This window comes from Ambystoma mexicanum, chromosome 6p (genome assembly GCF_040938575.1).
Source record: "Ambystoma mexicanum isolate Mex_15411 chromosome 6p, UKY_AmexF1_1, whole genome shotgun sequence".
In the NCBI taxonomy this organism is placed as follows: Eukaryota; Metazoa; Chordata; class Amphibia; order Caudata; family Ambystomatidae; genus Ambystoma; species Ambystoma mexicanum.
Genome location: NC_090935.1, coordinates 1,175,161,329 through 1,176,208,697, shown reverse-complemented (window position 1 = coordinate 1,176,208,697; position 1,047,369 = coordinate 1,175,161,329). Strand labels below are relative to the sequence as shown.

Below are 1,047,369 nucleotides of genomic sequence, written 5' to 3'. Positions count from 1 at the left end.
TACTTTTATTTTTTTTTAAAACCGTTCCGGAATGGTTTCGTTTTAAAATGAAAGTGTAGGAAGAAGTTGAAACATGCATTTTCAGTGCTCTGCACTGAACGTTCCCTTAAACAACAGGTGCACGTGTTTGGGGGTTTGTATTGTGTGTGGGAGGGGGAGTGGGGTGGGATTTTTGGGGAGTGGGGGCAGGCCAGCAGGGAACATAGTTCCTCTACTTCTTTTCGTATACTTCGATCACTGACTAAATCAGTTACTCACCCCCTGAAGTGTGCCTGAAATAAACCTTTAATGAGTCTAGCAATTATTGTATAGAATTCCAGAAAGACACATTATTTGGTATTCCTATTCTTTCTTATTTAGGGGCAGTGCTAAAAGTGTTAGACTTGTGGAACTCCTGTTCTTATTTTTCTTATTTTTTTTAAGGGGCCTGAACAAGAAAGCCAGCCACTCCAGAGGTAAAGAGCCACATGGTGCTGGCCACAGCCCAGGAGCTCGCACTACACAAAAAAAAGGGAGACTTCAGAGGTCGCAGTTGCGACCTCTGGCGACCCCTAAATGACATGCCTGGTAGACACCAGTCTATCTTTATTGCAAACAGAAGGGTAAGTGATGGGTGAGTGGCGCCAGCAGGTATACCGCTCAGCCATTTCTCACAGGATCGGAAGGATATGACAGTTTAGGATTTCTTTTACTCAGACCATCTGAAATCATCCACCACAAGATGAATATATGTTCGCCTCCAACCAGCACAGTGTTCATGTAAAAAATGTAATGTCAAGGATTAAGAAGTCAGTGTTCAATTTAGACAGATTCTCCCCACTCCTGTCAAACATTGCATCCAGTTTTAGGACGATGTGGTCACTCCTTCTCAATGTCTCATTCCCCATCGTCAGTTTTGCCAGTTCTATGTTTAGCGTCTTTGCCGATGCACTAAGGGACTTCTCCTTCTCTGGGGCATGGCAGTCTCTTAGCAGAAGCAACAGCAATAATGCAGTGCCCATTCAAGGGAACACATTCTTTACCCACAAGAGTTCAGTGATGAGCAACTCCTTCATCCCTTTCCTCCCAAGTGTGAACATGTAAGGGTGGAGGTGGAAAGGCAGAGTGAGAGATCAGAGGGACAGTGACGTGGTGGGAGGAGAACATCTTAAAGAGGCCAGAATAGTGAAGGGTCAGTTGTGAGAGGGTGTGAAGAAGTGAGAGTGACACTGCCGAGGAAGGCACCACCCTTAACACCTGACAATACTAAGCAGGCTAACTGAGAGAAAGCCTAGAAGACTCATAAGGAGTCAGGTAGCCAACATTTTATGGAAACCACACTTAGCCCTAGAAGAACAACAGCCAGTAGGGGTTACTGATTAAAGAGTTACTAACATCCCCCATTGAGTATGCCTAGGCTTGGGAGGCGGTAATAAGGCTGTGGCAGCGACAAGGTAGAGAGGGATAGCCCTAGTGGCAACATCCCAAGCCCCGATAGACCCAGATACCTTTACCAGAAGATACAGCCTTCGTGTCTGTTACGATTTTACAATAAACACCCTTGGACTTGCTATCGGAGTCAGCATGTTTCTTTGTGGTGGGTCGCACTGTCAAATGTGATGTTAGAAGTGAGATTTACCAGATCCCGAAAAGGAGATCACCTATGCCTACCAAAAGATGACAATTTAGGAGATTTTGTCTTTGGGGCTAATTCCTGATTTGGCTGTATTTTATCATCATGGTATTTTGGCTGTATTTTGGTGGTAAATTGGCCTTACCATTGGTGGTAGTTCAGTATTACCCTATTTTGGTAATAGTTCAGTACTATCTTATTTTGTTGGTAATTTAGTGTTAGCTTACGTTGGTAGTAGTTTTTAGTGGTATCTTATTTTTGCGGTGTAGTGGTAATAATAGTGGTAAGCATACCTTCTATAATACAGCCCTATGATAAAACAAACCTTCCCTCTTTATAACTATGATACACTTCAGGTTGACTGTGACCCATCTCCCATACCTAGCACATACCTAGGGAACCCAGTAAAATCATGAATAATATCACTTGTCACATGTAAATTGTGTCAGTGGTTTATATACACCAAAGACCTACGCTCTTAAAGAGCACTGCTTACTCTTCAGCATGCAGAGTAAAGCGCAATCACACACACACAATTCTTCTATCCTGCCTAGACAGATATCCACTTTCTCTCTGATTTTACCTCCAGCAGTATTTCACCACAGTGGTATGAACACCAGAGCCCCCTTGACTCCCAGGCTAGCTTTTCCCCATTGAAACATGAAACTTAGGAGACATTAAAAACTCCTTAAACCAGGTCAATCTAAATGTTTATGATTCTGTTAAACATCATGTGATTTACAATTAAAAAAATATATAACCCAAACAAACTAGTGCATTTCCAACAATCTTACCCACTTAAGTTATGCTGAAGCTGCTAAGAGAAAAGACAAAACAGGCATTTGCACAGAACTGATACCATTTGTTAAACTGTCACCTTACACTATTATTATTTTGAACATGCAAAATGAAAACACCAAGTTTTGATTTTAAAATAGATCTCTATGTTGCCTGATAATAAATGTCACACATTCCACATTCCCCTCAATTATGACCTAACTTACAATGATGTGCGGAATTCCTGCTCTTCGCCTGGTTAATCTCTTTCGGTCGTGGCTGACCGAGGCACCAGCAGAAAGCAGGATCCCAGAATGACCCTCCACCCCTCAGCTCAGATGCCCATATTTTCTCTGTCCATGAATCAAAGTTAGCTCTGCCTTACTTTGACGTGCCTGCCACTTCCCAAGATTCTACCAATCACATTACAAGGGCCTTCATGTAACTTTTTACTTCCTCAAGAACAAAAGGAGTTTTCAGACTGCACAATAAGACAGCTCATTTTTTTTACATTTCACTTCCATGAAGAAATTCCAAAGCAACATCGCCATGCATTTCAATATTAATCAGGGTTAAGGTTTTCTTAATATGGAAGTTAGCGTTGTAATATATGTTTCCAAATGCAATTCTTCACAGACTCTTCACAGATAAGAATGCCCCAGATGGGAACACTCTTAATTTTGTCTATGTGCCCTGCACACCAAATCCACTGTTTTCTTTCTGCATTCTGTTTTGCCATGAAATGCCTTAATCACTGTCCCACTGTTCTAATAACCCAATGTGGCATTTCCTTCGGGTTAATCGCATTACCATGCTGAACTGCACCCGTAATTTGCACCCACTTTAAATCAAACCGCATGTTTCATTGAGTTTTTCTTAAGTGAACACTCATTTTACCGGTTTGTTACTGAAAACATCTTGGTGAGTGCTTTTAAAATGAGCACCACATTTTATTGGCTGTTACTAAAGACATACTGTCATTTTAAAACACTGCCAATGAACATATTGCCCTTCACATGCATTCTGTAGTGGCTGCTTTAAAAAAAAAAACTGCCAATGAAACACCCATTTTGCTTCCCTTGGAAACGCGGCTACCTACACACGTGTTGTCGTTTGCATGAATATATATATCCCTACATATTCCCTCCTTTTTCGGACAATTATGACCAGTAAATTCATAATTGGAGGAAACGCACATCAATTTCTAAATCTCTCCTTCCCCATTGCCACTAAATAAATAATGGTTGAAATAATATCTTCTTAATGAAAATGAACATATAAATATTTCACAACTAATAATTGTTTAGCTGTAAAGCAAAAATGAATCAGAACCCAAATAGGGCCTATCAGTCTTCACATGCATGTGCATGTGTGATGGAATAACGTACGTGCACTCTTCCGGCTGAAGCGCACACATTCAACAGTTTACATACCCCTGAAGTGTCCAAACACCATATCATTGTTATAATTTCTGAATTATAGTCTCTGTCTATGTATTTTATGGAGTGAACATTTCTCATCAGTGTTAATGCACCAATTAAAACACTAATATAAAACAAAAATAAAATAATAAAATGAATTAAATTAAAATAAACAATTTCTATTGTCCCCAGTTTAAGTTCCAACTGGTAAAGCACAGCATAATACTATGCTCCAAAAGTAATAACTGTAAAATCAAAATCAATTGAATACTGTTCCATTGCTGGCATTCACAATCCTCAGGACCACACCTCTGAGATGTCCTGATCACCAGACTTCCATAACAGCATCCTTCCCAGCGGAGTCTCTCTGGCCTGGCACTCATGGACTTTTCTTTACAGAAGTCATCTCTTTTGGCATCCCAGGCTGTTTATCTTCACCTCCATATTTCTGTCCGGAGACTTTCCTGGGGTTTCCTCCCATGGACTCCGGTCCTGTATGCTCCAGTCCTGTGGCCTCCAATGGTCCATCATCTCCAAGAACTGACCCAGCCAAGATAATATGTTATTCACATGTAAATTCAATAGAAAATAAACAGGTTAAGTACCTAGCATAGAACAACTGTCTATCCCTTTTTCACTACTTGGTTAAAAAAAAATGTGGCCCATAATATTATAGCTTCCAGGACTTGCCACTTTTGGACATCTGCAATTAAATACACATTATAGAGATACAAACAGCATTTTACACCTTACATCATTATGCATTACAGTAATTCTCATGCAGAAGAATCTTACCACACAGTATCAAAACTTCTCAGTCTGATTCAGTGCCTTTTATGAAAAATTGCATCATGATTCTTTTGTCAAAGACTAAACATGGCACTTTTGCTTGCTTTTTATTATGCACTAGACCATATTTCTGATTACTCATGGAGTGAAATATATACCACCTTGCACCTACTCACATGTTGTTAAGCCATATGTATCATAAAACAGTCACTCTTCCATGCATTTGCCAACAATACATGTATTTATCATTATTCTCTACTGTCAGCTTTATTTTCATTGCAATCATTATATTTAGCTGGTCTCCACCTGCTCAAGTCTCTTGATCTCATGTTTTGGGTGACAGGGCTTAGTTTGGTTGACATGAACAAATTGCTCTGTCACCATTTCACCCTCCTTTCTGAGTATCTTTTATACTAAAGGGATTAGTTTATCTACAATCTCAAATGGCCCTTGCCATGCCACAAGAAATGTTGAATTTTTATGCCTATTTTTTCCAAAATGATATTTATATGCCTGTTTCACCTATTTTATACTTTTTCACGGATGTCTTTTTTATCATAATAAGTCTTTGCACTTTCAGCAGCCCTTTCTAAATTTCATTGTGGAAATGCAAATGCATGTTGTAAGTGCTTCCTCAATTCCTCCACGTATTTGTGAACTGTGGATGCATTCACAAGTGTTTCCTCATGTGTCCTGTACAATAAATGTTGTGGCAGCACCATTTTCCTTCCTGTCAATATCTCATGGGGACTAATGCCTGTTGCTTTCGCAGGAGTCGACCTAATGGCCATTAACACTAAAGGTAACCATAGATCCCAACTGGAACCTGCATCTGCCACAAATTTCTTCAGTATCTCCACAATATATCTAGTGCTTCTCCCAACATTTCCAGAAGAGGTGGGCATCTAGGAGATGTGCAATTTCCTTTTTACCTCCAATATATGCCACACTTTGCTCCTCAAGGCGTTCCTAAAATGATTTCCTCTGTCTGGTTCTATCTTTGGGGTAACTCGAATCTTGAAAATATATGATTTATCAATAAGGTGGCTGCAGTTTGTGCACTACAGACTGGCGTAGGAATGCATTCCACCGACTTCAACATGAGACATACCAAGGTCAATAAATACCTATTTCCCCTGGCTGATCTTTGTACAGGCCCAAAATAGTCGATTTGCAAATCTGACCATGGAAGAGTCAAACCCCTTATCATTAATGGAGCTCTATGCATTGGGGAAGCAGGTTTAAATTGTGTATATACCAGACACCACCTGGTGTATAATTCCACATCCTGGGACATATGTGGACAGCAAGCATAATCCTTCAATATTTCTTAAGTGCTTTGTGAACCCCTGTGTCCTGCAGTTATTGCGTCATGCGCATTAGCCCTCTGAATGAAAGAGGCACCACCCACTGGGGCTGACCCGTTACAGACTCCCTAATCATCAGATCATCCTGTAGTTTAATTCTTTTTTTGTTCTTTAATAACACTCTCAGTTCTTCCTTTCCTTTGCAATCGTTTTCAGTTAAGGGATTTTGTTCGGGGTCTACCAAATGATTGTAAAAAAACACCCAACACTAGGTCCTCTTTTTGTGTGTTAATCAGATCATGATCTGGCGTATCATAACTCCACTGTACAATAGGTTGTTTAACTTCTTTTGGAGATTTGGAGTGTGTAACTGCATCCACCTGTATTTCACCAATTAAGTGTTCAATGGGCAACAATTCCCCCATGACAGCCCCAATTTTGTCCAATTGATCTGCTTTATCATTTCCCTCCGTATCCTCTCCTGGTGTCTTTAAATGCCCACACATTTTCCTCCAGTGTATTGTTAACTCATTCTCTGACACTAATTTGTCTATAGCTTGAATCATCTTCCCACATTTAAGGGGCTTTTTGTTATATGTGAGCATGCCTCTTGCTTTCCAGCCAGGCAAATATTCTACAAAGTTGTTTCGATCATAATCAGAATCAGTTATCAGGACAATTTCTTAGAATTTATTTCCAATTGTGGTAGCAACTGCTTTATAAATGGTAGCTAACTCTGCTATTTGGCTACTCCAGGCTCCAATTATCATCTTTATGTCAGGAATGACTTCACATTTTCTCCAGACATTTCCTATCCCTGTCACCATTGTTTATCACTATCATGTTCAATATGATAAGCACACCCATCTACGTACACTGTTGGCAAATCTTTGCATACATTTTCATTAAAAGCTTTGTGTGGTGATTGTTCAAATTCATCCAAACTGGATTCTACCTCAATTTCATCTGAAGTACATTCAGCTGCACAGTCATGCAGATCTGCTATCCCTTGAACAATCAGGCTCTTTTTGTTCTGTCCATATCTTACCTCCACAGGGAATCCTTGCAATGCCAATGTCCAGGAAGTAATTCTGGACTGCGCTAGGTTACCTGATCTAATCCTTTTACTTTGTAAAAATTGTAACGGTTGATGATTCGTTTCAATTATCACCTTCTCTCCCTGAATAATGGGACAAAAGTGTTGCAACACCCAGATAGTGGTCAGGAGAGCCTTTTCACATTCACTGAATTTAGTTTCAACCTGAGATAACGCCTTCCTCGCATAGAATCATGCTTTTGAGATAACACAGCTGACATACACTGTTCAGTGAATCCTATTTCTACAAAGAAGTCTTGATTCTTTATGGGATAGGCCAAGCATGGCGACTTCATCAGACATTCTTTCAATTTATCAACTCTTCTCAGATTGCTTATTTTCCCATTTCCAGGGTACATTCAACTTTAACAATTCAGTCAAAGATTGAGTGATTTCAGCGTAATTTTCAATACATTTCCTGTTATATCCTGTCATCCATAATAGACTTTTTAAACCTTTCATACTTTTAGGATTTTTTAATTTCTGTATCGCCTCCACCTTCTTCTTTTAACCCATGTTCAGTTACTTCATGGCCTAAGAAATTCACTGGGTCTCATTACGAGGTTGGAGGTCCGGTTATAACGAAGCCGGTAAGGCAATACCGGCATCCATTACCGGGCCATAGTATTATGACACTAGATGCCAGTCCTACCGGCATCGACAAGGATCCGCTGTGGCCGTGCACCACCGTACCAGCATGCACGCGCATGCGTGGAGCCGTGCCCGTAATACCGGCATGCTGCAAGGAAGAGGACATCACGAGTCGCACAGACATGCACATACAGGCATCCAGATGCTGATCAGAAGGGCCACCATGATGATGTCAATACCGGCATCGCAGATCACCCGTTAATAGGCAACTGCTGTGCACTCAACTGCCACGGGTGCACACAATCAGCACAGGTGGAGGCAATGGAGCCAGGCCCTGCACAAAAGGAGCACACACACAACACCCCTTCCAAAACCAAAATGATACCACTTGCACTTGCCATACTGAAGCTGGAGGACATGCCTGCACTGCTACTCCTTAAGCAGGCAGTAGAACAGGCAACACAGAGGAGATGCAAGAGGAGAAGGAGGGTGAGACTGGCCTAGCAAATCCCACCAGTGTAGGCAGTTGTTCCCTGCAGTCAGCCATCATTTCCACGTATAAGGGCCAATCCATTCAGCTTAACTCCAGCACAGATCCACACCCTGTACCGCCTGGACGGGGACACCATCACCACCATAGTGGAATTAATACAGGAAGGCTTGGTCAGCCTGATCTACATCCGCACAACCTTCTCCACTCTGCTGAAGGTGGCATCTGTGCTCCACTTCCTGGCCATAGGCACCTACCAGCACACAGTGGGCCAAATGCATGGCATGTCGCAACCATGCTTCTCTGTTGTGCTAAACCAAGTGCTGGATGCACTACTAAAGTACACATGGTCCTACATATCCCTACCACGGACACCACAGGAGGAGTATGCCACCAAAATAGCATTTCATGCACTGGCAGTCATGCCCAATGTAATTGGTGCCCTCAACTGTACCCACGTAGAGTTGGTAGTCCCACATGCCATGGAGGTGGTGTACCGCAATTGGAGGCTATACCATTTCATCAATGTGCAGAAGGTGTGTGATGCCAGGAAGATGCTAACACATTGCTGTGCCAGATACCCAGGATCCACGCATGATGCCATGGTGCTGCAGAACTCCTCACTACTCCGCTACATGGAAGGAGACATCGTACGACGTGGCTGGTTGTTGGGTGAGTCTGCCCTCTGGGCCATGGGAAGAGAGAGTGGGGGGGCACTACATGCATATGCAAGGGGAATGCCCACTGGGACATGGGAGGAGAGGGTTGGAGGGGGCTACATGCATACACAAGGGGAATGCCAACTGGGACATGGGAGGAGAGGATTGGGGGTGCCTACATGCATACACAAGGTGAATGCCCCCTGGGCCATGAGAGGAGAGGGTTGGGGGGGCATACATGCATACACAAGGGGAATGTCCACTGGGCCATGGGAGGAGAGGGTTGGGGGGCCTACATGGATATGCAAGGGGAATGCCCACTGGGCCATGGGAGGAGAGGGTTGGGGGGCCTACATGCATCTGGAGTAATCCCCTGCCACAGAGCCCTCACATGTGCGTACATCATGGACCTTGTCAATGCTTCGGGGTGGTTGGTGGTTCCAATGTCAAAGCCCCTAAGTCATATATGTCACACAAGGCTAGCACCATGGATTAACAGGTACTGTACAGGGCAGATAGTTGTGTAGATGTGAAGTCAATGGCTGCCATCGATGGGATAGTGCATGTGAACATGAACGATGTACAGGCCGAGCACATATGGTAACTGAGAATTATCCTTACACATACCTCCTTATGCTCCCATGCAGGTGATGCTGGCTATCCCCTGAAGGTGTGACTCCTCACCCCTGTCAGGAATCCGCAGAACAGGCACGAAGAGGACTTCAATCGTGCACATATATGCATGCGTGTGGTCATTGAGCAGACCTTTGGCCTGTTGAAGGCCATGTTTCGCTGCCTTAGCAGGTCGGGTGGCACCCTCATTTACGGGCCTGAGAAGGTGGGCAGGATCATCATGGTATGTGCTATGCTGCATATCATGTGCATCCGGCAGAACATACCCCTGCCACCTGACATGGAGCTGCCATCACCAGGGGAAGTAGAAGGAGAGGAAGGAGTATATGTTGGACATCGGCCAGGATGCGATACACTTGAAGGACATGCAGTGTGCCATCGGTCATAGACTAATCATTCTGATGTACTGGGATGCAGAGGGTGCCATGTATGTGGGACTCTGGGCACTGGGTATGGGGTTATATGGGCACAGTGCACTATAAAGTAATAAATTGACACACACCAAAGAAGCAATGTCCACCCATGTGAGTTTTTTTACACAATGGGTGTATTCAAGTGATGGTTTGTACAATATGATTTAACCCTCCATGCCCCGAAACACCCCTCCCCCCTACACCTGACACCCCTCACACACTCCCACACACCCACCCCCCCACACACCCCCATTACTACACCCCCTTCACCCTCCACCCTCCCCCTAAAACCCTAAGACATCAAAGGCACAACATGTGTCCGGATGCGGTGCAAATCAAAATGTGCAGGGTGGCCCTGCTACTGTGGACCCCTCCTTCAGAGGTGGGGGTTGCATCTCTGAGCCCTGGGCGCTGTGCAGAGACATGCACTCAGGACTGGTCTGTGTGAACTTGCGGGCGTGGTAGATGCAGAGATGCAGATGAGGTAGATGGTTGTGTCACCGAAGCTGCTGTTTGCCGCTGCTCCATACTATCTGCAATCCTGGTGAGGATCTGGCCCACAGCAGTGAATCCATCGTGGACGCGCTTAGTGTTACGGTTGATGGCCTTGATAACGCCCACAGTGGTGTCACGCATTACACAGCGTGTTGCCTTGCCTTCTGCAAGGTACTGTTTTACATAGCCATGCATCTCCTCCTGATGGCCCTCCATCCTGGACAGACGTCCTTTGAGGTCCCGTATTGCAGTGGTGGTGGTAGATGGTGGGTTTGGTGGTCTGTCTTCAGCCAATACGGGGCTGTGCAATGTTGGTGCCCTCGACTGTACCCACTCTCCATGGCTGCCCTGTCCTACTGAATCCTGGTGAGGGGTGTTCTGTGGGGTGACCTGCAGGCTTGGTCTTCGGCCCACATCCTCTGAATGGAGGACTCCTGCATTGGTGTTGTCATCATGGACCCCTTCCTCGTCGCCACTATGCTGTGCAGATGCAGCCATCTCCCCTATTGAGCTTGTGGCAGCGGACTGTGAGCCCTCATTCTCAATATCAGTATATGTGGCCTCACCCTGTGTGGGTTGCGTCTCCAGGGGTGCAGAGGCAAGTGTCTGCTGGTCCTGTGTAGGTGGCTGCGTTTCTGGTTGGGCACTGGTTGCTGTCTTGCATGCCGATTGAACCATCCTTGCTCCCCTCAATGTAGATGGCCTGGTGCCATCATCTTGGCCCCTGGGCCTTTTTGCTGGTTATCATGGCTTGTGCACTTCCATCACGTTCTTCGGTGTCTGCATCCATACCCATGGGGGACAGAGAGTGGCAGGGCATCAGTGATGGTGGTGCTTGCATCATGCATGCATTGGTCTTTGTGCAGTTGGCACCATGTGATCAGTTGCATGTCTGGTTTTGCGGTGGGCTGGGTACGTGCAAGGTTGGGGGGTGAGTATTGCAATCTCTCAGGTGTTCATATGTTCACCATGGTGTCTGCTGTGGGGCCTACAGGTGTGTTCTTTCTTGCGTGCTTTGTGACACATGCAGGTCATCTGTGTGTCGGGTGTGTGTTTGTGTATGGGAGCAGCAAGCATCATGCATTTGGATGTGATAGTGGTGGGGCCAGCATGTGGACAGGGATATGTGTATGTGTGTATGATGGGCCATGTCTTGGCTTTCATCGCTGTCACATTCGGTGGTCAAATGTGATGATTGAATGTCAGGTGTTTGTAGGGACACTCACCATCATCTGCCGATGATGGCACTCCAAACTACACTCCACCGACTCCTTCAATGGACTCCACATCTATCAATGTGCTGCAAGTTTGCTCCCATCTAGCCAATTTGATAGGTGAGAGAGGTCCGCCACCTGTTGCCAGCCCCTGGCTCCGATTGGCTGACAAGATAGGCCTCCCTCTCAGCCTCAGGTCATCCCAGCGCTTTTTGCAATTGCACACTGTGCGTGTGGTGGTGCCAACTGCACTTACTTACCTTGCCACTTCCTCCCAGATAGCCTTCTTTCTGAGCTGTGAAGGATGCCTGAGGTCAGTACAGAAAACCACATCCGCATTCTCTACAAGGGTATCTGCTAGCATGTTCATCTCCTCTTCCTTAAATCTTGGTTTCCGCAGGCAGGCAGTGCCTTTCTGGGTAGCCTTTGACATTTTGACCATGGTGTGTTTGGAGTTTTGCCTGTGAAGGTCCAGTCTGTGGAGGATGACAATGGATTGTGTTTTTAAAGATGCCACCAATGCATTTCCCGTTCCGGCGCAATGACGTTACTTCCGGGTCCGGTAATGACGGGCCCGTTCATACCACTATGTCAATACAGGTACCGCTATTTGGGGGTTGTTGATGGCAGAGGTGTTATCTGCACATTTGATGATGCTGCTATCTGGGGGTTTGAGGGTCATTACCGGCATACCGGTACGGCTGTTACCGGCGTGCAGGGGTGCACATGCTCGCACACTCGTGATCAACCGCTGTTTCCGGTATCAAGCCTACATGGACATGTTATTACCGGCATGCCGGTAATGAGAGATTTTAAGCGCCATTCTCGTAATGAAGCCCCCTCTCTTTTTGCACCATTGGGCCTTCTGCAACAATACCTTAGCAATAGCCTTCTGCAATTGGCTAAGCACATCTCAAATGTCATCAAAATTACTTCTTAGGCTTTCATTTTTTATCAGAACATCATCTCCTTAAACTATGGTGCCTCTTTCTGCGACATCTGGAAGCGCCTTTCTCAGAAATATGCCAAATTTGCTCCCACTATTAACATACCCAAATGGTCTTCTGGACCAAGCGTATTGCTTGAAATGCTTGAAATTGCGAACAAATTCTGACTGTCTTCTGCCAATGGCACACACCAGTACCCAGATGTAAGATCTAACGTGGTAAACACTTTTGACCCATGCACCTGAGCAAGGCCGTGATCAATGAATGGAAGTGGCCATCTAGACACTGGCACCCTTTTATTTAGTTCAATTCACAAGCAGGTGCAGCTTTCCAGGAACTCAAGAAGGCCTTTATGTTGGTACCCATTCTTCGGCATCCCAATGATAAGAACCCATTCCTGGTCGAGGCTGACACATCGAATTTCGCCATTGGAGCAGTGTTGTTACAACGAGACCCGAATTCCGGAATCAAACACCCGGTAGCCTACTATTCTCGGAAGCTGTACCTAAGTGAAAAGAATTATGTGGTGATTGAGAAGGAACTCCTGGCCATAACATCTGCATTTGAGGAATAGAGACATCATCTGTTAGAGGGGAGATTTCCTGTGGAGGTACGCACCGATAACAGAAATCTACAATATCTAGGCTCACTGCATTGTCGGACCTCCCGGCAGGCTTCTTGGGCCTTCTTCTTCTCCCATTATGATTTTGTGGTGACATACATACCCTGTGCACAGAATCTAAAGGTGGATGCACTGTCTCATTCCTTGGAGAACATCGAAAGATCTGATATGGATATTCCGCTGAGAGCCCTAAAACATTTTCTGCTTTCCCTTGCACCACATCTACAGTCCCTCTTGAGAGAAACTCCATCGGATCCAGCCAGGCCAAGGCTTTTATGTCAACCTCATGTATGCAAGTGTGACAAGCTATTGTTCTTTCAGGATTGATTATACCTCCCCACTGTTTGCCTACGGACGTCGATATTACAAGGCTTCCACGATTCCATCATCAGTGGCCATTGTGGAGTCAAAGCCAATCAGGAGTTAAACGCCCAACAGTTTTGGTGGCTGGGATGAGCCAGTCAGGTAAAGCAATACGTGGATTCCTGTTCCATTGCCGCTGACTTTATCGTCAAACTACCTCCTTCTAAGGGGCACTCCTGTATCATGATGGTTGTGGATTGTTTTAGCAAAATGGCTCACTTCGTCCCATTCCCAAAGATTCCCACTGTTCTCAGGAGGGCACGCAGTTTGCTTCACGAGGTGTATCGTCTTCATGGTCTCCCATAGAAGATATTGTCAGACTGGGCTACTCAGTGAATCTCCTCATTTTGGAATCATTTGTGTCTCCATTTAAGCATTTAGTGGGCACTGAGCTCTGGGTAGCACCCCCAGACCAACGGACAGATGGAACGAATGAATCCAACGCGGGAGCAGTACTTATGGTGCTACACTAATGCCACACAAGACAACTGGTTAGACCATCTGGACACCGCTCAAGTGGCTTACAACAACTCTGTCGATTCAACCACTGGACTGAGTCTTTTTGTTTGCTCCTTTGGAGTACATTCCAAGTTGCTGCCCTTCCAACCGGTGTTGCCCAGTGCTGTCCCGTCTGCTGATGGAATGGTGACCACCATTCCCGACCAACACAAATTGGAGGTTGGTACTTTAGTGAAGGCTCCAGTGTGCATAAAAGCACAGGCTGACATGAGGCATACCCCTGAAGCCCCACTCCAGGTTGGAGACATGGTATGGTTATTGTGATGCTGGAAATGCATTGGAGGGACAGGGCCTCTGTATCCTTGCCTTTACTGCCTTTTATCATGTGTTTTGTCATGTTTTCCATGCAGGAGTTTATGTGGGATCCTGGCAGTGCAGCTCTCTCTTTTGGTTTGGTGTACAGTCCCATTGGATACCCTTATGGCACCCATGGGCCGGGGTACAGCCCTGTGCCCCTAGTGTATGTTTTTGGGCACCTGTGTGTGGCCCACAGAGCAGGGTATGGGCTGGTTGCAGCTCCATGCTGAATTTGACATGTGCTCTGAGTATCCTCCATTTTGCGATACCCAGGCTCTGCCATTGGAATCAGTTGATTCCTGATAGTGTAACGCACGTCACTCAGCCTGTTCTGACCTCTTACAACCTCGAACCCTTCCCTGGAGTCTACTCGACTGGAGAATGGGCCTGAAACACAGGATTGGTAGAGTTTAACTCCCTATTGTCTCTGTGTGCTTGAACCCCTTTGTCGGTCTAGAAAAATGGATGCCTCTCATTATTGACGGCAAACGTATTTTGGTGGCCGTGGGCCAACCGTCTCATGCACGATACGATAGAAATACAGCTTTCCGAGTTTACCAATGAACGGCCATTTTGATCTAACAAGGATCGCCATTTTGTTTTCTAACAATTGCTCATTGCTTTGTGTTCAAATTGCTTTGCAGCACATTTTCTGCTTACACTGCTCGACTGTTAATATTGTTGTCTGAACGTGAAAGGACAAGGCCACAGGGCCGCAAGGCTAATAAGAGTTTGTTGAAACACAAAGTAGGAAGCGCCAGGAAGGAATGGCCGGCTCACTCCCGAATGTAGCCTTGAAGCAGAGCCGCAGGGCATTTAATCATTTCACAGCTGCCAGCCAGTCCCGTTATATGGTAGAATATGTTAGAATAAAGCAGCTAAAGGCTTGAATTATGCTCTTCTTATGTCCCCCCTTTACCGAGCCCTGTAGAGCGTGTCGGCTCCCAGGACACGAATAGCACCTCATAGATAGCAAGGTCTGGAATGTGACTCTTCCCCTGTATGTAGCTTGCTTCCAAGAACAGAAGCACTGTGTTCTGTTCAACAACTAAAAGATGTCTCTGCACTTGTGAAGTTGCATATTGTTACTAGAATAGATATTTGAAGGTGTCATATTCGTTGAAAGTGTCCATCATCAAACCGAGTTCAAAGAAACCCAATAAAGGGGGGTGTTAAACATGTCACAGCTGATTGTATGATATGCATGTTGTATATATGTAACTGATGTACGTAATTCACTCTCTTGCATCCCTCGGGGTCTAGAGATACACGTCGCGGGGTGTGAGACCGAGTTGGCCAACTGAGACTCTTTTGCTTTGCAATAAACCCTAGATTTGGGAATTCAACCTCGTGTCTGGCGTATCTATCGTGTGTGGTGACTTGCCTTGTTTCCATAACGCGAAGGTCCCCTAGGGGCCCCTTTCACCTTCTTCCCCGGGGTCCAACCCTTCCCTTTGACCCACAGCTCACCTTGTTTTCTTGGAAAGTGTGATCTCCATCCTGCTTTCAGCGCAGGGGCGCGTTGATTGATGCGGGCTCGTTGCTGCCTAGTTACTTCACTGGCAAGAGTCTGACAGGTAAGTATAATGAGTCTTTTGAATAGTTCTCTAACTTCGTTCCTTTCCTTCCTTAGATGATGGCTGGCGTCCGGGGACGGCGACGTGCTGCTAAGATGAGTAGCGCTGAAGGTGAGTGAGAGCGCGATGCACGATGCGACCCTTTTGTATTTGTATTGAACTGAGTTCTTTTTCTGTGTCTTTTATGTCCTGCGACGTTTTCAGCGTGGATGCCGGTTATGAAGAAGAAATATGGTGAGTAAGCGCGGTATGCGACGCCTCTAGATGTTTCCAAGCTAACCTGGAGTGTCTTTTCCCTCTTGCAGATGGATGAGAAGTTCCGGAGACAGAGTTCCCCAGAGCGGCATGGATTCAGGTAAGGGTTTGAAGCTCGTACAGTCTTTAAAAATAAGCGAAGATTTGCTGAATGCTTACTAATGCCTTTTTTCTGTTCTTTTCCATTTTCCTTGGGAAGCGGCGTGCCGGGATGGGAATGACACCGCCGAAGCTGCCTGCAGAACAGAAGGAGCTATGAATGATGGGCAGAAGCGCCGCAAGGTAAGGCTGTTCCTAATGGTGTTCTTGTTCTTGCAGGAGCTGAGCGCAGAAGAAAGATGCATGCCTACTGGAGACTGATCTGAACACAGTGAGTGTCACGCTGCAGGTGCACAAAACACAAAGCATGTTTCTCAGCCTGGGCCTGGCTTAAATAGTCTCTGGGTATCCCAGGTGTCTCTGGGCTGAACCACACCCAAGAGACTAGATTGCACATGCAGTTCTGGGAACCGAAATATGTGGGGGATCCATCCTGTCCCCATCAATTCACTACAAGTCCAATCCCCAATGTTATCCTATGGGAGTGAGTGAGTCTGGTGCCACAAGCACCAAGTCTGACTCCAAGTGGGTCTTTGGAGGGAAGGAGAGGCCCTTGAGGGCCATGTAGGTGATCGTGGCCTGGCTCCAGCCTGACATCTTGGAGGGCTGGGGACATGAGGGGCAGGAATCATGACAGATAGGAAACAAGATGGTCCATGTGGCCTCTTGCTTTCTATTGCCTGTTACCTTGTTTTCCCAAAGTTCTGGGAAGCCCTGATTCTGTCCCTCCCCCCTGACTGGCTGTTGGGTGGAAGTTCCATATATGGTTGTGAAGTACAGGCAAGACAGGCTGGAGCCCTCCCAGTGACTATATGTTGTGGGTACACCCTGTGGGTGGGACCTGGGTGAATGGAGTGTGTGACGAATACGCATTCTGTGTTGTGGATGTCTAGTATCTGGTGTTTGACACAATGACTGAGACAGCCCTTCCCGAAACTGGTATGGATGCAGTGTGGAGTGGTGAAGGCTGGGTACTTGTCCCAATACACTTGCATTGTTGTGAGTGTCTCAAGAGAAGTGAATGGGCTGAATGCACTATGCCTGATTGGATGCCTGCCTGCATGAATGCCCTTCCGACCGATTGTTGCCTCAGTGTGACCCAGCAGAATGAATGGGAGATCAACTAGTATATCTGGGGGCCTCTCACTGCTAGCATTTGTGTTCAGAAGCTGAAGTCCAAACTACAAAGAGTAACTGGTGTGAAACTGAAGGTTGACCTTGAAGCCCTGCTGGAAGAGAAGAATTGCTGTTGCCCTTCTTCATCAATCTGAAACCTGCTGTGTCTAAAGCTCCCTGGTAGACAGACCTACAACTGGCTGCCGACCGGAGATGGGGACTGCTACTTAATCGCAGAGAGAAGTGCCCGGACTGTTGTCCTCCACCATCGACGACCGCTGCCGCCGTCTGGAGCCACCATGCTCTCATTGCCTAAGAACTTAATTTGGTCCAAGGACGCTCTCGCCAGAACCGCCGCCCGCCTTCTCCTACCGGAGAAGGCCAGGCCGTTGGCGCACCGAGGAGCATCCGCCAGTGGGTTTCCCGCCACCCAAAGACCACAGAGACGCTGACGACTCGACGCCTTTTCTTGGCCACATTTCTTCAAACATTTTGCAGTCCAGAACTATCGACATCGAGGTGCCCCACACTCCTCTTCCTTGCAGGATGTTTACTCTTACCCGTCGACGAGCACCGCTAGGAACAAAACTGCCACTTCACTGCCGTAGTTCACTGTGTCCATCGCTGGAGGTTCGATGACCTGTGGCTCCTGCCTTAAAGGGAGGGCACTCAAGAAGGGCCATGGATTCCCCGACGAGGAACGCTACAACGGCAGTTACTTTGGGGTTGCTGAACTATTGGAAAGATTCTTGTGAACAATATATGGACTGGTCTTGTGATATATCTTTATTTTACAAGTTGCAGAGGTGTGGTGATCTCCACACAGAACTGTGTCTAGGTATCGGGGCCCAGTATTCTGCCAATTGTTCTAACCAACTGCTTTCCACCTCTTATATCTATTGTTGGTGTCCTTTATGAACTGATTTGTGTGACATTTAACCGTAAAGTTGATGCACTTTAATGAGATCTAATAGTAATAGTGGTACCACGTGGAACTGTATATTTGCTATTGTAGATAACCAAACACAAAATGAGTTATTGTGATATTGTACATAACCTTGAACATTAATTATATAAAGACTGTGTTTTAACTAATACAATGTGCGGACATTCCTTTGTGAGTGCTTGCGGAATACACTGTACTTAAGAACCAGCCTGCATCACCTCATGAGAAGCTACGCCTTGATTGCTCACCCACGTTTACCGATAATAGAGAATCTTGGCTGGGGTCCTCTTTGCCTCTCCTCTACCAAATAGAGAGCAGAAGTACAGACACCCCCCTCCAGTCTTTACACTGGTGGCAGCGGTGGGATGCTTATGGTTTTAAGAATCAGTGTATAACCGTGCCACTTACAAAATATCTGCACTTTGTTAAATTGAAGTTTAGTTGTGCACAAGATAACTGCATTACAGGCAATGGAGTTTATTGCAAATGGTAAATTGACTAGGATGAGCTTAGAGGCTCTCTAGAGTGCTTGTGAAGCCAGGGAGTTAGACTTTGTGGATAAGTCTAGGGCTGAGCTGGTAGCTGCCCTGGTGGACTACCAGACTGATGGTGAAACTCTTGATGAGGGGGGCAGTGCAACCAATGAGGTCTCCGCCCCTGGGGTTGTCACTGAATCTGATTCTGGGAATGCCACCATTCCTGCTGCCTCTGTTCCAAACTCCAGCACTGCCCTTCAGGGGGAAGCCCTGAAGATTGAACTTTTAAAATTGGAGCTACAACGGGAACAGTTAGCCTTTCAATACAAAAAGTTGGAAACAGAAGCTGAGTTGAAGAAAGAGGAGTTGGCACAGCAAGTGATACTCAAAGATAGGGACACTGAGCACCAAAGAATCCAACTAGAGAAAGCTAGATTGGAGACTTCAGCTAAACCAGTTGAGAGTGGCAGGTCCCCAGCCACCAAGTTTCTGAAAGATTTGGTTGGTGTGTTTGTGGAAGGTTCAAATATCCTCCAATGGTTTGAAGTGTTTGAAATGGCTTGTGCAATTCATGATGTTGATAAGAGAGATTTGGCTAAGTGTTCGGTAAGTAGAGTGCCTCAGACTGGATATTACTGTATTCTGAAACTGAGTGTGGAAGAAAGAGGTCAGTATGAGTGCATAAAGTCTTCTTTGATTGCCAAGTTTGGCAAGACACCTACCCAATACCTTAAAAGGTTCAGGGATTTTAAGAAAAGAGAGAATGTGTCTGGAGTTGACTGGGTGAGTGCTGCGCACATGAACATGTTGGGGTGGATTGATGGTTGCAAAGTGAAAACGTTTATTGAATTCTCCCACCTTTTGTTTTTTGAGCATTTTTCTGAAGCCTGTTCACCAGAGCTGCGTCAGTATGTTGCTGACCAGAAAACATTTTGGATCCCTTTAAGCTGGCTAGGTTGGCTGACAAGTGGGTCTCCCACCGGGTGTCCCCTAAGGACTCCAGTGGGAAGGACAAGGACAAAGAAAAGGGGACCTCTCAGAAAGCTGAGGAGTCCTAGAAGCAATCACAGTCGAATAAACCAAAACCTTCCTCTCCTAAGACCCAGGAATCTAGTGGGGATAAGTCAAGTGCGGGTGGGAATAAGAGTAGTGGTCCACTTACTTCAAAGCAGACTCCCAGTGGTTCTAGTACCGTATTCCACATTCCTGGCACTTGTTGGGAATGTGGGGCTCTGGATCACAAGAAGGGTGACTCCAAGTTGTAAAGGTAAGACACTTGGAGTACAGGCTGTCAGCCTGAGTTACCCTTACCCAATGTCTGAGGTGGAGGCCACCGTCCTCCCCTCCTCTACAGGAATCACCTTTGGTGCTCCTGTAGAGATTTCCTTAGTGTCCCTTGGGGTCTGGGACCAGTATGCGGAAGTACTGGCCACTATCCCACAGAACACCCGTAGGTTTCTGAGAAGTGTCCTCTTGAATAGCTAGCCTTCTACTGGCTTGAGAGACACTGGGGCAAGCATGACAGTGGTGGACAGGACCATACTCAGGCCAGAGGACTATGTAGGTGCTCCTCTGAGAACCATCAGGTTAGGTGGTGCGCCTCCTAAATTATTGCATGTAGCCTTAGTCACACTCATGATTGGAGACAAGACAGCAAAGCTTCCTGTCCTGGTCCAGGACAATGTCCCTGCTAACATTTTGTTATGTAATTATCTAGTAGAGTTGGGGTTGATCTCTGATGGTCTCCCCATGTCTGCTGCTGCAGTCACTAGTTCATAGGTGACACAGGGACTGGCTGTGAGTCAGGTACCCGAGCCAAAGGCGAGGCCTAAGGCAAGAAGACAGAAGAACAAGAAGGCCACCTCTGTGAAGGGGGGGCCTTCCCTTGCTGCTGTTCCTACAGCACCCATTAGGATCCATGCTCGGGACGGGCTGGGTCCAGTGGAAAACCCAAACTCAACTCCTGATGGGGATAAGAGACAGAAGACTCTCCTGTGGAAGAGGTGCTCAAGCCAGAGGACCACCCCGACCTTCAATGTCTGTTGGCTGAAGGGGGACCTTCACGGGCAGACTTCTGTAAGGGACAGAGAGAGTGCCCCTGTCTCGAGGGCCTGAGGAAGCAGGCCCTGTCCTAGGCACAGGGAGAAGTGCCTAGGACATTCCGGATCTATTGGGAGGGTGAGCTCCTTGTTAGTGAACCCACTATGCCTGAACCTGGTGCCCTCAAGAGGTTGGTGGTACCCCAGGTTAACAGGCCCTTCCTGCTGCAGTTGGCGCACGAGGTGCCTTTAGCTGGTCATCTTGGTACCAAGAAGACTAAGCAGAGGCTCTCTGCCCATTTCTACTGGCCTCGGATGGGAGTAGAAGTGGAGTCCCACTGCAGGACCTGCCCAACTTGTCAGTTGTCAGGCAAGACTGGAGGCAGTGTCATTGCCCCACTGCAGCCATTGCCAGTGGTTGGCACCTCATCTGAGAGGGTAGGCATCGACATTGTCATTCCCCTTGACCCTCCCACTTCAGGTGGACATTGGTTCATCCTGGTCTTAGTTGATCATGCCACCAGGTACCCTGAGGCTATACCCATTCAGACTGTTACTGCCAAGGTGGTTGCCAGGGCTCTTCTCCTGGGCATTTTTACCCAGGTTGGATTCCCTTAAGAGGTTGTCTCTGACAGAGGATCCAACTTCATGTCCAGTTATATGAAAACCATGTGGAAAGAGTGAGGGGTAACCTTCAAGTTCTCCACCTCTTACCATCCTCAGACTAATGGTTTGGTTGAGAGATTTAACAAAACTCTCAAGGGCATGCTAGGCGCTTTGGAAGAGCCCCTAAGGAGGAAACAGGATCTCTTCCTGCCATGCCTGCTGTTCGCTTACAGAGAGGTACCTCAAGAGGGTGTTGGTTTCAGCCCCTTTGAGTTACTCTTTGGACATACGGTGAGGGGGCCCCTTGCCTTCATCAGAGAAGGTTTGGAGGCCGCTCCTCCAGGTCCCGCCAAGAAAGTGGGGGACTATGTGTTAGGCCTCAGACGGAGGATGACACAGATGATGGGTCAGGTAACAGCAAATCACAAGGCCAGCCAGGAATTGAATAAGTACTGGCATGACCTTAAAGCCTCGCAAGTGGATTGGACTCCGGGACAGGAAATCCTTGTGATGGAACCTAGCAAGCATAGAGCTTTTCCAGACAAGTGGACTGGACCCTTCAGGATCACCTCCAAGATGGGCAAAGTCAATTATCTGGTTGACATGGGAGTCCCGGGGTAGCCCCTCATGTATTCCATGTTAACAGGCTCAAGCCTTTCCACAGGCGAGCAGAAGTCTCATGTCTCTTGCTAGCTTCAGAGCAAGAAGAGGATGAGAGTGAGCCCCATCCTGATTTGCTGCATAGCAACCCTCAGGATGGCTCAGTGGAGGGAGTACATCTCCCTCCAGATCTGATGACAGAGCAGCAGAAGGCCTGCAGGGCTTTGCTCTGGCAGTATGCCTCTCTGTTTTCACTGACACCAGGTGTTATACCATGGTGTAGGCATGAAATTGACACTGGGGACAGTGTGTCTGTCAAAAGCAGGTGCTACCTTATGTCAGATACCATTAAGAACCACATCCGGGCTGAGGTCGCCAAGATGTTGGATCTGGGTGTTATTGAACCCTCAACCAGTCCCTGATCCAGTCCTGTGGTCCTTGTCCCCAAGGCAAGTACCTAGGCAGGTACCAAAGATTGGACGTTCTGTGTGGACTACCGAGGAGTCAATGCTGTCACCAAAACTGATGCACACCCATTGCCCAGGGCTGATAAGCTCGTGGACACCATAGGTGCTACCAAATTTGTGAGCATCTTTGACCTTACCTCATGCTATTGGCAAATAGCTCTGACGGACCATGCCAAGTATTAGACGGCATTCTCAACACCAGAGGGACTCTACCAGTTTAGGGTCATGCCTTTTGGGTTGAAGAATGCCCCTGCCACCTTCCAGAGATTGGTCAATCATGCGCTCAGTGGGCTGGAGGCCTTTTGTGTGGCCTACTTAGACGACATTGCCGTCTACAGTTCCACCTGGGAAGAGCATTGGCCACATCTGGATAAGGTGTTGCAGGCCTTGAATAGGGCTAACCTCACTCTCAAGGCCACCAAGTGCCAGATAGCTCAGAGGAAAGTCACATATCTTGGTCATGAGGTAGGAGGGGGTCAAGTCTAACCTCTCCCCAGTAAAGTATAGGATGTACAGGACTGGGATACTCCCACTACTCAAACCCAGGTTAGAGTCTTTTTGGGCCTCACTAAGTATTAGCACAATTTCATGGCAGACTATGGAACCATAGCTGCACCCCTAACAGCTCTGACTTCCCCCAAACAGCCTAGAAAGGTTAATTGGACTGAAGACTGTCAGAGGGCCTTTGATGGCTTGAAAGAAAGTCTGTGTAGGGCACCTGTGTTGTGTGGGCTTGATTACAGCCAGCCCTTTATTGTTCAAACTGATGCCTGCAACACTGGAATTGGAGCTGTCTTGTCCCAGTTAGATGACAAAGAGAGAGAACATCCTATCACATTCATCAGTAGACAACTCAAGGATAGAGAACTTAGGTGGGCTACTGTTGAAAAGGAATATTGTAGCATAGTTTGAAGCCTTAGGCATTTTAGGCCCTACCTTACAGGGTCTACCTTCGAGGTCCAAACAGATCATAAGCCCCTGAAGTGGCTTATGCAGATGAAAGGTGAGAACCTGAAACTGCTCAGGTGGTCCATTAGCCTGAGAGGGCTAGATTTCACCATAGAGCATAGACCAGGGAAGAGTCACGATAATGTAGATGGCCTTTCCAGAAGGTATGTTGACCGTCTGGATGAGGGTGTCTATCTCGTGGGAGATTAGGCACCCTAACCTCAGTCTGGGGGGGTGACTGTGATGCTGGAAATGCATCGGAGGGACAGGGCCTCCGTATCCTTGTCCTTTACTGCCTTTTATCATGTGTTCTGTTGTGTTTGTCATGCAGGAGTTCATGTGGGACTCCTGGAGGTGCATCTCTCTCTTTTGGTTTGGTGCACAGACCCATCGGATACCCTTTTGGCACCCATGGGTAGGGGTACAACCTTGTGTCCCTAGTGTATGTTTTTGGGCACCTGTGTGTGGCCCACAGATCAGGGTATGGGCTGGTGGCAACTCCATGCTGAATTTGACAGGTGCTCTGAGTATACTCCATTTTGGGATTGCCAGGCCCTGCCATTGGAATCAGTTGATTCCTGATAGGAAACAAGATGACCCCTGTGGCCTCTTGCTTTCTATTGCCTGTTACCTTGTTTTTCCAAAGTCCTGGAAAGCCTTTTCCCCTGACTGGCTGTTGGGTGGAATTTCCATATATGGTGGTGTTGTGAAGTCCAGGCCAGCCTGGCTGGAGCCTTCCTAGTGACTGTATGTTGTGGGTACACCCTGTGGGTGGGACCTGGGTGAATGGCGTGTGTGACAAATACGCATTCTGTGTTGTGGATGTCTAGTATCTGGTGTTTGACACAATGACTGAGACAGCCCTGCCCGAAACTGGTATGAATGCAGTGTGGAATGTTGAATGGCTAGGTACTTGTCCCAATACACATAAATTGTTGTGAGTGTCTGGAGAGAAGTGTATGGCCTGAATGCACTAAGCACCTGATTGGATGCATGCCTGCATGAATGCCCTTCTGACCAATTGGTTGCCTGAGTGTGACCCAACAGAATGAATGGGAGATCAACTAGCATATCAGGGGGCCTCTCACTGCTAGAATTCGTGTTCAGAAGCTGAAGTCCAAACTACAAACTGGGGTGAAACTGAAGCTTGACCTTGAAGCCCTGCTGGAAGAGAAGAATTGCTGTTGCCCTTTTTCATCAATCTGAAAGCTGCGGTGTCTCCAAGGACTGACCCAAAGAGGACCTGTTAATGAGCCCTCTTCCCGAGCTACGAGGGACCATTGTGCACAAGCTGATCTTTACCAAAGCTTCCTGGTAGGCAGACCTACGACAGGCTGCCGACCGGAGACGGGGACTGCCGTGGAATCCCAAAGAGAAGCGCTCAGACTGTTGTCCACCAACATCGACGACCACCATCGCCGACCGGAGCTACCGTGCTCCCATTGCCTAAGAACTTCATTTGATCCAAGGACGCTCTCACCTGCGCCACCGCCCGCCTTATCTCGCTGGAGAAGGCCAGGCCATCGACGCGCCGAGTAGCATCTGCCAGTGGGTTTCCCTCCACCCAAAGACCACAGAGACGCCGACGGCTCAACGCCCTTGCTGGGCCACATTTCTTCAAACTCTTTGCGGTCCAGAACTATCAACATCGAAGTGCCCCGCACGTCTCTTCCTTGGAAGATGTTTACGCTTCCCTGTCGACGAGCACCGCTAGGATCGAAGCTGCCACTTCATCGCCATAGTTCAGACGTTTGATGACCCGTGGCTCCTGCCTTAAAGGGAGGACACTGAAGAAGGGCCGTTGATTCCCCAACGAGGAACGTTGCAACGGCAGGTACTTTGGGGTTGTTGAACTATTGGAAAGATTCTTGTGAACAATATATGCACTGGGCTTGTGATATATCTTTATTTTACAGGTTGCCCAGGTGGGGGATCTCAACACAGAACTGTGTCTAGGTATCGGGGCCAGTATTCTGCCAATTGTTCTAACCAACTGCTTTCCTCTTATATCTATTGTTGGTGTCCTTTACGAACTGATTTGTGTGACATTTAACCGTACAGTTGATGCACTTTAATGAGATCTAATAGTAATAGTGGTACCACGTAGAACTGTATATTTGCCATTGTAGATAACCGAGCACAAAGTGAGTTATTGTGATATTGTACATAACCTTGAATATTAATTATATAAAAACTGTGTTTTAACTAATACAGTGTGCAGACATTCCTTTGTGGGTGCTTGGGGACTACACTGTACTTAAGAACCAGCCTGCATCACCTCCTCAGAAGCTAGGCCTTGATTGCTCGCCCACGTTTACCAATAATAGAGAATCTTGGCTGGGGTCCTCTTGCCTCTCCTCTACCATATAGAGAGCAGAAGTACAGACAACTCCCTCCAGTCTTTACATGTATCCTCAAAGAAGCTACCTGTGTGCAATTTGCCTACCACATTGGCGCCTTGTTACTTTGGACCCATTAAGATCACCAAAAGCTTGTCTGCAGTGGCGTTCTGCCTGTAATTGCCCCACTCTTGGTGCATCCACCCTGTGTTCCACATGTCTATTCTGAAACCTTTGTGCGAGACATCTATGGTCGCTCTTGCTCAGCCTCAATTTGCATACATGGGGTCCCGGAATTCGAAGTGCAGGAGATCTGCGATTCACAGATTCAACTTGGGGTACTCACGTTTTTGGTGGATTCGAAGGGCTACTCAGTATGTGATTGCACCTGGGAGCCCCATCATTTTGTGCATGCCCCACGTTTGGTTTGTGAATTTTTCCTCTGGCATCCCTGGAAGCCCGGGGCTCTGGGTGTTCCTGGAGAGGGTATGGTGTCACACCACTTACCGGGTCTGGAAGGCAGGGTCGTCTTCTCTGGCGGGTCCCATTGTGGAGGCTTTACCCCGATGGCACTTTGATCAGATTCCTCCGGCCTGGGTCCCCAGCTCCATGAGCGCCACCATGATTACGGGTCTGCGCGGGCGTCTATGCCGGGCCCTCTGCGCATGTGTAGTCCGCATGGATAGCGGAACTTGTGCTCCAAGCCTTGATTTGGGTCCCGACCTATGTCTGGGTCCCAAAAATCAGCGAATCACTGTGTCTCAATGCGGTCAGTTGCCCTGTTCTTGTCACTCGCTCCTGGCTAGTCTGGCCTTGCTCCTTGCCTTGCCTAGCCCTGCTCCTTGCTTTGCCTACCCTTGCTCTTCCTTCTGCTCTTCCCTGGTCTATGTTTCTGTTCCTTGCTGGCTGTCCTTGGTCCTTGGGCCAGGTTGCACCCTGGGTCTGGGTTGGGTTCTGGCTCCCTGATTCTCTGGGTCTGGATTGGGCCCCAGTCCTTGGTTACGTTCCTTTTCTTTGGGGTTCCTGCTTCCTTTTTCAGTTTCCAGGATCTCTTTCTTTGCTACTTTAGCTACCCGTGGCAGTCTCTGGTCTGTCGCTTGTTTGTGACCTGCCTTGTGCCTTGCTTACTACTCAGTCTCACTAAAGAAAAAACACCATTTCCATCCGAACTGCAACTGAACATCCAGAACCTCCATTTTCATCTGGACTACAGCTGGGCCTCTCTGCCAGTGCTTGCACTGTCCTGACATCACGCTAATCAGAGAAGTGCCATCCCGTGGCATTGGGAGCCAGTCCACCCTGTCCTGTTAGACCGCATTGCTTGTTCAACATCTAAGTATATGTCGACAGACTGGCAGCCTCACCACCCCGCTCACCAGCAAGAACAGGTACCCAGCGTTCAGAGACGCCTCATTTAACATAGAGCCAGAATTAATATTAGTAGGGCGAGAAGGCAACCTTGCTTTGTGCCACTATTTATGTGGATCCAGAGGGGAAATATGCCATTCCCAAAGATGCTAGCTCTGGGTTGTCTTTAGAGGGTTATGTTTAGGGCAGTATTGTTTTGTCGAAGTCTGTGCAATCTCAATGACTAGCCTAAGAAAGGCCAACTGACGCTGCCGAAGGTTCTATCGGTGTCCAGCGTCATGGCCACCCCAGGGTTTTGCAAGTTCTATAATGTTGCAGAGCAGTTGGTTGCGGGCAGAGGAGACTCTTACTTTTGCAAATGTATGTATCCGTTTGGGCATTAGGGCCTCCAGCCTCATTGCTTGGACCTTAGCAGACACTTTTGCTTCAGCATTAATACATTATATGAGCCTGTATTTTTTGACTAAGAGGAGGTCCTTACCGGGTTTGCGTATGACGTGGATCATTGCTTCATTCAAGTTTCCTGTAGGGGTCTTATCTTTATTATAGCATGTGCACAGTGCTTGCAACCGTTGGGCTATCAAGTTAATAAAGCCGTGAAAAAGGTCATTGGGAGGCTCTCCATGCCCGGTACATTGTCCTTTTTCAGCTAATTGATGGCTAAGATTATTTCCACGAGAGGGATCTCCCTTTTTAAAGCTGTGACTTCATCAGGGGGGTTCATGAATCCCGTGGGGTGAGGAGTTTGCTTTAAATAGCTATCTATTGCTTCCTGGTTCCGAGGGAGTTCAGGAGTGTTAAGGAGTAGGTACTATTTAGTCTATTCATTTGGCACATTCATTTGGAATGTCCTGGTCTGTATCCAAAACCTTTTGTACCATTTGTCTTAGGTGCAGCAATTTTATTATTTGGGTTCTTAGATTTTAAATAAGTAGTCAGAACAGCACACACCTTATTAGCACCTCCAGAAAAGTGATACTTGGACAGTGTGCCTGCTGCCCTGTGCGTGCTCTGTTTGTTGTATTCTATTTTGGCTTTCAATAGCTCATTTAATGTTTATGGTTTGGGTGAATTCACATTGTCTGCCTGCATAGACTTAATGGTTTTGAAGCCTTGGATTGCATCTTGTTTCACTATTTTGTGTTTCCAGTCATTAAAAAGTATTAGGTGTCCACCGAGAGCGGATTTATATGTAGACTGAATAATTTGCATGTGAATTCCTTAATACAGTTTCTGAACTCTTTGGATTTTAGCAGCTTGATATTGAGGCACCAACTGACACTTTCACTACAGGGCCTACTCCAGTCAAGGGACACGATAACCGCTACATGGTCTGATGTAGGAATAATGCCAATAATGTTTAGCATTGTTATCTTTGTCAATAGAACAAGCTACCATCACCCACCTCCCCTCCTCGTCTGATATCACATTCTGTATTTGTACTGTCAATTTATTATGGAATAGTATAGATACTCCACCATTACGCCCCTTTGCACCCAGGTAGGATATATGACCTACCCATTCCCTCCTACATAGTTGTTTCCTCTCCTGATAGGTGGGTATCTTGGATAAGGGCCACATGAGCCTCTAGTTTTTTTCAGGTGGGTAAATATGTTTGCTTCTTAATAAGGGAGCAGAGTCTGTCATACAAGTGGGTCAATGTGGACCCATAAAAATACAGCCTACATAAATGGAAATGCCGATAAGATTCTCCGTTATTTTTCAGGCACCATGTTTAGTTGAGGCCAAACTCATATCCTTCATTGGGGATCTTGATTTGTCTCTGATCTCCCTGCTTCCATCATTGGCGGTGGCTGCAGCAAGAGATCCTGACCTTGGTATTGTTGGGGTGTCTTTCTGGAAGCGGTATGGAGATAGTATGGCATCCACTCCTGGGGTGGGGAGATTCAGCTTCTGGAAGGAATTGTACTATAATGTCACTACCATTGTGGTGACATTACTACAATTGCGCCGGAGCGTGCTACAAAAATCCTAACCCCCCATTACTGCACCCAAGCAGAGCGGATGTTGCAGGGGTTTCCACTGCTCTCCTTATGCTCAGTAACAGGGGTCAAGGGTTGCGGGGTCTCACCATTATGGTAAGAGGGGACAAGATTAAAAAATGAAATAAAAAAAGGATCCTGCAAAATCAGCACCGCCCCACGAAAATGAGAGGAGCTGACGCCACAGGTGTACAAGGATGCCAGGTGCGCACACAGGCGTGCCCGCACTAAAGGTAAGTGGTCGGGGGTTGTGGTTTTAAGAAATGCTGGCTAGGGCAGACGGGAAGAAGTGATCTATCTGATCACTGCGCTGTGCCCTGATTGCAGTCGACATTTTCATTAGCAGAAATACGGGCGGGGCAGTGATCACATAGATCCGTTCTGGAACTGGAATGTGGGTGTCTGTGCCACCCCATCATTTGGGTAGCTGATGTTGGTGAGGGAGTTGTTTCCATTTGCTTCACTTGTGAGGTTTCTAGGAAATACACCAGGTCATCTGGCTCATCAAATATCTTGGAAAGGCTACCTGCTGTAGTAATATCCATTATCGCCAGCGCTATGAGGCCGTAACAGATCCCTATGCGGCACAGATCAGGATGGAGGCTTAAGAATTGCTTTCTCTTGATCAGGGTAGCCTTGGAATAGTCTTGGGAGAGGTGTATATTGTGTGGCCATCTTGGGTTACTTTGCCACCAGCCTTTTTTAATATCGTAAGTATCTGATCCACTTGTGTATAAGGGAGTAGGCAGGTTGTTAATGGCCTGGGCTTCCTACCTAGATTTTTGCTTTTTGGTCCTATATCTTGTGCTCTTTGTAAATCTAAAGGTGGGGAGAGCTTAACTTGTAGTTTCATTGGGAGCCACTTCTCAAGCCAAGCCACTGGATTAGGGCCTTTGGATGCTTCTGGAATCCCAAATCATCTGAGTTTATATATCCTATTTTGATCTTCGAACTTGGTGACAATGGCTTCCAGTTCTCTGATTCTGCACTGCATATCCTCCATTCCTTCCCTTCTTTCATCCAGTACTGATATTCTTTTTTCAGCATGTTCGAGACTCCCTGTAAATTGGTTCATTTCATATCACATGTACTTCACTTCTTCTTGAACCACCTCAGTTCTTCTGGGAATTGAGCACATTGTTTTCTGAATGTTGGCCTCAAACTAACTCACTTATTCTATCTTCTAATAATCTTGAAAAGATTTTGCAGTCTTTACCAGTATGACATATCCATCTGTAATTACTGACATGCAGGATTCTTATCATATTTGAGTATAACCATTAAAGAAACATGCTTCATACCAGTTGATATTCTACCAGTGTTTGACAATGATCATTTTGACCACCGACTGGCAGAGCCAAAAGAAACAGAGTGATGGACTAACAGAATACAGAGTTTAAGAAAGTTGGAATTACAGGCCCTCGCTTTCTGACCGTCCTCTATAACCCTGTCTGTTTTCAGTATACCCCAACCCTTTGTACTTTTAAAAGAAAACATTTTGAACTTTTTCGTCTGGGGTTCGAGTTGCTAATCTTCAGCCAAGGTGTACATGAAAAAAATATGGTGGACTCAATACATTTACAAAAAGTATTACACCCCTGGTGTTAAAAATGACCTGGTCTTATTCTTTCATACAAATCTCTTTGGGGGGACATTCTCCTTCTGCTTCTGTGGTCGTTTTGTTTTCATGGAAGGCAACTTAAGTCCAAACAACATTCTACTGATGAACCTCAGCTGTGTGTGTGGCAGGGTCTGCTTTGTGTAGTTCGTGTTGCTCTCTATATAGAGACAAGAGCACAAAATAGATTGATTCTTGGCAAACTCTGTGGTCAAATGTGAACATGCCATAACAGTGACAATTGTCATCTCTCGCTCGGTTTTATTTTAATCACTAATAGGAACATTGTTTCATCAGCTGACATTCTATGTTGCAAATCCCCTACTTGTTTCTTGTTTGAAGTGCGACCATGTTAAAGGGGTGCACCATGAGTTTGTTGATGGACACTCTACACTAGAGCCAGTCCTGTCTACCTGCGATGCGTGCAGCACAGAAGGAAAGTACCCTTGCCAGTCCTAATACCTCCGCCCTGGGCATTGACTTTTACCAATCCCGCTGTTAAGTGGTCATTTGATGATGTTTGTTTGGAGGGAGCATTCTATGGTGGTTTCACATTCTTTACATTAAATGCATGGATTAACACCTTGCAGGGAAGACAGCCCTGTACACAGCCCAGTAGAAACGCCATGCCCCATACACACATAATTATCATTAATTGCAGAAAATAGGTAAAGAATATTGGTCATCTAGATGGGGTTGAACTTTGGGGGGACCAAACTGAGTACTTGGTACCCAGTAAATGCATGAACCAGGCCAGAGCCATTTCCCATAAACTACAATCACCACATCAGAATCTTCTTGTCAAGTTTTATTTACCTACTGTATTGGTAATTCTTCTGCTCGGAAAATGTCCTTTTTTTACAACTCACTGCATGCCTTAAGTATACTAGAGTAGAAGACATACTTTCATCATACATTAGCACTTTTCCTATAGTCACATATGCTAGGGGTGGCTTCCTCTTTCTTGGAAATCATCTTTCAGGATTGATCAACTCCAGGCCACGAGGGCCGCATCCATGTCAGATTTTTAGGACACCCTCATTAATATTCAGAGACAGATTTGCATACAATGATTCTAAATGGATGCTCATTGTTACTCATAAAAATGAATGAGAGATGTTGTGAAAACCCATCATGTTTCCAGCGCTCGAGGCCTGTAGTTCTATCAGAAAATAAGGACACAATTTTTTTTTGTGTTCTCTTTTTACATTGCACAAGCATTATTGTAATACGTAGGAGCCTGCAATCGCTGTATAGTGTCTTTATTAAAGTATAGTCGGGGCATTACTTCTCACCTTTAAGAAAATGACATCACTTCTGTAGCTGTTATGGGTTTTTACATTTAATGGAGCAAAACACCATGTGGGGGTTATGACTTGTTTTAAGAAAAACTTCTTTTAAATGCATTATTTTGTTCTGCACTGCATGGCAGATTTTAGCACTGCATGGCAGATTTTAGCACTGCATGGCAGATTTTTTGCAAAACATTAACACTGCATATTATTATTTCCTTCTTCCGAACAGATTCCACGTTGATTTAATGTATCAAAAATGGAACAATCTCTAGCATTAAAGTACACAAGAGAGTGTTAAAGGGGATGACAAAGCGGCCATGTGTTATAAGGAATCTACCACACTTCAAAAGGAAGTTGCGAGTGACCTCGGAGTTCTGTGAACTTATAGAACAACTTAACCTTCAGTCTCACTCCTCTATTTGGACCCTACACCCCTTGGTGACGTGCACTAGTCTTCTAGCATGCAGAACGGGCTTCCTTATTCCATCCATAATTGCAGTAGAGGAACAAGGGAGTGTTCTGAACTCGGGTGAAGCAATACTCTGACAATGTTGCGCAGCTGAACACCTATGAACCTTCTTTCAACTCAAGATGCTGGCATGCATTGTCGGCAGAGCATATATGTGCAGTTCATGGGGAATGACAAGGAATCTACTTGAATGACAAGGGGACATGTAGTGGTGAAACGAAAGAGGGCATCCCACGTGGCTTCATCAGCCCTGTATTGAAGATACTTTTCAGCCAGAATACTGGTGGTATGTGTTAAATGATATATATGTCCAAATGTCACTCTTATGTACAGCTGGAGCAGAGTATCAGTGACATATGTTATTCACCTTTTAAAGACCAGAAAAAGTTACACACAGTCCGAAAATAGGAGAAGGAAGCCTAAGACTTCCATAGACTGAACAGTGGTAAGAATGACTTTCAGCGAATGGGATTTAGAAGCATGCTAACTGTACTTGTGTTCGTTAAAACGTCCATTTGAGACCCTACCATCACCCCCCTTGGCCAGATTGAGGCACCTGAAAATATGACTGCAACTTTAACCCTCCTTGTAAGGTTGTCCGTACTGGTAAAAATAGGCATTTGTAAAGACAGCAGTTTTTCCCACCGAGCATTGTGAGCCAGGCAGTATTTTACTGCACGCAGAATTCCTACTTTTCTGGGTGATTTCTGATGATTACGTCTATTCCCATAATTTGCGCATGTGGTAATGGTGATTACTGCCATCTGAACTTCCTGCTAAATGTCTGCAAAACTCAGACTTTGAAAACATTATTCCTCCTGCCTTTTCCCTAGATATTGGCCCTCATTCCGAGTCTTGCGGTAAGGGATACCGGGCACCGGTAAGGAGACCGGTGCCAGTAATCCCCTACCGCCCTATTCTGAGGTCCCTTGGCGGGGACCGTAAGGAACGTGTGGTCGGACCACACGTCCCTTACGGGTCCCGCTAAGGGACCAGGTCGGAAATTACAGGCTTGCCATTCGCAAGCCTGTTATTTGCGCCCTCCCCATTACCATTGAGCCCTATGGGGGCTCAAATGGGAATGGGGAATGGTTGGTGCAATGGGGATTTACCAGTCCCTCCAGAGTCGGACTAGACCGGTAAGTCCCCATTGCACCACACCGGTCTCGGTCCCGTTATTGGTGGCAGTCATGGCACAAACAGTGCCATGACTATCACCAATCTCGGAATGAGGGCCATTGACTTTGTCATAGAAATAACTTACTCCCAAAATTATAAGCATGGGGATATTGCAACTTCCAAAAATGTTCTTCCAAATGTTTAGGCACTAACAGCTATAACGTCCTTTTGCATTTTATTTGTGTTGTTCATTCTCAGGAGTCTAGGGATGGTCAGCAATTCTGGGCCAGGTGCACAGAGAGCAACTTGCACTTACCCTCGCGCTTTCATCTATTCTTTTAAAAGTTTTTATAATCTTAGGTGAGCAGGAATCAGACACCTTGGAGGATGTCAAATAGTATCTGGCTAGTGATGTTATTTTTAAAGGGCCTTCTCTTATGCCAGTAGAATCAAGGAAACTCGAAGTGAATTGATTTGAATCTCAGATTTGCCTTGATACATTGAAAGTGGAGTCCCCTCTTTGTGTGGTACGAGCATCCCATGTACAGGTCACCTTATGTATCATTGTACTGTAGCACTCAGCACTTTTTAAACATGAAAGTGACATATTCCATCTGTTTTCGTTTTTTCCCCCTTTTGTGTACTTGCCGTATATGTACTTGACAGAGTTGTATGAACTTACAGTTTTGTAATATTCTGTTTTTAAATACTGAATGATGGTTTCTTTTTCTGAAAATTATGATCGTCAATCAATGAAACACGTGTGTATGAGCGCGATATAAATAAAATATCATATCATAGCAATTATATTGGTATGTTATAAAACGTGAAAGGTTGAAATGCTCAAACCCTTGTTGCTCTGCATGTGGGCAATTGCCATGTGTTTCTGTGGGCAGATCCATCTCGACAAGTTGGGTGGCCTATATCAGTAATCCTTAATCAAAGAGGGTGCTTGAAGCTATTGAAACTTTTTAGGTCCCCAAATTGCATGCTCCATAAAAGGGCTCCTTTGATGCGGAGGTATTCACCACTTAGAGGCATAAGCAGTCAGTGCCCTGATTACAGAAACGTTACACCGGTGCAAGTACAATTTTGCATGGTATTATTATCAGAGAGCAAAAATAATTCCTTGAATACATTTTTCACCAGTCAATTCTTTTCAATGTTTGCTGTAGCGCCAGGGGTGGCTCGGCCATAACCGGCGAGAAGGAGCCGGCGCATTAAATTCCTCACCAATCACAGATGATCCGCGCCAGCCCAGGAGTGCACTATGAGCTGCTTTTTTGAGCTGAGGGTGCACTTGTTGGCTCTCTTGAAATGTCAAGGTGAAACACTGTTCCTTTGACAGTTATGTCCTAAGCCTCATATGTCCAATGGGCATTTTGCTTCCACAGCCTTGCACGAACCATTTGGGATCCTAGCTGGGAAACTGCATGTGTGTTTGTGCGAGATGTGTGTATGTGCGAGGGGGGGCTTCTGCGCCACCCGGCACATGCAAACAGAGCGGGATGGTGGTATGTCATCAGAGCTCCTGAGCACATGAGCAGAACCAGGAAGTGCTCTGCTTCCTGGTTCCTTTTCATGCTATGTGGAAGCAGTAGGCTCTCTGCAGGCTGCAGCAGAGCTGAACCCAGACCAGAGCTGCATGCAGGTACGACTTTTATTTTTGTTATAATGTGTGTTTCAATGAGTGAGCCTATGATGTATGGATGTGCATGTGAATGAGTGAGTGAATGTTGTGTCTGAATGTGTATGGATGTTTATATGTACGTGTGTATTATGGGCGTCTATGATAAACCAAGCAGAGAGTGTCTATGATTAACCAAGCATGACATGTGTTATTCCTTGACTAGATTGGCAATTTGGGTCAGCCAGTCAAGCCTTTTCTTAGTGTGGCATGAAATTCTTTCATGGGCATTTATAATTGGTTATTTATAACGCACTTAATACCTAGATGTTTCTAAGCGCAGACCTGGGGATCGAGCCCGTGCTGCTCCGCATTGTCTTGTTTCCAAGGCAGCATGTTGCCCCTGAGCTATACTCCTGGGATATGATAAACCATGTATGATATCTGCCATTATTTAGCTAGTCTGGCAATTGTGGCCAGCATCTCTAGCCTTTTCATACTGTGGCATATTTATTATTTACTGGGCATCTATGATAAACCAAGCATTATATGTCATACTTGGCTATTTTGGGTCTGCCAGTCTAGCCCTGTATTACTGTGCCATTTGTTTTTTTTACTGGCCATCTATGATAAACCAAGCATATGTGTTCGTTGGCTAGAATGGTAATTTGGGGAAGCCAGTCATGTCCTTCTTACTATGGCATGTTTTTTAAAAAAAACATTCTGTGCATCTATGTTAAAGCAAGCATGTTAAGTGATATTGGTGTCTAGACTGGACTACATTATGCAGCCAGTCAGTACATGTTTTCTTATTGTGTCATGGCATTTATAAGGTCAAAGCCAAAAAGAGTATGCTCTTTTGTGGGAATACTGCAATATATTGGCAGAGCCCGTGTGGACATGTTTTCATATAATAGCATTAGTGTCATTATGTGCAAAGCAAGTGTATGTTCTGGAATTCTCAACATATATTGGTACAGCACTCATGGAAAAGTATGGGCACGGCCAGTGTGAACATGTATTTATACTGGCATATATCATGAAAATACATTGGGAAATGCTCCTGTGCATTGTTGGTGACGTCCACCAATTGTAGTTTTGGATTGAAGTTACCCAAAAGCAGTTGCAAACTGTTTGGCTTTTTACTCAGTTCTTCACAGAAAAGTGTGCTGTATAATGCACCATTTTAACCCAATATCAAAAACATTCTCAGGAGGAAACCCATCCCAAACCACCCATGTTTGATGGGGCTCTCTTTCTACGCCTGGTTGCTCTGTCATATTTGTGGGGAATATTTAGGCCCTTCCACTTAAACACTTCACCAGACGCCACTGCGTAGATGTAAAACGGAATCGTATTGGCAACAAAGCAAACTTTGCCCTTCCGAAAACATGCTTTGGAATAGTATATTTCTTGCAGTACAACAATGTTTGTTCTAGTGCTAAAAATAAGGTACACGCCACAGCACACATTCTGTAATAAGGCCTCAGATGTTGCATCTCTGTACAATTGTCCTCAGCAAAGACCATTTACGTTATTTACATAGTGACCACATGCACCATTGCCCATCAGGACACAGTCGCGCCTTGAAACACTGGTGTATAGGCGCGTTACAAATGCCATATCATATCATATCAGTCCTGCACCTTGATGCCAGGGTACCATGGTGCAGGCTGCTTCCATTCAGTTTTTCTGGCACCAAAGCTTATGCTTTTGCAAAATGTGCATGATTCTGAGACAGACTGATAACACATTTTAATGTGAAACCAGGCTTTCCTGGGATGTACAATTGAAGGCAGCTTGGTCACAGAGCCATGAACGTCAAGAATATACCCTGCACCAGTCCTAGGACTAAGTACATTGTCCACCAAAAAGGGGGTCTTCGCGTGTGCAAGCAGCTATTAGCCATGACGTTGCTGTTCTATGGTAAATCGACAGTCTTCTTTTTCAGTCTCCTCTCAAGTTGGCTCCCACACCACGCTCTCTGTTGTCTCTATCACTCTCTGTGACTCCGCGTCCTCGACTCCCCCCACCCCCTCTGTCTCTAATGCCGGCTCATTTTAGGTGTCCCTCTCTTCCTCACTGTCTGTCTCTCTCCATCAACCCATCGTCTGGGATTTGTGCCGCAACGCCTCCCGACTTCCGCTGGCAGTGTCTGGGAAGGTTAACATTCAATCAGGTAACACCACAGAGCGACAGGATATGACGCCTCCTTTGCCCTACTTTTATTCACTGCGTCCTTTCATCTTTGAAAAGGCTGGCACCACTCTCGTCCGGTTGGACACAATTACAGTAATTATAATACAAGCATCAACATTCTAGATTCCCCATATCTGTCAGAAACCCATTGGGCATTCTGGATCAGATATGGACGCCGGGGTAAATTGGCTTAAAATATACGTGTTTACAGAAAACAGAGGACAGGTTGGAGGAGAAGAGTGCATACTGTTAAATAATTAATTTCTGTATGTTTTGTTTTTTTTTTCCTTTCAGAATAACGTTTAAAAAAACAGTCCATTCGGAGATATGTACGGACATTTATGTGCAAACATTTCTGGCAGGTTTTTCCCTTTCTCTCGATAAAATGAATCACATCGATTTGATTTTAGACAATTCTGACTAAAACCATAAATAGCAGTACGAGACTTGTAGGGGTGCATTTAAGGATAACGTGTGTGCTCCAATGGCATGTTGTGGCGAGTTACTAAAAACACGGCGTAATACTGATTTTCTAAGCTAGATACACCTACAGGGTAATTCATAGAATTTCGCAGAAAAGTGTCGCAAGCGGCTGGCGCAGAGTGTCCGCGTGCGATTGTGTGCGCCAGGCACGTGCGCTAAAACCGATTTCCGCGCACAGCGTATTCATGGATTCCATGCTCCCAAACCAGCCGTGGCGCAGAGAATCGCAGCGACCCTGCAGCAGCGCCAGTAACGCCCCCAAGAACGCCCTCGCGCAAGGAAAAGCCATCAACATCGCTAAATCATCGCAAAGGGCTGCGCTAACCCTGGACCACTTTACAGGGCTGCCAAACAAGGAACGCAAAGCGGGCAACCTTCATATCAGGAGTACGCGGGAAGTTTTACACGCGATTAGCCAGGGTACGTGTATTAAAGGGGTACGCGGGAAGTTCAACACGCGATAGTCCAGGGAACGTGTATTACAGGGGTACGCGGGAAGTTCAACACGCGATTGTCCAGGGAACGTGTATTACAGGGGTACGCGGGAAGTCTTACATGCGATTAGCCAGGGCACGTGTAATACAGGCGTACGCGGGAATTATCACACGCGATTTGGCAGGGTACGTGAATTACAGGGGTGCGTGGGAATTATCACACGCGATTAGGCTGGGTGGGTCCTCACATGTGTTCCCTGTACACCCTCCACGGCCCCTGCAGGCAGCCCACAAAACAGGGGACTACCCTGCACACCTGCTCATGTCCCCCTGCACCCCCACCCCTCAGCCACCAGGGGCACCCACCACCAGGCCCCCACCCATGTCTCCTACCACCCCCACCCCCCAGCAGTGCAGGGGCAGCCTCCACCAGGCCCCCACTCATGTCTCCCACCACCCCCACCCCCCAGCAGTGCAGGGGCATCCTCCACCAGGCCCCCACCCATGTCTCCCACCACCCCCACCACCCAGCCACCAGGGGCAGCCTCCACCAGGCCCCCACCCATGTCTCCCACCACCCCCACCCCCCAGCACTGTGGGGCACCTGCCAGCAGGCCCCCACCCATGTCACCCACCACCCCCACCCCCCAGCAGTGCAGGGGAAGCCTCCACCAGGCCCCCACTCATGTCTCCCACCACCCCCACCCCCCAGCCGCCAGGGGCAGCCTCCACCAGGCCCCCACTCATGTCTCCCACCACCCCCACCCTCCAGCACTGTGGGGCACCTGCCAGCAGGCCCCCACCCATGTCACCCACCACCCCCACCCCCCAGCAGTGCAGGGGCATCCTCCACCAGGCCCCCACCCATGTCTCCCACCACCCCCACCCCCCAGCAGTGCAGGGGCAGCCTCCACCAGGCCCCCACTCATGTCTCCCACCACCCCCACCCCCCAGCCACCAGGGCACCCTCCACCAGGCCCCCACTCATGCCCGACTCATGTCTCCCACCACCCCCACCCCCCAGCACTGTGGGGCACCTGCCAGCAGGCCCCCACCCATGTCACCCACCACCCCCACCCCCCAGCCACCAGGGGCACCCACCACCAGGCCCCCACACATGTCTCCTACCACCCCCACCCCCCAGCAGTGCAGGGGCAGCCTCCACCAGGCTCCCACCCATGTCACCCACCACCCCCACCCCCCAGCAGTGCAGGGGCATCCTCCACCAGGCCCACACTCATGTCCCCTATCACCCCCACCCCCCCGCCACCAGGGGCACCCTCCACCAGGCCCCCACTCATGTCTCCCAGCGTGCTACGTGTATTTCAGGGGTGCGCGGGAAGTTCCACTCGCGAATAGCCTGGGCACGTGTATTTCAGGGGTGCGCGGGAAGTTCCACACGCGAATAGCCTGGGCGCATGCATTTCAGGGGTGCGCGGGAAGTTTTACACGCAATTTCAGCAGGGTACGTGTATTTCAGGGGTGCGCGGGAATTCTCACACGCGATTTGGCTTGGTACGTGTATTACAGGGGTGCGTGGGAATTATCACACGCGATTAGGCTGGGTGGGTCCTCACAGGTGTTCCCTGTACACCCTCCACGGCCCCTGCAGGCAGCCCACAAAACAGGGGACTACCCTGCACACCTGCTCATGTCCCCCTGCACCTCCACCCCCCAGCAGTGCAGGGGCAGCCTCCACCAGGCCCCCACCCATGTCTCCCACCACCCCCACCCCCCAGCAGTGCAGGGGCAGCCTCCACCAGGTCCCCACCCATGTCACCTACCACCCCCACCCCCCAGCCACCAGGGGCACCCACCACCAGGCCCCCACCCATGTCTCCTACCACCCCCACCCCCCAGCAGTGCAGGGGCAGCCTCCACCAGGCCCCTACCCATGTCACCCACCACCCCCACCCCCCAGCAGTGCAGGGGCATCCTCCACCAGGCCAACACTCATGTCCCCTATCACCCCCACCCCCCCACCACCAGGGGCACCCTCCACCAGGCCCCCACTCATGTCTCCCACCACCCCCACCCCCCAGCAGTGCAGGGGCATCCTCCACCAGGCCCCCACCCATGTCTCCCACCACCCCCACCCCCAGCAGTGCAGGGGCAGCCTCCACCAGGCCCCCACTCATGTCTCCCACCACCCCCACCCCCCAGCCACCAGGGGCAGCCTCCACCAGGCCCCCACCCATGTCTCCCACCACCCCCACCCCCAAGCACTGTGGGGCACCTGCCAGCAGGCCCCCACCCATGTCACCCACCACCCCCACCCCCCAGCAGTGCAGGGGCAGCCTCCACCAGGCCCCCACCCATGTCTCCCACCACCCCCACCCCCCAGCAGTGCAGGGGCAGCCTCCACCAGGCCCCCACTCATGTCTCCCACCACCCCCACCCCCCAGCCACCAGGGGCAGCCTCCACCAGGCCCCCACCCATGTCTCCCACCACCCCCACCCCCAAACACTGTGGGGCACCTGCCAGCAGGCCCCCACCCATGTCACCCATCACCCCCACCCCCCAGCAGTGCAGGGGCAGCCTCCACCAGGCACCCACTCATGTCTCCCACCACCCCCACCCCCCAGCCACCAGGGGCACCCTCCACCAGGCCCCCACTCATGTCTCCCACCACCCCCACCCTCCAGCACTGTGGGGCACCTGCCAGCAGGCCCCCACCCATGTCACCCACCACCCCCACCCCCCAGCAGTGCAGGGGCATCCTCCACCAGGCCCCCACCCATGTCTCCCACCACCCCCACACCCCAGCAGTGCAGGGGCATCCTCCACCAGGCCCCCACCCATGTCTCCCACCACCCCCAGGCACTGTGGGGCACCTGCCAGCAGGCCCCAACCCATGTCACCCACCACCCCCACCCCCCAGCAGTGCAGGGGCAGCAGGCAGTCAGGCAGCAGCAGGTGGGAGCGTGCTCGGGGCTCTGGGGGGCAGTAGTTCAGCCTTCCGGGCAGGAGCGTGGTATTCCGTGTGCGTACGCGTGGCCAGCTTGGTACGGAGTGATTTGGCACGTGAAAATCCTGCACGTCAGCGTGAAAACTGAGGAAAGGCCCTCAGCGCGTAAGCGCGTCTGTGACGTGACCCGCACAGGTGTATCCCACACAGCACGTGATGACAGAGCACACGTGGAAAGACTGCACGACAGAGTATAATCGCGTGTGATTGGTGGAAATGGCCCTACACGCAGAAGTGACAAAGCATGTAATTGGTGGAAATGGCCCTAGCGCGTACACGCCGCGTAAGTGACGCTGGACGTGTGGGCCTGTATAAAAGGTACGTGTAGAACACGTTTTCCTTGTACGTGCTTTTCGTGGAGAGCGAGTGGGTGAATTCTGTACTTCTTGTCGTTTCACACGCGATTTACTTCACGGCGTTTCAAGTTCGTATTCCCTGTTACCTCTGACAGCTTTTTCTCTTTTTTCTCTTTTACTGGTTTACCTGGGCCTGTTCCCTCAAACAGTGTTCCCTTCCACTGTTGTCCTGTCTCCTCAGACAGCGTACAAATCTTCTTTTGGCGGGGGTGTTGCCAACCAAACGTGCTCCTTTTACACGCTTGTTTACCAGGCAGACGGTGAGTCACGCACGTATCTAACATCTGTGCTTGCCCCGTGTGTAGCCTACCCCTTCAGAGGTCATTCTAGGCTGCGTGTGACACGCATACGTTCATTCTTGTGTTACTGGGTGCCACAGCGTAGTGCAGGTTTTTCTTTCTGCACACGTGGTCTAGGAGCGGTTGCGTGCACGTAATCTCCCTTTTTTGGGCCTCCTGTGCGTTGCGTGACCCGTCATCTTTCCCCAGGGGTTACATTCAGCCTTGCTAGAGCACTAGGGTACAATTACCATCTGGTACCCAACCCCTTTGACCCCCAATTGCCCAGGACAATAGTCTACATCCACTCCCATACGCACATTAACATCAGTGCCATGGCTGGGAGACGAGGATTCCGTAAGGGTGGCAAAGGTGGAAGAGCCACAAGTGGTGGCCGTGGTGGATCCGGTAGGGGACGTGGTCGTAACTTGCAGGGTGAGCCTGTCCCCCCATGTGTGGAGGACCAGTCACGGGCACCCATAATCCCCCCCCCCCCTCCCGTTGAGGCTGATGTGGCTGACACCATCCATGCTCAGGCCTTGTTGGACCAGCCCATTGTGGCACCAGACCTGGCTGACTCCATGGCTGACTTCCAGGTCAGCAGGGCTACGACACGTGCGCTGGTGCACGTTGATGCCATCATGCCACGTGGATCTGGGGCAGCAAGGTCATCTGCTGCACCAAGGAGGCAGGGCGGAGAGGCTGCAGGGGCAGCTGCGGCTCCATCCACCCCAGCCCTCACACACCCAGCCAGGACAGTGTCGGTCCTAGTCCATGCTGCTGACATTCCCCCTGACACCATCACACTAGAGCCAATGCCTGCACCAACTCCCATGCTGAGTGTGCAATCCCACACTCCTGATACAGAGTCCACCATGGCTCCTGCCCCTAGTGTCCAGAGCGGCGCAGGACACTCAGGATCACCACCACCTTCCAAGCGGAAGAGGAAGAGTGCTCGTCCGGCACAGGCTGATGCCCCAGACACGGCTACACAGTCCGGCCCGTCCAGGAAGCCCAGCTTCACGGATGACGAACTGAATGCACTTGTCGAGTATGTGTCCGGACATGACAACGAGATGGTCATTGTTGCAGGATCCAAGACCACACCTGCACAACGCCAGGCACACTGGCAGACCGTTGCGGACATCGTAAGTGCCCTTGGAATCGTGAGGCGCACAGCCAATGATTGCTATAAGCGCTGGAATGACCTAAAGCGCAGGGCAAAGAGTAAGCTGGCCTCAAGTCATGCCGCAACTCTAGTGACTGGAGGTGGGTCTCCAGTAGTAGACATGGAACTCACTCCACATGAGTCAGTCGCTGGGACCTACGTCACGGAGGAACAGATCCAAAGCGTGGGAGATCTGGCTGATTACGAAGCATTGTCCGGTGAGTGCACATGCATGTGTGTGTCATCCATGTGCATGGTGTGTGTGTGAGGGCTTCTGTTTGTGTGCCAGGTGAGAGTGTGTGCGCCTGAGTCGTATGGGTCAGCCATGTGCTTCATGCAATACTTCCTGCGCAGCTGCATTTGGCCATAGCAGTATCCCTTCTGCCAACAGTAGACATCTAGCCCAACTGCACGCCAGTTGCCCTTGAAGTGTCACCTTGCCACAACATTGTTGCTTATTTTTCACTGTTCATTCAGTCAGATTGTTTGCATTCCCCCACTTTTACTAGCCATGTCGCTGTCCACTAGTCACATGTCTGACATGGCTATGGTGAAGTGGAGTGACTTTGTTACCTGGATATCATTTGTACACACATGTCCCTGTGCAATTGGACCATTTCAGACTGGCAGCTCCAGGTGAAAAATCTGACCTGTTAGAATTAGAAAAGCAATTACATGCGGGAACTGGACTGAATGAATAGGTGCTGCCCTCCTCTCCATCTTCACTCAATAGCAATGGTACATGCCATCTGTGTGATGGCATGTGTGTTTCACCTGGCAATCACAGGCCAATGTGTGATGCCACTGCCAGGCAGCATGCAGAAAATGTGTTCATTTTCCATCTTGGTGTCATCAGTGTGTGCCATTTGCCTGCACTTCATACGCAGTGAGGGTGCATGCATGGGAGGGTTTTAGTCATGTGGGACATGTGTCAATCAAGTACTGGTTCTCTTGCTTCTCAGCCCTCATTGTGTGCCATGGTGCTAATGCCTGTTTCCATTTCTTTGTTTTCATGTCTTTGCAGGGGAAGACGCACCTGATACTGCTGGGGTTGTGGAGATGGTGCAGACCCAGGAGGGGTCCGAGGGCCGACCAACCACCAGTGAGGGACGTGGTGTGGTGGTGGGGGAGAACCCACAAGTGCTGCAGGTCGTGCTCTCAAGGGGTGTCTCTGGCTGCACCTCCCCGAGCTGTACTCAGGTGTTGATTCGGATGAGACCTACGTGCCGTCGCAGGTGAGTGTTCCAGGGAGGGATTCTGTTCTGTCTCACCCACCTGCACCAGGGTCAGAACCCTCCATGGGGATGTCAGTGTTGGCAGCTACGCCTTTGGTGGTTACGGATGCAGGGTCACACTCCGCGACATCTGATCCTGTTCCTGGGCCAGCAGATCAGAGGGGGAATGCAGTCCTGCAGCCTCAGGCAGTGCCGGCACAGCAAGGCGCAGTTCGCCTTGCCCCAGACAGGTGTGGTGCCCGCCGACGTGGTGGCCGTACGCCACCTGGCAATACCGCATGGGAGCAATCCATTTACGGTATGGCAACCCAACAGGCTGCATCATCCGAGATGATGGCTCAGGCCATGGATAGGGTGGCCACTTCCATTGTCCCCCCAGAAAGGCTGATGGAGCGACTAGAGCAGGCAACCGACTCCATCTGCCAGTCACACAGGGAGGACATGTTGGGGTCCAACAGGGACAGGCGGGTGGCACTGGCGACTCTGCAGGAGGCCATCTCCATTGAGTCCCAGGGCCACAGGGAAGCCCTGAGGCAGGAGCTCCTTCACCTCAGGACGACTCTTGTTGAGCTTGAGGTTCAACACACCAAAGGACAGAACAGCAGCTGGAGCGTCTCACCCGTATGCTCTCAGCTGAGATGCAGGCAACGAGGGCGGAGGTCCGGGCATCCCATGAGTTGTTGCATGGGGACCTCCGCACACTCATCTTCCAGAACCAGACCTACCACACCCGCATGCTTGCAGTCATGGAGGAGCAGACTAGCGCCTTGCGTGGGCTGCCTCCCATAGTGCAACCACCTCCGGATGCAGCTGCACAGGGTGATAATAGCGACAGCAGTGATACTCCCACAACAGGGTAGCCGTGTGGGCCATGAGCCCATGGAGGTGTTTTATTTTCCCAGGATCCACGCAGGTGGGTTCTGGTGTGCATCCTGTCCTCGGACCTCCTGGGTGGCCTCCCCAACCCCCCCGGGCCCATCAATGGCCATTTTTGATTGTTTCTTATTTTTATTGTTATTTATTTTATTCCCTATTTTTTTGGGACGATTTGTTGGCTTCCGTGGTTCCTGTGGGCATACGCTGCATTGTGGCTGGGCACATGCAGGCTTGTAATGTATTTGGTTCAGATGCTTGGGTTTGAGTCACACACACCCCTCCTGCTTCCCGTTTCCATGGGCTTGCAAAGGGTGTGCCCAAGTGACAGTGAATTACACAGTGACGTTGGACTCCCATGAGCTGTGTGGGCAGTCTGTAGTCAATACTGTGCATACATTCCTAGTGCATATTGCTGTTGTGTTGTACACTGCATGTTGCATTGATGTGTAACTCATCTTCTGTGTCTACCTCCCAATTTGCAGGTCCCTTCCTCATGTCTACACAAGGACCTCTAGTCTGGAGATGGGGTCCATGTTGGCAGCAGTGCACCTACAACTCTACATGGCGCCAACACTGCACAGTTGGTGGTGGTGGGAGTGCAGGCATTTCCAGGTGGTGAGACTACTAATATGTAAAATTTGTGATGTCATGTTAATGGTAGTACGTGCTCAAGTATGTTGTTGGTCCGGCATTGCTGTGAGCATTTCAGGTGTTGCAGGTTTCTAATAGGGACACTGTACATAGTGACACTAGTGTCATGTTGTGGGGGGATTACTTTGTTTACCTGCAAATAGCATGACATGGCACGGTGTGTCGTGTGGCGGTGCTGGGGTTGGGTTGGCTGACATGGCACTGTCCTCTTGTTGCATTTTGCAAGTGGGTATTCTTTTTAGCTGCTTGAATGTGTAACTCCACAAAACTGCATTGGTGGTGTCTGTGTGGGTAGGGATGCACACATTGTGACACTTCCAGGTGAACAATCTCAGGCTGATATGGTATTCACGGTTCATTCTCCAGACATTCAGGATCAGTGTCAGGTTGAGTCATCATTGATTGTCAGATGGAATGTGCCAGGGCAGTGTGCACTCCACAGGGGTGTGATTTCTATGTGAAGTAATTAGCCACTAGCTGTGTACGGGCTGCCTCCCCACATGCCCTTTCCCCTCCCATGCGCAGCGGCTGTGCATGTGGTTGGGGATGTGGGGCCACCACCATGTCCACGGCCAGGCCCCGGCGTGTTGCAACGTTGTGCAGGACACATGCTGCCACTATGATCCTGCACACTACTGGGGGAGCGTATAACAGCTGCCCGCCAGAACGGTCAAGGGAGCGAAAGCGTGACTTTAGCACTCCGAATGTGCGCTCCACTATGCCCCGGGTTGTAATGTGGGCTGTGTTATATCTTACCTCGGGTGGCGTGGTGGGGTTCCGAATTGGCGTCACCATGTGGGGGCTGAGAGGGTAGGCACTGTCCCCTGTGGAGGTGGTGATTGGTATCATTGGTGGGGTTGTGACCTTGCTCAGTATCCAACATGCATGCATGTGCAGTGGCATACATACTCACCAAGCAGCCATGTATCGCCATGCCGCCCAGCATCTAGGTCCCGGCATAGGGTGGACATTCGGTAAATGAAGCTGTCTTGGGTGGAGCCGGGATAGTTGGCATATACTGAGGTGATGATTCCCTTGGCATTACATACTACCTGCACGTTGATGGAATGCCAGTGCTTGCGGTTCCTATAGATGTGCTCAGATGCCCTGGGGGGACGTAGAGCCACATGGGTGCAGTCGATGGCACCTAGCACTTTGGGGAATCGTGCCACACCATAAAAATCCAGGGCGGCAGCATGCCTTTCTGCAGGTGTTCTGGGCAGGTATATGTGCCTGCAGACTGATGGGCGTGCAGTGATGATGTTCAAGACCTGGTGTAGCCAGCGTGACTGGGTGGCCTGTGACACCCCACCCACTATGGCACTTGTCCGCTGAAATGATCCAGTGGCTAAGAAGTGCAGTACATTGAGGACCTTCTCCAGGGGGCTGGGTGCTTGGGAGCACAGGGTGGGTGATGTGAGGTCATCCTCCCACTCACTCACCAGGTCCAGTATTATGTGTGGTGGAAACCTGTACCTTCCATACACCTGGTCATCAGGCATCCCGAAAAGGCTGGTTCTGGGTGTGAATATTCTGGCCCTGACTATCCTCCTCCTCCTCCTTTGGTAGCCCACTGCCACTGCTGCTAGGAACGGTATGTTCATCCTGGCGTCTGGCTTGTTATTGTTAAAGTGCGCAAATTCATGCTTTGCGCGTGTTCTAGGCGAGCGTGTGACCCGCGCACCCCTGGAATCCAGTTCCCAGTCCAATAGCGTGTGGAAATGTACGCATAACGGGATACAGGTGCGCTGACGTACTTGCGTGTGTAAGTGCCCGCGCACCCCTGAAATACACGTACATAGGCCAATCGCGTGTACGCGCACTTTTGTCCAATTACACGCGATGACACTCTGACGTGCAGTATTTACACGTGTGCTCCGTCATCACGTGCTGGGTGGGGAACACCCATGCGGGTCACGTCACATACGCGCTTACACGCTGAGGGACTCTGGACCAATAGAATCGCGTATGCGTGCTTACGCACTTACGCGCTAAGGGCCTTTCCTCGGATTTCACGCTGATGTGCCGAATTTTCACGTGCCAAATCACTCCGTATCAAGCTGGCCACGCGAAAACACACGGAAGACCACGCTCCTGCCCAGAAGGCCGAGTTACTGCCCCCCGTGCTCCGAGCAGCCTCCCACGTGCCATCTGCTGCTGCCTGCCTGCCTGCCTGCCTGCTGCCACCGTGCCCTGCCATTTGGTGCCTGCACATCAGCCATCTGCAGGGGTCCAGTTGCTGTGTCCACCCCTGCTGGAACTGAAGACTCCCGACTGGGATTACATCGCTCCACAGCCCAGCCCCAGGACCCAGTTGCCCACCCACACCTGCCTCTGGGGTTGCCATGTCGGGCACTTCCACATCTGGCACCAGTGGCAACCCCAGGCCAGAGGGGCAGAGGGGCACCAGCTTCACTGCCACCGAAGTTGGTGTCCTGGTGGAGCATGTCCTGGGGCAGTATGATGCCCTCTTTGGATCGTCCCGCGCCAGCAAGGATGGACGGGAGAGGATCTGGGCCGACTGTGTGGTTGCCATCAACGCGGAGGGGGTGGCAACCCGCAACGTCCAGAAGATCAGGAAGCGCTGGGAGGACTTGAGGTCCAGGAACCTTGTGAAGGCCCGGCGCCTCGTGGAGGGGGGCCGGGGCCGCATGAGTTCCATCCAGAAGAGGGTCCTGGAACGCGTACGCCCAGCGCTCCATGCCCAGATCCTTGAGAGGGAGGCCCGTCTGGAGTTGAGCGGTAAGTGTCCAAGCATTACTGTGTGACACAGGGCATGTTGCTGTGTGCTGGGTCTATGATACTTGCCTGTATGTGTGCCATAGGCCATGTATGCATGTATGTGTGCATGGACATCATGGTAATGCATGTGCAACATGTGATGTGTGACCCACATGGTTGTTGCATGTGTTCAAATGCCGCATGGGGACCCATATGCAGATTTTGAACATGAGAGCATGCCAGTCTCTGTACCGGGACATGGGTGGGGGTGAGGGATGGGTGCCCATGCCAGGTACATATGTGGTAGCCATGTCTGTGTGGCTGACCTGCGTGTCTGTGACTTGTGCATGCCATGGATGCATGACACATGTGTGTGACAATGCACAGATTCAGTGAAGCAGCCAAATTGCCCTTGTATCCGCTGTGTTTGTTGTGTTTGGGGCCAGATGGATGTGACTGAGGTGAAGTGTGTGCATGTGAAATGCATGAGCCATGATGCATGTGAGTTCCATATCATTGAATGTTTCAAGAGTCCATTGGACATGCATGGAAATGTCCATGGCATGCAGCATGCCTGTTACTGTGTGTGTTTTGCCTGGACTGACCCATGTGTTGTGGAGGGACATGATGGAAGTGTACTTTGACAGTGGTGGTCATCTGCTATTGCTTCCTGTCTAGGGGACCATTGTACAGTACCCTGATGCTTGTGTTCTTTGTCTCCCTCTACGCAGCGGCTAGTGAAGAAGAGGGCGGAGACGGCGCTGTGGAGCAAGGCGGCGGGGATGCCCCCACGGCTGCAGCGGAAGGGGTGGGTGAGCCCCCACAGGGGCCTGCTACGGTGGGAGACGGTGAGGAGCCATCCAGGTTGGTGGTTTGCACAGAGGAGGAGGAGGCCGCCACTGGGGCACACATGGGGCCTGGTGGGGGCATCCCTGCTGGTGCAAGTGGTGCAGTCCAGGGCCAGGGGCAGGAGGCAGCACAGGTCACCGTGGAGGGGCCTGTGCATGTCGCTGTCCCTGACCCTGTGAGTGCACCACCATGCACCAGCAGGGATGCCCCGTCCCAGGCCCATCCGCAGGTAGAGGGGATGTCCATGTCACCTGACTCCCCTCCACCTGCGGACGTGGGAACCCCTGGCCGTGCGGAGAAGGTCCTGATTGGGGTCGCGATGCGCACGGCTGTGATTCGTGATGCCGTGCGTGCTTCCCGGGAGGAGCACGCACGTCATCATGAAGTGCACCGTGCCGACGTGGCCCAATTGGGATCGGCCATGTTCGGGGGTTTCCTGCATGTGTTGGCCAATGTGGCGGCCCTCTCCTCCTCTGTGCAGGCTATACACCAGTCGGTCTCCTTGCCGTCTTCCAGCCCAGATGCCACCAGGGCCCCCTGTGGACCTGCCCCGACCAATGCAGCCAGCTCGGTGGGGATCCCATCCCTGCCACAGTTGGGAGTCGGAGGTCCAGCAGGGGTGGACAACACAGCAACTGGACCCCAGCAGATGGAAGATGTGACAGCATCATCAGGCAGGGCACGTGCACGACGGCGTCGGTGGTTTCCATCAGCCTGGTTGCCGTCGTGCTGGCAGAGGCAGTGGCGTCGGAGGCAGCAGCGGGCTCGGCGTGGGAGGCATCATGGCTCGGGGCCATCAAGATCAGAGGGGCAGGCATCGGCCGGAGGGCAGGGCAACCCTGGGATGGTGGTGTCTTCCGTGTGGGAGCAGTTGGTCCAGCGGATAGGTGCGGAGCGGCAGCAGGCGGAAGAGGAGCGGCTCACCATGGTCAGGGCGGAGTTCTCCATGCGTCGGGCGTTGAGGCGGGCTGAGTGCCTCGAGGAAGCTCGCAGGGAGTTTGAGCTGGACATGGGGTTATCCCTGCGAGACCTCGGGGCCAGGACAGAGTCCCGCCTCCAGGACATCGACATGGAGTTCGATGATGCCCTGGCCAGCAACATCACCGAGTGAGCCGCAGGACTTGCCCGCTGCCTTTGTATATAGTTATTTAGTTAGTTAGTGTTAGGTTTCCTTTATTCATTTTTATTTATTTGGACCGCTCGGACAATGGCCACTTTTTTGTATATATTTTTTCATTAGGTAGTAGTAGGTTTCATTTATGGTGTTGGGCTCATGGACCCTTGAATTTTCGTGTATATAGTTTGCTTTTTGAATGGACATTTCTTTTATTAATTATTGTGTTCACCATGAGGAAATGGTTTTTCATTATTTTCCTTCCACATGATTTTGCTTTGAACTACATTTGTTTTTGGATTCCTAATTTTTTATATTTTTTTACATTTGTTCTCGGACATGGACCTTTTATTTTGTTATCCCCATTGTTGTGTGTTTGATTTGTTTACTCATTTCACATCTTTAATACAATTTTTTTTTACTTTCACTTGTGGTATTTTCTCATTGGTTTCATACATGTCATGATATGGGTTTTGACATTCACTTGCACCCATTGTGTATGTGTGTGTGACGGACATGTGTTCATTTACATACTTGCCATTGGGGTTGTATCATGTAATTGCATTCACTATGTGGGTGGATGCAATCCTTGCCTGGGTGTTTGTGCTGGGTATGATGCCCATTACTGCCATGATTGAGTATCGTCAGGACCTGGGGGCAGGGGGACATGTGTGGGTGCCTGGTGGAGGGTGCCCCTGGATGGTGGGGGGTGGGGGTGGTGAAAGACATGAGTGGGGGCCTGGTGGAGGCTGCCCCTGGTGACTGGGGGTGTGGGGGTGGTGGGAGACATGAGTGGGGGCCTGGTGGAGGGTGCCCCTGATGGCGGGGGGGTGGGGGTGGTGGGAGACATGAGTGGGGGCCTGGTGGAGGCTGCCCCTGGTGACTGGGGGGGTGGGGTGGTGGGAGACATGAGTGGGGGCCTGGTGGAGGGTGCCCCTGGTGGCGGGGGGGTGGGGGTGGTCGGAGAAATGAGTGGGGGCCTGGTGGAGGCTGCCCCTGGTGACTGGGGGGATGGGGGTGGTGGGAGACATGACTGGGGGCCTGGTGGAGGGTGCCCCTGGTGGCGGGGGGGTGGGGGTGATAGGGGACATGGGTGGAGGCCTGGTGGAGGGTGCCCCTGGATGCTGGGGGGTGGGGGTGGTGGGAGACATGAGTGGGGGCCTGGTGGAGGGTGCCCCTGGTGACTGGGGGGTGGGGGTGGTGGGAGACATGACTGGGGGCCTGGTGGAGGGTGCCCCTGGTGGCGGGGGGGTGGGGGTGGTGGGAGACATGAGTGGGGGCCTGGTGGAGGCTGCCCCTGGTGACTGGGGGGGTGGGGGTGGTGGGAGACATGACTGGGGGCCTGGTGGAGGGTGCCCCTGGTGGCGGGGGGTGGGGGTGGTGGGAGACATGGGTGGGGGCCTGGTGGAGGGTGCCCCTGGATGCTGGGGGGTGGGGGTGGTGGGAGACATGAGTGGGGGCCTGGTGGAGGGTGCCCCTGGTGACTGGGGGGGTGGGGGTGGTGGGAAACATGAATGGGGGCCTGGTGGAGGGTGCCCCTGCACTGCTGGGGGGTGGGGGTGATAGGGGACATGGGTGGGGGCCTGGTGGAGGGTGCCCCTGGATGCTGGGGGGTGGGGGTGGTGGGAGACATGAGTGGGGGCCTGGTGGAGGGTGCCCCTGCACTGCTGGGGGGTGGGGGTGATAGGGGACATGGGTGGGGGCCTGGTGGAGGGTGCCCCTGGATGCTGGGGGGTGGGGGTGGTGGGAGACATGAGTGGGGGCCTGGTGGAGGGTGCCCCTGGTGACTGGGGGGGTGGGGGTGGTGGGAGACATGAGTGGGGGCCTGGTGGAGGGTGCCCCTGCACTGCTGGGGGGTGGGGGTGATAGGGGACATGGGTGGGGGCCTGGTGGAGGGTGCCCCTGGATGCTGGGGGGTGGGGGTGGTGGGAGACATGAGTGGGGGCCTGGTGGAGGGTGCCCCTGGTGACTGGGGGTGTGGGGGTGGTGGGAGACATGAGTGGGGGCCTGGTGGAGGGTGCCCCTGGTGACAGGGGTGGTGGGGGTGGTGGGAGACATGAGTGGGGGCCTGGTGGAGGGTGCCCCTGCACTGCTGGGGGGTGGGGGTGATAGGGGACATGGGTGGGGGCCTGGTGGAGGGTGCCCCTGGATGCTGGGGGGTGGGGGTGGTGGGAGACATGAGTGGGGGCCTGGTGGAGGGTGCCCCTGGTGACTGGGGGGGTGGGGGTGGTGGGAGACATGAGTGGGGGCCTGGTGGAGGGTGCCCCTGCACTGCTGGGGGGTGGGGGTGATAGGGGACATGGGTGGGGGCCTGGTGGAGGGTGCCCCTGGATGCTGGGGGGTGGGGGTGGTGGGAGACATGGGTGGGGGCCTGGTGGAGGGTGCCCCTGGATGGTGGGGGGTGGGGGTGGTGGGAGACATGAGTGGGGGCCTGGTGGAGGCTGCCCCTGGTGACTGGGGGTGGTGGGAGACATGACTGGGGGCCGGGTGGAGGGTGCCCCTGGATGCTGGGGGGTGGGGGTGGTGGGAGACATGAGTGGGGGCCTGGTGGAGGCTGCCCCTGGTGACTGGGGGGGTGGGGGTGGTGGGAGACATGAGTGGGGGCCTGGTGGAGGGTGTCCCTGGTGGCGGGGGGGTGGGGGTGGGGGGAGACATGAGTGGGGGCCTGGTGGAGGCTGCCCCTGGTGACTGGGGGGGTGGGGGTGGTGGGAGACATGACTGGGGGCCTGGTGGAGGGTGCCCCTGGATGCTGGGGGGTGGGGGTGGTGGGAGACATGAGTGGGGGCCTGGTGGAGGCTGCCCCTGGTGACTGGGGGGGTGGGGGTGGTGGGAGACATGAGTGGGGGCCTGGTGGAGGGTGCCCCTGGTGGCGGGGGGGGGTGGGGGTGTGGGAGACATGAGTGGGGGCCTGGTGGAGGCTGCCCCTGGTGACTGGGGGGGTGGGGGTGGTGGGAGACATGACTGGGGGCCTGGTGGAGGGTGCCCCTGGTGGCGGGGGGGTGGGGGTGGTGGGAGACATGACTGGGGGCCTGGTGGAGGGTGCCCCTGGTGGCGGGGGGGTGGGGGTGGTGGGAGACATGGGTGGGGGCCTGGTGGAGGGTGCCCCTGGATGCTGGGGGGTGGGGGTGGTGGGAGACATGGGTGGGGGCCTGGTGGAGGGTGCCCCTGGATGGTGGGGGGTGGGGGTGGTGGGAGACATGAGTGGGGGCCTGGTGGAGGGTGCCCCTGGTGACTGGGGGGGTGGGGGTGGTGGGAGACATGACTGGGGGCCTGGTGGAGGGTGCCCCTGGTGACTGGGGGGGTGGGGGTGGTGGGAGACATGAGTGGGGGCCTGGTGGAGGGTGCCCCTGCACTGCTGGGGGGTGGGGGTGATAGGGGACATGGGTGGGGGCCTGGTGGAGGGTGCCCCTGGATGCTGGGGGGTGGGTGTGGTGGGAGACATGGGTGGGGGCCTGGTGGAGGGTGTCCCTGGATGTTGGGGGGTGGGGGTGGTGGGAGACATGAGTGGGGGCCTGGTGGAGGGTGCCCCTGGTGGCGGGGGGGTGGGGGTGGTGGGAGACATGGGTGGGGGCCTGGTGGAGGGTGCCCCTGCACTGCTGGGGGTTGGGGGTGGTGGGAGACATGAGTGGGGGCCTGGTGGAGGCTGCCCCTGGTGACTGGGGGGGTGGGGGTGGTGGGAGACATGAGTGGGGGCCTGGTGGAGGGTGCCCCTGGTGACTGGGGGGGTGGGGGTGGTGGGAGACATGACTGAGGGCCTGGTGGAGGGTGCCCCTGGTGGCGGGGGGGTGGGGGTGGTGGGAGACATGACTGGGGGCCTGGTGGAGGGTGCCCCTCGTGGCGGGGGGGTGGGGGTGGTGGGAGACATGGGTGGGGGCCTGGTGGAGGGTGCCCCTGCACTGCTGGGGGGTGGGGGTGATAGGGGACATGGGTGGGGGCCTGGTGGAGGGTGCCCCTGGATGCTGGGGGGTGGGGGTGGTGGGAGACATGGGTGGGGGCCTGGTGGAGGGTGCCCCTGGATGGTGGGGGGTGGGGGTGGTGGGAGACATGAGTGGGGGCCTGGTGGAGGGTGCCCCTGGTGGCGGGGGGTGGGGGTGGTGGGAGACATGGGTGGGGGCCTGGTGGAGGGTGCCCCTGCACTGCTGGTGGTTGGGGGTGTTGGGAGACATGAGTGGGGGCCTGGTGGAGGCTGCCCCTGGTGACTGGGGGGGTGGGGGTGGTGGGAGACATGAGTGGGGGCCTGGTGGAGGGTGCCCCTGGTGACTGGGGGGGTGGGGGTGGTGGGAGACATGAGTGGGGGCCTGGTGGAGGGTGCCCCTGGTGGCGGGGGGGTGGGGGTGGTGGGAGACATGGGTGGGAGCCTGGTGGAGGGTGCCCCTGCACTGCTGGGGGGTGGGGGTGGTGGGAGACATGAGTGGGGGCCTGGTGGAGGGTGCCCCTGGTGGCAGGGGGGTGGGGGTGGTGGGAGGCATGGTGGGGGCCTGGTGGAGGCTGCCCCTGCACTGCTGGGGGTTGGGGGTGGTGGGAGACATGGGTGGGGGCCTGGTGGAGGGTGCCCCTGGTGACTGGGGGGGTGGGGGTGGTGGGAGACATGAGTGGGGGCCTGGTGGAGGCTGCCCCTGGTGGCAGGGGGGTGGGGGTGGTGGGAGACATGGTGGGGGCCTGGTGGAGGCTGCCCCTGGTGACTGGGGGGGTGGGGGTGGTGGGAGACATGAGCAGGTGTGCAGGGTAGTCCCCTGTTTTGTGGGCTGCCTGCAGGGGCCGTGGAGGGTGTACAGGGAACACCTGTGAGGACCCACCCAGCCTAATCGCGTGTGTGACTTCCCACGCACCCCTGTAATACACGTACCAAGCCAAATCGCGTGTGATAATTCCCGCGCACCCCTGAAATACACGCGCCCAGGCTATTCGCGTGTGGAAATTCCCACGCACCCCTGAAATACACGTACCCTGCTGTAATCGCGTGTGGGACTTCCCGCGCACCCCTGAAATACACGCGCCCAGGCTATTCGCGTGTGGAAATTCCTGCGAACCCCTGAAATACACGTACCCTGCTGTAATCGCATGTGGAACTTCCCGCGCACCCCTGAAATACACGCGCCCAGGCTATTCGCGTGTGGAACTTCCCGCACACCCCTGAAATACACGCGCCCAGGCTATTCGCGTGTGGAACTTCCCGCGCACCCCTGAAATACACGTACCCTGCTGTTATCGCGTGTGGGATTTCCCGCGCACCCCTGAAATACACGCGCCCAGCCTATTCGCATGTGGAACTTCCCTCGCACCCCTGAAATACACGTACCCTGCTGTAATCGCGTGTGGGACTTCCCGCGCACCCCTGAAATACACGCGCCCAGGCTATTAGCGTGTGGAACTTCCCGCGCACCCCTGAAATACACGCGCCCAGCCTATTCGCGTGTGGAACTTCCCGCGCACCCCTGAAATACACATACCCTGCTGTAATCGCGTGTGGGACTTCCCGCGCACCCCTGAAATACACGCGCCCAGGCTATTAGCGTGTGGAACTTCCTGCGCACCCCTGAAATACACGCGCCCAGCCTATTCGCGTGTGGAACTTCCCGCGCACCCCTGAAATACACGTACCGTGCTGTAATCGCGTGTGGGACTTCCCGCGCACCCCTGAAATACACGCGCCCAGGCTATTAGCGTGTGGAACTTCCCGCGCACCCCTGAAATACACGCGCCCAGCCTATTCGCGTGTGGAACTTCCCGCGCACCCCTGAAATACACGTACCCTGCTGTAATCGCGTGTGGGACTTCCCGCGCACCCCTGAAATACACGCGCCCAGGCTATTAGCGTGTGGAACTTCCCGCGCACCCCTGAAATACACGCACCCAGCCTATTCGCGTGTGGAACTTCCCGCGCACCCCTGAAATACACATACCCTGCTGTAATCGCGTGTGGGACTTCCCGCGCACCCCTGAAATACACGCGCCCAGGCTATTAGCGTGTGGAACTTCCTGCGCACCCCTGAAATACACGCGCCCAGCCTATTCGCGTGTGGAACTTCCCGCGCACCCCTGAAATACACGTACCCTGCTGTAATCGCGTGTGGGACTTCCCGCGCACCCCTGAAATACACGCGCCCAGGCTATTAGCGTGTGGAACTTCCCGCGCACCCCTGAAATACACGCGCCCAGCCTATTCGCGTGTGGAACTTCCCGCGCACCCCTGAAATACACGTACCCTGCTGTAATCGCGTGTGGGACTTCCCGCGCACCCCTGAAATACACGCGCCCAGGCTATTAGCGTGTGGAACTTCCCGCGCACCCCTGAAATACACGCACCCAGCCTATTCGCGTGTGGAACTTCCCGCGCACCCCTGAAATACACGCGCCCAGGCTATTAGCGTGTGGAACTTCCCGCGCACCCCTGAAATACACGCGCCCTGCCTATTCGCGTGTGGAACTTCCCGCGCACCCCTGAAATACACGTACCCTGCTGTAATCGCGTGTGGGACTTCCCGCGCACCCCTGAAATACACGCGCCCAGGCTATTAGCGTGTGGAACTTCCCGCGCACCCCTGAAATACACGCGCCCAGCCTATTCGCGTGTGGAACTTCCCGCGCACCCCTGAAATACACGTACCCTGCTGTAATCGCGTGTGGGACTTCCCGCGCACCCCTGAAATACACGTACCCTGATGGAATGGCGTGTGGAACTTCCCGCGCACCCCTGGAATACACCTACCCTGATGGAATCGCGTGTGGACCTTCCCGCGCACCCCTGAAATCCACGTACCCGGCCAAATCGCGTGTGAGACTTCCCGCGCACCCCGGTATACACGCACACGTATTTTTTGTCAGCGTGTCCATGTTTGTGGGTACCCCTTTGCACGTCATTTGTCCTGGAGGGCCACAGTATAGGACATTCATCATGGCAGTATATGGGTGCTATTTGTTGGCGCACCTTTTGGCGCACATTTCTTACAGCCGCAGAGACGCTACCGCCTGCTTTCTTGTGGCGGTCGTGTTTGTGCCTGTGCGCTGGTTTGAGCGTGCGCTTTTTTGCCCTATTCTATTCCATGAATACGTGTTGTAGGCGAGCGTGTGGGCGTTCCGCGCACTTGTGCCCTGTACTTCCCCCGTGACGCCCACGTTTTTGCAAGTTGTTCCCCATTCCGAGTGTTACGCCCGTGTTCCGCCTACTTTTGTTGCGTGCGCCGCGCTATGTGCGAATTTCGCTGTGGCCTGTGCGATTTTCGCTGTGACCTGGCGCACGCTGTTAGATGGCCTGTGCGCCAACGTGCGCGGCGCACTTTTTATCGCACATCCGCTGGTTTTCTCGCGCACTGACTTCCATGAATCGACGTGCGCTGCTTTTCGTGCGATTTTCGCACTTGCACTGCGATTTTCGCTATTCCACTGCGATTTGCACGTTTTTGCCCATTTGCGCCGCGCTAATTATTCCATGAATCGGCCAGTAAGTCTCTTCTGACTTTTAGAAACCGCTGCGACATTCGCTGCCTGCGTTGGCATCTTGGATGGTTTTCCTCAGGTCCGGCACCTCAACTGACCAGAATTGCTCCTCTGTATCACGAGTTTTAAGTAGAACTTTATAGACTTACCCCATTTATCTATCTTCCCAGAAAAAGAAAAAAGAGCATGAGTCATGTTTGAAGGCAAGGACTGAACCCCCCTCCACCCTCGTCCCCCCACCCCCAACTAATGAAGAAGGATGCTAGCAGTTAAAAGGTTAGACTTCTATGTACTGGACTTGCAATCTAGCAGAAAACCCAGCAAAACCAGTAGTATCGCAAGCCTACATACATGTAGAAAAGTGCACACGAAAAGAGCACCACTCTGAGACAGGACTATCGAGGAGCACAGCCATGACGTGTGCTACACTCAGGGCTTTAAGTGGGTTAAGAAATCGAGGGGGGCCCTCATTTGGGAGCGTAGCTTATGGGATAGGCGTGGCCTAAAGAGTACACAAATCATAGTGAGGTACACAAACAAATAAATGCATGTAAGCATTTATATATTTGTATGCATACCTTACTATGGTTTTTGTACTATGCAAGCCATCTTTTATAAATATCTCTTTATAGAAGATGGCTTGCAAAATACACAAACCATAGTAAGGTATGCACATACATATATAAATGCTTACATTTATATATTTGTTTGCGTACCTTAGTATATTTTGTGTGCTTCAAGGTGGCTTGAAAAGTACACAAACCATAGTAAATTTGCCTACTTTTCAACCCATCTTTTTAAAACATGTCTATGTGTATAAAAGATGGCTTGAAAAGTGCACAATTCAAGCCATCTTTTATAAAGCTTTGAGGATGGACAAAGTCGGAGGCGTCTTTGTCAGTCGGCAAAGCTTTATAAAAAATGGTGTGAATTGAGTACTTTTCAAGTCATCTTTTATAAAACTCTAAATATTTAATGAAATCCCCAGATTTGCTGATGGTTAAAGATGCGTCGGCAACCAATAACTTCCTCTGGTGACCGCTTGCATGAGGGGTCACCAGAGGAAGTTACAGTGACCGACAGAAGTGCCAGTCAGCTACAACGACGCTGTGGCTGTCTGGCACTTCAGTCAGCTTGCCTCCCGTCGCGGCTGCGGCCACAGCAGGAAGATGCGTACCATTAAAATTCTGGTGGGACCGGGGGCCCTGGCAGGGCTCTGGCTCAGTCCCACTTTTTGGAGACTGCGGGGGCCTGGCCCAGCTGCCCCAGGCCCACTTAAAGCAATGGCTACACTCCAACACCACATGGGCCAAAATAATTGCCGCGCCAGATCCTCAAAATTAGAACTGCAGCTCCACTTGAAGAGCATGGGCTCAGTCTGATAACCCCTCCTTTGCCAGCACACACTGGCAGCTTTTTCTATATTCCAAAAGCAGGTCCATGAGGGAACCCAGGTATGGGACCGTGGCGACTACGAGGCCCCTATAAATAAATGCATATGTTGATGAAACTAAGTGAACAGCAAACACATCCAACTGAAGCTGTCATGAACATTTTCTCTATGGCAAACATGTAAATCGAAATGTGTGCAATGTTACTGTTGAGGTAGTGGTGATAGATGTGATGATGTCCCCCTTTAGGATGTAACAAGTTCCTGCTAAGGGCCCGTGCTGCTGTCACATGTATGTTATCATGTGACCAAGGTAATAAAAGGGATGAGCTGTTACCACTGATCAGTCAGATCCACCAGGCTTCTGCCTGATGAGTGTTCTTTGCAGCGATGCGCCAGCACTGTGTTCAATGCAGGGAGCCTGCCCTCCACCATAGCAGTGCCCCTGCGAGGTAACGCTGCCCACCTATAAATAGGAGAACCCTGCACTTGTGTCCCAGAGCCCCTGTGTGGCAATTCTGGCTGTGTGGCCTGGACTGGCCTGGTTACCCTCAAGCCATGATCCAAGCGTGTGCCCACAGCCCAGCAGGGTAATCCCTGCAACTATGTATGTCGGCTGGGTGCCCCCAGCAACTATGTGCCTTGTTAAGGATTTCATTCAGGCAATACACCCGGGTCTCAGCCTAGCATGCAGTGCACAAATGAAATATTTATTGTGTCTATAGGTTCAGTATTCTGAATGATATACCACACATACCACACCCTTATCAAAACACCCCCCTCCCCCCCAGGTCACAATGGACTAGGAATCAGGCTGGTTGGTACAGGTAAATATTTATTTATTATTTAAAATTCAGATCAAACACAGTTTTAATATATGGGGCAGCAATCACCAATATGGTGACAATACAAATCAGAAAGTAAGTAAGGCAATTGAATTCACTTATAGCAATACAGAAGATAAAACACAGAGAAAAGGACAGTTTTGGCTTGTTTGAAAAGATAGCATTAAAGTTAAGATTTCTCCCCTGCAAAGTTCTCAACTCACAAAGAAGCAATTCTACACAGAAGTAAGTAAGCAGTGGGTATTCACGAATATAGAGCAGAGTATAGTATTTGAATATAATCTTCCCTCCCCAAATAAGAGCGATGGCTTGGAAACACAATGAAAAGTGTGCAGAAATCCTTAAACTGATATAAATCTCTATGGGAGCAACAACAAAAAGGTCTTAACAAACATAAGCTACAAGATGAGCAACAGTACACACTTTGAATCAGAATAGAAGTTTGGAAATACTTTGAATGGGAAAACACATGTGTAAAACTTTTGCAAAATTGTGAATTCCCTCCTAAATTTCACTATGCAATTTGTAATACATATGGGTCAAAGAAACTGTTTTCGGATGCAGTTTTAGGGTAGAGATGTAGCTACAGGTCCTAGGTTTAACTCAGAGTTGAAAGTCTATAGCTATAAAATTGAGGAAATTATACAAGTTTGAATGAGAGGTATTTTTGAAAATAAAGGCGCGAAAATGAAAACAGAAATCAGTTTTTACAATGACAATTATGCTCTAAAATAGGGTATTCAGAAACACAATAAGCTCCAGAGTGGTCCGCGGAAACCCACCCCAGCACCTCTGTGTCCGCCTTGGAGGACTCAGTCAGATTACCCGTGGGATGAGTTTAAGGGTTTGGGATTTCACAAGACAAAAGAATTTTAAAGAAATTATCACTAGCACAAGAAATCAAAGCAAGGTTTCAAGACTGGTGTGACACTATTACAAGTTCTTAAGTTAAAGTGAGGATGGGTTATAGATTGGGATAGGACAAGGCAAATAGACTATGGTTTACTATGATTCCTATTTATACTTACAGTCCACTGTAATTTAAGATTGGGCCATCAGGTTCTGGTCATCACAGATCGGGTCTACAGACAGCAGGGCATATCTGGCAGAATTTGATCAGCTGTGCGGTTCTGGTCAATTGAACTGGCACCTCAGACTGGAATGGATTGGATTGGCCCTTATGGTTGCTGGACACTGTAGATCAGTGGAATGGTGAGTTTCAGCAGGCAAGCATTAATGGTAACAAGCCAGACTGGATCAGAATTGTTTTGGGATGGTTTTAGGATTTGGGCCTAGCTGAAAAAAGTTCAGCAATGCTGAGGCCTGGGCTTGGTCAATATGAAGAATTCAGGAACAAGATGAAGAAGTCAGGAACAGAGCATCACGTGGAAATCAGGATGGAGTCAGGAATCAGTGTGTGTTGTGTGTTGTGAGGTTCCCTTATTTATCCTGCCAAGTGACATCACAAAGTTTATTGTAGGGGCAGACTTACAACCCACATCCACAAGGCTATGGTTGGTCAAAGGCGCAGCACCCGCCTTACTCTTTGCTGATAGGATGACAGAAAAGGTTGTCAGGTTTTATGATGTGACTTGGGAACTTCTCACAATTATTGGGTCTAAAATTTAACTTTCACACAAATACACATTTATATACCTATGCCCTCTTATAAAATTGGACACATACATTACATACTTTGCGGGTTACCTTTACATCCAACTTCCAAGTCGGTGGGACCTGGTGTTATCATTCTGTCGAATTTTGCAGTTTTTAATCATAAAGGTTTGGCCTAACAATTCCTAACTCGGTACAGAGTAGATTTGCAGCATTAATAGTCTCTGCGAAATTAGTGTTGTTGCATAACTTTTGTTCCTTACGTAGTAAGAAATCCTACCAAATGTTCAACTGGCTAGTCTGAGTTCAAATTTATATGTATGCGTTTTTCATTCCTTTAGTAATTTGTGCCACCAAGTTAAATGCCATGAAGTTCTGTGGCAAAATAAGCAAATTAAATTCAAAATCCGTGTCAGGTTTTTTTTTTCTTGCTTCACAAGTGTTATAAAATGCTCAGTCCTTTGAAGTTCAATTAGAAGGCTACTCCCAGAGCATGGAAAATCCTGCCCCTCCCCTGTAGGGATGAGTGTTAAAGCCTGCCATTTTCTTTGCTTGAGCCACAGACAAAAGTCTGATGAGGTCCTTTGTTCTGAGTATGCAAATCTCCCCACAACAATTAAGCCTTCCTGCCAGCAGTGGAGTGTCAATCTGAAGTGTCAACCTTTCCCAGGCTGAGGACTGTCAAAGCAGAATTGCAATAGTTAATTAACTCAATACTGGGTTTTTAACTTTAAGTTTTACCCACATCTGTCATTAAAACATATAAATTGACACAGTTTGTAGGTGGATTCTTACATTAGTAATCCTTTGACATTTCTTAAAGAATTAAGCCTTATAACAAAACATACTTTTAACAGGTGATTTTGCACTTTCTTCATGGAAAAACACATCACTGAGTTCTTTTAAATCCGATTTTCATATGCAGTACATACACATTTAATTCAGCATTATTCTTTCCTTGAGTGCTAGGATTGTTGCAATCTGTATAATTGTATCCAGCCTTGGTTTAAAGCTTCTGTCTGCACAGCTGATTTCTTTTACATGTTTGCAATTTTAGCCTCATTTTTCCTGTGGAACTGAAAACAAATGTTCCTGGACTGCCTTTTCCTTAGATACATTTCAGAACTGCTGTCAGTCAATGAGGCCCGGTTCCTCTGACCATACTGGATAATCCTGGATTTTCAGTAGGCTTTTAATCTCACTGATTCAATGGAAAATAAATGGATCTAGTGCCAAAACAGCACTTTTGATGGTTGCAAAGCTAGCATTTTAAAAGCAATTTTGGTTTTCAGCACACGTCTGCTGTTTTGTGCTATGTTTAATGTGGCAGAGCCCACTGGCATGCTCCTTCAGTGATAACTCTGTTTTTTACCTGCCTTGACTGTGCGTGGAGGGTGTGAAGCCTTTTCTGGTGGTGACCCCAATGCAGTTTTACAGATTTTGGCATGCACAGGAGTCAGCACATCCATTGTGGGCTGTTTCTTTCACCATTTGTGAAGTGATGCAGTGGGGCACATTGGAATCTGTCAAAATATCCCACAGAAGCCGCCCCGCCGACTTTGGCTTGACTTCCAGTTGTGGGAAGTCAGGCACGTGGCATTTTTCTTTCTGTTCGTGAAGAACACAGGTTTCTTCTGGTGTAAGTTCTTATTCCCTCAGCGAATTATGCTACACACTCTCCTTGCTGGCTCTGGTTGGAATAGGAATGATACCACAGGCTTCTTTCAGGGGTGGAACAACACTCATGATCTCTTTGGTTGTTAGGTATTATTCGTGCAACTATAAACAGAACACAACCCAGTTATGAAAATGTTCCCACTACTGCCCCCAATAGGGAAGATAGCTGTGGGATATACATATGCATTCAGTGACAATTTACAATATTCCCCACATGTATTTAATGACAATTAAACATTTTCCTAGGTTTCATCATTCTCTCCCTCTGGGTTTTCTGTAGGCTCTTCTATTTGCCGTAAAGTATGCCTAGGATGGCAACTCTTTAGCTGGTTTATGTGGACCTGCTTGTCTTCCCCTTCTGTCAAATTTCAAAAGGTCCCCGCCACCTGGGCAAAAATGTGCGCTTCATGGCTTCGTACCTTTGGAAATTTTACAAGCAGACCCTGTCTCCTACTTCATATTCCTTTTTGGTTGTCTTAAGGTCATAGTGGGTCTTCATACTGTCTGCAGATCTTTCTAGATTCCGCTGAGCATATGCAAAATAATGTTGAAGGTGTTTTCTCAGATTCTAAACATACTCATGAGTTGTGGAGGCATTTATCAATGTCTGCTCTTGGTTTCTATAGAGCAGATGCTGGGGTAGCACCATCCTTCGTCCAGTCATCAGCTGAAATGGAGATATTTTAGTTGCACAGGAAGGGGAAGATCTGATGGCCATCAGGACAAGTGATAATCAAATATCCCAAATTGGCCCAGAGTCTGCCACAAACTTTTTTAATATACTCACAATGGTTTTATTGCACCTCTTAACTCCACCACTAGAGGACAGCTGGTAGGCAATGTTTAGTTTCCTTTTTACCCCAAGTATCTCCCACACCTTTGTGATCACCTCGCTGGTGAAGTGACTACGTCAGTCTGACTCAATCCTTTGGGGTAGTCCAAAATGCGAGAAGATGTGATTCATCATCAGGGCAGCTGCTGTTTCTGCCTTGCAACTTGGAGCCGGGAGACTTTCCACCCATTTATTAAACAAGCATGTTACGGTTAACATGTACTTGTTCCCCTAGAGGAGCAAATCACGAGCCCAATGAAATCTACTTTTAAATCTGATCAAGGCAGTGTCATCCCCCTCTTTATAGGGGAGCACGGTGTGTGAGTGATGGCTGAAATTGCACACACACAATACACCCCTTCAAGTATTGGTCGAGGTCCTGCCCCATGTGTGGCCGGTATGCAACTTCTCGCAAGATTTCTAATGTAGTATGAAACCCCCGATGACCGGCTGTGGCCGCATCATGGGCGTGACTTAGCATCAGGCTTGGATTCGGAACATTTATGGACATTTCATCAACACTCTGAGGTCCTCTTTCCCAATGCAATTGGTATCCGTCAGGGGAAAGTTCTCAGGGTCCTCATTGTGTTGATAAAACTTACCAATGATTGGATCCCCTTTTTGAGCCGTGATTAAATCAGCATCTGCGGTCTCCTTACTCTACTGAGCAGTTGAGAGTTCATTTTGAGCATGTTTCTGGGACCTAGTAATAGCAGTGACCTGGATTTCCTCCAAAAGGGACTTGATCTCAAGTAGGCCCCCTGGATGGCCCCAGTTTTTGCCAGCTGATCAGCTAGGTCATTTCCAGTTTTGTCTGGTCCCTCTACTTTGGAATGACCCTTGATCTTTTTCCAGTAGAAGGTCATCCCACTAGAGGTGACCAGATCATCAATATTTTGTATTAGCTTGCCATGTTTGAGTGGTTTGTTGTTAGCACATAGCATGCATCTGGTTTTCCAATTAACCAGGTGCTCCACAAACCAGCTCTGGACATAATCTGAATCAGTGATTATGACCAGTTTGTGGAGTTGGTGTTGGACAGCAGTGAGGATGGCTTGATGAACTGCCATCAGCTATGCCACCTGACTACTATGGGGACCGATTTTGTACCCAGCAGAGGGTTCCGGGGCATCATTCACCCAGGTATTCGAGACAGTTTTCTCTGGCACAATCATGCAAGTCAGTCAGACCTTGTGCGAGGGGACTCTTCTTGTTTTGGCCATATCTGACCACCACAGGAAAGCCTTGCATTGACAGAATCCAGGAAGAAATTCTGGAATTACTCACATTTCCGGCCCGTATTCTGTCACTTTGGAGATATTACAGAGGCTGGTGTGGAGTCTCCACTATGATGTGTTCCCCCTGGATGAACAGGCGGTAATTCTTCAATGCCCACAGAGTTGCCAGGAGGGCCTTCTCACAATCGTTGAATTTTTCCTCCACAGAGGATAAAGTGTTGCTTGCCTAGGAGAGGACTTTATTGACCTTGTCATGCTTTTGGTATAATACTGCAGTCAAACATGTATTTGAGAACCCTGTCTCCAAGAAGAACTCCTTGTTTTTTATAGGGTAAGCTAATTCAGGGCGGTAATTCTTCAATGCCCACACAGTTGCCAGGAGTGCCTTCTCACAATCGTTGAATTTTTCCTCCACAGAGAATAAAGTGTTCCGTGCATAGTAGATGACTTTATTGACCTTGTCATGCTTTTGGTATAATACTGCGGTTAAGCATGTATTTGAGAACCCTGTCTCCAAGAAAAACTCCTTCTTTTTGACAGGGTAAGCTAGGCAAGGCGCTTGTGAGAGGCTTCTTTTGAGTTGCTTTACTGCCTCGGCTTGTTCTGGACCCCACTCCTACTTGACCCCCCCCTTCAACAGATGGATCAGGGGTCTTGTGATCTCTGCGTAATCCTCAATGAACTTTCTACTGTAATTAGTCAGTCCAAGGAGGCTCCATAGCTCACGCAGAGTTGTGGGGTCTTTTAGTTTCAGGAGTGCTTCCACTTTCTTTCCCTGGGGACAGAGACCCTCAGCAGTTATCTCATGCCCCAAGAAATTGTCACGGGTCCTGCACCACTGTGCCTTTTGGAAATATAGTTTTGCTCAGGCAGCCCTCAACTGTGTCAGAACATAACAGATCTCAGCTATGTGTTCCTCCACAGTTGAGCTTTTGATCAGAACATCATCTACGTAGGCCAAGTTACCCCTTTCACCCAAGTCGGGCATGGCCTAGACTAAGAAGATATTAAATTAATTGCCAGAGTTGAAGTATCTGAAGGGAGTCCGGGTCCATGTGTACTGTAGCCCCACGAAGGTAAAGGCCAGATTGTATTGGTCCTCCCTACTGACAGGTACGGTCCAGTACCCATTGGTCAGGTCAATGGCAGTGTATACCTTTGACCCCTGGATCTGGGCCAGCCTTTGGTCAATGTAGGGAAGAGGCCATCGGGATGTGTGGACCCTTTTGTTTAGCTCCCTTAGGTCAGCACAGAGTCTCCACTGGCTGTTCGGTTTTAAAAATCCCTAGCACCGGATTATTAAAGATGCTGTGGACTGTCCGAATTATCCCACAGGTCTCAAGGCTTTTAATTATTTCTGTGAGGGACTCCATGGATGTGAGAGGCAAGCGATATTGCTTCACAAACACTGGAGTCAAGCCAGGGTCCATAGGAATTGTTGTTGTATGGATTGCGACCACAGTCATATGAGTCCACCGCAAAGAAATCCTGAAAATCTAAGAACACTTGTTTCAACTTTTGCTTTTGCTCCCAAGTCTCACAGGCATCAGCTAGGTTGACTCTCTCTTCAACCATTTGCCTGAAGCCCGGAAAGACTTCTGGTTTGGCTATCTCAGTGGCCTCCTCCAGCTGGGTGGAGAAGTCCCTGGTTAAAGTATTGACCTGGACTGAGGGTTTCAGACAGGGAAGGCAGTCCTGATGGATTTGGAAGATCACCTCATCCCTCCTGAAGTCACAGATCATCTCTTCCTTACCATAAGGGCAGGAAAAGTACACCAGGAAATTCCCCCCATGCCGGGTGAAGATCCTGTCTGGTGTTGTGTCATTGTCACTATCACTGCCAAAATAGTCATTGGGGATTGGTCCTATCAGTTCATTACCTAAATCTATGGAACAATGTCGGTCATCAACCGCCATTCCAATAATGGTGCCTGCACCCATGGTGATAGGTCGGTATATTGACTAATGGTGTTGGGTTTAACCCCAACCCTTGCCGTTGGAGATGGGTGTTGAGGTGAACATATGTGTCAGGATTTTGCAGTCTCTGTCCTCTTTTAATCTTTACTTTAAGTGGGAATAGTCAAGTCCGTTCTGGGATGGTGACTTCCTCTCCAATTTGAACTTCAACTGCATACGGCAGCAATTGAGCTGACCAAAATGCTTTTTCTGAATCACAAAAGTCCATGGGATTACCCCCTAATCGGTACCAGGCTTTGAAGTTTATCAGGTCCAAACTAATGGCAAAGCAATTGAGAATGTCACTGCCTAAATAAAATGCAGCAGGGACATCTCGCACGACCCAACAGTTATGTACTAGGTTTTGGTTGCCTATAGAAATTTTGATCGTACACCTGCTAGGCAGGAGATGTTTGGAATTGGGAGTTTCCAGGTCCATTTCCCATTTGTCTGTCAATTTAAATGTGGGAATTGCTGGATCTTTTAGGAGTTTTCGGAACATGGCTTCGCTGAGGAAGCTCTTACCGTTATTCATTCACGTTCGGGCGAGAACAGATTCCTTCCCTCATTTAACTGAATTGGGATGAATAGCTGTTTTCTAATTTTCTGAATGTCAGCTAAGCTTTGAGCTGGTTTCTCATCATTTTGGACTATGGAAGTGGGATTTTCTGATTGTGAATTAGTATAGAATTTCAGAGTATTTCCTTACAGTGTGGAATGCCACTTAAAACTGGAAGGAAAGTTGAATTTCAGCAATAGAGAGGATTCCCCATCACCAGTTTGTTGTCCTACTGCAATTACTGTCACGTTAGGGGTTTGGTTGTTTTGAAAATGGAACTCAATGTGATCCTGTTTTTGTTTCACCATGTGGCATGTGCCATTTAAACTAACATGGTTGACACAATGTTTTAATGTTATTGGTTGGTTAGTGTGGGTCCAGAGGACCTTGTTTACCCAGTCAATTAGGGGAGACAATCTGCGCAGGATGTCATTCCCCAGTAAATATGGTGTACCCTCCGGAAACACGACTAGGACCGGGTGTTTCACCTTGTGTTGCCCAATTTTAATTTCTAAATCTGCAGTCTCCTTGACAGGAATTTGATTCCCATCGAAGTTCTGAAGTTGTCCAGGAAGAGGGGTGAGATGGATCTGATATCTCTGCCCCCTTCCTGAATTCAGCTGATCAAAGGCTCTCTTTGACAGAAGAGTGGCTTGGGATCCAGTGTCCACCAGTGCCAAAAATGTACAATGCCCTTGTACTTGGACCGGGGCATAAAATCTTCCCTCCTTCTCCTCAAGGGGCAAGGATAATGTGCATTTTGGGCCAGTTGGTGGGTTCGTTTCTTGACTCTTGATTCCGACACAGGGGTAGTTTGGGCAGGATTCTGTGGGGGAGCTTGAGGATCTGCATGAAAAATGTGGCAGTTGGATATTGGGGGAGTTTTGGGCTCCCTTGGTTCTGATTCTGAGCCCCCCCTCCTTTTTGGAGGCAGTCCCCAGAATTGGTTTGTGCAAGGTGGTTCCGGCTTAACATTCTGGGGTTCAATGATGGGAGATCCTAACTCAGTCCCCACATTCACCCAGTTTTCATTAGGATCTCTCGGGACCCATTTTTCTTTGAGAGGAGTTTCCCCATCCCTGAAGGAGAAGATCTTTTTACCAGAGTCCTCTGAGGACCCCTCTCCTTCAAATTGGAGGACACTAACCTCCTCCACAAAATGGGTCTTCTTAGGTCCTTTATTTCTCCTACGGGCTCTCTGTTCCTTGGGTTGCAGACTTTCGGTGGCAGGAGATTTTGGTTCCGGTTCCATGGTTTCCAGTGACTTTTCACAAATGGGTAAGGAAGCTTCCTCTAAGGTTTTACACCCCCATTCCCCCGTGCCTTCTCCTTTGGAACCGGTGGATTGTCAGGGTTCTCTCCCCGTAAATGTTCTAGAGTGCCAGACCCTTGGTTTGTAGAGTTCTGAGCCGCCATGTTCATCTGAGGGTTCTGCTGAGCCCTCAACATGCGACCCAGATCCTGGGACAAGTTCTGGACCTGGCGCTCAGTTGGGACACCTGCTCTGGCTGGTAGGTACGGGGGTCTATGGTCCATCCTAGGTGGATCACGGGAAAGGTAGCTGTCCCTTCTCCCATAATACCCTGGGTTTGGCTAGTTTGGGTAACCCTCCACCCTTGTCCTCCCCTCTCCCAGGTTGGGCTGTCTGGGTTCAGGAAAGTGGGGAAAGAAAGGAGGGTTGTTTTGTACGTTGAAGTTTTGCGGGTACCAGGGAAAGAAGCTCAACCCAGCATTTGGGGGATTACTGCCCTCCTGGGGAAAGTTAGGAGGGAAGTTTCCTGGGTTGGTACCTACCTGGTTGGATCCACCCCCTTGGGCTGTGGGAGTCCACACATATCCCAGGATGGGTTTATTGCCATTGTATCGGGGGCTAATGTAATTAGGGGAGTTAGGGGTCGCATTTGTGGGATTACCTCCATGGCTACCTGTCTGGGATTGGCCCAAGGGCCTTCTGGTTCTTTGTCTGGATTCTGTAGCGTTATATTTTTAGGCCCCTCCATCTCCAGATCTAAAATGGGGACAACCTTCACCTGCGCCACCTTAGCAGCAGCAGGGGTGTTGGCTGATTTGGGGATTTTATTGGTGTTCTTACTATTTACAGGTTTCTGCACCTCATAAATACGGGTCGCCTGTTCTATGACCCATTCCAGTGATCTCTTCTCGTGGAAGTCCCTCACCAGCTGAGTCATAATGTATTTGGGGAGTGCATGAAAAGGGTTTTAATGAACTCCCTACTGTCTGTGTGCACCCTCCTGGTGGTCTGCGCAAAGGCATGCTTAAGTTCCTGCACACATTCTTGTGGGGCCTGATCTTCCACACACTGCAGATTGCAGGCCACATGGCCGGCCTCTTGGGGATTTCTATGGACAGAAAAGTGTTTTACGATGGCCGCTCTGTAGGTGGACCATCTTGAGTGGTTCTGATCCTCCAGCTCCACAAAGAAGCTGGAGTACTCAGGGGAGAATGTCCATTCACATGTTGGATGCAACTCTGACTATCTTTCAGATGAAAAGTATCCATCATCTGTTCGTATAATTCCAGGTGTTCCCAAACTGAATGCTTAGCATTTTTGTGATAGGGAGTTATAACACTCCTGATGTCCTTGATCTGCTTCAGGGGATCTTTTTGCATAGCCCTCTTGATTTTGTGTGCCTTTCTGGTCTTAGTCAACCGTGTCCACTCATCCTCTGACTTAGAGGCACTACTGCAGGAGATGGCTATCTGATCCTCTAGGCACTCCTTGATTTTGCGAGCTTGAGAAGGGCTTGCAGAATGTGGGGGCCTAGTTTCCCTATTGCTGTGGTATTCTGAAGAGTCTTCTGACTCTCCCATGCTCCCAGGATTGGCGGAGTATCCCCCCGCTGCCCTACCTGGGAAGAGGTTTTTAGGATACTATTTTTGGGCTTTATTTCCTCCTCTTTTAGTGCCTGTAATTGGGTGTTTTGCTTTGCCTTTTCTTGCTGTAGGAGAGGCAGATCTTCTTTTAAGTTTATGACATACTGTCTGGATTCTGTCTCTAATGCTTGGCTCTTCAGTAGCCTTTGCTCTGCAGAGTCTTGCTCAGTCTGTATTCTTTCTAGTGTTTCCACTTGATTCTTTGCCCGAACTATGTTCTCAGCATGCTTTTCCTGCATTATTCCTATGTGGAGGTACAGGTAGGCCCATATTTTGGCAATTTTCCTCTGCTCCTCTTTTGCTTTTGGGGCCATGTACAGTTCACTAAGGGCTTGGAGTAATGAGCCCTTGTCCTGCCACATATCCAGATCCATGGCAGTGACCTGTTCTTTGATTTCCTGCAGCCAGACCTGCTAATTCTGTTCTGGCCACTCACCCCAGTTTATGCATGAGGTGTTCCCTAGCCATATTGATTTCTACTGGGATTGCCATTTTGGAACTATCAATTTCTTTATGAATTATTTTACGGTTAATTTACTTTTACTCCTACAAACAGGCCTGATTTTGGAGTATATATTTTGAGAGGTGCTTGTACAGTATAACACGGTACACCAACCAATCAAAGTGTCTGTACCCTGCTGTGCTAGACTGTCATGAGTGTTAACTCAAAATCACAGCACAAGACCCCAAATCTATTAAGGATTTCAATCAGGCAATACTCCCGGGTCTCAGCCTAGCATGCAGTGCACACATGAAATACTTATTTATTGTGTCTATAGGTTCAATCTTCTGAGTGATATACCACTCATTCACACCCTTCTCAAAATAACCCCCAGGTCACAATGGACCAGGAATCAGGCTGGTTGGTAAAGGTAAATATTTATTTATTATTTAGAACTCAGATGAAACACAGTTTTAATATATGGGGCAACAATCACCAATATGGTGACAATACAAATCAGAAAGTAAGGCCATTGAATTCACTTATAGCAATACAGAAGATAAAACACAGAGAAAGGAACAGTTTGGGCTTGTTTGAAAAGATACCATTAAAGTTAAAATGTCCCCCCTGCAAAGTTCTCAACTCACAAAGAAGCAATTCTACACAGATGTAAGTAATGTTTGAATATAACCCCCCCCACCCCCCAAACAAGAGAGAAAAACGTTTTTTGGAAATTTTACACTTTTAAAATGACTGTTGAAAATGGCTTGGAAAAACAATGAAAAGTGATAACAAATTTCTTAAATTGTTATAAATCTCTACAGAAGCAACACTAAAAAGGTCCTACAAACATAAGCTACAAGATGAGCAACAGTACACACTTTGAATCATAATGGAAGTTTGGAAATACTTTGAATGGGAAAACACACATGTAAAGCTTTTACAAAATTGTGAATTCCCTCCTAAATTTCACTATGCGATTTTTAATACAAATGGGTGAAAGACACTATTTTGGGATGCAATGGTAAGGTACGGATGTATTTACAGGTCTTAGGTTTAACTCAGAGTTGAAATTAAGTCTCTAGCTATAAAATTGAGGAAGTTATACAAGTTTGAATGAGAGGTGTTTTTGAAAATAAAGGCACGAAAATGAAAACAGAAATCAGTTTTTACAATGACAATTATGCTCTAAACTAGGGTATTCAGGCTGGTTAACAGTTTGAAACACAGTAAGCTCCAGAGTGGTCTGTGGAAACCAACCTCAGGACCTCTTTGTCCGCTTTAGAGGACTGGATTACCCGTGGGATGATTTTAAGGGTTTGGGATTTCACAAGACAAAAGGATTTTAAAGAAATGATCACTAGCAAAAGAAATCAAAGCAAGGTTTCAAGACTGGTGTGACACTATTACAAGTTCTTAAGTTAAAGAGAGGATGGGTTGTAGATTGGGATAAGACAAGGCAAATAGACTATGGTTTAATATGATTCCTATTTATACTTACAGTCCACTGTAATTTAAGATTGGACCGTCAGGTTCTGGTCATCACGGATCGGGTCTACGGACAGCAGGGCACATCTGGCTGGCACCTCAGACTGGACTGGATTGGAGTGGTCCTTCTGGTTGCTGGACACTGCAGATCAGTGGAATGGCGATTTTTGGCAGGCAAGCATTAATGGTTGCAAGCCAGACTGGATCAGAATTATTTCCCTTACGTTATGGGATGGTTTTAGGATTTGGGCCTAGCTGAAAAAGAGTTCAGCAATGCTGAGGCCTTGGCTTGGTCAAGATGAAGAATTAAGGAACAAGGTGAAGAGGTCAGGAACAGAGCATCATGCGGAAATCAGGATGGAGTCAGGAATCAGTGTGTGTTGTGAGGTTCCCTTATTTATCCTGCCAAGTGACATCACAAAGTTTATGGTAGGGGCAGACCTGGAACCCACAGCCTCAAGGCTATGGTTGGTCAAAGGTACAGCTCCCTCCTTGTTGTTTGCTGATAGGATGACAGAAAAGGTTGTCAGGTTTTATGATGTGACTTGGGAACTTCCCACAATTATTGAGTCAAAAATGTAACTTTCCCACAAATACACATTTATAAACGTATGCCCTCTAATAAAATTGGAAAAATGCATTACATATTTTGTGGGTTAACTTTACATCCAACTTCCAAGTCGTTGGACCTGGTGTTGTCATTCTGTTGAATTTTGCAATTTTTAATCATAAAGGTTTGGCCTAACAATTTCTAACTCGGTACATATATGTGCAATTACCCCTAGGACATGGGTACCAATATTAGATTTGCAGCAATAATAGGCTCTGCGCAATTAGTGTTTTTGCATACCTTTTGTTCCTTACGCAGTAAGAAATCCTACCAAGTTTTCAACTGGCTAGCCTGAGTTCAAGTGCCTGAGTGTGCCATTCTGCCCACAAATCCCCATTTGTCAAACAGGGATTTGCAGGCAGAATGGCGCACAAATCCATGTTTTCGGCACAAATAATTCCATGAATCAGGCAGTTAATGTCATGAAGTTCTGTGGCAAAATCAGCAAATTAAATTCAAAATCCATGTCAGGTTTTTTTTGTCTTGCTTCACAAGTGTTAGCAAATGGTCAGTCCTTTGAAGTTCAATGAGAAGGCTACTCCCAGAGAATGGAACATCATGCCCCTCCCCTGTAGGGATGAGTGTTAAAGCCTGCCATTGTCTTTGCTTGAGCCACAGACGGAAGTCTGATGAGGTCCTTTGTTCTGAGTATACAAACCTCCCCACAGCAATTAAGCCTTCCTGCCAGCAGTGGAGTGTCAATCTGAAGTGTCAACCTTTCCCAGGCTGAGCACTGTCAAAGCAGAATTGTAATAGTTAATTAACTCAAGACTGGGTTTTTACCTTTAAGTTTTATCTACATCTTTCATTAAACATAAACATTGACACACTTTGTAAGTGGATTCTTAAATTAGTAATCCTTTGACATTTCTTAAAGAATTAAGCCTTTCAACAAAACATATTGTTAACAGGCGATTTTGCACTTTCTTCATGGAAAAACACCTTACTGAGTTCTTTTAAATCTAATTTTCTTATGCAGTACATACACATTTAATTCACCATTATTCTTTCCTTGAGTGCTAGGATTGTTGCAATCTGGAAGCATGCATACAGCCTTGGTTTACAGTTTCTGTCTGCAGAGCTAATTTTGTTACATGTTTGCAATTTTAGCTGCATTTTTCCCATGGAACTGAAAACAAATTTTACTGGACTGCCTTTTCCTTAGATACATTTCAGAACTTCTGTCAGTCAATAAGGCCTGGTTCCTCTGGCCATACTGGATAATCCTGGATTTTCAGTACCCTTTTAATCTCACTGATTCAATGGAAAATAAATGTATCTAACGCCAAAACAGCACTTTTGAAGGTTGCAAAGCTAGCATTTTAAAAGCAATTTTGGTTTTCAGCACAATTCTGCTGTTTGTGCCATGTTGAATGTGGCAGAGCCCACTGGCATGCTCCTGAAGTGATAACTCTGTTTTTCATCCCCCCCTTGACTGTGCGTGGAGGGTGTGCAGCCTTTTCTGGTGGTGACCCCAACGCAGTTTTGCAGATTTTGGCGAGCATAGGAGTCAGCGCATCCATTTTGGGCTATTTCTTTCACCATTTGTGAAGTGATGCAGTGTGGCACATTGGAATGGGTCAACGTACCCCACAGCCTGGTCCCTGTTGCCTGTGGTCTGTTAGGGAGAATGTTCAGTTTCTGTGCTAATTCCCTTTAACACTTTGCTGAAATCTGGGACCTTTTTGATTTTAACCTCCTGAGTGAGTGGGCCATTTTGCCACCCACTCATGCCTTTTCCCTCTGAATAACATTTTGTGTTCCTTATGTTTTAATGGAGTTTGGTAAAATCCATAGGCATCTGCTTTTTATATAGTGACGCACAGCACCCTTTGTGCAGTGCCACTAATGAGTCCCTATGAGTCCTCTAAATGTTTAAATGTATTTTCTTGTATGAACTACAGTTCCCAAGAATAGTAGGACAACTTTTGTTTTACCTTATTCATTTTTGGGTCCAGCCCACACCACGTTATGTGGAGTGCTGGAGGGTTACATAGTAATTCCTTATCCCACTTCTCATGTAACCTTTTGTTACACTAACTTGAATAGCTGGTGGCAGTGGTTCCTTTATACAACCTTTTGTGCAATGCATCTGCAGGCTGATTTGTCAGCTTCAGTACAGCACCCAAGGGTGAACATTTTACCAAAATGGCACATGCTTTCTTTTTTTGCCATTTGTGAATGGGTGATAGCACAGGGGCAATGTGCTGGTCTTGGAAGTAAGACCACACAGAGCAAAAGAGATTCCAATCCCAGATCTGTTCTTAGAAACCAAACTCAGGTATTAAGCGCGTTATAAAAAAAACAAGTACAAAAAAAAATCTTGTTTGTTAGTTCCTTCTGGGTCTGAGCCTATTGTGTGTTCAGCCTTGAAGCCAGGCTCCAGTGTGTCTAGCAAGGCAGGAAGTGAGGGAGGAGCCTGAAATATCCATGTCCTTTGTTAGTGGGCATGCTGGATTGAAACCAGTTCCAACTGGGCAGGAGGCAGTCCTAGAGGACACGCCTCCATTTGAGTGAAAACTTATTTTTGAATGAATGGGATTTCGATTACAAGGTGAGGGTTTTGGGAATACATGCAGAGTTGATCGATGGAACATCAAATCCAAAGAAGAAGATTCAGAGAGAAGCCAGCAGCACCTTCCAGGACTGCAAAAGCACCCGTGAAGCATTGCAGCTGTGCTGACCCTGTTTTCCCATCAAAAGGGAAGCTCCACCAAGGATGACTTCCTCCCTTAGGCTAGTGGGACCAACTAGACCCAGGACATGCTTTTCTCTAGGCCAAACCCTGTGTCACTGCAACCTTCCCGAGCTGCAATTTGCCAATAACCAGGGTACCTGGACCATCAACGAGTTTAATATTTTCCAAAGGATGAATCTGGATGAAACTTCGCAGGCATCTGCGCAAGTCTACAGAAGCAAGAAATATTTGTTAGACTCTCCTCACCAGAGTTCAGGACCGAGGGACCAAGGAAATTCCAACCTGGGATATTCTTTCGTCTTTGGCACTGAGAAAAAGGTTCCAAAACCATGAAGAGCTGCTGAAATGAGTGAACTTAATTGCTGCAGAGTCCCTCTCGAGAGTGCTGCCACAGAAGCCCACCAGAGGTCCAGTAACAAGGGGCTGCATCGCTGCATCAAGAAAGAAGTCAGTTGGAACATCTGCTTCAATTCTAAGGTGCTGTGGTGGTTTGGGTTAACAACCTTTAGCCAAATCTAGTGTTTTATAGCTTGGGGAGTGCTTCTTTCTATTCTTTTGAATTACATCAATTCACTTGTACAGGCCTAACAGCTTGTGCACATCAGGTAGGCTCACTTGAGCTCCTGGATTTCTCCTCAAGGAACTACTGACTGTTCAAGTAACTTTTTCTAAGAATATTGCATCAAAACTAGAACTGTCCTATTGACTTTGGCTGTGCTGGCTCCCTAAAGGCATCCCATCTGAACCCTACTGGCTTTGTCAGTGATTGTTCCCTATAAAGTTTTAATTGTTTAACACTCTTATTGCTTCATGGATAATGTCTAAGCTCCTCTGGAATGGCTGTGATGCTGTAATGGAATTGAATGCTAATGATAGACTGGACTATCAACTAGTCAAACAGGCTTGTATAACCAGGTTTGAGAAAACACCTTCCAAGTACCTAAAAAGATTAAGAGATCACAATAAAAAGGATGAGATTCCTTTGGTTATCTGGGTGGTTGAATGCTTGAACAACTTAGATGGGTGAGTTAAGGGTTACAAAGTAAACTCCTTTGAAGGAATGAGAAAGTTATTTTTTAATAGAAACAATTTTTGATACCTGCTCCCCAAGCTAAGACAGCACCTTGTTGACTCAAAGAAAATTGATCCCAAGAGACTAGCTCAGACTAGCTCAGGCTGTTGACTTATGAGTAGCCAACAGCGCCACTCATAAGGATTCTGGGGCAACCCAGAAAAAGAATGAGGGGGAAGTAGCACAAGAAAGTTAGTAAAGAAAATTCTAATCCTAAATCACCATAAAATGGCCACAAAAACCATAAGGGTTAATACCTATCGAAGCCATACAGGTCTAGTGAAATCGCTGGGGCTAAACCAGGTGGAGGTTACCAAAAACACCTATTCTATAAAAGATTTGGTAAATGCGTGGTTTGATGGACTGGTGACCTTGTGAAAGGGGATCCCAGATGCAAGGGTAAACCTTCACGGATCCAATCTGTCTCCTTAGCCTTCATCCCTGTGGGAGAAACTCCAATGACAGATGCTCACTTTCACTTACTAACTAAAGAACCCATTGGCGTTCAAGCTATTGTTTCTTTAGTGTTCTTGGGTCTGTGGGTCTGTGGAAACAACAGAATACAGATGTGTGTGATAAATGTGTTAATACAAAAATAAATTATTGCTGCTTGAATAACTTAATTCTAAAATTGTATTGAATGTTACTATTAGTTTTTGCATATTTAGTGTGATTCCTGTGCTTTGTGCATATAAATACATACTTCAATATAAATTGTGTAAGTGTTTACTTGAATAATTGTATTTACTTATTTCATTGTACTGCTATACAGCTATACAGCTCACAGTACCCCTTCTAAGATAAGCCTGGCTGCTCAGCCACTCAACCGACATATGTAATACAGGCCTGTATTAAAAGTTGGTCACTAATACCAAGCAGATAAGTCTTGTAAAGTCCCACATGAGTTGTACTGCACAAAATCTTACCTAACATGGTCCAGACATAACAAACGCGATGAGGAGTTTAGACTGCATTACTACTGCAGCCACCAGGCTCTCTGCTGGGAGTCTGCATGATGTTTCAATGTTTTCATTGGTACGACAAGAGAGAAAAGACCCCCAGAGTGAAATATCCGCACTCTGGGTCGGAGCTGTTAAGATAATCAAATGTGCCCCCATGAGAAGTCAGGTAAGGCAGCTCGCTGTCGCCGCTGCAATAATGTAGTACACTCCTGGCTGGGGAAGCGTGGTGATGGGGTGACCGCATTGTGGTTTTAGAAGCACCCACCTGAGGTAGAGGAGAGAAGTTTCATCCAGCCTATGATCGTTGCCTTGCTGGCAGTCCCGGTGTGATCCCGGGCCAACCGCTGGTGTGTGTCCTGAGCTCTTGTCTTCTAAGCTCTTGAAAGAAGAAAATAAAGTTATGTGGCTGTCCGCGCAACCCTGACGAGGGTGAAATATATTGTGCTCCATGTCGGAGCACATGGAAATTAATGCGCTTTCTGTTGGCACTTTGAAGATAGAGGACCCGCTGCGCAGAAGAGATCCTGGGCATCTGGTGATGAGAAATAAATGTAGTGCTCCAAGGCATTGAAATTAATATAGAACAGAAATGGCCCCCTGCAGATCCCGGGTCCATCGGTGAAGAGTTGGAAAAAAGAAAAATGAATGAGAGAATCAGTGTGGCTGATGCATTAGGAGCAACAGACATGCTCCCTGAAAAATCTAGGGCCGAACAGGCGGTGAGTTCGAAGTTTGAAAATAAAAACATAAAGGGAAAGGATGTAGAGCAGCTGCGGCGCCTGTGTGTGCAACAGGCAGGCTAAGCTCTGCAGCGTTCCTGGGGCCAAGGCATGATGTATATAGCGCTCTGTGTTGGCGCTGGAAAATATGAGGGAAAGATGAGGTATGCACCATTGGGTGCCAGAAAACACACGTGGCATAGCCCATGCTGCTGCCGCATTGCCTGTTATAAAGATCCTGACTGGGGGAGAGCTGTGGCATGGCATCCAATGCAATTTTGCCTTTGATTGTCTCCAGTTGTAGGAAAAGTGTGTCAATAAGGGGTTGTTAGGGAGCATTCTCCAGAATGGCTAATTTCCCTTACCCACTGAGTCCCTCAGCAGCTTTGCTCGATTTCTAGGATTTATTTTTTTCACCTGGTAAGAGTGTGAGCCTTTTTTCCCACTTTTATATGTGTTTTGCTGTGTGTTTTACATGTTTGTGTTCATAGACTGTAGAGTCTCACCTACTCCACATGCAACATCTTTTTACTGTGTGTCACACAGCACATTTAGTGCAGTGACACAGGGTTGTCTTTTTCAGACTTCCCACTTTAAACTCCATATTCTGGGACTGACTACTGTCTCCCAGAACATGTAAAGTTGCCATGTAAAGTTGCCATTGACTTTATTAGTCTTTCTAGATTCACAGACCCAGTACAAACTATCTTCCATAGAGTACTGGAAAGGGTTAATAGTCATCCCTTTTTGTCTGTCTCTCATGGAACATTATTTTGTTCCCCTTTCTTTAAGACTTGGTGGGTGGCAGTGGTATCTACCATTTTCTCCCTACCGCAGACTATGAAAACAGCATTGGCACTGTTCTTAATCCGCTGGACCCCATTTAATTCTATTTGGATTCGGCTGGCTTTATTCACCATTTCTTTTTTATAAAGTCTTTCTTGTGTTTTACTCTTTGCACAAAACCAGGTTTGGTTTCTTCTTTGTTGCCGTCCTTTGGCGGGCTTCTGCACAGAAGCCCTCCTTAGGCGACTGAGAGTCTGGGTGGACAGGATGTGAGGGAGGGGTTTTAGGCCCTCTGCACAGGGTCTCCTTGGAAACCCAAGTTGCACTCTTGTTTGATTGGTTAGGTGACTGTCCTGCCAGGACAGCCATCCCGCTGTGTGATTGACAGCCAGGCTGTGTGAATTGGGGAGGGAAAACTGCATAAAAAGCAGATTTATGGGACTTGGAGGGCAGAGTCGCCACTTGATCGAGAGAACCGAAGAGAAGCTGAAGGAAGAGGACTGCTCCAAAAACTGAACCTCCCGATGAAGACCTGCTGCATGTCTGAATCTCCTGAACTTCAACGACAGTGATGATCTGCAAGGAATCTTCTTCTCTTGAGCTGGTGGGACCAACCAGTTCACCAAACACCAAGCAAGCCATCCCTACCCTGGTCAAATTTGCTCTGCACCGCTGCAGTGAACCGGATAGCCAGGAGGACAGGACCCTGTTTGGGTTTTGAGGAGCGCACTTATTATTCGTTGCTTTGCTCTGCTGCAGGTTTCTTCCCTGGGCAGTGCAGGACCCTCCAGTCTTCCTTTATCACGCTAACAATCAGACTTCTGTACTTAACTACCGACAAAACCCGATTTGTGGGCTGTTAACGGTGAATTCAAAGAATTATTATGATATGATTATTCTACAGAAGGATCGTTCATTGGAATGTCTCACCAGAAACTGGGTCAGAGGTGGTGCGTATAAATGTATACGGGTGGCAGGCAAAGGGAGGAGGTCAGGTTATGCTGAAAGTGGGAACCTTCCTAGACTGATGTATTAGAAGTGTCCAAGGCCTATATTTGTTGAGGTGTGTGATGCTGTTGTTACAGCATCCTTCTGCATGTGCTGTCTAGTGGATCAGCTGGTTCCCCCTCTATTGCATCTTTCACAGTTGCTCCTCATACACATCTGCAATGCAGATCTTTCCCTTGAGCTGCTCCAACTCAGCGTGCAGGATCTTGTGCAGTCTGGGTAGGAGGTGTGTGGATAAGAGTATAAGAGTGTCTTGGGAGGATAGCACAGGGGCAACGTGCGCACCTTGGAAGCAAGACGACACGGAGCAGCACAGGTTTGATCCCCAGGTCTGCGCTTAGAAACCTCTGGGTATTAAGCGCGTTATAAATAACCTATTATATCATATTATTATAGCTGATGATGATTCTATTCAGAATATAGCAGGTGAAGAAGGTGACATATTTGCCTCCAGACGAGGAGGAGGTCGGAGAGTGACCTACATCAAGCACAGCTGCTAGTGTAGATATCACAAGCAAACATAGATGTGGGCAACATATCATATTATATAATGACCACCATGGGGGGGGGGTGTTTTTACCCAGAATGTGCTTAAGGCGAGTGGATCCAGGGGACTTCCTAAGTGGAGAGGGTGCACATGACACACTATAAGGAGAATAGGGACCCAAAATGTGCACATAGCTGTGATGTTGTTGATGAACAGGCTGTTCATGATTCAGCTCTCATTTTTGGCTCTGTTTAGTAGCTGCATTAACAGGTTTCATGGATAACCACAATTAGCAAATGTTTGGTGTTGACACAGCCATGTTCGTGTCAGGCACATGGCAGAGCAACGAAATTGCAATTCCTCCATGTGCCTGTACCCAACATTTGCAAAAGCAGGAGGAAAAAGGTTGTTTTGACATATGCACAGACAATACATACCTGCCCATTATGATTAAGCAACAGACACTACCAGGTCACTCTGATTAACAAAACATGTCCCATGTGCAGGCTCAGGGAAAATAAAAGCAGAATGGACATAGAATGTTCTAAAATGCAAACACCTTCCCAATGAAAATTGGCTAGGAATATTCTTGCAACCTTCTTGTACAAGAAATCTTCCACAACCAGTAAAAATCTAGCAGTTCATAATCCTTGGGATGATAATCAGATGCCCATCCAATTGCATGACAGACACACACGCATAAATTGTCACATCACGCAAAGGTTGCATGTCTGTGGTTACTTAACTTTATTTAACAAATGTATGTCATAAATGGTATAAGGAACATACCTCTGGCCTTTCATTGACAGTTGGTATGTCACTTACCTTCCACTCAAATCCCCGTCTTTCTGTGCATACCAAACTCCATTCGACACTCAGAAGTAGAATGTTTATCCCTGCAGTGCCTTTCATAACACCAGATAAAATAAATAAATATGTAATCAAAATCCTTAAATTAAAAAAAATAGAAAAACAGTTCTCTACTGCTCTACCATTTGAACATTGAAGAGTATGGGATAGAAAGAGGAGGCGTGTAGCCCAATTAGATTCCTGGTCCCCGTTATATTTATCCTGGAGGGGTCATCTTCAATCCATTAAAATTATGATTTTCCCAATAATTTCATACATTTTATTCATGCTTCCTGTCCCAATTTCCAATAAATTATTTAAAGATGATAATTCATGCCATCCACAAGTTTTTGTGGGGTAAGAAAAAACATAGGATCTCCCTTAGTAAACTGAAGAGGAAAGCCATCTGTGGAGAGGTGGGTTTCCCAGATTTGACTAAATATCATTCTGCCTTTATATTAAAGCAAGCACATTGCTGTTTTTGTCAAGCTGAATATGTTTTCACCCCTACATGGCTTTGTGCGGAAATAAGTATGGTTTGGCCTTTTTCTCTATCTGTTTGTTATGTATTTGATACAAAAAAATGGATTTATTTAATGTAATAATGTTCAATTTACAGCTAAAATGTATTTCAAATCTACAAATCCCTCCAAGTTCATATCACTGTTCATATGGTTCAATAATCTTGTACGGATTAATGGCAGAGTCTTTTTTTGGAAAAATTGGATACTTAAAGGAATTAAATATGGACATCAACTTTTCATGAATTCAGAGAAATAAATTTCTCACTCCCAAGTCTTTTCATCACTGATACTCTCTATTAATGGATGCTATTATAGAGAATCTGCAACCCCTGATGGAATCCTGTGGACTAACCTGTGTGGCTAGATAAAATCATATGTACAATTATCCATTTTCAGCCTCCCTCTTCTATAAAGATCTTATCAATGTCGTGACGGGAAATCACCAATGGAAAAACAGCAAAAATGGCAACAAGACTGTTCTGTTACTTTAGAAGACAATGGTTGGCCATCTTTTCGGAAAAAAACCTCAGCCATAATGGTGTTGCCTAATGATATGCAAACTCTTTTCTTTTTTTCATCACAGAACTTTTATTAGCTGTGCTATACTTTTTAAACAATTTTTTTTTATCATTTTCATTAACATAACAACAATTTTGTAATTCCACTAACCCCCCCCCCGGAAGAGTCGGGTCCCATGCGGTTGTACTTAATGGAGAAGTTACGTGCCATAGATGTCTGAGATTTTAATGTTGTGCGGGCACCATTGTTCCATGTAGTCCGACTTCAAATAGTCCAGCACTGCCCCCCATTTCCTTAAGAAGGAGTTCTTCTGAACCTGAAGGTGGTGCGTTATCTTTTCCATAGACATTTGTGACCAGACCTTTTGTAGCCAGGTAAATACTAATGGCGGTTTTTTTTTTCTTCAATTTTGGGCAATTGTGGCCCATGCTGCAATAACTAAGCCCATGAAGCTTCACCGATGTGCTTTGTGGAGTATTTTGGCCTGTGGATCTGTGAATCCGCACAGCCACACTCTCTCCCCCATTTGGGCTGCCGCTGGGAAGATTTTTGCCATTTCCGCTTGCACTTCCCTCCAGAAGCCCTTGATACCCTGACAGTCCCACCAGATATGCCTCCATGTGCCGGGCACCCTCTCCAGCAGCGGTCCAACATTTCCAGATTCATTGATTTGATCCTCTCTGGGGTGTAGTGCCATTGCGTGATGATTTTAAGCCACATATCTCTGGTTTGGACTGCCCGGGTGAGTTTTGGGATACCAACCCACAGTTCCTCCCATTGTTGTCCTGTCATTTCCTCCCCCAACGTGCCCTCTCATCGTTTCATGTATGTCCATTTCATTTCCTCCTCTGGTGTATTAATGAAGTGGTACAATGTTGACACCAGTTTTCTGTCGCCGGAATTGGATATTATATATTTTTCAAAAGGTGTGAGATCCCTTGCAGCCGCCTGAAAGATCTCCGGAGTGGTGAGCCAGTGCTTTATTTGCTCGTACTTATATCTATCCATATCCGTCAACTTCCACATATTTTTGCATTCCGCAAAGGTCCGTATTTCTTTGTCTTGGATCATTTCTCCGATTTTCCTGCACCCTGCATCTTCCCATTTATCAAATCCTCTGGATTCGCATCCCGGAGGGAACAGTGGGTTTCGGCATATTGCTGAAAAGGGGGCCTGAGGGGTGGTCATGATTCCTTTCCTGGTTTGATCGTCCCATGCATTAATGGTGGCTTTCAGGATCTCGCTATTACGAAGATTCGGGTGTCTGTGTTGTTTGTGTTTCCACAGTAGTTCCTCCAGTGGGGTCCTAGCAACCGCCCTGTCTTGTGTTACCCATGTGGTACGTTGGACCTCCCCCAGCCATTCCCTCAGGACCCAGAGTTGAGCGGCTTGATATATATTTCTTGAAGTGTGGAAGTGAGAGGCCCCTTGCCTTGATTGGTGCTGTGAGGATGGCCCTGGCAACCCTGGGAGGTTTCCTGTTCCACACAAATAGCGAGATGGCCTTGGACAGAGCTTTAAAGAAGGAGTTTGGAACTGTCACAGGGTGGGCCTGAAAGTAGTAAAGCACCGGGGAAGAATGTTCATTTTTACTGATTGAATTCTACCCCACCAAGAGACCCTAAGTGGAGACCATCTGTCTAGGTCCTTCTTTACCCTATCCAGCAGGTGAGGATAGTTGCTTTTGTAGATCATGTCAACCCTACTTGTAAGTGTCACCCCTAGGTACTTGATACCTTCCTCTGCTATTTTTAGGTCTAGCTTGCCAGCCACTTTGCCCAGAGCCCCTTTGTTTCCCGCTAAGAGCATAATTTTGGACTTTTTCCTGTTTATTTTTAGACCTGAAATCTCCCCGAACTCCTCCAGTTCTTTCAGGGTTTGTACTAGGGAATTCTCTGGGTCCTCCAAAGCCAATAGCATATCATCTGCATATGCAATTACTTTATGTTGTCTGCCCACCATCTCTATCCCCTTAACCCCTACCGCTTCCCTGATTTTAATTAGGAGAGGCTCTAAGAAGATACCATAGAGAAGCGGGGAAAGGGGGAAACCCTGTTTTGTGCCTCTTGATATCTCAACCCTATCTGTTACATCCCCGTTTATTGTTATTCGTATTGATGGGGAGTTATAATTGGCTTTGACCATATTAATAAATTGGTCTCCAAATCCCATACGTTTTAACGTTTTGAATAGGATGGACCATTCAACCCGGTCAAAAGCCTTTTCTGCGTCTAGGGAGAGGAGTACTGCTAGTGTGTGAGTGAAGCCTATTTTTTCAACCAGATGGATTATTCTTCTTAGGTTATCATGTGTTTGTCTGCCTTGAATGAAGCCCGATTGATCAGTGTTAATTAGTGATGGGAGGAGGGGTCAGAGCCTGGCGGCGAGTACTTTGGTGTAGATTTCTGAGTCTAAAATAATCAGGGCTATTGGGCGGTATGAGCCAGGGAGAGTGGGATCTTTGCCTGTTTTATGAAACACCAGGACTTTCACCTCGTTCATGGATGGGGTTACGTTTCCACTGTCCTTGAATGAATTGAGCAGCCTTGTTAGCACCGGGACTAGGATATCCGCATACCTTTTATAGAAGGGAGCTGTAAAGCCATCTGGACCTGGGGCCTTATTGTTCGGGAGGTCCTTAATTGCCCTATGAACTTCTTCTTCTGTAATCCTGGAGTCCAGCGACATTTTGTCCTCCTCTGTTATTGTTGGGATGGGGAGAGAGTGTAGGAACCCGTCTTGCTGTTCTTTGTTCGGGTGCTCTGTCACGTAAAGGTCTTGGTAGTAGGCTTTGAAAGCCTCTCCTATGCCCCTATTGCTAGTTTGAGACTCTCTGTGCGCATCCTTAACATTCAGAATTGCCAAAGAGTTCTGTTTCCCTCTGAGTTGTCTTGCAAGATATGTGTCCGCCTTGTTGGCCTTGATATAGTATCGTTGCTTAAGTTATAGTAGGGACTTCTCAGCTTTTTGTTACGGAGCATATCAAGTTGTCCCTGCACATGCTTCAGTGCCTTCTTAAGGCTTCTTGTGGGATGAACTACCATGAACTACCATCTCGCCTAGGATATCCGCTATTTTCTTTTCTAGAGTTCTCTCCCATTCGTAGCATTGCTTATCTTTGGTGGCTTTTAGTGCTGTTATAAATCCGCGAGAATGTCTGGAGGCAATCTCCATCTCCAGAGACCTCTTCTTTTGCCTGGGATTTGGATGTCTAGGCATAGTGGCGCGTGATCTGATATAGCAATAGTGCCCAGTTCAATATCCTGGATCTGCCCCAGTAGTCGCACCGACACCCAGAAGTAGTCTATCCTCGACATCGTGTTATGCATGTGCGAGTAATATGTGAATCCACTGGCCTGCCCCTTCTTTTCCCTCCAGACATCGTGTATCGCCAGATCTACCATCTTTTGCTTAAGTTGTTTGGTCGTGGCCCCCTGTCTGTGATCTCCCCCACACTCCTATCCAGCTTGGGTAGCCAGGCTAAGTTTAGATCTCCTCCCAGGATTATCTCACCCTTCGCAAAGCACTCTAGTTTCCCTAGGGTGTCTCTAAGAAATCCGTCTTGTCCCGTGTTCGGTGAGCAGATTGCCGCAAGGGTAAGCCGGGATCCATCTATTGTGAGGTTTTCAAATGCTTTCCTCCCCTCCCTATCCACTTGCGTATGGATAAGGGTAGCCTCAAGACCCCCCTCACTGCAATCATCACTCTAGCTCTTTTTTCCCCTGCATTCGCCTGAGTCCAGATCATGTACCCTCTCAGATGTATCTTCTTTTTGTCCTGTGCCTTAACATGAGTCTCCTGCAGGAGCAAAAAGTCTGCCTTCTCCCTTCTAGCCAATGTCTCCATTTCTTCCTCTTCACCGGCAAATTCAGCCCCCTTATATTTAGTGAGAAGATTCTAACTTTCCCCATCTCTTCTAGACTGTTGTTAACGCCTTCTTCCCTGTTATATGAGATCCCTTCCCTCTTCCCGAGTCTCTCCCACCCCATTCCCCACCAACTGTTCAACTTACCCCCAACTATTAACCTTAACTCAACTTTAGTCCCGAGGAGGGCCCAGGCACCTAAGGTTGCTAGGGCGTTACGCCTATTGCTCCTGGCCCTCTCATGACTCAGGATATCTTTGTAGGTAGTCTTAAACCCCACATCTTCCTCTAGCCCAGATAGTGTCCCTTCCAGGAACCCCTGCCTGGCCGCTGGTATTTGGACTACCGTGATTCTTTCTAGCTAAACATTTCCCGCCTCCTCCACTTTTATACCTGACCTAATCAATTCCACTGATAGATTTCTATTAATCTCCCTCTGGGTGACCTGTGTTCCCCCAGCCATTTTGCCTCTTTTTGTGGCGTACCACCTCCCAACCTTTCAGCCTGTTGTGTGGGTCGGCCCTAGTCCTGTCCCCTCTTGTGCCAGCCTCCTCCGCTTGTAAGCCCATTGAGTGGAGTCCTTCCTCGCTGGTGGTCACTCTTCTCTTTTTGCCTTCCCACTCGAATAGGAGACCAAATGGAAATGTCCACTTGCATCTCATTTCTCTCACCACCAACTCTTTCACCAGTGGGGCCATCTCCCTTTTTTTAAGAGTGTTGCTGAGGCCAGATCTTGATATAACTGGATTTCCACCCCATTCATCCTAATGTGGTCAAACTGTCTTGCCTTCCTTAGGATCTGCTCCTTTTGCGGATATGATGAAAGGGCAGCTAGGACGTCCCTTGGTCTTTCTCTTGGGGCGCCAGTTCTTCTCGGACCCACCCTATGGACTCTGTCAATCCTAATGCTCTCTGCTTCCTGCTCCTCTATTATGTCCCTAAAGACCTCTTGCACCACACTCTTTAGATCTTTATCCGACACTGATTCAGGCATATTTTTAATGCATATATTTGATCTGAGGGAGCGGTTTTCAAGATCCTCGCATTGGATTTCCAGATTATGGGTTAACCTGACCAGGTGTTCCTGAGTTTCACTGCTCTGTTTCGCTTCCTCTTCCACATTCTGCACAATTCTTTCTAGGATGTCTGTCCTTTCCTCTAGCTTGGCCACATCTATTTTCAGCTCTTGGACTGCCTGCTTCATGTCACTCCTCAGCGAGGTAAATTGTTCCTGCACCGTGGACATGAACTTGTCTTGAAGCTCCAAAAACCATGCCCTCATTTCGTCTTTTGTCAGTGGAAGGGTGCTCTGGCTGAGGGGGGTGGTGACTGGAGCGAGTTCTTCCCCTGGTCTGTCTTTTGGGATCATGGATGCCTCTGCAGACCACATTTGTAGCAGATTTGAATCCTGGTGGGGAGATTGCGCTGCGGATTGGGATGCCCCACCTTTCCCTTTCACCCTAGACATCTTCTCTTGTTCGTGGGTGAGGAACTGCAGTGGCTCTGAGTGACCCTCCTGTGCTTAATGTGGGGTGAGAATAATGGCTCCTCACGGAATCTTACGGTTCTATATTCCCCCTGCTCTGCTTTCCACATGCCTGTGAGCGTTGGATTTATGGCCTCCTCGATGCGGGGAAAGGCGGTGCTGCATCTCCTACGCCTCCCCCGGAGATGTCCGATGCCCGTTGTTCAAATGAGGGCGTGATCCCTGTCCCTCGGTGCCGCTGTCCCCCCCCTGCAGAGTGTCTCTTTGTTATCGTTGAGGGAGGTGGGGGGGCACGCAGCGCTTCTGATGTGGAGCGGTGCTTAAAAAAAAAAAAATTATCTAGCCCCTCCTGGCCCGCGCGCGGCGGGGGGAGGAGGTGTGCCGCCGCCGGCGCACTCACCTCTGTCTCCGGCTCTCCTCGTTGCTGCCTTGGAGTCCAGGGGGGGCCCCAGCTGGCAGCAGCATCCCACTGTTGTGTGTGTCCCCATGGGGGGGACAGGACGAAGCAATCTCAGCAACCTCAGCTCTCTTCGTCGGGGGGGGACGCCGCACTCTCCCTCCTTGCCTGGACCCGGGTACGTGGTCTCCTCCAGATTACAAGGGCACCCAGATGGGCGGTGCCACTGTAGATGCCCCCGGGGGTGTGAAATATATGCTTCAGGCCGCCCGCCAGCCTCTGCTTATGTTCTCCTCCCCGACCGACGCGGCACAAGCTCTGTGTTTCTGGCGGTGATTCTCTTGGTGGGGGAGAGGCGGTCGCCTCGCACGGGTGCTGCGCTCCCCAATATGGGTCTCAAGGGTGGAATCTGGGTCGCCTCTGCCCCCGCCGTCTTGTGGAGGGCTCGGGAGCAAATCCGGTGCGGAATCACCCAGTAATCTTCGATAGAAGTGCTTTATTGTCGGCGGCCCAGCGGGAGCGCAACTCAAACGCAACTTCTCCTGCCGGCAGCCATCTTGAATCCCCGTGCTATACTTTTTAAGTGTAAGTTATCCTTAGATAACAAATGTTGGAATTGTCATGATTCTGAAGACTCTTTCAAACATGTTTTCGGAATGCAAGTATATTGAAAGATTTTGGTGGAAAAATGTATGGCACATCATCGAATGTATCTTTAAAGTAGATTAACATTTTCAATTTAAGATTTTATATCTGGGGAGTGCTCTTTTTCAACATCATTTAGACATATACACATCCTACCTATTTGATCTTTTTATTTTGATTGCAGTTCAAGTTATCACAACTAATTGGATGAAAGTTTACCAAATTAATCATAAAATATGGTGGAACTCTATATGTAATATACACAGAATTGAGGGATTCATTGCTTCAACCCCAATATTGCACCACAAATATGTATTGAAATTGAGAATGTTTTTTTTAATTTCCTAACCTCAAAGGATTACACTATTTAATATGCTATATTTTGTTTTTGTTTTGTTTTGTTTGCTTAATAGCATATCTTTTCCCTGGCCCCCAGACCCTCTCTACTACCTCACTCTCTCGTCTGTAATATATATGTCCCTCCAATATTTTAAAGGCAACGTTTTTTTTCTCGCTTTGATTTATTCATGGTCTAAATCCAATGTGTCAAGTCTTGTATCGGTATCTATGTTCCTAAGATTCACTATTATGCAAAATGTTTGAGCCATGTTATTTTGCTCTAAACTATGTTGTATATGCACCCTAAGTTACCTGGGGGCAATCAGACGTGGTCTCCCTGCTCACTGTGCTCAGAGAGGCACAGCTTCACCTCACTGATGAGGCCCAACAAAGCTGAAACACGTGTTTGGGGTTGCTCTCGGTACTCTTGTTCAGAGAGGAATTGCCATAGCATTTTGGTGCTGGACTGCCCATGTGGGCGGGACAAAGACTGATATGCAAATGGATATTTCCCATTTGTGAAAGGTACAGTGAGCAAAAAGTGTGTGCTGCAAACTCTCACCTCAGAACAGGTTATCATGCCATGTTCTCTCTGGAGAGGAGCGCCTGCTACCTTTTGTGAAACATGTGTAAGGAACTTGGGGTTGGTCACCCTAAGTTACCTGGGGGCAACCAGGCGTGGTCTCCCTGCTCACTGTGCTCAGAGAGGCACAGCTTCACCTCACTGATGAGACCCAACAAGGCTGAAACACGTGTATGGGGTTGCTGTCGGTTCTCTTGTTCAGAGAGGAATTGCCATAGCATTTTGGTGCTGGACTGCCCATGTGGGCGGGACAAAGACTGATATGCAAATGGATATTTTCCATCTGTGAAAGGTACAGTGAGCAAAAAGCGTGTGCTGCAAACTCTCACCTCAGAACAGGTTATCATACCATGTCTCTCTGGAGAGGAGCGCCTGCTACCTTTTGTGAAATATATGTTGTATACGCATTGATGCCTTCAATAAAATAACTTAGCCCAACAAAAATGAAAATGGGTCTGTATGTTAAACATCTCAGAGGCATGTGTAAGCCAACTGTAGGGCTGCTTATATGGAGCAATCCAACTCCAATTACAGTTATTTTGTAATTGTATTTTTATAGTATTTGGTTAAAGAAATATCAACCTTTACAAAACGCATGTATATTCAATACTTCAATATTCAATACTTTAGATAAAATCATATTATATAATACTACACAAGATACAGGAATAACTTCTAATACACAATACATCAATGCATTTAAATAGAATAAAAATACATAATTTCATTTTCAACATAAAACCACACCTCTTCGAAAAACAAAAGCAGCTATAAGGGTGTTTTTTTAACAACAACACAAAAAGTACCTCCAGAATGAATCAATCACCATCCTTCAATACAACTTCATTCACTATTTTGTTTAAATATAAAGTGTGTTGTGTAGTCAGAGCTTCAAAGGAAACCAACATATGTCTCAATGGTTCCAGTTTAGTGGCATCCTTGCAAAAGCGGCATGAGGCGTCATCTTTTGAATTTATTTTATATTTTTATTTAAGTGCTTATGGTCGAATAAACAAACTTTTATACTAAAAATATCAAAAGCATGCAAAGTCACTATAAAAAAACATAAGACCAACATATTCCACACACAAAGCATATACATACTTTTGTCTTTAAAATAGGATATAAAAATGGTCTAGTTTAACAATAACACATTCAGGACGGAGCTACATCCAACATTTTTTTTGCCCACAGCCAGATGTAATAGGCGGCCAATGTCTCCACCAGCGATTATGCACAATAAATTAAACCCCAGAACTGATCAGACTGATAATGCTGAAATTTAAAATAGTCTTTATCATAATTAGGTCTAAGAACAGTGCATTCTGGTAGTATATGGCATGAACTTTCCACTTGTAATTTGCAAAACAGGCAGAGGCACTCCTCTCCCAGGACCCTCTTCCAGAACTACGTATTCAAAAACTGGTAAAATATCCAGGTGGAAATAGAAAATGAATTGGATTAACGCCGAAGTATGCAGCTTGATCAGGTAGCAGCGAGGTGTTTCACTTAACATTCCTTGATGGCTATATAGAACATATTTTCTCTCATTGGCCAATCGAAACAGGGACAACACAGTCATATGCTATCGACTCCGGACCAAAGTCTTTAAAAAATAAAGCTGCCTACGAAACTAACCAAATGGGTAAGCCAATGTCCTCACAATGGCTGTTAACAGTGCTCTATATGGCCTTGTACCATGTGCTTCCAGACCCAAGCTTCACATAACCTAATGTCAGTTTCACAAGTGGGCCACGTGCTGTCCCAGCTGTATTAATCTAAAGCCAGAGCTTACAAACAGCCATCTTCCATGACATCAGAGACTGCAGCACCAATTCCAATCTAATTGCCTCCAATGTAGCCACCAATGATAGGCCAAGTAATGAGCATACAATGTTAGCCTCTCACTTATGCAGCCATTAGAATGCTTTCTCAGGAAGGACATCAAGAGCATCTAGAATACCTGGAATAATAGATATCTTATAAGCATTAAGCTTATCCTCAATAGAGCGGCCACCACAATTGTCTAGCCATTTTTGCCAGGCTTTTGGGGGATCACTCAGAAAGATATGTAAATGAGGAGGACTCCCTAATAAGTAGACCTAAATACTTATATTCTTGAACCTTTGCTAAGCGGGACCTCACAAACTCCACAAATAAGATGTACCACTGAATTACCTTTGCCAATTGTCATTATTTTTGTTTTTGTTGAAATAATGCAGAGACCATTTTGATCCACATACTGTTGTAAAATGGCTATTGAGTGCTCTAATCCAACACCTGTCCTATCCAAAATAAAAGTGTCACCCTGTTAGGAAGGATTTCATATTTGAATGTAATTTTCCCTCCATGTGTCAACCACCAAACTTTTTGCTGCTGTTCTACACCCTGATCTAACCTTTGCCAGAGTAGCACAGCCCTCAGCCGCACTCTTCTGGGCTTTCGCTCAATTCTTATGGGGAAACTGACATGCCCTTAAGACAGTCAGTACTGGTAGACTTCGTTTCCCTTAGTCCGTTCCTCATGTTGCAGCTTTTGTGCAACATGTTACAAGAGTGCGATGTAACTTACTTTACTGCACCCTTGGGTCTCTAGTCATTCCAAAGGCCCTAGAAACTCTCGCTGGACTAACTATGAACTGTGCAGGTGTGTCATGGACAGGACTGGTGGCAGCTATCGTTTATCTTATGTTTTGAACCCTTTTTTGCCATGTTATCCGCGTTTAGCGCGTTTGGCACAAATAGGTGGCCTGGCTCCAAAATGGCCATGCCACGCGGTTCTTTGTCCTGTCCTTTGGTCATCTTGCCCCTTCACCTTCCCCAGGTTGAGCCGACCCGGGTTAGTCCTTATTTGGTCATGCACTTTCCCGCAAAACACAAAGCTTTCGCAGGCTTCTGCATGCCTTGTGTGTGTGCCTCCAGGATGTGGGCTGGGATGTCTTTTCCCCAATACACATCCTCGGTGCCAGAGAGTCTGGAGTGTCCTGAATGCCTGGGACCACCCTGGTCCATGATTGGTCCATGTATGGAGTGAGTGTTTGTGATCAGATCTCCCATTTGTTCCTCTCCGTTTTGGCATGAAGGCAACTTTGGATAAGAGGAGGCAGAAAACAACACTACCATGTTGATTTCCTGAGTTCACATGAACAAAGGATAAGGAGCCAAGTATCCTGCAACAAGAAGCCGAGTCGAGGAACCGCTGGTGACCCACTGGAAGGTTTGGCACCCTAAGCCCGCTGTCTTCCTGCGAGACCCCCTCTGCATCTGATCGTCGAAGAAGATCTGCGAAGGCGCTTCGACCCATTGGAATAGTGGGACCAACTATTCTTGGCACCTTCATCAAACCCTGCAAGTCAGCCTCTTCGGAAGTGTCCCTGGGCCAACCAGTGGGGTGACCAGCTTACACGGGACGTTTGCTCTGTCACCGCCGCCGTTTCGGGGAAGCCCTCGAAACTTGGCCTACTGCTAGCTGTGTGTCCACGGCACCCTCACACCAAATTTTGTACACTTGGCATTCCCAGGTCGGAAGTGAGACGAGTGCGCCCGGACCAGAGTAAACGCGGTTGCCGTGTTGCCCTGCTGTGGTAACGACCTGTGCACGTTTGTTGCATTTGTGACCCCCTTGACCCTGAATCCTGATATCGCGGAATCTACACGGTTTCGAGACATCCTGATTGTCGCATCCGAACGTGCCAGCAACGTGAACTGAACTGGCGAAGTCTGGGTCTGCCTGCGTCGGGGACCAGTCAGTAGTCCATACCCCAACCGGTGGCCCCTAGCGCAGGAACCCATTTATTTTCTACCACTGTTGCGAAATAGCAGATCCATCCTACACTCTCACCCTACCTCTGCCCGCAAGTAGAGGTCTTGCTTGAGTAGTGGGGACTTGTTCTTCATCGCCTCATCCACCTTCCTGAACTGTCAAAGACCCTTAAAGAGACCCTATTTTGTCCATTGGCACAAGCGCGTGCATGCACTATTCAGCATAAGGCTCCTCTCTTCGTAGGGCTTGAGCTGCCTCTTAGTTAGGTGTATTTCTGTTGTCGAACTGGGTCTACCGATTACTTACACTGCCTGTTTTCCTCCCCATCTAGGTGGTCTACGTATTTCATGCTTCTAACTTCTTAGACCTCTCGGTCTTGTATATATATTGTATTGATTGTGATGTGTTGGTTTACTTCAGTATTATTGTGATTCTTTGCTATCGTCGATGTTACAAAGGCCTTGAAATAAATGTGTCTGCATTTTTAATATAACACCTGTCTGGAGTAATTTGTAAGTGTTCTTGCTTTGTGTGCTCATTGAGGTCTTTCAGTCACCCTCTCCCATCTTGAGATTTAGTCTTGACTGCCGACATTGCTACCCATTTTGGTCTGGCTTGTCCAGAGGTTACCCTGTTCCAAGAAACTAGGCTGGCCTTCTGAACCTCTGCCCCTCCAGGTCAGAGTTCAGAAATCCATCTTTACACACCCGGATAAGTAAGACAAAGGCCCTCATTACGACCCTGGCGGAGATCCATGGTGCAATTTGCACCATGGACCATGGCGCAAAGCTGCCAACTCCGCCATGGGGGTTGGCGGACTTACCGCCCCATTCCGACCTTGGCGGGGCGGTAAATCCCCAATCCCCATTTACCCTTCCCCATTCCAATTTTTGCCCCATAGGGTATAATGGGAGTGGGGAAGACGTTAATTACGCCACCGTAAATTACGGTGGCGTAATTAACAACGAGTCCCGTAGCGCCATGGATTTTTCCGCCCGGAAAAAGCAGGCGAAAAAAGCTCCATGGCGCTACGGGAACTCGTAGTAAGGCGGAAAGGTACGCCATGCATTACGCTGGCGTAAACCCCTTTCCGCCAGGGTCGTAATGAGGGCCAAAGAATATTCTCACTTCCAAAATGAGGAAGAAAGTTATGGGCAGACTTCAAGGTCATAGCTAAGTCGGCTACGTATAAATGAAATAAAAGTGGCACAAGAATGCAGCCCTCCTTAAGTCCGGTGTTAGTACAAAATGACTTAGACAGAGTGCCCTTTTGAGACAGCCTGGACCTAATGGACGTGTGACTGTACAGTAATTTAATACAATAAAGTAATGACAAATCGATGTCCCAAGCTTCCAATTTTGCCCACATTTTAGTCCTAAGGGCACTGTCAAAAGCTGCACAGTAGTCATCATAAAATATATACAAAGATGCCTCAGGATTTTGTAAAGTATTGGAAATTAATGTGAGAAGGATTAAATTAGATGTATTGCAACCCTTTCTGAAACCTGTCTATTGAATATTCAGAAGATTATTTGCATCAGACCAAGTTTTCAACATTTCCAATAGAAGGTTTGATCAAATATTAGCACTGCAGTCGAAGAGGGCCAGTAGTCTATAATTTCCTGGTTCCAAACGCAATCTCTTCTTATGTACAGGGATCAAAATATAATGTTGCCAAGACAGAGCAATTGCGTCAACCTCACACATATGGAGAAAGAATTCACACAATCATTCTGCCCATGGCAAAGGACCATCCCTAATAACAGTATTTCACAACCATCCTTAATAACAGTATTTCACAATCAGTCTGGGCCTTGAGCCCGAGATGCTTTTAGCTTTATTATAATACTAGCCCAATCGGCTTCCCTCACGTGGGTCCAAACAGAATTCCCAGTTATAACTGTCAGGCCTACTGCAGGACTTGTTTCCTTCTCATTCCAATAAATATCTCCCTTGAATGTTCGCCAAGCCTCCTGCATAACACCACATCATTAATTTGCTGACAACCCCACTCTGTGTGTACATGTCAAAATCTTTTGGTGTCATGGGTTCTTATCAGAATATTAATGAACTTCCAATTAGACATAACCTCTCAAAATCTGTAAATACTTAGCCAGTGCCTATATTGTGCCCAGGGAACTAGCTATGTGTTTTCTTTTTTCCACCTCGTTTAGGGCAGCACTCCTCATGGTTCCACCTATAATAGTAGTTCATTCATTTTTCTTTGTGGCTGTTCCTAGATCAAAGGGCAAGGACCTATGTTTGACAAAATGTCTATGTTCGGTGGCCAATGAATATCCAACATCGCCTTCAATTCCCAGCTACTAACTGTCATAAGTTCCCTACAGGTGAAACCACTTTGAATCAGCCTTGAGTTAAGACTATTGGGGGCCGATTCATGGAACAAACGTGCGCCGAAAATCTACGCGCAAGCAGGCGCAAGCAGGCGCAAGCGGAAAAAAACAGGCGCACGCGCACGCGTGCGATTCATGGAAGTCCCTGCGCGTGTTTACCTCGGGATGTGCACCAAACCCGTGCATGGCGCACACGTCACTGCAACATCCCAAAAGACGTGCGCGACGCGCACAGTGAAAGCGCACAACCTCGGCGCATACACCAGAAAGTGGGCGGAACACGGGGCGTATCGCGCGGAATGGGGAACAACTCGCGAAAACAAGGGCGTAACTGGGGATGTACTGCAGGGAAGCAGACGGAACGCCCACACGCGCCCAAACCACACGTATTCATGGAACCGAATAGGGCAAAGCCACGCACAGCGAAAGACACGCACAAGCCGATACACGTCCGCCACACGAAGGACGGCGGTAGCGTCCCTGCGCATTACAAAAGTGGCAACATACAGCAATTGTGCGAGCGGGGCACGTGTATTTCGGGGGTTCGCGTGAACTTACTCACGCGATCGGGCCTGGGGGAGCGGGCTACGTGTATTTCAGGGGTTCGCGTGAACTTTCTCACGCGATCGGGCCTGGGGGAGCGGGCTACGCGTATTTCGGGGGCGCGCGGGAAGTGACACACGCGATTGAGCGGGGTACGTGTATTTCGGGGGTGCGCGGGAAGTAACACACGCAATTCCATCAGGGTACGTGTATTACAGGTGTGCGCGATATCAACAGGGTATGTGTATTACAGGGGTGCGCGGGGAGCAGCACACTTGAATTGCACGTGTGGGTCCTCCCAGGTGTTCCCTCTACACCCTCCACGGCCCCTGCAGGTGGCTCACACCACAGGGGCCTACCCAGCACATGTCATGCAGGCACCCCACCCACCATGCCCATGCCCACCAGCCAACCCACATGTCAACTTGCACTACTCCCCCCCCAACGCATGTCCCCCTGCACCCCCAGCCACCAGGGGCAGCCTCCACCAGGCCCCCACCCATGTCTCACACCACCCCCACCCCCCAGTCACCAGGGGCACCTGCCAGCAGGCCCCCACCCATGTCCAACTCATGTTCCCCACCCCCCCAGCACTGTGGGGCACCTGCCAGCAGGCCCCCACCCATGTCCAACTCATGTTCCCCACCACCCCCACCCCCCAGCACTGTGGGGCACCTGCCAGCAGGCCCCCACCCATGTCACCCACCACCCCCACCCCCCAGCAGTGCAGGGGCAGCCTCCACCAGGCCCCCACCCATGTCACCCACCACCCCCACCCCCCAGCAGTGCAGGGGCAGCCTCCACCAGGCCCCCACCCATGTCTCCCACCACCCCCACCGCCCAGCCACCATGGCCAGCCCCCACCAGGCCCCCACTCATGTCCCCTATCACCCCCACCCCCCAACCACCATGGGCAGCCTCCACCAGGTCCTCACAATCCCCAACACACATGTCATTAGAACTCGCACACATGAGCCATACCACAGCCATATCGCAACTGCCACCACCATCCATACACATACAACAGCATGAGCAGCCAAAGGTGAGCCAGACATCACATGCAACACAGGAAGTGCACCACACATGTACACACACCACCACACTTGCATGCATGTGTACACCCCTGCCAAGTGTCGCACTGTTCAGACGTCCATCCATGTCACATCTGCCAATCAGGCTTCCACATACCGCTGTCACATGCATCCATGTGGCATCACTGTTGCACCCTTGTCAAATACACACACATGCACATGTACACAGTGCTGATACATGCAGCCGAAAACAACATACATGCGTGACATCACGGACATGTCTACTCACATACACATTCATCCAAACATGTGTGCCCACACAACTGCATTTGGCATGCAAGCCTACACACACAAGCACCATCCATGTCTCACACATCACAGCCCTCGCATGTGTCAGCCCCACGGCCCTGTACACCCCCACCCATACTCGACCCCATACAAACAGATGTGCAACCTGCACACTACCGAATAATCACCACATGCACTGCTCACAATCAGGATGCATGTACACTCACCGCTCGACTCCAGACGGGTCTGCTTCTCTAGGACCTGGACGTGGAGCGCTGGGGATATGCGTTCCAGGACCCTCATCTGTTCTTCCGACAAGTCGGCCCGGCGCCCCCTGGCATCCGCTGCCTTCAAGAGGCGCCGGCCCTTGTTCAGGGTCCTGGACCTGAAGTCCTCCCAGCGCTTCCTGACGTGTTGTAAGTCACGGACTGCCACCCCCTCCGCGTTGATGGCAGTCACGATGTCAGTCCAGATCCGAGTCCGTCCTTCCTTGTCGGCGCGGGAACTTCCGAAGAGGGAATCATACTGCCCCAGGACTTGCTCCACCAGGACACCAACTTCGGTGGCACTGAAGCTGGTGCCCCTCTGCCTCTCTGGCCGGGGGTTGTCAGTGGTCACAGATGGTGTTTGCCCCGACATGACAACCCCAGAGGCAGGAGTGGGTGGGCAACTGGGTCCTGGGGCTGGGCTGTGGAGCGATGGAATCCCAGTCGGGAGTCTTCGGTTCCAGCAGGGGTGGTCACAGCAACAGCACCCCTGGCTGATGTGCAGGCAGCAAATGGCAATGCACGTGGGCAGCAGGCAGTCAGGCAGCAGCAGATGGCAGGTGGGAGCGTGCTCGGGGCTCTGGGGGGCAGTAGTTCGGCCTTCTGGGCAGGAGCGTGGTCTTCCGTGTGCATACGCGTGGCCAGCTTTATACGGAGTGATTTGGCACGTGAAAAATCTGCACGTCAGCGTGTAATACGAGGAAAGGACCATGCGCGTAAGCGCGCATGGAAACTGCACGTCCGCGTGTAATACGAGGAAAGGGCCATGCGCGTAAGCGCGCGTGGAAACTGCACGTCCGCGTGTAATACGAGGAAAGGACCTATGCGCGTAAGTGACGTGACGCGCGCGTGCGTTTCCCTCAGCACGGGTTAAAGGTGAGCGGGCCCAGCAGTTCGCTGTACGTGCCTTTCGTGGAGACCGACGTGTGTTGCTGCTTCCTGTTGTTTCGCGTGCCATCACAACTTCACAGCTATCAAGGACGTATCTCTTCTTTTGGCGGGGGTATTGGCTATGCGTGTTTTTCTGCATCGCGCTAGTCAGACGGTGAGTCACACACGCTCTTTTTCCCACTGCTGGTGCCCCTGTGTATCGCACCCATTTTCGATGTCATAGTAGCCTGCGTGTCCCACGCGTACGCGTTATTCGTGTTACTGGGTGCCACCGCGTACTGCGGGAGGTTCAATCCACGCACGTAGGCTGCAGGGTTGCGTGCACGGTTTTACTGCAGTTTTGGGGTGCCTGAGCGTTGCGTGACCCGTCACCACATCACCGGGGTCACATACAGCCTTGCAGGTGCAGGGGGGCTGTTAACATCTTGCTTCCCACCCCCTTCACCCCAATTGCCCAGGTCAATTGTGGTGTACACCTCCCATTGGCACCACTCCATCTGTGCCAGCACTACTACATCTGTGCCATGGTTGGGAGGCCACCAAAGGTGAGGGGTGCCTCAGCTGGGCGTACTCCTCGTGGCGGGCGTGGTCGGGGACGTGGCCGTGGTGACCAGGGAGTAGGGGGACTCCAGGGTGTCCAGGGCAGCCACAGAGGGGGAAGAGGCAGGGGTGCGTCACTTGAGCACAATGTTGTGCCATGTGTCGGTGCAGTCATGCCACCACCCCCTGTGGTTCCGGGGGATGCAGCTCCTGCATCTGGCACTGGCACCCATATGACCCGGCAGTCCGTTCCATCGACTGCCACGGGCCCAAGGGTGGTGGTAGCTGCAGGTGCAGCTGTGGACACTGCCACCCAGGCTCAGGGTCTGCTAGCGCAGGCTGCGTTGGCACTTGAAGAGCCCTTGGTAGATCTCCAACAGGCCAGGGGGGAAACCATAGGGGCACGCCGGGCTGCTCAGACCAAGACACGTGTCCCTGGGGCAGTCATGTCATCTGCTGCCCCGAACAGCCGGGTGTTGGCAAGTGCAGGGGCAGATGCACCCAACAGCACCCCGGTTGTGAGTCTGCCAACCAGGACCGTTGCGGCCAACCACCCTGACACAGCTGATGTTGCTGCGCAGGGTCCATTAGTGGGCACCCAGCTGCCACTGACACAAGTCAGGCCTCTGGTCATCCCTCCACCTGTCACTCCCTTGGCTCAATCCACCGAACCCACTGGCCATGCTGGTCAGGGCGGCATTAGCCAGCCAGGGTCTGCGCCACAGTCCAAGAGGAGGAAGGTTGCACCTGCAGCACAGGCTGGGACCCCACACACAGCCACGACCTCCTGCACGTCGAGGAAGAAGCCTTTCTGTAAGCAGGAACTGGACTTCCTCGTGGACTACGTGCGGGGCCACACCCGTGACATGCTAGTGGGTGCCAATAGTCAGACCACGGCTGCCCAACGTGACACCCACTGGAAGCATGTTGCGGAACATGTCAGTTCATTCGGCCATGAGGTGCGCACAGCGCAGGAGTGCAAAAAAGCGTTGGAATGACATCAAGCGCAGCACTAAGGCCAAGCGTGCCTCAAATTACAACTTGACTCTGGTGACTGGCGGTGGGCCTGCACCAGAGGAGGAAGAACTCACTCCGCATGAGGCTCTCGTTGCGGAGTTCATACCACCTGAATTGGTCGAAGGAGTGGGAGAGAAGCTGGACTTTGATGCCCAGTCCAGTGAGTGTTGATGCGTGTTTGTTGAGGACGTGTGTGTTTCACTTGTGGGATGTGTTGTGCATGATTGCTGCTACATGTGACGTGTACATGGTTCTGATGTGTAAGTAATGCAATGCTACCGTCATGCATGTCTCCTCTGCCTGCATGCGGGACTCCATGTAGGCATGCTCCCTTGCCCCTCCTCCACCACCCTGCACCCCAGTTCCACCTTTGCACTGGTCTGCTCCAATCTTGCCAATGTGTAGTTTCTTGTCCATGTGTCCTGTGTAGATGCTAACTTCCAGCGTAGAATCTGCCAGACATATGCCATGTCGTACAGCCTTAGTACCCGATGCAGGGTATCTCACTTGTACTGTGCATGGGTCAGATGTCCCGCAGGGACATGAGTGCCCATTCATGCTCCATGTGCATTGCACGCATGCCCCTATGTGTCCCTGACTGGATGATCACTGTAATATCAGTCCTTGGTTACATACATTGCCTGCCATCTCATCAGCCTTCCCATGTCAACTGTGCCTCAGTCCTGCGTTGCACACATGTTCAGGCTCTGACAATCTGTGTGGCTCACAGGCCTCAGCCTGTTCAATGGCCAATGACTCTGTCCAACTCTTGTTGTGTCTTCTTCACACGTGGGCGGCCTCCGGAGTTTCCATCATGTGTCCTGCCCACTGTCCCAGCATCATTTGCAGTATTGTAATTTGAATCACATGAAGCTGTTGATGCCAGTCTACACTGCCTGTCAATACACAGGTGTATGGTCAGCCTTTTGATACCATGATAGGCATCCCTGCTTTGGTACTGGGGTGGAGGGGTGCTTGGCTTCTGGACATGGTACACATTGAATGCACAATGCACGTGATGTCTGATTTTGACATTTCACTGCCTTCACATTTCCTGGCACACACCATGTAGTGCTTGTACATGTAGGTAGTGAGTGGCGTACACATTTTCTGCACTGCATAGACCCACTTCCATGGAAACTGCCACCTTTCAACAGGTCTGATCACAGAAGCTATTCAAAGTAGACCCAGCATGCATGCCAGGTCATATGTTGTGTGTCACATGTCTGCCTGATGCCTTTGCTGTCGGTGTGTGTGTGTGTCGTGTGCTTCTGACATGTGTATTGACCTTTTCCTCTCTATTTTTCAGGTGATGACGCAATGGAGGCAGAGGATGGTGTTGTCATGCCAGACACAGGGTTGGTAACGCCACATCAACCCGGCACTAGTGGGGGGCGTGGGGTGGTAGGCCACGAAAACCCGCAAGTGCTGCAGTCCATCTTGTCTCTGGCTGCCTATGAGTCCAGCCTTGATGACGACTCTGACGTCCATGTTGAGTTGGATGACCATCAAGTCCATGTGTCAGGGGTGAGTGATTCTGATGTGGACACTCCTCTGTCTGCGACACCTGCACTGAGGGATCAGACAGTCTTGGTTCCTCCGCCCGTGGTGGATCGGGACGCAGGGTCACCATCCACACCAGTCACTGATGTGCCTGGGACATCACGTCGATGGGGGCATGTAGTCGTGCAGCCGCAGGCGGTGCCAACACAGCGAGGACCCCCGGTCCTTGGGTCCCGCAGGGGTCAAGCCCGGCAACGCGGTCGCCGCGCGCAACCGCTGTATACTGAGTGAGAGCAAGACATGACTGCCAATTCCGACCGGCAGGGGGCAGCAATGGAGAACATCGCTGAGAGCATGGAGCGTGTGGCCCGATCTGTGCTCCCCACTGCTAGGCAGGTGCTTCTCCAGCAGCAGGCGGCACGGTCCACGGCCCGCTCGCTCAGGCTGGGCATGGCGGCCTCAGACAGGGCACGCCAGGCTGAAATGTCATCTCTGCGTCAAGCAATTGCTGCTCACGCAGAGGCGCACATGGATGCCTTGAGGGAGGAGTATGCTTCCCTCAGATCCACTCTGGGTGTCCTTATGATGTCCCAGAGGCAGCGGGCAGAGGAGAGGTTTGCACAGCTTGAGTGTACCATCTCGGCTGAGCTACAGGCTTGCCGGGAGGTGCAGCAGTTGTCCAGCCAGGCCTTGCAGGAGGAACTCCGTGAAACACGTGCTACCTTGCAAGAGGAAGCACGTGTATCACGGGATGTTCTGCATGCAGACCTACGTCACATCGCCACACAGAACCAGGCTCACCCGTCCGGCAGACTTGCTGCCAATGAGGGGCAAGCTGCGGCTAGGCGTGGCCAGGCTACTGTGCCACGTCCTCCTTTCCAGGATGAGCCAGACTCGGACGACCATCTATCTCCCACATAGGTCGTGCTGTGCAGGCATTGAGCCCATGGAGGCTTTTTTTTTGGCTCAGCATCATCGCATGTGGATGTTGAGCAGCACCCTGTACCTCCCCCCTCCTGGGTGCCTCCCCTCCCCCCCGGGTCGTATGTGGCCATTTTTGATTTTTCTTTTAGTTTAGTTAGTTAAGTTTCTGTTTGATAGTTAGTTTAAATAGGTAATGTAGGTTTTCCATAGTTAGTGTAATTAGTTAATAGTTGATTTAGTTTAAAATTGCTAGTCTATTGTGCTTTCATGTGACGGTGCGGTGCTTTGTGGCTTTTGAAGGCATCCACTGTCTGTTCCAGCTGGGCCCTTCATGGTTGTCTTGTGTATGTGTTTGCTGCTTGGGTTCCGTGACTCACATATGCCACTCCTGCCTCCCTTATCCATGGGCTCGCAAGGATGGTTCGGTGTTACAGCATTTTACACAAGGGCATTGGACTGTCAAATCTGTGGCATGTCTGGTGCTGTGTGACTTGTGTTGACACCCCTAGTGGGGATGATTTAGGTGTCAATGTCCACTGTTCAGCTTTTGCTAGATGGGGTGTATCATGATTAATGTGGACATTGATTGCTATGCATTGTGTAGTATGTTTCATTTCTTTCCTGTACATGTGCTTGTTGCAATTCATGCTGTAGATAGTGTTCCACACTTTGGAGGTGAAAGACGGACTGATGGTGTGATTTGTGATGTGACTCTCTGACATGGTCAAGTAATGAGATGCCTGATGAGACACACACAGATGACTTTGAAGCATTAATCATGTGTTCCATGCCCTTTCTGCAGGGGGATGAGCCTCCAGAGCACCTTTGCCAGCAGACATGTCCCATTGGACGACGGAATTCTGGACCCGTTTGTTGGTGCCCACATGCACATGTGTGCAGAAGCAGAGGCACAGTGATTGCAGACCCACATCCTAGAACTGCTGACATGTTCCAAGGAACTCCAGGCAAGGTGAGCATCACAGGGGGGCCACGACACAGCAAAGCTTGCACCAGGCGAGTTGCACATGCAGGCTTAGTCACATCACTGAGGGTGAGCTTAGACGAATATTGGTGTTGAAGCACACAATGCAGCTCAGATGTGTTTGTGGACTGATGGCTGCTGATAGTAGGGTTGTCTGGGACACATGCAGGGGCAGTGGCACATACCCTCCGGTACACCAAGGTCCATTGAGCCACTTGTATCAACCATGTAGCCTTCCGAGACATGGAAAGGGGCAGCTCACAGGGACATGCAGCAAGGGACATACTCGGGCGCAGTGCATGTCTTTTCCACGTACTTCATGATAAATGCACTGCCAACTTTGTTTCGGTCATGGTGGTACGCAACTTGCTCTGTAGTCATGGCTTGCTATATGGGTCTGTCTGCTTACCCAGGGAACATTGCATGTTGTGTGAATTGTGACACATTGGTGTTCCATTTGCCACGCACCCAGCAGCGGCTGCCTTACTGCATTGACTGTGTATGACCCGTCACAGGGGTGATGTTATATATGGGTACAAAGCATCAACCACAGATTGTCTGTTTGTAGAGTAGTCTGTTGCTATGGGGCATGTTTGGTGTTGTGTTTTTGTGCAATTGGCACGTACAGGTTGTTGACTGTGTCTCTCTTTGCAGCATTGCAGTGCTCCTGTAACCGGACCTGAGAGTGCGCAGGCAGGAGGCCAGCACTCAAAACCAGAGCTAAGTGTCTTGTTGTTTTTCTTACAAACTGCTCTGCATAGGCTTGCTGGGGAGTGTACTGATGCATGGATGTATGTGTGGTTCAATTTGGTATGTTATTTTCTCCCTAATCACCCGTGATCCTATGCAATTTTGAAACCTGTACCCTCTACCCGGTGTTCCTGCTTCCCGTGCCTATCCAAGCAACGTTCCCCGACCCTCTTTCCCCAATGGGGTTGCGGATGCCTGTGTAAGCCCCGAACTTGCAGGCGCCAAAACCCTAGAGGGGGTGGTTGGTTCGTACCACTCCTGAGCCTGGACTACAGAAGGCCATGACAATGATGTCCAAGTCAGTTTGGATTGTGTATGTGTTCATGCAGGTTGTACATTTTCGTGCATTCCCTAGTTTCATGTGTCATTCCACCTCCCCTCTCCTGCCGCTCATTCCAGTCATCCAGTGTGTCAACACCTGTCCCGACTGCATATCCCTGAACCTCCTTTCCCACCAGGGTCTCAGGGGCCTGTGTGAGTTTGACCTTGCAGGCAACCGGGACACGGTGGGGGTGGTTGTTTCGTGGCACTCCTGCGCCTGTACAGGGGACCTCTGACAGTACACATCCATTCATGGTGCATCATCCTATGTCATGTACCACACATGTCTCACATCCTGTCGTGACATTGTTTGGCTGTGCTACCTTGGTTGTTGCATCATTGTGGTAGTACTTGGCCTTTGTGAGGTACTGCTACGTCAAGTCATCTACTGGAGGGTGTTTGGGTTCGTTTTTATGCCTTGGATTTTGTGTTTCGGAAATGAGTGTGTATTCTGAGGGTTCAGGCATCTTTTTACACACAAGGTGGGAGATGGTGACGAAGGGTAAAGGTGATCCTGTGGCCAGGTGGAATTGAGGTTTGGGGGCTCCATGACCCAGGTGCAGTTGTTCAGTGGATCATGGTGATTGTTGCCTTGCCCTGCAGTGTGATGGGAACTCTGACATAGTAATGGTGGTATCCCATGTACATGTTGTGTTCTGCTGATCAATGCCTGTTCATGTGATGTGTTTTCCTTTCAGGTGCGAGGGGATAGTTGTGGTTTGACATGCTGGGGTGTACACATGGTGGATGTTCACATGTGATGTGTAGGGAACACTGATGGTCACTTGAGTGCACATGCATATGTGGAGTGCATGTCCTTGCAGAACCACACACTTGCACTCTGATGCACTACATGTACTCCCACCCTTGCATATACACGTGTACACTGTTTGCCTTCTGGTGCCCACTGTGTCCCGGCAGCACATGTTCTGTGACCGATCACGGATCCAGTACATGCCTGATTTGATGTTTGACGTGGTCTGTCACTTAGATGTGATGCTCAGGGTGTGCATCACACACAATGACTGTTCACTGTGCTGTGCGCTGAGCAGTGTGATGCAGGAGTAGGACACTGCACACATGAGCTGCAGTGTTGATTTTGCAATGCATAATGTGCATGTAGACAGGCATTCATTGTGATGTTACGTCTACGACTGTTGTAATGCATTTTGAAATGACTTATTTTGGGTGGGAGGTTGTTGGTCTGTCATTTCATCTGATCCCGGGTCAGGCAGCAGTGTCTGATGCCACTGTGCATTTAGGACATGGCAATGTGTACCTTATCATAACTGCATTGGTGTATGGGTATTGCGTGCCATGACATGTTGATGTTTGGGAGGGTTTGTGTGACATGACAGTGATGGCCATGTCCTGGTTTGCAGGTGTGTGTGATGCACACCTTGCATGTCCGTGTCATCCGCTTCTCAGAGCAACTAGCTGGGGGTAGATTTCTCTCCGCAGCAGGGCCCTCCCCCTGGAACAGACTTCCGGCCTGACTTGAACTTGAGGGGAATCATCTCCAGTTTTGGAAGCACCTCAAGTCCTTCCTCTTTGCTTCTGCTTACTGTCTGCCTCTCCCTTGCAGAATTCTCCACTGGAACTGCACAGGAGCTGCGACTGGGCCACTCTCACCGACCTCGGTCCCTGGCCCAGCCACTCTCCACTTGCACTGCCTCCCTGGCAACCCCTGCACTGCAGTACTGTCTCTGTATCCCTACAGCCCTCCCTTCCCAGCACTTGTCTGCACTCACCTTTGTAGTTGCCACCAGGCGACCTATGTATTATTTTTTTGGGCTACTTCCCCTGTACTGGACTCCCCCCCACCCTTCCCCTTGCACTTTTCCCATTCCCCCTACCCCTGCACTTGCACGATCCCAATGACACCTGGCCTAGTAGTACCATTCTCTGTGTTCCCTTGTTCCCCCCTCCCTGCCTCATTGCGCCTTGGAATACTTGTGTATGGGCCATATCATGTCATATGTCATATGTGTGCCTTTTGGTCACACAGGATAGCTTGTGTTTAAGTAGCTAGGGATGCAGACGATGTGGCACTTCCATGGCAACTATCTCAGGGTGGTAAGGTTGTGACAGTTGACTGTCTCTTTGTCATCATCGATTGTCACCTGGTATGTGCCAGGCCTGTGTGCACTCCGCAGGGGTGGGAGTTTAGGTGAAAAATGTGGCCACAAGCTGGGTCCGGGCTTCCTCGCCACGTGCCCTGTCCCCTCCCATGGGCAGCGCCTGTGGTTGGGGATGTGGGGGCACCACCATGTCCACCGGGACGCCCTGCCGTGTTGCAACATTGTGCAGGACACATGCTGCCACAATGATCCTGCACACTACTGGTGGTGCATAGAGTAGTTGCCCACCAGAGCGGTCAAGGGAGCGGAAACGTGACTTGAGCACTCCGAATGTGCGCTCCACTATGCCCCTGATTGCAATATGGGCGGCGTTGTATCTTACCTGGGGTGGTGTGGTGGGGTTCCGGATTGGCGTCATCATGTGGTTGCTCAGAGGGTAGGCACTGTCCCCTGGGGAGATGATAATAGTTGAGATTATTAGGGTTTGGATATTTGTCTGTGTGTGACTTGCATGCATGTGAAAGGGCATTTGTACTGACCTAGGAGCCATGTGTCGCCATGCTGCCCAGCTTCCAGGGCCCGGCTCAGGGCGGACATTCTGTATATGAAACTGTCATGGGTGGAGCCAGGGTAGTTTGCATAGACAGAGGTGATGATTCCCTTTGCATCACATACCACCTGTACATTGATGGAATGCCAGTGCTTGCGGTTTTGGTAGATGTGCTCAATGGCCCTAGGTGGACGTAGGGCCACATGGGTGCAATCTATGGCACCGAGCACTTTGGGGAAGTGTGCAACCCTGAAAAAATCCAGGACAACGGCCTGCCTTTCTGCGGGTGTTCTGGGCATGTATATGTGCCTGTGGACTGAGGGGCGCGCTGTCATGATTGCCAGTACCTGGTGTAGGCAGCGTGACTGCGTGGCCTGTGAGACCCCCCCACTATGGCAGTGGTCCGCTGAAATGACCCAGTGGCCAAAAAATGCAGGACATTGAGCACCTTCTCCAAGGGGCTCAATGCTTGGGAGCAAAGGGTGTGGGATGTGAGGTCATCTTCCCACTCCCTGACCAGGTCTAGGATGATATGGGGTGGAAACCTATACCTGCCATAGACCTGGTCGTCAGGCATCCCAAAAAGGCTTGTCCGTGTTGCGAAAATGCGTGCCCTGGCTATTCTCCTCCTCCTGCGGTGTCCCACGATCAGTGCAGCGACAAATGGGGCATTCATCGTAGCTGTATATACGCGTTTGTTGTTTGCGCGCACTTTTATGCTGTGCGCGGGGACGCTTCCGCCTGCCTTCGTGTGGCAGACGCGTTGACGCCTGTGCACGTCTTTTGCCGTGCGCGTGTTTCCCGTGTTCGGATACGGTCTGTCATCGCTTGTGATCGGAGGGGAGTGTGCGTACACGCAAGTGGCCTGGGTACGTGTGTTTCGGGGTGCCCGGGAAGTTCCACACGCGATTAGCCTGGGTACGTGTGTTCCGGGGTGCCGGGAACTTTCACACGCAATTGGTGGAAATCCATGTGTGTTCTGTCATCACGTGCAATGAGGGAAACACCTGCTCGCGTCACGTCACTTACGCGCATAGGCCCTTTCCTCGTATTACACGCGGACGTGCAGTTTTTCACGCGCGCTGAAATGCGCATGCACGTCTGTACGCGTCACGTCACAGGGGCGCTTGCGCTTGAGGGGCCTTCTGTCCAATGAAAATGCGTATGCGTGCAGATGCGCTTACGCGCTAAGGGCCTTTCCTCGAATTACACGCTGACGTGCAGATTTTTCACGTGCCAAATCACTCCGTATCAAGCTGGCCACGGGAAAACACACGGAAGACCACGCTCCTGCCCAGAAGGCCGAATTACTGCCCCCCAGTGCCCCGAGCAGCCTCCCACGTGCCATCTGCTGCTGCCTGCCTGCCTGCTGCCACCGTGCCCTGCCATTTGGTGCCTGCACATCAGCCATCTGCAGGTGTCCAGTTGCTGTGTCCACCCCTGCTGGAACAGAAGACTCCCGACTCAGATGACATCGCTCCACAGCCCAGCCCCAGGACCCAGTTGCCCACCCACTCCTGCCCCTGGGGTTGCCATGTCGGGCACATCAACATCTGGCACCAGTGGCAACCCCCGGCCAGAGGGGCAGAGGGGCACCAGCTTCAGTGCCACTGAAGTTGGTGTCCTGGTGGAGCAAGTCCTGGGGCAGTATGATGCCCTCTTTGGATCATCCCGCGCCAACAAGGAAGGACGGGAGAGGATCTGGGCCGACTGTGTGGTTGCCATCAACGCGGAGGGGGTGGCAACCCGCACCATCCAGAAGGTCAAGAAGCGCTGGGAAGACTTGAGGTCCAGGACCCTCATGAAGGCCCGGCGCCTCATGGAGGGGGGCCGGGGCCGCATGAGTTCCATCCAGATGAGGGTCCTGGAACGCGCACACCCAGCGCTCCACGCCCAGGTCCTTGAGAGGGAGACCCGTCTGGAGTTGAGCGGTAAGTGGCCAAGCATTACTGTGTGAGACAGGGCATGTTGCAGTGTGCTGGTTGTCTGATACTTGCCTGCATGTATGACATAGGCCATGTACGCATGTATGTGTGCAGGGACATCATGGGAATGCATGTGCGACCTGTAATGTGTGAACCGCACGGTTGTTGCATGTGTTTGAATGCGACATGGGGAGCCCTGTGCAGATCGCACACATGAGAGCATGGCAGTCTCTGTTCCTGGACATGGGTGGGGGCGAGGGATGGGTGCTGATGCCAGATGCTTATGTGGTATCCATGTCTGTGTGCCTGACCTGCGTGTCTGTGACTTGTGAGTGCCATGGATGCATGACACATGTCTGTGACAATGTACAGATTCACTGATGCAGCCTAGTCATCCTTGTATGCACTGTGATTGGGGTGTACGGGGCCAGATGGATGTGACTGAGGTGAAGTGTGTGCATGTGATAGGCATGACCCATGATGCATGTGAGTCCCATTACATTGTATGATTCGAGAGTCCATTGGACATGCATTGAAATGTCCATGGCACGCACCATGACTGTCACTGTGTGTGTTTTGCCTGGACTGACACATGTGTTGTGGTGTGACATGATGGAAGTGTACTTTGACAGTGGCACTCATCTGCTATTGCTTCCTGTCTAGGGGACCATTGTACAGTACCCTGATGCTTGTGTTCTATGTCTCCCTCTACGCAGCGGCTAGTGAAGGAGAGGGCGGAGACGGCGCTGTGGAGCAAGGCGGCGGGGATGCCCCCACGGCTGCAGCGGAAGGGGTGGGTGAGCCCCCACAGGGGCCTGCTACGGCGGTAGACGGCGAGGAGCCATCCAGGTTGGTGGTTTCCACAGAGAAGGAGGAGGCCGCCACTGAGGTGCACATGGGGCCTTGTGGGGGCATCCCTGCTGGTGCAAGTGGTGCAGTCCAGGGGCATGGGCAGGAGGCAGCACAGGTCACCGTGGAGGGGCCTGTGCATGTCGCTGTCCCTGAACCTGTGGGTGCACCACCTTGCACCAGCAGGGATGCCCCGTCCCAGGCCCGTCCGCAGGTAGAGGGGATGTCCATGTCATCTGACTCCCCTCCACCTGCGGACGAGGGGACCCCTGGCCGTGTGGAGAAGGTCCTGATTGGGGTCGCGATGCGCACGGCTGTGATTCGTGATGCCGTGCGTGCTTCCCAGGAGGAGCACGCACGTCATCACGAAGAGCACAGTGCCGACGTGGCCCAATTGGGATCGGCCATGTTCGGGGGTTTCCTGCATGTGTCGGCCAATCTGGCGGCCCTCTCCTCCTCTGTGGAGACTATACGCCAGTCAGTCTCCTTGCCGTCTTCCGGCCCAGATGCCACCAGGGCCCCCTGTGGACCTGCCCTGACCAATGCAGCCAGCTCGGTGGGGATCCCATCCCTGCCACAGTCGGGAGTCAGAGGTCCAGCAGGGGTGGACAACACAGCAACTGGACCCCAGCAGTTTGAGGATTTGACGGCATCATCGGGCAGGGCACGTGCACGATGGCGTCGGTGGTTTCCATCATCCTGGATGCCGTCGTGCTGGCAGAGGCAGTGGCGTCGGAGGCAGCAGCAGGCTCGACGTGGGAGGCATCATGGCACGGGGCCATCAAGATCAGAGGGGCAGGCATCGGCCGGAGGGCAGGAGAACCCTGGGATGGTAGTGTCTTCCGTGTGGGAGCAGTTGGTCCAGCGGATAGGTGCGGAGCGGCAGCGGGCGGAAGAGGAGCGGCTCACCATGGTCAGGGCGGAGTTCTCCATGCGTCGGGCGTTGAGGCGGGCTGAGTGCCTCGAGGAAGCTCGCAGGGAGTTTGAGGTGAACATGGGGTTATCCCTGCGAGACCTCGGAACCAGGACAGAGTCCCGCCTCCGGGACATCGACATGGAGTTCGATGATGCCCTGGCCGGCAACATCACAGAGTGAGCCGCAGGACTTGCCCGCTGCCATTGTATATAGTTCTTTAGTTAGTTAGTGTTAGGTTTCCTTTATTTTTTGAGATTTTTTTGGACCGCTCGGACAATGGCCACTTTTCTGTATATAGTTTTTTTATTAGGTAGTAGTAGGTTTCATTTATAGTGTTGGGCTCATGGACCCTGGAATATTCTTGTGTATAGTTGGATTTTTTAAAATACATTTTTTTGATTCATATTTGTGTTCACCATGAGGCAATGGTTTTTCCTTATTTTTTTTCACCATGATTTTGCTTTGGACAACATTAGTTTTTGGATTCCTTTGTTTTTTGGATTTTTACATTACTTATCGGACATGGACAATTTATTTTGTTATCCCCATTGTTGTATGTTTGATTAGTTTACTTCATTTTCTTCGTGAATACATGTTTTTATAACTTTCTTTTGTGGTATTTTCTCATTGGTTTCATGCATGTCATGATATGGGTTTTGACATTCACTTGCACCCATTGTGTATGTGTGTGTGACAGACATGTGTTCATGTACATACTTGCCATTGGGGTTGTATCATGTAATTGCATTTGCTATGTGGGTGGATGCAATCCTTGGCTGGGTGTTTGTGCTGGGTATGCTGCCCATTACTGCCATGATTGTGTATCGTCAGGACCTGGGGGCAGTGGGACATGGTTGGGGGCCTGCTGGCAGGTGCCCCACAGTGCTGGGGGGTGGGGGTGCAAGGAGACATGAGTGGGACATGAGTGGGGGCCTGCTGGCAGGTGCCCCACAGTTCTGGGGGGTGGGGGTGGTGGGAGACATGGGTGGGGGCCTGGTGGAGGCTGCCCCTGGTGACTGGGGGGGTGGGGGTGCTGGGAGACATGGGTGGGGGCCTGGTGGAGGCTGCCCCTGGTGACTGGGGGGGTGGGGGTGGTGGGAGACATGGGTGGGGGCCTGGTGGAGGCTGCCCCTGGTGACTGGGGGGTGGGGGTGGTGGGAGACATGGGTGGGGGCCTGGTGGTGGGTGCCCCTGCACTGCTGGGGGGTGGGGGTGGTGGGAGACATGGGTGGGGGCCTGGTGGAGGCTGCCCCTGCACTGCTGGGGGGTGGGAGTGGTGGGAGACATGGGTGGGGGCCTGGTGGAGGCTGCCCCTGGTGACTGGGGGGGTGGGGGTGGTGGGAGACATGGGTGGGGGCCTGGTGGAGGCTGCCCCTGCACTGCTGGGGGGTGGGGGTGGTGGGAGACATGGGTGGGGGCCTGGTGGAGGCTGCCCCTGGTTACTGGGGGGGTGGGGGTGGTGGGAGACATGGGTGGGGGCCTGGTGGTGGGTGCCCCTGCACTGCTGGGGGGTGGGGGTGGTGGGAGACATGGGTGGGGGCCTGGTGGTGGGTGCCCCTGCACTGCTGGGGGGTGGGGGTGGTGGGAGACATGGGTGGGGGCCTGGTGGAGGCTGCCCCTGGTGACTGGGGGGGTGGGGGTGGTGGGAGACATGGGTGGGGGCCTGGTGGTGGGTGCCCCTGCACTGCTGGGGGGTGGGGGTGGTGGGAGACATGGGTGGGGGCCTGGTGGTGGGTGCCCCTGCACTGCTGGAGGGTGGGGGTGGTGGGAGACATGGGTGGGGGCCTGGTGGAGGCTGCCCCTGGTGACTGGGGGGGTGGGGGTGCTGGGAGACATGGGTGGGGGCCTGGTGGAGGCTGCCCCTGGTGACTGGGGGGGTGGGGGTGCTGGGAGACATGGGTAGGGGCCTGCTGGCAGGTGCCCCGCAATGCTGGGGGTGGGGGTGCAAGGGGACATGAGTTGGTGATCATTGGTGCAAGGAGACATGTGCCTTTGCTGGGGGGCATGCCCATGTTGGGTGGGCTGCCTGCGGGACATGACCAGGGATGCAGGGTAGTCCCCTGTGGTGTGGGCTGCCTGCAGGGGCCGTGGAGGGTGTACAGGGAACACCTGGGAGGACCCACACTGGCAAATCACATGTAGGACTCCCCGGCACCCCTGAAATACACGTACCCTGCTAAAATCGCGTGTAAAACTTTGTGCGCACCCCTGTAATACCCGCACGCAGCCCAATCGCGTGTAAAACTTTGCGCGCACCCGTGTAATACCCGCACGCAGCCCAATCGCGTGTAAAACTTCGCGCGCACCCCTAATACCCGCACGCAGCCCAATCGCGTGTACAACTTTGCCCGCACCCCTAATACCCGCACGCAGCCCAATCGCGTGTGAAACTTTGCGCGCACCCCTAATACCCGCACGCAGCCCAATCGCGTGTGGAGCTTCCCGCGCACCCCTGGAATACACGCGCCCAGGCCAATCGCGTGTGGAACTTCCCGCGCACCCCTGAAATACACGCGCCCAGGCCAATCGCGTGTGGAACTTCCCGCGCACCACTGAAATACACGCGCCCAGGCCAATCGCGTGTGGAACTTCTCACGCACCCCTGAAATACACGTAGCCCGCTCCCCCAGGCCCGATCACGTGAGAAACTTCACGCGAACCCCTGAAATACACGTAGCCCGCTCCCCCAGGCCCGATCGCGTGAAAAAGTTCACGCGAACCCCTGAAATACACATAGCACGCTCCCCCAGGCCCGATCGCGTGAAAAAGTTCACGCGAACCCCTGAAATACACGTAGCACGCTCCCCCAGGCCCGATCGCGTGAGAAACTTCACGTGAACCCCTGAAATACACGTAGCCCGCTCCCCCAGGCCCGATCGCGTGAGAAACTTCACGCAAACCCCTGAAATACACGTAGCCCGCTCCCCCAGGCCCGATCGCGTGAGAAACTTCACGCGAACCTCTGAAATACACGTAGCCCGCTCCCCCAGGCCCGATCGCGTGAAAAAGTTCACGCGAACCCCTTAAATACACGTAGCACGCTCCCCCAGGCCCGATCGCGTGAGGAACTTCACGCGAACCCCTGAAATACATGTAGCCCGCTTGCCGTGCTGGTACAGGGTTAGCGCAGCCCTTTGCGCTGGATTGGGGATTTTGATGGCTTTTCCCTGCGCGGAAGGCGTTCTTGGGGGCGTAACTGGCGCTGCTGCAAGGTCGCTGCGCCACTGTGCGCCACGGCTGGTTTTGGTAACTAAAATCCATGAATACGTTGTGTGCGGAAATGCATTTTAGCGCAGGCGGCTGGCGCAGAGATTCGCACGCGCACACTGTGCGCCAGCTGCGTGCGCCACTTGTGTGCTAAATTCTATGAATTACCCTAAAAGTGTTTAGCGTGTGTATCAAACCCTTCTCGTTTTTCACCTCATCTGGGGGACTTGGATCTGTTTGAACCCCCATATTTGAGGTGCTCAATGCAGTCCCTGCGCACTTACCCGGGAAGACTGAGCTGGGCTGAACTACGGCGCTTCACTTGTTTCAGGACATTGGACGCCAAACACCAGGCTGCTCCTCGTGATCTGCTCAGGGTCATACAGCCATGGACTTCCCGTGGCTTTCCACGACCACCACAGCAATACAGCAGGTGTTCGCTCACACTACTGCTGTTGAAGCAATTATATGCATTTTGCGTTTTCTTGCTTCTAGAGGAAAGAACCTCCTGCCGTTAAGCCGTGCTCCGTGCTACCTCCCACCTCATAAATCATATGACGCAGCCGCTTGCGACAGTACTCCAAAGACATAGTTATAAGGGAAGCATGACAACAAGTTCCCATCATTTTTCTCACAGTTCATACTAAAAGAAGTGTTTGAGAGATAGCTAACCATGCCATCCCCTTTGAAGTTGAACAGGGGTCCAATTACCAAACCAATATATTAATGCAGTGTAAACCATTCAGAACGCAGAGCTGGGTATCTGCACCACACACAGAAAGATAATATAGTGAGAGATAGTTTACAAATATATACATCTTCATTAGACCCTTCTCCGTAAGGGTGATAGACTTGGTGAAATTGTATGTTATGTCATATTATGTTATCTTATGGTATGGTATATTATTTAACTAGGATGTATTCTCGGCACCTCTGCCATTTGCATGGTCCCAGGCACTCTGGAAGTTCTGTAAAAGGGGGTTTATGCTAGCCTAGAAGTGGGAGATGGGGAAATGCAAAACAGCTTTGCTGATGCGTTGCTGCTTTCAGAACTACTGTATGCACTTTCTCTTTCTATGTGGTCTGTGTGAAGGGTGAGAGGCATTGGTGTCCAGGTAGGAACCGTGCGTGCCTATGTTAAGGTGCTGGAGGAAAGCCTGACTAAATACCTAAAAAATACAATGGGTCTCATTACGAATTTGGCAGTAAGGCAACAACGGCGCCGGTAGTGCTACCAGCGCTGTTGTTACCATGCCGCCACATTACGAGTTCTGCTCGCGGGTGCAGCTCTGCACGCCTGGTCAGACCAGGCGTGCAGAGCAGCACCCGCGAGCAGAACTCATGATTGCACCCGCAAATACGTGTTTTCTTTTCCAACATCAGATTGATTAGAATATTTGTTCTTTTATGTTTTATGTCAACACTGTAGACCTTTTTAGTTTTGAATATTGAATACAATCACCTTCACTTATGAAGCTTTTTGCATTACACGACGTAGACGTGCTTGTCTATTGGCCTAGGTTTGACATGGCGTGATATCTTTATAGCTAGGCAAAAAAAATATAACTTAATGTTTCAATTACTTCAGAAAGTCTTTCCAGAGCGAGGTCCACATATATGTTTTTGTGACTACTTGACCCCCATGCTGTTTCTAGGGGCACCCTTTAGTGTTGGAGCATATAGATTGTATTCCTTCGCAGTACAGCACAGCTGACACAGACACAAGGTATACACATGCATCTTACCTATTATAGCATTTCAACACTGAGAAGGGTTGCTGGAATGTTTTCTCGAAACTTTATGAGCCTCTGACTAGAACCCTACCTCCTAACAACAAAAGATCCAATACCCAGAAGCCCAATACCAACGTCCCCCCAAAAAATAGGAGACTTCCTCCCACTACCCAGACCAAAACTGTACCACCTCATCCGTCAAACCACCTACTCAAAGGAGGACTAATAAATGCAAGATCCCTGATAGCACATGCCACAGATATCTGTGACCTGATAGTGCTCGACAATCTGGACTTCATCGCCATCACCGAGTCCTGGCTGCACAACGCAGCAGGACCCCTACTCTCCTTAGCCATCCCAGAAGACTTTACGATATTCAGGCAAGATAGAACTAACACGCGCGGCGGTGGCATTGCCATCATCGCAAAGACCAGCTTAGATATGAGAATCTCACCTACAATAGCAGCTGACTCATGTGAATCACTTACTATCAAACTCCCACTAGCTAGCTCCCAAACTTTGAGGATCCATCTCATCTACAGACCACCTGGTCCCTTAGGGACCTTCGAGGAGGATCTCCATAATTCACTCTCCAATAACCTTAAAACCTCTTCACAACTACTTGTCCTAGGGGACTTCAATCTGGGCTTCAATGACCCTTCAGATAAAAATGCCACCATCATTGCCAATTCCCTCTCAAATTTGGGCATGACGCAAAAAACTCTTGCACCTACACATAATAAGGGAAGAATCCTTGATTGGCTAGTAGACTACAATTGCACTGCCAATATCAAAGCTATTATCCCTTAACCTTGGTCAGACCACTTCTTCCTGTCATTTGAATTATCTACCTCCAGACCACTTCCACCAGCCTCCATCATGGCCCCGCCTTGCCCAACAAGAAACAAAAAGAGCATCACCAGAGACACAGTGATCCCGGCCATTCTACCTACACTTAACGGATTAGCAGATCATCTAGACCCAGAAACACTAGTCAACGAGTACAATAAAATTATGCTAACTACCCTCGACAACATCGCACCCTTGAAACTCAGAAAAAGTAAACCCAAATCTCACCTAAATAAATGGTTTACCCCCGAACTAAAGGATTTGCGACTACTTAAGAGGAGCTGCGAAAACAGCATGGAGGCTCACCCCTTCAGTAGACCATAAAATGAAACTAACAGAAATCTCCTCCCAATATAAAAAAGAAATCCATCTGGCCAAACAGAACTCCTTTAATAAGCGGATCTCCAACGCCAATTCAAGCATGAGGGAACTATTCACCATCCTCAAAGAACTAGAGTCACCCATCCCCATTACGGATACATGCACCAAAGACAAAACTTGGTGCTCCAACATTCAGCTAGCCTTATCCAATAAAATCTCCCTACTCCAAACAAAAATAACCAAAAAGAAAGCCTCCCTTACTCATCATTCCAAGACTAACAACCTCATTACAGGCCCTACCCCAAAGACCCAGAACACAGCCACACGATTCATGTTTTCCAAAACATCGATTCTCGAGGTGGAGAAAGTCATCCTCTCTCTTAAGCCGTCTAACTGCCAGGGCGATTCCTGCCCTGCCCAGCTTATAAAAGACGCAGCTAGAGATCTCTCCCCGTTTATCGCCAAACTTGTCAACTCCTCATTCACGTCCGGCACGGTACCCACCAACTTAAAACAATCCTGGGTACTACCATTGCTTAAAAAGCAAACGCTAGACCCTCTTATACCCACAAACTACCGCCCCATTACAACAGTCCCCTTCCTGCTCAAAATCCTGGATAAGATCGCCTACAATCAAATCCAAAGTTTCCTGGAACAACATAAACTCTTAGGAGAGCGCCAATCAGGATTCCGTCCACAACATGGTACAGAGACTGCCCTCATCGACCTAAAGGCACAAATAGATGAAATAAGAGATAAAGGTAAAATGGCTCTCCTCTTGCTGCTGGACCTCTCGGCGGCATTCGACCTTGTAGACCATGGAGTACTTTGCAGCCATTTAGACTCAGCCGCACATTTTTCCAAGGAGGCCATATCTTGGATTGAATCCTTCCTCAGTGATAGGACTATGAGGGTGTTCTCCCCCTCGGCAGCGGCGGACCCAATCCCCATCCGATGTGGAGTCCCTCAGGGCTCATGCGTCTCCCCGACTCTCTACAACATATTCACTAAGCCCCTTTTTGATGATCTGGACCATCTTGGTATCACCTACACCAACTATGCAGATGATACCCAGATTCTCCTCCCACTTTCCGGGGACTACAACAAGGATTTGGCCTTGGTGAATAGGGTGTATATCATGGTCCAGGCATGGATGGCAACCCACGGTCTATGCCTGAACGATGACAAAACAGAGCTGCTCATCCTAGGGACACATTCTAACATGAAGAAACTCAGTCAGGACTACACCTCATTTGAAATTGACGGGAATATTATCAAGGTTTCCAAAGATGTGAAGACACTTGGCTTCTATCTGGATGCCACCCTCTCTTTTGACAAGCAGGTGAAGTCATTGGCATCTGCCACCGCCTACACATGCAAGCTCATTAGAGCAGGCAAGCACTTTCTCTCCGATAACAACTGCCTTATCCTAGCGAGAGCATTAATCCTTTCGAGACTTGATTATTGTAATGCCCTCTACATCGGAGCAAACAAATCCATTACCCACCGACTTCAAATTCTTCAAAACAATGCCCTACGAGCCGCCCTTGGTGTACCCAAAAGATCACATATTTCAAACATCAGGCGTCAAAACAATTGGTTATCCTCCCAAAACAAAATCCACCTTAAAGTAGCATCCCTGGTTCATAAAGCCCTGAACAATGCAGCACCAAGCTATCTCCGCAATAAACTCACAAAAAGAAATTACTCGCACCCCGCTAGAACTGCAAATGCCAACAGCCTCATTATTCCTAGATTCAGGTTATCTAAGGCGGGGGTAGTAGCTTCCCGGTGCAAGCAGCTCAATTATGGAACTCATTGCCTAATCCTCTACGCGAGGCACAGCCCTTCCCTAAATTCAGAATTAACTACATCAATCTGCTAAGGACTGCCAATGAATAGCCTATTGGCGCCCACTTATCCTTCACCCCACCCTAGAACTTACACTTCATCATGATCTTATGGTCCCACTCTCTTTGGCCACCTGACCGATGAGCTTTCGCCCACACAGTACCTGTACATAGATTGTCTTGAGCATATTTTGTATTTATTCTGCATGTATACCGCAACTGCTGCCTTCCTGTGATATTTTGCATCTATATTTTGTATTTTGTATTTGTACAGTGTATGTATCCCATGACCCCACCCTGCAACCTAAGCTTCGCATTTTCTGTACTGCTGCGCCCGGCTACCTTTGGGTTTGGTGCGCATTATAAGTGAATAAAACAAACAAACAAACAAACAAACAAACAATTGATCCAACCCACTGGCATTTCGCTGAGCAACCGTTGAGTCCATCGATTTTCAGCCTGCCATGCCATTACCAAAGGGTAAAGACTATGCAAATCAGGCTGGTCCACACCGCAAAAGGTTTCTCAGAGTATTCGTTAAGTATAATCTTTCTGCGGAAGACTCTACGAGTACAACTGTAAAGTGAAAATTGTCAAGTCAGTTGTTGTTGCTAAATATCCTGTGCTAAATGTCTCCCTGTATTGTCACACATACACAACAGAATCTCAATTGCTCCCACAACTTGTTTGTTTCAAGCAAGTCCTGATGAACGCAGAAATATGGACAATTACCCCTAATAAACCATGGAACAGAAAACAATGACCTATGACTAGACAGCTCCAGGGAGAAATAGCAATGAAATTGCAACAGCAGTTTGAGCTTTTATCACCCCTCTTTCTGGACCAAGAAACTAGATGTTGGAGACCTGGAGTGCTCAGGACTGAAGATGAGCCCACACCAATGGGCAGTGGTGACTCGCCACTATGGGTCTGGGGGTTCCACCCCCCAGCCACCACAAGAGTGTTAGGGTGCCACCTCGTCTGAGTTGCAGCCAGCACAGTCCCCATGTGCTTTATTTTCCCAAAATATTTTTTTGCAGTGCCCTTTCGGCTCTGCAACAACCATACCACCGGATAGTGTGAGCTTGTGGGGCGTTTGGAAGGCTGGTCCTGCCAGCTCTCATTATTCTGTGCTAGCAACATAAACACAATGCATGACAGGTGAGGAGATCCCTTCTGACAGGGAGAATGCTCACATTGCATAGGCCCGTAACATGAATCCGCTGACTGACAGAAGAAGCCGCCTGTCAGTACCCATTTCTAAGTCCCGGGGAGAATAGGACCCGTCGTTGCACAGACCTGTATGGTGGATGCATGCAGATAAGTTTTTTTTTAATTTAATGTCTGTGTAAGTATGTAGGTTTGTGGCTTTGCTTTTAGGAATGCGTCCATTGAGGAGCTGTATGAATATGTGAATGTGCAGATGAAAGTGTTTTTTGTCTGTTTCTGTGAGTGTGTCCCCAAGTGCCCCTAGATGTAGGGTGTCTGGCTGCTTGGGGATTGGCATTGTGAATTTGATTTACCCTTCATACACAGTACAGTGCATCAAGGGTAAAGCAAACATGATAAGTGAAGTGTTATCACATGGCTAGACTGACAGTATAGCCATGTGATAACAGTTCATTTATCAATTGCTTTACTCTTGATGCACAGTATAGTGTATCAAGGGAAAAACAAAAGCATAACTGGTATTAATTGTCATTAAGTTATGTTTGCTTTAGCCTTGATGCAACGTAAAACATACCTTGCCACATTCAGAAAGAATTTGCAGACTACTATTTCTATTTTCTTTCTGCATATACTTTCTTATTGTGTCATGACATTTCTGTACTTTCCATCAAGGGTAAAAGCGAATATAAGTTTGATTGCGTGGTATACTAGCCTCTCTGGGTATAGACAGTCTGGATATAATTTCTTTCTGTGGCAGAGAGTTCTAGTATAAGCACAGACAGCATGAACATGTTTTATATACTGGCATATGTTGTCGGCAAAGGCAAAATAAAAATGTGTTGCAAAATGATCCTGTGCACTGTTGGTGACTTGCATGTAATGGTTTTATTAATGTGCTACCATACAAAACTAAATGCAAACTATGTGGCCTTTTACCCAGTTTTTCACAGAAAGTGCTGTAAAATGCACAATATGTACTCCGTATTATAAGCATGTTCATGGGGGATAACCCCCATATTCCCTCCTTGTTTGGTTTGGGCTTCCTTGCTGCACTTGGTCGCTTTAAAGCTCAACCATGTACGCCCCTACAGTTAAAAAATCACCTGCTGCCACTGCCAATGGCTCACTGTGTCCAGTACGATCAGGTTCCGAGAATGGCCAAAAATTGGGTGAATACATGAGAGGAATGAGAAGGGAAAGAGAAACAGTGGAGGGAGAGATGCTGTGGAGACATGATGAGAGACAAGAAAGATATGAACATTTGGATGAGACGGAAACCAGAAAGTTCTGTAATCCGGAGTCACTCTGACATTGTTTGGGCTATACCAAAGTGGCAAGCTAGACAAGAGAAACAAGACTGCTGGATGGGTTGTGAGACCAAGAGTAAGAGGCAGGAAGTCAGCAATGAAACCAGTTTAGAGCACTGTGTGAAACATAAGGGACATTTCAAACAACACCACAAGAACTACATGAGCTACTGAAAGAGATGGCAATATGGTATGAATATCTGGCAAGCATAGAGGTTTACTTGGAGAAGTCAGAGAAGCAAGACACATTCATAGCCCACAGGAAAACCAGAGATGGAATGCGAATCGGCATGAGGAAAAGGGCGAGCGGTAAAGAGGCACTGGAGATATGACTACATATGTTGGGCCTAAAGCATGTTGAGAAAAATAGTGAAAGTACTTAAACATATGAAAGACATTGTGAGGGAAAGAGAACAGAGACGCTGAATTTTGGGAATCGGTATCAAAGAATTTAACAAAGAAATTGAGAGGAGGAGAGCTCTGTCACTGACTTCTGTGATTTGTACTTTAAAGTCCAAATGACTAAAACACACGGTGGAAGGAACGCTCAGAGACTGGCTTTCAATAATGGTAGTTCAGATACAGGGCCTAATAAATACAGTGAGAGAAGAAGAGCTTAGACACTGATGTTAAGGAATGTTACCGTAGTCCACGTACCAAAGTGCCTAAGGAACCCTGGGAAAGACAAGGATTTTGGAACTGTGCTGTGTGAAATGGGGTCCTAGTAGGAAAACTCCCCACGATGACTGTGAGAGAAGGAAATGACAGACAATGAATTCTAAGAAAAATAGTTCTGGCTAGTATGCAGAGAGCTTTTTTGAAAGATGTGAATGCTTCAACTCTGCTTGGAGCAAATGAAAAGGAATTCCCCTCAGCCTTAATTGGGGACTTTGAGTACGCAAATCACAAATCCGACAGAAATAATGAAGACATTCTCTTTGGGGAAAATGAAGTAAAACACTTTAAACTATGAATTACAATGGTTTATTCAAATATGTTTCTCCAGTTTGCCATCCAAAACCTTTTTCTAGGACTGGTTTTTCGTCTTTGTAAGGTATGCAGGTGGTCTGGTTCACAACTTACAATGTCTGCTTCTTGTCAATCACAGATATCTCTAAGAGTGGACCCCTGAGCCTGCGCCCCCACGTCCCCACCAAACCATGTATTATGACTCACAACCTAACTGGGATGCTATGCAAGCTGACTACTCTTGCTAACTGAAATTTCAGCAGAGTCGACCCTGTTTGAGAATAGAATGCTCCAAGAAGTAGCAAAAGAAGAGGCTAAAGACAGTCATGTTATAATTCGCCAAGAAAGAAAAAGCTGCCCAAAAAAGGCGGATGACAATCATTAAGCCTGCAGAAAAACGTGGAGCTGGTTTGATCCCCAACGTTAATAACTATGTTACAGAATGCAGCAGACTCCTTCCAGAATGACAAAGCGACAAGCCTGTACAACACGACCTGACCAACAGTCTGTGGGAATCTCTCCCAGAAAGTGGAAACACAATTCGAGTAAGATGACTCCCAGTATAGAAAGCAGATTTTCTCATGTAAAACAGTGCAAGGAACACTTTATTTTGTATTCTGCAAAATATTCATAAACACTGAAAGAACCCTGAAAAAGCTCCTTGCCAAGACCGATCGGCACTGACGGGTCAATTGATATTGAAACCTTTCAGCAAAATATGCTGGCTTCTATCTTAAAAAGTAGTATCCAAAACAAAATCCTATCACAGTGATGCCACTATTGTTATGTAAACTTAGGAAGAGGGGAGCACAACTCTATTTTAATAATTCAATCTGCTTACTTTATTGATATTTTCACATTCCTGCAGCAATTAGCAATGTTGACAGTGTTGGCCAATGCATTTCGGACGCCTTCAGGGCATCTGACTGTAAATAGTACAATACATACAGTCAAGATTAGACCCTTGAGTGGAGACACCTCAGTTAAAAATGGTGCATGATAGAGAACCTACCAACCAATCACAATTTCATACCTGTCTTCAAGAAAGAATGGAAAGTGCATCAGTGAGGAATGTTTGAAAACATGATTCATTAAGATGACAGCTATTGATTATCAAACAAACAGTGATTATGAAATAATATCGTAAGTCAAGAAATATATCACTCCAAAATCATAACCAAAACTGAAATTGTATGCATCCACATACCTTTCCCTACAGGGGAAATAGGTAAACACTTTGTTTGCTCTGGCTCAAGAGTGTTGACTCTGGGGCATGGCTTGGAGCGCCATCGATGTGGCTGCTCCCCTAAGGCCAGCCGAATGAAGCCCGCCGCAAAAACGAAAAAGATGCGGCGTCCCGTTACCCAGTTGGAGCCCAATTAACACCCAGGGCGTGACTGGGCCGAAGAAGGGAGCATAACGCTCATGTGGGACAAAGTTATTCAGCCGGGCCTCTGAACTCTGAACGGCGCCGAAAAATCCAGGATGGTGGCCTCACCTACCCCCAGAGATGAGAAGCAGCACTGACAGCTCCCACGGCACCTACCATCCTCCAGAGCCCCGAGAACGGCCCCCAGCAACAGCGGAGCTAACCCCGGGACCCGAGACTGCAGAGGACACGCAACATCACCGCCGACCCGTGGCCGAGTGGGTGGTCCCCCCGGAATTCCCTCCTGCAACTACACTGAAGCATTCGGCCCTGGCGGGCCACACGGCGAGGTCCGCGGTGCCCCTCAAGGCTGGGGGAGCCCCACCACAGCGCACACCGGGCTGACCTGCGGGGTGCGGTGCCTTTCCTACGCGGGATCACAGCATCGGCTCTGGCTCCATAGAGGATGGTGGCACAGTCGGTGCATCGTCAGGTAGGGGCTGCTGAGGGGCGAGGGAGGGGTGGGGGCCCTCTCACCCCTGACCCGGGCCCCCACCAGAGGAGCTTACCGTACACGTACCAAAGGGGTGCAGAGAGGCAGCCCCCCCGACAGCCCCTGGAACTCTCTTCAGTCTGCTTTCAGTGCCGATCAGCGCCAGTGGGAGAGATTACAGCCAGCACTGAGCCCTCACTCTCGACTCCTGGGGTGCCCCGGCCCATACCCATATGCAGCGCCTCTCCTCTGGCCTGAGAAGCGGAGGAACCTCCTCACTCTCTCCCCCAATATGTTGGATGAAGTTGGGGTCTTGTGAGCTCATCAGACCCCACCTGGTCAGCATTGGGGGCCCACCTACACCCATCTCCAGGCCTACGTCTCCCCCAACCTGCAGCCCCAAGTCCTGGAACTCACAGGTACCACTCAGCAGGGGTGGGCGAAACCGCCGGGTAGCGACACCGTCCACTTGGCACCCCGGGCCGGTAATTGTGTACTCGGTCCCGGGTGGACTGTGCACCAGATCTGGTTGTCCTGCTTCGGCTCCAAGGAGGAGGCTCTGACCCCATATCGTTCTCCGAAGCGGCACACCTCAGCTATCCACTTCCTGGGGCGCCCCGGCCCACCTCCCCACTCAGGCTCCTTTCACTAACCTGATACCTGAGGAGATCCATTAGATTTAACGTCTCTCTGTGGCGGAGTGATTTACCTCCTCTCCCCACCAGACAGAGGGGACATATTCTCCACCCAAAATCCTCAGACCTGTCGGGACTGACCCTCTACGCTGGGGAGCCTCATGCTTGCAGACTCCAGGAGCAACACCCCCAAGCACTAACCGGCGCCCCTGTAGCTGAATGCAAAACCAGCCTCTCTAATACCTCCTCTGCCCCACGATCCGGCACTATGTCCAAACAAACGAAAACAAGCAAAAACGCTGACATCGCCACCATGCTCACAGCATCAAACAGGGGGAAAAAATCTGACCTTGCCAAGCCTCCCCCACAGGATTCCCAGGAGGGGGGGATACCCCGGCCACCAGGGGCGACCTATTGGTGTTCATGGCAGACATTAAAGCTGAATTTAGGTCCTGCATGTCCGAACTCACCACCAAACTGGGTCAAACTGACCACAGGGTAACTGAGGTGGAGCAAAGGCTGGGTGAGGTCGAGGACCACTCAGAGGACCAGGCAACCACACTAGGGGACATTCAACAAGCAGTAAGAGCTCTCCAAGACAAATGTGAAATCCTCGAGTTCAAGCAGGAGGACTTGGAGAACAGGGCCCGCCGCAACATCCTTTGGATCTGGGGAATCCCATCCTCGGTCTCAGACAAAAACCTGCCAGAATATGTAGGGGACTTCTTCCAGACCCTCCTCCCGCAATTGGACAACACCCAATTACTACTAGATCGTACCCACAGATTGCACCCACGCTGGGGGGTAGACGCGGACCTCCCTCCAGATGTCATCACTAGAGTCAATTTCTTCTCCACGAAAGAAGCCATCTCTGCTATCAGCCGCTCACAAGATGAGCTCACCTTTCAGGGCACGCCTTTCCAGATCTATCAAGATCTCTCACTCCTGACTCTCCAGAGGAGAAAGGCGCTCCGACCCCTGGCCCTCTTCCTTCAGGAACATCAAGTCCGGTACAGATGGCTTTTCCCAACGGCACTGCAATTTTCATTTAATGGTTCTCTGCGGAGAATTAGCCACCTGGAAGATGCCAGCAAGATCATGCACCTGTCTTCCCCCAAAGAGGCCACTTCACCGAACCCGGAGGCAACAGGGAGCCCTGAGTCAGCTCCTCCCCCACAACCTAGGTGGTCCTCAAGGTCAAGGGCATCTCGAAACAACAGGAGGAGGTAAACAGTTCTTAAGCCACACTATAGGATCTGTTGCTGCACTATCGGACTAGGTGCCCAGGGCCGGCCCTGGGGGGGGCGAGCCGGGTGACCGCCCGGGGTGCCAGGCCCCCCAGGGCACCTTTTGACCCCACCACGCCAGCTGGGGGGAGTCTTTCAAGGGCTCCCCTAAGCTGGCGTTGTGGGAGAAGGCGCAGCAGGCGGCCTTTTACTGTAAAATGTGCCGGCGGCGGTGGGTGCATTTAAATGCGCGCCTCCAACACAGCCACTTTTCACAAGAAAAGGCGCCATTAGCCCCCCACCACGCCAGCTCCGGGAAGTCTTTCAAGGGCTCCCCCAAGCTGGCGTAGTGGCAGGCGCCTCATTGTCATTGAATGAACCCGCGGCGCCGGGCTCATTCAATGGCAATAGGGTGCTAAGGCGCCCTATTTAACCTCCTCGCAGTAGAGAGGAGGTTATAAAAAAAAGTGGCCCCTCCTGCCCCCGCCCCCCTCCGCCCGCCCCCTGTTAACCAGGGGGGCGCGGTGGGCAAGGAGGGGCGCCAATTCGCCCAGGGCGCTGCTGCCCTTAAGGCCGGCCCTGTAGGTGCCCAACCCTTTTCTACTGCGAAGCTCCAGTTCCGGCCCTGCACAAGATCATTACGACGCATTGCGGCGGGCTTCACCCACGGCCCATGCCCATTCCAAGGTACGTTCCATCTTTGGGTCCTTGGAAACACATTTTATTCCTACTGTTTCAATTGGCCCTGTTGGCCAGGGGTTTGGACGCACTCACAATGTCGACCACCCTGCCAGTTAAAAACTTGGCCTCCCGTTGGGGGCCGGTGTTAAAACCCCAAGAGCAGGACAGCCCGCATCCAACCCGCTCCTATGATGGCAACTAATGGGCGCTCTTCCAACTCCACCCCACCGGATCAGGGGGTGACTGAGGCGATAGCCCGTGAGCATCAGACATTACGGTGCCTCTTGCTAAACGTTAACGGGCTGAACGCCCCCTCCAAGCGCAAGTCAATCCTACAGAAACTACAAGATGAAGAAGCTGGGGTGGTGATGCTCCAAGAAACTCATCTCCTTCCGGCAGACTTTGGACGCCTACGATCCCGTATATACCCACGTCAGTTCCTCGCCTTGGGAGACTCTAAGAAAGGGGGCACAGCGATCCTGTTTAGGAAAGACCTAAATCCCCAGATATTGGACACAATAACCTGCCAAGAAGGCCGCTTCATGGCAGTTAAATGCCTTTTATTGGCAGAAGTCTATACCTTCGTATCAGCATACGTCCCCAATTCGGGGCAGGCAAGATTATACTACTTATTGGGTACCTCCCTCTCGGGCTTCATAGAAGGCCAAACAATAATAGGAGGAGACTTCAATGGAGTACCAGACCCCACCAGAGATAAATCCCACCCCCCCGCTCCTGGTGATTTCATGCAAGCCCTTAGCCTCCTGCGCCTCTTCAGAACCCTGGAAGTAGTGGACTCATGGCGGGTGCTTCACCCCACCGAGAAAGATTATTCCTTTTTCTCCCATCTTCATCGAACTTTCTCAAGAATTGACCTCCTCCTAACTTCGCCTCAAACCCTCGCTTTCGCCAATGAGGTATTCATCGGCCCAAGGATTCTATCGGATCATGCTCCAATGATAATGGAGCTTCGAATCCAGGACCCCAAAGCCAACACCCCACGCAGATGGCCGCTCTACGACCCGATCCTCAATGACATGCTAATTAGAGACAAGATCGCAACCACTATTAAGAATTTCTTTGAGGAGAACCCGGTCATAGACACCTCCCCTGTTAACAATTGGCACGTGATGAAAGCAGTGATTAGGGGAGCCCTGATAGCTCAAGGGGTGGCATTCCACCGGAACCGGAGACAAACCCGACAAGCCCTGGAAGAGGAACTGCAAACAGCAGAAGATGCTCAAAAGAAGAAAGGGTCGTCCCCCAGGACTCAATGAGCCATCCGCACAGCCAGAAAGAAGCTAGAGGCCCACTACGCGGAGCATACCGTGCAACTATTGGCCAATTCCAGGCAATTCTATTATACCAAGAACAACAAAGCTAACAAGCTACTGGTAGCTAAACTGGCCAAAACGAGACGCACCAATGCCATCACAGGGCTCCGAGACCCACAAGGGCTGACTCACTACACTGAGATAAAGAAACAACAACTGCCGGTGGACCACCTGACCCATGTAATGACTGCACCCCCACGAGACCAGTCCAAACAAGTGGAATACCTGCAAGGGGCAGCCTTGCCACGCCTACCCGACCCAACGAGAGAGAGGCTGGAGGCACCAATTACGGACGAGGAGGTCAACGCAGCCATCAAAGCTCTTAAATCGTGGGCCCCTGGCCCTGATGGGTTCTCCTCGAGATTCTATAAAATATTCAAACCCCAGCTGATCCCGCATCTGGTGACACTGTTCAATTCATTCAAGGAGACAGGCTCGGCGACCCCTTCAATGCAGGAGTCCACAACTATCCTCCTTCCTAAGCCAGGGAAGGACCCGAGGGACCTCGCCTCGTATAGACCAATCTCCCTTCTAAACATAGACGCCAACCTCTACTCCAAGATCCTGGCCACCCGGCTGTCACACATACTTCCAGATATAAACCACCCCAACCATTCTGAACAGAGCCGCAGGAGACAATATGCGGAGAACCCTGAACATGGTAGACATTACCCATCGAAACTCCCAGGGCCTCACTCTGATGGCCCTAGACGCCACCAAAGCATTCGACAGAGTGGACTGGTCATTCATGGAGCACACCCTGGAGGCTTTCGGCTTTGGTCCAGCATTCCAGTCTATGGTGCTGGCTAACTACAAAGCCCCTAAAACCCTCCTGAGGATCAATGGCGCCCTCTAAACCCCGATCTCCATGAGCTGTGGGACAAGACAGGGCTGCCCGCTGTCTCCCCTTCTCTTTGCACTAACAATGGAACCCTTCGCCCAGAGGATCAGGTGGAACAAACTTATCAAGGGCCCGCAGGTTGGCTCATCCCAACACAAAATTGCATTATACGCCGACAACGTTTTGCTGACGCTCTCTTAAGCTAGCACCTCAGCGAGGCACCCCTTGGCGGAAATAAAGAACTACGGGGAGGTCACCGGCTTCACTGTCAACTTCTCCAAATCAGTGGCCCTGGGCATCGGCCTCCAACGGGAGGAACGGGAGGCACTAACTAGGCTGTGCAGGAAACGTCCATCCCCTATCTGGGAGTTCACATTGAGGCAAACCCAAAAGACACATATCAGGCAAACATCCCCAGACTATTCTGAGAACTGGAAGGGGACCTGAAGCGCTGGACCACACAGGAAATCTCACTAATGGGACGAATCACGGCTGCCAAAATGAACTTGCTCCCGGGATACCTCTATGCCTGCTCCTCCCTCGCAGTAGCCATCCCAGCACCAGCCCTTCAGGAGCTACAAAGGAAAATGCTAAAGTTCATTTGGAGGGGCAAGAAGGCCAGAATCCCCCACAAGACTCTGGTTGGCAGCGCCAGACTGCGGGAACTGGGGGTCCCCGATCTCCGGGCATATAGGGCGGCAGCGCAGCTGGCACACATTCACGCCTGGCAGATAAGTACAGACCACCCCAGATGGGTGGAACTGGAGCAAGCTCAACTTCCGCTCCCCCTGCGATTCCTCCCACATATCCAGCCCGCCCTTATAGCGGTGGAGGAACCTCTTGCGGATGACCAAACACACGCTAAGCTCCTGGGACTGGGCTGTGAAACAAAAGGGAATCCCAAGAGGTCAAAGCCCCTCTCACCAATCTTTCATAACCCAAACTTCTCACCTGGGACAAACCCCCGTAACTTCCAGAACTGGATAGACAGGGGCCTCGAAACCCTGGAACAGCTATACTTCGGGAACAAACCCTGCACCTTTGAACAGTGCAAGGAGGTGTTTCAACTCCAGGAAAGAGATAGATTCACTTACTGCCAGCTCTGCCACTGGTGCTCGCACCCCCAGACCCTCCAGGTGACCACACGCCCCCTCACTCCCCTTGAGCTAACGCTTAAGGACCTACCATCTAGAGGCAGAACCTCAACCCTATACAGACGCTTCCAGGGGGACTTCCTAATGGCAAAAACTCGAGGCATGGCCCAATGGGAGGCGGACCTGGGTCACTCGATTGACGATCAAACCTGGTGGACATCTGGACATGCACCCACACCTCATCCACCTGTGTCACCAACAAGGAATGCGCATACAAGCACAAGCTGCGATGGTACTACCCCCCGCTTAGGCTACACCACATGAACCCACGAGTGGACTGCTGCTGCTGGAGGGGTTTCACCCAGCCTGGCTCCTTCTTTCACATGTGGTGGACCTGCCCCAAGATCCAGCAATTCTGGGTCCGGTGCCTGTCGACTATCGAAGAGATTACTGGGAGTGCACTCCCACTGGAACCCAAAACCGTCCTACTGGGGGTCCCGACCCCCGGGGTCTACCCCCGCTCCAGAAACAGAGCGAAACTATTAACGCAATGCCTCCTGGCAAGCAAAACTGTGCTGGCCCACTTCTGGAAGTCCCCGGACGGCCCCTGCATGGCTCACTGGTGGGGAAAATTATGGGACATCCTCATCGCGGAAAAGGTAACCGTGGCGAGGGCGGGAGTCCTGCACCGCTTCCAGAACATCTGGGCCCCAGTGCTGGACTATGACCAGCGATTCCCCGCCTTGACATTCAAACCGATCAACACCCGATGGGCTCTGAAGGATCAGGAGACCACTTGAGAGGCAGGTGCAGCGGGCTGAGCTCCGGAACGAGAGAACTGGGGGAGGGAGACAGAGGACTGGAGAGGGGAAGTGGGGGGAGAGTATGAACTCAAGGGAACTATTAAAAACAAGCAATGTTGTCGTGCAATGTTATTTTTAACCTGTCCTGTCTTGGTTTAAAATAAAAATGTTTTAAAAAAAATGTAAAAAGAGTGTTGACTCTACAACGAAAGAATTACATAAAAAAATAAGATAAAACGAAGCACTTAGATACCAATCTAGTTCTACACTTCATCTTACATGTTATTCAATTTGCAAATATGTTAAGGGCTGTCACAGGGTTTTGTGAGGCCCGGGGCAAAACATTTGGTGAGGCCCTCCCGCTGCTTTTTTGCACTGTCCCGGCAGCTATGTAACCAACAGCAGTCACAAGGATCTCTTGTTATATGTATGGAGAAACCAGAATTTGGTTTATTATGACTGCAAGTACAAAAAAGCCATTCATCTCTATGATGCAGAGTTATATTTATAACTATATATATATATATATATTCAGTAAAAAAACTTTGTTAAAGGGACGTTATGGTTAAGTTGTGCTATTAAAAACCTATGAAATTCAGTAAAACGGACATTATGGTTCCAAGTAAAACCGAAAAAACTCCTGAAATTCACCAGTTATGGTAGGCTTAGCAATCATAACTCGTGCCACCACCGTGCACTGCTAAGACTAACACCCAGGACATCAAAGATGACATCACAAATGTCATTGATGACATCACTGATGACATCACATGTCTGACCCTTTCTTTTTTCCTTTAATCTTGGCCAGTAATAGTTAGGAACAAAAAATTCTAAAAGTACTATGTTTGTTTGTTTGTTTGTTTGTTTTATTATTTGTAATGCGCAGGCATGCCCTAAGGTATCAGGACGCAGCAGTTACATAAATTTGCTAAGCTTAGTTACAACAACAGAAATATATACATACGCCCTTAACAGTGATAGCAGGATAATATACATATATAGAGATAAATGCAGGTGGGTACGATATGTGCAGATGGCAAGAATATGAGAGACCAGGCACCTGGGAGTGTTTGATGGCCTATGTTTTCAACCATAAAACAACCTTAGATCGGAAGTTTTGATAAGGTAGGTCCATTCTGAGAGTTGGCCGTAGGGAGTTCCACAGTTTGGCTGCTTTCACTGGGAAGCTGTTGCCCCCTATAGTGGAACGTTTAATGTTGGGGACAGAAAGGCAATCTTTGTAGGCTATTCTTGTGGGTCTCAGGGAAGTCTGTCTGTGGAATCTGTCAATTGAATAAGTCGGAGCAGCGTTATTGAGGGATTTGTGAGTAAGTGACGCAGTTTTTAGGAGAATGTTGTCTTTAATAGAGAGCCAATTATTCTGTTGGCTATGTACTGTGATATGATCTGTTCTGGAGATACTCAATGCCGCTCTAAGAGCGTTATTTTGAAGAGTTTGTAGTTTGCTAGTGGTGGCTTTAGAGGACCCAATATAGAGAGCATTGCAATAGTCCAGGCGAGACAGTATGAGGGCTCTAGCGAGGGTCAGGCAACTAGTGTCGGACAGAAAGGGTTCGGCTGCACGGATCAGTTTACACGTGTAAGCCATAGAAGAGGCTAGGAAGTTCACCTGTCTGTTGAAAGAGAAGTTAGAATCCAAATAAAAGCCTAGCATTTTAACCTCTTGTCCAACTTTGATACTATTGCCATCGATCATGAAGGAGGAATAAATAGGGCCTAATTTCTTTAAACTGGCGGTGGTACCCAGGATGATAAATTCAGTTTTATCATCATTCAGGCATAGTCCATGTATAGCCATCCATGCCTGGATGATGATGTACACTCTATTCACCAAGGCCGCATCCTTCCCATAATCCCCAGAAAGCGGAAGGAGGATCTGGGTATCATCTGCGTAGTTGGTGTAGGTGACAACGAGAGGATCCAGATCATCGAAAAGGGGCTTGGTAAATATATTGTACAGTGTGGGGGAGACACAAGAGCCTTGTGGCATACCACATGTGATAAGTATGGGGTCTGCTGTAGCTGTAGGTGAAAAGACCCTCATGGTTCTGCCATTAAGGAATGATCTAATCCATGTGATGGCCTCAACAGAGAAGTGAGCTGATGTATGGAGGTGGGTGCACAGGACAGAGTGGTCGACCAAGTCAAAAGCTGCAGAAAGGAAAAGGAAGAGGAGTAAGGCGGCTTGGCCATTATCTCTGAGCTTATCGATCTGTGTTTTAAGGTCAATAAGAGCAGTCTCAGTCCCGTGTTGAGGACGGAAGCCTGATTGTCTGGCTTCTAATAGGTGATGTTCTTCCAAGTACTTGTGTATTTGTATGTAGGCAACCTTATCCAAAATTTTTAGAAGGAATGGTACGGTCGTTATAGGTCTGTAGTTTGTAGGCGTGGCTGGGTCAAGTGTGGGTTTTTTCAGTAGTGGAAGTACCCAGGATTGTTTTAAGTTGGTAGGGATAGAACCGGTGGAGAAGGAAGCCTTTATTAACTTCGTGATGAAAGGGGAAAGGTCACGGGCAGCATCTTTAATGAGCTGTGCAGGGCACAGATCTCCCTGACAGTTGGAAGGTTTCAGTGACAAGATGATTTTTTCTACTTCGTGTGGTGACTTTAGAGAAATTGAAACGAGTAGTTTCCCCTAAGATAGGCTTCTCGGATGGTTTGGAAGGGGGGGGGGTTATTCAAGGAGGCTTTTTTACAGGAAATTTTGTTTTGTAGGGTAGCGATCTTGTTAGCTAAGGCATTTTGGATTTCTGAGCACCAATTTTTATCTTTGGTACAAGTATCTGGTGGCACTATTGGAGTTTCCATTTCTTTAAGGATGGAGAATAGTTCCTTCATGTTTGATTTGGCTTGGGATATACGGGAGTCAAAGGAGGTTTGTTTTGCTAGGTAATTTCTTTTTTGTAAAGGGCGGCAGGTTTAGTAAATTTGAGTTTATTAGCTGCTGAAGGGAGTTTTTTCCAGGTAGCCTCGCAGTTTCTTTTTTGCTGCCTTAAGTTTTTAAGGAATGGTGTATACCATTTGTTCAGGTGCGTTTTGGGCTTACTTGGTCTAAGTTTGAGGGGGGCGATTAGGTCCAGCGAGATGGACATGATTTTATTGTATTCCTCGACCAAAGTCTCCAGATCAGAGTTGACAGGGAGTGAGTTGAGTGTGGGGAGTAAGTTCGGGATAAGTCTCTCCACAGTGATACTCTTTTTGTTTCTCATGAGTGTGGATGGGGCCCTGCTGATCGGCAGGGGTGGCGGTCGGATAGTAGAAAGCATGAACGATACCAAATGGTGGTCGGTCCAGGCTAAAGGAGAAATATCGGTGATGTTAGCTAGACCGTTGTAGTCAGCCACCCAATCGAGTATTCTACCTTTGGCATGTGTGGGTTCCATACTTCTTTGGGTAAATCCTAATTCAGAAAGGGTATTAAACGTAGTGCTGGCAAACTGGTCTTCCGGGTCTTTGAAGCCCATATTAAAGTCCCCAAGGGTGAGTACTTGAGTGGAACCTTTAAGGTTGCTGGATAAGATGGTGTTAATGTCCTCATCAAATGTACCTAATGGGCCTGGAGGGCGATAGATCAAGTGGATGTTGAGGGTTTGGGTATTAGTGAGTGGTACTTTAACTGAGAGTAGTTTGCAGGAGAGGATGTTGATAGGGGTTACTAATCTCATGGTAAGACTACATTTGTGGATAATCGCAACACCTGCTCCTCTGGAGTTAGGTCGGTCTTGTCTCAGGATGGAATAATTATCTGGGACTGCAAGCATGAGCATTGGGCCTGCTGCCGGGTGTAGCCATGTCTCCGTGATAGCAAGGAGGTCGAGGTCTTCTTTGAGGATCAGATCTGCAATTTCTGTTGCATGAGCTACTAACAATCTGGGGTTGATCAGGGCTCCCTTGATTTGGGGGCTCACAGCGGTTGTAGTAGTTATAGTGGGGGGGGTGGTCTTGTATTATTTCAGGATTGCTCTGTTTGGAAGGGCTGTGTGGAGGTTTGGGGTTGGAGTTCTGAGATGAGTTAAGTTTTAAGGTGGTAAGGCTAGGCCGGACTGTCACGGTTCTTGGTCTGTGTATAGTAGGCATAGAACGGGCGAGAGGCTCATAGATTTTAGCTAAACTAGCTCTGAGTCTTAAATTCCTGTCGATAGTAGGGCAGGGGGAGCTGGTAGGTAGCAATGGATGTGAGTCATGTATATCTAGAGGTGAACTACTATATAAGTTAGTGTTAGATATAGTCGAGTACCTGATGGTAGGTGAGTGAGGTGACATGCTAAACAGTGCTATGTTGTTTATGAGGAGCAGGAGGCAGGCGAGTAGGCTGCTGACCCAGGGAAACATGCTAAGTAGTTATAGCAAGTGTGTTTAAGTATATGGATAGTTGGCCTAACATTTAGGAAAGGTGCTCAGGCCTAGGCCTATGCAAGATTGGGCTCTCCCTAGACAGAATAGGTCAAGGTAAATCCTTGAAAGGTGGGGTGAGGCACAGATGCTCAGGCCACATAAAATGAACGGTACTGGCCGTAGAGCAGCAGGCAATTCTATAACAAGAAAGTTTGGCCGGGCAATAGTAAGGCAGAAGGCGTGGCACAGGGGGAGGCACTAGCCTCAGTCAGATTTTAGAGGAGTAGGGGTTCAAACTCGATACCCTTATGTCGTGGGCCTCATGCACAAGCAATACCAGAAGGGCAGGCAGACATGGGGGCCATAACCACACATTAGCCCTGCTGTACTAGTATGATAGAGTATCATCATTTCAAAATGAGAGGAGTTGATTAAAGATGCACATGGGCAGCACCTGGTGACAAGCTAAAGGCAGATGGCTACAATGCAGTGGAGAGCCTCAGGGGAAAGATAAAGGCAACGTCATGAGCAGCATCATATCGAAGTCAAGCAATAGGCTAAAATGTAGACAGCATCTATAGTCTAGAATAAGTTAGAATGAAATAACAACAACTAAAGTCAGGATAAGCACAAAGGGTGAAAAGGCAGTGAACAGACCAATACATGTAACTTACGTATTGTGTAATAAATTAATGAATATATAACAGGCAATGCGGGCGCTGGGCGGCTTACAACAGGGTAGGCTAACAAATCCCAGGGGAGGTTTGCAGGCTCATAGGTAACAAATAGTAGGCCTGGATGGCAATCAATCAGGACATGAGTATGCCGCAGTACTGTCTATAAAGCTATGGGGCAAATTGTGCAGGCGGTAATAGGCGAACGGGATGAAATAATGGGGTTCTTAAACAGGTAGAAGGAGGGCTGAGAGGGCATGCAGTGGTGTCGTGCAGGTTAGGCGGGCGAGCATAATAGACAGCGTTACATGCATAAACAGCAATTAACAGACGTTTGCGAATGCAAGCAGTTTGAGACTGAGACAAGCATACAGTATATTCGACCATAGGACTGGCATACTCGGGTTGCTAGTAAGTAAGCACACAATCAGTGACGAACAAATTACCGCTAAGCCAACGCTAACACCTGCATAATCATTGCATTAACAAACGAGGAAGGTCGTTAATAGTCTTAATGATGTGACAACGTTGCAAGTGTTTGTGCGCAAGTTACGTTGGTTGACTGATAGTGTTAGGGCAGTGCGGGTGCCGTGGACAGACCTTGCAGTGGTATGCATGTTCGAGCGGACACACCGTTTTGGGCAGGGACAGCAGTCTAGTGGCGCTGGGTGGAAAGAAATCTGAATATCCGTGAGATGGTCAACAGAGTTAAAGATGTGTGTGCGGAAGGCACGGTGGACACGGCAGAAAGTGGCAATCATTCATCTCACCGTAAAATAGACAGACAAAGGGACTGGGGCACTCGAGCACGACCAAGCTCAGTCAGGCTAAGTCAGGAAGCAGCCTTTGTCGGTAGCCTTCGTCGGGGACGGCTTCGCCTGTCGGTGCTCCCCGATAGGCTAAGGGGATGTGGCCAGCCAATCACAGGGCAAGGCAGGCTTCTAGCCTTTGCAGCAATGTAGAATTCAAAGGGAATAAGCAGCGGCGGCCATCTTAGAGTGGCAAAAACCTCGTGTTTTTGCAGATTCGAATTTAGATGCAGTAGACTTCCTTTTTCTTTCCAGGCAACACAAAAGGGGTAGGATGGATTCTAAAGGCAGTGCTTGGACAGTGCCTTAATTAGGACATAAAATACGATTTGGAGGATGAAGATCATAGGCAGTGCCTAATAGTAGGTGTAGCCTCCAGGCTTACCTTACACCAGGCAGTGCTTGTGGCTGCATGGGGCTGCTCCAGCAGCTCGGAGTGGAGGGAGCTCCTGCTCTAACCTCAGAAAGCCTGGAAGGGACATCAGGCTCAGTCAGGAAGCAGCCTTTGTCAGTTGCCTTCATCTGGGCCGGCGTCGCTTGCTGGTGCACCCGGATAGGCTAAGGGGATGTGGCCAGCCAATCACAGGGCAAGGCAGGCTTCTAGCCTTTGCAGCAATGTAGAATTCAATGGGAATAAGCGGCGGCGGCCATTTTAGAGTGGCAAAAACCCTGTGTTTTTGCAGATTCGAATTTAGATGCAGTAGACTTCCTTTTTCTTTTAAGGCAACACAAAAGGGCTAGGATGGATTCTAAAGGCAGCGCTTGGACAGTGCCTTAGTTAGGACATAAAATACGATTTGGAGGATGAAGATCATAGGCAGTGCCTAATAGTAATAGGTGTAGCCTCCAGGCTTACCTTACACCAGACAGTGCTTGTGGTTGCATGGGGCTGCTCCAGCAGCTCGGAGGAGACTTATATTTCAAATATGTTCTTACAATAATTCACTTAGGGGCCACTCACAGCACATGAAACATATACACACTTGAAGAAAAGCAATGCTTTCTGTGTATTAAGAGAATCAGTAAGGTTTTCAACACTTTCTTATTGTTCTGCTGTTTTTTTATTACTGTACTTTCTCTGGATATGCTCATATTTGTATTCGCATTACTTTCATTAGGGTGCAGTCACATCGTGTGATAGTTATTCATAGGGAAGTCGAAGGTTTCAATCAGAGCAATCATTTCTATGCATAAAGATAATCACTTAGGTTATGAACACTTTCTGGTTCTACTGCTGCTTTTTTTTGCGTACTTCACTTTCCCTTTATAAACTCTACGTTTACACCATGGTGGATGGCGGATTTACCGCCCCATTCCAAGGTGAGTGGGGCGGTAAATCCCCATTTCCCATTTACCCTTCCCCATTCCCATTTTTGCCCCATAGGGCTTAATGGGAGTGGAGAAGGCGCTAATTACGCCACCGTAAATTACGGTGGCGTAATTAGCACCATGGTCCCTTAGCGCCATGGATTTTAACGCCTGCAAAAAGCAGGCGTTAAACTCACCATGGCGCAAAGGGACCTCGGAATCAGGCGTTAAGGGTCGGCGCCGTTTACGGTGCCGTTAACCCCTTAACGCCTGACTCGTAATGAGGCCCATTATATGTAATAATAAATAAGAAATGGAACCTATATATGTAACACATCAACCATCCATTTAAATACCATATGCAGTAAAATGGAATATACCAAAACAAAAAAGATATGCCTCCAACATAATTACCTCACAGAAACTGCACAGCTAGGAGCAACAGCAGACCTACACAACAATAAGAACACAATTTACCAGAAGCTAGTAAGTAAACTTCATTTTTTTATATATTTCTGAACTTTCTGTATTAGGTACACTATAAGTAATATCTATTATTATTTTTTTACACAGAAATGGCCAGTACTTTGGAATGGCTTGAAGAAAATGTCCACATGAGGAAATGACTGAAGCTAATGATACTAATGGTACAAACTTTGCTATGTAACCAAATTAATAATCATAACTTTATGTGTACTTAACATTTGTATTTTTATTCACAGACCATACAAACATTGAGAATAATACACCTAAAGACACCTTAGAACATACTCTGCACCGCATGGAAGAAAAAATGGACATGCTAATGGAAAATTTCAATCTTTTGAAACATTTTCATGGAGTACCACATAAAAGGAAAAATTAAATGTCATTGTCCCACATGTACCTGTTCCCCCTCTCCATGTCCCAGTCAACTATCCCCAAACCTTCCCCACCAAGAAAAACGTTACGATGAGATTTCCATCCCTTCATCTCCTCCCATCCATCCTCTTCAAACCCCCAATTCCCCTGTGTTTGTGTCAGTTTCTGCTTCGCCCTCTCTTTCATAAATTTTAAATCTGTGTATAATAAAAAAAATATTAGATGTGTTTTAATTCAGTCCTTTGTGTCTTATTTTTTTTTTAAAGGCTGTTAAGATGTCCGCGGACAGAGCGGGTGTCTGGGATGTCCGCAATTAACCTAAATGGGGGTGTCCTAAGGACACTACACCCGTCTGTACTGTCCGCAAGCAAGATGGAACTCTACTAAGAACACACCCGCTGTCCGGAATATCCTCAATTAACCAAAATGGAGGTGTCCTAAGGAAACTATGCCTATCCGTAATGTTCGCAGGCAAGTTGAAACTGTTTTAAGAACATGTGCGGTGTTCGGTTTGTCCGCAATTAATCAAAATGGAGACGTCCTAAGGATACTATGCCTGTCCGTAATGTCCCCAGGTAAGATGGAACTGTTCTAAGAACATGCACGGTGTCCGGGTTGTCAGCAATTAACCAAAATGGAGGTGTCCTAAGGACACTATACCTGTCCATAATATCAGCAGGCAAGTTGAAACTGTTCATAGAACACATTCGGTGTCCGGAATGTCCAGAATTAAGCAAAATGGAGGTGCCCTAAGGACACTATGCCTGTCCGTAATATCCGCAGGCAAGTTGAAACTGTTCTAAGAACATGCGCGGTGTCCGGGTTGTCCGTAATTAACGAAAATGGTGTGTCCTAAGGACACTATTCCTGTCCGTAATGTCTGAAGGCAAGTTGAAACTGTTCTAAGAACACGCGCGGTTTCCAGTTTGTCCATAATTAACCAAAATGGAGGTGTCCTAAGGACACTATACACGTCCGTACTGTCCACAAGCAAGATGGAACTATTCTAAGAACACACTCGGTGTCCTGAATGTCCGCAATTAACCAAAATGGAGGTGTAACCAAAATGGAGGTGTCCTAAGAACACTAAACCTGTCCTTAATGACCGCAGGAAAGTTGAAACTGTTCTAAGAATACACACAGTGTCAGGTATGTCCGTAATTATTCAAAATGGGGGTGTCCTAAGGACACTATACCTGTCCGTAATGTCCGCAGGCAAGTTGAAACTGTTCTAATAACACGTGTGGTGTTCAGGATGTCCGTAATTAAACAAAATGGAGGTGTCCCAAGGACGCTATACCTGTCTGTAATGTCCACAGGCAAGTTGAAACTGTTCTAAGAACATGCGTGGTGTCTGGGTTGTCCGTAATTAACCAAAATGGGGGTGTCCTAAGGACACCGTGCCTGTCCGTAATATCCGCAGGCAAGTTGAAACTGTTCTAAGAACACACTCGGTGTCCTCAATGTCCGCAATGAACCAAAATGGAGGTGTCCTAATGACACTATGCCTGCCCGTATTGCACGCAAGCAATATGGAACTGTTCTTAAAACACACGCAGTGTCCGTGTTGTCCGCAATTAACCAGAATGAAGGTGTCCTAAGGACACTATTCCTGTCCGTACTGCCTGTAGAACATCTACGCACATGCGCACCACACCCATAAGTCCTACGAACATTGCGTCTGTCTGTAACTGTTTGTCTCACTTGTGTTGCACTTTTTATTAGTTTCAGGACCCGAACACTGTCCGTAGAACACCCACGCCAATGTGCACACCGTTCCTGTACATTTGGTGTCCTGCAGACACCCGTTCCCTTCGTGGACGAGTTTGCGATGTCATCATGTGACCGCACCCACGCTGAGCGTGGGTCCTGAATTGCGGACACTGTCTGGGTCCCCGAACATATTTAAAGTACGTTTTCAGGCAATCCACAGAATTTTATAGTAAAAATTCACTATAGCACATGTCCTAGACAATGACCCTGACTTTCTACGTACTTTTTGGGACCTTTTGAGCCTTTTTGGAGTGTTCGATCAGTCCGCGGACAGCACGGGTGTCTGCAAAGCACGCACCAGCACCCCTATAAAAGGCCACACCCCAGAGCTGATCTTCATTGTGCTTCTGGCTATCTCACAGAGCATTATCTACTTTGCCTTGCAATCTTCCAGATTTTGCTGCCTTTGCTGAAACCTGATGGCATCCATGGCTGCTGTTCTTCCATCTGGTGCTACATCTGGATCAGCACCACCCCCACCCACTCCACCACCATCACCTCCCAAGGGCCTGAAGAGGGGAACAGGCGTGTGGATATAGAGGTGATAAAGAGGATGAAGAGGATGAGGTAGTGGAAGTCCCTACTACCAGCACTCACCGTGGTGTCTTCGGTGTGGCGGTTATTTACCATTCAAGGTGACATACCCAAAGCATGTGTGAACAAGGTCACCTGCAACCAGTGCAAAATGGTGCTGAGTCGCGGGAGGCCTGGTTCGTTCAGCTTTGGTACGACATATATGAAGTGACACCTAAGGTCGTTCCACGGTGGGGCCATTCGCAAGGTTGTACCTTGTGTTCAACGTAGTAGGTTGAGTTCCTCTACAAAATCCTCTGTTTCTGCTCCTCTCACCACAAGAGACACTCCTGTGGGAGAGCACAACCCTCCAGCTGTCTCACAGGCCATTCACGATACTGATGACCCTTACCTTTCGAGGGTCACAGTTTTGTGTATGCACTGCAACGCAATACTCTGCAGGGGGGAGAGACTTTGAAGTGTTTTCAAAACTGTGGTCAAGGAGCACGAGAATACCTGCTACCTACCTAAGTAAGGCCCACCCTACATCTTCCTCTCTCCACCTGCCTTTTCTTATCCCCGTGGTTGGTGTCCCCCTTACCCTCCTTTGCCCTCCTCTCCTAGTGTGTCGTGTGTAAAAAACCAAAAAAAATATAAAACAAAAAAAATCCAAAGAAAAAAGGCTCTTTTCAGAGCGGGTTTTCACAGTCTAAAAATAGAAGTGACAAATAAATTGAGCAGGGCCCTGTTCATTTTTTAGAAGTCCACGGACAGTTCACGGACATCTTAAATTTTGGGGTGCTACCCTATTAAAACCATTGCACTTTTCTCTGGGAGGAAGTGGTGGCTCTGAAAAGAGCAAAACAAAAGAGTTGATGGCTGGAAGGTTTAGAATAAATCTTGACCTCTGGCATTGCTCTGGGCAACCCTCCAGACCATCGTTCTTCGCCTGCCAAGCCATTACAAAAGGGGAAAAACCATATGCAAATCAGGCTTGGTGCCACCCCCAAAGGGGTAGTCCAGCCCGAACTGCTAGGTCACATCCCTTTTGCACGAGACCACAAGCATCCCCAGACATGTTTCAGCCTTGTTGGGCGTCATCAGTGAGGAGTAGCTTGGGTCTCTAGGCCCAACAGGCAAGGGACCCACGTCTGGGCATACCCTTCCCACTTGGGGTGACAATAGCAAAACAAAAGAGTTGATGGCTGGAAGGTTTAGAATAAATCTTGACCTCTGGCATTGCTCTGGGCAACCCTCCAGACCATCGTTCTTCGCCTGCCAAGCCATTACAAAAGGGGAAAAAACCATATGCAAATCAGGCTTGGTCCCACCCCCAAAGAGCCTTTTGGTGGTGTTTTTTATGTTTGAAAAACTTGAAATACTCAACACTTACTGCAAAATGGCTGGCTGTAATTCCACAAAAGGACGCAATGCATTTTGTACATTTCTCAGAAAAATCTGATTACCAGCATAAGTAAGATGGACTCCATCTGTGCAAAAAATGTATGTGCTACGAAACATAATATTTTCATTGTGGAAAGAGGACATGCCAACATCTCTTAGAAAGGCACAAACAGCTTTATGAACATTCCACCTCGCTTTCTCCATTTGTGGACCAAATGAAGAAGAACGCAGCCACATTTGTCTCTGCGCAATACGAGAAAAAATTACTTGGGAATTTGGAAACATGTCCATGACCTTCCCAAGTCCTTCTTTCATTGCAAATTGCAAAGACATTCCTGTCACATGTCCTACACTGTTCCCTCCACAATGAATTATAATTATGTCTGGATGTCTGGATGATAATTATGTCTCCAAACTAGCACAGAGAGGTACCAAGTCCAACCACTTCATTCCACGCACTCCATGCCAGTGCACTTCCACAGGAGGGAATCCAAGATCTGCAGCTACTCCACAGCGTTCTGCATGCACCTCCAACCAACGTATCCATGAGTCTCCCAAAATCCAGATAATCTGTTTTCTGAAACACACAGCCATAGCTAACTGTTCTTCTCTCAGGAAAAAGAGTTTCTGACAAACTCGCTCCTTACATAACACACCCACTAAACTTTACTGACCAATCCCTTGCTCTGTTCATTCTCATTTGCATGCCTCTCCACCCCAAAATCCCTGTATGTAATATGTGGTGTCCGCAGACATATCGTAACTTGGACAGCCCTTCTACCATTTCCACTTCACTCTCTGTGCCATTCCCTCATTGGATACAGCTAACCAGTCACACAACCATCCACCAATCACATCCAAGACCTCTACATCTAACTCCATCATCAGAGTTCAGAACTTCAAATGTACTGTTGATCACTCTGAGTACAAGTCTCATATCATTGGAAAGCACCTACTAAAAAAACTAATCTTAATGGGGTTAATTCATAGATTTCAGCGCAGAGGCAGCGTACACGAGCAGCGCAGAGAGGGAGCGTGTTCCAGCATGCGCCAGCCGTGTGCGCTAAACAGCATTCTGGCGCACTGCATATTCATGGAATTTCAAAGCCATTTTGAGCGCTGGCGCAGAGAACATCCCGCCGCGCCAGTGACGCCCCCAAGAATGACCCTTGCGCAAGGAAAAGGCATTGAAATCCCCAATGCAGCGCAAAGGGCCGCGCTAACCCTGCACCAGTTTACAGGGCCGATACTCTGTAATAGCGTGAAAATACTGTGCGTACCCCGCTCATGGCAAACCAAAAGCGTGAAAATGTACTGGTGTACGCGTACTCCGCTCGTGCCAGGTAAATTGCGCAGAAAAAGCACCCCCCTGTGGTGTGGGCTACCTGTGGGGCATTGCCAGGGTGGATGGGCTGCCTGTGGGACATGGGGAGGGTGAGTGGACTGCCTGTGGGGCATGGTGGATGGGGTACCTGCGTGTATTTCAGGTGTGCACAGAAAGTTTCAAACGCGATAGGCCTTATGCGAGCGGGGTACGTGTATTTTGGGGGTGCGCGGTAAGACTTACATGTGATAGGCCTTGTGCGAGCGGGGTATGTGTATTTCGAGGGTGCGCAGGAAGTCTTACACGTGATAGGCCTTGTGCAAGCGGGGTATGTGTATTTCGGGGGTGCGCGGGAGGTTTTACACACAATAGGCCTTGGGCGAGCGGGGTACATGTATTTCTGGGGTGCGCGGGAAGTTTTACACGCGATAGGGCTTGGGTGAGCGGGGTACGTGTATTTCAGTGGTGAGCGGGAAGTTTTACGCCCGATAGGGCTTGGGCGAGCGGGATACGTGTATTTCTGGGGTCCGCTGGAAGTTTTACACAAGATAGGGCTTGGGCGAGTGGGGTACATGTATTTCAGGGGTGTGCGGGTAGTTTTATACGCAATAGGGCTTGTGCGAGCGGGGTACGTGTATTTCGGGGTGCGCGGGAAGTATCACACGCGATAGGCCTTGTGCGAGCAGTGTACGTGTATTTTGGGGGTGCATGGGAAGTTTAACACGTGATAGGGCGAGTGGGGTATGTGTATTTCGGGGGTGCGCGGGAAGTATCACACGCAATAGGCCTTGTGCGAGCGGGGTACGTGTATTTTGGGGGTGCGTGGGAAGTTTTACATGCGATAGGGCTTGGGCGAGCGGGGTACGTGTATTTCGGGGGTGCGTGGGAAGTTTCACACGCGAGAGGCATTGTGCGAGTGGGGTACGTGTATTTCTGGGGTGCACGGGAAGTTTTACACGCGATAGGCCTTGGGCAAGCGGGGTACGTGTATTTTGAGGGGTGCGCTGGGAGTTTCACATGCGTTTTCGCTAGTGCAAGAGGGGTACGTGTATTCTGAGGGGTGCACAGGGAGTTTCACACGCAATTTGGCAGTGTGGTCCTTCCCTGGTGTGTCCCTCCCACCCTCTCCATGCCCCGCAGGCAGCCCATCACCCCTGGGCATGCCCCACAGGCAGACCGCATGGCACCATGCACCTGGGAGACTTCACACATGTCTCCTACCCACCCACCATTGACGGGCACCTGCCAGCAAGCCCCGACTCATGGCCCCCTGCACCCCCACCCAGCAATGACAGGCACCTGCTGATACGCTCACCTGGTATCCACAGGGACGCCACCCAGCTGGGTTACTCGCTGGTATGCTTCTCAGCTTTGCCCTGATGTGGTCTGCGGGGAAAGTTCCGCCTGAAAATACAGGAGGACTGTGTTCAAGACTGACTGACTGGGGTAAGTATCCTCCCTCCACCCCCGTATGCTTTCAGTCCCTCTGGCGCCCTCTCCTTACCTTGTAGTAGAACTAGGCGTGCTTTCCGTCCTGCCTTCTTTGCAGGGGCCATTGTCTTTCATGGGCGAGTGCGGTCAGTTACTTCACTGACGCCGGCCCGTTTGATATTGTTCAGGTAGGTCTTATTGCTGTTCTTTAGTTTTGTTGCTATCCTGCATGCCTTTCTTTATTTAAAATGCCCTTTTTTTCTCCCTTAGGTATGCAGAGCTTCAGCGCGACAAACTGGCTTGGTTGAGCCCCGCTGGTAAATGATGGCGCATTAAGAGTGCTATGATGCGGTAAGTAAGCGCTATGCGCAGCGCTGCGAAATATTGCCTTTGCTAACCTGTATTTTCCTTCCTTGTAGGTGTTCTTCAGCACGAGTGGAATGTCCGGAGTGGTGCCAGCCGAGAGGCGACCAGCCAGGTAAGCCTTTTGAGCAGTTTGTAATTTGTAAATGTCTCTACAGCTTTCTTTAATGTTGCCTCTATCTTCCTCTTTCAGGTCATTCTGTCCAGGAGGCGTGCAGATTCGAGGAAGCTGTTCTCAGTAGCTGCAAGTGTTTAAAGATGAAGACTGCAGGTAAGATGCTGCTGCTAATGATGTTCCTTTTGTCTCCTTGCAGGTTCTGCTTTTCCGAGGTTCGAGGGAATAGCTGGACACGGTGAGCGTCACGTTGCAAGCTGCAAAGTAACACAAAGCATGTTCTGCAGTCAGGGTGTGGTTTATATAGCTCAGGTAAAGTAGTACCAGGGAAAGTAGTTCCAGGCACTGCTTTCGCTGCCACACCCAAAACACTAGACCGCATATCTTGGTTCTTAGGAACCAAGCTATGTGGATGCCTCCATGTTGGCTGACAATACAATAAAGTAGTTCCCAAGCACATTGTTTTTCATGGTGTATGAGCCTGGCGCCATAGGCGCCAAGACTGGCCCCATATGGGCTTTTGAAGAGGATGCCAGGCCCGAGTCCTGACTCCACCTGGCCAATGGGTTTGCCAGAGGGGGTTTTGGGCGAGGGTCGTGACACCTGCCAGCAGGCCCCGAGTCATGTCCCTCTACCCACTCACCCACCCAGCAGTGACAGGCACCTGCCAGCAGGCCCCGGATCATGTCCCCCTGCACCCCCACCCACCCAGCAGTGACAGGCACCTGCCAGCAGGCCCCGACTTATGTCCCCCCACCCACTCACCCACCCAGCAGTGACAGGCATGTGTCAGCAGGCCCCGACTCATATCCCCCCAACACGTCATCATGATCCACAATGATGGCCCTTATGCCACCCAAATCCCACCCCACGCCACCCCAATCCAAACACCCAACCAAGTATTACATCCACCCCACATTGAAATCCCCATTACATGATATATCCCAAATGGCAAGTATGCACATCAATACATGTCCGTCACACACACACAATGGGTGCAAGTGAATGAGAAAACCCACATTGTGACATGCATGAAACCAATGATAGAATACCACACATTGAAGTATGAAACAAAAATGTATTAAACACAAAAGCAAGGGAATTAAATGAAATCACACAATAAAGGAAATAATAAACAAAATGCTGCATGTCCAAAATAATAGAAAAATAATGTATGAAAGCAGAATCCAAATAAATCTGAATGAAAATGGGTCCAAAGTGTCCGTCCCTCAAACCAAATCCAAGGGTAAAAAATAAGACAAATCCATTGATCCATGGTAAAATCAAAAAATAATGAAGTGAAATCCAGTCTTCAACTATATACAAAGTACAAATCCAGGGTCCATTAGCCCAACTATTCAAAGGAAACCTACAAAAAACCCTACCTAATAAACAACTTTATACAAAAAGGTGGGGCATAGTCCAAGCGCCCCAAATGAAAGAAAAACAGAAAGGAAACCTATCAATAATTAACTACATACAATGGCGGCGGGCAAGTCCTACGGCTCACTTGTTGATTTCCTGGCCCAGGGCATCATTGAACTCCTGTTCTACGTCCTGGAGGCGGGCCTGCTCCATGGCCCCGAGGTTTCGCAGGGATAAAGCCATGTCCACTTCCAACTCCCTGCGAATTGCCTCGAGGCACTCAGCCCGCCTCAACGCCCTACACATGGAGTTCTCCGTCCCTGACCATAGTGAGCCGTGCCTCTTCCGCCCCCCGCCGCTCTGCATCTATTTGCTGGCCCAACCACTGCCACACGGAAGACACTCCCAATCCAGGGTCCTCCTGCCCTCCAGCCGATGCCTGCCCTTCTGATGTTGATGGCCCCGAGCCGTCATCGCTCCCACCTTGAGCCTGCTGCTGCCGTGCATGTGCCCTACCTCTTGATGCCTGCACGTCCTCCTCCTGCTGGGGTCCAGTTGTTGGGGTGGCCACCCCTGCTGGACCTCCGACTCCTGACTGTGGCAGAGATGTATTCTCCACCAGCCTGGCCGGTGGGTCAGAGGCAGCTCCACAGGGTGCCCAGGTGATACTTGGGCCGGAAGATGGCACGGAGGACAACTGGCGCGTAGGGGGTTCAGTTGAGGAGGGGGTCGGTACAAGGTCCAGCATACAGAGGAATCCAGCACTGGTGACCTGTCCTAGTTGGTCAACGCGGTCAAAGAGGCATCCCAGATAACGTGCAGAGTCTTCACAAAAACCCTGCAGGTCATCTCGGATGCCCCGTTGACGCAACGCCATCCCAGCCAGGACAGGCTCAACACGGTCCCGGATTGCCACGTCTGCTGGGAGAGGAAGGCCATTTGTTGTGCGTGCATCCCCTCCCTGAAAACGGGTCTTGACGAAGGCATCCTGCTGGTGCGGGATGATGCAGTCACAGGATTGGGGACAGGATTACACACAGGCACCTCTGCGGTGGCCTGTTCTGCCTCCTGTCCCTGCCCCTGGACTGCACCACTAGCACCAGTGGAATCCCCCCCTCCAGAACCCGTGTGTGTCCCTTCCACGGCGTCCTCCTCAACCAAACCCACCAACAACCTGGATGACTCCATGCCATCTTCCTCCATCGGACCATGTGGGGTCTCAGCTGCCCCTTCTGCTGCCGAGGAGTCCACCTCCAACCTCTTCCTCTTGGACCTACTCTCGGCAGCTGCGGCCACGGATGCGGCACCAGACTCCTCAATCCCTGCCGAGATGACAACCTGGGAGGGGAGCCAGGCCTTGAGTCTCCGGCTGGCGGTGCGTTCCCTGCCGCTTTGCTCCACAGCACCGTCTCCGCCCTCTTAATCAGTTGACGCTGCAAACAGGGAGAGATAGAACACAGGCATCAGGAACTGTACAATGGTCTGATACACACATGACAGTTGCACATGAGTGGCAGTGTCAAACTTCACACATGGCATCACACTCCCCAACACACATATTTCAAATCACACAAATGCGCAAATCAACAGGAATGTTGCAGCAGGCAGCACCATCCATACACATACTACAGCATGAGCTGAGCAGCCAAAGGTTAGCCTGACGTCACATGCAACAGGGGGAGTGCAGAACACATGCACACACGCCACCATACATACATGCATCTGTACATCTCCACCACCTGTCGCACTGATATCATCGCCATTCCATGTCACATCTGCCAATCAGCTTTCGACATGTCAATGTCACATGTATCCATGGTGTATCAGAGTTGCACACTTGTCAAATACACACACATGCACATGTACATAGTACAGATACATGCAGGTGGAACCAGCATCCATGTGTGACACCACAACCATGCCACAGTACATACACAGAAATTAAAACATGTGTGCACCCACACATGAATTTGGCCAGCATGCATTTGACCACATACACCATTGATGTGTCTCACACATGACAGGACTCACATGCGGCAGGCTCATGTCCCTGTACATACACATGCATACATGGGCATACAAAGACATATGTCCAACCTGCACACTCCTGGCACACCTCAACATGCACAGCGTCCAATCAGTACGCATGTACACTTACCGCTCGACTCTGGACGGGTCTGCCTCTCAAGGACCTGGAGGTGGAGCGCTGGGCGTATACGTTCCAGAACCCTCATCTGGTTGTTGGTAAGGCGGAACCGGCACCCCTCAGCATCCGTTGCCTTCAAGAGGCGCCGGGCCTTGTTTAGGGTCCTGGACCTGAAGTCCTCCCAGCGCTTCCGGACGTGTTGAATGTCACGTGTTGCCACCCCCTCCATGTTGATGGCAGCCACAATGTCCATCCAGATCCTCCTCCATCCTTCATTGTCAGCGCGTGAACTTCTAAAGAGGGCATCATACTGCCCCAGGACTTGCTCCACCAGGATACCAACTTCATTGGCACTGAAGCTGGTAGCCCTCTGCCTCTCTGGCTGGGGGTTGCCAGTGTTGCCAGATGGTGTTGTGCCTGACATGGCAACCCCCGAGGCAGGTGTGGGTCGCAACTGGGTCCTGGGGCTGGGCGCTGGAGCAATGGAATACCAGTCGGGAGTCTTCTGTTCCAGCAGGGGTAGTCACAGCAACTGGACCCCTGCAGATAGCTGACGTGCAGGCACCAAATAGCAGGGCACATGGCCAGCAGGCAGGCAGGCAGCAGCAGATGGCAGGTGGGAGCGTGCTCGGGGCTCTGGGGGGCAGGAACATGGCCTTCTTGGCAGGAGCGTGGTCTTCCAGGTGTTGTTGCGTGGCCAGCTTGATACGGAGTGATTTTGCACTTGAAAAAACTGCACATCAGCGTGTAATTCGAGGAAAGGCCCTTAGCTCGTAAGCGCATCTGTGACATGATGCGCAAGGGCGTTTCCCTCAACACAGGTGCAAGAATGATTGTGACAATATTACAGTTATCAGGATAAGGATTGGATGACTGAGGGATTAGGATGGAACAAAGCAAGACAAGGTTTACTATGTTTCTATGGTTCCTATTGATACTCACATTCCACTTTTAGTTGGGGTTTTGGACAGTCAGCGATTCTGGTCGCCACACGGGTCTGGTCTAACACAGGGCCGCCGGACAAACTCAGCGGGACAGAGTCAGTTGGGCAGGGACTGGATACCAAAGGATAGTTCTTCTGGACTGGCAGTTCTGGTTACTGGATCCTATAGGGTATCAGGATAGCAGGATAGCAGTTAGTGGCAGCAAGCCAGGTAAATTCAGGATGCTTCCCCAAAACACCACAGCACTTCCCTTGGTTATGGGGATTACTTTAGAATTGAGGCCTAGCTGATGCAGGATCCACAATTGATTGGCCTTGTCGTTGGGATCTGGAGTTTAGATGGATAGATGCAAGATGAAGACAGGAACAGACAGGAACAGGACGCCGGCGTAGAAATCAGGAATCAGTGTGTGTCCTGAGTGCTAGTCAGGGGCCCTTATTTATAATGCCAAATAACATAATTACAGTATATGACAGGGGCAGGATTCACTACCCGCACCCGTAACAATAGGATTGGGCAAGGGCATAGTCTCCGCCTTGCTCACAATTGGTTGGATATCAGAAAAGTGATGTCATGTTTATGAGGTGATTTTACTGTATCTAGAAACTCCCACATTTCCTTAATTGAAAATCCGATTTTGCCAAAAACAGATACTTATGCAGTTGCCATCTCTTAGTAAATCAGATACACATGTTACATATTTTGTGCAGCACAAATTAGTCCAAACCTCCAGTCTGTGCGACTTTGTTTCGTCTTTGAGACACATTTTGGTAATTTTACACGTTAAAGATTTGGCCCACAATTCCCCAATTTTATACACAGATGCGAATTGTCCCCAGGGGTGTATGTACAACATTTGACATTTGCAACATGGATGCTTTTCTGGTAATACAACATATATCATTGTTTATGTCCAGAGTGTGCCACGACATTCTACCAAGTTTCAATTCCACTTTTCCGCTGTAAAAATTCCACATTTTTACCAATTTTGACAGCTGAGATATTAGTCTTTTCAAAGTTCTTTATAAAATATTCTTAAGACGAATGGGAGTCATTGGCTGTCATTTTTATTTTCCTCGCTGACACCAACTGGCAGTTTCTTTCAAGCAGAATGGGGGCCTCTCTCTTAATTGAAGGTTTTATTGCCCTTCACACTTGACAAGTGAGTGTCCCAGCACTGCTATTGTCCCAGCCTGGAGCAAAGGTGAATGTCTGATGAGCATGTGAAATGTCATTGTCCTATCCTATTCAAAGTTTTTCAAGCTGGTACTTCGCACCTAAGTGTCCTGGATTAACGGTGTATCTCCCTTCCTCGGAGGAGTTTCATAGCTGGTAACTGGAATTACAGGTTTCTGAGAGCTTGAAACTCCAGCCTATGTGTTTTAAACTGTTTGATTTCTTACTTTAATTCGGTTTGCAGCTCCTCAGATTGCCACCGTCTTGGCAGCTGTCATCATTTTCCTTGCAGCAGGACTCTTATCTAAAGTATATATACAGTTCTCCTTGACCTGGTACAGAGGGTAAAATGTATCTTTGAACTGCTGCACCTGGACACATTTTGTCAAGAAATAAATGTGTGTTTCCTGTTGCTTTTGATTTCTCTGAGAGTTGGTTTTAACCGGGCCTTTTTACTCACAGAGGTCTCAGAATGACATATGAAATTGGCATCAAAGAAGCATTTTGAAAGGGTGAAAACAGTTTTATTTTGAAGGGGATTTTGGCTTTTGCGGCAATGGCAGGCTTTCCTATTCACTTGATCCCATATATGTTTCAGAACACACTGGCCTATTTTTCAGTGTGTCCCCTTGTTCCATTTTGCCCGCAGTGTGTGAGGCAAAATGGTGCAGACATTTTTCTGTTGTTGATGCCAAAAGCAGTGTTGAGGTCCTGGTGTGCACAGGAGCCAGCACAGCCAGGTTACTGTTTCTTGCGCACAAGCAGCTCAGTGACGTGAGGCAATGCCATTGACTGGGTCAATATATACCACACAACATAGTATTATTTTAGTTCATGGACATTAAACAGCCACAAATAATTGCATCCTCCTCTATAACAAGAACTGCCAAACAATGCAGTTGAGGGCCAAACTTGTAGAATGGGCTCAAATCACAGGTTCACTAATTAACCAAATTGGATCTCGGCCTACACATTTAATTTCCACGTCTCACCTGACATAATTTCCGATCCCTAAATATTTCAAAATTGCGAGTCAATCATGGTTTGAGATGGGTTTCAAATGTGTCTGTGTGCCAAAAACCCTTAAAATGGCACTATGTAAACAGGGTATTGTGTAGGATCATTTGTCACATACAGAGTATTTTGTATCTCTAAGTTTCTCTGTTAGAATGTCAGATATCGCTCATGGCAGATAGATGTAAAGTGGTTGAATGAGGGTCTGAGACACTTCTCTACACCATTCTCATCATAATTGATTCTGTGTCGAGTGGAACCTAAAAACAGTGGATGAAAAGAGGGAACAACTAGGGAAACACACAAACATACATATATATATATATATATTACATGGCCACGGTAGTGGCCATGTAGTTATGGTTAAGTTGCTGTTTCCATAGGAAGAGCACTTTTTGGGCGACTTATAATTTCGCTCTCCCTGGACGGATCCTCACTAAACTTTGCAAAAAAAGTATTTGGGTCACTCTGAATTTTTTTGCAAAGTTTGGTGAGGATTCGTCTAGGGGGGGCAAAGTTATAGGGGGGGTCCCAAAACTTTTTTTTTCCCATAGACTGAATGGGAAAACATTTTTGCTCGCGCCTACAGCCCAAACCGCTGGACGGATTTCCACCAAATTTGGACCAGGAGCAGCGGCTTGGTCCCGAAAACGTGCTTTTGCAAATTTGGTGAAAATCCGTCCAGTAGTTTTTTTTTAAAATGACCAAAAAGTAGGCAAAAGAAATTAGTGATATCTGTGTTCGGTTCGCGGACACACTTCCCTGTTCGCTCCGCGGACAGTGTCCTGATTGACCAATCGTCTTGCATGATGTTCGCGGACATGCAACGTGTTCGCTGATTGGACGGCGTGGAGCGTGAAGCGCGTCAGATTTTTCGGTAGCGCCCGCCATCTTGGATTCGCGGACGTCGCGGACAGCGCGGCAAAACTTTGTTCAAAATGTGTATTTTGTAGAGTGTGTTGGTGTGTAGGAGTGTTTGGGGAGGGTGGGAGTGTATGAGATAGGATGAAAGTTGTGTTTTTTATGTGTTAGACGTTCTTTTTGTGTTCGATTTGTTTGCGGACATCACGGGTGTTCTGAAATGTTCTAAATAAACTGACTGGGGGGTGTTCTAAGGACTCAATATGTGTCCGTTTTGTTCGCAAGCAAAGTGAAACTGTTCTAAGAACACTCACGGTGTCCGGGGAGTGTTCGTAGGGGGTGTACTGAGGACGCTGTCTGTATTGTTCTCTGTCAAGTTGAACGTGTTCTAAGAACACCCGCGGTGTCCTGAAATGTTCGCAAATAAACAAAATGGGGGTGTTCTGAAGACGTTTTTGAGAACACTCCCGGTGTCCTGAAATGTTCGTAGGGGGTGTCCTGAGGATGCTGTCCGTATTGTTCTCTGTCAAGTTGAATGTGTTCTAAGAACACCCGCGGTGTCCTGAAATGTTTGCAGATAAACAAAATGGGGGTGTTCTGAAGACGCTTCTAAGAACACTCGCGGTGTCCGGGGAGTGTTCGTAGGGGGTGTCCTGAGGACGCTGTCCATATTGTTCTCTGTCAAGTTGAATGTGTCCTAAGAACACTCGCGGTGTCCTGAAATGTTCGCAAATAAACAAAATGGGGGTGTTCTGAAGACACTTCTAAGAACACTCGCGGTGTCCGGGGAGTGTTCGTAGGGGGTGTCCTGAGGACGCTGTCCGTATTGTTCTCTGTCAAGTTGAATGTGTCCTAAGAACACTCGCGGTGTCCTGAAATGTTCGCAAATAAACAAGATGGTGGTGTTCTGAAGACGCTTCTAAGAACACTCCCGGTGTCCTGGAATGTTCGTAAGGGGTGTCCTGAGGATGCTGTCCGTAGTGTTCTCTGTCAAGTTGAATGTGTTCTAAGAACACCCGCGGTGTCCTGAAATGTTTGCAAATAAACAAAATGGGGGTGTTCTGAAGACGCTTCTAAGAACACTTGCGGTGTCCGGGGAGTGTTCATAGGGGGTGTCCTGAGGACGCTGTCCGCATTGTTCTCTGTCAAGTTGAATGTGTCCTAAGAACACTCGCGGTGTCCTGAAATGTTCGCAAATAAACAAGATGGTGGTGTTCTGAAGAAGCTTCTAAGAACACTCCCGGTGTCCTGGAATGTTCGTAGGGGGTGTCCTGAAGGCGCTGTCCGTATTGTTCTCTGTCAAGTTGAATGTGTCCTAAGAACACTCGCTGTGTCCTGAAATGTTCGCAAATAAACAAGATGGTGGTGTTCTGAAGACGCTTCTAAGAACACTCGCGGTGTCCGGGGAGTGTTCGTAGGGGGTGTCCTGAGGACGCTGTCCGTATTGTTCTCTGTCAAGTTGAATGTGTTCTAAGAACACCCGCGGTGTCCTGAAATGTTCGCAAATAAACAAAATGGGGGTGTTCTGAAGACGTTTTTGAGAACACTCCCGGTGTCCTGGAATGTTCGTAGGGGGTGTCCTTAGGACGCTGTCCGTATTGTTCATTGTTAAGTTGAAAGTGTTCTAAGAACTATCGCGTTGTTCTGAAATGTTCGTAGGGGGTGTCCTGAAAACGGTGTCTGTATTGTTCGCTGGCAAGTTCAAAGTGTTCTAAGAACACTCACATTGTTCGCGGACATTAAAAGTTTCCCATAGATCATAGTTGAAATGTTTGACTCTATGGATGTCATATGCTGCAGTGGTTGTTGCCAGGGCATAGAGTCTTGGGTGCATGGCCATTTGGGCCATGCACCCAAGACTCTATGCCCTGGCAACAACCACCGCAGCATATCACATTCATATTTGCTTATAACTTTGGGTGAAAAACAAATGTATAAGGAACAAAGGTATTAGATACTATGGATGTGATATGCTGCTATGGTTGTCCTTATTATTGTATACTTACTGTTTGGTCTAGTAATGGGAGTCCATGTGTTTCTTCTTCATTTCTGTGATAAAAGAAAATAGCATGTTAGTATTAGTATTTTGTAATGACTTATTACATTGTATAAGCAATATACTTTTATTTTTTTTCAACCCTCATATTTAGTAGAGTACAAATCAGAGTACTGTGCAATTTGCTCAGTTTCTGTATTTGTTGCTAAAATCATTGGGTCTGTGGGAGAAAAAAAATCCATGTTGGATTAAAAAAAAAAACCTTTTTCTGTTATGCTACAGTTTATTTGTTTGTTTGTTTTCAGTGTTCACTTGTTGTTTCTGGCTAATGCTTTATACTTTGCTTTGTTGTATTTTTTTGGAGCAGTAACAGATTCTCATTTGTTTTGATATTATAAAATTTTGGAGCAGTTAGATACCAATTGGCGTATTCTAACTGTCTATTTTTTTTAACATATTTTAGTGGTTTTGATTTATCTATTTGGATATTGTTAAATTTTCGGACAGTTAGATACCAATTGGCGTATTCTAACTGTGTATTTTTTGGCCTAATTTAGTGGTATTCATTTATCTGATTAGTTGTTGTAGAATCTTTGAGCTGTTAGATAGCTTTTGGAGTATTCTAACAGTTTATATTATTTTAAAACAAATTTATAATTTTGGGACAGTTAGATACCAAATGGCGTATTCTAACTGTGTATTATTTGGTCTAATTTAGTGGTATTCATTTATCTGATTAGTTGTTGTAGAATCTTTGAGCAGTTAGATAGCTTTTGGAGTATTCTAACAGTTTATATTTTTTTAACACAAATTTACTTAAAGGTTTAAATACAGTTTATTTATCAAATTTTGGTTTTAAGAACATCAAATAAGCGTTTGTAAGATTTGCTGGTAATCTCTGCTTTAGAGTAATGGTACTATCATTACATTCAAACCATCCACTTTTCTTTTTTATATATGCCGTGTAGTGCCCTGAATTGGTTGTGCCTCCTGCGTGGTAGATTATACCTATTGTTGTGAAGGTTTTCTTACCAAGTGATATTTACTATGTGTGAATCCAGTCAGCTTGCAGTTGTTGTTGGTACCATCTGCATTGTAACATAGAAGCATTAGTATTACGTATTTACTATGTGTTTGTATTACTAACGTGGAGCGATTATCTGAATTGCAGGTAGAGCATAATCTACCATGGTTTGCATTTTGTACAAGTTGCTGAAATGGAATGGATTCACAATTTGGTATTGATAAATATATGAAGCGTTCATTGGGGATTTCGTCTTGTGTCACAATGTTGCAGAGAGTGCATGTATGTTTCCACATGTATGAAATCTAAAAGATTTCATTTATAGGGATGTTTTTGTTTTCCAGTAATTGTAGTAAGTACATTACAAATTATTGTGGATCTTCCTGTGAGTTTATAGTGAATTTCACCATTCCAGCACAGTAGTCCAATTGTTGTCTTATTCCATAAACACTATACGTGTTGTCAGGATTGTTTGCTGCATTTCTGTGAAGTACTAACATTTGCAAACACAATGGGTCTGTACTGTGTAAGTAAATGTTGTCAACAATTGGTGGTAATTGAAATAGAATATTCATTACTACATTTGCGTAGCAACTTACACCAACTATATTTGAGAATTTAAATGGTCCAGGTAGTTCTGTATCTAACTGCTTTTTTTTGGAGTTTGTCTTCCTTCTTTAAAGAAGTACCTGGTTTACGTTCCCTAATTGATTCTTTTTTGCTTCTGGTACTTGATGAAGTATTAGTTTCTTTTACTCTCTTTGGAGGATTTGCAGTGACATCCTGTTGCATTTCTGTTTGATTTATTTTTCTTTTATAACGTTTTACTTTTTGTGGAACAGAATATGTGTTTAGGTGGGGGGTGTATAGTGAGCGAAGTCTATTGTATTCTAAAATGCAAGGAATATCAGCATTTATTTTACTTGCATCAAAGTTGATTAGAAATAGACCGTCAAGTGTACGTAAGCGTGATAGTGCTACGTAGCTCATGCCTTCTTTAAAGACTGTGTTACCAATATCTATCATTGCTTTGTCTAGGGTAAGACCTTGTGATTTATGAATCGTGACTGCGTATGCAAGAGTTAGAGAAAATTGTTCTCTGCGTACATACATATCTTTGAAGAGAAGGAATCTAGCTGTTGAGCATCCTATCCTTTTTACTTCTGAAAGTTTGTCAAAGAGTATATTGACAAACTGAATTTTGTTGTCACGTGGGTATGTTTGAAAGCAAACAACTGTACCCAGTGCTCCATTAACTAGTCCTTGGTCCACGTCAAGGTTACGTTCAAGCATTACTCTGCAATTTAAGGATAATTTTAATATCTTTTCTAAGCCTGCTGTGTTTGAGATTGATTTTTCTAAACTATTTAGTCTTGTTGTGGCTTGGTCACACATGGGTAGTGTCATACCATGTACATCTAGTTTGTCTGTGGCGATAATTTCCATGATTGGTTGCGTTTCTTTACTTAGCATGATTTCATTGAATTTGAAACAGCTTGCAAGAGTTGGCATTAAGGCCATACAAATGACATTTTTGTGGGCTAATTGTTCCATAACATCTGTAGCACATGCATTATCGCCAGAAAGTGCATTAATGTGCCGGGTTTTCAATATTGCTTCTGCTTCTTTAGAAAGTATACCAACTCTGATACTTTTTAAAATGTTGGCATAAGTGAGATCTGCAGATTGCCGCATGTTTTCTGTTAATTCTCTGTATTGGAAATGTTGCCAAAGGTTGACATTTCCAATGCTGCCAACAGTTTTACGGCAGAGTTTGTGTCCTAATGTTTTAAAAATAGGCTCACCTTTTACTGGTGTTAATTGAAGCAGATCTCCAAAAACAATAATGTGTTTTCCTGCAAAGAGCTCTTCATAGTCTGTTTTGAGTACTTCTTGTAATCTGAGGTGAATCAAAGCTAACATCAGGTTGGAGACCATGCTCACTTCATCTATTAGTAGCATTTTCATTTGTTTCAATACTCTGCGTAGTTCCATTGCAGCTTCTGTAGAAAGTTTGTAATAGTCTAATTTGTTTTGGTGTTCTACTGGCAGGAGTAGTAATCGGTGTAAAGTGACACCACCTATGTTGAGGGCAGCTAAACCTGTGGGGGCAGTGACAACAGCTGACAGTTTGTTGTTTGTGAATTCTTGAAGGAACTTACTGATGATTTTGATTAGGAATTTTTGCCAGAACCAGCTTCACCACTGACGTACAATAGTATAGGTTTGCAATTTTGGCAGGTGCATTCTTTGTTTTCATATTGTACACCATGTGCAATTTATTTTGTTACTTCTTGAAAAATGCTACGTTGCTCTTTGTTTAGTTTTGATTGTAGTATAGTTAAGTCTTCTTTATCTTCATACTGACACATGGTGTTTTCTTCTTCTATCATAGCTAATTCTGCCTCATTTGTTATTAGTGGCTCTCCCAGTGGTTCTTGGCTTCCTGTTACAGAAGGTTGACTGCTGTCAGGAGTGTCCTTATCTCGTTGGGCCTGGAGTTCTTCTTCGTGTTGCTGTTCATTGTGCAACATTGTTTTGTACTGTGTAAAGTTTACATCAGTTATAGTGCTTTCATTTGCTTTGAAAGCGTCTTCATATGAGTCATAGTTATCTAGTATTTCTTCTTCTTTTCTCCATGGTTTAAAGAGTTGTGCAGGGACATGTAATATACTTCTTTATGTTGAGGAGTCTTTAATGACAATTTGATATGATTAATTAAATTTGGTTTGGTGAGTTTTACTAAGCTGCCTTCACAGTTTGTCATTTTGTATTTGCCGTTTTTTTCATCAGGTTTTATATTATTTTTGTGTGTGTAGTTTTGGGCTATGTGGTATAGACACATGGTTTCCAAAGTGGTACTCCTGTTTGGGTAGTATGTGTCCAATAAATTGTTTTTTAAAATGTCTTGGCTGTTGAGATCATGTTTGGCTATTGTTTCTATATCTACGTATGATTTTAGAACTCTTTTTCTAGATTTAGCTGGACCAAGACTTAGCCATACTATATTTTCAGATTTACCATACAGTGCAGTACCAGTTAAACGATCAGCTGCTTCATAGGATCCACATTCTCTATGGGACAGCATTTTTATGCCAAAGCTGTATAATTTTTGAGACACTGTTTTATCTGACGACAGGTCATTCCAAAGGTCTTGCAGCTCTGTCTTTTCTGCTTTGGTTATGTATGCTGTGACATATCGTGCAACTGTAGTAGAATTGTCTGCAATGTACTGCACATCTATGTTTGCATTCCATAAGTGGGCAATGATTGCATTGTAATCATTGATATATTTTTCTTCTTCTTTTCTTTTTATGTAATATGTATTTTTAGGTGACTTACCTTTAACACTATGGGCCTCATTACGACCCAGGCGCTAAGTGGTTAACGGCGCCGTAAAAGGCTGCATCGTCGTTAACTACTTAGCGCCTTACTATGAGGTCCCTTTGCGGGACCCGACCTGAACGTCTGGTCTGGATCAGCCGTTAAAGTAGGGACCCGCAAAGGGACCTTCGCGGTAAGTACGGTACCGCAATTTGCGGTACCGTACTTAGCGCCTTCGCCATTCCCATTATGCCCTATGGGGCAAAAATGGGAATGGGGAAGGGCCATGGGGAAATGGGGTAATACGGCTGGTCAACCTTGGAATGGGGCGGTATTTCCCCATTTCACCATGGTGGACATGTTACGATACCGGCATCAACCATGGTGCTAATAGCGCCATGGTTTAGCGCCGGTATCATAATGAGGGCATATGTCTAACTGAAGACATGAGGTTGTTCACTTGACCTGTATTTGTAACTGGTCTAGGGAAACCAAATCGGCATTTGGTGTAGTCTTTCCCTTTGTTTTTGTATTTGCGACGACAATATTTGCCACATTTGTGTCTTTGAAATTGTAAAATTTGTGCATGAAGCTCACGAATTTTTGGATTCCGATGGAATTTCACAAGTGACATATTTTTCAATAAACTGTAAAACAGTGGCATCACTGTCTTGACCAAATTTAGGAGCATCTTTAATCCATAAAAGCATGTGGATATGTGCTGCTCCTCTGGCTTGGTGTTCTTTTCTCCAAAAGAAGTGCTGCACTTCTCCAAGGGGAGGAACAGTTTTATTACAAATGAAATGTAGCATAGCAATGAAGCGATGGTGAAAATATCTTGAAACATTAACAGGATCCAGAGAACAAAGTTCTCCAAGTGTTAGTATATCTATGTTTGTTTTGTTTTTGTTTGATATGCGTAGGAAATCATGTAAATATTCCCATGCATATTCTGCACAAATTAATGTGACAAACCAAGTGGGTGGGCCAAGGTTTCTGATCATACAACGTACATCTCTGTGACGTCAAAACCAGTACTCTTTAGTACCACGCATATTTGCTAATAGATTTGTAATATTTGATTGTAAAACCTCATCTTTTTGTTGTACTTATTGTAATAATTGTGTAGCTGTCATATTTTGAAAGTGTGATCCTGATTTTAATATGTGTGCAACTCCGTAACATAAAGTTGCTAGTTCACTTTCAAAGAGTAGGTGGAATATGTATTCCACATTTTGTCTAAATCTGGGATCATCAGAATACATCCGTAATGAGCGGTATTCTGATGCTGATATTTGAATAGGTCTATCATCGTACCTTCCTCCTTTGCCACTAGGAAAGAGTAGAGGAAAAGCATGTGCTTCTATACTTTTTTCCCATATGCTGATTGGTGATCCTTTTGTTTGACGCATTTGGTACGTTTCCAGTGCATCTTCTATGGTGTCATTAGAGTGCAATGACTGAATTGTATAATGGTCTAAAGTGTTTGATATTGTAGCAGGATCTAGGAGCTCAAATTGACCAGCTTCTTGTGTCTCTAGAATTATTTCAGTTGTATCCTTCAAGTTTTCTTCAATATTAATTTCTTTGTAATATTCATTATTCTCTTTAAGATATTGCAAGGCTTCTCTAACTTTATGTAAATCTACCAGCTGTTGCCAAATTTGTTTTTCTTTTGTAGGTACTCCATTTACCAAGATAATTAAAGATGGTTGCATTGGACGTTGCACTCCTAAAGTGTGCACATTTTCTTTTAGATCTAATGGTAAATACACTACTTTTCCACAAATACCTTTCACTAATTCAGCGGGAGGTAATTTTGCAGTTTTTGGTTGAAGGCGTATTATTGCTTGAAATGGGTGCACTGTTTGAATTATGATGATCTCATATAAATTAAGTTTTTGAAGGGGTTTTGGTATGGGATATAATTCCAAATTATTTGTGATAGCACGTGAAGGAGTTTGGTTGTTGTAAAGTTTTGTAGTGCAGTAACTACAAAGGATTACGGAGTCAGTTATTTTGTATTTGTTTTCTGATATAAGGTAGAGAGCTAATTCAAACCATTAATCTTCATTGTCTTCTATGTTGTTTGATAGGTCTACAGTTTTTTTGTTACTTTTATAAAAAGTTTTGCAGCAACATACACATACATGGTTTGGTACTTCAGCTGATGTACTTTTAAATTTTAGTATTTCTTTTTTGTATGTGTGTAGTAAAAGGTTGCCATGTGTAGAATTGTTACTAATTTGGTTTACAGCTATTTCTTTCTGTAAGTGGGTTTCACTTCCAAAATATTTTTTGGGATATAGTCGATTTCTTCTAGTAGGTCTTTTGCTGTACCATGTAGAAGAATGTTATTTAAATTGGCTAGTGCTAAAGCAGGACTTTTAGCATAGTACAGTTTATAAACTAGATTTCTTTTAGTTGAATGATGTGTCGATATCCTTTTGATATCATGGAAGGTGGTTTTGCAAGTAGGTCCTGCAATGCAGGCCAATGAATGTCCTTTTAGTCCTGTGTACTTGCGTACTGGACAGGTATCCATATTTTGCAGTAGTTTAATTTTCATTTTGTCTTTGCTTTTCACATATTGATTGAGGAATTGGCATAAAGACTTGAAAATTGTTTGGGAATGTTACACATTGACGTGCATGGCCATTTGTAAGGGGTAATTCTAAGTTTTCAGGACATATTTTTGTAAGGAGTACTTCTTGTTCCATTATTGTATTATTACCTTTTTCATAACCTCGACCACTGCTATTTATGGCAATTGTATTTGTTTGCTTTTGTTTGTACGCTTCTTCATTAAATTGTGGTTCTGTGCTCGTAGTGTGACTCCATTCACCTCCGCAGATACTTAAGAAGTTCTTTCTGTTGACATTTCGTTTATTGAGAAGTCTTTTTTGTAATTTAGTTATTAGTTTTGTTAGTGGTTTCATTTTGTTTAACACTAAAATAAATAACTTTCTTTTGAGAAGAATTGCACTGTCTATCAACACTTCTAAGATTAATTTCCTACGATAGGTTTTAAGCATTGAACCTGGTTTCTCTCCTGTTTTTATAAGATTTTGAAGGACTTTGTGACAGAACATTTTGGCTAAAATACTTTAAACTATATCAAGATTTAAAGAAGCAGTTTTATCTGTAGTGATAGCTCATTTTCTGCTAATTGTTTTTTGGTTTGGTTTACATTTTGATAGAGGAGGCAAAGTTTTTGTACTTGAAACTTCTTTTGTTTCACTAAATGACTGTATTAGCTGTTTTGTTTCAACTTATTTTACAAATTGCGCGAGAGATGGATGCTTAAGTTGGACACTTTTATTTTTATTTGCTCTACTTCTGCGTTGCTTTCTACGGACTTGATTTTTGGTAGGCAGTCTTTAGGGTCTGCTGAAAAAAATAAAGAAGGTATGGGTTGTGGTGTTCTGCAATGTATGTGTGCTGTGTGCATGAGTGTTTGAGTAAGATGATAAAGATGTATGTAATGGTGTGTGATTGTGCATTGGGAACTACAACTAGTAGGGATGGGTATTCTTGAATTAATGTGTTACTAAACTGGGGTTCAGATGACAGAAAAAAGTAAGCGAGTGGTGTGGAGAAGTATAAATAGTATATCTAATGCTATACAATTAAAATAGTTGTTTGTTCTATAACATCTAAATTCTAGCGGTTGACTTGGGTAATTTGTGTGTCGCAAAATAGGAATTTGTGGGCCATTCTGGCTGTAAATCGCTGTTTAAGACATGGGGATTTTTGGACAGAATGGTGCAGAATCTCTATTTCTAGGCACAGAAATAGCATAAATTAACCTTACAATGTGTTTGAGTAATAATACAAATATTATGGTGATATTCTACTTACTTTTTTTCTAAAATGAGCAGGTTACTTCTTAGTTGTTCTTTGTACTTCAAATTCGGTTGCTTCTTTTCAAGAGAATGGTCTTCACTGCAATTGTAAAAGAAACAAATTAGTAATTTTGTTTGTATATAGCACTGTTTATAATTTAGACATTGATTATTTTAATAGAAATCCTCAGCGCCTTCCTCAAAACCATTAAAACTATCTTATTTACATAAGATACGTCGCACCAGTTGAATACATATGATATGTTCTTAAAGATCAAATTGTATAAAATATCTTTACTATCTCTTGTGAAAATCATAATGTACCACTGAATACCATTATTCCTGTAACTAAGCTCTTCCAAGTAATAGTGCCTCAATGTCATGGGCTGCTTGTCCTATATAAATGTAAGTAATCAAATAAATAAAGAAATTAAAAAGAAAATTAATTGTACAAGTATTATTGTTTGAGATTTGAACATAGAGTGTGTATGCAATTTTGTTTGACTATATGTACCCTATATATTTCATTTCAAAAATGTTAGTTTAACATGATTTGAGTGTGTGTGTGTATAAAGAAATTAAATAGTATAAAGATTTGTAAGTGACAGTTGATTTTAGGAGATTAAAAAAAAGACAGTAGATTCATTTTACAGATTATACAAGCTAAAAGTCAGTTAGAAAATGTGTTCATGTACTGTATAGAAAATATGCATACCTGTAGTTTGTGTTCATGCATATGGATATGCATGGAGCTGCAAGTAGAAATCTTGGAGACTCGTACAGTATTTCTTGTAGATGGTGCTTGCCAATGATATGACACTTGTACTCAGAAAGATTCAGAGTACATTTGCAGTGCTGATCTATGATGATGCAGTTAGATTTAGAGGTCTTGAATGTGATTGGTGCATGGTCATGTGATTTCTTAGCTACATCCAATGAGGGAATGGCACAGAGAGTGAAGGGGAAATGGTAGAAGGGCTGTTCATGTTACGATATGTCCGCAGACATAGCGGTAGTTCGCGGACATCAGGTGTTGCATCCGGGGATTTTTGGGTTCAGAAGTCATGCAAATGAGAATGAGCACTGAAAGGGATTGGTCAGGAAAGTTTAGTGGGTGTGTTGTGCCAGGAGAGAGTTTCTCAGATACTCTATTTGCTGAGAGAAGAAAGAACAGATAGCTATGGCTGTGTGTTTCAGAAAACAGATTGTTTGGATTTTGGGAGACTCGTGGATACATTGGTTGAAGGTGCATGCAGAAACCTGTGGAGTAGCTGTTGATCTTGGATTCCCACATGTGGAAGTACACTGGCATGGAGTACGTGGAATGAAGTGGTTGGACTTGTTACCTCTCTGTGCTACTTTGGAGACAGAGCAACATCCAGATATAATTATAATTCATTGTGGAGGGAACAGTTTAGGACATGTGTCTGGAATTCCTTTGCAATTTGCAATGAAAGAAGGACTTGGGAAGGTCATGGGCATGGTTCCAAATTCTCAAGTAATTTTTTCACGGATTGTGGCTTCGTTCTTCTTCATTTGGTCCACCAATGGAGAAAGCAAGGGCAAATGTCAATAAGGCTGTTTGTGCCTTTCTAAGAGATTTTGGCATGTCCTCTTTCACAATGAAAATATTATGTTTCGTAGTACATACATTTTTCGTAGAGATGGAGTACATCTAATTTATGCTGGCAATCAGATTTTTCTAAGAAACATACAAAATGCATTGCAACCTTTTTTAGAATGACAGCATCCATTTTGAAGTAGGTGTTGAGTATTTATAATTTTTGAAACACAAACACCTCCCAAAGGCTCTTTTCAGAGCCACCACTTCCTCCCAGAGAAAATTGCAATGGTTTTTATAGGGTAGCACCCCAAAATTTTAGATGTCCGCAGACTGTCCGCGGACTTCTAAAAAATACAAAGGGCCCTGCTTCATTTATTTTCACTTCTATTTTTTAACTGTGAAAGGCGGCTCTGAAAAGAGCCTTATTTTCTTTAAATTTTTTTTTGTTATTTTATATTTTTTTTGTTTTTTTATACATGACACACTAGTAGAGGAGGGGAAAGGAGGGTAAAGGGGGGGACACCAACCACAGGGATAAGAAAGGGTGAGCTGAGAGAGGAAGATGTAGAGTGGGTTTTATTTGGTTAGTGAGCAGGTCTTCTCGTGCTCTGAGACGATAGTCTTAAAAGCACTACGAAGTCGCTCCCCCCTGCAGATTACTGTATCGCAGTACATACACACAACTGTGACCCTTGAAAGGTAAGGGTCATCAGCATTATGTATGGCCTGTGAGGCAGCTTGAGGAAGACGCTGTCCCAAAGAGGTGTTGCTTGTGGTTACAGGATCAGAAACGGAGGATGAAGTAGAGGAAATCAACCTACTATGCTCCTCGCAAGGTACAACCTTGCGAATGGCCCCAGAGTGAAATGACCTTAGGTGTTGCTTCATGGTAGTGGTCTCAAAGCTGTACGAACCATGCCTCCCGCGACTGAGTACCATTTTGCACTCATTGCAGGTGACTCGGTTCGCACGAGCCTTACGACCATCCCGATGAATGGTAAATAACCACCACACCCAAGACTCACGCCGAATGCGGGTAGTAGGGATTTCCACTACCTCATTCTCGTCATCCTCTTCTTCCTCCTCTGCATCCTCACTCCTGTTCCCCTCTTCAGGCCCTTGGGGAGCTGGTGGTGGTGGAGGGGGTGGGGGTAGTGCTGAAGCAGGTGCAGCACCAGGTGGCAGTAGTGCAGCCATGGATGCCATCTCGATGATGGTGTAATCTGCAAGATGCAGGAAAAATAGCTGTGCTCTGAAGAATAGCCAGAAACAAAATGAGAATAAGCTCTAGGGCGTGGTCTTTTATAGGGGTGCTTGTACGCGGTTCACGGTATGTAAGTATGTAGAAACTCAGGATTAGTATGTGGGACTTGTGCTATGGTGAGTTTTTATTGACAAATATTGTGGATTACTTGAAAATGTACTTTTAAATTGTTCGGGGACATGAACAGTGTCCGCATTCAGAACACGCGATCAGCATGGGCGTGGTCACATGATCGAAGCGAACATGTTCACGAAGGAAGCGCCTGTCCGAGGGCACCAAATGCACGAACATTGGTTTGCGCATGCGCGTTGTTGTTCTACGGACACTGTTCGGGTCCTGAAGTAATTAAAAGTGCATCACGCGTCAAACGAACAGTTACGGACAACCGTTTGTTCTTAGAACAGTTTAACTTCCTTGCGAACAATACGGACAGACATAGCGTCCTCAGGACACCTCCATTTTCGTTTATTTACGAACATTTCAGAACACCGCATGTGTTCTTAGAACAGTTTCAAGTTGCTAGCGAACAGTACGGACAGGTATACTGTTCTTCAGGACACCTCAATTTTTGTTTATTTACGAACATTTCAGGACACTGCTTGTGTTCTTAGAACAGTTTCAACTTGGTAGCGAACATTATGGACAGGTATAGTGTTCTTCAGGACACCTCCATTTTTGTTTATTTACAAACATTTCAGGACACCACTTGTGTTCTTAGACCAGTTTCAACTTGCTAGCAAACAATATGGACAGGTATAGTGTTCTTCCGGACACCTCAATTTTTGTTTCTTTACGAACATTTCAGGACACCGTGTGTGGTCTAGAACAGTTTCAACTTGCTAGCGAACAGTACCGACAGGTATAGTGTTCTTCAGGACACCTCCATTTTCGTTTATTTATGAACATTTCAGAACAACGCGTGTGTTCTTAGAATAGTTTCAATTTTGCTAGCGAACACTATGGACAGGTATAGTGTTCTTCAGGACACTTCCATTTTCGTTTCTTTACGAACATTTCAGGACACCGCGTGTGTTCTACATCAGTTTCAACTTGCTAGCTGTAGAGATATCGCGAGAGCCCCACTCTCGCGAGATCTCGCGGCCGCACCGAGACCGCCTCGGCGCGCGCCGCGCGCATTACGGGAGCGGCAGAGGACGCATCGGGACGCGTCCTGACGGCTCCTCCGAGATTTGGGCTTGGGGCCTGCACCACAAGGCACCCCAGCCCTGCAGCTGTTAACAGGCACGTTGCCTGGTTGTTTTGGCACGTTTATGAGCATATGTTTGCAGCAGATGTCGCCCAGTTAATAAAGGACATCAAGCTACCCTACAGCCTCCTGTCATCTTTATAAGAGTTTACTACATAAATTGGCGACGAAGGTGGGATCACCACTACAACCCACGTGAGAACATGCAAGGAGCAAAGCCACCACCGCCCTTCCTGCAAACTTCAGCTAGACCGGCCATCCCGTGGCCGCAATGGCAAACCCTATTCACAACGTATGTAGAGGCACTGGGAGGGGCAGGATTTTCAGCAGCACGGTGCAGGGCTATGTTACTTAACGCCTTGGGAGTGGAAGGGCAGAGGGTGTTTGAGAGTCTCACCCCGATTCCGGTGACGGGTGACAGCGATGATGTCTTTAAGGAGGCAGTAAGGAGAATCGTAAAGAGATTTGCCAGCAAAGAAAACACGGTGTTGCACAGAATATGTTTTTACAGCCGCAAACAAGAAATCTCAGAACCCGTTGACGATTACGTCACCAAGCTGCGGGAACTGGCGGCGCTGTGCAGTTTTGGCAACAATGCTGAGCGCCTCATCTGCGATATGTTGGTAGTCCACACAAACAGCAGGAAAGTTCAAGACAAATTCATAGTGGAGAAAGAGTTACAGCTAGAGAAAGCGATTGAAATTGCCAGAGCAGTCGAAGAAACAGCGGGAAGACGAAGAGAACTCACAGGAGCTCAGAGTTCCACCGAAATTCAAGCGGTTGCATTTCACTCGAGAAAGGAAAGACAGGCACCAGACCAGAGAGAGGGGAGAGGGGGCAAGAAAGAACCCCTGAAATGCCACAGGTGCACCAGCACGAAACACCTGGCGTTCGACAGGGAGTGCCCAGCCAGAGATAAAGAGTGCTCCATCTGCAAAGGCATTGGCCATTTTTCGATTGTGTGTCGATGGAGGAAGAAGAAAGTTACCAGCGTAAACACAGATCGCAACATCGAGAGAGAATCGTCCTCAGAAGAGGAGGGGAGACCCACCGTCATTATGGTAAACAGCACAAGGGCGAGAAGAGAAAAGCCCCATTGTATAATCAAAATCGACGGCCTAGAAACAAAAGTCATGGCGGACTCTTGTTCGGACCTCACCATCATACCCCTACGAACCTACAAAGAAATGGTGGGAAAAGAAAAGGTCCAAGTTCTCACTACACGACACAAACCCACAGTTTTCGGCGGGGCGTCAGTCGAACTACTGGGATATATCAATGGAAAAGTGGAGTTTAAGGGAAGAGAAACCATCAACAGAGTCTACTTCAGTCATGAAGGCCCAGCAGTGCTGGGATGGGACGACCAAGACAAGCTGAAAATCAAACTGGACCCCAGCACAGAAGACCAGGTAATGTCCGTCGGCGCGAGGAGCGGGCCCATTGACAAGAGTGACTATCCAAAACTTTTCTCGGAGGAGCCGGGACACATCAAGGGCTTTGTCCAAAAAATAATGCTCAAGAAGAGTGCCGTCCCAGTCAAGCATTGAGTGAGGCCAGTGCCAGCAACCGCAAGAGACACGCTCAGGAATCAATTGGACAAAATGAGAGTGGAGGGAGTCATTGAAGAAATTGAAGCGTCGGAATGGCTGAGCCCGGTCGTACTCATAAAGAAGCCCAACTCACAAGAGCTGAGAGTGTGCATTGACCTTCGCAGTTTAAACTTAGAAGTCATCACCGACAACTACCCACTACCGAGCATAAACAAACTCATTCTGTTGATGAAAGAAGCCAGAATATTCTCAAAATTGGATATGAGAAACGCATACCACCAAATACAATTGCACGAAGAGTCGAAACCACTCACAGCATTCATCACACCGTTTGGCACCTATCAGTTCACCAAGATGCCATTCGGCTTATCGTCAGCGGCATCAGCTTTCCAACGCATGATGGACGTCCTGCTACGGAAGGTCAGAAATGTTGCCTATTTTCAGGATGACATCCTCCTGTACACAGGGGATGAACAGACACACAATGCCACACAGAGAACTGTCCTGTCCAAGCTGCAAGAAGCAGGTGTGAGACTACGCCATGAAAAATGCGTATTCAAAGCGAAAGAAGTCGAGTACTTGGGGTACAAAATCTCAGAAAAAGGGATTAGTCCCAAACAAAACTTGATGCATGCCATAATTAAAGCACCGGAATCCACCAGCAAAGATGAAGTAAGATCATTTCTCGGACTGGCGGAGTATTACGCCAAATTTATCCCCAAGTTCTCAGAAACCTCGGCACCACTCCGTGACCTCCTCAAAAAAGGTTCAGAATTCTTGTGGCAAGAACCCCTTAAGAAGGCGGTCGAAAGAATAAAACGGCACATCATGGAAGCGCCGTGTTTACAACAATTTAACCCAGAGTGGGAGACAGTCATCACCACAGATGCCAGTGCGTATGGACTAGGAGCCGTTCTAACGCAGAAGAAAGGAGACATGGAACATGTGGTAGCCTTTGCCTCGAAGGCTTTGTCCTCGGCGGAACAAAACTACTCCACCATAGAAAAGGAAATGTTGGCATGTGCATGGGCGGTAGAACATTTCAGAACATATGTGTGGGGCACGAAATTCAAATTGGTGACAGACCATAAACCCCTCATCCACATGCTCAGCCTGGGAGGCACAAAAGTGTCTACACCCAGATTGGCACGCATTGCAGCAAAACTGCAGGATGGAAGTGCAGCACATCTCAGGATGGAAGAACTCGCAGGCAGACTGCATGTCGAGACTGCCAGAGGGCAAAGACAAGGCCACCACGTTTCTACAAGGGGAGTGCATCGTGGCATCCATCACTGATATAAAAGCACCTGATTACCTGGAACTCAGTGAAAAACACTGGTTGGAAGAAGACGGAAAAGATCCGACCATGGCAAAAATCCGTGACTGGATCAAGGAAGGGTGGCCCGATGAAAAAGCAATGCCAGAAGGCATGAGACCCTATTGGAAGGTGGCCGAGGAGATATCTGAAACGGACGGAATAATAATGAAAACGGACCAGATAATCCCACCCGTAGGCATGAGGAGAACCATTCTCTGCAGAGCCCATGCAGGTGACCTGGGAAACACGATGACCCGTCGCAGAGTCAGAGAGGCCTACTGGTGGCCTTCCATGGACCAAGAGATTCGCACCATGATAGAGCGGTGTCATGAGTGCCTCAATAGCGAAAAAAGATTAAAAGTCAGACAGGCACCCCTAATTCCCACAGAAGTACCAGAAGCGGTGTGGTCAAAAGTGGGCATAGACTTTATAGGACCCCTGGAGGCGATGGCGCCAGAACATCGATACGGCATAGTGCTGGTAGATTACCTATCCAAGTGGGTCGAGGCGGAGTTCGTCCCGAAGATCACCACCGCGACAGTAATCGAAGTCCTCACTGAAATTTTTCAAAGGGAAGGCCTCCCCAAGGAGGTAGTGACGGACAATGGGGTACAACTTATATCACGGGACATGGAACAATTCCTGAGAAAGCAACACATAGGCCAAAAGAAAGCGGATTTGTATCATCCCCAAGCCAATGGGCTCGTAGAGAGGGCAAACAGGTTCATTAAAGGGGCCATCCAACTAGCCACAGCCTCTGGAATGGACCCACTGAAAACAACCAAGGAGGCCATAGCGGCCCACAGGCTCACTCCCAACGGGATCACGCAAATATCCCTGTTTCGAATGTTGAGAGGGAGGAGTGCAGCCTCCACGCTCATACCCCCATGGCTGTCCAAAGTAAGAGAGGATGAAGCAGTGGACATGTCAGAGGTGGTGTGGAGAATTGAAAACAGCAAGGCACGCATGAAAACATGGAGTGACCGAAGAAGAAGAACCAAGCAAGTATCAGACATGGGAAGGGGAGATTGGGTCAAAATAAGACTGCCAAAGAAAGATCAAATCACAGGCTCGCGGTTCAGCAGACCCATCAAAGTGAGTCACAGGGGAACCAACCATGTTGGCACCGAAGATGGGCGCACGTGGAATCTGGAAAGAGTAGCCCTTTATCAGAAGAGACAAGAAAGAGCGAGGACCCCGGAGAGATCACATGCGGAAGGAGGATTAGACTATGAGCGAAGGGAAGAATGCGAGCCAGAGAGGGACGACAGAGAGAGGGAAGAAACAGAGATGGAACCGGAAACACCCAGGTCTGAACCAGAACAGGAGCAGACGGAAGTTCGCACCGGAGAAGGTGGCCGACCCAGTAGAGAGCACAGAAGACCGGTGAGATACAAAGACTATGTCTTGCAATGAACTTCCTTTGCATTACCCAGGGGAGGTGTGTAGAGATATCGCGAGAGCCCCACTCTCGCGAGATCTCACGGCCGCACCGAGACCGCCCCCGCGCGCGCCGCGTGCATTACGGGAGCGGCAGAGGACGCATCAGGATGCATCCTGACGGCTCCTCCGAGATTTGGGCTTGGGGCCTGCACCACAAGGCACCCCAGCCCCCAGCCCTGCAGCTGTTAACAGGCACGTTGCCTGGTTGTTTTGGCACGTTTATGAGCATATGTTTGCAGCAGATGTCGCCCAGTTAATAAAGGACATCAAGCTACCCTACAGCCTCCTGTCATCTTTATAAGAGTTTACTACACTAGCGAACAGTACGGACAGGTATAGTTTCTTCAGGACATCTCCATTTTCATTTATTTACGAACATTTCAGAACAACTGCGCTGTCCGCGGACACCTAAATTGTTTTTATTTTTTTAAACTGAAACTAATTACAACACAATATTAAAATGTAACTTTATTTAACATATATTAACAATTCATGACAGAGAAGGTGAGGCAGAAATGGAAACAAAAACAGGAGAATTAGGGGTTTCAACATGATTGGTATCAGGTGAAGAAGGGATGGAAGTCTCATCAAAACGTTTTGGGTTATGGAGAGGGTTTGGGGATAATTGACTGGGATATGGTGAGGGGGGACAAGTACATGTGGGACAATAGTATGAGGTTTTTGTTTTAAAATGCTCCTCAACAAAAGTTTTCAAATTATTAAAATTGGTCAACAATATATCCATTTTTAATTTTATGCTGTCCAGAGTGTTATCCATAATAGTTTCTTCAGAGGTATTTTCTATTTTGGTATGCTCTGTACAAATATATATATATATGTTAAATGTATATAAAATAATAATAATTAAATGGTTTATATTGTAAAGTGTGGACCATTAGTTTCACTATCTTCTGACATTTCCTCATGTGGGAAATGCTCCTCTAGCCATTCCAGAGTACTAGACATTTCTGTGAGAAAAAAAGATAATATATTTTTTTTTATCTAATACAGAAAGTTTATAAATATATGAGTAAAATGAAGTACACTTACTATTTCAGGTAAGATATGTTCTGAGTACTCTGTTGGTCTGGTCTTAGTTGTGGAGTGTCTGTGAGGTAATTTTGTTGGAAGCCAATTTATATTTTTTTGGTATATTCCATTTAAAACATATTGTATTTAAATGAATGGTTAGTGTGTTACATATATGGGTTACATTTCATATGTATTACTACAAATAATATGTATGTGTGCTGCTTTGTGAATTTTTCAAATGTTACTATGTTATGATATAACAATTAAACATACCCTCCCAGAGTTTTTAGGTAGTGGTACTGTTTCCGAACATGTCCGCGGACATCAAAAAAGTTTGTGGACATCAAATTCAGTAGAAGGGGTTCAGTATGTTCCATATAACATGTACATAAAGTCAAAGTTATTATTGTTAGGTTGTGCTACTAAAAACCTATGAAATTCAGTGAACAAACTTTGTTAAAGGGACGTTATGGTTAAGTTGCGCTACTAAAAACCTATGAAATTCAGTGAAAAAACATTGTTAAAGGGACGTTATGGTTAAGTTGCGCTACTAGAAACCTCTGAAATTCAGTGAAAAAACGTATTTGTGATGTCATCTTTGATGTACTGGGTGTTAGGCTTAGCAGTGCACGGTGGTGGCGCGAGTTATGGTTGCTTAGCTTACCATAACTGGTGAATTTCAAGGGTTTTTTGGTTTTACTTGGAACCATAACGTCCCTTTAAAAAAGTTTTTCACTGAATATATATATGAGCTATTAAGAAAGCTTCAGGGAAGAATGAAGTGTGCATGGTTAATTGGCAGAAAACATAATTAGTATGCTACGTCGGTGTAAATTTTTAGAGCATTGCATATCCTGTTTCATAATGGATAGAAAATATGTGTGTATTCTGGCCCTTTTTATGCACTGGCCACTATAAAAGAAACTATATATTACTCATAAAATGCAAAAATATATATTGGACTAGTTAACGTGCACAATAAGGGCAGCTCTTAATTAGTGTAATACTTGTCCGTGTGAGTTTGCAGCTCTTTCATAATATTATTCCTCATGAAAACCAGAATACACATTTAATTCAGTGAGTGCATTAAACAGGGATTTCAGCAAATCGTCACTCTTATTCCTTCCAAACTGCGTTTAGCTTTTAATAAGCACTGTACAATGTATGGCAATTATCTTTATTAATGAAAAGTCAGCATTTCAATTTGCATTTGCACTCCATATTAACTGTTAAATGATTCAGGAATTAATCCAAGTGTCTGTAATTATGATGGCATTATTTAAAAAGTACCTTTTTCCTTTTAAATTTTCCTTTCAGGCTTTTATTCTAGTGGGGAGCCAGTATCACGAGGGAAATGAGATTCCCAGAGCAAATCCACACCACACCACATGCTCCAGCTGGAACAGCTGGCAGCAAGGTCGGCTCATTAATCACAAGACCTCTTTGTGTGAAGCCCTGCTGACCAGCTTCATGAGAACAAGTTCCAAAGCAGCAAGGAACTTCCAGGGCTGCTGCTGCCGAAGGTTACAGACTGATTGATAGTAGGACTATATTTCAATTTTAAATGAAGTCTGACATGACCACAAATCTTATATGAAATTTGATGGAACAGGAGCACAGTTCTAAGTGGCCATCCTACATGGTGCTAGCCCCAATATGTAGTCACTTCTAATGATATTTCAAAGACATTGCCAAAAAGTGATATGAAACATACATAACTCACGCTTTTTTAAGTCTCGAAAAGGTACAATTCTCTCTCAGGTATTTGCAAAAATGGTGCATGTTACAAACTATTTCTCCATCACTATACACATAAAATATTCACATATATAGCTCAATCCCACCATTAGGGTGGTAAACCACTGTGACTAACCACAACAAAGTACAGTCCATAAATTGGCTTTACATGATACATCTCCTGACAAAGGGATATTGGGGCTGATTCATGGAATTTGTGAGCTGAAAAACAGGGATTTGTGCGCCATTCTGCCTGCAAATCCCTGTTTAACAAATGGGGATTTGCGGGCAGAATGGCGCACAAATCCCCGTTTTTCGGTGCACAAATTCCATGATTCAGCCCCATTGTGTGTACTGATAAACAAGTTCTTAAGATAATACTATCTGACTTAGAAAACTTCCTTAAACAGGCATGGGTTTTCTTTGATAAACCTCAGTATACTCTGATGGTAGGATGTCATTGCTTGATTAAGATACAGACCAAACATGAATAAGCAGAAACATTATTCAATTAAAGCATAGTGACTCTGGTAGTAGTTGTTTGATTGATATAACATAAGACTATATAATTCTGAATAAGAACAAATATTCAATTATGGCAAAATGAGATAATCAATATAACAGATTAGAAATAAAATACACCACTTCGTTCATAACTTTGACAATGTTAAAGTTTAGTACTGTTGAAATAAAACCATGTACATTCAGTTCTTCATTCATTCCCTTCAGGAACCCTGAATATAATCTGCTGATCCAGATAGTGTCCCTCTGTTCCAATTTAACAGTCATGGACATATTGCGTTTCGTTGGGTCAATCACTTCAAGGATTTGAAACCTCATCTGTGCAATCTGGTGTTTCTTCTTGTGAAAATGTGTAGCTACTGGGGAGTTCATTTTCGTGGACATAACATTAGATCTATCTTCTGTACAGCATATTTTTTTCTGCTAGTCTGTCCCACATAGTAAATTGCACATGGACATCTAATGCAATAAATTATGTGGTTGCTGTCACAGGTACCAACAGTTCAGAGGCTGATATACTGTGTCCCCATTAGTGACATTGTTACATTTTGTACAGTGTAAAAATTGGTATTTACCTTTCCTATTAGTATCTACGTTGGCATGTTTGGTGTCTTTCGTATCTACAAGTAGATCTCTGAGGTTAGTACTCCTCTCATATGAGAATACCGGAGATGTAAGAAAGAGTTCTTTTGTCGATCAAGTTGTAGATTATTCCAATGTTTTTTAATGATCCTTTTTATCGTATTACTCTGAACACTGCATTTACTGATCTAAATAACTGTTCATATGGATGCAGTTAACTGCGGTGCTGCATTTGGTGATGGGAGCTAAACTGCATATTTGCAACTGAATAATAACATGCAAGACGAAGTGTGGAACTATAAAGGTATCTAGGCACTCAGTTCTATCTTATTATTATTTGATATAATTCTTTCATTGAATCTAAGTACTCTTGAGCTACAGCAAAAGCAGTGTTTACCTATTTTCTATGGAATGTCTTTTTGTTTTTGTTTATGATTTTGAAGAGATATAAACATATACATTATTGGTCTGAGATATTTTTTCTTTCATCATTTCTTAATGGAACATGTTTTCTAATATGTCTCACTGATGTGTTTTCCATTCCTGCCTGAAGACAGGCATAACATTGAGATTGGTTGTCAGGTTCTCTAGTATACGTCTTTTTTTACTGAGGCACCTCCACTCAAGGGTCTAATGTTATCTCTATGTATTGTACTATTTCAAGTTGGATACCCTGAAGATAGACTTTACTGTCCAGAAAAAAAATGCATTGGCCAACACTGTGAACCTCTCGAATTGTTGAAGGATTGTGAAGATATCAATAAAGGTGCTTTAAGAATTAAGAAGGAGTAAAGGATTTTGGTTTACATACACATATATGTTTGGAAGTAGAATTTGACCTGTTAGGGTACCAATCTTGTAATTAACATGGTTAAAATAATGCATATGATCAAAAGATCCTTATCCTCATCAGACAATTAATTTCTGTACAGCAGGTGTATGGATGAGAGAGCCCTAAAATCTCACTCACTTTAAAACTTTATTTCGACTTGGACAATGAAAGCATCAAGTTATAAAAATACAAAATGCAGATAATAATTAAAATTAAGCAACTTGTTAGGTTCTTGTTGTAAGGAACCACATAAAATGTATGACACCTGTTACGACTATAAAACCCATGACATCTACAGCTGATGCAGTTCTGGAATTTAAAACCCTGGAGCTCCATAATAATTAATAACCTGTGAATAAGATGTGATTGCAGTTAATACAGTAGGAATAGATATCCTGGATAATAGAAGCTTGTTAGTTGAGTTCCCCAATGCGAATCAGCACTTTGCTCCTTCTCAGCCATGACCTGAGAATGTATTTAGCGATTAAATACAGGACATTAACATCGTCACATCATTTACAATATTCCAATGAGTCTAACACCCTCCGAAAACCTTTTAGTTTAAAAATTGGTAATAACTTCATTGCTCTGAGGTTGTGGTAGCAAAAAGTGGAGAACAGACTCATTCAGTGCGCCACAACACAAACAGTCTAGGCAATTTAAGTTACTCCATTTCCTCGTAAGGGAGGCTACCCGCAGCAATTGACAACAACTTCCCCATATGAAAAACACATCTGGACACCCCAGCCCATCTGATACATTGCTGTTCATGTATGCACCAACACACCTTTTCCAATTGAATGGGCAAGTGCAAAGACAAGTAGGCAGTATGGTCATCATAGCCATAGTTGCTCATAATACAGCTGAACAATACATAGACATTTTAACAAAACCAGTTTACCCAATACATTCAATATTTTGTGCATTAAATATATTGACGATAAGCAGAACATTTAGAAAGGAGATGAAGAAAGAGTGAATAATGAAACATCTTGATCAATCAGGAAGTTTTCATGGTTAGGTTAATTGAGCAAATTATTAACTTCTTGGATTCCACCATTAACATCGTTCCATCATTTACAATATTCCAATGCCTCTAGCGCCCTCCAAAAACCTTTTAGTTTAAAAATTGGCAATAACTTAATTGCTCTGAGGTTGTGATAGCATAACATGGAGAACAGACTCATTCGTTGTGCCACAACACAAACAATCTGGGTAATTTAAGTTGCTCCATTTCCTCTAAAGGGAGGGTACCCCAGCAATTGACAGCAACTTCCCCATATGGGAAACACATCTGGACACCCCAGCCCATGCACCAGCACACCTTTTCCAAGTGAAGGGGCAAGTGCAAAAACAAGTAGACTTTATGGTCATCATAGCCATAGTTGCTCATAATGCAGCTTAACAATACATTGACAAAACCTTCACAAAGAAGGTTTTCTTTGTTCTAAAACAATATGCAATACTGACACCCAGTCCATCGAGGCTCCTTCCAACAAAAAATATATCAGGAAAGCCTTCCTTTTAATCATTTATGAGGTATCCCTAAGAACAGCACTCAGAGCTCAAGATAAGGAGCAATAGGCTGTGAGCTGCTGAGCAGAAAATCAAGACTAATTTATACAAGATTGAAGTAAATAAGGCAACGATTTAGCAAGTAACAGGGAAACCAATATGTGTGTCTCTACCAGAACAGAAATGAAAGCTCCTGTTTGTTTTGGTGAGGGTATAAACTTTGTTTTTAAAAAAAAGAAGCACAAGTCATGGAAAAATCAGAACATCCTCAGTAAGGAAAATAGCAGTTGTGAACAAATGATATACCTTTTTAGAGTTAACAAAGTGATCAGAGGGACCACTATAAGGAGGGGTGTGAGAAAATAATATCTAGGATCACGTTGAAGATCCTTTCACACAATTGTTGGATCTTTCGAGATTCATTAGGCAACATCCATGAGTTTAGAAAATGTACGCTTATACACAATTTTACATCCACCTCAGAAATAAATGCATTTATTTATTTTATTAATGTTTTAATTTATAAATAAACTTTTCACATAGAATATAATTAATAAACATAATGAATAAATACATTTATAGTCCACATACATAGTCAAATACAGATATTTAAAATATTTTCTAACTTAATTCATCCCTGCTACTAAAATCATGCACTTAGCATAATTAAACACAAAAATTAAAAAATACATCTGAAATGTATAATTGTAGGCTCAATATTTTATGTTTCACCTGCTTAATTTCTTGCTTACTCAGGGGATACGTCATATGGACAACAGCAAATACCCATCACATCAAAGCCACTTAAATCGAAATCCTGAGCAGATTCTCAATCACAAGCCAAATATTATACATTGCAATAAAAATCTTCAAGTTGAATGCATTGACACTTTTCCACCAGAAAATATCTTCCCCTACATGTTCAATGTCATGCACATATTTATCGTAATATCTTTTGTAAATGATACACATTGTAGTCCAACTAGTCAGTAGATGTTTCCCAGTCTCGACAATTGTATTATCCTTACACAGCCGACAGTAGCGATCCGCAATGGGGATCTTACCGATTGCACCGGTAATAGCTAAGACTGGGAGCTGATTAATCCTAACTAAAAGTATAAATCATTTTAGCCTTGGCGCTGGGCATAAATTCAAATATAGCTGTGGTTTTTTGTAGGTATATAACATATACTGTACAAACTGGTAATTTTTGAGACCTTCTAATCGGGCGTACTTGTCTATCCAGTCCCCCAGATCGACTTTCCTTGATAAAGCAGATTTTACTGCATGACAATATTCCAACGCTCTTATAGTCCAATTTTTCTCATATAAATACTTCTCAATATTTTCCTTGAAAAAGGACTTCTTAGACTGGTAACTAGAGGTAGTCATTAACTTCAAGTATAGTTCTGCCCTTCTCTTTAATACCAAAGATTTCAATGAAGAGAGCCCTAATTCCAGCCTAAGAACAGCCATAGGTATGCAGGTAGGAAGGCCCATGATCTTTTTCCAAAACTTGCCCTTAACTACCTGTAACCAGTTAAGATCGATTGTCTGCAGGGCTTCTAGACCATAAACCATCATTTGAGCACGTACTTGTAAATAAAATAACCTGGCAGCCCTAATTGTGAAGCCCACATCCGTTTTAGTGAATCGATAGACGAGGGCCGTAATTTGAGCAGCTCTAACCTTTCTCGCTTGTATGCATAGTCGGTAGTCGTAACCCTTTTCAAAAATGCCAAGATACTTATAACTAGGTGTGCACAGTATCTCCAATTCTTGCATCTTTACTCTGGTACAGGCATTTTATTTGCAGGTAAACATCATTACTTGAGTTTTCTCCATATTAATTATAAGATTGTTACTTTTAGCATATTGCCACAAAACCTCTGCCGATCTCCGTAATACGCTGATAGTTTGATCAAGAATGACCAAATCATCTGCGTACGTGAGTACTGGACATTGCTCCTGTCCTACGTGTGGAGGACAATTATTCACGGCACAAATTGCATCCAGCATGTCGTAAACAAACATGTTGTATAATGTTGTTGCGTAACGCACCCCTGTTTGACGCCTCAATTCTGCTCTACTTCTGCCGTCATATTCCCTTGAGAATCTAACTTTAACGAGGTAGTATTATTTACATGGAGAATCCTCAAGTAATATAATAGGCCGTGAGGACAGCCTAAAGATTCTAATTTTGACCAAAGCAGCTCTCTACAAACTCTGTCGAAAGCTGCTTTAAAATCTATAAATAAGGCATAGAGAGGATGATTACCCTTCTTCCTAGCATTGGTACATAAGGTGTCTAGAATCACCAAGTTATGAGAGGTAGAGTAACCCTTCCTAAAGCCGCTCTGAAAGTGATTAAGTAACCATCTCTTATCTGCCCAATCCTGGAGTTCTTTTAACCGTAAACCAGCAAACAATCCAGCATGGATAATAATCTATAGTTTCCTGGATCATACTTATCACCTTTTTTATGGATTGGAATAAGAATTCACTTCTGCCAGGAACTCGGAATCCTCCCCTCAGCTAAAACCCTATCAAATAGGATCTTCATTACCTCTGCCTAAAAAAAACGGGTTAGTTTTCATAGCAATGTTTGCCAAGCCATTGGGGCCCAGCGCACACGATGATTGTCAGCTTTTTGTTTTGAGTTGAAGTTGGTCTACCGTGATTTTAAATGGAGGACTCGGCGGACAAAGTAATCGTACCGTGTCCTGCCATTGCACTAATGTCCTCAAGTATCTTTTTTGTTTTATCCATGCTCTATATTTATTCTTAAGCATCTTACTAATAGAGCAAAAGGAAGTATATGTGGGACTTGTCTTTTTGGCCCTTCGAATTGCTGCTCTCAAAATTCTCTTGGTGTCTTTGACCTCATAATCAAATCTGTTTATCTTAACTGGACCGTCAACATCCATCCCTGTCCCCACTGTGGCATACACCCGAGAGAACAGGGAAATCCACTTTTCAATGTGATCTACAGATATATCATGAAAAATTATTATATCAGGATGTTGCTCAGCTGCTATTACATTTGCCGTTTTTATTATATTTTTCTCAGACCAATAAATACGTGTAGCAGCATGATTAATCCTCATATTTCCCAGTGGTCTCAGATTAGTTACCAATTCTTTTATCTTGAGCGTCAGAGAGAGTGATGCTTGGTCACTCCAGCTATTAATGTTAATTTCAAAATCCCTAACATATACCGCAATTTCAGGGGTGACAAAAATATAGTCCAGAGTGCTTTTAGCTTTACCACTTTCCCATGTTGATTTATCAGGGTAATCCATTATCGTCCGTCCATTGAGCATTTCCATACCCCACTGTTGAAAGAAGCAAAGCCACTGGAGGCCTACATAGTCATAAATTGAGTGTAACATTTTACATACTGACCTTAAGTTAGAGTTATTCGAAGACCAGTACCCACCCATCATATGACAGTTAAAATCCCCCAAAGAAATAATGCATTTATTTTCTTGCATTAGTGACCAATCAATCATTCCCCCATGCAATGTTTCCTGAATTGGTTCATTCTGACCAGCTCCCGGAGGGCAGTACAGATTCAACAACAGGACTTTCTCTATCAATCCCTCAATTAACATTTCAAATTCCACAGCTATAAGTAAATCGTCCAACTTTGTAGAAATACGAAGGGACTTGACCCTATGAGGTATTCCAACAATGAAACCCCCATAATATCTGCCACGCTGACCTTTTTTAGCACAGGACTGATAGAAAGTGTACCCATTCAGCACAATTTGCTTAGTAAGCCAGGTCTCTTGGAGGCAGATCAGCGAGAACTCCTGCCGAGAATAAGTGGCTGAACCCTCTACAATCCAACAATAGAATCGTATAATCTGTCTCTTTATTCAGGGCAACAGGAAGGGATTCAGCTAACCACTTGAGGATATTTTGAATGTCTTCAACTTGTACTGGTTTCCCCACTGCAATCTGGGGATCAGTGGGCTTGATCTCGGGTATCACCATCATTTCCCATTGACAGGTAAGATCCTCTTTATCAGGATCAGTATCCACTTCCACGTCCGCGTCCAATAAGTTGTCTTTGTATGTCTGGATCATTTGGGCCGTAGACTGAAATGTACAATGTATAGCCGATACATTTGTGTTCCGGCTATTCAGAGGCTCAACAAATTCAAAGTCAGCAGATTGCAGTACTCTCAGTTGGGGAATTGAGTGCAGTCTAGTCAAGAAGTCGGTTTGAGTGAGCCAATCGTGATCACTACTTTGATACAAATTCTTAATAAAAAGAGTATTCTTCTTACTCCCCTTGGATGCCGCTATAAAGTTTGTTTTATCTCTTGGTGCCTCGATTTGCCGTGTGCTGAGTGGTGTTGATGAGATCTTATCGGACTCTTCTTCCAGAGAGGACCGGGAAAGGTCTGCCATTTCTTCAACTATCACTGGTGCCTCATCCCTTTCAGGAATTAACCAACTCGTTAGGCAACCTTCACCCATCTGACTGCATTATTTAGCCCTTGCCGCTCTTTTGTTCATTTTTTTAGTCTGCTTTTCCACTGGAAGCGTAGGCGGTAGAGGGGAAGCAACTATACAGGGCCGTTTTCTCATCGCAGCTCTTTTAGCTAGTCTTTGCTGCTTACGAGAGAAATAGATCTCAGAGTTATTATCCCAGTTAGTGTATGGCATCAGTATTATATTAGGTTCCGCGGCCAGCCTTACTGCCTCAGATAAGTTGCTCTCTACCTCTTCAATCATCCTTTGGTTAGTGTTGATAGTGGGAGCAGGATTAATGGTATTCTCCAGTGTTCATTCCCACATCTTCAATAAGATCTTTAGGGCAAATTGGAGCGAGGCCACCGATGACTGTAGTTCCATCAATGCGTTGGGACAAGAAAAGGAATCACCAGTGACTTCCATTACCGTGTGGTCAACAAGGGTCTCCAAATTTGGTGATACAGACAACCGCTCCACGTGAATAGTTGGTTCATGCTTATGTTTAGTCGGCAAGCACTGTGAGTCCCCCTCCATGACAATAGGGGGAACCATTGATCTTTAAATGGACAAGCATAATTCTAACAGTGAATTGTTGTCAATAACTTCTTCATTCTGTGTCTCCTGTAGATTATCACTGCTCATGCTGGTTATATCGCCCGTCTCTGGTGGAGGGAGATTCTCTTCTTTTCCCAGGTTTCCCGGGTTTGGATGAAAGAAAGAAGTAATGGACCCTGGATTTACAAGGGCAGATTTCTCAATTTTACTTGTGTCATCCTTTTTTCCTGATTTCACTACACGTTCTTTCCCATTCTTTCTTCATAGGTTATAATGAGATGTCTCACCCTTCTTGCAGGCAGGCACCTTTCCTATTGCAGTGCTGTTCTTTACAGCTAATAACTGTTATAAGTAGTTGTAAAGATTAGCTGATCTGCACTTGTTCCGTCGCCCGCAATAGGAGAACCACTTCCTGACTATATAGTAGTGCTTTACAACAACACACTACTAATAGTCTTTTGGATTAAAAGAATAGCAGCAAGCATAGGCACCCAGTACTTAAGCTTACTTGTATACACAGATCAAAGGGCCTTAGCTCCACAGTCTCTGCAACACCTCACAGGAACCACATACTTTTATACAGGCAACTGTTTTATTATATCCCCAACTGGAATAGGATTGACTGCCGTTGGAACTTCAGATTCTTCAATTCTGATTTTAAACCTTATTTATGGGCTAACCACTGCATCAGCCAGTTTAATTGCCTTAAAAAAGGCACTGATCAAGCAGGCTACTTGGCAAACAGGCGAAGGGTTGTATATTTCGGCAGCCTTAACCGCCAGAAGTAGATTCCTTATCCCCCTATAAACCGCAAGCCAGCAGTAGAGATGCATGCAGCTAGTGCACCAGTGCTTTAAGTGGGGCAAGAAATTGAGGGGGGGGGCCCTCGTTTGGGGGCGTGGCTTCCATTGCGGGCATGGCCTAAAAGTGCACAAATCATAGTAAGGTGCGCAAACAAATATATAAATGTATTTGAGCATTTATATATTTGTTTGCGTACTACTATGGTTTGTGATTTTTCAAGCCTTCTTTTATATACATAGCAATGTTACATATTTCTATGTTTATACAAGGTGGCTTGTAAGTGCACAAACCATAGTAAGTTACGCACACTTGTGTGCTTACCTTACTATGGTTTGTGTACTTTTCAAGCCACCTTTTATAAACATAGACATTTGTAACATATTTCTATGTTCATAAAAGACGGCTTGAAACATAAAGCGTTGAGGACGGACAAAACCCAAGGTGGCTTTGTCCGTCGACAAAGCTATATAAAAGATGCCTTGAATTGTGTACGATTCAAGCCGTCTGTTATAAACATAGAAATATTTCTACGTTTATAAAAGATGGCTTAAACGTACACAGTTGAAGGCATCTTTTATAAAGCCTTGCCAAAGCAGAAAGGCTCCTCGGGCTCAGTGATCTCTGCTTAGAGCAGAGATCACAGAGCCTGAGGTGTCTTTCACCCTCTGCGAACCCGCGGGCTCCGTGATCTAATCTGCAGATTAGATCATGGAGCCTGAGGGTTCGCTGAGGGTCAGTGACCTGGCTAGGGAAAACTAAGGGACTCTAGCTTCCTCTGATGGCCCCTCAGATGAGGGGTCATCAGAGAAAGTTACAGTGACTGACGGAAGTGCCAGCCAGTCACAGCAACGCTGTGCCTGGCTGGCACTTCTATCAGCTTGCCTGACGTTAAAGTGGCGGGCGCATCTCCCGTCGCGGCTGCGGCCGCGAGGGGATAATGCGTCCTGCCATGGCGTGGTGAGGCCGGGGGCCCCGGCTCAGCCCCACTTTTTGGAGACAGCCGGGGCCCGGCCCCGGCAGGCCCCGACCCACTTAAAGCACTGTAGTGCACACTACACACTGCTGGACTCAACGTAATTGCCACGTTTCTCGGCGTCTCTCTATTACTCACCAAGCAACTGGCCAGCCCTTCCTCCAATACTCACAAAGAGCTGGAGTCTCCCTCAGGCAACACACTGGTGCACTGGCAACACGCCGCCACTGCAGCCACCACTGCACTCTCCGGCTCGACCACAACGCTGAGCCCCGAAATCTTCCACACCGTGGTCTCGGCTCGGGATGGCGTCCTGTCTCTCTGATCAGATGCTCAAATTCAAGGGATTCGAAAAAAGGACCCAACAACTTTGTCCACTTCCGCGTGGAACGTAGAACGCAGCAAACAGTCGTCAAGCCGCACTGAATCTCTGGTAGGCTAGACAAGCGAGTCAGGAGTCAGCTGCTTCCTACAACTTCAGAAATAAATGGCATCAGGGGTCGTTGAACAGATGCACCACTGTGATGGTAATTTGTGGCATCACCTGTCCCTGAAGGATGGTATATGATGGGAAAACAAAACATAAAATCCAGAAAAAATCTATATCGCCACTACACGTTCCTCCACCGATTACCCACTGTAAGGAAGCGGGACATATGCAAATGATATGAGGTGCAGAGTCCTTTGAAAATATGATCATACATATGTAGAAACTACACTAAGCTGTAACAGAAACATATTTGTACGACACAAACGTTACTTCCTGTGGCTTAATGAAGCAATGGGATCACATTAAAATCATTGTACGGCTTAGAGCCTGTTTTTTATAAACAATTCAAGTTACTTAGTTTGACAATGTATTATTTAATTTGCTAATTTAACAAAAGAGGAAAGCCTCTAAAGACTACAGATTTGCTAATAAACTCCTATACAATTCCAAAAAAAGTCAGAACCAATGAACTAGATACGTGACTGCTCAGATTCGTAATCTCATCTCACACATGCAATTAGTTAATAGATACAGCTGTGGAGTAGAGGCTCCACATTTTCTCCTGGGAGCCAAAAGGAAGAAGGGTATATAGATACTTCATTGTCTATATTACTGACGAAGAAGCATTGCTAACTATACTACATGTCGTTCTGTCTTTGCAGGCATTTTACGATAAAAGTGCAGATAAACAGGTTGCTTCTGTCATTTTATTTGATTGATGATCGTTGAATTATTTTTTTATTGCACATGTCAAACACTATTGAAACGTTACTACTGTCCAAATATATGTCCTTCAAGATTTACTGATATTTATCTTGCAATTGCAATTTAAGAAAATCCATGATATGGTCTGTGGCTTCATCTGGAGCACGCAAAGGCCCAAGGGTAGTAGGCTATAATTGAGTAAAGCAATCAAGCGGGTGGCTTGCAGTCCCTGACGTAGGTATAACTTTTAAATCTGGGAAGCCGTATGTGACCAAATGAATACACTTCTCAATGGTTATGGCACCTCACCACTCCAGACGCAGATTCTGATTAATAGGATCATTGCTAGGGTGGGCTGAACATTCCAGTTGCTTTCAGAAGATAGCTCCTTTATACCTATATGCTAATCTCGGGGGCAATAAAGCACTACCTCAGCTCTTATATAACTATATCTCTTTTAAATGGGATGCTAGTGGTATAGGTACAAATGGATAACTCGGATAGAACTGAACTGGCATCAGCGACCACCTGATTTAGTTCCATCTGCATACTTTTTTGAGCATTTGTAGCTCTGTGACTGCTCTCGATTTGCATCGAAAGCATTGAAATAGATCCCCCGTAGATCTAATCTTTCTGAAGCCTACTACTGATAATGTGCAAACTGCTTTATGTTATCAAGCTTCTACTGAGCAAAATGGTGCCACAGAAAGCCACAGCTGTGTTCCATAAATGCATCTAACAGCCGCACATCATACAAATATCCAGCAACATTACTGAACTCCTAGAAAACAGAATCACCATTCTGATCCTGCGGTTTTGCAGTCTTGCTAGCAACAATTGTCAGAGTAAATGTCGGCTTGGAAGACTGGCCTAAATGTTAAACGGCTGAGGCTACAGCATCGTTCTAGTGTGTTTCCTATGTGATGCTATGATTATGCCATGCCTGATGTCAGGTGTGTCAGCATGATACATACAGAAACATTGCCCCTGCTCGATTAATACGGCCTGTATCCATGTTTTTACATCAGCATTGCACTACTTTTCTCTGTTGACTCCATACTGCCCATATTCTTTGTGAAACATGCGGTGACCTCCTGAACCTAAGGCATGCAGAAAAAAAGACCTCTCCTGTGAGTCCTCAGCACCAAGTGCTTCAACGTATCTTCCGAGGAAGAAGCTCAAGGTACTTAGGGTCCCAAGAGAGGCAACCAAGGCTAACTTGTTTGTAACTGGTGCGAGGTCTGCAAGCACTGCCATTACATCGCATTGGGCCTCAGGGGAGAGCTCCCTTTCTTTCTGTTGTCTGATAGTGAACTGCATATCTGGAGGTTCGGCATGTGCCAGTGTTCTAATTGGATCTAAATTAATTTAATTTACTATGTCTCCTTTTCCTTCAAGGCTTAATGTTGCTATTTTTATGAGTGAGCAGATTTTCATAAACCTCCTGCTGATTAGAACGAATGGAGGATAGAAGAGTAGGCCTTTTGCTGTGTGACGAGCATGTGCCACCAGATATGGCGCTTAGAAGCCAGGTATGCTGGTGTGCGACTCGTGAATGCTTTGTAGTTGATACATGCAGTCTTGAACAGTATCCCAGCTTGGAACGGAAGCCAATGTTCTTGGCGTAGGATGGGGTAATTCAGTCAAATTTGCATGCTCCCATGATAAGACATACTGCTGCTTGGTGGACCGCTTTTAGGGGAGCCAAGGGAGCAGCTGGGAGCCCTGTCAGGAGGTCATTTCTCTCATTGATGGGAGAGACCACAAGGGCCTGCACTATAGTCTGAAAGTCCTGCAGTGGGATGAAGGGTTTTATTTTTCAAAGGGTAGAGATTCTGAGCAAGGTTACCTGGGCCTTCTTGGCTATGTGTTTCTGGAAGGACAGGCTGCTGTCAATGGTGAAGCCGAAGGAATTTGCTAAGCCTGAGAGTTGTGGATCAAATCCTTCTAGGCGCATATCATTTAGCCATTGTTGTTAAAGTTGTTTTTTAGCAGGTGGACCGATGAAGACAAATTCGATCTTCAATGGGTTTAGTTTGAGGTAGGCAGTGACATCCAGGAATGGATGATGGCTAGGTAATCAAAGAGATGATTGATGTTCTGCGCGCTAGTTACTCTCATGAACAACTGATTATCGTCCGCATATTGGTGGATGGCTATTTTGGGATCTTTGAGGAGAGAGCCCAGAAGCTCCATGTAAAGGATTGGTGAGAGGATGGAGCCTTGGGGGACTCTGAAGGTGACCTGGAGCCAGTTAGATTGCAATTGATTAATCTGGACATCCTAGTATCTGCCTGAGAGGTAGGAGGTAAACCAATTCAGGACAGTGCGAGAGAATCCCATCCTGTCAGCAAGCAGGGAGAGAAGGATATGATGGTCGATGGTGGTGAATGCAGCCAAGTGGTCAAGGAGGACAAGGAGGCATAAGTCACCCTTATCCATAATTTGGAGAGCATTATCCTCCACTTGGATGGTGGCAGTCTCAATGCTACACTTTGGGCGGAATACTCATTTAGGAGGTGGAGTGGTTTTATTCTGGTTGGTAGTTGTGTAGCAACTACTTTTTCCAGGATTTAGCCAATAAATGGAGGTTAGTAATGGACCTATCTAGGGTTGTTTTTTTCCAGAAGAGTTTCATGAGATCAGTCTTGAGGGCGAGCACATTGAGCCTCAAGCCCGTCAATTGTTGAATGATCGATGCCGAAATTATATCTTCAGAATAAGAAGTAGTTTTGAGGGAGGCACTCATTTTTAGGAGATCTGGGATGATAGAGAGGATAGAATTCAGTCCATAGGGGCAGTGTGCATACCGGGGTGCAGGGAATGTTAATGCTGTGAGAGGTTGATTTGATGGTCTTTTGGATTTTGGCTATTTATTCAATAAAAAATGTGTTGATTCTTTTGAATTTTTCCTCAGTTTCTGGTACCTTGGAATCGTTTGAGGGTTTGGTAGAATGCTTTACTACTTCAAAGAGGGCTTTGTTCCTGTTTGAGGCTGCCGCAATGGTGGCGGAGTAGTAAGAAGCTTTGGCCTCGGTCATCAGAATCCTACAGTTTCCACACAGAGATTTTAGGTTGGTGAGGTTTACCAAGTTATGGTTTTTGTGCTAGCATTTATCAAGGACTCTTATTGAACATTTGTTGGAGGCTAGCTCAGGGGTGTACCATGAAAATAGGGTGGATGGTTTGGTCTTAGCCCAGATGGATGTAAGGGGGGAATGACTGCCCTCCAGTTTCAAAGCAGAGTTGCTGATTACTTTCAGGCGGCCAGAGGCATTCCGTGTGGTTGGGAAGTCTGCAAAGTTTGCTTCTAGCTCATTGACTAGAAAGGTTTTAAATGCGCAGTGTTGAGTGAGGGGGCGTTTAGCCTGACCTTTGTGAGCCATAGTTGATTGGGTAACTGATAATGGGATGGCGGCGTGGTCAGACCAGTCAAGTGGGATAGGATCTGCACAGGTGATGCAGGGGGATGAAGTGAAGATTAATGCTAGGACGGATGTGGTCAGTGTGAAAAGCATGCTTCAAGTGTGGTTGTTAGCCGGTAACTCTGGGGGGTTGAAATCACAGAGAAAGACCTTATTTGAATGTGTTAATTTGGCAGAGGAGAGTACGTTGGAGAACTTTGCAATGAGTCACTAATGTTAGGTGGTCTGTAGATGAAGTGGAAGGTGATAGATTCCTTGTGCGATAGAGGGAATTGACAGGCGAGTAATTCAAATAAGCTTGTTCTGGGAGGGGGATGATGGAGCATGGCCAATCTTTCAGTAATCCAGCTTTCACACAAGGGTTCATCCAGCACCAGTGTAAGTTTCCTTCAAAACTTACAGGTAAAGTTTCAGGTGAAGCAGATCAATCTTCATAGAACAGGCACAGTATGGGACTCAGCAATCCAGGCCTCTCACACATGTAGAACTCTACCAGCAGCAGTGCAAGCTAGCTTTGGAATGATTCTCTCACACAAAAGGTCAGCTTGACATGTGGTGTTCTTCTGCCTCCACAATCACTTTTGATAGCTAGTTTGATTAGCCAAAATCATGCTTGACATGTTTGTGACTAGAGTATCGAAGGCAGTGGCAATTACATTTTGAAGGAAGGGGTGATGGGCCTGGCTGTTCAATTCACACTTGAAATAGTTTTGCACATTTGTTCCAGGTATGTTGCAGAGGCCTCAGTCGGTTCGGCAGGGCATCATAGCAGGTTTCTCTCTAACACACAGAACAGGCACAGTATGGGCGGGCAGCAGCACTGCACTTTTAATGACAAAACAACTTGTCTCGTCATGTGCAGCAGCAACATAAGCTTTGCGTACACAGAACAACTACAGTTTTTCACTTTTTCACACAGACATACAGAGAATGGGTCAATAAGAACTTCCCTCGTAGAGTAGGTCATGATAAGCCTCAGTAGAAGGATATTATCTCAAACAGACCAGGGACTGAATGGCCACAGCAGTGCATGTTATTTCCAATAGAGCATGTCAACATGAGCTGCAGAAGTGAATGTTTCCCTCACAAACAAATAACCATAAACTTCTGTAGTGCAAGCTTCTCTTTCACAGCCTCAGCAGTGAATCCTTTGCTCAAATAGAAAAGTGCCTTGCAGGCTGCCTTGGTGCAAAGTAACCTTCCGTCAACACAGAACCAGAAAGCAGCAGTGTAAGCTTTCATAATAAAAAGGTACTGCATGGGACTTAGCAGTGCAAGCTTCTATCAGATAGAATGGTTGCAGCATAGGGTTCAGCAGTGCAATATTTCCTCACATACAATACTCTTAGCATGGTCCTTATCAGTTCAAACTCCACTCACAAAGCACTGTCATAGGGATGGCCTCAGGAGTTCAAGATCCCCGTATGGAAAACAGCATGTGTGTCTCAAGTGTAAGCTCACCACAAGTAAAACAGGGACCATATGGGCCTCGACAGTGCAATCTCACCCCACAAATAATCATAACAGTATGGGCCTTTTTAGTGCCTGTTCCCCTCACATACAACATTCGCTTCATATGTTTTTCTAGTCCATGCTCCTCTCACATAGAACAGACACAGTGTTATAAGAATAGGCAGTTCAAGCTCCACTTATACAGAACATGCATAGCATAGGCCTCCATAGTGCAGGTGTCACTCTAATGTAACATGCATAGCATGTGGTTCAGCAGTAGATTTACTTTTCACGTAGAAAAGGCACAACATGGCTTTTAGAAATTCTAGCTTTCTCCATCATAACACAGCTGCAGCATGGGGTTCTGCAGTACTCCCTCAATCCATCGAAGTACTCTGCAAATCTCCCCACATCATGTTGTGCACCAAGGCTACCACATCAAATAGTCACAATATGGGCCTTTGTAATGCATGCTTCCTCACATAAAATGGCCACAGCATGGGCTTCTGCAGTGCACCCTGCATGCATCTAGGTACTGTTAGATTATTTTATCAGGCCCAAAGCCACAGGGCTACCTGATGTTATTTTTATATTGGGATCATGAGTGGAAAGCCAAAATCAGACCTGTTGTACACTAGTGCAATTTTCAACTTTGGTGGTATATTTTACTGGTGGTCGAAACTCTGCATAGATTTACCAGATCATCTGAAGACTGTACTATGGAGAACCAGCTCTTTATGATTTGCCCCAGTTCACACTGATTTACTGTACCATACTTATCTCCTTGGATGTATGCCTGTCTATAGGCTACCATGTGTAACCAGGACACACAGTGAATAGACCAGACTGATCCAATTCCATTTGTGTATATATTATATGTCATTAGGATTCATGTGTAATACAAACAACATGTGCAATGCAATGCAACATGACATTGCCTGCAATTCACAAATGAACATGCACATCCCAATCTGTTTGCCCCATGGTAAAGAGATTGTTTTACAATGAACTTCAATTAGCCTTTTATGATAGTTGTTCATAACCCTGTTCTAACTTATCCTGAAATGTATCAGTTGTCTTGTTTGAAACTTACTTCTTGGTCGGTGGAGAATACAGATGAAAAAACTACATTTGTGTGTTAATGTAGAACACATTTCAGCAGCCTGCAGCTGTCATATAAAACATTCATCCCACACACCTCACTTGTACTCTGATATTACCTAGAGCACGCTTGGTTCTATGTGCCTTCAGACTGCAAGGCTAGGATTCCCTCTCTGCTCGACTGTTGAGAATCCCCCCCCCCACCACAGCTCGACTGATCAGTGCTCACACTGGAACATTTCTTATCTGCCTTTCTTCCCTTTCCGGTAGGACAGCTCAGCATACACTCTACCGAGAGACATCCAACCTGTACACCATCAGCAACGCAGCACACACACTTCTGAGAGACAGACCCGTAGCTCAGCTATCCACATTCCTTTTAAGGCCCCTGTCCTGTGATCTTCCCATAAAATGAGTGTATGCTTACGTAAAATGTAAGACTTGCCTGAGCATTGACTGTGATGTTACATGCCAATCAAAAACCACCTCCCTTTTTCCAGCCCACTAGAAGGTTGCAGAGAGCACTTGTTCAGCCTGCACCTTTGACAGTGATTCAAGGCAGTAGCAAACGGATGCACAGAGAGTTACAATTCTCCATGCTGGCTTCCTGTGGCAGAAAATGAACAATGGAGCTACTTTGAGCAACATGGCATTTCACATTGCTCAGCTCACATTTTCCTTATAAAACAGCTTTAATTGTGCACGTTTATTTTCTTCTGCATTTTCCAAGCACATTGCGCAGCCTGTGCTGGCACTATTTCATAAAATTAGCTGACTTGTACCATAGTTCTGTGCCAATATTTTGTACCAATAATCTATGGACTGAGTTGCCTTTAACATTAGTGTGGGGATAGATTAGTAATTTAGGGGTGTTAGTGAGAAGGTAAACTGTTAGTCTTATATTTCATTGCAATTCAGTCCATAACTCTACCAGGGTGTGGTGCCCAAACGATATCATCAGCCTTTATGTATGCCAAATTCAACCCTCCCTTTTACCTTATATGTTTTCTATGCATTTTCAACACTGAATCACACCATATTAAGCCCAGATTCTCATACTAGAGTCTCACCTCTCTTGCTGTCAGTGTATCAGTTCTGTGCGTGTTTTTTAAATTAAATTGTGTAGTCTCAGCTGATATCCTGAGTCTTATTTTCCCTACATATACTCCCCCCTTTGTTTCTGTTGGGACCTGACTCAAGAGTCACTACAGAAACAAGACCCTCGGCTTCACTTCTATCCAAATTTATGATCTTGTGCAAATCATGAGAGAATAAAGAATTCTCATACTTTGACTTCAGGACATCATACACCAAAACATTCATGGATTTTCATGTTGTCAACTATCATGCGATTTGTACCCAAACTCTTCAAATATCAAATATATTTGAATATTTTGTGTGTATTTTGTTTATGAGACCCTTAATATTTATGTATTTAATGTTTGAAGTCTCTTTTATTTGGTTTCTTTTTTTTTACCTATAAATTATGAACAGGATAGAAATACCAAATCCTCAGATTATGCGCCAAATTGTGGTTCTCATTACATAAGTTTACTAAGTTGTGAGTAAAAGATTCTAATGTTGTTGCTGAGTTATAGTGCATTTTAGATGCAGAACATGAACAGTTCTTACAGATGGGAGAAGATTTGAAACATAGAGATCTGGACACACAGCTTCAGGCCAAATGGAATGATCTCAGTGTACAGTTGATTCAGAAAGACAAACAGTTTGGCAAGAGTGAGGAAGAATCAATACAGTTTAAAGCCCTGTTAGACAGTGTATGAAAAGATAAGGGTGTGGCATTTTCAGAAATTCAAACACTTAGAACGTATGGTAGTGAGAAAGCTAAATAATTGCAAGCAATGGAAAGTGAAATATTTTGGCTGATAGATGAAAATGAAGGAAAAAACAAATTAGCTGATCATCAGCAGACACAGATGAATGAATTGAAAAGTATAATCACTAAAGTGAGAGGTGAGAATTCCACACTTTATCATGAAGCACAGCAGTTCCATGCTCAGTTTTGAATCCCCGGAAAAACAACAGTGTACCACATTCAATGAAGCGGAATTTAATTGCATCTCTAGTCAGCCAAACTTGCCAGCATCTGTCCACTCAACAAGGTCTGGCTATGGCCCAGTGTTCCAGGCTGAACCAACCACAACTGCTCACCCACATGTTCACCGACAAGCTTACAGTGGGTGGGAGGGTAACATATCCCACAATGCACCATTTAGTGCATTAAAGATGATGAAGTCCATAAAGGCTTTGATCAAACCATTAAAGCAGGAGATGGGTGTATTGAAGATCATCTCGAAGTTGTGTCTATATTTTTAAGATGCTTCAAATTCTCAGGGCACAATATGGTTGTTATTTTCATCTGACATTAGACTCTGCCTCTGCCAGTGTTATTCGAGGCCAAATGAGCAAGAGAACTTGTCTTCAGAAGATTTTGAGAAAGAGATTCAATGCCAATTCTCACCTTATCATTCTATTCAACAGGCACAAAAATCTGCTTCTAGCATGACAGCCCAGCCAAAGGATTGGCTTTGCCATTTTTTTTCCAAATTTAAAAATGACATTCTCATGCTTTGATGTGACATTTATCGATCATTCAGTAGAATTCAAGACTGCTTATTGTTATGGGCTTCAGCAAGATATTGTGTCTCTGCTAATCCTTGAAATTGACAGGGAAAAACCACTAGAATGGATCATTGAACAGGCAACTAAAATATATGATGTAATATCTAATGAGAAAGAAGAGACAGCTAAGAGTAGAGAAGTGAAACCAAAAACTAAAGAATCCACACCATTAGTTCCAGAGGTAAATTCTGCAAAGATGCCACTAGAAATAGCCCAAACTCAGGCAAAGAATGACACACCACACAACCAAAGGGGTGCAGCTCCACAAAGGACACCCCCAGACCCCTCTATTCCAATCCAGAGATCCCAGTGACAGAAGCTCATACATTAGTCATCAGTATCTCGGTTCTGCTCCCTAGGTGGGGTTTTGCTATGATATTCCAGGGCTAAATAACACCCAAACCTAGATGTACAATGGTCCATACCAGACATTAGGGCCCAAGTAGATTTGCCGTATGGCCATCAGGAAAGTCCATGTTATGTGGTTAATTAATTGAAAATGGAAGTCAGCACAGGGAGCAACACACCCAAATGAAAGACAAAATGTGAACTATGTACATCACCAATATAGTCAGTCCCCACCACATGTTGACCATGCTCAAAGGATGGACACCCCACGCTCCCCACCTACTGTGTCAAGGGAATCTGGGGGAAACAAAAACAGAAATCAATCTCCTGGAAGGTACCAGAACAGGCCTAATAAGTCTGGATTTGACCATATCTGACCTAGGCCACAAAAGGATGGATTTAGAGACATGGACAGGTTTCAATGTTTGGAGGCTCAGGTTAAAATGTTGTCTGAGCAAATAAGGACATTTTGTGCAGTGCGAAAACAATAGCCAAATGAAGGTGCAAAAGATCACAGGAGTGATCTATCGTGCAGCTACAACACGTTACTAGTTAATCATACTTGCAATGATGAGAACACAGATGTCCATGAATTACCTTTGAATGAAAACACTGAGTTGCTTATTAAGTTAAAACCAAGAAGGTAGTGTGGTATTTGGCCAAAGAAAACCTAGAACCTAACACTGTAATGAGCCAGAGCAACAGTGCAGAATGCCACACAATTGTTAGAAAGTATGTTGGACATATATCTCCAAAATGGCTCCCTACTGGTGTCACTGTCATTCTCATGTTCCAGGCTGAAATGCAGGGAGAGAATGAGAAACAATCTTTGGAAATGTATTTGAACCCCAAGAAAAACTGGCAGACACAAATTGATGAAAACACTTTAAAATCTCCCAGTAATTGCCATATGTAAACCTGAAGTATTTCATTTCTGTTACCATTTCAATGTATAGAATTCAACAAAAACATGGTAAAAGGATTACTCGTATTTATTAGTAAATGCACATTTGGCAAATTGTTTGGAACTAATTGAAGGGGTGATTGTTGGCACCATTAAATCTTGCCTTTTAAATCATTGCTCATGGCTCTGCTGAAGGCAGTGCGGCCCAGGCTCAATCCATTTAAATTAAAGTGTGTTTATTGTCTGCCAAGCTGCAGAGAACTGAAATCAAGGAAGTTGTCCAGGGGTCAGGAGTGCACCACTGTCATCAAGGTCCCTGTTGGTACCCTAGAGCAGAGCTGCAGACACTCTTGGACTGAAGTGTTAAGAAGGGAAGGGAATGGAAGGAGGGCCATGGGTTGGAGTCAGTAGAAGAGATAAGGTTGAAGATAGGTAAGAGGTGGGTCAAGTATTAAGTAAAGGTATACTTGTGCCGTGAATCCGTACCCATTCTTTTATAAATATCTCCCACAGGGACTTCACATGGTTCATAGTAGAATTAGCTAACAGTTCAAAAGTGGGAGACAAACAATCAATCAGGACTAATAACGGTTGCTCTGCATTTGATTTTCTAAGAGAAACAGCAATCACAACACTACACAAGCAATACACCCAAAACAACCTAAACATAATGAAGCTGAAACCAGGATACCCAACGAAATGAAGCACCTCAATACTGGCCAGCATAAAAGAACTGGCACTATGCCAAACAAACATAACCTCAAGGAAAAAGGAACAGACTAACCTCATCACTTACCCTACTAATCAATACTTCAAATTATTCTGCAAAACCACTCTCAATCACCAAAATAAAACTCACAGACTCCTCGATCTTAACCTCCATCACACCACAAATCGCAAACATTCTGCAGTGCAACACACACTATTCCAAATGCACTACAGAAAAACAATCCACAAACATGCAAACCATGGCTTGTCCACTACCGACCAAAACACACCCAGCACACAATGACTGTTTTTTCTGAACCAAAGCTTCCAAAAGCTTTTGAAAGCTTGCTTACACTCTCTCTCTCGATCCCACTAACTAACTCAGAGCCCTGCTTCCTTTTCTGATCCGTCAGAGCACCCGGAGACCATGAAAATGACAGATGTGCATGGTATAAATCACAATAACCTAAAATAACATAACTATAGGATTCTGTACAATCAAGCCTTCTACTAGGGCAATGTTCTTCAAAGTGCGGGGCGCTATGCATGGGGGGAGTGCAAATCTCACAGCTTGAAGAAAATTTAAAGCTGATCAGCGCTTATCAGCAGTGTCATAGCAATGCAACGACAGGTGCTGCCTTTTCATTCAGCCTTTCAGTAAGATGCCACTAACAAGAAGTAAACACAGCAGGACTCTTCCAAACTGCATTAACTTCTTGAAAGGAGCAGTTGACAAAGGCAGAATGCAAAGGCAGTGCTTGCCTAAACAGAGCCAATAAACACTGATCGGCTGTTAAGCGACTGTGTTGTGGCAAGCGCTGCCTTTCAGCAAGGAGTTCCTTTCAAGATGTTACCACGGTGTGGTCTCTTCAATGCTGTGTTTACTTCATGAAAGGATCACTTTGCTGAAAGGCCGAAAGCAAAATCAGTACTAAGCACAGCCGCTTTGGCAGTGTTGGCAAGCACAGCCTTTGCATTCTGCCCTACAGTAAGATGCTATTTTCAAGAAGTAAACTTGGTGTGGACTTTTCTGTGCTGTGTTCACGTCATGAAAGGAGCACCCAATCGAAAGAAAGAAAGCATAGTCAATGCTAACCACACAATAGCGGCTTTGGATATGTTATGGCAAGTGCTGACTTTACATTATGCCCTTCAGTAAGATGCTATTTTCAAGAAGTAAGCTTGGGTGTGGACTTTCCCATACTATGTTCCCATCATGAAAATATCACCAGATTGAAAGGAACAATGCAAAGGTAGTGCTTGCCACAACCCAGGCCCTTTGGCTGTGTTGTGACAACCACTGCCTTTGCATTATGCCTTTCAGCATGGTGCTACTTTCATGAATGAGAGGGTGAACTGAAACAGGAAAGGAGGAAGAGACTCAATGAGGGATGTAATAGGAGGCAGAGACAAAAGAGGAAACAGACATATGAGGGAGATGTGTGGAAAGAATAAGAATGGGAGCTCGGCAGTATTGAAGGGGGAGAGACTCAGAAAGAGCCGGAGTGAAGGAGGGAGACAGAGCAGGAGTGAAGGGAGTGAGATAGAATGGTAGCAGAATAGGAGGAGAGAGAAGGAGGAAGAGTGCTGGAATGGGATAGGAAAGAACACAGATAGATGGGAAACACTACGTGAAGGGGGAGACTGAGGGAGAGAGAACTTAAAGGCCGTGATGGAGGGCAGAACATTGAAAGATGAGAGAATATGGAAATGAGAACCTAAAATGGCACAGTCAGAACTGTAAGATAAGAGACTGAAAAGGAAAAGAGATACGCAGAATATGAGAGAAACTTAGAGACAGAAAGCAAGAAGTAAAAGAGAGAATTGGTAGGCAGCTGAGAGAGCGAGAACAAGAAGACACAAATCAAGAATGAGCTGAAGCCAAGAGACAGAGTGAGAGGCTTAGAGAGCCAACAGACCAAATGGGTGCAGGGCTAGAGAAATAAGAGACAGACCTGGAGGAAGAGGAAAGACAGAATGGGAGGGCTGAAAGGGAGCTAGAATGGGGAGATGGAACTATGTAAGGAGAAGCAATAAGAGACTGAATTTGAGTGGATTAGAAGAAATGGGATATATCAAGTCGTAATGAGACAGCACAAGAGAAGGGCAGTCAAGCCCAGAGAGGAAGAAGGGAGACAGTACAGTTTCAGTAAAGAAAGAAGAGAGTCTCAGTGGAGAGTTAAGGATAGGAGAGATTGCATAAGGAAGAAATGTGATACAGAAGGGATTAACAGAGAAGGAGGTATTGACAAGGAATTTAAAAATGTGATAATTATGCGAGGGAGTTGCAGAGTTATACTGTGTAAATCCCACCGATAGTGGCTACATGTTTTATGCTGCCAACAACCTCAATTTCCCAAGGCATGGGGGGCCCTGACTTTAAAACCTTTCTGAAAGGGGGTTTGGATAGAAAAGTTTGAAGACCACTGTGCTAGAGACTAATGCACAAGGATTATTTTAATAATATCCCATTGTGGAGTTATTGGTCAGATAAGTGTTTTGTATGGACAATATCAGAGCATATTATTGCAAGACATCCCTTCCTATGGTGCGACCAAATGGTCATTTTCTAAAACATGGACCATATCTGAACAAAATTCCATTGTTGTATCAACAGGTCCTGTGAAACTTCCCAATTTGAGACAGCCTGGCGTGTTCGACTTTGTCTTAAAGTGAGTCTGTTGTCTTTAGCTGAGCACAGAACTGAGTCAAAACCAAGTTTCAGAGTATTTTTTTCCTACCCAGTATCTCACAGTATGAATCGGATTTACTTGGAATGACTGTCATTATGTGAGTTTATTTCAGGTATTGTTAAGGGATTGTTCCTAGGTTTCCAGAATCTTATGTGGGGTAAAAAACTGTTCAAGGTCTTGTAGAGGCAAATACTTATTAGAGCAGGCAATATCTGGATGTATTATGCGGTTAGTGGTGAACATGAGTTTGAAAATATGCCCATCCTCCCGGGACATGGAAAACCTCATTGTTGTCTGGGGGCACAGGTTTAGCAGTGATGGGCAGTGAGCCGTGGTGAAGTGATTTGATCAAATAGTATCCATCAAGCCTGAAACAGGTATGGTAGAGATACTGTCCACCATTACTTTAGCGTTACACACAACAGGATTAGGAAGGTTGGCAGGCCCTTGGTCAAATATCGACTTCAGGTTCTTGAGCTTCAGCAAAAGTGTAGTATCGTGGGAGCCGGCCACATCATTATGCATAAGTGGTTGGACTAAAAGTGAGGACTCAGGTGAGGGGATGTGACAAGGGGAGAGGAGGAAGTCAGTACGAGAATGGGGAAAGATAAATAAAGTAAGTTTCCTATGTTCTCCATATCCGTATCCTCCTTATCAGGGGAGCATTCAGGTGTCAGAGCTGGAGTCTTGCAGTAGCTGCTGGGGACTTGCCCACAAAACTGGCAACATCGCAGTGAACCCGCGCTGAACACCACGAGGAAGCAATCAGGATCAAAAAGGCACAGGAGTACACCAATGCCGTCCGGCCACTGAGAAGCTGTCAGGAGCAGCCGCGGGACTGACGGTGAAATGGAGGATTGTGTTAATGTTAATGTTAAAGGAAATTTGTACTGTGCACTATCACCACCGGAGTGGTCCCCTGGCGCTCTGGCAGCTCTGAAAAAGGGAAAGGGGTGGGGGCTAGTGGGAATAAGCTAGAAAAGTGCAAGAGAGCAGTGCTGTGCTGTTAGCGGCCTGAGTCCGGTAACTCCGTTGGCTGGGCTTGTGGTGTTTCTGGTCAGTAGTCGTCGTGTGCTGTTGTGCGAGTCTATGCGTGGTTTGTTTTGTTGTTGCAGTGTAGTGCGTGTAAGTTTGTGTGGATTGTTGTGTTGTAGGCTTGTGGTTTTGTTTGGTTTTAGAAGAGTAAGCAGAGGGGTGAAATTGTTAGTGGATTGGTTAATTGGCATTGCTGTCTGGAAGCGAGGCACTAAACCTTCGTATTCTCTCCATTTGCCATCATTCACAACTCCATATGGTCTAGGCCCATGCCTATGTCCACAACTTTGTTCAAGTGTGGCAAGTACTAACATTCACACAACTTCATTCAAGTATCATATCTGGTGGGAGTTATGGGGGGTTCGACCTGGCATCGTCTGTCTTGTTGTTTGTTTGTTTGTTTGTTTGTTTATTGTTTTTGCATGGCGCACCAAACCCGAAGGTAACTGGCTGCAAGCAATACAAGGAGACTTTAAGCTTGGTGATACATAGAATTACGGTACAATTAAGAGATATATACAGTTGCATTAAAATATATACAGTTGCATTACAGAGAAGCGATCTAGTGTGTAATTTCAATTACAGACTTATATGATGGTGGATGCTATCTTAGTGTGTTATTTAGCACAAAGTTGTGGGGTGGGCGTCATTAGTTCTAAGCCATTTCTGTATATTGCGTCTGAAGCTGGGGTATGTTAGATCCGCACGGATTGAGTAGGGGAGTAAGTTCCATGTTTGTGCGGCCATAACTGGGAAGCTTCTGCTGCCAAATTTGCCTAGGTTGAAAAGCGGTATGCTGAGGTAGCATGAGTTGGAGGACCTAGTCAGGCGATTAGTAATTTTTTTGTCTATCCGGTCGGACAGGTACCATGGTACGGCATTGTTGAGGCATGTGTGGGTGAGTGAAGTCGTTTTTAACAGAATTCTGTATTTCATTGACAGCCAGTGGTTTTTTCTTCTAATCACAGAGATGTGATCTTTATTTGGGATATTTAGTGCCGTTCTTAGGGCGTTATTTTGTAACATTTGGATTTTGTTTAAGATGTACTTGTTAGCCCCCAAGTAGAGAGCATTACAATAGTCCAATCTTGAAAGTATGAGGGCATTTGCAAGGGTGATACAACTAGTTGGGGATAGATAGGGTCTGCAGGCCCTGATTAATTTGCATGTGTATGCTGATGCGGACGCTAAAGAGTTGACTTGTTTGCTCATGGTTAGGGTGGAGTCAAGGTAAAATCCAAGCGTTTTTACTTCCCTTGCAACCTTGATAGAGTTACCATCAATGTTGAAGGAGGAGTATTTGTTATTGAGTTTTTTGAGGTTGGCCGAGGTGCCTAGCATTAGAAGTTTGGTCTTATCGTCATTCAGGCAGAGGCCATGTGTGGCCATCCATGCCTGGATGAGGAGTTAAGTTTTGTTCACAAGAGCCATGTCGGAAGTGTAATTGCCCGAAAGGGGTATGAGGATCTGGGTATCATCTGCGTAATTAGTGTACGTGACACCCAGATTGTCCAATTTGTCAAACAGTGGCTTCGTAAAGATATTGTACATGGTGGGAGAAATGCATGAGCCTTGTGGAACACCGCAAGTTATGCAGATGGGATCTGCTGAGTCTGAGGGGGAGAAGACTCACATAGTTCTGTTGTTAAGGAATGATTGAACCCACGCTACTGCGTCCTTAGAGAAGTGAGCTGCTGAGGCAAGTTGTTTGCAAAGGACTTCATGGTCCACCAAGTCAAAGGCAGCTGACAAGTCAAGGAGGAGCAGCATGGCAGTTTTACTTTTGTCTGTGAGTGCCTCAATTTGTGTTTTTAAGTCAATCAGTGCAGTTTCAGTGCCGTGTTGCGCCCTGAAACCTGATTGGCAGGTGCAGAGGAGGTGATTAGTTACCAGGTATTGTTGTATCTGAATGTACGCTACTCTGTCAAGTATCTTTAGAAGGAAGGGCACCGTCATGATAGGCCTGTAATTAGTTGGGAAGGCTGGGTCTAAGGTTTTTTTTTTCAGCAAAGGTAAGACCCAGGATTCTTTCAAGTTACTTGGGACGGTATTAGTTGAAAAAGATGCATTAATGAGTTTGGTGATAAATGGTGACAGGTCTCTTGCTGCATCTTTAATTACTTGTGCTGGGCAGTTGTTGCCCTGGCATCTGGATGGCTTCAGGGAGGAAATAATGTTCTCCACTTCATGGAGACTTTGGAGAATTTAAATTGGTCTGGTTCATTAGTTAGTGTTTTGGCAGTCTGAGAGTGGGGGTCTAGTTTATTAGTTAGTGTTTTGACAGTCTGAGAGTGGGCATCATGTTTGGTATGAGAGGATTTCTTGTTGTTTCCTTAAGTTGGTTATAGATGTATTAAGTGTATTTCTAAATTATGTCATCCTGATCTTTGTGTTTCCCGTTTGATTGTTTAGCTTTATCAATTTGAACCTGTGATGTTGAAGAGCCAGGTTTTTAGTAGTTTTCTGAATTGTCGGTGGTCTTTGGTGTTTCTTATTTCTTTCGGGGAGTTGTTTTTGAGGCTAGACGGCAGAAGGAGGAGCCCCTGAGTTTTTTCTTAAGGTATTGTTTTTGTTCCAGGCGGATTTCGTTGCTTGATCTGAGGAGTCTTGTTGGCTTGTAGATTGTTATTTTCTTTTGTAGGAATTCAGCTCCCTGTCCGCTGATCGCCCTGTGTGTTATACACTTTGTTTTGGTGCTGGAGCGATGTGGCCTCTTCTGGATAGCTTGAGGAGGAGTCTGGCTGCTATATTTTGGATCCGTTGTAGTTTCTTCAGGAGATATTCTGGCATCCCGAGATAGAGGCTGTTTGCATAGTCGATTCTTGACATGATGAGGGCAACGATTGTGAGTGTTTTGTGGGTGAACAAGAGGAAAGGTAGGATTCTTCTTGTTGTGTGAAGAAGGAAGAAACATTTCTTAATGATTGCATTCATTTGTGGTTCTAAGGTTAGGGTGTTGTCCATCAGGACTCCCAGGTTTTTTACTACCTTAGATGGTGTTGGTGCAGTTCCTATGTCCGTTGGCCATGGAATGCAGGTGGTGTTCTCTTGGTTTTTGGATATAATCATGATTTCTGTTTTTCCTGGGTTGATTTTCAAGTTGTTGGTGTTCATCCAGTTAAAGACTTCTTTTAGAACTTGATTAGGGTTGAGTGATCGGCTTGGGTGTCTTCAATTTGTAGATGATTTGGGTGTCATCTGCATAGTTGTAGCATGTACTTTAGTATTTTTTGATGATTCTGATTACTTGAGTCTGGTAGATGTTGAAGTAGAGTGGTGATAGTGAGGACCCTTGTGGTACTCCACAGTCGTTAACTCGTGGGGTGGATTTGAAGGGTTTTATCCATACGGTTTCTGTTCTGTCTGCTAGGAATGATTTGATCCAGAGTAGTGCCATGTCCATTATGCCTATGTCTTCTAGTCTTTTGGTTAGGGTGTCATGCCTAACTGTGTCTAACGCTATGGAGGGGTCGAGCAGAATCAGGGCTGATGTTGTGTTGGAGTCTGCGTTTGTTTTTAGGTCATCCCAGATGGATAGTAGTGCCTCTTCTGTTCCTCTTCCATGTCTGAAGCCGACTTGTGCTTGGTCTAGCAGGTGTTGTTTTTCTACATGTTCTTGGGTTAATTTGTATACGTATGTTTCGAGGAGTTTTGCCCGGTAGGGAATGTTTGAAATCGGTTTGTAGTTGGAGAGGTCTTCAACGTCGCCACTTATGCTTTTTAAAAGTGGTTTGATATATGCTAATGTGAAGGTTCTTGGTACAGTTCCTGTTGCTAGTTTGAGATTTAGGAGTTTTCTGTAGTATTCTGCTGGTGTTCCTTGTGTGAGGATTGATTTGTAGATGTCAGGCAGGCAGGGATCCATGGGTGATCCTGCTCTCTTGCTGTGTTTTATCAACAAGATGAATGCCTCTGCTTATATTTCAGGAACATTTTGGAGTTTGTGCTGTGGCTCTGTGTTAGGTTTGGTTGGTTGAAGTTATGGTTGGTTGGTCTGTTTTGTATGGTTTGTCGGATGTCATTGATTTTGTTCTTGAAGTGGTCGGCCAAGTCATTGCAAAGTTTCTCTGAGGGGGTTGGAGTGTTGTTGCAGCCGGGTGGGTTTCTCATTTCTTTAATGATGTTGAACATTTATTTTTGTGTGTTGGTGGCAATGGTGATTCTGTCATCATAATGCCTTCTCTTTGCCTTTTGTATTTCCTTCTTGTAAGTGCGGATTTGTTTCTGGAACAGTATTTTCTTGTCTAGGTTGTATTCTTCCCTCCATTCCAGTTCCATCTTCTTGTTGTCCTTTTTCATGGTGCTTAGTAGTGGAGTGAACCATTTTGTCATTGACCTTTTTTTGAGGGGGTGAATGGTTTTTCAAGGGTGATGTTTCCAATTGTATCAGCAATCCATTTGTGCAGTAGCTCCGCTTTCCCGTCTAGGTCAGCCAGCTCTAGTTCTGCAGTTGACGCATTGGTCATCTCCAGTTGTTCGAATAGGTTGATTGCTTTGATGGTTATCCAGTTTCTTTTTGTGGTGGTTGTGAGTTTGGGGGGCTGGATGCGGACTTGCGTTGGTAGTCTGATCACGAATGGGATAATGAGCTGGTCGCTCCACAGTATTTGTATTGGTGGTGCCGTGGGGATAGGTCTTTTCTTGGCAAGGATTGCGTTGAGTGTGTGTCCTGCTGAGTGTGTTGCCCCTTTGACCAGCTGTTGTAGTTTCATGTTTGGAAATTGTCCAATCAGTGAGTTTTGGGAGTTGGCTTGTCCTTCTTCAAGCCAAATGTTGCAGTCCCCCAGGATAATTAGTTGTTCCTGGTTGATAGCTATGTTGTTGATGGCTTCTATGAAGTTGTCTACGAAGGTTGCATCGTATGTCGGTGGTCTGTACACCTGGATGAAGGTGATGTTGGTTTTTGGGTTTTTGATAGTTGTATGACCATGGTTTCGCAGTTGAACATGTTGAGCGTTTAGGTTTCCTTTGTATGCTATTGCAATGCCTCCTTCTTTTTTATTTTTCCCGTTTACTTGAATGCATTTCAAGTCGTTGGGAGGCAGCTTTGGAGTGTGATTTTGTAGTTGTTGTCCAGCCATGTTTCTGTGATGAACAGGATGTCAATGCCATTGTCATAGAGAAGGTGAAAGATCTCTGTTGAGTGTTTTGACATGGATCTTGCGTTTATTAGGTTGCAGTGGAGTTTAAAGGTGTAGTTTGGTTTGGACTTAATTGTCGGGGTTGTCTTCTAATCGGTGTTAAGGTTTCCTTCCAGGTCGATCTCTAGTTGAGGTGTTGGTACAGGTGCGTCTGTGTCGTTGAAAAGTTCTTCTAGGTTAAGTCTTGGGTTTTTGATTTCATCTGATTCTTCTTCAAAAGGTTGTGGGTGTCGAGTGGAAGTTCCTCTTGTTTTGGTGATGTAAGGTGTTACTGCATTGATTATGTTTTTGTTATTTCTAGCGTTGTCCTTCTTCTGTGTGGTTGTGTTTGGTTGCCGCTGTAGTTGATTCGCGTGTTGGGTCAGTTCGTTCTGGTGCCCGGTTGTTTGGGAGGTATAGAGTTATGCAGAAGGATTTCTCTCTTCTCTTGGCGTTGGTTCAGTTGCCATTCCTGTCTGTGGGAGTTCTTTCTGCTATTTTTCTTTCCCTCAGTCTTGGTCATTTGCGCAGCATTTTGAGCTAGAGAGGTGTTTGTTGATTCAGAGTTGATTCTTTGCTTTGGTCCGGCTGTCTTGTGGTGTAGTACTGGGTGTAGGGAATTGTCCACTACAAGTTAGGGCTCTGTCTATAGGTGGTCTTGTCAGCTGGTATTGCTGGCTTTTTCAGTCACCATCTTGAGTAGGGAAGGGAGGTTTGGTAGGGTTATATTGTTGGGTATTTTCAGTGGCTGTCCTTAATTTGCATCTCCCTGGACGAGGCTCACTGCAGTGGGCCAACTATGTTGTGTTAGGAAAGATATGGCTTGTAACTACAGAATTGTCCTAATGGGCATAACTGACAATCGCTGTATTATCTCATGAGGTGTGAGCCCCTAGTCACAGTATCACTCCACAATAGTCAGCCAGTGATCTCTGTCTCACTCCACAGTGATGCTCTATAGATGTGAATTGGTCAGTCACATATGAGCATCCTGTATAGTGGGAGAGAGGTCCACAATCAAAAATGCAATTTGTAATAGGACACTGCTAGACTTGAGCATCCTGTACAGTGGGAGAGAGGCCCACAATCAGCAATGTACTTTGAAATCGGGCACAGCTAGATTTGAATGTCCTGTATAGTGGGAGAGAGGCCCAGACCCAACAGATTAGATGGGAGTTGTACTAAACACAGTTAGGTTTGAGACACAGGTGACCGAATGATTACAATACTAAACCCAGTTAGATTTGCGAGTCCTGTATAGTTGGAGAGAGGCCTGCACCTAACAGATCAAAAAGGAGTTGTACTAAACCCAGCTAGGTTTGAGACACAGGTGACCAAATGATTACAATGCTAAACACAGTTATGTTTGAGACACCGGTGACCAGATGATTCTAATACTAAACACAGCTAGATTTGAGAGTCCTGCATTGTGGAACAAAGGACGTGATCTGTCCAACCAGCCTGAGGGAGCGGTGGTGATTAAGGAGGCACGGCAGCAAACACTAAGGAGAGGAAAAGAGGGATGGCAGGTCTCGGTTTTCACATGCACGGCTGTAGCTGTACAAGGAAAGGTAGAAGAAGCCCTGCAGGCCTTGACACACACAGACACAGGGCCACATGACAAAATGGGGGTGGCAGCCCAAATAACCCCACAGTGAGACAATAGCTACTGTATAAGACAGGGCAGTCACAGCAAACAACAAAATATATCATACAGACCACAAGCCAGGAAACAAGTCCCATCACACTTTGCAAGCAAAAATGTCGGAGTAGGATATCCTGGCCACAGTGTCAGCGACCCCACCAAATGAGTTCCAAGCACGATTCAAGGAAGCCCTGTCCATGCTACTACCAGGGGCATTCGATCTCACTGAAACAAGCAACTTAGGTCATAGATGGGCAAGTTGGGTGAGAGACCTTAACATTTACATTGAGGCTATAGGCCCACTATAAGAACACAGAAAGAGATGCCTGCTCACATTATCAGTAGGACCGGCCATGAGGGGCATCATGGTGAGCTACTAGAAGACACAGTGGACACATACAGAGGTCTCAGGATGGCATTGACATGGTATTTCACATCGCACCCTAATGCAGAGTAAGAAAGGCATATATTACACACCACTACACAAAACAAAGGAGATACCATGGACACCTTTGTGATGAGTCTACTGATAAGGATAAAACACTATGCTCTCAATAACTGTTCCAATTAGGAAGTATTGAGATCCCAGATAATAGCAGGGTGTGAGTCGAAGCAATGCTGGAAGTGACTGCTTCAATATCCTAGGTCGCTGGCAGAGATCCTGATATTAGCGTTCGGAGAAGGTGGGAGAGCATCAAGTTGAAGCAATTAACTTATTGAAAATACCAGCGTCAACATCCGACCTAGTAAACAAGAAGGTGACAGCCGCTCACTCACAGGGGAGACAGAACAATTCTGTTTTGTTGCTTGCACGAATTCCCACACCAAGGAACATGCCCAGAAATCAGCCAACAATGCTTAGACTTTAAAGAGGAAAACCACTTCAAGGCATTATGTCACATGTTTCACAGCACGGTAGGCCAGGCGGAGAAGAAATGAGCTTGTTGATACCAAGAATTATCAATCATGGTGACTGCAGCTCTGTTGACAGCGATGCATTATAGGGAAAAACAGTCAGACTCTACAAGTAGAGTCCATGAACAGAAGAGACGACACATGAGGAAAGGAAAAAAAACTGAATGGTGAACAGCCAGAACTTTGGTGTCTCCACACCATTGAAGGGTGCGACTCCACATAAGATACCTCATCATACAGTCACCCTCCAACAGCGGGTTCAGCTCATCAGCTGAAGAACCACGACACAAGGGGTACCTCTACAAGTTAGGAAACACAGCAGTGAAGGTGCAAAGCCTTACCCTACTGTTACAAATTAACAACCTACAAGCAGTATTCTGGTGGACACGAGGTCACTGTCAAAGTGATCAGTGAGGAAATATATAAGAACATACCCCAGGCTCCACGTCTATGACCATCAGAAGTGCATGGATCCAAACCGCTATTTGCATGCAAGGGCAACTTTGAAGCCATCTGTCAATACAAAATGAAATATAGACAACTACCAATACATATGCTGGTGGCGGCCACAAAAAGTGGATGCATCCCAAACTTCAAAGCAGCCATAAACATGGGGCTGTATGAGCAGTATCACCTCAATCTGCCTCTTTCCTCCCTTCGCACCCCTCCAACTAATCCAGAAAACATCTAAAAGACTTATCCTTGGCTTCAGGCCCAGGGACTGCATCTCTCTAGCGCTATAATCTCTCCACTGGCACCCGGTGACAGCATGGATCAAATTCAAGACCCTTTGCATCATCAACAAGGATGACTGGGGCTGGGACCTCTCTACATCTAGCTTTTTCTCCCTAAATACCTCCATGCTAGAGTTCTTTGGTCCTCTAGCTCCAACTCTCTGCAGGTCAGACATGTGTCCAAGCAGAGAGTGGGGGGTAGATTTATTTTATTTTATTTTATTATTCATTATTAACAAGCTTAAAAACAGTGAGTGGTTTCTAAGTGCCGCATAGCGATTCAAACCTGTGTTGTGCAGTGTAGTCTTGCCTCCAAGACAAACACATTGCACTCAGCAGGTTCCTCAGCAGGTTCCTCTCTCTGGAACAGCCTGCCTGCCCCCCTTCGTATTGACCTGGATCTTCTTAAGTTCTGGAAACTTCTCAAGAATTCCTTTTCTCCTGCTCATTCCCTTTCCCTCTCCCGTGCTAATTGTCCCTCTGCCGCAGCAATTAGTTCTTGCTACCTTCTGAGACTTACAGGTGCCAGACCACCCCTGACCAGTCTCCCCCAGTTTCCCCTATGAGCATTTGCCCTCAGTCACCCTTCCCCGGAGTAGCCCGAATCTGGTCCACCCTGTCCATCGCACTTATCTGCCGTTCCCCCTTTTTACCCTGGAAATTGCGCTTGATGGCCCCTTCAGCACTTGCTCACCCCATTGTGCCCCCAATGCAGCACTTCACCCCTTCCTTTCCTGCCCCCTACTCCTCCCTCCCCTGCACTTATCACCTTTGTCTTTGTACTTGCGCGGTAGTATTGTCACAAGGCCAATATAACCATCATTGTTTTTTTTCTTTTTCCGAAGTCCCCCTGGCCCCTTTTTTGTCTTGTGACACCTGGAAACACTTGTGTATAGGCACCATACAATGTAACATAAATAAATACATGAATAAATAAATAGCACATAACTACATAGATTCAGTTGAGAGAATGGAACTGCTGTTCCTGTCACTGTTCAAAGGACTCAGAATGCTAAAACATAAGCAAATCCAACTGTACATTGATCATTCTATCCATCCAGTTGTCCAACAATATCGGGGCATACCAGTAAAAAAACAGCACCAAGTGGAAGAGGAACATAAGCTCCGGGAGCATGACATTATAGAACCCATAATGGGACAACACACCATGGGCATTGCCTATTGCACTGGTGCCAAAAAAGGGGTCCGACACCATCATAATTTGCTTGGACATGGGAAGACCCATTCAGGCCATCCTGAGTTCATCATAGAACTAATGAGTATAGCTCTCTAGGAAAATGTCTTTCTATATGCCAACCAATACTATTTACAGGTTCAAGGAACAGCAATGGGGGTGAGATTTGCTCCCAGTCTTGGAATACTGCATATGGCAGCATTTGAAGATGAGTTTGTTCTCACAGACATAAAGCTTTACAGACTGCAAATTACTAACTGGTATAGCTATATAGATGACATTATCCTTATATGCTCAGGTAACCAGGAGTCTATGGGTGATTTCCTAAACTGTTTAAATGGATGCCACCTTTCGATCACATTTTCTATGGAATCTGATAAACATGAAGTACACTTCCAAGGCATTATTATTGAGGCGGAGGAAGTTCGACTGAAATGCTTGTTATACAAAACAAACACCGGTCGGAATACCATTCTTCACTTTGCTAGTTTACATCCTAGGTCTCTGAAGGATAATCTACCTTTAGTCAATTACTACGCCTGAGAGCAACTGTACCTTCCAAGCATATTACGACGAGCATGCTAATAACTAACCTGAATCAGAGGGGCCACCCAAAGAAACTAGTCTCTCATGCTCTGAAGAGAACCAGATGTGTGCCAAGAGACACCCTATTAGAACCCAAGGATAGATGGGAGACTGCAGATAGACTCACATGTGTCACGACATATAACACAAACTCCTTCTTCATCAAAAGAATGATAAGGAAATACTGGCCGATGATCAACACATGTATGCAAAACACTATGCTACCCATCCTTGCATTCAAATGCTCACAAAACCTTAAGGACAAATTGGTCCACTCAAAAACTGAAAAGACAAGAGCTACCATGTCTAACTGGGACCTATGCCTGTTAAAGGGACATGTTCCATGTGGAATTTGCAAAGCATGCAAATACATCACCAATACACTATCATTTAAGATTGAGGAAACAAAATGGGAGCTCAGATTTATGTCTAATTGTAAAACTTCCAATGTTGTTTACTGGCCTTAGATATGTAGGGCAAACAATGAGAGCTGTCCATGTACGGATTAATGAGCACATATCAAGAATATGTTGCAAAAATGTGGCTGCACCTCTTGTTGCCCACTTTATAGAATACAAGCATGCAGCAGAAGACCTAAATTGGTGGGTTCTACATACATTGCAGTATTTACCAAACCTGCAGAGAGTCCTTCTGAATAAATAAGCATGTTGTATACAGTGTCTCAACACCTTTCAAAAAGGACTAAAGGAAGAAATGACAATGTATGTGTAAGTATGTGGGATGGAGTGAGTCTACCTGTGAAGGTCTAGGTGGGTAGAGATGGTTCTCTCATCAATCTAGTTTAGAACAATCATTGTGTGCAGATGACATGGAGTTATAGTTTTCTCTTACACCGGGTGAAAATTATTTTCAAGCTGTTTCAGACTCTGGTGCATTTTAAACAGTATAACTACAAGTCCAGGGATGTACCCTCACCAGGGTCCGCATTCCCATTCATGTGCTACAACTATTACTCGCCTGTACATTCCCCTTCTATGAAGATTAAGTCGGCCATTGAGAATTAGGGACGGTGCTCATGAATAGTCCTTTGGATTTTCAACATTTATATTTATGTATTACTACCACTGCATTTTATACAGGAGATTATACACTCCAAGATGGTGCCTTGGCTTTCAAAGCCCAAACAGAGCTTGCTAGGCATGCATGTGTTCTTACAAGCTTTAAGTGACCAACTATTGTGGACCCATACACCAACAACTCCGGACACAGGAATGCTGGTATAGTTTAGATTGTCCTGATGAACCCCCTTGGATAAGTACTGAGCCTAGAAAGACTGGTGCATAGCAGTGATATTATCCGGTGACACTTGAGATCCTCACACTGAAAAATCCCTTGTTCACATAGATGTTTGCAGGCATTCAACACCCAGCAGCTCATATCAGCCGTCCCGCACAGATGCAGACTTGAGACCCGGATGCCTCCCAAGTTCCTGGGCAAACTAGTCTGCCTCCCTTGAACAGCATAGTCCTCCCCTTTGGGAAGAAATACCTACCAATTAGCCATTTGGGTGCTGCTTCACATGAGACAAGATGTATTAGCTAAAACAGTCTGCTCATGTCATATCTTGTTTGCTAAGATATGAATACAGTCTGCTGAAGCCTCCCGTGTAGATACAACAGACTGCGAGCAAAGCGGGTCCTCAGTGCCAAGGAACTAAATTGGGGCCTCTCAGCACCCACTAATAAGATCTGTCCAAAATGCTACCAAAAATGAAATAACATCAGACATGATAGTATGGTGATGTCTGCCTCTTAACTCTATCTTTAAGCTAAAGAAAGTCCTGCTCAACGGTCCCCACACAAAACAGATATGAATCCTAAGAAAGGAGACCAGTTCAAGAGCAAATTAAACCTCCTGGAAGGTGCCCACACCTCGACCAGAGAGGGTAAGTCTGACATTTGGGGTGCTCTCTCAACTGCTACTTAGAGTATCCAACACACGATCTTGGTGAATGATACACCTTCTTTTCTTTTCTTTTCTATTGTTTAGGCACTAGTAGGATGTTGTTACTTCTTATTTTTTAAAATTTAGCAATTGCTTTTACCTTCACGTGGTGGATCATTGCTAAATATTAGGTAATGATTAGCAGACGTGTTCCTAACATCTCTCCATATGTTGTGTTTTTATTTATTTTCGTTCCTCAGGGGTCATTCTAAACAAGATTTTTGGTCCTGAGCAAGGCGGAACAACCTTGATATCACTGCAGAAATATATATGCCCCATGTTAACTACTTAGGAGCACAGCAGAGTGGCTGCTCAGTTCTAGTGTGTAACACTGAGCTCTACATAGACACCTGAGCCCAAGAGTTGGCCTTTGTGGAAGGCTTTTAAACAATAGCATCTTGTAACTAGTTAGATAGAGAGGTATCCTTTTATCTAAAAAGTTCTTTTGAAGACTAGGTACACATACAAGCCTTTTCTCTGTGCTATTGAATACTTATTTGTTGGTTGTTAATGCCAATCATATTTCTCCTTTTATTTCTGTGCGTTTGTGTGGAATGTTCCATATATATGTTTGTACAAGTACATATATGGATAACCTTTGCCAAAATAGATGCAGAATAAATAATGTTGCATGGTGCAAAGGAAAAATATTAACATGTTTGTAGATGTGATTTGTTTCTCATGAATACCTAGCTATAGGCATATACTTCAGAGCTTGCCTTGAATACGCTTGAGCTGGGTGTTCCCAAAAAGCCCTTTAAGATGAGTAGCGGTACACTGGAGATGAATGGGGATGCAGATTGTATTCATACATCAATAATCAAGATGACACAGATAGTTTGGCAAAGTTTGTCTGTTTTAATGTCAAGTATCCAAAACAGTGAGTACAACGAACATCAGCAATCGCTCGATACTCTGACTCTACTTACTTCATAAAAAAGCTGAGCATTTGTACCCAAAATTGGTCATCACTGACGTTTTGTCCTGCGTCATTACCAAAGTCATCCTATGTGGCAAACTACAAAAACCTAACAGGAGGTGGGATTGGTTCTAAGTGAATAACTAAGCATAGGTTCCATATCTGTATAGAGTAACAGAGAGAAATAATTGGATATCTAACATCTGATGGGGCAACTAAGCCCTCCCCTCAAAATGCCATTATGAACGTCACTAAAAGTACGACATCCCATTGGCTACACAAACTATAGGACCCCAACTACGTGGTCCCCTACAATTGGTTGGCTTTTAACCCCCAGCAGTACTTTTCCACCTATGCTAGCAGCTTGCAGACTGAACAACCAGGTGCAGGTGAACTCTTCTTAGCACCAGCTTCCCACCAATTAGCATATCATTCATCATCACCTCAATGGTCCAGTGTCAATTAGTGCTTTGAAGGTGGCCTTAGGTTGTACTGTTCTCTGAGAAGTTTTAAGGAGTATGGGCAGCAGCCAGCCTCTGTGCATAGGTGTGGTAATCTCATTCGTCGTACTTCCTTCTATCACGTGACTGGACACCATGAAATTCAGCCTTTTCGTGTATTTAACTTTATTCTTATATAGTCCTCTGACGTCTTTTGTTTTTGTTTGACTTCTCTGAACAGGAGCTTCTGTTCTTTCATGTTAATTGTATCCAATGTCAGCCAATTCCAGTTTGATAAGACCTTGGCTTTCTTGGCTCAGTGAACTCCTTAGCTGAACTTTTATTCTGTTTAATTCAATTGCTTTTCTTAACTGCAACACTAAAATAAGGCCTTCTTGCTTTGTTCAGTACTGCTTATATGCGTAGTGGAAACATCCATCTTTTATTTGTCCATATGTTTCTATAGAGGTATATATGTATATATATTTGTCGGTTGCTGCGGTCTAATCTATTTAAAAGCATGTGGCTAGCTTCATGATTGCTTTGCTGCTTGCGTTTCATTGCATCTGTACACGTTTAAACTAACTAAGTATCTTCATCAGGTTTGTGGCATGGGTCTCTTCATCTGTATACGAAGATGTCACTTATCCTTAGTACTTCTTTGTGTTTTATAAATATTCTGCCTCTCTGGTCTGGTTATCTTTCTATGTGGGTGTCGATTCAACTTTGTATGACGTCACCATTCATCTTTGCCATTTAGTTTCTCTGCTTCTTCAGGAATCTCCAACCACTCTCACATAATCTTTTACATCTAGACATCCTGGTCTGAAGAAATGCTTCTTAGGGATCCAGATTTGAATGACTCCATTCAAGCATACAGCTGTTTTCACATGCTCATCCTTGTTCCATGTCATGAGCATGCCCTGTCCACTTGGACTGCATTAGATCCATCTTCCCACGTACTTCGTATGGTCCTTTGGATACTGTAACTTTGTTCCCTGAGGTACATGGATATTGGCCTTCACAAAGTCTCTGATTTATTTATCAGTCAGATTGTTAGGCTTCCATCCTGGTTCGACATCAATCATAATCTTCATCCCTATGGCTTTCTTTGCTGTCTTCTTGCACTGTGAGATTATTATTTTGATCACACAGAATCCAAGCATCACTAATAATAACAAAGCTCCAAGAAATTTGAACATATCTGCCATCCATTGTGGAACCCACGAGAAGAGTAATCCAAACCAGCTGTCAATAGCAATGTCTTCGACATCTTCTAACATCTGGCCATGGAGTTTCGTTTGAATGTCTGTGGCCTCTGTCAAGGTTCCATTCTAGTCATCATGAGAGGGTATAAATGTGCAACATGATTCTCCTATTTTGGCACAAACACCTCCATCAATATCTGTGATCATGTCCAGGACGTACCTGTTCTGGAGAGTAATAAGTCGAATGGCTCTCATCTCTTCTATGATTGCATTGAATCCTTTTATGGTAGTATTAATCATCTGCAGCAATTCCCATCTGTTGATCAGAAGCCACTTGGTATTTGCTCCAACCTGGATCCTTGGCATGAAGATCAACGTGATCACTGAAGAGGTCTGGCTGAACAATCTATGTTCATATGGAATAGAGTCAAAAGCTTCTATTGATTTGGCAGAGAAGTAGTTCTCCCTCTTCATTTGATTTATCAGCTCCACAGAGCATCTGCTTTTGGGAAACTATTAATGATTAGGTCATCTTTAGGAATCACCAATGCAGGAACATGGACATTCACCAATGTTCAGATTCCTCCCCAATCTTTAGGCAGTCTGATGCAGGCCTTGGATCCACAAGCAAAATAATGATCCATGATTACTGCTGTTCAGATATTCATTCCTGGTGCATCGAAGATTTGTCCACAGTTCTGATTCTCCCCCATTTTTCTTGTACCATTGTTCCTGAAGCACAATTTAGAGCTCTCCAATGGTACTATCTGCAGGGGTTTGACCCATGTCAGCAGTTTAGTAAGTTTTGGCCATAATGATTTACACAACATTTGTGCATTCTCGATTGTTGGTTTATAGTGATCCATTATTACCCAGTCTCAGCAGATTACTACTCCTTCTTCCCAACCATCTGGTGATAGAACAGTTCCCCAAATCTGCATCTGGCCTCTGTTTTTCCATCTACAGATGTCTTCTGTAGATTGTCCTGGAACTTTCAGATTTTTATTTAATTCTCTTCTTATTCCACTTCCTTTTAATCCAGGTTTCTCGTATCTGATCACAATATTCTTTGTCTTGGCATTGTTTCTTGTCTTTATGTCTTGAACATAGTCATCTTCATTTGGATCTGTCCATTCAGTTTCCCATTTCAGAGAGGCTGTTCGACCCATGAACTGGCCTCTTGTACTACAGACAGCTAGGTGCACTATGCAGTATGCAGATAGGGCATCTATTTCAATAGCTATGAAGATTTTCGACTTCCTCATGCTGTATGGCAGGAGTGCACATACAAAGCATTCTTCATTTGATGCCTTCTTCCAACTTCTTTCATGTGTTGGTACCATATGTTGTTTCCCAAATGTGCTGTGCTGTCCAATTAATAATTCAGTTCATAATTATCTTCATGTAGTTTTCTATGACTACGTCTTCAAATGTATCCACATAGCTTCTTCTGGCTGGTTTGTTTGCAGAAACATCCGTCCGGGTTCCCTGTGTAGAAGAAAGTTCAACAAGTCTGTCTCTATCCAACTGTCTTTTTCTAGCAGCAGCTAATGACGCCCATAAAGTTTCTACTATAATCTCTAAGCGTGACTTTTCTTTGGGACTTGTGCTTGGGCCTATTGTCACTGGACCAGGTGTGTCTGCATGCATTATCTGATCTGTATAGGTCCAACCTTTATCAACCCCTTATTTTGCCTGATGTGCCGACCCGGTCTGAGGTATTTAAAAGCATTTTCTGAAACAAGTGCTGTGTGTGATTGATTACTAACAACATCCATTTCAAGCTTAGGTATCTTCCTATCTTTTCTTGGGACAGGAATAACTATGTAGGGTTTAGGCTACCTTGTAGTTGCCATGCTTGTCCTTCTGCTCAAAAACATATGTAGGAGTCTTGGCAACATCTGCTCCTATATGAAATGCAGTTCTCACTGTCAGCGAAAGCAATATGAGTATAAAAATAATGCATGTATAGATTATACAGTGGTATGTGATTTTGCAGCATATAATTCTTGGACAATGTGTGCGTCTGTTCTCATGGGGCAACACAATGTTACTATTGAAATTCCCCATCTCGATCATTTGATGCTAAGGAAGGAAAACTTTAATGGCCCTGCTCTCTGATTACTCTCTGGAAGCTGTTGCCTTCTTTCAGCATTTGTCCTTGATCAAATATCTGCTTTCTGGATGCTAAGAGATGACTTTATCCTTCATTCTGGAACAAGTTTTTCCACCAGTCGGAATGCAAATGTTCCTTTATCGTGAAGAAAAATTAGTTCTGCTTCATATATCAGCTCCCAATCGATGCCTTGAATCTGCTTCAGTCCAGATGACATGTTGCTTCCCTGTCAGCATGAACAAAAAGTTTTGTATTTTATTCACTTCCTCGATCTGTCCCTCGGAGGAAAAGTTTCTACACCGCTCTGCGATTTCTTTCAGAATAGATGCTCACCTGGATGATAATACCCTCCAGGATTACATTCAAGTTTGCAGTGTTTCTTGGATCTCTCAGAAAGGTTACCACATCCGCGTGTCTTCCAACAGGATGCCGGTATTCTTCAATTAGATGAAAGAACACTGCACTGACCAGTCTATGTGCTGCGTCGGCTCATTAAGGCATTTGTGTTTTCTTCACTGTACTCAAGCAAGTACACAAATTCTTCAGTGATGATTATGAGCAATCTTCTTATGAGTTTCTCATTGTCAGGATCTCAAATGAAAGCTGGAATGTGGCAAATTCTCCCCACCAGTGATGGATAAGTACATAACACCAACTCAAAATACGTAATTATGTTCCTGGAAAGGTCATCACTTGGTAACACCATGAGTAGAACCAAACAAGAACTCTGTGTGGAAAGAATCAGGGTATTGTACCCTCTTCAATTGCTGTATCCACAATCAGAATCTGGCATACTCCGATTCTTGTCAAGGCTTAAATTATGCCACAGTCCAAAGTCAATAAACCTTGCTCACTTTTCTTGTTATCAAGGCTTAAGCATGCCTCAGTCCAAAGTCAATAAGCTACTGTAGCTTTAAGAAGGAAGATCTTCCCTTAACCCTGCAACTAAGATGCACAGAGTGTTCAAACGTGTCCTTTTACCCTTTTATTTATAGCTCAAAAGGGAGTATCCAAAATCAAGCCACAGTCCAACTAAAGGGTTCTTTACACTTTACACTTGTCAGGTTATGCGTCCTTCGTCTTTGTCATAGATCTCGTCTGCATGTGCTGTCGTTCTTCCCCTATGATTGTAGCTTCTTCGCGGAGGGGTGTAGGAAGAGGGGTTTCTCCAGAGTAGATTTTTATATCTACCAAGAAGATCTAAGCAAGCCTACCCAGCAATTTGACAGCAGATGGCGCTATGTCCTCAACGACAAAAGGATCTGGGCTTGTCCCACTTTTTCCTTGTGTGGGTACGAACTGGGACCACATCTCTGGGTAAAGTTTTGGAAGTTGTAATTCCAGACGTTGGTTTGTTGGAGCATCTCCTTCTGTGCTGGAGAACACCTTCATCTCTGCAACTGTCCTGAAATTACAGAAAAACTGGAACTCATACAGTTCAAATAGTTTTGCAATTCCAATCCTAACATTTCTGACGTCGGCTGAGCATCACTTCTAACTTGGGATGGAGGCATTAAGGGTATTCTCATTCACCTTCCTGTCACGAATTTGTGATCCGCAAGATGGTGGTCAGAACCTGGTTGGTTCCTCAATGCATATAATGCCAGTGGTAGGCAATTCAACCACCCTTTCTTCAGAGTAAGCTTCAACTTGGCTATTCTTTCTTTGAACAGTTTGTTGAGCTTTTCACAGATCCCATTTCCTTGCAGATAATAAGCCAAAGAAAACTTGTGCTTTATAACAAGCAAAGAGCTGATCTGCTCGAATACTTTATTAACAAATTGAGGTCCGTTATCCAATCTCATTACCTCGCACATTCCTCATCTAGGAAACACTTCTTGCACTATAAACTTATCTGCACAGGTAGAATCTGGGTGTGTGCATGGATCTGCCTCTATACATCTAGAAAAAGGACACACTACAACAAGCACGTATCTATATCCATTGTATACTTGTATCATGTCGACACAGTCAATATGCAAGAGCTGAAAAGGGCCATTGGTCTTGGAATTACTCCCCTAACTATGCGCAATGTATGCCCAGCCATGAACTGTTGGCAAGCAATACAATTTACCATAAAAATGCAACATGCTCCATCAGGTTCGGTACGAGCCAATCCTCAGCAATAGTTACAGCAAGATTCTCCCTAGTTGTTTGCGCTGGGTAGTGTAGCACCACCCTTAATAAGGCTACAGGCATCACTGGCTTACAAGTGCTGTCTTGTCACCACAATGCTTCAGAGGGGTTTAAAGAACACCCTCTTCGCTTCCAAAAATTATTTTCCTCTTGCAGTGCCTCCCCTTGGAGCTCCACTAAATGTGTTGTAGGCATATGATTATATCCTTCAACTGCAGTCATCATCACATTCATCCTTTCATTCACATGAATGGTCTCAATATTCATCAACCCTGTATCTGTATTTGCTATGCGCTTGACTTCAGCATCTGCTGCTTGATTTCTGCGCGAGATAAAATCTGTCCCTTTTGTGTGAGCTGCGCATATAACAACTGCTGTGCCCACTGGTTGTTGTAGTGCCTTAATAAGCCTGTCCAATAAGGCTGCGTGCTGCACTGGTGTGCTGTCCGTTCAGAGGTAACCCCTCCTTTTCCAGCGCACTAATCCTGCATGCACCATCAACGTCACATATGTAGAGTTGATGTACACTATTACTTCCTGGTCTGAGTGATTCTAGATCGCGAGTATCAACGCCAATAATTCTGAAGCTTGTGCACATCTTTGTGCATCATTTTGATTGATTCTTGGAGGCCCATCTTTCAAAACAATCTCTCCCCCTGCCAGTGCATTCTCCTTTACTCTAGGGAGATCATCACAGAACTCTTCATAGTTTGCGCAATCGTGCATGGGCTCTTCTTCTGTGATTGGCTCAGCTATAAACATAGCTGGGTTCACTATTTTACATCAAACTATTTTAATCGCTGGATTTGATATCACTACCTCATAGGCAGAAACCCTTTGAGAAGTCAACGTACTGTTCGGTTTTTCCAAAATGGCAAATAGTGCGTGTTCAACAAATAACGTCATAGAGCATCCCATCACTATGCTTGTAGCCTTTTCTATGGCGAACGCCGCGGCTGCCAAACTTTGTTCACATGGAAAGCGACCTCTCATTACTGGGTCCAAAGTTCACTGTAATATGCAAGGGGCTTGTAACCCAATGTGGTTCTCTGTTTGAGTACTTCTCTCATAAAAGTACCATCTGTATGCGAGAATAAAAAGATTTCCTCTGCATAATTCGGGATCCCTAAAACTGGGGCTGTGCAGATTGCTTTTTTCAATTCATCAAACCCTTCTTCCATTGCCTCAGTCAACACGATTTTTTCTCACGTTGCCTGTGCTTTCTTCAAAGCCTGTAAGAGGGACCTTGTATATGAGCTGTAGTCAAAGACCCATGCCCTGACATAATTGCATAGTCCTAGAAAACTCTGCATCTGTTTTATCGTGTGTGGCATAGATGTTTTTAAAATGGCCTCAGCTCTTTCAGGGGTGACCTTCTTTCCCTCATGTGAAATTAATTGGCCTATGTACAACACTTCTTGTTGACAATATTGTAACTTGTCTTTGTCAACCTTATAGCCTTTGTCAGCAAGTACAATCATCAGCTCAACATAATCGAGTCTGCACTCTTCCTCTGTAGTGTTGCAAACAAAATGTCATCTATGTATTGCAGCACAACGCTTTCTAAAGCAATATTGCTCAAGTACATCTGGAGGACTCCATTGTAAATTGATGCAGACTCACAGTAACCCAGGGGCAGCCTTTTGCTTTTTAATCGCACTTGTCTAAAAGTAAACTATGTCAAATCTTGTTAGTCTTTGTGAAATGGGATTGAGAAAAGCACATTTTTTCAAGTCAATCACTGAAATATTGTGCATCCACAGGTATATTACATAGAATTGTAGACGGGTTTGGGACTAGAGGGAATTCGGCCTCTACAGTTTGGTTTATTGGGCGAAGGTCCTGGATTAAACACCACGACTCCCCCTTAATTTTTTTTCATAGGGTACATTGACGTATTACATGGTGACTCTGACGTCACTAAGATGCCCTGCTCCACCATGGCGGAAATCGTCTTGATAATGCCTTCATCTGCTTCTCGAGACAACACCTGTTCATGGAATCGAACAGGGGAAACCCATGCGCTAAAAAAGACGCGCTAATCCATAAACACGTACGTGAGCAGGAAGCAGGCGTAAGCGGCCCCACGCAGCATAAAAGTGCGCGCAAACAACAAACACATATATACAGCTACGATGAATGTCCCATTCTGTGGCCCCCTAGGAGAAATGAGGTGTCACGCAACGCTCAGGCACCCCAAAAAATCAAGAAAAAGAGATATGCCACCCCTGTAGCCCACGTGCGTGTGAAAATCCCTGCACACCCCCGAAATACACATACCCAGGCCAATCGCATGTGAAAATCACGCGCACCCCCAAAATACGCGCAGGCAGCCCATCCATCCTCCCCATGACCCGCAGGCAGCACACACCACAGGGGGGACTTTTTCTACGCTATTTACCTGAAGCAAGTGGGGAACACGTATTTGGAGGGGTGCGCCTGGTTTTTCACACGCTATTGGCCTGGGTATGTGTTTTCCAAGCCTTTTGGCAGCCACGAGCGGGGTACGCGTATGGAAGGGGTGCGCAGGGAGATTTCCATGCGTTTTGGCTCCCGCAAGCGGGTTTCCCGCATTCAAGGGGGTGCGAAAGTACATTTTCATGCGTTTTGGCTGCCGTGAGCGGCGTACGTGTAATTTGTCACGCGATTACAGTGTAGCAGCCCTGTAAGCTGGTCCAGGGTTAGCGTGGTCCTTTGTGCCGTATTGGGGATTTCGATGGCTTTTCATTGTGTATGGGGCTGTAGTATAATTTATAGTGCTTTGAAGCATAGCGCCTCACTGAATGTGATAGCATTCAGAGGTTTGCTGGGAAAAGAATGACAGATCTTTTGGCAGTTCGCTTTTGATGAGCTCGAGAGATGGATGATCTTCGTGTCTTAGCACTGGCTTGAGAACCCTATGTTTCACCACACACACTTCAGACACTGAGATTACGAAGGCAACCCTTGTCGACTGGTCCGCTCTTCTGAAGGGGGTCGCCTGGGGGAGGAAACCACAGATATTTTGGTACGCAGCCAAGTTCGAAGTGAGGTCATTTTTTATGCGATTGTTTGGCAGATGTGTTCTAAAAATACTAGGCAGTTAGGATAGCAAAGCAAAAGACAATCCCTTGCATTTTTATTTGTTATGTGTTGAATCCTAATTTTAAAAAAAAAGATTTGTTTGCATTGTATTTGTGGTTTTGTTTTTCTCTTCTCATTTTGTTACAGGTAGAGATGAAATACATATGGTAAGAAATTGTATCATGACTTTGTAATGGTTTGCAATATAAGATATATATATATATATATATATATATATATATATATATATATATATATATATATATATATATACCTCTGAGTTTTAATTGTTTTGGGTTTGCCTAAGTGGATGTGGGGAAGATTCATGTTCTTTGGTAATTTAGTCACCCATTTGTTCATGCAGATGGAAAAATAGATAGAATTAGCAGTGATAAATAGATGTATGCGTATGTTCCCCACTGCATGGTGTCTGGGGGAATATAATATAATATATAGATTACTGGTGGTCCATGAACCAGTAATGAATCAGTAATGAGGCCTATGGACGCATAGTTCACTGATGTAGATAAATCAATGATAACACCACGGGTTATTGGTGATGCTCAATGTGAAATTGTGGTGTCTCTGAATGTAGGTCCAAGGCTCTCTATAGATCACAAGAATATTATAAGAATAAGGAAGGTTTCGTGTATGATGGGGCCATAAATAGAACAGGAAAGTTATGCTCACCACTAAGTAATTTGCCACTAAGTAATTTACCACCAGAAATTACCACCAATAGTGTATATTACTAGATTATCTAATATAATGCAACAAAACATGGTCACTGGAAGGAGGTAAGACTAAACCCAATCTAGATGCAAGGACAAGTTATTACCAAATTACCACTTTTCCTTTGGCGGCAAGAAAATACTGCCAGACCCCAACAGGCTGATTCATGTAATTCCTCTCAAAAGTGTCGCACGCGGCTGGCGCACAGCGTGCCCGTGCGAATGTCTGCGCCAGCCGCGTGCGATAAAATCAATTCCCGCGCACAGCGTATTCATGGATTCTCGCCTCCAAAAGCAGACGTGGCGCAGCGACCCTGCAGCAGCGCCAGTTACGCCCCCAAGAACGCCCTCGCGCAAGGAAAAGCCATCAAGATCGCAAAACCATTGCAAAGGGCTGCGCCAACACTGTACCAGTTTACCGGACTAGCAAAAGCGGAGAACGCGTATTACGGGTGTCGGGAACACGCGTGCGCGAGAAGATTCACACGCGATCGGGCCAGGGGGAGCGTGTGCGTGTATTCCAGGGGTGCGCGAGAAGTTCTACACGTGAATGGCCTGGGTGCGTGTATTCCAGGGGTGCGCGAGAAGTTCTACACGTGAATGGCCTGGGTGCGTGTATTTCAGGGGTGTGCGGGAAGTTCCACACGTGATTGGCCTGGGCGCGTGTATTTCAAGGGCTTGCGGGTGGTTTCACACGCGATCGGGCCTGGGGGAGCGTGTGCGTGTAATTCAGGGGTGCGCGAGAAGTTCCACACGCGATTGGCCTGGGCGCGTGTATTCCAGGGGTGCGCGGGAAGTTCCATACGCGATTGCCCTGGACGCGTGTATTTCAGGGGTGCGCGGGAAGTTCCACACGCGATTGGGCTGCGTGCGTGTATTTCAGGGGTGCGCAGGAAGTTTCACACGCGATTGGGCTGCGTGCGTGTATTTCAGGGGTGCGCGGGAAGTTTCACACGCGATTGGGCTGCGTGCGTTTATTTCAGGGGTGCGCAGGAAGTTTCACACGCGATTGGGCTGCGTGCGTGTATTTCAGGGGTGCGCGGGAAGTTTCACACGCGATTGCCCTGGGCGCGTGTATTTCAGGGGTGCGCGGGAAGTTCCACATGCGATTGGGCTGAGCGCGTGTATTTCAGGGGCTCGCGGGTGGTTTCACACGCGATCGGGCCTGGGGGAGCGTGTGCGGGTATTTCAGGGGTGCGCGAGAAGTTTCACACGCGATTGGGCTGCGTGCGTGTATTTCAGGGGTGCGCGGGAAGTTCCACACGCGATTGGGCTGTGTGCGTGTATTTCAGGGGTGCGCGGGAAGTTCCACACGCGATTGGGCTGGGCGCGGGTATTTCAGGGGCTCGCGGGTGGTTTCACACGCGATCGGGCCTGGGGGAGCGTGTGCGTGTAATTCAGGGGTGCGCGAGAAGTTCCACACGCGATTGACCTGGGCGCGTGTATTTCAGGGGCTCGCGGGTGGTTTCACACGCAATCGGGCTGCGTGCGGGTATTTCAGGGGTGCGCGGGAAGTTTCACATGCGATTGGGCTGCGTGCGTGTATTTCAGGGGTGTGCGGGAAGTTTCACACGCGATTGGGCTGCGTGCGGGTATTCCAGGGCTGCGCAGGAAGTTTCACACGCTCTCCTACAACACGTATTCATGGAAACGAACGTGGCCAATCCGGAAACACGTACGCCAGCAGGAAGTAGGGTCCACCCGCACAGCATAAAAGTGCACGCAAACAACAAACAAGCTCAGACGCCAGGATGAACATATCGTTCCTAGCAGCAGTGGCCGTGGGATACCGCTGGAGGAGGAGGAGGATAGACCGGGCCAGAATTTTTACACCCAGAACCAGCCTTTTTGGGATGCCTGATGACCATGTGTATGGGAGGTACAGGTTTCCACCTCACATAATACTTGACCTGGTCAGTGAGTGGGAGGATGACCTCACATCAACCACCCTGTGCTCCCAAGCACTCAGCCCCCTGGAGAAGGTCCTCAATGTACTGCACTTCCTGGCCACTGGATCATTTCAGCGGACAAGTGCCATAGTGGGGGGTGGTGTCACAGGCCACGCAGTCACGCTGCCTACACCAGGTCTTGGCCATCATCACTGCACGCCCATCAGTCCGCAGGCACATATACCTGCCCAGAACACCTGCAGAAAGGCAGGCTGTTGCCCAGGACTTCTACAGGGTGGCACAATTCCCCAAAGTGCTAGGTACCATTGATTGCACCCATGTGGCTCTACGTCCCCCCAGGGCAACTGAGCACATCTATAGAAACCGCAAGCACTGGCATTCCATCAATGCCCAGGTAGTATGTGATGCCAAGGGAATCATCACCTCAGTATACGCCAACTATCCAGGCTCCACCCACGACAGTTTCATCTACAGAATGTCTACCCTAAACCGGGACATAGAAGCTGGGCGGCATGGCGATACATGGCTGCTCGGTGAGTATAAATGCCACTGCGCATGCATGCATGTCAGATACTGAGTAATGTCACAACCCCACTGATGATACCCATCACCACCACCCCAGGGGACAGTGCCTACCCTCTCAGCACCCACATGATGACGCCAATTCGGAACCCCACCACGCCACCCCAGGTAAGATACAACACAGCCCACATTGCAACCCGGGGCATCGTGGAGCGCACATTCGGAGTGCTCAAGTCACGCTTCCGCTCCCTTGACCGTTCTGGCGGGCAGCTGTTATACGCTCCCCCAGTAGTGTGCAGGATCATAGTGGCAGCATGTGTCCTGCACAACATTGCAACACGCCGGGGCCTGGCCGTGGACATGGTGGTGCCCCCACATCCCCAACCACATGCATGCCCACTGCGCATGGGAGGGGAAAGGGCACGGCGTGAGGCAGCCCGTACGCAGCTCGTGGCTAATTAATTCACATAAAATCACACCCCTGTGGAGTGCACACAGCCCTGGCACATACCAGCTGACAATCAATGATGATTGTTACTGACAATTATGATGTGTCAATGGACAGTCAACTGTCACAACCATACCAGCCTGAGATTGTACATCTGGAAGTGTTCCATTGTGTGCTTCCCTACCTACACAAACACCACCAATGCTGTGTTCAAAAGGCACACTTCTATGCTGCTAAAATCATTACCCCCTTGCAAGACACAACATGACAACAGTGCCATGTCACCCAACCCCTCCCCAGCACCGCCACCCAACACACCATGGCATGACATGCCATGTGAGAGCAAACAAAGTCATCCCCCAAACATGACACGTGTCACAAAGTACAGTGCCCCTAATGGAAACTGGCCACACACAATATGCCCACATAAATGTAGAAACAACAACACATATGACCAAATACTTACCACAATACAATCGACATAGGATAAACATGACAGTACTAAGGCAAAGGATACGTAGTCTTACAACATGAGAATGCCAGCACATCCACCACCTCCAACTGTACAGTGTTGTTGCCACGCACATCTGGAAGTCCACTGCTCACAACATGAGCTCCATCTCCAAAGTGGACGGCCTTGTGAAGACATGAGGAATGAACCTGCAAAATAGGAGGGAGACATGGATGCACAAGCACACATCAATACACCATGCAGTGCATAATACAACAACAATATGGACTAGGAATGTATACACAGTATTGACTACAGACTGCCCACACAGCTCATGGGAGTCCAACGTCACTGCGTAATTCACTGTCACTTGGGCACACCCTTTGCAAGCCCATGGAAACGGGAAGCAGGAGGGGTGTGTGTCTCACTGACCCAAGCATCTAACCCAAACTCAGGACAAGCCTGCATGTGCCCAGCCGGAATACAGTGGATGCCCACGGGAGCCACACAAGGCAACACACTGCAACAAAAAATCAAAAATCAAAAATGGCCATGTTTGGGCCATGGGGGGTGGATGAGGCCACCCAGGAGGTCCGAGGACAGGGTGCCCACCAACAGCCACCTGCGTGAATGTTGCGAAAAAAAAACACCTCCATGGGCTCATGGCCTGCAGGGCTACTAAATAGTGGGAGATTCACTGCTGGATTCGCTCTCCTCAACCTCTGCTGCTGCTGCCACAGGAGGTGGTGGTGCCATGGGAGGCAGCCCACGCAATGCCCTAGTTTGGTCCTCCATGGCAGCAAGCATGCGGGCCTGGAAGGCCTCGTTCTGGAGGGATATGGTGCGGAGATCCCCATGCAACACCCGACGTGTTGCCCGGACCTCTGCCCGAGTTGCCTGCATCTCTGCTGAGAGCGTACGCTTGACGCGCTCCAGCAGCTGTTCCATCCTGGTGACAGTGGAAGCCTCAAGGTCCACAAGAGTCTGCCTGAGGTGCCGGACCTCTCCCCTCAGGGCTTCCCTCTGTCCCTGGGAATCTATAGAAATTGATTCCCTCAGATTGTCCAGGGCCGCCTGTCTGTCCCTGACTGATTGGCAAATGGAGTCTGTTGCCTGCTGTAGTAGCTCCATCTGCCTATCTGGGGGGACAATGGAAGTGGCCACCCTCTCCATGGCTGGAGCAATCATTTGGGATGATGCTGCCTGTTGGTTGGCCATACCGTAAATGGATTGCTCCCATGCGGTATTGCCTGGTGGCGGACGGCCACCGCGTTGGCGGGCACCACACCTGTCTGGGGCAAGGCGAACTGCGCCTTGCTGTGTCGGCACTACATGAGGCTGCAGGACTGCATTTCCCCTCTGAACTGCTGGCCCAGGAACAGGATTAGATGTTGCGGAGTGTGGCCCTGCATCCGTAACCACCACAGGCGCACCTACCAACACTGACATCCCCATAGTGGGCTCTACCCCTGGTGCAGGTGGGTGGAACAGAACAGTATCCCTTCCATGAACACATACCTGCGAATCCACATAGGCCTCATCCGAATCAACACCTGAAAAGAGTTCTGGGGAGGTGCAGCCAGGGACACCCCAGGACAGTATGGCCTGCAGCAAGAGAGGGTTCTCCCCCACCACCAAACCACGTCCCCCACTGGTGCCTGGTCATGCTTCAGATCCCTCCTGGGCCTGCACCATCTCGTCTCCCTCAACATCATCAGGTGCATCATCCTCTGCAAAAACAAGAAAGACAAAAAATGGAAACAGGCATTAGCACCATGGCACGCTATTAGGCCAGACAAGCTACAGTACCAGTACTTGATTTACACATGTCCCACATGACTATAACCCTCCCATGCATGCACTGTCCATGAGTTGGAAGGGGAGGAAAATGTCAGACACTGATGACACCAAGATGGGAGAGCAACACATCAGCTGCATGCTGGCTAGCAGTGCCATCACACATTGGCCTGTGAGTGGCATGTCCAATACACATACATGACACATGCCATCACACAGATGGCATGTACCATGGGCATGTCATATATGTGACAATAGGGCAGAGTGATGCGCAGTAGAACCAGGTGAATTCCTACAATCAGCCTGAATGAACACAGCTAAATACGGAACAATGTGGTAGCAAGATGCCACTTCAAGGGCAACTGGCGCAATGTAGTGCAAAACGCCTACTGTGGCCTGAAGGGATACTGTAATACCCAAATCCCGGGGCGCAGAATGCATTGGATAAAGCACATGGGTGGGACAAAACACTCAGGCACACACACCCTGACCTGGCACTCAACCAGAACCCCTCCCACAAACTACATACACATGGATCACACACACATGCATGTGCACTCACCAGACAATGCCTCGTAATCTGGCAGTTCTCCCACACCTTGGATCTGCTCCTCTGTGATGTAGGTTCCAGCAACATGCTCATGTAGAGTGAGTTCTATGTCCTCTTGTGGAGACCCACCTCCAGTCACCAGAGTTGCGGCATGACTTGAGGCCAGCTTTTTCCTTGCCCTACGCTTAAGGTCGTTCCAGCGCTTGTAGCACTAAACAGCTGTGCGCCTCATAAACCCAAGGGCACTTATGCTGTCCGCGATGGACTGCCAGTGTGCCTGACGTCGAGCAGGTGTAATCCGACACCCTGAAGTGACCAACATTTCGGCGTCATGTTGGGACACATACTGCACAAGTGCATCCAGTTCGGCATCATTGAAGCTAGGCTTCCTTGGCGTGCCGGACCGTGTAGCCGTGTCAGGGTCATCAGCCTGTACTGGACGAGCACTCTTCCTCTTTCTTTTTGTGGGTGGTAGGGATCCGGAGTGCCCTACGCCGCTCTGGACACTAGAGGCAGGAGCACCGGTGGACTGTGAAGTAGTAGTGTGCGATGGCACACTGACCACATGACTTTCTGCAGGCATTAGCTGAAGTGTGATGATGGCAGGGGGAACCTCAGTCTGATGTACCGGGACCAACACTGTCCTTGCTGGGGGAGTCAGAGCTGGGGTGGACGGAGCTTCAGCTTCCCCTGCAGCCTCCCCACCACGCCTACTCGGGGCAGCAGACGACATGGCTGCCCCTGTACCACGTGGCCTGGTGACACTGGCTTGCGCCGCCACCCGTGGCCTAGACTTGGTGACCTGGAAGTCAGCCTAGGAGTCACCCTGTGCTAGGTCAGGTGCCACAACGGGCCGGTTCAACAAGGGCTGAGCAGGGATGGTGTCAGCCACGTTTCCCTCAACCATGGGGGGGGATGTGTGTCCCTGACTGGTCTTCCACACGTGGGGGGCTTGGGGGAGTCTGCAAATCCTGGCCACGTCCCCTACCGCGCTCACCACGCCCACCTCTTGAGGCTCGGCCACCTTTGCCACCCTTACCACTTGCTCGCCTCCCAGCCATGGCACTGATGGAGTTGTGCGTATGGGAGTTGCAGTGGACAATTGTCCTGGGCAATTGGGGGTCAAAGGGGTAGGGTACTATATGGAATTCGTACCCAAGTACTCTAGCAAGGCTGTATGTAACCCCTGGGGAAAGATGACGGGTCACGCAACGCACAGGCACCCCTTAAACAGAAAATGACGTGCACGCGACCCCTCGTAGACCACGTGCGTGGAAAAAGGAACCTGCACTACGCTGTGGCACCCAGAAACACAAAAATGAACGTATGCGTGTCACACGCAGCCTACAATGACCTCTGAAGGGGTACGCTACACACGGGGCTAGCACAGTTGGTAAATACGTGCGCGACTCACCGTCTGCCTGGGAAAATAGCGTGAAAAATACACGCGTGTGCGCGTTGGCAACACCCCCGCCAAAAGAAGAATTGTACACTGTCTGAGGAGACAGGACAAAAGGAGAAGTCAACGCTGTCTGAGGAAACAGGTCAAAGAGAAAATCAGAAAAATACTGACAGAGGTAACAGGGAGTACGAACTAGAAACGCTGTGAAGTAAATCGCGTGTGAACCGACAAGAAGTACAGATTTCACCCACTCGCTCTCCACTGGAAGCACGTACAAGGAAATGACGTACTACACGCACCTTTTAAACCGCACCACACGTCCAACGTCACTTCCGCGTATACGCACTGAGGCACTATCCTCCAATCACGCGGGCTGACACTCGGACGTGCAGTTTTTGGTCTTGTAACATTCCCCGGGTACAGGGACACGCCCGTGCGTGTCACATCACAGACGCGCCTGCGCTGTCAGGGCCTTTGGTCCAATGGAATCGCGTACACAGGCTAATCGCGTGTGGAACTTCTCGCGCACCCCTGAAATACACGCGCCCAGGCCAATTGCGTGTGAAACTTCTCGCGCACCCCTGAAATACACACGCCCAGGACAATCGCGTGTGAAATCAACCGCGAGCCCCTGAAATACACGCACCCAGGCCAATCGCGTGTGAAACTTCTCGTGCACCCCTGAAATACACGCGCCCAGGCCAATCGCGTGTGGAACTTCTCGCCACCCCTGAAATACACGCGCCCAGGCCAATCGCGTGTGAAACTTCTCGCGCACCCCTGAAATACACGCGCCCAGGACAATCGCGTGTGAAAACACCCGCGAGTCCCTGAAATACACGCACCCAGGCCAATCGCGTGTGAAAACACCCGCGAGCCCCTGAAATACACGCACCCAGGCCAATCGCGTGTGAAATATACGCTCCCCCAGTAGTGTGCAGGATCATAGTGGCAGCATGTGTCCTGCACAACATTGCAACACGCCGGGGCCTGGCCGTGGACATGGTGGTGCCGCCACATCCCCAACCACATGCATGCCCACTGCGCATGGGAGGGGAAAGGGCACGGGGTGAGGCAGCCCGTACGCAGCTCGTGGCTAATTAATTCACATAAAATCACACCCCTGTGGAGTGCACACAGCCCTGGCACATACCAGCTGACAATCAATGATGATTGTTACTGACAATTATGATGTGTCAATGGACAGTCAACTGTCACAACCATACCAGCCTGAGATTGTACATCTGGAAGTGTTCCATTGTGTGCTTCCCTACCTACACAAACACCACCAATGCTGTGTTCAAAAGGCACACTTCTATGCTGCTAAAATCATTACCCCCTTGCAAGACACAACATGACAACAGTGCCATGTCACCCAACCCCTCCCCAGCACCGCCACCCAACACACCATGGCATGACATGCCATGTGAGAGCAAACAAAGTCATCCCCCAAACATGACACGTGTCACAAAGTACAGTGCCCCTAATGGAAACTGGCCACACACAATATGCCCACATAAATGTAGAAACAACAACACATATGACCAAATACTTACCACAATACAATCGACATAGGATAAACATGACAGTACTAAGGCAAAGGATACGTAGTCTTACAACATGAGAATTCCAGCACATCCACCACCTCCAACTGTACAGTGTTGTTGCCACGCACATCTGGAAGTCCACTGCTCACAACATGAGCTCCATCTCCAAAGTGGACGGCCTTGTGAAGACATGAGGAATGAACCTGCAAAATAGGAGGGAGACATGGATGCACAAGCACACATCAATACACCATGCAGTGCATAATACAACAACAATATGCACTAGGAATGTATACACAGTATTGACTACAGACTGCCCACACAGCTCATGGGAGTCCAACGTCACTGCGTAATTCACTGTCACTTGGGCACACCCTTTGCAAGCCCATGGAAACGGGAAGCAGGAGGGGTGTGTGTCTCACTGACCCAAGCATCTAACCCAAACTCAGGACAAGCCTGCATGTGCCCAGCCGGAATACAGTGGATGCCCACGGGAGCCACACAAGGCAACACACTGCAACAAAAAATCAAAAATCAAAAATCAAAAATGGCCATGTTTGGGCCATGGGGGGTGGGTGAGGCCACCCAGGAGGTCTGAGGACAGGGTGCCCACCAACAGCCACCTGCGTGAATGTTGCGAAAAAAAAACACCTCCATGGGCGCATGGCCTGCAGGGCTACTAAATAGTGGGAGATTCACTGCTGGATTCGCTCTCCTCAACCTCTGCTGCTGCTGCCACAGGAGGTGGTGGTGCCATGGGAGGCAGCCCACGCAATGCCCTAGTTTGGTCCTCCATGGCAGCAAGCATGCGGGCCTGGAAGGCCTCGTTCTGGAGGGATATGGTGCGGAGATCCCCATGCAACACCCGACGTGTTGCCCGGACCTCTGCCCGAGTTGCCTGCATCTCTGCTGAGAGCGTACGGGTGACGCGCTCCAGCAGCTGTTCCGTCCTGGTGACAGTGGAAGCCTCAAGGTCCACAAGAGTCTGCCTGAGGTGCCGGACCTCTCCCCTCAGGGCTTCCCTCTGTCCCTGGGAATCTATAGAAATTGATTCCCTCAGATTGTCCAGGGCCGCCTGTCTGTCCCTGACTGATTGGCAAATGGAGTCTGTTGCCTGCTGCAGTAGCTCCATCTGGCTATCTGGGGGGACAATGGAAGTGGCCACCCTCTCCATGGCTGGAGCAATCATTTGGGATGATGCTGCCTGTTGGTTGGCCATACCGTAAATGGATTGCTCCCATGCGGTATTGCCTGGTGGCGGACGGCCACCGCGTTGGCGGGCACCACACCTGTCTGGGGCAAGGCGAACTGCGCCTTGCTGTGTCGGCACTACATGAGGCTGCAGGACTGCATTTCCCCTCTGAACTGCTGGCCCAGGAACAGGATTAGATGTTGCGGAGTGTGGCCCTGCATCCGTAACCACCACAGGTGCACCTACCAACACTGACATCCCCATAGTGGGCTCTACCCCTGGTGCAGGTGGGTGGAACAGAACAGTATCCCTTCCATGAACACATACCTGCGAATCCACATAGGCCTCATCCGAATCAACACCTGAAAAGAGTTCTGGGGAGGTGCAGCCAGGGACACCCCAGGACAGTATGGCCTGCAGCAAGAGAGGGTTCTCCCCCACCACCAAACCACGTCCCCCACTGGTGCCTGGTCATGCTTCAGATCCCTCCTGGGCCTGCACCATCTCCTCTCCCTCAACAGCATCAGGTGCATCATCCTCTGCAAAAACAAGAAAGACAAAAAATGGAAACAGGCATTAGCACCATGGCACGCTATTAGGCCAGACAAGCTACAGTACCAGTACTTGATTTACACATGTCCCACATGACTATAACCCTCCCATGCATGCACTGTCCATGAGTTGGAAGGGGAGGAAAATGTCAGACACTGATGACACCAAGATGGGAGAGCAACACATCAGCTGCATGCTGGCTAGCAGTGCCATCACACATTGGCCTGTGAGTGGCATGTCCAATACACATACATGACACATGCCATCACACAGATGGCATGTACCATGGGCATGTCATATATGTGACAATAGGGCAGAGTGATGCGCAGTAGAACCAGGTGAATTCCTACAATCAGCCTGAATGAACACAGCTAAATACGGAACAATGTGGTAGCAAGATGCCACTTCAAGGGCAACTGGCGCAATGTAGTGCAAAACGCCTACTGTGGCCAGAAGGGATACTGTAATACCCAAATCCCGGGGCGCAGAATGCATTGGATAAAGCACATGGGTGGGACAAAACACTCAGGCACACACACCCTGACCTGGCACTCAACCAGAACCCCTCCCACAAACTACATACACATGGATCACACACACATGCATGTGCACTCACCAGACAATGCCTCGTAATCTGGCAGTTCTCCCACACCTTGGATCTGCTCCTCTGTGACATAGGTTCCAGCAACATGCTCATGTAGAGTGAGTTCTATGTCCTCTTGTGGAGACCCACCTCCAGTCACCAGAGTTGCGGCATGACTTGAGGCCAGCTTTTTCCTTGCCCTACGCTTAAGGTCGTTCCAGCGCTTGTAGCACTCAACAGCTGTGTGCCTCATAAACCCAAGGGCACTTATGCTGTCCGCGATGGACTGCCAGTGTGCCTGACGTCGAGCAGGTGTAATCCGACACCCTGAAGTGACCAACATTTCGGCGTCATGTTCGGACACATACTGCACAAGTGCATCCAGTTCGGCATCATTGAAGCTAGGCTTCCTTGGCGTGCCGGACCGTGTAGTCGTGTCGGGGTCATCAGCCTGTACTGGATGAGCACTCTTCCTCTTTCTTTTTGTGGGTGGTAGGGATCTGGAGTGCCCTACGCCGCTCTGGACACTAGAGGCAGGAGCACCGGTGGACTGTGAAGTAGTAGTGTGCGATGGCACACTGACCACATGACTTTCTGCAGGCATTAGCTGAAGTGTGATGATGGCAGGGGGAACCTCAGTCTGATGTACCGGGACCAACACTGTCCTTGCTGGGGGAGTCAGAGCTGGGGTGGACGGAGCTTCAGCTGCCCCTGCAGCCTCCCCACCCCGCCTACTCGGGGCAGCAGACGACATGGCTGCCCCTGTACCACGTGGCCTGGTGACACTGGCTTGCGCCGCCACCCGTGGCCTAGACTTGGTGACCTGGAAGTCAGCCTAGGAGTCACCCTGTGCTAGGTCAGGTGCCACAACGGGCCGGTTCAACAAGGGCTGAGCAGGGATGGTGTCAGCCACGTTTCCCTCAACCATGGGGGGGGGATGTGTGTCCCTGACTGGTCTTCCACACGTGGGGGGCTTGGGGGAGTCTGCAAATCCTGGCCACGTCCCCTACCGCGCTCACCACACCCACCTCTTGAGGCTCGGCCACCTTTGCCACCCTTACCACTTGCTCGCCTCCCAGCCATGGCACTGATGGAGTTGTGCGTATGGGAGTTGCAGTGGACAATTGTCCTGGGCAATTGGGGGTCAAAGGGGTAGGGTACTATATGGAATTCGTAAACAAGTACTCTAGCAAGGCTGTATGTAACCCCTGGGGAAAGATGACGGGTCACGCAACGCACAGGCACCCCTAAAACAGAAAATGACGTGCACGTGACCCCTCGTAGACCACGTGCGTGGAAAAAGGAACCTGCACTACGCTGTGGCACCCAGAAACACAAAAATGAACGTATGCGTGTCACACGCAGCCTACAATGACCTCTGAAGGGGTACGCTACACACGGGGCTAGCACAGTTGGTAAATACGTGCGCGACTCACCGTCTGCCTGCGAAAATAGCGTGAAAAATACGCGCGTGTGCGCGTTGGCAACACCCCCGCCAAAAGAAGAATTGTACACTGTCTGAGGAGACAGGACAAAAGGAGAAGTCAACGCTGTCTGAGGAAACAGGTCAAAGAGAAAATCAGAAAAATACTGACAGAGGTAACAGGGAGTACGAACTAGAAACGCTGTGAAGTAAATCGCGTGTGAACCGACAAGAAGTACAGATTTCACCCACTCGCTCTCCACTGGAAGCACGTACAAGGAAATGACGTACTACACGCACCTTTTAAACCGCACCACACGTCCAACGTCACTTCCGCGTATACGCACTGAGGCACTATCCTCCAATCACGCGGGCTGACACTCGGACGTGCAGTTTTTGGTCTTGTAACATTCCCCGGGTACAGGGACACGCCCGTGCGTGTCACGTCACAGACGCGCCTGCGCTGTCAGGGCCTTTGGTCCAATGGAATCGCGTACACAGGCTAATCGCGTGTGGAAATTCTCGCGCACCCCTGAAATACACGCGCCCAGGCCAATTGCGTGTGAAACTTCTCGCGCACCCCTGAAATACACGCGCCCAGGCCAATCGCGTGTGAAACTTCTCGCCACCCCTGAAATACACGCGCCCAGGCCAATCGCGTGTGAAACTTCTCGCGCACCCCTGAAATACACGCGCCCAGGACAATCGCGTGTGAAAACACCCGCGAGCCCCTGAAATACACGCACCCAGGCCAATCGCGTGTGAAAACACCCGCGAGCCCCTGAAATACACGCACCCAGGCCAATCGCGTGTGAAACTTCTCGTGCACCCCTGAAATACACGCGCCCAGGCCAATCGCGTGTGAAACTTCTCGCCACCCCTGAAATACACGCGCCCAGGCCAATCGCGTGTGAAACTTCTCGCCACCCCTGAAATACACGCGCCCAGGCCAATCGCGTGTGAAACTTCTCGCGCACCCCTGAAATACACGCGCCCAGGACAATCGCGTGTGAAAACACCCGCGAGCCCCTGAAATACACGCACCCAGGCCAATCGCGTGTGAAAACACCCGCAAGCCCCTGAAATACACGCACCCAGGCCAATCGCGTGTGAAACTTCTCGCGCACCCCTGAAATACACGCGCCCAGGACAATCGCGTGTGAAAACAACCGCGAGCCCCTGAAATACACGCACCCAGGCCAATCGCGTGTGAAACTTCTCGTGCACCCCTGAAATACACGCGCCCAGGCCAATCGCGTGTGAAACTTCTCGCCACCCCTGAAATACACGCGCCCAGGACAATCGCGTGTGAAAACACCCGCGAGCCCCTGGAATACACGCACCCAGGCCAATCGTGTGTGAAACTTCTCGCGCACCCCTGAAATACACGCGCCCAGGACAATCGCATGTGAAAACACCCGCGAGCCCCTGAAATACACGCACACGCTCCCCCAGGCCAGATCGCGTGTGGAACTTCTCGCACACCCCTGAAATACACGCACCCAGGACAATCGCGTGTGAAAACACCCGCGAGCCCCTGAAATACACGCACCCAGGCCATTCGCGGGTGAGACTTCTCGCGCACCCCTGAAATACACGCACACACTCCCCCAGGCCCGATCTCGTGTGGAACTTCTCGCGCACCCCTGAAAAACACGCGCACAGGACAATCGCGTGTGAAAACACCCGCGAGCCCCTGAAATACACGCACCCAGGCCAATCGCGTGTGAGACTTCTTGCGCACCCCGCACCTGAAATACACGCACACGCTCCCCCAGGCCCGATCGCGTGTGGTACTTCTCGCGCGTGTAGAATTTTGGCGCACATTTTTTTCCTGCGCAGGGACGCTACCGCCTGCTTTCGTGTGGCGGACATGTATGGGCCTGTGCGCGTCTTTGGCCGTGTGCTGTTTTTCCCTATTCGATTCCATGAATACGTGTTGTAGGCGAGCGTGTGGGCGTTCTGCGCACTTGACTCCTGTACTTCCCCCGTGACGCCCACGTTTTCACGAGTTGTTCCCCATTCTGTGTGTAACGCCCCGTGTTACGCCTACTTTTGTTATGTGCGCCGCGCTATGTGCGAATTCGCTGTGGCCTTATCGCACGGCGTTCGATGACCTGTGCGCCAGCGTGCGCCAGCGTGCGCTAGCGTGCGCCAGCGTGCGCCGCGCACTTTTTCAGCGCACATCCCACATTTTGCGCGTGCACGGACTTCCATGAATTGATGTGCGATGTTTTCTGTGCGATAATCGCACTTGCACTGCGATAATCGCACTTGCACTGCGATTTTCGCTATTTCACTGTGAATCGCACGTTTTCGCACGCGTGCGCCTTTTTTTCGGCGCACGTTGATTCCATGAATCGGCCTGCAAATCTATACAAAATATCCTACTTATATATGGTTCGTTGCAGGCTGGGAAAGTGATCATAGAGCACCTACTGGGCGTTGCAAGTGTGTCTCACACTACCATCCGTGCATCAGAGGGACCCATTTCATAATAGCAGTGTGACACTAAGAGTGAATTTCAGAATGTCTCAAATAGAAGCCACATTCTCAGAACTAGTGCAATATCCGGAGGCAAAGTTATATGCACATGGGACATGGTCATCAAATAATGCCACAGAATGGCATGACTGCATTTATGGTCAAGTACAGAAAGAACCACTAGACAGCGTTTTTGCAGAAGGCAGCATAATTCAGGTCTGCCTTCTGAGATTATTAAATGCAGCTGATAAACATGCAGCGAAAGATTGCCTGATACGGCTATGCGCCAAGACATGGTTTATCTTGAATAGGTCCCTGCGAATGCAAGAAAATGATACGAAGTTGATTAACAGGTTAAAAGCTGATCTAGTTGGGGCAAGTAAAGAGGAAGAAATGTTAAGAGCAGAATTGGAGGTATGTCAAAAAGATATGCAGTTAAAATGTAGGGATCTTGATACTCAATTGTCTAAAAGCAAGAAACCGTGTGAGGATAGTGAACAAGAATTGGTACATTTAAAAGCATTGGTAGACCATATTAGACAAGACAAAGATGAGGTTGTTTTGGAAATGCAGATTTTACAATAAGAACATTGTGAAAAAGAAAGTGATCTTCAAAATGTTGAACAGGAAATGGTTAAAATGTTTCAAGAAAGAGACAAGAGAAACAAAGAATTCAATGAATGCCAAATGCAAATGTGCAATATGCAGGAGGTAATTAATAAAATTAGTGATGAAAACAACTATTTGCAAAAAGGGGCAGATAGGCTCCTTAAGAAGTGTAAGGATTTGGAACAGCAAATGCCCATTTCTAGGTCCCAGGATAGACGGGAGGGCACCACATTTAATGGAGTTGAGGTGAATCCTATTTCTACCCAAAGAGCTACTGTCCCAGTGATTGGGCTGGTGACTGAACTTGGCTGTAGCGTCTTGGGGGATTTGATACACCCTTTGGGGGCTGCCACCAACCTCATACACCGGAAACCAGAATTGATTCACAAAGTAGTGCAATTCCATTCATAGCAACGAGTAGCGCCATAAAGATAATGAAATCCATCAAATCTCTGATCAAACCATTTAAAAAAGGAGGGGAGTGCTGCATAGAGGACCTCTTAGAAGCTGTACATGATTTATTTAAATCTCTCCGGATACCTAAGGAACAAAAATGCCCCCACAGCCAGTATCATTAGGGGATTAAATTAACAGCAGAATATGACATGGGCTGAGTTTGAAAAAGAGATTAGACATCATTTTTCTCCTTTCCAATCATTGCAGGAGGCGAAAAAGGTTGCTTACACAATCACTGCTGGGCCTAATACATCCCCTCGCCAGTTTTTGCAAGACTCAAAAAGAGCTTTTTCTCGTTTTGATGTATCTTTTGACCCCAATTCCAATGAGCTTAAAACTGCCTACTTCTATGGGCTACAGAAAGACATCATACCACAGTTGGTCCATGAATTTGACTGTGACAAATCACTTGAATGGATTGTAGACCAAAGCAAAAAACTATATGAGGTACTCTATGGTCAGGGTAGAGAAAATGATAAAATGAAAGACACTAGACCAAAATCTAAAGAACCCTCAGCAACAGGGATGGAAATCAGGTCAGCCAAAATGTCCCTTGAGTCTGCTCAAAGTCCAGGTAAACATAATTTGACACCTGAACAAAGGGGTAAACAACAAAAGTCGTCACTCTCTGCACCAATGTTTCAATCACATGATCCTAGTAATAGGGAGATCTACATCAGTCCATTTACTTAGGAGATAGGCCCCGGGCAGGCTTTCAGCCTGATATGTCAGGTATGAATAATAATCAGAGACAAAGTCAGGATCAAAGAAATAATGGTCCCTACCAGACATTGGGTACACAGAGCAGATTTGATCCCAACACCATGATATATGGTAATCAGGATAGACCCCGATATGTGGATCGATCTACTGATAATGGAAATCAACATAGGGGTCAGTACCCACATCATGAGAGACAGGACATGAGGCAGAATATGAATTACGCTCCACGTCAATACAATGAGTCACCAGCAACAGGGGACTACAACCAAAGGATGGGTTCCCCCCCGCTCCCCTCCACATATGAATCAAGAGTTCAGGAACAATCCCAATATAAATCATTCCCCTGAGAGGTATCAGAATAGATCCAATCAGGGGGAAATCAAACAATATCGATCTAGGCCACAGAGAGAGGATTCTAGAGAAATGGAAATATTCCAGTGTCTTGAGGCCCAAGTGAAAAATGTTGGCTGAGCAAATAGGAAAGGTCTGTATAGTACAAAAACAGTCATCAAAGGAGGAGGCAGAAGGCCATAGCACTGACTGGGTGGTTTCTGATAAGTGACTAAATATTAATGATACCTGCAGTGCTAAGAAAACAGTTTGCTCTGATATGATTTTGCATAATGACTCTGAGATGTCTAAAGATTGAAAAATAAAGATACCGGTAAATGAACATGTGACAGAAAGTGCAAATACTTAGAAAAAAGAAGTTCGGTTTAACCTAGAGCTAAATCAAACATTGGAGATTTGTACAAATGAAACAGGAAAACTTGAAATTCCAAAAGAACAAAGAGACAGATTTAAGAAAAATGACTCATGCATGGGGAATACCAGTGAAGAGGGAGTAAGTGGGGATGCTATAACTCCTTCCCTGGGCAATCAAAACAATAACCAAACACGGGGAGAAAAAATAAATACTCAAAAGGAGGGTACAGTTCAATCACCCAAAGAATTCTTTGAGCCACATATTTTTGAAGAAGTTAAAAGGACTAATCCCATACTAAATAACTACAAATCCCCTGAGAGGTATCAGAATAGATCCAATCAGGGGGAAATCAAACAATATCGATCTAGGCCACAGAGAGAGGATTCTAGAGAAATGGAAAGATTCCAGTGTCTTGAGGCCCAAGTGAAAAATGTTGGCTGAGCAAATAGGAAAGGTCTGTACAGTACAAAAACAGTCATCAAAGGAGGGGGCAGAAGGCCATAGCACTGACTGGGTGGTTTCTGATAAGTGACTAAATATTAATGATACCTGCAGTGCTAAGAAAACAGATTGCTCTGATATGATTTTGCATAATGACTCTGAGATGTCTAAAGATTGAAAAATAAAGATACCGGTAAATGAACATGTGACAGAAAGTGCAAATACTTAGAAAAAAGAAGTTCGGTTTAACCTAGAGCTAAATCAAACATTGGAGATTTGTACAAATGAAACAGGAAAACTTGAAATTCCAAAAGAACAAAGAGACAGATTTAAGAAAAATGACTCATGCATGGGGAATACCAGTGAAGAGGGAGTAAGTGGGGATGCTATAACTCCTTCCCTGGGCAATCAAAACAATAACCAAACACGGGGAGAAAAAATAAATACTCAAAAGGAGGGTACAGTTCAATCACCTGAAGAATTCTTTGAGCCACATATTTTTGAAGAAGTTAAAAGGACTAATCCCATACTAAATAACTACAAATGCACAGAGTTAGACAATGACAAATTGCCAAGTGAGGTTGTTACACATGTTCAGGTGGAGGATTGTAATGATACCTGGATGGATAGGCGAACAGTGGCCACACTCCAAAAAACCTCTGAACATGCGGAAATGAATAAAGTCTCTCACACAGAAATGGACCGAAAGGAGGGAAACATGTCTTTCCATTTACCAATGTGCTTAGCCAAAATTGAAAAAGGCCTGAGAAAGGCGAGTCCTGAAATCAGTAAGAATTCGCACTTCTTATGTGTATTAGAGGAAGTTGAAGACAGGTATTATGCTCCCATCACTGTGGAAGAGAAATGCAATACATTTGCAATGATTGACACTGGCGCACAGGCCACAATTATGTCCAAAGAATTGGTAAAAAGTATTAATGAGGGGAGATCTCCACAGAATCAGATCACAGTGAGGCAAAATGAAGGTCCTGTGCATAATTTTAACGGGGAGGAGGTGACTATTATAGGTGTTACCGAGGTTGACATAAAGATAGGAAAACACAGAATGAAACAGGAGGTATTAATCACATCTATTTGTGAAATTCCATTTCTGATGGGGACAGAATGCCTGAAAAGGTTGTCTCCTCTCATAGATGGGGTGAATGGAGTACTGTGGTCCTTAACCAAAAAGCCCTTGAGACCTAAGAAACTAAAATCACAAAACAGCAATATAAATGAATGTCACACCGTTGCCAAAACAAATGATGCAGTAGAGGTATATCTCCAGAATAGCTGTATACCTAGCGTCACTGTTATCTTGATATGTCAAGATAAAATGCAAAGTGAAAATGAGAAACAATCTGTACAAATTTATTTAGACCCTAGGAAAAAATGGCAAACTGCAATAGATGAGCACACATTACGTTTTTATTTAAAAGAGAAGACATGCAAACAGAATACTATTCCTAAAACAGACACAGAAAAACACATTACTACTCTTGCTGAAATAAACATTCAAGATGAGCAACCATGGGTTCACATTGGTATCAATGACTGTTCTAAAGTAGTAAAAGCCATACTAGCGCTTTAACAGGAAAGAAGCTTTATTAATGAGAAATTACTGCAGAAAATAATGGAGAGGGAGGAGATCCCAACATTTAGAATTAAAAACCAATATGCCTCTGGTTTGGACAGTCCAGACTTTGAAAATCGAATTGCAGGCAGATGCATGCTGATGATTAGTATTGGACAGAAAACAATTCACCATAATGTGTGGATAGTGAGTGGGACACAAACTGACTTTTACATGGGCAATGATATCATGCACAGAATGTGTATGGTGTTAGATTTTCTTAATCAAAAAATATGGTCACGGCTAGGTGGGCCTGCACCTGAATTTGAAGACAAAAGAAGGGCTTATCATTGCGCAGAGTGGGCCCCATATGCAATTGAATTACAGCTGAGGAAGAATACCATTATTCCTGCATTCACCAAGCAGGTTGCCATAACACTAAAATGCAAAAATGGACAACAGGTGAAGGATTCTGATGCATTTGTGTGCTTGAATGAATCCATAAAACAGCAAGGCCTGGATTATGAATACATTCCATTAATAGATGTTGGTGAAGGGTCTGTAAACATTTTGGTGAATAATAAAGGGTGTCAAGATATACATTTAGAGGAAAATTCTTCATTAGGAATGGCCATACAAAAATCACATTATACTGCAGATCTAAATAACATGGTATTGGAAATATCCCTGAAAGGTATATGGATGCCAGGGGTGTGTTGCCAGAATACCTGGATTCTCAGCCCAAAGGAATCTTTAAAATTCAATCTGTGTACCCTTATGATTCAAATGAGACAGTGTGCTGTCATCAAATGGATTATATAGTATTTGACTTAAATTAAAAGGAAACAGAAAATCAGCACACTGAAGTGGAAGTTGATATGCCAAAATATTTAAAAGTGGCAGCTTTACAGAGAGACACAGCCAAAGCACAGAGATTCCTCCACTGGAAGATTTCCCAGAATTTTCAAAAATGGTAGAGGAGCAGATTTTATCAGCAGGTGCATGCGATAGCGATGAAGATAAAAATGAATCGAGAAAAATATTTATGGAGTTTAAAAATGTCTTTGCTAAAGATGCTTATGATTGCGGCCTAACTAATTTACATGTTGCAACACTACCAGAAGGGTGTAGTAGAAGCCCAGTATTTGTGTGCCAATATAGATTACCACTGGCATGTTTAGAGTCATTGGCAGAGATAATTAAAAATTTGGAATCTCTAGGAATTATCAGGCCTATTCATAGCACATCCAACACACCCATTTTAGGTGTGTTAAAGCCAAATGATCAATGGCGTCTATGTGCAGATTTGAGAGAATTAAATAAAAGAGTGCCAGTGTCCAGATGGCCACTGCCATTCATTGATCAAGGCCTGGCTCAGGTGCATGGCTCAAAAGTGTTTACTACATTAGATCTCACATCTGGATATTGGTGCGTGCCGTGGGCAGAGGAAATTCAGAATTTATTTTCATTTTCATTTCATAAGACCCAATACGCATGGGTTAGATTTCCATTCGGGTATGTCACTAGTGGGAGTGAATTTGGCATATTTTTAAGAAATGCTATGCCTGATGCAGCGGAAAGTGGAACCATAGTTTACATGGATGATGTCCTGATAAAAAATGAAGGCTTGAAAGGCCACTTTGATGAAATTAGACATGTTCTTGGCCAATTGTAAAAGGCAGGTGCCAAGGTATCTTTACAAAAAGCACAATGGTGCTAGAAAAAAGTGAATTTTCTAGGCCATGAAGTGACTGAACATGGACTAAACCCACAAAAGAAGAAAGTAAAGGCCATACAAAAGCTAAAAGATCCCAAAAGTGTGAAAGGATTGAAAAGTTTATTAGGAATGACGGGCTATAACAGAAAGTTTATTGAAAATTATGCTGAAATTACTCAACCATTGACTAAACTACTAAAGCTGAATACACCCTGGAAATGGGAAAAAGAGCAGTCTGAGGCAGTGGCTAAACTAAAGGAATGTCTTATAAAGGCACCATGTTTAGCATAACCCCATAAAGGATAGGGATTTGTTTATAGAAATAGGTTTCTCTGAACATTGTATGTCAGCAGTGTTATCACAAAAACATGATTTGAATCACAAAACCATTGCTTATGCAAGTACGGCATTTTCCCAAGTTGAAATTAAATTCAGTGAATGTGAAAAGGCCCTTTTGACCACTGTGTGGGCGCTACAGCATTTCCACCCCATTATTCAGGGAGAAAAGTTAATTATTGAGAAAAATCATCAACCTTTGCAGTTTTTAGAGGGTCAAAGAATTAGGTCAGACAACCTAGCACAGTCCAGAATTACTTCATGGACACTGGCATTCCAAGGTTTTCCTGTAGAACTGAGGAATGGCCAAAATAAAAAGAGCCCAGTCGATCAAAGTTTGGCAGACTTACATGACTGTGCAGCTGAATATGTATAAAATGAAGTAGAAGTGGAATCTAGTTTACAGGAGTTTGGGCACCCCCGCACAAAGCTTTTGATGAAAAGACATGCAAGGATTTGCCAACTGTATATGTTGACGATTGTGCTTTTCACATTGAAAATGACAGTAATAAACAATTGGTGTCAGGAATAGGAAATGTCTGGTTGAAATGTGAAGGCATGCGCAGTATAGGGATGAGAATTGGGGCTAGGAGCACTCAAGTAGCGGAATTGGCAGCCATTTATAAAGCAATTACTACTGCAGTTGATAATAAATTTAGTGAAATTGTCCTGTCGACTGATTCTGATTAAGCACGAAATAGCTTTGTGGAATATTTGCCTGGCTGGAAAGCAAGAGGCATGATTACATACAATAAAAAGCCCCTTAAACATTGACAAATGAAACAAGCCATAGACAAATTGGTGTCAGAGAATGATTTGACAAAATACTGGAGGAAATTACGTGGACATTTAAAAACTCCAGGAGAGGATATGGAGGGAAATGATTAGGTAGATCATTTAGCTAAAATTGGGGCTGTGATGGGAGAGTTGCTACCTATTGAACATTTACTTGGTGAAATACCAATTGATGCAGTTACATGCTCTAAAGCTCCAAAAGAGGTGGATCAACCAGTAGTACAATGGAGTTATGATACACCAGATCAAGATCTGATTAAGGCACAAAAGGATGATCCAATTTTGGGAATTTATTATAATCATTTGATAGACCCTGAACAAAACCCTTTAACAGAAAATGATTGTGTGGGTAAAGAAGAGTTGAGGGTGCTATTAAAGAATACACAACAAATTAGACTACAGGATGGACTCATGATTAGAGAGTCCGTAACAGGAAGAATAGTGGGTGGTACCCCTTTCATTCAGAGGGCTAATGCTACACCATGCACATGATGCAATAACTGCAGGACACACAGGTTCACAAAAAACATTAGGGATACTGAAAGATTATGCTCACTGGCCACATATGTCCCAAGATGTGGAATTATATACTATGGGATGTTTAGTATGTGCCCAATTTAAACCTGCTTCACCAATGCATAGAGCCCCATTAATGAAAAGAGGCTTAAATCTTCCGTGGTCAGATTTGCAAATAGACTATATAGGGCCTGTAAAGAGGTCCAGCAGGGGGAACCGTTACATTTTGAGTGTGGTTTGTTTAATGTCAAAATGGCTAGAGTGTATTCCTGCACCAGATTGTAGTGCGCAAACAGCAGCTACATTACTGGTAAATCATATATTTTCAAGATTTGGATTACCACAAAGAATAGAATCAGAACGAGGAAGTCATTTCACAAGCACTCTAATGAGTAAGGTGTGCCAAATACTGGTAGTGAAAAGAAAACTACATGTTGCATATAGACCTGCCTCTTCTGATGGAATTGAACGCTGTAATAGGTCTGTTGTGGATATATTAAAGAAGTTTGTAGCAGAGGCAGGTTCCAGTTGGGATTTACGTTTACCTCTGGTTTTGATGGCAATCAGATCAACTCCTGCCAAAGCCACAGGCATCAGCCCTCATGAAGTAGTGACATGTAGGAAAATCGTGTTGCCGCAACACCTGCTATACAGGACACATGAGCAGACACTTGTAAGCGCATCTACATTTCATGAATATATGGAAGAACTGAGGAAGCATTTACAACATGCATTTGCTTTTGTGCAGAGGAATTTGGAAAGGGCTGCTGACAGTGCAAAGTCATATTATGATAAAAAGACGTCGGTGAAAGAGTATTGTGTGGGGGATCAGGTGTATAAATTTCATTTTGGAAAGGGTAAACAGAAATATTCTACATTTCTGGCTGCCTGTCAGGGGCCATTTCAAATTATAGATAAGGTATCTCCAGTGGTTTATAAAATTTTGAGTACTGGAGGTGAAACGGTAACCGAGCAATTTCTTTATGTTAATCAAATTAAGCCCTGGCATCCCAAACATGAGGTAAGGAGGCTTGACCGTGTAGAAACAGATCATGTACCTTAAATACATGAAAGAAAACACATGGCTCTATTTATAGGGCCCAATATCAGAGAAATAAAAACAAAGGTGATTGTTGTAATGGAATAGATGTAAATAAAAATATTATATGTGATGATTATCAAAAATGGGCTAAGGCTAATGAAATAATTTTATTGCAAGGTTGAAATATGTTAAATGATCAATGATGCTTTATGTATGTTTGTTTTCTCTCTAACATGTCCTTAATTTCAGAAAGCAAAAGAGAAAGGACAAAATACATTTTATTTTTGATGAAAGGGTGAAATTAGTATTGTGCTATGTACTTAATCTGTTTCTTTTCTAGTCGATTTAGAATCACTAACAGATCTTTTGGTCGCAGGTCACAGAACCAGAGGACACGGGAGATAATGGAGTCCTGGAATCCACAAGTACGGATTCCGGAAAAGCCCCGGCAGGGGGTGAAGACCAAATCTATAAAACAAGTAGCATTAATGATGATGCCAATGATGTGCTTAATTATTATGATGATCCGAGGGAATTTCAAAACTTTGGAAGCACAAGTTGTCATTGAGCCTGGACCAGCATCTGGCATTGCGGTAAAAGAAGCACCAGGATTCATCTTGAGCGATAGAAGGATGATCTTCCAGAACATTTATATACCCTTGAATCCTTATACCCTTGAATCCTTCTACTTTGATGGAAAAACATTTTAATAGTACTGGAATTAAGGCTGAGCAGACTAAAGAGTGGCTAGGACTAAGAAAAGAGAACGCCAAGCAGTCGATAAGAGATATGTTGATGCAATTAGAAAAACCATTTGGGAATTTAGCAGACATAAAGAAAAGGAGAGGAAAAAGAGGAGCAGTAATGCTTGTGGTCTCATTGGTGATGTCTATAGTTGGAGCTATAATAGGTACTACGATGTCAACCGCCAACAGACAATGCCATTTCAGTAGGGACACTGAGTGCTAAAGCACAACATCTGAGTTTTGATTTAGAAATGATACAAAAGACTTTAGATGGAATTAGAGGTGGATTGGATGAACAAGTGAGGTTTATAAATGAAACTGCAATCATTTTGAATGAGCAAGCAGAAGTTGTTCAACGTACAACTAAATTAATAATTAAGCATGACCGGATATCGAATGAGATTCTGAATGTAATGAATCCCATTAATAGATTGTTGACGAATTACATGAGGGAAATTCAAACTGCAATTTCACAATTAATTTGAGGACATATACCATTGTATTTTGTTTCACAAGATATTATTCATCAAATGATAGAAAGGTTGACCAGGAGGGAGATTGATGTGGTACAAGTGAAAATTGCATTTGAAATGCGCAATGCAATGCTCTAATATGTGGATTTGGAAAGTGTTGGAAATAGGGTTTTTAATATGCATCCCATATATAGCTCCTGAACTTATTTATCAAACTAAGTGGGTACCTAATGTGGGATTTTGGCAAGAAGATTAGTTTATAAGGATTTAGGGGGTAATTCATAGAATTCAGCGCACAAGTGGCGCACGCGGCTGGCGCACAGTGTGCGCATGCGAATCCCTGCGCCAGCCGCGTGCGCCAAAACCCATTTCCGCGCACAGCATATTCATGGATTCCAGCTACCAAAACCAGTCGTGGTGCACAGTGGCGCAGCGACCCTGCACCAGCGCCAGTTACGCCCCCAAGAACGCCTCTCGCGCAGGGAAAAGCCAATCAAATCCCCAATCCAGCACAAAGGGCTGCGCTAACCCTGTACCAGCACGGCAAGCGGGCTACGTGTATCACTGGGGTGCGCGGGAAGTACCTCACGTCATTTCAGCTGGGTACGTGCATTTCAGGGGTGCGCGGGAAGTGTCATACGCGATTCCATCAGGGTACGTCTATTTCAGGGGTGCGCGGGAAGTTCCACACGCGATTTCAGCAGGGTACGTGTATTCCAGGGGTGCGCGGGAAGTTCCACACGCGAAAGTCCAGGCTACGTGTATTTCGGGGTGCGCGGGAAGTTTCACACGCGATATCAGCAGGCTACGTGTATTCCAGGGGTGCGCAGGAAGTACCACACGCGATATCAGCAGGGTACGTGTATTCCAGGGGTGCGCGGGAAGTTCCACACGCGAATGTCCAGGCTACGTGTATTTCGGGGTGCGCGGGAAGTTTCACACGCGATATCAGCAGGCTATGTGTATTCCAGGGGTGCAGGGGAAGTTCCACATGCGAATGCCCAGGCTACGTGTATTTCGGGGTGCACGGGAAGTTTCACACGCGATATCAGCAGGGTATGTGTATTCCAGGGGTGCACAGGAAGTTCCACACGCGAATGTCCAGGCTACGTGTATTTCGGGGTGCGCGGGAAGTTTCACACATGATATCAGCAGGCTACGTGTATTCCAGGGGTGCGCGGGAAGTACCACACTCGATATCAGCAGGGTACGTGTATTCCAGGGGTGCGCGGGAAGTTCCACACGTGAATGTCCAGGCTACGTGTATTTCGGGGTGCGCGGGAAGTTTCACATGCGATATCAGCAGGGTACGTGTATTCCAGGGGTGCGCGGGAAGTTCCACACGCGAATGTCCAGGCTACGTGTATTTCGGGGTGCGCGGGAAGTTTCACACGCGATATCAGCAGGGTACGTGTATTCCAGGGGTGCGCGGGAAGTTCCACACGCGAATGTCCAGGCTACGTGTATTTCGGGGTGCGCGGGAAGTTTCACACGCGATTCCATCAGGGTACGTGTATTACAGGGGTGCGCGGGGAGCACCACACGTGAATTGCACGTGTGGGTCCTCCCAGGTGTACCCTCTACACCCTCCACGGCCCCTGCAGGTGGCTCACACCACAGGGGCCTACTCTGCACATGTCCTGCAGGCACCCCATCCACCATGGCCATGCCCCCCAGCCAACCCACATGTCAACTTGCACTACTGCCCACCAACGCATGTCCCCCTGCACCCCCAGTCACCAGGGGCACCCTCCACTAGGCCCCCACCCATGTCTCCCACTCCCCCCACCCCACAGCACTGCGGGGCACCTGCCAGCAGGCCCCCACCCATGTCCAACTCATGTCTCCCACCCCCCACCCACCCCCCAGCACTGGGGGCACCTGCCAGCAGGCCCCCACCCATGTCCAACTCATGTCCCCACCACCCCCACCCCCCAGCACTGTGGGGCACCTGCCAGCAGGCCCCCACCCATGTCTCCCACCACCCGACCCCCCAGCAGGGCAGGGGCACCCTCCACCAGGCCCCCACCCATGTCTCCCACCACCCCCACCCCACAGCAGTGCAGGGGCAGCCTCCACCAGGCCCCCACCCATGTCCAACTCATGTTCCCCACCACCCCCACCCCCCAGCACTGTGGGGCACCTGCCAGCAGGCCCCCACCCATATCCAACTCATGTCCCCACCACCCCCACCCCCCAGCAGGGCAGGGGCACCCTCCACCAGGCCCCCACCCATGTCTCCCACCACCCCCACCCCCCAGCAGTGCAGGGGCAGCCTCCACCAGGCCCCCACCCATGTCTCCCACCACCCCCACCCCCCCAGCAGGGCAGGGGCAGCCTCCACCAGGCCCCCACCCATGTCTACCACCACCCCCACCCCCCAGCATGGCTGGGGCAGCCTCGACCAGGCCCCTACCCATGTCCAACTCATGTTCCCCACCACCCCCACCCCCCAGCACTGTGGGGCACCTGCCAGCAGGCCCCCACCCATGTCCAACTCATGTTCCCCACCACCCCCACCCCCCAGCACTGTGGTGCACCTGCCAGCAGGCCCCAAATCATGTCCCCACCACCCCCACCCCCCAGGAGTGCAGGGGCCGCCTCCACCAGGCCCCCACCCATGTCCAACTCATGTACCCCACCACCCCCACCCCCCAGCACTGTAGGGCACCTGCCAGCAGGCCCCCACCCATGTCTCACTCCACCACCACCCCCCAGCAGTGCAGGGGCAGCCTCCACCAGGCCCCCACCCATATCTCCCACCACCCCATCCCCCAGCAGTGCAGGGGCAGCCTCCACCAGGCCCCCACCCATGTCCAACTCATGTCCCCACCACCCCCACCCCCCAGCAGTGCAGGGGCAGCCTCCACCAGGCCCCCACCCATGTCTCCCACCACCCCCACCCCGCAGCACTGTGGTGCACCTGCCAGCAGGCCCTCACCCATGTCCAACTCATGTTCCCCACCAACCCCACTGCCAGCACTGTGGGGCACCTGCCAGCAGGCCCCCACTCGTGTCCAACTCATGTACCCCACCACCCCCACTCCCCAGCACTGTGGGGCACCTGCCAGCAGGCCCCCACTCATGTCCCCACCACCACCACCCCCCAGCAGTGCAGGGGCACCCTCCACCAGGCCCCCACCTATGTCTCCCACCACCCCCACCCCCCAGCATTGCAGGGGCAGCCTCCACCAGGCCCCCACCCATGTCTCCCACCACCCCCACCCCCCAGCACTGTGGGGCACCTGCCAGCAACCCCCACCCATTTCCAAATCATGTTCCCCACCACCCCCACCCCCCAGCACTGTGGGGCACCTGCCAGCAGGCCCCCACCCATGTCCAACTCATGTACCCCATCACCCCACCCCCCAGCACTGTGGGGCACCTGCCAGCAGGCCCCCACCCATGTCCAACTCATGTTCCCCACCACCCCCACCCCCCAGCACTGTGGGGCACCTGCCAGCAGGCCCCCACCCATGTCCAACTCATGTCCCCACCACCCCCACCCCCCAGCACTGTGGGGCACCTGCCAGCAGGCCCCCACCCATGTCTCCCACCACCCCCACCCCCCAGCAGGGCAGGGGCACCCTCCACCAGGCCCCCACCCATGTCTCCCACCACCCCCACCCCCCAGCAGTGCAGGGGCAGCCTCCACCAGGCCCCCACCCATGTCCAACTCATGTTCCCCACCACCCCCACCCCCCAGCACTGTGGGGCACCTGCCAGCAGGCCCCCACCCATGTCCAACTCATGTCCCCACCACCTCCACCCCCCAGCAGTGCAGGGGCAGCCTCCACCAGGCCCCCACCCATGTCTCCCACCACCCCCACCCCCCAGCAGGGCAGGGGCAGCCTCCGCCAGGCCCCCACCCATGTCTACCACCACCCCCACCCCCCAGCAGGGCAGGGGCAGCCTCCACCAGGCCCCCACCCATGTCCAACTCATGTTCCCCACCACCCCCACCCCCCAGCACTGTGGGGCACCTGCCAGCATGCCCCCACCCATGTCCAACTCATGTTCCCACCACCCCCACCCCCGAGCACTGTGGTGCACCTGCCAGCAGGCCCCAAATCATGTCCCCACCACCCCCACCCCCCAGCAGTGCAGGTGCCGCCTCCACCAGGCCCCCACCCATGTCCAACTCATGTACCCCACCACCCCCATGCCCCAGCACTGTGGGGCACCTGCCAGCAGGCCCCCACCCATGTCCAACTCATGTTCCCCACCACCCCCAACCCCCAGCACTGTGGGGCACCTGCCAACAGGCCCCCACCCATGTCCAACTAATGTACCCCACCATCCCCACCCCCCAGCACTGTGGGGCACCTGCCAGCAGGCCCCCACTCATGTCCCCACCACCCCCACCCCCCAGCAGTGCAGGGGCACCCTCCACCAGGCCCCCACCCATGTCTCCCTCCACCCCCACCCCCCAGCAGTGCAGGGGCAGCCTCCACCAGGCCCCCACCCTTGTCTCCCACCACCCCCACCCCCCAGCACTGTGGGGCACCTGCAAGCAGGCCCCCACCCATGTCCAACTCATGTTCCCCACCACCCCCACCCCCCAGCACTGTGGGGCACCTGCCAGCAGGCCCCCACCCAAGTCCAACTCATGTTCCCCACCACCCCCACCCCCCAGCACTGTGGGGCACCTGCCAGCAGGCCCCCACCCATGTTCAACTCATGTCCCCACCACCCCCACACCCAGCACTGTGGGGCACCTGCCAGCAGGCCCCCACCCATGTCTCCCACCACCCCCACCCCCCAGCAGGGCAGGGGCACCCTCCACCAGGCCCCCACCCATGTCTCCCACCACCCTCACCCCCCAGCATTGCAGTGGCAGCCTCCACCAGGCCCCCACCCATGTCCAACTCATGTTCCCCACCACCCCCACCCCCCAGCACTGTGGGGTACCTGCCAGCAGGCCCCCACCCATGTCCAACTCATGTCCCCACCACCCCCACCCCCCAGCAGGGCAGGGGCACCCTCCACCAGGCCCCCACCCATGTCTCCCACCACCCCCACCCCCAGCAGTCCAGGGGCAGCCTCCACCAGGCCCCCACCCATGTCTCCCACCACCCCCACCCCCCAGCAGTGCAGGGGCACCCTCCACCAGGCCCCCACCCATGTCTCCCACCACCCCCACCCTCCAGCAGTGCAGGGGCTGCCTCCACCAGGCCCCCACCCATGTCCAACTCATGTCCCCACCACCCCCACCCCCAGCACTGTGGGGCACCTGCCAGCAGGCCCCCACCCATGTCCAACTCATGTTCCCCACGACCCCCACCCCCCAGCACTGTGGTGCACCTGCCAGCAGGCCCCCACCCATGTCCAACTCATGTTCCCCACCACCCCCACCCCCCAGCACTGTGGGGCACCTGCCAGCAGGCCCCCACCCATGTCCAACTCATGTACCCCACCACCCTCACCCCCCAGCGCTGTGGGGCACCTGCCAGCAGGCCCCCACCCATGTCCAACTCATGTCCCCACCACCCCCACCCCCCAGCACTGTGGTGCACCTGCCAGCATTCCCCAGCTCATGTTCCCCAGCCAACATGTCATCACAATCTAGATCCCTGGTCCCTATGGTCAGCCTCCAAATGCAAAACACCCACCCGAGTATTGCATCCACCCACTCAGAAATGGCAATTACATGACAGAACACCAATTGCACGTTTCGAAACAAACACATGTCCCTCACATACACCCAATATGTGTCAGTGAATCTCAAAACCCATATCATGATATGCATGAAACCAATGAGATGATACTACACATTGAAGTTCGATAAAAAAATATGTATTAAAGGAAACATAAATAGATTCAAAAATAAAGAAACAGAAATAGCAATGTACAGAAATGAAAAGAAGCATGTCCGTGAAAAAAAGCAAAACCAAAAATCATAATCCAAAGTAATGGTGTCCAAAGTCACTGTCCACAAAAGAAAATCCAATGGGAAATAATAATTGAAAGCCATTGCTCCATGGGTAAATTGTGAAAGTAAAATAAAATCCAACAGTGAACTATGTACAGCCGAACAAGCCAGGGTCCATTATCCCAACAAAAGAAATTAAACCTATCTAACAACACTAACTAATAAAATAAACTATATACAAAAATGTGGCCAATGTCCAAAAGGTCCAAAAAAAAAACAAAAATCAAAGGAAACCTAACACTACCTACATAACTATGTACAAGGGCAGCAGGCTAGTCTGACGGCTCACTTTTGGATGTCCCGGGCCAGGGCATCATCGAACTCCTGCTCAATGTCCCCGAGGCGGTCCTCCTCCATGGCCCCGAGGGTCCGCAGGGCCGTCGACGTGTCCACCTCCAACCCCCTACTGATTGCCTCGAGGCACCCTGCCCACTTCAGGGCCCTCCGCATGGAGTTCTCCACCCTGACCATTGTGAGCCGTGCCTCTTCCACCCGCTGCCGCTCCGCATCTATGGCGTGGCCCAACCGCTGCCACACGGAAGACACTCCCTGTCCTGGGTCCCCCTGCCCTCCGGCCGATGCCTGCCCCTCCGATGTTGAAGGCCCCAAGCCTTCATGGCTCCCACCACGTTGCTGCTGCTGCTGTGCCTCTGCCCGTGCACTGCCTCCTGCTGCCTGCACATCCTCCGCCGGCTGGGGTGCAGACGTTGATGTGGCCAGCCCTGCTGGACGTCCGACTCCCGACTGTGGCAGGAATGCCTCCTCCACCAGCCTGGCCGCACCGTCAGAGGCAGCTCCACAGGGCACCCAGGTGACTGATGGGTGGGAAGATGGCACGGAGGACGACTGCCGCGTAGGGGGTTTCGTTGAGGAGGGGGTCGGAGCAAGCCCCATCAAACGGAGGAATCCGGTCTGGGTGACCTGTCCCAGCAGGCTGACGCGGTCAACGAGCCATTCGAGATGACGTGCAGTCTCCTCATGAAAAGACTGCAGGTCACCTCGCATGGCCCGTTGACGCAACGCCACACCAGTCAGGACAGGCTCAACCCGGACCCGGATAGTCACGTCCGCAGGCAGAGAAAGGCCAGTTGTCGTTTGCTCATCCCCTGCCTGAAAACGGGTCTGGACGTAGGCATCCCTGCTGGTGCAAGATGATGCAGGGACAGGATCAGGGACAGGATTGCACACAGGCACCTCCGCGGCGGCCTGTGCTGCCTCCTTTCCCTGGTCCTGCACTGCACCACTAGCACCAGTGGGATCCCCACCTCCAGACCCCGTCTCTGTTGCTTGCACGGCCTCCTCCTCCACCAAACCCCCCACCAACCTGGATGACTCCGTGCCATCTTCCCCCGTTGGGCCCTGTGGGGTCCCAGCTGCCCCTTGTGCTGCCGAGGAGTCCAACTCCAACCTTGCCTCTTGGACCTCCCCCCGGCAGCTGCGGCCCGGAACGCGGCACCAGACTCCTCACTCCCCGACGAGATGACAACATGGGAGGGGAGCCGGGCCTTGCGTCTCCGGCTGGCGGTGGGATCCCCGCCGCTGTGCTCCACAGCACCTTCTCCGCCCTCTTCATCAGTTGACGCTGCAGACAGGGAGAAATAAAACACAGGCATCAGGGCACTGTACAATGGACACATACACACATGACAGTTGTACATGAGTGGCATTGGCAAACCTCAGACATGCCATCACAATCCCCAACACACATGTCATTTCAACTCGCACACATGAGCCATACCACAGCCATATCGCAACTGCCAGCACCATCCATACACATACAACAGCATGAGCAGGCAAAGCTGAGCCAGACATCACATGCAACACAGGAAGTGCACTACACATGTACACACACCACCACACTTGCATGCATGTGTACACCTCTGCCAAGTGTTGCAGTGTTCAGATGGGCATCCATGTCATATCTGCCAATCAGGCTTCCACATCCCGCTGTCACATGCATCCATGTTGCATCACTGTTGCACCCTTGTCAAATACACACAAATGCACATGTACATAGTGCTGATACATGCAGCTGAAATCAACATACATGCATGACATCGCGAACATGTCTACTTACATACACATTCATCCAAACATGTGTGCCCACACAACTGCATTTGCCATGCAAGCCTACACACACAAGCACCATCCATGTCTCACACATTACAGCCCTCGCATGTGTTAGCCTCACGGCCCTGTACACCCCCACCCATACCCGACCCCATACAAACAGATGTGCAACCTGCACACTACTGAAACATCACCACACGCACAGCTCACAATCACGATGCATGTGCACTTACCGCTCGACTCCAGACGGGTCTGGCTCTCAAGGACCTGGACGTGGAGCGCTGGGGATATGCACTCCAGGACCCTCATCTGATCTTCCGACAAGTGGCCCCGGCGCCCCTTAGCATCCGCTGCCTTCAAGAGGCGCCGGGCCTTGTTGAGGGTCCTGGACCTGAAGTCCTCCCAGCGCTTCTTGACATGTTGTAAGTCGCGGACTGCCACCCCCTCCGCGTTGATGGCAGTAACGATGTCCATCCAGATCCGAGTCCGTCCTTCCTTGTCAGCGCGGGAACTTCTGAAGAGGGCATCATACTGCCCCAGGACTTGCTCCACCAGGACACCAACTTCCCTGGCACTGAAGCTGGTGCCCCTCTGCCTCTCTGGCCGGGGGTTGTCAGTGGTGCCAGATGTTGCAGTGCCCAACATGACAACCCCAGAGGCAGGAGTGGGTGGGCAACTGGGTCCTGGGGCTGGGCTGTGGAGCGATGGAATCCCAGTCGGGAGTCTTCGGTTCCAGCAGGGGTGGTCACAGCAACAGCACCCCTGGCTGATGTGCAGGCAGCAAATGGCAGGGCACGTGGGCAGCAGGCAGTCAGGCAGCAGCAGATGGCAGGTGGGAGCGTGCTCGGGGCTCTGGGGGCAGTGATTCGGCCTTCTGGGCAGGAGCGTGGTCTTCCGTGTGCTTACGCGTGGCCAGCTTGATACGGAGTGAATTGGCACGTGAAAATCCTGCACGTCTGCGTGTAAATCGAGGAAAGGCCCTTAGCGCGTATGCACGTCAGCACGCATATGCGATTTCATTGGACCAAAGGCCCTTAGCGCGTGAGCGCGTCTGTGACGTGACGCACGCGGGTGTTTCCCTCATTACACGTGATGACAGAGCACACGTGGTAAAACTGCACGTCCGAGTGTCATCGCGTGTAATTGGAGGGAAGTGAGCGTACACGCGATTGGCCTGGGTACGTGTGTTTCGGGGTGCGCAGGAACTTTCACACGCGATTGGTGGAAATCCACGTGTGCTCTGTTTTTTTGCGCTTGTGCCTGCTTGCGCCTGCTTGCGCAAAGATTTTCGGCGCACGTTTGTTCCATGAATCGGCCCCTAAAACTCCAGAAGTGGTGGCATTTCCCTCATGGGAGCCTGATGTTTACTTGATCCCAAATTTGGAAACCTGTGTAAAATTTATAGAACAAAATTATATGTGTCCAGGTAAACCATTTATTCCTGATGCTACAGACGCTATTTGTGGTTTGAAATCTGACCCATGTACATCAGGAGGATGCGAAGTAGTTATTAGCAATATGGGAGGTGAAGAGTTGGCACTAGCTAAAATGGTCAAAGGTAAATGGTTGGTCAGCACCTGTATGATAAATGTGATAATTGTACATTTAAATCATGGAACATTTGTTGTTAAACAGGTGAAATATAATGTGTTTTACTTACAGATTCAAAAGGATACAGTTATTTTGATTGGGGCTTTGAAATTGTTTCATATTACAAATGATATTTGGGAAAGCCAAGTAGAAAATATTGTTTTTTTCAAAGGGATGCATTCCCAATAGACCCGGATGTGGAGTTCTTATTGAATCATAAAGAAAAACATACTGTGAAAATGAATTTGAGAAAAAACAATATTACAGTTAGTAGCCTGGGTATAATGGAAGTGGAAAGGTTTAATTGGGGAACCTGGGTGGAACGCACTATGGTGGGTTTAGCTGTTGTGGTGCTAGTGATGGGAGGATGGTTAATCATTTTATCTGTAAAGGTGAAGATGTTGCTAATGATATTAGCAACAACAGGGAATGAAAGATATCCCAATACACATACATTTTTTTTTAAAGGGGAGCGCAAGTTGGGTTTCCTCCAATTGTGGCTTGGACCACTGCCAAATTGTCAGAAAAGTATAATATAATTTATAGTATTTGAAGTATAGCGCCTCACTGAATGTGATAACATTCTATTGACAGCAATAATGTGGCATACACATATAGCCAGTCCTATGTTGCTACCATAACATATGAATATGCAGATGGAGACAGGCTGCAGGTTTAAAAATGCACCAGATTTATTATTATTTTTTTCTTTTCTCTTCCTTGAAATGCCTCATACACAGGAGACTACATTATTTATCTAACTGGCTGACTTAATTAACAAGAACTAATCACTAGTGCTAACTCATTAACATTATAATGTAATCTCTATGTGAAAAATGAGGTGGAAGTACATGTTCTGAAATTCGTTTTCAAACTTGCACTAGGATATTTTTTCTTTCTGTTCTCTGTGTTTGCAGCATGCAGAATCTGCATGCCAGGAAATGATTTTAGTTACAGTTTCTTACTGTAAAAATGGGCTATTGTGTGGAAGGAAGGGTGATGCAGCCTTTTTAATTTGATTGGTGCAAAATATCTGCAGTGGCCCCACGTAGAAAAAGGGGAAGGTGCAAAGGTTTGCTGGGAAAAGAATGACAGATCTTTTGGCAGTTTTCTTTTGCTGAGCTCGAGAGACGGATGATCTTGGTGTCTTAGCACTGGCTTGAGAACCCTATTTTTTCGCCACAAACACTTCAGACACTGAGATTACGAAGGCAACTCATGTCAACTGGGCCGCTCTTCTGAAGGGGGTGGCCTGGGGGAGGAAACCACAGATCTTTTGGTAAACAGCCAAGCTCGAAGTGAGGTCAATTTTTATGCAATTGTTTGGCGAATGTGTTCTAAAAATACTACGCAGTTAGGATAGCAAAGCAAAAGAAAATCCCTTGCATTTTTATTTGTCATGTGTTGAATCCTAATTTTAAAAAAAAATATTTGTTTGCATTGTATTTGTGGTTTTGTTCTTCTCTTCTCATTTTGTTACAGGTAGAGATGAAATGCATATGGTAAGAAATTGTATTATGACTCTTTGATGGTTTGCAATATATATATATATATATATATATATATATATATATATATATATATATATACATGCCTCTGAGTTTTAATTGTTTTGGGTTTGCCTAAGTGGATGTGGGGAAGATTCATGTTCTTTGGTAATGTAGTCACCCATTTCTTCATGCAGATGGAATAATAGATAGAATTAGCGGTGATAAATAGATGTATGCATGTGTTCCCCACTGCATGGTGTCTGGGGGAATATAATATAATATATAGATTACTGGGGGTCCATGAACCAGTAATGAATCAGTAATGAGGCCTATGGAAGCACAGTTCACTGATGTAGATAAATCAGTGATAACACCACAGGTTATTGGTGATGCTCTATGTGAAATCGTGCTGTCTCTGAATTTAGGTCCAAGGCTCTCTATAGATCACAAGAATATTAAGAATAAGGACGGTTTTGTGTATGATGGGCCCTAAATAAAACAGGAGAGTTTGCTCACCACTTAGTAATTTGCCACTAAGTAATTTACCACCAGGAATTACCACCAATAGTGTATATTACTAGATTATCCAATATAATGTAACAAAACATGGTCACTGGAAGGAGGTAAGACTAAACCCAATCTAGATGCAAGGACAAATTATTACCAAATTACCACTTTTCTTTTGGCGGTAAGAAAATACCGCCAGACCCCAAATCTATACAAAATATCCTACAGGGCGTTCTTGGGGGCGTAACTGACGCTGCGGGATGTTCACTGCACCACAGCTCCAAATGGCTTGGGAAATCCATGAATATGCAGTGCGCCAGACTGCTGTTTAGCGCACACGGCTGAATTCTATGAATTACCTTGTTAATCTTTACTTCCCCAACCCCTTTCAGTAAGCCTATGTCATATGGGCCAGTGGTCCATAATGAATCTGGCACTTTCGCCATATCTTCATCAAAATATTCAAGTCGCTTCTGTGCTAACATCATTCTCTGCGGAATTTCACTCTTCATTGCCTTTACCCAATAAGTAATGCACATTTCAAATATCACAAAATCAGCAGATAGGCTTCTCCAAACAATTCCTCATCAGTGACATTGGTCACTCTGCAGCCTTCATCAATGGCAATTATTGTGCTCCATCAACGACCCTTATCATCAGTTGCATCAAGTAAAGCCATATTTCCTCTGACTATAGCTGCTTCTATGTCTAAGGGATAAATGTGCCCTTCCTCTTCATCCATGGGTATCTGAGGCCTAAATTGAAATTAATCTGGTATCCTTGTGGTTCTACCTACTAAACCTAGTAGCCATGTTAACAGAATACGTATCCCATAATGGAACACCTCGGGTTCAAGCGGTATTGCCCTAGGAGCTATCTGTCCTGTGAATGCCATGATATTTTCGCACATGTTTAAATAATGCATTCCCGGTGTTGAGCATATTATGCCTTTGTCTGTAAATGAAATGGTCATATTCAATTTAGTCATTAAGTCCTAATATGTTGACAGGTGTTTTCCTCGAATAAAGCAGTGGCACCTTCATATCGCATTCTCCTATGGAGACTGCTAATTCTTCTATGAAAGGAACTCAATGTGTTGCTCCTGTAAAGCCATGAGTATTGATCGCATTGTCAAACATTAAAAATTTGCCCTCACATATGCACAAGCGCGTTGCACTTGTATCCACTAAGAAGGATACTGTTTTGCCGCCAATATTTACGTCTATCCTCAGTTCCTCATGAGGATTCAGCGTTCTAGATAGGACTGAACACATCAGGTCTCCCAGTGAGCTGGCCTATTGTGGGTACAGTCTTTTTCCATCACTAGTGAATGGATTTCCTCCATCAACAGTGACACCTCCTATTCTACGAGTCATTGGCAGTTCTGTGTTTGTGTTCTGCTTAAGTTGCATAGGAGTTTGCTGCGATTGTCCTTGCGGTTGGTTACCTCCCATTTGCTGTGATTGCAACCCTTGCTGCACCCTCAGCGCTTGCTGCTGCACTGTATGATTTTGCGCAAACCCATTTCCGCTGCTGCGAATACACAGGTGGATTTGGCATTCCCTGTCTCGAAAAATGGTCATTCTGCACCATCCCTTGACTTCTACACATATGAGCCATGTGCCCTGTCATTCCACATGTCCAACATATAGGCGGTGATCTTCCCATCTGCACATATTGCATATTCTGATTACCGTTTTGCATATTCTGAAAATCTCCCTGATTATTCTGCCAATTCCCTTGATTACCTTGTCAACCTCTTGCTCGATATCCCCTTCCTCGTGGAGCATATCCACTATTTGTCTGATCAAACTGTCTTTGGTTCTTTATTTGTGGCATGTTCACTGCCTGCTGCAAATTTGATCCGCCTACGCTAGATAACATTGCCCCTTCAATGGCGTATTTGGACCGTTTTTTCTGAACCAATTTTGCTTACTCACCTTTTCGCGTATCATCTTCTTTGCAATACTTTTCCTGCAGGAGTCTGCAATAATGTGCAATGCTTAACTTGATTTCAGACCACGGCTTAGCTTCTATACCCACTAATTTCTTGAGCCGCTTCTGTACCTGCTCTGGCAGCCCTTGGCATAATATATGATAAAATACAGGTATAGATTTCCCCCAAGCCTCCCTAGTCTCGAGCGTCCAGGCATCTTGGAAATTTTGAATGTAAACTAACGGATTATCTCCTTCCTTCATCTTTTTTGTCATTATAGCTCCCATATCGGATGTATCCGGATATAGTACTTGTAGTGCTTTCCAAATTGCTGCTCTGCAGTTATTAAATGGCGCTCCATCATGCGCCGTGTTGACTGTAGTCACACCAGGTAACCTGCCCATGTCCATACGTCATCAGCTCTCTCACCAAGTATGCCGATTAGAAGACCTTTAATATCCCCTATAGCTAATGTATTCCCTCCCGTCACTTTCTTCTAACACTTCTAAATTATCTCTGTCCATCTGGGGCCACGGTATATAGTGCGCCTGTCCCTTCCCTTTTCTAACAAGGGGAATTGAGACGCTCCAAACTCATTCTCATCTCTCATCATTTGTCTATCTACCACCGGGGTGATATTCCCACATCGCTGTCTACCTGGCAATGATCTTAACCTACTTACATAAGGCGGGGACTCCCCACTCTGACCGTGGGGGTGCCCCTTATGTCAGTCTGACTGTGTCAGTGGCTCTGATGCCTTAGACATAGGTATTTTTAAATCTGACCATCTTACTCCCTTATCCATAGGCGAATAGCCCTCTGGATCACATACATCAATTCTCTCTTCCCTCTGGAAGGTTTCCCTTTCTTCATCTGATATTTCTTGTGCCCAACTTGTGTGACTTCTCTCATCATCATCTCTATTTAACGTTAGTCTGTCTAAAGACAGCTCCTTGTGTCTCGCACTACAGGAGTCTTCCTCTGTGCAATATTAATAAGTGCTTTCGAGGCAATCATTTTTCCCCTTCCCTTGTGATTCTTTCTGGGCTTGCATTTCGTGGTATAATTTGTCAATCGTTTCCCCAATACTCCATGAGTCAAACTCATCTTCTAGATTTACTCTAGACGTACCTGGTAATGACTCAGATTCAGGAAAAGATTCCTCTATGTCTTCCCATGCTACCTGCGGATTGGGATTTCTTACTTTCCTTTCCAAATACTCAAGATCGCGTGCTCTCTGCCTTCTTTTACGTTCCATGTCATCATTGACTTCTCTGCACTTTCTCAGTTCCTCTCTTACTCTGTCTTCCTCTTTTTCATATCCTTTCATTCATATGCCCTTCATATCTCCTCATCCCTTCACCTATGTATTCTTTTCTCTCTTATCCTTTCCTGTTCATCATCTTCTATTCCTTTTCTATTGTCACGTTTTCTTTGCTCTTCTGCTCTCTCCTGTTTTTTAGCTTGCTCATCTTGATATAACTGTTCTCGCCTTTGTCTATCTTTTCTTTTCACTCCATCATCTTTCAATCATTCCTCCCTTTCTTTGTCTTTTCTGTCTTGTTCGTCTTGGTCTCCCCTTTGTTTTACATCCTTGATGCCGTTACCATCGACTTTAAGTAAAATCTGACCTCACATCCATTTGTTCTGTAAAAATGCTATTTCATCAGTTTTATCCTTGTCTCCTTTCCATCTCTTTATTTCTCTCCTTATGTCTAGAGATATACTTGCTCAATCACTTCTCTCCTTATCATGTCTCTCCTTGTCCCTCGGAACTTTGGAGGTTATATCTTTCTCTGTATCTTTCTCTGGGTCCTCGTCAATACTTTGCGTAGGTGACTCATATGACGGATTGCTATATCACGTCGCTGCTTTAAATTCCCTTAATGGGTATAACCCTTCATCATTCTTAGTTCCCTCTTTTATTTCAAACGGGGCGGGTGGATCAGAAGGCTCTTCACCCCCTTCGTTGAACACATTGAGTATCCAATCTAAAGGAGGTTCCTCCTCCTTTTCATGTTCATACATTTTCAAATGTTCTAGACTCACTAAGCGCATTTCTAACTTTTTTCCTTTGTATGCGGCATGCAAATATGTCGCCTTATGCTGCAGAACTGCTTTTGATAATGATCCGCCTTGTGGCCATGGAATAAACATTTTATCTGCGGTCCCTTTAACCCATTCTGCACTATATTGTTTAAGTTTAAGCGCATGCTTCAGTAGCTGTTTGCAGAGATACACTAATGGAGTAACTTCTTCCATTTCTAACCTTTACTTTTCTCTTTCCTACCCCTCGCTTATGCTTTAGTTACAGTTTCCAAATTATGTCTCAATCAAAATACACTTATGAGCGAGCACCAATCGTTGCAAGCTCCAATCCCATCAAAACCCAATTTTTTTACTTTATTCTTGCTAAAAACCAACCATCAAAGTTTAATTTTAAAACAATCAATTTTCGTGTCTCACCTTCACGCTTCTCTATTACATAAAATGTTTTCTTTCAACTCTGATGTCATCATACCTTTCAATTACATAAAACAAACAGACAACTTAACTGGCCACATGTACTGCTCACAATCTTCTTCTTAAGGCTTGTCTTGCCCTCTTAGATTGCTCCGATTGGAACTAAAACCTATCTCTTTGTGGATCGTCTTTAATCGGTCCCATCTCCTACGCCATCCACTTTATAGGACTCTAGATAAGGGTTTCTGCTAGCACTCTTTAAAGTCTAGGAACAGGGCATTTTCTCTTATCATGGCCTCACTCACGACTATTCCTCTTTATACATTGCTCGGCCACACTCAAGTCACTATGCCTCATTACAAGGTTGGAGGTAGTCATGGCGCTATTAGCGCCATGACTACCACCAATACCGGTACCATGTCCGGTCCCGTTCAATGGGGACTTACCGATCTATTCCGACCTTTGAAGGACTGGTAAGTCCCCATTGAAAAAGCCATTCCCCATTCGCATTTCAGCCCCCATAGGGCTCAAAGGGAAGGGGGAAGGTGCTAATAACGGTACCGCAAATTGCGGTACCGTTATTAGCTCCGAAGTCCCATAACGGTCCCTTCCATAATGCCTGGTAAAATCAGGTGTTAAGGAAGGGACCTGCTAAGGGACCACGTAGTAGGGTGATAAGGGATAACCGGCACCAGTGTCCTTGCTGGTGCCGGTAATCCCTTACCGCCCACCTCGTAACGAGGCCCAATATCTTGCTTCCCATATACATACATATTACACTCTTACTCTTACTCTTTCGTCATATTTTATCCCGCCTCCCTCCGTTATTCTCCGTTATTCACTATGCATGCATCCCTTTGCCACACTCTTTGGTCTATTTACTCACTGCTTGTATATTTTTCTTCTTCGGACCCTTGTGATCACCGCCTTCATTACCGCCTCTTCAAGCCACTTTTTGATCCACTTCCTGTAGATGTGGGAGGGGTTTCTATCTGAAAATAGTGGTCCTGTCAAATCATCCCTTGCAAAGGGTCATCTATTCTAACCATTTCTACAGGGAGCTTCACGTCCTGTCAGCCAAAAGGCAAAGGTTGTGCGATATTGCCGAGACTCTAAAGTTACTTATGTCGACGGTTGCTGGTTATTTGATCAAACCATCTTATCTCTGCTACCAAGTGAGCTGGGTGTTCCCAAACAGCCCTTTAAGATGAGTAGCGGTACCCTAGAGATAGATGGGGATGCAGATTTTAGTCATACATCAATAATCAAGACGACACAAATAGTTTGGCAAAGTTTGTCTGTTTTAATGTCAAGTATCTAAAACAGGGAGTACAACGAACATCAGCAATCACTTGATACTCTGACTCTACTTACTTCATAAAAAAGCTGGGCTTTTGTACCCAAAATTGGTCATCAGTGATGTTTTGACCTGCGTCATTACCAAAGTCATCCTATGTGGCAAACTACAAAAACCTAACAGGAGGTGGGATTGGTTCTAAGTGAATAACGAAGCATAGGTTCCATATCTGTATAGAGTAACAGAGAGAAATAATGGGATAGATAACATCAGGTGGGGCAACTAAGCCCTCCCCTCAAAATGGCCGCTATGAACCTCACTAAAAGTATGACGTCCCATTGGCTGCACAAACTATAGGACCCCCAACTACGTGGTCCCCTACAATTGTTTGGCTTCTAACCCCCATCAGTACTTTTCCACCTACGTTAGCAGTACGCAGACTGAACAACAAGGTGTGGTGCGCTCGTCTTAGCACGAACTTCCCACCTTGCATGACACCTCCAATCATCTTGCCTTTTTTCAAAGTTTAAAAACCCTGCTTTTCTAATGTCTGGGCTGCAGTATCATGCCTTGCCTCCTCAGCGCCAAGATGCCCTCGGGTGTACGTGCGCTCATACAAATGTCTTTAACATAACATAACATAACAAATTAGCATATCATCCATCATCACCTCAATGGTCCAGTGTCAATTAATGCTTTGAAGGTGGCCTTGAGTTTGTTCTATGAGAATCTGTAAGGAGTATCGTCACCAGCCGGCCTCCGCCCGTAGGTGTGATCATCTCGTTCGTCCAACGTCCTTCTATCACGTGACTGGACTCCATGAAATTGAGCCATTTTGTGTATTTGATATTATTCTTCAATAGTCCTCTGACGTCTTTTGATTTTGCTTGCCCTCTCTGAACAGGAGCTTCTGTTCTTTCACGTTAATTGCATCCAATGTCAGCCAATTCCAATTTGATAAGACCTTGGCTTTCTTGGTTCAGTGAACTCCTTAGCTGAACTTTTATTCTGTTTAATTCAATTGCTTTTATTAACTGCAACACTAAAATGAGGCCGTCTTGCTTTGTTCAGTACTGCTTATATGCGTAGTGGAAACATCCATCCTTTATTTGTCCATATGTTTCTATGGAGGTATATATGTATGTATATTTGGTGCTTGTCGCGGTCTAATTTATTTAAAAGCATGTGGCTAGCTTCATGATTGCTTTGCTGCTTGTTGTGTTTCATTGCATCTGTACAAGTTTAAACTAAGTATCTTCATCAGGTTTATGGCATAAGTCTCTTCATTTTGATCCCAAGATGTCACTTATCCTTAGTACTTCTTTGTGTTTTATAAATCGTCTGCCTCTCTGGTCTGGTTATCTTTCTATATGGTTGTCGATTCAGCTTTGGATGACATCACCATTCATCTTTGCCATTTAGTTGCTCTGCTTCTTCAGGAATCTCGATCAAATGGCCATCATATTGTCTTGTATCCATGTATGGTTTCCTCAATGGGTACTTTACCTCCCATATTCTCTTAGGTATTGGTATCCTTATTTGTACTGCACAGAGTCCACACTCTTCTATTTGCTGGTTTAATTGTTCAGTATACGTCACATATTTTGTTTCATACTTTTCAGGTAATGTAGGCGGGGCAGTTGGAGTGGGGGTACTTGACTCCTCCTCTACACGCTACACCACATAAGTAATAGGACTTTATCTCCTGCAAAAAATTACTTTCCTATCGGGACAATGTTTTGTGTCGCATCCTTAGGCAAAGGCATTTTCCCCCCCGACCCCCCACCCCCCTCATCACAGACATGATACACTTGCTAAATGGGGCACAGGTCTTTTCAAAATTAGACCTAAATAAGGGCTATCATAAACTGGAGCTGAGCCTGGAGTCTCGATACATCACAACGTTAATGACCCACCTGGGACTAAACCAATGTACAAGCTTAGCTTCAGTGTATTATTGGCAGTAGGAATATGTCAGGCCTAGATCCACAATGTCAATATGCACATCCCCAACTGTCTGAACTACAGTGACAACATCCGGAAAGGACACAGAGTAACATGACAATACCCTAGCGAGAGTATGTATGTCACTGGAGGCTGCACACCTCACGTTTAATAAGGACAAATGTGAATTACGGAAAGACAAGCTCTGATTTATTGGGCACATCTTCTCAGCACAGGGAATGACCCCAGATCCGCTAAAAGTGGCACCCCTAAACAATACCTCTTTGCCCACAAATGTATCAGAGCTGCGGTCGTTCTTAGGACTTGCCACCTATTGGACCAGATACATCTAAGATTTTGCACCATTCAGCAAGTCCCTGAGAGCTCTAACTAAGCAGCAAGTCTCATTCCAATGATCCAAGTGCTGTCAGGAATGATTTGAGTGCATTAGGCAAAGAATATCATCAGCAGAAAACATGGCTTACTGTGACATGGGGATAGCCACAGAACTGATGGTAGACACCAGCCCAGTGGGGCTGGGAGCCATATTAGAGCAGGTCGATGACAATGTATCCTAAATAAGGCACAGAGTCTCATGTGCAGGCAGGAGCCTGTCCAAAACAGACCAGGCATATAGACATGCAGAAAAGAAGGCCTAGTTGTAGTCTGCTGAATGTAACTTTGCCCAATTTCTTTGCTGATTTTCCACTTGGTGCTCATTATGGGCAATGTGTATAGAGGGCGGTGAGTTGGTAACATAAGGGGGGGTTCAAAGGGTCTCCACTCACTTTACTCACTTGTTGAGGCAAAACAGTGTTAACATTGGGAAAAAAAATTGGCAAAGTTGCATTTGGCAAAGGAAAATTAGGAAACACTCATAGATCTAATCCATTTAAAGGCTTCTTGGGCTTGTTAGGATTCTACGTTCCTCTGGAAAAGGGAACATGTGCCAATACCAGTCTTAATATACATTATCACCAAGAGGTAAAGAGAAAAGCCTGAGAACCAAACCTCTCCTTTCATTCTGCTTGCCAATACCCACAACTTCCAGAATTCCTGGAGCTCTTGTCCAGCAGGCTTTCCCGTGAGAGCCCCTCGGGTTGCATGAAATCCCATGGAGCAGTTTCTGGATGGATAGTGTGAGGGGGTGTAACAAGGAGTGAGAGCTCTCCCTGCTCCCCTAACTTCTGTACTTTTCCATGTTGTGTTTGTCAAGAAAGCTGCTCGTGTTGCAGGTAATCCCAGGGCGCGTGGTCTGGATGGAAATTGTGATGCAGCGTAGCTCTCCATGCTCCTCCAATTCCTGAAGGCCTGGTCTGCACAGGTATTTAAATGTGAAACTACATGGGCAAGGATTGGCATTCTGGGGCAATGTATTTGATGGTAATACTAAGCAAATAGACGGGCAGCTGGCATTTGTTGGAATTTGTTAGTTGGGAAGAAGGTACCTACACATTTGATGTTAATCCTTGCTAACTGGCCAGGTTCATGAGTATTTTATGGCAATCCTTGCCAATGGCTATGGGGCATGTCTGCACATTGTATGGCAATTCCTGTCTATGGGTTACTTACCTGGACATTTTATAGAAATATTTGCCAATGAGGCAGATATCTGTGCTGTTCATGGCAATCTGTTGCAATGATTCATGCCGCTGGGCAGTTAGTTCTTGGTAGACCCTCGTGATGGGGCAAGTATCGGGAAAATGGTTAGCACTCCTTACAATGTGAAATGAAAACAAGCACAAAAAAAACACACCATGTTTGGAACACATGTGAGGGAAATACACCAGATACACCTAAAATAGATAGCATACCCTCTTTCCACATAGTGTGATGTTCTGCCTGCTGGGCTTTCATGTCACGCATGGTTTGTCCTTTCAACAGTCGCTGCATGCAGATTGTGATGAGTGGTTCAACCACACGCTGTGTGTTTCTTTGGTGCACCATGATTCATGTTTTGGCAGTTTCAGGTGCAGTTTGGAGACCCGGCTATGTATACACCTTGGGCAGGTCTGGCTCTTATCACTTTCTTCTTCTCTACCAGAAGGGCTGTGGCCCTGGCATTTCAAGCTTGGTAAATAAACATGGGCTTTGGAGAGCTGTCTGGTGGTGTCTCCCTGGCCATGGTTTACCTCTCATGCAGTATTTACTTGACATTAGATTTATTTCAGTCCCAATGGGGATCATTGGCACCTCAGTCTTTCTGTTATTTATTAGCAGCATCGGTGTCTCCCCGCACAGAAACTATGCTGGGGGACGAAATACATGCACACCATACCACATTTATGTTTTGTGGCCTGAAGAAGGCCGGGTCTGCTTGATGAAATATTTGACCATAGGCCGAAACTCAAGTTGACAATTTCAACATGGCATATTATGCCAACGATTTGCTTTTGAAACACATTTATGTTTTCCATTATATAGTAGTCACATGTAGGTGTAAAAATTACCACGTGCTACAGAGTAGTGGCGCACAGTATTTTAAAGGTTGGTGTGGAGTGGTATACTTTGCCACTTGTTCAGTTCTAATGTGTTACTATATATCTTAACCTCTGATTATATGTGGTATTGTTGTTTGAGTGTTGTCTGATAGTGGATAGATGCTTGTCAATTTGATTTCCTTGGTGAGGTGTGTTGTGAATGGGGGAGGGTTTCCCTTGTCCCCCTAAGTCTCTTTCGATATATATTTCCTTTTGCTTGTATTTGTAGTATTGTATACTGTTTTGTAAAAGAAGTGTTTCTTTGAAAATTGTGTGTTAATCATATAAACACAGTGCAACTTTCCTTCTTGTCTCTTCTCTCCGTCACTGACTTTGGTTTTTATAATTTCTCTTACATGTGTTCCAAACATTGCATGGACTTTTTTGCTTGTTTTCATTGTAGATCCCCACTGAGTCCATACTTTAATTAAATTGGTGGGCTGACCTAATGTTTTGTGTTACTCCATGGAATGTGGACAAGCTCCTTGTTGTTTTATGGCAACACCATGGTAATATCCATGCATTTAGTGGCAATATTTGACATTGGGACATGCTATCACGCAGGTCATGGCAATCCTTGACAATGGAACATTATCCTGGACAAATGTTGGCAATTTGTGGAGTGGGGTAGCTTTCTGTGCGTTTGATGGTAATCTCTTGGTATCAGGCAGGTACCTGGGCTTTTCATTACAGCCATAGGCAATGGAAGTAGCGCCTGGTCAATCCTTGGCAGGTGGGCATCTTCCTGTGCATTTTAAGGTAATTCTAGACTATGGTGCAGGAACCTTGGCAATTGATTGCATCCCTTGGCAACAGATAGCAATCGTGCAAGCGCGTCCTTCACATTTCATGCCAATGCGAGCAGCAGATGGACAATTGATGGTAATCTGTAGCAATGAAATGAAGTGGCTGAAACAGATCAAACGTAGTTAATATCATGTGTGGATGATGACATATATTCTAGATTAATATTTCAAAATAACAAAAAGGGGTCATTAAGTCTTCTTTGGGAAACAAGTTAACGTTCGGAGTGTATTACTTGCCCCACTATACAGTGAGGCGTATGTTTAATAATAATTGTCAGTCAATAAAGAAAGAACCTAGGGGGTTTATGCACATTCTAGAAGGTTTGATGCAAACTTGACTAAAGGGAGGCATGGCTTGACAACAGAACCTATATCTGGCCAGTTGATTGCAATCTCTGGCAATGGGCAGCAGGGCAAGGGAAGCCAGTGAGGACGGCGGTGAGCAAGGTTGCAGCACTTCTCTCCAGTGGCTGTTTTTCTGCAGCCATGCTGCTGCCTTTCAGATCCGTCTGCCAAGCTGCAGGTAGGCATCTGGCACGACCAAACGAGCTAGCTATAGGCAAGCCAAAACTGTTTTCTTTACAATCCCATGTTTGCCATGGTCGTGGGGCATTTGAAACATTTCTGAGCTGAGCTGACCTGTTTGATACATTTTTAAGAACGTTTGTGCTTGCTTTCATGGATGATATCGAGAACCTTCACTGGAAACACATATCTATTACAATAGAAATCACTCCTTCACTTTGTGCAGAAACGTATCTCTGTTACTGTTTTGAAAACTGTGCCATCCCAACCAAAACACTGTGTCAAGAACGTTTGGTCTGTGTACTAAAGTAATGCAACAGTGTAGAAATATCAAACTTCTGTGAGCTCGTACAGATCTCTCACAAGTGCGCTGTCAGTGCTTCTGCACTAGCGCATGGATGCTTTGGAATGCCGACAAGCAGCGTTGGAACCTTTTGTAGTTAGTACCTTCATATCCGGTAAACTTATTAGCCATATGTGAAATGCAGAGCCCGGTGCTTCTGTTTCCAGAACGATGAGGCAACTTTCCCTACATATTCTATGAAACCCCAAATGTTTTTCTTTTGTTTAACACCTTGTACTGACTTTTCTGTAGATAAGCAAATCCTGCAGCTTCACTTCGCTTGCCTTTTGCTCATTTGTTATTGGGAAACTGACTAGTCTTTCAGAATGTCAGTACAGGAAAACTCAAATTCCCTTTTTGTCTTTTTACTTGTTACTGTTTGGGTAACTTGTTCATACTGCACACAGAATCTTCCAGTGCAGTGCACTGAGGATACTTTTGAATCACCCTAGGATTATTGGTTACTTTTAAAATGCCTAAAGAGAATCTGGTTACAGCAGTTACATTTTTACAATGTTTGCTATATTTTTACTTAGCCGTGTTTACCACATTTGGCTACTAACAGTGGCTAATGGCCTAAGATGTTTGTGCCACAAGATTTTTCACTTGTTCTTTGGCCAGTTTGTTCTTTGGCCTTCTTCTTGCCTTCTCAGGTCAGGAATGATCTTTTATGGTCATCCATTTGTCTGGTAAAGCAGTCATTTTTGCAGGCTAGTGCATGGCAGGTGTATGTGGGCTCAGGAAGTGGCCTGGGACTGACTAGTCCCAATCCACAGACTGGTGCCTGTATGTCTATTGAGCATGCATGAGTCAGCCCCACAGTGATCATTGAATGAACCACTGATGTTGTGCATGCGTCGTGCAGATTCTTTCTATTGGAGGGTTGAGTTTGATCACTCACCTGAATTTAGGATACAAATTGGAGTACTGCAGCCATTTCTGCTGATTAGAAGAGGAGCCAGGTATCTGGTGTAGCTGTGCAGACAACGGACTATCCGAGGACAAATCCTGCAGAGGCCTGGCAACAATTTTTGCTGCTGTCCTGGTAAAGCCCTGCTGGACTATCTGATCTCAGGAGACCCTCGTTGCTGCTTTGACCCTTTGGACCGAAGGACGATTCAGACTCAACATCTTCTCACAATCCTGCAGCCTCTGTGTACTGATCAGCTCTGTTTTGTGCTGCCATGCCAGAAGCATCACCATTTCACGGTTTTACCAAGAAATTCAGAGGTTTCTAGCTTGTCCTACAAGTTACCTTCCAGTCAGGTTTCAGCGTCTCAGTGTTGACGGGTTCTGCTCCGGAAGGCTTCCATTGTTCGCGACTGGTGAGACAGCTGCTGTCGTCCGTGTGCAGTGACCAGTGAAACCCCATCTGGTATCGTGTCCTGAAGAGTCCTGCATCGGTGTCTGCTGCATTTCTTTGCTGGGAAAGGTTGCACTCAGCACCTGGACCCAACCTGAAGCTTCCTCGCACCCACATCTCCTGGGCATCTTCTACTGGATCCAACGGTGGGAACACCTACCTCCAGCGACCCCCATTTGACCTGCCAAGTTCTTTGGGGCAATCGGAGTAAGGGTGGTGAGCAGTCGCATTACTTATCCGTGCCCCCATCTCCTCCATTATTAAGTTTACAAGAACTTTTGATTTATATTCCATTCCACTGCTTTTAACATGTTTGTTGAAAAAGCTGCTCTTGAAGCTAGGAAAAGTGTTTTACTCAACTGCAAATCCCTCTGAAAGACTTTTGGAATAATCTTCACATCCACATGAACATTTCTTAAATATGTCCCATCTTCTAGGCACAATGCCCCATTCAACTTAGGGTTCGACTCATAAAGTTAGGGGTTCTACTCCTATGGACTGGTTATACAATTGCTTAACTGCTTACCTTTCTTTTCAGGCCCGGGGCTGAATGGTATGAATTGTTTTAACAAACTGTGGCTGTATATATGTTTTATATTTAGAGTGCTATGTGATAATATTGCCTGCTTAATACACTTGTACAGTGTATTGTTGGGCCTCCCACAAATAAGAGTTTTTTTGTACTTACATGTCTAAGTAGAATCATTGTGTATTTCACTGTGTGGACTCATTGCGGACCCCCTGACCCCACTCACTTCTCCTGAGATTTAGCCTTGACCATTCTCCACGCTTACCTTGGCTGGTTTGGCTAAACTCCCAGAGTTCTCTTGTTCACTATGACTAGGGTGGCCTCCTAAACTCTGTCCACAGGCCAGATTTTAGAAATCCATTTTACTAATAATGATGATGATGATGTTAATGATAATAATAGCAGTAACAATAATAATACTCTATTTCACACCGGCCTGCTGAGATATTGAAGCTTGTATACGTGTACTTTTAAGGGCTTGCTTCTGCTTGTCACATTCTGATATTGCGGCATTCTGTCCCTTTTTAATTTTTCTAAAGGTTTTTGTGTAAGCAATACATCCTAAGCGCTATTATTGTTTTCATAAATGACGCACTTGTTTTCAGTTTGGGGTAACAATACCAAGGCATAACAGGTGAACCTGTTTGAAAAACGGACGGTGGTATTTTTCACTATATTCCAAAAAGTAAAATGTTTGCATCCAACTTTGTTATGAGGCTACTTATTTTGGAAGAACACTGCCCAGCACTTGCATACAAATATGTTTCAATTGCCCTCGAGGTATTTGAATATTCAGCCAATGACCGGGCAAAAAAGGGAAAGAACATTTAACATTAAAACTCTTGCCATCACCCACAAATGCATTCACGAGCTTGCCCCCCCCTACCTGACGAACAGAATCACCAGGCACTCCGCCATAAGACCGCTTAGATCTTTCTACGCCAACACCATTGTCAGGCCTACCTCTCGGAAAGTGCGTGCTGGTGGCTCCAGTTTCCCCACCCTTGCAGCCACGCACTGGAACGCCCTGCCACCTCACCTCAGACTCATCGAGTCCCACCTTGCCTTTCGTAAGGCTATCAAAACCAGACTCTTTGTGTGACTTTAACCTGTTTCTGCCTTAATGCCTGCTAACTTGTAACTAAGAGCCTCCGAATGTAATCTTAAATCTGTGTTTCCTCTGTAACAGCGCCTCGATGCCTCATGGGCTGCAAGTGCGCTTAACAAATGCAAATAAATAAATAAATAAATAAACTTAATAAAGCCACACAATGAACAGCAGTGCACCTGATTTGCAACGGAATTTGCCCTATGAGTTTTCTGATTTTTAGTGGCAAAACAGCAATAATATAGCGTCATCACAAAATCAACTGTTACTGCTATATATATATATCAGCATTGTAATAATTGCAGTGCGCCATAACACTTCTGAGGAGATGACTATCCGTTTCCATTTTAAATTCGCAATTAAATGATACAAAAACACAGGTTCCATTTGGCCAATCCGAATATTCCAGAAGAGAAAAGCGCAGACATAAACTATGCGGTTTGATTGTCTGGGAGAAGACAGCAAAGCAGTGGGGCTTCCTTCAGCAGCCAAGCCTCCTTGTTCCGCCCTTTCTTTCATCGTGTACTGGAACACGCTAATTGGTCTGCCGTGGAGGTGATGGACGAAGAGGAGTGGGCCACATGTCAAAATGACAATCTGCATTACATGGGCAGGAGACTGAGAGGTCCGAGCCCGAGCGGTGGGCAGTTTCCATGTCCCGGACACAATGCACTCCATTCTTCCCGAGTGACTCATGGGGAGAAGGCCCAAACCTGCGCAGATTGAGCGTTTAACTCAAGGGCCTCTTGCTCTGAGTAAGATCGCCTGGTGTGGCTGTGGGAGTGGGCTGAGAATGCGCCTGCTGCCCGGAGGCCATTGCTGCTCTGTGTATATATAGACACCCGGAGGACATGACAGATGGCCCTGGTGTCGAACCGATCCTAGGCCTCAGATCAGTGCCTGCGGTGCACACGGAGTGGCCGAGACGCCTGAAGTCCAGCCTGGGAGCAAAGGTAAGGGGGTGGCCCGTGCTCTCTGTGGAGGGTGCCCAGCTGCGCAAAACAAAGGTTACCACAACATGGAAGTTGCCCAGCCTATGTGCATGTTGCTTACCCAAAATGTCAACAAGCGGTATTGTGTCCAGTTTATCGCAAAAGACGTACATTCTTTAACAGTCACATTTTACGTTAAATTGCATATTTTAATCAATGTTGTAAATTCCATGGTGGATACGCCAGGCAATTGTATCTTGTGCGGTTTTGCTGCACACACAGATAGTCATCTGCACATGTGCTTATACAAATGCTACTACTAATATAAATTAGAAGCACTGTGAAATCAGTGAGTCGGTGCATAAGCGCAAAGCACATTATTGGCACACACCTGCATTGCATGCACCTGCAATGCACCGGCATTACATGCACCTGCTGAATTCTGCAATGTCAGGCAACGGACAGAACACACCCTGCTGCACAACTCTAGCGATCCAAGGTAACCTGCATGCAGGGGAACTTGAACAATTGCGATCCATCTGCTGTACGAGATGAATTCAGGCTTAACCGAAGGCCACTATTTCCCGATAGTGTACACTCGCGAAGAATGCACAAACAGACCAAGCTAAGGTCTCCCAAGTATTTTTAAAAACCTTTAAAAAGTGTTAGGGAAACTTCTCCTTGATTATTACAGCTTTGATTAGTGGAGCTGGTCTGTTATGTTCTCAATAATAACAATTTTTTTTGTATTACACAAAGGTTATCACACTCCTAAGTACATTGACTTAAATGTGAATATAGGTGTATTTTAATCGATTACTTATTATTATTATTATTATTATTATTATTATTATTATTATTATTATTATTTTAATAAGCTATAATAACCATAATAATAATAATAATAATAATGATAATAATACTATTGATTATGTAAATTAAAAACTATCGTTGAGCGCATTCATTGTCAATAACTTCCTTTTCCTACTCTGTGGCACTTAACTGGCCCATCCAAATCTTGGGGGTGATACAAAGTGTCTGTTCGCAGCTGGCACCCTACAAAACAACAGTGAAACAAATTAAAATTAAATAACTGACAGTCATTTATATTGTATCAAAGATAACGCAATGCTAGTACACTATATTGAAACAGTATTTTTTAATCACTATATTTCACACTGATCTTTTACTAAATGGGTTTCACCTTGACCGAAATTGCGTGGGAAATGGAAGAGTATAAACAGAAAGAATCGCCTTTACTCTTTCTTTTTACTCGCCGTTATGTGAGACAATGTCGATGCTGTCTACAAATTACGCTAAACAGGTGCGAATTGCAGGTGGATTTCAAGGGACTGTGCAAGTTTTACGGCAGCATCAACAACTTCTGCTGGCATCAAACAGAGGCATTTTCGAGGTAGGGTAGGAAGTACGAGACAAAACCACCTGCAAAACCTGTGTAAACTCTTCTGGATCGGCGCTGCAAGGCGTAATCGACTGTCCACCTTATTTTCACCCTCTGATTTACCGCTCGGCTAGAAGTAAAATGACTGCCTATCATGTGCTTAATAAAGGCAGGGTCTACGCTTCAGGCCTATAACATCATCCGGGTCATTGCACAAGAAATGTTAACTGCGTGTGGTGCAACTCCGCCATTAGCACGTAGGTGATGTCGTGTCCCTTGTATGCAATTGAACACATTTACAAAGCAGACTGTAGACATGAAGAGTAAAAGTAGGCAACGTCGCATTTTCTCTTCACTTTGGCTCTCTGTTTTGTTAAACATGTAACTGCCCCTGCAAGTTACACTTTGCTGACACCATTTGTAAATGGATCCCTATTGAACCCGTCTGCGTTTATCAGGTGCTAAACTGGGGACGGATTCCATAGGAATCCATGCATTTTACACCTGCATGGAATCTTATGCTGATGTGTACAACTAATTTACTTTCAAGCCAGAGGTGGAAAGTAAAGCAGAGATGTTCACACTTGTTCGTGAACACTTGCCACCTTGAAAGCAAATGAAAGTGGGGCAGAGAGGGCAATTAAGGCATTTCACGCCTTCATCTCCCCCTCTGCTACATAGGCCTTATCAGGAGATGGGCGGAGCGGGAAAATGTGGCGGTGACACTATTACCCCCACATTTACCGCTCTGCCCAATCCTGAGTATGGCCTTCCCTCGATGCATTCACCTCTGAGCTGGAGGTGAATGCGCCGGTGGTATGTGCATTTTCGGCACTATTACCGCCGGCAGTATTTGCGCCAGCGGTACTTCCGCCACCCATCCCCATTGGGTCAAATGGACCCAATGAGAAATGGGAATTACCGCCTTACCACTACTCGTGATCCGGTCCAAAATGCGCCGGACTGAGCAGCGGTAATGCTAATTGCGTTGGCTGGTATCGATACCGCCCAACTTGTGACGAGGCCCTAGTGCCCCGCAGTACTTAAGGCATGATTGCTGAATCCACCAGAAACATTCATCACTGGTGTATGGAAGCCCATCCCATCTGCTGAGCCACTTTGTGGCATAGTTGTGTTAAAAAGCTGATTTTTCAGGCAGAGCTCCTTAGGGGATGATCACCTTCACAACATCAGATCTTGCTTTTTGCCCCACCTAGTATTGAATGTACAGGCCATGTAGTGTGTCGGGCTGTGCTTATTTTGTGCTACATGACATTGCTGGACAAACGATACTTAAAACCACTTTTACAGCTGTACACTACCAAAACACAACCAACAGTACATGTTTCCATTTGTTTCTGAAGGATGCTATACGTGATTTTGTTTTAGTAGTGTGCCATATCATCACATTCAAATATCCCTCTTGTTAGGGTGCGCTGACACACTTCTTAATAGACTTTGTGATAACATGGCTTCTGTTGATTGGTTGTCAGTTGTTAACGGTGTGGCTGCGCCTGCGCCCAAAGCACAGGATTTGAGGGGGAACATGTCTTCTGGTTTTCATGGAAAAGGGCAACAGTGCTCATGTATTAGGTACTTCAAAGACATAGCGCACACAACGTTCAAAAAAGGATTTCAATCTAGTCAAAACTTTGTGCATATTCCAAATGAAAGGAAGTAACATGACATTGTTTATTTAAAATGCAATTGATATGAATGAGCACAGTGGGATTCGTAGTGAATCTTTTTTCCTGAGATCTGCACATTTCATCCATAACCGCATGGTGTATGCCACCCAAAGGAAGGGTAACAATGCATGCACATATCACCTTGATAATCTCGGTATTAAAGTGCCCACGAATGGCTGAGCATAAAGATATCACACAACTGCCAGGATATATTCCATCCAGGGGCTCCAAGTGACAGCTGATAAACAGCACATCACCGGGAACTCCGAGGTGGATTAGACCCTGTCCTGGAAATCTACCCAGCTATAATGATATGTTGTGGGGGGCTCTACTGTGCCCCTTACCCACCTCATTAGCAGTCCATTATGCCCTTTCGTTGAACAGGCTGCAGAGTGGGGGCATAAGAGGACACACAAAAATCCCCTGCCATGATGCAGCAGCAGAAGGGTACAGCATTTGCAAACAGGGACGTCATTTAGGGGTTGCAATTGCGACCCCTGAGGTCTCCCTTGCTACCCGTGTGGTCTCCCTTGCCACCACAAAAAAAAAAGAAAACCTTTTCCATTTTTTTTTTTTTTTTTTTTTACAAATTGAACCTTCTGGGCTGTGGTCATTTGAGCTATTTGTTTATCTGGAATTCCATACAATAATTCCTAGACTCAATAAAGATTTATTTCAGGCACACTTCAGGGGGTGAGTCACTGATTTAGTCTGTTCTTTAAACAACTCAAATTCACAATGCAGACAAAATCCTCCAAAAAGCATTTAGAGTTGAATAAGCATCCATTTCGGACTATGTATTTTGCTTTTCGCAAGTTGCAGGTATAGCATGATTTTTTCTGCCGATACGTATAGTGTTCCATTCTTGTATGACATGTATAGCATGTTACATTAATATTGTAACCATATTTTTCATAGTGTACTTGGAAATTATGCTATGTGATGCCACTTCCTGTTTTGTCAAGGGGTAAACGGTCGTGTTCCATCGCTTCCCGTGATGTCACTTCAGAGTGGGTCAAAGGACATCACTTCCTGTGATGTCATCAGAGGTCAAGGGTCATGTTATTTCACTTCCGCTATCCCTGGCCTTTTGGTGAAATGACGTCCCTGTTTGCAATGGGAAACAGCTGCTAGTGGCTTCCAATGAAAGCAATGCATAGCAATCTCGTAAGCGGTCTAGTGCCCAGAAGACTCCCAGACCATTCTGGGTGTTTGCTCTGGCATTCTGGAAGACATTCCAGTAGGTCTGGTGTACTCAAAGAAAAGTTTGGGTTATAGTGGGAGACATTTTGCAAAAGGGTATTTTTTACTCTAAGGCATGTGTCTAAACATGCAACACCAATGTTGAACATTCTTTAGGAGAAACTCGCACACACCGGGAATGGCTCAGGAGGAGGGGCCCAACTAGCAGAGCTGCATGTCTGACGCAAAGACACAAGCAAGCACTGAACAAGCTAATAGATCAGGCTTAGCGACAATGTTAACGCTTGTATATTGACCTTGTGCGATATGCTGCGTATGGCCTAATAAGAGGGCGAGTTAAGGGGAGACTGGCATGTGTTGTTAGTCGCAGTAGAGAGGGTAAAGGTGCATGGCCATGGAGTTGCAACTATTTTACCCTCCTGCACCACTGTAGCGCTCACTCGTGGGAAGCTTTAGAAGCTTTCATTACTTCACAACAGGGCGTCTGAACTCGTTCCTGAATCCCCATTCTGCAGCAAGGCTGTTAACGGCACTTGTGTCCGTTTGGGATGACATTTTGAGGGCTGACGATGAGTGTGACATTAGCATGCTAGTCATGCTGGCCTTATCGGCGGCCTTCGATTCGGTCCATTTCGAAATTCTTGCCTCAAGACTTTCCACAACAGCTCAGGTGTCTGATGAATCCTTGCAGTCGCTCATTTCTTTCTTATCCAACCGAACCCAACAGGTTACATTGGGTACATGTATGTCTGATTTTCTACTTGGTAAGTGCGGTGTGCCCCAGGGGTCTTCTTTGTCTCGTTTACTATTTAACATTTATAATCGTCACTTGTTGAGAATTGTTTTGGAATTTGGGCTGCAATACCATTCTTACGCTGATGATACCCAGATCTACCTGCGGCTAAAAGAACAGGCGGTAGCAATGGAGAGAACACTTGCATGTGCTCAGAGGATAAAGAGTTGGATGGTGGCTAACAAGCTCCAATTACATCCAAATAAAACGGAGATCATACTATCTGAAGCTAAGACTAAACAGGCTAAAATATCGCAATAATTATCACGTCCAGCACTTTTTCAGGTTCCAACATCATTTGTAGCTAAAGTAAAGAACCTTGGATGAACTTGGCAGACACATCTGAGCTGTAATCTACAGATACATGAAATTGTCAATTCAGTATATTGCCAGTTTAAACTACTAAAACCCCTGCTGCCACTTATTTCAGACAAAGATTGCCCATCAGTAGTTGGTGCATTAGTGAATTCCAGGTTTGATCATAATTGTAATGCCTACTGATGGGGATCCCAAAGGGCCAAATCCAGCATCTGCAGGTAGCTCAGAATGCAGCCTTTAGGCTGATTTTCTCGCTGCCCAGACATTTGCCTATTTCGCAGTTCTGGAGAGACCTTCATTGGCTGCCAGTACAGCAGAAGGTCCTGTTTAAGACCCTTTGGGCCTCATCACGAGTTGGGTGGTAATGCCGGCGCTAATAGCACTGGTGCTATCTGCCCTACCGCCAAACCCACCGGCGCTATTAGCTACGGATCACGGGTTTGGCGGATTTGGAAATCCCCATTCCCCATTGAGCCCATTCGGGAATGCCCCATTCCCCATTGGGCTCAATGGGGAAATTTCGCGCTCATATCGCCGGCGGATTTCCCGCCGGTGTTATGAGCGTGAATTTTCGGTGGATTTCCCCCCAGCTCAGAGCTGGGGAGAAATCCGCCTAGGTCATGATTTGGCAGACCATTAAATCCGGCGGTAACAGCGCTACCGCCCGATTTAAGGGTTACTGCCAAACTCATGATGAGGCCCTTTGTCTGGTCTTTAAGTGCCTTCAGGGGACTGCACCTAAATACCTTTTCTCTAAAATGTCGGTCTACCGGCCCAATCGCTGTCTACGATCCACAGGACAACATCTATTGATGATTCCACCATCCGGATCTGTGTCCTAGGGTGATAGACGATTTTCCGTTGCGGGTCCATGAATGTGGAATTCAATGCCCTCTGAACTCCGGAGAATTGAATCTCTTTGTGAATTCAGGAAAAAGTTGAAGACTTACATTTTTGCCTAAAATGTACAAGATACATTTGGCCTCCTGGTTATTAGCTAAATACCATTTACGCCCAAATGCAATTCATTGCTCGGCTCTACGAGTATATGCGCAATAATCAATTAAAAAATCAATCAAATCAAAATCATTCATATACATTTACTCCCTCTGTTTCTTTGTTTTCAATACTGTTGCACCTATATTTCTTTCAGGGCTGATATATACTAATACAGTAATGCCACTTATTGGAAGTTTCATACGAGATGCAAATTAGTGAGTCAGGATTCCTCTAATACACTTTTGAGCAGGTTTGATGCCATCTTTGATAGTGTGTCATGTCTACCAGACTTGTCTGACCACTTCAGTCATACCAGCCCTTCAGAAATAGCCTGCGTTTTGGGGGAACCCTGTGGTGGCTGCATAGCTGCACATCCTGATAGCTTCTACCTACACCCGGAGGCTTACCACAAATAAAATATAAGAGCATTGCCACACAGAAGAAATATGCCCTGGCACTGCAACGATTAGAGCTAAGAAAGTGGGTACCAGTGCAAAGCCCTGGACAAACGGGAAACACCATATTAGACGTGTTACGGAAAGTAACGGAAATGACTCAGAAAGCCACACTTACCAGGTTCAACACAGGCACAGCAGTGAGTACAGTTCTGCCACACACAGAAAGTAGTGTGTGGTCTGCAGAAGTGGCAGGTTTACTACCACACAAAGCAGTGCCATCTGAGTCAGTAATAGTAGAAGCTTAACACACCCACTGAACAAGTCCAACACTGGCAATGCCCGTGCAACCTTCACACACACACACACACACACACACACACACATGCACACACGCACACTCATGCAAACTGACAAACACAACAGCAAATGTGGCGCTGGCTGAAGCAGTACATCTCTCCCCACACACTGAACAGATGTAGTATTGGCATAGGCAATACAAACTTTCTTTACACGCAAAACAGGAACAGCAGGCATTAACAGTTCAAACTTCACATGCACGCTGTGCAGGCAGAGGTCAGGCAGGAAAAGTGAAAGCACAACATGCACTGAATGAGCTGCAACACTGCATGCTTCAGTTACAGACAGATGCAACACAACAAACCCAGTGTCAGAGGAACCCCCACACTCACACACACACACACACACACACACACATAGAAAAATAGAAGAGGTATAGTACTGTCAACAGCATTGCACACACATAATACGTAGCAGATACCGTCTGAGTAGCAGAACAAGAGTGGCAAATTAGCTGATGTTTCCCATTCACTGTGCTGCATAATAGTTCGTTCATGTAGTAGCAGCAGTCACAGTTAAACAAATGAACATTCCAGGAATAAAATGTCATTTCCTGGAACCACTGTACATAATTACAACATACTTCATAAAGCTCAAATAGGAACAGCACAACCTCCCAAGCATCCTGCATTCGAAAAGGTGCATGTTGCTTCTTGGTTATCGTTCTATCTCAATAAAGAAATTGTATTATTTCATTATTTTATGGCAATTGTGTGCAATTGAAAATAGGTGTGTGTAACTTCAGCCCAACACATGTTTCACACTTGCTAGCACTTCTTCAGGACTTGCATATTTTGAAAAGTAGATTTAGTTCTTCTGGTATTTCAGCTTAGAGTATATGTATCGAAAGGGAACATTCCATAACTGTGGGTGTTTAGGAATATCAAGAAAGGAATGTTACATGCGCTCGGAAATACCCAACACACAGGGTACGAGCTCACTGTTTTTAAAGTCCCTTTTACAATAAATACACATGTTTCTAAAGTGATGTCCCACTAATTTTACTAACAAAAAAAAGCATAAGCGACACAGCAAGCATTAATTCTAGCTATACATAACATTGGAAAATGTAGTGATTGGTTTGCACTGTATTCATTGTCATTCAAGCTACATATGCTTATTACAAATATGTTAATATTATTTCGGTCTACACCTTGCATATTAACAATACAATCCTTGATTTTAAATGAAAATTACTAAAATACTGCTGCAATAGGAGTATCATGAGGTCGGACACGTTAGTATGAAATCTAACAGCATACTGAGATACGCCTAAATAGAATTAAGGAACATTTTCAAGAAGATCATTTGAAATCCCACCCTTACTATGTCCATTTTTGTTTCCTTTTGGTCCTGGCCCAGGACGAGCTTGAAATGTTATATATTTGTTCTTGTGCTTGCCATTTATTTCCAATTTCACAGACAGCTCAGTACATTGTGACAGTCCATAGTAACGCATTTGGCTTACTACTCAACTGATGTGTGCGCTAGTTTGCTCAGCTCCAGATTTTGTGAACGACAGATAGACCACTGTGGCAGAAGCACGCCTCCTTCCATGGCCTATCCTGATATTGTGCCTGCCCTGCACACCTTGAGAGCTGCTTTGGCGGGGTGCAGATGCACTGTTCGATGGAAGATGCCTTGACGCTGCATCATTCCATTTGTGGACCCTCACCCTCCCTAAAAAAGCAGATTCATTTTCTGTTCATGCAGCAACAATATATAGCTTTGGATGTTACTTAATGTCGTTATATCATGGTATCTAACAAGCCCCCAAGAGGTATACAGTCTCTGGTGGATCAAACTTGACGCCCCCTGTCCATCTCCCCAGGGGTACAATCAAGGAGCATACTTCCAACACTACACCGAAGGGCCGAGAACAAACCCTCCTTCAGATTGTGTTGTCCCTACTGCATATGCCACGGAGGGAATAGCTCCATGTTTTCGGTGGTGCTCCTTGATTCCAGTGACATTTGATGGTATAGCTGATGATAGTAACCCTTCTATATCAGCAACCTGCCCAGTACACACAACAAACATCCAGATGTGCCTAATGCATCAGTTCTGAACAAAGCACATTTGATATAATTCAGCATAAAGTCTTTTGGAGAATATTATGGCAGGGATTGCTAAGGCTGTGTTGTAAAAGTGAGAACATGCTGTCCAAGGCAAATCCAGCACCATTTCCGTGTTTGGTTTGCTCTGCTCTGGAGCACGCAGAATGTGCTGGAAACTACAGAGGGCCTGATTCACCGAGCCTTTTTCAGTTGAATTCTGCAATTAGAAAATGCTTCTGTGAATCAGTTCCAGGATGCTCTTTGGGAAGGTTACTTGAATCAGAAGTGTTTTCAAATATGCCACAACAATGTTCAGATGTTCCTCTTAACTATGCTCACGAGGAAGGCCCTTCCTCAAGTTAACTTCCAAAGCATCCAGACATTGTGCCAGTTGTCAAACCTTATGGGCATTATATGGATCCATAGTGCAGTGAGAGGCTGGCCACAGGGATCTCATCAGAATGTTATGTGGCATCTTTATACTTAACAACCGAGGACTGTGACCCCAAAGCATTCAGTAAATGAGCCAGAGGGTAGCCATGACCACGGACAGCCATTGCAAGGGGTGGTACGTTTTACAAGAAGACAACTGACTTAATGGGGAGACCCACATTTAGGGGATTTTAGTGAAACTCCGGTCATGGCATGATGGCGTTCCTGCATAGTTGATTTAAAGAATAAACGCGTGTTGTTAAAGAGCGCTGAGGTTCCTAACTATCCTTGCAGTTATGGGGGTGCTCTCTGCAGGAGGGGCAGAGGATATGTTTAACCAATTAAGAGTTGTTCCCCCAAATGCATCCCTCTGATGTACATACAGTTCATTATCATAGATCCCTGAAATTGGCTAGGCAAATGAGCATAATACCATACAAACCTTCACTCTCCCATCTGATCTGCCAGTTCATTTGGATTGTTGTCCTCATCACGTTGAACTGAATTCTGAGCAACCTCATCAGATCTTCTGGTGGTCTAAACAGTTGACGCCTAATCATCAATATGAGCAGGTGGCAGCCACCGGTTTACTTGACTAGAGCTAAAGTGACATTTCCCTTGCTTAGCAAGTTTGGACTTCACTTTGAGTCAACAACTGACCTAATCCATTGTCTGGTCGATCAGCAATCCTGCTACCTGTTGGAGCCTCCCTATCCATAGCCGAAGAGGATGATATCAATGTAAGACCTGGCTTATTGGGTATTTGTCAAACCCAAAATCACAGATACAAATCTTGGCAGAGAAAAAGCAGGCCTTTCCCTGCCAAGGTTTGTGAAAATGAGTAGCATTGAATGAGATAACAACATCTATTATTACTGTGATTTCTATAGTGATTAAAAGCAGGCAACCCAACATGAAGCACTATATAAAAAAATGTCTTTGTAATGGGAAAACGGATTCCCTGTACTCTAATAAACACTGGTAAGTCCCAATATTAAACGGGGTCAATGGTGTACTGTACAGTGTGCAAAAGCACTTCTATCACATCTATCGCCTGGCCATGGAACATGTCCCATAGGTACTGGGCGTCATTGATTGCACGTATGTTGCTCTACAGCCCCCTGGACGACCAGGCAGATGTACCACAACCAGAAGCATTGGCATTCAAACAATGCACAGGTCATCTGTGCACAGGGAGTCATCATGCATGTGAATGCCAATTTCCACAGAAACACACATGATAGCTTCATTTACAGCCATTCACCAGTATACCAGGCCCTGGCATCAGGAACCTTTGGCAGCACCTGGCTCATCAGAGTATCAACTATCAAGCGCATGAAAGCAGTCACATGACACACAGAAAACAGACCATGACAATCAATGCTACAACCATTTCCACACTTTCAGGGGAAAGTGCCCACTGGCTCTCACTATTCCTGCTCACGGCATTCAGGAACCCTGCCACCCCAGCTGACATAAAGTATAACTCACTGCAAATAGCCACTAGGGGCATATTGGAGCACACATTGAGGTGCTCAAGTCATGCCCAGGCTCCCTTTGTAATGGTGTATTGCTATAGGCCCCAAAAGTAGTTTGCAAGAGCATCATAGCATCTTGTGTCCTGTACAATGTTGCAATACAGCACGGAAAACCAGTACAGCTGCAGAAGGTACATCACCCTCATCCATATTCACTACCTATCCCCTTGGTAGGCAATAGAGCACACAATCAGGACTGGATGCACACAATCAGGTTGTGCAAACCTATTTCACCTAAATAGAAGCCCCTATGGAACACACAGAGTGAAGTCAGTCCCTGGTGCCCTTCAATGATGAATCAGGGCTTATTGACCTTGCCCATAACAACACCCCGAGAATGTGTGTCAGGAGAGCCAAACTGTGTGTGCCCATAGCCATCAAATCAAGAGCACAAACCACTGACACAGTCATAGCAAGTGGAAACAACAGTATCCTTGTCGCTCACACAAAATCACACAACACAATCAATGAAACCTGTAATCACTTCCACATGCTCACCGCCAACAATTGCACACTCTGACACCCAACAACGCACAGGAGAACAGAAGCAGAATGGCTCAGCATACATAATGTAAGCAGGAACAAACACTTGTGAGGACTGTGTCACAAGCTCGTCCTGCTCCCCATGGTACCAGTGCTCATTCAGCTCCCTCACACTGTCTCAGGTATGGTAGGTGCTCGGCACTCTGACACAAATAATACACAAGGCCAGAAGTGGGCTGAAAAGTCCTGTAATGCTAACACACACCAGTACTTGGGAGGGCTGCATTCGGTTCTGCCCCTCCCCAGCCTGGCTCATCCTTATGTACAATGCAGAAGCCTCATCTTATTCTCCACCCATTAACACCATGTATCATAACAAAACAGGTCATTACACTGAACAGGGGGAACAAAAGTACATTTCATAACAGCAGACTGTCTCTGCATGGCAGCCTCTGGCAGCCTTGCGACTTGAGCCCGCAGCATCACAAACTAGTTCAGCACTATCTCCCCTGTCCCTTCCCTGCAGTACCCTTTTTAACAGCTGTTCCTTGGCAACACACACCTCCTTCTTCCTTTGTACCGACTGGGGGAACACATCCCTATTGTCCACCATGCTCCTCAACCTCTCCAGCACTGCCCTCACCCCCGATTTATATGACAGATCTGCCCCCGCATCTTGCTTGGTCAGTGGACCGGCATCTGACATATTGTAACTGAAACTGTAATCTGTAATCTGCCTTATTCCACTTTAACTCAAGCGTCTGACTTCACACTCCTACCCTGTGCCCTTTACAGCATCAACCCTACTCCCTCTCTCCACGACAGGTGCTCTGACTGTATCACAGGTGCCTAAGAATGCTGTGGTCTTATTGCAGTCCTGTAGTTGCCCTTGTGGCCCTGTACTGTATCACTACCGCACTCCCAGGCACTATCTCAGTTTTATTCCTAGAGTCCCCGAAGATTCCAAATTCCACAAATTCCACTAGTCAAACGCGCAACAGGTACAGAGAAAAATATTTTTCACCTACCCATTGTATTGCTGTAATCTCCAGACATGCACTTCAGGAAGGGGAGCTCCCGGGGATTGGCACCATCTGTCACAGGCTTGTCCTGTTCCCCATGATACCAGTGCTCATTCAGCTCCCTCACCATCTCAGGCATTCCAGGCACTCGGCACTCTGACACAAATAATACACAAGGCCATAAGTAGGTTGAAAAGTGCTGTAATGCTAACACACCACAGTGTTTGGGAGGGCTGCATTCAGTTCTGCCCTCCCCAGCCTGGCTCATTCTTAAGTAAAATGCAGAAGCTACATCTTATTCTCCACCCGTTAACACCACGTATTGTAACAAAACAGGTCATTTCGCCGAACAGGGGGAAAGAAAGTACATTTCGTAACAGCAGACTGTCTCTGCATGCCAGCCTCTAGCAGCCTTGCGACTTGAGCCCACAGCATCACAAACTGTATACTTTTCAGGGAGAGCTGTTATCATGCCCTTCTCTGAGGCCTTAAATCATTCCACAGATCAGCTGTGCTTGGCAACATCCCTTCCATGGCTGTTCAGTTGTTAGGCCAATGTCTTAGGCCAGTCCTTTTGTATCTGATGAATCTCAAGGAAACCAAAAGAAAGTGCAGAATCAGAAATGTAACATGTAAAAGACTGCTCATGCCACCCTAGGTGTGTCTCACCCCAATATGCAGGTGGAGTGGCTACTCCTTTCCCTGACAACAATACAGCTCATAAAACACATCTACATATAAATAGTCATACAGACTGAGAAAAGTGCAATTTCAGTTCAAGAACGATGTCCATCTCTCCTCATTTCTTTTCCCTTGAGAGTCTGTGCCAGCTGTCCCCAGTCATGTAGCAATGCACCTCTCTGTAGGTGTTCAAACCAGCCTAAACTGCAGAGATGTGGCATGCAGGCATTGCACAGCCCTGTGTCCTTGCATAGCAGCTACCATCTCCACCAGCAGAATGCCTCAGAAGAAAGAATAACACAAGGTCAAAAAAGGCAACACATCCCTGCACACAGTAACACTGTACCCTGCACCCCCCTGACTGCCAAGCAACAACGGCAATGACTCACCAGCCTCCCATTTCCATGTCTCCATCCACACCCATGCAGCTGAACCTGCTCACCTCAGTCCAGCACACTGAAAAGCACCCCACTCAGTGACAGCATCCGCACCCACAACATCAACACTGTGTGTCCCCCTGAGTGCCATGCAACAAATGCAAGCAATGTCTCACCAGTCTATCATCTCCATGTCTACCTCTGCATCCATGGAGCTGGACCTTCTCACATCAGGCCAACACACATACACCGAACACTGTGAAACCATCCCTGCAACCAATGTCACTGTACCCTTTGCCCACTGACACAATTACACACCAGCAATTCACCCTAAATCACATTCTTAGCATGCATAGGCATGCAGTGTGTGATAGTCAACCAACTGGACAGCCTTGAGTTGTCCCGTATGGAATATGGTAACTTGACAGCTATGGTCTTCCCAGTAGCACCAAAGGATGGGGTAGCAACCCTGGCCATCCAGATCCCTCACTTTGAGCTTTGTCCTCCAGAGTGGGCTGAGTCCCCTGTTAGGAACTCTGCAGAGTAATGTTGCTGGCACACTGCTTCAGAGGCAGGTGCACAATGGCTGGTTTAGCATGCCTGGATGGCCAGGGCACTGGATGCGATACCCCTGAGTCATGCCACCTGGAGAGGCCTGGGCATGGCCTGTCAAACCTCCTTGCCTGCTCACCTAGGCATGCACTGCAGAATAAAATAAGTGCTCTGTCAATGAATCCTGTATGGAACTGTGAAACTTGAAAACCATGGTTTACAGAGCAGTTCCCTCTGCATGACTAGGGTGTGCCCCTGGCCCTGCAAAGCTCCAATGTGTTTAGCAGCTGCCTGCCCTGCCAAGGTACCCACATCCACCCCACTGCAACATAAAACCACCTGAGCATTCATTCCTGGGGCCACACAGAGGGGATTCTTCTGTGCCAGGAGGCCAGTGGTTGTGCCTGTTTATGACTTCTGAAGTTCCAGTCCCCAAAGCCCTGCTTTTATGCAGCAAAACCCCCATTCATCAGCCTAGCTGTCACTCAAACATGCTAAGTGTTGAGCCGGGCGGCTCACCACTGGGCCAATCACACAAGAGTGCGACTTGAGTTACCAAGGCAACTCAGTCCAGGGCGTCTAATCCCCCTCCCGCACATCCTGTTGACCCCAGACAGAGTGGCACCATTTGGAGGGCTTCTGTGGAGAAGCCCGCCAAAAAGTGGATCAAATGGCTCGACTTGGGTTAGAGTTTCAGAGGCGAACACAAACGCCATTTTAAAACCGAGTCCTGGCAAAAAGACCCAACCGGGGAATAAATATTAAATAAATAACCCAGCGGTATCTTTAACATTGCACCAAAAAGTGGTGTGTTAAAAATGAATGGGAAAATCCCATAGGAAATATTCTGGTGGAATATTTTGCGTGGTATCCACGGCCACCAGCCAGAAACTCGACAAGGGGGGACTGGACAGTGCCCCCTTGGAAAACAGACCCAGGGGCAATTGAATTACCCCTACCAGTACTTCCACAATATGATGGTTTGTACTGGTTCTGTTCACAATTTGAGACTAGTAAAGCCAATGGTGACTTTACATGCCCTGGGAGACAGTAGTCAGTCCCAGGGTATGGAGTCTATGTTTGGGGGTCACTATGACACGCCTGTGTTACTGCACTGAGGGTGGTGTGTATCACACATACCAAAACACATGAGGCCCTATGGAGTAAAAGACCCCATAGCACATAAAACACATTTCATAATCAAAGGACATTCTCAAATCATGCCTAAGAGTGGGAGAAAAAGAGTCCCACTCTTAGCAGGAGAAAAAAAATAAACCCCAAAAATCCAGCAAAGCTGCTGGGGGACTCACTAGGTTTGGGAAATTAGCCTTTACAGAGAATTCTCCCTAACAAGGCCAGTGGCTGTGCCTGCTTATCTGGCTCATTGAAATAGCCATTGTGTGCTCTGACCTGAGATGGCTGGGTGTACTGTCCCCTCCCCTGAGAATCTGCCTCAAATGTGGGTCAACCGTTTGCCTGGCCAGTAGTGGACACAAGGCATCCGGCTAGGAGTACCTTTCCCTACCTGTAGGGAAAAACACTAATGCACCCTGGCCAGAGCACCACTGCCGCATCTCCTCACCCCTGACCCTTGTGCCCTGTGGATCGCATATGGGTCTACTGTGGTCCCTGCTCATTGGAATGTATTGCACTGCCAGAAACAATTCCAGATGGCTGTCAATGGTTCAAATTCTATCTGGTCCAGAAGGAGTAGGACACTTGTGGCCAGAACCCCCCCTCTATCACCTAGGGTACACATGAAACATCAAAGCTCACTCACCTTCCTCTGGATTACTGCAAACAGTGTGCAAAAGACCTCTCTGTGCCCCTCTTGGTTCTTTCTGGCCCACCCATTCTTTGTGGTGTGCCCTGAACTGAAGGACATGGGCCCCCTCAGTGAGGCTGTGTACACCACATTCCCTGGACACACCGCTGGACGTGTATGCAGTGCTGGGCTCTTCCCCCACCATGTGCTGTTACTGAGGTAATCCTGGTCATTTACTTCAAGTCCGCTTAGTGAGATGGTCACATTCTGCATCAAACCACATATGTTCTGAGGCCATGCTGGGTGAGCAGAAACTCGGGTGGCTGGGCTCGATCCTGGCCCTGTTGGGTTGTTGCCTCAGAATGGTATCTCTTGGGTTGTCATGTGTGTGCTGTCCTGATCTGCAACAAAAACCACCTGGGGAGTGCTTGCCTGATGGATGTGGTTTGTGAGGTCAGCGCCCCAGACCCATCGCATGCTGGCAGCTTTGGGACACAACAGACAGCTACTTGTGTCAAGCAAGCTACCCTTGGATAGGGGAATGTGCATTGGGGGTTCAACCACCCACCACCACCAGGTGCATACTGTGAACATGCCTCACCTGATCCCACGAGGAGTGAAACTGTGAGGCCAGGAGTCCCTGGAAACAAGTAAATGGGCCAGGTCCATGAATTTAGTGGCAGTGCTGATCTGGGGCTGAGCGTAGGGGGACAAAGGCTACAGGGAGCCTGTGATCCTGTGACAGGCAAAGCTGCACCCAGTGGAATGCCCTGAGACAATTGATGTAAAAGTGACACCCAGACCAGCATAGCCTCAGTAGGAACAGGGAGCTGCAAGGTGAGATAATCAATGTGTTATAAAGATCACATATACACATTTCAGCTAGCTGAATCTTTTCACTGATGTGTGAGCTGACTGATCCACCAACAACATTCACAGACAAATTACATCCATCCAAATGTTGGCCAGAAACTGCTGGTGCAGGAGAGGCTGGAGGAGGCAGCGTCAACCATCCTGCCAGCATGGCGAGATGGACCCATGCCTTTTTCAGCATCCACCCTTGTGAGTCCAACAAGGCCATCATGGAACACAACAAACATGTTCCCAGTGCACTGACCTCCACGTCTGCTTGCTGGTTTCTGTGGCAGCATGACATCCATTCACATGGTGACGGTGGCCAGGTCTTGGACAGACATATGTGTGCCTTGTGCAAGACCACCAGACCCATTGCAAGATACAACTAGGGCCAATTAAAAGTGTACCAACTGTAACATATTCATGTGGACCTGGCCTCACCATGGCTGCTACCACCAGACCTCCAATGGTTCCCTGTTAAAGGATGTGAACTGAACTCATTCTATTCACAGGGAATCGAAAGAATCCTGTGACATTGAAGTCACTACCTCCCCAAATTAGGAATGCCCAATTAGCATGCCTGGTGCCTTCCTTGGATGTGGTGGCTGTTTGTCAGGTTCACTCACTCGAAATGAGACATGATTAACCCTTACCTGTGAGCACCATAGTAGGTACAGGAAGTTGACTGGCCAGACATCACTAAGTATGTTTGCCATCACAGGAATGTGCAAACTGACCAATTGGAGCTGCCCTGATAAGGTGACTTTATCACCTTCACAAAACACGGTTGACCTTTCTCTAAATCATGGATAGACAATGTAGATTTATTATTCAGTTCGACTATGTATTAGGGATGCATTCCCCCAGCCTCCAACGATGGGCCCACAATCCCCGACTGCTGTTTGGTTACTTAAAGTAACAGACAAATGGATACAAAAGCACCCTGTGTCTCTCACGATCACACACATACACATACACACACACACACACCTGGAGAAACATTTGGAGAAAGAGTGACTACTATGCAAACATGGATAAGAAACACACACATAAACATGCACACACACACACACTGGACATGCTCTTAAAGTGACAGACACATGGATACAAAAACACTCTCTCCCTCTGTCTCTCTCACACACACAAACACACACACACACACATAGATAGCTGGATCGACATACTTGGAGAAACAAATGAAAATGCATAAGATTTATTACAACCTTAAAAAATAAAGTCTACAAACTTTAAAAATGCCACCATTGAAGTCACTGCCAACATTCTACCTGAAGAAAAAAGTAAAGTCTGACAGTATTAAAATGTTAATGTTACTAGAAACATTCAGCTTATTCAAAGGACATCAAACTTTACCTCACTATGCACAAATGTTTCACAACACTAACTTTAATAATTAGGTAGCTTATAACATTACTTTTAAAGTAATTAGTCGACTGCCACTCAGATGCACCACACTGATGTTTACAACATGGTAGAAACATCTGTCTGAGGCTGCTATTGGTAGTTTGTTCAGAAGAACATTGCCTTGCATTTTCTTGCAAGAATGACCTTGTGGGCAAGCTCAGACTCATATGCAGATGATCATTGCTTCTACGTACAAAAGAAATGAAGAGGGCAACCATTGTGATCCATGTTGCTTCCCCTGAAATGTGGTAGTATACTAAGGTTTTTGTGAAATTTCCATAATTAAAAATGCACTAGACACTATTCCACACTCGGAAAGGCAGCACGTGAAAGTAACACGACCATCCACCTTAACTGAAATCTTTGTACAAGAGGAGGCAGTGGTAGTGGTGGTGGAGGCAGATGACAGCGCCACTTAGAGATAAGAAGGGCGATCCAGTGGAAACTCTGGCTTTGGCTGTGAGTAAACTCTGAGATGCCCCAGAAACTCAGATGGAGCTTCAAGGCACATACAAATGACTCTAAATGGTAACCATGTGTTTTCAAGTTCAAGAATGAAAGGACAATTGTTCCCTGGCCCACAATTAGCTTTTGGAACTAGTGGGGTTTCAAAGGAGAGAAAAAGCAGTGATCCAGAGGCAACTAAAGAGAGGAAACACATCTAGAAAAGTGTCCACTATAGATATCCCTTGTACAAGTCATGGCCATCTTAAGCAATGTCGGGCCCGTGACACAGAACCTTTGGGGCCCCCCTCCAACAAACCAAAGGGATTAAGGGATCCACATTATCAAGGCATGCCCCCTCTGTCATAGAGAATGCAAAAGTGCTCAATCATGGATAAAGAAGACCAATTGTAGAAAGTAGCACATACCATATCATAGATAGTGGATGAAGATTAAAAGCTACCAGCAAGGTTTCATTTTCCAGACAGACTAAGATTCGAAGTGGGACATGGCTTTCAACTAGTATTTCCACTAGAACAAGAGAGCAAAAAGACAAGTGGCTGTGGTGTGCAGTATGTCAATGCCCACTATTAATATAGAGGAGGAAACACTATAGCGAGTGAAACCAGGAGTGAGGCTGTTTTGAAGATCATACCCAGAGAACAAAATCACTGTGGAGGTAAAAGGTTTAGAGAATGGCAATTTTGACATGCTAGGCAATACAACCGTAAATGAAATGCCCAGGATCACACATCGGTTAAGTGTTGAAGCTAGGATGTGTGCTGACTCTGGAATGTATGCACTTTACCACTTTCTTTTCCAGTTCTAAGCATTAACTAAAATAATCCCATTTTGTAGAACTAAATTGAAACATACACCAAGCACATAACATTACAGGTTTTAAAAACACAGTGTTAAAGAAGAGTATTATGCAGAATGGGAATTGTTCTAGCTTCATTGCCTGCATTATCCAGGGAAGTATATAAGTACAAGCATACCAAGTGATGTGATATTAAAAGATTTCTTTTTTTTTTACCATATCTTTTTCATTAATAATCGGTTTAGTTGAATTATCAAATTTTTCAATTTTGATGATACAAACATATATTTACCGAATAATTTATTTTAGGCAGTGTTAATTAAGTCATAGTGAATGATTGGATCATTATAGATGGTGATCAATGGAGCTAGACAGATAGTAACATATTCTCACAATCTATACAAACAGTTGTATGTTACAAGCTCCACACATATTGAAAGGAGAGTAATGACGTGCAGAGAATCAATACCTAATTCAAATTGTGTTCAATTATCAGATTAAAGCAAAAATTAGGTTACGAAAAAGAGAATTAAGTTCACAAGACAGCCTTAACTACCATTAAAAGTTTTAAGGTTGGCACATTCGAGTCTTGTGATCATTTAGATCATCATATGCATCATAACTTCTAGTGCTGCAAACAGAAATGACCAGGTATTATTTTAGGTTAAAAACTTGACTGGTTGAGTTTAAATGCTTACAAGATGTTTATTCTGGTTCATATGATGAACTTCAAACAAGTAAGTTGTTATGTTGTCAAATATGTTGTTACAGCAGTCAATGAACGAGAAGTAAATCTTTTCGTCTTTGTCCTAGATGATTTGATATTGACGTAATTGGAGGTTGAGCTATAAGAAGTATGGTATATTACTGAGTTCTAGAATCTATATTGATCTTGAATCGTGTGATGTAAATATGTTAAGTCCAGTTAGCAATTGCACTATATCAATAATAAAGGAAGTGTTTGGAGCATTAAAAACTGCTACCCAGAGTTGCTCTTTGGTAGTTAACGACAAAGGTTGAAAGTGTTTATGAAGATATCATTTCCTAGAGTAAGTCAGGGAAGGACATTCTGTTATAAAGTGTTTTGTGGTCTCAATGCTGTCCTCAAACATGCAGAATCTGCACGTGTTAGTTAAGTTGGCATTTTTGTTATAATTTGCTACTTTGGCATTCGTTGGAAGCAGGTTTAACCAGAGACGTAAAAAGAAATCAGCGTATTTTAATTCAGGAAGATTCATTAAGTACTGCAGGAGTTCATTTAGGGCTCTAGTTAGAGAAGTGCCCTCCTTGAACGCTACATATGTAGTGGTTTTCTCAGTTGTGTTGATCAATCATGTCTCCATAATTGAATTTTTGCTTTATCAGGCTCCTCAAGGAGCAGAGATACAGAAATGTTAGCATCTTGAAGTATTTCGGTACCTGATTGTTTCCACTCTTGCAACGGGCTAGAATTTGGAGCTTTAAGTAGAATTTTGAGTGAAGGAAACAAGTTACATGAGGCAGTAGTGGAAAAGATTAATTTCCTATATGTAGAAAGCATTAGCCAATGTACTGATGCATTAAGAGAGGTTAAACCAAGTTCATACCTGATTAAGGCAATCAGCGTGCTTTGAGCAATAGGTAAGATCAGCTTCCAATAGATACCATCAAGTATATCCCACCTCACTGATTTGGGAGATATTTTTGTTTGACTTCCATAGGTGATTACAGGAATTTCTTTTTGAGTATAGCATATTGTTAAGTGACTTCAAGTCAGCAATCCCACTAAGTCAGTGCCTCGTCTGGGACGCCCAAGGGAAGCCCTTATTTATATATTTTTATGACAGGTTATACTCTGGATGATAAACCCTTATATAACGCCCCTCTCTTTGAAGCCCCCTGACCTCACTGAGCCAAGAAGTAGGTTTGTTTTGCAATTTAAAAGATTGATTGGAAAAATGAAACAATATATATATATATATATATATATATATATATATATATATATATATATATATATATATTACACTTTTAAAATAAATTAATATTTGATATCACACTTAAGAATATGACAGTGATCAACAATGGGTGATGTTACACTAGCACACTGATTTAATTACTTAAGAGTTAGTATAGGGAGGAAAAGGTAACTGAGAATGCTTTTATGGTTTCAAGGAAAAACAATGATGGAAAGAATGCAGTACAGAAATAACTGGTAGGGTTTCACAAGAGATAATATGTTCACTTTTCCCCTGGTGGCAATTCACTCCCCCCCTATGCAATAGAAGATGGAAGGGAGAGCACACAGTTCTCAGGAATACAATCAAATGTAGTTCGGTTCCCCCCCTAGCAAGCTTAGATCACAGGGATGATTTTAAAACATAGGCAAAATCCTTTTAAATGTGGTGGCAACAAAGTAAAATATGCTAAAAATGGTTTTTAATTCCCTATAAGAGATTCAGGGTGGGTGATAGCTACTTTAAATTAGTTCAGGATCACTTTAGCAATGCTCTATGAATGATTGTCAGGTTGCAAATGAATTTCAGCAAAGGAAAGCAAGAAGCTGCTATTTTGACAAGTGAAGAAATTTGAGCCAAATCGCAAATCACGGCACTTTTTCCGAGTGTGTCGAGCGCGATAATGGCAAAAGTATAATGACGAGACAGTCAGTTCTGGGTTTGTTGGAAAGCCTAGAATCTTAGCTTTAAAATGAAAGTTAAATCACGCTTCTAGCACAAACGGTTCAAGAGATACGGACGATTTCGTGAAGGTAGATTTTCAGAAATTAAATAATGATTCAAAATGGCAAAATGACACTTTTACAGGTTTAAAATCGGAGAAGGGACACACGATTCCTATGATGCAGTCTGGACAGGTTCAAATGTTTTGAATCAGATTATTTTAAGCTAAGAGATTGGTTTTGCACAGTTCTGGCTGAGTACTCACACTATGAATTTGAAATAGGCCGTCAGGATCTGGTCAGGTTGGGACTGGACTACAGGCGGTTGGTTCTGAAGTCACAGCTATCTGGGTCAGTTGTGCTCTGCTGGTCTGTTCTGGAATCTCTGGTTCTGCTCACAGCGATCTGGTCTGGTCTCTCTGGATACAGCACTGCTTTCTGGGTCCGCTACCGGTTCTGGCAAAAGTTCTTGGCAAGAATCCAACAGCTCGCATGGTGGATTTTCTGGTTTGTCCACTTCCTCCAGCTCAAGTTGCTCACAGAGGCACTGCCCCTCCCCGTTTCTCTCAAGAGGAAGCCATTTACGACCCCCCCTAATTTAACATTTGCCTGAGCCAAGGAAGGCTCGTTGTTCAGTTTCTTGCAGTCCCCAGCTACTCCTCCCCTAATCCAATCAGAGAGGTGTCATCTCCCTTTGGTGGGGCAGCACAATGCAGCCAGGTCTGGGAAGAGTGGCTGAGCAAGTTTCAACTCCTGTCGGGGGTAGTTGCCGGGCAGAATTCACTCTCTTCAAGCCAGGCTCTGCTGGTCTGGTCTGGATCTCTGGTTCTGCTCACAGCGATCTGGTCTGGTCTCTCTGGATACAGCACTGCTTTCTGGGTCCGCTACCGGTTGTGGCAAAAGTTCTTGGCAAGAATCCAACATCTCGCCCGGCTGTAGAATAGTTTGGTTGGATTGCTGGATTTTGAAGGCCTGCTGAAAAAGGATTTAGCTGGTGGTCCAGGCCTCTCTGCTTTAAGTTCTGGAGTGAAGTGCTGGATCTCTGAAGTTCTGGATTCTGGAGTTCTCCGTCAGAGTGCTGCGCAGGAATTCAGTTGAAGGTTGGAAAATGAATGTCCCTGTCTGGCTTCCAGTGGCTCTTTTTATGTCTTTTGAAAATGGGTGTGGATGCTAACTTTCTGTGCCCACCCCACTCATGATTTGATAGGTCAAGAATTTCTCTTTGACCTGATTTGAGAAAGGAGCAGTGAGTCATCAGGTGTCATCTTTATGGCATACAGAAAGAACACTCCCCTTTGCTTTTACATTAGAAAATAATTTTCATAACTAAACACATTTCCCAGATACACAAGTGGTTGACATTACATATACACATCATATATCACATAAGGTAGTTTCTGTTCCAACTCTGATGTTTGTAAGAGCTTGTATTAAGAAATGACAACATTTTGCGCTTTTTGGTTGGTTTACCAATATTGGATTTTTACAAAAAATGACACAGATGTACACCGCCTTTCCACAAATATTCCAGTAAATTTTCATTTTTCTAGCGTGAACCCCGTGTATGAAATCTCCATAATTCATGGGGTTTTGCCTCAGAACATGGTACAGAGTTCTAACACCTCTTAAAATGTGCACAGAAAAATCACAAGAATAAAGATATTAATTATATAATTTTGACAAGTCCGTACTATGAATTATCCCTCTTTTTTTTAAATTAAGCTCTGGCCCAGAGGGGTGTGGTTTCCCAAAGCACATGGTGGATTTTCTGGTTTGTCCACTTCCTCCATCTCAAGTTGCTCACAGAGGCACTGCCCCTCCCCATTTCTCTCAAGAGGAAGCCATTTACGACCCCCCCTAATTTAATATTTGCCTGAGCCAAGGAAGGCTCGTTGTTCAGTTTCTTGCAGTCCCCAGCTACTCCTCCCCTAATCCAATCATAGAGGTGTCATCTCCCTTTGGTGGGGCAGCACAATGCAGCCAGGTCTGGGAAGAGTGGCTGAGCAAGTTTCAACTCCTGTCGGGGGTAGTTGCCGGGCAGAATTCACTCTCTTCAAGCCAGGCTTCAGCCAAATGTCATTTTGGTCCCAGTTTTTCTTCATTCAAAACAAACTTAACATTTTTACACATGCAGCTAGAATGCTGATTCTAAGTTCAAAACTATGACATTTAACAGTTGCAAACTATGTGACATTCAACAGTAGATCACCCCTTTATTTTAAACATTTAGATTTTAGTGTCTTTCAGTCCAATTTAACTTAGGCTGCTGACATCCACAGCTCAGCCAGTTTCGTTATAAACCTTATTTTAGGCTCTTTCTTTTCCCGGATTGTGTATGCACATAAGACTGCATTCTGCCAAATGTCCGCTGGTGTTCAGTGAGATTTTTTGAATATCTTGCGATGTTTAAAATAGGCATTTTTAGCTTGCATTTCAGAGAAACAAAGGTGATTTCAAAGCGCTTTTTGAGCCACCGGCACTGCTGTTTTTCCTTTGGCACACATTTCACCCATGGCACTCCTGACCCATCACGCTCGCACTGGTGGGTGGTATGTCAGGTGACCATTTTGGTGTGTGCAAAAACTGCATGGTTTTCCTAGATCCTGGCGCAAATGTGGGCTTTTCCGCCATCTTGGATTTCCTAAGCCCACAGCACCAAATGTTGCAGCATAATAGTCCAAACGTGGGCAGGACACCCAAAAAGCCCCCCCGCCCGACTGCGCTTTGATTTCGAGTCGAGGGGGAGTCGGGTGCAAAGGATGTTTTGATCCACGCGCTGGTATGTCCGCATCATCTTCTTCCAATTCCGTAGATGGCACAGTTCAGCATCTTTTCCTCCATCCAGTTGGATCGATCGGTTCTCTTCGCCGGTCCTGATGGGAATATTGGGCGGTGCCCCGGGCCCCTCGGATCTTTGCTCCCGGTCACCGGGTCGTTCTCCTTGGCCAGTCTCCATGGTTTCATCTCTCCTAGGATGATAAAGCGAAAGCGGCAATACACATTCCTAGAAATTTTTCCACCACTATTAATGGTGTGGCGAACATATACATTTTATACATCAGGATACATTTTGCAGTCTTATTTTAAAAACAAAATATATTCAGGAGATTCAACATCAAGAATCATAATATTTTAGAGACCATATGTGGGATATTTTAGGGTTGGAACTGAATTACTCTGGAGCGGCCCCATCTGGTATAGCAGAGGACTCCTCCAGTTGCTGCAGAGTGTGCCTGGGATGGCAACACTTTAGATGATTTATATGGACCCACTTGTCTTCCCCTTCCAACAAACTACCATTGGGGATGCGGATCTTGCATGCAACTGGGGAGATCTTGTCTAGAATTTCAAACGGTCCCTTCCATGTAGGCAAACATTTTCGCTGTTTGGCCTGGTTCCTTTGGAAATTGTATAGGTAGACCCGGTCTCCCACATTATATTCCTTCCTGGTGGTTTTCAAATCATAGTGAGTTTTCATGCTATCAGCTGATCTTTCTAGATTCCGCTGAACATAGGCAAAAGCATGTTGGACATGTGTGGCCAGTAAGCAACCTCTCTTAAAATCTCAAGTGTTGTATGAAACCCCCTATGACCGGCAGTGGCTGCATCATGGGCGTGACTTAACATCAGGCTTCGGAATAAGGTAGGAACCACCCACTGATCATGGCCAGCTTGGGATTTCCTTACCAACAAACCGTCTTGGATTCAGAAAATATTTGGACATTTCATCAACACTCTAAGGTCCTCTTTCCCAATGTAATCGGTATCCGTCAGGGGAAAGTTCTCAGGGTCCTCAATGTGTTGGTAAAACCTACCAATTATTGGTTCCCCCTTTTGAGCCGTAGTCAAATCAGCATCTGGGGTCTCCTTACTCCATTGTGCAGTTGAAAGATCATTGTGAGCATTTGTCTGGGACCTAGTGATAGCAGTGACCAGGATTTCCCCAGACAGGGACTCTATTTCTATTAGATCCCCTTGGATGGCCCCGGTTTTGGCCAGCTGATCAGCTAAGTCATTTCCAGTTTTGTCTGGTCCCTCTACTTTGGAATGACCCTTGATCTTTTTCCAGCAGATGGTCATCCCATTTGAGGTGACCAGATCATCAATGTTTTGGATTAACTTCCCATGTTTCAAGGGTTTGTTATCAGCTCATAACATGCCTCTGGTTTTCCAATGAACCAGGTGCTCCACAAACCCGTTCCATACATAATCTGAATCTGTGATTATGACCAGTTCGTGGAGTTGATGTTGGACAGCAGTGAGGATGGCTTGATACACAGCCATCAATTCTGCCACCTGACTATTTCAGGGACCAATTTTGTACCCAGCTGAGGGTTCTGGGGACTCATTCACCCATGCATTCCCTACGCCGGCCACCAGTTCTTTCTCCCCGAGAACCCTGTCTCCAGGAAAAACTCCTTGTTTCTGACAGGGTAAGCTAGGCAGGGCAGTTGTGAGAGGCTTCTTTTGAGCTGTCTTACTGCCTCGGATTGTTCTGGACCCCATTCCCACTTGACCCCCCCTTCAAGAGATGAATCAGGGGTCTGGTGATCTCTGCATAGCCCTCAATGAACGTTTCTGCTGTAATTAGTCAGTCCAAGGAGGCTCCTTAGTTCCCGCAGAGTTGTGGGGTCTTTCAGTTTCTGAAGTGCTTCCACTTTCTTTTCCTGGGGACAGAGACCCTGAGGAGTAATCTCATGCCCCAAGAAATTAACACGGGTTCTACACCACTGTGCTTTCTGAAAGGAAAGTTTGCTCCGACGGCCCTCAACTGTGTCAGAACATAACGGATCTCAGCTATATGTTCCTCCACAGATGAACTTTTGATGAGGACATCATCTACATAAACCAGGTTACCCCTTGCACCCAGGTCGGGCATGGCCTTGTGTAGGAAAATGTTGAACTCATTGCCGGAGTTGAGTTATCCGAAGGGAGTCCGGGTCTATGTGTACTGCTGGCCCCCAAAGGTAAAAGCCAGTTTGAATTGGTCCTCCCTACTGACAGGCCCGGTCCAGTATCCATTGGTCAGGTCTATTGCAGTGAATACCTGTGACCCCTGAATCTGGGCCAGCCCTTTGTCAATGTAGGGCAGAGGCCATCGGGAAGTATGGACCCGTTTGTTGAGCTCCCTAAGGTCGGCACAGAGTCTCCACTGGCCGTTTGGCTTCAATATTCCCAGCACCGGATTATTGAAGCTGCTGTGTACTGGACGGATTATTCCCCGGGACTCAAGGTTCTTAATTATTTCAGTAAGGGACTCCATGGATGCGAGAGGCAAGTGATATTGCTTCACAAACACTGGAGTCATGCCAGGGTCTGTGGGAATTGTTGTTGTGTGGATGTCGGTGCGACCACAGTCATATGAGTCTACCGCAAAGAGATCTTGGAAATCCAAGAAAACTTGTTTCAACTTTTGCTTCTGTTCCAGAGTCACGCAGGCATCAGCTAGGTTGACTCTCTCTTCCACCATCTGCCTGAAGCCTGGAAAGACTTCTGGTTTTGCTATTTCAGCGGCCTCCTCCAGCTGGGTGGAGAAGTCCCTGGTCAGAGTGCTGATTTGGACTGGAGGCTTCAGGTGGGAAAGGCAGCCCTCATGGACCTGGAAAATCACCTCATCCCTCCTGAAGTCACAAGTCACATCTTCCTTACCATAAGGGCAGGAAGTGTACACCAGGAGGTCCCCCCCATGCCGGGTGAAGATCCTGTCTGGTGTTGTATTGTCATCACTGTCACTGTCAAAACAGTCCTTGGGGATCGGTCCTAACAGTTCATTCCCTGAATCAATGGAAAAATGTCGGTCATTAACCGCCATTCCAATAATGGTGCCCGCGGCTAGAGTAATACTCTTTAAGTCACTATTATCCACCTCTATTGGAATGGTGTCATGTTCTATGTTGACTAATGGTGTTGGGTTTACCCCCAACCCTTGCTGTTGGAGAGATGCATTTAGATGCATATAAGCATCAGGGTTTTTCAATTTCTGTCCTCTTTCAACTTTCACTCCCAGAGAGAATTGTCGGGTCCTTTCTGGGATGGTGACTTCCTCTTTAATCTGAATTTCAACTGCATATGATAGCAATTGAGCTGACCTAAATGCTTTTTCTGGATCATCAAAGCCCATGGGATTATCCGCTAATCGGGACCAAGCTTTGAAGTTTATTAGGTCCAAACTAATGGCAAAGCGATTGAGAATATCACTGCCTAAGTAAAAGGCGGCAGTGACGTCTCGCACGACCCAACAATTATGGACTATGCTCTTGTTGCCAATAGAGATTTTGAGCATACACCTGCTTGGCAGGAGATGTTTGGAATTGGGTGTTTCCACATCCATTTCCAATTTGTCTATCAGTTTGAATGTGGGAATGGCTGGATCTTTTGGGAGTTGGCGGATCATGGCTTTGCTGATGAAGCTCTTACCATTGCTCACACACACTCGGGCGAGAACAGAGTCCTTCCCATCATTTACCTGAACAGGGCTGAACAACTGCTCTCCAATTTGCTGAACATCAGCCAGGCTCTGAGCTGATTTCACATCTTTCTGGACTATAGGAGTGGGAGTTTCTTATTGTGGATTAGTAAAGAATTTCAGAGTGTTTCCTTCCAGTGTGGAATACCACCTTAAACTGGAGGGAAGGTTGATTTTCAGAAATAGAGAGGACCCGCCATCACCAGTCTGTTGTCCTACTGCTATTACTGTCACATCTGCAATTTGGTTGTTCTGGAAGTGAAATTCGACTTGGTCAGATTTTTGTTCAACCATGTGGCAGGTGCCGTTTAAACTAACATGGTTGACACTCTATTTTAGTTTTATTGGTCGGCAAGTCTGGGTCCGGAGGACCCTGTTTATGCAATCTATTAGGGGTGACAACCTTCTCAGGAGGTCATTCCCTAGTAAACAAGGGGTGCCCTCTGGAGTCACTACTATAACTGGGTGTTTCACCCTGTGTCCCCCAATTCTGATGTCCAAATCCGCAGTCCCCTCGACGGGAATTTCCTTCCCGTCAAAGTTCTGGAGTTGTCCAGGAAGAGAGGTGAGAGGAATACAGTAATTCTCCCCCCTTCCTGCATTTAGTTCATCAAAGGTCCTTTTGGACAGAAAGGTAGCTTGGGATCTAGTGTCCACCAGTCCAAAATTGTACCCTACCCCTGTACTTGTACCGGGGCATAGTATCTTCCCTCCTTCTCTGTAAGGGGGCACAGATAATGCACATTTTTGGACAACTGGTGGGCTAATTTTCTGGTTGTGGACATTGAGAGAGAAGAGATTTGGGCAACATTCTGTGGAGAGTCTCGGGAATCTGAAAGAAAAAGTTGGCAACTTGAAATGGTTTCGGGTTCCCCTGGTTCCGGTTCTGGGCCGCCCCCCCTTTTTGGAGGCAGTCATCAGGATGGGTTTGACCCATGGGATTTTGGTATTGTTGGTTCTGGGATAGAATGATGGGCGGCGACAGCTCAATCCCCCACATCTACCCAGTCTATTGATGCGTGGTTTAGGTTCCCCTGCTTCCGGTTCTGGGCCGCACCCCCCTTTTTGGAGGCAGTCACCAGGATGGGTTTGAACCAGGGGTTTTCGGTATTGTTGGTTCTGGGATAGAATGATGGGCGGCAACATCTCAATCCCCACATCTACCCAGTCTGGATTGCAATCCCTTGGGACCCATTTTTCCTTGGGAGGAGTTCCCCCATCTCTAAAAGAGAAGATCCTTTTCCCAGGATCCTCTGAGGATCCCTCTCCCTCAAATTGGAAGACCTGTACCTCCTCCACAAAATGTGTCTGTTTGGGTCCTTTGTTTCTCCTACCTCCTCTCTGCTCCTTGGGTGGCAGACTTTCAGGGGTAGGAGATTTTGTTTCCAGTTCCTGGGTTTCCAGGGGCTGTTTACAAATGGGGAAGGAAGCTTCCTCCAAGGCTTTACACCCCCCTTCCCCTTGTGCCTCCTCCCTGGGAACCGGTGGGTTATCGGGGTGCTGCCCCCGTCATTGTTCTGGAGCACCAGGCCCAGAGTTTGGGGCATTCTGCGGTGGCATGCTCTTCTGAGGGTTCTGTTGAGCCCTCAGTATTTGACCCAGATCCCGTGCCATGTTTTGGACCTGGCGCTCTAACTGTGAAACCCGCTCAGGCTGATCCAGGGTTCTGTTTTCTCCCCTGGGCCTCCCCTCTCCTGGATTCGGTTGTCTGGGCTCAGGGAATTGGGGAAAGAAGGATGGATGATTTTGGTGCTGGAAGTTGGGTGGATACCTGGGGAACAAGTTCTGCCCAGGATTTGGTGAATTTCTGCCTCCCTGTGGGAAGTTAGGAGGGAAGTTCCCTGGGTCAGGTGCTTGGCTGGATCCCCCCATTGGGCTGGAAGAGTCCACACGTAACCCAGGATGGGTCTGTTTCCCTTGTAGCGGGGACTTACATAGTCAGGTGAGCGAGGGACCCCATTAGTGGGATTACATCCTTGACCCCCTGTCTGTGACTGGCCCGAGGGCCTTCTGGGCTGTGAATTGTTCGGTGCAGGCAGGTCTTTAGGCCCCCCATCTCAAAATCTAAAACAGGGGCAACCTTTACCTCTGCCACCTTGGCAGCAGCAGGGGTGCTGTTGGTTTTGGGGTTTTTGGGCTGATTCTTATTTTCTACTGGTTTCTGCACCTCATAGATGCGGGTGGCTTGCTCAATGACCCAGTCTAAAGATCTTTTCTTGTGGAAAAGATCTTTAGACTGGGTCATTATGTATTTGGGTAAGGCATGGAAAAATGTATTAACAAATTCTTTACTGTCCCTGCGCACCCTTTTTGTAGTCTGCGCAAAAAGCTCGCTTTAACTCCTGCACAAATTCTTGTCGGGCCTGATCCTCCCCACATTGCAAATTGTAGGCTGCCTTGCGGGCCTCTTGAGGATTTCTATGAACAGAAAAATGTTTCAAGATGGCCACCCTATAGGTGGACCATCTTGAATGATTTTGGTCCTCCAGCCCCGCAAAGAAACTGGAGTATTCTGGGGAGTCCATTTGACGTACTGGATGCAGCAACTGCTGTCCTTCAAATGGAAAGTCTCCATCATTTGCTCATAAAGCTCCAAGTGTTCCCAAACAGAATACTTGGCGTTCTTGTGATAAGGGGTGATGACACTCCTTATTGCCTTGATCTGCTTTACGGGGTCCTTAAGCAAGGCCCTTTTTGCCTTATTGGCCTTTTTGGTTTGGGTAACCCTGGTCCACTCATCCTCTGACTCAGAGGCACTGCTCCCAGAGGTGCCCGTCTGATCTTCCAGGCTTTCCCGGATTCTGCGAGCCTGGGAATGGCTGGCAGAATATGGGGGACCTAGTCTCCTGTTTCCTGGGCCACTATGAGTAGTCTTCAGATCCCTCCTTGCTGCCAGGATTTGATGGGTACCCCCCCCACTGACCTAACTGGGTGGAGGTTTTCAGGATGCCCTTAGTGGGCCTACTCTCCTGGGGTTCCCCACTAAATTGCACTGTGCTTAGGTGCCCATACCTGGATGCCCGCCCATCCATTCCTGGGAGGTACTGGCATATGAACCCCATACGTTTGGCTGGATAGTAATCTGCCCTCCCTGTGGCCCTGTGCTCATGTGCGCCAGGGGACATGGGGGTGGCAGAGTCCAAGGACATGGAGAGATGAAGGCCTCTGGTACTAGGGCTCCTGAGGTTATGCTCAGGTGTTTCCCTTTCCCAGCGAACTTCATCTCTATCAGCCCCTGCTCCCTGTTGCAATGCAAGAGCCTGTGCTTTCATTTCCTCAGTTAAGGCCTTACTAGACTCTATCAGTCTCTCCTGCATGGCTACCTGTTGCTGGAGCGTATCATTGTGCTGGCAGAGAGCCTCATTCTCTCTCTGTGCCTCCTGAATGGTCCTGGAATACTGGGCCAGTCTTTGCTGCAGGAGGGTTACCTCCTGAGTCCCATCCCTACTGGCCTGCTCCTTTCTTGCCAGAGCATCTTCCAACCTACTGGTGTGCTCTAACAGGTTCTGATGCTCTTTTTGGAGGTCACCCAGCCCCTGGAGGGCCAGGTGATTTCCTTCAATTTTTTCTTTTAATTGGCAGACTTCCTGGTCTAAGGTTTCCCTTTCCTGACTAAGTGTTATGATGCCTGCCCCCGGAGCACCAGGCCAGGCCCAGCACCCCCGGAAGCAGGCATCATGCCCTCTGGTAAAAGCCCAGCGGCCCCTTATAGGGGCTCTTTGGACTCAGTCCTGGCGCCTTTGGCGCCAGGCTCATGTTGGACATCAGTCCTGGCGCCATAGGCGCCAGGCTCATAAAGGGAGGTGTTTGGTGCACTTACCTGATGCAGACCATGCTGCACGCTTCAGGCCTCCCTGAGACCTGAAAGGGACTATTTTTTCATATGGACTATTTTTTCACTCGGGCGTGGCCAGGGAAGGATACATACCTAGTTGGGGAAGGATACATACCTGGGACTTCTTTGGAGGCTATTTAAGCCACGCCCAGACAGCAGCTCATGCTTCGCGTTGTTCTGCATTCCAGCAGCTGAACGCTCACTGTGTCTGCTCCTGCTCCTGGACTCCAGCCACGCCCGCCTCGAACCTGGAACTCCTGTTAGGAAAGAAGAGAAGAGAAAGGTGAAAACCACAAACTATTTCAAACTTCTTACCTGCATCCGGAATCTTCACTCCAGCATCCCTGAAGAAGGACTTCCATTTAAAAGCATTGCGTTGCTCGCTGCAGCGCGCTCTTCACTCACCTGTCCTCGAGACCTCTCCCGGCTCCATCGCGGCTGTCAGCACATGTCGCCACATCTCTGCGCCTAGGGGAGAGAAGAAGAGACAAAAGGTGAGCAAAGGGAACACCGGAGGAAAGCCTAATTTACAGCCATAATACTTACCATCTTTTCTTGGTGTCATCCCATATTTCGGGTCGGCGCCGCTCCGTTGGCAGGTACCGCACCCTGGCCCCTATGGGGAAAGGACAAAAGACATTATTGGGAAATGATAAAGACATTTAGAGGAATCGCCCTCACTAACTCACCTGAGTTTACCATCGGCAATTAACCCCTTCAACGCATCGTCTTCATTCTGCATCTGAAATAAAGGACAGATCACAAGTTAGGAAGACAACATAAAAGGGGGCTCACTCTTGAACTTTTGAATCTTCATACTTACAGCGTTTCGCTCAGAAAAGTCAAGAGGATTTTGCCAGCGCCATTCTGAAAACCAGTGAAGTAACTGGACTAACAAGCGCCCATGCACCAGACGCAGGATGGAGAGTTCATCCTTCCAAACCATAAGGTGAGCTTAAACCGGGGGTTTGGAGGAGGAAGTTAGAGGAGAACAAAGGGGAACGAGGGGGGAATCAAGCACACTATTCGCCAGACGGTTAATTCCCTTTCTCATCTGTAGAAGGATATTCCTACGGGCCAGTCAAGCAAGATTTGGGGAGCCAGTTCAATCGGTGTTCCGGGCTCTGCGCATCACGCTTGAAGAGGCCACAGCAATCCAGACTAGACCTGTGCCTCCGTGGGAACCAGGTGAGCGTTACAGAACGCGAAGCCTCCCTACAAATTCCCACCCAGGCGCTATGGAAACTTCAGAGACTGACCAACTGGCCCAACTACTGGGGGAATTACGGGCCAAGGTACACGCCGCTCGTCAAGAGACTAATGCCCTCAGGAGAGAAGTGATTGTAACAAGGGAAAGAACTGATGACCTGGCTAGACAGCTTTTGCAAGGTCAAGCTGGACAAACTCCTTTACCCGGTTCCGGGGGGAACCCCACTCCTGTGGTTTCCAGTAACCCTGTACAGATTAATCTACCTGGAAACATGCCGCTGGCCCCACCCGAACGCTTTGCAGGGGACCCCAAACGATTTGCTGTATTCATGAATCAGTGTCGTTTGCACTTCCTATGCAGACCTGGGGCCTTCCCTAATGACCAGACTAAGGTAGCCTTTGTATTGTCATATCTCAGCGGCTGTGCTGCCGATTGGTCAGTTCCACTGGTTACTCAAGATGACCCGATTCTCCGTGACTTTCAAGGATTTCAAGCAAGCATGGAAAGGTTATTTGCTCGACACTCTCAGGGGCAGGCTCTGGATGATGAACTTCTATCCCTGCGACAGGGCAATCAGGACCTCCTATCCTACATTGCAACCTTTAATAGACTAATTGTGGAAACTGGGTGGCCAGAGGATAAGAGAATCACGTTATTTTATCGAGGTTTACGCGGAGAACTTAAAGATGTCCTTACCCATGTTGTGAATCCGCCCCAAGAATGCACAGAATATATAGACTTAGTGATCCAACTGGATCACAGACTTCAAAACAGAAAAGCAGATCGGTCCAAGTTTGAAACCCGGCCGTTGGTCAAGACCCACGTGAATCCCAAGGGTGCCGATATCTCCGAGCCTATGCAAATTGGAGAGGTTAAAGGACCTTTAACCCAAAAGGAACATGAAAGGAGGCGGCAGTTAAAATTATGTCTTTATTGTGGGAACTCTGGACACTTTCTACGAGATTGCCCGGCAAAACCGCCCAAGAAGGTGGTAGGAGCCGCTGATAAAAACCATGAAGACTCTGTTTCGGGAAACGACCCCGCCCGACAAGCGTAGGGGTCCGCTTGCCGAGCTTGAAAACTAACTCTCAGACCTCGCATTTCATTGTGCCAATGGTTCTCGTAGATCCGGAACAGCCTAAGTGGTTGCATGCAATAAAGGCATACATCGATAGTGGGGCTATAGGAAACTATGTGGATTGTGAATTGGTCTCTATGATTAACCTCCCTCTGCGTCCTAAAACCAGCAAAGATGTCATCACCACAGTCGATGGAACTGAAATTGCCTCTGGACCGGTAACACATTCCACTACTGAGGTGACTCTTATTGGTCCAGACGGCCATCGGGAGGCAGTTGTGTTTGACGTAATCAAGGCTACACAGTTTCAGGTTATTCTTGGAATTCCTGGGTTAGAGACACATAACCCTCGAATTGATTGGCGAGCGAAGAGAATAACCTTCCCGGATTATGCACAAACCTGCTACCCAGAAAATCTGAAAATTAGTCTAGCATCAGTAACCTCTGACTCCATGCAACTACCTCCAGAATACCAAGACTTTCAGGATGTCTTCCAAAAGGAACAGGCCAACACGTTACCTCCCCACCGATCGTACGATTGCCAAATTGATCTGGTGCCCGGTGCACAACCCCCTCGTAGCAGGATTTACGCCCTTACAGAACCCGAAAATCTGCATTTGAGACAATATTTAGATCAATACCTAGCCAATGGTTTCATTCGCCCGTCAAAGTCTCCGGCATCCTCGGCTTTGTTCTTCGTGCCTAAAAAAGAAGGCGACCTTAGAACTTGTATCGATTACCGCACATTGAACTAGATAACTGTTAAAAATCGTTACCCTCTGCCTCTGATCCCTGAACTCCTTGACCAGGTGAAGGACGCTTGCATATACACCAAGTTAGATCTCCGGGGGGCTTATCATCTGGTACGAGTAAAAGAAGGCGACGAATGGAAAACGGCCTTCCATACAAAATATGGACTATTCGAATACCAGGTGATGCCTTTCGGGTTGTGCAACGCGCCTGCTGCCTACCAATTCTTCATGAACGATGTCCTTCGGGAACTCATCGATGTCTGTATTGTCGTGTATATGGATGACATTCTTGTGTACTCCTCTTCGGAATCTGATCACAGAAAGCATGTCAGGGCCGTTCTAGAGAAATTGCGCCTGCACAAACTGTTTGCAAAGCTGGAAAAATGCGTTTTCCATACCACCGAGGTTGAGTTTCTTGGATTCATCTTGACACCTAAAGGGGTCCGAATGGACTCACGGAAAGTGGATGCCATCCTCAAATGGCCATCATCTAGTTCGGTGAAAGGCGTCCAAAGCATGCTTGGTTTTGCCAATTTTTATCGCAGGTTTATCCCGGAATTTTCACGTGTGGTGCAACCCATCACTGCACTCTTATGGAAAAATAAACGTTTTGAATGGACCAAGGAAGCCGAACAGGCATTTCAGGAATTGAAAGCTAAATTTACGTCTGCACCTATTTTGAAGCACCCACGTCCCGATCTCCCATATATAGTTGAAACCGATGCCTCCAGTTTAGCCATGGGAGCTGTCCTGTCTCAGAGAGACCCTGAAACTAACCAACTGCAGCCCGTAGCATTTTGGTCCAGGAAGTTCTCGCCGCCGGAGATAAATTATGCAATCACCGATAAGGAATTATTAGCCATTAAGTCCGCCTTTAAGGCTTGGCGGCATTACCTTCTTGGTGCCCGGCATACCATCACCATGATCACTGATCACAGAAATTTGCAATATTTAAAAACTGCCAAGGCTCAATCGTCTCGACAGCTCCGATGGGCTTTATTCTTTGCTGAGTTCGATTTTGTAATCACCTACTGCCCCGGCTGTAAGAATGGCAAGGCGGACGCTCTATCTCGAATTGGAATGGGAGAAATAGACACAAACTCAGAGCCTGTGCCGATAATTCCCGAACAAAGAATTTTGGGGATTTTACAATCCCTTGAAGACATTCAAGCACGAGTAAGACAATTCCTGGACTCTTCAGCCTTGCAGGATTGGATCAAAAGGGGGTCTTACTTTTCAGAAACCGATGGCTTACCTTACTTCCAAGGACGCTTATTTCTGCCAGAAAAGGAATTGCAAGAACTGGTTATTTCCCGTCACCATGATACCCTGATGGAAGGACATCCTGGCATTGCCAAAACAGAGGAAAAGATTAAACGACAATTCTGGTGGCCTTCCTGGCGAAAGGATATTAAATCTTTCGTGATGTCCTGTGGAGTTTGCGCCCAAAACAAAGGTCAGAAAACAAAACCCGCCGGTTTTCTTCAGCCCTTAGACATTCCACCAGCACCTTGGCACACCTTGTCACTAGATTTTATCACGGACCTGCCCTCCTGTAATGGATACAATACTATTCTGGTTGTGGTGGATTTATTTTCCAAAATGGCCCATTTTATTACATTGAAAGGATTACCTACAGCTTTTGTTCTTGCCAAGGAATTCCTCGAAAATATCATCCGATTGCATCGATTCCCGTCCATACTAGTCTCAGATCGGGGAAGCCAGTTTATTTCTCATTTTTGGAAAAAGTGTTGTCAACTGGCACAAATCGACGTAAGACTCTCAACCAGCCACCACCCACAGACCGATGGTCAGACGGAGAGAACGAACCAGACCCTTGAACAATATCTACGATGTATATTTCCCCAAACGGAGGGTAATTGGAAGGACATTTTATGGGTGGCTGAATATGCATACAATAACTCGATACACTCTGGAACTGGTCAGAGCCCCTTTTATACCCTATATGGACATCACCCTCGTACTTCAGACTTGGACTCACCTCTGAGCTTTGAAATGCCCGCAGTGGACGATTTGCATTCTACGATTACTCAAGCCTTCAAGAATGCAACTGCACATTTACAACATGCGAAAGGGAAATACAAAAAGAATGCGGATCTGCATAGAAGAGAGGCGCCTCCATACCAAATAGGGAATCAAGTATGGTTGGCTACCAAACACCTATCACTCAAGGTGCCTCGAACTTTTAATCCAAGGTATTTAGGCCCTTACTCGATCAAAGCTATAATCAACCCAGTGGCAGTCAAGCTCGATCTACCAGCTAACATGCGGATTCACCCCGTTTTTCATGTGTCACTTTTGAAACAAGTGCACCCAGGAACCAGATTAACAAAGTCACCAGAACCGATTCAGATAGATGGGGAGCCTGAATTCGAGGTTAAGAACATTTTGGATTCTAAGATCTCAAAATCAAAACTTTTCTATCTAATTGATTGGAAAGGGTACGGGCCTCAGGAAAGGTCTTGGGAACCCAGTGACCACGTACATGCACCTCGGCTGGTAAAAATGTTCCATCAGAATTTCCTAAACAAACTGAAACCTCCAGAAGGAACGACCTTGGGAGGGGCCTTGGGGGGGAGTGCTGTTATGATGCCTGCCCCCGGAGCACCAGGCCAGGCCCAACACCCCCGGAAGCAGGCATCATGCCCTTGGGTAAAAGCCCAGCGGCCCCTTATAGGGGCTCTTTGGACTCAGTCCTGGTGCTTTTGGCACCAGGCTCATGTTGGACATCAGTCCTGGCGCCATAGGCGCCAGGCTCATAAAGGGAGGTGTTTGGTGCACTTACCTGATGCAGACCATGCTGCACGCTTCAGGCCTCCCTGAGACCTGAAAGGGACTATTTTTTCATATGGACTATTTTTTCACTCGGGCGTGGCCAGGGAAGGATACATACCTAGTTGGGGAAGGATACATACCTGGGACTTCTTTGGAGGCTATTTAAGCCATGCCCAGACAGCAGCTCATGCTTCGCGTTGTTCTGCATTCCAGCAGCTGAACGCTCACCGTGTCTGCTCCTGGACTCCAGCCACGCCCGCCTCGAACCTGGAACTCCTGTTAGGAAAGAAGAGAAGAGAAAGGTGAAAACCACAAACTATTTCAAACTTCTTACCTGCATCCGGAATCTTCACTCCAGCATCCCTGAAGAAGGACTTCCATTTAAAAACATTGGTTGCTCGCTGCAGTGCGCTCTTCACTCACCTGTCCTCGAGACATCTCCCGGCTCCATCGCGGCTGTCAGCACATGTCGCCACATCTCTGCGCCTAGGGGAGAGAAGAAGAGACAAAAGGTGAGCAAAGGGAACACCGGAGGAAAGCCTAATTTACAGCCATAATACTTACCAGCTTTTCTTGGTGTCATCCCATATTTCGGGTCGGCGCCGCTCGGTTGGCAGGTACCGCACCCCGGCCCCTATGGGGAAAGGACAAAAGACATTATTGGGAAATGATAAAGACATTTAGAGGAATCGTCCTCACTAACTCACCTGAGTTTACCATCGGCAATTAACCCCTTCAACGCATCGTCTTCATTCTGCATCTGAAATAAAGGACAGATCACAAGTTAGGAAGACAACATAAAAGGGGGCTCACTCTTGAACTTTTGAATCTTCATAATTACAGCGTTTCGCTCAGAAAAGTCAAGAGGATTTTGCCAGCGCCATTCTGAAAACCAGTGAAGTAACTGGACTAACAAGCGCCCCTGCACCAGACGCAGGATGGAGAGTTCATCCTTCCAAACCATAAGGTGAGCTTAAACCGGGGGTTTGGAGGAGGAAGTTAGAGGAGAACAAAGGGGAACAAGGGGGGAATCTAGCACACTATTCTGCAGACGGTTAATTCCCTTTCTCATCTGTAGAAGGATATTCCTACGGGCCAGTCAAGCAAGATTTGGGGAACCAGTTCAATCAGTGTTCCGGGCTCTGCGCATCACGCTTGAAGAGGCCACAGCAATCCAGACTAGACCTGCCCCTCCGTGGGAACCAGGTGAGCGTTACACTAAGAGCCTGCATCTGTGCCACCAGGTCGTCCCTCTGCCTTTGAGAGGCACCAGCTTTCTGGTGTTCTTGATCAAACTCTGCCTGGGTATCCAGGTCTTTCAAAATCAATTTATTGCTTTCCTCTTTCTCTCTGTCTAGTCGGATTTGCAGGGTGGCTACCTGCTCTGTGCATGCCCTGTTAAAGTCTAGTTGTTGCTCCAGCTTTGTCTGGCTCTGCAGTAGGGAGTCCAAACCTTCTTGGTACACCTTCTGCAAGGCCAGAATTCTGGTATCCTGGTCAGCCTTTTCCTTTTGCAGGATATCCATATCCTCCTTTATTTTAATAATATACTGCCTACTATAATTTCTGACTCCTGGCTCCTCTGCAGCCTCTGCTCAGAAGAGACAAGGTCAGATTGGGCCTTCTCTAATGCCATCAGTTGCCTATTTGCCAGATCTTGGCCTTCAGCACATTTGTCCTGTATGGCTCCCATATGTAAATATAAATATGCTGCTACCCTGGCAATCTTGTTGTGCTGATCCTTAGCCTTAGGGGCCATATATAGTTCACTCAGGGCCACATGTAAGGGACCCTGATCTCTCCATTTATCTGACCCTGCTTCAGTGATCTGGGGTGCGATTGCCTGAAACCAGACCGCCTGGTCCTGATGAGCCCACTCACCTCTCACAAATAGCTTATGTAAGAGGTGTTCTCTGGCTATTTTGATATCTACCAAGGTCGTCATTCTGAAACTTGATTTCCTTCCTGACTTACAGAAGTTTGTATTTAATTTTGGGGTGATTTTACAGTGTAACACGGCGTGGAGATCCAACAGAATTTATATATCCTGTCAGTTAGCACACTGTATTAATCTGCATAGTGATAGATCTAATCCAGAATCCCGGACGAGCCCCCACTCTGTTAAGTGACTTCAAGTCAGCAATCCCACTAAGTCAGTGTCTCGTCTGGGACGCCCAAGGGAAGCCATTATTTATATAGTTTTATGACAAGTTATACTCTGGATGATAAACCCTTATATAAAGCCCCTCTCTTTGAATCCCCCTGACCTCACTGAGCCAAGAAGTAGGTTTGTTTTGCAATTTAAAAGATTTATTGGAAAAATTAAACTATATAGATATATATATATATATATATAGATATATATATATATCTATATATATATATATATATATATTACACTTTTATAATAAATTAATATTTGATATCATACTTAAGAATATGACAGTGATCAACACTGGGTGATGTTACACTAGCACACTGATTTAATTACTTAAGAGTTAGTATAGGGAGGAAAAGGTAACTGAGAATGCTTTTATGGTTTCAAGGAAAAACAATGATGGAAAGAATGCAGTACAGAAATAACTGGTAGGGTTTCACAAGAGATAATATGTTCACTTTTCCCCTGGTGGCAATTCACTCCCCCCCTATGCAATAGAAGATGGAAGGGAGAGCACACAGTTCTCAGGAATACAATCAAATGTAGTTCAGTTCCCCCCTAGCAAGCTTAGATCACAGGGATGATTTTAAAACACAGGCAAAATCATTTTAAATGTGATGGCAATGAAGTAAAATATGCTAAAAATGGTTTTTAATTCCCTTTAAGAGATTCAGGGTGGGTGATAGCTACTTTAAATTAGTTCAGGATCACTTTAGCAATGCTCTATGAATGATTGTCAGGTTGCAAACGAATTTCAGCAAAGGAAATCTGCTATTTTGACAAGTGAAGAAATTTGAGCCAAATCGCAAATCGCAACACTTTTTCCGAGTGCGTCGATCGCGATAACGGAAAAAGTATAATGAATAGAAAGTCTGGGTTCGTTGGAAAGCCTGGAATCTTAGCTTTAAAATGAATGTTAAATCTCGCTTCTAGCAGAAACGGTTCAAGAGATACGGACGATTTCGTGAAGGTAGATTTTCAGAAATGAAATAATGATTCAAAATGGCAAAATGACACTTTTACAGGTTTAAAATCAGAGAAGGGACACACGATTCCTATGATGCAGTTCTGGACAGGTTCAAATGTTTTGAATCAGATTATTTTAAGCTAAGAGATTGGTTTTGCACAGTTCTGGCTGAGTACTCACACTATGAATTTGAAATAGGCCGTCAGGGTCAGGTCAGGTTGGGACTGGACTCCAGGCGGTTGGTTCTGAAGTCACAGCTATCTGGGTCAGCTCTGCTCTGCTGGTCTGGATCTCTGGTTCTGCTCACAGCAATCTGGTCTGGTCTCTCTGGATACAGCACTGCTTTCTGGGTCCGCTACCGGTTCTGGCAAAAGTTCTTGGCAAGAATCCAACAGCTCGCCCCGGCTGTAGAATAGTTTGGTTGGATTGCTGGATTCTGAAGGCCTGCTGAAAAAGGATTTAGCTGGTGGTCCAGGCCTCTCTGCTTTAAGTTCTGGAGTGAAGTTCTGGATCTCTGGAGTTCTGTATTCTGGAGTTCTCCGTCAGAGTGCTGCGCAGGAATTCAGTTGAAGGTTGGAAAATGAATGTCCCTGTCTGGCTTCCAGTGGCTCTTTTTATGTCTTTTGACAATGGGTGTGGATGCTAACTTTCTGTGCCCACCCCACTCATGATTTGATAGGTCAAGGATTTCTCTTTGACCTGATTTGAGAAGGGAGCAGTGAGTCATCAGGTGTCATCTTTATGGCATACAGAAAGAACATTCCCCTTTGCTTTTACCTTAGAAAATTATTTTCATAACTAAACACATTTCCCAGATACACAAGTGGTTGACATTACATATACACATCATAAATCACATAAGGTAGTTTCTGTTCCAACTCTGATGTTTCTAAGAGCTTGGATTAAGAAAGGACAAAATTTTGCGCTTTTTGGGTGGTTTACCAATATTGGATTTTTACCAAAAATGACACAGATGTACACCGCCTTTCTACACATATTCCAGTAAATGTTCATTTTTCTAGCGTGAACACCGTGTATGCAATCTCCATAATTCATGGGGTTTTGCCTCAGAACATGGTACAGAGTTCTAACACCTTTTAAAATGTGCACAGAAAAATCACAAGAATAATTATATTAATTATATAATTTTGACAAATCCGTACTATGAATTATCCATCTTTTTTTAAAATTATGCTCTGGCCCAGAGGGGTGTGGTTTCCCAAAGCACATGGTGGAATTTCTGGTTTGTCCACTTCCTCCAACTCAAGTTGCTCACAGAGGCACTGCCCCTCCCTGTTTCTCTCAAGAGGAAGCCATTTACGACCCCCCCTAATTTACATTTGCCTGAGCAAAGTAAGGCTCATTGTTCAGTTTCCTGCAGTCCCCAGCTGCTCCTCTCCTAATCCAATCAGAGAGGTGTCATCTCCCTTTGGTGGGGCAGCAGAATGCAGCCAGGCCTGGGAAGAGTGGCTGAGCAAGTTTCAACTCCTGTCGGGGGTAGTTGCCAGGCAGAATTCACTGTCTTCAAGCCAGGCTTCAGCCAAATGCCACTTTTGTTCCCAGTTTTTCTTCATTCAAAACAAACTTACAATTTTTACACATGCAGCTAGAATGCTGATTCTAAGTTCAAAACTATGACATTTAACAGTTGCAAACTATGTGACACTCAACAGTAGGTCACCCCTTTATTTTAAACATTTAGATTTTAGTGTCTTTCAGTCCAATTTAACTTAGGCTGCTGACATCCACAGCTCAGCCAGTTTTGTTACAAACCTTATTTTAGGCTCTTTCTTTTACCAGATTTTGTTTGCACATAAGACTGCATTCTGCCAAATGTCCGCTGGTTTTCAGTGAGATTGTTGAATATCTTGCGATGTTTAAAATAGGCATTTTTAGCTTGCATTTCAGAGAAACAAAGGTGATTTCAAAGCGCTTTTTGAGCCAACGGCACTGCTGTTTTTCCTTTGGCACACATTTCACCCATGGCACTCCTGGCCCATCACGCTCGCAATGGTGGGTGGTAGGTCAGGCGACCTTTTTGGTGTGCGCAAAAACTGTGCGGTTTTCCTGGATCCTGGCGCCAATGTGGGCTTTTCCGCCATCTTGGATTTCCTAAGCCCACAGCACCAAATGTTGCAGCATAATAGTCCAAACGTGGGTCAGGACACCCAACAATATTCTTGCAGGAAGGAGGGAACATTTTCCATATTTTACTTGTAATGCTTTCCCTTGAATAGCTAGTAATCTCATTATAGTTACAAGATCACTTTTGTAAGGTTGATCCGAGGGATGAGAGATGATGTTGACCCCAAGATATTTATATTGATAGATTTGAAGAAGAGAACTGTTTCCTAGCTGCCAATTGAATTTGCAGTTTGACTTGAGGGGCGATGATTAAAAATGAGGATATTGGATTTAGTTGTATTGATTACTAAATTATTTTCTTGTGCAAGCCGATGGGAGTTCTATCTAGTAACACTGGATCGTCAGCGTATAGTAGGTATGATATTTCGCAGGAGCCTAATTTGGGTGGAAATGCACTAATATGTTTAAAAGTAAGATAAATATAATTAATAACAAAATTAAAAAGAATAGAAGCAAACGGACAGCCTTGTTTAAGGCCAGAATTGGTTTCAATGGCATTTGATAGGAGGCTGTCAGATGTGAGTTTAACTTTAATAAGGGTGTCAGAATAAAACTGGTAGATTAAAAACCTAATGTACAAGGGGCAATTTGTGTTGAGTAGTTTAGTCCAGAAGATTTTTCGAGGGACCAAGTCAAAAGCCTGTTTAAAATCAAGTAGGCCAAGGCAAGAAAGACAGGCTGTTTGGACCGTAAGGCTTGATGTTTTATGGTCGAGAGTATTAAGAGATTTAATGCACTTCCTATGCCAGCTACATAGCCTGATTTATGTATATCTATGAGTTTTTTTTCAATAAGCCATTTTGTAAAATCTCGTAACACTACTCTAGCTCAAATTTTGCTGGGCGCACCTAATAATGCTATCGGGCGATAGTTATCTCATTTTGACCTGTATGCTTTTTAAAAATGGTAATTAAAATTGCCTCTCACCAGGATGGAGAGCTTTGGCATGTCTTTATCACTTGTCTAAAAAGAGTTTCAAGGATTAAAGCCCAAGTTTCTGGATTAGATTTGAGGATTGCGTTTTTTAAATTGTCGGGGTCTGGGGCTCTAGAGTAGCTCAATTTTTTTATTATGACGATGATATCTAGTGTGTCAAATTTTAGATAAGTGCGGTCTGGGTTAGTAGGGAATAGAACACTTGGTTGAAGGTTGGGAATCATTAAAAGATTTTGAAAGTGAGTAGTCCACGATGATTCCAATATTGTGTTTATTTGTAGAGACCTGTGAGCATTGACAGGCATATTGTTACTGACACACCATATCTGGCATGATGACCTAGATATAAGAGATACAAAAGATTTCATCCGGGTTTCTCTTTTGTATTTTCAAGATTGTACCAAAAAACATCTGTGTGAAATTGTTACTTATGAACGTGGCAGATAAACCTTTCAATTGTACAAAATAGAAACTATTTTGTCTCAAATGAGCCGACCTCAAAATATGCTTGCTGTAGGCATGCAATATCTGGTCTATTCTTCTCTCTAAAATGCCTTCCACTCAAATGGCCCACATAAAAAGTAAGAAAAGGTGATGGGCTTAACAATGCCATCAGCATGTTAAAATGCAAACCCATTCACAGAGGACAGCACACTAATGTTAGTTGGCTTGTCCAGGATCACCGCATCAAATGCTGGCAAAGCTTAAATGCAAGCATGAATGCTTTGGTTCAACAGTCTTAATTTTGTATACCTAATCACCTCTCAGACAAAACTTTATGGTCATCATTGGAGGTGGCTGCCTAGATTTTATAACTCCTTATCTGAGCAAACCAATTTCTAGACCTTTCCCATACTGACGCTATGTTCATTTTCTTTTGCAGCTGCTATATAGTCCAGGTACATTGCTGATGATTGCACATGTTGTTCTACAAACTAAAGTACATATACATGTAGATTTATCAACTTCAGACATAGGAATGGCAGGTTCAACTTTGCTGGAATTTGCTATTGTAATCTTACATATGAACACAGATCACTGCAATAAGGGCTCAACATACTAAACTATCTCCTGAACCATTGGGGCACAAAAATGTCTCAATACCCATTTCAGCTTTGCCTTTTGTACATGATCAATATAATTACCACAGATAGGTGAGAATGCTATGGGAGCTGTGTGCGGTGTGAACGTACACACTATGCATACCACAGTGAACACACAAAGCATTACGGAATTAATTGATCAGCCCCGAATGTACCTGTCAATAGCAGACAGGCAACAGGTTTAGAGCCTCAGCATAAACTATCCTGACATGTGCTATTAAAGTTTGATAAACAATGGGAACTGACTTCTTTACATTAGGCCGCATTGTAGGGGCCCCTGCAAGGTTAGGGCGTGGGGCAAGTTCCCCTTTTTCCCTCCCATAAAGACATCGCTGGAACAAGTTATACCTCCCAAAAAATCCTGGCCCATTCAGTTTCACAAAGAAAAATGTGAGCACTGCTAGGCATACAATTCCAACCATACCTACACATGACAAGCAAGAATAAAGAGCAAACCCATCTGATCACTTAATGACTACCGTATTATCCCTAGCTCATGCACCCATACATAAACTGAATGTGTTGTCTATAGAGGCTTTAATGACTGCACCAAACAAAGCTTATCCATATAAGTCAGCCAATCAAATGGCTCCCATGTTCCAGCCACACTGGGAATTTCATAATATAGTCAAACTCACAGGAACATTGCCTACAGTGAAGCATAAGAAATGGCAGGCCATGATAAATGACAAAAAAAGCATACACCATGCGCATGTTCCTAGACATACAAAGCACTGCAATGATGGGAACTTCCCAATGTTGCTCACAGAAAAGACAGAGTCTCATCTAGTTTGATTTCAGGAACTGAGAAGTCTCAGGAGAGTTCCCATAGTCAAATGTAATCCTCTGAATAACTATGTAGCCATCAGATGTAGAGAGGGAAATTCCAGAAGCGTTAAGAAGTGGGGAGCTAAGTAAAACATCTCCAATTTCTGACAGATCTTCTGACACTGTGCAAAGACAACTGCAGAATACTAACTTATGGACCCAAACTAAAATGAATCCTGATCCCTAGCTTAAAGCTATTGTGGGTCCACAGCTGACAAACTCTAGGACCACACTTAAAAAGGATAAAAGGGTACCTAGATAATTTTGCTCTAAATCAAGTCTCTGTACATTCCCAGTGCCCTCCACGCACTTGATGAACATCGAATTGGCATCAGAAGAGGGAGATCTGATCTCCCATATTGGGACAACTCAATGTTTCTTCTAGCCAATTCCCATCCTGAAATGGTCCCTTACAAAGTAACTTGAACTAGAGGAACTTTACTCCTGGCTTAACAGAATATAGATCTGCCTAACATCTCCTCCTTTCACCTTTATTTTTCTACACCACTTTCCGTTACCCTAAAGCATGGTAGCCAAAGCAGTGGCAATAACCTATCCCATCCATATAGTCCTTTGACCAGAAATATGAGGGGTTTGTAATTGTTCTTGCTCCTCTTTACCATGTTTTTAAATTATTTTGTTAGCTACACTATCTAACTATTTGTTAGGCACACTAGCAGGAGTTCCTGTTCTTCGCACAGTAATTCCTACGGCTGAAGCATGTAAGCTTTGTACTGTTGTGATGGCATACATTCATCAACTTCCATGGTAAATGAAGTTTCTGTAATTTTCATGAAATATTTCCCACAATGTGATGGACAATGTAATTGCAGACACTATTGAAGAGACACACACCGTTTCCTTTCACCCACGTTGCTACAAAAGCACTGTATTGTGTCACCCGCATTTCTTCAAAACTGAGTGACGCTAATGTCAGCTAGATTGCTGATAGTATGGGAAGTTTAGGAACAATTAACTGCTGAAGTTTACATGAACTGCTGAACCTTAGGAAAAATGAATGTAGAACTACAGCAGAACTACGGCACAAAGAGCCATATGTCGGGGTAAACATTGCAGACCGCTTAAAAATAAATAAATCAAAAAGTGTATATTTTATACTTTTTGCATTGCTTGCACCATGGAACCAACGCACATGCCAACTTTCAGGTTTTTAGCATGTTGGGAAGTATGCTGAACATTTCAAACAATCACACACACATATTCAATCATTGCAGGCAACAAAAGTTAGGAAATGTACCTGTTATAAGCTTTCAATTGTCTACACCATGGAACCTACTCACATGCCAAATTGCAGGTTTGTAGCATGTTACGAAGTATGCTGAAAATGTTGTGCAGGCACACACACATATCCACAAAATTCACTTTTCTATTTATACTAGCAGGTCCAGTGCTTTGCATGGCAATTCCTACTTCAGTCCTAGTTTTAAGGTTATTTAATGAATTAAACCAGTACTTCTTTGTAGACAATGTAGGAGATAGTGTGAACTAATTGTCTTTGTTTTAAACTCTGGAGCAAGCCACACAAAGCTGACAATAAGAAAAGTATGAATCCAGTAAATCGATTCCAGCTACTTTGAGTTGGAGTGTTGACATTACGCAGCAACATTTTTGTGTCCCTATATACAGCCGAGGCAGGAGCAACTTCATTATAATTGGTGTACGTGTAGGGCTGAAGCCTGTAAGCTTGAAGTCCTGTACCCGTACGTGTACACCTGAAGCATGTAAACTTCATACTGTTGAGATGGCATACATTCATCAACTTCTGTGGGAAATGAAGATTGTGTAAGTGTCATGAGAGATTTGCCACGATGTGACAGACAGAGTCATTGCGGACACTATTGAAGAGACATGCACCATTTCCTGTCACCCACATTACTACAAAAGCACTGTATTGTGTCACCCAGATGACTTCAAAAGTGAGTACCTCTAATGTCAGCTAGAATGCTGATAGCGTGGGAAGTTTAGGAACAAGGAACTGCTGAAATGCTCATGAACTGCTGAACTTTAGGAACAATTAACTTAGAACTGCGGCGGAAATACAGTGTGAAGAGCCATTTGGAAGGGGTAAGCATTGCAGACCACTTAAAAAATAAATGCATCCGAAAAAGGTATCCAAGCATTGCAGACTACAAAAATTAGAAAAATGTATATTTTATTCTTTTTACATTGTATACACCATAGAACCTACCCACATGCCAAATTTTAGGTTTGTGGTATGTTGGGAAGCATGCTGAAAATTTCAAACAGACACACACACCTATCTAAACATTGCAGACCGTAAAATTAGAACTATTTACATTGTATACTTATCACATTGTCTACACCATGGAACCTACCCACATGCACAGTTGTAGGTTTGTAGCATGTTGGAAATATGCTGAACATTTCGAACAGACACATTCTAAGCATTGCAGATCACCTAAAAAACATTAGAAACATTTATATTTTGTACTTTTTATGTTGTCTGTAGCATGGAACCTACCCACATGCCAACTTTCAGGTTTGTAGCATGTTGGGAAGTATGCTGAACATTTCAAACAGTCACACACACGTCCACAAATGTCCCTTTTATTGCACGGCCTGCATTAGCAGCAGTGTAGTTATGGTTAAGTTGCTCGACTCACAGGAATAACACTTACTGGGAGGCCTATAACTTAGCCTACCTTGGATGAATCCTCATGGAACTTTGTAGATTGATTCTATGAAGTTTGGTGAGGTTTCGTGGAGGGGGAGTAAAGTTATAGGTGGGGTCCCAAAATGTCTGGATTTTCCCATAGATGCAATGGAAAACAAAAGTTTCTCACATCTGCAGCCCAAACCGCTGGACGGATGTTCAGCAAATTTGCGGCAGGAGCGGCAGCTTGGTCCAGTAATTGTAAATTTGGTGTAAAAAGGTAGTTAAAAAAATAGCAGTATCTGGGATCGGTCACAGGACTCACTTCCCTGTTTGGTCCCCGGACAGGCTTCCAATTGGTCCAGAGGGTGGCATGATGTCTGCGAATTCCATACGTGGCCTTTGTCAGTGGGCTAAACAATATTCCTTGACCCTTGGGACTTTAATAGATGAGAATCAGGTACTACTGTTTTCAGAATCTTCTGAAAGACTGAATCTTTTGGTTGGCCATGGACCCATGGTGCATTGATGCGGAACCAGTCAGGACAGCAAAGACAGCTCAGCCTGCTCCTTTTCTGGGGCACATCTGCACCCCAGATTTGAAGGACCACAGGTGATCGTTATCAAGAGGGTTCTGTAAAGTAATATAAATGACTCACCCTCTTCTGCAACCAACATTAGTGGGTGAGGGTCACCTCAAGGATTTTCACCCCTTGAATGCACACCTTCAAGTCCATTAACTCCCATAAGGATCTGGGGATCCACAGGAAATTCCTAAGAGAGCTGCAAGGATAACTAAAACCACAACTGATGCTCTGATGCCGCTGGAGACACCAGCTGAATCCATCGAGGCCCACAAGGACCGTTAATGACATAAGATGGCCGCTGTCACCGTAGTCATGGAAACTGCCACAACAACATCACCTGTGTGCCTGGATTGGGCCCAACACCTCTCTGCACCCTCCCCTCCTGCTTTAAAGGGAGAGGAGGCGCGCCGCGAGGCAACTCTGCGTAGGGAAGGCCAGGATGTAAGGCTGACGTCCCTCTCTGCAACTCTCCGCTGCTCGAAGGTGCAGAAGGCTACCAAATCATGCCCAGTGATAGGTAAGAGCCTTGCGTCTGCTCACAGTGCTTACACTGTTCTCATTTCCAAAACTGCCCTAAGGAATGAGTGACTACACGCCCACACAAAAAGGCCCTTTGAATCTACCATTTGCCCGAGCGCTCTGCTCAGACTACTTCATGTTAGGGCAAGATTCCACAAGCCATCTGATTCATTCATATCCCACTATCCACAAGGAGATGTGGGTCTGCTCATTCCTGCACATACCGGCTATACACAGCTTGTCTCCACCTCACCCCGTCCCCGCTTTCCACTAAGCCCCTCCTAAAAAAAAAACAAGCCATACCTGTGCGCCACACTTCCAAACCAATAACATGCTCAAACCTAAGCCTGCTAGGCCGCCGCAGCACGCATCTGCTCCGTTGACTTGAATCTCCCCGCATGCAACAAAGTGGCTCCACCCACTGGTTTAACTATTGTCTCGCCGAAATATCGGGCACCTTTAAACATCGACATCTATAAAGACAGTGAGATGTCCAGTAGTCCTCACGCAGGAGACACTACCAACAATTATGGATGTAACTATAAAGCCTGCACATGCAACATGCCCCTACCTGCTGCATGCACCCTACTGAAATGTTATTCTACCTACTGTTGTGTTGCCCTGTTCTGATGTTGCACTGCCACCATGCATTGATGCCAACATTACTAATGTGCCCACACCTGTCTCATGCGCCCCACTGCAATGTGTTGAAAATCTTAATATCCTGCAGTCGGTTGCTCTGCCCTGTACCAGGCCCTCCACCCATCTCCTCTTCTCTCCCTCTCCCCAATCTGATGCCCACCTAAAATGTGCCCTCATCAACTCTCAATCCCTACTGGCACATGCACTAGATGTACATGATCTGATCAGCAGGAACAACCTTGACCTCCTTTTCCTTAGTGAAACCTGGTTAACTGATTCATCTGGACCTGCCTTCACCCTCTCCATCCCTGCTGGGTACACTATCTACAGACAGGACCGCTCCACCCACAGAGGGGGTGGGGTAGCCGTCATCAGCAAAGAATCCCTATCAATTAGGGCTACTCAGAGAGACCTTCATCAGAGCTCAGATTACCTTTTACTCAAACCTAAGATCTCGGAAAATTGCAACTTTACCTTCCACCTCATCTTCCAACCACCTGGCCCTTCCAGTGTCTTCCAATATGCTCTAACCCACTTGCTCTCAGACAACCTAAAAACACATTTAAAATCCTGCTCTTGTGGGACCTTAATCTAGGCCTTAATGACCCTAAAGACCCACACGTTAAAGCTCTCACCAAAGCCCTCTGCACCTTAGGGTTCTCGTAATCCATCTCCAGCCCCACACACACTAAAGGCCACCCCCCAGACTGGGTTGCCCACCATAATTGCTCTTTCAGCCCCCCTCTGATCACTCCACTAACCTGGTCTGATCACCACTGTATTACATTCAACATCCTCACCTCCAAAGGTCCACAAACTCCCACCATCCCTCTTCCAGCAGCCCACTTCCGCAGCTCAAAACTGCTAATGCATGACAACTTGTCCCAGCACCTTAAGGTACCCTCTCTCCTACCCCCTTTCTCTGATGACCCTGATCTTCTTGCCAATGACCTCAAGAAGGTCATCATCCAGGCCGTCGACCTGATGGCACCTCTCACCCTCAAAAAAGCCAAATATTCTAAGCATTCCAATGCCTGGTTAACCCAGGATCTCTTATAAATGCATGGTAAAAAGAAGGGATGCACTCATCACCTTGATTAACAAACCCTCTGTGGACACCAGAATCGCCTTCAAAACTATCTCTAAACAATATAAAATCACCATCACCAATGCCAAAGCCACCTCCTTCAACACTAGGATAGCTAATGTCAAATCCAGAAGTAGAGAAATATTTGCCATATTCAGAGAGTTTGAGACTCCCACCTCCCCTCCATCACCTATTGTGAAGGATGAAGCTTGGTGCAATTTCATTCAGTCCACCATTCTAAACAAATTGGAAACCCTACAAGCCAAAATCCTCGCCCACCAACGGAGCTCACCAAACTGATCGCTAGCAGTCAAGGCAACCATACGCCTGTAGCTAATTCCAACCATTCCCCTCTGTTCAACTTCAAATACATGAGTGAAAACGAGGGCATCACATGCCCCCAATCCATCAAACCCTCCAATTGCAAAGGCAATGCCTGCCCAGCACAAGTCATCAAGGACTATGCCCCTTCCCTAGCCCATATCATCATGGCATTCATTAATGCCTTATTTTGCTCTGGCTACGTCCCAGTGGGACTAAAGGAAGCGTGGGTTTGTCCGCTCCTTAAAAAAACCCTCCCTTGACCCCTCCATCACAGGTAATTACAGGCCCATCACCACCGTCCCCTTACTACTAAAAATTCTGGATAAAGCAGCTTACCTGCAAATACAAAAATTCCTAGAGGACAATCACCTCCTAGGACTTAGACAATCAGGATTTAGACCACGTAATGGGACCGAAACGGCTCTCCTTGACCTCAAAAACCAGATTGACGACCTCAGAGATGAAGGCAAACCTGCGCTCCTTCTGCTTTTGGACCTATCGGCGGCCTTTGATCTGGTCAACCACAAAACTCTATGCCAGCATCTCTCCTCAGTAGCCAACTTCTCTGAAAGTGCGTGCGAATGGATTGGCTAATTTCTAAAGGACAGAGCAATGAAGGTCTTCTCTGACTCATCAAGCGCTGATCCCAGCACCATCAAATGCAGGGTTCCGCAAGGCTCTTACACAGCCCCACCCTCTACAACCTCTTTAAAAGGCCATTGTTCAAAATCCTCTCGGATGACTACCTGTCTCATCAGAACACTCTGAACTCCATATACACAACAATCCAATCCTGGATGGCAGAAAACTGGGCATGTCTCAACAGTAAGAAAACCAAGCTCCTGCTGGTTGGTTCCCCATCCACCTTGAGCAAGTTGGACAGCCATTACTCCTCCTTTACCATTGACAACATCCCCATCATCGTGTCACCCTCCATCAAAACCTTAGGTGTCTACCTGGAACCTGACTTGACCATGAACAGGCAGGTTAACGCCATAGCCTCCACATCTGTTTACCACTCTAAGCTCATTAACTAAGTAAGACCTTTCCTGTCCTAACAAAATTGCCTCACCATCGCCAGGGCCATAATCATATCCAGGCTTGATTACTGTAATGCGCTGTTCATAGGCACTTCTGCCAAGAATGTCCCCAAGCTTCAAATTGAACAAAACAATGCGCTCAGAGCCGCCACTGGTCTCGCGCTCAGAGAACACATCTCAGAACTCAGAAGACAGGTCCACTGGCTTCCAGTTAAGGAAAGGCTCACCTTCAAAGCTCTCGCCCTAACTCATAAGTGCCTCCATGACCAGCCCACCCCCAACTTGGCACGCAGGATCACCAAACCCACCACCCATAGACCATCCAGATCTCCCTACTCCAACCTGCTATCTGTTCCCAGAACACGTAAAGCCCGGTCTGGCGGCTCCAGCATCCCTACAGTTGCCCCCACACTCTGGAACTCCCTACCACCTCACATCAGGCTCATTGAATCCCACTCAGCCTTTCACAAAGCCATCAAAACAAACCTCTTTGTCTGACTGTATAGACCTGTATTATGTGATACTATGTAACCATTGACTCTGAAATGTAAACAAGTTCTTCATTGGGAGGTTTCTTTGTAACCCTAAATCAAGCCTTCTTAAGCTCTGATACAGCGCCTTGATGCCTGCGGGCTGTAGTGCGCTCTACAAATCCAAATAAATAAATAACTGACACTCTCTGATGAATTACAATCACACAATGCATCAGAATAACCCTGTCAATTACACTGATTAGATTGCCAATTTTCCATTATAATAATATTGTCATTTAAGTCTGCTCTACATTGGCAACTGTTGGTTCATTTTACACTGCTTTTATGTATCTGTTTATGATCTTTAAGATATTAAAAACTTGTTTGTAAACATAATCTGTTTTCATTTAGTTTCATTTATAATAAAACACCATTTGAATAATCAATTAGCACCCCTGGTGGTAGTAGCAGCTAATCGGGTTCTTTGGATGGCAGGCTAAATCTACCGATCAAAGCCCACATTCGATGGAACCTGAAGTCTGCTTCCCCCTCACCACCATCTTCCCCACACCCTCCCTTTTCTTTTAACGCACCTGTTCCCTCTCACTCCATGTACCGCTTTTTTCACTGCTGCCATGCTGCTGCTGCCGCTCCGTGGTGCCATGGAAATGGAAGAGGGGCTCCAGATACATGGTGGCCATCTTGTGCCAGTATTTTCATTCAATGAAAGGGATGCGCACTGCGTCTCGCACATTGAATACAAATAACAATTTGCTTATAACCCCGGGTTTACGCATTCCCTATCCTTTGTCCCTTTCAAAGCACCTAGCCACCCACTGTTGGCTGCTGGGAGAAAAGCGGAGGGATAAAGTATGGAATATTTTTTGGAGGACCATCAAATGTGCCCCTGTCAACACCATGATGGGCCTTGACTTAGAGATTGTTGCAGCTCAGACCAATGATCTCTGTGATGTAGCAATGCTGCACAGGAAGGAGCAATACTGCTCAATCTATCTAGCACTGCCCCCCCCCGCCTCCTCTGTAGCTTTATCTGCAATGACCACCTGCCACGCTTTCCCTATCCAGCAGGGACAGGAGCTTTTAAGTTAAGTAAAGGGAACGGGAGGGCACAGGAATCTGCAACTACACCATTTGGTGGATATATCTTGTATTTGTTGATTATCCCAGGCCCATTTTACTTCAATAGTTAAAATATATTCCTACTGTGTGATGTGAGGCTACACTGGGAATTTAATGGCAGCACCTGGACAAGTGGGGCTATACCTTACATAAAATTACGTTGTCAGGTAAATTAGGCATTACTTGTGATAAGATGACATTACTGGAGCATTTGAGGCCACACTTGGCACTTATTAAGAACACTGTATGCGTGACTTTACAAATATAGTGACTACACCATACATATTTCTTTACTATTTCTAACATGTCATTACGGACATTTGATACTTTTAAAATATATGTCTTTCCATTCGGCTGTATCACAGCAATGATTTAAAAAGACATTTATGAAATTATAGTACACCTGTCAATGTGACTGCTGTTGCAAAAAGAAATACACTATGTAATATGTTTGGCAGAGACCACCTGTTCTGAAAGAATGTACATTACAATTTTAAGACAGTGGGCCTCATTTTGAGTCCAGCGGTAACCCTGCCGGTGCTACTGGCAGGTTGCTGCCGGACTCATAACATTTTACTCTTGTGCAACCGAGAGATTCCATGTTGGGCGGCCCGGGAATTCAGACGCCGGTGAAATGAAAGTCCCCATTCCCAGAGAGTCCAATAGGACTCTATGGAAGAGGGGACACGAAAGTGCCGGCACCGTTGGTAACTTTGCTGGCGCTTCTGTGAAGTGTCTGCCTACTGGGACCACTGCACCCGGCAGGGTCAGACCTGTCGGGCGCATCAGCCACGGCAAGCAAACACGTAGTTTGCCGGTCCGGAAACAAGGGTGCCGGTGAGCTTACTGGCACCCTAGTTTCCGGACCGGCAAACTTATAATGAGCAATGTCATCTTTCACATGTTTATGTTCGCAACAAGAGTGTTAGGATTCTGATGATTTTTATTGGTGTGTAACAGGAAGCTGGCCTCCATTTGAAAACATAAGGCAACAATCTCCAGATGTATGTACAAAGTCATGTTTAGAAAAGGGGTCGTTCAGCATGTTTTTCTGTTAATTAAAAGTCCTTGCACCTTCATACATTTTGTCCCTGTGCAATACAAATGTCGACCAAAAATTCATGGAGAAATCTGAAACATTTGTTGATGTCTGTTACATGGGAAAGTATCTATCTGTATGCCACAGGTTCACTTTCTTATTGTTGAAGAAACATGCAAAACATGTGAATACCACAAGGCACCATTTCAGCACCTCAGACTTTAGTTGAGCATTTGCAGACTCCATTTTTATGATTTCTTTGTCTTACAGCAGGTACAGTCCTACGTAAAAGCTATATCATTTAAAGAGGGTATATAGCGCACAGTGAACCTGCTTTGTGATTTAGAATTAGAATTGACACCCTAGGTAGCATCATAGGAGTTTTCTCCTGCCATTTGACATCTCTGAAAGTTTCAGACAATTTAAATTGAAAGGTGGTAGGACACTGACTTTTATTTGTGTCTATCATCATCATCATCAATGAAGTAATTGAAAACTATACCTAAACACATTATAGTGTGTGTTGTGAGGTTGAACCCTATTACATGAAAATAATAGGAGAGTGGGCTCTGTTGTGCTATAATTACAAAAGGAGCACGTATCTGGAGAAACCCAAGCCTTCACAATTGCTTACAATAAACGCAACATCATACAATATTTAATTAAACAGTCTCTATGCACAAAGTCTATGCCCAAGGTAGGAATCAATAGTTTGCCACAGATAGCATACAACATTCTAAATTAAAATCAGTCGAAGAATTGATGAACTATATTGTAAAGTAAACATTTTTCTCTGATATTAACACTTAATGTTTTTTTTTTAATGAGGTCAATGGTTTAGTTTTCAAACTTCATTCGGAGAACTGCTTCACTTTTGGATATTATGGATTAGGTGGGTTTAAGAAAGGCATAATTCCAGAATGCAGATTGTTTGAATTAACTTTGTAAAACCATACATGTCTATTTGTGTGTCTAAATCCTGAAGTATTTGAGTCCATTGTCTAGAGTAGTCATTATTTTTGTTTTCGTTCAATCTTTATCGGCTTGTACCGTACATTGCATGTACAGCATGCATAACAAAATAGTTCCATTTGAGCCCAAGATGGAGACTCCAGAGCACACTTTTAAGCAAGGTCATAAACTGTTTAAATAATCTTGAGAGAAGAAAAATAATATAGAACAATATAAAAAAAAAGATCAAGACATTTGGTATATCCAGAGCGTATTCTTATGATAAGGATCAGTCCAGAGATAAAATGAGCTTCTATTGGGTTAACATTTTTAAGCTTCTTAGATTATATTAATCTAAAGGAGCTGAGATTTTGGATTTATGTTTTATTGCAGGAAAGTCATTCTGTTGTAGTGTAGGAGATTTGGTCTTATTGGGTAAATTTGGGATTTGGCAGTATTTTCTTATTGTAAAAATATTGGTGGTAATTTTGCAGTAAAATAGTCTTACATTTAGCATGGGTTTGGTATCAGACTATTTTAGTGACGATATCTTTTTAGCTTGTATTGGCTGTATGTTTAGTGGTATCTTGCTTTGCAGTATTTTTAGAATTATTCTATTCCTGTGGTATAGTGCTGAGCATGGTTTTTCTTTTTTTTTCTTACTATAACACCATCATAAAACAAACCTTTCCTTTCTATTAAAATATCTTCTAGTCTCCTGTGGAGAACCCCAGACTTAGCACACTTCAGGGAACCCAATGAGTTTATTCATAGTGCCACCTATAGTTTGTGGCTGATATTACTGGCTTATGTACATCCAGTAACCTATGTGTCGGATTCAACACCCCTTCCCGTCAGCATGCAAGGAAGGAATCACTCATCATAATGCACACAACTCTCTACTTTGTAGCTGTTTATTACTGACTTTCTCTTGTATGCTATTTTAGTTACAGTGGTAAATTGGTAAATGCACTACTGCACTGATATGAACCTCCCCTCTATATTTCACTTACATGAATAATTAGATGCATGAATGACACTAAAATCTTAGTTGTTTTTGTTTATATTTTGTATTACATGACATTTACAAGTCACCAAATCTTACCATGCTTTATTTACAGCATCATCTGCAAGATAAAAGAACAAAACAGAACTAGCAGGTATTTTGCAAACATGAATTAGTTCCCACACTTTGAATATAGAGAGAGAAATACACCTATAATATTCCTATCCTCCCTACACTGCAATAAATCCTAGCCACATGTACGGCATACAATCTGTTCCTCACTTGGCACAAGTCTCTTACAAAGCCAGTAATCTGAGATTCCCGCAACGACCTTGCTGTCTTTTGCAGTCCGGATGTCAGCACGAAACTCTCCACAAATTTGTGTGGGGAGCACCAACTGATTAGATTCACAGTCAGCGCTCGACCCTCTTTAGACAGCACCGTCCGTCTATCTCCTGAACCCAGCATGAACTGCCAACCCTCCTCCTTTGTCTTTCTTAGGAAAACTTTGACTCAGCCCTTTATTGATGTGGCTTGTCTGCCTACAATTTCTACCAATCATAATAACAAGAATGTGCCCTGTTTCAGCCTTCATTTTCAGAACAATGAAAGCTTCATGTTCAGAGTATCTGTTTCGTTTTGCTTCCTGCCTCTTGCATATTTTCTGTTCTCCACAAACTGAAGAAAACGGTTCACTTCCTCTTAGAAACAATACATTTTAGACAATGCACCAAAAACATGGATTAACCTCATTGAGCATATAAGACTGCATTATCATGTTAGAAATTAGCATTTTATGTGCTGGCAAAAATGCTATACATGTCCTTACAGTACAAACTGCATAAATGGGGACCAGATCTCCAGAAATGTTGGCTGTGATTTAGCACATGGCTGCACTAAACCAGAATCTTTCCCACCATTCGAGTTTTGTTATTTTTCCATTTATGCACCAATGTAATTCTGGACTATGGGCCTGGTTATGGGTACGGCAGTAACCGTGCCATTACTACCGGTAGGTTGCCGCTAGACCCGTGAATATTTACCGGCACCTGACTTCCCGGTGCCACTGGGAGATTACAACCCCGGCGGCCTGGAAAGTCAGGCGCTGGTAAATTGTAAGTCCCCATTCCCATAGAGTCCCATAGGACTATATGGGAGTGGGGACAAGGATGCACCGGCACCGTTGCTAACTTGTTTCCTTGAACGGTCTGCTTACCGTGGCTGCTGTGCCCATCAGGGTCAGAAACATTGGGCACAGCGGCTCTGGCAGGCAGGCCTGTAATATGCCGGTCCGGAAACAAGGGTGCCAGTAAGCTTACCGGCACCCTTGTTTCTGGACCGGCAAGGGTCATAATGAGGCCCAATGTGTGAGTAATACTCCAGATATTACCTTGCCCCTGGCAGCCGGGAATTAATCCTGCTTGCTCAGAGTGGATAAGGTTTGGAAGTATCATTGCTAGGTGGTTCATTAATATTTCAGAGAAGATCCTGGCCTCCTTAGTTAGCACTGCTATCAGTCTATAGGGTTTGCATTTGGGGCGTTAATTCCCAGGTTTTGCTATAAGTGTGAGCCCTGATTCATCCATTGTGGGTGTGATCACTTTTGTTGTTAGGAAACTGTTAAAGAGGTCAACTCGATGGGGTATCAGTAAATGTGGGAATTGTTTATAAAAACTAGCTGAGAGCCCATCAGGGTCTGGGGTTTTATTAACTAGAAGTTGTTTATTCACTAAAGATATTTCCTCTTGAGAAATAGGCGTTTTGAAGGGATTCTTTCTTTTGCAGCGATAATGTTCGGGAGATTTTCCTCCTGAATAAAGGATTCCTTTAGCGAATCATCCAGTTCTTCTCCATGGAATAATATTGAGAGAGAATTAGCAATTTTGCTATTTCTGTAGAATGGAGTCTCTGTTCTTTATCCAGAAGTGTATCGATTCTGTTCCTGGCTCTTTGGGTCTTCAGTTAATATGTCAGTTGCCTTGAGTGCTAAAGTAGTATTGTTTAGTTTTCAGCAATTTACAGGAGATTTCTGAGACACAAAGGGCTTTTAGTTCTGCCCTGGCAGTTTGTAATAGCCTATAGATGTCACGGGTGCCCTTACCCTTATATTGGTTTTCTAGCATTCATAATCGAAGCTCTGTTTTGGTGCGCTGAGCTGTAAATATTTTATGTGTGTTAGCATTTAGGCTGACACATATCCCTCTTATTGAAGGTTTAAAGGATTCCTATTGTTTTCAGTGAAGGTTTCAGGATTTGCATTTTTTTGTAAAATATTTGATGATTCTGGTGGATAGGGAAGACTGAATTTAAGCAGAGAGTCATTATGCGCCATAGAAAATATTTAGGAGTTTCAATATTTTCCACCTCATTGCTATCGGTGAGTGGTCAGAGAAAGTAGGAAGCTCAATGGAGGGCCTGGGCATTTCTGGTATCAATGGGTGTCCGGCCATGGAATTATCTAGTCTTGAATAGCTGCGATGCACATGTGACACTTCGGTCTAGTCCCTTGTAGTTCGATTAAAGTGCCTCAAGATATCTATTAGGTCTCGGCCTGAGATCACTTGTTGGAAGGGTGGGGGCATCTCCTGAGAGTGTGCTGGGCATGATTTATCTAGTCCTGAATTTAATACCACATTAAGATCTCCCCCTACGATCAACTCGCCTTTTGGAAATTGGGCTTTGAGTGTAAAGGTTCGGGAGTAAAAGCCTTCTATATTGGTTGGGCCATGAATATAACAAATTGATATATTTTATCCTGCACTGCATAATGATTCCAAGTACCCTCCCCTGGTCATCTTTGTTGTGCGCTAGCATTTTTAAATTAACTGTTTTATTGATCAATATGGCCAGCCCAATTGTTTTATCTGTAGGGGATGCAAATATTGGTGAGGGCTCCATCAAAATTTGTAGGCGAGGCTGTCTGATTTGAGGAGTTTGGTCTCCTGAAGGAGTGCTATATCTACCTGTGGTTCAATTAGTTTGCTAAGGATGCTTTTTTGTTTTGTTGGGGAATTAATGCTTTGTTCATTTAGATGGACGCAAATAGTACTTGAACAAACTTCTCCAAATTTGAGTTTGGAATATTTTTAGGAATATCATAAAGCCTGATGTTGTTTCTTCTTGATCTATTTCCATAGTCTTCAAGCATTTTGTCTAAGCGGTGATGGTGTTCTTCCAATTCAAGAACTCTTTTTTTCCAGGTGTTTATAGGAGTGTTCATACAATGTTGTTTCCAGTCATTGACTCTTTTTTCCACCACCTGAACATTTTGGGTCAATTGCCATTTTAAGCTCATACCTAGATGAGGCTAAATCCTGCTTTAAGGATTGTAATAAATAGGCAATGTGGCCCTTGGTTGCAGGTTCGGATTTCTGATCTAATCCAACCGTGTGTAAGGATGGCCCAAGGTTTGTGGTATTCATATGGGCACTTAGCAGCATGTCTTTGATGGAGCAGGATGCCTTATTGTCTTTCACTTTTGTGGGGCCCGTCATAGAGATGTGTTACTGCGAGAAGCAATTATGTTACTTTGAGGTGTTTGTGGTAGATTGAATGAGAACTGGGATGGGACCCAGAGGTTTTACTTTGTTGCGCTGCTTAATTTACAAAGTAATTGCTGAGGGTGCGTAGGCAATGTAGACACTCACAGATAGTGGAAGAGATAGCAACCACTCTCAAGAGTAAACATTCTAAACAGGGTGCATAAACAGGATAAGTGTGTTGGAGTGCAAAACAATATTGGTAAATCAACATGTCCTTTGTTTTGTTTTGGGGACTAAGGCTGTGGGGCTCAGTCATCCAATAATGAAAGTTCAAGTGTAAAGTGTGAGGTAGGACCTCTTATATTTTCCAGGATTGTAATGAATTTGTTCACCCCTACGATGTTGGGGGGAATGGATTTCAAGTATGTTCTTGTGCCCTGTAGATTAAATGCCAACAACAGCACCCGGCTTACCATATTAGGTAAGGATTATGCCCAGACGTTTTCGGCAGATTAGAGGGAGAAGTGCCATCATGAAACCCATCTGCCATGTGTTATGATAAAGCACCTGGACCGGGCCAGTGATCTTGCCAGAATACTGGGGGCCACGCCTTCTGGGCCAGGAATGATGGCTGAGATGACACTCTGGGGCACGGGAACCGGATGCCATCCCAGTCTGCTGGATAGAGAGCTTTGAGGGTGTGAGATAATGGGATCCCAAATTGTGTCAGTGTGGGATGGGTACTTCATTTCCAGAGCCAGCAGGCCTTTCAAGATGAGCCTCAGTTGGCTGATTCTTCTTGGTGTGCCCTGATGGGCAGGGGGTGGGTCAGCATGAAGTGATGGCCCTGGCTTTATAGGTGACGTGGAGTTGGGTGCCTGTGATGGGATGCCTGGCTCCAGAGGTGAATTCAGGACCAAGTTCAAGTACTGGTTTGCAGGTCTTCTGAACTATGGTGAGGACTGGGGGGGCGGGAGGAGGGCACCCAGGCTGTGTTGTCTGCAGCTCCCTGCAGTGCAAGCCAGCTCTGCCATGGAGCAGATTCTAGGTCTCAAGTTGGATCAGGCCACCATCTTGAGAGTCCTTGTGTTTGTGAACGATGATTGAGTTTTCATCATAGTGTCACCCTTTTTCAAGTGAGGAAAATGCCTGGAGGGCAGTGTATGTGCACAATCTGTTCCTGACAAAGTGGAGCATGTTCAATGGGGGAAACTTGGTTTGTCAGCCGAAGTGCCCCTGAGCTTGTGTGCTTATGTGTCCATCGGGCAGCGGTCTAGCCATGCCCCCCATTTTTCATTTTTCTATGTATGGATGTTTCAAAGATCCAAAGTAGACGGGATATTTTAGGTTTTTCTTTCCGTAGACAAGATGCCTGTGTTCATTTGAAGTGTTGTGGGTGACACTCCACATTTGCACGTTAGGCGACCACCTTTAAATCCTTAATTTATGATTTTATGTAAATCTAAAATATTTAGATGGAAACAACCGGTTTTTTTTCGCAGACTGTGGGGTAGGAATATTGAAGTGGAGGGTATTTTAAAATCAGGGATATTTCTCCATAATCACAGGATCGGAACTTATATATATTCCACAGATAGATCTCATTGGTCTCATTAAATAATTGCCTATATTTTTTGTGGTAGTTGTGGTGATGCACAAGTGCATCCCTTAACTTTTTCCAAATCGTGTTTTGATTCAGGACCATTGTCTTGGGAACATTTATTATAATAAAGGATGTCATCGATAATTGTCACCTTTGGTAGTATACCTTTCACTAATAGGTTCCACTCTAAACTACCAAATGTTTTGCTAAGTCTCAACCATCTTGATATAATAAATGACATACATTTTTGATTCTACTTTGGCATGCATTTTACAACATTTACCCTTGATTATTGAAATGGACATTAAACTTAAGCCCATTCCCATGTTTCTATTTTATATTTGTTTATTGGTGTTTTGTCATGTGCCCCCAGAGTGATATGAGAGATGTCATTGCACTTGGTGGCCTAATAAACACATTACCATCGTACACAGTATACCTGATGTCTACCACCACTGTATACACTATACCTGATGTTTACCACCACCGTATACACTATACCTGATGTCTACTGAAACCCACCTTGCTCGCATAGGAATTCCAGTATAAAGCCTGGCTGATGACTCCCTTATGAACTAACAACAGGTATGATGTTCCCTACATAGTGCTATTCGGAAGAAATAATTGTTCTAAATGTATTGAAAAACGAAAAACTGTGGATAGCCTTGTGAGGCATACGATATATGCACACATTTGATATGATTATAATAATATACTTTGTTTCTCGGCTTTCAGCCTCATTCCATTTGGTTGAAATGTCCCAGAAATCTGTTCTATTTCTCTAATATTGCAGAATAGTAGATGCCAAGATGAACTATGGAGTAAATACATAGATCAATCAACTGAGGCATAAGTACAAGCATGAGATTAGACGTCTAATATGGGCTAATGCCTTATCACTTCTCCACCATTCGCAGTGGCCTGTGCAGGCACAAGTCACAGCTAGGTAGATACCCTTTTCTCATTTGTCGTCACCCGAAGCAAATTTCCAGACCGCACATTGATTTGCTGTTCTTGCAAGACTGGTCATATTCGTTCAAATGCTACCGGTTCCAAGCCCGTTTTAACTTAGTATGCATTACAGCATGCAATATTGCACCACCTATTTGGTGCATGCACATACAAAGGGTGGTACTGCAGGCTGCAATGGACAACATATGCTGGATAGGAAATGTTCTTGTAAAGACATTGTGGCTGGAAGTTTCCCTCTCATGCATACCGAGAATTAGGCTGAAAGTCTGAAGCATGTTATAGAAAATACTCAAGACCTGTAATTTTATATTCTATCGATCGGTTGCATGTACATGACCTTCAGAGATTATGATATGATATGATAGTTTATTTATGTAGCGCCTATACACAATATGTTTCAAAGAGCTTCAAGGGGAGGGAACAAGGGAAAATACAATGACATTCTTAAAGGCCATTAACAATAAGGATGTGAAATTAACTGTGTAGTGTGGCTTGACGCTTTGACGTTAGAGGGTGCTTACCTTTAACCAGTTTTCGGGTCGGACTGTGGTGCCGTAGAGCCACACTGAGGTTGGAGCTCTCAGAACTGCCCACTGCAGTGAATTTCTCAGCAGCAGCCCCCTTGTATTGAGGTGAAGGTAAAGGTGTGTGGAAGTCCCTTGGGCCCCTGAGGCCTTTAAGGTCGCTGTGGGCTGAGGAGAATGAGCAAGTTGTGTGGCGTTGGCCTGGGCAGTGTTTGTTCAGTGTACGGTAGAGCTGTGTAGCTGGGCAGCGGGAACAGGCTCTTGGCGGAGAGTCCATCCCTTAATCTTGTACTCCTCGTGGCCAGACTTGTAATTCATATTCTAACCGGCTTTGGGAAGAAACCATTGCCTTGCCTTTGCCTATGCATGTATTTATTTTATTTGTTAAGCATTCTTAAGGTGCACTGTACAACAGGACAAGTTTCTAGGCAACACAAGGCAAAGGGGAGGGGCAGGGAACAACAGAGGATATAAAACAACAGTATCGGTCCTACTTGGCCTGGTGACATTCAGATCATGCAAGTGCAGGAAGAAGTGTTGGGGTTGAGGAGTGGTGGGGGGATGGGAGCCGGGGTTGGGGATGGGCCCAGACCAAAGGCCAGGCAAGTGCTCGGGGTGGATGGCCTAGATGGCCTAGACCATGGGCCAGACAAGTGGTCAGGAAGGGGGCAGGGAAGTGCCCCAGTCTAAGTACGAGAGGTGGATGGTTAGGATTTGGGGGGGGGTGTCCATCTATCAGATTGGGCAGGGAGGAAAGAGGGCAGAGGATGGGCCCAGCCAGTAGGCTAGACAAGTGTTGGTTAGGGGTGTGCTGGTGGAGACTGGTCAGGGAGTGCCTGGTACACTGTGTGACTCATAAGTGCACCAGGCCATCAGTCACAGCTGTAGGAGGGGGAATTTGGCAAGGGAGGGGGGGAATGAGGTAGAGAAGAGCAGAGTCTTGAGAAACTTCCTGACACTTAAGGAGGTCTGGCTCAAGTCTGAGAAGGGCAGGGCGGCCATTTCAGAGGGAAGCACCCACAGAGGAGAGTGATCTACCCCCCATTCTCTGCTTGGAATAACATCTGATCTACAAAGAGTTAGGGCGCGAGAACCAAAGGGCTCTAGCAGGGAGATATTTATGAAGAGATAGTTGGAGGTACCGGGGATCCCATACACCAGAAGGCCTTGTGGAGGATGCAGCAGTTCTTGAACTTTATCCTTGCAGTCACTGGGAGCCTGTGGAGAGATTTAAGGGCTGGAGAGATGCAGTCCCTGAGCATGAGGCCAAGGATAAGTCTTGCAGTCCTATTCTGGATAGGTTGAAGGGGCTAAAGAATGGAGAGAGGTAGATTGAGGAAGAGGCTTTTGCAGTAGTCCAGCCTAGAGAGCAACAGAGCACTGGAGACATTGAGTTTCTGGGGGAAAGTAAGGAAAGGTAGAATACCTCTGAAGAGGTGAAGCTGAAAGTGGGCCTTCTTGGCAAGGTCAGTAAAATGTGGGGAGAAGGAGAGAGCAGTGTCAAAGATGACACCAAGGTTTTCTACCTCAGTAGATGGTGACTGGAGGGGATCCACGGAGCGTGGCCAGTGAGAGGGAGGGAAGCAGAGGGGAGGAGACTCTGTTTCAATGAGAAGGATCTCAGTCTTACTGGCACTAAGACAGAGATCATTAGCCGAACACCAGGTCTGAATAGAAGTCAGACAGTCATGGATGATAGAGAAGGAAGAGGGGGAGTTTGAAGGAGAGCTGAGTGTCATTGGCATAACACCGGAAATGAGGACATAAGGAGGAAATCAAGTGGACCAAAGGGGCAAGGTAGATGTTGAACAGCCACAGTGATAGGATAGAGCCCTGAGGGACGCCACAGATAGAGTGAGAGGTGGAGGAGAGGAAGGGACCCAGTTGCACCTGGGAAGGTCCATTAGAAAGGAAGGAGGTCAGCCAATCAAGAGCAAGGTCTGTGTAACCAAGGGTGTTGTGGAGTCACTTTAAGAGGGTGGCATGATTGACTGTCAAAGACAGAGGAGAGTTCAAGAAGGATGAGAACAGTGGGGGAGTTAGAAACAAGGTTTGAGAGCAGGACTTTACGAGTGTTCAGGACAGCAGTTTCCATGCCTCTTGATGCTCTGAAGCCAAACTGGTGATCATGGAAGCAGCCAATAGATTCAGTCTGGTGGGACAGTTGGGAGGTGACCAACTTCTCAAAGAGTTTGCCCAGGAAGGGGATAGTGGAGATAGGGCGGTACTTAGCCAGGCAGGAAGGGTCACCTGACAACTATTTTAGAAGAGGGTGCACAAGGGAGCGTTAGGTGCGATCTTCATATTAATGATAAATCTTCCTGTCCTGTGTCAACTCCAGAACGTTTTGGTTTTCTTATACCTCTTTGAGTGGGAACTTTTTCCCACACTCACAAAATATTGTACTCTTTTCATGGGTGTCATTTTTAAGACTCTCCATAGTGTCTTTTAAAAGTTATCCTCTTTGACAACTTGTTGCCAATAAGTGCCTGTTGCTGGATTCCCCTAGGGGATCCCCTTTTAACTTTCTCTGGCTAACCTTGTGAGAACTACAATTCCCAAGGGTAGAAAATATTTTTGGATCATTTTTATATTTTATTAAGTGAGACCAACACCTCCCACCTTATGTGGAGTTCTGGGGAGATACTGAGTATCCCATTTGTCATTTCATGTAACATTTATGTTACAAGGACAAACTTGCGTTTAATGGCTGGTGGCAGTGAACCTTTTTTTATTAATTCAGTGAACCTTTACCACGGGCTGTTTGCACAGCGGGTGCTCATTTTACCAAAATGGCCCCTGTCTTGTTTTATTTCCCAAGTTTAGTATTCCTTGTCCTTTCTTGTTCCTTCTCCTGACATCCAGGGCAGAACATTTCTTTTGTATGATTTTTATCTTCCTGTGGACTCCCCGCCCAAGATCCAGTGTCTGTGAAGTTAGGAAGCGAGGGAGGAGTCCAAAACTCTGCATCACTTTGTCTACCAGCCTGAGTGCGAGATTCCAGTTGAAACTGGGAGGCTGTCTGTCCTGAAGGGATTGCCAGCCCCTCAAGTTTGACTGTGGCAAGGCTGTTTCATTGGCTGGGTTCCTACATAAAGTTCCGATCCTGGAAGCTAAAGACTTTGTCGACCACTGGAACCAAAACCGAAGAGGAAGATGAAGAATTTGTGGCTGAAACGATTTCCAGTGACTGAAGAGCTTGTTGTGTAACCGGAGCCTGCTGTAGCCTTTTGTTCAAATCAACCTGCGCACTCCGAAAATGACGACCCCGAACAAGAGCCTGGTGAAACCCACTAGATGCATGAAGACCTGCATTTTGAGCCATCTCTGTGACAAATCAACTTCTGGAGGACCAGTGGTCCAGGGATGAATATAGGTTTCTAAACCATCACTCAGCTCACACCACTAGTACACCAGAAGAGATCCAAACAGATTGGAACACAAGTAATTATAAACCTCCTTGTCCAATTTTGGTAATGTGGATGGAACGGCAGGCCTATCTCCACAAGGTCGTGGATCGTTGGGTAGTTGCAACACATTGAAAATACAATAATTACCCAATGATGAAAGGGACTGTCCAGGCTGGATGAACGGCTGCAGTCTGGCCCACATGGCAGATCGGTGTCAAGAATCGTTGTCTCTTTGCTGTTTAGTGGATCTGGAATGCTGGTCAAGGTGCCTCATTACACGGATGGCGGTAGGGATTTACCGGTACCGGTAAAATACCGGTACCGGTAAATCCCTACCGCCTCACTACGAGGTCCCTTTGTGGGTTGGGGGATTTAACGCCTGCTTTTTGCAGGTGTTAAAATCCAACCCGCTAAGGGACCTCGGAGCTAATTATGGCACCGCAAAATTGCGGTACCGTAATTAGCGCCTTCCCCATTCCCATAGAGCCCTATGGGGCAGAAATGGGAATGGGGAAGGGCAATGGCGGAAGGGGGATTTACCACCCCTCCAACCTTGGAATGGGGCGGTAAATCCCCTTTCCGCCAAGGCGGTGCCGGTATTTTACCGGCATGAGCCATGGCGCTAATAGCGCCATGGCTCACCGCCTACCAGGTAATGAGGCCCAAGGTGTCTCAACAGTCAGTGGTGCAGTCAGGCGTGGTTCAAGGGCTGGCTGCCTCGAAAATGTCCTTAAAAGATGGACGCTGGTTGATTCTTGTGTGGCACTCCCCATAGTTCTTTGCAGGGCTCTTGGCATCCTTTCAAGGTGGATGGGCCAAAGCTGAGGAGATTGTTTTCAGGCAACGGCCTTGTTCTTTGTTCAGAGACTCTCTGGCACTTCCCACCTAGGACATTTTCTGGCAGAACCTAGCATGGCATGCTGTGTGCTGGCTGTGTACCGGTTCTGGAGCTCATGGATGGGTCCTTGCTTCCCTCTTGGAAATCCTGGCCTTCCTTCACTGGTGGAAGCTGAAGAACCTATCCTGACCTTCCTGTTGGACACTAGACCATAGTGACCCCCCCTTCTGCCACTGAGAAAACTCATGCTCCAAGAATAAGGGAAAGACTTCTAAGGATTGGGCCTTTTGCATAGAAAAGAGAATACATGTTTAAAATGTACTTACTTGCAAAAGAAGTTGGTTGGTAACTCCAACTCTTAGGATGAGCAGTTACACAAGTTAATACATACCTTAGAAATGTTCTGCCATTATGAAAAGTAGATATAAGGTTGTTTTACTTACCTTAAAAATGGTTTGCTATTCTGAAAAGTATATGTAACATCTTCCTTTCATTGGAAACTGTTTCACCATTCTAACAGAACGTAGATGTAAGGTTATATTACTCACCTGTGATTTGGTTGTGCCTCTTCCCAAAAGTAATTCTGTTGGTTTCACTTCACTATTCCTGTTAGAATAAATCTATGAGCATCCCCAACTGGGCAGAAGAGTTGCTATGGGGGGGGGGGGTAAGGGGGCTATAGGCCTGGTTGTAGCCCCAGATAGAAACTCAGGGTCTAAAAGCAAAAGGCTAGCTAGCTCCAAATCCCGACAGTCCTGATATTAGCGTAGCCCCAGATCTTTTCCAGACCTAGCAACACCCTTGCAACTGGGCCTTACTTCCCGTGACTTGCTGTTAGCCTGTCCAGAATAAGTCTGCATTAGGTTTTACCTACCTAGAATAACTTTGAGTCATGCATAAAGTGTAACACAGGGTTTTGCTTTCCCTAGTCTGTTGTAGATGGACACAAAAACATTCTTAGGTTTACACCTGCTTTTAAGTTGCTTATGGCTCCTGCAAAAAAGTGTATAGGTTTTACTTACCTTGAATATAGCTGTGTTATCCTAAAATAAGTTATAGTTATTGTTCCCCTTAGTCTGTGAACTGAAAAGCAGCTGTAATTGAACATTACACCCCAAGTTCCAACTTCCCTGGAATAACTGTATTATCCTGAATCAGAGTTTTTGGGTTATACTGCTCCTAGAATCTGTGTTTCACTAGAGTAGATAAGTATATTGTCCAGTTGATATTACTATGTGATTTCTTGCTGAGTGTCACAGTACAACTGATAGGGTCTGCTAGCCTGGTATTACTGAAAGTAATATAAAAGTAACTATTGTTTTTGACTTGCCCAAAACTCCTGTTAGGTGTTCCAAATAAGGTTATATGCTTTGGTTGGTGTACCTTCAAGCGTAAAGTTGAGTTTTTCTTTAATGTGTTTATATAATCTGTGATTATCTGTGATACTACTGATTTGCCCCAAGATGTATCTGTGCCTACTAGTATTTAAATAAACCATTTATTTTTACAATACATAAGGCCGCATTATAAGTTTGCCGGTCCGGTAGTAACAGCGCCGGTAAGCTACCGGACCGGCAAACTACGAGTTGTGTTCGCAGGTGCCTTTCTGCCCACCAGCTCTGACCTGGCGGGCAGAGCAGCATCCACGAGCACAACACGTTGGATGCACCAGCACCATTCATTAATGGTGCCGGTGCATCCGACCTCCCCATTCCCATTGAGCCCAAAGGGGAATGGGGAAGAATATTTTCCTGTGTCCACGAATGGGCAAATACCAGGTCTGGCAAGGCCGTAATGACCCGGTAATTGCCCACTTGCGGACGCTGGAAAAACAATTATACCAGCACGGCTACCGCCAGTGTCATAATGAGGCCCATAGTGTTTCACTGTTTCTTTGGACCAATTGTATTACAATTTTTTGTACTGATTCTACAGCCCTCTCTCCGTCCTAACATAAGCCTGGCTGCTCTGTCTATGCTACCATGAACTCAGGTGGTACAGACTTATACTAAGAGTGGAGTCTTGTACTGACTCAACTGAATGGTTTAACTTGAACTTCAGAAAAACTGTCCTTAAAGGGAGTGCTTGAGGGAAAGTAAGAAAGGAATGGTTACAGAAATCAGACAAGGCAGGAGTGAGAGTGGAGATGTTGTACGTGATAGTTCTGGAGGAGGAAGGAAGCATCTGTTTGGAGGAGCCTTTCATGGAGCCGACCCACAGTCTAGAAAAAGGAAGGAGATTTAGGAAAACTGGTGCTAATGAGTTCACGATCGCTCTAGGAAAATAGCGGTTGTCAAGCACTCATGGTACTCATAGAAGGCTGGACCATATGGCATGGTCAAGCGATGGGGGCAGTTCTCCTGGAGCCGGGATTTCAAACTATCAAAAGCCCGAAGGTATCCGGGCAATGAGCATGGGAAGTTTCTGCACTAAGGATTGGCAAAGGATTGTAAGAACACAGTGAGTCAGCACATGGCTACATAACATCAGTCAGATTGGAATGGCCCAAACAAGGCTGTTCAAAAATATGTGTCTCTTTGGTGCAACGGGAATGCCCTTGGTGAGAAAATAAACCTTGCAATTTGGGCTTTGGAATGTTGCACATAGGCTGAAAGTTTGTTGTTGTGGCATAACACATGCTTGGCCGATCATACCGTGCATACCAAGTAGTTTCTCTTGATTGTACACCCCCCTCGAAGTTGTTCATTGTATTGCATCACTGGAATGTCCATGTCATAGGGAAAACCTGTGCTATGATGAGTTAAGATAGACACATTTAAGGACATCTGAACTTTGAACTAAGGCAGTGATTATGTGTGTGAACAATCGCAGTCGGGCAACTTAAGGTATGCATGTATGTAAGTGACTTATATAGTGCAAACCAAGGTAGAAATGAAGAGCACTGTTCAACAGATGGAGAAGAACATTATGAGGGATGAAGGATCGCCTTGACTGTCGCTGTCCTCATTTGTCAATGAAGTGTTCCTTGGAGTGCAGGGTTTTCAGATCTTTCCAGCGTCGCAGGATGCAGGGGGCAGTCTGATATTAGCAGGAGGTTTGTTTCAGAGGAGTGTGGGAGCATAGCAGGAGAATGCATGTTCTCTGGTTTTCTCTTTGCAGTTCTTGCATTCCAATCTGGCAATATTTTGGCTCCCGGTGCTGTGTTAACCTCCTGATATGGTGAACCGTTAAGATATATATGATGAGGTTTTGGACATTAGAGCTTTGTCAGTGATGCAGGCTGTCTTCCAGGCGTTAAGGACGTTAAGGACGGGATCCGCAAAGGGACTCTGGAGCTAATAACGGTACCGCAATCTGCGGTACCGTTATTAGCGCCTTCCCCATTGAGCCCAATGGGGGCTAAAATGGGAATGGGGAAAGGCCCTGGTGAATGGGGAATTACCGGTCCTGCCAACATTGGAATGGACCGGTAACTGCTCCATTCACCAGGGTGGAGTCGGAACGAGTTTGGAGGCAGCCATGGTGCTAATAGAGCCATGGCTACCTCCAACCTCGTAATGAGGCCCAATGTGTACAAATAATCGTAGCTTCTCCACTTTACCAAATTGTTTGACCCCGGCCAAAGCACACTAGCTCAAAGTACCTAATTGTCCTTACCTGCTGAAACTCTTTCTTTTGGACATTCCCGACTATGCAGCCTTTTATCAACCATCTGACACTGCTGGTGAGGCATGGCATGCTCATTGGCACCAACTGTGCCTGGAAAGATGAATCAACACTTGGAATATGATGGCAGCGCCTAGGCATTTGAGGTTGTGCCTTACACACGGGGACTATACAAGATCACCTTGCATAATATGGCTGATCAAGGCTGCTCATTGCATATGCCGGCTGTACCTGTACCTCGTATAGTGCAGTACTACCTGGGTTAATGAGGTTGCGCTTAGCATACTATGGGTGGGTCTAGGAAGGTGTGGCTCTATTTAGCATTGTTCTGCTACACCTGGTATTTGTTGATTGACTGGAATATGAAGGTAGCTCCCCGGGACTATGATGGCTCTGATCAGAGTTCCCCTGTCCATGATGCAGAAAATTAACTAGTATGTGATATAATATCCTTTAGCCTGCTTCTATAATATTTTTATTTTGTTAATCTTACACTTGTAGTTTTTTAAGTACTTTAGTGGCATCACTTTCTTTGATGCCATCCGGACCAAAGGGCATGCAACATCATTTCATGTGATGTAATTGGGTAAACGTTCATATGAGGCTACTTCATGTGATGTCTTTCAATGTGTGATGTCACTTCTGCTTCCCCTAGGATTTTGGTGAATTGACGTCCCTGGTTTCATGATGTTTTACCTAATTTTCTTTCAATATTTGTTCTTTATGAGTTTCCTTGTTAATATGTATTTAATTTAATATGTGCTTCTTGTCTTTTTAGTAAGCATGCTAGTCAAGTGTATTCCCTTTAAACTATGTGTAATATTTGCATGACAAGCAATAAAACAAATGTCATGGGCACATTGCACAATGCAATATACACACTAAAAACCATCAAGATGTGGGCCTAAACAAGAACTATACTATGTAAGCCAAATGAAATGCACCTGGCAGCTATTTAATGCTAGTGAAACGAAGGTTGGTGCATCAAGATCCCACACAGCATCCACTCATTTGAATGATGATGTTCCATGTGGCATCCCAAGGAATGGTTTCAGAGGGCTCCAGGGGGCAGGGGGAGATACCTGCTGTGCTATGAGATGCCTGGTGCTAGTATAGTGGGAATCCGCCAGAGCTTATGTCCCCTCCACAGTCTGCTGGTAAAAAGTAAGCCTGTATCCCTAACACCTGGGGGATGGAGAATCAGAGTTGAGCACATTTTCATTGGAACAACAAATCAGGATTCAGGACAGCAAGTTGAAGTTGTTATAGATGTGCATAAAAAAAACAATGAGTGGACTGGGAGCAATACCACGGGACAGCTTGCTCAGACATCAGCCTCGGGAAGCAGTGATACGGGTCTTGTGCATGATCTTCAAACTGTAGCCATGGTTTACCAGAGGGGTAAGACAGATGCGGATTGAGCTTAGTGAACTCTGGCCAGGTCCAGGCAGAGGGTACTTTTCTCATCTTGTCCCATATGTTGGTGTAAAAGAAGTACTATAGAATGTAAGAGGAGGAAAGAGAGGAAAGGTTTGTCATTCAGGGGAAGGACATGAACCATGATCTGCGGGGAGTCAAAACTCTGATTCTGGCTTTACTGAGCAGGGAAATTGAGCCAGCGGGAAGGGGTTAATGGCACCCGTAAGGATGCAGGTGCCGTTAACCCCCTACTGCCGCATTCCGAGGTCCCTTAGCTGTCTCCAAAGTCGTGTCCGGGTAGTCTGAATGGGGATTTACCGGGTCATTCCAACCTTGGAGGACCCGGTAAATCCCCATTCTGAAAACCATTCCCCATTCCCCTTCGAGCCCCCATAGCACTCAATGGGTCCCGCAAAGGCAACCTCGTAATCAGCCTTGATGGAATGAAGGGGGCCGGTCCTGTACCGCCCCCTTCATTCCGTCAGCGCCACGGTCGTAATGAGGCCCATAGTCATTCATTTAAATATCAAAATGCTCTTTTCTTCCAGCATCCTCCCCGGCATCAGTTATATGTGACACCCCTCGGTTCAAAGGCAAGGATGAGAGACTGGGAGTATATCTTTTTAAATGACATTTAAAGTTGCATTTTTCTTTCTCAGAAAGTCACAACATGAAAATGTTCTTCAATTTACAGATAACCACCATAAAATAAATATTTTCTGATTCCGATTCTGAGGACCATACTTTGACCGCTCATGACCTTCCTGGAGTGAGCTATAGTTTTGCAGAGTTTTTTCATACACTCAAATAGTTATGAACATCAAACTTCACAAAACACACATTCATTTTACTTTCTATCAGCTCGAATTGTGGATTTCTGTCATTTATAGGAGTGTCACAATCCCATTTTTATCTCCAGCTCAAATCACACACATTGCATGATGTTGATATTTACATAGACCTGACAGCGTGTTTGTGATCTTTAATATGAATCCTCGATGAGCGCATTGGGCCACACACTTTTCTTTTTATCAAGGGAATTGAGTACCATGTAATTCCATGGCAATACATTAATGTATAAGTGTTCAGTTTCACATTCAGAAACCAGGGGGTTTTGTTTCTCCAAAGTCACATGACCTGGACATCTGCTTGGCTCCATGTTATTCCAGCTCGCAATTTAGTCCATTAGGCATGTTTGCATATAAGGCCCTGTTTATTGGGATTGTAAAAGTAATCTGAAAGGTCAGGGCAGTATTCCGTTATCTGACCCCTTCGGTGGATTAGATCTCCAAAAATGTCTTTGCATTTTTTGGAAACAGTCCTGCATTCCTGGTATGCATCGCCCCAAAGAACTCTGGGGTCAGAGATTCAGAAACACTGTCCAGCAGTTAAATGGTGATAGTGCAAAAACAAGCTACAATCACATTTGCAAGCTGAAAACAGTGTCCTTTTAAATCAAAAGAAGTGTTTTATATGTCATATATTTTATTTCCATACATTCTTTCCATGTGTATATATATATCCTTAATCTTACAGTTTAAAAGACATGAGTGTTGACACTGAATTGTCCACACATGGGCCACAGTTTACCATGGAAAATCGGTGTCCACTTTAAAAACAAAGGGCCTCATTACCTGGTAGGCGGTGAGCCATGGCGCTACTAGCGCCATGGCTCATGCCGGTAAAATACTGGCACCGCCTTGGCGGAAAGGGGATTTACCGCCCCATTCCAAGGTTGGAGGGGCGGTAAATCCCCTTTCCGCCATTGCCCTTCCCCATTCCCATTTCTGGCCCATAGGGCTCTATGGGAATGGGGAAGGTGCTAATTACGGCACCGCAATTTTGCAGTGCCGTAATTAGCTCCGAGGTCCCTTAGCGGGTTGGATTTTAACGCCTGCAAAAAGCAGGTCCCTTTTCCCATTTTACATGAAGTTAGTATATGCAGCAACACATGTCTTTTTGGAATCCATTTGGCACATTCACCAGTAGCGCCATGGCTGCCTCCAAAGTCGTAATGAGGCCCATCGACATTTACTTGAATTACATGAACATTTTCCTTGAAACATTATTATTTTTAATCCTCATTTGGACATTTCTTTATGAGTATGTTATGTTACCCAGATTTATAGCGCGCATATACACCCACAGGCATCTTGGCGCGAGGATCTTCACAGCAGTACAGCATCAATCTAGTGGACTAATCAAAGAACAGAGTTTTTAACAAGTGACGGAAGTGCAGATGGTTCATGGTCAGCCTCAAATTTAAAGCGAGACCATTCCATAACTAACTAGCGGCCACCGAAAAAGGCTTGACTGCCCACTCTTTGAAGACAAAATCGGGGGACAACAACCAGACAGTCACTACTTGATCGAAGAGGGCAGCCAGGAATATAAGGAGTGAATTTGTTCCCACAAGAAATTGGAAACAGCCTGGTAGTATGCCCGGTGAACAAGACATAGAGATTTAAAGACTATTCTTTGTTTTACCGCAAGCCAGTGTAAACAACGTAACACTGGGCTAATGTGGGAACAATCAGGGGTGGCTGTGGCTGTCTGAGCAGCCAAGTTCTGCGGCAGTTGCAGGCAATGGATTAGGCCCGAGTGCTGGGCCAGGTAGAGAACATTACAATAGTCCAGTTTGCTGGAAATAAGAGAATCCGCACTGGAGAACAAAGAGAAGGAGGAAGAAAGGGCAGAATCTTGCAAAGGACCCTCAGTCAGAAGTGGCCAGTCTGGAACAATGCGCTCACCTGTGACGTCATGGAGACAGAAGGGGAGAGATAGACCCCAAGATTTGTAACTACCGTCACTGTAATAGGAAAGTCAACCAGTGAGGATGGCCAGAAGTCTGAGGACCAAGTACAGGATTCAGAGGAGGCACCCACCACGAGATCCTCAGTCCTGTCCCCATTGAGTTTGAGCCAATTGGCACCCATCCACTCCCCCATGGCCGCCAGGCAGTCAAACAGACGGGACGACATCTACTCCCATTTCCGATCTAAACGGACCAGGATCTAAGTGTTGTCAGCGTATGAGTAGCACCTGAAGCCGTGAGAGCGGATGAGGTCAACCAAAGGCTGCACATAGAAGTTAAATAACATCGGGGACAAGGCAGATCCCTGGGGGACGCCACAGGAAAGAGACTAGCTAGAAGAGAGAAAAGGAGGTAAATATACTGATTGGCCTAATTGGTCAACAAAAGAGGTAAACCATGCCAGTACAGGACCTGAGATGCCTATAGAGGCCAGGCGGGATAGGAGTATGCAGTGGTTGACAGTGTCAAAGGCCGTTGATAGATCAAGCAGACTTAGGGCCCCCACACCACCTGCATTGACCAGCCTGGCCATATCATCCATTACTGAAACTAGGACACTTTCGGTACCTCTCCCGTGGTGGAAACCTAACTGAAAGGGGTAAATCACAGAGGTAGACTCAAGAAACCCGGAAATAAGTGGAGATATCAAGGCCTCAAGAATGTTCATAAAGAAGGGAAATAGAGAGATAGGGAAGATGTTGGACAGAACAGAGGCATCCAGTGATGGCTTCTTTAAAACAGGGATCACGATAGCGTGTTTAAGTTCTTTAGGGATCACACCAGAGCAACAAGAATGTTTACTGCCTGGGTCACCACAAGAATAATCTCTGGAAAGAGATCTTTAAGAATAAATAGAGGAATAGGGTCAGATGCGACTGCAGATTTCAGGTGAGCGATGGCCTTCAATACAGCCTCATCACAGAATACAAGGATGGTAGCCCAGCCAGATGTAGCTGGCTGGCTGCACCCCACGATGGTCACACCAAGGCTAACCTGCGTGCAATGGATATGTTTTGGGATATTAAAAATTTTGGAAAGGAAAGACTCAACAAGTGCATCACAGTGTGACTGAGAAGCAGGCGCTTGGTGACGATAAGGAGCTGTAGGAGAAAAGGATTTTTTTTTAAACATATTTTTATTGAGAGAGTAGGTCAGCAGCAAGATACAACATAAACATATCAAAACATAGCTTAATTATTTTACAGCCTTCAAGTTAAGGGAGGAGGGGAAGAGGAAGACATCACAGTTTTCGGACATGAGAGCAACCAGTACAAGAGTAGTAGACATTGCAAATCAAGGTGAGGACCCGGGTGTTGCATCAGGGTCCGAGTCCAGGTCGCACAGGTAAAAGCGTAGCAATGACGAAATATCCTTGGGGCGACATGGTGACGGAACCGACAATACAAATAGTTCCTCATCGTCATTTACCATACAAAGGTCTTTTAAGAAAGTGGCTCTGGTTGGGACGGTGGAGGACTTCCAACATTTAAGAATACAGCGTTTGGCAATAATGCAAGAGATGTTAAATAGTCGCCTTGTGGTTTCCTTTACCTTGCCTATATCGCCCAACAAGTATTTCAGGGGGGAGAGAGTCGCCGGGATGGCCGTGATATCTTCAAGGAGCCTCGCGACTTCCTTCCAGAACTCCACAATCAACGGACATGACCAGTACATATGATAAGGCCCCGCATTGGGGGCGTCACATTTGGGGCAGGCACCTGTGCAATTTTCCACAAATTTAGCTAATCTGGCAGGGGAATAGTGTAATTGGTTTAAAACTTTGAACTGAATCAGCCGGAGCCCAGCATTCATGGACACTGATCGAGTAAGCTGACAATACCGGGCCCAGCGGACCTCATCTATCTGAGTGCCCACGTCTCGCTCCCAGATTTCTCTCATCGTGTTGCGCGATGGGGAATGGGTCTGCACCAATGAATATAGCATAGAGACCCCCTTGCCGTGACCGTCCTTAGACACTATTGACCTAATGCATGCATGGGACTGGGGTTCCTGCGGAAATGTCGGCCACTTCGCTGAGAAAGCAGCCCTCATCCTGTAGTATTGAAGGCGTTTAAGCAGGCCCCTCCCCACCGCTTCAGTAAAGCCCGTGAGGTCACAGAACTCACCATCAGGGAACATGTCGCGTAGCGTGAAAAGCTTGTTAGGGTCCCAGGATTGCTGGAGGGCTCGATCAAATGTGGGGGAAATGCTGGAGAAGTCCCACAGGGGGACTTCCGGGTCATAGGGGGATTCCAGTCCTAGCCTCTTGTAAATTCTGGCCCAAGCATGAGTAGTCGTGTATACCGGATCGAACGGGCATAAGTCCCCATAGCTTGGGTTAAGAAGGACTGAGCGTATGTTGTTTGGGCGAACAGAGTGCTTTTCAATCAATATGTGGGGGGCAGTGTCCTCTGGGTCGAACCAATACTTTGCAAATTGAGCTTGCGTGCATAAATAATAAAGCTCGAAGTCTGGTGCCGCGATGCCTCCCTGCACGAAAGGCTCAACCATCTTATCCCAACCCATCCTGGCAGTTTTCCCATTCCAGATAAACGAGGAGGCGAGTGATTTAAGTTCCGAGAAGAAGGGTTTACCAGGCCAAAGTGGAATGTTATTGAAGTAATATAGGAGCTTGGGGATGACCACCATTTTGAGTAGCGCAACTCTGCCATACAGGGATAGTGGAAGGCTAGCCCACATCTGAAACAGTACCCCATGATTGTGCGTATATAGCAGGGTTTTATCTCTGGCGACCATTATCCCTAGGTAGCGTTCCTTGGTGGGGGCAGGTCTAAATCCCTCTATTTCAGCTAGGTCTTCCGTGCCGTCAGTAAGGGGAAATATTTCTGACTTCGGTACATTAATTCTATATCCCGAGTATTCTGAGAATTCATGTATGTCCGACATGATGTGTTGTACATTTTCTTTGGGGTCGCGGACATATAGTAAAGTGTTGTCCGCGTAAAGTGATATTATCTGAGGGGGGCCGGTCATCCTAAGACCTCTGTGTGAGTGGTTCTGATGTATAAATTCTGCCATTGGTTCAACGGTCAGAGCGAAAAGTATGGGCGAGAAGGGACATCCCTGCCTGGTCCCCCTGTGTAGGTGGAATGACGGGGAGAGAGCAGTGTTAGTCAGGACCTTATCTGTCTGCTGTGTATATAATAATCGGACAAAGTTAATATAGTACTGGCCGAGACCAAACCGCTCCAGCACCAGAAAGAGGTATGCCTAGGAAACGGAGTCAAAAGCCTTTTCGGCATCTAATGCGACCACGGCCGCCTTGGCATTTGGGTCTATCTGTGCCATAACATTAAATAGGCGTCTCAGGTTGAGAGCTGTGGATCGGGCTGGTATAAAGCCGGCCTGGTCAGGATGAACCAGGATCGGCATGTATGGCAGGAGTCTGGTGGCCAGCACTTTTGCGAAGATTTTTGCGTCAGTGTTGATTAAAGACAGGGGTCGCTAGGAAGCCATGTCTTGTGGCGGTCTACGGGGTTTCAAAAGGACAGTGATGATTGCTTCTCACATCGATTCCTGGAGAACCCGCAGGCTCATTGCCTCTTCCCACACTTTCAGCAGTATCGGGGCCAATTCACTAGAGAATTCTTTGTATAGTTCCGCTGGAAGGACATCTGAGCCAGGGGAACGGCCGCTCGACAGAGCTTTTATGGCCTCTGCAATCTCCTCTGATGTGATTGGCCTGTCTAGTATATTACGGGTTTCGGCCGTTAATGTGGGAAGGTCGAGATTATCTAGATATTGAAACGTGTCCTCTTTGTTTTTTTATTGTGGTTGGAATAGAGGGAGGAGTAGAACTCGGTAAAAGCAGAGTTAATGTCTCGGTCTCTGTTTACCGTGCCTCCAGTCGGTGTCTGTATGCTCGGGATCGGGTTATGGTACCTATCAGTTCTAAGCATGTTGGCCAGGAATCTCCCAGCCTTATTGCTTTCCCCGTATCGTCGGGCTTTGGCTGGTGCAGCCATATAGAGAACTTCTCTATGGGCCAACTTGTGGAATTCTTTTAGCGTAGTATGTATTTGCGAAAGGGTTCCCTTATCCTGTGTGATGCTGTACTCAGTCTGTAACAGGTCAATTTTTGTCTCGGCCAACCCCAATTCCTCACGTACCGATTTCAACATACCAGTCGACTTGCCCAGGATGGCTCCCCGGACCCAGGTCTTGAATGCATCCCATAATGTGGCATAAGTGGCAACCAAACCTTCGTTTAGTTCTAGGAACTCCGCAATCTCTGTATGTAGCGATTCGCATATGTTGGGGTCTCTTAGGATTGCAGGGGGCATCCTCCATCTTCTCGCCAGGGGGGAGACATCACTAAAGTTGATGTCAAGCGATACCGGCGAGTGATCCAAAAGGGTACGGGGATGCATATCACATTGGGAGATCGCCCCAGATAGGGACTGACTAACGATCCAATAGTCAATGCGCGAATGTGAATCGTGCCCCGACGAGTAAAAGGTGTATTTCTTCTCGCTTGGGTGTAATGCACGCCATGCGTCTACCATACCCATCTGTTCCATTAATTGTGTTACTACCAATGCGGCCTTGGAGGGGGTTCTGGGGACAGTCGATGAGCGATCCAGGGATTGGTCCAATATCATAATGAAGTCGCCACCCCAGAGTATTTGTGTCTCCCCAGATGATGATACCATATCCAGTATTGTGCAATAAAACTGTGGGTCATCTAAATTGGGACCATAGGTATTAATCAGAAGCACTTGGTGCCCCGCCAATTCCCCCCACACCAGTACGTATCTACCCTGTGGGTCTATTTTGCTGGACTGATATTTAAAACATAATTTGGGGTGTATGAGAGTCAACACTCCTCTGGATTGTGCTGAATATTCTGTATAGTACCTGTGCGACCCCCACCTGGGTAAAAGTTTAGTATTGACCTGCCCAAGCGCGTGCGTCTCTTGCATAAAAAGAATGTGAGGGTCGTGGCGTGTGATGTATGCTGTGATCTTCCTTGCCTTAATCGGGTTATTCAACCCTCGGATATTCCAGGAAAGGAGCTTAACATTCAAGCTCTTATTGACCTGTGTCATGGTCGTACCTGAGACTAGGCATACGTCCAAACTCCCGCCCCTGTCGCAGGGAGAATGGGTATCCCGCTGCAAAACCGCTCTCTATTTTAACCGCAATAACAAACCGAAACATGGGTTCCCCCAACAAGCCCGGCATTTCGCACGGCAACACCGTATCCCTATTCCACTCCCAACCCCCTCCCGCATCATCAACCCCAACTGGACGATGTACCCCTAAAACCATAACCTAGGAACACTCCTGGGGGTGTGAGCTGCACTCATATGACCGCCGACCCAGGAAGTCTGCACGGCTCCATTCCAACAAACATTTAATTCAGGGCCACCCTCGCGGGGTCGTCGGGCTCCACCGGCCCCGGGGCGGCAGATTCTGGTTCCCGGCCAGCTCCCGGGTCGGTAGAGGGATGGAGGCTTCAACGTAGAGCATGGCTTCGGTTGGATTTTCAAAAAAGTGAGCCCTGCCTCCATGCTGGATTCTCATTTTCGCTGGGTAGACAAGGGAGTACGGGACCTGGCGAAGTCTCAGTTGTCTCTTGACGGGCTCATAAGATCTCCTAAGTGATTGCACATTGGTGGAAAAGTCTGGATATATGTGGATTCTGTTGTTTTCATGGTATAGGGTGCCCTTTTCTCTGGATATCCGCAGGATAGCATCCCTGTCCCTATAATTGAGAAGGCGGGCAATTATTGTACGAGGTGGAGCTCCAGGCCTGGGCGGAGGCGCCGATGTACGGTGTGCTCGCTCCACAAGGAAATGGTCCGAGAAGGAGTCGGAACCCAGGAGTTCCTTCAGAAGGGCCTCTACCTGGCATTCCATAGACCCCTTGCCAAAGGTTTCAGCCACACCAACCAGACGGATATTGTTCCTCCTGGAATGGGATTCCAAATCCTCGCATTTGTCAAGGGTTTTCCGGAGGTCCCCTTTCAACTGGGCAATATCGTGGCCATGTTGTAGTATCGAGTCTTCATTAAAAGCGATCCTGCCTTCAGCCTCAATAATCCGTGTGCTTTCCTTGTCCACCCTCGCCTTCAAGGAGCTGATTGTTGCCCCTATGTCATCCAATTTAGTGTTCACCCATAGGAAGCCATTCTGAACCATAGCCATCAATCGGTCCACCCTCTCCTCCATTGGCAACTCGGGCTGACTGTCCACTTGCTGCGACGGGGGCGCCATGGACCCGCCGGGCTGGGAATTGGCAAAGGAGTCCATTGGGCCTGTTTTCTTGGGGCGTGCTCCCTTCTGCTCGTACCGGCCCATGTGTAGATTCAAGTAGACCGCGTATTCCAGCGCCTCCAGCCCCGTTCTCCCCAACGTATGGTACGGACTCTATACAGGATTGGTAGTGAGCTTAGACCCAGTTATCGTGCAGGAGAGGTGTGTAAAGGTTATCAACCAGGGAGGGCTGTAGTCGGATAAAATGTCCCCTCCTCGGCAGATCCTGTTCGGGGTGTCCACCTTTCTCATGCGTTGCCCGACCTGTTCTTACTTATTTTTACGTCCGTCCACTTGTGGAGGGGCACTTCACCAGTGGGAGATATCAGGGGAGCCAAGGGCAGCTCCGCAGGCACGGGAGTCGGATCAACAGTGGCCCGCATAGCACGGCGGCTGCACACAACGCGGCCGTTGGCAGGGGACCACCGGGTTCGCCGTGCCCAGTGTGCGGTGGCGATATATACCGACGTGGCACCCTCACATTAGCCGGCAGCGATGGTCCGATCACCTCCAGGAGTTTGGTCGAAGTGCGGCCTCTCTCGACTCGATCCGGCCCCTCCCCCCGTGGCTCCAGGGGAAGTTCGCCCGGAACTCGCAGGTGGCCAATGTCCCAGCCTCCGTCCGCAGGATCTTCAGGACGGTGTATCTTCAACGCGGTCCGGCGTAGCGGCCAAATTTTTCCCAGTATGTGCCCACAGTCTTGCGCCACAGATCGAAGCGCTTCGTTTGTTCCGCGGGCGGCCCTGAGAGAGGATGCGTATCTTGAAGGATTTATAGAAGCCGGAGCTCTGGAACTAGGCAGCCACCTTAGATGTGCGCAACAGCGCCATGAGAAAAGGATTTAACAACTGCAAATAGCTTCTTCGACTGATTGAGTAAGAAATATCTTACTCCCTTTATGTATGTTGTATTCTTCATCCGAGTTTCCATTCTTTCCTTTCATCCTTCAGATGGTTCATGAGCTCTACCCTCACTGGGCTCATCAATCAGACGTAAAGCTTGGCTGGGATGACAGCTCTATAACGGATTGATATGTACCCATTTTCTTATGTGTGCTCTCTTTTAGGGGTGTGGATCTTATAGGCAACAGGTGAAATTTTATCACCAATTTCAAAGGAACCACACCAAAATGAAAGTAACTTCCGCTCCTTGGTCTGGTTCATTTGAACATTTTACAGGTAGACTCTGTCACCTACTTTGTACTCTTTTTTGGTGGTCTTCAAGATGTGGTAGGTTTTCATTCCTTCCAGTGATTTTTCTAGGTGACGTTGAGCATAAGCAAAAGCATGCTGGAGGGGTTTCCTTACATTTTCATTGTACTCATGGGTAATGGGCACATTTATCAGTGTCTGCTCTTGGGTTTTGTAGAGCAGATGCTGAGGTAGCATCATGTTTCATCCAGTAATTAGCTTGAATAGAGAAATTTTTGGTACAGAAGATGGTGTGGACCTAAAAGCCATCAGAAGAAGTGGTAATCGGATTTCCCAACTAGGCCCAGAGTCCTACACAAATTCCTTTAAGATGCCCACAATTGTCTTATTGTACCTATCAATCCCCACGCTCCACGCAATGTGGAGTTTTCCTTTTACCCCTAGAGTCTCCCATGTCTTGGTCATCACCTTGCTGGTAAAAGGACTGCCCGGTCTGACTCAATCCTTTATGGGAGGCCAAAATGAGAGAAGATGTGGTTGATTTTTACTGTGGCAGCTGTCGCTGCCTTAAAATTTGGGGCTGGAAGATTTTTGACCCACTTGATAAACAAGCATGTTACGTTCAGCATGTACTTGTTTCATCTAGAGGAGAGAGTCACTGGCCCGATGAAGTCTACATGAAAGTCTAACCAAGGCAGTGTCATTACCCTTTTGTGTAAGGGAGCTATGTGTGTGAGAGAACTTGGCAGGAAGTGAGCACACACAGGACAACCCTTTAAGTAGATGTCAAGGTCCTGACCAATGTGTGGCCAGTATGCAACCTTGCACAAGATTTCAAATGTATGACATCCCCATGGGCATGACCCAAAATCAGGCTTCGGAATGAGGTAGGTACTACTCACTGGTCACATCCAGATAGGGATCTCTATACCCAACAAACAGTTTTGGATTCACAGCATTCTGGAAAAGTTCAGCATTATCTTTGCTCACTTGAGGAGAAAGAAGGAAGATTGGATGCTCCGGTTAAGGTACAGAAAGGGATCCCTCCATCCCTAAAAGAGAAGATTTTGTTACCTTAATCCTCCCCAGAGCCTTCTCCTTCAAAAGGATTGATTCGGAGTTCCTCCACAAAGTGGATTCTCTTTTGCTTTCTGCTACTAATACTCTATGGTTTAGGTTCCAGCTTTTTGTGGGTAGAAGATTCATATTCAGATGTTTCCAGGAGTGTGGTTTTGGTGGGAAAGGAAGCTTCCTCTTGGGCTTGGTAACTCCCTCTCACCCGGGCGCCCTCCTCAGTAGCCTGTTGGTTGTCAGAATGTTATTTCATTCATTTCCCCCCGGGGGCATCAGACCCGGGCATTGGGCTGTTCTGAGCAGCATGTTCTAGTTGAGGGTTTGACTGATCCCTCAGCATGCGACCTAGGTCTTCGGTTATTTGTTGGACCTGTGGCTCCAGTTGGGAAACTTTTTCAGGATGGTAAGGAGGTCTTAATTCATACTTCTGCTGCTCCCAGAAAGGGCAACTGTCCCTTCTTCCGCAGAACCTCGGGTAATGGAAGTTTCCCCCATAATTTTCCATCGTAGGTCTCCCTTCTTCCGGGTACAGGAATCTATTGTCCTGGAAGTGGGGAGAGAGAGGAGGATTGTTTTGGAAATTCTGGTTCAGCGGGTACCTGTGGAAGAAGTTCTGGTTGGGAGGTAGAGTATTAATTATCTTCAGAGGGAAGTTTGGAGCGAAGTTTCCCAGGGTGGTAGTTAACTGATTGGACTCCCCTTGTGCCGGGGGAGTCTCTACATATCCTGGTATAGGTTTTGTATGGATTTTGTACCTTTGTATCGCAGGCTTACATACGTGGCAAGGTCAGAAGCGTTATTTGTATGGTATCCTGCCTAACTCCCTTTGGATTGGGCTGGATCCGAGGGTCCCCTCTGCCTTTAATTCTGCTTGTTGGCATAGGGAGTATTGTTGCCCCCCCATCTCCAAGCCCAATGGAGGGGTATTTTTCATCTCTGCCACTTTCACAGCAGCAGGTGTGTTGGAGGGTTTAGAGGTTTGGGGTTATTTTTACATTCAGAGGGCTTTTGGACCTTATAGATCCTGGTGGCCTGTTCAATCACCCAGTCCAGGGTCCTATGCTCATGGAAGTCTCACACCATCTGAGTCATAATATATTTACGGAGTGTATGGAAGCAAGTAGTCACAAACGCCCAACTTTTGGTATTCACCTGCCTAGAAGTTTGGGCAAATACTAATTTCAAGTCCTGCACAAACCCTCTAGGCACCTGGTCTTTGCCACACTGCAGGTTATATGCTGCATTGCGGGCCTTCTACGGGTTTCTGTGGGTAGAAAAATGTTTCAAGATGGCCTCCTTATAGGTGGACCATTTATAGTGATCTTGATCCGAAAGGCCGGCATAGAAGTTGGCGTATTCGGAGGACAATGTCCACTTTGAAATTCCCATAATTTATTATTCCAGATGATGCCATCATTTGCTCATAAAGCTCTAAATGCTCTGATACCGAATAGTTTGCTTTCTTGTGGTAGGGAATCATGAAGCTCTTTTTGCCCTTTTTCTGTCAGGTTGGGTCTTTCACCAATCCTTTCTTCTGTTTGACAGTCTTTCCTTTCCACAGCAGCTGAGTCCACTCACCTTCTGATTCCAAGCTGCTACTGTTTGTGGTCCATTCTCTGTCCTTCTGGTACTCCCTAATTCTACAAGACTGGGATAACCTCCCAAATTTACTTCCTCTGGACTCCCCTCTCCTGTGTCGCCATGGATTATTAAGGTCAATTCCCCTGCGTTCACCCTCTGGCACAGCATATTACTCATCCTCCTCATCCCTCCTTGCAGGTATGCCGGGGAAATCCCCCCATCTCCCTGAATGTGTTGAGGTTTTTAAGATGCTCTTTCTAGGCCGAAAGTCTGGCTTTTCTGGTCCCTTTGTTGTTTCATTTTCTTCCACTCCAACTCCCTGATCTTTTCATTGTAGGAGACCTCATGGTCTGAAGTACTCACTTCAGTATTTTTGATTTCCCAGGACCCACTGGTCCGACCACCTTCCCTTCTGCATGGTAGGGATGAATATTCTTCAATATCTGATAAGAACTGCCCTTCTGGCTCAGTTTAACTCGGCCTGGGTGAGTCCATCTGCCTCAACCTTTTGTGTTCTTGATAAGTGGTATGCATGAGGTCAGCTGCACTCTGGACATATGTAGTGGCGGTTAACTGGCATGAGGTCCCTGGTAGAGAGGTCCCTACTCCTTGATCAGAGGGCATTTTTCCATTACCTTAACTGGTCAGTGTGCCTCAAAGCCTGTTTGTATCTTTCTATTTAATCTGCCAACCTCTCAGACCTGTTTTTCTCAGTCCCTATCTCTTGCTGGGATGCACAGACCTGAGTTGTTTATTCTGACACAAGTGCTTGATCGGCTTCAAGCACTTTACTTTGAGCCATCAGTCAATCTTTTAATCCCATGATTTCTTTATGACTGGACTCATTTTCATTTTATGAGGCCTGCATTGTGCATGCGTATTCAGAACTTGTTATTTTCAAAAGACTAATTTCTTCCTCTTGCACATTTCTGCACTGTGCTGCCAGCAATAGGTCAGTCTATGCTTGCCTAACATGCCCATTTATTCTGCATCTTCTCGCATAATGCCAGTCAGTTCCTGAGAACCTGACTCGCTATTCTCTGCATACAACTTTCACTGATGCACCTCCTGAGCCAGGTCACTATTCCCTAGGTTTGACCGGTCTTTCTCTTTCCTCAGCTGCTTTTTCTGTTGTTTCATGGTGTTCACATCTTGGTGCATATGATCAAAATCACTTTGGGACGCTATCCTTTGCTAATTAATTGACTATTTCCAGTTTTCAATGGTTTTATTTGTAATTAGAAGGCCATATTGTCCTCCAATAAGACTGTATTATTCGTAGCCTGGTAACACAGCTTGTGTTGCAGCTCACTCAGATTGTCCACACACTCATATGCTCATCTTGCAGTGCAGAAAAATGCATTTCAAGCTCTGCACTCTGTTGTTGCTGTGTGTTTAACTCATGTTTGCTCAATGATGTGTTCTTGTTTTAACTCTAAGATGTGGCTCTGTTGTGCTTTATTTTCAATTTGTTGAGTTCTTTCTGGGCTTCAGTCAACACCAAAGTCTGATTCTGCACCCAGGTCACACTGTTCTGATATCGTTCTTCCGCTATCAGTAAAGGAAAGTACATATAAGCTGTGAGCTGAGTCATTGCAGTCTGCTCATCTCTAGAATTATGTGTCATATAAAGGTCTGTTAGAGCTTCATGTAACAGACCATTATGCTGCCAAATGTCAGCTTTTATAGAGGTAAACTCCTGCAGCATTCTGGCTTGCCACATTTCATGTTCTTCCTCCTACCTTTCACCTTTAATAAGTAATTTGGACAGGATGTCCTTCTTGGCATCTTTGATTTATATGGTGCTCATTTTGAAATGTGTTCTGCAACTTTATACACTTTCTATGCAGGGCCAACATCTCACCCTGTTCCTGCTTAGCTTCGATTCACAATGACAAATTAAAATGAATACTGTTCCATCGTTTGTTTTCCCTAAACACCTTCCTGGGACCCAGGGTTCAAGCTTCCTCCCTCTGTGCCACCAATAAGCCAGATCTGACTGGTATATAGAAAAAGGTAATATCAATGTACTTAAATTACAAAATTAATAATAGCTATACAACAATAATTCAAGCCATCCACTCCATGGCACAACACAATAATCACATATGAAATGTACTCCCATTAAAAGACTGGCCTGTATTTCTTAGTAAGCTTTCAGTTGCAACAACAAAACACAGGCTGTGATTACTCTGTACATTAGCACATAGGAAACTATAAAAATACAGAGTCACACAGCCATGCATTTATTTATCAAAATACGCTTTTCTGCCAGCTCCCCCCACTGCCACGGATCAGTTATACGTGACAGCTCTTGGTTCAAAGGCAAGGTTTATGGACTGGGAATATAATGGAAATTCATTTCATCTGGCTTTTTCATTTGAAAGGCAGGATTTGGAAATTAAAACAATGGGAACATTTGTTTGGCAACACAGCACCTTTAATTGAAAGGCAGGTCTTTGGGGATTTGGAATGAATGTGAAAATGTGTTTGGGAAACACATATATTCAAATGAAAGGCAGGGGTTACAGGAAAATGACGTCACCCAATTATGTTATTATGTTTATAGTGACTATAAAACACTGGGAACAAGATTTGTTAATTTGGAATTTTAACAAGAATCATCCTGTGATATTTTCTATCAAGGAATTCAATAATTGTTTTCAATCAAATGGGATAAGGGTCTACACAGTTTTGCCAACCATTTAAGGGGAAAGGATTAAAGCAGGTATTTTCCAAAGGCATTTGATAGCTTTGGGATAAATCTACTTACATGAAAGCACTCTGTTCTTATCTCAGTATGCAAGTCAGATTTTAGGACCCTCTTTTGGGGACAGTTAGGAGTCAGCTCACACCACAGGTATGGACAGCTCAGCCATTCTCAGCAGGACCCAGTCAGGTTTGGAGGCTGTCTCCCTCAGTCAGGACTCCCAATTTTGCAAGAACAAGTCTCCTTTACATTCTCCTTCTTTCTCTTTGTGTTTCTGTCTCTTGCTGTCTCTCTCTCCCCTCCTCTTTCTCTCCCTCACTCTGTCTGTTTTCCTTTTCCAGCCTCTTTTTCCCTTGGTGATAGGGTAATACTATTATATAGGATTTATGACACATCCACATTATCAATATTCCCTCACATTGGATTGGACATTAATTTTTTCGCCCACCTCTCTAGTCCGGCCTCTGCCAGCCAATTGGGCAAGGGTTTTAGGAGGTCCAGTTTATGGCAAATGAGGGGAAGAGAGAAATGCATCTTTTTAAAATGACATTTTAATTTAATTTTTCTTTCTCAGAAAGTAACAACATGTCAACTTACTTCAATTTAGAGATAACCACCATAAAATATATGTTTTCAAATTCAACGATTTATGCTGGAACTGCGGACACTACTTTGACCATGGCATGCCCTTCTTAGAGTGAGCTATCATTTTTTCGCAGTGTATTCATATACCCAAATAGTTATGAACACCAAAAGTCACCAAATTGTGGATTTCTGTCATTTATAGGAGTGTCATAATACCATTTTGATCTCTAGCTCAGATTACACACATTACATCATGTTGATATTTACATAGAACTGACGACCATTTTGTGATTTTTAATATGAGTCCTGGATGAGTTTACAGGTACACACAATTCTCTTTATATCAAGGAAATTGAGTCCCATGTTATTCCATAGCAATGCATTAATATAGTTGTCTTGAGCGTCACATTCAGAACCCAGGCAGTTTTGTTTCTCCAAAGTCACATGACCTGGACTTCTGCTTGGCTACATGTTATTCCAGCTCAGCAATTTAGTCCATTAGGCCTGTTTGAAGCCGAGGTACTGTTTATTGGGAAAGTAAAAGTTATCTGAAAGATTAGGCCAGTATTCCCTTATCTGGCCCCTTCCATTGATTCAATACCCAAAAGTGTATTTTGTTGCATTTTGCTGAAACAGACCTACATTCCTGGTAAGCCATGCACAAAAGGTCTCTGGGGTCAGAGATTCAGATACACTGTCCAGTAGTTCAATGGGGATGCTGCAAACACAAACTATAATCATGTTTGCAAGCTGAAAACAGTGTCCTTTTAAATCAAAAAGATCTGTTTTATATGTCATATATTTTATTTCTATACATTGCATGTGGGCCTTCTTTCCATGTGTAAATATATTTCCTTAATCTAACAGTTGAAAAGACATGAGTGTTTACTCTGAATTGTCCACATGTGAGCCACAGTTTAACATGGAAAAACCGTGTCCATTTAAAAACAAAGTCGTCCTTTGCTTTCCAATGATGTCAGTTTGTATGTTGGAAAGTGTTTCTGTTCCTTTCAAATGAAATATGTCACTTGGCTTCGCTTTTAGATTCAAATTACAGTTCCTATTTATTTTCAAAAATGCACAGCATTTTAATGTAGGGCATTCTCATGTACCATGCTGCTGTTTGTTTTTCTAAGTCAAAATGTGCCTTTTCCCATTTTACATGAAGTCGGCATATGCAGCAACACATGTCTTTTGGAAACCAATGGGCATATTCAGCAGTATTAAGTTTTAAGGCACAATTTTCTTCACCTGGGTGTATTCCCATTTTTGTAATGTTGAGTGAGGCCCACTTTTCGCATTCACTATGCCTTAAGTTGGAAATTAACATGGTAATTCATAGAAATTCGCACAAAAATGGCGCACGCGGCTGGCGCACAGTGTCCCCGTGCGATACACTGCGCCAGCCGCGTGCGAAAAAATCCTTTTCATCGCACAGCGTATTCATGGATTTTAGCCTCCGAAACCAGCCGTGGCGCAGAGTGGCGCAGCGACCCTGCAGCAACGCCAGTTACGCCCCCAAGAACGCCCTCGCGCAAGGAAAAGCCTTCAAAATCCCCAAATCATCGCAAAGGGCTGCGCTAACCCTGGACCAGTTCACAGGGCTGCCAAACAGCAAACGCCAAGTGGGGAACGTGTATTTCAGTGGTTCGCGGGAAGTTCCACACGCGATTGTCCTGGGTACGTGTACATCAGGGGTGCGTGGGAAGTAACACACGCAAAAACAGCAGGGTACGTGTATTCCAGGGGTGCGCGGGAAGTATCACACGCAAAAGCAGCAGGGTACGTGTATTTCAGGGGTGCGCGGGAAGTATCACACGCAAACGCAGCAGGGTACGTGTATCTCAGGGGTCCGCGGGAAGTATCACACGCGATTCCATCAGGGTACGTGTATTCCAGGAGTGCGGGGAAGTATCACACGCAAAAACAGCAGGGTACGTGTATTACAGGGGTGCACGGGAAGTATCACACGCAAAAGCAGCAGGGTACGTGTATTTCAGGGGTGCGCGGGAAGTATCACACGCGATTCCATCAGGGTACGTGTATTCCAGGGGTGCGCGGGAAGTATCACAAGCAAAAGCAGCAGGGTACGTGTATTTCAGGGGTGCGCAGGAAGTATCACACGCGATTCCATCAGGGTACGTGTATTACAGGGGTGCGTGGGGAGCACCACACGTGAATTGCACGTGTGGGTCCTCCCAGGTGTTCCCTCTACACCCTCCACGGCCCCTCCAGGTTGCCCATACCACAGGGGCCTACCCTGCACATGTCCTGCAGGCACCCCATCCACCATGGCCATGCCCCCCAGCCAACCCACATGTCACCTTGCACTACTGCCCACCAATGCATGTCCCCTGCACCTCCAGCCACCAGGGGCAGCCTCCACCAGGCCCCCACTCATGTCCCCTATCACCCCCAACCCCCAGCAGTGCAGGGGCAGCCTCCACCAGGCCCCCACTCATGTCTCCCACCACCCCCACCCCCCAGCCACCAGGGGCAGCCTCCACCAGGCCCCCACTCATGTCTCCCATCACCCCCACACCCCAGCAGTGCAGGGGCAGCCTCCACCAGGCCCCCACTCATGTCTACCATTACCCCCACCCCCCAGCCACCAGGGGCAGCCTCCACCAGGCCCCCACTCATGTCTCCCATCACCCCCACCCCACTGCCACCAGGGGCAGCCTCCACCAGGCCCCCACCCATGTCTCCCATCACCCCCCCCCCCAGCAGTGCAGGGGCAGCCTCCACCAGGCCCCCACCCATGTCTCCCATCACCCCCACCCCCCAGCAGTGCAGGGGCAGCTTCCACCAGGCCCCCACTCATGTCCCCCTGCACCCCCACCCCCCAGCAGTGCAGGGGCAGCCTCCACCAGGCCCCTCTCATGTCTCCCATCACCCCCACCCCCCAGCAGTGCAGGGGCAGCCTCCACCAGGCCCCCACTCATGTCTCCCATCACCCCCACCCCCCAGCATTGCAGGGGCAGCCTCCACCAGGCCCCCACTCATGTGTACCATTACCCCCACCCCCGAGCCACCAGGGGCAGCCTCCACCAGGCCCTCACTCATGTCCCCCATCACCCCCACCCCACTGCCACCAGGGGCAGCCTCCACCAGGCCCCCACTCATGTCCCCCATCACCCCCACACCACTGCCACCAGGGGCAGCCTCCACCAGGCCCCCACCCATGTCTACCATCACCCCACCCCCCAGCAGTGCAGGGGCAGCCTCCACCAGGCCCCCACTCATGTCCCCCATCACCCCCACCCCACTGCCACCAGGGGCAGCCTCCACCAGGCCCCCACTCATGTCTCCCACCACCCCTACCCCCCAGCCATCAGGGGCAGCCTCCACCAGGCCCCCACTCATGTCTCCCACCACCCCCACCCCCCAGCCACCAGGGGCACCCTCCACCAGGCCCCCACTCATGTCCCCCAGCCAACATGTCACCACAATCTAGATCCCTGGCCCTTATGGTCAGCCTCAAAATGCCAAACACCCACCCGAGTATTGCATCCACCCACTTAGAAATGGCAAAAACATGATAGAACCCCAATTGCAAGTTTGGAAATGAACACATGTCCCTCACATACACCCAATGGGTGTCAGTGAATGTCAAAACCCATATCATGATATGCATCAAAACAATGAGATGATACTACACATTGAAGTTTGATGAAAAAATATGTATTAAACGCAACATAAATCTAATCAAAAATAAAGAAACAATAATGGAAATTAAAAAAAAAAAAACAGCAGGTACGTGAAATAATGCAAAACCACAAATCATAATGCAAACGAAAGGTGTCCAAAGTCACAGTCCACAAAAGTTAATCCAATGGAAAATTAAAATCGAAAACCATTGCTCCATGGGGAAATCATAAAAAGAAATGAAAATCCAAAAGTCAACTATATACAGATAAACAATCCAGATCCCGATTACACGCGATGACACTCGGACGTGCAGTTTTACCACGTGTGCTCTGTCATCACGTGTCATGAGGGAAACCCCCGCGCGCGTCACGTCACAGACGCGCTCACGCGCTAAGGGCCTTTGGTCCAATGAAATCGCATATGCGTGCTGACGTGCATATGCGCTAAGGGCCTTTCCTCGATTTACACGCAGATGTGCAGGATTTTCACATCCAAAATCACTCTGTATCAAGCTGGCCACGCGTAAGCACACGGAAGACCACGCTCCTGCCCAGAAGGCCGAATTACTGCCCCCCAGAGCCCCAAGCATGCTCCCACCTGCCATCTGCTGCTGCCTGACTGCCTGCTGCCCACGTGCCCTGCCATTTGCTGCCTGCACATCAGCCAGGGGTTCTGTTGCTGTGACCACCCCTGCTGGAACCGAAGACTCCCGACTGGGATTCCATCGCTCCACAGCCCAGCCCCAGGACCCAGTTGCCCACCCACTCCTGCCTCTGGGGTTGTCATGTCGGGCACTGCAACATCTGGCACCACTGACAACCCCCGGCCAGAGAAGCAGAGGGGCACCAGCTTCAGTGCTAGGGAAGTTGGTGTCCTGGTGGAGCAAGTATGTGCCCTCTACGGAAGTGTGCGCGCCGACAAGGAAGGACGGACTCGGATCTGGACGGACATCGTGACTGCCATCAATGCGGATGGGGTGGCAGACCGCGACTTCCAACATGTCAAGAAGCGCTGGGAGGACTTCAGGTCCAGGACCCTGAACAAGGCCCGGCGCCTCTTGAAGGCAGCGGATGCTAAGTGGCGCCGGGGCAGATCAGATGAGGATCCTGGAATGCATATCCCCAGTGCTCCACGTCCAGGTCCTTGAGAGGCAGACCCGTCTGGGGTCGAGCGGTAAGTGTACATGCATCATGATTGTAAGCTGTGCGTGTGGTGATGTGCCAGTAGTGTGCCTGTTGCACATATGTTTGTATGGGGCCGAGTATGGGTGGGGGTGTACAGGGCCGTGCGGCAAACACATGCGAGGGCTGTCATGTGTGAGACATGGATGGTGCTTGTGTGTGTAGGCTTGCATGCCAAATGCAGTTGCGTGGGCACACATGTTTGGATGAATGTGTATGTAAGTAGGCATGGTCGTGATGTCATGCATGTATGTTGTTTTCAGCTGCATGTATCAGCTCTGTGTACATGTGCATGTGTGTGTATTTGACAAGGGTGCAACAGTGATGCAACATGGATGCATGTGACAGCGGGATGTGGAAGCCTGATTGGCAGATGTGACATGGATGCCGATCGGAACACTGCAACAGTTGGCTGAGGTGTACACATGCATGCAAGTGTGGTGGTGTGCGTGCATGTGTAGTGCACTTCCTGTGTTGCATGTGATGTCTGGCTCACCTTTGCCTGCTCATGCTGTTGTATGTGAATAGAAGAGCTGGCAGTTGCGATGTGGCTGTGGTATGGCTCATGTGTGCATGTAGAAATGACATGTGTGTTGCCGATTGTGATGCCATGTCTGAGGTTTGCCAATGCCACTCATGTGCAACTGTCATGTGTGTATGTGTCCATTGTACAGTGCCCTGATGCCTGTGTTTCATTTCTCCCTGTCTGCAGCATCAACTGATGAAGAGGGCGGAGAAGGTGCTGTGGAGCACAGCGGCGGGGATCGCACCGCCAGCCGGAGACGCAAGGCCCGGCTCCCCTCCCAGGTTGTGATCTCGTCGGGGAGTGAGGAGTCCGGTGCCGGGTTCCAGGCCGCAGCTGCCGGGGGGAGGTCCAAGAGGCGGAGGTCGGAGTTGGACTCCTCGGCAGCAGAAGGGGCAGCTGGGACCCCACAGGGCCCAACGGGGGAAGATGCCACGGAGTCATCCAGTTTGGTGGGGGTTTGGTGGAGGAGGAGGCCGTGCAAGCAACAGAGACGGGGTCTGGAGGTGGGGATTCCACTGGTGCTAGTGGTGCAGTGTAGGACCAGGGACAGGAGGCAGCACAGGTCGCCACGGAGGTGCCTGTGTGCAATCCTGTCCCTGATCCTGTCACTGCATCATCTTGCACCAGCAGGGATGCCTACGTCCAGACCCGTTTTCAGGCAGGGGATGAGCTCACGACAACTGGCCTTCCTCTGCCTGCGGACGTGGCTATCCAGGTCCGGGTTGAGCCTGTCCTGACTGGTGTGGCGTTGCGTCAACGGGCCATGCGAGGTGACCTGCAGTCTTTTCATGAGGAGACTGCACGTCATCTCGAATGGCTCGTTGATCGCGTCGGCCTACTGGGACAGGTCACCCAGGCAGGATTCCTCTGTTTGATGGGGCTTGAAAATGACCCCCTCCTCAACTGAACCCCCTATGCGCCAGTCGTCCTCCGTGCCATCTTCCCACCCATTAGTCACCTGGGTGCCCTGTGGAGCTGCCTCTGACGGTGGGGCCAGGCTGGTGGAGGAGGCATCCCTGCCACAGTCGGGAGTCGGACTTCCAGCAGGGGTGGCCACATCAACGACCGCACCCCAGCCAGCGGAGGATGTGCAGGCAGCAGGAGGCAGTGCACGGGCAGAGGCGCAGCAGCAGCAGCAATGTGGTGGGAGCCATGATGGCTCAGGGCCTTCGACATCGGAGGGGCAGGCCTCGGCCGGAGGGCAGGAGGACCCAGGATGGGAAACGTCTTCTGTGTGGCAGCGGTTGGGCCACGCCATAGATGCGGAGCGGCAGCGGGCGGAAGAGGCACGGCTCACGATGGTCAGGGCGGAGAACTCCATGCGGAGGGCCCTGAGGCGGGCCGAGTGCCTCGAGGCAATCCGCAGGGAGTTTGGGGGGAACATGTGGACGGCCCTGCGGACCCTCGGGGCCATGGAGGAGGAGCGCCTCTGGGACATTGAGCAGGAGTTCGATGATGCCCTGGCCCGGAACATCCGGAAGTGAGCCGTCAGACTAGCCCGCTGCCCTTGTCAATAGTTCTGTAGTTAGTGTTAGGTTTCCTTTGGTTTAGCATTTTTTTTTGGACCTTTTGGACAATGGGCCACATTTTTGTATATATTTTTTTTTAGTGTTATTAGATAGGTTTCATTTCTTCGGTTGGGATCATGGACCCTGGATTGTTTATCTGTATATAGTTGACTTTTGGATTTTCATTTTTTTTTTATGATTTCCCCATGGAGCAATGGTTTTCGTTTTTAATTTTCCATTGGATTAACTTTTGTGGACTGTGACTTTGGACACCTTTCGTTTCCATTATGATTTGTGGTTTTGCATTATTTCACGTACCTACTGGGTTTTTTAAAAAAAAATTCCATTATTGTTTCTTTATTTTTGATTCGATTTATGTTGCGTTTAATACATATTTTTTCATCAAAATTCAATGTGTAGTATCATCTCATTGGTTTGATGCATATCATGATATGGGTTTTGACATTCACTGACACCCATTGGGTGTATGTGAGGGACATGTGTTCATTTCCAAACTTGCAATTGGGGTTCTATCATGTTTTTGCCATTTCTAAGTGGGTGGATGCAATACTCGGGTGGGTGTTTGGCATTTGGAGGCTGATCATAAGGGCCAGGGATCTAGATTGTGGTGACATGTTGGCTGGGGGACATGAGTGGGGGCCTGATGGAGGGTGCCCCTGGTGGCTGGGGGTGGTGGGAGACATGAGTGGGGGCCTGGTGGAGGCTGCCCCTGGTGGCTGGGGGGTGGGGGTGATAGGGGACATGAATGGGGGCCTGGTGGAGGGTGACCCTGCACTGCTGGGGGTTGGGGGTAATGGGAGACATGTGAGGGGGCCTGGTGGAGGCTGCCCCTGGTGGCTGGGGGGTGGGGGTGATGGAAGACATGGGTGGGGGCCTGGTGGAGGCTGCCCCTGGCGGCAGTGGGGTGGGGGTGATGGGAGACATGAGTGGGGGCCTGGTGGAGGCTGCCCCTGCACTGCTGGGGGGTGGGGGTGATGGGAGACATGAGAGGGGGCCTGGTGGAGGCTGCCCCTAGTGGCAGTGGGGTGGGGGTGATGGGAGACATGGGTGGGGGCCTGGTGGAGGCTGCCCCTGGTGGCAGTGGGGTGGGGGTGATGGGAGACATGGGTGGGGGCCTGGTGGAGGCTGCCCCTGGTGGCAGTGGGGTGGGGGTGATGAGAGACATGTGTGGGGTCCTGGTGGAAGCTGCCCCTGCACAGCTGGGGTGTGGGGGTGATGGGAGACATGGGTGGGGGCCTGGTGGAGGCTGCCCCTGGTAGCAGTGGGGTGGGGGTGATGGGAGACATGAGTGGGGGCCTGGTGGAGGCTGCCCCTGCACTGCTGGGGGGTGGGGGTGATGGGGGACATGGGTGGGGGCCTGGTGGAGGCTGCCCCTGCACTGCTGGGAGGTGGGGGTGATGGGAGACATGGGTGGGGGCCTGGTGGAGGCTGCCTCTGCACTGATGGGGGGTGGGGGTGATGGGAGACATGGGTGGGGGTCTGGTGGAGGCTGCCCCTGGTGGCTGGGGGGTGGGGGTGATAGGAGACATGAGTGGGGGCCTGGTGGAGGCTGCCCCTGCACTGCTGGGGGGTGGGGGTGATGGTAGAAATGGGTGGGGGCCTGGTGGAGGCTGCCCCTGCACTGCTGGGGGGTGGGGGTGATGGAAGACATGAGTGGGGGCCTCGTGGAGGCTGCCCCTGGTGGCCGGGGGGTGGGGGTGGTGGGAGACATGAGTGGGGGCCTGGTGGAGGCTGCCCCTGGTGGCAGTGGGGTGGGGGTGATGGGGGACATGAGTGGGGGCCTGGTGGAGGCTGCCCCTGCACTGCTGGGGGGTGGGGGTGATGGGAGACATGGGATGGGGCCTGGTGGAGGCTGCCCCTGCACTGCTGGGGGGTGGGGTGCAGGGAGACATGAGAGGGGGCCTGGTGGAGGCTGCCCCTGCACTGCTGGGGGGTGGGGCTGGTGGGAGACATGTGTGGGGTCCTGGTGGAGGCTGCCCCTGCACTGCAGGGGGGTGGGGGTGATGGGAGACATGAGTGGGGGCCTGGTGGAGGCTGCCCCTGCACTGCTGGGGGGTGGGGGTGATGGGAGACATGAGTGGGGGCCTGATGGAGGCTGCCCCTTGTGGCTGGGGGGTGGGGTGATAGGGGACATGAGTGGGGGCCTGGTGGAGGCTGCCCCTGCACTGCTGGGGGTGGGGGTGATGGGAGACATGGGTGGGGGCCTGGTGGAGGCTGCCCCTGGTGGCTGGGGGGTGGGGGTGATAGGGGACATGAGTGGGGGCCTGGTGGAGGCTGACCCTGCACTGCTGGGGGGTGGGGATGATAGGGGACATGAGTGGGGGCCTGGTGAAGGCTGCCCCTGGTGGATGGGGGTTGGGGGTGATAGGGGACATGAGTGGGGGCCTGGTGGAGGCTGCCCCTGCACTTCTGGAGGGTGGGGGTGATGGGAGACGTGGGTGGGGGGCTGGTGGAGGCTGCCCCTGGTGGCTGGGGGGTGGGGGTGATAGGGGACATGAGTGGGGGCCTGGTGGAGGCTGCCCCTGCACTGCTGGGGGGTGGGGGTGATGGGAGACATGGGTGGGGGCCTGGTGGAGCCTGCCCCTGCACTGCTGGGGGGTGGGGGTGATGGGAGACATGAGTGGGGGCCTGGTGGAGGCTGCCCCTGGTGGCTGGGGGGTGGGGGTGGTGGGAGACATGAGTGGGGCCTGGTGGAGGCTGCCCATGGTGGCAGTGGGGTGGGGGTGATGGGGGACATGAGTGGGGGCCTGGTGGAGGCTGCCCCTGCACTGCTGGGGGGTGGGGGTGATGGGAGACATGGGTGGGGGCCTGGTGGAGGCTGCCCCTGGTGGCTGGGGTGTGGGGGTGGTGGGAGACATGAGTTGGACATGAGTGGGGGCCTGGTGGAGGCTGCCCCGGCACTGCCGGGGGGTGGGGGTGCAGGGGGACATGTGTGGGGGCCTGGTGGTGGGTGCCCCTGGATGCTGGGGGGTGGGGGTGCTGGGAGACATGTGTTGGTGATCAGTAGTGCAAGGTGACATGTGGGTTGGCTGTGGGACATGAGCAGGGGTGCAGGGTAGTCCCCTGTGGTGTGGGCTGCCTGCAGGGGCCGTGGAGGGTGTAGAGGGAACACCTGGGAGGACCCACACGGCCAAATCACGTGTAGCATTCCCTGGCACCACCTAAATATACGTACCCTGCTGAAATCGCGTGTGAATCTTCCCGCGCACCTCGGAATACACATACCCAGGCCAATCGCGTGTGGAACTTCCCGCGCACCCCGAAACACACGTACCCCGGCTAATCGCGTGTGGAACTTCCCGCGCACCCCGTAGTACACGTACCCAGGCTAATCGCGTGTGGGACTTCCCGCGCACCCCGAAGTACACATACCCAGGCCAATCGTGTGTGGAACTTCCCGCGCATCCCGAAGTACACGTACCCAGGCCAATCGCGTGTGGAACTTCCCACGCACCCCGAAGTACATGTACCCAGGCCAATCGCGTGTGGAACTTCCCGTGCACCCCGAAACACACGTACCCAGGCCAATCGCGTGTGGAACTTCCCACGTACCCCGAAACACACATACCCAGGTCAATCGCGTGTGGAACTTCCCGCGCACCCTGTAGCACACATACCCAGGCTAAACGCGTGTGGGACTTCCCGCGCACCCCGAAGTACACGTACCCAGGCCAATCGCGTGTGGAACTTCCTGCGCATCCCGAAGTACACGTACCCAGGCCAATCGCGTGAGGAACTTCCAGCGCACCCCGAAACACACGTACCCAGGCTAATCCCGTGTGGAACTTCCCGCGCACCCCGTAGTACACATACCCAGGCCAATCGCGTGTGGAACTTCCCGTGCATCCCGAAGTACACGTACCCAGGCCAATCACGTGTGGAACTTCCCGCGCACCCCGAAGTACATGTACCCAGGCCAATCGTGTGTGGAACTTCCCGCGCACCCCGAAACACACGTACCCAGGCCAATCGCGTGTGGAACTTCCCACGCACCCCGAAACACATGTACCCAGGTCAATCGCGTGTGGAACTTCCCGAGCACCCTGTAGTACACGTACCCAGGCTAATCGCGTGTGGGACTTCCCGCGCACCCCGAAGTACACGTACCCAGGCCAATCGCGTGTGGAACTTCCCGCGCACCCCGAAGTACACGTACCCAGGCCAATCGCGTGTGGAACTTCCCGTGCACCCCGAAGTACACGTACCCAGGCCAATCGCATGTGGAACTTCCCACGCACCCCGAAACACACGTACCCAGGCCAATCGTGTGTGGAACTTCCCACGCACCCCGAAACACACATACCCAGGCTAATCGCGTGTGGAACTTCCCGCGCACTCCGTAGTACACGTACCCAGGCTAATCGCGTGTGGGACTTCCCACGCACCCCGAAGTACACGTACCCAGGCCAATCTTGTGTGGAACTTCCCGCGCCTTCCGAAGTACACGTATCCAGGCCAATCGCGTGTGGAACTTCCCGCGCACCCCGAAGTACACGTACCCAGGCCAATCGCATGTGGAACTTCCCGCGCACCCCAAAACACACGTACCCAGGCTAATCGCGTGTGGAACTTCCCGCGCACCCCGAAACACACGTACCCAGGCTAATCGCGTGTGGATCTTCCCACGCACCCCGTAGTACACATACCCAGGCTAATCGCGTGTGGGACTTCCCGCACACCCCGAAGTACACATACCCAGGCCAATCATGTGTGGAACTTCCCGCGCATCCCGAAGTACACATACCCAGGCCAATCGCGTGTGGAACTTCCCGTGCACCCCGAAGTACACGTACCCAGGCCAATCGCTTGTGGAACTTCCCGCGCACCCCGAAGTACACGTACCCAGGCCAATCGCGTGTGGGACTTCCCACGCACCCAGGTACACACGCATACGCTATTTTTCACACAGCGGGTGTCTGTGTTTGTCGGTACCCCTTTGCACCTCATTTGTCCTAGAGGGCCACTGTATGGACCATTCATCATGGCTGTATATGGGTGCTTTTTGTTATCGCACATTTTGGCGCACATTTTTTTCAGGCGCAGGGACGCTACTGCCTGCTTTCTTGTGACGTACTTGTTTGGCCCTGTGCGCGTCTTTGACCATGCGCTGGTTTGCCCTATTCGATTCCATGAATACGGGTTGTAGGCGAGCGTGTGGGCGTTCCGCGCACTTGCCCCCTGTACTTCCCCCGTGACGCCCAAATTTTCACGCGTTGTTCCCCATTCCGAGTGTTACGCCACGTGTTCCGCCTACTTTTGTGATGTGCGCCGCGCTATGTGCGATTTCGCAGAGGCCGTGGCGCACTCTGTTGGATGACCTGTGCGTCGGCGGGCGCGGTGCACATTTTCTGCGCACATCCAATGTTTTCTCACGCACGGACTTCCATGAATCGATGTGCGCTGGTTTCCCTGCGATTTTCGCACTTGCACTGCGATTTTCGCACTTTTACTGCGAATCGCACGTTTTGGCACCTCTACGCAGGAATTTTCGGCGCACATTAATTCCATGAATCGACCGCTAAGTGTTTTGGGCTGGCCTGCATTTTTCCATCAGCCAGCTTTAATCTTGCAGCCGCCATCTTGCTTGGCCTTTCAATTCATATAATTCTGGAGCTGAATGTATACCCCACAGAGTAACCTTGACTACTGTGTACAGCAGATTTCAGAATGGTTGGTTGAAGGCCTGGAAAGAGCATGTTGATCAGATGCCTGCAGTCGCTACAGGAGCCAAGAAGCAGGAAGATACAATGAGTGAATACCATGAGTGAATCACAGGATAGTATATTTCCTGAAGATGTGGGGGCTGACCAAAGGTTGCATCTGAATGAGTTCTTAGATCACATTTCTAATGTCTTCTCTGAACTTCCTGGCTGAGCACAGGGGGTTCTATCATCATATTCACATGCCACTAAAAAATTAAAACAATCCGACATGCTCAATATGGACTGCCAGAGGCCTGTCTTCAAATGATCAAATATGAACTCCAGAAGGTGCTAGATTCAAAGGTCATCGAGACATTTCACAGTCAGAGGTCCTCACCGATCACACACGTGAGGAAACAAAGCCATTTTGGAGAATTTGTATGATCAATACACAATAGCAATTTCCCTCAGACCCATGCCTAGTGTGGGTGAGCTGATCTGACCAAAATGAATCCCCATACTGGACCTCATCAAATGCTATTGGTAAGTCCCCCTTGATCAGAAGATAAAGAAAAGGCTGAATTTAACACATTTAAATCCATCTTTCAATGTATTATATTGCTTACTGGATTAAATGGAACTGTAGGCAACTTCCAGCACCACATGCACTGCATAATGTCCCCTCATCAAGCCTTTGCTGCTACTTTCTTTGGCGACATTGCTATACACATCAGGTTCTAAGTTAAGCATATTTATCTTCTTTATCTAGTCACATATTATTTATGAACTATGAAACTGTCAGACACTTTAGACAAATGCCACTTACCCCATTCAATGGTGCATTTTATAGGATTATGGGCAATTAATGTGTTGGTTGAACAGCAGGAACGCAAAGTAGAAGCCATCTTGCAAAAATCCTCTGACCTCTACAAAAGCTTCTACCAGCCTTTGATCCTACAAACTGATACTTCAAATGTACATTTCATGAATACAATTAGACTGCAAGAGATTGTCGTGTCGGAAGCGGCCTCTGCAGTTTTTTTACATCTGTCCATGTTTGTTACGAGCCTCTGAGCTCTTGAGAGGTGTGGCTTGACATGCAAGGTGCTTTTCTCTGATCCCACTACCCTGTCTCTGTTTTGATTCTGAGAGCGCGGCTGTGGCTGAAAATGCAGAACGAGCTGCACGCTGCGAGAGAGTGAAGCCTTCTAGCCTCTCTCCCACCTGACTGTGTGTGCACGGCTGCAGACTTCCAGACAGCAGACTCCCAGTAGTCTGTTTACCGGCTCGGTAAGCCTTGGAGGGACAGTGATTGAGAGGGCACAAGAGGTCTCCGGGTTGCTCCAGGTTGCTCAATACCCACAAGCCAGACTCAGCAAGCACAAACTGATTCCCCCAATTGCAGAGCAAAGTATGGAATAAGTGCCTGGCCATAAACATCCTCCTATGAACTTCACAAAGACAGACAAAAGATAAAACCTTATAACAATGTTGAAGAAGGTGACGAGATGACAGAAGAGTGTGTAAAGCTAACCGTGTGCACAATAATCACAGAATTGTAACCTTAAGTGAGCAATTGGATAAGTGCACAAAGAACTCTTTGCAAAGATCCCCGCCTTAAGAATCCTTAAATCTTGCGACCTTGACTTTGTGCAGCCAATAAAGCGCCCGTTTGGTGCAATTTCCAGAATCCATTCTGTGCTTCCTGCGACTGCCTTACTTATTCATACACAGGAGGATTCCTTTAACTTTGTAGGTTACGATTTGGACATACCTGTTTCTGAAGACTTTGTTATCTAACCCATGTGAACATTGTGGAACATCGAAAGAGAACAACAAAAATAAAAAACAAAAAACACTTACTATTACAACTGAATCAGCAAGGGACACAGACAATCTAGCTGGGTGGAAATGGCTGAAGAGGCTGATTGGGAAGTTGTAGGAATCTGAGCCATGAGTGCTGGAAGTAATTACGTGGAACACTAGAGGACACTCACATTTTTGAAAATGGATGGTTCTTTACGTTCCCTAGTGAAAACCCCTATATTCTTACTCCAGGAAACTTGGCTCATGTCTGATTATCATATTGACACCCATCGAATCTTTCAGCATCATGCCAAAAAAGGTGCAAAAGGACGTTCCTATGGCAGTCTTTTGACGGCTGTCTTCCACGATTACCACGCCAAAGAAATCTCTGCTGCAAATGTTAATGATTGTGTATTGGCTGTGGAAATCAAAGCTAAATTGGGCACTCAGCCTCTGAATATGCTAATTGTTAATATTTATGATTCCCCCTCTAATATATCCTAGAATAACATCCCTGAGAGTCTCAATGAAATCTTGACCAATTGGCTACTGATCTGTGGGAATGAGATGGTATACTTGGTGTTGATCTTAATGCCTATTGTGGGATTTCTACTATGACAAAGTCATTTGACAATGTTTCCCAAACTAATGTCATGCTTAAGAATAAGTGTAATGATAGAGGGCGTGCATGGTCTAATTTTTTTCCAGATTGGGAGATATGGCCCTTGAATGGCCGGATGTTAAGTGGTACTCTGGGTAAGTGTACCTGGTTTGCTGGTAACAAATCTGCCACTTTAGATTACTTGTGTGGTAACATTCCAGCCCTTTCACATATTTGTGATCACTCCATGGTTTAATTGAAGTTGGATTTACCTTCACCTAGCCATTCTGATCGTGGTCCCACTAATCTTGGTGTATCCAACTCTGGTACCCAAATAAAATGGAATGCTTTTAAGGTGAAGAGAATAAAGAAAAGAATCAATAAGGTACTCTCCACTAACACCTTTTTGACTAGCAATGATATTGAACATATGATTAAGCAATGGACCAGTGAGGTAGCTGCCACCCCTGGTACCCCAAACATTGCCAATGGTAAACAACACAAATCAGCTTATGATAGAGAATTGGTGTTGGTGAGGCGAGTGCATCTCAGTGAACTACGGAAATTAAAGAAACTCCCAATTCCTGGGGATTAATTTTTATCCCGTATGAAAAAACGAATTAATGTATATAGTGGTTGGTGTAAACGTCACCATATAGGAACGATCAATGGAAAATGGCAAATGTTAATTAACACCATGCAGAAAGGTGATCGTGGCTCTATTTGGAGACTTCTAAATATAACCAAAGGTGTAGATCTGCCCCAACCGTTGAATGCTATTGATGAATTGATATGGTTCACATAAAAGATTAGGCAACACACAACTGTGTAAATGCTACTAGCAGCAAGCAGAGAACCCAAGACTAGGTCCAGTTCATAAACCCAAAAAGATTTTTTACTGTGGGGTGGACTCAAGTCTATTCATGAAGGAAAAGAATAGAACAAGGTTGTGGCTGAAGACAGAAGGATAGAGCTTAACAAGGATACTATCCCTGCCTACTGTGCACTCTCAGCTAGGTTGCGGTGTTACAACGCCTGTCTAATAGTGACAGAATAAGAGTAAAATTACCACTTCTATGGTGTGTAATACATTCAACCTTGAGAGTCCCAACCCACTCTCTTCCAAAATGGCTTGAATCGGAAGAGACTACCAGTAAAACCAGGGGAGAGGGAAAAGAAGAGTAAATCCAGGAAGAAAAAAAGAATCAGTTTTTCTCTTCAAAACAACTCATGTGACATCTAATGGGGTAAACAGTTTTTTAATAGCCCATTGATTGTCACACTAATCCTGGGGTACTCAAGTTTTAAAATGACACAAAATGAAGGAAGTAGGAAAAATTCCCATTCCCAAAAACACAAACAAAGACGATACAATCACCACTTCACATATGTAATCAACTTCATATTCATGGAAAGTGGGACAATGTAAAAAGGTTTGCTCAAACTAAAATGGGGGCAAATTGGAGCCCTTTTAGATGTAACAAACACAGTGTTTGTTACATCTAAAAGGGCTCCAATTTGGGGGCAAATTTCACTTACAATTTACACAGTTGTGTGTTGCCTAATCTTTTGTGTGAACATTACCTACTTAGGGCAATACCCTGTTAATTGGTAGAAATTGCCCCATTGTTTACTTATGAATTGATATGGGCCAAACACCTGACTGAATCCATGTATGATGCTTTCATAGTTGAGCCATTTCTACATTCTGATGGTCCCTGGCCTTTAAATTTCACTATTATGAGAATAATTGTCAAGCATAACAATTCCAGGGCCCCCGGTCCCAAAGGTCTTGCGTCATGTCATGTCAAAAACGATCCCATGGTTTGGTCTACAATCTTAATGTCCCTCTACAATAAGGTATGCCATGAAAAACGTATCCCTGAGTCATGGTCGAAATCCATACTAATTCCTGTGTATAAAGCAGGCTCACGTAAGATTCCCTTGAACTACCAGATCCTTTCCATACTTGACACCACCAATAAGATCTTTTCTGCCATAGTATTGACTCATTTTCAATCTTGGGTCGAGACCAACCAGATTCTCCATCCTTTTCAATCAGGCTTTTGGTCTGGATGTTGCAGCACCGATAACATCTGACTTCTTGATGCTATCATGTCCAAGGCCAAACATAGTCCTAACCCGTCGATCTATGTAACCTATGTCAACTTTAGCAGTGCCTTTGATATAGTCACTTGTAACAAACTATGGGAGATCTTGCGCGACTATAAATGTCCTGCATGGTTGTTGGAAATCATTGTCAAACTTCACCAGAATAACACTGCCTGTGTATGCTTAGACAATGAAGGTAGACTCACCAAGCCCATACAACTTAATAAGGGTGTCAAGCAAGGATGCTTATTAGCAGCGCTGCTTTTCAACCTTTATACTGCTGCTTTAATAAGACGTTTGGAGAGCCGTGCTAATTGTCCTGCGCAATTCTCCAACATCAAGGTTACTGCGCTACTTTACGCAGACAACCTTGTCGTTATCGACCATACCATTTCTGGAATCAAATCTATCCTGGAGGAATTGGGTGCTTTTTCTGCAGAACATAATATGATAGTTAATTTAAGAAAGACCAAAACAATGCTTATCTCTCCCAAGAAGGTTAATAGACCTACTATGAATATCAGTTGGGGCACGATCGAATATGCAGATGTTTATAAATATCTTGGTGTGGACATGGATAGCAAACCAGGGTATCTATCCCTGATAGAGTCACATTATCCAATATGCTGGATACACCTTAAAGTGACTTTTTTTGCTGTATAGACAATGGTTTGTTCCCGCAATGACATATGGTCTTGAAGCTCTCACCCTTGAACATCTTTCCCTGTTGGACAACATTGAAGGCTTTTTTTGGCGGTCTCTATTGAGTCTCCCTACATCCTGCCCAATTCAATATATAAGAGCGGAATTCGGCTTAACATCGCTTAGAGCCCTAGTCATACTCCAAAGAGATATTTTGCCTCTCCGAGCCTTGTGCCACCCCATTAGTGAGTTGCTTCAGTTCATCGGCCAAAATGTCATTGCTTTAAAAACAGGAATAACACAGATAAATGCATACAATGCCATGTGTATGAAGTCCTACTCTACCCTGAATCATCTACAGGTATCACAGTCCTCAGTTGTACCTGATAAGTTGTCCTAGCTCTGAGGTGAGGAGATTTCACCTACAGATGCGTATTAACCAACTACCAGTTAGAGCCACTCATGGCTCACAGTGGAAGCTTGCATATGACCAACGTATGTGTCGCATATGTGCGGTGGAAGGTAATCTGGAGACAGTCAACATGCGCTCACTGCTGGCCCCAAAATAGAGCATGTATACAGAGCCCGCTATAGCTGTTTCTATCATTCATTCGAATGGGTAGCTACAACCTTTTTTTGGAACCTGTGTCTTAATACCTCATCTGAAACCTTAATCATTGCCTTGTACAATGTTTGGACCGTGGCAAATCAAACGAGTTTGTCTCTTGGTGATAGTGTATATACAAGGTCATTTGATGTAACCAGCTGATGATGTATTGGATGAGGTAAATTTGCACTAACAGTGATAACGCACCTTTGTTATGAATTCTTGGAAACTGTTGTCAAATTTTAAACATCATAAACCAATACTAGACAGTTTGAATGTTCTTGCTGATGTATGCTATTTACAATGTCAGCCTAAGGTTAAGTCTTAGCATGAATCTTGGTAGTATATGATCACGCTCATTTACAAGTCGGCACTGTCTTTTTTACTTGTATATCATTATGTTCATTTAGAACTTGTCTTTGTCTTTTTAAAAAAAATGTGTACTTGTATTTATATCTATATCTAAAGCATGAACTGTTGAGTTGAAGTTGTATGTAAACTCTTGTGTGTAATGTTGTAAATAATTCTTTGGACTAATAAACAACAATAATAATAATTAAAAAAAAAGATACTTCAATTCTCGGGTTTGGGCAGTTCCATCACAAGAACATGAGAGGAATGAACAATTCATTATTTTCATGAGCCATGCGATATTCCCAAGAGAGAAATCATTGCATTATTCCACTGGGAGTGGGCAGCAGAAATACCGAAATATCATTTAACAGGACAACATTTTGATTAGTCACTGACTAGTGCCCTCTGGCCCAGGATAAGGACACGAATCCCTGTGTAATGAATTCGTTTTTGGGTTTGCAGCCATATGTTTTCACTATATAGAACACAGAGGGAAAATATCAATCGCATTTTGAATTGCTGAGGCAGCATCCTCCTTCCCCCTGGGAAGAACATAGAGAGGCAGATTGAAAGGAGGTGCATGTGATGATTTTCCATTTGGAAGGCAAAGTGAAGGGTTTCAGGTGGCTCTGAGTGCCAGGCGAAAACACCTGGTCTGTGACGACACCTTTCAAGGTGGTGCAAGGCTGATGCCCCATAGCCTCTCTCCTGGTGAGGGAAAAAAGGATTATGAACTAACATACTATACTTATGTTCTTAGAGTGGGTAATTTCTGCTAAAGACAAATGGTTATGACAATGCAGAAAAAAAACAAGTGGGCAGCAACGACAGGGCCATATGATTTAATGTTGTCAGGAAGGAAGGAGGGCCCCGAAATGTGGCAAGCAGTGTGGGAGGTTGTTGTTGGGTATTTGGCTGCATAGCACTTCTTTTCTGTTTTGTTAGCACTCAGGTAGAGGAAACTGTGGGTCATCCAGGTTTGCATTTGAGTGAGGTGGTTCATTACATGGTGGTGTTGTTTGAAATGTTGGTCAGCATCAGCATGAAAATGGGCTGTATGTGGAAATGATGACATATCATTGTGGGCACTGGGTTTGCTGAATGGCACTGGTACAGCACCAGATGTATGGGTCCAGCCAGCATTAACAGGTGTTTGTTTTGTCATTGGTAAGTCTGGCATATATTGTGTGCAACCAGCATAAAAATGTATTGCACAGGGCAAAGTGAACCCATATTTGTGGGCAATGAGCAACAGCATGGAAGTGATACAGTGCTGGCATCTTCTGTTGACAAGCATGATGATCTGCTATGTCCACAGTCATTGTGAACATGTGTTTTACAGGGCAATGCTGCCATATTGGACACATACAGGATGAACATATGTTTTAGATAGCATTTCTGCCCCATATCGAGAAGAGCCAGTCTACAAAATAGTTTTCCAGGGCAATGCTGCCATATAGTGATCTGCAATTAAAAAAGGAGGGGTGGGTGGCAGTTAGTAGGGTGAAGTGGGAGTAAGAAAGTGAGAACGGCATTGTACTGTTGGCAGCTTCAGTTCGGTTTTCTTCGTGCACTGAGCTTGGGTGTAATTATCGTATTGATGTGGGTCGTCGTGTGCTGTTGGTGCAAGTTATGTATTGTTTGTTTGTTGTTGCAGTGTGGCGAAGTACGTGTGGTTTGGTGTGTAGAGAAGTGGTTGTGTGGGTTTTTGTGTGAGAGATGTATGCGGAAAGTTTAGTTTTTGGGTTAGTGTTTTTTTGCCTCTTAATCTTTGATAATGTAGTTTGTTCGTCTCGTAGTTAGGTGTGATGGAGTGGCAAGTTTCCATCTGAGCTATTTCGGAGGTTTGTGTACTAGGTTGAGGCACATGTTGTCCCGCGCTCTGGTCTTGGTGCTGTATATTTTACCTCCATCAGCTCCCTTCCTACCCATTTCCCTGTCAATGATCCATAGTTGCCTATGTTTGCTCTGTCGACTAAATGTGTGTTGAAATGTCATCCCTACCCTTCCCCCCTGATCTCTCCGTATTCATTCTTAGAGTAATCTTAGCGTATCTATGTTTAATTTTGGTTTAGTGATATGCTGTAAATTGGTCTTCCCCCACCCTCCGTTTATGGGAGCTAGCTTAGGGAGATAGGGAGGATCAGTTCCTTCTCTGAGTATTGTTTCCACTGCGTTAGTGCCCCTATAGGCGTTCCATGTAATTATGGGGAGAAGAGCCCGGTTTTGCGTAGTTTTCTAAATGCGAGGTGATCTCTAGTGTTACGTATGTTTTTTGGAAGCTCATTCCAGGTTTTTGATGCAAGGTGAGAGAAGGAGGATCCTCTGAATGTTCTTTTGTTGTATGGTGTTGGTTCCAAACAGTTGTTGCTGCTAGATCTGAGTGGTCTCTTTGGGTGGTAGACGTTTATTTTCTCTATTAGGAACTCTGCTCCTCGGCCGTGGAAAAGAAGCATCCACTGCCTACTTTGAAAATGCACCAAAAGCCACTGTCTGATTTCTGGAGAATGCATGCTAGGTGATGCACAGAGGAATGAAAACCCACATAAGGCTGCAGAGCAAACAAGGAGCTCTAAAATCCGGCAGATATTATGAAGTAGAAGCATTGCAAAGTTTGTTCAATGGCAAAGCTACAATAACAAGAATTCAGAAACCAACAGATATAATATTACAAACGTGGATAAATAACATGTTTGTCCATTCAGGATTTATGAATAAATCTTACCCCGTGCTTTACAATTCCAGGCGCTTTGGTTTTGAAATAGTTGTTTCATGAGTGGCCTGTCTCATGGCACTGACCAATGACAAGTCTTGACTTTACTTGTGGGTTTTTCTAACAATTTGAAATTAGATGTATTTGCCTCTGAGAACATATATCCAAATGTATTGTTTCCTAACTTGACAGGAAGTATCTTTAAAAGTGGGTATCTTTTTTTGTATCCTTGAAGTTGAGTTCTTCAGAAACAAGAGCACAATGTTCACTGTAAGCAGTTCTTTCAGTTTGTGTGAATCTTTCCTTATTAAAAATCCAAACTTTAAGAAAGACCAAATGTTGTGGATCATGAAGGAAGCTCTCACACACAAACAAGTTACCCATGTCATTCAGGCACCAAAAAACAAACTGGCCTTGAGATATCTCACAAAACAGCACTAGATCATTAGTTGCTTACTTTTCTTTTCTCTGTCTGCTTTTAATTGAGCTGTCCAGCAACCCTAAAATGGTTAATTCCACATGTGCAATCCATATAAATGTACTTGCTAGTTCACTTTCTCACTCATTATCACTTACTGACAACCCTTTTATCTTGTCTGCTGAGAGCTAGAGCCCATCCCTGCCGCACAGGCCTACAAAAGTTAAATAGTCAAAAACAAGATGACTTACCTACTCACTGTGAACCGCCATCTCTCCCTCATAGCCAGCTCTCTGCTCCTGCACATGCATGTGCCCGTGCCACAGAAATGAAAGAGGGGCTATGGCTCCTTAGCAGCCATCTTTAATGTAAGTGTCTAATTTGATTGCTATAAAAGCCCACAAGCACTCTGTGGCCTGCTTACACTCTCACAATTTCGCCCAATGCACCAAACCCTGTGCTGTTGGGCTGTTCTGGCTGGCTGGCAATGGATCTAATCCATAAGTGACAGCTCTAACTGCACTCAGGCGATTTTACCTCAGGGAAGTTATTTGAAAGCACAACTTTTAAGCATGAAGTATATTACCTGATTCTGATTTCTGCTGTGCTCATCCTATTAAGGGCCATTGAGCCGGTGTGGGGACAGAAGGGTAGTCTGGGCTGGGGCCCTGCTGCATTCTAGGGGCTCTGAATTGGGTCAAGCTTCCTACTCAGCCCAGGCTATTTACTCAGCGCCTTTCTTGATCACTTTCTGAAGCAATGGTACAATACTAGTGATTATAAGTATTAAAACTTAAGTGATGGCTCAGTGTCTGTGAGGCATTCGACCATCCGCATCGAGAGTGTACGCTCGCCTGGGCTTTTTTGATTTTTGAATTGAAAATTAATGATGGGAGATCAGCCTCTGAAAATGTGTGGGGCCATTCTGCACACATTTTCCCTGATCACAGCACGCAGACGCATGGTCGAGCGTACTCCAGGAGGACAAAGCCAACAGGTGCTGTCCTCCCCTGTCATGTTCAGCTGGAATGTGACAGCGACGGGTACATCAAAGCATCTCAAGAAGGTGGAAGGTGACACCTTCCTCCGGCCATGTGAAGCCTATTGAAAATATAAAAGGCTCCATGCATTTGCCTTCCTATTGTCTAAACCTCTGGTGTCAGCACATACTAAGATGAGTTCATTGGAACTGGTCTGTTTCAGGCTTGATCAAAGAATGGACAAGAGGAAGGCAGGACTAACACTTCTTGGATATGCAATGTGTCAACTTGAAGCTATGCCCCACCCCTCTGTACGAAGGACAGTGAATGGCATGTCTGGGTCTTCTTTTTACTGTAGGCAACCCCTGCAGGTTGGACCCTTTTCAGAAGGATGAAGTATGTGATTTGAGGGAGACAGAAGTCTGTTCTCACCACAAACATCAAGGGATATTTTCACTTTAATCAAGAGCCACAGGGGGCTCAGTTGACCAGCGAGACACTTTGAAATACAACAGACAGGAAGATGGGTGGGACTTAGTAGTACATGTTGTCACCTCTTCCCTTTCCTGTTGCAAAGCACTCTGGTCCTGACCTAACGCTAACAGAAGATTGTTTCTAGGGACACAGGATTGGTTTATTAAGGTAGACCTAGCCTGCACCAATCACTGGGGCCCATTTGGCTTTAAAGGAGGGCTGAGCTCCTGACTTAGCAGATCATCTGATGACTTTAAAAGGAGTAAGAATAAGGACTCATTTGGACCCTGGCTGAAGGTACAGTCTGCCTTACATCTTCAGCCAGTGAAGGAAGGCCAGGATTTCCAAGAGGGAAACACGATCCCTCCCCTAAACATCTCCCAGGAAACAGAAGGAGATACCAACCTCAGAGGACCCATCCAGCAGCTCCAGAACAGGTACCCAGTCAGCACACAGCATGCACTGCTAGGTTCTGCCAGTAAGGTTCCTAGGTGGGAAGTGCCAGAGAGTCTCTGAACAAAGGAGAAGGCCGTTGACTGCAAACACTCTCCTCATCTTTCGGCTGTCCACCTTGAAGGACGACACAGCCCTACAAAGAAGCTGGGAGGAGTCCCACAACATGCATCAACCAGCATCCATCTTTTAAGGATAGATTCCAGGCAGTCGAGCCCTCAAACTGCGACCAGCTGAACCACTGACTGTTGTCATGCTGCAGTCACAAAATCTGTCTCCCATATTGAACTCTGTCACAGGACCTGCAAGGCGTCCTGGAACGGACTGAACACTGTCGAGCATCAAGATCAACTCAAGCACCAGGCACATTGTGGTTCTGTCCCACTAGTCCTTTTCTGAAGGCATTTACAACACGTTTGCTCCCTTGGTGCTGAAACCAAAAAACCTTGAACAGTTAAGAATGATTGCTTTACCGACTACTCACTTGTCAGTATCCAGAGTACTTCCATTTCCTTTGTGAAACTGTCTGATCTGTGTTCCTTTAGAGGGTGGGTTATATTTTGTAGTGTGCTAGAACTGTCTGTTGTAATAATAATTATTTCGTTATTTTTATACAACATTCACTGGGTATCCCCTTTTATCATTGGTTAATAATTGTATTTTCAATGTGTTCCAACTAACCAATGATCCACAACCATATGAAGATAAGCCTGCAGTTCCATCGATGTTGCCAAAATTGGACAAGGAGGTCTTATAGTTTACATGTATTCCAATCTGTATGGCTCCCTTCTGGTGTACTAGAGGTGTGGGGCTGATTGATGGTTTAGAAACCGATATTCATCCCTGGACCACTGGTGCCCCGGAAGTTGATTCATCACTGCATATAAACCTTTGAAATGCTCAGCACTGGCTTATTCCTTTGGTCCAAAGTGGAGAATAGCTCTCTAAGATATTTTCAGATGCAATGTGTGTTACAATGATTTTAAAGTGGAAGCAGTCAGGACATGTCAGAGTAAATAAAGGCATTCATGCATTACTTCATATTTATGAGCTAGCTCTCTATGTCAGGGGCAGATTTGATTGACTAATAATGTGTGCATGTTACTCCTTTATCCCCTTTTAAAAAATATTACATGGCCGCGGTAGTGGCCGTGTAGTTATGGTTAAGTTGCTAATCCCATAGGAAGAGCACTTTTTGAGCGGCTTATAACTTCGCTCTCCCTGGACGAATCCTCACCAAACGTTGCAAAAAAAGTATATGGCACACTATGAATGTTTTTATTAAGTTTGGTGAGGTTTGGTCCAGGGGGGACAAAGTTATAGGGGGGATCCCAAAATTTCTTTTTTTCCTATATACTGTATGGGGAAAAAAACGTTGCTCACTCCTACAGCCCAAACCGCTGAACGGATTTTCACTAAATTTGCAGCAGGAGCAGCGCCTTGGTCCCGAAAGCATGATTTAGTAAATTTGGTGAAAATCCATCCAGTAGTTATTTTTAAAAATGACCAAAAATTAGGTCACAAAAAATTTGTGATATCTATGTCCGGTCCGCGGACACACTTCCCTGTTCGCTCCGCGGACAGTGTCCTGATTGGTTAATCGGCTTGCGTCATGTCCACAGACATGCGACGTGTTCGCTGATTGGATGGTGAGGAGCGTCAGATTTCTGGAAACGCCCGCCATCTTGGATTCGCGGACAGCGACCGATGTCCGCGGACATCGCGGTAAAAACATATGAAAAAACACAGCATTCCACTTGTCAAACTTATCAAATAATGGTTGCAAGAAGCAAAAAAAAAATGGGTATTTTTTGCCGCAAAAGTCTGCGAACAGTCCTGATGTTCGCGAACAGTCCTGTGAAAGTTTGCGAACACCTCAGCATTACAGGGTTGGTGAAATGCAGTTCGTGGATGGCTTATAACTTTGGCACCACTTAGTGAAACTGCATTAAATTGTGCATGTATATTCCTGGGCTGATTCTTAGTGAGTATGCAATGTCTGGTGGGATTCTGTCATGAGGGGGCAAAATTAGAGGGGGGGTCCCAAAGTAATGTAAAGGCTTATAAATGAGGTGCCATTTGACGAATCTACACTTCATTTGGCAAACTGATAATAGATCAAGATATACATGTTTTTGCAAAGTTTAGTGGGATACTGTCAAGAGAGAGCAAAATTAGAGTGGGGGTGCCAAAATATTGTAAAGGCTTATACATGTGTTACCATTTGACAAATCTTCACAAAGGTTTGAAAAAAGATTATAGATCTAGATTTAGATGTTTTCGTAAAGTCTGAATGGATTTTGTCAAGTGGGGGCTAAGTTATATGACGATTGTATGTGCATACATCTGACACTTTTGAAAAAATAAAACATGGGTGGATTTCCAGCAAACTTGCGTAAGGAGCATTGGCAAGGACCTACAAGCATGGTTTTGCAAATGTTCCAGTGTTTTATTATTTGACAAGTGTCATAATGTAGCTACAAAAAATAGTGGTATACCTATTGTGACTGAGGGGTAGCCTGTGGCCATGGGCAGTGGCCAGATTGTCCGGGTCATGGAATAAGGTCATGATCCGGACAATCTGGCTACTGGCCATGACCACAAGGGACAAAAGATAGGATGAAAGTGGCCATGACCACCTGGGACTGGCTTTGTGGTAAAGTTTTTCAAAATTAGGATAGATTTGAAAGGGAAGAAAAATGTGCTTTTTGTAATATGGTCATAGGTTTCTCTTTTTGCCTTCTGCAGGCTGCTATGGAAAGCGCAGAGGGCCCTGTATGGAACCCTCACCTTCCCTTTCCATGGTGGCCATCCTTGAAAACGATTTTCCTTCCTACACCGGGACGCCAAAGGTATCCCGGTGTTGGAAGAAAAATCCTATCTTTTAACACCCTGGGTTCCCACTTTGGGAACCTAGGGTGCTAATGGCCTCCATCCCCCATTTCGGGGGCTGGAATGGGGGGATAATGGTCCAGAGACCTTGTTATACACCCTCGCTTCGCTTGGGCTGCTGGGCCGGTATCCACCGTTCCAGTCCCTAGAAAGGATGATGAACGCCACAATATTCCCATTAGCATAACACAAAATGCAAATGCATAACACAAAATGCAAATGGAAATGTTGGAAAATCTTATTAAGTCTATGTACTTTTCTGAAAAATATAAAGTAGATGGAGTCTATACATTTTTTTTTAGTTCTATTTTTTAACTGTGAAAGGTGGTTCCTAAAGGAATATGATGTTTGTTGTTTTTGGATGTATTTTTTTTGGCAGGAGAGCTGAGAACGAAAGGTGGGGAGGGAAATGAGGGAAGAGCAACCAAACACTAATATGGAAGGGTAGGTGGACAAGGGAAAATGTTGCGCTTGTGTTATTTCTAAGTTCGGGGGCATTGTTTCTCATGCTCCTTGATTACAGCAGTGGTGGTGGCTCTTGGGGACGAGGGATGATATTAGCTGATGCCATTTTAAGATAAATAGCAGTTTTGCTAAAATTATGTACTGTGTACGAGCTTGTTAATGGATAATGAGTAGGAATAGGTGTTGGAGCTGTGCAAGGGACATTTTTAAGTGGAAGTTCCTAGATCAGTAGAAAATGCAGTTCCGAAATGTCCGCCAAGCAGGGATCTTATAGTGAAGTGCAGACAGGTTCTCAGACACGTTATCATGCCACGCGCCAACGTATGGTCATGTGGCACTGTCTGGAAGGTCCGCTATGAAGTCAGATGTTCGTAGATGTCTATGGATGCATAACTAGTTGAAATAGTTGCAAGAAGTGTATAGAAGTGTTAAAATTCATTCCAGATGGTGGGAAATGGCAGAGTTTTAAGGTGAAACTTTGGAAATTGGACACAAATATTGTTATATTAGGTAAGTATGATATTAGTAATTTGTAGGAAAATAGCATGCACTGGTAAAAACCTATGAAATTCAATGAAAAAACTTTGTTAAAGGGACGTTATGGTTAAGTTGCACTAATAAAAAACTTTGAAATTCACTGAAAAAACGTTGTTAAAGGGATTTGATGGTTACGTTGGACTAATAAACACCTGTGAAATTCAAAGAAAAAACTTTATTAAACAGACGTTATGGTTCCAAGTAAAACCGAAAAACCCCTGAAATTCGCCAGTTATGGGAAGCTAAGCAACCATAACTCGCGCCACCACCGTGCACTGCTAAGACTAACACCCAGGACATCAAAGATGACATCACAAATGTCATTGATGACATCACTGATGACCTCACATGTGAAATACAGTTTGATGAAAAGTCTCTACAAGGAGTTGTGTTTATATTGTTGATAACAAGATGTCAGGAGCAATCGGGAGACCTATTATGAACTGCTTAGTCTATTAAAGAATGTACTCATCTAATATCATTGTATTAGAGTGTTGTTGTTAATACAGAAACCTAATCATATATAAACATAGACAATGACTGCAGCATGCACCATAGAAGTACACTATTTATAATATTGTAATTTTGGATAGTACAATAATGAATGCTCCCTTATCAGATGTTTGAGTAATGTTAAACATGTAATAACTAGCTAACAATTCAAGACTTACAGCACTTGTGCTGGTACAAACAATACATATGAAGCACCACAATGCACACAAATCAGAGGCACATACAGGGGAAACCAAAGTAAGGAAGAAAGAAACTGCATCATCAGAAAATGTTAATGACATTAAAGTTTATCTTCATGTATACAAATGAATTGTGTGTTTGAGGCCTGCTCATTTCCCCATGTATGTGCACCATGAGCTGAGACCAAACCCTAAGGAAAGTACTTAAAGAACATATGACAAGGTTAACATCTAGATATATAGCACCTTTTAAAATGTTAATATTCTGGCTGCCAGTGAACAAAATCACCTGGCCTATATATGTCAAGGAACAAAAACAAGTGGCCCAGATATGTGATGTCATCAGTGATGTCATCAATGACATTTGTGATGTCATCTTTGATGTCCTGGGTGTTAGTCTTAGCAGTGCACGGTGGTGGCGCGAGTTATGGTTGCTTAGCTTACCATAACTGGCAACAAATTTCAGGGTTTTTTTCGGTTTTATTTGGAACCATAACATCCGTTTAACAAAGTTTTTTCTTTGAATTTCATAGGTTTTTATTAGTCCAACTTAAGCATAACGTCCCTTTAACAAAGTTTGTTCAGTGAATTTTAAAGGTTTTTATTAGTGCAACTTAACCATAAAGTCCCTTTAACAACGTTTTTTCATTGAATTTCATAGGTTTTTATTAGTGCAACTTAACCATAACGTCCCTTTAACAAAGATTTTTCAGTGAATTTCAAAGGTTTTTATTAGCGCAACTTAACCATAACGTCCCTTTAACAAAGTTTGTCATTGATTTCATAGATTTTTATTAGTGCAACTTAACCATAACGTCCCTTTATCTAAGTTTTTTTAGTGAATTTCAAAGGTTTTTATTAGTGCAACTTAACCATAACGTCCCTTTAACAAAGTTTTTTCATTGAATATATATATATATACATATCCTATGGGAAGGCACTGAAATGGAATAGATAACTTTCTTTAAACTTCTTAACACAAAAAACGAAAGTTTAAAATTCACAGAACACCATGATCAAACAGAAGTGGGAGTCTTAGATATAAAAATCAAAATTATCAATGAAATTATTACCACAGAAGTTTACTGCAAGCCGACTAGCACACACTCAGTACTACAGGCAGCCAGTACTCACCCCACCAGTTTGAAGAACAGCATACCCTATGGGGAATTTCTGCACATAAAACACAATTGTAGCGAACAAACAGATTATCAACAAAATGCCAAAATTGTGGCAGCTAGATTTCACACCAGAGGCTACCACAAGTTGATCATCAACAAAGCATATGATCAATGCTCAAGCCAGACTAGAGATAACATCCTTAGTAAGGCAGATATGGAGATGTCAAAATCCAAAAATACAACTGAATGTATTACTTTTATCACTACATTCAATGATGGGGCCAAATATTTTGGCAAACACTGGTTCCTTCTTCAAAGGGACCCGTACACTTTCGGCAATGCATACAAACTAATGCCAGTGTAACCTCTAGAAAGGCAGAATTGATACAATTGGAATTATCACCCAGCCTCTTTCAATCCCATCCCATATTACATGCCTCTAGCTGGCATACTTATACATCTATGGGTTTTCAAAAATGTGCCAAATGTAAGGCCTGCATATTTGGTTTAAACACAAAACAATACATTCATCCACATACCGGATGGAATTTAGAGATCATGAAACACATTACTTGTTCAACCAAATTTGTGCTATATGTGATTCTATGTAGCTGCAATTTATGGTACATAGGGAGCACCACACTGGAATTCAAAACCTGTATACTCCAACATTTGAGGGCGATCAATAATCATGATCCAGCATACCCCCTTGCCAAACACATTGAAGAAGTACATGGATGAGATAGCTCTTCCCTGAAGTATTTTGGTATTGATACCATACTCCAACATACCAGAGGAGGGAATTGAGAGCAAAAAACCGAGACAACATGAAAGCCATTGCATTATTGATTATAACACCAAGACCCCCAATGGTCACAACAAATACGAAGAATTTGTGGGAGATTAAATCAACGATCATAAGGATAACTCTCTTAGCACATGCATTAACACTTTACAACCTTTCATATGTTTGAAATATGACAAAAATAGGCATTTAGTGGTGCTTTAGTGTGAGCTTCATTTGAATTGTTGTTCTTAAGTGTTAAGATGTATCACTTTTATTACCATGCAAAAGACCATATTTTTTCTTTGTTGGTTTTAAAATGTCACATTATGGATCAGTTGTAGTAGCATTTTCCATTTCAAGTGCAATATGTTGAAACAGTGACCACACATTTTAGGTCCTTCTTCTACAGTTTGGTCTTGCCATCCAGGTTTTACCAATACTATGATTGAGTAAAGCACTGGTATCATACACCATGCACTTTAATATGGGATGCATAGGATGGGAAATCTACTGCAGCGGTATATCCCCACTGTTTATACTCTTTATATATTTGACATAGCAAGGCTGGTATCACAGGAGATTGAAAGTATCAAGTACCATGTGTAGTACCATGTTTATGTTGCCTAATTGCAGTGAGGGTGACAATATACAATGTCCGGCTATACAAAATAGTTTACATTGGGCCCCTTTCGTATAGAGCATCATAGTTGGGATCGGCTCCAATATAGAGCAAATCAATAGAGCGCTATGCACTTCATGGCGCGGTCATTGTATACAGAGAACTTTATTATGATTCCATAGATTGGGACGTTGATACAAGGTCTTTAAACCTGGATTGGCTCCAATATCGAGCAGTTAGAGATTGAGCACTATGCACTTTATGGTACAGTATTGCATGTTAAGCACCTTATTATGAGTTTATAGCTCAGATTGCCTCCCATTGTGAGCATTCAAGTAATGAGCACTATGCACTTTATGGCAAATGCTCTAGCTCATAAAACCACTTTATCACAATGTTGCAGAATCCGAGGGTCATGAGATGCACCTTGCACTTTATTTATGAACTTGTATGTAACAGGTAATGACCATATATATTTTGATGATCTAATCCAGTTTGAAAGGGCCCCAGGGTTAAGAATGCGGTGGCCAATTTTGGTTCATCCATATGTCAAGTCCCCCCCACCCACCTGTTATATGGGCATTCATCACCACTGCTCTGATATATCGGCACAGGCTATGGTTTATTATTCTACATGGTATGCACCTTGCACTTTATGTACGAACGTGCATGTAACAGGTAATGGCCATATATATAATGATGGTCTAATTCAATTTGAAAGAGCCTTGGGGTTACAAATGTAAAGTTCCCTCTGTTATATGGGCATTTATCATCATTGCTCCAACATACAGGAATATAAAACAGCGCCCCACAAGCTATGGTGTATTATGCTACACACAGACCACTTCATTCACACTCCAGCTTATAAATAGGGGCAAGACCATCCACGGTGAATGAAAGGCTATGGCAATAGGCTTTGTATTCTATTGTATTTGAAAGCCCTATAGCGAAGTATCTGCACGTTTCTATACTCACAGATAGAAGCCCACACCATGCTTTATTACATGAAGCACCGGTTACTCTTTCCGCGTTATAATACACAGAGTGCCCATAACCAAAACCAAAATTATATTCAGAAGGATCATATTTTCCTTTTTAATTATAAGGATGTGTAATTCGAGGCATAACAGGCGCTGTTAACAAATAGCTGTTAAATTTAATTGAGGGTTAAACAAATGTTGAATACTTCATATTTGTTGCAACATGGCGGTCACCATAAGCACAGTTGTAACATCAGGGGTTGCACCAGATAATAGAAATGGAAAATGCACTCAACAACATTAAGATGTAAATACACTGGAAAGAGAGAGAGAGAGAGAGAGAGAGAGAGAGGGAGAGGGAGAGAGAGAGAGAGAGAGAGAGAGACCAATGCATGAGAACTGCTAACAGGAAATCTATCCTTTGTACCACTTCAAAATGACAGTCTTTTCAACACTCTAATTTGCAGGCGTTTTTCTGCTGTTGGAGGAGTCCTGCCTCGCAATTTAGAAAAGTATTCAATCTCTGGTGTATCTAATTCAAACAGTAACAGGTGCAGCAAATTCACTGTTGAAAATGTTTGCATAGTAGATTATCAACTTTGAGGAAATGAAACTTTAAGATTGTCCTGGAGGATTGTAACCCTTGATCTGCTGGGTACACCCAGATCACTGCACTTAGAGAATTTACTACTTAGCTATCTCGCTGGTATTGGAATGTGAAACCTACAATGAATATAATATGTGTAGCTTTATTTTGTCTTAAATGTTATTTACATGCAGGGGACCACCAACATTAACGTACGTGCTGCCGAGTCATCTTCTTGCACTTTTAAATATTCATGAGTCAGTGGGAGAAAGGAAAAGGAAAGTGTGGTGAAATGTTTCGTTTTCCTCTCTGGCTCGTGAAAAAGTAAATGCTACCTGCACATTATGCATTGCAGCCAGCGTTTACTAATGGAGTCCTAGGAAATCTTCTAGGTCATTACCTGGAGGTATTGAAGGGTGGATTCCATTGTCATTTTGTGCCTGCATGAAAATCTCACGCAGGTGTTAAAAACGAAATACTCACACAAGATGGAGGAGGGAAGCAACACATAGATCTTATCTCCTCTCTATGCTCCTCCTCCACCACGAATCAGCACGAAAATGGGCTTGAGAATGACATGGAGGCTTGAAAGCAATAACCCTTGCCTTCACGCCTCCATTTAACAGACCATCCATTGTGAAATGACACTGGTGATATCTAATGTAGCACGATCTAACACATTCCTGCAGTTTAAAAGGGCTTTAAATAACAAGTATTATTATTGCCCATTGTATGGCCACACACACATTAGCAACCTCGGAAGGATCGATGGCTGAGCCAACCCTGTCTTGGCAATTGAATATGTGAAGTGCCGACTGGCTCCATGTCGGAGGCCAGTACTATTCTTCGTGAGCTATCCACTTCGGCATTTTGCACACACATATCCCTGCAGTGGGCACACATACCTCTCAGGCTATTTCCCTCTCATTGAACATATGACCTAATGGGTAGACACACATCTCTGCATCAGGTATGTTAACCTCCTGAGCGACCTTATTGGCATTACAATGTGTAATCTGCAAGTGACGTGTAGCTCTACAGCATGTGTTCATTTTCCTAACCTATGTCCAGGTCATTTAAGTGATTTTTCACACAGCACCCATACCCTTCAATGTTTTGATTGTGCTGGGAGTCTTCTTTTTACCCATATTCTATACAGCGCTACATATGAAGAAAGAATCAGAGACTGGGCCCGATTCATGGAAAAATGCACATTAATCCTGCAAAGGCCCCCCGCCGAGAATGACACTGCATGAGACTGCTTCGAGAAATGTTTTTGTGTGCTCCATGTATTCATGGAATTGTCCACGCAAAGTAACCGTATACGTAAGTCGTGGACGGAACGCCCCTGACACTCCCCCACGCAAAGCAAAAACAGCCAGAAACAGCTACCTTTGCGTGCTCCCTGGATGCAAATACATGCACTCTGAAAAGAGTGCATGGGGTCCCCCGCAAGCAAGTCTGCATCTCGAGGATCCTGTGCGGGGTCCCCTGTAACTGTTACCGGCACCTTGAAAACATGCATACGATTTATTGTAACTCTGGTAAAACTCAGTAAATGTGTGTGAGAACCCTCGTAAACCATTCCAGCCCCCGCTGCACTGCATACACACAACCCCAAGTTAGAATGGAACCCCAGCTGCGTGCACACACCCATAAATCCGAAATGCGATCCCACCTCTCCACCCCTGTGCTGTAATTCCTATGGCAAGTGCCTCTATGCCTGCCTGAGAGTGGCGGATAATATCAGGGCTTTGCAAGGCCATTTCCCTCACAAGAGGCTGCGCGGGTCGGTCCATGAATACGTGTCATTTCGCGCAATTGTGGGTGTTCAATGGACTGCCTGCTGCCCGTCCCTTGTATCGCCCACATTTTCGCATTATCTTCCCCATTTTCTGTGTTACGCCCCCTGCCCCATCCCTGTCAGTGCAAAGCGTTTGCTGCATACAGCCTGTATATACAAAAGGTCTCTACTGTAACATTGTGAAGATAAACAGGCCGATTCATGTAATTCCTCTCAAAAGTGTCGCACGCGGCTGGCGCACAGCGTGCCCGTGCGAATGTCTGCGCCAGCCGCATGCGATAAAATCAATTTCCACGCACAGCGTATTCATGGATTCCCACCTCCAAAAGCAGACGTGGCTCAGAGTAGCGCAGCGACCCTGCAGCAGTGCCAGTTACACCCCCAAGAACGCCCTCGCGCAAGGAAAAGCCATCAAGATCGCAAAACCATTGCAAAGGGCTGCGCCAACACTGTACCAGTTTACCGGACTGGCAAAAGCGGGGAACGCGTATTACGGGCGCCGGGAACACGCGTGCGCGAGAAGATCGGGCCAGGGGGAGCGTGTGCGTGTATATCAGGGGTGCGCGAGAAGTTCTACATGCGAATGGCCTGGGCGCGTGTATTTCAGGGGTGCGCGGGAAGTTCCACACGCGATTGGCCTGAGCGCGTGTATTTCAGGGGTGCGCGGGAACTCCCACACGCGATTGCCCTGGGCGCCTGTATTTCAGGGGTGCGCGTGAAGTTTCACACGCGATTGCCCTGGGCGCGTGTATTACAGGGGTGCGCGGGAAGTCTCACACACGATTGCCCTGGGCGCGTGTATTTCAGGGGTGCGTGGGAAGTCCCACACGCGATTGGGCTGCGTGCGTGTATTTCAGGGGTGCGCGGGAAGTTTCACATGCTATTGGGCTGCGTGCGGGTATTTCAGGGGTGCGCGGGAAGTTTCAAACGCGATTGGGCTGCGTGCGTGTATTTCAGGGGTGCGCGGGAAGTTTCACACGCGAATGGGCTGCATGCGTGTATTTCAGGGGTGCGCGGGAAGTTTCACACGCGATTGGGCTGCGTGCGTGTATTTCAGGGGTGCGCGGGAAGTTTCACACGCGATTGGGCTGCATGCTGGTATTTCAGGGGTGCGCGGGAAGTTTCACACGCGATTGGGCTGCGTGTGTGTATTTCAGGGGTGCGTGGGAAGTTTCACATGCGATTGGGCTGCGTGCGTGTATTTCAGGGGTGCGCGGGAAGTTTCACACGCGATTGGGCTGCGTGCGTGTATTTCAGGGGTGCGCGGGAAGTTTCACACGCGATTGGGCTGCGTGCGGGTATTTCAGGGGTGCGCAGGAAGTTTCACACGCGATTGGGCTGCGTGCGTGTATTTCAGGGGTGCGCAGGAAGTTTCACACGCGATTCGGCTGCGTGCGGGTATTTCACGGGTGCGCGGGAAGTTTCACACGCGATTGGGCTGCGTGCGTGTATTTCAGGGGTGCGCGGGAAGTTTCACACGCGATTGGGCTGCGTGCGTGTATTTCAGGGGTGCGCGGGAAGTTTCACACGCGATTGGGCTGCATGCGTGTATTTCAGGGGTGCGCGTGAAGTTTCACACACGATTCCATCAGGGTACGTGTATTACAGGGGTGCGTGTGGAGCACCACACGCGATTTCATCAGGGTACGTGTATTACAGGGGTGCGCGTGGAGCACCACACGCGATTTCATCAGGGTACGTGTATTACAGGGGTGCGCGGGGAGCACCACACGTGAATTGCACGTGTGGGTCCTCCCAGGTGTTCCCTCTACACCCTCCACGGCCCCTGCAGGTGGCTCACACCACAGGGGCCTACCCTGCATATGTCCTGCAGGCACCCCATCCACCATGGCCATGCCCCCAGCCAACCCACATGTCAACTTGCACTACTGCCAACCAACGCATGTCCCCCTGCACCCCCAGCCACCAGGGGCACCCTCCACCAGGCCCCCACCCATGTCTCCCACTCCCCCCACCCCCAGCACTGGGGGGCACCTGCCAGCAGGCCCCCACCCATGTCCAACTCATGTCTCCCACCCCCACCCACCCCCAGCACTGTGGGGCACCTGCCAGCAGGACCCCACCCATGTCCAACTCATGTCTCCCACCCCCCCACCCCCCTGCACCTGCCAGCAGGCCCCCACCCATGTCCAACTCATGTCTCCCACCCCCCCAACCCCCCAGCACTGTGGGGCACCTGCCAGCAGGCCCCCACCCATGTCCAACTCATGTCTCCCACCCCCCCCACCCCCAGCACTGTGGGGCACCTGCCAGCAGCCCCCCACCCATGTCCAACTCATGTTCCCCATCCCCCCACACCCCCAGCACTGTGGGGCACCTGCCAGCAGGCCCCCACCCATGTCCAACTCATGTCTCCCACCCCCCACCCCCCAGCACTGTGGGGCACCTGCCAGCAGGCCCCCACCCATGTCCAACTCATGTCTCCCACCCCCCCACCCCCCAGCACTGCGGGGCACCCTCCACCAGGCCCTCGCCCATTTCCCATCCATGCCCCCCTGCACCTGGGTCCCAACAATCCCCAATCATGTCCGTAATGGCCATCCTCCCCTGCCAAAAGGCCCAACCAACTATCACATCCACCCACATATCAAAGGCAATTACATGTTACACACCCAATGTAAATAATGCAAATGAACACATGTCTGTCACACACAATGGCTGCAAGTGAATGTTAAAACACCCGACATGACATGCATGAAAGCAATGAGATGATATGACACATTGAAGGATGAAAATAAAAATGTATTGAAAATCAATTTGAATGGAAATGAAATGAGAAAAACCACAAAGCAAAACAACCAAAAGAAGATGAATGTCCATGAAAAAATCAAAAACACACAGCACAATCAAAATGAATGGTGTCCAAAGTCACAGTCATAAAAGTAATCCAAGTGTAAATGATAAACAAAAACCATTGCTCCAGGGCGATGAAAAAAATCCAAAAAATAAAAGAATCCATTGAAGAACTATTTACAAGATAATCCCGGGTCCATGAGCCCAACCAAATGAAACCTAACTATGACAACTAACAAAAAACTGAACAATATACAAAAATGTGGCGCATTGTCCAATCGCAACCAAATTAAAAAAAAATTAACGGAAACCTAACACTAACTATATAACTATATACAAAGGCGGTGGGCAAGTCCAGCGGCTCACTCCGTGGTGTTCCGGGCCAGGGCATCATCGAACTCCTGTTCGATGTCCCGGAGGTGGCCTGTTCCATGGCCTCGAGGGTCTGCAGGGACGCCGCCGTCTCCTCCTCCAACCCCCTGCGGATTGCCTCGAGGCACTCGGCCCGCCTCAGGGCGCTCCGCATGGAGTTCTCCGCCCTGACCATTGTGAGCCACGCCTCTTCCGCCCGCCGCCGCTCCGCACCTATATGCTGGCCCAACCGCTGCCACACGGAAGACACTTCCCGTCCTGGGTCCTCCTGCCCTCCGGCCGATGCCTGCCCCTCCGATGTTGATGGCCCCGAGCCATGATGCCTCCCACGTTGACTCCGCTGCTGCCTCCGACGCCACTGCCTCTGCCAGCATGACGGCATCCAGGCTGATGGAATCTACCGACGCCGTCGTGCACGTGCCCTGCCTGATGATGCCGGCACATCCTCCATCTGCTGGGGTACAGTTGCTGTGGTGTCCACCCCTGCTGGACCTCTGACTCCCGACTGTGGCAGGGATGGAATCCCCACCGAGCTGGCTGCATTGGTCAGGGCAGGTCCACAGGGGGCCCTGGTGGCATCTGGGCCGGAAGACGGCAAGGAGAATGACTGGCGTATAGTCTCCACAGAGGAGGAGAGGGCCGCCAGATTGGCCGACACATGCAGGAAACCCCCGAACATGGACGATCCCAATTGGGCCACGTCGGCACGGTGCTCTTCGTGATGACGTGCGTGCTCCTCCTGGGAAGCACGCACTTCATCACGAATCACAGCCGTGCGCATCGCAACCCCAATCAGGACCTTCTCCATACGGCCAGGGGTCCCCTCGTCCGCAGGTGGAGGGGAGTCAGATGACATGGACATCCCCTCTACCTGCGGACGGGCCTGGGACGGGGCATCCCTGCTGGTGCATGGTGATGCACGTACATGGTCAGGGACAGCGACATGCACAGGCCCCTCCACGGTGACCTGTGCTGCCTCCTGCCCCTGCCCCTGGACTGCACCACTTGCACCAGCAGGGATGCCCCCACCAGGCCCAATGTGCACCTCAGTGGCGGCCTCCTCCCCCTCTGTGGAAACCACCAACCTGGATGGCTCCTCACCATCTTCCGTCGTAGCAGGCCCCTGTGGGGGCTCACCCACCCCTTCCGCTGCAGCCGTGGGGGCATCCCCGACGCCTTGCTCCACAGCGCCGTCTCCGCCCTCTTCTTCACTAGCCGCTGCGTAGAGGGAGACATAGAACACAAGCATCAGGATACTGTACAATGGTCCCATAGACAGGAAGCAATAGCAGATGAGTGCCACTGTCAAAGTACACTTCCATCATGTCCCTCCACAACACATGTGTCAGTCCAGGCAAAACACACACAGTGACAGTCATGGTGCATGCCATGGACATTTCCATACATGTCCAATGGACTCTCGAAACATACAATGTAATGGAACTCACATGCATCATGGGTCATGCCTATCACATGCACACACTTCACCTCAGTCACATCCATCTGGCCCCATACACCCCAATCACAGTGGATACAAGGATGACTAGGCTGCATCAGTGAATCTGTAAATTGTCACAGACATGTGTCATGCATCCATGGCATTCACAAGTCACAGACACGCAGGTCAGGCACACAGACATGGATACCATATATGTACCTGGCATCAGCACCCATCCCTCACCCCCACCCATGTCCAGGAACAGAGACTGCCATGCTCTCATGTGTACAGTATGCATAGACCTCCCCATGTCGCATTTAAACACATGCAACAACCGTGCGGTTCACACATTACTGGTCGCACATGCATTACCATGATGTCCCTGCACACATACATGCGTACATGGCCTATGTCACACATACAGGCAAGTATCAGACAACCAGCACACTGCAACATGCCCTGTCTCACACACAATGCTTGGCCACTTACCGCTCAACTCCAGACAGGTCTCCCTCTCAAGGACCTGGGCGTGGAGGGCTGGGTGTACGCGTTCCAGGACCCTCATCTGGATGGAACTCATGCGGCCCCGGCCCCCCTCCACGAGGCGCCGGGCCTTTGAGGGTCCTGGAACTCAAGTCCTCCCAGCGCTTCTTGACCTTCTGGATGGTGCGGGTTGCCACCCCCTCCGCGTTGATGGCAACCACACAGTCGGCCCAGATCCTCTCCCGTCCTTCCTTGTTGGCGCGGGACGATCCGAAGAGGGCATCATACTGCCCCAGGACTTGCTCCACCAGGACACCAACTTCAGTGGCAGTGAAGCTGGTGCCCCTCTGCCCCTCTGGCCGGGGGTTGCCACTGGTGCCAGATGTTGATGTGCCCGACATGGCAACCCCAGGGGCAGGAGTGGGTGGGCAACTGGGTCCTGGGGCTGGGCTGTGGAGCGATGTTATCCGAGTCGGGAGTCTTTGTTCCAGCAGGGGTGGACACAGCAACTGGACCCCTGCAGATGGCTGATGTGGAGGCACCAAATGGCAGGGCACGGTGGCAGTAGGCAGGCAGGCAGGCAGGCAGCAGCAGATGGCACGTGGGAGGCTGCGCGGGGCACTGGGGGCAGTAATTCGGCCTTCTGGGCAGGAGCGTGGTCTTCCGTGTGTTTTCGCGTGGCCAGCTTGATACCGAGTGATTTGGCACGTGAAAATCCTGCACGTCAGCGTGAAATTCGAGGAAAGGGGCTTAGCACGTAAGCACGTCAGCACGCGTATGCGATTTCATTGGACCAAAGGCCCTTACAGCGTATGCGCATCTGTGACGTTTCGCGCACGGGCGTTGCCCTGGCAGGGCTTGGTGATCGCGCGTGCCTTTACACTGCTCTGTACGTGCTTTTCGTGCGGTGCGTGTGTTTTCCATCCGTTGGGGTTCACACGCTATTACTTCACAGCGGGTGTTGGCTACGCGTTCTTCTACACGCAAGGCAGGCGGTGAGTGGTACCCCGCTCCCCCCCAGGCCCGATCGCGTGAAAAACGTCACGCGCACCCCTGAAATGCCCGCACGCAGCCCAATCGCGTGTGGAACTTCTCGCGCACCTCTGAAATACACGCACACGCTCCCCCAGGCCCGATCGCGTGTGAAAACACCCACAAGCCCCTGAAATACACGTACCCCGCTCCCCCAGGCCCGATCGCGTGTAGAAACACCCGCGAGCCCCTGGAATACACGTACCCCGCTCCCCCAGGCCCGATCGCGTGTGAAAACTCCTGCGAGCCCCTGAAATACACGCGCCCAGGCCAATCGCGTGTGAGGAACTTCTCGCACACCCCTGAAATACACGCGCCCAGGCCAATCGCGTGTGGAACTTCACGCGCACCCCTGAAATACACGCACACCCTCCCCCAGGCCCGATCACGTGTGGGCCTTCTCGCGCATGTAGGACTTTGGCGCACATTTTTTTCCTGCGCAGGGACGCTACCGCCTGCTTTCGTGTGGCGGACATGTATGGGCCTGTGCGCGTCTTTGGCCGTGCGCTGTTTTTCCCTATTCGATTCCATGAATACGTGTTGTAGGCGAGCGTGTGGGCGTTCTGCGCACTTGCCTCCTGTAATTCCCCTGTGACGCCCACATTTTCATGAGTTGTTCCCCATTCTGCGTGTGACGCCCCGTGTTACGCCTACTTTTGTTATGTGCGCCCCGCTATGTGCGAATTCGCTGTGGCCTTATCGCACGGCGTTCGATGACCTGTGCGCGAGCGTGCACCAGCGTGCGCCAGCGTGCACCGCGCACTTTTTCAGCGCACATCCCACATTTCGCGCGTGCACGGACTTCCATGAATTGATGTGCAATGTTTTTTATGCGATAATCGCACTTGCACTGCGATTTTCGCTATTTCTCTGCGAATCGCACGTTTTCGCACGCGTGCGCCGTTTTTTCGGCGCACATTAATTTCATGAATCGGCCTGAAACTCTATGCCTGGTCTCTACTTCTCGCTCTTGGACTGGTGCTGGTCAGTCAGTACGCAGATTTGGTTGCAATGGGGTGGGAAGTGGTGCTGGGCTGTACATTATTACATGAACCTGGAGTCCAAGCTGACTCCAACGCCTCCCCCACGACCCCTTCCTATTGTATGTATTTATTTGATGTCAGGTAAATTTAGTCCATTGCCTGTGTCATCTTAACTGACTCAAAGTACAAAGGCACATAACGCAGCTCATTGCTGCAACGAGAGATTGTGCAAACAACCTAAACGAAACCTGCATGCTTCCAAACAAAACCTGCATGCAACCACAGAAATGTTGCAAATGTGTACTGGTGAGTTTTATAATGCCCCTCAGGTTTCAGACTTTTAAGAAGACTTGCCATAGTCACATACAGAAGCATCACAGGCTCTTCTGTACTGCTTTTTGTAGCCAACACATGCCAGGAAATAAAAATGAAGGTGATCAACTACAAATAATCGTGCCCTAATTTATATGCACTTATACATGAAATGGGCAATTTTTTTTAGATATTTCCCAAAGATCCCATCAATGTGTTAGTAGGGGAATGATTACTCTACACATGCACAGTTCGGACAATCAGCCAGTTTCGGCTGCTTTGGGCTTTGCATCACCCTGTAGGGGATCACACATGCACAGTTTGGGAAATCTGCTCTACTCAGTGTCGGGTGCTTTGCGCTTTGCATCACCATGTAGAGGAATGATAGCACGTGCACAGTTCCCCTGTAGGGGAATGATCACACATACACAGTTTGGGCAATCTGCTCTACTCAGTATCGGCTGCTTTGGCCTTTGCATCACCCTGTAGGGCAGTGGTCTTCAAACTTTTTGGCTGGCCATCCCCAGAGAAAAATGTGGCAGGCTGGGCCCCCCCAAAAATGCCAAATGGACAGTATGTATTGCGCGCCGTCACCGCACTCTACTTCCAGTATAGTCCCTGGGCCCCCCCCCACCTGCTCCCATCACAGTCGCTGGGCTCCCACATCCCACTCCTACACAGTCCTTGGGCTCTCCCCACCCCATCACAAACACTGGGCTCTCCCCACCATGCTCCCACCACTATCCCATGGTTCCCGCCCATCCTTCTCCCACCACAGTCCCTGGGGTTCCCCCCCTCCTGTTCCCAACACAGTCCGAGGGCAAGTGGCAGCTGGTGAATTTTTTAAGTGGAGGCACATAACTATTTCCCCCAAAAATGCCACAGCGACCGAGCACAGTGAGTGAGCCCAAACCAATGAAGGGAGGTTCTGGGGGTTTTCCACCCGTGAATTTCTTTTAAAATAAAGGGTTAAAATGTTGCATTGTAGAGCATATATAAAAAAAAAAATGAGTAAATAGCCAAACAGTTTGAAATTGGTGCTGGGGGCGCCCAGGGGGCAGGCATGATATTTTTTACTGGATATGATAGATGTTGAGTGAAACAATATCATCCCTGTCCCCTAGGTACCACTAAGCCTAACACAATCAACATGAATATATGTGTATACAAGGCGCTAGGGTGCCAAGGGGGAAAACACTGTGTTTTTGACTTGAGAGCTATGATAGAAATCCAGTAAAAAAATACCATCACTGTCCTCTGGGCTCCACAGCGCCTCAGAAGGAGAGCTGATTTTGGCAAGTGGGTAGGGGGATTGTGCAACAAAGGCATTTAGGCATTTTTAAAATGCCTTTGTTGTACAAACCTCCTTCCCCCCTCTATCCACCACTTGCCAAAATCAGCTCAACGGACCAAAACAAACACACACATACACATATTCATACAGCAATCACGCTATCATTCACACAAGCATCCACCACGATACACCTACTCATAACACAAGCATACATGCATTCATACACATGTTTAAATAAAAAAATGAACATAAACGTACTTTCTGCATTGGCCTGCATGTGGGTGCTGAAACGCCCTGCTCCAGGCTCCTCTGTCCGTATGGGCGAGGAGGTGCAGTAGATCCCCTTCGCACATACAGACATGCAGTGCCCCAGCCGGAATTTCCAATGAGCTATGCAATGCTGGTGAAGCAAAAATGTCCCAGCACTTGCATGGGTCAGTGAGCATGTGCGTCTGGGAAACTAAAACTGAACTGTCAAAGGGAAATAGTGTTTCCCTTTGACAGTTCAGCCAGCCCAGTAGAACTGCCTCAGCTGGAAAAAGCAGCTGAGGGAGTGCTCATTGTTTCACTGGGCTGGCTCCTTAGCTCCTCCATAATGGGTGTGGGTGCCACAGGGTGGGCGCCCCCTCGCCATTATGGATGAGCCGCCAGGCTCGGACTGGCCTATAGGGCAATGCCTGTAGCAAAAAATGCAAAATGCTAGTGTGGGCCAGTCAAAATGGGCCACCTTTTTTGGCCAATGTGGGCCAGTTTGGTTAGTTACTTCACTATGTAGTTAGTAATTTTGACCATTGTTGCTGAATAAGTATTCTTTAAATATCACAATTTACTTACATTTTAACACAAAGCACCCCTTTGGGTACTATACAAAGTTTACATTGGGCCCCTTTCGTAAAGAGCATCATAGTTGGGATCGGCTCCAATATAGAGCAAATCAATAGAGCGCTATGCACTGTATGGCGCGGTCATTGCATACAGAGCACTTTATTATGATTCCATAGATTGGGACGTTGATACAAGGTATTTAAGCCTGGATTGGCTCCAATATCGAGCAGTTAGAGATTGAGCACTATGCACTTTATGGTACAGTATTGCATGTTAAGCACCTTATTATGAGTATATAGCTCAGATTGCCTCCCATTGTGAGCATTCAAGTAATGAGCACTATGCACTTTATGGCAAATTCTCTAGCTCATAAAAGCACTTTATCACGATGTTGCAGATGGGATGCACCTTGCCCTTTATTTATGAACTTGTATGTAACAGGCAATGACCATATACATTTTGATGATCTAATCCAGTTTGAAAGGGCCCCAGGGTTAAGAATGCGGTGGCCAATTTTGGTTCATCCAAATGTCAAGTCCCCCCCACCCACCTGTTATATGGGCATTCATCACCACTGCTCTGATATATCGGCACAGGCTATGGTTTATTATTCTACATGGTATGCACCTTGCACTTTATGTACGAACGTGCATGTAACAGGTAATGGCCATATACATAATGATGGTCTAATTCAATTTGAAAGAGCCTTGGGGTTAAAAATGTAAAGTTCCCTCTGTTATATGGGCATTCATCATCATTGCTCCAACATACAGGAATATAAAACAGCGCCCCACAAGCTATGGTGTATTATGCTACACACAGACCACTTCATTCACACTCCAGCTTATAAATAGGGGCAAGACCATCCACGGTGAATGAAAGGCTATGGCAATAGGCTTTGTATTCTATTGTATTTGAAAGCCCTATAGCGAAGTATCTGCACGTTTCTATACTCACAGATAGAAGCCCACACCATGCTTTATTACATGAAGCACCGGTTACTCTTTCCGCGTTATAATACACAGAGTGCCCATAACCAAAACCAAAATTATATTCAGATGGATCATATTTTCCTTTTTAATTATATGGATGTGTAATTCGAGGCATAACAGGCGCTGTTAACAAATAGCTGTTAAATGTAATTGAGGGTTAAACAAATGTTGAATACTTCATATATGTTGCAACATGGCGGTCACCATAAGCACAGTTGTAAAATCAGGGGCTGCACCAGATAATAGAAATGGAAAATGCACTCAACAATATTAAGATGTAAATACACTGGAAAGAGAGAGAGAGAGAGAGAGAGAGAGAAAGAGAGAGTGAGAGAGACCAATGCATGATAACTGCTAACAGGAAATCTATCCTTTGTACCACTTCAAAATGACAGTCTTTTCAACACTCTAATTTGCAGGCGTTTTTCTGCTGTTGGAGGCAGAGTCCTGCCTCGCAATTTAGAAAAGTATTCAATCTCTGGTGTATCTAATTCAAACAGTAACAGGTACAGCAAATTCACTGTTGACAATGTTTGCATAGTAGATTATCAACTTTGAGGAAATGAAACTTTAAGATTGTCCTGGAGGATTGTAACCCTTGATCTGCTGGGTACACCCAGATGACTGCACTAAGCGAATTTACTACTTAATTTTGACCATTGTTGCTGAATAAGTATTCTTTAAATATCACAATTTACTTACATTTTAACACAAAGCACCCCCTTGGGTACTATACAAACGGTCTGTGACTAAAGGAATGAATATCCATATACAGCTACTTTTTCATTGCTGCCTGAGACAATTTCATGCTTCAGCCTGACGATGTGAGCCGCCCCTGCCCATTTCTTCCAATTGTTTTTTTTTTCATGCTGGGCTCTCTCGGCCCCCCAGGTATGCGGCCGCGGACCCCTGCGGGGGCACGTCCCACAGTTTAATACAGCTGCTAGTGGATTGATCACACATGTACAGTTCGGTCAGTCAGCCAGTGTTGGCTGCTTTGGGCTTTGCATCACCCTGTAAACAGATATGAGTCTCCGCTATAGCTTGCTAATCAAACATTCCTTTTACACAATAGCTTAACAGCCCTGCCTGCCGAATTCGATTTTTGGAAAGGAGCTATTCACACGGTATTTTTGTGAGAGGAAATGTCACCCTTCCATTTATAAGCTGATGGGGCTCTTATCCAGAATGAATGGCTGTGTAAGGTTACAGCAAAGTAGATTGCTTATCTCGTTTGCCAATTGAACAGTTCACAAGTCTGAGTGCTCTGGGGGAAGCTGTGCGAGTAGAATTGTTATGGTGTTTACTTTTGCAAACTCTCCATTAATTCCTGCTCTGAGTTATACCTCCCAGGATGGTTCCCCTATCAGAATTGCAACTGTATTAGCACGCCAAAGCTAATTGTTCTGCCTTCTTTACAGTCACTTTGTTTTCTGTGTTGCCAGCTTCTGCTATCATATGCCCAGGTATTAATACCATGTGGTGGCATTCGGATCATATGCTCAGGGGCTAACATCATTTACCAATAATTAACATGATATTCTCTGCTAATCACATCGCATGGTAGGTATTGAAATCAATTGCCAGAATGTGCCTTGTGATCAGAACTTTTGCCAGGTAGAGCCCTCACATGCCAAAGAACAGCCACAATAACCTCTAAGGTATTGGGTCATATGTAGCTGACATTTGAAATGTGTATGACCTCTTGTTCTTAGCAACATGCAAGAGATCAATTGTGTTTGGTTTAGCATGATCGCTGTTCCTTCAGTGATGTTGTATGCCAACCGGAAAAAATCAAAACTTTCCATATAGGTAAGATTCTTGGTGCTTTGGATATGGAGTCTGACGAGAACAACCTCTGCATACTCTGGTTTGGTCATGTTTGTTTTTAGCTTTGGTGGTGATCCAGGTGGTCTTATGTAGGCATTTCCTAAACATAGAGGGCCAGATTAATGGAAAAGTGTGCAGAGATCCCACAAAGCCTGCCCGCCGAGAATGACTCTGAGCGCTCTGCCTATTCATGGAATTGTTCGCGCAAAGTAACCGTATACACACGTCGTGGCCGGAATGCCCCCAACATTCCCCCAGGCAAAGCAAAAACAGACAGAAACAGCTACCTTTGTGTGCTCCCCAGGGTGTGAATACATGCACCCTTTAAACAGTGTGTGGGGTCCCCGAAAGCAAACCTGCATCTTAGGGACCGTGTGCGGGGTCCCCCATTACAGTTACTGGCACCCTGACAACTCAAAATCATAATATTGACAGAACAGGTCTAACAAGGCATAATGAAGGCTTAGAAACGTAAAACGAGATTGAAAAGCCTGAAAAAGGCATAACAAGGCACACACAGTAACAACATGGCCTCCATCCCACAGCACTCCCACTCAACTCTTAGATAACTTCTTCTTCTATTCTTCTTCTCCAACTGTCACCAGTCTCTCTCTCTCTCTCTCTCTCTATCTCTCTCTCTCTCTCTCTCTCTCTCTCTTCCTCTCTCTCTCTCTCTCTCTCTCTCTCTCTCTCTCTCTCTCTCTCTCTCTCTCTCTCTCTCTCTCTCTCCATACAGAACTCAATGACCAACAATAATCTCTGCATCAAGGCTGCTAAGACTGAAATGATTTATCTGGGATGGACAGCTTCTTCTGCCTTATTAGAGCTCTGGCCCTTCGTATCTGAGGAGTTAATTTAAGAAATATCGCCCTGACAAAACTGTTTAGATCCATGAACTCTGCAACCTTCATCATAAGGATTTTCTGAAGGAAATATACCAGTGGCAGGATGCTGAACACTTCAGGTGCTGACCTTTGAAGCACTTTCCCTTCCACACTAAGAAATGAAGCGCACCACAATATTTTCATTAAAAAGTACAAGACTGATCTATACAGTAATTCCACCTATCTTTTTCATCTGAACTTCCTCTAAAGTTATCAAAACCTCAAGTATCCCATAACTTACCCATTGACAGTCTGTACGGCACTTCTTTTTTGTAATCTATTTTTCTTGTGTCACTTCTCCACTGACCCTACTCAGCACTTAAAATATGTGGAATGCTCCAAGTCTATGAATGATCAGATCCCCCCTTTCCCTCCATCCTGACCCTTTCTTGTTTTCCTCTTGGGATTCTGTGTAGCGACTGTGACGCACAGCACCATACAGATCAATCGTAAAGAAATACATCAATGAGTCCCTGAAGAGGCCAAGAAAGTCCGAAAAGAAGATGATTAGTGACATCACAAGAACTCGGACTGACTTGCAGATAGAAAACGACGACCGGTGAATAACAAAAAGAGAGGAAACACCATAGATAAGCGACATCCTGAGTTGAAGTAAAAGGACAATGGCAAGTATAAGAAGTTTATGCCATAAAAGTGATGAAGATATGCAACCAGTTTACACATGTACATATGCTTGGAAGCGCAAGAAAGTTGAGGAAATCCTATGGCTTGCTATGCTTAGTAGGAAATTAGATGCGGCAAGCGCCACATATACATATCTACCTCAAAAGGAGCACTTTATATAACGTACATGTCCACTTTGCAAAAGAGCAGAACCAACCTCAAGTTACCAGAGGCCCCAGGTGAGAAGGCCTGCAAACACGGGAATCGAAAGCCAAGGTCAGAAATGAAACTCAGAAGCATGAGGCCCATGCAACAAAACCAAGATCATCTTAGCTGACACAGGCTAATACAATTTATGACACCAAGAGTGGAGTATCCAGTTCAAAGGAGTCGAGATAAGCAGCAGAAGACATTTGGTGTACAGAAAGCTAAAATTCAAATACACAAATTACATGGATACAAGACAATTTCACGGTGCCTCAGACATGTGAACTGCCAAGCAAGAGGAGTTGGGGCATTCACACTTACGCGCAGCCTTGACCCATGCACAGATATCGGAGTTCTCCCAGACAGAGAGGCAGCATCGAGGCCTACAAATTAGAAACTAATTGACATATGGCCAGTGGGTCAGTGATGGATGGTGGTACTGGTTGGTGGGAGGCTAGGGGAACTGATGGGCACCCTGCACCTGGCCGACCATTCTGCATGCTGCTAAGTAAAGTGGAAAAGTACAAGGTGACGTTGTATCAACCCAATCACAATGCACAAAGTAATCTAGGATCCTATAGTCCGTGGAACCAATGAGACGTCGTACTCTTTGTGACGTTTACAGTAGTCATTTTAAAGGAAGGGCTTAGATGGCCCACATGACGCTAGCTATCCAATCCCCTCTTTTCATTACTGTATACAGATATAGTACCTGTAGTAAAGTTACCTTCCTATAACCAATAGAATTGCATGCAACATTTTTTGCGTTTCACGTCAGCGATGATGAGTTTTTAGTATAAAGGATGTCATTTTTGTGAAGTTCGTTGGAGTTGAAGCGAGAAGGAAGATTGCGCCACTGCTGATATTCATAACTCCCCCTTTTTTGTACTTGTCATTAAACGGACTCCCTTTGCCAAACCATTCAGTTGTCATTATTGATTTAATGCTTGAGTACTAACCTGCATCCCCATCCATCTCATGGGTGCTGCTATTCAATCTTAAAGTTCTGTTTTGGAAAACCCCAGGCCTATGGGCCGGCTGGGGTCCCTCCTGCACTCTTGGTAGCAGAGATTGATGGATATCGATTATCGATTACATAAGACACCCATTGACCGTCAACATAAAGTAACTCTAGGTCCTCTGCAATATCACAAGTCCTTTGCGATCCGGCTAAGTAGACTGTGAAGCTCCCCTGTAGATAGTGGTTAGAGTAAAGAGCAAAACCTGCAGGTGAAGGCTTGAAGGGACCTGTACTTTCCCCTACAAACCCCTTCCCACTTCTACGAGCAGCTGAGCGGGCGGACGGCAGGAGAAGCAGTGACGAAGACGGTGATCCCGAGCATCCAGAGAGGAAAATGCGAACGATGAGTGAAAAAGACTAAATACTTGGGCAAAAGTGCATGCCTTAGAACAAGTGAGGGAAGGTAACGGAGGGAGGCAGGAAAAACAAAATATAGTTAGAAATAGAGTAGTATATATATATATATATATATATATATATATATATATATATATATATATATATATATATATATATATTACATGGCCACGGTAGTGGCCATGTAGTTATGGTTAAGTTGCTGTTTCCATAGGAAGAGCACTTTTTGGGCGGCTTATAACATCGCTCTCCCTCGACGGATCCTCACCAAACTTTGCAAAAAAAAGTATTTGGGTCACTCTGAATTTTTTTGCAAAGTTTGGTGAGGATACGTCCAGGGAGGGCAAAGTTATAGGGGGGGTCCCAAAACTTTTTTTTTTCCCATATGCTGAATGGGAAAAAAATGTTGCTCGCGCCTACAGCCCAAACCGCTGGACGGATTTCCACCAAATTTGGACCAGGAGCAGCGGCTTGGTCCCGAAAGCATGCTTTTGCAAATTTGGTGAAAATCCGTCCAGTAGTTTTTTTTTAAAATGACCAAAAAGTAGGTAAAAAAAAATTAGTGATATCTGTGTTCGGTTCGCGGACACACTTCCCTGTTCGCTCCGCGGACAGTGTCCTGATTGGCCAATCGTCTTGCGTGATGTTTGCGGACATGCAACGTGTTCGCTGATTGGACGGCGTGGAGCGTGAAGCGCATCAGATTTTTCGGTAGCGCCTACCATCTTGGATTCGCGGACGTCCGCGGACAGCGCGGTGAAACTTTGTATTTTTTAGAGTGTTTGGGGAGGGTGGGAGTGTATGAGATAGGATGAAAGTTGTGTTTTTTATGTGTTAGACGTTCTTTTTGTGTGCGATTTGTTTGCGGACATCACGGGTGTTCTGAAATGTTCTAAATAAACTGACTAGGGGGTGTTCTAAGGACTCAATATGTGTCCGTTTTGTTCGCAAGCAAAGTGAAACTGTTCTAAGAACACTCGCGGTGTCCGGGGAGTGTTCGTAGGGGGTGTCCTGAGGACGCTGTCCGTATTGTTCTCTGTCAAGTTGAATGTTTTCTAAGAACACTCGCTGTGTCCTGAAATGTTCGCAAATAAACAAAATGGGGGTGTTCTGAAGACGCTTCTAAGAACACTTGCGGTGCCCGGGGAGTTTTCGTACGGGGTGTCCTGAGGACGCTGTCCGTATTGTTCTCTGTCAAGTTAAATGTGTCCTAAGAACACTCGTGGTGTCTTGAAATGTTCGCAAATAAACAAAATGGGGGTGTTCTGAAGACGCTTCTAAGAACACTCGCGGTGTCCGGGGAGTGTTCGTAGGGGGTGTCCTGAGGACGCTGTCCGTATTGTTCTCTGTCAAGTTGAATGTGTCCTAAGAACACTCGCTGTGTCCTGAAATGTTCGCAAATAAACAAAATGGGGGTGTTCTGAAGACGCTTCTAAGAACACTTGCGGTGCCCGGGGAGTGTTCGTACGCGGTGTCCTGAGGACGCTGTCCGTATTGTTCTCTGTCAAGTTGAATGTGTCCTAAGAACACTCGCGGTGTCCTGAAATGTTTGCAAATAAACAAGATGGTGGTGTTCTGAAGACGCTTCTAAGAACACTCCCGGTGTACTGGAATGTTCATAGGGGGTGTCCTGAGGACGCTGTCCGTATTGTTCTCTGTCAAGTTGAATGTGTTCTAAGAACACCCGTGGTGTCCTGAAATGTTCGCAAATAAAATAAATGGGGGTGTTCTGAAGACGCTTCTAAGAACACTCGCGGTGTCCGGGGAGTGTTCGTAGGGGGTGTCCTGAGGACGCTGTCTGTATTGTTCTCTGTCAAGTTGAATGTGTCCTAAGAACACTCGCTGTGTCCTGAAATGTTCGCAAATAAACAAAATGGGGGTGTTCTGAAGACGCTTCTAAGAACACTTGCGGTGCCCGGGGAGTGTTCGTAGGGGGTGTCCTGAGGACGCTGTCCGTATTGTTCTCTGTCAAGTTGAATGTGTCCTAAGAACACTCGCGGTGTCCTGAAATGTTCGCAAATAAACTAGATGGTTGTGTTCTGAAGACGCTTCTAAGAACACTCGCGGTGTCCGGGGAGTGTTCGTAGGGGGTGTACTGAGGACGCTGTCCGTATTGTTCTCTGTCAAGTTGAATGTGTCCTAAGAACACTCGCGGTGTCCTGAAATGTTTCCAAATAAACAAGATGGTGGTGTTCTGAAGAAGCTTCTAAGAACACTCCCGGTGTCCTGGAATGTTCGTAGGGGGTGTCCTAAGGACGCTGTCCGTATTGTTCTCTGTCAAGTTGAATGTGTCCTAAGAACACTCGCAGTGTCCTGAAATGTTTGCAAATAAACAAGATGGTGGTGTTCTGAAGATGCTTCTAAGAACACTCGCGGTGTCCGGGGAGTGTTCGTAGGGGGTGTCCTGAGGACGCTGTCCCTATTGTTCTCTGTCAAGTTGAATGTGTTCTAAGAACAGCCGCGGTGTCCTGAAATGTTCGCAAATAAACAAAATGGGGGTGTTCTGAAGACGTTTTTGAGAACACTCCCGGTGTCCTGGAATGTTCGTAGGGGGTGTCCTTAGGACGCTGTCCGTATTGTTCGTTTTTAAGTTGAAAGTGTTCTAAGAACTATCACGTTGTTCTGAAATGTTGTAGGGGGTGTCCTGAAAACGGTGTCCGTATTGTTCGCTGGCAAGTTCAAAGTGTTCTAAGAACACTCACATTGTTCGCGGACATTAAAAGTTTCCCATAGATCATAGTTGAAATGTTTGACTCTATGGATGTGATATGCTGCGGTGGTTGTTGCCAGGGCATAGAGTCTTGGGTGCATGGCCATTTGGCCATGCACCCAAGACACTATGCCCTGGCAACAACCACCGCAGCATATCACATTCATATTTGCTTATAACTTTGGGTGAAAAACAAATGTATAAGGAACAAAGGTATTAGATACTATGGATGTGATATGCTGCTATGGTTGTCCTTATTATTGTATACTTACTGTTTGGTCTAGTAATGGGAGTCCATGTTTTTCTTCTTCATTTCTGTGATAAAAGAAAATAGCATGTTAGTATTAGTATTTTGTAATGACTTATTACATTGTATAAGCAATATACTTTTATTTTTTTTCGACCCTCATATTTAGTAGAGTACAAATCAGAGTACTGTGCAATTTGCTCAGTTTCTGTATTTGTTGCTAAAATCATTGGGTCTGTGGGAGAAAAAAAAATCCATGTTGTATTAAAAAAAAAACCTTTTTCTGTTATGCTACAGTTTATTTGTTTGTTTGTTTTCAGTGTTCACTTGTTGTTTCTGGCTAATGCTTTATACTTTGCTTTGTTGAATTTTTTTGGAGCAGTAACAGATTCTTCATTTGTTTTGATATTCTAAAATTTTGGAGCAGTTAGCTACCAATTGGCGTATTCTAACTGTCTATTTTTTAAATATATTTTAGTGGTTTTGATTTATCTATTTGGATATTGTTAAATTTTGGGACAGTTAGATACCCATTGGCGTATTACAACTGTGTATTTTTTGGTCTAATTTAGTGGTATTCATTTATCTGATTAGTTGTTGTAGAATCTTTGAGCAGTTAGATAGCTTTTGGAGTATTCTAACAGTTTATATTTTTTTAACACAAATTTACTTAAAGGTTTAAATACAGTTTGTTCATCAAATTTTGGTTTTAAGAACATCAAGCGTTTGTAAGATTTGCTGGTAATCTCTGCTTTAGAGTAATGGTACTATCATTACATTCAAACCATCCACATTTCTTTTTTATATATGCAGTGTAGTGCCCTGAATTGGTTGTGGCTCCTGCGTGGTAGATTATACCTATTGTTGTGAAGGTTTTCTTACCAAGTCATATTTGACCATGTGTGAATCCAGTCAGCTTGCAGTTGTTTTTGGTACCATCTGCATTGTAACGTAGAAGCATTAGTATTACGTATTTACTATGTGTTTGTATTACTAACGTGGAGCGATTATCTGAATTGCAGGTAGAGCATAATCTACCATGGTTTGCATTTTGTACAAGTTGCTGAAATGGAATGGATACACAATTTGGTATTGATATATATATGAAGCATTCATTAGGGATTTCTTCTTGTGTCACATTGTTGCAGAGAGTGCATGTATGTTTCCACATGTATGAAATCTGAAAGATTTCATTTATAGGTATGTTTTTGTTTTCCAGTACTTGTAGTAAGTACATTAGAAATTCTTTTGGATCTTCCTGTGAGTTTATAGTGAATTTCACCATTCCAGCACAGTAGTCCAATTGTCGTCTTATTCCAAAAACACTATGGGCCTCATTACGACCCAGGCGGCAAGTTACCGCCTGGGCCGTGACTTTACCACCATGGCGTAAACTACGTTTACGCCATGGTGGTTGGCGGACTTACCGCCCCATTCCGAGGTTGGCGGGGCGGTAAGTCCCCAATCCCCATTTACCCTTCCCCATTCCCATTTTTGCCCCATAGGGCATAATGGGAGTGGGGAAGGCGTTAATTACGCCACCGTAAATTACGGTGGCGTAATTAACTCCATGGTCCCTTAGCGCCATGGATTTTAACACCTGCTAAAAGCAGGTGTTAAAACCTCCATGGCGCTAAGGGACCTCGTACTCAGGCGGTAAGGGTCGGCGCTGTTTACGCCGGCGTAAACCCCTTACCGCCTGAGTCGTAATGAGGCCCTATATGTGTTGTCAGGATTGTTTGCTGAATTTCTGTGAAGTACTAACATTTGCAAACACAATGGGTCTGTACTGTGTAAATAAATGTTGTCAACAATTGGTGGTAATTGAAATAGAATATTCATTGCTACATTTGCATAGCAGCTTACACCAACTATATTTGAGAATTTAAATGGTCCAGGTAGTTCTGTATCTAACTGCTTTTTTTGGAGTTTGTCTTCCTTCTTTAAAGAAGTACCTGGTTTACTTTCTCTAATTGATTCTTTTTTGTTTGCGGTACTTGATGAAGTATTAGTTTCTTTTACTCTCTTTGGAGGATTTGCAGTGACGTCCTGTTGCATTTCTGTTTGATTTAGTTTTCTTTTACAACGTTTTAGTTTTTGTGGAACAGAATATGTGTTTAGATGGGGAGTGTATAGTGAATGAAGTCTATTATATTCCAAAATGCAAGGAATATCAGCGTTTACTTTACTTGCATCAAAGTTGATTAGAAATAGACCGTCAAGTGTACGTAAGCGTGATAGTGCTACGTAGCTCATGCCTTCTTTAAAGACTGTGTTACCAATATCTATCATTGCTTTGTCTAGGGTAAGACCTTGTGATTTATGAATCAAGACTGCGTATGCAAGAGTTAGAGAAAATTGTTCTCTGCGCACATACATATCTTTGAAGAGAAGGAATCTAGCTGTTGAGCGTCCTATCCATTTTACTTCTGAAAGTTTGTCAAAGAGTATATTGACAAACTGAATTTTGTTGTCACGTGGGTATGTTTGAAAGCCAACAACTGTACCCAGTGTTCCATTAACTAGTCCTTGGTCCACGTCAAGGTTACGTTTAAGCATTACTCTGCAATTTAAGGATAATTTTAACATCTTTTCTAAGCCTGCTGTGTTTGAGATTGATTTTTCTAAATTATTTAGTCTTGTTGTGGCTTGGTCACACATTGGTAGGGTCATACCATGTACATCTAGTTTGTCTGTGGTGCTAATTTCCATTATTGGTTGCATTTCTTTACTTAACATTATTTCATTGAATTTGAGACAGCTTGCAAGAGTTGGCATTAAGGCCATACAATTGACATTTTTATGGGCTAATTGTTCCATAACATCTGTAGCACATGCATTATCGCCATGAAGTGCATTAATGTGACGGGTTTTCAATGTTGCTTCTGCTTCTTTAGAAAGTATACCAACTCTCAAACTTTTTAAAATGTTGGCATAAGTTAAATCTGCAGATTGGCGCATGTTTTCTGTTAATTCTCTGTATTGGAAATGTTGCTAAAGGTTGACATTTCCAATGCTGCCAACAGTTTTACAGCAGAGTTTGTGCCCTAATGTTTTAAATATAGGTTCACCTTTTACTGGTGTTAATTGAAGCAGATCTCCCAAAAACAATAATGTGTTTTCCTGCAAAGAGCTCTTCATAGTCTGTTTTGAGTACTTCTTGTAATCTGAGGTGAATCAAAGCTAACATCAGGTTGGAGACCATGCTCACTTCATCTATTGGTAGCATTTTCATTTGTTTCAATACTCTGCATAATTCTATTGCAGCTTCTGCAGAAAGTTTGTAATAGTCTAATTTGTTCTGGTGTTCTACTGGTAATAGTAGTAATCGGTGTAATGTAACACAACCTATGTTGTAGGTAGCTAAACCTGTGGGGGCAGTGACAACAGCTGACAGTTTGTTGTTTGTCAATTGTTGAAGGAACTTACTAATGATTTTGATTAGGAATGTTTTGCCAGAACCAGCTTCACCACTGACGTACAGTAGTATAGGTTTATAATTTTGGCAGGAACATTCTTTATGTTCATGTTTTACACCATGTGCAATTTGTTTTGTTACTTCTTGAAAAATGCTACTTTGCTCATTGTTTAGTTTTGATTGTAGTATAGTTTAGTCTTCCTTATCTTCATACTGACACATGGTGTTTTCTACTTCTATCATAGCTAATTCTGCCTCATTTGTTATTAGTGGTTCTCCCAGTGGTTCTTAGCTTCCTGTTACAGAAGGTTGACTACTGTCAGGAGTATCCTTATCTAGTTGGGCTTGGAGTTCTTCTTCATGTTGCTGTTCATTGTGCAACATTGTTTTGTACTGTGTAAAGTTTACATCAGTTATAGTGCTTTCATTTGCTTTGAAAGCATCCTCATATGAGTCATAGTTATCTAGTAATTGTTCTTCTTTTCTCCATGGTTTGAAGAGTTGTAGCAGGGACATGTAATATACTTCTTTATGTTGAGGAGTCATCAATGACAATTTGATATGATTAATTAAATTTGGTTTAGTGAGTTTAACTAAGCTGCCGTCACAGTCTGTCACTCTATATTTACCTTTTTTTTCATCAGGTTTCATATTATTTTTGTATGTGTAGTTTTGGGCTATCTAAGGCTTGTCTAACTTTATATAAATCTACCAGCTGTTGCCATATTTTTTTGTCTTTTGTAGGTACTCTATTTACTAATATAATTAAAGATTGCTGCATTGGACGTTGCCCTTCTAGAGTATGCACATTTTCTTTTAGATTTAATGGTAAATAAACTACTTTTCCACGAATGCCTTTTACCAATTCAGAGGGAGGTAATTTTGCTGTTTTTGGTTGAAGGCGTATTATTGCTTGAAATGGGTGTACTGTTTGAATTATGATGCTCTCATATAAATTAAGTTGTTGTAGAGGTTTTGGTACTGGGTATAATTCCAAATTATTTGTGATAGAACGTGAAGGAGTTTGGTTGTTGTCAAGTTTTGTAGTGCAATAACTGCAAAGTATTAAGGGCTCAGTTATTTCATATTTGTTTTCTGCTACAAGGTAGAGAGCTAATTCAAACCATTTAGAATCTTCATTGTCTTCTATTTTGTATGATAGGCCCACAGTTTTTGTGTTACTTTTATAAAAAATTCTACGGCAACATACACATACATGGTTTGGTACTTCAGCTGATGTACTTTTAAATTTTAGTATTTCTTTTTTGTATGTGTTTAGCAAAAGGTTGCCATGTGTAGAATTGTTGCTTAATTGGTTTAAAGCTATTTCATTCTGTAAATGGCTTTCACTTCCAAAATATTTTTTCTGGATATAGTGAATTTCTTCAAGTAGGTCTTTTGCTGTACCATGTAGAAGGATGTTATTTAACTTTGCTAGTGTTAAAGCAGGACTTTTAGCATAGTACAGTTTATAGACTAGATTTCTTATAGTTGAATGATGTGTTGATATCCTTTTGATATCATGGAAAGTGGTTTTACAAGTAGGTTCTGTAATGCAGGCCAATGAATGTCCTTGTAGTCCTGTGTACTTGCGCACTGGACAGGTATCTATATTTTGCAGTAATTTAATTTTGATTTTGTCTTCGCTTTTTACATATTTATTGAGGAATTAGCGTAAAGATTTGAAACATTGTTTGGGAATGTTACACATTGACGTGCATGGCCATTTGTACACTAGACGTTCTGATTCAGTTGAATGGAGGGGTAATTCTAAGTTTTCAGGGCATATTTTTGTAAGGAGTACTTCTTGTTCCATTATGGTATTATTCACTTTGTCATAACCTCGACCACTGCTATTTATGGCAATTGTATTTATTTGCTTTTGTTTGTACGCTTCTTCATTAAAATATGGTTCTGTGCTCGTAGTGTGATTCCATTCACCTCCACAGATACTTAAGAAGTTCTTTCTGTTGACATTTCGCTTATTGAGAAGTCTTTTTTGTAATTTAGTTATTAGTTTTGTTAGTGGTTTCATTTTGTTTAACAGTAAAATAAATACATTTCTTTTGAGAAGAATTGCACTGTCCATCAATGCTTCTAAGATTAATGTCCTACGATAGGTTTTAAGCTTTGAACCTGATTTCTCTCCTGTTTTTATAAGATTCTGAAGGACTTTGTGACAGTATATTTTGGCTAAAATACTTTTCTTGGTATGCTTACTTTGCACTATATTAAAATTTGAAGAAGTAGTTTTATCTGTACTGATAGCTGATTTTCTGTTAATTGTTTTTTGGTTTGTTTTACATTTTGATAGAGGAAGCGAAGTTGTTGTACTTGAAACTTCTTGTGTTTCACTAAATGATTGTATTAGCTGTTTTGTTTCAACTTTTTTTACAAATTCTGCTAGAGATGGATGCTTATGTTGGACACCTTTATTTTCATTTGCTCTACTTTTGCGTTGCTTTCTACGGACTTGACTTTTGGTAGGCATTCTTTAGGGTCTGTTGAAAAAAATAAAGAAGATATGGGTTGGGGTGTTCTGGAATGTATGTGTGCTGTGTGCATGAGTGTTTGAGTAAGATGATAAAGATGTATGTGATGGTGTGTGATTGTGCATTGGGAACTAAAACTAGTAGGGATAGGTATTCTTGAATATATGTGTTACTAAACTGGGGTTCAGATGACAAAAAAAAAGTAAGCTAGTGGTGTGGAAAAGTACAAATAGTAAATCTAATGTATACAATTAAAACAGTTGTTTGTTCTATAATATGAAAATTGTAGTGGTTCAGTTGAGCAATTTGTGTGTCCAAAAATAGAAATTTGTGGGCCATTCTGGCTGTAAATCGCTGTTTAAGACATGGACATTTTTGGACAAAATGGTACAAAATCTCTAATTTAGAAACCAAAATAGCTCGTATTAATGTTATAGTATATTTGATTAATAATACAAATATTATGGTGATATTTTACTTACTTTTTTTTAAATTAACAGGTAACTTCTTAGTTTTTCTTTCTTCTTCGAATTCGGTTGCTTCTTTTCAGGAAACTGGTCTTCACTGCAATTGTAAAAGCTTCAAATTAGTAACTTTGTTTGTATAGCACTGTTTTTAATTTAGATATTGATTTTTTTTTAATTGAAATCCTCAGTGCCTTCTGTAAAACCATTAAACTAATTTATTTACATAAGATACATTGCATCAGTTCAGTACATATGATATGTTCTTAATGAACAAATTGTATTGAATGACTAACTGTAGCAAAAAAAAATATCTTTACTATGTCTTGTGAAATGTATAATATATTAGTGATTACCACTATTTCTGTAAGTAAACTGTTCTAGGTAATAGCGCCTCAATGTCATGTCTAATTTAAAGTAATTAAGTAAATAAATAAATAAAAACCAAAAATATGAAATTGTATAAGTATTTTTATAAAGGTTTAAACATAGATTGTGTTTGCATGCAATTTTGTTTGAATATATGTAGTCTGTATATTTCATTTAAAAAATGTTAGTTTAACATGATTTGAGTGTGTGTGTATAAAGAAAGTAAATAGTATAAAGGTTTATAAGTGATAGTTGATTTTAGGAAATTGAAAAAAGTACAGTAAATTCATTTTACAGATTTTACAAGGTAAAAGTCTGTTTGAAAATGTGTTCATCTACTATACAGAAAATATGCATACCTGAAGTTTGTGTTCATGCATATGGATATGCATGGAGCTGCAAGTAGAAATCTTGAAGACTTGTACAGTATTTCTGGTAGATGGTGCTTGGCAATGATATGACACTTGTACTGAGATTCAGAGTACTTTTGCAGTGCTGATCTATGATGATGCAGTTAGATGTAGAGGTCTTGAATGTGATTGGTGCATGGTCATGTGATTTTTGAGGTACATCCAATGAGGGAATGGCAGAGAGAGTGTAGTGGAAATGGTAGAAGGGCTGTGCATGTTACGATATGTCCGTGGACATGGCGGTAGTTCCGGAGATCGGGAGTTACATCCGGGGATTTTTGGGTTCAGAAGTCATGCAAATGAGAATAAGCACTGAAAGGGATTGGTCAGGAAAGTTTGGTGGGTGTGTTGTGCCAGGAGAGATTTTCTCAGATACTCTTTTTGCTGAGAGAACAAAAGATAGCTATGGCTGTGTGTTTCAGAAAACAGATTGTTTGGATTTTAGGAGATTTGTGGATACATTGGTTGAAGGTGCATGCAGAAAGCTGTGGAGTAGCTGTAGATCTTGGATTCCCACATGTGGAAGTACACTGGCATGGAGTACGTGGAATGAAGTGGTTGGATTTGCTACCTCTCTGTGCTACTCTGGAGACAGAGCAACATCCAGACATAATTGTAATTCATTGTGGAGGGAACATTTTAGGACATGTGACTGGAATTTGTTTGCAATTTGCTATGAAAGAAGGACTTAGGAAGGTTATGGACATGTTTCCTAATTCTCAAGTGATATTTTCACGGATTGCGCAGAGACAAATGTGGCTTTGTTCTTCTTCTTTTGATCCACAAATGGAAAAAGCAAGGCGCAATGTTAATAAGGCTGTGTGTGCCTTTCTAAGAGATTTTGGCATTTCTTCTTTTCACAATGAAAATATTATGTTTTGTAGTACATACATTTTTCGCAGAGATGGAGTCCATCTTACTTATGCTGGCAATCAGATTTTTCTGAGAAATGTACAAAATGCATTGCGACCTTTTTTGGAATTACAACAACGATTTTGAAGTAGATGTTAAGCATTTACAATTTTTGACTTACAAACATCACCCAAAGGCTCTTTTCAGAGCCACCACTTCTTTCCAGAGAAAATTACAATGTTTGTGATGGAGTAGCAACCCAATTTTTTTAATGTTCGCGAACTGTCCGCAGACTTCTAAAAAATACAAAGAGCCCTGCTTCATTTATTTTCACTTCTATTTTTTAACTGGGAAAGGCGGCTCTGAAAAGAGCCTTATTTTTTTTTTGATTTTTGTAATTTTGTATTTTTTTTGGTTTTTCAGACACGACACACTAGGAGAGGAGGGTAAAGGAGGGTAAAGGGGGGGACACCAACCACAGGGATAAGAAAGGGCGAGCTGAGAGAGGAAGATGTAGAGTGGGTTTTATTTGGGTAGTGAGCAGGTCTTCTCGTGCTCTGAGACGATAGTCTCAAAAGCACTCCGAAGTCGCTCCCCCCTGCAGAGTACTGTGTCACAGTACATACATACAACTGTGACCCTCGAAAGGTAAGGGTCATCAGCATTCTGTATGGCCTGTGAGGCAGCTTGAGAAAGATGCTGTCCCACAGAGGTGGTCCTTGTGGTGACAGGATCAGAAACAGAGGATAAAGTAGAGGAAATCAACCTACTACGTTCTTCGCAAGGTACAACCCTGCGAATAGCCCCAGAGTCAAATGACCTCAGGTGTCGCTTCATAGTAGTGGTCCCAAAGCTGTACTTACCATGCTTCCCGCGACTGAGTATCATTTTGCACTCATTGCAGGTAACACGGTTCGCACGAGCCTTAGGACCATTCCCATGAATGGTAAATAACCGCCACACCCAAGACTCACGCCTAGTGAGGGTAGTGCGGATTTCCTCTACCTCATTCTCATCATCCTCTTCTTCCTCCTCCGCATCCTCACTCCTGTTCCCCTCTTCAGGCCCTTGGGGAGGTGGTGGTGGTGGAGGGGGTGGGGGTGGTGCTGAAGCAGGTGCAGCACCAAGTGGCAGTTCAGCAGCCAAGGATGCCATCTCGATGGTGGTGTAGTCTGCAGGTGGCAGCAAAAATCACTGTGTTCTGAAGAATAGCCAGAAACACAATGGGAATAAGCTCTTGGGCGTGGTCTTTTATAGGGGTGCTTGTGCGCGGTCCGCGGACATGCGCACTCTCCGCGGACAGATCGAACACAAAAAAAGGATCGGAAAGTTTCAAAAGGTATATAGAAACTCAAGATTGCTATGTGGGACTTGTGCCATGGTGAGACTTTATTGAAAAATATTATGGATTAACTGAAAATGTACTTTTAAATTGTTCGGGGACACGAACAGTGTCCGCATTTCAGGACACACGATGAGCGTGGGCGCGGTCATATGATCCGTTTGCGAACTTGTCCGCGAAGGAACCGCCTGTCCGCAGGACACCAAGTGCACAGAGATTGGTTAGCGCATGCGCATTGATGTCCTACGGACACTGTTCAGGTTCTGAAGTAATTAAAAGTGCGTCACACGTGAAACGAACATTTCAGGACACCGCGTGTGTTCTTAGAACAGTTTAAACTTGGTAGCGCACAGTAAGGACAGATATAGTGTTCTTCAGGACACGTGTAATTTAGTTTATGTACGAACATTTCAGGATACCAATTGTGTTCTTAGAACAGTTTCAATTGGGTAGCGAACACTACGAACAGGTATAGTGTTCTTCAGGACACCTCCATTTTCGTTTATGTACGAACATTTCAGGACACCAATAGCGTTCTTAGAACAGTTTGAACTTGCTAGCGAACAGTACCGGACAGGTATATTGTTCTTTAGGACACTTTAATTTTTGTTTGTTTACGAACAATTCAGGACACCGCGTGTGTTCTTAGTACAGTTTCATGTTGCTAGCGAACACTACGAACAGTTGTACTGTTGTTCAGGACACATCATTTTCGTTTATTTACGAACATTTCAGGACACCAATTGTGTTCTTAGTTCAGTTTTAAGTTGATAGCGAACATTACGGACAGATATAGTGTTCTTTAGAACACTTTAATTTTTGTTTCTTTATGAACATTTCAGGACACCACGTGTGTTCTTAGAACAGTTTCAACTTGCTAGCGAACAGTATGAACAGGTGTGGTGTTCTTCAAGACACCTCCATTTTCGTTTATGTACGAACATTACAGAACACTCGCACTGTCCGTGGACACTTTTATTGTTTTTAAAAAAAAAACGGAAACTATTCACAATACAATATAAAAATTAAACTTTATTTAACATATATTAATAATTTATGACAGAGAAGGTGAGGCAGAAACAGAAACAAAAACAGGAGAATTTGGGGTTTCAACATGATTGGTATTAGGTGAAGAAGGGATGGAAATCTCATCAAAACGTTTTGGATTATGGAGAGGGTTTGGGGATAATTGACTGGGATATGGTGAGGAGGGACAAGTACATGTGGGGCAATGGTACGAGGTTTTTGGTTTGAAATGATTTTCTACAAAAGTTTTTAATTTATTAAAATTAGCCAATAATAAATCAATTTTTTCTTCTATATTGTGAAGACTGTTATCCATAACAGGGTTTTCTGAAGTTTTTTCTATTCTGGTATGCTCTGTACAAAAAAATAATATATATGTTAAATGTATATAAAAAAAATAATAAATAAATGGTTTATATTATAAAGTGTTTACCATTAGTTTCACTATCTTTTGAAATTTCTCCATGTGGGAAATTGTCCTCTAGCCATTCCAGAGTACTAGACATTTCTGTGAGAAAAAAAAAAAGATAATATATTTTTTAATCTAATACAGAATGTTTATAAATATATGAGTAAAATGAAGTACACTTACTATTTCTGGTAAGATAAGTCCTATGTATTCAGTGGGTCTGGTCTTGTTCTCAGTTCTGTTGTGTCTGTGAGGTAATTATGTTGGAAGCCAATGTATCTTCTTGTGGTATATTCCATTTCAGAACATATTGTATTTAAATGAATGGTTAGTGTGTTACATATATGGGTTACATTTCTTATGTATTACTATATATAATGTGTTTGTATGCTGCTTTTTTAATTTGTTAAATGTTCCTATATTATGATATAACAATCAAACATACCCCCCCCCACACCCCCCCACAGTTTTTAGGTAGTGGTACTGTTCTCCAAACATGTCCGCAACCATTAAATAAGTTCGCGGACATCAAGTTCATAAGATGAGATCTAGTCAGTTCCATATGACATGTATATAAATTCAAAGTCATTATTGTTAAGTTGTGCTACTAAAAAACTATGAAATTCAGTGAAAAAACTTTGTTAAAGGGACGTTATGGTTAAGTTGCTCTACTAAAAACCTATGAAATTCAGTGAAAAAAACTTTGTTAAAGGGACGTTATGGCTAAGTTGCGCTACTAAAAACCTATGAAATTCAGTGAAAAAACTTTATGTTATGGTTCCAAGTAAAACCGAAAAACCCTTGAAATTCGCCAGTTATGATAAGCTAAGTCATCAGTGATGTCATCAATGACATTTGTGATGTCATCTTTGATGTCCTGGGTGTTAGTCTTAGCAGTGCACGGTGGTGGTGCGAGTTATGGTTGCTTAGCTTACCATAACTGGCGAATTTCAAGGGTTTTTCGGTTTAACTTGGAACCATAACGTCCCTTTAACAAAGTTTTTTCACTGATATATATATATATATATATATATATATATATATATATATATATATATATATATATATATATATATATATATATATATATTGTAAACACATGGAGGATGGAAAAAACCTGCACTCCATGCACGAGGTCTTTAAGTCCCAGAAAAAATGAAAACTCGAATCCAAGTAGGAAAAAACGAGTTTAATGGAAGGTAAAAAAAATTAAATACACGGCAAGAACACACAGCAGACAAAACAGGACGCCTAGGCAGTGTCCTTAACGACGCGTTTCGCGCTTCCCTGAGCGCTTGTTCACGTTAGGAGGACGTGTGGAAAATGAAAGTAGATATTTACAAGTTAGTCCTTTTTCCATGTTGCCAACAGGCTTAAGCTCATAATCTTGCACGCCAACATGGCGGCCATTTTAGAGTGTGGTCAAAAGCTGCATGAGTCATAGAGAAAGCATGTTAGACCCAGCAGAAAAATGCAAAGCACATTGAAAACCAACATTTAAATATTCGAAATATAAATTGAATAAATGTAGAAGGCAGGCAATATAATGGATGGCAATAACATTTGCTGTACAAGAATAAATACACATAAGCAAGAGATGTAAATTCATACAAAGTCCGCAGCTAGTCGGCAGCTGTGGCATAAAATGCAATTAAGTTCCTATAAAAGCTTAAAAGCTAGTCGTGCAAATAGCTAACAATTATAAATACAAGACTGTATATGTATAAAGTGCAAGTGCAAGTCTTCGCTAGCCATGGCAGTATATAATATACGACACATAATAAGAACACAGCTCGGACAGACCTGTATGCAGCCTTCAAGATAAAAACATATAGTAAACTGCAGTATAAAGTGCAAGTGCATGAAACTGTAAACATATGACTCTAACCAAGTGGCCTAGTCAGTATGGTTCACGTAAGTGTATCATAGAGCATTAAAAATGATCTGTGAATACAGCCTCAGTAATAAGACTTGTAATAAGCTACAATGTAGAGAGCACGTGTAATGGATCGTGAACCTGTCACTCAAGCAACATGGCCTAATTGGAAAGGTTGTGTAGTCATAAAGTGCAAGTGCATTATACATAGAGAGTTTACTGCTGGATAAAAGTGCAAAGGCATAAGGTCATGGACTAATCACTCTAGCAGCATAACCAAATTGAAAAAGGTCAGGTGATCATAAAGTGCAAGTATATGGCACAATATAGGAGCTTATTATGGAAAAGGTACAGGCAATTGTACAGTGGAGGAGCAATATCAACCACTAAACTTTCAAGGTACAGATACAATCATGTACTCGTAAACTTCAGACTTTAAACCCCCTAAACACAAAAGAGAGACTGGGACAAAACAGCCAAAGTTCACCAACTGAATAAAGAAAGTTGGATAACATAAACAATCAAAATAAAATAAATGAGCAATTCCAGGCCAGATCAATAAAAATTTTTACAAATAAGTAAAAATGAAAAGGAAAACAAGAAACAGTATACAGATGATGGAAGGCCAAGATCAAATAACATGTGACAGGAGAGAAGCAAGAAGTATAAGGAGGTGCATAAAGAAACTAAATAATCAAAATAATCAAGTTCCCACAAAAGTATATAGCTCCTCGTCCACATTGTGCCCATTGGGGTATTTAGAGTCAAAATCCAGGATAAACCTGGTTTCAAGCTGTCTCAGTTTTAAAGTGCGATCACCTCCCCTTGGGTCAATCGGACATGAGCGACAGCAAAGAATGTAAGTAGAAGGACATCACTGTCATGTTCCTGTCTGAAATGTTTGGCCATGGGATACGTGGGGTCAAAGTTCTTAATAGCTCTGAGATGCTGTAAAATGCGGAGCTTAAGAACGCATGTCGTTGATCCCACGTACCATTTTCGGCAGGGACAGGCTAAAACATAAACAACAAACGGGGTCTCACAATTAATAAAATGTTTCAGCTTAAATTCCATACCCGTGACAGGATGTTCAAAAGATTTACAAATAATTGCATGAGGGCAGGCTTTGCATTTTTGGCACTTAGTAAAACCCCTAGATAAGGCAGGTAACCAACTGGTCCTGATGGAATTTTTCGGGACGGGGGGCAAAAAACTGGAAACCAGTCTATCCTTTAAGGAGGGTGCCTGTTTGTAAGTTAACGTGGGGCATTTGGGAAGTAATGGACCAAGATCTTTATCTAGCCTAAGGATATGCCAGTGTTTTGCAACAATCTTACGGACATCACATGAGGCTTTATTGAATGTGATGATAAGGCGAAGTTCATCCTGATCCTTATTTTTACTCTTGCTGGCGGAACCATGTAGTAACATTTCTCTAGAGAGTGACCGTGCTTTTAGAAAGGCCATCTCAATGATCTTTTTTTGGTATCCCTGAAGTAAAAAATCGGCTGCATCCACCCTGCAACAGTGATCAAATTCCTCAATATCTGTACAGTTGCGCCGAAAGCGAATAGATTCGCCATAGGGGATGCTGTTTTTACAAGAGAGCGGATGACAACTCGTTGCATGGAGTGGCAGTCCAGTGTTGGTTGGTTTTTTGTGAAGGGAGGTATGGATGCCTAAATTGTCCAATCTTACATTAACATCCAAATACACAATATGGGTAAAACTGTGACATTCAGTGAATCTCAAATTCACAACATTGGTGTTAATACTGTTCACAAAACATGCCCACTCGTTCTCATTGCCCTTCCAAATGATAAAAATATCATCGATATACCGCCACCAACCAATAACTTGTGTGGAAAAACTAGCTAAGAGTAGCTCGGACAAGAAGGTAGCCTCCCACCACCCCATAGTCAGGTAAGCATATGTTGGCGCAAAGGTACTGCCCATGGCAGTGCCCCTAACTTGGTGATAAAAAGAACCCTCAAAAAGAAATACATTGTTCGTTAAGCAAAATAAAAGCATATCCAAAATCATACCATTGTGCCCCAAGTAATTCAAAGAACGAGTGTCCAAAAAGTATTTGCAGGCTGCCAATCCAATCGTGTGATCTATAGATGTATAAAGGGAGACAACATCCAAGGTTGCCAACATTAAACCCTCCTCCCAAGGTATATCAGCGATATGACTCAGAAAGTCCTTGATATCACGTAGATACGAAGGCAGGACTGACACCAACGGGAACAAGGTCTCATCGATAAATTGGGCCATATTTTCAAGGAGGGAACCACATAAGGTAACAATCGGCCTGCCAGGTGGATGGATCAAGGACTTATAAGTTTTTGGCAAAAAGTATATAGTCGGAATGGTATGACTCGTAGGCACAAGAAACTTGGCAAGCTCATCTTCAATAAGGCCGTTCTCGGCCCATTTGGTACATAGGGTAGTGAGCCCCAACTGTATTTCAACAAAAGGATTCTTAGGGAGCCTGGAATAACAGCATCGATCTCGTAGCTGACGATTAGCCTCAGCCACATAACATTCCCTGTCCTGAATAACTATATTGGAGCCCTTGTTGGCAGGTTTTATCACAATATTGGCAGATTCTGCAATTCATTAAGAGCCAATCGTTGTGGGACAGTAAGATTCTGTTTTTTGTTGCAGGGTTTTTTACGAAGTTTACGAAAATCATTTACACACAAATCATGAAACGCCTCAATGCAACCACCTACTGAGAATTGTGGGTTAAACTTAGACTTATTTTTCAATTTGGTACGTACATCCCAGTTGGGATCGATATCAAAGTCAACTGGATCAAAAGTGGAGGGGTCAAACAATTCATTTTCGAGACAGGCCAAGTCCGTGAGAGTAGGAATATCAGAGATATGAAGGTCGGTGCGGCCAAGACGTGGCACAGATGGTTTGATTTGCGGAGGGTTGATTGAGAAGAATTTTTTTAGTCTGACTTTACGTAAGAATTTGTCAAAGTCCAAACGCGATTGAACATAGTCAAACTGAGTAGCAGGACTGAAATTCAAGCCCAAAGAAAGTAATGAAACTTGTGAGCCCGTGAGGGTGTGGGAAGACATGTTTATAATACGATGAAGATTCATATTGTCTGTAGTTGCTATTTCGCCCCAGAGCGCATATATATATAGAAGAGAAGGAAATAGAGACTCAGGGGGTGACCAAGTAGTGAATAGGAATACCGAAGAGGACACCCGAGAAGAGGGGGATACCAGGAGGATACCTGAGAGAAGAGGGGAATACCGGGGAGGACACCCGAGAAGAGGGGGATACGCCCAAATTCATACGCTTAATATAGCTGCTAGAAGAAGCCTGCATCCATAGTCCTGAATAAAATGGGAATAAATAGGAGAACACAGCGGTTTAAGATGTTGTGAAAGGGATGGGCTTACACCCCATATCGGGGTAAGATTTGGGGGAGTATTCTGGGTAGCCTGCTGGAGTTTGTCTAGTCCGTTAACGTCTGTCTTATGTGTTTTGTAGTGTGACGTCATAGGATGAAAGTTTTCCTTTAAGGGACGAGCAGTGAAAATTACGCGATTGAGTAACTGAGATATTGTGGAATACGAATTGATATTTGTTGGTTGAGAAAAGAAAAAGAGAAGTATAATTTTTGTGGAAAAAACAGGATTGGAGCTTGCGACGATTGGTGCTCGCTCATGTTGTTGGAGTTCTTTAAAGAAACAGAAAGGCATAACAAGTGTTATATGAAGGATAGGGGAACAGATTTAAGCACGGAGGATATGACTCCATTAATACACCTGTGCAAACAGTTGCCAAAACATGCACCCAAACTGAAGAAATACAGTGTGGAATGGGTTAAAGGAACAAGATGTTTATGCTGTGGCCCCAGGGTGGATCGCTGTCTAAATCAGTCCTACAGCACATGACGAAATATTTGCACGCCACATACAAAGATAAAAAGTGAGATAAACGCCTAGCTAGTTTAGAGTTGTGGAAAATGTATGAAGAGGATAAGGAGGAGGAGCCACCATTAGATTGGATACTTAACATATGTACAGGGAGGGGTTAGACGCCTTCCGCGCCACCTGCCCCGTCTGAAAAAATAATCGGAGTCAGTAAGGACAAAGGATTATACCCACTAAGAGAGCTTAAAACAGCCACGGGGTTCAACAACCTGGCATATGAGTCACCTACACAAAGTAGTGATGAAAGCCCAGACAGAGACAGAGGTAGAGATATCGCCTCCAAGGTCCCAAGGGACAAGGAGAGACGCGAAAATGAGAGTTAAGACCAGGTACAACCAATTACATCTCCTGATACAAAGAGAGAAGGCAAGAGATGGAAAGGAAATGAGGACAGAACTGATGAGATAGCATGAGCACAGAAAAAATGGATGGAAGGACAGATTCTATTGAAACTCGATGGTAAAAGCATGGATGACGCAAATCGAAAAGAGAAGTTAGAAGATGTAGAGAGAACAGAGAAGAAACAGGAAAAAGGACTGAGAGACGGAAAACTTGGGAAAAAAGAATGGCAGAGATGAGAGCAGTTATATCGCAAAGAGCAAAAAAGACAACGAGATCATAAATAGGGAGTATCTAAAGATGAAGACATACAAGAACGAAGGCGAATAGAACATGAGCAAAATATACAGGAGATACGAATAAAGAGACCAAGGGATGAGGAACTACGAAGGGCAAATGAATGTAGAAATGCAAAGAGAGAGGAAGAAGACAGAGTTAGATAAGAAGCGAGGAAGTGCAGAGAATTCAATGATGACATAGAATGTAAGCGGAGACAGAGAGCATGTGATATTCAATGTTTGGAAAGAGAGGATCAAAAACTTGATCCAGTAGTAGAGTGGGAAGACATCAAAGAATTATTTCCTGAGTATGATTCAGTACCAGGCATGTCTAGGGCAAATATCGAGGATGACTTCGACACCAGAAGCATCGGAGAGACGATCAATAGAATATATGACGAGATGGTATCAGGTAATAATATTGCCATATATATGGTCGCCGTAAATAATATCGCCGGGAACATGTCGTGGCAATATTATTTGTGTGACAATATATATGGGGACAGGGGCAAAAAAAAAAAAGAATTAAAAAAAAGTTTGGGGGTTGCGGGGGTGTCCCCCGCATGTTCAATGCAATAATGTCGCCACAAAAAACGGCCATTTTTCGGCGATATTTTTGCATGGCAAGAATTTTGTGGCAACATTATTACATGGACCCTACGAGATGGGGCTAGAACAAATACCCCAATGGGTAGGGGAGGACGAGCACCTGGAGAGCACTCAGCTTTATGATGCTGAGGACGTCTCCCTAAATAGTAAGAATAGAGAGCTATCCCTAGATAGGTTGGAAATCAGTAAGAACATGGAGGATGTGAGAAGTTGCACAAGTTGGGCACAGATAATGTCAGATGCAGAAAGAGAAGAATATGAGGAAAAGAAAGAAGAGAAAAGACACGAACGACGCTTCTCAAGGGGAAAGGGAATAATATGGTCGGATTCTAGTGTGTCTGCACTGAGGGCATCGGAATCAGCCACACAGTCAGGTCGATGCAAAGATATATTGTACTGTCAGAGGGGGGTGTCTCCACCACCCTATGTGAGCCAACTGAGGACATTACCAGGTACGCGGCGATGCGAGAATATTGTTCCTGCAGTAGATAGAAAGACTATGAGAGAAGAGAGAGAGAATTATACATCCCAATTTCCGTTGCTCGAGAAAGGAGGAGCGAGACAACAGTATATTCCATGGCCAAACATGGATCAGGAAAACCTGAAAAACAAGCTTCCAATGCTGACTTAGGGAGACAGAAAATGGATACATGAGTTTTAGAAAATGACGGGAGGGAACACTTTGGTTATCGGGGATGTTAAGGGTTTTTTAATCACCATACTTGGTGATCGAGCTGACGATGTGTGGACATGTGCAGGCTACCCTGGCGTGACTACAGTTAATACTGCACATGACGGAGCACCGTTTAACAATTGCAGAGCCACAGTATGGAAAGCATTACGATCGCTCTATCCGGATACTTCTGACATGGGAGCTATAATGTCAAAGAAAATTAAGGAGTTAGAAGACCCTTTGGTTTACATTCAGAATTTCCAAGACACATGGGTATTTGAAACGCAGGAAACTAGGGGGAAAGCTATACCTGTGTTCTACCATATATTATGCCAAGGGCTGCCAGAAAAGGTACAGAAACATCTCAAGAAATTAGCAGGAATCAAGGCCAAACCGTGGTCTGAAATACAGATGACAATAGCTCAGTATTGCAGGCTGTTGCAAGAGAAGAATCGCAAAAAAGAAGCTACACGAAAAGATGAAGAGGCGAAATTAGTGCAGAAGAAATTGTCAAAATATGCCATTGAAGGGGCAATGATAATTAACACAAACTGATCCAATATGCAGCAGGCCAATAATCAACAGCAGGGGAATCAGGGCAATAATGGGTTTTACCCCAGAGAGAGAGGCTTTCGAGGAAGAGGATGGCAGAGTAATCAGGGAGGTTTCCAAAACATGCAACATGGAAGTCAGGATATGTCAAATGGGCAAATGATCAGACTACCGCCAATATGTTGGGTGTGTGGGATGACAGGGCACCTAGCACGAACATGCAGAAGTCAAGGCATGGTGCAAAACGACCAACGAATCAGAGCCGGTATGGTGAATCCACCTGCGTTATTATAATAGGTAGGAAATGGAGTTGCGCAAAATCACACAGTGCAACCTCAAACGCCAGGAGCACAGCAAAGCTCGCAAACTCAGAATTTGATAAATTGTCCACAAGGACAGTCCCAACAGTCACTGATGCAAATGTTGCAAACAACAAGTATAGGTCAGGCTTTGAACGATGGGATAAGAGTTAACACTGGTGATGGGGGAAGACCATTCACGCAAAATGGGACAAGATTGTATATGGACTAGGACAGCTCACTGGGAGACCTGATTTGCTCTATCCTTTCAGCGAGACCTGACCCTCACCAGGAACCAAGGGTGGATGTCATTATAGGGGGTAAGGAATATTCCTTCTTAGTTGACACGAGTGCGACAAGCTTGTGCATATGTGAAGGCAAGTTTTCCTTGTCCGGCGATGCTATAAACACTCCGGGCCTCACAGGAGCAACAAGTCGTGTTCCTTTTACAGACACACTTCCAGTCTCTATAGGAGAATGTGACATGAATGTGCCACTGTTATATTCAAGGCAAACCCCAGTAAATATATTGGGACGAGACCTAATGACAAAGTTAAACATGACAATCTCGTTCACAGAGAAGGCATAGTATTATCGACTCCAGGAATGCACTATTTGAACGTACGTAAGATAATTAGAGCATACGCAGGACACACAGCCATGGGAGCTATACCATTAGAGCAAGATATATTTGCATACAGAGTGCGGGTGTTGATGGCGTGGCTGCCAGGCCTTGCAGACAAAACCATGAGGACCCCAGATGAGTTTTTATTTAGGCCAAGAATACCTATGCACGAGGAGAAGGGACAAGTATTTCCCTTGACAATGCACACTGCAATAGTGCAACGGGAAATGGCTTTGATCAATGGTTGTGATGATGAAGGCCGACAATGGCGCACAGTGATCACCATTGAAGAAGGGTACAGGCTAACTGACGTCACGGATGATGATCTGTACAATGAACGAACAGACGCTGAGTGTTAGGCAGAAACCTGTGCAGTTCCCTCTGGGACCACTGCAAAAGTTTAAGTCTACAGGAGTTAGCAGTAAACCTAATTGGTAGCAGTCTGTACCACCCAGATTTACCTGGTAGCTGTGGCTGAGCAGTCAGACTTCTCTCAAGACGAGTTAGGCCGTATTTGGAGTATACAAGATAGGGAAATTTACACAGTAGAACAAGCAGACACGGATCAGAGCTTGGGTGTAAAGATATATAATTATTTATTTAAAAACACATCTATGGAAGACACACTGGCACTAACATGGTAAACAACTTCAATCACAGTTACTATAAGCATATATCAATCCCATAACAATATTTCGACAAGTCTAGGTTCAACGGCACCACTTATTTGCAGACAGAGGTGAATGCCTTAACCTAGATGGCACTCTAGTATTCGTTAGAAAGGGAGAGAAAAAGGCAGGTTATGAAACCAACTCAGTACCAACACTTTTGCGAAACAAATGCAAGGCGAGAGAGGCAGGGTCTACTGTAAATCACAAAGTTCAGAGGCCAGGCCCACTCGGAGAGAGGCAAGGCTGTAAGCCCCAAAGGTATCACAGTGGAAATGCACTTCAAGTCTTTGTAGCAAAATGTCACAGAAAGGTTGGACCAGTTTTAGAACAAAAAGTTAAGAAGGTCTGGAAGCGACCCAATGGAAAGGTAAGGATTTAAGACACGTCACGCTAACTGTCACAAGGGAAGCCAGGCGGACACAGTACCTTGAAAGTGAAGAGACAGCTCCGGCGGGGGCAGTTGTTCCTGGTGGTGGATGCAAGTCGGGGCTTTGCCAGAAGAGGAGATGATCTCCTCGTCGAGGAAAGTTGAAGATCGTTGCACCACCAGGGAAGAGACCAGCCGCGGAGTGCTCAGTCACAAGGCACCACCTTTTGGTCGCGGTACAGTGGTTAGTGGCTATGCGGTGGCCGGGGCGCTCAGCACGGGCAATTCGACCAGTAGAATCCTGGAAGCAAAGAAAAAGCAAGGGACTGGTTGTTCCCACCAGTCAGGGGAAGAAGACTCTCCAGCAGGGAGATCTCCTCTGTCGTTGGGAAGTGGTAAGTCTGTTCCGCAGGGCTCCACCAGAGGTGTCGTCGTTGCAGGTCGGCTCAGCTTTACCCTCGTCGGATTCTTAGGTCCTGTGGCGACTTCTGAAGTTCCAGTCCCAAAAGCCGTGCTTTTATGCAGAAAACCCCCATTCATTCAGCCTAGCTGTCAATCAAACATGCTAAGTGGTGAGCGGGGCAGCTCACCACTCGGGCCAATCACACAAGAGTGCGACCTGAGTTGGCAAGGCAACTCAGTCCAGGGTGCCTAAACCCCCTCCCACACCCCCTGTGGTACCCAGACAGAATGGCACCATGTGCAGAAGCCCGCCAAAAGTGGAACAAAGGGCTCAACCTTTGGTTTGGAGTTACAGAGGCGAACACATACACCATTTTAAAAACCGAGTTCTGGCAGAAAATACCAACCGGTGGATTTATTTAAGACAAATAAAGCGGCGGTATGTTAGAGACTAATGTGAAAAAGTATTAGCCTCCAACAATCGGAAGAATCCCATAGGAATATATTCGCGGTCAAATATAAAAAGTAGTATCCACTGCCACCAGCCAAAACTCGACGAGGGGGACGGGACAGTGCCCTCTCGAAAAACAGACCCAGGTGTAATCGAATTACCCCTACCAGTAGGTCCACAATAGGATGGTTTGTACTAGTTCTGTTAGCAAATTTAGGTCTAGTAAAGCCAATGGTGACTTTACATGCCCTGGGAGACAGTAGTCAGTCCCAGGGTATGGGGTCTATGGTGGGGATCCTCTAGGACACCCCAGTGTTACGGCATGGAGGGTGCGGTGTAACACACATAGCAAAACAGATGAGGCCCTATGGAGTAAAAGACCCCATAGCCCATAGAACATCTTGACATTCAAAGAAATCAACCACATTCATGTCCAAGAGTGGGAGGAAAAGAGTCTCACTCTTGGCAGGATGAAAAAAACAAACTCCAGAAATCCAGCAAAGCTGCTGGGGGACTCACTAGGTTAGGAAATTCAGCCTAAACAGAGAATTCTCCCTAACACTGAGGAAATAACAGTTGAAGTGAATCTCACTTTCTGGGCAAAGATGATCAAGAGAGAAGTGCCTCAGAGAATGATGTTGGCACAGAACCGTTCTGAATATTTTGACGAAGCATGGCCCAGGTGCCTGTCTCAGTATGGACCACAGGCCCCTATGATGTAGGCGTATTGAAAGGAGTAGGAGAAGACAAAATTAAACTGAAGCCTGGAGCTATTTTACCAAAGGTAAAACAGTATTCCATGTCTAGGGAGGCAGATGAGGGAATTTAATTTTCAAGACAATTTCGGCTATGATGGAACAGGGCATCTCAGTGACATCAGAGTCGTCATGCAATACCGCAGTTTATCCTGTCAAGAAATCAAAGGGAGGGTCTTGGAGGCTAATTCAAGATCTATGTCAAATAAACGGAATCATAGAAGCCGAGTTCCCTTTAGTCCCAAACCTGGCCACAATCCTATGAAATGTACCTGTTGAGGCAAAATATTTCATGGTGATTGACTTGAAAAATGCGTTTTTCTTAATCCCATTGCATCGAGACTCACAAGATCTGACATCATTTACCTTCAGACAGATGCATCAGAAAAGCACGAGGTTACCCCAGGGGTACTGTGAGTCTCCTTCAATTTTCATTAGAGTCCTACAGATGGTTTTAAGCAATATTGCGTTAGAGAGTGTTGTCTTGCAATATGTAGATGACATTTTAATTTGCAGCACCACAGAGGAAAAGTGCAGACAGGATTCTATTCAGCTATTGACTATACTGTCTGAGAAAGGATATAAAGTGTGCAAAGTAAAGTTACAATATTGTGAGCAAGAAGTGTTGTATATAGGCCAGCTGATCTCATACGAGGGGAAAAGAGTTACCCCGGAAAGGACTGAAGCTATACTGAACACAGCCAATCCATACACGATAAAACAGATGCAGAGCTTTCTAGGTCTTTGCAATTATGTCAGACCGTGGGTCTTTGACTACAGCTCATATATAAAGCGCTTGTTACAGGCCCTAAAGAAAGCACAGGTGATGAAAGAAAAAATTGTGTGGTCCAAGACCATGGAGGAAGGGTTTACGGAACTCAAGAAAGCCATTTGCATGACACCAGTTTTAGGGATTCCCAACTATGCAGTGGAATGCTACCTGTTCTCACACACAAATAGCAGTGTTATGACAGCAGTTCTCACACAGAGAACCATATTGGGGTATATGCCCCTGGCATACTACAGTGGGAATTTGGACCCAGTGATGAGAGGCCACTTGCCGTGCGAACAAAGTTTAGCTGTCACAGCGTTCGCGATAGACAAAGCGACAACCATTGTGATGGGATGCTCAATGACATTGTACGTCGAGCATGCGCTATTTGCCATTTTAGAGAAACCAAAGGGCACGTTGACATCTCAGAGAGATTCTGCTTATAAAGTGATCATATCGAATCCGTCGATTAAGATCGTTAGATGCAAAATAGCGAACCCAGCTATGTTTATAGCAGAGTCAGTCACTGAAGGAGAGCCAATACATGACTGTGTGAACAATGAAGAATTTTATGATGTGATTCCCAGAGTGAAAGAAAATGCATTTGCAGGAGGAAAAATTGTCTTTTTTTACGGTTCCTTGAGAATCGATCAAAACGATGGGCAAAGATATACAGGCGCTGCTGTGATGAAGCACACGGCAAATGGAGAATGTTCGAGTGCTCCTTAGTGCACGATTACCATCTCACTATTCAGCACAGGCTGCAGAGTTATTGGCGTTGATACTCGCGATTGAGAATCATGCAGACCAGGAAGTGATGTGTACAGTGATTCCACCTTTGTGACATCAACAGTACATGCAGGCTTAGCGCGCTGGAAGAGGAGGGGCTACCTCCGAGCGGACGGTGCGCCAGTGCAGCACGCAGCCACATTGGATAGGCTCATTAAGGCACTACAGCTCCCAGTGGGCATAGCGGTTGTGAAGTTCGCCGCCCACTCGAAGGGGACAGATTTTATCTCACGAGGAAATCAAGCAGCAGACACAGAGGCCAAGTGTATGGTGTCCAAGGGTGAACCCATAATGGACATAGAAATAACTGATGTAAACGAGAAGATGATTTCTGCACAAAATTAACCTGAGGGCTATAATAATATGCGGCAAACCCAGTTAATGGAACTCCAAGGGGAGGCACCACAGGAAGAGAAGAATCTCTGGAAGTGGTGAGGGTATTCTTTAAACCCCTCCAAGGGCGTGTGGCAATAAGACAGCACTGGTAAACCAGTATGCCTATAGCCTTGTTAAAATTAGCACTGGAGAAGTTACACTATCCAGCACACATGACAAAAGAGAATCTTGTGGCAATGCTTGCTGAAGACTGGTTTATACCGAATTTAGAGAGCACGTTGCCTTTTTCATGATGAACTGTATGATCTCCCAGCAGTTCATGGCTGGGCACACACTAAAAGTAATTAGAGGAGTCATCCCAAGGCCCGATGATCCTTTTCAGCACTTGCATGTCAACTACGTTGATATGATTCATGTATGTAACGGGTACAGGTATCTAATTGTTGTGGTGTGTCCATTCTCTAGATGGATAGAAGCAGGTCCATGTACACACTCTACCTGTGCAGCCACATTTCTGGTGAGAGAGGTATTTCCCAGGTGGGAAGTATGTGAAGTCATGAGATCAGATAATGGGGCTCACTTTGTCAACAAAGTTTTTGAGCAGATTAGCTTGTTGCTTGGTATAAAGCACAAGTTCTCATCGGTGTATCACCCGCAAGGTAATGGGATCTGTGAGAAGCTCAACAGCTTGTTAAAGGAAAGGATAGCCAAGTTTAAGCTTACTCTAAAGAATGGATGGCTGCACTTCCTTCCACTGGCACTGTATGCACTCAGAAACCAGCCTGGTTCTGACCACCACCATACGCTGCACGAAATAGCAACAGGAAGAAGGATGCACACTCCCCTGACACCCTGAGGCAGAGCTAGGTGTGATGCCCAGCCGACAAGTGAAATCTTAGGGTCTGAAATGCAAAATTACTTGAACTGCATGGCATCTTGTCTTACTGTAATTGCAGGCCAGCTGCAGTGACGATGAAAAGGGTGCAGGTCAGCACAGAGCACAGAAGGAGACGCTACTGTAGACACAGCTCTGAGTCTATGTGTTCCTCCAGTCTTCCCTGGAGACACTGTCCTGGTGAGGAATCACATAAGGAAAAAGTGGGACCAGCCAAGGTTCAACGGACCGTTCACAGTTGAAGACGGTACTCAATCTGCAGTCAAGCTACAAGGAATAAGAGCTTGGATCTTCCTGGGCGATGTCAAGCCATACATCAGAGAAATCCCCCTGCCTGCAACCCACCGCGAAGAGACTACAGACAACGGGGAAGAACCACAGCACATGCAGACGAGATCCATGACGAGGAAGAAGGACGCATGACCAGCAGCAAAGCAAAGACAAAGAACTTGTATGCAAATTTGTGCTTGAAAACGGACATTCCTCTGAGCACAAAGAGAAGAGGATAAGGACATAAAAAGTATATGGACAATCTGTGCATCCTAGTTGCAGGGTTAAGGAGAGAAGTGCATATGCAAGCCACAACATAGGTTAGTGACTTTGAACTTTAGACTGAGGCACACTGTAGCCTTGATAAGAAAAGAATATGTCAAATTTCAATCACAAACACACGAGTTGGATGAAAATACAGTATCCAGACCCCTTCAAGACAGGAACATTGTTTGGACCCACAAATGGCGTCCCACAGTCGCGACATCACTATAGACGTTTTGAACTACTTTGACCTAGTCTTGAGGTCACACCCATCACTAGTGGGAAGGCTGACTAGCATCCCCAAATTTCTGCAAGATCCTGAAAACAACAAGATAATAAGGAGGCTGCTCACTGTGATCGCCGAGCAGTTCTTCCTTCTTCCAGAATACAGGGTCCCAAGCGGCAGAAGACCCGGCAAACAGAGAACGCTTGAGCATAATCTTGAACGGCATAATCATCCAGGTCACTCTCCACATCAATCTAGATCATAGAAGCTACTCACAGTGAGTAACGAACTGTTCCAGAATTCAGCAAGGGAAAAACAAATGTCCCTGTCACCAGAAGATAGCAGATTGGCGAACAATGTCTTATTTAGCCTAAATGAGGAATTTACAGAACTTGTAAGGAGACCTGCCGGTGTTGACGTCCTCACGTTCATCAAAGACCCAGCAAAATCTACCCAGCTAAGCATGCTCCGGCATGGTATTGTAGTACAAATTAAAGTTTTCGATCTCCACCAGAGTTTCCAGAAGAAACCTTGAAGCTTCCCGACGAAGGACAGATCGAGAAAGCGTTGCCAGAGACCTCACTCTTGTTACACCGACAAAGACACAACATTTCGTCTGGGATGAAGCAAATGAGAAGCATCAACTAGGAAACTCGTGTACTGTGAACATGCACGGTAAAAGAGATGTGCTGACAGCAGTACCTGATTTTGACTTTTTTCATACATAGAAAGAGAGAACTGTATCGAGAGATAACAGACAATCCAGTGTCCAGGCAAGAGGGACAGTTGTTTCCGTATGGATCCGTACATATAACCCGCATGAGGAACCAGCAGTATCCAGAGAAAATATTGCCTAAGATTGTATTAAAGCGTTAGCCTATTCCTTAAAAATTTTTGAGATGAGAAATCAAAATAGCTACCATGTTCTTCCCCTGGAGGAGAGACAGACTTATTTGTCCAGAAGTAAATGTTGCAGGCTAACCTATGAGGGTATCATGTACTTATGCATTATATACATCATTGTTTTATTGTCACTGATGATTAGAACTGCATTTTCTATTGGTAAGCAAAGTGTTCAGAGTCCGGTGCACCCACCTAACGATGCACACATGAAACCCATGAAGGCACCCAAACCCTATATAGTCATTCCAGTCCCTAGAAGATCTGACAATGGAGTGAGTGAACTTGTGATGGATGTGAGTATCAATGACGCACACATAGTTGCAGTACCAAGCACATTAATAAGCCTGAGACAAAGTCGGCACAATGTGAGTGAAAACAGGTTACTTACAACCACAAGCATGCAAAAGACGAGTGCACATACACCAGATCTAATTTCAATAACTACAGAACCACAGGTGAAAGAAGGGTAGGGCAACCAACTGTGAGAAGCTACCCCATAAGTGAAGAGAAAAGACAAAGAGGAAAATCTGCACTTTTGAAAAGACAAAAAGAGCTGAAGAACGAACCAACAGAGACAGCATTGACAAACACGCCTGATTCGACGAAAATAACATACACAAGTACCGCAAAACTCTCACGTGCAGAGATAGTGGCAGAATCAATTTGGCCATTCAAAACCATAGCCAAGGAAAGACAGGAGATGAAGGAAAGAATTGCAAGACTGTCGCCTACCTCATTGGTACAGATGAAGAGGCCTGAATCATGGATGGAAGTGCCTTCGAATCCCCCAGTGAAAAGAAGCTACATGGATGTTATTAAAGATGTGAAGATAGCAAATTATATGAAAACCTTGAGAATCAAGAGAAGCATACAAGGAGATGACAGTGAATTAAATGATTACATGGACAGCACAGCACATTTGGGAAATAAAATATGGTACCAGCAAATGAACGAATTTGGAAGACCGAGCTTAGTGGGGGAATGCTTTGTTTGTGCACTCCTACCCTACAGCATAGGGAAATCAGAAGATCTTTGTAGCCGTAGAAATTGACGTCCAGATAGCACACTGTTTATCACACAAGGTCAATTTATGGGAAGTGATGCTTCCCTTAAATGGGCAACTGAAAAGACAGATCCAGATGAAGATGAATACATACAAGACAAGAAACAGAGCCCATATGAGGAATCATGTGATCAGATATGAGAAGCCAGGAGTGAAAGGAGCTGGCATTAGATGAGAAATGAATAAAAAACTTGATGTCAAAGGAAAATCTACAGGAGAAGCCAGAAAATGGAAGAATAGAGGTCAAAAGCAAATATGGGGAACAGTGCTTTCACCAGACGGATGGGAGAAAGGAGTAGTGATCTGGAGAGCATGGATGGTCACTGGAGCCTGCAAAGAAGCAATTGAAAATACGCAGAAATTATGCAAGCCACTATTGCCAAAACTTGTGAAACTATTGACATGGGTCGAAGATAGAGGAGGACCCCTACAGATAGTGCCACTGGAGAATCCGAAACTATGCTTCAGAAACAACGGTACAAGAAAAATGGGAAAAAATCAGAACTGTGGACGAATCTTTGACGCTCCAGGAATTGTACACGGTACTGCGGTGAACATGGATCATTATTGTCATGTGGATGCAAAGCATATATCAGACTGCCGAAAAACTGGGGAGGTATATGCACATTAGTAAATGTCCATGTTCCAGCACTGGTGATTCCAAAAGGTGATTTGAATATTGACAGTTTTCCGAAGGCAAATGCTCACCTGAGGAAGAAGAGATCTGTAGAAGTAAGAAGCAGGATGAAAAGAGAAAATTATTGTTCTGCCTAATCAATAGAAGCCTTTGATGTGATTCCATATGAACACAGGCTGTTCAGTCAGACCTCATCAGTGTTCACGACAATCTTCATGCCGAGAATCCGAAACTGTGCTTCAGAAACAATGGTACAAGAAAAATGGGAAAAAATCAGAACTGTGGACGAATCTTTGATGCTCCAGGAATGGTACACGGTACTGCGGTTAACATGGATCATTATTGGGCATGTGGATGCAAAGCATATATCAGACTGCCGAAAAACTGGGGAGGTATATGCACATTAGTAAATGTCCATGTTCCAGCACTGGTGATTCCAAAAGGTGATTTGAATATTGACAGTTTTCCAAAGGCAAATGCTCACCTGAGGAAGAAGAGATCTGTAGAAGTAAGAAGCAGGATGAAAAGAGAAAATTATTGTTCTGCCTAATCAATAGAAGCCTTTGATGTGATTCCATATGAACACAGGCTGTTCAGTCAGACCTCATCAGTGTTCACGACAATCTTCATGCCGAGAATCCTAGTTGGAGCAAATACTAAATAGTTACAAATAACCAGATGGGAATTACTGCAGACAATCAACGCAACCATAAAGGGATTCAACGCGATCAAGGAAGAATTAAGGGCTTTTGACTAATGGCTCTCCAGAACCGATACGTCCTTGGATACGTCGGATATTGTGTTATCAAGATAATAATCTCTCAATGCCAGAAAGCTATGAAAACAGCCATCGGGATGAAGATCATGATTGATGTTGAGTCAGAATGGAAACCCAAAGACCTGACCGATGAAGAAATAAGAGACGTTGTAAAAGCTAGCATTCAGGCACCTGAAGGAACAAAGTTTCGATATCCAAGGAGACACAGAAATTATGTGGGGAAATGGATTTATTGCAACCCAAATGGACAGTGTCAACTTATGACATGGAACAAAGAGGGACACGTGAGGACAGCAGGAAGCTTGAAGGGAGTGATAAAAATATGGACCCCAAAGAGACATTTGTTCAGGCCGTCATATATAGACCCAAACGATGAAGTGAAATTGAATGCAGAAGATGCAGAAAAGGTGGATAACAAGGAAAAAATGAAAGTGGTCAATGAATTGCCCAGAGGGGGGAGTGTAGAGGAGGTCCCAAGCACGACCTGTACTCAAAGCGCACATTTTGAAGTGCCAGGAACGTTCACGCCGAGATACGTGACATACAATGAGTAAATAAACCAGCAGAGAGCCGCAATGGGGCTCTGCCCGGTACCGATCAGACAAACAGCACCGATTGAAGTACCTACATCAAAGAAAACATGGACAGTAAAGTACCCATTGAGGAAACCATATCAACAAATAAAACAGAATGAGGATCGTCTGAATACAGTCCCTGAAGAGGCCAAGAAAGTGCGAAAAGAAGATAATTGGTCAAATCACAAGCACTCGGACTGACTTTCAGTTAAAGAAAACGATGACCTGTGAATAACGAAAAGAGACAAAACACCATAGATAAGCGACATCCTGAATTGAAGTAAAAGATAATGTCAAGTATAAGAAGCTTATGCCATAAAAGTGATGAAGATATGCAATCAGTTTACACGTGTACATATGCTTGAAAAGGTAAGAAAGCTGAGGAAATCGAACAGCTTGCTACGCTTAATAGGAAATTAGATGCGGCAAGCACCACATATACATATCTACCCCAAAAGGAGCACTTTATATAACGTACATGTCCACTTTGCAAAAGAGCAGAACCAACCGCAAGTTACCAGAGTGCCCAGGGGAGAAGGCCAGCAAACACGGGAATCAAAAGCCAATGACAGAAATGAAACTCAGAGGCACGAGGCCCGTGCAATGAAACCAAGGTCATCTTAGCTGACACAGGCTAATACAATTTATGACACCAAGAGCGGAGTATCTTGTTCAAAGGAGTCGAGATAAGCAGCAGAAGGCATTTGGTAGACAGAAATCCAAAATCAAATACACAAATTACATGGATACGAGACAATTTCATGGTGCCTAAGATTCGTGACCTGCCAAGCAAGAAGAGTTGGGGCCTTCACACCTACGCGCAGCCTTGAGCCATGCACAGATATCTCCCCTACAGAGAGGCAGCATCGAGGCGTACAAATTAGAAACTAATTGACACATGGCCAGTGGGTCAGTGATGGATGGTGGTACTGGTTGGTGGGAGGTTAGGGGAACTGACGGGCGCCCTGCACCTGGCCGACCATTCTGCATGCTGCTAAGTAAAGTGGAAAAGTACAAGGTGATGTGTTATCAACCCAATCAAAATGCACAAAGTAATCTAGGATCCTGTTGTCCGTTAAACCAATGAGACGTCGTACACTTTGTGACGTTTACAGTAGTCATTTTAAAGGAAGGGCTTAGATGCCCCACGTGACACTAGCTATCCATTCCCCTCTTTTCATTACTGTATACAGATATAATACTTATAGTAAAGTTACCTTCCTATAACCAATAGAATGGCATGCAACATTTTTAGCGTTTCACATCAGCGATGATGAGTTTTTAGTATAAGGGATGTCATTTTTGTGAAGTTCATTGGAGTATAAGAAAGAAGGAAGATCGCGCCACTGCAGATATTCATAACCCTTGTTTTTTGTACTTGTCATTAAACAGACTCCCTTTGCCAAACCATTGAGTTGTCATTATTGATTTGATGCTTGAGTACTAATCTGCATCCCCATCCATCTCACGGGTGCTGCTATTCCATTTTAAAGGTCTGTTTGGTAAAATCCCATCCTATGGGCTGGCTGGGATCCCTCCTGCACAATGGTGCCGTCTATGTTGATAGCGGCGTAATCAGGATGAAGGGCATTTATTTTAGGTTGGGAGTCCACAATAAGAATCTCGGTCTTATCACCATTAAGGCTAAGACTATTTAGGGCCATCCAATTTTGAATAATGGAGTCAATTTTGTTAATGGTAAGTATGTCTTGGTCCTAGTTCCCTGATAGTGGGATGAGGATCTGGGTGTCATCTGCGAAATTCATGTAGATGACACCCATATCGTCCAGGGATCAGAAAAGGAGCTTAGGGTAAGTGTTGTAGAGTGTGGGTGATAGACAAGATCCTTGTGGTACACCTATGGGCACCAGTATGGGATCGGCAGCCTCTTTACCTATGGCCACTCTTAAAGTGTGTTCTGCCAAGAATGATTTGATACACATGGTGGCATCATTGGAAAAATTAAAATCTTTGGCTAGTGTTGCAGAGAGTTTATTATGGTCGCCCAAATCGAACGCTGACGATAGGTCTAGTAAAAGTAGGATACATAGTTTTCCTGAATCTCTGATGGCATCCATTTGTATTTTGAGGTCCAGGAGGGCTGTCTCAGTGCTGTGGTTGGGGTGGAAACCAGATTGCCTGGTGCCAAGCAGTTGGTTCTGTTCCACGTGAGCTTGAATTTGATTGTATGCTATTTTGGCAAGGATTTCCAATAGGAAGGGGACAGTGGTTATGGGCCTGTAGTTGGTAGGCATAGCAGGGTCAAGGTTGTTTTTTTTAGCATAGGGGTAACCCATGCTTCTGCTTCCTTGATGCTGGCTGGCACCTCGTTTTTGTCAAATGAGGCATTTATGAATTTGGTTATAATAGGAGTCAGTGTGTGTGCACAGGATTTCACAATTATGGCCGGGACGGATTCACCCCTACAGTTGGAAGCTTTAAGCTTGGCTGTAGTATTCAGCACTACTTCTTGAGAGACTGGGTTGAGCTGAAATGGGGGTTTGGATTCTCATTAAGGATGGTAGGTGGTTATAGGGAGCATACTTCTCCCTAAGTATTTGTTTTTTATCTAAGATTGTGTTTTGTAAAAGGTTAATCTTTGCAGAGAGAGCGTCTTGGATGGTGTCACTCCACTCTTTGCTGGAGTTAATACTGCTTGTACTACGCAATGGATTCTCTAGTTCTTTTAGGATTGCAAAGATTTCTTTAGAATCGGATGCAACGTTACTGATCCGGGTATTGAGGGCATTGGCGTTGTAGGTGATGATGGCTTTTTGATGTAGCTGTTGATGGATGTTTCCTGTGGGTGTGTTCTAAGGCGCATTTCGTTCTCCTAAGTGTGACAATATCCTTACTAAACCAAAAGCACAATCGTTTTTCTGACCATTTGGTTTTCGTGGTGAGTGGGGCTACTGCGTTGATGGTGGCTGAGAGGAAGTTATGGTAGTTCTCAGCTAGAGAACTCGGGCTATTGACGTGGATGGGTAGGGTATTAAATGCCTTAGACAGCAGTGGCTCTAGGTTTTCTGATGTGAGTTTGCGGGGGTTTCTGGTTTCATATGTGTTGGAGATTTTGGGGGCCAGAGGCAAGTGGTTTGTAGGTGTTGATGGTGAGCAGGATGCTATAATGGTCTGACCAGTCAAGTGGGGTTATCCGATTAATGGAAACATCCATGTTGATCGCGAGGACCCAATCCAAAATGCATCCTTTGATATGGGTAGGTGAGTTTACTAGCTGCGTAAAGCACATGTCCTTCAATGCGGAGTGAAGTGCTTCGGCTTTATGGTCCTGACTATCATTGAATCCTAAGTTTAGATCTCCCAGGATGAGACATTTAGTTTAATGTATGATATGATGTGGCATTTATAACGTATGGAGATAGTAGCAAAGGAATGTCAATATCTGGCTGGTTATTAGAGTTTGGGGCTCTGTAGATGACTAGTAAGTTCATGGTGGTTTTGCCATTTATGGGGAGTTTAGCTAACAGTAGTTCGTAACCTGGAATGCTTTCAATTTGGCAAGATCTTAGTTGGAGAGAGGTTATTGCGATAATTGCCACACCACCTCCATGTGTGTGAGCCCCATCCGTTCTGAGGATAGTGTAGTCTGGTGCGATGGCTACAGTGAGGAGGGGACCCGACGCTTGGTGCAGCCAGGATTCTGTGACAAATAGGATGTCTAATTTAGATTCTATGATAAGGTTGTGTATTTCGATAGCGTGTGCTCCTAAAGAGCGGGCATTTCTGAGAGTGTATTGGATGGTGGAAGGAGGATTTGATGGGGCTTTTTTTACGGGTTTAGTGGTCATAGGTCTGGCGTTTTTGCTTAATTTGAGTGTAGTTGTAGCAGAGGTTTGTGGAACTCTTGGGAGCGGGGTAGTGTTTGTGATAGTTGGTAGAGTGATGTGGTACGTGTGATGAATCCCTTGGTGCTGGGTTTGTGTCCTTAGGCGGGACTGTCTAGCTTTTCCTGTGATGGATATTGCATGCTTTACGGTTGAGTTTCTGGTGCTCAACATGCCTTTAAGAGGTTGTGTGGTTGAGACCTCAAGAGTGGAGGTCTGTGGGTTGGCATTATGGTTAGGTTGATGAGATAAAGAGCAGGAAAGATAAAAAGTGGAATGGAAATTCCTGAAGATATCCCATGATGCTAGATGTGCAATTCCTCTGCATAAAGGGGCACCGTAACCTGAGGGGGATGAAGAGAAAGAGGCAGACAATGAAAACAAAGCGGTGGGTGGGCCCGAACGCTTGGCACTGGGATGGTTGCCCAGTGCCACAATTCTGCAATTTCGCTTTTGTAGTATATCTAGCTGCAACTAAAACTCATTTCAAAGATCTAAAACATACGATCCCTGGCACAAAGCTCTAGGATGGACAGTTCTCTAGCAAACAAGGGGAAAGGAATATTTGCAGAGAGACCAACCGACTACAAGGACCATGAAAATGTGCCAATGGCGTCAGTGCCTAGTGCAGGCAGACAAGGGCTAATTGGTCTTTATGATGCTGTCAATCATCCTAGAGTTCTTTCATCACCAAGATAGAGAAATTGCAAACAGGTATGCAGTACTTACCTCATTTTTTGTTGATCTCCATCAGAGAGTATGGAGGGCTTCATACTATTATGTGCATTTTAATTAGACAACAATCTTTTTTCAAGTTTCTGGCACACATCGCTTACAGTCTGCAGCAAGTGGCTTTCAGGTTTTATCCCCACCACAAGGTGTGAACTTTGCTCGGGGGGGGGGCTTCCTGGTGGCAGTAAGGGACGAGCACCTTGTTAGAATTGTGGGCCTCATCACATCCTTGACGGTATCCTGGCAGTAATATGTCAACCCAACCTTTGTATTTTTGAACTGTACTACAGCTTTGGTGGTGACATGAAGTAATTCCGCTGCCTCACCACCAAAAATCATTACTGCTGGCGGTAATTCCGCAAAAATCTGGCAGTATTTACGCCGGACCAAGTGGCTGTATTTACCACAGGAATACCGACTAAGTTGTAATGAGGCCCATGGTCCTGTTATGACCACGTGTTTGGATGACCGCTTACTCATATTAAGAGCAAGGAACTGAAATACTTTGCGAGTCCTTCTATCACATGCTCAGATATTCTGTAATGTTTCCGGAATTGCCATTATGTGTCCAGGGCTACATGTTTTTTCATTAGTGTGCGCAAGTCAGCGCCTTTGTATCCGTGCAAATGTAATTGTAAATAGTTAAATGTACCAGAAAAGTGAAAACAAAACAACAATCAAACTGATATAAACAGGGGAGAGGTGTGAATTGAAAATAGTGTTAAAATGTGAAGTACATGGGGTCTATGCCCATCCATAAAACAAAAAATTGATAAAAACAAATACAATTTGCACTACTAAAAGAAAACTGTCAGCCTGGCTACCAATATAAAGATAAGGATTTGTACCCTGCTATATCTTTTGATAGGTATTGACATTGGATGCCACATAGTCTCGGAAGGATGGCTCAGGGGCAACGTGCTCGCCTTGGAAACAAGAGGACACAGAACAACACAGGTTCGAACCCCGGGTCCGCTCTTAGAAACCTCTGGTTTGTACGCAAGTTATAAATAACCTTTCATTTCATATTCCCACCAAATGCTAGATTTGGCCACCATATTACCAGCTCTATACGTCTTGAATGAAATGCCTATGAGTTTACACTATTTGTCAGGTTTCTAAACTCAATCCCACATAATCATATTATGTGCCAGGGGGATTATATCATATGCCGGCCTTGTCATTGAATGCCCGGGCACTGACAACATACACCAGGTTTTACCATTACATATCAAGTTACTGATTTCATATGTCATGTTTTGCTGTCACGTTCCGAGCTACTCAGACCATTTGCCATGTATTACCATCAAAACGCAGGTGTTCATCATTGGGCAGACGCTGCCATCATTTGAAAAGAGATTCACAGCTTCAGCAAGGGAATGAAGGCAGATGTTCACGTAAAAACATTATATTACAAGTTTTGCTAGAAAAATACCCACATAATCAATCTGTTTGTAAGGTGAAGACATCATATGCCCAACTACTCATCTCATATGCCCAGTCGTTCTACCAATTGACTACATACTCCCATAACCTATCAATTGTTGCCATTGAATTCCCAGGTGTCTCTAGTATGGGAGAGAAGCACTGCATTCTTGCTCATTATCCCAGGCAGCCTGCTTCCGCAATATTCCACGTGGGCGTTGACGTAGGCATGCTTCCAGGCGATGCATGCCAGACGATAGAAAACGTGTTCCACTCTCCTTTCATATCTCGGCTGAAAGAAGGCTAGCTGCACAGAGTACCACAGCAACCCTGCGCTTCCCCTGTCCTAATGTCTGTGCCTTTAGGAGCTCGGTCAGGGATTTGGGGGCAGCATTAGGATTCTAGTTATCCTTCTCGCCCAATCATCCTTTCTGGCATCCTTTCTGGGAGTGGGAACATAGCAGAGATGTATTTTCACTCCCCCTCTGGTCTCCAGCCCCACTTGCAAAGTTATAGAGTAGGCCATGACCCTCTACCACCTTTCTTAGCAGGGACTGGGAGGTGGCAATAAGAGCATACATAAAGCACATTACTCTCCTCTCATCTCGACTGACGATAGGGATATTCAGCATCCCAGTTCCCTCCCTGCCATGGTACGTGTTGCTTCACACAGATGTGAGAAGCCAAAGCACTCTATGCCTTCACAAAATCATGTGAGCCAACATACTAAGTTACGTTGGCTCTAAAATGGTGAACGCATGACAATATGCCAAAACGAATGACAAAATAGAAGTAGTTATTTTTCTCGTTTTAGTTTTGCTGAATTCTTGTGGTGCTTGTGCCACAAATTTGCCGAAACCAATGTTGCAGAAGAGAGGGAATGGGGATACTCAACTGAGAATATATGGTTGGTTGGCATGGAAACAGGCAATGCCATGGCATAAAACTGCCAAATCACTAACATCTCTTTTTTCCAAATTCCTTCGCTCTACTATCCATTGAGAAGTTCCCTAACAATATTTTGAAGCAATCGACGGCTTTGTAAGAAGCAAGCTGAGTGCAGGGCTTTCCATCTCCCAGTTGAGTAGTGACTTCACATTGGGCTATTTTGGGCTGTTTCTCACAAACAACTGGGCCAGTTGTGGGCTACTTTGACAGCAGATCTGTTTTAACAGCCTCCTGAGAATCCCTTTCTACACCCACCCAGTCACCCTGCACCCACCACTTCTACCCCCGCCAATCTACTCCATCCCAATTACGTGTGCTGGGTGGGTTTTGTTTGGGCTATTTTGGGCTACTTTTGATAAGTCTTCCAGAGGCTGCTTTGTTCTTCATTTGTTTACCGCCCCCCCCCAACCAACTACCATAGCCAGACTAAGGGAAGCAATAACTCTAACATATTTTAGGATAACACAGTTATACTCAAGGTAAGTAAACCCTTTTGATGTAATTTTCAATTACAGTTGCTTTTCAGTCCACAGACGTAGGGAAGCAATAACTCTGACTTAGTTTAAGATACCCCAGTTATGCTCAAGGTAAATAAAACCCATGTACTTTAGTCAGGAGCTACCAGCAACCTAAAACGTAAGTATGACCTAGGCAGACTTATTCTGGACAGGCTAACGGCAAGTCAGGGGAAGCAAGACCCAATTGGGGACACCCATACAATTATCTTAACAGGAATAACAAAGTGAAACTAACAACATTACTTTTGGGAAGAGGGGAACCCAATTCACATGTGAGTAAGTTAAGCTTCTATCTACTTTTTGGTACAATGCCGAGACAGTTTTTAAGGAAAGTAAAACTTTGAGAATACTTATTTAAGAAGGCACACAGCTTATTCAATTTAAGTAAATCCCATATATACTTTTCAGAATGGCAGAACATATCTAAGGTAAAAACTTTTGGTAACTATTTACTCAGAGAGTTTAAAGTTACCAACTTACTCTTTTACAAGTAACTACACTTTTCAACACTTGGTTTTCTTTTCAAGGCAGACCCCTTAAAGTACCAGCCCTTCCCAATTCTAGTACATGAGATCTCTCAGAGGCAGAAGAGGGACCCTAGTGGTCTAGGATCCAGCTGTAGGAAGGGTGAGATAGGGCTCAGTTGCAGGTAATGTTCAGAGTTTCAGAGGAAGACTGTTCAAACAAGTAAGTATTCTACTTTACAGTTAGTTTATGGGCCAGGGACTTCAGAGAAGACACCCTAGGAGGATTCCAGCAGTGGGCCTGGGTGAACTGTACGAGAGGCCTCCCAATCACAGAAAACACCCCAAAACTGCACAGGAATCACAAGAGACTTATGATAAGTAAATAACCAAGCTGGTACAGTATCTCAGCACAGAAGAAGATTTTGCAGCAGGAGGACTTCAGGATCTGCAGCCAAAAAACTGGTTGTTACATTCCTTCATTAAGAAGACAGAAGAGCAGACACTGAAACGACTTTTGCAACAAGTATCATGGGGAAAGCTCTAGGCAAGGTTTTCGTCATGGCTGGACGTGGCTGTGTGCATTTGGTGCCTTTTTCAAGAGCACATAAGAAGACAGAACTTTGCCGGTCGGATTCTCGTCGTTTGCAAGGTCCAGCACTCTGGTGAGGAGAGGATTTGAACTGGATTCGTGCCTTTTCGGATCCAGCAGGATGCCCACAAAGTGTCAGCAATATTCGGAGTTGTGAAGACCATGCACTACACAATGGCTTTTGTTCCCAGGGTATTGAGTATTGCAGCCCGCAAGGTTGCAACGTGGCTTGGGATGGCTCAAAATGCAGGTTTTCTTGAGTCAAGTCTGTCTCACTAGACTCTGGGTTGGGGCCATTGTTTTTGCTGTCTCCAGTTTGATTGGAAGGCAGGGTAACAGCAGGCTCTGATTACACAGCTCTCTGGTCACTGGAAATAATCTCAGTCATGAATTCTTTATCTTCCTCTATGGTTTTGGTTCCAATGGTTGACTACCCACACTACTTTGCCCAGAGTTATCAAGTCTCAAGGACTATTAAGAAAAATTGGAGCCTTATCTGGCTAGATCCTCATCTTATTTAGCTCTTCCAGAACCACCAATGTTGGCTTACAAAGGAGGTAATAACTTCAGGGACACCCTAGTCAAGGCAGAATGTCCTAAGAAACCAGTTCAGAGAACTTTGCAGAAGGTCAAGGTTGGGACATTTCCATGTCTTAACTGCCAACATTGTTCTAATATAATAAAAGGAGATCGCGTAAGACATCCCAGTTCCGGAAAAAAGAATAAACCTAAACATTACGTCACATGTGAGACTCACAGTGTAATCCAAGCCCTGGGAGGCCCATACAACTTTGAGAAAGGCAAAGGACAGGTGGACGGAGAACAAGTCCAACATTAGGACAGTTAACATCAGATCCTTGGTCTATAGACATTTTTCGGAAATGAGGCATACAATTGCACAAATGAGATTTGCCATTTTGGAAATGGTGACCCACACCCATGCGGGGGAGACCTCGAGAGAAATTTGGCTCGAAGGGAACTTTTTTAGACACAACAACTCGACTCGGTCTATATGCTAGGGATGAATGAGGACTTTTACTTGTGTCCATTCTTGTGAAATGACCTTAGCCATGGTGTGACACACACTATGACAACACATTGATAGAATGTCATCCTTCTTTATATTCTTGAGTATGTAGAACAGTTCAGAGAAAAGTGACAGTAAGCAGAATGGGGACACATCATTGAGGTACCAGTTTTTATTGACAAATTCTGTCCACTACGTAGACTCAGGCATTGTAAATATTAATTACCTCATTATCACTTATAGCAAAGAATTTAGAAGATCATTATTATGTAAATTGAGATGCTATTTTGGCAATTATGTGTAGCTAATTATGTATTATGATTCATCACATTATGTTGTAATGATAGGATAAAGCTAATGTTTAACATCCTTAAACATTATAGCACAGATGATCTTGTGGAACCATTTTAGTTGACCAAGTGGTGCGAATTATGCATTGAAGTACATAATTCTGTATTGTAATATTATGTTAAAACTACTATCCAATGGTTACCATGTATACTTCAATTTAGCAACATATTGATTCAATGTGACAGAAAGGATAGGCTTGCTCAATGACCTCGAGTTAGCTCTTTCTCCTCCAGATGGACGACACTCAGGATAAGTATATTATATGTGCCTTGGATATTTTCCATCATATCACTCTTCAAACAGTTAACTATATATTAGTGTTTCCATTAATAAAACCTTTTTTAAGGGCTACATAAGCATTTGCGCCGACATACATTTACTCAGGGGCCGCCACTGATTTTTATTATTATCTCTTCAATCAGATGACCATTCTTTATTGTTTGCTTCCATAAATTCTGTAAGTGCAATTTAAAGAATTTGCGCTAACATACATTTACTCAGGGTGCCGCCACTGATTGCAGAGTGTTGCCTAGCCCATTTTATTATTGTTATTGTTGATAGCGTTGCACGAATCACACGATGACATCATTGCGTCTCGCCGGCATTACCATAAATCGGTGTCCATTTTGCTGCACTTTTTTTTGCTGAAGAATGACTGTATTTACATCTGTTTGTACAAATTGAAGTGTCGAAGGTGAGGGAATCGCTTAGCAGCTACTTCTTGAACTTCAAGTTACCTGTGAGGCGTACTTAGACTAATTGGGCATTATCTTTATATGTTGGTACCTATTACAAACTTTGTTGTCTAAACTTTGTGACTCACTCAATACCTTGGGTGTGACCATTCCCATGAGGTAAGAACCTTTCGCGTTATCATTATTCTAATGAGAGTGTTAGCCTTTTGTCAAACTATGTGTTTAGCACTACCTTTGAAGAGCTATCCCTTTATCCAAAGTTTTCACAATATTTCTTGATATTTGAGCGAAAGTCTATACTATGATAGTGCCTCATTACTTAAAGGGAAATTTGGGGAAGATTATTAATTGACTATTAATAGTAAATAGTTACACATTTGTATCTCTTCTTCTAGACTGGAAAGGGTTCCACGTTCTGACCAGTTTTGACTACCGGTAGTATTGGGGTAGTCTTTGTTCCTCTCAGTGAGATCACCATTACCCATGAGGGAGAGGTTGGATTGTTAATAGGCTACCATTTACTCCACCCTACTATCCATTTAGGCTCTGTTATTTTTACATTTTAGGGACACTTGATTGCAGATTGGAATTGTATTTGGAGAATGAAAATGAATACACTGGGTTGTTCTTAAAGAATGATTATAGGTAAGACTTATGTAACCCGTTGGGACATACAATGCCTAGATATTTGAGTATAGATTTACATTGTTCACTCATTTACACACAGACCTTTTTTGTACTCCAATCAAGCAGCAGAACATTGTCACCGGGAACATTGCCCCATGTTTGACATTTGGATCAAACCTTTAAAACAAGAGGTGATTGAGCAATCCGATTTTACAAAAGTGTTTTGTTTAGCATTAGACTACTTTAAAGATATATTGTCTATAATTGTCTCTCTATGAATATTTTCAGAACCTATAAATATTTGACATCCATGATGAAGAGAATTGTTTCTTAAAACGTGTTGGGTTCAGATGTTTTTGTTTGAAAATAAAATAAGTTTTGTATGACAATGAATTGGATGTTAAACACGTTTTTTATTATATCAATTGGATGACTACTTATCAGATACTATCCCTACTAATGTAATAACCCATACCTCAATTTAATCTTGTCAGTATTATTTGGCTTTATTAGGCCACAGATAGTGTGCTGGGAACTTTTTCTTCTTTGTATATATACCCCCTATATACCATCAAATGCCCCCTCCTCTTGCCTTTGCTCTAGAGAGATCATAATCCAACCTATGCATCGATGTGCAGTGTGCGCTCCAAGTACTTCTCCACAGCTGCAGTGGAATATAACCTAATCACTATGGCCTCCATGTCCAACCAAAATAAGAAAATCACTGCCTATCTCAGCACACTCTACCACACCCTATGTGATTCTACCAACCCCAATGCACCACTGAAATATCAACTCAGCAACCATAAGCCTTTCACATATTGCTGCAAACAGAAGCACAGACAGCAAAATCACCATCAAAAAACAAGAAGCATATTAGAGAAAATTCTGCAGCAATCATAGCTAATCATCTTGTCAACCTTATGTTCAGGACACAGGCCACTCATCACCACAGCCAAAGAAAACTATGACATAACAACCATCATGGAAGCATCCAATGAGAGAAAAGTGATTTTCCAAGCCATGAAGCATTGCATTACTGAGACCATGCTGAAGCACAATCCATGGAAAGTGGAACTTCATAAACAACTTCTTGACAGACAAGCTGGACAAGATAATGCAACACACAGGCAGTTCCAAACACAACACATATGTCCTGCAATACCAGCACCCAATAAATCAAAATTGACAGAATTCAGGGCAGCTAGTCCAGAAGACCCGACCAACACTCTCATAGCCCTCAAACCCACCACTGACAAACACACCATCTTATCTTCCTCCATTGTAAATGCCTTCACAGAAGCATTCAGACTGCTACACAACATCATTTCTATCTGCAAAGCAGCTCAACAGAGCAACTGAAAGCAGCACAGAGCCATCCCCTCCTGCAGAAAGGCACACTATTCTGGGACAACCTGGACAACTGTCACCCCATCACATATCTCCTCTTCCTAGCCAAAGTGATTGGGAATCCAACCACCGCCCAGCTGCATGAAAGGATCACATAGCACAATCTCTTACGGGACTTTCAATCCAGATTCTGATCATCGTGCAGCACAGAGAATGCCACTATCCAAGTTATTGGCAATGATGTTAACATTCAAGACAAAAGGAACCCCTGCCTATTGATTCTACTCAACCTCTCTGCCGTCTTTCATTAAGCATCAAGCAAAGTCCAACATCCTCATCACAAGAATATTCTTAGATTGAACAGTGCTGCAGTGTTTCTCCTCCTACATGTTCAAGAGGGTTAAACTAATTTAAATCGGCCCCAACCGAATCCAGAGCCACCCAGTAACTTGCAGAGTTCCATCAGGATCCTGTCTGTCCCCTGTCATCTTAAAACCCTGCATAAGCCTCTCTGATAACTCTGCCACAATACTGACCCCAACTCTGACATTAAGATACACTGATACACAGCTGGCAGCTTAAAGACAGATCAATTGCCTGAACAAGACTCATAAATGCAATCACTGCATGTCCCTCATGAAAGTCTGGATGCTAAGTTGAACACGACGAAGACCGAACGCATTCTCTGAGGAAATCCCACAAAGGATGCCAAAGTCTAGAATTCGCTAATGTAAATTAAGCTCGATTGATTAATGCCATAATTTTGAACTAATATAAAATGTCTCATCTTTAACATTGACTGTGACCTCTCATTCAAAACAAAAAGGTCCACGAAGGCACAGAGAGAATGCTACCAGGACACACACTTCCACAAAGTTAAGTCCCCTATCTGAAAGTGATGTTTTAGAATGGTTGTCCAAGCCTTGGTAATCTCCCAAATTTGCAGGGATCCAAAGAGCCACCATAGCCTCACTGTATGCCGTACAGCATGCTGCAGCATGACTTGCCACAGGACTAAGAAAACATGACCACCCCACCCCTATCCTCAAGAAAGCTGAACTGGCTACCCCTTCAAACACTCTTAATGTTCAAGACAGCCTGCATCACCTATAAACAAAGCAGTCACAACCAAACCATCAAGGCGCCTGACTGATCACCACCTCTGGAGGGCACTGCACCGCCAGAAGTCACAACATCCCCAGACTGGAAACAAAAAACTGCAATAGGGAAAAAAATAGGGAACAGGCATTTTCCAGCTGTGAACACTGTCTCTGGTGCAAGTTACCAATGCACATCAGACTGCCCCCTCCTGCCTACACTTTAGAAAGGACCTGAAGACACAGCACTTGAAATGCTATAGCATTAATTGGCAATTACACTATTCAATGCTACTTTTCCCCATCCTGTTCTGCTCCTCCCCTCTGTCTTCCATCCATCACCCCATTCACCTCTATACAAACCATAAATACATGCATGCATACATACATAGGTAAAAAAAAGTACACATGATCTGCCCATGTAGTACTAGATCTATATGCCTCGTACACTATATTAGGAACTGAATGTGGCCTCCTTACTTTAAAAATAAATAATAGAATGTGCAACAGACATACTAGTAGCACATAGCTCAACAGCCCTGTTGCAGGTCCTGATAGTGGAACAGTCAGGCTGATTTCTAGATGGAGACACTGTGTACCATATACACATGGTGGGTTTCCTAGATCAGTTCTTAAACAGGCAGAGGAAAGCTTGTCACAAGCGCTGATTAAGTGATCCCTTTGGCCTATACATTGTGCAGTTGACTGTGGATCACTTCAAAGGTTTAAGGATTCAAAATGTTGGGGGGAAGCTTATGGTAAAACTGCCATATTATGGGGTGGTAGTGAAATGCAATGGAGAAATAAACAAGCAATCAATCAGGGTCAACACCATGATCAAAAAAGTTAAATAAAATATTTAATAGCAAAAAACAAACCAGAAACTAAGCAAGCTTGCACTCATAAGGATAACCGCTCTCACGCTTACCGTGCAACCCTTACATAACCTTCTGCTTGTCACATTTGTGGCCCTCTTTTACTGCTCTATGTATGTATATTATTCCTGCTTAAAACACTCTCTGAAGTGGAGGCAAGGCTGGAATCTCAGTGCTACAGAAAACAATGAAATAAAATAAACAAATAGATTAAACCATGTTTAAGAACCTGGACAACATTCTCAAAATAGTCTAAAACAGTTATGTTTTTCTCAGGTGTCCTGTACGAGTGTGAATCAAACAAAGGGACAGAAAATAGTTCCTTGAAAAATATTGTTTCATTATTTCATAAGTGTGTTGGAAATAAATACTCATACACACTCTCAGATTTTTTTTAAAATAATGTATTGATGTTTCCCAATGTGCTGCATTGTAAGGTCATGCAACTACTTCAGAATGCTGAGGAGGGAAAAGTTAGAGTGATTGGGGAAAACAAGATAGAAAAAAGGATATTTGAAGAGGAGGGGTAAAGTGATTGCCCATTTCAAAGCAAAGCCAAAGGACTCTAAGCTTCCATAGTTGCTTAGAGTGACTTCTATTCTGAATAATATTTAAACATTTGATAATAGTTCTGGTGGGAATTCTGTCTTTTAGTTTGATGGAAGGCTTTCAGAAAGAGGTTAGCCTTAAGAACTGTTCTTACCTTGTGGTGATCTTGGCATCACATTTGTTGAGAGTGGTCATAACATATTTTGGATCCAAGAATAACTAGATGCCGGTGCCCAGGTCTCCATTTTTTATAGGGAACTTGGCCAAATCTGCTGGAGATGAATGATCTCAGGGAGCTGCATGATGCTTGGATATTTGTCAATGGGGTTTTTACCCTGGTTTCTGAAGGCTTGTTTTGACATCTGAATGACCGGGAAATGTGCTCATGATTCTTTAAACCCAAGATCTTCCCACAGTCCAGCTTTGCACCAGTCACAGTTAATTACATCTGTTTTGGGTTAGGGCAGCAAAAAGACTGTTGCAGTAGTCCAGACAAATGAGTAGAAGAACTTGCACTACTTCCGCCTTAAAACTGAGGTCCAGAAGAGATATGATTTTATTCAGCTTGTGTGGTTCGAGGTTAGCCTTTTCAGGATACTTAAAAGAAAAATATAGCCATATAAATGAGCATCAGAGTTTGCCTGAACTCTTGTTTGAATTGTTTTTTTGAAAGTAGCTTTCTTATTGATAAGATGCAACAAGGAATAGTTTAGTCCCACCAATGGCCCAAGTGGAATCAGGCTGTGTGGCTTCTAGGCACCACAGATTCCCCAAGCAGACTTTACGTTGAAGTAACAAACTACGAGAGACTCCAGGGTATTTGATAAAGCAGCAGGTGGGTTATACCTGGTTAAACTAACCTTCAAACACAGCAATAACCTCCTAGATGGCTAGTGCAAATAGAATAAATAGATCTAGATAGGGAGTTATAAATCAACCTTGGAGTTTGTATTACCCATCAACAAACACATCTGTGTAATCACCAAAGACTTGACTTGAGAATTCTTCTGCCCATAACCATAAAAAACAATGATACATAATTACATACATCTAAAAACTTTACACTAAAAAGGACCATAAAGTGCGAAAATAAAGTGTTCCCGTGCTAAGTTAACATGTACCTGTAAACACCACAACTCTCAATGTGCAAACAATTCATACATCTGGTTACTCAAGTAGAGACGCTACCCTACTTCACATGCCCAACATGTTTCGTTCCTAATCTTCAGAATTAATCTGCAGAACTTCATCAGGGAATTTTTTTTACAACCAACTCAGGCACCTTAGTATGTGCTTTGGTGATTCATATACTGAAAGTAAAACTCCTTAGTATTCTGACCACCAATTGCTCTGCACTCTTGTGAGCATTACAATTTATTGACCCACTTGCAGGGTAAATTCTATCTACTGCACCCTATAAGGCTTTCACAATGGAAACCCTTTTGTTTCTCAGTTGTCTGTGGTCAGCTCTATTAGTGTCTAGCTTGTCCACTTAAGCCCCTCTATATTGACCTTCCAATGCGGAAAGGTACTCAGCCACTTCTTTGTAGCTGTCCAATCCAACCTGTGAACAAAAAACTGCAATCATCTGTTAGGTACTGTGTCCAGATTACCATATGTTGGTCATATAGCTGTTACTCTGGCTTAGCTACTTACAAATAGGAATAGTCCATCTCGTTCACTTCTCAAAACCCTTATAGTAGTTCTGATGTAGCTTCAACAAAAACACATACAAATACCATTACAGGCTGACTCAGAGTATATACTGACTATAATGAGTCAGCAGTCGGCGCCCTCTCCTTTTTGTCCATTGCTTACATTTGAGGTGCCCCAAAAGCCGAGTTGGTGTATTCTGAAAGTCATAAGGCAGATCTAGAGACGCTGGTGTATGTGTGCCGCCATCACCACTGCACGATCACCCTGCAAGAAGGTCAATATGAGCCACATCAGAGGTTCCGTCTCTGAATAAAATCGGAATCAGCTGCTGCAAACATCCCACTGCTTTTGCATTTGCACTGACTTTCATAACAACCTGCATAGATGCCTGTTCGTTGTACCGCATGCAGTGGTCAGACGTGAGTACTATGTCTAAGAAGATCTTTAAAACAGTGCATGCGCAGCGTTACACTTAACCAGGTAGCTGCAAGTTCCTTAGTCACATGTCATTCAGAACTCCCATGCTGAGTGGGAGTGTGAACGGGACCTATATTGGAATGGTTGCCCTGCGTGCAGCGTCGCTATGGGGACCAAAAGCAACAAAAGTTGTTACAAATTAAATGTTATGTCCACGGCTGGGAAACTATCCAACCACTTCTTAATTAATGAGAATCAATTCCCATTCAGCATGTTTGTTCAATTGCATGTTATAATAATAGTACTGTGTTTGTGTATACTGAAACATCATCTTACTGCACCAGAGTTGGGTGTACCAGAGCAAATCCACGCACGAGTGCTAGCACTCTGAATCACAGCAGTATCTTGGCAGGATCACTACTACTACTGACACAATTATATATATGTGCATTCATAAGGGATCGGTACCATACACTGGATCCATTTATGCTCAGCATCTTATCATGTGCCATTCAATATTTTCGTTAAGGCCTTTTTGATCACACTTTGTTAGGAAAATGAGCTCTTGTTCCATCCTAAACAGCCCTTTCTGTAGCCGCATTGCTGTCTCTGTGTTTACACAGTTTGTATAGTACTGTCCGTTTCAGATAATTGCATCCATGTTGTTTGGCTATGAAATTGTCTACTGTGGATGCTTCACTCATCTTTTTGCGGATGCAGCTTTTATGTTCGCTAATGCATGTTTTCACTTTTCTTATCGTTTTCCCAATGTATAGGACAACTCCTGCTGTCACTTTGGGCCTGATTCATAGAATGTTTTCCTATGGTATTGCACCATTATAAAACACTTCCATGAATCAGGCCCTTTGTCTTCAAACCTATGTCTACCTGCTGTGATCTTTGTGTGGTAGAACAGCATTTGCACTTTTTGCAAGATGTGTGGCCTCTGGTGGGGTCCATACCCCACAGTTCAGGTAGACGCTGCAGTTTACAGTGTATGTCGTTTTTCATCACTTGGTCTTTGAAATTTCTGCTTATTTTAAAATCCATGATTGATCGTCTCATGGGGGGCTTACCCTCTTGTAGGATTTTCCAATTCTTTATAATGGGTTTGGATATGTCATTCGAATGATCATAGTAGGTACTGACAAACACTATTTTGTCTGTATTATGATCTTGTTTGCCACCATATTCGAGAATAAATGCTCTGTTATTGTTCCTGGCCCTTATACAGGATTTCTTTACTAGCTATTTTGAGTAACCCCTTCCCATGCGTTTCTTCTTTAGAAGTTTTGCCTCTGATTTATAGTCTGATTTTACAGAGCTATTGCGTCTCAGGTGAACAAATTGCCTGAATGGGAGTTTGTCCCTACTGTGCTATGGGTGAAAGCTGTCAAATTTCAGCAGGGAGTTTTTTATAATTTTCTTGATGACATGATTTCACAGCATGATTTCTTGTTCTCTGCCTCTGCATACATTGTTATGTCCAAAACCAAAAAGTTAATTTGGGATTTGTCACACGTCATAGAAAACAGTAGAAATCTGTCTGGTTTATTTAAAGATTTGACAGTCATTTATTTCGTCCTCGTTGTTCACAGCCCATATTAGTAAAACGTCATCAATATATCTTTTCCACAATGTTATTTTGCTCTTGTGGGGGTTGTTATCAGAGTAGATTTTAGTTTCTTCTAACATGCCCACATAAAGGTTAGCTACACTGGGAGATGCCGTGGCTCCCATTCCGGTACCAAGTATTTGGTGGTAGAATGTGTCTAGAAACACGAAATAGCTCTCAGTAAGTGTAATTTCAACACAACATAATAAAAAAGAATTAGGTATGTCATTTGGGGTACGTTTGGGGTACAGCAGTTCCTCCAGCATCTCTAAGGTGTTTGCCTGTGGGATCATGGTGTACAGTGAAACGGTATCCAGACTAGCAAGTCTATCTTCAGTTATATCAAATTCCAATCCATCCATATTAAGCCACGTCACCTTCTAAGGAAGGACATAAATACGGGCACCCGTGCGCACCAGCGCGCACGCACCAAGTGGAGTGCCTGCTGAGTGCCTCTTTGCCTCTTCACCGATTGCGAGAGTGTGGGTGGTCACTACAGCAGACCCTCCTTGAGTGCGCTATTCCTATTCACGATACTGATAAAAGTTCTGATTTCTTGTGCTGAGAAGTTTCATTTTCATTTTTTTTAGCTCAATCAGTACCCCTGATCGTGCTCTCATAGCCAGGCAGCGCCGGCTTCAGTCCTTAAAGTCAGGCATGCCTGAAACTGCAAAGGTTCTTGGTAACCCCGTGAATCTCTGATTTCCAGCTACAAAAGGATCAAAGCGAAATTTGAACATGACGAGTTCGACACCAGCAAGACGGCCATCTTCAAAAATAAAAACATCCATCTCGAAAACTGAAATTTGTGCGGACATTCGCAAATATTGTAAAGATTTCCATTTGGAGTCTGATCCACCTTCCGCCCAACAAATAGCTATGCATACTGCGACTATAGAATCCCTATCCGGAGTTCAGCCATCCCCAAACCTGTCAGTCAAAGCTCTTGATTTGAAGTTTTCATCAATAGAGCCGCCAAAGATAACTTCTCCTTTGTCACATCCGTCGCCCACGGATAGCATGCTCCTGGATAATGTAACTAATTTGTCTTCCGTCTCAGTCCCTCTACCTGAATTACAACAGCCAGAGGACGAACAGGTAATTATTGATATTGACGCACCTACCTCAAGCTTTAATAATGAGACTCAGAGGCGTTGCTAGGGGGGGGCTAAAAGGGCTATAGGTCCTGATCTTTTGGTTGTAGCCCCGGATAGAATCTCAAGAGCTACAGCAAAAAGGCTAGCTAGCCCCCAGTCCCAACAGTTCCAACATCAGCATAGCCCCGGGTCTTTTCCAGACCTAGCAACTCCCCTGATGAGACTACACATCACAATTTATCAAGGTCACCGGTCCTTTATTTAGACACAAGTCATTCCTCGATTAGTTCTATTGCTTCATATTCTGCTCCCACACCGCAAAAAGTGGGAGATGCATCGGGAGAGCATAGATCCCCCTATCCAGATTCAATCTCTAAAGTCTTAGAGGTCACTTTTACCACCATGAATCTAGCGTTACAAACAATGACCAACCCAATGACCAAAACTCTGAAACCCTAGAGGTTAAAATGAGTATACAACACTCACAAATAGAACAAATCCTTTGGTGGCAACGTGACACATCAGATCTTTTGCAAAAGAAATCAGTGCCCCCCATCAAAACTGTCAAAATACGTCCAATGTGTGTGTCCCAGTGCTCTCAGACAACTTCCGATTTGTCCTCTGAAGTGAAAAATCAGCCTGCCATTCCCATGATTCATGGGCTGTTTCAGGAAGTTAGCACTAACACAAGATCCATTGAGGGCCTTTCGGATACTGCTATTATTATTGATTTAGCTGCTTCCCATAATTCCCAACTGAAACCAGTACAGGTAGCCTCTGATCCCCAGCAAATACTTGTAAAATCTCTTCAAAATAGAAAATCTGCATATACTATCTTTAATAAAGTCAAGGCAGTTACAATGGACATACCACTGTTGAGGAAACTCCCAAAGAATCAGAAGACCCAATCAAAAATGTATGGATCAAAAACTAAGCAATTTTTTAGCGCTTTACCAATGCTGAATGCGGCAAAGAATACGATTTCAATCTCCAAAGCTATATCTAAAAGTACCACAGATTAGACGTGGCGAAAAAGGGAGGTCCTTCCACTAACACTCCTGTGGACAATTTGGCAATGCCTTATGCCCCATTAGATAGCATAGTGGAAGCCGCTACAAAACAACAAACTCTTCGGGCGCAAAAAAAACCCACCCAATTGCAGTGCATTGACTCTCAAGCTCAACAGCGAAGAGAGATTCGGAAAGCAGTAGATGCTTATATGTTAGAAAGCATGCCTGTAAAAAAAAAACTAGTCCAATGCATCACAAAAATTCAAAAGTGTCAACGATTTCAATCTGTTCTGATTTGGTCCCTATGGCGAATCAGCAGCAACATAGCGGTAACCAATGTCTGGAAAATCCCCACAATAAGGATGTGCCATTGACATTGGATGCCTGTAAGCCATCCAATCAGTAACTTAACTTTGAATTGCATGAGGCAGATTCCATTTGCTTACCAGAGTCCAAAGATGGCCAGCCCTCTTTAATGACTTTGTCTCAAGCTATTCACCTGCTTCAAACTGCTCTTGTGGGGCTCACGAATCCAGCAGCCATGACGGCTCCGATAAATTCCAACGTGAATAAGCCAAGGGAACCCAAAGGCACCTTGTTCGCTCCAGTGCTGAAGCGCCCGGCAGCTTATTCTTTGACTCTGGCCTGCCGACCTCATCCACAGCCGCAATATGTCTTAAATAGACGTTCAGCACTAGCAATCTTCTCTGACATCCCCCAATTGGAAGACATTTTGTCAACAGACATAGCCTGTGTTGAATTCCTTAAAAATAAATTTGCATCAGCTGTAAGACTCTGGATAAATTCCAGGGTCCTACAGAATACAATATGGTCTCTACAACTTGAGCTTCGTCATCTCAGTGGAAGATGTACAAAATCCACAATTGATCCTAAAACAAAATCCATTTAGTCAAAAGGTCTTTTATCCTACTGTAAAAAATGGAGCATTCCCCCAAATGAAAGTTGTGGAGTGTGCATGCATGAAAGCTCACATTCAAAAGTAGCCAACAGAGACCAAATTAATCGACAGCTTTGCACTAGTCAGTTGGAATACGAGAGGCTTCAAGCATTTGATGCATAGTTCAAAGATCTTGAGAATTACTGTTAGACGGATATGATGTGTTTCTGAATGCAGCTTCTAAAGCTGTGAATGGTCGCCCGACATCAGGCCTATTCACGGCCATCAAAATAAGCCCGGGCATTATCCCCGAACAATGGGCCAATGCAAATGGATTTATACATATGGTTAAAGTTACAACTTTGTTGTATGTATATGCTTTTATTAATTTGTATTGGACCCCGGGTGGGCATCTCAGACGCACGATTCATGGAGGATCTTAATGATCTAATGCTTACAGTTTCACAAGATAAATCAATTACCCATACAATAATAGCAGGTGATTTGAACTTGAATCGTGTTGGTGAAATAACACCAAAATCTGCCCTTAGATTGAAAATGTGGAACAAATTCATCAAACTTCATGATATGGTGATGCTCAATGGGTCCTGCTCAACTGACATGCCCGCACAACTGACCTGGCGTCGTGGGGGTTCCACTGCTCTGATTGATTACATCTACGTTAGTGCTTCCCTATTTTCTTTGGTTGTTGAGTTTTGCATTGTGAAATCCCCTAACAACCACGAACAATTAACTGCCAAATGGATGTATAACTTGGTCTCTAAAAATGTAGGGAGGGCTTCCCAGCTAACAAACCTAATCATGAATGCAAGAGGTACTAGACTATGATATTCAGATCAACATTTATATAATTATCATAATTACTTGCTGAATCGTCTATCTTTAGTAGATCAGGGTTTTCCCCTAGATACTACTTATTATACAAAGATGCTGCTTTTTTGGTCGGTAAGCCGAGAAACTCGGCCCATGTGAGTCAGTCACTAGATCATTATGATAATGAATTAAAACTTAGGAAAACCAAGTTCAGGGCTGAGAACAGGGACACCTTAAAGTTACCCCCTGAAATAAGAGGCCCTGCACTCTCCAGGATTAAGACCCGATACAAAAACTGGTTGAGAGCGAGACAGGCTTCTATATATCAGGAAGATAGCTGGAATATGCTAACATTAATACAATTTAAAAACACAGCGAGAACCTGGACCATTATAAATGGTATTCATCATGGGCTTCAAGGAATTAGCCAAGCAAACAGCGTAACCGAAAGCAATTGGATCTCTCATTTTTCCAGCCTATATGCTCTCCCAGCAAACAATGTGAGCCTCGAGGCATGCACTTTACCCACAAAATCTAATTTATAATTTGACCTTCTCGACATACAACTGTGCATTAAATCAATCAGCCACTAGAGAGCGTGTGACCCGGACGGTCTTTCTAATTACATGTTAAAACAAAATCCTACTTCATGGGCCCAAATTCTCTTCATTATTTTTTCCTTAGTGAACAAATGGCAAAGTATCCCCCAGTCTTGGAGACATTCGATAACAGTTCCGATATATAAAAAGGGAGACTGACAAGTCCCCAGTAGCTATCGACCCATAGCACTACTGGATGCGCCGGGTAAGATCTTCTCGCGCATTATTTTGAAAGCACTCAATCGGTTGGCCTCCAATATGCATTTGCTAGACCCTTTCCAAGTGGGGTTTGTACCTGGAGTTGGCACCATTCCTAACATCATGATTCTTAATGTAATTAAATCAAAATATGCCAATTGTGGCCAATCTCTTTATCTTGCTTTTGTAGACTTTAGAGTTGCATTCGACTCTATTGATCGCTTACTGCTCTACCAGAAGCTAAGTAATTATAATTGTCCTCCCTCACTCTTAGCTTTGATTATGCTTTTGCATACAAACACATTCATGCAAGTGAGGTTAACATTAGATGGATTATTGTCATCATACATTCAAACACAAAGAGGATTCAAACAGGGATGCATTTTGGAGTCAACATTATTTAATCTATTCATATTAGATATCAGACACACCTTCTGATAGACTATATGTGATGCTCCAAAATTAGGTACTCATCCAATTAACTATCTCTTATGCGCAGACAACTTAATTCTTCTTTGACAAACCCCTAGTGGTTTGCAAAATATGTTAAACACTCTGGAAGTTTATGCATCAAAAAATAATATGGTTATAAATACTTCCAAGTGTCAATAACAAATTCACTGAGAAATAGCAATGGTGATATGGAAATTCATCTGAAGTTGCAATCATTAACTGTGCAAGCTAAGCTATTAAAATACAAATTTGCAAAATTTTCTTACACGTACATTGCACTTTTCTCTAAGCAAAAAGCGATCCCAATGCTCACGGATGGTGCGGAAACATCATTACCCAGACAACGTGAGTTTTGGACGTCATTGAATTCAAAGTCTAGAAGAAGATTCTGTTACTACCAATGTGTACATCACGAACAATGATTCGTTTTGAATTAGGCTTATCATGTCTACACTCTCAAGTCCAATGGAAAAGATGTGCACTACTTAGAAAATGTTTACTACATCTCTCGTCAACAAATGGAGTCAGACTGTTGGCCCGTCATTTAACAACATCAAATGACTTATTTTCCAGAAGATGGCTTCAAAACACTTCAAACATCCTCGCAGATGCCAACATCCCATTAGAAACGCTTCTATGTAATCCCACAAGAGCGAAAACAAAAATGTTTCAAATGGATTAGATCATCACTATTGACAAATGCTCATTAATAAAAGACTTTGATATTAATCTATTTGGCCACAAAAAATTGGGAACCATGGTAGATTATCTGAATAAGTGGCCTTCTCCACAAATGTGCAGCGAATATTTACGCTTTAGATTTAACCTCTGGCACACAGGGGAAATCCTAGCAAGCAGGATGCTTATTCCAGAGAATCAGGATTTTTGTAGGTGGTGTAAAAATATTTTGTCAAATTTACCTTTTCTCTACTTCCTATGGATCAAACGCAAGCATGGCAATTGCTATTCAATAATACTAATGTATCAGTACGAATTGCAATTGTTCAATTTCTTAATGTGTTATTCAAAAGTGAAGACAAATAAGTAATTCATTTTACTAAGAATCTCTTTTATCTTTCCTTTCAGGATTTTGTAAAATTCCTTTTATATGCTATGCATCCTATCGTATGTATTTTTTGTGTTTCGTTATACTAATGACAAATCAACTTTGTTTTTCTAAGAATGTAATGTCCAGATATGTAATTAACAATTTATCTGTCTGGTTCAATAATTCACCAACCAAGTAAAAAAATAAAAAATAAAAATGTTTGAATTCTTTCCTAAATTAGATTTTCTTATGTATATGTGCAACTGATTTTCTTATGCATATGTGCAATCGAATTCTCAGGTCAAACCTGTGGGTGATTACAGAGATGTTTGTTGATGGTAATAAAAACTATAAGGTTGATTTATAACTCCCTGTTTAGATCTATTTATTCTGCTTGCACTAGTAGTCCAGGAGGCTTTCTCTGTATTCAGAGGGTAGTTTAACCAGGGAGATGTCTGCAGGCACAGTTTTCAGAGGAGAGCGCGAGAGAGAGAGCGAGAGAGAGAGAGAGAGAGAGAGAGAGAGAGAGAGAGAAGAGAGAGAGAGAGAGAGAGAGAGAGAGAGAGAGAGAAGAGAGTGTGTGTGTGTATGTGTGTGTGTGTGTGTGCGCGCACGTTTGTGTACCACAAATGAGGTGGGCATTGGTTGTTACCTCCCAGTCCTTGGCTATCTCTCTAAATCCTTGAAGGTTGTGAAGGTCCCCCCATTCAAGCATGATTGCAATTGCTGTGTGCTCCCAGTCACATTCTTCCATGTCCATTGTAGTGGAGCACAGGGTCCATCAGGCAGGTCATACTGGGCCACTGGGGGTACAAAGATAGTATTCCTGAAGAGAACAAAGTCCATCTCCAGTTTTCCTACATAAGGCTTAAAAGGCGGTAGTAAGAGCTCAAGAACTCGGGCTGGAGTGCAGACATGCTCCTCATCATTAATCTCAGTAAGACCAAATTTGTCTTGAGATGTGTGGGATTTTTTGTTAGAGTATCCTGGGGAAGCTGGGAGGTTATTGGTGTTTCAAAGGGCAATTCTTATAGGTGTCAGATTATGTGATAGCCATCGATAGTTAGTCACCGTCCTGCTGTTAAATGATGTGACAGGGACATTTCCATTTTATGCACACTCCTTCATTCTCCACAGCATTTGCTTCCACACAATAGCAGAAAAGGGCTCTCTGATATGTCACAGACGGCTCCAGTATTGGGCCGTTGGATAAGATTCGTCAGTTCTCTGCTTGACTGGCCAATTACACAAACCACTGGCTCCTTTAAAGATGATATAACCAGAGTTCTGCAAAATCCGACTCCACTGCCTATAACAAAACATGTCTATAAGTCAGGGCAAGCAGTTAAAATTCCCTAAAGAATATTGTAACCTCAAATGGGTTTCCAAGTAGCGAGTATGCTATTTATATATTATATATTTATGCAATATTAATGCCTGCTGTAACGTATCTGAAGGAACTGTGGAGGAAAACTAAGATCCCTGGGGCTGCAACACAACACACCATATCACACAGGCACATCCCTCGTAAAACCGCCTACTGAAATAGAATATTGGGGATGGGGTTATTCGGCGACAATGTAAGAACAGAAATGTAACATCAGAAAAGGCTACACTGCCACAAATATGCGAGAATATTTATAAATGGTAGATCTCACAATGGGGATGGCTAACAGGCCTCTGGATCTCCCTTTATACAAGCTAAACTCTTAAAGACCTCACAGGTAATTGTAATCGGTTATTTATAACATGCTTAATACTCAGAGATAAGCGCGGACTCAGGGATCGAGCCTGTGTTTCTCTGCGTCATCTTGCTATCAAGGCGAGCACGTTGTCCCTGAGCTATCCTACCGAGACTTTAGGTGGGCATTACCTTTGCCTCGACTTCTCTGTCTTCCTGCTTAATGCCACAAATTGGAGCGCGATAGGAAACATTTCTCCACATAAATCAGATCCACCCACTGTCTGAAATTCCATTTCATCCTCCGCCATTCAGCTTCCTCACCCTTACTCCCTGTGGCGCGTATGGAAGACCAATTGTCCTATCCATAACATCTCTAACCAACAGTATGCATGGACCGACCACAACTTAATCACGTTTAACATTCAGTCCAAACCTGCTAGCCTCTCTCCTACCATTGCACCGGCTACTGCCACCCGCAATAAATGTGACATCACTTGCGACAGACTCCTCCCCCTCCTCCTCCCGGCTCTCAATGACCAGGTTCGCTCATGCTCCGACCCCACGGCTATGGTTGACACCTTTAACCTTGCTATGCAAAAAGCCTTAGATACCATCGCCCCATCCAAACTGAGAAAACCCAAACCTCGAGCCCATCTGAACTCTTGGTTCACACCCCAGCTCAGAACCCTGCGCAAAGAAAAACGAATCGCGGAATCACATTGGAAAAGCAACCAGTCCATAGCCAACAAATTGTGCCTCCTCCTGGCCACCCTTAACTACAAGGAAGCCATATTCCAGGCTAAAGAAGACACTTACAATAAACGCATCGAACAAGCCAAATTCAACACCAAAACATTGTTTAGAATCCTAAAAGAACTTGAAACCCCTGTCACTGCACCAGACACTTGCATCAAAGATAGCACTTGGTGTACCAAAATCCAAGAGGCTCTCCTCGGCAAGATCGCCACCCTCCAAATTAAAATCAATAACAAACAATCAAGCCTACAATCCAACCCACAACCCAACCCTATCCCCATCCCCACCATAAACCACCCCATCCCAGACTCTCTGACTCCTTTTAGCTTCTCTTCACTCTCCATTTCCGAAACGGAAAAGATCATCACCAGCCTTAAATCGACCAATTGCCAAGGCAACCTCTGCCCTGCATCTATAATCAATGAAGCAGCTCATGACCTAGCGCCATTCATTACTACGCTCATCAACTCTTCCTTTAGCTCTGGGATCGCACCTGACAATCTAAAGGACGCATGGGTCATCCCCCTATTGAAAAACCCTACCCTGGACGCTACTATACCCACAAACTACAGGCCAATCACCACGGTCCCGTTTTTACTAAAAATCCTCGACCGTGCAGCATATCTACAAATTCAAGATTACCTTGAATCTAACAAACTTTTGGGACTTAGACAATCTGGGTTCCGGCCATGTCACGGCATTGAAACTGCCCTCATAGATTTAAAAACACAGATTGAAGATCTAAAAGACAAAGGCAAACTTGCTCTCTTACTCCTCTTGGACCTCTCGTCAGCCTTTGATCTCGTCAATCATGAAATTCTCTGCCACCACCTAATCAGCTGCACACTTCTCCGATAAAGCTACAACCTGGATTAGCTCCTTTTTAGACAATAGATCAATGCACGTGTTCTCTCCACTAGCAGCTGCCCCACCTGCACCTGTCTCCTGTGGCGTGCCACAAGGATCTTGTGTTTCACCCACGTTGTATAACGTGTTCAACAAACCTCTCTTAGATATCTTGGACTATCTGGGTGTCACTTACACCAACTACGCTGATGACACCCAGATACTAATCCCTATCTCAGGTGACTACACTGCTGACTCCCTCGCTATCAATGTCATCTACCAAGTCATCCAGGCGTGGATGGCACAACACGGACTCTGTCTTAATGATGAAAAGACTGAGCTCCTTATTCTTGTTTCCACAAAAACTTACCAAACTCGATCCTGCGTTCAAGTCCTTCACCCTCGATGGGAATATTATTCCAACCGCCAAGGACACAAAAACCCTAGGGATCTACATTGACTCAACCCTATACCTGACCAGACAAACTAACTCAGTCTCTTCGGCAGCAGAATATACCTGCAAGCTTATTACAGCCTGTCGTCCTTTCCTCTCGGCAACCAATTGTGTCACCCTGGCTAGAACTCTTGTATTATCCAAGATTGATTACTGCAATGCACTGTACCTAGGCACCAATTGCTGCAACCTAAACAAGCTACAAATTGTCCAAAACAATGTGATTAGAGCTGCCCTCAACATTCCCAGGCGCCAACACATATCCGACACCAGACGCAATATTCCCTGGCTCTCAGTCCCACACCATATCTCCCTGAAAACCCTGGCTCTTACCCACAAATGCCTTCATGACCAAGCTCCCTGCTACCTGGCCAACTGATTTGCCCTCCACAACTCCATTAGACCCCGCAGAATGGCTCATTTAAACTGCCTTGAGGTTCCACGTTTCAATCTCCAAAGATCAGGTGTAATTAGCTTCCCTATCTTGGCAGCTAAACTCTGGAACACGCTTCCTAATGAGCTTAGAGCAGAACCCTCATTCCTGAGATTCAAACACCTTAAGAAAACCTGGCTGGCCGCCCAGGACATTTAGCTCTGGGTTCTCTGCTTAATTTGTACATGTATATATAATCTGCTTGTCCTCTCATTGCTATTATTATACCTGTGAATTCTGTATTATACTTGTAAACTTTGTAATTATGGTTCTGCCTGTTTTTCTTATGTTGTAACTAAGTGATGCGCCCTGTTGCCCCTGGGCCTGGTACGCTATACAAATAAAACACATACAAATACAAATACCACATTGAGCGCCGACATTTTGTAAACGTGTGCACTCTGAGACGCCTTCAATTTTCCTGTGTCTGGTTAGTACTATCTAGGATCAAGTGCAAACCTTTTGAGAGTTAGAGGTTTTGAAAATATCACTTGCATATCAGTATTCAACTCGTGCTCTTTTTGTAGAACAAGCACTTTCGTTTTTAGGTGCAATGGCCATGTATGATTCACTATGTTGCTCGTTTTGCTATTGTACGCTTGGGTTGGCAAGCTATACACATTCCACAGTGTGGCACGTTTGTACATTGATATGCAGCTTGTACATTAGCAGAACGCTTTTAATTTTCCTGTGAATGTGCAGCCAGTGAGAGAGCTAGGAGTTTACACTAGGGCAAAAGTCATGAAACATGAATGATTTCAACAGAGGTCAATGCGAGCAAGAACTGGCAGGAACTGCATTCCACCAGGTTTATGATTTACTGGTAACAGTTAAACCACATTTTTGAACCATTTTAAAAGTCCCACTACTGTTCTTTTTGCTGTGAAAGCATGACACTTATTTTCAGTTGATAGGCTATTTGAATGAAATCCCTTCACTTGGAATCCTGCCCGGCTGGCAAGAATAGAAACAATGCGTTATTAGATGTCCTCAAGTGATGTGGATTAGCTCTGAATTAGCTGCAGAGGGGCCTGCAGGAAGAACTTGTTCCTCTTAAAGAGAGATATCCAGGGAAGTTAAGTATCATATATAAATAAACTATCAAACATACACATGAGACATAATTCCAATATGTTAATATATGACATCACTGACCCTTGACCTCTGATGACATCACAGGAAGTGATGTCATTTGACCCCACCCCAAAGTGATATCAAGGGAAGCGATGGAACACAGCCTTTCACCCCTTGACAAAACAGGAAGTGGCATCGCATAGCATTGTTCCTAAGTACACTACGAAAAATATGGTTAGGATATCACTATAATGTGATATACAGTTCATACAAGAATGGATCACCATATGTATCATTAAGATGAGTGTGTATAGGCCCATTTAACCAGATTACTGTGAATGCAAGCAGGCGTCCATGGTCAAATGATAATGATGTGTTATTATATAGCACTTATGCTTAAGCGCTAAAATATACATACAATATCACCCAACCTGTGTTGGTACTCGTTTATTGACCTCAGAAGAATGAAAGGCTGAGTTGAGGTGTTTAAGAACAGACTAAATCATTGACTCACCCCCAGAAGTGTGCCTGAAATAAACCTTTCATAAGGCTAGAAATTATTGTATAGAATTCCAGCGACACAAATTATTTGGTATTCCTATTCTTTCTTATTTAGGGTCACTGCTGAAAGTGTTAGACTTTTGGAACTCTTTATTTTATTTTTTTAAGAGGTCTGAACAAGAAGGCCAGCCACTGCAAGCAATGAGCCACAACGCGCTGACCACAGCCCAGGAACTTGCATTAAAAAAAAGAAAACGGCAACCCCTAAATGACATCCCTGAGTGGAACTGGGGTAATCACAGTAAAACAAAAAAAAACAAGTAGATATCATAGAAAATTAACTTTCCAGACATAAAGTCATATTTAAGTACAATAAAATCATATTATGTTCTTATCATATTCTATGGTGATTCATTACTTTTGTCCTCCTCTTTTAAGATTCCACAAATATTAAGCCGCTGCCAGGGTAACTCTAATGAATGCATTAGAATGACATACCCAACAAGCGTATTAAATGGTTTGGATTCACCAGGCTGTTAGGGTGCATAATAGCGAGAATAGGACATGCACTAAGTCTTCATGGATAACACCATGAGAGTGGCATTCCCCATTTCTCATGCCCCTTCCAATTATCTGTGAAGGCCAATAGAGGTCAAGTTTCAAGTCTCAATTTAACACATAATGATTTGGCATAGTATGGGTTGATTATACTTAAATAATATTCTATGCATCAATAATGTTTAATCCCAAAATAGACGACTGCCAAACTGTTTGTGCTACTGTCTGTCAAGGGGTGCACAAGACAACCTGAATGGCAGGACGTGGCCAGGGCACCCTAGATAGGTTTGGGAGCAGCTACACTCATATAAAGGGACAGACAAGCACATACAGCAGGAGGGTAAACAAGAAGGAGGAAGAGTCAAGATAAACCAGACCAATGGAACAGGAAGAAAAGGCAGGCATCTATGGTGAACAAGAAGGGATGGGAACCATATAATCGACAAACAATGTGGAATATCACTATGGGTGTACATAGGTTGGACTTCAGACTACCCACAGAAATAAGGGATGCTCAATGCCTCTGTATAAGTTAGTCTTACAGGCAACACACCCTAAAAGCCAATGGAAGGGGGCAGCAAGTGTGGCTTCTGCACCCAGATCCTAAAGCACTTACAGGAGGGAAGCCTATCTGGGTCCCGCCAGAACATACAGCTGATGCCTTCTGTGGGAACCGTATGAAACACACTGTTACATGAAAAACACCATAAACTACAGGTAAAATGAGACAAAGGAAGGGGCACTGGGGTATACGAGCCAAACTATGTACAGAGGAATACACAGAAGCACAGGTGCACACACCATAAAACACGTACCAGACACTAAGTGACCCAAAAGGGAAACAAGAATTCTGAACAGGAAAACAGGTACTAGGAAAGCAGAAATCTATATCACAAAACTGGTACTAGGTAACAGAGGCCAGAAGGAGGTACAAGGTAACAGAGGCAAGGTACTGGTAAAAGGTAACAGAGATAAGGCACTGGTAAAGTGTAACTGAGCAGGGTACTGGTACAAGCATCTGTATCCAGGTAACAAAATCAGGCTGGAAAACTGGAATGGAAACTCAGAATCTTTGCAAGGCAAGGCTGTGGAAAAAAGGACTAGAATTAAGGGAAACGGTCAAATGGAGGTGAGGGAAATAAAGTCTGTCTAAGTGGGTAAAGCTTGAGACTAAATAGACTTGAACAAACAAGAAAAGGAAGAGCAGGGAACAGAGCAGGAGACTGAAGGCAACTCAGGGTGGATCTATATGATTGAGCTACACACAAGTATGGTTAATGGAAATCCCTTTTATATACAAAAAGAATGTCCGATATTTAAATAGGTGTCACTAAAACACTCTTCCCACATCAAAGTGGAATCAATTATCACAAAATGTTATTAAGATTCAATACATTTCATAAAACAATCATAAAATGATCATAGTACAAAAAACATATACATCGTGTTAAAACCACACAAGTAGAAGCACCATGGGTGAGTAATGTTGCAATAATTTCTTTAGGATCACACACTGTGTGTACATATCACACTCTGATTCCTATGCCTCACTGCTAATGGCCTATTTCCTATTAGTGTAATACAAACAACCCGATAATGGAAATCCCTGGCATGGACTATGGGAGAGGATCCAGTGCTGACAAACTCCATGTGTTTTTCAAAAATGCAGTATTTGCCATGGCATTTTGAATGTTGCAGTCCATTGAAATGGGTCTGTCTCCTTCCAGTCATGGTGAAACCAATGTGCACGTAACTCATATTCCAAAAGAGTTTCTGGATTGGGTGCAGGTGCATTATGGGAACAGAAGTCCATGTCTTTGGAAATACAGATTTATGAAAGGAAATATTAAATAATGATTCTCTGTCTACTCTGGTGATGATTGACAGCGCCACCCAGAGGCAGAGATGCAGAGATGTGACACTAGTAGACGGTTTTATCATGACACTATTCTTCAAAAGTACTATTAAGTTCCCCATTTCTATTAACTATAGCAGAGATATGTATCATGGTAAAATAAATGGGGTTGGAGGCCTGTGTGTCTTGGAACAGGTGATATGATGCCTCTGGGTGACTAATGTGATATATAAAAGTCAATAACCTAACATCATTAGTTCAGACAACATATGCCAGTCAGGATCATTATGTTTTCTTTATATCCCTCTTGAAATCAAAGATAATATATGTACATTCTACACTGGAGTATTGTGTTGAATTTTTGTATGGAAGGTAGCAATATGAATTTTATATATTTGTCACTAAGTTTTATTGGAAATGTTTTGATATTTTAAATCAGTTCTTGGAAGATGTCTTTTAATATACATGCTTGCCTTTGATGCTCTTTTTATTTTATAGTATCACTAATTTGGAACGTGTGGAACATATACATTGTTTTAATATACCTGAGGATTTTAGATTGTAATATTGTATGATTGGTGTCTTTGTTGTACTCATGTTTCTATCACTTTGTCTTGTTTTATATTGTATATACAAAACCAATCTGGTTATATGTATATTAAATAAATAAATTATTGTTTTGAAAATCCCCCTATGTTTTAAAACCCTGAAGAATTAGAAGTGAGTGAGTGGGGTGTCAAGCAAAAGTAATAATATCTAAAGTAGTGCTAGGAGCAATATGTTTCTATTGATACAATTGACTGAAATAAGTAGGCCCTCTTTATGATTCCTACAGTTTTGGATCTGTTCAGTACACTGAGAAAGTGAGTAATTGGATTCCAATGCCTTGTAGGTTAGGGTCCTACAATCAGTTATGAGTGCTTTTGTGAACGTCTTCTGAGACCACACAATTTTAATGGTATCTAACTCATGACCTACATGATCTTGTATCCTGGTGATCTCTCTTATATCCCCTTGGATAGTTAACACACATCTTCTGTTGTACCTCAACCAGTAAATAATTGTTGTTTATCAAAGATTCCCTATACTTGGTAACATTTCTATAAAACCACCTTCCCTTCCATCATCATCATTTAAGAAATGGCCAGGAGCTACATTGGTATAAGGATTTGAGATAGTAACTATTTTGTTATTGCCAGCCTAACTAGACTTACTATAGTAGCCATCTGGTGCCTTGGCTTGCATCTCTGAAAGAGGATATTTCACAAAGTATGAAGAGTACATTATTTTGCAGGAAAATCTGAAGTTGGACCCATTAGATGCTTTCCTTCACTGAGAAGGTCAGTTTTACAGGTATCATAATTTTACCCTGCATGAAGGATCAAACCAAGTATCATTGAGGTGGATATTCAGACCTTCTAGCTTTTTAAATTGCTATTAATCTGGGCATGGATGTCATTTAGGGGTCGCCAGGGGTTGCAACTGTGACCCCTGACGTCTCCCTTGCTACCCCTAAAAAGAATTATAAAAAGAAAAGTGTTTTTAATATTTCTTTTTTAATTGAGGCACTTGAGCTGTGGCCAGCAGCATGTGGCTCTTTGTTTCTGGATTGGCTGGTTTTCTGGTAGCTATAGCCGGTAAAATAGATCAGTGGGTTGAGTGCTGGCTGCTGCAATGTGTGTGTGATTTGCAGGTTCGACTCCCAGTAAGGTCAACTCAGCCTTTCATCCAGCTGAGGTTGATAAACACAGGTTGGGTGATATTGTATGTGTATTTGTTCTATATGAAGCGCTTAAGCGTAAGTGCTATATAATAACACATCATTATCGTTTGGCCTTGGACGTCTACTTGCATTCAGTGATTTGGTAATGAGGACCTATACGCACTGATAGTAACGATAAATATGGTGATCCATTCTTGTATGATATCTATATCACTTTACAGTGATATCGTAACCATATTTATCATGGTGTACTCAGAAAAAATGCTATGTGATGCCACTTCCTGTTGTGTTGTGGGTGAAAGGTTGTGTTTCATCACTTCCCGTGAAATCACTTCTGGCTGGGGTCAAATGACATCACTTCCTGTGATGTCATCAGAGGGAAAGGGTCATGTGATGTCACTTCCAATACCCCTGGCATTTTGGTGAAATGACGTCCCTGAATCTGGGATTGTAATATATTACATTAGCTGTGCAGATTGTCATCATCAACACCCACTGCTTCCGATCATATTGAGGGAATAGTAAGCCTTGTGTCTAAGGGCAAAGGATGGACAGCATTCACAGGGATGCCATCCCTCCAGGCTTTGCAAAAAAGGGGTTGTCGTGAATCTTGGGTGTCCAATTCAGTGTTCATTTGATTTACTAAAGTGGAATAAATATTGGTATCTCTGGCATGATTATTACATTATCATCTACCAAATAGGTGGGGTGAGAGAGCTTTGCATCTCTACCTTCTGCTCTGGCTATGTCCCCTCTCAAAGCTGTTGGCTCTGGTCCTTTTAAATAAAAGTTGAGTATCCAGGGGGCTGGTCAGACTAGTTCAATTGTTAATGCAGTCAAAGTCTACAAATGGGAATGGAAAATGTCATCTTGGTGTTTCTTACTGGGTAGCTCTATCATGGAAGGTGATAAATTCAATCCTCTTGTTGCGGAAGAACATGTTTGAGATAAAAATCCCTCTAACATCTGTTCACTCTTTACCCGTTTATGAAGGAGCCATATTAATTTTGGGATCACTCCATTAGCTGCTGCAAAATAGGCCAAGTCTGTAAAGACTTCCCATGTATCCATTCGGAACAAAGCAACTTTGCTGTGAGCTGTTTAAGAGGCAGACTGCCATTTTACTATGGGGTCTTTACATACTTGCCCTTTCTTGCCTAAAAATACAATAGAATAGTGGTTCAGATGATGTTTCTATGCCTGGATAGCAGGGTGTTTTTCTTTGCTTTGTTTCATACTATTGCCCTTACAGTGGACGTGTAGCCCAAAATTCATTGCATATTTTTGGTTTCCTCATTCTTTGGAGATCACACTAAAACATTTGATCACAAGTGGAAAAGAGTTTTTAGCTTAATATTTATAAGAACATTAGGAAGAGAAAATTAACTTTTAGAACACTATGTGAGCATGCAGCACCTAGGAAAGGTTTCCTTTGTTTCTTTGGTGTTCAGAGTTGGCTTAATTGTGCCACTGGCCGCTACTACCGCACTCCTGAGTATGTGCACATTTCATTACATATCTTAAAGTGGTGCTCACTTTCTCCAACACATTTCCAGATTAATCCCATAAATTAGGAGATACGGTTTATGTATATTAAATAGCTGTATACAAAAAAAGAAGATGGTGAATAAACTCCTATATCATTTCAACAAAGGACTGTGATTAACATTCAGGAAGAAGATCTGTATAGATAATAAAGAGATCAAATACCTCTAGGATCCCTGGCCCAGATTGGCTACCAAATGCCATTTTTAAAGAACAGCCTAGTGTATGAACCTGTATTTTACACATTATTTTCAATACGATTTGTGAAGTAAATAGAATACCCAATTCATGGAAATGATCATTATTGATCCTCATCTTCAGAAAAGGTGATAGGGTTGATCCCTCTAACAATCACCTTCTAGCTATCCTGGAAGCCTCTACTACAATATCCAGGTTGCAGGAACATGTCCTGACTCAGGTTGTTTTTCATTTGTTCATACGTGCCTAAAAGGCAAATGTTACTTTGCCTTGCACACTTTGATTATGAAAGGCCAATTTAATTACACTTGCATATTTCACTTTAAGATCATTTTACTTCCTGTGATGTCACTTTTCATTGCATATGACAATGAGCCCCCACTTTTTTGAAAGACTTGTACACTGGGGACATTGAACAACTACTCAAAGCACGAAGCACACATGCATCTGTCACTCTGTCAGTTTATGTGGATGGTACAATGATCCTTGAATGGCCCAGTGGACGATTATCCTCCTCGAATGCCAGAATATAGGTCGCATATTTATTTTTATTTTTATTTAATGTTTCATTGGTTTGACAAGAAAAAAAACCACACAATTCTTTCTCTCATTACGTAAACCTTTAACATTACTATATCCAATTTAAAAGGAAGGGAAAGGAAAATCTAAACCTTAATTCACGTTCAATCTTTCATTCATCTCATCTCAGGGCGCCTATTCACAAATCCTGTCACCATGTGCTCCTCCCATCTATAACGTTTGCACTTGTTGCTGTGCCATGCCCTCCGTCACTCTCTTTGCCCCATGTTCCAGCTGTTGGCAGGTTAATGAGTTGTTTTAGTCTGTGGCGACCATAGGAAATGGCATCTGGCTGTGGTGCAAGAGGTGCATGCGGGAAGAAGCCTGGAGACATTTTCCGCCATGCTAGATCCTGGGAGAGTAAACATTCTTGCTAGGGTTTGACATCATTTCACAAACATGCTGATTGAGCTAGCAAGCACAGTATGAATGGGAATTCTGAAATATGGCAGAGTAGCTCATTTTAAACCACTGTCACTATCGGTATGATGTACTGTAGCTGTTTGAAAGTATGCAGTGTTCTGGCCTTTAGGCCCACTGGCCTTTTAACCAATATGTATAACGCTGGCATTTATAACATAGCAAATCAGTTTCTTGTTGCTTCAGTTAATCTATTGAAATGACATGGTTGTGACAGATTGTTCTTCTGTGATGTTCGGGGAATATGTTTGTGTGTACTGCTTCCGGTATTTGAATTATTTTCTTGTCTTTGGAAGCAATTCTGAAAATTAAACTACTATTTGAAAGTAACGGCCTGGCCAATTTAGCCATTCACGTTTAATGTTGCTGAGTCCAATTAGGATTAAAGAAGAGTAGCACGCTAGAGAGTGGCATAGCATAGTGTGGCAGGTTGTGCCTCTGAGACGGCTAATCACTAAATCACGTAATATTAGGTGATAGAGCCATTTGTTGATGAGCAGCATTTTAAACAGCTATCATAACAAACTTGCATATCAGTGAGTGGCACATTGAATAAACCATGCAGCAGCGAGAAGCACATCCCTGATAAAATAGCAAACAAACAGAAGAGCAGCACACCAATGGGGAGTGGCGTATTTAGGCTGTCTGCGGCCCTAGGCCGAACTAAGTGTTTGCACTCCCCAACTCTATTTCTCCTGTGCCAGATTCTGCACCTTCACCACATTCTGTCCCTTCAACAGACTGTTTGCCTTGGCCAAACTACACCCCTTCACCACAATCTTGTCCCATTTTGGCTCCATAACATAAGGCCGTTTTCATGGTTGACAGGATTACAAAGTTATTATTCCACTCTGATTCAAGCATGTTATCTTCTATGTTATGTTGGTTGAAAGAGTGTATTCAGGTCTCTGCTGCCCAGGATTTGGAGAAGGCAGTGTGTTCTTCAGTGGAGTACACTAGAAGTATTTGTTAAGGCACACTGCCTAGTTTTGGTTATGTCAGAGAACAATCTTTTAGAGGAAGTAATCAGAACATAAGCTGTCTCTCAATTGGACACAAGTGAGCGAGGGTTGGAATGAGGACTTTTTCTTTCAATGCTAATGTTTGGCTTCTCACGAGTTGTCTGCTGTCACCCCATGAGAAGCAACCAGCCTGGCCTGTAATATGAATGTTTCAGGAAACATAACTACATTTATGCATGCGGTCATGTGAAATGGTATAGTTTATATATGAAATATAGGTAGTGGTTCAGGTGCATCTTAAAACAAAATGTTGATTAAAAAAGAACTAAACCTTCTCACGGTTTAAGCTACGTTGTTAGTAGGGGCATAACGGACCAAAGGCAAGTTACCACTTGTTGCCACTCCTGCACCTCTAATCCCTTGTGCTGGAATAGCATTAAAAGATTGCAAAATCGCAAGTGAAATTTAAAAACTCTGTCTGAGCAAAAAATGCCTCATTGGAGTAAAGACAGTTGGCGAAGCAGTGGAGGCTGGTGATTTTTTGTAATTTGAGCGGCGTAAATGTTTGCCTTGAATATGCATCAGCGATCTAGCATAGCGAGAGAGCCCAAGCCAACCCATGAGGGTTCAGAGGGTTTGTCCCGTCGAGAAGATTCTTTTAAAAATTTGGTTTAATATGGTGCATTTTCTTGCATACTTTTTGTGAAAAATTGGGTAAAACAATATGTTTGCTATCAGTTTTGTATAGAGCACATGAAAAAAAATATCCATGTTAGCCAGCAAGAGTGCACAGGAGCTTTTCCTCAGAACCTTTTCTTTATGCCTTTGCCCACAATGTATGCAAGTACAAACAACATTTCCATGCTGGCTGTACCCATACATATTCATGCAGAATGCACCAATAGATGTCTTTATTACCATATAAGAACTTAGTCCTGTTAACCTTTGCCAGTTATAATACCATGCTACAGTAAGAAAGCACATCCAAACTGACTGCACCAATCAAAATCAGTCTTACAACATAATAAAACCCATGCTTTACCCTTTATGCCCAGTAGAAAATACCATGCCACATAAGGAAGTATAGCTAAACTGGCTGAACCCAAGTATACCAGTCTAGCTATGTAATGGTAGTCATGGTGGCTTTACCCTTGATGGCCAATAGAAATACCATGGCACAGTAAGAAAGTATAGTTAGACTGGCTGCACCAAAGTATGTCAATCTAGGTATATAACATAGCACTCGTATTTGCTTTACCTTTTACCCTTGATGCCCAGTATAAATGCCAATGTTGCCAGTAGCAGCCCCCTGAATAAGAGGATTGCTCCCCCTCATCCACTCTGAACAGGGCAGGCACAAACATGCCCTCAGTCACACAACATACACTATCATTCCCTCCCATGCCCCACACATCAGAGGTCTCTGGCCGCCCAAAAGATGCAAGCATGAAGCAGATTGTAAAGAAGTCAAAATTGTGAACAGTAATACTAAATGCGTAAGTGAATTAAGAAGCCTGTGAAATGATGCCCAAAAACTGTGTACTCAAGGTACACACTGTTTCACAGCTTTAAAGAAGAAATGTATGAGTTGTCTTGTCAAGATATCCATTTGGACATCTATACAGAAGCTACCCAGTGCTAAGCAGGTAAATGGCATCCCTGCTGGGTTTATCATGACTTCAAATGCATTCAGCTGCACTCTGAGTACCACCAAGGGAACAACGGCAAGGTATGCCACACAATGTATAACATTTATGTTTATAAGTAACCTTTACATGAATTAGATTTTAAATACTGGGTATTCACTGCAAAAGAGTACCTCAAGCAGTAGGACATTTATACATATAAATCTCAAATCTCAAAAGGTTCCTTTGTATTGCAGAGTCTAACCAACTCGAAAAAGTGTTTGTCGTATGACTGTATACATTCGTGGTTTAATGACAGAGTGCATGTTGTGTAAATGAGAGTGTATGTTGTGTAAATGTGTACATGCCTGGTTGAATGAGACAGTTTGTTGTGATGTTGTGCCAATGTATGAATGCCTGGATATACGAATGAGTGTGTTGTGTGTCAACGTAGGAATGCCTGGGTGAATGTAATGATTGCTTCTGAACATCATTTTAGTGCCAGCCTTTGGGTTCTCTTTGCCTGACTTAAGCATAGACATGTGCTTTTTAGTGAAAATTGATGTATAATTTGTATCCTGTACTTTTCTGGAGGGCAAATCCTAATTTTTGCAATGGTTTAAAAATATGTATGTGATGGTATTTGAACATAACAGTGATTGCTTTAACTCAGGGTGTGTGGATGAGAACAACCTTCAATGATAATGAGGAGTGGCACCAATAAGAGCAAAGAGGCTCTGGCTATTTTTAATATTTAGGAGCATTCTGGGAACATAAGAATGACCAAAGAGGTTTATATCGGTCATATATGTCTGTGAGTTACTAAATGCCTAAATCACGGTAGGTTTGATAGACATTTCTGTTTTAAAACAAGTCAGCCTAGCAATAAAGCTTTTGTAAATATCAAGCATGTATTCACGTTTCACCAGCATAAACGTTAGCTGTCAGGGTGCATTGACTGCCTTCTGCTCCAAATCAATCACTTGTTGCTGGTCAGCCAGACTCGGAAAACAAAACTAACTTTAATTTAATAAATGACAAGTGAATTGAAATAAACTGCTATAAAAAATAATTTGGGTGGAAATCTGCCACTCTAGGCCTGGGCCTATTTGGCCTTATTGTAAATACGTCACTGCCCATGGGTGCCAGAAGCTAGACGCATCACTGCTGTCTCACCCCTGAGCGTGGGTTTACAATATGTTTGCAGCAACAGGCTGGATGAAAACATGCTTTAACATGAGTCCGAATAAAACTGAATACTAACCGTGATTTCAGTGAAAACTGGACGCATGCACATGTTTCCATATACTTACTTGTTTCCATGCATGCACAATGTTGGCTTCCGTGTGTTTTGTGTTTAACATCAGCTGGCAATATGCACTTGAAGCAACCCTCCTGCGGCGTTTACATTTCAATATTTGTTTCTGTTAGTATTGAGTTGCTCGCAGGCACTCTGCATTGAAGTGTGTGGACCTGAGAAATGCAATCCTGTGTGTGTGTGTGTGTGTGTCACTCTGTCTCCATGTCCATGTATGTATGTTTGCCAGTGGTGTGGGAGGTGGCGTACTGAGACACAATGGGCCTCATTACGAATGTTGCGGTAAGGCAAAAATGGTGCCAGTAGTGCTACCGACAGCGTTGTTGCCATGCTGCAACATTACGAGTTTGCTCGCAGGGGCCGCTCTGCACGACTGGTCAGACCAGGTGTGCAGAGCGGCACCCTCAAGCAGACCAGGATGGTAACAACGGTACCGATATGAACGGTACCGCTGCTACCATCCTCCCCATTCCCATTGAGCCCTATGGGGGCTCAAAGGGGAATGGGGACGTACTGGGTCCGGGTCCCGCGAAAGGGAATTACCGGGCCCTCGAAGGTCGGAATCGCCAGTAAGTCCCCTTTTGCGGGACCCGGACCCGAGTTTGGAGGTAGCCATGCCCTTATTAAGTAATGAGGCCCAATGAATTTGATGCTACACAGTCAACATGGTTGTGATTTATAGTGGCAGGCTTCCTTTTAATGTTGCCACCATCATGGAAGAGATATAGGGCCCGATTCACAGAGCGTTTTCCAATAAGACTGCACCATTATAAAATGCTTCTGTGAATTAGGCCCATAAAGTGGCACTATGCAAATACATTTGGGCTGAGGGAGCATGACAGTAGTTTACAGGGAAATTATTTATATATTATCGGAGCCAATGTGGAACCAGTTTACAGTGGAAATATAGGTTTATATTCGGACATAGGGACTAGAAAAAGGTGTATTACAGGTGAATGCTAGCATATTGTGTACAAAGGTATCACACATATGTGATTTACATTGGTAGTGCTGGCATATATTCTGGTCCACAGTAGCAAAACAGGATTATCTTTTGGCACAGGTATGATACAAATGTTGTTCCATGCTCCTGTGGATTTTGTGCCCTGGCATGTAGCTAATTCATTTTGTCATGCATGACCCACAGAACGGATTGAAAGGTTTATGCCTTTTTACCAATTTTTTCTCAAACATTGCACCATTTAAATACACAATTTCAAGACATTATTTAAACAGAATTCTCGGGAAGGAGTTCCCCTGAACCTCCTTCACAATGCTCAGTTCCTCATGATAATTCGTGGGAAATATTTGCACAAGCACACCTCGTATAGAAATAAATCAACAGCCATCAGTGACTTGGAATCATTTGTAATGGAGGTGCACCTCAGGATCCCATAACACGTAGAGTGGATTTTACACTCCGCTCCCCAGCTTTTTCCAGAAAATGCAACAAAAACGGTACAGGATGTAATTTACAGTAAACTGCGCACAGCCCATTTTTGCAGTGGCAGAAAAATGCGTATTGCTGTCTTGTATCTAGAGTGTTGCCAAGTGACAGATTCCAAGGCTGAAAAAGAAACACTAATGTTTCACTTGCTCACATGTTGTTTTTCCTTGGCCTGAGAGCCGGTCTAGTGAGTTGAACAAGTGAAAAAGACTTTGGCCAGTCCACTGGTGTATCGGACCAATTCAGATGCCAATGACATGCAAATCAAAGGCAGACTAACGCTCCTAAATGACTTTCAGATAAAAGTTAATTTACTGGATGATATAAACTGCTTGCCCAACAAATGGCAATTAGCTTATGCTTAATATTTGACAGACTTATCAGGCTCCTGCGTCACGCACACTAGCACTTATTATTTGGCGGAGCACTTGAAATCATTGATCATTTGGGGCTATTAAAAAATATGCTAATTTGCAAAGATTGCTGCTTTCTTGAAACATCTGCCTTCTATTATGACACGTGACCTGCAATGCCTACACTCTTGGATGCTATCCAACTGTTTTTCTGAATGGTAGGCAGATCGGGATGCTTTCAACTGCCTGGCCTCCCAGTTTAGACCCTCACACATAATAGGTTGCCACCTACAATACGAGGGAGTTGGGAGTGGGTGCTTACCACCGCAGTGATACAGCCCTACAACAGCAATGATGGAGACATGGGCCTCATTATGAGTCAGTCGGTAGCCATGCCGGTAAATACCGGCACGGCTGCCTCTGGGGTAATTTCTTTTGGCCACACAGCAATGGGGACCTACCGGGGCATTACAGCCCCAGTGGTCCTGGTTATTCCCTATTGCCGGCTCCTGGAAAAAAATACTCCCCATTCCCATTCGAGTCCCATAGGACTCTATGGCAATGGGGAGGACGGATGCAATGGCACCATTCATGAATGGTGCCGGTGCATCCGTCAAGTTCTGCGAGCGGGTGCCGTTTCGCCTGCCAGGTCAGACCTGGCGGGCAGAAAGGCACCCATCTGCAGACCTCGTAGTTTGTCAGTCCAGTAACAACAGTGCCGGTAGCTTACCGGGACACCGTTGTTACCGGACCAGCAAACTTGTAATGAGACCCATGGTCCAGCTAGGGCATTGAGCTTTTGTTGGTCTAGCTCAGGGGTCGGCAACCTGCATCTCTCCAGATGTTTTGGAGTATTACACCTTTTATACCTCGCCATTGACTATGTTGACTAGGACTGATGGGAATTGTAGTTCAAAACATCTGAAGATCCAAAGTTTGCAGACCCTTGGAGTATAGGTTATTTGCAAGTACATCATTATTGTGACCACATTCAGTCTTAAGATATCCATTGCAATTGACTTGTGCTGCCAAAATAATACATGCGTGGCTGCAAAAATGTTCAAATTATGGCTGCAGCAGATTGCATTCGATTTCTTTTTTTTAAACTTTGAAGATCACTTCCAAAAAGTAAGAATCAAAATAGTACCAAAGATGTAATGGGCCAAAAGGGGCTATGCCTCTAATTGTAACCACATTGCATGTGCAAAGAGGATCTGAACAATACAAATTACGGGCACATCTACAGACAGAAAGTGACTAGCCTGATTCACTGAAATAGCAAAGCAATCGCTCGTGCAGCAATTTGCCAGGTTCCCAGTCTGTCATATATCTGTTTTCTGACTTTTGTCAATGCCCTCACAGGCTGACATAACTTTCAAGTAAAAATGTTAGACATGTATGTTGTTTACTTTTTTCCTCCCCATGAGAAGTTGAACCTTCGGATAATTGTGGCTGGTGATTTGCTCTTTTATTGCTTGAATCAAGTCTGTTTGCATATGCAACATGCGCAGGTGCAAATGGATTTTTATGCATGAGCACCTTAAGTTGTAAACCTTCTCTGACTACACCCCAAGACTATGGAACCCCTTCCCCGTCGGCATCAAACTCGCCCCCACACTCCTACTGAAAAGAACTCAAGATCCACCTCTTCAAGGAGTCTCTCCTCTTCAACACCTAGGCCATCAAGGCGCCCCTCGCACCACCGGACTCGCTAGACGCTGCTCGCCCCTCTCCTCCCCGCTACCCGGTACCCCTTCTCTGTGCCCCTCTGCATCCTACCCCTTGCTGTATATCTGTTTGTTGTTAACTCTAAAAAGAGCTCCGTTATTCATATGTAATGTTGTACACCTCTGTAAAGCGCTTCGTTATGTATCTGTATTGGTGTATACATCTGTAAAGTGCTCTGCTGCTTCTCGAAGCTAGGTCTGCACTCAATAGATACCATAATAATAACAATAATAACAGTAATAATAATATTGATTACTCTGTGTAACCCATGTCTTTTAACACATGAAGATCACCAAGAGGTTGCAAGAACAAATTGTGTGCTTGTTTTCCCTAGTGTGGTTTTAGTCCAGTCTTTGGCATCTATGTTTGAGAAACAAAGGAAATTCCACAACGTTCGTTAAGTTGCATGTGTGTTATGGGTTAGTATCTCCCTCTACTTCTCATAGGCTCATTGAAAAGCTGTTTGCACCAGGGAATATTATGGGCATAACATCCTTCTGCTGACCCTGTCAAGAGATTCTGATTCAAGCCAAACCTGATCCGAATATGTCAACAAGCTGCAACGAGAAAATAGTAGTTTACTCCTAACACTCAGAGACAGCTAACTCATGTGAATCCCTGCATCTATCCAGACTGGCACCAGCAAGGAATGCAGAAGCCACCCCTTCAGAGCATAGGAGGGAGAATAAGGAGCTGAAAATACGAGGTGCACTACATGCTGCCTCTACAGTCACTGTGCAACCTGGTCATCTACTGCACTCCTAACCCATGAGACCTGAGTTGGAGCTGCCATTACACGGTTGCAGTGGCGGCTGGTGAGTTTGAAAGCTGGTGGGGCGTAAATTTCCCAGGGTGACTCTTTGAGCGAGCGTGCACAGCACGCAAGCCCACACCACCCAACTGAGGTGTGGGGGGATCTCCCCCCGCAAAATCTTCTGAAAAATCACCTCCAAAATGTGCAATTTACTGTCCAAACCTACCGAAATATGACATCTGATCCCCGCAAACATTTTTTTAAACATGATAGCTTTGTACCTTCTTTACTAAAGATGAACCCAAGCCCTGAGCACCCAGCCCTACAAAAGACTCATGCTAGCTCACCTGCCTTGTCATTCTGGAAAATGGTCTCTGCAATGAACTCCTTCGCAGGCTATGGGAAAACCACATCCTGGAAGGTGCAATGTGGAGGTTGAAGTCTGATATTTTTAGTTTCACAATTACCCTGGACTGGTTGGATTTGTTCATGCAAGATGTTTTCGATCGTCTGTAAAGAGAAAGCGAGAGACTGATCTGAGAAAAGGTAACATAGGCTCAGAGCAGTATTAAAATGGTTTCAGGCATGAAGGAGTGAGTTAACTGCTTGTAACATTGAAGTTGCACCAGAATACTCTTAATGCAATGTGTAAAGAAACTACCAGCAACTGCCACCATGTGCTAGTCAAAGGCCCCAAGCACCCGTCCCCCTCCCACTACCTAGGACGTGAGAGTCCAGGCCTGATAAATTCTCTTTTCAAGGATACATTTAGATTTTAGTTTTTTGCTGACACATGGGACCACGAGCTTCCCTCATGTAACGAGTGCAAATCCAGGCGCACTTAGAGTTGCCATCAATTGTCCCATTTGTTAAAAGCCTAATACTCTGTTGTTGTAATCCCAACCGCTGTGGAAACCGTACTGTGGTGAATTAACGCCTGCGTCCTATTCCTGTTACGGCAGTCCCTGGCTCAGTGTACACAATGACACCTACGGAGACAATGACAAGCTGCGGGAAATGCGCATTGAGCATATATGTAGATTTATCCTATTTTAAATATCACAACATCAACAAATGTTTTTGGAAAGGGCCATGCGAACGTGAGGTGGGTTAGGGACTTCAAATGAAAATGTCATTAAGGGCCATGAGTTGGCATAAATGTCCAATTACGTTTGGCTTTCCACTTCGGAAGTAACATGGCACTGCAATGAGCGATTACTGCTGGCAAACAGCCTGGATGTTCATTTCCCTGATTTTAACGGGCTCCGGGGAAAGCTGTGCAGTCTTCTAAACCGCCTGTATAGACAGCGAATGGCTTTTTATGACCATCTGATTTTAACTGGGCTTCTCTGCTTCCTGGGCAAACCAGAGGCCATTGAGGCCGCTCTGATTAAACATTTTACTGTTAATATGTTTATTTAACAAGAACAACAACAGTTTCCTCATTACCCGCCCCAAAATGTGACAGATGGACTTACAAACAACGCAGAGGCAGAAGCTAAGTACCAGCTGTGCAGGGCCTACAAAACAAATTCTGTGGCTCACTTCTTTTGGCCCAGGAGCGTACCGCTTACTTTCAAAGTAAGCGGTGCGCCCCTGGGCCATACTTTACCTACGGTCCGTGGCCAATGAAGGTCCCCTCTACCAGGGATGTGGCCCACGTCCCATGTAGTGGAGGCCTCCCGCCAGGGGCCCCAAGTTGCCTACACGGCGCCAAAAGTCAGCACTGAAAGACGTGTAGCCTACCATCTTTCAGTGCTGACTGTTGGGGTCGTGTTACATGGCCCCAACGGTCAGAATTGACGGATACTTACCGGCAATATTCTCTGGCAATGGCCGTTTCGGCTGTGCTGGGCAGGGCTGCTCAGCTCAGCTCAGCTTGTCTCGTCGATGATTCCGAACATCACCTCTGCATAGATACAGTAATGTCATTGGCTGGCAAACAGCCAATGACATTACTGTATCTATACAGGGAGGGAATCTTCAGTGCGCTGTTTGCGCACATATTTTACTGGCGGGGCCACCCCTCAAGCACCCCGCCAGCCTCCTAATAAAATGGTTTACGTAGAGTGCGTGGAGCTATGAGCTCCACGCACTTTACCATAGGGGAAAAGCAGTGTAAAACGGGACGCGCCCCGCTGTGGCAGTCCGCCAGTGATAGGAAACAAGTTGAACAATGTATTGTTGCCACAGTGCCCCGCGCTGCTGGCAAACGCAAAGATTCAGAAGAACTTATTCTGAATCTTTATTCTGCTTTATTATTCTGAACATCAGCCCGGGTCCCAGTGGGGGGGCCCAGTGGGAGGGTGCCACCCTGCCGCCCTATGATAGCGACCGCCACTGCATGGTTGTGCTCACTTAGGGCCTGAAGCACAGACACCTTTGGTTTCCTCTTCAAAACTAAAGAAATTAGCTTTTTCCCTAAACTCACCTTGCCCTCTTCATCCTTACTGGAATTGGAATAATAAACAAGTGGCATTTCAAGGGCAACATTAGGTGCTCACGACCAGGATACTTGTGATATACCATAGATACAGTGCACTTTTTAACAGCGGCTGGGGTATACATTCAGTACACAGATCAGCAGCTGTATGAAAAAGGTCCTGATAAACCAGCAAAGACACAGAATAGATTAGCAGCCTTACAGAATAAAAAAAAAGACTCAAGCATGGTTACCAGAGAATGATCGGAAGCAACGTGAAGGGATCACATAACGTAGCATAAATAGTGGATACTGATAAGAAGTTAACTGGAAAGTTGCCTGGGGAAGCTGGAAGTTGAGCTCAGCGTGCAATTTCTACACTTGAACGAATTGTTTTCCAGTTGTTATTATGTAGCAAGCTGCAAATATTTGTGAATGTTTGATTTACATGATCTCAAATAATGCCCTGTTTTGTAGAGTTGACTAGAAAATTATACAAATCACATATAACCCACCATTAAAAGATAACCGCTAAGGGACGCAGGCATGATGGTCTGACAGTTGGGCTCCATCTCTGCCCTAGCTGATAACTCAGTGCATTGAACGGCAAACGCCCGGTATTCACCCCCATAGGTCTGGTGACAGTTACCGGGTCGGTGGAGGTCCTGGAGGAGGGAGAATTGTGGCGCTGCAGTACACCTGAGGCAGTGGCTGGCGTGGCACTGTGGGGTTGGGTGCTAGGCCTGGTGTCGACGCAGCTCAAAATCAACAAGACTCATCCTGGGTGCCGTGTGTGGAGGGGTCTGCTCCCCAAACCCCAGCCGTGGCACCGTACTGGTGATGCTGCGGGAAGCCTTGCCCAATGTCGGAAGAAAGGAGGAAGCCTCACTGGATCAAAGCGTTTCCCCTGACTGCAATGGGGGGCGCTGGGGCGCGCTCCCAGAGGCCTGGTCTGCTAGGAGAAGTGCCTGCATCAGCAGAGAGAAATCCAGAAGATAAGTGGCCTATGCAAGAGTGGGCCTGGTGAGCTGTATCAATGGGCAAGGAAACCCTCGCTCAGAGGAATTGGGTGGCAAGGAGTGTACCATTGGTGAAAAGTTGAAGGGGCTTTCTGAGGCCCCAGAAGTGATGGTGTGGTGGCGTGGTGAGTGGCCTGCTCCTCATGAGCTCTGGTGTGGTCATCTCATGTCACTGTGAGTGCGAGAGAGGACCCCCTTTTACCAATCTGAGTAAGGTGAGTGGGGTGCTTCAGGGCTGACAGTCCCTGTTAGCTGGGAGCCGGTTGAAGAGTTCCTAAGGTGGGGTTACCTGTGCCAGTGTGCACAGTGCCAGCTGATGGGTACATTTTGACACCCCATTAAGAGGTTCATTGCGAAGGGTCACCTGAGGTCAATGAAGTCACGGAAGCACTAGGTTAGTGGGCTGTGGTGAGCATGCTGTCAGAAGAAGTGGCCCAGAAACTGGATAAATTCAAGAGAGGCGGACCCAATGGTGATTGAGAGGCAGTTTGTGCAGGTGCCCTTGGGTGAAGAGATGGCCACTAAGTCGGATTTTAACACACTACTGTAGGAGATACGATCGATCAGAAGTGACATCCAGGCCTCGGTACATGTAACGCTCACCTGATATCCAAGGGGGACGCCACTCAACCGGTCCGGACTTCCAACCACTTCAAAGCCTTCCCTGGACTTACTCAACCAAGCACTGGGCCTGACACACAGTATTATCAGAGGTCAATTCCCTATTGGTCTTGCTTGTCTGGTCCCCCTTTTCTTCTCTGGGTCCCAACCTTCCCCCGGACCTCTCCTCACCTTGTTTTTTGATGTGGGGCGCTCTCCGTCCTGCCTTCGATGCAGGGGCGCGCTGGGTGATGCGGGCTGGACGGTGCCTAGTTGCTTCACTGGCACGGGCCCGGCGGACTGGGCTTGCTGCGGCTTCAGCCAGACCGGTAATTGGATAATTAGAATGAGTCTTACAAAAGTTCTGATGGCTCCAGTCCCTTTAATACTGCGTCTTTCTTTCCTTAGGTGATGAAGGTCTTGAAGATGGTGATGCACTGCTGAAGTAAGTAGGAATGTGGAGCGTGATGCTTATTGGCTTCCTTAGCACTAACCAATGTTCGTCTTTTCTGTGTCCATGGAAGCGAGCTGAGGAGCTGCGGTGCTGCGGTGAGAAAGCGCGATGTGCGGCACCTCTTAAATGTTTTGCGCTAACCTGATGTGTTTTTTCCCCTTTTTCAAATCGGCGGGATGCTCCGGAGCAGAAGTTGTCCAATCGACGGGAGTTCAGGTAAGGATTAAACTCTATTTGCAAATTCGAGAGAGCTAAGTATTGCAGAAGGCTTACTAATGTCTTCTCTTCTATTCTTCTCCCCTTTGGTAGGGCGCGGAGTGCCGAGATGGAGTTGACTCTGCCGTAGAAATCCGCAAGACTGGGAAGAGCTGGACAGAAGTTGGATGCTCTTCGAGGTGAGTATTGGCAACAAAGTTCTTATTCTTGCAGGTGCGCTGGCACTGAAGAAAGAAGTGGGCCTCGTCAGGAGATCCGAGCATGGTGAGTGTCACGCTGCAGGTGCAGAGAAACGCAAAGCATGTTTCTCAGGCCGGGTGTGGTTTAAATAGTCTGTAGGTATCCCAGGTATCCCTGGGCTGAGCCACACCCGAAAGACTAGACCACTCATCCAGTTCAAGGAACTGAATTACATGGGAGCCTCCATTGTCCCATAATACATTGCAAGTCCAATACTAAGTGGATCTCAGGACTGTGTGTGAGCTTGGTGCCAAAGGCGCCAAGTCTGAGTCCAAGTAGGTGTCTGGGGAGATGGAGAGGCCGACTAGGTGGCCGTGACCTGGCTCCAGCCTGATATTCCGGGGGCCTGGGGCAGGAATCATGACAGCACTCCCCCCCCCCAAGGCCCCTCTCAAGGTGGCTTTCCCCTCAGGTCCCGGCTTGTTTGGGTGGTTTGGTGGAACCTCCTAAATAGACGAGGTGCGTGGATGTATTCACAGGGTTCCCATGTTCTGTCCTGGGGACCGTACCCTTTCCAGTCCACTAGATAGTATAGTGTGGATCTGACATACTTGGAATCCAGGATGTCCTTGACCTCGAATTCTGGCTCTCCTGCGATCTCTATTAGCTTCGGTGCTGGTGTCACATGGCTCCCAGGTTGAACAGGCTTTAAGAGAGACACGTGGAGCACAGGATGAATTAGCATATTAGCTGGGAAGGCTAGTTTTACAGCTACTGGATTTATCACGGAGGTGATAGTGTATGGGCCTAGGTATCTTGGACAGAAGGTTCGGGTCCCTTTAATGGGTACATGCTTGGATGCTAGCCAGACTTTGTCTCCCACTTGGTAGTTAGGGGCTTTGATTCGGTGTTGGTCTGCAAATTTCTTCTGACGATCCTTAGCTCAGAGTAGGTGTTCTGCTGCCCTTTTGAAGGTTTGTGAAATGATTGTATGTAAGGTTTTAATTGCTGGCATTTCTAAGGTCGTAGGGGTGTCCAACTCGGAAGTGTGTGGGTGTCGACCATATATGGTATAGAAGGGTGTTTGCCCAGTACTGGTGTGTAGGGAGTTGTTATAGGCATATTCAACAATCCATAATATATCTGACCAGCTCTCCTCAGCTTGATGGAGCATACAGCGTAGATACTGTTTGAGTGTCTGCATCGTTCGCTCAGTTTGACCATCCGTTTGGGGATGGTGACTGGTGGATAGTCGGATGTCAATGTGAGCCAAAGAGCAGCACTTCCTCCAGAAATTGGACACAAACTGAGTATTACGATCCTAAACCAGTACCGAGGGGAAACCATGGAGCCGTATGATGCATTCCAGAAATACTTTTGCTAGAGTGGAAGCGTTTGGGAGCCCCTTTAGAGGGAAGAAGTGTGCCATTTTTGAACACAGGTCCACAACTACTAGAATGGTGTTGAATCCCTGACTGGATGGTAGGTCAGTAATAAAGTCGAGGGATAACGTGTGCCAGGGTGCTGGTGGGATATCTAACGGTTGAAAGAGTCCTGCCGGTTTCTGTTTGGATGATTTGTTTTGAGTGCATACTCCACAAGATCGGATAAATTGAACAATGTCTTTACGCCACGTGGGCCACCAATAATTCCGTTTTACTTTGGCTAAAGTTTTTGCGATCCCCGGGTGGCCTTCGATTAAGGAATCATGATAGCTGGACATGACTTGTTCTCGTAGTTCCAGATTTGATAAGAACAAGCGGTTTCTGACGTAGGGCAACTGGTCCCTTATCGTGTAATGTTCCCCTTGTGTGCACCACTCTTGTGATTGTTTAGGACTCATCAAGTTTTGGATTTTTTCGTGCAGTTCTGAGTGATGGTTGCTGTAATTCCCAGGAGTTTATCACATGGGATAACAGGTATCAGGTCTGGTGGTTTGTAGCCCTGTTCTTCATATGTTTCCCATACGTATTTCCCATTCGTATGTTTCCCATACGGGAAAGGGCATCGGCCTTCCTGTTTTTGACTCCAGGTCAAAATGTAATCATATAGTCATATTCAGCGAAGAATAGGGCCCAATGTAAATGTCGTGAAGATTGCGCTTTAGCAGTTTTTAGATACTGGAGATTTTGGTGATCTGTTATGACAGTGATTATGTGTCTCTCACCCAGAAGGTAATGGCACCAGGCCTTAAAGGCAGACTTGATGGCTAGGAGCTCTTTATCTGTGATGACGTAATTGAGCTCGGGGGGTGTAAATTTACGTGACCAGAAGGCAAACAGGTGTAACTGACCCGTTTCAGGATCCTTTTGCAAGAGGACGGCTCCCATTGCCATGTTTGATGCGTCCGTTTCCACCACGTATGGGAGTTCTGGGCGAGGATGGCGTAGAATTGTGGCCGAAGTGAATCGAGCCTTAAGTTCCTGGAAAGCTCTTTCTGCTTCCTCTGTCCATTGAAATTTTGTATTGCTCTTTTTTAGTAACAATGTGATGGGATGTACTATCTGTGAGAATTGCGGGATGAACCGGAGGTAGAAGTTTGCAAAACCTAACATGCTCTGTACTCCCTTGAACGAGTTTGGTGATGGCCAGTTTAGGATCGCGTCTACCTTGTGTACATCCATACGGATACCCTTCGGACTAAGAATGAAACCAAGGAACTGCACCTCGGAAACATGGAATGAACACTTTTCAAGCTTGGCATAGAGCTGATGCTGGCTGAGTTTTGCCAGTATGGATCGAACGTGTTTGACGTGGTCTTGTTTTGATGCGGAGTACACTAGGATGTCGTTAATGTATACTAAAGCACAGACATCAATTAATTCCCTTAAAACATCGTTCATGAAATATTGAAATGCAGCTGGCGCGTTGCAAAGACCAAAGGGCATTACTTGATATTCGTACAGGCCATACTTGGTACGAAAGGTGGTTTTCCATTTGTCGCCCTTTTTAACTCGGACAAGGTGATATGCTCCTCTTAGTTCTAGTTTTGTGTAGATTTGGGCGTCTTTGACTTGGTCAAGCAGTTCAGGAATCAATGGCAGGAGGTAACGGTTTTTGATGGAATCTGGTTCAATGCGCGATAGACGATGCAAGTTCTTAGGTCCCCTTCCTTTTTCGGTACGAAGAACAGAGGACTGGCCGCCGGGTACTTCGAGGGATGGATGAACCTGTTTGCCAGGTATTGGTCGCGATAGGACTTCAGGTGCTGGTTTTCTGGTTCTGTGAGTGCGTAGATTCGTCCACAAGGGATCTGGGCGCCGGGTATCAGGTCAATCTGGCAATCGTATGGTCTGTGTAGAGGTAGGGTATTAGCTTGTTCCTTCTGAAACATGTCTTGAAAATCCTGGTACTCTCTTGGTAGAGTCCCGGCTGCCACTGTTCCCAGTGTAGAGGTTCTGGCATTGATTGATTGTTTCTCTTGACGATAACACGTTTGAGCACAGGTCTCGGAGAAGGCCAGCTCCTTTGCTCGCCAATCTATTCGAGGATTATGAGCTACCAACCAGAGCATCCCTAAAATCAGCGAAACTGAGTTGCCTTGATGAGGTCCCCATCCGGGCACAGAAGGGTTAATGTTGCAGTGCATTGGGATACTGGACCGGAGGCTATTTCCGTGCCATCGACTGTGGTTACAGTGTCTGTGGTTAACTTTGGACATGAAGGAAGTCCCATCTTTGCTGCGAGATCTTGGTGTAAGTAATTCCCAACAGCTCCACTGTCTATGTACACTCTTGCTGCGTGCATCTGCGATGGTTGTTGGTGATCGATCAGGATCACAGGTAGTTCAAAATGGGAGGTCTGTAGTTCACTTTCTCCGCTCGACAAGTGCACCCCTACACTTGCCGGGCTAGGCAGTTTTCTGAATCTTTGGTGGGGTCTTCCTTGTCCGTAGCTCCTACTATTCTTCTCGGTGGCTTCACTGAGCACTCCTTTAGAAAGTGACCCCATTTTCCACAGTACAAACATAATTGCTGTTGCCTCCTCCTATCTCTTTCCGCCTTAGTCAAGGTGACCTGACGCCTCCAATCTGCATTGGTTCCCCTGAGCCTTCTGTTGATCGAGAAACATTGTCCCTTGAATGCACATAAATAGGGCGAGAGTCAGGTCTGATCCGATCTGCTCTTCGGTCTTGCAATCTTTGATCTAGCTGAACCACCAGGTTAATAAATTCTGCACAGTCTTGAGGGGGGTCCACTACTTGTGCGAGGACATCCTTTAGCTCTCCCCGCAGACCCCTATGAAATAACGTGGTTCTTTTCTCTGCAGGCCATTCAGCTTCAACCACAAGTCTATTGAACATGACGATGTATGTCAATAGGTCTTGGTTCCCTTGACGAAGGGATAGAAGTTCGTTGTCTAGAGCCTGTCCATGAGTACGACGGGTGAAAAGTTTTTTCCATTTCCTGTAGAAAACCCTGGAAATCGCGTAACAGAGGATCGTCTTGAGTCACAAATGGGACTGACCAGTCTGCAGCACTTCCTCTCAAATAAGATAGCACAAATGCGACCCGTGATTGGTCATTTGGAAAGGCCCTGGGCCTGAAAAGGAAGTGCAGACGGCAATGGTTCATAAAAGTGGCATATTTCTTAGGATCCCCAGTGAATCGTTCCGGTGGCGCCAAGGGAACTGCCCCAGGAAGGGTTATCTGAACAGGGCTGGCTGATGGTACTGGCATTGTAGGCACGTTTCCCGGCAATGGTGCATGTCCCGCTTGCGACTGGAGAAGTTGTCGGCTTAGGTCATCTGTTCGTTCCTTAGCAACTATCAACTCCCTCCTCAGGGTGTTGGTCTCCTGCCGGGCTGCGTGTACTTCGGAGCGTAACTGTCCCAACATTTGGGCTAACTGGTCGATTTCTGACGTTTCCATGACGCCCAGGTGGATTTTTGGTGTGAGGCTTTGCGTTCTGTAACGCTCACCTGATATCCACGGGGACGCCACTCAGCCTGTCTGGACTTCTGATCACTTCGAACTCTTCACTGGACTTGCTCAACCAAGCACTGGGCCTGAAACACAGTATTATCAGAGGTCAATTCCCTATTGGTCTTGCTTGTCTGGCCCCCCTTTTCTTCCCTGGGTCCCAACCTTCCCCCGGACCTCTCCTCACCTTGTTTTTGATGTGGGGCGCCCTTCGTCCTGCCTTCGATGCAGGGGTGCGTTGGGTGATGCGGGCTGGACAGTGCCTAGTTGCTTCACTGGCACGGGCCCGGCGGACAGGGCTTGCTGCGGCTTCAGCCCGACCGGTAATTGGAATGAGATCTGATGGTTCCAGTCCCTTTAATACTGTGTCTTTCTTTCCTTAGGTGATGAAGGTCTTGAAGATGGTGATGCACTGCTGAAGTAAGTAGGAATGCGGACAGTGATGCTTATTGGCTTCCTTAGCACTAACCAATGTTCGTCTTTTCTGTGTCGTTTTAGGTGCTGCAGTAACCCAGCATGGAAGCGAGCTGAGGAGATGAGCTGCAGTGAGAAAGTGCGATGTGTGGCACCTCTTAAATGTTTTGCGCTAACCTGATGTGTCTTTTCCCCTTTTCCAGATCGGCGGGATGCTCCGGAGCAGAAGTTGTCCGATCGACAGGAGTTCAGCTAAGGATTAAACTCTGTTTGCAATTTTGAGAGAGCAAAGTATTGCAGAATGCTTACTAACGTCTTTTCTTCTATTCTTCTCCCCTTTGGTAGGGCGTGGCATGCCGAGATGGAGATGACTCTGCCGTAAGGATCCGTAAGACTGGGAAGAGCTGGACAGAAGTTGTATGCTCTTCGAGGTGAGTATTGGCAACAAAGTTCTTATTCTTGCAGGTGCGCTGGCGCTGAAGAAAGAAGTGGGCCTCTTCAGGAGATCCGAGCACAGTGAGTGTCACGCTGCAGGTGCAGAGAAACGCAAAGCATGTTTCTCAGGCCGGGTGTGGTTTAAATAGTCTGTCGGTATCCCAGGTATCCCTGGGCTGAGCCACACCCAAAAGACTAGACCGCTCATCCAGTTCAAGGAACTGAATTACATGGGGGCATCCATTGCCCCATAATACATTGCAAGTCCAATACTAAGTGGATCTCAGGACTGTGTATGAGCCTGGTGCCAAAGGCAGCATGTCTGAGTCCAAGTAGGTGTCTGGGGAGATGGAGAGGCCCTTAGGGGCCGTCTAGGTGGCCGTGACTTGGCTCCAACCTGATATGCCGGGGGGCTGGGGGCAGGAATCGTGACAGTACAGTCTCTAGGAGGCAGAGTGGAGAAGCTGGACCAACAGTTGGAGGCGTTGGACCACAACCAGCTATCAGTGGATCTTCTGGAGATGAAAATGGAAGCCTGAATGAGAGAATTAGAGAAGAGAAAGAGTATGAGGTCTCCCTCAAGGTTGATGACCTCTAAAATAGCGAGAGGCAGTGCAACATTTGAATTATGGGGTTCAGAGAGGGAGAAGGTGAGAGCGTTCTGGGCCTGGAGGCTAAATTCTGATCTATTCTCTGCACCCTGTTGACAAAAGAGGGGGACGTGGGGAAGGACATCAGCTTCAACAGGATCCACAGAGTGGGGGCCCCCCGGAGCACCACCCCCCAATCCAGAAGTACCGGGAACTGCTCTATGAGGGGGTGTAAGGTGGCCATCTATTAGGACTAATCAGCATTCATGTTGGCCAGTCTGAAGCACTGTTGCCCCTTACTCAATTGTTACAAGATCATGGAATAAGGCCCTGCTGGGTGTTCCCATTCTCTATTATTTTTGAGAAAGCAACTGTAGATTTTTGGTTTACCACCAAGGAAGAGGCGGAAGGGGCCCTAGCACATCTGCAGGATATGGAAAAGAGCACTAGAGAGTCCCAAGATGTTGTCCGGAAAGGGCACAGGCCCAAGTCCCCCTAGGAGCCTGGGATGAAAGAAAAGAGGCCGGGAGCAGAACATTCTGATGACTAAACACACCCTCACCACCAACTTGAGGGAGTCCGATGGATAGGTTGAGGAGGGGCTGATATCCAGGATGGGAAAATATATGTTGTTTTCTATTGGGGTTCGCTGTTCAATGTTGTGTTTGGTGGGTTAAGTTGGCTTGGTGTTGGCAGGGATGAGCTCAGAGCTACCTTGGCGGCCCTGACATTAGGTTGGGGCATCTCATGTGGAGGAGTCAAAGTGGGAGTGTGGTGGGGTGTTGGGAAGGGAAGGGGTTTGAGGGTTGGCAGAATCAGGGTGAGGAATCTGGTGGGTTAGCAGGTCTGGCTGGTTCAAGGGGGTAGTGGCACGGCAGTGACAGTGGGTAGTCCAGGTCCTGATTGTTGGTGGTAAACTCAGAGGTTCCCCAATAACGATGGCCTCTATATAGTCCCCCAATCAGGGTCAGCTTTCGTTTTTTGAAGAAGCTTTATTGATCATAATTGGTGAGTCACAGGGGACTTTAATACTAGGGGAGAATTTAAATCTGTGGGCAAATCCGAGGTGGGATAGGATGGCTACTTAGGCTGAGGAAAGGGAGAGGGTGCCTCTGTAAAAGCAAAAGAGAAATATCGAGGCTGAGTACCACAAAAGGAAATACACCAAACACAGGCTTATAAAGATTCATAGATCTTTATTCAAATACCTGTACATTTTACAAAGGAACGAAGTATCAGATAGCTATCTGGCCCTCAGTACATCACAACGAATGCCAGCCCTTTCGGTGTGAGAAGTGAGAGGTACTGGATGTCTACATATCCTCATATTTTATACAATTCTCAATCGCAATGTCCAGCCTCTCTGCAAGTTAATTATTTTCAGACTAGGGTTCATGCTGAGTATGCCTCTAGTTAGTCCAACTATATGCATGTGGATTACATCTAGTTTAGAAAACAACAAATCACAATGGCAACAGTGTATCTTAGAATTTAACATTAAGCCTTAGTACATGTTTTATACAATGTAGTTCAACAAGTGCTCACATTCAGTATTTAAACAACATTGTATTCAATGTAGGCCCGCAGATCAGACTTGTTGGCGCAAGTGATCCTTTGATCTTCAGGTCAAGCATAGGACATGGTCTTATTACACGACCCAAACATTTAGCCTACAGGCAGTTTAGGCATTAACCTGTGTAAAGGTCCGGACGGCTAAGGTTACGAGCAGGAGAACACTGTCCACCATTTTAGAATACAGAGTGACTTTGAGGTGGAAATCAAAATGGCGGATGTTCCCAAAAATGGTGGCTAGGTCGATCTAAGGTGGGAACCTTGCAACGCGGATTTCTTCGCAGATCGACTGGCTTAGGCCAATATATACAATAAAGGAGGATTAATATGATATCCCGTTTAACAAACCCTCCTTTTGGCCTAAGCCAAGCGCTAAACTACTTCTAGTCACTTTACAAGGAACTCCACGTCTCAATGTCCATACTTCCTGAATCATTATCAGAAATATCAATTGCCATGAGGTCGGATACTATGATTTCTTTCAGCACAAATTCATTGGAGATCTTCTCTGGAGCGTATACTTTGTGCCCTAATGCACTCATCGCTTGTGCACAACATCCTCCTAACATCGAACATATACCAGGAAGACATTGTATACAGCAGCAAAGAAACAACAGAATACCTAAAATAATCATCAAGACTGAAAGTAACTTCCATCCCCAAGATCGTAGGAGGTCCCAGAACCAAGCGCTAAGTTCCCAGTTTCCCTCAGGAACATGCACTTCTGAATTAAAGACATGCAGATTTTGGATCGCCCTAAAGATTGTTGGGGAGGAATGTGGCAAGAAAACGCAGCAAGCGGATCCCACTAATTTACATACCCCACTATGCTCAGCCAGGATGACATCTAATGCCATCCGGTTCTGAAGTGCCACTAACCTTATTGCTTTCTGTTCTAACGTCATATTATAGAGTATGTCAGTGGTCCGCTTGATGGTCCTCTCCAGTACTCTTGCTAGTCTCCTGATATCTTCTGAGTTCAGTATTTGCCCCCAAAATGGCAAAAAGGATTTAGCTACACCGCCCAGAACTTGTGCTGAAGTATCGCCATTCTCGTCCCGCTACGGACGAGCCTTTGAAATTTCTCCAGTGCTGGCAATGTATACCCCGGGTAACAGAATCCCTAAATAAAAAGTTCCCTGCCAATCCCTGGGTAACCATGGAAATGCTACATTACCCCAAACAAAGTAGACAGGTTCGCCTACATACAAAGGTCTGTTCTCACTAGTCAAATTCGCAACGTTGGCGCAACCTTTAAAATCACCCATTGACTGTGTACCATTCCTCTGTATGCAGAAAGAAACTGAATCGGAGCGGTAGTGAACAGGATAAGAAGGTGGCATGGCATCCTATTGCCTATAGGAGCCATCTTAAAAGAAATCAAAGATTGGAAAGGACGGGACAGTCTATCAGAAGGCCTAATAGAAGCAACATTTGGCTTCCTCCTATTCGCAAAAAGTGAGCATCCGAGGGGCGTCAGAACACGTCTTTCAAAATCGTTCAAGTTCGTCCCATCAAAGTTCCCTGAGATGCTATCGTTCCATTGGCCAAAGAATAGTGCTCTAAGAGAAGCATAGCAAGCAGTTGTCAAAGGTAAAGGATGAATATACCAACCCAGCCCCTTTTCCCCGTGTTGCGGTAAATGCGAACAAACCCAACAGTTAGACCTATTAAGAATGGTATGTGTAGCGTTCATGATGAGTAATAGAGTGTTGTTGTGATAACTCTGTCTGTGCTGAGAATCTCTCAGAGATAAAGTATGCAGATGTACAAAAGGAGTAGGAACAGTGGGTACATTTTCAGTGGGTAACACACTTTCGAGCAGATGTACTTCTTCCAGATACCAAAATCCTAAGGCAATGACTATTGTAAAACCAATCAACATTATCACTACGCAACAATATGTTTTCGGGGCCCACGCATTCGAATGTTCATTTCCGTAGCTGGTCACACAGTCTCTTATCTTTTCCGTATGAGCGGGAGTGGTTGCAGACAATGTTCTTCAAACGATTTACACCAATGTTTTTTTGCTGGTGACCTCCAGGCCGAGCGTCTTCTTAGTCCTTTCACAAACCCTAGCCAACAGAATCCCTTCTTCACAAATGATAGGGCCAAAAAGGCAAGCCCTTGATGACTTTTCTTCTGAGGCACAGCCGAACCGTGCAGTAGGTCTATTTCCTCGGACGCAGATCGTACCTTGTGATCCCTGGTATTGAGTGATCTGTGAACAATGTGTCGTCACTTCCCGTTGGAAGCGACGATTCCAAAGCAGGATCTGATGCAAGATCCAGAACAAATTCAAAAGAAGAAACTGTTGGAGAGTGTGGAGATGAAATGGCTGTTTCCCCAGGCCTCACGGGCTCAGGGAGAGTCTCCGATGCACTCTCGATGCTGTTTACTGCTTTGTGATCGTTGATTGCAGTACTGGTGAGGGGTTCTGTATCTTCTGTAGCGTGTGGCACAGGGTGTGGAATCCTCTTGATGTGTGACGCGTGGATCCAATTCTTCTTTCCTGCTACCCGCACCGCCGTCTGTGTGACCAGGAGGACTTGATGCGGGCCCCGCCAAGAAGGTGTGAGGCAAGAGGATCGCTTGAATGCTTTTGTAAGGACCCAGTCACCCGACCTTATGCTGTGGGTGGGGCCCTCGTATTTCACAGGTAAAGCCTCTCGCACCTGGTGATAAATCAAATATGGATTTTTAGTTAACTGGCCACAATAGTCAGAAAGAAGTACATTATCGACCTCGCACAAAGAACGGGGCCTGGGGACATTCCAAATGTTAGCTGGCCTACCCATGACCACCTCAAAGGGAGAGAGCCCAGTCTTAGTTTGAGGGGTCATCCTCATGAACAATAATACGATTGGTAAGGCGTCCGGCCATTTTAGTTTGGTGCCGGCACACGACTTAGCGAGCTTGTTTTTGATGATGCATTACCTTTTCCTACATTGTCTATGACCTTCTGATGCGCTGCGCATTTCATGATAGCTAGCTTAGTCTTAGCGAGCTTGTTTTTGATGATGCTGTTGTGTCTTTCTACTAGTCCAGCACTCTGTGTGTTTCTGGCCAAATGGAATTGTTTATCGGTCCGTAATCCCGCGCATATCTGCAGAATTACAGCAGCGATAAAATGTGGACCATTGTCCGACCAGATGACTCTTGGCAAACCAAATCTTGGAAAATATTCCTTTATCATGGTCTTTGCCGTGGTCATGGCTGTGGCATCTTTGACGGGAAAAGCTTCAACCCATTTGCTAAAGTCAAAATGAATCACCTCAAAGGGGACAGAAGGTGGACCAAAACTACCCCTAGGAGTTGATGTGCCCTTTTCCACATTGTGCTGCAAACAAATCATACATCCCTGAACGAATCATTCAGCTACTTTAGGGATTTTATCATTTACCCACACATTTTGCAACATTTTAGTGACCTTACGAGCACAAATATGGGTGGGACCATGAGCCATAAGAACCATCATCATAACATATGCGTCAGGCAATAGCCATTTCCCTTCAACTTTGTCCACCCAGCACCCATCATCATCCAGTTTTCCCAAGCCCTCAGCCCATTTCTTAGATTCTTCTAATGCGGCATCGGCTTGAATATTCTTTATGGAATCAATACCCTCGCCCAAAGTACAGGCATTTGTGGCTTCCCTTGAAGTATACATTTCTGAAGAGGGATCAGTGGCAGTCTGTTTGGCTATCTGGTCAGTGAAAGCATTACCTTTTCCTACATTGTCTATGACCTTCTGATGCGCTGCGCATTTCATGATAGCTAGCTGAGTAGGGAGTGCAAGCGCTGAGAGTAACCGTACTATCAAGGAGCCATGTTGGATTTTAGTGCTATGTGAAGTCAAGAATCCTCTTTATGCCCAAAGTCTGCCGAAGTTGTGAACCACCCCAAAGGCATACTGACTGTCAGTATATATATTTACTGTAAGCCCTTCGGAAAGTTCATAAGCTCGGGTCAATGCTATAATCTCTGCGGCCTGCGCAGAGTTATGCATGATTCTTTTGGTCTCGACGACCATGCTCAATGTGGTGATTGCATAAGCAGCTGTGGATGTACTATCCAGGAGTTTGAAACAGGAGCCGTCACAAAACAGCTCCCCAGGCGGATTATTCAAAGGAGTGTCCTTTAGGTCAATTCTGCCTTTAGTCTCTTGTTCTGTGGTGTAAAGGTAGGCATGTGACTCTTCGTCACTGCAAGCAGTACCTTGCGGGAAAGGTAGAAGTTCAGCCATATTAAGGACACAACACCTCTTATTTGCATGTGCAGTGCAAACAAGATCAATTTGTATCTCGGTAATCGTGCGGAGGTGAGGTGTTGCGTTTGTGTTCTGTTTAATAGAATATCTACAGAGTGAGGTATCATTAGGGTTAGAGCATGGCCTAGGACCATCCCCTTGCTCTGTTTAATGGACGCAGCAGCAGCAGCGACAGCTCTCAAACATCTTGGCAAAGTGCATGCTACAGGATCAAGGGCGGAAGAAAAGTAGCTGCACGGCCTATTCTTCCCTTCATGTTCCTGCGTTAATACAGCCAAAGCACATCCATCACATTCATGCACATACAACACAAAGGCCTTTTCATAGTTTGGTGTGCCCAAAACTGGTGCCGGGCACAATGCAGTCTTGAGCAGATCAAATGCTCGCTGGTGTTCCAAGTTCCACGGCAATGGCGAAGAAATACCCTTCTTCATCAAAGCCAACATTGGTTTAATCACTAAGGAGAAATTCGGGATCCACTGCCTACAGTAAGAAGCCATACCTATCAAGGCTCTAACTTCCTTCTGTGTATTTGGGACAGACATGCTAGAAATTATTTTTATCTGTTCAGGGGTCAACCTTCTTCCCTTCTTTGACAGGAGATAGCCTAAATAGGCGACCTCCTGTTGACAATATTGACATTTTTTAAGCAAAGCTGTGTGTCCATGTTGAGCTAGATGAATAAGCAACAACACAGTGCCCCCCCTTACAAGCACTCTCTGAGTCAGCAGCTAAAAGCAGGTTGTCAACATATTGAAGCAGTGTACAAGTAGAGAGCAACTCAAGTGTATCGAGCTGCTCTTTCAAAGCCCTACTATAGATGCTAGGACTTTCCGTGTAACCTTGCGGTGCACGGGTAAAAGTAAACGAGCGTCCCCCTAAGGTGAACGTGAACAAGTATAGACTATCCTTATGTATAGGGATACTAAAGAAGGCGTTCTTTAGAGCCACAACAATAAAGTAGGTAGCTGAAGCCGGGATCATGGTCAATATTGTTGTCACATCAGACACAATAGGAAATTGTGGAGCAACGATTTTATTAATGGCACGTAGATCAATAATAAAACGGAAGGGAATTGCATTATCGCCTTTTTGTACGCGGGCAAAATCGGACTATTGCACAAACTACCTGCAATTTCCTCAATCACCCCTCGATGCACAAAATCGGAGATGATGCATTTCAAAGCTTGCTCACCATCGACCGAGATCTTATACTGGGGAATACGTGGCAACTTCACTCCTTGTTTCAAAACAATCTTAACGGGCTCAATTTGCAAAACACCGACATCATTGTCGTCAATCACCCACAAACAATCCGGAACATCTCTAAATTCCGGCGTCAATGGTCTGGTCAAGAATTGAGAGACAGAAAGTTGCTGTGGTGAAATCGTCAAATGCACTCCGTCAGAAGAACAATGAATTACCGCATTTAATTCCTTCAACAGATTCAACCCCAACAAATTCTCTCCACAATTCGTGGTCAAAATGAATGGACAGTGGTCTGTAAATGGACCCAAAGAAATAGGTACCGGCGAAGAAACCGGACAGATGACTGGTGTGCCAGAAAACCCTACAGAAACATTGCTTTACCCTGACAGTGGAATCTTTGGAACCCGTGAATGGTCAATGGAACACTTCTGTGCCCCTGTATCTATCAAGAATAGATGTCTCCTATTACCCACTAACATTTCAACGTAGGGACCTTTCTGATTAACAGGAATAGGCGTTGGTTCCAAACCCTGTTTCAGGCAATCCTAGCAAAACAGAATTTCGTTGAAAGGAAGTTCTTCAGAGAGGAAAGCAGCAGAAGGATGGTTAAAAATGTTTCTATTATCCACACTCTATGCCTGATTGTCCTGCAAAAAAGGTTGCCGTGAATCTTGTGAAAACTGACCTCTACCAGGACTCCCTACCCCAGGGCGGCCTCTGGATTATCTACCCATATTCCCAAATGTGTTATTTGACCTCTGCTGGAGGATCGGGCATTGTGCACGCCAATGACCCTCTTGTCTGCAATAAGCACACTGGTTAATGTTTACAGGACCCAAGGGCGCATTTCCTTGTGGAACGTGCTGACCTTTAAATTGCGAATTACCCCCTCTAGGGCCTCTAACAATTTGCTGCAATAGTACTTTTGTATTTAAGTCACCTTTTCTCTTTTTAACTCTTTCCTTGTGCAGTACTTCTGACTGAGACTTCGCTTGCCAAGTGCTCTCGGAGGACATGATCTGTGACTGGATGTCAGACAGCAATCTGAAAATACTTGTCCCAAATAATCCTTCTTGCAGGAATTATAGTCTTCAATTTTGTAACTATTCTGTCAGGTTAAGTTAGTATTACCAGTGGTGGTCTCTCACCAGTTGGTCTTTCTCTATCGAGCCTAGTCATATTATCCCATGAATCTCCTAACCCTGGTACATCATCTATAGCCCTAATCTGTTTCCACAAATCAATGTGCAGGAGTACGGGAAACAACAGATCAATATCACTTAAGGTGAATACTGAGGATTGTAAAACAGACTCTATTTCTTTGTAGAACCCTGTCGGATTCTTTCTAATATCGGGAATAGACTGTTTAATGGTGTTCACTTCTTGTCTCGAGAACGGGATGTGAACGAACTGCGACACATAATGTTCAGGAATGTCTTGAGAAGCAGTACCTGCTACAGCATTAGCTGGAATCTCTTCTTTTGGGACAAATGTCGGTGGGACTTCTCTCATTGGCACCTGAGAAGTAGGCAACTCCGAACGCTTACTAAGCAACAGAGCTAAATCGAGCGCTAAAGCAGCGGAAGAAGTGTTAAACGAAAAAGCTCTCTTATAAATACTCAATAACTGTGCGGGACAACAAATCTTTCTTTTTACACACTCATCCTGTAAGTACTCTACCGTTACCTGTATCACTTTCCTCTGCATTTCTGGCGTATACTGACTTTACGTGTCATACACTTCAACAGGAGCTATCTATGTATCTGAGATCCACCTAATCGCAACTTTCGTACAAATTTGTGTTTCCTCAGTTATCGATTTTCGACAAGGAGAAAAACGTTTCTGTACGAACATAACATCCAAGCTATCACCATCTACATCTTCATTCTTTAGCACTTCCAATTCCCTTCTATAGCCAAGAACCCTCTCAACATGCTTGTGTACCTTCTCCGCAGTATCTCTAGAAAACGCTAAAGTATTCAGATCCCTTAACCCTTGTGGGAGATCTGTATCACTTAGTCTGTTCCACATTACACATAAATTAATTCCTAATCCCTCAATAAAAACGATTTTCTCAGGAAAATTGTCTAAATTATAAAGTATGGCAAGAATATCAGCTTGGTCAACCTTCTCCATGCAATGCTTAGCCCACGCAGTTAACTCACACTTTTTCTCTGAAGATACAGTGTTACGAGTTACAACCCTCGATCCCGCTCCCTGATCTACTACAAGCGGTGTAGAACCACTTGGAAGAGGGAGAGTAGGCAAATTTTGAACATCTGGATACAGAGGTACAAGCCCATGGACCCGTAACAGTAGGCAAAAGTGGAGGAGCAGGTGGAGGAGCGGCGACAAGAGGAGGAACAATGGGAGGAAGAGGAACATTAAGAGGAGCAACAGGAGGAGGAATATCAACAGGAAGAGGAACATATGGAGGTGGCGCAGTGGCACCAGGCCTTCGTTCATTTAACAGTTTATCAATAAGTTCATCAGATACATGAAAGTCTTTAGAAGGATACATTATCTGGATACCAAGTGAGAAAGCCCTTTCCATATTCCTGACTGACTCAGACTGTTTACTCTGGTCATATAACAAAATTTTTTCAGCGTTCGTCATATAACGGCGCGCATGCTTTTCAATACTCTTAAGCTGCTGCATAGCTTCTTTCTTCCAATTTTGTAATACATCAAATGCTGCAGGTCTAGCCTTTTTCTTCAATAATATAGATTCTAAGGGCCTCATTACACGGTAGGCGGTAAGGGTTTACCGGTACCGGTATTTTACCGTTACCGGTAAACCCTTACCGCCTTACTACGAGGTCCCTTTGCGGGTTGGAGAATTTAATGCCTGCTTTTTGCAGGCGTTAAAAACCAACCCGCAAAGGGACCAGGGAGCTAATTACGGTACTGCAATTTGCCATTCCCATTATGCCCTATGGGCAAAAATGGGAATGGGGAAGGGCAATGGGGGAAGGGGGAATTACCACCCCACCAACCTTGGAATAGGGCAGTAATTCCCCTTTCCACCAAGGCGGTGCCGGTATTTTACCGGCATGGACCAAGGTGCTAATAGCACCTTGGTCCACCGCCTTCCGTGTAATGAGGCCCTAAGTATTCAATACGAGGGATTTCAAAACTACCATTAATTGGCCACTGAAGTTCGGAAGCATGTCTAGTTTGTCTGTGCCAAATATCGTTAAATACTATACTACCAATGCCGTTCTTACAGTACATAGTACACGCCGGCGACCCCTCCATTGGTGCTGGTCAGCCAAATTCCAAAGATTGTTTGTCACTGCGGAATAACGCCCTAAAACAGGCAGACAATTTCCCAGGCATATCAGAATACTGGTGTTACCTGGTCAATAATTGCACTAATGCGCCAAAACAAATTATCAGGATACTTAAGAATCGGGTCACGACTCACCTGATCAAATCCTAAGGAGGTCTGATCGGAATACACATTTTTCTAACTAAGGTGCCTCGTGGTTGGTAATTTCGGCAAATCTGCCCGCTTTGATATATGGACCCTCGTCAAGATGCCGACTCGGACCTCGGGCTCACCGTCCAGGGATCGGGTCGTGCAGCGCTGCTGAGGTGTCGCATCTCATCCAAGAAAGGGGCCCCCTTTTACACCATCTGATCCTGGTCCAATAGCCGCGTCAACCTTCAACGAGCTGGCATCAATCTTGAGGGTCCCTATTCGGGCGGCATCTGTAAAAGCAAAAGAGAAATATCGAGGCTGAGTACCACAAAAGGAAATACACTAAACACAGACTTATGAAGATGCTCAGATCTTAATTCAAATAACTGTACTGTTTACAAAGGAACAAAGTATCAGATAGCTATCTGGCCCTCAGTACATCACAACGAATACCAGCCCTTTCGGTGTGAGAAGTGAGAGGTACTGGACGTCTACATATCCTCATCTTTTATACAATTCTCAATCGCAATGTCCAGCCCCTCTGCAAGGTAATTATTTTCGTACTAGGGTTCGTGCCGAGTTCGCCTCTAGTTAGTTCAACTATATGCATGTGTATTACATCTACTTTATAAAACAACAAGTCACAATGGCAACAGTGTATCTTAGAATTTGACATTGAGCCTTAGTACATGTTTTATACAATGTAGTTCAACAAGTGCTCACATTCGGTATTTAAACAACATTGTATTCAATGTATGACCGTGGATCAGACGTGTTGGCGCGAGTAATCCTTTGATCTTCACGTCAAACATAGGACATGGTCTTATTACACGACCCAAACATTTAGCCTACAGGCAGTTTAGACATTAACCTGTGTAAAAGTCAGGATGGCTAAGGTTACGAGCAGGAGAACACTGTCCACCATTTTAGAATAGAGAGTAACTTTGAGGTGGAAATCAAAATGGCAGATGTTCCCAAAATGGCGGCTAGGTCGATATAAGGTCGGAACCTTGCAACGCGGATTTCTTCGCAGAGCGACTGGGTTTAGGCCAATATATAAAATAAAGGAGGCATAATATGATATCCCGTTTAACACCTCTGGGTGGGAGGACACTTGGATCACCGTTTGCTACCCTTGCTTTGGCAGATGTTTGCACGGAGACAAACTTAGAGGGGGATGTTTCACCTTCTCCGCCCAACCCCACAGTAGACATACCAACATTGATTAACTTTGTGTCCCTAGGGAACTGTTGGCATGTGTGGCTTCTAGTGTGGTTGTCCCAATAGGCTGGTCTGACCATGATATGGTCTCAATGGACGTTAACCTCCGGTGCATGGAGAAGCCGGAAGGCCTGTGGAGGTGCAACAAAACCTTTTGGAAGGATGTGGTGTTCTAATCTGAATTGAGGGACACAATCAAGGAATATTTTGTGCTTAATGACACAAGACGGATAGGTCTTAGCACAGTTTCGGAAGCCGCTAAAGCGTCATGGTGGAGTATATTGATTAGGGAAGGATCCTACAGGAAAAAAGAGTGCCATATTTTGGGAGACAAATTACAGGGGGACATTAAGCAGTTGGAGGGTTCCCTTTTGGGTGCACGGGAAAACCGCAGTGAAATAGTGGAGACACTTCTGGTTAAGAAAAGGTAGCTTTGAGATCTGGACATGGGTAACGTGGTGCACAAATTGAAATTTATGAAAAGGTGATAAGGAGGGCTCTATGCTTGCGGCATGGCTACAAGTACAGAGGGCAGATAGTTGGGTGACTGTGATTGAAGGTTCTGACGGGGTGATTAGTAGAGACCCAGGAGGAATTTCACAGTGTTTTGCCATGTACTATGTAACCCTCTACACACCGGAACATGCAGTGGAAGAGGTAATGATCAATTCTTATTTAGCTGGGTCCCATTACCAACTTTGATGGAGGAGAAATCGGGAGGGATGCAGCAGGCGGTTATCCCAGAGGAGGTGCAGTTGGCCATATCAAGCCTCTCCGTGTGCAAGTCCCCCAGTGAGTATGGCTTCACGCCCGGGTTTTACAAAAAGTATGCAGCCCAGCTCTGCCTTTTCTTGGCAAAATGATATACGGACATCTTAGATAAGGGGATAGTGCCTCCTATGTTTGGGAAGGCTCTCATAGTAGTTATACCAAAGAAAGGGAAATTTTGAATAGATTAGGCCAATTTCTCTCCTGAGTCATGATGCAAAAAGTGTTACGAGTTTGTTGGCCACTCGGTGTGGCAGAATAAAAGACGGAGAAAGGAGTACCAAATGCTGATATTTCCCAGGGAAGTGGGGGTTGTGGGGTTCCTGGACTTGCTGAGGTACCACGGGGTGGTGCAATTGAGGGTAGATCTACCTAATTTCAGGATGGACTCCCAAAAGCAATGGGTGGGTTTAGAAAACGATCTGCTCTATCCGGCTGCAGTTGGGGAATGGCTTTGGGCTCGTAGGGAGTAGGCTCCTCGAAGAGTATGGGACAGTAGCATGTTAGTGGTACCATGGGAAATCCGGAGACCGGGGAAGGCGATAAAGTGAGTTAACACGTGATCTTCACCACTTATTCATTTGTGGGCCCCCTTATGAGAAATGACATATCCAAACCGGGCGGATCCAATTCTGGCATGAGCGGGGATGGGAGAAGGAGGGTCAGCTGTGAAGAAACGGAAAGTTTATAGCATCACCAGACCTGGAAGAAGCATTGGGCCTTTCTAATCTTTCGGTCTTTCTTTATTTGCAATTTGAGGGGTGTGTTGTTGGCTGGAACATGGAACATTAAAGCTACAAAGAGATTTCTCTCTGGTAGTTGTGGTTTTGATAGGTGGGCGGGAAGTAAGGGGGTGATCTCAGAGCTTTATAACAGGGGCGGTAATTTGGAGTCACTCGAACTCAGATGGGAGAGGAATATGAATGATGGCATTTATGATGAGCTGTGGGCAGCAATTATCAGGGCAGCACAGAAAACCGTATTCTCTTGTCAATATAAACTACACAGGATCAAGCTCATGCACAGATCACAATTCAACACAGTAAGGCTCTCCAAAATGTTCCTGGGGTCAATCCACACTGTTGGAGGAGATGTGGTCAGTCTGCATCTTACTGGCATATGTAGTGGTTGTGCGTGGGGGTAGGGGTGCAGGCCTATTGGAAGGAGGTGTTGCGATGGATCTTGGGGTGAACGGGATTACAAGGCATTTGGACCACATGCTAGTTTAATTTGGATTGGTGAAGGAAGAGGATGCATCGAGGGTGCTCCCACACATGCCCATTTCCTGCTGCTAGCTGCTTGGGCTTTCTTGGTGGTGGGCTGGAAGAGGGTTTATACGTGATGGAATCCATCACGGCTTCCTTTTGCGAGATGTAAGGTCATCGAGTGAAGGGGAATGGTCTGCCTTCCTGGAGAATAAGTTGGCTGGAAATGAAGGGGCAAGGGACCAATGCACTGGCATTCCATGTTGTGGAGACCAGATCGACTTGAGTTAGGGGTTAACTTGTGGCGTTACCTGCCTGAATTAATGCAGAATTAATGAGTTGCCCTGAATGTGTTATTTGATTTGTGTTATTTTTCATGATGTCCTGTCGGGAGGGTGGGGGGCGTAGGAGCAGGGCATGTGGGGCGGAAGGTGTATGAGGGGTGTTCCTTGGTTTATTATTTGACAGTTTGTGGTGAAATGTGGTCGTTTTGTCATTTTGTGTTTGAAAAAGAGAAAAATTGCTTAACATAAAGAATTAAAAAAATGTGAATAAATGTCTAGAACAATGTTACACTAAAGGTTCACGTTTTAGCTAAATTGTCTCCATCCTCAAAGGACGCAAACAAGTACCTGAACACTAATTGATGCAAGCCATATCTTGGGTTTCCATTGCATTGTATTTTAAAGCTTTAAATACACTTGTCGATTGTTATTCATGTTGTATTGTATTGATTGTAATTTGTTATTTATACTGTGCTCTTTCCCCACTTGTGTGGCCTCAATGCGTTTTTTCCTTGGTTGAATGCCCTTGGTGACCGTAGTCAATGTGGTTGGAAGGTTCTAGTGGGTTTAGCTTAGGTGATGCGTGTGTGCATGTTGCCATTCTAGGACTTGGGGGACTGGCAAGGCTCGACTAAGCAGCCCAAGAGAAGTCAGAAACATGGATGGGTGCTGTTGAGGGTTAGAGATAGAATGCTATTGTTGAGAGGCCAGCTATACCAAATTCCTTTTGGGTGGTGGTCGCTGAATGCTAGTGGTAAAGGTGTTGAGGTACGTCAGGTGTTTCAATCAGCTGTATTCTATCATGCATTGATGCTAGGCCGTGCCTGCGGCCTGTGTCCACGCTAGTGGTGTGAGATATACGTACCGTAGGCTGCGAGATTGTTCGGATGGGGTAATATATGAGCAGGTCTAGAATTGAGAGGCCTATACCAGTAGGTCTAGCTTTCATGATGTAGCAGGTATCCACATATATTGAGCAGAGATGGAGGCTACACCTAGATTTGAGAGTCCTGTATTGTGAGAGAGAGGCCTACACTTAAGAGTGCAATTTGAGTGCAAAACAAAACACAGCTAGATTTTAGAATCCTGTATAGTGGGAGAAAGGCCTACACCTGACAATGCAAATTGAGTACAAGACTAAACACAGCTAAAACCTACACATAACAGTGCACTTTTAAGTAGGAGACTACACGCAGCTAGATTTGAGAGTCCTGTATAGTGGGAGAAAGGCCTACACTTGACAATGCAATTTGAGTACAAGACTACACACAGCTATATTTGAGAGTCCTGTACTGTGGGAAAAGGGCCTACACCTGACAATGCAATTTGAGTATGAGGCTAAACACAGCAAGGAACTAATCCTAATAGTGCAATTTGAGTACCAGACTAGATACAACTAGATTTGAAAGTCCTGCATTGGGAGAAAGGCCTGCAAGTGTCAATGCAATTTGGGTACAAGATTAAAGACAGCTAGCCCCTACCCCTAACATTTCAATTTCAGTACCAGGCTGGGCACAGCTCGATTCGAGAGTTCTGTAAAGTGGGAAAGAGGCCAACACCTAGCAGTGCAATTTGAGTACAAGTCTAAACTGTCGATGTGACGCGGGCTAGTGTTGACAATTCTGTCAAAGTGTGGCATATCCTATTCGCCATTGTGTCTAGGTTTGGCACATACCAACATTCACAGTTCTGTGAAGGTGTTGCACTTGCCACCATTCACAGTCCTATCTAGATGCGAAGCAGGATAATGTTCACAGTAGTATGAACTTAGATGTTAGAGACTAACATTAACAAATCTTTATCTAAATGTGGCACATGCTAGTAGTCACAGTTCTGAGGTAGGGTAATGAAGAGTGGCAGGGTTTTCTGGAGTAGAGTAATTGCTCTACGCCCCACTCATGCCACACTTACTTTGGTGGTTGCTATTGGTTGATGGTTGGTCACTAGCTTCAATGGCATCCCCTGCAGACACCTGCAGACACTTTCTGGAGCCGCCTCAGTTAGAGCAGCCTTTTGCCTCGGGGCCCTTAGCTGCAGGGGCTGCATGGGCAGAGGACTGCCCTGGGAAGGCCGGTTAAGACTGGAGGATTCACCAATCAGGTGAGGTGGGTGGGCTGGGAAGTGGGAGGGAAGAGGAACAAGGAAGAGAGAAGACACTTGGGGGAAAGGGGCAGATGGGGGGCTTGGGCAACAAAATGGACAATACCTGATTCAGAGGCCCAGCAGGGTCTCACAGCCAGATGCAATATCCTTGCCGTGCCAAAATAAAACAAGCGTGCAAGGGGTAACTGGGCCAGGTAGGCTGGGAGGCACACAAAGTGATTCTTCAATCGGGGGAGGTGGGCAGGCTGGGAGGTGGAAGGGAAGTGGAATGAGGAAGGGTGAAGGCACTCAGGAGAAGGGGGGAAACGGGGGAGCTTGGGCAACAATATGGACAATACCTGATTCCAATGCCCAGGAAGGTCTCACGGCCAGATGCAATCTCCTTGCCATGCCAAAATAAAACAAATGTGCAAGGGGTAACCGGGCCAGGTAGGCCGGGAGGCACACAGAGTGATTCTTCAATCGGGGAGGTGGGCGGGCTGGGAGGCGGGAGGGAAGGGGAATGAGGAAGGGAGAAGGCACTCGGGGCAGGGGGCAACGGGGGGGGGCCTTGGGCAAGAAAATGGACAATACCTGATTCCGAGGCCCAGAAGGGTTTCACGGCCAGATGCAATCTCCTTGCCATGCCAAAATAAAACAAGCATGCAAGGGGTAACTGGGCCAGGTAGGCCGGGAGGCACACAGAGTGATTCTCCAATCGGGGGAAGTGGGCGGGCTGGGAGGCGGGAGGGAAGGGGAACGAGGAACTGAGAAGGCACTCGGGGGAGGAGGGAAAACGGGGGCTTGAGCAACAAAAGGCACAATACCTGATTCTGAGGCCCAGGAGGGTATCACGGCCAGATGCAATCTCCTTGCCATGCCAAAATGAAACAAGCGTGCAAGGGTTCTGTTGTGAAAAGGAAAATTTGAAACTGTACAAAAAACAGAACTGAAAGTAAGCTTGCAACAGACCTGTGATATTGGGTCGCCACTTTTCCCTCTACGGCCCCTTTCAATTAAATGACCTACATAAAATTAAATAGCAGACAATGACCTAAACAATCGCACTAGAATTTTGCAGGGCAACATTTTCACAAAGGACAGTGCAGTAGTATACAGTGGGATAAGATGATTGTCCAGGATCACTCTACAGTCTAGTGGTAAATCCAGAATATGAGCCTTCAAAACATTGTTTCTGCAGTCTTGAATATGGCTACCAAATCACCTCTCCAGACTAATGCTACGTGCTCTTCATTGTGGATTGCTGCCCAATTTTTAAAACCCACTTCAGGAGGAACAGTGATCTACAAGGGCACCACACTGGTGCAATGCTCATTTTTATAGCTAGTACACTCTAGTGCAGATACATTGCTGTGTAACACAGTAGGTGCTAATATCCCCAAGATATATGTACATGAAAATGCATCAACCTCGCACATAGGGAAGAAAGAGGCAACCCTGACAGAATGACCTACATAAAATGAAATAGCAGACAATGGGCCTCATTACAAGGTTTCCGGTACGGATACAATGGTACCGGTAAGCTTATTGCCGGTCTGGATACAACTGTACCGATAAGCTGACTGGTACCATTGCTTCCGGAACGGCAAACGCTGCGTTGTGCTCGTGGGTACTTTTTATTCAGCCAGGTCTGCCCTGGCAGAATGAAAGGCCCCCGCGAGCACAGCAAGCCTGCAGCACTGGCACAGTAATGAACCATGCCGGTGCTACAGGCATCCCCATTCCCATTGAGCCCTATAGCGCTCAATGGGAATGGGGATCTACCGGCTCCGGCACCCGCGAAAGAGCAATTACCGGGTCTGGCGGGGCAGGAATACCCCGGTAATTGCCCATTCTCAGGTGCCAGACTTTCTTGCCAGTTTGGAGGTAGCCTTGCTAGGTTTTACTGGCAAGGCTACCTCCAACCTTGTAATGAGGCCCAATTACTTAAACAATCGCACTAGAATTTGATAGGGCAAACATTTTCACAAAAGACAGTGTAGTAGTATACAGTGGGATAAGATGATTGTCCAAGATCATTCTACAGGCTGGTGGTAAATCCAGAATATGAGCCTTTATACCATTGTTTCTGCAGTCTTGAATATGGCTACCAAATCATCCCTCCAGACTAATGCTACATGCTCTTCATTGTGGATTGCCGCCAAATTTTTAAAACCCACTTCAGGAGGAACAGAAATCTAAAAGTGCACTACAATGGTGCAATGCTCATGTTTATAGCTAGTACAGTCTAGTGCAGATACATTGCTGTGTAACACAGTAGGTGTTAATATCCCCAGGGTACATGTACATGAAAGTTTATCAACCTCGCACATAGGGAAGACAGAGTCGAACCTGACAGAATGTGGTACTGTGGTCTGACATAGGATACAAGATATCTATAACAAGTTCTTCTGAACCATAGAAGCACTCACATTTATCAATGTGCATTTCAACGTAGTGTTCATACACATGTGAAAATGCTACAGGAGTTGTTTGATAGTAAACATACAAACTGTATGACCTATAGTGAACACAGGGAGCATTACACGATTAATTGTTCTCATGGAATGTACTTGTAAACAACAGCCAAGCAGCAGGTTTATAGTTTCATCAGCTCACTATAATATATCCTACATGTGGTATTTATGATTTTTAAAAAGAGGCAAAGACTTTGCATCAGGCAGCCATGTGTCCTCCCCCAAGGAGGCAGCTTGGGCATGTGTCCTTTTTGCCCTCCCAAAAAGATGTCTCATCTTCAGTGCTTCTTAAACAAGCCCATTGTGGTGTCTTCTGGAGAAGAAATGGCCATTGAGATAGGAGGCCTCCCAGGAGGGTTTGGTATCTCAGCATCAATCTAGTAGAGGGATTGAAGGAGGAAGGATGGTCGGATTCAATGGGGGAAGCATGATATACAGTGTTGAAGGCTGGAGAGAGGTTCATTAATGTAAGGTTGTAAGAGAGGTGAGAGTGGTGAGCAGAAATTAGGAAGTTATACACAAGAGAGTGGGAGTAGTTTCAAAGTAATGTTTGCTTCAGATTCAATATTTGGGGCTCACATAGAGTAGAGTGTGGACTCAAGGGAGTTCTCAATGCAGTTAAACAAACTCTCAAGGATCTTTAACTGCAAGAAATTAGATATTGGGGAAAGGGAGGCAGGACAAGAGATGGAGAGACAGAGGGGTGTGGGAAAGCTAAGAAGGTGAACAGCAAGACTGGTATTTTAGTGATTTTATGGGAAAGGTAGAAGGTCATGAGGTAGAGAGGGAGATATAGGAGGTTAGATAGTGGTTTGTCTGGGAGAAACATGGCCAGGAGGATCATGCATAGTTTATGAGTGTGGGAAAGGAGGAAACTAAATAGGGCAGTGTAGTATAAGTATTTAGCAGAGTCAAGAGCTTTGGTAAGGGCAAGAAAAGAGACTGTGTAGGCAGTAAGGAAAAGGGAGTGTAGAACTATGAATAGTGTGTGCTCACACTCCCTTATATTCCCAGAGATGAGAATACATTGCAAGGCCAAGTTCAAAGACATTCTTCAGGGCAGAAGGCATGGGTGATAAGAGATGTTGGGTTAATTGGGTGGGGAGGTACAGTCCAGTCCAACCCCTGACACCTGGGGTATGATCTTACGTGCTGCTAGTGAGTCGAATGTTGCGGAAGGGCACAAGCATGCCAACCAATTGTGGAGGGCCATATAATGAAGGGCCTTGTAGTTTTAGAGACATTGATGTACCATGTTTCTATTAACTGTTGAAGATGACTTGCATTAGGGGTTGGCATGAGTTGTCAACTACACTGTAGAGACCCAATCACAACCCAACCCCTTCTATAAAGTATACTTAGATGTTCCTCTTGAACCAAGCACAACCCCCCATAGGATGTTCTTATTTGCCACATAGTATGATGTCACGTATGATGAGATTTTACTATGAAAGCATTGTTTTTTTATGAAATACTTTGAGAGAATGCTGTGCAACGTCTGTTGATGTCCTTTGAAACTCCCTGTTTTAGAAAATTGATAATAAAACAGTAAAAATACTTTGCCATCTTCCTGAGTTGGTTTGATTATTTGGTGTTAAGAGTTACTCTGCTTCCCATCCAACTGCATGACACGCTGCTCCCCAAGTGCCCTAAATTCATGTGGTAGCAGAGGATGGTATAAGACCCATCGATCAGTTAGCTCCAGAACTTTGGACGATTGGACATTCTCCTCCATCTAGCCGGAAGATTGTGGGATTTCCTTTGGAGAGCGGCTGAAAAGAAATCTTCCTAGAAAAACAGAGACAGTGGGCCGGGTCCCTCTTTGACGAAATCCCTACGTGGTTTCCATGGGTGCTCTACAGACGGAAGGCAAAAGTGGTCAGTTGGAGGAGGAGATGATACCAAAGGCCTTGAGTCAAATAAAGACCAAATGGTGAGTAGACTGAGGGGAATGGCAAATTAAGGAGACGGGGTTGTGGTAATTTAAAAGTAACTGGAAATATTCGGTGGAGATAGAAGCGCTCAGAAGCCCAACCCAAGGGGGTCTAGAAGAAGTCATCTTACACTCCAGCAGGAGTCACTAGGCTACGTGTGAACAAGTTCACATAAGGAGATGATTTAAATACTGTGACAGGATATTTGAATAGGGGCAAGGAGAAAAGGGGTGATCATGGAGTATTTTTAGTAAATGTGTATAGTCGAACTAGTCTGTCTGTGTTATCTATTGAGTTAAGGTGTTGTAGAGTGACAAAAGTTATTAAGGAATTGAAACAAAGTTAAGGACCCAAAAAGACTATCTAGGAAGTGGTTGGTGCCAATCCAGAGATAATTGGAAAGCTACAGATTTGAGCGTCAATTGTTGGAGCACGCTCATATTTGTTGTTTCAAGAATATTGAAAAGTCGCAAAAGTATTTCACAAAATCTGGTAAGTATTGAAAGTCAATTGAGACTCATCACAATAGGAGACACCCCTCTGATGCATCTATGTAAGACATTGCCAAAATACATGCCCAAGCTCAAACAGTATAGTGTGGAATGGGTAAAAGGCACTGCAAATAAGATGCATGCCCAACTCTTTTTTCATCCTGGGCTCACGTGACAGGAGACCACAATTCGGCCCATTTTGCAGCATTTAATTGTCTTGAATTAATAAAACGTGGCACTCATGGTGTTCTTTATTTGCACCTTAACAAGGGATGATTTAGCTTCTCACGTTCTCTGGCTTTAGGAATAGATAAACAGTCTTGTCTTCGTTCAGTCTGGACACCAGGCGAGAGAGCCCTTCTTGATTCTTCCATGCTCCCAGATAATTTAAATCATATATCCTCTCACTTCTTGCTCCTCTCCTCTGTCCAGCACCCTGTCCTCCCAGGCCCTTGAAGAAAGGGAAAATCCGCCACATGAGGAGTGGATGCTTAATCAGTGTATGGAGGAAGGTGTTGAGCCCTCAGCTCCCCTTACCTCGCCTGAAGTAAAAGGTGCTAGTGCGGAAGAAATAGGGTTGTACCCTCTAAAGGAACTGAAAGCGGCAACAGGGTATAGTAATCCGATATACAAAAAAACACACTTATAGCAGTGACGATAGCCCAGAGGAAAGTAAGAGAAAAGAGGAGATCTTTAAGATCATACAAAATAAAGAAGAGAAGAGTGAGTGATCAAACTCATCGACAGAATTAGAAAGGGAGATAAAGAGATGGAAATGGGAAAAGGACAAAGCTGATGAGGTAGCGCTTGTGCAGAACGAATGGATGGAGGGCACATATTACTCAAGCGAGATGGGAAAAGCACAGAGGAAGTAAGGCAAGGAGAAGATAAAGATGAACAGGATAGAAAAGACCTGGAGCGAGAAAAGAGGTTGAAGGAAGATGAGCATAAAAAAAGAGCAAGAAATGACAAGAACATGTATCAGGAGGAGCAAGAGAAAAAACAGGAGCGGGAAGAGGAGCAACGAAAGTAAGACAATAGGCAGAGAGCAATCGAAGATAGGGATAGAAAAGAAAGGAAGAGAGAGGAGGAGGAAGCGCAGAAATTAAGGGACAAAAGTTCACAGAGACGAAGAGAAGTGGAGGAAAGGAGAGCAGAAGAGAGGAGAGAAGAGCGAAGACAAGAAGAGGAGAGAATTAGAAGGGAGGCGAGAAAACAAAGAGAATTAGATGAAGAGTTAGAACAAAGATGGAGACAGCAGTACTTTGATATTAGCCTTTTTCGTAAGGAATCAGTAGAGCCAAACCCAGAAATATGATGGGACAGAATCAAAGAGTTTCGTCCACTAAAGGGAGCAACGTCAGGGACATCTAGAGTAGCATTAGAAGAAGAAAACTTTGATATAGGAAGTATCAGAGACAGGATTGATAAAGTGTATCAAGTATTAAAGGAAGGTAGCAAATCTAGAAACTGAGGGAAGGGCGATCAGTCCCTAGTGTTCCAATCCCAAAGCAAAGAAGAAAATCCATTTAGCCTCGAGCGCAGAGCCTTATCCTTAAGCAGACTGAACTTAGATATGGGTGAAGGGGATGAGAGTCACACTAGTTGGGAACTAAACATGTCAAATGAGGAAAGAGAATGCTTCCTTGGGGAAGAGGGAGGGAGCGCATGTTCCCCCAGGGAAGCCTGCAGACGGACAAAGAAGTAAGATGGTCTGATCCAGAGCAACCTAAGGATAGGATGCCAGATCCCCTAGCTTATCCAGAGCATCTCAGAGGACTATCATGTAGCGAAAGCGGGAAAGGAGAATCACTGTCATATTTGAGGAGGTTAAGATCACTACCAGTAAGGTGGTGGACAATTGTCCCTGCAATGGATAGACAGACATTGGGAGTCAACTGTGAGTTAAGTTTTATGCAGTTTCCCCTATTGGAAAAAGGGGGAACAAGACCACAGCATATCCCATGGTCGCAGATGGATATGGATAATTTATGGTGTAAGTTCCCGAGTTTGACTTCGGGTGCTGGAAAATCGATATATGAGTTAAAAAAAATGACAGGAGGAACACTCTGGCCATAGGGGACATTAAGGGTCTCTTGGCAGCTATTCTTGGGGAGCGAGGTGATGACATTTGGAAGAGAGCAGGCTATACAAGTGTGACAGTACAAAACACAGCGCACAATGGAGTGCCATTAAATAATTGTAAAGCAGATGTTTGGAAGGCTCTTAGGGTGAAATATCCCGACACATCAGACATGGGTGCAATCATGACACGTAAAATGAAGGAAGATGAACACTCTATTTCTTACATTCAGGTCATTCAAGCATGTTAGCAGCTTGAAACACACGAGCCATGGGAAAAAACTGTAGCATTATTTTACTACATTTTATGTCAGGGACCGCCCGAGCAAGTACAGAGGCAAATGAAGAGACAAGTGGGAATGGAGGTGAAGCCGTGGGCTGAAATACAGTTAAGGATAGTGCATCACTGTTGGCTATTAGTGAAGAAAATCAAGAAGAAAGATGAGGCTAGGAAAATTGAGGAAGCCAAAATGGTTCTGAAAAAATTGTCAAAATCTTCCATGGAAGGATGGTATTGACAAGCAGAGAAGGATTGGGAATGCAGCAAGCAGTGGATGCATCGCAGGTGAATAATAAATGCCCAATGGATCAAGGAGGGAATGGGTTCATGCCACGAGGCAGAGGTATGGGCTATAGAGGAAGGGCTGGATTCCAAAACAATCAAGGTGGCTTTCAAAATGCACGGAATGAGAATTAGAATACGCAAGGAGGATTCATCTAAGGGGGGTTAGTATATTGGACTTGCGGGATGACAGGGTACATTGCACGCGTATGTGGGAGTCAAGGGAATGTACAGAATGGCCAATTCTCAAGAGGGGGCAGCATATCCTCCATCATATAGCACACAAACTAGGGAAGGATTTGCCCAAGATCAGACAGTGTATCAGACACAAGCACCACAAATGTAACAGATACAGCAACCAGAGCAAGTGCAAATAAATCCACTGCAAGGGCAGTCACAACACACCACCATACAGAAACAACAGTATGGAAACACAGGACAATTACTGACACCAAGAATAGGAGGTGCCACTGTGGTAGAGGAAATCCTTTCACAGGTACGGGGGTATGCATGTACCCACAATAGGACAGCTCACAGGGTGACCTGATTTGTTCAGTATTATCAGAGACACCAGACCCCCAAGAGGAGCAAAGGGTTGATATGACGAAAGTAGGCAAATCTTTTTCTTTTCTAGTAGACACAGGGGCTACTCGTTCATGTATACGAGATGGAAAATATCCAATGTCAGGAATTGCCATGAATGCTCAAGGGTTCTCTGTAGCTACAAGTCGAGTTCCTTTTACAGATGAATTACCATTCTCTATAGCAGAATGTGACATGTCTGTTCCATTGTTGTATTCACGACAAACACCAGTTAACATTTTAGGAAGAGATTTGATGACAAAACTTAACATGACAATTTCATTAACTGACGAGGGAATAGTGTGTTCCACTCATGGAATACACTACTTAAATGTGGGCAAATTCATACTGGTGTTCACAGGTCAAATGACTCTGTGAGGCGTTCCAGTAAACCCAGAGGTTTTTCTTTATGGGCTGAGCATTCTACTAACATAGGTACCTGGTTTAGTGGGGAAGACTGTGAGGATACCTGAGGAATTCTTGTTCAGATGACAAATACCTATGAACGAAGAGGGTGGACAGACTATCCGCCTAGAGTTAGAAGCAGCCATAGTACAAAGTGGAAATGGTGATGCTCAAAGGAATGGATGATGAGGGTATACTATGGAGAACAGCAAAAGCTCTCGAAGAAGGGTACAGGTTGACTGACATTACTGATGATGATATGGTTAGAGAAGACCCAACAGACAATGAAGTTGTGTTCTTTATGAGAATTACATACTGGATAAGAATAGAGACAAGGAAAGTCTCACAGCGAATGGCAATGATGCAGCAGTGTCCAGCATTTTTTTCAGAGGACTTGGAGAAGGTGCCCAGCATCCTATGAACTACAGGCCCTTATGATGGAGGATTATTGAAGGGAATAGTGGAAGGTAAAATAAAGCTGAAGCCAGGGGCAATTTTACCACGAGCAAGACAGTACCCCATGTCTCGAGAGGCTGATGAGGGTATATTCAAGACCATTTTACCACTGATGAAACAAGGTATTCTGGTGCCATCAGAATCATCGTGCAACACAGCAGTGTATCCAATCAAAAAATTAAAGGGAGGGTCATGGAGATTCATACAGGATATGAGACCAATTAACCAGATTGTATATGCAGAGTTTCCTCTAGTTCCTAACCCAGCAAAGATACTATTCAGTATCCCAGTAGAAGCACCATTTGTCACAGTGATTGATTTGAAGAATGTGTTTTTCTCAATGCTTTTGCACAAGGACTCACAAGACTTGACTTCATTTACGTTTCGCCAAACTTGACTGAAATACATCAGGCTGCCTCAAGGGTACTGTGAATATCCATCAATCTTTAAGAGGGTCCTCCAGATGGAGCTAGGCAATGTTGATTTGAAAAGTGTGGTGATACAATACGTAGACAACATTTTAATTTGTAGCACTACAGAAGATGAGTGCAGGCAGGACTTGATTCAGTTGATGACTATCATAGCAGACAAAGGATAAAAGGTAGACAAGGAGAAGCTACAATATTGTCAAGAAGAGGTGTTATACATAGGACAGTTGATTTCACACGAAGGAAAAAAAATGACACCTCAAAGAGCTGAGGCGATTATGAAAACTGCAAAATCGCACACAGTAAAACAGATGCAACCATTTTTGGGACTATGCAATTAAGTTAGAGCCTGGTTGTTTGACTACAGTTGGTACACAAGACCCCTTTTGCAGGTGTTAAAGAAAGCACAGGTGAATGAGTTTAAAATAGAATGGACTGAGGAGATGGAGGAAGGGTTTGAGGAATTGAAGAAAGCAATTTGTACAGTTCCTGTTTTAGAAATTCCCAATTATCCTGAGGACTTTTATTTGTTTTCACACACAAAAGGGACACTCATGACATCAGTGCGTACACAGAAGACTACTTTGGGGTACAAGACTTTAGCATATTACAGTGGTATTTTAGACCCAGTTATGAAAGGACACTTTCCTTCTAAACAAACAGTCATTGGCAGTTGCCACGTTCACAATTGAGAAGTCTACAAGCATTGTTATGTCCTGTGGTTTGACTCTCTTCGTGGAGCACTGTTTGCCATTTTAGAGAAACCCAAAGGTACATTGACATCTCAGAGAGCTTCATCTTATGAAGTAATGATTTCAAACCCAACAATCAAAATTGTCAGATGTAAAATACTGAATCCTGCCACATTTGTAGCTGAGCCAGTAGGAGAAGGCGATCATGTGCATGACTTTTCAAATTATGTTGAATTTTATGATGAAATACCTTGTGTGAAAGAAAATGCTTTACTAGGAGCGGAAATTCTCTTTATTTATGATTGTATGCAAATTGATCAGAATAGCGGAGAAAGGCATTCTGGCGCAGCTGTAGTGAAATATAGATTAAATTGAGAATTTGAAGTTGTAGCAAGTGCAAGACTGCCATCTCACTATTCAGCACAAGCAGCAGAATTGGTAGCGCTCATTGTTTCACTCGAGGAACACGAAGGGCAAGAAATGACAGTGTTCAGTGACTCCGTCTATGTGACGTCAACTGTACACACAGAGATAGCATGTTGGAAAAGGAGGGGGTACCTCGGAGCGGACAGCACTCCAGTACAGCAAGCATCCTTATTGGACAGGCTTATTAAGGCACTACAACTCCCAGAAGCCATAGCAGTGGTTAAATGCGCCGCTCACACTAAGCAAACAGATTTTATTTCTTGCGGGAAGGAAGCTGCCGAGGCAGAAGCCAAACAGGTTGTGTATTCCCCAGGTATCTCAAACATTGACACTCCAAACATCAAAGAGAAAGTAGTCACGATGATGGTAATGCAACAAGGGTTTAATCATTTGCCAAAGACCCAATTCATGGAGATTCAAGGGAGTGCACTGCAGGAAGAGCAGGAGTTATGGAAACAAAGGGGGTGTTCTTTATCCCCCACAGAAGCATTATGGTGACAGGATAGCACTGGAAAGCTGGTGATGCTAGTAGCATTGTTGAAAGTAGCACTTGTGGCATTACCCCGCGCATGTAACTAGGAAAAGTCTTGCTGCAGTGACTGCGGAAGACTGTTTCATTCCAAATTTGTTAGAACATGTTGCATTCTTAATAGTGAATTGCATTGTGTGTCAAATGTTTACGGCTAGGCATACATTGAGAACCATTAGAGGAATAATACCTCAACTGAATGGTCCTTTTCAGCATTAAAATATTGATTATGTTGACATGCTGCAAGTATGTAATGGATATAGGTATCTGATAGTGGTGGTGTGTCCCTTCTCTAGGTGGATCGAGGCAGGTCCGTGTACACACCCTGAGGCCACTTGTGCAGAAAGGTTTTCAGTACGTGAAGTCTTTCCAAGATGTGGTGTGTGTGAAGTGCTGAGATCCGATAATGGGCCACATTTTGTTAATGAAGTGTTCGAATAGATATGACTATTATTGAGTATTAAATGTGAGAGACTCAATGGCCTTCTTAAAGAAAGGATTGCCAAAATCAAGCTAACTTTGAAAAAGGGATGGCTATATTGTCTGCCCTTAGCTTTATAAGCCCATAGGAATCACCGCCATTCAGACCAGCACCTCACCCCACATGAACTAGTGACAGGGAGGCAAATGAGAACACCTCTTACACCTCCATCGAGGAGTAGAAGTGATGCCCAGAGTGCAGCAAAACTGTTAGGTGATGAACTGCACAATTATTTGACGTGTATGACCTCTAGCATCTCTTTCATTTGAGACCAACTCACATGTCAGAGGGGTTGGTCTCAGAACACAGATGAAGACAATCCAGCAACCGAATCTCCTGAACTTCAGCACCTAAGTTTTTGTTGGTGACACCGTTCTGATTAAAAACATCACCCAAAAGTGGCACGGGACACGTTTCAATGGCCCATTATCCGTTGAAAATATAACCCCCTCAGCAGTAAAAGTCCAAGGCAGGCGAGCTTGGCTTCACTTGAATGACATAAAATTGTACAATGGCGAGACTGCCCCTCCTACTGTTGCTGATCCAGAAGTAAGACAAGTAGAAGAATTTCAGCATGTGCAGACTCGATCGATGACGGAGAAGAAGGACAATAAACCAACTAGCTGATAAAGCAGATTTTGCATTTGGACTGTGGCTCATTCGCACACTCCTTCTAGATATTATAACGGGAGTTCAAACCTTTGCTGGGAGTCACAGAAATCTTTGAAAATGAACTTTTGAGAAACATTGATGTATCACAAATATGCCTGAATGTAATTTTGAGTTCGAAGTTTGGAAATGAGAGCAATGTCCAGATTCCTTTCCCACTCATGTGCATAAGATCGTGTTATCTGTTTTTGTACTTATTCTTCAAGCTTATCCTGCTCTTGTCAGAAGAAACATTGACATTCACACTGTTTTACAGGATCCTAAAAATGGTCCTGTGATTAGGAGGCTGTTAATTGTAATCATTGAGCATATATTACAACTTGAAAAGTAAAAGCTTTTCCTTATGATTATATTGAGGAATAAATGAAGAATGATGAGGCAAACTCGATTTTAGGGAATAAATGAGCACAACCAGCACCAGGATGGCGAGAGAGGTGGATGTCAATGTTCTTATGCATAGTGTATGCATGTACAATGTATCTTTTTATCTCTCTGTTTTTCCTGTTTCACACTCTTTATCACATTAGTCCAAATAAAGCAGACATCCTGTTGGTTCTCCCCTCTATGAAAACCACTTTTGATTCACTTTGTGGCCAGTATACAAACCTAGCAAATGGGAGAGTTAGGAGAAATGCAGAGGAAGATAATGAAGGGATAAGCACTTATCTAGATAATGCAGCACACTTGGGTAATAACATGTGGTATCAACACATGAGAAAGGTGAGAGAGAGAACATCTCAGGATGGTTGGTACATGTGTTCTCTAATATCATATGCTTTGGGAACCTCTAAAATATTCATAGCCACAGAGGTATCAGTGAGAAAAAGCACATTGCCTGACACATCTCACACTTTGCCTGACAAGAGGACAGTTTCAATACAGAAGAAACATCCATAATGTGTATGAATAAACTGACATCTCAAAGAGAAGACAATTATGTGCAAGATTTAAGGACAAGATAGAAGCCAGAAACAACCCATCACATAATAAAATATGAACAGCCTGGAATAAATGGAGCAGGAATCAAGATTGAAGAAAACAAGAGTCTGCAATGCAAAGATAAGAATGGGAAGGACATATGAGAATGTTGGGAAAGAGGTTAACTACAGATCAAAGGAACAGTGCTTACTCATGAAGGATGGGCTGATGGACTGGTTGTGTGCAAAGCAACAGCTTTAACTGGAGAGTGGGAAGCAGCTGTGGCAAATGCAGAAAAAGAATGCAAAGATCAATGGCCAAAGATTGCAAGATTGCTGACATGGGTCGACGATAAAGGAGGAACAGTGCAGATACTACCCCTGAAGGATGCGTCTTTCAGAAATAAGGGTACAGGGAAGGTTGGAGAGAATTGCCAGTGTGACCAGATTTTTGATATACCAGGCATGAAGGAAGGGACAGTTGTCCTGATGGATCATTTTTGGGCTCTGGGTCCAGAGCCTACATGAAGCTGCCCAGGGACTGGGGAGGGAGGTGTTCCTTAGTGCTCACCCATGTTCCTGCATTAGTGATTCCTCAGAGTGACCTGAACATTGGAGAATTTCCGAAAACAAATTCCCAATTAAGAAGAAGAGGAAGATCATTCAAATTTCTCAATCGAACAAGGAGGGAGAATTATTTATCAGCAAAATCAATAGAAGCCTTTGATGCTATCCCATATGAGCACAGGTTGTTTATCAAGACTGCCTCAATATTCACAATTATCTTTATGCCTGGGATCCAGACGATGACCAACGCCAAATGGTTACAGATTACCAGATGGGAACTTCTGCAGACCATCAACACCTCCATACAGGGATTTAATGCTATCAGGGAAGAATTGAGAGCCATAAGATTTATGACCCTGCAGAACAGATATGTCCTTGACATGATCTCAGTGATGGATGGAGGAGTTTGCACCAAAATTGGGCCATCATGTTGCACATTCTTACCATCCCACAATAACGAGAATGTGACCTTGATAGAGGCCACAACGTTGTTAACAAACCTGCACAACAAGATGGAAGACAAGACAGAAGACATCACAGATGACGGATGGTTCACATCTATTTTCACATGAGTTCCACAGTGGAAGGCAAACATCTTCAAGTTTCTTGGAGAAATACTAGTGATGGTGATGTTTGGATTCTGTGATATCAGGATAATAATTACACAGTGTAAGAAGGCAGCGAAGAAGGCAGTAGGAATGAAGATCATGATTGATGTCGAATCATGGTTGAGACCCAAGGAGCTGACAGATGAATATATCAGAAAATGCATAGAGGCCAGCATTGTAGCACCTTAGGGAACCAGTTTCCTGTACACAAAGAATCACAAGAAGTACATGGGACGATGGGTCTGCTGTAATCCGAATGGACAGTGCCATTACATGACATAGAGTGGGGATGAACATGTAAAATCAGAAATAACCCTAAGAGGAGTGATGAAGATTTGGACCCTGAAGAAGTACTTCTTCAAAAGAAGAAATCAAAAAGTGGCGATTAGTGAAGGTTAAGGAGTTTATGATGATTTAATATGTGGTATAATGAGTGACAGTGGTATGGAAGATGAGAAGGAATGAGAACTATTGTATTGTTCCATCAATGGTGGACTGGTACTGACAATAGATTCATATTGAAAACTGGTACTACTGACTAATGTCTAAATGTTTAGAGTTCTTGGAAACAGATTATGACTTATACTAGCTTGTCAAGAGGAAGAATGTTTATGAAATTGTTAAATGAAACATAATTAATGTATTTTACTGATGTTTTTTACTATATGGAAATATAATTGATATTTTTGATACGTAATTTAGTAGTGGTAGTTATATATAATAAAGAATAACATACATGACTGGAAGAACCCAGGTGGGGATTGAGAAGCAAGTGACCCTTTAAACAAATTGTATGTGGTGGTCGATGAATCAACCAGAGGGGGGACTGTTGAGGAGCAGCTAACTGTCCCTGCAGCAAGTCCCGACCTCCTACTACATGTATGCTGGCAGCCTAAAATTGTCACATGCTTCACACCAGTAGTTGTGACTATTCCGCGTTGAAACTTCAAGAAAAGATATCCACTAAGAAAACCCTATCAGATATATTGCAGAAGAGATGACAATCTCTTGTAAGAGATCCTGGAAGGAATATGAAAAAGATAGGAAGAGACATTGGTGATGCCGCAAGAAAAAGCGTGATGCACTGAAAACACTGACTGAAGAAGAGAATGTGTGGACCTTATAGAAATTGATGACGAAGTAAAGAATTGAGTAAACTTTCATATGCAAAATGAAGATTGCATGTGTGAAGAGCAGCAGAAAATATACATTGTTCATTAAATGTACAGCTGCAGCAACGTAAGTAGACAAAGTAATCATTAAAGCTGGCTACACGTAGTGAATAGACTGCAGGCGGAGTGACCATTATATAGAAGCTGAACATCGGTGTCACAATTTTAGTAAGTTCAAACCAAGAACAGAAGGGCTGAAAGCTGTGTCGCAGTAGAAAATTAGCTAGAAGCATGGAAGTATTGAGAAGGGCTGTATGGCCTGGTGTCAAGACTGAAGGCAGCCAAGACTGGTTATCTATTCTTAAAGGCAGAGAACGTGAGAAGCTGAATCATCCCTTGTTAGGGTGCAAAGAAAGAACACCATGAGTGCCAAGTTTTATTAGTTCAAGACAATGAAATGCTGCAAAATGGGCGGAATTGTGTCTCCTGTCATATGAGACCAGGATGAAAATAGAGTTGGGCACACAGCTCCAGAACTATGATAAGCATGTGCTCACACTCCCTTATTTTGCCAGAGACAAGAATACATTGAAATGCCAAGTTCAAAGACAATCTTCATGGCAGAAGGCATGGGTGATGAGAGATGTTGGGCTAAATGGGTGGGAGGTACAGTCCACCCCTTGATACCTGGGGTATGAGCTTAGGTGCTGCCAGTGAGCTGCATGTTCCAGGAGTGCATGAGTGTGCCAACCAATTGTGGATGGCGATATAATGGAGGGCCTTATAGTTTGAGAGCCAATGATGTGCCGTGTTTCTAATGCATATTGAAGATGACTTGCACTAGGGGTGGGCTTGAGTTGTCCACCTGACTTTAGTGACCCAATCACAACCCCGCCCCTTACAGAAAGTATACTTAGATGTACCCCTTGAACCAACCACAACCCCCATAGGGTTTTCTTATTTGCCACGTAGTATGACATCACGTATTTGTTTTTACTATAAAAGTGTTTTTTTTTTTAAAGATTCAAGAGAACGCTGTGCGACATCCGATAATGTCCATTGTAACTCTCTGTTTTAGACAATTGATAATAAAACAGTAAACAGACTTTGCCATATTCCTGAGTTGGTTTGATTGTTTGGTGTAAAGAGTTACTCTGCTTCCCATCCAACTGCATGATACGCTACCCGCCAAGGGCCCTAAGTTCAGGAGCAACTTTTTCACCAACGGCTTGAATGAGGTTACATAGTGTCCTTCATCTGTTGAATGACTGGAGAGATCCATGGTTGAGGCCGTGGGTTGGAGGGGGTGGAAGAGCAAGCAGGATGGTAACAGATCAATGGGATAGCCAGGCAATTGCCAAATTCAAGGACGACTGAACTATGTTCAAATAGGGAACCATGGAGTCAGGTTTCAATATTGTTTGTTTGTTTTTTTGTTTTATTATTTTCAATGCGCGCAAGACCCGGGGGCATCAGGGTGCAGAAAGAAACACAGATGTTTTCATCTTAGGTTACAGTGCTGTACAGGAAAATACAATAAGATAAAAAGAACAGATACTTAGATAATATATACAGACATAGATATGGCATAGACTGTCAGGCAGTCAGTTGCGAGGAAGCAACATAACATACATTGTCAGATAGTAGGGTGGAGCTGGTGGGAGGAGCCCAGAGAATTAGTGGTCATTTTCTTTAATCCAATATTGTTTTGGTAATTGGGGATGGAGAGGGGAATGAGAGTGGAGGTGAATGGAGATGGGGTAGTAGATAAATGAGTGGTTGGGGGAGAGAGGTCAATGATGATGAGTTAATAGAGGAGAACAGGTAGGTGAGTTAAAGACCACTCCCTTGGGAATGAGTAGGAAAGTTATGAAAGTTGAAAGTTGACTAGGGAATGGTCAGAGTGTGTGGAGTCCAATTGTATTATATGAGCTTGGTATTATTAGAAGGACTGCAATCACCCATTTTGATGGTAGCAAATCAATCAGAAAAGCTGGTTCCATGTGTTAATATCCTGGCAAAAATATCACCATACAAAAATATCACCATATTTTTGCAGCGATATTAAGGCATGGAACCTGCGGGGGACACCCCCGCAACCCTTGCATTATCTTTAAAGGAGCAGGGGACACCCCTTCAACCCCTGCTCCCAAAACCCCCAAAAAGTCCCCCACCACCCAAAATATCGCCTATGGCCGTTCCAGATGACCATATATACAGACAATAATTTTGGTGGAGATAATATGTAGTGATACCGAAAAGCTTCAAGTCACAGGTCCAATTCAGAGACAAAGATATGTAGGGTGCTCAATGGGTAGTAGCTAAGGAGGATAGTAAGAGGGGTGGGATGAAGAAGTTACACATATGTTCAAAGGATACAGCTGTTAATTCGGAGAGGGTAAGAGGGGCTTGTGGTGTGGCCTTGCTGATCTTTGGGCCAACACCACCACCTCTTTTGTTAGTTATGGGGTGAGAAAAACGTTGGTGAAATAAGTGAAGAGGGCAGCCCTAGTGACAGTGTTGTTGGGGCTAATTCGGGTTTTGTTGACAGCTGCCACTGAGAGGTAGCAGTGATTGGAGTTAAAGTGGCAAGTGAGGAGAGATGTTTTATTGAAGCAGGGCTGGGCATTTCAGAGGCACAAAGTGAGGTCAGTAGCAGCGACTGGTGGTGAAGAGGTAGGGAGGAGAGTAGCAGTTGGAAGATGGATAGGGTACATAAGGTTAGAGTGCATAGGGTAGGTAGGAGAGGCCTGGTCAGTGTACAGTTTAGAGGAAAATTGGTAGATGGGGATGGAGAAAGAGTGGTGAGGCAGGTGGAGTAGTGAAACAAGACAAGGGATAGGTGGAAGTCACATTAAAGAGAGATAGATGATAGTAATGTAGAAAAGCATGATTGGCTGGAGCATGACGGGGTGAGGAGAGTAAGATTGTGGTACTCACAGGGGTTGGGGGGCTTTGTTAGAGGAGTCACAAGAAGGTGATTCTTACCTTGTTGTTCAGACAGGGTTGCCAGTGGTGACCATATGTAAAATTAGATTATCAGGCTGGTAGTGGCCAACAGTAAAATTAAGCAAATAGTCTGATAGAAAGCGAGAGTAAAAACGCTCATGTGTGCCTTAGTGACAAACAGTAAATTAGGCGGGTTATTCCACTTGCCCTTTGCCAAGAACCTGTAACAGACTTCCCCATTTTTTTTTATATCATTCTGTTCACTACTTTCAATCTCAAATGAAGAGAACAAGCAGTAAAGAGAAGCAAAGAAAGAATAGAGAGGAAAGGAGGTGGATACAAAGCGAGGTGGAAACAAAAAGAAGGAAAACAAACAAGAATGCAGCCAAAGGACGATCAATTTCCATGGAAAGAACGGAGAGGTGCGAACCCATTATATGCCCAAGAGTGTTTCCCTAGTGCAAGCTCTGTGAATCACATTAAAAATGACCCTGCTCGGACAATGCTAAACCATTGCCGCCCCTTATACCATACTGCTCAGCTCTAATAATGCACACAATGAAAGTGCTTGACGTTTGTGAAATTAGCATTGTCTAAAATTGATTTTAAGAATCTAAAAGGAGCCAGTGCATTAAATGTGGAGTTTCTGATACCGGAGAGCACAGCGAAGGCCCTGAGCCACAAGTCTGGGTACCTGTTCAGACACAAGAAGCCAGATACTGGTCCTCACCTATAGGATTAGAGTAGCTGCTTTGAGGCATAATGGGCCTATTCAGACAATGAGGGAATTCTAGTTTGCTGAACTACACTAGTCCCTGCAGAGGATGGATTTATGTCTTTCCTTCGCCTGCCTTCACTTTGCCATACATTAACTTTTTCACTTTTACTTCGCCATACCATTACTTCTCCTGTCTTTCAATTCTAGCATTCATGTGTCATTGAAGGAGAGCCCCCCGCACCCCACTTCTTTTCTACCCTAATTCTTGCACAGCCACTCCTTGAGCCCAATCCTTACCTTAAGCTAACCTTTACCACATCCATTGGCACCTTGACAATGTGAAGATACAAACAAAGTAAAGGCATGAAGAAGTGAATGCATGACAAACTAAATGTTAGGCAAAATGAATGTAGACAAAGCAAGTGTAGATGATGTGCTCTAGGGAACATAAAGGAGGATACCACAGTGGATGTACCTTGTTATCATAGGAATGGAAGGTATCAATCAACATTGCATTTTAGTGAAAGTAAATTAGTGTGCTGAGGTATTGTTGCACGGACAAAGGGTCTTATTATGCGTATGGTGGTAATGATAACAACATGTGGTATTTTAAAATTAGCACCTAATCATGAGTACGGATTGCTGGGTATATTTACCACATGGTGTACCTAGGAAGAACTGCATGGGGTAATTAACCCAACACAATACTTTCTATGTCCCCCATGTAGCGAATAAGCCCTGCACTGCCAAATAGTAATTAGGAGGTGTTTTGAAAACGAGTGATATATTTAAAATATAACGGGGGTCATTATAGGTTTCCCAGTATTACGAAAGTTAATTCCGGTGGAATACTGGCAAATAGACCTTCCGTTATCTGATAGCCCGGAATTTCCAGGATATTACAGGTGCCGGCAATGATAGTAATTCCCCATTCCATGGAGTCTCATCGGATTCTATGGGGGGAATTGACGGTATTACCGGCATCAATATCAGTGGTGCCGGTAATACAGACTGTTTTTTGCCAGTGGGGCCCTGATTTGCCTCCAGCTTTTTGCTGGGGGTAGATCAGTCAACAACCCACCGGCAAACTTGTAGTTTGGTGGTCCAGGAATGTGCTGGTAAACAGAATTACAGGCGTGTTAATTCCAGACTGCCAAACTTGTGATAAAGGTCCATAAACTATCACACACCATACACATAATTAGGCCCAAGTTTTGGTTGTTTGAGTGCATCAAAATTAATGTCTTGCTAGACTTTTTCCAGGCTCATGAATATAATTTCAATGAACCCACTACAGTTCAACAAGTTGTCACCACTTCTTTGATCTTGTACGTGCTGATACCAAAACCCTATTAATTATTAATCTGGTGAACAGTATATTCTGTTAAGCATTTTTTTTTATATCATCAGAATCATTATAGGCTTCCCGGTATGCCACTGGTAATTCTAGCGGGATACCAGGAAAATGCCCCTACCCTCTCTGCCGCCTGATACCCGGGTATTACTGTGATATTACAAGCAGCAGAGACGGCAGTAAATTCTCATTTCATGGAGTCCTATGGGATGGGATTGCCAGAATCACTGACACTGGTATTACTGGTGCAGGTGTTTCAGGCATTTCTTGGCCGTTCGGGGCCGGATCTACTGGCAGGTCAGGTCAAGCCAGCCAGGAGGCCTGTGGCCCACACTGGCTAACTTGAAGTTACCGGAATTAACAGCATTTGCTCAAGACCAGTACGATTGTAATGCAGCCCGATGTCTCATAATTACGTGAGCACAGACATCAAGCCCTCCTAGCTACCTAGCAAATTCATATTGTGTAGGGCATTTTTTGTCAAAGTGCTTTATGGTGTAGCAGAAGGTACATTCGTGCTGTAGACAACACTGGTGCGGGTTTTCCACCTTTGTATCATTGTTAGGTGTTGCCTAACGTTCTACTCTGCAAATTTACAAAGTGCATCATTGGTGAGTAACAATTTTTGTTACATGTTTGACTATGGATGACATGTAGTCATGTTGACTAAATGCTATACTTTGTCAGAGAAGCAACGACCTTATTCTGCAAGTCTGACGAGCTGGTGTGTATTTTGGACATAACATTACTATATGTTTGTGTGGCCTTTATATTTACTAGCCTTACCCAGAATATTCAATGGAGAGGACTGATGGGAATTGCAGTCCAAGACAAGTGTTTTTCCTATTTCTGTTCCTTAGAGTAGTAATGCACAATGCCCAGGATGTTTAGTAATTTATTTTTTCGGTCTTATGACCATAAACCTTTCTTAACGGTTTATGGTCATAAGACCGAAAAAAAAATTCTCAAAAAAAAAATTCTCGAAAAAAAGGCTGAACATTTTTTTTTATGACGTTTTTTATTCGAAATGGGGGGGGTTCCCCCCAACCCCTCTTTTTTTAATTTTCTTTTTTTTCCCATTTTTTTTTTAATCCCGGACCCCAAAATAAATATATTTTTTTCGGTCTTTTTTTTTTTCGACCTTATTGTCAGTCGAGATTTTTTTTTCGAGATTTTGACCGACCACCGTTAAGAAATGTTAATTGATGAGACCTTTTATTAATTTCGTCCAGGTGTACATGTACCACTCCAGTTAAAGGAAATATAAACAAATGAACAGGTTTCTTTTTCTTTTTTATTTGTTGATATTGGCTTAACTGGAAATAATAGATAAATGAATATGAATAAATATCCATATAGGGATAAATGACGATATAAAACCATATTCATCCTGGGGCCCAGCCTGGGAGAGGGGGGGGGGCTTGTGGTATGCCATGGAGAGTTGTTGTGTGTTTGTCTGAGGCACTTGAATGACTAAAGGGGACAAAGAAGGAAGCAGGTGAGTGTATCGGCAAAACTGTCCAGAATGTCAGTGAAACATCACCAAAACTAGTTTATCTTGTGCTTAATGTTCTATGTATTATCTCCTGTATAGTTTGCATGTGCAAATAAAATGTCAGGTAGTATTATGGTTCTCAGGTTTAGAGGCAGGGAAGCCTTAGTATTCGACCAATTCAAGTTGACCTTTTTACTGTTCGAAGGTGACCAGGTGTTTGAAGAACAGGTGAGCCATTTCACCACGGGAATGTTTGGAGCTGCTTTCGATCATCTACTCATCCTCTGGAGTAATAGATTGCACTATAGACTCCCCATGTAGTCACACTATGGGGAGTACATTCTGGCAATGGGTAGTCAGATGATGGGGCACCAGACAGAAGTTCTCTTTTTCCTTAAAACCATGGGGTGAGGGTGATTGATATCAATGGGAGCAACCGTACAATGGGTTGCCTGGAGCGATAGGGGCTAATGGGGTGCCAAAGTTGAGTAGACATCATTGCAGTGTAGTTGGTGAGGCTACTAAGGGAAATTATGTCATTTGTAAAGGTGTCAAGAGGTCTGTCAGGAGGAGTTTCATGAGTGGGACAGCAGTTAGGTTGGATGGACAAAAGAGGATGGGATTTCTAGGACGATTTGTAAAGATATAGAGGGGTAACAGACCCAAGATCGGAGTCAGTCCCATTGGAGGGTGATTGGTTGCTAAGGCGCAAGTTATGGAATGCTGAGGCACAGTTCATGGTCATGTGCTCATCAGGCTGTGGCTGTTCCTCAGAATATATTGCAAATATATAGTCGACTGTGCCTCCTCTAGCATGTGGAGCTGAGTAGCAAGACCCCCCTGCTCAGATTGCACCATCATCCTTGGCAGGTGCATGTTGTTCCCCGAGAGGCACAAATGCATGCAGCACTCAGATAAATCTTCTATATCTGGTTGTGCAGGGTGAGTCGTCCGTGCTGTAGGTGCCTGGCCATTTTGCAGGCACCTCATGGTCCTTCATATTATTGACATTCCTGATTTTGCTGAACATCAATCTCATCATCAAAATCCACTCCTTGAATATCCTCCCTAGTGCAGAGATCGTAGGCAGATTCTTGTTGTCATGATATATTATGCAGCACCAGCATGTCAGGGATCTCTTACCTTGCAAATGAAGCTGGCGCACAATATAACGCTTTTTATTATTACAACATTTTTTTTTAAGGAGGCCTCCAACCCCTTTCACACCCAACCTCCACCAGCACCCTTTGTCCCAATAGACCAGAAACCAGGCTGGTGTGTTGTCAATTAATACTTTATTACTTTATTATTTTAATATCAAATTAGAACAAATAGATGACAGCAGCCACTATTGATGTGGCAACACAAGGGCACAGAATTCTAAAAAGTAACCAGGTGAAGAGATACTGTGATGCCACTCCTATTTGGTTTTATGAAAAGCAAGACAAAACAATTCAACTCAAATGATTGCAGGAAGGTTAAGCACCCCCGCCCCCTGCGACATTCCACCCCCAAACAACAATTGGATTGAATCCCTTTGAATGGAAGGCAGTGACAGGAGTAAGGCCTCAATGAACAAAATATTTTGGGGTGGTGCTCACAGACACAAGATGGGGACCCAGTAAAAAGGGGGGACATTTTGTTTTGGAGTACAATAGAAAAATGGGTTTTCAATAATGTAATACTACTGCTATAGGAGACCACACAAGGGTACTTTGGGCTGCTTACACTACAAGACAAATGGGACTTCAAAACAGACCAGCTAGTATACACAGGACTTTCGATTTTAATACAGGCAAAACATGAAGAAAACAAATCTAAAATAAAAGGGAATGCAATTTGAAATCCGTCATCAGGGTACAGTAGGGCAAGGGAAGTACACTAGGAAAAAACAGGTTTAAACAGGTGAAGTGACATTTTTTGAAAAAAGAAAATGGAAATCACACTATTTTTTGCTGGCGCTGGGAATGACAGAAACGCTCCAAACAATGGAAAACGAAGGACATGCAATTCAAAATCCATGCTCAGAATATGATGGGGGAAGGGGAATGCTCTAGGAAAAACTATTTTTCAAAGGTTAAACGAAATTTAAAGAAAAACGAAAATGGAAATCACACTAATTTTGCTGGAGCTGAAAATAACAGGCACGCTTTCAACAATGATGAAAGCACTTAAGAACCACGGTCTTCAGTGAAAATGACAGGGGCAACCAACAGGTAGGCTTTGGGCAAAGGGATTACTCACAATGGGAACAATGGTTTGGGTTTAATATGACAGGTGCACATGAGAATTTGTTTTTAAACACACAGTTTAACACATGTAAGAATTGGTTTTTCAGCTCTTAATGAAATAACTTCTTGTGGAACAATTTATACTTAAAATGACTCACAAGACACAGGGAAGAGAGATAGTTAGTTTTGAACGCTAACTTTCTCAATCCCGTGAAATAAGGGGGACATTAATTGATTTACTGAACAAAATATTCTAGGGATTCACTCAAATGATGGAAGGCTCTTCAATGAGGAATGACAGAATTGCACAGGTAAACAAAGGATTTTCAATGGGGACAATTACTACAATGCACAAACAAATTAAACATGTCAATGCAAAAAATATAACTGAATTACACAAACAAAGAAGATAGGGGGTTTACCATCTGGGAAGCTCTATGACAATGCTGAAATATATATGGTTTATTGAATCTATTGCTGGGGAGGTCCATGCTTACAAGAAAAGGGCTTGATGGACCTCAAGGGGAGCCAGAGTTTCACTGCAGTGACCATCAAGGGGATCAGTCAAGGCCTCTCTCTGTCCTCCAAAAAGGTCCTTCTCCACATCCTGGTTTTTGCTGCTAGGTTATGCCCAATTCTGCAAAGATGGTTCCAAATTCTGGCAGCTGCTCAGGTCGTGACTTTCAGGGTGAGTCTCTCATTTGAGGCAGAGTGACCTATTTATAAGCTAAATGACATCACTGATGTGTCATCTTGTGCACCAAATGGATTGGACAATTTCCAGAGATTCCCGCCCATCCGCCGGGTGATAGGTCCAGAGAATGGGGGAGTGATTTGAGAAGCCAGAGGAGTATACCTCGTCCATCATATGACTTAGATGGAGGGGTGGATCTGGATCTTGTACATGGAAATCTCACATTATGACAACTGCCCTTTCTCATCATATTGTGCCACATATGATAGCATTTTTCTACATTATAGTTTTCTGTGAATCGAATCACAATCATTTTTTTTTGTCTTACTTTTGATATATTGATCTCAACAAAGTCATGTTCGGCCCACCAGATGCGGCTTGCGCAGAGCATTCCAGGAATCTGCACATGAATATTCTGGGATGGATATTCTAGATATTACAGGATGAAAAGCATTTCTCCTAATTTTACACAAAGGGAAATAAACTCTCTCCATAAACCTGCCCCCACCCTCTGCCATGTGTGGCTGTGACATCAAGAGGGTTGATGTACTAGTTTCAAAGGTATAGTTGCCATCTAAGGCAACTTTTATAGCAGCCTTAAGTGCTTTTGGTCATAAAACTTGGGGATCCAGAGAATTCCTCAGCTCATCCACGTGGCAACAGGGCTTTTAAGGACTGGTTTCACTTGTGGGTAAATTGAAACATACTGGTAAACAATTCCCTTAACTTTTCCTTCTTCGCTGAAATGTCCTTTTGAGCTTGCATTTGACATGAACTTTGTAAATGCACTCCATTAATATATTCAAATATCACTACAACGCTGTTCCCTGCATAAAGTGGTTACATGTGGGCAACATAGTTACACTTTTCAAGGCTTTGATGCACAACTTGTTTTACAAAGTGATACTTAAAGGCAAAATCTAAATGTCTTTTGTAGTCTGAGCCGTGGAAAAGACATTCATTTGACTGCAGCTGTGTAACCCAGATCAGGTTCCCAACATGACAGGAATGAAACTCTTATGTTGACAGTTTTGCACACATTTTGAGGAGCATGTCTTTAATGAAAAGGAAACACAGATTTTGAAGGCAATGATTTTGGTCAAAGAATAAAACTCCATTCTGCAGTGCAAACTTGCACACAATCTGGTCATTTTATTTACACACTGGATGCTGCCATTTCGGACAAGATGGTCTGAATGTTTCCAGACTTTTTGCAAAGGTTTCCTGAGGTCTTTCCCTCATTTGTGGCAAGGAACATTTTCAAGCCTCTCCAGGCTTTGATACCAAAATGTTCTCCTTTTCGTGTTGGCATTATTTCCATGTGGATTCACAGTGGGCCTTTTATTTTGGGGAGCCCTCATGCTGACTCCATCCTTTAGTTATGGGGTTCAGGGCTTTTTCACCTCACATTGTGACCCCTGAACTTTCTCCAACACCCTGGTGCCTTTCAGTAGAAATGTCTCATCCGTGTTGAGGTCCATCAATGGCAGATGTGTTGGCATTAAATAAAAACACCATACAGCGGCTTATTGTCATGAGCCCTCCAAAGTGGAAAAACACACCAAACAAAACTGTACCCCCAATAAGGATCTGATCCTTCTAATATCAACATTGAACGAATGAGAACCTTTTAATGGGAAGAGCTGTAATGGGAATAACACAAGAGACAGTAAGGTACCCGATGCAGTGTTAAGCAATTCCGATACTAATACAGAAATTGAAAATGTCATCATTGACATTATGGGAAGAGACAGGAAAGACACACACTTTAGTGGAGTCCAGTAACCTACCTGAAGCAATCAAGAGGACTTTATTCTTCTCTGAAGCCACTCAGATTGTGTTGGTCTTTTGTGGAACATTCCTCATTTGCTTCTGAGTTCCATTCCATTTCATGGTAGGTTCCTGGCCTTCCAAAGTTGGTCTATTCATCAAGGCAATCTTCTGGCATGCATGGTCCATTGCATAATGTAGATCAACTATTTTGAAATGGGTGCAATCCTATTGGGTATTAACAAATACAGTGTTCAGATTTAAACAGCAGTAAATGTGCACTTGGCAAACTCTCCCTCTGTTTTCACAGCTGCACTGGCCATTGGGGTTCATTACAAGCTTGTTGGTATCTGGGTGGTAAATCCACCCAGTTACCAGCAAATATATTACTCTTATTACTCTTATTGCCACTTTCTCAAGTAATTCTGCCAAAATTTGGGGAAAAGTACACAGATTTACCTCCAGCTCATAGCTGGAGTTGAATCATCCAAGCTTTCGTCAAACGCATAGTTGCGGGGTGCAGTAATAAGGCGGTATACGGTAATTCTGATACATTTTACCAGCAGCACCTAACTTGTAACGAGGCTCATAGTCCTTTCAACAGATGTCATATCATGTGATTGTCTTACATTTTTTAGTTTGAAGTACGGCCATGCTATGAGAGGTGGTTATCTTCAGGGCATTTATCACATACCACAGCGAAGGCTTTGCAGTGCTCTGTCACCAAATATCCTTAATGGTCCATTCAACCAAAAACTGTAGGCATTGGCACTCAGCAGTCAGTTAGGTATGAATCGGCTGGGATGGGAAGGGCAGGAAAGCTTCATTACAACAGTGAGTTTGAAGAAGGTACTGCTGTGAAGTAGAGGGGCTTTATAGAGAAGTGCAAATAAGTTCTTCAGACAATATGCAGGCCTTTCCAACTGCCTTTGCATGCTCAAAGTGTTACTATAAGGGTTGCATTTTAAAAGGCAAATTAAAATGTCTCATACAACTACCTTTGCACTTTGCCCAGAATTACAGTACAATATTTAGTATCCCCTCTAGCCTGATACATTAGTGAGATAACCACTGATATTCAGGGGTAAGAGCGGTACCTGTTTTCACACAAATCTACAGTACAAGATGTGTGTGTTGTGTATAGTACAGGCCAGTATGCCCCATGGATTCTGACCATCCTGGAACATGCAGTCAGAGATTTCTGAGAAAATAAATGCAGCTTCAAGAGTCTCTACTGCAGCAGTGTCCCATGATACGCAATGCCACCACCCTCTGTCTAGATGTTCAATTTACTGTACAGTAATTGTATACTGTCCAATACCTATAATCGACTTTGATATATTGGCCAACACAGAATGCACCCTTGCCTGTGATATGAGACTTGTAGTATCAAATAAAACACACATATTGTTTGATTCCAGAGATCTGTGATCGGGTGTCACTTACAGTGAGACTGGTAAATAGAGCACTGTAAGTAATAACGTCACACATTACTGTGCTGTACCTTATAAAAACAAGTAATAGAAAATAAAGTAATACATATAAAAACAAAACACATAGTGCTATGTTGTGTTGACTGCATGAGGGTTCAATCTATTAATGATGGTGTTTACCAGGATTGAACCCTGGTTCACAGTTAGCTGCTCAAACTTGTGCCCACTGATGTTCTAATGAACCACAGGCACCGGAATGACTATGGGTCTCATTATGAGTCAGGCGGTAGTCGTGCCGGTAAATATCGGCACGGCTGCCGCCTGAGTCTTTTTTTTCCAGCTCCTGGCAATGGGGACCTATTGCCAGCCGCCAGAAAAAAATGACTCCCCATTCGCATTCAAGTCACATTGTACTCAATGGGAATGGGGAGGACGGATGCACCGGCACCATGAATCCGTCAAGGTCTGCGAGCAGGTGTTGTTCAGCCCACCAGGTTTGACCTGGTGGGCGGAAAGTCACCCGCCCACAGACCTCATAGTTAGCCGGTCCAGTAACAACAGTGCCGGTGGCTTTCCAGCACCGTTGTTACCAGACAAGCAAACTTGTAATGAGGCCATATGTCTTTGAATGAACCTGTATGTCACACTCTCCACCATCTCAATGCACCATCACACCAGGGTATTTAGCTGCAGGTACTTTGGGCCCTATAGAATGGCATGGAAAAAGCATTTGAAGGCTGTGCCTGCCATGTTTTAGAGAAGACTGAAGATTGCCAAAGTGCATAGCGCAGGAAGTCTTGATTCTATTAAAGACACAGAGGCGAGCATTATACTTTAACTCCTTTAATACTGCCAATCACTGCATTATTTTTTTTTAAACTTACAACAAAAAAAAATATCTACTTAAACTCAAGTAGCACTGAACATAACTCGCTCTGTAAACATCCCACAAGTCCCAAGAGGCTCTAGTGTTCTAGTAGTCCAAGCCTCGCTCTCATCCTACCAATAGGTGAACCCCTGAAGGTATAAACAGTCCAAACTCCAGGTGCCTTCCTCTTCTTTTTTGTGGAACTGTTAACTTCTCTGCCTTAGAGTCACTTTTGAACTGATTAAACTTCTCTGATGCTTCTGTGTGATCTTCCCTCAATCCCTGGAGTTCTTCTGATCTTCCCCTTAATCAAAGAGAACGAAACCATTAGGGTGGGAATTCGCTAAACTGCACAGCATTGAATATAACATACAGATTCACATATTCCGAATTTTCTTTCTTCACAAAATTAATCTTACACAGCGAAATTCATGTCTTGGGTGGGATAATGCTCGCCTCTGTGTCTTTAATAGAATCAAGACTTCCTGCGCTTCGCGCTTTGGCAATCTTCGTTCTATGACAAGACCAGAGGCGAGCATTATGCTTTTTCAAAGCTTTGCACAATTGTTCTTGCAATATTCGCCACTGGCTTAAAATAGAAGGTTCTGAAAACTGAGTCACTGGACCAGTCCGCCGCTTTCAGGATCTCCTGCAGCAGAAAACCATTTGCAAAAGCTCCGGAAGCCATAGATCCTCTAGTTGAATGAGCTCTAAAAACAGAAACATCTACGTCCGCCAGCTCCATGATCTCTTTCACCCATCTCACTATGGTGGCAGATGTAACTGCTTTAAAAGGTCTCATGCGCGCTATGAGCAATTGTGCTACACCATGGGGTCAGACACCTGCTGTCACTGCTTTGTAACATTTAATACATTTTGCTACACATAGGGCCTCATTCCGAGTACGGCGCTAACCAATGGCGCTATTAACGCCTTGGTTGACGCCGTACCCGGACCGGCAGCGCCTTGGTGGTTGGCGGAATTACCGCCCCATTCCAAGGTTGGCGGGGCGGTAATTCCCCAATCCCCATTTACCCTTCCCCATTCCCATTCCTGCCCCATAGGGCATAATGGGAGTGGGGAAGGCGTCAATTACGCCACCGTAAATTACGGTGGCGTAATTAACATCAAGGTCCCTTAGCGCCATGGTATTTAACGCCTGCTAAAAGCAGGTGTTAAAAGCACCATGGCGCTAAGGGAACTCGGAGTATGGCGGTAAGGGATTACCGCCACCGCTCTCGTTAGCGGTGGCCGCTATCCCTTACCGCCATACTCGGAATGAGGCCCATAGTTTGTCGTTATCGTGGAAGTAGGGATATTAAATCACTTTGGAATTTATCTTAGTACGCTGCACTATGTTGAAAGCTACGCCTTCTGGATAGAAAATCTGTCTGTCGATTTCTAGCGCTTTCACGTCCGATACTCTTCGGCATGAAACTAAACAGAGTAAGGTCGCTAATTTTCCTGATAACTGTCACCCTGACAATAGATCATTCCTAGGCCATTGTTCGAAATGTCTTAATATCTTGTTTACGTCCCAGAGCACCGAATATCTAGGAAGAGGAGGTTTTGTGACTTTGATCCCTTTAAGCATCCGGTAGACTGCTGGGTGCTCTCCTACTGGGACTCCTTCTACAAGCTCGTGTCCAGCTGAAATAGCTGACCTATATACTACCACTGTTCTGAAAGCTTTCCTGCTCGTGGTTAGAGATGCCAAAAAATTCAATATATATACTATAGGGGCTGAAATGGAAGAAACACTCCTCTCTCTGCACCATAACTCCCAGGCTTGTCAAGCAGAATTATAGGTCCTGGCTGTAGATGGGGCCCATGATACTTTAATGAGTTCTGTAGCCTCCTCAGAAAGGCCTGGCAAGCACCATCTGTGCCTGAAATTCTGCAAGCTATCAGGTTCAGAGAGTTGTTCTGAATCAGTGGGTGAGGATTGCCTTTCGGGTCTACTAGCAAGTCTGGTCTGTTCGCAATCCTCTGAGGAAAATCCATAGAAAGTTCCATCAGAACTGGAAACCAGGCTTGAGATCTCCACTATCGTGTCACTAGGACTAATTCTGCTTCTTCCATGCAGACCTTTGCTAGAGTCCTCGCCACCATCGCGAAGGGAGGGAAAGCGTAGTGCGTCTGAGCTCTCCAAATGTGTAGGAATGCATCTGTCCCTGCTGCTCCTGAGTCTAGTCTCCAACTGAAGTACTTTGTCAGTTCGGTGTTTAGTCTTGAAGCGAAAAGATCTGTATCGAACAAAGCCCACTTCTACTGTAACTTATTGAATATGGATACAGGCAGCATCCAGTCGCTCGAGTCTGTCAGATACCTGAAGTTCCAATCCGCTACTGAATTGCTCGCTCCTGGAAGATATTCTGCTTTTACTGCTATTTTTCTTGACAAACAATCGTGCCAAAAATCCTTGGCTAGTTCCGCTAACATCTTGGATCGAGTGCCTCCCAGTTTGTTGATGTATTTCACCGCTGAAATGTTGTCCATTCTCAGCAGAATGCAACATTTCGCTCAATCTTTGGTAAAGGCCTGAACTGCAAAAGATCCCGCTAAGAGCTCTAGACAGTTTATGTGCAACTCCAGCTCCTCCTGTGACCATTTTCCCCCTGTCTCTGTGAGCCCGCATCTCGCTCCCCAGCCTGTTCTGCTGGCGTCTGACTCCATGACTATCTCTGGTGAGTCTCTGATTATGGCGCGGCCGTTCCAGGCTTCCATATTGCTGAGCCACCATTCAATCTCTGATCTGCTCTCCTGATCTAGAGGCACTAGATCATGATATCTCCATCCCTCTTGTAGGTATTTTATCTTGAGCCTCTGAAGAGCTCGATAATGTAGAGGCCCTGGAAATATTGCCTGAATTGATGCCGCTAACAGGCCCACTATCCTAGCTAGATTCCGAAGCGATATAACCGGCTTCTTCAGGACTGATTTCAAATCTCTTTTTATAGCTCTGATTTTGCCCATGGGAAGTTCTAAAATGGCTTTCTTTGTGTCTATTATAAAACCTAGAAATTCTATCCTTTTGCATGGTATTAGGGCTGATTTTTCTGTGTTGATAAGAAATCCTAGACCTGCGATCAGTGACACTGCTCGCTGAATTTGTTGTTGCAACCTGTCCCTGTCTTCTGCCATAAGCAGGGATATCGTCTAGGTATATGATCATTCTGAAACCTTCGTCTCTCAAAGCTGCTAGCGGTCTCATTATCTTGGTAAATACCCATGGGGCTGATGCTAGACCAAAAGGTAGAGTCTTGAATTGCCATCTCTGTCCTTTCCAATTGAATTGTAGGAAATGGCGATATTGTTGGGCAATGGGTATTGTTAGATATGCGTCCTTCAGGTCTAATCGGGCTAACCAGTCCCCTTTCCTGAGAAGATCTGCTAGTAGATGGATTCCTTCCATCTTGAAGTGTCTGTAAACTATCCAGCTGTTCAACTCTTTTAAGTTTATCACTGGTCGCACCTTTCCTTTCCTGTGCACTAAAAACATGTTGCTCAAGAAACCTATTGAATGTGGATGCGCTTTCTCTATTGCCTGTTTGTCTGCTAAGGCTTGAATATCCTTGTCTAATAAACCCTTCTCTTCCTCCGAACAGTGCATTGTCAGTGGTGGGCCTAGCTGTGCGGGGGATCCAAGGAATTCTAGCTGGTAACCTTGGGCTGTCTGAAGAACCCAGGCGTCTGATGAAAGCTTGCACCAATTGTCTATGATTCGCAAGGTCCTACCCCCCACTGGCAGATATAAAGCACTGCGTTCTCTCACCTGCATTGGCATTCTGGTGCCTGAAGTAGCCTCTGCCTCTTCTCCCCCTGAAGCTCCTGCCTCTGTTCGGGAAAAATGCATCTTGTTGGCGCGATTCCCAATATTGTGCTCTTGGTCCTTGTGGCCTTCTATTTGAATTAAAGCGGCCGGTCGACCGGCCTCCGAATCGACCGGCCCCGGCAAAAACTCGACCGGGAAACACTTTCTTGATCGGTGCCTGAGCCTCCTCCAGAGCTGCATACGTTCCCACAAATCTGCTCATCTCCTTCACGAAGGTGTCTCCGAAGAGTAGACCTTGGGCACCTTCTCCCGCCTCATAAGAGGCTAGATCGCCTAGTTTTGTGTCTATTTTGTGGAGCATTGACTTCCTCCGTTCTGTAGAGATGGCGGAATTAGCGTTGCCCAATAAACATATGGCGCACTGCGCCCAACCTGCTAGAATGTCTGGGTCTATGTGTTCCCCCGTATCTTTGGCTCTTTCGGCCAGGTCCATTATTTTCGCTATGGGACCTGTTAGGTCCAGAACTTTATCTTGGCAGGGTCGCCAAGACCGGTCCATGCCTTTCCTTAAGTCTTTGCTTGCTTTGGAAATGAATGAAAGCATTTTTGGGTCTAGGTCCGGAGTCTCGGATACTTTTCCACTGAGCTCCGGTCTTAGGCACTCTGATCTCAGACGGAATCTAACCTCTTTCTCTAAAGGTTTCCTAATTCTCTGAGCCATGTAAGCGGCAACTCTTGGGGATGGGATCCACTACGTGGACCATGGATGTCTGATTGCCTCTGGCTCGAACATGTCGGACATGTCGTCCTCAGGTGTACTCTCCACTATGCTGGCTTTTCCTGTACCTGTTATCTTCTCTGGTACGTTATTAATACTTAAACTCTCATCATCGTCTTCCTCTTAATCAAACTCCTCAGATGATGAGATTGATTCCCCCATATTATTCACCCCTGGGGTAGTGTGTGGGAGGCTGGACACAGCTGATTTGGACAGGAATGCCTCCTTCAGTCTGAGGAAGGCATCAGCTGCCTCCTGCGCCTTCTCTCTTATCCCCTTTATAGAGCCTGGGGGGGGGGGTAGAAGAGTGCTTCCTCTTCCGGGCTACTTTACACCCCCTATTCGTCTTATCAATCGTGTTGGTGGAGGTCCCCTCACCTGGATCGTCAAGTAAGCCAGCTTTAGTGCCCAAAAGATTTTCGAGAACTTGCAGTCTCTCTTGAATAGACTAAACCCCCTGTGCTACAGCTTTAATCAGGGAGTCTCCCAAGACTTTCTTAAAACTAAGAGATAGGTCCATCTCTTCTTCCTGGAGCTCTGTGTCTTGCTCCTCATATTCTTCCCAGTACTCCTCACCTCTGTCTGAGGCCATCTCTCTTTTGGCTGTGAAGTAGAACTCCTTAAATCGAAGTGCTTGCCAAGGCTATGCTGTTAAGGCAAAGGAAAAGGAAAAGGGGAGATTTCTCCAGCGTACACATTTGCACTTAATGGGAGGATAAGAAGCATTTTTTCTTTTTTTTTATCTTGTTCACACTCTTAGTATACTTTTCTCCTGTCCTTTAGCCTGGAAATCGCTTAAAACGGAGCTTCTGCTTTGAAATAAGCTCCCTGGGAAGGTACGCGACTTCTCCTGTTCGTGACCGTTAGGCAGACACGAATTCTGCATTGCGCATGCGCGCGCATTCTCATATCGATGATCGCCTGTCTCCACAGCCGTATTCAGGCTTTGCTGACAGGGATCGAAATTAATATTTAACTTGGCCTCTGTAAACGGAACCCAAATGCGAGCGATAACGCTAGCGGGTCCTTATCAATACATCATGAAAATACAGTGAGAAAAAATAAACAAAATTATAATGGTACACGTACGCGTGTATTTCGCCCTACGCGCTTAATATAAAACTCGGCTGCATATTACTCTATATAAGGCATTACATGCTGCAATGTTTCTCATGAACAACAGAAACGTCCTCAATACATTACGATATTAAATTACTAATACAATTGTCAATGTGAGGTACTTAGCTGTGTGACAGCAAAAAAGAAGAGGAAGGGACCTGGAGTTTGGACTCTTTATACCTTCAGTGGTTCACCTACTGGAGGATGAGAGCGAGGCTAGGACTACTAGAACACTAGAGCATCTTGGGACTTGTAGGATGTTTACAGAACGAGTTATGTTCAGTGCTACTTGAGTTTAAGTAGATTTTTTTTTGTAAGTTTAAAAAAAAAAACAAAGAGTTTGTTTACATTTTATACGTTTTGAAATGCTGTGATTTGCAGTATTAAAGGAGTTAAAGCATGATGCTCGCCTCTGGTCTTGTCATAGAATTAGGCCCACGGTAGTGTTGCAATGTGTTTGTTGGACAATTGGGCTAATAAAAAGAGCTAAATGTACAACTGTTGCTGTGAAGTATAATAGGATGTGGTTCATCGTAGACTGGAGAAATCCCACAAACTCAATTCAGACAGGATCCTCACTTTTCCTTATTGTATGTTACAGGGACCTAGTCAAAGAGTTCAGTACTACTGGCACACCACATACTGAACCATCTTTGAATCAACAGTCCAGAGTTGTCAAATGAATTGCACCATAAATGGGAGATCCTCGGACGAAAAGAAATGGAAAGCTCCCAGCGGATCTAAAAAGATCCTGAAATAAATATTTACCCGAAGCTATTGAATGTACAACGAATTAAAGTTTTATTTATTTATCTATTTATTTATGTATTGCCCATATGATCAAATAATGGCTTTGTATAAACGCCATCATAAAATATTCCCTATACAAATGACATGCCATATACTTCATGAAAAAAATAATAAAGACACATCCAATTCATACATCAAATACATACAATCAAACCTTATAATAAAAACACACTAAGTTCATAAACTATTTTCATGAAATGTTCGCAATAATTAACACCATAATAGATAATATTAAGGTCGTCCCCACCCATATTCAAAGAAAACGTAGTATGCATTGTATTTTTAGAAGCAAACCTGTGTGACAATTCACATTTATTTGAGTGCACAAATAACACAAAGGCTGATTTTGAATGTATGTGGCAGTCCGTGGTCTTTGAAGGAAAGACCATGTGCAACAGTATACATTGATAGATTGCTTGCGTAAAACGAATGAACACAAAGTAGATTTAACTGGAGTTCCAAAATGGCCTGAAAGCGATATTTGACAAAGGTGTACATAAAATGTTGGCTTGAATGATCTTCTACTGGTGAACGCAAGGTTCTACACGGTAGAATATGTCACTCTATAGAATCCACTCTCAGCATAATGTCTTGCAAGGTAGCTGAGCTAAATGATCAAGAAGCCCAAGTACTGGTGTTCATCCTGCAGGACATAGGCTTGAATCATGGCATGCCACCTATGCCTTTCACCCTTCAGATGTCAACACGTTGAGTCAACACGTTGAGTGCAATTACATAGGGTAATAACAGCACACAGGATGGGGAGGAATACTTCCTGGAGAGCTGTATTATAAGTTAATGTGATGAATCAGGTAGGAATACCACACATCCCATAATGCAGCCCCTGATTCTTTGTATCTTTAAATAAGTAGGTGTGAGATCCAAATTTGGTGGTATTCTCAATCAGAAATCTTCAGGTGGTAATTACCCTTGTCAAATGGGATATTCTGTGAAGACTGTATGTTTTGTACCTTTACAGTCACTGAGGTGGTGACGACAATGAAAACATTCAGCATATTCAGAAGTTCTTCACGTACCATTGTGACAAATCAACTTCCGGGGCACCAGTAGTCCAGGGATGAGTGTCGGTTTCTAAAACATCAATCAGCCCCACACCTCTATTTCACCAGAAGGGATCCAAACAGATTGGAAAAACAAGTCAATTATCTCTAAAACGTCCTGGATCATTGGTTAGTTGCAGCACAGCGAAAATACGATTATTACCCAATGATAAAAGAGACTATGCAGTTTCCCTACTGTAAACATTTGTTCCAGACGTGACATTCAGTGCCCTTCGTACAGAGGAGTGGGAGCTAGCTAAGTTCTGTGACCAGGCCTATTTGCAGTACTGCTCCAATTAACTCTCATCAGTATGCGCCACCACCATACAGAAATTAGACAATAGAACAGGGTGGATCCATGGAGCCTTTGATAATTAATTAGGCTAGCCGTGGGAGGAGGAAGGTGTTGCCCTTCTCCTCTGGATGCTTTTGTGAACCCCTCACTGTCACGTGTCAAATAAATGTGACAGGGAGGACTGCGCCTGTAGGCTGTGTCCCCCAGAATACACTGGACTATGTGTTTGTTGTGCGCCGAGCATTGGAAAATGTGTGCTGGTTAGCCCCACACATTTTCGGAGGTTGATCTCCCATCATTCCATTTCCTATAAAATCAAAAAAGCCCAGGCGAGCGCACACTCCTGTGAGGATGGTCGATCCCTCACAACCATGTTTTTTTTTTTTTGTTTTTAATGAAAAAATGTATTTCCATTCCTGTTTGAGTTTTACACCACTTTTGGTCAATGAAGAACAGTCTTCAGATGTGCAATGACGCTTCAGGGGCGTTACGGCGGGCATCTGGGTCGCCACAATATCACTCCCTTTAGTGGTTGGATGCACCTCTTTTACCAATTGAAGGGATGCTGTAGGGAAAGCCTTCACGCGCAAAACACAAGCTTTCTAACATGCTGGTTAAGGTGATTATGTTGCTGCCAGAGTTGGTGTTGAAGTAATCATAATCACTACGTATTTCCTCTGTGCGATATTCCCGGTATAGTAAACACGTCAGGCATACACGATCAGGGGCCGGGTAAAAAAAAAAGGCAGCATTTGAAATGCCCACTGTTTTTATCATTACTATCTAACTCATAAAGTGTGTGTGACGACCCTCGATACATGGCGAAAATAATTACAAAGGCATGCACTGTGCCCAAACTTGTACCATGATTCAGCTCAGTGGTGTCTCCTTCATGAAGGTAAAACAGATAGAAAGAGAGGACTGTATTGACTTTGCCTTTGTGTTGATAGCCCGGCCCGATGGCAGGTTACAGCTTCAGCTATGTGAGACAGCAGCTGAAGCACCCAAACAACAATAGTATGATTTGTCCCATATAAGAGAAATGCCTAGGCTGGGTTCTATAAAAGTAAGCACTTTATGTAAACACAGACAACTAATATAAACAGTAAGAAATGTACACGGATAATGGAGGCTAATGCTATATAGACTGCAGCCTTTTATAAGGCAAGAGAGAAATATATGCCAGGATCGATGACTAAAACAGTGAAAACCTAAACAACAACAAAAACCGAAACTGGTTACTTGAAAAAACCTCTTTTGCTGAGGTAGAATATAGGGACCAAATTAGTCACTGGAGCCCAATACAAAAAGCCAGGGGATCCCGCTACCTACAATGCCTTGGAAAAGGACACAAGTTCACTACCTTTGTCTCTTAAGCAGCTCAACATTGTCAAGTTCGCTTCTTGGTCTTTCTTCTTGTGGAAGTAGGTCCAGGCATAATGAACCGGCGGGTATCTCAGGCTCGTGAGGCAGCCAGTTGCGAGAATCATTTTGCTGTTCATTCAGGGGTATGAATGCAGCTTCCAGCTCCAAGAGAGCCTCAATTTCATCTTGAATCAGCTGGTCATTTGCTTAGCAGCAGTAATATGCTACATATTGGACATAGACAGCTCTGTGGCAGGGACGTCATTTAGGGGTATCCAGGGGTCGCAACTGCGACCTCTGAGGTCTCCCTTGCTGCCCCTAATTTTTTTTTAAAAGAACAAACTTTTCTTTTTCTTTTTTCTAATCCTGAACTGTGGCTAGCACCATGTGGCTCTTTGCTTCTGGAGTGGCTGGCTTTCTTGTTCAGGCCTCATTCAAAACTTTTTTTTTTTTTAAAAGAACAGGGGTTCCACAAATCTAAAAATGTCAGCAGTGACACTGGGAATAACAAATAATGTGTCTTTCTAGAATTATGTACAATAATTGCTAGACTCATTAAAGGGTTATTTCAGGCACACTTCAGAATTGCGTCAATGATTTAGTCTGTTCTTAAACACCTCAACTCAGCCTTTCATCCTTCTGAGGTCGATAAATGAGTACCAACACAGGTTGGGTGATATTATGTGTAGATTTGTTCTATATAAAGCGCTTAAGCGTAAGTGCTATATAATAGCACATCATTATCATTTGGCCATGTCTGCTTGCATTCACAGTAATTTGATAATATGGGCCGATACACACTGATCTTAGCGATACATATGGCAATCCATTTTTGTATGCAATGTATATCGCATTATAGTGATATTGTAACCATATTCTTCGTAGTGTGCTTAGCAACAATGCAGTGTGATGCCACTTCCTGTTTTGTCAAGGGGTGAAAAGTCATGGTCCATCACTACCTGTGATATCACTTCGGGGTGGGGTCAAATGACATCACGTCCTGTGATGTCAACAGAGGTCAAGGGTTGTGTGATGTCACTTCCGCTACCCCTGGCATTTTGGTGAAATGACGTCCCTGCTCTGTGGGTCATTTTACCTGTCCCTTTAAAGATCAGGTCCTCTTTTGCATTTCCCAAGAAAGGAAAGAGTGCAAAAGGTACATGCAGGAGAGTTACCACAAATGAAGCAGCAGACTTCCTAGGTACCAGCCCTCATCATTTCTTAGAAGCAGTCATGATTCTAGTTCCCGAAGCAGGTAAACATTGTGCCCCTTAGAGGTGGTTAAGGAAATCGCTGATCCATGCGATAATGTCCCCGCACAATTGTCACCTGGCAAAAAGGTCACCAAAAAATTGCAGTTTTTTGCAGGGACATTATCACATTGAACACCCCTTCAACTCCCCGCTCCCCTTGGCCCCATATATATGGTCACAATACATGTCGACAAGACTTTTTCCCACCAACATTTTGTATGGCGACCATATATATTGGGATAATATTACCGGATACCATTTAAATGTGTGGTGGTTTCAATAAAAAAATTCAACATTTCCAGGGTCTCACTGGGCTATAGAATTGTCTCAGGCACCAATGAAAAAGTGGACCAGAGTTGCAAATGGCTATTCATTCCTTTTGTGACACTGTTTGGATAGTACCCAAGGTTTTTTGTTTGTTGATAAAATGTGATGAAATTGTGCATTTCAAAGAATATTTATTCAGCAATACTGGTCAGAGCTACTAGCCGCAGAGTGAAGTAACTCAGCATACTGGCCCACATTGGCTAAAAACGTGGCCCACTTTGGCCCAAATAAATGGCGCACGCCAACATTTCGCGTTTTTGGGTCGGCCATGCGCTTGTTGTCCTATAGGCCAGACCGAGCCTGAACGATGCTTACAAAATATATATATTTATACTGGAAACCCACATAAAGAGATATAACATTGCAGACCAAGGGCCCCATTCTGAGGTGCATGCTTGAAATGAGTTGTTCCTTGGAGGAGCCTTTCTTAAAAACACAATTTTCCGTTAAACTAAGAATTTGGCAGCCGGACATTCAATCCTCAGCTTTTTCATGCACCTGACAATGGACCTAGTGACAATCATTAATTCGGTGGGGGACACTGCAAGGGCATTCTGCTTTGCAGCGCTCTTCTTTTGCATGTAAAAAAAGAGTTAAAAACGACACCTGTGAGGTGTTGTTAACATTTCTACACAAGTTTTCACTTTACAAGTTAGGCTTTTCCTTTGATGGCAACACTACTTTTCTTCTTTACTGAAGGCTCAAAGCGACTTTAGTAAATAAGAATAGTGGCAGACATTTTAGAAATCCTCACAGTGAAACTGGTGCCCATGTTGCTCCCATAAGAAAAGATGGTATAAGCTTTTGCAGATGGAAAGGTATGGCAGCTTCCTGCTAATTCTTTCAGCCACCTCAGAAGGGTGGTGCTGGAATCTGGAGAGCAGATTGCCAGCTATGCAATCTAGTGTTTTCCACAGCTCAGAAGCAGTCCCTGAGGCACTTAAAGTCCCTTTAGTTTAAAGGAAGACTCAAGTCACTATATCTGAGGTTTGCCAAAACCAAAGGAACTTGGTTACCGACTCAGAAACACTTTGAGAAATCATCAGTATAAAAACATGTGTAATTCCATGGAAAATGTCCAAAGCAGTTAACTCTTAGTTCATGCAGTGGAACCCAGTAAAAGTGTTTGTGGGGAAAAGTTGTGCAACGTCAATGAAAAACTAACAAAAATCAGTCTGTGAAAACTTTCCCAACTCTCACCCCCACAACCGTAAGTAAAAGATTCAATCTTAATCGCAAAAATAAGCTTTGCTAATTGCCATTTGGAAATGTAATTAGGCATTCGGGTAGCAGCCCTAATCCCTTCTCCTCATTTGCCAAGTCAATTACAGATTATATCCTACAACCTATTCTCTGATGATTATCCACCTGTGACCCAGAGCTTTTTTTTAACTAAAGCCGTATTCTTAATAAGTGTATCAGAAGAGACATCTGAAACTTCCAGCAAACCTCCACATTTGCTTATGAATTTATTTATGACTTTCGCAAATCCCCAAATTGTTTTCTGCTGGAGAACAAAATCCAATGAGGATCTTGGGGAGATCTAGAAGTGGCTCGCATACCTTGAGCGATCACCATTTTACAAAAGCCTAAGATGACTGTAGGCTAATTTACATCCAATAACTGAAATTGGGACACAAGTGGGAAGGGCGAGGACACACCTCCATAGTACACCTTCCAATGTGATTAGTATTTGCACCTCACCTAAATGCATATTCTCCAGTCCATAAAATATGACAGGCAGAGCCTTGGCCTTGCAAGAATTATTCACCAGCAACAAAGAAAAGCTTCAATATGTGCTATTAACTTTGGGACTCTATCTCAGATGCTGGCATTTTTTAGATGGAATCTGATAGTTTGAGAAAACAAAATAGGTAAATTGATGCACTACTTCCAACTTAGTGTTAGTGATTTCCTAGACAAAAGTAATAGCCTTTTGGTTCTTAACATTTTTATAATTGTGGACTTGACTATATTAATTGAAAGATCATTGTCGGAAGCGAACTGATTATACCGTTCTATAGGTCATTACAGCTAATAGGCGTAGAGTCCAATTGTAGTATATCATTATTTGATGCAAGGCAACCTAGGCTGAAATGGCAGAGTGGTGGGAGAAAAAAATGTTGTTTTGTTGTTGAAAATTTCATCCAAATACATCCAGTGAGTCAAAAGTTATTAGCAATAGAATGTTGGGAAAGACAATGCAAACAGGTTGTGCCTTACTGTAGGGTGGCAACCACTACAATATGAAATAAGATAGAAATACAGAGCTAAATACAAACATTTACAGTTGCTGAAGGAAAAAAACATCTTTTATATGTATTTTGTTTATTATTTTTTAAAGACCTCTGGGATGACATACCATCTGACAAAACACTTTCACATAAAATGTACAGCTTTGGTATCAAAATGCTGTCACATAGAGAATGCAGGTTCTACAAACAGACAGATCGATTAACAGATACAGTCTTGTGTCGGAAATCTGAAAACATTCTCTAGCTATACCTTGGTCCAGCTTCATCGTGAACAAGAGTACTGAAATCCTTCCAAGACATCTAATCTATAGCTACAGAAAATCCCAACAGCCAAGATATCTTAAAAAATAATCTGATTGATACATGTTTTATTTTAATTTCAGAGTCATATCTGGAAATGCAAGTCTGCGTAGAGGTGTTTTGGCTTTACACTAGGAAAATACTTTGCCTGCAGATTACCGATGTGAGGCAGAAGCAAAAACATTCATAAGTGTGTATGAATGTATGGAATTAGTTTAGGGTAAACCTAACCACCAAGCTACACAACAATGTACAAAAAGCAGGGGGGATGCAAGGAGAGAACACCACAGAGATCTGGGGGAGGAAAGACCAAGTAGTAGTTTTGATTCCATGTGCAGTGTATGCACATATGTGTGTATGCATAAATGTTATTCAAGTTGTACAAAACAATTTATTAAAGAGAAAAAGAATAAATAAATATAAAACACAATCATTAAAAGAATGACATAAAACAGGAAAAATCACTTGGATCACTCACAATTGTCACAAGTACATCATGATGATACCTTTAACTCGTGAGTATGTGTATGCAAAGCACTTTGTATGAAAGTATTCACAACGGACAAAACCCAGGATGCATTACAAGTTGTTATGAGATTAAAGGCATTATTACACTTCCTGATATTAAAACCTTCCATGATCAGAACCAGATAAAAAACATGCAATTAGTAGGTCTTCTGCAATCTACATGTTCAAAGCAATGCCAGGCTCCAGAAGCCCTCTTTCAGTGACGCATCATTTCAAAGTTAGGTGTTTGACTCCTATTTTGGAATGTACAACATTAGTGGGTAATAAGATGGTAGCTTGTCATGGCCAAATAATTTAAAACATTATTAAACAAAAGGGATATTTTTTGCCGAAATGCAAGCGATAAGAAAATCCTAAATTGTTTGACAGTACAGCTTTAGAGTAAGACCATGTCAAACGCCACATCTTGAGCGGTGCTCTATATCATGAATGAAAAAAGGTTGGAATACCCAATTCTATGTATAAACACGCTGTTTCTCAACTTGAAGCAAAAACACTATTTGTACCCCAGTACAATGTCCAGGGGTACTAATAGCAATATAACCATTGCAGGAGGACATTGCCTGTCAGGTAATGCCCTGAGGCTAACGTTAAAGCCCTCGCTTTGCTCAGGCTTCTAAATTATGCCCTGGGGCATTACCTGACCAGAATTCCCCCCACACTCCTTATCGGGTTATATTTCTTAAGAAATGCAAAACTAATAGCTCACTAGAAATGGAAGTGGAACCTCATTGGAGAGGTAAAACTCAAAGGACTGAAAGCTTACTGATAATTAAAAGCATATTAGCATATTCAAAATGTCAAACTGGGGGGTTCCTCTGAATGGCTGTACCAACCTTACTGGGAATGTCAAATTGGGGGCTCCACTAAATGTCCATATGCTGGGAAAATCATCATGTCATGGCTTGCTATGCCATACCATGACCTGAGTGTGAATGACAGTCAAAGTGACAGAGTCAAAATCAGTGTGAGGGTAGGTGTGAGAGACTAAGTAGAGAGTGTGTGTTTTAGTCAATGCAAGGCAGTGTGAGTGAAATAGTTAGTGGAAGTATGACACTAAGTGTAATTGTATACATGAGTGTGATTTTAATTGTACACTTGAGTGTGTGTGGTAGTGAGTTTGACAGCGAATTTGATAGTGAGTGTGTGTATGAGTGTTAAATGAAGAGTGAGTGTGAGTGTGTATGGGCTCTGATTATAAATTCAAATAGTGAGCAACGTACAGTAGCATTATCTCATCCAAGTAGTTATGGTTTGAGTTGTATTCTTATCCCACTCACATATGTTATTTCCGGAATGGGTCTATATCTTAATCCATGCATCTGCATTGTGCGAGTCTTCAAGGGTATCTCCTGTTCCCTTTACCTTGATGATATCCAGACAATAGTTTGGGTGATTGTAACAATGGCTTGTTTAAGAGATCAACATTTGGCACTTGTATTTTATTTTATATATTGCAAAAATACAGATATGCACTCATGGCATTGTTGTCTTTTTAATTGGAATGTGTTAGGTAAGATGTTCATAGTAATGATAAATCTTCCTGACCTGTGTCAAACCCTGAACTTTTCGCTTTATTGGTGGATAATTTGTCCTTATACCCCAGTGAGTGGGAACCCTTTTCCACACTCATAGAGTCTTTTAATCTTTTTATGGGTATCCTTTTGTAGACTCTCCATAGTGCCTTTTTAATTCTATCCTATTTGACAACTTTTGGCACATACTACCTATTTTTGCTGGGTTGCCCTTTGGACTACCTGTTTAACTATCACTGCCTAACCTTGAGAGAAATACATTTCCCAAAGGTAGAAAGGATCTTTGGATCCCTTTTTTACATTTTATTTGGTGAAACAAGCACACCCCACCTTACGTGGAGTGCTGGGGAGATACAATGTATCCCCTTTCACACTAAAACTTTAACAATTCTGTTACAGGGACAAGCTTACCTTTAATGACTGGTGGCAGGGATACCTTTTACTAATTTGGTGCACCTTTACCGGGTGCTGTGTTCACAGCCGCAATAAAGGCACCCAAGGGTGCTCATTTTCATAAAAATGGCCCTGGCTTGTTTTTGCCATTTTAGTGTTTCTTTTCCTTCCTTTTTCCTTCCTCTGACTTCCAGTGTGGGAAATTCCTTTCTGTGATTTTTATTTTCGGCGGGAGTCCCCTGGTCTTCCTGCCCAGGCTCCAGTCTGTCTGTAAAGGCAGGAAGCGAGGGCGGAGTCCAAAACTCCACATCCCTTTGCCTTCCTCCTTGCCTGAGTGGGGACAAATCGCAGTGGCGGACTGGCTGTCCTGATTGGATAACCAGACCACCCCTTGTTGTAAAATGCAGGGAGAGAATGCAGAGCTTGTTTTGTAGTTCCTGTTAAATACTCTGAACCTGAAAGCTGAAGACAAGTTGGCCACTGCAACCAAAACCAAAGAAGTTGATGAAGGAAAAGCGGCTGAGACAATTTTCAGCGACTGGAGAGCCTGCTGTGTAACCTGAACCTGCTTTACCCTTCCTTCCAATCAACCTGGGGACTCCGAAAATGATGACCCCGACCAAGAGCCTGGTGAGACCCACTAGACTCAAGAAGTCCTGCATTTTTAGCCATCCCACAATGTGCTGCGATCTTGCAGGACTCCAATACCCCAATCCCCTGGCAACTCCAGCCATTGTGCGGTGCATGGTCTTCCAAATTCTGAATCTCGCTGAAACTTTGTGGGCATCCTGCTGGTTCTCTAGAGACATGATTCAAGTCTGAAAGATCCCCTCACCAGAGTGCTGGAACTTTGTAACGACGAGACTCCGACCAGCAATATTCTGTCTTCTTCTCTGCTCCTGAAAACGGCGCCATATCCACAGAGCCGCATCCAGCCACAAGGAAAACCTTCCCTTTAGCCTTTCCCATTGACCCCTGCTGCAAAATCCCTTCCAAGGTCCTGTTTCCAGTCACCATGACAAGGAATCCACTGACCAGGTGTTTGGCTGTGGATCCTGAATTCCTCCTGCTGCAAAATCTTCTTCTGTGTTGTGGAACTGTGCTGGCTTCGGTATTTATTTACCTTCATTTCATGTGATTCCTGTGTAGTATTGTGGTGTTTTCTGTGATTGGGAGGACGCTCATCCAGTTCACCCAGGTTCACTGCTGGAATCCTCCTAGGGTGTCTTCTGTGAAGCCCCTGGACCCTCAACTAACTCTGAAGTAAAATACTCACCAGTTTGAACAGTCTTCCTTAGGAACTCTGACATTTGCTACTTAAGAACCTATCCTGAAACACCCTGTTGGACAACCCCCTTCTGCACGGAGAACACTCATGCTCAAGAATAAGGGAAATACCTGTAAAGGATTGGGCCTTTTGCCTAGAAAAGAGAATAAGTGTGTAAAAGCTACTTACTTGTAAAAGAAGTTGGTTGGTAACTGTAACTCTGGGAGTGAACAGTTACAAAAGTAATAACTTACCTTAGAAATATTCTTCCATTCTGAAAAGTAGATATAAGGTTGATTTACTTACCTTAGAAATGTTGTGCCATTCTGAAAAGAATATCTAACATTTTTCTTTCCTTGGAAACTCGTTTCGCCATTCTAACAGAAAGTAGATGTGAGGGTATATAACTCACCTGTGAATTGGTTGTGCCTCTTCCCCAAAAGTAATGCTGTTGGTTTCACTGTATTAATCCTTTTAGGATAATTTTTTGATTGTCCCCCAATTGGGTCTTGCTTCCCCTGACTTGCTGTTAGCCTGGCCAGAATAAGTCTGCATTAGGTTTTACCTACCTAGAATAACTTTCAGTCATTCATAAAGTGTAACACTGGGTTTTGCTTTCCCTGTTCTGTTTTAGACGGACACAAAAACAGTCTTAAGTTTATAGCTGCCCCAAGTTGCTGATTACTCCTTGAAAAGGTATATGGGGTTTACCTACCTTGAGTTAGTTGTGTACCATCCTAAAATAAGTTACAATAGTTACTGCTTATCTCAATCTGTGGTTCACTGATCTCAGAAGCACCTGTAATTGAATATGACATCCTTAGGTTTTACTCACCTAGTATAAACTGTGTGTTATCACAAAAGTAGTTATGGGTTTTTACTGTTCCTAGAATAAGTGTTCTACTATTCACAAAATGTATATTGTCCAGTTGACTTATTATGTGATGTCTTGCAGAGCATCTTTGTACAACTGTTAGGGTCTACTACCCTGGTATTACTGAATGTAATTTGAAAGTAACCATTGGTTTTACTCCCCGAGAATAGGTGTGTCCTATATTGAATGTGTTTAAAAAGTTTGCCTTCCCTAGAACTACTGATAGGTGTTCCAAATAAGGTCATATGTTTTGGTCTTTGTACCTTTAAGCATTGTGTTGTGTTTTATTATAGTGTGTTTATGACTTTGACCAGTACTTACCCCAAGACTTAACTTGGCCTAATTGTATTTAAAATTAACCTTGATTTTTTTATATAATACTTCTGGTTGTCAGTGTTTTGATTGATTCATTTGTGTGTTATAAATTGTTTGTAGGTTTGATTGTTTGGAGTTTTAAGGGCAATCAGGCCCCTGCGCTAACTGGTAAGATTAGTTGGTTGCTGTGGTATTGCCTGCATCCTGGCACATGGGTTGTATGGGAACCAAAACTCCAATGTTCCCAGTTGGTAAATTGTCGGATGATTTGACAAACCTTGTTGGTTAGTGGTGCTGGTGGGTACTTGTCGTCAACAGTGAAGGTTTTAATGTTGTGATACACATGAAACCAGAAGGCCTAGCAATTGGCTAGGTACAGGTGAGAGGGGAGACAATGCACATTTCGACTGTAGTTTTTATCAAGACTGTGATGGGTGGTGTGGTGATGTGACAATTGTGCACAAAGCACGACGCACCAGTAGGAGGTCATTCATATTATGTAGTTTACAAGCAATATTTTTAATCACATGGCATGGTCAGGTGAACGTGTGTGAAGAGTGGTGGTGGTGACAGCACAATTGACAGTTTATTAACAAAACATGTTATACAGTTGAGGCAAGTATGGATTAACATTTCTACATTTGGCCAATTTCTATTGGTCATGTTGTGATGATGTCAGGGTACCAAGGAGAGAAGAGCGGGGTGGGGAAGGAGGGAGAGCAAGGTGGAGTGGGGTTAGAATGAGGAAGAGCTGAATCAGCTAAGACATGTAAATGGTAAGGGCTGATACCTGTCTACAACCTTCTCTCCCTCCTAAAATAAGCCTGGCTGCTCTGTCTATGCTACCATGAACTCAGGTGGTACAGCCTTATACTAACAGTGGAGTCTTGTACTGTCTCAGTTGAATGGTTTTGATGAAGTTGGGTAGAACTTCAGAAAAACTCTTCTAACAGAATGTATCAATAAACATGCATGGCAACTTAATAGCATTCTGAAATAAAAGTTTCTCTTACAGATCCAAACAATGCATATTTCCTAAATGTATCCAGACCCCAGCAGTCTAGTCAAAAAGCCATGCAAGAAAACATTTTCCTTTGTTATTTGTACATGTAACAAGAATAGGGAAAGGCTGACGTGCTGCATCTCCCTTCCATGACATTGTAGCTGTTGATTATGAATTTCATCATTTTCTGACATGATGTTACAACGGGAAGCTACAGGATTCAATAAATGAAATAATTGTAAATGGTGGAAACTATACCTCTATAAATACACTCCAGAAATACCACAATTGTTACACATGGTAAATTAGTGCAAAAAACGTATGTTACTAACTTTTCTCAAACAGTTTAAAGGCCTAAGCCTTGCAACCAGTCCTCAAGTTCAATAGAGTCGCCTGAAGTGAATCAGGCTATCAGAAGATTTGGAACAAAATTAGCATCAGTCCCCTAAGATACAATCCATGCTATCCACGTGTGATATATTTACTTTCAAGTGGGCTGTGAGCCTTTATATGTTTAGAATGAACCTGTTCCTTTGACGAATTATGAAAACAATGTCAAGGTAGACACAGGGACGTCATTTCACCAAAATTCCAGGGGTAGCGGAAGAGACATCACACGACCCTTGACCTCTGATGACATCACAGGAAGTGATGTCATTTGACCGCACCCTGGAGTGATATCACGGGAAGCGATGGAACACGACATTTCACCCCTTGACAAAACAAGAAGTGGCATCACATAGCATTGTTCCTAAGCACACTATGAAAAATATGGTTACAATATCACTATAATGTGATATACATTTCATACAAGAATGGATCACCATATGTATCATTAAGATCAGTGTGTATAGGCCCATATTACTAAATTACTGTGAATGCAAGTAGACGTCCATCCCCAAATGATAATGATGTGTTATTATATATTATATAGTACTTACACTTATGCGATTTATATAGAAAAATTATACATTTAATATCACTCAACCTGTGTTGGTACTCCTTTATCGACATCAGAAGGATGAAAGGCTGAGTTGAGGTGTTTAAGAACAGAATAAATCAGCGACTCACCCCCTGAAGTGTGCCTGAAATAAACCTTTAATGAATCTAGCAATTATTGTACAGAATTGCAGAAAGACACATTATTTGGTATTCCTATTATTTCTTATTTAGGGTCACTGCTTGTGGAACCCATGTTCTCTTTTTTTTATTGTTTTTAAGAGGCCTGGACAAGAAAGCCTCCCACTCCAGAAGCAAAGAGCCACATGGCTATGGCCACAGCCCAGCAGCTTGCATGAAAAAAAATTACCCTTTTTTTAAAAAAGATTTTTTTTAGGGATAGCAAGGGAGACCACAGGGGTAACAAGAGATACCTCAGGGGTCGCATTTGCGACCTCTGGTGACCCCCAAATGACGTCCCAGGGTAGACATTTGACTGCCGTTGTGGGCTTTCTCTCCTACATTCCTCTTGGTTGGCAAGCAGAAGATGAGAAATGGTGATTTCCCAATTATTTCATACAGTTTGATATTTTGCAGCTGGTCAACCGAGTCGAGTGATATGATATAATAAGTCATTTATAACGTGCCTGTACACAAGTGTTTCTAGGCGCGACAAGACAAGGAAGAGGACAAAACAACAATGTTACTAGGCCTTGTGTCAAACAGATTGCGCAAGTGTGGGGACTGGGGGTGTAACACCAGCCCTAATTAGAGAGCAAGCAAAAATATCTCTAAATGGAATTGATGAATCTCTCCACCCACACAATCTTGGTAAGAAAATGAGAAATGAAGCATTTTCCCAAGCATTTTAGAAATAAAATGGCTGAACATCCAAACGGTAGGGTGAAATGATCGTGATACGTATCATGACACCAGACTGTGTCCATACTTTAGAAACGTATCTTATGCCATGTGCTGACAAGCTCTTGAACAAAGCATGCGTCGTAGTCGGAGCACCCGTCAGCAACTCCTTGAAACGCATGTTGGAGGGAGGCAGGCATCTAAAAGTGTTAAGCCTGGGTCTCCTCACTAATGCTTAGAGAGCATTTTCATAATTTGCTGAATAAACCGATTTTTCGTTGATTTTGTTCACACAACATGTTTTGAAATGTTCAAGACATTCGAGTGCGGATGATCAAGGCCATCATGAGATAGAGAGTAGGGCAATGGAAGGAAAGTCATACTGCATTCCCATAAGGCCCTGCTGGGGCATGGCGGGACCCTGCAGGGCAATGGGGAGTGTTCAACCTGGCCTTCAACTTCCAACACCTTGTGCTGGTAGGAAAGTTGCACATAGGCCTGCTGTGCTGTGGGCTGAAGGAGACAATGGCGAGCAGTGAAGGGGCTGAAGGAAGGGTAGGAGTTCTTTAAGGAGGTGCAGCGGCTGGTTTGCATCCCCAAAAGCATCCAGTGAAAACATGGCACTTTTGGGGGAAATCATCCTAGCCATATTCATCACTCATGCTTTTTTGCAAGCCATTAATATCCCCAAAAACATTTCAGTTCTGATGGCATGACTTAAGCATATGGGAACTAAGGAGCTGCTGGCAGTGGGGGCTCAATTTAGTTGCTTTAATAAAAAAGTTAATTCTCAGATCATGTGCCCATGATCGAAAATGAGTGCAAGGTATACAATCAGAATACTAACATGACCCAAATCTTCTTTTAGAAGTTTAGCAATATGTTATTATAAAACAGATTCCCTAAAATAAAATACAATGTTCACCACTTTATAACATACATAAATACAGAAAACAAGTACACATACAAAATAACTAAGTATAATTGGCATGTAGTAGCCACAAAAAAGGCAGGAAACAAAAACAAATACACAAGAAATATTCATTTTAGCCACTCTAATTATTGATAGATTTGCTCCAATGCAGTGCATGGTCAAGGCGCATGATTTAGTTTATAGGATGGCCATTATAATCATAATGCCGCCACACCTTCATGAGGATCAGAGGATCAGAAAAAAAGAACATTCTTGGCTGGCAAGAACAATTCAAATGAAGGGGTTGGCAATCCAACCTTTCACTGTCTATTCAATGGCAGTGCAGAAAGGTGAATAAATCACCTTTAGTGTATTTAGTGCTCAGCCTAGAACGGAGCCTTTCAACAGAGCACACATGCGTGATATTACGGGGACTTAATGAGCGTTCCGAATGAGAAGTCCGCCAGCTAGCATCTGTGAAGATGGATATGGTGCGCCACGTATGCAGTTCCACGAATGCAGGAGAATCCAAGTGGCACAGCGAGTAGAGCGCTCCCTTTGACATCCGTTCGAATCCCGGCAGGGGCCAAACTCAGCCTTTCATCCTTCCAAGGTTGATAATTGAGGAATAAGAGGGTTCGTAGCGCTATATAAGTGCCAAATGTAATTAAATTATACGGGTTCTGCCGTTGTGCTCCACTCTACATCAGGGACCGCATATTCTCCAGCTGTGGACGCTGGCAGCGAATTTACACCCCACTTGGGTGTGCACTTAATGTGCCCAGAACCAGATACTACATTTTCTCAGCCAGTGGCTACTTCAGAGGAAACCCTAAGCATTAGCATTGCATGAGCACACATCCCGCCTCTATGCGGTGACTTACCTGGGCTGAACCAGGTGACTTACAGGCTGAAAAAAGACCTGCCAGCAGGATGTGGAGTGTGATTCTCTGAAAGAAGACAGTGTGATTTACTGATTTACAGCAAGGAATGGCATAATATTTTCTTGGGCTCATTATTAACAACACATCTAAATATAAGGGCATAAAACATGTTTTCCATGAAATAATGTTCTACATTCCTGTGCTCTGCTTTGACAGTTTTCCCTGCTCATTGAACGCTTTCAGCCCATCATGTCATCATCAATAAACACGTAAGTACTTAAAAGCTGACATGCATGTTCATCACAACATAGTTGACTAAAAGGAAGCGATTGAGCCTCGAATACGTCACAGTTAAACAGAGTTTAAAAATGTCCGCTGCGTCCGAAGTTTAGTAAATGGCAGAATGGGGATCGTACTGTTGATGGGCGGCCTCCCCTGTCGCAGTTCATAGATTTTCCTCAGTTTGGCTCCATTTAGTCAAGCAACTGCTCGTTTAGACAATGTTTATGTTGCTGTTCGATGTTATCCTGTTAGGTTTCACACTGTACTCCGCTGCAGTGCCCTTGATCTCTTGAGAGCATAGGTGCCATGGCCAGTGGACGTCACATTGGGAAGGAAACTGTGGCGGGATTAAGGACTGCTTGCTGTTGCCTGTGGGGGACACTTAGGTTTGGGAGTGGGGTGAAGTGCCCGTCCTGTGCCTGGTGTGTTCGTTCTCTTACTGGAGAGTTTCCCTGAGGTGTCCAGAATGCTGTCCCTTTGGTTCCCAGGAGTTCTACTTGATACCTCGAGCTCGTCTGTTTATCCTATTCTCCTTCCAGGTTCATACTGGTTTTCTTTCCCTCCGTTGCGTGGACTTTTATATCATTGCTTTATAGGAGCTGGAATAAAGCTCAGTAAATGACGGGGTCTTCTCTGCCATCTGGATGTAGCCCCCAAGCATAGGTTTGAATCCGGCAAAGGCTTTCTCCTGCCTACATCCTTCCGTGGTCGCGTAATTGAGTGCATTTAAATGGGTTAATATGAACTACTATGTTGCCCCTTAAAATGGGAGCAGTCTGGTAGGAAACACTGTATAAAGCAGGGTTTTGCCATTATTAAACATGGCCGAGTTCTGTATTATTTAGGCGTTACAAAAGCTAGCTGTGTAGAGGATGACGTGTCTCGAAGGAACCGTGAAAGAAATTCCATCATGGCAGCAAGCAGGTCCATCAAAGCACCAAGGATGCGGCGTAACAACAGCAGTTATGGACGTCCCCCAAACCAATATGGCCTTCCTCGCAAATAGCACATTAGAAGGAATATTAAATACATTCGTTTTGTGACAAAAAAAATCAGCGTTTTCTCTGGATGCCAGTGTTTCATTATTAGTAAATAAACTCATTACAGGTTTGGCGGTAACTGCAAAAACATCTGATATTTATAACACGTCATATTTTTTACTGAGGTTCTGATTATGAATTGCCACTGCCTGTGAAATTCCAAAAGAAGATAATAACTTGAACTTGATGAAAGGACGAGCAACACCAAAAATGCAGTAAATATTGCCGAATAGTGTTTCCAGCAAAAAACAGGTGATTACGCCGGGTGAGGAAATCAGGCACAGGCGACCCACATCACCAGAAAAAAGGTATAACGCTCCAATACAAGTAGAAACATGCATGTCAGCGGCATGTCTTACTCCATGATCCTTTTCATTGTTCAACAAGAACTGAGATGGAGTTGTCTTGTGCCATGTTGACACTGAGGTGAGACTACGGTCCATATCATGGTATGACTGGCTGGCAGTGAGAAATCATATGCCATAGGTGGCTAGGAAAGAGGCCTCTGCAGCTGTATTCTGTAGCATGCCCTGCAACAAGTTCCAGAGCCAACCAAGCGCGAGGAGACGCAAGGATTAGTTTGAATCTCACAAGCAACGCGGGCTGTAGAGGAGTAAACCCAGGGGATGAGCAACACGCTTCAGTAAGTAGCCTTCCCAAAAGTTATGCTTTTACCAAGAACTACAAGAAAGTCCCATTGAGCAGCATAGCAGTAACACATTATAAGGAGGTAATGGACACAGAAGAAGGACTAAGAGGGAGAAGCCATCTACACCAGCTCCCGTTATACCTCAACCTAACAATCCACTGTAAACCTCTATGAGGCAGGATCCAAGGAAAACCAGTAGGTGCTACAGCCTCAGAGGGCCCCCACAAACCACAGAAAGAATGAGAGAGAGAGAACGCTGATGTGGGCCTGTGCACAGGAGATTGCGTGCACAGTGATGTGTAGGCTAGTACCACGATTGACATTGGATTTCCCAATACATATTCCACCATTGTGATTTGAAGTGCAGTCCCATCTGCTCTCTTAAACTACTACTGGGCTGGGTTGTGTCGAGGTCTGCTACGAGCAGTAGCTGGCATGACCCACGCAACGCATTACCCTGCTGGGATTGAAGCTTTGAACGTGCACCTCACAATCTGCGTATATATGTGGATGGAGTCACGCATCAGTAGCAGCAACAAAAGGCCGTGAGGAGACAGATGGAGTTCAGAAGGATCACTCTGCTCATGCGAGAGCTTCACGCTGGATGTTCAGCAAAAATGCAAATAGTTACTCTATTGATCCTAGACAGGAACACCTTCATCTTGCACCTCATCCTGTGGGGCATCCAGAGCACAAGTGAAATCATGGAAGCATGTGCTGACACCCTCCTTGTATGTTTTGCAGAGTACACATAGGTACATGTTCTAGTCTTTCAGTAGTAATTGGAAGGAAACCAGATATTAAGCACATTCCTTTGGGGGAATGTTACCAGATCACTCCATATCACCATGTAACCATATTCTGCGGGGCTTTACTTTTACTTTAATAAAATGTATTAAATAGATGCAATCCCAGACTGCACCACCAGGAATGCAACTGACAGAGACACAAAAACCCAGGACTGAAGCATGGTACCCATGTTAACCAAGCTGCGTGCACAGAGGGTCCAGAAAACCAGGCCCAGAAACTATTCTCAGCACTGGAAGCATGTGGCTGATCTACTGTAGGTTCAGAACAAGGTAAAAAGTCCATATTTATAAAAGGAGTACATAGTACGTTTGCATTCCCCACCTGTGAGGCTAAAGACCTTGGGGTCATCTTCCACTCCACCCTTTCCTTCTCTCCTCATATCTCTGATGTCTCTAAGAAGTCACACTACCAGCTGCACCTCCTCAGAGGTATTTTTCCTTTCCTCTCCTTCCCCCAGAAGCTCACTGTCTCCAGAGCTCTGGTTCTCTCTAGGCTGGACTACTGAAACAGCCTCTTTCAAAATCTGCCTGCCTCTACTCTCCGCCCTTTGCAACTCATCCAAAACAGGACTGCGAGACTTGTCCTTGGCCTCAAGCCCAGGGATCGTATGTCTCCAGGACTGAAATCCCTGCTCTGGCTCTCAGTGGCGGCCAGGATTAAGTTCAAAACCCTCTGCATTGTCCACAAGGTTTTCTGGGGCCTGGGGCCTCAATACCTTCAACTCTCTCTCCCTAAATTTCTTCTTTCTCGAGATCCCCGCTCATCCGCCTCCAACTCCCTCAGGGTCAGTCGCTTCTCCAAGCAGCGAGTTGCTGGTAGATCTCTTTCTTCTGCTGGGGCCTAGCTCTGGAACAGCCTCCATGCCTCACTAAAACTTGAGGAGAACCATCTCCAGTTCCGGAAGCACCTCAAGACCTTCCTGTTTGCTCCTGCTTTCTCTCAGCCGATGTCCTGGCTGAATCTGACACTGCACTGGTTACCTGGCTACACCCTGATCTCGGGCTCAGGTCTCCTCCCCGCCAGCTGCACATCACTCTCAGGGACTGTTTCTGTATCCCTACAGCCCCTGCTAGCACTTGACTTCTGATGTCTGCACTTACTCCCTGCACTTGCCTCCAGCTCGCTGCACTTTTATTTATTATTTATTGTCTTTATTTATTTTACTGTTATCCTATGTATGCACTGCCCCCTACCCTTCTCCCCGCACTTTCTCCCTTGCCCCCTCCCTTGCACTTGTGCGATCTAAATGTCAACTAACCTAGTAGGATTGCTGTCTCTGTCTTCCCTCTGTTTCCCCTCCCTTGCCTAGTCACGCCTTGAAACACTTGTATATAGGCAGGTTATAAATGCCATATTTTATCATATCATATCATTGAAACTTGTGTCAATTTTAGTGTTGGGACACTTATGTCTGTAATATATGCTTGTGCCCAGTGTTGATCTTAGGTGTCAAAAAATGTAACTGCTGAATGCAGCAAAAATAGCATTATTTTATTTATTTTATTGATTGAGCTTTTGTTAGGTGCCTATACAACCGAATGGTGTTTCCAGGCGACACAAGACATAATGGGGAGGGAGCTAGGGGAGTAAAGTAACAGTGGCAAAAACAATAAATACACAAATGCCACAAGACAAGAGGGGAGTGAGCAAGTGCTGTGAAGAGAAGTGCAGGAGATACGGACGAGAGGGTGGGTGGGGGAGAGAGAGGTATGGACAAGTGCTTTTGGGAGCCCAGAGGGGAAGTGCAAGGGGAGCAAGGTTGGTATCCAATGGCAAGTGCTACGGCAGAAGAGTCCCATGAGTGGGATGCACAGCCACCGGGGGAGAGGTGGGGTGATAGTGTTGACTGGGTGGAGGGCTGGTAACCTGTGAAATTCATGAAGGAACAAGGCCATTAGTCTCACCGGCAGTGGGGCGATTAGCAGGGAAAGGAGCGAGGGGAAAGAGGTAGAGAAAGCAGAGTTTTGAGAAGTTTACAGAACTTAAGGAGGTCCGGCTCAAGTCTGAGCCAGGCAGGGAGACTGTGCCAAAGGGAGGCACCAGCCGAGGAGAGAGACCTGCCCCCTACTGTCTGCTAAGAGAAGCGTTTGACAGAGAGTTGAAGTTAGAGGAGTGGAGGGCTCTATCAGGGAAGTAGTTAGGGAGGGAAAACCTTGTGGATGATTCAGAGGGTCTTGAATTTGATCCTTGTTGCCACCGGGTGCCAGTGGAGGGATATTAGGGCTGGAGAGATACCGTGCCTGGGCTTGAGGGCAAGGATAAGTCTTGCAGCCCTTTTCTGGATTAACTGAATGGGGGGGAGCGGGAGGAAAGGGAAGATTGAGGAAGAGGCTGTTGCAGTAGACCAACCTAGAAAGGACCAGAGCTCTGGAGATCTTGAGCTTCTAGGGAAAGGCGAGGAAAGGGAGGATGCCTCTAAGGAGGTGGAGCTGGAAATGGGCCTTCTTGGCAAGGTCCAAGATGTGAGGGGTGAAGAATGAGAGCAGAGTCAAAGATGACCCATAGGTTTTTGGCCTCACAGGATGGTGAGGATAGAGGGCCGAAAAAGGGCTGCCAGAGGTATGAGGGAAACAGGGAGCAGGGGTCCCAATGAGAAGGATCTCCATCTTACTGGCATTGGGACAAAGATCATTTGACGCACACCGTGCCTGGATATGATTTGATATGATATGATGTGGCAGGGTAGAGGGCCCAAAGAGGGCCGCCAGAAGGTATGAGGGAAACAGGGAGCAGGGATCCCAATGAGAAGGATCTCCATCTTACTGGCATTAGGACAGAGATCATTAGACGCACACCATGCCTGGATATGATTTGATATGATATGATGTGTCATTTATAACGCACCTGTACACAAGTGTTTCTAGGTGTGATTGCAGTCAGAGAGTCGGGATGAGAGAGGAGGAGGAGGAGGTACAAGAGGGACATTTGAAGGAGAGCTGTGTGTCTTCATCATAACACTGGAAGTGAGGAGAGAAGTAGGTGATAAGGTGAGCAAGAGAAGCGAGATAGATATTGAAGAGCCACGGTGATAGGATAGAGCCTTGAGGGAAGCCGCAGGTAGAGCGTGAGCTGGTGGAGGAGAAATTATCTAGTTTCAGCTGGGAGGGGCAGTTAGTGTGGAAAGAGGTCAGCCAGTCCAGTGCCCGGCATGTGATACCAAGGGTACTGCAGAGCCGTTTTATGAGGATAGCATGTTGATGTGTCAAAGTGAGAGGAGAGCTTGAGGAGAATGAGAACAGCAGGAGAGTTAGAGTGAAGGGTTCCGAGCAAGTATTCAGGAGATGTTAGTCCAGTCGTGCTTTGTCTTTGCTTTGTGGGACTTATAGTTCTGTATTTTCCCTTTAAAAACACACATAAGTCCCAGAATGAATAGAAATAGGGACTGGACTAGCATGGACTGGACAAGCATCTCTGGAATGGAAGTAGGCATGTTAACATGTATGCCAAACATTGAATGGAACTAGCGTACGAGCAGAAAGCCAGATGTGTGATGCATAACCATTTATAAAAAATCCAGTATGTTTTACTTACTTCTTTCCGACTGTTTTTATGGAAGCCCTACCTTTTCCTAGTAACTGATTCAGTCCATCCAGATCAGCTGCGCGCCCTCATATGGGTCTAACCTGTCCAGTAACAATCCTTCTATAAACATCTGGGAAGGACACATAGTAAAACAATGTAATTTGTGAAACCTGTTCCTTCACTAGCAAATTATTCACCAAGCTCATTATCAGACATTACGTTTTTTTAAATCAATTCATTTTTTTTAAAATGTGCTTCAGTATTCCACTCCTTGTTTCCTAGTCAATGTTCATGTGAAAAAATAAAGTCTACACACATACATGTGGCTAACAACTGCACTACAGAAACAAGCACAACATGAGACAGACTAGCGAGCTCAATGCTTTCCCTAGTCATCTGCAGGACACAGGTGAAAACCCAGTGAGGAATTACTCAACCCCTCACCATCAATTCAGTACCAATTAGGTGTTAATATAAACTATCATTATGTGAGGAATCTGACATGAAGCACTTTACGAAATGGTTATAATATTATGTATAGAGCACACACCATAAACTAAGGTGTCACAGACTTGCACTCAAGTGCGAGCTTGATCCAACTCAACGGCACGTGGAAAGGGTGAAAGGCTGAGAAGGCCTCACTAGGGATGTAACATGTGGGGGGCAGCCTTTTGGATGAAGGCAGTCTGATCATTGCAAGGAAGAACAGACCTTAACAAACTCCGTTGTCCTAATAGTAATATCATTTGTATGATGGGGTAAACAAGGGTTCGCTGGGTCCTGGCTCCATTTTGTTTCAATTTGAGGGGGATATTCTTTGAGGGGAATGGGATTGCATTAGTTAGGTTTAACAGGAATAACCCATGCCCCACAACAAAGGCAACACTGCCACTTTATTCTGTTGGGGTGTGAGATGCATATACATGTCCAAAATAATGTCTCTATGATTTTTGCACACACTGACCTTTTTTAAACGGATTCCCTTCACAGCGTGGGAACCATGGAATGTTGTTTGTGTTTCCCCTCTCTGGGCAGGAATCTGACTAAGCCCGCATCAGTATTCCGAGGCTGGACTAGAGAACAGGGATCCCCACAGACTTGCGGGGGGGGGAGGAGAGAGAGAGAGAGAGAGAGAGAGAGAGAGAGAGAAGAGAGAGAGAGAGAGAGAGAGGAGAGAGAGAGAGAGAGAGAGAGAGAGAGAGAGAGAGAGAGAGAGAGAGAGAGAGAGAGAGAGAGAGAGAGAGAGAGAAGAGAGAGAGAGAGAGAGAGAGAGAGAGAGAGAGAGAGAGAGAGAGAGAGAGAGAGAGAGAGAGAGAGAGAGAGAGAGAGAGAGAGAGAGAGAGAGAGAGAGAGAGAGAGAGAGAGAGAGAGAGAGAGAGAGAGATTATTTGAAGATAATGAGGGTATAAATACCTATTTAGATATTGCAGCTCACTTGGGTAATAACACATGGTGCCAGCACATGAGGAAAGTAGGGAAAGAACATTTAAGGAGAGTTGCTACGTCTGCTCTCTCATCCCCTGTGCCCTGAATACAGTGCAAACTTTTATCTCCAGAGAAGCCCAGAACATGATGCCAGGTGCCTCATTCATCTTGCAGCATGCATGACCAGAGAACAATTTCAGGAAAATCGGGCCACTTTACGATGGAGATTGAAATGGTTGTTCCATTTCCAAGATGATTATATCAAGACTACACAGATGGAAAGGGAACCTGGAGGGCACAGAAGATGCTTGTGTATCATGCAGCAAGACCAGAAGAGGTAGTCATTGAAGACATGCAGAAACTGAATTGCCCTAATGTAACAGAAATAGCTTGATCGCCTGGATGTGGGAAGCAAACTCAAGTCTTAGGGGGTCATTACGAGATGGGCGGTAAGGGTTAACCGGCACCGGTCACCGGTAAGGAGACCGGTGCCGTTAAACCCTTACCACCCTATTCCGAGGTCCCTTAGCGGGTCCCACCAGGAACGGCTGGTCTGACCAGTCGTTCTTTTACAGGACCTGTTAAGGGACCTCGGAGCTAATAACGGGCCCGCAATTGCAGGCCCGTTATTAGCGCCTGCCCCATTCCCATTAAGCCCTATGGGGGCTCAAATGGGAATGGGGAATGGCATTTGGAATGGGGACGTACCGGGTCCGCCTAGGTCGGATGTCCCGGTAAGTCCTCATTCCACCAGACCGGACACAGAACCCGAGTTTGGAGGCAGCCATAGCGCCATCGCCATGTCTACCTCCAAACTGGGAATGAGGCCCTTAGTCTATGGATGAGTAATGTCCAAGAAGGGGTAAGAAGGAGTACTGATGTCCTGTGCAGCTCATCTACTCAAATCAGAATATATGCAAGAGGTGCAGAGAGTGACCAATGGATGTTTGAAGTCATGGGCTAAACATGCCAAACTACTGACATGGGTAGAAGATTAATCAGGCCCATTGGTTGTGATCCCATTGGCAAATCTAACACTGTGCTTCTGAAGACACAGACATAATCGTGTGGGAGATAGCAAAGACTGCAAAACTACAGTTGATGTTTCTAGGGTGGGAGAAAGGACAACTGCCCCCATTGATCAATATTGGGCTTGTGGGCATGGGCCTACATGAAGTTGCCCAAGGATTGGGGTGGAGTATGCTCCTTGGTGCTCATCCATGTTCTGGCATTAGTGATTCCTCAGAGTGACTTGAACATTGGAGAATTTCCAAAAGCAGATGCCCATTTGACAAAAAAGAAGATTGCTTGAATGTCTCAATCGGACCAGAAGAGAAAATTACTCTCAGCTAAATCAATAGAAGCATATGACTCCATTCCTTATGAACACGGGTTGTTCAGCAAGACTGCCTCAATATTTACGACTATATTCATGCCTGGGGTCCAGACGATGACCAATGTCAAGTGGTTGCAGATTACGAGATGGGAGCTTCTGCAGACAATCAACACCACTATAAAAGGATTCAATGCTATAAAGGAAGAGCTGAGGGCCATACGACTAATGACCCTGCAGAACAGATATATCCTTGATATGATCACAGCAATGGAATGAGTCTGCACCAAAATCTGGCCATAATGTTGTACATTCATACCTTCTCACAATGACGAGAATGGAACCTTGACAGAGGCCATAACGTTGTTAAAAAACCTGCATAACAAGATGGTAGAAGATATGGAGGACATTGAGGATGACATTTGGCTTGCTTACATATTCACATGGATACCACAGTGGATGGCAAACATATTCAAGTTTCTTTGTGCAATATTGGTGATGGCGATGTTTGGATTCTGTGTAATCAGGATAGTAATCAGCCAATGCAAGAAGACAGTGAAGAAAGCAGTAGAAATGAAGATCATGATCGATGGCAAATCTGCCTTTGCACCCAAGGAATTGACTGATGAAGATGTTAGAAAATACATAGAGGTCAGCATTGTAGCACCTGAAGGAACAAAGTTTTTGTATCCAAAGAATCATAAGAAGTACGTGGGACAATGGGTTTATTGAAATCCGAATGGACAATGCAACTACATGACCAGGAGTTTAGTTCAACATATCAAATCAGCTGGCACCCTGAGGGGGGTGATGAAGATCTGGACTCCCAAGAAGCACTTCTTTAAGAGAAAATATCAAGATGTGGAAACAACTGAAGATGTGGTCAAGGACTCAACCAGAGGGGGGAATGTAGAGGAGCAGTTACATGCCTCTGCAGGAAATTCCGCCCCCCCTATCTCCAATATGTTGGAAGCCTGAGATCGTTCCATGCTTAACACAAGCAGTTGTGACCATACCACGGTGAATATTTGAAAGAAGGTACCCATTGAGACAGCCCTATCAAATCTAACCCTGGAGAAACGACAATCTAAGGGAGGAGCTCCCCGAAGGATTATGAAAAGGAGCAGAAAGAGGAGCTGGTGACATCATGGAAGAAAAGGGTGACACCCTGAGAATACTGTCTGAAGAGAATGCATGGACTTACAGAAACTGATGGTGCATTTAAGAATCAAGTAGACTTTCACATGTGAAAAGAAGATTGCATGTGTGCGAAGCACTGCAGAAAATGCAAACCGTTCAATAACTGTACTGATGCTGTAATGCAAGCAGATTAAGTAATCTTAGAAGCTGGCTATATGTAATGAATAGACTGCAGTCAAAGCTACCATTTTATATAAGCTGGACATCAGTGTCATGAATTTAGTAAGCAAGGACCCATGGAGAGAAAAGGCGTGAACTGTGTTGCAACAAGAATATCCTGAGATCGTGAAAGCGCATGGTGAGGCTGTCTGGCCTGGTATCAAAGCTGAAGCAGCCAATGTCGGTTAGCTATTCTTGAAGGCAGTGAACATGCAAAGCTAAATCATCCCTTGTTAAGGTGCAAAGAATGAACAACAAGCGTGCCAAGTTTTATTCATTTAAGACATTTAAATGCTGCAAAATGGACCATATTGTGTTCTCCTGTCACGTGAGCCAAGGATGAAAATAGAGTTGAGCGTGGAGTTCTAGAACAACGATAGTGAGTGCTCGCACTCCCATATATTTCCAGAGACAAGAATACTTTGCAAGGCCAAGTTCAAAGACAATCTTCATAGCAGAAGGCATGGGTGATGAGAGTTGTTGAGCTAATTGCGTGCGGAGGTAAGGTCAAGTCAACCTCCTGGAACCTAGGTCTGAGTTTACGTGCGGTTAAGTGAACCAAAAGTTCCAGACATGGCACAAGTATGCCAACAAATTATAGAGGGCCCTATAATGAAGGGTTGAAGATTACATGTTTTTAGATGTAGGCATAAGTTTTCCACCTGACAGTGGGCAGCAAATCACAATCCTAGTCCCTATGCAATGTATACTTAGATGCTCCCCTTAAGCCTATCACTGTTTGCAGTAGGTTTTCCATTATTTGCCATATAGTATGATGACATCTCGGATGTATTTTTTGCTTATATTTTATAATATTATATTTAATAATTTTTTGAGAATTGCACTGAGAGCTCAAGCAAACGTCTGTTGATGTCTCCCTGTATTAGATAATTGTTATATAAAACAGCATCTTTGCCATCTTCCTGAGTTGGTTTGATTATTGGATGTCAGAGTTATTCTGCATCCCCATCCATTGCATGCAGGCAACTGAAAGGGCCACATGCTCACAACCCACAGGGCAGTGCTGGGCCACATATCACTGGCAATGCACTGGCAGGGCACCACTGGAAGAAGCCTATACTGCTGGGGCCCTGCACCTATGATATAGCACTTCTGGAGAAGGCTAACACACTAGAGTCCCACAGAACATATGTATCCCTTTATTGCACTTCAACACACTGTTAAATGAATCTTAGCGGGCTGTGGCCTGGTGTCCCTGACAAGGCACATACAGGGAAATGCTGGAGGAGACACCGACATCTAAAGTCCCATAGCACTGATAGTGGAGAAAGCTCACAATGCTGATTTCCTATGGCATTAATGGGGCTCTGACAACTTTCTTCTCTAACAAGCTCATACTGTTGTGGCCCTGTAGAAACAGTGGACTACTCAAGGGATGTTGCTTGAAATTGCACCGCTCATGGATGTTCAAACTGTTATGTTCTTACCATAGGGGCGAGGCACAACTACAGGAAGATTAGCCTCCTTGTAGCTTACCTGACTGGGAAGGATTGTTGGGGACCAATTGCAATGAAAATGTTCTTCTGGAAGAAGAAGGCTTTCACTAACCTGACAGTATTTGGTCAATGCATGAAAAAACATCAATGGGCATTCTGCAAGTGTTAACCTCAATCAAGTGCAATGTGGCAAGTTTGTATTCAGTGGCTGGGTGCTGCTAGAGGACTTTACATTGCACAGGCCCTAGAGGAGTAACTCTTTTCAAACAAGTGAATTTGCGTCAATGCCTGCCATTTCAACTGCTCCAGAGCAGCAGCAATGCAATCCCCATTGGCTGTAAATCCGTTCGTGATATGGTACCACCAGGTAGCATGACCATGGGCAACAGGGAAGGAATGAAGAAGGGGAAGGGCAACCCCTGCTTTCCCCAGCTGTGTCACCACATGCAACAGTAAAGTCATTGCCTTGCCTGTGTTAATTGTAGAGCTAATCAGTCAGTAATGACAATGCCCATCTGATAAGGAAGCACTCTGCAAAAGAATACTATGGCACTGACAGAAACCACAGGGGAAGCTCATTCTGCTATGCTTTTGTAGCCAGCATAGAGCACTCATACATGAGGCATAATCTGCATGAATCTTACAGCATTGGCATCACAGTGCAGGGTTGTGCAACATTCTAAGAGAAATGACATGCTTCTAAGGCTCCTTATGCCTAACATGGCACTGCTAGAATTATTATTATTATTATTATTATTATTATTATTATTATTATTATTATTATTATTATTATTATTATTATTATTATTTGTATTACATCTATTGAGTGTGTAGTTATTGAGTGTGGACCTAGCTTTTAGAAGCAAGAGAGCACTTTACGGAGGTATACAATGCAGATACATAACGGAGCACTTTTCAGAGGTATACAGCAACACAGATGCATAACGGAGTGCTTTGCAGAGATAACAACTGAATAGATATCGAGCGGGGGTAATATACATAAGGGCACAGAGGAGAGGTACAGCTGTACCGGGTGGTGGGCAGGAAAGGGGCAGGTGATGTCTTGCATGTCAGGTGGCACGAGGGGCGATGTAATGGCCTAGGTGTTGAGGAGGAGAGATTCCTTGAAGAGGTGGGTCTTGAGTTATTTTCTGAATTGTACGAGCTTGGGGGCGAGTCTGATGCTGATGGAGAGGAGGCAGCGAAGGCTTTTATTTTGCTCCTTTCCTTTTTGCAGTGGTGGATTTCAAATCTGCAAGTGTCCTGGCTCCTGGTGGTGTGCTGTCCGCGGAAGTTGCTGAGTTTCTTTTTGAGGTAGCTGGGTGACTTGAGGGGATGACTGCCTTATAGATGATGCTGCAAGATTTAAAGGTGATTTGTGTATGCAGTAGGAGCCAGTGAAGGTCGATGAGGGCCAGACTGATGTGGTTTTATCTGCGCAGACCCTTGATGAGGCATGCAGCCGCGTGTAGGACACTGCTTAGGGGCACAAGGGAAGACGACAGAGGACCTTCGAGGAGTGCATTGCCCCTTTCTAGTTGGGATTGGACGAGTGCTTGAACACTGGATCTAAAGCTGTCCAGAAAATCTTGCTGGTGTCTTGTATATCAGGCAGTGTACTTCTGGAAGAAGCATAGAGTGCTTAGCCCTGCAACCCTGACAGCACATGGCTGGAGAAAGACAAGCTGTTGTTGACCTCTAGCTATGGCTGCTGACAGTTACAGGCGGCTCACACTGATAGAACCATACAACATGAGCATGGATGGCCTAGAGGCCAATCTCACAGGAAGGGCTCTGTTTGGAAAGTTCACACTCCTGGGTCCTGTATAGCAATCAGTGCAATCCTGCACTGTTAAAGGTGGCTAATACAGCTTGAGTCTAATAGTAAACGCAGGTCACAGCAAGGGCTCTAAAGCACTGACGATAGGCGCGCCATTTCTAAACAAACATATTCTGAGATCCCATTTTGCTACAGAATTAGCATCAAATATCTACTCTACCGTCACTTTCCAAAAATGTAGAAAGTTAAGTAGGGTTACAGCTAAAGACCCATCTTGAATTGTGAATCCTCTTGAGTTCCATTCAATCAGGTTTAAGACCATGGGGCTGATACCTGCAAATCTCCAGATGTTTTGGACTGTGACTCTGATTATCCCTCACCATTAACATGCTTGCTAGGGCTGATGGAAGTTCTTGTCCATAAAATCCAGAGAGCTAAATGTTTCAGACTCCTGTTTTGGACTAGTGCGAGTCTGCCTGATTGAAGTAAGTGACAATATTTTTCTCAAGAAGGATTCTGGGGACATTACACTCCTCATCCTTCTTGACCTCTGCGTGACTGGATACCATCTTCTTTTACATCCTCCTTTCACTGTTGCCATAAGTAAAAGGAATGTCGACTTTAGACCTTCAACGGTTCTATTCTTTTCTGCATGGCCAATGTTCAGCAGTTATTTAACATTCATATTTGCTGTCTTATTCAGTTGGTGAGCACTTTCAATCGAGGCTATATCTTCTATGCTGATGATACCCAACTTTATGGCAACTTTTGTAGCTCTATCCGCGGAGCTAACAACGAGATGGACATGCTAAACCACTGAAACCAAAAAAGGTGATGGTTGGAAGGTTTTGAATTAATCGGAACCACTGGCATTGCTCTGGGCAACCTTTCACACCACCGTATTTTAGCCATCTGTGTCATTGCAAACCCGGTCCAGCCATATTCAAATCATTCATGTATTGGCACCAATAGGCACTGCCCTGCCCGAACTGCTAGGCCAGGTCCCTCTCCACAGAAACACAAGCAAGCCCTGACATGTTTCGGCCTTGTAAACCACTGCCTTCATGCACTTAATAATTTGATGAGAGACAATTATCTGCATCTCAATGCAGAGAAGACAGAGGTATTTTTTGGGATGTCCTGTACAACTATGGGAGGCCCCCAGACATGGAACACCCCCACTTCTTGCTTCCCCTGATTGTTAATATAAAATCCAAGTTCGTATAAATTGGCTCCTTTTGGCACAATGGTCTGAATATGGCCTCACGAGTACATGAGGTGGTAAGGCTGGTGTGCTTCCAGCTGCCTATGCGAGGGGGATCCAGGTCCTGAACTATAACCCTTTGTAGTGACCCTCACAAACTCCTGGATGGGTTAATGCAATATCCGGTTGGCCTGGTTGCTGATCCATCTGAAAAACAGCCATCAGATTGTGCAAAATGCAGCAGTCCACTTGGTATGTGGGGCAGGTGATGCGATCACATCTCGTACCTAAGGACATCCCTCCATTGACTGTCGGTGAGGGCTAGGATTGTCTTTAAAATAACTTGTCTAGACTTTAAAGCCCTGTCTGGTCAAGCTCGGAAATAACTAGTCTATAATCTAAAGAGAAACCACCCCTAAGGTCTTTACAATCTTCTAAGGCAAATTTGTTGGTAGTGCATTTCAGTATCCATGGTCAATTGTGTGAACAGCCTTCCATTCTCGCTAAAACGACATAGCAACTGTACAGACTTTCGGAAAGACATAAAACCGTTGCTTTTAGTGCAGGGGTTTGGTCTCTCCGTTGGTTCTGTTTGACCATGATTAATTCTTGGCTGTGGTGTTTGGCGACATGAGACAGTGGGCCTCATTACAAGTCCGGCGGTAACCGCGGCGGTAAAACTGTCTGCTTACTGCCGGGCTCGTATTACCATTCCGCCTCCGTGACTCCCAGAATTACCAGGGCATTACAGCCCCGGTGTCCCGGGAGTCACGGAGGCGGAATTCGGTAAGTCCCCATTCCCATTGAGTCCCATAGGACTCAATGGGAATGGGGAAGTGGAAACACCGGCACCATCTCGTGATGCTGCCGGTGTTTCCTCGTCCGCCTGCAGGTGGGAGGAGTTCAACCCGCCAGGTCAGACCTGGCGGGAAGATCACCTCCCGCCTGCAGGACTCGGGATCGGGTGGTCCGGAATTAACAGTGGCGGCAGGTTTACCGCCACTGTTAATTCCGGACCGCCTGCCCCGTAATGAGGCTCACTTCATGCCATGGTTATCTGCACCTTACAGATAACTTTAATCAATTAATTGTATGCTCAGAAACAAACATGGCTTATAAATGATGATACCCTGAGTGAGATAAGAGAACATTTAGTTTCTGAAATACCCTATATCAATCTTCAAAAGTATTATAAGGAGGCCTCTCATTTTTCAGCTTTTACTGATTTTCTTCCTTACAAAAAACAAAATTCACTTTCTTTCCTTTCAGTATTTATTTGTAAAAAGCAGAAGAAAGCAGAAAAGTATGTGGCTTGATGGATGTGTAAAGAAACACATTTGAGAGGCCAAGAAAGGGATGTATTTCTCTTTCAAGGGTGTAAAGGATTACAGTGATGTTTAACACATCAGCAAAATGGGCACCTGTTTGATTGTAACGTTAACACAGATGCTGGGTTGAAGAGCCAAAACCCATCCATCTAAGCTTCCCATTACAGGCTTCAAAGCTCTACATTTTTAATTTGAATACATGGAAAAAAAGCAGGAGTGTCAACTTATTTTCTTTTACATAGCAACTATAAAGGTGGATAATCACAAAAATGAAAAAGAAACATATTCCTACAGATAGAAATGTAGAAGACTGAAGTGCCATGAAACCAGAAGCCTTGCCACTTCCAAGGACCACTGGCAAGGACAGCGCCTGTCTGTGCTGTAGTCAAGCTGGCTGGTAAACATCAAGCTGCCCCTGCACTCATTGGGTGCTTGCACTATGCATCGAAGGGAGGCCTTCCAAGTGGCCTATAGAAGAAGAATAATGGGTCGGAAGCCCAGGCAAATATGTCCGCCACCAGTGGCATTACCACCAGGAAGACCGAATCGGCGTTCTCCCACTTCCAAGGAGCACTGGCAAGGACAGCACCTGTCTGTGCTTGTCTGGCCTTGGCAAGCGGCCTGGCAGGAACCCATACTCTAGGGTACGAAGCCCTATATACATTATCGTATTCTTGCCTCCACCTACAACAGTGAGTTTCCCACACTCATCTACTGCAGTGCACACCCACCCTGCGCCTACCCTGGGCTGGCCCCGAGACCCCAGTTGTACACTTTATACCATGCGATCTGATTGCATTGTCAAACTTGCACCACTGATGACCGAAACCTATTGAACCACCCTGACTTTATGCGGCATGGCAGGCATAGCCCCCTTTACTGGCAAGCCCACTTCCCCACATCAGCGTCCTCGCTGTCCATGCTACCCCACCCGCCTCCTGTGCTTAGTCGGATCCCAACAGATGGTTGAAATAAGTGCCCATACTTTCGACTCGATAGTTCTTTCCTTAATTTCACTTTCGCAATATTAGCCCTCGGCATACTACCAGCTTTTCTTGTATCCTAACTGCCCTAATTTGTAATCCCAGCTACTTATAACCTTCCTGACTCACCATGCTTTCGAGCAATTTACATGTTTTTGCATCCTGCAGCCTAGTGCTGAATGCGCATCCTAACGTGTTTGCATTCTGCAGCCTAGTGCTGAATGCGCATACTAACGTGTTTGCATTCTGCAGCCCAGTGCTGAATGCGCATCCTAACGTGCTTGCATCCTGCAGCCTAGTGCTGAATGCGCATCCTAACGTGCTTGCATCCTGCAGCCCAGTGCTGAATGCGCATCCTAACGTGTTTGTAGGATGCGCATTCACCTAACGTGTTTGCATCCTGCAGCCTAGTGCTGAATGCGCATCCTAACGTGTTTGCATTCTGCAGCCCAGTGCTGAATGCGCATCCTAACGTGTTTGCATCCTGCAGCCTAGTGCTGAATGCGCATCCTAAAAGGCTTGCATCCTGCAGCCCAGTGCTGAATGCGCATCCTAACGTGTTTGCATCCTGCAGCCCAGTGCTGAATGCGCATCCTAACGTGTTTGCATTCTGCAGCCCAGTGCTGAATGCGCATCCTAACGTGTTTGCATCCTGCAGCCTAGTTCTGAATGCGCATCCTAACGTGTTTGCATTCTGCAGCCCAGTGCTGAATGCGCATCCTAACGTGTTTGCATCCTGCAGCCTAGTTCTGAATGCGCATCCTAACGTGTTTGCATTCTGCAGGCTAGTGCTGAATGCGCATCCTAACGTGTTTGCATCCTGCAGCCTAGTTCTGAATGCGCATCCTAACGTGTTTGCATTCTGCAGGCTAGTGCTGAATGCGCATCCTAACGTGCTTACATCCTGCAGCCCAGTGCTGAATGCGTATTCTAACTTGCACACTAATATTGAATATGTATCGTACTTATCTGCAACCCACCTTATTTTGCCTTTGTGTGTCTGTATATGTGATATAGCCCTCTGTACCATGAGGCGTGGCTTTTTTTACCAGGCTGTGCTTTTCAAGAACCACCTGCATTCTGTTAATTGTATGCATGGTTTTGCATCTGAAGAATGTTCTCTTTGCACTCCTTGTAACTAGCGCCCTGATGCCTGAGGGTTCGGTGTGCTGCTATAAATGTAAACATAAATCAATTATAATATACAGAACACAACTGCAGTCTCATTAACAATGCACTATTTTTTGGGTGTGCAGTCACTTCTAGGTAATCCCATGTCATCAGCTAGGGGAAAAAGGCACACTGATGCAAAGAGATTTGCCCAGGATCAAAGTTTGGCCATGTTGGTAAGCCAGGATTTGAGCGCAGGTAGCCTGATGCTACCGTTTGAAATATTGGCAGTAAGCTACAACTTTTCCTACATATCTTTAGTTTTACAACAGCATACAATGTATCATTCATAACTAAATAAGTGCTATGTGTAGGATTGCCATCTGGCCTGGGTGTAAAAGTCCTGGGTTTTTTGATTTGTATGAATCATAAAATTATGTCAGTAATCCATCTCAGAAAGTGTTGTTTTTTAACCAGTCCCCCTTTTCTTAACCTCCATGCCAAAAGCAAAGTGTACGTCTGTGGCCTGTTGCATATCTGCAGCCCCTACTCTCCGGTGGCATAGAGCAGGTTCAAATGTCACAGGTGCACTGTTTGACACCTGCTGTGACAGCCAAGCCACTGCAGTCTTCACCTCTTTCCCCAAATCATCATAATTATAAGCCAATTCTAAATCAAAGGCCTTCTTCACATAAGCGGGGATGCACACCAGAGAGCCTTTGACGTTGCAGACCTCGAAAGGGTGAAGTTAGGAAACTCGCGAAGCACAAGTGGGTTTGACGAAGGATTCCTCTGTCATACTTTTCAGTGGTCTTTTGTCTCCTTCATTTCTGCTTTACTTCGGTGGAACCAGTCACTCTGTGTCTAACATCAGAAGGCAAGGCACGCTTGTCACAAGGACAGAGATTGGACCCCTTAAGGCAGGCTTGGTTTCCTCCAATCCCATGAGGCATCTTGCCTATAAAAGAGGGTGTCTCCCACTTCTTTGTTGGTTCATTTTGGATCTACAAGAGTTCCAGAAGAATTCATGTAAACCTCTTTTGGGAGAGATGATCTTTCCGAAGCCCTGAGCTATTGCCATGAACACGGTCTGCTCCAAGGTAGAGGCAAGCTTGGATCCCTGCCGACTAGGGGAATTGGGGGAGAACTGCTGCTGAGCAATAGCTGCCTCTCTGCCAGCTACACTGGTACCAAAGTTCACACTGAAAGTGCTGGAGTCCTGCAGGTGTTAGCCTCCATGTGGTTGGAAGAACAAGGACTTGTGTCCCTGGGCCCCTAGATTGGGACTCACAGCATCCTGAGAGTCAGAACAACCACAACCACTTATTTTGCTGTTCACACTGATCAGACCCATCTTTAATCCACGTTCGACACCTTCAAACCAATGGGACCCAGAGGTACTGCCTTTGGCACTCACTCAAATTTTAAACCACCACTGTTTGCATTTATTGAGCTGGCTTGATGCTGAAGTGGCCCCAGCAAAGCCTTGTCACCCATTTGTTTTATGCATCAGCGCACCATGCAGATGACTTTGAACCGTTGTGCCATCAAACTAAATTGTTCCATCAAACTAAACTGCCAGGTCTTCACGTAGCAGCTCGACTCGAATTACTGGATCTTTGAATGTTGAACCAAACTAGGGGTACTCATCCACCAAATCTGCGCTCGATCATCAAACTGTTCCTAGAGGTTCATCCAGGGCCAGTCTTTGCATCAGGCAATGCAGGCAGCTGCCTGAGGTGCCAGGCCCTAGGGGGCATCAGTATGACTTCAACACCACCGCTGCCATCATTTTAATTATTGTAACAAATTGCGTATGGTACAAAGGTGATACCTATTAAATCAGACTATCCAGATCAGCAGTGGTGCGTTCAAAGCCAGGTCCTCCTGTGGTATCTGCAAGCCCTGGATGCCGGGGCTTTAAAGCAACATTTGTTGCCTATCAGTCGAGTTGGGGCTGATTGATTGATTGGGCTGGCAGGATAGATATAGCACTTGTATGCCAGTAAGGGACACACGGTCCGGATGTGAAGAAGTGATGTGCCTGTGTTTGCATTGCTGTAGCTCAGCATCGCGATCTGTGAGGCCAGTGCTGTGCAGGTGGGTGGGGGACGGTGGTGTGACGACCATTGGGTTGGGCAGATTAGATTTTAGCCCCCCTTGACATTTTCCGCTATATTGATTTGACCCGGTTGTCCTACACGGCGATGCAAAGGCCCTCATTTGAAATGTTAATGGTGTGTCTGTGCGTGTACACCTACTCATTTTAATCTCAGTTTTATCATCCATAGTCGTATGAAAACCGTAATTGTGATTCTCATGATGCCCGTGCATTACCAGTACGAGCGTAACACAGTAATATAAGCATTGCTCATATTATAGGCTGTATGTATTATTAATGAAATTTAGGAATGCAAAGGTGTTCCTTTGTCACTGTAATGTAGCACTGCACAGCCCCTTCATTACCAGAGTAAACGCCTTTATTGTTAATTTTAGTTGCGTAATGGAGCAATGCAAAATATCCTACATTTAAAATGATTGTCGCCACTTTAACACAGACATGAAAAGCACTTTCTCTTCCATGCTGTGGGTGTAGTAAAAGCATAGCGATTCCAAAAATAAGAGTTTAAAATATAAACCTAAAATGTCTTCTTTTAAATATTCATATTGTGACCCAATTCAAACAGTATAGAAGAATGTGCATTCTGATTTTAGTATTACACTGTAATACATCAAGGTAAGGTTGGGGTTGCGCACTGCAGAAGAAACAGTCTACATTTAGAAGGCGACCATTTACGTTTCCGCTTCACCATCCGTGTTGTCACTGAAATAATGCAATCAACTTGAATATTAGCGACTGTCTGCAGGATAAAAGTACTGTGCACAGAAGTGATAGCTAACCAGCATGAGCTTATATATTTTGTGGGTCGTCCTCGTTTTCTGAGTACTCTGCAATATGTCGCAAAGGTTCCCCCCGGCCAGGCTTCCCTTTGCTTCCCCATGCTGCTGGTGTTTGCTAAAATACTGCACAGTACACACAGACAAAGCTGCACCTATCATTGTGTCATGCACGGTCACACACCGAGGAACACTCAGGCACTGGAGAAGCACCAGATGAGACACATATGAGAGGGTTGGAAGGGATAATGGTGAGGTTGGGGGGCATAGGCACTGCTTAGATGCACTCTCACGCCTGTAGAGAAGGAGCCAAGTACCCCCACCTCAATCACCTCGCCCATCTTGCCTATATGTTGGGAGTCAGAGCATGAGACACGTACAGAGCCATTCAAACTACAGATATCAAGGAGAATCTTAAAAACAAGGTTGCCATTGAGAAAACCATACCTGCATATGAGACAATACGATGACCGTTCAAATAGAAGTCTGGAAGAAACAGGACAAATGAATGGCAAAAATAAGTGATGATGTCACACAAAGCAAGACTGACTTGTATAGAAGAGATGCAGAGGCTAGGGAATGCAAGCAGGCTTATGAGGCATCAAGAAAGTATTGAAGATAAGTGTCATCTCGGGCACGAGATGAAGAGGCTTATGTTTCAGAAATGTTCAAGATATCAAGCTGTTTCACACGTGTAAATATGCAAAGAAACGCAAGCAGACGAAGTATTCTTGAGGCTAGCTTTATAGTAAATAGATTGAACATGTACATATATATATATATATATATATATATTACATGGCCACGGTAGTGGCCATGTAGTTATGGTTAAGTTGCTGTTTCCACAGGAAGAAAACTTTTTGGGTGGCTTATAACTTCGCTCCCCCTGGACGAATCCACACCAAACTTTGCAAAAAAAAGTATATGGCTCACTCTGAATTGTTTTGCAAAGATTGGTGAGGTTTGGTCCAGGGGGGGGCAAAGTTATAGGCGGGTCCCACATTTTTTTTTTCCCATAGACTGAATGGAAAAAAAACTTTGCTCGTGCCTACAGCTCAAGCCGCTGGACGGATTCTCACCAAATTTGGACCAGGAGCAGCGGCTTGGTCCCAAAAGCGTGCCTTTGCAAATTTCGTGAAAATCCGTCCAGTAGTTTTTTTTAAATGACCAAAAATTAGTGATATCTGTGTTCGCTTCGCTGACACACTTCCCTGTTCTCTCCGAGGACAGGACGGTGATTGGGCAAGCAGCTTGCGTGATGTCCGCGGACATCTTACGTGCTTTTCTATTGGCTGCCATGAAGCGTGCAGTGCGTCTATTTTCAGAGACGCCTGCCATCTTTGTTTATCGGAGCGGGATCTGCTACCTGCACAGTGTAGATGTGGGCTGCGTCGGGCCTGCTTCGGCCACGAAAAGGCGGTGATGCACAGGCCCTCGTGTCTCTCTCTTGTTCCCCACACCCCCAGCTCATGGCCCGTGTCTCCCATGTTCCCCCCTCTCGCTGATTCTCTGTGTGTTCCTCCCACCCCCCGCTCATGCTCCTTTTCTCTTTCCCGTTCCCACCCACTCATGTCCCGTGTCTCCCTTCTTCCCCCACATCCCCCACTCATGCCTCGTGTCTCCCGACTGTTCCCCCAACCCCCCGCTCATGCCCCGTATGTCTCCCTCCTTTCCCCCCACCCCCTGCTCATGCCCCGTGTGTCTCTTCCCTCCCCCCACCCCTGCTCATGCCCCGTGTGTCTCTCAACTCCCCCCCACGCCTGCTCATGCACTGTGTGTCTCTCCCCTTCCCCCCACCCCCCGCTCATGCCCCGTGTGTCTCTCCCCCTCCCCCCACCCCCCGCTCATGCCCGTGTGTCTCTCCCCTTCCCCCCACCCCCTGCGCATGCCCTGTGTGTCTCTCCCCTTTCCCCCCACCCCCGCTCATGCCCTGTTTGTCTCACCCCTTTCGACCACCCCCTGCTCATGCCCCGTGTGTCTCACCCCTTCCCCCCACCCCCCGCTCATGCCCCGTGTGTCTCTCCCCTTCCCTCCCACCCCCGCTCATGCCCCGTGTCTCTCTCCCCTTCCCCCCACCCCCTGCTCATGCTCCATGTCTCTACCCTTCCCCCCCAACCCCCCCCTCTTGCCCTGCCTGCCTCCCCCCTCCCCCCACCCCCCGCTCATGCCCCGTGTCTCCCTACTGTTCCCCCCACACCCGCTCATGCCCCCTGTGTCTCTCCCCTTCCCCCCACACCCGCTCATGTCTCGTGTCTCCCTACTGTTCCCCCCACCCCTGCTCATGCCCCGTGTCTCTCTCCACTTTGCCCCCACCCCCTTCTCATGCCCCTTGTCTCCCTCCTTTCCCCCAACACCCGCTCATGCCCTGTGTGTCCCTCCCCTCCCCCCACCCCCTGCTCATTCCCGTGTGTCTCTCCCCTTCCCCCCACCCCCGTTCATGTACCGTGTCTCCCTACTGTTCCCCCCACCCCCGCTCATGTCCCATGTCTCCCTACTGTTCCCCCCAACCCCCGCTCATGCCCCGTGTCTCTCTCCATTTCCCCCCCACCCCCCGCACATGCCCTGTGTCTCTCTCCACTTCCCCCCACCCCCGCTCATGCCCCGTGTCCCCCTCCTTCCCCCCCACCCCCGCTCATGCCCCGTTTCCCCCTCCTTCCCCCACCGCCCGCTCATGCCCCGTGTCCCTCTCCTTTCCCCCAACCACCGCTCATGCACCATTTCTCCCCTGTTCCCCCCAACCCCCCGCTCATGCCCCGTGTGCCCTGTTCCCCCCACCCCCCGCTCATGACCTGTATCCCTTGTGTTACCCCCACCCCCCCACCCCCAGCTCATGCCCCGTGTCTCCCTTGTGTTATCCCCCCACACCACGCTCATGCCCCCTGTGTCTCCTGTTGCCCCCACCCCCCGCTCATGCCCCGTGTCTCCCTCGTGTTCCCCCACCCCCCGCTCATGCCCCGTGTGCCCTGTTCCCCACACCCCCCGCTCATTACCTGTATCCCTTGTGTTACCCGACACCCCCCCACCCCCAGCTCATGCCCCGTGTCTCCCTTGTGTTATCCCCCCACCCCCCGCTCATGCCCTGTGTCTCCCTCGTGTTCCCCCCACCCCCTGATCATGCCCCTTGTCTCTCTCCTTCCCCCCCACCCCTGCTCATGCCCCGTGTGTGCCCTATTCCCCCACCCCCTGCTCATGCCCCCGTGTGTGCCCTGTTCACCCCACCCCCCGCTCATGCCCCGTGTGTGCCCTGTCCCCCCCACCCCCCGCTCATGCCCCGTGTGTGCCCTGTTTCCCCCACCCCCCGCTCATGCCCCGTGTCTCCCTTGTGTTCCTCCCCACCCCCCGCTCATGCCCCGTGTCTCCCTCGTTTTCCTCCCACCCCCCGCTCATACCCTGTGTCTCCCTCGTGTTCCTCCCCACTCCCCGCTCATGCCCCGTGTCTCCCCTGTTCCCCCCACCCTCTGCTCATGCCCCGTGTCTCTCTCGTGTTCCCCCCACCCCCGCTCATGCCCCATGTTTCCTTCCTTTTCCCCCCCACCCTCTGCTCATGCCCCGTTTGTGCCCTGTTCCCTCTCACCCCCCGCTCATGCCCAAATGTCTCCCCTGTTCCCCCCACCCCCCGCTCAAGCCCTGTTGTGTTCTCTTTATACACCCCGCCTTCCCTTTCCATGGTGGCCATCTTTTTTTTTTTTACCACCCGGGGTCTCACTTTGAGTACCTAAGATGCTAGTGTTCTTCATCTATTGAAAAGGATGTTATGGTGACGTTGCACTAATAAAAATCTATAAAATTCAGTAAAATAAAAATGTGTTACAGGGACGTTATAGTTAAGTTCCACTAATAAAAACCTATGAAATTCAATGAAAAAACTTTGTTAAAGGGACGTTATGGTTAAGTTGCGTTACTAAAAACCTATGAAATTCAGTGAAAATACTTCGTTAAAGGGACGTTATGGTTAAGTTGCGCTACTAAAAACCTATGAAATTCAGTAAAAAACCTTTGTCAAAGGGACGTTATGGTTCCAAGTAAAACCGAAAACCCCTTGAAATTCGCTAGCTATGGTAAGCTAAGCAACCATAACTCGCACCACCACCGTGCACTGCTAAGACTAACACCCAGGACATCAAAGATGACATCACAAATGTCATTGATGACATAACATGTCTGGCTCACTCTTTTTTCTTTTGCTGACATATCTAGGCCACATGGTTTTCTTCAGTAACAGTCAGAAACTAAAAATGTTATTTTATTTGTAGACGTATCCTTCAAGTAGGTTCTTACAGTAATTCCCTTAGAGTCCAGTCACATCATATGAAACATATACATACGGGAAGACACAAGCTTGAAAGACAGCAATCCTTTTTGTGCATAAAGATAATCAATAGATTTATGAGCACTTTCTGATAGTTCTGTTGTTTTTTTTATGGCTGTACTTTCCCTATATATGGTCATATGTGTATACATTGTACTCACACTACTTTCCTTAGGGTCCAATCACATCAAGTGATACATATACATAGGGTAAATAGCAGCTTTGAAACAGAGCAATCATTTATTTGCATGAAAATAATCAGTTAAGTTATGAATTGTTTCTGCTACTACTTGTGCTTTTTTGCTAACTTTACTTTCCCTCTATATATCCATATTGGTATGTGTTCTTGTGTCTTTGTGTTTTGTCTATAGTAATGCAATTATGTAATACATGTGTTTTATTAGCTACTTATCCCATATTTCACAGTACACAAAAATCTATTAAGAAAACAATTATCATTTCATTATTCAACATATTAACATTACGAATAGTATACCTTCATCTTGTACACTGCACACAATGTTATGTTTCTGTATGAGTAGCTTAGTATACTAGATAGAACCCCATAATAGAATGCTATGTATATCAATGCATGTTCAATGCACTAATTAGGGTATGATATTTATTGCAATGATCCTTGACACTTTTTTTGCAACATTATAATAAGAATCCCTTATACACATATTTCATGAAAAGTACATACACATGTGATGTCATCAGTGATGTCATCAATGACATTTGTGATGTCATCTTTGATGTCCTGGGTGTTAGTCTTAGCAGTGCACGGTGGTGGCGCAAGTTATGGTTGCTTAGCTTACCATAACTGATGAATTTCAAGGGTTTTTCGGTTTTACTTGGAACCATAACGTCCCTTTGACAAAGTTTTTTCACTGAATTTCATAGGTTTTTAGTAGTGCAACTTAACCATAACGTCGCTTTAACAAAGTTTTTTCATTGAATATATATATATATATATATAGCCACTCTAGTGGCCATGTAGTTATGGTTAAGTTGGTGTTTCCATAGGAAGAGCACTTTTTGGGCGGCTTATAACTTCGCTCCCCCTGGACGAATCCTCCCAAAATTTGCAAAAAAAAAGGATATGGCCCACTCTGCAAAGTTTGGTAAGGATTCGTCCAGGGGGGGCAAAGTTATAGGGAGTTCCAAAAACTTTTTTTTTCCCATAGACTGAATGGGGAAAAAACCTTGCTCGCACCTACAGCCCAAACCGCTGGACAGATTTTCATCAAATTTGGACCAGGAGTAGCGGCTCGGTCCCGAAAGCGTGCTTTTGCAGATTTGGTGAAAATCCGTCCAGTAGTCTTTTAAAAAATGACCAAAAAGTAGGTCATAAAAAATGTTTGATATTTGTGTTCGGTCCGCGGACACACTTCCCTGTTCGCTCCGCAGACAGTGTCCTGATTGGCCAATCAGTTTGCGTGGTGTCCACGGATAGACGAAGTGTTCGCTGATTGGACGGTGTGGAACGTGAAGCGCGTCAGATTTTCAGTAGCGCCCGCCATCTTGGATTCGCGGACATCTGCGGACAGCGCGGTGAAACTTGGTTCAAAATTTGTATTTAGTAGAGTGTGTTGATGTGTAGGAGTGTTTGGGGAGGGTGGGAGAGTATGAGATAGGTTGAAAGTTCTGTTTATTTATGTGTTAGACGTTCTTGTTGTGTTCGATTTGTCTGCGGACATCACGGGTGTTCTGAAATGTTGTAAATAAACTGAATGGGGGTGTTCTTAGGACTCAATATGTGTCCGTTTTGTTCGCAAGCAAGCTGAAACTGTTCTAAGAACTCTCGCAGTGTCCTGAAATGTTCGTAAATAAACAAAATGGGGGTGTTCTGAGGACGCTGTCCATATTGTTCGTTGTCAAGTTGAAAGTGTTGTAAGAACTGTCGCGTTGTCCTGAAATGTTTGTAGGTGGTGTCCTGAAGCCGCTGTCCGTATTGTTCGTTGTCAAGTTGAAAGTGTTCTAAGAACTCTCACGGTGTCCTGAAATGTTCGTAAATAAACAAAATGGGGGTGTTATGAGGATGCTGTCCGTATTATGTTCGTAAATAAACAAAATGGGGGTGTCCTGAGGACGCTGTCCGTTTTGTTCGTTGTCAAGGTGAAAGTGTTCTAAGAACTCTTGCGTTGTCCTGAAATGTTCGTAGGGGGTGTCCTGAAGACGCTGTCCGTATTGTTCGATGGGAAGTTGAATGTGTTCTAAGAACACTTGCGGTGTCCTGAAATGTTCGTAAATAAACAAAATGGGGTGTTCTGAGGACGCTGTCCGTATTGTTCGATGGCAAGTTGAAAGTGCTCTAAGAACTCTCGCGTTGTCCTGAAATGTTCGTAAATAAACAATGTGGGGGTGTCCTGAGGACGCTGTCCGTATTGTTCTCTGGCAAGTTGAATGTGTTCTAAGAACACTCGCGGTGTCCGGAAATGTTCGTAAATAAACAAAATGGGGGTGTTCTGAGGATGCTGTCCGTATTGTTCGTTGTCAAGTTGAAAGTGTTCTAAGAACTCTCGCGGTGTCCTGAAATGTTTGTAAATAAAGAAAATGGGGGTGTTCTGTGTTCTAAGAACACTTGCGGTGTCCTGAAATGTTCGCAAATAAACAAAATGGGGGTGTTCAGAGGGTGCTGTCCGTATTGTTCATTGTCAAGTTGAAAGTGTTCTAAGAACTCTCGCGGTGTCCTGAAATATTCGTAAATAAACAAAATGGGGGTGTTCTGAGGACGCTGTCCGTATTGTTCGTTGTCAAGTTGAATGTGTTCTAAGAACACTTGCGGTGTCCGGAAATGTTCGTAAATAAACAAAATGGGGGTGTTCTGAGGACGCTGTCCGTATTGTTCATTGTCAAGTTGAAAGTGTTCTAAGAACTCTCGCGGTGTCCTGAAATGTACATAAATAAAGAAAATGGGGGTGTTCGGAGGACGCTGTCCGTATTGTTCATTGGAAGTTGAAAGTGTTCTAAGAACTCTCGAGTTGTCCTGAAATGTTCATAGGGGGTGTCCTGAAGACGCTGTCCATATTGTTTGCTGGCAAGTTGAATGTGTTCTAAGAACACTCGCGGTGTCCTGAAATGTTCGCAAATAATCAAAATGGGGGTGTTCTGAGGATGCTGTCCATATTGTTCGTTGTCAAATTGAAAGTGTTCTTAGAACTCTCGCGTTGTCCTGAAATGTTTGTAGGTGGTGTCCTGAAGCCGCTGTCCGTATTGTTCGTTGTCAAGTTGAAAGTGTTCTAAGAACTCTCACTGTGTCCTGAAATGTTCGTAAATAAACAAAATGGGGGTGTTCTGAGGATGCTGTCCGTATTATGTTCGTAAATAAACAAAATGGGGGTGTCCTGAAGACGCTGTCCGTATTGTTCGATGGGAAGTTGAATGTGTTCTAAGAACACTTGCGGTGTCCTGAAATGTTTGTAAATAAACAAAATGGGGTGTTCTGAGGACGCTGTCCGTATTGTTCGATGGCAAGTTGAAAGTGCTCTAAGAACTCTCGCGTTGTCCTGAAATGTTCGTAAATAAACAATGTGGGGGTGTCCTGAGGACGCTGTCCGTATTGTTCTCTGGCAAGTTGAATGTGTTCTAAGAACACTCGCGGTGCGCGGAAATGTTCGTAAATAAACAAAATTTGGGTGTTCTGAGGATGCTGTCCGTATTGTTCGTTGTCAAGTTGAAAGTGTTCTAAGAACTCTCGGGGTGTCCTGAAATGTTTGTAAATAAAGAAAATGGGGGTGTTCTGTGTTCTAAGAACACTTGCGGTGTCCTGAAATGTTCGCAAATAAACAAAATGGGGGTGTTCTGAGGATGCTGTCCGTATTGTTCGTTGTCAAGTTGAAAATGTTCTAAGAACTCTCGCGGTGTCGTGAAATGTTCGTAAATAAACAAAATGGGGGTGTTCTGAGGACGCTGTCCGTATTGTTCGTTGTCAAGTTGAATGTGTTCTAAGAACACTCGTGGTGTCCGGAAATGTTCGTAAATAAACAAAATGGGGGTGTTCTGAGGACGCTTTCCGTATTGTTCATTGTCAAGTTGAAAGTGTTCTAAGAACTCTCGCGGTGTCCTGAAATGTACATAAATAAAGAAAATGGGGGTGTTCGGAGGACGCTGTCCGTATTGTTCATTGGAAGTTGAAAGTGTTCTAAGAACTCTCGCGTTGTCCTGAAATGTTCATAGGGGGTGTCCTGAAGACGCTGTCCATATTGTTTGCTGGCAAGTTGAATGTGTTCTAAGAACACTCGCGGTGTCCTGAAATGTTCGCAAATAATCAAAATGGGGGTGTTCTGAGGATGCTGTCCGTATTGTTCGTTGTCAAATTGAAAGTGTTCTTAGATCTCTCGCGTTGTCCTGAAATGTTCGTAGGGGGTGTCCTGAAGATGCTGTCCGTATTGTTCGCTGGCAAGTTGAAAGTGTTCTAAGAACACTCATAATGTCCGCGGACATTAAAAGTTTCCATAGGCCATAGTTGATATATTTGACTCTATGGGTGTGATATGCTGCGGTGGTTGTGGCCAGGGCATAGAGTGTTGGGTGCATGGCCGTTTGGCAATGCACCCAACACTCTATGCCCTGGCCACAACCACTGCAGCATATCACACTTATAGTTGCTTATAACTTTGGGTCAAAAACTAATTTATAAGAAACAAAGTTATAAGATACTATGGGTGTGATATGCTGCGATGGTTGTGGCCAGGGCATAGAGTGTATAATATACTTACTGTTTGGTTTAGTAACTGGAGTACATGTATTTCTTGTTCATTTCTGTGATAAAGGAAAATAGCATGTTAGTATTAGTATTTTGTAATTACTTATTACATTGTATAATCAACATTTTCTTTTTACCCTCATATTTAGTATATTACAAACCAGAGTACTGTGCAATTAGCTCAGTTTCTGTGTTTGTTGCTAAAATCATTGCGTCTGTTGGAGAAAAATCCATGTTGGATTAAAAAAAAAACCTTTTTCTGTTATGCTACAGTTTATTTGTTTGTTTGTTTTCAGTGTTCACTTGTTGTTTCTGGCTAATGCTTTACACATTGGGTTGTTGCATTTATTTGGAGCAGTAACATATTATTTATTTGTTTGGATATTGTAAAATTTTGGAGCATTTAGATACCAGTAGGAATATTCTAACTGTCTATTTTTTAATATATTTTAGGGGTATTGATTTATCTGTTTGGATATTGTTAAATTTTGGGACAGTTAGATACCAATTGGCATATTATAACTGTCAATATTTTTATATATTTTAGTGGTATTGATTTATCTGTTTGGATATTGTTACATTTTGGGACAGTTAGATACCAATTGGCGTATTCTAACTGTCTATTTTTTCCTCTAATTTAGTGGTATTCATTTATCTGATTAGTTGTCAAATCTTTGGGCAGTTAGATAGCTTTTGGAATATTCTAACAGTTTATATTGTTTTACTACAAGTTTACTTAAGGTTTAAGTACAGTTTAGTTATTAAATTTTGGTTTTAAGAACATTAAATAAGAGTATGTAAGATTTGCTGGTCATCTCTGCTTTAGAATAATTGTACTATCATTACATTCAAACCATCCACATTTTTTCTATATATATATGCAGTGTAGTGCCCTGAATTGGTTGTGGCTCTTGTGTGGTATATTATACCTATTGTTGTGAAGGTTTTCTTACCAAGTGATATTTGACCATGTGTGAATCCAGACAGCTTGCAGTTATTTTTGGTACCATCTGCATTGTACCGTAGAAGCATTAATATTACGTATTTACTATGTATTTGTATTGCTAACGTGGAGCGATTATCTGAATTGCAGGTAGAACATAATCTACCATGGTTTGCATTTTGTACAAGTTGCTGAAATGGAATGGATTCACAATTAAGTATTGATATATATACGAAGCGTTCATTTGGGATTTTTTCTTGTGTCACATTTTTGCAGAGAGTGCAAGTATGTTTCCACATGTATGAAATCTGAAAGATTTCATTTATAGGTATGTTTTTGTTTTCCAGTACTTGTAGTAAGTACATTAGAAATTCTTGTGGATCTTCCTGTGAGTTTATAGTGAATTTCACCATTCCAGCACAGTAGTCGAATTGTTGTCTTATTCAATAAACACTATACGTGTTGTCAGGATTGTTTGATGCGTTTCTATGAAGTACTAACATTTGCAAACACAATGGGTCTGTACTGTGTACGTACATGTTGTCAACTATTGGTGGTAATTGAAATAGAAAATGCATTGCTACATTTGCGTAGCAACCTACACCAACTATATTTGAGAGTTTAAATGGACCAGGTAGTTCAGTATCTGACTGCTTTATTTGGAGTTTGTCTTTCTTCTTTGAAGAAGTACCTGGTTTACTTTCCCTAATTGATTCTTTTTTGCTTGTGGTACTTGATGAAGTATTTGTTTCTTTTACTCTCTTTGGAGGATTTGCAGTGACATCCTGTTGCATTTCTGTTTGATTTATTTTTCTTTTATAACGTTTTACTTTTTGTGAAACAGAATATGTGTTTAGATGGGGGTGTATAGTGAGCAAAGTCTATTGAATTCTAAAATGCAAGGAATATCAGCGTTTACTTTACTTGCATCAAAGTTGATTAGAAATAGACTGTCAAGTGTACGTAAGCATGATAGTGCTACGTAGCTCATGCCTTCTTTAAAGACTGTGTTGCCAATATCTATCATTGCTTTGTCTAGGGTAAGACCTTGTGATTTATGAATCGTGACTGCGTATGCAAGAGTTAGGGAAAATTGTTCTCTGCGTATATACATGTCTTTGAAGAGAAGGAATCGAGCTGTTGAGCGTCCTATCCTTTTTACTTCTGAAAGTTTGTCAAAGAGAATATTGACAAACTGAATTTTGTTGTCACGTCGGTATGTTTGAAAGGCAACAACTGTATCCAGTGCTCCATTAACTAGTCCTTGGTCCACGTCAAGGTTACCTTTAAGCATTACTCTGCAATTTAAGGATAATTTTAATATCTTTTCTAAGCCTACTGTGTTTGAGATTGATTTTTCTAAACCATTTAGTCTTGTTGTGGCTTGGTCACACATGGGTAGTGTCATACCATGTACATCTAGTTTGTCTGTGGCGCTAATTTCCATTATTGGTTGCATTTCTTTACTTAACATTATTTCATTGAATTTGAAACAGCTTGCAAGAGTTGGCATTAAGGCCATACAATTGATATTTTTGTGGGCTAATTGTTCTATGACATCTGTAGCACATGCATTATCGCCATAAAGTGCATGAATGTGCCGGGTTTTCAATATTGCTTCTGCTTCTTTAGAAAGTATACCAACTCTGATACTTTTTAATATGTTGGCATAAGTGAGATCTGCAGATTGCCGCATGTTTTCTGTTAATTCTCTGTATCGGAAATGTTGCCAAAGGTTGACATTTCCAATGCTGCCAACAGTTTTACGGCAGAGTTTGTGTTCTACTGTTTTAAAAATAGGCTCACCTTTTACTGGTGTCAATTGAAGAAGATCTCCGAAAACAATAATGTGTTTTCCTGCAAAGAGCTCTTCATAGTTTGTTTTGAGTACTTCTTGTAATCTGAGGTGAATCAAAGCCAATATTAGGTTGGAGACCATGCTCACTTCATCTATTAGTAACATTTTCATTTGTTTCAATACTCTGCGTAGTTCTATTGCAGCTTCTGCAGAAAGTTTGTAATAGTCTAATTTGTTTTGGTGTTCTACCGGCAATAGTAGTAATCGGTGTAACGTGACACCACCTATGTTGTAGGCAGCTAAACCAGTGGGGGCAGTGACAACAGCTGACAGTTTGTTGTTTGTCAATTGTTGAAGGAACTTACTGATGATTTTGATTAGGAATGTTTTGCCAGAACCAGCTTCACCACTGACGTACAGTAGTATAGGTTTATAATTATGGCAGGAACATTCTTTATTTTCATGATGCACACATGTGCAATTTGTTTTGTTACTTCTTGAAAAATGCTACGTTGCTCATTGTTTAGTTTTGATTGCAGTATAGTTAAGTCTTCTTTATCTTCATACTGACACATGGTGTTTTCTACTTCTATCATAGCTAATTCTGCCTCATTTATTATTAGTGGTTCTCCCAGTGGTTCTTGGCTTCCTGTTACAGAAGGTTAACTACTGTCAGGAGTTTCTTTATCTAGTTTTGCCTGGAGTTCTTCTTCGTGTTGCTGTTCATTGTGCAACATTGTTTTGTACTGTGTAAAGTTTACATCAGTTATAGTGCTTTCATTTGCTTTGAAAGCATCTTCATATGAGTCCTAGTTATCTAGTATTTCTTCTTCTTTTCTCCATGGTTTAAAGAGTTGTAGTTGTAGTAGGGACATGTAATGTACTTCTTTATGTTGAGGAGTCTTTAATGACAATTTAATATGATTAATTAAATTTGGTTTGGTGAGTTTAACTAAGCTACCTTCACAGTTTGTCACTCTGTATTTACCTTATGTTTCATCAGGTTTGATATTATTTTTGTATGTGTAGTTTTGGGCTATGTGGTATAGACACATGGTTTCCAAAGTATTACTTCTGTTTGGGTAGTATGTGTACAATAAATAGTTGTTTTTTAAATGTCTTGGCTGTTGGGATCACGTTTGGCTATTGTTTCTATATCTTCGTATGATTTTAGAACTCTTTTTCTAGATTTAGCTGGACCAAGACTTAGCCATACTATATTTTCAGATTTACCATACAATGCAGTACCAGTTAAACGATCAGCTGCTTCATATGATACACATTCTCTATGGGAGAGCATTTTTATGCCCAAGCTGTATAATTTCTGAGACACTGTTTTATCTGATGACAGGTCATTCCAGAGGTCTTGGAGCTCTGTCTTGTCTGCTTTGATTAAGTATGCTGTGACATATCGTGCAACTGCAGTAGAATTGTCTGCAATGTACTGCACATCTATGTTTGCATTCCATAAGTGGGCGATCATTGCATTATAATCATTGATATATTTTTTCTTCTTTTTTTCTTTTTATGTAATATGTATTTTTAGGTGGCTTACCTTTAACACTACGTCTAACTGAAGACATGAGGTTGTTCACTTGACCTGTATTTGTAACTGTATTTGTATTTGTATTTATTTTATTTATAAAGCGCAGCCAGGCCCAGGGGCATACGGGCGCGTAAGTTAAATCTGGTTACAGTTACATTTGAGTGCAGTAAACAAAGGTTACGTTACGGTTACAGATATGTACATACATTGGTATTACTGATACATGTATACATGTTGCAATGTTCATGTAGCAGGCAGTGGAGGCTGCCGATAAAATATAGTCTAAGATAAATTCTTTACAATATGTACAGTAGGCAGTCAGTCGTTCAAGGAATCGGGAGTTTAGGCTGTCATTGTGTTCCTGTTGTGAAGCCAGCGCTTCGTGTTACGTTTGAATAGGTTAAAGGAGGGTTCTGACCTAAGGAGCGTGGGCAGTGTTTTCCATAATTTCGATGCTTGTACAGGGAAGCTAGCTCCACCCGAGTTATGGAGTTTGAATCTCGGTATGGACATAGTGTTTACTTGAGCTGCTCTGAGTGGTCTTGATGATGTATGTGGTGTAAGTTGGTTGGTGAGGTAGGCTGGTGCAAGGTTGGCCCTGGCTTTGTGTGTGAGGGCCAAAGTTTTGGGGGGTATTCTATGCTCTACTGGGAGCCAGTGTAGATTACGTCTAGTCTCAGAAATATGCGACTTTTTAGGGATGTTGAGGGCTGCGCTGATGGCATTATTTTGAACTATTTGTATTTTGTTGATATTTTTGTGGCTAGTGCCTAAATAAAGGGCATTACAATAGTCTATTTTGGACAAGACTAATGCTCTAGCAAGAGTAATGCAATTGGGTGTGGAGATGAACGGCCTACATGCAGTGATCAATTTGCAGGTGTACGCGGCTGATGATGCTACTGCATTGGTTTGTTTGGAGAAGGATAAGGTGGCATCAACGTAGATGCCTAGGGTTTTTGTGTTGTTTGAGACAGGGATAAGATTACCATCTATAGTGAAAGATTTGAAAGCAGAGTTTAGATTGTTTCGTTTGGCGTGAGTACCAAGGATGATCAACTCAGTTTTTTCGTCGTTGAGAAAAAGTCCATGATGTGCCATCCATGCTTGTATTACTGAGTATATTTCATTGAGGGTTTTGCTGTCTGTTTCGTAGTCACCCGAGATAGGAATGAGTATCTGGGTGTCGTCCGCATAATTGGTATACGTGACACCCAGATAGTAAAAGATATCGAAGAGGGGCTTTGTAAATACATTATAGAGCGTCAGGGACACGCAAGAGCCTTGCGGGACTCCACAAGGTACTGGTGAGGGTTCAGCTGAATTAGTGGGAGAGAAGACCCTCATGGTTCTGTTTGCCAGGAAGGAACTGATCCTGGCAGTGGCTGCGTCTGAAAAGTGTGCAGCAGTTTTCAAGTGGTGACAGAGTGTTTGGTGGTTAACCAAATCAAAAGCTGCTGACAGGTCAAGCAGTAAGAGAAGTGCTAGTTTACCGTTGTCTTTTAGGATTTGGATCTGGGTAGTGAGATCTATTAATGCAGTTTCTGTGCCGTGTCTGGGTCGGAAGCCGGATTGCCTTAGTTCCAGGAGATTGTTCGATTCTAGATAAACGTGTATTTGCAGATAAGCTGCTCTATCCAGTATTTTTAATAAGAAAGGCACAGTTGTTATCAGCCTATAGTTAGACGGGTTGGCTGGGTCCAGAGTAGGTTTTTTGAGTAGAGGAATGACCCAAGCGTCTTTTAAGTTATCAGGCACTACTCCGGATTTGAAGGAGGCATTGTTGAGGTTAGTAATAAATGGTGCCAGATCATGTGCTGCTGTTTTGATGATCGGGGCAGGGCAGGCATCACCTTGGCAATTTGATGGTTTAAGTTTCCTAATGATGTTTTCTACTTCCCAAATTGAGAAGGGTGAGAAACTGAATGGCTTACAAGTTGACTTAAAGGTAGGTGACTTGTTAGGAAGTTGTTTGTAGTCAGGGTCAGCGAGTAGCAGGGATTTTTTCGCATTGATTTTAGATTGTAGGTGAGTTATTTTGTCTAATAGGGCCTTCTGAATGTTACTGCACCATAGTGCGTCTGTAACACATTTGTCAATAGGGGCAATAGGGGATCCTAATTCTTTTAGAATCTTGAAAAGTTCTTTTGTGTTGGATTCCGCTTGCGTAATCCTTTTGTTGTAGGTGTTTTTTTAGCAAGTAGGATGGCTTCTTTGTAACTAGTGGATGCTAGGGTTAGCTCATTCTTATTGGTTACTGTAGGGCACTTTTTCCAGTGTGCTTCCGCAGTTCTCTTAGTTTTACGTAGTTCTCTTAGCTGCGGCGTGAACCATGTATTCAGGTGACATTGTGGTTTAGATTTCCGCAATTTTAGGGGGGCGATGGTGTTCAGTGCTTTGAGAATTGCCTGATTGTAGAGATCCACTAAGACTGTGGGGTCGGAGTCAGAGTCAATGTTGTTCAGAAGGGGGAGTAATAACGGTAGGAGTGTATCCAGTGTAATGTCTTTCTTGTTTCTCGTGCTGGTAGCTGGAGCGATGATAGGGGCCGGGTGTTGTGTGTTGGCTTTCATGGAAAAGGTTATTTTATGATGATCAAACCAGATACAAGGATCATTAGATAAGAGATGAATAGAGCAGTTGAGTTGAGTGAGCCAGTCCAGTGTTCTTCCTTTGATATGTGTAGGCTCATGAATAATGTGGGTGTGACCCAAGTCAGATAATGTGTTGGCTAGATCATGGGCGTTAGTATTTTTAGGGTCGTTAAAACCAAGATTAAAATCCCCGAGTAGGATGGTTTGTGAATTAGGTTTAGTGTCAGTGGTTATGAGTGATACAATATCCTCTATAAAAGAATAAATGGGTCCTGGTGGTTGGTAGATAAGGTGCATTGTTGCTGTGTGGTTAGGTGATAGAGGTAGTTTGATTGACAGGGATTCAGCAGAGGGGATTTGAACATCCTGAATGACTCTGATGTCAAAGGTATTTCTGAATATAAGGGCGAGTCCGCCTCCCTTCGTCTGATTGGTGTTTCTGTCGTATCTAACAATAGCATAATCATTAGGTATAGCAAGGGCCAGCGATGGGCCGGAGGCAGCATTAAGCCAGGTTTCCGTGACTGCTAGGAGATCAAGCTTTTCATGAGTTATGAAGTCAGCGATGTCCAGAGCATGGGCAGAGAGAGACCTAGCATTCACCAAGGCTGCTTTGATGAGTGTGTCTTTTGCAAGGTTTTTTTGTGGTAGTATGGGTTGGTCATGCTAAAGGATGGGGGCTAGCTTACTGTCTGAATCAGTGGCCAGATTGGCTAAGTTGTTGTCCTTACGTAGATGTTTGTTGCTACTGTGAACATACGGTTGGGGTTTTTTAGTCCCCAATCGGCTCCTAATCTAGAATTTCTGGTTAAAATGCTAGGATGGTGAGAGCGTGGTGAGGTAGGAGCGTAGTTATTTGTGGTAATGTTGCGAGAAAGGGTTGAGCTGTAATATAACTTCAGGTATGGGCGCTGTTTAAGTGGGGTGGTTCTGGAATTTAGTCTAAGGTTTCTATTAGTGGTAGTACAAGGTTGGTTGGGTGATGGTCTGGTAGCAAAGTGGCGTATCCAGAGTGCTGGATCATCCAGGTAAGGGTTTGCAGATGCCATGGTACTAAACCAACAAGTCCAGTTAGGTACCAATACATGGTGTGGGTACAGTGACAAGCGACAAAAGGGTCTCAAATAGATCAGAGGGTGCAGTAGATGGTGACCAAAGTGTAACGCTCACCTGATTCCCTCGGAGGCGCAGGTCCGGGCTTGGAGATTTCAGTGTCTTCTAGGGTCACGCGCAGGCCTCTGGTAACACCCTGGATAGACCCTCTCCTCACCGTAATTTTGACCTGGAGGGTGAGGTGTCTGCAAGCAGGAGAACAAGGGGTTAATGTATGTCTGGTTGGCCAATCTGACCTTCCCCTTTTCTGGACTCCCCACATTACTCGTAGGCTGAATATGCTCACCTTATATAGGTGAAAGCGGAGCTCTCCATCCCGCGTCTGTGCAGGGGTGCTGATGCCAGTTGCTTCACTGGTTAATTGCCCAGCCTCTTGATTGCAGAGGATGAAGTCAGGGAGCAAGGCCGTCGTTAGCTGCACGAACGGTGATTGCTTGAATATGGAGTTTTATTTATATGACCCCTTAAATGTCTCTCGCCATTGCAGGTCCGGTATGTAGATAAGGTAAGCGAGAAGAATGCCGGAGCTCGTGAAGGCACGTAAGTAAAAGAATGTTATTCGAAGTTAAATGCACTTCTTAATGTCTCTTTTCCCTTTCAAAGTTAAATGCACTTCTTAATGTCTCTTTTCCCTTTTTCAGGTAGCCGTAGCAGTCGGCGTGGAGATGGACGCCGAGGTACGTGCCGGAGAATGGGCAAGCCGATGACAGCCAGAAGGCACGTGAGTAGTGATGGTGTACTGTGCCCCTAATGATGTCCTTCTTGTTTTAGCAGGTGCAGACAAACAGCGCCTGACGAAGATCGAGGCGTACGTGGCACAGGTAAGCAGAATAATCACGGAGGTTCACTAACCAATGTCCTTTGTTTCCGCAGGATTGCCGGAGTATGAAGAGTGCGGCACGCGGCCTCAGGATGCTCCGATGGACGAGGTAAGTGCTGCGCTGGTTTTGTCTTGTCCTAACCTGGTGTCCTTGCTCTCTTTCAGACGCTGCTGAAGACTGAAGACTGATCTTCCGGGAGGTAAGACTGAAGATTTCTTATTCACAGATGCAGAAGCTGAAGATTCTCTGGAGCTGACACGGTGAGCGTCCTGCTGCTAGTGCAGAATAACGCGAAGCACGTTGCACTGATCGGTTGTGGTTTAAATAGGCCACTGGAGTGCTTAGGTGTCTCCTTCCACAGCCTCGCCCAGACAAGAAAGAAGTTCCAGCTTCCAGAACAGTTCCAGTATCCAGTCCCAGGGAGTGGTGCTGGCCACACCCAGAAGGTAAATTAGTTCCAGCCAGGAATGGATGAGGATATCATCCTACAAGTAAATGAGCAGCATGGTCTGCAGCAGGTAGGTCCACCCAAGCACCATTCCTCTCAATATGAGCCCGGCGCTTCCTGTGCCGGGACTGGGTTCCCTTATGAGCCTGGCGCCACTGGCGCCAGGACAAGGTCCAAAAGGCCCCTGTGGGGACCGGCTGGTGCCTAGAATGGAAGTTGTGACCCTGCTTCCAAGGATGTTGGGCTGGGTCTGACTCCTTGGAGACAGCGGTCATGACAGCACCCCCCTTCAAGGCCCCTCCCAAGCTTGTCTTCTCCGGAGGCCTTGGCTTGTTGGGAAAAGTTCGATGAAACTTCCTGACTAGACGAGGTGCATGGACATATTCTGAAGGCTCCCAAGATCTCTCCTGGGGGCCAAATCCCTTCCAATCAATCAGGTAGTACAGTTTCGATTTGGAAATTTTGGAATCCAAGATGTTTCGAATTTCAAATTCCAGTTCTCCATCCACCTGGATTGGCTCTGGAGGATTAGTCAAACGGGTTCCGAGTTGCATAGGTTTAAGGAGAAAAACATGGAAAACGGGATGTATCTTCATCCGAGTAGGTAGCTCCAATTTCACAGCCACCGGATTTATCACAGCCGTGACCGTGTAGGGTCCTAAATATCTTGGGTTGAAGGTGCGTGGTCCTTTTAGGGATAAATGCTTCGTGGACAGCCAGACTTGATCTCCTACTTGGTATTGAGGGGCCTCTTTTCGATGTTGATCCGCTCCTTTCTTATACATTTCCTTGGCTCGTTGAAGGTGAGCTGTGGCTTCCTTAAATGCTTGAGTTATTGTCGCATGCAGATGGTCTACAGCGGGCGTTCCGAGAGCTTGAGGTGGATCCAAATTAGAGGTTCGAGGATGACTTCCATACAGCAGAAAGAAAGGGGTTTTTCCAGTTCCTGAATGGATTGAATTGTTGTAGGCGTATTCAGCAATCCAAAGGACATCCTTCCAAGTGCCCTCCGATTGTTGCAACATACAGCGTAGATATTGTTCCAGAGTTTGGTTAGTCCTCTCAGTCTGCCCGTCAGTTTGGGGGTGATGGCTGGTGGAAAGTCGTACATCAATTTGCGCTAAACGACAACAACTTCGCCAAAAATGGGAAATAAATTGGCTCCCTCGATCGGAGATTAACACTGAAGGGAACCCGTGCAACCGGACGATGTTTTCAAGGAATTCTCGGGCCAAAACGGGAGCTGTTGGTAAACCTTTCAGTGGAATAAAATGAGCCATTTTTGAAAAAAGGTCCACGATTACTAGAATTGTGTTGTATCCGGAGCAGGAGGGTAAATCCGTGATAAAATCCATTGAGAGAGTATGCCAAGGGCATGGTGGAATGTCTATTGGATGTAGCAGACCTGCTGGTCTTTCCTTTTGACTCTTGTTTTGTGCGCAGATGCCGCAAGAAGCCACAAAATCTTTAATGTCTTTTCTCCAAGTCGGCCACCAAAAATGTCTTTTGATTTTCTCTAGGGTTTTGCCCACCCCTGGATGTCCTTCTATTAGAGAATCATGGTAGCAGGTGATGACCTGCTTCTGTAAGTCAACACATGGCAGATATAGTCTTCCTTGGAAATACAATAGATTCTGATCTATCGTAAAATCTTTCCCTTTCAGTTGCCAATTCAATGAATCTTCAGGAGTTATTAGTTGACTGACTTTTGCTTCGATATCTTCAAGGGATAGCGTGTTGATTACTCCCAGTATCTTTTGTTCAGGGATTATTGGTACCGGCTCTGAATTAGCTGAGTGTTCGTCTACCCCTATTCGGGAAAGGGCATCTGCTTTTCCGTTCTTATTCCCTGGCCGATACGTGATCACAAAATCAAATTCCGCGAAAAATAATGCCCAGCGGAGTTGTCTCGAAGATTGGGCCTTGGCTGACTTCAGATACTGGAGGTTGCGATGATCAGTGATTACAGTGACTGTGTGCCGCGCTCCCAGGAGATAATGCCGCCAGGCCTTAAAGGCGGACTTAATTGCCAGAAGTTCTTTGTCCGTAATTGTATAGTTGATTTCGGGGGCCGAAAATTTGCGGGACCAAAATGCCACAGGGTGTAATTGGTGTGTTTCGGGATCTCTTTGTGATAGCACAACCCCCATTGCGAGGCTGGATGCGTCTGTCTCGACGATATACGGAAGTTCTGGACGAGGATGCTTTAAGACTGGAGCGGAGACAAATTTAGCTTTCAATTCTTGGAAGGCTTGTTCGGCCTCTGGAGTCCACTCGAATTTTTTATTCTTTTTCAGAAGGGCCGTGATGGGTTGAACTACTCGGGAAAATTCTGGAATGAATCTCCGGTAAAAATTAGCGAAGCCCAACATGCTCTGTACTCCTTTCACGGAAGTTGGGGACGGCCATTTGGTGATAGCGTCCACCTTTCTTGAGTCCATGTGAACTCCATTGGGTGACAAGATGAACCCCAAGAATTCGACTTCCTTTACATGAAAAGTACACTTCTCCAATTTAGCAAACAAACGGTGTTGGCGAAGTCTCTGTAGAACCGCTGTGACATGTCTTCGGTGCTCAGCTTCTGAGGATGAGTATACCAGGATATCATCGATATAAACAATTACGCATACATCAAGAAGTTCTCGGAAAACGTCATTCATAAAGAACTGAAAGGCGGCCGGTGCGTTACATAGTCCAAAGGGCATTACTTGATACTCAAACAATCCGTATTTAGTGCGAAAGGCCGTCTTCCATTCGTCACCCTCCTTAATGCATACCAAGTGGTAAGCTCCTCTGAGATCTAGCTTTGTGTGTATGCAGGCTCCTTTAACTTGGTCCAATAATTCGGGAATCAGAGGCAAAGGATATCTATTTTTGACTGTAATCTGGTTCAGGGCGCGATAATCGATACATGTTCTCAGGTCACCTTCTTTTTTCGGAACGAAGAACAAAGCTGAAGAAACTGGAGATTTCGAGGGACGAATGAATCCGTTAGCCAGGTACTGGTCCAGGTATTGCCTGAGATGGAGATTTTCTGGCTCAGTGAGAGCATATATTCTACTGCACGGAGGAGTAGATCCAAGTATTAGGTCTATCTGGCAGTCGTATGACCGATGCGGGGGCAAGGTATTGGCCTGATCTTTCTGGAAGACGTCGCGGAACTCTTGGTATTCTGGAGGCAATTGGGGGCTCTCAGAAGCGATGGCTGCTAGCCTGATATCGGGTCGAGGGTAGCAAGTTGGGGCGCATTCTGGAAACCGGATTACCTTGGCTCGCCAGTCTATCTGAGGATTGTGCTTTTCCAACCAAGGAATACCCAGGATTACTTGAAACTGCGGGGCCTTGATTACATCAAACACGATCTTCTCCCGATGTCCATCTTGGCATAGCAACATCACTTCCATGGTGGTGTGAGAAACCGGTCCGGAAGCTATTTCCGTACCATCCACTGTAGTGATTATGTCTTTAACCATCTTAGAACATAGAGGAAGATTCATCCTGGTTGCCATATCTTGATCTACATAGTTACCGATCGCTCCGCTATCAATGTATGCTTTAATTGCATGCATGCGATCTGGTCGATCTGGACTTATGAGGACCATAGGCATTACCAAATGCGAGGTCAAGGAACTGGTTTTAACGCTCGGCAAGCGGACCTCTACACTTGTCGGGCGAGGTCGTTTCCCGATTCTAGTTTTTCAGCATTCTTATCGGAAGCTCCTACAGCCTTCTTGACCGGTTTCACTGAACAATCACGAAGGAAATGTCCGGAATTCCCACAGTAGAGGCACAGCTGTAATTGTCTTCTCCTTTCCCGTTCCTTTTGGGTTAATGGTCCTTTAACAACCCCTATCTGCATGGGCTCCACGGAATCAGTTCCTTTAGCGGAGCTCTGAGGTCTTGAACATTTTTGGGTTTCAAATCTGGAACGATCGGTCTTCCTGTTCTGTAGCCGGTGATCTAATTGGACTACTAGGTCGATATAATCGGAACAATCTTGCGGGGGATTCACCACCTGTGCTAAGACATCTTTAAGTTCTCCACGCAGCCCTCTGTAGAAAAGCGTGATTCTCTTATCCTCAGGCCACCTAGTCTCAACCACCAGTCTGTTAAAAGATGCTATGTATGCTAGGAGATCCTGATTCCCTTGTCTTAGTGATAGGAGTTCATTGTCCAAGGCCTGCCCCTGTGAGTGTCTTGCGAACAACTTTTCCATACTGGTCTGGAAATCTTGAAAGTTATGGAGGATCGGATCATCTTGTGTCACAAGAGGAACGGACCAATCTGCAGCACTACCGCTAAAATAGGAAAGTACGAACGCTACTTTGGTTTGGTCAGTTGGGAATGCGGCGGGTCTACACAGAAAGTGCAAGCGGCATTGATTGATGAATACTGCAAACCGTTTTGGATCACCTGAAAAACGTTCGGGCGGGGCCAAAGGCACATTCCCTGGCAGATTAATTTGCACCGGATTATTTGAGGTTGTAGGAGTGTAGCTCCCTCCCGAGGCAGGCAGAGGCGTCTGTCCCGCTTGTGTGTGTAACAACTGTCTGGCCAGATCATCCGTTCGTTCTTTTGAAATGATCAACTCCCTTCGTAAAGCATTTGTCTCTTGGCGGGATGCCTGTACTTCAGCTCTCAGTGCCCCAAGCAATTGGGCCAACTGATCTGTGTCCGAGGTTTCCATTGCGCCTGGGTGGGAATTTTGCTGTAGGCTTCGCGTTCTGTAACGCTCACCTGAATCCCTCGGAGGCGCAGGTCTGGGCTTGGAGATTTCAGTGTCTTCTAGGGTCACGCGCAGGCCTCTGGTAACACCCTGGATAGACCCTCTCCTCACCATAATTTTGACCTGGAGGGTGAGGTGTCTGCAAGCAGGAGAACAAGGGTTTAATGTATGTCTGGTTGGCCAATCTGACCTTCCCCTTTTCTGGACTCCCCACGTTACTCGTAGGCTGAATATGCTCACCTTATATAGGTGAAAGCGGAGCTCTCCATCCTGCGTCTGTGCAGGGGTGCTGATGCCAGTTGCTTCACTGGTTAATTGCCCAGCCTCTTGATTGCAGAGGATGAAGTCAGGGAGCAAGGCCGTCGTTAGCTGCACGAACGGTGATTGCTTGAATATGGAGTTTTATTTATATGACCCCTTAAATGTCTCTCGCCATTGCAGGTCCAGTATGTAGATAAGGTAAGCGAGAAGAATGCCAGAGCTCGTGAAGGCACGTAAGTAAAAGAATGTTATTCGAAGTTAAATGCACTTCTTAATGTCTCTTTTCCCTTTCGAAGTTAAATGCACTTCTTAATGTCTCTTTTCCCTTTTTCAGGTAGCCGTAGCAGTCGGCGTGGAGATGGACGCCGAGGTACGTGCCGGAGAATGGGCAAGCCGATGACAGCCAGAAGGCACGTGAGTAGTGATGGTGTACTGTGCCCCTAATGATGTCCTTCTTGTTTTTGCAGGTGCGGACAAACAGCGCCTGACGAAGATCGAGGCGTACGTGGCACAGGTAAGCAGAATAATCACAGAGGTTCACTAACCAATGTCCTTTGTTTCCGCAGGATTGCCGGAGTATGAAGAGTGCGGCACGCGGCCTCAGGATGCTCCGATGGACGAGGTAAGTGCTGCGCTGGTTTTGTCTTGTCCTAACCTGGTGTCCTTGCTCTCTTTCAGACGCTGCTGAAGACTGAAGACTGATCTTCCGGGAGGTAAGACTGAAGATTTCTTATTCACAGATGCAGAAGCTGAAGATTCTCTGGAGCTGACACGGTGAGCGTCCTGCTGCTAGTGCAGAATAACGCGAAGCACGTTGCACTGATCGGGTGTGGTTTAAATAGGCCACTGGAGTGCTTAGGTGTCTCCTTCCACAGCCTCGCCCAGGCAAGAAAGAAGTTCCAGCTTCCAGAACAGTTCCAGTATCCAGTCCCAGGGAGTGGTGCTGGCCACACCCAGAAGGTAAAGTAGTTCCAGCCAGGAATGGATGAGGATATCATCCTACAAGTAAATGAGCAGCATGGTCTGCAGCAGGTAGGTCCACCCAAGCACCATTCCTCTCAATATGAGCCCGGCGCTTCCTGTGCCGGGACTGGGTTCCCTTATGAGCCTGACGCCACTGGCGCCAGGACAAGGTCCAAAAGGCCCCTGTGGGGACCGGCTGGTGCCTAGAATGGAAGTTGTGACCCTGCTTCCAAGGATGTTGGGCTGGGTCTGACTCCTTGGAGACAGCGGTCATGACACAAAGGGTCTAAATAGGTCACAGGGTACAATGGCAAGCGACCAGAAGGGTCTCAAATAGGTCGCAGGGTGCAGTAGCTAATGACCAGAGGGTCTAAATAGGTCACAAGGTACAATGGCAAGTGACCAAAAAGGTCTCAAATAGGTCACAGGGTGCAGTATCTGGCGACCTCAAATAGGTGAAGGCAGAGAGCAATGCCACGTATATGGCAGGGGTAGCCAATAGTAGTGAGGCAGTCAATATGTTATGCTAGTACACTACACATACATCAAACGCGGGCAAGTAAGGAGCAGTGCAGGGTACACAAGGCATCATTCAAGGGTGTGGCACAACACAGGCATGGTGCGTTGAGCATTATCAGGCAGAAGAGCAATGTAACAAACGTGGGGCAGATCAGAATATGTGAGCAGCAAGTTTAGACAATGCAGGATGTGGGCAGATTAACTCCAAAGCACGCATATTAGTCAAGGGCAAATGCAGTCATGGAGCATAGCAGGAAAGCATAGGCAATATGTCAGATGTTAAACAGGGGTGCTGCAGATGAACACGTTATTAACAAACAAAGGGCGGACACTTTAGACGGTAAGCAAGACACTGTATCGCAAAGTCATTGAAGTACATCAAGGGTGGTGCAAGTAGCGTGGTTTACCTTGCATTGTAGGTGGTCAGGTTAGCAGGAAGGGCGCTAAAGGCCAGATGAGATGTATACATTTTTGGCATAAGGACGGAGCCTTGCGCCTGGTTGCGCTCGGTCAGCTCAGTCAGGGGATGGCCTTCTCTCTAGGCCTTGCCTCGTTGGCTGGCTCTCGCCTGCCGGTGATTGGTGGTGCAAAAAGAAGGCAATTTGCACAAATCTGGCAGCAGCATGGGTCGGAGGACGGTCAGGCAGGAAATGCAGACAGGGTCATGCGCATGGACAACAAAGCGCGGTGGCCATCTTTAAATGCCGAAAAAGTCGATTCTCACACGGATTAAGAAAACACACGTGCAGTGTGGGCCTGGAAGGCGCAGGTAACGAGGTGGAGAGGCTTGCAAAATATAACATGCGGATGCTATAGTTTTAAATGGTATTTGGAGCGGAGAGCAGCTTTTAAAAGCAGTGAGGATGGATCGGGCTCTGAGGCAGCTGGTAATATGCCTGGAGCTTACCTCTTTTCCTCAGCATCTCAGGGTCAGCGTAGGCTGCTCCTGCAGCGGGCACACAATGAGATGAATACTGCTCGTGCGGAACAGCAGACTGGGGCTCAGCAGACTGGTCTAGGGAACCCAAATCAGCATTTGGTGTAGTATTTCCCTTTGTTTTTGTATTTGCAATGACAATATTTTCCACATTTGTGTCTTTGAAATTGTAAAATTTGTGCATGAAGATCACTATTTGTTGCTTCCATTGGAATTTCACAAGTGACATATTTTTCAATAAACTGTAAAACAGTGGCATCACTGTTTTGACCAAATTTAGGAGCATCTTTAATCCATAAAAGCATGTGGATATGGGGTGCTCCTCTGGCTTGGTATTCTTTTCTCCAATAGAAGTGTTGCACTTCTCCAAGGGGAGGAAAAGTTTCATTACAAATAAAATGTAGCATAGCAATGAAGCGATGGTGAAAGTATCTTGAAACATTAACAGGATCCAAAGAACAAAGTTCTCCATGTGTTAGTATATCTATGTTTGTTTTGTTTTTGTTTGATATGCGTAGGAAATCATGGAAATCTTCCCATGCATATTCTGCACAACTTAATGTAACAAACCAAGTGGGTGGGCCAAGGTTTCTGATCATACAACGTACATCTCCATGACGTTGAAACCAGTACTCTTTAGTACCATGCATATTTTCTAATATATTTGTAATATTTGATTGTAAAACCTCATCTTTTTCTTGCACTTTTTGTAATAATTGTGTAGCTGTCATATTTTGAAAGTGTGATCCTGATTTTAATATGTGTGCAACTCCGTAACATAAAGTTGCTAGTTCACTTTAAAAGAGTAGGTGGAATATGTATTCCACATTTTGTCTAAATCTGGGATCTTCAGAATACATCCGTAATGAGCGGTATTCTGATGCTGATATTTGAATAGGTCTATCATAGTACCTTCCTCCTTTGCCAGTAGGAAAGAGTAGAGGAAAAGCACATGCTTCTATACTTTTTTCCCATATGCTTAATGGTGATCCTTTTGTTTGACGCATTTGGTATGTTTCCAGTGCATCTTCTATGGTGTCATTAGAGTGCAAGGGATGAATTGTATAATGGTCTAAAGTATTTGATATTGTAGCAGGATATAGGAACTCAAATTGACCAGTTTCTCGTGTTTCTTGAATTATTTCAGTTGTATCCTTCAAGTTTTCATCAATATTAATTTCTTTGTAATATTCATTATTCTCTTTTAGATATTGCAAGGCTTGTCTATCTTTATGTAAATCTACCAGCTGTTGCCATATTTTTTTGTCTTTTGTAGGTACTCCATTTACCAATATATTTTAAGATAGCTGCATTGGACATTGCACTCCTAGAGTATGCACATTTTCTTTTAGATCTAATGGTAAATAAACTACTTTACCATGAATGCCTTTTACCAATTCAGAGGGAGGCAATTTTGCTGTTTTTGGTTGAAGGCTTATTATTGCTTGAAATGGGTGCACTGTTTTATGCTCTCATATAAATTAAGTTGTTATAGGGGTTTTGGTAGTGGGTATAATTCCAAATTATTTGTGATAGCATGTGAAGGAGTTTGGTTGTTGTCAAGTTTTGTAGTGCAGTAACTGCAAAGTATTAAGGGGTCAGTTATTTTGTATTTGTTTTGTGCTACGAGGCAGAGAGCTAATTCAAACCATTTAGAATCTTCATGGTCTTCTATTTTGTATGATAGGTCTACAGTTTTTGTGTTCATTTTATAAAAAGTTCTGCGGCAACATACACACACATGGTTTGGTACTTCAGCTGATGTACTTTTAAATGTTATTATTTCTTTTTTGTATGTGTTTAGTAAAAGGTTGCCATGTGTAGAATTGTTGCTAATTTGGTTTAAAGCTATTTCATTCTGTACGTGGCTTTCACTTCCAAAATATTTTTTCTGGATATAGTCAATTTCTTCAAGTAGGTCTTTTGCTGTACCATGTAGAAGAATGTTATTTAAATTTGCTAGCGCTAAAGCAGGACTTTTAGCATAGTACAGTTTATAGACTAGATTTCTTATAGTTGAATGATGTGTTGATATCCTTTTGATATCATGGAAGATGGTTTTACAAGTAGGTCCTGTAATGCAGGCCAATGAATGTCCTTCTAGTCCTGTGTACTTGCGCACTGGACATGTATCCATATTTTGCAGTAGTTTAATTTTGATTTTGTCTTTGCCTTTTACATATTGATTGAGGAATTGGCGTAAATACTTGAAAAATTGTTTGAGAATGTTACACATTGACGTGCATGGCCATTTGTACACTAAATGTTCTGATTCAGTTGAATGGAGGGGTAATTCTAAATTTTCAGGGCATATTTTTGTAAGGAGTACTTGTTGTTCCATTATGATATTATTCACCTTTTCATAACCCCGACCACTGCTATGTATGGCAATTGTATTTGTTTGCTTTTGTTTGTACGCTTCTTCATTAAAGTATGGTTCTGTGCTCGTAGAGGGATTCCATTCACCTCCGCAGATACTTAAGAAGTTCTTTCTGTTGACATTTCGTTTATTGAGAAGTCTTTTTTGTAATTTAGTTATTAGTTTTGTTAGTGGTTTCATTTTGTTTAACACTAAAATAAATAGCTTTCTTTTGAGAGGAATTGCACTGTCTATCAACGCTTCTAAGATTAATTTCCTATGATATGTTTTTAGCATTGAACCTGACTTCTCTCCTGTTTTTATAAGATTTTGAAGGACTTTGTGACGGTACATTTTGGCTAAAATACTTTTCTTGGTATGCCTACTTTGCACTATATCAAAATTTAAAGAAGCAGTTTTATCTGTAGTGATAGCTGATTTTCTGTTAATTGTTTTTGGTTTGTTTGACATTTTGATAGAGGAAGCAAAGTTTCTGTACTTGAAACTTCTTGTGTTTCACTAAATGACTGTATTTGCTGTTTTGTTTCAACTTTTTTTTACAAATTCTGCTAGAGATGGATGCTTATGTTGGACACTTTTATTTTCATTTGCTCTACTTCTGCGTTGCTTTCTACGGATTTGACTTTTGGTAGGCATTCTTCAGGGTCTGTTGAAAAAATAAAGAAGGTATGGGTTGGGGTATTCTGCAATGTATGTGTGCTGTGTGCATGAGTGTTTGAGTAAGATGATAAAGATGTATGTAATGGTGTGTGATTGTGCATTGGGAATTACAACTAGTAGGGATGGGTATTCTTGAATTTATGTGCTACTAAACTGGGGTTCAGATGACAGAAAAAAGTAGGCTAGTGGTGTGGAGAAGTACAAAAAATAAATCTAATGTATACAATTAAAACAGTTGTTTGTTCTATATTATCAAAATTCTAGCGGTTGAGTTGGGTAATTTGTGTGTCCAAAAATAGGAATTTGTGGGCCATTCTGGCTATAAATCACTGTTTAAGACATGGGGATTTTTGGACAGAATGGTGCACAATCTCTATTTTTAGACACAGAAATAGCATGAATTAACTTTACAGTGTGTTTGAGTAATAATACAAATATTATGGTGATATTCTACTTACTTTTTTTCTAAAATGAACAGGTTACTTCTTAGTTCTTCTTTGTTCTTCAAATTCGGCTGCTTCTTTTCAGGAGAATGGTCTTCACTGCAATTGTAAAAGAAACAAATTAGTAATTTTGTTTGTATATAGCACTGTTTTTAATTTAGACATTGATTTTTTCATTGAAATCCTCAGCGCCTTCCTCAAAACCATTAAAACTATCTTATTTACATAAGATACGTCTCACCAGTTCAATATATATGATATTTTCTTAATGAACAAATTGTATTGCAATGACTAACTGTAGCAAACAAAATATCTTTACTATGTCTTGTGAAATTCATAATGTACCACTGAATACCACTATTTCTGTAACTAAGCTCTTCGAGGTAATAGTGCCTCAAGGCATGCTTAAATTAAAGTAATTAAATAAATAAAGAAATTTAAAAAATATGTAATTGTATAAGTATTATTTTTGGAGATTTGAACATAGAGTGTGCATGCATTCAATTTTGTTTGAATATATGTAGTCTATATATTTCATTTAAAAAATGTTAGTTTAAAATGATTTGAGTGTGTGTGTGTATAAAGAAAGTAAATAGTATAAAGGTTTATAAGTGACAGTTGATTTTAGGAGATTGAAAAAAAGACAGTACATTAATTTTACACAAGCTAAAAGTCAGTTTGAAAATGTGTTCATGTACTGTATAGAAAATATGCATACCTGTAGTTTGTGTTCATGCATATGGATATGCATGGAGCTGCAAGTAGAAATCTAAGAAACTTGTACAGTATTTCTTGTAGATGGTGCTTGCCAATGATATGACACTTGTACTCAGAGAGGTTCACAGTACATTTGCAGTGCTGATCTATGATGATTCAGTTAGATGTAGAGGTCTTGAATGTGATTGGTGGATGGTTATGTGACTTCTTAGCTACATCCAATGAGGGAATGGCACAGAGAGTGAAGTGGAAATGGTAGAAGGGCTGTTCATGTTACGATATGTCCGCGGACATGGCGGTAGTTCGCGGACATCGGGTGTTAAATCCGGGTACGTTTGGGTTCAGAAGTCAAGCAAATGAGAATGAGCACTGAAAGGGATTGGTCAGGAAAGTTTAGTGGGTGTGTTGTGCCAGGAGAGAGTTTCTCAGATACTCTTTTTGCTGAGAGAACAACAGATAGCTATGGCTGTGTGTTTCAGAAAACAGATTGTTTGGATTTTGGGAGATTTGTGGATACATTGGTTGAGGTGCATGCAGAAAGCTGTGGAGTAGCTGTAGATCTTGGATTTCCACATGTGGAAGTACACTGGCATGGAGTATGTGGAATGAAGTGGTTGGACTTGCTACCTCTCTGTGCTACTTTGGAGACAGAGCAACATCCAGACATAATTGTAATTCATTGTGGAGGGAACAGTTTAGGACATGTGTCTGGAATTTCTTTGCAATTTGCTATGAAAGAAGGACTTGGGAAGGTCATGGACATGTTTCCTAATTCTCAAGTAATATTTTCGCGTATTGCGCAGAGACAAATGGGGCTTTGTTCTTCTTCATTTGGTCCACAAATGGAAAAAGCAAGGTGCAATGTTAATAAGGCTGTTTGTGCCTTTCTAAGAGATTTTGGCATGTCCTCTTTTCACAATGAAAATATTATGTTTCATAGTACATACATTTTTGCAGAGATGGAGTCCATCTTACTTATGCTGGCAATCAGATTTTTCTGAGAAATGTACAAAATGCATTGCAACCTTTTTTAGAATTACAGCATCCATTTTGAAGTAGGTGTTGAGAAGTTATAATTTTTGACATACAAACACCTCCCAAAGCCTCTTTTCAGAGCCACCAATTCCTCCCAGAAAAAATTGCAATGGTTATGATAGGGTAGCAACCCAAATGTTTCGATGTCCGCGCACTGTCCGCGGACTTCTAAAAAATTACAAAGGGCCCTGCTTCATTTATTTTCACTTATATTTTTTAACTGTGAAAGGCGGCTCTGAAAAGAGCCTTATTTTTTTTATTTTTGTTATTTTGTATTTTATTTGTTTTTTTATACACAACACAATTGGAGAGGAGGGGAAAGGAGGGTAAGGGGGGACACCAACCACACGAATAAGAAAGGGCAAGCTGAGAGAGGAAGATGTAGAGTGGGTTTTATTTGGGTAGTGAGCAGGTATTCTCATGCTCTGAGACGATAATCTCAAAAGCACTTTGAAGTCGCTCCCCCCTGCAGAGTACTGTGTCGCAGTACATACATACAACTGTGACCCTCGATAGGTAAGGATCATCAATATTCTGTATGGCCTGTGAGGCAGCTTGAGGAAGACGCTGTCCCACAGAAACGGAGGATGAAGTAGAGGAAATCAACCTACTATGCTCCTCGCAAGGTACAACCTTGCGAATGGCCCCAGAGTGAAATGACCTTAGGTGTCGCTTCATGGTAGTGGTCCCAAAGCTGTACGAACCATGCCTCCCGATCTGAGTACCATTTTGCACTCATTGCAGGTGATACGGTTCGCACGAGCCTTAGGACCATTCCCATGAATGGTAAACAATCGCCATACCCAAGACTCACACCTAGTGCGGGTAGTAGGGATTTCCTCTACCTCATTCTCGACATCCTCTTTTTCCTCCTCTTCATCATCACTTCTGTTCCCCTCTTCAGGCCCTTGGGAAGGTGGTGGTGAAGGGGGTGGGGGTGGGGGTGGTGCTGAAGCAGGTGCAGCACCAGGTGGCAGTAGCGCAGCCATAGATGCCATCTCGATGATGGTGTAATCTGCAAGTTGCAGGAAAAATAGCTGTGCTCTGAAGAATAGCCAGAAACACAAGGGGAATAAGCTCTAGGGCGTGGTCTTTTATAGGGGTGCTTGTACGCGGTTCGTAGACATGTGCGCTGTCCGCGGACAGATCGAACACAAAAAAAGGTTCAAAAACTTTCAAAAAGTATGTAGAAACTCAGGATTAGTATGTGGGACTTTGGTGAAATTTTATTGAGAAATATTGTCGATTACTTGAAAATGTACTTTTAAATTATTCGGGGACACGAACAGTGTCCGCATTCAGAACACGCGATCAGCATGGGTGCGGTCACATGATCGCTTCGCGAACATGTTCACGAAGGAAGCGGCTGTCCGCAGGACACCAAATGCACGGACATTGTGCGCATGCGCGTTGATGTTCTACGGACACTGTTCGGGTCCTGGTGAAATTAAAAGTGCGTCACACGTCAAACGAACATTTCTGGACACTGCATGTGTTCCAGAACAGTTTGAAGTTGGTAGCGACCAGTACGGACAGGTAGAGTGTTCTTCAGGACACCTCCATTTTTGTTTATTTATGAACATTTCAGGACACTACTTGTGTTCTTAGAACAGTTTCAACTTGCTAGCGAACAGTACGGACAGGTATAGTGTTCTTCAGGACACCTCCATTTTCATTTATTTACGAACATTTCAGGACACCAACTGTGTTCTTCGAACAGTTTCAACTTGCTAGCGAACACTACGGACAGGTATAGTGTTCTTCAGGACACTTTAATTTTCGTTTCTTTACGAACATTTCAGGACACTGCGTGTGTTCTTAGAACAGTTTCAACTTGCTAGCGAACAGTACGGACAGGTATAGTGTTCTTCAGGACACCTCCATTTTTGTTTATTTACGAACATTTCAGGACACCAATTGTGTTCTTAGAACAGTTTCAACTTGCTAGCGAACACTACGGACAGGTATAGTGTTCTTCAGGACACTTTAATTTTCATTTCTTTACGAACATTTCAGGACACCGCGTGTGTTCTTAGAACAGTTTCAACTTGCTAGCGAACGGTACGGACAGGTATAGTGTTCTTCAGGACACCTCCATTTTCGTTTATTTACGAACATTTCAGAACACCCGCGCTGTCCGCGGACACCTACATTGTTTTTTTTTTTTTTAAACGGAAACTAAATTACGACACAATATAAAAATGCTATTTTATTTAACATATATTAATAATTTATGAAAGAGAAGGGGAGGCAGAAACGGAAACAAAAACAGGAGAATTAGGGGTTTCAACATGATTGGTATCAGGTGAAGAAGGGATGGAAGTCTCATCAAAACGTTTTGGGTTATGGAGAAGGTTTGGGGATAATTGACTGGGATATGGTGAGGGGGGACAGGTACATGTGGGACAATGGTATGAGGTTTTTGTTTTAAAATGATCTTCAACAAAAGTTTTCAAATTATTAAAATTGGTCAACAATAAATCCATGTTTTCTTTTATGCTGTCAAGAGTGTTATCCATAACAGTTTCTTCAGAAGTATTTTCTATTTTGGTATGCTCTGTACAAAAATATATATATATGTTAAATGTATATAAAATAATAATAATAATTAAATGGTTTATATTGTAAAGTGTTTACCATTAGTTTCACTATCTTCTCTCATGTGGGAAATGCTCCTCTAGCCATTCCAGAGTACTAGACATTTCTGTGAGAAAAAAAAAGATAATATTTTCTTTTTTATCTAATACAGAAAGTTTATAAATATATGAGTAAAATGAAGTACACTTACTATTTCAGGTAAAATATGTTCTAAGTACTCTGTAGGTCTGGTCTTGCTCTTAGTTCTGTAGTGTATGTGAGGTTATTATGTTGGAAGCAAATTTATCTTAATTTTGGTATATTCCATTTTAGAACATATTGTATTTAAATGAATGGTTAGTGTGTTACATATATGGGTTACATTTCTTATGTATTACTACATATAATGTGTATGTGTGCTGCTTTTTGAATTTGTTAAATGTTCCTATGTTATGATATAACAATCAAGCATACCCCCCCAGAGTTTTTAGGTAGTGGTACTGTTCTCCGAACATGTCCGCGGACATTAAAAGAGTTTGCGGACATCAAGTTCAGTAGAAGGGGATCAGTATGTTCCATATTACATGTACATAAAGTCAAAGTTATTATTGTTAAGTTGCGCTACTAAAAACCTATGAAAATCAGTGAAAAAACTTAGTTAAAGGGACGTTATGGTAAGTTGCGCTACTAAAAACCTATGAAATTCAGTGAAAAAACGTTGTTAAAGGGACGTTATAGTTCCAAGTAAAACCGAAAAACCCTTGAAATTTGCCAGTTATTGTAAGCTAAGCAACCATAACTCTCACCACCACTGTACACTGCTAAGACTAACACCCAGGACATCAAAGATGACATCACAAATATCATTGATGACATCACTGATGACATCACATGTGTATGTACTTTTCATGAAATATGTGTACAAGGGATTCTTATTATAATGTTGCGAAAAAAGTGTCAAGGATCATTGCAATAAATATCATACCCTAATTAGTACATTGAATGATGCATTGATATAAATAGCATTCTATTATGGGGTTCTATCTAGTATACTAAGCTACTCATACAGAAACATAACATTGTGTGCAGTGTACAAGATGAAGGTATAATATTCGTAATGTTAATATGTTGAATAATGAAATGATAATTGTTTTCTTAATAGATTTTTGTGTACTGTGAAATATGTAATAAGTAGCTAATAAAACACATGTATTACATAATTGCATTACTATATCACTGATGACATCACATGTGCATTTACCTTTCATGAAATGTCTGTACAAGGGATTCTTAGTGTAATGTTAATAAAAACAGTGTCAAGGATTATTGGAATAAATATCAAGTGCTAATCAGTGCTTTAAGCTATGCATTGATATAAATAGCATTCTATTATTAATTTCAATCCAGTATACTAAGATACTAATGTAGAAACTAGGCATTGTGTGCAGCATACATGATGGAGATGCAATATTCATAAACTTGACATGTTGAATAGTGAAATGATAACTGTTTTCATATTAGAGTTTTGCGTACATTGAAACTTGTGATAAGTAGGTAATAAAACCCACTTACTACATATTTGCATTATTATAGACAAATCACAAAGAGACAACACCACATACAAATATGAATATATACAAGGGTATTGAAGTAAGAAAAAAAAACAGCAATAGTAGCAGAAAGTGTTCATAACCTAACTGATTACCTTTATGCACATAAATGATTGTTCTGTTTCAAAGCTGTTACTTACCCTATCTATATATATCACATGATGTGTTTGGACCCTAAGGGAAATAGTGTGAGCACAACATATAAAAATATGAGCATATACAGGGAAAGTACAGTAATAAAAAAACATCAAAACTATCAGAAAGTGCTGAGAAATCTACTGATAATTTTAATGCACAAAAAGGATTGCTGTCTTTCAAGGTTGTGTCTTCCCCTATGTATATGTTTCATATGATATGACTGGACCATAAGGGAATTATTGTAAGAACATACTTGAAGGATAAGGCTACGAATATAGTACATTTACAATTTTTAGTTCCTGACTGTTACTGAAGAAAGTCATGTGGCCTAGATGTGTCAGGAAAGGAAAAAAGGGAGAGTCACACATGTGATGTCATCAGTGATGTCATCAATGACAATTGTGATGTCATCTTTGATGTCCTGGGTGTTAGCAGTGCACGGTGGTGGCGCGAGTTATGGTCGCTTAGCTTACCATAACTGGTGAATTTCAAGGGTTTTCGGTTTTACTTGGAACCATAACGTCCCTTTAACCAAGTTTTTTCACTGAATTTCATAGGTTTTTAGTTGCACAACTTAACCATAATGTCCCTTTAACAAAGTTTTTTTACTGAATTTCATAGGTTTTTAGTAGCGCAACTTAACCATGACGTCCCTTTAACAAAGTTTTTTCACTGAATATATATATATATATATATTGGAGTCAGTAAATAATGGATAGTTCCACTACATACAAAAGCAGAGCTGAGCGAAATAAGGAAGACCGCTTTTCCAGTATGGCGCAGTTAGAAAACAAATGAATTATAGGCAAACCTCAGAAAGGCGAGGCAGGATGAACCAAGAAACGAAGGCCATATCAGGCTGAAATAAGCTGACATTGGATACAAATCATGTGAAATAATGAAGCTCCTGTTTGGGAGGCATGGACAAAAACAAGAATACGTCAGAGGTCTATTAGAAAATAGTATAGTAATACACTAGAAGCTCAATTTGGTGGTCTTCAGTCACATGGGGAGAAGAAGTTAGATGAACATGATGGTCACACCTACGTACAAGGGCAGAGCGTGCCTTCACTCCTCTGAATTCTCCAGAGCAAGGAACATTTCCAAAGCCGACTTCAAAGCCCTAATTGACAGCAGACCTCTGAGGTGATTATGGATGAATATGCTAATTGCTGGGAAGCTATGGTTAAGACGAGCTCACCAGCACCTGGAGGATCAGCCTGCATGCTGCAGTACATACGTAGGAAGCTACTGATGGAGGTTAGAAGACAAACAATGATAAGAGACCGAATAATTAAGGGTCCTATAGTTGTTTAGCCAATCGAACCTTGTGTATTTAGTGATGTTCCTAGTGGCATAGTTAAGGGAAGGGCTTAGTTGCCCCACCTGATGTTAAGAAGCTTATCACATTCTTACACTGCCATAGATGAGTATGGATCATATACTTAGATGATCTTCTTAGAATATATCAAACTCACCATTAGGTTTTTGCAGTTTGCCACATAGGATGACGTTAGTAGTACATGGGTTAATGTCACCTTCGCCGATTTTTTGTTATAAAAGCAAGCTTTTTTTAAAGATGCATTGAGATTGTGATGAGAGACGTCTGCTGATGTCCGTTGTACTCCCTGTTTAACTACCCGAGTTGTTTCGATTATTGATGTTTGAATAATTTATGCTTCCCCATCCATCTCAAGAGAATTGCTACCTCATCTTAAAGGGCTGGGAACTCCAGTTCACGTGGTAGCTGAGAGGACGGTTTGATATCCATTAAGATAAGTAAGCTTTGGGGTCCCAAAAATATCTAACAACCTATGCCATTCAGCTGAAAGGGTGTGAGGCCCCCTGTAGTTAGTGGTTTAGTGTAACGCAAAGTCTTGAAAGCCAGGTTAGATGGGTCCCTTGTTTTCAAGCAAAATCCCCTCCCGGTGTCTACAGGAAGCTGAGCGAACAGAAGGTTGGAGAGGCTGTTATGGAGGCATACGATCCTGAGAGTCGGAAGTTGAAAAATTCAAATGGTGAGTAAAAACTGAATGGGCAGTGGGTGAAAAAAGTCATAAGGGGGAAATAAGTAATGGAGGGAGGTGTGGATAATGTAATTTAAGAATAATAAGTGTTTAATAGTTAGTAAATTGACTTGAAGAAAGGCAAAGCAATTAAGAGGTAACGTGAGGAGAGGCCACGATAAAAGACTATGCCTAGATACATGCGGTCAGAAGGAACAGCACCTAGAGTCCTGTAGTGGATGACGTAGAATACAGACACAATTAAAGACGGGTCTAAAGAGGGCAGTTCAAACTCCGTAGGAGTATTTTTAGAGGTAGGAAAAGTCCTAGGAGAAAGGCTAAAATACATGTGGCCGGCCAAGTGTGTTTGTCTGTCTGTTTGTTTTAATGATTGTGTAATGATGATGAAATAATAGACAAGATTGATAAACGTAGAGAGGAGAAACGTGAGAGTTAAAGAACTAAGCATGTATTTAATGAACTTGAAGTGACTGTATTTTTACCAGATTAAAGTAAAAAATGAAAGAATAAAGGGTTTGGAGCTGCAACGATTGGTGCACGCGCATATAATTTTTGTATTGATTGAAAAACTATTATTAAAATTTGCAAAGGGTAAACGGTCAGTATTGACAGTCAAAGAGTGACGTGTCAAAATGGAGGATATTACTCTGCTTATACACCTTTGCAAGCAACTGCCGAAACATGCACCTAAGCTTAGACAGTACAGTGCGGAATGGGTTAAAGGAACCACAGACAAAATGTTCATGCCGTGGCCACAAGCGGGATCGTTATCGAAGGCAGTTCTGCAGCATGTGATGGCATATTTGCATGATGCATATACAGGGAAAAAGTTAGAGAAACGACTAGCGAGCTTAGAACTCTGGAAAATGTACCAGGAGGAGAGAGAGGATCCACCTCCTGTAGATTGGATCCTTAATGTATGCACAGATTGGGGTGAAGAGCCTTCTGCTCCACCCGCTGCACCTGAAGCAGACGGTGATAGTAAGAAGGATAATGGGTTGTACCCATTAAGAGAGCTCAATGCAGCAACAGGGTATAGTAACCCGGCATATGAGTCATCTGTGCAAAGCAGTGATGAGGGCCCAGCGAAAAATAAGGACAAGGAGAGACGCGGAAAGGAGAAACGTGAACAACCAAGTACATCTCTAGATATAGGACGAGAAACAAAGAGATGGAAAGGAGAAAAGGATAAGACTGATGAGTTAGCGCTTATACAGAGCGAATGGATGGGTGGTCAGATTTTGCTCAAACTCGATGGTAAAGGCATTGAGGATGTAAGGCAAAGGGGAGATTGTGATGAACAAGATAAGAAAGATAAAGAGAGACAAGAAAAAGATGATGGGACAAAAAGAAAAGATAGACAAAGACGGGAACAGTTGTATCAAAAGGAGCAACTGAGAAAACAGGAAAGAGCAGAGGAACAGAGAAGGTATGATAACAGCAGAGGGCGATCGAAGAGCAAGAAAGACTAGAAAGAAAAAAGGGGGAAGAAGAGGAACAGAAATTGAGGGATAAAAGAATGCAAAGACGCAGAGATGAAGAAATACGAAGGGCAAATGTGAGAAGGGACATGAAGAGAAAAGAGGAAGACAGTGCAAGAGAGGAAGCAAGGAAATGAAGAGAGTTTGACTATGATTTGGAACAAAAGAGAAGGCAGAGAGCATGCGATCTTGATCGCATGAAAAAGCAGGTAATGGATCCTAATCCAGTAGTGGCATGGGAAGATTTAAAAGAGTTCTTCCCAACACATTAGCCAATAGCAAGTCCGTCCAGAGTAATCTGGAGGATGAATTTGACTCTAGAAAATTAGGGGACGGAATTGATAAAGTTATCATTATATGAAGTCTAAGAAGGCACTGACGGTGAAGGGGAAAAATTAATGACTTGTGAGTATGCAGCTGTATGATAACGAAAGAGCTGCATGTAGTTTTGAACCCAAGGAGCTGTATTTAAATAGACTGACTCTGAATAGAGATGATGAAGAGAGAAGTCACACAAGTTGGGGACAGGATATGTCAGACGAAGATAGAGAACCCGTTCATGGGGAGGAAGGTAATACAGGTGGACCTTAAAGGTGTTTGTCAATGGATAAGGAAGTAAGATGGTCGGATTTAGACCTTCCTATGTCTCGGGCGTCAGACTCAGTGACGCTGCTAAATCGGCCTAGAGAACGATCCCATGGTCAGAGGGGGGACTTGACACCATATGTGAACAGGCTAAGGTCACTACCAGGTAGAAAGCGATGCAGATCTATTGTCCCTGTTATGGACAGACAAACGATGCGTGATGAATGCAAGTTTGGTGTTTCACAGTTCCCGTTATTGGAGAAGGGATGGGCCAGACCACAGTATGTACCTTGGCCGCAAATGGATAAAGATAACTTAAGGTGCAAACTCCCAAGTTTACCTTCTGGTGCTGGGAAGTGGATACATGAGCTAGAAAAAATGACAGGAGGAAACACGTTAACCATAGGGGACATTAAGGGTCTCCTGATTGCTATTCTTGGGGTAAGAGCTGATGATGTTTGGTTGAGAGCAGTATATTCTAGTGTTACCACAGTAAACACTGCTCATGGTGGAGCACCATTCAATAATTGCAGAGCGGCAGTTTCGAAAGTGCTTACAGAGCTGTATCCAGACACATCAGATATGGGAGCTATAATAACGAACAAGATGCAGGAAGGGGATGATCCGCTTGTTTAAATCCAAATTTTCAAGAGCAATGGATTTTGGAGACACGCGAGTTTTGGGGGAAATCTATCTCTGTGTTTTATCATATGATGTGCCAAGGGCTGCCAGACCCAGTACAGAAGCCGCTCAAGAAGTTAGTGGGCATGAAAGCAAAACCATGGTCGGAGATACAGCTGACCATTGCGTACTATTGCCGGCTTTTGCAAGAAAAGAATCAAAAGAAAGACGATATTAGAAAAGGTGAAGAGGCAAAGTTAGTGCAGAATAAACTCTCCAAGTATGCTATTGAAGGGGCAATGTTGACTAGTGGGGATTGATCTAGTCCACAGGAATCAGCAATCATGCTGCAGGTGACTAATCAAAGGCAGTTTGATCGAGGTAATAATGGATTTATACCGCAGGGAAGGGGAGGTTTTCAGGAAGAGGCTTCCAAAATAATCTGGGAAACTTGCTGTCACGATTCCTGCCCCCAGCCCCCCGGCATATCAGGCTGGAGCCAGGTCACGATTACCTAGTCGGCCCCTAAGGGCCTCTCCATCTCCCCAGACACCTACTTGAACTCAGACTTGGCGCCTTTGGCGCCAAGCTGACACACAGTCCTGAGATCCACTTGGCATTGGACTTGCAATGTATTTTGGGCCAATGGATGCCCCGATGTAATTCAGTTCCTTGAACTGGATGAGCAGTCTAGTCTTTCGGGTGTAGCTCAGCCCAGGGATACCTGGGGTAACTACAAACTATTTAAACCACGCCTAACCTGAGAAACATGCTTGGTGTTTCTCTGCACCTGCAGCGTGACACTCACCGTGCTCGGATCTCCGAAAGAGGCCCACTTCTTTCTTCAGTGCAAGCGCACCTGCAAGAACAAGAACATTGTTACCAATACACACCTTGAAGAGCATCCAACTTCTGTCCGGCTCTTCCCAGTCTTGCGGATTCCTATGGCAGAGTCATCTCCATCTCGGCACGCCGCTCCCTACGAAAAGGGGAGAAGAATAGAAGAAAAGATGTTAGTAAACATTCAGCAATACTTAGCTCTCTCGAATTTGCAAAGAGAGTTTGATCCTTACCTGAACTCCCGTCGATCGGACAACTTCTACTCCAGAGCATCCCGCCGATCAGAAAAAGGGGAAAAGACACATCAGGTTAGCACAAAAACATTTAAGAGGCGCTGCACATCGCGCTTACTCACTGCCGCTCATCTCCTCAGGTCGCTTCCATGCTGGGTTACTGCGGCACCTAAAAGGACACAGACAAGGCGAACATTGGTTAGTGCAAAGGAAGCCAATAAGCATCACGCTCCGCACTCCTACTTACCTCAGCAGCGCGTCGCCATCCTCAAGACCTTCACCACCTAAGGAAAGAAAGACACAGTATTAAAGGGACTAGAGCCATCAGAACTTTCGTAAGGCTCATTCCACTTAACGGGCCTGTGCCAGTGAAGCAACTAGGGACCCTCCAGCCCACATCGCCCAGCACACCCCTGCACCGAAGGCAGGATGGAGAGTGCCCCACATCAAAAAACAAGGTGAGGAGAGAACCGGGGGAAGGTTGGGGCCAATGGAAGAAGGGGGACCAGACAAGCAAGACCAATAGGGAATTGACCTCTGGTAATCCTGTGTTTCAGGCCCAGTGCTTGGTTGAGCAAAGTCCAGGGAAGGGTTTGGAGTGGTTGGAAGTCCGGTCCGGCTGAGTGGCGTCCCTGTGGATATCAGGTGAGCGTTACAGAATGCAAAGCCTCATAAAAATCCACCTGGGTGTTATGGAAACGTCAGAAACCGACTAGTTAGCTCAAATGTTGGGGCAGTTACGCTCTGAAGTGCACGCAGCCTGGCGGGAGACCAACACCCTGAGGAGAGAGTTGATAGTTGCTAAAGAACGAACTGATGACCTATGCCGACAACTTCTCCAGTCGCAAGGGGGACATGCACCATTGCCAGAGAAACATGCCTACCACGCCAGTACCATCAGCCATCCCTGTTCAGATAACCCTTCCTGGGGCAGTTCCCTTGGTGCCACCGGAGCGATTCACTGGGGATCCTAAGAAATATGCCACTTTTATGAACCAGTGCCGTCTGCACTTCCTTTGCAGGCCCCGGGCCTTTCCAAATGACCAATCACTGGTCGCATTTGTGATATCTTATTTTAGCGGAACTGCTGCAGACTGGTCAGTACCATTTGTGACTCAAGACGATGCTCTGTTACACGATTTCAGGGGTTTTCAACAGGAAATGGAAAAACTTTTCACCCATCGCACTCATAGACAGGCTCTAGACAACAAACATCTATCCTTTCGCCAAGGGAACCAAGACCTATTGACATACATCGCCACGTTCAATAGACTTGTGGTTGAAGCTGAATGGCCTCCAGAGAAGAGAACCACGTTATTTCATAGGGGTCTGCGGATAGAGCTAAAGGATGTCCTGGCACAAGTAGTGGACCCCCCTCAAGAATGTGCAGAATTTATTAACCTTGTGGTTCAGCTAGATCAAAGATTGCAAGACCGAAGAGCAGATCGAACCAGACCCGACTCTTGCCCTATTTATGTGTGTTCAAGGGACAATGTTTCTCGATCAACAGAAGGCTCAGGTGAACCAATGCAGATTGGAGGCATCAGATCCCCCTTGACTAAGGCGGAAAGAGATAAAAGGCGGCAACAGCAATTATGTTTCTACTGTGGAAAATCGGGACACTTTCTCAAGGAGTGCCCAGTGAAGCCACCGAGAAGGATAGTAGGAGCTACGGACAAGTAAGACCCCATCAAGGAGTCAGAAAACTGCCCAGCCCGACAAGTGTAGGGGTCCACTTGTTGAGCGAAGAAAGTGAACTACAGACCTCCCATTTTGCACTACCTGTGATTCTGATCAATCACCAACAACCATTGCGGATGCTAGCAGCAAGAGCGTACATGGACAGTGGAGCTGTTGGGAATTACATAGACCAAGATCTCGCAGCAAAGATGGGACTTCCTTTATGTCCAGAGTTAACCACAGACACTGTAACCACTGTCGATGGCACGGAAATAGTCTCTGGTCCAGTATCCCAATGCACTGCAACGTTAACCCTTCTGTGCCAGGATAGGCATCAAGAATCTATCACTTTCAACCTCACCAAGGCACCTAAGTTCCGAATAATCTTAGGGATGCCCTGGTTGGTAGCTCATAATCCTCGAATAAATTGGCAAGCAAAGGAGCTGGCCTTCTCCGAGACCTGTGCTCAAACGTGTTATCGCCAAGAGAAACAATCAATCGATGCCAGAACCTCTACGCTGGGAACAATGGCGGCCGGGACCCTACCAAGAGAGTACCAGGATTTTCAAGACGTATTTCAGAAGGAACAAGCTAATACCCTACCTCCACACAGACCATACGATTGCCAGATTGACCTGATACCCGGTGCCCAGATCCCTTGTGGACAAATCAACGCACTCAAAGAACCAGAAAACCAGCACCTGAAGTCCTATCTCGACCAATACCTGGTAAACGGGTTTATCCGTCCCTCGAAGTCCCCGGCAGCCAGTCCCCTGTTCTTCGTAACGAAGAAGGAAGGGGAGCTAAGAACGTGCATCGACTATCGCACACTGAGCCAGATTACTGTCAAAAACCGTTATCCCCTGCTGTTGATTCCTGAACTGCTTGATCAAGTCAAAGACACCCAAATCTACACAAAACTAGATCTAAGAGGAGCATATCACCTTGTCCGAGATAAAAAGGGCGACAAATAGAAAACTACCTTTCGTACCAAGTATGGCCTGTACGAATATCAAGTAATGCCCTTTGGCATTTGCAACACGCCAGCTGCATTTCAATATTTCAAGAACAATGGTTTAAGGAAATTAATTGATGTCTGTGCTCTAGTATACATTGATGACATCCTACTGTACTCCACATCAAAACAAGACCACGTCAAACACGTTCAATCCGTACTGGCAAAACTCTACCAGCATCAGCTCTATGCCAAGCTTGAAAAGTGTTCATTCCATGTTTCCGAGGTGCAGTTCCTTGTTTTCATTCTCAGTCCAAATGGTATCCGTATGGATGTACACAAGGTAGATGCGATCCTAAACTGGCCATCACCGAACTCATTCAAGGGAGTCCACAGCATGTTAGGTTTCACAAGCTTCTACCACAGGTTCATCCCGGGATTCTCACAAATAGTACATCCCATCACATCGTTACTAAAAAAAGAGCAATCAAAAATGTCAATGGACAGAGGAAGCAGAAAGAGCTTTCCAGGAACATAAGGCTCGATTCACTTTGACTCCAATTCTACGCCATCCTCGCCCAGACCTCCCATATGTGGTGGAAACGGACGCATCAAGCATGGCCATGGGAGCCGTCCTCTCACAAAAGGACTCTGAAACGGGTCAATTACACATGGTTGCCTTCTGGTCACGTACATTTACACCCCCCGAGCTCAATTACGCCATCACAGATAAAGAGATCCTAACCATCAAGTCAGCCTTTAAGGCCTGGCGCCATTACCATCTGGGTGTAAGACACACCATCACTGCCATAACAGATCACCGAAATCTCCAGTATCTAAAAACTGCTAAAGCGCAATCTTCATGACAGCTACGTTGGGCCCTTTTCTTCGCTGAATATGACTACGTGATTACGTTTCAACCTGGAGTAAAAAACAGGAAGGCCGATGCCCTTGCCCGTATGGGCATTGAAGAACAGGAGTACAAACCACTAGACCTGATACCTATTATCCCATGTGACAAAATCCTAGGGATTACTGCAACCATCACTCAGAAAGAACTGAACGAAAAAATCCCAAACTTGATGAGTCCTAAGCAATCACAAGAGTGGTGAATACAAGGAGAACCTTACACGATAAGGGACCAGTTGCCCTACTTCAGAAACCGCTTGTTCTTGCCAAATCAGGAACTACAAGAACAAGTCATGTACAGCTATCATGATTCCTTAATCAAAGGCCACCCGGGGATTGCAAAAGCTTTAGCCAAAGTGAAACGGAATTATTGGTGGCCCACGTGGCGTAAAGACATTGTTCAATTTATCCGATCTTGTGGAGTATGTGCTCAAAACAAATCATCCAAACAAAAACCGTCGGGACTCTTGCAACTGTTGGATATCCCACCAGCACCCTGGTACACGTTATCCCTCAACTTTATTACTGACCTACCATCCATTAAGCGATTTAACACCATTCTCGTAGTTATGGACCTGTTTTCAAAAATGGCACACTTCATCCCTTTAAAGGGGCTACCAAATGCTTCCACTCTGGCAAAAGTATTTCTGGAATGCATCGTATGGCTCCATGGTTTCCCCTCGGTACTGGTTTCGGACCATGGCACTCAGTTCGTGTCCAACTTCTGGAGGATGTGCTGCTCTTTGGCTCACATTTACATCCGACTATCCATCAGTCACCATCCCCAAACGGATGGTCAAACTGAGCGAACGAATCAGACGATAGAACACTATCTACGCTGTATGCTTCATCAAGCTGAGGAGAGCTGGTCAGATTTATTATGAATCGCTGAGTATGCCTACAACAACTCCCTACACATCAGTACTGGGCAAACCCCCTTTTATACCATATATAGTCGACACCCAACCACTTCCGAGTTGGACACTCCTACGACCTTAGAAATGCCAGCAATTAAAACCTTACACACAACCATTTCACAAACCCTCAAAAGGGCAGTGGAACACCTACCTAAATTTGCAGACCAACTCCGAATCAATGCCCCTAACTACCAAGTGAGAGACAAAGTCTGGTTGGCATCCAAGCATGTACCCATTAAAGGGACCCGAACCTTCCGTCCAAGTTACTTGGACCCATTCACTATCACCTCTGTGATAAATCCAGTAGCTGTCAAACTGGCCTTACCAGTTAATATGCTAATTCATCCTGTGTTCCACATGTCTCTCTTTAAGCCTGTTCAACCTGGGACCCGCCTAACACCAGCAACGAAGCGAATAGAGATTGCAGGAGAGCCAGAATTCGAGGTCAAGACATCCTGGATTCAAAATATGTCAGATCCAATCTATACTATCTAGTGGACTGGAAAGGGTATGGTCCCCAGGACAGAACATGGGAACCCTGTGAGTACATCCACGCACCCCGTCTGCTTAGGAGGTTCCACCAAAACCACCCAAACAAGCCGGGACCAGAGGTGAGAGCCACCTTGAGAGGGGCCTTTGGGGGGAGTGCTGTCACGATTCCTGCCCCCAGGCCCCCGGCATATCAGGGTGGAGCCAGGTCACGATTACCTAGTTTGCCCCTAAGGGCCTCTCCATCTCCCCAGAGACCTACTTGCACTCATACTTGGCGCCTTTGGCACCAAGCTCACACACAGTCCTGAGATCCACTTAGCATTGGACTTGCAATGTATTTTGGGCCAATGGATGCCCCCATGTAATTCAGTTCCTTGAACTGGATGAGCTGTCTAGTCTTTCGGGTGTGGCTCAGCCCAGGGATACTTGGGATACCTACAGACTTTTTAAACCACGCCCGGCCTGAGAAACATGATTTGCGTTTCTCTGCACCTGCAGCGTGACACTCACCGTGCTCGGATCTCCTAAAGAGGCCCACTTCTTTCTTCAGCGCCAGCGCACCTCCAAGCTCAAGAACATCGTTACCAATACTCACCTTGAAGAGCATCCAACTTCTGTCCGGCTCTTCCCAGTATTGCGGATTCCTACGGCAGAGTCATCTCCATCTCGGCACACCTCTCCCTACGAAAAGGGGAGAAGAATAGAAGAAAAGACGTTAGTAAACATTCAGCAATACTTAACTCTCTCGAATTTGCAAGGAGAGTTTGATGCTTACCTGAACTCCCGTCGATTGGACAACTTCTGCTCCGGAGCATCCTGCCGATCTGAAAAAGGGAAAAAGACACATCAGGTTAGCGCAAAAACATTTAAGAGGCACCGCACATCACACTTACTCACCGCCGCTCATCTCCTCAGCTCGCTTCCATGCTGGGTTACTGCGGCACCTAAAAGGAGACATAAGAGACGAACATTGGTTAGTGCAAAGGAAGCCAATAGGCATCACGCTCCGCACTCCTACTTACCTCAGCAGCACGTCGCCATCCTCAAGACCTTCACCACCTAAGGAACGAAAGACACAGTATTAAAGGGACTAGAGCCATCAGAACTTTCATAAGGCTCATTCCACTTACCGCCTGTCTGAAGTCGCAGCAAGCCCCATCAGCCGGGCCCGTGCCAGTGAAGCAACTAGGCACCTTCCAGCCCGCATCCCCCAATGCACCCCTGCACCGAAGGCAGGACAGAGAGTGTCCCACATTAAAAAACAAGGTGAGGAGCGACCCGGGGGAAGGTTGGGACCCCCGGAAGAAGTGGGTCCAGACAAGCAAGACCAATAGGGAATTGACCTCTGGTAATCCTGTGTTTCAGGCCCAGTGCTTGGTTGAGCAAAGTCCAGGGAAGGGTTCGAAGTGGTCGGAAGTCCGGATCGGCTGAGTGGTGTCCCCATGGATATCGGGTGAGTGTTACACTTCCAGAACAATCAGTGTGGGTTCTAGAACATACAGAATGATAATCAAGGTATACAGGGAGGACAGATGGGGCAACCTCCAGCTATATGTTTGACATGTGGTATGACAGGTCATTTTGCTTGCATCTGTTGAATTCAAGGATTTGTGCAGAATAATACATTTTCAAGAGGGGAATGTCAAACCCTCCTGCACATTCGCAGCAGAATAGGGATGGGTATGCTCAGAATCAGACAGTGCAGCAGACACAAGTGCTGAGAGTACAGCAAGAATTTCAAACACAGCAGGTAACAATGAATCCGCCACAAGGGCAGTCACAGCAATCACCTATGCAGATACAGCAAAGCACGAGCACAGGACAGTTAATGACTCCTAGAATAGGGGGTGTCACTGTTGATGGAGGGAATCCTTTCACAGGTACGGGGATGAGAATGTGCCCACAATAGGAAAGCTCACTGGGAGACTTGATGTGTTCAATACTATCAGTAATGCCAAATCCTCAAGAGGAACCAAGGGATGACGTTAATATAGTAGACAAGGGTGCAACACGCTCATGTATACAAGAGGGGACATTTTGATGTCTGGAAATGCCATGAATACTTAAGGATTCACAGGAGCTACAAGTAGAGTTACTGACGCACTACCATTCTCTATAGAAGAGTGTGACATGTTTGTACCGTTATATTCAAGACAGACAGCTGTTAATATATTGGGTCAAAACTTAATGACCAAATGGAACATGACAATTTCATTTACTGATGAAGGCATAGTGTGCTCAACACCGGGAATGTATTATTTAAACATGAGTGAGTTTGTTATGGCATTTGCAGGACATGTAGCCATAGAACCAGAGGTTTTTCACTATGGAGTACGCATTCTGTTGACATGCCTGCCAGGTCTGGTGGGCAAGACGGTGAGAATACCTGATAACTTTTTATTCTGGCCAAAGATTCCTATGTTTGAAGAGGAAGGATGAGTCTTTCCTTTAGAGTTACAAGCAGCTATAGTACGAGGAGAATTAGCTATGCTTGATGGGTTCGATTATGATGGCAGATGATGGAGCACCGTGATTGCCATTGGGGAGGGTTACAGATTCACTGATGTCACGGATGAAGACTTGTTTAGAGATCATCCATCAGATGATGAAGTAATCTTTGAAACAAGCATCACTTATTGGTTAAGAGCAATTGAACATCAAGTCCCTCAGAAAATCGTGTTAGCATAGAAAGGCCCTGAGTATTATGATGAAGACATGGAAAAGATACCAGTTTCTTTATGGCCAAAAGGCCCCATATGATGTAGGCCTCTTAAAGGGTGCTGAGGAAGTAAAGATTAAATTGAAACCAGGAGCAATTTTACCTCGAGCACGACAGTATTCCATATATCGAGAGGCAGATGAAGGTATTTTTAAGAAGATATCTGCTGCGATGAAACAGGGTATTTTAGTGACGTCAGAATCACTGTGTAATACAACAGTCTATCCAATCAAAAAGGGGAAAGGAGGGATGTGGCATTTAATTCAAGATTTGAGACTGATTAACCAGATTGTAGAGGCCGAGTTCCCTCTAGTTCCAAATCCGGCAACAATCTTATGTAATATACCTGTTGAAGCACGATATTCCACTGTCATTGATTTGAAAAATGTGTTTTTCTCAATCTCATTGTATAAAGACTTGCAAGATCTGAAGGTATTTATGTTCAGACAAACTCACCTGGAGAGCACTCGATTACCACAGGGGTACTGTGAGTCCCCATCGATTTTCAATAGGGTCCTACAGATGGACTTAAGCAATATTTATCTAGAAAGTACTGTATTGCAGTACGTGGATGACATATTGGTCTGTATCACCACAGATCAGAGTGCAGATGCGATTCAGTTCAACTGATGATTAATCTTGCAGAAAAAGGATATAAAGTAGACAAGAGGAAGGCACAGTATTGTCATGAGGAAGTGCTGTACATGGGCCAGCTAATCTCAAAGGAAGGAAAGAATGTTACCCATCAAAGGGCTGAAGCTATATTAAAATCAGAAAAAAGCAGTCACGATAAAGCATATGCAAAGATTTTTAGGACTATGTAATTATGTGAGAGTATGGTTCTTTGACTACAGTTCATACATAAGGCCCTTGTCGCAAGCTATGAAAAAAGCACAGGTAAATCAGGAAAAAATTGTTTGGAATTTGGCAATGGAAGAAGGGTTTGATGAATTGAAGAAAGCAATTTGCACAGCTCCAGTTATAGGGATTCCAAATTATGTTGAGGCATTCTTCCTGTTTTCATACACAAATGGCACTGTTATGACATCTGTACTCACACAGAGAACTATATTGGGATACAAGCCCTTTGCGTATTACAATGGGATTTTAGACCCAGTAATGAGGGGTCACTTCCCTTGTGAACAATCTTTGGCAGCCGCCGCCTTTGCCATTGAGAAGGCTGCAGTATAGTAATGGAATGTTCTATGATGTTATTTGCCAAACATACATAGTTTGCCATTTTGGAAAAACCTAAAGGTACGTTGACATCTTAAAGTGCTTCTGCCTATGAGGTGGTCATATCGAATCTGGCAATTAAAATAATCAGATGCAGAATAGTAAATCCTGCCATGTTTGTAGCAGAGCCACTGGCAGAGGGTGAGCACACACTTGATTGCTCAAACTATGAAGAGTTCTATGACGAACTCCCAATGGTAAAGGAAAATGTTTTGCCAGCTGGGGAGATTCTCTTTATTGACGGTTCTTCTAGAATTGATCAAAATGATGGACAAAGATGTACAGGTGCCGCTGTAGTAAAGCACACAGCCAATGGAGAGTTTGAAGTATTAATAAGTGCGTGATTACCATCTCATTTTTTTGGCACAGGCTGCAGAATTAGTGGTGCTGATTTACGCGCTTGAGAATCATGCAGACCAGGAAGTCACGGTGTATAGTGACTCCGCTTATGTAACGTCAACGTTGCACGCAGGGCTAGAACGTTGGAAAAGGAGGGGCTACCTCTGAGTGGATGGCACTCGGGTTCAGCATGCAGCTTTATTGAACAGACTCATTAGAGCACTACAATTCCCAGTAGCCATAGCAGTTGTAAAATGCACAGCTCACACTAAAAGGGCAGATTTTATTTCATGTGGAAATCAAAAAGCAGATGAGAAGCCAAACGTATTGCATGTACAGAAGTAATCATGCCATTTGATACGCCTGATGTTATGTGAATGAAAGCATGGTGGCAAATTGTTATTATAACCTATCTGGAACTCAGTTGGGAGAACTTCAAGGGGAAGCGCCCCAAAATGAAAAAGACTTGTGGACGCGGAGAGGGTGTTATTTAAAACCCTCTGAAGCATTGTGGTGGCACGATAGCACTGGTAAACCAGTGATGCCTGTAGCCTTACTAAGGGTGGCGTTGGAGCAGCGGCACTACCCTGCGCACACAACTAGAGAGAGCCTTGCTGCAACAATAGCGGAAGATTGATTTGTTCCAAATATAGTAGAACATGTTGCATTTTATGTAATAAATTGTATTGTATGTCAAAGTTTACTGCTGGCCGTACATTGTGCACAATTAGAGGAGTTATTATGAGACTAATGGTGCCTTTCAGCATTTACACATCAACTATATAACATGCTTCAGGTCTGTAATGGATACAGATATATGATTGTAGTAGTATGTCCCTTTTCAAGGTGGGTTGAAGCTGGATCATGTACTCACCCAGATGCCACCTGTGCAGCCAGATTTTTAGTACAAGAAGTGTTTCCTAGATGGGGAATATTGAAATTGGCTCTGAAGAAAGGATGGTTTCATTGTCTATCACTGGCATTGTATGTGTAGAGAAATCAGCCAGGGTCCGACCACCGTCTTACCCCTCAGGAGATAGTGACAGGGAGGTGAATTAGGATACCTCTCATATCTCTGTCTAGAACTAGAAGTGATTCCCAGCCAACAGCAGAATTGTTAGGAAAGGAGCTACGTGACTTCAAGTGACTTCAAGTATCTCTGTCATTTCAGATCAGCTCAAGCATAAGTGGTGTAGGGCAACGCAGAACACAAGGAGATGCCACAGCAACCGGAGTTGACCAGCTTTGTCTTCCCATTTTTTTTCCCAGAGATGCAGTCCTAATCCACAATTTCATTAGGAAGAGGCACAAACCTCGTTTCAACGGCCGTTTCATTTGCAAGACGTCACGTCGTCTGTAGTCAAGGTGCTAGGCAGACCTGCTTGGAAATTCCTCGGCGACGTAAATATCTATACTGGAAATCCCACATCACCTTCACCCCATCCAAAGAGAGCTTTGGGGAAGAACCACAGCACGTGCAGACTAGTTTTATGATGAAGAAGAAGGACGCAGAGGCTGTTGCCAAGTAAAAACAAAGAGTTCATTGGATTGTGGCTTATTTTAAGCCTTGAATAAAAAGATGAAAATATGCCAAATCTTGAGTTCCTTTTCAATAATTGAAAGAGGGAGCAGTACCAAGATTAATTTCTTACTGAGTTCCTGTTCAGAGGCACGCATGGTGGTGCCCAATGATAATGTTTCCTGGATCGTTCTTACAGTTTTCTTGTTCATCTTGCGTGCTTACACTGCGCTGGTAGGGAGAACTACTAGCGTTCATTTGTTCTTGCAAGATCCTAAGAATGACCCAATTGTGAGAAGATTGCTTGCAGCTATCATTGAGCAGATCCTTCAGCTTTCTTAGTTCGTTGGGGAGACATAAATGCCTCTGTCACCGGATAATGCACATAGACTGGCCAGCATAGTATTTTGCTATCGGATAGAGGAATGCCAATATCTTATTGGGAGACAAACCAACGTCCAAACTTTCTTGAGAGATCCGAGAAACAATGCAGCTCTCAATTAAATATTGAGAGACATCATAAACAAAAGTGAATGGCTACTCTGAGAGAACATTAGAACTGAATGAGACTTTCGAGGAAGAAGATCAAAAGGTCTACTGATTAAAGAACTTTTGTTTCATGCTGAAAGAAAATCTTCAAGTTGTCTGGTCAGAGGCCAATTTGTGGCATCCATTGGAAATTTGAGTTCATTATTGTATGGTCAGCCAGCTGAAGCTGATCAAGGAACTTTTGAGCCGATTCAGCAGATTCCAGAAATAGTGCATGATGTTGCCCCATTAATAATTATTTTTTCTTTCCTTAAAAGTAATATGGGCAGCATCAGTAGCAACTTCGTCATGGCAGATCACGAGAGACGTCCACGATGTGCCAAAAGTTATTGCTTTAAATGGTTATGTTTCTGCACAATTTACACTTGTATGTTGTTCATAGTAATACTGCTCTCATTTACAGTACAAACAGCTTATTATGTAGATATAAATAGTGTGAAGATTCCTGTGTATCCTCCTGTGCAAGAGAAGGGTACAGACGTGGCAACTATTATGCAGCCAGGTCCTTATGTAATTGTTCCTACTTTAGAGGTACACACAAGAACACCTGGTCCTGTGATGAAAAAGCCTGGGTTACCTTTTAAAAGAGATCCCATATGGAGATTATGCAAGATATTTTGATGCCCAAAATGTATGTTGATAGGATGAAACTTTTGGAAATTTCTCCTACACAGGTAGCACACATAAATGCACCTAGTCCACTGAATAATGTGTCCAGAAGTGGGTTAGTAAATAAGAACTATGCTGATATTCTACATGAGATGGTTAAAGAAGCTCGTAGGCGAAAAACCAGACCTAAGAGAAGTGCTAGGGTAGATGATCATGAGCTAAATGATTACCTGGACAGTACAGCACATTTGGGGAATATTATTTACAATTAGCATATGAAGGAAGTAGGAAGGAGGACCTTGAATGAGGAATGCTTTGTATGTGCACTCCTGCCTTATAGCATTGGGAAGTCTAAGATCGTCATAGTTATTGAAATAGATGTCCAGACAGCACGTTGTTTATCACACATAGCACTCTGTAGAACAAGAGGCCCTTTCATGGATCGAGATGCCTATATCAAAAGGGCAACTGAATGGACAGATCCAGATGAAGATGACTGTGTTCAAGACACAAAGACAAGAGAAAGAGCTCATACCAAGAATCACAATATCAGATATGAAAAGCCTGGAGTAAAAGGAGCTGGAATCAGATGGGAAGTAAACAAAAGACTAGAGAGTCCAGGAAAAACTGAAGAAGACATCCGACATTGGAAGAACAGAGGCCAGATGCAGATTTGGGGATCAGTTATATCACCTGATGGCTGAAAAGAAGGAGTGGTTATCTGCAGAGCCTGGATGATATATGATCGTCCTGAATCAACTGTTTGGAATGCAAAAGTGGGATGCAAACCATTTTGGCCAAATCTTGATAAACTTTTGACCGGGGTCGAGGACAGAGGAAGACCCTTGCAGATAGTGGCTTTGGAACGTTCAAAGCTGTGCTTCAGAAACAATGGCACAAAAAATGTCAGAGAGGATTAGAACTGTATTCGGATCTTTGATGCACCAAAGATTAACCTTGGAACAGCAGTGATCATGATTCACTATTGGGATGTGGATCCAAAGCATATTTGAAACTACCTAAAGATTGGAATGGAATATGCACACTGATGAATGTTCATGTTTCTGCGTTGGTGATTCCTAAAAGCGACTTGAATGTTGACAGTTTCCTGAAAGCAGATGCTCACCTGAGGAAGAAGAGATCTGTGGAGCTGATAAATTGAATGAAGAGGGAGAACTATTTCTCTGCCAAGTCAATAGAGGCCTTTGACTCTATTCCGTATGAACAAAGACTGTTGAGCCAGACTTCATCAGTCTTCACATTGATCTTCATGCCGAGAATCCAGGTTGGAGCAAACACTAAATGGCTGCAGATTACCAGATGGGAATTGCTTCAGACGATCAATACAAAGATAAAGGGATTGAAAGCGATCAGAGAAGAGATGAGAGCCATACGTCTGATGACTCTTCAGAACAGATACATCTTAGACATGATCACAGCTATGGATGGAGGTGTTTGTGCAAAAATTGGAGAATCATGTTGCACATTCATTCCTTCTCACAATGACGAGAATGGTACCTTGACAGAGGCCATAGAAATGCTAACGAAGATACATGTCCAGATGGTAGACAAAGTAGAAGACATTGCTGATGACAGCTAGTTTGGATCACTTTTTTCTTGGGTTCTACAATGGACGGCAGACATGTTCAAGTTCCTTGGAGCCCTGACTGTGCTAGTGTTGCTGGGATTCTGTGTGATCAATATCATAATCACACAGTTCAAGAAGACAGCAAAAAAAGCCATAGGGATGAAAATTATGATCGATGTTTAGCCAGGATATAAGGCAAGAGAAGAGATCATAGACTTTGTGAAGGCCAGTAATCATGCACCTGAGGGAACGAAGTTCATGTATCCAAAGGACCATAAGATGCATGTGGGAAGATGGTTCTATTGCAGTCCAAGTGGACAGTTCATGCTCATGACTTGGAACAAGGATGAGAATGTGAAATCAGCAGGATGCTTGAAGGGATTCATAAAGATATGGATCCCAAAGAAGCATTTCTTCAGACAAGGATGTCTAGATGGTAAAAATGATGGGAGAGTGGTTGATGAATCGCCCAAAGGGGGGAGTGTAGAGAAGGAGACAAGTACCCCCACCTCAATCACCTCGCCCACCTTCCCTGCATGTTGGGAGTCAGAGCATGAGACACGTACAAAGCCATTCAAACTACAGATACCAAGGAGAATCCTAAAAACAAGGTTGCCATTGAGAAAACCATACCTGCATACGAGACAATACGATGACCGTTCAAATAGAAGTCTGGAAGAAACAGGACAAATGAATGGTGAAAGTAAGTGATGACGTGACACGAAGCAAGACTGACGTGTATAGAAGAGATGCAGAGGCTAGAGAATGCAGGCAGTTCTATAAGGCATTAAGAAAGTATTGAAGATAAGTGTCATCTCAGACACGAGATGAAGAGGCTTATGCTGCAGAAATGTTGAATCAAGCTGTTATACACATGCAAATATGCAAAGAAACTAAAGCAGATTAAGTATTCTTGAGGCTAGCTTTATAGTGAATAGATTGCGGCATATGCCAACATGTACAAATATATATATATTGGAGTCAGTAACTAATGGATGGTTCCACTATGTACAATAGCAGAGCTGAGCGAAATAAGGAAGACTATTTTTCCAGTATGTCGCAGTTAGAAAATAAATGAATTATAGGCGAATCTCATTAAGGCAAGGCTGGATGAGCCAAGAAACCAAGGCCATATCAGGCTGAAGTAAACTGACATTGGATACAAATCGTGTGAAAGAATGAAGCTCCTGTTTGGGAGGCATAGACAAAAACAAGAAGACATCAGAGGTATATTAGACGATAGTATTTTAATACACTAGAAGCTCAATTTCGTGATCTTCAGTCACGTGGGGAGAAGAAGTTGGACGAACCAGATGGTGACACTTACGTACGGGGACAGAGCGTGGCTTCCCTCCCCTGAATTCTCCAGAGCAAGGAACATTTCCATGGCTGAGTTCAATGCCCTAATTGACAGCAGACCTTTGAGGCTATGATGGATGAATATGCTAATTGCTGGGAAACTATGGATAAGACAAGCTCACCAGCCCCTGGACTCTCAGCCTGCATGCTGCTATACATATGTGGGAAGGTACTGACAGAGGTTAGAAGACAACCAATGATAAGGGACCTCATGATTAAGGGTCCTATAGTTGTTTAGCCAATGGAGCGTAATGTATTTAGTGACATTCATAAAGACATAGTTAAGGGAAGGGCTCAGTTGCCCCACCTGATGTTAAGAAGCCTATCACATTAATCCACTGCCCTAGATGAGTATGGCTCGTATACTAAGATGATCTTCTTAGACCCTATCACACTCACCATTAGGTTTGTGTCGTTTTCCACATAGTTTGACGTTAGTAGTACGTGGGTTACATAGGATGACTGCATCACAAATGGAGACTAGAGGGTTGTTTAAGGATCTAACAGGAATAATCCCCCTAATTAATATTTCAAAATATACACAAATGAAAACATTCCTTTAAGTCACGTGTTTTGTGTACCTATGTAGTTCAGAGATGTTACAAATGTTAATCATTATAACATCTGATCGTGTAAAGCCGTTTTCCATTAAGCATGCTAACACCCGTACTTAATACATTTTAATATCAGACAGAAAACCATTTCTCATTTTTTATCAATAAAAACGAGTTTAATCCATCATTTCATTTGAACAGATCGCAATATCATAAAACATTCATGATATTATACAACTAGTGGGTATAGCAGTAGTGTTAGTATAGGCAGTGGTTTCCGATATACTCTCCACTTGATCTTTTGATTAGAACTATTAAAAATTTCAAACAACCTCATATGTCCTTATTCACTCATTCACTTCCTACATGACCCAACATGTTTCACTCCTTCTCATTCTCATTTAGAATAGTTGATTTTGGAGTTTCATCAGGGGAACACTACGTACAGTATCCAAATTGTTTTTACAGATCTGCAACAAATACATTGTTAAAACATCAATCATCTGCTTTATCTTATTTCCTGTCATTTAAGTTGACATTTTGAGTTCCAAGTTACTCTTCCATGGTCATTCCTGTCTGAATTCACCAACTATCACAGGGTCTTCCTTAACTTTTGCAGAACATCCTTATTTTCATCTATGGTCTTCTTCAACTGTACACATCTTTGATAAAGAGCACTCCGTTTCCCAGGGTCCAAAGAATCTTTTCCTATGCCATCCTGGAGCAAACTGTCAATCTTGCCCAAAAACGACACCAATGAAGGAGAATAACATGCTGCTATATGTAGGTGGCAGGTACTGACAGAGGTTAGACGACAACCAATGATAAGAGACTGCATGATTAAGGGTTCAATAGTTGTTTAGCCAATGGAACGTCATGTATTTAGTGACATTCATAATGACGTAGTTAAGGGAAGGGCTTTGTTGCCCCACCTGATGTTAAGAAGCCTATCACATTATTCCACTGCCCTGGATGAGTATGGATCATATACTTATATGATCTTCTTAGACCCTACCACACTCACCATTAGGTTTTTGTAGTTTTCCATGTAGGATGGCGTTAGTAGTGCGTGGGTTACGTAGGATGACACATTTTAGCCACTAATTCGGGCTACAAATAGCGCAATTATTCACTTTAAACCTGTGCATCCCACAGGAAGCAACAGGATTGCGGCTTACCATAGCCACTTTTTCCTTCACATAAAAAAGACAAACAAGGTAAGGAAAAATATCTCTTTCCTCTTTACTATTCACAAATTAGAGGGGCAAATCTCTTCATACACCTCATTCTTCCAATTAACTACTCCAAAAACTTTGATAAAATGACTTATTTTGCTCTCTCCTTCTCTTCTTTCTACCATTTTGGGATACCAACTTGAATTAAACCAGTCTGATGATTGTATCTACAGAAAACCTTAGACAAGAATTGAATTGTGACTAAAACTTGAAAACCTAGGAAACTCATATATTAGGACCAATAGAAACTCAGGGTGAGTCACCTGTGTATTCTTGAATATAACCAGCAAACTTTGCTAATTAAGACTACACTTAATGCATGCAGCAATATTCATTACAAAAATGTAAAACTAAATAACATGAATTAATTACTTTTGAAGAAAAATAGAACTCAATAAATTTGTAACTGCATTTATGAATCATGCATTGTTTTAGAATGAAACTGTACCTAGTTTATTTACTTAATTTACTTCTGTTGATTTTTAGAGTACTATGAATTTTAGAGTACTATGATTATGAAATCTCTCCTGATGAACCATTGAATCAAAATGGGGAAACACGTGTTGAGAGATTAAAACCAGATCGGAAATCAGAGTGAACCTAACTCAAATTTAAAAAATTTAAATTCTTTTTGGGAACAAAACTTTGCCAGAAAATGTATTTGCATCTGGACTCCCCACCAAAATGTAAACAATACTTCTAAAAAACTAGTTGGCGAATTAGAGAAACCTCCCTCCCCCACTATTAGCTTACCTCTTCTGTGTGGCAGCCACACAAAATGCGATTTACCTCTGCCTGACAACCAGGGAATTTGAAAATCCAAATAGTGAAATCACCAAGGGTTAGCTTTGAAAAGCTGCAAACCTCCCTAAGTACGTGGGTTAACGTCACCTATGATGACTTTTTGTTATATAAGCAAGCTTTTTTTCAAGATGCATTGAGACCATGATGAGAGAGGTCTGCTGATGTCCGTTGTACTCCGTGTTTTAGATATTTGATATTAAAACAGTTATCCTTTTGCCAACTACCTGAGTTGTTTTGATTATTGATGTTTGAATAATTTCTGCATCCCCATCCATCTGAAGGGTATTGCTACCTCATTTTATAGGGCTGGGAACTCCAGTTCACACATGGCCCCGCTCCCCCAACCATCCAAGTCGGGTGAATCAAGTAGAGCACAGGCAAATACCCCATATCCGCTTCAGTCATACAGATAATAATAATAATAATAATAATAATAATAATAATAATAATAATAATAATAATAATAATAATAATAATATATGATACCTGGAATCTTAAGCAAAACACATCAAACCCCATGACCCCTCCCCAATATTAGTAAGACAGTTCAGACTCCAGCGATCACACCTCTTCCATTCATCATGTTTTGTAAGATGAACAGAACTGTAGAGAGACAGAACAGGGCACAGAAAATAAATGCTGCTGGCGGCTGCACAGTTGACAAATGCCCGTCAATTACTAATGTAAAACGTTTCATTGTTAGCATGTGCGTTGGTATGCATACATTTTTAGGCAATTGAAATCGTGATGTGGTATTCGTACTTATTTGTCAGGGGAGTGATTGGAAGGGTAGAGACTTTCCATTCTCACAGCAGTGCTTAAGTGTGTGGCTTCTGTATGGTTTCAGACCTGAAGAAGAGTGTTAACTGATTGTAACATTGAAGCATTGAAGCATTAGAATGTGTACAGATGTGCGATGCCCCCACACAAATTACCCCCCCCACACAATCTCTGAAGTTAGCATCTCTCACACCATTTGGGAGTGGAGGGGCACCAATGATGCGTCCCCCCTGGGATGCTATCTGGTCTAAGGCGGGCTCTGGGTTCATTGACTTGCATCGCTAGATGTTGCTTTCGAACCACATGGAGCACTTGCTCGAACCTGATTTGAAATCAACTCATCGCCTGGGACGGTACACCCCATTTCGGCGCAGCCAGTTGGGCATGGGCCGCTTTGGCGCGGCCAGTTTTGGCACGACCAGTCCAGCGCCGGGATCTTTTGGCACCAGCATGTAAAATAAAATAAAACAATAAAGAACTGCTGCTGTCTTGAACCATGGCCTGCAGGGCTGTGAAACCGAAAAACTCACCACTAGGCTCTGGAGATCTGATCACTTTTGAAATGTACCAGCTTCTTATATTAACGTAGATCATGATCCATTTTTTTTACACTGATCACCTCTTGGGATAATCTGATGGGGAGGGAAGCAAGTCCTGGAGAACAGTGGGCGGGAATGCTTCATGGGGTTGCTTTGTAGTGTGTGCCTTGTTTAATCGCTCTCCTAATGCCAACGAATATTTGCCGGAAACCAAGCATTTAGATCGATGACCTGGAAATATTCACGCTTCACCTTTGGGAGTTTTGCCGGCGATCAAATTAACCAATGATATTTAATTTAAAAAAAAGAATACAACGTATTAGGTTCATAACTGCATACAATGTTGTCTAATTCTGCATGTGTTTCACACTCAAAAATGGTGCTGGTGCTACTTGCAATGTACATAAGCCAGAGAGCTACTTTTGTAAGACTCCAGGCCTTTGGGATTTTTCCAAAATCTGCATTTATAGCAAATTGTTAACAGCAGGTAGATTCGGAATTCGGGAATGGAAGCTACAGCTTCACTAGCTCTCGGTCTGGTGCATACCTGGGGCCAGATTACAGAACGTAAGCACCAGTGCAAGTGCAAAGTTTGCACGGTACTAGCACTAGGGCAAAGTGGGCCCTATTTTCAAAAACACTGGGACACTTTAAAAAACAATTGCACCTCGACAAGTGCAGTTTGGCCTATTAAAAGAAACAGGGCGAAAATTGACCTAGTGCTAAAATGATTCATTTTTGCATCAAGGCAAAGTTTGCCCTAGTGCTAATACCATTCCGTATTAGCACGAGGGCAAACTTTGCCCTGGTGCAAAACATTTAGTGAAAAGGCATCTTTTTTGCAGTAGGGCAATTTTTGCCCTGCTGTTTTTAATGACAAACTTCACTTTCCGAGGTGGAATGGTTTTTGTATGTGTCCCAGTGTTATTAAAACTAGTGCTAATGCCGTGCAAACTTTACTTGCACTAGTGCAAACTTTTTGAAATATGACCCCTTGTTACTGAACCCTGAGCATAGATCCGTGTGGGTGCTGTCAAAAGCACTTTTCCCTGATTGGGTTGTAATGCACTCACCTGTCCATTGATGCGTGTCAAGTCACGTCCGGACATTACCGTGCTTTTTTATCTGCTGGGCTATTATGCATTCCTATGCAAAAAGGACAAGCATACTCGCCCTTAGCACCTGCATAACTTCTGACGGGCATGTCGTTCCGCGCGGCTAATGTGTGGAATGGAGTGGTGCTGGTTTAAAGGTTTTCAGAATGCACTAAACTATCATTTAAAATCATGTCTTCCTTGGCCACATGCATACCAGCAGCTGCAACCGCTATCTCTTACCGCGGGCGATGTGCCTACGCAGTTGCAAAGTTGAAGGGTTGCAGCAGGAGGTGTGATCACGAGCGATGTCTCTCATTTCCCCACGGCTCGCCGGTGTTGCCAACCAATCATGTCTGTGTATGCAAATGTGGTCTAATGGGCTGCGAGTAAAAGGCAAAGGGAAAGTCCATGCTCAGTCAGGCCAAACAGTTCCAGGGCTTGTCTAACACCTTGCTTTGTGTCACCTGTGTTCCAGAGAACAGTGAAACATGGCTTCAGAAGGGAAGAAAAAGCAAAGCCCGGACCAGAACGGCGCTCCCGCAACCCAGCCCGCACCCATCCGGGACCTGAAGATTAAATACACCAAGGTGAGTGCCGCACAGGCATGAATAAGCAGGTAACGGCCACGTTTACTGTAAGGGTCCAGGGCAGCCACAGCACACCACCGGCCACCGCCGGAAGCTCGCATGTAGGTTCCTGCGCGGACATATTGTTTAACTCAATATTCGCAGTTTCACCTTTTTCATAAAGTTATTCAAGTCTGCATTTTCTTGGAAGCGAGTATGGTAACCTAATAATTGGCATTGTATTTTGTGAGTACTAACACACACTCGCTCAGTATTATTGTACACGATATAACAACACGAGCATCTAAAATGCCATGGAACGGCAAACATGCGCTATATATCGATGATGGCGAAAATAAACACAACAAAAAATGCAAGAGACATAAACAAGGCCGCTGCAATTGCCACATGTTACACATGAGTACATGAAATGTAATGCTCCGTGCCCAGCGTGCCAAATGTGCAAGTAGACTAATCAAATGTCGAACTGCAAACTAAATTCGCTTTCCCAAACATCAAGAAACATCTCCAACTCCAACAACAAATAAAAAAAAGATGAAGCATTAAGAAATGCTTTCTGAAAACTCGCCCTTGCATCCGTGGCTTACCCTTGGCTTATTGTGCAAACCTGCGCAGACTTAAGTCTGTGAACTTTGAACAAACAGGGAGCCCGCGGCAATGCCTGTACTTTGGCCCCGTTTCAGGGTGGCTCAGTGGGGTAGAGGCACTCCGGCGTCGATTAGATAAAGAGCCCCGCGCGTGAGGGCCGAGCAGGTCGTTATCTCGTAGCGATGACGAGCGCCCTCCTCTGTGGTAACGATGAGAAACGTGCCCGTGTCCCTGAACTTGAGACAAACTCACGCCATGTTACATCGCTGCCAGAGGGGGCCAGTTGAGAGGAGCAGCTCTCTCTGGAAGTCAAGGCCATTCACAAAACCCAACCATATCATCTGCTGGCTTGGTGGGGAATCTTGCAAAACACAGTGATGTCGAAAGGGAAGTATGTTTGTTGTGATAAAATGCAAGTAGAAATATACGCAGATGTTTCCATTTCCCTTACGGCCCAAGAAAGAGTCGATTACCCGGGTCGAGTGAAGGCCTTTTGTGGGCAGTGGTGGAAATGGGAAAAATGTGAAGGGGGATCCCACAAGGGCTGGGCTGGGGGCAGAGTTTGGAGGAGGGGAGGAGTCCCGAGGGGACGGAGCCTGCAGTTTAACTGTGCTCAAAGGAAATGTTCAAAATAATAGTTTAAAAATGGTGAAATTTCTTTATGCTGTTTCTTTCCACACTGTACATCAATTCCATTTTAAATCATTCCATGGCAGTGCTGCACCCAAAATACTGTTGTTAATGCAATGATTTTTATTACATGAAGGGATCCGTAAACAGCTCTACAGTAGGATAGCCGGGTAGTTCAACAGGTTGAGTGACTGTTGCTGAGAGGTTATATATTAAAAACCGGTTGCTAATCGTATGACTTTTTGCAATTCCTCTTAAAAAAACAAGTACTATAACATGTGTTTGTCCAGGGCATGGTTTGGGGTGGTCACTTTCGTATATATACTTTTGTATATACACGGCGGTAGTATTTCTGCAGCGAAAATCAAAAGTTGGCACCCATGAACCCACAGTTTAATTTCCTAATAACTGCTGTCAGCTGAACAGACGCATGTATTTCTTATTAAGCAGTTGCTAAGCATATAATTGCAACCCTTCCTTCAGCATTGCTCCCTTTCATAAACACCAGACTAACAGTTGACTCACAGACACAAGTGACCTAATTTCCCAGCCCTTGCTAGCCCTTTCAGACTAGCAATACTGGCAGGTGAATTCCCAGCCCTACTGACCCTCCACAGATGGTGCCGGTGGCGGCACTACACCCCCTCTGATCCTCCTCCCTCCCCCCAGCATCAAGGGAGCTGGTGCAGGGCCCAGAGCTGCAGGTGAGCATCAAAGGGAGCTTTGCCTCCAGCTCACTGTCATGCAAACCTAAGTATCAAACTAAATGCGCATGATAGTCACCTGGCCTGGAGGCAAAGCACCCATTATTTGCTTTTGGTGAAGAGTAAAGCACCCGGCCACACACAATACAAGAACATCATGTGACTCGTGTGTGTGTGTGTGTTCAGTGCTGCATTATGCTTTATTAGGTGTGCAAAACTTTTCTCGCTGTCCCTCTCTTAACTAATTAACAGTCAATTAGTGACCAAAGGGACTTTGAGAACGTTTTTTTTCGGTGCACCCTCACCCTTCCCCCCGAGGGGAGGTGGATACACCGAAAAATCTCTCCCGGGGCGTTCCGTGGGTTGTTTGCCAGGGCTGAGGCAGAAGCAAGATGGATCCTGAGATCCGGCTGGAGATCTGATGCCGATCCGGATCCAGCGAGAGCCGGCCTGGCCCATTGGCCAGCACTGTTTGTGGGTTGTCCCTCATGCTCGCTCAGAAGTCATTTCAACTGCGGCAGATGAATGATTTTTAAAGGGTTTGTGGAGGCTACAGAATGGATGCAATGGATGTAAAGAGCGACACAGCAACTGCTACACCTGCACGGAGGGGCGTTTCTCTTATGCATTTTTGTTATGGGCACGGCAAGGGTGCCTTGTCACTGGGTTCACCCGTGGTGTCTTCATCTGGGGATGAGGTTCACAGGCGGTGACAGGACAACACTTCACTAGCTGTGCTTGGAGATGCTGGCAGCAGTGGCAAAGTGGGTGCCACAACGCCACGTCACTGGGTGCTGAAGAGGCTGCAATCAGGTGTGTACTGGCCTATAGAGAAATCTGGAGATTTCCCAGTAGTACTCTGCAGCCAGGGCCTCTTTCGTGTGGTAACCTATGTTATTTCCAAATGTTCCCATAGGAAAAGGGTTGGGCTTGCTGAAAATGCGTAATATGGGGCCACTTTTGAAAACTATTTCCATTACCTCTTTTGGTTGCCAGTTCTCCCCTGGCTGTACCCAGGATGAGGGCTGCAGGGGGCGCCACAACACCACTTCACTAGGTGTGCCTGGAGAGGCTGCACTTAGGGAAGAAGAGCACAGGGGGTGCCACAACGCCACGTCCATGGCTTTGCCCGAAGAGGCTGTGCCTGGGGATGAGGGCTGCAGGGGATGCCACAACATCACTTCACAGGATGTGCATGGAGAGGCTGCACCTAGGGAGAAGGGGCACAGGGGGGGGCTACAACGCCACATGACTGAGAGTGCAGGAAGAGGCTGCACCCGAGGATGAGGGCTTCAGGGGTGCCAGAATGCCTGATCACTGGGTGTGCCTGGTGAGGCTGCTCTGGGGCGGAGGGGGGGGAAGCAGGTGGTACCACAACACCACGTGACTGGTTGTACTCACAGACACTGCACCTGTGGAGGAGGGGCCCCTGGACAGCACGTCACTGTTTGAGAATAGAGAGGCTGCCCCTGGGAGGACGCTTGCCACAATGCCATGTCACTGAGTGTCCCCAGAAAGGTTGCACCTATGAAGTAGGGGTGCAGGGGCTGTCACAACACCACATCTTTGGGTGACCCGGAGAGGCTGCACCTAGGGAGGAGAGGTACATGGGGTGCCACAGCGCCACGTCACTTGATGCGCCTGAAGAGACTGCGCATAGGGAGGTGGGGTCATATCTATGACATGACTCATTCATGAAAGAGTGCTTTGAGGAGGGACTGGCGCCAAAATAATGCCCTCTAATATACTCTTCAATACCATTCATGCCCATGTAGAACACCATGTCCTCGAGGGCGGGAGGGGCTCTGGGGCTCCACAGGATGGAGCGCTGTTTCCCTATCTGGGACCAGTTTTGGCATTTGCAGCTGGGAAATTTTTAATTGGAGCAGTGTACATGTTTCCAAATAATATTTGTGAGCAGCCGAACAACTAGGGAGACCAAGCCAATTATGATGAGATTAGCTGGGGGGGTTTCCCCCAGAATCATTTTTATAGCATGCTAAACTGGTGTCTTTTCAGCACATTTTCCGTGAAAAATTGGGTTAAAAGCCACACTGTTTGCAGTTGTTAATATAGTGTAACACATGGAAAAAATCCAGCATTTGCAAGTCACCAACTATGCACAGGAACATTTTCCATAAAATGTACATGATGTCTTTTCCCATAATATAGGCCACTACAAAAAGCATTTTCTCACTGACTGTGTCCAGATACGTCCATGCTGGCTGCATCAATATATGCCTGTATTTCAATACAAGAGCATACTCAAGTTTGCTTTGCACATAATGCCAATCATGATACTATGGGAAATATGTCTGAGTGGGATCTGCCAATACTTGCCAGCATCCCCAAGTAAGAACATACACATGTTGCCTTTGCCTGTAAAAATGCCATGCTACAGTAAGAATATGATGTCAGATAGGCTGTGCCAAAGTAAATCAGTCCAGTCTAGCCACATAATAACACTTCTCATGTTTTCTTTACCCCCGAGACCCACTATAAAATGCCATGCCTTGATAAGAATATATGGCCATCATGACTGCACCAAAATAGGCCATTCTAGTCACGTAATTACACTAATCATGTTTGCTTTACTCTTGATGCCCATTTAAAAAATACTATGCGATAGTAAGAAAATATATCAAGACTGCAAACACCAAGTTAGACCAATCTTACCAAGTAATACAACGTATGATGTTTGCTTTAGCCTTAATCCCCAGTACAAATATTCTGTGCCATATTAAGAATAAATGGACAGAGTTGTGTCGCCAATTCAGCCCAGTCTAGCACTGTAAGAGCACTTATCAAGTTTGCTTTACAATTGCTTCCCAGTAAAAAGGCCACTCTGCAGTTATGATATGATATGATATAGCATTTATAATGCGCCTATACAGAAGTGTTTCAAGATGCGACGAGGCAAGGGAGGGCAAACAAAGGGAGGACAGGGAAAACGATCCTACTAGGCCAGGTGACATTGAGATTGCACAAGTGCAGTGGAGGGGGGAAGGGGAGAAGTGCAGGGGGAGTGGAGGGGGCAGTGCAGTACATAGTATAACAGTAAAATAAATAAGACAATAAAGACAATACATAAAACTGCGGCCAGCACAGTTAAAAAAAATGTCCAGGCTGCCACTCTGAAACTCTCCAGCTCTACCCCGAGCACCACAATCAGAGGCCCGCTACCCTGTACATATGCATCGTCACCTTCACAAATCCATTCAGTTTTATCATTCATTCGCCCACACACACAACCCCACACACAACATACAGTGTCTCATTCACATGAACACACAGACATGCACTCTCATTCACAGGCACACTTACAAATAAAAACCCTCTCACGCATGCATACATATATATATAATACTGCACTTTGTTTAATTTCCTTTTAGGCGCCGGTAACACACACTTGGCCGTGGTGAATGACTGGATGCCAAGCTATTCAGTTTCTCACTATTTATATTTAAATTATTTATTTTAGTTCTAAGTTCCTTGTAGCCACTAGGGCTGAGGGTGCCTGGCCTCCTTTAGCATGCCATGGCTTTGCTCGGCAGTGCAGTTATTTCTACATTAAGACCAGTGTGTATTCACGGCCGTAGTCTCTCTTTGCTGTCCATAGGCAACATCTTGGGACAGGCCACTTTGAGGCTTATCTTCCTGCTCCACTGACAAACAGTGGATACACCAGATAGGCTTTAACTCCCTGGGTTCTTGCTGATGTGTGATATTTTATTTCTGATTACTGCACTTTGTTTCATTTCCTTTTAGGCGCCGGTAACACACTCGGGCCGCAGTGGTTGACAGGACGCCAAGCTATTCAGTTTCTCACTATTTTTGTTCTACCTAAGTTCCTTGTATCCACCACGGCTGAGGGTTCCTGGCCTCCTTTAGCACGCTGTAGCTTTGCTCGGCATTGCAGCTTTTTCTACATTGAGATCAGCATGTAGTCTCTCTTTGCTGTCCATAGGCAGCATCATGGGACAGCTCTCGTCCATAGTATGTGAATTTATAATGGGTACCAGGTCAGGAAGTGCAGCAGACGAGCGCAGCGGGAATGCACTTGCTGCGCTGTATTGACACCCAAGTTAAGCCTGTCTGTGATCGTCCGTGCGCCAAGGCCCACTCTTCCTTTTTCCATGACCATTTTAAACAAAACATGGTCCCGGGGGACTTGTGGTTTTAGCACCACAGTTTTGCCCTCTTCTATGTTTCCCCCCCACGTTCAAGCTACGAAATAAGGTATGTATACAGTGTTATTGGTTAATGCACGTTTTCCGGTTTGTCAAGCAGCGTCCTGCAAAGACCTTATTATGGAGCTGAGTCGAGATCTTGTCTGTGTTACAGAGAGCTGGCTAAAAGACTCTTCTGGACCCATAGTCGTCCAAACCCGCCCAATACTTATAATATGCTCCGTGCAGATTGTGTGGGAGCCCATCCAGGTGGGGGCATTGATACTATCTGTAAAGCATCTGTGATATTCACCCATTCCTTTAAATCACAATATTAACCTGGAAGTTCTTCTAGCTCATATTGCTATCTCTCCCGCTTTTACATTTTATATTCTAACTGCTTACCACCCCACTGGGATGGATTCTCTTTTCTGCAACCAATTTCTGGGTGATTTCAGTTTTTTTATTTAATCCTTTCATTAGTGGTGGCCCCGTTTTTTGAATCTGTGGCTGATTTGGGTCTCAAGCAGCTGGTCAATGGCCCAACCCAGCTACTGGGAAATACTTTTGATTTAGTCTTTTTTGCGCCCAGTTCTATGGTAACTGTTTTTCCTTCTTTCCCTATTTTATGGCCTGACCACCACTCTGTGGTCCCATTTCTAGTTCAGACACAAACCCCTCGAGTGGCGCTTGCCTACCGACAGGTTTTGAAGCGTAGTTGGCATAGGGTAACTAAGGAGGATATTATGGCAAATATTCAAGCTGAATGTAATGCTGCACACTTGGTGGATTCCTCTTTATGACGGTCCTTTACTGTAGTCCCTGATTCTTTGGCTCTGCTTAAGCTGCATTGGGCCGCTTCTCAGCCCTCTGAGCCTTGGTTTAATGACAAGCTTAAATCCTTGCGCTTGAAAAATTGGCAAACCGAACGTAAGTGGCATTCCTCCTACTCTCAAGAAGATACAACTCTATTCAGACGTTGCTCTAATAGCTATCATCAGGCGATCTGTCTTGCGAAATCCGCCTCCTTTACTCACAAGGTAGAGTGTGTGCTGAATAAACCTAAGGAGCTTTTCTCCCTTGTGCGTGCGTTTTCCTCCAGAACCGACGCACTGGTAGGCGTTACTACTTCACAAGCACTTTGTGACTCTTTATCTGATTTCTTTGTTAAAAAGGTTAGAGACAAACACAATCAGATCAAATCAACATGGCTGTGTACAGCAACCCATGGCCTACCTTCTTCACCTGAGGGCGACGTGGAATTGTGGTCTACTTTTCCTTCTTTTTCATCTGAAAATATTATAAGTGCAGCCAAGCGTCTTAAATCATCCTTCCCTTCGGATGCCATTCCCCTAGTAATCCTTCAGAAAATCATGCCTCAAATTGCCCCCTGGATGTCTCAGGCGGTCAATCTGTCCTGTTCATCTGGCCTTATTCCTTCAGAGCTAAAGCAGTCTTGTATCATCCCTATTTTATTGAAACCTTCTCTTGACCCTGATGTTCTTGCTAATTTCGTCTCGTCTCTCTTCTTCCCTTTTCTATGAAACTCTTAGACTCCTTGATCTCCCCTCTTCTCACATCTTTTCTTGAGCATTCTAAATTTCTGGATCTCTTTCAATCGGGATTCCATCCTGGTCGAGGTATGGAAAGTGTACTTGTCTCCATCCTAGATGACCTGATTCAACTGGTAGACTAGGTGGTCTGAGGGGGGGGGGGGCGGTGCACAGGTCCTTTTAGATCTATCAGCAGCATTTGACAGTGGACCACCTTATGCTGCTGCACCACTTCTCCCTGGCCGAACTCTCTTGGCAGGTCCTTCCCTGGTTTTCATCTTATCTGAATGATAGGACACAGATCCTCTCTCTTTCCTCACTTCTCTTGCAAACTAGCATGCTTTCTTGTTGTGTCCCTCAGGACTCCGCCTTGTCCTCTGCCTTATTCAACATTTACATTCACCCTCTTTTGTTGCTCATCCACTCCCACGCGTTCCATTGCTACACATACGCTAATGATAACCAAATCATCAACTGGCTTGACCTTGCCCAGCCAGACACAGTGTCTCAGTGCAGGGTTGCCTGGCAGTGGTGGGTAGCTGGATGGGTAGCAATTAAGTTGAATGGGGAATAGTCAGAGGTGTTTCTGGTGTGTACCTCTCCTGGTCCCCGTTCTGGATGCTCACTCCCTTCTATGCTCTGGACGGCTGCCTAGTGGCCCTTGAAACTTGGCCACTGCCCTTCACGTTTCCCAGGTGAAAATGTTCCTGGGTTCATATTCTCTGAGTCCTTGCCTGCTGCAGCTCAGATCAGTTCTATATGTAAAACTGGCTATTACCAGTTAAGCGTTCTTCGAAAGGTCTTGCCTTCCCTCCTTATTCACCTCTGCACCCTTGGCGTTTCTTCTCTTATTTTGAGCCGCTTAGATTATTGCAATTCTCTGTTTTTGGCTGAACCGCTTTACATTCTTCACCACCTACATTCATTGCAAAATCATGCGGCCCCTATCGCTACAGATATTCCTTATGGCTCCCACATCTCTCCTGTCTTACGCTCACTTCACTGGTTGCCGGTTGAAAAACAGATTATTTTAAAATCCTTTGGTTTGATCCACAGGGCTTATTATGGCTTATGAGTAGAGTATTTGCAGGAGAAGCTTCAACTTTATGTGCCTGGCCACTCTTTTCACTCGTCTTTCGCCGATTATGACTTGTTTGGATGGGTGGTCGCTCATTTTTCATCATATTGGCCAAGTTGTGGACTAGTCTTCTTCTCCTTTTTCGAGCAACGTTAGATCATGGGAGCTCCTGTCGACTTCTCAAAACCCATCTATTTTAGGCTGTCTCCGACCCTGTTGTGTCCTCCAGTGCCATGATGCCTTTGGAGAAGGGCACGTTATAAAAATCGTTAACATAACATAATAATTATGCAGTATGAGCAGGAACAAGGAAGCAGAGAGATCACCTGGTTCCAGAAGGTACGCAGGGTGGTTCTGGAGTGCCTCTGTCATGCTAACAGGGTGAAACTTAATGGTTGGGGCGTCATGGGAGCTACCTCGTGGCACATTTAGGCCTGCAGTTCCCCACCTTGCAACACTTGTGTATCGGCGCGTTATAAATGCCATATCATATCATTTCATATCACCCTTAGACCGTGCAAGGCTGGGGAAGCAAAACGCCCCTGGACTTGGAAAGCTCATTGGGCATGCATGCAGGGACCATCTGTCAAACAGAAACCAAGTTTTGCTTTGAAAGCTAATTAAAGCCAGCCCAGGAGTGCTTGGTAACGATTCACTGGGATGGATTTGGCTCGTGCATAATGTGTGACACTGGCGGTTGCACCCCGTCGCCCATTATGGAAAAGCCGTCCCTGATTTCCAGCTGCTTCCAGCTGTCTTGGACAGGCTGCAGGCATTGCCTCTTTATGAGGTTACCACCTTATGATGGTGTCCAGTGTGGAAAGTCTGCAGGCACCTTATCTCCCCTCCCCATAGTTGGGCTCTTCTTTAGCCTTGGTTTATCAGAACTCTAAGTGGCTCATAGACACCTCATCCTGCTCCACCTGTATCAGAGGGATTGGACAATCCCCCCCTATCCACATAGTGGCTTCTGGCCCAGACAAAAGCCAGGAAACAGGATTTCCTTTTAGACAGGACCACCCTCCCAGACCCCAGCGAGTGCCCTGTGAGCGAACACTAGTAAGGTACAGTGAGCAGGCTTCAGAGTGAAGAGACACCAAGCCCAGGTAACCATGTGAGCAGACACCTCTCAAGCCCAAAGAAGCAGAGCTGTCCAATTCCAGGGTTTTTCATTGACTCTTATACATTGGTGCCAACTTTGAATTGGTAAAATGGGCCCAGAAAACCCCTCTTGAACGTAAGCAAATGACTTTGCAAACTGAGGATGCTTGGTCCTTCAGGGAATTTGGAGGAGGGTGAAGGAACTACCCTAAGATGTTAAAAACGATGGGTTGAAACGTTCATGTTCCTTCAATTGCACCAAAACAAGCTGTGCGTCCTCCATATAGGCCACCTGAATGTGTGCTATTACAGTCCCCCTTTCTCCCTTGTGTGAAATAGGGCCCGTCAGAGGCCATTTCTGCATATTTTAAGTGCCTCTGGAATTCTACATGAGATACACTTTAAAATGCTCAGAAAACAAACAGGTTCCCCTGTGTCTGTGCTTGTTGGGAGCAGGGGGAGGCTCGATGCAGCACAGGGTCATTTCTGTCTCATACATGATATGATATGATATGGCATTTGTAACGCGCCTATACACAAGTGTTTCAAGGCGCGATGAGGCAGGGAGGGGGGGAACAAGGGGAAGACAGACAACGATCCTACTAGGCCAGGTGTCATTCAGATCGCGCAAGTGCAAGGGGTAGGGGGAAGAGAGAAAGTGCATGGGGAAGAGGAGGGGGGAAGTGCAGTACAAGGTAAGTAGAATAAAATAAATAAAGGGCCCGCTGGTGGCAAGTGCAAGGTAAGTGCAGACAAGTGCTGGGAAGGGGGGGCTGTAGGGATACAGAGACAGTCCCGCATTGCAGGGGTTGCCAGGGAGGCAGTTCAAGTGGAGAGTGGCTGGGCCCAGGACCGAGGTCAGTGAGAGTGGCCCAGTTGCAGATTCGGTGCAGTTTCAGCGAAGAATTAGCAGGGGAGAGGGAGAGAGAAAGCAGAAGCAAAGAGGAAGGTTTTGAGGTGCTTCTGGAATCGGAGATGGTTCTCCTCAAGTTTCAGGGAGGCAGGAAGGCTGTTCCAGAGGGAGGCCCCTGCCGCGGAGAGAGATCTACCCCCAGCTTGTTGCTTCAAGAAGCGGCTGACCCTGAGGGAGTTGGAGACGGATGAGCGAAGGGCTCGGGAAGGAAGATATTTAGGAAGAGAGAGTTGAAGGTATGTAGGCCCCAGAAGGCCTTGTGGACAATGCAGAGGGTTTTGAACTTTATCCTCGCAGCCACTGGGAGCCAGTGTAGAGACTTCAGTCCTGGAGAGATACGGTCCCTGGGCTTGAGGCCAAGGACAAGTCTCGCAGTTCTGTTCTGGATGAGTTGCAGAGGGCGGAGAGTGGAGGCAGGCAGATTAAGATAGAGGCTGTTACAGTAGTCCAGCTTTGAGAGAACCAGGGCTCGTGAGACAGTGAGCTTCTGGGGTAAGGAGAGGAAGGGAAGAATCCCTCTGAGGAGGTGCAGCTGGTAGTGTGACTTCTTAGAGATGTCAGATATATGAGGAGAGAAGGAGAGTGTGGAGTTGAAGATAACCCCAAGGTTTTTTGCCTTGCAGGTAGGAGCAGGAAGAGGGCCAAGAGAGGCCGGCCAGAGAGCTGCAGGGAAGGAGGGAGTGGGTGTGCCGATGAGTAGAATCTCAGTCTTCATGGCATTAAGGCAGAGGTCATTGGCGGCACACCATTCCTGCATAGCAGACACACAGTCAGAGATGAGGGAAGGAGAGGAGGAGGCCGAGGGTAGCCTGAAAATGAGCTGGGTATCGTCCGCATAGCACTGAAAGTTGGGGCAGAGAGCGGCGATGCAGTGGGCAAGGAGTGCCAGATACTGGTTGAACAGCCAGGGGGAGAGATTTGTTCCCTGGGGAACACCACAGGTGGAGAAAAAGATGTCAGAGAGGCAGGACCCCAGTTGGACCTGGGAGGGTCGATTGGAGAGGAAAGAGGTCAGCCACGCCAGAGCTTGTACATGCATGTTTTAAGTGCACCAGAAGTGGTATAAAACTGTGCGGTCACAATTGCATTTCTAGCCCCAAATAGGAATAGAAATGCATTTGATATATTTCTTTCTTTTGCATTTCATGATGATGGGCCCTCTATGGGACTGCTACTGTGAAATGCTCTCCCAAACAGCCACTTGGGTGCTCGGACACTGTTGTACATTCATGTGGGGAGTGTGCTCCTGATTCTAATGTATTAAATAGGACTGGCCTGCACATCATTTGTACTGGTGTGAATAAGGATACCTCAGCATTGACTAAAGCGCTGTGTGCTTATTTTGTTTGCAGCACTTTTTGAAAATCTGACCCATAGACTTAAAGGTAATTTGACCCCTTCCAATAATACAATTGTGTTTTTATTAGTGACTAGTAAAAAGTGCCCTTTCCCCGAACAGGTTCTGCTGACAGACATGACAACACTCTCATCAAGTGTTGAAAAACAATGATCCTGTAGGTCGCTGTTCTGATTCGCTCATTACTTTAAGTGCTTTGTACTCTGAAGTAAACTGCAGTGGGAATAGGCGTGTGTGGCTGGTTGTCATTCCAAGGAGCAGACGTTGGGGGGAGGTGAGAGTTGGTGTTCTGCTGTATACTGGGGCCTACTGTGCTCTCTCCCCACCTGTGTGAAGGTGCTTAAATCCAGAGAAATGGGGGTGTCAAAATGTCATGTAGCCACTAATGTCCAGAGCGTCCTTACAGGCAACTATGCACAATTGGGTGCATATTGGTGAAGCAGTGTGGAATTGTATAAAGGACAACGCTTCTCCAAGCCACAAACCCACCAACAAATTTAGAGTTTTGCGGAAATCTGCGGAAAGGGTTGGCGTGTCCAAATGACGTGTAGACAGTAATGTCTGGAGGTTCCTAACCGGTAACTATGAAACATTTGGTGCATATTGCTGAAACTGTGTGAAATTATATAAGGAACAACACTTCACCAAGCCACAAACACAGCCACAAACCCACACACTTTTACTTGTTACATGGCCTGCGGTAGCGGACCTGTAGTTATGGTTAAGTTGCTAAACCCATTGGAAGAGCACTTTTTGGGTGGATTATAACTTCGTCCCCCCCTGGACGAATTCTCACCAAATTTTGCAAAAAAAAAGTATATGGCCTACTCTGGATTTTGGTGAGGTTTGATCAAGGGGGGCAAAGTTATAGGGGGGATCCTAAAATGTATTTTTTTCCCATAGACATAATGCGAAAAAACTTTGCTCACGCCTACAGCCCAAACCGCTTAACGGATTTTCACCAATTTTACAGAAGGAGTGGCAGCTTGGTCCCGAAAGCGTGCTTTTGTTAATTTGGTGTAAATCCGTCCAGTAGTTATTTTTTTAAATGACTAAAATGTAAGGCAAAAAAAATAGTGAAATCTATGTCCGCTCTGCAGATACACTTCTATGTTCGCTCCGCGGACCGGAAACTGATTGGTGAGGTTTGATCGGGCGGGGGGCAAAGTCATGGGGGGGATCCTAAAATTAATTTTGTCCCCATAGACATAATGGGAAAAAACTTTGCTCACGCCTATAGCCCAAACCGCTGGACGGATTTTCACTAAATGTATGGAAGGAGTGGCGGCGGCTTGGTCCCGAAAGCTTGCTTTTGTTAATTTGGTGTAAATCCGTCCAGTAGTTTTTTTTTAAAAATGATTAAAATGTAAGGCAAAAAAAAATAGTGATATTTATGTCCGCTCTGCAGACACACTCCCCTGTTCGCTCTGCGGACAGGAAACTGATTGGTTAATTGGCTTGCGTCATGTCCGCCGACATGCGACATGTTCGCTGGTTGGTTGGCGTGAAGCGTAAGGTGGTCAGATTTTTGGAAACGCCCGCCATCTTGGATTCGCGGACATCGGCCGGTGTCCACTGACATCGCAGTCAAAACAGATTAACAAACACCACATTGCACTTGTCAAACTTATCAAATAATTTCTGGGGAGGTGAGGGGTGATGAGGATGGGATGGAATATGGCTGCAAACAGCAAAAAACCGGGTGGTTTCTGCCGCAAAAGTCCACGAACAGTTTAGATGTTCGCGAACAGTCCTGTGAAGTTCGGGGCCACTTCAGATGTTTGGGGGCAGTTTTTGGATGGCATATAACTTTGGCACCACTCAATGAAACTGCATGAAATTTTGCAATTATATTCCTGCCCTGATTCCGAATGAGTTTGGAAAGTTTGGTGGGATTCTGTGAAGAGGGGGCAAAATTAGAGGGGGGTCTCAAAATAATGTAAAGGCTTATAAATGAGGTGCCATTTGACAAATGTACACTCAATTTGGCAAACTGATAATAGAACTAGATATTAATGTTTTTGCAGTTTTGTTGGATGTTGTCAAGGGGACAAAATTAGAGGGGGTTCCAATATATAAAGGTTTATAAATGAGGTGCAATTTGACGAATCTACACTTATTTTGGCAAACTGATAATAGATCTAGATGTAAATGTTATTGTGTAGTTTGGTGGGATTTTGTCAAGAGGGGTCAAAATTAGAGAGAGGTCCCAAAATATTGTTAAGGCTTATAAATGTGGCGCCATTCAACAAATCCACACAAAGGTTTGCAAAAAGATTATAGATCTATATATAAATGTTTTCATAAAGTCTGAATAGATTTTATTTTTTGACAAATGTCATAATGTAGGTACAAAACATAGTGATTTACCTTTGGTGACTGAAGTGTAGCCTGTGGCAATGGGCAGTGGCCAGATTGTCTGGGTCATGGAATAAGGTCATGATCCGGACAATCAGGCTACTGGCCATGACCACGAGGGACAACATATGGGGTTAAAGTGGCCATGTCTACCTGGGAATGGCTTTGTGGTAAAGTTATTCGAAATTGAGATAGGTTTGAAAGGGAAGAAAATTTGCTTGTGTTAATATGGTCATAGGGTTTTCTTTTTGCCTTCTGCAGGCTGCCATGGAAAGTGGAGAGGGGCCCTGCATGGAACCCTGTCTTCCCTTTCCATGGTGGCCATCTTGAAAAAGGATTTTCCTTCCTACACCGGGATGCCGCATCCTGTATAAGGGTAATTTGTGACTCCCATTGTATGACCTCATTGTGGACCCTTTACAATCTCACCCCTCTGAAGATCTTAGCCTAGACCTCCTGTCACTGCTACCTTAAACTGGTTTGGCTACAGCTTCCCAGAGTTGTCCCTGTCACAATATAGGTTGGCCTTCTATACATCTGTCCACCAGGCCAGAGTATAAGAAATCAGTCTTAACAACCACTTACCCATGTAGGGGTGTTTCCACATTCCCCTGCATGCCACCTCGATCCAGAATCGGTCATTAGTGTTATTTTAACACTGACATCTGAGTGAAACTGGGTTTCTATGTCGTTTTGCAACCATCACTTAAAACAGATTGTGGAATGCCACCTGCCATATCCGTGCCAGGCAGACAGTATTTACGCTAATACCCTGGAATCCGCCTGCTTTTTGCACATGAAAAAAAGATGTTCATTCTATCAGAATCCATTGCATCTCCTCCCGCTTCAACATACACCCTTAAATCTATGAGCGGATGGGGCTGATGCAATTTTTAATTACAATCTGTTCCCAGCTCCACCTGCTAAATTCATTAAAATCGCATGGTGAGTACTCACCCTTCGATTTACGAGAATGAGCCCCTTTGTGTTGTTGCACCAACTATCATATATTTCTGCATACATTCACAATTGTCTAAAATTTGACATTGCTGCAAACATTTTGGAAGATGTATTTCTGTCAAAAAACTCTGCTCAGGGAGGGACCTGATTAACATTGGCCCATTGATTAACTCTAAAAAAATCATGCTTTGCTTAAGTACGTATGGCATATCGATGCCAAATGAAGGTGACCAAACTAGTTTACTCCATCCACTTCATTGCCCTATAAATATTTCAATTGTCTATGGTTCCATTGGGAGATATTAACTTTCCATTTGTTTAAGGGTGGTGCGTTGAAACCTATGCGCTGCTATTGATTGGCAGGCTAGAAAAGGGAAACATTTGATACCGGCCTGCAAAGCTACGCTAGCTTCTAACCAGTAATGAAATTAGGAGGCCTTTAACTCCCAAAAACAGACCCGTGTAAAGGTCAAGCTTTTTTGGGCGGGTGCTCGGTGGGCTTGACCCGCCCTGTGGGATTTCCATGGGTGTCCAAAGGGTCAAACCCCGCCTCAGGACTCCAGGCAGAGTTTGAGTTCTGCTCTCCAATGGGGAGTCCCAAGAGAAGGTAGTTTGACCAGCTACTCAAAGGTTGTGAGCCATTCCATTCTTTAAATGTGTTTGGGCCTTTAATCAGCAAAGTTTGATTTCTGCATCATTGGTAAGTCTTACTTGAATGTCGAGATGAGTCAATAGGATAGTTTCACACATTGTTGGTTTTGTAGGAGTTTGGAGTGCATTTGGCAGGTTTAGGCGAATTTTAGAGAGTTTTGGATGCGTTTTTGTAGAGTTTGTTTATCACTGCTTGAACCCTATATATGTATCTGTGTGTGTGTGTATGTGTTTTAGGCCCTCTTTCTAAACATACATGTACCCTTTCTCCCTTGTAAACAATTAAAACAAACACAAAAAACAATTTCTCTTCTACTTTGTCCTGGTTCTTATTCTCTTTGTGTCATCCCAGAAATAAAAACAAGCTCAACTTGTACTTTCTTCTGCTTCTTTTTCTGAATAAAAAACGTTTCCTAAAACCTTCTTTTTCATGTGTTTGCAGAAACCTTTTTGTGAACCTGAGAAGAGTATAAGCCAGTCAGAGTCCCTACTGTTTGTATGTTCTGAGAACGTTTCCCCATTGTGTGCGTCTTGTGTGAAGGCCTTTGTTTAACATTGTCACTTGTTTTGTGTGTGTTGCATTGACGCCTTAGGCAATATGTACTTTTATTTGAAGGAATGTCCTGTGGGAGATGATTCAGAGTTGGAGTACTTCTCAACTTCAGAGACAGAGGTCAAGTTAGCCAGCCAACTGGGAGAGTCGGAGGGGGGGTATTTGGAAAATAATGTAGCACATGAAGTGGGGAAGACAGTGGCTGTAGAGGAGGAAACTTAGATTGGGGAGAGAAGGTGGAGCTTGAGGGGCAGATGGGGCAAGAGGAGGCGGAGTTGGAAGAAGCTGGTCTTTTGGCAGGGCCCAAGTTAGGACAGGGCTATCGTATGCCACAGCTGGTGGTCAGAGGAGCTGGCCATGTTAACCACGGGGGAGGATGCGGCAAAAGATTAGGGAGAGAAAGATTTAGATGTATGCTCACCCTGTGAGTTCCTGTATAGTGTGGTTGAGTACAATGACATTAGAGATGACAGTGAGGAGGTGGCACTCCATAAGCAGCAGGGACAGGTAGCCAAGGAGCAGCAGGAGGATTAAGGGCTGACGGGAGAGGAGAAGGTGGTGGTGCTGCAGTAGAGTGAAGAGCACCAAGCGGAGCAGTCCAAGAAGGTCCCCGAGCAGATGACCCAGAAGGAGGAGACTGCAGGCACACACTATCCTTAAAAGAATGAATGTGAGCCAGAATTCATCCTCGCCCAAGACTTCACCACCCATCTTGTCCTGGGTGTGGAACTACTACTACGTGCTGGGGAGTATTATTGTGAGTGGGATGCATGAGATGTAATATGCAACCTCGGACAGAAGACCCCTTAGTGGGCAAAGCCAAGTAAGAATTTCTTGGGGACACATCGTTAATAATCAAGCACTGTATGGTGTGGTGCATGGATGATTATGGAGAGTGCACATCCTGTGCAACAGATCATGCTACTAAAGCAGCCTCCTCCAAAGGTGACCACATCAACAATGGAGTGTCAATGACACTTCAGTTCATCACAGGTCATCCTCTAGCAAGTGACCCTCATCCTCCCTGACCCTGGACCAGACCAAAGGTTTCCTGACACAACCTAACCCACTAGCACCATTGAGTACTAAGCTGTCTTTACCACCACTCGTAACACTGCATTCTGTTGGTGGTGGTAACGTTCAGATTTTGGCACCATTTCAGCAGGAGAGAGCGTAATGTAGAATGCTTGTACATACTTCCTGATTGCCTATCCCCTGTCAGTCATGGGTATATGGATCCTGTGGTAGAGGTGGCTTTCATGAAAAGCACATTCCCCAATGCCACTCTACCTACCCTCTTGTAGTTGCCTCAGAAAATGGTGATCAAATGGGAGACATAGAAAAACACTAGACTTCACAAAAAATGCAGGATGTGCTCAGCTGGTTGGTAGAGCCAAGTACATTGAGGTAGAAATTCCAGATGGCAAGTGCCATTCTAGGTCTTAGAGAATGTCTCCACTTTTTGATAGAGCAAAAGACAATAAGGCAGAACCTTCATGTTGTGAGCATAGTACAAGGACATAGACGGTGTCTCTGTAGGTTTATCCTTAAAAAAAGCCAAAAGGAATGAGAATGAAAGAAAAAGTCAACTCTTATTGGTGGAAGGCACTTAAGTGTCTCAGAGTAGCTGACAAGACGGATTTCTTCCAAGCTATATACTTTGTGTTTCATCCCCGCATAGTATTCGGCAATATAATGCTACTTCATTTTTAAGAAAGTAAGCTCTTTCATGTGTGTGTGTCATTGAGCCATCTTCTGCGGCCTGAGGCAAATCCACTGCAGGGATAAGTACCTGCTTAAAATGGCCATTGTCTGGGGGAAGTGTAGACATCTTTCAGCTAATTGACCAAGTACAGCTAGCCACACTGATGGGTTGCCATGCCAGAATTACTGTGGATCATTACTACTCAGTTAGCATTTCTTTCAAGGACATGGTTGTCAACCCTCTGGTCTGCACTTCGCCAATACACACAGAGAGAAAGACTGGGTATGGAATCTTTCCCAAAGCCTTTTCTGTTTTTCCACTTTACAAAATCAAATCTCATGGTGATGCCCTGTAAACTATTGTTTTACATTTAGTAACATGAGTGTGCACTGTCCTATAACCATCTTTGCAGTGGTTCAGTCCAACACTAGCTTGATGGTCTGTGACCTTTAGATCTTGGTACATCCAGACTTGTGAACATCTCTTTAGTGTACTCTCATACTTGGATACTACATCCTGTTCTGAATGTCAACCCCATGTGTTTTCCTCATCCTCATGTATATACGGGTTGAAAATTGTCACTTTCACATTAAACTGGGTCTGGGTTAAGACAATATGCCAGGATGTACTGCATATTATCCTTCATGACAACAATGCCTGGATCTATGCTGGAAAGGTGAGAGCGGGTTTATGGCCAGTTGTTCTGCTTCCGAATGTCCAGACATTTCATATCCGTGTATTCTGCTGGATAATTCTAATTTCATCAAGCGCATCAATGCCAGCACATTGCTGAGTGATGTAGTGTACAATTAAAGCCACTGGGTGTCCTTTTAAGGCTGCTGTAAAGAACAAACCACATTCAACCTTTACCACTTTGTAGGTTTAGTTAGGCACTGTAAAGTCATCAGCTGTAGCTATTGGAGTTGTAGGTCATTGCATAGTATTGTTCTAGCAGACACTGCAGGATGCAGAGGAAGGGGTGAACTCCATTGTGTCAAAATTGTGGTTTTCAGATGGTTGTAGGTAAAGTAAGAGCACAGGTATAGCTTCCCTAACATATGTCTAGCCCCGTTGGAGCAGCTAAATGTGCAGCATATCTTCTGAGGCACGCTTACTAGCTCATCTAGGAGTGGTTACTGCCTTAACAAGTGGTTAACCACAAGATTCATGACATGGGCAAGCAGGGGGAGTGCATGGTTTCATCTACTCCCAGGGCAGATACAACAGTAGACCTGTTGTCAGCTGCCACAAAGTCCCACTATAAACCATGGAGAGTAAGGAAATATGCCATAATCTATTAAACTTTTTCCCAGAGATCAACTCCCCTTTCGGACTTCTTCCAAACCCTTTCTACCGAAAGGGGCCTGCTGGCAAGTGTTGCTCATGCTTGGGGCTTTCTTGACCAGCAGTATGGTGGACAGTAAGCCATGGTCCAGTGATGGCTGTACATTATGTGCCTTCAGAAATGATCCACATGCCCATTGTCAATGGCCTTTCTTACACCTAGAGTGCCCCAGTGCCATTCACACTAGCTCCCTACTATAGTTGTAGAGGTGAGTTGCTGAGGTTCATGCAAGATTGTGACAACTCATATTTTCATAGCAAAGACCAACAATGCTCAGGAGCTGTCTGAAGCCACTGCTTTCAAAAATGGGGAAGGACAGCAAATCTATTCCATGATTACATCAAGTTTGCCATTGAACAGACAGAACTTCTGTGTCCTTTCTGATATTTTATAACATGCTCAAAAGCTTCTGAAATACTGTGCTGGCACATCGAGAGCTGAATAATATACCTGCATACCATTGGATCGGCTGGCTCAGACAGTGGCCCTCATTCCGAGTTTGGAGGTAAGGGAAAAATGATGCCGGTAAAGGAATACCGGCATCACTTACCGCTACAGGCTATTCTGACCAACCAGACCGCTATTAACGGCAATGTAAAGTATGATGCCATTAATAGTGGTCTAGGCGCGTGCACGCAACACACCATGCCGGCATTAACGGCATGACGTAAACTGGAGAAGATCACAAGTGAGGCGGACATGCAAATAACGGCCTCATGAAGGCGGAAAAAGTGCCTACCGGCATGGCGTAAATACTGGAATCGCCGACCAGGCGTAAAGAGCCCTGAGCAGTGTTTCCAACTGTCACAGGTGCACAGAATCAGCACAGGTGGAGGCAAAGGCGTAAGGCCCAGTAAAAAAGGAGCACACCCACACACCACACCCCCTCCCACATCAAGATGATACTAATAGTAGTAGCATTACTGGAGCTGGAGGACCTGCTTGCAATGCCTCAACATCAACAACAACAGCTGCCACCACAGTGGAGACGCAGGAGGAGAAGGAGTGTGAGACAGGCCCAGCAAGCCCCACCAGTGCAGCCACCATTGCCACCCCGGCAGCCCACAATCCCTCGCATGAGAGCCAGTCCATTCAATCTAACCCCTGAGCAGATCCACACCCTGTACTGGTTTGACCGGGACACCATCACCCCCATAGTGTACCTGATACATGATGACATAGTGAGCCTCATAGAAATACGCACCACCATCCCACCTCTACAGAAGGTAGTGTCTGTGCTCCACTTCCTTGCACAGGCACCTACCAGCACACAGTGGGGCACATGCATGGCATATCACAACCCTTATTTTCCTGGATTCTGAACCAAGTGCTAGATGCCCTCCTCAAGCACACAAGAGACTACATATCCCTACCACGGACCCCCCAGGAGATATTTGATACAAAAGTTGCCTTCCATGTACTGGCAGGCATGCCAAATTGTGTAGGTGCCCTCGACTGCACCCACGTGGAGTTGGTGGTCCTGCATGCCATGGAGGTGGTGTATCGCAACCGCAAGCAATACCAATCCTTCAATGTGTAGATGGTATGTGATGCCAGCAAGATCATCACACATTGATGTGCCCGATATCCCGGATCAAATCATGACTCTATGATCCTGCAGAACTCCACACTACCACGCTTCATGGAGCGACATGCTGGATGACGTGCCTGGCTGCTTGGTGAGTTGCCTGACTGAGCCATGGCAGTGCATCAGGGCTGTGAGGATGCCTGGGTGGGAATAGGGGGGGGTGCATATTCCGCCTTGGTGGGAATGGGGGGATGCATACTCCACTTAGGTGGGAAGGGGGATGGGGATGCATACTCCACCTGGTTAGGAATGGGGGGATGCATACTCCACCTGGGTGGGAATGGGGGGATGCAAACTCCTCCTGGGTGGCGGGGTGGGGGTATCAATTCATCCAGGGACATGTGCATGTGGGTACCGATTACCTGCAGGCATGTGAGCGTAGTACAGTTGTCCAACATGATTTCGAAAATAATTACCTTCATTCACCTCTCATGCAGGTGACGGTGGCTATCCCTTGAAGCTGTGGCTCCTGACCCATGTCTGAAACCCACAGAACAGGCACGAGGAGGACTACAATTTTTCCCCTACCCGTACACGTGTGGTAATTGAGCAGACCTTTGGCCTGTTGAAGGCACGATTTCACTGCATTAGCCAGTCAGGTGGGGCACTCCTCTACAGACATGAGAAGGTGGCCAAGATCACCATGGCATGTGCAATGCTGCACAATATGTGCATCCACCGGAACGTGCCCCTGCCCCCTGACATGGAACTGCTACCATCTGATGATGATGAAGGGGATGATGAAGATGTGGCAGGACCTCATCACGTTGGCGATGCACAGGAGGGACGTGCTGTGCGCCAGTCAGTGATCGCACAATATTTCTGAATTACATGTCAGCAGAGGATGACATAATGGTTGGACGCACTGGATGTGGGGATACATGTACACTATGCACTGTGCAAGATTAAATGACACATGCGCAATGATGAATGTCCACTCTGTTTTTTTTTTACACAACCAGTGTATTGAAAATAATAATATTAGCATGAATGACAAACCCTCCACCCCCCTCCCCCCACAACTCTCCCACACACCCTCACTCCCCCTCCACCTCCCCCACAACTCCACCACACAGCCTCACCACCTCCCCCTCCCCCCACAACTCCCCCACACACCCTCAACCCCCTTCCGCCCCCCCACAACTCCCCCACAAACCCTCAACCCCCTCCCGCTCCCCCACAACTCCCCCACACACCCTCACCCCCCTCCCTCCACAACTCCCCCACACAAGTCCCATAGGGTCCATGGAGCCTACATGAGTCTGTCAGTACAGTCACTCAGCACTCACGGTGCAAGGGGGAGGCATGTCCCATCGGCACAGCGCACAGACCGACCGGCGGAGCGGGGTGGTTTGGGTAGAGCTGCTTGTGGGGTGTGGCCTCATGCTGAGGCTGTCGGGTGGGAAGAGCTGCTTCCAAAGCATCAGCGATGCGCGTGAGCACCTCGCAGTGGCAGTTCGTGTTATCAGTGATGGACTGGCCCAGTGCCCTCCAATCCGTGCGCCACTCCTCCCTGGCCTGACGGTTGTCCTGCACAAATTCCTGTATTAGTGCAGTGAGCTGGTCAGCCCGCTGTGCTCCTGCGACTGCACCTGTGGCCGTGCTTGGGATCTGTCTGGCATGTCCAGCCTGCTCATCCTCCCCGGGACTGTATACAGGACTGATATGTCCCTGGATCTGTTCTTGCCCAGACTGCTCTGGTGTGTTGGTATCAACGGTGTCACTCATGGATACCTGGGGGGGTGACAATTGGGCTGGGGTGTGGACAACATCCACTGAGTCGTCCTCAATGGTGCCCCAGATGTCATCGGGGCTGTCTTCGACTGTGAGTGGGGCCGTGGCTGCCACCTCCCCAGCCACACTGGACTCCTCAGAATGGGGCGTTGGACAGGTGTCTGCAAGCAGTGCAGTCAGGGGTGGGGGTGGTGTGCCGTCCACGGGCCTTGGTGTTGCTGGTTGTATGTGTCCCTGTGGTGGCTTCCTTGCTGGGACACGGCACCCCCTGGCTTGGCCCCTGGATGTAGAGGGATGGCTGCTGTCCTGCGCAGGGGTGGTGTTCTGCTCCTCACTGTCATGCTCACTGCCTGTGGGGATGGAAGAGAGGGACAGCATGAGTGATGTTTGGATAGGCATCATGCATACATTGGTACGATTGCACATCCACACAATTGTGGGTAATAGGCATTTGTGTTGGGAACGGCACGTCATTCCATTCATGGGTGGTAAATGCAGCCATATGTCAGTTTCACTCATGTTGGCCAGGTACTGTGCTGTCTGACATGCTCACAATTTAGGTAATGCATGGTGTGTGCCTCATGGAATTTCCTACTTTGTGTGGTATGTGTCATGTACGTTACGGCCTTGCACCAAGCAACGGCATGTGTCTCACTTGCTTCGGCATACTTTACAGGGAGTGTGTGTGTGGCCGACCATGGCGTCACTTTTTGGACAGACATTGGAATTGACTTTAATCAGATTTGGCTTAGCATTTTTTACTTTGAACACTCACCTCCATCAGGAGATGACGTGGCACCACACTCCATCTTTCCCACGCCTTCTATGGATTCTGGGCCAATCATGCTTGCACATGTTTCCTCCAAGGGTGTGAGCTTAATGGGAGAACTTGGTCCTCCTCCGGTCTCCAAGGCCTGGGTACGGTTTGCCGAAAGAATGTTCCGCACCCTCAGACGCAGGTCACCCCACCTTTTGAGGCAATCCTTGATTGTGCAGGGGTGTTGCCCACTGCACTGACCTTCTGCCCGACTAGTGCCCAAATCTCCTTTTTCCGCAACACTGCCTCCCTTCTCATGATGCTGATGAACACTGTCCCTGCATGCTCATGCAGGGTGTCGACGAGCATCTGTAGTTCATCCTGGCTGAAGCGCTCCTTTTCATAGGCGGGCAGATCCCTTCTCGGGTGCTTGTGGCATTCTGGGAAGGTGATTTTCGGTAGATCACCAGTGTCCCAGGGGTCCTGTGTGGTGAGGGTGGCAATGGATTGTGTTTTTAAAGATGGCCGCCATGCTCCTTCCCGTTCCTCTGCGATGACGCTATTTCCGGTTCCGCTATTTAACGGTGACTGTAAATAGCGGTGACCGCTAATTACGGTCACCGCTATTTACAGTCACTGATAATGCCGCTTTGGACTATGGCGGTAGTGTTATCTATGGTGCGCTTGATGCTGGTAAGGGGTTTTTGGGGCCGTTTTGTGGCATGGCGCTAGGTACCTTACCGGCATGGTGCAAAGCTTGTGCCTGCAAAGTCGTAATAGTCCTCTATTAGCGGGCTGCTGCCTGCTCGGACACGCTATTTGCACCATGCCAGTAAGGGACGAAACATGGAATGAGGGCCTTGCACCTCATTACGAGGTGGGCGGTAAGGGATTACCAGCACCGGTAAGGGCACTGGTGCCGGTAATCCCTTACCGCCCCACTACGAGTTCCCTTTGCGGGTCCTCCCTTAACACCTGGTTTTACCAGGCGTTAAGGACAGGATCCGCAAAGGGACATTAGAGCTAATAACGGTACCGCAATTTGCGGTACCATTATTAGCACCTTTCCCATTCCCATTGAGCCCTATGGGGGCTGAAATGGGAATGGGGAAGGGCCCTGGTGAATGGTGAATTAGCGGCCCCGCCAACCTTGGAATGGGGCGGTAATAGCTCCATTCACCAGGGCAGAGTCGGTAAGGTTTTGGAGGCAGCCAAGGCGCTAATATCGCCATGGTCACCTCCAACCTCGTAATGAGGTCCATGTATATACATATTTGTTTTCCGGTGCCGAGACACATTTTTTAATTATTAACCCTAAATAACCTCACATGACTAATTATTTTTGTGGCTGGTGTGAATCCCAACCCGTCCTCTCCTAAGTACTAAATCTACTAAATTCAGGTCTGGCACATATTAATTTGGCATACTCCCCTTCATACCTAATTCTGATTTTGCACACTCTTATGCCTACCAAATCAACATTTGTTTAAGACTGTTTTGGCATACTCTCCCACCTACAAAATGTACATATGTTTATGAATGCTTTGGCATACTCCTAATGCTACACAATTAATATGTGCCTAATACTGCTTTGGCATACTCTTCTGTCTACAAAATGAATGTGTGTGTATGACTGCTTTGGTGTATTTTCCACCTACAAAATACACAGATGACCGAGAATGCTTTGGTATACACCACCACCTACAAGATACATTCTTTATTTCAGGAGTATAATATTCTCCTAATAGATACCAATACAATATTATATCAAACACAGTGTACCCACAGTGATAGTCCGTGCCTTAACTAAAATCCAGGATGAAGTCAAACAGATTAAAATATAGAAAAAGTTAAATAAAAACTATTCAGCTCTAAAAAATGTGCTCTTAATACTAAAGTATATTCAGTATACATATAAATACACTGCACAGAACTCTAATCCAAAAATCGATCAAATTAAGTAAAAAGCTATATGAACCTGCCTCACCCCCCCCCAATTTCTCAACATTGGTCTAGATGTTTATTTCCTAATTTTGCATAAACAGAGCACAACAGCATAACATGTAATACATCGTCTGCAGTATGCACATTACGAAAACATTTGCTCACTCTTTTTCTCCCCTTGGCTGTTGAGAGAGCTATACCTTTCGCGATTAACACATTTGTCCTGAGACGAAGAAAAATGTCTTTCTTGGGTTGCTAAACCATTGTACATAGTTTGGCGTGCCTAAACGTGGTATGTTCCTAAAATAGAATTGAACACTGTGTTTTGTATGCTTTATTTCTTGTCCATGTCTTCGTTTTACACACGGAAATACTTTTTTGACTAGTCTGAGTTCTTCATTGCTAACAGCCTTTTTCTTAACATAATAGTCAATGAGGTCAAGGGAAGTTAATATTGTTCTTATATATTTCAGCCATGAAGAGGTAGTGTGGACATCTGATTCCATGATGTCGTCTACTAACAGTTTTGTTAGGCTCAGATTTGGATTCCCTCATAGTCCCAATCAATAGACTAGTTGTAGACAAATTAGATCCTCAATATAAGTCAGACCACATTCCGCGTGTAAAAGATAAATCAGGAAACCATGGTGAACTCCCAATATACTTCAGAGGAATTGATTCTCCTTGATTTTTGTTATTTCAGGGCATGGATATTCCCAGACCCCCTCTGCATACTAGCCAGGGGCACAGACATAGTTCTATAAATGCACATGATATGTTCGAGGGTCAAGCCTCCTAATTTGTTCCCATAGTTTAGTATTGAACCATTTACCTGCGCATGTTAACTCTCTTGATTTATATTATGCAAATTCCACTTAAGGTCTTGCGCTATAATGACACCTAACCCTCTCTATTATCCTTCCTTCCACAATTATTGGGCTACCAGCTGTCTTTGAAATGCCAATACACATGGCTTTGGACTTATTTATGTTAATTGTTAGGTCCCTCAAACCCATGTATTCATAAAACCCCATAATCAGCGTTTGTAAAGCATTTTGTGTTCTTGCAACCTAAACAGCATTGTCTGCTTACATAAGAACACATACTTGCTTTCCTCCCAATTTGGGGACATCACTAGTTAATTTATTTAACGATGATGAAAGCAAATGTATGTATAGATTAAACAGTATTGGTGCTAAAGCACAGCCTTGCCTTACCCAACAGGTCGACATAAATGCCTGTGTAGTTTACCTGTGTTGTCAACTCTCACTCTTGCTGACAGGTTGCTCTGCATTTTGACCAACATTTGGAACATTGGAGTGCTCATGCTTAGGCCCTGTAGAGTTGTCCAAAGTTTTTTGTGAATAACGCAGTCAAATGTTAAGTTATGTTGATTTATACAATGCACCGCTACCATTGAGGGGCAGTCTCCAGGTGCTCACATGGCTCTTCAAGAAAAGAGGGTGGGGCGTGTTAGTGAGGATAGGATGATAGGATAGGTCCAGTATCAGGAGAAACTGTCATCTGTGTGGGTTGTTTTGAGTGCAAGTTGGTTGTGCGGTCTGGCTTGTTGTAACCGTAAGGGAAAGACACAGTGTCTCGGTTGTGTACCAGTGTTTATGTTGGGTGTGTGAATCGTATGCGGTTAGGGTGGAAGTATAATTGTGCACACTGGTTTGTTGTATCCATAAGGGGAAGTGCAGTGTTGTTGTTGTTGTTTGTTACATGCCTGAGAGAGTTCTTTTGGTTTGTGTTTCAGAGCATTTGTGTGAGGTTAGGCTTGGAATTTATGGAATGTGTACACTGGTATGTTCTGTCTGAGGTTAGATCGAGTGTCTCTGAAGTTTGTTGAGTGCAAATGTTAATTAATGTTTGGTGTGTATGTGTATTCTGGCTATCCCATAGTCATTTATAGTGGTTGCGGAGGAGTAGGGTGGATTGGTTAGTAAATTGGATAACAGTACCTCCAAAATATCTCCTATGTGCTCATGCTGTTGCTGCTTAGTGGCACCCATACAACACTGTTTCCTCTGAGTGCAATAGATTGGTTTCACCCAATAGGTCTCTAGTTGCTCAGCAAGAATTATTAAGTATAATTGTGCTTCGGCCTGTTGTAAATTTGCCAGCTAAAGTGACTCATGGTCCTCAACAACCTTCAGTAAGTGATGCGTGACTGAACCTCCCCAAACATTCTGGAGTGATGCATGGTTAGTCAAACATGCTTCCATTTAATGCATTCAATTTAATGCATTACATGGCTGTTCATTTCAGAATGCCTAGATGTTGCGTGTGGGGTGTCTTTCACAGATCTTTCTAATGAGAGACATGGCTACTCTTCGCCAGTCTCTCTAGCTGTGGTGCATGACTGAAGGGTGGCGGGGCATTTTGGTTCTCCCTGATTTCTTTGCTATTGTCCCTTATCTGTGCTATTGTCCCTTTCTTGATTTTGTATCAGTCCACTTTGCATCTGCTGCTATTGTCCTTTTGTGCTGGTCATTGGCAGCTGAATAACCATGTTTTTTCTTTCCAAAAGGTAAGGTGGTCTTCTGTGGTTTTAATTTCCTTAGGCATTGTGTGAGAGCGAAACTCCAGCCCAGCTATGTGACCTTAATAGGGAGATTAACACTAAAGATATCCACAATAGAGAACATGCTTTTCAGGGTAAACCTCTTTCTGCTGATCTCCTGAATAATAGCACAGATTTTGCTAATAAAAGGGCCCTTAACACACCAGGAAATTGTTTATACTGGTAGTGGGATATGACCACGTTGAATGGGTTTACATTTCTTTATAACCTTTGAGCTTTTCGTATAATGCCAGTTCTCTTCTGCTGTTTGAAATGTGGGTGTAGTCAATGTTCCAATTTTCAGACAGGTTACGCTGGCTTGGAGGTACACAGCTATGTTTCTCTAAATAGACTGCCACAAGCACAATTGAGCAGTGCTTCTTCTTGGATCATATCAAAGTATGTTAAAATATGAGGTGTCATATATGGCATTTGACTTAAAGGAGAATTTGGATTCACACGATACGGTCTAGGAACAGTACTCAGTCATGCAATCTCAGATTTAGAGAGTGACAGCAGGGCATGGGTATTGTATTAGTTGCAAATGAACAGAGCCTTCATCAATATAGGGTTTGTTTTGCACCTCTCAGCATGATCAAGATCCTTGGAACTCATACTTTGGTTATCTGCCATTAGGCAAAGCATTTTAAACATAGTAGTCACCCAACAGAAAACCTCTAAGAATGACAGAAAAACCACAACTAATGTATGAAGTTCCCAAAAAATCAAAATGAAAGCACATGGAAAGTGTGCTTGTTCAGGCCAGTAATGTGGGTAACGAATACATAAAGTCAGGGCCCAGTACCTCAAGACAGCGCAACAAGCATGTTCTAAAGTCATGTCCTATTTTATGCAGACGCCATTACACATGTGGGCTACAGGCCATGCGGAGTAGGAACAGGAATGATATTGGACAGAATATACAATTGAGAAACTTAACATTGAGGTATCTTCAGGTACACACTGAATGTAAAAAGTATCCCTGAAGATCGCAATGGGAATCTAAAATGAGTTGCACCCATGATATGATATGTTAGGTTATTTATAACGTGCTTAATACCCAGAGGATTCTAAGCGCGGACCCGGGGATCGAATCTGTGTTGCTCCGTGTCAGCTTGCTTCCAGGGCCAGCACGTTGCCCCTGAGCTATCCTCTTGAGACTTACAGAAGTCGCATATAGAAGTAGCAGGTGTGATCACTTATTCCCACATACAGCACCACATTGCCTACATTGTGTAATGTTCCCTATCTGGGGACAGCTGGGAGATTATGCAGTCCTTGGGCGCTTACTTGTGTGTCCATGAGCTTTACATGCCCCACTGCATTGAGAAAGTAGGAAAAGACTGACACTGCCTCTGAGAGGAAATGGGCAGGAAGATCCTGTGTATTATTTGCAGCTGCAGCTATTTCATAGCTTGGATGCCCAGAGGATAATGATATCTCTGTATACCCCTGGTATAATAAGGACAACCTGAACCAAGCTATCTGCAGCAATCGACAGAGCAAACCCACAACTGGACAGGCCGTTCAGCATTCAAATGCAACTAGAGACTACCAACATAGTAAATATCCTAGAAATACTCATGGACAACGGACTAACCCTGGAACCACAAGTCAATGCAATTGTCCAAAATGCTTCTTCCTCCTCTGACTGTTCAGATAATTACTCCCCTGCCTCTCCATCCCCCATAGAACCCTCACAATCATATACTTGATACTAACAAGAGTTGACTATGCAAACAACCTCTACCCAGGAATGCTGGAAAGAATTACCAAGAAACTCCAAAGGATACAAAATACAGCTTCCAGCATCTTAGTAAGACTAAACAGAAGAGACCATATCATTCCAGCACTGAAAAGCCTACACTGGTTACCAGTAAAAAAGCACATCCAATTCAAAGCACCCTGCATAGCCCACAAAGCCTTGCAAAGAGAAAGAGCTGAATTCCTCCAAGACAAGGGGCCTCATTACAACCCTGGCGTTGGACCATGGTGCTATTAGCACCATGGTCCATGCCGGATTCCGCCATGGTGGATGGCGGATTTACTGCCCCATTCCAAGGTTGGCGGGGCGGTAAATCCCCATTCACCCTGGCCCCTTCCCCATTCCCATTTTTGGCCCATAGGGCTCAATGGGAATGGGGAAGGCGCTAATTACGGCACCGTAAATTACGGTGCCGTAATTAGCACCAAGGTCCCTTAGCGGGTTAGACTTTAACGCCTGCAAAAAGCAGGCGTTAAAGTGTGAATCTGGCGTTAAGGGTTTAACGGCGCCGCAGCCTTTTACGGCGCTGTTAACCCCTTAACGCCAGGGTTGTAATGAGGCCGAAGATAAGCTGGTTTTGCTCAGGAAGGTAATTAAGATCCATCAACGACATACAAATAGAGCCAAAACACTTTGAAAAATGGAAATTCGGCGGAACAATGTTCTCAAATCTAATTGCTAAAATCTTTACCACCATCCCCAAAGAAATTAGAACCAAAGAAGACCAAATCACCTTAAGGAAACTGCTCATAACCTGACTATTTAGCATACAATGACAACCTAGAAAGGACACCAGCAACAATGACACCACAGACAAAAAACTAGAGAGGAAAGGAGATGGGTCAAAGAACTAAAAACAAAAAACTGACTAGATACTGTCAAGCGGAAACCAAACAGCTGTGCCAGAGGCTCCAACAAACCGAACGACATACTAATTAATCTTCCCCTTGCTGCTCCACCAACACAACTGAAGCCACTACACCAGACCTTGGACTAGCCACACTACACATAAGCAAACCATGAATCAACACTACGTTCACAACCAGTAGTTCCATATGCTGAAGGGTGCCTATAATGAACCACAAACATAGTCCATAAAACCATCAACAATGCAATGAAACACCAGGATACCAGAATATTTTACAGCTACGGCCACCTGTGACTCTGGATCCCTTATGGACACTATCTAACCAGTGCACACAAACAAACACACCACAGCCCACACAACATACTAACAACACCACAAAACACTACCATACACCGAGGCACTTAATCTTACCCATACATTTAAAATGCATGGGGCCTCTCACACACATTCTCACACTCACAGATGACAGTTGCTCATAGTTCTGAACCAATCCTCTCATCCTAATCCCACTAACCACCCCCCCTCTCTAGCAGAGCCACACGAGCAACTGGAGACTGCTCCTGGGTAGCAGTGATGCACAGTATAAATCAGCATAACATAAGAAACTTAAAATCAATATTATAAAAGAAGCATAACCCATATTCAGGGACTTTCACAACCAGTGGTCGAAGTGCATGAAAATAAGTAGTGTAACTGTGTTCCCTGCTGGCCTGCCCCGCTCCCCACAAACCCCATCGCACATGCTGCCTCCCTCCCACACATTATACAAACCACCAAAGAAAAGCTGTTTGAACTGCATCATACACTTTAATTTTTAAACAAAACCATTCCAGAATGGTTTCTTTTTAAAATGAGAGTATAGGAACAGTAACACGTAATAAAATAAAGTAGAGGAGCATCACTCCCAAACGTGCCTGCCCACTTCGACCATTGCTCACGACTGAGAATAGTGTTGACAAATGTGTAATTTATATGATAATTTAGGCAGAAAGCGACAAACTTATGTAGGGGCTGGGGGAGGCCAGGAGTAAACATGCTTTGAGGGTTTGTTTTGCCCACTATTATGACATCGGGTGGGCCTGTTAGTTGAAATATTTGAATTATTTTGATATCATTAGGACACCCATTGCTGTAATTATTTAAAAAAAAAAATTCTAAGACAATTATCCTGAGAACATAGTTGCCTTTGCAATAGGGATGCGATAGAATTGATAATCATACAGTAAATTGAATTGTAACATTGGCACTTATCAAACCCAAAAGATTGCAACATATCAATAAAATTAAACCGATTAACTTAATCATCGATTTAAAGGTGTTTTTCGTACGAACATATCAGCACAGTAATCGATCTCTAAATCCACGGTTACAATTTTTGTATTTTTTCCAGGCGAGATACATAAGCAACACTAGCAGAAAGGACACCACATTTTCTAGCAGAGGTTCAGGGCAAATCTGAAATTAAGTCAATTTGCTCTAACCACAAACAATATTTGAAATGGAACGGATTTTAAAACATTCCTGAACATCAGATTTTCTTGCAACCTCAGAACTATCAAAATGATTCTAAAACGTAGCTCAGATTATTCCAAATTGTTCAAGTGAGATGTACTCTTTCGATTCAGAATAGATTGTCTTCGTCTCCCTAAGGTGCCCATTTCAAGTGGTACTCGTTTCCCATGCCTTCTAGCTCTTTGTGGATAACATTCATCAGTTGAATTTAAAAGCTGTAATGAGAACAGTGTTTTACACAGGGGCAAACATTTTAAGTTGCAAGCTACTAGCCAGGCATAAAAAGTCAATCACACCTCCGCACTCCACACACACACACACAGCAATTTAAGAGGAGACGAGCAGGATGGGCAAGTGTAATATCCTCCAAGTCAGACAGAGGAGAAGTGCTATATGTTTCAGGCTGAGTCAAGAAATGTGCCTGTGGGCCACACTCCTCATGATGAGTGAACATGCCAACTGTGGTCCTGTCACAATATATTATGCAGCACAAGCAAGTCAGGCACCTTGCTCCCATGCAATGTGCACACAATAAAGCAGCATTTTATTTTTACAATCCCAAATAGTTTGATAAGGAGGCTTCCAACCTGTCTCGCACACAACCTCCACATGCACCCCGAGTCGCAGTAGATCAGGAACCAGGCTTGTGGGTGATCAATTAATATTTATCAATTTGTGATTTGATAGAAAATGTGAATGTACAGTTACAAGAACCACCAATGTGTGGCAACAAAAGTATCAGAACAGTTCAAAACACCATTAAAATCAATGCAACCCACAGGAAAGTGCATGCGCACACATAGGAGTTTGGAAGGGATTTTCAGCAACACTATGGAAAACGATACATTTGTTTTCTGGGCCAGGTAAATGGATTTGCATTTAGTCGGGAAAGTTACTATGGGACAGTACACAAGGATATTTCATGCTGCTTAAACTAGAAGAAACATGGGGCTTCAGAACAGAATAGCTAGTACATCATAGGAAATTTGATTTTAATACATGCAACACATGAAAAAAAATAAAAAGGGAATGCAATTTTAAATCTGTTAGCAGAATATAGTAGGGGAAGAAGGATATAGTAGGAAAAAACTTTTTTTAAAAGGTGAAATAAAATTTCCACGAAAATGAAAATGTAAATCACACTAATTTTTCTAAGGCTGTGAATGGCACGCCATCTCTAGGCATTGAAAAATGAAAGAATCAATTCAAAATCTGCACTCAGAATATGATAGAGGAAGAAAGGATAGAGTAGGAAAAATGATTTTTCAAAGGTTAAAAGACATTTTTAGAAAAACAAAAATGGAAATCACACACGTTTTTGCTGACACTGCAAATGACAGACCTGCTATAGGCAATGGAAAATCCAGATAAGAAAATCGGGTTTTAGTTAAAATGAGAGGGGCAAGCAACAGGTAGGGTTTGGACCAAGATTACTCACAAAAGGAACAACAATTTGTGTTTAATATGAAAGAGGCAAATGGGAATTTGTTTTTGTAAACACACTTTAACACATGGAAGAATTGTTTTTTCAGCACCTAATATAATGGCTTCTCGGGGAATATTAATGACTTGCAAGACACAAGGTAGGGAGATTTAGTTTCGAATTGTAACTGTCCCGATCCTGTGAAGTAATGTGGAAATAAATTAATTTACTAAGCAAAACATACTAGGGATCTACACCAACACTGGAAATACTTAAATGGGAAATGATGAAATTGCACAGACATACAACAGATTCTTTCACATGAAAATAACTTAAATATGCAGGCAAACAAAGGACATTTCAGGTGGAAAAGGACTACAATTATCAGGCAACTGACAGATGATTGTGTTCAATAGGAAAATTACTTAAATGCACAGTTGAACACACTATTTGTCAATGGGAGAGTTAGCACAATGTAGAGACAAATAAAATACTTTTCAATAAGAAAATGACTGAATTTCACAAACAGACAAAATACAGGATATTTCCCATGGGGAATCTCTAGGGTGGTACGAAAGAAGATATGCCTTGTTTGCTGTATTGCTGGGGATATCTATACTTACAAGAGAGAGTTGCATGGAGCACCAGAAAGCATCGGGCCTCACTGTTGGGACAGCCTGGGTCAGTCAAGGATTCTCTCTGTCCACCAAAGACTACCAAGTCAGCTTACTACAGCTCCTGACTTCACTGCAAGACCTATGCCTCTCTCTCTGCAAAGATGGTTCCAATTTTGGCAGCTGTTCCCCTCATGATTTGGAAGTAGAATCCTCATTGAGGTGGAGTAACCTATTTATATGGTAAATGACATAACAGCTGAGTCATCTTCCTTACAAAATTGATAGGGCAATGTTCAGCCCCCCCCTGTGAGTCGGTCGGTCCAGAGAAAAGGGGAGCAATTTCAGAAGCCAGGTGATGCTAGCCCCTCAATCATCTAACTGGGACAGGCGTTTGGATCTGGACTTTGCACATGAAAATCTCACATTAGGACAAATGCCCTTTCTCATCATATTATGCCACATATGCACGCCTTTTTTAGACAGTATATTATTTTTGTGAATCAAATGATCTGACCTAGAAGTTTGTAGGTTATTCTGTGGCAAAACTATGGTTTTTCCTCCTTTACTCCCCAACTATTTTCATGAAGCATCTGGCACTTGGTGTACAGTATATTGGCCACTTTCTTCATGTTCCCTCAATTACTCATATTTCTCAGTCACACCAAGAATGCCCCATAATATTTTCCTAAATAACCTGGGTTGTGTGGGTGTCATAAAAATCATTTTGGTCTCACCAGAAGCAGTTCATTAACAGTTATTCATAAATCTGAACATGAACAGTGTACAATTAATATTTCCCAAATTATTGCATTAACAGCATATATCCCATTCTGTTCAACAGCTTGTGAAACCCCTCATTACTCCACCCCTTCCTTTGGGATCAGGTTTTTGGGCTCTGATGTCACGAAGGCAGTATTTGTTTAGAATAGCCCTGAGCTTCAAAGGCTAAATGACCAGGTTTATGAAGGCCTAAGTGATTTTAGCCATAAAACATCGGGCTCCATAGAATTCCTCAGCTCATCCCTATGGCAACAGGGCTTTGAAAAACTGGTTTCACTGGTTGGGGAAACTGAAACTTTAGACTTGGCCTTATTTCCATGTGGATTCACAGTGGGCCTTTCATTATGGGGAGCCCTCATACTGACTCTGGCCTTTTATTATGGTCTTCAGGGCTATTTCACCCCACAAATCATCCCCCTAGCTCTTTGGTACTTTATTTAGAGAGAAGAGATAGGAGAGAGTGGAGTGTTAATTAATGAGGGCCTGGGTACGTACGATGGATCCCGTTTAGAGGGCATGCTCCCAGGTTCATTCCAGGACTCTCCTTCAGAGCGCGTCTGTCTCATCCTTGTCCAGGTGTAGTGGTGCACTGGTTCGCACCCACTCTCTTCGGATTTTGGTTTTTCTGTTTGTTTGTGGGGCCTGAGCCTCTCCCCTTCTGGCAGCTTTCCTCCGGCCTGTAGAGGCAAGGAGTTAATAGATCTTCCAAGAGGAACTGAGAAATTAAGTATTTTATACAATACCAGTTTCCCAGGTAGGGACTTGAAAATAGATAACAAAACAGAAGAAGAGACACTTATAAAGTATACATGACATGCACACATTTGGTTTTTCTACATTTATACATTTCCCAAACAGTGGTGCCTTACATTTTTTATTTCATAATCATTTCAAAATAAGAATAATTGTTCTACTCCCTGTCAATGTATGATTTTATTCATCCAGGTTCCAGTTCCTTACCTCTACTCCTGAGAGGATTCCTGGGTTGTACCCCCACTGGGTTCTTCAATCAGTCAAAAGTTCTGCCTGGGATGACTGCACTTCTGCTGATTGAAGTGCACCAATTTCTCTTCTATTTGTTCTCCTTTAGGTATATGGCTCTTGTAGGTGACAGGTGAGATTGTATCTATATATTCAAAGGGGCCACGCCAGGAGAGAAGGAATTTCCACTCCTTGCTCTGGTTCCTCTGAAAATTGGACAAGTAGACCCTGTCTCCTATTTGATATTCTTTTTTAGTGGTCTTTAAATCGTAGTCGGTTTTCATCCCTCTGCCTATTTTTCCAGATTCCGTTGAGCGTACGCAAAAGCATGCTGAAGGTGTTTTTTCAGATTCTCAATATATTCATGTGTCGTGGATGCGTTGATCAGAGTCTTCTCTTGCATTCTGTAGAGCATATGCTCTGGTAGCACCATTTTTCGTCCAGTCATTTGCTCAAATGGTGACATCTTAGTGGCAGAAGAGGGTGTAGACCTGATGGCTATCAGGACAAGCGGTAGTCAGATGTCTGAACTCGCCCAGAGTCCACCACGAAATTCTTTAGGATGCCCACAGTAATTTTATTTTACCTCTTAACTCCCCCACTAGAGGCTAGGCAGTAGGCAATATGGAGTTTTCACTCTACCTCAAGTGTCTCCCACATCTTTTTCATTACCTCGCTGGTGAAGTGACTTCCTCAGTCCGAATCAATCATTGGGGAAGGCCAAAACGTGAGAAAATATGGTTGATCATCAGGGTAGCTGCTGTTTCAGCCTTGTAATTTGGGGGCGGGGGATATTCCACCCATTTGGTAAAAAAGCATGTTACTGTTAACATGCACTTGTTTACTCTAGAGGAGCGAATCACGGGCAGGATGAAATCTACTTGTAAATCTTACCAATCTGATCTGGCTCGGGAGGATATCTCAGGGGCAACGTGCTCACCTTGGAAGCAAGACGACACGGAGCAACACAAGTTCGATCCCCGGGTCGCGCTTAGAAGCCTCTGGGTATTAATCGCATTATAAATAACCTATGATATGATATCATATCGTATCAAGGCAGTGTCATCCCTCTTTTCTGGAGGGGAGCTTGATGTGTGAGAGAACTTGGCTGAAACTGTGCACACACAAGACACCCCTTTAAATATTGGTTGAGGTCCTGACCCATGTGTGGCCAGTATGGAACCTCTTGCAAGATTTCCAAAGTAGTATGAAACCCCCGATGACTGGCTGTTGGTGTGACTTAGCATCAGGCTTCAGAATGAGGTAGGTACTAACCACTGGTCACATCCAGGGACTCAATCTCAATGATATCCCCATAGATGGCTGCGGTTTTGGCCAACTGATCAGCCAGGCAATTTCCGGTTTTGTCTGGTCCCTCTATTCTGGAATGACCCTTGAACTTCTTCCAGTAGATGGTCATCCTATTAGAGATGACTGAATCATCAGTGGATTGTATTAGTTTGCCATGCTTGAGTGGTTAATTGTTTGCACACAGCATGCCATTGGTTTTCCAATTAATCAGTTGCTCCACTAACCCGTTCCTGACATAATCTGAATGAGTGATTATGACCAATTCATGGAGTCGGTGTTGCACAGCAGTGAGTATGGCCTGATGAACCACCATCAACTCCACCACCTGAATACTTTGCGGTCTGACCTTGTACCCAGCGGAGGGCTCTGGGGCATCATTCACCCAGGCATTCCCAACGCCGGCCTCCAGTTCCCTTTCCCCATTGTGATGAACATGGTAGAAGCACATGTCCACATAAACTGTGGGCATCCCCTGGCACGTGTCTTCCTCATAGACTTTGTGCGGGGAATTCGGGTACGCCTCCATGTTGTCTTGTGTTTTGAGACTTTCATCCTCAAGACAGTTTTCTCGAGCACAATCATGCAAGTCAGCCAAACCTTGCACAAAGGGACTCTTCTTGTTTTGGCCATATCTGACCTCCACAGGAAAGCCTTGCATGGACAGAATCCAGGAAGTAATTCTGGAATTACTCACATTCCCTGCCTGGATTCTGTCATTTTGGAGGCATTGCAAAGACTGGTGGGGAGTCGCGATAATGATATGTTCCCCCTGGATGTACGGGTGGTCATTTTTCAATGCACACACCGTTGCCAAGAGTGCCTTCTCACAATCGTTGAATTTTTCCTCCACGGAGGCCAAAGTCTTACTCACATAGGAGATGACTTAGTTGACCTTGTTGTTCTTTTGCTATAATACCTGTGTTAAGCAAGTATTTGAGAGCCCTGTCTCCAAGAAGAACTCCTTGTTTTGTCGGGGTAAGCTAGACAAGGCACTTGTGAGAGGCTTCTTTTCAGTTGTTTCACTGCCTCGGCTTGCTCTGAACCCCATTCCCCCTTGACCCCAGCTTTCAATAAATAGACCAGGGGTCTTGTGACCTCTGCATAGTCTTCTATGAACTTTAAACTATATTTAGTCAGTCCAAGAAGGCTTCTTAGTTTATGCAGGGTTGTGAGGTCTTTCAATTTTAGTAATGCTTCAATCTTCAGGGATGATTTCATTCCCTAGGAGTTCACGCAGGTCTTACACCACTGCGCCTTCTTTAAGGACAGTTTTGATCCAGCTTCCTTCTACTGGGTCAGAACATAGCGGATCTTTGCTGTATGTTTCTCCACAGTTGAGCTTTTAATTAGAACATAATCCACATGGGCCAGGTTTACCCTTTCAACAAAGTCGGGCATGGCTTTGTGCAGAAAAATGTTAAATTCATTGCCGGACTTTATATATTCAAAGGGGGTTTGGGTCCACGTGTACTGCTGCCCCCCAAAGGTAAAGTCAAGCTTGTACTGGTCTTCCTTACTCACAGGTACTGTCCAGTATACATTTGTTAGGTCATTGGCGGTATCCTTCTTTGACCCTTGGATCTGGGCCAGTCCATGGTCAATGTAGCGAAGAAGCCATCGGGACATGTTGACCCATTTGTCCAACACCCTAAGGTCTGCGCACAGTGTCCATTCGCCATTGGGTTTTAGTATCCCCAGTACCAGATTATTAAAGGTACTGTGGACTGGATGAATTATCCCACAGGACTCAAAATTCTTTATGATCTCCATGACAGACTCCATAGATGCGAGAGGCAACCAATATTGCTTCAAAAAAACGGGAGTCATCCCAGGGTCAGTGTGTATGGATGTAGAATGTATCTCGGTGCAACCACAGTTGTACGATTCCATAGCAAAGATTTCTTGAAAATAGAGAAACACTTGCTTCAGCTTTTGCTTTTGCTACTCGGTCTAACAGGCATCAGCGAGGTTGATTTGCTCCTCAACCATCTGCCTGAAGCATGGAAATACCTTGTGTTTGGCAATCTCCATGGTATCCTCCAGCTGCATGGAGAGATCTCTGGTGATGGTGTTGGCCTGGACAGGAGGTTTCAGGTAGGAGAGGCAGTCTCAGTTGACCTGAAGTAGCACCCCATCCTTCCTGATGTCACAGGTCACCTATTCCCCCATTTAAGGGCAGGAATAGTACACCAAGAAATTCCCCACTTGCTGGGTGAAAATCTTTTATGGAGGTAAGTCATCATCACAGTCGTAGTAGTCATTGGGGATCTGTCCAATGATTTTATTCCTTAATTCAATGGACAAATATTGGGCATCAACTGCCATTCCAATAAAGATGTCTGCACCCATAGCGATATTCCTAGGGTCACTTTTATCTCCCAATTTTCTAATGGTGTCATGTTCTAAGTCCCCTAATTGTGTCAGGTTCAAATACAACCCATGCTGTTGCAGATGATGATTTAAATTTACGTAAGCGTCTGAGTTTTGGAGCTTCTGTCCTCTCTTAATTTTTAGGGGGATAATGAATCGTCGGGCCAGCCCTGGGATGGTGACCTCTTCCCCAGTTTGAACTTCAACTGCATACAGTTGCAATTGAGCTGACTGAAATTCTTTTTCAGGATTGTCAAATCCCATCGGGTTACCCCCCAGTCAGGACCAGACTATGTAATTAATGAGGTCCAGATTAATTGTGAATCGATTGAGAATGTCACTGCTTAAGTAGAAGGCCTAGGGGACATCTCGCACAACCCAACAATTATCCTCTATGCTTTTATCACCAATGGACATTTTTAGCATGCACCTGCTAGGCAGGAGATGTTTGGAATTGGGAGTTTCCAGGCCCATTTCCCACTTATCAATCAATTTAAATGTGGGAATGGTCTGATCGTTTGGGAGTATCCAGAATAACGCTTCACTGATGAAGTCTTTTCCATTATTCAGGCATACTCTGGGGAGAACAGGCTCCCCCCCTCATTTACCCGAATGGATAGGAACAGCTGTACACCCTTTTTCTAAATATCAGCCAAGATTTGAGTTGGTTTGTCATCATCTTTTTTTCATGGGATTTGGGTTTTCTTCCGATTGTGGATCTGTATAACATTTCTGGGTATTTTCTTCCAGTGTGGATTGCCACTGAAAACTGGGGGGAAGGTTGCTTTTTCAAGAATGGAGAAGTGTTCCCATCACCAGTTTGTTCTCCTACACTAATTATAGTTATGTCGGGGACTTGATTTTTCCTAAAGCGGAACTCAATTTTGTCAGACCATTGCTCAACCATATTGTGTGTGCCGTTTAAGTTTACATAGTTTGTGCTGTGTTTTAATTTTATTGGCTAGTTAGTCTGTGTCCTGAGGATGTTGTTCAATCTATTAGGGGTGACAACCTCTGAAGGAGTTAATTGCCTAGGAGACAAAATGTTCCCTCTGCAGTGATGACTATAACTAGGGGTTTCCCCTTGTGTCGCCCAATTTTGACCTCCAGATCTGCAGTCCCTCAGACGGGAATGTCATTTCTGTTGAAGTTCTGGAGTTGTCCAAGAAGAGGTCTGAGGGGAATTTGGGGGCTCTCCCCCCTTCCTGCATTGAGTTGATCAAATGCCTTTTTGGATAGAAGGGTGATTTGGGATCCTGTATCCACCAGCACTGAAAATGCACACTGCCTTGTACCCTGAGGGGGGCATAAAACCCACCTTCTTTCTCCTCCAGGGGGCACAGTAAATGTGCATTTTGCCCCAGCTGTGCGGTTGATTTCTTTATTTTGAACTCCAACACAGTGGGATCTTGAGCAATTTTCTGTGCCAGAGTTCAGGAATCTGTGAGGCATCCTCAGATTTGGGGTATTTGAAGATCCACAATTTTTTCCCCCGATTCTGTGCTGTCCCTCTTTTCCTGAGACAGTCACTCGAACAGGTTTGGGAGGTAGTACCTCATTTATTTCTGAATCATCGGGTGACATTTTTGGGATTCAGGAGTTAGTAGTTCTGGGTCAGACCCCAGAATTACCCAGTCTAAGTTAGGGTCTTTTGGGCTTGAAAGAGAAGAATTTCTTCCCTGAATCCTCTAGGGATTCTTCCCCATTCAAACTGGAGGATGCAGACTTCCTCCACAAAATGAGTCTTCTTTATCACTTGGTTTCTCCTACTTACCCTCTGTTGCCTAGGTTGCAGCTTTTCAGGGGTAGGAGATTCCAGTCAGGTTCAGAGGTTTCTAGGGGCTTTTCACGGGTGAGGAAGGAAGTTTCTTCTAGTGCTTTGCATCCCCCTTCCTCCTTAGCCTCCTCCTCTGGAACCTGTTAGTTGTCAGGGTTTTCACCCTGTCATTCTCCCGGGGTGCCAGACTCTGGGTTCGAGCTGTTCTGAGCAGCCATGTTCATTTGAGGGCTCTGCTGAGCCCTCAACATGCGACTCAGGTCTTGGGTCAGGCTCTGGACCTGGTGTTCCAGTTGTGACACCCTCTCTGGTTGATATGGGGGTCTACGATCAAATCTTTGCTGCTTTCAGGAGGGGTAACCGTCCCTTCTCCCAGAGTAGCTTGGTTATTGAGGGCTTCCCTGTTAGCCCTCCATTCTTGGTTTCCCTTCTCCCTGATTTGATGGTCTACAATCCTGAAAGCGGGGAGAGAGGGGGTATGATTCTGGAAGTTGGGATTTGGGGAATACCTAGGGAAGAAACTTAAATTGGAGGGTGGAATATTACCCGAGCGAAGTGTTGCGCAAAATTTGGAGGGACGTTGGGAGGAACATTTCCTGGGGACGTCCTTACCTGGGTGGATCCCCCTCTTGAGCCAGGGGAGTCCATACGTACCCCAGATGGGTCTGTTCCCCTTGTACCTCAGGCTGATGTAGGTGGCAGAGTCAGGTGGCACATTTGTGGGGTACCCTGTCTGGCTACTACCCACTGGGACTGGTCAGAGGGTCCTCTCTGCCTTTCAGTTGGTTTGTTAGTGGGAGGTGTATTTTTAGGCCCCCCCATTTCTAGGTCCAAAATGGGGGTATTCTTCTTCTCCACCACATTGGCAGCAGCGGGGATGTTGATTGGTTTGGGATTTTTGGGCAAGTTCTTATTTTCCACAGGCTTCTGGAGCTCATAGATCCGGGTAGCTTGCTCTATTACCCAGTCCAGGGTCCTTTCATTGTGGCAGTCCCTGAACAGTTGTGTCATTATTTACTTAGGGAGGGCATGAAAATAGGTATTAATGAACTTGCTACTGTTTGTGCGCATCCGTCTAGTGGTTTGGGAAAATGCCTGCATTCATTCTTGTACAAACTCTCTCTGTGCCTGATCCTCTCTGCATTGCAGGTTATAGGCCACCTTGCGAGCCTCCTGGGGGTTCCGGTGCACTGAGAAGTGTTTACAAATGGCCACCTTGTAGGTAGACCACCTTGAATGATTTGGATCCTTTAGCCCAGGAAAGAAGCTGGAGTATTCTTGGGAGAATGTCCATTTGGTAAAATCCATACAATTATGGTCATTTTTTAGGCCAAATGACGTAATCATCTGGTCATACAGCTCCAGATGTACTTTGCATTTTTATGGAAAAGGGTCATGAAACTTCTAATGGCTTTTATCTGTCAAATGGGGGTCTTTTACCTGAGTTCTCTTTTGTTTGGAAACCTTTTCTTCCCTTTTTCAACTGCACCTGAGTCCACTCGCCCTCAGACTCAGAGCTGCTGCTATTTGTGGTCCCACCCCTGTCCTGATTCTTTGAGATTGTGAGTCTCTCCCAGAATGACGGGGTCTAGTCTCTTCTCCCCTGTTATATTGTGGGCTCTCTGGGTCACTTCCCCTGGACTTCCTTCTTTGCATAGGGGAGTACTCATCTGACTCCTCCCTTCTTCCAGGATTGGTGGAAAACTCCCCCCACCTCCCTGAATAGGTGGAGGGGTTTTCATAATGCTCTTTTGGGGCCTAAACTCAGACTCTTCTTTATCAGCAGATGGTCTCTTTGTAGTTTATGTCTCTGCCAGTCTAACTCCCTGATCTTCTCTTCATAGGAGTCCTCCTGGTCAGATGCATTTGCCAAAATATTTTTGAACCTAAGCAGTGATGTACGTCTATCAATCTTTGAAGGGGGCTGGCCTTCCAACTCAGTCCTGCTAGGCCTACTTAAGTCCAACTGCCTCATAATACCTTGTTCTTGTGAACTCATTAGCAAAAAGTGAGCATCGCCTTGTGCATGCCAGGTGGTGAATTGCCATGAGACCTCTGGTACAGAGTGCATCACAACATGATCAGGGATTGCCCTTCCATTCCCTAACTGTTTGAGGTTCCTCAAGGCCTTATTAAATCTAGCCCATTCCTTTTCTAACCTCTCTAATGTCTCTTTCTCAGACCCTTTTTCTTGGTAGTATGCAGAGGCCTGAGCTTTGTGCTCTGCTGTCATGGCCTGACTGGTTTCTATGACCTTACCTAGTGCTACTACTTGGCCCCGGAGTACCCTATTCTGCCCACAAAGGGCCTCATTTTCTTTCTGTGTGTCTTGTATTGTCTGGGAATACTCAGGCCATTTCTGTTGCAGGAGACTAATCTCCTCCCTCTGTGAATTATTTGGTCTGTATTGTCTGCTCTAGATCACATTATATCTGTCACATGTGTCCCATACATTTTTCATTCTCTACTTTTAGGTCAGTCAGTTCTTAAAGACATGACTTGCCTTTCTCCTGGTCTGCCTTTTAATTTGCATATTTCCTGTCATAGGGCATATTTTTCCTGATAAAGTGTGCTATTCTGTTCACTGTTTCATAGCGCTCAACTTCCAGGGCTCCTGGACAAATTCCTCTTGGGAATGGACCTCTTTAATAATCAACTTGTTATTTTCCTCTTCCAACTGCTTGATCTGATTTAGCAAAGTGCACATATCCTCTAAGCAGGCTGTATTGTACGTCACTTGTTGTCTCCATTTTAATTGACTCTCTTTTAGGTTCTGAACCCCTTCTCGGCACTCCTCTTTCAGTGCAGAGAATTGGGACTCTCGGTCTGAATGTATTTGTTGCTGTGCTGCCAACTCCTTCTTTAGCTGATGAATGATATTTCCCAATTCTAACTCAGAGTGTTGGCTCTTTAGTACTTTCTCCTCTGCTTGCCTTAACAACCTTTGTGCTTGCTCTAAAAGCTCAGATTGATTTTGCCCAGAGGCTACACTCTCCTGGTAATTTTTTCCATAATTATCATGTGGAAATACATATACACAGTGAGCTGGACCATTTTAATTTGCTCATCTTTGTTCTGCATCATATAGAACTCTGTCAGGGCTTGATGCAACATGCCGCTGTCCTGCCACACATCCATATTTATAGGGGTCACCTCTTGCATCACCCTAGATTGAAGGCTTTTTGTTTATGTTCTGCCCATTCACCTTTAATGAACAATTTGGAAATGAGGTGCTGTCGAGCCATGTTAATTTCCTTGGTGCTCATTGTGTAGAGTGTTTTGTTCCTGCTGGGTTATCAATGAAAGGGCAAAATATCCACCCTGCTCCTTCTTAGTTTATGCTTACACTATTTTATTTGGCCATGCCGCTCTGACACCTAGAGTACAAGTTTGGCTGGCACATTCACATTATAAAACAGCTTACCATCCACTAAATGTAAGAATACTTCAATGGGCTGGTCTGCTGTGCTACACTGTCACGGGTGGAAACAATGCTTAATCCGAGACTCGAGCCCTCATGTCTGTCATGATATATTATGCAGCACAAGCAAGTCAGGAAAATGTTCCCCTGCAATGAGTGTGCGCACAGTAAAACCGCTTTATATTTTTACAATCCCAAATTGTTTTTTAAGAAGGCCTCCAACCTGTCTCGCACCCAACATCCACACGCACACCGAGTCACAGTAGACCAGAAACCAGGCCGGTGGGTTGTCAATGAATATTTATTAACTTGAAACATTGAATGCACAGTTACAAGAACCACAATTGTGTGGCAACACAAGCTTCAGAACAGTTCAAAACACCATTAAAATGAATGCAACCCACAGGAAAGTGCATGTCCACACATAGGATTTTGGAAGGGATTTTCAGCAATACTATGGAAACAGCAATTAATGGAAAAATTTGTTTTCTGGCCCAGGTAAATGGGTTTTTATTTAGTTGGGACAGTTACTATCGGACAACACACAAGGGTATTTTGTGCTGCTTAAACTAGAAGACACATGGGGGTTCATAACAGTCTAGCTAGCACACCATAGGAAATTCGATTTCAATACATGCAACATATGACAGAAAAAAGTTAATGCAATTTTAAATCCATGTTCAGAATATAGTAAGGGAAGAAGGATAGAGTAGGAACAACACATGTTTAAAAGGTGAAACAAAATTTCCACGAAAATGAAAATGTAAATCAAACTCGTTTTTCTATGTCTATGAATGGCAGGTCAGCTCTAGGCATGAAAAATAAAGGAAATGCAATTCAAAATTGCCGCTCACAATATGAGAGGGGAAGAAGGATAGAGTAGGAAAAATGAACGATTCTTCAAATGTTAAAAAACATTTTTTGAAAAACAAAAATGGAAATCACACACGTTTTTGCTGAGGCTACAAATTACACACACGCTTTAAGCAATAAAAAATGAAGGAAAGGCAATACAAATCCACACCCAGATTATGATAGGGGAAAGGTTAATTGAAATTTTTTGAAAAAAAAAGAAAAAGGAAATCACACACGTTTTTGCTGAGGCTGCAAATGACACACGCGCTCTAGGCAATGGGGAATCCACATAGGCAAATTGGTTTTAGTTAAAATGACAGGGGCAACTAAAAGGTAGCCTTTAGACCAAGATTATTCACAATAGGAACAACATATGAAAGAGTCAAATGGGAATTTGTTTTTTAAACACCCTTTAAAACATGGAAGAATTGTTTTTTCAGTTTTTAATGAAATGGCTTCTTTGGGAATATTTTGATTTACTAAGCAACATATACTAGGGATCTACACCAACACTGGAAATTCTTAATTGGGAAATGATGAAATTGCAAGGACATACAACAGATTCTTTCACAGGAAAATAACTTAAATATGCAGGCAAACAAAGGACTTTCCAGGTGGAAAAGGACTACAATTAACAGGCAACTGACAGATGATTTTGTTCAATAGGAAAATGACTTAAATGGACAGGTGAACAAATGGTTTGTCAATGGGAGAGTTACCACAATGCGCAGACAAATACATTACTTTTCAGTAGGAAAATGACTGAATTTCACAAACAGATAACATATGGCATTTTTCCCATGGTGAATCTCTAGGGTAGTACTAAAGAAGATAGGACTTGTTTAATCTGTTGCTGGAGCTGTCTATACTTACAAGAGAGAGCTGAATGGAGCATCAAGAAGCATCAGGGCCTCACTGCTCAGACATCCAGGGTTCAGTAAAGGAGTCTTTCTGTCCACCAAATACTCCCAAGTCAGTTTACTCCAGTTCCTGGCTTCACTGCAAGACCTAGGTGTCTCTCTCTCCAAAGATGGTTCCAATTTCTGCAGCTGCTCACCTCAAGATTTTAAAGGAGAATCCTCATTTGAGGTGGAGTAACCTATTTACACAGCAAATGTCACCACAGCTGAGTCATCTTCCTCGCAAAATTGATAGGGCAATGTCCAGGGGTTCCCTCCCTCTCTGCAAGCCGATAGGTCCAGAGAAAAGGGGAGTGATTTGAGAAGCCAGGGGAGGCTACCCCATCAATCACGTAACTGGGACTGGGGGTTGGATCTGGACTTTGCACATGGAAATCTCGCATTATGACAAATGCCCTTTCTTATCATATTAAGTTACATATGCCAGCATTTTTAGACAATATATTTTTTTGTGAATCAAGTGATCCGACCTAGAAGTTTGTAGGTTATTCTGTGGCAAAGCTATAGTTCTTCCTCCTTTACTCCCCAACAATATTCATGAACCATCTGGTGCTCGGTGTGCAGAATATTGATCACTTTCTTCATGTTCCCTCAGTTTTTCATATGTCTCCGTCAAACCAAGAATGCCCCATAATATTTTCCTAAATAACTTGGGTAGTGTAGGTGTCATAAAAATCGTTTTGGTGTCACCAGAAGCAAATCACTCACAGTTTTTCATAAATCTGAACATGGATAGTGTACAATTAATACTTCCCAAGGTATTGCATAAACAGCATATTTCCCATTCTGTGCAATGTCTTGTGAAAACCATCATTGCTCTCCCCCCGCCTTTGGGATCTGGTTTTTGGGCTCTGTCAAGAAGGAGGTATTTGTTTAGAATAGCCTCAAGCTTCAAAGGCTGAATGACCAGTTTCATGATGGCCTGAGTGGTTTTAGTCTTAAAACTTGGGGATCCAGAGAATTCCTCAGCTTATCCCCATGGCAATGGGGCTTTGAAAAACTTTATTCACTGGTAGGGGAAATTGAAACTTGAGACTTGCCATTTCTCCCCACTGCTGAACAGTATTTTACATTTAATCCAACCTTAGGAAATGCACACTTTTGTATGTAAAACACTTGCACAGTAATTTCCTGCAAACAGTGATCACAGAAAGGTGACATAATGTACATATTTCCAGACTTTAGCTGTGCATGTGAAAACTCAAAGTGTTAATGTAAAAACACCATGGCCATGTTACATTTCCAGCCGTGAAACCTTTAATTCTGTGGCAGTTCAAAATCTCCATGTAGATTCTTCAAATTATTATGTCTTTTCATGATGAGCTCATGATGAACAAACTTGCAATTCCTTTCTTTAATTCCTGCACACATTTAGAAGAGCATGTCTTTGATACAAAGGGAGGGGAAAAATGGATTTTGAAGGCAATGATGCTGGCCAAAGTACAAAACTCCATCCTGCAGTGCAAACGTGAGCACAATCTGGCCATTTTATATACCCACTGTATGCTGTCATTTCTGCCAATATGGTTGGAGCTTTTCCAGACCTTTTTCAGAAGTTTCCTGAGGTCTTTCCTTCGTGTGTGGCAAGGAACATTTTCAGGCTTCTCCAGGCTTTGATGCCTAAATTCACTCCTTTTCATTTAGCATTGCAAGGCCTTATTTCCATGTGGATTCACAGTGGGCCTTTCATTATGAGGAGCCCTCGTACTGACTCTGGCCTTTCATTATGGTATTCAGGGCTATTTAAGCTCACGGTGAATGCCAGCAGCCACTTTGTCACCAATTTAGCATTGAATAAAGCAAACTACACGCAAAACAAAGCTGCTATTTATAATGCTACGTACTAATCATCTCTGCCAAAAATTTCCATTTGCATAGAGTGACAATGATAATGAATGCAATGCACCATCATTTATTTTCGGACCACAGTATATTGAACTCCCACAAAACCTAAAGCGATTTGAGGCCCTGGCAATGGCATCTGGGTGCAATAAAATCATTACATACCATAAGAATAGAGAAGGCACCAATGTACTTTTGCTGTAGGCTGGACCACATTGATATGGAAACCTCATATTCAGGGTATACATACTGATGCGATTTAGCATGGAGAAGGGGGACCAGTTTGTTGACTGAGTGTGCAGTGGGAGTTTCCTAGGAGTTGTCTTGCTCAACAAGTTTCTGGCCGGGCTGTACTCCTTGTCACCTAAGCCAACATAATCCGGTAGTTATAGAGCCCAACATAAGGAGGTCAGATTGAGGGCCTTATACATGGAATTTAAAATCAATTAAACAGAAAACGAAAGGATCCAAGTCCTTGTAGTATGCAATACATGATTACAACAGTTATTCTCCAATTGCAGTGAAAGTGAAACAAATGAAAATAAACAATTACATAAAGGAAGTAGAACAATTGTTTTGGAAAATAGTTCATAATTTAACATCAAAGCAGTTCTCCAAAACAAATTATAATTGCAACAAGGGAAGACAGAACAAACTACAGAGGCAAGGCATATTCTTATGTCCTGTAATGTAAAACAGCACTGTGCCCATCTCAGAACGCAGAAATGTACACCAAAAGTGTTACCAAGACCACCAAGTACTTAAGTTTGTTTTGCCTTTGTAATTTGTACTCACCTCCCTCGTTGCAATTATAATTTTGTTTGAAGAACTACTTCAATGTATATTAAATGATTAACCATTTTGTAAAACAATTGTTCTAATTCCTTTACTTATTTGTTTTTCTTCATTGATTTCACTTTCACTGCAGTACTGTTGTAATCATTCATTACATAATTCAAGGACCATGTTCCTTTCGTTTTTGGTTCAAAATTCATGTGTGCATAAGACTGCTTTGATCTAGTCACCTACTCCAAAATGTATGTGTGACTTAGACTGTTTTACTCCTCCACTTACAAATTCAGGTTTTCTTAAGTCTGCTTTGGCATACGACCTTGCCCACAAACCTCACTTGTATTTAGGAGTTTTTTGGCATACTACACTCCCTGCACAATTCACACATGTCTATGAATGCTTTGGCATGCTCCTCTTCCTACAAAATGAATGTGTACCCAAAACTGCTTTGGCATACACCTCTGCTTTCAAAAATCACCCGTGCCAAAGGCTGCTTTGTCAAACTACCCCAACCTACAACCTTATCGTGTTCAAATGAAATCTTTGGTGTACTCTCAAAGCTACGAAATTCACTTTTTAATAAATCTGCCTCAGCATATTTTCCCATGTACACAATTCAATTTGACTTATTCTGCTGAGCTCACAAAATTCATATGTGCATAATACTGCCTTGGTGTACTCTGGCAACAACCAAGGTCACATGTACCTTTGATTGCCTTGACATACACACCCATTTAAATGATTAGTGTGCCTAAGGCTTCCTTCCTTTACTCCCGTAAGTACTAAATTACTAAATTAATGTGGTAAACTACCCCAAGTACAAACGGCACATGTACCTATGTCTACTTTACATAGTCCCCCACATGCAAACTTCAACTGGGTCTAAAACTGCTTTGGCATACACCCCAAACAATAGAATTCACACATGGCTAAGAATTCTTTGCATATTCCCCTAGCCTACATATTTCATGTGTGACTAGACTTCCTTAGCATACTCCCCTGCATACAAAACCCACATTTGCCTATTTCTGCTTTGACATTGACAGCTAAAATAATCATGCGTCCGTAAAACTGCTTTGACCTTATGCCCCACGTCTGCCTCAGTCTGGCTCGGCAAACTCCAATGCCAACAAAATTCAAGTGTGCCTCACATTGCCTTGGTCGTCCCCCCTGCATGCAAAATTCATGTTTTTCAAAAACTGCATCTGTATACTCATCCACCTACAAAACGGGCATGCAACTACGTCATTTGTCATGCTGTCCTACCTAAACAATTCACCTGTGCTAAAAACGACTTCCTCACCAAAAAGACTGAATTGGTGTATGCCGTGTGACAAAGTCTATTGCCCTTTGGCATGAGAAAGTCACAGATTGGCCTACCTCCCCAACGTGCTGCCCCCAAGGGAGCTCATGACACCAAAGCATGTGGGAACCAGCAAAAAAAAACATTTGTGTGCAGGGCACCAGAACCTCTCGCCAACAAGACCCAAGCACATTTTGTGAAAGAGGTAGACCTCCTGATACAGCTTTCTCTTTTCACTGACTAATTCTGCAATACATTCTTTCTTTCCATACCAAAAGCTAACAAAGGGATCCTTTGGCACCAGGAACATTCGTGCAGATGATGCAAATATAAAATATCAGTTGTCAGAAATAATAAAAAAAGGAAAACATATGCGAAGTATCAAAGCAAACATCTGTTATTCTCCTGCTCCCTGTGGATGGACAGTATGTACAAAGTTAGAATTTTCTTCTAACAGATTCAGGATGTTGTGAGAGCAGATAAAGAGAGATGTCATCTGAGAAAGAGCAAAACAGGATATCACCTTGCAGAGCAAGGTGCTAGTGAGTCAGTGGGAATGAATGAGGAAGATGGCCAGCAAAAGAGTTAGGAAAGGGAGGAGAAAGATCATGATCAGAAGGAGGGAGCTGTCTTTTTGAGGAGTAAAGGAGAGATCCATCAAGCTTTTTGGAGTAAGGGGAAGGAGGAGGTTACTGTTGTGAGGAGGGAGGAAAGATTTAAAGTTGGAAGATAGTCGGGAAGTGAATGAGAGAAACAGGGGGTACATCAGTACCTATGGAGAGAAGACATAGAAAAAAGACCACCCACGTATGTGCTAAGAATAGTCAGGTTTTGGGGGACTAAAACAGTCAAAGGGAGAGCATAGAGCAGGGTGGAGGTACAAGACAGCATCACTACACTGGCATACAGTAGAGCAGCCTAGGCATAGTCAAGGTGGGGAAGTACCCCTCAAAGACCATTGTCTGACCGAGTGGGTGGTTGAGTGTGAAACCACAGTCCTCTTACAAAGCTGACCAAGGTGAAGCAAACCAATCCAAAGACATAAACTTTGGGCTCAACCTGGCAGAAAGACCTTGCCAGACTGCGTTAAGAGAGACTTACTAAAGTTTCTATGAGGCTGAAAAGGGCAGACCCCAGAAACATCTGTCTGTCCAAAAACCCTTGTCTGGAACCACACAATGTCTTCCTTCCACTCTGAAGGTCAAAGGGCATGACATCTTCTCTCACATTAAACCCTGGAGGAGGGGTGATGCCCTGTTTAAAAAGTGAAGACCGTTCTTTATACCTTTGGGATTGTTCTTTGGTGGACCCTTGGAGACACTTTGGCCAATTTTCTTGGATAACTCACGGTGTACTGGCACTCTACACCACTGAACAGAACCCCTTTTGTTCAAGAGGGGACATATCTGATCATTTGCCTCCATTGTTAAGAGAAACTGAAAATCCCTCATGTTAGTCTTGACTCCTGGAGCTACCATCCTTAATATACTTTACTGAATGTTGCCAGCAGCCAGACACTTGATGTCTGCCTTTCGAGCATTTATGTAATAATTTGCTTTTAACATATTCCTTGTGCCCTGTATCCATTCTAAAGGATGGTGACAGATGCCCTAGTAACCTAGTGACCTGTATCACAAACACAATTCAAATGCATCTAAAACTGCCCTGTCTTTTCCCCTCATTTACGAAATGCATATGTGCCTAAGACTCTTTAAACAGACTCTCCCACATACAATACCCCGGTGCCCGTATGAGTGCTTTGTCAACCTGTTGGTCTACAAAATTCACACCTGCCCAAGACCTCTTTCACTTTCAAGATTCATTTTGTGCTAAAAACTGATTTGCCACTCTTCCCCATCTACCAAATACATGTATGGGTAAGACTACTTAGATATGCATCCTGACCTCCACAATTCACACAAGCCTTTACATATGCCACCATCCATAACATTCATGTGTGCCTGTGATTCATTTGGCATACTCCCCTTCCTTAAACATTCTCTAGGAGTGCTTGTTGCCTTCCTCAGTCTACACAATTCATTTGAACCTCATACCTCTTAGGCTTACTCCATGCCTTCAAAATTGACATGTGCCTAAAACTGCTTTAGCCTACACCTCCACTTTTAAAATCTGCATGTGTCTAACAATGCGTTCTATTACTCCCCTGCCTGTAGAATTATCTGCTGCCTAAGACGGGTTTGGTGTACACCCCACCTGCAAAATTATCATGTGCCTAAGAGTCCTTGAGTGTACTTCTTCTCTTTCAAACTTTACATGTGCATAAGTATGTGTGGCATTCTCCCTAGCCTACAACATTTGCTTTCCCAAAACTGCTTTGCCCAGCGCCTCCTCCTACAAAATTCACATTCTCCTTAGACTTCTTTTGCATTTTGTCAGCCTTCAAAATTCAATGTGCATAAGACTTCTTTGGCATACTGCTCTGCCTACAAAGTTCATGTCTGATGAACTCTGCTTTAGAAAACTAACCTGCCTACAAAAGTCACATAAACATAAGAGTTATTTGACTTACACCCTTGGTATCTAAGACTACCTTGGTGTACTCGCGTAACTACAAATTACACATGTGCATATGACTGATTTGGCCTACTCCACCTACAAAATTCACATGTTCCTAAGTCTGTTTTTGCATGGTAACCAGCCAACAAAATTCAAGTATGCATAAGACTGGTTTGGTGTACTGCATTAGCTACAACATTCATGAGTTCTGAAGACCGCTTTATAATACAACCCTGTCTGAATAATTAATGTTTCTAAGAGCCTTTTTGTGTGCTCTCAAGCTTCCAAAATGCACATGTGCTCAAGCCTGCCTCTTCATACTCCTATGCCCACAAAATAAAAATATGCATAAAACTGTTTCGACACCACTGACAAATTCCCATCTGGCTATGGCTGCAACAATGTGAAACCCATTCTGCAGAATTAAGGCGTGCCTACAACTGCTTCGGCCTTCTAATACACCTACACAAGTAAGGGTTGCCCAACAATATCCTTTGCATTCTCCCATACCTTAAAAATTATGTTGGCCTAAGAATGCTGTGGTATACTCCACTGTCTACAATATTCACATGTGCCTAAAATGACTTTTGGATTCTCTCCCACCAACAAAATTCACATATACTTAATACTGTATTGTTATACTCTAAAATGTATGCATGCTTACAAACTCTTTGGCGAACTCCCCCATCCACCCTATTCCCTTGTGCCTAAGACTGCACTGGTCTACTCCCCAACCTTCAACAGGCATGTCTGCCTAAGGCTGCTTTGGCCATCTACAACATGTATTGGTTCCCAAGACGGCTTTGTTGTATTCATTAACCTACAAAATGCAAGTGTGCCTAAGCCTGCTTTGGCATACTCCCCTACCCAGAAAATGTATGGTATGTGTGCCCAAGTGTACTTTGACTTACAAACCTGCTTACTAAATTCATGTTTTCCTGAAACTGCTGTGATAAAGTCCCCTGTTTGGTTACACGCTTTAGTAGTCTGGTGGTCCAAGGGGCTTTAGACCCCCCCTTTGCTCTGGGTTGGTGTCCAAAGAGGAGATATCTGGGGATCCACTGGGATACCACACTGCATCCTTTTTGCATACTATGGGACAGTCAAATGAACACCACAAATTTCATAATTGCTTCGAGTGGAAGGAAGATGAAATCACTACTACTGTCGTTGCTATGCTCACCACCCAGGCTGATAACTTAGAAGACCACTAGAAGGATAAGAGGGCAACCTGGTTTGACACTGACCCTTTACGGGCTACCCAGAAGATAGGGTCAACCTGATTGGCCAGATTGGTGTGCCCTGTGCCTCAACAAACAGTCAGACAAGTAGGTGGGCCCCTTTAAGAGAATAAAGAGCAGTGCTCGGGAAGCCACCATCTGGGGAGATACCTGTCAGCCAATGTCTATACTAAAATCCTAAACATTAAAATGGAGTGATGAACTCCAAAAACGGTAAATGTTGCTCCTGAGGCTTCAGTCCAGAACATAATGGAGACCCACCAACGCCCAAAAAATGACAATTTCCAAGCACCTTATAGTAAGTCTTTACACCTAAGTCGCCTTTCCAAAAAGTGTAGCTAGAAGGTGGGCCCTGGGCCCCTATAAGAAACTAAGGATTGAGTGAGCGTGGGAGTTAGGAGGAAGGAGGACATCATCTGGAGCAGGAGCCAGAGCTGAAAGAATGAGTGTAGAGAGTGCTGGAGGAAGGGGTCTGGAAAGAGCTGGAAGGAGTGTGGAGTAATAGAGTGCAGAGCAGGAGCTGTCAGGCTGGAGGGGGAGACACCCTGGTGGATATTGTTTGGGATTTGGTTTCTGGCGGAGAACTGACTGGTCTGGCAAACCCTCAAGGAAGTCAAGGAGAGCCTGATACTTGAGCTGTTCATTCAGTCACTCCCACCCAAATTCCAGCAGCACATCAGATGACTCCATCAGACCACAGTGGAACTGGATGCCCAAACCGCCAATCGGGCCCAGCTGTGGAGACCACCAGTCCCTGAGAATCTTCCCAAAAGACTATCAGCCCCAACAAGACCACCCACTGGTGGCAGAAAATCCTATTTTTGAGCAGTATGTAACACTAAGGGTGCATTCCAGGGAAACCTACTGCACCAATGGGACCTATTAGCAGAACTTCTTGAATACATATGCCCAAGACACAACCTGGCTCTATGCTAGAGCCCGGTCACCAGAGTGCTACAGGTGAGGGAAGATGGGTTATAACGCCAGTTTTTGCATAACATTACCACCCCAGTGCTGATGGATACTGGTTACTGCTGACCAAAGGAAGATCCAGAGGTTGATGCTACCCGTTAACGCTATACAGAATACCAAGCTGTTGAGATGCCAGAGGAAGCAGAGTATTTGGCCCCTGGATGAGTCTACACTGATGTATACAGAAATAATGTCAGAAATAACAAGTCTTGCTTGATTCCAATGGTCACCATACCAGAGCCATGTCTGACACTGTCTTGCCCGTAAGAACTTGATTCCAATCATCTCTCAGGTATAAACTCTGTCCACGGAGACTGTGATGGCTATGCTCAGATGAGTAACTGGTTGTTGGCAGAGGCGGAAGAGTACAAGAAGGAGATGGTGATGATATCTGGCCTCCTCGAGAAAATAATTCTGTGGAAAGATCATCCCCAGTTTAATGACAGGTTTTGTGAGGCCCAAATTGTACATTGAAACCAGAAGATGGTAGGCTAGTCTGAGAGATCCCTCCCACCCTCAGTGCTAGAGCTTCCAAGGACTTTGATCAGACTTTGGGGCCAAACCCAAGCCCCAAAGTCCCAGAGACTGTGCAAGCAAATGAAAAGTTTGGGACCTCTTGATCCACACTTACAACCCATAAGGGGAGGTTGTGAATTAGAGGGGGAGATATATTATGATGTTTCCTGCTTGGCAATGAGGTCTGACAGTGTTGTGGCTGCAGGGTCTGTGGAACACCCTGTGTGCTGTGATCATGACCCAGAGGAGGTGTATGAGGAATCCTCATACACCTCCTCTGAGGTACCATTCCTGGGACCACTTGCCCATCAGCGGCTAATCACTTGGACACCACAAGCCCCAAAATCCCTTTGACGAGTAGGAAGAATATACCAAAATAACTGCCCTGACTATCCAATTCACCCTGTTTGCAGTAATAGAGGACTATCCGATGGCTAATTGGACACCCACATTTGAAACTGGCCCTTAAAGGGCTATCGAGAAGATATGGTCTCCCCTCATTGACCATGTCGGTAATTGCAACATTCATCTGTGTTTCAGTAGAAATAATGGGACAAGCAGCTGTGCTATGGGTAGACTCCACTCTAAATTCTCCCACAATTAAGTGACTGTTCATTTTAATAAATTTCATTTGTGCATCACTGTTTGTCTTCTACTATTAGAAAAAATAGCCCCAGGTGCAGTAAAATCTCTTTCAGGACCAGAGGGGGTGTGAGGAGGAACCCTGGTCACCCCAACACCTGGTATAGGGAGCCTGGGCTCATCATACTAGCTAATAAAAAAAAAATCTGGCACTTTAAACATTGAAAGGAGGCATTGCCACTAACAGGAGCCCACAGAGATCCTTTAACTTAGACCAGGTGGTGGAGAAACAATTCTCATTTGTTTCTGGCAAAGTGTAATCCCAAATAGCAACAACAGCACTTACCAGCATTCAAAGAGATACATTGTTCCCAGGTGAAGATGCTGCTTGAGCATCACTGGCTCTGCTTACTCACACAGCACTCCGAACCTTCTGTGCATGCACAACATCAGAAATAATTCAAAATGACAAACCACTTTTACAGCCTCGTCCCAGAATACACAGGAGACTCTGTTCCTCAAACCAACACACCATAAATAAAATGATTGGTGGGACCTGGCACATTATGCACTGACAAAAGAAATCACTCACATGGTAAAGCCCTCACCTGGCCCACAGAGAGATGATAGGTGATGATATTTAGAAGCTCAGAAATACCATAGGAGTGGGAGTTGGGAGACGGAGAACGTACAAATTCAGAAATAATTGAAGAAAGGAGAGTCTAGTAGCACATAGGAGGCTGCAGGTGGAAGGAGGAGCACGGTAGCAAGGGGATGGAATAGAATCTAAAGAGGAGGAACTGAAAGGTGGAGCAGAGGAGCAGTAGGAGGTGGTGGTAAAAAAGTACAATGTGGTGATGAACGGGAATACATCAAGAATATGCAGGAGGGAACAAGAACTGAAGAGGAGGTGATGGTAACATGAGCTAAGATGTTAGAGGAAAGAGTATTAGTTGGGGAAGAGGAGTCAAAAGTAGCAAAGATATTGCAGGAATGAGGGAGGCAGAATAGAGAAAGACGACCACACACCACGTCTAGAGGTGGTCTGATAGATGGGAGAAGTTACATGCATGTGGATTAAGGAAGTAAATGTGGATTGAGTAAGCATAGATTGTGAAAGAGGGAATGCACAAGTAGACAACTTAGGAAGGAGCTTATTTTGAGGTGACTTGGAGGAGAGTGAGATTGAGCTATAGAGCAAGGCCTATTGTGCAAGGAAATGTTCAAGGGCCTAACAAACAGCCAGAGAACCCTCTTTACCCCTGGCAAGAGCAGTGTGCCATGTGGACAATCTGGCCTATATCTGAGTAGGAGATAGGTGCTGAGAACTTTCTTATGCCAACCAGCATACATATGAGTAATATGTGACCACTATGGAGAAGCCCTGAACCACAGACTAAGCACTGCAGTGATGCTTGGGAGTGACCAGGGGTGCTTTTATGAGAGATGTTTTCCGCTGTTTTGGAACTGCATACTTGAACACAAAACATCTTACAAATCTTTTAAGATTGACCTACCTTTCTGTTTAATACCTGAAAACCCCCTTTGCTGAACCTGAAATGCTGTCATGAGTCTTTCCACTCGACCTAATGGCATACTACAAACCGGTGAGTTTGTCATGGGAGCACGAGCTTGAACTGCAACCATGCTTATGGTGGTTTCTAACATTCCATCAGTGGAACCTTTGATGTTTCTTGCATGGAAGAGAGTTGTACAGAGGTAAATATAACAAGATAATACTATGAAAAGAGTCCAGAGAGTGCATTTCGATTGGAAAATACCCCAACATCTACATATAACAGAAATTGTCCTAACATTCTATGTTCTAACTCAACACTGGTTGAGAATATTACCACACATGTGGATTCGAAAATTCATGCTTTAGGAAACAGTTATAACTTAACTTATTGTATGTTTGTTTTTAGGAACTGTGCCAGTGAGTTTATTGAGTAGCAAAACCAACAAAAATACTAAACTGTACCGTACAGTTCACATGGACCAGGTGTATAATTGAAGACTGTTAAATTGTGTGTTTATATGTGTGTGTTTGCGTTGATTGTCTTGGATATCCACTGATTTGTGAGTAACATAGTGCCTGTCACCCTTCAAGGCAAAGAAATCACATGAAGAAGAGAGGGCTGTGTAACTATCTACTTTAAAGATGAAACAGTGTTTCTCACCAAAACAAAAGGCTCTTTAAAGTGGTAGATTTATTTCAGTAGTCTGGCCTAACGGCAGGGAGAGAGGGGGGCTTTTACTGAAGTATAGCTACACCACACAACCAAATTAAATGCACACATTAGTATACTGAGCAATATACACGTTATTAGAAAATACATAGGTTATCTATTAGGTACAACAGTGAAACAGGTTAAACATTACACAGTGAGAACACGGTGCATGCATAAAAACAGCAATGGTCAGTTAAGTCCTAGACACACTTATGATAGGCTATTGGGTGTGGAGAATCTGAGAGACATTTAAAAGAATAAATGTTCTCAACTCACATCAACAGCCAACCTCTCGCATTCAGCCTCCGTCTGGGTGAGATCCTTCTTAGCCGACAGATCCTACTGTGTCATGAACGTTTTCTCTGCCAAACCCACTCCTGTCACTTGTGGAGACCCCCAAGGTTCCTGTCTCTGCCTCACACTCTACAACATTTACACCAAAGTCCTCTTCGACTACCTTTGCCTTCTAGGCATCTCATGCACAAACTATGCTGATGGTACACAGCTCCTTATCCCACTCTTTGGATCCTATGCCCAGGACTCAGCAACCATAAACGATGCCTATGAGCTCATTCAAAACTAGATGGCCTCCCACCAACTTTGCCGCAACAACAGAAAAAGAGAAATCCTCTTTGTCGACTCAATCCCAACACTGCTTAACATTGATCCAGCCTACAAAGAATTTTCCATAGATGGCAACTGCATCACCACCTCCACCACTACCAAAACCCAAGGGGTTTACCTGGATGCCAACCTCAACTTCTCATGGTACGCGAACTCAATCGCATCACCGGCTACCTAGACAGCCAAACTGCTTCTTGCCAGCAGGCCATTCCTCTCAACTCCTAACTGCCTTAAAATAGCAAGAGCCATTACTGTAACCAAGCTTGATCATTGCAATGCCTTATTTAGCGGCACATCCCAAGGCAACCCAAATTGGACCAGATCTTGGAAGCTAGGAGAGCTGCACACTGGTTGCCCATTCCGGGAATGGATTATATTCAAAACATTATCCCTGGTGCACCGTTGTCTCTCTGACACTGCCCCGATCTACCTGTCATGGTGTGTACAGAAATACACCCCTACCCGTCCTCTGAAGTCATCCAACTCTCACCTCCTGAAGACCCCCAAGTTCAACTGTCTCTCAGCAGGGGCAAGAGCTTCCCAGTCATGGCAGCCACACTTTGGAACAATCTGCCACTTAATTTCAGAAAAGAACAGGCCTACTGGACCTTCCGCAGAAACCTGAAGATGTGGCTGTTTAACTGACTATACCCTCACTAAGACTATTGTATCCCCCTCTTTTAACTTCTTCTCTATAGTAATCATCATGCACCTCTTTTCAAGTAACGTAACCCGTAACCTTTCAATCCATTGTAACTAATGCACCTAACTAATGTACCCCAAACGAAACTAGCACAGGGAAATGCATAAATAAAAAAAAAAATACATTACAATAAAACATCAAACTATTAAGGTCATAATCAGGACCTCATGTGCCAAAATATAAACTAGTCAGATTATTCCTAATCCTCTAGGATACAACATTATAAATAATGCAAATCCACACCTCACAGTAAAGGTAGGACATTAAGCTAGCAAGGGGAGCCCTTTTACATCACAAAACCAGAAACCACCCAATTGCCGAACACACTTAGACTTATAGCACCAGCTCCTTGAAGTCTTAGACAAATAAGAACGGTACCAATTTGCAGTAACTACATATTCTCCATAGACAGGAGTGTAATGCAAGACTTTAAAAATACATATAACATCAGTGGCTAAAATTCTAGTCTTTGCCTAAAACTCCATGGACTCAAGAGGGACCCAGGAAAAATGTCCAAAGGCTGGTAAATACCTCTAAAGGTACTTTGGGAGAGTTCCAGGTGAGTTCAGAAGTCCTCCAGAGAAATTAACGGGACAGAGCTAGTAGGCACAACCATAGCTATGGAATAAAGGAAGATGATATCCATTTCTATCTCAGAGTTGAGGGGAAGACAATACAATCACTGAGCACAGGTAAGACCAGTCATTCAGAAACTCCAAAACAACCTTGTGAGTGCAGTGCATTTTGTACTTGGGCTGTACAGGACTCGGTCACCCAGGGACTTGAACACCAGACCAATGACTATCCAAACAGTCAAAAAGAAAAAGTATCTGTCTTTCCAGGAGTGTGATCCATCAGCCAGAACAAAAGCAATGGCTAAAATGGTCCTTAAAATATGGAGGAATCCATCAAAACAGATTCCTATGGCAAAGATGGAAAAAGCAGGGCATCCAAAAAGCAGGACATTGTTCACAGTGAAGGAAACAGTGGGCGACCCAAGACAACACAATAAAAAAGGAGAGATGGCCACAATACCGGTGTTAAAATATTCCCCAGTGAAACTCCACTTTCTACATCAAGGCAGACAATCATGGCGGCGAGATGGGGAAGCAGCAGTAAAAAAGGCAAGAGACAGTTCCAGGACAAAGGTCCAAGCCCAGTCAATGTGGTAGACCAGAGGGAGGAAGAGAATAGTCCAGTAATGACATCCAGCAGCCAAAACTCCAAACTGGATCTAAGGTAATGCGTCCTAGCGAGTATGGCCAAGCCTTGTCTCAATTTAATCCTGGCAGCTACAGGGAGCCAGTGGAGAGATTTCAGGGCTGGAGAGATACGATCCCAAGGCTTGACGCCAAGGACAAGTCTTGCAGTCCTGTTCTGGATAAGATGCAAAGGGCAGAGAGTAGACACAGGTAGATTTAGAAAGAGGCTGTTGCAATAATCCAACCTAGAGAGAACCAGTGCTCAAGAGACAGTGAGCTGCTGGGGGAAGGAGAGGAAAGGCAGACTAACTCTCAGCAGGTGCAGTAGGAAATTTGACTTTTTAAAGACATCAGAGATGTGGGCAGCGAAGGAAAGCGTGGAGTCAAAAATGATCCAGGAGTTTGCCCAGAAAAGGAGTGATGGAGATTGGTTGATAGTTAGCCTGGCAAGAAGGGTCAACTGTGGGTTTCTTGAGAAGAGGGTGCACATTAGAGTGCTTCAGATGTGAGGGGAAGGCTCCTGAGGCAAAGGAGAGGTTGCATAAATCAGGCAGGGCAGGAGAAAAGGAAAGGTGTCAATCTGGTCCTTGATGGTTTTGGAAGATCAGGGAGGAATCTGTTTTGACGAGACCTTTATAAATCAGTCTTGTCTAGCAACCTCTTCTGGTGAGAAAAGAGGAAAGGACAACAAAGAGGGTGGGGGTGGCTGAAGGAGGGCCAGCTTTCACAGAAGGAGAGGGGAGAGGAAGGGAGGGGGCGAGAGGGTGGACAGGATGTCCTGGGTTTTTGAGATGAAGTGATAGGCAAGGGCCATGCAAAGGGCTTGGGAGGCGATAGGAGAGTTAGAGACGGCAGCAGGGTTGGCCAGCACTTTGCAGATTTTAAAGTGTTCGCTGAGTTGTTAGATGCTGCAAATACACAGGCTTGGATGTGGGCTCTCTTTTTAGTGTGAACAGAGATTCAGTATTGCCTTTGAAGCAGGTGACAGGCCAGTTTGTCAGAGGATGAACATGAAGCCCTCCATTTCCCCTCAGTCACCCTACACTTAGGTTTAAGTGTAGCTAGGTCAGAGTCATACCAAGAATGTCCCTTGGTTTTGGGCTTCAAAAGGATCCTCATGACAGGGGCAAGAGCATCAAGAGTATCGGAAATACAAGAGTAGAGCATAGACAGGGCTGTGTCAGGATGTGAGTCAGCTAGAGGGGGAGAAGGTGGTAGCGAAGGCCTCAGCTGACACACGCTTCATGGGCCAGATGTCCGAGAAGCTAGTTGGCAGTGTTGGGGTATGCTTGGCCTGGGGGCAATAAAGAGAGAGATGATTGGAGAGGAGGGAGTGATCATTCCAGGAGAGAGGAGTGCTCAGAGGGATGCAGAGGGTGAGATCAGAGGAGACCAAGACATAAAATGTGTGCCATGCAGAGTGAGTTGGACTAGAGGGGAGGATAGAACAGGAGAGGGAATCACAGAGGTCATGGAAGACTACAGAAGAGGGACAAGGAGACTCTAGATGGATATTGAGGTCACCAAGAAGGAGTTGAGTGGTTGAGGACAGGAGGGAGGAGGAGAGATCTGCCCACTCAGAGAGAAATGAGGTGATCTGGCCAGGAGGCTGGTAGATAGTAGTCACGGTAAGAGTGGCTAGGAGAGAGAGAGAGAGCCTGCAGACAAGTAATTCAAAAGAGGAGTATGTCTGTGTGGGAATGATAGAGGCAGAAATCCACTCAGAAAAGATCAGGGCTACACCCCCTCCGGACTGGGTGGTCTTGGTGCGGAGAGGATCTTGTAGTCATCAGGGAGGAGAATGCCAAAGCTTGTGACAGAGCTGGCAGTGACCATGTCTCAGTAGGACCGAGGAAATCGAGGTCAAGTTCTTCCAGGAGGTGGCAGATGTCAGTGGAGTGTTTGACAGCAGAGCAAGAGGTGAGAGTAGCAAGATAAAGAAGGTTGCCAGCCTTAAAGGCCTTCCAGTGAGGGGTACAAATCAGAGGTACACCCTGTGTAGGAGAAGGACGAGCCTAAGGTGGGGCAGAGGGAGGGGAGAGGGCAAAGTAGCCAAGGGGGGTGGAGGGGACAGCAGGAGATGAAAGGAAATTGATGAGATGAGGCAAGCACCTATCAAAGAGTAGGAGATTGGCCTGAGGGCCTTGGACCATGACGGTGCCATTAAGGTAGACATTAATGATGACTTTAGTGGAGTCGAAGGGAGCCATGAGAAATTCCCAGCAGCTGCCACCATTAATGGGAGAGGAGGATACAGGACAGAGCACAGAGATCATATGAAGAGTCCATAGATCTGGCGAAGGAATGACAAAGAGGATGTCAATGAGGGTCTGTCTGGAGGAAACACTGGAATAGGTGTCAACGATAGGGAGACCAGGGTTGGAGGCCAAGATATCCTTTTTGAATTTCTTCCTACCAGACCAGAGGGAAGAATAGTCAATGGAGAAGCAGTTGGAAAAGATAGGAGAAACAGAAAGCGCCATGGGTGTGGTTGTGAGAAAAAGGAGGGAGAAGCAGATGGGGGGCAGGTAAGAGCAGAACACAGAGAACGGTGAAGTCACTGGGCCAGCAAGTTGCAGATAAGCAACAATACAAGCAAAGTGCAGAGCAGGATTGCAAAATACAGAAAGATTTCACTTTTAACCAAAATGCAAAAGCTAATAGATTTGAATCTTAAACACAATGCAACACACTGCAAGATTTGACTTTTAACTAAAAAGCAAAACACAGCACAATTTGACCCTAACCAAAATTCAAAACACAGCAAGATTTGACTTTTAACCAAAATGCAAACCACAACAACATTTGACCTTAACCAAAATGCAAAACACAGCAAGATTTGACCTTAACCGAAATGCAACACACAGCTAGACTGGAATCTTAAGCAGAATGCAAAGCACAGTTAGATTTGAAGCTTAACCAAAATGCAAAACACAGCGAGATGTGTAATTTACAATTGGGTTTAGATGCTAGCAAAGGGTCTAAAAATGCAATGCGTTTCAGAATGTAAACATGGGAGAAACAAGTAGAGAAGGACAGTGAAAGTCAAAAGAGTGTAGGAGTGAGTCAAGAAGGATGGAACTAACCCATAGTTAAGGAGGAATCAATGCCATGGTGGTCTGGCTTTCTTTGAAGAGTGAGGTGGCAGCATCATGGGTGTTCAGATGCTGGGGTGAGGAAAAGACCCAGAGTAGCGTTCTGGTAGCGGACAGGGAGCAGATAGGGGACTTGGAAATGGGCCTTTGAATCAGTGGGCCGGCTCCCACCTCCCGGTACCACCGGTTGGCTGATAAAGATGATGTAGCCAATGGTGGGGGATCCGAGCAAGGCTAAACAATAAACAAGATGCATTACAAACATGCAGCCATGTTTGAAAGGGGGGAGGGCTTCTAAAATAATGAACAAAGGCTGCCACAGTGGCAAATTCAGACAACACCCAGCACAATGCAGAACAAAACACGTGCTTCAGCACTCATGCTTCTTTGCGTGCACGGCTGCGTTTTACATACCGTGCACACGAAAATGCTTAGAATTCAAGCAACGTGGTTTCATCAGTTCAGAATGATGTGAGGGACCTGTGACATTGAAGGGGCCATGAAGCTTACCTTGATTAGGGTGCGCAGCTGCAGATCGTGGCAGAGGTCGCAGAACAGCTGATTTCAGTTAAATATGCACGCAGAGAGCTCTAGATCAGCTGTATGCAGGAGACAAAGTGAAGAAATTAAGGTCCTGGGTCCAGAAGTGGGCCTTTGAAGCAGTGGGCTGGCTCCTGCCTCCCGGTCCCACCAATTGGCTGATAAAGATGAGGTAGCCAATGGTGGGTGGTCCCCAAATATATCAGGCACCAGTGGTGGCTGTGAGTTTTTTTATTGGAGGGTGTAAATGTTTGCCACATTTATGCGATTAATAATCAAGCATAGCGAGGGGGCCCGAACCTACAAATACGGATATGTGGGTCAAGGGCGATACCCTCCCCAAAAAAATGTTTTGAATGATGGGTTTAATGGTATATTGTACAGCACACTTTCTGTGAAAAAGTGGGCAAAAAGGCCAGAAAATCTGCAATCAGTTTTGTGGGGTAACTCATGAAAAAATCCAATAGATGCAAGGCACCAAAAGTGCACAGAAACATTTCGCAGTGCATTTTTTATGCCTTTGCCTGCTATATATGCCAGTATGAAAAAACATTTTCATGATGGTAGTGCCCATGCATGTCCAGGCTGCTCCACCAGTGTATGCCAGTATTCCCATACGTGAACATACTCCTATTGGATTGACCACTAAAAGTGCCATGCTACGATAAAAAACATGTCCAAACAGGTTCCAATGTAGGCTAGTCTAGACACGCAAGAACACTTATTACACTTGCTTTATCATAGATGCTAAGTGAAAAAAAGGTCATGCTTGCTTTATCAAAGGCTCCCAGTAATAAATGTCATGGCACATTAAGAAATGACTAGACTGGCTCAGCAAAATGCCAGTCTAGCCATATAATAACAGACATGACGTTGACTTTGCTTGAAAATGCAAGTAAAACATGCTATGTCACTCAAGGTAATGCCAGAAATGCTCCAGTGATCCCTGGCCCCCCACACCTTGCACACACACATAATTACCTTCACCCTCTTTCACCCACCAGTCACTCATCCATACAACCTACTCTCAGATCCACTCACAATGCTTTCTTCCCACAGGCACCCACCCTCCCAGAACATTTAAAAATCCACATAATCACAGTCATACCCATTCACCCACCAGTCACTCACCCATACACATTCTCTAAATACACACACACTGCATTCTCCACACAGGCACCCACCAACCCAGAACATTCTCACACATACACACAACCACATTCATACTCATTCACTCACCAGTCACTGACCCATACCATATACATACATCTGACACGCACCTCACACACGCAAAGTTCAAATATTACATTTTGCACATATACACATAGAAAAAGCCCACAAGCTTTCTTACCTGTTTCCCACTGAAGCTTTGGTATGCCCTGTCATTCAAAACCTCTTGCTCTTTCATGCAGCATGGATACCGGAACCAGGAAGCTGGAGTAGCATCCTGGTTCCTCTATGACAGTGCACGAGGAAGCCGGAGGCGCCGACCCTCCTTCCCACACTGTAAATCGCATACTTCCCATTTACAGCTTTCAGCCTAATGGGTGAGGGTGAGGCTGGGCCCCCCCTAGACCTGGTGTGGCAGGGCCACTGCACCACACGGCTGTGACCCACCCCCGCCACACAAGTGCATGTGGCACAATGCCCATTTTATCCCTGCTTCATTATTTGCAAGACAACAAAATGACTCAAAAACCTAACGACTTAGAGCAGGACTTAAATAAAAATACACTAGTATGATAAAATATACCAATAAGTTACAGTGAGCTACTAATGTGGTAAATTAGTTTGCAACCCTGGTGAAGTCACAACTACAAAACAAACAGTTGTTATAAATCTATCTCTAAAACCCATGCAAGTTGATATAATCACCATAAGGCCAACATGGGCTGTCCTACGAGCCATACGGGCTACCATAGGACCTGCATAATGAAGAGTTGTAGTGGCTGGTGGACTTCATTGGGTGTCCCTCTGACCAGAAAAAGAGGTTAAAGATTCTGAAAACCAAAGGGAAAAAGCAGCAAGTTTAGGGGTCCCATAAAAGGAACAGCAGAACCACAAAACGTAAATTCTGCCCTAACAATATCCATCAAACTACCTCCCAGTCAACTGGTGCTAGAAGTGTTGAACCTTATTATGGTGTATTTTTAAATAACTGCAGCACTTTCTTCTGAAGTATGGCAACATCAATTCACCTGCGAGCCCATGAAATATACTTGGTCAGACAAAAATTACACAGCCTACCGTAGTGGCCGTGTAGTTATGGTTAAGTTGCTAATCCCATAGGAAGAGCACTATTTGGGCGGCTTATACCTTTGCTCTCCCTGGACTAATCCTCACCAAACTTTGCAAAAAAAGTCCCACTCTGAATTTTCTTGCAAAGTTTAGTGAGGTTTGGTGCAGTGGGGCAAATTTATAAGGGCGGTCCCAAAATTTCTTTTTTCCCATAGAGTGAATGGGGAAAAAACTTTGCTCACGCCTACAGCTCAAACCGCTGGACGGATTTGCACCAAATTTGTGGCAAGAGCAGTGGCTTGCTCCCGAAAGTGTGCTTTTGTAAATTTGGTGGAAATCCATCCAGTAGTTTTTTTTTTAAAACAACAAAAAAGTAGGTGTCAAAAAATGAGTGATATCTATGTCTGCTCCACGGACACATTTCCCTGTTCGCTCCACGGACAGGACACTGATTGGCTTATAGGCTTGCGTCATGTCCGCGGACATACAGCGTGTTCGATGATTGGCTGGAATGAAGCATGACGTGCGTCGTATTGTTTTGATGCGCCCGCCATCTTGGATCCGCGGACATCCGTGGACAGCACAGTGACGAATGGGGGAAAATACAACTTTGGGGAGTGTGTTAGTGAGTAGGGGTGCTTGGAGATGGTGGGGGAGTAAGAGATGGGTGAAATGCTGTATTTGTTTATGTGGCAGGCACCCCTGATGTGTTTGTCATGTCCGCGGTCACAGCGGCTGTCCGCGGACATAAAAAATGCATTAGCCCATATAGCACAGTTAAAATGTTTGATTCTATGGCTGTGTTATTCTGCAGTGGTTGTGGCCAGGGCCTAGAGTCTTGGGTGCATGGCCGAAGGCTGTAGGCCATAGGACATGCATCCAAGACTCTAGGCCCTGGCCACAACCACTGCAGCATAACACACCCATAGAATCAAACATCCATCAAATATCCACAAATCTACAGTTTGTGTACTGTTTGATTTGTATAGTTTGTATGTGAAGTTTTGGCTACGTCATGTAGTTAAGATTGTAGAGTTTGGTAACACGCAATGCAGTATAACATATCCATGGAAGTAAACATTTTAGATTGTGGTGTATGGTTAGATGTTTGCTTCAATGGTTGTGTGCTTCAATGGTTGTGTTATGGAGCAGTATTTGTGAGTTGTATCATAATATACTTACTGTTTGATTTTTTGTGATTGGATATATTTTTTTCATGACTTGGGTAACTGGAGCAGATATTCTTTTTCAATTTCTGTGATAAAAGAAAAGATCATGTTAGTGTAGGTAGTTTATAAAGAGTTATTGCATTGCATAATAGACATTTCTGCATTATTTCGACCCTCATATTTAGTAGTTTACAAACAAGTGTACTCTGCAATTTATTCAGTTTCTGTGTTTGTTTCTTAAATCATTGGCCTGTGGGAAAAAAATCCACGTTGGATTAAAAAAAACACTTTTTTATCATGATACAATACATTTCTTTCTTTATTTTCAGTGTTTCTTTGTTGTTTCTGGCTAATGTTCTATCCGTTGGCTTGTTGCAGATTGTTAGATACCTGTTGGCGTATTCTAACTGGTTATAGTTTTTTATTTATATTTTCAAGTTGCTCATCTATATGTTGGGTTGCTGCAGATTTCTGGGGCAGTTAGATACCTGTTGGCATATTCAAACTGTTAATTTCTTCTTATATTTTAGTGGTATTGATTTAATTGTTTGGTTGTTACATAATCCTGGGGCAGTTAGATACCTGTTGTCATATTCTAACTGTTTATTTCTTCTTATAATTTAGTGGTGTAAGAGGATTCAATTCAACACTACAGCTAAGTCAACACCTAGTCTAGAATTCTGAATGAAAACCCTTATTGATATATCTTTATGTCCAGTTCATGGGTTCTGGATGACTACCCCTATATAACACCCCTCTCTTGGAATCCCCCTGACCCCACTGAGCCAAGAAGTAGTTCTGTTTTGCAAGTTTAAAAGGTTTATTTGATAATTTAAACAATAGATATATATATCACACTTTATAATAATTAATAATTGAATATCACACTTAATCTGAGCAGTAATCAATAATGGATAGTCTGGCACTAGCACACTTGTGAATAGGAACAGAAGAATAAGGTGGTAGAGAATGCTTTATATAAGTTCAGATGGATGTAATGTTGAATGAAAAATGCAATACAGAAAATACTCAATATGATTTCAACAAAACAATGTAATCACTTTTCTCTGGCAATCCCCTCCCCCCTTTATGCAATGCAAGGAAATGGAAGGAAAGCACACAGTTCTCAGAAATGCAATCTAATGTAATTCAGTTAACCCCAGCAAGCTTAGACTACAGAAGTTTGAAACACAGGCCCAAAATGCTTTTATATGTGCTGGCAATGAAGTGAAAAATATGCTAAAATGCTTTTAATTCCCTCTAGAGGTTCAGGGTGAGTGGTATCAAGTTAATATTAGCCCAGGCTCACTCTAGCAATGATTCAGGGATGGTTCTTAAGAGGCAAACAAATTTTTAGCAAGGAAAGCAAGGAAACTGCTGTTTTCACACGTGGAGACATTTGCAAATCGGGGTAAATTCGCGAGTGCGTTTTTCGCGATTGCGGCAAAAGTGTAGGGGGTAGGAATGCGGTTCTAGGTTCGTTGAAAAGCGAGGATTCCCAGCTTTCAGAGGAAAGTTACTGCAAGTCTCTAACACAAACGGTTACGGAGTTATGAATGATTTTGTGAAGGTTGTTTTTCGGATTTGAAATTTTAAAACAAGTGACAGCTAGCAAATGACAGGTGACAGCTTTGCAAATGGCAGGTGACAGTTAGGAGGCAGTTCTACTTAGATTAAAATAGATTGAATTATATTATTTTAACTAAGAGATTGGTTCTGCACAGTTCTGCTAGGTACTCACAATATATTTAGAAATAGAATGGGCCTCGCCACGGATCTGGTCAGGTTTTCTTCACTCGCCACGGATGTGGTCTCTGCGCACAGCGGTCTGGGTCAGCTCTCTGGTTCTGCGAACAGCGGTCTGGGTCTCTGGTTCTGATCAGGTCTGTGGGTCCGGATACAGCAGTCTCCGTTTCAGCTGGTCTCTCTCTGGATACAACACTGCTCTCTGGCAAATGGCAAGAGTTCTTGCAAAGAATTCAAACAGCTCGCCTGGCTGTGATAATGGCAATGTTTTGAGGCCTGCTAAAGAGGGATTTAGCTTGTAGTTGACCTCTCTGCTACAAATTCTGAAGTAAAGTCTTGGTCTCTGAAGGTGGATAGATTGAAGTCTCTATGTTGGCTCCCTGGAGGTTGATGGAGGTAAAGTATGGATTTTCCCGGCAGAGCGTCCCGCAGCAGATGGAATAGAATGTCCCTATATGTCCTGACTGTCTGCCTTTATGTGTTTTGAAAATGGGTGGAAAGTCTAGCTTCCTAGGCCCTACCCCTCTCCACTTGTCATTGGCCACTTCCTCCTCTTCCCCTTGATTGGGGGAATGAAATGAACTGTCATCCTGATGAGGTCTGTTTATGGTACAGAGAACCCACCCCTGTCAAATTACACACAATCTATATTTTGACCCAAAGACATATTTGCACAGGTACACATTTGTTTAAAATTACATGCACCCATCACATATCACAGGAGGTATACCCTGTCCAAATCTGCTCTTCCTGGGAGCTTGCATTCAGAAATGGCAACATTTGCCCTTTTTAACGGGTTTCGTAATATCGGACATTACCCCAAATTTATACACATGTGCGCAAGGAGTATGGACATTACTTGATGAAGTGTCAGATTTTTAACATGCATACATTTTAAGTAATACCCTCTTAACTGCTAGTTTGCCCCCAGATCATGCCACCGGTTCTAAAAACCTCTTAAAATGTGGGCAGAAAAATCACAAGAATTATGGTATCATTTAAATAATTATGACAAGTCCGTACTATGAGTTATTCATCTTTTTCTAAAACCATATTCTGGCTACAGGGGTGTGTCTTTTCAGGTCACATGGTACAGAAACCAGTCTTTCCACTTTCTTCAAGCTCAGCCTCTGTCTCCAGTTTCTCCCCCTCCCAGTTTCTGCCAAGAGGAAGCCATTTTTATTACCCCTGCAATAAACCATCTGCCTGGGCCCTGGAAGGCCCATTGTTCAAGAGGAAGCCATTTATGGCCACTTCAATAAACCCTCTGCCTGGGTCCTATGTTTATCTCTAGCAGTCCCTTGGTAATTCAATCAGAGAAGTGTCATATCCCTTTTGGGTGGGAACAGAAAAAGGCAGCTCGGCCTGGGAACACAGCTGTTGTGCAAGTCTCAACTCCTGTCGGGGGTAGCTGGTGGGCAGAATTCAGTTCCTTAAGCCAGGCCCCAGCTAATGTCACTTTTAGTTACCCAGTTTTCTGCATTCAAATAAAACTAACCATTTTACATATGCAGCTAGAATGCTGATTCTAAGTTTAAAACTATGACATTTAAACAATTGCAACCTATGTGACACTCAAAAGTAGGTCACTCATTTCTTTTAAACATTTAGATTTTTAGTGTCTTTCAGTCCAAATTTACTTAAACTGCTGAAATCCACAGCTCAGCCAGTCTTGTTATAAACCTTCAAGTCACTTCAGAATATAACTTTACATTGGATCCACCTCTCAGTAAGTCTTTCTTTGGCCTGCTTTGGGTTCATTTATTCAGTTTTACACAAAAAAAAAGTCTGGTGTGGTTTTAAAACGCCGGCTTTCTGATAGTGGTGAGTACTGGTAATGCACCCATTTTTGGGATTCAAGAAAATGAATTCCCCACAATTTTAGGTTGCTTTTGGCAATCAGCATTGCCATTCCCAATGGTTTCAGACTACTGTGTGGGTAGTCCAATGGTGGTTTTAGGCAGTGCCCTTCTGTGCCCATAACATCGGTAAAATGGGTGGCGGCCTATTCTTCATGCACTTCCCTGGGCATTTTCTGGGAAGCTCTGGCCATCATGATGTTTTCAATGCCAGTACTGCACAGTTTTTGAGGTAGGGCTCGGATGCATGGGTAAAAACATCCCACAAGCCCCCCTCTTGCGATGGCCATTCTGTTTCACTGATGGGACTCACAAGACCTGGGATGTTTCCTCATCTTCTTCCAATAGATGGCACAGTTCAGCATCTTTTCCTCCATCCGGTCGGATCGATCGGTTCTCCTCGCGGGTCCTGATGGGATTATTGGGCGGTACACTGGGCCCCTTGCGTCTCTGCTCCCGGTCTCCGGATCGTCCTCCTTGGCCCGTCTCCAGGTTTTCTTTCTCCTAGGACGACAAAGGAAGAGCGGCAATACCTATTCATAGACATTTTTCCCCCACCATTGATATAGTGGGGTGGCATATAAATTTATAGTCAAAACATATGAACATGCACATTTCTTTTTGCATTCAAAAACGAAAACACCCACATTGAGAAACTCAGAATTTGATAGGCGATATGTAGGATATTTTAAGTTAGAACTGAATCAATCTGAGACAGTACCCTCTAGGATTCCAGAGGATTCCTCCAGTTGTTGCAGAGTGTGCCTGGGATGGCGACACTTCAACTGGTTAATGTGGACCCACTTGTCTTCCCCCTCTGCCAAACCGCCTTTGGGGATGCGGATCTTGTAGGCCACAGGGGAGATTTTGTCTATAATCTCAAAGGGTCCCTTCCATGTAGGCAAAAACTTTCGCTGTTTGTCCTGGTTCCTTTGGAAATTGTATAGATAGACCCGGTCCCCCACCTGATATTCCTTCCTGGAAGTCTTCAGGTCATAGTGGGTCTTCATGCTATCAGCTGATCTTTCTAGATTCCGCTGAGCATAAGCAAAAGCATGTTGAATGTGTTTCCTTAAATTCTCCACATACTCATGAGTTGCTCTTGGGTCCTGTAGAGCAAATTCTGCGGAAGCACCATCTTGCGCCCAGTCATCAACTCAAATGGTGACATTTTGGTTGCAGATGAAGGGGTAGATCTGATGGCCATTAGGACCAGAGGTAATCGGATATCCCAACTTGGCCCAGAATCTGCCACAAACTTCTTTAATATGCTCACAATGGTTCGGTTATATCTCTCTACTGCCCCAGAAGAAGCTGGCCGGTAAGCAATATGCAACTTCCTTTTGACCCCCAGTATCTCCCACATCTTTGTCATTACTTCACTGGTGAAGTGGCTACCCCTGTCTGACTCAATCCTTTGAGGTAGACCGAAACTTGAAAAGATGTGGTTAATCATCAAGGCAGCTGCCGTTTCTGCCTTGCAGTTTGGGGCTGGGAGACATTCCACCCATTTGGTAAAGAAGCATGTCACAGTCAACATGTACTTATTCCCCCTAGCAGAGTGAATCACGGGGCCTACAAAGTTGATTTGTAAATCTGACCATGGCAGTGTCATCTCCCTCTTTTGGAGAGGCGCACGGTGCGTGAGGGATGATGGCTGAAATTGTGCCCACACAAGAGACCCCTTCAAGTATTGGTCGAGGTCCTGCCCCATGTGTGGTCAGTATGCAACCTCTCTTAAGATTTCCAATGTTGTGTGAAACCCCCTATGACCGGCGGTGGCCGCATCATGGGCGTGACTTAACATCAGGCTTCGGAATGAGGTAGGAACCACCCACTGATTGTGGCCAGCTTTGGATTTCCTTACCACCAAACCGTCTTGGATTCGGAACATTTTTGGACATTTCATCAACACTCTTAGGTCCTCTTTCCCAATGTAATCGGTATCCGTCAGGGGAAAGTTCTCAGGGTCCTCAAGGTGCTGGTAAAATTTACCAATTATTGGATCCCCTTTCTGAGCTGTAATTAAATCAGCATCAGGGGTCTCCTTACTCCATTGTGCAATTGAAAGATCATTGTGAGCATTTGTCTGGGACCTAGTGATAGCAGTGACCTGGATTTCCCCCAACAGGGACTCAATCTCAATTAGATCCCCTTGGATGGCCCCGGTTTTGGCCAGCTGATCAGCTAAGTCATTTCCAGTTTTGTCTGGTCCCTCTACTTTGGAATGACCCTTGATCTTTTTCCAATAGATGGTCATCTCATTCGAGGTGACCAGATCATCAATGTTTTGGATCAACTTCCCATGTTTCAAGGGTTTGTTGTTAGCACATAACATGCCTCTGGTTTTCTAATTAACCAGGTGCTCCACGAACCCGTTCCGTACATAATCCGAATCTGTGATTATGACCAGTTCGTGGAGTTGATGCTGGACAGCAGTGAGGATGGCCTGATGCACAGCCATCAATTCTGCCACCTGACTACTTCGGGGACCAATTTTGTATCCAGCGGAGGGTTCTGGGGACTCATTCACCCATGCATTCCCTACGCCGGCCACCAGTTCTTTTTCCCCGTTGTTGTCAACATGGTAAGAGCATCCATCCACATATACAGTGGGTATTCCCTCACACTTGTCTTCTTCAAAGACTTTGTGGGGGGAATTAAGGTATGCCTCCATGTTGTCCTTTATTTTTAGACTTTCGTCCTCGAGACAGTTTTCTCTGGCACAATCATGCAAGTCAGCCAGACCTTGCGCGAGGGGACTCTTCTTGTTTTGGCCATATCTGACCTCCACAGGAAAGCCTTGCATTGACAGAATCCAGGAAGTAATTGGGGAATTACTCACATTTCCGGCCCGGATTCTGTCACTTTGGAGATATTGCAGAGGCTGGTGTGGAGTCTCCACTATGATGTGTTCCCCCTGGATAAACGGGCGGTAATTCTTCAATGCCCACACCGTTGCCAGGAGTGCCTTCTCACAATCGTTGAATTTTTCCTCCACAGAGGATAAAGTTTTGCTCGCATAGGAGATTACTTTATTGACCTTGTCATGCTTTTGGTATAATACTGCTGTCAAGCACGTATTAGAGAACCCCGTCTCCAGGAAGAACTCCTTGTTTCTGACAGGGTAAGCTAGGCAAGGCGCTTGTGAGAGGCTTCTTTTGAGTTGTTTTACTGCCTCGGCTTGTTCTGGACCCTATTCCCACTTGACCCCCCCCTTCAGGAGATGAATCAGGGGTCTGGTGATCTCTGTGTAGCCCTCAATGAACTTTCTGCTGTAATTAGTCAGTCCAAGGAGGCTCCTTAGTTCCCGCAGAGTTGTGGGGTCTTTCAATTTTTGGAGGGCTTCCACTTTCTTTTCCTGGGGACAGAGACCCTGAGGAGTAATCTCATGCCCCAAGAAATTAACACGGGTTCGACACCACTGTGCTTTCTGAAAGGAAAGTTTTGCTCCGGCGGCCCTCAACTGGGTCAGAACATAACGGATCTCCGCTATGTATTCCTCCACAGATGAACTTTTGATGAGGACATCATCTACATAAGCCAGGTTACCCCTCGCACCCAGGTCGGGCATGGCCTTATGTAGGAAAATGTTGAATTCATTACCGGAGTTAAGGTATCCGAAGGGAGTCCGGGTCCATGTGTACTGCTGGCCCCCAAAGGTAAAAGCCAGTTTGTATTGGTCCTCCCTGCTGTCAGGCACGGTCCAGTATCCATTGGTCAGGTCTATTGCAGTGAATACCTGTGACCCCTGAATCTGGGCCAGCCCTTGGTCAATGTTGGGAAGAGGCCATCGGGAAGTATGGACCCGTTTGTTGAGCTCCCTGAGGTCGGCGCAGAGTCTCCACTGGCCGTTTGGCTTCAATATTCCCAGCACCGGATTGTTGAAGGTGCTGTGGACTGGACGGATTATTCCCCGGGACTCAAGGTTCTTAATTATTTCAGTAAGGGACTCCATTGATGCGAGAGGCAAGCGATATTGCTTCACAAACACAGGAGTCATGCCAGGGTCCGTGGGGATTGTTGTTGTGTGGATGTCAGTGCGACCACAGTCATATGAGTCTACCGCAAAGAGATCTTGGAAATCCAAGAAAACTTGTTTCAACTTTTGCTTTTGTTCCAGAGTCACACAGGCATCAGCTAGGTTGACTCTTTCTTCCACCATCTGCCTGAAGCCTGGAAAGACTTCTGGTTTGGCTATCTCCGCGGCCTCCTCCAGCTGGGTGGAGAAGTCCCTGGTCAGAGTGCTGATTTGGACCGGAGGCTTCAGGTGGGAAAGGCAGCCCTCATGGACCTGGAAAATCACCTCATCCCTCCTGAAGTCACAAGTCACATCTTCCTTGCCATAGGGGCAGGAAGTGTACACCAGGAAGTTCCCCCCATGCCGGGTAAAAATCCTGTCTGGTGTTGTATTGTCATCACTGTCACTGTCAAAGCAGTCCTTGGGGATTGGCCCTAACAGTTCATTACCTAAATCTATGGAAAAATGTCGGTCATCAACCGCCATTCCAATAATGGTGCCTGCGGCTAGAGTAATACTCTTCAAGTCGCTGTTATCCACCTCTATTAGAATGGTGTCATGTTCTATGTTGACTAATGGTGTTGGGTTTACCCCCAACCCTTGCTGTTGGAGAGAAGCGTTTAGATGTATGTAAGCATCAGGGTTTTTCAAATGTTGTCCTCTTTTAACTTTCACTTCCAGGGAGAATTGTCGGGTCCTTTCTGGGATGGTGACTTCCTCTTTGATCGTAATTTCATCTGCATAAGGTAGCAATTGAGCTGACCTAAATGCTTTTTCTGGATCATCAAAGCCCATGGGATTATCCGCTAATCGGGACCAAGCTTTGAAGTTTATTGGGTCCAAACTAATGGCAAAGCGATTGAGAATGTCACTGCCTAAGTAAAAGGCGGCAGTGACGTCTCGCACGACCCAACAATTATGGACTATGCTCTTGTTGCCAATGGAGATTTTGAGCATACACCTGCTTGGCAGGAGCTGTTTGGAATTAGGTGCTTCCAGGTCCATTTCCCATTTGTCTATCAGTTTGAATGTGGGAATGGCTGGATCTTTTGGGAGTTGGCGGAACATGGCTTCGCTGATGAAGCTCTTACCGTTGTTCACACACACTGGAGCGAGAACAGAGTCCTTCCCATCATTTAATTGGACAGGGATGAACAACTGCTCTCCAATTTGCTGAATATCAGCCAGGCTCTGAGCTGATTTCACATCTTTCTGGACTATATGAGTGGGAGTTTCTGATTGTGGATTAGTATAGAATCTCAGAGTGTTTCCTTCCAGCGTGGAGTACCACTTTAGACTGGAAGGAAGGTTGATTTTCAGAAAAAAAGAGGACCTTCCATCACCAGTCTGTTGTCCTACTGCTATTACTGTCACGTCTGGAATTTGGCTATTCTGGAAGTGAAATTCTACTTGGTCAGATTTTTGTTCAACCATGTGGCAGGTGCCGTTTAAACTAACATGGTTGACACTCTGTTTTAATTTTATTGGTCGGCTAGTCTGGGTCCAGAGGACCTTGTTTACGCAATCTATTAAGGGTGACAACCTCCTCAGGAGGTCATTCCCCAGTAAACAAGGGGTGCCCTCTGGAGTCACTACTATGACCTGGTGTTTCACCTTGTGTCGCCCGATCTTAATGTCCAAGTCTGCAGTCCCCTCAACGGGAATTTCCTTCCCGTCAAAGTTCTGCAGTTGTCCAGGAAGAGAGGTGAGAGGAATTTGGTAATTCTCTCCCCTTCCTGCATTCAGTTCGTCAAAGGCCCTTCTGGACAGAAGGGTAGCTTGAGATCCAGTGTCCACCAGTGCCAAAATTGTACCCTGCCCCTGTACTTGTACCGGGGCATAGTATCTTCCCTCCTTCTCCTCAAGGGGGCACAGATAATGCACATTTTTGGACAACTGGTGGCCTAACTTTCTGGTTTTGGACATCGCTAGCGAAGAGATTTGGGCAGAATTCTGTGGAGAGCCTTGGGAATCTGAAAGAAAAAGTTGGCAACTGGAGATCAGAGCCATTGTGGGTTCCCCTGGTTCCGGTTCTGGGACGCCCCGCCCTTTTTGGAGGCAGTCATCAGGATGGGTTTGAACAAGGGGATTTTCTTGCGGTTGGTTCTGGGATGAGATGGTGGGCGGCGGTAGCTCAGTCTCCACATCTCCCCAGTCTGGATTTGCATCCCTAGGGACCCATTTTTCTTTGGGAGGAGTTCCCCCCTCTCTGAAGGAGAAGATCCTTTTCCCAGGATCCTCTGAGGATCCCTCTCCCTCAAATTGGAAGATCTGTACCTCCTCCTCAAACTGAGTCTGTTTGGGTCTTTTGTTTCTCCTACCCCCCCTCTGCTCCTTAGGAGGCAGACTTTCAGGGGCAAGAGATTTTGGTTCCGGTTCCTGGGTTTCCAGGGGCTGTTTACAAGTGAGGAAGGAAGCTTCCTCCAAGGCTTTACACCCCCCTTCCCTTTGTGCCTCCTCCCTGGGAACCGGTGAGTTATCGGGGTGATGCCCCCGTCATTGTTCTGGGGCACCAGGTCCAGATTTGGGTGCGTTCTGCGCCGGCATGCCAATCTGAGGGTTCTGCTGAGCCCTCAGTATGTGACCCCGATCCCGCGCCATGTTTTGAACCTGGCGCTCTAACTGGGAAACCCGCTCAGGCTGATACGGGGCCCTGTTTTCTCCCCTGGGCTGATCCCGGGAAGGGTAGCTATCCCTTCTTTGGTAGCACCCCTGGTTGGGAAGATTTGGATACCCCTCCGCCCTTGGCCTCCCCTCTCCCGGATTCGGTTGTCTGGGCTCAGGGAATTGGGGAAAGAAGGGTGGAGGATTTTGGGGCTGGAAGTTGGGTGGATACCTGGGGAAGAAGTTCTGCCCAGGGTTTGGTGAGTTTCTGCCCTCCTGTGAGAAGTTGGGAGGGAAGTTCTCTGGGTTAGGTGCTTGGCTGGATCCCCCCCCTTGGGCTGGAGGAGTCCACACATAACCCAGGATGGGTCTGTTTCCCTTGTAACGGGGGCTTACATAATCAGGAGAGCGAGGGACCCCATTTGTGGGGCTGCCTCCCTGGCTCCCTCTCTGTGACTGGCCCGAGGACCTTCTGGTCCTAGCATTATTAGGTGCAGGTAGGTTTTTAGGCCCCCCCATCTCCAACTCTAAAACGGGGGTGACCTTTACCTCTGCCACCTTGGCAGCAGCAGGGGTGTTGTTGGCTTTGGGGTTTTTGGGCGCATTATTTTTATTTTCTATTGGCTTCTGCACCTCATAGATCCGGGTCGCCTGTTCAATGACCCAGTCTAAAGATCTTTTCTCGTGAAAATCCCTCACGAGCTGGGTCATTATGTATTTGGGCAAGGCATGGAAAAACGTATTAATAAATTCTCTGCTATCCGTGCGCACCCTTCTTGTGGTCTGTGCAAAAGCACGCTTTAACTCCTGCACAAATTCTTGTGGGGCCTGATCCTCCCCACATTGTAAATTGTAGGCTGCCTTGCGAGCCTCTTGAGGATTTCTATGAGTAGAAAAATGTTTCAAGATGGCCGCCTTATAGGTGGACCATCTTAAATGATTTTTGTCCTCCAGCCCCGCAAAGAAACTGGAGTATTCTGGGGAGAATGTCCATTTGACGTACTGGATGCAGCTACTGCTGTCCATCAAATGGAAAGTCTCCATCATTTGCTCATAGAGCTCCAAGTGTTCCCAAACAGAGTACTTGGCGTTCTTATGATAAGGCGTGATGACACTCCTGATTGCCTTAATCTGTTTCAATGGATCCTTAAGCAAGGCCCTTTTTGCCTTATTGGCCTTTTTGGTTCGGGTAACCCTTGTCCATTCGTCCTCTGACTCAGAGGCACTGCTCCCCGAGGTTCCTGTCTGATCTTCCAGGTTTTCCCGGATTCTGCGAGCCTGGGAATGGCTGGCAGAATGTGGAGACCTGGTCTCCTGTGTCCTGTACCGTTCAGAGGAGTCTTCAGATTCCTCTTTGCTGCCAGGATTTGATGGGTACCCCCCCCCACTGACCTAACTGGGCAGAAGTTTTCAGGATGCCCTTAATGGGCCTATTCTCCTGGGGTTCCCCACTAAATTGCACTGTGCTTGGGTGCCCATACCCGGATGCCCGCCCATCCATTCCCGGGAGGTACTGGCCTATGAGCCCCATGCTCCTGGCTGGATAGTAATCTGCCATCCCTGTGTGCGCCAGGGGACATGGGGGTGGCAGAGTCCAGGGACTGAGAGAGATAAAGGTCTCTGGTACTAGGGCTCCTGAGGTTATGCTCAGGAGTTTCCTTTTCCCAGTGAACCTCATCTCTATCCGCCCCTGCTCCCTGTTCCTCAGGTAAGGCCTTACTAGACTCTATCAGTCTCTCCTGCATCGCTACTTGTTGTTGGAGTCTATCATTGTGCTGGCAGAGAGCCTCATTCTCTCTCTGTGCCTCCTGATTGGTCCTGGAGCACTGGGCCAGTTTTTGCTGCAGGAGGGTTACCTCCTGAGCTGTGTCCCTATTGGCCTGCTCCTTTCTTGCCAGAGCATCCTCCACCTTCCTGGTGTGCTCTAACAAGTTCTGGTGTTCTTTTTGGAGGTCACCCAGTCCTTGGAGGGCCAGGTGATTTTCTTCCATTTTCCTTTTTAAGTGGCAGACTTCCTGGCCTAAGGTATCCCTTTCCTGACTAAAAGCCTGCATCTGTGCCGCCAGGTCGTCCCTTTGCCTTTGGAAGGCACCAGCTTTCTGGCGCTCCTGGTCAAACTCTGCCTGGGTATCCAGGTCTTTCAAAATCAGTTTATTGCTCTCTGCCTTCTCCCTATCTAGGTGGCTTTGCAGGGTGACTACCTGCTCAGCACATGCCCTATTGAAGTCTAACTGTTGCTCCAGCTTTTTCTGGCTCTGCAGTAGGGAGTCCAAACCTTCTTGGTACTCCTTCTGCAAGGCCAGAAATCTGGTATCCTGGTCAGCCTTTTCCTGTTGCAGGATGTCCATATCCCTCTTTATTTTAATGATGTGCTGTCTACTCTCATTTTCTGACTCCTGGCTCCCCTGCAGCCTCTGCTCAGAAGAGACCAGGTCAGATTGGACCTTCTCTAACGCCATCTGTCGCTTATTCGCCAGATCTTGGCTTTCAGTACATTTATCCTGCATGTCTCCCATATATAGGTACAGGTATGCCGCTATCCTAACCATCTTGTCTTGTCATCCTTAGCTTTAGGAGCCATGTATAGTTCACTCAGGGCCACATGTAAGGGACCCTGATCTCTCCATATATCTGACCCTGTTTCTGTGACCTGTTGCGTGATGGCCTGCAACCAGACCATGCGGTCCTGGTGAGTCCACTCACCTCTCACAAATAACTTATGTAAGAAGTGCTCTCTGGCTATTTTCATGTCTACTAAGGTCGTCATTCTGGAATTTGAGTTCCTTCCTGACTTACAGAAGTTTGTATTTTATTTTTGCAAAACAGACCTTTTCCTTAGAGCGTTCCTTTGAGGAGTGCTTTACAGCGTAACACAGCGTGTGCTCCGACCGGATATGTGTATCTGGTCAGCTGGCACGCTGTATTAATCTGCAGAAGTGATAGATCTAATCCAAACGTCCGGCACGAGCCCCCAATTTGTAAGAGGATTCAATTCAACACTACAGCTAAGTCAACACCTAGTCTAGAATACTGAATGAAAACCCTTATTGATATATCTTTATGTCCAGTTCATGCGTTCTGGATGACTACCCCTATATAACACCCCTCTCTTGGAATCCCCCTGACCCCACTGAGCCAAGAAGTAGTTCTGTTTTGCAAGTTTAAAAGGTTTATTTGATAATTTAAACAATAGATATATATATATCACACTTTATAATAATTAATAATTGAATATCACACTTAATCTGAGCAGTAATCAATAATGGATAGTCTGGCACTAGCACACTTGTGAATAGGAACAGAAGAATAAGGTGGTAGAGAATGCTTTATATAAGTTCAGATGGATGTAATGTTGAATGAAAAATGCAATAAAGAAAATACTCAATATGATTTCAACAAAACAATGTAATCACTTTTCTCTGGCAATCCCCTCCCCCCTTTATGCAATGCAAGGAAATGGAAGGAAATCACACAGTTCTCAGAAATGCAATCTAATGTAATTCAGTTCACCCCAGCAAGCTTAGACTACAGAAGTTTGAAACACAGGCCCAAAATGCTTTTATATGTGCTGGCAATGAAGTGAAAAATATGCTAAAATGCTTTTAATTCCCTCTAGAGGTTCAGGGTGAGTGGTATCAAGTTAATATTAGCCCAGGCTCACTCTAGCAATGATTCAGGGATGGTTCTTAAGAGGCAAACAAATTTTTAGCAAGGAAAGCAAGGAAACTGCTGTTTTCACACGTGGAGAAATTTGCAAATCGCGGTAAATTCGCGAGTGCGTTTTTCGTGATTGCGGCAAAAGTGGAGGGGGTAGGAATGCGTTTCTAGGTTCGTTGGAAAGCCAAGATGCCCAGCTTTCAGAGGAAAGTTACTGCAAGTCTCTAAGACAAACGGTTACAGAGTTATGAACGATTTTGTGAAGGTTGTTTTTCGGATTTGAAATTTTAAAGTTCAAAGTGACAAGTGACAGCTAGCAAATGATAGGTGACAGCTTTGCAAATGGCAGGTGACAGTTAGGAGGCAGTTCTACTTAGATTAAAATAGATTGAATTATATTATTTTAACTAAGAGATTGGTTCTGCACAGTTCTGCTAGGTACTGACAATATATTTAGAAATAGAATGGGCCTTGCCACGGATCTGGTCAGGTTTTCTTCACTCGCCACGGATCTGGTCTTTGCGCACAGCGGTCTGGGTCAGCTCTCTGGTTCTGCGAACAGCGGTCTGGGTCTCTGGTTCTGATCAGGTCTGTGGGTCCGGATACAGCGGTCTCCGGTTCAGCTGGTCTCTCTCTGGATACAACACTGCTCTCTGGCAAATGGCAAGAGTTCTTGCAAAGAATTCAAACAGCTCGCCTGGCTGTGATAATGGCAATGATTTGAGGCCTGCTAAAGAGGGATTTAGCTTGTAGTTGACCTCTCTGCTACAAATTCTGAAGTAAAGTCTTGGTCTCTGAAGGTGGATAGATTGAAGTCTCTATGTTGGCTCTCTGGAGGTTGATGGAGGTAAAGTATGGATTTTCCCGGCAGAGCGTCCCGCAGCAGATGGAATAGAATGTCCCTATCTGTCCTGACTGTCTTGTTTTATGTGTTTTGAAAATGGGTGGAAAGGCTAGCTTCCTAGGCCCTACCCCTCTCCATTTGTCATTGGCCACTTCCTCCTCTTCCCCTTGATTGGGGGAATGAAATGAAGTGTCATCCTGATGAGGTCTGTTTATGGTACAGAGAACCCACCCCTGTCAAATTACACACAATCTATATTTTGACCCAAAGACATATTTGCACAGGTACACATTTGTTTAAAATTACATGCACCCATCACATATCACAGGAGGTATACCCTGTCCAAATCTGCTCTTCCTGGGAGCTTGCATTCAGAAATGGCAACATTTGCCCTTTTTAACTAGTTTCGTAATATCGGACATTACCCCAAATTTATACACATGTGCGCAAGGAGTATGGACATTACTTGATGAAGTGTCAGATTTTTAACATGCATACATTTTAAGTAATACCCTCTTAACTGCTAGTTTGCCCCCAGATCATGCCACCGGTTCTAAAAACCTCTTAAAATGTGGGCAGAAAAATCACAAGAATTATGGTATCATTTAAATAATTATGACAAGTCCGTACTATGAGTTATTCATCTTTTTCTAAAACCATATTCTGGCTACAGGGGTGTGTCTTTTCAGGTCACATGGTACAGAAACCAGTCTTTCCACTTTCTTCAAGCTCAGCCTCTGTCTCCAGTTTCTCCCCCTCCCAGTTTCTGCCAAGAGGAAGCCATTTTTATTACCCCTGCAATAAACCATCTGCCTGGGCCCTGGAAGGCCCATTGTTCAAGAGGAAGCCATTTATGGCCACTTCAATAAACCCTCTGCCTGGGTCCTATGTTTATCTCTAGCAGTCCCTTGGTAATTCAATCAGAGAAGTGTCATATCCCTTTTGGGTGGGAACAGAAAAAGGCAGCTCGGCCTGGGAACACAGCTGTTGTGCAAGTCTCAACTCCTGTCGGGGGTAGCTGGTGGGCAGAATTCAGTTCCTTAAGCCAGGCCCCAGCTAATGTCACTTTTAGTTACCCAGTTTTCTGCATTCAAATAAAACTAACCATTTTACATATGCAGCTAGAATGCTGATTCTAAGTTTAAAACTATGACATTCAAACAATTGCAACCTATGTGACACTCAAACGTAGGTCACTCATTTCTTTTAAACATTTAGATTTTTAGTGTCTTTCAGTCCAAATTTACTTAAACTGCTGAAATCCACAGCTCAGCCAGTCTTGTTATAAACCTTCAAGTCACTTCAGAATATAACTTTACATTGGATCCACCTCTCAGTAAGTCTTTCTTTGGCCTGCTTTCGGTTCATTTATTCAGTTTTACACCAAAAAAACGTCTGGTGTTGTTTTAAAACGCCGGCTTTCTGATAGTGCTGAGTACTGGTAATGCACCCATTTTTGGGATTTAAGAAAATGAAGTCCCCACAATTCTAGGTTGCTTTTGGCAATCAGCATTGCCATTCCCAATGGTTTCAGACTACTGTGTGGGTAGTCCAATGGTGGTTTTAGGCAGTGCCCTTCTGTGCCCATAACATCGGCAAAATGGGTGGCGGCCTTTTCTTCATGCACTTCCCTGGGCATTTTCTGGGAAGCTCTGGCCATCATGATGTTTTCAATGCCAGTACTGCACAGTTTTTGAGGTAGGGCTCGGATGCATGGGTAAAAACATCCCACAGTGGTATTGATTTATCTGTTTTGTTGTTTCAGAATCTTGGTGCAGTTAAATACCTGTTGGGGTATTCTAACTGTTTATAGTGTTCTAATTGAAGTTTCATTAATGTTTATGCACAGATTAGTTATTACATTTTGGTTTTAAGAATAATAAATAAGCGTTTATAACATTTGCTGGTAATCTGTGCTTTAGAGTAATGGTACTATCATTACATTTGAACCATCCACAATTCTTTTTTATATATGTAGTGCAGTGAACTGCATTGGTTGTGGCTCCTGTGTGGTAGATTATACCTATTGCTGTGAAGGTTTTCTTACCAAGTGATACTTGACCATGTGTGAATCCAGTCAGCTTGCAGTTGTTTTTGGTACCATCTGCATTGTAACATAGAAGCATTAGTATTACGTATTTACTATGTGTTTGTATTTGTAAGGTGGAGCGATTATCTGAATTGCAGGTAGTACATAATCTGCCATGGTTTGCATTTTGTACAAGTTGCTGAAATGGAACGGATTCACAGTTAGGTATGGATACATACACAAAGCATTCATTAGGGATTTGTTCCTGTGCAACATTGTTGCAGAGAGTGCATGTATGTTTCCACATGTATGAAATCTGAAAGATTTCATTTATAGGTATGTGTTTGTTTTCCAGTACTTGTAGTAAGTACATTGGAAATTCTTGTGGATCTTCTGGTGAGTTTATAGTGCATTTCTACGAAGGACTAACATTTGCAAACACAATTGGTCTGTATTGTGTAAGTAAATGTTGTCAACAATTGATGGCAATTGGAATAGAATATGTATTGCTACATTTGCATAGCTATTTACACCAGTTATATTTGAAAATTTGAATGGACTAGCTAGTTTGGAGTGTGTGTTGCTTCTTTGAAGAAGTACCTGAGTTACCTTGATTAGTACATTCTTCTTTGGTTGTAGTAATTGATGAAGTATTAGCTTCTTTTACCCTCTTTGGAGGATTTGCAGTGAGATCCTGTTGCATTTCTGTTTGAAGTAGTTTTCTTTTACAATGTTTTGATTTTTGTGGAACAGGATAGGTTTTTAGACGGGGTGTACAGTGATCGTAGTCTATTGTATTCTAAAGTGCGAGGAATATCAGTGTTTATTTTACTTGCATCAAAGTTGATTAGCAATAGACTGTCAAGTGTACGTAAGCGTGATAGTGCTACGTAGCTCATGCCTTCTTTAAAGACTGTGTTCCCAATATCTATCAATGCTTTATTTAGGGTAAGACCTTGTGATTTGTGAATGGTGACTGTGTATGATAGAGTTAGAGAACATTTCTCTCTGCCTACATACATGTCTTTGCAAAGAAGGAATTGAGCTGTTGAGCGTCCTATCCTTTTTACTTCTGATAGTTTGTCAAAGAGAATATTGACAAACTGAATGATGTTGTCACGTGGGTATGTTTGAAAGCCAACAACTGTACCAAGTGCTCCATTAACTAGTACGTTTAAGCATTACTCTACAGTTTACAGATAATTTTAATATTTTCTCCAAACCAGCTGTGTTGGAGATAGAGTTTTCTCTGGTATGTAATCTTGTTGTGGCTTGTTGACACATGGGTAGTGTCATACCATGTTCGTCCAGTTTGTCAGTGGAGCAAATTTCAAGTATTGGTTGCATTTCTTTTTTCAACATTGTTTCACTTGAATTTTGAACAGCTTGCAAGAGTTAGCATCAAGGACATACAAATGACATTTTTGAGTGCTAATTTTTCCATGACATCAGTAGCACATGAGTTAGGGCCATACAGTGCATGGATGTGCCAGGTTTTTAATATTGATTGTGCTTCTTGAGGTAGTATACCAATTCTAGTACTTTTTAAAATGTTGGCGTATGTGAGGTCTCCAGATTGGTGCATTTTTTCTGTTAATTCTCAGTATTGGAAATGTTGCCAAAGGTTGACATTTCCTATGCTGCCAACATTTTTACGGCAGAGTTTGTGTCCTAATGTTTTAAACATAGGTTCACCTTTCACTGGTGTCAATTGAAGAAGATCTCCGAAAACAATAATGTGTTTACCTCCAAAGAGCTCTTTGTAGTTTGTTTTGAGTACTTCTTGTAATCTGAGGTGAATCAAAGCCAACATTAGGTTGGAGACCATGCTCACTTCATCTCTTAGTAGCATTTTCATTTGTTTTAACACTCTGCGTAGTTCCATTGCAGTTTCTGTAGAAAGTTTCTAATATTCTTGTTGGTGTTCTACTGGAAGGAGTAATAATCAGTGTAAAGTGACACCGTCTATGTTGTAGGCAGCTAAACCTGTGGGAGCAGTTACAACAGCTGACAGTTTCTTGTTTGTCAATTGTTGAGGAACTTACTAATGAATTTGATTAAGAATGTTTTGCCTGAATCAGCTTGACCACTGATGTATAGTAGTATAGGTTTGTAATTTTGGCAGGTACATTCTTTATTTTCATGTTGTACACCATGTGCAATTTCTTTTGTTACTTCTTGAAAAATGCTACACTGCTCATTGTTCAGTTTTGATTGCAGTACAGTTAAGTCTTCTTTAGCTTCTTCATAGTGACACATGGTGTTTTCTACTTCTGTCATAGCTAATTCTGCCTAATTTGCTATTAGTGGCTGTCCCAGTGGTTCTTGGCTTCCTGTAACAGAAGGTTGACTACTGCCGGGAGTGTCCTTATCTAGTTGGGCATGGAGTTCTTCTTTGTGTTGCTGTTCATTGTGCAACATTATTTTGTACTGTGTAAAGTTTACATCGGTTATAGTGCTTTCATTTGCTTTGAAAGTGTCTTCATAGGAGTCATAGATATCTTGTAACTCTTCTTCTTTTCTCCATGGTTTAAAAAGTTGTAGCAGGGACATGTAATATAGTTCTTTATGTTGAGGGGTTTTTAATGACAATTTGATATGATTAATTAAGCTTTGTTTGGTAAGTTTCACTAAGCTGCCTTCACAATTTGTCACTCTGTATCTACCTTTGTTTTCATCTGGTTTTATATTATTTTTGTATGTGAAGTTTTGGGCTATGTGGCATAGACACATAGTTTCCAAAGTGGTACTCCTGTTTGGGTAGTATGTGTCTAGTAAATGGTTTTTCAAAATGTCTTGGCTGTTGGGATCATTTTTGGCTATTGTTTCTATGTCGTCGTATGATTTGAGAACTGTTTTTCTAGATTTAGCAGGACCAAGAGTTAGCCATACTATATTTTCAGATTTTCCATGTAAAGCAGTACCGGTTAAACAGTCTGCAGCTTCATAGGAGCCACATTCTCTATGAGAGAGCATTTTTATGCCTAAGCTGTACCATTTCTTAGACAGTGTTTTGTCTGATAATAGGTCATCCCAGAGGTCTTGAAGCTCTGTTTTTCATGCTTTGGTTAAGTAGGTTGTAACATTTCATGCAACTGCAGTGGAATTGTCTGCAATGTACTGCACATCTACGTTTGCATTCCATAAGAGGGCAATGATTGCATTGTAATCATTGATATATTTTGCTTCTTCTGTTCTTTTTATGTAATATTTGTTCTCAGGTGATTTACCTTTAACGCTATGTCTAACTGAAAACATGAAGTTGTTTACTTGACCTGTAGCTGTAACTGGTCTAGGGAAACCAAAGCAGCATTTGGTGTAGCATTTCCCTTTGTTTTTGTATTTGCGACAACAATATTTCGCACATTTCTGTTTTTGATATTGTAAAATTAGTGCATGAAGATCACTATATGTTGCTTATGAAGGAATTTCACAAGTGACATATTTTTCGATAAACTGTAAAGCAGTGGCATCACTGTTTTGACCAAATTTAGGAGCATCTTTAATCCATAAAAGCATGTGGATATTTGTTGCTCTTCTGGCTTGGTATTCTTTTCTCCAAAGGAAGTGTTACACTTCTCCGAGGGGAGGAACAGTTTTATTACAAATAAAGTGTAGCATAGTTATGAAGCGATGATGGAAATATCTTGAAACATTAACAGGATCTAGAGAGCAAAGTTCTCCAGGTGTTAGTATATCTATGTTTGTTTTGTTTTTGTTTGATATGCGTAGGAAATCATGTAAATCTTCCAATGCATATTCTGCACAACTTAATGTAACAAACCAAGTAGGTAGGCCAAGGTTTCTTATCATACAACGTACATCTCCATGTCATTGGAACCAGTATTCTTTAGTACCACGCATGTTTGCTAACAAATTTGTAATGCTTGATTGTAAAACCTCATCTTTTTCTTGCACTTTTTGTAGTAATTGCATAGCTGACATATTTTGAAAATGGGTATCTGATTTCAATGTGTGTGCAACTCCGTAGCAAAGAGTTGCTAGTTCACTTTCAAAGAGTAGGTGGAATATGTATTCCACATTTTGTCTAAATCTGGGATCTTCAGAATACATTCATAACGAGCGGTATTCTGATGCTGTTATCTGAGTGGGTCTATCATCATACCTTCCTCCTTTTCCAGTAGGAAAGAGTAGATGAAAAGCACATGATTCTATACTTTTTTCCCATATGCTGATTGGTGATCCTTTGATTTGTCGCATTTGGTATTTTTCTAGTGCATCATCTGTGGTGTCTTTAGAGTGTAATGCATGAATTGTATAATGGTCTAAAATATTGGATACTGTAGCAGGACCAAGAAGTTCAAATTGACTAGTTTCTGATGACTCTTGGATTATTTCAGTGGTTTCCCTCAGGTTGTCTTCAATATTCATTTCTTTGTAGTATTCATTATTGTCTTTTAGATATTGCAAGGGTTGTCTAACTTTATGTAAGTCTACGAGTTGTTGCGAAATTTGTTGGTCTTTTGTAGGTACACCATTTACTAAGACAATTAAAGATTGTTCTATTGAACGTTGCACTCCTAGAGTGTTTAAATTTTCTTTCAGCTCTAATGGTAAATAAACTACTTTGCCACACATGCCTTTAACTAATTCTGAGGGAGGTCATTTTGCTGTTTTTGGTTGAAGGCGTATTATTGCTTGAAGTGGATGCACGGTTTGAATTATGATGTTCTCATATAAATTGAGTTGTTGCACAGTTTATGGCAGTGGGAATAAATCCAAGTTATTAGTGATAGCACATGAAGGAGTTTGGTTGTCTGCAAAGTATTAAGGGGTCATTTATTTCATATTTGTTTTCTCCTATAAGGTATAGAGCTAATTAAAACCATTTGGAACCTTCATTGTCTTCTATTTTGTATGTTATGTCTACAGTTTGTGTGCTACTTTTATAAGCAGTTCTGCTGCAACACACACACATGATTTGGTACTTCAGCGGATGTACTTTTAAATTTTAGTATTTCTTTTTTGTATGTGTGTAGTAGAAGGTTGCCATTTGTAGAATTGTTCCTATTCTGTTGTAAAGCTATTGCATTTTGTAAGTGGCTTTCACTCCCAAAATATTTTTTTCTGGATATGCTCTATTTCTTCGAGTAGGTCTTTGGCTGTACCATGTAGAACATTGTTATTTAAATTGCCTAATGCTAAAACTGGACTTTTAACATAGTACAGTTTATGGACTAGATTTCTTATAGTTGAATGATGTGTTGATATCATTTTGATATGATGGAAGGTGTTTTTGCAATTAGGTCCTGAAATGCAGGCTAATTAATGTCCTTGTAGTCGTGTGTTTGCGCACTGGACAGCTATCCATATTTTGTAGAAGTTTCATTTTGAATTTGGCTTTACCTTTTACATATTGATTGAGGAACTGGTATAAAGATTTAAAAGATTTTTTGTCAATGTTACACATTGGATTGCAGGGTCATTTGTACACTGGACGTTTTGGTTCAGTCTGATGGAGAGGTGATACTTATTCTGTACCAGCACCGTGATACCTTCGGGTTTGGGTGCTACATAAATGCAAAAATAAATAAATAAACAATGGTGAGTCTTCAGGATTAGAAAAACATGTGCATGTTTCCAATAAAGCTATGTTTGGCACATCGTCCATCATTTCTAAAGCCCCATTGGAAAATAACCAATTTAAAGCAAGCTTTTTTGAGTTCAGTGCCAATATATTTTTATTTGTAATGTTTAATAGCCATTTAAATTCTTTGCAGGAAGTATTTTTTGTAATTGCTAGTGGGAGCCTGCCACATGTACCCCTGCATTGAAATCTGTTCACCCTTCACATTTGTAAATATCCTAGTTTTCTCCAGGCTTACTCAAAGAGCAACCATGTCTTGTGCCACAACTCAACTGTAATTAGGAGGGCATAACCAATGTCTATACATGTATACTCTTGTTCTGCGACATACTACCTACACAGCACTTTCAAAACAATACCAAATCAACGCTTCCCATGCTACCACCTATTTGGGACAATCAACCAACTTTTTGTCATACAGTTCATCCTTAATCCAATTTGGTATTATTATCCCCTGAAAGGCCCTGCAGATTGTGCATTAGGGATCCCCTCGCTCCCTTTACAAATCTGATTGGGTCAGCACTTGTGGGATTTGAGATAAGTACCTTAATCCATATGAATGGAACCTTGTAATACATTTTGAATTCCAAATGAATTAAACCGATATGAAGGTCATTTTAAGTTTTGGCTGCAGTTTTGGCTGCAAGTATTATCAAGGATTCTCTGTCTTGACTGCTAAAATCCTCTTTCGGAAACCAGGAATGTCTGCCGTTCAATTTTCCTAAATGTTCCACACAGAAACTATCTGGGCATTGTATTGTCAACAAGCTAAACCAGCCAGCACTGATCATATCTCTGTTTGAGTAATGCCACACCCTGTGTTCTGGTTCTATTGACTCAATGTAATAAACTCAGGAACACTGTACAGTTAATCTCTTAAGGACATGTTTACATGTTTAATGGCATTCAGCTGCTTTGCAGTGTCTTTGAGCTTAGTCAGCAATCTGCACATGGAGACTGGATCACTGAGCTGGGCAATAAGATGTTGTCAGTGCCCAGTGATAAACGATGATTTAAACTATCCTAGCTAAGTAAGTCATTATCAAGGTTTTTCTTGAATGCATGTTGTTCCTTTCTATTAATGTGTTATCTTCAGCCCATTTACCAACCGCAAAGCAATATAAGCATTTTCATTACTTATCTTGTCCTCCATTCTGTAAACTGTCTTCAATCCCTGATTGATATCAGAGAGGAGAGGAAGTGCAGCCTGCAGATCCAGCGCAACAGCAAAGATGCAACATAAAAGGCTGTGTTTTATTTAAGCAATAAAACCCAAGTTGGTGGGCTGGATCCGGTTTTAATGGCCCAGGGCCCAAATTAATGATGCACCCAGTGCCGTAACCACCCATTTTGCCCTGCCGGAGAGGGTCATATTGCTATTAGAAACCTGGTTTCGCCCTCCGAAAACCCCGGGTGCTAAGGTTCATTCCAACAAATTTCTTACAAGAGATGGCTGCAGTGGTGGAAGGTGGGGCTCTATGCCAAGTCCCTCTTCCATATCCATGGTGGCCGGCAGTGAAACAGAGCGGCCCCCAAACCTATCAGGTAAGTGGGGGTTGGGGGTGGGAAGGAAGCTCAGAACCGAGGAGAAGGGAGGGTAGGATGGGGGAAGATGGCAGGGTGGGGGAAGCAGCAATCAGGCTGATAGGAAGGTGGACTGAGATTGTGATATTCAGACCATGATATGAACAACCTTATTCGTTGGCTCCCGTGCCCCGGGTGCTAATATATGTTCCACCAACAATATTACAGATCTCGATATTCTGCTTCACCAGTAATAGTAATATTTATAGTAGTGCAAGTAATAGTAGTAGTAGGTTTTGTACCGTACGTGGCAGTGCAGCGGGCTAACACTTTCACCAGTGCTACAACTACTATTAATATTAAAACAAGAGTGTGAGTAGTTGCAGTATTGGTAGTAGCAGTAATTGTAACGTTGCTACTGTTAGACTCACCAATTTTATGAATCGTAGAAGTACTAGTATCAGACGTAGTAGTCAAAGCAGTATTTGCAACACCACTAGTATGACTACTATTAGTGGTAGCAGCAGAACTACAGTAATCAGTATCAATATTATGTATGCACTGTTATCACTACTGGCAATAGCAGTGGTGCAGCCACTACTATTACAGCAAATCCTGGTAGTTGTAGTAGTAGTTGTAGTAGTAGTAGTAGGAGTAGTAGTAGTATTGTTAGGATTAATACTACTAGCACTGTTTCATTATGTTGCTAATAAAATAGATGAAATTAGTTTCTGGTTGGTAAATGAAACGTTACTGTACAATATGTTTTATTTATGTAAACATCGTGGGCAGATTCTTAAAGATATTACTATGACTAACTGACTTATCTATGCCTAACTCTTGGACAGGGCTATTTGATTGGGTCGTTACTACAAATAACTCTGATTTACTCCTGGTGTACTATTAGTAGGCCAGACTGCTGACTTATTGCAAGTAAGTTAGGAGTAACCTCTTGGTAAATTGCATAGCCCTAACCTGGAATAACATCCCTGGTTAACAAGACAGAGACAATTTCCAAAGATTTTACTGAGGGTACTCTTACTTACATTTTACTTGCTCCTCGAGAGAGCTGTTCAACGTCCCCCTGACTTACTAGTTGTAAGCCAAATGTCCACGGATAACTCAGTTACTTATATTAATTTATTGTGAATCGGTCAATACTATATTTTTCAAAATTGATCGTGGCCCCGAGGTAAAAGGATAATTTATATTTTCACTATCCATTTTTTACAATCCATTTTAATCAATGTTAACCAATTGATAATCAATTTTGACTACCACTCTAAGAGGCTCAGAAATAGCAAAGGTTTGCTGGTTCACACATTTTTAGAAAACTGTACTTAAGTTATCTTGTACTATCAGAGACATGGCAAACATCCAAACTATGATGTTGCAATAGGAGATTTTGAAAGGCCTCCTCGACAATATACATAGAGTAAAACACTGTGATTTGCGGGTAAAAGGTGCACAGAGTAAAAGATTAATACAAAGACCCATGTGCAACACATTTCACATTTATGTCATGCCAACTTACACATGAGTGTAATGACAATACTTAGATTATCACAGAAAGTCTATTAAAAGAAAAGGATGGACACATGATTGCAAAGTCTGTCGAATAAGGTAGTCAATTGTACTACAAATGTTTGGTTCTTACAATTTTTCACAGACCGTTCACTTGATGAACTAATTACATGTATGTTTGTATCTAGGTATGTCTGCATGGGATTTATAAAGTGCAAACATAGCTGGGAAGCGACGTAGTGCTGTACAGAGGGGGCACCCCGAGGATTTATACGTAAGGTGCAGGGGTAGCAGAGGAGCTGGGATGTGTAGGGGAATCACTTCTATGCAGAACCAAGATTATAGCATTATTGACCACAAATTCTGTCATTAATTGACTGATACGCCATTCTAGGCAATACAGGATCGTTTGAACCCAGATGCCTGTCGTTTGGGCCTCTGCAAAGCACAAACACGTAGGGAGAGCATATGGATCATATGATCCCATATTGTCTAGCAGCTGTGAAAAATAAGATGATTTGTACCCGGCTAATAGAACAGAATGCGTCCCAAAAGGAGCAGAAAGTCATATTGAAAGGACCACTGAGCAACAGATTCTCAGCAGCCTGGCAGTGGAAGTCCTTTTTTGCTGTTCATGAGAGTTATCAGCATCCATGGCCACACCTTATTGCCAGGCTCGGACTGCCCTATAGTGCAACAAGGCAATGCCTGAACCAAAAACTCCAAATACTGGTGTAGGCCAGTCTTTTTTTGTCAAAGTGGCCCACTTTTTTTACCAATGTTGGCCAGTTTGGTGAGTCACTGCACTATGCGACTAGCAGTTTAGACCAGTTTTGCTGAATGAATATCTTTATAAAATGCACAATTTGCATCACATTTTATTATAATAAAAGACTCCACTTTGGGTATTATTCAAATAGTCTGTCAGAAAAGGAATGAAATGCATTTGCAACTGTGGGACACTTTTTCATTGGTTCTCGAGAAAATGTTATGCCCCAGTCTGACCCTATTTATTGCCCTGGATAATGATTGGCTCCCAGGAGCCCATAGTTCTACCCTGGATGCTACTACTAATTAGCACATTTTGACTATTACTGTCTGATTTTAAGCCAGCGTTAATACTGAGAGTGGGGCCAATGACTACCAGTCTTAGCCATGTTGTGAAGATGTTTATGTTTTGCCAAATGTAATGTTTAATTGTTGCATAGCTTTCACACATAATTCACACCACTCAATGTGAACAGGGATGGACAGATGTGCAGAGAAGGGAAAGCGGGTCAACGGTTTTACTTAAAAATCAACTCTAGTACCTCGCAGAACACAATCTCTTCCATGCACATTGCCTCCCTACACCTGACACGGGTTCCCCAGTTATCTGACAGATGAGAGTGTGCCAACTTCCCTCCACTGTATTGTGCCCGCGGGCCTAAGCACTAGTGGTCTGTCACTCGAGCCCCTGGACAGTTACTATATCCTTGACATACAAGTTCAGCTTTTGTTGGCTATCATTTAGTGTTCTCCGCAAAGTACACACACCAAATACTACGCTTTTGGCACACAAACATGTTACCTCATGTGCAAACATAATATTCAATGGTCTGTCTGGTCCTAACAGGCTTAGATCTCAGGAGGGGTCACGATTGCTGGGTATTAATTCCCATCCTCTACATATGTTCATGGACTTCACCTCAGGTCATCATTTTGTTGTGGACAAATATACTATCATAATGACCCCCATATTTGGTATAACGTCTTCATAATTGGCCTTCAACTGGTACACAGGGCAGAAGCAAGTGTGTGAAGCCAGGGTAGATGACAATACACAGTTACGGGGCAAATATGGGATAATATTGATTCTGAGGGAAATACATATTGCCAGATACACATCATGCTGAGGGCTATGATATTTTTGGAGGGCAAGATTTACATCCTGAAGGGAAATAATATATTATATGTTGACAAACAACAATCTGTATTTATGACACCGCAATACACATTTAAGCTCAAAATGCTCTATAACCGCGAACAATGAAACATGTTGTTACACAAAATATACCCTTCACCACAAAAAAATGTGCATGCCTTCGATCGAAAAACATCGTTAGGCGACCATAACAAAACACTATTTTGTTCAGTTTCTTTTGCCTTCTGAAAATGCCATCCTTGGAAAGTAACTTCCAGTTCACGTGGCAAAATAGTATTAAGACACCTATATTTGAACATTCCTCTACCCGTGTTTGCTAATTTGGACCTCGCAAGGAAAATACCCCGCCACCCCCCAGGGAAACGGTGTCAGGTGCGGGTCAGTGTTACCGCATAATAGCCGCTGGGTCCATTTTGAATTTGCAGCAGCAATGGTGAATAAAAAGGGACCGGTTCAACGTGGGAAAGTGCAATAATTATCAGCCTCAGTTGCACTTTACCATTCCTATTTGCTTGGTGATATTGCCAGCGTGAAATGCGTTTAATGTACTAAAACACGGATTTAGCTAGTGTACTTAACTCAAAATGGCGCCTGACTCGATTGCTTCCGTTTGCACGGTAGGTGTAATGTTGAAATGTCGAACATTCCGTGGAATCCTCCGGAGCCTGTAAGTACTTTCTAACAAGGGTCCGACTCTTGGCCAGGCATATGCTATGTAATATTGTGGTATCAAAACTAGCTTCATTGACCCTCTCTGAAGTCACTAATGTTATTAAATGTGCGGGTGAAGGGCTTTGTCATCCCCTCCCTTTCCAGTGTCCCTCCTCAAGCTCATTATCTGCTTTCTGAGAGCTTCGCTTAGAGTCTAATTCCGCAGTATTCCAGACAATCTGATTGATCTTTGTTGGCAATATTCAGTCGAATACGGTACTCATATCTATGTTTAGTTCTTAACACCCTGTACAAGGCTCGCTCATACAGTACTTGTTAGTGCAGCTGTTGCGCCCAATGCATGTGTGGTGCCACGCCCCTTATCAGGATAGTAAATTGTAATGAATTTTCACACTCAACAAATTTCTTAATCATTTGCAGATATTTATAAACAACGAGTGGCATGAGGCTGCCAGCGGCAAGAAATTTTCAGTCTACAACCCTGCAACTGGAGACAAGATCTGTGAAATCGAAGAAGGCGACAAGGTAAGGTGCTCATCATGGAAATGATTCATTATTGTTTCGTAAAATCTTGAGTCATGTGTCATTTATCATTGCACCTTAGTTAGCCTGGTGCTTGGGTACATTTTTCACCATTTGTATTTTGAATCTGTTTATTGAGAACATAGACAAATATATTTACATACAGCTGTTCCCAGTGTACACACATTAAAGGTAAATGCGTCAATAGATCAACTGGGTAAGAAACAATGTACAGTGGCTCATAATTGTGGTGGCCCGCCTCCGATCACTGGGGGCGAGCCACAGAGAGTGTCAGGGCACCCAACAGGAGTCTCAGGTGCTGCGCTCACGCAGCGGACAGGGGTCACCTGCTATGCCCAGGTCACCGGTGTGTTTGCTTCCCTGCTGGGGGGCACCCCAGCAACAGCAGCCGAGGTCCTGGGGGCACCCAGACACGGACACTAGTCAGGCCGCGACCACGCGGCCAGAGGACATGCAATAATGACACAGACACAAGTTGCCGCTTCCTGGGGCTCTGCTGCAGAGCCCCTTTTATTAGAGAGGCGTCATGACGAGGTCATGACGCTCTCTCACAAAAAGAACTAGACCAACAAGTAACATCAATGTTCAGGCTTTATGTCGTAACAAACAAAAAACAGCCCAGGGGCAAGAAGCTCAGGCAATCTTCGTGTGGTTGAGAATAGGACATCTTAGAGCGGTCTTAGCAAGAACAATCGATGTGGCTGATTCGGATTCCCTATGTCTGTGGGTCATGTAGGGGTCCCAGACACCAACCATTCTTCTGTCTGTCATATTTGTGCGCCTTGAGGCCCTTGCGCGATCTGGCACATTCTTTAGAATTTAAACAAATAAAAAAATAAAATTACATCTGCATAGTGCATCGATGCCCATAAAAGGAAAGAGGAAAGGAGGGGGAAACAGAGATAGAGAGAAAGAAAAGAAGAAAGAGAGAAGAAGAAAACCAGGTGTGGGCATGCACCCGTTTTCACAGCGGTTTATCATCTGATGCATGGAACATTGTCAAAATAAGGGCTCCCGAGGCCGCAAAATCTACCGCTGATTCACGGACATCAATGTCCAGGTCACAGTGCCAGGCCGTTGTTTCTGGTAGGCACCAACATTCAAAGTCCCTGTACCATTTGCTGTATTAGGGCCCTTGTTTATCCTTCCATGACACAGCTTTGCATATTTTAGCCACAATGCATGCAATGTCCATAAACTTAATCACATGCTTCAGTTTATTTCACCTGGGGTACCCACCCAAAGAACATTCATGTGGGTTCCAGTCGAATTTGATGATCCCAGCTTGCACACAGGCACGCTTAACCTGGGACCAAAAATCGTGCAGAGAACCAAAACATGTTGGTTAGATCAGCTCCATTCCGATGACACCATGGGCAAGTGTCTCAACATTCGCATTAAATCTTGCCACCCTACCTTCGGTCATGTATGTGCAATGTAATAGATTAGTAACTGAAATCGCACATTCCGAGACGCATTTTTAACAAATGACAAGGCATAGTCCAGTTGAGTTTCAGTCATTTCCAGGCCAACATCCGTTTCCCAGGCGTGTGTTCCTGTTGCTAGTCATAACCAGGAGGCAACCGTATATTCTGGACACCGGGCCCCATCCATCTTCTAGCCCACACATCGACTCTCGGAAGACCGCCACATCCGGTCCAGCAGGCCATTCCTTCCATTTCCTCTTAGCCACCCCCCTCAACACTTTCATATACCGCAAGAGGTGGCGCCTGGGAAGGCCTTCTATCTGCATCAGACTGGCCAAGTCCTTGAATTATCCATTCTCAAGCATATCTCCCCAAGTGGATTCAGAGCTTCGCTGAGTGTGAATCCCGAAGGCTGAGCTTGTCAGTAAAATGCTTTTAATGGTCATCAACACCTAAACACGTACTGGGATATGTTTATTCATTCTAAACATTTTGCATATACACTGTTGCACCAACATAAATACACAAAAAACATGCATGCAATGTCTCAAGAAAACTGGTTTTGAGAAGGAGCTGCAACACCCAGAGCATGTAATAACCAACAGCAAACATAAAAGTGTCTATATCAAAGGTGTGATCGATGAGCACATAATACATTTGCCGCCAACCATACCCTATGAATGAAGACCTTCACGACAGGGAGAGAACAACCACTGTTAAGAAGCAGCAGTTTAACAATGTCCTACCTTGTAATGAGTGTGTATTCAGACCCCAAACCATCTACATCCAACTCATCAGGAGAAAACTTAATTAATGTGTCTTTTTCTGCAACACAGTCTAACTAAGAAGTCAGCTGTGTCCCATGCATACCTAAACACCATAGTGAGAATGCTACCTAGTGATGACAATGAAGGCCATGTGTCCCAGGATTGTTCAACTTCAGGCCTCGAGGGCCAGAAACATCTCAGATTTTCGGAATGTCCCTCATTAATATTCATGAGATACATTTGCATACAATGATTCCAAATGTGTTCAAATGTAATTAATTCAAATATTTATTAGGGATATCCTGAAAAACGAACAGGTTTACAGCCCTCGAGGCCTGGAGTTGGACAACCCTGCACAATATCCCACCGTGTTCATACAAGTATACTGAGTAACATTATGACAACAGACAGGCATCTCTGCTGGATCCATAGCAACAGAGTCTGAATTGAGGCAAATCATTTGCGCCTCACTGCAAACAATGGGACTGCCCATTGTTATTTGTAATCATTTATTCATTTAAATTTGTGTAAGTCACCGCATGTATAAATGATACTCCAGAGTACACTGTTGTACTCGCATTCTGAGTTTAGTTCCACAATTGCTGATGGGCATCTGGTTATCAATTGTATCATACGAGGTGTCAACATGTGGAGCTTGACAATTGTAGAAACATAGCCCTTGCAAAAGACAATTCAGATTCTCCTTCAAAAGCATTTTCCTTGGGTAGAGTGTTAGGGTAAACAAGCACTGGCAAAGCAAATAGGTATGGCTTTATTTTATAGGTGGTAGTGCCAATATATAGGTGTTAGCGCCTGTTTAGTTTGTGTGGATGAATTTTATTGCGTGGTTGTAGGAATGATGGGTTGATGAGCATGATAATGTGGATGGAGGATGGATGGGTTGATTAACATCATTGTTTACTAAGGGTGTACCGATAGCATATTTAGTATTCAGCTGAATACAGAATACTTTGTCAGGTATTCAGCAGAAGCCGAATATGAAGCTGGATAGTTTTCTATTTTTTAATTTACGTATGTGTTGCCATGTTTCATTTATTTCTCTTTATTTAATCAACATCTAATCCTTATTTATTGGACACACTCCAGAAAATAGAGATTAACAAAAAAGCATGTACCATCTGTGCAAAGAGGTGTTGTATATGCAAAATCTATTCTACTAAAGTGAGGGGCTTCACAAATGCAAAGTGCTATGGTGCAATGGACAACATGGATACTGCAATTTACAACTGTCAGTGAGAATCACACACAGTGCAATCTCTTGCCATTTGCAAGGTAGCATACGTGGAAAGTGAATTTCGGAGCTTCCTTTCAGCTCACTCAGAAATGCAAACAGGTTTTCTGACTTCTCAGGCAAAACTCAAGTCGAGGGTACATGCGAAGTAAGTGGAGTTCACTACTCTGTTATTTTTAAAGAGGGCACCCCCTCCCCCTTAAATCAGACATGCTAGATGACTCTCCCAAAAGGGCTGCTAGGGTTGGGATAAAGGTAATCACACATTGCAAGGTTTGACAAGTGACTGAATCTGCCCAAACACTACAGGCTCTATGAAAGCACTTTTCTGTTGGACACTCACTCAGTTTCACCAAATCCCAATCCATATCCACTTACCCTCTCTCCCTCCCACTACACTAGAGGTTGCAAGGCTTTGTGGTTTTTTCTGCGTCTCTCACTTTCGAACCCTCCATCCCACAACACAAGCAGATACAGTGCTCACTATCACTCTCTGTCTTCACACACATTTCCTGTTGGTATGTACTCTTACATGCATGTTTCCCCAAGAGGGAATGCAAGTTATGTACTTTCTGAAAATATATGCTACTCTTTATAACACCATGTCCTTAGATATATGGAAGAGTTTGTCTTCTTTGGGTCTAAAATAGTGTGCAGGGGATGTGAGTTCCCATCATTGGGAACTTATTTGCCTTGACACACTCTCGGCACTGAGAGAGGGTGGAATCTGGAAGCAGCAAAAACGGGTTCCAATGATAAAGCGCTGTTCGGCAATGGCAATGGCTTGCTGGTTAAAGATGCAGGGAATGACAGGTGGTGCCGCGTTGTTGGCGCTGGAACATTTTGTGGCTGCAGAAGCATGAAAGCAGAGAATTGCCTTTCACAATGACCAGGCTCAGCTGACTCATCACAGCGTAGGGGTACTGCAACGGCATCCGCCTGGAGCTCGAAGAAACTGGTGTGCTGGTGGTGGCATCAAGTTGGGGCCACTAGAAGTCTCACCAGGTCTCAGATGCAGGGAAGGCAGAGCTTAATTGTCAAACCTAACTCAGAGGATGCAGAGTCAGTTGAACACCTATGTTAGAAAAGACTCCAGCGGTTCCTTTGCACTGCGTTAAATGGTGTTAAAGGGGCCAAAACTATTGCTGCATTGGTTGTGAGATGCAGGTAGAATGAGCTATGACTACCTTTCTTCTTTGTTTTTTGGGATGCCCAGTCCTGGGTCACAAGGGTAACGTGTGTAGAGGGCACTTGCAAGGGTTCTATCACCTTTAGTGGCAGGATCCTGGGTACCAGTGCCTCATTTGCAGTAGGCCTTGTCCATTCAACAGTTTCACCCCAAATGTGCCATTAAGATGGTTTGGGAGAAGAGCTTTCATCTTCCTAGGAGCATTCATGCTTCATCTCTATGGCAGGGGACCTTTGAACAGACTTTATACCCAACAGAATTCCAGATGAATCCTTCTAGTCTTGATGTTCAAGGATGAACCAAACTGTATCAAACAAGATGATTCCTGCGCAGAGCCCACATGGCTGTTGTGGGTACACCGAGGCTAGACTGATAACACACATACAGACCTGACAAATGTTTGTGGCTTTATAATTGGTTAATCTCAGTAGCCACCATGTCATAACCAGTAAACCATAGCCTGAGGTGTGTTATCTGATGGATAAGAAGTGATCATTATCTGTAACATGGTCCCCATGGTCATAGACCTATCCAGTACATCTCTCCCACACCTGCGTATAGAAGCAAATTAATATTTATTGTAGGTAGGGGAAAAGACCCATTTGTGAGAATGTTAATAATCTACAGTAAGGCCCTAATGCCCAGTAGCACTTACTGTAATGTGCAGTGAAGTAAAAGTAAAAATCTCCCAGGTTCGCGGACCACGACTATTTTAGTGAAAGCAAATGGGAAGATAGTCCCAACGTGGCTACTTAAAGTAGCATGCAGTTTGGTCGTAAAGATGTAATCGTATAATGATGGTGATGATGACATGATTGTAAACAAAGTGTATGTTGCTTTGCAGGGGCAACCTACGTCCAAACTAATATTGTCAAGTATATGCCATAGGATGTGAACTTCCTAAAGGATCCAAATACTCACTTGAACACACAAATGCATGACAGTGCTATGTGCAGCAATACGCAAACAAGTAGCAACCACCCAACACCATTACTACTAAAAGGACTGAAAGTCTGCTGTAGGTGTTGCATTCCATTAGTCATCTGGATAAAGAATGACATGGATCCATAGCGCATGCGCCTGTCCTAATGCATACCTGTAATCTACGTGGAAATACATGTAGCCCATTGTACTAAGATATTAGAACCCATAAGAATTAGGATCTAAAGCCACAAATGATGTTGACTGATACTTTAGTCCATACCCGAAGGGTGTTTGGAATATCTTAAAGAAACGTATATGTACATTGTCCATACTCATGTTCTCTTTAAATATCAGACACTTGATATATGAGAAATAACATGTATGTGAAATGTGCACAATTGTGCTCCCAAACATAGACTGTCAAAATGAACGGTTCAATAGATGCAGTTTAGTACAGTATTCATACTCATAATCTCCTCAAACTCAGTTCTACAATTTGTAGGTAATACATGTCTGTGAATTGCACATACATATTAGCACAGATGTCCAGTGTGAAAACAGGTAATACCATAAATGCAGTGCAACAAGTATTAAAGTCCAGTGATGTCACGTATGGTCATTGCTGCTTCCTTTCTCATAAGAGTGTACAATCTAATCAACTGTTAGGTCAAACCTATAGTTGAACTGTATGGTAGGTTCGCTTTCAAGTGGGAGGGATGAAAGCTGCCAACGTGCAATGCATTATTGACATCTGCCGGCTTTCTATAAATGCTGGTCAGTAGTGTCCCTTCTGAGTAGGTGACCATTCCATCCCCAAAATATATACTCGTATCTCCTATCCCCAGAGTGAATTCAGTGCAGAGAGTGCTCATACTCCAGTTTCTATGCCAAAACGCTTGGCACAAAGCTGTTGAGCACCAAAGACGAAAAGAACAGATAGTTTATACAATAATCAGGTGTATTAATACCAGATCTCGAGGTGCCCTTTATGTTGGAAATACTACTGCATCTTAAAATTAACGCTTTAAAACATAAACTATGCCTTCAATAAAAGTTCAAAAGTCTTCATAATATGCATCCTTTGATGATTTGTTCGCTGTATTTTGAAAACAGAGAAGGAGTAAACTGCAGCCAGCACCATTTCAGACGTGAGGTCCGTCCTCAGGGCTGACTCCGTCCTTTGGTCTCAACCAACACACGGATGAATATGCTTGAAGATATGATCTCTAGGGGGATAATCTCCTAGGTATTTACAAATTCTCCTTCCAAAATCTGTGTTCCACAGTATATCCTGGAGTTGAAACAAGTACCACTCCAATTGCCTAAAATCCTGTGGCTATCTGAGTGGTCTGTCTGTAGCTGTTCTAACCCTTTTTTGTCAAGAAGAGCTGTAGGAATCTATCATATACTTTGACATTTTGGTTGAATTCGTAGCCTGAGCACTTCTGTCTACAAACCCAGAGTGCCCCTTTAGTTTAAAATCAGCGTTCTCAGTGTTTGTAATAATGGGATGTGAAAAACGTGCTTTCATTAGTTGTGTGCATTTGTGTTCGTTTAATTAAAATAATATTTTCCTAGAACCTTGTTTGGGCATTCTTTTACTTTGGTACCACAGCACTATTGTAGCTTTTGTTGCATCTCTACCTGCTCACACCCCTCCTGAAGAGTAAACTATGCCCTCGGTCCTGGCTACCAAAAGAGGTGAAGAATGTACACGTGTCTGGCTGTTCCTGTTTCCCTGCTGGATTAGTGGTGTTATGGGACTGAGTGGTTGTTTTAGCCACAACTCATCCCTGTACTATAACAGAGCAGTAGTCATTTTGTTACAGGAACACACATGAAAACAATGCAATTAGGATGCAAAAGGCTCTATAGAATATATCCTCTAGCAACATAATGGGCCTCATTACCACCCCGGCGGTAGCCATGCAAGTAAAAATGGCACGGATGCCACCAGAGTTGTGTTTTTCTCCAGCGCATGGCTTCAGGGACCGCCGGGGCTGTAATGCCCCCCCATTCCCTTTCGAGTCCCATTGGACTCAATGGGAATGGGGAAGACGGTAGCACCGCACATTCATAATGGTGCCGGTGCTACCGTCAAAGTCTGCGAGCGGGTGCCTTTCCGCTCACCAGATCAGACCTGGCGGGGGGAAAGGCACCTGGCATGCAAACTTGTACTCTGCTAGTCCGTTAACAATGGTGCCGGTAAGACTACTAGCACCGTTTACCGGACTGGCAGGTTTGTAATCAGGCCCAATGTGTCTTTGCAGTGTATACGCACATTTCATGTGCCTATTGGAAAATCCCTGCTTCCACATCATGAGATCTCTGGTGATGGATTCAGCGAGGTATGTATGATTGGACAATTAGTTGGTCAGATGCACATTTTCTCATAATATTTACACTGCGCTTGGAAGTATCCATTATTTATTCTTATGCATTTCATTTTCACTTGTGCAAAAATGGTACACTGACTGCTTTCAATATATTATATAAGGAGGTTTTATAAAGAAACAACGACAGTCGTTATGGAGTTTAGCAACCATCGTGCAGAGGAAGCATGTTTCTGACAGTTAAGATGAGGTCAGGTGAACCATGTAGCAGGGTCAGGGTACCAATGGCTAAGTGTTGTGTAGCTAGAAAGGGTAACAGAAAGGCTCAAGGAAGAGGGGAAGTTTGATCAAGGGGCATGGGAGTTCCTACTGGTGATATGCAATATGATATGATATATGATATGATATGGCATTTATAACGTGCCTATACACAAGTGTTTCAAGGCACGACGAGGCAAGGGGGGCAACAAAGGGACGACAGACAACGATCCTACTAGGCCAGGTGTCAATCAGACCGTGCAAGTGCATGGGAGGGGGGGGGAGGGAAAAGTGCGAGAGTGAAAATGAGATGGGAAAGTGTAGTAGAATAAATAAGATAATAAAACAGCCATATGGTGGCAAGTGCAAGGTAAGTGCAGACATAAGTGCTGGTAGGGGGACTGTAGGGAGACAGAAACAGTGCCTTGGTGCAGGGTTGCAAGGGAAGGTAGTGCAATACCTACGGGATTTAAACATTAAAGAAAAAAAAAACATGTCTTCGAATTTCTCTTAAATCTGGCTTCCAGTCTGAGATTGTGAACTGTATGTAAGCATTTTCCACGTGGAATCCCTGTTGTTGTGAATGTGATCACTTCAGACAAGCAGCAATTAACTTAAGCAAAGCCTTCTGTTGCTCAAGTCCTAAGCATGCAATTTAATATCATGCTAATTGAAGGAATATTAGACTTGTGCAGCCTGGTTCCTTTTCTGCCCAGTGATCTGTGAACTAATCTTTAATGGCAAGTGATATTAACGAATTTGGCCACAGAATAGCTCAGCAGGCTTGAGCCCAATACAGCACAAAAAAGTCTTCTGATAAAGGATCACAAGGTTTCAAGAATGTGATTCTTCACACAATAGGTTTACACAAGTCTTTACTCTTCACTTCGACAATTCCTGTTAGTAAAAAAAAAATTACATATCCCCTAGGATGTGCGTGGAAACCGCTTTCATAACAGTAGATAGGTATTTAATCATAAAATGTCTCCCTATGGCTGTATTCAACGGTTATGTCATTGAGAAACACCTTCTTGCATAGCCTATGTAGCTCCCAGCCCCACTGGGTGCAACTTTTCTGGTGTGCACCTTGTGACCCTCTAAATTATTGCTTTAACTTTTACCGAGTAGGCAGGGCATGTCTTAACGTTTCTCTGGCAGATGGAAATCCTAATGCCGTTTACTTCATGGTATCTGCTTTTGAACTATGTATATTATAACTGTCTTCCTACTGTGCAACCTGAAACACCATAGTTCACCAACTCTAGACTGCATTGCCTCGCATTGCCGATGTAGCCCCCAGCTTCACTGGGTGCGGCTTTTTCAGCATGTGCCTTGTGACTCTCTACACTACTGTTCCCTAAATTTGCCACTGTGATCAAATTTAGAACACGCCCACCTTGCACAAATTTGGTCCCAGTAGGTGGGGCATACCTTATCGTCTTTCCAGCATTCAAAATTGGGTTCATGGTAACTGCTTTTGAGACTTGTATCTTATATCTCCTGTCTCGCAACTGTACAACTGAAACCTTGTAACTGTAATTTGCACATTAATGCCTCAGGACTTTGTGCGCTGCTATAAAGGCAAAAATAAAATAAAATAAATAAATACGTTCTGCGAAAGGGGAGAGGTGCAGATCTTATTTACCAAAGACCAGGAAAGATCGATAGACGGAATACTGGAACAGGATGGAAGAGATTTAAAACCAGGTCTCTTTTACAGCCACCTCCATCCTCTGGCTGAGACAGTAAAGATGATTAGATGGATGATGATCAAGGAAAAGACTATGCCACATCAGACTCCAGACAGGAACAAACCTTGCAGTTGAAAGGTGGCGGTACTGATGAGGCAGAGTGGAGTGACAATATAGATGCAGTTGCTGGAGTATTAATAGAGATGCACTGCTCCAAATGTTTAGAGTCTGCTTGAGAACCGGCCTTCTCTTCGCAAATAAAAATGACATCTCATCACTATGTGGCAAACTGTACACTATGAGTAGTACCACCACCAGAACTATCAAGGTCACATGAATTCAGCGTGTGTCACATCTCCCTCACTTTGTAAATCAGATGTATGACAGTAATTTGCAGAGAATAAACAGCAAACAAACTGGGCACTTGTAAAATAGTGTACTGAGGGAAGGCAGGGATCAACTTATGTACCATAACCGTGCCACCCCATATGCAGTGGCACCATGCACAGACAAGGAAGTCAAAAGATCCAAGGAGCATCCATCCATGTACCATTGCTGTGCATACACGTGTTTCAGGTCAGAATCCACAGGGGTGTTGAAATCTGGGAGAAAGTGAAGGAGGTGTAAGCACAGTGGCTATTGCCTCTTAGTCGAGGCACTAGACACTGTCGTCGAGGAATGACTCCTCCAATTGTTCGCAGTATATGCCCAGCTGTAAACCTTTGACATACGATGTAGTTTACTACATAAAATGCATCATGTTCTAATAGGTTCGGTACGAACCAGACTTCTGTAATTGTTGCAGCAAGACTTAACCTAGTTACATGCTCAGGGCAGTGCAGCTGTTTAAGCGCTACCTTTAACAATGCTACTGGCATTACAGGCTTTCCGCTGCTATCCAGCCACCATAATGCTTCTGCAGGTGATAAAGCCCCCCCCCCTTTGCTTCCATAATTCCTGCTCTTCTGGTGGTGCACTGCCTTGAACCTCCATTATCTGGGCTCTTGGTAAATGATTACATCCGTTATTCACTACCATAATCCTAACTACCTTCTCCTTAACATCTGGAGTATCAAAACCTGAACTATCTGAAGAATATGCAACCCTTTTGGCTTCTGCGTCTGTGGCTTTGTTCCCACAGTTTGCTTAGTATGTGCTGTGCATTTAACTATCGCTATGGCTACTGGGCATTGTAGTGCCTTAATGAGCCTGTCCAATAAGGATGCGTGCTGCACTGGAGTGCCGTCTGCTCGGAGGTAGCCCCTCCTTTTCCAGCATGCTAGCCCTGCATGTACGGTTGACATTACATAGGCAGAGTCACTGTCAACCGTCACTTCCTGCCCTTCATGTTTTTCAAGCACGACAATAAGCACTAGCAATTCTGCCGCTTACGATGAAAAGTGAAATGGTAGTCTTGCACTTGCTACAACCTCAAATTCACTGTTTGCTCTATGCCTCACTACAGCTGCGCCAGAATGCCTAGCTCCACTTGTTTGATCAATTTTCGAAGACACTTCAATAATGAGAATTTCCCCTCCTGACAATGTGTTCTCTTTTATGCACGGTGTACCATCATAGAAATCTACATAATGCACACAGTCATGGATATGCTCACCCTCTGTCACTGGCTCAGCTACAAAGGTGGCAGGGTTCACTATTTAACATCTGACAATTTTAATCGCTGGATTCAATATCATTACTTCGTATACAGAAGCTCTCTGAGATGTCAATGTACCCTTGGATTTCTCCAAAATGGCAAACAAAGCATGCTCCACAAAAAGTGTCATATAACACCCATTACAATACTTGTAGATTTCTCAATTGCAAACGCGGCGGCTGCCAATGACTGTTTGCAAGGAAAATGCTCTTTCATAACCGGGTCTAAAATTCCACTGTAATATGCCAGAGGTTTTACCCTAATGTAGTTCTCTGTGTAAGCACTGTTGTCATATCTGTCCCATTGGTATGTGAAAACAAGAACAACTCCTCATCATAATTGGGAATTAGTAAAACAGGAGCTGTACAAACTGCTTTCTTCAACTCTTTAAATCCACCCTCCATTTCCTCAGTCCATTCTATTTTCTCTTTATTCATCTGTGCTTTCATCATAGCCTGCAAAAGGGGTCTTGCGTATGAATTAAAGTCAAACACCCATGCTCTCACATAATTACATAATCCAAAAAACGGTTGCATCTGTTTCATTGTGTGCGGTTTTGCAGTTTTCATGATTGCTTCAGCTCTTTCAGGTGTTACCCTCTTTCCCCCGTGTGAGATCAACTGGCCTATGTACAGCACCTCTTCTTGACAGTACTGTAACTTCTCTTTGTCTACCTTGTATCCCTTGTGTGCTAGAATAGTCATGAACTGGATTGAGTCGTGTCTGCACTCATCTTCTGTTGTGCTACAAATCAAAATGTCATCTACATACTGAATCACAGTGCTTTTTAAATCAATGTTACCTAGATCCATCTGTAGGATTCTGTTAAAGATCAATGGGGACTCACAGTACCCTTGAGGCAGCGTAGTTTGTTTCTGATGGATTTGATGGAACGTAAATAAAGTCAAATCTTGTGAGTCCTTGTGCGACGGGATTGAGAAAAACACATTCTTCAAATCAATCACCGTGAATATTGCACTTCTACTGGTATACTACATAGTATTGTCGCTGGATTAGGAACTAAAGGAAACTCTGCCTCTACAATCTGGCTAATCGGTCTCATGTCTTGTATAAATCTCCCTGACCCTCCCTTTTATTTCTTCACAGGCTACACTGCAGTAATGCACGATGACTCTGATGGTACCAGAATACCTTGCTCCGTCAGTGCTAAGATAGTCTCAAAAATGCCCTCATCTGCCTCTCAAGATATTGGTTATTGTCTCGTTTCTGGTAAAATCCCCCCTGGTTTCAGATTTATTTTAACTTACCCGACTCCCTTCAATAGGCCTACATCATAAGGGCCTGTAGTCCATAAAATGTGTGGCACTTTCTCCAAGTCTTTGTCAAAAAATGCTTGACGCTTCTGCATTATCGCCATGCGCTGTAGGATCTCCCTTTTCTCTATTCTGATCCAATATGTAATGCTCATAACGAACATCACTTCATCATCTGATGGACCATCTCTAAACATGTCATCGCCAGTGACCTCAGTCAATCGGCACCCTTCCCCAATGGCAATCACTGATCTCCATGGACTACCCTCATCATCCGTTCCTTCGAGAATTGCCATTTCCCCTCGTACTATGACTGCCTCTAACTCTAGGGGGTATGGTCAGTCCCCCCTCTTCGTCCATAAATATCTGTGGTCTAAATCAAGATTCATCAGGTATCCTCATAGTCTTTCCCACTAAGCGAGGTAGCCATGTTAACAGAATGCCCTCCCCATAAAGGAAAACTTCTGGTTCTATCGGCAAACCTCTTAGAACCATTTGCCCTGTAAATGTCAATATAAATTCACCCACATTCATATAGTGTATCCCAGGAGTAGGCCCCACTATACCTTCATCAGTAAAATAAATTGTCATGTTAAGTTTCTTCCCAAAATATTAACTGGTGTCTGTCGTGAATACACCAAAGGAACAGACATGCCACACTCTCCTATAGAGATTGGTTATTCATCAGTAAAAGGAACTCGACTCGTAGCTCCAGCGAATCCTTGAGCATTCATGGCATTTCCCAACATTGGATATTTTCCCTCTCGTATTCATGAATGCGTTGCACCAGTGTCTACTAAAAATGAAAAAGATTTGACACCTGTTGTCACCTCAACCCTTGGTTCCTCTTCGTGGTCTAGTGTCACAGATAGTACTGAACACATAAAGTCACCCTGTGAGCTGTCCTATTGTGAAAACATGCATACCCCTGTACCTGTGAAAGGATTCCCTCCTACTACAGTGACACCCCCTATTCTAGGCATCAATAATTGTCCTGTGTTTGCATTGTGCTGTATCTGCATGGGGGCATGCTGGGACTGCCCTTGTGGTGGATACAGTGGTGCTTGCTGTGGTGGCTGTGCCTGTTGCATTTGTGGCGCTTGAGCCTGATACACTGTCTGATCTTGGGCAAATCCTTCCCTGGCTTGTGAGCTATATGCTGGAGGATAAGCTGTCCCCACTCTTGAGAATTGCCCATTTTGTACATACCCTTGACTTCTACATACGCGCGCAATGTGCCCTGTCATTCCACATGTCCAAAATAAAGGAGTACTCCATGTGACTAGGCCCCCTTGGTTGAACTCTCCTTGCGCACTCTGATTCTTATTCTGCACATTCTGAAACCCACCTTCAGTGTTTTGAAATCCACCCCTTCCTCTGAAGCCCATGCCTCAACCTCGTGGTACAAACCCATTCGCTCCTTGGTCCATTGGCCACTGATTACTCGCCTGCGATGTACCCATTGTTTGCTGTACACCTAGTCCTTCTCCGCTTGTCAATACCCCCCCTTCTATGGCATATATTGACAATTTCTTCTCAACTAACTTGGCTTCCTCAATTTTTCTAGCATCATCTTTCTTCTTGTTTTTTCTCTTGTATCAGCCGACAATGATGCACTTCTTGAGTTGCATCTGTACCTGCTCACACAATCCCTGGCATAAAATGTGGTAAAATACTACCACTGTTTTCCCCACGGATCATGCATTTCAAAAGTCCAGCATTCCTGAATGTCCTGAATGTAAGGAAGCAGACCCTCATCCTCTTTCATTTTACATGTAATAATCACACCCATGTCTGACACATCAGGATACTGTACTCTGAGAGCTCTCCAGACGTCTGCACTACAATTATCAAATGGCTCTCCATCGTGCACTGTATTTTGTGTGGTCACACTTAAATAGCCTTCTCTTTTCCAAATATCATCATCTCTTTCCTCAAGAAAGGCTGCTAGGAGACCCTTCAAATCTCCTATTGCTAAGATATTTCCTCCTGTCATTTTTTCTAACTCATAAATCCATTTTCCCGCACCCGCCGTTAAACTGCAGAGTTTGCACCTTAAATTATCCTCATCCATCTGTGGCCATGGACTATACTGTGGTCTCATTCCCCCTTTTTCCAATAAGGGAAACTGCGTAAATCCTAATCCGCAATTGACTCCCATTGTCTGCCTATCCATAGTAGGGACAATGGTTCCTGACCGCCTTCTCCCTGGTAATCACCTTAACCATTTTCCATATGGCGGTGACTCTCTCATATGCTTTAGGATCTGGCATCCTTTCCTTAGGTTGCTCTAGATTAGACCATCTTAATTCCTTATCTGCCTGCAGGCCTTCCTCAGGGGCACATGCACCTCCTCCCTCTTCCCCACGGAAGGATTCTCTCTCCTCGTCTGACATATCTAGTACCCAACTAGTGTGACTCTCATCCCCTTTACTCTTGTCTAAGGGCAGTCTACTTAAAGACAAGACTCTATGCTCAATACTGAATGGATTATTCTCTTCTCTTCATGATTGGAAGACTAGGGTTTGATCTCTCTTCCCTCACCTTCCCAATTTGCCAACGTCTCTTAAGTCCTGATAGGCTTTATCAATCCTATCTCCGATGCTTCCTATATTGAAGTCATCATCTAAGGTTACTCTATATGGACCTGTCATTGCTTCCTGTTACGGGAGGAACTCTTCTATACTGCCCCATTGTATTGCTGGGCTTGGCTCCATCAATTCCTTTTGAATGAGGTCAATATTGCACTCCCACTCTCTCCTCTTTCGTTCTAATTCTTCATCTACTTCTCTTTTTTTTTGCTTCCCATCTAACTCTTTCCTCTTCTTGTCTCATCTCGTTCTCCTTACACCCTGCTCTTCTGTCTTCCTCTTTTCTTCATCTCTGCATTCTTCTATCTCTTAATTTCTGCACTTCCTCCTCTTCTCTCTTCCTTTCTTGTTTATCCCATTCTTCTATTGCTCTCTGTTGTCAAACTTCCTTTGCTCATCTGCTCTTTCTTCTTTCCTTTGTTGCTCCTCCTGATACATCTGTTTTTGCAGCTGTCTGCTTTTCCTTTTATACTCATCTCTTTTTAATCTCTTTTCGTATCCCATCTTTCCTATCCTGTTCATCTTGATCTTCCCTTTTCCTGACTTCCTCAATGATCTTACCATCTAGCTTGAGTAATATCTGGGTATCATGAAATATTATCCCATCAATAATATCACCATATATATGCTTGTGGGGTAAGGCCTTAGGCGATATTATTGCTGGGGATCATTAATGTGCTAAATGGGGCCAGGGGTTGTGGGGGTGTCCCCCGCTCCCTTTTAAAAAATATGGGGGCTGCGGGGGTGTCCCCCGTAGGTTCCATAGCTTAATATTGCCGCTAAAATATGGCAATATTCTTGTATGCCAATATTTTTGCGGGGATATTAACACAAGGAACCAATATCTTTCCTCCCAGCCATTCGTTCTGTACAAGCGTTACTTCATCAGCCTTATCCTTCTCTCCTTTCCATCTCTTGATCTCTCATTCTATATCTTTCAATACATTCTATCACTTGCTTTTCTCTTCCCTGTTTTCTAAGACCTTAAAGATCTCCTCTTTTCTTTAAGTCTTCTCTGGACTATCATAACTACTATAAGCAGGCGGTTTGTATATCTGATTACTATACCCCGTTGCCGCTTTCAATTCCTTTAACGGATACCATCCTATGTTTTCCATGCTATCACCTTTTATCTCAGACGAGGCAAGGGGAGCATAAGGCTAGACACCTTCCTTCTTACTCTGGTTTAGCATCAACTCCTCAGGTGGCAGATACTCTCTCTCTTCTTGGTACATTTTCCAAAGTTCTAAAATAGCTAACCTTTTCTCTAATTTCTTTCCCGTGTGCACAGCATGCAAGTATGTGGTCATGTGTTGAAATACTGCTTTTGACAATGATCCCCCTTGTGACCATGGCATGAACATCTTATCTGCCGTGCCTTTCACCCACTTTGCACTGTACTGTTTGAGCTTGCATGTGTTTTGGCAATAATTTATATAAATGTATCAGAGGAGCATTATAAATGCATCACAATGTCTCCCATTGTGACAAGTCTCAATTGACTGGCAATACTTACCAATGTTTACAAAAATACTTTAATGAAAACAACAAATTTGAGCGCGCTCCAACAATCGCCACTCAAAACCTCTACTTTTCAGTAATCTCATTCTACCTCTGAGTCGGTACGGACAGTTTCTCTTGATAGACAATATGTCTCTGTCAACCTTTTCTCAATTTTCCTTACACAATTGTCGTTCTTCGTAACATTAATATACCACACATACACAAACAGTCAGACTAGTCACATCTTCATATTAATCCTCATTGATCCCTCATTTTATCTCTGCCCCTAATAATACCATGATCACTGGATGTAAATTGGTATCTTATATGGACCTGTCCAATACGTAGCCTGTTTTACTTCGACTGAAGGGTATAACAAGGGTTCGACTGAAAAGTTCTTCTGAATCGCCTTTGGGTTAGGACTGCCGGGTTTTCTCTCTCACTTATTTACACACAAAAAAATCACTCGTTACTTTTTTAAACTACCCATTACTTCTCCCGTTACTTTCCCCGTTATGTTCTAAACTACCACAATCCTATCCCCTCAGTTTGCCATTCCCCTTAATCTACTCACCATTTGCTTGTTCAGCTTGAGGCATTTGGTATCGACTTTCCCCTCCAATCAACCACTTTCACCTTCCATCCGCAAAGCACCCGTGGAAACCAGGGAGATTTTGTCAAAGAGGAACCCGTCCCACCGTCTCGATTTTCTTGCAAGAATTCTTTATCGGCTGCTCTCCACAGGAAACCTTGCGATCTTCTGGGTAGATGGCAGAGGGTGCCTCATCCTCCAAAATACTGCAGTCTAACTGGAGTGGATGGGTCTTGCTACCAAACCATCCTCTGCTACCAAGTGAAACCTCATGGTCCTTTTAATTAAGGTAACACATCGTACAATGGATGGGATGGAGAATAACTCTCACACCAAATACAAAGACCGACCCAGGAAGTTGGCAAAACAGACATCAACAGATGCTGCACAGCATGGTCTCAAAGCATTTCATAAAAAACATTATTTGTATAGCAAAAACTTGTCATCCGTGACATCATACTAGGTGGCAAACTACAAAAACCTACGCAGGATTGTGATAGGACTAAGGGGAGTATCTAAGTATACTTTCTATATGGGATTGGATCGTGAGTAGAAGTATGATGCATCATTGGCTCACAAACTATAAGACCCTTTGCTATATGGCCCTCTACAATTGGTTGGCATGCTTGTACCCTTCTGGAACATTCAACTCTCTAGCAGCACGTAAGCTGGTACCCCAGGTATTGGTGGGTGGACTTGACCGTACCTCCCCACCCAATTAGCCCAACATCTCTCATCATTCGGGCCTTCTGTCATTCAGATTGTATTTGAACTTGACCTTGTAGTTGCTTTTCTTCTCTGGGAATGCAAGGGATTATGAGCATGTTCTCATCAAGATTCAGGTCTGAAAGCCCACATCTATTTCCATCCTGGACTCACGAGACAGGAGACCGTGAATCCGCCCATTTTATAGCATTCAAGTGTCTCAAATAAAGAAACTTGCCACTCATGGTGTTCTCTCTTCGCAATTTACCAAAAGATGCCTTGGCATCTCACATTCACTGTTCTCAAGGACTGATAACCAGTTTTGGCTGCCTTTGCCTTTGACCAAAGGCCAAGCAGTCTTCTTTGTTCCATCTTTGAGCCTTGGCTTATTTCTCTGCTGCGAAACACACACAGCTATCACTCCTCCTTTCTCCACGGGTTGAGTTTACTAAAATTGTTACATCGAATGTCCAGCTCCTATATATTGGCGGCACCACCTGCAGTCTATTCACTACGTTTAGCTAGCCTTTACAATTACTTAGTCTACTTGCGTTACAGCATCTGTACAGTTATAAAAAGGTTTGCATTTTCTACAGTGCTTTTTCACACATGCAATCTTTATGCCACAAATTAATGTTTCTCCAATTCTTTACTTCACCATCAGATTCTATAAGGTCTATGCATTCTCTTCTTTGGTCATCCTTCTCAGTGCATCAAACTCATTGTTTGTGACTTCATCAGCCTCTCTCCTTTTCTCATCTTCACACTTCATCTCGTCGGTGATACATCACACAGGGTTTTCTCAGTGGGTACTTTGTCTCAAAGGCTTTTTATGGTATAGGTACCATTACTGGTGTTGCACATGTTGCCATTTCCGGTTTTCAACACATAGGCAGAATAGGAATGGGACTTCATGCAGAGGCATTCAGCTGCTCCTCTACACGATGAACCACTTGAAGTTGAAAGGCACCTAGAAAAAAAAAACAATGATAGGAATCTGGCAGATTAGGTTACACGAAACCTGCTAGGGCAGTTTTCTAAGTAGCAAACATTATTGGCACAAATTCATGAAATGCTTGTTGATTTGCTCATTGTACCTTTTCCTTTTAGGTATTTGGTATAGTGAAGATATAGCTCCAAGGGGTTCCAGTTAGAGTTACAAAAACATCTGTTGTCGAATAAGCATCTTTAAAAGAATGTGCTATAAGCAACATAGTCCACCTTGAGGGGTGCGAGTGGGGAAGAGAGGGGGGGAGAGACATGAGGTCACAATAGGGACACCAGATTGTGAAGGGAGCAGGTCATTTTGTTTTCCCTTTTACATATTTATATCACACATATTCACAATTTGTAGCACCAGTTCATCAAGTAACACAATTATGGGATGAAATGCATGTAAAGGGATTAAACATGTGTCCCTAAATTTCAAGTTCCTCAATTTGGTAACTAAACTATAACTCCTCCCATCTATGTCAAACAGGTCACCTTTAGGTTTAAGACAATATATCACATTTCACTACAAATGCAAGTATCTCTAATAATTGAAGGAATACATTTAGAAATAAAAAGGGTGATATCAGCAAAATATTTTTGAACGAAAAAGGGAACGGTCATGTAGTTTGTCACCAGAATTTGTGAAGAAAGCATATTGGAGACGTGGTGCCACTTTGTATTGTGTAAACAATTGGTAGAATGATTTGCAGCTTGCCCATTAAAACCAGTTGAGACCAAGAGGGATTGGATGTGTGATGGGCCCGAAGGGTGCTCAAGTTGTTCAGTGAAAAGTGAAGGCCTTGATCTGGATTCAATTCATCCTGTACCAGATCAAATCCCAGAGAGATAGATCAGGGCGGCCGGCTGCACGTAGGTAGTCTTCGTAGTCTGCATGTTGGGCTGTATAACAGATTAATGTGATTAAATTATGATCCGTGAAGGAGGGGGAGTATTGTATATGTTTGCCCTATGGTGGGGCACCTAGAGGCACATGCCAGTAAAAATACCTGCCCTTGCCTATCAATGTTCAGCTGTTTTATGTGCCCTATGGTATGGCAACCTGAAGCATAGGCCAACACAAATATTTGACAATAACCACTAACAGTGAAGCTGCTAAATGTACCATACAGTGTAGCGCACTGACGGACAGCAGAAAGCTGTAGAAATACACCCCAATCACCCATGTGCAGTTTCCTTATGTATCCTATAGTATCACCCCCAGCAGAACAAAGACAATACAAGAATCCCACACCCACAAAAACTGCAATTCTTCAGTGAATTTTTTGCATGGTGACATTTTTGCGAGGGACATTATGACATGGAACTGATATTTCACGAAAGGTGTAATGCTCATCGGAAAATACTCTTAAGGCATGTGTTTTAAACAGAAAGAAATGCAGAGGCCATTTTGGAAACACAATCTACATGAAATCACTCATTTCCAGGCATCATCCACCTAAATTGCCTACACAAAGAAATTCAAGAGAAAGGGCATGGCAGAGCAGCAGGTGGGCATCATGGAAAGTAAATAGTTCAGAGCAGAAACTCCTTGATCTGACCAATGATGTTCTGAAGAGAAAATATCCGCTGTTAGGCACCTCATTTTCCAAACTTTCATCAGAACGGGAAAGGTTGGGGGCAGTTGTTGGGACAGGATCCAAAACAAGGTCCTGGCTGTATCCTCCCACCCCAGGGCATTGAATTGTGGCATGACCTCTTGCCTTAAGTGTGGACACTGTAACAGTTCACTGACAGCAGTCCAATGTCATCTAGCCTTAAGCGTTGAATCTGTTGCTGTTCACTGCCAAGGGTCCAATGCCACTGGGGTGGGAGGGCCACATCCTGGTACTGGTTTTCCATCTCTGGGAAGAAAAGGCCTCCTCCATAATTGACCTAGATGGCCTGGAGGCCTCAGGAAGCCAGGCGGTGTGTGACAGAGTACCGCGCAGCTGTTGATTGGGGACAAGTACAAATCACGCCTATCATTGACTCTTTCATATATTCGCTGCACATAGGGAATGTGACCACGTGCCGCGTGAAGAGCTATCAAGAGGTATTGGCACAAAACAACCTAATTCAAACCCCATATGTTCCATATAACCCATACATTTATAATCAAGCACCCATGATGAGCACCACATATCATTCCTCCTCACTTAAACACTGTTAACAGACGTGTTCATGACCGTGTTCATACTTTTAAGTAATTATTTTAGAATACAAATAGTAAACGAGTTAGCTTTCTTCAACTCAAAAGGCTTGTAAGATTTTTTTTTAAGTTTTCCATTCATTTATCAAAATTCAACATGTTCAGGTTCTCATTATGCACATTTTAAATCAAAGCCATGTGTGTGTTCACGGGGTTAGTAAGCGCAGCAGTGTCGTACCATTTATCATCTGCGTCAAATTGCAATGTCTAAAATGAAACACTCTTTTTAAGAATTGAAACAGAACATAGGGCCAGTTCCCAAAACTCTCCCCCTAAAACGAGTTGTGATCCTCATGATTATCGATTAAGAGTCGGTGTATTGAGGGCTTTTTACATTAGCTCTTCCGGCTCCTCCTTTCTGTGCTACATCCCTATAATCCATAGACACTGGCAGACAGAGCCAGCCTTAGTGGGGGGCGAGCCGGGCGACTGCCCGTGGCACCACGCCCCCCAGGGCGCCTTTTGCCCCTGCCACGCCAGCTCGGGGGAGTCTTTCAAGGGCTCCCCCGAGATTGCGTTGTTGGACAAGGCGCAGCAGGCGGCCTTTTACTGTAAAAGGTGCCCGCGCCGGTGGGTGCATTTAAATGCGCCCCTCAGAGTGGACACTTTTCACAAGAAAAGGTGCCATTAGCCCCCCACCACGTCATCTCCGGGGAGTCTTCCAAGCGCTCACCCGAGCTGGCGTGGTGGCAGAAGGCGTGGCAGGCGCCTCATTGCCACTGAATGAACCCGCGATGGCGTGCTCATTCTCCAGCATGGGGTCTGGCATGGATTCACATGCTCATGAATATTCCCCGTCGTCAGGCTGGGAATCCTCGGTAAAGAAAAAACCAGTATCAGTTTCGTTTCTGATCTGTCTTTCGTAGTAATAACCAATCACTGGTCTCTGCGTCATACTGACCACAGCCAATGACTGCCCTCTACCTAAGCACCGCCTCTGGCAGCCATCTTCAGATTTTTACCGCACGTTCATGTGTTGGGATCCTCGTGCTATTGCTCTCGAGCGTTAGTGCTATTTTTCGCGCTTTTTTCACAAAAAACTTCGATTCTTTCGGTCAAAAGAGCCTCAAGCTCCACCGATCCTACATCCGATCAACGGGGACCCGTGTCGGATTCATCTGTGCCCCTCAAGGGTGAAGATTTCGTCGAGCTACACTTCGGAGGAATCCAGAAGCTTCTCAGGCCCGGTCTCGGAGATGGCCCAGGAGAAGGGAAGCTCGACGCCCGGAAAGCTGTTCAGGGTCTGCCCTGGATGCCAGCTGCAGAACGTCTTCAAGGAGGACGAACACTCTTTCTGCCTTTACTGCCTTCATGAGGACAAGACGCACGTGGAGAAGGACTGTGCGTTTTGCGGCAACATGTCGGAACGGACCATGAAGGACCGCCATCAACGTCTCGCCAACTGGCTGGAGGGTAAGAGCCCGTCTGGCGAGAAGAAGAAGAAATCCGAGCGGTCTTCTAAGACCTTTGAGGGCGCCCCGGCGACGGGGGCCCAACATAAGGCCAAGCACCGCGAGTCCGCTGGCACCGGGAGCGCCGAACGGTCGGGCTCTACGGGCGCCAGGCAGGGCGCACCCTCCCCGGCACCATCAACCACGAGCCAACGCTCTGGGTCGGGTAAGAGGAAGGCCGAGCACCCGGCGAAGCTCCTGGAGAGGCCCCGGTCGAGCTCTAAGGCAGAGGAGGAGCGTGGCAGTGCCCCCTCCCTCAAGGATAAGGCGGTGAGCGCACCTAAGGTGGTGAAGGCCTTGATCCATCCGACCAAGCCCTCTATCGAAACGGTCGCGGCGGCCCTGGCTCAGCCTGTGGTGGCTGCACCAGTGGTGGCGACCTCAGGGCCCAGAATCTCCCTGCCTCCTCGGAGGGAGTCTTCCTTTGTGCCCATCGATAGGACCCCCGTGAAACCCTCCGTGGGGAAGAAGAAGGGGGGGCAGGGCGTCGTCGGAGATTCGGCCTCAACCTCAGAAGAGGAGCTGATCGAGGTCTTAAGCCACGGCCTAGGCGTGGAAGAAGGCCAGCCCGTCGGAATGGACCCCGACGCAGGTGACGACGACGACATCGTCGAGGATACCGACGGGGCCCCTGCTCGCCCGTCGGATTCCCCTCTGCCAGCGCCGCAAGACAACTCGGCGGCCATTTTGTTGGCCATACAGTCCTTATGCTCCGAGATAAGGACGAGGCTACCGTTACCGACGGAGGAACCTCTCCCGTCGGGGGATCCAGAACCGGGACCTTCTGGTGTTCCCCCTACCAAGAAAAGAAGGATCCATCCACCACCTCCTTTTCAACCGTCGCGCCCCTTCCAGCCCTCCTCCCCGTCCACCCGAGGGGATGATACGGGGACTGACACGGCAGCGACGGGTACGGACGACGAGGCATACGACGAGGATTTTCCGTCGTCGCCTCCCACCAGGGCTTCTCCGCCCGACGAGATCGGATCTTTCCACTCCATGATCTCCAGGGCTTCCGAGCTTTTCCAACTCTGCCCTGAGGAGAAGAAAAAGGAAGGCTTCCTTTATCAGCGGCGCGAGGCCAAGAGGAAGACGGTCCTCGCAGTGCCTCTGTTGGACGACATTTGGGATGAGGGCCTTTCCCTCCTCAAGAATCCTTCCACGACGCCAGCTAGAAGAGACCGGTACGAGAAAAAGTACCGGGTCCCGGACACGGCCCCCCTGTGCCTCCGGGCGCAGCCTACCCCGGACTCCGTCGTCTCCGCGGCAGCCAGGAAGAAAGCGGGGGGGGGGTGCGGCCTCCACATCAACTTCCCCGCCGGACGGCGAGGGAAAGAAATTGGATGCTATGGGACGTAGAGTCATCTCGTCGGCAGCGACGACGATTAAAGCGGCCAACGCCTTGACACGCCATCACCGTGGCGACGGACATCGCCGACACCGGGTTCCGCCAGCTGGGCAACGGCGTTTGCCTTCGACGTCGTGGATGGCTCAAAGCTACGGACTTCCGGCAGGACGTCCAGACCAGAGTCCTGGACATGCCCTTCGACGGGAACAACCTGTTTGGGAAGACAGTGGACGATTCCCTTCAGGCCATCAAGGCGGATACTGAGACGGCCCGGGCCCTTGGAGTCCTGCAACGACGGACGCCCTTTCGGAGCGGCGGAGGCAAGGGCGCCTCCAAAGGTTCCGGCGGCGGTTTCGCTTCCTACCGTCAAGCGGCCCGCTCGTCGTCGCAAGAGGCCTACAGAGGACGAGGCAAGTCTAGCGGACCCCGCCGTCGTCGCCAAGGAGGTCAAGGCGGAAAGGCCACGTCCAAGCAGGATTGAACCGGCCGTGGGGTCGGGCCCCCACCGAAGCACCCCGGTGGGAGGCCGGCTGGCGGGCTTCGTCAGCGTGTGGGAGTCCATCTCCACCGACCGTTGGGTGCTGGACGCCCTGGCCCGGGGCCACGCGCTCGAGTTTCAAAGAAGGTGCCCGCGCGTCCCCCACGTGTCCAGGAAAGAACTTCACGTCCCTCAACTTCTCCTGGAGGTAAAGGCGATGCTCAGAAAGGGCGCCATCGAACTCGTCCCAAAGAGGCTTCGGGGCTCCGGAGTCTACTCGAGATACTTCCTCGTGAAGAAGAAGACGGGAGGATGGCGCCCCATCCTAGACCTGCGACGTCTGAACAAGTTCATCAAGGCGCAGAAGTTCCGGATGGTCACCCTCCAGCACGTCCTGGGTCAGCTGGAGGAAGGAGACTTCCTATCGTCGTTGGATTTGGAGGATGCCTACTTCCACATTCCCATCCTAAAGGGGCACCGCAAATTCCTCAGATTCGTGGTCCAAGGGCGTCATTACCAGTTCAAAGCCCTTCCCTTCGGACTACGGTCGGCACCCAGGGTATTCACCAAGTGCCTCGCACCGGTGGCGGCGCAGCTGCGCCGCGAGGGGATTCACGTCTACCCCTACCTGGACGACTGGCTCATCCGCGCCAAGACGAGGGAGCTCGCCGTGGTCCACACGGCAAGGACCGTCCAACTCCTCACGGACCTGGGATTCTCCGTGAACTACGCCAAATCCCACCTGGTGCCCGCGCAAGTCGCACTGTTTCTGGGAGCCAGGCTCGACACAGTGTCCCTTCTGGCCTCCCCGTCGGAGGAGAGGACCAGGACCATCTTGGGCAAGGTGCAACGGATGTTGGTGGCCGACGCGGCCAAAGTGAGGTCCATCAAGTCCCTCCTCGGGATGATGTCTTCCTGCATCTACCTCATTCCCATGTGCAGGCTCCGGATGCGCCCGTTGCAAGAATTCCTGGATGCGCGCTGGATCCAGACGACGGGCAGCTTCGAGGAAAGGATCAAGCTCGACGAGAGTTTCCGACGAGCGATACGGTGGTGGGGCACCCGCGCGCATCTGACGGCGGGCATGGACTTCCAGACCCCAGCCCACCAGGAGACTGTGACCACGGATGCCTCCCTGGAAGGGTGGGGAGCGCACACCGAAAATCTGCACGCAAGGGGACTCTGGCTCCCGACGGAGAAGTCCCTGCATATCAACGTCCTGGAGCTCCGTGCAGTGTTTTGGGCCCTCAGGTCCTTCCTTCCGTCCCTCAAGGGCAAGGTGGTGAGGATCTTCACCGACAACACCACCACCATGTTTTACATCAGGAAACAGGGCGGAACCAGGTCCCCAGCGCTGTCCAAGGAGGCGCAGGACCTGTGGCATTGGGCCGTTGCCCAAGGGATTTTTCTGGTGCCGTTTCATCTGGCAGGGATAAAAAACACCATCGCCGACTCACTCAGCAGGGAGCTGCGCTCGTGCCACGAGTGGGAACTACGGCAGGATCTGGTGGATCGCCTCTTCCGACGGTGGGGCACACCCCAGATCGACCTGTTCGCGACGGCGACGAACACCAAGTGCCGGAGGTTCGCCAGCAGGTTTCCCCAGACGAGGAGCATGGGCGATGCTTTCTCGTTCCCCTGGGAGGGCCTGTTCCTCTACGCGTTCCCTCCCTTGCCTCTGCTAATCCGGCTCGTCAACCAGCTCAAGAGGTCACGGTGCAGGATGATCCTCGTCGCACCTGCGTGGCCGAGGCAGATATGGTTCCCGGACCTTCTGGACTTGTCAGCGTCCCCGCCGATCAAGCTGCCGGCGGACGCGGATCTACTCTCCAGGGAAGGAGGCGCCATCCTCCACCACGACCCGAAGTCGCTGAACTTGCAGGCCTGGCTCCTGCAGCGCTAGAGTTTGGAGGATACGACATACCGGCCGATTGCAGAGAGGTTCTTGCAAAGGCCAGGGCGTCCTCGACTCTTAAATGCTACGGACACAAATGGAAGAGGTTCTCTGTCTGGTGCCACGCACAGAAGATTAACCCTCTACGGATTACGGCCCCCCAAGTACTGCCGTACCTGCTGACGCTGGCCAAAGCTGGTCTGGCACACGCGTCCATCAAGATTCATCTTGCTGCGATCTCCCGATACACCAGAACCACGGGGCGGACGTCCTTGTGGTCTCATCGTCTGGTGAAAGAGTTCATGAAGGGACTGTTCAGATCGTTCCCGCCGGTGAAGGCTCCGGCCCTGGCGTGGGAGCTCAACGTGGTGCTGACCAAGCTCATGGGACCTCCGTTCGAGCCTCTGCACTCGGCCCCGTTGAAGTTTCTATCGTGGAAAACAGTTTTTCTTGTGGCCATCACCTCCGCACGACGAGTGGGAGAGATCCAGGCCCTTTCCTGCAAGGCCCCGTACTTGACTTTCCACGACACGAGGGTAGTGCTCAGGACGCACCCCTCCTTCATGCCCAAGGTACCGTCGGACTTCCATCTCAACGAACCCTTGGTGTTACCTGTGTTCTTCCCGTCGCCTTCGTCGCCGGCTGAGAGGACTTTGCACTCGCTGGATGTAGCTAGAGCGCTGAAGTTCTACGTGGACCGCACGAAGGGTTTTCGGAAGACGTCACAACTCTTTGTGAACTTTGGACCTGTCAATCAGGGGAAGGCTCTCTCGAAGGCTTCCATTTCCAGATGGCTCTCCGGCTGTATCATGTAATGTCATCGGTTGGCAAACCGACCGCTGCCTGGCCGTCCGAGAGCCCATTCCACCAGAGCGATCGCAGCTACCACAGCGTTCCTTTCTGGTGTGCCCCTGCTGGACATATGCAGGGCTGCTACGTGGAGGTCGACGCACACCTTCACAAAATTCTACTGCGTCAATCTGGATTCCAGGGAGGAGTCCAGGGTCGGCCAAGCAGTGCTGCGCAACCTGTTCGCCTGAGGTGAGCCTGGTGAGGAGGTAAGATGCTTAATGTTGAGTTTGATGTAATGCTTAATGTTGAGCCTTTGCCACCTCCCGTGGTTGTGCATGTGTGTACTGCTATGTATTCTTTATTCATGAGCATGTGAATCCATGCCAGACCCCATGCTGGAGAAGGAACAAGTTACTTACCTGTAACTGTTGTTCTCCAGCATGGGTCTGGCATGGATTCACATGCGAACCCTCCCGCCTACCCCTCTGCGGCTCTTCACTTGGTCATACTGCCACTTCACGTGCTTCCAAATCTGAAGATGGCTGCCAGAGGCGGTGCTTAGGTAGAGGGCAGTCATTGGCTGTGGTCAGTATGACGCAGAGACCAGTGATTGGTTATTACTACGAAAGACAGATCAGAAACGAAACTGATACTGGTTTTTTCTTTACCGAGGATTCCCAGCCTGACGACGGGGAATATTCATGAGCATGTGAATCCATGCCAGACCCATGCTGGAGAACAACAGTTACAGGTAAGTAACTTGTTCCTTCAATGACAATGGGGTGCTAACGGCACCTATTTAACCTCCTCGCCGGAGCGAGGAGGTTAAAAAATAAAAAGATGTAAAAAATTGCCCATCCTGGCCCCGCCCCCTTCCGCCCCGCCCCCTGTTAGCCAGGGGGGCGCGGTGGGCGGGGGGGCGCCAGTTCGCCCAGGGCGCTGCTGGCCTTAAGGCCGGCCATGCTGGCAAACCTATTGCATTCTGGGACCTGCAGTCCTGAAATGGACTAACAAAAACCCTGCAATTATCATTATTCCATGGCCACTGCTGAACCCACTTACAAGTGGCAGGAAACTTTACCACTAATGTGAGTATAGTCCTGCGCTTGTAAGACAACAAGTGCGTTGCACGCACTCACTGCAGGGTCCCAATTGTGCACATGGGGAAAGAGATGAGAAGAAATCTAATTCAGGTATATAGCACTGTTGTATGCTTCCCTTTTAGGCATGGAATCAAGTGAAATACTAATTTAATTTAAAAACAATGTACTGTTTCTGACCACATTTAACTCATGGAGACACAATCCTACAAGAATAATGGAAAACGCATTCCATTATTGTGGGTATGCACATGAACTGCATGCCATTAACCCCACATGTGTGCAAGCAGCACTGCTTTAAGCTCAGAAACACGGCACCCAGGGACAACAGTCAGGTGCTGATATTCAGTTTTCCGGAGTGATTGGGTGGCCTCCAAAGGGTACCTGTTGCTGCTGAAAACATTATCCCTCTCCTCCTTCCAGCCTTATCAGGACTAGAAAGTAACAACCCGGATACCCTGGTAAAAACTTTCAATAATGCTATGACCAAAGCATTAGACGCATTTGCTCCAGCCAAACTACGTAAAGCTAACGCCTGGTTCACGCCCCACCTCAAATCGCTGAGACTACAAAAAAGAAAGCTCCAATCCATCTGGCGCCACTCTCCCACTGAATACAACAAAAACAACCTAACCGAATTTGCCAAATCTTACAAAAAAGAAATATCAAAACCAAGAAGAACACCTTTAATGACAGGATTGCAAAAGCCAACTCTAATACCAAAGAGCTCTTCACCATCCTCCGCGAGCTGTAATCCCCTATTCAACCAATAGACAATGCCCCTAAAAACAAAGCTTGTTGCACAAACATACAAACGCCCCTGCTAACAATATTTCCTTGCTTCAATATAAAATTGCTAAAAAAAAGGCCACACTTCCACCTCTGGACCAACAAATACCCCAATCCCAGGAGAATAAAACCACTGCTTCATTTAGATTCAAATCCATCTCCATAATTGACACAGAAAAAATAATACTCTCCCTCAAACCCTCAAACTGTAAGGGCGACTCCGGCCCAGCACAATTAATAAAGGACACAGCTAGGAATCTAGCTCCCTTCATCTCCAAGCTCATAACCTCTTCCTTTAAATCCAACACGGTACCCACCAACCTCAAAGAATCATGGGTCCTCCCATTATTGAAAAAACAAACTCTGGACCCCACTATCCCCACTAACTACAGACCAATCACCACAGTGCCTTTTCTACTAAAAATCCTAGACAGAGCTGCCTACAAACAAATCCAGGTTTACCTGGAGGCTAACCACCTGCTTGGCTCACAGCAATCTGGCTTCCGCCCACTCCATGGCACGGAAACAGCTCTGCCAGACCTCAAGACACACATTGAGGAACTTAAGGATAACGGGAAAACAGCCTTGCTCCTCCTACTGGACTTGTCGGCTGCGTTTGACTTGGTGGACCATGCAGTCTTATGCAACCACCTCGAATGTGCCGCCAACTTCACCGGAGATGCTACTGCCTGGGTCCAAGCCTTCTTAGCAAATCGCACCATGCAAGTCTTCTCCTCCGCCAACTCAGCTGACCCTATCAAAATATCCTGCGTTGTCCCACAAGGATCCTGTGTCTCCCCCACCATGTACAATATCTTCACCAAGCCTTTGTTTGACAAGTTGGACAGATTAGGTGTCATCTACACAAACTACGCAGATGACACCCAAATCCTCATACCCCTTTCGGGCGACTACGAGACAGACTCAGCCTTGGTGAACAAGATATACACTCTCATTCAGGCATGGATGGCCGCACATGGCCTCTGCCTGAATGACGATAAAACAGAACTACTAATCTTAGGCTCTGAAGCCAACATCCAAAAACTATGCCCAAACTACACATCCCTCAGCATTGATAACAACCCTATAAAGGTGATGTCTGTGGTTAAAACCCTTGGATTCTATCTGTACTCCTCGCTTACTCTCAAGAAGCAGGTCAACTCCCTCGCCTCTTCCACTACCTACACATGCAAACTCATCCGTGCAGCTAGACCTTACCTCTCCGGTGCCAGCTGCATTACATTAGCTAACGCCCTTATCATGTCTAGGTTAGATTACTGCAATGCCCTGTACTCTGGAACCAATAAATATATCACCGATAAACGTCAAAGACTACAGAACAATGCCCTAAGAGCAGCACTAAATATCCCCTTCAGAGAGCACATCACTAATTTCAGGAAAGAAGTTAACTGGTTAAAAATAACAGACAGAATTCTACTTAAAACAGTATCCCTCACATCTAAATGTCTAAACAACCTAGCCCTCCCATATCTTATGGAAAAAATTAATAGGAAAATCTCCACGCGACCCACGAGATCTGCTAACACCTCCAAACTAGAGATTCTAAGGTTCAAACGTTCCACCGCGGGAGGAACTAGCTTTCCTGTCACCTAGCTTCCTACCTAGTCATGACCTACCCATTGCCTGGACACCCCAAGACATGCCCTGCTTCTTGGTATATGTTTGTATATATTCTTGTATGTATTTGCTTTTTGCCATTGTGTTTTATATGCATATGCTTGTATTTAGTCTCACAAATATCTGCTCTTTTTGCCACTGTGTTGTACATACTCATGCCAAATACTGTAACAAGTTTAAGTCTTCATGTAAACTGTTGCGCCCGGCTACCCATGGGTTTGACGCGCATTAACAAATAAATAAACAAACAAATAAACAAACCTGTGCACGGCACACCCTGACCTATCACTGCACTACTGAGTGCATGCAATCTGCATTTCCAACAAGTGCAGACTCCAGTGACAGTGATGCTCTGAAAACCATTGTCAGCACCAATTCACTCAATACTTCCCAAACAACAACTGCCAGCACTACCACCACTAAGACCACCACTGGTTGCACTCAATTTCCAGCACTTCGTCTGCTGAGGGTGCATTGACTGCACTGCCACTGCTTCAACGTATATGCTTGGGTAGGCAGCAGCATGGGTTCCCTAACTTGGAATTGGCCTCAGATTTGACTGAAGCTGGGGAAGTGCCACTATATAAGTGTGCCTGACAGGACATGCTAGATCAAGAGATGTCTCCTTGAACAGTGTCTTTAGATGATGACATGGTCGATAGATTCTGCATAGAGATCGAACACAAATACATTGATTATTACCAATAAGCCTGGCCCAGATGTCATCCAGGACTAATACCAATAGCTCAGATAGTCAGCCAGACTGCAAACTGGTTTGCAAGTTATCTAGTATTAGGTGAGATTCCATAAGGTCTTGTAGCTAGTATGGTGCTAACTCCAATATATTCCCTGGGAAAGGAAGCAACAAGCTGTGGAGAAGGTTTGGTGGTGCATAAACATCTGCACCTGTCTCCTTCAAAAGTGATACCGCCAGTCCTTTCTGTGTTACATTTGAGATACGATGCAGCTTACTAGATAGGTTACTGATGGATCCAAGTGACAGGTGAAAGGTGTGACAAGGGATGCCTAACTGTGGTCTTTAGGTAATGTGTATGAAAATTAGAGTAGGGTTGAACTTGAGCCCTGGACATGGAATTGTATATGGAGTGAACAGTGTATATAGTTGTAGCATGGGCCTGGCGGTTGAAAGTGGTTGAAAGACATATCCATGTCGTGTTTAGGTATGCTAGTGACTATGTCATTATTTTATCCACCTGAGTGGTCAAATAGGAAGCATACATTTTGTTAAGGTCTACAGCAGCAAAGATTTGCAGGCCGATTCATGGAATTAAAGTGCGCCGAAAAAATGGTGCACGCGTGCGAAAACGTGCGATTCGCAGAGAAATAGCGAAAATCGCAGTGCAAGTGCGATTATCGCACAGAAAACATCGCACATCTATTCATGGAAGTCCGTGCACGCGCAAAATGTGGGATGTGCGCTGAAAAAGTGCGCGGCGCACGCTGGCGCACAGGTCATCGAACGCCGTGTGATAAGGCCACAGCGAATTCGCACATAGCGCGGTGCACATAACAAAAGTAGGCGTAACACGGGGCGTTACACGCAGAATGGGGAACAACTCGTGAAAATGTGGGCGTCACGGGGGAAGTACAGGAGGCAAGTGCGCAGAACGCCCACACGCTCGCCTACAACACGTATTCATGGAATCGAATAGGCAAAAACAGCGCACGGCCAAAGACGCGCACAGGCCCATACATGTCCGCCACACGAAAGCAGGCGGCAGCGTCCCTGCGCAGGAAAAAAATGTGATCCAAAGTTCTACACGCGCGAGAAGTTCCACACGCGATCGGGCCTGGGGGAGCGTGTGCGTGTATTTCAGAGGTGCGAGAAGTTTCACACGGGATCAGGCCTGGGGGAGCGTGTGCGTGTATTTCAGAGGTGCGCGAGAAGTTTCACACGCGATCGGGCCTGGGGGAGCGTGTGCATGTATTTAAGAGGTGCGTGAGAAGTTTCACACGCGATCGGGCCTGGGGGAGCGTGTGCGTGTATTTCAGAGGTGCGCGAGAAGTTTCACACGTGATCGGGCATGGGGGAGCGTGTGCGTGTATTTCAGAGGTGCGCAAGAAGTTCCACATGCGATCGGGCCTGGGGGAGCGTGTGCGTGTATTTCGGAGGTGCGCAAGAAGTTTCTCACACGCGATCGGGCCTGGGCGCGTGTTTTTCAGGGGTGTGCGAGAAGTTCCACACGCTATTGGCCTGGGCGTGTGTATTACAGGGGTGCGCGAGAAGTTCCACACGCAATTGGCCTGGGCGCGTGTATTTCAGAGGTGCACGAGAAGTTCCACACGCGATTGGCCTGGGCGCGTGTATTTCAGAGGTGCGCGTGAAGTTCCACACGCGATTGGCCTGGGCGCGTGTATTTCAGGGGTGCGCGAGAAGTTTCACACGCGATTGGCCTCGGCGCGTGTATTTCAGAGGCGTGCGAGAAGTTTCACACGCGATTGGCGTGTAGAAGAACGCGTAGCCAAAACCCACCCGCTGTGAAGTAATAGCGTGTGAACCCCAACGCCTGCAAAACACACGCACCGCACCACACGAAAAGCAACGCCCGTGCGCGATATGTGACAGACACGCATACGTGCTAAGGGCCTTTGGTCCAATGGAATTGCGTATGCGTGTTGACGCGCTTACGCGCTAAGGGCCTTTCCTCGATTCACACGCTTACGTGCAGAATTTTCACGTGCCAAATCACTCCGTATCAAGCTGGCCACGCGTAAGCACACGGAAGACCATGCTCCTGCCCAAAAGGCCGAATTACTGCCCCCCAGAGCCCCGAGCAGCCTCCCACGAGCCATCTGCTGCTGCCTGCCTGCCTGCTGCCACCGTGCCCTGCCATTTGGTGCCTGCACATCAGCCATCTGCAGGGGTCCAGTTGCTGTGTCCACCCCTGCTGGAACAGAACACTCCCAACTGGGATACCATCGCTCCACAGCCCAGCCCTAGGACCCAGTTGCCCACCAACGCCTGCCTCGGGGGTCGCCATGTCGGGGCAAACACCATCCGAGACCACTGGCGACCCCCAGCCAGAGGGGCAGAGGGCCACCAGCTTCAGTCAGAAGGAAGTTGGTGTCCTGGTGGAGCTTGTCCTGGGGCATTATGATGCCCTCTTCGGATCACCACGCGCCAACAAGGAAGGACGGGACAGGATCTGGGACGACTTTGTGGTTGCCATCAACGCGGAGGGGGTGGCAACCCGCAACATCAAGCAAGTCAAGAAGCGCTGGGAGGACTTCAGGTCCAGGACCCTCATAAAGGCCCGGCGCCTCGTGAGTACCATCCAGCTGAGGGTCCTGGAATGCGTACGCCCAGCGCTCCATGCCCAGATCCTTGAGAGGCAGACCCGTCTGGAGTCGAGCGGTAAGTGGCCAAGCATTGCTGTGTGAGACAGGGCATGTTGCAGCGTGCTGGTTGTCTGATACTTGCCTGTATGTGTGACATAGGCCATGTACGTGTGTGTGTGTGAAGGGACATCATGGTCATGCATGTGAGACCAGTAATGTGTGAAGCACACGGTTGGTGTATGTGTTTAAATGTAACATGGGGAGCCCTATGCGGAATGGACACATGAGAGCATGCCAGTCTCTGTTCCTGGACATGGGTGTGGGTGAGGGATGGGTGCTGATGCCATGTACATGTATGGTGTCCATGTCTGTGTTTCTGTCTGTGTTTCTGACCTGCGTGTCTGTGACTTGTGGATGCCATGGATGCATGACACATGTCTGTGACAATGTTCAGATTCACTGATGCAGCCTAGTTATCCTTGCATCCACTGTGTCTGGGGTGTACGAGTCCAGATGGATGAAAGTACGTTGAAGTGTGTGCATGTGATAGGCATGACCCATGATGCATGTGAGTCTAAAAACAACATTGTATGCTTCAAGAGTCCCTTGGAGATGTTTGCTTATGTCCATAGCATGCGCCATGCCTGTTACTGCATGTGTTTTGCCTGCACTGACCCATGTGTTGTGGAGGGACATGATGGAAGTGATCTTTGAGAGTGCCACTCATCTGCTATTGCTTCCTGTCTAGGGGACCATTGTACAGTACCCTGATGCTTGTGTTCTATGTCTCCCTCTACACAGCGCAACGTGAAGAAGAGGGCCGAGATGGCGCTGTGGAGCTAAGCGGCGGGGATGCCCCCACGGCTGCAGCGGAAGGGGTGGGTGAGCCCCCACAGGGGCTTGCAATGGCGGAAGACGGTGTGGAGCCATCCAGGTTTGGTGGTTTCCACTAAGGAGGAGGAGGCCGCTACTGAGCCGCACATGGGGCCTGGTGGGGGCATCCCTGCTGGTGCAAGTGGTGCAGTCCAGGGGCAGGAGGCAGCACAGGTCACCGTGGAGGTGCCTGTGCATGTCACTGTCCCTGACACTGTGACTGCACCACCATGCACCAGCAGGGATGCCCCATCCCAGGCCCGTCCGCAGGTAGGGGGGGTGTCCATGTCATCTGACTCCCCTCCACCTGCGGACGAGGGGACCCCTGGCCATATGGAGAAGGTCCTGATTGGTTCGCGTTGCGCACTGCTGTCATTCGTGATGAGGTGCGTGCTTCCCGGGGGGAGCAGGCACGCACGTCATCACGAAGAGCACCGTGCCAACGTGGCCCAGTTGGGAGCGGTCATGGTCGGGGGTCTCGTACATGTGTCGGGCACTCTGGGGACCCTCTCCTCCTCTGTGGAGTCTATGCACCAGTCGTACTCCATGCCGTCTTCCGGCCCAGATGCCACCAGGGCCCCCTGTGGACCTGCCCCGACCAATGCAGCCACCTCGGTGGGGATCCCATCCCTGCCACAGTCGGGAGTCGGAGGTCCAGCAGGGGTGGACACACCAGCAACTGGACCCCAGCAGATGGAGGATGTGACGGCATCATCGGGCAGGGCACGTGCACAATGGCGTTGGTGGTTTCCATCAGCCTGGATGCCGTCATGCTGGCACAGGCAGTTGCGTCGGAGGCAGCGGCAGGCTCGACGTGGGAGGCATCATGGTTCGGGGGCATCAACATCAGGGGTGCAGGCATCGGCCGGAGGGCAGGAGAACCCTGGAATGGGAGTGGCTTCCGTGTGGGAGCGGTTGGGCCAGCAGATAGGTGCGGAGCGGCAGCGGGCAGAGGAGGAACGGCTCACAATGGTCAGGGCGGAGAACACCATGCGGAGGGCGCTGAGGCGGGCTGAGTGCCTCGAGGGTCTTCGCAGGGAGTTGGAGCTGGACACTGCATTATCCCTGCGGGACCTCGGGGCCAGGGAACATGCCCGCCTCCAAGCCATTGAACAGGAGTTTGATGATGCCCTGGCCCATGACTACAACCAGTGAGCCGTCGGACTAGCCCGCTGCCCTTGTAAATAGTTATGTAGTTAGTGTTAGGTTTCCTTTGCTTTTTTATTTATTTTGGACCTTTTGGACAATGGGCCACATTTTTGTATATAGTTTTATTTTATTAGGTAGTATTTTTATGTAGGTTTCATTTCTTCAGTTGGGATCATGGACCCTGGTTTGTTTATCTGTATATAGTTGACTGTTGGATTTTTTTATTTTTTTTTGGATTTACCCATGGAGCAATGGTTCTCGGTTTTGTTTCTACCTTGGATTTACTTTCTTGAACTGTGACTTTGGACACCTTTCCTTTGGATTATGATTTGTCATTTTTCATAATTTTACGGACATGCTGCTTTTTGTTTTTGATTCCCATTGTCATTTGTTTATTTTTAATTCCATTAATGCTGTTTTTAATACATTTTTTTCATCAAACTTCAATGTGTAGTATCATCTCATTGGTATCATGCATATCATGATATGGGTTTTGAGATTCACTGACACCCATTGGGTGTATGTGAGGGCCATGTGTTCATTTCCAAACTTGCTATTGGGGTTCTATCATGTCATTGGCATTTCTAAGTGGGTGGATGCAATACTCGAGTGGGTGTTTTGCATTTGGAGGCTGACCATAACGGCCAGGGATCTAGATTGTGATGACATGTTGGCTGGGGGACATGAGTGGGGGCCTGCTGGCAGGTGCCCCGCAATGCTGGGGGTGCAGGGGGACATGAGTGGGGGCCTGCTGGCAGGTGCCCCGCAATGCTGGGGGGTGGGGGTGCAGGGGGACATGAGTGGGACATGAGTGGGGGCCTGCTGGCAGGTGCCCCACAATGCTGGGGGGTGGGGGAGCAGGGGGACATGAGCAGGACATGAGTGGGGGCCTGCTGGCAGGTGCCCCGCAATGCTGGGGGGTGGGGGTGCAGGGGGACATGAGTGGGACATGAGTGGGGGCCTGCTGGCAGGTGCCCCGCAATGCTGGGGGTGGGAGTGCAAGGGGACATGAGTTGGTGATCAGTGGTGCAAGGAGACATGTGCTTTGCTGGGGGGCATGCCCATGTTGGGTGGGCTGCCTACGGGACATGACCAGGGATGCAGGGTAGTCCCCTCTGGTGTGGGCTGCCTGCAGGGGCCGTGGAGGGTGTACAGGGGACACCTGGGAGGACCCACACTGCCAAATCACATGTAGGACTCCCCGGCACCCCTGAAATACACGTACCCTGCTGAAATCGCGTGTGAAAATTCTCGCGCACTCCTGAAATACACGTACCCTGCTGAAATTGCGTGTGAAAATTCTCGCGCACCCCTGAAATACACGTACCATGCTGAAATCGCGTGTGAAAATTCTCGCGCACCTCTGTAATACACGCGCCCAGGCCAATCGCGTGTGGAACTTCTCGCGCACCTCTGAAATACATGCGCACAGGCCAATCGTGTGTGGAACTTCTCGCGCACCTCTGAAATACACGCGCCCAGGCCAATCGTGTGTGGAACTTCTCGCGCACCCCTGAAATACACGCACACGCACCCCCAGGCCCGATCGCGTGTGGAACTTCTCGTGCAACTCTGGAATACACGCGCCCAGGCCAATCGCATGTGGGACTTCTCGCGCACCCCTGAAATACACGCACACGCTCCCCCAGGCCCGATCGCGTGTGGAACTTCTCACGCACCCCTGAAATACACGCGCCCGGGCCAATCGCGTGTGGAACTTCTTGCGCATCTCTGAAATACATGCGCACAGGCCAATCGCGTGTGGAACTTCTCGCGCACCTCTGAAATACACGCGCCCAGGCCAATCGCACAAGACAGTTATCTATACGTTTAGCTTTTTAAATGACCATTAATAAGTCAGATGGCATGGTTTTCCAAATGGATTTATGCAGTAATAGCCCAAGGTTTATTGAATACAGGTATCCTTCATTTGCAGAACCATTTTAAGTTTATTGAGCATAACAGACAATTCCCTTACTTTGCTTTACCGATCCCTCTTAAATGTACTCCTCGTGCAAAATAAACAGCTTGTCTGACAGTATATACAAACACTCCTGCAGGTTGGCTCTGCATCTGAATAATAATCAAATGGGTATTGGTGAACACGTCTGAGCAATTCCAAACAGCTTGTTATAGCTGACACAAAGGCTCTAAAGGACGAGAAGACATGGGATGGAAAGCAGCATCTTGGGCAGGCGAGATGTGCTTTCAGCTAATTCGGATTTTAGTGTTGGTCATGTTAGCGTGAGATTGTTCCATAGCTACTGTGAATGAAAACAAACAATGAGGCCGCTTTCTGAGAATTGGTAAAAACTTCAATATCAAAGAGAACAGTTGAGAAAGACTTCAATAGTGTCATCAGTTTGAAACATTGACATCCGTATGCATCTATTTGAGTCCAGGTCCAAAAAGACAGATGTTCACTGAACAATCTCCAGCTTAGCTCTAGAAGTACAGATTCTGCTTCTCTCTCAGCACTCTAGAGTCTTCTAGAATTTGGATTCGTCTTCCTCTCTGCAGCAGACTCCAGAGAGTCTTCAGAGAAATCTTGATTGTCACCCTTTATGACAAATTCATGATCCCCATATTGCACCTTGCATCATATTGGTTTATGATGGCTGAAGCACCTCTTCCAGTGTGCAAGCACTGCATGCTGGCCAGTCTCATATGTTTCTCAATCTTAGTACGCTAATGGATGGCTGGCCACATCGTCTTAGAACTGTTCAATACGAACACCCAATTAGCTAATTTCCTTGGCCCTTCTGCTGTAGAATCCTTTGCCAGTCTCATCATGCCCCAAATAAATCTATTAAACCATTAATGTGTCCAAAAGTATAGCTAGAACACACCACTGTAAACGTTTCAGAAAAGTTAAGTCTTGCTGGTGGTAGCTCTGCTGAATCAACCCAATGGTTAATCTCACATCTCATATGGTGATAATCAAATGGGAGGCAGAGTGTGGAGAACCTGGAGCCTAGGATGCTTCTTGGAAGGGAAGCACAAAGGCAGAAAAGTCATCATTCACTGAGTCTGAGCCTGCACAATGGATGGAGTAAAAAAAAAAAGTTAAATTGGGCTTTAATATGGGACTTTATGCCAGAGTCCAGCCTGTAAGGAGGAAAGTACAGGGTATTGATTGTCCATGAAATAACTGAAAATAAAATACCTAATTTGAAATGTCCGATTTCTTTTGGATCGACAACTGAAAATTATTTTGGGGTTTTTGCCCCTTTTCTTAATAATGCAGGGGGAGATGCCCACACCCACCCTACTTCCCCCTACCTTAACTTATTCCCTACCCCACCTATTTTTCAATAGAAATATACAGGGATTTAAAAAAGATTCGACCCAAAACATTCAGTCATTTCTAGTTAAGTAATTTGTATTCAATGTTTTCTACGAATCCCCAGGGTATCAAAGCCAAGCTGTTCAGGGTTGTCTTGCTTACATGACAAAACATTGCACCTGACCTATCCACCAACCCTGAGTAGTGACTGTGTATGCAGCATTACTTGACCTGGAGAAGGCATTTGATTCCATAAACAGGTGCAAACTATGGTGTAAGCTTGAGGGCATGGGAGTGCCACTGGATTTCAAATCTGCTACGGGGATATCACCGCTGCAGGAAGGTACACTGGTGCAGGTAGCATTACCCTCAAATTTGACAATAATAAGGGGGTAAAGCAGGCTGTCTGCTTGTCCCCTTGCTGTTCATCCTGTTTATGTCAGACCTTGGTAGGGGGGACCATAAACCTCTCCTTCCCAGGTCAGGGAACGTTGAGTACAGTGCCCCAGTGTATGGAGAAAATACAAAAGTTAACGAAAAGTGAAAGCAAAATTGTGATTTTTGGCAACCAAGGTAAACCTTCCATCTGGAATATGAAAGAAGTATCATTAGATGTAGTCGACTCCTATCTGTATTTAGACTTACTATTTTCTAGGAATGGTCAATTGACCACCCCCATAAAATACCAGGCTGAAGGGGCGGCCCTTATGCTAAAAGGGCTTTTGAGGTTCTATCATCTGTATGGGGTATTGAGCCTGGACAAGTGTATGGATGTTTTTAGGATGAAAGTATTGTCATTTATTCTGTATGGACATGAAGAATGGGAATACCAAAATCGTAAACCCCTGGAGGTAGCACAGAACACATTTACATGACAATTACTGGGCCTCCCACATGGTAGCCCAACCGATCCACTGAGGATTGAGATGGAGCACCAGAGTGTGGAGCTACTAGCACAGTCCAGATTCTTATCTTCTTTTGCAAAATCCAAATTAGGCCATGTAGACAATCCCAGCGGGGTCGCAGGGTTCTAAGAGATGGAGGCATCCGAGAGCATGCGCAAATATGAGTGGTACAGGAATGGGTGTAGACTTTAGTGAGACTTCACAGCTGCAAAGGAGGACAACCCATTCTAAAGCAGTTTGAAGCAAGCCAAATGAAACATCCAAACTTGGGTCAGAAAAAAAGCTCTGGAGTTTGATGGAGAAAAAATTCAATCTCTATCTGCTCTGGTTATGTATCCCGATCTGAAGAATGTTAAGGTGAGTTCAGGTCCCATTGTTAAGTTAAACTCACCAGCAGGAAGGAGGCTGCTCATTTTGGCCCATTTGAACTTACTAACCCCTACTCAGAAGGACATGCTGGCTGAAGGTCCCACAAAAATGCCAATCCGACATGGAGGTGGATGAGGACCTGGCACACTTTCTCCTGATCTGCCGCAATACCACAAGGAGCGGAAGGAATGGCTGAAACCATACTTTCCGGGGTCATCATATTAGGTCTTGTAAGGGAGCTATGCCTGCTGCATTTAACTGTGAGGACGCCCAGTTTCTATATAACTGGCAGAGTTTATAAGTAGTGCTGCAAAACTGAGATTGCATGTCATGCATGGTACAGGACTTCAGTGGTCTTGGGTAACTAACAGGTATTTGATCCAACCAACACTATCTGTTTTAATATCAATCACGGAGAGGGGAGGGCCTATCTAAGCTATGGTTGTTATTGTGTATGTGTTAATGGAGAAATCTTAAATACATTTCCGGATTGTGTACTGACCATTTTGGAAAGTGATATATTTGATCCTTCATTGCCATTATTCGTGGAACTTATAACTTAAAATGGCTTCCCGGCGTTGAAGCTTTGCAGTTAGACGCACAGACCATCTAAGAAGCGGGATAGTGCAGATTACTGACGCCCACCGGATTCTGCACGTGATGAACACGTACACGTAGCTCACTTCAGAAATGCCCTGCACGTTTAAAACAGATCTGTTAGCATGTCGGGAATTAAACAGAAGCTTTTAAAATAAGATTGGCCTTTCTGGTCACCTGAACATAATAGGCCTCATCACGAGTTTGGCGGTAATCCTTAAATCCGGCGGTAGCGCTATTACCGCTGGATTTAAGGGTCCGTCAAATATGGGCTTCGGCAGATTTCTCCCCAGCTCTGAGCTGGGGGGAAATCTGCCGAAAATTCACGCTCATACCGCCGGCGGGAAATCTGCCAGCGGTATGAGCGCGAAAATTCCCCATTGAGCCCAATGGGGAATGGGGCATTCCCGAATGGGCTCAGTGGGGAATGGGGACTTCCAATACTGCCAAACCCGATCCGGCGCTAAGAGCACCAGGGGGTTTGGCGGTAGGGGAGATAACGCCAGCACTATTAGCGCCAGCGTTACCGCCAAACTCGCGAAGAGGCCCAATATGCGGTGTGAAGTGTTCCAATGGATAATGTTTCTAAAGTGTGCAGGCAATTACGCAGTCATTACACAAATGTTCCAGTACAGTGTGTAGTGCTGAGTTCGCAACATATTATGCCAGTAAAAGTAGATCGCATATCAAATGTTATGCTCATTTGCCAAGTTATTTGTTTTTTCGAGCTGATAGAAAATAAAAACTCAAATATTTACATTATGGGGAGTGTCGTTGGCCATGTGTTGTGTAATATGATTGCAGTGTGGAGTGGCCAACACACTAAGAATTGGCTTTTCCAATGTTTACTGGGTGCATGCTGTTCACTTGATTAACAAACCAGCCAACATTTTGTTTTCAAATGTATTACCATTTATAAAATGACCAAATATTTTAGTTAGCTGACAGTTACATATTTTTTTTTAAAGTACTTTCTGTTTGGTTTTCAGGAAGATGTTGACAAAGCTGTCAAGGCTGCAAGAGATGCGTTTCAGCTTGGCTCCCCCTGGCGAAGGATGGACGCGTCCGAAAGGGGGAGGATCTTAAACAAACTGGCAGACCTAATCGAAAGGGATCGTCTGATTTTAAGCGTAAGTAAATCCGTAATCACTACATTTTCATACAAAATGCACGAGTCTGTTATGGCACAACATAGCTGGGAAAACCTTGTCTACAATATTTACCATCCTATGAGAAATGAACAAACACAATTATTTACTGGAAAAACGCAGATTTGCGTGCCTTTCTGCCCGAAAATCCCTGTTTGAAGTATGGGGATTTTTGGGCACAAAGGCGCGCAAATCTGCGTTTTTCACGCAAATAATCCCATGAATCAGGCAGAATATTTCCTGGAGAAACGAGAATTAGGGGCAGCTACACAGGAAGACAGACTAGTGACCTGGAATGCTCCAATGCTGTCACAAGACTGACGTAATATTGGAACATGAGTATGTGCAAATATCATTCTTCTCATGCTAAAAAGAGCACATCCCTTGACATTTCACATTCAGAATATTATTACAAAATAATTGCACTGGTTCAAGTGAAATTAACAATACTGCAGTTATTGACCTTTTGCAAAACATATTCTTTCAATACATTTTGTTCACCAGAGCAATGTTTTCTGTAGTCTTTGTACTTTGCCTTGTTCAAAGATGCAATGGAAAAATATGTTTTCTGCACTTTTACCACTGCACTAATTGCAGTTGAATTGGTCAATGTTTCTGTAATATGGCCCAATTACTGTATGATGCAATAATGTTACCTCTCGCCACTAAGAACACACATGGTGCTTACTTTGGAAACTGTCAGCTGGCATTAGATTCTGATGCATTATGCTAAGGGATATTTCAACATTTCTTTAAGTATTATGGAGATAATTCATAAATCGTTTGCTATGTAATGCCCATAAATGCTCCCTCCTACCGCATCTCGGGTGTTCTGGGCATCACCAGATGACACGACTTGGACAGACAAGAGAAGAAGAAATGCAAACAACAACCAACCAAGGAACAAGCAGTCTCTACGCTGCCAGAATGTGACACCATAAACCAATCAACATCAGACTCGTTCAACCTCAGGAAAATCAGGAAAGAAATCCTGTTCTCCTCTTACAGGAATACCTTCTTCACACTCCATAAGATACACCCCCTGGATCCACAGAGAACCGTATGTCTCCTGATGATTAACTTTTACAACACACAAACTTCCTTCCCGCAGACACTCTTTCAACATGGCCACGTGTTTCCTACGAACCTTACATTGAAACTATTCCCTACTGCTCTAAATGATGTGACAATGGTAAATGCTGTGGGCCTGATTCATGGAAATGTGCAAAGAAATCCTCCATGAACCGTGCGCCCAGAAGGACACTGTGCAAGCTTGCGTGCAGAATGAAAATACACGGCCAGCGTATTCATGGAATTTACAGTACAGAGTAAACGTAATCGCAAGTTGCTGGCGGAAAGCCAGCAACACACCCACATGCAAGGCATAAAGAACCAGAACAGCTACCTTTGCGTTCTCCCCCACGTGCAAATACACTCACCCTTCAAGTAGTGCATGCGGTCCCCCGCAAGCAGGCCGGCATCTTGGGGACCATGCGCAGGTTCCCTGTAACTGTATCCGGCACCCCGACAACACCTGTATGAAAAATTCTAACTCGGTTCAAAGCTCGACAAATGTATGTGCGAAGCCCAATAAACCATTCCTGCACCCTGCATATGCGCACCCCTAAATCAGGTTGCAACCTTGGTTGCATACACACACCAAGAAATCCGACATGCAAATGCACCTCTGCTCTGCGATACTTATGCGCCAGTGTACTTAAGCATGCTTTCAATTGGCGGATAGTATGAGGGATTTGAGTGGCCATTTCCTGAGCCGAGAGGATGCGCGATCAAATCCATTCATATGTATCATGCCATGCAATTGTGGGTGTGCGAAGCACTGCCTGCAGGCCGTCCCTCAGAATGCCCACTTTTTTGCAAGCTCTTCCCCATTTTTTGTGTTCCGGGCCCTTCCCATCCCTCTGCGCAAGCCATGCCCATGCTCTGCGTGGTGTCTCGCGCAAGGCGATCGAAGTCTCGAAGAGATGTGCCGAGTCTGCACTAACTCCATGCAAGTCTAGGAGAAGTCCTGCACATTCGATTCCATTGATCGCTGAACAGGGACTTGCCTGCGGTTTTGCGTGCAAGTCCCTGATATTCCACACAAATAATTTCATGAATCGGGCCCTATGTATCATGTCTGTCCACCACCTCCATAATCATAATGTATGCAGGTACCATCTACCATCTATCTACCGATGTCCTGCACTTTGTTGCTTTCAGAAGCTAGGTTGACCCTCATCAAATCCCCAAAAGGAAATGATAAATACATAATTATGGCAATAAATAGATATGTGGCCACAAAGTGTGACTGAAAAAGAAACATATGACATGACTGAAAAAGAAACATATGACATTTCTGCAGGGGTCACATTTAACAGTGCATGCTTAAAATGCATTATGACTGCATTGTATGTGCACATGTGTGATCAAGTGGGAGGGAGGAGGTTGTGCTTCCATGAACACCCAACTTGCACATGAAAACCCTTTTTTTATTTTACAAAAAGGGATCAAGTCATTACCTTTGTTTCTCCCTGATCACAATTTGACCCACACCCAGGGTCGGACTGGGCCATACAATTGTCTCGGGCACCAATGAAAAAAAGTGACCACAGTTGCAAATGGCTATTCATTCCTGTTGTGACACTGTTTGAATAGTAACCAATTGGGAGTTTTTTGATGAAGTGTGATGCAACTTGTGAATTTTAAAGAATATTTATTAAGCAACACTGGTCCAAACTACTAGTCGCAAAGTGAATGAACTAATCAAACTGCCCCAAATTAGCCAAAATAGTGGCACACTTTGAGCAAAGAAACTGGGCCACACCAGCGTTTTTTGTTGGGCCTATTGCCCTATAGGCCATTCCGGGCCTGCCCACACCCACACGCTGTAAGTCAAACTGCATTGACCAATGAAACATGTCCTTACAATTTTATGCTGAAAGTATTTCACTTCCTCCACTGTTTGACACCACCTTTAGTGCAAAACCTGTAGGTACCGAAAAGTCCCTTTTCAATTTCCCAAATGAAAGTCCCACTGATAGGGACTTGCTCATGGGTATTTGCTCCTTATTTGTGAATCAAAAGTCATTTGCACATGCAATTTGTTGAAAGTGCACATTACACGAGCCAAGTGGAATTCTTTGTTAATCACAATGCACGCACAATGTGTGGATGTTTGCAGGAAGTTTGCAAGTGGTTTTTGTGAACCTTCCCCTATGTGCCGTGTACTCCAATCTCACAGTATGTACAACCACATAGTCTGGATCAAGAAAGGAACAACCAATAGATGTATATTTACACTGTACACGTGCAGTGTCCATTTCTGATGAATACATGACACTGGATTGCAAGTCACAAATACATTGTAAATGCTTTCAATAGCTTGTAAGTCATTATTTGACGATATATGTTCACTGTCAACAGCCAACATAAAGAACCACAAAAACAAAGTGCACACGGCTCATACATGTGTTGATTTGACATTTACAATACCTAGTATAGTTAAACCTTTTCACAATGATTAGGTGTAGATTCAATAAAATAGTTAGAAGAACATATGTATTGCCTTCTACAAAGATTAGACTTCCAAGTACCTAAGTGTGTTCAACAACACAAGCCCCTTGGGTAAGAAGAACACCATGGTGACATAGGCATAATAGGACCTTCATCTGAAATCTGTAATCCAACAAAACCCTGTAATAATACAAGCATGGCCAAAGCTACTGTTAGTGTAGCAGGCAAGATATGTTTATCTTGCAATACAAACCACTCTATATTTTCTTTTTTTTTCTCATTTTCTGCATTAGAGTGCATGCTCAAATAAATATATATTGACACCTTTAAAATAATGTTTACAATTTTGAGTGGAGTAGAGTCTTTGTGTGGCTTTAACCCTATCTTTCTTTTTAAGGGCATGACTGGTCCAGGGTTGAAGTAGAAAAAAGACTTTCTAATGGCGTCCTCTTGCTTGGAGTTGATTTGGCTGGCAATTTGGGCCGGACTATGATTAAGGACAGGAACAAGGAACACAGAACTAAACACATCTTCTTTTGAATGAGGAAGCCCATGCATCAAGCTGTTTCAGCATCATTCTACGTAGATTTCCCACATTATTAGCTTTTAATTCAGAAGAGTTAATACATATTGTTTTCTTTTAAGATATCATCCCCGAAACTATACAAATAGTATTATTTTCACCTGTTGTAGGTCTAAATTCATAGATTGGTCCAGCAGGAGAGGGGTCACCCACAGGGTGTGGGGTATTTTAAATTTAGCAAGACATTGGAAAAATGGATGGCAAAACAGAGGATGGATATAGTCACATGGAAGTTGTCATTCAGCGAAGAGAGGCACTTCCTGCATCACAGAGCAGTCAATTGGCACCATTGTTCCTTTGTCACAGAAAACAGATGGGGGACACACATCTAGCATGAGGTTGGTTCACCAAACCTTTAATAGCAGCACTGATTGGTGAACAAAGAACCGAAGAACAAACAATCCCTTGTAGTCCAAGATTGTGGTATCCCTGTTCCGACATTGACTGGTCTTTATGCCTTTTCAGCACATTGACCTCAATAGAATGAGTGCACAATTTCCTGGTCTCATTAAGGAGGATTTCCGTCCTCACAAATTAACACAATGGCTGGCTCAGTAGAGGTAGGCAAACTCAAATACCCAATGTCATTTTCCATTCTCAGGAGATATGCAACAGAGATGTGTATCTCATGCACTTGCATCCAGAAGTCTTCATATGGTAGGCCTTTAAAAAAGATTTAAACTAAAGGAACCATTATTTACATTGTACCCCGCCTGCGATGAACTGTCTATGCATCAATATAGTTAAACCTTTTGACAGGGAGGTGCCGAATATCAGGCTTGAGTCAGATATATGGATCCCCATGGAAAGAATTGCTGCCCAGCAGTATCAATAATTATTTGCATTGCTGATTCAAAGTCAGCTCAGTGGCCTGACATTCTGTGTGACAGGAATGATCCCCAAAAAAAATAGCTGCCATATGTGTCCTGCGCGATCATGCATGTGGGTTAAGAAAAAGGCCACAGGGAAACTTGTGAAATATTTAATAGCAAAGAAACCTTGAGTGGTTCGACTTGAGAGGCAATCTTGTTCCCCTGAAGGATGTAGTCATGAAATATTTTTTATTGTTTCTGATAATCAGTGGTACGGTTCACTTGAATCATGAAATCCTTCTTCACTATTTTAATGAGGGCTTTATTGCAAATGCATCGGATAAAGAAGAAAAGGTATTCTTGCAGGTATCCAATGCTGCCATTAAACACTTGACTATAGAACTCATACTTTTGCCTTTTTATAAATTAAGAAATGTTAGCAGCATGGTGATACCACTACATAATCAGTTGTTGAGTATGTTCGATATGGCACCTGTATGGTTTGGTTACACCGATGTTCAATGTACATCTCTCATCAACTCCAGTGTATTTAATGCTGAGGAAGAATGGGAGTCATAGTTCAACACATCTGGAGAGCCACCGATTGCAGGCATCAGTATTACAGACCCGAGACCATTCCATACAGTTCTGAAACATTGAACCAATTGAGAGAAGAAAAGTCACAGCCAGACTTTCTGGGTTTTTGCGAAGGTTTCAGGAAGAATGTAACCCTACTTTTGGAAAAGGCCGACCGCTCCAAGCTCTCCTGTGTGCAAATCCACAGGATGCAATGCAGATTTCATCATTGATGGGCTATCTGCTCATATCATTTCTTTTTTCAGACTCTGGAATGCCTTGATGCTGGGAAACCTTTTGCTGCTGCCTACTATGCTGATTTGCCAGGCGCCATTAAATCATTGCGCTACTGTGCGGGCTGGGCTGATAAGAATCATGGTCGCACTATACCCATGGGTAAGTAGTTATAATGTGAAAATACTTGAGATATCCTTAATATTGCTGTTTGAAACTGTGGCGTGCAAAGCTACCGGTGCCAGGCAAGGATACTGACATGTTTTTATAATGTCCCATTAATGTTCACCCAATGACATGTTTACCTACATTTTTAAAACATTGAAGCCTGGAATAGCGTAACCATCTCTCTCGTTGCAATACAAATGGGTAGGACTTCCAAAACCTCTATGTGCATGTTTACAAATGTTTAAACAAGGGGAAAGTAAAATGCAAAGTTATATACTCTGCATCTCTTCTGCTAGAGTGTATCCGCAGATTCTCTACTTCTGTGGTGTCTATTCCATACAAGGTACTCAAGTTAGCTTTTGGTTCTTATATTGTTAAGAGATAATCTATTAATAATACATAAAAACATCGTACATTTACAAACAATGTCTGCCCCTTGTAAAGCAAAAGTCCTTGGCACATTTCTACGAGGCTGAAACATATCTGGAGATGCTTGTGGTCCCACGGAGAAGGGATGGGATCAAGCAGCTCAGGCTGGACTAGGGATGTCATTTACGAGTCACCAGGGGCCACAACTGAAGCCTAAAATGGCTCTGTTCAAAACGGGTTTCAGTATAGGACACCCTACATAATATTAGTGCTCTTCAGTTCCTTATATCGACATGCAAAGGCAGAATAGAAGACAGGCTATGCTTATGCTTTATAGATTTTAGTAAAGCATTTGACACGGACACGGTGTCTAGACCCTTGATTTGGACCAAACTGAGAAACTGGGTCTTGACCTTTCCCCATTGCACTTAATGACTGCCTTGCATACCGAAACGACTGTGGTTGTACGCATGAGCCAAGAGGGTGAGATCTTCCTACTAACATTAAAGTCAAACAGGGGTGTGTATTAGCCCCAATGATGTATAATTTATACGTCAGTGATATGGATTTAGCCATCAAGTCAGTCCGTAATTTCCCTCAAACTATCAGAACGACACCAGTCTCGTGGGTTGGATATGCAGACGATACAAATATTGATGGACGACATCTCATTGGCCTACAGCGGTCCCTAGAGGCATTGTCTACCTATGCACAGGAAAGTAAACTTAAAGTAAATACATCCAAAAACTAAAGTTTTAATTATAGGTGGCAAATCTAATAAATCTACTTTCTTATGGAATCTTGATAATATTCAATTGGAAGTAGTGGATAGATATATCTATACTGGATTTCAGATCTGTGATTCTCTGCCACAAGATTTCTACCGTAACCACATATGTTTGAAAATCTTAAAGAAAGGACTTTTGCTAAATCTTTTTATATGTAAAATGGGTGGGAATAACATTGAGGGACGTATTTCCATATATCGTAAAGGTATAGTTTCAGAAATATTATATGGACATGGAGTCCTTCCTGTAAATATGATGTCCTGGATCGAAAGATTTGAGGGAATACTATTACAATCCATATTGGGAGTGCATGTGGAAGCACTTTGCAGCAAACTTGGTATTCCATCAATACACTGCTTAATACGGCTGGTACAATGATGCAAACTTTATTTTGCTATTATTCTATCTCCCTTGTCATCTAATAGTTTGATCAGCTGTTTATCAAAACAATATGCCTTGCAGAGCAATAATGAGTTCCTAGTACAATTACGTAAAACTACATAGATGCGCTTAACTCAACTCAATTTATCTATCAAAGATCTGATTTTAAATCCAAACAGGGCAAGGATCTTAAAAAAGCAAAACTAGAGATTCTGATATGTGCTACAACATTGATAGATTGGCCAAGCTAAAACTCTACGATGCATATAGGAAGCAGGGCTTCAATAAGAAACGTTGCTGCTCTTATTTAACTAAATTTTATTCAATTCAAATTTGAAGGTTCATTGTATATCTTCCATTTGATATATTGCCCATGTTTCAGCATTCAGGGAGGTGGACTAATCTGCCCAAAAATGAAAGGCTATGCCAATTGTGCAGGCTGGATATCGAGTCAACCCGGCATCTCCTTACACAATGTGTTAAATTACAATCTAACTATATTAATAGCTATTTCAAATTTGTTACCAGCATTGATCGTATAGAAAGTAATTCATTCTGCAGTGCTATTATTTAGCTATTATTTAATGTCCAGAAAGAAGAACTCCTTTATTGATCCCCATATCTTAAGATCTATATTTGTCACTGACATGAGCCCAACCTCTTCTTAATTGTATTGCTGTCTTCACACATTGCTATTTTTCTTGATTTAGATTTTACATTTAATTTTATTGCCTTGTATAACCTGATTAATATATATATTATATTTTGCTGCTAATAATATTTTCCTCTATGTTTTGACATGGGATACATATATGGATTTGGAATTATTTATTCATCCTTATGGATATGTGTACTGTTGAATATTTATAATATGTGTAAAGGTTTATCTATAACAAATTGAAATATATATATATATATATATATATATATATATATATATATATATATATATATATATATATATATATATATATATATATACATGTAGTTATGGTTAAGTTGCTGTTTCCATAGGAAGAGCACTTTTTGGGTGGCTTTTAACTTCACTTGCAAAGTTTGGTGAGGTTTGGTCAAGGGGGGGCAAAGTTATACGGGGGACCCAAAACATTTTTTTTTCCCATAGACATAATGGGAAAAAACTTTGCTCACAGCTACACCCCAAACCGCTGGACTGATTTACACCAAATTTGCAGCAGGAGCGGCGGATTGGTCTCGAAAGCGTGCTTTTTTTTTTATTTAGTGTAAATCCATCCAGTAGTTTTTTAAAAAAAGACAAAAATGTAAGTGAAAAAAATTAGTGATATCTGTGTCCGCTTTGCGGACACACTTCCCTGTTCGCTCCGCGGACAGGACGGGGATTGGGCGAGCAACTTGCGTGATGTCCGCGGACATCTGACGTGCTCTCCCATTGGCTGTAGTAAAGCGTGCAGTGCTTCGCCCGCCATCTTAGTTTATTGTTCGAATATTGGCATCTGTGGCAAGCTCTGTGGTGACTTCAGACTTCACAAGTGATTATCACAACGTAACAAGCGAAAATTCCAATGCGGTAAAATCAGAGGACAGCAGGGCCTCCAATGGGGCTGTGTGAGGTTCATGTGGATTACACTTCCTGAAATTCCCAGGCTGCTGCAGAATTGCAGGAGACACGCCATCGGTACACGGTGGCCTGCGGAGGACCGAGGAGCGGATATCCCATTCCCCCACCCCCGCTCATTACCCGTGTCTCCCTCCTGTGCCCCCCACTCCCTGCTCATGCCCAGTGTCTCTCTCTTGTTTCCCCCCACCCCCGGCTCATTACGTGTGTCTCCCTTCTGTTCCCCCCAACCCCACTCATGCCCCGTGTCTCCCCTGTTCCCGCCCGCCCCCCGCTCATGACCCGTGTCTCCCTCCTGTTCACCCCGCACCCCCCGCTCATCGCTCATGCCCAGTGTCTCCCTCGTGTTCCCCCCACCCCCGCTCATGCCCCGTGTCTCCCCTGTACCCCCCACCCCCGCTCATGCCCCGTGTCTCCCTCCTGTTCCCCCCACCCCCCGCTCATGCCCCGTGTCTCCCTCCTGTTCCCACCACCCCCCGCTCATGCCTGTGTCTCCCTCCTGTTGCCCCCCACCGCTGCTCATGCCCCGTGTCTCTCTCCTGTTACCCCCCACCCCCGCTCATGCCCCGTGTCTCCCTCTTGTTGCCCCCCACCCCCTGCTCATGTCCCATGTCTCCCTGCTGTTCCCCCCACCCCCCGCTCATGCCCCGTGTCTCCCTCCTGTTGCCCCCAACCCCCACTCATGCCCTGTGTCTCTCGCCTGTTACCCCCACCCCCTGCTCATGCCCCGTGTCTCCCTCTTGTTGCACCTCATGCCCCGTGTCTCCCTCGTGTTCCCCCCACCCCCTGCTCATGCCCCGTGTCTCCCTCTGTTCCCCCCACCCCCTGCTCATGCCCCGTGTCTCCCTGCTGTTGCCCCCCACCCCCCGCTCATGACCCCTGTCTCTCTCCTGTTGCCCCCCACCCGCTGGTCATGCCCCGTGTCTCCCTTCTGTTGCCCTCCACCCCCTGGTCATGCCCTGTGTCACCCTGCTGTTGCCCCCCACCCCCTGCTCATGCCCCGTGTCCCTCTCCTGTTACCCCCACCCCCCTCTCATGCCCCGTGTCTCCCTCGTGTTCCCCCCACCCCCGCTCATGCCCCGTGTCTCTCTCCTGTTACCCCCCACCCCTGCTCATGCCCCGCATCTCTCTCCTGTTACCCCCCACCCACCTCTCATGCCCCGTGTCTCTCTCCTGTTGTCCCCCACCCCCGGTCATGCCCCATGTCTCCCTTCTGTTGCCCCCCACCCCCGGTTATGCACTGTGTCTCCCTGCTGTTGCCCCGCTCATGCCCCGTATCTCTCTCCTGTTACCCCCAACCCCTCTCTCATGCCCCATGTCTCCCTCGTGTTCCCCCCAACCCCCGCTCATGCCCCATGTCTCTCTCCTGTTACCCCCCACCCCCCGCTCATGCCCCACGTCTCCCTCTTGTTCCCCCACCCCCTGCTCATGCCCCGTGTCTCCCTGCTGTTGCCCCCCACCCCGGCTCATGTCCCGTGTCTATCTCCTGTTACCTCCACCCCCCACTCATGCCCTGTGTCTCTCTCCTGTTACCCCCCACCCCCCTCTCATGCCCAGTGTCTCTCCCCTGTTGCCCCCCACCCCCCGCTCATGCCCCGTGTCTCCCTGCTGTTGCCCCCACACCCTCTCATGCCTAGTGTCTCTCTCCTGTTACCCTCCACCCCCCTCTCATGCCCCGTGTCTCCCTCGTGTTCTCCGTACCCCCCACCCCCGGTCATGCACTGTGTCTCCCTGCTGTTGCCCCCCACCCCCGCTCATGCCCCGTGTCTCTCTCCTGTTACCCCCCACCCCCCTCTCATGCCCCGTTTCTCCGTGCTGTTGCCCCCCACCCCCCGCTCATGCCCCGTGTCTCTCTCCTGTTACCCCCCACCCCCTGCTCATGCCCCGTGTCTCTCTCGTGTTCCCCCCACCCGCTCTCATGCCCCGTGTCTCCCTCGTATTTCCCGCACCCCCCGCTCATGCCCCGTGTCTCCCTGCTGTTAACCCCCACCCCACCGCTCATGCCCCGTGTCTTCCTCCTGTTGCCCCCCACCCACTGCTCATGCCCCATGTCTCTCTCCTGTTACCCCCCCACCCCCGCTCATGCCCCGCATCTCCCTCTTGTTCCCCCACCCCCTGCTCATGCCCTGTGTCTCCCTGCTGTTGCCCCCCACCCCGGCTCATGCCCCGTGTCTCTCTCCTGTTACTCCCCACCCCCGCTCATGCCCTGCATCTCTCTCCTGTTACTCCCCACCCACCTCTCATGCCCCGTGTCTCTCTCCTGTTGCCCCCCACCCCCAGTCATGCCCCATGTCTCCCTGCTGTTGCCCCCCATCCCCCGCTCATGCCCCGTGTCTCTCTCCTGATACCCCCACCCCCCACTCATGCCCTGTGTCTCTCTCCTGTTACCCCCTACCCCCCTCTCATGCCCAGTGTCTCTCTCCTGTTTCCCCCACCCCTCGGTCATGCCCCGTGTCTCCCTTCTGTTGCCCCCCCACCCCCGGTCATGCAATGTGTCTCCCTGCTGTTGCCCCTCACCCCCGCTCATGCCCCGTGTCTCTCTCCTGTTACCCCCCTCTCATGCCCCGTGTCTCCCTCGTGTTCCCCCCAACCCCCTCTCATGCCCCGTGTCTCCCTGCTGTTGCCCCCACCCCCCGCTCATGACCCGTGTCTCTCTCCTGTTACCCCCACCCCCGCTCATGCCCTGTGTCTCTCTCCTGTTACCCCCACCCCCCTCTCATGCCCCGTGTCTCTCTCCTGTTGTCCCCTACCCATGGTCATGCCCCGTGTCTCCCTGCTGTTGCCCCCCACCCCCGATCATGCCCCATGTCTCTCTCCTGTTAACCCCATCCCTTCTCATGCCCCTTGTCTCTCTCCTGTTGGCCCCCAACCCCCGGTCATGCCCCGTGTCTCCCTGCTGTTTCCCCCCACCCCCTGGTCATGCCCCGTGTCTCCTTGCTGTTACCCCCCACCCCCCTCTCATGCCCCATGTCTCTCTCCTGTTGGCCCCCAACCTCTGGTCATGCCCTGTGTCTCCCTGCTGTTGCCCCCACCCCCCGCTCATGCCCCGTGTCTCTCTCCTGTTGCCCCCCACCCCCGGTCATGCCCCGTGTCTACCTGCTGTTGCCCCCCAACCCCTGCTCATGCCCTGTGTCTCTCTCCTGTTACCCCCCACACCCTCTCATGCCCTGTGTCTCCCTTGTGTTTCCCCCACCTCCGCTCATGCCCTGTGTCTCCTTGCTGTTGCCCCCCACCCCCCGCTCATGAACTGTGTCACTCTCATGTTGCCCCCCACCCCCCGCTCATGCTCCGTGTCTCTCTCCTGTAACCCCACCCCCCTCTCATGCCCCGTGTCTCTCTCCTGTTGCCCCCCACCATGCAGTCATGCCCCATGTCTCTCTCCTGTTGCCCCCTACCCCCGGTCATGCCCCGTGTCTCCCTCGTGTTGCCCCCCACCCCCCGCTCATGCCCCGTGTCTCTCTTCTGTAACCCCCCCACCCCCCTCTTATGCCCCGTGTCTCCCTCGTGTTCCCCCCACACCCGCTCATGCCCCGTGTCTCCCTGCTGTTGCCCCCCACCCCCCACTCATGCCCCGTGTCTCCCTGCTGTTGCCCCCCACCCCCCGGTCATACCCCGCGTGTCTCTCCTGTTACCCTCGACCCCCCTCTCATGCCCCGTGTTCCCCCCAACCCCCGCTCATGCCCCGTGTCCCCTGCTGTTGCCCCCCACCCCCTCTCATGCCTAGTGTCTCTCTCCTGTTACCCTCCACCCCCCTCTCATGCCCCGTGTCTCCCTCATGTTCCCCCCAACCCCCGCTCATGCCCCATGTCTCCCCTGTTCCCCCCACCCCCTCTCATGCCCCATGTCTCCCTCCTGTTCCCTCCAACCCCCCGCTCATGCCCCGTGTCTCCCTCCTGTTCCCACCACCCCCGCTCATGCCTGTGTCTCCCTCCTGTTGCCCCCCACCCCCCGCTCATGCCCCGTGTCTCTCTCCTGTTACCCCCACCCCCGCTCATGCCCCGTGTCTCCCTCTTGTTGCCCCCCACCCCCCGCTCATGCCCCGTGTCTCCCTGCTGTTCCCTCCACCCCCCGCTCATGCCCCGTGTCTCCCTCCTGTTGCCCCCCACCCCCCACTCATGCCCGTGTCTCTCTCCTGTTACCTCCACCCCCGCTCATGCCCCGTGTCTCCCTCTTGTTGCCCCTCATGCCCCGTGTCTCCCTCGTGTTCCCCCCACCCCCTGCTCATGCCCCGTGTCTCCCTCTTGTTCCCCCCACCCCCTGCTCATGCCCCGTGTCTCACTGCTGTTGCCCCCCACCCCCCGCTCATGCCCCCTGTCTCTCTCCTGTTGCCCCCAACCCCCTGGTCATGCCCGTGTCTCCCCGCTGTTGCCCTCCACCCCCTCGTCATGATCTGTGTCTCCCTGCTGTTGCCCCCCACCCCCTGCTCATGCCCCGTGTCTCTCTCCTGTTTCCTCCACCCGCTCTCATGCCCCGTGTCTCCTCGTGTTCCCCCCTCCCCGCTCATGCCCGTGTCTCCCTGCTGTTGCCCCCACCCCACCGCTCATGCCCCGTGTCTTCCTCCTGTTGCCCCCCACCCACTGCTCATGCCCCATGTCTCTCTCCTGTTACCCCCCACCCCCGCTCATGCCCCGCATCTCCCTCTTGTTCCCCCACCCCCTCCTCATGCCCTGTGTCTCCCTGCTGTTGCCCCCTACCCCGGCTCATGCCCCGTGTCTCTCTCCTGTTACCCCCCCACCCCCGCTCATGCCCTGCATCTCTCTCCTCTTACCCCCCACCCCGCTCATGCCCCGTGTCTCCCTCTTGTTGCCCCCCACCCCCCGCTCATGCCCCGTGTCTCCCTGCTTTTCCCTTCACCCTCCGCTCATGCCCCGTGTCTCCCTCCTGTTGCCCCCCACCCCCCACTCATGCCCGTGTCTCTCTCCTGTTACCTCCACCCCCCGCTCATGCCCCGTGTCTCCCTCTTGTTGCCCCTCATGCCCTGTGTCTCCCTCATGTTCCCCCCACCCCCGCTCATGCCCCGTGTCTCCCTCTTGTTCCCCCCACCCCCTGCTCATGCCCCGTGTCTCACTGCTGTTGCCCCCCACCCCCCGCTCATGCCCCCTGTCCCTCTCCTGTTGCCCCCCACCCCCTGGTCATGCCCGTGTCTCCCTGCTGTTGCCCTCCACCCCCTGGTCATGACCTGTGTCTCCCTGCTGTTGCCCCCATCCCCTGCTCATGTCCCGTGTCTCTCTCCTGTTACCCCCCACCCGCTCTCATGACCCGTGTCTCCTCATGTTTCCCCCACCCCCCGCTCATGCCCGTGTCTCCCTGCTGTTGCCCCCCACCCCACCGCTCATGCCCCGTGTCTTCCTCCTGTTTCCCCCCACCCACTGCTCATGCCCCATGTCTCTCTCCTGTTACCCCCCACCCCCGCTCATGCCCCGCATCTCCCTCTTGTTCCCCCACCCCCTGCTCATGCCCTGTGTCTCCCTGCTGTTGCCCCCCACCACGGCTCATGCCCCGTGTCTCTCTCCTGTTACCCCCCACCCCCGCTCATGCCCTGCATCTCTCTCCTGTTACCCCCCACCCACCTCTCATGCCCCGTGTCTCTCTCCTGTTGCCCCCACCCCCAGTCATGCCCCATTTCTCCCTGCTGTTGCCCCCCATCCCCCGCTCATGCCCCGTGTCTTTCTCCTGATACCCCCACCCCCCACTCATGCCCTGTGTCTCTCTCCTGTTACCCCCCACCCCCCTCTCATGCCCAGTGTCTCTCTCCTGTTTCCCCCACCCCTCGGTCATGCCCCGTGTCTCCCTTCTGTTGCCCCCCCACCCCGGTCATGCAATGTGTCTCCCTGCTGTTGCCCCTCACCCCCGCTCATGCCCCGTGTATCTCTCCTGTTACCCCCTCTCATGCCCTGTGTCTCCCTCGTGTTCCCCCCAACCCCCTCTCATGCCCCGTGTCTCCCTGCTGTTGCCCCCACCCCCCGCTCATGACCCGTGTCTCTCTCCTGTAACCCCCCGCCCGCCGCTCATGCCCTGTGTCTCTCTCCTGTTACCCCCACCCCCCTCTCATGCCCCGTGTCTCTCTCCTGTTGTCCCCTACCCATGGTCATGCCCCGTGTCTCCCTGCTGTTGCCCCCCACCCCCGCTCATGCCCCATGTCTCTCTCCTGTTAACCCCATCCCTTCTCATGCCCCGTGTCTCTCTCATGTTGGCCCCCAACCCCCGGTCATGCCCCATGTCTCCCTGCTGTTTCCCCCACCCCCTGGTCATGCCCCGTGTCTCTTTGCTGTTACCCCCCAACCCCCTCTCATGCCCCATGTCTCTCTCCTGTTGGCCCCAACCCCTGGTCATGCCCTGTGTCTCCCTGCTGTTGCCCCCCACCCCCCGCTCATGCCCCGTGTCTCTCTCCTGTTGCCCCCCACCCCACCACTCATGCCCCGTGTCTTCCTCCTGTTGCCCCCCACCCACTGCTCATGCCCCATGTCTCTCTCCTGTTACCCCCCACCCCCGCTCATGCCCCGCATCTCCCTCTTGTTCCCCCACCCCCCTCTCATGCCCAGTGTCTCTCTCCTGTTGCCCCCACCCCTCGGTCATGCCCCGTGTCTCCCTTCTGTTGCCCCCCCACCCCTGGTCATGCTCTGTGTCTCCTTGCTGTTGCCCCTCACCCGCGCTCATGCCCCGTGTCTCTCTCCTGTTACCCCCCTCTCATGCCCCGTGTCTCCCTCATGTTCCCCCCAACCCCCGCTCATGCCCCGTGTCTCCCTGCTGTTGCCCCCACCCCCCGCTCATGCCCCGTGTCTCTCTCCTGTTACCCCCACCCCCCGCTCATGCCCTGTGTCTCTCTCCTGTTACCCCCACCCCCTCTCATGCCCCGTGTCTCTCTCCTTTTGTCCCCTACCCACGGTCATGCCCCGTGTCTCCCTGCTTTTGCCCCCCACCCCCCGCTCATGCCCCATGTCTCTCTCCTGTTAACCCCATCCCCTCTCATGCCCCGTGTCTCTCTCCTGTTGGCCCGCAACCCCCGGTCATGCCCCGTGTCTCCCTGCTGTTTCCCCCCACCCCCTGGTCATGCCCCGTCTCTCCTTGCTGTTACCCCCAACCCCCTCTCATGCCCCATGTCTCTCTCCTGTTGGCCCCCAACCCCTGGTCATGCCCTGTGTCTCCCTGCTGTTGCCCCCCACCCCCTGCTCATGCCCCGTGTCTCTCTCCTGTTGCCCCCCACCCCCGGTCATGCCCCGTGTCTCCCTGCTGTTGCCCCCCAACCCCTGGTCATGCCCTGTGTCTCTCTCCTGTTACCCCCCACACCCTCTCATGCCCTGTGTCTCCCTTGTGTACCCCCCACCTCCGCTCATGCCCTGTGTCTCCCTGCTGTTGCCCCCCACCCCCCGCTCATGCCCTGTGTCACTCTCATGTTGCCCCCCACTCCCGGCTCATGCCCCGTGTCTCTCTCCTGTTACCCCCACCCCCCTCTCATGCCCCGTGTCTCTCTCCTGTTGCCCCCCACCCTGCAGTCATGCCCCATGTCTCTCTCCTGTTGCCCCCTACCCCCCGGTCATGCCCCGTGTCTCCCTCTTGTTGCCCCCCACCCCCCGCTCATGCCCCGTGCCTCTCTTCTGTTACCCCCCACCCCCCTCTCATGCCCCGTGTCTCCCTCGTGTTCCCCCTACCCCCGCTCATGCCCCGTGTCTCCCTGCTGTTGCCCCCCACCCCCGCTCATGCCCTGTGTCTCCCTGCTGTTGCCCCCCACCCCCCGGTCATACCCTGTGTCTCTCTCCTGTTACCCTCCACCCCCCTCTCATTCCCCGTGTTCCCCCCATCCCCCACTCATGCCCCGTGTCTCCCTGCTGTTGCCCCCACCCCCTCTCATGCCTAGTGTCTCTCTCCTGTTACCCTCCACCCCCTCTCATGCCCCGTGTCTCCCTCATGTTCCCCCCACCCCCCGCTCATGCCCCATGTCTCCCCTGTTCCCCCCACCCCCGCTCATGCCCCGTGTCTCCCTCCTGTTACCTCCAACACCCCGCTCATGCCCCGTGTCTCCCTCCTGTTCCCACTACCCCTGCTCATGCCTGTGTCTCCCTCCTGTTGCCCCCCCACCCCCCGCTCATACCCCGTGTCTCTCTCCTGTTACCCCCCACCCCCGCTCATGCCCCGTGTCTCCCTCTTGTTGCCCCCCACCCCCCGCTCATGCCCCGTGTCTCCCTGCTGTTCCCTCCACCCCCCGCTCATGCCCGTGTCTCCCTCCTGTTGCCCCCCACTCATGCCCGTGTCTCTCTTCTGTTACCTCCACCCCCCGCTCATGCCCCGTGTCTCCCTCTTGTTCCCCCCACCCCCTGCTCATGCCCCGTGTCTCACTGCTGTTGCCCCCCACCCCCCGCTCATGCCCCGTTTCTCTCTCCTGTTGCCCCCCACCCCCTGGTCATGCCCTGTGTCTCCCTGCTGTTGCCCTCCACCCCCTGGTCATGACCTGTGTCTCCCTGCTGTTGCCCCCCACCCCCTGCTCATGCCCCGTGTCTCTCTCCTGTTACCCCCCACCCGCTCTCATGCCCCGTGTCTCCTCGTGTTTCCCCCACCCCCCGCTCATGCCCCGTGTCTCCCTGCTGTTGCCCCCCACCCCACCACTCATGCCCCGTGTCTTCCTCCTGTTGCCCCCACCCACTGCTCATGCCCCATGTCTCTCTCCTGTTACCCCCCACCCCCGCTCATGCCCCACATCTCCCTCTTGTTCCCCCACCCCCTGCTCATGCCCTGTGTCTCCCTGCTGTTGCCCCCCACCACGGCTCATGCCCGTGTCTCTCTCCTGTTATACCCCAACCCCGCTCATGCCCTGCATCTCTCTCCTGTTACCCCCCACCCACCTCTCATGCCCCGTGTCTCTCTCCTGTTGCCCCCCACCCCCAGTCATGCCCCATGTCTCCCTGCTGTTGCCCCCATCCCCCGCTCATGCCCCGTGTCTCTCTCCTGATACCCCACCCCCCACTCATGCCCTGTGTCTCTCTCCTGTTACCCCCCACCCCCCTCTCATGCCCAGTGTCTCCCGCCTGTTGCCCCCCACCCCTCAGTCATGCCCCTTGTCTCCCTTCTGTTGCCCCCCCACCCCCGGTCATGCACTGTGTCTCCTTGCTGTTTCCCCTCACCCCCGCTCATGCCCCGTGTCTATCTCCTGTTACCCCCCTCTCATGCCCCGTGTCTCCCTCGTGTTCCCCCCAACCCCCGCTCATGCCCCGTGTCTCCCTGCTGTTGCCCCCACCACCCGCTCATGCCCCGTGTCTCTCTCCTGTTACCCCCCACCCCCCCGGCTCATGCCCTGTGTCTCTCTCCTGTTACCCCCACCCCCCTCTCATGCCCCGTGTCTCTCTCCGGTTGTCCCCTACCCACGGTCATGCCCCGTGTCTCCCTGCTGTTGCCCCCCACCCCCCGCTCATGCCCCATGTCTCTCTCCTGTTAACCCCATCCCCTCTCATGCCCCGTGTCTCTCTCCTGTTGGCCCCCAACCCCCGGTCATGCCCCGTGTCTCCCTGCTGTTTCCCCCCCAACCCCTGGTCATGCCCCGTGTCTCCTTGCTGTTACCCCCCACCCCCCTCTCATGCCCCATGTCTCTCTCCTGTTGGCCCCCAACCCCTGGTCATGCCCTGTGTCTCCCTGCTGTTGCCCCCCACCCCCCGCTCATGCCCCGTGTATATCTCCTGTTGCCCCCCACCCCCGGTCATGCCCCGTGTCTCCCTGCTGTTGCCCCCCAACCCCTGGTCATGCCCTGTGTCTCTCTCCTGTTACCCCCCACACCCTCTCATGCCCTGTGTCTCCCTTGTGTTCCCACCATCTCCGCTCATTCCCTGTGTCTCCCTGCTGTTGCCCCCACCCCCTGCTCATGCCCTGTGTCACTCTCATGTTGCCCCCCACCCCCCACACATGCCCCGTGTCTCTCTCCTGTTACCCCCACCCCCCTCTCATGCCCTGTGTCTCTCTCCTGTTGCCCCCCACCCTGCAGTCATGCCCCATGTCTCTCTCCTGTTGCCCCCCCCCCCGGTCATGCCCCGTGTCTCCCTCTTGTTGCCCCCCACCCCCCGCTCATGCCCCGTGTCTCTCTTCTGTTACCCCCCCACCCCCTCTCATGCCCCGTTTCTCCCTCGTGTTCCCCCCACCCCGCTCATGCCTGCCCCGTGTCTCCTTGCTGTTGCCCCCCAGCCCAGCTCATGCCCCGTGTCTCCCTGCTGTGGCCCCCCAGGCCCTGCTCATGCCCCATGTCTCTCTCCTGTTACCCCCGCTCAAGCCCTGTGTCTCCCTGCTGTTGCCCCCCACCCCCGCTCATGCCCCATGTCTCCCTGCTGTTGCCCCCCACCCCCCGCTCATGCCCGTATCCCCCTACTGTTACCCCCCACCACCCGCTCATGCCCTGTGGCTCTCTCCTGTTACCCCCCACCCCCCTCTCTTGCCCCGTCTCTCCCTCCTGGTCCCCCCTACCCATGCCCTGTTGTGTTCTCTTTATACACTCCGCCTTCCCTTTCCATGGTGTCCATCCTGGTAAAAGATTTTCCTTCCTACACCGGGACGTCGCAGGCAGACTTTGAGAACCTAGGATGCTAGTGGTCTTCATCCATTGAAAAGGATGTTATGGTTGCGTTGCACTAACAAAAAACTATGAAATTCAATTAAAAAAATGTGTTAAAGGGACGTTATGGTTAAGTTGCACTAATAAAAAACTATGAAATTCAATGAAAAAACGTTGTTAAAGGGACGTTATAGTTAAGTTGCACTAATAAAAACCTATGAAAATCAATGAAAAAACTTTGTTAAAGGGACGTTATGGTAAAGTTGGACTAAGAGAAACCAATGAAATTCAGTGAAAAAACTTCGTTAAAGGGACGTTATGGTTAAGTTGCGCTACTAAAAACCTATGAAATTCAGTGAAAACACTTTGTTAAAGGGACGTTATGGTTCCAAGTAAAACCGAAAAACCCTTGAAATTCGCCAGTTATGGTAAGCTAAGCAACCATAACTCACGCCACCACCGTGCACTGCTAAGCCTAACACCCAGGACATCAAAGATGACATCACAAATGTCATTAATGACATCACTGATGACATCACATGTGCATTTACCTTTCATGAAAAGTCTGTACAAGGGATTCTTAGTGTAATGTTTATTAAAAAAAGCGTCAAAGATTATTGGAATAAATATCAAGTGCTAATCAGTGCAGTAAGCTATGCATTGATATAAATAGCATTCTCTTATTAATTTCAATCCAGTATACTAAGGTACTCATGTAGAACCATAGGCATTGTGTGCAGCATCCATGATGGAGGTGCAATATTCATAAGCTTGCCATTTTCAATAGTGAAATGATAACTGTTTTCAAATTAGAGTTTTGCGTACAGTGAAACTTGTGATAAGTAGGTAATAAAACCCCCTTACTACATAATTGCATTATTATAGATAAATCACAAAGAGACAACACCACATACAAATATGAATATATACAAGGGAATTGAAGTAAGGAAAATAAAACAGCAATACTAGCACAAAGTGTTCATAACCTAACTGATTACCTTTATGCAGAGAAATGATTGCTCTGTTTCAAAGCTGTTACTTACCCTATCTATATACATCACATGATGTGTCTGGACCCTAAGGAAAATAGTGTGAGTACAACATATAAAAATATCAGCATATACAGGGAAAGTACAGTAATAAAAAAACATCAAAACTATCAGAAAGTGCTGATAACTCTACTGATAATTTTAATGCACAAAAAGGATTGCTGTCTTTCAAGGTTGTGCCTTCCCCTATGTATATGTTTCATATGATATGACTGGACCATAAGGAAATTATTGTAAGAACATACTTGAAGGATAAGTCTACAAATATAGTGTATTTACAATTTTTTGTTCCTGACTGTTACTGAAGAAAATCATGTGGCCTAGATATGTCAGGAAAGGAAAAAGGGGACGTCAGACATGTGATGTCATCAGTGATGTCATCTTTGATGTCCTGGGTGTTGGGCTTAGCAGTGCACGGTGGTGGCGCGAGTTATGGTTGCTTAGCTTACCATAACTGGCAAATTTCAAGGGGTTTTCAGTTTTACTTGGAACCATAACGTCCCTTTAACAAAGTTTTTTCACTGAATTTCATAGGTTTTTAGTAGCGCAACTTAACCATAACGTCCCTTTAACAAAGTTTTTTCACTGAATATATATATATATATACATATATATATATATATATATATATATCGTCCAGAAAGAGCAGCCACACAGATTCAGGCAACATAGTACAATTCTGCAATTTAGACCATTAATGCTGATGGTGCTGGGCAACAATGCCGGGCATATTGACCATTGTAAGGCTTCCATCCTATGATGAGACTTTGTTGTGCATAATTAAAAATGTTTATCAGCGACACTGTTTCTAACTTCTTTTTGGCCCCTTAAGTTTATCAGTGTTTACTTTTTTTTTGCCCTAGATGGAGACTTTTTTACTTTTACAAGACATGAGCCGGTTGGTGTGTGTGGACAAATTATCCCCGTGAGTAGATATTGCCTACTCTGAGTGAATATGAGGAATTGATCACATGAAAATAATCAAGCTGACTAGCACTTGGGTGAAGAATCAATCTGATGCAGAATTAATGTACATTGTGGACAATTACATTTGTGAAATGTCTGGATTGTATGTATCTCACACCTACTATCTTATGTTTATTATTGCAAGCAATATTTCTGATGTCCATGTAATAGTTGCATCAATTAGGATTTTAAATATAAAGCACTGCTGTGACATAATTCACTGACATCTAGAAAAGATGGATAAAATATACTTGAATTTCACTTCAATTAGGTTACAAACATTTGCAAACTAATATGCATACAGAACATCTGCGTATGAATATGTGTGCATAGGCAGAGCTGTTTTTTTAAAGTTATCCTCCATGCAATCATGGTCGTCTTTAAATGTTAATGTCATTTAGCACGTGGAAACCTTTCTAATGGTGCCCTTCTATGCCAAGGCACCATTTCCACTTATAATAAAGGGACACGTGGAAAGGGGGCTTCAGGCCTAGCAGCAGTGGGGGGACTATCTATGTGAAAGGAACAGACTTGGAGAAACGATATTGAGTTTCAGACATGCTCTCATTTACTGAGGAGAGTCCACACGCTACACTCATGAGCGTGCTATGCGGAAACAATGTTGAAGGCAGCAGAAATGGAAAAGAAGAAAACCATGGGCAGAGTGTTTGCATCCTCCTGGCTGAGTGAGTACATCACTACACATTGAGACAAGAGCAGTTTTGATGTGTATAGGTCAAGAGCCAGAGTGCAATGGATATTGGATGAGCAATATTCCTAGGATATGTGTTGCCATGAGACCCTGGTACTTTCCATGTTACTTAAGATGCAAGGTACTATGGCGCAGGGGCATGTTTAATGGAAGGCCAGTGCTGCATCATTGAATGATTTGTAAATGATGCCCAGGGTGAAGGGGCTTTTGATAAAGGTGCTCACTGAAAAGGCCATTAGGGCAGTTTGGGTTTGACTCACACTTTGGGATTGTTCAACCTGGATCTGGGAAGGAAAAAGGCCATAGGGCTGCACTCGGTGAAAATTAGGTGGCTTGGTATGAAATTGAAGTGAAGAGTATCAGCTTCATAAACATGCAATTAACTTTCTGTAATATTCCTCTCTGCTTGTCATGGTTTTGTTTATTGTGTTTTCTCATTCAGAACTTTAAAGAATTTACATCATGCTCTATGTCATGCCACATCATGCTCTCACATCTTCACCCATTAATGGTGGCAGTAGATGGCAAGTACTCTTGGCAGGCTTCTCATCAACCGGTTGTATCATGAATGTCTATCACAATGGCACTATCTTGGATCAGGGTCCTCAACCCAACCTCTTCCTCCTTGACCGGCGCTTGCCGTCCCTCGTTATCTTCCCACACCTGCTACTCTTTTTTCCACTCTCTCTGCTCCTCTCCTCCGACTGGTGTACCCCTCCTCGGAAAACCTTCAAAGGCAGTGACCTCTTGCATCTAGCCATGCTTAATGCTTGTTCTGCTATCAAACACTCTGCTGACATCTGCCTCCTGCTTGACGACCTTGAGCTCGATATCCTCGCTCTTACCAAGATGTGGTTTAATGCCATCTTATTCACTGCTTTTTACTTGCTATTCCCTGATGGCTATAAGATCATCTCCATGCCGTGTCCTAACCATGCTGGTGGTGGGGTTGCCCTGATCTTCCCAGAGTGGGTCCCTTCTTCCCTTATACCCACCCAGCCTTACTCTTCCTTTGAGAGCCTGGTTTTCAAATGTATCATCTATCCCACTTCCTCCCTGACCATTGCCACCATCTACAGCCCACCTTGCTCTACCACCCTTTTCCTCTCTGAATGGGCTGATTTCTCCTCCTCTCTCCTCTCATCCACCCCTGAAATCCTTCTCCTGGGTGACTTCATCATCCAAGTTGACTCATCAATCATGGCATCCACTCTCTTCTGTGACCTCTGCACCTCGCTCTCCCTCTCCATTCTCCCATCTGGTCCTACCCATTCAGATGGTCTCACACTCAATGCCATCTCCAACACTGACCTCTTGCTCTCCTCCGCACTCACCACCCCATCGTGTGGTCAGACCACTCTCTCCTCTCCTCCAAGCTGGGCCCTCTCTGGCATCTGACTGCACCTCCCTCATTCCTGCCAGCCTTTTTCACAAACATCCATCCGATGAAACGAGTGTCCTTCCCTACCTTTGCATCTACCTTCAAACCCCCTCTGCCCCAACCTCTGACTCTGCTCTTAGCAACCCCCATCTCACCATCATGAACACTCTTGACATTCTTGCCCCAGTCATGAGGATACGCCTGATACATGCCTCTAAGCAAAAAACCTGGTATGACTCTGAACTTGCAGCCCTGAAGCGCAAGTGCAGAGCTGCAGAACGGAAGTGGCAAACCTCAGGCTCACCCTCTGACAAACATCTTCCCTCAAGCACTCTCTAGTAGACCCCCTCCAGAAAAAATTCTTCTGCAGACCCATCCTGCCCTGCTCACTACTGCCCCATCTCTATCACCCGTTTCCTTGGGAAATTCTTTGAGAAGCTGATCTTCCCCCAGAAGACAGAGCATACTGGGCTTGTTGGTTGCCTCCATGACCATCAATCTGGATTCCGAGCATCCAGAGGCACAGAAACTGCTCTTCTGAAAACCTTTGAAGAACTGCTTGCATCTCTTGATTCTAACTCTCTTGCCATTCTCATTCTATTTGATCTCTCCTCTGAATTTGACACAGTCAACTTCCCCATCCTCATAAACCTGCTTCACAATACCCTAGGTATCTAGGAGTGGGCACTGGGGACTGGCTGACCCCCTTCCTCAATGACTGTCTCTGCCAGGTTATCCCGGGCTCTATCTCCATTCCCACATCTATTTCAACCTGTGGTGTCCCCCCGGGCTCTAACCTTTCTCCATGGCTCTTTAACATCTGTCTTGCCCCGCTTGCACACCCAATTTCCACCTACTCACCTCACTTCCAGTGTTATGCAGATGGCACACAACTCTTCTTCAAACTTCCCTCTGTTCATCTCCTTACCTCCTCCATCATTCCTGACTGTCTATCTGCCACACAGTCCTGGTGTGCCTCCAATGATCTCTGCCTCAATGCCAGCAAGATGAGATCCTTCCCATTGGGACTCTTACTCACTCTTTCTTCCCCTCACTCTGGCCACTCTCTATGGGTTCCCCCCTTCTCCTTCATCCTAAGCCACAATCCTTGGGGTCATCTTTGACTCCTCTCTTTCCTTCCTCCCTCACATCCAGGACATTGCCAAGAAGGCCCACTTTCAACTCCACCTCCTCAAAGGAATCCTTCCTTTCCTCACTTTTCCCCAGAGCTCAATGTCTCCAGAGCCCTGGTAGTCTCTAGACTTGACTACTGCAATAGCTTCTTCCTTTATATACCCTCTTCCTCTCTTTGTCCCCTCGAGCTAATCCAGATTAGGGCCGCAATACTTATCCTTGGCCTCGAGCCCAGGGACTGCATCTTCCCAGCCATAATAACTCTCCATTGGTTCCCGGTTGCTGCAAGGATCAAATTCAAATCCCTCTGCATCATCCATAAGGCTGTCTGGGGCTGGGGATCCCGCTATCTACAACCAGTTCTCAGTAAATACACCCGCTCCAGATCTTTACGTTCCTCTGATACGAAATCTCTGCGTGTCATGCGGTTTGCTAAACAGCGAGCTAGTGAACAATCTCTTTCCTCAGCTGGCTCCCTCCTATGGAGCAGCCTCCCCCTTCCTCTTTGTCTTGAGCTGGATCTCCTCAAATTCTGGAAGCTCCTCAAGACTTTTCTTTTCACCTCCTTCTTTGCTAAACCCCACAGTCGCTGAGATTGGTGACCAGGGCACGTATGTGTTCGTCTGGGTCCTGCACTTCCAACCCCAGTTGCCTTCAGCCTGTGCCAACACCCAGCACTTGCCTTAGGCCTCCACTGGCCTGTGCTATCACAGGCCTGCATTATTTATTGGCAGTTGACCACTCTCTACCAATTGATCTCTGCCAGTAACTTAAGAGTTTGCAACTTACTCCCTAGCACATCCCTCCTTGTTACTCCTTGTTACTGCTAGCACTTACCCCCTCCCTCATCCCTCTCTCTCTGCACTTGCACCCTCTGAATGCTCACAAGGCCTAGTAGGACCGCCTCTCTCTTTCATTGGTATATTTGCCTTTCATTCCCATGTTCCCTCCGTGTTGCCCCGTGGGCGCTTTGAAACACAATTTACTTGATGTATTAGCGCATTACAAGTGCACAATAAATACATACATAAATACAATGTTGTTTTGCTTAGGGTTGCCTGAAATATGATTCCCTCCTGTTCCTTAAATTGAACCCTCGAGACATTCCCCTTCTTGCTAGTTATCACTCGGGTGTGCTTGCTATTACTCTTTTCTGTGGGAAGATAAACTTATCAGCAACACATCCTATATAAAAAGGCAATTCCCTCTGCAGTCAAGCCCAGTCTCTGATTGTGAAAGTAAAAGTTTGTTGCTATGAGCTGATCTAAAACACTCTCCCAATTTCGAATGATAATAAGAGGATCAAATTCACTCTTCCAAAAATAACATTCTAGCCATTTCTTCCGGGATATAAATGGTTGTATTTTTTACGGTTGTGTTTGTATTTGCTGTTAGAACTTAGTGTCAGTAAGTGTCTCATGTTAATTACACACAGCGTAAGATGTAACCACATGTTATATTATGTTACTTGGAGTGCACCTCCTCCATTTGCATTGTCTTCTGGTGTTATGGTGGATCTGAATGTAGAGGACAGTGAAGGTCATATGTGTCATTTGAGATAGTAATGCAATTTCTTGTTATACTGTATTTACTTTTTTCACAAATATACATATACGTGTTTCTGCATTACAGTGGAACTTCCCTTTGGTTATGTTGGTTTGGAAGCTTGGCCCTGCTCTCTGCTGTGGAAATACTGTTGTCATTAAACCAGCAGAGCAAACACCCCTTTCTGCCGTCTACATGGGATCATTGATCATTGAGGTGAGTGTACAATACAAGTAACTGTACAGGCTTCATACAATGTTCAAGATGGAGTATTGAGCCGTGCAAGATTTGACAAGTTCTGCTAGTGGTCAGTGTGACAACAGCGAAACAGGGCAGCAAACTGTGCTATATATGAGCAAGGATCTATGGTAAAAATTCAATCTATGCAGGAGAGCTCCCTTGTGGTCAACCATTCATAAGCCACTCACATCTCGGACAGTCAACATTCATGGCTTTTCAGGTCCACATCATCTATTCTTTAGCCAACGCTGCAAGTTTGATAAACTACAAACATGGAAATGTAGCACACACTTAAAAGTGCATAGACTAACAAAGGCTCCCATATAGTTCTGATTTAAAAGGAGCCATGGTAGGTGGTATTGTGAAAACATGTCAGATCGCTTAATCGAATGGGTCAACAGAGTTAGCTCTGTCTTTGGAACGAGTTCTTCGTTTTGGTGGCCAAAGGCCTCCTCATTTTTAAAGGAAGGTACAAATCACTGGGTGTGAAAACCCAGATCATTTCTTTCAGGCCAACATGCGTTTCACAAAGTGAAACCTTCGGGGCTGAAGTAAATCACAGTTTGACATGAATGTGAATGGACCAGAAGTCACTGGCACTGCCTCTGTGACCAGGGGACACAGAGGCAGTGTCAGGGGTACCCAAAGGAAGACCAGGAGTACCATTAGCTATCTCTGACAAAACCCAATTGAAATCTATGTGGTGTGTGTGACGCTAGGTGATGAGCAGGGTTAGTACGTTCCAAGTCCCTGCAGATCTAATTCTTTGGTGCCAAAGTTAATTTTTCACTACATCTCCTATTTCAATATGCTGACAGAAGGAGATACCCCTCCACACTCGTTGTCACTGACTCATTTTGATGTGTTATTAGTGTTTTGCCATTGCTGCTTATGTACACAATACTGAAACATCAATCAATGTTCTTACACAACACTTTTCCAGCAGTTTACTTCACCCTGCTATGGACGTGCCCCTAGATGTCATTGACATTGGTCTTTTCAGCCATACATGTACCTAGAATTGTATTTTGATTGCTGCAACTGACAATTTGTCATCAAAACTGAAGGCGAACTGTGATAACTTCCAGGAAAACCAGTTGTTTGGAAGTCAATAAAGAAAAATGGCAGTGGATGGGGCTTTCATTTCGTATTTTTCCACTCAGTCTATAAATGTTGAGATCCAGTCTCCTAATAACACTGTTAAGCCAGTTCATGGGAACAGAGTGCAAAGGAACGAAGAATGCATATTTATGTACAGGATCAGGGTGAACCTTTTTGCAACGTCAGAAGATATAATCCTAAAAGGATGCAGGTTTAACATGGCTACTACGTGGTAGATTCTAGAACTTTAAAGATCTAACATTTACCCAGCAACAAAATCAGAACAGCTGATTGCCCCAGCTTGTGATCTTGCATGTTTTGCATTTTTGCGCTGCTGGGTTAATACAAGGGAATACTTCAATGTTGATTCATTTATCACTGTTTGCTTTTAGTAAAGTGCTAAAAAAAAAGTTCTTGTGGCAAGGATAAGACTAATAGCAGGCTTTATTTGTATAACCAAAACCATTGTGGAGTTTGTTAATGTGAAGACAGGGACGTAATTTGGGGGTCGCCAAGGGTGCACCTGCAACCCCTGAGATCTTCCTTGCTACCCTTGTGGTCTGTCTTGCTACCCCAAAAAAAACAAAAACAAAATATATATATGCTTTTAAATGGAAGCTCCTGGGCTGTGGTCAGCACCATGTCTCTCTTTGTTTCTGGAGTGGATGGATTTCTTGTTGGTTGGGTGATATTGTATGGATATTTGTTCTCTATGAAACGCTTAAGCATAAGTGCTACATAATAATACATCATTATTGTTTGGCCTTGGACGTCTGCTTGCATTCACAGTAATTTGGTAATATGGGCCTATACACACTGATATTAACAATACAAATGGTGATCCATTCTTGTATGAAATGTGTATCACATTACAGTAATATCTTAACCCTATTTTTCGTAGTGTACTTAGGAACAATGCTGTGCGATGCCTGTTCTTCTTTTGTCAAGGGGTGAAAGGTTGTGTTCCATCGCTTACTGTGATGTTTCTTCAGGGTGGGGTCAAATGACATCACTTCCTGTGATGTCATCAGAGCTCATGGGTTGTGTGATATCACTTTCAGTGAACCTGGCATTTTGGTGAAATTACATCCCGTGTGAACTGTGTGTTTTATGACATTGATGGGTTTCTGAATGGTGTAGGGATGACTGATTGCATAAACATTTGGTTTGTCACACCTGGGAAAATATGCTCAGCAGTGGCAGGAATTAGCTTCTCAGTGTGGAAAGTGGATTGTACGATGAGAACCACCTAAGCACGTTTGTTGCACATATTTGTCTCCACAACATAAAAGTATTTTTCAGCTGTCCAACATAGGGTTATATTTATGATTGTGCAGAATAATGTTGATATGCTTAGTGGTATGATGTCGGCAGTGTGACCATTTCTAACAGGGGCACCAATGCCAGCTACTTCCAATTGTCAACCCCACTGCTTTATTGTAAGCATTCATGAATATCATGGGGACTGTGTCCCAAACAGCTCAGTCTACTTTCCCACGTGCGACCTGACAACCTGACAACCTCAAAAATCCTAGTGTCCTGCTTGATTACCACTACAACACCATTTTGGTAGCAATCTGAAATGGTCACTTCTCTGTACATTGTCCTAGGCAGCTTGTTACCATATTGTTGTATTACATTAAGGGCCCGATTCATAGAAAGGTATGCACTTTTCAGCACACAAAACTCCTTTTCCAGATTCATGTTTTTCCAGGACTCTGCTCCGTCATGTCTTTGCATGCAGTCAAGCACTTTGGGTGACACTCCTCGCAAAGTGTGGGACGGACCTATGAAGAGAAATAAATAGGGGGCAGAACATGCATATTCCCCATTCTCCCGGCAAAATGAGGAAGAACGTGGGCATGTTGAGGGACGGGCCACGCAGTGAAATCGCAAGCCAGTCAAGCACAAACCTAACCAAATTCATGCAATCCAATGCACAACTACATGTCAGAAAAAGTACACGCAAACCTTGTACACTCACCGCCACATGACGAGAGGCACAGAGCACTGTGTGCATAGGATCCAACGTGCAAAGGTAAAGTACACGTAGCAATTTAGGGGTGCCGGCATGTAGTTTAGGTGCCACTTGGAGTTATGGGTGTTCATACACAGATTAGCGGGGTGCAGCCTTGAATTACAGTGGCTCGCACGCAGGTTTACCGGCCGCTACCTTGCATTACAGGAAATGGTGCACAGGTTGTTGGGGTGCAGTTTTGGGTTACAGGGTTTGTATGCAGTGTCTGTCGCCAGGGTGCTGCCTTGGTTGAGGGTGGGAAGGGATGGAATATTGCCAGGGAGCTTGATGGTGCGGATAAGGTAGGCACAAAGGTTGTTATATTTTGCTGTTTTTTCTTTGCGTGGGGGCGTGTCGTGGGCGTTCCAGGAGATACTTGTGCCTAGGGTTACTGTGCGGTTAAAATTCCATGAGTACACGGGCCACGCAAAAAATGCTTTTGTGAAATATGTTTTTTCCATGCAGGCAGGCGTAAAGTCGTTTTACACGCAGAGCGCTTTGCAGGCACTTTGTGCTTTTTCTATGAATGGGGCCCTTAATGTTTATTTTGATGCGTGACATTGCATATGCCCCCAAACCATGGCTGCTGACCCCCTTTCTGATGCCACAGAATGATGTTGAAATGTCCTATACTGCCTCCCATATCAAAACATGAAACAGCATTGATCGTGCATTTGGGTTGCACAAGAGTCGATGTGTGTGTCTCCCTTGCTCGGGAGGTGATGTGCTATGGATAATAAATATGGCTACAGTAGCCCTCAACGTGAAAAACGTCAGGTTTACTTTTTTTCACTAATAGGCTGCATGCACCACACCCTCTCTAGGCTTGTTGGTTGCTGGTAGTAGGCCACCAGAGGATGAGGGACAGTTAAAACCATTAAGTGAAATGTCTGATACAGGACTCAATAAAGACCTTTCCCTTGCACTTGTATGATCTGGAGATTTCACAGCCGTAAAATGCATAACTATTGCATGCAAAGTGTGATAAGGACAAGTATGCATTTTGAATTATTCACAAGGCATTTTTGGAGGGTAGTATAACTTTTCAGAATCTCAATTTTGAGAGTGGTAGCAAACTCGACCCTCGCATTATCAGAAGGATTACCTCTATCAGTAATGTGAAACATATGCATTTTTTCGTATAAAATGGATACTATGTCTACGCACTTCATTTTGTAATTATTTTTAAAACCCTGCGTGTGGTGATTAACTGAATCGTTCACCTCCTTCCTAAGCTGAGAATGCTGAATGGTCATTTAAAGTAACTTCTCATGATCTTGTAAACTGCTTTGGACCTTGCTCTATAGCTTAACAGTGTGCTGTGTGTGCTGATCAGAGGCCTGCAGCTTGGTGTCACAAAGAGCAGCAATGCCATCAATTAAATATCCTTTTCATAGTCAAGAAGGGATGTAAGTATATTGCTCAGAACATAAAAACAGCTCAAATATTGTGCTCGTGTTCTTGCTCGAATTCTTTTAACACAGAATTCGGGGGTAGAGCCCCTGCAGTCCTCCACTACCCATCCCCACCATCCCACCCCATCAATATTGCCAGATTCAACCCACCATAGGTCCATTGCCGTCAGGAACATCCTCAGCCGTTGTCACTACTTTGCGGCTAGAAAAGACATTACCTGCATGGTCCTGTCAGTCCATGACCATCACGTTTTCTATTCTAGATCATGGGCCTCATAACGACCCAGGCAGAGTACCATGGTGCTATTAGCACCATGGTCCATGCCGGTGTCCGCCGTGGCGGAATGGGGAATTACCACCCCATTCCGAGGTTGGTGGGGCAGTAATTCCCCATGCCACCATGGCCCTTCCCCATTCCCATTTTTGCCCCATAGGGCTCAATGGGAATGGGGAAGGCGCTAACAACGGTAGCGCAAATTGCGGTACCGTTATTAGCACCAAAGTCCCTTTGCGGGTCCCTACTTTAATGGCTGGAAAAACCAGCCGTTAAGGTCGGGTCCCGCAAAGGGACCTCGTAATCAGGCGTTAAGGGTTTAACTGCACCGACACCTTTTACGGCGCCGTTAAACCCTTAACGCCAGGGTCGTAATGAGGCCCCATATGTATATTAGAGGTTATTGCTGGGTCTTCTGACAGCTTCAGACTGTCTTTGTCCTTTATATTTCTGCCAATTAATTCTCACCTTCCAATGAAGTGTGGGGATATTGATTTAATCACTTTCAGGTTATTCCATAGACATCTCAGTGTCCCGCTGTTGCAATGCCTGATCGTTCTGACTTGCCCCTCTGAATCACAAACATTAGAGCAAGAAGAAACATTACTGCGGGAAAATGAGCGAGTGCCATTTAGAGGAGCTAAACATCTTTCTACACTTAGTCATTTGCAGCACTTACAGAGGTCACATAGGCGCCCTCTTCACAGATGGGTGACAGCAAAGTCACTTCAGCGCAGAGGCTGCATTTAATATATGTGCCGCCAAAACGATATCATTTTAAGGAAGTACTCTCTTGGTACAAGTTTAATCTTTAAGCCTATGGGCCTCATTACGACTCAGGCGGTAAGGGGTTTACGGCAGCATAAACAGCGCCGACCCTTACCGCCTGATTCCGAGGTCCCTTAGCGCCATGGGGGATTTAACACCTGCTTCTAGCAGGTGTTAAAATCCATGGCGCTAAGGGAGCATTTTGTTAATTAGGCCACCGTAATTTACGGTGGCGTAATTAACACCTTCCCCACTCCCATTATGCCCTATGGGGCAAAAATGGGAATGGGGAAGGGTAAATGGGGATTGGGGACTTACCGCCCCGCCAACCTCGGAATGGGGCGGTAAGTCCGCCAACCACCATGGCGTAAAAGTAGTTTACGCCATGGTGGTAAAGGTACGACCCAGGCGGTAACTTACCGCCTGGGTCGTAATGAGGCCGTATGCCATATCTGAGTTTGTGGTGTGGTAGCTAGTATTTCATATCATTATTAAAGCAACACCTGACTTGTATCATACATGTGTCAACACTGTGAGCAAGACCAGCTGTAGATAGGTTGTGTGTATTCTCTCTAGACAGTTGGTCTCTGCTGCACCAAGCAGGACCATAGCCACTGAGGGCTGCCTCTCCTTTGATCCTTTCTGAGGTTGGGTAATACTTCTCTCCAGCAAGACAGTCCCTCAGCATTAGCTGTCCTGCGAAACAAGACACAAAGGGCACAAAAGTACTTGCCTCACACCAGGGTGTTGCATACCAAAGGGCCTTCGATTTTATGGGTTTGGGAAAGGGGATTTGTTAGTGTAGTCCTCTTCCTTCCTTACCCATGTACTTCTTTTAACACAAATCTCTCTGGGTATGATGCAACCTCTTATCACATTGACAGGGACTGGACCCCTAAATCAGGTTTGCTTTCATTCAGTACTATGCTGCCTTTTGCCGATGAAAGAGAGGGTCTCTCACCCTTTCTTTGATTTATTTTTGGACCATACAGGGCGTAAGAAATAATTTGTTAGGACCTCTTTTGGGAGAGTTGATCTTTCCAAACCCCTCACGTATTGAGGTGACGAGGGAGTGTTCCAAATCAGAGTTAAGCTCTGCCCCCTACCCACTCCCATGGCACAATGAGGGTGACACTTGCTGAGGGGTAGGACCTACCACACTGCATGAAAACATCTCTTTAGTTGGACATCGGACCTGAAAGGACTCACCCTGTCCTATAGCTTCTGCAGTCAGTCTCACAGCATCCTGAGGGCCAGAACAGTCAGGATTTCTGTTTTTACTGCCTCAAACGGATTGAGCTGCATTCAAGCCATGTTCTACGCATTCAGGTGGTTTCCATGCGTCGGGTCGGGATTCAAACCTATGCTGCACCTATGTTGCTTTCAAGACAAAATCGCTGCCCCTCAGCTATCCTTCCTCCCCATTACAATAGCATTTCTCTGTCTTTCATTTACAGGGCTGGGCATATAGAATGTTTTGGATAACTGAGTGTACAAAGGATTTACTTAATTATAAGTATACATTTTCATAGAACCATGATTGGGCATTGTGATAATTTTGAACAGTTGCACTTTGATGTTTGGGTTGCTACTGGCTCACACTCACACCCCTTCCGAGAGTTTAGCCTTCCCTCATGTCCAAGTTCCCACAAAAGGAAAAGGAGGTGTATCTCTTAGCTGTGCCTGTTTTACATTTATGACTGGGATCAGTTGCTTTGTAGAAGTGTAGGGGCTGAGTGGATGGTTTAGCCACGACATATCATTTCACATCTGCAGCTCAGAGGTCCTTATGACACATACACAAACTCTAGTTTCCCTGGGTAGGAAGAACAACATTCATACTCCCATGGGCTTTTCTGGAAAAATATTAAAAAGAGTCAAAGCATAACTACCAATCAGCTTATGCATTTGAGGAGCAGGGATACCACTCACGCTATTCACAAGGCACACAGTGGAAACGTGCAGCCGTAGGCGCGTGGAGTCAACGTGGCAAGTCTGATGACAGAGATGCTGGCTCCGAGGCCACAGATGTCACGCAGAAGGAATGCACACAATGGGATGCCTATTAGTGAGCAGCCAAGGATTTCTAAGGACAAGAAGTATGGAACTGTCAACATCCCAACCCACTCCTCCCTCTCTATTGTTACACCATTAATGCCCACGCAAATGCACTTCATTGTGCAATGTTCTCACGTTGAATGCCTTTGCATGTTCTTTGTCTGTGGCTCGCCTGTGTGTCTGCCACCTTGCATTGCGTAATTTCTCTGGCAGAATCCATTTTGTATGTATTTGTCTGGAAATGAACCCAGGTTTCTTATTACATCCCACCATGTGCTCCTTAGTGACATATAAATTCATGTAATGTAGCATTTGGTTTCAATTTAGTCACGGTTGCTTGGAGTCACGGTAGAACAGCTGATTAACATCTGTGTTTGCAATTGTTCTCAAACGCAGCAATCAAAGGTGTTTACCAATTTGGCTAAAATGTGTTACATTGAAAATTGCAGTGTTGCACTACAAGTTTGTATATTTCGATCTGCAACCTCAACACAAAGCACTGCAATCTAGCCTACCCTCTCCTCCCAAAGTAACGAAGCCCATGCTCCCCCTTACATATTTGCCAGAGCGCCTGAAGCCCATGTTCTTGACAGATGTTTGTGGAAGCAATTCTAATAAGTAACATAACATTTAAATATTGTCATTACTCTATCCGTTCAGGCAGGGATTCCACCGGGCGTAGTCAACATTGTGCCCGGTTATGGGCCAACAGCCGGAGCCGCCATTTCACATCATATGGACGTTGACAAAGTTGCCTTCACAGGGTCAACTGAGGTATGTGACATGGAAACGTACTTTCTACTATTGTATTGGCTTTAAGTGATTAGTTGATTGAAAGAATTGCTTGAACATTGTTTCAAATGCTGCTTAGATATATTTTTTTTTTTAAAAGGTCAGTGTGCGCAAAAAGACCATAACACAGAAATTCATCTTAGAAGAACATTTGGAAGACCTACTACACAGAATCACTAGAAAAACAAGCATTGGCAACGCCAACAATTATAGCTTGTAAACAAGGAGGGCTAATGTTGATTCCTCTACAGCGTCTCTTCAAACTGAAACGTATCCACTTCATATACAAAGCTAGTGCTTATTTTTTGTATTTCCCTTGCAAGACTGTGCCCTGGATTTCATCAGGAAGTCATGGGTGGTCCATCTCTGCTGCTAGCGCTCCTGTTTGTTAGAGCCTCAGGCAGTCATGGCTCACCCTGTGGAGCAGTACTCTCAAGCAGGACATACATACACCAAACCCTAGGTGGTAGTACATTGCAGCCATGTGCACCACTGATCCTCCATCCCTCCGCCCATATATAGAGAACACCATAGTCCCGATTGGCGTGGATGCTGTTGCTCTGAGCACAAATAGCTACCACCAACAGACACAGTAAAAGGATTTTCACCTCTCCCGTTAGAAAGAAGGCTTTGCTATGTGTTTTAGTAGTGCTAAGTGTAAAAACAAAGCAATCACGACACAGAACACAGGGGACAACAAGCAAAACACAAACACAAACACAGTGTAATACAGCAGAACAGTGCAAACACATCTATGTAATGTACCAAGCAGCATGAAGACAAAACAAACTCTCCACAGCTCTATTTGTCATTTCTCTCTCCAACCTAGACAGCTCCACTTGCTCTTTTAAAAAGGTGACTACTCTAACAGGGCTTTCAGTAGGGTGCATTGGCTATGAATGACAAAGCAAGTGACTGACACCAGTGCCCCTTTCTTGAATGTGTCTGTATCAGCTCTGGCAGGGAGCAAAGTCGGCTCCGTCAGAGTTAAAAACTTGATTGGCCTTCTTGAATCCCTGCACAGACATATTCGAACGGTGAATATAATATCTAGAAGGTTAAATCCATAAGTATTGGATGTTATTGTGCCTTTGCAGTACACGTGTGCGCAACACCAAGAAATACGAGGCCACTTATTTGCTTTGTGACGCGCAACGTAAAATAAAGCCTGTAGTGTCCACTAACATGTCATTTATATTATTGCTAGTCTCAATATCATAGTGCCCAATCTGAAGGTTCTGTAAAGCCACACACACTATACCTAGATTTGGGCAGGCTTGTTTGTTGTACAGAATTCTTCTCATATTTTATGTGACATAACCAACATAAAATGTCCTGCATGTAGCCAACCTAATTGTCTTGTGCGACAAGTTGAGTAGGTCTTGTGCTGCACCTTTTGTACACGCACCTAATGCCTTAAGCATGTAAGTATACACTTGTTCTATTTCTTTCTGATGACATATGCAGAAACATGCTGCGAGCTATTGCTAGAATGCTGTTTTACTCATTTTTCAAGCAATGGAACTCAAGCAGTCAAGTTGCAAAAATCGGCCCAAACAAACGTTGTGTAAAAGCCATGTGGACCGAAACCACAAAAACGCTGCACCATTAAACTGGTGTTTTTCGCTCCATATCAGTGAGTCGCCAAGGGTAAGACTTAGGGTCTGATTCGTGGAATTTTTAACATGGTGCAAAGTGACTTGACACTGGTGCAAAGTGATTTGGCACTGCCAACCAACACCCTGATTCACAGAGCAGTGCAAAGTGTATTTTTGCACTGCAACATGATTTTGTATCAGTGCAAAGTTAGTGTAAAGTCATTTTGTACTGCAAAAATAATTTTTGCACCACTTTGTGAATCCGAGTGCTTGGTGGAAGTGCAAAGTCCCTTTGCACCACCTTAAATATTGAATGAATCCGGCCCTTAGTTTATCACTGAATTGCATGCTGTGGGTTTAAAGCAGCTCCATTTTGAATGTTAATTTCTTTCACATGTCAATAGAAAACTCTGCAAGCTAAAGATTAGAGCACATTGCACTGATTTTATAGCCCACAGGGTTGAAAGATGCCACTTGAATCTGTGTCCTCCCTTTTTTATTCCCAAGGAGAAGTCGTTCTATAGAACCCAGTCTCAAGTTACTTGCACAGCCTGGGCTACCTCCATACAGATTCTCGTCCTTCACCGCATGAGGCCTAATGTTAGTTTCCAAGCCATTGCGACTGATGCTTACAGACTCTGGGCCTGATTCTGAGCTTGTAATAATAAGTGCGTGGAAATAAGACATTCTCAACTCCAGTTCCCAGTACCATGATTCTGTGGTGGGTGGAAATATTGGAGGGAAGACTTTGTGCTTTCCAACAGCAAAACCTGCTAAAATCACTCATTGTGGGGGAAACGTGCTGCAGTGACATTGCAAACATTTCTTAATAGATTGCCCCTTTTCTAGTTTAAGAATGTTTTCTTAAACTTTCACTAAACTAGAAAAGTGGTGCTGCAGTCTAAAAAATGCATTGTTTATATAGAGAAAAAGTGTGCAGTGTAGTTTAATAGCACCTCAAAGGTATCGTATTTGTGCTCCTTTTTTTGTCGTGCTAAACCAGTGCTGCTGGGAGGAGAATCCCCTCCATGTGGCTGCCCTGCATTCCTGATGGTTGCAAGGGCTGCTGTCAAGCCATAAATCAGGCACATGCAAAAGCCGAAGCTTTCATGTCCCTGCACCACATTCTTTCTTCATCAGAATATGATGTTTGTAAGTAAAGTGTTCCTCCTTCATGGAGGAACACTTTCTTACATGTGCACACACCTCATACATTCTGTTTTGCAAGGAAAAAGAGCAGGCAGCATCTGCAGAGATCCTCGCCATTCCACTCTCATTAAAAGTGTGCTCTGGGCATTCAGGGTCATTTCCCACATGGATCGGGTGCAAGCGCAGAACATATTCTCTCTGCCTATGTCGTGCTTCATGAATGCAACAGGTTCCAAGATATGATGGATTTGGGAAAACAAGGAGAGGGTTTTGCACCGCATTCTTTAATACAACTGTTTCATATTGCGACCGGATCAAGGCTGTCCGCCAGGAGTTGCTATAGGATGTACAAATAGTGTCAGAAGTATAAACTATCCTAGTTTTTTTGATTTAGGAAAGTTTAACTAATTGATAGTTATCCCTGCTGTTTCAATTGTCTTATTTCAGGTTGGCAAACTCATCAAAGAAGCTGCTGGAAAGAGCAATCTGAAAAGGGTCTCCCTGGAGCTGGGAGGAAAGAGCCCAATCGTCATATTTGCTGATGCTGACTGTAAGCACAAGGTTTATTTCAATAGTGTGCACGTGTGATATTTTTGTGGATTGACGACTTATGCTTTCAAACAGAATAATTGCCTATTTTCTAATTTAAATAAAGCTTGCATTGGCCCTACCTCATGCTCGTGGTGAGGATGGAAGCCTGTGCTTTAATTGGCTTGAAAATTGGAGCTGGGGGTTTTACCGGGACATGGCCAAAAAAGGGGCGTGGTCATGCAGGGAGTCAGCACAGCAATAAAGAGGCAACCCAAGAGTCACCTGAATGCCGCCTGGTAGGCCACGTTCCTGTAAGAGCCCTAGCTCAATTTTGCAATAGAGCCATGGTCTAACAGGCAGCATTTAAGTCAAGTAAGTGCTGCCCCTTAATTATGGTGCTGACCCCCTGCCAGGCACTCCTTTGGCTCGATCTGGGGTGCAGGAGTGATGATTGCAGCATTTCTAATAAAAGTTGTGTCTGGTGTGGGGTCAGCGACACAATGAAAAGGCAAGCCTATTTTCCAAAGCCTGAAGCTCTCGCTTATATACGAGAGCGTCAGGCTTTAGAAAAAAAGCCTTGGTTTCTAGTGGCCTGGTGGGTTGGGTTTAGCAGGAGACTTCAGGGAGCACCAGCAGGGCCCTGTCTCAGACACAATTGTCAGAGCTTGATCTGTCCCTGCCCTGGCTAGCCTCAGCCCACTTAAAGCCCTGATGGAGACCTTTTCCAATGATTTCAAATCCTGTTGTTCATTACATCAGAATCAGTGACTCCATGGAGCTGTTACCTACCCAGAATGGCGGAACCGTTCCATGGGCACAATGGATGGGTGTTGAGCACTGCAGGAAAGTGGAAAGAAAGGCTGGGTGACAACATGTGGTTGACTCAAGCACATACTGGCCTTTAAAGTCCCATGGATGGAGCACATATGTATGCCTGTGTTTTCAAATGGGTGGGCCCATCTTTCCACTCACTCAGTTGGACAGGGCAGACCATGCAAGTGGGGCCGCCACATTGCATGACCTCCACCCCTCACATAACAAGGTGGATATGTGGCTGTGTCCTCACTGAGAGGGTATGCAAGAATTTTGCCAATGTTAAAGCGATAGTTAGCTCAGAAGTTGTATTGTCCCATTCTATCGGGCATGTGTTTTCGATTGGATATATTATCCATCTGAAAAAATGGCCTATACGCCTTACATTAGTTTTCCTCACTTTTATACCAGTGAAAATGCCTGCCTGGGCACCATCGTCTTGTGGAAATCTTATCAGTTGATCCATCGCCCTTAGTTCAAGTGCCTTTGCAGCACTAAATCATACAACCTCCCCCTCAAGCTGACATCACTTGTCATAACGAAATGCTCCACCTATTTTAATTATGTTGGTGGTCAGAGTTTCCAAATGTACCCTGGTATCAACAATGTCATGGCGTTATCTAACGCAGAACCCAGAACATAAACAGACACATTGCCCTAGTTGGCGAGACTTTTCATTCTTGTCACTAAAAGGTTGAAAATGTATATTTAGAATAAAACTGTGATAATCGGAATGATATCAAGTACTTTTATTCTTGTTCGAATGTTGAAAAGAGGAGATCATGTTCACAAAAACATCTTACAATGCTGATGCCTTCATCGATCAATTTAATCGACATACATTGTGATACCTTAGTGAGAAGGATGGAGTGGTTTCAGTTTGAAATGCAACACTTTCACATCAGCAGGTTTTTATAAACTATAGGCTTCCATATTGCTCCATGTTACTGCAACAGAGAAAGGCCAGATTGTTGTCGGGTGATCATCCCAGATAATTGTAATTAATTATGAGTTGTACACTTATATTGTCCAATTCCGATTGAAGAAGCTGTCTACAGGAACATCACTCCATGACATGTGCACATTGGGACGATGTAACTGTAAAATCGAGAATAAAAATAAACATTTCAGGACACATTTTATTTATAATATACAAAGTAAATAAATATGTTAACTATGAATTCAAGTTATAATTATTTATATATTAGAATTATCATTATTATTTATTTATTTGTATTTATTTATTCTATTTTATTGTCTTGCAATTATTTCAGCACACAAAGCCCAGAGACATCTAGGCGCTAGTTCCAGAAAGTACATTAGTGAAGTTCATGAGTATATATATATATGGTTACAGACAGAATAGGTGCGTGTACACAGACTGACAAAGCCACACCTCATGGTATGGGGGGCTACTTCCGGAATGCAGACAGGCATTTGAGTCCAAACGGATACAGGTAAAAAGAGTGGTAAAGCCACACCTCATGGTACGGGGGCTACATCAGGCATGCAGACAGGCATATGAGTCATAATAGGTGCAAGTACAAGACTGGCAAAGCCACACCTCATGGAATGTGGGGGCTACATCAGGCATGCAGACAGACATATGAGTCAAAATAGGTGCAAGTACAAGACTGGCAAAGGCACACCTTATGTTAATGGGGCTTCATCAGGCATGCAGACAGGCATATGAATGAAAATAGGTGTGGGTACACAGACTGGCTACATCATGCATGCATTTGCTGGTATGTGAAATACAACATCAAATATGCAGTTGTAGGTAATGCAGGTGCACAGGTTAAGCCGTACAAAGCTTTTGAGTCAACAAAACAGGTGTATTGTAAATAGATTAAATGTGCAGTGCTAGTAGCCATCTGTGGAGAGGAAGGGTCTAACCTGGTCAGTACAGAAAAAAAGATGGTCAAATACCGAGAGACAGTGGAGGCCGTGACCCTTAATCGAGTGCTAAACACAGACATGCTCTGAAGCCATTGTAAAATGTTTGCTGGCTTCACAGACCAGAGAGAGCTCCCAGATGGAGGCACACAGGCCTTAGACACGTGTGGCGGGCCGGCGTGCAGGGCGATTAGGAGATAAATAGGAACGGTGGTGCAATGAGTCATGAGCATAAACCAGAAAATTCTGTGTAAATGTACAGACAAATGCAGTGCCTCCCCTTGTTCAGAGAAATGGTTCGCGTGTTTAGTGCAATAACATTTGCTAACAAATACTAACCAGTACAAATGTTTGTAATAAAATCAGCAAACTCTAGAGCACGTTTCCACACCAACCAACCTGTTCTAGATATGCTCTTAATCGCGCTGGTTTCATACATGAATCACTCCACCAGTGGGATTCTGCTGCTGAGCGGGTGCTTTACTTTGTTCTGATCTCTATAACCCCACCATGAACTCAACCACTATCATGAGACGACCCTGCAAAGTAAATAAACAGCCTGTTAGGGAGAATTCTCATTTATGGGTAATTTCCCTCACCTAGTGAGTCCCCCAGCAGCTTTGCTGGACTTGTGGAGTTTATTTTTTTCCACTTGGTAAGAGTGAGAGCTTTTCCCCCACTCTTACCTGGGTTTTTGCAATGTGTTTCTACCTGTTTTTGTGATTGTGGACTCTGAAGTACACCACTCCAGTAGCCCCCTTCTTTTTGTGTGTCACACAGCACCTTCAGTGTCCGTGGCACAGGGTTGTCTTTGTCCCCCAGAAAAGGGTAAAGTTACCATTAACTTTACTTAGTCAATCTCCCACACATCCAGTACATCCCATCTTCCATGGAGTACTGGAAAGGGTTAACTCGTATCCCTTTTTATCTGTACCTCCTAGAGCATTGTTTCGCTCTTCTAACATTTAGACTTGGCTGGTGGCAGCGGTATCTACCCTAACTTTTCTACTGCGATTATATTAGATAAATGTGGTACTGTTCTTGGATAATATATTAGCCTTGAACATAAACATGCTTGACCAAATAGTCTTTCTCTTGGCTCCGGTTGGGTTTAGTCGCCATTTCTTTTTGTTAAAGTCCTTCTTGTGTTTTACTTTGTGTGGCAAACTAGGTTTGCCTTCTTTGTTCACTGTCTTTTGGCGGGCTTCTGCCCAGAAGCCCTGCTCAATGAGCCTGGGTGTCTAGGTGGGCTGAATGTGAGGGAGGGGTGTAGTCACCCCCTGCACAGGATATCCTAGGAAACCCAAGACGCACTTTGTCATGATTGGCCAGGGTAGTTGTCCGGGCTGGACAGCCCCCCTGCTGGGTGATTGACAGCCAGGCTGCATGAATGGGGGTTTTTCCACATAAAAGGCAGGTCTCTTTGGCTAGAAGTCAGAGAGTCGCCACTGGAACTACAAGGAACTGAAGAGAAGTGGAGAGAACGACGGCTGCTGCAACTACCCCGTCCCGGTGAAGCCCTGCTGCAGTCCCAAGCTATCTGCCCTTCAACGACTCAGAGAAGGTCCAGTCCGGAGTCTTCTTCCCTTGAGCTTGGTGGGGATAACCAGCTCATCTTCTACAGCCAGAGGATCCTCTTCCACAGCCAGAGGATCCTCTTCCGTGGTCGAAATAGCTGCACCCTGCTGTAGTGGTCCGGATAGCCACCTGAAGAGCCTCTCCTGTTTTTAAGGAGCACACCTTTTATTCCTTATCGCTGCTGACGGCTTCATCCCTGTGTGGTGCAGACCCCCTTCAGACGTCCTCCTTCACGAAGAAGCTCCAGGAATCGTGGGTCTGCGGGAAACCAACAGGAACAACTGCCAGGGCACCAGCTGCACCATTGGAACAAGGTACTGTGTTCTGTTGAGGAAACTGGGTGAATCCATTTCTTCTTAATTTTCAAGGCTTGCCCTTGTCTTCCCTCCTTCTTATAACTTTTGCTTCCGAACATTGACAATATTGAAGTACTTTTGGTTATGTTGAATCGTGAACTGTTGGACCGTGTGATCTTTGGCAACTGGCCCCGGTGTCTTTTGACCCTGGCTCCGGCCCTTTGACTTTTGAACTCCTGTCTCTGAGTGTTTCTTGATTCTGCCTGTCTAACCAAATTATTGCCTGTCATTTTTGCCTCCAACTCCTTCTGGGTTTCTCAGGTGCTAAGTGTGTTTTTACCCCGGTAGCATTTCATGTCACGGATACGCATTTGTTTCGTAGACCGAACTGTCAAAAAGTGATCACAATTGTATTCGCGGTAACGTATTTTTGTGCCTAACATCGGTTCATTCCAACACAGGGTACTTACCTTGAGACATACTGTACAAAGTGAGTTGGATAGTTGTAGTATATTTAGCATGTGTTTTTTATTGAGGTTTAATAGAAGTGTTGTGTTTATAACGAATGGTTTAAAAATAAATGTACTTATATTTTTCTACCTGAAACCTTGAGTCAGTGTTTGCTTGAGTCACAGTAATTGTGGTCCCTTTGTGTTATCTCTGCTACTGCTCATATACTCTTGAGATAAGCCTGGCTGCTCCGCCACTGCTACCACTCTGATATAGTAGTACAGGTTTGTACCAAAGCTAAAACTTGTATTGCCACCTGTAGTCTTAATTGTGTGTAGTGGTCCCTAAGGGCACTACACAGGATTCTGCCTAACACAGCCCAACGAAGTAAAGCAAGCCATTAAGATAAAGCAGACTTCTCATGACCCTAAACACGTTGCAACGGTTACTTCCCTAAAATCTACTCAGACTATCACACTGCAAGACCACATCATGCCAAAGGGATGGAAAGATAGCAGGATTCGATTTGAAGAGCGAGAAAGGAAATCTAAGACATCAGTTAATCAATCACCAAGAAAAAGTAGTTGTGGTTGTAAGAACCCTCCAAAAATACCTCCAAAAGTTTTCATCGCTCGATACGTCCTTGGGAAACTTACTGAACTGGAAACAGCTAATCCTCATTCACTGCAGGCCACTCAACATACTGCTAACCAAGAGAAGCAGCACTATCCAGGAAAGACCTGCATCCTTGACCAATTGACCCTCACTTTGAAACAGGCAAATAACCAGAATCCTCTCTCTCCTAGAGTGAACACACATAAGACCTTTCATCACGAGGCCACTCCCTACCACCAACTCTCTCCAGAGCCAATATAGCAACGCAGACTCCAAGGAGGACCTGCATAGTTCGTTGGAAAAGAGATGCAACATCCGAGAGACCTTAGAATCCCAAACTCCCAAGGAAAATCCCAGAAAATGTGAAACCACACGGGGTTGCAAAGAAATGTGAACAAATTGCCACCTCATCATCATCTTTTCCATAGCTAATCATCTTGCAAGATCTACATCTTCCTCGTGAGGACATAAATGTGCTACTATTCATCACATACACCTACCTCACTACAACATACTTCCTGAGGGCATCCTGAGGCTATACGGTCAAACTCACCAACAGAACGATGATGGGAGGAGGACAATTTGCATTTGCTCGCTAAGGCATCATGAAGATTAAAATCTCTCCATCTGACCACATTGTGAACTTTAAATCTCTTCTCCTAATCTGATCCACCTCATACACATCCATGCCTACGTACAATTTACCTCTTTGAAGATAACCTAGCTGATGTGGTCACCAACACCCTGATAGACAACCAACACCTCACCACATTGAGAGAGTCAAATATAGAGCAAGAAATGGGTTGCTACATAGCTACAAAATCACTCTATGAAGAACTGGGCACCTTACAGCCCACGTGACAAGTTAAAGTATGCAAACCAACATGCTCTTCTGATGAAATACCCAGTCGCTCCACTCGAGATATGAATACTATTGCTTGCTTTTATTGAAAATATTTATTTGTATTGTCTCAGAAATTCAAAGAAAAATACTTTTTAAACATAAATTTCTTAATGCGTTCTCACACTTAAGCACCCAATTTATTTTATTTTATTTTATTTTATTTTATTTATGCATTTGTAAAGCGCACAAAGCCCAGAGGCAACTAGCTGCTGTCACTTAAGAATATGGTTACAGAGATTTTCCTTACATATACGTTAGGATAGACGCTGGCACTTAAGAATATGGTTACAGAGTTTTTACGTTGCATACATTTGACAGTGCAATTTTTTTGAATTACATACAATTCACAGAATGAAGTTCAATTTACATTTTACGTTCATTATTTAGAATAATACACAAAATTCAAAATCAGACAATGGCTGTACCCCAAACCAAAATCATTCACACCCCTTCTATACTGGGATCTACAAATCCATTTGTATATGACTTTTTTTTAACAAAAAAAGAAATAGAACATTTTACATTTCTCCTTGTTTCTTTCAAAGTTCTACATATAATAGAAGATTTCATTTCAGTAATAACTCAGTGTCAATGGGCCTCATTATGACCCAGGCGCTAATGGGTTAACGGCACCGTAAAAGGCTGCGGCACCGTTAACCTATTAGTGCCTAATTACGAGGTCCCTTTGCGGGACCCGACCTTAACGGCTGGTGTAGACCAGCCGTTAAAGTAGGGACCCGCAAAGGGACCTTGGTGCTAATTACGGTGCCGCAGCCTACGGGGCAAAAATGGGAATGGGGAAGGGCCATGGAGAAAGGGGGAATTACCACCCCGCCAACCTTGTAATGGGGTGGTAATTCCCCCTTTCTCCATGGCGGAGTCGGTAACTTACCGGCATGGACCATGGTGCTAATAGCACCATGGTCTTCCGCCAGGGTCGTAATGAGGCCCAATGTGATGGCAAAACGACACCGTTAAGGCTTCAGTTTTAAATTTCAAAGATGTGGTATACACATCGACGCCACTATGCGTTTTGGGGCTACAGGGCCCCTTCTTCAGGTGAAGACTGTTATTGTTAAAGCATTCAACTGTTCACCATCCTGATCCAAAATCCTCTTTTGAGTATGTAATTGTCCTCACACAAAATGTGTTTCAATCAATGAGATTGTATCACTAAATCAGCCCTTCAATTCCCGGACATTCATCCAGCACTTCACCTCCACATTCCTTCACTTGTTGTCACAAACGCGATGCGGGAATGAGAAAACCGGCTGCATCTACTAAAGGATGCACCCATGCAAAAGGTCACACTGGACAGGGGTTTCTGCAATGAGAACACTACCAGAGTTTCTGCTCAGTTATTTTAACCTGTGGAGCGCACATTTCGATCCTTTTTGGCATCTTCACCAATGTGCCATCACCTCCAATGTAAATCAATGCTCCCCAACATTAAAATAGCCCTGTTAGGTGATCCAGATGGGAATCCTCCTTGTAAAACCTGAAGGCTTCACGCATAAGTACACATCCGGAAAACATATAAAAATGACTGACAATTTTCTTAACAATATCCTTAACTGTATAAACAACAACCTTGACATTATGGCTTATAAAAAACGTTCATATTTTAACAAAAGCAACACATTGCCAAAAGTTTACCCCCAATTTTAGACTCCTTAAAAAAGAAAACAGGATGCTCAGGAAAACCTGGTGATGAGATTATCTTGCAACAGACAAATTGACTCAACATCAACAACTCAGATTCTACGAAGTTGAAAAGAAAAAAGCAATAACCTGTCCTTACACAAACTTAATGGAGTCAGCACAACACTGCCAGAAGGAGGTCTGCAAAATGATCCATAAACTCAAAACTACGCAGCCATCAATACCAACAACTTTTTCAGAACTCTACGACTCAATTACAAAACACTTCAACAGCAAATTCCAAGAAATTCAAAACCATTTGGCCAGAAAACAACCGACTCCACCAATGTGAGGTGTGAAAATCTTTGCTTAACTTCTTCACCCAGGGCTTCTTTACTACGTTCAATGCTAGTGATCCAGCAGGCGTGCTAGTAATTCTGTTCCCCTCTTATGTCTACAAAGCAATAACAAAGCAACCCAAACTAGTGGTAAGGAATTCACACTATGCTCAAAATGGATATACTAAAAAAAAACAAAGCGGATGCCAACTGGCACCCATTGCACTCATCCTGGCGGACATCTCTTATGCTTTCAACATTAATAGTCAATATTTTCTAGAAAACGAGGAGTGGTGCATTGAATTCAAATGAACCCATCTATACTGGATCACTTCTTTCCTGACCAAGAAACACACACAGCGACTTTCAGGTCATGCTTCTGCAAGTTGACCCACCTCAATAAAATAAACTCAGGCCTCACTATCTTCAAGTATCCAGATGATACCCAAATCATCTACAAGCTCACAAATGACTGTTCATCAAATTCAATGGGTCCCAAGACATGCAATGTGCAAATGGAAATCGTGATGATAACAAATAGACTGAAACTAAACACAAACCAAAACAGAACTTATGTTCAGGCTCCTCGTGCAAAGAAATTGGACCATGCCCTCTTCCTGCTACAATCGTCACAAATCTTGGACTTGTGAGGGGCAGCGACCTCACAGTAGATATACAGATTAGAGCCATGATAGGAAGCTGCTTCTTTCAACTTTGAAAGTTCAGACACTTCATGCCCTACATGACCTTCAGACAAAGAATCATTGCAGTGATCACACCAGTACTCTTAAGACTAGATAACAATAACAGCCTTTTCTTGGGGATCCCACATTACCTACTCAAGAAACTAAAAAGAGTGCAAAGTTGAGCATCTAGACATGTTATGAGCCTTACAAGAAACAAACACATTACACCACCCCTCCAAACACTCCACTGTCTCCCAATCCAACAGATGATATATTTTAAAACTTTATACATTGCCCACCGTTCCCTCCATGGCTTAGTCTACGAGTCCATTTAAAGTAAATACAATAGTTACCAACCATCAAATGTGCTTCTATCCAGACAGTACCCTAGTAACAGTGGTAACGTTCCACTGGAAATGCCAAGAAGAATTCTCCATCTCCTTCCTCTCAGTCAAATTCTTTAATTCTCTGCCTATGCACTTGTGCACGTAGGAAGATTACCTGACCTTTAAGAAACAGCTGACAATCTGGCTTTTCGAGTAACACATTGGGGCTGGCATTATAACTTCAACATAGTACCACTCAGACTAATATAAATCTGGGGAAACCCTTCAATAAAAGATGATTTAATTCAATTAGGTAAATCTCCAAGGAAGATTTCAAACTGAATCTGACCACTACTCCTACTACTTTCTCCACGCGCCCTTTCTACTCAAAACATGGACAGGCAAAAGCATTTCAATAAGAGGCCACAGCCAAATACTCAAACACTAAATAAACCATCCAGTACCCATTTGTTCACTTTCACCAAACCAACCCCTCCCATTATAACCTACTTCCATTCTAAACTCTCTACAATACACTAGTCACACAATCAATCTCCACAATCGCCAGCTAGGCCACCACTCAAATCTGGTCCTATCACACCTCCCTACACCAATGATCAACCAAGCCCACATCACGCTGATCAAGTAAATAATTTTGGGCTATACCTTTTGGATGAATCAAACTGCTCATGGCTAATCAAACTGACATTCAGTGTTCAGGAACCTCCGGCCAGCACACATCAACACTAACGGATTCACTCATGCACTTTTCTTGCTAAACCATGTGCATTTAGGCCACCAAAATGGCAGAGCTACACTATACAAAACTCTTTACATTACATACTCAAAAGAACAAGTACAAATCTGTAGCCTGTACACAATCCACTATTTGCTGGCTGTATATGCTTGTGCTGAAAAAAGTGGTGGAGTCTTGCTGGAAAGAACAGGCAAAGTAAGTTGTGTTGATCTTTACTGAATTACGTAAGGTCCATGCTAAGTACATTTTCCATGTTATGTTTGTAGAATCTTTTAACCTTTTGTCTGGGGATTCATTTTGCCCTGTGGAATTAATGTTTTCCCATGAAAGAGAATGGTATGGCTTGACTGTGTTCAACAGTAATACACTTGAATAGTAAACATTACTTTAGGTGGAAATACATCATCACGCATAACACATTAGATCCAGAGCAGATTCTCACTTTTTCACCTACAATTGCAGATGGTCAGTGATGCAAATATTTACCTCTATGAACGCAGGAAATAGATGGTGATTATCTGAGATGCATTTTTAATGCAAACAATACGAAATAAATATGTAGGGGGCAGGTAACAGTAAATGGATGTCCAGCAGTTGTTCTGGGGCTCTGCTAGTCCGCAATTGGAATTGTCCTTAAACTGACACAAGGCAGTGTGGACATCTCTCACAGCATCGCATACTTTCCTTATGTTTGCAGATTACTCAGAAGTAAAGGTGGGTAAAGCTTCTCAAAAGTGATGTGCAGACTCGTGCAGATCTCCTAGTGAGAGTCTGGTAGGTTTGTAAGCTCTCAAAGACTTTTCTTCTAGCATGAATCTGCCCAAATCTCATTTAAGAACCCAATTGCACAAGAGAGTTCAGCAGACGTTCGGCCACGTTTGTAATAGAACCTTTACAAAAACTATAGTGCTGGAGAAGAGTCAGTCATGCATTGGGTGTGCATGACATTTTAGCCTGATGAGTTTGCTTACATGAGGATTACCGAGATTAATTATTTATTTAAAGAGTGTCCGTAACTGTAGGTCAATGACATCAACAAGGGTAATAGGACTGGGCCTTAGTCAGTCACAAGTCAATCATTAATTATGTAGACCCTCACAGTCCTTAAAGAAATACCATATAGTCAGGTTGGATTGCAATGTTATGAGGTTTGTACCTGGGAAAAAACACATAGCATATCTACAGTAAAAAGAATATTCTCAAAAGGTGTATTTGCTTAAGTGATGTGTTGAGCTAGTGCATTTAATCAATTACACTCAATAAAATATGTGTCCAATTCACAAGGTTCCTAAGAATCTGTCAATCATCGAGGTGTACACTCAGATTTCCTTTCCCACCCCGTTGGACATTTGCACAACTAATGGCACTTTTCTGCATATTTTAATTTGCATCTCGAATTCAGAAGTGGGGTAAGCAATGGGCCACATTATGAGTCAGCCGGTCCAGAAACAACGGTGGTGGTAAATCCGAGTCCTGCAGGCGGAAGGTGTCACTTCCGCCAGGTCTGACCTGGCGGGATTAACACCACCTGCCTGCAGGCGGAGATGGTAACACCGGCTCTGTCATAGACGGAACCGGTGTTTCCATGTTCCCCATCCCCATGGAGTCCTATGGGACTCCATGGGAATGGGGATTTACAGAATTCCACCTCCCGAATTACCGGGTCACCAGGGTTGTAATGCCCCAGTGATTCCAGAAATCATGGAGGCAGAATGGTATTACGGGTCCGGCAACAGCCTGCCGGCTTTTCCGGCACGGCTACCGCCGGACTCGTAATGAGGCCCAATGAAATGCGCAGAGAAAAACACAATCTCGTGTACCTCTATGGAATAAATTCAGGGGAGGTGCATTCCTTGACAGGGTCATTTCTATCCCGTTCATGCATTTGGACCAGTAGTGGCATGAACCATAGCTGTCCCATTCGTATTATTATTCCCCATACACGGATATAAATGTGTTTTATTTGTTTACATTTCTCAATGATAGCACCCTTAGGAAATGGTCTCCTAGAATCCATATGTGATGCAAGGAGCGCCATACATGCCCCTGACACAATTGTATGCAAGGGGACTGGCAAGCCCATCATTTGCATTGTAGTACAGCATGTTGGAAATGAGCAGGCCATATGTGAATAAGGTGAACTGTGCATTTCTTTAAGTAATGTATATGAAAAATGCATTGTCTGGGCATTTTCTATTTGCATTACATTTTGTGAACAGGGCTCTGCTTTGAACATGTGCTGGCAGGACAAAGTATGACTTTTTACGTCAACATTTCAACAACATGTATTGTTATGTGCTTAACCCGAATCTGTCACCTGAAACTCTGAAATGTTCATCTGACTCAGAATCACCCGAATACAGTGAACATTCAGGTGATGCAGGTTTCTGCTGAATTGTTCACCCTGACCTACTCAGAAGGTGGTTTATGGTGCCAGCATTCCACTGTACAAAATGGTGTATATTTGTGATGCCTGGGGTCATGCAGAACACTTTTCTGTTTGAAAGATGGTTACTCATTCTCCAGGAAGTTGTGCCTATTGGCCCCTTCAACCACACCTCCTTCATGGCTTGTATTTTCGTTCTGAGTGTCTCACCTATGACCTGGTCATCCATGCCATGTTTTAATTCTGTAGCTTTGCCTTTTTTATGTTTTAGGTCTTTCGTACTGCATTTGGGAAATATGTTACTACAAGGGCAGATAGAATACATGTTTTGACTGAATTGCAGTGTTGAATGATTATGGTTTCAAATGTTCTTCATACAACTTTAGACATTAGTTATTAAAACGTACAAATATAATTAACGGAACATCATAGTTGTATCAGAAACAGGATTCTAACTATAGCCTTTGCAACACATTTATAACATACAGGGCACACAGCTGACAATATAAAGATTGATTGTTTTTCAAAAATCTTTAAAGAATATTTTGATAATATGCGTTAATAACCAATGTTTATGGTGAATATAAAAATAGTAGACACACATTCAGCTTTCTCCTCAAAAGAGGGTGCTCTAATTTATTAGCTTAGCCTTATATATTACACATTGCAAAAGCTAGCTTGGTCTTGTTAAGTATGAACATGGCACCAGATGGCACCAGGGTGAAAGTAAATGTATTTCTGCAATAGACATTAGGCCTGATTTATAGAGTTGTTCAACAGGGCTTTCGCATTAAAAAAGACTTTTGCAAATCAGGTCCACTGTAGTGGATGCTCCGTATGCATTTTAATACCCAGTATTTCCCTGTTTGCAATGGAAAGATGAAGAATTAATGAGTAATTATCCCATAATGAATGAGTAACTAGGAATGGAATTGTGTCTGCATTATAAGACATCACTCCTTCTGAAAACATTGATTACAATGTTAGCTGGAATTACAGAACAAATTAAGATTATTCAGACATTAGAATAAAAAGGGCATAGCTTGAAGTCATTGAATATGTTTATTTTCAATTGTATTAACTGGATCTTAAAAATGTTGAGATAAAACAGGGCGAGCGGCCCTCTGTTGCAAACCTATAATGAAACAATGAATTAGTGATCAGCTATACTATTCCTACTGCTCAACATGTGAGTAGATTTGATGTAAAATAAGCTACATACTGCAAACTGCTAGAACATACACAAAATCATACCTCAATCTGCCTGTGCCTGATAAACACTGGACATCTTCACAAATGTCCATCTTATAATATTAACTTGTGCATTTTTACTGCTGCGCTGGAGGGCTAGGACATTTTGAAAGATGCCAGAAGATCCAACCACTCCTTCAAAATAGGTGACAAAAATATGGTACTAGGCTGTCCAATTTTGGGTAAGCGCAGAAGCTGAAAAGGCTAACAGGATTGCTAAGTGGGACACACAACGTATACATGATCATATGGGCAATGTGAGTTTGATCAATTTTTTCAAAGGAAAAGGATGGTGTCCATCACATAAATGAAGAGAAAATACGTGTTATGTACAGCACTAATGGTAGGTGTGGTTTGCAAGTTTCAATTTCACCTTCATCCAAAAAACAACATTTCCTTTCTCTTTCAGTGGACAATGCAGTCGAGCATGCTCACAATGGTCTGTTCTACCACCAGGGCCAATGCTGCATTGCCTGCTCCCGGATATTTGTGGAGGAGCCAATCTATGAAGAGTTTGTTCGTCGGAGCATTGTGAAAGCGAAGGCAAGGGTCCTAGGAGACCCTGTGACTCCTGGAGTAAATCAGGGACCTCAGGTAAAGCACATTTCTTTGTTTTTCAATACGGCTTTTGACTCATGTGATCACTGTTGCACTTTGGTCAAATGGACTGGTCCATTCCTCTCTACAAATATAAGTCAGATTAGTATTGTCGGATTGTGCCAGCTCATACCAAACCATTGAGAATTGGTGTCCATTCAGAATACGAATCAGAAATGAGTTTATCATCCATATAACCTTTCAGTTATATACACATTAAAAATACCCCAAATCGGCATGGCAATTTAAGGTATATATCATTAGTGGTCCCAGCCAGTAGTTCACCTAACAATATAGCAATGATTTAATATCACTTTACATCAGGGATCCTTTAGATACATTTTGATCGCTGGAGTGCAGCCAAACAATGGAGGTCTTATTTCAGGAATTATTTAGGAGCTTGCGTCAGATGCAACAGGATTGGTGTGCACTCAGTGAACCCCTTATTTTTAGGGATGTTTGCATTACATATAATACCATTCATTTTTGTATTGCCACCGTTTGTTCCACTAAATCCATATTCTTGGTGAACCATCAAGCAATGATGAACCCGTTACATTATTTCACATAAGGTTGCACTTTTTTCAACTCACAGTTTGACATTGGTGATTGATCTGCTTTGTGGTGCCTAACATCAACTTGTACAACATCTTTAAAAAACAAGGGTGCCCTATGTCATGTGGCTTATGCTGACAAATTGGCACAAGGCAATGTTTCCAGGTAGCATGGCAGGACGAAGGAGCCTAATGCTATCTATGCTGAATGATGAAGTTACTGGTGCAGAAATATAGACCACAAACCAATCATGAACATACAACAATGTATTAACATGGATATCCACTAACATTGTGCCTTTAGAACGCCAAGGAATAGTGTCAACAGATGTTGGTGATTCCTTTTTTTCCAGGCTGTACACATCAGTGTGTTTTGTTCCTTACTTGTTATGCCCAATTAAGGCTGGAACAACTACTTGATCCACATTTTACTTATGTGTGATAGTAAGGACCTGAGCCACCTCTTTATGCTTCTCACATTAATTTTTACGGTTTTAGAGGATTTGATAATCTTGGCAGACATTATTGTACATTTTCATCCTCATAAAGTTCGATTTCTTAACACTTCCCTTGCAGTGCCTGCTATGGTTTATAACTACAGACCTATCAATCAACATAATCGTGTGTGCCATTTTGGAGTTTATTTTGTGTTCCTAAAAATATTGATAGCAGCTTCATTTTAAAGAACATGTGTTCCAAAAACCAGACCATTATTTTGTAGAGATGTTGTTTTCCCAACCCACACCTCTCTGGTTTGCTGTTAAATCATCTCAGACTTCCCTGTTGTCTGGATCTTCACTTTTCATCAATAGCTGCTGCTGTTTCCGTAATCGCTGGATATCTTTCTTTCTCTCCATCTCTCTCTCTCTTTCTCTCTCTCTCTCTCTCTCTCTCTCTCTCTCTCTCTCTCTCTCTCTCTCACACCACCTCTCGTTTTTTATCTCTATGTCGCCTTGTCTTCCTCTTTCAAAGTCATTATTGGCATACAGTGTCATATTAAAAGAAAATGCAGCGTGTGTCTCCTCTCATATGTGATTGTGGTTTGATATCTCTTCTGCCATATTTTTGTAAAAGCTAAGATGGCTAATTGTACATACATGTCCCTTTCTCCTCTCCCACAGTTGTTCATCCGTCTGCATTACTAACATTGAGCGGTGCATGTTGATTCTATTGCTCCTTTTGTGCTATTGGGCTTCATTCACTAGCCATGCCATTTTCTATCTTTGTACTTGCAGATCTGTCTGCCACCTTTGACAATGTTTATCATCTTAAACTCCTTTGTTCATTGTCATGCTTGGCTTTTTCGAAGACTTTTTTAACTTGATGTCATTCATGTCTTCAAATGGTCATTTTCTCTCAAATTAAATTAATCTGAACTTGTGATATCCAGCAATGTTTCTGCTACATCAACTTCTTCTCCTCATCTATGCTATCCGAAGATATTAGATATGGCTACCTCGATATTCACATGCACTCCACCCGCATACTGATGCATGCTCATTAGTGGTCTATCAAGCATCTTTCAGCAATTGAGTCATGGTAGGATCAATGCTGAATTCACATACATTCCTGCAAACTGAAATAATAAGCTACTTCCATTCTTCCTCTTCACCTACCAAGCTGTGCTTCGTTTTGTCCTACCCAACTTTTGTTACAGTTCGCTATTTTCATGCTCTCTGTGCTTTAAGTTGAATCCTTGAATTTGTCTTGGAGGTTTCTTAAACAAATTCTAAAACTTACTGTGATAGATTGCCATCTGCAATTGTTTACGAAAGCCTTTGGTTTTTGATTATCATTAAAAAGTATTGCAGGATTCTGCAAGTGTTTTATGTTAATCTGACGCCCCCCTTTCAAAATACTCCATGCAAAAAATAGAGTGCCCACAAGTGCATTGTTTTAGCAAGTCCTATGACATATACATTCTCATATCTGTAGTGGCACAGAGCTGGTACAAAGGTCACCAGTGTATCCCTGACAGCTGCTAGAACAATAACTAGAATACTGCCTCGTTTGATTATTCAGTAGGAAGTATACCTGCTTCCTGCATGGCTTAGATACCCCCCCCCCTCTTCCCTCAGGAAGGTTCTAGGGGACTGTGCTTCAGAAGCAGCACTGATATAACAAAATCAGCCTCACACAAGGGTGTTGATTTCCAGAATGCCTTTGAAGCCAGCAAGCATTGGAATGGGTTGGACATAGAGTACCCAGAGAGGGAAGGTAGGCCTGGAGAGATGTTCCACCATCTTTCTTTCTGTTAGTACTCTCTTACTTTTTCTGGGCCTCATTACGACCCAGGCGGTAAGGAGTTTACGGCAGCGTAAACAGCGCCGACCCTTACCGCCTGATTCCGAGGTCCCTTAGCGCCATGGCGGATTTAACACCTGCTTTTAGCAGGTGTTAAAATCCATGGCGCTAAGGGACCATGTTGTTAATTACGCCACCGTAATTTACGGTGGCGTAATTAACGCCTTCCCCACTCCCATTGTGCCCTATGGGACAAAAATGGGAATGGGGAAGGGTAAATGGGGATTGGGGACTTACTGCCCCGCCGACCTTGGAATGGGGCGGTAAGCCAGCCAACCACCATGGCGTAAACATAGTTTACGCCATGGTGGTAAAGGTACGACCCAGGCGGTAACTTACCGCCTGGGTCGTTATGAGGCCCTCTGTCCCCTTAATTTCCTGCAAGCAAGGTACTATGTGTGTGATGTCATAAGGCAAAGGACACTTTTAACAGTAAAATGGGTTGGATCCCTTACAGCAGGCTTGCTTTAGACCAATCCCCTGAGGCATTTTGTGTTTAAAAGAAGAGGGGCAACCCCTCATTCTTTAATTCATCTCTGGATTTCTATTGGGGATACAGTCTGAAGTCCTCTGTTAGGGAGGTGTAGAGAGAAGGCATCAATGCCACGGACCAATGGGGCTGACTGTTATTAGACTAAGCCCTCACGGTCACTGTAGCTGTACTGGAACAAGAACCTTGTCAATGTAGGTGAATCTACCCTTGTAGGTGCCAGCCAAGCTCTCTTGAGTGGGAGCACAACAAAAGGATTTGCCTTGTCGTGGATCCCCTGGATTGACATTTCCAGCAAAAGTTGAACCAAGGCAGTGTCCCTGGTTCACCCTGCATCTCTGGACTGACTGAACTCTGGTTTAGGTGCAGTAGACACTGTCTAGCTTACTGCACAGGAACTGCTGTATTCATCCTTGACCATGACATTCAACTGCCTTTGCATGCCCAAAGCTGTTCGATGCAGATGCCAAAGCTCACCAGTGTTTCATTCTGAGACCCACTGAGTCTTCTCAAAACCCCACCTTCTCACAGCCAACTGATTACCAGCTTCTTTCATCTGTCACTGCAGTACCCCAAGACCATGTCGAGCCACGTAAGCCCACTTGCCACCAAAGGCAAGTCTCCATTTCACAATCCCTGAGGCCACTGACTCTTTTAGAGCTGCAGATCTAGCACCAGTGGCCATTCCCAGTTGCTTCAACCCAAAAGCTAACACAGCTGCTGAATAGCAACACATCATTGGGACAGGTAGACGAAACTCACTGGCTCACCTGTGGCCCAGCGATGACAGAACCCAGACTCCTGGTTCAACATCAAACAGCATGGATTAGCATTGTTGAGCCCCAAAGGCAATGAAATTAGGCACTCTGAAGTTGTCCTCTACCCCTGGTCCACTTTTGGGACCATAGTGATTTTTAAGCCCTGATTCACTGCCTTATTCTTACAAGACACCTTCTTGAACATTGTCGTTGCACCAGTTGATTGCCTGAACATCCCATCTCATCTACACAGAGTGCTATTGTACAATAGCTTCCATTTTCTGTATTTCTTAACAAGGGTGTGTCTTAATGAGTTATTTGTCTTTTTATTGTTTAATCGAAATGCCATTGTTATAGATCCTTGATTGAACATTCTTTTATCTGTGCCTCGTTGTACTACTGCTGTTTTGTGGTTGCTACTGTTAGCACCTTCAACCCCTCCTGCAGATGTAGTTTGTCTTTGGCCTGCACTGCCGCTGTAGGTGAAGCCGGAATACCTATCATGGTGTGCTGTTTCTCTTTTATGACTAGCATCACTGCTGGTTTAGCATTAGTGTGGGAACGAGCTGGCAGTCCTGCCTCTACTCATTGTTGTACTGCTAGAGAGCAATAGTCATTGTATCACAATGACTCTGTGTCTCCTCTGACTATATAATGTTAAGAAGATCCATACTTGTATCAGTTTCTCTGCATCACTAATTGTGTTGTGCTTTCATTGCAGTCCACTCTTCATTCAGATGTTTGTACGTAGTTTGTGCTTAGTGATTCTACATGCACTCCCTGATTTCTCTTCCAAGTTAATGCTTTGTTCACTGTATTTACATATTAACATTAATTTCATGCATCTGTGAACTTGCCTTTGGTTGAATAGACGTAGTGGAACTGTGTTCCCTGCTAGCCTGTCACCCGCTCCCCACAAATCCCATCACCGCAGCCCCTCCCACGCGCAGTACAAAACCCTAAACAAATTGACCTGCTGTTTAAGGGAATGTTCAGTGCTGCGCTCTGAAGTCCAAGTTTCAGCTTCTTCCTACACTTTTATTTTAAAACGAAACCATTCCAGAACGTGTTCTTTTTCAAATAAAAGTATAGGAACAAACAAACTTAATTTAAAAAAATAGCAGAGCGCCGCTCCCAACAGCCCTCGCCTACTTAGACTCCTGAAACTGGCCTGCATTATTTCCTCTATGCATTTTAGAGGCGGCTACATCCGCATCGACCCACGATTAACCTTTAGGCATTCCATCATGAATTCTGAGCCATACTTTGGGCTCTCTGTGCACTACCACTATGCATTGTTTCACACACACACAAACACACACACACACACACCCTGACATTTTGGAAGATCTTTTGTTCTGCCATTTGCCTTCCACCGTTACAGTGCTCAAAAGAGGACTAGCTCTTCCCTGTTGATTGTTCTGGTTTTGTGTGGTTTCTGCTCTTGAAATGCATAATGCCATAGGCAAACTTTGTCTTTCTGCTGGATTTGCGCCATTGCTAATGGGGCTTCATGCACGTGTGGTACTTTGGATAAAGACACCGTATTAACTATATACAGTGTATAAACGAAACAAACCAATAATGAAACAATTCAGCTTCATTTTTAGCCTTACAATTTATCAAAGTATACACCGATGACTACAATGATAATAATAGATCGTAGAGCCTGCAGACCTACATATTGGCATATTCAAAAATGCCAGAGCAGTATCCATTGCCATATCTGCTACACATGTAGGGTGACCAGATTTTAAAAGTAAAAAACCGGGACAGGGCAGCTAACATAAAAGTAGGGCTAACACTTGAAAGTGGCTGTCAAGGCACTACACTTCAGTAGATGTTGGAGGAGAAGGGGGTTTTAGTGTTACTGTTCAAATAAGCGCATATTATACATTTATCACAAACTAACACTATCTTAAGTTGAAAAATGCAGCATTTATTCAGTGTCAGGTTGTGCATTAATGCCTGTCATCTCTAAAGACGACTACCAAAAACCGGGATCACTGCAGTTTCCAATGGAAACATAATCTTGAGAAAGGGGGACAGAGCACCAAAAACCGGGACAGTCCTGCAAAAACCGGGACGTCTGGTCACCCTATACACATGTGATACCAATCGTTTGTTGTGCTGTTTCCCCACAGTCCGTTAATTGATGAGCCTCCTCCCATCGTCAGTGGAGCATCCATAAGCCCAGGCAGCATGGGAAACAGTTTCTCTCACCACAACATTCACTATTATACCACTGTCTCTGGCCGTCACCAATATGTTGTTGGTTCGGGCCTATTTTATGAAATTACCTCAACTTTGGGTCAGAGACATGTCAATAATGCCATTGGAGGCATGCGGTACCATCTGGTAATGGTCCACAGTGCCATGGTAATGGTTAAGTGTGACAAAGGCATTAGTGGGGGAGGCGGGCCATTACCCAGATGGTGCCCCCTGCTGACAGGTGCATTATTGTGCTTAGCACCCGATAAAGGAGAGTGATGCAGGATACAGACTGAAAGAGGGGGTGCCTTTGATTGGACAGGCGTGTACAATATGGGATGTCCGCAATGCGCAGCCGCAGTAATGGATGGGGGTGAATAAACACTGACCAAGAAGTGGCCGTGGCAGAGCTGGCAAACAATGCCCAGAGAATGCACGATGAGGAGGCAAGGTAGCAAAGATGTAAAGATGGAGGTGCATGAAGGAGGAGTGGGCAGGGCCCAAGGTTAGGGGGGTAATGGCAGCTGGAGGCCTGGCAAACAGCAGGTGGCTTGAATGTGAGTGCACCGTTGGCAGATACTGACCACATGCCGAGCCGCCTGATTATCTGCGCGGCACCTTCAGCCTGTTACATTTAAAAACATACATGTTTCCATGCCTGTTTTCTCACGTACGTTCTGTGCTTGTGTATAAGCTTCCTCTGGCTATTCAGTGCTTTAGGACGCCTCTTATGTTTATAGACAATCCCACAAATATAATAACATGCAAAGTGGTCAACGAGTGTTGTTTTGTATGTCTCCTTTTACATGTCAGGCATTATTCAAGTCAGTATACTCTGGGCCTGATTTACACACATAGTGCAAATGCCCCCGCTAAGTAGTTAGCAGGAGTAAGCACATTGCACGGAACACATATTCTGCGCTGTGAGCCGATTCATGGAATCACAAGAGCTGAGAAATGTGCAGCACAAAGAAAAATGTGTAGCATTCGGCACGCCCACAACATGCCACAATGGCTAACAGAGCATAGCGCTGATGAAGCAAAGCCTGTGGAAAAAAGGAATAAAGGATTACTTACTAGTAATCACCATAATGTTCCCCGACTAGTCTGTGGGTCAGCCCCCTACATTAAGGCTGAACCCAAAGTTGTCCCTGGTTCCAGTACCCCGAATAGTCTGCGGGTCAGCCCCTACATTAAGGCTGAACCCACAAGTCATCCCTTGTCCCAGTACTATGACTAATCTGCACGTCAGGCCCCCACATTAAGGCTGAACCCACAAGTCATCCCTTGTCCCAGTACTGTGACTAATCTGCATGTCTGGCCCCTACATTAAGGCTGAACCCACAAGTCTTCCCTTGTCCCAGTACTTTGACTAATTTGCATGTCTGGCCCCTACATTAAGGCTGAACCCACAAGTCTGTCCTCGTCCGAGTAACCTGACTAATCTATACACGAGGCCCTCTGCATTAAGTCTGAACCCACAAGGCCACCCTTGACCCAGTACCCCAACTAATCTGCACATCAGCCCCCTATATAAAGACTGAAACCACAAGTCCATCCTTGTCCCAGTTCCCCAACTAATATACACATCAGCACCCATGGCCCATCTCAATGTGGAGCACTTACCTTCCTCAACTCCTCTGGCCTGTGTCTCCCATGAACCATACCTGGCAGACATCCTCCTCCAACATGATCACTTGGAAGCAGTGCTGTTGTACCCAGGACAGGAACCTCTTTCACGTTGTCCCCTTGGATCACACTCAGCTTCACAACATTAGCCAACCATATAGTTGCTGCTGCTACATTGTGCTCCTTTGATGCACAGGTGGCATAGCCCACATGTGAGGTGTCTAGCTCAGTGAACCAGAGTGAGACCACACCCCTCCTCATCATCCCCAATGCCAATAAACCCTACCAGCTGTGGACGTGTGACCACATCCACATGGACAAGCAAAGGTGAAAGGCCCACCTAAACTGCTGTGCTAGCAGAAAGGAACACTACATAGATGAATTGGCAATCTGTAGAAGTGAATAGGCAGGAGTGAATGAGCTGTCTCCAGATTCCTCAAATATCCCTGCACTGGAGAGCATCTGGTCAGATACCTAAACAAATGTGTACTCATACACAATAAGAGACCCAAAACATCTTCTGAATAATACCTCCCATCACAAAATGTATACCCAAATTGCCATCACTAGACACACAATTCAAATTATGCACCACCACCACTGATACGCATGAATGCAAACATGCAATGGCCCTGCACATAAATGGCATCAGTCAATCATACTTTGCTACCCAAACTCGTGTGATGCTCCCTTCCCTACTAGCGAAGCACGTGTCCACATTCCCATGTGGGCAAGTCAGTCACAGTAATGCCACCATGCCTACCTCAAATAACCCCCACCATGAATCAATACCCATGAAAATATTTACAAAGGAAGTGCCATGCCAACCACACCATACATATGTGGCACACCAACACACACCATGTACAGAAATGACCAACATTCCTGTACTGCAAAGAATGGAAGTAGTTAAGCAACAGATGTGCATGACAAAGATGCCAAACATGTGCAACTCAAAACAGGTAATTTCCCCACATCTACCATTGTCCACGTGTATACATTGACTATGAAGGCATCATACTAAACATCCCACTCACCTGAAGCATGCACACATGATCCACAGCAAATAGGCCAGTACCAATATGACACACAGAGTGTGCCTCAAACCCACATAACAGCCATAGGACATACGTAGCTGGAGACCATGTTCAAACAAAAGGTGCACATGGAGAAAGAAGCACACAAGCACAAATAGGCGACAAACAGGGTTGGACTGGGGCATAAAATTGGCTCGGACACCAATGAAAAAGTGGCCCAAAGCTGCAAATGGCAATCCATTGCTTTTGTGACAGACTGTTTGAGTAGTACCCAATGGGGAGGGTTTTGATAAAATGTGATGCAAATTGTGTATTTTAAGGAATATTTATTCAGTAACACTGGACAAAACTACTAGCCGCATGGTGAAGGTACTTTTCAAACTGGCACATATGGGCCAAAAAAGTGGTCCACTTTCACCAGAAAAAACTGCTGCACACTACCATTTTGTATTTTTGCTTAGGGCATTGCCCTATGGCCCAATAGGCCAGCCTGAGCCTGGCGGCAAACGGTGGAATTGAATGTTAAAATATAAATGTATTCATAAACAACTATTTACAAAAAGAATCAAAAAAGAATATGCATGAAAAAATAATAATAAAACAAATAGAAAACTACAAATACAGAACTATATTCATCAGGCAGCAGGCTTGTCCATGGAAATGTCTGACAATACTTGTGCCAAGGAGCACTCCCCTTCAACATCCACCTACTGAAGGCAGGCCTCTGTTTTTTCCTGGAGGGCATGCAGGGCCTCCCTCATCCGACACTCAATCTCCTCCGCTGCCCTGCAAGAATCCTCTGGGATGGCAACCCATGCCTTCACCACCCTCTCCTCAAGCTCGGCCCTGGCTATCCCTGCATCATGTGCCTGCTGCCTCTCCTCCTCCTGCTGCCTCACAAAGCTCACCCCCGAAGACACCAGTGCCTGTATGTGCCGATGTGCCTCCTGCCTCACTTGCACCATGCCTGCGCCCCGTGCCTCCTCCTGCATGCAATGCCTGCAATGATTTGCCTCCTCAGCACCAACCTCACCTGGAAATGAGCTTTGGTCACTCTTCATGTTTGGGTGTTATGAAGCCTGCATAATTTATGTTACTATCGTATGGAAGAAGATTGCACATATCTTGGTAACACTGACAACTTGAAATAACATTGTAATTTGGAATGTGTAAATGGAATGTGATGTTTTTATTATATTTTTATTATGAATGTGGCTAGATGATTGAATGGAGTGTATTATACGTTGACATTTGTTAACTATAAAATACTGTAAACAAATAAATAAGTATAGGGGAATTCCAGAAGAAGTAGCAATCAAGCATACATACTGGGTAATTGACATTGACATGCATAATGTGTCCCGCGCTTTGCAAATCACCTACACATTGATGGAATGCAATGTTTCCGGTCGCGCTTTATGTACTCGGTGTCTCGTGGCGTGGGGCAGTTGCAAATCTACATGGATGCAGTTGATGGCTCCCAGGACCTTGGGAAATTGCACAACAGCATGGAATTGCCGACAGACTATCTGCCTTGCCTGCAGCGTGCATGGTATATCAATGTGCACACGTGCCAGGATGCAGCACAAGACCTGGTGAAAGTACCGTGACTGTGTGGGCTATAATATGCCCCCAAATATGGCTGTGGTGTGCTGGAATGATCCAGTGGTCAGCAAGTTTGAGGCTGCTAGCACCTTGGCAAGAGGTGGCACAGCCAGGGAGCACATGATGGGTGATGTCAAGTCATTCTCCCACTCCATAACTAGGTCTAGGATGACAAGGGGAGAGAAGTGGTATCTTACATCCACCTCCTTATCTGGCATCCCAAATAGTATGGTTTTTGATAGTAACATTGTGGCCCTCTTCCTCCTTCTCCTCTTCCTTGTCCTTCCATCTAGTAGGATCAGAGCTAACAATGCAGGATCCGGGCATTGTGGCAAACCTAAGATCTTTGGGGTTGAATAGTGCTTTTTATTTGTGGCCTTTCATTTCGCTTTATGCTTTGTGACGGGTTAAGTGTAGTGGTAATATAGTTTTCCTTTGAAGTTGGACAGATTGCACAATACATTCTGTGAGTAGGGTTTACTTAGCACTTGATGGGGTCATATTGGTTGTTTGTTCAGTGCCCCCCACCACCATCATGTTCCTCCTCATTTTCCTCATGTGATGTTCCGCCCACCTATTCTTTTCTTTGGGCTGGCCCTTCCCACGCTTTGTATCACGCAAAGCGATCCTGCACAGCGCATTTTTGTAGGGGAAACCAAATAGCGCTGGATATCTCCCAATATGAGTGAGAGCTTTCAAAATGAAGTAATTTTGAGTTCAAGGTGGTCCAGTCCGACTTCGAAAGCAGATTTATTTTAATGCAATCTTTTATGAAAAAATAATAACCATTCATACCACTCTTCCATTGCATTCACATGTTCTATTTTTAAATCGTCTAGGAACTATAATTCAATGTGAATTAAAAGTCATTACATTTCATTGTAGAAAGTGTGCACCTTTTTGAAACCTATGCTAACCAGCACTGGTATAGTGGAATCCTGTGCACAGTACATCCCATGAGAAGGTTTAGCAGCATCGGTTCATCAGGCATATAATACGAGTCTTTAAACAGTGAACAGTGGTGATATAATTATTCAGAGATTAATATTGCTTGTTCTTAAAGTAAGCTACCTTGGGACACTGAGTGCGCCATGTTCCCAGGCTTCCTAGGTGTTGCTCTGGCTGAGTTGGGAAATTGGAAGCCCATGTGACCGGGCGTGTTGGCAAGGCAGCCACACTGCATAATTAGAGGTTGTGCTTTAACTCTTGTCAGAGTACATTCCTATCTCCACCATCATTTAGATATCTTTCTGAGAAGTGGCCGGGAGCAGGCCCGTGCAGAAAGCTGACCCGCCTACCACCGCCCTGACGTTTATCCCCATCTCCAAGGAACTTGCAGGTTGCCCTCTGCAAACGCACTTTCTGGCCAAATGTTCCCTAAACACTTAATCCCCGATCAATCAAATATCACTTTACACAATAATGGAACCGGAGTGCACAGGTTTGTGACGTTAAAGCATCGACTGATAAGAGGTTCTTTTGGGTCACCGGTGCACATTCTTGCACTAAATATCTGAACACAAATCAGTGTGACCTCAATGAAGGCTTGCAGACTTGTTATTTTAAAAAAAAAAATACTGGTCTTGTTACAGCTGCTTCTATTACACAGTTTAAGGCAGTTGTGAATCTGTGTAGTACAAAGACATCATTTAATATCCCTCCAGGAGTATTACAAGGCCTAGACTCTTTAGAGAACTGTTTCTTTGAAATCATAAAGCCTTTTGATGGAAATGTGAGGAAGCCGCAGACGTGTATCTTGAGAAAGCATTATTCCTCTGCTTACGGCTTGCAATACCCACGAAATAATTCAAAAATCTTGTTATGACGATTGTGCAGTTCCTGTTGTTATAACCAAGCCCCCAGGGAGCCGGATGGCGATGGTGGCCCCCGGCAAAACCCAACTGCTAAGGCCATTTTCTCAGGCCATAGAAGGTCACAGTTCAACTCTCTCGATTGCACGGTATAGTCCATTAAATGCTAATATCCTCAAGAATGTCATCAGACTATATGCCCCTGTCAACCTGCTGCAACACAACGCTGTCCCCCCTTCTACCTTCCTCTCTGCTGCTGACTCGCCCCTACTGCCTCCCCATCAACAAGCAATGCGCCTTTGCATCCCTGCCTAGGAGCATACAGATATCACTGCTTCTCCGCACGCACTGTACACCACAAAACGTCCTTAAATACTCCTGTAACATTACCCTGCCATAACACACAACTAGGATCATGCATGCATAATGTGATGCACTTTCACAAGGCGCTTCCTGTAAAATGGAGCTCAACTACAGACTACACAGTCACCCTCCTCACCATCAAGAACTCTGCCAACAGACATTCTCTCCAGCCGCACCCGCTGAGCTGCACCTCACACACCACTACCATACTAGGAACTGCCCCTTCAAAACGCTCTTCATCCAGCCACGACTGCATCATCACACCCCGGTGACACACCAATTTCCTATGATATCCCAAGTTGCCCGAGGCTTAGCACAGGTAACTCACCCACCTTCCATTATATCCCAAGCTACCCTGAGCTCAGCACCACATCGTCCTCACAAATGCTGTCAAACAACGATGACCCACTGCACCCCACCATTTCTTCCTTACTGCCTACACCCAACTGTCTGACAGCCACTTCTAGCAACCAACCTGGAATCTCAAAACCTCCAAGCCTGCTAGCCACTTACCACTCACAGACCACACGTATCGGCCCTCCCTGCTCCACGCCTGCACTGCATGCGCTGCCCAGCCCAGAGTCCATACACAGCCAAACCACAAACTCGCATATCAAATGTGCCCTTATCAAAACCAGGTCCCTCCCAGCACATGCACTGGACAGGATTGCATGAAAAGATCAAATCTAAAATGCTGAATGCACATGTACTGTGAATTCGGCATGGTAGATTAGATCAAAGCCCATAATACCAAACAGGGGAGCATGGGTTGCAGGGGTACCCACCATTGCCCCAGTACGGTTTTATGGATTGCAGGAGTTGCAGGGGTGTCCCCTGCATGCATTAAAGGCAGTGCAGGGGACAAACAGGAAAAATCCCAACGGATCAGATTACAAAATGGGCAAGTGGGCTCCTCAATTTTGTAATTCATCTTTTAGGATTCGTTATTTTAATGTACATCCGCACTGGGCATCTGGGACCTAATCAAGACCGCCAATGGGACCTACTCACTATTACTGAAACCTGGCTGCATAAAGCCGCAAAGATCGGCCTGACTCCAGTGGAGGAGGGTTGGCCATAATCGCGAAAGACTCCTTGGGCTGCAGAGAATCCAATACTGAAAACTTCCCATCAGGTGATCTCGTATCCAACAAATGGTCACCCACATACTCTTCTACCCTTAACTTACACGTGATCTACAGACCACCAGGCCCTACCCTATTCATCTCCTCTCCTCTGAAGCCAAACCAACAACTAGAACCATCCTCATAGGGGATCTGAATCTAGTGGATGATTTTCAAGTCCATACTTCCTATCCAGGAGCTTAATTATATGCATCTTGGCATTGCTACACATCTCATTTCCGCATTCCATGTGTTATGAATTAAAACACAGTAAAACAGTCAAATATAAGATTGTTGATTGTCAAGGTACGTGTGACACATACACATTGCTATTCATTTATTTTTCCTGTGTACTTAGATTGACCAGGAGCAGTTCGACAGAATTCTTGATTTAATTGAGAGTGGGAAAAAGGAAGGAGCAAAGCTGGAATGTGGAGGCGCGGCCTGGGGAAATAAAGGTTTCTTTATACAGCCCACGGTCTTCTCGGATGTTAAGGATGACATGCGCATCGCCAAAGAAGAGGTAAACCAACGTCATGCTCTATTAAAGGCATTGCTTTCACCTGCTTCTCTTATGTGGAGTGTTTTTTTTTGCAGCTCTCGATTGAAATGAAAAGCAATTTGTTTTCCTTTCTGTGTCACTCTGGTAAGTGAATTGGAGTTGTGTTTTTTGCTGGAACTTTGTTACATAGAAACGTTTCACCAACATATTTACACATCAGTTTGTAGTGGATCATTTAGGAGCTTATTTGATGCATATGTTAAGCTGTTTTTCTACTAGAATTATTTTTAGTGATTTTTGAATGCTTTTCAAATAAGGAGCTCACGCTGTAAGACACGTTCCATGATCACCTTAAGTTAATGACAGCAAGTGTGAGAATTGAGGCTATCTATTAGACTCATTAGACTTTATGAAGAACATTGGGGGTCATTTTCGGTGGGTGGATGAGTCAAATGGAGATGTAAAAGGAAGCATAATGCTTTTACGGTTCCATTTAATGTTCTCCCCTTTTTAGTGCCAATTGAAGGCGTAATAGAGGAACAGAACCTAGTTTGAACCTCCACTTTGCTTTCCTCCTGCATCTTGGAAGAGCACCCAGTTTTATGCCTGCAAGAGATTTCCATGCCAAGACATAGGATTTCCAGGGAATCCACCTCACATTCACACCTGGGAAATAGCAGGCAGATTCCACTGCAATACATTCTAAAATGCTGCCTGAAATGCATAATCTGCAGGGGGCGTTTTAGTTTTCTCAAAACAGAGAGTAAAAGTGAATAGTGAAGCATTGTTGCCTTGATTTACTCTTCACGTATACACTTTGCTTTGTGATTGATGGAAATTGCAAGCAGGGGTCCAACAGCATGTGACTGCAAACTTTGGCAGTCCCTCGCATCAGATTTTCGTTTTGGACAAAATGTCCCCCATTGAGTTTTCAAATCAACAAAGGGTCCCAATAACGACTGCCAGGTGATGAAGTGGCATAACGTTGGGGACAGTATTATGGTGGGGGATGGGAAGTGGAGGCAAAAATCACAAAATGCACAAAGTTAGGAAGCAAACATAGGAGACATTTGGGACTAGAAGGTGCACCGAATTGATCAGGCACAAACTGTGCAGGATAGACAATTATCAGATTGCCAAAGTGTGTTCCTGAAATGTAATGGTGCAATGCTGCAAGTGATAGCATGTAAAAGGTGTGCACACCACCTCACCCAGATCCATCTCCAGTACATCTCTTCCTCCGTTATCAATCCCTGATATCTACTAAATCAAAGTAAAAGAAAAAATAAACGTCCAATAGCACGAAATTAACTGCTGAGTCCAAAATATAAAAGGGTGAAAAAAAAATGCAATGATAAACTGGTAAAAAAAAAACGTACACACTGATGCAGAAACAATTAGTCCCACGAATGTCAAAGCACACAGTGGAGCTCCAGTTCAATTGTGGTGTAATGTGAATGGAAGGCGTAAAAGCCTTGAGTAAGGCTTGAACGCATTCCATTCTCGCCACACCAAGGTTTCAATCATTTTCATGGCAGCGAGGAGGGCTGGAACACAACCTGCATATCCACCACCTCCCTTCCTCTCCTCCATATATATACTCCTGGATATGCACCGGCATGGATTTTCATGCCGCATCGAAGGCTGCGTATACAATTACTAATAAATGCTGCCCGACATGCTGGCATGTTGGACAGCATATATTTTTTATTGTGAACACTGCTTACCATGCGTGCATGGTAAAGAGTGCTCATAATGAAAATTAAACGCTGCCCGCCATGCCATAATTGTAATTGTGCGCACCACTTGACATGCAAGCATGGCAAGCAGCTCTCACCATTAAAAGTAAATGCTGCCTGGCATGCCAGCATGCCAGGCAGCTTTTACTCACTTTAGCACAAGTGCATTATGCCACCTTTTCCCCTTTACACCTGCACTCCCTAATGCAAAAGATCACAAACCAACTTGCATACATACAGGCCCCCACCACCGAATTTGCATGGACATTCGAAAATGAGCCCCCGTGGGTGATTATAAAAAAGTAGAACATTAAAGTGTAAAAGCCAGGTATACTGCTATTGTGGCTTCATTTTGCACTGCAGCTCATGTCTGTGCCCTTTCAAGCAGTAGGAGGGGCACAAAGTATAGTGTTCATCTCTTCCTTTTTTGAAGAGCACAACGTTTTCTGCCTGCATGCGATTTCCATGGAGCCGTTAAACACATGGATTTCTGTAGATTGTGTCTCAGACTAGCACCTGCCCATGAGCAGGCAGATTCCATAGAAATCCCCTTTCAAATGCCCCCTGCAACTCATATTCTGCTTGTGGCATTTACTTTTTTACAAAGCCGAGAGTAAAACTGGAGAGTAAACGAGGTGTGGTCTCGTTTTACCCTTCACCTTTGCACGACAATTTGTAAACGTTTAAAATTGCATGCAGGGCACACAGAAGCATGGACGTGCAAATGGTGATCCCCTGTATCCAATTTGCATTTTTCAAAAAATGACCTTGACAAAAAATAAGCTACATACTCCCACCTTAAACAAAACAATCATTCCCCCTGTCTCCTTTGCTCAATCCCTCTGTTAACCTCTATCCAACAATCCAAAGAACCCACTAAATAACCAGAAGTGAACTTTCATCGCCAGAGCTTCAAACGTCCTCTTTGTAGTGCAAGGCTGCAGACTAGTCACACAACGAGGGTCGTCATTTCACTCGTTTTACTCGCTGCTTTCTGAGATTGAACGCACTGCCTTCGAATACACTTTTCATTCCGCGTGTTATAACTGATGCTAATGGAATCCCCCTGCACCCCACCAGATGTAAAAGCAGTGTGTATTCCATTGGAAATTCTCATGCAGGCCTATAACCAAATGGTCTCCTGAGATGCAGGAGGAAAGCAGAGATGCTATCTCTGACGTGGCTGCCCTCAGGATGGCTGTAAAATGAGCAGGAGAATACATGGAAAGCGTAAGAGCATATTACACTTTCCAATTGCACTCCATTCATTAGAAAAGGACCTGCTTAGTGTGTATCACTTAAGCTATGCAATTTGACTATAGTATAGCATCAGTATGTGGATTGGACAAAACTGATTTCCTGTCACTAAGATTGTTTTTCCATATCAGGTACGTCTGGTCCCAGTTCAAATGCTGTGTAATAAATGTTGACTTTACCAAATGGCATATTAATAACTCAGAAGGGACAGCATGTGGCATCCCAGCCAATCAGGGAGCTCGTAATGCAGGCTTTACCTCATGGTATGGCCCGTGTACCGAGGCCCTTGAGCATAGGAATGCCAACATTTTCCCTACATGGCATATTGTTAGTCTGAACACCCCTCCTCCGTACCATACAATTCCACCTCCCCAACCTCTGCCACTTTCCTGCAGCTGTCTCCCTCTTTGACCATGCCTGGAACACTCAATTTTCTGGTGCTTTCTCGCCATGCCAATGGCTGTCATCAAAAGATAGAAGGGACTATGTGTCGTTCCCTTCTTCCTTGTCCATGGTGACCAACTTGTTTTGTAGTTCTGTTTAGATTGAGAAGTGCCAAGGTAATGCCCCTGGGCTCACATTAACTTGCCCCCCAGTGCATTGCCTGACCTGATAATGCTTCCCCATGTCAGGGTCTATTGAATTAATGCACAAAAGCCACAAACTTCAGTACTTTCTAGATATATTGAATTATTTCCTGGAACTTTTCTGGTAAAGAGCAGGTCTAAAATAATTCTCTTCCAGTCTCTGTCGTTGGAGTTCATGCTTTGCCTGCTTTCTCTTTTAAACAGAGGCGGCAACATTGTGGTGGTATAAATTGATGATTCCCAGAGGAGTTCAGCAATGACTTAAGGTGGTCCTCATGTCCATAACACTACTTGAACCCCAAAAAGGAACCTGTGAAGACAAGGGCCTCATTACAAGTACGGCTGTGTGATAAAAATGGCGGTAATATGGCAGTTATTCTGTTACCGCCACATTACAACACCGCTCCACTATACGTTTGCTTGTAAACTCGAAGCTTATAACTTGTAAGCTTATAATCCTCCAGCAGAAATCCGGAGGTCAATCCTCAAACCTACCACCAAAATAAAAGTAAAATCAGCAGAAATACCAAAAGCATAATTACCGCCGGTGGTAATTCTGCTGAAATCCCCATGGAGTCCTCTGGACTCCAAAAATTGGGACTTGCACAGCCCTGACACCACTTGTAATCCTGTGATAAATCCAAGCGGCTTTAACAGTAATTCTATTTGACGGTATTTCGGCAGATTTACCCTTGGACTACCACAAAACTCGTAATGAGGCCTTATATAGGGTCTGCTGACAGACCAGGCACAGAATGCTGTACTTTTTTGGGAAGTAACGAATTGAAAGAAGACTGAATTGGAAACTCAGTGACTTCCAACATGTAAAACCCCTAGGGCAGACTACAGGTGCAGGCCTTCAGATACCCGTATGCACCTCACTGCAAATTGCAAAAGAAGAATTTTCTACGCACAGTATGTTGGCCAAGCAGACAACCTAAATTGTAAGAGCGGATAACGAGTTGAAAGAGGGAAAAAAATGATAATAGATTTGTGTCATAGGGAGCTGTGCATATTGACGATAAGCAAGTTCCCGGTCCCCAGCGTACATCCCATCACACATTCTTTGCAAACTCTTCCCATGTCTGAACACCGACACTGTTCCCATGTTCAACCATGTCCAGTTCAGCTGTATCAAGATTCATGAAATTGGCCCATCTGTTGATGACATATCCGCAGGCATTGAAAGGGCTGTTTACAGTACAAGCATCTGCCTCCATTTACTGGCAAAAGACCAGTCAGAACAGTAAGTGTGGCAGGACATGCAGGGGTGAGACAGACGGGACGGGGATGGGGTACTGTCTGAAGACACTGCAGAGGGCAGGCAGGGTATGTCCAACTCAACAACTTTGAATTCCCGGCCTTTACTGACCTGGCTGGTTGCCTGGCTCATTGGCTGTGTTGCCCAACCCTGCATGGATGAAGCTACATAGTTACAGCCAACACAACACAGGCTCAGCCACTGCCGAACTGGGGTGCCACCAGAATCCCGGGCAGCATGAAATTGCAGCGCAGGTTTCAAACTCTTAAAATAATCCCCACCATGGACACACCACTGTCAACACCTCTGTGCTAAGGAGGACTGCCAATGTGGGAAAACATGGCTTTGTTGCCAGGTAATGTACTAACCTTCAATGTCAAGCAGTTTGCTCTGAATCCTAAAATGTTGAGACGCCCTGTGCACAGGCAATGGAACAATTAGCAGAACGGTATGTTTATATACTGCTCTCCCCCCTGTTTAACTGTATCCGTGTCAATATTAGTATTTTTAAGTGAGGGATGAATTTAGTCAATGTTTATTTAGCATGTTGGCACTGGCACACTGCCGGCTGCAACATCAATGTGCTGCCAAACACTGGCCCACAGCCACACGTGTCAAGCAGTGCAGCGTAGGGCAGTGCAGGGCTGTGCCGCCTCCCGAGAGCCATTTGGGATCCAGCAGCGGGGATGCCGAAGACGCCATTCTGAAGGAGCATTCTGCTTGCATTGCCTTGCAGCTATCCGTAGCCTGGGTCTGTCAAGGAAGCAGTGAGGAGTCACGTGCTTCGGCGCCATCCTGCCTGCTCGAAAGTGACTGGGGAAGGTGGGAAGGCAGCCATGAAGTGTGACTTCCTTTTTATGACGTTCCCATCCGGTTTCTAATGTATGAGCTAGCAAGCCTGTCCTGCCCCTCCCTGCATGTTCCCATATGGCGTTCTCTCATCATTAGCCAGCACCTGCTATATGATCAGCAGACTACTGGCTGGAGATGCATTGCAGCGCTTCTGTCTTCCTGCGTGAGGCTGCCTCTGTGCTGATGGCCTCGAGATCTACTTGCAGAAAATCTTTGAATGACCACATGCTTTCTATATTCTGCTTTTTTGCCAGTAGAAGGTGGTTTCCATTGGAAATCCTGCTTACACCTGTGTGCCAATTAACCGTTGCACTTCCTTTTGGAAATATGCATCCATAAACACTTCAGGGAAGAGGCTCTGCTCCACGAGAGTGCCATACAAACCTTGGGATAATGGCAGAGCTGTCAAAAAGCCAAAACAAATTTGTGCATTTTGCTTGCTGTAAAAATGTTTGGTTTTTGTGGGAGTGGATTTTCTCTGTAAAAGAACCTTAAAAAAGTTGATGAGGTGGCTTTAATGTGTGCAAAGGTTTCACGAGGGTGCTTCTGCTCCACGAGAGAGTCTCAAGTTTGATGCTACACCTCTGCCCTGTGGGAGAGCCATGCACATATCTCCTGGAGCAGATGAACTCTCTAGATAGTGGGGTATCTGGTAGTCATTATCAGGGAGACTATTAGCAATTAGGCAATGCCAGCAGGAAATAGGTTCATCGGTCATGCTTCACCACAAGTGCTACTGCGGTGCGTGTCACAACCACCATACAAGACCTGACTGCACCTGTCTAATGGGAAACAGGTCATCATCCTCTGAATTTGTGTTGTGACCACTGTCATGTTGTTGTGGTTGGTATAGAAACCTGTAAGACCCTAATCTGCTTATGTGTGCTTTTGGTTCATTTTAATGAATGTAGTCTGGTCAATATAAGACTAGGAGAGGCTTCTACTGCTGTCAGACACACTAGTTCCAGCATCACTATACATTCGTTTGTACTGTGCAAGGGTTAGGATTTGATGGCCAATCTGTCAAGTGCTGTTGGCTACAATGACCACCTGTAGAACCAATGCCGATATGGATGATCAAGCATTCGTAGTTGGGATCTACCATGAAGATAGTCACCCACCATGCAGGCAGATGTAATTCCCTTCTGTGTGCCTGTAGACTGTGCAACAGTGATGTTCCCTAAACATGATGTGGAAGTAGGGCAATGTAGGAGAGGATAGGGGGGCTCTGCCTGATCATATCGTTCTTGTTAGTGTGGTAGACTGTGAGGCCCAGGCATTCTTCCTATTACTCTTTGGTAAGACTGCTCAGCGAGTTAGCATGCATACTCCAGACAACTCTGTACTACTTTTTCAGCACAGGGCATGGAAAACTCCAACTAGAGACAAAGATATGCATAAAACCATCCTAATATTGTGACAACAAACAATTCTGTGTGTGGTTTGCCCAAGGCGCACATGCAGTTATTCCCTGGGGCAACACCAGGAGTTCTTTCCCGAATTATTTGGGCAATTTCAGAGGGTGTGTCTGAGTCTGACTGGCTCCTCTTCAACCTATATTCAACGGGGGGGTGTCTGCCAGCCCAATGAGCAGTCATACCAAAGAGTAATATGAATAATGTTTATAATGATCTAGAACAAGTGCCATAGAGTGGAGGTAAGGCAAACAAGAGAACATATCAGAATGATCTACCTATACACATCTTCGAGGTATGACCTCAAGCATCTAGATAGTCTCAAACTTTACCCTTTCTACATCCATTCTTCGAAACTGTGATGCACCGTCTGCACACACGTGTCTGTAGCATGCCCTTAACCCAATTAGCCGTCTAATAGGTATGAAGGTTTTATTGATTAATGCTATAGCACTGTGCTTTTCCTTTCCAATACTCTTTATCCCATATATACATATACATACACGCATACATAAATACATAAGGACATTCTCTGACTTTGACTCTTGAACTTGCAAGTGAACACAGATGTATGTATCAGATCTGGTAACCCAGTGAGCTGTTTCACTCGCGCACGGTGGCCTGAAAAGTATGTGAAACATTCAGTGACACTATGTCTATCCAGTAGTGTTAATATTCTACAAGTCCAGGGAATTTGGTGGAGATTTGAGGGCAGTCACAAATGTCCTCAAACCCCTCAACCTTCCTCAAAGTTCTTTGAGGAAGCTCAATATGCCAGTACATGTATTTCCAAGACGTCCACCCATGCGTAGAGTAGTATTGCATATTTTTTCATCATTATTATTATTCCTTTAGAGTTTTTGTGAAGTGGCACATGCTGTGTTTTTCGCTGCATCAAAGCACACATGGAAAGGGATTAAGGAAGGCACACACCTGAGTTCCATAATTCAGAGCAGGGTTCTCTAAGTCTGTTTCTCAACACTGTCTGGGGTTGCTGTTAGTACACTTGTTTAGAAGAGAATTGCCAGGCATTTCAGTGCTGGACTACCCTTGGGCAGGGCAAAGACTGATATGTAGTGGAAATGTCTCTTCTGCGAAAGGATGGTGAGCTAAAGATTCTGATTGAGACTATAACCCGGTAGTAGAGAAACTTTCTGAACTCCCTTTGTTTTTGCGTATTAAGTAGCTTGGAGTTTTCACCCGAATGATACGAGAGTAATCCAGATGCGGAACCCTTGCTCACTACTATTAGAGAGGCACAGCTCTGCCTCGCTAACGAGGCCCAACCGGGCCGGAACACGGGTCTGTGGTTGCTGTTGGTACTCTTGTTCATAAGAGAATTGCCAGGGATTTTGGTGCTGGACTGCCTTTGCGCAGGACAAAGACTGATATGTAGTGGACATTTCTCTTCTGTGAATGAACAGTAAGCTAAAGACTCTGGTTAAGACTCTAAACTGGGATATATGCCATTAGTAGAGAAACTCCCACAATCCCCCTTGTTGTTCCACAAGACCACCAACTACTCCAAGTACTCAGAATAGCTATTGACGTTGCAAATTAACCCCATTTCAATTGACTTATTGAAAAGTATTTTATTTGTCAATCTGACAACATGGAGTGGATGTGGCTCTTGAGGACTCGACTTGCATATCACTGATATAAGAGTACTACAGATGGTTCGAATAGCACAAAGCTACCAAGAGTAAGAAATAATGCTTCTGACCCCACCATGTTGTGTATGGAAACTGATTGATGACAAAGCAGTCATTATTCATTGCAGGTGGAGAGAAGGTGGCATCAGACAACGTATCAATTGTATGAGCATTTTCCTGGAAGCTATAGAAGCCTCACAGGAACTGATAGTCTTGAGAGGCTTTGGAAACTTGGGAAGCCAACTTCAGAGTGGGAAAATCCTTCTTTACCCTATGCATTCCCTCTGTCATGCATGTGGGTATATTTAAGTCCAACACTCCGAGACCTGACCTGACTTGTATTTGTGGATGGCTTTGACAAGGTATTCAAATGTCCTGCCATTCTACCTCCTACAAACAAGCTCACAGATACATGCCAATGTTCACATAATGATGGTCTGCGGATGCTGATCTTAGTAGAAGAAATGGGGTCCTTATTCACGTGAATTGACAAGAGTCAAAAGACCTTCCCAGAAAACATATAACATGCATGTTATCAAAACGGAATCGAGTGAGTGATTTAAATGGAGTGCATACAGTCCAGGTGCACTTTATATTGTGAGTTTTGTGCAAAGGGAAGATGTGTATAGTACACAATACGATCGTTGCCAGTCAAAATCAATCAGACTGATGCATAAAGTACTTGGCATTCACTCTTGTACAAAAGTACTTAACTTCACTGTGCAATGTATCTAACACAATCCAAGCCGGTCTTTACATGAGCGTGTAAGGATTGCATTACAGTCACATGACTCTATAAGACCCAGCAATATTGAGAAACTGCACACCAATAAAAAAGAACACGTCCCACTGTAGTGGACATGCCCTATTGCTTGCTCATTTCCTTTGCCCCATAGGAAACCCACATAGATAGCGTGGCGGCTTCTGTTACAGAGGGATCTGCTTTCTAATGTATCCTAAACCCTATAACCACAGAGGTACTAGAGATTGAAAAATGTACAAGGTTAATCACAAATTAAACTCCTAAATGGCCACTGGTCAAAACACCATTCAAAGTTCTCCAAGCGCTGTGTAATATACTGGGTGCATACATACATTTCTTTGTCCCCCTACTGTTTTACAGACCAACTACTCCAAAAATTATTGCTTACACGTATGGCACTTTTTTTTTACAGAAGACCGACAGTCAGGCTTAGGCAAAAAAAGGCAGCAAAATTAACCATTGCAATAACACTCAGCCCCAAAGGGTTCAGGACACCAAAGGCCTTGCCCTGCAACAATATATGATCCAATTGTGATGTGAAATGTACCTACTCACAGCATTGTGGAACCTGCCACCGTGACATTGGGACAATGACACTAGCAGAACTATGACTATGGCGACACACAATCGGAGAAGGGTGGGACCTATCTTTCACTTTCCCTTTCAAAAATAGCATTGCATTTCTAGGCCTGCAGATGTCCGCCGTTTGCAAGGATAAACATTTTAAAACACGGTGCATTGCGTTTCTTGCACTGCTGCATTCATGATTATGATAAATCACTGCACAGCTAGCTAAGCAGAGACTTTACTTCCTGCATACTGTTCCCTTCCTTTTCATGGAAAGCGTTTTCTGCTTCACCATCCGCTTCCAGGAAAGTGAATCCCAGAATAAGGGTGCTGTGCACAGTTTTCTCTGTCCAGAGAGTTTATCATCAGGCTCATCACAAGCCCTTCCGGGTCATGCCAAAGATTTAACGCACCTCACGCTAAGGGCGTGCTCTCTATTCTTGATATTATCAAAAACGAATTGCGGTGTTTCTAAACAAAAGCATTCACATTATAAACTGCCACAAGCCTGACAATGACGCCACCTCTGTGATAGTCTGACACCTTCCAGTTTGTGTATATGTCACAAAGTCACCGCACGGCGGCGCGTTTACAGGTAACTTGTCATTTTAGTTGTGATGTGCAATGCAACCTCTCCACCTCTCGTTGTTTAGCCCCTTTCCCTCAGCTGACTTACTGCCATGCATTTGGTACCATCTGCCTGCAGCACCCCGCAGTGCACGGAAGCAGCCATCTTGCAAGAGCATGCTACGAACAATCATTACATACATTTTGTTATAATGACTTTGCTTCAAAACTCTTCACCCTACCAACCCAGATTCCCGATGAAAGATAATTGTTTTGATGAGAAAAAGGTGCCTCAAATGTAAAAGAAAACTTAAATCAAACAATTACCTAAGTTAAGCATTCTGTCGACTTACGCAAAGTTGTTTATTTTTTCATGCGCCTACATCAGATATTTGGACCCGTTCAACAAATCATGAAATTCAAAACAGTAGATGAAGTTATTAAGCGAGCCAACAACACTACCTATGGCTTAGCGGCAGGAGTTTTTACCAAAGACATCGACAAGGCACTGACGTTTGCTACTGCTCTCCAGGCGGGCACTGTATGGTAAGCTGCATTCCTTTCATTCTCTTTGCTAGTGTGTTCATTGTTCACTCTTGCCTATGCCATGCTGCTGTGAATGACTTCACCCACTATTATGTGATGTATTTTATTTTCGAGTCTTATACTGATCTGCATCGATATAGTGCCAGCTGCGAGCTTGTCAGAGAGGAAGGGTGGCTTGGGGACGAAGCATGGTAGATACGAGGTTAGGAGCCAGAGATCGAAGGATGAGGTCAGCAGAAGAGAGCAGAAAGTAGATACATTTTATTTCAAGAAAGTCATTGTTGCATTCCTGGTACTCCACAGTCCTCCAGTAAGGATTACATGGGGTTAGGTCGAGGATGCCTGCTGGGAAAAGAATGTCTTTATAATCTTGTTGAATTTGGACTGGTTTGTCGCCACTCTAAATCTCTGTGGTAATGTGTTCTAGTGTCTCGGACCAGTTGGTACATGATATCAGTTTGCTTGCATTTCTTTTTCTTTTGATGGAATTTTAGGGACAGTAGACCTGCAGATGATGAAAAAAGATTCCTTTTAGGTGTATATTCTGAGTTGTAATTGGCAAAGACGCTGGGGCCGGCCTCATTATGAGGTGGGCGGTAAGGGATACCGGGCACCGTTAAGGAGACCGGTGCCGGTAATCCCTTATCACCCAATCCGAGGTCCCTTAGCGGGAACCGTAAAGGACGTGTGGTCTGACCACACGTTCTTTCCGGGACCCATTAAGGGACCTTGGAGCTAATAACGGGCCCGCAACTAGCGGGCCCGTTATTAGCGGCTTCCTATTGAGCCCTAAGTCGTAGTCTTTTAAATTCCACTTTTTGATGGAGTGGAAGTCCCTCTAGGTATTCTGTTGTTTTTGTCTCTCTAATGCAATACTTTTGTGCAGGCATGGGATCGCAATCTTTCTCCCACTTCAACTACTTGTATCCCCTCCTCTTCAGGATAGATGCCCTGAATGACCCCTCTCTCTAGATCCTTAACTCAGTGCATAGCCACTGCAATGTTTTACATTCGTCAGTATATCTCTCTCCCCATGTCTGATGACTATATGCTGTGCCTAATGAGACTTCTGTAGGTCTTTCTTCAATAGCCCAGTACCCAGGCTATTACAATATTCACATTCCAAAAGCATTATGGCTCATAGCCCTTACACCGCATTTGGAAGGCAATGGAAGTTATCTTTTTTGGAGTATGGGCATCTAGAAGGGAAGACTACCATTCACATTATTAATCTGTGAATTGAATGATAGAGTTACACTGAGAAGTATTATTAGATTCCTCATTTTCTCTTCAGGTGTAGGAGGGATACCTAATGTGTCTGACCAAGTAATTGGTAAAACATACATGTTTTGGGTCATTGGTGCCAGAAAGAAGAATTTACATTTTTTGGGCCATGAAAACAGAGGCTTCTCATGATCATCTTATTTTGAATTGTTTTGATGCATTTTGTCTGGTTAGTTTCATTGTAATCCTTTAGGTGGTTTATTTTGCAGAGTTGTCAGCATAGAGTTGGTTTATGGTGAAAAGCCATGGTGATGAGGCTGAGACCTGTGATATTAGAGGAAGGACAAAGCACATTCATGGTCACTTCATTTCAGTATAGTGATTTGTGAAGGCGGATTAGTAGTGTGTTGTGGTTCACCATGTCCTAAGATTTTGATCACCAGGCTGGTGCTTCATAAGGCAATTGTAGGCAGCATTGGGCACAAGCAGCAGATGGGCACAAGAGGGTGCACTTTAAATCCTACAATTAATCAAACTGCAATTTGACTTGGGAGGCTTGTATCCTAGCCCAGTACAGGCCCAACTCACCACAGCCGTTTCCCCCATTTATTACCTGGCCATTTTGCCACATTCTTTTGCTGCATTTGGCCGGATCATGGGGATAGGGAATATTTTTGTAATATTTAAGTGTCGAAGAAGAGGTGAGGGAGGTCTAAAAGGCGGGTATGGGAGGTTTGCCCTCATTATAAATGTCACAAAAAATGCGAGGAAATGGCTGTGGTGCGGTGGCCTCACTGTGACCTGTACCAGATCCTCCTTGCCCCCCAGTGCTGCTGATAAGTCTAGTAATACCATGGTGGATGTTTTCTTACTATCTAGTGCAGAGGTCCCGATCCAGGAGTTCTGGCCTACAACTCTCATCAACCATAGTCGGCAGAGTCAAAGAAGGGAGGTCTTCAGTTACAATTCAAAACATCTGTAGAGTTGTCGGTTGCGCAGCCCTGATCTCCGGATATTATGAACACCTCTTGACAGTAAGAAAGCAGACTGATTGTCATGAAGTAGGTGGTTGCCTTTGCTGAATTTCTTCAGCTGGTGTTGCTTGATTATTTCTGTTATTCTGGCATCATTAGGCAGATCTGCTATCAGCCTGTATTTTGTCACACCAAAAGTGTCAACATTGGCTATTAGGAGGTGTGTGATGTTGGCATTTTTAATCGTGGTGGTCTGATTCCTGACTCTGGTAAGGAGTTGCATTAAGTGGTAAGTCCAGCAACAAGCAGCATTGCTTAAGCAGACTGGGCAAGGCCAGCCAAAGGAAGCAGAGTAGATGTTTTTATGCTCTTCACCAGTTTTCAGAGATTTCCTACCCTAATGTAAGAAAGACGATTACATTGGCTGCTCTCCAAACACATGAGTTCCCTTATGTGTGTGATGTTGAGTTTCATAGCTTTAACCTTATCGCTGAACTAGTGGGGATGTAGTTTACCAGTGTTCGCGTTAAAGTGAAGGGTTAGTCGGTTCTGCTGTATTATTGGGTGATTTGCGTATCCTGTCTTCTTCTTTCACCAGATGGTCTCTGTGGCATGCAGCAAGGACTTTGTAGACCACTTTCTAGGTTATATGGAATCCAAGTTCGTTCTAGCTTTCTTTCTTCCCTTTTTAACTCCACCAGGACTTTTGAGACATTTCTTGGTCAATTTCCACTCTGTGTTCATTCCTCTAGTGATAGGTTGGGGAAAGTGTGTCCAGGGTAATGTTGATTTCTGTGTGGAAGGTATTCAGGAAAGACACCGTAAGAGCTTTGTAATTTACAGTAGCAGAAACTAATCCTTGCATGGGGTCTAGTTTACTACACCATCAGTTAATATTTCAACAGAATGCATGTTCTAAACATGCACAATATTAGCTACTTCTTGCACACTATGCAAGCAATGCTATGCTCGCCACAAACACCGTTGCCGTCCCTTTCCTTTCATAAACAGCCTGCCTTGTATTGCATGCATTGAAACTAATTGCATGTAATACGAGACATCTGACTCAATCCCTGTTCAGATTACACAAGATAAGATTCTGGCAGCAAAACACGAAAGGACTGCGACGTTAAACTAAGCTTGGTCATATTTGCTTAGTTAATGGTGGACCCCATCCAGCTGATCAAGGATGTTTAACCCATTGTACAGCTTTATAAGTGCAGTTGAGGTCTATGTTTATACGCAGCTCAGACAATGACACTGATGATTGATAGAAATGAAAGAAAAATTGGCACATGTTGAAAAGGTACTGTGCATTCTTTTATTCATGTGTTTTAGTGTAAGATTTTTAGAACTTCTCTTATCGTGCAGTGCTGTCATTCGCTGTTGTAGTTTCAGTGTCAGGCTATTGTTCAGAATAATAGTGCGCATATTGTATAAGAAACACCACAAGAAAGGGCAATCAGTATTGCTTGACACCGGGACAGAGCAGGATTACCGGCATTATCCCTCTTCACCTGATAAAACGGTAAAACAGGTCCTACGACCTGCCTTACTCTCTACCGTTTCATTCGGTCCCTTCAATTCACTGGCGGTCTCAGAGAAAATGAAACACCGGCGTAGAAGGGGGTCATGGGTTGCTGCTATGGAAGAACCCTTTATGCCACCGTCCTATCAGCAGGCTGCATCATGGGGGAGCACTTCAAATCAAGGAATGTCTTGGTGTGACCTACTGTGACTCTCCAATACATTTTCCAAAATATGAACAGCTTGAAGTTTCTGGACAATGGGCCTCATTACACGGATGGCGGTATTAGCACATGGACCAAGGTGCTATTAGCACCTTGGTCCATGCCGGTAAAATACCGGCACCGCCTTGGTGGAAAGGGGAATTACCGCCCCATTCCAAGGTTGGCGGGGCGGTAATTCCCCCTTCCACCAGTGCCCTTCCCCATTCCCATTTTTGCCCCATAGGGCATAATGGGAATGGGGAAGGTGCTAATTACGGCACCGCAATTTTGCGGTGCCGTAATTAGCACCAAGGTCCCTTAGCGGGTTGGTTTTTAACGCCTGCAAAAAGCAGGCGATAAAGCACCAACCCGCTAAGGGACCTCGTAGTACGGCGGTAATGGTTAACGGTGACCGTTAACCATTACCGCCATCCGTGTAATGAGGCCCAATGTCTCCCAATTCTCTGATGCCACTGAGATACCCACATGGAATGCAATGGATGCATTGGAAGTGGGTGCAGTACATTTGCATGGGGCACGTCTTCAGGCGATTAAGGTCAAAACTCCCAGATGGAGTTGAGTGGTGTGTTCCATGGATGGGGGCATGCCCCTGCCAGTGTGCACAGTTCAGTTGCTTCTACCATTGTGTAGTCTGTAGTACATGCCCCCAGGAGATAGCCAGTGTTACTGCCTGGCAATGTTAAATCCCCTCCGGGACTGGCATCCTTCTTCAAACCCTGAAGGGGAGCTCTGCTGCCATGCCTGTACATTCTAGGGGGGTCATAGTAAAGTAAACACAGCCTGTAAATTATGCTTTGAAAACAGCATTTACTAATTTGATTCTCTGTTAGAAAGCATGAGTACGAGGATGGACATAGGAAAGCTCAATGTATCCATGATGGTGTGAATGTCATCCATGATGGTGAGAATGGCAGTTTAACACTCAGCATGTGGTTGGAGTTCTTATGGGAGAAGATAACTTTCATAGGCATTTTGAAGAGGAATGGCAGAAGTTGATGCAGGTAATTCCCTAAATTGCATTCCAAAATCATAGTAACAAATGCGTCCTCCTGTATCAGTCCCCTGATCTTCAGCACCTGTGCTCCAGTGGCAGAGAGGAGTTTCAGAGGTTTCAGGTGCACATTTGACTGTTGCTGTGACAGCTAAGTCACTTCAGGCCAAAGGTTGCATTTATAGGCTGTCCCTCTGTTTCAAAACCATATAGTTATGAGGAATTACTATTCTGGTTGCAGTTGCATCTTTAAACATAAAGCCATTCCTGAGTCTAGGATATGGTGGATAGTAATTCACATAATTATAGACAGCTACATCTGATTTGTATCATACATGTGTCAACCCCGTGAGCCCAGGCCAGCTGTGGAAGGATTGTGTGTTTCTGGTCAGACAGTCTGTCCCTGCAAGCCAGTAAGGCAAGAGACTTAAAGACTGTGCCTCTCTTTTGATCCTTTGCGAGGTCAGGTAATACCACTCTCCAGCAGGATAGCCCCCCAGAAGGAGCTGCCCTGGGAAACAGGTATCAAGGGCTCACCCTCTTCAAAAGGACTAGAATCACACCAGGGTGTTGTAAACCAATGGGCCTTTGATACTATGGAACTGAGTTAGTGCAGCCAGAGTGGGCTCAGCACAAGTGTGGAAGGATTGTACCATGTTGTTTTTTCTCTGTGCCTATCTTTCTTTCCTGTCTTCTTCACTTCCTTTAGCAAAGAGCACTTTATGTATGATACAAACAGAAAAAGCCCACAGGTCACAAGCACAGGGAATAGACTCCTTAAATCAGGCTTGCTTCTGTCCAATCACCTGTGAACATTTGCCTCCCACTCCTTCTTTGATTCACTTTTGGACAAGGCAGACATAAAGAAGAATTCATTTGGACCTTATTTGGGAGAGTTGATCTTTCCAAAGTCCTCTGCCAGTGAGGTACAAACCAGCACATCTGCAAACCACATTGGTTCCTGAGACCTCATTGGAGGTGAAGGATCCAGTCTTCCAATGTTGGGTGAAATGATAACAAGGATGTATCTTGACACTGAGCCCCAGGATTGGGACTCACAGCACCTCCTCGAAAATCTAGACCTTGATGTTCTGGCTCTCACTGAGACGTGGTTCAAGGCCAGCTCTCTCACTGCTTTCAACACTCGTATCCCTGATGGCTACAAGATAATCTCCAATCCTAGGCGTACCCAGTCTGGGGGTGGGGTGGCCATGATCTTCCCTGAATGGGTCCCTGCCACTTTCATTCCCACACAATCCTAACCTTCCATTGAGGGCCTTGTCTGTGGCTGGGTGTTTCTCACACCCTCTCCGTCACTCTTGCCACTATCTATAGGCCCCTGGACCTACACCCCTTTTCCTCTCTGAATGGGCTGACTTCCCCTCCTCTCTCCTGTCCTCCTCCCCCAAACATCTCTTCTTTGGGGACTTTAACATTCATCTTGACTCTCTGGATACCGCCAATGTACTCTTCCGTGACCTCTGCAACTCTCTCTCTGTCACAATCCCTCCCACTGGTCTGACCAACACTGCCTGACACATCCTGGATGTGCTCATCTCCACTGACATCCCTCTCTCCAACCCTCTAACTACTACTCTCTCCTGGTCCGACCATTCTCTCCTCTTCTCCAACTGGGAGCTCCCTGGCCCCCTGGTGATGCCTCTGCCCGCACTGCCAGCCTCCTTCTCCATCATCCCACTGATGAAGCATGTGCCAGTTGCTGCATTTGCCACCACCTTTATCCCTCTTCCCACTCATGCCATTGACTCTCAAACCAACTCAGCACCTGCTAAACTCCATAAATCTATCTCAAACACGCTGGACATCCTTGCCCCTGTTATGAGGATCTGCCTGAAGCCTGCCTCCAAGTGCAACTATTGATATGACTCTGACTTTGCCACTCTGAAATGTAGAGCTGCTGAACAGAAATGGCAGGCCTCAAGCACATCCTCTGATAAACTGGCCTGTCGCCTGCTCCAAAGCCTATATCGACTCTCCATCCACTCTAAGAATAGGGCTCATGTCGAAGCACACATCTCTGAGGCCACCAACAACATGGCTGAGCTTTTCAAAATCTGCAAGGAACTTGTCAATCCTACTGCTGTCTCCTCCTCTCCTCTTCCCTCCCCTCCCAGGCCCTATGCACTGCACTGGTCACCCACTTCTCCACTAAAACTCAGAACATCCTCTCCTATTTCTTTCTTTATTTATTTATTTATTTTAATTGTTATACTCCACACACCTGTAGGTCTCAGGGTGCACACAAAACAAATACAAATCAGGATCAGCAGAGGAACTAGAGGAAGGGTAATTTATGCAAGATTGAAGAGTTGAGTCTTAACTTTTTCCTCACTCTACTCTACCCCACAACATACCCTCCTCTCTTGCCTCCCTTGACCATGTTCTCCCTCCCCCAATACTCTCCTCCTTCTCTCCCATGCACCAAATGAGGTCGGTCTCTAAAGTACTCCGCTCTAGGAAAGTCTCATCCAAACAGGTGCTCCCCTGCTCTTCCAGAACTATCATGGACAACATCTCCTCTCTCGCCACTGAGTTGGCTGGCTTCTGTAACCATTCCTTCACCACTGACTCTTCCCACATCCCCTCAATCACTCCCCTGTGCACCCGCTCTTAAAAAAGCTAATTGCAGGCCTTTCATGCCCGGCTCACTATCGCCCTATCTCCAGCACCCCCTTCCTGGGCAAACTCCTGAAGAAGTTGGTCATCCCCCAACTGACCCACCACACTGAAGATGCTGGCTGTCTCCATGACCACCAGTCTGGCTTTAGAGCCTCCAGACGCACGGACACTGCTCTCATGAACACCCATGATGACCTGCTCTCAAATCTGGATTCCAACCTTCCAACTGTTCTGATCCATCTTGATCTTTCCTCCGCCTTTGATACTGTCAACGATAACATCTTCATAATCAGATCTGTGAAACATTCAGCATCACAGATTGGGCTTTGGCCTGGCTGGCCTCCTTCCTCTCTAACCAACCTTCCCAAGTATAACTGGGCCCTTTCCTCTCTTCCACCTCATGCCCTACCAGTGGCATCCCTCAGGGCTCTATCCTATCACCATGGCTCTTCGATATCTACCTTGCCCCTTTAGCCCACTTGATCTCCACCTTCTCTCTTCACTTCCAGTGCTATGCTGATGACACACAGCTCTCCTTTAAGCTTCTTTCTTCTACCTCTTCTTCCTTCTCTGATGACTGTCTGCTATCCAGGCATGGTGCTCTGTTAAAGATCTCTGTCTTAATGCCATTAAGACCAATGTCCTTCTCATTGGGACGTCTATTCCCAGTTTCCATCCCACTCTCTGGCTGCTCTCCTTGTGTATCTCTCCCCTTCACACTCTTGAAAAGCAATAACTCTTGGGGCCATTTTCAACTCATCTCTCTCCTTCTACCCCTCACATCACAGACCCTGCCAAGAAGTCCAACTTTCATCTCCACCTCCTCAGAGGCATTCTACATGTTTTTACCTTTCCCCAGAAGCACAATGTCTCCAGAGCTCTGGTTGTCTCTAGGTTGGACTGCTGCAACATCCTCTTCCTCAATCTGCCTCTGTCCTCCCTTCGCCCTCTTCAAAGAATCCAGAATAAGGATGCAAGACTTATCATTGGACTAAAGCCAAGGGACTGCATCTCTCCAGCCCTAAAATCTCACCACTGGCTCCTGGTGACAGCAAGGATCAGATTAAAGACCCTCTGCATCATACACAAGGCTTTTTGGGCCTGGGACACCGCTACTTCCAACTTTCTCTCCCCAAATACCCCGCTATTAGAGTCCTTTGGTCCTCTAGCTCCAACTCTCTGCTGTTCATACGTTTCACCAAGCAGAGAGTGGTGGGTAGATCTCTTTCTTGAGCAGGTGCCTCTCTCTTTGTTTGAGAGGGGCATGGAGGGGAATGACCTCCATGCCCCTCTCAAACTCTAGCCAGTTCTCCTTAAATTTAGAAAGCTTCTCAATACGTTTCTCATCTCCTCCTCCTTTCCTCTCCCCCTTCCATGCTAATGTAGCCCTGCCACTGTGGCTGGTGCCTGGTCCCTTATGATTCTTACTGGGTCCAAGTCCTCTTCGACCAGTCTACCCCAGCATTCCCAATCAGCACTTGCCCTCTGGCACCCTTCAATGACCACCTGATTCTGGTCGACACCGTCCCCTCACTAACTGACCTACTCACCTGGTTTCCCCTTGCACCTGCCTTTCTTGGGCTCCTGCCAGCACTTTGCCCAGCCCCTGGGGCCCTTCCTTCCTGCACATCCCCCTCTCCCTTACTACAGCCTTTCCACTGCGTCCCCCCTGCACTTATTCCCACTGCACTTACACGGTCCGAATGTCACAAGACATAGTAGGACCATTCACCGTTTTTTCATTTTACTGTTATTTTTTGCCACTGACACCCAGCCCCCTTTTTGTCTCGTGTCCCCTTGAAACACTTGTTTATAGGGGCCACACAAAGGCCAAATAAATAAATAAAAATAATAAATAGAGCCAAAACAGCCAAGGTCACTGTTCTTTACTGACAAACCACTTCAAATCAATTTAAATTCACGTTCAACAGCTGTCAAACCAACAGAATGCACCCAGGCTGCTGCTGGCTGTCTCTTTACTTCAAACTACGGCTGCTCACATCTTCAAACCAATTTGATTCTGCATCTTCTCAAGCCTAGCCTGTCACCTGTTTGGCTTGAACCAGCTGATCATCACCAGACCTTGTTTCAAACCATTGGAAACATCCCGTCATTCATCATCCAAAACCAGAGGTTACCAACAATTCCAACAGGCTCAGCATCGAGTTGCCACCTCATCAAACTGCACATCAGAAAATCAGGATCATAGTTTTGAACCATCAATGGGCCTCCTCTCAATCTGATGAAGTGTCACGTGCCGACCCTAACCAGCAATTACCACGTCTCGAACTGGCTTGATCTTTGAAACCGAATCTGGTGCGCCATCTGAACTGCATCACTCTAACACCATACTTGAATTACACTGTGCTACCGCTTTGAACCAACTCTATGCCTGCTCACTGCTTGGATCTACATGACTCGCTGTACTTGAACTTGATTCAACTTGTTTGCACACATGATACAAATCCTGGTTTATGGCTGCTGAAACTCTTTATGCCAGAGTGTCTGGTTAGGTCACTTTTGATCCATTTTTCTTGCACCAGAAATGTCCTTTTCTAATGTTGTGGTACTTTATTGTGTGATTCCTCCCTGCTGAGTATTCACAGTGCTTACATTTCCTACAGACTGATTCACACTTTTCTGTTGGTCCGAGTGAGGCTATGGTTTCACCTCCTAAGCATCTGTGATGCTCTTAAGACAAATATATCCAGCTTCAAGCAACCCGGCAAAAGCTGCAGGACCCATAATTAGAGTTTGTCACTTTCATTCATCTAGCAGAGCTTTTAAAGTGTGAGCGAGTTACGAATGGAGGCCCGTTTAAGAGACCGTTGTTTTGGACAAGACATTCTTAACGTTTCGGTGTTAAGAAATGCAAAGGGTCATTTATATTCTTAAAGCGCACTCCACTAGTTAGCTGCTTAAAGCTATGCCCTCCTCCAAGCCACTTAAAATATATCATACAAAGCTGTTTTAAACTAACTATATTATTTTCAGATGTTCAAATTTAACACCCCAAAACATACATTTTTGGTAGAATGTAATTTTTGTATCACACCATATAGAAAGCTGTATTTGTCAAACTTTGAAAAACAAACAGGTAACCTTTTCACACATTACCTTTTGTTAAAGTCATGAAAGTACATTTTCAAAACAGCTATGTCCTGCCTTCTGCTGATTTGCATTCAAGATGGGAGAGAATAATGCCATAATTGTATCCTTTTTGCCTAACATGTTTCTATAAGGATTTATATATGTTTGTGAATACCTTACTATGGTTTGTGTACTTTTTTAAGTCATCTTTATTAAATAGAGTACTATTTGAAGCCACACATGAGGTGTGGGGAAACAATGAGAGGGCAAGTGAGTCATTTACATAGGCTGAGGATGTGGTAATAGGTTGCAATCATGGAGAGGTTGTTTTCCCTCATTGTGGTCATATGTTGCTTTTCAGGGCACAAGCAGAGGGTACATGTGTTTGGGCGCACTTTCTTCAGAGGGTGGACGCTACCTCGTTTGGTTGTTTTTGAGGCCGGCAAACCTGCTCAAGTGTTTGGCTATAAGGATTTTACACATGTTGTCATGTTCCAAGTGCAGACACTTACCTGCAAGACCACATGAAAGTGTAATCAAAACACGCCTTGTATTGAGATTTTATTTTCTCTGGAATATTTCCATATTTATTGCTGTTTTAGGCAATGCAGGTACCCCCTCTCTATTTTATATAGTTTAGTGTTTTCGTTTTTTTTTTAAGTGCAAATGTACCTCTTGCAGTGCAAGCTCTGTGGCAGCATTGTCGTCACAGAATACCGACTACACACCCTGTCTTTAGAAAGTCACCTGCATCAGGTTGCACCAAAAGCTACACCACAAAAGCAGCAGTAAATGCCTGTAAAATAATATGCCTGTAAATTAATACTAACCTGTGATCTAATTATGAAGTGAGAGAATGCACACATTGTGTCCATACAATGCAGTGTACACAGACAAAATCCAATACAAGCAGATGATGACTTTTAAATTAGAATGTTCCTAACTATAACACAATCACTTCAGAAAAGCAAAACAATTCACAACTCTTAATTTCGATACCAATGTTGGTTATACAGGTGTTTTAAAGACAGAATATGCACCACTTCTGTGTAAGATTAATTTGCTCATGGTTGATGTGTAAAACTAGTTGGGATTGTTTCAAAACTCTTTAGGAGATTGCTTAAACATAAATTCACACTGGGCTGTGGACTCCACAGGGTGGTAGTGTCCCGGCGCCTAAGGTATTTCACTTAGAAAAAGGAGGGGTTAAACGCCACGCCCTGGCACAATTACCGGCTGGTGAAGACCACCACAAGGGTTATCATTGCGCATGTACTAATAGTGAGTTAAATGTTAAAGAAAGAAATGCTTCAAGCACATGGGTCATTTAGACATGGCTGCCAGAGAAACAGAAGATGAAGCTATGAGTGCTGCACCTCTTAACTTGCAATGGAAGGCTATGGTGGGGAACTGGCGCTTTGAGTAGCGCTTTGCTTTAGGTAGAGCTGGAGAAGTGACCATGAGCCTTAAGTAAGTTTAATGGGGTTGGAGAGCAGCGTGAGTGGCAGGGGAAGCAGGAGAGATACGTGTGGTTGAGAAGACTGACAACACTGAATGGAGACATGTTTCGGCAGGGTCCAGCTGGCTCGGAGCACAGTCTTGTATATGGAGATATAGCCCAGGTTTAAAACGAACTGATTGGCTGCCACTACTGACCAGGGTGCTAATATTTCTTAAAATCATATAATATTATTGTTCAGCATTTACAATAAAAACGCATTTGGGGAGTGGGACTTCCGTTGGAATTATTATATCAAATTATGACTTTTTAAAAATTATTTATGTAATTGTGCCAAATTGTCAGCTTAAAAATCTGTGCTGATAAGTGTTATACAATTGTGTTCTATTACAGAAGCTGACAAACATTCCAATACAGCTAGACCTTACTATTAGGCGTATATGGCCAAAAATGCTCACTGGAGTAAACAGAACATACGGGTATGGTGGTAATTCTGTGACTGTTCTGTGGAATTAGCCCCACACTCATGTACTGTTACTGCCACTCGGTCCGGTGGATTTACAGCTGGATTGCGAGTGGTGCTAATGCAGTGTTCATTCTCATGTTTGGAGTCCATAGAACTGCATGTGTTTTTTTGCAGATTTGCAGTGAGAAGTAATTCTGCTGCAGTAAATCCACCACTTTTTAGAGGTGTAGTGAAGGCTTTCCCTCGCACTATATTTCGTCCGTAAATCATCCTCTTCACCTCCAAACTCAGAATACCACAGCATGGCGGTAATTCCGTTAGTTAGTAATTAAAATCCTGCCAGCCAGACTTTCATCATATCCCAAGAAATAAGCATGTGGAAAAATGACAGTGTATATTACTTACATACTAATTATTATACTGCAATTATTATTTGGCAGTCTGGTGAGCCCAGCCCAGTTATGATATATAAACACACTCTCTTGTCTTTATAGCTAGAACAAATACTGCAGATATCACCTGCCACTATTATTGAGGCTTAAATGAAGTAGGGGGAAGATGGCAGTGTAGCATGACTGATGACTGAAGGGCAGGGTGAAAAACCTAAGACTTTTAATCTTGTTCTTAGTCTAATGTACTTAACAGATTCAGACACTATCCATCTTCTATAAACAACCATGATGTTAATTTGTGCAATTCATAATCCTCGGGCTACCCATATTTCTAACCTGCCCGGTTGGTGCCATCCACAAACAATTGAGATTTTCATATTGAAACACAGGTAACCAGGTACTTCCAACATGCATCCATCAACACCAAAAGTTTCTGCATCTGCCTCGCTTCCTTACACAGCCATGCACAGCAAAGCCACAATGATTGGCAGAAGGGTGCCATATAATACCACTTTGCATTTACATTTACTCTCGTAAAAGCAATGCTACTATGGAAATTGATGTGCCAACACCCTCATAATTATGTGGAATTTCAGCAGCATAGGTAATTGTAACATGTAGAACCTGTGCACTAAACATAAGTATGTCCTCCCTGTAATATACAGAGTTAGTGTGTGCCGCCAGACACCAAGAACATTTACACTAAAAATGCATAATATAGCACACAAAAGATAACGTTGATTTGTTACGGAGTATTATGCATGTCAAACCACCATGGCAGGTTAGTCAGCTGAGAAGCCAGTGGTCCTCCAATTAAAGAATATCTCCCCTCTTATATAACTTGGAGTGCCACACAAAGAGACTTTGCTCATAAATGTACATAGATATCGTGTGCAAAACAGAGATGAACTCCATTCCCGGCCACATCCATTTCTATGCTTTTTCCCTTTTCTGAAGCTCCTCTTAAGCATTTTCCATATATGCATGTGTATCAGAATTTTGAAAAGGCTGGGGTCACACCTAAAGATTTTATTTCATTTTTACAAAGTCTATGCAAAAGTATGAAAATCAGACTGGCTGTAGTGGTGCGAGAATTAATGGGCTATGCATGCAGCAACACTATATAGGACTACCCATCTACCGGAGGTGCATACCGTACTAACCACCCCGCTTCCTACCATCCTTACAGTATGCAAATCTCTCCAGCAATATACAACCCAACATTGCCTCCAACCTTAATCAAGGCAACGCTCCGACTTATCTGACTCCTTCCCTCATAGATATTACTCGACCGTGTCTACTGACATACTGGAACAACAGACTAAGATCCAGATTCGCCAACTCCCAACATCAGTCGGCCACTCGTCTAACTAAGTCAGCACAGTACTGCATTCTCCCCAGACATATAGCCCCTCACCTGAACAACATTGGTGACATTCACACCCTACCACACGTGGATTAGACCAGCCCCATGAACCAATTCAGCTGCCCTAAGGTTACCCCTAGCAGCCACCCTGACTTACTAGTAAAAATCTTTGCTACAGAAATTCCATCAACATCTCTGCCGCAACTACCCACATAAGCAATGCCTCCTAATGACACCAACAAAGCCCACTCCACAACCCACACGACTAACACCCAAAACGCTCTACTGGCTAGAGTTAAACAAAATACTGAAATACCCACTATCAAGGGAGCACTCATTAATGCTAAATCAATCCTAGCCCATGCCTGGACATCGAAGACCTCATCACAGCAGAACACCTAGACTTCCTAGCGATTACAGAAATGCATGCAGCCACGGGGCCTGTTCGTTCCCTGGCCATACCTAACAACTATACTATATACAGGACAGACAAAACTGGTGTTAAGGGAGGTGGCGTAGCCTTCATCACCAAAGACCAACTAAAAATACGAGAAATACCCACACAATCGTTCCCTTCAGGGGAACTCCTTTCTATCAAACTTTCACTGTCAGCTCGCATTAAACTATCTCTCCACCTCATATACAGACCCCCAAGTCCAACAACTACCTTCGATGAAGATGTCATACAGCTCCTCATGTGCAATACTAAGCCTAGCTCTCAAATTATACTGATGGGAGACCTAAACGTAGGACTCAACAATCCCCTCTCCAACAATGCCTTAGCCTTAGCCAATTCCATCACAGCATTAGGCTTCCTGCATAGAATCAATAACCCTACCCATATCAAAGGCAGAACCTTGAATTGGCTGACCAATTTATATTGTAATATTGAGGTCCTCTCCAACATAACACAACCTTGGACAGAACATCATGTCATAGTCTTCTCCACCCAACAAAACACCCGACAGCTACATTGTCCACCCTTGCTCCAGCCTCTCTCACCAGACATAGATGAAATATCACTGCTGAGAAATTACTGCCACTCTTGCACCCTATCATAGATAACCCACATAACTGTAGCCCAGATCCAGCACCTATGGTTGAGACATACACCCAAACACTTCTAGCGGCTATCGACAAAGTTGCTCCATTGTGCATGCGTAAAGCCAAACCTCTTAGCCACCTTAACTCATGGCACAAAATGAACCTCAAAACCATGCACAATACCAAAAGAACAGCTGAGATCACTTTGAAAAAGAAAACTTCAATATCTGACGAAGAGTGTTTTGCCATAGTGTCAGAAAACTACAAAGAAGCCATCCTCCTAACCAAAAGTGAGACTTACAATGACAGAATAACTAAAGCCAGCTCTGGAACCAAAGAGCTCTACACCATCCTACGTGAATTAGAATCACCAGTACCACCAAAAGAATCTTGCAGTAAAAGCACTGCATAGTGCACAAATATCCAAAAATCACTTTTTGACAAAATTACCCTATTACAATCTAAACTATAATCAGACAAATGCTGTTTAAGGTCTAACAAACACACCCAGATGTTCGCTGTTACTCCTGTGAAACCTAACAAACAGTTTGACTTCACCCCTGTGTCCATACCTGAAGTAACCAAAATCACCAAGAGTCTCCAACCAACCAGATGCCAAGGTGATATCTGTCCATCCACAGTGATCAAAGAGGCAGTAACTGAACTTGCTCCCTTCATCACATCGCTGATAAAAGCCTCATTCGAATCTTGCACTTTCCCATCCAATCTTAAAGATGCATGGATCTTACCATTGCTTAAAAAACTAACACTAGATCCTAACATCCTGACCAACTATCGCCCCATAACCACAGCACTGTTCCTGCTAAAAATACTGGACTGGGCAGCTTACTTGCAAACTCAAAACTACCTAGACAATAATAACCTTCTTGGTCTCCGCCAGTCAGGCTGCAGGCCTGGCCATGGAACAGAATCAGCCTTTGTCGATCTAAAAATTCGAATGGACGAGATCAAAGATAATGGCAATCTAGCACTCCTTGTCTTATTAGACCTCTCAGCGGCTTTCAACTTTGTCAACCACAATATACTCTGTGAAAATCTTTCATCTTCAGCTCACTTTTCCTCCAAAGCTGTACAATGGACACAATCCTTCCTCTCCAATAGAACTATGAGAGTGTTTTCCCCCTCAGCAACAGCAGAGTCTGCTCCAGTCTCTTGCAGTGTCCCATAAGGATCCTGCGTTTCCCCCACACTCTACAACATGTTTACAAAACCACTGTCCATCCACTAGGATGATTTGGGTGTCACATATACTAACTATGCTGATGACACCCTAACTTAATACCTATCAGAGGTAATCATGACACTGATGAAAAACTCCTAAACGAAATCTACCAAACTATTCAGGCTTGGATGGCAACTCATGGCCTCTGCCTAAACAATGACAAACCTGAGCTACTCCTCATAGGCACGCAAAACAGACTAAGCAAACTAAATGACCAGTTCAAACTTTCACCATTGACAATATCACCATCAAAGTATCTAAAGAAGTGAAAACTTTACGCGTTTACCTTGACTCTGCCTTCACTCTCACCAAACAAGTCTCTGCCGCAGCTTATACCTCTAAACTCATTTACGCTTGCAGACCTTTCCTCTCACCTGATACCTGCATTACCCTGGCCAGAGCCATCATCTTCTTGAGGCTAGACTACTGCAATGCCCTGTATGCGGCACGAATTGTAGCAACCTTAAAAACGACAGGTAATCCAAAATAATGCACTAAGAGCGGCACTCAATATCCCAAGGAAAAACCACATCGCTAACTAAAGACGGAACGTCCACTGGCTGCCAGTGAAAGATTGTATCTCCTTCAAAACTCTCTCCATGACTCATAAATGCCTATGCAACTCAGCTCCCAGATATCTGGTGAACAAATTCACCAAACCTCAATTTACCAGACCAACACTGTCTAACCAAGTATACTTATTATCCATCCCAATGTTCAAACAGAAAGCAGAAGGCAGCAGCTTCCCAGTGGTAGCCGCCAAACTCTGGATCACGTTACCATTATCCCTAAGGGCTGAACCCTCATTCTGGACCTTTAGAAAAGGTCTGAAAACCTGGCTCTTTGCACAGTAATGTATTATGGAAACCCACCTGCTTAAGTAATTGTACTGTATACACAACCTGCACTATATGCATATTTGCTTCTTGCTTAACTTGCCCCCTTTTCAAATGTCTTTCTTTACATTTTTTCTGTTATCTGCTAAGAAATGTGCCAAGATGCCTGAGGCTTAGGTGCACTATACAAATTTAGAAATACATAAATGAATAAATAAATATAGATTACACAAATCTTGGGGTAAGAAATCTTTGCACAATCTGATCACCTGAGTGGTGGTGGAGACTATATGCTCCTCCTCTAGACCACCCATTTGCATGGGCAACCCCTAAGGGTTAGCCTTTTACCATTGCACAAATCTCCAGCCAAAGAAATGGAATTCAAAGGCAGGCAGTGAGACAGTGACTTGTCAAACCAAATTATTCTCTAGCATCTTATGGGTCATGCTCAGTTATTTGATAAAGTTTACTGCCAGCATATAGTCTGATCCTATGGGTTTCCTCCAGCTATTGGCAGGTAATGGTAAAAAGGTACTAGACGATAGTAACGTGTAATGTATTATACTATTTGGCCTGATGGTTTAGTCAAACCTTGCAGGATCTCAACCTTAATACATTAATACACTGCAAAAGGTGTACTAAGATACATTTGACAGTTCCATCCATTACTGTACATGGCTTGAGTTGGTACCTATGTTATGCACACCAAAATGTTATGGATAAAACACTGGGAATGCCTATAAGTACCATCCATTCCAACATGTCTTCAACCTCCTTGTGTTATTACAAAACGGATCCAACCATATGGAAATGAGTATTGATTCCGCCGCAGACAATTCTGCGTGAAGTGCCATAGCATGTATCCTCTGCATGGGCAAACAAGCAACCCCGGGGCGAGTCCAGTGAGCGAGGAACCATTGGCATGTTTCAGTGGAGGCATGCCTAAATGAGTGCGTCCTTTTCTAGCTGTGCACAGAGAATCAAGGTGCACCTTACTCATCATGCCCAGCCATGTCAACACATTTCTGAGGGATCCTGGCAGAGACCAGGTAAAAAGCATGATAAACACCTCACCGGGTGGAGTTTGCCACGCGTTCTGCTCTGTTCAAAGAGCTTCGTCAGGCTGTTTGTTATGAGCGGACTCCACCCGGTGAGGTGTTTATCGTGCTTTTTACCTGGTCTGCACAAAATGAAAGTAAGAATTTTTTAATATTGATGCTCATGGTGTTAAAGAATCATTAAATATTTATTTTTTACACCAAGTCGGTCTAGTGTGCTTGGGCATTCTTCGGCTACGATACTCTCAGTCCTTGAGAACTTATGACTGGAGTTAGTAGTTTTGTGCTTTTTTGAAATATATATATATATATATACATATAGTTGCCTTTGAAATCACAAGAGACCATTGCCATTAAGCACTACAGGGCTGCTTTGTGACAGCAGGTTTTGTGGGAGCAGGCAGTGGCCTCAATAGAATGCTGTTGGCACTCCCGAAGATCCCAGAAGCCGGAGGCAGAGAGTAAGCGGTCCTCCAAGGACCACTCCACTTTGTGGGCGGTTAACTCTTGCCCTGGGCAGTCGTTAACCATTAATACGTAGCAAATCATTGATGCAATCTCCTTTCGAGTGACGAGGACGGGGTTCACACCCGATTCCTTTCTTATATTAACCCCCACAGGGTGTCTCAAAGTGAACTTTGCAATCCACAGTACATGTTATCATCCGTGCTCATGCCAAGAACATGGTAAACAGTTGGATATCAGTGGTGGAAGTGGGTGGGGGCGGTTTGGAGCGGTGCTAATCTACTTTTTAAAAAAAGTGCTACTGTTCCTACACTTTTATTTTAAACAGAAACGGTTCCGGAATGATTTAGTTTTAATATAAAAGTGTAGAAGTTGAAGCTTGCACTTCAGTGCAGTGCACTGAACATTCCCTAAAATAGCGGGTGTGCTTGCTTGGGGGTTTGGATTGCACGTAGCAGGGGGTGTGATGTTAGGGTTTGTGGATGGCGGGGGGGGGGGGGGGGGGGCAGGCTAGCAGGGAACATACTTCCACTCCTTCTTTTCGTAGACTCCGACCACTGGTCACTATGATCTACTACGCGATTGCATTTGCCTCTTCTGTAACAGGCAGGATAGCACAACACCAGTTATTTTCCATACCGTTCTATTAATACTTCCCACTAGTTTCATACCACAGTTGGGAGCATCAAATAAACGTTGTTGAAAGTTGTGCATTTTAAAAGTGTAGCATTTTGCAAAGGAACGACGTTGGATTTTAAATACATTAACATTGTCAATGGATCTTGTTTCCGCACCAGGGTTAATTGCTACAGCGCCATGTCCTCACAGTGTCCTTTTGGAGGATTTAAAATGTCAGGCAACGGGAGAGAAATGTAAGTACGCTAATATTGTTATGTTTGCAGTGGCAGGCTTGCACCTAGTGCTGTTTGTATCAATGTTTTCTTAATTCTTTGTGAAACTGGTAGAAATGTTTTATGAAGGAATGTCTGCATGCAAATGCTGACCCCACAGCTCTTGGAGTCAAAATGTTAATAACAAACCATGGTTCAGGCAATTGTTCTCTGGCTGTAAATGTAATGCGTGTTTGTCTTTAGAAGTCTTCACAGGACAACAAAATCATAACTTTTGTATTTAGTTACGAGAGAGTTAAGGTGTTCTGATTCAACGCAACAAAACCCACAACATGTGCAGTTGTGGGAAGTGATGAATATCTCCAAGGCCCACAACGCCCTAGTGACCTCAGGGTCCACTGCCTTTCGGCCAGTTCCAGTGGCCCACTAGCCATGGCCTTCATCGATGGCCAATGGGCACAGCCTTTGGCCTTGCCCACTCTGCATGTTGCCCCACATTTAAAAAAAAAACATAGGGACACAGCCAGCAGCCTCAGTGTTCACTGGGCACGGCCTTCAGCTAGTCCCACTGTCCATGTTGCATGCACATATTTAAAACATAGCTGGTGGGCTCAGAGTCCGTTGGCCATGGCCGTGTCCACTGTACATTTTGCACCCATTATTCCCAAAGACCCATTGCACGAGCCTAGTAAATGTAATATTTGCAGGTGTAAAAGCCTAGCCCGGTGACATTTTCCCCCTCTCCCTATTCCCATGATAATTTCCCAGTAGCCATTCGTGTGAATGCCGATTCCTGTGGTAATGAAACGTTTGCCCATACCCGTAGTAATAGGAAGTCACTAGAAAATTAAAAAAATCTTCCCTGTCCTCACTGGCACTTAACATGTTTCATCCTGTGTTTTTCTTGGTTCCCCCCAATAGTCTCCATTGTGTTTTCCCTTCCTGAACCTCTCCTGTTATCCCCTTTCACTCTTTGGTTCATGTGACACATTTTTGTTTTGCGGGTGTGTCTTGTGATACCACTGTGGTAATCTCCTAAGATTCTGCAAGGATTCGTTTGAAAATTCAACAGTGTTCTATGTGAAACAGGCATCCCAGCCCACCACCAATTCCCCCATTTCATATGTTGCCCTCCCTCTTCCCCTTCCCTACCTCTAGCCTGATATGAGTGCACCCGTTTTCCTCCTCCAAACAGCATTTTGACCACTTTGCATTGTGCCCTCCCTCAGTATTTCTGCGGGAATCGCTTGCATCCATGGAAAAAGAGGTTGCTTTTCATTTTTGAAAAAGCCTTTTAGTCTCTCTGCCCCAAGGGACCATGGGAGATATATAAACGATTTTCAGAATCAAGCACGGGGCACCCCCTTTTCTATGAACAGTTACAAATTTACCACAAACCAGCAAAAGCCACATCTGTAAAGCTTTGTGAGCAAATTGTTTCTTATTTGATGTAAATCCATCCAGCGGTTTGCGGACTACGGGTATTCAATCAAAACCCTTTTTCTGTGTAGGAAAATGAATGGAAGCCGAAAACAGTGTTTCCTTGTTTTCGTGATTACCTTTTTTCACCTATTAACGAATTTTCACCAACGTTCAGATTTTAAGGGGCCAGTGACAAACTTCTGTTTTATAAAATGTCAACCGTATCCATTCAGCTAGTCAAAAGGTATTAGCAACAGAATTTTGGAAAAAGGGCTATGTGGAATGGCCTCACCTTAACTATAGGGCAACAACTTCCGCCCTTATATTTTACTTGGACCCATATAAATATATAAATTACTATTGATTTTATATTTTTGTGGGTCTAGAAGAAATCTTAGGGTCCATAAACAATAACACAAGATGAGCAGTGATATGCCTTTCCCTACAGGACCTTACATTGAATGTAATATGTTTTTTAAAACAATTTACCAAGAGCCATAGTGGACATGTTTTCTATTTCATTGGGTATGGGCAAAACATTTATTTTGCAAAGAGTATATTTACGGTGCTACATAGAGCTAGAGCACGATCATGGCAGGCAGTGCCAATTTGAAATGTTTTTAAAAATCCAGTACAGTTTAGGAATATATTTTTTTCCTTTTGACAAGGGAACAGGCAGATCATAAAAAAAAAAAAATAGTGTCTTGTCTACAGCTCTCTCCTCTGGAGTCCCCTTAGTATAGTTTTATTTAAAATATATTTGTGCTGTTTAAATATTTTGAACTGTACATTTTTTTTTTAAATCATGACATTGTGACTAGTTTGTGTCACGATCGCTTGCAGATTTGGAAGTTATTTTATTGCACTGATTATATCTTTGGGGGTTATTGTGTTATGCTTAAGAGGGGGGACTCTGTGTCATACCACATTTTCATATTTGTACAGCGCAACATTGATATTTCTTGTGGATGTTCCACTTTCCTTATGGGTAGATTTCAATCCACCATGTGCACTGATTACAACATCCACCCACTACATACTGGCTTAATAGGCTTGCGTCAACACTGTTTCATCCACTGGTTGGCCGACCGGAGGATCTTCATGACATCTGGCGAGGGCTTGCTGAAGGTAGTTATTCTTTTGTATAGTTTGCTTGTGGGTTCTGCTGTTACCCGATACTCATGAACAGGTGCTGGTATTCTAGGAATCAATTCTTCTTCATAAACAACCACAAAGGTTGTGGTCTGCCTCATTCCAAATATAACATATTACAGAAAAATGTTGGCACTGTTAAAAATGCCCCATATGAGCGAATGATAGCTTTGCCTGAAATGCAGGTTAACAAGTGCAAGGCTTCAGTGAAGTGTGGTCTGCTGAACACTAGGGACCTGATTCATGGAAAAGGGCACATTGATCCTGCAAATGCTTCACGCCGAAAACGACTATGCACGGCCCGTCGCACAGAATAAAATCTGTCTGCTCTGCGTATTCATACAAATATCTGTGCAGAACCACCCAAAGTGCAGCCTGCAAGAGGAACACCCACGACACGCACACATGCAAAGCCCTATCAGCCATGGAGAGGGACCTCTGCGCACACCTCTGACGCGAAATCAATGCACCCCGACAAAACTGCCTGCAAACCCCTACAACCAAGCCAGCACCCAAGCTGTTGTGTGTGGGGTTCCCCAGAGCCACATGCAGCGCCCCATCACCATGCATAGCACTTAACGTGAAAGTCAACATATGATGGTAAATATGCGTGTGGTGAACCCTCGCGAAACACTCCTGATAACTCCGATCCAAAACCTGATTGCCTGCACGCACCCCCAAATCAAAAATCATTTTCAAGTCATACCGAGTTTCTGAAACCCAAATCGAGTTATCTTATCTGCACCCAATATCCAATGAAAGATGTCAGGAACTAAAAAACCTATGTTATTTCCATGTTTGATGATATTCAACCGTGCGTTGCCAATCCCAAAATAGAAGTATGGCAGCGTAAGGCCCTCATCTCTATTGTATCTTGAAATCCTCCTGCACTGCTGCATCTAATGATTTTTAAGTTTCAGTAATTTTCTGCGTTTTTCACTTGCTTAAAAAGTTATACCATCTATGCATGTCGGAAGATACACAAATGGTCATGTCGGCAAATCAATATGCAGACTCTATAGTCCATTTTATGGTCAAATTCATTAATAAACATTTAGCTGAATGCATCATTCGCAGTTCTCTTAAGGAGTCTATAGTCGCTCCTCTCCTTAAGAAACCTTCATTTTAACCAAATACTTCTGGCAGTTTTTGTAAATTGTCTGGTCTGCCTATGCTCTCACAAATCCTAGAATACATGTTTACCTCTTAACTATTTCTTGTATCTAATGATCTACTTCACAACTGTTCATCTGGATTCAATCCCAAACACGGCACAGAGACTGTCATTTTGGCTGTCTGGGATGATATTCTATTCATTGCTGACATGGGTCATTACACTATTTTCGTAATTCTCTATTCCTCTGCTTGACAAGCAAAAGAAACAACTACTAATGATGGTTGCTTATATAATAAAAGCTGTAGAATACATTAGATATAAATGTGGCTACAGAATTAAATGTGATCCCTCATCTAAAGTTCAGGCGGTAGTGTGGTGAAATAATGTATTGTAATGGAGATACACATATGTACATGTTATATGAAAGTAAATGGATGGGCAAACATTGAACCTAACAGCGAGTGTGCAATAGGAAAAGCCCAATAATGATCCTGCCATTTGGCAATGCACAGGATGACAGTGAAAGAGAAGTAGACTCAGTGGCGGCTGCTATCATAGGGCGGAGGGGCGCCGCCCCCCCAGAAAGAAGAGCAGATAAAGAGCAGAAGCAGTATAAAGATTCAGAAGAATCTCTTCTAGCGTTCGAAACTTAGCCAATTATTTTTTAATATCCCCCAGTATATTAGTCTTGCATTCTGGCTGAATCTTTTTGCATTTAACAGCGCGGGTCGCGGGGGCGTGACAACAATACAGTATTGTATTGTCGGGCCGGCTGCCACAGCGGGGCGTGTCCCATTTTACGCTGCTTTTTCACTATAGTAGAGTGCGTGGAGCTCGTAGCTCCACGCACTCTACGTAAGCCCTTGAATTAGTCAGCTGGCGGGGCGCTTGAGGGGTGGCCCCTGTGGGATGTATTTACCCATGCATCCGAGCCGTACCTCAAAACTGTGCAGTACTGACATGGAAAACATCATGATGGCCAGAGCTTCCCAGAAAATGCACAGGGAAATGCATGAAGAATAGGCTGCCGCCCATTTTTGCCGATGTTATGGGCACAGAAGGACACTGCCTAAAACCACCATTGGACTACCCACACAGTAGTCTGAAACCATTGGGAATGGCAATGCTGATTGCCAAAAGCAAACCCATAACTGTTGGGAATTCATTTTCTTAAATCCCAAAAAGGGGTGCAGTACCAGTACTCACCACTATCCAAAAGCCGGCGTTTTAAAACCACCCTGTGTTTCTCTGAAGGCAGGCTCAAACTGTCTATTTTAAACACTGCAACACATCTAAAAACTAACTGGACACCAGCAGACATTTGGTAGAATGGAGTGTTGTGTGCCTACAAAATCTGGGAAATGAAGAGCCCAAAACAATGCTTATAACAAAACTGCTATGGAGTCAGCAGTTTAAGTTGCACTGGATTTAAAGACACTAAAATTGAAAATGTTTAGATTAAATGAGTGACCTATGTTTGGTGTCACATGCCTTTGTAACTGTTCAAATGTCATAGTTTTAAACTTAGAATCAGCCTTCTAGCTGCATATGTGAAAATGTTTAGTTTTATTTGAATGCAGAAACTGGGGAACAGAAATGACAGATTAAAGAGATTCCAATTTGCCTGGCAACTACCCCCATCAGGAGTGAAACTTGAGTCACAGCTGTGTTCCCAGGCCTAGCTGCCCTTTTGCTGCTCACACTAAGGATATGCCATCTATCTGATAATTGAATTACCTGTGCTCTACAGGAGCTCTGAACAAAGCCCTGTCCTGGCTCAGGCAAAGGTTTTATTGGCAGGAGTCGTAAATGGTCGTAAAAAGTGGCTTCCTCCTGAGGAAAGGGGAGGGGCACTGCCTGTGAGAGCAAGCTGGCTTGGCAGAACTGGATAAACCAGTATTTCTACCTTGTGCTGAGAGGAAACCACACCCCTTTGGAGCCAGAACATAACTCTAAAAAGATGAATAACTCATAGTACGGACATGTGAAAATTTTATAAATGACACCATAATTCTTGTGATTTTTCTGCCCACATTTTAAGAGGTTTTTCGACCCGGTGGCATGTTCAGGGGGGTTTTAGCGGAAAAGTGGATATTACTCTAAATGTATGCATGTTAAAAATCTGAAACTTCATCAGTTAATGTCCCTACTCCCTGCACACATGTATGTAAAGTTGGGTCAATGTCAGAAAGTGAAAAATCAGTTAAAAAGTCAATTATGTGCCATTTCTGAATGCAAGCTCTTAGAAACAGCAGATTTGGACAGAGACATGGCTAAATTCAGCCACACCATGTATATGTAATTTCAAGCAACTGTGTAACTGTGAAATATGTCTTTTATTATCAAATATAGAATGTGTGCAATCTGACAGAGGAGTGTCCTATCTGCAAGCCATAAAATGACATCCCTCTGACTCACAGTTCATTTCCCAATCAAGTGACAAATGGAAGTTTGACCAATTAGAAGCTGAGAGAGAGGTAGGGTCAGTGATGCTAGAACACACCCACATTCTAAACACATAAAAGCAGACAGACAGGACAGATAGGGACCTTCAATTCCATCTGCAGCGGGACGCTCTGCCGGAAAAATCCATACTTACCTCCATCAAACCTCCAGAGAGCCAAACTAGAGACTTCAATCTATCCAGAACTAGAGACCCAGACCAGAGAACCAGAGAGAGCTGACCCAGATCACTGTGAAGTGCAGAGACCAGAGGCGAGTCTAAAATCTGACCAGATCCGTGGCGAGGCCCATTTCACTCAAGAATATAGTGTGAGTACCTAGAAAACTGTGTAGAACCAATCTCCTAGTTAAAATAATATAATTCAATCTATTTAATCTAAGTAGAACTGCCTCCTAACTGTCACCTGTCATTTGTAAAGCTGTCACTTGTCATTTACTAGTTGCAAGCTGCACTTTTCTTTTTGAACTTTAAAATTTCAAATCTGAAAAACGACCTTCACAAAATCGCTCATATCTCCGCAACCGTTTGTGCTAGAGACTTGCACTAACTTTCATTATGAAGCTGAGATCCTAGGCTTTCCTAGGACCCCAAAACGATAGAGATCGTCCTTGTGGTTCCTCTGTAATAGCGCTCGGCGCATCCGCGAATTTTACCGCGATTTGCAAATTTCTTCACATGTAAAAACTGCTGCTGCTTGCCTTCCATTTGCCAGAAATTCGTTTAACCTGCTAACTATCCCTGCATCATTGCTAGTGTGAGCCTGGACTAATATTAACTAGATACCACTCACCCTGAACCTCTGAAAGGGAATTAAAAGCATTTCCAGCATATTTCTCATCCATTGCTAGCACATATCAAAGCATTTGGGCCTGTGTTTTCAAAACTCCTATCTGTTTTCTGTAGTGTAAGCTTGCTGGGGTGAACTGAATTACAGTTGATTGCATTTCTGAGAACTGTGTGTTTTCCTCCCATTTCCTTGCATTGCATAAAGAGGGGGGGAGTGAATAGCCAGAGAAAAGTGATTACATTGTTTGGGTGAAATCATATTGAGTATTTTCTGTACTGCATTCATTGAATATTGCATCCACCTGAGCTTACATAAAGCATTCTGTACCTCCTTCTTCTTTTGTTCCTATTCACCTGTGTGCTACCTTATCCATTTCATGTCAACTCCTTATTGATTATAGAGAAGCGTGTTAGTGCCAGATTCTTCGTTGTTAATCTTTATCATATCAGATTAAGTGTGATATTCAATTATTAATTTATTATAAAGTGGGATATATATACCTATTGTTTATCAAATAAACCTTTTAACTTGCAAAACAGAACTACTTCTTGGCTCAGTGGGGTCAGGGGGATTCCAAGAGAGGGGTGTTATATAGGGGTAGTCATCCAGAACGCATGAACTGGACCTAAAGATATATCAATAAGGGTTTTCATTCAGTATTATAGACTAGGCGTTGACTTAGCTGTAGTGTTGAATTGAATCCTCTTACAAATTGGGGGCTCGTGCCGAGACGTTTGGGTTAGAATACCACTTGTGCAGCTTAATACAGTGTGCTAACTGACGGGATACATACATCCGGTCGGATCACCACGCTGCATTACGCTGTGAAGCATTCCTCAAAAGGGACACTCCAAGAAAAGTTCTGTTCTGCAAAAATAAAATACAAACTTCTGTAAGTCAGGACAGAGACCAATCTCTAGAATGACGACCTTAGTAGACATGAAAATAGCCAGAGAGCACCTCTTGCATAAGCTATTTGTGAGAGGTGAATGGACCGAACAGGGCCAGGATGTGTGGTTGCAGGCCATCACACAACAGGTCACTGAAACAGGGTCAGATATATATAGAGATCAGGGTCCCTTACATGTGGCCCTGAGTGAACTATATATGGCTCCTAAAGCCAAAGAGGAACACAATAAGATTGCCAGGATAGCAGCATACCTGTACCTATACATGGGAGACATGCAGGATAGATGTGCTGAAAGCCAAAATCTGGCAAATAGGCAACAGATGGCATTACAGAAGGCCCAATCTGATCTGGACTCTTCTGAGCAGAGGCTGCAGAGGAGCCAGGAGGCAGAAAATGATAGTAGGCAATATATCATTAAAATAAAAGAGGATATGGGCATCCTACAACAGGAAAAGACAGACCAGGATACCCGATTTCTGGCCCTGCAGAAGGAGCACCAAGACAGTTTGGACTCCTTACTGCAGAACCAGAAAAAGCTGGAGCAACAGATCAATTTCAACAGGGCATGCACAGAGCAGGTAGCCACCCTGCAAATCCAACTAGACAGAGAGAAAGAGGAGAGCAATAAACTGATTCTGAAAGACCTGGATACCCAGGCAGAGTTTGATGAGGAGCGCCAAAAAGCTGGTGCCCTTCAACGGCAAAGGGACGACCTGGCGGCACAAATGCAGGCTCTTAGTCAGGAAAGAGACGCCATAGGCCAGGAAGTCTGCCACTTAAAAAAGGGAATTGAAGAAAATCACCTGGCCCTCCAGGGGCTGGGTGATCTCCAAAAAGAAAACCAGAACTTGGTAGAGCACACCAGAAGGGTGGAAGATGCTCTAGCAAGAAAGGAGCAGGCCAATAGGGACATTGCCCAGGAGGTAAACCTCCTGCAGCAAAGACTGGCCCAGTTCTCCAGGACCAACCAGGAAGCACAGAGGGAGAATGAGGCCCTCTGTCAACACAATGATAGGCTCCAGCAACAGGTAGCGATGCAGGAGAAACTGATAGAGTCGAGTAAGGCCTTAACAGAGGAACTGAAGGCACAAATGCAGGCTCTTGCATTGCAACAGGGAGCAGGGGCGGATAGAGATGAGGTTCGCTGGGAAATGGAAACTCCGGAGCATAACCTCAGGAGCCCTAGTACCAGAGGCCCTCATACTTCTCAGTCCCTGGACTCTGCCACCCCCATGTCCCCTGGTGCACATGAGCACAGGGCCACAGGGAGGGCAGATTACTATCCAGCTAAAAGTATGGGGCTCATAGGCCAGTACCACTCAGGAATGGAGGGGTGGGCATCCGGGTATGGGCACCCAAGTACAGTACAGTTCAGTGGGGAACCCCAGGAGAGTAGGCCCATTAAGGGCATCCTGAAAACCTCTGCCCAGTTAGGTCAGTGGAGGGGGTACCCATCAAATCCTGGCAGCAAGGAGGAATCTGAGGACTCCTCTGAACTGCGCAGGACACAGGAGACCAGGTCCCCACATTCTGCCAGCCATTCCCAGGCTCGCAGAATCCGGGAAAACCTGGAAGATCAGAAGGGAACCTCTGGGAGCAGTGCCTCTGAGTCCGAGGATGAATGGACAAGGGTTACCCGAACCAAAAAGGCCAATAAGGCAAAAAGGGCCTTGCTTAAGGACCCCTTAAAGCAGATTAAGGCGATCAGGAGCGTCATTACGCCTTACCATAAGAACGCTAAGTATTCTGTTTGGGAGCACTTAGAGTTGTTTGAACAAATGATGGAGACTTTCCATTTGAAGGACAGCCAAAGCTGTATTCAATATGTAAAGTGGACCTTCTCCCCGGAATACTCCAGTTTCTTTGCGGGGCTGGAGGACCAAAATCATTTAAGATGGTCCACCTATAAGGCGGCCATCCTGAAACATTTTTCTGTTCACAGAAATCCTCAAGAGGCTCGCAAGGCAGCCTACAATTTGCAATGTGGGGAGGATCAGGCCCCACAAGAATTTGTGCAGGAGTTAAAGCGTGCTTTTGCACAGACCACAAGAAGGGTGCGCACAGATAGTAGAGAGTTCATAAATACGTTTTTCCATGCCTTGCCCAAATATATCATGACCCAGCTCGTGAGGGATTTTCACGAGAAAAGATCTTTAGACTGGGTCATTGAACAGGCTACCCGGATCTATGAGGTGCAGAAACCGGTAGATAGCAAAAGTAATGCCCAGAAAAACCCCAAAGCCAACAGCACTCCTGCTGCTGCAAAGGTGGCAGAGGTAAAGGTCACCCCCGTTTTGGATTTGGAGATGGGGGGACCTAAAAACCTGCCTGCACCTAATAATGCTAGGCCCAGGAGGTCCTCGGGTCAGTCACAGACAGGGAGCCAAGGAGGCAGCCCCACAAATGGGGTCCCTCGCTCTCCTGATTATGTAAGTCCCCGTTACAAGGGAAATCGACCCATCCTGGGTTATGTGTGGACTCCTCCAGCCCAAGGGGGGGATCCAGACAAGCACCTAACCCAGGGAACTTCCCTCCAAACTTCCCACAGGAGGGCAGAAATTTACCAAACCCTGGGCAGAACTTTTTCCCCAGATATCCACCCGACTTTCAGCCCCAAAACCATCCATCCTTCTTTCCCCAATTCCCTGAGCCCAGACCACTGAATCCGGGAGAGGGGAGGCCAAGGGTGGAGGGGTACCCAAATCTTCCCAACCCGGGGTATTACCAGAGGAGGGACAGCTACCCTTCCCGGGATCAGCCCAGGGGAGAAAACAGGGCCCCGTATCAGCCTGAGCGGGTTTCCCAGTTAGAGCGCCAGGTTCAAAACATGGCGCGGGATCTGGGTCACATACTGAGGGCTCAGCAGAACCCTCAGATGGGCGTGCCGGCGCAGAACGCACCCAACTCTGGACCTGGTGCTCCAGAACAATGACGGGGGCAGCACCCCGATAACTCACCGGTTCCCAGGGAGGAGGCACAAAGGGAAGGGGGGTGTAAAGCCTTGGAGGAAGCTTCCTTCCTCACTTGTAAACAGCCCCTGGAAACCCAGGAACCGGAAACAAAATCTCCTGCCCCTGAAAGACTGCCTCCTAAGGAGCAGAGGGGGGGTAGGAGAAACAAAAGACCCAAACAGACTCAGTTTGAGGAGGAGGTACAGATCTTCCAATTTGAGGGAGAGGGATCCTCAGAGGATCCTGGGAAAAGGATCTTCTCCTTCAGAGAGGGGGGAACTCCTCCCAAAGAAAAATGGGTTCCTAGGGATGCAAATCAAGACTGGGGAGATGTGGAGACTGAGCTACCGCCGCCCACCATCTCATCCCAGAACCAACCGCAAGAAAACCCCCTGGTTCAAACCCATCCTGGTGACTGTCTCCAAAAAGGGGGGGGCGGCCCAGAACCGGAACCAGGGGAACCCACAATGGCTCTGATCTCCAGTTGCCAACTTTTTCTTTCAGATTCCCAAGGATCTCCACAGAATTCTGCCCAAAATTCTTCTCTCGCGATGCCCAAAACCAGAAAATTAGCCCACCAGTTGTCCAAAAATGTACATTATCTGTGCCCCCTTGAGGAGAAGGAGGGAAGATATTATGCCCCGGTACAAGTACAGGGGCAGGGTACAATCTCGGCACTGGTGGACACTGGATCTCAAGCTACCCTTCTGTCCAGAAGGGCCTTTGACGAACTGAATGCAGGAAGGGGAGAGAATTACCAAATTCCTCTCACCTCTCTTCCTGGGCAACTCCAGAACTTTGACGGGAAGGAAATTCCCGTCGAGGGGACGGCAGATTTGGACATTAAAATTGGGCGACATAAGTTGAAACACCCGGTCATAGTTGTGACCCCAGAGGGCACCCCTTGTTTACTAGGGAATGACCTCCTGAGAAGGTTGTCACCCCTAATAGATTGTGTAAACAAGGTCCTCTGGACCCAGACTAGCCGACCAATAAAATTAAAACAGAGTGTCAACCATGTTAGTTTAAACGGCACCTGCCACATGGTTGAACAAAAATCTGACCAAGTAGAATTTCACTTCCAGAACAACCAGATTCCAGACGTGACAGTAATAGCAGTAGGACAACAGACTAGTGATGGGGGGTCCTCTCTATTTCTGAAAATCAACCTTCCTTCCAGTTTAAGGTGGTATTCCACGCTGGAAGGAAACACTCTGAAATTCTTTACCAATCCACAATCTGAAACTCCCACTCCTATAGTCCAGAAAGATGTGAAATCAGCTCAGAGCCTGGCTGATATTCAGCAAATTGGAGAGCAGTTGTTCATCCCTGTTCAGTTAAATGATGGGAAGGACTCTGTTCTCGCTCGAGTGTGTGTGAACAACGGTAAGAGCTTCATCAGCGAAGCCATGTTTCGCCAACTCCCAAAAGATCCAGCCATTCCCACCTTCAAACTGATAGACAAATGGGAAATGGACCTGGAAGCACCTAATTCCAAACATCTCCTGCCAAGCAGGTGTATGCTCAAAATCTCCATTGGCAACAAGAGCATAGTCCATAATTGTTGGGTCGTGCGAGACGTCACTGCCGCCTTTTACTTAGGCAGTGACATTCTCAATCGCTTTGCCATTAGTTTGGACCTAATAAACTTCAAAGCTTGGTCCCGATTAGCGGATAATCCCATGGGCTTTGATGATCCAGAAAAAGCATTTAGGTCAGCTCAATTGCTACCTTATGCAGTTGAAATTCAGGTTAAAGAGGAAGTCACCATCCCAGAAAGGACCCGACAATTCTCCCTGGAAGTGAAAGTTAAAAGGGGACAAGAGTTGAAAAACCCTGATGCTTACATACATCTAAATGCTTCTCTCCAACTGCAAGGGTTAGGGGTAAACCCAACTCCATTAGTCAACATAGAACATGACACCATTCTAATAGAGGTGGATAACAGCGACTTAAAGAGTATTACTCTAGCCGCAGGCACCATTATTGGAATGGCGGTTGATGACCGACATTTTTCCATCGACTTAGTAAATGAACTGTTAGGACCAATCCCCAAGGACTGTTTTGACAGTGACAGTGATGACAATACAACACCAGACAGGATGTTTACCCGGCATGGGGGGAACTTCCTGGTGTACACTTCTTGCCCTTATAGTAAGGAAGATGTGACTTGTGACTTCAGGAGGGATGAGGTGATTTTCCAGGTCCATGAGGGCTGCCTTTCCCACCTGAAGCCTCCGGTCCAAATCAGCACTCTGACCAGGGACTTCTCCACCCAGCTGGAGGAGGCCGCAGAGATAGCCAAACCAGAAGTCTTTCCAGGCTTCAGGCAGATGGTGGAAGAGAGAGTCAACCTAGCTGATGCCTGTGTGACTCTGGAACAAAAGCAAAAGTTGAAACAAGTTTTCTTGGATTTCCAAGATCTCTTTGCGGTAGACTCATATGACTGTGGTCGCACTGACATCCACACAACAACAATCCCCACGGACCCTGGCATGACTCCTGTGTTTGTGAAGCAATATCGCTTGCCTCTCGCATCAATGGAGTCCCTTACTGAAATAATTAAGAACCTTGAGTCCCGGGGAATAATCCGTCCAGTCCACAGCACCTTCAATAATCCGGTGCTGGGGATATTGAAGCCAAACGGCCAGTGGAGACTCTGCGCCGACCTCAGGGAGCTCAACAAACGGGTCCATACTTCCCGATGGCCTCTGCCCTACATTGACCAAGGGCTGGCCCAGATCCAGGGGTCACAGGTATTCACTGCAATAGACCTGACCAATGGATACTGGACTGTGCCTGTCAGTAGGGAGGACCAATACAAGCTGGCTTTTACCTTTGGGGGCCAGCAGTACACATGGACCCGGACTCCCTTCGGATACCTCAACTCCGGCAATGAATTCAACATTTTTCTACACAAGGCCATGCCCGACTTGGGTGCAAGGGGTAACCTGGCTTATGTAGATGATGTCCTCATCAAAAGCTCAACTGTTGAGGAACACATAGCGGAGATCCGTTATGTTCTGACACAGTTGAGGGCCGCCGGAGCAAAACTTTCCTTTCAGAAAGCACAGTGGTGTAAAACCCGTGTTAACCTCTTGGGGCATGAGATTACTCCTCAGGGTCTTTGTCCCCAGGAAAATAAAGTGGAAGCACTTCAGAAACTGAAAGACCCCACAACGCTGCGGGAACTAAGGAGCCTCCTTGGACTGACTAATTACAGCAGAAAGTTCATTGAGGGCTACGCAGAGATCACCAGACCCCTGATTCATCTCCTAAAGGGGGGGGTCAAGTGGGAATGGGGTCCAGAACAAGCCGAGGCAGTAAAACAACTCAAAAGAAGCCTCTCACAAGCGCCTTGCCTAGCTTACCCGGTCAGAAATAAGGAGTTCTTCCTGGAGACAGAGTTCTCTAATACGTGCTTGACGGCAGTATTATATCAAAAGCATGACAAGGTCAATAAAGTAATCTCCTATGCGAGCAAAACTTTATCCTCTGTGGAGGAAAAATTCAACGATTGAGAGAAGGCACTCCTGGCAACGGTGTGGGCATTGAAGAATTACCTCCCGTTTATCCAGGGGGAACACATCATAGTGGAGACTCCACACCAGCCTCTGCAATATCTCCAAAGTGACAGAATCCGGGCCGGAAATGTGAGTAATTCCCGAATTACTTCCTGGATTCTGTCAATGCAAGGCTTTCCTGTGGAGGTCCGATATGGCCAAAACAAGAAGAGTCCCCTCGCGCAAGGTCTGGCTGACTTGCATGATTGTGCCAGAGAAAACTGTCTCGAGGACGAAAGTCTAAAAATCAAGGACAACACGGAGGCATACCTTAATTCCCCACACAAAGTCTTTGAAGAGGACAAGTGTGAGGGAATGCCCACTGTCTATGTGGATGGATGCTCTTACCATGTTGACAACAACGGGGAGAAAGAACTGGTGGCCGGCGTAGGGAATGCATGGGTGAATGAGTCCCCAGAACCCTCCGCTGGATACAAAATTGGTCCCCGAAGTAGTCAGGTGGCAGAATTGATGGCTGTGCATCAGGCCATCCTCACTGCTGTCCAGCATCAACTCCGCGAACTGGTCATAATCACAGATTCGGATTATGTACGGAACGGGTTCGTGGAGCACCTGGTTAATTGGAAAACCAGAGGCATGTTATGTGCTAATAACAAACCCTTGAAACATGGGAAGTTGATCCAAAACATTGATGATCTGGTCACATCGAATGAGATGACCATCTATTGGAAAAAGATCAAGGGTCATTCCAAAGTAGAGGGACCAGACAAAACTGGAAATGACTTAGCTGATCAGCTGGCCAAAACCGGGGCCATCCAAGGGGATCTAATTGAGATTGAGTCCCTGTTGGGGGAAATCCAGGTCACTGCCATCACTAGGTCCCAGACAAATGCTCACAACGACCTTCCAATTGCACAATGGAGTAAGGAGACCCCTGATGCTGATTTGATTACCGCTCAGAAGGGGGATCCAATAATTGGTAAATTTTACCAACACCTTGAGGACCCTGAGAACTTTCCCCTGACGGATACCGATTACATTGGGAAAGAGGACCTAAGAGTGTTGATGAAGTGTCAAAAAATGTTCCGGATCCAAGACGGTTTGTTGGTAAGGAAATCCAAAGCTGGCCACGATCAGTGGGTGGTTCCTACCTCATTCCGAAGCCTGATGTTAAGTCACGCCCATGATGCGGCCACCGCCGGTCATAGGGGGTTTCACACAACATTGGAAATCTTAAGAGAGGTTGCATACTGGCCACACATGGGCCAGGACCTCAACCAATATTTGAAGGGTTGTCTTGTGTGTGCACAATTTCAGCCGACATCCCTCACACACCGGGCGCCTTTACAAAAGCGGGGGATGACACTGCCATGGTCAGATTTACAAATCGACTTTGTAGGCCCTGTGATTCGCTCGGCTAGGGGGAATAAGTACATGTTGACTGTGACATGCTTGTTTACCAAGTGGGTGGAATGTCTCCCAGCCCCAAATTGCAAGGCAGAAACTGCAGCTGCTTTGATGATTAACCACATCTTTTCCCGTTTTGGTCTACCTCAAAGGATTGAGTCAGACAGAGGTAGCCACTTCACCAGTGAAGTAATGACAAAGATGTGGGAGATACTGGGGGTCAAGAGAAAGCTGCATATTGCTTATAGACCAGCTTCTTCTGGGGCAGTAGAGAGATATAACCGGACAATTGTGAGCATATTAAAGAAGTTTGTGGCAGATTCTGGGCCAAGTTGGGATATCCGATTACCTCTGGTCCTAATGGCCATCAGATCTACCCCTTCATCTGCAACCAAAATGTCACCATTTGAGTTGATGACTGGGCGCAAGATGGTGCTTCCTCAGCATTTGCTCTACAGGACCCAAGAGCAGACACTGATAAATGCCTCCACTACTCATGAGTATGTAGAGAATTTAAGGAAACACCTCCAACATGCTTTTGCTTATGCTCAGCGGAATCTAGAAAGATCAGCTGATAGCATGAAGACCCATTATGACCTGAAAACTTCCAGGAAGGAATATCAGGTGGGAGACCGGGTCTATCTATACAACTTCCAAAGGAACCAGGCCAAGCAGCGCAAATTTTTGCCTACATGGAAGGGACCCTTTGAGATCATCGACAAGATCTCCCCTGTGGCCTACAAAATCCACATCCCCAAAGGTCCTTTGGCAGCGGGGGAAGACAAGTGGGTCCACATAAACCAGTTGAAATGTTGCCATCCCAGGCACGCTCTGCAACAACTGGAGGAATCCTCTGGAATCCTAGCGGGTACTGTCTCAGACTAATTCTGTTCCAATCATAAAACATACCACATCTAGTCTCTAAAATATTGTGATTTGCATGAAACTGTCTCTTAGTTATACTGTTTTTTATCAAAATAAGAATGTAATGTTTCGTCATGATGAAATGCATATGCTGCCCCACTATCTCAACAGTGGTGGAAAAAGTCTATGAGTAGGTATTGCCGCTCTTCCTTTGTCGTCCTAGGAGAAAGAAGACCTTGAGACTGGCCAAGGAGGATGATACGGAGACCGGGAACGAAGATCCAATGGGCCCAGTGGACCGCCCAATATTCCCATCAGGACCGGCGAGGAGAACTGATCGATCAGTACCGGATGGAGAAGAAGATGCTGAACTGTGCCATCTATTGGAAGAAGATGAGGAAACATCCCAGGTCTTGCGAGTCCCATTCGTGAAATAGAATGGCCATCGCAAGAGGGGGGCTTGTGGGATGTATTTACCCATGCATCCGAGCCGTACCTCAAAACTGTGCAGTACTGACATGGAAAACATCATGATGGCCAGAGCTTCCCAGAAAATGCACAGGGAAATGCATGAAGAATAGGCTGCCGCCCATTTTTGCCGATGTTATGGGCACAGAAGGACACTGCCTAAAACCACCATTGGACTACCCACACAGTAGTCTGAAACCATTGGGAATGGCAATGCTGATTGCCAAAAGCAAACCCATAACTGTTGGGAATTCATTTTCTTAAATCCCAAAAAGGGGTGCAGTACCAGTACTCACCACTATCCAAAAGCCGGCGTTTTAAAACCACCCTGTGTTTCTCTGAAGGCAGGCTCAAACTGTCTATTTTAAACACTGCAACACATCTAAAAACTCACTGGACACCAGCAGACATTTGGTAGAATGGAGTGTTGTGTGCCTACAAAATCTGGGAAATGAAGAGCCCAAAACAATGCTTAAAACAAAACTGCTATGGAGTCAGCAGTTTAAGTTGCACTGGATTTAAAGACACTAAAATCGAAAATGTTTAGATTAAATGAGTGACCTATGTTTGGTGTCACATGCCTTTGTAACTGTTCAAATGTCATAGTTTTAAACTTAGAATCAGCCTTCTAGCTGCATATGTGAAAATGTTTAGTTTTATTTGAATGCAGAAACTGGGGAACAGAAATGACAGCTTAAAGAGATTCAAATTTGCCTGGCAACTACCCCCATCAGGAGTGAAACTTGAGTCACAGCTGTGTTCCCAGGCCTAGCTGCCCTTTTGCTGCTCACACTAAGGATATGCCATCTATCTGATAATTGAATTACCTGTGCTCTACAGGAGCTCTGAACAAAGCCCTGTCCTGGCTCAGGCAAAGGTTTTATTGGCAGGAGTCGTAAATGGTCGTAAAAAGTGGCTTCCTCCTGAGGAAAGGGGAGGGGCACTGCCTGTGAGAGCAAGCTGGCTTGGCAGAACTGGATAAACCAGTATTTCTACCTTGTGCTGAGAGGAAACCACACCCCTTTGGAGCCAGAACATAACTCTAAAAAGATGAATAACTCATAGTACGGACATGTGAAAATTTTATAAATGACACCATAATTCTTGTGATTTTTCTGCCCACATTTTAAGAGGTTTTTCGACCCGGTGGCATGTTCAGGGGGGTTTTAGCGGAAAAGTGGATATTACTCTAAATGTATGCATGTTAAAAATCTGAAACTTCATCAGTTAATGTCCCTACTCCCTGCACACATGTATGTAAAGTTGGGTCAATGTCAGAAAGTGAAAAATCAGTTAAAAAGTCAATTATGTGCCATTTCTGAATGCAAGCTCTTAGAAACAGCAGATTTGGACAGAGACATGGCTAAATTCAGTCACACCATGTATATGTAATTTCAAGCAACTGTGTAACTGTGAAATATGTCTTTTATTATCAAATATAGAATGTGTGCAATCTGACAGAGGAGTGTCCTATCTGCAAGCCATAAAATGACATCCCTCTGACTCACAGTTCATTCCTCAATCAAGTGACAAATGGAAGTTTGACCAATTAGAAGCTGAGAGAGAGGTAGGGTCAGTGATGCTAGAACACACCCACATTCTAAACACATAAAAGCAGACAGACAGGACAGATAGGGACCTTCAATTCCATCTGCAGCGGGACGCTCTGCCGGAAAAATCCATACTTACCTCCATCAAACCTCCAGAGAGCCAAACTAGAGACTTCAATCTATCCAGAACTAGAGACCCAGACCAGAGAACCAGAGAGAGCTGACCCAGATCACTGTGAAGTGCAGAGACCAGAGGCGAGTCTAAAATCTGACCAGATCCGTGGCGAGGCCCATTTCACTCAAGAATATAGTGTGAGTACCTAGAAAACTGTGCAGAACCAATCTCCTAGTTAAAATAATATAATTCAATCTATTTAATCTAAGTAGAACTGCCTCCTAACTGTCACCTGTCATTTGTAAAGCTGTCACTTGTCATTTCCTAGTTGCAAGCTGCACTTTTCTTTTTGAACTTTAAAATTTCAAATCTGAAAAACGACCTTCACAAAATCGCTCATATCTCCGCAACCGTGTGTGCTAGAGACTTGCACTAACTTTCATTTTGAAGCTGAGATCCTAGGCTTTCCTAGGACCCCAAAACGATAGAGATAGTCCTTGTGGTTCCTCTGTAATAGCGCTCGGCGCATCCGCGAATTTTACCGCGATTTGCAAATTTCTTCACATGTAAAAACTGCTGCTGCTTGCCTTCCATTTGCCAGAAATTCGTTTAACCTGCTAACTATCCCTGCATCATTGCTAGTGTGAGCCTGGACTAATATTAACTAGATACCACACACCCTGAACCTCTGAAAGGGAATTAAAAGCATTTCCAGCATATTTCTCATCCATTGCTAGCACATATCAAAGCATTTGGGCCTGTGTTTTCAAAACTCCTATCTGTTTTCTGTAGTGTAAGCTTGCTGGGGTGAACTGAATTACAGTTGATTGCATTTCTGAGAACTGTGTGTTTTCCTCCCATTTCCTTGCATTGCCTAAAGAGGGGGGGAGTGAATAGCCAGAGAAAAGTGATTACATTGTTTGGGTGAAATCATATTGAGTATTTTCTGTACTGCATTCATTGAATATTGCATCCACCTGAGCTTACATAAAGCATTCTGTACCTCCTTCTTCTTTTGTTCCTATTCACCTGTGTGCTACCTTATCCATTTCATGTCAACTCCTTATTGATTATAGAGAAGCGTGTTAGTGCCAGATTCTCCGTTGTTAATCTTTATCATATCAGATTAAGTGTGATATTCAATTATTAATTTATTATAAAGTGGGATATATATACCTATTGTTTAAATTATCAAATAAACCTTTTAACTTGCAAAACAGAACTACTTCTTGGCTCAGTGGGGTCAGGGGGATTCCAAGAGAGGGGTGTTATATAGGGGTAGTCATCCAGAACGCATGAACTGGACCTAAAGATATATCAATAAGGGTTTTCATTCAGTATTATAGACTAGGCGTTGACTTAGCTGTAGTGTTGAATTGAATCCTCTTACACCCCGCCAGTATCAAATGTGCGCAAACAGCGCACTGAAGATTCCCTCCCTACAGTAATGTCATTGGCTGTTTGCCAGCCAATGACAACCCTTGCATTGGCTGGCAAACAGCCAATGACATTACTGTATTGGTCCACGCTGCTCTCCCACTTCCGGTCCGCGTGGGACGGGCTGGGCACGGCGGCGAGGAGGATATGGGACCCCGAGGCACCAGTGCCCCCTGCGTCAAGGAGCTGTGGGACACCCGCGGAGGGCAGCGAGAGCTTGTCACTCGGTTCTCCTGGACGTGCGCGCCTCGTGTGACATGCCAGCTTCCCAGCCCAGGCTTGGATGTTAGGTGCTCGACTCCTGCAAGTGGGGAAGGTGTAACAGGTTACTTGGCCATCACTTCTTCCTTCTTCTGCAAGACTTTTCCAAATGGATGGCAAGACAGTAGCCCGCGGCTCCCACGTTAACTTCCTCGCCAGTTTCAGGTAGGGGGATATGGGCAGCGTTGCGAGCGTGCCGGACGATCTAAAGGAAAGGCTGGGTAAGTGTGGCTCTGCGTGGCATGCACCCCCAAACCGCGACTGCGTTCTCTAGCACATGGAAGAGTACTGTCCTGCAGAAATCTGTTCTCATTTGTATTTAAGGTGTACTCCCCCGCTGTTTGCATGTTGCTGCTAACTAGAACAATGTCACGAGTCAGCAGGACAATCAGTCTGGCTATTTACCCAACCACACTTTGCTTTGTGGAACTCGTAGGCTCACTTTTAGTGATCTGAACATTAGCCCGTAAATCCGTGCATGCAGAGTTTTAGTGGCTACAGAAGGACTGTGTCAGCGGATGGATATGCTTTGAGCGTATAGATAAACCCACTGGCGCGATCCGCGGCATTAGAGCACTTTTCTTAGCTCCATTAGCCATTCCAGAAGCACACCGTTCACTAATCGGTGAGATTTGCTGAAATTGTGAAATACAGTTCCAATTAAAGCATGTCATTGCAAATGCAGGAAGTCTGTAGAGTGCTGTTTAGCGATCACCTGTGCACACCTGCAAGATTCTCACCTGTTTTTAATTCGATAGCTTTTAAAAGTAGAGACCCCCTCTTTCTACGCAGTCTCCATGTTTGGAGATCACTTGATGTAAACACAGACACATTGACCCTTCTGTCCAAGATCACACTGTTTGCTCAGTTTGGGTAGCTGGGATTGGAATAGAGTCCTGATTTCACAGTCCACAACTGCTAGACCGCACATATTACAGCTTTTTTAAATATCGTGTGTCTTGATTTTCAGCAAACCTTTCACTCGAAACAGGAAAGAGTAAACTTCACAGTATTACAATAAGTTAGAAACAGGAATTACGCTTTATAAGTTCAATTCGCCATTTTCAGACATTGTCGCTTCTTTAGCTAGCCGTATTGCTGTCCCCTTAATTGTTAATAAAATCTGACCCAAAGGATTGATTTGCCAAAAATGCATCTTTCTTGCAAAACTCCAAAAGTGGGCCTGCCTCAGTACCGTAGTACCAGCTATTCTCAATACAAGCTGCTGTAAAATACACCATCTCACTTGCACACGTAAGAATAATGTACCACCATTAATATGTAAAACCTAATGCTTTGTCATATTTTCGGTGCACATTTTGGAGGCCATTTCCCCAAAAATTTCCCTGGGGGAGAACCCCCCGCACCTCCTTTGGGTGGTGTGCGCTCAAACATTCCCCTTGGAAAATGTACGCCCCACCAGCTTTCAAACTCACCAGCCACCACTGAGTAGACTATAACTATGGTGGATGTGAGTGGGACGCCTCCTCCTCTGGCCTTCCAACATTAGAGATGGCAGAATGGTATCTCCTTGGACCAGCTTGCCATTTCTTGAAAATATGCTATTTTATTGGGTCTCTGGACATCAACACACAGTGGAGATGGAAAGTGTGCCCAAAGAAGAAACAAGCCGCCAGTGTCCAAGCGGAAGGCGGGTGGCACAAAGATATTTCACATTTGTATTCATATTTATTTGTATTTATTAAATGTATACAGTGTTTTAATCCAAAGTGCTTTACATGGAAACAAGACTAGATAGAGAAATCGGAAGCGTACTTATAAACATGACACAAACCTTCAAAAAAACAATATGTAGAACAATTTAACTAGGTATGTAACAGAGAAACAGAGCAGAGAAGGAGTAAGAGGGAAGTAAAGAGGTTAACAGGACGGGGAATGAAGAAGATGAGATTTCAAGGAAGAACGGAAGGAGGGGTGTGAGGAAATTGAGCGGATAGAGAGAGGGAGAGAATTCCAGTTTAGGGGGGCAAGGAGCTGAAATGATCGGAAATGAGAAGGGGCACAGGGAGGCAGGGGTAAAGTGATTAGGAAGAGGTCAGCGGATCGGAGGGGGAGAGAGGTAGAGTAGAATGAAAGTGTCTCTTCAAAAATAGTTGCATCTTTGACTTGTACCCTTTTTGTGCAAACAATTTGAAAGTTGGAAGGTTTTGAATGAATGCATTTTAGCCATGTTCTCCCTTATTACTTACTCTTGGGTAAGACATTGTTTCACCAATTCTGAAATCATTGAATCTAAATTCCACAGTAAAAATACTTACTCTTCCACATCTACAGTTCAATAACACATGAAGCTGCTGACTCAAAGCTATACACAAATAGTGATACATAGACATTTGATTACCACCTTCACAAAACAGACATATTTATGAAGAGATTTCCTTGGAGAAATGTACATGCAATTTTATGACTTTTTCAAATTTAAGAGATTGTTCATCATAGAAATATGACTGTGTCTTTTTTAGCTACAATATGTATGAAAGTAAACAGAGTCAATCTTTCGATTATGTGGGACAGCATGAGAACCAAAGGCTTGGTGTCACACTAAGGGGTTACATTATTGCCCACTTCTCTGAGTGGTAAGCAGAAGCATACGACAAGGTAATGAAATATTGGAGAGTGGCCCACCTGTGCAGGTTGCACCAGATCTTTTTACATAAGTTATACCTATATTTGAACTCTGGTGGGGTTTCTGCCATCCCACTGTCTTTTTGGGTGCCTTTGGAAGAATATATACACATGTTTTTGTGGTCGGTCTTTACTGTCAAAGGAAGACCCATAATATTGTCTTGAAGTGCATAGACACTACAATAATCCTAATGCATCTCTCTCCACAGCCAAACAGTTCTTTTTTCTTGTTTGTCCCAATAGAAACACTTAAGGTGATGTTGACCTCCTCCCCACTCTACATTTGAGTGAAGACTCCTAACCACTTCTCTCTGGGATGTATAGTGATATGTGCACATAAAAGTGCAATACATGTCCTCAGCTTGGGGCTCTGTTATGTTCTCTTTAAGCACTGTAAACTCTTATTGTCATTAATTTGCCCAGGTACATTTCGAGTCCTTTTAGTAATTTTCACATTTGTGATGTCCTTACTGGAGGTGATTGAAATGTCCACCTGCAAAGCAAAAAGTGCAATGTTTGCACTGGAAACCACTTTCACCCGTTCTGCAAAATCAGCATTATGGTTACGGCATCACCGACATAACGCCTGTTTTTTTGCAGTTTCGAGTGCACATGATTATTTGTTCCCACGTTGGTTTCGTGTAGCACAACGAGAAACTTTGCACATGTCTTTTTTTCGATCCAAGAAAATGTTGTACAGCCACACGAGAAACTTTGCGCAGGTTTTTCCGAACCTTTCTTGCACTTTCTTTCTACTGTGCTAGGTTTGCACGGGGCCATGGGAAATTTCATGCAGTGTGTTTGATTTGTACCAGGTTTGCACAGCCCCACGAGAAATTTCTTGTCACTCTTTTTGATTCGTGCTAGGTTCACGCAGCATCATGAGAAACCTCACACGGCTTGTTTTAATTCATGCTAGGTCCGCGCAGTGACATGAGAAACACTGTGCCGCTCTTTTCGATCCGTACTAGGGTTTGATGCTTGTTTTTGGGACATCTGCCTTACTTTCCAAAATTACCTGTTCAAATTATTTCAAGTCTACCAAGGTATTTGGTGACACTGAAATAACATTTCACCAGGGTGAAATTGATTTCTGTAATGTTCCATGGTCCTTTTTTCTTGACACCCAGAAACTTCAAAATGAAATCATCATCTCTGCTGCTTAATCAGCCTCTGCTCTTTCTGGCACATGTAGGCTGTACGCCCTTTGTGTTGAGTGTGGGTCTCCCATGCTTGTTATTTGCATGGCATTGCCATTCATATTGCCAGTACTTGGTCTGTCCTTTTCCCTCACGTTTGTGTTACTTGGCTCGCTACTGATTTGGGCTCCGTTGAATTAGAGTTTGTGGGTCACTTGCTTTGCAGTCTTACTCATTTAAACAGATGCCACGTCATGTTCTTTCGAGCTATGGCTAGAATATTCTTCTTTGTCCTTTTCATACCCACCTTGACCAGCATTGCTCTACGTATTGCCTCTCTCAAGGTGGGGTTCCTGGCTCTCAACAGTGTCTGTTGTATGCTATGATCCACATTAAACGTTGTTAGCTTGTCTTTGAGATGCTCTTTGGCTGTCACCATGAGAGTGCAAGTACCTCTGAGCCCTCTTAGAGAAGCTCTTTGTTTCTTAGGGGGGGTTAGCTCAGCGCCAACGTGCTCGCCTTGGAAGCAAGATGACACAAGCAACACAGGTTCAATCCCCGGGTCTTACAAACCTCTGGATATTAAGCGTGTCATACAACCCATCATCATCGTCATTCGTCTACAGATTCCCCCTTCTTCATATAACTCCAGTTCTATGTTTGGCTTATTCCCAACAAGTTCCTTAAACCTAGACATGGCTGTCTCTTCATTTCTTGTGTCTGTTCGCCCCTTTGCTGTGCCGCTGGCTTCCTTTTGGATCCAGGTAGTCGCCTGTCGCATACTGGGGGGAATGCAATGTCCTTCTGTTTCCAAACTGTGCAGTCCCACTATTTCCTAATATTCACCAGTTCCTTCTTCACCTGCTGCTGCCATAATGTACACCTGGATGGCATCTGTCCAGAGGTACCATGGTATGGTGAAAGGGAGTGATTTCAAGGCACTGTGCTGCAATCAGAGGGACACCAACCATCATGTCTGTCCAGCTCCAAGAACTGCCCTTAAATATAAACCTTCTAGACACCACCATGGTCTCAGTACAATCACCATAACTCTGTTGTGACGTATGCATGTGACAGCATAGCAGTTTCCATGTTATATTGCACAAACAACTGTGTGAGTCAAAACTATATTCGCACAATGATGCCAAATGTTGATTAGGCCCAATACGTGTATCAAAATCAAAATAAAACTTAGTACTTCTTTAAAATGTTAAACGAAGAGGAACAAGACGTGTTATGCATGGATCGTGCTTCCATAAATTCTTATGAACTACTCACTCTAATCTCAAAAAGATAATAATCAAAAAGGCACATTTTCAATTCTGATGAATTAGGGCGAGATTTCTCATTTAGAAATGTCTAAAGTCATGATTCTACATGTCTTTTACCACTCAGCCTGGATCATGCAATGACATTTTCATGAACACGGTGGCCGCATTTTAGATGAAGGGCTACAGAGGACATACCGGTGTTATCAAGAAACACATCTCGCTTTAGTCATTGGAGAGATCTACAACATTTGAAAGTTAGGATTGCCCCCTGAAGAAGCCGGAAATGACAATAGAGCATTGTGTGAAATATACTTATCCTACAGGACACGGGGAAGAAAAAGAGCTAAGTAAAAGCAGCAGTCCCCTAGAACGCTTACATTACATAGTGCTTTTCATTTGAGGACCAACAAGAAACCAAGACCAAACGGATAGTAGGTATGATTTGGGAGAGCTGATTTTCCCAGGCAGATATAGCAATGTGTGACTTCAGGACCAGCCCCAGCATTTGCACTGGCAGGAGCTCATGTGCTAAGGAAGCCCTGCAGAGCGCCTTCACATTATGAAGACATGTCTTCACCTATCACCATTCTGCAGTTAGGACCATGAATAAGTAGGTACACATGATGGCTACTTAGGTTTATGTGGCCATAGGTGAGCTTTATGTGTACTCTATATCACTTCTCCTTTGTCAATATATACTTTGTTCCCGTCATTCTTTTGTGAAAGAGCTCAGAGGGTTATCTGGCGTGCTGCATGCACTAGTGGGCAGTTTGAAGATCATAGATTTCCAATGAAGACGCGGAGGAATCAACCTCTTACTTAACCCTTGCACCACCAGCTGCTGGCCGCACTACTTGTTATTTGATCCCGTGTACGGCACTTGCCCTTCCTCCCCTCCCCTGGCACATTTCCACTTGGCCTAGTAAGATCGTGAGTCTCTGTCTTCCCTCTGTTCCCCTCCCGGTCTTCTCGTGCCTTGAAATACTTGGGTATAGGCACTTTATAAATGCCATATCATATCATACCCTAACAAAGTTGATGAAAGTAGGACCACAGAGTTCTAATTTAACTCCTCTTTGCGTACCAAGAAACAATTCCATTTCTGGGTCCAAGTAAAAATGGTATGCCACTCACCAGTGCTTTGTGTACATTGCCATCACTTTCTTCAGATCTCCAGACCGCTTTTACGACTTTTTGAGAGCAATTCAAAATCATATTTGGCTGACAGTGGGGAACAAACGTGTTGTGTTTAACTCGTGTAACGCCTTCTTTCGGAGCAATGGTTTCTCTCTGGGAATCATGAAGGGCACCACAGATTCCATTTGTTTTTGGGAGCCCCCTCTCTTTAGAACGAATCAAGTAATCTGCATCAGAAGCTGCAGGGGACACAACCTTAAAAGAACATGTGCACGTACAGTGGCCTCGGGCAGCACAAAAAATCATGCTTTGGACCGCTTCCAATATCATCTCTAAAAGCACCCAGCAACATTACTGTAATTTAGATCTGCTGGTAAAAAAACAGGCCGAGCTTTCATGAACCTGGGGCTAGCATGTACCATCCAGCAGGTTCCACATTTCATTTGTATTCCGGGCTCTGCGAATTGTGCCTGCAGAATTCCCCCACCTTACCTTCTCCTTGAGTTCCATCAGATGTCAATCATACACAGCACACCTCTGACATCCACCCCGCGGCACTAAAATCCTGACGGGGCACAAGTGGAAAAATGCAAACCCACCAACTAAGGCGGATTGGGACAGAGATATGTTATGGATAAATTAATGACCCAGAAGAACTATATATATAGACTTGGTACTGCCCTCATCCAAGTTCAGAAATATATGGGCCAGGTTCAAACAATATCTGGCAGAAAGAGCCGAACTTGAAAACTCAAACTAAGAAGGAATGTAATTGTATACAATGTACTGATGTAAAGTGGATTTTATATATATATATATGTAGGTAAAATACCTATGGGCAATGATAAATAAAGTTTTTAAAAAAATGATGTTTTTTATTTGTTTATTGTTCACTTGTTAGGCGCTTAAGCAAGAAGTAAATACTGTTTCAAAGCACCCAAAGCGCAACATGGAGGGGATAAGGGGTGAGAAACAATTAAAAGACATACACAATTAAATACAGTGGGGCAGGGGAAAGACGAACCTACTACACCTTGTGAGTATTCAGCATGTGCAAGTGCAGATCTGCACTTCCGATGAGACTTCACATTGAAGGTGCACACTAGAACAATCTCCAATCAATAGACCAATACATTAACAATGGCATTTGACTTAACTTTATATTTTTTTTAAAAGTCCAAAAATAGCTATAATTGCAATATGTGCCATGTTAAAGTTTAATGATTAAGGAGGAAGGAGGCATTATTGGGTCACATATCAGGATGCTTTCCGAAGGCTGGGCTTGCACGTGGGAAGCAGAGAGGCACTCACAGCAATCACTGCAGGTTGCTTTTCAGTTGTGTTTACAGTTCAGCTTAGCAAGTGGTATGAATCACTTGAAGCAGCCAAGAAGACAATTACATGCTGTGGGATTAGATGATTTAGGCCATAGAGGATTGCCACTGAAGCTCCATAATGGCATGCCTTTTTTCAAGTGGATTTAATGACGTCATGGGACAATTACGGAAATGCTTGACTGATATAATCATCGTCACCACTTAAACCTCAAGAAAGAATAACAAAAGCCTGGAATCCAAGAACCCTCCCTTGGCATGCAATGTCCTTGTGGATACAGAGGAGCACATCATAGCAGGATCCACAAGCTTTTACTTTGAATTTGCAGAAACTGTTTGCATATGTCTGACAACTCCCCTGCTTTTAATCTGTACACTGGACGTTAGGATTACTCTTAGGAGAAGAAGTGTTTTTACAATGCATATTATGTTTATTTCTGACATGTCGGTCCATATAACATATAGTAAAAAACAGCACATATTTAAAAAATAAAAATAAGTAATAGTAATACAAAAGCAAATAAAGTACAAAAAGAGAACATAATGATAAAGTGCATGAGTAACTAGATGTCTGATAGATGTTAAAAGAAAAGCAATGTTGCGTTATACAATGAAAACTGGTAGTCTATAAGATTTAAATAACTTATTTGAAGTCTCATTCTTCTCCATGGCCGCAGTCGAAGAGCTGATACTGCATATTCGTCATAAAGGGCAGACAGTAAATTATAGTAATAATTGCACACATCAGTTCAAATATGCTCAAGAAAAACAAATGTTTAATCCTGACATTCACGAGTATGTTTCTACATGGAAATCCATGCAAGTATATAAATAAATATTGACTGTATTAAAAATCTGAAAATCGCCAGGACTCTGGACCTTGTTGGACTTTGCAACACATTATTCAATTTAATGGGGGAATATGGGAGAATATGTTCTATTCGCCTCTGGTAGCACTACGGTCATTAGGGAAAATACCAGTGACGTGGAAACAATGTTTAGAGTAATTTATGAAAAAGGTCAGTACACTGAAGCAGGCAAAGGCAGACTCATTGCTCCTTTGAAGACCCTAGTGAAAATCTGTTTAAATATTCTGTTATAGAGCATCACAAATTCGGAATAAAAAATTCAGCACTTGGCAATCATTGCCGGTTTATCCAGACTGGCAAATGTCATGCCCCTAGACCCAACCAAAGATAAAGCCTGCTGTAACAACAATACCACCTTATGTGCTGTCCATTGATTTCTGTGTGACATTTGACCATGTAAATAACAATACATTATAGAACACATTGCACACATGGGGCATACCGTGAATTCTGCTAACAATGTTTATAAACATGGGTATGTGGCAATAGGAGGGTAGCGCTGTCACAGTGACATTGGTTTATGGGCCCAACCAGTGGGATACCTTTTTCTAGAGGATTAAAACAGTGTTGAATTCTGTCGCCAATCTTTTCCAAATCTTACATTGTGGACATTGTGCTGGCTATGGCCAAAACACACACTGTTCATTCCAAGTAGTGTTCTACCAATCTACAGTGGCTAGACTGCAATGATGATTATTTGCAATTGATCTCAGCCAGACAAAGAGAAATTATTCAGACTAATAACTATTGAAAGAAGCTTGAGTTTGACATCAACTATGCTAAAAATTAAAACGATGTGTTTAGTCACAAAAGTAAATGTCATGTGTACAGAAGAAGCATCAATGGTAAAAAAAAGAAAAGTAGAAGTTGCAAACATTTCAAATATCTGGGAATTATTTTCAGTCATAACCCAGATGGATCTACCAACATGCAGTATACAGCATGACGAGACAAGTAATGTCAGTATTATGACGTTTTGAGAAAAAAGAAAACCTGTAGATATAGCATGTTGCCACTGGCAAAGGTCTAAAAGAGGAATGAAATAGATCATACATTTAGCAAAGGAATGCATGATATTATACCCTCTATGCAGAACTCGTGAAATGATGTAGATCTGGTTCCTTCTATTACTTTGTGAAGATTTAAATGATTAGATGTGAATATGCTTATGGGTTAATGGATGAAACAACTGTGGGACAAACGGTCGTGTCAATTATGTAGTTTTTCGAAATAATTGAAACCTTTCAGTGCCTCTTTTATAGAATGTGAAGCACTAGTCACAGCATAAGAATTCAACATAATTAATAGGGAAAATGCAATTGGGACGAAGTACACAGGAATGGTAGTGTCAGTCCCGTCGGGATTATCGATTCTGGATACCTGTACACAACATATTGATGGGGATTTGCAGTCACCTCTTAACAATGATGCTGTATAATGAGTGATTTAGGGAATACATCGCAGAGTGCAAAAAGAAACATGCAAGTAATAAGTGAAACACTACTGTAAGCAGCACAGGAATTATCCCACAACAAGGTACACATGCTTTTACATGACAATATTAACGTGATAAAGGAAATAATGAAGGCATTCAAATGTGGCCGCTGTTTAATATATGTATACAAGCTTTTTTTATCTACCATGCTATACCAATTAAGTATAAACCCGTTATCAACCTAAATGTTTCACAAAAATATCTGTAGGATGTAGATTTTCCAAAGTGTGAAGAGAATTTTTGGTAAAATAAAAGTGATATATCTTAAGGTTTCCAAACCAATTCCAATGTTTTCAAAAGTAAAACAGTTATTCAAAATCCAAAATGCATGTTTTACAATCGCTTGGCTAATTTGGCCCTAACTTTCAAATATTGAAACATCTGTTGTAAAACATGAACACGAAAACCCAATAGTTTAAAATGTTAGAAAGTTTATGAGCGTTTTTTAGCTTGACCTTTCACATGGAACAATACTTTGAGATTTCCCAAAGAATATCAAGTTTGTCCCATGAGTTAGACAGAGGTGAAAATTCACATTTCTTGCTTGGATTTGAGAATTTTCAAGCTCTGCTGCGTCTCACTTGATCATAAATCTATGATTTGAAAATGATGCCTTTAGAGAATGACAAGGGCAAATGAGTTTAAGGAAACTTTCAATGAAAGATGAATTATTTGATAGTTTACATGTTTTCGTTATCATCATTATTTGAGGTGTATACCAACCATGAGAGCAATGTAAGACAATGGTTTAATAAATTCATCAATAGCTATAAAATACTATTCGTCAAATATGTTTTCAATATATTTCTCAATTTCATCAATATAGTGCACATATAGTAACTTCATCTCATCAGCTATATTTGACCCACATATGATTGCATATGCAGTTACATGTTCATATGCAACCTGCTTCAATCCATTGGCCTTTGGTGTATCAGGTATAAATGAGAAAATAGAAACATGTAAACCACTTTAATATACAAAATCAGAGAAATGACTGCTCTCTAACATCGGCCATTTGAAAACAATGTATTACAAAGTATAAAGAATGATGGGCATGTCCATTCATGGGCATGAAAATATGTATCAGACGGCTATCGGGTGAGACGTCTAAAAGTCATGGATTAAGAAATGGAGAAACAAACATGCTGGGGAAGACAGAGGAGCTTCCACGTGTTAAAGTGTGCGCTTGTGGTAAAGACCAGTCGAAGGACAGATGTAGGCCCTTAGATGTTGTTGTTGGTGGGCCGAGAGGATAACTCAGGGACAACATTTGTCGTGGAAGCAAGACAAGGCAGAGTTTCACAGGTACGAATCGTGGTCCCACGCTTAGAGGCTGGTCTATGGCAGAAAGCTCAATATAAAACCTCAATTTATATTTACATCATTTATAGTCAGGCAGTTTTGTGGTGGCATTGTGCTTTGGAGTTTTCTGTCAGGTCACAGGGAGGATGACATCTGTGAAAACTATAGATGTGCAGTCTTATATTGGTTCCCAATTGCCTATGTTTATCCATGTTACAGGCTCTCAGGGTTTATTTGTCCCACAAAGAGGCCAGGATAATTATCTCTATGGATCTCCCACACTCATGGCTTGTATCTTTTGGTACTAGAATTCTATCAAATATGGGTAACCGCCAGGCTGGAGGTTTGAAAGTCTTAATTACTCTATAGTTTTTAAAGGAAAAGAAAGTGTACTTATGTTGGAAAATACCAAAAATATTCACTTCCAAGAATCGGCAACCATACCACTCCTCCACTTTGAGGAATTATTAGAGGAAAATTTAACATCAATTTCTTGAAAGGTTTTTACTTGATCTCTGATCTAGACTGTCATGATGGTAGATCCTCTATGATCATGACAGTCTAGATTTTTTATCGCATTGCAATTACAATTTTCGCTGTCTAAAGTCTAAAGACTCGAGCTATCAGTTAACTTTTAAACATTTCAACTATGCACCACTAACACATTGACACGTTGACAATTATTCACCTGCACATCTGCAGATTCAAATCTCTTATCAGTATCTTTGCAAAGTAATTTTACAGTATGGTGTTTGGCATGAGATATCAGTACTGCAAGCAAAGTGGATGTTTTCTTTTGATATGGACATAATGTTTAAGATATTTTCTTTTTTTCACTGCACTGACGTTCTCATTTCTGGATAGCGTTTTATCTGAATTCCACAAGCAGGCATTACAGACCAACTCATCCAAATAAACTCGACTTATGAACTGTTTACTAAACCACTCCCCCCTATCCCTTTGAATATTATTTATTTAACATTTTCATGAAAGGCTCTCATAAGATTACACTTGTTTTCAGTGTATCGGCTTCTATAGCCTGCAGGGATTGATCACTTGCAGGGAAAGCATTTAAATATGAATCCAGTATTCAAAACAGAGATGTGCCTGTTAACGATGGATTGGCCGTTTATTTCTGAGATTGCACAACATGCAGGATCATTTCTGATCCGTCTCTTGATAACGAGGACAGCAATTGCTCTGAAAGTGCTAGACATTCATATTCTTTTGCATTAAATGTCACCCTGACAGACTATTTATGGTCTGTTATTGGGAAATGTAGTCAGAACATAGAGGTGAATGCAGGGAACAAATATTTCAGTGTGAGGACAACTATTGATACATTTATGGGCATCAAGCTGCACATTGTTTGTGCTGATAGACGGCCATAAGGAAATGTGCAAATAAATGGTGTGACGTGCACCTTTTGTAAAAGTCGGTATCCGAAAATGGTACCTTGTGCATTTAAGTACAACCATTTGTATGACTAGTGATCATTTTTCTTAGAACTAAACTATGGGTGAACATGCATGGTGTGCAAACCTATCCCCCTTTGCTGTACCATTTAAGACACACACATTCCAAACTTTGAGTAATTGGATCCAACTCCTCCCTCTTCTAGTACCATTAATTCCAACAGCAAAATAAAGAAAAGGTACATCTTACAGATGCATCTGGAATTTAGATCACTGGCAAGGAGCACCCAGTTATTAGGTCACTACAAGGCAAAAGTCGAAACTATTTTCAATGATTAGCTGGATTGGTTTCATGGCAAAGGAAACTGATTGAGAACAGATGTTTATTACACATTTGCCAATATTACTTTGCTGAACCTTTGGGGCTCAGTCTTAACACCTACATCCTGGGAGTTATCACCATTGTTGGGAAGGAGCCTAGTGCTTTCCTTCATTTCTGAACTTTCCAAGTGCTTTAGAATTAGGCAAGACTTCTGTTAAATGTTTTTTTGGGAAAGATTCTGTTACTATTTCTAGGCACCACAAAAGACCATGGACGGAGGGGGGCATTAATAGAAGGCAGTTATTTAAAGATAAGGTGCATTAGCTGAATTAATTTGTAAATGTTAAAGCGTATGCAGTTCTTAGCACACGACTCAAAAATACTCCCCCTCCCTTCCAGGAAATAATGCAGCCTGTAGTAAAAATAGACTATAAGCCATTGTGTGGGAACCGGCTAGATCTAGTAGAGAACACGAGGTAACTAAGCACCTGCTCCTGTCCATCAAAAGCCAATGGAGACTAAAAAAGATTTGAAGGCTCAACAGAATACTATGGGAAAACAGGGTTTTTGTAGAAATTACCGGACCAGATCAAATATAAATGTATTGAGTGAAGTGTTGAGAGTATGGCGTGAAGATGTGTTTATATATGAATGTTTATAACATAGCAAATTATGCTAAACAAGAGCGATAATTTATTCCTACAGAGGCAGCAGTATGTTACATAGCTTTGTCTAAATGTAAAACTGGTCATGCAACACTGGAGACTACTGCATCCCTTGTATGGCAAGAAGAACAGTTTTGGATGAACTCTGCCGGTATCCAGTAACCAAGTCAAGAGTATTTAAGCTCCAGGCCCAGCACCAGTCTTCAGGACCTGGGAGCTAGCCACGGAAGACAGAATGCTGGTCGGAAATGGTAGAGTCCTCTGCCCTTTCCCCCAATCCTCATGATCTGTAAAGATTACAAGTTGTTATCCCTTGCAAGATAGACTCATGTCCTTAATTCCATAGAGGGGTGCATTTAATCTGGTGTGAGCGTGATCAGGGAATACCCCAAAATATTAAAGGTGTGCCCCTGTAAATTGGGGTTCAGTTTCTTTAAATGAAAACGCACACATATAACAATTCTCTACAAGCCATTTTAGATCAAAATGAGGTTGCATCATGCAAAGAACCTGACAAGATTGGGTTGATGGAAGTGCTTTGGGAGACCCATTACAGTCCAAGAAACTCTGGTTAAGTCTTACCATACCTTAACCTTACAGTGAAGGTTATGCCACCCTGCCTCACCTTCACCAAAGTTATGTTATGATTGCCTTATGTGCAGTGTAACAATATTCAAAGAAGACAACTTATGGTTCAATTGTTCACCATCACACAAATTGGCAGTGGAGGGATCAACTTTCTTTTCAAGTGGCCACACTGGAGGCTCCTCCTTCCCCTTTTGCAAGCACTAGCCCACTGTTACCCCGATTTCACTGCAAAAAGCCATCTTCTTGAGACTCCATTTAGCTCGGAATGCTTCTCTATATTCCACACACTGGCAGCCAATTGAGAACTTGACCTCTTATTCTAGTTTAGATGTTTAAACAATGTAAAGGGACAATGTTTACATAGAGATTTGTGTATTTTTAAAGAGTTATTAACTGCATTTTCAAAATGTTTTCCCAACCCATTGTTTAGGCTTCATGTTCCAAACATTATTCTCTTGAAACTTAATTCAGATTGAACTATTATTCAATATTATATGGAACATATGTTGGTGGCACAATATACTGAGCACATTTACAATTTGTTATTGATAAAAACAGATTTGATAATTTACCGAAAAACATATAATCATATATATATATATATTGTTTCATTTCTCATTTTCTTAGGGGAGAATATGGCATTTCAGAATATACAGAAGTTAAGACTGTCACAATCAAAATTCCACAGAAGAATTCCTAAACGTTCCTGGTTTGAAATGAACCTGACTCCATTAAGTTAACAAACATCAAGCATGGGCCTTTTAAAAAAGCAAAGTTGTTAGAAATGTGCACTAACTTTACGTATGCTTACAATAAAATAGCAGAGTTTTAAACTTCAATGTGTTTGTTTTTTACTATTTTTCACCTGACCATTGTATACTTGAATTAGTAATAAGGCAATACAGAATCAAAGAGCAAGTCAAATGCACGACACACGTCCTTCTGAGGTCCAGGCTCGTATAACACAGTCCTTGCTCCGCCGAAAGGCCAGGGTGTCAGAAAAATAACAACCTGGCTAAGATATTTGTAAGGCGGGGCACATCATCTGCTGAGATCCCATTCTCCGCTCTGGGCGCATGTCCTAATGGCCACAATCCAGTTGCTCAACCAGGAGATGGTGAGAGACCTAAGGATTATGACAATCCAACCGGTGAGCCATTAAAGTAGAACACATGTGTGCAGATTTAGCAAATCCAAAGTTTGCAAATGAGCTACATTTTAAAAGGTGAATTTCTGCCTCAGGAGTTAAAAAAAGTCTCTATGGACCCACGCTCATGATGCCACGCTTTGCCACTGTCTTGATGTTCAAAGATGGATGCATTAAATGTATAGGACTTTTTATAGTCTGAGGGTGTATGGACGGATACATGCTTAAGTGCGATAGAAATGAATGTGCCAGGAATGTCTCATGATGTGCCAGGATCAATGTGCCAGGAATGCCACGTCGAGGATTGAGTATGCTCCAGTCCACAAGGCATACGGCCTTGCAGGGGTGGAGTGACTTATTTTTGGGCTGGAACTATAAATGGCTGGCACACGTTTTTTCTACTTCTGATTTTACTGATTTGACATTCAAAACAATGGAATAGGAAGGTACATAGGGCACTTGGAAGTGCTTCTGATTATTTTAATGCTTTGCATGCATTACTTTTTAGTGTTGAAACCTGCGTGATTACTGAAACGTGAACAGTGTTTTTAGGCCAGACTCCCTGTGACCTGTCTATTAGGCATCTCACTAAAGCGGCATCTGTGCTTTCTACCATCATAATTTGCATTGGCACAACACATATCTTAATATGCCACCTAGAAAGCTAATGAGCTGACTGGATGTGCCACTTTCTGATTCAGAGACAACACATTATACAGAAGACAACTCGTTTTGGTGCATTAAAATGTGTTACTTGACTCTGCCCTACTTCGATATGTAGATCCCATGTTATATGATAGACATGTCTTACATTCAATAGCACTTTACTTAAAGGGTTTTAAGGCGCTACATGATGTTATGTTACTGCTTCTATAATCATTGGAATGCGGGGGCAGAGGATCAACTGAAGTCAGGTTCTGATGGAAAATATTCCGTAAACTATTTAGTAAAGGACTTTTTTTTGTTAAATTTGTTCTGGCATTATTGAAATCACCCAATGAAAACACACATTAACAAAGTCAATAGATTTGCTTTAGTGTGGTGAAAACATGTTTTACATTCATGCACACAGACACCCTTATGAACATGGAGAACATGCCTAGGGGACATAGTGGGGAGAAGCCACTCTAGGACTGGAGGAATGAATATAAATGCGAGGATTCCGGAGAATTTTATTACATTTTGTGATGCCTGTGCCAACCATCAAAACAAAGAGGGAGGTGCAAGGTAATTGGGAAACCAACCTCAGCAAGCAGCCCCTCAGGAAGGTTGTGAACGTTTATACTGGACTAAAAATGCTTTGGGCTTTAGATCATTTCAAGAGGTTATGGGTTGCTGATTCTAGTGAATTATAGTAGACCTAGAACCTATGGCCATCCTGTGTAGCCTTAAATTAGCAGCCAATGACAATTGCAATTATTTCAAAAATCACATTTTCTTCATATCAACTCTGATAGAACACTGTAAAAAACACTGCAAAAGACAGTCACAATATTAACACATGTCTGTGATTGAAAACGTGCTAGTGCTGTGCAATGCTATATAGAAATTAGCACACGTCAATCAGTCCTCGAAGACTCATTCTCACCCATTGATCCTTTTTTCACTACACAAACAAAACGCAACTTGTTTTTTTCCTACGTGTCTAATATTATATTAACATTCTAGGAAATTCTTCAGGGGTAACTGTCTTTTCGGTGCAAATAGCAGTGGTAAAAGGAGCTTCCTTTCCACTTCTTATTAGTGTGTGGGAAGAGGGGTCGCAGCGACTCCCCCCATCCATTCCGGGTCAAGCATACTTCCTGTTCGTGTTGTGGCATGGATGCTCTGGGCAGAGGGCCCCGGCTACACAGCACCCGTGTAGGAATGCCACCAGTGAACTGTAGCCCTTGAAGACAGCATATTAAGACTCCAACTGGTGTGCTCACCAACTCCATTTTCTCTTTGTACAATGGCAGGCCCAGCCGTGGAACCAGACAACAGACATGCAACTCTCCTCCTTGAGCCGCGCACAGTGAGCGAGCTACTCCCCCCACCTCCTCCCCTCTGTCATTTCTGAAGCTGTCCAGTTCTCATGGGAGACTGGCCGCACGATTGAAACAAACTTCAAACTGTATCTTCTGCTTTCCGTCTTACCTCATTGACCCAGTCATGGCCCAGCTCAAGGCCTGGTCGCAGAAAGTAATTTGCCTTTACAAACCTGCCCCCCCAAATGCAGACCCAGGCCAAAAAGAACACTAACCCCATATCCTTTGAACATGCCTGAATAACTGATAGTGACCCTTGAGTATACAGTGTTCGCCTACAACCTCAGTACATTGAGCTTCGATATATTGTAGTAAATCCCCTTCCAACAACACATTCAAGAATGGTTTGCTCATGAACTGCCTCTACGCGTTTTGAGCATTAAAGGAATTATAATGAATTACAGTGCATAGTCCTTTTTTATGAAATACGTATAAATGCCAATGTCACCTGATAAAATTTGTTCGCATAATATGAAGTATATTAGATGATATAATGTTATATACTAGGTGTGTGATAGAAATAGACAATAGTAACGAAATGCACAAATTAATGAGAAATTTAAAATGCATGTGTGAACTCAAGTTACCTTTTTCAGTTTTATATTAACATATGCACTAAAACGTGTAGTAATGATCATGTATTCACATGTCATGAATATTATGATTGCACTGTGATAAATGTGTGCCTAAACCTACATATAAAGAATCTATTTAAGAAATCCTGTCTCCTCATGTAACACAGGGCTGTGCCTAAAACGGGCCGTATTGCCCTCCGCTCCGCCAACCATGCTCGGGTTGACCAAGAGATAATATATAATGGTGTTTAGTTAAATTGACCCAGCCTTTGCAGTAAGACCTACTACCACTATGATATACACTGCTTGTCACCTGGCCCTTATCTGTGATATACACCCCTCCTCTGCCCTCATTTGATGTACAAGATGGACATTCCAAGTCAAACATCTATCTTCAACCTGTGAGCCCTTGAAGAACGTGTCTTAAGGTGCAATAACATGTTGTTAACCTATCCATCAATAGATCTAATACCAGGCTCGTTGAAGCACCCTCAAAATCTATCCTGGGAAAAATAACCTGAATTTATGCTTCGTTTTTCTCTTGATGTTAGATTAACGATTTCTAGGATTTGCAGGACATTATTTGTAGTTATTAGATGAATGCGTATGTGTGGCCACAAGGGCAAATGTTAGCAAATGTTAGATAGGTTCACATGTATCACTCAGAGAACCGTCCGGTACAGTATGCCAATCCAATGATCCCAGCTGACCGATTAACCCAAGGAGAATCATCATAGCACCACATGAGTCTCCGCCAACTACGACGCACCAACCCTATGGACTGTATACGGACCAGCCCTTAGTATCCAATCCCAACCCTTCCTGTGGCCCGTAGGTTGCCCCGTCATCGATTATGTCAAACTGTAACAAAACTGCGTGTTATCGTGTACTTCGGCAGAGCGCTTTCTGGGCCTCCTTACAACAATTCCGGAATGCGTTTAACGGCGCCGGTAATGGTGACGGCACCATTAAATGCATTCCGCACTATTACGAGGTTCCCTCGTGGGACACGATGTGGACGTCTGGTTTTACCAGACGTCCAGAGCGGGTCCCATAGGGGACCAGGGAGCTAACAACGGGCCGGTTTGTAATCAGCCCGTTGTTAGCTCCCGCACCCATTCCCATTGAGCCCTATGGGGGATCAAATGGGAATGGGGAAGGTCCGGGCCTGGGTTCCCTGAAGGAGGAATTACCGGGCCCTCCAAACTCGGAATGGCCCAGTAATTCCCCATTCAGGGAACCCAGACACGGTTTTGGAGGCAGCCATGCCCTTATTAAGGTCATGGCTGCTTCAAAAGTCGTAATGAGGCCCTCTGAGTTTGCAAAGTAGATTTTGCTTACCCTATTTTAGATAAAGTTTTTTGCTATCACCAGCACTTGGTCCGGGTCTCATTCCCTTCGGAGGTCCGTCCTATTTGACTCTTATTGAGAGTTTGTAATTGCATTTTGGGGACTTCTCACTTTCATTAGTCATCATTAAGCTCCATTGTCTTCCCTGTATTGTGTGAAGATGTAATCACTTTTGATGGACCCAATGTACACTCCTGAAACAGTATTAACATTGGTTTTAGTATACAATATGTTCAAAAATAATTCTTATTTTAAACACAGAATAATAACTATATTCTATGTAGTTACATTGTATTTGTAACAATCTTAGTACAAAGCGAGAACGCTAACCGAGACATGCTCTGTGACACCTGTAGAACATGGCTGTAGTGCCTCTTGCCTTGGGTATTCACCCCATGTGCTGAAAAGAAAGTATTTTTATAAACGGAGCGGTCTCCACAGAAACTGATTTAAGAAAATGATCACTACTGTTGGTTGCATTAGGAATGCAAACAGATGTACCCCATTCATAGGGGTACCTTGGTCCATGATCGCTAGGGACTCACAGCACCTAGTGCATGTGTCGTTATTCAATGCATGCTTAGCCAACTAATAAAGCTCTAAAGTGGCGTGCCTCTATTGGGGCCTTGCATCCACAATGTGGTACAGCAGTGCAGCAACACAATGACTTACCGAGATCCAAAGCCGTGACGCTTATGAGGCTATTGACATCTACAGCGAGAAGCAGCAATGATACGGTAGGTCAGTGGTTGTCGTCTGTTCAAGTCCAATACCACCATCTAAGTAAATGAACAACAACAAAAGGGGGTCCTAATGTAAATAGCTGTGTGTGCTCATGTCATTCCTAAAGACCAATGCCACGTTACATGTCCATTAGCAAAACTGAGCGTTCTTACCTGAAGTGGCGTTTGTTCTGTCACCATCTCCATTTTGCTCCGTATCTTCACATTCAACAGCTTCCCTTTACTGATGTGATACAAGCCACAGATCCATGGCAGCTGTGTTCCGTATGAGTCTTAAAGTTGACTATCTAGAAACAGAATGTTCGTGGTTACAGAATACCATTTACATGTTGTGCATGTACACTATTATCTAAAAGTTGGAGCCCTACTCACCGTTTGGTTCAACGACCTGAAATTGGGTCTGTATTGCTCCGGATGGTAAAATGACACTGCCATCCTAGTATCCATCCGGCATATGTGGCTCTGTTTTAGGTGACTGAGTCCATTTTCTGTTTTTCATGTGGAAGATCGTATTACACTTCCTGGACCAGGGCTAATTCTACCCAGGCCTCTTTCTATCACCATTATTGTGCTCTTGGTTCCCAAGCTCGTAGTTAATTCAGTCAAGGTGCCAATGTGTTGCCATGGAGATCAATTAGTCCACAGGGCCTCAGTAAGATTGTTACCTTTCGCGTTCATACATCGACCCCTCAAGCCATTAGTCCTCAACTAAGGAATTGTCCTGAGTTGTGGTCAGGTATATGTCTAGTCTAGTTGTTAGCCATCCATGGCTCAGGCAACCATGTAATAAACATGCTTCCCCAAACTTAGTTTTCATACCATTCCATTTTCTCGTTAAGGCCTTTTTCAACACTATTGGCCAAGTAAATGTGCTGACGTTCCTTTCTCAATAGTTTTCTCTTGTAAAGGTTTGAATCTGTCCCTGTCTTAAGTTTAAATAGTACTGTCCACCTTAATTCTTCATGTCGATGTATAAATTCAATCCAATGTTCAACCAGTGGAGCATTGGGGGTCTGATTTCTTTGATGTTCAGTTATCCTTGTTCTGATTTTTCTCTCTGTTTTCATAATGTATAATTTTTTACAAGGGCACCAAATCCCATATATGAGCATAGTAGAATTACATTTTGTGAAGTTTGTTTCCATAGCTTCGGTAGGCCAATATCGGTCTTTGTACCTTACGTCATTATGTGTTATCTGGTCTTTCAGATGTTTGCTTTTTCTGAACGCCACTATTGCTTTACTAAGTGGGTTTGCACCTTTTTCTAAGATATTCCAGTTCTTGATAATGATCTTGTTGATCTTGTTGATGGGATTTGAAAGATGACTATATATATTGACGAACACCAGTTTGTCTGCTTTACTCATGGTTTGTAATTCTTTGTACTCCAAGAGTGAATCTCGCTTATTGTTGTTGCCTCTTTTCAGCGCTTGTGATGTTAAGCACATTGGGTAACCTTGGTGGTGTAGCATTTTGCTTAATTATCTAGCCTTTTCTTTGAAGTCTCTTTTCCTAGTGCTGTTCCTTTCTGAACATAGGAATTGGCCCAATGGGAGATTGTCTCTCACGTGGTGCGGGTGAAAGATATCGTAGTGGAGTAGCAAGTTGCGGTCAGTTGGTTTGTGGAAAGGATTCACAAAGAGTGTTTTACTCTCTTCCTCAACAGTAAAGGTGATATCAAGAAAATGCATTTTTTTTTACTGAAGTTAGACCTGAATTGCAAGTATCTGTCTTGTTTTTTAATCCATTCACAGAAGAGCTGCCCTACCTTATGATCAAAATTTCATCTATATAACGTCTCCACACACGTATAATATGGATTGTTCTCGCTGTGGATCTTATTGATTTTGAATGCTTCCATGTAGAGATTAGTTACGCTCGTTGCCAGGGCTGCCCCCATTGCTGTTCTATGTGCCTGTTGATAGAATCCTCCATTCATATTGGTGAGTGACATCTCAGCACACCACAGGATGAAGAAGACCGGTGTCATAGTTACCATTTGTTCTTGAGATAGTTTTTCTCCTAACATCCCTATCGATGCCCCTTGAGGAATACTTGTGTACAGGGCTACTACATCCAGTCCCAATAAGATTTTATTTTCTGGGTGGTCAAAATTCATACACTTCACCTCTTTGATGATTTATGTGGTATCCTGTATGTATGATGGCATCCTTTCTACTAAAAGTTTTAAAAAGGCACCCACAAAACGAGACAATAAATGCACCCCTGATACTATTGGTCGACCAGGAGGATCATGAATGGATTTGTGGATTTTGGCCAGAATGTAAAATTGTCGTCTCTTCGGTTTGTCCGTTATCAAAAATTCAGCTTCTTTCAGGGACACCCAACCCCTTTTGTTTGACTTTTTGAATTTTTTGGTAATAGTTTTCTGTAGTTTTATAGTGGGGTCATTAGTCAATCGTTCATCTGATAATTATCACATTCTCTCACGTAAGTTTCTTGATCTTGTATGGTGATAGCGCCTCACTTATCAGTTTTGCGAATTACAATTGCTTTACTATCCAAAAGATTTTTCATGGCTAACCTTTCCTTGTTACTGGTATTGTCGAAGGTTGAGGTCTCGGCGGTCTGTTTTTCTAATTGTTCTTTGTCACTGAGTTCTCTATTTTCAAATACTCTGGCTTCTGCAACCTGTGCCTGTGTCGGCACACAGTAGGTGGATCTTTTATGGCGACCAGTGTCTGTTGCAACATCTTCTGGCTCTTTATCCTGGAAAAATGTATGTAAATGTACTTTTCTCATGAAGCCGAAACCAAGCCCGTGCATACCATACACTCCATGTTTGTCACTGTATCTTAATATCATGATGTCATATCTAGAATATATACAAAACACTGTACAGCTGTCATGATGCTGTGCACAAAATATATACATCATTCCTCTCGTAAAACACATTTACACCATTGCAACCAAATGCATTGGTCACCATTGCTACTGTAAAACGCTTATGATGATGTAGCTGCAGACAAAATACATGCCTGCATTGTACAACTCCCCAGAAATAGTTTTGATGTTTGTTCACTGAACAGAAGGTATGCATACGCCCTTTACTTCAATACAGCAAAAAGAAAAGTGCTGGCATAGGAACACTGGAAGGAGGCCAGAAAGTGGGGATCTCTGATGTCACCCGCTAATCACCTTTCACAAGTAATTTACCCTTTTTTCATTGAAAAAAAAATGTGGCATCAACAAGTATTATCCCCTGGCCATCACCACCTTCTATAAGAGCTTGGAAAGCAGAAGAAAAGAAAACAAAAAAAGGAAAAAAAAAACATTTCAAACAAGAGTTTTTTTGCTCGAACACCACTGGTGGTGTTCCGTCCAGAAATACCACTTCTGTCACCGTTGAGCTTATTGTATTTCAGTAATTAGTTGGATATGTTTTAATACCCCCCACAGTGGTTGTTATTAGCGCTTGTGGTATGTTACCCGAAAAATCAGCTAAGACTTTAATGAGACCCTAATGAAATCTCCATGAGGCATGTTTTTCTCTGAAGCCAACATGAATATGTAGCATATATATATTGTTAAAAATAGCTCCATTATATTACTAGAGTAATCACATTGGAATGACACGTGCCAAGTGCTCAAAGTGCCCAACATCAGTCACGGATATGCCTTTCCATCCTTGCTTGCTTCTTTATTTGCATCTTGGGACGTCTATAAGTACAGTTCAATAAGTCCCCAAATGAACATCCAAAACCAGGACTTTATAAGCCAATTCATCTGGCATGGACACATTTCATTACTCTACGCCTGGAATGTTACAACGTTTTATACTGTGACAAATCACCATGCTAGTAACGTCCAGTAGGCTGCTTTGAAAAGACCGTGATCTACGAACAGGTTAAAGATTAGCATAAAAGGAGATAAGAAATCAAGTATGAAAATTAAAATATATAAACTATTAGGTCAAATGCACAATGCTCTTTCAATGTTAGCATTTAAGGATATAGCCGTTGCATATTTAAAACACTCAATTCTCACATTCCGAAAAGGAGCACATTCCAGCTCAATCAGACGTGCAACTCTTCCCCACTCCACCACACACCAATGTGCACATGTATTCTCTCAGAAGAAATGGCCAGGGGAAAAAACAAACACACACCAATTGCTAAAATGGCCCTGGCGAGAAGTAATGATCACATTCAGAGAGGAATCCATAACTCATCCAGAGACTGGCGGTGGAGTTGATGCTCCACGCTCGGTGTATTCACTAATCTCCCTACTCGCAGTAGCGGATGTAGCTTTTGGTGCTGTGGGGGGCGGATAATAAGGCACCAGCAGGAGGCTGGGGGATGCACTGGGCACCAGGAGGAAGGCAGGGGGGCGGCAAACCCCTTGTCCCTTCCCTGCCTCTGCCACTGCCTACTCCACCCCTTTCCACTGATCCTCCCACCCGGCCTCCATCTCCATTGCAGGACTGTATCCTTCACCAATACCCACAGAAAGCGTCATTGGTGAACTTTTATCTGCAAATGGTCACAAGGCAAATAGGTGGCTCAAAGCTAGCCTGAACTCACACATATGATTTGTCATGCACAACTGCATTTTCCGTTGCCCAAATATGTGGGGAATAGTAACATCTGTAATAAGCATCACTTACATTTCTAGTATAGTGCTGGGTGATGCTGAGAGGAAAGAGGTAGTGTTATGACTGGTGTGACAGGAGCATTCACCCAATTAGGGCCTGCATGACACTGTCATGTTGCAGTCATCAACATCACTGAATGGAGGAATTATCTACAGGAAGGGAGCAGCAAACTGAAGTACTTTATTATGGTAAATTGTCTTTTACACCAACCATAGTCATCTTCTAGGGCAGAGTCGTGCCCAAAATAAAGTTGAATTGTGACCCCTCTAGCCCAATAGCCTCCAGATCCCATAGCCTGTTGGTTGAACAGATGAATGGAAAGGGAAAGAGGGTGATGACTATTGACAAGGAAGATGGATCTGAATTCAAATGTGTGATGAGAAAAAAATCATGATAATCATTCCCTGGATACAACCAAAGTTAAATATGTGTTTGGATCCAAGCAGTGATCAGTACAGGCAAGTTAATGAAGGCACATAGTAGTGCAATGCTGTGGTGGTACAGGTGTAAATTGTGCTATGGATGCGAGTTGACATTGAAGAATTCCTTGTTAATTTGCTTTCTTATTTTAGTTTCTAAGTACTTTACGATGTTGGAATTACTTGGAGAAAAAAAAAACATTGACTTTTTATTTTTATTTTGGTGGTCTCTATTGTTTGACCAAATCCCCAAACCCCTCCCCACCCATTTTTACCCTGCCCCGCATATAATTAGATTTGTTTTTTCGAAGTAATTTCGACATCGGAAATTACTTTGAAAAAAAAAAATGCTGTCGGAAAATAAACACGATACCGGCCTTGAGATGTGCTCAAGAGTGCTTTGTAGTGTGGAGACATTTATACTAGATCATTGAAAAGAACCCCTTCTTGATGAAAAGTGGAATGGGGCCTGGTAATCCCAAACCCACTGACAGAGGTGTCGGAGCCAAGAGTTGCACCTGTGAAGAATGAATGTTAGGGGACACACCTGAGCGAGCAACCCATGCCAGGATCAAAAACCAGGAAGGTAAACGAGTGTATCCTGCTAGTATGTAAGTTCAAAGAGGGTGGAAATGAATGATCCTTGTAGCAAATTGTTCCTGTGTTGTATATAGCAAAGTAATTATATTAATACTCAAGCCATAGTAGTATAATACAGGGATAGGTGCTCAAGCTGCCTGGAAGTGATCAGAGTGATCAGAATGATCAGAGTGAGCATAATGAATCAACTAGATATCACATCCTATGATGCTGATCGACCATTCATGGATCAGATTTTGAGCAACAGTGCCAAATTATATGACCTATTCCTAGCAGACAAGGTGGTAAATTATGAACCATCATAAAGGCTGTACAACTGGCAAATAGTCTTTTCATCAGTACAGATCAGCAACTCCTATCGATCAACCACTCTGCATGTCATCGGTCTACTAAACCAGAGGATATATTTTTATACAAACAGTAGCACTCTCTCCTGTACACATCGCCATATAGGTTTATTTCTACATATAGACTTCCAATCTCAATCTGGCTGAAATATGACAGTTCCACCATATGCCATCTGGGCGTTGTTGCACCCTAGTGACACCAAAACCTACCTCTGCTGACTGGGTCACTATCGCTCTCCACACAACCCTTACCCTAACACTCTACCACCCCCTCTTACCTCCTCAGCTCCTTTCTCACACCTTGCAGCGAAACAAAAAACTCTGAAAAAACTGTACCACACATTGGCTGGATTTTTTATTAACTGTATTTGATTTCTATTTCTCTGCCAATTCTTCTCGGACACCCAGATACCTAGTTCAGTCGCCTTGAAAGTATATCTTGGAGTGGCTTCAATGGGACTGCATTCTCCTGGGAAACTTCAGTCTTACAACATTTCAATGCACGGTTTCAGCTAAATATTCAAACGAAGATGGCCATTACTGTCACAAAAGTTATTATGAGATTTCTTCAAAAATGCATTCTTAACCGGGGCCTACAAAACACGGGTTTTCTAAAGTTCACATTTGCTCAAGCAGCCCCACAGGCGCCTATCATAATACCCCCTGAAACAATTTGTGCCCCTAACAATGAAGTATTTACGATAAGACCAACCAGACCCAGGTCTAGGAGGACAGATTTCCACCCAAATAATTTTTTATAGCAGTTTACTTCATTTATTAATTTTAAGTTAGTTTTGCTTTCCTGAGTCTGGCTGACAAGCAACAAGTCCTGAGTGATTTGGAGCAGTAGGTAGTCATTGCATCCTTACAGGGAACGTTTTTACTGGTTAAATATGAATATATGCTTGATACTTACAAAAGCTTTATTGTTAGGGTGACTTGTTTTAAAAAAGAAATGTGCACCAAACCTACCGTGCATTAGGAATTTAGTAACTCAGTCATACAACTCTCACGGTCATATGTGACCAAAATAAAAGCAGCCAGAACCTCTTTGCTTTTATTGGTGCCACTCCCCATTATCATTGACGGTTGTTCTAACCACAAACACTTTTTAAACGGAAATCATATAGTGCCTCCTTTTTATTTATATTGACCTAAGCCTAGTTGCTCTATTGGGAAACCCGTGTTGCAAAGTTCTGATTTTGGATCGACTTCGCCGCCATTTTAGAGTCATCCGCCATTTTGATTTCCGTACGTATAATTCTCTGTTCTAAAATGGTGGACTGTGTTTTCAACTTGCAACCTAGCCTCCCGACCTTTGAGTTCTGTTAATGTTTAGGCTGTCCAAGAGCCGACTGCTTAGACTAAGTAATGAGGCCTTGTACTACACATTGGGCCTCATTACGACCCTAGCGCTAATGGGTTAACGGCGCCGTAAAAGGCTGCAGCGCTATTTACCCATTAGCGCCTGATTACGAGGTCCCTTTGCGGGACCCGAACTTAACGGCTGGTCTACACCGTTAAGTTGGTGCAATTTGCGGTACCGTACTTAGCGCCTTCCCCATTCCCATTGAGCCCTATGGGACAAACATGGAAATGGGGAAGGGCCATGGAGGAAGGGGGAGTTACCGCCCCGCCAACCTTGTAACGGGGTGGTAATTCCCCCTTTCTCCATGGCGGAGTCGGTAAGTTACCAGCATGGACCATGGTGCTATTAGCACCATGGTTTTCCGCCTGGGTCGTAATGAGGCCCATGAACTGTTGTCCTAGCATTGTCTATGCTAACAAGCCTCATCCTCGAATACACATCTGGGACAATACAGAGTAAATCACAAGCGTGGACACAGGCTGAAATACATTGTGACGGGATATAGACTAAGGCTTACCGCAGGATTCAAGAATATACATCACCATTGTAAATTGATGGAAATGCAAACTCAGGTAATCCTTCTCCATATTATCGTATACGCTGTATGTGAACTAGGCACAAACTGTAGACCACAAATTATTAACATGAAGAGGGGCTGGACAATATTTCTGAGAACTGCATAAAAGTGTGAATGTTTAGATGTCCAACACTCTCTCTCCTCTCTTTGACGGGCTGGTACTCATTATGGGGTGTTGAGAGCCAGATAGCTATCTGTACCTATGTTTCTTTATAAAGTGCACAGAATAAAAGATATGTGAATCATCTTTATAACCCGTGTTTGGTGTATTTCCTTTTGTGGTTCTCAGCCTCGATATTTCTTTTGCTTTTATAGATGGCGTCCGAATAGGGACACTCAAGATCAATGCCATCTCATTGAAGAGTTGACGCGGCTATGGGACTGGGATCAGACGGTGAGAAAGGGGGCCCCTTCTTGGATGAGACGCGACACCTCAACAGTACTGCACGGCCTGATCCCTGGACGGTGAGCATGCCACCCGAGACAGTATCTTGACGAGGGTCCATATATCAAGGCGGGCAGTTTTGCCGAAATCACCAACCACAAGGGTCCTTTGTTGTCCTTAGTAATCCAATCGGACCTCCCTTTGTCCTTTGATCAGGTGAGTCGTGCCCCGATTCCTAAGTATCTTTATATTTGATTTGGCGCATTGTTCTCGCGAGTACAATTATTGACCAGGTAACACCAGTAATCTGACATGCCTGGGAAATTGTCAGTCTGTTTCAGGGCGTTATTCCACAGAGACAGACAATCTTTGGAATTTGACCATTCGGCACCACAGGAGGGGTCGCCGGCATGTACTATGTACTGTAAGTACGGCATTGGTTGTATAGTGTTTAACGATATTTGGCACAGGCAAACTAGACATGCTTCCGAACTTTAGAGGCCAATCAATGGTAGCTTTGAGATTTCTTGTATAGAATATTTAGAATCTATATTGTTAAAGAAAAAAGCTAGACCTGCAGCATTTGATGTATTACAAAACTAGAAAAAAGAAGCTATGCAGCAACTTAAAAGTAGAGAGAAACATTCACGCCGACATATTTCGAATGCCGAGAAAGCGTTATTGTACGATCAACAGAAACAGTCAGAGTCAGTTAGAAACATGGATAGGGCTTTTCAACTTGGCATTCAGAAAATATACCCGTCTAAAGATGTCCATGCATCAGATGAACTGGTCGATAAGCTTTTAAATGAACGAAGGCCTGGTGCCACTGCGCCACCTCCTTATGTACCTATTACTGTTGCTTTACCTCTTCCTGCTGTTGTTCCTCCTCCCATAGTAATTCCTGCACCTCTTATTACTCCTCCGCCACTAGCTATCATTCCACTTCCTATTGTTGCTCCTCCACCTGTACCTTCACCTTTGCCTGCTGCCATGGGTCCGGTAGATTTGTCTTTGACACCAGTGATAGCACCTTCATTACCTATTGTACAAGATTTGTCTACTCTTTCTCTTCCAAGTGGTTCTGCTCTGATTATAGTTGATAAGGGAGTGGAATCGAAGATTGTAACTGGCAATAAAGTTTCTAAAGAAAGAAAGCGATATCTGAAAGCATGGGCTAGACAGTACATGGAAAAGGGTGAACAATCTGATGTCTTTGCTACACTCTCTAATCCGGAAAGTTTTCCTGAGAAAAATGTTTTTATTGAAGGGATGGGAATCCATTTATCCGTAATGTGGAACAGACTGAATGATGTAGATATTCCACAAAGGTTAAGGGATCTGAATATTTTAGCTTATTCAAGAGATACTGCGGAGAAAGTATATGAGCACGTCGAGAGGGTATTTGAGTTTAGAAGGGAGTAACGGAATGATGAAATAGATGGTGATAGTTTGGGCGCTATTTTTGTGCAGAAACGGTTCGTTCCTCTTAGTAAATCGATGAGCGAAGAAACGCAAATTTGCACGAGAGATGCACGTAGATGAATTTCAGACATGTCGATATCTCCCATAGAAGTATATGACACGTATAGGCAGTATACGCCAGAAATGCAGAGGAAGGTGATACAGGTAATGGTAGAGTACCTACAGGATGAATGCATACAGAGAAAGATTTGTTGTCCCGCAGATTTATTGAATATCTACAAGAGAGCCTTTTCGTCTGACACTCCTTCAACTGCTTTAGCGCTTGATTTAACTTTGTGCTTAGTAGCATTCAGAATTACCTATTACTCAGTTACCTATGGGAGAGGTTCCTCCGACGTTCATCCCTAAAGTCAAGGTTCCGGCTAATGCCGCAACAGGCGGTGCCGCCTATGATATTGATGCACATTATGTATCGCAGTTTGTTCACGTCCCGTTTTCAAGACAGGAAGTGAATACCGTTAGACAATCTATTTCAGATATTAGGAAGAATCCGACAGGGTTTTATAAAGAGATAGAATCTGTCTTACAGTCGTCAGTATTCGCCCTGAGTGATATAGATTTGTTTTTTCCTGTGCTCCTACCTGCCGATTTGTGGAAACAGATCAGGAGAGTAGACGATGTGCCAGGGTTAGGGGACACATGGGATAATTTGACTAGACAAGATAGAGATAGGCCAGCTGGTGAAAGACCACCACATGTAATACTGACTTTGCCTGATAGAATAGTGACAAAATTGAAAGCCTTAATTCCTGAAAGAGGGATAGTTTGGGACAAGTTCACTGCTTGTATCCAAGGAAAGTCTGAGGGTCTACCAAATTCTTTAATCGGTTTGAATAAGTATTTTCAGATTTTAGCGGACAGGATTTAAGCACAGAGTCTAGAAAAAGATTATTTGTGGATACATTTGTGTGTGGATTGTTACCTGACTTCCAGTCACAAATGATGACTTCTGAGAGCGCATGGCAAGCTAAATCACAGTCTGAAGTGTTGCATATGGCTCAGTATTATGAAAACCGAGTTAATAATGAGAAGGAAAGGATTGAAAAAAAGAACGGAGACTTGAAAACTAAGGTGTTATTGCAACAGATTGTTAGAGGACCTAGAGGGGGTAGTACACAGTTTCGGGGACAGCATGTCCCACAAGGTAACATGCCGTTGGGTCCTGTACACGTGAACCAATGTGCTTATTGCAGACAAGAAGGTTATTAGCAAGCACAATGCCCAATCCTCCAGCATAGGTCGAATAACACATATGGTGAGTGGGGATAATAGAAACATTTTTGATCATCCTTCTACTGCTTATCCCTCTGAAGACATTTCCGTTGATGATATATTGTTTCGCTAGGATTGCCCAAAGCAGGGTTTGGAACCTACACCTATTCCCCTTAATCAGAAAGGTCCCTATGTTGAGATGATGTAGAAAATAGGAAACATCTATTTTTGATAGCTACAGGAGCACAGAAGTGTTCTGTTGACCATTTGCGGGTTCCAGACATTCCATTGCCAGGGCAAACCAATGTTTCTGTCGGGTTTTCTGGTATGCCAGTGGTTAGTCCGGTTTCTTTGCCGGTACCAATTTCACTGGGTCCATTGACGGATCACTGTCCGTTTCTTTTGACATCAAACTGTGGTGAGAATTTGTTGGGGTTGAATCTGTTGAAGGAATTAAATGAGGTAATTCATTGTTCTTTGGATGGAGTGCGTTTGACGATTTCCCCACAGCAATTTTCCGTCTCACAGTTTCTGACTAGACCTTTGCCGCCGGAATTTAGTGACGTTCCGGAATGTGTATGGGCAATTGAAGACAATGATGTTGGTATTTTACAAATTGAGCATGTTAAAATTATTTTGTAACCTGGAGTAAAGTTACCACATATTCCTCAGTATAAGATTTTGATTGATGGTGAGCAAGCTTTGAAGTGTATAGTTTCTGATTTTGTACACCGTAGGACAATTGAAGACATTGCAGGTAGTTTGTGCAATAGTCCAATTTTACCGGTGTATAAGAAAGGGGATAATGCAATTCCTTTCCGTTTCATTATCGATTTACGCGCTATCAATAAGATCGTCGCTCCACAATTTCCTATTGTGCCTGATGTGACAACGATATTAACAATGATCCCAGCTTCTGCTACTCATTTTAGGTCATAGATCTTAAGAATGCCTTCTTCAGCATTCCTATACACAAAGATAGCAGATACCTGTTTGCGTTCACCCTAGGGGGATGCTCGTTTACATTCACCCATGCGCCACAAGGGTACACGGAAAGTCTGAGCATTTACAGTAGAGCTTTGAAAGAACAGCTCGACACACTTGAGTTGCCTACTACCTGTATATTGCTTCAATATGTTGACAATGTTCTTTTGGCTGCAGATTCAGAAAGTGCTTGTAAAGAAGGCACTGTGTTATTGCTTATTCATCTAGCAAAGCATGGACATAAAGCTTCACTGAAAAAGTTTCAATATTGTCGACAGGAGGTCACCTATTTAGGCTATCTCCTATCAAAGGAGGAAAGAAGATTGACACCTGAACGAATTAAAATCATTTCTAGCGTGTCTGTCCCACATACACAGAAGGAAGTCAGAGCTTTGATAGGGATGGCTTCTTACTGTAGACAGTGGATCCCAAACTTTTCACTAGTGATCAAACCAATGTTGGCTTTGACAAAGAAGGGCATTTCTTTGCCATTGCCATGGAACTTGGAACACCAGAAAGCGTTTGATTTGCTCAAGACTGCACTGTGTTCAGCACTGGTTTTGGGCACACCAAATTATGAAAAGGCCTTCGAGTTGTATGTGCATGAACGTGATGGATGTGCTTTGGCTGTGTTAATGCAGGAACATGAGAGAATAGGCCGTACGGTTACTTTTCCTCCACCCTTGATCCTGTTGCAGGCGCTTTCCCGAGATGTTTGAGCTGTCGCTGCTGCGTCTGTAAAACAGAGCGAGGGAATGGTCCTAGGCCATGCTTTAACCTTGTTGGTACCTCACTCTGTAGACGTTCTATTAAACAGAACGCAAATACAACATCTTACCTCCGCGCGATTAATGATATACAAATTGATCTTGTTTGCACCGCATATCCAAATTAAAAGGTGTTGTGTATTGAATCTGGCTGAATTATTACCTCTGCTGCAAGATATTGCTTGCAGTGACGAAATGTCACATGACTGCCTTTATACCACAGAACAAGAAACTACAGGCAGGATTGATTTGAAAGATACACCTCTGAATGACCCACAAGTAGAGCTGTTTTGTGATGGCTCTTGTTTCAAACTTCCGGATCGTACATCCACTGATGCTTATGCCATCACTACATTAAGCACGATTATAGAAACCAAAAGAATTTCGCATAACTCTGCGCAGACCACAGAGATTATTGCATTGACCCGAGCTTGTGAACTTTCCGGAGGGCTTAGAGTGAATATATATACTGATAGTATGCTTTTGGGGTGGTTCACAACTTCGGTAGACTTTGGGCAGAACAAGGTTTCTTGACCTCACATGGAACAAAGATTCAATATGGCACCTTGATAGTTCAGCTACTCTCAGCGCTTGCACTTCCCATTCAGCTAGCAATTATGAAATGCGCGGCACATCAAAAAATCATAGACAATGTAGGAAAAGGGAACACTTTTGCTGACCAGATAGCCAAGCAGACTGCTATTGATCTCTATTCAGATATGTACACTACAAAGGAAACCATGAACGTCTGTACTAGAGATGAGGGAATCGATTCCATAAAGAATATCCAAGCAGATGCCACTCTAGAGGCAACTAAGCAATGGGCTGAGGGCTTGATGAGGTTGGATGATGATGTTGGAAAATTGATGTTGCCAGACGCGTACATCACTATGATGGTTTCCATGGCCCATGGTCCCACCCACATATGCGCTAGGAAAATTTGCAAAATGTTAGAAACTGTCTGGGTAAATGTTAACATCCCGAAAACTGCAGAGCGTTTTGTCCTGAGTTGTATGGTCTGTCTACAACACAATGTAGGGAAGGGTACATCAACACCAAGGGGTACTTTTTGTTCACCTTCTGTACCTTTCGAGGTAATTCACTTTGATTTTATTGAAATGGAGCGTTGCAATAACCTCAAATATGTTCTGCTAGTCATTTGTGCTTTCAGTAAATGGGTTGAAGCCTTCACTGTAAAAGATGCCACAGCAATGACGACGGCAAAAACCATGCTCAAGGAATATTTTCCTAGGTTTGGTTTGAAGAGGCTCATCTGTTCGGATAATGGTCCACATTTTATCGCTGCTGTTATCCTACAAATATGCGCAGGATTACAGATCGATAAAGGTTCCATTCAGCCAGACATGCTCACATGCTCAGAGTGCTGGATTGGTAGAGCGGCACAATGGAATTTTAAAGAACAAACTTGCTAAAACGTGTGCCGGCACCAATTTGAAATGGGCGGATGCCTTACCGATAGTGTTACTCTCTATGCGCACCACCCGCAGGACTGGGCACTCCCCATATGAGGTGGTGATGGGGAGGCCAGCTAACATTTGGAATCTTCCTAAACCTAGGGCTTTGAGGGATATAGAGCGTGTACTTCTTTATGAATATTGTGAACGGTTAACTCAAAATCTGTATTTGATTCATCAACAGGTGCGAGAAGCCCTCCCAGCCAAATACGAGGGGCCAGGTCACAGAATCCGACCAGTAGACTGTGTACTCACAAAGTAATTTGAGAGAGCATCCTGTCTCGCACCGCGGTTGAGAGGGCCCTTTCAGGTCCAATTGGCCACACAGACTGCCGTACGAGTAACTGGAAAGAAACACTGGGTGCATCCAACACATGTCAAGAGGATACCTTTCCCTTTGCCACAAGACGAACAAGATAAGGAGAAACTTACTTGCCCTGTTCCCAACGATCGATCAGCATTGAGCCACACCAAGGGTTTTCTGAAGACACTCCCTGAGCCCGCGGGGCCTGGGGAAATTGCTGCTTCGTCTCCACACTCTTCGACAGATCCTTTTGAACCTTTGTCTGGTCTTGCTTCAAATTCATCACTTCCATCAGGAAGCAATGACACATTGTTCGAAGATCACACAGTACCAGGAGTCACAAGGTACAATCTGCGTCCACGGACTTAGACTTATTGCACAGTTCGGCTTTGCCTACAGGGGAACAACTGAAGGGCTTGTCCTTCGCCACATCTTTTGCATCTGAAGGAAAGTAGGTGGCTGGGGATAGGGAAAGACTAAGAAAACGCGTGATCAAGAGATCACCAGCAAATGGACTACAGAGTTTTTTTGCAGGAATCTTTTCGAAAAAAGAGAAACAGCTTCAAAGGAACAATGCTTGTTATTGTCTCTACTTGTGCGGAACAAACAAGTTACTGGGTAGCCAACAATGACAATGGACAATCAAATACATTGTCTTTTAAAATGTGTTGTTTTCTTGTAAGTGCGTTAACAAGTTTCATTGTATTAGCTGCCATAGGATTTTGGTATATGGAAGAAGTATGCCCATTTGAAACATTCTTGCCTACTGAGAATGTTCCTACTGTATCTACGCCTTTCGTGCACTTGCACACTCTATCTCCTAGAGACTCTCAACATAGACAGAGCTATCATAACAATACATTACAGCTAATAATGAATGCAACTCATGCCATTTTGAATAGGACAAACTGCTGGGATTGCTCTCATTTACCAGAACATTGGGAAAAAGGGTTGGGCTGGTATATTCATCCTTTGCCTTTAACTATTGCATGTTATGCTTCTCTATGGGCATTATTTGTTGGCCGGTGGAATGATAGTATCTCAGGGAATTTTGATGGGACAAATTTGAATGAATATGAAAGGCGAGTTTTAACGGCTCTGGGATTCTCGATCTTTGCAAATAGGAGCAAGCTTAATGTTGCTTCCATTAGGTCTTCTGATGGACTGTCCCAACCTTTTAAATCTATGATTTCTTTTAAGATGGCCCCTATAGGTAATAGGGATGCCACTCCACCTTCTTATACTGTTAACCATAGCCCCAACTCTGTTTCTTTCTGCAGACAAAGGAATGGTACTCAGTCAATGGGTGATTTCAAGGGTTGCACCAATGTTGCAAACTTGACCAGTGAGGACAGACCTTTGTATGTAGGCGAACCTGTCTATTTCGTTTGCGGTAATGAAGCTTTTCCATGGCTACCTAGGGATTGGCAGGGAACTTTTTATTTGGGAATTCTGCTACCAGGGGCATATGTAGTTAGTACAACTGAAATCTCTAGGGCTCGTCCAAGGTGGGACGAGAGCAGTGATACTCCTCCACAAATTCTGGGTGGTGTAGAAAAATCTTTTCTACCATTCTGGGGACAGATTATGAATTCCGAGGACATTAGGAGACTAGCGAGAGTACTGGAAAAAACCATCAAACGGACCACTGACATACTCTATAACATGACTCTAGAGCAAAAGGCAATCAGATTAGTGGCACTACAAAACCGGTTGGTATTAGACGTCATCTTGGCTGAGCGTGGTGCAGTATGCAAATTAGTGGGGTCTGCTTGCTGCGTTTTCATACAATATTCCTCCCGACCATCTTTAAGGCAATACAAAATCTGCACATCCTGAGTTTTGAAGTACATGTTCCCAAGAGGAACTGGGATCTTAGTACTTGGTTCTGGGACTTCTTACGATCTTGGGGATGGAAGCTTCTCTCGGTCTATTTGATAATTCTGGGTATTCTGTTGTTTTGCTGTTGTTGTATACAATGTCTTCCTGCCATATGTTCAATATTAGGGGTTTGTTGTGTACAGACTATGGGAACACTAGGACCAAAGGTACACACACTTGGAAGAATAACCAACAAATTTGTGATGAAGGAAATTTCCACCACAGATCTTATGGCAATTGATATATATGATGAATGTGATTTAGGATGTATGGAAATTGAAACGTGGAGTTACTCGTGAAGGAACTAATGTCGAGTTTAGCAGCACTTGGCTTAGGCCAAAAGGAGGGTTTGTTAAACGGAAATCATATGGTGCCTCCTTTTGATTTATATTGGCCTAAGCCTAGTTGCTCTATGGGTAAAACCGCGTTGCAAAGTTCCGATTTTGGATCGACTTCGCCGCCATTTTAGAGTCATCCGCCATTTTGATTTCTATACATATGATTCTCTATTATAAAATGGTGGACTGTGTTTTCAACTTGCAACCAAGCCTCCCGATCTTTCAGTTCTGTTAATGTTTAGGCTGTCCAAGAGCCAACTGTTTAGACTAAGTAATGAGGCCTTGTACTACACATGAACTGTTGTCCTAGCATTGCCTACGCTAACAAGCCTCGTTCTAACAAGATTTACCACCCTCATGTCCCAAACAATGAGAGCTTCAGATTATAATAACTGTATCTTTTTCGGTTTCCTGCTGCCTTCCTTTCTGCTTTCTGCATTCAACATAGCAAGAGAAAAGAAGAGAAAAAAATTCCAGTGCACGTTTAAAAACAAATTCCAAAATATGTATTTTCACCTCATTTTGTACATCGGACTACATTATAATGTTAAGGAGTTAGCATTAGTGATGAGTAATTGTTAATTAAGTCAATCAGTTATATAAATAATGTAGTCTTCTATGGATGAGGTATTCAAGAGAAGAAAAAAATGTTTTTGCACTTTACTCTCTGCAGCTTCACATTGGGCTTTTGTTGCATTATGAATTCTATACCTTGCATGCCACTAGCAACATATTCACATGTTATACTGGCAACATAAAAATGACTATATGTGTGTGTCACATTATTGCTGGCAACAACAAAAACAAAAAAATATGTCATCACACTTAGTGAAGTGCTATATATTCTAAAGCGCTATAAATATTATAAAGCGCTATATATATTACTACATACCCCTTCTTTTCCGACAATTTGGCAATACTCAAATCCACAATTGGAGGAAACCCAGCTTGTGCTCCTCTTTCTCATTCCATCATAGCAACTCAATAAAATAAACATTTACATTTTTCATAATAAATCACTGTTTAATCACCATAAAATCAAAATTCATCTCAATTGAGTCCATTAGTTCTTATAGAATATTGTACACTTCTCTTTCCAACTGAAGTGTCCATACTTTTAAATGTATTTATTCAAAGTGAAACAAATATTTGAAGTCCAATAACAAAATAATAAAATAAGACAAATAATTAAAACAAATAATTAACATAACTAATTAAAAAAATTAAATAAAACAATAAAGTTGTGGGACTCCATCGCCCACACTTCCACGATGCATTGGAAAAAACAAAATGTATTATCAACTGCAGTAGTAATTGCTTTATACATGCTGGCAATTCCGCTACCTGACTGCTCCTAGCCCCAATTCTCATCCCTATACTGGGAATGTCTTCACATTTCAACCAGACATTTCCTATTCCTGATACCAATTGTTTATTACTGTCATTTTCAATGTGAAAGGCACAACCGTCAACAAACACAGTTGGCAAATCCTTGAATATCTTTTCATCAAAAGCTTTGTGTGGTGATTGTTCAAACTCCTGTAAACTAGATGTTACCTAGTTTGATACAGGTTCAGGTGCACATAAATCTGCCAATCCTTGAGCAACTGGGCTCTTTTTATTTTGTCCATATCTCACTTCTACAGGAAAGTCATGCAATGCCAACTGCCAATAAGTAATTCTGGACTGTGCTAGCTTTTCTGACCTAATCCTTTTACTCTCTAAAAATTGCAATGGATGATGATTTCATTCATTGATTACCCTTTCTCCCTGAACAATGGGGCGGACATTCTGTAATGCCCACACAGTGGTCAAAAGGGCCTTTTCACATTCACTGAATTTAATTTCAACTTGAGAAAATGCCTTACTTGCATAAGCAATGGTTTTATGATTCAAATCATGTTTTTGAGATAACACTGCTGACATACAATGTTCAGAGAAACCTATTTCTATAAAGGAATCCCTGTTCTTTATGGGGTATGCTAAACATGGCGCCTTTATAAGACATTCCTTTAAATTAACCACTGCCTCAGATTGCTCTTTTTCCCATTTCCAGGGTGTATTCAGCTTCAGTAGTTTAGTCAATGGTTGAGATATTTCAGCATAATTTTCAATACATTTCCTTTTATATCCCGTCATTCCTAATAAGCTTTTTAAACCTTTCACACTTCTAGGGTCTTTTAATTTCTGTATGGCTTCCACCTTTTTCTTTTGTGGGTTTAGTCCATGTTCAGTCACCTCATGGCCTAGAAATTCACCTTTTTCTTGCACCATTGTGCTTTCTGCAAAGATACTTTGGCACCCGCCTTTTGCAATTGGCCAAGAACATGTCTAATTTCATCAAAATGGCTTTTTAAACTTTCATTTTTTATCAGGAAATCATCCACATAAACTATAGTTCCTCTTTCCGCTGCCTCAGGCATAGCCTTTCTCAAAAATATTCCGAATTCACTCCCACTATTGACGTACCCGAATGGTGTTCTAACCCATGTGTATTGCGTCTTATCAAATGAAAATGAAAACAAATTCTGAATATCCTCTGCGAGTGGCACACACCAATATCCAGATGTGAGATCTAATGTGGTAAATACTTTTGACCCATGCACCTGAGGCAGGCCTTGATCAATAAATGGCAGTGGCCATCTGGACACTAGCACTCTTTTATTTAATTCTCTCAAATCTGCACACAGATGCCATTGACCATTTGGCTTTAAAACACCCAAAATAGGAGTGTTGGATGTGACATGAATGGGCCTGATAATTCCCCAAGACTCCAGGTTTTTCTGCCAGTGACTCTAAACATGCCAGTGGTAATCTATATTGGCGCACAAATGCTGGATTTCTACCACACCCCTGCGGTAATGTGGCAACTTGTAAATTAGTTAAACCGTAATCATATGCATCTTTAGCCACATCTTTAAATTCCATAAATATTTTTCTAAATTCAGTTTTATCTTCATCGCTATCACATACATCTGCCAATAAAATCTTCTCCTCTACCATTTTTGAGAATTCTGGGAAATCCTCAAGTGGAGGAATCGCTGTGCTTTCTTCTGTGTGGCTGTGTCTCTCTGTAAAGCTGACACTCTTAAATATGTTGGCATATTAGCCTCCACTTCAATGTGCTGATTTTCTGTATCATTTTCATTTAAGTCAAATACTATATAATCCTCTTGGTGACAGCACACTGTCTCATTTGAATCATAAGGGTACACATATTGAATTTTAAAGATCCCTTTGGGCTGAGAATTCAGATATTCTGGCAACATCCCCCCTGCATCTACATACCTTTCAGGGATATTTCCAATTACCATGTTATTGAAATCTGCAGTATAATGTGATTTATGTATGGCCATACCTAATGAAGAATGTTCCTCTAAATGAATATCCTGGGGTCCTTTATTATTCACCATTCTCCAATATCTATCACTGGGGTGTATTCATAATCCAGGCCTTGTTGCTTCATGGACTCATTTAAACACACAAATGCATCTGAATCTTTAATTCGCTGTCCATTCTTGCACTTTAGTGCTATTGCAACCTGCTTGTTGAATGTAGGAATAGTAGTATTCTTCCTCACCTGTAATTAATTTGCATATGGGACCAGTTGTGCGCAATGATAAGCCTTTCTATCGTCTTCAAATTCAGGTGCAGGCCCACCAAGCCGTTACCATATTTTTTGATTAAGGAAATCTAATATCATACACACTCGGTACATGATATCATTGCCCATGTAAAAAATATTTTGTGTTCCACTCACTATCCACACATTATGATAAATTGTTTTCTGCCCAATATTAATCTTCAGCATGCATCTCCCTGCAATTCGGTTTTCAAAGTCTGGATTGTCCAAACCAGAGACATATTGGTTTTTAATTCTAAACTTTGGGATCTCCCCCCTCTTAATTATTTTCTGCAGTAATTTCTCAATAATAAAGCTACTTTCCTGTTCAAGTGCTAAGGTAGCTTTTATCACTTTAGATTGGTCATTTATACCATTGTGAATCCATGGTTGCTCATCTTCCATGTGTATTTCAGCAAGAGTGGCAATGTGTTTTTCTGTGTCTGTTTTAGGAGTAGTATTCTGTTTGCATTTCTTCTCTTTTAAATAGAAGCGCAATGTGTGCTCATCTATTTCAGTTTGCCATTTTTTCCTAGGGTCTAAATAAATCTGCACAGATTTTTTTTCTTTTTCACTTTGCATTTTATCTTGACACATCAACATGACAGTAACGCTTGGTACACAGCTATTCTGGAGATTTTCCTCCACTGCATCATTCGTTTGGCAATGGTGTGGCATTCATTTGCACTGCTGTTTTGTGATTTTATTTTCTTAGGTCTCAATGGTTTTTTGGTTAAGGCCCACAGTACTCCATTCACCCCATCTATGAGAGGAGACAATCTTTTCAGGCAATCTGTCCCCATAAAAAATAGAATTTCACAAACAGATGTGATCAATACTTCCTGTTTCATTCTATGTTTTCCTATCTTTATGTCAACTTCGGTAACACCTATAATAGGCACCTCCTCACCGTTAAAGTTATGCACTGGACCTTCACTTCGCCTCACTGTGATCTGATTCTGGGGAGATCTCCCTTCATTGATACTTTTTACCAATTCTTTGGACATAATTGTGGCCTGTGCACCGGTGTCAATCATCGCAAATGTATTGTATTTCTCTTCCACCCTGATGGGAGCATAATACCTGTCTTCAACTTCCTCTAATACACATAAAAGGTGTGAATTCTTACTGATTCCATGACTCACCTTTCTCAGGCCTTTTTCACTTTTGGCTAAGCACATTGGTAAATGGAAAGACATTTTTCCCTCCTTTCTGTCCATTTCTGTGTGAGAGACTTTATTAATTTCCCCATATTCAGAGGTCTTTTGGAGTGTGGCCACTGCTTGCCCATTCAGCCCGTGATCATCAGAGGTCACACTACAATCCACCAACTGAACATATGTAAAAACATCACTTGGTAATTTGCCATTTTCTGATTATGTGCATTTGTGGTTATTTGGTATGGTATCAGTCTTTTTAACTTATTCAAACATCTGTGGCTCAAAGAACTCTTCAGGTGATTGATCTGTACCCTCCTTTGGAGTATTTATTCTTTCTGCCTGTGTTTGGTTAGTGTTTTGATTGTCCAAGGAAGGGGTTCTAGCATCCTCAATTACTCCCTGTTCACTGGTATTCCCCATGCATGAGTTGTCTTTCTTAAATCTGTCCCTCTGTTCTTTTGGAATCTCATGTTTTCCTTTTTCATTTATGCAAATCTCCAATGTTTGATTTAACTTTAGATTAAATCGAACTTCTTTTTTAGATATATTTACAATTTCTGTCACATGTTCATTTGACGGTATTTTTCCTTTTTAAATCATTGCGCATCTCTGAGCCATTATGCAAAATCAAATCAGGGCAATCTGTTTTCTTAGCATTGCAGGTATTATTAACATTTAGTCACTTGTTGTCTGAAACCACCCGGACATTGCTATGGCCTTCTGAACCCTCTTTGATGACTGTTTTTGTGCTGTGCAGACATTTCCTATTGCTATCAGCCAACATTTTTACTTGGGCCTCGAGACACTGGAATCTTTCCATCTCTCTAGTATCTTCTCTCGGTGTCCTAGGTCGATATTGATTGTTTTCCCCCTGACTGAATCTATTCTGATATCTCTCAGGAGAATGATTTCTACTGGGGTTGTTTCTGACATCTTGATTCATATGTGGAGGGGAGCAGGGTGCACCCATCCTTTGGTTGTATTCCCCTGGTGGTGGTGATTCATTGTATTGATGTGGGACATAATTCATATTGTGCCTCATGTCCTGTCTCTCATTTTGTGAGTGTTGTCCCCTATTCTGATTCCCATTCTCAGTAAATCGATCCACATATCAGGGTCTATCCTGATTACCATGTATCATTGTATTATGGTCAAATCTGCTTTGTGTCCCCAATGTCTGGTAGGGACCAATGTTTCTTCGATCCTGACTTTGTCTCTGATTATTATTCATACCTGACATATCAGGCCAATACCCTGCCCGGGGTCTGTCTCCTAAGTACCTAGGGCTGATGTAGCTCTCCCTATTACTAGGATCATGTGATTGAAACATTGGTGCAGGGAGTGACAACCTTTGTTGATTACCCCTTTGTTCAGGTGTCAAATCATTTTTACCTGGACTTTGAGCAGACTCAAGGGACATTTTGGCTGACCTGATCTCCATCACTGTTGCTGAGAGTTCTTTAGATTTTGGTCTTGTGTCTTTCATTTTATCATTTTCTCTACCCAGACAATAGAGTACTTCATACAGTTTTGTACTTTGGTGTACAATCCATTCAAGGGACTTGTCACGGTCAAATTCACAGACTAACTGTGATATGATGTCTTTCTGTAGCCCATAGAAGAATGCAGTTTTAAACTCATTGGAATTGGGGTCAAAAGATACATCAAAGTGAGAAAAAGCTCTTTTTAAGTCTTGCAAAAACTGGCGAGGTGACGTGTTAGGCACAGCCATAATCGTGTATGCAACCTTGTTTGCCTCTTTTAATGATTGGAAAGGAGAAAAATGACGTCTAATCTCTTTTTCAAACTCTGCCCATGTCATGTTCTGCTGTTCATTTAACCCTCTAATGATACTGGCTGTGGGAGCATCTAGAGTTAAGTGAAAGTATTGCCTGCAATGTTTCTTAGGTATCTGGAGGGCTTTGAATACATCATGTACCGCTTCTACGTACGTAGTCCTCTATACAGCACTCCCCTCCTTTTTTGAATGGTTTTATCAGAGCCTTGATTGATTTCATTATTTTTATGGGGCTACCCGTTGCTATGCATGGAATTGCACTACTTTGTGATTCAACCCTGGTTTCAGGTGTATGGGATTGGTGGCGGCCCCCAATGGGTGTGTCAAATCCCCCAAGGGCACTGCAACCAAGTCCATTCACTGACCCTGCCACTGGGGCACTAGTTCTCTGTGTAGCAATAGAATTCACTTCAACTCCATTGAATGTGGTGCTCTACCGTTTATCCTGGGACCTGGAAATGCATATTTGCTGTTCTAAATCCTTGCACTTTTTAAGGAGCCTATCGGCCTCCTTAAGCAAATAATTGTTCTCCTCACCCATCTTATTAATTACCTCTTGCATATCGCCCATTTGCATTTGGCATTCATTGAATTCTTTGTTTCTCTTGTCTCTTTCTTGAAACATTTTAACCATATCCAGTTCAGCATTTTGGAGATCACTTTCTTTCTCAAAATGTTCTTTTTGCAAAACCTGCATTTCCAAAACAACTTCATCTTTGTCTTGTCTAATAGCGTTTACCCACGCTTTCAAGTGTTTCAATTCTTGTTCACTATCCTCAAACTGCGTCTTGCTTTGAGACAATTGAGTGTCGAGATCTCTAAATTCTGACTGCATGTCTTTTTGACATACCTCTAATTCTGCTCTTAACATTTCCTCTTTTTCACTTGCTCCATCCAGATAATCTGCTAATCAGCTTGGTATCGTTTTCTTGCATTCACAGGGACCTATTTAGGATAAACCATGTCTTGGCACATAGCCTTATCAGACAATCTTTCTCTGCATATTTATCAGCTGCATTTAGTAGTCTCAAAAGGCAGACCTGAATTATGCTGCCTTCTGCAAAAATGTTGTCTAATGGTTCTTTTTGTACTTCACCATAGATGTGGTCATGCTATTCTGTGGTATTATTTGATGACCATGTCCCATGTTCATATAGCTTTGCCTCTAGATATTGCACTAGCTCTGAGAATATGGCCTCCATTTGAGACATTCTAAAATTCACTTTTAGTGTCACACTGCTATCATGAAATGGGTTCCCTTTAATACATGTGTAGTAGTGTGAGACACACTTACCACACCCAGTACGAGCTCTATAGATACTTTCCTGGCCAACGCACCATGTATGTAAGATATTTTGTGTACGTTTGGGGTTTGGCATTATTTTCCTTGCTGCCAAAAAAGAAAGGTAGTTTGGTAATAACTTATCCTTGCATTTAGATTGGGTTTATCCTCATATCATTCTAGTGACCATACTTTGTTATAGTATATTGGAGAATCTAGTAATATGTATTACTTGTGGTATTTTGCAGTAATATGTTATTTGTGGTATTTAGTGGTGAGCATAGTTTCCTTCCCTATATAATAACCCCATCATAAACAAAACCTTCATTTCTATGAGAACACCTCCTAGTGATCTATAGAGAGCCTTGGACCTATACACACAAGAAAACCCAACACTTTTATATAGAGTGCCACCCACAGCCTGTGGCCAGTATCACAGGCTTATCTACACCAGTGACCTACGTGCCCGTAGGCATCATTACTGCCTCATAGACCTCCAGTAATCTATGTGTTACATTAGATTCCCTCCAAACAACATGCAAGGAAGACACACACACACAGCTATTTTATCACTGCTTATTCTGTTTGCTATTCTATCTGCATGGGCAAATTGACAAATGTATTACCAAAGAGAATGAATCTCTCCCTGTGTTCACAAATAAAATCCCAAAAGCAATAAAAGTCTCTAAATAATTTGTTTGTTATATACTGATTATATTGCAGACAAGTACAATTCACAATTCAAATCTTACCAATGTTCATTTCACCATTATCTGTAACAAAAGAAGAAGAGAAAAAAAACCAGAAACAGAGCAAACAAGCCTTTTTAAAAATATGACTCACTTTTTAACATTATAAACATGACAAATTAAATGCTACTCTGCCTACATGACATTTCTAGATCGGTCATTCAGCTGACAGCACACAGTGACTTCACTTAAACTGTGTCTGCTTACCAGAGGTATTTGTTTCAATCTCTAACACATGACCTTGTCCTTGCTCCCCTCAGAAAAGCAGTCCCATCCAACAAACTGCTCCTGTAATCTTGGATGCTTGGAATGCGTGGCGAGAACGAGAGGTTCTCCAGCCAGCGCTCAATGAGACTAGGCACGTCTGTCTCAGAGCCCAGTCTTCCCGAACTTAACTTCCCTCTGTCATCTTTCTATTAGAAAAACTTAGATCCTCCCCAAATGTGATGTGACAAATCTGCAGACACTTTCTTCAAATCATATTAGCAGAAAATGTATTCTGTTACCACCCTCATGTCCCAAACAATGAGAGCTTCAGATTATAATAACTGTTTTTTTTGTTTCCTGTTGCCTTCCTTTCTGCTTTCTGCATTCAACACAGCAAGAGAAAAGAAGAGAAAAAAAAACATTTCCAGTGCACATTTAAAAACGAATTCCTAAATATGTATTTTCACCTCATTTTGTACATGGGACTACATTATAATGTTAACGAGTTAGCATTAGTGATTAGTAATTGTTAATTAAGCCAGTCAGTTACATAAATAATGTAGTCTTCTATGCATGAGGTATTCAAGAGAAGAAAAAAAATGAGTGCACTTTACTCTCTGCGGCTTCACACTGGGTTTATGTTGTATTATGAATTCTATACCTTGCATATCACCAGCAACATATTCACATGTTATGCTGGCAACATAAAAATGACTGTATGTGTGTGTCACATTATTGCTGGCAACAACAAAAACAAAACAAAAATGTCATCACCCTTAGTGAAGTGCTATATATTTTAAAGCGCTATAAATATCATAAAGCGCTATATATATTACTACATCTCCCAATAGAGAACCACAATAGTGGGGGGTTGACCCACGAGGCTGAGGTCCGTAAGGTCACCCTCCATGAGGGTGGCAGTCGGGTTGACTCCTCAAAGATGGAGTAGTCCTAACCACAGAAGCAGGGGACGGACAGGGCTGTGTGGGGTGTACCCCTTCGTCAGAGTCTGGATTCGGCTTCCCTGGCTCAGCCCCTTCTGAGCCCCTTCCAGCCCTCCCTGCACCTTCTTCCCTCCTGGCCCCCAAAACCCCTTAATCAACACAACTAGGAGGTTTTTAATCTCAGCCATTTCAGAGAGCCGGTAGAGACAGGAAAAACTAGGAAAATTGGCTGGTGCTGTGGATGAAGGAGCTGGTGGACAATGATGACCTTTAGAGGGGGTTTACAAGCCCAGAGAGGGCTAAGGCAAAGGATGCAGCTGGCCCCCGAGGGAGCATCAGATGTGGGCTCACTCCCTATGCTGGATGGAAGGCTGGACCTCTCTCTCAACCCCAGACCCCCTCGGTCGACTCGCCCATAAACCGAAGACGTGAGCTCATGAGAAAGAGGGGAGTGAGCCTCAGGGAGAGCCAGTGACGTCCGCAGGGCTGAAAAATCAAGATTGGGGGCAGAAAAAGGATGGATAGGGGCCAATGCCGGTGAAGAGACCCGGGGTGGTGGCACGGGTGGGGTCAATGAGGCATGCCCTACTGTCCGCTTCGAGATGCCCACAGCGATCCTCACACAGCCATTAGACAGGGTATCCAGTAGATCGGCAATGGCCGCAGAGTAAAGACCCTCTCCAGGAGTTAACAAGTTAACACTGGATACAGGTTCATCCGGAAATGGGTTTACAAGATCGATCATGGGGTGAGCAGATGAAACAGGACCACAAGTGGTTCACGAAGGCCATGATGGGGCCCCAACATGCGACTTGTGATTGCAGGATGGCTTGAATGAGAGCATCCCAGAATCTCCTTCTTTGTCATGGTCAGTGGCCAGAGGGTCTCAGTACAGGTTCCAGTGCAGGCTCCCTCTCCCTATTGACCCCCAGAGCTTTACTCAACATTGCCTCCTTCTGTCTTCTGCCCATAATTGGCTTCCGGTGTACCAATGGTGCTGGGGGACATTGTTGCATTGATAAGAATGAAGATTTCAAGAGGTAGAGCGGGGAGAAGGGAGAGGGTATGTCTATAGCTCCAAAATCAGTACCCCGGGGAGAGCCAATCATCATGAAGACTTGGTGGGGAGAAACCATTGAAATCGGCTCCAGACAGAGCAAACAAATAAGTCTCACCTCAACAGAAAACGTGCTGTGGGCTGTGGGCTGTGGGCTGCTGCACTGGGCCTCAAGCGCCTGTGTTGAGTGGTTGCCCCCCACAGATGCTGAAAACGTTTGTCCTCCCAGGAATAGCAATGGCTTTCTTGTTTTCACACCTCACAGTTCACAGTCCAGTCCAGGTTGTTATAGACCAATCTGCCAGAACCCCACGGTTCACAGGAAACACTCCGTCCGGGGGACTGTCTATGCGCCTCTCCCTCCAGGTGCGGAACAGCCTATGGGCTGCAACACCCACGCCCTTGTTCCCCTGTGGGCTTCAGGCCCTGCGAGGAGAAGCTGGGAAAATAATGAGAAGGCGGCGTGGCCTCCCCTCGCCTTCTACGGTGGCCCTTCTGGACTTACTGCGAGGAAAAAAACAGGCTACAACACACATGCCCTTGATCTCCTGCATGCTGAATTTGTATGGGTACAGCCAGCATGACAATGTTGTTTATACTTGCATACATTGTGGGCAAAGGCATAATGAAAAGGTTTTTTGTCATGTGCTCAATACAAAACTGAATGCAAACATATTGTTTTGCCCAATTTTTCACAAAAAGTATGCAAGAAAATGCACAATTTTAACCCGTTATTGAAAAGAATGTTAATGAGGGGAGAACCGCTCTGAACCCTCATGGGTTGATTTGGGCTCCCTTGCTATGCTAGGTCGTTGACGCATATTCAAAGCAAACACTTCCAATAAAAAAATTAACCAACCTTCACTGCTTTCCCAACTCTTCGCTCATCCGCCTCCAACTCCCTCAGGGCCGCTTCTCCAAACAACGAGTTGGGGGCAGAACTCTCTCCTCTGCAGGGGCCTCCCTCTGGAACAGCCTTCCTGCCTCCTTGAAACTTGAGGAGAACCATGTCCGGTTCCGGAAGCACCACAAAACCTTCCTCTTTGCCTCCGCTTTCTCTCCCCCTCTCCCCTGCTAAAACTACTGAAACTGCACTGAATCTGCAACTGGGCCACTCACCGTTCTCAGTCCCTGCCCAGCCACTCTCCCCTGCACTGCCTCCCGGGCAACCCCTGTGCTGCGGGACTGTGTCTGTATCCCTACAGCCCCCCTTCCCTAGCACTTGTCTGCACTTACCTCGCACTTGCCACCAGCTGGCCCTTGTTAGTTATAATGTTTTTTTTGCTTATAACCCTGTACTGCACTTTCCCCTCTCCCTTTCCCCTTGCACTTTTCCCTTCCCCTCTACCCTTGCACTTGAAAAATCTGAATGACACCTGGCCTAGTAGGATCGTTGTCTGTCTCCCCCCTGCTCCCCCCTCTGCCTCGTCACGCCTTGAAACACTTGTGTATAGGTGCGTTACAAATGCCATATCATATCATATAATATCATAACTGTCTTTACTCCAATGAAGCGTTTTTTGCTCAGGCAAAGTTTTTAAATTTCACTTGTGTTTTTTCAATCTTTTAATGCCATTCCAGCACAAGGGATTAGAGGTGCATGGGTGGCTGCAAGTAGTAACTTGCCTTTGGTCCATTATGCCCCTGCTAACAACATAGCTTAAACCATGAGAAGGTTTAGTTCTTTTTTAATCAACATTTATTTTTAAGATGCATGAGAACCACTGCCCTTATTTCAAATGTAAACTATACCATTGCACATGACTGCATGCAGGTATGTTTCCTGAAACATTCATATTACAGGCCAGGCTAGGTGCTTCCCATGGGGTGACAGCAGACAACTCATGAGAAACCAGACATTAGCATTGAAAGCAAAAGTCATTGTTCCAACCCACACTCACTTGTGCCCAATTGTCAGACATCTTATGTTATGATTACTTTCTCTAAAAGATTGTTCTCTGACATAACCAAAACTAGACAGTTGGCCTTAACAAGTACTTATAGTGTACTCCACTGAAGAACACAATGCTTTCTCCAAATCCAGGGCAGCAGAGACCTGAATGCACTCTTTCAACCAGCATAACATAGAAGAAAGCATGCTTGAATTAGAGTTGAATAATAGCTTTGCAATCCCATCAACCTTAAAAACATCCTTATGTTATGGAGCCACATTTGGTCAAGATTATTGTGAAGGGGTGTAGTTTGGCCAAGGCAAACAGTCTGTTGAATGGACAGAATGTGGTGAAGGTGAAGAATCTGACAGAGGAGAAAAAGTGTTGGGGAGTGCAAACACTTAGTTTGGCTGAGGGCAGCAGAAAGCCTAAATACGCCACTGGCCCCTACCGCTATGCCCGTGCTACACCAGCTAAAGAAATTACACCCACCCTTTTCAGTTTCCCTGTGTGTCTTTCAGCGCAGCACCAGCACCTGTGCCTTAACAAACAATAGCTATCCTACCTGCGCCCTGTGCAGTGATGTCACCACTCCCAATGTCATCTTCCACCTCACTCTTGATGTCACCACATTACTTGTGTAAATGGTATGTGCGCCCCCCCTTGGCAGCATTGGATCTGGACCCTTGCAACATTCCCCCCTTTGATTGATTTATCGATCAACATATCTTTTGCCATTAGCTCCCTTTTTTGCCCTTCGGTAGCCATTGCCTTGTTGCCCTATGCAATCTCCTGCCTTGTGCCTCATACTCTTCTGGGGAAAAATCCAATACCAAACAAGTCTCTTCCTCAGCTGAATAATATACCCAGAACGCTTAACATTTGTCTATTTTCAGGCGTGGCCTTGTGAACAATCCCAGGGGCGTGCATTCAGGCATTTCAGTTTGGGTATTTGTGTGAGTCCTACGTGTGGTGTTGCTTCCCTTGTCCCATCAACATTCAGGGGCAACATATATACCCCACCACCCTTCTGCCCTTTTGAACCCTTAGCCCTATTTGAAATTCACAAAAGGTGATGAGTACCAAAACGAAGATTGGGAGAGTTATCTTAAACAAATTAGACAACCACATGGGAACCCAGGAAAACAGGTTGTCAAGCTAGTTGTCAGGTGTTGCTGGGCTTGTTTCTTTTATAATAATCTCATGGAGTGTGTGAAGTTCTTTTATTTACTTGGAAAAAGTGCCTTTGGTTGCTTCGTTTGCAGGCACAAATGTGGACCTTCGCCATAGACTTGGACCTAGAGTAGCGGCAAGAACACAGAAACAATATTATCATGTCTTCTGATGATGGCAAACTCTTCGTTGGTGGTCTGAACTTTGAGACGGATGAGCAGAACTTGGAACATCATTTTTCCAAGTATGGGCAGATTGAAGACATTGTGGTGGTGAAGGATGCTTTGCTGAACAGGCAAAACTCTAGTGGAAAGGCGGCTAGTATATTGGATGACTTGTGGGATCAGTAATTGTGGTCTCTGTGAACTCTTGCAACTTCAAGAGTCTGGCCGATCACGTGTGTACCCCCCTCTCAACACTTTATTGTTATTCAATCCTTTATTCAATAATGCAGGATGATCAACAAATTAAATCAGTTCTGAGCAGGGTACCACAAGAGCAGGGTTGTGTAGCGACATGAGAGAGCATGTTATACCCCAGTTTGGGGGGAGCTGGTGAACACCTGAGTCCCACATGCCCACAGTAGATTCATTAACACTGCAGTCTCACTCTTCAGCAACATCATCACGTTTTGGCACCCTATGTTGTTCCCAAACTGCGTTATAATATGAGTGAGTTCCCTTATGTGTAAAGGTTGTTCAGTCTCATCTATCCATGTTATAACGTGAACATGCTCATTCCAAATTATGCAACAGTTATCATTCATCTTTTCAACCACAGCTTCTTCAAACCCTAGCAATCATTCTGCCCTACATTGCAGCATTCCCTTCTCCCACCCTTCATTGTGGAAAACAGATCTTTGAATGTGCAATAATGGTCTTTTGTGGCACCATGGCATACTGTGCCCTGTGGCATTGGAACATGCTAGTCTGCTGTGGGTGGCGAACAACTGCTTCCCATTATCACCCTATGTGTGACATTTTTCAATATAATGTTCTTGGTGGCCTCAACATTCGCCATCCTTGATAATTGCACATAATTATCAATGTACACTCCCTCCCCATCATCAGTCCAGTGGAGAGCAACTGTATGTCCCTGGAACAGACAACTTATTTTGCACAATGCCAAATGCATCAGACACCCTCCCATCTGAGCAGCTACCTCTTAAGGGAGAAATACCTTTGGCATCCCTGTGACATGTGAAAGGAGAGTCGCCCCACAGTTCTCATATGGGCATACAATATATTGCCTGGCCCAGTACCATGTCTGCCCCCGGATGCCATTTTTGGACATTTAGAAATTAAAACTTTCTAATTTCTTGCACATCTCTTTCTTCATTGCCACTCCAGCGAGGGGCAAACTGTCCCCTTTCAGCTAAAAATCAAAGAAAAAGAAAAAGAAAAAGAAAAAGAAAAAGAAAAAGAAAACACTACACATCTCTTTACCCCTTCCCTGATGTTTCAACTTTCTGCACCTCTCCTGGACCACTCACTGGTCTCCTGTAAAGGAGAAAGGAGGAGAAAAATGTCATAGTGAACTGAATGATGCTTCCCATCAGTCGGACCCCCTTCCTTCTCCTGCAAGGGGAGTACCAGACTTGTCCCAGCGGATGTCTGTAAGATGGGCCCATGGATGCCTCTCTGCCACCTTCACTGCTATTAGTGTGAAGTAAGTGCGTCACTGTATAGGGTCTGGTGGAGCGGGGTTCTGTCCAGGTGCTCGCGAAGTTCTGGATCAAGTCCTTATTGCCAGGATAGAGAGGAAGCTGTGTTGTAAACTCTTCAGTCTCTGGCGCTGATGAATTGTCTGCACTTGATACCAGGTTGGCAGACCTGCCTTGTCGTGGTTGGATCTGGTGTGAGATATATTTTAGAGAATTTCTGAGCTAATTTAAATACACATTAAATTAATCTCCCAATAGCTGTGCATCGCTGTTAGGATCCAACATTGTGCATGCAGGAGTGAAAAGCGTATGCATTCTTCTATCCATGGCAATTTTTTGCTGAGTCAAAGGGTGATCTGTGCCGGGGAATTGCACAGTGCAAGCAAAGTGAGAGGCAGGCAGCAGAGCCAATTCTTGCCAAGTGTGTCTGCCTACTTGGCAATGCACCTTTTAAACAGGCCATTGAGGCACTCAACAAAGCTGTTGGCTTGGAGATGGTATGCAGAGCACAGTTTGTGTGTTGTTGCCAACAAGGAGGTTATCTCCTTAAAAAGGTAATTTGCAAAGGGATGTCTCTGATTGGACCTCAACACTTTGCATACACTCCACCTGGGGAATGCCTTGCATACCAAAAATGTGGCTGCCAATTTGGCATCAGTGTAGGCACATGGACAGGCCTCAAGTCAACGTGAGAAAGGACTTCAGCAACTATCATGTACCTATGAGAGCTACACCTGTCCTGCATATCAACATAGTTGAAATGTAGATGCTGAAAGGGCCTCTCCAGGCCTGGCAATGTTGATTTCACAGTTTTGAGTGTCTTCCCAGCTGTGAATCTCTGGCAAGTCACACAATTATTTACAAACTCGTTGACCAATTCCTGTAAGTTTAGCACAAACCATTGTTCGTGCCATTGTTCTCTTTACCTCCATTCTCCTTTGAGACATGTGCTGGGTAATGCAACTGATCCATGGGTGACAGTGAGAACCCCCTCCTTTTTTATAACTCCTGCGCTTGCTGGGGTGCACCCCCCTGTAGCTCTATCACTTGGACAGTGGGAAAGGTGTTGAATGGCTCAACAAGGGTGGAGTGCTGCCTTTGTAGCAATGTCATCAAAGGTGCTTGATCTTTTTTGAAGGGCATGAGCAGCTTTTCATGTAATGGCAAATATGCTGCTTCCTTTGCTGTGGAATCGGCCATATTGTTCCACCTTGATATTATATCTGTAGCGTTTGTATGGATGGCGCATTTTATTAGAGCCAGTTCTGCAGGGAGGGGAAGTACGTCCATTAGTCAGGACAACAATTATGCATGTTGCACAGGGAGCCGTCACTCCTCAGGCACCCCCATCTTTTCCATCATTTCAATCCTGTGCGCACCGTGGATGTGACGTGGGCGGAATCTGAGAATACGGAGTATGCATGTCCTCCTGACATGGCTATGGCCATTATCAGAGATGTCAACTCAGCTACCTGTGCTGAACAGTGTAGTGGCAACCTCATCTGAGCCCACTCCAGAAACCTTCTGTCCTTATGACAGACAACTGCTGCACCAGTATGCCGACAACGTCAACAAAGAATATTTCTTCTCCTTCTATGGGTTCTTCCTGTCCTACAACATCTTCCTCATCTGTACCTTTATACCCAAACACTGCCCTCTGCTGTCAACGTCATCACCCCATTAGCCCCCATAAAAGCCGAAGTAGTAGTTCATACTAATTCCTGGTACAACCCAGAGCTCATGTCACTCAGAGGCAAAAAAAGACTGGATGAAACCCACTGTAAATGTAAGCCCACAGAAGCCTATAAATTGCAGTTCTTGAACCTCTCAAAACAATATAAAATGCTATCATTCAAGCCAACATCTCTGCCTTTAACACCAGAATAGCCATTGCCAAATCAGACACTAAGGCATTATTCACCATCCTCAGAGCACCTGAAACCACAATCCCTGAAGCATTCTCCCTTAACAAAGATACTGCTTGGTGTGACGGTATCCAAAATGTCATGATTTCCAAAATGGACTCAAGCCATCCTGACTCACCCCTGCCAATCCCACCCATGCCCAATACTCTTGCCCCAGATATCCCACTGTTTAGCGTCCACAATGTCTCCACCCAAGAAACAGTATGCATCCTAAGAAGTCTCAAGCCATCTAAATGCAAAGGGGACATCTGCCCGGCCCCATGATCAAAGAGTGTGCTGAAGTTCTAGCACCACTCATCACGGCCATCATCAATACCTTCTTCACTACTGGTGTGGTCCCCACCACCCTTAAAGCTTAAAAAAGCCTTGATACTCCCCCTTGTAAAGAAACCAACACTTGACCCGGCCTCGCCCAATAACTACCGGCCCGTTACCACTGTTCCATTCCTCCTAAAAATACTTGACAGAGCGGCCTCCATCCAAATACAACTTCACTAAGAGAACAAATATATACTTGGAACGGGCCAATCGGTCTTACACCTAGGCCCTGGGCCAGAGACTGCACTCTTAGACTTGAAAAACCAAATGGATGAGCTCAGGGATGAAGGGAAACCTGCCCTGCTGCTCTTCTTAGACTTATTGGCAGCATTCAACTTAGTCGATAACAGAATCCTATGCTGCCACCTCACACCCTCAGCCTACTTTTAACAGGAAATAGTATCCTGGATTGCCTCCTTCCTCAAAGGTAGAATCATGAAGGTTTTTGCTGAGAACACTTGTGTAACCCCCACTGCTATCAATTGCGGTGTAACCCAAGGTCCTTGCGTCTCGCCTATGCTCAAAAACATATTCATGAAACCCCTCTATGACCTCCTTGACTCCATAGGCGTAGCCTATACAAATTACTCAGATGAAAGAGAAATTCTCCTCCCACTATCCGGTTCCTACACCAATGACGCTACTAGGCTAACCTCCATCTATGCCACCATCGAAGCTTGGATGGCGACCCATGGCTTCTGACTAAATGACAAAAAAACAGAACTTTCTTATTACTGCACTGGCCGTGGTACTAAAAAAATGGACCCTCTCTACTCAGCCTTTATTCGTCAAAACTCTCGGGAACTACCTTGACGCCACGCTATCCCTCACCCGTCAGGTCAACACCATAGCCTCTTCAGCTACCTACTCAACTAAATTACTAAATGCTGTCAGACCATTCCTCTTGAGTGACAGTGTCCTGACGATTGCCATGGCGGTATTGACTATTGCAATGTCCTCTTTGCTGGGACTTTGACCAAAAATATAAAGAAAGTTCAGATCATTCAAATTAATGCCCTGCACGCCGCCCTGATCATCCCCTGCTTGGAACACATCTCTGCTGCTTGCAGAGGAGTTCACTGGCTACAGGTCTGTGAAAGAATAGCGTTCAAGACGCTCCCTATCACCCACAAGTGCATCGCCAAATCTGCCCCCATACCTGGTACAAACAAATTACAAATCTGTCTAGGCTAGGACCACCAGAACCCCATATACTCACAGATTGGTGCAGCCTAAATTGAAACGTACCAAAGCCGGTGGTGCCAGCTTCCTAGTCATTGCGGCCAAGCTCTGGAACGCTCAACCCTGCACTAAGAGCAGAGGAATCCTACTGGGCCTTCCACAAATCACTTAAGACTTTGTTGTTTGTCGACCCGGCTGACCCTGCCACCTGCTATAATTGATTGTACCATGAAGTAACCACCTCTGCTCTCTGATGTGACCACTATTATGCAGACTTTATTTGATTGGCCCCCGGGCTTCATGTAACTGGTTCTTTCCAGCACCTAGATGCTTGAGGGCTTGTACGCTATACAAATGGAAAAATTAATTAATTAATTAATTAATTAATTAATTAAACTGTGTCCATGTATGAAGCACAATCATGCACATGCTCCCCTTTCTCTGCTGGCTGTGCAATGAATGACAATAGGTTAACAATCTGACACCTCACTACCTCATTGGATGGATTAGATAGTATTTTCTCATACCCTGACACTTTCTGGGTTGTTAAAGAGGACTTTGATTTTTCCAGTATCGCAAAAAGTGAATGTTCCATGTATGTTTCACTGCACAGCCTATGTTTTTTTCTGCTGATTTCTCAATGGCAAATGCTGCTGGGGTGAGTGCCTGTTTACATGGGAATTGGTCTTGCATTACTGGATCTAGAAGACCACTGCAATATGCCTGGGGATTGTGTGCTTGTGACATCTGTTGAGTGATGACAGCTGTCATCACAGTGGCATCATAATGTGAGAAGACATTTTTTTAAAATCTTGTAATCTGGCATTGCCAAAACTGGTGTGTGGGCTAACGCTTCGTTGAGCTCTGGAAATTAGTCAATCATTTTACGTGTCCATATTATGGGGCCTTTTACCATCTATGCTTCTTTTAATGCCTGAACTAGTGTTTGTAAATGTGAAGTAGTTGAAAATCCAGGCCCTGCAATAATTGTACAGCTTAAGAACTGCTTCATCTGCTTGCACATGCATGGCTGTAGTGTGTTGTGTATTGCTTCTGCCCTCTGTGGAGTGATCCTCCTGCCGTCCACTGATATTATCTATACTAAGTAGACTACTTCCTTTTGGCAATACTGTAATTTCTCATTGTCTACATTGTATCTCTTCTCTTCTAGTAATGTCAGGAATATCACTGAATTTTTCCTGCACTGTTCTTCTGTTGTGCTGCACATCAGAAGGTCATCCATGCACTGGATGACTGTTCTAGGCATTTGCAAGTTACTTAGGTCCATCTTGAACACAATATTGAACACACTAGTAACTTGCAATACCCTTGTGGTAAGCTTGTGTGCTGGAACCAGGTGTGTGATACATAGATGCAGTGATATACTATGAATCTGGGTGTAATGTGATGGAGAAGAACAATTTATTCAAATCAATACCTGTAAAGTACGTTTCTTCTGTGGGTATGTTATACAATATGATGGCTAGATATGATCTTGTGGAAACGTTTCCACTATGTTGTTCAAGGGGGGGAGATATTGAATAAACCTCCACATCCCACATTTTGATTTCTTGACAGAGTAAATAGTTGTATTACATGGGGATTGGGATGTTTTTATTATGCCCTCTCACCATAGTGCGAGGAGTGTGTGATATATGCCCATGTCTGTCTCGTGTTATAATGGGTTTTGTTTGACCCGGGGCAGCAATGCGGACCACCCCATGTCCCTTCAACAACCCTACATCATGGGGCCCACTTGTCCATAGTACCTCTGGTAATATGTTCAAATCGTCCCGCAAGTGAGCTGATATCATGCTCACTATTTGCATTGTCTGGGGGGGGCTGTCTCTCTTTTATGGTCACCCGACATGATATGCATATCTGGAATCCCACCCCCCTCCTCTTAGTCTTCTGAAAACAGTTGTTTGTCTGTCAAGTCTATTAGTCTTAATGTTGGTTCAATGCATAGGACTGCATGCATCTCTGTACCCTCTTTGTCTGTCCCATACAATAATAACATGTCCTTCCTTGTAAGTGCAGTTTCTAAATGTATTGTAAGTCTTGTTCCTGGTGTCATTTCCTTGTGTACTGTCTGTCAGATCAAAAACTCTGTGGCCAATCGAAAAACCTTGTGTTTCATTCTGGGTACCCACCCTAGCAATACTGCTGCTCCATAGAGGAATAGCCCGGGGTGATGGGTTAACCGTGGAAGTTGCTGTGTGTGTAGAATGATTGTTTGATTGCTGTGTGTCAAGCATACAGTGCCCTTATCCAAAAATGAAATAGTCATATTAAATGTACTCATATGTCTCTTCCTAATGTGTTGATGGGCGTGTCTTTTGAATACAACAGGGGCACTTCTATTTGCCGTGTGGCCATTGTGAGTGGCAAGTCTTCAGTGATAGGAACCATTACAGCAACCCCACAAATCCCTTTGTGTCCATTACTTTTTCCAACGGGGAAAAGGCACCCTCTTTAGTGCAGGATTTGGTGGCTCCCATGTCGAGCAAAATTTAGAAATCCTTTTGTCCAATCTTCAATTCTACTTTAGGTTCCTCTTCTGGGTTTTCAGTTACCAAGAGGATTGGGCACACACATGTCTTCTCTGGGCTGGCCTATTGGACATTTGGGCCCCGTCCTAGAAATGCGGACGGGGTTTCCTCAAAGTACTGTCACTGTTGCATAGTGTGGTACTGCGTTCTGTGCTAACAATGTACTGTTCCCCTGCGTAAATATTTGTGTTTTAGCCTGTAAGGCATTTTGTGGTACTGGTGCCTACAGCTGTGTGTTTGTCTGTGGTGTCTGAGTAATTCTGGGTCTTGTCGGCTGCATTGTATGCATGAAGGGCACCTGCTGTGGCTGCATCTGCTGCTGTATGGGGTTTGTCTGTTGCTGCATGGGTGACATATGTTGCTGCATGGGTGGCATCTATTGTTGCATGGGTGGCACATATAACTTGGACTCCCCTTATCTCTCCTGGCTATACTGCACTGTTGTCTGTGAAGGCACATTTGTGTAAAGTGTACCCCCTGCACACATATAAAACATGGCCCTCCAAATCTGAGCCGCGCTCCTCCATATCCATTATCCCCTTCCTCTCTGTGAGTATTCTCTGCCCTATAGATAATATCCCATCCGAGAGTTTCCACCCTTGGTGGTAACAGCTGTGTTACTGATATGCCCCCTGTGGGGCATACACTGCTTGCTGCTGGAGCCTTCCTCCTTGTTGTATACATCTCCCTGTGGCACGCCCCCTAAGGGAAACACCCTTGTTGGGTGGGCGCTACTTCAAACTGCCCTGGGACAATGTTTGTAATCACAGCTCCTTCCATGAATATTTTTGCTCATTTAATTTGCACCAATTTCGGCTCCACCTTCACTGCATTGTCTGCCATGTATTTCTCTCTTTCCTCTTTCCTTTTGCAAAAGTGTACAATGTGGGTCTGTATTACTAGCCACCTCTGCACCTAAATCCAAAAATCAAACAAATGTCTCTAGAGATTCTTGCACACCCGTGAGAAGACCCCTGAGCAGTCTGTGATAGAATATTGGTATGTTCACCTCCCATGATTGCTGTGTCTCTAATGTGCACATCTCCCATATCTTTTGTATATATTCTTCAGGGTCTTCGTCTGGTTTCATTTTGTGTTCTAAAAGGGCATGCATGTCTGATGTGTCAGGATACATAGTCCTCAATACTTTCCACATGTGTGCATGGCAGTTATTGAAGGGTGCCTTTAATCATGTGGACCATCCCACCCTCTGCCACCACTTTGACACAGTGGACCTCATTCCAACCCAGGCGTTAAGGGTTAACGGCGCCGTTGGCGCCGTTAACCCTTAACGCCTGATTTCCACCTGAACGCCTGCTTTTAGCGTCCTTGGCGCTAATTACGGCACCGTAATTTACGGTGCCGTAATTAGCGCCTTACCCACTCCCATTATGCCCTATGGGGCAAAAATGGGAATGGGGAAGGGTAAATGGGGATTGGGGATTTACCGCCCCACTCACCTTGGAATGGGGCGGTAAATCCGCCATCCACCATGGTGTAAAAAGAGTTTACACCATGGTGGTAAAGAAGGGAACATACCACCTGGGTTAAAATGAGGGCCAGTATTACCCAAATTGACCTTTTACAATTGACCTTTTGTCCTAATTTACCTAATTATAGTGGTCCTAATTGACCTTCTGCACAATTGACCTTTATATTATTTTAGTTATTTTACATATGTTTTGGGTTGGTTTTGGATTATAAATAATATAAGGGGATTGGGTGGGGTTCTTTGGAGGGTTTTGGATTGGGTGGGGTGTTGCGGGGGGGTGGGTTCCCCCTCCATATATGTCCAAATTGACCTTTTAAATTAGGTCAATTTTCCCGAGGTCAATTGTGAAAAGGTCCATTAGTACACATCCCCTTGCCACCTCTGCCTTCTTCTCCACTGCTGCCACCAAGTTGATCGACTCCTTAGTTGCCAACCACACATCCAAAGTCTTCTCTGGCACCTCTGCTGCACCCCCCATTGCATCTTTCTGTGGTATATCCCAAGAATCCTATGTCTCACCCACCCTCTACCATGTTTACACCAAACCACTCTTTTACCATTTCGTTAGACTCAGCACCACGTACACTAACTACAATGATGACATTCAATCATTATTTCACTTACGGGCAACCACCAACTGGACACGCTGAAAGTTAACTCCATTTACGAAATCATCCATCAAATCTGCCTTAACAACGACAAGACAGAGATCCTTCTTGTAGGCAACCCATTCCGCCTTGCCAAACTCGACTCATCCTACCAATCCTTCATCATTGATGGCCACACCATCCAAGTATCCCTTGGCATCAATGTCACGGCATGTCAAACCCATTGCTTACTCCGCCGCCTATACCACAAAACCTGTGGTAAATGCCAACAGGCCCTATCTCTCGACTAAATGTTGCATGTGCTATCATTGGATCAAAGTTAGACTACTGCAATGCTCTCTGCTGAGCACCACTTAAAAGAACCTAAATAAGATACAAAAAATCCAGATCAATGCCTTTGCGTTGCGCTTGGCCTTAGCAAACACAACCACATCTCGGATGCTAGGAAAGAAGCTCATTGACTTCCCATTACAGAAATAATCAATTTCAAAATCCTAACTATCACACGCTGCTGCATTTCTAACACTGTACCAAGCTACCTGTCTCAGAGACTTACCAAACTGGTCGACACTAGACCAACCCGTTCTGCCTACTGTAACCACCTCATCATTCCCAGGCACAGGCGTGCCAAAGCTGGAGGTTCTAGCTTCTCTGTCACTGTGAATACACTCTGCTGATTTCTCAATGCTTCCCAAAACCCTCCATGCAGAACCCTCTTACTATGCCTTCTGGAAACAACTAAAGGCTTTCCTCTTCAAATAACTCTATGCCTTGAACCCTGACCTGTCTTTTGAAGGTAAATAATCTTTACATCTACCTGTGACCAGCGCATTGATGCCTTGACGCCTTAGCACCTTGACACCTAAGGGCTTATTGTGCTTCTATAAATGAAAAATCAATGAATAACTGAGGCATAAACATCTCAAAGGTATTACTCCCCTTTTTGGGAAGCTCACTAAATTTCTTGAGTTAGTGTTCTAGGGTTTTGCAGAACTTCCTGAGGATAGCAGTTTCTTCTTGGAATAGATGAGCCCTTCCTTAGGAGTCAACTGAATAATTACATCAGTTGAAACAGTTGTTAGGCGACGAATAAGGACTACACCCCACTACTCCTCGTCCACCTCCTGGAGGAAGAAAGTGAACGCCAGCTTTTTGAACCAGTCCAAAATGCTGTTCCCCTCCTCATAAGGTTGAATCAAGTCCTTGGGGAGGTGGCATCTAGGCTTTCCTAGGAAATAACAGCTGGAGATGTTTCCTTCCCACCTAGAAGTTTTGCTGAATTCCCTCTGGGGCTCAAGCTCCAGCTTGTGCAACTTCACAAAGTCCTTTTGTTTCTTTTCTGCCGGAGCCGAGGCAGCCAGTTACTTTTGCTCCAGGGCCACCCTCCATTCTTCCAGGAGTTAGAGCATTTCAGGGCCGAGCACAGCTAGTTTCTCCCGTGGACTGGCTGAAGCACGGGAATCCAATGATGAGTGTGATTTGCAGGAGACTTGTGACCCTTGGGATGCTACCATACCTGCCCAGTGCAAAGAATATTGGGAATCGCTATTTCTGTCACTTTCCTCATGGGTGCATGAGTAACAGGCAAGGGCATCCAGTATGCTGCTGGTCCCCTTGAAACCCTCCAATGAACCCTCAAAAGATTGGAGACTTTTTAACAGTTTTTCTTTCCTAACATTACTGCCTTGAGGGTGAGCCTTCTTTCAACAAAGGTCAGGCAAGACGCTTGCTTTAAAGACCTGGACCACACTCATGTCGAGTTCCATGGTTGTAAAAATACATTGGCATTGAAAACTAACATTATCTGCACACTTTAATTTTGGCAGCGTCTGTCTCAAATCCCACAGCTACCACCAGTGTGACGAAATGGATTCTGCTCCACAAGAGTTCAAGGATGAGTAGGTGTATAATGGCCAAAACCCAATGCAAAAATGAAGGTAAATCAGGGACAGATAAGAGCTGCACCTCTTTCGCCTTTTCTGGTAACATGGGCCAACAGAAGGCTATGCTCTTAGGAGGGTGGTGAATGTGATTCAGTAGTGGCCCAAATAACACAGTAACACAATCCAAAATCTAGGTTCTATAAACATATGTATACTTTAATTTAACACACCATCTGCAATAGAACGAATTATAAAACAGTGTACAACACCCTACCCCAAAGGAAGAACAGAGAAGATGCAACAGACTGAAAAGAATAGCACTCTGATGCAAGTGGATCAAGCCTAGTTTGGGTACAGTGGTTGTGTATACCCAAGCAGCAACCGGGCGTTGAGCAGGGGGAAATGCGGTCTCTCAGTGAGGTCAAAGGCAGGCTTTAAGTGTTGCAGGTTGCGGTGCACACCACAATCTCATTGAGGTTGGGTTACTGCATTACGCTCCAGCTGTGCAAGTCGGCAGGCAACGGTCATCGAATTGGTGATCTTGGGTGTTGCAATTTGCAGTTAGATGAAGCAGCCATTCTGACGTGAGGTACGGCTGAATTGTGGTTGTAAACTTTGGGTAGGATCAGTGTTTGAAGAAACATCTGACGAAGGAATCATGAAGAGAAGCTTGCTGCATCCTCCTGGACCATTGAACTGCCCGGTGAAGCCCTGCTGCTGCTGTGCTTATCTCATCGACAAGAGAAGCTCCGAAAAGTATGGCTTCTTCCCTTGGGTTAGTGGGACCAATTAACCCCAGAATTAACTTTGCTGAAGACCTTCCCCAACTGGCTGTACTTCTTTGCTGCTGATGAAACTGAGTGCCAGGGGTTGAGAAATCCATAGTCGAGTGCAACGTCTGTAAGCCGGACAAAGCTCCAGGAGTATCCTGAGGACCCTCCCCAAGCTCGAGTCACCTCACCAGAGTGCTGGACTCAAGGAGTGATGGAAGCACAACTGGTGTCCAAGAACTGCGTTGGTGCTGTTTACCGCATGCTGAAACCGCAAAGTGCTACTGAATTGAAAAGAGCCCGTAGCTACCGCCATCCTCCAAACTGCTCTGCAGGAGTCCTACAGATGTCCTCTCTCTTGTCCCAATGACTGAGGCCCAGGAACACAGGATTGTCACGACTCTCGGCCAAAACCCCCTCTGGCAAACCCATTGGCCAGGTGGAGTCAGGACTCGGGCTCTAGAGCCTGGCATCCTCTTCAAAAGCCCTCATGGGGCCAGGCTCATACACCATGAAAAAACAATGTGCTTGGGAACTACTTTATTGTATTGTCAGCCAACATGGAGGAATCCACATAGCTGGGTTCCTAAGAACCAAGCTATGCGGTCTAGTGTTTTGGGTGTGGTAGTTAAGGACTACTTTACCTGGACAATTTTGTTGGGACTATTTAAACCACACTCGAGCAAGACAATACGCTTCGCATTAGTTTGCAGCTTGCAACGTGACGCTCACCGTGTCCAGCTATTCCCTCGAACCTCAGAGAAGCAGAACCTGCAAGAAGACAAAAGAAACATCATTAGCTGCAGCATCTTACCTGCAGTCTTCATTTTTAAACACTTGCAGCTACTGAGAACAGCTTCCTCGAATCTGCACACCTCCCGGACAGAACGACCTGAAAGAGGAAATTAGAGGCAACATTAAAGAAAGCAGTAGAGACATTTACAAATTATGAACTGCTCAAAAGGCTTACCTGGATGGTCGCCTCTCGGCTGGCACCACTCCGGACATTCCACTCGCGCTTAAGAACACCGCGACCTACAAGGAACGAAAATACATGTTAGCAAAGGCAAGACTTTGCAGCACTGTGCATAGCGCTTATTTACCGCATCAGAGTGCTCTTAATGCGCCATCATTTACCAGCGGGGCTCAATCAAGCCAGTTCGCCGCACTCAAGCTCTCCATACCTAAGGGAGAAAAAAGAAACATTTTAAACAAAGAAAGGCATGCAGGATAGCAACAAAACTAAAGAACAGCAATAAGACGTACCTGAACAATATCAAACGGGCCGGCGTAAGTGAATTAACTGGAACACACTCGCCCATGAAAGACAACGCGCCCCTGCAAAGAAGGCAGGACAGAGAGCACGCCTAATTCTACCACAAGGCAGAACCTTCCCTGCAGACCACATCAGGGCAAAGCTGAGAAGCATACCAGCGAGTAACCCGGCAGGGTGGCGTCCCTGTGGATACCAGGTGAGCGTAACAGGATCTGCAACATTGCAACCAAGACAGAAGCCAGCTTCTAACCTAAGGTACTGCTCTGACTAAGGGGTACTTACTTCATTGTCTGTAGCTTGCTTTTCTTGTTTGAGATTTGCAGTAGCTGCTTTTTCTAGAGTTGATCTCAGCTCTAACTTTCGCAAGCCTAACAGCTTGTGGGCCAACATTGATTTTCTACAACAAACTCCCTAACTTGGGCAAGACATTTTGCTATCTAAGAAGTGCCGCAGCTCCGTAAACTTTGCTCCAATTGACTTTTGCTGTCCTGGCTCCCTGCAGACTCTTCTAGACCATTGACTTTTATTCTAACTGTCCCTCATTGGTGATACATTGGTTATAACTAATATTGGCGGGAAAGGTTTTATCTAGACTTAATTGGGAGATGTAAACGTGCTCATATGCTCTGAGAACCTGTTAACCTTTTTCCTCCCGCTAACCTTTCCTTTTTACCATCCTCAGGATTTACAAAGTACAAAACTAATATATAAATGCCATTAATGTCTTACTTAGTGAAGTCACCTCAGGGTGTAGGAAGTGTGTATGAAGCATCTCTAAAGAGTATCTACTTGCTTTGCTTTGATTCTAAGAATGTATTTTAAAGTGTATTTTTATTGTTGCACATTGCCCCTTTTAAAAAATGCGTATTTAAAACTGACCATTATATAAATAAATACTTATTTTACTGGAAAACCTTGAGTGGAAGTGTTATTTGGATACTTCTATCTGTAGATTTCTATGCTATAGCTCTACAGCTCACATTTACCCCCCTTGAGATATGTCTGGATGCTCAGTCACACTACCAACTTGTGTAGTAAAGACCTATACCAATAGGTGGGTTACCTAATACTAAGGGTGATGTAGTTTCCCACAGGTTTACTACTCCAATTTGTGCCTAACATCCACCATGCCTACACTTAGGCATAGCTTTTGAAGATTATCCTACCACTAACATTTATAATAATTGTAGGTATGGTACAGTGAAGGGCATATCTTAAATTCCGCCTCTGTCCTGCAGATACTTGTCTGTCGTTTCGGCTGTCACATGGGTCTCTTTTGACCTCTGAACCTTCTCTATGCCACGGGCGGATCAGGCTACTGATGCAGCAGGGCACAAGTACACTATACTTATTGCAGTGAGTTTACGAAAGGGGAATCCGATTGGAAGATTACCCTTTTGGAGATGGAATAACCAGCATCATTTTATTTCTTAATCAAAATACAAAATAGAAAGTGTTTTGCACACTTGCCAGATGGCAAATCCTGAGAGATCATGTATGCATTACTTTGAACATACATTTTCACAAATATGGGAATCTGCAACACCTTGTTTTGAAGTTATCCATCTTGATAATTATTGCCTTCCATGTCATGATCACACCCCATTCTCCAGTTCAGCATGATTTACAACTCTAATCATTTTGTTGAGTCACACCTGTAATTTTGTACACTTGATCCTTCTGGGTGTACCAGAAAGTGGAATGCTGCACTGCAATTCACTCCCTCTACTTCCCACTGCTTATTTGCTACTCTAAGAAGTACAGATAAGGCTCCCTCAGCAACGTTCTTCATGGACTCCAAATTATAAGTGCATAACTCAGTCTCTGCTCATTATTGCTAATAACAAGCCGTGTTTGGAAATATTGATGGTCTTAAATCCTATATCCCAATGATAAGTGCCCCTATATCCCCAGATGTATACATATCTGTGCACTGCCTGCTACCCACTCTGATCTGTGCAATATGGAGGATGCAGAAAATGTTGTGTATGAATTCAATCCCATCTATGATGATCAGCTTTGCGAATCACTGCATCCTTGGATCTCGTAGTTAAATAAAGGTGTGGTGTCACAGATCTTGCCAGCATCGGTCCTGAAGAGTGCTGGGCACCTGAGTCAGTAGCTCACATAGCGAAACTATTGGACCTGCTCATCGTTGTTTACATGAATACATAATTGTGTTTATTTCATTGAGTAACTGTTTAGATGTTGTGTGCATTATTATCCCATACTGGTTATGACATTAAGCTTGAAATTTTGGGGTCTTTATTAATAAAATATGCTCAGTAACATCATAGATTGAAACTACTGCTGCACATTTATTTTAACTTTGAATATGCCATTAATTATCACATTGTGAGCTGTAGGATTATCACAGAGATTTACAGTGACAATTATCCAAATAAACACTTACACTCAAGGTTTCTTGATTAAACAATTATATATTTATTTAACAGTCCTGAAGCTTGGGTCCGACTTAAAAGCGATGCACTCGGTCTGGTGTTCCTCTCCCTGGCACTTCGGTTCCTGCAACAGCAATGGAAGTACAGCCAGCTCCGAGAGGATGTCCAGAAGAGTTCACTTTGGGGTTGATTGGTCCCACAAACCCAAGGGGAGAAGTCGTCTATTGCAGGGCTTCTCGAGTTGAGGTGAATTCAGAGCTTCAGCAATGCAGCAGGGCTTCACCGGGCAAACCAACGGTCCAGGAGTTGCAGCAAGTGTCTCGTCCAAGTTTTTCTTCGGATTCCTTCGTTCAGTGGTCGACTCTGCCTTCCAAGCAAAAATCCTTGCCTTTTATGCAGGTCTCTCCCATTCACTCGCAGCCTAGCTGTCACTCACACAGCAGGGTGGCTGTCCTCCAAGGACAACCAGCCGGCCAATCACCTTTGGGTGCATTCCGGTCACTGAGGGGATTAAGCACAGGGAGGTTCGGGCACCTCCCTCATTTCTTGCCCCTGCTTCACCCGTGAATCCCGCCAAAGACAAAATGAAAAAAGCGACCAAACCTGAGTAAATCTCAAGAAGGACCTTTCATGAGAAACTAGACAAAGGGGATACTAAGTAACCCCTCCAGCACCCTATTGTAAGATAGTGTGTGCTGGGTCTAGAAAGTTACAAAATGTAAGTAAAGTCAATTTCACTTCACTGCTCTTGGAAACAGTAGTTTCATCAAGAGAAGGTATTTAAATCTTTGGAAAATTTAAGAAACTTACCTTTGTCACTGCACTGAAGGTGCTGTGTGTCACTATGAAAAGATGATGCCTATGGAGTTTGTCAGACTCCAAAGTCAAAAGAAACACAGAGGCCAAATCACAGAAAAATACATGAGAGAGTGGGAAAAAGTTCTCACTCTCTCCAGGTTAGACATTAAAAGTCCTAAAGTCCAGCAAAAGAGCTGGGGGTCTCTAAGATAGAAGGTAATTAGCACATTTCTGGAAATTCTCCCTACACTGTGTATTCAAATAATGTGTGACATCTAATCCTCACCAATGTGCCTATGGTTTCAATTGTTTGCATTTATATTGAATGAACATATCAAATACATTTTTTCTTACAGTATGGACAATATATGAAATTATGAATTTCTGCTGGCAGCTATAAATGTGCAGAATTGTTTCCCTTTTGTCATTAAGTTTCTGGGGTTCAACACCCCGTTTATTTATACAGGCACGTGACGGAGTGATACGTCACTCCGACGCGTGCGTGCCCTTAAAGGGCCAACGCCACACTACCTATGGATTTTCTATGTCATGTATCTTTGCACTATGAAGCAGTTGAAATGGCCAATGGGCTAAAGCTCTCAGACTGATGCTGTAGAGACGTACACAGCTATTGGAGGAGAGGTTGGAATGAACCTTGTCTTGCAGGGTTCCACCGCTTCCACTCCACAACACATAAGTGTTTCCTGGAAAATATCTGTAAGGCAGGGTTAATATGGTGAGACCTAAACTGAGGCTTCCATGCAGCTGGCTCTGCCTTAGCTATTAAACAAAAGAAGTGGGTTGGATGCATACCCCTGATGCTCCCTAGGTCTGCAAATTAATGGTGAGGCCACGGAAAAGTGTCATGAAAATAATGCAAACACATATACAGGGGTATTGAGAGGCTAGGGCAGAAAATTGCTTGAACTGTAGATAACCTTAACTCATGACAACAGAGCTTGCCATATTACAAAATGAAAGCAAAGTAAGAGATTCCAGTAAGCAGTTGTTATGGGTACACATCAATCCCTGTTCATGTTAGCCCGCTGAGTCTCACACCAGATATATTGGTGTGGCTCAAACGCTGTGGGTTCTAAGAAAGGAGCTCCTTTGCTCCCATTTGTGTATGTTTTTGCACTGGCTGTCAATATTTGCGTAATGGAAGTAATGATTATACTCAATGCTTGCACATTGCAAAGAAACAGGCTGTTAGGGCAGGTGTAGAATGCATGCAACCAACATAAATTAACTAGGATGCAGTGGCTCTGTCTCTTTCACTTTCAAATAACATGCATGGATCTAAATTGAGGAACGGAGAGTTGCTAGTACCTTACGTTTTTACACCCCAAATTTCACTGAACAGGTACCGCCTGAAGGTGGCCTTAGTGTGAACATCTATGTAAAATAGGGTTGAGATAACTAGTTTGGGCACAACTCAAACCTTCCAAATTTTCGTTGACCTTTCAACATTTCTGGTAGATAAAAAAGAAAATGAATATATATGGCTGTGAACTAGAGATGAACTTCTAGTGATGTCTGCTTAGTGGCTGTTTGTGATCTGGCTGAAATCACTAATTCTGCTTTCACATTTCAGAGTTTAATTTCAAGCCTTTTAATCCACCATGACTTTGCTGGTGTTTGCTCAGAATGCTCGAATGATCCAACTACAAAGGTTCATACTATAGTGCACTGACAAGTCCCAATAAGTGTGAAACATGGAGGCAGTTGTCTGAACTCTTAGGAGCTGTCAGCCCTGGGTTGAAAATTGTTATGTGAACATTGCACTTCCCTACAACAAAGAATTGACATTATTCCGATCCAAAGGAAAACAAAAGAAAACAACAAGTTGATACCTTAGTTAGGCTAAGGAAGTAATTTAGTAGCAAGCTCTTGTGCTCTTCACCACTTCCTCAGATGGGGAGGAAATGAAGCTGTTGAGCAACATAACAACATTATAGCTTAGATAGCACCACCTGGGATTGCTTGTATCCTTATCCGGGCATGTGTGTGTACATAATTTGTATTTTTGTTTTATGGAGGCATGCATTACAGATGTTGACCCCACCCACACACATTGCAGTCTTCAAGGTTTGAATGTTACATTGTGTTAAACATGCAGAGGTCTAGACAAAAGGAAAAAATAAATAAATAAACATGCAGCCTATCATGTTTGAGTGCTCTAAGGAAGGCATGAGGGGATTGGATATTGTCTGTCATGGTACTTGCAGTCCCGGTGAAGCTTGTTATATGTCAGGCCTAACCCTTTGAAAGATCAGTGGTGGCACAATCATCTACATATCAGGACTGTGCTTCTAGAAAGGCAGTAGGTAGAATGTACAACTAGTCATGTGTTAGGCCTTTGACTCATGGAGCCAATGTGGTAAACTGTGTCAAATACTAAATCAGGATTGTGTTTTATCACAATTATGAGGACATGGCAGGGTCTGACATGAGACAGAGGCCAGCCCCAGGCTCATGGAAACTTTTGGGACTCAAGCATTTTGAGGGTTTTTAGGGTTGGGCTGAGTCTGGCAACAACACATTGCCTTAGAGAGGCTGATGTGGCTGGTTGAGTGTCAGCCAGATGTTTTTTTTTTTAATGCAAGTTAATTGCTATGGAAACTTTGTAGAATGTGTCACATCTGAACATTGTGATCCCTTCATTTCTATGGGGGTGGGGTGGGGGGGGTGAGAGTGATAGTCTGTTAGTGACACATAAAACCACAATATCTGCTCAAGCCCCTCCCAGTGTATTACACATGTGCGTGCATTTGAATTGCTAGGTCTTCCTAGCTTTCTCCACCCTAAAGTTACTCTGGAGTATAGCAATTTTAAGATCATCAAGGGTATGGTGTGCTTCTGAAAAATTATCACCAAATGGTCTCTCCTTTTTGCATCGTTTGATACTCTGACAGTGAGTCTAATGCATTTATTTCGTGTTTCATCTGTTTCCCCTTCATACAAGCCCCACACAGGGAATTTCATGTACGCAATCAAAAAGGCAATGTTGTTGGATGCACATGTAAAATGACCCATCATTGTGTTGTCCTGTCCCATGTGGAGTATCTTGATTGTATCGGAAGTGGTAATTTGTGGATAAGCTAGGTCACTTTTGTTTTTGCATAGAATGGTTCAATCAATTTTCTGTGCTATTTGTATGTAGTTTGCTGCTTACCAGCTTTTCCTTCAGATTGGATAGCTGTCTGAAACATTGGGCATTTCAAGAAAAACTTCTCACAAGTGTTCATTTGTTTCATAATGGGTTGCAGTTACTCAGAAATCATGCAAAGGGCTTCTAACTCTGGGTTGTATGTGACTAACACATGCACCTGGGTTTGGGCATCTTTAGCTCGGTATTCTAAAAATGTTCTATGCAGGAGCCATATTGGCCTAAGAATCTGGCTGTCCACAATTCTGTGGTTGTATTTATGAATTATGAAATCTGATCTCAAAGCTTGTATTTTTTTATTTTGTTATTCTTGTTTTTAATCAATTATGATTTTTACAAGATTTACAAGACAAAAATATTTAACACAATAAGTCAAAGTGCATTATTAAAAAAAGGTTTCTACAGTTTTTTCATACTAAAATAAGTTCATCAAGTGCCCATTCAAATTGTCCAATTAACATTAGTTTTCAAGACAAATTAGTCGTCTGCTATCGTGCATAAGCAAAGATTATTTACAAAATTCACAGAGGCAATGAGTAAGCTCATATTAGTTGAATTTAATAACAAGACCATCTCAAGCTAGGTTGCACATTGGCAACAGTGGATACATGTTTCTTATACATATTGTTTTCTTATTGAACATAGTGCAGAGCATTCAACTACTAGATGTTCTAGAGTTTCTTTTTGTGATAAGTTGTTACAAAATCTACAAAAGTTATCAGAAACAACAATTTGCTTTCGTTGTGCTAATATGTCTCGTGTGGACCACAAATTGAAGCGTAGTCTCATAATCGCTATACGGACATGAGGTGTATGTTTTTATGCTAGCCCCATGTGTCTAAGCATATTCAGTTGTATCATAATGTCATGTTATGTTGATTTATACTGCGCACCGCTACCCCCCAGGGGCAGTCTCCAGGCATCTATAATGCTTGGCTGAATACTGTAGAATGCTTTGCGTGCATTGGATGAAAGCTGTCACTCTTCAAATAGCGGTCCCAGTTGTTTGAATTGTGATATGCTGTGGTCTGTATTTGGAATTTAATTGATTAGCATGGGATTCATTAAATCATCTGTGGAATCTTAGCAGGTCCTGTTCTCCAGCATTACAAACTAGTTGGATACATTCAATGTAGCACAGCTCTCTGAATGGTCAGCAATCAGAGGTGGCAAGAAAATCAGTCTATAATAATGCCATGAATACATTTGCATACTGTATATATTTACATTCGTACATATACCCGTATTTTTTTTAATCCACATTATAAGCTTTCCATAATGTAGTTCTTTCAAGGGAGAAAGTAGAGATTTTTTCTGGGGGGAAAACAAACATACCATTCTTCTACAGTTAACAAATCACAGAAAACAGAGGGATTAGCACTAAACAACGTAATATTCCAGCACAATCAAATGTCTTCTCTTGTTGACAAAAAGGGGAATTAACCCCATCTCTTTGTTACTACTCAGGAAAGGATTTACATATTATGATAACTAGTTGGGGGAGCACAGTTCTCCAACGTGATGCAGCGATTGAATCAAGAGCGAGCCACAACGATGTAGGGCCTCATTTTATAATGGTGCAATCTCATTGAAAAATCTCTTTGCATCAAGCCCACAGTCTATTATATTAAAACCTAAGTTTTGAGACCATGTTGCTCTAGGATTAATTTCATCTTTTACGTTCCCATTCAATTTTCCTTGCTCCCACATGTCAAACAATGCAGCCTAGTTTACACCCATGCTTTAGCTTTACAGGCATATGGATAACTGCTTGCCCTTTATACAAGTCGTGAATAACAGAATTCAGACCCCTGGCGCAATTATCAAGGAAACAGTGTTACCATCGCCCAACTAGGAGAGTGCAAGACATTACCAATTAATGACATAAAATGCAGAATTGTTCATTACATCAGATTATAGTAAATACTGATTATAATCAAACATTTTATTCCCACTATCAGGGAATTGAAGAGTTTAATGGCTAGACCCCCTGGGTTGAAGTGTTTAGGTGGATAAGCACTCTTCCCACATTATTACAGATTCCAAAGAGCACCCCCCATCCATGGTCTACCTCACAAACATTTGAGAGCAGTCTGTAAAACAACTATATATCCATACAAAACAGGAGGTTCCTCTAGTCACAACCCCTCCAGTCAGATTATATCCAAGTCATTTAACTAAAAAGCACTGAGGTTACAAGCTAAAATATTAGTTAAGCCCCTCAAACTCCAAGAACAAGGTTTTAGGGAAGGGGTGTTAAAGAAGTACCTTATGTAACAGTGTCTGGACACCCCCTGTATATAAAACAGCTGTCAACAAGGACCAATCATTCTGTGGCAATGAGCTCTCACCATCTGTGCTTATTGTAATTATCTGTTTTACTGAAATGCCATTTCACTCGAAATCTATACGTGATCCTTTGCAATACATTTTACTTAAAATCTTATTTTTAGTTTATTTTTTATTGTTTGGTCATTTATATAGCGCCTATACACGCATTTCAAAACGCTCCAACGCAGGGAGGGAGTAGGTAAGCAAAGAGAATTGACATTCTTAATATGCATTGGAACATTCATGATGGGAAGTGGAGGTACAACATTGAACAAAGAGGAATACAAACTGATTACAACATATAACATCCATTATTGTACGTGCAAGATGGTCTTTCAACAATGAAAGAGCTATATATAAAAAAAAGTAGAGAGGGGAGGCAGGACGGGGGGATAAGACGAGCAAGGCAATGTGTCCATCACGCGTCCCTGACAGAGTTTCTCATAGTGATAAGTGCATGAGACATGAAATAGGATAGGAAGGGGGAGGGGAAGCAGGGAGAGGCACATTAGGGACAAGAAAGAACTGGCTGCAAATGTAAAGAGGAAAGTAGCTGCACTTCACATCCTGGTCAGTCTGTAGGAGGCCTAGCAGATAAGGAGGGCACAATGCAGGTAGGTATGCAAAGAGTGCAGTGCACAAAAAGAGTGAGAAATGCGAAAGGCACAAACCACGTAGATTCTAATTTAAACAACACAATGCAATGCAAAAAGGATGCAGTGATGTAAAAGGCACAAACCACCTAGATTTGAATTTAAAAAGAACGCAATGCAATGCAAAATGGATTGGATGCAGTGATGTAAAAGGCACAAACCACCTAGATTTGAATTTAAAAAGAACACAATGCAATGCAAAATGGATGCAGAAATGTAAAGGCACAAACCACCTAGATTCGAATTTTAAAAAAGCACAATGCAATGCAAAATGGATGCAGGGATGTAAACCACCAAGATTTGAATTTAGAAAAATGAGTCTGTTTCTAATAAGTGACTATTTATAAAAACAGCCAATTTGCTTATAGTCAGCTTAAGTTGGTCAGTATTTTATTTCTGATGCATTTCAGTGTTTTTTTGGCTTATCCAGCTTGCCTATATACAACCTGCTTGTATTGTAGTTCATTAATGTATACAAGATTTCCTACTGTGTAGTTCTTGTAAGTATGCTTCAATAGAATTTATTTGGCAGTGATTGGTTTTCTAAAAAGCCCTGGTTTACACTGTTTCTGACCCAGAATCGAAAGACGATCAGTAGTTTTCTGCCGTATTTTTTCGCAGCTCACACTTGCATGTATCTTCCTTATTAGAACACTTATTAGACCGCTTCATGTGTGTATCAAAACAGCTTTATATAACCTGTTTCCCGGATAGTATTGTGGACTGTTAAAACGATCATAAGCTTACACTTATTACATATTCTATTGTTGGCATGTCATTAACAGCATGTAGTCATTGTTTTTGATGTGGGAGACTGTAATGATGTATGTGCATATTTTAGCATGTCATCTGTTGCCATGATTGCTGAATCACTGATTCGTTGCTCATATTGTGCCTATTAGGTATGTAGTGATGCATGTTCACTTGTTTGTCAATATGAACATTATTTATTCTAAAATGATTATAGCATTTTACATTGCAATGCTTATAGGGAAGCTATACACGCTTATTGCATTTATGTATTCCATTTATGTATTGCCCTTTTCAAGCTTACTCAACCGTGTGTTTCTCATAGAATAATGTGAACTCATTATCAATGAGTTGCTTCTTTTTCCTGGTACTTAACAAGTCCTTTAACCCCTTAACCCCCAGGCTATTATGCAGGTCTATGCAAAAAGGACGATCATACTCGTCGTTTTTTTTTCTACAAGAATTATTGAGCTTACTTTATTTAGACATGTAAAGCCAATGCCATTAGTCTATATTGCTGTGTGCAATGCAAATGTAAAAAAAAAATCATAATTATGATATAAATCAGCATTATCATTTTAGACATGGCATTTTATTCTTTGGGTATGTGCACTTTATTTTGTCTGCTGACTTGCTTTATTGTTTTGGTTGTTTTTTGTGCAATTAATGGTGTTCTGTGTGTTATTAATTGTTGCAATTAATTATTATGTGCTATATATGTGTAGTTTCACCATTCACAACTATGTAAAATATGATTTAAATGGTTCATGTTAATACGCCTCATTTGCTACCATATTGCCATATCTCAATGTCTAATGAATCTATGTAGATGCTTTCAAAAAGCACATCCATATGCATTCGTCTCATTCTCTTTTTGTTGCCAGCAATTGGTGGAGGGTGACTTTTATTAATGTGCACAGTATCACTAGTTCGACTGCTTAATCCTCTTTCACCCGTGTAGCAGACAAGGATATGCACCATTTGAGCATTATTATGCACTCTGAGGATTACTGGGTTTACAAATGTTTACTGCTCACAGTATCAACAATATCCATTTGCCTGTTATCTTTGCAGAATTGAAAAGTCAAATGAATATGACCATCGTACTTAGCTGAATGGCAACTTCTTACATTTTATTTGTTATGCAGCACACAAGGTTCAGTGGAATTTACAGGGTTACATTTATGTTATCTGAACTATATTTCATTGAGTTGATTTCATTTTGTATTAAGTAACTGGACATTATGTTACATAATTATAAAATGTGTCACTTTGATAGTTTATACGTGGACAATTAAATAAATTAAGCAGCACACACCTAGTTGAGATGCAACGGAGCTCTGTGCTAATTAGATTTACGTTATCCAAATGAATTCACTTCTTAACAATGTGTAATAGAATACACATGGCAATTATATGTTGCAATACATGTGTTCTATGGTATCCCATGCATGTGCATCTGTGCTTTTCAAAATGCTTTCTAAAAAGTCAACTTTTTTTTATATACAATAGAATTGCTTTTTATTATGGGGTGTTCCTGTGGTGTCGTTTAATTCTATTTCTATGTAACTTTTATCATAAGTAAGGTTTTTTTTCTGTTTCCGAAAAAGGCTTTTTGTTAGAATACACGTTATCGTGGCATACAGCCATAAATGCGTAATAAAACAATACACATACAATAATCAGAAAACTAGATCTGAGTCGTACCTGTCAAATTTGCCTCTAGACATTCCAGGATGTTGTTTTGCCTATTCCAGTCTCTCTTATTTCAGAATTCTCAGTTGTGCCTTGGTTATTTGTTGCCTTTTCAAACTCTAGAACTCCAGCCAGCCACTGATGTTGATATGCGAATCTCAGGATCACACTTATTTCAGAATTTCGGTTGCCGCTTTCTCTCACTCACATGTGCACTCCCCCACTCTGTTTCGCTGAAAAAATAATATAAACTGCATTATTTGTGAACAATGTTTTTTAGGTTTTAAGGTAGGCACGTTTTGTTGTTCTGCTGCCTTGAGTTTTGGCTAGCTTCCCTCTGCCAAGGGCCAGTCGTACTGCCAACCTGCATCCCACAGTCTGCCAATTCCCTTCTCTTGGGTTGTGTGGAAGAAGTCTCCCTCTATGCACGGAGCATCCGTGTTTATAAGGACACCTGACTTCTTATCACTTATCATCTTGAGCATTCATCTTGGTTCAGTTCTGTCTTTCCACCGGAATGATTCGCATGTCTGTGGCAAAAAGTGTCCTTGCTTTCTAATTCCACTTGTTTTGCATCTAATCCATGTCCGTCCTCATCGCTTGTAAGTTGACATTACCCATTGACATGGACCTTACTAGGAGCTCATCTAAATTGCAATATGACATTGCAAAATATGAAATTGACTTACAATCTCCTTAGCAATTGAGGGTCTTGACCACCATTCTGCATTTGTTCTAATTTCCATCTTGTATGCTTACATCATTTTCTTATACTTTGCCTACAAACTTCTCATTGTTGCTCAGCTCCTGTGCAAGGAAGATGAACAAGCCAGCTCCACCACACTACAAAATCTATACAGGGTTTTTATTGCCTGGGCATGCTCACCACTTACAAAATGCGTGTCTGCCTAATGCTTCTTTGGCTTTCTCCTACACCTTCAAAATACAGATGGGTTATGCATTATTTCTATACTGTACCCTGCCTATAAACTGTATGTGGGATTTCTTATTTAGCTTTTCCGCTGCTTGAAAGATGTGCTGAATCTTGCTTTGGTATTCACCTCCGTCTATAAAATGTTTTTGGGGCTCAAACTGCTTTGGCATTCTCCTCCACCCACAGAATTGACCTGCACCTAACACTGCCTCAGCATTCTCCTCAGCCTACAAAATAAATGTCTGCCTAACATTGCCTTCGCTTTCTCCTCCGACCTACAAAATGCAGGTGTGCCTAAGAGTGTGTTGTCATTTCCCTCTGCCAAAAAAACTTCACATGTTCCTGGAATTTCATTGGTGTATACTCTGCCTACATAATGTATGTGGAATCTTCGTTGTTTCTACCGTCTTCTCTGTCTACAAAATCAAAGTGGTGTACATGCTTTGGTGTTCTCCTCTGCTTACAAAATTCACAGATGTCTCAAACTGCCCTGGCATTATCATCTGCTACACAATGTATATGGGGTTGTCACTGCCTTGATATTATCTTTTATCTACAAATTGAATATGGTTTTTCACTGCTCCAGCTGCAAAATAGCTTGCACTTTTCATTGCGTTGGTGTCATCTTCTACCTAAACCAGTGGTCTTCAAACTTTTTTGGCCAGGGCCCCCCTGAGCAAAATTTGGGCAGGTCGGGACCCCCCAGAAATGCCAAATGGACAGTATATATTGCGCGCCGTCACCTGCTCCCATCAAAGTCGCTGGGCTCCCTCATCCCACTCCTACCCAGTCGCTGGTCTCTCCCCACCCCATCACACACCCAGGGCTCTCCCCACTCTGCTCCCATCACTATCCCATGGTTCCCGCCCATTGTGCTCCCACCATAGTCCCTCGGTTCCCCCATCCCGTTCCCAACACAGTCTGAGGGCCAGTGGCGGCTGGTGAATCTTTTTTAAGTGGAGGGGCATTAAGGGGAGGTTCGGGGGGGTTTCCCCCTGTGAATTTTTTTTTAAATAATAGGTTAAAATGTTGCATTGTAGAGCATACTTTTAACAAAAAATGGGTAAATAGCCAAACAGTTTGCAATTGTTGCTGGGAGTCCAGGGGGCAGGCATTGATATTTTATTTCTATCGCGCTCGTACACAAGTGTTTCAGAGCGTGACAAGGCAAGGGAGGGGAACAGAGGAGAATAAAACAGCGATCTTACTAGGCCCAGTGACATTGAGAACGCGCAAGTGTGAGGGGAAAAGTGCATGGAAGGGGGGAGAAGTGGAAAGTGCGAAGCAGAGGAGAAACAGATAAATAACAATAAATAAATAATAAAGGCAACAAACAGTGGTAGTGCAGCCAGCAATTTGCAAGTGCTACGTTTAAGGCAGCAGACAGGGTAGGTCTGATAAGTGCAGGAAGAAAGATGGTTCTCCTCAAGTTTTAGAGTGGCAGGGCGCTGTTCCAGAGGGAGGCCCCAGCCGAAGACGGAGATCTACCCCCAGCTCGTTTCTTTGATAAACGACTGACCCTGAGGGAGTTCCAGGTAGAGGAGTGAAGAGCTCGAGAGGGGAGGTATTTGCGGAGGAATAGCTGAAGGTATTTTGGACCGAGGCCCCAGAAAGCCTTGTGGACAAGGCAGAGGGTTTTGAATGATAGATGTCCGGTAAAAAGATACCATCCCTGTCCCCTGGGCCCCACTGGTCCTAACACAATGAACATGATTATGTGTATATGCAAGGCGCTGCACATTCATACAGCAATCACTCTATCATTCACATGAGCATCCATCACCATACACTCACTCATAACGCATCCATACACATGTTTAAATAAAAACAATGAACATAAACGTACCTTCTGCATTGGCCTGTGTGTGGGTGCTGCTCCAGCTGCTCTGTCCGTATGTGCGAGGAGGCGCAGGAGCTCCCCCTCGGACATACAGACATGCAGTGCCCCAGCCAGCATTTCCAATGAGCTATGCAATGCTGGCGAAGCAAAACGCCCCAGCACTTGCATGGCTCAGTGAGCATGTGCGGCTGGGGAACTAAACTGAACTGTCAAAGGGAAACAGTGTTTCCCTTTGACAGTTCAGCCAGCCCAGGAGCACTCCATTAGCTGGATAAAGCAGCTGAGGGAGTGCTCACTGTTTCACTGGGCTGGCTCCTTAGCTCCTCCATAATGGGTGAGGGGCCACTATGCAGTTAGTAATGTTGACCATTGTTGCTGAATATATCACAATTTACTTACATTTTAACACAAAGCACCCCTTTGGGTACTATTGAAACAGTGGGCTTCATAACTACTCTGGCGGTAGCTGTGCCGGTAAAACCGGCACGGCTGCCACTGGAGTTGCATCCGGGTCTGGCACCCGCGAATGGGCAATTACTAGGTCATGCCGAGTTAGGCGGACATGATAATTGCCCTTTCGAAGGTGCCGGTAGATCCCCATTCCCATTTGAGCCCCATATGGCTCAAATGGGAAGGGGGAGCTCGGATGCACCGGCACCGTTAATAACGGTGCTGGTGCATCCGACGAGCTGAGGTCAGACCTGGCGGGGGCTGTCAAGCACCCACGAGCACAACTCTTACTATGGCGGAACGGTAGCAACGGTGCCGGTAGCTTACCAGCACCGTTGTTACTGGTCCGCCATAGTAGTAATGAGGCCCAGTCTGTGACTAAAGGAATGAATATCCATTTACAACTGTGGGCCACTTTTTCATTGTTGCCTGAGACAGTTTCATGCTTCAGCCCGCCCATGTGGGCCACCCCTGCCCATTTCTTCCAATCTAAAAAAAAAAAAAAAAAAAAATCTTTTTTCATGCTGAGCTCTCAGGGCCCCCCTGGGATGCACCCGCGGACCCCTAGGGGGTCGCGACCCACAGTTTGAATACCACTGACCTAAACAGTGGCGCTCTCAATGCCTTCTTTTCTAAGCCATCTACCAAATTCCAGTGGTGTTTGCTATACCTTCACATTCTGCTCTGCCTACACAAGTCATGTCTTCTTAACACTGCATTAGCATTCTCCTATGCCTATAAAAGGCACATGGGATTCTCACTGATTTGGTCCCTCCCCCTATGCATACAAAAGCATTTTCTACTCTTATTGCAAACTCGGTTTCTCACTGTTTCAGCACCGGAGGGCGCAGTAGAGACGGGATCAAAGGCAGTACCTTCCTCAGCATTTTAAGTTGGAAGTAACCAGCATTTCAAACAGCAGAGATGTGTTGGTTCATAGACAGTGAGGCCAATAGCATTACACCCATGTTTTTTACCTTTTTAACCGGGGATGGCAGGGGTCCCAGAGAGGGGGGCCAGAAGGAGGACACCCAGAGTGTGGGATCAGGTGGGTAGCCCACCACCATCACCTCAGTCTTATCAACATTCAGCTTGAGCCAATTATGGTTCATCCAGTCTCCAACAGCTGTCCGACACCCCCACAGACACGACGACACTTCAGACTGGTCAAGATCTAATCGGATCAGTAAGTGAGTGTCGTCGGCATACGAGTAGCATCTGACGCCAAAGGAGTGGATGAGACACACAAGGGCCCAGAAGTAAATGTTGAACAGGATAGGTGATAGGGAGGAGCCTTGAGGCACTCCACAACTGAGATGACAGGGGGTTGACAGAAAGGGAGGCATCGAGAGGGTCTGTGTACGATCCGCAAGGAACAACTTAAACCATGCTAGCACCTGCCCTGAGAAATTGGGCAAGACGGGATAGCAAGATGGAGTGGTCTAACGTATCGAAAGCCGCTGAAAGGTACAGCCTGAACATGTCTTGTTCTCACTGTTTTTGTATTCTCCTCTATCCCCTGTATAGACTGACTCTGACAGTACCAATGGGCATTATTGTCATGCTCCCTGCCTTCTTCCTGTTAAGCCTGTTATATATGAAATGATATAAGTCATTTATAACGCACCTGTACACAAGTGTTTCTAGGTGTGATATCATCAGTACCAATATTCCAGGTAATCTTGATTCCTGTGTGGGAAGTACTGAGAAGACGAAGAATCCCAAAGGAGTCATCAGGAATACCTATCTGGCAGGTACTGGGAAGAGGTTGCCCAGAGGAAGCATGAAGATTGCATCCTTGAACCAAAAGATGCACTTCAGTGTTCCACTGGGGAGGGCCCAGTAACTCAGCATAAAAGTAAGGAACAACTTGACAACTGGAAGAGCAGCAAGGCCAAAGCCTGGCAACCCTGGGAGTTTCAATCCAGGAGAGGAGATCGCTGGCAGTGAACCGAAGCCTACCCGTAGGAGCATGTTGGAAGCAGACCAAAGAAGTCCTCAGTAGGCCTAAGGAGGAAGGGCCGAAGAGGAAGCAGGAGACTGGGAGACATTGGTACAGAGACTGGGAGATGGTGGAGACGGTTATGTTATGTTATGTTATGTTTATTTATAGATCGCACGTTCACCCGAAGGCATCTTGGCGCTGTGAGGAGGAAAGGGCTACAAGCATGAGGGCATGGAGAGTCTTAGGGAAACATCAGAGTCAAAAAAGATAGGTCTTAAGAGCCTTCCGAAAGGCAAAGTGATTAGACAGTGACTTCAGGGTCAGTGGAAGACTGTTCAACAGTTGAGTCGCTGCAACAGAGAAAACACATCCTCCAGTCACGCACAACGAAAGGAGGGCACCATGAGTAGACCAGCTGAAGCTGAGTGCAGCGAGCGGTTAGGAACTTACCGCTCAAATTTAACACAAAGATACTCAGCCCCGAGGCCATGCAAAGCTGGGTGAACAATGCACAACGCCTTGAATTGAACTTGCTGTGCCACCGGGAGCCAATGGAGAGAACGGAGTATAGGGGATATGTGGGTCCCATAAGGTGTACCCGTAGCCAGCCTGGCTACCAGATTCTGGAGGAGCTGTAATCTGCCAATCGCCCCTTTAGGATGCTCAAGGTACAAAGAATTACAGTAGTCCAACCTGCTGAGAATCATTGCTGCTACTACAGGTGGACAAAGCAGGGGAGGGATCAAGTGGAGCACTTCCCCAAGAATTTTCACCTGGAAATGCCCCTGCTGACATACCGTGGAGACTTGGGGGCCCAGTGACAAGTTGGCAGACACAATAACACCAAGATTTTTTACCTTGGTGGAAGGAGTCAGGAGTTGGGCCAGGGACGAGGGCCAGAAGGAAGAAATCCATAGTGAGGGATTGGGGGGGGACCCACCACCAGCACCTCAGTTTTATTCCCATTCAGTTTCAGCCAACGTCGGTGGTCAAGCCCCCAGAGTAAGAAGGTTGGGCAAGTTGTCTGGAGCAATCTCCCTCATCTCAGTACTTGTCCCAAGAGTGAGAAGATTGGGCACGTCAGCAGGAGTAATCTCCCTCATGTTAGTAGTTGGCCCAAGTACAAACTGTGACAGATTAAAGAAACCTCAGGAGTAATCTCCCTATCCCAGTACTTGCTCCAAGTGTGAACTAAGTGTGAACGATTACAGAAGCCTCTGGAGTAATCTCCCTCATCTCAGTGGTTGGCCCAAGTGTGAACTAAATGTGGCAGAGGAAATACACCTCAGGAGTAATCTCCTTTGTTGCCATGCTTGGTCTAAGCATGAACAAAGTGTGGTAGGTGAAAGAAGCCTCAGGAGTAATCTCCCTCAGAGAAAGAAGGATTGTGTTACATTGGTGAAAACTCTGAGAGAAGCTTGGAGACAACTGCAAGAACTGATGAGAACTGTTGAAACAAGAGAAGGGAATAATTCTCCTGGTTACCATCATTGTTGAATTCGAAGCTAAAGTAAATGGTTGTTTCTATGCCAGAGAGACTTGCCTTGCTGATCAAGAAAAGATCATTAGTGGATTTGGAAATACTATTGAGGAGAATTGAGAATTGTTTGACAATAGTAGACATTTGTGAACACCAAAAAGGGAGTCATTCTCCTGGTTGTTTCAACACCGGACAAAGTGGCATTGTGAATCAAGAAAAGATCATTGGTGGATTTTGAAAGACTTTTGAGAAGATCTGAGAACTGTTAAGCAAGATTGGAACTTTGTGAACCAGGAGAAGGGAGTCTTTCTCCTGTTTGATTCGCCAACTGGAGGTTGAACTTTTTTGTTAGCACGCCCTTCGGGATGATCCTCATTTTGTCAGGAGAAGGGCGTCATCCTCCTAGTATCTCTCATATGTCTGTTCTTTTGTAGTGGTAGGGCTAGAGTAGGATATTGGACAGAGGACGGATATTGATTTGGACTTCCATCTTGAAAACGAGCACCCCTTTATGACTTTGGTTAGGTAGGAAAAGCCCCCGTGATAGGGAAAGGTAGGCCTTTACTGTTTGAATACATATATTGTTGAAATGCCACCTCTGCGTCCGTCTCCTCACTCCAGCACACCACAGTCTGCAGAATGATCTTTCATGGCATTGTCTGTGTTATGAAAGATGTGAAAGCCGCCTAAAAAGGACACTTTACAATAAATTCCTAAGGAATTTGCCTCCTTGCAACAGGTGTTCAGATCCCATTGGAATCCTTTCCTTTCACACCTGCATGAAAAGCGCATGCAGACATAAGGGCTTGTGCCCTTTGCAGTCGAAGGAATGCTCGTCGGAAATGGCAATACCCTTTTGTTCTCCTTCGCCCCTCTAAATGGCTGTAAAGTTCCCTTCACTGTAATTGGAAGGCATACATACATACTTTCCACCTGTCGTCAACACACTACGTTTGCACTCTGGAGTGGTGAGTTGAATATATTTGACTTAATACATATACTTATATATCAATATCTCAATTGAGGTACCGTGGTGACAAACGGCCCTTTTACAAGTACTGCATAAAGCAAGAATTGCAAGCCAGTCCACCCAAAGGGCAAGAGCTGTTATACGGCGATGTATGTATCAGTTGGTTGTTTTTTATAAAACCAGAACACTGCCCTGCATGTGTCTTTTTAATGCCCCATGTAGATCTAATTACAGAGTTCAAGAAACAAAAACACACCCTTGAAAAGGCAGTCAAATATCTGCCGAGCTTGCATTCAGTTTAGATGAATACTTGCCAAAACAATTTGCACAACAAGGTGAAGGTTGCAATTTGAACACCGTAATCTTCAGATACTATAAGCCCCACTGAAATATGCTATTATCAGACTGCACCTTTGCACCGAGTACAAAGTCCAAAATTACAATGTTTACCGAGCTCAGCAACCAAAGGCAGAATCAACAATGACCGAGCTGGATCAGCAAAGAACTGGAGTGACCCTGCTGTGTGTGCTTAACACATGTGGCAGCACCGTGTTTATAGGCGAGCACCACAGGCACATTATGAAGGCTCTCAATTATGCTGACGATAGTTGTATATTCTCCAATAGCGTTCTCTGTTCCTTGCCTTTTCGCGCCTAGAAACACCAGTGTACAGGCGCATTATAAATGACTTATCATAACATATCATATCCGTGGCGCTGAATTGCAGCACATTTGCTCATCTAGAAACGGAGTTTGCGGCTATAAAATCCACAGTTCTGCATGTGCAATCCAATAACCGCCTGCGCAAATAGGTTCTCAGTGTATTTTCACTGGCAAATCTGCTGCCATTTTGTACCTTAAAAGTGTTGCACGGTATAGAGGGATAATGCAATCTGTTGGTTTAAAACAGCACGCACTTCTAAATGGTTACTGGGCTCAAAAGATGTTTTGCCTCATTAGTGAACTCAAGTCATTTAATATATAATACTAATGGAACAGAACTATCACTACAAACGTATTTAAATTATTTTCTTTTAATACATGAACGCAATACCCATGCAAAAGTTAATGTACTTATTACAGTCTAGTAGTGACATCACCATTAACACATAAATCAGATACAGAGATCGGTCTGGGTCAGATCAGCTCAAGAAGTAATCTTTATTAAATAGTTCTGACAACTAAACCATTGTAACAAAAACTAGAAAGCCCCTCTCCCTCAGGATTCAACAGGCTTTTATATCTGTCGTGGACTTATAGGATAGATAGTTGCTGTGAGGAATTCGACCATCCACATGGTGGGAGTGCGCTCGTCTGGGCTTTTAAAAAAATTGTGATGAATGATGGTAGACGGACCTCAGGAAAATGTGTGTTGCTGAACCATGCACATTTCCCTATGCTCACACCATGACAAAAGCATAGGCCTGTGTACTCCGGGCTGGACACTGCCTTCAAGCACAGTTTGCCCGTTCATATTCAGTTGGAATGTGACAGCCAAGGAGGGCATGATGTCATCCGAGTAAGGGGGAGGAATGACCTTCACCCTGCCATGGTCAGCCTGATTAACTGAAAAAGTCTCCATCGAAATGCCCTGCTCTTATTTTAGGCCCTGCAGCTGGTGGCAGCAATTATCAAACCAACAGGGGCTATTTCTAACAGGCCCACAGGGGGCATGGCTGCAGAGTATAACAAAGGATAGAGGAAACCCAACAACCTTTCATATGTAACTGTGTGATCCTGAAGCCAGCTCATGCCGCTCAGTATCGATGGCAGTGAACTGGCATGTCTGAGTCTGTTGTTCTAGTAGGCCACCCTGCTAGGGGACCCCAGTCATACATTACCAGAATGTGGTTTGCATGAGCCAGAGAGTCTGGTCTCTCAGCAGCTTCAAGGGGCACCTGTTGCTTTAACAGGCACCACACAGGGAGGACCATTAACCAGAGAGACTCTTTGGACACAACAGACAGGAAGATGGGTGGGACTTAGTAGTGCAATGGAGTTAGCCCAGAGCTCCCTTCTGTTGAGAGAAGGGTGCTGCCATATTAGATCTGGGGCACACCTTGTTCCTGTTTTCACTCCTTTACCTTTCCTGTTGCAAATCACTCTGGTTATGACCTCACACATACAGAAGATTGTTGGTAGAGACCCCATTATGGTTCATTAAGGCTGGCTTAGCCTACACCAATCACTGTGGCCACATGTCTTTAAAAGAGGGCTGGAGCCCCTTGTTAAGCAGATCATCTAAAGACTTCACAAGAAGCCCAAAGAGCGAAGCAAGATTCCCTCCCCTTAACTTCTCCCAGGGAACAGACAGAGAGAAGAACACTGAGGACCTTCCAGCCGACACAGAACTGGTAACCAGCCACCACACAGCATGCCCTGCTACTCTCTGTAGCAAGCTTCCTGGATAGGGAGTGCCAGAAGGTCTCTGAAGCAGAAGTCAAGGACAAGGCAGCTGCCTGCTACACTCCCTTTGGGTTGTCTGCCTTAAAGGACAACACAGGCCCAGTGAAGAAGCTGGGAGTAGTTCATTGACAAGATCTACTGCCAACCACCTTAAAGGACATTGTAGAGCTAGTCAAGTTTCTCGATCCACAATCGACTGCAAAAGTGACTGCTGTCAAGCTGCAGTCACTTAAAGAAACCCAAGATGTCTTGACCAGTGCTTCAGAACTGCTGAACAACACTGAGACATGGATTTCTGACCTAGATTTGCCACGTAAGGCCAGCTTGCAGCTGTTCATCGAGATTTGCCCGCCGAACCGTGTTGATACCGGATACCCGCCGCTGACTCGCATCTCTAACTCTGTCACAGAAGCCTACAGTTGAGCACCAAGCACAACTACAGCAAAATGTACATTGTGGTTCTGTCCACCTGGTCCTTCCCAAAAGGCCCCTTTTTGTCCTTTCTGTTGAAGCCAAGAAACCCTAAAATCTATTGTGGTTATTAACCATACCAACCACCCTCCTGTCAGTATCCAGAGTGCATCCCTGTTTCATTCGCAGAAACTGCCTGTTCTCTGCATTCCCTTACAGGGTGGGTTGTATATCGTAGTGTTGTAAGACTGCCTGTTGTGATAATAATAAAGTTGATATTGTTATACAACCTTGAGTGGACACTCCTTTTATCAATGGGCAATAATTATGTTTTCACTGTGTTGCAATTAACCAACAATCTACAACCTTTAGAGGAGATTTGCCTGGCATTCCATCCACTTTACCAGAATTGGGCATGTATGCCCATTTTAATTGTATGCCTGTTTATTCCAATCTGTTAAGATCCATTCTGGTGTATTAGTGATGTGGGGCTGACTGATGGTTTAGAAACCGATACCACAGGTGCCCCAGAATTTGATTTGTCACTGTGGCAGTTCTATCATCTCATCAAAGCGACTAAATTTACTGCATTGTGTGTTCTATTCAAATAAAGGCACTCAAGCCAGTTAGAACATAGGTAAGCTGGCAGCAGATCAAAGGAAGTAAAACAATGGCCTTCAAGCCCTTCGCTGCAAATTAGCGAAGCAGAGAGGCAATATAAGTAAGCTTCCCAACACTGCGCAACTCACACCTGCTCCTAGACATGTTGAACCCCCATTACTGTCTGTTTTTAATGTCTCTCTTATAATGGACTAGGCAATATGTCCTGCATTGGTTAGTATGACAAAATTACTTCTGCTCTGCAAGAGTAGAATGTTGAGTAGTGGCTAAACCACCTACTTATCCCTCACACTTTTACAAACCATATACCTCCTCCAGCTTTTGAGGTATGATGGGCAGTGGGAGAGGTATAATCTTAGAAGGGATATGAATGTGAGACAGTAGCAATCCAAGGAGCACTAGTACATCAGTTTCAAAATAAAATAATGTCCAATCAAGGTTCTATATACATGTATATATTTCAATTAAATTAATTATGCAACTAGTTTTTAAATACACTACAAAAAGCAATCTCTGTAAAAGAAGACAGAATATGTTATGTTATGTTGATTTATACCGGTCTGGTGCCGGCTTAGGGCTGCCTGCAGGCCCCACCTACTCTCAACTGCTCTGCATGATCAGGGCCTGCAGGCAGCGAGTCAGAATGCGACTCCATGGCGCCAGCCGCCACTTTGACAGTGAAGGAAGTGTTACTTTTTTACAAAACACTGAGAGTGGGCCGGGCTGGGAAGCCCGCCCCGCTCCCAGTGTGTTGTAAAAAAAGTAACATCCTGCAACTCGCTTGCCCACCCTTGAAAGGACCTGGGGAAGCAGCAGGGCAGGCTGCTGGCGTTGCCCTGCACATGGGGAGCTTTCTATAGCTTCTACGTGCTATATGCTCCTTGCTGTTTAATCAGTCTGGTACAAGAATCACTCGTTTTTTTAATGCATGGAAGAACCAGACTCTTAATGGCACAGTTGCAGACCTTATCGCGTCGAGGCACGATGACTGTGGTAGTTGCAATGTAGCGCCTTGTGCACACCTGTGTGCTTTTTGGGCCAGCCGCCCCTCGAGTCTGCATTTACTAAACTCTATGTATGTTAGTACTCTTTTTTTTTATTTCATGAGTGTGCATATTTAAGAGTATACCAATAAGTAGAGTTTTTTTTTTTTTAATTATGTGTTTTTTATACTAAACACACACACCTTCCATTCGAGTCTTCAGAGACCCTGCTTGGAGTTGCCTTCTCGCAGAACAAGAACCTGATAATAGAGTGTTTTTCATGGAATGCGCCATTCTAAAATCCTTCAGCCATTATTTCTGCTGTCCTGACAGTATTATCTTCCCTGAAAGCGCGCAAGCTAAGACCGCATACCGAATGCAAGGAGTGCACGGGAATAAGTGGAGAAGTCTGAGAGCGCAGGCGTTTCTTATGATTTGGTTATACAGTCCAATGGCTAGATCGCCGCCATGCAGGTGTGCAACAAAACATACATTTGGGAGACAGGGTCGTTGTTTTACCCCTCAAATGTTGGGAGAGGCGCTAACCTCGGAGACCATGAGGGAGGGACACATTTATTTGTTTGGGAGTCATCTAACTTCTTTATGCATTCTAATGAGACTATTCCCGTACAGCTTCAATGTTACAATCAGTTAACTCTCTCCTCTAAGTCTGAAAGCACCTGCTTAAGGACAGCTGTGAGAATGAGCAATCTCTTGTCCGCTCTCTACCTTTCCAATCACTCCCATGGCATGCAAGTACTAACCCCCACATTACTATTTCAGTTGGTCTGAAAATGAATGCAGGCGCTAACAGTGAATTGCTTTAAGTTAGTATTTGCAGGGCTTTTGGTAGCAGGGAATCCCAGGTGCCGATTAACATAGCTCATCATTTTGGGGGTCAGGCGGCTGAAGCCCGGTCTGCTCAATGGTGTTGCGCCACTGCTGCCATGTATCTAGTTATCCTCGCGGTTAGAGATCACACACAAAAAGTTATAACAGTATTTGTTGTGTTATTAGTCATGTTAAGAAGCACCACAGTGCACCAAGCCAGCGCCTGGGCTCATAGCACGACAAAGCATTCCCGTGGCAATTGCACTCTCTTTCTGGGGAAAGTATTGCATTGCAGGTCCCTTTTTAGGCGAAAGTACATGAAATTGTCATTTTTGCCAGAATATAAAAGATTTCTGGAGTGTTTTTAATATATTTTTTCAGTCACACTCGTGGTGCGCAATGTAGTCACGTTTCCAAGCTGGAGAGCGCGCTTTTGCTTTGCACAGTGAGTTTGTGCACCGATCGCTGTGGCTGGCGTGATAGGAGGCAGTGGTTTATCGTTTGAGCCGAGGCGGCATAAAGGGAAGAACCTACACACGGACTCATCCGGCCATAGTCACGGGCCACTCACAATGGGGAACCAAGTGTACTCTTTGGTGCCTGCATAAGTCACGTGCGCCGTGGCAATATCTTGGGGCCACAATCAGTGCAAGGTGATTGTCCTGAAAGCATACAGTCGCAGAGAGGGGGAAAGCACGAGGAGGAACGCTGTGGTAGAAAGTGTATGTAGGAACTTGGAGACTGCGGGGTGCAGCACCGTGCCCTATTCAACACTCATATACGGCAATCAGTCCAGTGAGTGAGTGTGTGTCTATGTCCGTGTGTGCGCACTCCGCTTGCCGACTGTCGAATGTGGAATTTCGAGTTATGTGGGCGCGCTATCTGTGCGGATGGAGGCGTCTTTCATCTGCTCCTGTTTGTGGTGGGGGTAGGGGGCAGCAGTGAAAACCCACATTTCCATTCACCCTGCGTTGTGATCCGCGCACAGACAGAGCCTTTGCGCATTGGCCCGTTCTCGCAGGAAGACTGGCTTGCTATGTTGCCATTGCCGGGAGTGCATTATACTGTATATTATGCTTTGGGGAGAGCGCAGTGGGGACTTATGCTTGACAGGTATGCATTTCCTGGTCTCTGGGCAAAAGAGCAAGCCCTGTTCTATACAGGCAGTTATAGAGAGAACGGGAGGGCGAGACACACAGGTAGAGTGGGATTGAGGCATTGACGGAATGAGGGCGTGCGTTAAGTTAACTGGGAGCACGCGCCCCTGCATAGCCCCACAGAGGGGCACAGGCATCCAGGTGACCCCCATATAGACAGTGCATTTCTCTGGATTGAGATGGAGGTCAGACAGGCTTGAGGAGCAGAGATACAAGAGAGAGAAGGTGGGGGCTGCTCCCAGGTAACTTGGTGAGGCATCAGGCTTACCCGATAGCAGGTTCGGACTGGCCCACAGGGCAATGCCTGAACCAAAAACGCAAAATGCGAGTGTGGCCCAGTTTTTTGGGTCAAAGTGTGGCACTTTTTTTGGCCCATGTTTTCCAGTTTGATAAGTTAGTTCAGCATGCGGCTAGTTGTGTTGACCAGTGTTACTGAATATTCTTTCAAATGCTGGCATTCACAGTAATTTGACAATATGGATCTATACACACAGATTAGATATTAATGATACATATGGTCATCCATTCTTGTATGAAATGTATACCACATTAGTGAAATCATAACCATATTTTTCGTAGTGTACTTAGAAACAATGCTATTTAATGGTGTTTCATCAATGGCACTGATTCTGTAGAAACATCTGTGTTTGCGCAGTGAGAAGCGCGGTAGGCACTGCATTCCTTTCTATAGCATTGCGCTTTTCTGGGCACATATTTCTCAGTCAGTGCTCACTCTTTATCAAGTCTCACTCACACAAACACATTGTGTTTTACAAGTCCTTGTAGTTGCCGTCTATTTGAAAGCTTGTATTTAAATAATTTTAACATGTTTACTGCAATCCCAGTTTCCTGCAGTAGCACGTTACTATCTGGAAATTCTTTAGCAATGTGCATCCTCCAAACGAAACAAGGAACACATCAACACATCACAAATCAACAAATCATCCTCTATTGTTAAGCACCAACTTGTGGCAGGTCCCAAAACCACAGTGGGGGTGGTTGGTTCATGCCACTCCTGCACCTCAGAGCTGTGGTCCCTCTCACAGAACTGTATGCAAAGTTATGTTTTTTAATGAGTTGTGTTGTAATGTAACAGACACATGAACCCTCCATAAGTAGCACTTTCTGTAAAGTCGTAAAATTACTGCGATTCACATATGATGGTTTGAGGGCCACTTTTTTGAGGCGATGGGTGGGACACATTTTTTTTGGGTGTCCAGGCCGGTGTCCGGTCAAATCTTCGAATGCATTTGATCGAATGACAAAATGCTGGAGTCAATTTGACCGAAAACAAAAAAAGGTCGATTTTTTTTTTAAAATGTATATTTTTTTTTGTTGCACTAGTACGGGTAAAAAAAGGTGTTTTAACACCAAAAACAAAGGTTTGCGGGGGGGGGCCTAAAAAAAAAAATGTGACCCTTTTTTTCTGTCAAATTGACTCGAGCATATTGTCATTCGATCAAATGCATTAGAGCATTTGACCTATTACCATCCAGGCCTATTTCTTTTCCCAGTCTGACGCTGCGGGTTCGTGGTGCAGCCTGGCTTGTTGTCACCTTAAGAGTAAGACTCAGTGCCTTGTTTGTCTATTATTGTTTATGTTGGGTGTGTAACCGTGTGCACTGGTTTGTTGTATCTGTACAGGGGCGTGGGTCCAGTGCTGTGGTTGTTTGTTACATGTCTGAGGGTATTGTGTTGGTGTGCGTTTGTGTGTGATAAGGCTGGTGTTTTATCGCCTGTGTGCACTGGTATGTCCTGTCTGAGGTTAGGACCAGTTTCTTTGATGTTTGTGGAGTGCAAAATGTAATTAATGCTTGGTGTGCATATGTATAGTTTGGCTAGTCCATATTCGTTCATAGTGGTAGTGGATTGTGTCGGAGGAGCAGGAACAGGGTGAATTGCTTAGTACATTGGTTAATCTCGACAGTACCTGTTTGAAGAATAATCTCCAAAACAAATACGTGCAGGCACTATGGACACTTAAGCCAGTAAGAAAAAGTAAAGGATTACAGTAATGTCACTCAAAAGGACATGTTATTTAGGAAAAAGATGCACCAAGGGCCTTAAATACGCACCAGGGCCACCAAAATGGACCAAGAGGACAGGGGCTCTCAATGGTGACTGATTGTAGCCCTTGGGTGGTTAAACACAGCATTTTAAGAGAAAACAAAAGCATCAGAACTGGTCTACTAATTTGTCAGCTTTGATAAGAATGTTTGAAGGACTGAATCTAACTGTCATTGAAGATGAAACATGTTTCTATGTATAAAAAGATCTCACCCCGCACAGCAGTAATCAGCAATGAAAGAAATGGAAAAGGGCTAAAAAGACTTCCTTAACAAAGGAGGGGGGCTTGAGGAGTATGTGGAGAATGAAAAGTAACGGTAAGTCTCATACCATTACAATAGATCTCAATATTACACTGTAGTTAAGCCTAAGCTCTAATACGCAAAAAGGGTCATTTATTTTCTTCTCTACCTCACATGAATAGGAAGGGGATGCAAGCAACGACCAAGAAGACTATACCATGGCAAAGGATCACTCGCAAGAGGAGGTGATTGCCCCCCAATACTGTCCCCATGGGTTAGATGATCTTTACATGCCATCGATGGCATTAAAACTGGTCTAATGAACTTTGATCATATTTTACAGTTCCCTATACAAGATATTTTTACAAAAAAAGACATCACACTTAAACAGGCTTGGATTCTTGCTATATTTCAAGTGATTGCTATTGCACACTTGATTTCTAATTGAAACTATCTGGCTTCATTTCTGTCAGTCAATCAATTAAGAATTATTAAACTTCAAGTCATATCAAATAGTGTAACTCATATGGTACTGGAGCCTCCGGCTTGTCTGCTCCTTATGGGTTTTGACAAAATTCAGGCCAATGAACAAGACTCTTTTGCGAGCAACAGACAATCATGTCTGAAGGAATGCTTGGCTATATTTAACAATCATCAAATCCCATGTTCCAGGAGTAATAACACTAAGAGCGTGGTAGTTAGCTAATTAGTAAACTCCTAAATTGGCCAATATTGATGCAGACTGGAGATGTCTCTGCAAAGTGCTAACAAAAGGTACAAAGAGTCCTTCGTGATTCAACAGGGAATAGATTATTCATTCTTTCCTGCTATTTAAGGGGACATTCTGAAATAGTGGGCAACACATCCCTTTAAAAAATCGTTAATTGTGCATGACTTCATTCTGCTTCAAGGGATTTGGCAACTAACTGTCTTGTCCTCAGTGTGCATTTGTTCTAATTTTCATCCTGTCTGCTTATGTTATTTTCTTATACTATGTCGGTACACTTCCCTGTATTGCTCATGCAATATCCAGTGTGGTTGGATGGATTTATGACGAGTCCAACACTGAAGGTTCCCTCCCTTTTTAGCTTGCTTAGTTCTTGGCCCCATGAAAAACAATGAAGAAATCTAGTGTGCCAAGCCTTCAAGGGATAGCTAACATTGCTATCTTCCAGCATACAAAGATCTGGCCTACATTGGTGGGCGACTCTCTTTCTGCACTGGCCGTTTTAGCTCAGCATGTTGGCTGCAGGTCCCTTTTATGTGCTCCCTACTGGCCATGTACAGCAGGACGCAGGGACCTATATGCAGCAGTATATTGTTTCCTTAAATATATTGTCATCCTAAGCACCAATAAATGCAGTGGTTTGGTTTACATCATGTTGAAGGAATACATTTCACACTTAGTAAATGGAGCTGTTCTTTAACTGAATGCTCCATTCACAAATGAGTTGCTGTGTGCTGATATGCAGGGCACGCGGGAAACAGCAACTTGTGAATGGCAGTGAACAGACTAAAAAAAAAAGTTATAGCGATAAGAGGTGTCTAACAGCACCTCGGAAAGCAAGTTATTTGGAAAGAGGGCAAAAAAGCATTAGTGCCAGGGGAGACTCTTACAGAATTGGACCCCAAAATCATCGGGTTTTCCCTTATTCCCATGTTGATATAATGCAAGCAGAAATTAATTCCAGCAATCACATGCAGTCCTGAAGTATAGTCCTCTAACAGTGATCCTTTCTGGTGAATGAGGGTATATTTTGGAGTCCATGCATTGGAGTGTCAAGAAATACACAGATGCCACTATTTAGAATGAAGTTGGGATTGGTGCCTTGAAGCAGTATGGTAAAACTAAGAAGGTGCACAAGCTGCCTGACAATAATGCATGCTGCATAGGGAGAAGTACACAAGTATTAAGAAAAGCAATGAATTTGAAGAAACCTACGGAGCTTAAAAAGTTTGATCTGGTTAACAACCTAGTTTTTGGCGAGATTGGATTTGCATATGATATGATGCTGGGATATCTCTGAATACCAAACCGAAATGTCTAAAGCAAAAAGCAAATAATCTGGGATTTGCTAATTAATTTGCTTCTAATTGAGACAAAGCACAGTCAAGGGGATTTTAATAAGATATATCCTCTGCATCATGGAACTACACAAAACTATGTTTGTTTTTTTCCAAATAGAGACCAAAGACGTTTTTGTATTAAAATCTGATTGAATATATTAGAACATTTAGAGGTGCTTTTCCCTAGATTAAAACTGTCTTTATTAGATTGTGTGTGTAGATTCTATAAAAAGCAAGAAGCCTTGGACTCAATTAAACATATTTGGCCCTGATTATAAGTTTGCCGATATTACTGGTGGGATACCGGCAAACTGCACTTACCATCTCCGCCGATATTACTGTAGGTGTAGTGCCGGTAAATTCCCATTCCCATGGAGTTACATTGGACTCCATGGGATGGGATTTACTGAATCACTGTCGCTGTGTTAAACAGTGCTAGTGATCCAGGCATTTGTTTGCTGGTAGGGGTCTGAACTCCCAGCAGGTCAGGCCTGCCAGGAGATCCATGGTCGCCACCGGCAAACTTGAAGTTCGCCAGTCTGGTAAAAATACCAGAATTACCAGACTTTTTACTGGACCTGCACACTTGTAACCAGGCTCATAATCTTATGTTGTTCAGTGATTACCATGATAAGGATGAAATATATTTGAAAGCTTTGTGCAAGAAGAAGATTTTTTGGGGACCGAGATGTTTTGGTCTTGCTGTATGGATGTGAAACAAATAACCTTGAAACTTACTGTGGTACAATTTTGACATTTTATTCAAATGAGATTAAAATAATAGAACTGTTTGTAATTTGAATTTGCATACAGAAAGAGACAGTGATTAAGGGCCTTATGAGGATAGTATTGCGTAACAAAAAAGAACATTCCACAGAACAGTAAGATGGAGGAATCCTTCCTAAAACCCTCTATGCTCTCTGCCTACCCTAACTCCTTCCTCTCATAGTTTACAGATGCATAGATTCACTTTGGTGCCATGCCCTAATGTGAGGCAAGCCTTAAAAACAGAATTGCCTCTTTGTATCCAGCGTGTCAGGAGATCTCCCTGTGGGCCTGGAAGGGATCAGTTACCAAACCTCCCGAGTCTCTTTTGTCTCATTCACTGCATGGCAGACAGCCAGGCTGCCTGGAATCCACTTAGCCTCTCATGGCTGGTCTGAGCTCACAGGGCCGACACTGGTATGAATCGAATTGTATGTACCTTTTAAATTATATGGACTAACAGCCACCTTACCAAAACCTAGGCTTGGCCCATTTCTCAAGATTATCCTGTCTACAGTGAAAATGGCACGCAACGTTTGGACCTGCTCTGTGCCCCTGGTGCAGCATCTCTGTCAGGAGATTGGGGCATCGGGGCACATGTGTACACTATGCTTTTCATATGGAGTTTTATGAATGGGAATCTGGTTAGCAGACCACCCTGTCTGACATGAATAAGTGCACCGTTTTATTATCAATACAAATCAACAAAGATAGGACCTTGACACCCTTGTTGGATGCCGGCCAATATGTCATAGTTAAATAGTGATGTAAGTTACTGACATATTCGATATGTAAGCAATATTTAGTTCCTTACCAAAAATTGAAGAAAAGTGGAGAAGCTCTCTATTATTTCCGGTAAGGACTGCAATCTGAAAAATGCCATATAGCTTCCTCCACTTTTTTACATAATGCCTTAGAAACCTACGAAAAGGCAGAAAAGAGAAAAAACCCTTTCTCATTATTGATGGCACAACAGGGAGGAAATCATCATGAAAAATGATCCAAAATCTCCAAATTCTTTTCTTCGTTCGTCTTGCAATACAACATTCTTATGTAACTGCTCCCCAATGCCACAATCAAAATCTCTGCACACGTGTAATTCTGGGAATCATCATCCAGTACCACCAGTGCAGATGATTTTCCATAATTAGGTGGACTTCAAGACACACCAAATGTGGTATGTTACTAACCCCTTTAATTATTTCCATAAATGTGCTTTGCCCTATTTACTTTATAAGGAGATCTTTAGCATTTATAATGTTTTACATGCTATTATTTTCCAAATGAAATTGCCTTTGCCCTGAATTGGTTACTAGCAGTAAGATAAGTGATTTTCTGCCAGGGAACCGCCTGCTGAAAACCTCTTGCTCGTATTTGTTGTTAATGCTTATTTTACATATTCATGTCAGCTTTTGCTTTCATTACTGATGTTGAGACCTGCAGCAGTGTTGGTCCTTTGTATGCTGTTATACATTTAAACTACTTATGATCCAGGGTTTGGATGACCAGTGGCAGAGCACCCATCTATGTTTTATATTCCAAGATGGAATATGCAATTTGAAAATAAGGACCTTTTCTATCTTCTCCATAACAAAGGGAAGATAGCAGATCCTATGGGCCCGATTCATGGAATTATTTGTACAGTTTAAAGTAACTTTGCAATGCTGAAAAGTGACTTTGCACTGCCGACACAAACCCTGTTTCATGGAACTTTGCAAAGTGTATTTTTGCAGGGCAAAGTCAGTACAAAGTCATGTTTGCAGTGCAAAATGACTTTGCACTGCGAAATACACTTTGCACAGTTCCATGAATCAGGGTTTGTGTAGGCCGTGCAAAGTCACTTTTCCGCCGTGCAAAGTCACTTTGAACCATGCAAAAAATTATATGCATCGGGCCCTGTGTATTTTCATTTGATTCAGAGGTCTAAGTGCCAAAAAATGCACATGTCTGCCTTAAGTGCCACCCCACAGGAAGTACACTAGCATTGTTAGGAGCCTCATTAACCTGATGCTGGAGTCTAGAAGGTGCAGAACAGTTTGCTGGAGCTGGCAGGTGCATAGAGCTGAGAAAGTCATAAAACACTTGCTCACTTGCTCACTTGTACTGCCTCGGCACTCCACACAGCATAAGCCACGTAGAGGGGTAGACGACTCCTAGAGCCCAGTTACCTGAGATACACATTCTCCAACTGACAAAGAAACAAAACATGTACTCTAAGTTACCCAAAGCAGCCCTGTTCATGCGATTCACAGGCTGTCTCGATGATACCACATGACCAATGCAAGGAGGGAGCTTCACTGGCTCCATACAAAGCATAGAATAACACACACATTCCTTACTCTTGCCTACAAATGCTGGAACGAAGAGGCTCCAAATAACTCACAGACCTCCTCAAGGTAGACCAACCAAGGCTTAATCTACAGTCTCAAGACCAGTTTAAGCTGATGCAACCCTGGTTCAAGATGGTCAGATTGGGCGGCACTAGCTTCGACGTACAGGCACCTGCAGTGTGGAATATTCTCCCCCTGGGACTGAGAACAGCAAACTCCCTCACAGAATTCAGAAGAATAACCAAGACCCACCTGTTCAACCTTAAACCGGCTGACTGATTCTCATACCCCGCACCCCATGACATTGCTACCTCTTCTGTTGTCCCGTCTTGTCTATGTTTTTCATACGCCTTGAAGCCCGTGGGCAAGTGGTGCATTATAAGAATTCATTTAAATAAGGGTTTTGTGTTTGTTAATTGAGGTAAGGACTAATCCCTCTTATTAATCGCAGTAGGTAGAACATTTCTTTTTTTCTATTGAATTGACTTGTGGTACCAAAGAGAGGCCATTGTCCATGAGCATTCCCAGATTTTTTATCACTGTTGATCTCTCCAGTTGGGTCCTCATGCTCGGTGACCAGGTAAGGTATGCCTGTGTTGTGAAAATGAAAGGGTGATTCTGGATTGTTGCGCTAGCCTAGATAACCATGAGTAAAATAGTCATAAGTATAATCAGCAAAATTAAGGTTTTCAATTGTTAATTATTTTGGATTTTTCTTCATAGTCAAACATTTCAGCCCTTCAGCCAATACGTGTTTCATCAGTTTTTCTTTGTCAAGGCCGATCAATGGACATTGAGCATATATACACATTGGTAATATTCACATAGTTAGAAAAAAAATCAAAATCGTCAGTACATACCAATTTCGGGTTTAGGGAGGGCAGGGACAGAGATGGCGACAAGTGGAGAAGGGGAGTAAAATTTGTTACATTAGCATAGGCAAGTGGCATCCAATTATTTGCATACTTTGCAAAAATCATGTTAGATTCGGTAATATATATTGATTATTTTAAACAAAGTATTGTGCACAATGTGTCCTGGTAAATAACTTGACGTATTGTTGAAATTGGACATTTGATCCTATGAAATCTCCTTTTTTTTCTTTTTTAATATTTTAAAAAGCTGAAATCTGTCGGAAAGCTTGTTCTGATTCCTAACAAATGAAATGATTAGTGAAAGAACCAGGACAATGCTACTAGACTATATTTTATTTAATTATTTTACCTGCTTTGTTTCTTAAATTGTTTCCTTGACTACATATGTTGAGTTAAGTAAGAAATGATGTGTTGTTGTATTCTTGCTTTATTGTCTTACTATAAAAATCTTTTGTTTTGAAAGGTTAATTAATTTAAAAAAAAAAATGGTTATTTTGATATAGTGCCAAAAGAAATCACATATTGTGTTATACTTATTGAGTGAAAATGTGGTGGAAGAAGCACTCAAAAGTCCCATAACTGAGAGTGCCACCAAATAGTGTTTTGTGCAAACTAATAAATTCAAAGATGACTTCCTATTTGGAATTTTGACAGATGATTGGCTATCATGATTGCCATAGTAGTGTGACTGTGAATATAAAAATGAATACGTAACACACTTAGATAAGTGACAGTGGTCTGATTAATAATCCAAGCTCACCAATGTTGAGTTCTTGGTGGACCTACAAAGTGCACGCAGAGATACAGCACAGGTAAGAAGCCAAAGGTTAATGAATTTCTAGTGTGGGGAATAAGGAATTCGGTAAGCAATAACCAGATTTGTCTGGTTTGAGACTCTATTTCTATGAATAGTTTGCTTCTCAGCTTTTATGTAGCTCTTTAATAGGAACTGGGAGAGGTGATAGAACATCGAGATTACGATAATGTAAGGTTGATGATCTTAAGTAGAACGAGAGATGATGTTAGAATGCACTTACCACTCACTCTTATTTGTTCAATTCAGGGGAAAGGTTCCAACGCACAGCAGCTGTTTACCAAATATGTATCCCTGTAAAAGGGTAAAAGGCTGATTATAAAGCAAAACAAATGTGTGGGCAGCATGTGGTAGGGCTACAAACATACGATCGTATGATTGCTGGTTAAACCTCTCTTAGAAGCATATTGTATGCAAATAAGTGCTGCTAAAAATCAGGGCACTGATACAAATGGTTTGAATATGCTGGGAAAAGCTTGTGTGTCTGCTAATAGTAAACACGAACAATTGCTGCTAAAAGGTGGCAATCTACTTACCTTATAAGAGGCAATTCATCCCTCGGATTTGTTGTCGGCTGTTACGCTATCCGTGTGTCAATATTTATTGATTTGTTTCTTTTTTCCCGGGATTCATGTCTTGCGCGACTGCGAGTGTGACGTGACACGTTATGTGCGTATGGTTGCATGAAAATGTAAATATTTGCATTTTCCCACCGGGTATGAATATTTGAAATGCATTTCAAACTTAGAATTAGACAAGGAGGTACTAATTAAAAAAGGGTGCATAAAAGAGCATGAATATTAAAAGTAACCCTGACATTATTGCCAAATTGGCCGAGATATAAAGATTTGGGTTGTTGGTTGGAAAAGTTGTAGATGACGCAAATTAGTAATTTGAGATAAAGCAGTGGCCCATGTTAGAGCAAGTATACAAAAATACAAATGTGCATGTTGTATGTCATAGAATATGTGTGCACTGAGAAGGCCTCACATTAATTTGTTGGAATGTCAATATGGGTTGTGTGGGTGCCTCTTCTTCCAATGTTGGGTTGTTAGGCATTTTATCTGGTTATTAGGAGCTATCATAGGGGTTGTGGATTGCTCAGACCCCTGATAACAACCGATACCATATATCCAGTGCTCAGTTTATGTAAGTCACTAGCACCTATAATTAGTGTGTTCTAATTGCAATGTACCTAGTCAGTTTACAGAAGAGTGTAACACACTTTGGTGTAGGAAAGTTTGTAGTTGGGCATATCGATTCATCTTTAGTATTGCAAGGATTGGTGCAAGCACACCATTGGAACATTGTACATGTGTTAGCAAATAGATGTGGTCCAGATGTCCCTGAATATACAAGTACAATGTCCCTGAATACAGTGTTATTCCATAACAACAGTTACATTAATTATTCCATAATTTGAACTCAGTTACAGAAACCCATATATTTCATGTTCTATATTGAGGCCATCCTCGGTGCCTCTGCATTTACAAATGAGTTTATGATTCCATTTGGCATAACAGTACTGTACGGTTATCCCCGCGTTTGTTAGTAGTGGCTTTCAATTGCCCTATGAATCGGATTTCTCTCTTGGCTGACATTTGGTGATTGTTCTGTCAATGTTGTGCTAGGTGTAGCATAGGATCTTGGCTATTGACATTGTCCAGGTGTTCTCGTATGCAAATTCTCAACTGTCTTATGGTGCTACCAATATAGAGTTTTTTGCAGGTACATATGATTGCGTAATCCACTTAGGTGGTTTTGCATTTGATTAATTATTTTATGATGATCTCCAGTCCATTTGTGGGTGAAAATCTGTCACAGTTTCCAGGCACATATTGGCACATGTTGCTTGCTCCACAGCGATGGAAACCAGGCAGTGGTGTCAATCAGTTGGTGGCATTGCCTGTCTTAGACACATCGCTGCTCATGAATGAAGGACAAAGCAGGTTTCTGATAGTTGGTGCTGTGGTGTACACAAATCTGGGTTTAGAAGAGATATGGTTAAGCAAATCCTTGCCCACGCATAATGGATTCCAATGCTTCAGAACTGTTTTGTGAAATGTGTCAGCATCACTTGAGTATTGTGTGATGATATCTGTTGTTGTGTGTTTCTTAGATTGGTCTTGTGATTTGGGATGCGGACCTCTTACCATGTACATTGTCTGATTCTATCAAGAGATTTACTGACCAAGGGTACTGAGTATCCTCTTGCTTGAAATCTTGTGGACCGCAGTGCACATTTTGCTTCAAAGTGTTTGTTTTGACTACAATTTCTTCGAGCCCGATGAAACCCCCTGGCAGGTATATTTTTGACAGTGGCTCACCAGTGACAGCTTGAGGCATGGATAGTAGAGTTTATATCTGTTGATTTCTACTTCCTGCTATGTAGATATATAGGTCAAGAAAGTCTATTGCAGTGTTACTGCAGTGCCCGGTAAGGCATCTACCAAAGTTGTTTGTGTTTAGATGTTCTAGGTATTTAATGAAAAGTGATGCAGATCGATCCCAAATGAATAGGATGTCATCAATATATCTCTTCCAGCTAGTCACTTGTTTTACAAATGCATTGTCATTGAGTGCATGTGTATCCTCGTATTCGGCCATGAAGAGGTTTGCCAGAGAAGGAGCATATCTAGCCCACATGCCGACACCCTTGATTTGTGCATAGTATTATTCATCGAACAAAACTATATTGTTGTCAAGTGTGAATTATACAAGGGATTTAATCATTTCAACATGTGAGTATGATGAAGAATGGTTCCTAAAGGTGTAATCAATTGCCATGATAGCTAGATCATAATCAATTGAGGTGTATAGAGCTTCCACATAAAGTGTGGCTAGCATATAGCCCTCTTTCCATTCATAGTCGTTCAGCAGTGTGAGTACTGTGGTGCTGTCCCTGAGATATGATGGGAGTGTAAAGACATGTTTTCTGATAGCTTGGTCAATGTATTCGGATAGGCTTTCAGGCGCCCATCCAATCTCACTCAAGATAGGACTGACTTCGGGAAGCTTAAAATAGGGCTTGTGTATTGTTGGTAGAAAATATATTGTTGGAATCCTGGGCTCTTTGCTGGACAGGAATTTAATGTCGTTATTGCTCAGGAGCCCCGATAGTTGCCATTTTGAAATTTCAACCTGAAGTGTAAGCACTATTCTTTTGGTGGGTTGCTGGTTAGGATCTTATAGCAGCCTGGTGTTTCTAGATGCACCAGACCCATGTTGATGTAATCTTTTCTGTTCAGTACAACCACATTCCCACCTTTGTATGCCTCTTTGGTGACTATGTTGGTATTGGAACCTTGAGTGCCTGTCTCTCATTCCAACTCAGATTGGTTCTGATAGCATGCTGTGCTTTTCTGGTGGTATCATGATGCTTATGAATTTTGTTAGTTCTTTTATGCGTGTGCTGTATATTGTCTTCCTAATATTATTTCTCTTTTAGTTGCATTTAGCTAGAAGTTTTTTGTCATCCATGTGTTTATGTCGGTGAGGCATATGTTGAGGGTGTTGACCCGTTCTCGATCAGAAGTTATCTTGAAGATGAAATGGGTTTTGTCTGAGTAATTGTAGGCTGTTATTCCATGGGTTTGAATGAGTTTCATTAGTGGGGCCATGTAGATGTTGAAGCGAAGTTGTGAGAGGCTTGATTCTTGCGGTACACAGCATATTTTGAGTGTTTGATGTAAACGGCTTTAGGTGTGTTCTTTCGGTTTGGTTGGTGAAGAAAGATTTCAGCCATTGTAGTGCAGATTTTTCATTTTTATTTTATTTTTGGTTTTATTGTTTAAAGTGCGGACTTAGCTTGAGAGCAGCGAAGCGCTGTACAGAATGTGGGTATCCAGCATTTGGGCTGCCCTCTCTTAACAGTAGAGTAGTACTGTGAGGTATATGTGTCGGTATGTGCATCCATTGGCATTAGTCCTCGATCAGGTGTTGTTGAAAAGAGACATGTTTTGAGAGATTTGCAAAATTGGAGAATTGTGCAGGCATTCTGAGCTGCAATTGAAATGGAGTTCCAGAGGATGGACAAGAGAAAGATTTTTTGCGGGTCCTTTCTTTGCGGACCAGTTATGATTCAAGGCAATTGGTCGATTGGCTGTGTGAGGAGCATTTGCCACCAGGTATTTGAAGCTTATCCTCAAGATACACTGGTGTGCTACTCGTCACTGCTTTGTAGATGATACATGCAGTCTTGAGAAGAGTATCCCGGCTTGCCAATGTAGTTTGTGTAGGATGGGGGAACAGCAGAGCTATTAATGCTGCATTCCTCCAGTCTCTTTGTTAGTGTTGTGTGTCTAATTGTGTCAAAGATGGTTGATATGTCCATTAGTATGAGAGCCGATTGGGTGTTGTTGGCCACATTTATTTTTAGGTTGTCCCATATGGAGAGGAGTGCTGCTTCAGTTCTACTCATAGGTCTGATGCCGACTTAGGATTGGTCAAGTATTCTCTTGCTTTCTGCATGATTGAGGAGTTATTTGTAACATGGTTCTCTCAGATTATCTCTGTGTGTGGTAGATTTGAAATAGGTCTCTAGTTAGTGGGGTCTTCTGTATTTCCTATCTCATCTTTTAGAAGGGGTTTGATGCACACTGATTTGAATGATTTTGCTGCTATCCCTGTGATTAGGGATAATTAGTATTCAGAGGTAAAAGGCTGGTGTTTTTTAGTTGAGAACTTGTTTGTGGATACCCGGTGGGGATGGGTAACTGGAAAATCCAGAAATACAAAATATGGGTGGGCACCATAGTGATTTGTACTGTAATTTAATTACTCTACTATTAATAATTTAGAGTTGCTTTGTCCTGGGGCTCCCAATCTGGAAAAGATCCTTTGGCATCTGGACCTCACAAACTAGCGAAACAGAAAAAATAAGGTGACTATACCCTATGTAAGGCTGGTGCTCTCAGTTGGCCCTTGTCAGGGCTGCACAGGTAAATTGAGGGTTTTCAAAGTTTTTTCCAAAGTAAAAAATGCAAAAAATCAGTAAGAAATTTCGCAAGGGAAATGTTTAATTCACATTTTTAGTTTCCATGTCTCATATTTAACTTTTATGTAATGAGGCAACCAGTAAATACGTAGGTCAGCATATTTGTAAGTACATATGCCAATGCATTTCGGTCTATGACCATCTTCACGCTGTACTCAAATCATATTCAATATTATTGCTAAACAGTTGTAAAATGTAGGACAATGCATCATATTACAATAAGAATGTAAATCACATACCCAAGTAGGTCCGGATTTTGTAGTAGTTAAAGAAAAGAAAAACAAAAGGAATAATGTCAGCAATGCTCAACATTTAAGAAAACAAGTTCTACTAACGTGTGGATGTAAATAATCTGTATTTTACGTGTTGTTGTATTCCTCACGGCTACGTGTAAAAAATCTTGTTGTGTCCAACGCTCCTGTTAGGCAAAAGCAAAGACTATGAGAGCCCGTCTATGTGATGGATGTCTCTTCTACATATTAAACAGGGGGATCTCTTACCTGTTGTTCGTGTACTCGCGTTCTAGACCAAGGCGCATTCGCGGTGAAGCAAAATGCGCGCAAGTGCAGATGCATTACTATGCTCCCATGGAAACGGGGGCGGGGCGACGGGCAGCAGCGCGAACGCTAACGCACATACGCCTCGGGCCCCACTTCTCCGTGGCGTCACGGAAGGGCGGGGTTGTCACCATGGGAACATGTAATACTAAGTAGACTATGTGCTTGTGTGTAGATATTTATCAAAATAGAAACAAATACAATGAAGCGTACAATAGCGGTTAGGTTGAAAATTAGGGTGTGTAGAGGCATAACGGGTGAGCTGGTGAAGATCATCAGTGATACCCTCTATCTCTTCATATCCAAATGTCGGAGGTTCACACTATTGTTGTCCTATCATTAACATGGATATTGATATTCAATTTACTCGAAGAATATGATTGGAAAATCTAATTAAGTTTAAAGAAAGTCTCGCATTTGTATAAATAAAACCAGAATATATATCACATCTGAATATTATGTAATCAACAGTACACAATGATAGTTCTCAATGCTCATATTCGGAAAATGCATGAGTTCTCCTCTCTGGATCAGAGGAAGCACATGTAGTTGATCTCTTCATTGATTTCTTTTGGTGTCAAGGAGCTCAGTCTGTCGATCCAGAACGTCTCATTTTGATCAAGTCTTTTTTTGCAAATCTTCATGTTTCTCTCTTCTTTGAACTCTTTCTAAGATTACAAATTTGATTTGTGACAAGTTGTGCTGATTGTTCTGCCAATATCTGGCCACTGCAGAACTTGCAGTCTTATTCCTGATACAGGATCTGTGCTCGTTCCACCTTGCCTTTGCTGTTCGCTGTGTTTGGCTTACATAATACAGACCACATGGGCATTTGATTCCATAGAAAATCCCTGGTGTATCACAAGTTGCATAACATCTAAGTTTAATCTTCTCTCCGGTATAAGGATAGTTCACTGTTTCTCCTTTCATAATGTAACTGCATTTACTGCAATTCAGGCATGGGAATGTTCCTATGTGGTCTGTATTTCTCTTCTTCTGTGGTGGTCTAGTGTGGACTAATCTATCCTTTAGGTTTGCACTTTGTTGGTAAGCAAAAGTAGGAATTTCTTTAAATAAATGCTCAACTCTTTTGTCGTATGTGCCAGTGTTCCAATTTTTCTTAATGATTGCCTTAATTCGATTGCTCTGGTGTGAGTACTTAGATACAAAAAACAGTGGTGTGGTGTCTTTCTTTGTTGTTCTGGGTTTAAGTAGGTCTTCTCTGTCTGTGTGGCTGTGCGTAATTCCGCCGAGGTTACTTCTTCCTCTGAGTATCCTTGTGCCAAGAACTTCTTGCCCATCTCTTTAACTGCCGCTTCATAGGCCCTCTGGTTGCTGACTATTCTCTTCACTCTGAGCATTTGACTATAAGGCACATTTTTCATCAGACTAGGTTGATGGAAGCTTAGTCTTTGTAACAAACTATATCCTATCCGTACTCTTGCGATAGATCGTCGTCTGATATTCTGTTTCTGTGATGTTTATTTCCACATCTAGGAAATGTATTGACTTGCGTGAGTATTCATATGTAAACTGTATCCGTGGGTCTATGTTTTTGAGATGGCCAAAAAATTCAAGGAGTCGCGTTTCTGTGTTTTTTCAAATCCCAAAAACGTCATCGATACATCGAATCCAGATGGTAAGGTCTTGGTTCCATAGTTGATTCAGAAGCATATGTTCAGTTTCGAATTTATGCATGAACGCATTTTCATATGCAGGGGCCATGGTGGACCCCATTGCTGTACCCGCAACTTGCAAGTAATATGAGTTCTTGTACTGAAAGTAGGAATTATTACTGATGAATTCGAAAAGTGCCATGATAAATTCTTTTTGTGCAGTTATGTCACCTTCCTCCAAAAGTATCCATTCCACTGCTTCTCTACCTAGATCGTAAGGGATGGACATGTAGAGACTTGTGACGTCTACTGTAAAACAAATGTTGTTGATGTTCAATGGGATAGCTTTCAGATGTTGTAGGAAATGTGTGGAATCTTTGATGTAAGTGCTGTTTTTTTGGATGAATGGTTGTAGAAAATAGACAATGTATTTGCCAAGAGGTTCCAGAATACTATTGATACCTGCTACTATGGTCTTCCTGGTGGTTTCTGCATGTCCTTATGTATCTTTGGGAGAGTGTAAAAGTGGGGTATCTTCGGATGTAGGTTGTTCAAGAATTTCTTTGTGTTGTGGTTGATCCATTTGAGTTCTTCCACCTTTTGCAAAAGTTTCTCTAAGTTACCTCGAATTTCTTCTGTGGGATCTGAGTTGAGTGGAGCATAGGTATTTGTGTCACCAAGTTGTCTAATGCACTTTTCTTCATAGTCACTGGTGTTCAATAGTACCAAGCCTCCTGCTTTGTCTGTCAACCTTATGGTTATGGTGTCATCTCCATATAGATTCCTAATCAGTTTGAGCTTGTGTGGCTTCATGTTCTGATTTCTGGGGTGTTTAAATTTGATTTTCTCCAGGTCTCTTGTCACCTGTTTCTGGAAGATATCTACAGAAGGAACAGTTATCGGTGGAATGAAGTTGCTCTTTCCTCTAAATTCCTTAAGGTCTAGATCGTCCATATCCCTTGGATTGTCTTCTTCTAATTCGCTAAAAAACACTTTCAATTTCATTTTGCGAATCAATTTGTATAGTTCCATTTTTTAATCAAATAAGGTACTGTCGTGGGTTGGGACGAAGCTAAGTCCTTTTTGTAAAGTTTTAATTTCACTCGAAGTCAGGATTCTTGAAGATACATTGATAACTATGTTTTCTTCGGTTGTAGCCTCGTGTTCGGTCTTCCTCTTTGTTTTTCTTTTCCCCCTTTGTGTTCTCTTCTTCCTTCCCCTAAAAAAGGCATTCTGTCTCTGTTAGATGTTTATGTTGCGTCTGCTGTTCTAGATGTTCCCGGGGTAGCTTCCTCTCCTTGGTTGGTTGTTTCTCTTTCTGTATCTGTGCCAGAGCTTGATGTTTCACTGGTATAATTAGTCTTTGGTTTTCTTAGTGGAGGACCATATTTCTCCAACCAACTGTAGACTTCATTCTTCAAGTAATCGTATGTGTCTCGTTTAAATTTGCAGATTTTCTTTGCTTCAAGTTCTGTTTTGTATCCGGACAATGTATTGTTAATATCTTCCAGAATAGCATCCACCTCTTCTCTATTTAAGGTTGCCACTAATTCTTTTTCTATTTCTTGGATCTCCTCTCCCAGCTCTTTTAGATTTTTGTCCAATTCTTGTTTAGTAAGTAGAATGAGGTCTAAAGAGCATGTATTAATAATTGCTTCCCATTTCTTTACAAATGCTTTGCTCTCCTCACATAGAGTGGGTCGCAGCTGTATGCGTAGACCTCTTGGTATTCTTTGGCTTTTATGGTATCTGCCCAGCGTGATTGCATGAAGATTGCGATTAATCTCCTTCCTTATTAGATACTCCAATTGTTTAATTTGACGAGTTGGATCTTGTTTATTAGTGCTTGCTGCACTGAATCTGCTGTCAGTAATCAGACCGAGTATTTTGTTTGCCTCCTCGGCTGTGAAGCCCAAAGCTTCTGCTCTATTTGTCGTTAAGCCTTCTATGTCGGAAAATGACATTCTTTCTAATAGAAAATTCTTCAATATTTCAAAATGTGTGCTTCCTCCTTGGGTATGCCTAGACAAGTTCAAGAAATACAAAACATGGGTGGGCACCACAGTGCTTTGTGCTGTAATTTAATTACTCTACTATTAATAATTTAGAGTTGCTTTGTCTTGGAGCTCCCAGTCTGGAAAAGATCCTTTGGCATCCGGACCTCACAAACTAGCGAAACAGAAAAAATAAGGTGACTATACCCTATTTAAGGCTGGTGCTCTCAGTTGGCCCTTGTCAGGGCTGCACAGGTAAATTGAGTGTTTCCAAAGTAAAAAATGCAAAAAAATCAGTACGAAATTTCGCGAGGGAAATATTTAATTCACATTTCTAGTTTCCATGTCTCATATTTAACTTTTATGTAATGAGGCAACCAGTAAATATGTAGGTCAGCGTATTTCTAAGTACATATGCCAATGCATTTTGGTCTATGACCATCTTCAGGGCTGTACTCAAATCATAATCAATATTATTGCTAAACAGTTCTAAAATGTAGGACAATGCATCATATTACAGTAAGATGCTGTGAATGCGCCTTGGTCCAGAACGCGAGTACACGAACAACAGGTAAGAGATCCCCTTGTTTAACATATAGAAGAGAAATCCATCACATAGAAGGTCTTTGATAGTCTTTGCTTTTGCCTAACAGGAGCGTTGGACACAACGAGATTTTTTACACGTAGCCGTGAAGAATACAACACGGAAGGTACAGATTATTTACATTCACTCGTTAGAAGCACTGGTTTTCTTAAATGTTGAGCATTGCTGACCATTATTCCTTTTGTTTTTCTTTTCTTTAACTACTACAAAATCCGAACCTACTTGGGGTATGTGATTTACATTCTTATTGTAATATGATGCATTGTCCTACATTTTACAACTGTTTAGTAGCAATAATATTGAATATGATTTGAGTACAGCCCTGAAGATGGTCATAGACCGAAATGCATTGGCATATGTACTTACAAATACGCTGACCTACGTATTTACTGGTTGCCTCATTACATAAAAGTTAAATATGAGACATGGAAACTAGAAATGTGAATTAAACATTTCCCTCACAAAATTTCTTACAGATTTTTTGCATTTTTTACTTTGGAAAAAAACTTTTAAAACACTCAATTTACCTGTGCAGCCCTGACAAGAGCCAACTGAGAGCACCAGCCTTAAATAGGGCATAGTCACCTTATTTTTTCTGTTTCGCTAGTTTGTGAGGTCCGGATGCCAAAGGATCTTTTCCAGACAGGGAGCTCCAGGACAAAGCAACTCTAAATTATTAATAGTAGAGTAATTAAATTACAGCACAAATCACTGTGGTGCCCACCCATATTTTGTATTTCTTGAACTTGGTCTAGGCATACCCAAGGAGGAAGCACACATTTTGAAACATTGAAGAATTTTCTATTAGAAAGAATGTCATTTTCCGACATAGAAGGCTTAACGACAAACAGAGCGGAAACTTTGGGCTTCACAGCCGAGGAGGCAAACAAAATCCTCGGTCTGATTACTGACAGCGGATTCAGTGCAACAAGCACTAATAAACAAGATCCAACTCATTAAATTAAACAATTGGAGTATCTAATAAGGAAGGAGATTAATCGCAAACTCCATGCAATTACGCTGGGGAGATACCATAAAAGCCAAAGAATACCAAGAGGTCTACGCATACAGCTGCGACCCACTCTATGTAAGGAGAGCAAAGCCTTTGTATGGGAAACAATTCTTAATAAATGCTCTTTAGACCTCATTCTACTTACTATACAGGAATTGGCCAAAAATCTAAAAGAGCTGGGAGAGGAGATCCAAGAAATAGAAAAATAATTAGTGGCAACCTTAAATAGAGAAGAAGTGGACGCTATTCTGGAAGATATTAACAATAAACTGTCCGGATACAAAACAGAACTTGAGGCAAAGAAAATCCGCAAATTTAAACGAGACCCATACGATTACTTGAAGGATGAAGTGTACAGTTGGATGGAGAAATATGGTCCTCCACTAAGAAAACCAAAGACGAATTATACCAGCGAAACATCAAGCTCTGGCACGGACACAGAAAGAGAAACAACCAACCAAGGAGAGGAAGCTACCCAAGGAACATCTAGAACAGCAGACGCAACAGAAACACCTAACAGAGACAGAGTGCCTTTTTTAGGGGAAGGAAGAAGAGAACACAAAGGGGGAAAAGAAAAACAAAGAGGAAGACCGAACACGAGGCTACAACAGAAGAAAACATAGTTATCAAGTTATCTTCAAGAATCCTGACTTCGAGTGAAATTAAAACTTTACAAAAAGGACTTAGCTTCGTCCCAACCCAGAACAGTACCTTATTTGATTCAAAAATTGAACTATACAAATTGATTCGCAAAATTAAATTGAAAGTGTTTTTAAGCGAATTAGAAGAAGACAATCCAAGGTATATGGACGATCTAGACCTTAAGGAATTTAGAGGAAAGAGCAACTTCATTCCACCGATAACTGTTCCTTCTGTAGATATCTTCCAGAAACAGGTGACAAGAGACCTGGAGAAAATCAAGTTTAAACACCCCAGAAATTAGAACATGAAGCCACACGAGCTCAATCTGATTAGGAATCTATATGGAGATGACACCATAACCATTAGGTTGGCAGACAAAGCAGGAGGCTTGGTACTATTGAACACCAGTGACTATGAAGAAAAGTGCATTAGACAACTTAGTGACACAAATACCTATGCTCCACTCAACTCAGATCCCACAGAAGAAATTCGAGGTAACTTAGAGAAACTTTTGCAAAAGGTGGAAGAACTCAAATGGATCAACAACACAAAGAAATTCTTGAACAACCTACATCCGAAGATACCCCACTTTTACACTCTCCCGAAGATACATAAGGACATGCAGAAACCACCAGGAAGACCCAGAGTAGAGGGTATCAATAGAATTCTGGAACCACTTGGCAAATATATTGACTATTTTCTACAACCACTCATCCAAAAAACCAGCACTTACATCAACGATTCCACACATTTCCTACAACATCTGAAAGCTATCCCATTGAACATCAACAACATTTGTTTTACAGTAGACGTCAAAAGTCTATACACGTCCATCCCTCACGATCTAGGTAGAGAAGCAGTGGAATGGATACTTTTGGAGGAAGGTGACATACCTGCACAAAAAGAATTTATCATGGCACTTCTCGAATTCATCAGTAATAATTCCTACTTTCAGTACAAGAACTCATATTACTTGCAAGTTGCGGGTACAGCAATGGGGTCCACCATGGCCCCTGCATATGCAAATGCGTTCATGCATAAATTCGAAACTGAACATATCCTTCTGAATCAACTATGAAACCAAGACCTTACTATCTGGATTCGATATATCTATGGCATTTTTGGGATTTGGAAAAACACAGAAACGTGACTCCTTGAATTTTTTGGCTATCGCAACAATATAGACCCACGGATACAGTTTACATATGAATACTCATGCAAGTCAATACATTTCCTAGATGTGGAAATAAACATCACAGAAATAGAACATCAGACGATCTATAGCAAGAGTACGGATAGGAAAAGTTTGTTACAAAGACTAAGCTTCCATCAACCTAGTCTGATGAAAAATGTGCCTTATAGTCAAATGCTCAGAGTGAAGAGAATAGTCAGCAACCAGAGGGACTATGAAGCAGCAGTTAAAGAGATGAGCAAGAAGTTCCTGGCACGAGGATGCTCAGAGGAAGAAGTAACCTCGGCAAATTACGCACAGCTACACAGAACAGAGAAGACCTACTTAAACCCAGAACAACAAAGAAAGACACCACACCACTGTTTTTTGTATTGAAGTACTCACACCAGAGCAATCGAATCAAGGCAATCATTAAGAAAAATTGGAACACTGTCACATGCAACAAAAGAGTTGAGCATTTGTTCAAAGAAATGCCTACTTTTGCTTACCAATGAAGTGCAAACCTAAAGGACAGATTAGTCCACACTAGACCACCACAGAAGAAGAGAAATACAGACCGCATAGGAACATTCCCATGCCTGAATTGCAGCAATTGCAGTTACATTATGAAAGGAGAAACAGTGAACCATCCTTATACCAGAGAGAAGGTTAAACTTAGATGTTATGCAACTTGTGATACACCAGGGATTATCTATGGAATCAAATGCCCATGTGGTCTGTATTATGTAGGCCAAACACAGCACACAGCAAAGGCAAGGTGGAACCAGCACAGATCCTGTATCAGGAATAAGACTGCAAGTTCAGCAGTGGCCAGACACTGGCAGAACAAACAGAACAACTTGTCACAAATCAAATTTGTAATCTTAGAAAGAGTCCAAAGAAGAGAGAAACATGAAGATTTGCAAAAAAGATTTGATCAACGTGAGACGTTCTGGATCGATAGACTGAGCTCCTTGACACCAAAAGGAATCAATGAAGAGATCAACTACATGTGCTTCCTCTGATCCAGAGAGGAGAACTCATGTATTTTCCGAAATATGAGCATTGATAACTATCATTGTGTACTGTTGATTGCATGATATTCAAATGTGATATATATTCTGGTTTTATTTATACAAATGCAAGACTTTCTTTATCCTTAATTAGATTTTCCAATCACATTCTTCGAGTAATTTGAATATCAATATCCATGTTAATGATTGGACAACAATAGTGTGAACCTCCGACATTCAGATATGAAGAGATAGAGGGTATCACTGATGAACTTCACCAGCTCCCCCGTTACGCATCCACACACCCTAATTTTCAACCTAACAGCTATTGTATGCTTCATTGTATTTGTTTCTATTTTGATAAATATCTACACACACGCACGTAGTCTACTTAGTATTATGGGTTCCCATGGTGACAACCCCGCTCTTCTGTGACGCCACGGAGAGATGGGGCCCGAGGCGTACATGCGGCGGCGTTCGCGCAGCTGCCCGTCGCCCTGCCCCCGTTTCCATGGGAGCATAGTAATGCGTCTGCACTCATGCACATTTCGCTTCACCGTGAATGCGTCTTGGTCCAGAACGCGAGTACACGAACAACAGGTAAGAGATCCCCCTGTTTAACATGTAGAAGAGACATCCATCAAATAGAAGGGCTCTCATAGTTTTTGCTTTTGCCTAACAGGAGCGTTGGACACAAAGAGATTTTTTACACGTAGCCGTGAGGAATACAACAACACGGAAGGTACAGATTATTTACATTCACTCGTTAGTAGCACTTGTTTTCTTAAATGTTGAGCATTGCTGACATTATTCCTTTTGTTTTTCTTTTCTTTAACTACTACAAAATCCGGACCTACTTGGGGTATGTGATTTACATTCTTATTGTAATATGATGCATTGTCCTACATTTTACAACTGTTTAGCAATAATATTGAATATGATTTGAGTACAGCCCTGAAGATGGTCAGAGACCGAAATGCATTGGCATATGTACTTACAAATACGCTGACCTCGGTATTTACTGCTTGTCTCATTACATAAAAGTTAAATATGAGACATGGAAACTAGAAATGTGAATTAAACATTTCCCTCGTAAAATGTCTTACTGATTTTTTGCATTTCTTACTTTGGAAAAAATTCTTTGAAAACACTCAATGTACCTGTGCAGCCCTGACAAGGGCCAACTGAGAGCACCAGCCTTAAATAGGGTATAGTCACCTTATTTTTTCTGTTTCGCTACCTGAAAAATCCAGCAATGTTGTTGTCTTTTATCAGTTTGTCAAAACATTCTTTGCATATGGGTTCGAATCGATCGAGTGTTTTGGTGGTTGATGGAGTGCTGATTTCTGGGAGGGTGTTTGTGGTACTTCCACTAGCATTGATGGTCTGTTGTATTGCTTCTATTTTTGCTTTTAGATGGATAGTGATACTGTCACATTGGGATTGTGATAGCACAATGCAGTTGTTGTAGAAGTATTTTTTTATTTCCTTGATGATTTTGAAATTTTCTTTTGTATGTATGTCGCTGATTGGATGCTTGCCCTGTATCATGCTTTTTTGGCTTTCAGGACTGCTGATTTCTATATACGGATTTGCCATTGGTAGTTGGTTTTGTCCAGTTGGTTGTAGTGTTTTTGCCATCATTTTCCATTTTATGGTTTATTTATTGGATTCTCCTTAGTCCTTCTGTGAACCATCTTGCTGCAATTTTCTTTGGAGTGGGTTTGAAGAGTTTTAGGTTTTAGGGGTGCTAATTGATCTAGCACATCTGTGAGCCTGGTGTGAAGCTTCTCTTCCACTGAGACCGGTGCCATTCTATTTAGCTGCAAAATATCAGGTTGGTTATATTCTGATATATCTGTTAGGGTTTCCAGGTCAATTTTTTATACAGTTTCTTCTGTTTATCTCTGGGAGTTTTATGTTTCTGGACATCATGCGGCTTGGGATTTTGATTGTGAACAGGATCATTTGATGGTCGCTCCATATGATTGTGATTGGTATCAGTGGGGTGGTGGTCAAGAGTCCACCTCTGCAGAAGATTGCTTGTAAAGTGTGTCCAGCTCTATGGGTGGGACCATTTACTATTTGTTTGAAGTTAAGTGTTTCCAGTAGGGTGCTGAGGGAGTTTGCAGTGGTTTATAATTATCTTTCAAACCAAATTTTCAAGTCCCCCAAACCAAGTATGTTGCCATGGTTTGTGGAGAGGTTCACTATGGTGTCAATGAGATTTGTGGTGATGTTGTGGTTGTAGTTGGACGGTCTGTAGATCAGAAGGAAAAGTAGACTGGATTGGTTGTTGAGGTTGACATTGACTAAGAGTGATTTGCTGTCTTTTATGTCAGTTGAGGGAAGGGGTGCTGAGCAGATGTGATTTCATGTACTAGGGAGATTCCTCCTCCTCTTTCATGTTATCTGTTAGAGTGTATTACTTTGTAGTTGTCGGGTATGGCTTTGTGGGCAATTACTTTGTAGTTGTCAGATAGCCATATCTGTTCTACTTTCGCTTAAGAGGTTGTACATTTCTGTTTTGTGGTTTGCCATATATCATACATTCAGTATACAGCAGTGTAGTGTGTGCGATTTGTCTTGTGCTTTGTTAAGTGTCATTTCTCGCATATCAGTTGAGGCAGTGACCATCGATTCTTTGGCTCTCACTTGGGTGAGCCTGTTTTTGGCTGGGTGCACGGTTGGATCCTCTGTCACCTTTGATGATTAGTTCCATTAAGTTGTGTGATGGGTTTCTCTGTTCTGATTCGTTGTCGTGGAGTGTTTGGTTGTCCATGTGGTTCTTTTTCCAGTCTCTGGTTATGTAAGGTATGTGTATGGTTAGGGATAGGTGTCTTTCCGATACTTTTCCACATTGCTGGTTTCTGTGTGCTTTGATGGGTGGTTTGATAGTCTGTCGTGGTCCACTCTAGTATTTCTTTGGTCCTTTGTTGTGGGTTGTTTGTTTTTAGACATAGTAGCGTTGTAGGTGTGAGTTGTATTATGTCTTCCTTCTTGACTTTGTCCATATATTTATTTTCTTTAGAGGTGTTTGATGGTGATTTTGAGGTGTAGGGATTTCTGGTAGGTAGTTCCGGCAGTTCGATCTGGGTGAGGTTTCATTCGTCTTTCTTTTTCTCTGTTCCATTCTTGTTTCCTTGTCTTATTTGTATTGGGGCATGTTTGTAATTGTGGTGTTTCATGACTGTTGTGGCTCATTGTTCTACCGCAAATCGGGTTGTGCATTAAGCTGTTTTGGTAGTAGGCTCCCTAGTTGGGAAGCTCTCTCTTGTTGATAGTTCCTGCTGGTTTTGATCATGGCATGTAAGCCATAGTGTTAGATGATTGTTGGCGGTATAGATTGATGTGGGGCTGCACACAGTGGTGGATGCCTCACTGTGGTTATAGGCTTGTTGCGAATTGCCTGGTCACAGATATCTCAGATTTGTCATGTATCCTTTGTTCCAGATGGGAAGCCCTCTTGCTTTTTTGTTGTGTCTCTCTGCGTTATCAGCAGCTCTTGGTGATAGATGTCAGTCGGTTAGGTTTGCGGTGATCGAGGTTGGTTTTCCCGGGGCAGAGCTTCTTTGTGTGATCTTTTATTTCAAGGTTGATAATCCTTATGGTGGGGAATTTCTGTGAGATTCTTGGTGGCGAGGTATTGAAAAAGACAGTACTTTCGAAGATCTCCAAGGGGACCGAAGCCTCCCTGTGGTGCTTGTCTCATAATTGGAATATTTGCTTGGGTTGGGAACTCTGGATTTCAGTATGGGTGGGGGTTTTGTAGAGAGAAATTCAAACAGCTAGAGTTCAAAGGGGCAAATTCAGAGGAGTTAGGTTCATGGAAGTATCCTTGTTAGAGTGATTAAGGTTCGGCCTGGAGTACACGAATCAGTGGGATCCTGAGGGTAAAAATTCTGTGAGTTAGTGTTCAAAAGGACTTAGATCGAGGTCGGAGTATCAGATGTCAGGGTTCAGGAAGTGGTACGGATTATTTTGAAAGATTTCAGGTTGTTACGTTTGAGAGCGGTAGAGTTCAGATCGTTGAAATTCAGAGCAGCAAAGAAGAGTCAGGTTTTCAGAGTTTGAGGTAGCAAGCATTCAGAATGAACAAAATTGTTGGTGCAAGTCGGGAAAAAATAACTACCGTTTGAAGCAGCCAATTTCAAAATAGCATACGTCAAGACCAAAAGTAAGCCACTAGTATCAGGTAGTAACTAGTTTAAAATGAAGAGATTCAAGCGCAGTAGGTATGAAGCCTGTGACATTTTAAAGTGGTTAGGTTTCAGAGCAGCAGAATTGAATCAATATAGTTTTAGAATGGATGAGCGGTGGAAGTTCTGAAAAGCAAATTTTAGGGCAGCAGGAACAAGTCAGTGCATTTATAAGAGTGGTTGAATTTTTGCAGCAGTACACACCAAGCCACTACGGTTTATCAGTGGGCTTTTCAAATGTTGCTAAATTCAAGCAGTAAAAAGTTAAAGGCAGCAGAATATATATATATATAATTATAATTGTTTTCTTTTTTCTTTTGTTTTTAAGTTCAGAGGTGAAGTCTTACTGTAGGAAAATTAGGTGGTGGAAACCTCACAGTAGCAAAATTCCCAATTGACGAGACTTCACAAAAGCAAAGTTCAAAGTGGCAAGATACAGAACAGAAAGTTCAAAAATGGTGAAACCTTGCAGTGGCAAAATTTCAAAAGCAGGAGAAAACCACACAGTAGTCAAGTAGAAGGAGTGGAGAAAGTCTCATAGAGGCAAGGTTCAAAGTGGTGAACGTTCAAAGTAGCAAAATGTCATGGTGGGGAATCATCATAGTAGTGAAGTTCAAAGGTGGATGTGCTTCACAGTGACAAAAATCAACAAGGTAAAATTCAGGAATGCTAAATTCCAGGTGCTGAGACTTCAGTAGCAAGTAGCAAGACTCAAATGTGGTGAACCTCACAGCGGCAAAACTCTAATGTGGGGAAACCCCACAATAATAAGACTCAAATTTAGTTAAACATTACAGTAGCAGAATTCAAATGTGTTGAGACATCAGACAAACAAAATTCCAAATGTGAAACCTCACAGCAGCAAAACTCAAATGTGGCGAAACCTCACAGCAGCAAAACTCTAACCTGGCAAAACCTCAAGAAGCTAAGTCCAAATGTGGTGAAACCACAGAGTACAAAAATGCAAATATAGTGAAACCCCATAGTAGTAAAATTCAAATGTGATGAGACCCCACAGTAGCATGGCTCAGAGAGGACAAGATTCAAAAACAGCAGTGCTCAAGATGGTGCAAATCTCACAGAAGAACACATTCAAATGTGGAGAAGGCTCACAATTGCAAAATTCAGGTGTAGGGAAAGCCCAGCAAACATGGTGAAACTTCACAACAGCAAATCTCCAAACCGGCGAAACCCCACAGTAGCAAAACTCAGATGTGGTGAAATGGCAGCAGCTGCAAAATTCAAAATTGACAAGATCCCACTGTAGTAGGATTCTAAGTGGACAAGATTAAAAAACAGTGGAGCTCAAAATGGTGCTAATCTGAATCTCACAGTAGCAACATTTAAATGTGAAGAAATCTCACATTTGCAAAATGCAGATGCAGTGAATCATCACAGTGACAGGACTCAAATATGGTTAAACCTCAAAGTAGCAAGACCCAAATGTGGTGAAGCATCAGAGTAGCAACATTTAATTTGTTGAACCCCCACAGTAACAACATTCAAAGGTGATGGACCCCTCAACAGCAGAATTCAAATGTGGCCTGACCTCTCACTGACAAAATGCAAATGTGCCAAAACCCTGCATTATCAAAGTCAAGTGCTGCGAAAGCTACCAATAGTAAATTCAAATGTGGTGAAACCTCCAGTGGCAAAATACAAATGTGCCAAAGCCCCGCAGTAGCAAGATTCAAGTGTGGCGAAATCCCACATGTGCAGAATCCAAGTGGGATCAGACTACACAGCAGCAAGACTGAAATGCGGTGAAACCCCACAGAGGCAGAACCCAAATGTGTTTAAATCCCACAGTAGCCAAATCCAAATGTGGCGAATTCTCAGAGTAGCAAAATTCAAGTGTGGTGAAAACATCACAGTGGCAATGTGCAAGTGTGTAGAAATCTCACAGTAGCAAAAGCCAAACACGGTGAAACCTCATGGTAGCAAAGTTCAAATGTGGTGAAACCTCAGGGTAGCAGAATTCAACTGTAGAGAAACATTACAGTATAAAAACTCAAATGTGAAGGAACCCCACAGTAGTAACATTTAAATGGGGTGAAACATCGCATTAGCAACATTCTAGTGTGGAGAAAACGTCACAGTGCCAAAGTGTAAATGTCCTGAAACCAAACAGTAGAAAAAGTTAAATATGGTGATATCTCACAGTAGGAAAATTCCAATGTGGTGAAGCCCCCAGTTGCAAATTCGAATGAGAAGAAACCCCACAGTAGCTAAGTCAAATGTAGTGAATCCTTACAGTAGCCAAATTCAAGTGTGGTGAAAACCTCAAAGAGGGACAGTGCAAATGTCCTGAAACACTAGAGTAGCAAAATACAAATGTGGGGAAACCTCACAGTAGCAAGATTCAAAAGCAGAGGAACCCCACAACACCAAAATGTAAGTGTGGTGAAAATTCACTGTGATGAAGTGCAAATGTGTTGCTATCACACAGTAGCCAAATATAAATGTGGTGAAATCTCACAGTAGCATAAATCAAGTTTTGCAAAACATTCACAGTGCCAAAGTGCAAATTACATGAAACCCCTCAGTAGCAAAGGTCAAGTGTGGTGAAATCTCACCACAACAAAATTGAAATGTGGCAAAACCACACAGCTGCAACATTCACATATTCAATGTGACAAAACCACAAAACGGCAGGACTCAAAGTAGCCAATGCAAAAAAAGGAAAAAAAAAACTCTGGAGCACAAAAGGTGCACATCTCACAGCAAGATCAAAACAGATGCAGTGCCTCAGAGGAGCAACAATCAAAGTGGCAAAGTTTCAAGACTGCAAAGGTTACAGGTGACACCACTTCACAATGGCAGGATTAATACAGTGGATTTCCACGTGGTGAAACATATGGTGGATTCTATTTTTTGAGTTGAAAAGATTTTATTTTATTTAATACCAGAATGCACATTTACAATCTGAGAGTATATGAGTTATAAATTGTGTAACATAACATTTAAAAGCCTTTTAAGATACTTTCTATAATACATTAACTGATAACTAAAACAGCATGAATTAATTTACACATACGTGAATTACTCAGTAGCATTGAATATATGGTTGAATAGAGGGGAGGGGTTATTAGAGGGGTGAAGAGGGGAGAAGGAGGGGAAAAAGTATAGTAGTAACAGAATAAAGCGAAAAACAATAGAGATGCCTTTATAAGTGTAAATAGTGTTGACATTATAGTAGTTAAATGAGTTAAACATTTGTATTATTTAAATGATTCAAAAAGATGCCATCTTTTGGCGTGTTTGAGAGAAAGAGAGGATGAATTATCAGTACATTTCTCCATTCTATGAACATCACATATATTATTCCACCAGACTTTTATGGAGATTTTGATCAAATATTTCCAGTTAGACGTAATTAATCAAATTGCAAGAAGTATAAACAGGTTGAAAATAGCAGAAGATGATTTAGGGGCCGATTCATGGACCAAACGTGCACCGAAAATCACAGCGCAAGCTGGCGCAAGGTGGCGCAAGCGTGAGAAAGCAAGAGCACGCGCACGCGTGCGATTCAAGGAAGGGGCTGTGCATGTTTTCCACTGGTAGTGTGCCAAATCCGTGTGTGGCGCACACGTCATTGCAACAACCCGAACGCCGTGCGCGACACACACAGGGAAAGCGTACAACGTCTGCGCACACACCAAAAAGGGGGCGGGACACAGGGCATAACGCGCAGAATGGGGAACAACGTGTGAAAAAGAAGGCGTAACTGGGGAAGTACTGCAGGGAAATATACGGAACGCCCACACGCACGCGAACAATTCGTATTCATGGATTTGAATACGGGAAACAAGCGCACGCAAAAAGACGCGCACAGGCGTCAACACGTCCGCCACAGGAAGGCAGGCATAAGCATCCCCGCGCACAGTATAAAAGTGTGCGCAAACAACAAACACGTTTATACCGCTATGATGAATGCCCCATTCGTCGCAACACTGATCTTGGGACACCGCAGGAGGAGGAGAATAGCCAGGGCCCGTATTTTTTCCCCCCGGACTAGCCTTTTTCAGATGCCTGACGACCAGGTCTACGACAGGTATAGGTTTCAACCTCATATCATCCTAGACCTGGTCAGGGAGTGGGAAGGTGACCTTACATCCCCCACCCTCTGCTCCCAAGCGTTGAACCCCTTGGAGAAGGTGCTCAATGTCCTGCATTTTTTGGCCACTGGGTCATTTCAGCAGACAACTGCAATAGTGGCGGGGTCTCACAGGCCACGCAGTCACGCTGCCTACACCAGGTCTTGGCAATCATGACTGTGCGCCCCTCAGTCCGCAGGCACATATACATGCCCAGAACACCCACAGAAAGGCAGGCCATTGTCCAGGACTTTTACAGGGTGGCACACTTCCCCAAAGTGCTCGGTGCCATAGATTGCACCCATGTGGCCCTACATCCACCTAGGGCCACTGAGCACATCTACCGAAACCACAAGCACTGACATTCCATCAATGTGCAGGTGGTAGGCGATGCAAAGGGAATCATCACCTCTGTCTATGCAAACTACCCAGGCTCCACCTATGACAGTTTCATATACAGAATATCCACCCTGAGCCGGGCCCTGGAAGCTGGGCAGCATGGTGACACATGGCTCATAGGTGAGTACAAATGCCCGTGCACATGCATACATGTCACACACAGACAAATACACAAACCCCAATAATCACAACCATTATCACCTCTCCAGGGACAGTGCCTACCCTCTGAGCAACCACATGATGACGCCATTCCGGAACCCCACCACACCACCCAAGGTAAGATACAACTCTGCCCATATTGCAGCAAGGGGCATAGTGGAGCGCACATTCGGAGTGCTCAAGTCACGCGTCCGCTCCCTTGACCGCTCTGGCGGGCAGCTACTCTATGCACCCACAGTAGTGTGCAGGATCATTGTGGCAGCATGTGCCCTGCACAATGTTGCAACACGGCAGGGCATACCGGTGGACAAGGTGGTGCCCCTACATCCCCAACCACAGGCACAGGCCCTGCCCATGGGAGGGGATAGGGCACATGGCGAGGCAGCCCGGACCCAGCTTGTGGCCAAATTTTTCACCTAAACTCCCACCCCTGTGGCGTGCACACGGGCCTGGCACATATCAGGTGACAATCGATGATGACAAAGAGACAGTCAACTGTCACAACCTTACCACCCTGAGAATGTTGCCATGGAAGTGCCACATTGTGGGCATCCCTAGCTACTCAAACCTAACCAATCCTGTGTGACCAAAAGGAACACATGCAAGGTTTGTTTCACACACACTTGCAAAACAGGCCATGACAATCACTGGTATGTCACCCAAACCCTCCAAAACCACATCACCCTTGCCTGCCACACCATGACATGGCAAGCAATAGCAAAACCCCAACACAGTACCAATAATGTACAAATTGACATGTGAAAAATGGAAAGTTGGGTCAGACAATGATGCCTGTGATGGAATCAGATGAAATGACTGACCAACAACCTCCCACACAAAACAAGTCATACCCAAATGCATACCAACAGTTGTAGCATGAACATAACAATGAATGCCTCTTTACATGCACATTGGGCATGGCAAAATCACCACTGCAGAATTTGTGTGCTGTGTCCATTTCCTGCAACACACTGCTCAGCACACAGCATAGTGACCAGCCATTGTGTGTGACGCACACCCTGAGCATCACATGAAAACGACCAACTAAAATAAAAAAGAAATGACGCATGTACAGGATCCGCACATGTTCATAGATCATGTGCTGCAGGGACACAGGGGGCCCCAGAAAGCAAACTGAGTGCACATGTGGACATGGAAGGGTGGTTGTACATGTTGTGGATCATAGTGCGAGTGTGTGTGTCAGTAGGGACATGCACTCAATACATGCATGTGCAATCAAGTGACCATCAGTGTCCTCTACACAGCACATGTGAAGATTGACCATGTGTACAATCCAGCATGTCAAACCACTCCAATCCCCTCACACCTGAAAGGTAAACACAACACATGACCAGACATTGATCAGCAGAATACATCATGTACATAGGAAACCACAATTACAATGTCAGGGTGCCATCACACTGTAGGCCAAGCCAATTGTCAAACAACAAAATACCCCCCCCCCCCCCCTCACATATCACCATGGCCCACTGAACAACTGCGCCTGGGGTATGTAGCCTTCTTCCTTGAAGTCTACCTGGCCACAGGATCACCCTTCCCCTTTGTCTCCATCTTCCATCTTGCATGTAAATAGTGTCCAGCACCCTCTGAGCCCACCTTGACTTGCAAAAACACCTAATCAAAGAGGACTGAAAGGAGCCAAACACACAAGGCAAGCAAAAAGCCTGCAGGCAGCAAAATACACCAGAAGAGTCTCCAGTAGATGACTTGAAGTAGCAGTAAATCACAAAGCACAAGTACTAGCACAATGATCGAACAACCAAGGTAGCACAGTGAAACAATGCCACAACAGGATGTGTACCATGTTTGGTATATAATATACAATCATGCACCACAAACTGATGTGTAGTGTCACAGCTCCGGTTTACAGGCGCAGGAGTGGCATGAACCAACAACCCCCACCGTGGTCTGGGTGCCTTCAAAGTCAAACTTACACAGGCCTCTGAGACCCAGGTGGGGAAGGAGGGTCAGGGATATGTTGTTGGGACAGGCATTGGTATTCTGGATAACCGGAAAGAGGGGTTGGAGAGGGGAGTAGGATTGTCAAGGGAAGTAGGGAATGTACAAAAATCTACTATTCACATTAACACATGCACAATCAGACAAAACGTGTTCATCATGCACATTGTACCAAATGACTCAAATGAAAGTCAAAGAGAAACTTATCTCTGGGGTGAGTGCTGGCCTCCTGCCTGCGCACTCTCTGGTCCGGTAACAGGAGCAGTTCAATGCTGCAAAGAGAGTCAGAGTTACTAATCTGTGTGTGCCCATAACACACACACACACACACCACCATAAATGCCCCAAAGTAACAAACTCCTCTACAAACAAACAATCTTGTGTGGTGCTTTGTACCCATATGTAAGATTCCCCCCGTGATGGTTCACATACAGTCAATGCAGTAAGTCCGGCGCACATGGGTGCGTGGCAAATGGAAGACCAATGTGTAAAGATTCACACAACATGCAATCTTCCCTGGCTAAGCAGCTAGACACATTTAGCAAGGTACGACTTCAGTACAAGTTGTGTTCCAGCATCCCCCAAATAAAGTAGGTAGTGCATGTGTCAATTTCAACATGCAAATGACATGTACTGCACACGAGTCTGCCCCTCGCTGTGTGTCCCTGTGTGCTGCTACTTTCCCTGGCTCGGAACACTACAGGGCTAATACATCTGCCTCAATGGACCATGGTGGACCGGAGGATATGTGCAACTGCCCCTGCGTGTGCCCCCAACAACTTTGTCATGAACTAGCCATTAGTCTACCAACGCATCTTAGCTGTACTGTGCGCTTCAACACCAATACCTGTCCAAGCTGACCATCAGTGGCGCTACTTAGCATGCATGTGCAACTGGCCTGGTGGAAGGTTGGCTGCGGTGTGGCCCCCTTGTGCTGCTCACCTTGCCTGGAGTTCCTGGAAACATGTCTGCTTCAATTGGATGTATGAGTGCAATCCCTGTGGCTCCTTTGTGCACACTTGCGCACGTCTGCACCACCGAACGTGTCCAGCTGCCAGACGTCCAATGGCCCATGTCTGCTGGCAAAGGTGGTCTGGAGGCTCATTCCCCTGTAGAAAGGGGCACAAAACACATGATTAATGCTGGAAATTCCCCTGTATGTGTCTCTTCAGGCAGGTCATGACTGGACCATGTCAGAGACCTACATCAGAATTCACACTATCAGTGTGACTTTGACAGGCAAAGTATGGTAGCCACTGTCTACAGCATGAATTGCATCAAGCACATGTACAGTAAAGATAAGAAACATACTACACAATGTATATCAATTACTGTTCACATGAATCATGAAACCACCCATCTCTCAAAAGAAGAAATGCGGTCGATAAAACCCCCTATAATCCCCACTAGGGGTGTTAACACAAGTAGTACAGCAGCAGACGTGCCACAGATATGACAGTCCAAAGCCCTTGAGAAATAGGCTGTAACACCGGACCATCCTTGCGAACCCATGGATAAGGGAAGCAGGAGTGGCTTATGTGGGTATCAGGTAATATTATCCCCATATATATGGTCGCCGTACATAATATCGCCGGGAAAAGGTTGTGGCGATATTATATGGGTGACCATATATATGGGGATAGGGGCAGCCAAAAAAAAAGCGTTTGGGGGTTGCGGTGGTGTCCCCCTCATGTTCCATGCAATAATGTCCCCACAAAGAACGGCCATTTTTCGGCAATATTTTTGCATGGCGATATTTTTGTGGGGACATTATTACATGGAACCCTTATGTGAGTCAGGACCCCAAGCTGCAAACACATACACAAGACAAGCTTGAAGGGACCAGCTGGAACAGATAGTGGATGGTTTCAAAAGCCACAAAGCACCACACCTTCACATTAAAGCACAATAGACAAGCAATTTAACTACATTAACTAATTACACTAACTATAAAAAACCTACATTACCTAATTAAACTAACTATCAAATCAAAAGTTAACTAACTTAACTAAATAGAAAAATCAATAATGGCCACATACAACCCGGGGGGCGGGGGCACCCAGGAGGGGGGAGGTAAAGGGTGCTGCTCAACATCCACATGCGATGATGTTCAGAAAAAAAAAAACTCCATGGGCTCAACGCCGGCACAGCCCGACCTGTGTGGGAGATACCTCATCGTCTGAGTCTGCCTCTTCCTGAAAAGGAGGACATGGTACAGGAGCCTGACCACGCCTATCCGCAGCTTGTCCCTCATCGGCAGCAAGTCTGCCGGATGGGTGAAGATGGTTCTGTGCGGCGATGACATGTAGGTCTGCATGCAGAACCTCCCGTGATACGCGTGCTTCCTCTTGCAAGGAAACACATGTAACACAGAATTCTTCCTGCAAGGCCTGGCTGGACAACTGATGCACCTCCCGGCAAGCATGTAGCTCAGCTGAGATGGCACGCTCAAGATGGGCTAACCTCTCCTCTGATCGCGCCTTCTGGGACATCAAGAGGACACCCAGAGTGGATCTGAGGGACTCATACTCAGCCCTCAGAGCCTCCATGTGTGCCTCTGCATGAGCAGCAATTGCTTGACACAAAGACATTTCAGCCTGGCGGGCCCTGTCTGAGGCTGCCATGCCCAGCCTGAGCGAGTGGGCCGAGGACTGTGCCGCCCGCTGCTGGAGAAGCACCTGCCTAGCAGGGGGGAGCATGGAGTGGGCCACACGCTCCATGCTCACAGCAATGTTTTCCATTGCTGCCCCCTGGCATTCTGAATTGGCAGTCATGTCTTGCTCCCACTCAGTATACCTTGGTGGCACGCGGCCACTGCGTTGCTGGGCTTGACACCTGGGGGACCCAAGGACCGGCCGTCCTTGTTGGGTTGGCACCGACCGCGGCTGCACGACTACATGCCTACGTTGACGCGATGGCCCAGGCCCATCAGCGACTGGTGTGGAGGGTGACCCTGCGTCCCGATCCACCACAGGCGGAGGTCCCACCACTATCTGACCCCTCAGTGCAGGTGTCGCAGACAGAGGAGTGTCCACATCAGAATCACTCACCCCTGACGTATGGACCTGATGCACATCCAACTCGACATGGATGTCAGAGTGGTCACATGGGCTGGACTCATTGCCAGGTAAAGACAAGATGGTCTGTAGCACGGGTGGATTCTCGTGGCCTACCAGCCCACGACCCCCACTTGTGCCGGGTTGCTGTAGTGATAACAACCCTGTGCCTGGTATGACAACACCATCCTCTGGCTCCATTGCATCATCATCTGAAAATTAGAGAGAAAAACAGATTACTACACATGTTAGAAGCAGACAACACACACACATGGACATCACACAGGCAGCCAACACATGAAGCAAATATGTCACACACAAAAGAGAACCTGCCATGCATGCCGGGTGAACTTGACATTGCTTCTGTGATTAGGCATGTAGAAGGGTGTTATACCGCTCAGAAGTGGGTCGATGCAGTGCTAGACATTTGTAACTTACTCACTATCTACATGTACAAGTACTTCATGATGTGTATCAGAAAACGTGAAGGCAGTGCAAGGTCAAGTTCAGGCATCACATGAAATGTGCATGCAATGGGTTGCATGGCTACAAGCAAACCACCCCTCACCCGAAGTGGAAATGCAGGGATGCCTTGCATGGTATCAAAAGGGTGACCATAGACCTATGCATTGGCAGACAGTGTTGACTAGCATCAATTGCATCATCTGAGTGAAGTGACAACACAGCAGATGATGATGGGACAGTAAGCAGGACACATGATGCACCCTCAGGAGTACACCCCTGTGTGCAGAAGACACTACACTAGTTGGACAGAGTCAGTGGGCCTGAAACAGGCTGAGGCCTGTGACCCACACAGACTGTCACACCTTAAACATGTGTGGGACGCAGGACTGAGCCACAGTGGCCATGAGAAGGCTGATGAAATGCCATGCAATGTAGGTCACCCTGGACACGTACTACAATGATCATCCAGTCAAGGACATATAGGGGCATGCATGGAATGCACATGGACCTAAATGGGCACTCATGTCCCTGCGGAGCATCTGTACAGTCCAAGTGAGAAACCCTGCATCAAGTACAAAGGATGTACCCCACTGCACATGTCTGGCAGGTTGGTTGGTGGAAGTTAGCATGTACACAGGACGCATGAACAGGCCATTGCATTATGGCAAAATGATGCAGATGAGTGCAAAGGTGATATTGGGGTGCAGGGGGGGTGGAGGGGCAAGGGAGCATGCCTACTTGGAGTACCCGCATGCAGGCAGAGGATACATGCACGTCAGACATGCAATGACATAGTCCCAGTGCTGAGAGGAAGGACACTCCAGGCTACATGCAGAAGCCCAGTGAGCTGGAACATGGACCGGAGGGGCATCCAGGTGACCAGCATGTGAGTAGGCGGCAAGTGTGGTGATGAGGACAGTCCCTGTCTGGTCCACATGTCCACCATCCTGCAGAGCAGCCATGCATCAGTGAAGCATTGCAATACTTGCACATGTGAGCCATGTACACATAACATGTAGTGGCAGTCATGCACAACACATCACACAAGTAAAACACACATGGCCTCGACAAACACGCAGCAACACTCACTGGACTGGGCATCCAAGTCTGGTACCCCTCCCACTCCTTCAACCGATTCAGGTGGTATGAACTCCGCAACGAGTGACTCGTGCGGAGTGAGGTCTTCCTCCTCAGGTGCCGGCCCACTGCCAGTCACCAGAGTCATGTTGTAATTTCAGACACGCTTTGCCTTAGCTCTGCGTTTGAGGTCATTCCAATGCTTTTTGCACTCTTGCGCCGTGCGCACCTCATGGCCAAATGCACTCACATGTTCCACAACTTGCTTCCAGAGGGTATCACAATGTTTGACAATTAGGCCCCACTAGCATGTCATGGTTGTGGTCCCGCACGTAGTCCACGAGGAAGTCCAGTTCCTGTGTACAGAAAGGCTTCTTCCTCAATGTGCAGGAGGTTGTGGCTGTGTGTGGGGTCCCAGCCTGTGCTGCAGGTGCAACCTTCCTCCTCTTGGATGTTGGGGCAGACCCTGGCAGGCAAATGCCGCCCTGATCACTATGGCCAGTGGCACCGGTGGATTGAGCCAAGGGAGTGGCAGGTGGAAGGACGACCAAAGGCCTGACTTGCGTCAGTGGCAGCTGGGTGCCCTCGAATGGACCCTGCGCAGCAACATCCCCTGTTTTGCAGGGTCATTGACCGCCACTGTCCTGGTTCGTAGACTCACAACTGGGGTGTTGTTGGCTGCATCTGCCCCTGCACTTGCCAACACACGGCTGGTCGGGGCAGCAGATGACATTACTGCCCGAGGGACATGTGTCTCGGTCAGGGCAGCCCTGAGTGCACCTACGGTTTTCCTCCTGCCCTGTTGGAAATCTTCCATGGACTCTTCAAGTGCCAACGCAGCCTGCACTGGCAGACCCTGAGCCTGGGTGGTGGTGTCCACAGCTGCACCTGCGGCTACCACTACCCTTGGGCCTGTGGCAGTTGAAGAAACGGACTGCCGGGTCACATGGGCGCCAGTGCCAGATGCAGAAGCTGCATCGCCCGGAACCACAGGGGGTGGTGGCATGACTGCACCAACACATGGCACAACATCGTGCTCAAGTGGCGCACCCCTGCCTCTTCCCCCTTTGCGGCCACCCTGGACACCATGGAGTCCCCCTACTCCCTGGTCACCCCGGCCACGTCCCTGACCATGCCCGCCACGAGGAGTACGTCCAGCTGAGGCGCCCCTCACCTTTGGTGTCCTCCCAACGATGGCACAGATGGAGTGGTGCCGGCATAGATGGAGAAGTGCCAATTTGAGGTGTACACAACAATTGTCCTGGGCAATTGGGGTGAAGGGGGTGGGATGTAAGATGTTAACAGCACCCCTGCACCTGCAAGGCTGTATGTGACCCCGGTGATGAAGTGATGGGTCACGCAACACTCAGGCACCCCAAAACTGCTGTAAAAGCGTGGACACAACCCCTGCAGCCTACGTGCGTTGAATTAACCTCCCGCAGTACGCAGTGGCACCCAGGAACACGAAAAACGCATACGCGTGGGACACGCTGGCTACTATGACCTCAAAAACGGGTGCACGATACACAGGGGCACCCGGAGTGGGAAAAATAGCATGCGTGACTCACCGTCAGACTAGCGTGAAGATGAAAAACACGTGTAGCCAATACCCCCGCCAAAAGAAGAGATACGTCCTTGATCCACTGTGAAATTGTGATGGTGCCGAAACAACACGAAGTAGCAACACACACGTCAGTCTCCACAAAAGGCATGTACAGCGAACTGCTGGCCCCGCTCACCTTTAACCTGTGCTGAGGTAAACACCCGCGCGCATCACGTCACTTACGCGCTTAGGCCCTTTCTCGAATCACACGCATTCACACACAGATGTGTGCTTTTTTCACGTGCTGATCCAGTATGCACCCGTGTTGAGGAAAACGCCTGTTAGCATTACGTCTCAGACGCGCTTACGCGCTAAGGGCCTTTCCTCGAATTACGCGCTGACGTGCACTTTTTTCACATGCCAAATCACTCTGTATCAAGCTGGCCACGTGACAATACACGGAAGACCACGCTCCTGCCCAAAAGGCCATTTCCCTGCCCCCAAGAGCCCCGAGCACGCTCCCACCTGCCATCTGCTGCCTGCTTGCCTGCTGCCCACGTGCCCTGCTATTTGGTGCCTGCACGCCAGTCATCTGCAGGGGTCCAGTTGCTGTGTCCACCCCTGCTGGAACAGAAGACTCCCGACTTGGATACCATCAGTCTACAGCCCAGCCCCAGGACCCAGTTGCCCACCCACACCTGCCTCGGGGGTCGCCATGTCGGGGCAAACACAATCTGAGACCACTGGCGACCCCCAGCCAGAGAGGCAGAGGGCCACCAGCTTCAGTGAGAAGGAAGTTGGTGTCCTGGTGAAGCATGTCCTGGGGCATTATGATGCCCTCTTCACAACATTGTGCGCCAACAAGGAAGGACGGGAGAGGATCTGGGAGGACGTAGTGGTTGCCATCAACGCGCAGGGGGTGGCAACCCGCGACATCAGGCACGTCCGGAAGCGCTGGGAGGACTTCAGGTCCAGGACCCTCAACAAGGCCCAGCGCCTTATGAAGGCAGAGGATGCAGAGGGGTGCCGGGTTAGCAAGACCAACATCGAGATGAGGGTCCTGGAATGCATAAACCCAGCGCTCCACACCCAGATCCTTCAGAGGGAGACCCGTCTGGAATTGAGCGGTAAGTGGCCATACATTGCTGTGTGAAACAGGGCATGCTGCAGTGTGCTGGTAGTCAGCTACTTTCTTGTATGTGTAACATAGGCCATGTATGGGTGTTTGTGTGCAGGGACATCATGGTAATGCATGTGAGACCAGTAATGCGTGAACCACATGCATGGTGCATGTGTTCCAATGCAACATGGGGAGCAGCATGCGGAATGCACGCATGAATGCATGCCTATCCCTGTTCTTGGACATGGATGGGGGTGGGAGATGGGTGCTGCTCTCATGTACATGTATGGTGTACATGTCTGTGTGTCTGAGAAGCGTGTGTGTGACTTTGAAACGCCATGGATGCATGACACATGTCAGTGACGATGTGTAGATTCACTTATGCAGTCTGGTCACCCTTGTATCCACTGTGTCTGTGGTGTACGAGCCATGATGCATGACCCTTCGGTGATGTGTGTTCCTGGGATCAGTCTGAGCCATGATGCATGTGAGTTTTAAGGCAACATGTATGTCAATAGAGGCCCTTGTACATGGATGCTGAAGTTGATTGTATGCGCCGTGCCTGTTTCTGCATGTGTGTTGCCTGCATTGACCCATGTGTTGTGGAGGGACAGGATGGAAGTGACATTTGACAGTGCCACTCATATGTTATTGCTTCCTGTCTAGGGGACTATTGTACAGTACCCTGATGCTTGTGTTCCATGTCTCCCTCTACGCAGCGTCGAGTGAAGAAGAGGGCGGAGATGGCACTGTGGAGCTAAGCGGAGGGGATGCCTCCACCGGGCGGCGACGTATGGCCCAGCCACCCTCCCAGGTATTGCCATCATCCGGGAGCGAGGGGACTGGTGCCGCGTCTGCCACTACGGCTGTAGCGGAAGGGCCGGGTGAGCCCCCAAAGGGGCTTGCAATGGTGGAAGACGGTGTGGAGACATCCAGTTGGGTGATCTTCAAAGAGGAGGAGGAGCCCGCTACTGAGCCGCACATGGGGCCTGGTGGAGATAGTACCACTGGTGCAAGTGGTGCAGTCCAGGGCCAGGGTCAGGAGGCAGCACAGGTCGCCGTGGAGGGGCCTGTGCATGTCACTATCCATGACCCTGTGACTGCACCACCATGCACAGCAGGGATGCCCCGTCCAAGGCCTGTCCGCAGGTAGGGGGGAGGCCCACGTCATCTGGCTCTCCAATACCTGCGGACAAGGAGTCCCATGACCGTATGGGCTCCGTCCTGATTGGTGTCGCGTTGCGCACGCGTGTCATTCGTGATGACATGTGTGCTTCCTGGGGGGACCACGCACACCATCATGAAGAGCTGTGTGGCAACATGGCACAGTTGGGAGGGGCCATGGTCGGTAGGTTCCTACATGTGTCGTGCACTCTGGCGGACCTCTCCTCCTCTGTGGAGACTATGCGCCAGTCGTTCCCCCTGCCGTCTTCCGGCCACGATTCCACCAGGGCCCCCTGTGGACCTTGCCTGACCAACACAACT

At 45.0% G+C, this 1,047,369-nt stretch overlaps 1 protein-coding gene across 1 annotated transcript; it reads left to right on the top strand.

Annotated features, from left to right (window-relative positions):
* Positions 1-276,181: 276,181 nt before the first annotated feature.
* Positions 276,182-929,884, top strand: ALDH1A1 (aldehyde dehydrogenase 1 family member A1). Its single transcript, XM_069625815.1, has 14 exons — positions 276,182-276,458; positions 656,604-656,715; positions 753,569-753,673; positions 796,015-796,155; positions 801,927-802,056; positions 817,635-817,696; positions 822,597-822,725; positions 831,043-831,156; positions 834,369-834,471; positions 848,799-848,983; positions 863,231-863,395; positions 874,423-874,580; positions 894,377-894,451; positions 929,673-929,884. Exons 2-14 carry the CDS (start codon positions 656,617-656,619, stop codon positions 929,743-929,745), a joined length of 1,539 nt encoding a protein of 512 aa, XP_069481916.1. The 5' UTR covers positions 276,182-276,458; positions 656,604-656,616; the 3' UTR covers positions 929,746-929,884.
* The last annotated feature ends 117,485 nt before the right edge of the window (positions 929,885-1,047,369 follow it).

What these genes read in the sequence shown, in the direction of transcription:
- ALDH1A1 (XM_069625815.1), top strand. Translation starts at nt 656,617, where the DNA reads ATGGCTTCAGAAGGGAAGAAAAAGCAAAGCCCGGACCAGAACGGCGCT. An exon ending in CATATTTGCTGATGCTGACT is followed by an intron (nt 834,472 to 848,798) that starts GTAAGCACAAGG and finishes TTTCTCTTTCAG; the next exon opens with TGGACAATGCAGTCGAGCAT. An exon ending in TGCGCATCGCCAAAGAAGAG is followed by an intron (nt 863,396 to 874,422) that starts GTAAACCAACGT and finishes CGCCTACATCAG; the next exon opens with ATATTTGGACCCGTTCAACA.